Source organism: Coccinella septempunctata, chromosome 7 (assembly GCF_907165205.1).
Source record: "Coccinella septempunctata chromosome 7, icCocSept1.1, whole genome shotgun sequence".
Lineage (NCBI taxonomy): Eukaryota > Metazoa > Arthropoda > Insecta > Coleoptera > Coccinellidae > Coccinella > Coccinella septempunctata.
Window position 1 is genome coordinate 17783914 of NC_058195.1, and position 1128004 is coordinate 18911917.

The 1128004-nt window shown below is 36.6% G+C and overlaps 40 protein-coding genes and 6 long non-coding RNA genes across 75 annotated transcripts; 21 read left to right on the forward strand and 25 right to left on the reverse strand.

Annotated features, from left to right (window-relative positions):
- The first annotated feature begins 239 nt into the window (after nt 1-239).
- LOC123316848 lies at nt 240-6750 on the forward strand. The gene is made up of 3 exons (XM_044903106.1): nt 240-345; nt 4697-4951; nt 5492-6750. The coding sequence occupies exons 1-3, from the start codon at nt 240-242 to the stop codon at nt 6748-6750; spliced, it is 1620 nt and encodes a 539-aa protein (XP_044759041.1).
- Nucleotides 6751-9181: 2431 nt separating this feature from the next.
- Nucleotides 9182-11073, forward strand: LOC123317416 (26S proteasome regulatory subunit 7). The gene is made up of 7 exons (XM_044903939.1): nt 9182-9367; nt 9421-9458; nt 9521-9834; nt 9890-10058; nt 10119-10409; nt 10517-10713; nt 10795-11073. The coding sequence occupies exons 1-7, from the start codon at nt 9292-9294 to the stop codon at nt 11015-11017; spliced, it is 1308 nt and encodes a 435-aa protein (XP_044759874.1). The 5' UTR covers nt 9182-9291; the 3' UTR covers nt 11018-11073.
- Nucleotides 11074-19541: 8468 nt separating this feature from the next.
- Nucleotides 19542-23099, forward strand: LOC123317211. 3 transcript variants are annotated; one of them, XM_044903623.1, is made up of 10 exons: nt 19542-19699; nt 19769-19853; nt 19940-20301; nt 20360-20461; nt 20516-20839; nt 20893-21454; nt 21509-21649; nt 21705-22239; nt 22295-22484; nt 22531-23099. In XM_044903623.1, exons 2-9 carry the CDS (start codon nt 19831-19833, stop codon nt 22460-22462), a joined length of 2217 nt encoding a protein of 738 aa, XP_044759558.1. In that variant the 5' UTR covers nt 19542-19699; nt 19769-19830; the 3' UTR covers nt 22463-22484; nt 22531-23099. The 3 variants fall into 3 exon arrangements, with proteins under 3 accessions (XP_044759558.1, XP_044759559.1, XP_044759557.1); XM_044903624.1 differs by having other exon boundaries at nt 22536-23099; XM_044903622.1 differs by having other exon boundaries at nt 22544-23099.
- Nucleotides 23100-23234: 135 nt separating this feature from the next.
- Nucleotides 23235-24594, reverse strand: LOC123317212. Of its 2 annotated transcripts, none has more exons than XM_044903625.1 (2): nt 23832-24594; nt 23235-23479 (listed from the first exon to the last, which is right to left on the reverse strand). In XM_044903625.1, exons 1-2 carry the CDS (start codon nt 24125-24127, stop codon nt 23404-23406), a joined length of 372 nt encoding a protein of 123 aa, XP_044759560.1. In that variant the 5' UTR covers nt 24128-24594; the 3' UTR covers nt 23235-23403. The 2 variants fall into 2 exon arrangements, 1 of the variants encoding a protein (XP_044759560.1); XR_006538149.1 differs by having other exon boundaries at nt 23560-24117.
- A 538-nt stretch (nt 24595-25132) lies between these two features.
- LOC123316849 lies at nt 25133-25894 on the forward strand. The gene has a single exon (XM_044903107.1). The coding sequence runs from the start codon at nt 25133-25135 to the stop codon at nt 25892-25894; it is 762 nt and encodes a 253-aa protein (XP_044759042.1).
- Nucleotides 25895-26028: 134 nt separating this feature from the next.
- Nucleotides 26029-32784, forward strand: LOC123316850. Its single transcript, XM_044903108.1, has 3 exons — nt 26029-26390; nt 32142-32182; nt 32644-32784. Exons 1-3 carry the CDS (start codon nt 26204-26206, stop codon nt 32782-32784), a joined length of 369 nt encoding a protein of 122 aa, XP_044759043.1. The 5' UTR covers nt 26029-26203.
- Nucleotides 27391-28923, forward strand: LOC123317883. Its single transcript, XR_006538210.1, has 3 exons — nt 27391-27847; nt 27918-28080; nt 28158-28923. It is a non-coding gene; the product is annotated as an uncharacterized LOC123317883 (long non-coding RNA).
- Nucleotides 32785-33490: 706 nt separating the features above from the next.
- On the reverse strand, nt 33491-36116 carry LOC123316599 (phosphoribosyl pyrophosphate synthase-associated protein 2). Its single transcript, XM_044902763.1, has 6 exons — nt 35955-36116; nt 35629-35859; nt 35028-35316; nt 34667-34942; nt 33890-34036; nt 33491-33775 (listed from the first exon to the last, which is right to left on the reverse strand). Exons 1-6 carry the CDS (start codon nt 35972-35974, stop codon nt 33617-33619), a joined length of 1122 nt encoding a protein of 373 aa, XP_044758698.1. The 5' UTR covers nt 35975-36116; the 3' UTR covers nt 33491-33616.
- Nucleotides 36117-36920: 804 nt separating this feature from the next.
- Nucleotides 36921-43147, forward strand: LOC123316446 (eukaryotic peptide chain release factor GTP-binding subunit ERF3A). Its single transcript, XM_044902508.1, has 8 exons — nt 36921-37230; nt 38073-38251; nt 38310-38538; nt 38643-39090; nt 40690-40864; nt 40918-41181; nt 42057-42225; nt 42307-43147. Exons 1-8 carry the CDS (start codon nt 37002-37004, stop codon nt 42348-42350), a joined length of 1737 nt encoding a protein of 578 aa, XP_044758443.1. The 5' UTR covers nt 36921-37001; the 3' UTR covers nt 42351-43147.
- Nucleotides 43148-44306: 1159 nt separating this feature from the next.
- Nucleotides 44307-45935, reverse strand: LOC123316447 (S-adenosylmethionine mitochondrial carrier protein homolog). Its single transcript, XM_044902509.1, has 7 exons — nt 45649-45935; nt 45433-45589; nt 45239-45348; nt 45067-45186; nt 44804-44963; nt 44580-44721; nt 44307-44508 (listed from the first exon to the last, which is right to left on the reverse strand). The coding sequence occupies exons 1-7, from the start codon at nt 45706-45708 to the stop codon at nt 44376-44378; spliced, it is 882 nt and encodes a 293-aa protein (XP_044758444.1). The 5' UTR covers nt 45709-45935; the 3' UTR covers nt 44307-44375.
- Nucleotides 45936-48809: 2874 nt separating this feature from the next.
- Nucleotides 48810-49203, reverse strand: LOC123317965. Its single transcript, XR_006538228.1, has 2 exons — nt 48917-49203; nt 48810-48847 (listed from the first exon to the last, which is right to left on the reverse strand). It is a non-coding gene; the product is annotated as an uncharacterized LOC123317965 (long non-coding RNA).
- Nucleotides 49204-63052: 13849 nt separating this feature from the next.
- Nucleotides 63053-138688, reverse strand: LOC123316369. Its single transcript, XM_044902413.1, is given in 16 exon segments — nt 63053-63525; nt 63800-63868; nt 63930-64050; nt 64102-64155; nt 64566-64828; nt 64918-65190; nt 65324-65562; nt 65648-66047; nt 66314-66549; nt 66616-72385; nt 72660-72866; nt 73131-73360; nt 74091-75393; nt 75396-82546; nt 84806-84853; nt 138457-138688. Coding segments are annotated over 16 exon segments (16464 nt in total). The 5' UTR covers nt 138524-138688; the 3' UTR covers nt 63053-63492.
- On the forward strand, nt 90477-90843 carry LOC123316370. Its single transcript, XR_006538064.1, has 2 exons — nt 90477-90598; nt 90657-90843. It is a non-coding gene; the product is annotated as an uncharacterized LOC123316370 (long non-coding RNA).
- A 1018-nt stretch (nt 138689-139706) lies between the features above and the next one.
- LOC123316556 (double-strand break repair protein MRE11) lies at nt 139707-142463 on the reverse strand. The gene is made up of 9 exons (XM_044902694.1): nt 142126-142463; nt 141925-142069; nt 141518-141866; nt 141239-141443; nt 140932-141171; nt 140667-140875; nt 140407-140549; nt 140201-140318; nt 139707-140046 (listed from the first exon to the last, which is right to left on the reverse strand). The coding sequence occupies exons 1-9, from the start codon at nt 142265-142267 to the stop codon at nt 139828-139830; spliced, it is 1770 nt and encodes a 589-aa protein (XP_044758629.1). The 5' UTR covers nt 142268-142463; the 3' UTR covers nt 139707-139827.
- A 130-nt stretch (nt 142464-142593) lies between these two features.
- LOC123316852 (embryonic polarity protein dorsal-like) lies at nt 142594-149785 on the reverse strand. Its single transcript, XM_044903110.1, has 6 exons — nt 149577-149785; nt 144957-145135; nt 144676-144899; nt 143589-143898; nt 143436-143471; nt 142594-143207 (listed from the first exon to the last, which is right to left on the reverse strand). Exons 1-6 carry the CDS (start codon nt 149783-149785, stop codon nt 142792-142794), a joined length of 1374 nt encoding a protein of 457 aa, XP_044759045.1. The 3' UTR covers nt 142594-142791.
- A 3193-nt stretch (nt 149786-152978) lies between these two features.
- On the reverse strand, nt 152979-156258 carry LOC123317200 (creatine transporter-like). Its single transcript, XM_044903607.1, has 6 exons — nt 155822-156258; nt 155536-155709; nt 155199-155477; nt 154580-154858; nt 154011-154429; nt 152979-153328 (listed from the first exon to the last, which is right to left on the reverse strand). Exons 1-6 carry the CDS (start codon nt 156198-156200, stop codon nt 153068-153070), a joined length of 1791 nt encoding a protein of 596 aa, XP_044759542.1. The 5' UTR covers nt 156201-156258; the 3' UTR covers nt 152979-153067.
- A 3931-nt stretch (nt 156259-160189) lies between these two features.
- LOC123316713 (DNA-directed RNA polymerase I subunit RPA2) lies at nt 160190-165411 on the forward strand. Of its 2 annotated transcripts, XM_044902912.1 has the most exons (15): nt 160204-160222; nt 160274-160376; nt 160473-160799; nt 160853-161092; nt 161179-161357; nt 161474-161766; nt 161912-162222; nt 162277-162559; nt 162618-162860; nt 163019-163305; nt 163363-163716; nt 163861-164143; nt 164685-164812; nt 164900-165064; nt 165147-165411. In XM_044902912.1, the coding sequence occupies exons 2-15, from the start codon at nt 160299-160301 to the stop codon at nt 165372-165374; spliced, it is 3399 nt and encodes a 1132-aa protein (XP_044758847.1). In that variant the 5' UTR covers nt 160204-160222; nt 160274-160298; the 3' UTR covers nt 165375-165411. The 2 variants fall into 2 exon arrangements, with proteins under 2 accessions (XP_044758846.1, XP_044758847.1); XM_044902911.1 differs by having other exon boundaries at nt 160190-160376.
- On the reverse strand, nt 165389-166222 carry LOC123316719 (zinc finger HIT domain-containing protein 1). The gene has a single exon (XM_044902925.1). It carries the CDS (start codon nt 166013-166015, stop codon nt 165530-165532), a length of 486 nt encoding a protein of 161 aa, XP_044758860.1. The 5' UTR covers nt 166016-166222; the 3' UTR covers nt 165389-165529.
- Nucleotides 166223-166373: 151 nt separating this feature from the next.
- On the forward strand, nt 166374-167881 carry LOC123316717 (ubiA prenyltransferase domain-containing protein 1 homolog). Its single transcript, XM_044902921.1, has 2 exons — nt 166374-166928; nt 166985-167881. Exons 1-2 carry the CDS (start codon nt 166563-166565, stop codon nt 167612-167614), a joined length of 996 nt encoding a protein of 331 aa, XP_044758856.1. The 5' UTR covers nt 166374-166562; the 3' UTR covers nt 167615-167881.
- An 831-nt stretch (nt 167882-168712) lies between these two features.
- On the reverse strand, nt 168713-178120 carry LOC123316712 (ubiquitin conjugation factor E4 B). The gene is made up of 15 exons (XM_044902910.1): nt 177725-178120; nt 177033-177183; nt 176204-176463; nt 175139-175470; nt 174827-175058; nt 174607-174772; nt 174251-174552; nt 172207-172537; nt 171902-172148; nt 171297-171488; nt 170867-171180; nt 170321-170663; nt 170031-170208; nt 169653-169974; nt 168713-169277 (listed from the first exon to the last, which is right to left on the reverse strand). Exons 1-15 carry the CDS (start codon nt 177746-177748, stop codon nt 169213-169215), a joined length of 3459 nt encoding a protein of 1152 aa, XP_044758845.1. The 5' UTR covers nt 177749-178120; the 3' UTR covers nt 168713-169212.
- Nucleotides 178121-180092: 1972 nt separating this feature from the next.
- LOC123316715 (ATP-sensitive inward rectifier potassium channel 12-like) lies at nt 180093-198520 on the forward strand. Of its 5 annotated transcripts, none has more exons than XM_044902914.1 (6): nt 180093-180343; nt 190987-191270; nt 196610-197043; nt 197138-197533; nt 197588-197809; nt 198212-198520. In XM_044902914.1, exons 2-6 carry the CDS (start codon nt 191038-191040, stop codon nt 198256-198258), a joined length of 1332 nt encoding a protein of 443 aa, XP_044758849.1. In that variant the 5' UTR covers nt 180093-180343; nt 190987-191037; the 3' UTR covers nt 198259-198520. The 5 variants fall into 5 exon arrangements, with proteins under 5 accessions (XP_044758849.1, XP_044758850.1, XP_044758851.1 ...); XM_044902915.1 differs by having other exon boundaries at nt 190996-191270; XM_044902916.1 differs by having other exon boundaries at nt 180147-180162; nt 190996-191270.
- A 213-nt stretch (nt 198521-198733) lies between these two features.
- On the reverse strand, nt 198734-200525 carry LOC123316716 (inward rectifier potassium channel 18-like). The gene is made up of 4 exons (XM_044902920.1): nt 200314-200525; nt 199490-199923; nt 199042-199437; nt 198734-198992 (listed from the first exon to the last, which is right to left on the reverse strand). The coding sequence occupies exons 1-4, from the start codon at nt 200454-200456 to the stop codon at nt 198778-198780; spliced, it is 1188 nt and encodes a 395-aa protein (XP_044758855.1). The 5' UTR covers nt 200457-200525; the 3' UTR covers nt 198734-198777.
- A 3322-nt stretch (nt 200526-203847) lies between these two features.
- Nucleotides 203848-457784, forward strand: LOC123316718 (cell adhesion molecule 2-like). Of its 3 annotated transcripts, none has more exons than XM_044902924.1 (5): nt 203848-203901; nt 381300-381640; nt 384263-384462; nt 436257-436513; nt 456938-457784. In XM_044902924.1, exons 2-5 carry the CDS (start codon nt 381338-381340, stop codon nt 457042-457044), a joined length of 867 nt encoding a protein of 288 aa, XP_044758859.1. In that variant the 5' UTR covers nt 203848-203901; nt 381300-381337; the 3' UTR covers nt 457045-457784. The 3 variants fall into 3 exon arrangements, with proteins under 3 accessions (XP_044758859.1, XP_044758857.1, XP_044758858.1); XM_044902922.1 differs by lacking the exon at nt 203848-203901 and adding an exon at nt 236911-237092; XM_044902923.1 differs by lacking the exon at nt 203848-203901 and adding an exon at nt 371063-371090.
- Nucleotides 457785-470478: 12694 nt separating this feature from the next.
- LOC123316714 (chitin deacetylase 1) lies at nt 470479-499683 on the forward strand. The gene is made up of 7 exons (XM_044902913.1): nt 470479-470676; nt 495597-495818; nt 496224-496451; nt 496509-496752; nt 498471-498748; nt 498853-499097; nt 499291-499683. Exons 1-7 carry the CDS (start codon nt 470595-470597, stop codon nt 499564-499566), a joined length of 1575 nt encoding a protein of 524 aa, XP_044758848.1. The 5' UTR covers nt 470479-470594; the 3' UTR covers nt 499567-499683.
- A 5804-nt stretch (nt 499684-505487) lies between these two features.
- On the reverse strand, nt 505488-506386 carry LOC123316661 (UPF0691 protein C9orf116). The gene is made up of 2 exons (XM_044902851.1): nt 505984-506386; nt 505488-505880 (listed from the first exon to the last, which is right to left on the reverse strand). Exons 1-2 carry the CDS (start codon nt 506148-506150, stop codon nt 505748-505750), a joined length of 300 nt encoding a protein of 99 aa, XP_044758786.1. The 5' UTR covers nt 506151-506386; the 3' UTR covers nt 505488-505747.
- Nucleotides 506387-506469: 83 nt separating this feature from the next.
- On the forward strand, nt 506470-508825 carry LOC123316660 (glucose-induced degradation protein 4 homolog). Its single transcript, XM_044902850.1, has 4 exons — nt 506470-506887; nt 507213-507380; nt 507437-507669; nt 507755-508825. Exons 1-4 carry the CDS (start codon nt 506741-506743, stop codon nt 507816-507818), a joined length of 612 nt encoding a protein of 203 aa, XP_044758785.1. The 5' UTR covers nt 506470-506740; the 3' UTR covers nt 507819-508825.
- Nucleotides 508826-509098: 273 nt separating this feature from the next.
- Nucleotides 509099-511145, reverse strand: LOC123316659 (ras-related protein Rab-40C). Of its 2 annotated transcripts, none has more exons than XM_044902849.1 (4): nt 510603-511145; nt 510319-510512; nt 510042-510264; nt 509099-509917 (listed from the first exon to the last, which is right to left on the reverse strand). In XM_044902849.1, the coding sequence occupies exons 1-4, from the start codon at nt 510751-510753 to the stop codon at nt 509655-509657; spliced, it is 831 nt and encodes a 276-aa protein (XP_044758784.1). In that variant the 5' UTR covers nt 510754-511145; the 3' UTR covers nt 509099-509654. The 2 variants fall into 2 exon arrangements, with proteins under 2 accessions (XP_044758784.1, XP_044758783.1); XM_044902848.1 differs by having other exon boundaries at nt 510597-511145.
- A 3210-nt stretch (nt 511146-514355) lies between these two features.
- Nucleotides 514356-517330, reverse strand: LOC123317162 (serine/arginine-rich splicing factor 2). 3 transcript variants are annotated; one of them, XM_044903552.1, is made up of 5 exons: nt 517056-517330; nt 516860-516997; nt 516633-516798; nt 516534-516575; nt 514356-515844 (listed from the first exon to the last, which is right to left on the reverse strand). In XM_044903552.1, exons 1-3 carry the CDS (start codon nt 517235-517237, stop codon nt 516633-516635), a joined length of 486 nt encoding a protein of 161 aa, XP_044759487.1. In that variant the 5' UTR covers nt 517238-517330; the 3' UTR covers nt 514356-515844; nt 516534-516575. The 3 variants fall into 3 exon arrangements, with proteins under 3 accessions (XP_044759487.1, XP_044759486.1, XP_044759484.1); XM_044903551.1 differs by having other exon boundaries at nt 514356-515847; XM_044903549.1 differs by lacking the exon at nt 514356-515844 and having other exon boundaries at nt 516241-516575.
- Nucleotides 517331-533074: 15744 nt separating this feature from the next.
- LOC123317239 lies at nt 533075-538807 on the forward strand. Its single transcript, XM_044903665.1, has 6 exons — nt 533075-533629; nt 533716-533912; nt 533969-534136; nt 534191-534388; nt 534930-535209; nt 538432-538807. Exons 1-6 carry the CDS (start codon nt 533410-533412, stop codon nt 538782-538784), a joined length of 1416 nt encoding a protein of 471 aa, XP_044759600.1. The 5' UTR covers nt 533075-533409; the 3' UTR covers nt 538785-538807.
- An 852-nt stretch (nt 538808-539659) lies between these two features.
- LOC123317238 (beta-1,4-galactosyltransferase galt-1) lies at nt 539660-551880 on the forward strand. Of its 5 annotated transcripts, none has more exons than XM_044903663.1 (7): nt 547090-547205; nt 548390-548510; nt 548565-548810; nt 549997-550211; nt 550266-550443; nt 550495-551018; nt 551130-551880. In XM_044903663.1, exons 3-7 carry the CDS (start codon nt 548577-548579, stop codon nt 551638-551640), a joined length of 1662 nt encoding a protein of 553 aa, XP_044759598.1. In that variant the 5' UTR covers nt 547090-547205; nt 548390-548510; nt 548565-548576; the 3' UTR covers nt 551641-551880. The 5 variants fall into 5 exon arrangements, with proteins under 5 accessions (XP_044759596.1, XP_044759598.1, XP_044759599.1 ...); XM_044903664.1 differs by having other exon boundaries at nt 550498-551018; XM_044903661.1 differs by lacking the exon at nt 547090-547205 and adding an exon at nt 539660-539962 and having other exon boundaries at nt 550266-551018.
- Nucleotides 551881-553987: 2107 nt separating this feature from the next.
- On the reverse strand, nt 553988-556993 carry LOC123317900 (phenoloxidase 1-like). The gene is made up of 11 exons (XM_044904513.1): nt 556905-556993; nt 556708-556836; nt 556454-556646; nt 556025-556248; nt 555765-555967; nt 555453-555705; nt 555231-555395; nt 555031-555159; nt 554645-554969; nt 554356-554588; nt 553988-554298 (listed from the first exon to the last, which is right to left on the reverse strand). The coding sequence occupies exons 2-11, from the start codon at nt 556825-556827 to the stop codon at nt 554080-554082; spliced, it is 2064 nt and encodes a 687-aa protein (XP_044760448.1). The 5' UTR covers nt 556828-556836; nt 556905-556993; the 3' UTR covers nt 553988-554079.
- Nucleotides 556994-557149: 156 nt separating this feature from the next.
- Nucleotides 557150-580500, forward strand: LOC123317901 (glycoprotein-N-acetylgalactosamine 3-beta-galactosyltransferase 1). Of its 3 annotated transcripts, none has more exons than XM_044904517.1 (6): nt 557150-557280; nt 576624-576970; nt 577073-577211; nt 577268-577427; nt 577482-577703; nt 577762-580500. In XM_044904517.1, exons 2-6 carry the CDS (start codon nt 576748-576750, stop codon nt 577939-577941), a joined length of 924 nt encoding a protein of 307 aa, XP_044760452.1. In that variant the 5' UTR covers nt 557150-557280; nt 576624-576747; the 3' UTR covers nt 577942-580500. The 3 variants fall into 3 exon arrangements, with proteins under 3 accessions (XP_044760452.1, XP_044760449.1, XP_044760450.1); XM_044904514.1 differs by lacking the exon at nt 557150-557280 and adding an exon at nt 559370-559594; XM_044904515.1 differs by lacking the exon at nt 557150-557280 and adding an exon at nt 566120-566272.
- Nucleotides 558199-559296, reverse strand: LOC123317904 (SUZ domain-containing protein 1). Of its 2 annotated transcripts, none has more exons than XM_044904521.1 (4): nt 559145-559296; nt 558719-558777; nt 558417-558662; nt 558199-558364 (listed from the first exon to the last, which is right to left on the reverse strand). In XM_044904521.1, the coding sequence occupies exons 1-4, from the start codon at nt 559145-559147 to the stop codon at nt 558265-558267; spliced, it is 408 nt and encodes a 135-aa protein (XP_044760456.1). In that variant the 5' UTR covers nt 559148-559296; the 3' UTR covers nt 558199-558264. The 2 variants fall into 2 exon arrangements, with proteins under 2 accessions (XP_044760456.1, XP_044760455.1); XM_044904520.1 differs by lacking the exon at nt 559145-559296 and adding an exon at nt 558920-559075.
- Nucleotides 559842-565518, reverse strand: LOC123317903 (aldo-keto reductase family 1 member A1-like). Of its 2 annotated transcripts, none has more exons than XM_044904519.1 (3): nt 565058-565518; nt 563501-563952; nt 559842-560476 (listed from the first exon to the last, which is right to left on the reverse strand). In XM_044904519.1, exons 2-3 carry the CDS (start codon nt 563948-563950, stop codon nt 559907-559909), a joined length of 1020 nt encoding a protein of 339 aa, XP_044760454.1. In that variant the 5' UTR covers nt 563951-563952; nt 565058-565518; the 3' UTR covers nt 559842-559906. The 2 variants fall into 2 exon arrangements, with proteins under 2 accessions (XP_044760454.1, XP_044760453.1); XM_044904518.1 differs by having other exon boundaries at nt 565007-565513.
- An 87-nt stretch (nt 580501-580587) lies between the features above and the next one.
- Nucleotides 580588-585587, reverse strand: LOC123317899 (protein HID1). The gene is made up of 13 exons (XM_044904512.1): nt 585202-585587; nt 584780-585145; nt 584671-584724; nt 584379-584578; nt 584114-584327; nt 583867-584064; nt 583725-583815; nt 583428-583658; nt 581734-582281; nt 581568-581654; nt 581351-581511; nt 581136-581294; nt 580588-581081 (listed from the first exon to the last, which is right to left on the reverse strand). The coding sequence occupies exons 1-13, from the start codon at nt 585265-585267 to the stop codon at nt 581018-581020; spliced, it is 2439 nt and encodes an 812-aa protein (XP_044760447.1). The 5' UTR covers nt 585268-585587; the 3' UTR covers nt 580588-581017.
- A 30955-nt stretch (nt 585588-616542) lies between these two features.
- On the reverse strand, nt 616543-1013007 carry LOC123316249 (probable G-protein coupled receptor 158). Its single transcript, XM_044902216.1, has 12 exons — nt 1011452-1013007; nt 720385-720568; nt 669889-670012; nt 654016-654159; nt 653757-653957; nt 632531-632599; nt 628925-629034; nt 623162-623376; nt 622965-623103; nt 621785-621890; nt 617858-618092; nt 616543-617533 (listed from the first exon to the last, which is right to left on the reverse strand). The coding sequence occupies exons 1-12, from the start codon at nt 1012425-1012427 to the stop codon at nt 617109-617111; spliced, it is 2928 nt and encodes a 975-aa protein (XP_044758151.1). The 5' UTR covers nt 1012428-1013007; the 3' UTR covers nt 616543-617108.
- A 14697-nt stretch (nt 1013008-1027704) lies between these two features.
- On the forward strand, nt 1027705-1070769 carry LOC123316323. Its single transcript, XM_044902340.1, has 7 exons — nt 1027705-1028041; nt 1066727-1066789; nt 1067508-1067594; nt 1067649-1067809; nt 1067863-1067968; nt 1068148-1068590; nt 1070418-1070769. The coding sequence occupies exons 1-7, from the start codon at nt 1027888-1027890 to the stop codon at nt 1070616-1070618; spliced, it is 1215 nt and encodes a 404-aa protein (XP_044758275.1). The 5' UTR covers nt 1027705-1027887; the 3' UTR covers nt 1070619-1070769.
- Nucleotides 1040370-1043767, reverse strand: LOC123316321. Of its 3 annotated transcripts, none has more exons than XR_006538055.1 (9): nt 1043485-1043767; nt 1043012-1043376; nt 1042859-1042960; nt 1042468-1042797; nt 1041802-1042123; nt 1041610-1041750; nt 1041014-1041551; nt 1040738-1040955; nt 1040370-1040653 (listed from the first exon to the last, which is right to left on the reverse strand). XR_006538055.1 is itself a non-coding variant. In XM_044902333.1 (8 exons), exons 1-8 carry the CDS (start codon nt 1043499-1043501, stop codon nt 1040788-1040790), a joined length of 2223 nt encoding a protein of 740 aa, XP_044758268.1. In that variant the 5' UTR covers nt 1043502-1043767; the 3' UTR covers nt 1040370-1040787. The 3 variants fall into 3 exon arrangements, 1 of the variants encoding a protein (XP_044758268.1); XR_006538054.1 differs by having other exon boundaries at nt 1041802-1042363; XM_044902333.1 differs by having other exon boundaries at nt 1040370-1040955; nt 1041802-1042363.
- On the forward strand, nt 1052030-1052398 carry LOC123316325. The gene is made up of 2 exons (XR_006538057.1): nt 1052030-1052220; nt 1052286-1052398. It is a non-coding gene; the product is annotated as an uncharacterized LOC123316325 (long non-coding RNA).
- Nucleotides 1061419-1063178, reverse strand: LOC123316324. The gene is made up of 2 exons (XR_006538056.1): nt 1062754-1063178; nt 1061419-1062688 (listed from the first exon to the last, which is right to left on the reverse strand). It is a non-coding gene; the product is annotated as an uncharacterized LOC123316324 (long non-coding RNA).
- On the reverse strand, nt 1070730-1082332 carry LOC123316322 (solute carrier family 46 member 3). Of its 5 annotated transcripts, XM_044902335.1 has the most exons (10): nt 1082066-1082330; nt 1081910-1081990; nt 1075941-1076120; nt 1075639-1075860; nt 1075221-1075584; nt 1074808-1075165; nt 1074579-1074745; nt 1071207-1071290; nt 1070992-1071148; nt 1070730-1070942 (listed from the first exon to the last, which is right to left on the reverse strand). In XM_044902335.1, the coding sequence occupies exons 3-10, from the start codon at nt 1075965-1075967 to the stop codon at nt 1070849-1070851; spliced, it is 1473 nt and encodes a 490-aa protein (XP_044758270.1). In that variant the 5' UTR covers nt 1075968-1076120; nt 1081910-1081990; nt 1082066-1082330; the 3' UTR covers nt 1070730-1070848. The 5 variants fall into 5 exon arrangements, with proteins under 5 accessions (XP_044758270.1, XP_044758272.1, XP_044758271.1 ...); XM_044902337.1 differs by lacking the exon at nt 1075941-1076120; XM_044902336.1 differs by lacking the exons at nt 1075941-1076120; nt 1081910-1081990 and having other exon boundaries at nt 1082066-1082329.
- On the reverse strand, nt 1077009-1080845 carry LOC123316854 (uncharacterized protein K02A2.6-like). Its single transcript, XM_044903113.1, has one exon. The coding sequence runs from the start codon at nt 1080843-1080845 to the stop codon at nt 1077009-1077011; it is 3837 nt and encodes a 1278-aa protein (XP_044759048.1).
- Nucleotides 1082333-1090962: 8630 nt separating the features above from the next.
- On the reverse strand, nt 1090963-1091940 carry LOC123317929. 2 transcript variants are annotated; one of them, XM_044904556.1, is made up of 2 exons: nt 1091505-1091940; nt 1090963-1091304 (listed from the first exon to the last, which is right to left on the reverse strand). In XM_044904556.1, the coding sequence occupies exons 1-2, from the start codon at nt 1091809-1091811 to the stop codon at nt 1091249-1091251; spliced, it is 363 nt and encodes a 120-aa protein (XP_044760491.1). In that variant the 5' UTR covers nt 1091812-1091940; the 3' UTR covers nt 1090963-1091248. The 2 variants fall into 2 exon arrangements, with proteins under 2 accessions (XP_044760491.1, XP_044760490.1); XM_044904555.1 differs by having other exon boundaries at nt 1090963-1091434.
- A 372-nt stretch (nt 1091941-1092312) lies between these two features.
- On the forward strand, nt 1092313-1092906 carry LOC123317930. The gene is made up of 2 exons (XR_006538222.1): nt 1092313-1092670; nt 1092739-1092906. It is a non-coding gene; the product is annotated as an uncharacterized LOC123317930 (long non-coding RNA).
- Nucleotides 1092907-1096313: 3407 nt separating this feature from the next.
- LOC123316673 (nuclear pore complex protein Nup155) lies at nt 1096314-1101542 on the forward strand. The gene is made up of 5 exons (XM_044902864.1): nt 1096314-1097825; nt 1098276-1099068; nt 1099498-1099829; nt 1099884-1100413; nt 1100493-1101542. The coding sequence occupies exons 1-5, from the start codon at nt 1096451-1096453 to the stop codon at nt 1101435-1101437; spliced, it is 3975 nt and encodes a 1324-aa protein (XP_044758799.1). The 5' UTR covers nt 1096314-1096450; the 3' UTR covers nt 1101438-1101542.
- A 13048-nt stretch (nt 1101543-1114590) lies between these two features.
- On the reverse strand, nt 1114591-1116492 carry LOC123317411 (26S proteasome non-ATPase regulatory subunit 12). 2 transcript variants are annotated; one of them, XM_044903929.1, is made up of 5 exons: nt 1116348-1116492; nt 1115818-1116210; nt 1115300-1115762; nt 1115052-1115245; nt 1114591-1114968 (listed from the first exon to the last, which is right to left on the reverse strand). In XM_044903929.1, exons 2-5 carry the CDS (start codon nt 1116195-1116197, stop codon nt 1114650-1114652), a joined length of 1356 nt encoding a protein of 451 aa, XP_044759864.1. In that variant the 5' UTR covers nt 1116198-1116210; nt 1116348-1116492; the 3' UTR covers nt 1114591-1114649. The 2 variants fall into 2 exon arrangements, with proteins under 2 accessions (XP_044759864.1, XP_044759865.1); XM_044903930.1 differs by having other exon boundaries at nt 1116312-1116437.
- Between the last annotated feature and the right edge of the window lie 11512 nt (nt 1116493-1128004).

Here is a 1128004-nt window from a genome sequence, read left to right on the forward strand (position 1 = left end):
TGTCAATTATAACGTTAACGTTTACGTTCATGGCAGCACTTCAACTCCCTAATTATGAAACAAGCTGGATTACATTCATGACAAGGTGCGCAATCAAATCTGCGCTAATCAACCGATTAGCTCTGTACGCGCAGGACGAAGAAGAAGTACGTCTTGTGGAAGTCCCGATGCAAGGTAGCAGCGATTACCAGAAGTTTATGGATTGCTATGGTGGGACACGCGTTGCGCGGTTCGGCGTAATGAGCAAAGGAATAGCAAGAGTATTCAGAAATAAATTTGGATGTCCGAAAGAGGTATTGCGACAGCAGCCAAGAATTGGAAAAGCTTTGAAATTGGAGGCTGAAGGTAGGTTCATTTATTATCTAGTCACCAAGCAACATTGCCATCAGAAGCCAACTTATCAGAATCTATAGACGACACTGCATAGCTTGAAAGAAGACCCTCAACGCTTTAGAGTTAGAGAATTAGCTGTTCCCAAGCTCGGTTGTGGACTGGATCAGCTGAATTGTCGGGTTGTGCGAAGCATGCTGGAGTGGAGGTGGTATTTCAGATGACTGGTATACGGATCTTAGTATGCAATTTTAACCCGAAGCAAACCAAAGAGCCTAGCAAAACTGTGGAGTGCTACTTCCATCAGAAAGGCTACTGTAGGAATGCGGTGATGAACTGATGATTGCAGGTTTCGCCACGGTCCTCGGAAAAACTCACGGAATCTGTTCTGGGGCAGAACAGTCTTAAGGAGGGGACAGTTTAACCAGTCCGGCTCTGGAGGCCGCTCCTTTCTAGAAGGGCCGCGAAAGCGCGAGAAATTGACCATTTTCTATTCGCGCATCCAATTACCGTTGAGGGCGCTGCGAAATGTATATAAACTTTGACGTTTGTCAGTACTCTTTTCGAGATTTGTACGGCCTAACAGAGTTTTTCTAGTAAATCAAGATATTTATCTAAATTATCGGAAGTGAATTGATTGATTTAGTTTCGTAAAGAAAGATCAAACATTCTTTGGAAATACTTCATTTGAAAGGGATGAATTGTGGAATAAAATCGAGCGATCATATTGGTGATCCAATTCCTATTATTTCACAGATTCTTTCTTAAAGTAAACCTAGGTAAAAATGTTGAGGTAGCATATACTGAGTTTGTGAAGGAGGTAGAAAATAAACATCTTGATAAGTAAACTTTTATGTGGAAGTTTTAAAGTTTTTTTTTTAAATATTTCAATTCCATGTTATGATATAGAGGTATTCCTGATACTGAAATATCAAGAGACATAAATATGATTAAGCTCATGGAAAAAGTTCTACAGATGAGAAAAAGCATTCATTTGGAAGTATGAAAAGTATGAAATTGGATTTAGCAGAAAACTCTCGCAAAGAAAAATCGTTTAACCTAACTCCTGCCAGTTGAAAGCACTATGGTATAAATACCTTTTCCAATATTTTTTCTGAATCAATATTTCTATTCAGAAACCCAGACAATAATCCCAATATAACCTCTCCAAAGAATGATTATGATGTGTCTAATTATCGACCAGTTTCTATTCTGAGCCATTTCGGAAAATTGTTCGAGGCAATTATAACCGACTTTCTATTTAGGTCGTTGAAATCCACGATATGTGTTCGACAGCATGGTTTCTTTAAGGGTAGATCGGTCCTAACGAATTTATCACCCTACATTAATTTTGTATCTCAACATCTGGATCGGAGTACTCAGGTGGATGCCGTTTACACGGATTTTTCCAAGGCTTTCGACAAGGTTCATCACGCGACTCTTCTGAAGGTTTTGTCCGAGTACGGTGTGGGGGGTAATCTGTTAACGTGGATTGGGTCTTATTTGTCTGATCGGTGTCAGTATGTAATTGTAGGCGACGCTCATTCTCCTCTTCGTGTCATAACGTCTGGAGTACCTCAGGGTTCACACTTGGGACCGGTTCTCTTTTTGTTGTACATAAATGATATTTTCAAGTGTTTTAAGCATGTATTGTTCGAACTTTATGCGGATGACCTTAAAATGTACCTGGCGGTGGAGAGTGTGGAGGACGCGCGGAAGTTTCAGGACGATCTTGACAGACTATCTAATTTCTGTGACAATCGCTACCTATCTCTCAATGCTAAAAAGTGTAAACATATTATATTCACCAGGAATTTCAGCGTTCTGAGGAGTCCACTCTCGCTGAACGGTTTGATTATCGAGGAAGTAAATACCATTAAGGACCTCGGAATTTTGCTCGACTCGAAGCTTTCATTTCAGCATCATATAGATGATGTTGTTTCCAGGGGTTTTAGAATGCTCGGGTTTATTTTGAGGATTTCACGGCCGTTCAGCAACTCTGAGACCTTGAAAACTCTCTTTTTTTCGTTGGTGCGCAGTATCCTTGAATACGCCACACCGATTTGGACTCCTTTTTACCATAAATATATTGATCGGATAGAGAGAGTCCAAAGAAAGTTCACTAAGACCTTGTATTATAGATTTGGCGGTCGTCAGGTTGAGTGCCCTTACGGCGCTAGACTCAGATTATATAAGATGATAAGCCTGGAGCATAGGAGAATAATTTTTGACCAAACTTTATTGTACCGAATTGTAAATGGCCACTTCGATTTTCCACTGATCAGCGAAATCTTATTCAATGTCTCTGTTTTTTCTGGTCGTCGCAGAAACCTCTTTTTTCTACCTAGAGCACGTACATCTTTGTTTTACCAATCGGTTTTTTTGAGGTTGATGCGATTTTATAACTGGCACCTTCAGAGCGTTGATATATTCAGTACATCATTGTTCGTTTTTAGGAGGAAATTGTATGAATATTTATGTAGGAATTATTGAGTGTAATTTTGCTTTTTTTTCCTTTTGTCGAGATTTTGTAAATATGTAGTTGTTAGGATTAAGTTCAATGTGGATTGTTAGAATTAAGTTCACATAATTTTTCTAATGTACCTATTATTTGGTGAATCCCTGTAATTGGGTTCTCCTGTTGGGATTCCTGATTGATGAAATAAATAAATAAATAAATAAATAAATAAATACTTTGTTGGACAACGTGAGATAAGAGAAAACATAAGAAACAAAACTTGTTTTGACTTTGCAGTACTGACAAAGTAGTTTCGGAATTCAGTCGGCAGAGGGCGTCTAGATTTTTGGATTCGCCAATCATCTATATTGATACAAACCATATGATGTTATATATTTTTGAAATCAGTAAAAATTGAGCTTTCAAAAAATTGCACAGAAATCTAGTGTTCCCATTTAAAAAAAAAACATAACTTTGGGTCATAGCTTCGTAATTAAAAATCCTGATAAAAAGGCAAGCACGCCACTGGATTCTACTTAAAAAAGTGCCTGTATAATGTTCTAATTTCAGAGCTCTATCATCAATATTAGCGGACATATAAATTTATTTCGAAATCGCCATTTTTCCAATTTTCGCTTATAACTCGAAAACAAAAGAAGGTGGCCAAAAATGACTACTACTTTTATTAGATTCTCAGAAAAAGAGAACGAGAATCCCCATTCTCCCATAGGGCTGATACCCCTATCAGATTTTGTCTATCTCCACTGGTTTAGAAGCTGTAGTGCTAAAACATCGAAATTTGCCCACCCTGTACAGTACAGTTCACAGTGCAAACGGCGAGTGGAAATAAATACAAGTGGAAGTAATAGTAGTTACTATAACACTCATTACTAACTATATCACTAGTGATATAGTTAGTAACTATGTATCACTATATAACTATATCACTAGTGATATAGTTAGTAATGAGTGTAAGTATTAGTGTAAAATAAATAATCTTAATCAGTCGGACCTTCTAAAAGCGAAGAAAACGTTACATACATAATATGATATAATGATACATCGATGTCTACCGGCTGGAAATCATCATTTCCGCCATTTCGAAACACATCTGAAGTAGGTACAAGAATTCACTCGGATTATTTCTTCCAATTTTAGAAAACTCGAAATTATATCATTCCTACCATACTCACGTCTAGTCTGCCTCAGAAATATTTCAGGGAGAAAAAAACCAAACACCACTTCACACTTTTAGCAAAGAGGAATTTTTGCTTTCGGAGAAACTGAAATTGATGTAGAAAATAGCCATTCTTCTGAAAATTTTAAAACTTTCTAGTTACCTTTGGAGACGACAGATGATATTCCAGCCCACAGTTGATAACAAAATAACAGAAAAGTTTCTGTTCGATTTACGAAAAAATCGGAGATATCTGAAGCTCCGGAAAAACTTCATCTTCTATGATATGAAAGGGTCTTTCCAGTCATTAGCTGGGGCGTCAAGCAAACTGTTGTTACCGGATATAATAAACGATCTACAGAAAACAACCGAGGAAAATCTGGCTATGCTGCAGATTGACCAAGGCGCGAGGCCAGAAACTCTTTGGTCGACGCTACGTGACGCAGTCTATGAGTCCAGTAAAACTGTTTTAGGCACAACCCAGGCACGAACATAAAGCCATTGAACTAACTAAACTTTAGTTCAATGCATAAAGCACAGCCGTCTATAGAGAGTCCTTAAAGACGGATGTGCATAAAGTAAGTCAAGTCAATGGATGTGTTCTGTGGGCACGAAAGACCTGATTGGTTCAGTGAAAATAGCAAACTATGGAGGGTAGGTCTCTACCCTCCATATAGCAAACAAATCGAAAATATTCTTGACAAAAACATAATGCCTTTCATTCACTACAGAACAACCCAAACGACGCAAATGCAAAAATGTACAAAAAGAAATAAGATTAATTAAAAACGCCTGGTGGACTAAAGCGAAACAAATCCAGGCATTTGCCGATCAAAACGACCAGCGAAACTTCTTTAATGCAGTGAAGGAAAGTTACGGTATTTCGAGAAGAAAAGTTTGCGCAATCAAAGATGCTAACGGCTTACTCCTGACTGAAGACTCTGACATCAGAGCCAGATGCCACTTTCCTAAACATGGAAAGCATGGTAGATAATGATGTCTTAAATAGAATTCCTCAATATATGCCCAATCAATTATTGGACCAGGAAATTTCCGCCGAAGAAATCAGGGTAGCAATGAACTCTTTAAAGAATCACAAAGCCCCCGGAAACGATAACATTCCAGCAGAAGTTTACGAAGCACTCGGCGAAGTAGCGATAGAACATCTGAAGCTTGCATTTAACCTGATCTGGAAAACTGAATCAGTCCCACAAGACTTCAGAGATGCAAAAATCGTAAATGTGTTTAAAAATAAGGGGAGCGCTTCTGATTTCGGAAATTACAGGGGCATCTCGCTTCTTTCAACAGGCGGTAAAATTCTGGCGAGAATAATGGCCTCAAGACTTAAGAAACATGTCGAGATGATTATACCCGAATCCCAGAACGGATTTCGGGGAACAACCAAATATCTGTTATATATATTATATATAATAGATATATGGGAACAACCGACCACATATTCACTCTGAGGCAACTTCAGGAGAAAGTCAAGGAATAGCATAGCCAATTATACGTAGCATTTGTAGACCTGACCAAAGCCTTTGACTCGGTGAACAGAGAGGCTTTGTGGAGTATCATGGAGCGGTTGGGCGTCCCCAGAAAATTTGTGAATGTCTGCAGAAGCTTCCACCAGAATAACATGGCCAGTGTTCTTTACAATGGTAAAACCACAGACGCCTTCCAGACTTATACTGGCATTCGACAGGGCTGTGTCTTAGCACCTCTTTTGTTTAACATCTTTTTGGTATCCCCATCCATGATTGTAGACAGTAAATTACTTTCGAGGGGCTTGGAAATTCAATACCGCTTCGAAGGTGGACTGTTCAACCTAAAAAGGCTGAGAGCGAGAACGAGAACGAAAGTCCTTACCGACCTTCAGTATGCAGATGACTGCGGCCTTACCTCAGACTGCGCTGACAGCCTGCAAAAAGTTTTGGAGACTTTCGACTGGGCATATAATGCGCTGGGGCTGAAAATCAACATTGCTAAAACTAAGATTATGTGCACCCCACAAAATGCTGAAAGGATCAGCATCGAAGACGAAGATTTGGAATATTTTAATTATCTTGGAAGCGTAGTAAGCAACAAAGCCACCATCGACGACGAAATCAGATATAGAGTAGGTTCGGCATCGAGAGCTTTTTGGGGCCTAAGAGAAAGAGTATTTGACAATCTCGACCTGTCAATCAGAACCAAAGCGGCAGTTTACCGAGCTGTGGTAGTCAAAGATATTACACATAATAGGTGTGTAATATCTTTAGTGGTAGTCCCGACCATGACATATGCGTGCGCAACGTACAGGCGATATCTGAAAACATTAAATCAACTGCAACAAAGGCACCTGAGGCAGATAGCGCACATCAAATGGTTTCATAAAATCTCCAATAAAGCTGTTCTCGAAAGAATTAACAGCCAGAGCATTGATGTTTTAGTTGGCAGAGCGCAACTCAGATGGGCTGGGCACGTTCAGCGTATGCCCGAAAAAAGACTTCCCAAATGCGTCTTGTACGGAGAGCTGGTGTGCGGGCAGAGAAGTGTAGGCGGGCAGCTAAAGATATATAAAGACTCTCTTCATGAGAAACTTAAACTCTTAAATGTACAGAACGACTGCGAGGCTCTGGCAGAGGATAGATCGCAATGGAGACGTGTTGTGAATAGCTACAGAGCGGAATTGGACAGACGTCGAAATCCATCAGCGCAAGGAAATTTTGAATGTCCTGAATGTGGCAGAGTGATCACCTCGAGAATAGGTCTTTTCATTTATCGAAGGACCCACCGAAGATAGGATTTGTGTGGGAGTTTCAACTCTGTCTATCATGTAATGTCAAGGAGATATAGGATCCTAGATCCTATGTCTCCTCGGGCTGTTCATTTAAAATTGACGCTAAAATCCCCACCCCTTATCGATAAACGTAGCGATCGCAGCGACTCCTAGCCTATGGTCCCCGTTTTCGGGGACACATTTTTAGTACGCCGATCGTTCTCCTTTACTCTACTCTCCATACATCAAGCCTCGGGGTTTCGCTAGAGATATACAAAGATTATAGAGTTAACTCTATAATCTTTGGAGATATAGAATAGAATATAGGGATGTGTAGTTCGTTCAATTTCGAGGAACCAGATCGATCTAGATCCATTGCTGAGAAGACCCGGTTCAAAAGACCCGTTCAATTGACCCATTGGTTCTTTTAGATAGTTGGGTTTTGGGTTGTGATCCAAACATTGCGCATGGTTCGAATTCGGATCCGTAGTCCCGTCTCGATCAGTTCACTGTTCTGTTAGGAATTTCACTTCAGTTTAGTTAAGTTGAATTAAATTTTGATAGAATGGAATATGGATGCTTCTTTAGTTGCAAACAGCTGTGTTTTGTGGGCCATAATATTGTGTTTTGTGGGCCATAATATTTTTGATCGGCTGAAAATAGTTAGTTGAGGTCAAATTCGTGAGAGAACCGAGAGAAATATTGACCCCAGTGTGGAAAAAATTCAAAAACCAAAAGTCTTTCGAAAGGAAATGGATATCGGACGATTCAAATTTTGAAATGGAGACGTCAATCATTGATTTTACAGGTTCGAAATTCGTGAGATCTAGTCTCATTAATTTCGTCAAAAACTGAAATTTTTGAAATCAAGATTATGTTATTGCTGCGAATCCAAATATTTTCGTCAAATTAATCTGAAAAAAAGTTGTAGGATGGACCAATCACTTAAAATTTACTTTCATCAATATAGCCATAATAACAGAAATATAAACTTGTAATTTCCACTAGTCCTAGTTCCTAAATCTATCATACTTTCTTCAACAAGGAGCCGTTGATTCACTTGCGAAATGCAAGTAAAATAAGTTCATTTTATTACGACTACCATCTGTTTCTTCAGGGTCAGTCTGAAACCCGTCTAACTATTCGGGTACCTGGGTAATGAAGAGATGGAATTATGAATCATTCTTTCGATCCCAGATCTTCCGATCTCCAGATCCCATATCGATTTTGTGGGTCGCATGGAGCCGTTTGGCTCATTCGACCCAGTTGAACGAACGGGTCATTTTTCGGGTAAAGAACTGAACGAACCATTGGTTCTAACGAACCGGGTCTTTTGATTCGTTCGTTCGTGAACGACACATCCCTAATAGAATAGGCGCTTTCTTTTTGGTGCTTCATGCACCGGTACAGCTCCGGGCTTCTCGCCCCTGAGCTGTTCCAAATAAAACGGTTATTAGTGCGCCAACTGCGCGCAGCGAGTTGGATGATCAGCTGTTGAGCAAAATGACAAGAGACAAGTCTGGATTCGCGGTTCTTTGGATTATTTGTTTTCAGTTTGACGTTAAAGTCGTTGATTATTAATAAGTTTCACTATTTTTTCGAAATCTATTGCCATATATTTGGTTGAAAAACTTGATTTACCGGGTAAACATTACCCTTTCTTTGCTATGGAGAGTAAAAATATACGAAATACTGGATATGTCTGTAGATATAAAACTTGAAAAAATTAATAACAATGATTTCATCTCTTAAAGCTTAGTTAATAATCCTCTTTGGTAAAAGTAGGTAAAGAGTGTTCTGATTTTACGAAAATTGCATTCAAGTACGTGAAATATCAACTTATTTGAAAAGAAATGCTACACTTTCACTGATGGGCGCTACTAAACTGAAGCTTGTCGTTTATTCATTTGATCGATCTCTAAAAATTATGCATTCATGAAAAAAATGATTAGTTCACTCTTCAAACCTGAAAGAACGAATCCTATCTTCATTCAAAATCATTCAGTTCTAATTCCATCTAACATTGATTCTTTATTCATTTACTCAATAAAAAAACTAACTGACAGCTTCAATTGACGAAAAAATCAATCTTAGGTGGTCCATAAGGTGTATTACAGCCTTTTCATAGTATTAATCCACAAATTTCAACAATACACGACTTCTAATATTTGTTGACAGATGTAAACATAACCAAAAAGTTTGTTTACGGGCTTCAAGCCCTCGACGTGCACCAGCATTTCGGTTGGTGCAAGAGGGGGCAGGGGAAGGGAACGCGAGCTGCTCCGGTGCTTCACGCCCCAATCAAAAAGAACGCGTCGGTGCTCGAGTGAGATGCACCGGAGCTGCCCAGGAGCTGCTCAAACGGTCAAAAAGAAAGCGTAAAATATATCTCTATCAATCTCTGGGTTTCGCGCACCTGACTGAAAAGCAGCTGAAATTCCAAATTGTCAATTGTCAAAAAGGAGGTCAGTTGTCAGATTTTCGCATTTCTGCTGGTAATTGTTTTCATTCAGAGCCAATACTCAATTCAAAAACTGTATTGTAACTTTTTCAACCTTAGTCAAAATGCCAGATCACTTAGGAGATGATATGAGAAAAGTGAAAGCTTCCGAAAAAGAACCGGAAGAGAAAGAAATCAAGTGTAAGAAAAACATCCAATTCGAATTTTCTGTTTTTACCCTTTATTTTTTGTAGCTCTGGACGAAGGAGATATTTTACTTCTCAAAACTTATGTGAGTTCAGTCAACTTATTATTTTGATGATTTCAATAACTTTTCTTTTTCGTGTAATTTAGGGCCAAGGACAATACACTAAAACTATCAAGACTGTGGAAGAAGACATCCAAACCATCATCAAACGTGTGAATGAACTGACAGGTATAAAGGAATCAGACACTGGACTTGCTCCACCAGCTCTTTGGGATTTGGCTGCAGATAAACAGACACTACAAAATGAGCAACCGTTGCAGGTAGCAAGATGTACCAAGATCATCAATGCAGACACTGATGATCCAAAGTACATCATCAATGTTAAACAGTTTGCTAAATTTGTGGTTGATCTTGCTGATTCCGTAGCACCAACAGATATTGAAGAAGGGATGAGAGTTGGGTAAGCAAATATTCTTGGAAGTTCACCTGATATTTTTAACCTTACACATTTCCAGAGTTGACCGTAATAAATATCAAATTCATATACCTCTACCTCCAAAGATTGATCCAACTGTCACAATGATGCAGGTAGAAGAAAAACCAGATGTTACTTACAGTGATGTTGGAGGCTGCAAAGAACAAATTGAAAAGTTGAGAGAAGTGGTTGAGACCCCTCTCTTACATGTAAGTTGAAAAATGATATTAGATTTTTTTTAACTGAATATTGAAGTTCGACTCTTTCAGCCAGAGAAATTTGTGAAATTGGGGATTGAACCTCCAAAGGGAGTTTTGCTGTTTGGCCCCCCAGGAACTGGAAAAACCCTGTGTGCTCGAGCCGTGGCAAATCGTACAGATGCTTGTTTCATCAGAGTAATAGGGTCTGAATTGGTACAGAAATACGTTGGTGAAGGTGCTCGTATGGTTAGGGAGCTATTTGAGATGGCTAGATCTAAAAAAGCCTGCTTGATTTTCTTTGATGAAATTGATGCTATTGGAGGCGCACGTTTCGATGATGGAGCAGGTGGTGATAATGAGGTAAAGGCTGCTTTCATGTTAAAGTTGAATGAATGTGTATTTACAAGTGGAATGTACAAAATTTATATTCTGTGGCTTTAACCTGAATTTTCTTTGGTTACATCAAGGTTCAACGTACTATGTTAGAACTGATCAACCAGTTGGATGGATTTGACCCTCGTGGTAACATAAAGGTCTTGATGGCAACCAATCGACCAGATACCTTAGATCCTGCTCTAATGAGACCTGGAAGGTTGGATAGGAAAGTAGAGTTTGGTCTTCCAGATTTGGAAGGAAGATCTCATATTTTCAAGATTCATGCTAGGTGTGTATTATTCTCAGGTTTTTATAATAGTCTGATCCAAATTGTATGTTAATCTTTGTTCAATTTTTTTTTTTTTTATAGATCAATGTCTGTTGAGAGGGACATTCGTTTCGAACTCTTAGCTAGGTTATGTCCAAATTCTACAGGCGCTGAAATTAGGAGTGTTTGTACTGAGGCTGGAATGTTCGCCATCAGAGCCAGAAGGAAGGTGGCAACGGAAAAAGATTTTCTAGAGGCGGTAAATAAGGTTATTAAATCGTATGCCAAGTTTTCGGCAACTCCAAGATACATGACCTACAACTAATATTTCTGAATTTTTCTGTATTCAATTGAAGCGATTATTAAATGATTTGTAATTTATGCCTGGTTTCTTTTTTTGCTAATATTTATTGTCAAATATACATTTATGACAACTTTGGACATTTCAATTTTGATATATAGCAATATCTCTATGTTCAGAGCCTCTGTCTGTGACATAGACATATAGCCATATTTTCGCGATTAAGACGCGTAAAGCGTCTTTAAGCGGTGCTATTCGAGCGAATAAGTCATGACGTCAGTCTTTAAGACGCTTTAAGCGGAACCTGGCGGTCTGTGGAGAGCGCCTGTGTCATAGAGTCATCTTGTCTCTGGCCTGTGCAGAGATATATCTATATCTCTGGGCCTGTGTCGTCTTAAGCGGAAAGAGGTTATATAAAGAAGAAGGGAGAATATGTTGTTTATATCGAATTTGATTTGAATTCCTACTAGGGAAGAGTGCTTTTATTGCCAATAATGCAGTTTCTGCATTATCATTTAGAATAAATAAATATTTTTCAAATAATAGCCAAAGAACAGAAATTGAAAAATTCACAATTCGATTCGCTGTCAAATATCAACGACAGATGACTCAACCATCAGCGATATTCTATTTTTGCGACAACAAAATTAATGACGTCACGCTTAAAGACGCTTTAAGACATCGATTAAGACGCTTAATCGCCAAAATATGGCTATAGACTCAGAGACATAGAGACTTTCTCTATGCATGGACTGTGCCTCATGGACCTATAATACCATTAGTTAGTATTATACATCTATGCTGTGCCTTCCCTTTCTATCTATGCATGAAATACGGTCAAAAAAAGTGACAGAGAGAAACGCACGTCGGGAATGCAGTTGTCTCTTTCTAGAATATTGATTGGTCCACACTCACCTCTATGTGAACAAAAAAGAGAAGGTGAATGCCCGACGATCATTTGTCTCTTTCTATAAAAAAAGCCAATTTCATGCTGACATTGCTCAGCCCATGTCTCCAAAGATATTACACACATGTAATATCTTTGCATGTCTCTATGTCTATGGTCTGTGAGTATGATCCATAGGCTTATAAGTCTATGCTATGATCATATACAGGGTGCTTCATGAGACGTTTGCCATAGCCTAATGGTGAATGCAGGTCTTTCAGAAAACTTGCTTGTTTTGTATCCTAAGGCTATTAGTTTCGGAGATTTGCGATAGCCATAACTCTGGACTGTAAGTTCCGATTTTGATCAAATTTCATGGGTTTGTTCACTTTAGAATGTTCTTACAAACGGCTCATGAAATATCAATATTTTCAGGGCAGTACTAAGAATATCATGATTTTTCATTCAAGCCCCAAAATCTATATTTTTTACATCCCTTACAGAAATTTCGTTATTGCCATGAAAAACTACATAATTTATTCTAAGGAATTCAATTTTCACTTTGCATGGCACATTTGTCACAAGGGAATAGGAACCGGAAGAATTCAAATTTTATGTCATTTCTTCGAAATGCGGTCCTGTTTTTATTCCTTCGGTGATGTCCTTTGCCGAGATTCTGAATTATTTTAAATTCTGTACAATTCTTCTTCATTTTAAACCCTCAGCACAAACTGAATGTTCGCAAAATCGAGCTGTGAATTCTTTTGAAATTACATATTGAATTCAGATACAAATGATGTGAACCAACTTGGAAAATGTAATCCGTAAGTGTATTTGCTTCGTAACACACATAAGTATTAAAATTTATTCTTCAACAATGAAAATGTACTATCAAGAGATATTCGAAATGGATTTCTTCCATCTCATTTCCTAGAGCTTAAAATCAGATTATTTGTTGCCCTTCTTATCATATCGGGACTTTGTTTAATTTCTGCACAGGCTCCTATCCTGTTCTCTCCCTTCTATCTCCAAGGTTGCGTTCACAAACTTACTCAGAGCAAGCTCTGAGTAAGCTCTGATTACCCGAAGCGTTCACAAACGTACTTTTAGTTCCTCAGAGTATGCTCTCTCTCTGAGCATGACCATACTCATACTCTACTCTCGGAGTAAGTTTATGAACACACCCCTAGAGGGTTTACATCATAAAATCAGGACCGCATTTCGAAAAAACGACATAAAATATGAATTCGTCCGGTTTCTATTCCTTTGTAACAAAAGTGTGCCATGCAAAGTAAATACTGAATTCCTTAGAATAAATTATGTAGTTTTTCATGGCAATAACGAAATTTCTGTAAGAGATGTAAAAAATATAGATTTTGGGGCTTGAATGAATAATCATGATATTCTGAATACTGCCCTGAAAATATTGATATTTCATGAACCGTTTGGAAGTGTTTTCTGAAATAAATAAAGGAATGAATATTGATGATGAATGAAAATTACAATTTTCAACTTCAAACAATAATTATAGCATATGTGTATGAGATGCAGTTTTAGCAGAGGTTGGCGTAACGGGGTACCATACAATTTTGCGTTTGATACAATATAGCTTAGGGAAAGCCCCAGTTGAAACCCTTTTACCCTGTGAATGAAGTGGATTGTAAGAGATTAAACTGAGTACAAAATGAGCTGAAAATTTGAAGGGCATCCAGGGACTCTTCTCCAAGTTACCAGAAAATTTTTATCTGAATTCAAAAAAACAGATATGAGATATGTGAAAATGTGAGATAATAAAATTGATTTCTATATGTCAGATTGACCTAAAATTCACAACCCATAGATTTAACAGATGGAGCATAAGCTATTTCCCAGACTGTTCATTTTTCTCGAAATTCCCACTCCAACAAACCCCCAATGAAATTAATTTTTGCTTGTATTCCCCTCCTAATCGCGTTTAAATTTTTAAGACGGCTTGTGCTTTTGTAATTGTCAAAATATTATTTCAATCGTTTACGTTGGTTTACGTCATAATATTTTGGAAAATATGCCACGATGTGCCGTGAAAGACTGTTTTTACTATAAAAGTGCAATTTGTGCACGAGACAGGAAAGCGATTCACTTATTCCGGTAAGTTTTTGATATTTTATTCGTGTTTAAGTACATCATATCCTGAAATTAGGGGAGGGAGTCAGGGGACTCCAGGGCCGAATTCTTTTTGAATGCTTTCTAATGATTTATACATTGAAATGTTGGGATTATATATCAAGCGTTGAAATAATTGTTTTGAATTTTAGTTTTCCCAAAAATGAGATAAGACGAGAGCAGTGGAGAGTTGCACTGGCTCTTGAAAAGACAGAAATATATACTTACTCTACTATTTGCAATTTGCACTTTAGTAAAGCGGCATATGATTTGGAGAATCGCCTTTTTCTGTTAATTTGAAAAAAGATGCCGTTCCGAGTGAGGTAAGATATTTTACCACTTTTAAAGACTTCGCTTTCTTGTCTAGATGTCAATTTGTTTGTAATCTTGTTAGCGATCTTTCATGAACCTCTTGAAATTTGGCAGATTAGCTAATTTTTATAATATATCATGCCTTTTTGTATAAACCTCCATAGATTCCAAGATGAACAAAAAAACGAGATTCTGAATGCTTTAACAATCTTATATTTCTATAGAATGTTAGCACATACTGTGCTAGACCTCTCAGCAGTACTGGGGTTTGTGAAGAAATTGTGAACAATATCGATCTGCCACCAGAAATGAATTGCAGTTCAGAATTCGAAGGAGTGAAAACACCTTATAGTACGAGGAGAAAACAAGTAAGATACATAGCTATACAGGGTCCAAAAAAAGTATCGCCAAACGCTACGCATTGCGTAGCCCTCATAAGAATGTACCGTGTAATGAATTTGAATAATTTACTTCCAATCTACTAACTCGTTAAATTATCTTCAGCATGTCCAATGGCATAGTAATCAGATAATCAACGTTTTTGCTCAAAATTTAAAATTATTTTCTGTATAACTTCAAACGTTGTCTATTTTACGCCCTTGCTAACGAATCGCATTTTGTCATCACCCATTCGATCGGCTTTGAACTCACATGCACCTCCTCTGTTATAAAGCTTCTTATTTTTTTCAAGTTAAATTCCATTTGAAATTTTGTTGCAGAAACGAAGCAGCAGAGAAAAGAAATTAAAAAAGCAGCTGATGAAAGCCAGAAAGACAATAAAGCGAGACTCAGAGTGAGCCGAGAATATTTCAAAAAAAGAGTTGCCACCCTACAAGCTGTCATCAATTCCTTAAAATTAAAAATTCAAGATGAAAGTTTGGAGATGCTAAGGCAAATAGGACCCAATGAAGAATTTCTTCAAAGACAGTTGGATGAAACAGGGAAATACGGCAATGAACTCAAACAATTCGCCCTCACTCTTCATTACTACTCGGTTAAAGCCTACAATTTTGTAAGAAGAACTTTTAATTCTGCTCTTCCCCAACCGAAAACGCTTGCGAGGTGGTATAAAAATTTGAATGGGGAGGCAGGTTTCACATCAGAAATATTTGACTTGCTAAAACTAAAAGTTCGAAACACCTCTTATAAATTGATTTGCAATATAACTATAGACGAAATGGCGATCCGTCAGCAAATTCAGTGGGATGGAAAAAAAACTCATGGCCATGTAGACTTTGGAATTGAAAGTCAAAACGATTACAATGCTGTTGCTAAGGAGGCATATGTTTTCATGCTTGTATGCATAAACCAATCCTGGAAGCTTCCTTTAGGGTATTTTTTGATCGATAGTTTAACGGGTATACAAAAGCAAAATTTAATTGTTCAGTGTCTTAATTTCATACATGAAACGGGTATATTCGTTACATCGGTAACATTTGATGGAGCAGCAAATAATGTAACGATGGCAAAAGGATTAGGTTGTGATTTGGCTACTAATAATATGAAATCTACATTTATTGATCCTACTTCACGGCGAGAAATAGCGGTATTCTTTGATCCCTGTCACATGATCAAATTAATACGAAATACTTTAGGGGATAAAAAAAAATTTAATAGATGAAAATGGTGAGAAGATTAAGTGGGAGTATATTTTAAAATTAAATGAACTTCAGGAGAAGGAAGGTGTTCATTTGAGCAATAAATTAAGAAAATCACATGTGTTGTATAAAAATCAAAAGATGAAGGTTCGATTGGCAACACAACTATTAAGTGGCTCTGTAGCACATGCGTTAGAATTCTTGAATGAAACCTTAAAGATCGAAGAATTCAAAGGTTCTGCAGCTACCGTTAAATTAATCAGAATAATAAATAATTTGTTCGATATTCTCAATTCAAGAAATATGCATCAGAAATATTATAAATAGCCTTTGAATGCAAGAAATTATGAGTACATTGAAAATACTTTAACAGAAACCTCATATTATTTGTAATCGTTGAAATTAGCAGATAACAAACCTCTCATCGAAAGTAGAAGAAGGATGGGCATTCTTGGATTTTTATTTTGTATCGAAAGTTTGAAACATTTGTACAAACAATTGGTTGTAACAAATTTATTAGTGTATATTCCAACATATAAACTGAGCCAAGATCATGTGGAATTATTTTTCGGCTTGATTAGATCTATGGGGGGTTATAACAATACTCCTACGTCTATTCAGTTCAAATCTGCCTATAAAAAAATGATGCTCCACCTAGAATTGAGGGATTCTTTTATGGGTAATTGTATACCATTAGAAATGATTTCGGTTATGCAACCATATGAAGTAATTAATAAATCATGTGGCAGGGAAAGGATCGCTGAAGAAGAGGACGAAAATGTATCACAACACGTTTACAACTTTTCGCAAAATTTTTGTACAAGTTTGTCTGAATACAAAGAAGCAGTAATTATATATATATCCGGATTTGTTGTATATAAAATCATGCGACGTTTAAAATGTGAAGAGTGCATTGGGGGTCTTGTAGGTGATAGGGCTGATTATTTAATCTCATTTATTTACCAAAAAGAAAGACAAAATTCTTTAACCTATCCCTCCGAGGATGTAATTCTGATATGTAGAGCTGCAGAAAAACATTTACAGCATACGCTAAGCAGAAATGTTCCTACAAATATTGGTACATTACTAACACAAGTGTTACAAAACTTTTTTAATCATCAAAATCTGTTTGAAAAACTTGAGGATCATTTCAAGGAACAGACTGCCTTAGATTCCCATTTTACCAATTTAATCAAATTAGTTGCTTCTACATATATCGATCTGAGAATTCACCATCATAATAAGAACTTGTTTGATAAAAGTCATAGCAAGAGAAATTTTTATAACAAGCTTACATTATTTTCTGGTTTTTAGTATATAGTTATTAGTGTATTATTTAGGTAGTGATTAGTAAGTAGTCATTTATATATGTATAGTGAAAACAATTTTGAATCTGTTTGTAGGCTAGATATATGTTTAAGGCCCGGTACTTTCACCTTCGAATAAATTTTATTCAACGAATAATGACGTACCGACATTCGATCTATGACGAATAAACTCTTCTAATTAAGTTTAAATGACAGATTTATTCGATGAATAACACTATCTGAAAGTGAAAAGACTGCATTTTTACTAATCTCGCGAATAAGACTTAATGAATGCGAATAAATTTATTTATTCGCACGTGAAAGTACCGGGCCTTAATCGACAATAATAACTATAAGATTGTACCATTGTTGATGAAATAAATTGTTTTTCCATCAAGTGTTTTTGTATTATCAGGTACCCTATAATTAGTGGGTACAAGATAGGTACTTCAAAATCCTTTCCTTGAAACATATTTTATTTTCATTCGATATGAAATTATTGGTGACTAATTGAAATATTCACAATGTCCCGTCTCTAATGCTTAATCCGCCCCTGTCCACTTCCCCCACCCAATAAATCCAAATTGATATTTATGGCAGGATTTCGTGAACGCTTTTTTCCACAGATGCTCTATCTCCTGTTTCATTTATCTATGTCACAACCCAATTCAAAAAAGAATTCGGAAACTGCTTAAATCATTCTGAAATTCATAAATGGGACAATGATTAAACAGATGATTTATGGTTTCTTCTCGTTCTCCACATTCACAACTAGGGCTGTGGTCCGTATATACACTTTGGTTACTTTAAGATGTCTAAAACTTTGTTTTAGACATCTTAGGTTACTTCTGGTTAGTAAGTGGGCGGTCGAATTCCTGACAATTTGGTTCAATATCAGTCACCAGCATAGAGAATTCCTTTGTCTATGGTCACCAGAGTAACCGCTCTGATAGTTTGTCTATGCTGGTAACTTTCGGTTACCAAATGTGTATATATACGGTCAAAGAGTTCCTCTTTGATACGGATTACCAAAGATTGCTAATACAGAGATATTCTATTCTATATCTCTGCTCTAATATACGGACCATACGCTAGGACTATACTACATACGCTAGGACTCTTTGGCTGGCTAGGACTCTCAACTGCATTCCATCGGAAAAGCATAGTATTGCAACGTTCGTGACCTGTTCTTATACGATTCAAAACACACCATATTATCCTGTGAATATCCTATATATGCAGGATATTATTCCTAGTTTTCAACTTCAGATGCAAATTTTCCAAATACGCTTTGAAATTCACCGAGGAAACTAGCTTAACTCCTTGATATTTTGGATTGAAGTTATGTTCCAAAAAGGAATTACCGAAAACCACGCTCAATATTCTATATTTTTGATGATTATTGAAATGGAAACACGAAACATCGGTTTTATTTGGGTTAGTAGTACGCAAACGCCACTCGCCATTCCTCAAAAATAAGGTTCATTCATCATTACTCATCGGCGTATATAAATTTCTCAGAAGAAGTAGTAGGAATATCAAACTGATAAAAATTGAAACGAAGATGATCCTTGTGCAAGATCATCATTCGAAGTTTTGAAATTACTACAATTATCATCAACAAAAACAAGAAACCTTCTATCTGACAGCATGTTTTTTAGTAAGCGAACCATCTTTTCACACTTCAGATGTGTATGAAGTTTGAAAATCAAACCATACTGTCATAGGCTGCAGAAAAATCCACAAATGATGTTCCTGTTTTTAGTTTATCACTGAAATCTGCTTCAATGAACGTGGTTAGGCTCAGAAACTTATAACAACAATTTCTATTTTTCTTGAAACCCCTTTACAATTTTGGAAGCGTCTTCTAGAGTCGATTCAATCCTCTCTAAAATTCTGAAAGGAACACTCAATAAACTAATGGGTCGATAACTACTATGATCAGAAGAATTCTTTCCAGTTTTAAAATTCCTATGACTTTCGCCTTTCGGAACTCTGGGGCGGAAAATTTTCAGAATTCAGAATGTTATTAGAAAACGATAACAACCAAGATAAGGGAGGCCTTTTGCCTAAATGCTTGATTAACTCAGGATAAATTTCCTCGAATTTTCAACCAAATTAGAAACATCAATCAGTCGGCGAGCAATGAGTTTAGTAGCATACATTAATTGTCTCCAGATGCCAAATCATATCGACCAATCAGAGTGCAGCGCATCTCCCGCCAAAACATTTCTCTGGTCTGGCCAACTTTTCCCCCGACCGGGTTATTCTCGAACTCTGTAATCTGTGTTCTCGAACTCGAACGAACTTCTTCATGTAATCGTACTATTAGATCCTCTTAATTTTGATGATACTCTGTTATCTGTGAATGTAATAAGTTCGAAATTTTGCATTGCAATTTGTTCTTTCATTAAATTTCGAAAACGGCGATTATTATCGCTTATACAGATTGTGAAAGAAGGAATTAATTAATCATTGCTTTTTGACTATATTAAAATATTTGAACGAGTTTCTGATATTTGCCTTTCAGCCGGTGGTAATATCTATATCAGTTTATCAGCTTTAAAAAGCAGTTTTTATTGCTACGTTTGAATGATCAATATGGATCAAGAAAGGTAAAGTTTATTCATATGGTTCATTCCGATCTGAGTTACAGAATAGGGGTGATTTGATTGTTGTCATCAGCTTGCTATTTTTGTAGTAAACAACTTCTTTGTCACATATGTGGCAAAAGGTTATCCAGTGTGTCTACATTCAACCGCCATATAAAACAGGTGCACCTGCAAGAGCCACTTACAGGAAAGGACACGAAGAATATTAAATGTCCACTTTGTGAGGATAAACTTAAATTATCATTTGGAAGCCATGACCAGTTAGTGGATCATATAGAAAAAATTCATTTTTTGACTATTATACGATCAACTCTTTATTTTGGAAACAAAGAGGAATTTGAAGCTTGGAGAGCAGTTGACAATAGAAATATAGATTATGCCTTTCAAAGAGGACAAAAGATCAAAGATGATGAGTACATATACTATAATTGCAATAGGAGTAATACAAGAGGTGAGTATATTTAAGCTGTCTATCTAAGTAACTCAATTATTCAATTACTTCTATTCAGGATATGACAGTAAAAGTAACCAAAGATGTTCAAAAGCAGGAGGAAGCATTAAAATATCAGGATTATGTCCATCTAGAATTTGTGCTAAAATAACTAATTCTGGTAACACTTTTAATAATATAGTTTTTGTACTAGTGTTGATTCATTCTATTTAAGGAGTAACAGTGAACTATATTGAAACACATGCTGGCCATGATGATGAACTCCGAGCCAAACATTTATCGAAGGATCAACAGGAAATGCTCGCTGAAAAATTATGTGCTGGTGTTACAAAAGAGAGAATACTTGAGGATGCGAGAATATTAGAGGAAGGGAAGCTCACCAGAATGAATTTATTAACAAGAGGGTATCTTGCATACATTATACGTAAATTCAATATAAATAAACAGCGTGATACAGATGACATGACAGCAACAGCCCTGAAAGTTGGAGAAATGAATAGTCAAGAAGAAAATACTGTTTTTTTGTTCAAACAGATAGGTAATATTTTTTCACTGATTATTTGTATTTTCCTGATATTTAAACTTTGTTAGGCGAAAATTACCCTGAGCTGAGAAACGAGGATTTTGCTTTAGCCTTCATGAATAAAATTATGGAAAAAAAGCTAAGAAAATACAGCAAAATCATTTGCATTGACGGCACCCATGGAACAAATATCAGGAATTGGGAACTCACCACAGTTTTAGTCAAGGATGAAAATAATATGGGATTCCCAGTAGCATTCTTGATAAGTAATCGTATGGATCAAACGATCCAGAAAATATTTTTCAGGTCATTGAAAGCAAGACTTCAAGAGTCCCTAAGATGCAAATACATTATGACAGATGATGACATAAAATATTTTAATGCTTGGTGCGAAGCAATGGATGATGTTGAAAAGCCAAGACGCTTACTCTGCACTTGGCATGTCATCAAAAACTGGAATATTCAAGGCAGGAATAAATTGAAGAAACCAGATAATAAGAAAGAAATGAAATTAAGAATGAGAAATATCTTGAAAGAGACCAGTATTTCAAAATTTCTAGAATTGAAAGATGAATATTTTAAATATCTTGAAGAAGAAAATGAACTGGATTTCTTGAAATACTTACAGAAGTAAATTACCATATAGTCAGTATGGTCAAAATCATTTCATTATTTTATTTTCAGTCATTATTTCCAGTGCAATGAGAGAATTATGATGTGGGCCCACTGCCACAGAATAAATGTAGGAATAAATACTAATATGGCTATTGAGAGCCTGCATAAAGTAATTAAATATAATAAAATGAAGGGACATCAAAATTTACGGTACAATTTAACATATATAAACTACTCTTTTCACTTCACAACCTATCAATTCCAGAATCGAGAAGTTATTAGACTTATTAGAAGACCTTGTTAATGAAAAAATGTGGAAAAGAGTCATCGAATCTGAAAGGCCAAATGTTAATTCCTACCAATCGAGAGTTAATAGAGAGGCTCACATAAAGGCAGAAAAAGAAGTTCTGGAGAAAGTTGTCTGTCTAGATTCTGGTGAGTTTAAGGTTTTCTCAAGTAAGGTGAGGGACCAATTTTATATAGTTGATTATAATGAATTGTGTGATGATGATTGTAGAACTATTTACTGTGATAAATGTAGAATCTGCATTCATAAATACCAATGTACTTGTCCAGAATACACAGTAAAAACTGCATTATGTAAACACATACATGCAGTTGCTTTGATCGAAAAGAGAAGCGATTCTTTTCCAGGTCCAGGTATTGCTGAAAATTATCCACCTATTGATGAACCATCAACAAGTGGAGTACAGAAGAGGACAGAAATCAAAGAATTCCTAGATGAGACAATACAGAACCAAAATACTGTTCTTACTCTAGATCCAAGCAAAAAACGAGAGGTAAACTAGGAATATTTGGTGATGGGAATAGCTTTGCATAGGATTTTAATTGTAGATTGTAATGAAGGAGATTTTTATGAAATTGGAATCATTAGATGATGAAGATTTTGATAATATTGTGGAAAATATCAACAAGCAATATGACACACTACAAAAGAATAAAGATCAGAGAGGGAAAAAAAGGAAAATTGAAAAACAATTATATTACCCCACTAAAAAGTAGAATCTCTGAACATATTGAAAATGTAAATATGGTTTGATCATTTTTCGAATAATATATGTTTAACATAGCATAGTTTTTCAGGAAAGTGGTGATGGAGTGCTGTTTTGCTTTAGGAAAATTTATTATTACTTTTCGCTTATTTCTGTTGAATTTATGTAATGTATATTTTAAGCCTTGTAGTTTTTTTATATGTCCTTGGTGGTGGGAGGTGATGGGGCAATATTAAATTTTTCCACTAACAAAGGGTTTTATCAGTAGTTACATTTAGAATATGTTGAGTCTTATTTTTTTCGAACTGACAAGTTGCTACCTCTTGTATGACTATATATGTTGGGAAAAAAACAAAGATAATTGATATTTTTCTTTTATTTTGTCCAAATAGAATGTCTGTTATCCTATTTCTGTATTTTTTATATGCTGTTTAGGTGTGGAGGGAGATGCAATAGTATTTCAATTTTAAGCTCAATAAATTTCTTTATCAGTAGTTGCTGTATGCTTTGATAGTTTTGATTATTTAAAAATGCTATAGGCTCCGTAACTTCCTAACAATTATATTATAATTATACTAATAAGTGTCTATTTTTTGAGAATACATCCTTTGTACTTTTCTTGCAGAAATAAACTTGAATTGATTTTACCCTTGTCTTTATTTTTTTCAAAAGTCACAAAATTATTCTCAATTACTCTTCAAATCATTCATAGGAGTGCTTGTCCTCCTATTTCTTTCTAATAACTTGGTGACTCTCACAAAGCATTTCATGATTTGTCTGTAAATGAACTCTACCTTGAATCATTATAGATTTATAGGGGACACTCATTTTGCTTTTAGTTAATACAACTGAAATTTGATACGCAACCTTCAATATACAGAGGCATTGATAAACGATAAATTCAAAACATCACTCGACAAATTGAATAGTTGGTCAATTTCTACATCAATTTCAAACTCGTCCAATTTTGGATTCGTTTTCAAATCCATCGCCCCAGTTATATCTATTAGTGTCGGTAAAATCATACCTGAAAGTATAAATTGATTTCAATGCAAATATGGGAATTCGGGATTCATTAGGAGATTTCAGAAAAGTAGGGAGGTTTACAGCTTTTGAAATCGGGAATGGCAGCCTTCAATCACCCCAACCTAACAAACATTCTTGACTTGACGTCCATTTAGCGAAATTGAAATCTAAACGAATCAACAACAGTCAACTGCACGCAGTTACGCAGATCCATATTGATCATTAAAACGTAGAAATAAAAATTGCTTTCTAGAACTGATAAACTACTATAGAGATTACCACAAGCTGAAAGGCAAACATTAGAAACTCGTTCAAATATTTTTATAGTCAACAAGCAATGATTAATTAATTACCTTCTTTGACAATCTGTATATAAGCGATAATAATCGCTGTTTTCGTAATTTAATGAAATAACGAACAGAAATGCGAAATTTCGAACTTGTAGGTAATACATTCGAAGGTAACTCAGTATCATCAAGAGGATCTTTGGTAACATTACATGAAGAAGTTCGTTCGAGTATAACGCGGTCCCGGGAAAAGTTGGCCAGAGAGAAGATAAAGTTTTGGCGGGAGATGCGCTGCACTCTGATTGGTCGATATGATTTGGCATCCTGGAGACAATTAATGTATGCTTCAATTTCCTGGCCATTGGGGTGAAGTACCAACCAGGCGCGTCTCCAGGTGGCGGATAGGAGGGGTCCTTCTGCTAATGATTACAAATGAAGCTGAGGACTGTGGGACTATAAGTTGGCTCGTAGTCTTAAAAACACTACTGGTAGCCTTCCAAAATCCCACCGCGGACCAACTTCTCCTGCCCAGCTGTAGTGTCGTGGCTAAGGGCCTGCACAGGATTAACGGCGCCAACTTTACCGGACAGTCAAGGACTGGCGGCAGTTGACAAACCATGCAAACTTGTTTGCGGGGGATCTTGCCTTAATTGGCCGGATCGAGAGGAGACAACCTCATCAAAAACCCCCTAGTTCAAGGTGGAACATCCTATGCCGAAGAACTTCCTCTTTGAGTAGCTCATTGGGTTAAGATGAGTTCCTAATAGGCGAACTCCGGACACCTGCCGCCCTCCGGTTTCAATATGGCTTACCAGGGTAAGGGAGCACTGCCCTGGTGGACATTTATTTCTTCCCTTCTCGTGGGACCGCTTATGGATACCAAAGAACAAACAAACTCACCAAAACCAGTCGAGACGGGGATCAATCCTATCTCGACAACCGAAACCTCGAAAGAGGAATGTGCAGAAATCGGGGTGAAACCTGATTCTGCCATTACAAACCCAACCCTAGGCGCGGAGGAGAAATCCGGAACCGCACAAGGGGAGGGTATCCCCGAGGCTGCAATCGCTGTAGTCGCTAAGGAGGTTGAGAAGATGAATCTTACCTCCAAACGCAGGCGAATGGCGGGAGCAGCCAAAAGGCACCTGAAACGGCTACTGAAATCAGGTGCCGACTACAAGTCGGCACTTGCGACAGTACTCCGTGAGGACGCCTAAAAGGCAGCAGCAAAGGAGAGGGAACCAAACCTCCCAACGCCTGCTGCCAAAACTCCGAAGAGGTTGCGCTCTGATGGCAGTACTCCTAGTGCCAGTGCGAAAAAGCACTGTCCTGGGGGAACGGTCAGCAAGGGGGTGACCTACAAGGAGATGGTGGAAGGGATCAAGGTCGGCATTGTCGACAGGGACCCTGAAGCCAATTTGTCAGCTGAGCAGCTGGACCTGCTCCAGGGCGCCATCCTGAGGCATACCCTCAGGAAGGAGGAAAAGGGAGCGGGAATCCGCTTCTTGAGCTGCACTCATAAGCCGGGTTGGCTCATGATTAGATGCGCGGACGAGGCTACTGTCTCATGGCTTGAAAACTGCTTGTTGCAGATCAAGCCGTGGGATGGGGCCAACCTCCGCATCGTTCAGGGAACGGAGCTGCCAAAGCCCTACGTATGCGTAGCATACATCCCTGATCCTCCACTAGGAGATCGACCCTCACAGGATGAGGTGCTGACAGGTCTGAGTGTGATGAACCCAGACCTGGAAGCAGAGAGCTGGGCGGTGTTACACCACCAGGTTTCAGGGCCGGGCCGGACATGGACCTTCTCTGTAGATGAGAGCTCCATGTCTAGGCTCAAAGCCCTGAACATGATGCCCTACTATGGTTTCGGGAGGGTTACCTTCCGGGCCAAAGAAAAGGGCATGGGTGCCGACAAAGAGTCGGACACCCAAACAAAGAAAGAGGAAGGAGGGGCCAATCCCTCCACCTCCGTTGGCACATCCAAAGGTGAGCTCGCTGAGGGAGAGAGGTCTAACTCTGCTCCCTCGACAAGCAAAGCGCCGCAGGCGTCCCTTCCCACCGGGGCTCTTCCCAAGGCTGGTAAAACGGCCAGGAAGGGGCCGGCGGTGGGAAGAAAGAAGTAAGCCGCAACATCTAGTGATGGCGCGGCTCTTCAAATGCCTGCAGGCTAATGTGCAACATTCCAAGGCTGGATCCTACCTCCTTGGAAAACGAATCCTGGACGAGAGGATAGATATCGCCCTCATCCAGAGGAACCTTGGGTTACTTCCCGAGGCCGAATCAACGGCCTCAGTAACCTTCCTGGCAAGGTAATATCACTTGGATCTGGGGAATCACCCAGGTCCTGTATCTTTGTCAGGAACACTATTGACATTTTTGTACTTACAGGATTCTGTTCCAGAGATGTAACATCCATCCTGGTAAAACTTCCCATGGAAACGGGCACTAAAGAACTGGTCATCTGTTCTGCCTACTTCCCTGGTGATACCATGTTCCCCCCGCCAAATGAAGTGCGAAAATTAGTTGCCTTCTGCAGGGGGAAAAACCTTCAACTCCTCGTTGCTTGCGATGCCAACTCCCATCACACTACGTGGGGTAGCACGGACATCAACGAAAGAGGTGAGCACTTATTTGACTTCATTCTAGAAGAAGCGCTTTTTGTATTGAATCGGGGCTCTGTTCCAACCTTTGTTACGAAAAATCGGGCTGAGGTATTGGACATCACGCTCTGCTCGCAATACCTGAGCACTAAAATCACTGACTGGAGGGTTTCTGACACGCCCTCTGGCTCAGACCATAGAAATATTCAATTTAACATTGAATTAGGCGGTAAACCCATTCAGGAATATCGCAATCCCAGATTAACCGACTGGGATGGTTATAAACTATCCCTGCAACGGAATCTGAGATCCATCAACGTAAACGTTAACAATCATGAAGACCTAGAGAGGCTGGCCAACTCAATGGAGGACTTCCCTACATGTTTGCCAACCTAGAAAAAGGTCTAAAAGGTCTACCATCAGGGAATGATTGCTTTCTAACGAAACCTACTTCATTCTTTCCGCAATGATCAAATATATTTATGAAATTCTTTCGAGCTTTCTAGAGTTTACTGTTAAAAAGAAAAAAAGATTTTCATAACCTCGATTGCTGATTGGTTGAAATTTATGTTGGTATTACTACTTCTTGTGACAATTGACATGTTTCGTTGGCAAATGTCAAGAAGAAAAAAGTAATCTGTTAGGTTATGGGCAAAGTTTTGGTTATGTGCACAATCTTTGCTTGAACGCATTCTTGTTTTCTTGTATTTTGTAAGCTATACAGCAGACAATATTAATATTATATATATCAGTAAAAATGACATTTGCCAATGAAATATGTCGATTGTCACAAGAAGTAGTGATACCAACATAAATTTCAACCAATCAGCAATCGAGGTTATGAAAATCTTTTTTTCTTTTTAACAGTAAACTCTAGAAAGCTCGATAGAATTTCATAAATATATTTGATCATTGCGGAAAGAATGAAGTAGGTTTCGTTAGAAAGCAATCATTCCCTGATGGTAGACCTTTTAGACCTTTTTCTAGGTTGGCAAACATGTAGGGAAGTCCTCCCATTGAACTAAAGAAAGAAATGGAAGGGACCCGCAGTTCAGCAAATCGGTCGAAAGTGTGTCCAAAAGTGTGGGAGAGAGAAAGACTATTGGTGGGTATCCCTTCTCTCTCTTTTAGATGTTTTGTTTACATCAATCAGCTGACGGTTTTGTTGATTATTCAGTTTAAATTAGTTTTTGGGATGATTTCGGTTGTGTTCAATTGGAAAGAGATCTAAAAGTGTTCAGAATGCTAAAACTCACGATTAATATTCGCTTGAAACTTGAAAAAACTCAAATAAATCGGGGAATCTCCGAATCCCACTCGAAAACCTTTAAGTATCTGGATTTTCGGTTTCTGAGAAATATGGATCTAGTGAAGGGACAGATTACCTTTACCTGGCCACCCGAGGGAACTAAAAGGGTTGAAACTGTCTGAAAAGACCTCTTTCGATATTAACTGGACAGTTAAAAAAAAATCAAAGTAAGTAATCTTCAGAATTGAAGTTGTTTGTAAATTTGTGGTATAAAGTTTTAGAGAAAGTATTTTATAGGTTTTTGTGTTTCTCAAATCATTGTTGTCCCCATCAATATCAGTACTGTTTGCAGTTACGCAAAATTGGTAAATTTCAGACTCTTGTTACAACGATGGTTGTAACAAGTTGCTAAAGGATGCTCCAATGAGCCGAACAAAAATGAGCCAAAGAGTTTCCACAGGTAGGTCTATTTTAAATATTTTCATTATGAGATCCCTTTTTGCGACTTCTAAAGCATTATATGTTACTTTATTTTAGGTTTCCTTTTAAACGCCCAGATATTTTGGAACTTTGGATTACTGCTGTAGGAAGGGAAAATTGGTATCCCTCAAAGTATAGTAGAATATGTGAAGATTACCTTCATAATCCAAGTTATACAAGAAAAATATTGAAACTTGATGCTGTACCAAGTGTATTCAATAATATCCCAAGACATTCAAGGATCATGGAATACTTACAGTTCCATCACTCTTCATATACAACTCACTGTGTTATGTGCATCAGAACTGGAAGAACTTTCCGACCAATTCTATAAATCATGCATATGAAACAAGAAATAAAGACTCCTTGCAGATTCCAGTGCACCATCTGAAGCGCATACACCAGGGCATGGACTTCTGCGGCCCCAAACTATATAATGAATTTCCTTCTGAGTTTCATGACAAGTCCTAGATGAACTCTAGGAGAGAAGTGAAAAGGTTGCTTTTAAATGAAACTATATATTCTATAGAAGTTCTTATCGAGAAAGAATATGTGATGAGATTTGTTTTTTATTTTTATTGTGTTTGTATGCATGTTGTTACCACTGTGATATTTTATATTTGTTTATTACTGTCGGCACCATTTGTAATATTAATTGCAAACGAAGATCCCTAATCTAATCCGATGAGAAGCAGAGCACATGTAAGTTTTCGAGTGAATTTAAATTATTTGAAATCAATAATTTTCTTTTTCATTGTAGACTATTACTGAAGATATATGTAAACTATTTTATATATTGTATATAATAAAAATATAGAAAGAATTGACACTTGTTTTTTTTTGGACAACGCTCCTTAATTAACTTAAAATTCAGTATAGTAGAAGGAAAATATGTATGTTCAACATGTAGATTAAAACCTTGATGAATTTCACATGATTACATTCTTTCATAATATACTAATCTAGTTAAAATGAACAAATTTTTGTTCTTTTCATACAAAAAAAGACTTATTAAATTCCGTCTACACTGCTCTGAAAAATATGATCAACGTCGCAAAATTAACTCAGAAAACGTCTTGAATTGATGAAAAATATGATTCCAATCATCACAGTTCGAGAAACGGGTCAAAAATTTCAGATATCCCCATCTCATTGTTGCAGGTGTTTGGCAAAAAAATTATTAAATTCCTTCTACAATACTATGAAAAATATAATTCACATCGCATAGAGGTTATCTATGATCGCATAATCAACTCAGAAAACGTCCTGATTTGATAAAAAATACGATTCAAATCAGAAAAACGAAACGTCAAAAATTTAAATTCAAACTTTAATAGGTTATCTCTCCTTGCGCAAGTATAGAGAGAGAAAGATATACATCCAATTGTCTATTTCAGTCGGCCTCACTTTTGCTGACCCGAGAGTCCCTTCCATTTCTTTCTTTAGTTCAATGAGTCCTCCATTGGCCAAGCTATAGTCTCGGCATATCATGAAAACTGTCCACTAAGAAAGAAATCCGACAATAGGAAAGTATCTTGGTGGAACTCTAAATTAGAGAAACTTCGTAAAGAGGTTCGGAAAAAATTTAACCGAGCAAAATCAGCAGGTGAGTGGGAAGTGTATCGTCAAATCCTCACCTTGTACAACAAGGAAGTAAGGAAGGCCAAAAGGGAGTCTTGAGAAAACTTCTGCAGCAGCATCGAAGATGCTGCAAGCGGGACAAGACTCCATAAAATTCTCTCCAGAGAGCCGTCTTTGACGCTGGGATCTGTTAAAAGATCAGATGGCACCTATACGGCCTCTGGGGCGGAAACCCTTAAGATCATGGCTGACACACACTTTCCGGATCACGTGCTGATTGATTCCGCATCTGCGGAAGAAGGTAACTTCACCAGTCGCCTCAAGCGACCCAGCAAGGAATGCTGGAAATTTGTCAAGAAACTTGTCACTGCGAGCGCGGTGAGAAGGGCAGTTTTATCCTTTCTCCCATACAAAGCGCCAGGTGACGATGAAATATTTCCAGCTCTACTTCAGCACGGACTGGAATTCTTAATGTCTTACCTCATTAGGCTCTTCAGATCCAGCTTGGCATGGAATTTTATACCATCCAACTGGAGGAAGGTCAAAGTCGTTTATATTCCCAAGGCGGGAAAAACAGACTCACAGCCTAAATCATTCCGACCGATCAGTTTAATTTCGTTCGTGATGAAAACTCTTGAAAAGATACTAGACGAGCACGTCAGAGGGGTGATTCTACGGAATCATCCCCTGAGTGCTCATCAGTATGCCTACCAGAAAGGCAAATCCACAGATCTTGCCCTCAATAATCTTGTCGGCAGGACAATGAATCTCTCAACTCCAGGGAGATTGCAGTGGCTGCCTTTCTGGACATTGAGGGAGCCTTTAATGCTGCCCTTACTGAATCTCTAGTGAGGGCTGCCAAGGTTAGAGGTGTCCCTCCTACCATATCGAATTGGATCAGCACAATGCTGAGCTCCAGAAACATCATAACCACGCTTTGTGGCGAAGCACTTAGATTCAAAGCAGGCAGAGGTTGTCCGCAAGGAGGTGTACTATCACCCCTTCTCTGGTCACTTCTGGTTGATGATCTAATTGCAATTATCAGCTCGCTTGACGTATATGTTCAGGCTTACGCTGACGACATAGTTGTTTTACTGGAGGGCAATGACGATGCAACCATCTCAGATGCTCTTCAGGAAACACTAACAGTAATTCAGGGTTGGTGTGATGGGGAACAGTTAGGGGTGAACCCCTCCAAGACCCTGATTGTCCCCTTTACCAGGAGAAGGAAATTTCAAATCTTTCCTCCAACTCTCTACGGTAAGACCATTCCACTCGTAGAGGAAGCCAAATATCTAGGCATTACCCTGGATAGGAAGCTTCTATGGAACTCCCATGTGGAAAAAGTCGTCCACAAAGCCAGGCACTCCCTATGGGCCTGCCAAAGGATCTGTGGAAGGACATGGGGGATAGCGCCGAAGCAGCTCCGCTGGCTATACGTCACGGTGATCAGACCATTGATCACCTATGGCTGTGTCGCCTGGTGGTCCTGCACTGAACGCGTTCTAACCCAAAACAAACTTACCAAACTCCAAAGAACGGCTTGCCTCATGATTTCGGGGGCATTCCGCTCTACTCCAACTTCGTCCATGGAGATGCTATTAGACCTCCCTCCCCTTCACATTTTTGTCCAGGGAGAGGCAAGACTAGCAACCCACAGGCTCCACCACCTCACCGTGAACGAGCCTGACAAACTCACTTTCGTGCCCAGTCGTCTGTCGGCCCAACTGGAGGCTGACGAGGTGATGGGCATGAGAACTGATCAAATAATCACAAGAACCAGCACCGAGGGAACATTCGTTTCTGTGATTCCAAGCAGAGACGAATGGCTCCATCACAAGGATTTCTATTAACAAGGACCTTGCTGGTTTACTGATGGCTCCAGAACCAGTCAGGGATCTGGAGCCGGAGTCTACAGCCGTAGACCGCTGACCAAACTCAGTGCTAGTCTGGGAAAGTCGGCGACAGCTTTTCAGGCAGAAATCTTCGCCATTGATCTGTGCGCAGGCCATTTACTTGACAGTGGCTGGGCGGGCAGATCGATAAAAATCCTTACGGATAGTCAAGCTGCGATCAAATCTCTCGCGGCTGACAAATGCAACTCGGCACAGGTATTTGAGTGCAGATCTAAACTCACCAAATTGGGAAGTTTAAACAGACTGCAACTGATTTGGATACCTGGACACTCTGGCCTCAGTGGCAACGATGTATCGGATGCTCTGGCCAGAGAAGGCGCGACATCAACGCTTATTGGCCCGGAACCCAGTATAGGAATTCCCAATTCCTTAATCAGGGACCGAAACAACAGCTGGATAAGGCAAAAGGTCCTGGAGCACTGGCGCAACCGTCCTGGATTGCGTCACTCGCATAGGGCTATTTCAGTGCCTCCCAGCCCATACACCAGTCGCTGGCTAGAATTTTCTAGAACTAATCTGAGATCCATAATAGCGGTTTTTACAGGACACTGCAGACTCAGAGCCCACCTCAAAAAACTCAAGATCGTCAACGACCCACTCTGCAGACTCTGCTTAGAGGAAGACGAAACAATTGAGCATATCCTCTGTGACTGCCCGGCGGCAGACAGGGTCAGACTCGGAGTTTTCGGCTCTCCGAAGATGATCCTAGAGGAACTCAAGAATCACTCCCCCTCCGACATCATCTCCTTTTTGGGTAGGATGGGACTAGAGGGAGAGATTTAGCTCTTTGAGCATGCTTGTGTGCTACAATAGACCGTTGGTCGCGGTGGCAGGTTTGGGTTAGTCCGTCCAACACACCCAGCAATCAGTAATCAGTAATCAGTAGTATCAATTTTGGAAGATGATATCGCTAGAGGAGTAGCCTCCACTAATCCATTTCTCCTTACTACTGGTATTTTTTTGATAATCGTTACACAAAATTTGGGTTTCATCTTACCAACAAGGAATGTATTCTTGATGGAAACCTCTCGGAATGAACTTTTTAGCTGCATCTTTCACTAAACCTACAAATATGGAATGAATATTATAAGAGGGACGAAACCATCTTATGTCGCCTTCTCAGTGTGCCTTCTGGAAATTCCAACGTGGTTTATTCAGACAGGAAGCAGAAGAGTAACATTATCTAAACTTAATAACATGGGCCTATGTTACCTACATGGAAAATCACCTAGGATTTTATGACTCACTGAAAGAGGTTAAGAAGTATTCTCACAGGAAACGAGTCATAGATCCGGATTGTAGCCGCTATTTCACCTCACAGAGTGAAATGAGGGTTTGTCTTTATTACTGAAAATCAAATAGCGATCAATGTCTTCCATCCAATCAGTTAAAGCTATACCATTTCTATCCTTAACTTTAAAGCCCCACATAACATCATGTGAATTGAAATGGCCACAGTAAATTGAAGGGTGAGAAACATTTATATTGAAATTTCTAGGCCAGAAATTATTTGGAGGCTTATAAATGTTAATCATGGAAATGTCACAAAATTTGAAGGCAATCTCCCCTTTCTCAATTCACTCAACGCTTGGAGAAAGATCACCAGAGCATCATACTCTTCTGCTAATTTCGACTTTTTCTTCGAAATGCCTTCAATCAAAATCCAGAATACAAAATTTTTTGCTCATTGGCCAGGAGGGTATATTCTATCAGGTTCGGCCATCCAAGCGATGATTTTCCAGAGCTTCAGATGTACGAAGACCACTACAGGATTCTGAAGTAGGGAAATTCTCTCCCATAGACAAACCAGTTTGATTCAAGCAAAAAAATTCGCAATTTGAATTTTCGCGGCTGAATTAAAAAATGTCAAAATGACAATAAAAACAAATTTAATGAATGATAAAATATTTATATATCATACCGATTGAATGAGTTACAAATAAAACTTGCAAGAATTATAATACAGGGTGATCAATTCAGATATATCGTAGATGCTTATTCTTACATAAAACAACAAAATTAATCCTCTAATGTTACATTTTTGAATAGATATGACATGGATTCTTTGTTATGTATTCTCCTTATGGCTTCTGATAATAATATAGAAATATCAACAGTTTTGATCTTATGACACTGCATCTTCTGCAATTCATGGGGCACAGTATTTGTTACCACAACCTGAAGAAAAAATTCATTTTCACAATTGAGACAAAACTAAAATTGAGGCTTTTTTCTTTCTTTTAAAAATTCTTGGCGATGAAAGTAATTAATGTATGAATATGAAAATATTACCTCATCGATTGGTGAATCTTCAATGAGTCTGGGAGCATCAGAAGATAGAAGTCCATGTGTGGCCATCACGTAAATTTTGTAGGCTCCACGTTCTTTCAGCACTTCAGCTGCGGCAACGAACGATTGAACATCGTCAATCATATCATCCTGTAAAAATATTATTGAGGTCCATTCAAATGACCACGAGAAAACTAGAGGTTAAGTAATTAAAATCGACTAGTTAGAACTAAAAAAAATCTCCTTTAAATTATACCTTTAGAACTATCTATAACCATCATGCAATCTTTAAGTTTCATTTCCAAGAAAAAAAGGAATAAATCAACAGATTTATTCTAAAAAAACATAGAAAGATGCGACACGACACTGGTCATTTTCAATCGCGAATGCCCAGTCGAATGTTACGCTCATGCCTATGACGTTCTCGAGCTATCTTCACGTTCTTTAGAAAGCATCATCGGCGGCGTTAATCGTTTAACGTGAATAACGTGAACTTAGCCAAACCCCGTAAATTCTATGGTTTCTTCTGATGACTTGTGAAATTTATCGAGAATATTGTTTTCCAACATGTCAAACAAATATAAATTTTCTAGATTGATAAATACTAATACATAGGAAAAAATAAAGTACTAAATAAAAACAAAACTAAGATCTTTCACAATACATATTAAGCTCAAACAATAAAAACATTTAAAATTTGTTTATAAAATTTTAGTAGTACATAATTCAATATCATCAAAAATTCATATTCAATTCTATTTCAATAAATTTAACACTCACCACCATGATTGCAATTCTACCCCCGACATCACCGACCACATTTATAGGCGGTTTCTCTTTGGCGATGTGTATCGGGACGCCAACACCAGCGTCCATGGTACGAGATCTTGGTAATGTCGGGGGAGAATATCTGCCATCGATCTCGTCTGATTCCGACTCCTTTTGTTCTCCGTGGATAACAGCGATCCCAAGACGCAGACGTTCAGCGTAAGAAGTAGCCTTTTTAGCCGAACCTGGGTTTCGTGCTACAATCACTGAATTTCGATAGTCTGGAATCTGAAGAATATATCATAATCACCCAAACTTGCTTTTATTCCCCATAAGAATTAAATGAATGGATTAAATGGGAAGAGTAACTTACACACTCTTGTATATACTGAAGCAAAAATGGACTAGCCCTTAGGTTGTCCACTGGACAGTCAAAAAATCCCTGTATCTCTTTCTGGTGCAAATCCATCGTTATCAGATGAGTAAGCCCAGACTTGCACATCATCTGAGCAAGCAGTTTTGTTACAATACATCCCCTTTTACGCATTTTACACTGTTTACTATAGGGTAAGTAAGGGATCACACCAACAACCGATTTTGCTGAAGATGTTTTACATGCATAAGCCATTATTAGTAACTCCATAATATTGTTGTTGACATCTCTGAAAGATGAATATGATGGCCTCATGAATATCTCTCAACAAACATACATAACTATGTTAAATGTGAAAATTCAGTCTCTTCTTATTTAACAAAATACAGATGTAGGTTAATCGAGAAGTTTGAATGAGTTAAAGCCGTTTTATTTATTTCTGGTGACTTATTGAGCACACCAAAAGAATTATTCATCTTTCTAACAAAGAAAGGCAATGAATTCGATTGATTTTCCCGGTAACAACATGAACCACATGCTAAATATCCTTTCTTTTCAACCTTTTTAATACATAATACATTAAATTTCGTAATATTCTTACTTGGTTCCTGTTTGTATGATATAAATATCTTTTCCTCTTATTGAATCGCCAATTTGTACCATGGTTTCCCGATTTTGCTTATGATAAACAGCACAACCTCCTGTTTTCACACCCAGACGGTTGGCTATCAAATTAGCCAGTTCTGGATGAGAATTTCCAGCAACTAGGACGACGTCAGAAGTTTTAGGAGCATCCATATTCTTAGCCTTGGGTAGCCGGAAACTTCCAAAACTTAAAAAATTAATACATTTTTTCAGTTTGTTTACACAGGGAGAAGTCAACGTCGCCGCAATCAATTTATGAGATGGTAGCACTTTTTCACTCACCTGTTGTTATTCAATAACATCAAATGGTGTTATCTATCGGTTTGAATAAATTACCGATGATTCTCCTCTATTTATTCTTGAAGTACTCCATAGATAATTGAAAAAACGAAAATGATGTTGATTTTTTGTCGCTTGAAATTGCTGACCATAGAATACGCATTGTTGTGAAAACTCGTAAGGTTTTCCGTGACTCAGGGTCGAATTTCGCGATTCGGGAAATACCCTTAGGACACAAACTCTTTATTTTTTCTGATTAACCCTGATTAATGGATACATTGGGAAGATAATGATAATGTGAACTTTACTATAGAATCACTCGTTTTTATGCTTCTGAAATTTATCAGAACTACGAAATTTTAGCAATAAATGGCTAACCAATGTCAAATTAGCTCTATCTGCTCTATAGTTGAACGGCTTTCAAAAACAATGAAAAGGATTTTCATTCAGTGAAATTTGAAATTTCACTTTCATTCATTACTTCCGAAAGTACCTGAGTTTTGCAGTGATACTTCTCTGCTAAATTTCTTATAAACAATTTTCAGGTATTTTCTGGAAGTTATTCTTGAGATTAATATGAAAGTCTTACGAGAAATGAAAATAGGTTTATAAGTTCACTTTTTTTTCTTTCTTCAACTCAATTAATTATCAATTCATTATTCGTTTTCCCCATTTGATACTCGAAGAAAATTCGAATGACGCGCCATTTGTGATTTCCGCAGTTCATCTGAAATCTGAAATTTTGGGGGTTGCCTGAATAACCCTTTGGGAAAACGATTTTCATATGATTAGTGTTTTTCTGACCATAGACAAGATATACAAAGCGAATTCTTACATTATTATCGTGATTAAAAGCTTATTAATTGACTTCTAACAACATTTTAGAGAAATTTTATATTCAAATCTGTCATCAGTGTCATTTCACTCATGCTATTATTGCCATACGCCATTAGTTTCCGGTGGTATACACGCGTATTTGCAACAGCTCTAGAACTTTTTTATTTTTGTGAAGTGAATATCGAACTGATTTTTAGTTAAATTTACCGCAAGATGTCGAATAACGCAGCTCCAGAGAGTTGGGAATCGCAGGCAGATTCCATATCACCTAATAACTCTCCTAGTCAAGATGCAGATGTGACTCCAAAGTTTTCCACGTTGAACGTGAATGCAGTAGAATTTGTGCCTTCGTTTGCTTTTTCTAAATCGCCAGCTGAAAAACAGGATGAATCTCCTTCATCTAATGCCTCCGAAGCTTCCCCAGAACACCTTATCCTTAATGGTACGTGTGTATATCATTTTGGAATGCCGATATTTAAGGTTATATAAAATCTGGACATTTTTGCATTTCTCATTTGAATATTATATCTGAGAAAAACTTATATCAGTAGATGTACTGGAAAACCCGAGCTGTCTCTGTTTTCGAGAATTCTTAATTGTATTTCTTGGAGTGAAAAAGTGGAAAGTTGACATTTTATTTAAGAGAATTATTTAATTTCCTACTGTATATACATATTTTCAGTTACACAGAAAATGTTATCTGATATAGAAGTCCAAAACTGTATCAACTGGACTTCTTACTAGATTAAACTGGTTTGCATGGTCATCTGTCATCTGATGCTAGCACAGTTATCTCTTTGATTCAAAGGAATTTCTTTTTGAATCTGGCGATTTGTTTATTTTGCGATGTTTTAATAGTAATTATAAAACATTGAAGCACTTTTACTATTACACTCTTGTTATTTAGATCTAAAATTTCAACTTTCAAATGAGGTTATTGTCCTCTTAAGTAGAACAGTTTTAGAATTACCAAAAAAGCAGATGAAAATGAAGGGTAAATGAATAGAGGTTCTGAATTATAATCATTTCAGAAATCCATGATGATATAGGGACAAGTTCTAAATTAACAGTTGTACTCAAACTTTTGCGAACAATATGTTTCTCTTCTGCATTGAGTTATATGAATGTACAATATCTTGACCACTAAAACACGATTCAGATCTTTGTTATAGTATTATTGCTATTTTCTTATATTCTTTGTAAAAGTTGCGAAATCATGCAAGCCAAAAAATGCAGGATACTTTTGGCCTTGAACGATGAGAATGCTGAAAAACTCTATTTTAGGAACAAATGTGGAATCCAGCGAACAGGTGGAAGTTAAGAATCCACCAATCATTCCACCCGCTGATGGAGATGCATCTCCTGGAGATGGTGGAACCTGGGAAGACGTTGCAGAAGATGATCCTATCATCACTCCAGATGGAGATGAGGAAGAGCCATCTTCAGAGGAGGCACCAATAAAGGTAATAAATTTCGCTTGAAAACAGACATCATCACTATGATGCATATGTTTAATTTCAGATTCCTAAGAAAAAAATCATCAAGCAAGAAGTTGTAGGAGAGAAGAAAGAACACGTAAATGTGGTGTTCATTGGACATGTCGATGCTGGAAAATCGACAATCGGTGGGCAAATCATGGCCTTGACTGGAATGGTTGATAAAAGAACATTGGAGAAATATGAACGAGAAGCAAGAGAAAAGAGTAGGGAGTCTTGGTACTTATCATGGGCATTGGACACAAATCAGGAAGGTCAGTGGTTGAAGTGTGTTTGTTCTCTCAGCATTGCTATGTTGCCGAATCATACAACCCTTATTTCTTACATCTGGATCATTACAGACTGTTTTACTTTCCAGAAAGAGACAAGGGCAAAACTGTTGAGGTAGGTAGAGCCTTCTTTGAGACTGACAAGAAGCATTTCACCATATTGGACGCCCCTGGTCATAAAAGTTTCGTACCTAACATGATTGGCGGTGCAGCTCAGGCAGACCTGGCGGTTCTAGTCATATCGGCCAGAAAGGGCGAATTCGAAACTGGTTTCGACAGGGGGGGACAGACCAGAGAACACGCAATGTTAGCAAAAACGGCCGGCGTTAAGTATTTAGTAGTATTGGTTAATAAAATGGACGATCCTACTGTCAACTGGGACGAAACAAGATACAACGAATGCAGGGACAAGATACTCCCCTACTTGAGAAAATTAGGTTTTAATCACAATAAAGACTTGTTCTTTTTGCCTTGCTCAGGTCAGACAGGACAAGGGTTGAAGGAACAGACTGACGAGAAATTGTGCCCGTGGTATAGGTGAGAAATACAGTTTTCTACTTTGAGAATTTGACAGTTTGAATCAAAGATTATAGAGTAGAAAGATAGGAAACGCCCTCATATGGCTAGTACTAAAAACCGACTACATTTTGGCCAGTGACAACACATTTGACAATGAGATGGCGCTGAAAACGTATTATCAATACAGAACAACTGTTTAATAACAGTTTTCTGTTTTATAATTGAGGGGCGCGAAATTCGAATTCTATTCCTTGTATTAAATTTCAATATTGACCTTGCTGAGACCAGAAAACAAACATCCTGAGTGACAAAACAAACGGATTGTTTTGTGACCAGGATGTTAGTTTTCATCTGAACATTGTTTGGAATCGATTGGTATCAATGAGATACGCTGTTGGATGTGATAAATTTTTATTGGCAATCTATAAAAAATTTACAAAAATTTGAAATTATGGACAACAAATAGAGCTTTGACTAGGATACAAGAGTACATGGTTATCTGCTATAGGTACATCAAAGGTGTTTTTCCTGTGAAAACGTTTTGAATTAATAAACTGAATTTGTACTTATTAGAAATTGATATGAATCAATATTCAATTTACCGTCATAGGATACACATTTCTGTTACTTACATATTATTCACAACATTTTCAGAACCACAATTGTAAAAACCTTGCAGAGGTATACAAGACCTGTATTCAAGCCCGTCAGTATAATTTCTTCATGCTTCCTTATGATTTCTTCATGTTATATTCTCTTTATGACAGAATATATAAATTGATTGACGAATGAACAAAACATTCACAGAAGATTTCATAAAACTTTGACTTTCCAAACAATTTGACAGTCGCCCGATTCCCAAATCGAAATCCATAAAACTTTTGCATTTCTGAATATATTGAAGGCAATTGAGAATCTTCGAATGGATGTATAAAAGTCATAATTTCCCCTAAACAAGCCCTTCATGTAAGGGATGCTTCCTGCATACAACAATTTACGTGGATGAACAGTTTTCAATCGACTTGCAGTAAAATGTTCATTGCACATGGTGTAGTTGGTAGTGTTTGCAGGCCTTTACGCCCTGAAAATTGTATCCACTTCATAGCACTGAAAATAAAAATCAATGAATGACCGAGTCACATGTTACCAGTTTTAATACTTACATTCCCATTTTCCTTAGTAAAATTCGTTTTATTTGATCCACTGTTCTTCACCATACAATAATTTTCGAACGAATGGTTTTTGCCAAGAAATTAGACAAAAATTTCAATAATCAGCAACTAGAACGGGCTTGAAAAACAAAAGGCGATACGAGGTTGTGTATGGATACGAGAATCAAAACATTCAAAACCTGTTTGCTCAAAACGGCCATATGACTCTGACATCTCGCAAAATTTCATATGTCCCTCGAATTAAAATTTCAGCCAGTCTTAGGTCCTTAAAAACACATTTGAAACACAGATGGCGCTCACATCACTTTAGTCGCTTCGTTTCCTATCTTACTACTCTATAATCTTTGGTTTGAATGTTAAATATGAAAAGTCATTGCCTACTTCATAGTGGAATTTCTCCTCTGTTTTTTTATTGTGGGGCTGAGATTTGATGTGTTGGTTCTAGGGGCCCCGCTTTTATTCCATTCATCGATAGTTTGCCCTCGCTCAACAGAAAAAATGATGGTCCCTTCATCATGCCAATTGTAGATAAATATAAGGATATGGGAACGGTTCTAATGGGAAAAGTCGAATCTGGTGAATGTAGAAAAGGACAAAGTATGGTCATCATGCCAAACAGGGTGAGTTTCATCGTGCTACAAGATGAAACGACCATTTATCGAATTACTTTCAGACGCCTGTCACTGTTGATATGTTGCTTTCGGACGATGACGAGGTAAACAGGGTGGTGCCCGGCGAAAATGTGAAGATCAAAGTGAAAGGAGTGGAAGAAGAAGATGTTAGTCCCGGCTTTGTTCTGTGCGACGCTATCAATCCGATACATACCGGAAGGGTGTTTGATGCTCAATTGGTTATACTTGAACACAAATCGATCATTTGTGCAGGTTATAGTGCTGTCATGCATATTCACTGTGCTGCAGAGGAAGTCACCGTCAAAGTAAGTGAAAATCACTTATAGTTGAAGTAGGTACTTATATTCTTGTAATGTTATATGTTTTGTACTAGCAGGCCAGGAGATCCATCTTTTCAGGTCAATTTGCCTTTAAAAATCATAATGAAATGAATTTCACAGATACTGAAGCCAAAAACACTACTTTTTGCTCTATGAGTCTATTAGGTACTACCCACCCCTTTCCAACCAGAATTTTGTCAAACTGACCGTTTAATTAACGTCAAAAATCTCAATTTTCTCTTGCCGTTTTCTATATGGTTCCAAGGTTTAAAGTATTACTTAGCAAATTCAGATTTTACGATTTTCGTTGATTTTCTTTCGCGGCCTGCGAGACGTAGCGGTTTTAAAAAACATAGCGATTTCCTAAACATCTGATGAAACGGCTGATTTTCCCCTCCAAGTGCTTTTGAATTAGCAGTCCAGGAAAACCATCTTTTTAGGACGAACTGTTTTGAAAAAACAATAAACTAAATTTGATCAATACCGAAGTCAAAATAATAGTCTTCACTATCGATGGCTTGAATCTGTACTACCCTGTCTGTGATCGGTGCTAACCTCACTTTTATCAGACAACTGACATATTTGTTTACATTTACGTTTGGTAAACGTAAAAAATCTCCAATTTCTGAAGTTTTTTTTCTTAGTTCCTATCTGGCTCCCTAGACAAGAGAATTTGCTGGGTACGCTCTGTTTATTCGTCTTTTGTTTGGCATTTTTCGCGACCCTCGATATATAGCGGTCCGCTCACAGAAAGTGATTATACCCAACCCACCAAATTAGCTGACTTTTTCTGTATTATCTCTTCCACTCGGTCATTTAATAAGAAGCTTTTTCATAGCTTTATTCTTCTATTTTTTCAGGCCTTAATATGTTTGGTAGATAAAAAAACAGGTGAAAAGAGTAAAACTAGGCCGAGATTTGTCAAACAAGACCAAGTAGCTATCATGAGAATAGAGTGTGCCGGTGTTATTTGCTTAGAACCTTTCAAATCAATGCCTCAGATGGGTAGATTCACTCTAAGAGATGAAAGTAAGTAAATTATAATCAACTTGTTTAAGACTTCCATTCCTTATACTGTAGCATTCATTAACAATTTTACCTCTATTCCAGATAAAACAATTGCCATTGGCAAAGTCCTAAAACTCGTGGAATAAGAACTTTTCATAGTATAGTTTGTAAAGATATTGAAAACTGACAGAATGTCATCGATGCGAGGTTAAATGTCAAAGCTGGACATTACACAATAATGCTATAATTTAAACAGTTCCGTGTTGTCCACCTTTTTCATAACCTGTTGAAACGGTTGGTGCTGCCATCTTGTAGCTGATGTTAATATAACGAATTGTTGTCTATTATATATTAGCTTTTTAGTACATAATTATGTTCATCATTACTTATATGGTGTATTGGTTCATTTTAGATTAATTACATTTTTCTTTTTTGTATATTTTGATTTGAGTTATTTATTTTGAATCATTCGCAATTGTGAAATTGTGCGATGTTGACATCAATGTTATTGATAATCAATATTTTATTGAAAGAGCATATTTTCAAATTTCTAGTTTTATACTTTCTGAACAAATAAAAGGATATTTCGACGAATATCGATTCGCTTGATGAGCGTGAAAAATGTTTAGCTTTTTAATCAATTTAAGGTTGCCTTTGGATTTGATTGAATAAGTTTTTTGTTCAGAAATTATATGACAAATTTTTTTTTTTATGCTTACATTTGAAGAAAATCAGATTCAAGTCACACATGTAATGAAAAATATTTGGGAAATTGGGAGGTGAATCACTTTATTGTAAATCATTGATTTCACCGCAGTTCCTAAGGGGAGAAAATAGTGTGAAAACTTTCATAAAAAATTTGAAGGTAATATGAATGCAGCGATATGTTTTGAAACTCGATACAAATATAAGGGGTGCTGACTTACCCAGTACATTTTTCTTATTATTGTTTCATTATTTTCAGTTTTCTCATCGATTCTTTTTATGTTCATCAGCGGTTTGATGAGATTTATTATTTCATATCTGGATTACAATGTTGTAATATAAAAGTGGAATAAAATATTCTTGGTAAGGATCAATTAACAATATTGTGGATGATCCTGTTGATCTTTCTCTACTCACATGTGAAGATAGTTTTTCATGAAACTTGATATGTAAATGAATAATTACATAATTTGTGGTCATGTAACTATTTTCTTTCATGTCTTTATTTTAATCTACCCTTCACTGTAACTGTAACCTATCTTCACTGTTGAAGTAGAGATTTTATGATGTACGGTATTTTTTAACTTATTCGTTCACCTAGAGAGAGCGACAATAAAACTAATAGATTCTTTCACAGTGACTTGACCAATCATGATGTGTATATTACCACACTTGATTCGTCTTTTTCAGAAATTATTTCGAGTTATTCATCCAATTACTAAACTATTTTCTTTTCACAGGCGTTTTGACTGGAAATGACCCTATATTTCAATATGCCTTCAAAACATAGAATTCTTTACTAATTAACTTTTTTTTACATTGACAAAATGAAGCTAAAGTAGGTTTCTTATGTGTGTGACGATTGCATAATTTTGTTTTTTATTCATAAATTTTTTTACTTAATTCGGCCTATTCATGAACTTGTTTTGAATACAGTTCGCTCCTTCCTGAATTAAAAAAATTTTCAATTGAAATTCCCCTTGGAGATATACCCCATATTTATTTTTTTTTTGTTAGGTGGAAAGATGAATCAGGAATCAAATTTTTCGTTTCAGTTTTACAAATATCTTCAATTGGAGTTCCAATTATTCAAAATTTAGGTTTTGTTTGTGCGGATCGAAATTCTCTGAAAATATTTAATATACACATAGGCTTTTCTATAATTCTTAAGGAAAATGCTACATTAAATTTCACCGATTTCCTTTATATATTGGTGACAGAAAATATGGACATCTCATCCCATTGCATACAGAGTGTATGTTACATAAATATTGCTGAAATTTTAATAAAAGTAATTTTTAAATATTTTGTTTCCGTTTTTCCTTCTGAACAATATTTAAATACTGACCCACAACTATTCGGCAATGGTTTTGTGTTTTTTTTTAGAGTAGCAACAGTTTAAGATTTATAGAGAAATTTATTGAAAATCTACGATATTTCTTTGAATGTTATCATTGTACTTGTTATCAAAGGGGCGGATCTGGATCAACATTGAGGATATATGTATTGCTCAATCTTCTACCAAGGTCATAAGTACCAAAAAAAATGTAACCTCCCAAACTAATCCAGGCTACCCTCGGACCAAATCCAGCAAATATCCTAAAATGGAAAATAATGGTGCAATAACAAATTTTATTTTCTCTTATTTTTTTCATAGATGACTTTCGTACCCTTTGAATCCCTTTTCTCTGAGAACAGTCATAAACACATTACTTATGTCTAGAGATTTTTTTCCTTCCAATTTTTTAGTTTCCAACATTATTCTTGTTTTCACAACATCTAGAGGCGTTGTAGCTGCTGCTGCTATACCACCTTCAAATAAATAAATAAACAGAATTGTGATTGATAATGAGTTATTTATTGATAAATTTTCATTAAAGGAGAATGCACTCACCTGCCAAGGAGCCACATAAGGCTACTTCATGAGGTTCAAGTGGAATGTTATTCTTTATAATTTTTCGATAGCTCATTTTGAAATATTCTAGCAGTGGGAACTGTATGAAAGAAAAAGGTATTTCCCTATAAACCATTGATCTGAAACCTTGATAGAAACCCTGAAATCCATCAGTGAAATGACAGAACTCTTAAGGCTGAACTCTGTCGGATTTTTCCTCCGAACTGATGTCAATACTCGCGCTTGACAATACATTTACTCACCATAAATCCATCACGTTTATAGGTTTTGATAACTATATGTAGTGAGGTATGTTTTTTATTAGTAGCAGTTTGTCGTCTCTGCTTGACTACTTCCATTGGTACACGGAGAATACAAGCTACCTTGAAGAAAATGATACAGAACCAAGAAATATTTTACATAACAGAAACTTACCACCTCTCCTGCAGATGCTGCAAACATATGTAAGAGAGGTCTGGTGTTATTGGATACATAAGGATCACAATAATATTTGATACTTTCATAGGTTAGGAAGAAAAGAGCCCCTAGAAGCAGTGATCAATATTTTTCTTACAAGTGGGAAAGTAAAACATTGCTTTTGAAGTTAGTACTACTCAATGAAAATTTACCTTGAGGAACACTACCAATCATTTGCGGACCAACCCCCTTGTAAACATTACGGAAGCCCCCAGCTTTAATAAAACCTTGAGGAGACTGAAGTCGAGTTTTTAGTGTATCCAAAGGAAATAAACTCATATCAACAACAAATCCAGCAAAACCTCCCGCCTTAAACATATTGAGGCAACCATTATTGAAAAAAAAAATTAGTATACCAGGGAACTGACCACAAAAGAAGAGACGTATACTTGTTTAACCTCATTTTTTCTTTTGGTTTTAGATTCCATATCGCTTCAAATATTTTAAAATATAATGAACATTAATATTGGCAGAAAGTACACATAACCTCAAGAGGTGGAGCACCTCGTGAGGATCAACTAAAATAACATATGGTTGACCACATAATCTCTCAAATAGAAGATAAAATATTATCTATTCATAATCATTACGAATAAGTAAATTCTCATTAGACTCTTCCGGATGTTTACATCGGAAGATAAATGCAGGTTAGGAGGTCAAAGCCAGAGACAAGAGCACCCAGTGTTGCCAATGGTAATTTATGGAAAAATCCGAAATATCTGACAAAAAATCCGAAAAAATCCGATGCTTTCGTAACTTAATCCAAAAAAAATCCGCTCGTTCATCGAGCAATTAAATAATTAAGAAAACAGATAAACAATTTTCTATTCTCAATATTCCAATCATTTTTTCAATGTGAAAAATCTTCACTAGCCTTTTTGAGCTGCGAATATGCTGCCCTCTAGTGGTAGCTGAATTTTGTTCCAGGTCTAGAATACCGAATACGTTATTTATTTCATTACCTAAACATAAACAAATACTTTTCCAAAAATCCCCATCGATCCCGCTTGTACAGTTTTTTTATTTGAGGTCAAAGCTCGCACATTTTCGTAAACCTCAAGAAACTTTGCAGATCATACAATTCTTCACAAAAAAAATATTCTAGAAAGTCGTATTTCGTATTTTATTTATTTACACGCACACATTTTCGCTGGTTTCTCCACTTCCCAATAGGAATATTCCACGATATATTTCGACCAATAAATCATAACGGGACATCTAGTGGACGAAGCCTCTACTATTGATTTGAATTATTCAATCGTCTAGGGGCAAGAGCCTCAATAATTGATTTGAATAATTCAATTCCTTCAGAAATTCTTTGAAACTGTATAACATAAAAAAAAATCCGAAAATATCCGAAATATTTTTAAATCCGAAAAAAATCCGCAAGAGCTAAAAAAATCCGCAATTCGGATAAAAATCCGCCGATTGGCAACACTGAGAGCACCTTTCTCCCTTTCTCCCTTTCTCTATGGTCAAAGCAAAGAGACCAAAGAGCAGAGACAAGAGCCCTCTATGCCAAAGAGTTGATAATTTTTGGTCATAGAGATCTGTTTTCAATACAAAGAGTACAAGGAGTACAAGTTACTCTCTGGTCAATATTTCTAATGAATTTTTCACCTACTCTACTTTTCCTCGTAGCTTATCTTATGTGTTTAGTTGTTACAACAAAGCGTATGGTCCGTATATACACATTTGGTAACCGAAAGTTACCAGAGCGGCAGTGGCGGATCCAGCTCTCGAGAAAGGGGGGGTCACGGTCAGGTGGATTCAGAGATATAGAAGGGGGGAGATTGAGCTTCGAGCTGCGCGAACTGGCTAAAATTGAAGGCCGCCATTTGTCAGGAAATATATACAGCACCGCCTAAAAGTGATAGCATGTGGCAAGAGTTATATACAGGGGCACGTAAAATTCAGAATTTGAATGTTATGATTTCGTTGATAACAGTACTTGAAATTATGAGATTTCGGTCAATTCGTTTCTTATTTCTTCAGTACAATACAAAATGAATACCAAAAATTTCAACGAAGGAAAAAATTATTTGTTTTGTGTATTCTGGTGAATATAATGAGATGTGCAAATATTGAACATATCATCTAAATTCTAAACTGTACCAACATAGAGAAAGGGAAAGGGGTCTCTGTGTACCAATGAATCCTTTTGAATTATATTCAAGCGTTTGTAACCAACGATGAAGGGAGCGATAAATTTTAATTTAATTGTCTTTTCTATTCATATTGTAATAAAGTAGGTACCTATGTTTGACTTTATCTGAAAGTTTTTCGAATTTTTTCTCCCAGTTTGAAAACCTAACTCAATTTCAACATTTTTTAAATCATTGAAATATATATTTCTATGTTGATTCTGGTTGGGAGCCAGTGGGAAAAATAGTTTCCTAACAACAAATAAAAACATGAAACGAAATATTAAAATAGGTAACGTTTTCAAAATAAAATCCATGATTTCGAAGATTCTAGTAATTTGGTCTTATGGGGTAGTCTGATATATATAGACTTCGAAGCGTCACCAATATTTGGTTTGTTCCAGAATCGTTTTTCACTACTATTCCCTAATTACGATCAGAGGAAAGTAACCTGAAAAATTGCCCGTTCCTTCGAGATGCAATTCTGGAACTCTATTAAGTTTTAATTTTATTTTCTGTTTCTAAGGAAACACGATTTTGTCTATCTGAAGGACACTAGATTTTTTGCACAAAGTGGATAATTTCATCTGATATTTTTTATTGGAAGTAAGACATGATATGATGAAAGCTAACAAGGTCGATAAATTTTTCAGTAGCTACTGGCATTAAATATATAAAAAAAAAAAAACATTTTTCTATTAATTTTATTTATACAATATTGTATATCCAGTATCGATTCCTGCATAAAATCAAGTGATGAAGTCTTCTAATTGAAGAACCTTGAATTTTTCAGTATAAACTTTTTACAGATTGAATATTCTAATTTTAAAATGAGATCTGGCAATATTTTTCATTAAAAGAAAGCCATGATGTCTGCCAATCACTGAAGAATATGAAAAATGTTCTTTCAAGGAAGGGAACAAATCATCAACTCGATCATAAAATTTTTGGAACTGAATTGTTGCAAATGCTTCAAGAAAATTTTCATCTCTTGGAACTCTATTTTTAGTTGAAATCATCAAATTCCTGATTGACATATCGTTATAATTCCATATGATGGTACATGAAGTCCCCCTGAAACAAACATAAAATAAAATCATCTCAGTTTCATATCAAATTATCTCATCTTACCTTGATTTTTGAAGAATATTACAATTCCCTCAAGACTGGAACTTTTAGGGTCACAGTATCATTCTCTACATTTTTTAAATATCTCTCCATCAATGTGGCACTGAATCAAAAGATTTCTCCCAATGATGGGCAGCATTTTCAGAAATACGTTGATCTTGTCTAAAAAAGTCCATCATTTTTTTCATGTGTTGTATTTTATTTTTTAGAGACTTAATTGTATAATTTCCTTCTATATGATGCTTGGAGTTTTTTCAATTCGATGAGTCTTTTCATCAATTTTGAAGGAGAAATACTGAAACAAGTTTAAAAAATTTGTAAATCTATCAAAGATATTCAAAAAATGATATAATTGGGAACTTACCTATAATTGTGAAGTAAGCCATCGTAAATATCCTGCTATTCAGCAAAAAAAGCTAATAAAACCACACGAATCCGCTAAATATCACCAAAAATACGTTGATATTTGTTATTATTGTTTACATTCGTTTGACTTGACAGCAGGCAATGGCAGCTAAATGACAAGAATATTCACTAAATTGTTAAACCGTGATCATAATACCGTGCTATGACCTGACAAATGGCGGACCCACTTTTGTCCCATGAAAATAGGATGCGCAGTGGTCGAAGCTCAATCTCCCCCCTTCTATATCTCTGGGTGGATTACATACCCGCCAATTGATTTTTTAGAGACAAACCAGCACCCCCAAGAGGAATAGTTCTTCAAACACCTAAATTAGTCAATACTAATCAGTGAATTGGAACTTAGCTTGAAATGGACAAATTATTCTTCCAAAATTAAGATATTTTTCATTATTGGAACTAATTACCCTTCAATATTCACTTAATTATGATGAGCAACTAAAAAAAAACAAAAAACAGAATAAATGTTTACGAACACTCAAATTCAATTCAATTTTCTCAATTGAAACATTTTTTTATAAAACACAAGATTTGAGGGTTCGTCCAGTCCAGGGGGGGGGTCATGACCCCCCCCCCCCCCTTCTGGATCCGCGCTTGCAGTGCGGTTACTCTGGTGACTGATATTGAACCAAATTGTCAGGAATTCGACATATACGGACCGCCCGACCGCCCACTTACTAACCAGACCAGAAGTAACCAAAGTGTATATACGGACCACAGCCCAAGCGTATGGTCCGTATATACACTTTGGTTTCCTCTGGTTAGTAAGTAGGCGGTCCGTATATGTTGAATTCCTGACAATTCGGTTCAATATCTGTCACAAGAGTAACCGCTCTGATAACTTTCGGTTACCAATTGTCATTGAACTCTATGGGAACATAGAGTTCCCATAGAGTTCAATGCCAATTGTGTATATACGGACCATACACTTGGTAACCAAAAGTTACCAGAGCGATCACTCTGGTGACAGATATTGAACCGAATTGTCAGGAATTCAACTATTCAACACAAAGATTATAGAGCAGAAAGATAGGAAACGAAGCGACTAGAGTGATGTGAGCGCCATCTGTGTTTCAAATGTGTTTTTAAGGCCCTAAGACTGGTTAAAATTTCAATTCGAGGGACATATGAAATTTTGCGAGATGTCAGAGTCATATGGCCATTTTGATCAAACAGGTTTTGAATGTTTTGATTCTCGTATCCATAGACAACCTCGTATCGCCATTTGTTTTTCAAGCCCGTTCTAGTTGCTGATTATTGAAATTTGTGTCTAATTTCTTGGCGAAAACCTCAGAATATCGTTCGAAAATTATTGTATGGTGAAGAACTGTGGATCAAATAAAACGAATTTTACTAAGGAAAATGGGAATGTAAGTATTAAAACTGGTAACATGTGACTCGGTCATTCATTGATTTTTATTTTAAGTGCTACGAAGTGGATAAAATTTTCAGGGCGTAGAGGCCTGCAGACACTACTGCAAGTCGATTGAGAACTGTTCATCCACGTAAATTGTTGTTGTATGCAGGAAGCATCCCTTGCATGAAGGGTCCATTTAGGGGAAATTATGACTTTTATACGTCCACGTCGGCGAATCGGGTGACTGTCAAATTGTCGTTTGGAAAGTCGAAGTTTTATAAAACCTTCTGTGAGTGTTTTGTTCATTCGTCAATCAATTTGTATATTGTGCCATAAAGAGACCATACCATGAAGAAATCATAAAAAAGCATGAAGAAATTATACTAACGGGCTTGAATACAGGTCTTGTATACCTCTGTTAGGTTTTTTTCAATTGTGGTTCTGAAAATTTTGTGAATAATATGTAAGTAACGGAAATGTGTATCCTATGACGGTAAATTGAATATTGGTTCATATCAATTTCTGATATAAATTGTACAAATTCAACTCAGTTTATTAATTCAAAACGTTTTCACAGAAAAAACACCTTTGACGTACCTAACCATGTACTCTTGTATCCTAGTCAGAGCTCTATTCGTTGTCCATAATTTCAAATTTTTGTAAATTTTTTATAGATTGCAAATAAAAATTTATCACATCCAACAGCGTATTTCATTGATACCAATCGATTCCAAACAATGTTCAGATGAAAACTAACATCCTGGTCACAAAACAAAACTATCCTCTTGTTTTGTCGCTCAGGATGTTTGTTTTCCGATCTCAACAAGGTCAATATTGAAATTTAATACGAGGAATAGAATTCGAATTTCGCGCCCCTTTATAATTATAAAACAGAAAACTGTTATTAAACAGTTTTTCTGTATTGATAATACGTCTTCAGCGCCATCTTCTTGTCAAATGTGTTTTCACTGGCCAAAATGTAGTCGGTTTTTAGTACTAGCGATATGAGGGCGTTTCCTATCTTTCTACTCTATAATCTTTGATTCAACATATACGGACCGCCCACTAACTAACCAGAAGAAACCAAAGTGTATATACGGACCACAGCCCAGCGTTTTAAAAGTACGAGATGATATTTCCTGATTTTATTCTTTTTCTCCAGAATCATTGCAGCTTCAATTATGAATTCACAAACAATATATTGTGAAAATTTGAATTACTTGTCTGGGGGCTTTAAACAAAAAGTTCCTCTTTGCTTTAAAGGTACATTCCACAACTATTTTGTACCAAGAGTCATTATTTTTGCTTCTGTAGTAAATAAATGAGATCCATCTTGTGCTCTCTGCTCATGAAACTTCGTAGAAAAATTTGAATTTGAATAATTTCGCGCTTGTTTTACTAGCACGCAGAGATATATCTATATCTCTGATCAAGTCATGGAGTAAGCTCTGATTACTCGAAGCGTTCACAAACATACTTTTAGTTCCTCAGAATATGCTCTCTGAGCATGGCCATACTCATACTCTAATCTCGGGGTAAGTTTGTGAACGCAACCAAATAGAACTCGAACGTCTGGGCTATGGAGGTTCCATAGTCTGGGCCAATAGACATCATAAAGTAAGTCAATGGGTGTGTTCTGTGATAGACATCGTCTCTGGGAATACTGACTTGGGCTGTGGTCCGTATATACACTTTGGTTACTTCTGGTTAGTAAGTGGGCGGTCCGTACATGTCGAATTCCTGACAATTCGGTTCAATATCAGTCACCAGAGTAACCGCTCTGGTAACTTTCGGTTACCAAATGTGTATATACCATTGACCTATAAAACACATGGACGGCGCGTCCATGAGTTTCAATAGCCACGAGTGCGGCCAACATAAGCAGGGCCGGATTAAGACCACTTGGCGCCCGGGGCACAAGATATTTTTTCGCCCCCCCTCCATATTATAAAAATGATCATTTAATGAAAAAGTAATAGAGATATTTTCATAATGAAGTTTTTTTCATCGAAAAGTAACAACCATCAAAAATTATGAAGAAATACGTAGTTAGTTGGAAAGAAAGGTGAATTGAAAACAACTTGTATATGAACTAGGTATCGCTGAGTCAAAAATTAAGAGTTAACCAATGTTAAGAATGCATTAGGATTAGACAGTTCAATATTCGCAAAATATCCTACAGAATTCAAATTTTTTTCATACAGCCGTTTTTTTGTGTTTCACACGAGACTGAATTTTTGAAAACAATGGCAATTTTATTTTTTATTCGCTATAATATCGGAAAAATTAAATTTTCCTCTACTTTTCAGCATTTGAGATTACGGAATGAAAATACGTATTCTCAAAATTTCTGCAGTTCTTTCTATCTCCTCCCAAGCATAAAATTCAAAATGTTTTTTATTAAATTTTCGTTTGTGTTAAACTATATGACTCGTTGTTCCCAAAATGAACTCCCTCGTTCTGCCCTGCAATTTCCTACTTGGTCATTTCAACTTGTTCGTCACTCGTATTCACTAACGAACATCCAAAGTACTCGTCCACAGACTAAGCCTGCGTTTAAAGGTTTAAAACTGACAACTATCGGATCGCTCCGAACGACGCAGTTGTTCAGTTCGCAATTCACAAACCGACGACGGAAGTCATAAAATTTTATGGGATTTTCATTGACGCTTCACGAACCGCTTTTCAGTGAGTATGATATTCAATTAAAAAAAAACGTTTCTCACCTTTTTCAGACAAAAAAGTAGTTAGTTATGAAAAAACAACATATTTTCAAAATACATAATAATATGTATCACAAAATAAATCCCTGCAATCTGGAAAGCGTGGAATGGACGTCGAAATTGACTTGGGGGTATCAAAATTTTTATAGAATTCAAATTTAAATTGAATTGAGCTTTGCGCCTTTGTGCTTGTTCCACTTGGTCTGAGCACTCTTATTTCATTCACTTTTATCTGTGCACAATGAACACCCTCCAATGAAATGAATATATTATGACGTAAATCGACAGTACTATTAGAAATATAAAAACAGAAACAATAAAATAAAATCACATGACAGGCTTTGCGGCATTCACAGAAGTGTCTATTTCCATATTCCATACCGCAACAATTCGTTTTCGATGCGTGCGCTTTCTATTCACCCTATAACGCTGACTAGTCACAATATTCCTGAGTGAATAGAATGCGCGATAGCTGTGGCATCGAAGTGGCGGTGGGTGAATAGGCAACGGTTCGTTTTGAAATTTGAAAGTACATGGAAAGTACCTATATGACGACTGTTATCGATCGAAACCGTATGTTTCTAGTATTTGGAATCGGTTTTCTGGAATTCAGTGATTTCCGTATTTAGATCCTGTTACTAACAATTAATTCGCCCCCAATACTGAATTCGCCCAGGGCAATTGCCCTTTTTGCCCTGGGGTTAATCCGACCCTGAACATAAGATGGAGCTAGTATGGACAAGAAAACGTTCCTTAGAACGCCTTAGCGCTAAGCGCATACGATTTATTTCGATTTTTTTTTAAATAGGGAAAATTAGAAATGAAATTTGCTTAGAAATATTTCGATAATTGATTATAAACATAATTCTTTTAATCTAGGTATTAATTTCCGAGCTATATTTGTATATTGGCGCCCGTTAGAGATAAAAACAAGTACCTATAATCGAATAAAAAAAATTGAACGAATATAAGTATCATTTAGATTGCGTTTAATGATCCAATTAGAACTAAAGAGCACAATTTTTGCTTTCGGCAACTATTCCTCGGAAAATACAACAGATAAGTTCATGAAAAGTTTGCGAATAAATTGATTTGAATAAAAACAATTGAGCACATTTTAAGCCAACACAATATTCTGATTTCTTGTTGGTTCAATATCGGAAAAAATATTTCATTGATCAATATTGATCGAAAGGTTGAAAGATAGACATTACAATTAGCATACTAAGTAATTTTTCAACTGAGGATAATTTTTAGGAAGCATATTTATATTTTGTCCCAATGGAAAAGCTCGCATTCTTGGCATTTATTTTCTCTTCTAATCTCAAGTACTTCTTGAGTATTATTTTATCTAGATGAGAGAAGAATTGACATACATTTATTGAAATGAATAATTCAACTATGATATAATAAATCGATTAATACATTCGAAGTTGCTTTAACTGTGAAATTTCACTTTATCTGTCTTTTCAACTCATTTCGTACTGTTAATTGCACTCTACGAGGACACCATTATTACTTTCATAATAGAAAAAGGATACGACATTCAAAGTTGATCTAAAATTGATGAGAAAATTCAGAAAATTTCGATAAATACAAAGTGCAAACGAATGTTTTGCCCATACTAGCTCTATCTTATTTCGGCCGCACCCCCTCTCTCTCTACGCCGTGTCCATGTGTTTAATATGTCTATGGTATATACGGACCATACGCGACAGTACTTTTCTGGAATATCGGAACTACCCCATAGACGTATAATCTAGGCTGTGGTCCATATATACCGAGCGTATGGTCCGTATATACACATTTGGTAACCGAAAGTTACCAGAGCGGTTACTCTGGTGATAGATATTGAACCGAATTGTCAGGAATTCGATATATACGGACCGCCCACTTACTAACCAGAAGGAACCAAAGTGTATATACGGACCACAGCCCGAGATACACTTTGGTTTCTTCTGGTTAGTAAGTATATGCAGAATTCCGGACAATTCGGTTCAATATTCAATATCTGTCACCAGAGTAACCGCTCTGGTAACTTTCGGTTAACAAATGTGTATATACGGACCATACGCCTAGTGATATTTTAGCGAGATGCCATTTAATAATAAACGGTAACTCTAAAGTAAAAACTCTATGTTTCAATGAAGAAGCAAGTGACGACATTGATCCGTAAAATGGTAACTGCCACTGTAATCGAAGTCGGATATAGGAAACTCTACCGATTTGTCAAAATCAGCTGAGCGTTCGTTGCCGTGGGGCACACAGGGCCGCCGCCAGACTTTTTGCCGCCCCGGTAAAATAGATACAATTTCGCCGCCCCCGCAAAATAATATTGATTATGTAAATTAAATCATCATTAAATAAGAACTCCTGAAGGCAGGGAAACACGACTGCTCAGTAAGACCGTTTTGGGCTGCAACATCGCCAGGCTTGTTAATTGCTGTTTTCATTGCTTTGTGTTTTGCTTTCAAAAGGGGCGCGATATGAGTCGTATTCGGGTTCGGCTTTCTGACAGTCCGAGAATTGTTCTAGGACTGCGCAAAACTCTTGCGCCCTAGTATTAAATCCTCTGCGCAGTTCTAGAACCATCCTCGGACCGTCCAAAAGCCGAACCCGAATACAGCTATGAGTTTCGCTGTCGACGAACCAGTCTGGGGATTTTCGGGAGCGTTCTGTGCCCAGTATTTCTTTGGCTGTATTTGAAAGAGGTGATTCGAAGCGGAGCCAATGACACTCAATGTCGTCGTTATAATCCGGTGGTGTTAGACTATCTTTGATGGCAGCTGTGAATCTTTCTGATGTAGTAGTGTTTTGTAGTTTGGAGATTTGAAGGCGCTCTCTTTGAAAATTTGGCTTGCGTTGGGAGCATTGAGATTTTCATTTTAGAAATTACCAGCCTATGATCAGTCAAGCATTCCAGATCTGCTCGGAGTTTAGTGATCAACACCTCTTTGTACTTTGTGATCTTTTCTTCTCACGAATACATAGTCGAGGAGTATGCCAATGCCCTGAGCGCGGGTGGCGCCAGGTCCCCCTTGAATTCGGTCTCGTAATAAAATAGGTGTTCGTTATACACAGATTGTGTTCTGCACAAAGAGCCAGCAGACGTTCTCCGTTCGAATTGATGCTGTCTGTGCCGTGTTTCCCTATTATTCCTGGCCATAGTTCTGAGTCTTGACATCTATATACCCAATCTGGCGTTGAAGTCTCCAAGGAGAATAATTCGTTTCGGTTTTGGTATTTTATTCAATGTAGCAACGAGTGTTTCGTAGAAAGTATCCTTTAAGTTGTTAGAGGAGTTCAAAGTGGTTGCGTATACTGCAATGATGTTCACGCACAGGGTCATTTTATACGTTCTGAGATGCCAACTGGATTTTCGGTTAGTTTGGCGGCCAGGTCGTTTCTAATGGCGAAGCCTACGCCATGTTGTGTGATTTCGCCTTCCGGCAAGCCCTTCCAGAAAAAAGTATACCCTGGTTCCAAAGATATTACACATGTGTGTAATATCTTTGCCTGGTTCTAATAAGCTACCTTCGTCCGAAAATCGTGTCTCGCTTAAGGCAACTATTGCAATGGATGTTCGTTGCAGTTCCTTATCGATTAGGGCGGTATGTCTCTAGGGTCAGCCGGCCTTGGGGTTGTCTAGCAAGTTTCTGACGTTCCATACTGCATTTTTTTTTTTTTTTTTTGGTGTAGCAAAACAGACGAACACACCCTCTGTTGAGGGGGAACAGTGTGGGGATTCTCACTCTCTGAGCTCGAGACCCACTAAAAACCCTTAACTGCTTCTTCATAGGTTCTGGGCATTTTGCCTATTAACCAGTTGACTCTTATGGTTTCTGGACTCTCACACGATCATAGTCGTGTTGATAGTTGTATGCTGCCTATAGCTTTTATAGGTTAAGCTCTTCTTTGGTTACATTTAAATCCTTAACTGATCTCTCGGTCTTCGGTGGTAGGTTCTTGACCTTCTATCTTCTTCCGTTGGATCGTAGTCGACTAATCTTCGTAGTTCCTCATTTGGATGTTGTTTGGCTTTGTCGAATATCCTTTCCGCTTTTCTCTTCATAAATTCTGTAACTGGTTCCCATTCCAAGTCCTTGTAGATTTGTTTGTTCCTAACAAACCAGGGTACGTCCATCGCCATTCTAAGGAGTTTATTCTCAGTGGCCTGTATTCTCTTGATGTGGGTCTTGGCTGCGAAGCCCCATGCCGCCGATCCATATGTGAGTTGTGGTCGCGCAATAGTTTTAATCATCGTCAACTTGATGTTCTTATTCATATGACTTCTTCTGCCTATGAGTGGATAAAGTTTACTCATTGCGGCTTTTGTTTTATCAACAGCACATTTGATGTGGTTTTTTCATGTAAGTCCTCTGTCAAGCGTCACTCCTAGGTATGTTGCTTCATTTTTCCATTCAACCTCTTCTCCATCAACTTCAAGGTTTTCTTCCATCGTCAATCTTCTCTTTTGCAGTAATATTGCTTGAGTCTTTCTTCCATTGATTTGGATTTTCCATTTGATGCACCATTTGAGTAATTCATCTATGGCTTCCTGCAGTCTCCGGTGTATGATCTCTGGGCGTCGATGTCTGAACGCTATTCCTGTGTCATCTGCGTACAAGGTGAGCATATTTCTAGCATTCTTCGGGATATCATAAACATATATTACGTAAAGCAGAGGTCCAAGTACCGATCCTTGGGACACTCCCGCTTCCAATTGTCTGGTTTGAGAGGTTGCTCCATCTATCTTCACATAAAAGTTTCTATTCCTCAGATAGTTCCTTATAATCTTGCATAGCTTGGTTGAATATCCTGCTTTTTTCATCTTGTAGATTAGGCCTTCGTGCCATACTCTATCAAAAGCTCTCTCGATATCCATCAGAACTAATCCTGTGGCCTGTTTGGTCTGCATTCCTTCGGTGACGTATTCTATGAGCCGTAGTAATTGGAGTTCAGTCGAGTGTTCTCGTCGAAATCCAAATTGTTCGGGTGGAATTATCTTCAACATTTCTGTTTCCTCATTCAGCCTTTTGGCGATAACCCTCTCGACGACTTTTCCTAGTGCTGATAGTAGGCTGATTGGTCTATAATTTTGAGGAAATTTCCGTTCCTCTCCAGGCTTGTTGAAAACTATCATTTCTGCAGTTTTCCATCTCTTTGGGTAGTATTCGGTCCTCATCACTCCGTTTGTTATATTCGTCAAGGCTGCTATTCCTTTTCTAGGCAATTTCTTCAACATATAATTCGTTATTCTATCTTCTCCCGGTGCTTTCCGGTTTTTCAGTTTCATTATGATCTCTTTGATTTCTGTTGGTGAAGCCGGTTTTGGAATGATTTCGGTTTCCGGTGGTTCCATCATCAGTTCTTCGTTTGCCTCCACTTCTTCTTCTAGATCTTCATTGTCATCATCATTTCTGTAATTTATTCTGGCTTCTCTCTCAATTGAGTCGGCAAGTGCTTCGGCTTTTTCAAGTCTCGTATATACCATTCCGTTTGCTCCATGCAGTGGAGGTATAACTGTCTGTTCTCGTCGTAAGCGTTTTTGCATTTTCCAAGCCGAGTGATCTATTGTATTCAGTTCCCTTAATCTCTGGTGCCATCTGTTATTACGCAGTTCTGTTAAAGCATTTTTCAATATCTGACTATGCTTATTCAGTTTCTTCTTGTCTTCTTCTCTTTTTGTTGTTCTGTAGATTTTTCTGAGTCTTCTGTTCTTTTTTATAAGTTCCTTTATATCCTTTGGCGTATCTCCATGTGAATGTTTCGGAATTGGTTTCCTTATTCTCTTGGTGCTTTCTTCATAGGCTTCTTTTATTTGATTTTCCAATTTTTCAACTGCTTCATCTAATTCATCCCGGGTGTTTATTTGGGGAATATACTGCAAAAGCTGTGTGCTTTTCATTTATAGTTGTACGCATAGAGAAAGGTCAGTTCCCCTCTCCCGGATATTCGAATGGGAGGGTATTTTACCTCCGGATACAAATTTTGTTCTGTTGGACTGATCCATCTTTTTGTAGGAGCTGCGTTAGAAGGTGCTCAAATAAATAAAGCTGCATTATAATAATAATAATAATAATAATAATTTTATTCATTCTTTAGGACAGGTTACATCTGTATAGAACACGTCAGAAATGAAAACAAAATGAAAAATTAAGAAAAATAGATTAATACCCTAGTAACAAAGAGAAGTAAATGAAAAAAAAATCCATAAACCTCAAACAATAGAAAAATTCAAAAATTCACCAACACTATAAAAACAATTCACAATCAATAACTCCTTTATTTCTCTCTTGAATTCTCTGTACTCCAAAACTTTTAACTTCTCTGGAAGATGATTAAAAAGCTTGATACCACAGTACATGGGTGAGTGCTCAAATTTAGTTGTTCTATGTTTTGGAATACAGAGAATATCCTTATGCCTGGTATTGTAACAATGAAAATCAGAGCATTTCTTCAGTGAACCAATGTTTCTTTTAATATATAGTAAACATTCAAGTAAAAAAATACAGGGAAAACTCAACAATCTGCTCCCAACAAAGTAGGGTCTACAGGACTCCATAGGTGAAAGATTGAATATGAGTCGAATGATCTTCTTCTGTGCGATAAATACACGATAACTTGTAGACGACTCGCCCCATAATACTACGTTATAACTCAGATGAGAGAAGACAAGTGAGTAACAAATACAAATTAGAGATTCTTTTGGTAGAATCTGCTTGAGACTCCTAATGGCGAAGTATGCACTACCCAATTTCGAACAAACTGAGTCAACATGATTCTTCCAACTCAGAACCCCGTCAACCCACAGTCCGAGGAACTTTACACAATCGGAATTCTTCAACTCACCTGTCGAAAGTTTCAAGCTCAGCTGGCAATTCATATCTCGCGACTGAAAGTACAGGAGATCAGTCTTATTTATATTCAGGATTATAGAATTCCGAAAACACCAATCAGTAAAACAGCGCACTACAAGTTCACACCTAGCGGTGAGTTCAACAAGGCTGGATGCTCGAATTATAAAAGAAGTATCGTCAGCAAACAAGACTATTTCGATATGTGCTAAGATCGATGCATAAACAATAACATAAAGAGGAAGATCATTGATAATAAATATATTTGGAAGATTCTTGCTGGCCTACACGAACGTAGAAGTCTCTGTTTTCCAGAAAAGCTCTAACCCAGTCGAGAAAGACACCCCTAAATCCGAGGCTATACAACTTAGCCAGAATAAAATCGAAATTCAAACAGTCGAATGCTCTCGACTCATCAAAAAAAAGTCCTGCCACATGCGATTCGCCATCCAAGCAGTCGTATACAAAATTGATCAAGTCGCAAGCAGCTGTATTGGTCGACCGGTTGAATCGAAAGCCATGTTGGCTTTCTGTTATCAACGAAAATTTATTTAAGTAATCCAACATTCTATTGAGAATTAGTTTCTCCATGACTTTCGACAGAGTGCTCAAGAGAGATATTGGACGATAATTCGCAATATCGTCAGCAGCATTCTTCTTGTGTACGGGAATAACCTTAGCAGTTTTTAAGACGCTAGGAAACCTGCCTGAAGTGACCGACAAGTTAATCAGATGGGCGAGATGCTCAGAGATATAAGGTGAGAGAACCCTCAAAACCCTAACGGAAATCATGTCATACCCAGAGCTATTTTTATTTTTCAGGCCATTGATAACGGCATGGACCTCCTCGGTAACTACCGGAAAGAAAAAGAAGTTTCTATCCGATAGCGGCTCAGTTGTACAGGAGCTCGATAGCCCGTTCCGGAAATGCTGGTTTAAACTCGCAAAACAAATGTTGGAAAAATATTCAGCGAAAATATTAGCCACTTCCAATTCGTCACAATGTATTCTCCCGTCTATATTCAAAGTGATTGAACTACGGTAGCTCTTGTTAGCAGTCTGCCTCCGAACTAGGTTCCATATTGTTTTGACCTTGTTGCTAGAACTATCTATGAGATTTTTATGGAAACTGAACTTGGCCAGGTTCAACATTTTCTTGCACTCCCTTTTCTTTGTGATGTAGAGTTCTCTGGTCCTGTCAGATTTCAACTGTTGTGAAAGCCAATGAGAATTTTTCAATTCGCGATTTGCTGTCCTTATTTCCTCAGTTATCCACTGAGTTTTCCGGTCATTCGGAAGTTTTTTATGTTTGATGGGGCAAGCGGAGTCAAGCAGAATCTTCAGAATACTGGAAAACTGCATAAAAGCGTCTTCAAAATTAGTTTCCCTATATATGTCCTCAAATGAAGTAGAGGAGGCTGTAGTGGCAAGATTCAGAAGATTCTCTTCGGAAAAAATCCGAAATGCTCGATAATCACAAGTAGTGGGGATCTTCCTTGTGTTTGTAATAAAGGAGACAATTATTGCTTTGTGATCACCAATATCAGTATCAACAACCTTAGCAGTCAGAAGTTCTTTATCAACGTTAGTTAAAATATAATCAATTTTGGAAGATGACGTCTTGCCATGAATATTGGTGAAAATTCTTGTGGCGTCTGAAGAAGTTGTACTAAGGCCAAACTCTAACAGAAGGCAATCCAAATAACCATGGGATTCGAAGTAATTAATATTAAGATCTCCACAAACGAAAATTGACTTCGATCCTGAGCAAGAGCACAAGTGAACATTTTGCTGAACAATTCAATGTCACCTGACGGAGGCCTGTAGACACTTAACACACAAATGCTATAAGACATATGTTTCAAATTTATTGCACAAAATTCGCAGTGCATTTCTAGTGAGAATTTCTGAATCTGAGAAATATTCTTGAATTGATGCGTATTCTTAACGTAAATTGCTGTACCCCCGCATAGTCTTGTTGGACGGCAATATGGTTACGGCAATTGGTTACGCTGTGTTCAACTTTGGTTGCAGCAATTGGCGAATCCAAAAATCTAGACGCCCTCTGCCGACTGAATTCCGAAACTACTTTGTCAGTACTGCAAAGTCAAAACAAGTTTTGTTTCTTATGTTTTCTCTTATCTCACGTTGTCCAACAAAGTATTATAATAATTATTTAGAGAGGTTATATTGGGATTATTGTCTGGGTTTCTGCATAGAAATATTGATTCAGAAAAAATAGTGGAAAAGGTATTTATACCAGAGTGCTTTCAACTGGCAGGAGTTAGGTTAAACGATTTTTCTTTGCGAGAGTTTTCTGCTAAATCCAATTTCATACTTTTCATACTTCCAAATGAATGCTTTTTCTCATCTGTAGAACTTGCTCCATGAGCTTGATCATATTTATGTCTCTTGATATTTCAGTATCAGGAATACCTCTATATCATAACATGGAATTGAAATATTTTAAAAAGAAATTTTAAAACTTCCACATAAAGGTTTACTTATCAAGATGTTTATTTTCTACCTCCTTCACAAACTCAGTATATGCTATCTCAACATTAATACCTAGGCGTTTATGCGTTATCACTTTTCATTAATACCTAGGTTTACTTCAAGAAAGAATCTGTGAAATAATAGGAATTGGATCACCAATATGATCGCTCGATTTTATTCCACAATTCATCCCTTTCAAATGAAGTATTTCCAAAGAATGTTTGATCTTTCTTTATGAAACTAAATCAATCAATTCACTTCCGATAATTTAGATAAATATCTTGATTTACTAGAAAAACTCTGTTAGGCCGTACGAATCTCGAAAAGAGTACTGACAAACGTCAAAGTTTATTTACATTTCGCAGCGCCCTCAACGGTAATTGGATTCGCGATATCGGAACTGGCCCTAGAGGTGGAAAACAGAGCTCATGTTCGGAAAGTTACTGGCCATAGAGAAAGGGAAAGAGAAGAGTAGTCAATTCAGTGTTATTCTTCTTTTTCTTGTCTCTGTTACTGGCGGTCTTTGTTTCGCCTAAAGATTTTAATCATAAAATACGGTGGTTGAATTATTGACAGCCTGGGCCAGAGAGTGCTGTCTCTGGCCAGTGAAGTTAGTTTCATGTCGGAGGCTATATAAATATCGATTAATTAAAAAACTTTATTATATACACAAAAAATTGAATTTGTTCGAAGAGTAATCATGGGGCATTACACCTCAACTGTACGATTTGCATATTTGTTTATAGATTATACAGAAAATTACAAAATGCATATATAAAAACAGATATACAAATTTAGTTTCAATGTATTATATTCAGATATTCAAATATAGAGGCTAAAATATTATAAATATTAACTTAAAAAAATATGTACATCGCACGCGCTCCCTTATCCTAAACCAGTTATTATTAATATAAAATTTGAGTAACAAAATATATACATTTGAAATATGGCCAAAAATTCAGTTGGTATGCCTGAGCTCATCGAAGAAGGTTCTCTCGATATGATCATAGAGGTAGCTTCTTCTTTCCTCTCATGATATATGAGGGCGACATCGCAGGAAACAAGTTTCTTAGGGTCGTGGTCAAAGAGATTCGAATCCAGAGATATCGCTTCCCTGAAAAATTTTAATAATCAAAATATCACAAAAATCACCAATTTCCAGATAGAGATGTTTCAGACAATTATCACACATTTCGTTCTTATTTGTTGTGTTTTTTTTAAGAGCCCTCTTTATGTCTATGAATTCTACTTTTCTACTTGGGGTGAGTTCCGACATCCTGTTGTGTTACACCCGCATTTGAATTAACAATAGAACCGGAACGACCAGGAAGTACTTTTCAGGAATATCAGAACTACCCCTTGGACTTTTGGCTAAGTATGGCACTCACCCTTTCTGGTTTGTACAAGTGTGTGTGGGGCAAAAGGAATGTTGATCCTAGATCCCGTTCTGCAACTTCCTATGACGAAGAAGCACAATAATATCTCTTCAAAATCTAAAGTAAAAAAAAATCTACTTACGTCATGGTGATGAGAGTGGGAGTTCGAATTCAAGGAGGCTTTGGTATCGTAATCATACTTGAGTGACTTCATTGGCGGGGGAATTGTTGTTTCATCGTAAGACCGCGTTTCAGACATAGTCCTAAAAATTTAAATTCTTCGATACAGGAAAAAACATCATTCACAGACTTACGTCATTCTTTGTTCCATATCCATCCAATTCGCCACAGGGTCGAGATCGTCATCTCTGAAAAAAAAAGAAGTTGCATTCGATATCCTAATAACGAAAAATAAATCATTGAGGGCTAACATATTCAGCAGATCGCGGCATAATTTTCGAAGAAAAAGGGAGAAATTCGATGCAATGCAACGCGTCATCCTCAGGAAATAATAACCCAATCAAATATTTCCCAAAAACACATTTGCCTCTCACCCTATGAATCTATCTTTCGGAATATCAAGGGTAAATATGTAAAAATGTCAAGAGGTTCGGGTCGGGAGTTATCGACCATAAAAACAATATCTACAGTGTTGCATGTCAAATAAATGTCTCGCCAAGATGGTTTTTGAATCTTTCAAATAATAGCCGAAGAAATGTCATTATTCAAGATGACAGCAGAAGAAATAAGAAATGTCATTATACTTGTCAAAACTTACTCGATGTTTCTCAAAGTGTTGGTCTGCGATCGGGTCTCAGCGCAAGACAACAAATCTGCGCTTATTTTCTGGATCAGAGTGGCGTTTTCACTTCTATCAGCTTCTGTACCGCAGGTCGTACCCAGTGTGCCCATATTGTTGATCACTGTGGCGGAAACTTCAAATCCAGCGGATACCAAAGCTCCAGAGGTCTTTCGGGACATCGGTTCGTCATCGATGTAAGACTCACTTACCTGGCTGCTGTATTTCCTCTTGGCTTCAGCCTGAAAATTCAGAAATGAAATGTGAAGAGATGTATGGCAAAACGGTTTGTCTCTATCGGCATTAAAAGAAGCATTTCCAGTCCTCTCACCTTCTGTGGTGACGGTCCTGCATCTAAGTAACTCAGCAGTTTCGATTCGCTGTTCTGAGGTTTGTTAATCGTCGACTTGGAAGCGTCGAACATGGTGTAGCTACTCATATTGGGTGCTGGAGGCGCTGAGTGGTGATACTTGGCCCTTGGAATCATCACCGTCAAGGACCTATCCTTCTGCTCGTTAGATATGCGAGAGTGCTTGTTATTCATGTCAATTCTCCTTGGTGGCGGAGGTTTTCTCAAAGCATTCTTCGGTTTCTTCGATTTTTGCTGGAACACAATTCGATTAGTCAAGTGCGGAACAAGTTTAGAATGAAATCGTTAGTAGTCATTCGACTTCACGTCAAGGGCGAATCTGTTGCTCTTTCTCTAGAACATCAAAACTAGCATTTTGTTCACTCACTTTGGTGACATAAGGTAAACTGTTGGTCTCTGATCTGCTATCCTCTGAACTACTATCCCTTATCATGGCCCTCCGATCCAAGGTACTTCTATTCGAGGAATGCGGCACTCTCTGCGGGAAGAAGCTCAAACCAGTATTCATTTTTGGCGTTGGTTTCTTCCTACAGCAGGTCACTATGCAACAGATCAACAGCAGAACGAAGAGGATCAAGCCCAAACAAATGAGACCTATGAGGAGCACTGAAAGAATAGGTTCATCAGTTGAAAGCTATGAACATCGTTCGGACTGAAGTAGTTTTTCTATATTTTGCGCTAAATCACCTACCTTTCAAATTGATGTAGCAAGTTTCACCGCTGTACCACTGGAAACACTCGCAAATGACCTGGTCGTCTCCCCTTGAATAGCAAGTTCCATGATAGTTGCACCTCTCGCATCCCACCAGTTCGGCGGAACAGATCCTTCCGGGATAGATTACGTTTTCCGAAAGATCTGAATAGCCTTCTTTGCAGCTGCAGGTGTATGTTCCCTTCAGATTGAAACATTGGGAATTTTCCGAGCAGTCGTGGAATTTGGGACTTTGGCATTCATCGAAATCTGTGGCTTTAAGGCTCTGCTGACTAGTCCTGGAGGCGAACAGGTCCGTTCCTCCAAGGCTGTAGTTGTTGCTGCGCAGGTATTTCTTGAAGACCTCTTCTAATCTCTTCTCGTCAGTGTTGTCTGAAAGCTGGAAGAAGAAAAGATTGTATATAGTAGAAAGATATCAGCTTGAATCCCATCTCGAAATGAGGCAACTGCTGTGTAGACCAAAGATATTTGAAATATTAAGATGTAGTTCAAGGAATTCACGGGTATTCATCGTCAGGTAGAAATAAAAGCCTGAAAATGCCACATGTGTGACTATTGCTGACCCCAGGACAACATTTGGTAATATGGTGCCTGAGTGGTGAAAAAAATCAGATACTTCAAAGGATTTAGATTTCGAACACAAACCTGGAGAGAGAAATTGTTGACCACGCCAGTTTTTCCTGGTTTGAACGATTTGAGATGAACCCCGTGGTAAATATCTCTGAGATCTGACTGCATCACCATTCTGTCCAAAGCTTCGTGTGTTGCAGCAGCCAATCTCATATACTCGGAGCTATTCGATTTGTCCAAATATTCATTGTAAATTAATTTCTTCTTCCCTTGACGATCGAGTTCAATTTCCAAGGAATAAGTGTAAGTTGCTGAAAGAACCAATCAATATTAATACCAACGTCTTCAGAAGAATTTATGATATTAAGGATACTTACGATTACAAGGTCTATCCAGAAACATTCTAGCGAAACCTGGACGACAAACGCATCTCATCAAACCATTGGTCTTCTGGCACAACTCATTCCTTGAAGCTTTACATTCAGGTTCGCACCTGTCTGTCACCAAAGGAGTGTCTGTATCGATGCTTGGTGGATTGGCAGATAACACTCCAGCGAGCAATACGTCGTTCAATTTGTTTGTGTTCAACATTTCGTCTCTACTTTGGATCTCCTCATTTGGCGGCATTTTGAGAATGGTACCATGCTTCTTGTCAGTCAACACCACGAAGATGGTATCGTTATCTTCCATAGATGACTGAGATTCATTTGACGTAATAGGAGGATCAGTATCAGTGATGATGAACTCCTCCAAACTTTCGTCAGAAGTGGCTGTTGGCGTAACTATATGTCCGATTATGGTTTCTGTTGGTTGGATTTGAATGGAGGGATAGGGTTGGCCATATACATCCGGAGGATACAGACTACCATGCTGAACTGTGGTGGTGATTGTTTCTACCACACTTGTGGGTTTGAGTAAAGTATGGAATTCGGTTACTGTATCTACTATAGTAGATTTTTCAGTTTTGGTTACCAGGAGTGTGGTAGTTACTGGTGGCAAACCAGGTGTCTTCAACACTGTTGTTTTGGTGATGGTTACCGTCAAGGTATGAGTATGTGTGATGAATTTTGTTGGTACTATTTTCAAACTGGTTTTGTCAATTTTGGATGGTGAAATTACTTTGGTTCTTGAAACTTCGTTTAGTATTATTCTATCTTCACTAGCTATAGCTGGAACTGACACTTCCTTTTTTTCCGAACCGAAACCTGCGACTTCTTCATTGAAATAGATGTTATTATGGCCCAAAGTCGACGTATTATGTTGGTAAACACCAGAAGCGAGCACCCCTTCCCTTGAATCTGATCCGTTTTCCTCGATGTATCTGTTTGGTTGAGACGTAGAGGATGTGAACTTTATAGGTGTTGTGTTTCTGGTCGTTGTAAACTGTGTGGTAGTTTCACTAGATTTCGTATCATTGAAGAAATTTTGTACCGGTCGCCGGTTTTCTTTGGTGATTGGCCTATAAGTCGTTCCTATTGTGGTTTTTAGCGTTCTTCTTGGAAGATAAGGTCTTCTAGTTCTTATCTTAACTGCTGGTCTCATAGTGGTGGTTGGTATACGTTGAATCTGCTTGATGGGATCCTGGAGACTGTTAACTTGAGAAGGAATTACAGGTCTCGATGTTGGAATCTTCAATTTCATCTTCAACAAAGGCTTGTATGTTGTTATCGGTGGGGGACTCATCCCTATTATCTCCCGATCAGTAGAGGTAACTGGTGGAGGTTTCATATCTACGGTTGGAAGAGGAACAGATGCTGTATTGAAGACAGGCATTCTCTGTATATTGGAATCGCCACCCTCCATCACAACTTCTATCGGTTTTGAGGTGGGTGCGTCATGGAGGAATGAATTCTGGGTTGGAGATAAAGGTGGTGGTTTCAAAATTTCCATATTTGATTGTTCTTTCTTTTGTTTCACATGCTCCCTTTCGTTGGAAGCAGAGTAGTCACTGCTTGGAATTCTTTGTGCCTCTTGCTGAAAAATCGGCGTTTTTACGTTGGTTTTTTCGTCGATTATGTAATGTGCTGGTGTTCCGTTGAAAGGTTTTTCTGTCTGGGTCGATTTCACGTCTTCCATCACCAGGAGAGTTTTTTCGGTTTGATCCTTTTCGTGATCGATAGGCAGAGATGTAACGATAGGTCTGTTATTCCTTGAGGGACCCTTGGTTGAGCTTTCCCTTCTTTTTTCTGACGTTTGAGGTTTGTAATAGGGTTTATTCGGATGATTATGATTAGAACTATATGGTTTGTTTGTATGGGAAAGTGATGTGGGATTTTGGTGATTATTTTGATAGGAAATATCTGAACCACTGTTTGGTTTGTTTTGATGGGAAATATCAGAATTGCTATTTGGTCTATTCTGATAAGAATGACTTGAACCACTGTTTTGTGAATTTTGATAAGCGATATTTGGTTTGTTTTGATAGGAAAGATCTGAACCACTGTGCGGTTTATTTTGATAGGAAATATCTGAATCACCATATGGTTTATTTTGATAAGATATATCTAAACCGCTGTTTGGTTTGTTTTGATAGGAAAGATCTGATCCACCATGTGGTTTATTTTGATAAGAAATACTTGAACCACGATTTGGTTTGTTTTGATAGGAATCATCGGAATCAGCGTATGGCTTATTTTGGTAGGAATGACTTGAACCATCGTGTGGTTTGTTTTCATATGAAAGATCTGAGGCACCATATGGTTTATGATAAGAATGATCTGATATTGTCTCCAAGATCATTGGATTATTTCTCACTATTTCATCCTTCAGTAAATTCTTTATAGAACTTTGATTGAAACTATTATCCTTATAATCAGTGAAATAATTGAAGTTCACATTCGTTTCGGGCCTCACGAAAGGTCGTGGATCTTCAATAACTGGAGCCTTGAATTCTTGTAATTCATTCTCGTAAGGTAGTTTGAATCTGTTTTTACTACTATCAGTTGTGTGATTCTTTCTAATTGGCGAAGAAGTTGTTTTTTGGCTCGAAATTTCGTGAGGAACTTCTCCAGGTCGCAAGGGGCGGCTGTTTGACTCTTGGATAACTTCACCATCAGCACTGATGACGTCATAGTCCGAACCAAGTAAATCATTGACGTTGGACGATCCGTAATTGTTGAAGTTAGAGTTGTTCCTACGAATAGAATTGCTGTGTGGTATGTATTGCTGTTGGAAGGTTTGTCCTTGCGGCCGAGGTCTATAGCTCGGTGGTTTTTTGGTGTAGATCTTTTGGAACGGAACTGGTTTTGATTGTTTTGGTTTGAGAGTTGGCGGTATCATGTAATCTGCTAAAGTAACACCCTCATAGTTTTGCTGACGGTCGTTCATATTATTTGATATTTGCACTTTTGTTTTTGTTCTGTTTGGTCTCCTTTGGTTGGAGCTCAGCGAATGGTTCATATAGTATATAGCTTGTTGGTGGTCATTGAACGTGTTCTTGTCATTCACTGGAAACTTATTTCGAGTTTCTTGATGATGCTTCTGATCATTCTTCTGCTCATTGTGGGAATATATAGGCTGGAGCATGGTATATTTTTGTGAGTTGTTGTTGACGTTATTAGAAGGATTATGATTACCATCTGCCTTCGTTATCTCATAAGCTATAGGTGGTAATTGCAACTGTAAATCATTTCCATGATTTATGACATGTGCATTGAACTCATTGTCATTTTGGATCATGCCAAAGGATATGGGAGGGACATGAACATTGATTTCTTGGTTATTTGCATTGTAGTATGACCCTTGTGGTTTGGAAGAATGAATATTTTCGATTCTGCTGTTCGGGTTATCGGGTTGCACTTTTATAGCTTGCGTTCCAACAGTGATGACGCCTTTGACTTGTTTTTGATTTGAATTCATGTGGTATCCAGTAGTGTATTGTATGGCATTGTTAACATTTTCGTTAGCAACGTTGTCAGAGCCAGAATGCGGAGAGGGGTCGTCGAAATATTGTCCATATCTGTGTGGTTCAGTGGATCCTCCATAAATCAATGCAGTGGTTCGATTATGCGGAATGTTTACGAAAGCTACTTGACTTGGTTGGATGTTCACCAACAGAGGTTGTCCAGTTGATCTTTCTATAACTTCAGGAAGGACGATTTGCTGTTTTATCACCGAAGCCTGGATGTGGTTTTCTTGGTGATGGGCTGGTGATGGCTGGGTGTAAATTGGCATGTTATCTTTAGTTATTTGCTCGTATTTCTTCTGTATTTCAATTTGAATGCTGGGTTGCCTCGCGTTATCTTTATTTCTCTTGGCGTTGTTGTATTGATGAACAGGGATGTTAACATGGTTATGTGGTCGATTGTAATTATGATGATGATCTTCATTTTGATATAAGGGGATATGCTTATGTTTTTCCCCTCTAGAGTATGGTTTACCGTTGATCGGTGGGGGAGGACCAATATAATCATCCTTGTTTGGGATGCTAGGAGACGAAAATTCTTCGTGGTTCACAGGAATCGGCACACGATTGGCTCTAACGTTTGTAACTGGAGGTGGATTAAGATCTGCTATCTCAGTGACATGTTTCTCGTTCACCGGTATGGGTGGAACTCTTGGAAGTATCCTTCCTGGTTTTCCCACTATAACATCAGAGTTGGCAGTTATCACTTCACCAGGCGAAATGGGTATTCCACCGTTCAGTAAGGGTGTTTCATACGTTGGTTTTTTGAAATTCACTTTGTTGCCTTTACCATCCACTATATTCTGAAGATGATAACTCGCAATGTTCTGACTTTCGGATTCCTCCAAGTCTCCAACAGGGATGTAGATGGGTGACCGATTCTGGTTGTCCTCTGAGTACGATTGGATTTTATTCTTATTGGTTTTAGGAGCTGAACTGACTTCTGTCGTATTTTTCCTTTTTGGTTTCAGATTGGTTTCTATCAGACCGGCCATTGCGTTTATCACGGGAGTCAGAACTTTCAAATTCTCGATGTTGATCGATCCCAAACCTAACAAATCACCATTGTTCGAAACAGACTCGACGATATCTGGTTTGGGAAGTTTTGTTGCTTGCTTCTTTTTCGAATTTTCCGCCTTCTTATTGGGCCTGGAAGGACTCACCGATTTGGTAGGCTTGATGTTCTGAGTTTTCGATTTCTTTATTTTGCTACTGCTCGTGAGTATTTGGGTCTTTTTGATGATCTCCGAACTCGTGGTGGCCTTGTTTTTGATGGAGGTTTGAACGTTAAGGGTGGGCGTTGGTGAAGTGGAAGCGAAGGGATCGTCATCAAAGAAAACTATGGTTGAACCAGTGATCACGTTTGGGTTAGACGTTTCAGAGTTTTTCTCATGAGTCGTTGGCAACTCAGGTTGATTCGTCATTTGTATCGGGAGAACTTTAGTTGGTTCTATCGGTTTTTTAAAAGCTGTAACTTCCAGTCTTTGTCCATCGTTGAGAAGAACCGTTTCTTTGATTTCATCCTTGACGTTCTTCAGTTCCTTCTTCAGCATCTTCCAGTAGTTTTCGTTAAGCTGCTTTGGATGTATCGTTTCAGTGGCTACGTTCTCTACCACTTTAGAATGTGAACTGACCACAGTAGGAGTAGCAGCATTATTCTCCTGTAGCAACGTTGTGAAATAAGTGAATGTTGTCTGATAAGTTTTCGTGGCTATTATGACGACATTGTCAGGAGTCACTTCGTTGTTATCTTGCAGATAAATCTTCTGCGTCGATAGATCTTTTGAAGTTGAAACATTCGTATGAACGATAGTTTTTCCATTCTCTATCAACGTGTTGTAGTAGGTGTAAGTCACGTAGTACGTTTTGACAAGGTCGGTTGTGGAAGAGTCGCCAGCGTCTTCTACATCTAAGGCTACGTACGAAGTCATCACTGACGCAGCTTTGGGTGGTATCGACTCTGTTATTACTATTTGAGTGAGTTTTTCTTCTTTGCTCATGAGTTTCGTTTGCTGGCCATCTTTCACGGTTTTAGTAAGCATGATGGTGCTGTAGTAGGTGTTCGTATCTCTCTGAGGTACAACTTCTTCTGAGGGTTGTATGAGCGATAGGTAATCATCTGGAGCAGTCACGGTGTTTGTTACTGTATGCTTTGAAGTTATAACCAGTGGTTGATCTCCGTCCACCAAGGTGTTTAGATATGTGTACGTTGTGTGGAATACTCCAACCGATAGGCTGGGATACTGTAAAAAGTCAAAGATATTAATGTGGAAGCAACACCGAATGAAGCAGGCGAAATTGATACACAGATATCACGAGTTGCTTTATTTTGTATACTGTGCGATTGCAGTAAACTACAAATCGGAACTACAGAAAGAATAATTCAATTTGAGGATAAAAGAAATTGAAAGTTTTACTGTATCACGGTTGTCAGCGAAGCATCAAGAGAAATAACTGAAAAACGTCGGCTGGGAAGTTCGGGTTATCCAATATTATCTTCCCAAGTTTGGTTCTTACCTGCGTTAATGTTATACCCATAGAAGGAGTAGGATGCACCTTTCCTGTATTCCTCTCCTCTGTGGCTATGTTAGAAACAACTTGTTCATGACTAGAAATTGTTGTAGTTCCGCTCTCCAAGTAGGTTGTGAGATACGTGAAGGTAGTTAGACAAGTTTTGGTTACAAATTTGTTATTTGGATACAATGATGACGTGATGCTCCTTATCTATAAGGAAAAATACAAGATTGGATTGATTGAATGAAACAGTCAGTGGAGGGGGTGGGTCCCAAAAGGAAACGCTTTTGAAACACAGTGTCTGGGTGGCCATATTAATGTGGTACTCATAGAATACTCTATCATCTTTGATAGAAATGTCATTAGCCGTCGAATCAAGTTTGACAATTCGTCATGGCCAAATGTATAATATTTTCCGATTATTCAACTCTTAAAGAATGTCACTAGCAAAGAAAAACGAATGTATTTGCCTACCTTCGAAGCATCGGAAGGCATAAGCATCATCATATATTCACTAAGCGTGCTGGGTTTCAGGGTCACAGCCTTGAAAATTGTGCTGGGAAGAACTCTCTTCACATTTGGTTCACCAGGTATTGTGCTTTTGTCACCAGCAACTATTACTTCGACCCCATTCGACATCACTCTGGTAGCTAGATAATTTCTAGCCTCATCGAAATGATTTTTGTCTCCATTTTTATTTGAGGCTAAAACACAAGTTTTATTTTAGTTTTGAGAATTCAGTCTGGTATTATAGTATTCTATCTTTTTGCATCTGTTCTTTACAGATGTTCAATATTCTGAACAAAGTTGAAGATGATTGAAAAAATAATTACGAGATTTGAATAATTGAAAATTGAATGTTATTAATCCTTCGAATCAATACCCATATTTTCAACGGAAGAAAATTAACTTGAGGCAAAATAACAATAATTTTCTATTCATCAGTGACAGAAAGTATATACAGAACAAATAACTAATAATGTCTTGAGCCTCAATTTCAAGTCAACGATGAAGACAAGGGCTGTCTACAAACCATCAAAATAATATATTTATTGACTGTGATCTAAAAGTAGAACCATCAGAGAAAGTCTGATTCATTCCCTCAGTTTTGAAATCGAGACTCACAGCGGGTTTCATAAAACTTTGATTGTTCGATCAATTATTTGACAGTCACTCGATTTATAAAACGAAATCTCTGAAACCTTTTCATTTCTGAATATATTGAAGAAGTAATAATGGGTAATAATTGAATGGACGTATAAACATCAGAATTTGATGGTAGAATGATATTCTGAATGATCATGACTGAATTATTCATCGAAATCAAATTGACGTCTATTCGTCAATCAAGCGTTGTTTCCCCGATCAAGCTTTATGAAACCAGGGGTCAGACTATGAACCAGAGAAATATATAATACAAAAGAAAATACTCACCATCAAAGTCTATGGGTTGTTGGTAGGAGTCGGTGTTAGAAGATATTTTCATTTCATTCGTAGAAGTAGTAGCGTCGATGTCCAATAGTGTCAGAGTTGTAAGTCTAGTCAAGGATTCGATTGTAGTCGTTGTTTTTATGTGAGGTCTTACTTCGGTTGTACTTATTACAGTCTGTTCGCTTCCACTCACTTTCGTAATCAAGGATTTGTAGGTTCTCAGCCTACTTTGAACTATAGTCTTCGTCTGTAATTCGATCGAGGATAAGATAGTGGTTTTCAGGAGGAAAATTGGAGCTTCAAACGTTTCTGATAGCTCCGGAAAGAATGGTTCATAGTCGGGTACGTGACGGACTGGGTCTCCAGTACGATAGTTATTTTTTTCATTCACCCCGCCTTCTTCTACCTCGTCCTCTTCTACCCTGTCTTCTTCTATCCTGCCTTCTTCAATCCTACCTTCTTCTACCTCATCTTCATCTACCCTGTCTTCTTCTTCGTCCTCTGTTACCCCATCTTCTTCTTCTTCATCTTCTTCTACTCTATCTTCTTCTTCACTGACCGAATCGTAATATTCTTCAGTAGAATCCTCATCGTAATCTTCGGAAGATTCATTATATTCATCATAGTTCTCTGCATCTGATGGATGATCTGTTTGTTCTGGATCTGATAATTCAGTTGAGAAATCATAGTCACTACCTTCCAGATCAGGAGACTCCGTTTTATTAGCAGTTATAATGAAATCTTCTTTTTGGACATTTTGGCTGGCTATAGGATGAAGTTGGTGAGTTGTTGCCACTGTTTCTTGTTCGTATTTGGTGACGGGAGTAGCATTTAAATCATTCGTATTTACGGGAGATTTCAATAACCTCTTTCGAGTAATTATCAATTTTCTTCTAGAACGATTGGTAGATATATCTATAGTTGTTGTTGTTGTTTGTGGTGAGATTTTGTGCTTAATCTTCTTCTTTTTTATCTTCAGTTTTCGTCTTCTTTTGTGCTTGGTTGGATTCGCCGTGCTCGATTGTGTTGTATCTTGTATATTGAAATCGATATTGTTATCATGTATTGGCTTCTTTCTTATCAACTTCTTCTTTACTCTCCCGCGTCTTCCTTCAATCGGTTTATAATTATTAAAACTAGTCAAGTCTCTTTTAGTTCTGCTCTTACTATCTAAATTATTCTCAAACTTAATTTTGTTGCCTTTCAATTTCGAAACGTAATTTTTTGACGATTTTGATGATGATCCGCCCCTTGGGTTGTTCAACGTTTCGACCTTTGGCTTGAGTGGGGCAGCCTCAGAAAGGTCAACTATGCTAAAAAATTACTCAACATGTGTTGATCAGAAGACTGAGAGTTCTTCACCTCGGATTCTTCTGTAAACCTGTTGAGTTTCGTTGGATTTACCACAGATTTGCTCCTACTTGTGTTTATCGAGTATTTGCTCACATCTCCGAGGATACTCTCCAAGCTTTCTGTTTCTGAGCTACTCTCAGTGTTTGTACTCAAGATATCTTTCTTCCCAGGGAGAACATAAGTATCTAAATAATCTTGGGTGCTGACCAGTAAGTCATGAATTATCTTAGAAGGTCTTATTTCTTCACCTGACTCTCTTTTTTGCCTGTCTCTAGGGTCAGAAATTATTGTAGACAAAACCGTGCTAAACTCTCCTGGAGTCTTCCCAGAAACGTATAAAGTAATAACACTAGTTTCTTTGGGGTGTTCTACCGTAGCTATTTTCTTTGGTTTCTTGATGCCCTTCTTCGCTTTAGGTTTAGATTCGACTATGGGAGCCTCTTCCTCATCTTCAACATCTAACGCCAAATTGAATTCTTCTGGTTCATTGAGAGTAGCTTCTGGGAAAAGTTCCAAATTGGGATTTTTTTGGGGTACCAATTGTGGTGCAGGTTGTGCCAACTGCTGCTGAAGAAGTGGCAGCAGCAGAGTGTTCAACTGTGGTGAGTTCACAGGGAAGCCAATAGTAGGAGTGACTACGATAGTGTCGGTTAAAAATTCTGTGGCTGTTATAACATTCACGCTGCTATCTACAATAGTGGTCAATATTTCTTTGCCCCTGAACGTAAGAGGTATCACTGTAGATGTTGTACTTGTTACAGTGGTCACATAAGTAGTGGTTCTTGTTTGGTACTCTGTTGTTGGTGTTTGGGTCAATCCAGGATTTTGTAGTGCCAGTAAAGGATTTTGTGGTTGAAGACCACCGAGTAACAGCTGGGATAAGAGAATGTTAGCAAGCGGTGCTTGAGCTGCCAGAGCTGGCTGAATGGTATTCACCACCTGTTCCACCCCGTAGATAGTACTAGGTACTATATGCGAAAAAGACGTTTTTCTGTTTCTTATATACGTCGGTGTGAATGTGACACTCGTTGTTGGTGTTTCATTGAGTACGAACTGAGTTATAAGAGTAGCCCCATTACCACCAACATTGGTTGATTCACTTACTAAAACAGTCACTTCTTTACCAAGTGGGTTCAAACTGGTAGAGTATTGAGATGGACCAAGTATTTCAGTACTCAATTTAGCCGTTATTATATTTTTGTACTCAGTAATTTTTCCGTTTATTACTGGTATAGTTATTTCTGTAGGTATCTGATGAGTAACAGTAATAGTACCATCAAATGAGGGTAAAACATTATTATCATTGAAGTCTTGCGTTGGGCCTCTTGCTCTACTAGGCGTTCGTCTACTGCTACTTCTCGAATTTGATCTTCCTGAATTTTTCCTGTGGTTAGGTGGTTCAGTCTGGTAACTGTTGTATGAATTTCTAGGTCTAGAACGAGGCGAAGTAGTTGTTGTTCTCGATCTTTGAGTGCTTGGTCTCCTAAAATTACTCTTCTCTTTCTCAGGTCTCAGTGTGAATTGGGTTCGTTGCTGTGGTTTCACTTTGTTAGGAGATATCCCTTTCCGGGAAGATGTGGTAGGAGCTTGAGTGGTAGAAGGGGTTGTTTTTGGTTTTCTGGACCGGGGAGTGAATCTATTATTCTTTGGTTTAGGTTTTGGTAGCTCATAATCTGGATAATCTTCTTCTGGAGCAGCGGTGGTAGATTTTGGAGTGGGTCTTCTGAATCTCGAATACGTATCTCTCTTCGACCTCTTGCCGAATTTGAATGGTCTGATTTTCACACCAGGTACTCCACTACTTTGAGGTGGCTTAGCTGTAACAGACTGCTTCTGAGACCCCTCATAATCATTGTCTTCTTCCTCCTCATTCCCTTCAATCAGTGTTTCATCATCTTCGATTTCTTCCTCTTCTTCTTCTTCATCTGGAGCCTCTGTTGTTGTGGTCGAGGTGGTGAATAGATTCCTTCTTGGGAATAACGCGTTGGGTCTTCCTCTGAACGAGGATGTTCTGGTTGTTTTCGGTTTCAACGTGGTGGTGGTCGTTCTTTTATTGCTTCGGCTCAGGGAATTTGTCCTCGAATTCGCCGAACCTGAAGACCTTCCTCCGTTTATTGGAGGTCTAGATAATGGTGTTCTGAGGAGTTTCAATAGTGGGTTTTGTCTTTTATTCGACTCTGTCGTCGTGCTCACTTCTAAAGTGGTTTCGTTCTCGCTGTCGTCGTTTATTTCTGTGGTAACACTCTTTTCGTTCTCGTTCTCTACAGATTCAGTGGTACCGGCATATACTGAAGATTTGAATAGAGGAGATGTAGCTGTTGGTCGTATCCGAAATCTTGCTGAATTACCAGGTAAACCACTAGATCTCAAAATAGCCCCTGGGGATGAAGACCTAAATCCTCTTCTAGAGCTTGACCCGAAACCTGTTGAGCTGGGTTGTATTCGCGAAGAACTTCTTCTGCCTCCGAAATTCGACGATTTGGACCTCGAAAATTTTCTCGAATTTGATGATGTCGGATTTATCGAAGCAGAATTTCTCCTGTTTCCAAACTTCGCTCTTGAAGCAGGAATAGCTGTTACAGTTGGTGTGAAATCGTTTCTTGTAACAGTCGTGGCTGAGGTGCCCCCTGGAAGACGTCTCTTAGGAGTATAACTCGATTTCGGTCTTTGGACGAAAGGTCTTATTCCAGGAGTGAATGTCTTCTTCTTCGGTTGGAAATTGGGCTTCAATTTAGTGTTGACCAAACTATCTTCGTCTTTATCGTCATCCTCTGGCTTTGGAGTTTCAGAAAGTGAGCCTTCGATCACCACGGAGGATGGCGAGATAGTTACACTCGTAGGTTTGATACCCTCATCTGGTGGTATTGTGGACGTTGGAGATATCGTTTCAGTGGATGAGGGGGTATAATCCCCTTTCAAGAAACTGGAAGTACTTTCGATCACCTGTGCGTATCTACCATCTATAAAAGTACCAATTACTTTCGATTGGTAAAGAGTTGTTGTCCTATTTTGAACTATGGAGCCTTGTACCAATCGTACCAAACCTGTCTTTTTTGCTACAGGTATGTCGGTTTTGAGTTTTTTCTTCTCTTCGTCTACCTCGAGAGAACTAGTGCTCTCGATAACCTGAGCATATAAATTGTCAATGTATGTACCTACAGCTTGGGTGGTGTAGTACAAGGTACTTATTCCTTCCGCGTCTACAATCTGTCCTTTGTTGATACTCACAACACCAGTTGGTTTCAAATTTTCGACCATCGTGGTAGGTTCTATGCTTTCAGTAATTATAGACGAGGTACTTTCCAAAATCTTTGCGTAAAGTCCATCTATGTACGTACCAAACACATCAGTTGATAAAATAGTTGTAGTTCCAGAATTTTCTTCGGTGTTAACAATTGTTGACAAGAGCCCCGTTGGTTTCAGAGTAGAATCTGAAGAAACGCTTGTTTCATTGACTATATCACTAGGGGTGGTTACAGATTCAGACGTGTTTGATATTTGGTTCGATTCGATATCTTCTGTTTTATTCAACAAATTGGTCACCGTTTCTAATCTGCTATTAATGACAGTTTCATCACCTACATAAGATGTTGTATAGTAAGTGTAGGTCGTGTAGACTGTTGTCAATAAATCCTCATCTACACTTGTAGGTTCGATAGGAGATATTGACGAGCTTGCAGGTGTAGTCTCTATAGTTGGGGTAAACTCAATGGTTTTAGTTTCGGATGGCGTTGGAGTTACTATATTAGATATTGTCTCTTCTCTGCTTGTTACTTTAGTAGTTCCTTGTTTATACAAGGTCGTCCAATAAGTGAACGTTGTGAAGTATGTTATGGGCAGACTCAAATCGTCTATACTGAGCGTATGACTTGGTGTTAACGTTTCTGTTACAATATTGGTGACAGTTTCTAAGCGACTCACTACATTGCTACCTGTTGTACCATGATACATTGTAGTGAAATAGGTGAAAGTAGTATAACTTGTTTGCAGGAGTAGAGTTGGTGAAGGAATTATTTCTGATTCATTGTTTGACTCTGAAACGATTTGATCATCTAATATATTCCTTTTGTCAACATTGTTTAACAGACGTCTGCCCCCATTAGATGTTGTACTCTTCACCATGGTAGAAATACTCTCGTTGGAAGAGTGTAGTAGGTTATCTTCTATCGGAACATTTTCGGTTGTTGTTCTCCTAAGGGTGACATACCCATTTTTCAAGGTTTGTTGGACATTTTGCAAACTCGTGACTTCTTCAGGTGTGGAGGTTGCAGTGGTATTCCTATTTATTGTAGTGTCGTACTTCTCTTCGTAATTTTCTTCGTCAATATTTTCCTCCTCTTCATCATCATCATCATCTTCATCAGGCACTTTTGTTGGTGTTATAGCGTTTTCTGTTTTAGTTGCCTCGATAGAAGGAGTCACATAGTTTGTATAGACTTCTGTTCTACTCGAAACCTCTGTTTCATCGTCGACAAAGATCGTAGTGAAGTAAGTGTAGGTCGTGTAGTATGTTTTGATACCAAGAACTTCGTTTTCTAGTGAAGGAGTTGCTCCATTTTCTTCTTTTGGATCTTTTGTGGTCGAGGGAAGATTAGGTTCTAGTTGGGAGGGTGAAATTTCCTCGAAATCTTCGAAAGAGGCTGGTCTAGACTTATAACTAGTATCAACCTCAGAAAAGCTCTCAAACAGACCTGAGACTGCGTCTTCTGAAGACTGACTACCAGGATCGATGGTTGATGTTACAACATTGGTGGTAACAACTACTCTACTAGCTACTGATGAAGTTGACTCTTGGAAATATGTTGTAAGGTAGGTATATGTAGTATATAAGGTCTTGAAGATCAGTTCTATCTCTTCTCCCTCCTCTGTTGTTTCTTCCGTTGTTGTCGGTTCAGATTCTGTTACGTGACGTCTTTCTGTCGTGATTTCTTGAGGAGTTGTCTGAAGTTCTTCAGTAGTGGTAGGTGGCTCTGTTTCATCTTCCACTGTTGTTTGATGTTCTGTGGTTTCAGTATATTCAGTTATTGGATCCGTTGTCTCTTCTTCTTGTTCTGTAGTTGTAACAGAAATTGATGGGTCAATGTTCTCATTCGCTATTTTCGTTGGCGAAATTTCACTTTTGGAACATGGGGTTGTTTGTAATTGCACCTCAAAAGTAACAACTTCATTTGATTTGATAGAGGTTGAGGTACTCTCAGCATCGGGTATGAAGAAGGTTGTCAAATATGTTAAAGTTTTATAAATGGTTGAGGGGAATATTTTACTTCCTCCTGTACAATTCTCTCTTTCTTCATCCACTGGTCTCCTATCATCCAATACAAAGTTCTCTTCATCTGATTCACCATCACCTTGGCTTTCCTGTTCAGTAGTTGTGGCTTCTTCTTTTTCTGTTTGGTCATCATTGATTGTAACTGGCCTTTCAGATATTATTTCTTGCTGATTTTCTGTTGTTGTTTCTGAATTTTGTTTTGGTGTGGAATCAGGAATTGTTACTGTTTCACTTGTTGGCGAAGTTGCTGTTTCACTGGCAGTATTTTGAATGGGTAAATCATCGTTGAAGAATATTGTGGTTGCACCCCCTGAAGGCTTATATTCTTGAATGTCTTCCTTGCTGTCGAAAAATATTGTAGTATCGGTATTTAAAGGTTCTGTTGCTTTTTTCTCTTGAGCTTGGAGGGAAGCGAAAATTTTTGCTATATCTTCATGTGATGGGGTAGAAAGCATTGGTGTTTGGCTCTCAGATGGTTCAATTACACTTGGGGATAAAAGTATCGTTTCACTAGATTCAACAGTATCAGTTTGTTGTTCGTGTGCTAGAACTGAGGATTTAGCTTCCATGTCCAAATACTCCTCGAAGTTCTGACTCTTTCCATACTTCTGCCTGTTATTCTTGTCTACAACCATGGAGGAAATACGACTTTTGGATTCTTCATCAGATTCTGTTGGCGATGGAGTAGTGATTTCCTCTGCTGCTGGGGTAGTTGTCAATTCTTTAATCGCTACATCATTCTCAATCTCAGGTGTTGGCCGCGAAGAACTAACTTCGTCTACTTCTGGAGTTGAACTCAACGTAGTTGTTCCAATGTTTGGTTGAATAGTAGTTGAAGTATCAATAAGCGGGGTAACACTCTTGATATCAAAAACAGGTCGTAGTACATTTGCTGTGGGTGCAATGGTCGGTTCCACAGTTACTTTGGTCACTGATTTTTGGGAGAGTTTAGGTATTTCGGAAGTATGTGGTGTGAAAACGATCACAGTATCACCAACAGTTGTGGTGAAGTCAGCAAACCCTGTGTAAGTGGTAGTTTTCAACACTTTCGGACTAGGTTTCAGAAGCCCGGCCAAGAAGAGATTCTTCGCTCTCCTATCGTTCGGAGATCTGAATTTATTTTTCTCCGTTTTGGAGTCGAACTCTGGGAGATCTCCAAGATACGAGAAACCGCTTGGGGAAAATTCATTACGAACTGTGAACGTTGGGAGGTTGTCCCATTGTCTCACTTTGGAAGGATTGTAATTGAGGTTTTCATCTTCTCTGTGCAGTATCAGGTTTTCTCTTTCATCCTTATTCTGAGAGTTTATCTTGAAGACTCTGATTTTTTCTGGGTAGACCAACTTTTGGTTGTCGTTCGATGGAGATTTCACCCTTATGTTGTTAGATGATGCCTCTTTTAGGGTTTCCTTGTTAGCTTCGCTGATTAGGGAATGGGTATTTTTCTGAATGGAGTCACTGTAAACGTTAGATCCAGGATCTGTAGTTGCAAAAACAGCGTGCACCTCAACGTTGTTGGGGGAAATATAGTCGGTGTTTCTGATGAAATGGTCGTTACCGAACCTATTCTGATGGATACTGATTTTTTTGGTGTTCAGCTCGTGCTGTTTACCATCACCGTCATATATAACTCGGGATGTTTTAGTCAGTAGATGGGCGTAAAGTCTGCCATCGTCTAGGGTGGTACCGACCACTTGCGTTGCGTATTCAGTCGTTACACCCTCTTGTACAAACGTCCGTGCAGTAGAAGTTATCAGTCCTACATCGGGCTTTACGTTGAGGAATCGACCATATGGAGAGCGCCCATGATTGTCCACCAATAAGACAGTGGTTACATCTATAGGTCGAAACAATAGAATATTTTACATCGGAAAAAATAGTATGATACAGGGGAATTCAGTGGATATCCAGATGTGGAATGTTTTTAAATTACGCATTCAAAAATTAATAAGATGAAATGGTTAAAGTTAAAAGGACATTTCAAATGTAAGTTATGTACGCAACACATTTCAGATCAAATAAGTCGAAAGCAGGTGTATGACTCTTTGGCTTATCTGTATCATGATAAATCTGTATCATTTTATGTGTGGATTTCGTGACGCAGGCTAATAGCAAAGAGCTAATAGTGATCACAGATTACAGAGTAATCTGTGATAGGGATTAGACCTGTACCCAGAGTATGTTGATCTAGTAGGTTGTCTACACAGATTACAGAGTGGTTGTCTATGATGTTGATGACCGAATTCGGTCTGCGTGCGATCTCTTATACCCTCCTGCAGTCTCTCGGCGAATAGTTGTACTTTCGTTGACTGCAGGTCACGTGGTATTGTTTGGGAGTCATGGATGGGTGTTGGATTCTGCAGAGTAAGTGAGGCTTGGTTCTGTCCTGGTTTGAAAGGTGGCGCGTCGTGATGAGGATTGAAAAATATCCCTCATGGCGGGCCCCCTTTCTCGCCATCCTCTGGTTGAGATGTGTTACACTGCACTGTACTGATGAGGGACAATAATTCCGAAACCAGCCTACAGTTTGTGTATATATGTTTCAGCCTCTCTGGGAATTCCTTCGCTGATTCATGGCTTGCACGCATTAATGGAATTATAAACGCTATTATACAAAGTAAATGAATAGTTGCGAAAAAATTTGAGGACTGATTCCTTGTCAAAAAATATTGTGGGTCTTTCATATATTTTTTTAGCAGCCCCTGCCTAAGCAGGGCTGTAATTATCTTCGAACTTGAATTTATCTATCAGGCGGATATCATGCTGACATATTACAGAGGAACACCACCAAAATTTTTTTTGCCTTCTCACTCGCATAGTGTCTGCACAATTTAATTTCTGTCAGTTGCCATCTTTAGAGGATTGTATCGAGACTGGGGCTGCTAAAAAAACAATTGTCTATGAAAGACCCCCACTTTGTTCTAATAAGGATTCTCTACTTAACTTATTTTCTCAACTAGTCATTCACACCCTGCATGTATAAGGAATAATTTCTGTAATGAATGAAAACATTTTCTGTACAAAGTATAAGATACGTGAAAGAAAAAAGTGATTATGTAGGTCCTTAGTCCTTTTATTTATCGAGCTCATAAAATGAATTCTAATTTTCTCCTTTTCTGAGAAGCAAGTCTATTTAACACTGCATCATAATCTATTTCGCGTTCTCGGTGGAGAAGAAGAATGCCTATCAACCTTTCTTGACTCATCTGAAGACGCATAGAATCAGAGCAATTAGCCTCAAAGCTAATCTTAAGGATTTGTTTGGTGCAAGGAAACAGGGGCAATTGAAAATGTATGTTGAATTGTATCAATTAAAAATGATTGTGAAAGAAATATGCTTAAAAATTTGTAGGTAAGTTATTTCCTGTAGGGGGGGGGGGGGGAATTACCCCCACTATCCCCCTGGGGCGTTACAACTGAGTGACGCCATTGGATCCATTCTTGAAAGATTACACAAGTGTGTTTTTCTTTCAGTTTCTTCCTTCTGACCATAATCATTTTTATGGATGGGACATTTGCTACAGATAACCTAAGAGGTCATTAGCTTTCGACCTATATAGTAGTACAACGATGAATCTTGATGTCCACTGAATTGTTGATTAGTATATTTCTATGGTAATTGTTAGTTTTACTGAAGACATTTCACCACTTTTCCCACTTTTATTGTACATTAACAGGAATGAAATAATTTCGTCGTTTTGGAATCTCGACTTATGATTAATGTTTTGGAATTGTTTCACCCTTCTTATGGTAATTTGTAATGGATCAATCTTTGTTTAGAGATCAAGATTTCGGATGAATAGAATTTCGAGAAAATCTCTCGAAAATAGGGATATAGGTAAATTTTCCATAAGGGTGTCGAAATTCTGCTGATATTTTGAAAAATACTGATTAGTTCAAGAAATCGTTTTTGGGGATTAAATCAATTGATTCAGGTTGAAATATCATAAATTTTTTGGAATTACAGTGTGGAAGTTAAAGAGAGACTTTTGGCAATTCAAGACGATATACCCATCCGAATAATATTTACAAAAAAAGAATCCCAAGAACGGAATGAAAGCAATTGACAATGTACATAAGTATATTCCTAACATACCTTCGCGTTTCTGTTGTCTTCTAGGCGTCGTATTTATTTTGTCCAGCCCTGAAACACAAAACGAAAATTTTGAGGTAATTTTTATATTGTAAGAGAAGAAGAAAGTACCACGTTTAGACCTGTGTCTAAACGAATCGAAGCTCTTGAGTATTCTTGACGAAAGTCTCGTCAGAAGGTAAATATTCTATGCTGAACGTAGAGCCATAGACCTATAAAACACATGGACGCGCCCTTTCAGTAAGTTTCAATAGCCACGAGTGCGGCCAACATGAGATGGAGCTAGTATGGGCAAGATGGTATTAATTTCCGAGCTATATTTGTATATTTGCGCCCGTTAGAGATGAAAACAAGTACCTATAATCGAATATAAAAAATTGAACGAATATTAGTATCATTTAGATTGCGTTTAATGATCCAATTAGAACTAAAGAGCACAATTTTTGCTTTCGGCAACTATTCCTCGGAAAATACAACAGATAAGTTCATGAAAAGTTTGTAAATAAATTGATTTGAATAAAAACAATTGAGCACATTTTTAGCCAACACAATATTCTGATTTCTGGTTGGTTCAATATCTGAAAAAATATTTCATTGATCAATATTGATCAAAAGGTTGAAAAATAGACATTACAATCAGCATACTAATTTTCTCTTCTAATCTCAAGTGCTTTTTGAGTATTAGTTTAGCTAGATGAGAAAAGAATTGACATACATTTATTGATTTGAAATGAATAATTCAACTATGATATAATAAATCGATTAATACATTCGAAGTTACTATACCTGTGAAATTTCACTTTATCTGTCTTTTCAACTCATTTCGTACTATCAATTGCACTCTACGAGGACACCATTATTACTTTCATAATAGAAAAAGGATACGACATTCAAAGTTGACCTAAAATTGATGAGAAAATTCTGAAAATTTCGATAAATACAAAGTTCAAACGAATGTTTTGCCCATACTAGCTCTATCTTATTTCGGCCGCACCCCCTCTCTCTCTACGCCGTGTCCATGTGTTTAATATGTCTATGCGTAGAGCTCAGCTGCATTTTGTGATTTTCATTCAGATTCGATCATAGACATAGAGAATGGACTGAGTATTCCCTATTTGGCTCTATCACAGACATAGATACTGATACATGGACTGTGCCATCCTTTTCTATCTATTCATGAAATAAGGTCAAAAAAAGTGACAGAGAGAAACTGAACATCGGGCATGCTAGTTGTCTTTTTCTAGAATTTTGGTTGGTCCGCACTCACCTCTATGTGAACACAAAAGAGACAGGTAATGGCCCGACGATCATTTCTCTCTTTCTATAAAATAGCCAATTTCATGCTGGCATTACTCAGTCCATGTCTATATCTCTATATGTCTATGGGCTCTAGAGTAAAAATGGCATGAAAATGTGAAAAAGACTACCGAACGTGTGGCCAGTTGTTGTCTTTTTCTAGAATTTTGATTGGTCCACACTCAAGTCTATGCCTATAGAAAAGAGCTAAGCACTACATTCAGACATAGAACATTCCAAAGTCCTAACAACAATTTTTTCTTAAATTTCGTCAGAAGATTATTCTATACTTATGCTTAGATTCTACCATAGACTAATCATCCTGATATAATTATATATGTCTATGGATTGTGATTGTACTATAGTATTTTATGGCTATCTTTCAAATTCGATACAAACTGACGAACTGGAGTTGAAAGTATCAATTATTTCTTCAAAAAGTTCATTTTTATTATATTACCGCTGCTTGTCGTGTTACATATTTTCATAGAATATACACGAAGTTATATCTTTAACCTGGAAACCCGATAGAAGCTAAGCATAACCACAGAACAGGACCTTTTTTTAACGTTCGTTATTCATACGGTGATCTCTCGAGAAAGAAGCGACTCAAGAGAGTGACGTACGTCTAAATGGAATTTGTGTTACCGGGTATTTGCGGAGATGGGTGCGTTTACTTTCGATCTGACAGACGAATAAAGGCCCCGAGGTGTTATCAAAGATTCTATGCGGATGCGAAGGAATCAAACGTGAGGACACCATGGAGTAGGTAGGTTCGTGTATCTATTAGCTCAGGACCGGTTTAACCCTACATTACTCGCGTGGTCTACGATTGTAGACCATACCTATTCGAACGAAAAAATGTTGAAATCTGAGACATTGAAGTTTTCTCGATTTCCTCTCAAAGAGAAGCATTATTTTATCACAAAGTTTCAATTATATGAATAACAAGTGGTCAAATAAACGATATCATCATAGATAATCTTTGAAATATATCAACGTAATATTTAAAGTTAAAATAAATAATATGGTCTACACTTGTAGACCACGCGAGTGAATACGATCTAAAAGAGGGCGCGACTAACGCAGGGTTAAGCACCCTCGGAACCGGGAGGACCCGAAAGGAGAAACGATTAATTAGGAGCGAGAAGAGAAAGCGAAGTTTGGTCGATATCCAAATTCAAGTTTCGTTTTTCGCAAGTGGATCAACGATGATGGTCGTTTGAGATGTGAGTGGTCCGTGAATTAACTGGACAAGAAACCAAATAAAAGCGAGAAAAGCATTGACATGAACTCAGAAGCTCTATCAAGGGGTTAGAACCCCCTGAAATGTCATATTTGTTTTCCTCTCTAAGATTCTATTACAATCGTAGGATATTGATATGTAGTACCTACATAGAAATTGTTTCGTGGATTCCAAAAACCAAACAGGATGAGCCTCCACTCGTATAAATATTTTAAATATCGAATAGATGTGGCCGATACTTGATGAAAATCCATAATTGAACTTAAAACGGATTATACGATTTTCACAAAATGAGTTCTTAAACCACGACACGTTTTCCTTTTTACGAAGGCGTAGAAGGGCCACATAATATTTTAAAAATATTTTTCCTTAAATTCCGACTTCAAACTCGGAATTTTATTTAGTTCCGAACTTCTACAGGCTGTTCTACGGCGACGTAGATTTTCTCCTGAATTACAGTTTGCTTTTCTACAAATATTCAAATTCATATAATACTAGGTGTTCCCACATTTATGATGAATGATTATGTACACAGGGTGTACATTATTATTTGAGTTTTCTTCTATGAGAGGTCATAGGTCATAACAATTATAAGACAACCTTTTACAGACATGACATGACATGACATGAATGATTTTTTAGACATGAATGTTTTTTTAGGTATATTCCGGATATTTTATGAAAAAATTTCCTTCTCATATGTAGTCGTGAGGCTATCTCAATGAACAAGAAATCAGTACACCCCGGGGTACACCCGGTGTACTTTGATGTTTCTCACATTCGATTTCCATTATGTATATGGAAAACTAGTTTTTATATGAGATTCTGTATATCGGGAAAGCCGAAGCCGTCATGGAACAGCTTGTCTCGTACGAGGATGTATTGTTATCTAGTTAGCCTAGACCAGTTCCATGCATAAAAAAGTATTGCGTTACCATAGGAACCAACAATAACTCATTAGAAGTGTCAGTGTGAAGTTTAAGATCAAAAAAGTAAACCAGAAAGAAGATGTCCACCGAAGATGTGAAAAATTGGAGTATCGAGCCATCATCAAGTACCTGTATTTAAAAGGGTTAAGAGGTAAGATGATATGTTTAATACCCTTGGTGATTAATGTCCTTCGTATGCGACCGTGAAAAATTGGACTGCAAGCTTTAAAAGAGGTAAATTTTCCATTGAAGATGATGACCGATCGGGAAAGCCAGTTTCTGTGTCAGTCCCCGAAAATATCGATGCAGTTCATGACATGATTTTATCAGACTGTCGAATTGTGCTAAAACGGATATCTGAAGCACTGAATATTTCATACGAACGCAGCGAACGCTTTCATCATATAGTTCACGTAAATTTGGACATGAGAAAAATCACTGCAAAATAGATCCCCAAATGTTTGAATGTTGACCAAAAGCGTGCAAGGGTAGAAGAATCGCGTTCGATCTGTGCTCGATTTGAAAACAATGTAGACTTCTTAAACCGAATTGTTACTATGGATGAGACTTGGGTACATTTCCATGAGCCAGAAACAAAGCAACAATCGATGGAATGGCGTCACTTTGATTCTCCAAGACCTAAGCTTCAGTCTTTTGGGATTGCCATGGAGTAATCATGATTGATTTTTTGGATAAGGGCAGGACAATAACCGGAGATCATTATTCGACATAACTGACCACTCTACGGGAAAAAATTAAAGAGAGAAGACGCGGAAAACTATCCAAAGGTGTTTTGTTTTTGCAGGACAACGCCCCTGCACATAAATCTCATGTTGCCATGCAAAAAATTCGTGATTTAGGGTTTGAATTACTAGAACACCCCCCTTATTCACCAGAATTGGCTCCATCCGACTATCACCTCTTTCCTCAACTGGAAAAAGTTTTAAAGGTCGTACATTTTCTTCCAACGAAGAGGTAATAAAAGCTGTGAAGGTCTGGTTTGCAGAGAAAAGAAACATTTTTTTTAAAGGTCTAGAGACGTTGCAGGTTCGCTGTAATAAATGTATCCAATTAAGAGGAGAATATGTTGAGTAATAAAATATTTTGACATTGAAATTTTGTTTGGTTCTATAGTAGGCTATGAATTTTTCAATATATCCTCGTACGTTATGAAAATGTAGTTTCAATCTGCGATATCCCCTAACATATTTGTCCGATCCAATTGAGACCTTTGGGTGAAACTCACAAAAAACACGAAAGAAGACTCAATTTCTGTTAAAAGTCCATTGAAATATTTCGATTTCTCTCTCAGTTAGGAAATGGCAAACTTACTTTTTTCGGAACCACGTGTTTCATAGGAATGGAACTATATCTCCTCATTTGGCAATGCTCAACGTCCACCAGCCTAGCCATCATTCAGATTTCGTTTTCACTCGTTAAACGTCCTAGATTCAGCAAACCAAACATTTCACGAATGACCTGTGCCTACCTATCATGAGTAGTGGTAGGTACTGTTTGGTCGACCATTTTCTAGATATGGCATATTTCAAACGCAAGGAATTATCCATCATCCTGCGACCATAAAGTACAAACTATCTGATGTCTGATCTGATGAAATCCACACATAATCATAGAAAGTGATGGGAGATGTTATGAAATTCATCTGGTATACGACGGAACAAATCGGAATGATCTTATACATCTGTACTGGGAACATCTGTTCAATTGGTAGCTGTATTATTATAGACTTATAACGGATGATACGGCCATTATGAAAAATTCTTGGTCAAAACATTGTTACTTTCATATACCGTTCAACAATTTATAGAATGTTAACTGGATACAAATAAACATAAATCTTTAATACCATCTGGGGCAGAACCAGCAACGATTGTCAATTTTGCAAACAGATCTTTTCCTATTCGAAGAAATTGTCCAAATTCTTCCTCTAGCCAAATTGCCAACACTAGGGATGTATATAGATTTCTTACAGTGGACGAACATAAAAAAGATCATACAGAGTTCTAGCTTCATCGACCATTCAGTTGTTAGTTTCCTGTGCTCCAGTTGTGCTATTTAAACCAAGAATATATAGCAAATGAGGTGCAATTCAGTTAGAAGCCGATTAGATTAATCTATGCTATGATCATCGACAACATTTGAGAAAGTCTTTTCTCTGACATGTTTTCCATTTTCTCTGATACTTCAGTATGACAACCGTTCTCGAAACCCATTTATCAATAATTTTTTTCATATTGATCTTTCTTAATGTAGGATTTATCATCAATATCATCCTAGCCGTATTTACCCGTTGTAGAGATCCTGGTAATTATTATTCGATGTGATCTTTAAAATCTTTAGGTAATTTTTATGTTTATTTCAGATGAGGATTGGGAATCAAATACAACAGTAACCACTGAGACCTCTTGATATTTTCAGCCTGTGCTGGATAAAACTATTCCCAAATAAAAAATGCATTGTTCTCTTTTTAAACTCAAGAGAATGAAGAACAGATATAGACTATTGACTATTCCTTTCTTAATTTTCATTATAAGTACGTTATAAAAGGATCAAGTTATTTTAACTTCCCTTTTCAAAAGGTGAATCCTGTATATAGGAAATCAAGAAATAATCTGCCTATGTTAGGATTTTCCTAATTGGAAGGAATAACATATCATCAGAATTCCTATTTTCTCATTTCTTCTAAATCTATTGAATACAAGAAAATTTTTGACAAACGTCAGAAAGACTTGCTTCCGGACAAGATAGAGAACAAAAAATCCTCAACTGTAGTGCCCTTCCTAGTAGTATCAAGTTATATAAATAATTCACCAGCCTTCCTGAGGTGTTCCATTCAACCAACCGGTTGTTATTGATGAATTTCTAATCAGGACAAGACAAACTGGTAGTTTAGATAACCCAGTATTAACCAGACAATTTTCTCGATTAAACATAAATATAGATCGAATTAATTGCACCTGGTGACCTCCCTGTGTAATTCATCTTTTTTTAACCTCAAATGAGGCTGTCTTGGAGAGTGATAGTTGCAAATCGAAGTATTGTTTTTTGAATTATTGATACGAAAGGTTAGAGGAGTTTGTAAGTCCTTCCGTATTCTGCGTATAAGTATAGGAAATATGAAATGAATCTTTTTTTTTATGTTTAACATTGGAGCAATAAATATTCAGGGTTCTCAATATCAGCAGTTTCGACATATTTATGATTTTCTCCTTGCAATATTCCTTAATTTAATTAGGTTAAAATACGTCGGTATCGAACCAATTGGACATTAAGTTTTAGTTCATAAATTTGCATGATTATGGTGTACCATTATTTGGAAAACCTTCATCAGCTTCAAAGAGCAATGAAGTTCCACTTGTATAAAAAGTGATTCTGATTTCAAACGATACAGTAGAAGTTCCAGAATTTGTTGGTACTTTTATTACACTGAGGAGCGTTCATGTTTGCAAATGATATAACGAAAGTGCTGTCTATGCTCCACGCAAGATAATCTCCATCTATCTACAAAGTCGGCTTTCTAAAGGTCGAAGTTTCAGACGAATTTCTCAACCTATAATACACATCGTGCTAATCATTTTTGAGCGAGCGAGGTCTTGTTTGTTTATTCGAGAAATTTTAGCTCGATAATGATCCCATAGACGTGTGTAGTGTTAAAAATCTGAAAGTGAGTTGAGAAAGTTGATCTTAGGATTCATAACGAATAGTAGGCTGAGAGATCCACCTTTTCGATCGATCCAGGACGATTCACCTCAAAAAATTGAGCCTTGACAGTCAAAGATTTTACAATCTGTGACTGTCGAGGTACAATAGTACACTCTCTTTGGGCCTGAACGATGTCAACCACCGTGTAATATTATATTATGTTATATTATATTATTATATTCTTTATATTCTGGCGCTCAATTCACTTTAAACTATAGAAATATCAAAGTGACGTTAATCCATAACTCGCAATTTGTAGGAACCAGGGGTTCCATTTTAGGACGTAGTTTGATGGGTTTTTCGTATTTCTACCTCTAGAAAATAACAAATGTGGACACCCCGTATTCCGCCTTTCAACTCAATTTAACTAGAGGAATATGCCGAGACACAATTATATCATGCACATATTTGGATAAATTGACATAAGCGACATGAGGAAATATAAGTATTGCATAACGAAATATTTCCTAGAAAATAATCGAGACCTTCATTCAACACCAATGGAAATATGGAAAGTTAACGTGGAATTTCACGCTTTTGCGATACAGCATCAGCAGACGAAGACAAAACACCACGATCCAATATAATGACCACTCCCAGCGTTATACACTTTCACCTGCACCTTTCCTAGGCCAGCCGAGTCGATTTGAATTCATCGCGGTAGCCCAGAAGGCGGAAAAGCATGCGAGGTGACTCTGGATGACCTTCGATACAAAGCGACTTAAAACCGCTCGAGTGTCTTTCAAGGTTGCCCTTTGCGTTGTGATTTTTCCTCGGAAGGAATAATTGGTATATATATTCGATAATTCAATATTGTCAATGAAGTATCAGAAGTTTTGAATTTACCTCCTGTGTTCGTTAACTTGGCAACGTTTGGACATTCACACAAAATATCATGTTATTTATTCATATGAAAATGAAAGGTTGAATGGGTCATATTATGACCCATCAACAGTCATCATCAGTGCTAATATGGGTGCTTGCAAGCTGAATTCGTTATAATTGTCGAAAATGAAATAGAAATCAAGAAAAGAATATTCAATATCTATCGTCAACGAAATTGCGGTAACTCATTTACTGTATATATCTACTACTTCGTTCGACAAATGGAATGAAAAAAGTGAGTTCAAGCTTTTTCTGATATTTTCAAGGTTGAAATGGTATATTAAATGCTAAGAATACCAAACATGTCATTTGCTTGAGCTTCTTTGATTCTTTGAATTAACTAAGGGTAGTCTTCAAAGTTAATGATTATTTAAATGATTCGTAGCAGCTTCTTGAAACAAGGTTGCCTTACTTTCATCTAGAAGGTAACCGTTTTCGAGTTATTCTAGTTCAAAGGGGACTTGATCGGGAAATCAACGCTTGATTGATGAATAGACGTCAATTGGTTTTCAATCGATAATTCAGTCATGATCATTCAGAATACTTTTATAGTATCAAATTATGATGTTTATATGCCCATTCAATTATTGCTGCTTCTTCAAAATATTCAGGTCAAATCGTTGATCGGACAATCAAAATTTTATGAAAACCGCTGAAAGTTTTTTAGGCGTATATCTTTAGCACGTTAAACTAAATTGTCTACTTGTGTTTCTAAATAGAGCTGAAAGTGATAAAAAACCAACAATTCTGTAATTATCAAATGACAGCTTTTTTGTTGGAAATATACTCGAATAGGGCGATTAGTATTTTATATTGCGTCCTTTTTGATGTAGGAAAATGTTATAGAGCGTGTCCCAAATTTGAGTAATGGCTGTCCTAATTTTCTTATGACTATTTTTTAAGGATATATCGAGATCCTGAATACCAAATATCAAAATTCTTATTCTCTGTTTTCGAAAAGATCATCAAACATACCTCGACTGATATGGAAATGAAGGAGCCTGATTCAATGAAATAATTCAGGCAGTGCAAGAATTAAATGTCAAGAGGTATACAGGGTGAGTCTTTGTCTCGACAAATATTTTAACAGTAGATTCTTGAAGTCAAAAGAAACACTTTTTTCCCTTACCATTTTTTTCCGAATCGGATCGGTTTAAAAGATATAGGCTGTTGAAAAACCATAAAAATCTCTTACATATTTTTATTTCTATCTCACAAACCATTTTATCGAATGAAATGAATTTCAGAATATACCTAGTTTTTTCATCTTTTTCGAACACAAGATATCACCCACGTCATCCAGTTTTCTCATTATGATTATTACGTACCATAAAAATACCAGAAATCCAAAGAACCCAAATTTTTTAAATTAAGTCGCTATCTAATGAATATTCGAACGTTTTGTAAAATTAAAGTAGGTATTCCCTATATTTTCCCGTATGATGCGCTGTTTGCGAGTAATTTGTTCAAAAATTAAAAAGTATGTGTTAAATTTGAAAAATTGGGTACTTTGGCTGAATACAACACTGTTTAAAAGATCCACAGATATGCAGTGTCACAGGTTAAGCTAGTTATTCTGAAGGTAATTTAGTTTTTCCAGGGGTGGCACAGCTCATTATGAAAACTTAAAATGGATATATCTTTTTACCATAGCCGAATCGGAAAAAATGGTATAGGAAAAAAGTGTTTTTGACCTCAAGAATCTACTGTTGGAGTCAAAGACTCACCCAGTATATTTGTTTATAAAAGTTAAAAACGAATAAGGAAAGTAGCATCGTGTCGAGTGAAGATTAGAGAGGATTTGTTATCCTAATTTCGGAACAACCTGCATAAGTTACTGATCTTATTCGATGTTATACTGTATTTGTTTTCTATTTTTTCCACGATGAATTTCTTATCTTTCCCTATACAGAGTGTTCCACCCTGTATATTTCTCGTCCCTTATTGATTGGAAAAAATTCCCGAAACACGTCGAAAGATTTTTTTGGGGGACATCTTTTTAGCAACCCCCTAAGAGGGGGCGCTTCAATCCCTCAAAATTGAATTGGGGAGAGGGGTTGATTTGAAAGGTTTTGCAAGCCTCTTTACAACGGTGTGAAAAACGTCATTTTGTTCAACCGTTTTTGCCAAAAATCAATTTTTAGCTGAAAAAAAGAGACTTCCAAGACCTTTCAAATGAAGTATCACTCAACCCCTCTTCCCTTTCAATTTTGAGGGGTTGAAGTCCTCCCTCTCAGGGTAGTGATAGTTCAATATATGTCAAAAGATGTCCCCCAAACAAAATCATTCAACGAGTTTCGAAAAATCCACTATGGGATAAGGAATATACGGGTTGGCTCGTCTGAGATGGAACACCCTTTATATGGATTGGAATTGAACAATAACGATCCCCGACATCCTTGAGATCTCCATTGAAAGACACGTAACTCCGTCTTCGAAATCTTACCAAACTATACGAACAATATCACACACATCTTCCTGCGTTTCACACTCATTACGAAATCATATTTAACCTATTCATTAATGCAAAATATCCGGCTTCATTCGGTATCACAATGCAAAATCGGAATGGTATGTAGGTTTTCAGGCAATGAGAAGAATTCACGCTTTAACGGATATAATCATTAGGAGGAAACCATTTAACTGTAAGCTGCCGTTACGACAGAACCAATTTGGACGAAGAGAGGATTCCACTGTCACAGTAGTTGACATTTCTATATGGCCGTCTGTTCTATGGAAACTGTAACCGGTTGACCAGGGTTTCGTAGTATACAGGGTGTAAATGAATAGTTGCGAAAAAATTCAAGGATTCATTCCTTGTCAAAAAATAGTGTGGGTCTTTCATATAATTTTTTCTTTTAAGCAACCCCTACTCAGATACAGCTCCCTAAAGATGGCATCCGAAAAGCACCAACATGTTTTTATTGCCTTCTGATCCTCATATACAGGCTGGGCTTTTTAAAACGAAACAGACGAAATAACGAGCGGAATAAATTTATTTCGAAAAAATGCTCGGACACGTCGATTTACTTTTGAGGTCAAATTCACAACTATATCGCTTCAACCCTTAGTGTTAGAACACCAACCCCTAAATTTTGAATAGGAAAGATAGGGTGAGGGATAACTCATTTGAAAGGCCTTTTTTTATTCCGAATTCAGCGTATTAATTTTTTCCTCATTTATTGCATTCGTTTTCGAGATATTTAATTTTGAATTTCGTACAGTACCAGTCATTCCGCTATCCATGCTATGTGATGTAATGAAACCCAGTTTTCTGAGGAAAATTGGAATTCATTTTAGTGCATTCCTTCCGTTTTTCATTTCCGTCTTTGAAAATATTTTAATTCTCGAATATTCAGTACGTTCATTCCGATAGGCAGAGTAAATGTAAAAAACCGTTTATCTGTGTTTCACGTTGTTTTTCTTACATGCCGCTGAAGATTTCGACGTTTTTCTTATGTTGATATGCGATAAACCGGAGCTGACGACGTTTTTCATTCTTGTCGCATTCTGGAATTTTCAGATTTTTACCGTGAGAGGGGATTTGCCTATAAAAGCAAATTTTCCCCCGCGACGGTCACTTGTGCATGGTGTGCAAGCCCTTGGGGTACTGAAGGGAAAGTCCCGTCAACCCCCCTGTCCGCGTTCCGCGTCATAAGTGTTGAATCCGAAATCTCTTCTTTTCTGTCAGTCATGGCGCGTTATAGCCCTTGGGGCAGAGAATAAGAGATACCGCTCGTAGTCAGTGAAATCCCGTAGTTGCGCTAAAAATAGACCTTTTCTTCGCTATCAGTCATGGTGCGTTATAGCCCTTGGGGTAGCGAATAAAAGTCTCGAACAGATCCGCCCTGGTTGTGTTTCATTTCTGGAGAAATACAACTACATCCCGATACCGTATAGCAAGTCCTTAGTATTCGTTCCGTCAGTTCTGGTTGGCGCATTTTTATTGAACCTTTAATTTTTCACTGCACCCGGTATAAATTTCATAAAGTGCTCGTGACCGGATAGAGTTTCTCGAATGTATGTTCGCTTATAGAATCACTCATATTTCATACCTACACATATATCCCTTGTACATAGTTTCCGAAGATGTGAATAAACTTTTACATAATTCGATTTTGACTTCTTCGTTATCGCTACCACCCTAGATAACAGCGAGCTCTGTCCCCGGCTAGCAGCTACTCTGGTAGGTTTGCTATTCTTCCTATTGAAAAGAATAGCTGGCGCTCGAGATTAGGTTTCTCCGAGTAACCACGTTACAGTGAAATCATCAATTATTTGACTAATTCATTCTGTGGTTACGATGGTAACCGTTAATTGTCAACATTAGACAACGAAAAAATCATTATTGGTAATTACTTTCTTCAACAAATAAGGTGGTTGTCTCGTTTGTTTCGTTTTGAAAAGCCCACCCTGTATTATAGAATGTCTGATCTGTTTCATTTCTGTTAGTTTTCTGGTAAAAATTTCTTTTCAGTTGCCACCTTTAGAGGGCTGTATCTAAGCCAGAGCTAAAAAATTTATTTATATGAAAGACCCACACTACTTTTTGGCAAGTAAGCAGCCCTCAAATTTTTCCACAACTATTCATATGCACCCTGTATACTTTCGTATAAGAAGCAGTAAACATCAATTCAAAAACAACTGCGTTGGCATAATCATCTATATCAAGGAATAGGTAGACCTTTCTCTATGGTGTGTTTTAAAAATCGCATGATCTTTCGATGAAATCATTGAGTGATTCAATTCTGCATTGAATACCTAAGAGATATGAGTAGCCTAGTAATCATGATGAGGTATTCGAACGTAATAATGATAATTCTTCGAAATTATAATATCTCACTGTTTTTCAATTTGTAAGAATCATTTAAAGATCCATATAGCGCCAAAACAAACACTGTTTGTTTTCAATTGGATGAATGGTGCATGGATGCTTGAGTACGCACTCAACCAAAGGAAAGATGGATAACTTCGGCTCATAAATACAGATGGAATCATTACGTCATCACCTAACAAAAGTGAAACTGCATATTCGACTCAAGGGAGATCATTTCTTCAGATATTCGTTTCGCACAGATGTACAGACGTTAAAATGAGAAAACGCTACGAAAACTAGGATCCTTACACAATGACCATCTATTTTTCACAGCTCTAATGCACCAAGCATCATAAAATGACACAAGCACCACCATATTCAACAGATTTGGTCTCTTTAACCTTTGTCATATTTTCTTCTCAAGGCGCGTATACATCTGAGCAAAATAGCCGAATGAGCACGCCGCACCGAATGAGCGTTTATGCGGAAAATTTTTCTTTCCGACGCACGAACAGCATGAGCATGTGTTCGGAGCCGCTCCAACGGATGTGTCAGTTCAGTGCTTACGAACTGGAAACTTAGAAAAAAGGAATCATTCTATGTTCTAAGGGTGGAAAACTTGGGTTGTGCTAGTGCTTCTTTCATAATTCTGTACGAGTTGCTAAAGAAGAAGGGAGGACGGCGTACTAGATGTTCTTCACAATTATATCTACAAAGAAGTCGAGACCGCAGCCTCAACAGCACTTTTTTATTGCACGACATTCAAAGTGAGGGCGACAAAATTGGGCGGTTTTCATACTATTTTATTAAATTCGAACACGTTTCTTGCGAGAAATTCATATTGAAATGTGCGCGTTCGGTTCGAGGAAAAGATGTCAACTAAACCCGTCCACACTGAGCACGAATTTTCTTTGATGGACCGACAAATTGCAGATCGGCTCCGCGCAACATGAGCGCGTTCGGTGCGGTGTGTTTTGTCCGTCCACATCTGAATGCTCATTCGGCGCGATGTGCTCATTCGGCTGTTTTGCTCAGATGTGTACGCGGCTTCATGCAAACCTGTATTGGGATTCCTGTCCTGTGCAGATGATGTCGATACATTTTCTATTGCCTAATACTAATTCCTGAAAATGACGGCATGTGTTACGCCACTCGTACTATGAATATGGACAATCGCAGGAGTCATACGTACTACGTAGGAATAATTCATCGAACAAATCGTTCGATTCATTATGTTGTTGAGATGAAAGGTGTTGGGTAACATCTACTGACTTACCATACAAGATTGTTAATCTACATAGTGTTCAAGGTGGTTTACCTGCAACAAACGAATAAATTAGACTGATTTTTGCAATGCTATGAGTCCGGTTGTTCACTCGACAGAGCAAATATTTTCAGGAATATAATGCACAAAAGTATGAATTTTATTCATTTGGGTTCATGAAACAGGACTTAGTTGGCACTAACGTATTTGTACAGAGTTATTGCAAGTCACAAGCGTAACACAAAAATGTAAGTTATTGGACATCCTGCGTTTTCGTTATTTTATCGATACCTGGAAATGTTCTTTTTAGCGTAAGTGGGGCCAGATAAAGAGCTGCTATAAAAGACTATGGCTGAAAGTGGCAATGACCTTTAGGAAAAATCTTCCTCGGAGATAATTCAAACAAGAAAATACGTTTACTTATCAACTCGAAAAATAAAAAACAAGATAAAGTTCACTCAGATTGTTTTAATGAATGAGAATCGATTCTGACACACATTCGAAAGTAGGTTTATAAACAAAGCATCTTAAAGTTCAATTCCATGATTATTCACATTTATATGCATGAGAATATGTTTGAATGATGGTCTGAAATGAATATCTTCATTCCGTTTTAGATATTCGAGAGTGTTCCAATTCAATATGCGAAAACGCAAATTAATTTCCCACATTTTTTCATCATAATTCACACTTAATTCATTTATTGCGCTGAAGAATGAACCATCGACTGATCATCTTTCAACATATTCATGTCACTATAACATATAATGAATGTGTTTGGTATTTCTATGGTACTGGCGAATGAAGAAGTCATTTAATGTGGCCACAAAAGCATTGTATTTATTGTGACACAGTTTATAGGGCTATTGACATAGAACCCAGATTCTCCATTGTAGCAAGGAGAATTGCTGTAATTCATCAATAATAATTGATAGATCATTTCTACCATATAAAATTTCATCTCATTTATTTTTGCTCACTATTGATAAGCGCTGGCTGTTGCATACGGAGCTCACCGTTTCAGAGGAAGCTTTTGATTTTTTTGTCAGCACGCTACAAGTCGAAATTTTGAAGCTATCGAGGAAAATTTTGGCAGGATTTTTCGCATCCACGGTTTCGAGAAGTCTATTGATTTTCCTATATAACGTGCGTTCAAAAAAATTCGTCGTCAAGTAGGCTATGGAATTTAGTAGGTTGATTTTCTGTGACTGAACGTAATTCTTTCCTTACATCACACTCATCAGTCATCACAGCCAAATGTAAACATTGATGACATTAACCTATTTATCGTAATTTTGTATGAAAAGGCAATTTCTCAGAAAAAATTACTTGCACATTTAATAGTCATTTATTAGCATTTTTTCATTGAATTAGATTACAAGAATCCAAATAATCTGAGGCGATTGGAAAAATTAACCTGAGTTCATAAGTCAAAGACATGAATCTTGAACGAATCGAGTATTATGGTTTTTGTACTTACAATTATGTGAAAAGGTTGTACCTATTACAGTAGGTAATAGAAATAAATCACACTAAGAACCTCAGAATATGTTTATTTCTCAATGAATAAAATATTGAATTGGCGCTGACAGTGAAAATCTATAACCAGAGACAGTCTCTGCCATAACTGAAGAAACTGAATTATAGGATTTTCATTACAATGAGTTTCACGTTTAAGAGTGCTATATAATTAAAGTAGCTGTTGGAAATGTCCTCCTCTTTGCTCCAAACACTTCTCACATCTTCTTTTGAGAGATTCAAAGACATTATTCAATATAAAAGGATCATCGTTAATTAGATGAATTTTTTCAATGATCCTAGTCTTGAGTTCGTCCAGATTAGAAATAGGTGATTGGAAGATAGAATTCTTCAAATGAGGCCATAAGAAGAAATCACATGGTGTAAGATCACACGATCTTGGAGGAAATTCATTTGCAGTATTGAGGCTAATGAGTCGATCCTGAAAAATATTCCTTAGTGTAGCCAATGTTTCTACAGCTGTGTGTGCTCTGGCTCGATCTTGTTGAAAATAACTATATGCCCATTCTTCGAAATTTAATTCAGCTATAAAAGGCATGATAATATCCTCTTTATAGCGTTCTGCTGTTAAAGTTCCGTCAAAGAAAATAGGTCCAACAATTCTTCTCTGACTGATAGCACACCAAACTCCAATTTTCTGAGAATGAAGTGGTGTCTCAATGTAAAAATTTTCCGGTTTTTGACTGCTCCACATTCTCATATTTTGGGAGTTGACATATCCAGAAAGATGAAACCAGGTTATCGATGAATTCGTTTAGAAACCACTGACAGAAGGCCATTCTACGAGGGTAATCAACTTCTTCAATCTTCTGATAACATGTCAATCTATAAGGATACAAATTGATGTCTTCTTTCAAAATTTTGTGACATGTACCAACAGAGACTCCAGCTAGTTGAGATAAAACCCGAACAGAGGTTCGTGGAGCTTCTGTCATCACATTCTCAACATTTTCGATTAACTCGGGTGTTCTCTTCTTTGGTCGACCACTTCCTTTTTTTCTTTGAACGCTACCTGTTTCACGAAAAACGCTCACACATCGCGAAACAGTACTCTGGAAAGATTGGTAATCTACAGCAACGTTGGGATACTCGATCCTGAAGTCGCTGAGACATTTCTCAACAGAATATTTCCACTCGCCTTCTATTTTCTCCCCATTTCTGAAGTAGGATTCAATAATGAATGCTTTTTGTACGTCGGTAAAAACCATCTTTATTATTTGCTGGTAATTTTAATTTAACAACAATCCAAAACGCTAACTTGACAGCTAACCTGTAATAATAATAAAGCACAAGCTAAGAACTACGTTTAGATACGCAATATCGAGGTTTGAAATTCCATAGCCTACTTGACGACGAATTTTTTTGAACGCACGTTAGGTTGGGCAAAATTCGATGGGATTGAATGGCAGCTCTGTAACCGTAAGAGCTAGGGAAAAATGGGTCTCACCTTTACGACCTAGATTTTCAAAAGATGGATAATGGCCAAAACAGCATCCCTCTATCTTCTTTTGTTTTCAAGTTGTAAGTGAAAACACATTTTTTGGCTCTTTGAATTGGTACCTATATTTCGTGAAATTTCAGTGATATCGAAAAACATATGTTACATTCTACTTTTTGTCTAGAATGCGAAGTGAAGTCAAAAGTCAAAGATTTTTTCAGTTCGCCAGTTCAGTGATATTATTGTGGTAACTTTAATTTTTTGAATATAAAAACCCTATGTTATTTTTTCATACTCCAGACCCATATTTTTTCTGATTCAGAATATATAATACAAGTCGCATCTCTCTATAATTGTTCTTTCAATAAAAAAATTCAAAAACTAGTTCGTCAAGTTGGCAGGTCATTTTCATTGATAATATGAATTATTATATAGCATTATGTATTTATGCTTCCATATTGTGTCAGGATATTACATGTGTCTCCACACACAGGTTTTGCCTTTAGTGGATTTCCTCAGGTTTATTATTCGCATATTGATAGTGTTACAACTTACAACCTTGTAGATTTCAAAGAATGAACCTCATTATTATTACTAATATGGGGGACTTTGAAGATACGTTTCATTCCGGATATTTAAAAGGATGAAAATGAAATGTGGAATGCGTCACTTTCGCGAAATTTTATAAATCTGGATTCAACTGACTATATTGCGAAACCTTTTAAACTAGAAGATAATCTAAATACTAGTTTCACAGCCTCTTCAATTACCTTCATAAACAAAGACGGCTGTGCTAGTACTTGTATAGGTTAATATGAAGTAGTCTTGAATCTCGTAATTTAGTCATTTTCCGAGCATCTTCACGAATATCCGGAATGAAGGTGATCTTCAAAGTCTCTCGTAACCTGACACAACATTAAGTTCATTATCACGCATATTATCAATGAAAATGACCTGCCAACTGGACCGAACTATTCTTTGAGTTTTTTTTTATTGGAAGAAAAATTAGAGACACGACGTATATTATATATTCTGAATCAGAAAAAAATTTGGGATTGGAATTGGAATATGTGAAAATGGCATGGGATTTTATATTAAAAAAAAAGAAAGTTATCACTAGGTATATCATTGAACAGGCGGACTGAAAAAAATATCTTTGATTACGCCACTGCATTGGACATGAAAAAGTATTTGTAGAATGTAACATTTGTTTTCTAATATCACTGAAAATTTACGAAATAGAGGCACCAATTCTGAAAAATGAGTTTTCATCTATAACTTAAAAACAAAAGACGAAAGAGGGATGCGTTTTTGGCCATTATCCATCTTTTGAAAATCAAGGTCGGAAATGTGCCCTAGCTATCACAATTACAGAGCTGCCATTCAATCGTATCGAATTTTGGCCACCAGTATATTCGATAAACTGTTTTTGAGTTATTCAAATTTTTCAGACAAATTGTTTTGGGGACGCTACACTTCGCAAATTTGAAGATATCGGTGTGAAATTTTGCACGTCGGTGAACATCTGAAGTATACCAAAGCTCATCAATTTTGGTCAGAATCGATTTATTAGGTATGGTTTTCATGAACTCGGGAAGTGTCATGCCTTTGGCGCTCGTAAATCGTCGATGCCAATGTATTAAATCTACCGATCGTCTGATCCACTTCGAAGATAGATCTACTTCTTTTCTTGTTTGACTAGTTCACCTTACTCTCTTCAGATATTATTGTCATGGATAGGAACCTATAGTTTTCCAGTTGAATTTAACGTTGAAAATCTTTGAATAAATAATTGGGACAGTAAAAATAAAAGTCTTTGTATTGTTCGGGATAGCTCACTGAGTTCAATTTACCTAGAGTTGAAATTTCTTCCCAAAGAATCATCCTTGTGACTTTTTACGAGACTTCATCCCACCAAATACACAAACAACACAAGGTGTAGTTAGAAATGCCACATGAAGGTGAGAGAAAATGAGATAAAGATTCAAGAAGGTATGACTATAGGATTCAAGAAATATTCAAACTGGGGATAAGCAGATAGTATAGCGTATATACCAGGGACCAAAAACAGTTATCTCAGGACCAGGACAATGACGACAGAAAGGGAATGGCTTAAAGACCTTTGAGGAGGTTGTAGCAGGGTGATATCTGACCTTCTTCAAACTTAAATGGCACAGCTACAGTTGAACTCCATATAAAGATAAGGAATTGTATTTAAGTCCAAAACAAATTAGCTATTCCACTACGGAATGGTTGCAATGCAACAGAGGTCATTAGGGAGATGTAGACTTCGAAGAGATCGACAAATAGGGCCCCTTAATATCTTATGAGTTATTATTTAGGAGTGAGATAGTGCTGAATTTTAGGCATATGTAAGACAAGAGGGCATTTCCGAATCAAAACCACTCGTGCTTTAGTCCTATAGAAGGGGGTAGCGAACACCAAAGTAGCGTAGCACTGAACTGGCACATACAGGACAAAGGCGATGCATAAATTTTCAGATATCGCACATCTGAGTGCGTAGATAGAGGAAAGAGAAGATACCGCATTGCTCAGCTACGAAGGAGAGCTCTCTGTGTCCAACATCAACTTAACGTTTTTGTCTACGTTTACCCCAATCCGAATTTATCTTTTTCGGCATATTTGCCACAAATTACACAATTTCCTGGCATGCCGACAACGAAATTCTTGATACTCAAGTCTTAAAACGAACGAAACACTATTACATCGAACACAAATACGATAATTAACATTCAAATATTGGGGTAAACGTAAACAAACATGGAGTAGATGCACAGTAAATGTCAACAAAAACATAGAGATGTTGGACACTTTTCTTGTTGTTTACGTTATCTTCCCCTTCCTCTATCTACGGTGAAGTGTCAATTGCGTGAAATATGTCGTTCTCAGTTCATGTCTGGAAATTATGCATCGTCTTTGTCATGTATGTGTCATGTCAGTGCTACGCTACCCACTAGGACATTATGAGCATAAAGTAAGTCAAGATGGATGTGCTCTGTGATTATGAGTTTGATAAAAAACATAGACCCAAAAGATAGGTTAAGAAGGAAAAACTTTCAAAAAGTTATAAACCTCAACTTCATCTTTCTCAGTCACAGTCTCCCAAGATTCAACTTGGGTCAACACCCAAGCTCTTCTAGGGTATCAAGAACTTTTTCAATTTCAATTCCTCGAAAAGTTTTTGATCACATACTCCCCCCCTCCCTTTAATGACAGCGCGAATTGGACCCAAAGAGTAACTCTGGTTACTCTTTGTCGGACCTTTTCGACCATCACGTCCAACAACTTGTTCACTCGTCACAACAAACTCTCGCCATCGAGATGTGTGTCAGTGGAATACCTAGGGAACATCTCCATCGTGTCCTCCGGCACGGTGTGACCGTAGCCCGGATACTGTCGGCTTGTTTGACCTACTGGAACTCAGCTGGTGAGACCTAACGGTTTCCAAGGCCTTCGAAAAACTAGACGCGATCGTCGGATCTATGGATCTATGGATCATTGAAGATTGAAGGTATGTACGCATCGTGCGTAGATTTTCGATGGTGGAGATGTTGTGGGTGGCAGCAAGGAGGTCGATGAGTATTAATGGTGAGTTTATGCAGAGTTACTGAGAACTTATAACTAAGAAAGGGACCAATATAATTGGCGGATGGCGTGCACGTGTTTAGCATCTGCCAGTGAGATTGGTCCATTTCTTAGCCATTAGTTCTTAGCAACTCTTCATAAACTAATTTTTGGGTACGATGTACAGTGTGTTTCACATAAGCGGGTCACTCAATTTTGTGATTTATTCATGGAGCAAAACTAAAAAGTGAACCATTAGTATAATAGTATTTTTCCAGTCAATCCACATGTGGAAAAATTATTGAAAAAAGGAAAGAAAGGAAATAAATTTTGCAGGCTTTATTGGTTCGTAAAAGTGGAGTAGGAGAGCCACATAATATCTTTAAAGACATGGTTCATTTCCCAAAATGGAGAGGGATTAATGAAAGTTTCTGGTTTCTTGATTTGCAGGGTTGCGAAAAAGTTTAAGTTCCTTTGTCAAAAAATAGAGGGTGGGTCTTTCATATAATTCTTTTTGAGCAGCCTCTACTTAGATAGGGCTCCCTAATATTGACACCTCAAAAGCAATTATTAATTTTTTCTTAGAAGCCAGAAAACTGACAAAACTAAAATTGAGCAGACAATCTAAAGGAGCGAGATGTTAATTAAAAAAAACTGTTGATATACCCCTATAATAGCAAAGGGTATAAAAAGCTACCCTTAAAATTTGCTTCACAATTTATCCTCATTGATATTAAGCCATTGAAAAATTAATTTTTGATGGCTTGATTAATTTAATTTTGAACAAATAATGTATCTCGTAATTTCGTGCTGAAAGTAACGGTTTTCGAGAAAAAAAATATTTATCAAGAGGTACGTAATGTGAGTCCTATTGGCTGTTGATATTCATAACTCATTTGAACCTAACCATGAATTTACCCAATTTTTGGAATCTTCATATGATTTGAAGTGAAAAAATCACAGTTAACATTTCTTACCATTACTAATAGTGATTCAGAGAGATAGCTATAAGCTATAAAAGGGTAAGGTGAAAGCAACCTATTACCTAATGATTAGTATTTCGCACACATCTTTTTTATAAAGCTTTCGGTTTTTCCAACATAATTTTCATCTGTCGTTACTGGAACTGAGACAATTTCATGTATCATCCTAGATTGCTGGTCAACCCATGTATGGTAGACGCCAAATTGGTTGAGAATGTTATGCAAGATGAGAGAATACACCTATGTGTTGAGTTGTACCATGAGTTTCAGAATTCATGTGGCATTTTTCTCATAGTTAAAGGTAGAAAACTCTAGAGATGGTTAGTTATGTAATATGATTCTACATTGAATCGAACCCAACAAATCATTCTTGGAAGCCCAGTTCATTGATTTCTGTTCGGATTCAGATTATTACATGAAGAGCATTGATGGCGTTGGTATGCAGTAGCATCCTTGAAATTATTCAAACTAAAATAAAACATTGAACTAGCAATGAAAAAATGAAATAAACGTACAGGATGTCAACCAGAAAAAGACCCTATACCTTATTAAGCGAAACATAGAAATTAGCTTGAAGCAAAAGTTGTTCTTCAATAATTCAAATAATACAATATAACAAATTCATTTGTATACTGAGTAGCAATACAAAGTTACCTTTTTTAAATGGAATACCCTATATTTAATTCGACATTTGAATAGATCTCACTAAGACAAAATCAAATATATGCAGTTGTATGGGGCTCAGATTTCCTGTTTCGGATTTATTGATTATTTTCAGCAAAACTGGTCTTATATTCAAAATACTGTAAGTAGATTACCATCCTAGCTATCGGATTGCAGTTTTTACCAAAAATTTTAGGAATATCTAACTTTGAGTCCTTCTTATGAACAAATAATTTCTAAGAGCTAAAAAGCAGTGTTGCCACTTTTTGATAATTCACTATTTTTCCTTCTGCTTCGAATGGACACTTTATATAAAATTGATCATCATAAAGCTCTTTAAATGCCGAATCCAACAACATAATATATCAGAGGCATAAAGTTAGGTTTTGTGTTCGTTCGATTATTTTTATATTTTTACAAAAACGCTACAACAATATTGTCTTTTTTTGATGCCGAATGAAATTTCAATAACAATAACAATGTCGTAAAACTACATTTCAATTGTGCAATTATACACTGCGCAAAAAAATTAACGCATATTATGGAAATCTCAAATTTATTCTACAACTGAAGGTGTTCTCAATGATAATTATTTTTATCAGAATTATGCATGCTTATGTTATCCACTTTCAACGGTTTTCTTCAATACAGATGTTTTTTCCCAGCAGGAATAAAAAAAGATGATATTATCAGATTTTGAATGTATTGGCTCCATTCTAAAATCAGTTGTTCTCGATCAATTCTAGTGATCAATAGTTTTTCTTTTGTTTGATTTTCTACACTCGATCGCTCTGCAACGCGAAACACTCAATTTGACCCAAGAGGAATGTGCCCAAGCGGTAGTTTTGCGAGAAGAAGGGTGGACATACACAAGAATTGCAGAAAGGTTTGGAGTTTCCCATACAAGTGTGTCCAGAATGTTGCAGCGATTCAGGGAGACAAGTATGAATGTCCGAAGACCAGGACAGGGTAGACCACGGGTAACAACTGCCATTCAAGAACGTTACTTGAGAGTTTCTTCGTTGAGACAACGGTTTGCAACCGCTCGCCTACTTCAAATTCAGCTTGAGCAAACTCATGAGGTGCAAATTAGCACTCAGACAATAAGAAATCGCCTCAGAGAATATGATTTAAGGCCTCGTGTCGCGGCAAGAGGCCCAGCTCTTACCCCAGCCCATCGAAGGGCGCGTTTGGATTTTGCGAGAGAGCATATCCATTGGGAAGAGGCCGATTGGGAAAGAGTTCTCTTCACAGATGAGTCTAGATTCTGCCTCTACCATTGTGATCGACGTTCCCTTGTATACAGACGTCCACATGAAAGATATGCTCAGTGCAATTTCCTGAATACTACTGGTTTAGGGGGAGGATCGATTATGGTATGGGGTGGAATATCTTTGACTGCTCGCACAGACCTAGTGGTCGTTGATAATGGAGCTATGAATGCTGATAAGTATATAAGGAACAATCTTGAAGAGCAAGTAGTGCCATTTGCCCCATACATTGGTGAAAATTTCATTTCTATGGACGATAATGCCAGACCCCATCGTGCGGGCATCGTTCAGGAGTACCTTGAAGAGGTTGAAGTCTCTCGAATGGAATGGCCAGCAAGAAGTCCAGATCTCAATCCGATTGAGCAGGTTTGGGACAACCTCAATAGAAGGCTGAGAAGTTCAGAAAATCATCCAGCTACTCTTAATGACTTAGGAATCCAACTCGGAGAAATCTGGGCTGCATTCAAATGTAGAATGAAATATATCTATGGTTCCATTTGAAAAAAGGTAACTTTGTATTACCACTCTGTATACAAACGTGTTGGTCGTATGGTATTATTAAATTATTGAGGCTGATTCATTCAGAACAACTTTTGCTCGACAATTTTTTCGGCAGCTCTCATAGTTTGGCTAAGGTATAGGGTTTTTTCTGGCGGACACCCTGTACATGAGTTTCCTTTAATCAAACTTTGATATCACATTGTAATGAAAAAATTCACCCACAGGCGATGTTTTGACCTTATATCTTTTTATATTCAAGCAAAAATTTTGGGAGGTGAAAGTTTAGCTAATCTTTGTAGAAACGAAATTTAATCGATTCATTTTGAGTAGTTATAGATAGAAGTTCTGAAGTAATGATTTATTATTTATTCGTTTTGAAGAGTTTACGTTTCTCATAACGTGAAGTATTGAAATCTTCTGGGTAAAAGATGTTTAATTCTTTTGGTCTTATGTCTTATTCTTATGGATTATTGCTGAAAATTTACAATAAACCAAAACTTCGATGAACGAGGAGGACAAAGTGGGACAGAACTGAATGAATCTCATCAGCGGGTGCCGAAGACCAGGAATCTATAGAATCTCACCATTGTTACTCAACCAACATGCATCCTTTCACTATTCTACAAATTAAGTAGGTACATAATCTATTGTTCCCCAGAAGAATCTGCGGAAGCGCGAAATCCTATCTTATTGTGTCAAAATTGAGAATGCTAGATTTTCATACTTGCACAGATCGACTACACAAGGCTGATTTCGCAACCAGAAACAATCTCAGAGATTAATTGCGGTGTTAATTTGTGAGGCAGAATATGCAGAATGAGCTCCTACACTGAATTCAATATTATACAGGGTGGGTCTTTGACTTGGACAACAATTTCTTCTATTAGATAGCATTTTTTCGACCTAAATAAAAAGATGCAGCCAGGTTTTCATAATGAGCTATGCCATCCCAGGAATCCGGACACTGAAGTTTTACCAAGCATTGAATATACCATTTCAACCTTCGAAATATGCTATGATATTAATATATCGTAGAGACACTTTTTTCATTCCATTTGGATATTCTAATCTCTAAATATTGGATATTCTTTTCTTCATCTGCATTTCATTTTCGATAATACCATTAAAGTGGGTTTAATACTCAATGATAATACTGAAACGAATTCAGCTGGCTAGCATTCATATTGGATCTGTATTCATCTCCAACATGAAATTATTTATTATCGCTGTTTATTTCATTTCGTAGAAAAGTCACCTCATTCAAACATAACCCATTTAACATTTCATTTCATATCATCTTTGAACGTTCTTCTTCTTTGCCAGTTTAACATACTATGATATCAACAAAATTCCATTCAATTCTGAAGCTGAATCTCTGACATTCATATCTGTAATGTGTTATGCTTTGAGGTTGATTTTGTGGATCTTTTAAACAGAGTTGCATTCAGCAAGTAGGTATTCAATTTTTGAATATCAAATTACTCGAAAATTATGAAAATATAAAGAATAATTTTTGTTTCCAAATGGTCGAATATTCATTAATGTGCGTTAAAATTACATTCAAGAGGTGGGTTCGTTGAATTTCTGGTATTTTATTGTATGTAATGGTCATTATTAAGAATCCGGATTATGCAGTTAGAATTTTCTGTTTGGAGAAGATTCATCAAATCACTGAAAATCTATATTCCTAAAATCATTACATTCGATAGAATTGTTTGTGAGATATAACTGAAACTAACATTTTTTATGGGTTTTCAACAGTTATGTGTCTTTCCAACCGAGCCGAATTGGAAAAATGGTAAAGGAAAAAAGTGTTTTTTTTTTGACATTTTTGTTACAAATATACGGGGTGTCCAAAAACTAGTGAATCAAACGTCACACCACGTTAGATTACACCAAATACCTACTATCGAATGACACCAACATTAGTTCAGCTAAAAGGTACCGTTTCCAAAATAATTGGAAATTTATGAAAACATCTAAAATTGTCGATTTTTGAACTATTTTTTTCAATCACTAGGTGATTGAGGATAGCGATTTTAGCTCATAAAAATCAAAAAAAAATTTTCTACATAATTTTTATTATTCAGAATGAACCCTCTCTATTATAGGGGTGCTCATACAATAATCTACGATTAATATGGGCGAAAAAGGCAATCCTTAATCACAAATTGGCTCTGTGATTGAAAGAAAAGTTCAAAAATCGGAAATTATAGGTTAGGTTTTTTTGGAGACGATACATTTTCGCTGAACTAATATTGGCGTCATTCGATAGTATTTGGTCTACTCTATCGTGGTGTGACGTTTGATTCACTAGTTTTGGGACACCCTGTATGTGCTAGTAGAAGAATAAAAATACGCGAAACCACTTAATGGGCGGTTTTCCCTGTGGCGCTTACAAACCCTCTGGATTGAGGCCAGAGCATTTGATCTACCAATCTTCCTACCTACTTCAAAGGTGAATCTATTTTTTATCCTGTTAACAAGCCCAGATCCTGAGGAACATTTAGGCGCTAGTCCAAACGCGCTTTGATTAGCTCAGGAGAGAACGTTAGAATTTGTGTGATATTATTTTAGGAATTGTAAAAAATACAGACGATAATAACTTCAAACTGTTTGTGTCAGAACATTATGGAATCGGTGATAATTTCCTGAATCTCGTTATTATTCAATGCCCGACAAATCACCGAATAATTGCTGAACTGCGATGGTCTCTCAACTGAGGAGTTACAACCCAATGAAGTTGCAGAATTATCTCATCCATATAAATCAGTTATGATGAAACTGGCTTCACAGCTGAAGGAACCATACCTTAGACTATTACAATATTATTGAATATTATAACAGGTCTTTTTCATGGAATACCTATTTGTTGAGAAATCCAATGACACTGAAAATGTGTGTCATTTCGAAAAATTATAGAACCTTGAATTATTTCTTTCGACTAATTTCATGCTCCGATATTTTGTGGAATGGAAACGAATGAGTTGGAATGGGTAAGAAATATTTAATTATTGTTGGTAAAACGAATTTTTTCAAAACGAGATTAGAGAGGAATATGTAAAAATTACCACCATATCACTGAAGTAACAGACTGAAAAAATCTTTGACTACGCCACTGCATTGCACATAAAAAAGTGTTTGTAGAATGTAACATTTGTTTCTCGATATCATTGAAACTTTACGAAATGGAGGCACCAATTCAAAGAACCGAAAAAATTAGTTTTCACTTATAACTAGAAAACAAAAGAGGATAGAGGGATGCGGTTTTGGCCATTATCCATCTTTGAAAATCGTGGTTGGAAACATTTTTATCAGCTCTAGCCCTTACGGTTACAGAGCTACCACTCAATCCCATTGAATTCTGCCAACCCTGTACAGGGTGGGCAAATTTCGATGTTTTAGCACTACAGCTTTTAAACCAGAGCGAAAATTGGAAAAATGGTGATTTCGAAATAAATTTATATCTCCGCTGATACTGATGATAGAGCTCTGAAACTAAAACATTATACAGGCAGTTTTTTAAGTAGAATCCAGTGGCGTGCTTGCCTTTTTAGCAGATTTTTAATTACAAAGCTATGACCCAAACTTATGTTTTTTTGAATGGGAACACTAGATTTCTGTGCAATTTTTTGAAAGCTTCATTTTTGATGATTTCAAAAATATATAAAATTATATGGTTTGTATCAATATAAATAATGGAAAATGGTTTTTTTCTCAATATTTCTATGCTTTCCACTTTTGATGAGAATAGAAAAATGCGGCATCTCATGATTACCACGCTCTCCTTCTATTAGTGCTTTCATTACTACTTCCTACTCAATTTCTCCAAGATTCAAATTTTGTGAAAATTGGTGAAAAGCATAGAAAGAATGACATTGCCGGAAGGAGACTGCTCTAGTTATAGTTCCATTTTTCTGTGCTCGTCAAAATGTGAAACCATAGAAATATTGAGTAAAAAGGTTTTTGACCATTTTCTACTAAGATTTATATTGATACGAACCATATGATGTTATATATGTTTGAAATCAGTAAAAATTAAGCTTTAAAAAAATTTCTCAGAAATCTAGTGTTCCAATTTAAAAACAAAATAATTTTGGGTTATAGCTTCATAATTAAAAATCCTGCTAAAAAGCAAGCACGCCAATGGATTCTATTTGAAAATGTATTTTAATTTCAGAGCTCTATCATCAGTATTAGCAGAGAAATAAATTTGTTTCGAAATCGCAATTTTTCCAATTTTCGCTTATAACTCGAAAACAAAAGAAGGTGGCCAAAAATGACTACTACTCTTGTTAGTTTCTCAGAAAAAGAGAACGAGAATGGGGTATCAGATTTTGTCCATCTCCACTGATTTAAAAGCTGTAGTGCTAAAACATCGAAATTTGCCACCTGTACAGCTGAATCTATCTATATTAATAAAAGAGGATCTATGGTTTACTTCGAAATGCTTTATTGTTCAGACGATGGCACCAAATTGGACAATTCTTTTTTTGTTGTGTTTATTATTGTTAGGGCAAGGTTTATAAACAAAATATTCCCAAAAAAAATTGTACAGAACAGAAAAAAAGGCATTCCTTTTTCTTACGACCAATCGAGCAATCACGATGAGTTAGTCATTATTATCTACCCCAGAAATAATTTAAATGGCAAAACTAGGTTTGCCGGGTCAGCTAGTAGAATATAAAATACTTAGTCCATTTTCTATGCCTACGTCAGCATCTATGTATATCTGTCATTTTTGTTTTGTTTTAAGGATCACAAGCAAACAGTACTGCCAACCAGTATATTTCGGCGCGAAAATCACTGAATATTATACTCGTAGAAAATACTTGATTCTAAATTAAATAAAAGAGGTCCATCGAATCTGACGCCAATATTGGGCAGTGTGGTCCGAACGAACAGTCGAATCGATAATATCCATTATTTCCGTTCGCACCACTATTTCCTTTTCAAAACATTGTGACTATTCCCTGTTATAATATTATTTTATAACTTCCTTCCATCAACATGCTCGTTAATTCGAGAAATTGCATAAAGCAGATGCTACACTAACCATCAGAACAACCGATTCGTGAACATAATTGAAAAATGGTCTTGAGCACCCAATACGGTTCAAAATTAAAAGTTACGGTGTTGGTCACCGAGACGCATGTATTAAGGTTACCGATTTATCAAGACTCGTGATTAGGCAGGCGGACAAGCCTCATATTAGATGGTAATGATATCAGTAATTTAATGTTCCTTCATTGTTTCCTATATTTATAACAGAAGCCTAATCTACAGTTCAGTGACTGACAACTGCACTCTCGAAAAAAAAGCCGTTAGAATACACGGTTTGCAACTGCAATTTTCGATTAATTTGCCGGTATCGTGTGCCGAGCATGTTAATTTGAGAACCGTGGAAAGTATATATCGAGAGATAGCAACATCGGCCAAAATCACTACAAGATCTATCGATAGATTATATTCTTCCGAAGTTCTTGAAATATTGTAACTTTACCCATGCTCAATCGACACTGAAAAAAATACTAGCCCAACGAGGCACTATACTTGAAATCAGATTGTCCACCATCGTACCACCTAAAATTACTTCAGAGAAGGCATATTGTACAGGAGTTCTGGGCTTAATTTTCGTCAGGAAAGCCATAACAGACATTTCCCCAGTTATGCTGTTGAATTCTGTTAGAAAAAGGAGTAGAATTTGTTTACAGAATAATGGAACTCAATTTGAGAACTTTTTATAAGTTACATTAAAATTGATCATAGAAATTCTGTTAGATATTTATTCCAATTGAGTGTAACATGAATTATATGTGTTTATTGAAGTTATAAGTGTTTCAGCTAACAAATGAAATTATATGAACGGAAAGTTTCAATTCGTGTCATAGAGATGGAGATTTATTGGGAGTGGATAATTTTAAGGTCAATAGTTTCATAGAATTCTATCAAATATAAAAATTTTACTAAAATGGTAATTTTGCCTTGAGAACGGAAGTAATATATCGACATATATGTATTTTTGAAAAGCTAATTTTTTTTTTGGATAATATGAGGCCAAAAAAGAAGGCATTCGTATTTAAAATAACGAAGTAGTTTTGTTTTCCACCCCTAGTGCAAGAGATAAAAAAATGTTAAATATGATATTTTCGTAAATAAAGAAGTTACGGCACATTTTCGAAATCGACAAAATATCAGAATTTGGTCATATGTATCTTCAAGACAAATTAAGATATCGTGAAACGGTTTTCAGTTAAGGACTTTTCACGAAAATCGAGCCCAGGACTTCTTTCAACGTTTTTACTTATCTAGTCTAGAAGTACCAGAAACAGCCAAAATCAAGCAATTTGGGATACTCTGTACTCTATACGAAATCTATTAACTTTGCCAATACCACCCATACCTTATCTAATATAACCTACCCTAACCTACCATGAAATGCCATAACCTAACCTAACATAATACTTCACGAAATCACAGAAAGGACATTTGGTGGAAATCCACCAAAAAACACTATGAGATCTATCAAAAAGTTCATTTCACAAGTTCTAGGAATACCTAGGTATATTATAGCATCATCTATTCTAAATCGACATTGAAAAAAAAAACTAACTGACCGAGACTCAAACCTTACACTTGAAACAGACGGTCTACCATCACTCCAATCTCAAATACCTAAAATAGACGCACCTAATGTGTTAATTTGTCAACCTAACCGAGCCCTATACCTTATCTAACGTAACCTACCCTATCCTGCCGTAACATAACCTAACTCACCATTCCTTAGTCCTTACCTAAAACATCACACCCTAACCTACCCTAATATACAATGCCATACCCTAACCGTCCATGCCATAACCTTACTTACAATATCACACCCTAATCTACAATAGCATACCCAGATCCACAATAACAAGCTCCTTACTCATCCTACCATATGCTGCCTTTATCTGTAATATCATACCCTTAACTACCATACCATACAGTAACCGCTATTCTACCCTGAATTGATCTCCACCTAACCTATCAGTTAAATTAACCTGTAAAATATAAGAATATTGCATGACATCTGCCGAATCTCGATCTTCAACACTTCAACATACTTCTCAACATATCTGCCCCGATAGAGACCTATCAAATTAAGCGCAGTCCATAATGAACCCCAATTCCCAATGTTTACATTATTAACTGTTCACTTCGTCCAACAATTAGATGATAATTTCGTCCATAACTCGAGCTCATTTCAATATAACTGTTGTAATATTTGAATAACATATACATACAATAAAACACGCTACTCTTTGTTCGCCCATAACTGTTCAGCATCTCCAGCTCTGGGATTTCTCGTGAGGATGAGATTCAGATGCAAGACGATGACGTCTCCATTCTCATCTATTAATTTGTGGGTAGTATTGTTATCGTGAATTTTTTCCCAGGTAGGAAAGGAGGCTGGTACACGTCGTGAGTAGGTTATAGGTACACGTAATTTTTACTATTATATAAAATAGATCATCGGTCTTTGTTAAGAGGAGGATGATTTGAAAGTAGTGTTGATATAAGGAACTGTTAGTTTTTTGTCTATAACAGCTAGAGAAATGGCTACTCTGTGGTGGTACTCTTGGGTTTTTTTGGGGCTGGTACCACCAAAGAATTAAAAAAATATATTTCCTTCGCATTCTGATGAAATGGGACTGCATGCTATCACAATGAATCCCAGACTGTGTCACCGATAACCTGTGAGCATTTCACGAGAGAAAAATTGCAAAAATTCCTTGATCGATACACAGATATTGCGCAAGTAAGAATGTCGTGATACCTGGCACTGTAAACTTTCTATGGTACCTCTACGCGAAGTTCACAGATAAATTTTGTCGATTGGAATGATTCTTACTTTCACCCATACGTCCTTTCTAAATGATTATAGCTATCTCGTTTTTCCTCCTTGGGTTTGCTTGAACACGACAACTGGGTATGGAACCAACAAAGTTGATAATTGAATACATTATTCATGACCACACTCATTATCCGTGTTATAATACTTGTAGTTAGAATGATTTTATGTAAATGTTGCGGAAAAGATTTTGTTGCTGGTATACTTCGTTATGATTCAACAATTAATGTACCAAATTTCAAATCAGTTCATTAAATTTTTTTCGGATTTTTGAAAATATTATTTTGTTAAACGTTAAATTTCCTACAACGTGAGGTTATGAACTTCCATAGATCTTTTTAGTATGACCCTTTGGTCTCAAGTTGCACCATATTCCAGACTGTCTTGATCGTACTGCCAGCAGTGGTTTATAAGTTTTATGCTACGTAGACTGTTATCTTTTCTGCTCTTAAAAATTATTGGCCCCACTTTGAGAGCCAAGATGTGCTTACATTGGCGGTTGCTACAACAATTGAGTAGGTGTTTCCGAAAAATCAAAAAAAATTATCAAGAAATCCAAAACTATGAAATAATGCCGGAAGATTCGATAGTTTCAACTATTTTGCATTCACAATGTCAACGCTTTTCATTCTCTTCCTAAGATAGATGCAAATTGGAAAAATTGGGACAAAACTGTGACGCATATGATCACACGAACCAGAAATTTTGAATTAACACTATGGAAAACTGATTTATACAACACCTCTTCTTCTCCAAAATTGCTTGAAAGGCTTGATTCAGCTTTTCTGCAAGTTTGCTGAGCAATTTCGTGTCATCTAGAAATCGACTATTCTTACGTAAAACTGACCTTGCCTGATTTATAAACTGCATTCTCGACTCGAACATTTGCAATTGCAAACCTTGACATATATGATAATTCGAAATAATGGCAAAGTACTCAATTTTCTGGAAAATAAGCTTGGAGGAATTCCAATTTCATAATTTCCTCAATTAATTTCCGATAATTTCAATTAGATCATCCTCTTGACGTCGATCGAAATTGCCCAGATTGGATGTCGCATAATTAAAGAAAAAATAATTTGGTTTAAATGGTCGTTACAGAATTTATAGCACCACAAGGCCAAGTCCAGTTTAGAGCTAATGACCACCAATTACGCAACAAAACGATGTGAAATACGGAAATATCTTGAATTCTTCGTTTTACCGCTGATATAATAAACGTTTAAAACTTTCTAATTTCGTTGATAACATGACAAAAAGTGATTATTTGCACAATACGTGGGTCATTTTTTGGTATTCCGCTATGCAGGCACTATTATATATAATAGTGCCTTCATTCAGGATTGCTGTTATAAGAATAAAGTTTGTCAAATTTCCACCAATGATTCTGACACTCAAATATTTCATGAAAAAATATATACTGATTTATCCATTTTTTGTTTATTATTGCTGACAATCTCCTGAATCATTCAAGAAAAGAACCCATAATCTTCACAAAATATGAGTTGTCTGGCAAACGATCAAATAATAACATCCACTAAGGTCTGCTGAATACTTACGTTCTGTAGTATTGTACGAGATTATATTGAAAAATTCTTAGCCTACTATAGAACCAAACAAAATTTCAATGTCAAAATATTTTATTACTCAACATATTCTCCTCTTAATTTGATACATCTATTACAGCCAACCTGCAACGTCTCTAGACCTTTCAAAAAAATGTTTCTTCTTGCTCTGCAAACCAGACGTCCACAGCTTTTATTACCTCCTCGTTGGAAGAAAATTCACCACCTTTTGAACTTTTTTTCAGTGGAGGAAAGAGATGATAATCGGATGGAGTCAAATCTGGTGGATAAGGGAGGTGTTCTAGTAATTCAAACCCTAAATCACGAATTTTTTGCATGGCAACATGAGATTTGTGTGCAGGGGCGTTGTCCTGCAAAAACAAAACACCTTTGGATAGCTTTCCGCGTCTTTTCTCTTTAATTTTTTCCCGTACAGTGGTCAGTAATGTCGAATAGTAATCTCCGGTTATTGTTTTATCCTTATCCAAATTTTAAAAAATCATTATTACTCCATGGCAATCACAAAAAAACTGAAGCAAGAACTTTTCCAGCAGATTTTTGGACACGAAACTTCTTAGGTCTTGGAGAACCAGAGTGTCGCCGTTCCATCGATTGTTGCTTTATTTTTGGATCGTAGAAATGTACCCAAGTCTCATCCATAGTAACAATTCGGTTTAAGAAGTTTACATCGTTTTCAAATCGAGCACAGATCGAACGCGATGCTTCTACCCTTGCATGCTTTTGGTCAACATTCAAACATTCGAGGATCCATTTTGCAGCAATTTTTCCAAATTGACGTGAACTATATGATGAACGCGTTCGTATATGAAATATTCAGTGCTTCAGATATCCGTTTTAGCACAATTCGACGGTCTGATAAAATCATGTCATGAACTGCATCGATATTTTAGGGGACTGACACAGAAACTGGCCTTCCCGATCGGTCATCATCTTCAATAGAAAATTTACCTCCTTTGAAGCTTGCAGTCCAATTTTTCACGGTCGCATACGAAGGACATTGATCATTGATCACCAAGGGTATTGAGAATATCTTCGTAAATCTGCTTACCTCTTAACCCTTTCAAATACCAGGTACCTACTTGATTATGGCTCGATACTCCAATTTTTCGATTTTCACAATTTCTGTGGACACCTTCTTTCTTTTAATTTATTGCGTAACTCTGGTTTACTTCTTTGACCTCAAACATCACACTGACACTACTAATGAGTTATTGTTCGTTGCTTTGGTAACGCAATATTTTTTTATGCATGGAACTGGTCTAGGCTAACTAGATATCGTGTTGAGTTTCAAAAACTTCATCATTGAAATTGCTAAACAAACCATACGATTTCTTGGAAATGATTTGGCGGACTATTAAAATAAATTTCTTCTTTTTTCAAAATACTGGTTGATTAGTTCGTTTTAACAACCAGCAAATTGAATGAATCATTCTAATTGAAGAATAAGATGATTTGCATTGGCAAATCATTTTATTTTCTGGTCATATGGTCATTAATGCATTGTCGATGAGGTGTAATAAAAGATAAGTTATTTTCAAGGCTTGAAGTTCATTTGAATCATTTCCTCATTTAAATTTTGAACATTATTGTCAATCTTCGACTGGCATAAAATTAAAATAAACTTAAATTTGTCCACATTATATCCACGAAGGTTTCATATATACCTCTTTCACATTCTCCGTAGCTATAAATAGCGAAACACATCTAGAAGAATGTCGAGTGTTTATGTAACCATCTGTGATCTAAAGGAACTGAATGAAATTTACAGGTTTTAAAATGATTTTCATACCGAGTGCGCAACATTCCTTTTACCAGAACTTTAATGGGATTATTTCGATTTCGGTCTCAATTGTTTAATTCTTCATTATTCCCTTAGCTTTGTTCTTCCTGTATGCGGTTTTTGGTCACATAATTAATTGGCATTTCGAAACAAACGCAAGTTTCTGATTACCAGGTAGAAAGGGAGATATTATATCAGAGATTCATGACGGAAATCGTGAGATATAGCACAAATTGTGAGAATTTTCGAGGTTAAACATCTGTCTATCAGGTGTCGCATAGATTTGTTTAGTACTTCGATGCAGCTACTGGATTTCAACAAAACGTCCTCTATTACATTTGGTCAGTATCATTAGTTAAGGTATATTATATATAATGCTGATGAGCTCAAAGAAAAACGAAACCGGTCTATCGCTACGCTACTTTGTTGTGTAGAATACTCCTAGTCCGATCGTTTTCCATAAGTATCTACTCCGGCACTGTTGTATCTTATTTGAATGTGAATGAAGTGCAGGTACATATATGCAGGATTTATAAATAGGAATTTCGAGTCTGAAGATGACATTTCCGAAATGAATTTCACCAGCAGGTTTTGTTGTTCCACCAACTTATATTGGACAGTGTTCATGAGGTGAGATCATCAGAATGCATGACTACAATTCAATAAAAGAGAATGTTAAGTTGTTTCGGTGCACTGAACTCTATGTTCAAGTGATTTATTGGTTTATGGTGTACACCTTGGACAAAATGAAAAACTTAATGTAGTATATTTTCAAGTAGAGTCATTCGGGGCAACTGTGCGCACTTTTGCCTTTCAAGCCATACCCTGTTTCAAATGTTGAAGCTAGGAAAATTAAAACATATTCATAAGATAGAGACTTTTCTAATCTATAAGGCTAGAAACGCACCGGATGCAACATTTTGTTGCGAGACGTTGCGGGATGTTGCAAGATGTTGCAAGCTCCGCATTTTCTTCAGAATCAAATGGGACGGCACGCACCGCTTGCAAAACGGGTTCGAAACGTTGCGAGACGTTGCGAGATGTTGCGAGGTGTTTCGCATCAAATTTAGTAGGTGCTCTACCGAAGGTTCGAAATGATCGAATGCAACATTTTGTTTCAAGATTTTGCAAGCTTCTCGTTCCCTTCAGAATGAAATGGGAAGAAAGTCACTGCTTGCAACGTTGCGAGACGTTTCGCAACAAAAAGGCGAAGCAGCCCTGCCGAAGAGGTTGCAACATTCACCTTGCAACATACTAGAGGATTGATCTATCGATCGAAGTTCTGTTGTCCAGATGATGAGTAGAAATAATACAAACTATACTTTAGTCAATAGTTGATTTAGGTCACTTTTGGCTTTTACATTATGAGGCATACTTTATTTCATTGCGTCACCAATGCAAGAAAATTCATACCTGTACTATTCTGTAATTAAAATTTGACTGTTTTCTTCATCGTACGCTACATATTCGTAACTCACAAATGAAAAGCAGAAAACAACCATAATTGAGTTGCAATAGAAATGATTATATCCACAGCAATCATCAAACTCTAGTGCCATTACATATTTGGAGACAAATATTCTATTTTTAAATTCATTTCCAATTTTTCACCCGAAACATAGTCAGACGACACTCGATATTTTTGACAGAGTTCCCCTTTCAAGTTTGAAGCAATCTCCAGTTGCAAGAAATCTGGAATAAAATGAATCAATGAGAAAATAAATCAACAACATGAAAATATAACCCAGTCAAATTCAACCATTAATTGAAATTTTTTTTTACACATTGGAAACAATATAGTTTGGACAATGTGTAATCTTTTATTTTCAAACTACAGCTTTCTGTGATGATTGACTCCTTCAGTACCATTCATACATAAATACAACTTATTTTCAAATGAGAGTTAAATGAATCTTCAAGCGAAATACAGTTAGTAAATGAGGACAATCGATAGATGAAATTCATCCAACTACATTCAAACCCATGGCACTTCTCCGCAAATCTTCAAAGACACCGCCGATGCAGCTGCGCGCGTTTCGAAAACACGAAAGTCGAAATACGTGTGATCCTGTCAAACAGAAATACACTAAGAAAAATTTGTTGCAACCGAAATGTTGCAAGCGAAAGATAGTTAGATTTTAGCTTGCAACATTTTGTTGCGAGACAAAATGATGCGCAACGTCTCGCAACAAAATGTTGCATCCGGTGCGTTTCCAGCCTAAGAAAGCATCAAAAAGCAAACAAACAAAAACGTTACGTTTTCTTTCCGCAAAAAAGAATTTGATAGAGAAAGTCGGAGTGCGTTCACATGTCCCGTATTGCGGGTAAGTGTGCGCACCCTCACGGGGTAAGTGAACGCAGTGCTTAGTGAACCACACAATGAAAACAAATTACAAAATAATGTCATCAAAATGTTACAATATTAGAGAAATGCTGTTTATTGTCAATACAGAAGCGCCTTTTTACAAGCAGTGCATTATTGTTCGTGCCACAATTCTTGGTGAACTCAACACGTGATACATTCCACTGTTGGTGGCTCTTCATATTTTTCTGAACAAATAGGACAATACTGATCGAGTCTTAACCAAGAAAATCAACAATGTCATAATTTATTCCTCATTGAACTAATGCCCATATAATGAATCTATGCGCACACTTACCCGCGCACACTTTTCCCAGTAAGCCAAAATTTGAATTGACGTTCTTATAGAGTTGAGCAGCTGAAAGAACCTAAAATTTTTATTATATATTTAGATTAATATGCCCATGATCGAATAAAATATTGTTTAACACTGAGGGACTCTGAACTTGGACCTGGCAGAATGTGCAGAGATGTTAAAAATTAACAAGAAAACTAGTGAATTTGATTGATTGCAAATAAAAAGTTGAAGAAACGTGGCACGGCGCACTCCTATGAAAAACTAATATGGCGATTCTGCGCCCTTGCTTCACCCAAATGAACCTCTCTTTCATACATTGCATAGTCGAGATATACCCACTGCGCACACTTACCCACTGCGCTCAGTTATCCCGAATGACTACATATCCGAATGTTTTCTAAAAACTTTAGCTTTTATAATGTGGAGTGTCGATAAAATTTTTCTTTGGGTTGTTTTGTTTTCTTTGATTTTCCACAATTAATTATGATAAAAATTGCTATAAATACTTTCATCATATTCCTGTGAAAATAGTGTTTATAATGCTCATCAGTGATTCCATAATGTTAGGCTTCAAATCTTATTCACAAACCTTTGCAACAAATACCTAATCCATCTCCAACAAGTTCACAAAAACTGAACTGCAATAAACTATAAAAAAATTCGTGAAGTAGCTGCGAACAAGCAACACATTCTTGGGTGACATCTTTGTTGAATAATTCTTTGTGACACTCCCAAACCGCTGACTAAATCAATAAAAAAGCGTCACAGGATAGCCGGCAATCAAAGGATCGAATGGTTTTTCAATTTTATAACTCGAAAGCTGTCTAGCAGCACCGGAAAAAATCTGATTTGAATAATTATTCCGATCGAGTCTGATGTAACTTTCATTCAGGGGAAATGTCACGGTCATTGAAAAGATGAAGATTACCTTTTCATTGAAGTATGAAATTCATCAGTTATCCTTTGAATTAATTGTGATATAACGCTTGTGAAAGGTGAAGTAACGAGAATGTAATTAGATTTACCGGGAAACGCGATTTCTCAAGAGTTTCCGCAGGTGCATTTTCACTCAAAATCTTTGGTTTGCACGAATTATTTGTCTTCACGGTTCTGAATTTTGGAGGATTATTCTAGGGCCTGAAAATATTAACCTAAGCTAACCTAATCTCTAGTTAAATCCTCCAGTGTACGAGTGTTGGTATTTATGTATCGAGAATATAAAAAACAAACCATCGAATTTCATCAAAAATATTTTTATTATTTTTCAAAACATTCGCTTAAAAGATTCATACGCTATTGGATGTAATTGAGCCACCCTTCTGAGTACTTGGTACTCTTCTCGAAGGCTTCCACCGCCTCATAGGGCGATGAAAATCTTTGTCCAGTGTTGGAACAAGAAGACACACCATTGGCGACCAAGTTGGGACTGAAGGCAGATTCGTTTTGAAATATTATGATTCAATTATTCGTTCAGAATTGGTTGCTTTCAATTCACAAAAAAGTCTACCAGCAGATGGTTGTCTAATGAGATGAATTAATGGTTTCTTGATTTTCGAGCCACAGTTTCCAAATGTCTGGCATAAACATGCTACTATTTACTTTCAACACTTGTAGACCCGCTAACATGAACTTTGCCAACACTTGTGGACCCTTCAGGAAAAATAACGGTCCTATCGAAGTCAGCTGATCCGAAATTCCCTATAACAACTTTCGTATAGATGATTTCTTTGAAATTATCATAGGTGTTATTGTTGGAAATTCGTACAAAACATTTTTTGCCACAATTTGAATAGTTTTCCATATCCTTAGGTAGAATTTTTCTCCAAATATGTTTGACGACGCCAATTACTCTAGAATTCATGAAAATTCAACAAAAAGCATCGGAATATTCATACGAATATTCAAATTGTATTGCAGTTTCTCGCTTAACCTAACGTTGAAGTCTTCAGCGTAAAAACGCTTTCTTCGGAACTATCAGGGACAATGCGATGAAAATTGATTCAAAATTTAATATTCAAGCTCTTTTCATTCAACCTTCATCGAAAATTCCAATTTTGTATCAAGAGTCCATGAATTTTCCAATGATATAATAATAATCATGATAAAAATTTCTTCACTATCTCTAATAGTTGGGGGTCCACGATGCGCTAAATCGGGATTTACTCGAGCGTCTTGTGGACCTATAGATTTTGAAGATTTGATCGTAGAAAGAAAAAAGGTTCCATCTTGTGTATCAGCGGTGAGGAGAGCGTCTGCAGGTTTTCAAAGATATTCAGGTGTAGATACATAGTCGCGCTTGCCAGAATAAGATACTGTACATATGCCCTAAGTGTCTCTGATAATAAATTCATGAAAATCTGACATTTTGCGTGTTGCGACTGGCCGTACGCAAGAGTTGAAAATGTTTAAAAAAATGTTTTAGAAGCTATCAGATTTTCAGAGGATATGTAAATAGGACCAAAAAGAAGCTACTTCTTAAGGGACTGACAATTTGGACGTGACGCAAGGTCACAGCGGTCCTTTGAAAATGCAAAAAAAATCGTTACTGGTACACACTTGAGCGTGTCGGATTTTCATATAGATGGTTAATCTCGGTGTTGCAGACGAGTTGACCCATTAATCTTACACAAATAAGGGGAAGTGTCTTTAATCTGACAGTTTGAAGATTATAACAATGTATTTTTTTGAAATATCTCCCTTCCTGTGCCTCTAATTGTTTTTGTATTTATCATGGAAGTATAGACAATAAAATTCTATACAACTTTTGTCCGAAGCAATTTTACATACTCTCAACCGTTTTCGTGTTAGGAGGTGATGAGGGCAAGGAGCTTAGCCATACATGCGAAAGGGCAAGGTCAATCTAGAATCCCAGTCTAATGTACATTCGTTGCCCTATAGGTATCCCAAAAACGTTTGAACGTAGAAAAAATTGCTTCGGACGAAAATTGTAAAAAAGGTTATGCTCTACAACTTTCATAATGAATCAGAAAACGATTTAAAGCCCAGGAGGGGAGATAATTCAAAAAAAACTTATTTTTGTAACCTTTATGGCCTTTTTTTTTTCGATTATATATTTTCCTTTATTCTTGAATCATCAGTTTTCAAAAAGCCCTCCCACACATTTTTGTCAAGCTTAAATTGTCAGATTAAGCGAATGTATACCTACTTCTCAACACGTAATTACCATAAATGTCTTTCTAAAATGCTCGAGTATGTACAATAATCGTTTTTTTTTACTATTCTGTCAGGCTATCCTAGACAAATCCCCCCATATATAGGGTGTTTTCGAAGGTGAGGCTTTTTTTTTGACACAAGGTGGAACTCATCAAAATAAGTCGTTTAACCAAAAATTTTCTATAATATCCAAGATAGCTGAGATACAACCCCTAGAAGTTCGACAAAATTTCATTGAATTTCGAGTACGGGACTGTGGAAGCTGACTACGGCATCGCAAAAACGAAACAAAACATAAACATATGGCTGGACAATGAATGGTTCAGTACCAACTACATCCAGTCACTTTTGAGAGAATCATAATTGTTGTATCGTGCAATTTAGGGTGAAAAAAAAAGTAGAAAATCGAGGCAGTTTCTTGAAAGTGCTCATGTTAGTTATGTTGGAAAAGGGCTATGATGTTCCAGTATTTCTTCCCAGTTTTACGACGATTGTTAGAATGTTCGAACCAGAAGATTGTGATGCTCATTGTGAAAAATTGCGTGAATAATTTAGACGAATTTTATTGGTGAGATTTCGAAGTATTATTCTATTTTTTACACTTGTGTCCTATAAGTCTCTTCTGTCAGTTGGTGTCGAAATGAGCCATTTCATAAAATCGTGTAAGTTACTAAAAATAATGAGGACAATTCGGCATTTCAATTTTATTAACACGTAAATATCGAACGAGCCAATATCCTAAACGAAACCACATGATCGAATCAGGACATTTTTCATACTGCTTTGCGATAATGCAGCGGTCTAGGGTCGTATAAGGATCTATTTCAGTGATCATTTTCAATTTTTTATTCAACTTCGTCATTTTGTTGTTTTGTAATAGATGATTTTTGGTGAAACGTTTCATTTTGACCAGTTCTACCTTCTATAGATCTAGTACCTATAGATCCAATTTTTGGTGAAGGTACTCCACAGGGTCCAAGGTATACTGCATTCACATTTATTTTAGCAGTCGGTTGGCCATGAAATAATTTTCTCAAGTTTTTGTAACTAGAACGGAGTAAGGTTGGCACTCATGAAATGTCGTTAATGTCATAACGCCGTTGCCACTACTTATATCAATTAATATTACAAAAATGCCGAAAGTGATTTAAAAAAAAAAAAAGTTTCAGAAAGTGCAATTTAGAATTCAGGGTTGCTCATTCAAATAGTTATACCCTGATATTCTAAAATCCACAATACGTCAGACGGTAGCGAACATATTCAATGTAAGAGAATTTATATAATGTTTCATCTGAATCTAAACGACTTATATTTCAGCTGAATATTTCCACAGTCAGAAAGATTGTGAATGAAGAGTATGACAAAGAATTTCCTTCTATTGGAAAACCCAAAAAAGTGGTGGCATTTGAGCATTTTATGTTTGAGTGAATTAATACGAAAAGTTTACTACAGGATTTTCGATGGATGTCATCGTAGAATGAGTTCCCGAAAATTGATTTTTCTATTTTTCATTTGACTTGTCCTATACATTGTAAATGTCTTAAGGTACCAATAAATACCGAATTATTATTTTTATATCAATGCATTAAGATGAACCGCCACAAATACGCGCCAGTTGTCCTGCTAATTGTTTATTCATGTGAAATTTTTGTTCAAAGGTGAAGTTCATCTTGATTGAAATTTCCTTCAATTCCTTTTACTTATATTGATGCAAGATGATTTTTGTTGAAGAATTTAACATCCTTGTAATTATCTGTTAATTCCATATGCATTTCATCTTCGGGTTAATATTTTTGAAATCTACAACTGATGTAACGTATTCAAAGAAGCCAAAGAAGATAACGAACATTAACTCTCCTCAAGCTAGTGCATATTATGATATTATACTGATCTCTTGTATTTTCCATGCAAATAACTGGATTTGGTATGCCTTCAATCAGTTTGTATAAACTTCAATTATGTTCGTCACATATTTTCCGAAGAGATTCGACATTGTGATAAAGTACGTAATAACAGAAACTTTTACGTGGAACGGGCAACATAGCGTTGATTTAAAACACAAAAATGTTTTGACAAGCGTCATAACCCCACATTTTCGTACTATACAGAGTGAAATGTGCCAAATTTCCATGGCCAACCGACTGCTAAAATAAAAGAGAATGGAGTATATCTACCCTTATATTAATCTGACATGCGCGAGTAAATCCCGGATTACCCTCTTGGGCTTCCCAACCACAGAGCGTTATTAATCATTTATGTAATTAATCAGAAATTTACACAAAAAACCGGAGGAAAATCTCACGATTCGAAACAAACCGAACCGAATCTCCGAGTAAGCGAAGGAATGCATTGTATGTTATTTAATTATTCCACATGCAAATATCTGATAGTCCAACCACGCTCGACTCGAATTACGTGACTTACAAGGCAAACAAACGATGCCGCAGATACTTTTAAGAAGTGAAACTCCAAAGATAAATTATGCAATTAGATTTCGAGGATGGATTCAATCGGTTCACCCTGTTCGTGATTCGCAAACGGAAACTCATCTCAGACAAAAATGCGGTCGATCGCGATTTCGATCGCGTGCGAAATGAATTTTTATATGAGGTGTTATATAGAGTCATTCGGGGCAACTGTGCGCACTTTTGCCTTTCAAGCCATACCCTGTTTCAAATGTTGAAGCTAGGAAAATTAAAACATATTCATAGGATAGAGAATTTTCTAATCTATAAAAAAACATCAAAAAGCCAACAAATCAAAAACGTTTTCTTTCCGCAAAAAGAAATTTAATGGTGAAAGTCGGAGTGCGTTCACATGCCCCGTATTGCGGGTAAGTGTGCGCACCCTCACGGGGTAAGTGAACGCAGTGCTTTGTGAACCACACAATCAAAACAAATTACAAAATAATGTCATCAAAATGTTACAATATTAGAGAAATGCTGTTTATTGTCAATAGAGAAGCGCCTTTTTACAAGCACTGCATTATTGTTCGTGCCACCATTCCTGGTGAACACAACACTTGATACATTCCCCTGTTGGTGGCTCTTCATTTTTTTCCGAACAAATAGGACAATATTGATCGAGTCTTAACCAAGAAAATCAACAATGTCATAATTTATTCCTCACTGAACTAATGCCCATATAATGAATCTATGCGCACACTTACCCGCGCACACTTTCCCCAGTAAGCCAAAATTTGAATTGACGTTCTTATAGAGTTGAGCAGCTAAGAGAACCTAAAATTTTTTATTATATATTCAGATTAATATGCCCATGATCGAATAAAATATTGTTTAACACTGAGGGACTCGGAAGTTGGACCTGGCAGAATTTGCAGAGATGCTGAAAATTAACAAGAAAACTAGTGGATTTGATTGATTGCAAATAAAAAGTTAACGAAACGTCGCACGGCACACTTCTATAAAAAACTAATTTGGGGATTCTGCGTCCTTGCTTCACCCAAATGAACCCCTCTTTCATACATTGCATAGTCGAGATATACGCACTGCGCACACTCACCCACTGCGCTCAGTTACCCCGAATGACTCTATGTCCCTGTCTCGTCCTTTTTCTCTTTCACTTTGAATTTCAGTCCACAGATTACAAAGTAGAATTGATTTCAGTCGGACGAGGTTTTCGCAGCTTTAAGTGGGTGTTCAAGCGAAAAGCCGAGGGGATTGTTATTGTCGGATAGCCCTCGGTTCTGGTTCTTGAACTCAAATGAAACTTTAGAATTAAAAAAAAATTAGGCCATCGAAATTTTCACAGTTTACGTTGTGAGTCGTTTGGATTTCAAGGACAAATTTAAAAAAATGGCCGTCGAATCTGTTCGACATAATCAATAATCCTCCTAGATACCTTATTCTGTACAGGGTCGGCAAAAGTCTTTGTCTACTGAGGGGATCTCGAGAACTATAGGAACTAGAAGAAAACGGAAGACACATTTCCGAGCTCTTTTTCTGAGAAACAAAGAATGGTGAAAACCGTAGCCTCCTACGATTCTTCGTTTTTGAGTTATTGCAGAAAATGAGATTTAACCCCATTTTGTCTTTGGAGTGTTTTTTCACTCTTAGTACAAGAGATAAAAAAGTGTCGTATTCCCTTCAGGCCCGGTACTTTCACCTTCGAATAAATTTTATTCAATGTGAATAACTATCTGTCAAATAATTTCCTATCTGAAGGATACCTTATTTCTGTGCTTTCAGATGAAATTATTTGAGCCATATTTTGGCGATTAAGCGTCTTAATCGATGTCTTAAAGCGTCTTTAAGCGTGACGTCATCAATTTTGTTGTCGCAAAAATAGAATATCGCTGATGGTTGAGTCATCTGTCGTTGTCATTAGACAGCGAATCGAATTGTGAATTTTTCAATTTCTGTTCTATGTCTATTATTTGAAAAATATTTATTTATTCTAAAGGATAATGCAGAAACTGCATTATTGGCAATAAAAGCACTCTTCCCTAGTAGGAATTCAAATCAAATTCGATATAAACAACATATTCTCCCTTCTTCTTTATATTACCTCTTTCCGCTTAAGACGTTCTGTGCTTAAGACGACACAGGCCACAGACAAGATGACTCTATGACACAGGCGCTCTCCACAGACCGCCAGGTTCCGCTAAAAGCGTCTTAAAGACTGACGTCATGACTTATTCGCTCGAATAGCACCGCTTAAAGACGCTTCACGCGTCTTAATCGCGAAAATATGGCTTTGATAAATAACAATTCTATGGAAGCACGCTATACTACTTTTCACTGATTAATGTAAAATAAGACACCGCATTGTAGAAATTGTTATAATTCCAACTAGAAGCAAATATTTCGCGAAAATCACACAAAGAATAACCATACATCAAGAATTTAAAAAAATGAACCAATAATGAGTACCAACATTCGATCTATGACTAATAAACTATTATTATTAAGTTTCAATGACAGATTTATTCGATGAATAACATTATCTGAAAGTGAAAAGACAGCATTTTTACTTATTCTACGAATAAGACATATCTATCGAATAAATTTATTTATTCGCAGGTGAAAGTACCGGTCCTTAATGTTACAAGATACAACCCCAACCCTTATATTTTGAATAGGGAAGGTGGGGTTATTAATACCTCATTTGAAAGCAGTTCCGCTTATTTAATATTTTTTATCCATTCGTTTTCAAATTCGGATATTGTACAGAATTGGTCAATTCGTCAAATATGTTGTTTCAATCAATCAAATTTTCACTAATTTACTCTATGGTTTCGACGATCTACGTTTACTGTCATACACCAGACATCAAGAACATAGATCAAGAAATTACTGTTTGTTTTTTTAATTAACCATTATAGGTGAAAATAGTTCAAAAATAGTTCATTCATTGGCAGAAACAATTGAAACAATTTCTTCATTTTTTATAAATACTCATGTAGTGCGGAAACCGTACAGCAGATTCACCATCGCCAATCTATTGATTTACACTTCGATCATTGAAGGGAAAACCACGGTCGTTTGAAAAATTTTAATTCAAATTTGAATATTTCGAAAACAAATGAATAAAACGGAAAAAAATTTAATATGCTGAACTCAGAATAGAAAGGCCTTTCAAATGAGGTATCACCTACCCCATCTTCCCTATTCGAAATATGGGGGTTGAAGGTTGAAGCGATACGGTTTTGTGTTTGATCTTAGAATGTTGTCTCCCTAGAATCAAGAATTGACGTGTCTTGGCGTTTTCATGAACATAATTCGGTTCTGCCGACCTACAGAGCCGCTGATGGCGCACTCTCTATATAGAAAAATGTTTCCAAAAAGGTGCAGAGAATTTTGAGAATGCCGAATCAAATGAAATCAATATCGGCATCATTATCGAATTGAGCTCTTCAAAAAAATCAGTACGTAAATGGCATTTGAATATCGACCAAAGAATCAAGCTCTCTGCTCTGTTATTACTCATCAGATAATCTAGTCCCACTCCTCAAGGTGAACCATGAACATACCAAGAAAGAATGTCTGTAAAGACAATACGAACTGCTCGCCCATCGTGAAAGTTCACAAATAAACGCGGCAATAACTCACTAAATTCTCCATTTTTCTTATGACCATTAGGAATCGATATCTAATATCCACATCGTTCCGAACGAATTGAAGGAGATTAACTCGTATACCTGGTGAATCCAGTCTCATCGTTTGAAAGTGAGTTGACCTGTTGACATTTGCAAAACAGGTTCAATGGTTGAGTGGCAAGAAAAACCAACACGTCGTTCCGTGTGGAGTTATTATCTCGGATTCATCAAGCATGAAACAGATAGGTTATGCTTTGTTTGGATTCACTTTCTGGCAATGGGAACATGTTTATGTATGGGAACTGACTAGAGGATTTGAGATGCATCGTAACCAAGTATACGTGTTTTTGTGGAAACTCATTCTTGTTGATTTAGTTAGAGTCCTTGGGTGTTAAGCCAGACAAGATTAAATGCCATGATGAAATTTTCCGAGCAAAGTTTAGTGAAGAGCCCATTTCGTTTCTGCATAATGAAATGCGAGAAAATGTTTCGAAACAAAAGCGAATGAAAAACCGTTTTCATAAAAGAAATATTTACTTTTTCATTATCGAGTATAAGCAAGATACCTACTTCCAAATGGAGGGAATGAACAACTTGAACTGGCTATAACGCATCTTATCATTGTTGACTTGATATAGGCTGAGTTGTCTCTGATATAGGCTCATTCGGGCCCATTAGGCCTGCCGCAGACATGCAATTTTTAGTTTTGCAACTGTTTAGTTGCAGAAGTGAGTACAATGCATTTATATTGGGCCGCGCAGACATGCAACTGAAAAGTTGCAGCGATTGCCTATGTGTGCGCCCTCGAACCGCTTGCAATCAAACTGTTGCGCAACTGAATAGTTGCATGTCTATCAAAAATATTCAGATATTGAGATGAATACCAGTATTATTGAAAAAAACAATGGATATTTTGGAAATGATCTGTATAGGTACATTCGAGGATGCATTGATATCTAGTTAGCCTAGACCAGTTCCATGCATACAAAAAAAAATATTGCGTTACCATAGCAACGAACAATAACTTATTAGAAGTGTCTGTGATGTTTATGTTCTGTGGTGTGAAGTTTGAGGTCGAAAGAGTAACCAGAGTTACGCAATAAATAAAAAGAAAGAAGATGTCCACCGAAATTGTGAATTGTGAAAATCGAAAAATTGGAGTATCCAGTCATCATCAAGTACCTGTATTTCAAAGGGTTAAGAGGTAAGCAGATTTACGAAGACATGCTTAATACCCTTGTGATCAATGTCCTTCGTATGCGACCGTGAAAAATTGGACTGCAAGCTTCAAAAGAAGTTAATTTTCCATTGAAGATGATGACTGATCGGAAAGGCCAGTTTCTGTGTCAGTCCCCGAAAATATCGATGCAGTTCATGACATGATTTTATCAGACTGTCGAATTGGGCTAAAACGGATATTAAAGCACTGAATATTTCATATACGAACGCGTTCATCATATAGTTCACGTCAATTTGGGCAAGAGAAAAATTGCTGCAAAATGGATCCACGAATGTTTGAATGTTGACCAAAAGCGTGCAAGGGTAGAAGCATCGCGTTCGATCTGTGCTAGATTTGAAAACGATATAGACTTCTTAAACCGAATTGTTACTATGTATGAGACTTGGGTACATTTCTACGATCCAAAAACAAAGCAACAATCGATGGAACGGCGACACTCTGGTTCTCCAAGACCTAAGAAGTTTCGTGTCCAAAAATCTGCTGGAAAAGTTCTTGCTTCGGTTTTTTGGGATTGCCATGGAGTAATCATGATTTTTTTAAATTTTTAATAAGGGTAGAACAATAACCGGAGATTACTATTCGACATTACTGACCACTCTATGGAAAAATATTAAAGAGAAAAGACTCGGAAAGCTATCCAAAGGTGTTTTGTTTTTGCAGGACAACGCCCCTGCATACAAATCTCATGTTGCCATGCAAACATTTTGTGATTTAGGGTTTGAATTACTGAAACACCCCCCTTATTCTGCTTATTCACCAGATTTGGCTGCATCCGACTATCATCTCTTTCCTCAACTGAAAAAAAGTTTAAAAGGTCGTAAATTTTCTTCCAACAAGGAGGTAACAAAAGCTGTAGAGGTCTGGTTTGCAGAGCAAGAAGAAACATTTGTTTTGAAAGGTCTAGAGACGTTGCAAATGTATCCAATTGAGAGGAGAATATGTTGAGTAATATAATATTTTGACATTGAAGTTTTGTTTGGTTCTATAGTAGGCTAAGAATTTTTCAACATATCCTCGTAAAGTATAATGTTCTACTCGTACCTATATCATATGGATATTATTCACTCTAATGATGGGGCCGTTCACATGGTCGTCATTAGTTCTGAAGCCTGTGCAAACTTCAAATCCATCATTGAATGCATCAATGACAGAATCGAGTACCAGAAATCAGCGAACGAGTGACATGTTCACAATTCTGAAATTTTTTCACGTTTCCTATTCAGAATGGAACTGTATCGGAAACGAGGTTACTGAGCAGTACCATCAGACTTATCGGAAAAAACGTGACAAGTGTGCTTCCGTAGCGCAAGGCTGTCGTCTAACAGTATTTCAATTTCTGTATCGATTGAGCTACTCCGGTACTACCAGAGACTCTGGTACTACCATCGTGCGTCGAGAGCGCCTTGCCGGAGCTGACAAGCTCAATGAGTCATATGATGCGTTCTGTGTTTGATTCAGTCTTGACCCAACCTTATTTCGACCCTTGAATGTGGGTCAGTAGTCGGAATGGGCCGTCTAATCAGATTCTGTGGCATCGATCCTAAGCGATACGTGTAAATTTGTGCCTCTGGTCGGGTAGGTACTTGGTGATATAAGACTTAATTTTTACAATCTAGGCGTTCAGACTCTTCTAATAAGCTTTTCTGGTCAGGAAAACGATATGTTTCAATCGAAAGGAAGTACATTATGTCAAGGGAATACCGGGAATCAATTTTTTCAAAATTCAACTCGTATTTTCGAATAGCATTTCGTGATTTATCGTGTTTTTTGGGGACGATATGACTAATACCTGAGAATTCTTGGGTCTTTGTCCATACCGCTCCTGAGAGCCCGCATAAACCTATAACGCACAGTCCAATATTGTATTTATTTATAAATATCCTTAAAACGGAGTCTCAAAACAGGTAAGAGGATTCAAATATTGATATGTGTAAAGATCACGTTCAATTGACAGAAATTTGTGATTAAAAAAAGATTACTCCATTCACTTTTATTTTAGCACTCGGCTGGCCATGGAAATTTGACACATTCCACTCTGTATAGTACGAAAATTTGGGGTTATGACGCTCGTCAAAACATTTTTTGGTTTAAAATCAGCGCTATGTTGTCCGTTCTACGTAAAAGACTCAGTCCATTATGTATCATCAGTCGAATCACTTCGGAAAATATGTGACGAACATAATTGACGTTTATACAAACTGATTGAAGGCATACCAAATCCAGTTATTTGCATGGAAAATGCAAGAGATCAGTTTTTAAATATATTTAGTTTTGCCATATGGAAGAAAATTGAACTAACACATAATATGCAGTAGCTTGAGGAGAGTTAATGTTGGCTATCTTCTTTGGGCTGAAGGCGTTAAATCTGTTGCAGAATTTAAAAAAATCAACCCGAAGATGGAATGCATCTGATACATTGGTAGGTTATCTCTCGAAAGAAGTTTCAAGGCAAGAGGAACACCTTTAAACGAAAATTTCATATGAATTAACAATCAACAGGACAACTGGCTCGTATTTTATGGCCGTTTATTTTTAATACTTTGATATAATAATAATAATAATTATCAGGGTTACCTACTATTTGAATGAGCGGACCTGTATTCTAAATTTTTTTTTCGATGCTGTTTAATGTCAAGAATGTCAAGATACAGTTTTTACGTGAAATCCGGAGATCACACACAACGTTCAGCCAATGGTTCTCACAAATAATAGCATATTGTATTAAATTGACGAGGCTCAGTTCACGAATGTTTATGAATAAGGTGACTCTAGCAAGATAAAATAGTTGGTAATTAGTACCAAAGCCTCACAAAGTAACCCATATATCGCCTACATCGTGAATAAAATTTAATTTTTTTCAGTGGTTGCAACTAGCACTTGAAATGAAATTTATCCTCGTTACGGGTGAGGTAAAAGTTGCAAACTAGTTTTATTCGAATTTTCACAGTTCAGTTATTCTGCTTGCTGGAACAAAATACCTATTCCGCTTCAAATGAGATAAATATTTTATAATACGACAGTTATCTTGAACAGATTACAACTATGGACGGGATAAATCTATTTTGAACGTGGAAGCTGTTCGAATTGATTGAGAGCAAACTTCTCTGCTTTAGAACTATTCGGACATCAAGAGAATAGCGATGTTTTTGGGGAACATGTTAATCTCAATGTATAATGGGGTTATTTAGCAGCTCATCATAACTTTAAACGTTGTTATTTTGCATTTGAGCATGGTCTGCTGAATACAAACTGACGTAAATATAAATTTTCCTGCTTTCAAATTGGTTTATTACGTATTGAATAAGTAAGAATTTATATATGAATATATGGTCCATTCAAGCGTCCCAATTGACCTTCAAGTCCAGACGCAGCTAGCCACAAAAAATCTCTAATAATTGCTGTAGTTTCAATCACAGAACCAAAATTCATAGAAAAAAAATTGAAGAATAGAAAAAATATAAAATGAAATAGACAAGTATTCGATTTGGGAAAACCTCGAATCATGCGAACAAATTAGTATCAAAATTGATACAATTATTACAAATTACAAATTAGGAACATAATATAAACAACATCCATGGTCAGTATAGACTTATATGTCTATGGGTCAGTGTTTATTCTCAATACTTTATGGCTACTATACCAACCCAAATTCAATTTTCTACGGCCCCAAGAGATGTCAATAATTCTCGAATGGAGTTTTTATGAACATATGCTATTACAAACCTGCTTTCACTGGTAGTTCTCCTAAATAACAGCTAATCGGACTTATTGGTTCTTTCTTAAATTTCATGTCAATAGTTGGATATTCTTATTTTACTCCAGAAATATTATATCGACGACTTTTAACGAGCTTCTTTGATGATCGAGATGCAAGTTTTTATCGACATATTCATTCACCTTTCACTGCGAAGAGTCCGGTTCAAAAGTAGCTTTAACCATTACAGATCGCAAGAATCGACCTAAATGTTCCATCTTAATATCGATGTGAAATTAAAAGGAACTACTTATATTTCATTGCATAAAATTATTCGGTTTCATTCATCTGTGACTACTCTCGACGTTTGGCATTTGGTCAAGCACGAAGAAATCAATTCCAAGGGTTGCAAAAAGAAAAACGATACTTTCACGTGGTATAAATTTGGTGAATTGTCTATAATAGAATTCGCCTATTTATCAAAATTTTATCGAGATACCTATCGGTTTGAAGAGCACATTTTTTTTACTGTTGCCCAAAATTTTGCGGTACCAAATGTTAAAACTCGAGATAGATGCTTATTTACTGAAAATATTTTGCGTAATTTTTTAGTATACTGCCTGAAAATTAGTGGTATTTTAATTATAAGTCTTGATTTACCTACTGACGTCAAAATCAACTGCACAAATCACCGCAGAAAATGATACATCAGCAGTATCGAATCGAATCGCGTGATCTCGGAGGACAATTCAGCGATTGATTAAATACGCGAAATTTTTGAACGTACAATTAATCATATTCATAAATTCTACATAGAAAGCTGAGGAATAAGTGTTCAAAATTATTCTTCTAAGAGGGAATATTAAGAATGTATACAAAAAATGAAACTTATAAAAATATCTAATATGAATGTCGCTTCAATACAAAATGGGTATGAGTTCAATTTGGAGTACCTATATTTTTGTATAGAAATTTTGATGAAAAGCCAGAAATATAAAGTTCACCTATAATAATGATCTGGAGATATGAGGTACACAATATAGGACAAAAAAAAAAGGATTTAAGAATGTATACTGATGTGAAATTTAAAATTTTTTTACAATAAATTGCGTAAAACTCATAAAGTAAAAGTACCATATTGAAGAAAATTGGGGCTATAAATATTTCGAATTTCGTCAATTCCAGCTTCAACAATTTGTTTTTTTTTCAATATTAATACGGACAGTGCAGTTGTCGGACAACAGTCGATTTTAGCATAAAATTTCAACTAAACATCTCTGGTTGTTTTCTATAAAAAGACTTGTCTCAAAATAGGATTGGTTAAAATTTCAGGGTGGTTTTTTTTGTGCATTTCGACCTGAAGATTTTTTATGGGAAATAGTAAACGGAAAAAAATCAATTGTTCGCCAACTGGATAAGAGTGAAGTACCTGTTGATCCTTCGGCTAAAACCAAAAAAATCGCCAGCGACAGCAGCAACCCCTTCGGTTGCAGCATTTCGACAAATATCCAAAGCAACGACACAATCACAGATGTAGAGGTAAAAAAAGTTGGTATTCACACTAAATTCACACCGCCAACATCGGTCGCATTTTCGCGCAACTTTGTACCGCTCAAGACGCTATTAGCATCAACTTCTTTCTTGGCTCAACACTTACAAGACGCTGGCTTGGACAAGACTGAAGTAACTGTCCCTACATTATTACATTCACCTGCTTCTCGATAGCTGCGAGCTAGAAAGCCGACTTAAATTGCATATATTTGGCCATGCCACTAACTCACTTCTTATAGTTCGGAAATTTCGGAAAGTGGGTTAAAAATTTTACAGAGTTTTCGAAGCTGACAAGGGCGCGCCTGATTGGGAGTTCGAAAACCGGTCGTTTTCACGTCGGAATGAATGGTGCGATGTTATTCTCACCCCATCATCGGAATTCGGAGATCAGAACAAAATTTTTCAGCATCAACGGTTTTTGAGTTATATAAAAAATTATTAGAATTTTTTTTTACGAACTTGGGAACTTATTTTGATTCAACCTCTATATGGACTAGATAACTCTGATTTCTGAGCTTAGTAGTCTCACGACGCTCAAACAAAAATTTGTCGGTAGTATTTTGTCGAGATTACTCGAAAACTTAAGAATTTGAAAGCTCACTATAATCAGATTCGAAAACTAAATAGACACTTGAGCTACAGTTTTCTTTCCTCAAATCTGCTGTACGATAATTTTTCTTCAAGTTACAGTTTGTTAAAAATAAGCTGAAGATTCGGAATTTTTAGTCTCTCAATTTGTAAGTTGCTGTAGGTTTATCTTGTTCTTTTTCTTCAGTTCTTCTACTTTTTGAATAAATTTTTTGCTTTATTTTTTTGATTACCTGTTACTCTTCAAGAAAGGCTATAGGCTAGGGAATAGTAGCGTAGAATAGAGTGAAGTGCAGTAATGGAGAGCAGACTAGAGTAGAGAAGTGAAATAAACTGATGTAAAGCAATTCATTTCTATTAAAAAAAAACATTTTTCAAAAACCATAATTTCAATGATGAAATACTGATAACGCCTTAACAGGGAGGCGATGAATACAATAATAAGAATTAATTCAGATGCATACTACCTGCTGATATCAATAATTTTACTCCTCGAAATTTAGACTGGATAGATGACTGTTCATTTAGGAATGAGAAGAGTTTTAAAATATGGAATGTTTTATTTGTATATAACATGATAGAAGACAACAATTCATAAAAAATAACAATGCAAAAGACATCACCAAAACATGAAAAATGTTAGGGACATGGAATAAAATATTCAGGCCTTTTCTTTAGCTTTACCTCTGCCCCTGGTTCCTCCTCTCGTATTTCTTGATCCTCTACCTCCCCTTGAACCTCTACCTCTAGCAGGACGTGAAGTTGCAGCAACTGCTCTAGATGCATCAGCATCATCATCATCATCAATGATTATACTAACGGCATCATCATCACTATCCAATGATTTATTCACCGCCCTCCTGCTTAAGATATTTTTCACCTATACAAGTAAAAGTTCTGAGATAAATTTTGAAGATTGTAATGAAGTAAGACCTTTACAAAAAATGTATATTAGAAACTAGGGTTCGAAAGTGATCTGAGAGGATTTCAGTTAAAAGCAATGTTGAAATCGTTTTTGAATCAATTTCTCTTACCTCTTCATCTTCATCCTGATCTCCCCTCATTTGTCGCAAGTTTTCCAAACAGCTTTCGATTTCATCTTCTTCAGGATCAAGTTCTTTCATTTTCTTCAACGTTTTCTCAAACTGGTGACTGAAAATAATACCAAAAAATAAAAAAAATTAAATAAAAACATGCGTCCTAATTCTCCAATATCTCGTTATTCAATTTGTTTACTCACTCTATTATCTGCAGAGGAGCCTCATTATCATCAGTATCAATATATTTCATTACACCATCTGTTAAACCCTTTGCAGAAAGAACAGTCATTTCATTTTTAACAAAATATTTCAATATGATATCTTCAACCCTACGAATATTTGGCTGCAAAGAAAATCAGGAAAATGAAGATTTTTTTCATCCAACAACTTACTTAAGTTTTGGTTAGGTGAGGTTGACATCCTAACAGTGGAAGATAAATTTTTCATTCAAGAAACTCACATTGAAACGAATATCTTCATCAAGATCCTTATCAAAGAGTGTGGTTTGCCTTTTGGCACCAGATACACTAATAAATTTCAGGATATCTTCAGGATTTGCAACCCTTCCCACAAATTGCTGACTGAATTTGATCGCATTGAAAAGTTGATCTTCATGCTTGTAATGAGCTCTTAATCGGATAAGTGGTAAGATACCTTCTGGGATGCGGTCTTCAAAAGGGAAACAGTAAAGAAAATTTCATGAACAAACAAGAAAATCTACTTACTTAACTGTGCTGCCTTTTCGATCATTTGTTCAACGTGCATACTTATCACCTTTTTACATTTTTCCAATTGATCTTGCATAGGAACTTCAGGAAAATCAAGTAAAAGATCTTCAAATATGAACGGACGAACAGTCCGAAGTTCAATTTCATCAATCTTGAATTGTTTCTTGTGAATCCTCAAGATACCCACTTTCTTGGTTAACGCTTCTCCTGCAGCCAATGATGTTGCAACAGAACTACCTAGATATGAAATTGAGTTCTTAGACCAATCAAATCATTATATTTTTTCCTCGATTTTTTCACTAACCTGGTTGTGTTATAAAAACTTCACCTACTTTTTCAGGCGTTATTCTGCAGTCATGTTCATGTCCCCACATAACTAAATCGATATCTTTGGGAATTGCGTCGGCAGGTATGAAATTTTTAGGGCCTCTTGGGGCTCTATTTTGATGTAATACCAATAAATTGAAGAATTCCTGATTGTTGAAATTATCAGGCTTAGCTATTGAGACCTACCAAAAAATAAAAACCCCTCAGCATCCCAACCTAGATTTCTGTATTTTTTTAGCAATATTTGCTTTCCTACCTTTTTTTCAAGAAAGAGCCTTCCCAACCGCTGGTCTGAAATATGTGATAAACCGTAGAGAGCCAATAAACTTCTTCCTTTTCTCATTAGAATTGGGTTGATTTCAACCCGAGTAAGATCCTGCCATCGACCGAAATAATTCACTAAGCCAGAGGATGCTAAAAGATCCATGGCAGATACATGGTTCCTACCAGTAGGATCATCATGATTGCCATGAATTGAAAAAACAGGGATTCCCACATTTAAGTTAGGATCCTCATAATTAACCTGTTTATTCAAAGTATGATCAAAATTGATTTGTTGATCGGACAATATTTCTATACTGACTGGATTATCCCCTAAGCAATATCTGTAATAATTAATTTGTTTAACTAAAATTTAAAAAAACCAAGGGAAGATCAGCTTACTTTCTGAGCAACCTTATACATTTATTGAAACAAGAAGGACTAGGTTTTGTATCATGAAACAAATCACCCCCTAATAGAATAAAATCAACTTTTGCAGCAATAGCTATTTTCAATATTTCTTCGAATGTATTGAAAGTGTCTTCTCCTGCAGAGAATACCAAGTATCAGAAAAATCTGGTCTAAAAGAAATACTGAGATTACCTCTAATAGAATCATTTTCTTTGTAGCCTAAGTGAATATCGGTAGCTAACATTATTTTGAATTGATCTGTTTCAATGGGTTCATTCTGAGTCATTTCATCATCTTCAAAAGAATCGTTGATTGTATCTTCTTCGCTATCCATAATTAATCACTAATTCAACAAAAATTAAAGAACCGGAAATATCGGTTAAATAACGTGGAACCTATTTTTTTAACACTTGGAATTTTCATCAAAAAATTCTCATTTTGATTGAAGTTCACGTTTATAAAATAACGTTTTGTTTACACTTTTGGGGAAAATTGAAATTTCAAACCTATAACCTATAATTGACATGTGACATTGGCGCCAATTTTCAAATAATCATACATATATTATCTATGATTCTGCAAAATTCCACTCAGTGCAGGCAAAATAATAACTATGGATAGCTAGCGACCTCTGGCAGGTGTACTGAAAGTTCTCTTGATAGGGCACTCATTTTTTTTAAGGATGTTTCGTTGTCACGAATCAAAAAGCAATTTGTCAGTACGGATATATTTAGCATATATCTCAGAATTTTAAATTAAACAATTATTTACAGGAGTAATTCGAAAATGATGTTGTCAATAATACATGATATTCCTTTTTCTAAATTTTTGTGATTCTTCCTCGAAGAACTCAGTTTTTCAATGGAACTTATTTGTTTCTTGGTAACAACTATCCAAGGTTTCCTCAGCTATTCTGGTCAAGCTGTCTGTGTAATTTTGATTGGTATTTGCTGCATCATTGAAGAACAAACTGTTTTGTAGGGACATCGAGAAGGTGTTGATGTCGAAGTTATAACCTTGTGCCACATTTTCTTCTTGAACTGGCTTGTATTCCATATTTCGTTGTTCCATTGGCGGTACATTCATTGGAAAACTATTTGTCGTGAATGTTTGATGGAAAGATTTGCTTGATCCTGGTTGAACCGGTTGAGGGTAGGGGTAGGGTAAATGCGATACTCCACTAGTCGACGGAATATTCAGTTGGCATGTATTTGTGGCTATATTTGCGTATAGAATATTTTGTGGCATCTCTGGAGCAGTTTGGGCGGTAGGTGCTGAAATTATGATGAAAATTAAACACAAAAAAATAAAATATATTATATGTATGAAAATAAATTTATTCAATCGAAGTCACTTGGTGGTGAAATTAACAAACGTGATAGGTAGGCTTTATGCTTCGAGATATTTTTTAACAGTCCCTATTAACCGTCCTACCTAAGCTATCTATCGTGTTTGTAAAGTTTGCCACCAGGTGTCGCTATCGATTTTAATTCCAACCTTACCTGTCTCGCTTCTGATGTTCATAAATGGATTGTAACCTGGAATAAAATATAAAGAAATAATTTAATATTTTATGGTTCATTCGATTCTTATTTTATATACAGGTTGGGACTTTCAGGGAGAAACAAAAGCCACCTTCTAAATCAAAAACTCACCGCAATTTTCGAAGCAACGGGCCAAATCGAGTAGATTGTCTATTTTAGGCTTCTTCCTTTTTCTACCAACTTCATCGGACGGTAGGTACTCAAAAGGTATGGATTCGCTGACAGCGTTATCTGAGGGTCTTCTGAGCTGAACCAAAACCCTCACCGGATTCTCAATTTCTAGGTTATAAAATTTAGGGGCTCTGAAAGAAATGGCCACTTGTCTGTGTATTTGGGACGAGGTGAACATCCCATAGTCCTCCCACACCAAAACTCCGTTTTTTTCTTCGTAGAATCTCACTTGTACATCGTCTTTGGCGACCTGAAAGTGAAAAGGTTGCAGTATTTGAGGGGAGAGATAACGAAATTTAAGGGTTCAGTGGTGATATATGTATCAAATGCTTATTATACAGGTTATTATGAGGGTCTCGAGAACTATAAGAGCAAGCAAACTTGAACCTTCTTAGGCACTTTTATATGTATAATCTACAGACGAAAGACTTTTTCCCAATTCAAAACTAACAAATTCAATGAAAGTTTGCATTTAAAAAAAAACGCGAAAAAAGTTCGCGTAATGATTCGAAATGAAAAAATGTTTTGAGCTCGTCAGCGGATTCTACGTAAAAAAGTGCTTATAGGAGGTTCATGTTTCATATCTGTAACTTCAAGAAAAAATAAGTTATGAGAACTTTTCGAAATCGTCAAAATCTCATTTCTTGCTAATAACACAAAAACGAAGAATCGTAGGAGGCTACGGTTTTCACCATTCTTTGTTTCTCTGAAACAATCCGTTTTCTTCATACGTTTTCTTCTAACTCTCATAGTTCTCGAGATCCCTCATAGTAGTCAACTAGTTTCGAGGAAATTTTCTTCTCTATTTCTTGGAAGATTAAAGTAGGTTCGTGATAACTTTTGGCTTTAAAAAAACGTTTCTCCCTAAATTTGAGCTTTTTCTGGAGATTATTTTTTGGAACAAAGGTTTTTAAAGCGCTTGTCTATCGTTTTTCAATTTTCGAGATCCATCTGCTCTACAAATAATTTGGGACATCCTGTATACAACGAGGACTCACCATGTGAATACGGGGAACAAATAGATTACCTTGCCACAAAGAATGATAATTTCCTGTTGCTCGTCTACTCTAGTAACGCAGTGGGAAATTCTGTAGATGATCAGGTCGGTCTTATTTTTTCTGTCATAAATTGGATCGCTGACGACCGGTGGAATTGGCACGGTGAATTTTCCATTTTCTCCCTCTGTGAAAACCTGAAAGCATAGTCTCACGGCGGTGAAATCGTACACTGACTGATCTGTACTGAAACCAGCTGAAAATAAGATGGAAAAAATTAAAAGATGAAAAGGAAAATTTCTATGCAACTTACTTCTGAAAGGATCTATCTTGAGTGCCTTCCTTTCTTTGAGCGATTCAGCTGCGTCTTTTTTCCTCACGCATTTTATTCCTATGTTGGAAAATTCTACTATATTTGTTCCCTCAGGAACCTTGACTGTACATACTCCCTTTTTGCATCCTTGTTTTCCATCAATATTGAAAGGATGAGGCCTGGGAATCAGTATTAGGTATATTTAAGTTAGTTTCTCAATTTCGATTTAGAATGGTTTAAGATGGACAAAATGGAACTATTAACAGCGTTTGTTGAAATGTACAGGGTGGGCAAATTTCGATGTTTTAGCACTACAGTTTTTAAACCAGAGGAGATACACAAAATCTGATACCCCATTCTCGTTCTCTTTTTCTGAGAAACTAACAATAGTAGTAGTCATTTTTGACCACTTTCTTTTGTTTTCGAGTTATAAGCAAAAATTGGAAAAATGACGATATCGTAATAAATTTATATCTCCACTAATACTGACGATAGAGCTCTGAAATTGAAACATTATACAGGCACTTTTTTACTAGAATCCAGTAGCGTGCTCGCCTTTTTAGCAGGATTTTCAATTACAAAGCTATGACCCAAAGTTATGTTTTTTTAAATGGGAACTCTAGATTTCTGGGCAATTTTTCGAAACCTTAATTTTTACTGATTTCAAAAATATATAACATCATATGGTTTGTATCAATATAAATAATAGAAAATGGCCAAAAACCTTTTTTCACAATATTTCTATGGTTTCAATTTTTGATGAGCATAGAAAAATATAGCATCGTATGATTACCAGTGCCTCCTTCTATAAGTCCTTTCATTATTATGAAAATTCATGGAATATATCTTGATTCAAATTTTGTGAAAATTGGTAAAAAGCATAGAAAGAATGACATTGCCGGAAGGAGACTGCTTTTGGTATAGGAATTCCTATTTTTCTGTGCTCGTCAAAAGTTGAAACCATAGAAATACTGGAAAAAAGTGTTTTTGACCATTTTCTATTATTTATATTGTTACAAACCATATGATGTTATATATTTTTGAAATCAGTAAAAATTAAGCTTTCGAAAAATTGCACAGAAATCTAGTGTTCCCTTTTAAAAAACATAACTTTGGGTCATAGCTTCGTAATTGAAAATCCTGCTATAAAGGCGAGCACGCCACTGGATTCTACGTAAAAAAGTGTCTGCATAATGTTTCAATTTCAGAGCTCCATCATCAGTATTAGCAGAGATATAAATTTATTTCGATATCGCCATTTTTCCACTTTTTGCATATAACTCGAAAACAAAAGAAAGTGGCCAAAGATGACTACTACTATTGTTTGTTTCTCAGAAAAAGAGAACGAGAATGGGGTATCAGATTTTGTGTTTCTCCTCTGGTTTAAAAACTGTAGTGCTAAAACATCGAAATTTTTTTTTGCAGAATCCAACGTTGAACGTTTCGTTATTGAAAATAAGTATCCCATAAACTAAACTATACTATGATATAAGATTTCGAAAGAGAATCTGTTCGTCCATCATACTGGAGCTAAATCAATTAAATTGACGACAAAAATCAGTTGCTATTCGACAAAAACTATCCCAGATTTTAGACTCTATCGAATTATTGATTCAAATCGAGCAACGAAACAAAACAAATGTAAGGCACAATTTTCAATTATTTTGCTTATCCTGCACAAATTGTGACCATGGGGTTTCGAATATTGTTGATATTTTTATCATTTTATCACTTAAGAGGGATCTACACCGTTTTTTTTAATAATTCAATTCAATCAGTTGGTCACCTCGGAAAGTCAGAAATTTTGTATTCTTCAAACAGAAAAAAAAATTTTAATGGAAGAACAAATATTCATTCATGATATTAACTTTCCGAGGTGCAATTATCTCTTCTATGAATTTCCACATGAAAAAATTTCTCTAAAAGTCTGGCCATTGGCTACAATTCGTATCCTGGTGAAATTGAAAAAAAACGTTCGTTAAATGCTGCCATCTTTTTAACGAGTGTAACGAGTGTGGAAACTATTGTAATATCCGTAACTTCTACTTCTACTATCGTTCAAGTGTTCCGGAACACCCCAAATTCTGGTAGTCTTTCCCCCCTTTACGCCTTATACGGATGGCGGGAAAGTCCTGTGGTATAAACTCCTCTTAAAACTTTTATGAATATAACAAATAATATTAATGATTACACGGGATTAATGTCGTTGATTTGAAGATTGGAGCATCAATAATATCAACCTTTAAAATTCCAACGACTTTTGATTTTTCTGCAGCGGAATGACACATCGACAGTTCGTTATTGAAAATAACACGACTCTACAAAAAAATTTTTGTTCTTTGTCCTAACGTTTATACTAGGATTTTCCGGTTAATTATGCACAAAAACGAAAAGAAAATAACTTTTTTTGGTATAAAGTTTGCTTTTGTGATAGTTATGGTATTAATAGTCGTTCTTCATTTTTTTTATTATATAATTTTTAATAATTCAAAAACACCGTCCGATGAGAGTGGTGTGTTTACGTTTACAAGGTGCCGCTAGAGGGCACTCGAGTCATAAACAATGATCAGGTGTTGTTTACTAGCCCAGACAAACTTCAAATATCGTCAAGAAAGTGTTAATATGATGCTGATGCATTTTGTTTTATATGTGGTCAATTTATTATTATTCGTGACGTGAAATACGAATTGAATACATCTCACGTTCTCTCTGAAGCCTATGAAGCATATTTTGACTTTCCTGTTTGAAATCAAGACAAGCCATGGGCTCCACAAGTTGCTTGTTTTTATTGTAAATGCTATCGTTGAATCAGTCTCCTAAACACAGAAGCAAAGTTTTTCATGCCATATATTTTTTTTTCGTCTAATTGGGATCTACACTATCGAAATTTTATGCTTTGCAGTCAAAGTCAAATTTGGTGTTGACCCGTGTAATCATAGGCGTAGCCAGGGTTGAGTTTCGGGGGGGGTTTTGAAATGAAATTTTTCTGATTTTGACATATAAATTGAGACTTTTTGAAACTAATATTATGTAACTATATTATTTCGGGGGGGGTTTGAACCCCCAAAACCCCCCCCCTAGCTACGCCCGTGCGTGTAATCATCCATAAACTGAACAGAAATTTTACCGATTTGAGTTATAATATTTCGAAAACAAATCAGATCTTCCCTATTGAGATGAATACTTATTGTAAAAATTGTAATCGAAATAAACATTAATATTATTATTATTATTATTATTATTATTAAGACTGGGCTTTTTAAAACGAAACAGACGAGACAACCACCTTAATTGTTGAAGAAAGTAATTACCAATAATAATTATTTCGTTGTCTAATGTTGACAATTAATGGTTACCATCGTAACCACAGAATGAATTAGTCAAATAATTGATGATTTCACATAGCATGGTTAGCGGAATGACTGGTACTGTACGAAATTCAAAATTGAATATCTCGAAAACAAATGCATTAAATGAGAAAAAAATTAATACGCTGAATTCAGAATAAAAAGACCTTTCAAATGGGGTATCACTCACCCTATCTTTCCTATTCAAAATTTAGGGGTTGGTGTTCTAACACTAAGGGTTGAAGCGATATATTTGTGAATTTTATCTTGAAAGTTGTCCCCCTCGAAACAAAAATCGATGTGTCCGAGCATTTTTTCGAAATAAATTTATTCCGCCCGTTATCTCGTCTGTTTCGTTTTAAAAAGCCCACCCAGTATATGTACCTTTATCTCGGAAAGTACTAGAGCAGAATCAATTAAATATAATTGAAAACTGTATTGCTATTCGACGAAAACCCTCCAAGGTTTTAGTTTCAATCGAAGTCATTCAAAGATTGGAAACTGAGCAACAAAACGAAGAAAATTTTATGTTAAAAATTTAAAAAATGGGGTTGCATGGTACTCTGTGCCTGAACGTAAGACTTTACTCTAAAGTTTTTGGTAATTTGGCAGATCCGACACAAATTGTCGGCTAATTAATCCCTCAGTGTTTTTTAGAACCCGTAAAAAAATTAAAACCTGTCAACTCGTCATCGCTTTCCAAAGGCTGCATCTTGGAAGGGAGGTCGATTTCGAAAAAAATTTAATAAGAACAACCCCTGCTTATTTTCATCGAGGAATCATCTCCCTAAGTCCTTCGCATTTGTTTACAGACACCCTGTATACTCGGATCAGCGACTTTGACAGGACCGACAATGAACTGAAAATAAAGAACGTTGATTTTTCGTCTGATGAAGGAGTCTGATATAGACTCCGAAACGTTACAATATAAAATTATAATTTCAACGCTCTTTATTTTCAGTTCATTGTCAGGCAACAATTTTTTCTAGTTGATTTGCTCCTGACAAATTAGTGCAAGAATTTACGCAGGAGCAAATCGTTTATTTCATTTTTAATTGATTTTGTTTCAGAGATTGGGAGTGAAAACCCTAAAAAGTTTATTAAGTCTATATTTTTTCGATTTCCTGTGGTTTTCCTAAATTTTTATCAATTTTCTGAGAAAAATGTCCCTCGTTGAATATCATTCATCCCGCCTTGGTGATTCAAAAAGAGGGTTTATCTCAATAAGTGCAGGGATAAATGATAAATCATATTCCTGGAAAAAAATAATTACCTGTACGGCGCGTCCTTTGTTACACAAGAAACAATGACTACTGCTTTTCCTTTGTATCCGATTATTTGAATAGTCGGATAAGTCCTGCGGATCGACGTAGAAGAAATACCTACTAAGGTACTAAAACCTTCACTTTCATAACGAAACCTAGAACGATCTGGGGCAGGCTGCTCTGTTATCTTGACGAAAGGTGTGTAAGTAGGTTCCATCGTAAAATGTTTATCTTCCTCCTATTGTTACGGGAAAATCTGAAAATATTTCTATGCTCTAATGGATGTGATACAGCTTATTCGTTGAATTTTAGGGGAATTACTGAATACCGTTGTAAATCTTATCAATGAATCTCCTTAACGACACCCTTGTAAACAATTTGTCACTTCAGTTTTTGAATGCAAATTAACCTGCAAATGGATATTTGCGGCAATTACTACCTGGTTTTCCTCAGAAACGGGTACGAATTTTACGATTCTGTTGAATAGCTGTCTATAGAATCATTTTTAGAAGGTTCCTAATCGATTTTTAAATATCTCAAACGAACATTCTTGAATGGACCTTTCGTGGAATTAATGTACAGTAAGTAATCAGGAAAATCTACGAAAGGGTCTATCAATATTCAAAATTTCAGTATTTCAGGTACACAGAGGGTGTTCCGGTTAATGTTCTAAAATGTGGTGTCACTTTATCATGAGCCCCAAAAATGATAAATATTTTGTCAAAATTTGAGACGAATGAACGATCACGTTCTGAAATATATTACTATCTGTTTTATCAAACAAGTACCTACTAGAAGGAATACACTCTGAAGTACAGGGTGGGCAAAACTCGTTGTCGACTCTGAGGGGATCTCGAACTATAGCAGCTAGAAAAAATCTCGAACTATAGCAGCTAGAAAAAAACGGATGACACATCCTCGAGCTCTTCATTAATGACTAATCCAAATCTGAAAACAGAATCGGCCTATCATTTTTAGATTTCGAGTTATAAACAAAAATTGAGATTTTTAAGATTCCGAAAAGTTTTCATAACCCTTTTGTCTTTGAAGTTACAGATCTGAAACTTGAACCTTCTTAGGCACTTTCATACGTAGAATCTACTGACAAAAGATTTTTTTCCAACTCAAAAATAACAAATTCAATGAAAGTTTGCATTTAAAAAAATTAAAGTTCACCTAATGATTGGAAATACGAAATGAAAGAATATTTTGAGCTCAGCAGTGGATTCTACATAAAAAAGTGCCTGTAGAAGGTTCAAGTTCCAGATTTGTAACTTCAAAGACAAAAAAGTTATAAGAATTTTACGAAATTGTTTAACTCAAAAACGAAGTATCGTAATAAGAGACTGCGGTTTTCACCATTCTTTGTTTCTCCGAAAATGAGCTAGGAAATGTGTCATCTGTTTTCTTCTAGCTGCTAAAGTTCTCGAAATCCTCTCAGTAGACAACGAATTTTGCCCACCCTGTACAGGGTGCCTAAATTCTCTAAGGAAAAAATTTTAATTTTTCAAACGATTTTATAGGTATAAATATAAATATATCTACTACCTACTATATGCTATATAATGTAAATATAGTAACGCTGTGCATTTATTTCAAAACTAAACCCGTTAAAAAATGAATTACAACACTGGTGGTTCATCCCTATAATTGCAAGGGTTAATCACCCTTAAAACTTGTTTGGCAAGAAATTATTATTTCCTGTGCTTCGAAGATTTGGATGCATGGAGTCTGATTTAAATTCAGACATATTCAATTCAATCTGAATGTGATCAAGAGGAATAAAATAATAAATAAAATCTTCTTTTTGGAGTTAAGCAAAGTGTTTACTTTGCTTCAAACGAAGTATTCATTACCTAATATCCTTAAAAGAAAAAACTTACCTACCTTACAAATCCAATCAATTTTTCATCGACAAAACTTCAATTTGAAATTGTGGTAAATCCTACGATATGGGAGCACTATCACTACAACTTCTCATCCAAAAATAGAGAACAGACTGAATCACAGAACACAAATAAAGTGAATATTCCTTATTTAACCACCAGGTATACACAAATCACAGAATAATATATTCAGGCATAAAGTTGAGCGAAAAAGTATGAGAGAGACCAATACTTCACGCAGCCAATCCACAAAATAGCACCACCGTAGCTCCGCCTTCTCTGACCAATTGAATTCTTCCCCAGTGTGACGTAATATATACAGGGAGATTTACGATGAATAACTAACATTCAGAAGAAGCAATTTGCAATAGTATTTGATTTTTTTTAAATGTAACACCCTATATTTGACCTCAAAAATGGAATGGCAAGCTCAAGTTATGATGAGTTTCTTCAGATTACTTTATAGCTCAGAAGCACCCTTTACGAGATAATGGCGAAACGCGAAACATTGAAAATACGGAGTTTTTTTTATTTATGAAGAAACTAGTTACGCCAGCGGTTCAGACAAGTTAGCTACTTCTACATATAAAAGAAAATTTCAACTCTGGAATATACAGAGTGATTATAATTAATTCTCAAACATCAACTACAAATAATAGTCGAAAACGTTCATATTTCAAATTGCACACCCGGTATTTCTATATCTCGTTGAACGTAAAAATTAATTTCGAAACTATCTTTATAAAATTTTCCTATATCTAAACCTGATAGTTTCTGAGCAATTTTCGATTTTTAATCAAAACTAGTAAACGATTTTCGCCATTATCTCGTAAACGTCCTTCTAAGGTATAAAGTGATCTGAAGAAAATCATCATAATTTGATCTTGCCATTCCATTTTTGAGGTCAAATACAGGGTGTTACATAAAAAAGTGTAACTTTTATCTATATCTTTGTTTTCTAATACCCTGTATTGTATATTAAAATTGCGCTTTTCAACATATCAAAAAAAATATTTTCAAAATATCTTTATTTACTCCCTCAAAATGAGCGCCGCCACGTCTGGGGTTGGCTACCCGGTATAATAAACGTCTTGTCTCTAATTGTTCTTCCAATAAAAAAAAAACTCAAAAACTAGTTCGGTCAAGTTGGCAGGTCATTTTCATTGATAATGAACTATATTGTGTCAGCTTATTGAATGTCTCCACTCAGAGTTTGCCTTGAGTGGATTTTCTTAGGTTTTTTATTCAGATATTAATATTGTAACAACCTTAAAGATTTCAAGGAACAAATCTCATTAAATATGAGACTTTGAAAATCACTCAGAATATGATGGAAAACTTTGGTCTATATCTTTGTTTTCGAAGACCCTGTCCTATATGACAATAATTTTAACTTTTGAACACCCTATACACACACCACAAGAAAAGATTTTCGAAATTTCTTCATTACTCCCGCAAAATAAGCGCCGCGTCTGGGGTGGGCCACCCGGTATATTATGTATCAACAATTCTGAGCAACTGAAGTAATAAAGATATATATTTATCGAAATTGTTTTATATAAATGAACATCATTACATAAAAAATCCATGAAATCAATTTTCACGTATAAGCCTCATTCTTGCTCATATGCAGTTTCGTCCAGGTCATAGGCGGCCTTTTCTTGTTTTTTCGTTTGACGATACAAATATTCCTTAGTCATGCTCATTGCTGAGAACATTTGTCGACTTTTCCTCAAGATTGGATCACTGAGGTACCAACTGTCGCTAGGCCTGAAGACGTTTTCCCAATGGCATTTCCATATCATCCATCGCATATAATAGATGGAATAGCCGATTGATGAATATATGGGCAAATACAGCACCGCGTTCATCATCTGTAAACACAGTTAAATTTTCGCGAAACACCTCTAAGCTTTCATCATAATTCGTCTCGAATTGGGCTATAGAAGCTAGATAGACAGATAGATAAAATATTCTGTGTTCTGTATCGAAACTTTGGACAAGGAATAAATTAATTTATTGGTCTGTGATCTGAACGTAGTGCTTAGCTTGTACCGCCATATGATTCACAGAACTTCGTATACAAAATTAGTCACTAAGAAATTTCGATGGAGATCAGCATATCATAGAAAATCATAAAGTTTGCTAATTTCCTTCGAAATTATGTGTTTGAATTAGTGGAAATATGGGACATATGCTTTTGTCTTCATCTGGGTTTCGATATGGAGGAGATTGAATCGGTTCTCGTTTCATACTTGGTGGCGCTCTGTATTACTCCATAGTCGATAGCACTCAGTAGCGTCTGCCAGTATTGAATAAGAGTCCCGTCAATTCCAAACCATTTTTCCATCGGAGAAGAAGCTATGTTGCCCTGACGTGGTCGAATGAGACCTAAACCATGGTAAGCATCTGCTTTTCTTCAGTGGCGGGGGTATACATCTGAACAGAGACAACCATCAGAGGTTGCCTCTGATCTGAATTAATCTTTATTATTATGTGTTTGGTTATAAGCGATTTTTTCTCAATCCTCTGATGAGCCAACGGCAATACACTCACCAACTGTTTTGCAACGGAAATATCCATCACACGCATTTTCTCGTAGAACTCCCATACGCTCATAATCCACATTACGCATAGTATCGCCGGTGACAGAAATAGCAAGATTTGCCAGTAGAAGGGCAACCGGAAGCCAAGCATGAAATGTAGATCATCTACGACGGTGGTCAGTCCGTAAATGTACAAAATGACACCGGTCTGAATCAAATTCATCAGTAGAATCATCGGCCCTTTGACAACCATCCAAATGAGTTGCTTCTGTATAAAAGTACTGAATGAAGTGAACATCGTGGTGCCGCACAGAAAAGCGACTGCGTAAACTGCGCAACTGATCACCATGAAATAGTTTTCAACTTTAGGGAATCTGTTGAAAATCGTTCTCACGATGACGAAAGTAATCAGCATACACTTCGAGAACACTGAAACAAAGGACCAATCTATGGTTAAGTCATAGAGAAGTAATCACAGAACACTCATACAATAATATGAATTCTTTGGTTCACCCTAAATTTTTCTTTTCTTTTCTCGGAGGATGAGATAAAACTATAATAAACTCTGTTTCTACTCACCTACGAGAAAAACTTGTGAATAAAAAATCCACTGCCATAGCCTTTCCGGCCCATCCAATCTTTGCAGCATTCTAGGAACTTTGGACCAAAATTCGGGTTCTGTATCTCCCATGATTTCTTCAATACTCTGGCTGGAGAAATAGCTGAGGTTTCCACAAAGACTGAAGTAAAGCACACCGTAAAGAGTTGTGACCGTAATATTCACGAGCATCAACATCAGGGCATTCAAATAAGAATGTCCCCTGAACTTATTCTGTGCTCCCAGAGTTCGCAATCCCCCTAATGAAAAAAAATATATGTAAAACAATGAATAAGTGAAAAAATATGTAGGGGAGAGTTCCTTTGAATCGGACGGCCCATGAACCGGACGCTACAGTTTTCTACTACACTCGATGGTAATTTAGCACCCTTTACGTAAATCCCATTTTTGCAACAAGGCGCGAGCCACAGGGTTGGCCATTTTCCAAGAGATATCGATCGATGTTGCAAAAATAGGATTTACGTAAAGGATGCTAAATTACTATCGAGTGTAGTAGAAAACTGTAGCGTCCGGTTCATGGGCCGTCCGATTCAAAGGAACTCTCCCCTACGGGAAGGCGAAAAATAAGGGAGTTCTCACCTCCACCTATACCATTGGAGTTGATGACGTATTCAAAACATATTATCCAAGGGGTCTTGTTCTTGAAAACATTCCAGTCCCAGTAAAAAATATATACGAGGCCACTGCCTGAACCGCGCTGTATGAGTGAACAATATAACAGGATGGTGAATTCGATTGCTGCGAATATGAGTGACCAATACACAACTTTTTCTATGACCATTATACCTTTGAAAGTTATCGCGTACGCAATCAATGTGACCCCCAAACAGTATCCCACACTTTTCCACTGAAACATTCCTTGAAGAAACTGTTAGTTTCCAAACCATTATTGGGTTTTTTGGGGGTCTCGACTTACCGATATCTATGTTTTGAACTACCAACCACCAATATTGATTGTGACTACTTTCCCATAAAGCTTTGTCACATTTGGGTTTCCCATGAAGGTCATAGCAATCCAATCGTTTAGAAACGTTAGTTTCAAGGGTGAAACAATACTCCGTGTTCCAGTCGTTATTGCAGGAGTCCCAACCTGCAGTAAATATTTCAACTTATTCTAAGTATGATCACACAAGATTCGATTTCACACACCTCGACCCAAGCCAATTGTTTTTGGGCAAACGGAAAGCTTTACATGAACTTACCGCTCTGGGTGGAGAAAGAATTAATCATATATCTGGCAAGATAGGCTAGCACGCTCAAATCCTCTACGAGCATCACTAGTAAATATAAAAGACAGAGATATCCCATCCCTTTGAAAACTGGACAAAGGGCCCAAATACGAATAAGTCCTTTTTGACCATATTGGCTCAAGCTCAACTCCAAAATCACCAAGGGTATGCCAAGAGCCGTACTGAATAAAAGATAGGGTCCTAAGAATCCAGCTCCTAATACTTTCATATTGTTGAAGAGGTGCAGAGTATTGCTGAGGCCAAGTACGAATCCTATCAAACCAACCGTATAATAACGATTGGAAGTCCATGTAGTTTGTAGATTAGTGAAGCTCAAGGTACTATCACTCATTTCTTGTCTAATTTGAATCTGTTCCTTCTATATGAATTTAAATTTCAATTATAATAATTGTCAGTTGACTACCTCAACCTTTCTGTGATTTCTCCTCAATTTGAATGAAAGTTATTGGGAATTCAAAACAAGCGATACGCCCTCTGGTGCTAATTTTTATAAATAAAAAGTTAATGCACTTTTGTTTGTTTACATCGAGGAACGGAGTATATTTTGGTGTTTCAATTAGAGTTTTCATGAAAAATATATCTTAATTTGTTGAAAATATCTTCATCTCGTGACAATGGGGAAAGTTTAGAGAAGTTGTCATAATTTGCATCCTTTGAGCAAATCTTCGATTACGAATTTCTTGTGGAGATGTAAGTTTTTACGATTTGCCATGATGAAATGAACTTTTAGTCAATGTTTGGGGTCCAAATTTTAACATATGTATCTCGTCCTTTTATAGCATGGTAAAGTTTTTGTACATTTCAAATTTGTTACGAATAATAGAAAGTGAATTAAATAACCTGGATATATAACCTTTTAGCCATTGTATATAATGGAGAAGGCAAAATATCATAGTTGTGGCTGTCCATATAATCAATTTCCTTCTATTATGATCGTGTAAAGAGCCAAGAAGTTCAGATTTAAAAAATCTTGCTCTCTTTTATCAGCTGATTCAGAACATAGTCGGAATTTTTTTCATATATTCTATTACTTCATGACCTAAAATTGATAATAATTAACACACTTGAATCCATTTGCAACAGCCAATCTTCAAAATTGAGGAAAACCAACTATTAAATGAGAAAAAAGGTTTATTTGACGAAAATATCAAAATCCCCTTCAAAAATGACAATGACTGCATTAACTTTTTATTTCGAACTGTCATTACCATGTCGCATGTCGCTGCAATCTACATTTGAATTGCCAATCATTATAATCCTATTTATGATTATAATTTTGATATCTCTTTTTTGATCATCAACTAATTAATGTAGGTATCAGCAAAATCAGTTGACTTCTGGTAAAATTCGTTACTTGTAGAACAGGTATGTTACATATCATATGTTACATCAAAGATCCTCTTTGGTTACATATCATATAAAACTAAAATTATTTATTTGCTCATTTCATATACTGTCTGTTCCGATATTCCTGAACAGTACTGTCAGTATTTCAGAGACGATGCCTATTGGCCCAGTCGTTCGAGTTCTATTGTTGTTCGATTGCGGGCCAGTAAAACCAGCAATATCGGAACAGGCCCATAATCTCGTTCAATCATTTTTTTATTGCTGATGAAAAAATAGAAGTCCTTGAATATTTCAGATTGGCACCATAAACCAAATATTAATCTAGTTTAATCTAATATTTGCCACAAACTGCTGTGATCGCAGTTTTAATGCCCGTACTCAATAAAGAAGATTTCCTTCTCTTTGGGACAAAGATTAAAGGCATATTTTGGCGATTAAGCGTCAAGCGTCTTACGGCCGGTTTCATAATCAAACCTAAAGCCGCTTTAACTTTAAAGCTTCCTTTAACCCTACTAACGGCCGATTTCATAATCAAACCTAAAGTCGCTTTAATTCTAAAGCTTCCTTTAAAATCCGGTTTCATAATCAAATTTGAAGTCACTTTAAGCTTAAAGTTTCCTTTACTGTCATTTTTAGTAGGGTTAAAGGAAGCTTTAAAGTTAAAGCGGCTTTAGGTTCGATTATGAAACTGGCTGTAACTCTACTAAAAATGACAGTAAAGGAAGCTTTAAGCTTAAAGTGACGTTAAATTCGATTATGAAACTTGACATTAAAATGACAGCAAAGGAAGCTTTAAGCTTAAAGTGACTTTAAATTTGATTATGAAACCGGACGTTAATCGATGTCTTAAAGCGTCTTTAAGCGTGACGTCCGTCATTAATTTTGTTGTCGCAAAAATAGAATATCGCTGATGGTTGAGTAATCTGTCGTCGTCATTAGACAGCGAATAGAATTGTGAATTTTTCAATTTCTTTTCTTTGGCCATTATTTAAAAAATATTTATTCATTCTAAATGATAATGCAGCAACTGCATTATTGGCAGTAAAAGCACTCTTCCCTAGTAGAAATTCAAATCAAATTCGATATAAACAACATATTCTCCCTTCTTCTTTACCTCTTTCCGCTTAAGACGACACAGGCGCTCTCGAGAGACCGCCAGGTTCCGCTTAATGCGTCTTAAAGACTGACGTCATGACTTACTGCCAATTCACAATGATGTTAATGGTTATGGTAATGTTAACGGTGAGCTACAATGTAAACGCTTGAATAATAATAAATAATTGAGCTCCTACGATACTGTTCACATCAATGTTAATGTCAAGCGTAATGTTAATGATAATTATGAATATTTCTTGAATTTATTATTATTTAAGCGTTAACATCGTAGCTCACTTTTAACATTACCATTACCATTAACATCATTGTGAATTGGCAGTTATTCACTCGAATAGCACCGCTCAAAAACGCCTGACGCGTCTCAATCGCGAAAATATGGCTTAACTTCCTCCTTCAGTCAGTGTCAGAGATATCTCTGGTCAGTGTTCTGTGGTTGGGTATTTGAAAAAAAGAAAAAAATTAAAAAAAAAAAGAAAAAGAATCGAAAACTAAATCTCCATGCTTATCTGTGGTTTGCTACAACTGTAGATCCACAGCTCAGTTCTCAGTCTCAGTCATAAAGTAAGTCAAGATAGAGGGGAAACTCAGCTACAAAAACTGGACCCCTTATTTAGTTTGTTGAACCACCGCATGGGGTCGCTTCCATCGCTGATTTTACGTTTGTAAACATTTCCATAAACTCATTCTTTTCGTCTTTGTCTGCAGTGTGAAGTGCATCATGATTACTAAGTGTTTTTTCTGATAATTGAATAAGATGTCGGAAAATAGAAATATTAAAAGCAATAAATTTTGTGTGCCGAACTGTGGTGATAAGACTAGTAGACGTCATCGGTTTCCTGAAGCAGATAATAAACAACCGGAAATTATCAAACTTTGGATGGAAAAAGTTTGTAATCCCTTGTTGACTACTAAAAGTACTGAACAAATACGAAAATCCTATTTTGAGTGAAAGTGTGAATTTATTTTTTACATATATATGGGAATTATTGGTTACATGAATATTAGTGCTTTATGATAAAGGGTTCTCCCAAATTGAATTGAATTGAAAAAATCAGCAAAGTACTGATGAAACGTCGACTAAGTTAAAAAAAAAACAGTGTTTTCCTTCAGTCCTATAACCAATAATTCCCATAGGACATTATAATTATTTCTATTTTATATTTTACATATATGGCCATACACTTTGATGTACATATCGACATTAGAATCATTTCTATTTTATTTTTTTCCTATCAAGTCCATACACTTTGATGTATATATGGACATTAGAATTATTTCTATTTTATTTTGTACTCATAAACCCATACACTTTGATGTATATTATATGGACATTAGAATTATTTCTATTTTATTTTTTACTTATAAACCCATAAACTTTGATGTATATTATATGGACATTAGAATTATTTTTATTTTATTCTTTACATATAAGGCCATACACTGTGATGTATATATGATTTATTTATGAAGAAATATAGTTATATCATTGCCTACATATGTGTTTTTTTTATTCAAGTCATCAAGCTTCTGAGAACATTGGATTTGAAACAACTCGTACTGGAATGGTAATATAGCATCTTGACATGCTATATTAACTCATTCCAGTACGTTGTTTCAATCCCGAACTTCAAAAATCAAATCAAATGATTTTAAATAGGAAGCATTTCAAATTTTCCCGCTCATTTGTTTCGAATTCCGGCCGCCAGAGGGCGCTTTTATTTCCTCGAACCACCGCATGGGGGCGCTGAAACTTGACCCCACTTCTTAGTAGGGGAGTTTCCCTTCTATATGGGTCTGTTCTGTGGTCTCAGTTGCTTTTGATCTACGATCTCTGCTAGTTGATTAAGTGTCATATGTGTTTTGTGTTTCTCTGTGCTTTGTGAGGAAGAGGTTAAATTTGAAATTTTTGTTGATCTTTGAAAAGTGAACCTTTATTTGCAGTTTTTAATAATTTAATATATTCGTTATGGCATCTCGACCTCAACCTTCGTTAAGAAATCTTACGAAAAAGAATTTCGGGAAACCTGCTGAAGAACAAAATCCGGTAAGTGGTATTCAATATCAGTAAATGAAAATTTTGTACCACATGCTAATATTTCAAACGTGAATTTCGTAAATTAAACCATAAATTAATTTTCAGCTCTTACAAGAATTAGGTGCTCCACACGTAGATAGTTTTAATTTTATGATCGAAAAAGGCTTGGACAAAGCTGTGGAAGATTTGGATCCTAAACAATTTCTTGTCAATAATGATAAATTTAAATTTGTTATTTCTGAAGCCTCTATATCAAAACCTGCTGTTCCGCCTGGAATAATATGTTCGAATAAATCAGTGTATCCCAAGGAATGTAGACAGAGAGCAGGAACTTATAGAGGAAAATTGATGATTAAAGTGGATTGGTGGCTCAATGATACACAACAAGAACCTTTTGTGAAAGATTTAGGTGACATACCAATTATGATCAAGGTAAATTTATTCTTTTTTTTTTAATGTTGAATTTTATCAAATATTTTTTGCAGTCTAAAAAGTGTCATCTACATAATATGACTCCCAAGCAATTAGTCGATGCTGGAGAGCATGAGGATGAGTGGGGCGGATATTTTTTAATCAAGGGACATGAAAAACTGGCCAGAATGCTTCTGATGACAAGAAAGAATTATCCTATCGCCATTGAAAGAAATGGTTGGAAAATGAGAGGAAAATTTTTTTCTTCCCTTGGTATTTCTATAAGATGTGTGAAGGAGGATCATGAGTCAACTGTAAGTTTTTTTTCATCAAACATTAGAGTAGAATAAAATGGAAGGAGATTTTTATCCAAGATTAACAATTTTTTTTTATATTTCAGGTCAATGTTCTTCATTATTTAACTAACGGCTGTGTGAAACTTAATTTTACCCATAACAAGACGCCATTTTTCGTGCCACTTATGCTTATTTTAAAGTGTTTGTGTGATTTCACAGACTATCACATTATGATGAATAAATTAATCCTGGAAGCTCATGAAGATGATATAAAATATCGAGAGTTAGTATTATTTACAGTTCCAATTGAATTACATTTTGAACATTATTGATACTTTTACAATCATTTTCAAGTAATCAGAATGAAATAAAATCAACTCACCAGGATTTCTCTTTCAGCTGCATTTCCAGAATGTTAGTACAACTACATCAACAGGGCCTTCACAAGCATGAAGATTGCAAAGATTATATGGGGAAAATGTTCAGGGTGAAGTACCCCGAATGTCCTCCTTGGTACACGAACTCTGAAGTGACAGATTATATACTCAAAAATAATGTGTTGATACACCTCGATAATAATGAGGATAAATTTAATTTGCTTATTTTCATGACCCAGAAACTGTTCACTTTCGCACAGGACCAGTGCAAAAACGAAGGGGCTGACGCTGTAATGATGCAAGAAGTTCTTTTAGGTGAGTACTTTTGTAAATTTTTTATAATTCATAATATGTTTCAATTTTTTGGGAAATAGGGTAGGTTAAGTTAGGCATCATTGACATATTTATGAACCTTAACATTTAGTTCTTTTGCATTTACTTATGATGTTTCATCTTTAAGGTGGTCATTTGTACCTCAAGGTATTGAAAGAGAAGTTGAAGACTTGGTTAGAAAGAGTGCGACTTAGGCTCGTTAATAAAGCAAGAACAAGCTCTAACAACCCGGTCAGCATAAAAGACGTACTTACAGCTGTAAAATATGCAGGGGTTATACAGAATGATATGGAACACTTTTTGGCCACTGGAAACATAAGTTCTAAAACAGGGTTGGGTTTGATGCAGGACAAAGGGCTTGTTATTGTTGCAGAAAATCTAAACAGAATGAGGTACATGTCCCATTTCAAAGCTGTGCATCGAGGAGCATTCTTCGCAGTGAGTTCTGTAGAAACCAAAGTATATAAAAAATCTTAACACATCTTTTTGCAGGAAATGAGAACAACTGATGTTCGAAAATTGTTGCCTGACGCTTGGGGGTTCATCTGTCCAGTCCACACCCCCGACGGGGCGCCCTGCGGGCTTCTGAACCATCTGAGCGGATCTTGTTTTATTTCAAAGGAACCTGATGCGATGATAGCTAAAAACATGCCTATGGTTTTGGCCGCATATGGAATGAGTTCTCTGGACGATACTAAATCTTGCAACATGAAAAATTGCACTTTTGTTCTACTTGATGGTAGAGTTTTAGGCTTTGTGGAAGATGTTAACGCAGGTAAGAAACATCTTTTTACTTTGTCAATGTAAATCTAATATACGATTTGTTTCTGTAGAGGATTACGTCAACAAAATCAGGTACTTGAAGATAAAGGGTGTAGAGATACCAAACACAACAGAAATCATTCTTGTTCCTAAAAAAAAAACTCCCGGTCAATATCCTGGAATCTTTCTATTTACTGGTTCGTCGAGGATGATGAGGCCTCTACTTCATATTGGTACCAGAGAAATAGAATATGTGGGTACATTTGAGCAGGTCTACCTGGATGTTGCTGTCAGACCTAATGAAATTTATAAAGGTATGTTTGAAACATATTGTTTTTTCTGTAGTACTATCTGAAACGCATTGGGCTGGTCGCGGATCTGCCTATGTCGAGTCACAAAGTAGCAAATTATGCCCAGTTGTCACTTGAATCCCATAAAAAGCCTATTTTCATGCTGATTATTCTTTTTCCAGGTGTCACTACTCATTTAGAGCCAACGAAGACTGATTTTCTTTCCCATTTGGCAAGGTTGATACCTTTACCAGATTGTAACCAATCCCCAAGGAACATGTATCAGTGCCAGATGGGTAAGCAAACAATGGGCACCCCTTGTCATAACTGGCCAGTACAGGCTGAAACTAAACTGTATCGGCTAACGACCCCAGCTTCGCCCCTGTTTAGGCCGTCTCATTATGACGCCTTGAAAATGGATGATTTTGCAATGGGTACAAACGCCATAATTGCAGTAATTAGTTATACGGTAAGTTTGAGGTGGATTGATGGGATAATGCAATCTGAAGATTACATTTGTTTTTAGGGTTACGATATGGAGGATGCTATGATAATAAACAAGGCTTCGCACGACTTTGGATTCGCACATGGGGCAGTGATCAAATCCCAATTCATTAATTTAGATAATCCAAATGACTACTTCTATCGGGATCCTAAGCAGCCGAATTTAGATGATTTTATGGATAGCGACGGATTGCCTTACATAGGAAGAAAAATGAACAACAACGAACCCTTTTATTGTTATTACAGTACCGATAAGTCTAAATACGTAGTGGAAAAATTCACATCGCAGGAGGAGTATGTGGTGGAAAATGTGAGGCAGTGCAGTGATTTCGGAACTAAAACTCCCAGGATAGCTTGCATCACCTTCAGAATATCGGTAAGTCCTAAGTTGTGAATTAGTTTTTCCCTATTTGGATCTTTTCAAGAGGTAATCGATCAAGGTTATGTATAAACTTGCGTTAAATCCAATAAAAGTGCTGCCAACACCGTTGAGTAACAGTTATCTATTCTGTTGTTGCAGAGGAATCCATCTGTGGGTGACAAGTTCGCCAGTAGGGCCGGACAGAAAGGTATTTGTTCCCAGTTGTGGAACCGAGAAGACTTACCTTTCTCCGAGACAGGAATGGTGCCCGATATCATCTTCAATCCGCATGGTTTCCCTTCAAGGATGACAGTGGCTATGATGATCGAAGTACTGGCCGGTAAATCTGCGGCCCTGCACGGATTGGTCCACGACGCCACGCCGTTTGAGTTTTCCGAAGAGGATCCTGCTATCGACTATTTTGGTCGTCTTTTGGAAATAGGTGGGTATTTTGACTAAGTTTTCAAAAGTTGAAAGTGCTCATTTATCAAAGGTCGCCTCTGTTTTTCACAAATTGGGGCGAAAGCTTCGCCGCATCGAGCCGGTTTTCCTGTTTTGCCCTGTCATCACTGAACCGATATTATTCACTTTTTTAACCTTTCTTATACTTCGTGAAAAGTTCTTATGAAAAAGAGTTCGGAAAAGCTGCTTGGGAAACTGGGAAAATCAAAATAAATAAACTAATTAAATTTCGCGCTACTGTAAGCTGGGTATCCTACTCTGCATAGACAAAAGGTTGACGCTTGATAGCCATAGAATTTACCGGGTTTGGCTAACTTCAAGTTGTACTACTAACGCCCATTATGCTTTCGAAAGGACGTGAAGATAGCTTGATAACGGCTCAGACATGATTGTAACATTCGACCAGGCATTCAAGATTGAAAATGACCAATGACCTATCGTTTTTGCATCTTTTTTATTTTTCACCAAATAAAACAAATGCTTTCTTGAGTAACTATGTATGTTCATTATTCATTTTGCAGGAGGTTACAATTATTGCGGTTTGGAGACTTTCTATTCAGGGATAGATGGTAGACCCTTGGAAACCCAGATTTTCACTGGTATTGTGCATTATCAACGTCTAAGACACATGGTCTCTGATAAATTTCAGGTAAGAATACTGTTTGAATCCCCTCGTCATGAGATATGAGTGACAAATTGAAACAAAAATGTCTAATATTTCCGATATTTTTTATAGGTTAGATCGACTGGTCCGATAGATCCGATCACCCGCCAGCCAATCAAAGGTAGAAAGAAGGGGGGTGCTATCAGGTTTGGTGAGATGGAGAGAGATTGTTTGATAGCCCACGGAGCCGCGTTCTTGTTGCAAGACAGGTTGCTTCATAATTCAGATGCTACTATTGTAAGTACTAACTGATGTGAAGTTTAATTATCATTATGACCCAAATAAAAAAAAAAAATTTCATAATCGATATGTTTTTTAGGCTCTAGCATGCAAATCTTGCCAGTCCCTGATAAGTCACATGACTGAAATAACGAGGAGATCCGATAAAAAATATTTGGTGGAAACAAGAGAAATGTGCAGAATTTGCGGATCCAGTGATGATTTGAGAGCTATTGTCATTCCACATATATTCAAGACGTTTCTAATCGAACTAGCTTCCTGCAACATTAACTTGAAAATCACCCTGGACAAGTTCTACAACAGATGAAGAAAAGTGCTATCCGCAGTCTCAATTTGTATATTTTGTTTTTTATGTACATAAGTTTTATAAATAAATTATTATTATTTTAAAAAATTTATATTTCTGATAATATAAAAAAAAGTATGTTACTAATCAACATACCAGAAAAAAAGGATCCTAACTCAAGCTGTCCATTTCAAACATCTTGTTTCTTGATGAATATGCATACATCTTATACTACAGTATTTAATTCCGCACGTTACACAGGTATATTTCGAGAAGAATCCACAAACGTTACAGAACTTCCTCGCAGCAAAATCTGCACTTCTCGCCTCAGCATCTAAGTATGACACTCTTCCAGTCTTTTCAGCTTCAATTCTATCTTCTTCGACCATTTGTTCGAATGTTTTTCTGTATTTGCTTTGATAATAATCTGCTGTACGTTCCCTTTTCTTGGTTCTGGTCGACCTCTGTTCCAAATCATCGTCAAACTTTGGCAACTTTTTACTCATTACGAGGTCTGCGTGCGGGTCTTCTTGGTAGTTATCGCTTTCCAATAGTTCTAGCATTCTTCTGAAACGTCTTCTTCGTGTTGAATCATCTACAATTTTCCGTTTTTCGCATTCTTTTATTCGGCCGGAGCCACGAGTTTGCTTTTGAGCACTCATTACCGATATAAATAAGATATATCAATGGAAAATATAAACAATATTATTTGTTTTATATACGACTTTGCTCATAGATCTTAAAAGTTTAGAGGTTGGAATTTTAAGATTTTGACATTTAACCTAAAAATCATAGATCATATAATAATCACTTTTCCTGATTATTTTTATAATTGTTATCATAATTGAAATAATCTATTAGAATTGTCTAGTGTAAGAGGTACGTTTGATCTAAAGGCTTTCATTTCATTGCTGGGCCAGATACCAAAAAAAGGCATTTCGCATTTCCAGTTAATCTTTGTTACCAGCTACATCCAGAGATATATATCTCTGGCTACATCGCTTCATGACAGACGTCAATTATTCTCCTGTCAACCTGTCATGTCAGCACGATTTCATGAAAAAATTTGACGTAAAGCATTCATAAACACAGGGATAAATAAATTGTTTAAAGGCTACTTTAGCTCGAAATACCAAAAATTATTATTCGTCAAGCTTGAATATCTTTCGAATTTTGAAATTCAAATTACATCATCAAATTTCAACTAGCATGAAACCTACAGAAAAAAGTATTGATACGTTGCAAACAATTCCAAATGGGAATGCTAAGGCTTCATCAACAGTAGAAATAAAGAGGAACAATGGACTTATGAAGTTGTCCAGCTATGTTTTAGCCCTACGTCCATGGTCTCTCAGCGCTAGTCTTATGCCTACCCTATTAGGGTCTACCATTGCCTATAAATATCCTGGTGAAGCAGATTTTAACTATTTCACATTGTTACTCACTGTAATAACTGTGATATCTGTACATGGAGCTGGAAATGTAGTCAATACATATTTTGATTATGTAAAGGGTATTGATAATCGAAAATCTGATGATAGAACACTGGTGGATCACATTCTAACTAAAGATGAGGTGATTGCAATGTGCGTTACTGAGTTGGAACTTATTAAATCATTTCCATATTTTAGGTTGTATCTCTTGGAGCATACTTATATTTTGCGGGTTGTGTAGGCTTTATTCTGCTTGCAGTACTGTCACCCGCTAAAATGGAACATTTAGCCTTGGTTTATTTTGGAGGACTATCCTCTAGTTTCTTATACACTGGTGGTATAGGATTCAAGTACATTGCATTGGGAGATGTTTTGATACTTACAATATTTGGACCCATTTCAGTTTTATTTGCTTTTATGTCCCAAACAGGATATGTAGAATGGTCTACGATGTATTATGCTATCCCTTTAGCCCTGAATACAGAAGCTATTCTTCACAGTAATAATACTAGAGATTCTGAAGCTGATAACAAAGTAGGAATTGTAACTTTGGCTATTATTATTGGTCATACAGCATCACATGTTTTATATGCATTCCTTCTTTTCACCCCATATATAATGTTCATGGTAGCATCTTTAAAATACTCCAAGTGGTTTATGTTACCTCTGGTGACATTGCCGAACGCTTTTAAAATTGAGAAGCAGTTTAGATCGAACAACATGCATAGTGTACCAAAAAAAACTGCCAAATTAAACTTGTTTTTTGGTATATTGTATGTTTTAGCATGTAGTATGGTGACTTCTCTGCCCCACATCACAAAAAGATAATTATATAGGTTACGTAAGATGTAGGAAATTTTTGAACATATCAGGGATATCTTGAAACGAAACATTTTTTTCATTTTTTGCAGTAAATAGTCTAAGGTTTGATGTTATATTCAGGAGTTTTTTTTTAATCCTAGTAAAATCATTTCAAAAACAATGGAAACTTTCGAGAGACAAAGAAAAATTAGTGAAAAAAAAGTGCTTTCTCCATGTCAGTCATAAAAAACTTCAGTGTGGTTTTCCAATGAGGGTATTCATATCATGATGTCATACATGGCAGTTTATTTTGCCATGTAAGAATATAAAAATTCCTATATATTTAAATCGAACCTTACGATCTCTCTATCATGTATTTATTTATTTACATAAGATCAATCGACAGAAAAAAGATAATGGTATGCAGTATCAGCTTGTGGAAAGTGTTTCCACTTTTTTTTGTGATTGCGCAGCTTGTATGAGAGTAATGAATTTAGTACAAATAATTTATAGGTTGTTGATTTTTGTAGAAATGATTATCTTGGAGTAGAGTATACTTAATGAAAGTAAACTAATGTTTATTTTTCATATTCCGTAGTATACGGAACTTTTTTTTAGTATATTTTCGAATTTTATTTCATTAAAGGATTATATTCATCTGTTCATTTGTAATTTTATTTCGTATTTAACACTTATTTATTTTAGTTCTAGTTTTCATTATGTATATTTAGGCATCAATCAATATCCTATTGTATATTTTCCTCCTTTTGAGGTAGCATTTGTATAATCGGTGCTATATTCGTATATGGTCAATGTCAATGTACTTATGTAACAATCTGAGCCAATATACTGATTTTCGACAATAACAATTATATTTGAATAGACAATATATTGTGAATAGATTTGAATAATTTTATATTTTTTAGTGATTAAATTATTAATCAAAACAGTATTTTTCTTATTCAAAATCAATTAGAAACTCACATTTTTATATATTTTTCCTCTTTTTCTTTTCAATAACATGTCTATGTCTATGTACAAAATTGTACTCACCAAAATTAATCGATATTGTTGCGAATTTTATTGTTTTGGAGATAGGTATTGGCAACAAAAAGTAAAAGAGTCTTCAAGTAAAAATTCTATTAGACCACAAATACAATTTAGTTTCATATAAAAAATTCTTGTTCAGACTGAAACTCGACTTTTCCTGGCAAATAATATTGAGTCAACGTAACCAGAAAAAGACAAATTTATCCTTTACCTTAAACCTAAGAATATAATCAATCTCCAAGTTTCTAAATATACAACTAGTCAATCTTTATATACAAAAAGAACGTTGGCAATTCAGATTAGAATTAACTATTCGAAAAGCAAAAATCGTCTATTTCCATTACATCACTATGGCAGTTCTTCCTGTTTCTAAGTTTCCGTAGCAGCACAACTTAAGAATAAAGAGATCCTCTATATCAAAATCAGCCTTTGTTTTAAAGAATGAATTGATATTTACCTTGTCGAAATTAATGAAATATTTGATTCCGAGATATTCAGGCCTACATCAAATATCTACATACATGATTTATTCGCATATAAAAATAATTACAATTCAGATATAACTTAAAGAATTATTAGTTTGAAGACGATCTGGCTTTTTTGGATCTCCAGTTCGTGATCCTTTCTTTCAGGTCCAGAGCTGGAAAAAATAACCAAATGACAGCTGAGGTTTAGTCACGAAAGATGTCAGAATCAAAGTTTTACCCCCGGTTTCATAAAGCTCGATCGGGGAATCAACGCTTGATTGACAGATAAACGTCAATTTGTTTTCAATCAATAATTCAGCCATAAGAATTCGGAATTCAATTCTCGAATCAAATTATGATCTATATACATCTAATCAATGATTCTAAATTGCTTCTTGTTCAATATATGTAGGAATGAAAAAGTTTTAGTGATTTCGTTTTTGAAATCCAGTGACTGTCAAATCGTTGATCGGGCAGTAAGAGTTTTATGAAACCCGCTGTAAGTCTATTAATGACAGTTGTCAAAATCGAAATATAGGTCAACTTACCAGGGACTAACATCTCTTCAGTTAGAGGTTGCCTATTGAAAGGATCCGTATTGCTGTTCAACAGGTGTCTCATGATTACCGCCCTATCCATAACTTGCCCGCTCGGCAAACGAACAGGATCAGTCATCAGGGTGTCCATAAGAGGATCTTTGAATTCTTCCGGGGCGTCCGACATCCAATCATCCGTTTTCTGATTGTTCACCCAGGCTTTATGAGCTTTCTCCGCCAAAGCTTGAAACTGTTCTATTTCCGTTGTCGACTTGATTCCTATCCTCTGCAGCCTTACTACAGCGTCATCGAAAAGCTCTTTTCTGAACGATCTCTGTTGATGACGAGATTCTTCAATTTTAAACCAACTCTATTTTAGGTTATACTCACTTCATCACCGGCAAGGGCTGATGCAAATTTATCACAGTCTAGATGGAGGTAGATGTCAACTAGTTGACTCAGCAGTCTTCTCGGTTCCCAACCGTACTTTTCGGGATTCTTAACCTTTAAATTTTTACATTTTGGACCGCACAACTGTTGCAGGTTGAAGTTGAGCATGGAGGCCAACCTGAAAATCCATATAATGAAGATAGTCGCGAAATAAATAAGTTATTTGAAAGTTGACGTTCCAACACAAAGCGTCAACTGTCAAATTTCCACGGCCTAATCGGCCAACCAACCTGTCAACCAGTTCAGGACGGAGAAAAGGTTCCTTGATATCGATGGTGAGGTAATGGAACATGTCGACAGTTTCCCTGCCCAACGTTAGGTAAGATCTGCACTGTCGTTCGTCCGCTGCAAGTTGCCTGGTCCGGCTCTGTTGTTGTTCCGAGGTCAATTTCGACCATCTGGCTTCATCGTTCATCAGTTCCTGTATCTTATGTACACGTTTCAGGCTCTCCAGTGATTCATCCAACAGAAATGTGGTATCGTTCATCAGCATGTTCACAAATCGTACAAACTGTTTGCCGTTTCTCGATTCGTTTACTAGGGCTTGACGGTGTACTGGCGAGTCCCACATACCTGTAGAAAATTTCGCTAAATGACGTTATGCTTTCGTTATATGGTATACAGAGCAAGAAATCAAGAATTCCTCATTGAATCGAAAATAATGCGATAGATCACAGCTAATCTTTTGAGATGTCACATAATTGAAAGTTTGAACTGACAAAATCAGTTTTAACTATTATGCATCAAATCGACCAATTTAACAGATTTAACCTCACCTTTGATGATCAAGCTGATGTGATACCTGATCGAGAATTTGTCATAAAACTCGGAACTTGAACCGGTGGTTTCGACGTCAGTGTAAAATTTCATGAGTGCACTGGGGAGCGTGTCCTGCGACAGGGGATGGTGCATCAGTCGCGAATGCAAGTTTTCGCAACGCGGATGTATGGAGGGGCTGATTACGAAGACAACCTCGACGATCTTAGCCACCAGATAGGGGTTCTTGATCATGGAAGACTTGCAGATGCACACGAGCAGCCAGGTGATCATCGTGTTCTCCATGTTGTCGGCTACCACTGACGGCATTGACCTACGCGAAAGATGGAGAAAAATAACCTCGAATACTCATTCAACTGACTACTTGTCCCACTTGTACTCCTAATAAAATATCCAGCTACCAATTTACACCTGAAATCGATCACTTACTGTAAGGTGAACAAGAGAAACTCTGCAATATCTTCAATGTACCACTCGGGTAGAGCTGAAAACACAGCACTGCTCTCAGCATCATCCTTGTTCATCAACATCAGAAGATATTCAGCCACAGAAGTGTAGAAAATCAATGTTCTCCTCATTAAACCTTTATCTAGGAGTCCAGCATCAGCACACAGCTTAGAACTGAAAGAATATAATCGTCCAATAAAAGAACCCAAAAATAGAAGCAATATGAGAAAGTTGACATGAACAACTGATCTAACATAAACAGTAAAAAATTTTGTCAATTTCTTGACTATAACCCAATAACGTCAACTCATCAGTTTTGACAGATTGATTATAATATAATTTTTTTTTTATTTCACACGTTTGTGGCTATCCATGATCAGCTCGGGTGTTTCCACCAAGTGCAGAAAGGGAAAAAAATTTGTCTGAAGGCCTTAGTAGCCGTGGCCATACTAAAAGGAAAAATAGAAGAACCCAAAAACGTCAACTTATCAGTTTTGACAGATTGATAACCTAAAAATGTGTTGTCAAGTGCATGACATTCTGATGAACTGATGCGATGTATCATCTACCGAACATTTATTACTCACTTATTCATCTTTTTCAGTTCCAACTTCCACCTCTTTATTAGTATCTTGTTGTGGTGAGCTTGGGGTGTATTCTTCCATTGCGCTTCAGTCGCTACCTTTTCGTCAACTAGTTTCTGCAACTCTCTGATTGACTTCAAGAGTCTCTGGTACTTCTGGAGGGCCGGCAGCAAAGACAAATGATGGCAGTGTAAGGTGAGGAACCAACAGATTGTCGAGAAGTTCGGCGGTTGGAACTTTATCGAGTCCTCTGTGAAACAACACACGAAATTATCGATCGCTTTAGGAAAGTGCTCATGTTAACTCACTTGAGCTTTCCAACCAATTATCTACTTCCTGAGAGGTGAACTTAATCCTGGTCTCGTTCTTGATGTTGACCATGGTCTCCGGATGGAAGGGATATAAGGGATCTATCTTGTCTAGCTTGATCTTGACCGACAGCATCTGAAGTATGGTTTGTAGGTTCACCATGAACCCGTCCCCTGCCAGAGCTCCCTCATTGGCCTGCATCTGAGATCGTTTTTCGTTGCACTTCAGTACGAAAGCGATGTAGTTCAATGTAGGATCCCTGCTTTCCATGTTGGCCAATAGGCAGTGAAAAATCCGGTATAAACTTGTTCTCGTGTTCTCCAATTCGAGCTGAATCGAAAAATACTCAAAGGTTACAGTTTGATACGAAAACGACTGGAGAAGTTTATTGGTTATTTCTTAATCTATAGTCTATTCACTCAATATAAAAGCAGTAGGTTGGCCATGGAATAATTTTCTCAATTTTTATAACTAGAACTCAACCGACTTTAAGGCTTGGTTGTACATTGTACAGGGTGGGGAAAATTGGTGATACCTGAACTACAACTTTTTAACCCAACGAGATAGAGCATTAGAGGAAAATGAATGAAACAATATGTTCGTCCTTTTTCGAGAAACTTATAAGGCCATAAACTGCATTTCACTATCTTCTTTTATTTTAGAGTTATAGGCCAGAATTGAAATTTGGACGATTTCAACTTTGGTCATTATCTCCATTTCTGTTTGTGCTAGGATGTAGACATAAAAATATTATGGAGACACTTTTTTTATAGAAATCCAGTGGCGTAGTATGATTTTTTCCAATAGGTTTATTTGCTGAGTTAAAACTTGCGTTTGTGTTTTTCATATGAAAACAGTAGTTTAAAATGACTTAGAAAAAATCACCTTTTTTTTCCGTTTCAGAAATATATCATACATCGCCCTCAGACTTTCTAAGTCATTTTAAACTACTGTTTTCATAAGAAAAAACACAACTTTATGTTATAGCTGAGCCTGTTGGAAAAAATCATAGTACCTACGCCGCTGGAGTGCTATCAAAAAAGTGTCTGTATAAAGCTTTCATTTCAACATCCTAGCTCAAACAGAAACGGAGATATTGAACTCCGTTTTTAAATTTGGCCTATAACTCGAAAACAAAAGATAAGAGAAATACAGTAGATGGCATTATTAGTTACTCGAAAAATGACGACCATAATGTGCCATACATTTTCCTCTATCTTGTTGGGTGGAAAATGTTCAGGTATCACCAATTTTGTCCACCCTGTACAGTCCAAATTCGAGCCGAGTTCAACATTAAACCTAGTTCAAGCAGTCAAAATTGTACGGAATTGTAAGAGTTCAACTGGGTTCAAACTAAACTCAACACAAACTGTACAACTGGCCCTAAATGTCTCCAGAAGAAAAAATCTGAAGGTGACAGGTCTAGGGAGCGTGGTAGCCATTCAATCGGTTCTCTTCTGCCTATCCATTTCTCTTGGAAATAATCTGTGAGCCATTGCCTCACCAAATTTAAAATCATATCTCTATCCTTATGCTTTCACAAGACCTCATTCACTTTCCTCTAGATGGAGCTGAATCTCATTACTTTCATCCAGTGAGACTGAGAGAATGGCTCACAGATCATTTCCAAGAGAAATTAATTGGTAGAAGAGTGTCAGTTGAATGGCCACCACGCTCCCCAGACTCGACACCTTCAGATTTTTTCTTCTGGGGAAATTTAAAGCCGGTTGTGTCAAATTGTCACACTGTTCATTCAAACACCGAGTTCTTGTACTTTCTATGCAAATAATTACATAAGGAATCATTCAATCAGTTTATTATGTTTTCCACATCTTTATTTATTTTCCGAAATAAATTCACATATTGTGAGGAATACGTAATTACTAAGACCTTTAAGTAAAAACCGACAATATAGTGTTGATTTAAAACCAAAAAATAGTTTGACAAGCGTCATAACCTGCCATTTTCGTACTATAATGTAGAATGTGTCAAATTTTCAAGAACAACCGACTGCTTTCATAAAAGTAGATGGCGTCTAGTTACCTGTAGCGTCTGGTTGACGGATTTGTCCGTTTGCGAATTCCCGGAGAAAAACTTCTCGGCTATCAATGGCTCATCTTCGTCAAATACCGAAACCGACAAGAATGGAGCTAAGAACGAAGTGCAACTAATTTCTCTGCCGGGTATCGGTGTGCATATGTCCGGCATGAACTGGGGCTGCTTCGTTATGAAACTGCAGAAGGGCCTATTGGTGAATCTGAGCTCCGCCAGTTCCAGCAGCGTCTGTATTGGTCCGCGATGCTTATCGTCCACCATGCTGGCGTCTTGCATTACTTCAAACAAACCTAGGGACCAGCCACAAATACAATTCCCGCACTACCAAACATTTCAACACTAACCTTGAAGTATCGGTCCGAATATCACAGACATCATATTTTCATCTGTATGGATGCTTGCCACCAATTCCGAAAGAAAACCGCGGGGCAACGTTTGATCCATCAGAGACTTGAATAACGGCGATTTGACGCCATGCGTTGATTTTTCTTCAATCGGAATGATGATACCCTGGAAATAACGATTAGAACAAAATATCTAAGAAAATAATAAACGAATGCCCACCTGCAGCAACAAACTAGCGTATTGAACCAATTGTGCTCTAAGTTCAGCCAAAACTGCGTTCAGAGGAGGAATACTGGATTTTCTCGGGTGATTTCTCTCTTCGATGCCGACCCTCGAATAAGAGTCCAACAGAAAATTGAGTGCCTTGCCTGTGCGGGTACCATCGTTGCAATAGCTGCCTTGAAGGGGCGTCACCGCGATGGGGCAACTGCTTACAGGGCTTGGAGAAGGACTGGAACAACAACTTCATTATAAAACCTAACTTAACAATTGAATCAATAGACGCAGCAAGAAGTCGAACTTCAATCGTACCTCAAGTTCAAAGTGGGACTAGCAGAGAAAGACTTCATACTGCCGCATTCACCGTTATCAGCGTTAAATTCCATCATGACTTCTTGAAAGGGGTCTTCCCCCTCCCTGATCCTGACTAACACCTCCATGATGGAACTGGAGATCAGTTCAGGCACTCGGGGGTTCTGCGACTGCGCTAACATTTCCGCCGTCTGCGGCAGATACAGTCGTGATTTCACCTCTTGCCTGTAGGTGGCGCCCAGTATCCTTGCCACGGTGTTGTGGAGCTGTTCGTCCGTCATCTCCAGCGAACCCGCTCGCTTCCTTTCCCTTTTGACATCTCCTTCATCGACCTAGAAATTAAGAACAAACGTCCAAACAAACCAAAACACGACACGAACTATACAGTAAGACACCGAACACAACCTAAAAAATGACGCCTAACCTAAAATCAAACTTGAGGACCAACCTATTCTGCAACAAAACACCTAACGTTCAAAATGACATCTAACCTAATCTACAAAATGAGGCCTAACATGGCCTACAAATTAACGACCTAAGCTAATCTACATAATGACACCTAACCTTACCTACAAAATATAGTTTATCTAAACTACTAGGAAATCTAACCAACATAACAATTTGACATCCACCCTACAAAATCACACCATCACATGACACCCAACCTGCAATAGGGTACTCTAGTACCGATTTGTCAAAATCAGCTGACCGTTCGTTGCCGTGGGGCACACAAGCTTTTCCCTCCCTTTTTCCCATGCGGTGACTTTGAGTGGTGTTTTAGTGTGTTTTCAGCAGGTTTTGGAGAAATTTTTGTTTCTGACTTAAGATTAGCTGTGAAATTTATCAAAAACTTTAACACACACCGGTTCGATAAAATGCTTTGCATGCCCCACAGCAACGAACAGTCAGCTGATTTTGATAAATCGTTGTAGTACCCAATGACGCCTATCCTAACCTACAAAATAACTAACCTGAAACATAAGACCTAGCGTAACCTACAACAGGACGCCTTACCTAACCTAGAGCATGAGATATGATTGGAGATCAGATCATCGTACTACTCACTTCCATGTTTTCGAATCCAGAATCGATGTCTGTATTAGCTCCCCCTATTTTATCGCTGGAACCGATACACTCGTCGACTTCCATGTGGGTGGAGCTGGTATCAGAGTCGCTCCTTTGAGGTGGAGGTCTAGATCTCTGCCTAGTAGTGCAAGGAACGTCTATGGGTTTGCTTGGAATTTGAAATACCCCATCGCTTGTTCGCATTCCTTCACTGTTTGACGAGTTTTCTTCGTTCGTCTTTTCTTCCACAGCATGAATATCTGGTAGTTCAAGCATTATAAGATAATAAAGCATAAGGAAAACATTCATTTTTCAATATAGGTATGTTGATTAGAACAATATATGTACATAATATTTATGTGCAACTTTGGTATCTCTCATTCATGTCATGTTTTCAATTTCCATGAAACTACAATAATACTTACCTAGATTATGAGGAATAAAACAAAAATACATGAAAAGGGTTCTTTATCCAGAAAAAAATCTCTAGATGTTGTAGACATATTGTCTGTCTAGTAGACAATGAAAAATATCCATATGAAAACCTAATATCTTACAACATAGATGATTGATTGCAGTCTTGCTAATTAAGTTTCTAACAGAGTGAAACCTAATTTCCATAAACAATTTGCAGCAAAATAATTTCACTAGGAAGAGTTAGACCAAAACCACTAGCATTCAGCAAATCTGTTACAGTTCACATAATATAAATGACACAGCAATCTTCAATTTATACAAATGAAAAATACTGAAGTATGATCAGAATTGAATAACTTTGGTGTTGGCATAAATGAATTTCATCATTGATCTCAGTGAAGCTTTTACTTACCATCAGTAGGTTTTGGCTCATCGAAGGGCTCTACACTAAGGGCTCGTTGTGAGTTTATTGGGGATTGAGAAATAGGTGTTGACTGAGGTGAGGGTGAAGTAGGACATGCCCTTTCCAAAGCAGCTAATCTTGCTATTCGTCTTCTGCGTATCTGAGACAGAAAAAGTGTAAGTCAGTTGACAGAAGACTAATTTTTTCAACACGTACCCAGTTGAAAGTCATACTTTCAGTGAGAATGAATCACAACTATCTAATTATCAAGAAAGTGTCTGGTAACGGAGTGACGGTGGATAAAAAACATCTAGTAGTGAGAACGCCGGAAATAAACAGTTATTTCCATCGTGAGAAAAGGATCCTTTGTTTACTCTAAATTTGGAAGAAACTGTATCGAATTCCGGTAAAACAAAGACCCACTTTACGACAATAATTCATAAATTACAAGGTTGAAAAAAAGGATGAAATAACATTGCCTTATAGCCTTAGTCTACATTTTCACTGAACAATATTGATGTTCTATTGCACCCTTTATTACCAACATATGAATTATTTTGCGAACTCACGAAGAAAAACAGTTTTTGTCGTTTATACAAACTATGAATAATAGTTTTCATACAGCTTCAATGCCAAAAAACATTTAAACATGAAGAACCAACATTAGCTAAATCAGCTGAAGTGTGAACAAGAAAACTTACCTCTTCTTGGCTCAATTCACTCATATTTCTAGATCGAAGACACTTTAAAACTCACACTTTCATGTAAATCAAACAAGATTATTTCTCAAACGTTTTTCTTCAACCCGTACGAACTTTTGGCTTTGTAGGCAGTACGTCAAGAAGGTTGATAAGTTGATTGTTCGAACGTCAGTCACCTCCAAACAGCTGAGATGGAGCACAAACTACAAAGCAAGTGGATGATTCTGCTAAAATTTCAAGAACTTTTGCGCGTCTTATTATGATGAAGTCAAATTTGATTTGATAGGTCTGAACCCTACGATACTTTTGAGCACATCGTTCCGAACAAAACAAATCTAAAATTCTAAAAACAAATCCAGTTTTCCTGTAGGCGATTCAAGTTCAATACTAAGCCACCTGGTGACGAAACTCACAAACGCGATACGTAGGTTAGATATGTTGTGTTGCTAGCATTCACTCACGAACAACCGCTAATAAAAACAAGAAGATAAAGCAAGATTTATATATCTTCTTGAATGAAAATAAATGTACGAACTCAAAGCATCTACCTAACCTTCTAATGACGTTTTTAAATTTCATCAATAGATGTGGATTGGATTCTTATTGAATATTTTCGTTAAACAAACATGTCTAGGTACAAAAATCAGACACCAGGTGGCGTACAACTATTTGAAATTGTTTCATGGTTCGAAGAGGAATTAAGATTGTCTATGGCGTAGACCTACTGATACATGTGTCCATTAGGTCTACGCCATAGACTTAAGACTTAACCACATTGAACCCATAGAGTTCCCATAGAGTTCAATGCTTAACCAAAGTTATTAATCTTTGACTTAACCTAATGGATTGATGGCCTTCGCGTGACTTTCGCGTTCACGGGATTGATTCAATCTATGGAGTAAATCATAATTCAATCCGATAGAGAGGGAAAGTAAAACGGATGTAGGAACTCGTCATAGACTAATAAAGACTCCTTTATTAGTCTATGGAACCCGTAGATAGAGGTCTCTATCTACAGTAGGAACATATCGGTGTTGCCGTTTCCACATATTTATATGAAAATATAATACTGCGCAAAGCTCTATTACAGTGAAATTCATGCAGATTTTCTTGATTACAATCGTGGTAATATATTGAGGAGTTTCACGATTCCATTTCCAAGAGTTTTAGAAATAGAGAGCGTAAAGGATAAATACCTTTCATACTCTGATCTGAAAAAAATGTGAAAATTTGACTGGAAACGGAAAAAAAAGTACGGTAGCTGGCAGCCAAAGATCACAGAGTTAATTCTAACTCTATAATCTTTGATATTAGCTATTATATTAGTATAATAGATATATGCTATGTTATCTGGCAGTATATTGGTGCTCTGTGCTGGCAGCTATGAAGTTTTAAAATGCAACTTTTAGACAGAGTGTTTCTTCCGGAACAACTGGTTTTTCCCGGATGTTGTTACCAATAAATCATAAGCTAATTAATTCGAATCTGTTGATTGTTCTCGGAACCGAACACTAGTGTGACATTAATTTGCCGGATCCATTTACCTTCTGCTATCACATTTCGTCCTCTATTCATTTTCAAAGCAAAGAATAAAGAGCCTGTTTAATCACTGCTCGAGTGCTATGCAATAAATAAAACTGTCAAACTACCTAGGCCGTTGTACCAGGTGCGCCCGAAAACTAGAAATAATTTCCTTGAAAATTGATTAGAAAGGACAAGAGACAAGAGAAAAAAAGACGGAGTTGTTGCAATACTACATCACTATGCTCATTACAACCTCCAATGTTTGATCGACTTCATGTTCTGTTGAATTTCAAGCTGTTTGAATACATGCGTATTAGAGCACGGAGAGTATTCTCCATACTTTGCAGTATTGTGTGATCACAGAGTTCAATCAAAACTACGAAATTATAAATCGAAACTTATATCTAGACTGACCATATATCTAATATTAATAATAATCGATTTCTGAAAGTTAGAAACAGAAGCAGATATTTTATTTTGTTAGGTTTTCTTTGCATTTTCGAAAAATATTCAATTAGATGCTGCAATATATCTCTGGACAATTATTATCTCCTATTATGAGATGCTTTAAATGAATCTACATTCAAATCAATGTTGCAGTCCACTGTTTCGAGCTTACTGGTGCTCTTCATTGCACATATACTCGCTGTAGGGCATAATGATACCCGGGAAACATTGTATATCCACATATCTTTCATTAGTTCTCAAATTAAACCAGAGAAATTGGTCAAAAGACGATTTTCTAATCCTCCCTCGTATAACTTCGCGAATGGTAGTCTGCATTGAAGTGTCCACTTCTTTTTTAAATTCAACACTCTTGCGCTACTAGCGCTAGTTTCCGAAACTGCTTCTCGTAGATGCGACCGTGAAGAGTTGTTAAAGCAAATTGTGGGATTAGTTTATGAATGAATCAAGTGAGAAATGCAATTATCATTTTATTGAGCCCTGTTCTTATTTCGTTAATGTAGAGGTGACATCCGGCGAACGGAGGAAATAGGGATCAGTGAAGGAAAAACGCAAAAATTTCGAAGGTGCGCAAGTTTGAAGTTACCAAAGTTCTGGAAATCTTCAGTCTTGAAGTGGAAAAATCTGACGGTATGGGATGATGATGTTTTTCATTCAAAAATTGGAAGTTTATGTGTCCGCAACATAAAGAATATTGAAAGGATGCTAGTGAAATTATACGTCCAAAACAAAATCATGAATGCGATTTGTTGTTGAGGGAAAACTGTTATCACCTAATGAATGTATCTTTTATAGCATTTTTACTGCTTTTATCCGATATACTCACCTACAAAAGATGCTATTTAAAATGGGCAAAACATCGTTAAATGTTCATCTTGCAATATCAGGTTAAAAAAATTTGAAATCAATATTAGTCAGTGTAAGTTTTGAAAGAACGAATGTTTGAAGAAGCTCTGTGCATAGATTGAAAACACATTGGACTTGGATTTTATAAAAAAAAATTTAGTTAATTAGAGTATTCGCGCAATTTTCCAACTTTTCGTAACTGTCTGAAAGGTCATTTCCACCGAATTTGTAGAAGAATTTTCAAAAACAGAGTTAATGGATGGAAGAAAAAACACTTCAAATGCTTGAAATTCAATTGATTGAGTGAAAAGTGACGTAAAAAAGTAATATCTTCGGTTTATACAATTTTTTCAAGAAAGTCCTTAACTGTTCATGCCAGAAATGGAATGGTATTTCATGGGGTTTTCATCAACGCTTTTCTCTCCTATGGATGAAATGGTTAAACTTTAGGAGGTATTATCGTAAACATAACTTCATCATTAATGACCAAAGTAACCTCAGTCTATCCATTTCTGGCACAAAAAGTTGGGGTTGCCATTCAAGAAACTCAACATTACTTCACTTCTCGGTGAGGGTGCATATGACGAACACCCTGATCATACATGAAAAGTAGAGTAATTTAAAATAAGAATTGACCTGATCGGACATTTTTCTATAAAATAGTAAATACCGAATTCATCAATTCGATACGTAACTGTTTTAATCACTCAGTATAATAAGCAGATTATGGATCATTTCCTCAGTTTGTTATTTTCTCAAAAACTGCGAATATTGAAGAGTTTCATTAAATATTGGAAATTAATAATTGAAACATTCGAAACAAGAGAAGAAATCAGTTCGATGTCTTCTATTCAATTTGCATTATTAGGAGAAAGTGTCAATAGAATGAATTCCTCACAAATTTCCACAGGTAGTATTTTATTATCTTATACCTGGAGAAGATCTAGAAAGAATCATAAGTTCTATTGATGCTGAATAAATCGATTGAAATGTGCTGCAAAAATTAAGCGGTCTCTCTCTTTTAGAGGGTGTATGAGAACTAAATCAAAATAATTTTTCATTTTCAGGTTTTTCTTTTGGTGTCAGGATTTATTTGTAATATTTTGAATACCGAAACCATCTAAACCGTAAAGCCTTTTTTTTTTAATCAGTCGCTAAGACTTTGCATTCCTCATTCAATAAGTTCTCGAAAACCTCTTCAGAAGAGAGCGTTCTTTTCGTTCTCTAGATAGTTTAAAATGTTCGTTATTCATGGACAGAAGGTACTTGAGCAAGGCCGATTTTAATGATTTCGTGTACAACACGTAGAGATCGTTCATTATTTAAACACTCGATTCAATCAGAAGCTCCTCCCATTATATTTATGTAAATGATCATCGTTAATGAAATTCGTTCTCACATTGTGGCACTTTTGAAAAGAATGTACTTAAATGACGTGGAAGGTTTCCAATATTTCACAACCTAGGTACTTAACGTTTGTTCTGACATAATAAATTTATTAGACGTTGATATCTTGATGAAAAGGGTTTCTGCTGGCGAATTGGGAGTTGATTGGTAGACAATCGAAAGATTCGAAAGAAACACTCATAGATCATAGGCATTCAGAATACGTACCAATTAAATATTGCGCTGCTCAAGGAATATGAAGTAATAAATTTGGAATTTCCATTAAAAAACTACTCACTATAAATCATGATTTACTTTTGCAATTTTTTACGTGGGATCCTGATTTTTGCTTTAATTGAAGGTAAAGGACTTCTTGATGTCTAAATTTTAGATGTCGAAGGGATATGCGCTTTGCAATAGATCTTAATTAAGATCTATTGGTTGCTTTTCGGATGCTACCCCAAATACGGCAATGTGCCACATCTTTGAGCAATAGCATTGAGTATGGGTTTAATACTCAATGGCAATAGCTTGAATTACGAAATGATACAGTTGAAAAATTGAAATTACCACGCGAACGCGAGAGGTTATATAAGGAATATTGAATAATTTTCTGTTATTCCTGAATTTCAGCGTTATTTTGGTATATTATATCACTATGAAAATTTTTGCAATATATAAAGAATTGAATCACCGATATCACCCTGCCCCAGGCGCGTACCCAGAAAGGTATGTTGGGGGGGGGTTCAGCTATAATCCACTAAAAGAGGAAAATATAACAAAAACATTTATTTATTTCTTATAACTATAAAAAATTATGAGTAACAAAAAAGAAAAATATTAAATTATGTAAGAATTGACTAGTTTTTCCTTATTAAATGAAATAAAAACATTGATTTCTTGTAAATATAAATCTATAAAAAAAAATATTAAACAGTTTACTAGTTTTTAGTTATTAAGCTCCAAGCGCCTCCAAGGGGCTAGAGCCCCAATAGCCCTCCCCTGCGTACGCGCCTTCCCTGCCCCTATTGTTATCCAAATATATTGAAGAAGCGTCGAAAAATGATTGTGAAAACAAGTTTTATAGACACTAAAGTTCCTCATAAAAAACCAACAAAATGGCAAAAAAAAGAGACGTTCTTCAACTTTAATTAAAAAATTGAAAGCGTAAATTAAGATCTAGTAAATGCCCTTTTGAATAGAAATTCTTGAGGTATTATTTTCCCTTAAGGAGGTGTAGCATAGAGTCATTCGGGGCAACTGTGCGCATTTTTGCCTTTCAAGCCATACCCTGTTTCAAATGTCGAAGCTAGGAAAATTAAAACATATTCATAAGATAGAGAATTTTCTAATCTATAAAATAACATCAAAGAGCAAAAAAACAAAAACGTTTTTTTCCGCAAAAAAAAATTTAATAGTGAAAGTCGGAGTGCGTTCACATGCCCCGTATTGCGGGTAAGTGTGCGCATCCTCACGGGCTAAGTGAACGCAGTGCTAAGTGAACCACACAATCAAAACAAATTACAAAATCTTATCATCAAAATGTTACAATATTAAAGAAATGCTGTTTATTGTCAATACAGAAGCGCTTTTTTACAAGCAGTATTGGATTATTGTTCGTGCCACCATTCCTGGTGAACACAACACTTGATACATCCCCCTGTTGGTATTTATATTTTTCTGAACAAATGGGACAATATTGATCTAGTCTTAACCAAGAAAATCAACAATGTCATAATTTATTCCTCACTGAACTAATGCTCATATAATGAATATATGCGCACACTTAACCGCGCACACTTTCCCCAGTAAGCCAAAATTTGAATTGACGTTCTTATATAGTTGAGCAGGTAAGAGAACCTAAAATTTTTTAATATATATTTAGATTAATATGCGCATCATCGAATAAAATATTGTTTAACACTGTCGGACTCGGAACTTGGACCTGGCAGAATTTTCAGAGATGCTAAGAATTAACAAGAAAACTAGTGAATTTGATTGATTGCAAATAAAAAGTTAACGAAACGTCGGACGGCGCACTCCTATGAAAAACTAATTTGGCGATTCTGCGCCCTTGCTTCACCTAAATGAACTCCTCTTTGCCTCTTTCATACATTGCATATTCGAGATATACGCACTGCGCACTCTCACTCTATGACTCTATTCTTGCTAAGATCCAGATACTTCTTAGATCTCACATTGTTTGAGTTTTCAAAGAATTTTTTGGAGTAAGTAGTGATCGTTCTGAGCGAGCATATTCACAACAAAGGCTGTGTTTGATTTCTTCATTTTATCAGAATCTCGCACTGTATATGGGTGAATCAACTGTTAAATTTTCACATGATGAAATTGTGGATTTTTATTTTTTTTTCCACATTTTTTTCCAACCATAATTTTCTTCTGTTTACGATTCTGTATAGAGCAGAGCTTTTTCTTCAACAAATTAGTGAATCTCACTAAAAAACGGCCAGAATCTGGCCTGTCCCCTGGACCACTATTCAAAAGTTATTTTTTAACCGACTATACATCAACTATTGTTGAAACAATTATATTACTCACATTCCAAAACAATACAGTTCCAGTTTTATCTTTATATGTAGGTATATGGCAGATATATAATGAAATTTCACGATATTTTCCATAATCAGGTCCCCCGGACAACTCTAATTTCACAGAATCGGAACTTGTTAATTGGATTGCGAAATAGTTATAGTAATGGAAGAAAATTCCTCCTGCTACATTGTTCCATATTGTCATTGTCTAATTGAATGTTTAAAAAATTATGAACTCTTCTTGAATTTGAAGAGATAAAAACGATTATAAGTATTTTCAATTTTGGCACAACATAGTTGTTCCATAGTCATATCTCATATCTGGTTGTCCAATGGAAATATTACAACCAACAATCTTAAAGAAGGTACTAATTGTAGCAAATTCAATGAAGTATACTGATACTTTAATGAATTATTGAACTACTGGTACTGACCAGTAGTTTTAATGATACGGCACTCCGGACAATGAAAACAATTTCAACGTTCTTAATAATAAACAACCTTACAAAATAAAAATTTCAAAGCGAAAGTTCCTAAGTCTTAAGACAAGATGTCAACTGTTAGAATTAGGGTGTCAAGCATTAGAATGTTCATATAGTCCGGGAGGCAGGGCCTTTTTTTTCAAGGAATTTCATCCCGGCTGAAATTAATACTGTATGTTGTAGTCACATTGCAAATGACGAAACAGACCGTCAGCTGGTCAAGTAGCGGTGGGTGCGCGCGTGGGAGGCGGCGGAACTTGGGAAAAAATGCAAAATTTCAAGTGATTTCATCCCGACTGAAATTTTTTATATGTGATATTAATGTTAAATAGAAACAAAATAGTGAAGTCAGCCGATAGGCGGACGGTGGAAAATACGTCAGTCGAGCGCATGAAGTGGGGAAAAAAATTTGAAAATTAAGTGATTTCATCCCGAATGAAAACACCTCCATATGATTTCTTACATATATGGAAATATAAAAATGACCGTCAGCTGCGTGTCTAGCGGGGGAAAGACCGTCAGTCAGATCATTGAAAATTCCGCGCGCCGTATATTTTTGCTCTGACTGACGGTCTTTCCCCCGCTAGACACGCAGCTGACGGTCATTTTTATATTTCCATATATGTAAGAAATCATATGGAGGTGTTTTCATTCGGGATGAAATCACTTGATTTTCAAATTTTTTTCCCAAGTTCACGTGCTCGACTGATGTATTTCACACCCTCCGCCGATCGGCTGACTTCACTATTATGTTTCTGATCAATATCAATATTACATATAGAAAATTTCAGCCCTGATAAAATCACTTGAAATTTTGCATTTTTTCCCAAGTTCCGCCGTCTCCCACGCCTTCACCCACCACACTTATTTTACAAGAAGCGCTCGTTGAATTTTTAATAGACGATTGGTTAAATGATCACATGGCATCGTGGATTGGGAATAAAACAGTTTTCGTAAACTATATGGAATGCCACAAATATGAAGTTGAACAACGTAAAATTCAACGATCATCGGATCCATTGTAAACGTGTCCAGGTCACGAAGAAGCAGACACATATATGGTTTTCCATGTCTGTCACTTGAAATCTGATGTTCATGTAACTCCATATGATTTCTTACATATATGGAAATATAAAAATGAGCGTCAGCTGCATGTCTAGCGGGGGAAAGACCGTTAGTCAGAGCAAAAATGTATGAGCGCGTTCATTCATTTATACGGCGCGCGGAATTTTCAGTGGTCTGACTAATGCCTTTTTTCTCATTAGTTAATCAGCCTACGGATATTTTATCATTTATATTTATTGAAACTATGATTTCGATCAATATCAAACGGGTTTGTTACGATTCACCCATGATATTATACATGTAGATAAAGCAGCAACATCATATAACATACTTAATTATAGTATAGTATAGTATATTTATTTCATTTCTACAATTAATTTACATATCACAGATATGTCAAAATAAAATAGAAACATGTCAAAGCAACAACAAAAAAATATATCTCAGGAGCAATTTTTCTTTTTAGAAAATTCTCTAAATTCTTCCAAGTTATAAGGTTCACACTGAAGTATGTAGCTGTAGCTGTGAATCCTTCTCCGAAAAAAGTCAAACTGATCGATGCCTTACAAATTCCTTGGTAAGCCATTAAATAATTTCATCGCTGCATAATGGACATTTTTCTCCCTTGAAGTTGAGGAGTGTATGAGATAAAAGTAGTGTTCAGTTCTTCTTGTGTTATTACCATTCTTACAGTCCTCAAAGTAATACTGGTGCTCAGGCCCGGATCTACGATTTTTTCTGACCGGGGCAAAAATTCATGATGGCGCCCCCCCCCCCCCCCCCCTCTAAGGTTCTTTACAAACATATAATTGCATATTCGTCATCGCGATTTTCAACCCGAGATATTTTTTTCACTAATTCGTGGTCGTTGATTACGAATATGCAATTAGATTTTTCCTAAAATGAGTACTTTAGGAAAAAATTGACTCTTATTTTTTTCCCATTGTTCCATTAAAAGTTATTTTTTCTCAAAGTACTCATCTTACGAAAAATCTAATTGCTTATTCGTAATCTTCGACCACGAATTTGTAGAAAAAATGACTCGGGTTGAAATCGTTCGAAAAATAAAAAAGTTTGTTTTTACAAGAATGTCGTTTGCAACCCTAACTCACCTATCGTTTTTACGAACGAAATTATTCCGAACGAAAATTAATTTTTTCAGGGACATATATATCGACCGGGGTCATTTTACTCATTAATTCGAGGTCGTAGATCACGAATATGCAATTTGATTTTTTGTAGGATCAGTATTTTGAGAAATAAATAACTTTAAGTGCAAAATTTCGAAGAAATTGGTCAACTTTGAGGAGGTCTAGCAGCCAGAAAAAAAGCACTAATCATATGCTGATTTTTTTGTGATAGATTGGTTCTTTGCGAATAGAAAAAACCACAATTCATTCATCTGCCGCTAACAGTTTAGATTTTATAAATTTCTCCGCGAAGTTCCAAATTTTCCGATTTTCCATCGACCATAACTTGAAAACTTAATTCTTAAAAAATATCTGTTTGCATATTCGTGTTCCACGCCCTCGTATTAGTGTACAGTACGAATTTGGTTTTGATCGGAGACCAAAAATATTTTTCAAAAAATCCATACAGTATGGAAAATTTGAAAAATTCTCGATCTCTACGGTTTCCACCAATATTATTGTAGATATTCACTAAATCGAGGGCGTAGATTATGAGTATGCGAACAGAATTTGGCTGAAAGGATTAGTTTTTAAGTTATGGTCCATAAAAAATCGGAAATTTTGGCCCTTAGTTCCAGATGAAATGGGGATGAGTCGGTAATTCCCCAGGCAAAGAAATTACTGGCTCTATGCTTGCGACACATTGTAGACATATCCCATCTTTTAACCTATTTCACCCAAATGTGGCGGTCATTCATAGATGACTGAATAATACATATACAGTTAATTGATCCCTCATTGATTTTGAAGAGTTTTGGCATAGTGATGGTTTATTATGTTTCCATTCTACAGTTTCGATTTTAGCTCTAGGAAATTAATTTTTTCCGAGAAACTAAAAAAAAATTTCAACCTCTGGTTGATTTTGGCGCCCCCTTAAGCTGGCGCCCGGGGCAAGCGCCCCGCTTGCCCCCCCCTAGATCCGGGCCTGCTGGTGCTTGTGGAGACATAGAAGTAGTCTATATAGACTACTTCTAGTTATGGTCTCTACATATAAATGTAGAGACCATAAACTGTCAGAATGTTGTTTTTTCTAAAGTGACCCCGAGACGATTCTCTATGTCCAAATGATAGTACAGATCTTATTGCACATATAGGTCATTCATATTTTTATCAATTCGTTATCAACCTAATCAACATTCAAATAAATCGCTAGGTACAGGTAAATGTGCTTGGCTCCAAAGGTGGACGATGTATGCCGTTCGAAAGAAATGTTGGTTCAGTTCAGCCTTAGAGGGCGGAAATAACAATCCTTCAATTTTTTTTTCCAAGTTAAGTGGATTACAATCATCTCAACTGCCGTTTGCTCTATTGAATGTTAACACATGAGCAGTGTTAATATCATCAAATTCTGTAAATCCATATATTCCACAAACATAGCATTCTAAGTATGTGAACAATTGATCGAGGTTACAATTGGGAATTTGTTAAATGTCACTCACTGCTTGGATGTACGTCGGAGGCTTCCGGAGAATTTCAAACGTTTTTTTTTCCTTCACGGTAAAATGCTGACTTCAAATTGCATCCACTGAAGGCATGAAATCCTGGCAATACAGAGCACAAATTTGGACCCAATGATGCAAACAATTTGGTGACATCAATGAATGTCTGAATATTGCCGGTCCAACATGCATCGAGATTTGGACGTTCTTCTCGATGAAATTCATATTTCCCAACATAATGATCAATATATCTGTATCATAACATCGCATTGTTACATGAACATCAGATTTCAAGTGACAGACATGGAAAACCATCTCTGCTTCTTCGTGACCTGGACACGTTAACAATGGATCCGATGATCGTTGAATTTTACCTTGTTCAACTGCATATTTGTGGCATTCCATATAGTTTACGAAAACTGTTTTATTCCCAATCCACGATGCCATGTGATCATTTAACCAAACGTCTATTAAAAATTCAACGAGCGCTTCTTTGAAAATAAGTGTGGTGGGTGCGGGCGTGGGAGACGGCGGAACTTGGGAAAAAATGCAAAATTTCAAGTGATTTTATCAGGGCTGAAATTTTCTATATGTAATATTGATGTTAATCAGAAACATAATAGTGAAGTCAGCCGATCGACGGAGGGCGTAAAATACGTCAGTCGAGCACGTGAACTTGGGAAAAAATTTTGAAAGTCAAGTGATTTCATCCCGAATGAAAACACCTCCATATGATTTCTTACATATATGGAAATATAAAAATGACCGTCAGCTGCGTGTCTAGCGGGGGAAAGACCGTCAGTCAGAGCAAAAATATACGGCGCGCGGAATTTTCAATGATCTGACTGACGGTCTTTCCCCCGCTAGACACGCAGCTGACGGTCATTTTTATATTTCCATATATGTAAGAAATCATATGGAGGTGTTTTCATTCGGGATGAAATCACTTAATTTTCAAATTTTTTTCCCCACTTCATGCGCTCGACTGACGTATTTTCCACCGTCCGCCTATCGGCTGACTTCACTATTTTGTTTCTATTTAACATTAATATCACATATAAAAAATTTCAGCCGGGATGAAATCACTTGAAATTTTGCATTTTTTCCCAAGTTCCGCCGCCTCCCACGCCCGCACCCACCGATGGTATTGAAGCTGACGGTCGGTTTCATCACTTGCAATGTGACTACAACCTACAGTATTAAATTCAGCCGGGATGAAATTCCTTGAAAAAAAAGCCCCTGCCTCCCGGACTAATAATTCCGAAGTAAAAATCTTATTGAAGGGACAACAAAGTTTCCTACGGATAACGGATAACTACTTCGGTTGTCCAAGGGACTGGTGTGGTCCGAGGGACTCAACTAAAACTTAGCCGTATAATAAATATTAAAAAATTTTTGGTTTTTATTTTACCCTTACGGTAAAATATATACGAAATAGTATATGATATAATGCATTCTAATATGTTAAGTAAATACAAATAATCACGTATTTAAATACTGGCACAATTGTGCCAGTTGCATGTCTGATGGACAGACAATAAAGACAAAATTAAAAGGCAAGAAATTCGTGAACCGTTTGATGCAAATATAAGAACTCGGTATATTTCATCGATTATTCATATTCATATTCATATATTTACCTTCAAATTTACAAGGTCTGTCAAAAATATAAAAGTGACTCTATACAATCTTAAACTGTGTATAAGACACGAATTCACAAACAACATATATATACTACATCTGGCAACTTATTTTGTGTGCTAAAAATTCTTCCATGTTGTAGAATACATTCTCAATCAGGTAATTCTTTATGATTTTCTTGAACCGTTTGATTGGTAGTAATCGGACCTCAGCTGGTAAGTGGTTGATTATACTAATCCATACAGATTATTTAGTCTATACATATCAATTCCGCAAGTATTTTTTTCGTGATACAAAGTTTTATTGCAGCACCGTTTTACAGAGACAATCTTTCCTAATATTGAAAACTTTTGGTCTTTCGGACAACCATTAAAGAAAGGGTAGATAGTAAATGAAATAAAATAGTTTGTCATAAAATGTTAGATAATATCGATGGGAACATAACGGAAAACAAATAAAATTCATAACTTTTATATAAATTCATATTATCAGGGACCCTGAGCGCCTGATGTTGATCACATAAAAGACGATTCACTTACATAATGAAGAAGCTAGCACACTTCATTCATTTGATCATCTCATTATTATCTTTTTCACGTTTATTTCCGTGTACATGTAAAGATTTGCTACAAGTGAATTCCAAAAACAAATTTGCGAATCATTTTTTTCCAGTTTTCAAGGGTAAAAATAAGAATGAACGTCAGAAGATGGTGACTGGAAACTATGTCAAATCCTAGATACTCCCCAAGACCTCAGAAGCTATTCCTCCAGCCCGGTGTTCTTGAAGATGAAGAAGATGGGTTAAGTGTAAGAAGCTTTGCAGTAGGAAATTTGCTCAGTCCTCACCCTTACATAGAAATAACACCAACTGCTGCCCACAATTTATCTAGAATTTCCACACAGACGTCCCTCACCCATATAGCCATCAATAGATTGGATAGTGCGAGGCAGGAAAGGTAATTTTTCAACCAATATCCTCTACATAAACAAATAAACAAACACGTACTCCCACAAATTTAAAAGTAGTCAGCATTTTTTATAAATTTCCCTATCAAGCAATTACAAACATCTTACCTAAATAAATGGAGGATCAGTTCATAATTCTCTCAAAGTATTACCTCAAAATTGAAGTCTAGAAATGAATGGAAACCTTTTTTCTCGTGAGATACATATCGAAGGCAAAATTAAGGAATTTTTTTTTCGAAGAGTGTAGATTTTATTTTGCTCTATATTTGGGTTATTTTTTCGTGAAATAAACAGTTTTATCGATACTGAATAAAACGTTTTTATACGAAAAATATCTCCTTGAGAAAATGGGAAATTACTGTATTGATGAATGGAACTAACTATTCTAACATTTTTTCAGAGTAATATGTCCGTTTTTATTATAAACAGTGAAGTAAGTGAGAATATAAAACAACACTCTATTGGGAAATTATTTTTTTTGCGACCAGATAATCTGTCCCAGTTGTATTCGGAAATTTGTTGAAGTTTGTAACTTTTTTTTCGTTCAGAATGTGCATTTTTTCTATTGTAAGCTGCTTCAGGTGAGTCCTTCGAGTTCCAAATTAGTGTAATGGGCGAAGAATGAAACAATTAGTTCATTTCACTCTAGATATAGAGAGTCCTTAAGTATATAAAGAAGCTGTCAGTATTTGGTGCAGGTAAAACGTTTTCAGGAATGGACCATTTGAAGTTCTGTCCGATCCACAAAAAATTTCTAAATAACTTCACAGGATGAGTCTGTGACACGTGCAAATAACGTGCGTTCAAAAAAATTCGTCTTCAAGTAGGCTATGGAATTTTGAACGTCGATATTTCGTGTCTAAACGTAATTCTTAGCTTTTGCTATACTATTTTCTAGGTGAACTGTCACTTAGAAGTTAGTATTTTGCATTGTTGGTGAAATAAAATTATCAGAGGAAATTATAAAGATGGTTTTTACGGATGTGTAAAAAGCATTTATTATTGAATCCGACTTCAAAATTGGGAAATATACTTTAATGTTCCGGAGACATTCCCAGTGTATATCCCAATGTTGCTGAAAGAATCAATCTTTCGAAAGTACTGTTTTGCGATGCATTGAACAGGTATGTTCAACCTAAAAAAAGTAGTGGTCGACCAAAGAAGCAAACCTCAGAGTATATATTCTTTTGATACAGAGCATTACAATCTTTAACAACAAACAATAATTATAGCATGTGTATGAGATCCAGTTTTAGCAGAGGCTATCGTAAACGGGGTACCATACAAATTGGTGTATGATACAAGAGCTTAGGGAAAAACCTCAGTAAAAAAACCCTTTCTCCCCGTGAGTTATTCTGCAATAATGAAAATATGATGACAGAAGACACAAGCTTTACGAACCTCTCTTCGGGTTTTATCTCAAGTGGCATATTTTATGCCACACGATTTTGAATGAAACATATCAGTTTGTTTTCATAAAGATTAACCAGTAAAAAAACCCTTTCTCCCCGTGAGTTATCCACCAATAATAAAAATATGATGACAAGCTCTACGAACCTCTCTTCGGGTTTTATCTCAAGTGGCATATTTTATGCCACACGATCCTGAATGAAAAATATCGGTTTGTTTTCATAAAGATTAACCACTAAAAAAACCCTTTCTCCCCGTGAGTTATCCAGCAATAATAAAAATATGATGACAGAAGACACAAGCTCTACGAACCTCTCTTCGGGTTTTATCTCAAGTGGCATATTTTATGCCACATGATTTCGAATGAAACATATCAGTTTGTTTTCATGAAGATTAACCAGTAAAAAAACCCTTTCTCCCCGTGAGTTATCCAGCAATAATAAAAATATGATGACAGAAGACACAAGCTCTACGAACCTCTCTTTGGGTTTTATCTCAAGTGGCATATTTTATGCCACACGATTTTGAATCAAACAAATCAGTTTGTTTTCATAAAGATTAACCACTAAAAAAACCCTTTCTCCCCGTGAGTTATCCAGCAATAATAAAAATATGATGAGAAGAAAACACAAGCTCTACGAACCTCTCTTCGGGTTTTATCTCAAGTGGCATATTTTATGCCACACGATTTTGAATGAAACATATCAGTTTGTTTTCATAAAGATTAACCAGTAAAAAAACCCTTCCTCCCCGTGAGTTATCCAGCAATAATAAAAATATGATGACAGAAGACACAAGCTCTACGAACCTCTCTTCGGGTTTTATCTCAAGTGGCATATTTTATGCCACACGATTATGAATGAAAAATATCAGTTTGTTTTCATAAAGATTAACCAGTAAAAAAACCCTTTCTCCCCATGAGTTATCCAGCAATAATAAAAATATGATGACAGAAGACACAAGCTCTACGAACCTCTCTTCGGGTTTTATCTCAAGTGGCATATTTTATGCCACACGATTCTGAATGAAAAATATCAGTTTGTTTTCATAAAGATTAACCAGTAAAAAGACCCTTTCTTCCCGTGAGTTATCCAGCAATAATAAAAATATGATGACAGAAGACACAAGCTCTACGAACCTCTCTTCGGGTTTTATCTCAAGTGGCATATTTTATGCCACACGATTCTGAATGAAACATATGAGTTTGTTTTCATGAAGATTAACCAGTAAAAAAACCCTTTCTCCCCGTGAGTTATCCAGCAATAATAAAAATATGATGACAGAAGACACAAGCTCTACGAACCTCTGTTCGGGTTTTATCTCAAGTGGCATATTTTATGCCACACGATTTTGAATGAAACAAATCAGTTTGTTTTCATAAAGATTAACCAGTAAAAAACCCTTTCTCCCCGTGAATTATCCAGCAATAATAAAAATATGATGACAGAAGACAGAAGCTCTACGAACCTCTCTTCGGGTTTTATCTCAAGTGGCATATTTTATGCCACACGATTCTGAATGAAACATATCAGTTTGTTTTCATAAAGATTAACCTGTTATCAGAAAATTGAAAATATTGATTACCTGTCCTTGTAGCATCTAAAAAAAATTGTAGTTCAGTATGCAGTCAATGGCATAATGTGGGACCTTTTTTCTTTTATGGAACTAACAGTAGATCGTTAATAATGAGAAAGCAACTTGCCATTTTAATACCTAAATTGAATTTTGATAAATTGCCCAATATTTATTTTCATGTAAAATTCAGTTCTTTAGTTTAGTTATGGATTTTCAGTAACGACCAAATTAGTTCAATATTATAGAAAATTTAAACATATTGAGATTCTTACTGTGCTTCATTCATATTACTGAAATAGGTACTTAGAACCTTTTTACAAAAAAAACCATAATACCACGATCTGTTCAAGATGCATGTCTCTTACGTATGAAAATAGTGGACATCGGATAAAATTTTTACCAAGAATTTTTTTAACTGCCTCAAATTGTTTGGATTCTTGTGATCTGACGCAATGGAAGAAATGTTTTTCGCACTTTGGGCGAAATTAACTTTTCCTCAAAAGTGCCTTTCCACTTTCCATACAAAATTACGATATATAGGTCAATGTCATCATTGTTTACATTTTGGGAAGATGAAGCAATTCAAGAAAAGACCTATGTTCAGACACCGAATATCAGCGTTTAAAATTCCATAGCCTACTTGACGACGAAAATTCTTTTGAACGCACGATATTTTAACAGAAGATTCTTGAGGATTAAAGAAACACTACTTCTCTATACTATTTTTTCCGATGCGGCCCTGATAAAAAGATATAGCCATTTTAATTTTTCATAATGAGGTGTGCCACGCCTGGAAAAACAAAATTACCTTCAGAATAAATATAACACTATACACATCTGTGGATCTTTTAAGCAGAGTGTTATTCAGCCAAAGTACACAAGTTTAAAAATTTCACAGATACTTATAATATTGATTTCTGAACATCAAGAGTTGGGTTCTTTGAATTTTTGATACGTACATTTATGGTACGTAATGGTCATAATGAAAAAACTGGAAGAAGTGTGGGTGATACCTTGTGTTCGGAAAAGACTCATCAAATAAATGGAGAAACTATATTCCGAAATTCATTTCATTCGATAAAATCGTTTGTGAGATAGAACTAGAAATAACATTTTTTATGGTTTTTCAATATCCTGTATCTCTTAAATCGAGCGGATTCGGAAAAAAAAATGGTAAAAGAAAAAAGTGTGACCTCAAGAATCTACTGTTAAAATGTATGTAAGAGTCAAAGACTCATCCTGTATATCAACTATATCTCGTGAAGTATTTTACGACCAAACGAAAAAGTTTTCACCATTTTTTTGAGGCACATTTCACAACGTAGGTTACCATTTCGTAACTGACGAAACATCTGAGATAACGATCTCGTAGATCCGTCAGGTGTGAATAAGTATATCAAATTGATAAAAGGTGTTAAAAAGAACACTACGCCGATGTTGCAAATCTCAATTTACACTCGAAAGTAAATTTGTTCTGTTTTGAACGTCACATGATGGTTAAATTCAATCAGCGACATTCTGAGACGGTCCTAGAGTGACGTGAGCCATGAATTTCGATTTGAAAAAGGATGAAAATCAGTTTTTGTTCGAGAGCGGCGGTCTTACGCCCATCTTGACGAGCAAGAATTTGACGCCCACCCTGTTTTATGCGCCCAGCACGCCGACATCGCTATCATCTGGAAGGTAAAGCATATCATCTCTTATTATGCGCAATTGTTTAATGCGATAACTAGGGTTTTCTCTTTCACAACGATAATAATAATAATTCCGAATTGACAGTGTAAATGAGATCAAAAAACACCTCTGTATGATCAGTTCAGTGTGAATCTTTTACAGTTTGTTTTCATTTCATTTTTGAGTCGATATTTTTTGAGTCGATATTTTTTGAAGGCATAGTTCTGAAGATTACGTGGTACATACTCCAAAAACTTTTGAAAAAAATATGTGAGAGTCACGAACCAACTTATCCGGAAAATCTAATTAAGAACCTAATGCAGCCTTATCATTAGTGGCTTTTTCTACCCCTTGGAGTTATATGGTAACACCACCTAATATTACCTTCCCGCTCTCATAGAATGTCTGCTCGATTTTTTTTTGTCAGTTTTCTTTTTTTTAAGAAAAAATTGCTTTCCAGGTGCCTTCTTAGGCACCTATCTCAATCAGGGAATACCCAAAAAAATGTATATAAAGGATCCACACTATTTTTTTTACAAGGAATCACCCCTTAAATTTGTTAGCAACTGTGTTCCATTGTCGAGAAATTATTATGAAATTATTATTAATTTTTTTAAATTTACGCAACTTGGAACTCATTGGGGAAACTTTTTTCTGAATGTATTTTCAGGAGAACATTCCGAAACAACACCAGCAGAAAGCTGAGAAAACGTGCAATCTTCAAAAATGGCGATTGCAACATCATCCAGTCCAGAATTGAGAGTAAGAAGAGGCTAAGGTTCCTCCAGGATCTCTTCACGACCTTAGTGGACGCTCAGTGGAGATGGACCCTCATCGTTTTCTCCATAGCCTTCCTAGGATCCTGGCTTGGTTTTGGATTGATCTGGTGGCTCATCTCCTTCACTCATGGCGATTTGGAAGATGAACACTTACCAGACAGACAGGAGGACTCGAATTGGACACCTTGCGTTACACAAATCTACGATTACACCTCGTGTTTTTTGTTCAGTATTGAAACGCAGCACACAATAGGTTATGGAGGAAGATCGACTACTGAAGAATGCCCTGAAGCCATTTTCATCATGTGCCTTCAAAGTATAGTAGGTGAGGCCACATATCTATTGTTATTCCACAAAGTCACATCCACATTGGAATAACCAAGTTCATCAATACCAAATTATTCTATTTTATTATCCAGGTATGATGATCCAAGCCTTCATGACAGGTATAGTTTTCGCTAAAATGACTAGGCCGAAGCACAGAACTCAGACTCTTCTCTTCTCGAAGAACGCTGTGGTTTGCCAGAGAGATGGCGCCTTATGCCTGATGTTCAGGGTTGGCGACATGAGGAAAAGTCATATCATTGGAGCCAACGTGAGGGCCCAATTGATCAGGCCGAGGAAAACGAAAGAGGGGGAGATTCTGAACCAATTCCAGACTGAGCTATCTATCACCGCTGACGGGTGTGATGGCAACATCTTCTTCATATGGCCCATGACCATCGTACATACCATAGATAGTTCTTCTCCCTTCTATCATTTGTCAGCTAGCGATTTGTTGCAGGAGAAGTTCGAAGTTGTGGTAATGTTAGAGGGTGAGTTTGAAGCAATGAAAAGCGTTGTCAAAATTAAATCTTTGTCATCCCTAGGAACCATAGAGAGTACTGGGCAGTCCACTCAAGCAAGGTCTAGCTATTTGGCTAGCGAGATATTGTGGGGCCACAAATTCGAACCTATTGTTAACTACAACAAAGATAGGCAAGGCTACGAGGTGAACTATTCGATGTTTGACAACACCCAGCCTGTAGACACGCCACTGTGTTCAGGAGCAGAATTGTCCGAGTTTTACAAGTTGAAGGATATCGATATAAGTGAGTTACTTATACAAGGATTGGGGAATAAATATATGGGACCAAGGAAAAATTAGAAAAAACTGTGAACAATAATCTTCAATATCCCCATGGTCTCAAACATTTTCCGTATATACAGGGAGATTCATTTAGGTGGGAGACCAAAATTGATAAAATACCAATATCTTCGTGAAAAATTAATTTGCAATGTGTTATTATCACAGGCACTTATGTTTTTATTAAATCGTGGATTCACGAAATTGAGTCAATCGCTGGTCTCGTACCGTACGAAAAGAGTTAACGGACCTTTATTTCAATCAAAAACTTATTAGAAGAGTGAAAAAAGAAGATTTTATCGGTCGTTTCAGCTTGAAATTGTTTGCCTACACGATTGAAAAAGAATATTAGTGAATTTTTTTTCAGATGGCATGAATGACGACTTACACACAGTGGAAATCACTAAAGATTGAAAAATCGATATGGGATTGGACATTCCAATGTAAGACAAATACGAAAAAAGTAGATGGTAGTGTTTTATTTATTTATATAATTTATTAGACAAACATCTGTAATTATGATATGATAATATGTATATATTGATGAAAATTTTGTCTTATTATTCATGGTCTTATTCGATTGTGATATTTCTTCATTTTTATTCTCGGCTTTTTAGAGATGCGTTTTTATTTATTCGAGAAAACACTGAATTTAGTTATAAATGAATTCCTTGCAGTTTTTCTTTATTTCTGATTCCTTCAAGATCTTTTTTTTTTTAACCTGCCTACCTCAATTTAACTTCCAATACTATCATTGTGTATTGAACACACAACATTTTGGCCAAAGATTATAGAGTTAACTCTATATTATGTTTATTATAAAGTTCACTCTATAATCTTTGATTTTGGCTTCGAACATAGTTCCATAATAATTAGTATTATACATCTATGGCTTCAAACCGTTGAACTGAGTTGTTCCTGGGTTATTCTTTGCTACCCATGAAGCTTTCTGTATTCGTAAAGCTCCGATGCCGAGCACAGTGGTGTATCGATTGGTTGGGTTTCATCGAATTTCGAGTAATTAGCTTCATAACCTTCCCTCTCATTGTTGTAGTAAATGATGGGCTTAAAGGCATGGCCCCATAGAATTTCGTTAGCGACATAGCTAGTACGCGCTTGCGTTGCTTGACCAGTGTTCTCTGTCGTACCTGAAACAGACTGTTACTCATAAAAGAGATTGTTGATTCGAAAACTGACCTTCCAGGCTAACTAAGACTTCGAAATTCCCTTGCAACATATCTCCAGCCGACAAGTAGTAAAATGGAGATCTGTCATCGATAATGTGTACTATAGTCATCGGCCATATGAAGAACAGATTTCCTTGAACGCTATCGGCAGATAGTTCCAACTCTGTGTGATACTGGTTCAGAAACTCCCCTTCTTTCGTCCTTCTTGAAGCCACAACCTGAGCTCTTACGTTGGCATCAATTATGTGGCTTTTTCTCATGTCACCCACTCTGAACATAAAGCACAGTTGGCCATCCCTCTGACAAACTACGGCGTTTTTAGAAAATAGAAGCGTTTGAGCTCTTTGTTTCGGCCTGGTTAGTTTTGCATATACTATGCCGATCATCAGGGCTTGAATCATCATGCCTGTGAGGAGGAATTTTAGTTTCGAAGAGAAAGATTATACCTACGAACTTACCCACCACACTCTGCAAACACATGACTATGATGGCATCTAGACACTCCTCGGTTATGGATCTCCCACCATAACCGGTCGTGATCTGGGTCTCGACGCTAAACAGGAAGGAAGAAGTAAAATTGTAGATCTCTGTGACGCAAGGAGTCCAACCGTTCATCTTCTGTAAGGGAGGCAAGTGGTCAGGTTCTAGATCCCCATGGCTCACGCTTATGATCCACCACACCAAAGCAAATCCTACGAATGATACCAAGAAGCTGACGGCGAAGACCAAAAGGGTCCATCTCCATTTAGCGTCCACCAAAGTGGTGAAAAGGTCCTGGAGGAACTTAAGCCTCTTTTTGCCTGCTATCCTGGATCTTGTGACGTTGCAGGTGCCGTTTTTAAAGATGACCCGTTTGCGAGACTTCTGGAGGAAGGGAGAAGGAAAAGGACGTCTGGAACAGCAAAGAAACGAGCAGAATTAGAAATGAGGGTGAAGAAAATGAAATATGTATCAAAAATTATTATCCAATCGATTCAGGTTTCAAGTTAGTCTGTCTCTACCTACAGAGTTGATATTGTACTATACTGTAGGGAAATATAATAAGTGGTCGGTAAGGGTGGCGACAACGATAAAAAAACACAGAAATCCGTTCAGCAAATCTTTCATGAATAATGTAGTGATGATGAGATGTCACTTGACACACAAGATGAAAATTACAACAAATAACTTTAGAAATGGAACAAAATGAAAGGAATTGAGAAATATTAATACGCACAACAAAAGAAATAATGCTACAAACAGCTATGTCAAAAATAAAGGTAAATGAAACGTATAAATTCACCTGCTAGAATTCTTGGAGTTATTAGACCTTAAACTTGGCTGATGAAATAGTGTGGGAGTCAACTTTTTCGTGGTCAGTATAGGACTGTCTTCAGATTTTTCCACGTCAATCACCCCCGCATTGAAATCCTCGCATAAATCCATTTTTTTGTTCCGAACACAACTACACCCTTCTCGTATGAGGAAAATTCTGTCACAGCGAATTCATATCGCTTATTTCTAAATATTATCGCCGTTTTATTGGTTTATCTTCGAAAGCAATCTTTACGAGATGATTGATCTTGAAATCGGCTGATTAGCCGTTTATCTGATATCGGTTTAGACGTTTAGACATTTCCATTGTTTTGTCTGTAGGTGCAATTGTTTTTTGTTGAGTTGTCTTGACCTAAAAATTATCCTAGAAAGATGAATCATTGGGATTTTGGAGAAATTAAGAGCTAACGTTGCTTCCAATTTTCGATGTCAGGCCATGAATCTCGGGGAAAGTGAACAATTAAAAGGCCACTGATTGAACGAACATACCGCCAGATTGTGGATTCTTATAATCTGCCATTTCTTCATTAGGAAGATTCACTAGTGGATCTTTATCCATGGCAAAGAAAGCTTGCTTTCTGCTGAAATATTTCTCAGTGGGAAAAATTGGCAAATTATAGCACCATCTCATACATACACTGCTCAACCATCGATAGGGATCACGTATAAATATTCTTTATCCGGGTCTTTGTTGAGTTATCTGGAGCATCTGTTAAATATGTGTTACTTAAGGAAAAACTGGGATATTTCTATCATAATGTTTTTTTTTACTTTATCAACCCCAAGGTTAGTGATTTCTATCAGTTATTGAGCAGTATATATTGCTTGGAATTGGTAAATTGCAACTCCTTTAGTCTCTGTCTAAGATTGTTCGATATGACATATGCAATTGAAATTTGAAATGTCAAATGGTTCTTCATTTTTTAGCCAAACTCTTAACTCTTACAATTCATGGAGAAGAGGGACAAGCCTCTTCAACTACTAGTAAAGTTTAAGGGTTAACAAACGATTGAGAGAAAGCCTACGTAATTAATCTTGTAGACTTTATATTGCAGTTGCTGCAATCATTGGATCTGACGATGAAAAAATTTTTTTTTTTAAAGGTCCAGAGACGTTGCAGGTTTGCTATAATGAATGTATCCAATTGAGAGGAGAATATGTTGGGTGATAAAATATTTTGACATTGAAATTTTATTTGGTTCTATTGTAGGCTAAGAATTTTTCAATATATCCTCGTAGATATTCCTGAAATTTCAGTCAAATTCGCCAAAAAAGTTTCGCGTTGCTCTCCAGGAACCAATTTTTTAATGTAGTCTGTAACGGGTTTAGTTCGCAAAAGGGTTTAATCTCGAGCGCCAGCTATTCTTTCATTAGGGAGGAATAGCAAACCCACCCAGGTACCTACTAGTCGGAGACAGAGTTCGGGGATATCTAAGGTGGTAGCGATAACAAGTACTTTAAAACCGAATTTATTACAATAATCTAAATTACAGTGAACCATACAGTGATTTCCAAGTCAAGAAATATATACAGCTGATGACCAGGTTCAAAATGAAACAGGAATAAAATAATTAAATTCTCACGGCGGTCAGTAATTCAAAATCAACACCGTGAAATCAATGAATTAAACAACATTCAAATTAATTATATTCAGTCAAAATATCAGGCATTAAAGAGAGAAAGTAATCAATAGCGGTCACTTTGATTCATTCTGAGACGATAAAGGATGTACGGGGTTTATACAAAATTTACAGTAACCGGGTGTCTCAGAAAGATCCAAGTCTCTGTAATCGGTTAATTTAGAAATGGGTTTGATACCGAGCACTTTCAGTGATTTTCAGTGTACAGGACAATCAGAATTGAAATTCAATAAACGGGACGGGGTTGATGCAGGTGAAACACAATGCAACAATTTACAGGATAACGGGGTAGTTTATCGTGGTCTCCCTGTGACAACCTTGATTGTACACGCCAAGCATTACCAGCAGAAAGACTTCGAGACCTCTGCCGATTGGTTTCAGTCACCAGAGAGCCAGGCGACAGAAGTCTGCGGCAGAGACAAACTGTCTCTGTCTGCGGTAAACGGGCAATCTAAACGGAACACAACAAAGATTATAGAGTTAGCTCTATAATCTTTGGGAACACAACAGGGGTAGGACGGGATAGGTTACTGTGGTCTTTCTGTGGCAACCTTGGGTGTACACGCCAAGCATTACCAGTGGAACGACTTCGAGACTTCTGTCGATTGGTCTTGGTTCACCTGAGAACCAGGCGACAGAAGTCTGTGTTAAACAGGGGGATTAACAAGAAGGATTAACACAATTAAACAAATAAAGGAATGCAACTTTGAATCACGAAGTATGCGGTATCAGGAAAAGACAGTTTGTTCCGGTACGGTCACACCACCACTTAGGGAAAAAAAAAGAAAAAACTCTAATAGGAAGAATATCAAATTAAATTAATCAGAAATAAATCGAATCAAATAAGAATCAATCAATTCGGAATCAGAAATGTACTAACTACTGCCGAAGAATAATGAATAATGAATTAATCGCCGAACAGTGAATAATGGAATCACTAAAGAATACAGAATCATGAATGACGTTCGTCTGGTGGTGCGGCCCTATTTATCAACTTTCCAACATGTGGACGGTCATGTGATCAAAATTGAATCCAAAAATTCGGCATTCCCGAATATTCCCCCCAGAAGAAATATTCTCGGTAGTGGTTATCTCTTTATCGGTAAAAGAAACTGTCGTTATCTGCAATCCACGTTGTTTTATGCTGAATTCGGTGTGTTTTTGTGGACGGAAAAACAACACCGAATGCAGAAAGACACTTTTTCTTTGTTTTGGATTATTGAGGCGGATTACTGAAGGAAACTTCAATTTTACGGAATCCGAAATCAATTTTTCAGGATCTGAAAAATACTTCTAAAATGAAACGGAATAACTATATCAAAACTGAAATCTCCACCAGACGGCGGTGCACTGCCGTTTCAGGGAAACGGACATTCAAAACGAGGCTTGATTTTTAAAAACAATCAAGTATCGTTACAAGCCAATGAGGTTTGGCACCTATCTACAACCACTTCGAAGTTGGCAATGAAGTTATAAGTTAACCAGATTCCAGTTAATCTTCCGGGAAAGCCAAAAACAACCCCACACAAAACACCCCATCTGATCCTGGAAAATCCCTGCATCGATTCATCCGATAGAAATTGTTCCTAGAACACCGGGAAAATACCGGTATATGTAATAGCCACCCCAGATTAACTCAAAATCTCCCGTTGAAGTTTTTGGCAACGATCTACGTTCAGATAAAACAGTCACGCACTTCGACAGATTAATAAAGCGTTCTCTATGCCCACTTTCCATTCTTTAATTAAGGTTCACCTTCCTTTTCATTAGTTCTCTCGGTATCCGCCAAAGCCCGCGTATTTATCGTGATTAATGGACCGCTGTTATTAACATTAGTAAAGCGGCCATTCGACAGGGAGAAAGTGATAAATTGCCGACTGCTGCTGATGGAAAACGACAACCATCCAGAACGAAAGGTATGTTGATCACGTATTAAGGATACAATTGGGGAACGCTTCCGGGGATCCAGGACGCGAACCTGTGACAGGTTCGATTGTATCGATATCCGGGCTAATAGAATGACTGAAAGGTCCTTTAATCATTTCTGGAGATAATGGAGAGCACTTAAACCGCGCGGAGCATGCGGCGCATCCGCCATATTGATGAAATTACGGTGATATTGTGTTTCCTTACACTGTAGACTGTAGCATCTAAATACAGAAACCAGAATAACCCCTGTACAGGGTGGGCAAAATTGGTGATACCTGAACTACAACTTTTTAACCCAACGAGATAGAGAAAAATGAATGTACCATTCATGTCGTCTTTTTTCGAGAAAATAATAATGCCATCAACTGCATACCCCTTCTTTTGTTTTTGAGTTATAGGCCAAAATTAAAATTTGGGCGATTTCAACTTTGGTCATTATCTCTGTTTCTGTTTGTGTTAGGATGTTGAAATGAAGACATTATACAGACACTTTTTTGATAGCAATCCAGAGGCGTACTATGGTTTTTTCCAACAGGTTTATTTGCTGCGCTATAACATAAAGTTATGTTCTTTCTTATGGAAACAGTAGTTTAAAATATCTTAGAAAAAATCGCCATTTTGTAACCGTTTTAGAAATATATCATGCATCGCCCTCAGTGTTTTTGAGTCATTTTAAACTACTGTATTCTTAACACATTGACGGACAACGACGTCTATAGACGTTCAGGTCGCTGTGCATGATGTGACGGCACAGTTTTTAGACGTTTATAGACGTCTTCCTATAAACTCGTCTAACATCGACATGACGTTCCTGGACGTTGGAAAAGCGTGATATTATGAAAAAGCGTCACATAGTTCACACATTTCGAGTTTTGTGAACCCCAAAGATGACGATCTTGATCGAATCATTCGCTTCGCCATACCGAGTATTCAGCCGCGAACCAGCCATTCAGCGTGTTCATTATTTGTTCAAATGTGTTACGCTCGAAAATTACGTAGTTTCCGTGTTAAACTTTCATTATAACTTTATTACCAAATCTAATGAAGAGAGATTCTACTTTTTCTGTTGAAAAAATGAGAACGCCTTTGGACGTCCATGTTATAAAAAAATTAAGAAATATGTTCATGTTATGACACTGACGTCTAAAGCCGTCTGTTGTTTTTTTCCATATTCACATCCTCTAAATCATTTCTAATATTTTGATGTATATCACTCCAATTTTGAACCATATTATATCAGTATACATGCGCGTCATATCTTATAGCTCAGCAAATATACCTGTAGGAAAAAGTCATAGTAGGCCACTGGATTGCTATAAAAAAAGTGCTTGTATAATATCTTCATTTCAATCTGATATCTGAAAACGATAAAAAAAAATTTACAGGTACTTACTGGGTACTTACTGTATTCACTTTTTCAAATCTGTTTTAATAAGAATGGAAACAAACAACTTTGTTGTTTTAAATACAAATGAATTCGTTTGAGAGATATGGAAAAGAAGTTGTTTCGGTGCATTTTCTGAGCAGCACCCCCAAATCGCAAAACCTTATTTTGGATGGTACAGATCGTTTGTCCAACAAAGTCCACGTTTGTCCACCAAATTTTTTCATTTGTCCATAGACAGAACCACAGAAATCCATCTATGCAAATTTTGGAAAGTGTGAAGTTGGCACACCAAATGAAAACTTTTAAACCTAAATTTCAGGATCGGTTGTTCATCGTAAGTCCATGTTTGTCCACCTTTTTTTTTCATTTGTCCAGGCACCGTTTGAGAGATATGGAAAAATGAGTTATTTCGGTGCATTTTCTGAGCAGGTCACCCAAATTGCGAAAACGATGGTAAATATCGTTTGTCCAACGTTTGTCCACTTTTGTCCACCCAATTTTTTTTTATTTTTCCACCCACAGAACCATAGACATCAATCGTAAAAATTTTTTGAAAGTGTTATAATATTAAGTTGCACAAGACAAAATTTTGAACCAAATATTCTGGTTCGTTTACTCTTCGCTAGTTCATTTTTGTACATCAGGAATTTATTTTCATTCCCATCCAGACTCCATTCGCAATTTGGGATGAAAAATTGATTCATCAAAATTCTTCGTTTACTATTCCTGAAATGCTGAAGAATATTTTTCACAGAATGAATCGTTGGTCCATAGCGGATTCACGTTTATCCAATCAAAATTTTCATTGGTCCATAAGCTCATAACAATAACAATATTGAAAACAAATTCATTTAATTCTCTTTTCGACAAGTTGATCATATTATGTCGCGAAGAGAGATTTTAGAGGATAAAACATGTAACCCTAGTAGAGTTGCTCCTTCAAAATTTGTATCACATTTCCATCTACGGTTACTTTTATTGAGAGATAAAGGACTCGAAAACTGACCTTCGAAAAATCCTGAAAAAGCTGGGTTCAGAAAATTCGTCAAGACGGAACGGTTGCGCCGGGATGGATGAAATTGTCACATTTATTACTCGAAGAGTTGCGAGTTGCTCTTTCAGAATTTGGTTCTGCGAGTGGAGAAATAAAAAAAAATTGGGTGGACAAAAGTGGACTAACGTTGGACAAACGATATTTACCATCATTTTCGCAATTTGGGTGACCTGCTCAGAAAATGCACCGAAAAAACTTATTTTTCCATATCTCTCGACAAATGAAAAAAAAAAGGTGGACAAACATGGACCTACGATGGACAAACGATCCTGAAAATTTGGATTGCAAATTTTCATTTGGGGGTGCCCACTTCACACTTTCCAAAATTTGGATAGATGGATTTCTGTGGTTCTGTCTATGGACAAATGAAAAAATTGGGTGGACAAAAGTGGACTTAGGTTGGACAAACGATCTATACCATAAAAAATGCGTCTCTGCAATTTGGTGGTGCTGTTCAGAAAATGCGCCGAAACAACTTTTTTTTCCATATCTCTCAAACGGTGCCTGGACAAATATAATAAAAGGTGGACAAACATGGACCTACGATGGACAAACGATCCTGAAATTTTGGTTCAAAAATTTTCATTTGGGGGTGCCAACTTCATACTTTGCAAAATTTTCAAAGATTGATTTCTATGGTTCTGTGGGTGGACAAATGAAAAACTTTGGTGGACAAACGTGGACTTTCGTTGGACAAACCATCTGTAGCATCCAAAATAAGTTTTTGCGATTTGGGGGTGCTGCTCAGAAACTGAAGCGAAAAAAGTTCTTTTGCTATATCTCTAAAACGGTGCCTGGATAAATGAAAAAAAAGGGTGGACAAATATGGACCTACGATGGACAAACGACCCTGAAATTTTTGTTTCAAAATTCGCATTTGGGGGTGCCAGCTTCACATAGCTTATAGGTATGGCGATATATTCAAGGGAAAATCAACATAAAAGTGAAATAATCAGTAATTCTTGAGTCGCTAATACATTATTCTATGAAGTGGACATACATTCAATACATCATTATGATAATAAAGGTGAATGAGATTAATTTTTTGCTGTAGATTATTTTCAAAAGAAGCTTTGCTATAGATATGGAATCACCAATGTACATCACCTTTCAAATTGGATAGTTGATTTGGGAATCAGTAGATGGGAACGCATAGGCCTATTACCTGGCCAGTAAGATCACCAGACCACAATCCTCTCAAGACTCCAGTCATAAGTATGGCTGATTTAGAGAAGAGAGTCAGGAACGCCATTGTCACTATCAGAGACATTTCTCGTTGATACAGTGAATTCTTTTAGAAAAGATGTTCGAATATTTATGAGTTATATTAGAATTGGTTATAGAAATTCTGCTCGATATTTATTCAAATTCAGTGTAAAATGATTTTTATTGAAGATATACAAGGTGTCCGCGCTATGGGGCAGCGGTCGATTACTCTTATTCTATTAACTTTACAAAAAAGAGTCTGAATTACAACTTTCCTCTTTTTAAGTAGAGCTTCTCCTTAAATTATTTAGACCTATACGAAGTGTTTCGTTTCTTCTGCACAGCTATCAACTTCGTTATTTTAAATATACCTATACATACCCTATACATTTTTAATTTCCTTGTTAAATTTGAATATAAGTTTGATATAACCATAGATTAATAAAACAACTATGTCTGAATTCTCGACGGTTTTCGAGAAATTTGACTTTTTATTAATATTTTGACAGTTTGAGGTACTTACATAAAGGACTATAGCTCCCTCCCGATTCTATGTAATTGATTCAAATTTGGACTGTGTCTAGTCAATAAATGAAACACTAAAAATTTTTTTTTAAATAACCATATTATACACAAGGTCCACGAAAACGTAGATCCATTATCGAAACAGAAATTCTTCAAAATCTTAATTTTTTTTTAAATGGCAACCCATATTTTTTTCTGTTCATTATTTAAAACAACTAACAGCGAACAAAAAATGTTCGAATAATGAACAGAAAAAAAATATGGGTTGCCATTTATAAAAAAATCAAGATTTTGAAGAATTTCTGTTTCGATAAGTGATTTTGCCTTGAGTAAAGGATTCATATATCGACAAATACGAGGTGACTCTTCAACTCGTACGAATATTTTAACAGTAGATTCGTGAGGTCAAAAGAAAATTTTTTTTTCTACACAATTCTTTCCGAATCGGCTTGGTTTAAAATTTACAGGCCGTTGAAAAACCACAAAAAAATATTATTTTTAGTTCACCGTTTCTCACAAACGGTTTTATAGAATGAAATGAATTTTGGAATATGGTTTTCCATTTATTTGATGAATCTTTTTCGAACACAAGATATCACCCACGTCTTCCAGTTTTCTCATTATGACCATTACGTAACATAAAAATACAAAAATTCAAACGTTTTGTAAAATAAGAAAATTCTTCATATTTTGTCGTATAATGCGCCGTTTTCGGGTAATTCGATGTTTAAAAATAAAAAAATATCTGTGAAATTTGAAAAATTCATTACTTTGACCGAATACAACTCTGCTTAAAAGATCCTCAGATGTGTAGTGTCACAGATTTAGCTAGTCATTCTGAAGGTTATTTTGTTTTTCCAGGGGTGGCATCATTATGAAAACTTAAAATGGCTTTATCTTTTTATCAGGGCCGAATCGGAAAAAATGGTGTAGGAAAAAGTCTTCATTTTGACCTCAAGAATTCACAGTTAAATTATTTGTACCCCCTGTATAAATATTTTCGAAGAGCTATTTTTTTATGAGGTGAGATCAAAAAAAGATACCATCCGTATTCAAAATAAAGAAGTTATTTTTGTTCCTCCCTAAGTACAAGACAAAATATCAAGATTTGATTATATTTTCAAGACAAATGAAGCTTGAAGCGGCTTCCACTGATGGTTTTTTCACGAAAATCGAGTACAGGACTCGAGATATCTTGGGAAGACTGAGATTTTTTTGTTTCATTTGATGCATAATTTTTCATAGCAAAACACCCATTGATAAGCTTAGTTGATGAGTAACACACCAATATTCAATATGCTTTCATTGCTGTATCCCGTTACCGGGAATAAATCTACAAAAAGAAGAAGACAAAAAAAAAAAAATTCGAACAGACTTGTAACATCTTAGTTCTAGTTGCGACTGTGTGCCCTCCTATGACTAAAGAGACCCAACCGTGACCTGCAGATCCTTCCACACTCAGGGCATGGATAGTCTCCAACCAGATCTGGCCGCCGCTGTATCCTTCTCGATTCTCCATTATAACTGTGGACCAAAGACCTCCACTGTGACCTGTCTAACGCTAGTTGTTCCCAGTTATGATTAGCATTAACTGATTTTAGGGATTGATGTAGTGTATCCTTAAACCGCTTATACTGGCCTCCTGGTTTCCGAGCTCCCTCAGTGACTTCGCCGTATAGAGCTATTTTGGGGAGTCTTGTGTCTTGCATCCTCAGAATAATCAATATGATTAAAATATCTTCGGATTTATTTACGATCAAAGGATCTTCCTGGTCACGTCGCCAATAGTGCTTCAGGAATTTGCTGTTTTTTAGGAATTCAATTCGCCTATTTATACTAAGCTACCTATCAACGCCTAACGACGCCAGTAGTGACGATTATATTTGATATTGATTGAGACGACGTGGAATTCGAAATTATTCCAAATATTTTCAATCAACCAACTGAAAATGCCTGTGAACCAACAAGTAATATTCTCAGTAATGAATTCACTCACTTTCAGACCTAATCGATCAGACGGCTTCAATCTGAAATGCCGTTTTTCGTCTGAACTTCACAAGAAGCCCAAGCTGGATGCCTCGCAATTTGAGGAATTGCATTCGGTGTCCAATATTTCATTTTGAGGAGGCGAACTGGCCCCCTCATGAATCCAGAATGAGCCCAGGGAAATCTACAGAATTAAATAAGCCGCCTTTTAGCGGACCGCATATTCCGCCGAACCCATAATTCATTCTTCCGACACAGATTAGTCAGTCTTTCTTGGATTCCAACAATCTATCTCTACGTCTAGACGCTTATTTTGAATTTACGTGGAAATGAGGAGTGTTGGTTTAGGTGTGGATGATAGTATCACTCGAGTGTTCCCGTATTATATGAGAACTTTTGATCTGTATCCCAAATACATTTTCTCTTCAACAAAGGTAACTATAAAGTCCATCCATTAGAACAAGAAATTCTAGTAGCCACATTAAATAAACAAGTGGCGGATCCGCCATACTGTTGATTCTACGCAGATAATGTGTTTTCTTATACTGCAGCCGAGAATAACCCCTAAAGTGTAGGATCTCAAAAACCTGAAACATGTTATTCTTGCCAGAGAACATTCGAAATTTTTGGGATCAATAGATTGGATAACATGAAGATATTCAGAACTAGCTTGAAACCGCGGCTTCGCGCGCGTGATATTTCGTTGTAAGCGCTAGTGGAGATATAATAAGAATATTTCAAGAAGGCATATGAGCAGAAAATCAACAAACCTTATTCTAAAAATGAAAAGAAAACTTGAATAGAAAAGTTATAGGAATTAATAATAAACATCAAAAAATTTGTCAGCATGTATATATTTGTATTAATAATAATAATAATAATAATAATTTATTTGACCATCAATAAATACATGGTATGTCAAATCGAAAAGAAGTAAAAAAACAAGCACAAATACATTAAAAAAAACGCATACAATCTATAAAACAAATATAGTTGACACTGAAATAGAAATATTACTCAACAATTTTATCTATTTAGAGCAGTATTGAATAAATTCCTCTACGCTATAGAAACAATTCTCTATGAGGCAGGACTTCAAACCTCGTCTGAATGCCTTGGCGCTCAACCTAGTTAAAGAGCAGGGCAACAAATTATATAAATTAATTCCTGTATGATATGGAGATCGTTCATGGAAAGAGTGAGAGTGCTTAGGAATATGCAACTTATATATATTTCTAGTGGAATATTGATGAAACTCAGATCGTTTCGTCAAATTCTCCTTCAAATCGTGAACATAGACAAGTAAATAATATATATAAATACAAGGAAAAGACAATAAACCATGAGCAATAAGAGCGGGTCTGACGGAAGATCTCGAATCGATGCCAAAGAGCAACCTCAAAATGCGCTTCTGAACAATGAAGACACTCCTCCAGTCCACAGCCGCCCCCCAGACGACAACATTGTACCGTAGCACCGAGAATATGTTCGAAAAGTAATAGGTCAATGCAGCATCAGTGTCAATAAATTTCTTTATATTGTACAGAGTGTAGTAGCATTTATTAAATTTTTTACAAATTTTATTTATCTCGGCAGACCATTTCAAATTACTGTCCAATATAGTGCCGAGAAGGCTGACCTGCGATGATGCCGTTAAAATGCCCCCATTGAGTTTGAGTGATCGCAAAAAAGGCTCCCTATATTGATTATGAAACTCGACCATTGTTGACTTCTCCGAGTTTATGATGAGTTTGTTACGCTCACACCAGTCTATAAATTGAGCAATAACTGTTTGCAATTTTGCTAGTACACGATCACGACACCTATCACTGATCACTATCGTGGTGTCGTCAGCATAAAGGAAAACCCTACCTTCCGTAATAAATTCAGGTAAGTCATTAATCAATATCAAAAACAATAAAGGCCCCAACACACTACCCTGTGGGGTGCCAATAGGTACCGCGAAAACGTCGGACCGCTCACCATCAATAGTCACAATAATCGAGCGATCTTTCAAGAACGATGTCAACCACTGATTCAGGAAATCTCTAACACCCAAATGCTCCATCTTTTTAGACACATAATCTGCATCAAGACAATCAAATGCCCTACGCAGATCGAAGCAGAGCATTATCACAAATTCTCCCCTGTCCATACTTGAGGATATATGTTGCACAATGTCGGCTATCGCCGTGTTTGTCGATCGGTTTGGCCTGAAGCCGTGTTGAGACTCCGATATTTCTTCAACCTATCATACCTCGCGAAATATCTGCTAGAAAACTAATCTGTAAAAGCACTTTCCATCATGAATTAATTAATGCCTCTACACTATAGTGAAATTCCAATTAAAATTGGACATCTGGTTCCGGAATTATGTGAAGACCCTATTAAAAGACCGTTTTAATAGAACTTTCCGAGTCCGAAATTGTACATGATCATTTATTATCTATCTTTATTTTTTATAGTTAACTCAGCGTCTACCATGAAACCTTAAAATCAGCGGCTTCATTCACGACTTGTTTCTAAAAAAATCGATATTTTTCATCTGCTTTTCATCACATATGAATTCAGCGCGAAAATCTACTCTAATAATTTCTCACTACTAATACAGGTCAAAAAATATTAAGCAGTTGACACCAGCGAAATCGAAATCGAAAGCATCTGTATGGAACAGTTTATAAACTTTTGAGCAGAAAAAGAGCGTATGATTTCGACAGAGCGGAAGAACTGGCGCTTATTCTTGAAGACTATGCCTTCAACATGCGAAAAAAGAACTCCGAAGAGTACAAGGAGAATGTTATCAAAGTTCTATAGAACTCTACAGCTAAGCAGTTGCAGGAATATTTTTTCGAAAGGTATAATCGCAATAATCCATTCTCTGACATAGAATTTGTCAACGCAAGAGCTGCAAAAAATGCTAAGCGTCGGAAGCCACAAATAGATCAAACCAAGAGAAAGGCACTATCAGCAGACGAATTGAGGAAGATTGAGCTTTGGGGCGAAAATACTCCGGGAGGATTGCAAAGGAAGATCTCTCACATTGCTGCTCATGAATTGACCTGGGAGAGGAAATGAAGGAGCGGCAGCAACAATAGAATATTTTGTGGAGGAAATTGACAATCAAGGGGAAGCAACAGGATGCATTGAGTATAACCTGGTTTACAACAAGACCTCCCAAGGCGGTTCAAAAAGACCTACAGTAAGTGGCTAGTACCGAATACAGTCAATGAAGAATTATGCCTAGTAAGACTATTCAAAAAACGAAGAAGCAAGCGAGACCAACTCATCAAAACGAATCGTTTATTTTTAACTCCATATCCAAACTGGCAGCACTACAATTCCAAAGGCTAGTACAAGAACAGCCCGGTTGGACAAAATACAATATCTTCCTGGTTCAAATCGGCTGCATCAGAGATTCGAATCGATGTCAACAAGATCAAGATAACAAATCATTCTGCGAGGGCCACTGCTGTTTCAACTGTAGCCAAAACGGGAATTGGAGAACAGCAATTAATTAAAATAACAGGGCATGGTAGCAGTCACTCCATAAAACCATATCTGCAAAGTGATTCGGGCTATCATCAGGATATAATTGACGCAATTGACTTCAACTTCTGCAAAGAGTGCAAAGACAATGCAAGAATCTCAAATCAAGATCAAGCAACTTCCAATCAACCTGCCATAGTATATAATACACCGCGCAAATTGAATTAACGCACATTATGGAAATCTCAAATTTATTCTACAACTGAAGGTGTTCTCAATGATAATTATTTTTATCAGAATTATGCATGCATACGTTATCCACTTTCAACGGTTTTCTTGAATACAGATGTTTTTTCCCAGCAGGAATAAAAAACATAATATTATCAGATTTTGAATGTATTGGCTCTATTCTAAAATCAGTTGTTCTCGATCAATTCTAGTGATCAATAGTTTTTCTTTCGTTTGATTTTCTACACTCGATCGCTGTGCAACGCGAAACAAGCAATTTGACCCAAGAGGAATGTGCCCAAGCGGTAGTTTAGCGAGAAGAAGGGTGGACATACACAAGAATTGCAAAAAGGTTTGGAGTTTCCCATACAAGTGTGTACAGAATGTTGCAGCGATTCAGGGAGACAGGTATGAATGTCCGAAGACCAGGACAGGGTAGATCACGGGTAACAACTGCCATTCAAGAACGTTATTTGAGAGTTTCTTCTTTGAGACAACGGTTTTCAACCGCTCGCCTCCTTCAAATTCAGCTTGAGCAAACTCATGAGGTGCAAATTAGCACTCGGACAATAAGAAATCGCCTCAGAGAATATGATTTAAGGCCTCGTGTCGCGGCAAGAGACCCAGCTCTTACCCCAGCCCATTGAAGGGCGCGTTTGGATTTTGCGAGAGAGCATATCCATTGGGAAGAGGCCGATTGGGAAAGAGTTCTCTTCACAGATGAAAGATATGCTCAGTGCAATTTCCTGAATACTACTGGTTTCGGGGGAGGATCGATTATGGTATGGGGTGGAATATCTTTGACTGCTCGCACAGACCTAGGCATACCAAATCCGGTTATTTGCATGGAAAATACAAGAGATCAGTATTATCATAATATGCACTAGCTTGAGGAGAGTTAATGTTCGTAATCCTCTTTGGCTAAAGGTTGAAAACGTAACATCAGTTGTAGATTTCAAAAATATTAACCCGAAGATGAAATGCATATGATGCAGTGGTTGGGAATGGGTATCTCCCGAAGGAATTCACAGATAATTACAAGAATGTTAAATTCTTGAACAAAAATCATCTTGCATCAATATAAGTAAAAGGAATTAATGTTCCAAGATGAACTTCACCTTTGAACAAAAATTTCACATGAATAAACAATTAACAGGATAACTGGCGCCTATTTGTGGCTGTTTATCTTAATAAATTGATATAATAATAATAATTAGGTATTTATTGGCACCTTAAAACATTTACAATGTATAGGACAACTCAAATGAGAAATAGAAAAATCAATTTTCGGGAACTTATTCTACGAGACATTCATCGAAAATCCTGTAGAAAACTTTTCGCATTAATTCACTCAAACATAAAATTCTCAAATGCCACCACTTTTTTGGGTCTCCCAATAGAAGAAAATTCTTTGTCATCGTCTTCATTCACAATTTCTCTGATTGTGGAAATATTCAGCTGAAATATAAGTCGTTTAGATTCAGATGAATCATTATATAAATTCTCTTACATTGAATATGTTCGCTTCCGTCTGACGTATTGTGGATTTTAGAATATAAGGGTATAACTATTTGAATGAGCTGACCTGAATTCTGAATAGCACTTCCTGAAACCCTGTCTCTTTTTCGTAATAAAAATTGATATTAGTTGTGTCAACGGCGTTATGACATTAACGACATTTCATGAGTGCCAACCCTACTCCGTTCTAGTTACAAAAACTTGAGAAAATCATTTCATGGCCAACCGACTGCTAAAATAAATGTGAATGAAGTATAAGCTCGTTTGGTTCCGAAAATTTCATTCATCTGTCAAATTTGACAGACAACAATGTTCCGACTAATTTTTGATTGTTGTTTTAGCCAATGAGCATACAATTAGGCGATAATTTTGCATTAATGCAAATTATCGATAATTTGCACTTGTGCAAAATTATCAATTATTTATTAAAATAAATGCAGACGTAATTATGAACGTTTATTACTTATTAAAGTAACATGAAAACTGTTGAGCCTAGTTATTGAAATTTTTACAATGAAAAACGCAAGTATTGAAATTTATGATTGAACCAGTCGAAGCTTGTTGTTGGTCAGAAACAACGTTACTTGAAGCAGAAATTGAAACTGAAGAAACACTAAACTCGTTGTTTTCACTGTTTTTCATTTTCCTTATTATTTTCTCGTGAAACTCTTTATCGAGTTGTAAATAAGGTTTTATTGAACTGACATTTCCATGTCCCGTTATTTTCGTTAGCTGGTTTTCGTTTACCCCAACCTTTGCTAGATGGCTTACGGCAGTTGCTCGGTGGGAATGGTTTGTAAATTTGAACTTTTCGCTATCGAGACCTGCTTTTTGGACAGACAGCTTTGTCCATTTTGCGATCTCGTTTCTGCCAACTGGGATATTCTTGAACCATATAATATTATTTTGCCATTCTCGATTCGGTGTAAGAATCAGACGGTTCGTCTTCACGTTAGATCCTCGTTTTGACAAAATTTTTTTGTATAATCTTAAAAAAAAAGCTTTGATAAGAAGAATTAAATAAGAAACTGTTAATTTGACCTACCTAACGGGGCAGATGTCTTCATTAGTAGTGTTTCTGATTAACCATTTACTGTCTGTCAATCTACGGTCTCCTCCTTGGCTGGTTTTTGAAAACACTGGATTATATTCTATTCTATTTGTGCTCGCTCCATCATTGAACTTCTCTTCTTGAAAGAAATCCGTCAAACAGTTGGCTGCCTCACCTCCTCGAAATGCTAGCTCATGAGATATGAGATGAAAAAATTTTTTCTGCAGACCCTCCAGCTTGTTTTCATCGTGAAGCTTCAAAATTTGCAGCAATTCTTTGTAAGTAAAAGCCGATGAGCTTTCTTTTATCTTCTGCGAGTTCATTTGTTGCGCGTAGCATCTCGTGCACCCTTAGCAGCGATGCTGCAAAAATGTATATATATGCTGTGGAGATACATCGTTCAAATTATCCCAAATTAATCCGAATTCTCGTATTCCGATTTATTACATAGACTCGTAGCTGGTCGAATTCGAGTGTTCACGTTTATGAGTAATATTCGATTTGTTTTCGGAATGCATTAGTTTTATCCCTATAAAAGATAACGACAAATCCAATCTGAATGAACAGGAAATTCTAGAATCTACAATGAATAAATTCACCACCTACTGCAGCGAAGCGGGATATATAATGAAAGATAAGTTGATTAGAATAACCGGAAAGGAATACTCAGCAGTGAATATCACAAGATTTACGTCTGTATCATATTCACTGAGAAACAACCTGATGAAAAATTGGCCAGAAAATTGGAGGGACAACAAAAAGATAATGAAAACGGAACCGAGGGTTCATATCCGGAATATGGTCTTGATTTCCGTCAGGGACGATTTGCCTGAGGATATATACTAATGCGGGGACTGACGATTGCTAATAAGGCGAAACGCGGTCAGGTTATCCGAAACGTCGACTGAAATTACTGCGGGGCTTATGATTTTCTGACCCTCGTTCAGGTCAGGAAGCTTAATATATTCGTGAGGATTTGCTTAGAAAAATATGGAATATCTGATTTTTATTAATCAGCATTTATTTGACGAAGACTTTTTTACTGTTGTTTTTATCCATGAGAATCATAACTGGAACTATTAGATCTTCACCTATTCAATGGTTACCAGTTCTTTCAAACATTATACCGCCTCATATTCGTAGACAGACTGCGGTTATGAATTCCTGGAAAAAATTCCAATCCTATCCAGACTCGTTCCCAATTCTATCCTATATTCCCGAAAATACCATTCCAAGACTGAAGTCGCCTAAACCTTTATGGTCCAACTCTTTTCTTAATTCGAATATAAGGACAAAGACCTTTGGCAGTCTGAATGGAATAGGTGCACTATTTTCAACATTAGTAACTGATCCTTCGAATAGAGTTCCTGGTTTTGATCTTCCCAGGAAAATATGGTGTATTCTGAATCGTATAAGAACAGGTCACGGACGTTGCAATAGCATGCTTTTCAGGTGGAATTCAGTTGAAAGCCCTAGTTGTGAATGCGGGGAACCAGAAGAAACCATAAATCATCTAGTTAATCATTGTCCAATTTATAAATTTCAGGATGGTTTTAGAGCTATACATGCAGTTTCCGAATCTTTTTTGAATTGGGTTGTCAATTTTAGGTCAATCTGACATATTGAATCTAATTTTATTATTTTACGTTTTTCTGCTTTTGTTTTCTCTTTATTTCAGATAAAAGTTTCTGGTATCTTGGAGAAGACTTTCTGGATTTTCCTTTTGTTGGAGAAAGAATCAATTTTTGCAGTGCGAGATGCCCTTCAATATGGAATATTTCAGCTTATTTCGTGAACAATTACAATCCACTACATCACGGGGAGAAAGGGTTTTTTTACTGAGGTTTTTCCCTAAGCTCTTGTATCATACACCAATTTGTATGGTACCCCGTTACGCTAACCTCTGCTAAAACTCATACATAGCTCATACACATGCTATAATTATTGTTTGCTTTTCAAGATTGTAATGCTCTATATCAAAAGAATATATATATATATATATATATATATATATATATATATATATATATATATATATATATATATATATATATATATATATATATATATATATATATATATATATATATATATATATATATATATATATATATATATATATATATATATATATATATATATATATATTTATATATATATATATATATATCCTGTATGCTTAATTTTTTTTCATTCAATCTAAATTACTGAATATATATATATATATATATATATATATATACAGGACACAGAATAGAAGGGCCTTTCAAATGAGGTATCACTTACCCCATCTTCCCTATTAAGAATACAGGGGTTGAAGCGATAGGGTTTTGAATTTTATCTCAAAGGATATCCCCCGGAATCAAAAATCGTCGTGGACGGGCGTTTTTATTTATGTATTTAATTCGGTTCTGCCGACCTACAGAGTCGCTGTTTCGCTTTTAATGGCCCACTCTGTAAGAACCTCATCGTTATATATTTTTTTCATTTGTAGCTAAACCAATTCTGTGGATACGCCTAACTTTTTGGAAAATCTATCTTGAAAGGCAACATGAATTTAGTATCCATAACCGATTCATACAAAAAAAAAACAAAAGACGTTCTCGAGTTATCTTCACATCTGTTGGTCTGTTCGAAAGCAAAATCGGTTGTAAAAATTCGAATTTATCGTGAATAGCATTTTCAGGAAATTTCGATAGATTTATAAGGATCACCTGATGAAATTATCATATTAGTATTTGGAAGAATTAGTATACAGGGTGTTTGTAAACAGATGCGAGGGACTGAGGGAGATGATCCCTCGATGAAAATAAGCAGGGGTAGTTCCTATAAATTTTTTTCGAAATCGACCTCCCTTCTAAGATACAGCCTTTGGAAGGCGATGAAGAGTTGACAGTTTTCAATTTTTTTACGGGTTCTAAAAAACACTGAGTCATAAAATTATACATAATATGTAGCACTAAGTAGATGTTACTCACACAATTTTTTCAGATCTCATAACTTTATTATTAGGTGTTGAAAATAACAACCCCTTATGATTTTTCTTCAAAAATTGTTTTCGTGGGATAGATTTTCGAAAAGTAAAATTCCCTTATGATTTCTCATTTCTGGAAAAAAAAGAAACTTGCAAAATTTCGATACAGACGATACTTTTCTCGGAATAAATAAAAACTTACAAGCAGTTATGATCACTGTTCATTCCATTTTATCGTACCTATGTGTTCCATAGAATGACTGCCTCCCGCTAAAATAAACTGCTACACATGAGTTAGGGATATTGACTTAAATTTCAAAAAAATATAGTTGAAATAAGATTTTTGTGACGAAAAGTCATATTGATATGATTTCAAGCTGCAAATTAATTTTAGCCTGTAGGTCTGCAGCGTATACAGGTTGGTTAAGAAAAATCGAGTAAAATAACGAAATTTTATTCCCAGAGAATTCAAGCATTTTAAGACTATCAATACAATGTATGGCCTCCACGGGCATCAATAACAGCTTGACATCTTCGTTGCATACTACACGGTTGTTGAACATTTCTTTGATTAATTTGGTTCCATAAACGGGGAAGAAGCTCTCTCAGATCATTTAAGGATTCTGGGGTAGGTTGATAATTATCTAATCTTCTTTAGAGCATATCCCATGCATGTTCTATGCAATGCAAATCTGGTGAGTGCGGAGGTATTGGTAAATATGGAATACCAAGCTCCTCGCGCGCATTCTCAACTATGGCTGCACGGTGCGGTCTAGCGTTATTGTCTAGAAATTGAAAAGTTTCACCAATAGCAGCGTGAAAATTTGGCACAACATTGTCAATGACATACTCCCTATAGTGTAAGGCGGTCATATTCCCAGAACAAATGTGTAGATCTGTGCGCCCGTTGAAACATATCCTGGCCCATACCATAACACTACCCCCTCGGAATGGATGGACTTCTTGGACATAGCGACGATTACGGGGTATGTGTGGGATTGTCCATACCCTTATTCTTCGAGAATCTGAAAATCGTCCATATCTGGATTCATCAGTGAAAAGGACACTACGCCATTGATCGTTCCAATTGATATGTTGCCTTGTCCATTCCAGTCTTTGACGCTTATGGTCACGTTTTAACGGAACTCTTCTAAATGGACGTCTAGAACCTAGATTCACCTCTCTCAAACATCGTCTGATGGTTTCAATGGAAACTTGGACCCCATCTGCATTTTGAAGAGTATTCCGTAGCATTCGACACGTAGATGAAGGGTTTCTTCTCGCCGAAACAGTGATGAAACGATCCTGAGCAAATGTTGTTTTTCGTCGCCCAACACGGAACCTGTCTCCCTGAATCTATTCCAAAGTTGAAGATTACAAACTTTTAAAAACGATTGAATGCGATATCATTAACTCCTGTGGAGGAGTATACATGCATCAACTCTCTGCCTCATAGACCTTCGTATACTTCTTGTAAGTGTTTATTTATTCCGAGAAAAGTATCGACTGTATCGAAATTTTGCAAGAGACTTTATTCCTTCAGAATTGAATGGGAAACCAAGAGAGAATTTTATTTTTCGAAAATGTATCCCACGAAAACAATTTTGAAAGAAAATTATAAGGGGATGTTATTTTCAACCCCTGATAATAAAGTTATGAGATCTGAAAAAATTGTGTGAGTAACATCTACTTGATGCTTCATATTATGTATAATTTTATGACTCAGGATTTTTTAGAACCCGTAAAAAAATTTAAAACTGTCAACTCGTCATCGCTTTCCAAAGGCTGTATCGTAGAAGGGAGGTCGATTTTGAAAAAAAAAATAGGAAGTACCCCTGTTTATTTTTACCGAGGAATCATCTTCCTTCGCATTTGTTCACAGACACCCTGTATAGAAGAATTAGTATATAGAAGAACTAGTATAGCCAGGAGATCCTGGTCATACCATAGTAAACATACTGAAACGATTTTTTTTATATCGAGTGTACGATAAGTATTCTTATCGATGTGAAATATCCTCCATAATGCGAAACAACCCGCTCTGATCGCTTCCAACCTAAATTTTGTTGAAATTGACGTTAACCATATACTAATGAATAACATAAGTCTATGTCGTTAACCTATATACCAATTTCTAGTGATGCCATCTTTTTTCAATAGGCAGAAACTAATTTTTACTCCTAGTGATTAAGGAGCTGTTACATACTTCAGAAAGTCACACTTAACTTAAATCGACGTCACTGATGTCCTCAGCCGGAATAATGCTTGCTCAACCTAGACAGGCACCCCGTAAACCAGCCTTCAGAGGGTAGTATATGACCTTTCATCCCCTATTGTCGCCCGATGTCTTCCCTTCCTCCCCCATTCCAAAATGCAACCGCAACTCATCCCAGCGTTTGCCGGTTACCGAATTTCACAAAAGGGTCCAATGTTCCCGTTAAATGCAAACTTTTTGCGGGCGCACTCCCCGAATTGCCGTAAACAGTTGCAGTACGACAGACTGGAGCCGGCGATAGAATTATAGCCTTCTGAATCCCGTAGGAAAACCGGGATCGATATGGATTTTACTGCTGCAGCCGGTGGATGGTACTTAAAAACATTGGTTCGACGGAGATTATGTCCCAGCAACTGGGGAATAGTTTTAGTGGTTGCATATATACAGGGTGCTTCAAGTATGCATTTTGAAAAATTGTCAGAACTGATCAAAATAAACCATCAACTACGACGAACAACTAATATTCTAATATCTCTAATACCTCTGCACAAAATATTCACCGTTCTTTGCGTGCGGGAATGGATTAGCAGGGGTTTTTCCCGCACGCAAATATTATAGAGTAAATCAAATTCTATTATATCTCTATGCACCGAACGCCAACGATGAGAAACCCATGGTAACGACATGCAGAATTACGTCTGTCATTATATGACAGACATATCTCAAATGAGATATGATATTTTTCGTGAAATGGATATATTTATATATTTCATGCGCTCGTAAAAAAAATATCGTTCTTAACTCTTGTTCAAAGATTATAGAGTAGAAAGATAGGAAACGAAGCGACTGAATATAGTGACTCTAACGAGACAGTGGCGACAATTGGAAATTTAGCAACAATATGGCGGCTTAGAAGCACAGATTTCAATGCTATGGCTATGATCTCTAATTCGGAATGCGGATTGGCTCACGTCACGTCACGTGACCAAATCCGCCATATTCTTGCTAAAACGATGAAAAACGAGACCACAATTGTCGCCACTGTCTCGTTAGAGTCACTGTACGACTGAAGTCATGTTAGCGCCATCTGTGTTTCAAATGTGTTTATAAGGCCCTTAGACTGGTTAAAATTTTAATTCGAGGGACATGAAATTTTGCGAGATGTCAGATGGTCATTTTGATCAAACAGGTTTTGAATGTTTTGATTCTCGTATCCATAGACAACCTCGTATCGCCTTTTGTTTTTCAAGCCCGTTCTAGTTGCTGATTACTGAAATTTTTGTCTAATTTCTTGGCGAAAACCTCAGAATATCGTTCGAAAATTATTGTAATGTGAAGAACTGTGGATCAAATAAAACGACTTCTACTAAGGTAAATGGGAATGAAGGTATTAAAACTGGTAACATGTGACTCGGTAATTCATTGATTTTCATTTTCAGTGCTACGAAGTGGATGAAATTTTCAGGGCGTAAAGGCCTGCAAACACTACTGACTACAACATGCAATGAACATTTTACTGCAAGTCGATTGAGAACTGTTCATCCACGTAAATTGTTGTGTACAGGAAGCATCCCTTGCATGAAGGGCTCATTTAGGGGAAATTATGACTTTTATATGTCCATTCAAAGATTCTCAATTGCCTTCAATATATTCAGAAATGCGAAAGTTTTATGGATCTCGATTTGGGAATCGGGTGACTGTCAAATTGTTGTTTGGAAAGTCAAAGTTTTATGGAACCTTCTATGAGTGTTTTGTTCATTCATCAATCAATTCGTAAATTGTGTCATAAAGAGACCATACCATGAAGGAATCATACTGACGGGCTTGAATACAGGTCTTGTATACCTCTGTAAGGTTTTTATCAATTGTAGTTCTGAAGATTTTGTAAATAATATGTAAGTAACAAAACAAAACCATTCTTTTGTTTTGTCGCTCAGGATGTTTGTTTTCTGGTCTCAACAATGTCAATATTGAAATTCAATACAAGGAATAGAATTCGAATTCCGCGCCCCTCAATTATAAAACAGAAAACTGTTATTAAACAGTTTTTCTGTATTGATAATACGTTTTCAGCGCCATCTCATTGTCAAATGTGTTTTCACTGGCCAAAATGTAGTCGGATTTTAGTACTAGCGATATGAGGGCGTTTCCTATCTTTCTACTCTATAATCTTTGCTCTTGTTCTTAACACTTGATAGGAAAATAACTATTTTTTCATCGAAACACGAATATTTATTCATGCTCTTAACTTTTCGGGGTGAAATTATCTCTCCTATAAATTTCCACATGAAAAGATTTCTCCTAATGTCTCGCCATTAGCTACAATTCTTTTCCTGGTGAAATTGAAAAAAAAGACGTTCGTTACGTGCTGCTAACTTTTCGATGAAAGTGGAAACTAAAGTAAAATTCGTGACTTCTACTTATCGTTCGAGTGTTCTGGCAACACATCACATTCTGATAGTCTTTTCTCCTTTAGCCCCCCTTTAGTCCTGTGGTATAAACTACTCTTAACTGAAGGACAGTTCTTAATTCTGTACCCAATTTCGTTATAACGATTTTTAACATAATTAGTGATTAATAAATTCGCGAAAATTGAGCAAAGTTAATCTGACATGGATGTTGAATTGCGCTCAGAAGGACAAGTTCCTAAGAATTCTAAATAATAAAAGTCCAATTCAGTGCTGTGAATTGTCAGTTAACATAAAATAGATTTCGATTCGCGCTTTTTAAAAATTTCGATAAAATTGAATCATCATTTAGAATGATGATGAACAAAAATAAAGTTTACATAATCTATTTCGAGGAAAAATTTAATCCATAAGAGCTTCCTTTCTTCATTTTTGGGGAAACCAATTCAATATACATAACCGTCCTCAGGGCCACCGCCAGACATTTTGCCGCCCCGGCAAAATACAATATTGCCGCCCCTGCAAAATGATATTTTGCCACCTTGCGGTGACTATATTGAGTTCAAATACATCAATTTTATTGAATAACGTACAACCAGTTCAAAAATAGATATTGAGAGATAAGTCTTTTCCATCAATTAAATGTGGAATCTAAAAAAACGATAAGAAAAAAAGGAATACTGAAGAGTGAGTTGTATATCTACTAACTATGCCGGCGCCGGTATCATACAGTAAAGTACATAAAGTGAAACGTTTGAAAAATACAGATATAGAACTGACCTTCAATATGATTCAATTTGAAATTCTAAACTCCACAGATAAAGAGATATATGAAAATCTACAACAGTCTCAATTCGTATTTATGTACTATTGTAAAGGGTTGATAGGTGCTCTTGCTTCTCAAGTATTTCAAATTCCTCGCAGAAATGAATATTTCGAATTCAGATTGGCAAGCAGAATATAAGAATGATTTCTGATCTTGGAAGCCGTCCCAAAAATTATACGGTGAGTGACGTTTATCAAAGAGACCGACTGGCTAGAAAGCATTTTCTCAAAAAAGGGACAGTGAGTGGCCGCTGCGGTGGAGATATTTGCAGGCTAACTTATTTGATAATTAGTTATGAGTAGAATGCGGCATCTTTGATCGTTTTCCATCTGGCGGTATTCCCCTTGTTTCTGGTTGTTTTATTCGGTACTTTAAGAACATATGTGAATTGTTTGGCGACCAAGCGCAAAAAAACCGCATTTTCGATTTCACTCTTAAAATGAATAATGTTCGTCTTTTCGATTTTGAAGAAAAAAATTTTTGTGTGAAAAAATTGGTACCGTTTCATCAACTGATTTGTCGCCCCCAGAATGTGCCGCCCCGGCAGGGTGCCCCGTTTGCCGGTCCTGACGGCGGCCCTGAGTCCGTCCTTTTTTGTTGAAATATACAGTCACTTTTACAAGAAGGAACACAGCATTTCTTGATCATGATTGAAGATGCTTTTTTCACGGAAGTTGAAAGACTATGTACTTACATTTAAAGAGGTAATCCAATTCAAAATACACTATAACACTTTTCACAATAGCCCAGTAGGGCTATTGCAGTAGCAAAGTAGCAACGTTGCATTTTTATCGTGAACAAGGCTTCCCTTAAAAATGGCTGTGTATAGATAGTGTATGGATGGGTATTTATTTAAGGCAACTTAAACAGTTTCCGATGCAATGAGTTGATTACGTAGATTTACATAAGTTGCAGATAACCCAAAAAGATCAGATTGTTTTAAATAACATACAGACCGATATTTCAATTTTACTAATAAGCAAAGATATAGATTATGGAATAGGACCAGACTAAAAGCAGGGGGAGCAATAAATTGTAGATCGAAATCCAGATTTTAGGTTTTTTCACCTTAATGATGGGTTCTTTCTATGTGAATGGAATGAAGTGTGATTTGAATGTAGTTCAATACAAATATCAGTACCAAAATATAATATTTTATGTATAAAATGAATCCAACTCTTAGGAACGCAGGGTGTTTTATTGAAAAAATCCTGGCATCTCATAAATCAGTGTAAACTCGGTTACGGGACTTCATTCACCCCTAAAAAACAACTCAAAAGCTGTAAAACAACCTTGGGCGAAACATTGAATTCATTCAGTAAAACTTTCTAGTAAAACTTCGAAACATTAACTACTGCTGTGCAAAGTCTTCGTTTGAATCTCGTTTCCACATTTAACACCTCGATTACTGAATAACAAACACAGTAATCAACTTACCCTTGCATATTGAACAGTTTTCTTAGGATATTCCGAGTGCTTTTGGTGAGAACTCTTTGGGAAGTTGTGAATAGATGGAGTCAGTTATTAGTTTCGACGATGACTAGCTTCGAAATTGAAATAACGGGCTTTGACTTGTCGCCACAAGAAAGGTTGAAATAAATATTTCTGTTTTTAGTAAGATTGAAACAATTGCTGAATATTTGAATATGAATTCAATTTACACTTAATGATCTTTACCTTCTAGTTTTGATGAATTATTGGTGTTCATCACGAACTTACACCAACCTTAGCTTCCTAACCAAACCTACCTATCCTAACCTACTCAACCTAACATATATCGCATATTTTATGTGGTTCCTTGTTGGAATCACCTGATCCTGGATGGCAAGGATAAAACCTTTTCTCCCGGGAAACAACCTTCCGGAAGTCAAATAGTAGTTCGACGCAGATATGTCGACGTAATCATGGTTGACATCGTTTTGGTGCCTTCTATGCAACGGTTTGCCAATCAGTTTATGCATTTTGCTTTCTGCAGAGTGTTCGACGTTTTCCAAGTGGTCCTGCTGCAGCTTCAACGGAAAAGAATTATTATCAGCATCATAGACTACTCGATGAAGTTCTGATGAAGCAGCCTTGTTCAGGAAATATTCTTGAAGTCCTTCAATCTCCTGAGACATCCGGTTGGACAAATCAACAATTCCTCTACCAGAATGTGTCGTGGCAGCTTCGTTCGTTCTATTGAGCTTAAGGGTGATGTTTATGATGTTTTGTCAGCATTGTTTCTATTTTTCTCTGTAGGGCTGCTAAATCGGTGGTGGTCCAAGTGATGATACCGAAGGAGTAGCTCAGTGCTGAACAAGCTTAGTTATTGATTGCTTTGGTCAGGTTCTTGCTGTTTAGACTTGTTCCCATTATCCTTAATCCTCGAGTGATTCTCTTTTCATCTGGGTCTGATAGATCCGTCTACTAGCTGTTTGATCTCTAAATACTTGTATCTCCTTCCTCCAATGCTTCGATTTCCGCACCTTCCTTCAGTTTGAATCTACCGTCTTCTATTTTGCCTCTGGTTCTATTGACAAGACAACATTTTTCCAATCCAAACTTCATTTTTATATCGTCGTAGTATTATTCTTCCGTTCTCAGCATCTGTTGCATTCGTTTTTTAGCAGATGCAAGGAGTTTCAAATTGTCCATGTGAAGTAGATGATTCAGCTTCATCATGGTTCTACTGGCGCTCTTGATGGCAAATCCGTCCGTAGAATTCAATCTATGAGACAAGGGATTCAGGGGCTCAAGGCTATGCAGAACCTTAGGGGGCTGAGCGAGTCTCCTTGGAAAGTTCCATGTCTTATTGGAATAGGATCACTTTTGAAGGGGCTATCTGTAGACTGGTGCGCCAGGTTGTAATGGCGTTTTACAGGAACTTGACAATATTGAGATCTACCTTTTGAATCTTCAAGCTCATCAAGAGCCCTTCGTGGGTTATGGAATCGAAAGCTTTTTTGTATTCTATGTCACTGTATGCAGTGTGAAGATTCTTTCTTTTAGATAACGCTTAATTGGAAATAACTGCATCTATTATTAGTTGTTCTTTGCATCCTCGGTTGTCTTTGGTGCAACCTTTCTGTTGCGTGGCGACGATGTTACTACTTTCACAATGGTTATGAATTCGGTTCGAAATGCACGATGGGATTAATTTATACATCGTTGGAATGTGATGGTCGGTATTTGGTTGGGTCTTCTGTATTCCTTTGGTCTTTAGATAACAGGTACGTTGTGTTATGTGTTAGAAATACTGGCATTATTTCAGGATTTCCACTGAAATCATTTATTGCGGAGGTCAATTTGTCATGCATGATCCAAAGTTTCTTGATCCAGACGTTCTGTAAACCGTCAGGTCCAGGTAGCGTAGTCGCGTAATCCTCTGATAGCTGATTTTACTTCTTCGATTGTGATCATGTCCTGGCGTATGGCCCGTTTAACACATTTGGTAAAAGACAGTTACCAGAGCGGTAGTATCTACTTTTTGGCATCCATGTTGAGACGTAGAATTAGACAACACTGTGTATGAATTTATATGAACTTGAAAAAATGTATATGTATGTATGTATATGTCAAGATGGACTGGAAACTTGCAATGTATAGGGTCTTTAATGTATCTTCTTGAATGTGATGCTTCATTACATTGAAGGTATAAATAATGGTGTTGAGTTTACTGTTCATATTTTCTATTTGTGGGTTCCACTTCATATGAGAGTCTACCCAAAAACCTCACTTGTTCTGATTTGATTTTTTTATAACAATGTTGTTTAGGGTTATATCATTTGGTAGGGCATTTCTGCTTCTATCGGTGTAGAATATGATGAACTCTGTTTTGCCTGTGTTGAGTTTAAGTTTGTTGTCGTTGCAACATTTTTTACTTCTTTCATAATGGTTTCAAAATTGTTTGTTAAAGTTTGGATGTTTTTTGCCTTAGTGACAGTAGATGCATCATCGGCGTATATAGTTGTGTTTAAGTGTACCTTCTGGGTATTTGCCTCCATTTCTTCCGGTAAATCGTTGATATAAACAATAATATAATATGAATTTACGAGACGTCATAACATACGTTGATAATATTCCATATCCAACTTTTCGATGAGTCATTTCTTGAACTCTTGGATGATCTGATCCAGCTTCATTTGTCATTTTATTCCTGATGGCTTCGAAATGCCGCATTCATTACCCCTTTCTTCTTCTTCGCCTGTAGATGGGGCGCATCTCCCCCAGTGTGAATCCAATTTTTTTCGGTCGATGAAAATTCCAACTGGAGACGAATGCAGGTATCAGTGTTTTGTTGCGCTTAACACAATGGCGCGACAGCCAGAGACGGCGTAAATCAGGTAGCGCGAAGCAGAATGACCATGCCAACGATCCAGAATGCCGCGCAATAATTCACCACCCCAATTCACCGACCCACCCCCGCGAGCAGGGTGGAATTATGACGGCCGACTGTGGTAACGGAAGTGGGTAATGTTGCGTGGGATTTGGTTCAGGTGAGATTGATGACGGTTACTATTTTATTTTTTTCTTTTTGGACTGTTTGTTACGGTTTATATTTCATGGCGCGATGTAAGGTGCAAGACATTGCTGTGACTGGGGCTTAAACGTCTTGTTCGTATAATTTATTTTCATATAGTATCTCGCAGACTGTTCAGAACCAGAAGGTGAACTGGTTCTATAATTCTTCAGATTTTGACGCCATACTAAGAATGAAACTTTCTGTATTATTCACCGACAATGTGAACATTGTCGCTGAGCTGAAGCTCAATCGTAGAAAGACACTCACAAACTTAACTCGTAGATGAAGTTCTACAAGATACGATAAGAGCTGAGCGCTGTCACTGACTATATGAAAAGACTGACAATTTTCCGAGTTCAAAGTCGCAATTTAACAAAATTCCAAGTTCGAAGTCAGAATTTAGTAAAATTTTAGGCGCAATTTTATTTACTTCAGAACCGATACAGGCTAGATGCACAGGTTGTTCTACGACGGCATAGATTATTTCTCCATATACAGGGTGTCCCGAAAAATGTGGGAAATTTCTCGGATTCAGATAGAACATAAAAAATGAAGGTGACAAGTTCCCATAATTTTTTTTCCTAGCGGCCCTCCCTACGAAGATACGACCTCCTAAATGACGCAACTCGAAATCCATTTTAGTGGAATAAGTTTCAAACTACTCGATATAATTTGATGAATAATTGATATGATTAATAGTAGTAAGGACCTCTTATTACCGCAGACAAAAAAACTAGACTTCATGTCATTTTTAATAGAAATTAAAAAATTGCTTACTTCTTTCATTATTTTATTTTTTCGAGAAAGGTTCATTTTATCGACACTGAGTACCTTTTCTTCAGCTTAATGTTCAAGGTATCCAAATTTGTGTTTTTTAGCACCTCATTATACAGGGTGTTAAAAATGTAAGCATTGAAATGTACAACCTAGTCCGCCCCTGGTAAACTGAACAAGCTAATTTAAATTTGAGTGCGGTAATTTAAGAGGTCCTCACTACACACTACTATTAATCATATCAAATTTTCATTAAATTATATAATTATATCAAGTAGTTTGAAATGTATTCCGCTAAAATGAATTTCTAGTGGCGTCATTTAGGAGGTCGTATCTTCGTAGGGAGGGCCGCTAGGAAAAAAAATTATGGGAACTTATCATCTTATTTTTTTATGTTCTATGTGATTCCGAGAGATTTTCCACATTTTCCGGGACACCCTTTATGAAGAGGGATTGATGAGAGGTTTTGCCGAGTTTTGCTTTCGTAATACAATGTGTTTCTGAACACTGAACACTGAAATTCATTCATATTGCGTGTTCTTACATTTATGATGAATGTGATTGTTATATATACAGCATGTTCTTTGATATTATTCAACTCTCCTTGCATGATTAAATTATATACAGGGTGGCCATTTGAAAACGAAACAGACAAGATTACAGACGAAATAAATTTTTTCGATAGAAATGCTCGGACAGGTCGATTTCTGTTTCGAGGGGGACAACTTAAGATGTAGGTTACGGACGCATAGCTCTTCAACCCTTGCTACTACAACCCTCATCCCCAATTTTTGAATAGGGAAGATGGGGTGAGTGATACCCCATTTGAAAGGTATTTTTATACTGATTTCAGCACAGTAATTGTTTTTTCATTTTATGCATTAGTTCTCGAAATATTCTTAACTAAGTATTTGAAAATGAAGTGGTGTTTTCATGGCACTTGTAGTGTTTTTTTGTGAAAAATCGACATTTTGAGCTTCGAAACAACCATGACTGTGGCTTCCTTCCTCCAATCCACTGACATAGAAATCTTTAATCAAGATGTGGAACAAACAAAGCGTATTGCGAAGGAGCTCAATCTTGCTGAAACTCAATCTAAATTATCTTGGATATAATTTGCAGTATATCCAATAACATGCGGTAACACTTGATCGATAGAAATCTCCAAAAAGTCCAAATACGTACATATCTCTAATCAGATTACCAGGTAAGAAAATCAAATCATTAATGATGCCACAGAAATATTCCAGTCCCAATTCGTGAAACGATTTCCGACTTAATTATGAAGTGTTTTCTCAGTTGGCTTCAATAATGTTTTCATTTTGTTGATTATTGAATTCATATCTTTTCCAAAAAAATGAGAATCGATAATTTTTTATTTAATACGAACAGATCATTAAGTTGGCTTACTGGTTCTTTGACATGTGAATTATTCTTAGTTTTGAATCGAGACTTGTATGTGTTCTAATTCATTTTTCGACATGGTTCATTCAATTGCAGAGCGGGTGGAAATAATTTTACTATTTTTTCTTGATTAAAGATTTCTATGTCAGTGGATTGGAGGAAGGAAGCCACAGTCATGGTTGTTTTGAACATAGGTACAGGTGTAGGTACATAATGGAAATCGATAAGGAATATTATATACATATGGTTCTTGGATTTTGTTTTCTTCAATGAAGAGGTAATTTCAAACGAGCTTTATAGGGTTCTCACTCTGTAGTCTGAGAAAAACGCAGAAGATATATCCAAGATATCTACATAAAATCCTTACATTGGCGTAGCCGTTCTTTTTTGGCGCCTGGGAGCTCAGTGTTATTTTATGGATACGATTTCAGTACTGGGGTGAGGGGAGTTGTTCCCAACCTGTCCTCTAACTGAGTACGACCATTAATTATAATTATTCAAAAACATGTACCTACATCAAGTTGAATATTTATTGAAAAACAACGTGTTTATTTTGTGAAATCTGAATCTTCTCATGAATATTTCAGCTGATTTGAAAATGAACCAATTTTCATAATAACCATAGAGCAGCCTATGAAGTTTTCTCACCGTTGTAATGACCTCTTCATGTTAGAAGTCTAAAGAAACATTAAAACTCACCAGGTGTTCCATTGAGATAGCCTCACGAGTACATATGAGAAAGAAGTTTTCTCATAAAAAATCCGGAATATACCCAAAAATGGATTCATCACGTTATTTAACACTTATTCAAAGGTTGTCATAACATTGTTATTACCTCTCATAGAAGAAAACTCAAATAATAATGTACACGTACACCCTTTGTACATAATCATCTATTCATCATAAATGTGGGAGCACCTAGTATTATATGAATTTGAATATTTGTAGAAAAGCAAACTGTATTTCAGAAACTGATGCACTTCGTCTTAGAACACTCTGTAGAAGTTCGGAACTAAATAAAATTCCGAAGTGGAATTAAGTTAAATTCCGACTTTGAAGTGGAATTAAGTTAAATTCCTACTTTGAACTCGGAATTTTGTTAAATTCCGACTTTCAACGCGGAATTTTGTTAAATTTCGTTTTTGAACTCGGAATTCAACTAAATTCCGACTTCAAAGTCGGGATTTAGCGAAATAGTTATTTTCCTATCAAGTGCGGAAAGTGATACTTGCCCGCACGAAACTGCCGTTGCCCGAACGATGCGAAGCAGAGTTCGGGTAAGCAGTTGAGTGCGGGCAAGACACTTTACGCAAGAGTTAGGAACAATATTTTTTCTACAAGCGGTTGAAATATATAAATAATATATCCATTTCACGAAACAGATCATATCTCATTTGATTAATTCATATATGCTTGTAGAAAAAATATTTTTTCTACAAGCGTGCGCGTTCAACCTTTTTCCCGCACGCATTCCAAGTTGCAAAGAGTCACTTTCCCGCACGCAAATATTATAGAGTAAATTAAATTCTATCATGTTTCTATGCACAGAACGTCAACGATGAGAAACCAGAGATATAGATAGAGATATAGATATTCTATATCTCTGTGAGAAACCCGTAGTAATGACATGCAGAATTACGTCTGTCATTACATATGAATTAATCAAATGAGATATAATCTGTTTCGTGAAATAGATACATTTATATATTTCAAGCGCTTGTAGAAAAAATAGTGTTCCTAACTCTTGCGGAAAGTGTCTTGCCCGCACTCAACTGCTTACCCGAACTCTGCTTCGCATCGTTCGGGCAACGGCAGTTTCGTGCGGCAAGTATCACTTTCCGCACTTGATAGGAAAATAACTATTAAAAATATTATGTGGTCCTTCTACGCCTTCGTACAAACATAACATTCAAATCATTATTGAAAATGGCTTGACCATAATTCATCCGTAGTGTAATATGATTTCTTGTATAATATTTGTTTCATCAAATTTTTTAGCTTTCCTTTTTTCATAATCTTGAGTCCTTGTAGATTTTTATTGCTTCATGATTTATGCTCAAGTTAGTTTCAAACAGCCTGTGGTAAGGAGTTATCCTTGTTGTTATGGATGCTTGGATTTGATTCCCAAAATAAAATTGTAGGTATTGTACAACAACAATTGCAAGAACTAGTGTTATCCTAGAATTCAGGAAATGATTTAGTTTTTTTCTGTCATAAACTATGCTCGTATATTATGAGGGGTGATTTATAGGGTGTGTTGTTTGCATACTACAAGGGCATCTTTACAATTTTGGTTTTATTTCTGATTTCTCTGGTAGATACTTAGATAGAGGGAGTTTTCGGTGACGAAACTGAGCGTCCCAAAATTCTATGCTTTCCGAGTGCTTCTATATACTTATGGAGAGTAGAGAGAAGGAGAACGATCGACGTACTAAAAATGTGTCCCCGAAAACGGGAAACGTAGGATAGGTGTCGCTGCGATTGCAGCGGGTATCGATAAGGGGTGGGGATTCAAGCGTCAATTTGAAATGAACAGCCTTCATTTTATTTTAGGTTATGTGTCATTGTGGTTTTTCTGATGATTTTTCAAATACCTTTCTTCAAATCTATATCAAATATGAGTTCTCTGAATTATATGCAATAAAATGCAAGTCGAAATCAATGAAATTCAAAAGAAATCACTGATCAAAAAAATTGTACCTACTTTTGTTTATCATTGTTTATTGAAAGCAGCTATGTTAGTTGGTTTACCGTAATTTTCAAAATTATATAAATCCGAAGTGAGGCGTAGTACACATCAAGACAACAAAAGGTAGCAGTCTCAGATTTATCACTTAGGTATTAGAGTAGATTCTGTTGTCAATACTCAGCTGAGAACCGATATAAACCATAAATTATGGTATGCCAACAAAATTCTTCAAGAATATTCTCTTCTGAACCATGTAGTTTTATTGGTTAGATATTCTTATTCAGAAGTGTCAACTTCTCACGAGGGATGACAATTTCGATTTCTTTCATAATGAATCCATCATTTTTTTGATATCTTCATCGCAAAAGTGCTCTTGACACACAAATTGATTCGGAGTCGATTCTTGAGATAAGGTTTTTTCAATTTTCTCTCAAAAATGCTCTCAGAAATTTTATCTCTTCTCCTTTTCTTTCCGATGCCAGAACACTCTCCTACTAGCGCACGCTTCAACATTTCACCATGGTCATATGTTGTTCTCTTATAAAAAATCGAAAATAATAATATTCCTATCATCTGTTACCAGGGAAACAGTTCGCTCAGCCAACGAGCCAACTACAATTTGATTTGTGTAAATCAAAATTTCGCACTCTCGTGATGGCCAGCGCGCCTGTTGGCAAAAGCATGAACTACCCTATTGGTACATATTTTAGGGGACAAAAAAACTGTGGTCTCAAAGCAGCGATCGTTCTCCTTCTCTCTACTCTCCATATATATACTAGAAGAGTTATAGAAAAATGTTCTTTTTTTTAAATAATTAGATATTGAATTCGTTTTCGAGTTCAAGAAAAATTACTATTTCAAATATATTCGTTAAAATTATATTAGTTTTTGTTTGAGATATTTCAAAAATTTCTAGACTTTTTTCAATCATTTTTATAACTTACGCAAAGATTATGGAGTAGAAAGATAGGAAACGAAGCGACTAAAGTGATGTGAGCGCCATCTGTGTTTCAAAAGTGTTTTTAAGGCCATAAGACTTGTTAAAATATTAATTCAAGGACATTTGCAGAAACATATGAAATTTTGTGAGATTTCAGATGGCTATTTTGATTAAAGAGGTTTTGAATGTTTTGATTCTCCTACCGCCTTTTGTTTATCAAACTCGTTTCAGTTTGGGATTATTGAAATTTTTGTCTAATTTCTTGGTGACAACCTCGAAATATCGTTCGAAAATTATTGTAGGCTGAAGAACTGTGTATCAAATATAAAGAAAATGGAAATGTAAGTATTAAAACTGGTAACAAGTGACTCGGTCATTCATTGGTTTTTATTTTCAGTGCTACGAAGTGGATAAAATTTTCAGGGCATAAAGGCCTGCAAACACTACTGACTACATCATGTGCAATGAATATTTTAAGTCAATCGAGAACTGTTCATTCACTGTTGTATGCAGGAAGCATCCCTTGCATGAATCATGAAGGGCCTATTTAGGAGAAATTATGACTTTTATTCGTCCGTTCAAAGATTCAATTGCCACTCCTTCACTTTATTCACAAATGCAAATGTTTTATTGATTTCGTTTTGGGTATCGAGTGACTGTCAAATTGTTGTTTGGAAAGTCAAAGTTTTATGAAACCTGCTGTGAGTGCTTTTTCATTCATTAATCAATTTGTATATTGTATCACAAAGGGACAATATCATGAAGAAATTATATAGAAACTATACTGACAGGCAACCATACAGGTCTTGTATTACACCTCTGTAAGGTTTTTTAATTGTGGTTTCGAAAATTCTGTAAATAATAGGTATGTGAGTAACTGAAATGTCAACGCTATGATGTTATGTATATTGAATATTGCTTCATATTGGTTTCTGATATAAATTGTACAAATTCTACCAAGTTTATAATATCTAAAAAACGTATTGCACAGAAATAACATTTTTGACGTATAGTAGATCACGAGAGTTGTCCCAGTCAATGCTCTATTCGTTGTCCATAATTTCAAATTTTTGTAAATGTTTATAAATTGCAAATAAAAATATAGCTCATCCGACAGAGTATTCCATTGATATAAATTGATTTCAAACAATGTTCAGATTGAAACTAACATCCTAGTCACAAAACAAAACCATACTTATAGAATTCGAATTTCGCGCCCTTCAAATATAAAACAGAAAACTGTTATAAGACAGTTTTTCTGTATTGACAAAATGTTTTCAGCGCCATCTCATTGTCAAATGTGTTTTCACTGTAGTCGGTTTTTAGTACTATAGAGATATGAGGGCGTTTCCTATCTCTCTACTCTATAATCTTTGGACTTACGTTTTTCGGATTGAATAAAGGAAGGAGAGTCCGTTCTTCTGGTGCTTAGGGTTGAAGCCAGTGCATTTTATCTACTTATCTTCTTATCCAATTCAAAGGTAGACCTACTTTTCATTCTTATCGCCAGATCAAAGGTGGATTTATTCGCTTTTCGTTATTCTTGCCTTACATCCTTCAGATGGAAATTTCATAATAGCGTAATACGTTTGATTTCAAGTTTGCTTTCTTGTGGCCCCCATTGTAATATACTAAATCAACTTCCAAAACTCATTCATATTCTATACCGAATATAAGCTTGATTATTTCAATTCCATCCATCGCCAAACCCCGAGATCACGATTTGCAGCATCCACAAAAGGTCCCGTAGACAGGATAACGCATAGTCCTGGCTGTGGAAAAATCGTCTCTGCAGGATATCTCGCCTCACTTCGCAACAGACCGTGGAGGGTTCTATTGCACGACCCGCTGTGAAAAACGAGCGCGCGCGCATCCATCCGTTTCTGCGAGTTTTCCGCACGAAAAATCCTTGAGGAACGTGTAATGTGTCCGTGATCGGGAGAATTTGGAAAAGGAGACAATGTTCTGTGCATTTGGAAGCCTTTGGGGATTCCTATTTTTAACAGGTGGGTGTGGATGATAAAGAGAAGCATGTTAGCTGACTAAGCTTGGAAAAAATGGAAGCAAATTTTTTTTTCACATTTATCAATAGAAAACGCGGAAATTCTCGAGTTGTCCTGGAAGAAGAGATTTCTGTTTGACCAAAAAAATATGACATATTTACAAAAGATAAAAATTCAATGAATATATTAATTAATTAATACATGAAAGCCATAAGAAAAATAAACAAGACAGTTATTAATGAGACTAAAAATGAGAAGCAATAATAATTTGATTAAGGAAATTTAATCGAAACAATACATGTATAGATTTCCATTTTTACGCAAAAGTGAGGAAGTTGGTTCTTTTTCGAAATGTATCTTCTCTTCACGATGAAGAAAGTAAATCATGAACCCAATGACTTCAACATCTGTTATACTGGGTTAGAACTATTTAGAGGGGGACTACAGGGATATCGAAAACCGTTAGAAATACAGGGTAGCTTAAATTACGAAAAAGTAGTTATTCAAATTCAAGGATGAGTGGGTGGGTGTAAACAGTACCCAAATATCTCTGATGGTTCCTGAGATATCTACAAAAAACTGAAAATCAAGATTATCATTTTTTCTTCATAACTCATTTATTTTTGGAGATAACTACACGAAACTATAGATTCGTAAGTGTATTCATAATACTATATAGCGATTATACTGGTGTAGGTACTACTTTTTTGTAATTTAAGCCACCTGCCACCCTTTATTTTTAAAGGTTTTCGATATTCCTATAGTCAGCCTCTAATTAGTATATGAATTCGACTACACTGCATAGTACGAGAAATCAAACCAAGAACTTCCTCTCACATAAATTTCCACCCTTATTCTTTTCCTCCCCCTTCCCCTCCTCCTTGAAAATACCTGCGGAAAAATTCGTTCCTCACGATGTGACAACCAAAAACTTGTCCGGATTTTCCGTGAACGTCAACATCTTTGTTTGCCTTCCGTTTTTTTTCATACAAACTTTGTCCCCCATTCCCGGATCCTTGTAAGCCGATTAGGGGGATTCTCCGAAGCGGTAGGGGTGAGAAAGTGCTCTGAACTTTTAAGGGTGGTTGAGGAGGTGGAGATCCCAGTCGAGTAGGCCGATTTTGCAGTACCACGAGCGAAACATTCGATTAAGAGGTGAGGAGATGTATGACACTACTTTTGACAGGGAAAACGAGTTTGTGCGAGAGCACTTCGAAAGGGAAATTTTGATTGTTGTTGAGAAAGTTAGGGAAAAGTTGGAAAGATCCTTTTTAGGGAGAAGGATGGATTCAGAGTTCAGAAGAGTCAAATCTTGGATTTTTCACTTTTAAAGTCTTGATCCAGATGTGAATAAGTTGGTGTTGTGAATTTGTATTTTCTACATTAACTACCAGAAAATAGTCGGACAACAGTATATCATTCGAAGAGCACATTACGATGGCTAGCATTCAAAGTCAAATTTCAATTCTTGAGTTTTATTCAAGTGAATAATAGCCATAATAAGAAATTTGTAGCAGGAAAGTAAATAGTCAGTTTTTTGATGAGGTATACTCCATTCACTTTTATAGAAGCACTCGGTTGGCAATGCAATAATTTTTTTAAGTTTTTGTAACTAGAAAAGAGGGCACTCATACTTATAATATCGTTAATGTCATAACGACGTTGCCACAACTAATAATGAAAAATAACGAAAGTGATTGAAAGATAGAGAAGACAGAGTATCAGGAAGTGCTATTAAGAATTGAGGGCCGCTCATTCTAATAGTAGGAAACCCTGATATTCAACATGAGTAAATTTATATTACGTTTCATCTGAATTTAAACGACTCATATTTCAGCTGAATGTTTCAACAGAAAGATTGTGAATGAAGAGGATGATAAAGAATTTCCTTCTATTGGGAGACTCAAGAGGAATTTGAGGACTTTATTTTAGGGCGAACGAATGCAAAAAGTTACTACATTGTGAAGGATTATCGATGAATATCATCGTAGAATGCTATCCGGGAAATCCATTTTTCATTTGACTTGTCCTATACATTGTGAATGTATTATTAAAAATATAAATCCATAAATATGAGCCAGTTTTTCTGTCAATTGTTACTTAATGTGAAAATTTAGGTTGAAATTTCCTCTTGCCTTTGAACTCCCTTTAATTAATATGACTAACGTCCAGTTTCATAATCAAATTTAAAGTCACTTTAAGCTTAAAGCTTCCTTTACTGTCATTTTTAGTAGGGTTAAAGGAAGCTTTAAAATTAAAGCGACTTTAGGTTTGATTATGAAACAGGCCGTTAGTGTCATTTTTAGTAGGGTTAAAGGAAGCTTTAAAGTTGAAGCGGCCTAAAGTCACTTTAATTTTTAAGCTTTAAGTGACTTTAAATTTGATTATGACCGGACGATAACCTTGCATAAATATGGCAAGTCTGATATGATAGAGTATTCAATTTTGAATATATGTATTTCTGTTCAAATCGTTGCATTTGTACAAATGGTTTTCATAATATTGAGAAAAAACTGAAAAAAAAAAGATATGTGTAATCACTATTATGTTCGATATTCCGATTCTAAATATCAAGCACAAACCGTTTTCAAATTTTCGCAGTCAAAGAGTATGGAAAAATTGTGAATTTTCTGAATTTTGAAAAACTTGCCACAGGGTGTTCAAAATGCTGTGTCAGAAATGGGGATCAACATTTTCCCATAACTTTCGTTTTTCCAATTTGAACCCTAATTTTTTATGATTGCGAAAAAAATAATGACAGTGTTCTATTATGTGAATGCTCTAAAAATGAATAATTCCTGAGTGATTCAGGATTTTCTGTCGTACGTAGAGTAAAATTAATAAAAACTACGATTCATTTTGTGGAATCGAAAAGTAATTGTAACTGATTATTAGATTTGTCACTTGTGAATTATTGGCAAAATTCATCTTCTATGACCATGGATTATTGATATGAAAAAGATTTTATTCATTTTACTCTACGTACGACATAAATTCAGAAAATCCTAAATAACTCAGAAATTATTCATTTTAGGGGCATTAACACGTTGGAACACTATTATTACTTTTCTTCGCAGAACCCAACACTATCATAAAAAATTAATGTTCTAATTTGAAAAACGAAAGTTATGGGCAAATATTTATTGTCAGTTTTGACACAACATTTGGAACACCCTGTGGCAAGTTTTTTGAAATTCAGAAAATGTACAATATTCCCACATTCTATGACTTCAAAAATGTGAAAAAGGTTTATGCTTAAGATATTCAGAATGGAAATATCGATCATAATACTGAATAAGCATATCTCCTTTTTTTTTTTAGTTTTTCCTCAATATTTTGACAACTCAATTTCGTAAAGAGTTAATTTGACAACAGCAAATGACAGTTATAATCATAGACACTCATGTTTTTGTTCAAACGTGGATCTACGAAAATGACTCAATCACCGCTCTGGAACAGTGCTATAACTGACGACATCGGACAAAATGAGTTCAGAGACGAAAAATGTAAGCGGACGAAAATTAAAAGTACCTTCGACTTTTCGTTCGGAAATGAGTTCGCAAACTGTCATTTTTAACGTCAGCGGCATCGACAAAAAAAAATGATTTTTTTCTTTGGACATCAATTTTACTTCATTTATCTCCTACTTGAAAAAAAAGTAACAAAGCTAAGTTAATACTGTCTTTGATACCTTTGTGGCGGAACGAAGTGCGGCGGGTAAGCTATACTGTATTCACATTTATTTTAGCAGTCGGTTGGCCATGAAATAATTTTCTCAAGTTTTTGTAACTAGAACGGAGTAAGGTTGGCATTCATGAAATGTCGTTAATGTCATAACGCCGCGCCGTTGCTACAACTAATATAAATTTTTATCAAGAAAATGTCGAAAGTGTTTGAAAGAGAGAGAAGACAGGGCTTCAAGAAGTGCTATTTAGAATTCAGGTCCGCACATTCAAATAGTTATACCCTGATATTCTAAAATCCACAATACGTCAGACGGTAGCGAACATATTCAATGTAAGAGAATTCATATAATGTTTCCTCTGAATCTAAACGACTTATATTTAAGCTGAATATTTCCACAATCAGAAAGATTGTGAATGAAGAGGATGACAAAGAATTTCCTTCTATTGGCAGAACCAAAAAGTGGTGGCATTTGAGAATTTTATGTTTGGGTGAATTGATGCGAAACGTTATTACTACAGGATTTTCGATGAATGTCATCGTAGAATAAGTTTCCGAAAATTGATTTTCCAATTTTTCATTTGACTTGTCCTGTCCTATACATTGTAAATGCCTTAAGGTACCAATAAATACCTAATTATTATTATTATATCAATGTATTAAGATGAACAGCCACAAATACTAGCCAGTTGTCCGGTAAATTGTTTATTCATGTGAAATTTTTGTTCAAAGGTGAAGTTCATCTTGACTTTTGTTGAAGAATTTAACACTTTTATAATTATCTGTTGAATTTTTCGAGATATACCCATTCCCAACCATTGCATCATATGCATTTTATCTTCGGGTTAATATTTTTGATATCTACAACTGATGTAACGTATTCAAACTTTAGCCAAAGAAAATAACGAACATTACCTCTCCTCAAGCTTGTGCATATTATGATATTAAACTGAACTCTTGTATTTTCCATGCAAATAATTAGATTTGGTATACCTTTCAATCACTTTGTATAAACTCCAATTACGTTCGTCACATATTTTCCGAAGAGATTCGACATTGTGATAAAATACGAAATAACAGAAACTTTTACGTAGAACGGGCAACATAGCGTTGATTTAAAACCCAAGAATGTTTTGACAAGCGTCGTAACCCCACATTTTCGTACTAAACAGAGTGAAATGTGTCAAATTTCCATGGCCAACCGACTGCTGAAATAAATGTGAATGAAGATTGGAGTTATTATTAAATAGGTTTTGATCAATTGATCCATCAATCGTGGATAAATATACTTTATATGCATAGAGAATAAGTGTCGGGAGAATCAAGCCATCAATAGCATGTAAAGCGATATCCTTTATAAACGATACAGTATGAAAAATGCGAGCTGAAATTCCCAATGCCGAATGTGCATTCCGAACCATTTTATATCGCTGTAGAAAGCAACAATGCGTCTGTTGTCGAAGCCCCTACAACACACACTATACCCCCTCGCTTTCGAAAAAAGGGAACCCCAACAAAAGGGAGCAGGCACGCTTTGACTTTCCACGCGAAAGATCGCTCTTCCTCCCGTTTTAATTTTCGGCATTTTAACGGTGTTATACGATAACGTTTCCAACGAAAAAGTTTTCTCTACTGAACGGGTTGTTTTTGAAATCGGGAATAGGTATAAAGTTTGATCCGAACCGCTGGAATTTCCACTTTTCGTTCAGAGAGAAGTATGGACTGGAAATTTCGGTTTTGCGTTGTTTTCAGGAGGATTTAAACACCAGTTGAATCAATCTGAAAAGAAGGGCGATGGAAATTAGCTCCTAGTCACGACGCCAATAGAGAAATTTATAATATAATAATAATCTTTATTTCTCCTCAATCCATCATACAAAAGGGAATCTATATATACAATTTTTCGATGCGAGCTCAAGTAAGCTCATTTAAGTGCTTGTGTATGAGTTCGCTCGATTAATCCATTAAAAATAAATATAAAGTATTCCTCACCAATAAAACACATCGAGGACTCATTGAAAGTGAAAATTAACAAAATGCACTACAAATAATGAGGTGACTGACTGATCACAATGTATCTAATTAATATTAGACATACTCAAAACAATTGGTGAACAGCATGTCGCCCAAATGTATCGAGCAGCCAGGAATTTGTGAACCTTCTGAGAGAATGGAAGCTCTGCAAGGACCTGAGGCAAGTTACTGGAGAACCGACTGTACAAGGGCGTAGTACAGAGCGTAACGTTGATCTCGAGGCAACAGTTCCCTCGCAATACGTATTTTGTATAAAATTCTCCTCATCTTTTTATGCAACTCCATGGTGTGAATATCGCACCTGAGATGAGAGTCAACATACACACCAAGATATTTTGTGGACATCACACGATCGATCCTATCCTCACCGAAATAAAGGTGATCGTAATCAGGCAGAGGTTGCTGGCTGACCAAGGAAACTGACAGGAAATGTGTCTTCTCCGTGTTCACAGAAATCATGTTTAGGTCGAACCATTTTTTCAGCTTCTTAAATCCGTCTATGGTGATATTATTAACCTCTTCCCATGAACTGTACTCAAAAATAAGAACGTGCCATCAGCAAATGACATAATCCGGTCATTGATGTTCAGGGTGAGTCGTAGATCGTTCATATATACGAAGAATAATATTGGGCCAAGGACTGTTCCCTGAGGGACGCCACTCGTATTGTGTACAGACAGGGTGATCAAATTTAGTTGTCTACTGAAGGGATCTCGAGAACTACCGCAGCTAGAAGAAAACGGATATCACATTCTCGAGCTCTTTTTTCATGACTAATCCAAATCTGAAAACAGAATCGGCCTTTCATTTCAGGATTTCGAGATATAAACAAAAATTGAGATTTTGACGATTCCGAAAAGTTCTCATAACTTTTTTGTCTTTGAAGTTACAGATCTGAAACTTGAACCTTCTTAGGTACTTTCGTACGTAGAATCTACGGACAAAAGATTTTTTTCCAATTCAAAATTAACAAATTCAATAAAAGTTTGCATTTAAAAAAATGAGAGTTCACTTAATGATTCGAAATGAAAAAATATTTTGAGCTCATCAGTTGATTCTACGTGAAAAAGTGCCTGAAGAATGTTCAAGTTTCAGATTCGTAACTTCAAAGACAAAAAATTTATGAGAACTTTACGAAATTGTCAAACTCAAAAAGTACCGTAGCAGGCTGCGGTTCACACTCCGAAAAAAACTCGGAAATGTGTCATCCGTTTTCTTCTAGCTGCTATAGTTCTCGAGATCCTCTCAGTAGACAACGAATTTTGCCCACCCTGTATTGTCCTACATATCATTCGAATTTCACGAACAGGCAATAATGGATTCACTTATATACAAATAAAATCATGGTAATCTGGTGAGATAAGTCCAGTTCTTCTAGACCCCATATTCTTCATTTCAGCAAGCAGAAAATAACTGGGCAAATAACAGCACAAAATATTCAAGGTTAAAATAAGCTCCTCGTCAATACACCAATTTTGAATATTCAGGCAAATATGAATTCCTGGTCACGACACCAATAGTGACATACGAATTTACTATTATTTCCTAATAATAGTAACTCCTGTTACGTATACTGATTCAGATTAGTGTTCGTGAATCAAATTATAAAGAATAATTCGAAATATTGGAAAGAATTCCCAGAGATTGCGGTTCAAGTCAAGTTTGGCTCGGCGCCGTCCAATTCTTATGGATTAACTTTCGACTAACCCAATCCAACTTTGTCCGCCTCCAGATACAGAAACTCAAAACCGTATTAATTCCTTCCATTAATCTCCTTCCCCGCTGAAAAATTCATTGATAGCCGCTCCACAGTTGCCGAGCTATAGATCCCGACCTTTATGAAAAAAATTCGAGGAAAATTTTTAATGAATTCGCTAATGAAAGAGAAATCCTGGCGGTATATACACCTCATTAAAATTATCTCTCCCAGGGGCCATTCTGGATTCATAAGGCAATATTAACTTTTCACTGTGGATCATCTTAATGACGAGGTCATTGGAGTAGAGAAGTGTGGCTTCTAATCAAAATTTTCAATTAGGGAGGAGAAGTGAATAGTGTTCTCAATTAACGATAATTTGTGAGCGTTTTAGGTCTGTTTTTACTCTATTTTCAGTATACCAATTTTTCTAAAACATCATTTTCAACACGCAAAATGCGAGAATAGATGACACAAAAATGGAGCATGGAGCATTAATTTCACGTCGATTCGAAATAACAGAGTGCTGGTTTTATTCCAACAGATCTGTTTTTATCACGTCCAATATCCTTATGATGATGCTAAGGAGGAAGGTACAATGGTTTTTATTCTGAAAAGTATTTCTCTCTCTGCACGATAAAGGATCAGGTAGGTTTCATTGGAATAACCCCATTCCTGATTGATTTTCCGTTAAATTCGAGGAAGAACTATCTAATGGCACGAAAAACAATCCAATCCTTCCCTAGATTCTATTTGTTGAGTGCAACGTTGAACGCAAAGCATAAAAAGATATTCCAGCCAGAAGTGTTTTTTTTTTGTAACACCATAGTGCTCCATGTTTTATTTCTTCCAGATGAGCCTTTGAAATGAAGGACATGGTTTTCGTATTCGGATAAAGACTTTGATTTTATATTAGTTCATGATAACCTTTGAAATGAAAAATTCACCTTTTTTATGAAATTCTCATTGGACTCCTTGTCATGGAGACCTAGTGGATTTTGAAGATTAGATGGTAGAAAGAAAAAATAAGGTTCTATGAAGTATGCACTTTCAGCGGAGGGGAAAGCGTCTGCAGGTTCTCAAAGATGTAAAAAAAATCGTCAGGTGTACACACTCGAGCGTGTCAGATTAAAATACTGTATATATGCCCTACGTGTCTCTGATAATAGATTCATGTTAATCTGGCAGTTTGCGTGGTGGGGCTGGCCGTACGCAAGAGTTCAAAATGGTAAAAAAAAATTTTTTTCGATCGTGTCAGATTTTTAGCTGCTTTTCGAGGAACTCACAATTCGCACTTGACGCAAGGTCAGAGCGGTCCTTTGAAAATGCAAAAAAAAATCGTACTTGTACATACTCGAACGTGTCAGATTTATAATAGGTGGTTTATCTCGGTGTTGCAAACGTGTTGACCCATTAATCTGACACTAATAAGGGGGGTTTTTTAATCTGACGTTTGAAGACGATAATAAAATTCTATACAACTTTTGTCTGAAGCAATTTTGCCTACTCTTAACCCTCTAATACCCAAGTCCGCCTTGAGACTGGTTGCATATAAGTGGATAAAAAATTATTCTGCCCATGTCCCCTTCAGTATAGGTTCATTTTGTGAGTATACAGGTGTTAATGTAAATCAGTTAACTATTTGCGAAAAAAAGATGTAGATTACATAAGCTAATTTGAAACTAGACGGAAATAATTTCAAAAAAGAAAAAAAAACTTGGGCCTTAGAGGGTTAACCGTTTTTGAGTAAGAGGGGGATAAGGGATAGGAATGCGAGGATATACAGGATGTCCGTGTCATGGGGCAGGGGTCGATTACTCCAATTCTATTAACTTTACAAAAAAGAGTTTGAAATAAAACTTTCTACTTTTTAACTAGAGCATCTCCTAAAATTATTTAGAACTATACAGTGTTTCGTTTCTTCTGCACAGCTATCAACTTCGTCATTTTAAATGAAACATCCTACATATTTTTACATTTTTGAATTCCTTGTTGAATTTGAATATAAGTCCGATAACACAACTAGGTATGTCTGAATTCTCAATGGTTTTCGAGAAATTTGACTTTTTATTAATATTTTGACAGTTTGAGGTACTTACATAAAGGACTATATCTCCGTTCCTATTCTATGTAATTGATTCAAATTTGGACTATGTGTAGTCAATAAATGATACACAATTTTTTTTTTGTAAATAACCATATTATATACAGGGTCCACGAAAACGTAGATCTATTATCGAAACAGAAATTCATCAAAATCTTCATTTTTTTAAATCTGTTCATTATTTGAACATTTTGTGTTCGCTTTTAGTTTTTTTACGTAATGAACAGAAAAAAAAAATTAGTGCCATTTAAAAGAATGAAGTTTCTGATGAATTTCTGTTTTGATAATGGATCTACGTTTTCGTAGACCCTGTATATAATATGGTTACTTACAGAGAAAATTTTTAGTTTATCATTTATTGACTAGACACAGTCCAAAATTGAATCAATCACATAGAATAGGGACGTAGCTATAGTCTTTTATGTAAGTACCTCAGAGAGAAAAGAGAGAAAAAGTTTATTTTAATGGCCTAGGTCCTTCAGCCCGGAGTACCTCAAACTGACAAAAATTAATAAAAAGTCAAATTTCTCGAAAACCGTTGAGAATTCAGACATAGTTGTGTCATCAAACTTATATTCAAATTTAACAAGGAACTCAAAAATGTAAAAATATATAGGATGTTTCATTTAAAATAACGCAATTGATAGCTGTGCAGAAGAAACGATACACTTTTCATGGTTTTAAATAATTTTAAGAGATGCTCTAATCTTCAAATTCTTTTTTGTAAAGTTAAATGAATTAGAATAATCGATCGCTGCCCCATGGCGCGGACACCCTGTACACATTCATCGCTTTATAACTCGAAAACGTTCAAACCTAGAAAAAAAATGCTTCAGCTGAAATTTGTAGAAAATGTTACGCTCTACAACTTTTATAATGATAATTCAAAAATCGAAACGAAAGTGAATTGAGGAATGAAAGGTTATGCCGTTAGAAATACTAAAACATACCTCACTTTCTTTTCAGCGTTATTTAAATTAACTATTTTGGAACTGAAGGTCAGGAGAAACTGAGACAACTGAGAATATATTTCTTATCTCCGCAAAAAAATTTCTGGAATTCACCGGAATGGATCGATAGCCTCCTTCGAAAACAAAATTATGTATGCGGAATTTCCTCAATTTTATTTTCCATGGAGGTTGGTCCGTAGTGACAATGCGCTCCCCCAAGATCTGAAAGACTTCCCGGAAACATGTAAATGGGGTCGAATTTTATGGTTATTATACTCCAGACATTCCTCCCGATTGTTCAGCTATTTAGAAAGGCAATAATGCCATTTAGATCTGAGTTTTCTGTGCTTAAACTTCAAGGAAGTGGGCTCCGTGAATTGTGGACCATTAAAGGATAATCTCGAGATGCCTGGGGCTGCAAACAGGGTGGAAATGACAGAGTCGGGGGTGGGAGGGCTCGAGTGTTGCATTAAAGTTTCAATGTATATTCTTGCAACGCATTATCTGCTATTTATGTGAATTTTTGTCTGATTTGTGTGATATCAATGAGAAACAGTGTCCTCCTGAGTTTTATACATAAAAATTCTCTTAGAATTATGTACAGATATCAGTGGAACGTGGTTATTCTACAGATTGAATGGTGCGAAAAGGAGAGGGGATCCGATCTCCAACTTGCTCCGGATTTCATATTCCGTTCGGTAGCCAGAACTAAGACTAATAATAATAGATTTATTTTAATAATTATCGAACAACAAAAGCAATGAAATGAAAATACGTCACAGTTCACATCATATATCCGTTAGTACAACCATTATCAATGTATTCGCCTATATCATATGGCTCCATTTACAAAAGGATTATAAAAGTTTGCTGTTTGAATTTTTTTTTAAATATTGACTGCTTTAATAACAGATGGAAGAGCATTATAAAGTTTCGTGTACATTAATTCAACATTATTTTTTCTAAGAGAATGTCTGACAGATGGATAAAGGTATGGTTGAATATTTCTAATACAACTTTCGCTTTTATATTGACTGAATTAGCTACTATTTTTTCGAACGAAAAAGATACATTTGTACACATAAAGTGCAGTTACTGTTAGAATCCCGGTTTCCTTGAACTTTCCACGACACGATTTCCTATATTTCATCCTCAGCATGCCACGAAGAACCAGTTCCTGAGTTATGAAAACTCTTTCTACATTGGAGCTTGCACCCCAGAAAACAATTCCGTATGATAATTTACAGGGTGACTGGTGACGTAATGGACAACGGCTAAGTGAAGATAGAGGACCTCAAACTGATTGAGAATTTGGGTTTTAAATATTGCAGAAGTGTATTCGTTTCGAAGATATAGGGTGATTTATGAAAAAATGCCGAATATATACTCCCATATCTTCGTTAATATAGTAAAAGTTTGGCTGATATTCCACCAGCTTGTTCCTATAGGCATTCACCGTCAGCACAAAAAAAAAAATAGAAAAAATTGCAGGCCCGTATTAAAAATTTCAATTTACTTGCCAGGTGAGAAATATCACACGGTAATGAGATAAAAAAAATAAATTTAAATAGAAATTTGAAAAGAGCGAAAAAAAATGAGATGAAAAAGATCTGTTTTTTGTTTGAATGGCACAAATTTTCTATTGTTTTTATGATATGTTGAAATCAGAATATTACCGTATTTTTATACTTATTCATATCATGAAAAATAATATTCCTGATAGAACAAATAGGGAATTCGAGGCGCTAGAATGAGCCTGGCTTCAAATCTTGAAATCCATTTTTATCAATTAATCGTTTAATATCATAAAAAATTTCAAAATACAATTTGTTGTGGGGTGATGAAATAGTTGGATACTCAAATACAAAAATAGAAAAAGTCGCAAATATAATTCATGAAAAAATCAAGTAAGCAACTGTTCGAAATGAGAACCGTTCACCTCAATACAATTTTTGGCTCTCTTGAACAAATGAAGTACCGTTTTTTTAATTACAGGAATATTTTTCAATTTCTTCAGTTATTCTGCTCTTCAAATGTTCACGGGTAGTCATTGTTTCCTTATACACTATATCCTTAAAATGACCCCATAGGAAATAACAACTAACGAAGGACTTAGATCGGGTTATCTAGCAGGCCAATTCCTGGAACCTCCCCGACCAATCCACCTCTCAGGAAACTCCCTCTTCAAAATATTCTTCACTTCATTTGCAAAATGAGGAGTAAATAAAGTGAGTCAAACTTATCTTAGGCGAGATGTGCAGGGCGTGGTGAGAACAGCTCTATTAGGGGGCACAATAGACCTTGAGATGTAACCCCTTCCTAACTATCAACTATCAATTATCTTTGAATCGAATTTAGTGTTTTTGTTTTATCAGGAATATTATTTTTTATGATGAGAATATGAAAATATTGTAATATTCTGATTCCATCATATCATGAAAACATTAGAAAATTTGTGCCATTCAAACAAAAAACAGACCATTCATTAGCCTTTTTCGCTTTTCTCAAATTTCTATTTGAATTTATTTTCCTCTCATATACCGTGTGATATTCTTCACCTGACAAGTAAATTGAAATTTTTTCAAGAACCTGCAATTTTTTCTATTCTTTTCTTGTGCTGATGGTGAATGCCAAGGTTGTGAAATATCAGCGAAAAATTTACCAAATTAACGAAGATATGGAAATTTATAGACTCAGCATTATTTCATAAATCACCCTATATATCCGAAACGAATACCATTATGGGACATTTGAAACCCAAATTCTCATTCAGTTTGAGGTCCTCTCTCTCCACTTAGCCGTTGTCCTTTACGTCACCACTCCCCTGTATATTGGAAAGTGGCAAAATAGACCACCTTCAATAGGTATGTTCAGTTCCACATGCATACCGAGGGCACGTAGGAAGAAAGCAGCTGTTGTTAGTTTCTTGTTGAGGTTTTCGATGTGGCTAGCCCATTTCATGTTTTTGTCCTGGTGGACTCCTAAGAATTTTGTAGATGTTGAAATTCCAGCAACAGTGCCTCCAGAAGTGAAATCTGTTGGAGGGGTCCTCTTGATTGATCAGAGCAACTTTCTGCTCTGATCAATCTTTTCTTTAAATATATCCGGTTTTATTAGGATTTAGTATAAGCCTGTTACTACAACACCACTTTTTGTAGATTTATTCCCGGTAACGGGATACAGCAATGGAATGGACTGGCTAACCCTTAATAAGGCATCTCTGGGGTCAGGAGAGTCTATGATAATGTTTGTGTCGTCTGCGTAAAGAAATGGTAGCTGACTTTTCTGGTCAAGTGCTTCAGGAAGATCGTTTATGAACATCACAAATATAAGCGTCCCTAAGATACTTCCCTGCGGTACTCCTCTGGTGATTTTCTCCTCACTGGAAAGTGGAAGCACAGCTGACTCCATTCACCATTATCTCGACTCCCTGCTTGCCATTTGTTAGGTAGTTTTGTATGAGTTTCAGCTGTTCATTTCTGATACCATATCTCTTAAGCTTCCACAAAAGCAGTTTGTGATCAACCAGGTCAAAAGCCTTCTATAGATCAGACATATCCCTAGAGGCATCCTTGCTATCTCAAACCCACGTAAGACTGTTCTTATCAGTTCATATATTATGGCAGTGTCTGTTCCTTTATTCTATAAAAAATCTTGTTGTGCTCTATTGATCAGTTTGAACTTCTTGAGAAAATCTTCAAAGAACGATTAGCAATGATTTTCTCAAGAAATCTTTGAAAATGTGGAAAGAATGTTTATCGGACGGTAATTAACAAAGTCCTCAACCCTGCCTTTTTACTGGATAGGTTTTACCACAGCTTTCACTCATCAGACAATCGGGATGAAACTCAGCCTCAAAAGTTATGGGTTTACAAGTCGTAAGAAAAGGCACAATAGTAGGATGAGGTTCTCGTTCTCCTAAGGGCTTTCGCACCATCAGGTCTACTAGTTCCAGGAGGAGAATGACAGGACGGGATCGGAAGTTAACAGTATGGAGTGACGGCTTACCTCGGCCTTTGAATTCGATAAAGGTTCTTCGCGATTATTCAGAATTTGGTTGCACTGGCTGAACTAGCATTAGGAGTGAGTCGCACTAGTATTCCCATTTTCCAACACTTTCCGCAACACCTCAGGTAAACGGAGATAAACATCTATTGGCGTTAGATATGAATTAAACAAGAATCGAGCAAGAAACCGGGATCAATTAATATCAAATGAACTATTACTATACAGGATGTTTCACAAGCTCTATGACAAACTTTGACACATGGTAGCTGTGCTTATTCTAAACATTTTTTTCCTATGAATATATATCCGATTCGTTTTTGTTTAGAAGATACAAGCATTTGAAAAATCACATTTTTATGTTCAAATCATAATAATTGGGACCATAAAAATTGTTGTCCACATTCGGCTTGAATGCAAGCTTCACATGGATGAACTAAAGATGCCGTTATTCGGCGGATCAGATTTGGGTCGTTCCGTATTTGGTTTGCTGCATCTTGAATTCTATCAAGTAGTTGTTGATGAGATTGGATTTCAACATGATGTACAAGCTCCTTCATATGACCCCATAAATAAAAATCTGAGGGATTTAGATTAGGTGAACGAGATGGCCATTGTATTGGTCCTCCTTGACCTATACATTTATTCGGGAAATGTTCATTCGGACAACTGACTACTTATCTCCGTCTATGTGGTGGTGCACCATTGTGCTGATACCACATATTTTGAGCTCTAAATTATCAATGAAGGCAAAAAGGTTGTGCTCCAAAAAATTTGTATACAAATCTACATTTAACCGATCATTTATAACATGTAAACACTGAAACGTTGCTGACATCGTCTTTGTCTAACGACATATGGATTCTGCAGTGCCCATATATGTTCATTATGGTTATTGTTGATACCATCTTCAGTGAAGCAAGTGTCAAATGAATATCAACCGATATTTTCTGTCGGCCTACTTAATCCAAACATGAAAAAAAAATTTCAAATGCTTGTAACTCCTAAACGAAAACGAATCGGACCTATGTCCATAGGAAAAAAAATGGTCAAAAGAAGCACATCTACCTTCTGTCGAAGTTTGTCATAGAGCTTGTAGAACACCCTGTATAGAGAATCGCACAAGATCAATACAGAATAACGGATTAATACAAAATTACTGCGGAATACTGAATGAATGACGATCAGGGAAAGATCTTTTTTATATGCCAGCCTACTTGCAGGGCGCGAAAAAGGCTTGTCTTCCATGTGCTGAAAAAATTCGCCCTTATGAAAATGTCCTTGCTCTGGCTTATCGGTACTGCCGAACATAAACAGGGATATCTTCAAATTGATGAAGCTTACAAGGTACCTACTGGATCATTTTAAGAACTGAAAAACGGTCTGAAATGTTTTCTTTATGAGGTGAAATTGAAATTAAATCAAAAACGGAAAAACTTGCAGACTCATCTTGAAATGAAAACGGATTTTTTTTGAGAATCAAACTTCATTACAAGGCCTCCAGGTCCGAGACTATTTACCTAGACATGGTCCGATTATTAGACTTCTATTTGGTCCTTTTCTGGGCCGGCGAGCCGCAGCAGTTTGGATAGAGAGAGACTTTTCCGAACGCTTAAAATTAACTCATCTGTTTTTCATATTCACGCGTCATCGAGAAAAAGCTTCTCTCTTCAAACCGAGTGAGAGCGAAAATAAGATAATATCTCCAGCAGTAATATCGCAAACACCCAACCAATTAACCCCTCAAAAAGCACGTCGCTTAGCGTGCACAATGACGGAAGAATTAACCACTTCGTTTTCCACTTTTCGCAGCGGAATTAATGCACTCTGCTCGGCCAATTCGCGCCCCGATAAGGAAATCCGCCGATGAAGAATGCACTTCTGTCGTGAACGAAGGCGCGCCCCCATTCCGTTGGTGTGCACGCACCCCCGCCCGTCGGAAATGATCCTGCAAATGCATTTCCCAGATATTCGCGGCGCTCTTTAATTTAACTTTTCAAACAAACGATAATAAATGGGGAAAATTCATTTACATTCGGCGGAATTCGCAATTAACTATCTGCGGGTTTTGCCCGGCTCTAGTATGCCGTCGAAAACTCGCGAAAGAAGCGCGTTTGGGCCTGGGAATCGGCTAGAGGGGTTGGAAAATTCCAGTTATGGCGTGTTTTTACTGCTCTATATCAGCAATGCGTTGCTCGATAACGCGATATTTACTGTATTTCTGTAGCCATCTATGCCAGATGTATTAACGGGCGTCCTCAGGGCCGGATTAACCATGTGGGGGGCTCCTAGGCAGTTCAATTTTCGGGGCCCCTTTACAATCATCTTAAGAATTTTTCAAGTTGATAAGTATACCATATTTAGTTCCAGGTTGTCACGGATGGAAATATTTGATGAAATATTTATCGAGATATCGCGTGCAGAAATAATTGACCTTTTTCAAAATGCCTACAAGGGATTCCTACTGATTCTGCTGCCATAGTTTGGCTTGTTCTTGACCTACTTGAAGAGAGTTGATTGTCGACTTAATCCGAGTTGGAAGTGGTTGTATGTTTTCTTTTAGATTTGATCCCGCGTGTTTTGTTGTTCGCTTTTTTTCTGTTTTTCCGAACCACTTGGGTATTTTCTCTTGAAGGGTTTCCCCGACATTTCCTTTCTTGAATAAAAGAAAAACAATCTTGAAAGAGAAAAATTACGCAAGAGAAATAATAATAATAATCTCTTCGAGAAAAACATTCACTCTCAGGGACGGCCTTAACCATTGCAATACTCGGGATGGCATATTTGCGAAGCCTTTTCAAAGGCGAAAAACCTTTCCTCAAAAGAAGTGGAAAAGTAGATAAAAATTGCAAAAAATACCACAAATTTTTTGAGAGGCGATAGAATATTCTGACTATAGATTTGATTTCAACTAGCTTCTATTAATCATAGAACTGATGATGAATTTGGGAAATTACAGAGGTTTTTGCACATAAATCATCCCTGATAACGACAAGGAAATCAGTTGTTTGGTAGAGTCATCTTCCGAAATTTTTTAGGGTTTTCACTCCCATCTTCAATTAAAAAATTGAAATAATCGATTTGCTCCTGCGTATATTATTGCACTAATTTCTCAGGAGCAAATAACCAGATGGAAAAAATTGTTGCCTAACGATGAATGAAAAATGGAACTTTATGGTAAAATTAGTAACGAATCTATATCAGACTTCATCAGACGAATTCTTCAAAATCTGTACTAATATAGAAGGAGATATGAAGGAGGCTGAACTCCTTCATCAGACAAATGCTTAAGAATCTTCAGAATTGTAGATTGTCAAAACGTTACGAAGTTTTACCATAAAGTTCAATTTTTCGTTTATTGTGAGGCAACAATTTTTCCATCTGATTTGCTCCTGACAAATTAGTGCAAGAATTTACGCGGAGCAAATAGATTATTTCTATTTCATAATTGATTTTATTTCAGAGACTAGGAGGTAAAGCCTGAAAATAGTCCCACCAAATTGAATTTCAATCGATATTGGCAAGGTCAGTCGATAGATCTGCTGTAGCTTCCTGGGCTACTATTGAATTTATTTGTTTTGCTCATTTTCATCAGAAAAATATCGCGAAGCAGCAAGTTCGAGAAAATCGGGGACCCATTTACTTCTCTTTCGTTTGGCTCGGGGATCCTTTTAGTTCTGGGGTCCCTCCGCACTGCTGGGGCCCCTAGTACGCCACTGATTGCCCACCCTGCAAACCGCTACGTATTGAGTTCAACCTCAACGAAACGGGAATTTCCAGAAAGAATGCGCTAAACCAGGGGTGCTCAGACTTGAATTGCCTGCGATCTACTTCAATATTATCAGACTCTGATCGATCGAGTTTGAGAAACTGCAAGTACCTATATGTGATATATAAAGTTATTTATACAGAGTGAGTCTTTGACTCGTGCAAATATTTTAGCAGTAGATTCTTGAGGTCAAAAGAAACACTTTTCTCCTATACCAGTTTCTTCCGATTCATCCCTGATAAAAGGATATAGCCATTTTAAGTTTTTATAATGAGCTGTGCCACTCCTGGAAAAACGAAATCACCTTCAGCTGAATCTGTGACACTACACATCAGTGGATCTTTTAAACAGAGTTGTATTCAGCCAAAGTACTCAATTTTTTGAATATCACAGATACTTTTTAATTTTTGAACATCAAATTATGTCATTCATTCATTCATTGCTGTATCCCGTTACCAGGAATTAATCTACTAAAAGACATAAAAAAGAACAGACTTATAATTTCTTAGGGCTAATTGCGACTGTGTGCCCTCAGATCCTTCGAAACTCCGGGCATGGATAGTCACCAACCAGATCTGGCCGCCGCTGAATTCTTCTCGAGTCTCCATTATAACTGTGCACCATAGATCTACACTGTACCTGTCTAACGCTAGTTGTTTCCAGTTGTGATTGGCATTAATTGATTTAAGGGATTGATGTAGTGTATCCTAAAACCGCTTATACTGGCCTCCTGGTTTCTGGGCTCACTTTGCCAATTCGCCATACAGAGCTATTTTAGGGAGTATTGTGTCTTGCATCGTCAGAATGTGGCCGCTCCATCTGAGTCGGGCCCTCGTTACTTGAGTCTCAATTGTTGTACAACTCGCGCGTTGCAAGACTTCTGCATTCGAAACTTTGTGGAACCCCCAGAAAGCCTTCAAATACATATCAGCCTGGAGAATGAAACCCTAGAACAGGTCGAGCAGTTCATATACTTGGGAATCTTCATAAATACTAGGGCTAACCTAGACACGGAAATACACAACCGTATCAATTTGGCATCACGGCCATTCTGGAAGCTAAAAGACAGAGTACTTCAAAACCACGACTTCAATCTGAAGACCAAGACAGCTGTTTACAAAGCAGTCGTCCTCCCAACGCTTCTTTACGGAAGCGAAAGCTGGACGCCCTACAGGCGACATATTAAACAGCTTGAACAAACGCAACAACGTCATCTAAGACAGATAATGCACATCAGATGGTTCCACAAAGTTCCGAATTGAATTATGTACCTACTCGAAAACGGCGCATTATACGAAAATGAAATATGAAGAATACCTTTATTTCACAAAACGTTCAATTACTTATTCGACCAGGTATTTTCATGGTACGTTATGGGCATAATGACAAAACTAGAAGACGTGGGTAATATCTTGTGTTCGAAAAAGATTAATCGAATGAATGAAAACACATATTCCGAAATTCATTTTTCGATAAAACCGTTTGTGGGATAGAACTAAAAATAACATTTTTTTATGGTTTTTAAACAGCGTGTATCTTTCAAACCGAGTCGATTCGGAAAAAATTGGTAATGGAAAAAAGTGATTCTTTTGATCTAAAGAATATACTGTTGTAATATCTGTACGAGTCAAACACTCACGCTATAGGTCAGAATCGACTTAGTTTTTATGAGATCGATTCAAAAATCTCACGCGATCGACAGTTTGAGCACCCCTGCGTTAACTGGTCAGTGCAAGATATAACGCGCGATGTTGATTGGATTAGATAAATATCTAGTCCAATCAAAATAAATAAGTAAACAAAATACCTCGACCAACATGCGGTTGGTCGGACAGTCGACGAGTAACTGGACTTTAACTAGGCATTAAGAGGAGTCTATACCGTTTTGGTAGGTAGGTTCAAAAAGAGAAAATGAATATCTTACGTCAGAAGATGGGGTTTTCATTATGATTCAATTAGTTCGTCATCAGAAATTTTTTTATTCGTCAAACGGAAAATTTTTTTTTCTTTTATTGAAGAACAAATATTCATTCATGTTATTAACTTTCCGAGGTGAAATAATCTTTTTTATGAATTTCTACATGAAAAAATTTCTCGAAAAGTATCGCCATTGGCTACAATTTGTATCCTTTTCTACGAAAGTGGAAACTATTGTAATATTCGTTACTTCTACTTATCGTTCAAGTGTTCTGGCAACACCCCACATTCTGGTAGTCTTTCTCCCTCTGCGCCTTATACGGAGAGCGAGAAAGTCCCGTCGTATGAACTCCTTTTAACACTATTTTCCGAACCGGTTTGTTGGAATATTTATTGTGGATTCTATTGATGATAGAATTTTTGATTGTTTGAAAGTGCTGGTGTTTCATCTTTTAGAGGTTACTTATTCGCCAGTCAAAAAGAAAGAAATCAGATTTGAAAACCATGAAATATTCACACAGAGAAACAGTATAATGAACGGAAGAACATGAAGAAGATAGTAGTTCCAGATAGATGCTGAATAAACAAGTATTTACCTCAACATAACTTAGCACTCAATCCACAAAAGAGATACCTTCCACATATCTGCATTTGAAGCGAGTTAGTATAGTTGGTTGAATATTAATGGAGCTTCTTAGATATACAGATGAATTCTCGCAGGGTGGAAGCTTGATCTTTCAACTTTTATGAGTTTGAATTGAGGTAGAACTCCAGAGCACTTTCGGAATTGTCAGTTGAGCAGTAACATATTCGTCAATTACCTTATACTCTTTTGGAATCACTTTAGAGTTCTCTGATCTACGATTCAATTCAACTTGAAACTGAGAAAGATTGATCTGAGGAAATGTGTGAATTAGAAACTCCAACTCGTTCCATGGAAAAAAATGATAGAAAACACACTGCTCAAAAGTTGAAGTGTGTAAGTGTAATTAGCGTACCTATATATCATAATATGTGTATAAATAGGAATAAAAACTATGTGTACTGATGTTTTAAGTCAGGTGAAGTCTTAAAAAAGGTTCTTTCTATTACAAATACATTGAAATCGAGATATACATTATTGCCTCTACTAGTTCTTCATGTTCTCTTGCACTATTCGGCATTATGTTAGTGAGGTTATCGATGAAAGTTTGAGCAATGTTTGGCCGAATGTCCTTCAAGGCATTGGCGACCTATTGTAATGTCTGCGCTGGGTCAGCTAAGCGGTGTAATTGCTCTGAGGTAGCAGACCAAACATGATTAATACAATTTTTGTCTATAGAGAGACAACAGGTCAATCCATTTGGTTGATGCCATACTATGCGGTCGTTGACAATTCTGGCTTAGTGAAGACGAACATTATCGTCGATCAACATTAAATGGTGGCCAGTGGCTGCCATAAAGGGAACACTAATGAGTTTTGCAATCAAATCACGATACCTCACTGCTCTTATAGTTGTGTTAGTGAGGATAAAAGATTTGTGCTCATTAAAGCAAATGCCTCCCCAAATGCACACTGAGCCACCACCGCAAAAAAATGTTGCGTATCTAATGGTCATTATACTGTTGAGCCCGCACTCGCCTCACTTAAGGGTCGACGACACTTCTTGTCTCGAGACGAGACAAGAAATCTTGTTCGAGAAAAAGTCAAGAAATTTAAAACAATGTTATCTTGATGTTTTCTTGACATAATAAATCTTGTCTTAAGTAATTTCAAAATCTTGAAATTTCTCGATTAATCAGTGACACTGTATATGGTGAATCCCCGGCGAACTTTTGATTGCGTTTCGTGCTAATACGACAATCTGGTGATTCCCCGATATTAATTTGTTTTCTGATTAACTCAAAATGACGTTGCGTAGTTGCACTCTTTACCCCGTTAAGTTGACTGAGGTAATAATTACCTAGAAAATATAGAAAGAAGGCATAGAAGATCGTAAGCTCGAAAATACTCGGCTCCCTATGGTACCTTCACACGCCACGTCACACAAGCGCGTATTGGCGCAACTATCATATAATCAGGCAGTGCAATTTGAATAATAACAACGTTTTGGCACAAAAGTTGAAGTTATTTTGAAATATCTTCTTTTTAACATTATCTATAGCTATTGTTTATCGAAACGCCATTGTTAACGAACCCAGCTTTTAACTGAATTGCAACTTCTTTCTATACCTTCCCTTGATTATCACAATGTAGTAGTCTTATTTCACCATAAGCGACATATTTGGCTCAGATTTTTACTCAGAATATTCACTAACAAGAAATATAAGGAAACGTAAGTTTTAGTAAAAATATAAAATGATCAGTGGAAACTAAAGCGCCTTCGACTAATGGCAGTGCGAATGATTAGTCTGACTCTGAAACCATAGCTGCGAAAGCGACACCAAAAGGAAAAAGCAGAAGCATTCACCAATGCAAGATAGTGTTAGAGGTACTAGAACTAGAGGCAATACTGACAGAAAGAAATTCTGTTATTCTTTCGACATTCAGGTGGGCACAAGTACCAACAGCGAAAATAATAAATTAGCCGAAATTAAACCATATTTTCATAAACATAAAAAAGTTTACGCCTGAAAGTAAAAATTGCAGATCTAGATTCCGATTGGAATTTCAACAAGATTATCACATTATTTCAAATTCACATTTTCTAGCAAAAAATCTTTATCACAAATAAACAAGTTTTAGCGTATTCATGAAAAGACAAGATATTTTAAGATTTCTTGTTTTCTTGAGGAGAAATCTTATAGCGTTTTCTATTGGTAAAACTAGTGCTGCACTGGTGCAGTTTTTATGTCCTATTGGTGTTCCGAGTACAAAAAGTCATGTTCTTTTGGAAAACTGGTTCCGCACTATATGCACTCAGTGCGCATTTTTCGACACGAGGTCTGAGAGCTCGTGCCAGTGTTGGTGCAATTCGGTTAGATTCAAAACCAGAGAACACTGACACAATTAATGGTAAAATTTTAAAGTTCAAATTATGTATGTTGAAAATTTGAAAAATATTTTGTTTTGCAACTTTTGTCGTCATGAACAGTGAAGATATTTTTGGTGTTATGAATTTGTTATCTTCATTTGCTGACAGTGAAGATGATCTCTAATATTTAGCTGTTTCATCTAAACAGAAGGACACTCCGAAAATAGAAAAATTTCTTACTGACGTTGTTCACAAGAGGACTGATGCCGAGTAACAAATAGAAAACTTTTGTATTTTAATCATCTGTTCAAAAATAAATGAATTGCAAAAATGAATTAATCTGAAGTCGCGCACTCACTATACTTCATTCAAATTTATTTTAGCAGTCGGTTGGCCATGAAATAATTTTCTCAAGTTTTTGTAACTAGAACGAAGTTAGGTTGGCACTTATGAAATGTGGTTAATGTCATAACGCCGTTGCCACAACTAATATCAATTTTTATTACGAAAATGCCGAAAGTGATTGAAAAAAGAGACAGGATTCCAGGAAGTGCTATTTAGAATTCAGGTCCGCTGATTGAAATAGTCATACCCTGATATTCTAAAATCCACAATACGTCAGACGGTAGCGAACATATTCAATGTAAGAGAATTTATATAATGTTCCATCTGAATCTAAACGACATATATTTCAGCTGGATATTTCCACAATCAGAAAGATTGTGAATAAAGAGGTTGACAAAGAATTTCCTTCTATTGGGAGACCCAAAAAAGTGATGGCATTTGAGAATTTTATGTTTGAGTGAATTAATGCGAAAAGTTTACTTTCGATTTCCGATAAATGTCATCGGAGAATAAGTTCCCTAAAATGGATTTTTCTATTTTCCATTTGATTTGTCCTATACAATGTAAATGTCTTAAGGTACTAATAAATACCTATAATTATTATTATTACATCAATGTATTAAGATGAATGGTCACAAATACGCGCAAGTTGCCCTGTCACTTGTTTATTCATGTGAAATTTTTGTTCAAAGGTGAAGTTCATCTTAACTTGAAACTTCCTTCAATTCCTTTTACTTCCATTGATGCAAGATGATTTTTGTTGAAGAATTTAACATTCTTGTAATTATCTGTTAATTCCTTCGAGAGATACCCATTCCCAACCACTGCATCATATGCATTTCATCTTCGAGTTATTATTTTTAAAATCTACAAATGATGTAAGCCAAAGAAGATAACGAACATTAACTCTCCATAAGCTAGTGCATATTATGATATTATACCGATCTCTTGTATTTTACATGCAAATAACTGGATTTGGTATGCCTTCAATCAGTTTGTATAAACTTCAATTATGTTCGTCACATATTTTCCGAAGAGATTCGACATTGTCATAAAATACGTAATAACAGAAACTTTTACGTAGAACGGGCAACATAGCGTTGATTTAAAACCCAAAAATGTTTCGACAAGCTTCATAACCCCACATTTTCGTACTATACAGACTGAAATGTGTCAAATTTCCATGGCCAACCGACTGCTAAAATAAAAGTGAATGAAGTATAGTTACATGATTTGAAAACATGATCAGGATTATCTTCTTCAACTGCTTCATTTATAGAAATCATTTCTTGATTGATTCTGAAAATGAGTACTAAAACATTTTCCATTTTTTATTTCAAAAAGGGCAAACTGGCCCACAACAAGCAATGCAAAATGACATCGAACCCATAGATTTCTTCTCTATTTATGATCGACCCGTTCAAATTTCGGTTTCGTATGTTCTGTTGGAGCTGCACTAGATCCTCTCCTTGACAGCACGGAAATAATATTCGAGTGCACTCAGTGCAAAACTAGTTTTACCAAAAGAAAACGCTATTAGTTTTCACATAAAATTTCTGGTCTCGTCTTGAAATTCTGAAAATACTTCTTATCTTGAAATTTTAAGAACTTGGCGACTTCTAGCCACATTAACTTTCGCCAATCAGACTCATATAGGCGAAATTTTGTTTTCAATTAAGCCATTAATTGTCAAGAGGACCATATTTTGTATGTGTAATATCCACATGTTTTGTAGAGCAGTACTAAAAACTGTATTGCATACGTAAGTTTTCTCTCGAATATTCACTTGAATTTTTGAGCAGGGTCTGTTCACCAAGGTAGGTTTTGATAATTCTTTTCATATTAGGTGGAATAAAAATCAGTTGAATGAAAATAAAAAATGAGTGATGAAAAAAAGAACATTGTAGAGAATAAAAGTAGAATAAACAAAACTTTGAAGAAAAAAGAAGATAATTGGACGAAGAAATGAAAATGTATTTCGAACCCTCTTAAAGAGCAGAACAATGAAAAAATGTTGTGTGATTGATTCAGACCATAATTCGAAATGTTAGGGTGACCATTATCAAAATGACTGAATTGTAACAAGCCTTCAATATTCAACGGCAGTCCGACGTCTTCCAAAAAATCAAAAAAAACACTGAAAACAGGCCCCACCAGAGACAACCCTGGGCCTCCCCCTCACGTAGCAGACTTAATTTCGTCAAGGCCTAATAACGACGGAAGCAAAAATGACGCCTGGAGGCTATATTCCGTCCAGACAACAGAAACAGCGCGACATCCAACCCCCAAATGTCCACCTGCATCCCACCCTTTAATTTTCGCTCCGCCATGAATTAAGACAAAGGTGAAATTGAATTGTTCCGAATTTTGCCCTCGGGAACGTTCGCGGCCGCGCGCGGAAATTCCGAAAGTTTACCCACCACCGAAAAGGGAACAAAAGGACCGGAGGCATTATGCGAATGTCAACATTTTCCCGATTTGAAGTTATTTAGGGGATGATTTATCGGGGGAGGGGTCGCGGGGCGTTTTTCGCGGAGCCTCGATATTTCGGAAGTATCGGACAAAGGCAAGAAATTGTGGAGCAGCGTTGGGATGAATGTGAATCGCAATGGTTTCTATCAGGACTTGTCGGATAGGAGATTTGCTTGAAAATATTATTTTCCGCCAACCTCTTAATAAAAGTACTGTTTAACGTACACGAAATTAGCTGTTAATAAACCCTTTTATTGATTAATTTCCTATTAATGCATTATTGTCATGGGTAATCGAACATAGAAGTATTCAGCAGCTTCCCAAATAATTATTTCATTTTTATGTAGCATTGATTTTCGTAGTACCTAGCGAGTGAATTGAGAAGAGGTGAATTGTGGAGATTGCAGAAAAATTATGATGGTTAGAGAGTAATCAATATATCTATTTACTACAACTCCAGATTCCACCAGCTCCACACATTCTTTAACAGATATACTTAATAGGGACTGATATCAATGTGATTTACTCAGAATGTCACAACTCGAAAATGCCCTCTGTGGACTTCTCGAATTATTCGATCGGCCGCATAAATATCAACATTCCGATATGAGCATAGAAAATTTATAAGGTGTCAAATTTGACTATACTTCATTCACTTTTATTTTAGCAGTCGGTTGGCCATGGAAATTTGACACATTCCACTCTGTATAGTACGAAAATGAGGGGTTATGAAGCTTGTCAAAACATTTTTGGGTTTTAAATCAACGCTTTGTTGCCCGTTCTACGTAAAAGTTTCTGTTATTACGTATTTTATCACAATGTGGAATCTCTTCGGAAAATATGAAGTTTATACAAACTGATTGAAGGCATACCAAATCCAGTTATTTGTATGGAAAATACAGGAGATCAGTTTAATGTCATAATATGCACTAGCTTGAGGAAAGTTAAAGTTCGTTATCTTCTTTGGCTTACATCATTTGTAGATTTCAAAAATATTAACCCGAAGATGAAATGCATATGATATGCAGTGGTGGGGAATGTGTATCTCCCGAAGGAATTAACAGATAATTACAAGAATGTTAAATTCTTCAACAAAAATCATCTTGCATCAATATAAGTAAAAGTAATTGAAGGAAGTTTCAAGTTAAGATGAACTTCACCTTTGAACAAAAATTTCACATGAATAAACAAGTAACAGGGCAACTTGCGCGTATTTGTGGCTATTCATCTTAATACGTTGATGTAATAATAATAATAATAAGGTATTTATTAGTACCTTAATACATTTACAATGTATAGGACAAGTCAAATGAAAAATAGAAAAATCCGTTTTAGGGAACTTATTCTCCGATGACATTTATCGAAAATCCTGTAGTAAACTTTTCGCATTGATTCACTTTTTTGGGTCTCCCAATAGAAGGAAATTCTTCATTCACAATCTTTCTGATTGTGGAAATATCCAGCTGAAATTTAAGTCGTTTAGATTCAGATGAAACATTATATAAATTCTCTTACATTGAATATGTTCGCTACCGTCTGACGTATTGTGGATTTTAGAATATCAGGGTATAACTATTTGAATGAGCGGACCTGAATTCTAAATAGCACTTCCTGAAACCCTGTCTTTTTTTTCAATCACTTTCGGCATTTTCGTAATAAAAATTGATATTAGTTGTGGCAACGGCGTTATGACATTTACGACATTTAATGAGTGCCAACCTAGCTTCGTTCTAGTTACAAAAACTTGAGAAAATTATTTCATGGCCAACCGACTGCTAAAATAAATTTGAATGAGGACAATGAAGTATAGGTATCGATCATAGACATATTAAACACATGGACACGGCGTAGAGAGAGAGGGGGTGCGGCCGAAATAAGATAGAGCTAGTATGGGCAAAACATTCGTTTGAACTTTGTATTTATCGAAATTTTCAGAATTTTCTCATCAATTTTAGATCAACTTTGAATGTCGTATCCTTTTTCTATTATGAAAGTAATAATGGTGTCCTCGTAGAGTGCAATTAATAGTACAAAATGAGTTGAAAAGACAGATAAAGTGAAATTTCACAGGTAAAGTAACTTCGAATGTATTGATCGATTTATTATATCATAGTTGAATTATTCATTTCAAATCAATAAATGTATGTCAATTCTTTTCTCATCTAGCTAAAATAATACTCAGGAAGCACTTGAGATTAGAAGAGAAAATTAGTATGCTGATTGTAATGTCTATTTTTCAACCTTTTGATCAATATTGATCAATGAAATATTTTTTTCAGATATTGAACAAGAAATCAGAATATTGTGTTGGCTAAAAATGTGCTCGATTGTTTTTATTCAAATCAATTTATTTACAAACTTTTCATGAACTTATCTGTTGTATTTTCCAAGGAATAGTTGCCGAAAGCAAAAATTGTGCTCTTTAGTTCTAATTGGATCATTAAACGCAATCTAAATGATACTAATATTCGTTCAATTTTTTATATTCGATTATAGGTACTTGTTTTTATCTCTAACGGGCGCCAATATACAAATATAGCTCGGAAATTAATACCATCTTGCCCATACTAGCTCCATCTCATGTTGGCCGCACTCGTGGCTATTGAAACTCACTGAAAGGGCACGTCCATGTGTTTTATAGGTCTATGGTATCGATAGAAAATTTTTGCAATCAAGATTTCACATTAAATTCGGTGGTCGACGGAAAAATCTTGTAATCAACTCGTTTATTAATTGAGCGATTAATGATCTCGAACATTATATTATTATATCTCAATCATTAATCGCTTTTATTAATAACCTTGTTGATTAAATAACTATTAAGTACAATAAAATTTATAGTCACAGGTGACAAAAACAGTATTCATTGCTCTATAAGTCGGAGCGATGTTACTCGCCGCGCTCTGTGATCGGCGATAACTTCACTTCTGTCAAACTGACGTCGAAATATAGGGTACTCTCTACAAAATCAGCTGACCGTTCGTTGCCGTGGGGACACAAAACATTTTATTGTGTTAAAGTTTTTGATTTTTATACTTTCGCAACTAATGTGGAAATACCTGTTTTTTGTTGTGTAGTCAAGTGTGGAAGTAGAGGTGGAAGGGAAGATCTAAAGTTTTTTAGAATACCCGCTGTTCGGAATTTCAAGAAAAAACTCGATTGAACAAACTGTCCATGATTAGGATATCTAACGTCGAGAACAAAAGTTTTTCCAAAACACTATGAAACATTCGATCGAAAGCTTGTGTGCCCCAGGGCACATCTGATTTTGACAAATCATTAGAGTACCTACCCTATACATTGTCATCTGTCAGGATGGGTAAATTAATCTTCTCTGATCCTCGGGAGTTTATTCTGTTCTTTCGAAATGCCGCGGAAAATGTAAAATTGGTTATTTCCGAAATGATTTCAATGATCCCCATTGTTTTTTCATGGGACTAGTAAGACAGGAGATCCTCCTTTCCTCTTCGATTCGCCAAAAGTAGTACGCTTTGCTCTACAAGTTGAATCGCGCTCTGTAATCTGTGTTAACCTCATTTTCGTCAAACCAACGTTAACTCATACATCGCATTCCGGCGTCGATTTTCAAAATCCAACAAATTTGGCTGATCAACGATATCTTTCAAAAATTTCAGAAGAGAAAAATGTTCTAGAGAGTGGTAGTGGTCCCCAAAACCCCATTCAATTCGAAGATAGCATAGCTTCAGTGGAGTTTGTCTGACCATTTTTGAATGGACCTTTTAAGAAAGGTCGTTTCTCAGGTTTGCAATACTTTTATTGCCAATTTTTAAAATGTTCACAGGAGATTCTAAACATAATTTTCTCTCTCATGTTCGTAAAATTCTAAAAAAAAATGATTCTGTACTATATGTTCATTTATACAGGGTGTAAATGAAAAGTTTCGAAAAAGGAGTGTTTCCTTATCAAAAAATAATGTTGTTTTTTCATATACAATTTTTTCGGGCAGCCCTTGCTTAAGCACAGCCCCCTAAAGATGGCATCTGAGAATAAATTAAATTTTTTTCAAAAACCAGAAAACTGAATGAAATGAAATTGAACAAATAGTGGCGATAAGGCAACCTGCAAAATGTTGGTGGTGTTCCCCTTTAATAATGTCAGCGTGGTATCAGCCTACTAGGTGAATTTTAGTTGTAAGATGAATCTATATACAGGGTGTATTTGAAGGTGAGGCTTTTTTTTCAACAGAAGGTAGAACTGGTCAAAATTAAAGCATTTCACCAAAAATTAACTATAAAAAACATTCAAAATGACAAAATTGAAAAAAAATTGGAAATAATTAATGAAATAGATCCTAATACGACCCTAGACCGTTTATTAGCTTATCCCCTGATTGGACCATGTGGTTTCGTTGAGGATATTGGCTCGTTCGATATTTACGTGTAATGAAAATGGAAACTTAGATTTGCCGAATTGTTCTTATTATTTTTTAGTAACTTACACGATTTTATGAAATAGCTCATTTGAATACCAACCAACAAAAGAGACTTAGGACACAAGTGTAAAAAATTCAAAATCTCACCAATAAAATTCGTCTGAATTATTCACGAATTTTTTCATAATGGGCATCACAATCTTCTTGTTCGAATATTCCAACAGTTGTCATAAAAATGGGATGAAACGGGGAAACATCATAGAACTTTTTCAACATAACAATCACAAGCACTTTGAAGAAACTGTCTTGATTTTCTACATTTTTGTCACCCTAAATTGCACAGTCCAGTACTTGAAATTCAATGAAATTTTATCGAACTTCTAGAGGTTGTATCTCAGCCATCTTGGATATTTTATATAGACAATTTTTGGTTAAACGCCTTATTTTGTTGAGTTCTACCTTCTGTCAAAAAAAAGCCTCACCCTTGAAAACACCCTGCGGTCTGTATAACATTCACGCTAAGTACCTGTGATGAATTATTTTTATTCTCACAATAGTCACAATTCTCTCAAACCGTCACATTAACCAAGAGACCTTATTTACTATCAAAAATTAATTTTTAAACGGTCAATATAAATAAGGAAAAAAGTTTCTTGCGATAAAAATATTAGGGATGGCTTTTTTTACCCCGTGCAATTATTGGAAAACACAACCAAAAATTTTTCAGATTGCCTTCCTAATCATAAAGAATGTCTGCTCGATTTCATTACTGTCGGTTCTCTTGTTTAAAACAGCAAAAATTGAAAATTGCTTTGCTGGTGCCATCTTAAGGGAGCTGTATCTAAGCAGAGACTGCTCAAGAAAAATTTATACCAAAGACACAAACTATTTTTTGACAAGGAATCACTCCTTTAATTTTTCGCAACTATTTATTTACACCTATAAATCGTGAAACAACCCTCAGAAAGCCATTTTCACGTCGTCTCCCTTACTTCCGCACCCCTAAAACGTCGTATCCGTGTGTATAAACAGCTGCCTTCGCAGCATCTCATCTCCCCCTCAACTCCCAAGCGCGACTAGCCGGCGCCTCTAATAAAATTACAACAATTGTATAACAAAGTTTCCGAAGGAAATGTTTTCCAGTAAACTTCTGCCGTACTGTCTTCGGGCGACCTTTTAGTCTTTCGATATTCCGGCTCAGACGGCTGATACTGGAAAAATGGGCAAGTTGGACGGGAAAAAAGTTGGGGGATGATGAGTTGGAAGAGATAACGAACGGCATAGCTGGATTAGAAAAAATTGGTAGGGACAAGCGGGGGAGCTTGGGCGGAAAAGCCTCGATGTAATGTGACTGCTGGGCTGTGTTTTTTTTTTTTTTCCGAGGAAAAGAATTTCGAATGAAATCAAGCACTTGAAAGTCAGATTTGGATTCCTTGCCTAGATTATTTTTATCGTTAACGAACATTACTTCAGGCACAAATTTATGGGTCAAATGGGGAATGATATTCCAATATTATCATTTCTCAGAAAGTTTGCAGTGGAACCTGTGGAGGTTTGTGGTAAGAGCGTTTTCCGAAGAGCCCGTTAATTCGATAATTAAATGGTCCCATCTATCAGATCCTCTAGTACTTTCCTTCTGTATAAGTTATACGACAAGCCCTCATCAGGAGTTAGGGTTCACCTCTGAGCCCATATGCACGTCTTCTTAAATGTGAGAACTACATAAATGTACAATTTTAATATCTATGTAAATGAGAATGCCAGAAAGCCCTAATGGAGCTCCTTGCTTGCCTATATGCTCGGTAAATAATACAATGGAGCCTGAATGGAGGATTTATTCTCCGCATTGGGAGCGAGATCTCCAAGTATGTACATACTACATAGCGGAGGCTTTTATTTTCCTCGTCATCTTGAACTGTAACCTCGCATCAGTATGCGGCGTTTGAATATCTGTTAGAGTCCATTCATATTCAAATAGAACAAATGAATGGGATGATGGCTTTCGTTATGAGATGCACTTCCGGTTTTCAGTGTAATGGAGCTTATATAAAGTAATGTATCTCCCTAAAGACGAATTCCGATGTTTCCAGTTTGATTAAATAGTTTACCATTTTGTCATGGATTCCTATTGATAATTGATACAAAGGATCTTCTTGGTTTGACTTAAAAGTATTTTGTAGCATTGATTTTTTGCTAAATTATAACTTTTCAATTATTGCCCTCCCACTTTCTTTTACATTGTCACTCCGTGTTGAAGCCCTACATTGGGTGCCAAAATATCCAACGTGTGACATCTACATGCCCAACGAATACTTGCTAATAATCAGTGTCATTTTTGATCTGACGCTCATGATGTATCATGCTATTCGCATGATTGAACGATGGTGCTCAGAGAACGAGCTCTCGGTTAATCCTGGTAAAACGGAGATGGTTTTTTTTAACTAGGAGGAGGGTGCCCCCCAACAAGCAACTAGCTTGTTTGGGATTGGGCTTACTCTATCCGAACAAGTCTGGTATCTCGATGTGACACTGGAACTATTGTAGAACAAACACATTGAGACTCAATCGAGTAAGGCTAATGTAATTTTTTGGTCTACTCGGAGAGTATTTGGTATGAGGCTTCAAACCACACGTTATTCACTAGCTATACACCGTAGTGGTGAGGCCTATCCTTACCCAACGCATCTCTGGTGTGGTGGACTTCCATGGGGAAGAACTGTAGCCGCACCATTATGACTAGAGAAGTCAGAGGAAAGCATGTCTGAGCATTACAGGTGCTCTGAGATCCGCACTTATGGCAGCCATGGAGTGTCTGCTGGGTTTACCTCCTTTACATCTTGTAGTTGTAGTCTGGGTACAGGGACAATGGCGTGATAGTGGACTGTTCAGAGGGCACGCGAGGGCTCTAAAGATGGTGGAGGATGCCAAAGCATCCCTTCTCCATAGAGGGGACCGCGCGGACACCAGCTTCAACTTAGCCGATTGTTCCTGACAGAGACCTATGGTCTATACCAAACAGGCTTCTTGAGCCTGAGGGTCCCACTTGGTTCACCGATGGCTCTGTGATGCCCACAGGGACTGGAGTGGGAATTGTGGGATTTAGTTTTAACCAGTCCATCCCCCTAGGGAAGGATTGTTCCATAGTGCAGGCTGAACTGTATGCTCTTCTGTTCTGCAAACTGGAGAATATCCGCAGAGGTTTTTTGGTAATCACATCTATATTTGTTGGGGCAGTCAGGGAACCCTGAAATTCCTTTGCGGGGAAAGGGTTAACTCACAATTAGTAGAGGAATGCAGGGAGGCTTTGCGAGAGTTGGGCTCTGGTGACGTAGTGAAGTTATCTGGTCTCCGGCACACACGGGACATCCGGGAAACGAGAAGGCACACATACTTGTCGTACATCTGTCAAGAACTTCTCTAATAGATGGCTAGACAGGAAATTTTCTTTTGAATGGAGTACGGGAAGTGATCTCGGGCAGCCGAGGCTTCTCATTGAGAGACCGTCCTATATGCCTGAGGTTAAAAAACTGGAGCAATGAATGGGCATCTGTTTAACAAACACTTAAATAGAATGGGACTGATTTGCTGTTCCCTGTGCCGCTGGTGCAGGAGCACTGATGAAACGGTTGAACATATTGTGTTCATCTGCAGCAACCTTGAAGCGTTAAGGATAACACACCTAGGAAACATATTACATAATCCCCACGAATCCTATGCTGAGAGAGACTCCTCTCTATCGATTTATGGCCTTTGTGTCAGCGTGTTTCATGGTTTGAGTCTCTCCAATAACAAGCGGAGGAACAATGGTTCACCAGGCCTCAGTTCAGCCCGGTGGGCACTGCACCTAGAAGAAGAAGAATAAGAAGAAGAAGATGAAGATATTAGCTTATAATTATCGAATAAACTAACTAAAGTAACATGCGTTCAAAAAAATTGGTCGTCAAGTAAGCTATGGAATTTTGAACGTCTATATTTCGTGACTAAATGTAATTCTTAGGTTTTGCTGTACTATTTTCCAGGTGAATTGTCAAGAGAAGTTAGCATTTGGGATTGTTGTTGAATTAAAATTATCAGGAAATTATGAAAATGGTTTTTACGGATGTGTAAAAAACATTTATTATTGAATCCTACTTCAAAATTGGGGAGAAAATAGAAGGAGAGTGGAAATATTCCTTAATGTTCCAGAGCCATTCCCAATGTTGCTGAAAGAATCAATCTTTCGAAAGTACTGTTTTGTGATGCGTTGACGGAACAGGTGTGGTCAAGCAAAAAAAAGTAGTGGCCGACCAAAGAAGAAAACCTCAGAGTTATTCAGCAATAATGAAAATATGCTGACAAAAGACAGAAGCCTCACAAACCTCTGTTCGGGTTTTATCTCGAGTGGCTGGAGTATCTGTTGGCAAGTTTTAAGCCACACGATTTCGAATGAAAGACATCAGTTTGTTTTCATAAAAATTGACATGTTATCAGAAAGTTCGGTATGCATCAGTCAATGGCAAAATGTGGGACCTATTCTCTTTTGTGGAACTACAACAGTAGAACGTTATGAATAAGGAGAAAGCATCATGCCTTCTTATAGCTAAATTGAATTTTGATAAATTATTTTCATGTAATTCAGTTCTTTAGTTTAGTCATGGATTTTCAGAAATGACCAAATCAATTCAATATTTTTATTTATAGAGAATTAACAAACATATCGAGATTCTTACTGTGCTTTATTTATATTACTAAAATAGGTAGAACCTTTCGACAAAAACAAACATAATATACCACGATCCGTTCAAGATTCATGTCTCTTACGTATGAAAATAGTGGACATCGGTTAAAATTTTCACCAAGAATTTTTCTAACCGCCTCAGATTGTTTGGATTCTTGTGATCTGACTCAATGGAAGAAATGTTTTTCGCACTTTGGGCGAAATTTACTTTTCCTTTTCACTTTCCATACAAAATTACGATGTATAGGTTAATGTCATCATTGTTTACATTTTGGGACACCGTTCAGACACCGAATAAAAACGTTTAAAATTCCCTATATGTGTAGATGGCCTCGCTGCCAAGCACAATAAAAGAAGAAGAAGAAGAAGAAGAATTCCCTATAGTCTACTTGACGACGAATTTTTTTAAACACAGGTTATTTATTTAATCTGAGAAACGGAATACCTAAATTGAAACCTGAAATTTTTATCTCACCGGGTTGCATTGTCTCATTTCGAAGAAATAACTGTTTACATCTATATAGAAGGAAACCTGATCTTCATAAAAAAAAATCAAGTAACATTACACCCCACATCCAAAGGAAAAATTAAACTTGGAATGAAATGAACAAACTAACTAAACTATTTATTTCAGCTAAGAAACAACTTCTTATTCTTCGAATCTCAATCGGTAATTTCTCAAATTCTATTCTATTCTATTCTATTCTTTAATCTTTATTCATCATAACTATAATAATACTAGAATTTGTATTAATTTTAAAATAAATTCGAAATATTACTTTAACTTTAGGGCCTTGATAGTACCTATATCGCTAAATGAATACTTCCCATTTGTAAGGAGTTGTCTGAGTTCTCGAAATCAAATTAAAATATTGAAATCAAACAAGTAGCACTTGGAATCTATTTATTATATATCAACTCATCTTCTTCAACTTCCCAGCGCCACACCTCCTTTCAACTTAATTTCTCAACTGGCGCGGTGCGAAACTTTGAAACAGCAATATATTCCATACCTAACTCATCCGCGAATATTATAATGAGTTATTTTACCAATTTTCACGATTTACGCAGACCCAGGTTGCCGCTTCATCATCGCACAACCGCGGATGCCCGTGTTCATAAGGTTGGCACGCGAAATTTGTTGACTTAATTTTCGAGACGGTAGGCATAACTTAAGGGTGGAACCTCGAGTAGGATCATCTGAATGTGGGGTTGGCGTTGTCTAAAAGGAGGTGAACCGAACAGGGGAAACTTGAAGACTGGGGAAAAGTTTGTGTCGATTAGCTGAGCGGAGAATAGTACAAATTCAGTTTAACACAATGATAATATATACAGTGTTCATAAAGTATGGAATAAATTCATTTTCTCGCACTGGGATTTAAAACAAAAAAAATTCCGGAACATGTCGATCCACTTCTTTAGACGGGCATATTTTAGGCATATCTCTTTTCCTCTAGCTTCACCCCCTGAGCGAGGGTGAGTGCCACCCTTAGTTTTTGTAATGGGAAGGGGTATTATACATTTACCCAGAGCGCCACCCAACGGCTGTATTCGGGTTCGGCTTTCTGACAGTCCGAGAATGGTTCTAGAACTGCGCAAAAATGTTGCGCCCTTGTATCGAATCCTCTGCGCAGTTCTAGAACCATTCTCGGACTGTCCGAAAGTCGAACCTGAATACAGCTAATATGAAACGGTGTCCGATTCATACCCCTCCAGATAGAAACCAAGACGAAGACAATAGCATATGTTCCATATTTTCTCTAATTCAGTACGCCGATTCGCTTTGCGAACAACAGACGTGTGACGAATTGAGAAGTCTGGGAACACGTTCAGATCACGGCAGAAATGATGCCAGCGGTACAATAATAATAGAATGATCACGCTTAAACAGTGAGGCAATGAATACAATAATAAGAAAGCAGATGCTGACCATGGTTTTGGTCTCATTTGACCTCATCAGAGCAACATAGCATTTTTCTCCGATGGAGAACGTTTGGAATTGATCATTCTATTATTATTGTACCCCTGGCATCATTTCTTCCGTGATCTGAATGTGTTCCTAGACTTCTCAATTCGTCACACGTCTGTTGTTCGCAAAGCGAATCGGCGTACTGAATTAGAGAAAATATGGGACATGTGCTATTGTCTTCGTCTTGGTTTCTATCTGGAGGGGATTGAATCGGACACCGTTTCATATTGGGTGGCGCTCTGGGTAAATGTATAGTACCCAGTAGCACGTGCAAATATTGAATAAAGTTCCATCAATTCCAAACGTTCTCCATCGAGGAAAAAAGCTATGTTGCTCTGATGAGGTCAAATGAGACCGAAACCATGGTCAGCATCTGCTTTTCTTCGATGGAGCGTACTCCATTTGGGGCCTTGACGATGGCAAATTGGCTAGTTCAATTCAGATCGTAACACTTGTTGATATTCATATCGGCGGGTGGTATGCATCTGAATTTATCCTTATTATTGTTGTTTATAAAACAAAACCTCAAACAATTGCGGACTTAAACAAACCAGAATTAGAATCGAATGTGCTAAAATCAGTTGCCAAACAATATATAAGTATGGTCCAACAGGAATTTGTCGATCATTTGGGATACTGTCAGGCACAAGAAGTTTCAGTTTGAATATTCAATCAAGTGAAGTAAGTTCTTGTTTATTATTCAAGTAGGCTTCCCATTACATTGTATAGAACAAGTCAAATGAAAAATAGAAAAATCCATTTTAGGGAACTTATTCTCCGATGACATTTATCGAAAATCCTGTAGTAAACTTTTCGCATTAATTCACTCAAAAATAAAATTCTCAAATACCACCACTTTTTTGGGTCTTCCAATAGAAGGAAATTCTTTGTCATACTCTTCATTCACAATCTTTCTGATTGTGGAAATATTCAGCTGAAATATAAGTCGTTTAGATTCAGATGAAACATTATATAAATTCTCTTATACCTTGAATATGTTCGCTATCGTCTGACGTATTGTGGATTTTAGAATATCAGGGTATAACTATTTGAATGAGCGGACCTGAATTCTAAATAGCACTTCCTGAAACCCTGTCCCTTTTTTCAATCACTTTCGGTATTTTCGAATTTTCGTAATAAAAATTGATATTAGTTGTGGCAACGGCGTTATGACATTAACGACATTTCATGAGTGCCAACCTAACTTCGTTCTAGTTACAAAAACTTGAGAAAATTATTTCATGGCCAACCGACTGCTAAAATAAATTTGAATGAAGTATACTAATAAATACCTAATTATTATAATTACATCAATGTATTAAGATGAATAGCCACAAATACGCACAAGTTGCCCTGTTACTGTTTATTCATGTGAAATTTTTGTTCAACGGTGAAGTTGCATCTTAACTTGAAACTTCCTTCAACTCCTTTTACTTATATTGATGCAAGATGATTTTTGTTGAAAAATTTAACATTCTTGTAATTATCTGTTATTTCCTTCGGGAGATACCCATTGCCAACCACTGCATCATATGCATTTCATGTTCGGGTTAATATTTTTGAAATCTACAAATGATGTAAGCCAAAGAAGATAACGAACAGTAACTCTCCTCAAGCTAGTGCATTTTATGATATTATACTGATCTCTTGTATTTTCCATGCAAATAACTGGATTTGGTATGCCTTCAATCAGTTTATATAAACTTCAATTATGTTCCGAAGAGATTCGACATTGTGATAAAAAACGTAATAATAGAAACTTTTACGTAGAACGGGCAACATAGTGTTGATTTAAGACCAAAAAATGTTTTGACAAGCTTCATAACCCCACATTTTCGTACTATACAGAGTGAAATGTGTCGAATTTCCATGGCCAACCGACTGCTAAAATAAAGTTGAATGAAGTATAGTTATAACTCTAGAGTTTGAAGTTGCTACTGCAATTTCTGTTAATATGACAGCTTATAAAAGTAGGAATTTTGACAAGCTATCATGTTAAAGATAACACTAGCAACTTCAAACTCTAGGGCTTTAGTCTGGAGCTAGAGACTCTTGACGAGGTATCACTCGACCCTCCTTCCCTTTACAAAAACCAGGGGTGGCACTCACCCCCGCTCAGGGGGTGAAACTAAAGGCAAGGTAATATGCCTAAAAGGTGCCCGTCTTAAAAAGTATATCGACGTGTTCAGGCTTTTTTTTTTGTTTTAAATCCCAGTGCTAGAAATTGAATTTATTCCATACTTTATGTACACACTGTATGACAGATGTATTTTACATTCTTTTCTAGGTATTGGATCTGGAATTCAACAAAAATATCCAATTGAAAACAGAATTGAACATTTGTGGTACTTCGTCAACTGTATGACCTTCTCTTGAATTTCTCACAGCTACTTAAATTCAAATTGAAACTCTGATTAGCGTTAATCTTCACCGGTTCATTCTGTAGATTAAAAATATTGTGAAAATATCATCTGGTTGTTTCGGCCTCGGTATTAGTCTGATGAATTTCGTTCATTCTGAGCAGAGGAGAGCGTAATCCATTGAATAAATCCACAATCATTTTTCTTCCCGAATAGGAGGCTTTATCTTGAGAAGGTATCGGATAAATTGAATTCTCCCAGAGGAGAGTATGATCTACAAAAATTAATATTTCATGAGATTTTTGAAGCGAGACTACGGATAACTGGGCCTTTATGTATTTCATCATGGCCGATCGAATTCTCGTATCTGAGTGTTTGTAGGAAATTTAGAGTTTTGAAGATTATTGTTTTAGTATTTCATCTTATTTTTCCAACGAGTGAAAGTGTGAGGACATCACCAATTGTGAAAACATTGAATTACGAATATTAGAATATGATTGGCGTTTCCTTCTTTTGGGAACTTTTGTTTTACTGTGATTGGTTCATTAATTAAAATAACGAAAGATGTCCCCTGAAACCTTCTTAACCTATTAGGGCTCAATCCCCAAAGAGACGGCTCCTCAGCGATGCGGATTTCCTAATTGACAAACAGTGCCAGTGTCGTATCCGTCGACGATGCAAATCGACGTAGAAGTTTATAATTAGCCTCCAGGCGATCGCCCCTAACCATCCAGCGATTTAGATGGTAATAATGCAATTGGAGTTCCGGACAGAGCAGCTTTGGATCCTCTCACGTCCCAGCAGATTCGCCAGCAAGCTGAGGACGAGGTCCACAAATCGAAGACGTGTTTTGCATGTCGCTATATCTTTCGCGACGTTTACGAGGGTGATGGGGGGTTTGGGGCTGGCGAAAAACGACCGAGCAGGGGTGTTAACTCGAATTAAACACGCGATTTCCGTTTTACTGTCTGTTCGAGAAGACGCTTAGAGAAAGATTCTGAGTTGAATGGCATGAAAGTGATATATTTTAGAGATGGGCAGGGCACTGCGTAAAAATGTTTCGGTTGAAATATGCACTCTCGAATACTGTCCCAAAAACAGATCACCGTATGAAAATTTTCAATAGAATATAGGTGTATAGGGTATAGGGTGTATAGGGATTTGGGTATTGGCCACTCCGACCCGCTGTCAGATAGACGTCAGAATAAAATTGTGGAGGACAAACAAGTGTTGTGTACGTAAACATAACACATAATTTGGAATATTATTTTAATTTAAGTGAATGAAAGTACATTGAAATAGTGTATTTGTTTTAAATTTGCTGGTGATTTAAATCCTAGTAATTCTTCAGCAGCAACTGTGTTAAATTTACGTTAGTGATGGTAATGAAAGTATTCAATAACTTAGGCAAGTCACATAATATTTTAGCAGGAAGTGTCATTCTCTTGTTGTGTTGTTGGATGTGGGGGCTGAGGAAACAGAGACAGTGTTAGTTTTTTTGGTAATTTCTGTATTTTAGCACAAGGAGCTTCACACACAGACAACTCTGGCTTCACGTCAGAGACAACCTCTCTGTCACTGCTTCACATATAGGTAAATGACTTGACAAGGAGACAACAATAATGTTTAGATGCTATTATAGTATCCAAACATCATAAGTATAAGTATACTAGTTATATTTTTATACTCATTATATTTGTGCTGTTTATTTTCTCAGCTGTTATAATTTATTCCAATTATATTTTTATACTGTTCCTGTTTCATATGTACGAGGATATATTGAAAAATTCTTAGCCTACTATAGAACCAAACGAAATTTCAACGCCAAAATATTTTATTACTCAACTCGCTTGAAGAATATTTTCGTTGTTCCAAGGTACAACAGAGTATTTAAGTTCATGAAGAATTCCAAGAAAATTCAACTGGCAATCCGTAATAGATTACCTATATGAAAAAAAAGCAGATATTAAACTTTTGAGATGATGAATATCATCATCATACGAGGATATATTGAAAAATTCTTATTCTGATATAGAACCAAACAAAATTTCAATGTCAACAAATCTTATGACTCAACATATTCTCCTTTTAATTGAATACATTTATTACAGCGAACCTGCAACGTCTCTAGAACTTTAAAAAAAAATGTTTCTTCTTGCTCTGCAAACCAGACTTCCATAGCTCTTATTACCTGTTCATTGGATGAAAATTCACTACCTTTTTAACTTTTTTTCAGTTGAGGAAAAAGATGATAGTCGGATGAAGCCTGATAAATAAGGGGGGTGTTCTAGTAATTCAAACCATAAATTACGAATTTTTTGCATGGCAACTTGAGATTTGTGTGCAGGGGCGTTGTCCCGCAAAAACAAAACACCTTTGGTTAGCTTTCCGCGTCTTTTCTCTTTAATTTTTTCCCGTAGAGTCGTCAGTAATGTCGAATAGCTTTCTTCGGTAATTGTTCTACCCTCATCCAAAAAATCAATCAAGATTACTCCATGGCAATGCCAAAAAACTGAAGAAAGAACTTTTCCAGCAGATTGGAGGTAATAAAAGCTGTGAAGGTCTGGTTTGCAGAGCAAGAAAAAAATTTTTTTTTTGAAAGGTCTAGAGACGTTGCAGGTAAGCTGTAATAAATGTATCCAATCAAGAGGAGAATATGTTGAGTAATCAAATATTTTGACATTGAAAGTTTGGTTCTATATTAGGCTAAGAATTTTTCAATATATCCTCGTATGATGATGATATTGATCATCTCAAAAGTTTAATATCTGCTTATTTTTCATATAGGTATATTACGGATTGCCAGTTAAATTTTCTTGGAGTTCTTGATGAACTTAAATACAACTCTTTTGTACCTTGGAACAACGAAAATATTCTTCAAGTGAGAAATTTACCTTGTAATGACGCGATTGTTTGTCCCCCACAATTTTTGTGAGGTAAGGAGGTTAGAGTGGCACATAAGGGCACTTCTATAAAAAAGTCAATGACTCAAACAGGATCATTTGCCTAACTGACGTTATGACGATAAGGTTATTCCTTGAATATTTTTACGAGTTTACCGGGAGTTGAGCCATTGGTGTATGCGTTCGGAATATCCGAATTGAAAACCGAAATTTTGAAATCTTATCTTTATTAGAAAAGAATCAAGTGATATTTCACTCCCCCTTCGCCGGAAAAATTACGCATTGGATGAAATGACACTTTTATTTTCATTACAAGGTCCTTAATCATCTCACCGCAGAAAACTGATAAAAATACCTGCCAGCTTTAACTGAACAATACAACCAAATAAAAGTGAAAAAGCTGTCACCATTTTGCAGACATTATAGAACCCGCTTTGAGGCCGCAAGTTTTTGGAATTGAAAGCGGGTCGATTTGCTGAACTCGCTGTCACATTTCCATTAGAATTATTCTGTATTAGTGTCAGGATATATTGCAGTGACAAGCTTTCATTCTATAAAGAAAAGGAATGAAGGACGTAGGTGTAACAAGAAATTCAGGAAATTGGTTCTCGCAGCGAACAACCGAGTGCAAAAGGATCAAAGATTGTCTAACTGTCAATTCACAATGATGTTAATGGTAATGGTAATGTTAAAAGTGAGCTACGATGTTAACGCTTAAATAATAATAAATTCAAGAAATATTTATCATTATCATTAACATTACGCTTGACATTAACATTGATGTGAACAGTATCGTAGAAGCTCTATTATTTATTATTATTTAAGCGTTTACATGTAGTTCACCGTTAACATTACCATAACCATTAACATCATTGTGAATTGGCAGTAAGGCGAATTCCTGTTTGCGAATTCGAAGAAACGATCTTTCAGATGAGCCTACACACATCCCTCAGTATCCTCTTAAGGTGTTAAAAATGTTCAGAAATTATCAGTTTCGCATTCTTCTTCACATAATTTCTACAACGGAGAAATCCTAGAGTCTTTTGAACGTTGTTCAAGAACCAATAACCAAAACGTTCCCCTATCATTTTCTCCCCATGAAACTACGCTGGGACTCCCCAAAAAATGTTCAAGATGTGAGCAGAGATTGAATTTCCGAAACAAAAATCATTCCCTTTCCTATTTCGTCCGAATCAAAGCATTCTAAATCACAATATCGGGGACATTTCCCTCGGAAAATCCGCCACCCCTGTATTCTCCAATGACTTATATCAGCAACGTGTAATTCCGCTAGATTTCTCCCAGATAAATTATAGTGAAGCACTTCCGGGGTGCAACTCCGTCAGATTTATCTCCCCCAAGTTGATTCTGGTGATACAAAGCCTGACCAAGCGGGCAGAAGTACGAAATTGCATTATTTCGAGGGGCAGGAAGTATCTGGGTAGTTCCCATGGCCTCTTTTTAGTTTGAAGCAATGCCAAATTTGCCATTCGCAGGGATAGGGTGGGATTTTCCAAAGCGTATTACATGAGTTATGTTTATGTATGGACGGAATCGGGGCTCGAATAAAACTTCCCTTATTTTCGATAGGAAAATGCGACAAGAGTGTTTCCATCCGACACACTCGATGTTGATGAAGATGATATTATGATAGCGAAACACGTTGAAATTGATGTGTAAGTACGGCGTGAAGCTTAGAAAATAGATATGTTACGGCTAAAGATAGGTGTGAGCATAAACTCAAGATTAGCCGGCTAAACTTAGGTTTATATTCGAGAACTGGCTAATGTTCGATAAGTATTCATCTGCGTCAGGGAATTTCATCTTTATCCGGCTAATGTGCACATTACCCAAAACGAAACGGCTAAAAATATGGACACTCGAAGGGTCTTTTGAAGGGTCGGATGGGAGAAGACAAACGCACGCGTCCACGTTTTTGTTTTAATTTATAGGATTGAAATATGCAAAATAACAGTGGATGCTATTGTATTGAGGTTTTGTTACATAACGCCCATGGCTTTTCAATTTAACATTTAATGAGTTATTTTCATCTGTTTAGGAGATTAATGTTCTTCAAAACGAGCCAAGGCTTTTCAAAATCAGTTCACATACAGAAGTTAGATATACAGTTTTCCACAGAACAATAGGAATGTGGATAGTCAATTGTCCTGTGAAAAATCAGAATACAACCTCACAAGGTAATGAAACAACAATAAACCTCAATACTTTGGCAAAAAAGAACAAAAAAAATATGAACATGAAAATAGTTGAAAACTATCTAGCTAACTTTGTTAGCTAATATTGTTAATATTTCTTCCCAAGTCCTTGAACATACGGATTCCAAAATGCGGCCTGTCGCCACCGTTGATGAATCATCCCGGAGGATTCAAGTGCATTCATCGTAAAGCTTATCAGCCAAATATTCCAGTTAGCTACAAACAAACAAGATTGGGTACTGTCCTTGAGTATTAACCCTTCAATACTCAAAGGTACTGCTACTTATATTTCTCCAGAATTTGACCATTGGTATTTTGATGCATCATTCTCGTCTTCATTCTCTCCTTTTGCTAATTCAATTCCCTTACAAATTATGAATAATACCAAAATGAAAGATAACCATTAACACTACAGTTTTCCCTCACACTCAAATTAGCATGTACGTCTAGAATTTTGTCATCAGGCCTTTAGATTTTTAGATTAGCTAATAAGAATATGTTGAGACACAGTAGAAACAAATATATGTTCATTGTCAATTTCTCAACTGCTTAACAAAATGCTTTCTGTTATTAAGAATATGTGAAATTCATAAAAATGTATTGCATTAATATTTTGATTATATTACTATTTCTTTAAATGTTTTTAATCGCCGAAAATTTGCACCCCACAAGCCTTGACAATACTTTTCTTTTTTTCATATCAGCTTCTACATTTTTAGCCGATGGGCTGTGATTACACCTAAGTTCAGCCTGCTAAAAATAAAAGAAACTAACATTAGCAAATACCCAAAGCTAAACCTAAGTTTAGCCGGCTAATCTTAAGTTTATGTTCACACCTATTTTTAGCCGTAACAGATAGGTACATGGAATGGAAAATAAACATTCCAAAGACTGGAGTGAGATAGTTGCTTAGTGACGCCAATCACAAAATTGAGACAGTTGACTCGGACATCATTGTCACATCAATTTTCAGTACGAATAGATAGGAAGTATGTAAATTTTTCAATATATCGCCACTGTCTTAGTGTCGCGCTAGACAGAGAAACATCGAATGTGTGTACTACAAAATATTCATTTGTAGCACTGAATGTATCTATGTTCTAAGGCGTGAAGTTAGCTGAACTGGACTGAGAAAGAATTTTTTCGATGTCGAGATATCACACTGCTGAATTCACACTGTAGCTCTGAATCTCGCTTGTTTTTGTGTCTGAATCCTCGTCTCCCCCAATGTTTTCGAACTCGAGAACGTAAAAACACGGTTTATTACCAGAGGCTGTCGGTTATGATCTGGAAATACAGGATATGGCCTATAAAACGATTGCGACTAAAATTCGTAGGATGTTGCTAGAAAATAGCCAGCAAGGATATGGAAGAAGTTGATGGTCATTTAGAAATGCGCTTGATGTTGACAAAGTATTGGGACCTGAAAAATATTCAAGTGGCGTCGATAACAAATTTCATATTGCTTAAAATTGATATGGATGATTTGCAAATATGTAATAACATATGAAGGGAAATAAAATACGATTTTGTCCTTTTATGTACTGAGTACTGATAGAGCAAGTTAGGTGTCTAACTACGGTTAACCTGCCTGAAATGGCAACAGTGAACAAGACTGCTTTAGAGCGACAACACTGCTTAATAGGTTTGCTGTGAAGATATATTATCCTTCTTTTTATCTGTAGAAAAAATGTAAAACAATAATTCAGTTGAATTCACTAGAAGGCTGAGATCATTTTTGTATCGAAAGCTCTCCATGAAAGCCAGAAAACTGTAGGAACAATTCGTGGAAATATATCGACAAGGATATTTTTTCTCAGTCATCTCCTGAAATATTGAATATTAATGGGGAAGCCATCCCCCGTGATGGATGAACGAGAAGATGCCATATATATTAGAGAGTTTTCGTTAGGGGGGAGGAGAATCCAAGATGACTGGCTTGGCTTCGACAAATGTGTATGAATATGAATTAGCATGATGAAATATTGCTTGCCTTCTTTATGTGAACGTTGGGAAGTGCTTCGCGGAGATTCAAAAAGGGAAATAAATGTATTTCGCTGAGTGGAAGATCGGCGTGGGGGGCTGAACAAACATTCACCCCAAAGTTTTCTCTTATTCCCAATTACTCTGATAAAAATCGAATTTTCGTGTAAAGGTATACCTAACTAAATTTTGTGGAATTATTTAATATACAGGGTTAGAACTATGTAGAGGCTGACTATAGGAATATCGAAAACCGTTAAAAATGAAGGTGGCTTAAATTACAAAAAAGTAGTTCACCAGTATATTCGCTTTATGGAATTATATGATTAGTCACCGTGTAATTATGTCCAAAAAAAATGAGTTATGAAAAAAAAAATGATAATTTAGATTTTCAGTTTCTTCGAGATATCTCTGGAAACATCAGAGATATTTTGGAACTGTTTACACCAACCCACTCACCCTTCAATAACGCAACTTTTTTGTTATTTAAGCTAATCTGTATTTCTAACGATTTCGATTATCCTGTAGTCCTCTTCTAAATAGTTCAAACATGTATATAAAAGAAACTTAACGGACGTAACCCTCTGAGAAAGATTAACTGCAGACACGTGTTTCGGTCTTTCGGCCCTCATCAGTACGGTGAAAATGTGCAAAGAACAACACTTGGTGGAAAATGACATAAAAATCATCATATACAGTGCGGAAAAGCTAAATCGAATATATTCATTACCTCGGTTGATGTGAATATTCATGAGATATCCTGAAACACGTCGAACTCAAATTTTTACGCATAATTCTTCTACGTAAAAATGCGAAACCCCCTTTGAAAAAAAAGTACAACCTCCAATTTTTTAATCAGGAAGTAAGGACTTGTGATACATTGTTTAAAAGGTCCAGTCATTCTCTACTAAGAAATGTTATCAGAAAGAAAGTTTTATTTGAGGTTAGGATGTTGCCAAGTCGTTCGCGTTGAGCACTTTGAATATCTTCTTAGAAAGACTTCGGGCGATGTATGATATATTTCTGAAACGGTAAAAAAATGGTCATTTTAAAGTACTGTTTTCATAAGAAAAAACAGAACTTTATGTTATAGCTAAGCAAATAAACTTGTAAGAAAAAATCATAGTACGCCATTGGATTGCTATCAAAAAAGTGTCTGTATAATGTTTTCATTTCAACATCTTAGCACAAACAGAAACGGAGATAATGACCAAAGTTGAAATCGCTCAAATTTAAATTTTGGCCTATAACTAAAAAACAGAAAAAGATAGAGGAATGCAGTTGATGGCATTATTGGTTTCTCGAAAAAATACGTCATGAATGGCACATTCATTTTCCTTTATCTCGTTGGGTTAAAAAGTTGTAGTTCAGGTATCACCAATTTTGCCCATTCTGTACAGTCATCAAGATAATGAATTTATTCCATTTTGTCTACGAGTGTATTCTATATCAACCAGAGGTTTGATACATAGAAGTTAACAACTACTTTACGCGAAACACGTGCTGAAACAAAATGTAGACTCTGAAATCAAGAAGATGAATCTGCACAACATCGGGTTGTTGAGATATGGCCCGAACAAAATACCTCAGCTGACACAATAATATGCGTAAAGTTTTCACCAGTTTCTTTGCCTAAAGGAGGGGCTTTTCCAGCACTTTACCCCGTACGACGTTTACAATCCGCTGCTGGACTACAAGGATATCAAAGTGTACTGGGACTTATTGATTACGACTGACCACTGACCATGGAGTGGAACACAACTGATGCTGGTACGGGATAGGCGGAAACATAACGCTATTATTGACTTTGCAGTGCCTTTCGATCAGAAACCGACTAAGAGATGAACGGTTTATAGACAAATGCCCGGAACCAAAAGCAGTTAAGGGTTTTTAGTGGGTCTCGAGCTCAGAAGAGTGAGAAACCCCACACTTATTCCCCCTCAGGAGAGGGTGGTTCGTCTGATTTGCAGATTCTCCCCCTGCTACACCAAAAAAAAAATATCGATCAGAATCAAAATGAAACCAAATATTTAGGAATAACGCTTGACAAAGGACTTACTTGGAAAAGTCATATCAAACAAGGAATCGACAAAACAAAAGCAGCGATGAATAGACTCTACCCTCTGATAGGAAGAAGAAGCCACATATCGAAAGAGACAAAATTGAAGATTATTAAAGCCGTTGCTAGGCCTCAACTGACTTATGGATCAGTTGCCTGGGGTTTCGCGGCAAAGAGCCATATCAAAAGAATTCAGGCTACTGAAAACAAGCTGCTACGATGTGCAATAGATGCACCTTGGCGTGTCAGGAATATACAGATTTAAAGGGTCCTAAAATGGGAAACCATAACGGAATTCATGAACAGAAAAGCCGAGAAATTATTCGAAACAGCGAAAAACCATCCGAATCAAGAACTCAGGAGACTAGTGGACTACGACCCAGAAGAAGACAAAAGGAGAATGCGAATTTACCGAAGGAGACCAAGAGATTAATTAAAAAGAGATTAAAATAAGAACAGAAACTCAGCTCAGGAGAGTTAGAATCCCCATACTTTTTTCCCCTCAGGAGAGGGTGGTTCGTCAGATTTTCCCCCTGATTCACAAAAAAAAAGATCAGAATCGGGCGAAAGCAAATAAAGAAAAAATCGCTAGGTATGAGGCGGTGCGCGACAAATCAAAAACATCTGGAAACTGCAACGGGTTGAAATAAAGCCGCTTATCATCAGCTGCAATGGGCTTATCCATGAGAAAATTGCAGGGAGTCCAACTTCCTACAAACACAATATGTTAGAGGCAGAAAGCTGTTATTCTGGGTGCGTACAGTGAACATCGTATGACAGGTGATCTATGCTTATTGAAGGAAGATTGATGCCTTGGCACTTGTGCCTGGATAATCTAGTGCAACCGCAGAAGTATGGAATATAAAAAAATTTGTTTGAACGTCGCGGCAAACTTCTACTTCTGTTACTATTTGAATTTTTCAAAGAGAAAAAAATATAAAGATAAACAAATGTCAAACGTTTTAAACGGCAGGTGTAACTGTTAACCATTGTAAATCAAATATTAATGAAATTATGGCTATCGACAATTTTATTGTATCAGGTTCGTTGGTTGATCATAAACCCTTGTAAATATGTAAATTATTATAGAATAATGGTTTGTTTATTACTTTTATTAGAGCTATTCACTGCATCAATCAGTGTTCTGTGTCTGATTATAACCTTGAATTTCAACTGCTTTGCAAGTGATTCTGATATAATACATTCTGATGCATTCTTGATATAATCTCAACGAATGAGAATCGAACTAGCCACGCAACGTTATTTGGTGGGTGTCAACGGGAAAACTGAGTTTGGAGTACCTATATGGATTCATGCCACCATCTTTGTTTTAGGAATCACAGAGAGGAAATTGAGTTAGATTGTTTCCTGCTAGGAACGCCGAAGACCTTTCTGTCTGTTGCCCCGTAAATCATTATTGATTTATCATAATATCATGTATCGTTCACATTCAGAATTCCATGTTCTGAAGTAACCATGATGAAGTAAACTGACTGAGAAGATAGTCGAAGTCTTCCATACATAAAAATGGCCAAGAGGCATTAGTACAAATTACTGCTTTCCAGCTTCTTGGAATTCGTCAATATCGTAATAGTCGTTTTCCCATTTGGCCCGTCTGAAGCGATGACACAGCCGAGGACGTTGACACAAACAAGCGCTCACCCCATCATCCCCCAGGAAGAAACTCCCGGATAGGGTCGTCCTCTAGCAGATATTTCTGTACAAACAACGTCGGACCCCTAAACCGTTTGTGAGACTGGCGCCAAACATAAATTATAACCGATGTTATGCGGGCGATATTCACATAAAATCCCCGAAATGCCACCAGGGACGTATCGCCACGGTTTATGGGGTGAACGGGATCGTTAAACGAGGAGATTCAATTTTTGAACCACTTCCGGATCCTTTTTTGTTGCGGCAGTGTCGTCGAATCTATATGATTGTACAGCTGAAAGAAGCAATTAATTTATCGACGATGAGTATATTACCACTAGATGGATGACGTGTTATGTGGCAAAAACTGACGGCATGCTCATTAGAGGTTAACCCGGGTTAGTTTTTTTGGGTTAGGTTTGCTAGGGTTAAGTTTGTCTGGCTTAGATTTCTTGGATGTTTTTTCAAAAGACCTCATTTCAAATTGATAACTATTGAGAAGGTCCTTATTGGTCTGGGTTAAAGAGACTCAATTTAACAAAATGCCGACGCTTCGATTTATTTAAAATCGTCTTCGGGGCTCTACAATAGATGGTACAACATTAAAACGTTATTTGAAGAAGGTGGCATTATAAATCAACAAGAAAAATATCAGAACAATTTGGAAGGAAACACTGTAATGATCTCCAGTTTTCTGAGAAAAATTGTAGTTCATTTTAGTGCATTCCTTTCATTTCACATTTCCGCGAATATTTAATTCTCAAATATTCAGTACATTCATTCCGATAGGCAGAGTGAATGCAAAAAAACGTTTATCTGTGTTGAACGTTGTTTTTCTTGCATGCCGTTGAAGATTTTGACGTTTTTCTGATGTTGATATGCGATAAACCGGAGCTGACGACGTTTTTCACTCTTGTCGCATTCTGGAATTTTCAGATTTTTAACGTGTGGTGGGATTTGCCTATAAGAGCAGATTTTCCCCCGCAACGGCTCTCTTTTACTCTTTTGTTTCTTTTGTCACTGTTACGCTCTGTACTCTCTTTTCTCTGCGATTCGACTCTAATTGTGTGCACGACAAGCCGTTCAGCGAATTTAGAATAAATTTTGTATTACGAAGTTAGTGCTCTTAGGAATTAATTTTTAGTTTTCGTTTGTTTTCCGCGAGTGCCTGAAATAAAGGAGGTAGCTCCCCGTCTTTATCGTTCAGTTTCTTCAAAGAAGTAGATCTAAATCTACTTCTTTGACACTGCTGTATTGTATCGCTTTCTGTTAACTTTTGCCGTACTTAACCCTGTTTCGCGAGTCTGACTTTTCCCTTCGTTATCAGTCATGGTGCGTAAGCCCTTGGGGTAGTGAAGAGAAGGTCCTGTTAACCCCCTTTTCGCGTTCCGCGTCATAAGTGTTGAAATCGAAATCTCTTGTTTTCTATATGTTACGATAGCTCAGAGAATATGAGAAGAAAAGATGAAAAATAGAAAATATAAAGATACGCTGGAAGCACTCGACCTACCTTGTTGGGATGAACACCAGAAAAAATGGGGAGCTCGCACTTCCTGCTATCTTTCGAAGTCCGTTTTGAGAGCACTATCTTTGAAAAGCACTATTTGAGAAAAAGGGAATCTGAATTTAGAAAAATCGACGAAATTCGGTTGTAATTCGCACTGTCTCCGTCCTTCGTCAATCGAGAAGTTATATTAATCTCGCCCATATGTCTCCATATGCGGTCCGAGATTTTCCAGCGTATTTGCCGATGATGAATTGAAATATACACAAATGAATGAATGAAAGAAAAAAAGGATAATTAATTATAGAAACTGACGCGTTGATTCAACGATCGTTTCGAAACAAAAGAAAATATAATATTGAATTTAGAAATTCAATTCACTAAGAGTGTTGCATTAACACTATCAGTCATGGTGCGTAAGCCCTTGGGGTAGCGAATAAAAGTCTCGAATAGATCCGCCCTGGTTGTGTTTCTTTTCATTTCTGGAGAAATACAATTAATTACATCCCGATACCGTATAGCAAGTCATTTAACTTCGCGAGGTCATATTTAGTATCCATTTCGTCAGTTCTGGTTGGCGCATTTTATTGAACAACCTTTGATTTTTCACTGTACCCGGTATGAACTTTATTAAGTGCTCGTGATCGGATTGCCGGATACCAGATAACTTTCACAATGTTACCAGAGCCCACCTCTCGCAGAGCCTCACTGCATTCCTCTACTAAGTGTAAGTTAATCCTTTCCTCAGAAAGGGATTTCAGGGTTCCCTGACTGTCACAACAGATATAGATGTGTTTACCGGAGCACCCTCTCCGGATATTCTCCAGTGTGCTGATTAGAACAGCATACAGTTCAGACTGCACCATGGAACAATCCTTTTCAATTTGGATGGAGAGGTTGAAACGAGGTCCCATAATTCCCACTCCAGTCCCTGTGGGCATCACAGAGCCATCGGTGAACCAAGTGGGACCTTCAGACACAAGAAGCCTGTTTGGTGTAGACCATCGATCTCTGTCAGGAACGATTACCCTGTAGGGTTCGGCAAAGTTGAAGCTGGTGCTCATACGGTGCTCTTTATGGAGAAGAGATGCGTTTGCATCCTCCACCATCTTGAGGGAGCCCTCGCGTGCCCCCTGAACAGTCCTCTTTTGCGCCATTGTCCCTGTTCCCAAACTCTAAGAGCTCTCATTGTCATTGTCAACTCAGTTTTTCCAAGTAAGAGGCAAATCCTCTTCGACGTAGGCAGACATAGTGAAGACAGAAATGATAACATACTAGGCAAGCAGCTAGGCGAACCATCATTGCTGATTACCGTGATTTCATAAGTCGGCTCCTACATTCTACATCATATTAATTCAGGATGTTTCATATAATACTTTGGTCTGATTGAAAATATTGATGGTTAACTCATAATAAAGATTATGATAATTTCGGAGACCCAAATCCACAAGCGAGTCGAGAAAATTCCCTTCTATAGCGTCAATTATCCTCCTGCCATTTTCCCCTGCTCCATGCCGATAAACTCCCTTCAGAAGTCGGTTTCCTAGCCATTCTCTCAGTAAATTGCAGTCGAAAGGCAATACTGGCTCGGCGGTTCAATCTGAAATAAAGCGTCTTCGAGGAAAAAAACCCTCCAGAATGCCATCTCATTCAATACGCAAAATAAGAAAGATCGATTCTCGCTGAAGTCGAAGAGGTCTGAAAGCAAAAATGTGTTCGATGCATCGGGTGTAAGATTGTTTATATCCTATTTCAGGGGGAAAGTGCGCCCCACTATTCAAATTGGACGATGCTGGGGTATTTGGTTTGGCTTTCCGAGCGGTGAGAGGCTGAAAATCGTTTTTCCAGGTTCGACTGAAGATATTTATTTCCTTCTGGAAATTTTACTGAAGCTTTCGTGATATTGAGAATGATATGGCGGCTTTCCGTCCAGTGTATATAAGTAAACCTGAAACCATATCTTTGGAAGTAGGTATTTCTTTAACATTTTCCCGTGTACCAACACCTCCATCTGATGGGAATGGATAGCCTTGATTTAATACTGTAAGGAAATTTTTCAATGCTTCAACTAATATGCTGATATGTATGGAGAGTAGAGAGAAGGAGAACGATCGCCGCTTTGAGACCATAGATTTTTTGTCCCCTAAAATATGTACCAATAGGGTAGCTCATGGTTTTGCTAACAGGCGCGCTGGACATCACGGGATGGCGAAATTTTGATTTAAACTAATTGTAGTTGGCTGAAAGAATTGTCTTTCTGGTGACAGATGATTAGAATATAATTGTTTTCAATTTTTGATAAGAGAACAACCATGGTAAAATGTTGAAGAGTGCGCTAACGTAAGAGTGGTTTGGCATCGGAAAGTGTGCATTTTTGAGAGAAAATTGGAAAAAATCTTACCTCGAGAATCGACTCGGAATCAATTTGTGTGTCAAGAGCACTTTTGCGATGAAGATATCAAAAAGATGATGAATTCATTATGAACGAAATCGAAATTGTCATCCCTCGTGACAAGAGGACTCTTCTGAATAAGAATATCTAACCAATAAAACTACATGGATCAGAAGTAGATATTCTTGAATTTTGTTGGCATAGCATAATATATCGTTTAAAACGGTTCTCAGCTGAGTATTGGAAACAGAATCTACTATAATACCTAAGTTTCAAATCTGAGATTGCCAGTGGCGGATTTACATATTTGCCGCCAGTAGGCTATTCAAATTTTGCCGCCCTTACCATAATTATTTAGTTCAAAATATTAATGACAATTTTTGTGTCAGTGAAAATGTAACTTTGAGATTTGTACACTGTAGTCCTAATAACTACTCATAATTATTGTGACCTAGGGAATCGATGTGTCAATTCCCGACTTCCTAGATCATTTTTATAACGCAAAGATTAAGATGAGATTCCACAAGAAATACAACGTTTTATTTCTGAATGAAATAAAATTTAGTCACAAACTTCTAATGAGGCGAAGTAATGGATATATTAATTGATATTAGTCACACAGTGATATACATTCTGTAAACGTAATCAAATCATTTTTAATTAGGCACACAGTTTAAAATAGAATAGATATATTCTATATCAAACGAAAAGAAGAAATTCATTATCATTAAGTATGGCACACCATATATACATGGTAACATGGTCCATAGGAAGAGTTGCAAAAAATTAAGGGGGTGATTCTTCGTCAGAAATTAGGGTGGACCTTTAATGTAATTTTTTTTCCGAGCTCTCTGCTCAGTTACAGCCCTAAAAGCAGTTTTCAATATTTTTCTTGAGAATCGAGAAACTGACAACAATGAAATCAAGCAGATATTTTATGCGGGGTAGAAAGTTTCGGTGCTGTTCCTCTATTATTGAAAGTGCTAGAAAAAGCCACCCCTAATCATTGTTTTGCAAGAAACTTTTTTCCATATCCATATTTCACAATAAAAGATTGATTTTGGATAGCTCGAAATATTCTTAACAAATAAGGTCTCTAGCAGTTTCTTGGGAAAATTTACGGTTTTTCAGGAAAAAAAGACCGTAAACAAAGTGCATATCGAATATTTCTGCGTTTGTGCACACAATAATTTTAATGAGTATACATATGTGACAAAAATTTCAAGATGATTTTTTGAGAATTGGTTATCCAAAATAAATTTTTTATTATAAGATATGAACATCGAAAAAGTTTCTTGCGAAGCAAGAATCAGGGATGGATTTTACTACCCCTTTCTATTATAGACGAACAGAACCAAAATTTTTTTTAGTGCCCAAATAAAATATCTGCTCGATTGAATACATGATAGTTTATTGATTTTCATAAAAAAATCAAAAGCTGCTTTTCGGACGCCATCTTTAGGAGCCTGTAACTAAGCGGGGCACAAAAAAGAAAAGACCTTCCCTACTTTTTGAATCCCCCCTGAAGTTTTTGCAACTATTCATATTATTATATGTATTATATGGCCACAATCTAACTGACGCTGACAATGAAATACGAACGTAAATCATAAAAGTCTCTTAATTTATTGATTTATACGTTATTAAAATATCTTTCTGCGATGTCGTCATACGAAATTTTGTTCATTAGCTCTGACTCTGTACACAAAAGAGCCAAAGCGTTCAGAATGTCTTGGCTTAATATGTTTCTTAGTTAAATAACTTTTTCAAGCAAAAAACAATTTGTCGCTGGTGTATACAGAGTGGGCAAAATTCGTTGTCTACTGAGGGAATCTCGAAAACTATTATAGCTGGAAAAAAAACGGATGACACATTTTCGAGCTCTTTTCAAGAGAAACAAAGAATGGTGAAAACCGTTTTTGAGTTATTAGCAACAAATGAAATTTTGACGATTTCGAAAAGTTTTCATAACTTTTTTGTCATTGAAGTTACAGGTCTGAAACTTGAACCTTTTTTACGTAGAATCCACTGACATGCACCAAATATTTTTTCATTTCGAAACTTTAGGCGAACTTTTTTTTTTAATGCAAACTTTCATTGAATTTGTTATTTTTGAATTGGAAAAGAGATTCTGTCAGTAGAATCTACGTATAAAAGTGACTAAGAAGTTTCAGATCTGTAACTTCAAACACAAAAAAGTTATGAGAACTTTTCGAAATCGCCAAAATTCAAATTTTTGTTATAACTCAAAATTTAGAAACGATAGGCTGGTTCTGTTTTCAGATTTGGATTAGTTATGAAAAAAGAGCTAGCGAATGTGTCATCCTGTTTCTTTTAGCTGCTATATATGCTATATATACTATGGCTCTTATAGCCATAAATACGAACTTCTGGACAAACATTTCTTGAATTGTGTTCTCGTAGGAACCGAAAAAACACATCCCAACGATTCAGATTCTGGTTTCATCGAAATTTTTCACCCTCACGAAGTTTCAGTATAAAGTCCAATGCTGCCAAAATAAGAGGGAAACAGGAAAATAGTAATGATGCACTACTTGTTCAGTTTTTTTTATATTTAGGAAAAATCAGATGCAGATAGATATTAAAATATCTTTGAAATACTACTATTTCTGTTTTTATAATTAGTACAAACAAAATTGTCCCCAAATTTGCTGCCTCCTGAATTCTGCCGCCCTAGGCTGCAGCCTACTTAGCCTCTATGGTAAATCCGCCACTGGAGATTGCTAACCTTTTGTTTTCTTGATGTGTACTACTCCTCACTGCGAATTTATATAATTTTGAAGATTACAGTAAACCAACTAACATATTTTTTTTCAATAAACAATGATAAACAAACGTAGGCAAAATTTTTTTGATCAGTGATTTCATTTGAATTTCATTGATTTCGTCATTTATTATGAATGAATAAAGCTCATAACATGGTCCCTTTTATAATATGACTTGTATTTTATTGCATATAATTCAGAGAAATCATATTTAATATAGATTTGAAGAAAGGTATTTGAAAAATCATCAGAAAAACCACGATGGCACACAACCTAAAATAAAATGAAGGCTGTTCATTTAAAATTGAAGCTGAAATCCCCACCCCTTATCGATAAACGTAGCGATCGCAGCGACTCCTAGCCTACGTTCCCCGTTTTCGGGGACACATTTTTAGTACGGCGATCGTTCTCCTTCTCTCATATCCAGCTCATATCAGTATATGAGCTGGTTTGAATTTTTTTTTTTTGAAGTTGGAAATGAATGGAAACCCATAGCTATGATCGTTGAAGGAAAATCAAATATGTTTTCCACATTTTTCACCCTCCTTGTCAACAGCATCTTCATTCAGAGTTCATACTCTGTTCGAAAATTTCAGATCATAAAAAATTAAATTTCATCGACAGAAGCGCACGCTCGTTTTAATTTCCTGACGCAATCCCATCAAAATGTACACAGGCACGCTTTTTCACCGTGGGAGTTTCCACAGACTTGGGAGGAATTCTGCTAAGCCCATTTCCATACTCCTAACGGTCCGTTAGAAAACTTGATTACACGTCAGAATGTAAAATGTGCAGTATATCGGTTGGTAAACACGAAAGTCTTCCCTCTTTACGTTATGAAATTCTTATTAAGGGCATTCTGGATGAATTTACATGAAATCCTTGGCACAAATGATTTTGCGTGGAGTTCTTTTGTATTAGATAACATGAGAACTTGAAACGTGTGCTTGAAATAATTTAAGCTATGAGATTTTCTTTTGTTCGAGTATTTATACCCGAGGCAATAACTGGAGGAATGATATTATGAACAGTACAATATTTTTTCAGCCACAGATATTGTGAATTGGTAGGAAAATTTTGATGCAGTTAAAAAACAGAGCAAAAATTATTATGAAAATGGAAGACTGGAAAGAAACGGCACAAAACTCATGGTTTATTCGAAAATGACCAGTGTGTTTCAGGAAATAATGGTATTATAAAATAACAAACGAATTAATTCAGATGCATAACATCTGCAGACAAATGCATAACATTTGCAGATAATTGAATCAACAAATGTTAATATCTGAATCGAACTACCATCGCTCGAAGTATTACCAGAAATTTCATTTCGTGGACATGCTGACCATGGTTTCGGTCTTATTTGACTTCGTCAGAACAACAAAACTCCTTCTTCAACGAAACTAGAATGAATTGCAGGCTGCTGACATGGAATAAAAGGAAAAAGAAAAAAAAAATAATGAAGCCTTCATCAAACTGATTCGAAGACTTGATGATAACTGTGGAAAAAAGGAAAAAATAATTAATCATACCTACATGACTTGTTCTCCAATGCTACTGTGAAGAACATCATCTTTGCGTGAAAAATTCCTTCAGTATTCAGTATTAAAATTAATAATATTCCAAATGTTGCTTTTGACCAGGAGGGCCTTTCGACCAAGTTCGGTCTTCCAAGTGATGATTCTTCTGTTCTTCATAGAATCAGTGGTTATTCATTAGAAAATTCCAAAAACTTCTGACACTTCATTGTTTTTATAAGAAGGTTTTATTTTGTAGACAATTTTTTTTAATGTATTTTTACTGCGAAATGCGGAGACTACCATGATAATGGACCGGTGTCCTTATTATGAAACATTTCAAGAAATTATCGAATAGTAAATTACAGTAGAGAACAGTAATGTAAAATAATAATATTTGAATCATGACATCTGCTTCTCGTTTTTTTTTGTGTAAGAGGGTTTCACTTTGCAGTGAAATTTATTTTACGAATTCATTTTTTACGGACAAATACAGGAACTAACTCATGTGCGCAACTTGTACAATACCATGTGCTCTACCTTGTCAATGCCCAGTGTCTTTATTATGAAACACTTCAAAGAATAATCGTAAAGTGAAATATATTAGAAAACTGTGAAGTGAAGCTGAATAATTGTGATTTGAGTAATGACCGATTTTCGTTTTGTTTGTAGAAAAAGGTTTTGTTCTGTAGTGAAATTCATTTTACGAATTAATTATTCTCTGAAAAATACAGAAATCTCCTCCTTAGCGCAATTTTTACAATATGTGCTATTCTTTGATAACGCTCCGGTACCTTCATTATGAAATAGTGAAAGGAATAATAGAACAGTAAGGGGAAATGTTCCAATTTTTGTCATATAATTGACTTTGTAGTAAAATACATTTAATAATCAGTGAAAAATGCAGAATTCTACAATATGTGCTCTTCCATAATGATGCCCCGATGTCTTGATTATAAATAACCGAATAGTAAATACAGTAGAAAACGGATAAGTAAAATATTTGAATTAGGCCCGGTACTTTCACCTTCGAACAAATTTTATTCATTGTCAATAAGTATCCGTCAAATAATTTCCTATCTGAAGGATACCTTATTTCGGTGCTTTCAGATGAAATTATTTGACGTATGGAGAGTAGAGAGAAGGAGAACGATCGCCGTACTAAAAATGTGTCTCCAAAAACGGGGAAAATAGGTGTCGCTGCGATTACAGCGGGTATCGATAAGGAGTGGGGATTCAAGCGTCAATTTGAAATGAACAGCCTTCATTTTATTTAAGGTTATGTGTCAAATACCTTTCTTCGAATCTATATTGAATATGAGTTCTCTGAATTATAAGTCGAAATCAATGAAATTCAAAAGAAATCACTGATCAAAAAAATTGTACCTACTTTTGTTTATCATTGTTTATTGAAAGCAGCTATGTTAGTTGGTTTACTAATCTTCAAAATTATATAAATCCGTAGTGAGGAGTAGTACACATCAAGACAACAAAAGGTAGCAGTCTCAGATTTATCACTTAGGTATTAGAGTAGATTCTTTTGCCAATACTCAGCTGAGAATCGATATAAACCATATATTATGTTATGCCAACAAAATTCTTCAAGAATATTTACTTCTGAACCATGTAGTTTTATTGGTTAAATATTCTTATTCAGAAGAGTCAACTTCTCACGAAGGATGACAATTTCGATTTCGTTTATAATGAATCCATCATCTTTTTGCTATCTTCATCGCAAAAGTGCTCTTGACACACAAATTGATTGGGAGTTGATTCTTGAGATAAGGTTTCTTCCAATTTTCTCTCAAAAATGCTCTCGGAAATTTTATCCCTTCTCCTTTTCTTTCCGATGCCAAAACACTCTTATACTAGCGCACGCTTCAACATTTCACCATGGTCATATGTTGTTCTCTTATCAAAAATCGAAAATAATAATATTCCTATCATAGACATAGAGACATGGACTGAGCAATGCCAGCATAAAATTGGCTATTTATTAGAAAGAGAGAAAAGCTCGTCGGGACATACCTTTCTCTTTTTTGTTCACATAGAGGTGAGTGTAGACCAATCAAAATTCTAGAAAAAGACAACTGCATTCCCGACGTGTTTTTCTCTCTGTCACTTTTTTTGACCGTATTTCATGCAAAGATATAAAGGGAAGGCACAGTCCATGTCTCTATGTCTATGATTCCTATCATCTGTCACCAGGGAAACAGTTCACTCAGCCAACGAGCCAACTACAATTTGATTTGTGTAAACAAAATTTCGCACTCTCGTGATGGCCAGCGCGACTGTTGGCAAAAACATGAACTACTACTATTGGTACATATTTTAGGGGACAAAAAATCTGTGGTCTCAAAGCAGCGATCGTTCTCCTTCTCTCTACTCTCCATAATTTGACGAATAAAAATTCTATGAAAACACGGTATACTACTTTTCATTGATTAATGCAAAATAAGATACCGCATTGTAGAAATTGTCATAATTCCAACTAGAAAGCAAATATTTCGTGAAAATCACACAAAGAATAACCATATATCAAGAATCTAAAAAATTCTACCAATAATGACGTACCGACATTCGATCTATGACAAATAAACTCTTATTATTAAGTTTCTATGACAGATTTATTCGATGAATAGCACTATCTGAAACTGAAAAGACTGCATTTTTACTTATCCTAAGAATAAGACTTATCTATCGAATAAATTTAGTTATTCGCATTTTTTTTTTTTTTTTTTTTTTTTTTTTTTTTTTTTTTTTTTTTTTTTTTTTGGTGTAGCAGGGGGAAAATCTGCAAACAGACGAACACACCCTCTGCTGAGGGGGAACAGTGTGGGGATTCTCACTCTCTGAGCTCGAGACCCACTAAAAACCCTTAACTGCTTCTTCATAGGTTCCGGGCATTTTGCCTATTAACCAGTTGACTCTTATGGTTTCTGGACTCTCACACGATCATAGTCGTGTTGATAGTTGTTTGCTGCCTATAGCTTTTATAGGTTAAGCTCTTCTTTGGTTACATTTAAATCCTTAACTGATCTCTCGGTCTTCGGTGGTAGGTTCTTGACCTTCTAGCTTCTTCTGTTGGATCGTAGTCAACTAATCTTCGTAGTTCCTCATTTGGATGTTGTTTGGCTTTGTCGAATATCCTTTCCGCCTTTCTCTTCATAAATTCTGTAACTGGTTCCCATTCCAAGTCCTTGTAGATTTGTTTGTTCCTAACAAACCAGGGTACGTCCATCGCCATTCTAAGGAGTTTATTTTCAGTGGCCTGTATTCTCTTGATGTGGGTCTTGGCTGCGAAGCCCCATGCCGCCGATCCATATGTGAGTTGTGGTCGCGCAATAGTTTTAATCATCGTCAACTTGATGTTCTTATTCATATGACTTCTTCTGCCTATGAGTGGATAAAGTTTACTCATTGCGGCTTTTGTTTTATCAACAGCACATTTGATGTGGTTTTTCCATGTAAGTCCTCTGTCAAGCGTCACTCCTAGGTATGTTGCTTCATTTTTCCATTCAACCTCTTGTCCATCAACTTCAAGGTTTTCTTCCATCCTCAATCTTCTCTTTTGCAGTAATATTGCTTGAGTCTTTCTTCCATTGATTTGGATTTTCCATTTGATGCACCATTTGAGTAATTCATCTATGGCTTCCTGCAGTCTCCGGTGTATGATCTCTGGGCGTCGATGTCTGAACGCTATTCCTGTGTCATCTGCGTACAAGGTGAGCATATTCCTAGCATTCTTCGGGATATCATAAACGTATATTACGTAAAGCAGAGGTCCAAGTACCGATCCTTGAGGCACTCCCGCTTCCAATTGTCTGGTTTGAGAGGTTGCTCCATCTATCTTCACATAAAAGTTTCTATTCCTCAGATAGTTCCTTATAATCTTGCATAGCTTGGTCGAATATCCTGCTTTTTTCATCTTGTAGATTAGGCCTTCGTGCCATACTCTATCAAAAGCTCTCTCGATATCCATCAGAACTAATCCTGTGGCCTGTTTTGTCTGCATTCCTTCGGTGACGTATTCTATGAGCCGTAGTAATTGGAGTTCAGTCGAGTGTTCTCGTCGAAATCCAAATTGTTCGGGTGGGATTATCTTCAACATTTCTGTTTCCTCATTCAGCCTTTTGGCGATAACCCTCTCGACGACTTTTCCTAGTGCTGATAGTAGGCTGATTGGTCTATAATTTTGAGGAAATTTCCGTTCCTTTCCAGGCTTGTTGAAAACTATCATTTCTGCAGTTTTCCATCTCTTTGGGTAGTATTCGGTCCTCATCACTCCGTTTGTTATATTCGTCAAGGCTGCTATTCCTTTTCTAGGCAATTTCTTCAACATATAATTCGTTATCCTATCTTCTCCCGGTGCTTTCCGGTTTTTCAGTTTCATTATGATCTCTTTGATTTCTGTTGGTGAAGCCGGTTTTGGAATGATTTCGGTTTCCGGTGGTTCCATCATCAGTTCTTCGTTTGCCTCCACTTCTTCTTCTAGATCTTCATTGTCATCATCATTTCTGTAATTTATTCTGGCTTCTCTCTCAATTGAGTCGGCAAGTGCTTCGGCTTTTTCAAGTCTCGTATATACCATTCCGTTTGCTCCATGCAGTGGAGGTATAACTGTCCGTTCTCGTCGTAAGCGTTTTTGCATTTTCCAAGCCGAGTGATCTATTGTATTCAGTTCCCTTAATCTCTGGTTCCATCTGTTATTACGCAGTTCTGTTAAAGCATTTTTCAATATTTGACTATGCTTATTCAGTTTCTTCTTGTCTTCTTCTCTTTTTGTTGTTCTGTAGATTTTCCTGAGTCTTCTGTTCTTTTTTATAAGTTCCTTTATATCGCTTGGCGTATCTCCGTGTGAATGTTTCGGAATTGGTTTCCTTATTCTCTTGGTGCTTTCTTCATGGGCTTCTTTTATATGATTTTCCAATTTTTCAACTGCTTCATCTAATTCATCCTGGGTGTTTATTTGGGGAATTTCCCTGATTTTCTCCTGCAGTAAATTCTTATATTTCTCCCAGTCTGTGCGATCCTTGGTTTGTGTCTCTTCTTCGTTTCTTGGGCCATGTCCCACTATGAATTCTATGGGATTGTGGTCTGAAGTTCCGTCTTCTATTGTATCAATGCTGATTTCTTCAGTGATGTCTTTCATTACGACAATGTCCAGTACATCGGGTAGTCCATTTACTCTTGGTATGTAGGTCGGTATATCAGGTCCTATCACAACTGCATTAAGTTTTTCAGCATAAATCTTCAGTCTTCTCCCGTTTGTATTTTCCACCCTACTGTTCCATTCCTGCGATTTGCAGTTAAGATCACCAATTATGATTTTCGGGTGTCTTCCTTCTAGTAGCATTTTTAGATCCTCTTCCAGCATGTCCTTATCCGGTGATTTATAAGTTGAAATAATCTTCACTTGCCCTCGATTAGTATTCACAATAATCGATATTGCTTCTACTTCTTGTCCATTGAATATTTGGTCGAAATGGTGATCCATATTCCTTCTAGCCAGTATAGCAACGCCACCTGTGCTGTTAGGTCTATCATTTCTGTAAATATCGTAATTGGGAAATGCTATCCGAACGTTGGGGTTAAGTCTCGTTTCTTGGAGAGCTATGACATCCGGTCTCTTCTCTTCAATCAGTTCTTCGAATTCTGATCTGCGGGCTCTCAATCCTTCGACGTTCCAAGAGACGATTATGAGATTGTTCTTTATCGTCGTGTCAGCCATTAAATATTCTTAATAATTTGCTGCATCTTCTTCTCAATCTCTTTCTCCAGATTCTGCATCATCGTGCTGAGGAGGTTTTTCGTGAACTTATCCAGTTCCTCAGTGATTCCAGAAATTCCTTTTCTGGTTTCGGCTTTTTTGACGGTTTTTGCCTTTTCCGTCTTTTTCTCTGGTTTCTTCGTCTCTTTGACCACTTTGGTTGCAGTTTCCTGGGGTTTCTTCACTTCCGAAGAGTTTTGGGATGGCCTCGGTGTATTTTGTGTTGGCCTCGAGCTGGTCTGGTTCGATCTTGGCGATCTCTTGGTCTTTTTAGTGACCAATTTCCATTCGCTACATCCCTTGTAGCTAGCTGGATGTCCTTGCTCTCCACAGAGAACACAAGAGGCATTTCGCTCCTCGTTCTCCCTGGTAAGCGTACACTCCTTGGAGCTGTGATTACCGGAGCATTTCACGCACCTCCATGGAAAAGTGCACTTACTTTGGGCATGTCCATATCGCTGACAGCGGTAACATTGTCCAGGCCCAATCGTCCTTCTCTTAGGTTCTACAACACAGTTCATGTTGTAGAGCCTTTTCACCTCGAAGATACCCTTATTTTGGGTTTTAACCAGCAATAAGGGCATCGGCTGTTTTGTTTTATTTGAGGTCATCCTTATGACCTCAGCATCGACGATCCCTTGATCCTTGAGGTCGTCAAGGATCGTCGGGATATCTGCATCCAGCGGTAGGTATCTCACTACCGCGTATATTTTCTTTTCTTCCTCCCGTTGAAGAGTGTAAAACTCCCTATTTATTTTATGAAGGAAGTCCGTCATCCTTCTATGATCATCGGCGCTTTGTGGGACGATTCTTATACCGTCCTTTACTGTCGTCGCTCTTTGGTATTTAATACCGTTTCGCATTAACGCGTTCGAAATTGAAGTCCATTCGGACGTACCTCTCAGGGTGACAGGGGGGATTTTTTCTTTTCTCTCCACTGGAGTGGTTTTCTCTTGGTCTGGGATTTCCAAGACTCTTTTCTTGTTTGCATCTTCATTTGACGAGGAGCTATCCTTTCTCACTCTTTTGGCGGGTGGGGAAATTTTGGTTTGAGGGGTTTTGACCACCTCCATCTTCTGTTTTGGAACCGGTAAGTTCACTTCTTGGACATTTTTCAAAATAATGTTCTTCTTGAGTGCTTTGGAGTAACTTTCCTTATTTCCCTCCTGCAACTCGAGCCTCTCCCTGAGATTTTTAATCTCAGCAACTAAGCTAGATACGCATCTATCTAACTCATTCACCCTCGCTTTCAAACTTGCGTTCTCCTCTCTCAAAATATCGTGTTCGGACACGACATTAGCGATTTCTGGCGCGTCTTCTTCCATTACGGAATCGCAGTCCGAATGGTCAGACATTTTAGAATCTAATTAATAATTACTTTGCTACTCAAAGAAATTGGAAATAAAATTTTTCAAGACAAAAGAAAAATGGCTAAGTTATATATTTTCTATACTATGAGAAAAATAAATCGACTCACCAGTGATATCCGTGGAACCAGCGATCTTGGAGGTGATCTGGACTCTACACTGAACACACTGAATTTGAACGAATTTCCGCTCTATAACGCATACACTTATAGAACTTACAAAAAACTTCGGTTTCGTAGACGGAATCAAAAATTCCGTAGCTTCGCTAGTGTCAACTTTCACTTCGACTTTCTCTTTTACAACACGAGAGATGACGTATCGCACTGCATCGCTAGTGTACACTTTCACTTCGACTTTCTCTTTTACAACACGAGAGATGACGTATCGCACTGGTATCATTCAACACATCTACCTGCTTCAACGTCTCGAGGTGACTGTGTTATTCGCATGTGAAAGTACCGGGCCTTAATGTAGTAGAATGTTACTCAGGCATTCGCACCGCCTTTTCCACCACTTAACTATCTTATTGGTTCGACAAGTAGGTAGCATGCTGTTGTCTTCCTTCAATAGAGACAGTCCTTTGAGATTCACATACCAAATTAATGTTAAAATGTTCTTGGCATGATTGTTAACTACGTGGTCATTTGACGTGTCGTGTTGTGTTTGGACTTCAGTAACAACAAACCTTCGGCAACTCTGTAGGAGAAGTCTTGGATTAAACAATTGTGAAAAACGACCTCCAAGTCTTCTCCTAATCTTCTGGAACACCAACATGGTGACAAGAGGCTGTCCTATTCCAGGGTGATTGCACTTAAAAATTCATGTATTCAACTTCAATTAAACCAATTTTGCCCGACAAAGTATTCTCCAAGGCGAATTCTCATTAACTTCAAAAATGTGTTTAATTTCATTAAGTCACTCTGACTATTGAAAACGGAAATTGTGCCCTAGTAATCGAAATCGAAAGATCCAGTTTCCTCAAAATCCAGGACCACAAGTGCCTTTCTTGCATTAACGTTCAAAAGACAGTCTCTAATTCTGTTACATTCCACCCTCAAACGATTACAACCCTTTGTCTTTACCTCTCGGTGGATGTTGAGTAATGAGAGAAGCGATAAATAAACCTATATGACGTCCCTCCACCTCTTGACAAGCCCATAATAGGCACACTCCTGACAACGAAATCCGGCAATATCTCCAGACGGCAGCAACTTATTATGCCGCCTATCAATTTCTGCCTTTGAGACGTCTACATCAATTTGCCGCCGTCAATCGGATGCGCTCGAAACAAACGAAGATAGAGGGGGACAGGATGGTGGCGAAAAGATTACGGAAAAATCGATAGGAATCCCAGAAAACAGAAATATCGTTGAGGCGTGCCAACTTAACGTTGAAATTTCGTATTCCTGTAGGCGGGCGTACGGCATATTATTTATAAGAAAATTCAATTTTGTACCGTCTTGGAGACGCTCGGGGTTAGGGGGCTAGAAGGGGGAAAATTGGGGAGGCTGATGGCCTGGTTAGCGTCTAGCGTATCAATTTTTCCGTCGAACGATGATTCTATACCGAATTGGTTTCTGTTGCTGCCCCTGTTCTCGCGATTTGTCGAGTCATCAGATTCGGATTGTTTGGCAGCTACGACGGATTTGGGGGAAGTTATGGAGGGCTGGCTTGGCGGTGGAAAGGGGTAGTTCATTTGAATGTTGAATAGGCTACTAGGAATTAAGTGAAGATCCAGATAAATCTGCACGATGGAGCTGTACTCAATTTTTGTGTGAGCTGACCATCCCTATAAACGATACTTGGTAAAAACATTGCATTCTACAAGTAACGACACTTTTGTCAATCGTTAAAAGATCTGCGAAATACCGTTAGTGAATACGAGCATAGATCAATAAGATAAGTTGATCTGTGAATCATCCATTGATCTTCAAGGTCAACTGCGTTTTTTTATGGAAAACCTTACACTTCGGATGCCCAAAATGAAAAGAGCGAGAAATTTCAGGTTCATATATGACCTTAAGTCATGCCTCTCTTCTGACCTTGAGGCCCCCACAAGTTGAAATAAAAAGAAAAAGTAACGGATCGGCAGAGAAAATACAGAGCAGTTTTGAGGAAAATATTGCCCAAGGAAGATTCAAGGTTTTTTCTTCTCTATGCCATGATGAATTGGACCTTGGCGCTGACCATGAGATCTTTTTTTCAATGAGAAATCAAATATTCGCTCCTTTCATTTTTGGGGTAAGAACAAAAGGGTCCCATCTGGAAGAGCGCTTTTGACCTGGAAGCGACCTTGATGATCGAGGAAAAAGTTCAAATTGATATCGCATAGTCAACATAATAGCCTGACACTTTGGTATCTAGCATATTCTTCTGAAATGCTCTCCTGGCAGTTTATTCTGCCTCTCTTTTACATTTGCAAAATAAAAGTGACAGACGGATATAACAATCGTCATTTCTGTTACTATCGTGGCGCATCCTAAAAGTTTTCGAAATATTTATCATCATTTGAAATTGTTTGAAACAAAGATTAGTAAAATAATAATTTATTTTCCTGTCAAAGTATATAAATAAACATTGTATTGATGCCGAATAAGTTCTTTTATATCAATAAATCATGAACTTCTACAATTTTTACTGCATCAGGAGAAGGGTTTGAACAGATGAACCTGAGCATTTAAGGGGAAGTAATACCTCTAGAATCTCCATTCAAAAACGGTATTTACTAGTTCTTAGTTTAGTTTACGCTCTCAATTTTCTACGTAAAGCCTTGATTTTTTTTAAATGAAGTTGAAGGACGTCTTAATGTCACCTCGTTTCTTTTTTTTTTCAATTTAGTTGTTTTTTTATGAGAAAAAAGTTCAACTTGAGTGACTATAAAACTTGTCTTCACAATCATTTTTTGACGGTTTTTCAACATATTTCGATAAAAATAGCGGAGAGGTGACATCGGCGATTCAATTCTTCATATATTGCAAAAATTTTCATGGTGATATATACCAAAATTACGCTGAAATTCAGGAATAACTGAAAATTAGTCAATATGCCTAATATTACCTCTCTCGTGGTAATTTCTATTTTTCAGCTGAATCAGTTCGTAATTCAGGCTATTGTACAATGATGTAGCACATTTCTGTATTTGGGGTAGCATCCGTAAAGCAATAAATGCCGATCGTCTTGATTCCGAATCGTATTACTGCCCCTTAAGGCCACTTTTTCTATAATAACATGAAGATAAACATTCTGAGTTATAACTGCAGAAAAGAATTTTGATACAATTTTCAGGATCTGGTGGCTGATTTATTCACGCAGGCTACATATATGATGCCTGAATCAAATTGACAACGCCATCTTTCAGGGGGAATATCATGTCAAGTCAAAAGAAACACATTTTTTCTCAGCCATTTTTTCCGATTCGCTCTGGATAATTTTAAATTTTAATAATGAGCTATGCCATCCCTGGAGAAACAAAATTCCCTTCAGAATAACAAGCTAAATCTATGACACTACACATCTGTGAATATTTTAACCAAATCTGAATTCAGCCAAAGTACCCAATTTTCCGAATATCACAGATACTTTTTATTTTTGAATATCGAATTACTCGAAAGCAGCGTATTATACGATAAAATATGAAGAATACAAAATGGTCAAATATACGTACTTATACAGGGTGTTACTGAATAAGTGCGACAAATTTCAAGAGGTGATTCTGCATGAAAAAATAATGACATTATACTTCATAACTTCTGTCCACAAATGCTTCGTTTTCCGAGATATGGGGTGTTGAAGTTTTACTTAAAAACTGACTCTTTATTTATTGCTCTGAAACCAGTCGAGATATGCGTATGAAATTTAGTGGGTTTTAAGAGGTAGTTATTACGCATTTTCTTCATGCAATTAAAAATTTTATGTTCATCATTGGCGCGCATACTGGTAATGATCTCAATTTTTTTTTAAGAAAAAATTAGTACGCCATTGAGATATTTTGAACTAACAATCATTTTTAAATTCTTCGTTTTATTCGTGACCAAAAATCTCTCCTGCCGTTTATTCGTATGTGGCGTATGTGTGGTTTATTGCGTATGCAAGAAAATAAAACATCTTAGCGGGTATTTTTCATTTCTTTAATACATTATCATAAACTATTTAATACAATAAAATTAGACCATAGCAATAACAGAAAATACTAATATATAAATAGGCGAATTGAGAATTAACATATACAGAGTGGGCCATCCATAACTTTCCACCCCGAATTTTGAGCTTTGGGATGGAATAACGAAAAAACGCTCAGACAGGTCAAATTTTGTTGAAAGGGGGACAAATAAGGGTGATCAAATGAGTTTGATATCACTTCCCCTCTAGCCGCAACCTCTTTGATTTTTGAATAGGGAAAAGGGGTCGAGCAGCACCTTGTTGAAAAGACAATTCAATTTCCTGCAGTGTATTTTTTTTTTCATCGCTTTATTATTATACAGAGTGACTCAGTATTCCATCAATATCTTCCACACGCGGAATTTGTATCTTTGAGATTTAAAAAAAAGCTCGGACGGGTCAAAAAATTAATTCGATATCACTACCCCTCTAGACGCTACCACTTAGAGCAATTATTCTTGAATAGAGATAATAGGTCGAGTAGCTTTGTTGAAAAGGTAATTCAATTACCTGCATGAGCGTATGATTTTTTTTCTTCGATTGCTTAACTATTAAAGAGGAATAGTGATATCGAATTCATTCTTTGACTCGTCCGAGCGTTTTTTCCATCTAAAAGATCCAAATTCGGCGTGTGAAAGTTATTGATGGAATATTGATTCACTCTGTATAATGATAAAGCGATCAAACAAAAAATAAACTCATGCAGGAAATTGAATGGCCTCTCCAACAAGGTGCTGCTCGACCCCTTTTCCCTATTCAAAAATGAGCGCTGTTAGGGGTTGCGGCTAGAGGGGTAAGGATATCAAACTCCTTTGAACACCAAAGCTCGAAATTCGGGGTGGAAAGTTATGGATGGCCCACCCTGTATTTTTTTCTACTGTGTCTCAACGTTATCTTATTAGCGAATCTAAAAATCTAAACGCCTTATGACAAAATTAGAGACGAACATGCTATTTTGAGTGTGAGGGAAAACTGTAGAGTTAATGGTTATCTTTCATCTTGTTATTATTCATAATTTGCAAGGGAATTGAATGAGCAAAAGGAGAGAATGAAGACAAGAATGATGCCGCGAAGTTGTTCATCAAAATATGAAAGGTCCAGTTCTGGGGAGATATAAGTAGCAGTATTCAATCTTGTTTGCAGCTAACCGGACTATTTGGCTGATAAGCTTTACGCTGACTGCACTTGAGTCCTCCGGGATGATTCATCAAGGGTGGCGACAGGCCGTATTTTGAAATCCGTATGTTCAATGACTTGGGAAGAAATTTTTAACAAAATCGGCTAGAAAATTGTTTTCAACCATTTTCATGTTCATAGTTTTTTTTTGTTTTTTTATGCAAAGGTATGGGTTTGAAAGAAATTGCAACATCAGAAACTACCGTTTCTATTTCGTAGAAAATTTTCCATAAGCCCAATTATTGAATGGTAAGGAAAATATACTTTTGTTCACAGAAAAAAATTCTCTATGTCTAATAGATAGATAAATCTTCTTCATTTCAAGTTTTATATAAAACATTACATAAAAGATGAAATGACGTCAAAAATCAGTACTTACAATTTAGTACAAATTGTCAGAACCAAAATAATCTTCAAGACTATAAGGTTCCAGTTCTATCAAAATTCTCTTAATTAAATTCTTAAACTTAAAAACACCTTTGACACACTTAATGTGATGCGGCAATTATTAATAACTCGGATACACATATAGTATGGTCCCTTTTCACTCAGAGTTAACCTATGATATGGATAGAAAAGATCTCTGTTTCTCGTGGAATAGCTATGATTCACATCGTTTTGGAACTTATCTCTATTCTTGAATACAAACAACAGACATTCATAAACGTACAAGGCATATACAGTGATTATATTCATAAGCTCGAATTTGCCTCTACAAGAGTCCCTGAACTTCGTTTTGCACATGGTTCTCATTACTCTTTTTTGCACAACAAATACTGATTCCACACTTGCATTGCTACCCCAAAAAATAAAACCAAATCTGGGAACAGATTCAAAATTTGCAATGTATAAAATTTTTCATGTGATAACATTCATGTATTGATCTACGACCCCGATTCCATAACCAATGCTAGATAATTTCAAACAGACCTTTTCAATGTGTGTGTCCCAATTAAAAAATTCATCTATAGTAACACCCAAGAATTTAGTGCATGTGACAGGTTTTATGTTGCTATTTCCAAGATTAATGTTGCTTGGTGCAGATATTTGACATTGCTTAATACGAAAAAGTATTAAACTAGTTTTTGATTCATTTATTGTTAGCTTATTCATGGTAAACCAATTGTTGGTGTTCATAAAGCAACTTTCTGTTTTTTCAATAATATCCGTTAAATTGGGTCCATAAATCAACATATTGGTGTCATCAACAAAATTTGTGATTGAATCATCCTTCAAAAAGTCATTTATATATATTATAAAAAGTAATGGTCCCACTATGGTTCCTTGTACAATACCTACATCACTGTTACATATATCAGATTTTACATTATTTTCAACAATAACCTGTTGCTGTCTTCCCGAAAGAAATGATCGAATCCATATCTTATATTTCATTTCCTTGTGAGGTCATATTCTGGTTTTTCTCAGGACAACTAACTATCCACGTTCCTATTGTCGTGTGTATAACTGTATATCCAACTTCTGCATGTGAATTGATTTAACAAAGCTTAGGCTCGATTTGAAGAGCATTAATCTCCTAAACAGATGAAAATATCTCATTAAATGTTAAATTGAAAACCCATAGCCGTTATTTAACAAAACCTCAATACAATAGCATTCGATGCTATTTTGCATATTTCAATTTTAAAAATTGGAACACAAACATTGCCGCGTGCTTTCGTCTTCTTCCATCGGACCATTCAAAAGACATCACCCCTCCGCGTGTCTATCGAATACATTTTTAGCAGTTTCGTTTTGAGTAATGTGCACATTAACTGACTAAAGATGAAATTCCCTGACCCAGATGAATACTTTATCGAAATTTAGCCGGTCCTCGAATAAACAAACCTAAGTTTAGCCGGCTAATCTTAAGTTTATGCTCACACCTATCTTTAGCCGTAACATATTCAACACCCAAATGACAACCAAAGTTCTGTTTGATTCTCCAACGTACAATGCAAATTCTGCAATTCTTCGTTGCAAAATCAAACTAGTGCCATCGACCAAAATTTGAGGATAATTTTTTCTTCCTCTTAATTATTGCAGCCAATTTTCTCCAATGTACTGAATTCAATAATTTATCGAATTGTTTCCATCACTTCTTTGCACAACAATTTATGGTTAATAACTCTCTGAAGCTTATCGACATAAGGAAATGCAGGAATAACAACGCCATCACCCATCGCGGCTCCTTCAATAATTCACACACTCATAACCTCCCTTTGGGGGAAAGAGGTAAACAAAAGTCAATTTCTACGGTTGTAAATTTCGTGAATTTGAAGGCAAAGCAAACTCGGCAAGGTAGGAGTGCCCCCGGCCGTATCAATTCGTTATGACCTCGTATGAATGGGCTTGTAGATATAATTTCTCCGATGAAATGAACTCTTTGAAGAATTCATAGGAAACCAAGTAGGGTTATACATCATCTCCCTTGCACTAAAGAGAGTTGTACAACGGAACTAATTGAATTTTATGGCTCTCGTGGTTGTATCCGGCTCTCTCCGAGCTGTTGAACTCGCCGATGTTCAACGTGCACTATTTCATACCTTTCGCGGTCTCTGAAGGAGAATAAGATTTCAAATTATGACGAACACAGTTTCCTCTTAATGGTCCAGAGTTTCGAATTTTTTGTAATGGAGCCTCCGACCTGCTTGAAATTTTTCGAGAACCTTTACACATTAAAACTTAAAAAGTTCTAAATCATAAAAACAACAATATTCATTGTTGGAATGATAATACTGTTTTTCTATATGCACAGATTTTGAGATAGCGAAATGAGGAGATTAGTGACACCGAATTATGTCCATCCTGCACATTCCTGAATAGAAACACCTTTCGACCGACCGTCAATACCTATCATGATAATTATAATGAATGAAAACCTATATTCCTTGACAGCAATCTCAACCACAGATAAGTTTTGAAGACAATTTGTATGAAATCCGAATTAAACCTGAATAATTTTGCAACTATTCTTTGTACATTAATGAAACTTCCTATAGAGGTGGATATACATCATGGTATCATATTTTGAAAAACTCAGGGTGGTCCCAAAGTCACTTATACTTATACAGCTTCATGGAACAGCCTGTATAACGAAACTTGCGTGGTGGGCGGCGTTTGGATATCTGTGGTATCTTGATATTCAGAACCCAAGGCATCATGATGAAATTCTGAAAATTAGAAGAATTATCATCAAAATTTAAAGATTCATTTTTGCGAAGCTGCAATTTTGGAACGCCTTATAGAACAAACCGGATGTAAGACCTTCGTGAAAATCTGATATATTGTTCTTAAGGTTCATATAAATATAATATGTAGAAATGGAGAAAATTCACTGGACCCGCTTTTCCTAAGTAAGTATGCGGGGTCCTTTTTGTTCAAAGGTGAAGTTAATCTTGGCTTGAAACTTTCTTTAATTCCTTTTACTTACATTGATGCAGAATGATTTTTGTTGAAGAATTTAACATTCTTGTAATTATCTGTTAATTCCTTCGGGAGATACCCATTCCTAACCACTGCATTTCATGCATTTCATCTTCGGGTTAATATTTTTGAAATCTACAACTAATGTAACGTATTCAAACTTGAGCTTAAGAAGATAACGAACATTAACTCTCCTCAAGCTAGTGCATATTATGATATTATACTTATCTCTTGTATTTTCCATGCAAATAACTGGATTTGGTATGCCTTCAATCAGTTCGTATAAAATTCAATTATGTTCGTCACATATTTTCCGAAGAGATTCGACATTGTGATAAATTACGTAATAACAGAAACTTTTACGTAGAACGGGCAACATAGCGTTGAATTAAAACCCAAAAATGTTTTGACAAGCATCATAACCCCACATTTTTGTACTATACAGAGTGAAATGTGTCAAAGTTCCATGGCCAACCGACTGCTAAAATAAAAGTGAATGTAGTATAGTAAAATACAGTATACAGTGGAGGCACAGCATTCTTAAACGGCTGTGGTAGAGGATACTCAGGTATATAATGATATGTCAAGATTCAAGTATGTCAATACTTGTTATGTTATGTGTGTTATGGCGTTTTTCTGCTACAGATAATTTGGTTCTAAAGAATTTGAATACACATTTTAGGAATCAATATCGCCCCTGATCTGTATAGTATTCCATACAGAGCATCGAGAGCGGCGATTGAAAGAATTAGTCGTTGATAGTTCGACAAGTGTAGAAACATTTTTGAACATGAATTACCTTCTGAAGTTGTGATAGTGCCAAATATATAAGATTGCAGTAAATTGAACGATTTAATTAACGGAGGCGCTACAAAAAAACCTGGGATGAGAACTCAATACAAACCTAGCAAATCGAGTTCAATTCAAGAGCCTTAGACTAAATAACCAGTGTGACATTATTTATGTGAGGTGAGTAGCTTGCCACCAGCGATCCTGACAATTCATAATCTATGACCGGAGGGAATCATCAGGTATCTTCACACCAGTTATCAATAACATCAGAACACCAATTCCATTATACTTGGAATCAGGGCCACTCCATCAACCTAATGGACGCTACAAGGTCTTATCGATCAAACTCCATCGCAAATTAAAACGTTCAGCTAGCCAGAACAATATCGGTAATGGGAAAGGTGCGAAATCCAGTTGTTATCTGGCTGTCGCCCATGATTTATGCCCTGTAGAATCGGACAATTTTTCTCGTGGACCCGCTTTTTCTTTTTTCGTTTTTCCACCGTTGGATCTAGACTGTTATAAATATTCCTCACACGTGGTCACGGATTTAAGTTATATCGGATGGCTGCAATGCGGTATAATCTAGCCTGTTATCGATATATGTTTGGCGAATGTACTGAAATCCAGGAAATGATAAGCTATGGGCGTTTTCGCGGTTTAGAGGGCAGACTATGTGGTGAAAAGGGTGAAAAAAGATGTTTTTAAACATCTCACATCGGCAAAACGGGTTCGGGGTCGATCTTTCATGATATCTCTGGATTTTCATCAGTTTCGAATTATTTGTAGGTACTATTCCGTGCCTTATATGTTTCTACTCACTAGCTTGGAAGTCTTGAAACACTTTTCTTCACTTCTAGATGTATGTACTGGTACAACCGAAAATTATAACCCTTTTGTCGTATGAAAGGACCAAATTACGAAGGCGTAGACGGTCCGCATAATAAAATATTTTTCGTTAAATTCCGAGTTCAAAGTCGTAATTTATCTAGTTCGGAACTAAATAAAATTCCAAGTTGAAGTCGGAATTTAGTTAAATTTCGTTCGTTTTTCAGTTCCTGAAATACAGTTTGCTTTTCTACAAATGTTCAAATTCAAATACCTTATACTAGGCGTTCCCACATTTATGACGAATGGATGATTATGTACACAGGGTGTAAATTATTATTTGAGTTTTCTTCTATGAGAGGTCATAACAATGATATGACAACCTTTTACATACAGGGTGTTCCATAACGACATGAATCTTTTCTTAGGTATATTCCGGATGTTTTATGCAAAAACTTTTCTCAATGAACAAGAAATCAGTAAACCTGGTGTGTTTTAATGCTTCTTCAGATTTCTCACATGAAGAGGTCATTAAAACGGTGAGAAATTCTCATAGAGGCTGCTCTATGACGAATTGGTTCATTTCCAAATATACTGAGATATTCATGAGAGGATTCAGATTTCACAAAATAAACACGTTGTTCTTTAATCAATATTGAACTTGATGTATTTTATTAAAGAAAATTATCATTAGGTATATGTTGTTGTATAATTATGAATTAATGGTAGTAGACAGGTGAAGGCCAGGTTGGGTACAACTTTCCCCCACCCCAGTACTGAAATAGTAACCATAAAATAACATTGTAAGGATTTTATGTATACATTGATACTTCTACTCATGAGGAAGTCAAAACTACAGAGTGAGAACCATATAAAGCTCGATTGAAATTACCTCTTCGTTGGAGAAAACAGAATCCAAGAACCATGTGTGCATAATATTCCTTAACGCTTTCCATTATGTACCTACACCTGTACCTATGTACCTACATATGGAAAACAAGTTTTTATAAAACATTCTTCATATCGAGAAATGACCGAAGCCGTCATGGAACAGCCTGTATAAGATTTTCATAATACATACATACATAACATATGATTTCATCATGCAAGGAGAGTTGAATAATATCAAAAAACATCCTGTATAAATAACAGTCACATTCATCATAAATGTACAAGCAATTTGAATGAATTTCAGTATTTACAGGAACACGCATTGTATAACGAAAGCAAAAACTCTCATCAATCCCTCTGTATATATGGAGAAATAATCTATGTCGTCGTAGAACACCCTGTGCATCTAGCCTGTATCGGTTTCGAAGTAAATAAAATTCCGACTTTGAACTCGGAATTTTTTTGAATTCCTACTTTGAACTCGGAATTTTGTTGAATTCCGACTTTGAACTCGGAATATAGTTAAATTCCGACTTTGAACTCAGAATAAAGTTAAATTCCCACGGAATTTAACGAAAAATATTTTTTAAATATTAGGTTGTCCTTCTACGCCTTCGTACCAAATTAACTGCACTTCAAAAATTTTAGGATAAATTATATCACATTGAAAAAAAAATACAATGTAGGAATAATTTTAATGTTCTTGGAATTGTATAGGCTGGGAATCATTTGGTTATGGTTATAGGACTAATGAAAAGAAACACTGTACTTTTTAACGAGTCGACAAATTGATTGTACGAACTCATGAATTTTTATGTCCTTTAAGTTCTTTTGACTGTATTATAACTTGGTGTAAGACCATGATATGATTGACACATGCTGTGTAGAAATGTTGAGTGAATAATTCTTTTGCAGTCCTGAAGAAATCAGCAAAGACTGATGAAACGTCGACTTAGTTAAAAAGTACAGGGTCGGCAAATTTTGATGTTTTAGCACTACAGTTTTTAAACCAGAGGAGATACACAAAATCTGATACCCCATTCTCGTTCTCTTTTTCTGAGAAACTAACAATTGTAGTAGTCATTTTTGGCCACTTTCTTTTGTTTTCGAGTTATAAGCAAAAATTGGAAAAATGGCGATATTGAAATAAATTTATATCTCCGCTAATACTGATGATAGAGCTCTGAAATTGAAACATTATACAGGCACTTTTTTACGTAGAATCCAGTGGCGTGTGCGCCTTTTTAGCAGGATTTTTAATTACGACGCTATTACCCAAAGTTATGTTTTTATAAATAGGAACACTAGTTTCCTGTGCAATTTTTTGAAAGCTTAATTCTTACTGATTTAAAAAATATATAACATCATATGGTTTGTATCAATATAAATGATAGAAAATGGTCAAAAACCTTTTTTCTCAATATATCTATAGTTTCAACTTTTGATGAGCACAGAAACATATAGCATCGTATGATTACCACTGTCTCCTTCTATAAGTCTTTTAATTATTATGAAAATTTATTAAACATATCTTGATTCAAATTTTGTGAAAATTGGTGAAAAGCATAGAAAGAATGACATTGCCGGAAGGAGACTGCTTTTGTTATAGGAAACTCTATTTTGCTGTGCTCGTCAAAAGTTGAAACCATAGAAATATTGAGAAAAAAGGTTTTTGACCATTTTCTATTATTTATATTGATACAAACCATATGATATATTTTTGAAATCAGTAAAAATTAAGCTTTCAAGAAATTGCACAGAAAACTAGTGTTCCCATTCAAAAAAACATAACTTTGGGTAATAGCTTCGTAATTAAAAAACCTGCTAAAAAGCCGAGCACGCCACTGGATTCTATGTAAAAAAGTGCCTGTATAATGTTTCAATTTCAGAGCTCTATCATCAGTATTAGCGGAGATATAAATTTATTTCGATATCGCCATTTTTCCAATTTTTGCTTATAACTCGAAAACAAAAGAAAGTGGCCAGAAATCACTACTACTATTGTTAGTTTCTCAGAAAAAGAGAATGAGAATGGGGTTTCAGATTTTGTCTATCTCCTCTGGTTTAAAAGCTGTAGTGCTAAAACATCGAAATTTGCCCACCCTGTACAGTGTTTCTTTTCCATTAGGTACTCCTATAACCAATGATCTCCAGCCTAAAAAATGCAATATTTCAGATAAAGTAAAAATTTTACGAAATGCTGAAAATTTCAAAAATTGTTAGCTCTATCTACTCTCCCTATATCCATAGGTGAAATACCTTCAGATGAAGCAAAATATCCTGATTTATCTCGAGAAAATATTCGCAGAGGTGAATAAATAACCATCAACCTTGTCTCTGCGTCTCCCGACTTCGAATAGAGCCTTGAATCGACCCATTTTTAAACCATACCCCCATCTACCCCAAACCCTTTAAGAACTGCTGACCATAAAATCCTTAACGACATCGACAAATATTCAATAACCCGAAATTGATGAACCACATTCAGGCGAAATAGTGCATTTTTACATAAATTTACATCGCGGAATCGCTCCTGCTACAGTTTTTCGAGTTCCTGTCCCTTTTTTTCACACCGTGGCGGCAGCCAAAATATGGCTCGTAAAATGCAGCACGAAGAGCGAAAAAAGAATGGACGAAAATTCGAATTTAATGGGTCGTTTAAGTGATAATTATCTGTGCTTTTCATATTTTTTTGTCCCGATTATACGTACTGAGGATAATTGGTTTTATATTGGAATATTGCATTACCACGATCAGGATGTATAACGCAAGTTCTTGGAGTTGAAAAAATTGGTAATTGAAATGATGTAGAGCGACATTCTATGAAAATTTTGTAATCAATTATCCCAGCATGACAATTACAGATTAATTTTTTATTGAAGTGGTCACAAAATGACGACAGGAGGATTTTCAAAGATTTTGGCCTAATTCGAAAATACTTACAAGACAGCAGTTTCATAATGGTGGCCATAATACATCAAATTTTATTTAAATTTGGTTTGTTCTAATTGGGGATCTTTGCAATCTTCTTCCAATTTGAATCGAAATTGGAAATGTTTTCGACATCATTGGAAAACTCAAGATTGCTACCACATGGATGAAGAGTTACGTGATTTTGATCCGATTCCTAGGACTGATTTAATTGAATCAATTCATCCAACCAAGTGATTCTTCAATTACATTACCAAATAATTCCGCTGGAATTCTCTCATTGAAAATCTGGAAGGACAATAGAATCGGAAGTGAATGCATTGCAATAAAATTTTTATCGATTCAACTCCGTCTAGACTAGATATTAGGAGTTTGTTTCCGAGATAAAAAGAAAAAATTTCACGGTATCTGTAGAATATATATTACTCCCATATTTCACCGAGAGGTATACCGATCTTAGATATGTGGGATATTTTTTCTCATTCCTGAGTTTGTCCGAGAAGGAAATATCGAGGGTAAGAATAATGTTTTCCATTAGGTGGGATGGGTTTTGCGAGATACTCATTTCAGTGAGTAGCAATTGTTTTTATCATCCATCTCTAGGCAATTCAAACAATGAAGTTTCCTTCCCAATAAAAAAGATTCTCGTATGACTGTAGTCACCAATACGAAACGTGTTCTCCTCTTGCTAGCCCCAACGAATTCTTTTACTCTGAATTGCACGATACAACAATTATGATTCTCTCAAAAGTGACCTGATGGATCTAATCCGATGAACTTGGTACTGAACCATTCATTGTCCAGCCAAATGTTCATGTTTTGTTTCGTTTTTGTGATGCCGGAGTCACCTTCCACAGTCCCGTACTTGAAATTCAATGAACTTCTAGGGGTTGTATCTCACATTTCGAAATCACAATCTCAATCTGAAGACCAAGACAGCTGTTTACAAAGCAGTGGTCCTACCAACGCTTCTTTACGGAAGCGAAAGCTGGACGCCCTACAGGCGACATATTAAACAGCTTGAACAAACGCAACAACGTCATTTAAGACAAATGATGCGCATCAGAGGTTCACAAAGCTTCAGATGCAGAAGTTTTGCAGCGCGCGAGTTGTATAACAATTGAGGATCAAGTAACGAGGGCTCGTCTCAGATGGAGCGGCCATATTCTGAGGATGCAAGACCCAAAATAGCTCTGTATGGCGAATTCACAGAGAGAGCTCGGAAACCAGGAGGTCAGTATAAGCGGTTTAAGGATAAACAGTGCGCGTTAAAATTATGTAACAAATTCATTTTCTCAGAAGAAAAATATTTGGCAACAAAATCCTGAAACAGGTCAATTTCTGTTTCACATTTACCAAATTTTTATGCATTTGTGTTGCACCCTGTGCCACCCCCATCAACCCTCTTAACTTTTTGAATAGGGAAAGTCGGTCATGTGGTACTTTTTTTTCAAGGTCTTTGTATCTTCTTCACAGGCGTGCAGAAATTTTCAAGGAAAAATTTTTTTTTAAATTAGTTAGTTCAAAGAGTTTTTCAGTGTGTGCACTTTGACATGTTTCAGGATTTTGTTGCCAAATATTTTTCTTCGGAGAAAATGTATTTGTTCCATAATTTTGACGCGCACTGTATACACTGCATCAATCCCTAAAATCAGTTAATGCCAATCATAATTGGGAACAATTAGCTTTAGACAGATCACAGAGGAGACCTTTGGTCCACAGTTATAAATGGAGTTGGTCCCTTCAGTCACAAGAGGGCACACAGTCGCCAGTAGCCCTAAGAAATTATAAGTTTAATCCCACCGATAGTTTAGTTTTTGAGTCTTTTTGTAGATTTATTCTCGGTAACGGGATACAGCAATGAAAAAGAATGAATGTATCTCAGCCATCTTGAATATTTTATATAGACAATTTTTGGCCAAACGACTTATTTTGATGAGTTCTACCTTCTGTCAAAAAAAAGCCCTGTATTTGCACACCTTTAATTGATAGGCCACGTTCACGACTGTTCGAAGGGATATAGAGGTGCTGTTTAATCTATAGAACCTTGAAGATCGATTCAATTTGATTTGAACTCGGTTTTTGGTTTTGCTTAGTTTCATTCTGATATTGGCAAAAAAACACTATAGTCAGTGTAAGGAAATAAAGAAGTACTGTGAAGTTGAGAATCAAAGTTATTTCTGAAATATTGGCAAGAATATGAATAGCTTTTCAACGTGATATCTTTATCTCAACGACCTTTCTTTCTGCATGTTGAAAAAGAGGAAAAACGACCTACCGAAGGTATAGTGGGCGAGAAATTTTTTCCACCTATATAACCGATACGTTCGTGACTTTCTCCATATCGGAAAGGGTAGAAAATCATTCGCATAAACGTATTATTCCAGGCGGGAAAGAAAATATATGGTATTATGGCATGTACGAGAATCAATATTTAATCCGTAGCAGAAGTCGGGATAAATCGGTCAGAAAGTTGGGAAATCGTGCAGAGTAAGGTCGAGAAATATGTAGTTTGGATACGGTTTTTCATTTTTGCACATACCCTCCAAATCGACCGGGATATCGCAACCTGGCTAGAATTATTGGTATTCGAAACGCTGCTGGCAAAGTTTTCCGGACGAAATCTCCTATTTTAACGTGAAAAAATCCGAGCAATTCCCCTTGAATGCCTGGGCACCGAGCGAAATCAATAGCACCAAAGCGAAAATTTAATCCTCAAAACTTCTTAACGAAGTTGAATACCTTGATATTCATTCAAATCAGTTTGTTGTGGGACTTACATTCAATTTGTTCCGGAGAGGGAATTTTGTAGGCTCAATATTGAGTAACGCGGATTAAATCTAATCAATTTGCGATCAATGGATAAAAAACTTTGGTGGACTAACGAAACTAAGTCTTTTTCATTTATTTTTTGTTCATTATTTTTGGTAATGGACTTTTGGAAAGCTTATGCAACAAAAAGATGATAAGCCCCTCTAGAATTTTCACTGTTTATGTTTCGAATTACGAAGATTTCCACATAGAAAAATACGCCCGCTGAGGTTCTCATATTTTTCTTGAAAATTCAAATTCGGTTCGAAATCGGATACTACTGGTAGTCCTAGAGCCAATAAATAGTTGATTTTGTTTAATATTGGTGGTTGAAGTAGAGGAATGCTTTACAGTTTCGTATTCAACGTTGATGTAGTGTTGCTTATTTGTTATTTAATATTCGCTGACGCTCAGGAGATACGGTGAGAAAACGTTTCAAATTGGCAGTAAGAGTAACAACTTGCTACTTTGTGTCATATTATCTGAGAATTGAAATACGTGCAACGGCTGACGAACTATGATTCTTTCGGAAAAATATCGTTTCTCGTCGACCTCGACAATCTCAACAAAAAATTACCTCTGACGTACTAATTCCCGATTCTCGAACGAAAAGTTGACTCTTTTTGACTGCATTTTTCGTAAACACTTTTCGTCCGCTCTGTTTGTCGCTTAGCAACAAATACGACAGTGGCGATTATAATCAATTTCGACAGCCAGGATTTGATAAAAATAAGAGTGCCTTTGACAATAACTGTCATTTGCTCTTGTCAAATTAAATCTTTACGAAATCTATTAGATATTACGAGTAAATTGAGAACGTGGTTCGAATATAAGTGTTCATTATAATCAAGAATGGATAGTGACAGAGATATGAATATCAGAAACACTTTTCATCACTCAAGTGAGTATATACTTTGATAAAAGTATGTGGGGTCGACGAAAACATTTAATATGCACCTTTGTACATAAATAACTATTCTCTTATCTATTTTCTATCTTTTTTCTGTTACACTATAAAATTCTGTGTGAGTATACTGAAATACAATTCGAGTACCACTATGATCTGAAAACACACTAAAAAAAAGTAAGAGCTTATGAAGATAAGTCGAATTCTACAACTCATTTAATGTATCATAACAAACTTCAAGGTTGTACACTTATTGATTATACGTTTACCAAGAACTTTAAAGAAATTTTTCTTGTAACGAGTTGTTGAATGACTTCTCAACGTTAATTATAAGAAAGCAACATATGGTTGAACGTCACTCACATACACATGTTACTCTCAGCGGGTTTCATAAAACTTTGATTGTCCGATCAACGAGTTGACAGTCACTCGATTTCTAAAACGAAAGCACTGGAATATTTTCATTTCTGGATATATTGAAGGAGTAGCAATTGAGAATAATTGAAGGGACGTATGAGCATCATAATTTGATGAGATAATGATATTCTGAATGATCATGACTGAATTATCGATTGAAAACAAATTGACGTCTATTCGTCAATCAAGCGTTCATTCCCCGATCAAGCTTTATGAAACCCGGGGTCAGACTTTCAATAGCATACATTTAAGTTCTTTTTTTGTTTTAAGCTGCAGAGCGATTTGCGGAAAAAAAGCAAGTTCTTTATTGAATCTGTTGCCAACAAAACAGCCTCGAAACGGACCTCAATGCATTTTTTCCCATCTGGAACGGTTCGAATATTCGAATTTTGAAATTTATCGACTTAATTCAGATCGGGAAAAACTGACGCAGCTTTCACGAAAACTCGTTTCCTTCGTAAAACAGCTTATGCGTTATTTATCGTCGGACATTTGGCAAGTACGTCGTCCTGTTCTGGCGAAACTGCATCGTGAAACATCGCTACTCCCAAATGCGGATATTAATCTCCCTTCCTGAGCGAGGGAGAGGGAGAACGAGAGCAAAAACGGGTGGGATGTAGTTTTTCGGTCAGAATTGCGAACAGGATAACCAGAACTTCGATTTGCTGACGTTCAAATCGATAGACCATTCAATTAGTCTTAATAATAGGGAATGATATCCATTTGGATACCGAAAACATTGACTTCGGCCTTGTGGTATAGAGCCTGATGAAGAATATCACCTGTGTGATATTCTACTATGTTGAAAAAAGGACTTTTCAGGGCAGGTTTAGTCTAAATGAAAAGTAAAGCTGAGTTCAATGGAGTAGAGTCAGGTAGAGTAGATCCGAGTTAAGTATACTAGAGTAAGTATAATAGAGTAGAGTAGAGAGTAGAACCTAACAAGGCGTTTGTTACATTGGCTCGCTCGTATCAATAATTGCATGATTCGAACGCTCATTCAGTCATTCAACATATGTGTAGTCGTATAGCCTAATGAACAAATTTTGTGAGACTTGTGATATTTTTTATGAAGTTTGATCACTCTGTTAAACAGAGATACCTCAATTATTGTATGAACATTTATTTTTGAGATGTTAATTTTTCCTATTGTGAATTTTTTTGTAACTGGATTTATTAACCTGTAGAAAAATGAAGCTGTTAATACATTAATTTATTTATAGCAGAGGAGATTAGAGAAGAGTAGAGTAGCGTAGAGTTGAATAGGGCAGGTTAGGTTAGATCACGGTACGGTAGGGTAGAGTGGAGTATACTTCATTCACTTTTATAAAAGCACTCGGTTGGCCATGGCAATTTGAAAAACTGTATAGTTCGAAAATGTATCGTATCTGGGAAAGCGAAACATTTGCGGAAAAAGTTATACAGCATAATGTCAATATTTTTGCATGCAGAGTCACTTCCTGAAGTTTGTCGCACTAACTCACTAACACCCTGAATTTATTTTGCTACGGAAGAAAATCGAATTATTGACACATAATGTAGGTACGCAGTTGCTTGAGAAGAGTTAATGTTGGTGTTCTTCTTTACCTAAAGGTCGAAGACATTACATCAGTTGTTGAATTCAAAAACATCAAAACCAAGGATGAAATGCACCTGATGCAGCGGTAAGGAATTAACGGATAATTACAAGAATGTTGCAGGTCTTAAAATAAAGTCTCCAAATGTCACCACTTTTTTGGGTCTCCTAATAGATGGAAATTCTTTGTCTTCTTTTCTACTAATACTTTCGCATTTTATATTCAAACATGAGATTTTCAGTTCTCTTCATGGTGAAAAATTCAATTTTTCGAACTTTATCCAAATTAAGAAATTCATAAAAAATAATTGTTGATATGACAACTTTGAGCGGTACCAAAAATTGAAGCATAATTTAGCTTCTTTCTAAAAAGCGAATCAATTATTTGTAATTCGAAATACAAAGTGTTTTTTTTACCCTGAACACTTTAAATGAAGATTAATGAATCCGGCCCTGGAATAATGGAATAATTGATATCTTTCTAACTCAACCTTAGCATGTGTCAATAACCTCCTAAGTTTCAATAATATCCGTCAATAAGTTTGGATTTTCTGATGGTCTAAGTATTTCCATGAAGTTGGAAAATCACCCTGTAGTTTTCTAGGGAAATCCAGAAATTAATTTTTTATAGTCAATCCGTAATCTGCTAGTCCAACTATCTCTGGTATGAGTATGTACAGTTACTCCCCGGACACCCTGTATAATCTCACAACCGGTGTGAGTACGAGGCATCTAATCAAACAGCAGAAATTGGGAGCCAGAAAAATCCTCGTATTAAAAAAAAGGCCCATTCGATATCAGATGTAATTCTTCGCAAACTACGGTCGCGGGGCGTTTTTCATCCGATTTGTAATCCTGGGGCAGATGAAATAGATGGGCCAGTGATTGATCAGGGTCCGAATTTCATTTTTGCGCAGTTTTTCATCCCGTCCGAAGGGACGAGAGATGGCAGATGCATTTGTCTTCGAACCCGGTTATCCCGATCATCCAGAGGCCGATCGTGGATCGTGACGAGATAATTGAAATTTTTATTGCGTATCTAGTAGTTTATTCGACAGGAAACGTTTTCCGATGGAATCCAACTTTTACGAATGAAAGGGTTGTTTCAAATGATTTAATTTATCCCTGTTATAAATCGGAAATGGAAGAGAGATGGGTGAAGATATACCTACAGCATGTCCCACGGTGCGGTGGCTGGCCTATTAGACGTTTACGGAGAACGGATCATAGGATTGTTCTGAAAATTTGGTTACTAGGGCTAATATATAATACTGAAAAAATAAGGAACATAGAATAGGTAAAAAATAAGAGGTGGTAAAACGCTCTATAAGAGCCCGCAGGGCTCCGAGGGAAGGAGGGCAAAGCCCGAGTTTCTGAGTCCATGAAACGCCCTTTCCATAAAGGTATAAAACGTCGAGATTGGAGCCCGGGAAATCGCTTAAAATAATTTAGGCTGTTTTTGGCGTTTTGGCGATAGGTGCAAAACTGCTTGGAATAGGGGCAATAGGGCGATCGCACGAAGCCGTTTATTGGACCAGGAGGGGCTAATGTTTTGTCACGAAGGACAGAATTAACAGGTGATTATACTCTTGACCACTTTTAAGACCCCCAAATACCCGAAAATTGCGTAAGAAAAATTGGGAAAAATTGGAGTTTTTGACATTTTCCAGTTTCATTTTTCCATTCGCTGTGAATAGAAAACCATCGAACATTAGTTGAATCGAAGTGTCATCTGTGGGACGAAGCACAAGTGTCACCTTTGTGACGAGGCCACGAAGCATAAGTGTCACCTATGTGACGATCGATGATCAGACAAAATTTGAACCACTCATAGAGGTGGATGTTTCACATAGATGGGAACATAGACATAGAGACGTGGACTGTACAATGCCAGCATGAAATTGGCTATTTTGCAGAAAGAGGGAAATGTACGTCGGGCCATTACCTGTCTCTTTTGTGTTCACATAGAGGTGAGTGCGGATCAATCAAAATTCTAAAAAAGGCCACTGCATGCCCGATGTTCAGTTTCATTTCATGCATAGATAGAAAGGGACATAGACATATAGACATGGACTGGACGGTCAAAAAAAGTGACAGAGAGAAACGCACGTCGGGCATGCAGTTGTCTTTTTCTAGAATTTTGATTGGTCCACACTCACCTTTATGTGAACAAAAATTGACAGGTAAATGCTCGACGATCATTTCTCTCTTTCTATAAAAAAGACATTTTCATGCTGACATTGCTCAGTCCATGTCTCTATGTCTATGGAAATGTCTCTATGTCTATGGATGGGAATCATACAGGATGGTTTGTTCTTACTATCGGAGTGATTGCGGATTATTTCGACTCGTGAGCGTTTATCACGTAATGATTTCTCTTCTTCAAAGTTAATATTAAAAAAAAAATTTCCTGGGGGCCCATTCATACATGTCTGTATTTTTCTTCAATTCATACGCATCGAACGATGTATCAAGTTCCCATATGAAAACCCGATGGTGTCGGAAATAAAGTCAAATTTCTATAAAATTAAGTTTTCCACCTTTAAGAATGCTTTACTAATTTTATTTGACAAACACAATAAATTCCTTTTATGCATGAGACGAACACCTTCAGTCGAATTTTTAATGATTTCAGAGTCTCACGAAACGTTGCAGTAATTCTACGCACGCTGAAAATGCCTTTTCACAGAAATTTGAATTTATTTCCGGATCCATGAGGTATTTATATAGGAATATGATACATGTTATGCGTATTTTGAAAGGATGGTGAATTTTGGAGCAGCATGTATATCACAAACCAAGTTTTTTCTACAGGAAACTCATCCTCAGGATCTCAGTGACTTATTTTCAAAATTTCATCTTACAAAAATATGAAATGACTATACTCCATTCACATTTATTTCGCAGTCGGTTGGCCATGAAATAATTTACTCAAGTTTTTGTAACTAGAACGGAGTAGAAGTAGGGTTGGCACTCATGAAATGTCGTTAATGTCATAACGCCGTTGCCACAACTAATATCAATTTTTATTACGAAAATGCCGAAAGTGACAGGGTTTCAGGAAGCGCTATTTAGAATTCATGTCCGCTCATTTGAATAGTTATACCCTGATATTCTAAAATCCACAATACGTCAGGTGGTATCGAACATATTCAATGTGAGAGAATTTATATAATGTTTCATCTGAATCTGGACGGCTTTTATTTCTGCTGAATATTTCCACAAGCAGAAAGATTGTGAATGAAGAGGATGACAAAGAATTTCCTTCTATTGGGAGACCCAAAAGAGTGGTGGCATTTGAGAATTTCATGTTTCAGTGAATTAATGCGAAAAGTTTACTACAGGATTTTCGAAAATTGATTTTTCTTCTTCAGTTGATTGATTTTTTTATTTTTCATTTGACTTGTCCTATACATTGTAAATGTCTTAAGATAAATAGAGACCTAATTATTTTTATATCTTATATCAACGTATTAAGATGAACAGCCACAAATACGCGCCAGTTGTTCTGTTAATAGCTTTTGCATGTGAAATTTTTGTTCGAAGGTGAAGTTCATCTTGACTTGAAACTTCTTTTAAGACCTTTTACTTACATTGATGCAAGATGATTTTTGTTGAAGAATTTAACATTTTTGTAATTATCTGTTGATTCCTTCGGGAGAATTCCCAACCACTGTATCACATGCATTTCATCTTCGGGTTAATATTTTTGAAATCTACAACTGATGTAACGTATTCAAAGTTCAGCCAAAGAAGATAACGAACATTAACTCTCCTAAGCTAGTGCATATTATGATATTATACTGATCTCTTGTATTTTCCATGCAAATAACTGGATTTGGTATGCGTTCAATTAGTTTGTATAAACTTCAATTATGTTCGTCGCATATTTTCCGAGGACATTCGACATTGTGATAAAAAAAGTAATATCAGAAACTTTTACGTAGAACGGGCAACATAGCGTTGATTTAAAACCCAAAAATGTTTTGAAAGACAAACGTCATAACCCCACATTTTCGTACCATACAGAGTGATATGTGTCAAATTTCCATGGCCAACCGAGTGCTAAAAAAAAGTGAATGGAGTATATATTGCATTGCATCCATGTTTTGGGAAAATATCGCAGAAAGTATAAGGAATAGGGATAGGTACTAGAAAAAATAGTAATAAGGTTATAGTAAAACGGGTGTCCAATTTGATATAAAGTTTTTAGTATTTTTTCGTATAAACGGCAACTTCACAACATCGAAAATATTTAGTGAGATAGATCAGAACCATTTTTTCAGTACAATCCATGATCCGTTCTCCATGAACGTCCAATAGGCCACCCACCGTGGGACACCTTGTACTGTATAGGTAACAGGAAACATATTATAACTTGTAAACTAATACAGTTGGTTGCAACAGAACTTTTCATCTTCAACGCTGCCAACGAAATAGTTGAGCGACGATGTTACAATGAAGTTCTTTGGGCATCTAGCTTCAACATTATGAAGATTGTTGATTTCCGTTCCATATCATAATCCATACTATCTTCTTACTCTTTCAGTTATTTACTATTCAAATCCTGATTATTTGAGATGCTGAACAAAGTATCCGGATGTGCCTGTGCGAGATGCTTTTGAATAAACGCCAAAACTGACTGATTTCTCATGAATTTTCAACAGGCGTCTCGGCTCCTGTTTAAGCCCGCTCATTCTCGACTCCAGGAGCTTTCTTAAGACGCCAACAACTTAAATTATTCCTTCGGGGAACAGGACAACCCTTTTCGAGTCTCATCCATATATTTCCGCGAAGCCATAAAGTCAATTTTGCAACAATAAACGTTTCCTCCCACCGAGTTACAGACAATGGCGCCAGTTTTTCAACGCCTAGAACTCGGTATTTCACGAACGGGTCGGTCGCTCGTTTGAAATTCAGATTCCAGGCCTGGCCCATGTATCGCAATTTAAAATGGAAATGAAAAATGCCTTCATTCGACAATCTGGTTGCGCGTCTTTCTTGTCTGCGGTCCCTTTGACGAGATAATAAGATAAAGCGTTTTTTGTTGTGGAGTGTATTCGGAAAATACGGATTTTTTACTAGTTTCTACTTAGATTCAGTTGAATTTTTCACATTTATCCCGCACTGGAACGTTAGCAAAGCAATGGGTCGATGTTTTTACGTGAGGTCTTAATGAAACTTGCTTCAGAAACAGTCACGACTGAAGAGTTTTTGATAAAACTTAGCTACAGCGAATTAGTCTGAAATGGATAGGCACAGGAAAATATACAGGCTGGTCGAACGGGAACTTAACACCTCGATTTTCCGACTTTAAAACGAAAATGTGGAAAATCACCTGGACCTGTCAATTCTGATTAGGAGGAGAACAAATATTACGCTTTTTTCAAACCCAAACTTCAACTCCTTTTTTTGCCGACGAGGTAGCGATACTGCTTTCTCTGCAGCGGGCGGTGCAATGGGCGAATCAAAAAATCTAGACGCCCTCTGCCAACTGAATTACGAAACTACTTTGTCAGTACTGCAAAGTCAAAACAAGTTTTGTTTCTTATGTTTTCCCTTATCTCACGTCGTCCAACAAAGTATTATAATTATTATTTGGAGAAGTTATATTGGGATTATTGTCTAGGTTTCTGAATAGAAATATTGATTCCGAGAAAATATTATAAAAGGTATTGATACCAGTGCTTTCAACTGGCAGGAGTTAGTTTAAACGATTTTTCTGCTAAATTGACGATTAGGAAATACAATTTCATAATTTCCATACTTCCAAATGAATACATTTTCTCATCTGTAAAACTTGTTCTGTGAGCCGATGTATTATTAGATCCTTTCGTTTGCATAAAAAGTGTAGCACTTTTCTACACTCGATTTGAGTATTCGTTTGCTGATTGAATTTACTCCAGTGTAGTGGAGGTGTAGTTTATCTACATCTCCTTTTGTCTATGTGTAGATAAACTACACTTCCTCTACACTGGTGTAAATCAAATCGAGTGTAGAAAAGTGCTACACTTTTTATGCAAACGAAAGGACCTTATGTCTCTTGAGATTTCAGTATGAGGAATACTTATATCAATACATGGAATTGAAATATTTCCCATAGAAACTTTAAAACTTTTACATAAACGCTTTACGTATTAAGATGTTTATCCTTCTTCACAAACTCAGTATATTCTACCTCAACATTATTACCAAGGTTTACTTCACAGAAAGAATCTGTGAAATAACAGGAAATTGTGTCTAGGTGCAGTGGATCACCAATATCATCGCTCGATTTTATTCCACAATTCATCCCCTTCAAAAGTATGTCCAAAGAATGTTGATCTTTCTTTACGAAACTAAATCAATCAATTCACTTCCGATAAATATCTTGATTTACTCGAAAAACTCTGTTAGGCCGTACAAATCTCGAAAAGAGTACTGACAAACGTCAAAGAAAGATATTATAATGAATGTTCGGATTGCTTGGAAGTAATTGAGGCATAGGTATAGCTATAAACCCACTACATAATTCTTTGAATGAAGCCAAACACAAAATTTGTGAGACCCTCCTGAACATTTAATACTATTTTTCATCGCTCAACTCTAAATATCCTCGCCAAAATAACTCTTTTAATAACCCAATTCAAAATTAAGGAAGAACTCAGGGAGCAAGTTGATGTTGAGGAGTTTCAAGCTCAATATGAGGAGGTATTATCTTCTTTTATTCCTATAGATTAATTTTTCCAATCAGATGTACTACAATTCTACAAATTGAAATTTTTTTAGCGTTGAGTTTCAAATTTGCTGCGCATCATTACTAATTTATGTCGGAAATTAGATTATTTTCGGCATATATTTGTGATGATACGCGAGCAAAATTTCAATCTTGAGGTATTAAAATTCAAACCAAATCCGTTGGCAGTTCAGTAGGCATCTGTAATTCTGGTAGCAACGCTGCCAGCGAAAAAGGAAAAATCTCAGTAGATCTCGCTCTATAATGAAACAAATTCGGACAGAGAGTTGCGCATCTATAGGTTATCTATGAGAGTACTGACAAACGTCAAAGTTTATTTACATTTCGCAGCGCCCTCAATGATAATTGGATTCGCGAATACTGCGGATTCATGTGGGGCAAAGATCATAGAGTTACTCTGTTACTCTGTAATCTTTGGTGTGGGGCTCTCACCCACTAAAACTTCCTCCTCAACAACAGCGCGAAGCACTTACGTTACTCTTTGGATCTACGATTCGATTCGAAGGGCCAAGAGAGTCATAGTTGCTTCCAGTTGGTCCTTATTGTTTCCTTTCTATAGCTTGCGGTCTTCTTCTTTGTTTCTCCGCTGCCGTTTCCGTTGTTTTCTGTAACATATTAGTCTTTGTAATGTGGAACGCATCAGTAATAGGAATACAATAGTGGAGTACTAACATTCTCTCATGGACTCTTTGGGTCTGCACCGAGTCCATGAATTCATGAACTCCGTTGCTATTGTTGCTCATTCTTGGTTTTCATTGCTCTCTTCAAAACAAGTCTTGAGATTCCTCGCAATTACTTAAGCCCGTGCACCACGACAAGGTGATGACCATCGCACGGGAAACTTCACTGCCCCTATAGAGGGTGCTCACAGCCCCTTGATGTTGAATAGGGATTAGGGGTGTTGCGATAACTAATTTTGAAGATCGTATCGAATACTATATGACCCTACAATTTTGCTTCAAAATATCCATCGATAATGAAATAACAGCGAAAATAGTGAAAGAGACAGTATGGAATTTATCTCGAGAATATTATTCGTAACCGACACATTTCAAAGTCATTCAGTAGTTATGATAATTTTTTTCCAAAAAAGTATTAATTTTCGTCCAAAAAAGTAGACGGACCATGTTTTCGATTTTCCTTAGTCTATCGTGAATTTTCAAGAATGTTACAAGTGTGTCAAAGCGATTGTAAATTTTGTAGTAGAATTAAAATTGTGTATTCCGTCGAAGAAAGAGTGGAAATGATAAAATTGTTTTTTAGAACTAACGACTCTACACGAGAACAACAGCGTCATTATTCAACGAACCTCATTCTGGAAAATATCTATCCGATGCTTTCGTTGTGCAATTGGTTGCCAAATTTGACGTTACTGGTTCAGTCGGAAACAAAAAGGGGGTGCATGAAACAGACGAAGCGAGGGACGTGGCTGTCTTAGTTCATGTAGCAATGGATCCGCCTTTAGTACTAGGAAATTGACTGATGTATCTCGTGTTTTACGCAGAGAATCATGAGAATCCTTAAACAGCATAAATGCCATCCTTATAAGATACGAGTTGTTCAGGAACTGAATGAGGATGATCGTGATCGCCGACTTCAGTTCTGTGATATGATCAGTGAAATGATTATATAACGGTAATCAAAACTACATGTTCGATATCTGTTTTTCTGACGAGTGTTCATTTTACCTTAACGGCATTGTAAACCGGCATAACTGTCGGTTTTGGTCCGATGAAAATCCAAGATGATTTCATGAGCTTCCCCAAGAATTAAATATTTGGGCGGGTATTTATGGAAATCTCATAATCGGCCCTTCTTTTATCAGGTAATATCACTGGCCAAATTTATTTAGATCTATTGGAGAACGCTACTTATCCAGCCCTCGTGCAAGTATTGGAGAATGCAGAAGACCATCAAACATTTTCCAACAAGATGGCGCACCACCTCATTTCGTTCAGCCGGTGCGTCAGTTTTTAGAAGAAAATTTTCCTTACGCCTGGATTGGAAGAAGGGCCCGAAGAGGGGAAATATTGGAGTGGCCACCCTGATCACCCGATCTGGCTCCAGTCATCTGAAATCCAAGTTTTACGCTACCTTGCCTGATTCACTGGATTATTTTCGAACTCAGATCAATAAGGAATGCCGTCAAATTACACCAGAAATCTTGAGTAATGTACGGCAAAACTTTATCACTGCATGGAAGTGAATGGTGCCCATTTTCACCATTTAATGAACTAATTACAAAAATAAGTAAGTAATCTCCCACTGTTTTACCTGTAATTTCGTTATCAATGGAAATTTTGGAGCGAAATTTCAGGATCAGATAGTACTCTATAAGATCTTCAACATGAGGTATCGCAAAACCCCTCATCCCTATTCAAAATCAAGGGGTAGCGCTCACCCCCGTTAGGGGGTTGCAGTTACGGGATGCAAAGAGTGGAAAAGTTGTTTCTGCTCAAATCAAAAATTGACGGGTTTAAGTGATTTTCCACATTTTCATTTCAAAGCTGAAAATCGGAGTGTTTAATTTTCGTTGGAACACACTGTATGTAATATGTTCAAGAAAATTCACGTGCCAATTCACATGAAATTGACGATGATCGAAAATCATTCTGAAATTGAAAATTAATTGGATTTCCTCTAAAAGTCACGAGTAACGAGAAGAAACCAAAATAACTGGATTGCTCGAGCCAATTGGTCCAAAATATACTGTAACGCCCTTTTCTCGGGTATCTCGAGCGCTCGCTATTCTTTGAAGGGACAAATAGCAAACCTACCCTGGTGACTCCAAGTCGAAGACAAGGTTCGGTGTTAGCTGGGATTATCTGGGATAACCAGTGAAAGTCGAAATCGGAATTAACAATTGTATTCGTTGTCTCGTAGTAGGAAATACAACCGGCACAATTATTACAGTTTTGGTCGAGTGAAAAGCGTAATACAATAGAATAATAGTCCATTTTACAGAACTAAGGTCTTCCTCGCAATCAAGTACAAATTTGCAAAATGGTGGATTCGCGGGATGAAACGGACGGAAAGAGAGAAAAAGGGGATCCGATCTCAAACGTATTGCTACGGAATCGTTCGCCAGCCAGAACCAAAAATATCCTGAACAGATAGGATAATTGGGGCTCAGTTTCAAACTACGGGATAAAGGGGTACACAACGGGTTACCACGCTGGTTTCGGTTTTTGATGTGTTTTCACTCCAGCCAGAAACTTAATCCCAACACGGAGAAGGGAAATAGGATTACAGGTACACAACGGGCTACCACGCTGGTTTCCGCTTCTGACGTGTTTGCACGCCAGCCAGAAACTTCCCCTAACGCAGAGAAAGGAAACAGGGTAAAGGGTGTAAAACGGGTTACCACGTTGGTTTCCGTTTCTGACGTGTTTGCACGCCAGCCAGAAACTTCCCCCAACGCAGAGAAAGGAAAAAGGGTAAAGTGTGTACAACGGGTTGAAACTGAGGTTTCCAAGTAAAACACAGAAGGCTATCTTACCTCTGGACTCGTTAACGGAGTGCTGTGCGGTTGGATCTGGCTTCTGACGGCTAGTCGTCACTCGGCACACTTATCTCGTATATTTGATAGCGCGAACAGAAAAAAAGACAGAACTGTATTTCACGGCAGATAGCAAAAAGAAATCTTTTAGAGTTCACTTATAATAGATTTGACAAAGTATCCTGATTTTATACCGGCCGGGGGGGTGCGGAAACACTTCCAGACTATGTTGGAATCCTGAATTGAAAACCGAAATTCCTCTCAAGAATTAAAATCAAATAAAAATTATTCACAACAAAACAATTTTTCTGAAACGGGGTGCATTTTTTCGTAAAAAAAATGAATCCTCTTTACAATACGAGTGAGAGTGAAGCAGAGCGAACTGTGTAAGGCTTGCCTCAGTCTTCAAATTCAGATTAGTTCTGTCAGTTCCTGCTTAATACAATTGTTTTCTGAAGCTGTAATATTGGATGAGAAAACCCGTGTTGGGGTGACGTATTTGTTATATTCTTATTATAAGGTCTAGAAAGATAATTCCTTGAAGAGTCCAAATATCAGTTACGGAATCAGATCTTTCTTTTCTCAACTCTTTTTCTTTGATATGTTTGCCTAACATGTAAATAGATTCAAATTCTCCCAGAGGGAATTTTCACGGTAGCGAAAGAGCAGCTGTAAGAGTCCTTGCGAAGAGAACTCCTTTGTAGTAGGTATACCCATGATCTGAATTGTGATTCTATAATAGGGAAGAATACTGTTGTCTCTCTACTCTGTGAAAGTCGATTTGCACGAACCAATCCAGCAGAAACACCGAAATGATTTTCCGGAGAACACCCTTTCTCCTTATTTCCTCCAGGTGTCAATGAATTTGTCGAGCGATAGGATCCGGTGCCACTGTATCGTTTCTAGAATTCAGACTTGGGGCCATTAATTTTTAAGGCGTCGGTTAATTGAATTCGGAACGCTGGAGTTTCAGCCGGAGGTGCTGTATCTTGAAAGAAGGGAGTTTGGGTGTCGTTTGCGTCGGTGGACCAGGAATATAATCAGAGAATTTCGTGAGATCCTTTTCTGGAAATTATCTTAACAGTTCCTCCTTTTCGTAGTAGAAGCAATCAGCAAGATGCCATAATAATCATCATGAATATAATTGAGAGGAATTCAATTTGTTCATTGAATCTCGCTATTTTCCTAATCTATGGAAAGTTGCTCTTGGAAAACCGATTCCGAAAGTTAAAAACCTTTTTCAGATCTCAGAATTATGAGTATATTGCCGAAAATTCTAGGGAAAATACTTCATAATCAAATCATCAATTATCTGAAATCCAACAATTTACTGCCAGATACTCAGTGTGGATTCAGAAAAAACTATAGCACTGCGACCGCACTTGCGACTGTAACCAGTGATATCATATCTCACGTCATCTATTTGGGGATCCATGCGGTCATCCTGTCTGTATACCAAATTTCATGAATTTCTGATGATTCAAATAATAATACTAGAAATCACCCTGTATCAATAAAACAAACGTAAAACTCATATTGTGGGTTATTTTTTGAACCTGCTCAATGTCAGCTCTCACTGTATGCAGTATGCAGTACGTACAGTTTATCAGGATTCACCCTGTATAAGGATTATTTCAGAAAATAATATACTTATAAGTATGAATAATAATCAATTCGTACAGCACTTTATTGAGTCGAAATTTTCGTCCCAGAACAATGCCAGAACCAACAAAGTTCTTTTGTATTCGAGTCAGCTACCAGGGTCTTGTCCTCCGCTAATGGAATTTGGACAGATGGCGGCTACAGCCAGTATTTTAATAATAAAGATTGGAAACGAGTACGTGCGCTAATCTATCATCGGGTAAAATTAATTTTTCACGCTTTTTCTCACGAAATAATGATGGTGTTCTGAAGTTTTGTAGGGTGAATTCCGATAATGAAGCTCTGGAGTGAACTAGGGAGCGAAGTTGAGTTTCTCTTGCAAAATTTACTCAGATATTTCTACAATTTTTTCAACTAAAATATCAGAGAGGAATTTCGATAAAATTTCAAGTAAAGATGAAAATCTTCATTGCTTTTTATGTTGTTAAATTAGGTTAGGTTAGGTTTACCTAGGAAGTTCGGTTATGGCAGCTTAGGTTATGCTTAGTTAATTGAGGTTACATAGGATCAATCTAATTTGGATGATGTTAAGTTAGGTCGTAGTTTTTTGTGTGGTTAAATTAGCTCAGGTTAGGCCAAGTTGATGTAACTCTGGGTTTGTTCAGGTCATATCAGGGAAATAGATTTTGCTTCAATTATAGTGGCTTCTCAGGTGCTTTCAATATTAGGTAGTTTCCCTTTCCGAGAGAATCTGCCTTCCAGGTTGGTGCGCCTTCAAATAAATCCACGTTTGGTTTGCTTTTCGATTGAATTTGCTTTTCAGATTTACTCGATCTCTTTTCAATTGCATTTCATTGCAAAATTGGCAACTACTGTCAATCGCAATGATTACATAGGTGATCATCCTCATCTCAAAACATTGCCCAATGATTCCTCAAGAAAATTTCCTGCCCATAAACAACCATCTGCCTCTTATCAACCTGACGTGTCCTGCAGATGTAATGTGATGACAATGGGGAATTCTCCTCAATTTGGGTTATCACTGCTATGCAAGTTTAAATTAAATAATTATGTATTTCATTCATGATTTTTTCAAATGTACCTCGGAAACTATTCGAAATCAGTCTTCAAATATGGGGTTTTAAAATTTGAATTGCTTGGTTTCAAGTTAACGATTTGGCAACAGCGCCTACTAGGAAATAAAAAGAACAATGTCCGATCAGCTTATTTATAAAATAACAAATGTTGATTTACAGGAGCGTAGGTACTTACTGGCGAGCCTCAACTGCAACCGGCCATAAAAATCCCATAAAATTTTACGACCTTCCTCATTCGTCGCAGACTTCATAGACAGCCATCTTTGTCTACCTCATCAAGATAATGTATTTGTTGTCCTTTATTATCAAGGCATATTTCAGTCGATGTTGCCAACTTGTGTAATTGAAATGAAACTCTTTAAATTTTAAATATCCGTTTTTATTTTTCATTCAAGTGCTTAAAATAATTTTTTTGGGGAAACGGTTGAAATGGTTATTTCAAAATGTCACGATTCAAAGATATTTCATAAAGAATACATTATTTTCGTCAGAAGGAGTATTCCCTCTAACTGGCGTACAATTTGATTTAGCACTGTTAGTGCAATCTTACCTAACCTAAATCTGACCTATGTCATGATAAGTTAACTGTCGCACCAGTTGAATTTTATGTTCTTTTTTCTTTTTTCCCTTTATGTTTAAAGCACCTCCAGTGCTAAGAAGAGATACTAAATGAAGTTTATGAATTAAAGAGACTGGTACTGGTTGGTATTCATTATAATCGTTTCCCACATCTATTATTTGCCAAAATCAAAAAACGTCCATGTCTCAGCAAATTCTTAAACTTTCGCGTTAGTATTGATCGATCTCACATGAAAGAAGCGTTAAAAAAAGGCGCAAAAGTGATCAGATGGACGATGGACCCCTTGGCAGACAAATTCCTCAGAAACTTCCGCACTACGAAGTCCCAAACGAGGTTAACTACAAAGACCCTACGTCTTTTCCTCCGACAAAGAGATGCTTGCCAAATAGCCTGGCAAATATGATATTCTCCTTCCCCTAAACAAAATAGATGGCTGTACACGCCCGCTCTTTACTATAAGAAGAGTCTGAATATATCATGTAGCATCCGAACCCTTTTTGGAACGTACCCCCGCCTTTTTGTTTCATTAATAACGCGAACTTGAGATGGAGCCTGAATATTTATTTGGCAGGGCACGAATATTTGGCCGGTTTGATCTTTTTAGGGCGGATTTATGGACGCTTTCAACGCATACATCCATAAGGTTGAATGACTCGAGAGTCGAGCATCACGGAAGTTTTGGAATTTTAACTGTGTGTTCAACGAAATCTACTGTCTGTGAAGATGACCTTAATCATCTAAACTTTTTTTGCCGACCTCCACAAAATAGTAATTTACGTTACAAGTCCGGAAAATATATTTTTTTTGGACAAACAGACAAAATCCTAGGATGAGCCGTAGGAAAGTCCTGGAAGTCTGTGACTCCAAAAAAACTATTTTCGGGCGTGTTGCATACAATATTTTGTGGGCAACCGTGTAGAATAACAAATCTACGACATATTTTGCGATAAAAAAATGTAAAATTTTGACATCTGATTTCATATGAACTGTCAGCCGCTATTTCGTTGCTATGGTTATGATCAACTGCATTTATCAAAATCATACCTATACTCCATTCATTTTTATTTTAGCACTCGGTTGGCCATGAAATAATTTTCTCAAGTTTTTGTAACTAGAACGGAGTAAGGTTGGCACTCATGAAATTTCGTTAATGTCATAACACCGTTGCCACAACTAATATCAATTAATATTACAAAAATGCCGAAAGTGATTGAAAAATAGAGAAGACAGGGTTTCAGGAAGTGCTAATTAGCTCATACAAATTGTAGGTAACCCTGATATTCTAATATCTACAATATATCAGACGGTAGCGTACTTATTCAATGTGAGTGAATTTATATAATGCTTCATCTGAATCTGAACGACTTACACTCTGACAAAAAAGTATCCGGAAATTCTCATTTAAATTGCCCGCGTTGAGTTTTTTCAAGTATTTGAAATTTCTGTATGTTGGTAGGACTGTTCGTAATTACTATGCCAAACATGAGCGCGGTCTGTCGACTAGTTTGTTCACGATAGGTGTTGAAACCAGTCGACCTCAGAAGTAGTCTGCGAATTTTACAATGGAAAGAAATTCGTCTCAAATTTTGTGTTTTGAACGAAATTTCGTGTAATGACTCGTTGAGAATGCTAGAAAAGGCTTATGGAGACTCTGTTTTATCGAAAGCCCAAGTGTACGAAAGGTACAAAATCTTTAAAAACGGTCGGGAGATCGTCGAAGATTTGCTTCCTTCAGGACGACTGTCGACCTCTTCAGCCAACGATAACGTCGAAAAAATCAAGGAAATTGTGTCAAACGGTCAATAAGAACTTCTATTTAACTGTTTTGAGACGTTTGCGTGAAAATATTCGCCGTAAACGGCCGGATTTGTGGCAAAACAATTCGTGGATTTTGCATGACGATAAGGCGCCAACTCATCTAGCCACGATTATTAGCGATTTTAAGACCAAACACTGGATAAATACCATCGACCAGCCACTTTATTCGCCTGATCTAGCTCCGTGTGACTTTTTTCTTTTCTTCAGACTGAAATTACCGCTCCGGGGAACCGGATTTGATTCCATAGACGCCATAAAAGAAAATTCGCAGAAGCAGCTGAAGGCCAGCCCTGAAAGCGCCTATAAAAAATGTTTCCATGATTGGAGAAGACGTTGGCACATGTGTATCGCTTCAAATGGAGCATATTTGAAGGAGATTCAATAAATATTGAAGAAGTTTAATATTTGTGCGTTTTATTTCAAATTTCCGGATACTTTTTGTCAGAGTAGTTTATTTTAACTGAATGTTCTTCACAAGCAGAAAGATTGTGGGTGAAGAGGATGACAGAGAATTTCCATATATTGGGAGACCCAAAAAAATGGTTGCATTTTATTTAAGGGTTAACGAATGCGAAAAGTTACTAAAGTCGATGAATGTCATCGTAGAATAAGTTCCAGAAAATTATTTTTCCTATTTTTTATGTCCCTACATTGTGAATGTCTCAAGGGGTCAATAAATATATAATTATTATTATTATATCAAAGTATTAAAAATAAACAGCCATAAATATGAGCCAGTTGTCCTGTTAATTATTAAATCATGTGGAATTTTTGTTTAAAGGTGAAATTCCTCTTGCCTTGAATCTTTTTTCAATTCTTTGACTTCCATTGATGCAAGATGATTTTTGTTGTATAATTTAACATTCTTATAATTATCTATTGATTCCTTCGAGAGATACCCATTCCCAACTCACCGCATCATATGCATATCATCTTCGTGTTAATTTTTTTGAAATCTACAACTGATGTAACGTATTCGTTTAGTCAAAAAAGATAACCAACATTAACATGTCCTCAAGCTACTGCATATTTATTATGTGTCACTAATTCAATTTTCTTCCATAGCAAAAATAAATATATTTAAAAACTGATCTCTTGTATTTTCAATGCAAATAACTGGATTTGGTATGCCTTCATTAAGTTTGTATGAAAGTAATTATGTTCGTCACATTTTTTCGACTTCATATCTTCCGAAGTGATTCGACATTGTGATAAAATACCTAATTACTGAGACTTTTACGTAGAACGGACAACATAGCGCTGATCACCTTTATACAAACTTATTGAAGGCATACCAAATCTAGTTATTTGCATGAAAAATACAAGAGATCAGTTTTTAAATATATTTATTTTGCTGTGGAAGAAAATTGAATTATTGACACATAATTTGCAGTAGTTTGAGGTGAGTAAATGTTTGTTATCTTCTTTGGAAATTCTTCGTCATCCTCCTCATTCACAATCTTGCTGATTCTGGAAACATTCAGCTAAAATATAAGTTCGCTACCGTCTAATATATTGTAGCCATTAGAATATCAGGGTTACCTACTATCTGAATGAGCGGACCTGAATTCTAAATAGCACTTACTGAAACCCTGTCTTCTCTCTTTTTCAATCACTTTCGGCATTTTTACAATATTAATTGATATTAGTCAAAGATTAGATTATCTCTTATCTTTGATAATACACTGCGCAAAAAAATTAACACAGCACATTCTCAATGATAATTATTTTTATCAGAATTATGCATGCATATGTTATCCACTTTCAACGGTTTTCTTCAATACAGATGTTTTTTCCCAGCAGGTATAAAAAAAGATGATATTATCAGATTTTGAATGTATTGGCTCCATTCTAAAATCAGTTGTTCTCGATCAATTCTAGTGATCAATAGTTTTTCTTTCGTTTGATTTTCTACACTCGATCGCTATGCAACGCGAAATACGCAATTTGACCCAAGAGGAATGTGCCCAAGCGGTAGTTTTGCGAGAAGAAGGGTGGACATACACAAGAATTGCAGAAAAGTTTGGAGTTTCCCATACAAGTGTTTCCCATACAAGACCAGGACAGGGTAGACCACGGGTAACAACTGCCATTCAAGAACGTTACTTGAGAGTTTCTTCGTTGAGACAATGGTTTGCAACCGCTCGCCTCCTTCAAATTCAGCTTGAGCAAACTCATGAGGTGCAAATTAGCACTCAGACAATAAGAAATCGCCTCAGAGAATATGATTTAAGGCCTGGTGTCGCGACAAGAGGCCCAGCTCTTACCCCAGCCCATCGAAGGGCGCGTTTAGATTTTGCGAGAGAGCATATCCATTGGAAAGAGGCCGATTGGGAAAGAGTTCTCTTCACAGATGAGTCTAGAGATTCTGCCTCTACCATTGTGATCGACTTTCCCTTGTATACAGACGTCCACATGAAAGATATGCTCAGTGCAATTTCCTGAATACTACTGGTTTCGGGGGAGGATCGATTATGGTATGGGGTGGAATATCTTTGACTGCTCGCACAGACCTAGTGGTCGTTGATAATGGAGCTATGAATGCTGATAAGTATATAAGGAACATCCTTGAAGAGCATATGTAGTGCCATTTGCCCCATACATTGGTGAAAAAATTTCATTTTTATGAACGATAATGCCAGACCCTATCGTCCGCGCATCGTTCAGGAGTACCTTGAAGAGGTTGAAGTCTCTCGAATGGAATGGCCAGCAAGAAATCCATATCTCAATCCAATTGAGCAGGTTTGGGACAACCTCAATAAAAGGATGAGAAGTTCAGAAAATCATCCAGCTACTTTTAATGACTTAGGAATCCAACTCGGAGAAATCTGGGAAGGATTAGATCAGAAGATTTTAAGATCACTCATTTTGAGTATGAACCGTCGTTGCCGAGCTGTAATTAACGCAAGGGGTGGAAATACCAAGTATTAAATCACTTATCAGTATTTCAGTATTTTGAAAATAGTTCATTTCTCTTCTTTCACAAAAGATTAGGTGAAATCCTGAATTTTTCTTCCATTTAATGTGTCTTGTTTCGTTCTAAACCTTCCCGAGAGAACATGAAAAATAAGTTATAAAGTCAATGTAGAGTTAACTTTCATTTAAATTGAGATTTTCAGAATGTGCGTTAATTTTTTTGCGCAGTGTAGTTGTGGCAACGGCGTTATGACATCAACGCCATTTCAAGAGTGCCAACCTTACTCCGTTCTAGTTACAAAAACTTAAGAAAATTATTTCATGGCCAAGGAAGTGATAGAATAAAAGTGAATAAAGTACACCTAAAGATTTTCATATTTACAATGACAACAACGGCTTGATTCTTTTCGGCCCGTAAATGCTACTTTCTCGAAGAAAAAGAGTCCGGGAAGTGGGTACATCCCGAACGCTTGCCAAAAATGACATTTTACCCACCGAAAAGTCGACTATTTTTCGAGGCAAGTATTTTTCGTCCAATGGGCCACAAGGTCTGAGTTCAGGGAGGTGGAAGCACGACACGTAGCAGAAGAAGAAAAATATGCACCTCGGCCAGAAACTGTATTGCCTCACCTGCTTGTTCTCCTCGGCTGCGCCTCAGCTATCAATTTGCAGGTTCGACTATAGTAGACAGATTTTCGTCCTTGGTATATAAATATCCATTTCGAAGATAAAAAATGACAAGCAATTTCAAATAGGAACCTTCTGTTATCTCTGGATCAACTCCGTGGCTTCCTCAGATTTCATTATCGTCCCGCGATGTACTCCAAATAATACAAGTTTAATTTCCTGTTCGAGTAGGAATTATGGATTTAATTCGATACCGTACTTCCTTCGAGAAGCTACAAGACTTCCCCCTTACCCCCTTTCAAACTGCAGCCACCGTCGAACCCGAATCCACAACATCCTCCCAGTATCGTTGATGAAAATCGAAAGACATTACCAACATCTGGCACGATTCAATCACTAAGAATTTTCTGGGCCTCCTTAGTGAGGCGAGCAATCCGCTTTTCCGCGAGAAGTTTGAATTTTTAATGAAAACGGGGGACCTGAGTATCCGGTCGCTGTCTCACTCCATGCCGGGCATTTCAGATGAACGAATGTATCAATTCTTGGTGCCTCTAGCTCCGGAAGAAAATTTATTCGGTGGATATGTTTTTTTTCTATTTTATCCGGAATTCGTCAATGTTTTTTTTTTTGCTTGCTCAGAAATAATTAATATTCTGAGCGCGACATAAAATGCGAAAAGAAATACTCTTTTTCATCCACTATCGCGAAAATATTAATTTTGAACGAGATCAATTCAGATACGCAACACTCGCTGATATGGAATCAACTAAATAGCATCAGCAACTTTCTATTATATCGCCTGCTAGCTAGCCTCGGCTACTATTTTGCTTGCTCGACTTTAATAGACAGTTTTTCGTCCTTCGTACATAAATATCTATTTTATTCGAATAATTATTGTAATATTCGCCCTACATTCTCACATCCTGGATTATTCATGATACGTTTAACCCCGTCCACCAAGCAAAGTGTGAATTTATTAGCTTCCAAAGGTCGCAGACTATAAATCGAGTTAACTCTCATCTACAATTCAATAAACTGGCCATAACTATCATTTACGCGATGAATACCAACCCCCCTCATTGATATTCAGGATGCCAACAACCCCAATGGTTCTATAACACGAAACCAACATAATAATCCTTCCCCTAACCAACAAATTTTTTCAGCGCTCGCTTAACATCTTTCGCTCAACAACAAGGCATTCATATTCAGCGCACAGCTGCAGCTAGTCTCGGGAATTTGGGCTTTCCACGCTTTCGGAAGGCAGAAGACGCGGGAAAAACAAGCGACAGCCTATGCGGAAGTAAAATCTGCATCCGCTTTGATCAGGAACCGCACACGTTTCGGCACATATCCCTAATGGGATATTTATGTTCTATGCGCGGACTGCCAATGAGATTTTCGTCAGGGATACGGATGCCTTCCGTTTATTTTAGAGTTTGTATGTTGGATGAACTCTTGAAGGGGTTATCCGACAGCTAACTCAATTTGGCTTTGAAGTAATACTATATTATATCGAATTTTAGTGATTCCACAATCGCAGTTGCCGCACGAAATACTGACTTCAAAATATCTAACTCAAAGATGAGGAATGTCAATTTCTGTTCATATCCACCTTTTCAACCGAGAAAACCCAAAAACTGAATTACATGATTTTCAGTGAGATTTAACCACACAAGTGTTTCTCTATCACAGTGGCATCTTCGGTTGGGTAAGGAAGGCAGACACATCTTAGTAAAAATCATGTTGTTGAAGTGGATTCAGTATGAAATGACGTTACAAAGTTACGAACGATGGATCAGTGCCAACTGTAACCACTCCAGAATTCGCATAAAACCGAGCAATTTCTTACAGTTTATGTTGTCAACACTATGCTACGTTGCCGGTGCACTAGCAATTTATATAAATCGTTTTGGCCGAAGAGTTACGATAACTCCGTCAAATTTGGTTTCGAAAGGAACGAATGAGAATGTTTTGCGGTAGTAAATGAACATTCCACCAAGCTTGCATTCTTTCAACACTATTCCAACAAAAACTACGACATATCCTCTAGAAGCTTCTGGCCGTCGGCTCTCCCCTAATTATTGGACAGATCTTCGTCAGGACATCTGGCAATAACGTCTGCCCTACGTCACGAAATCGGCTTACATAAAACACAAGGTCGTTATCTGAGTTCTTCTTTGATCAAAAGAAATGACGAAAACATAATGAAAGGGCGTTTGTCGCGATCAAGAGGCTTTGCTCCCCCTCCATTTTTAATGACGCTCTTCACCTGAATTGCTAAGCCTCTGGGCGGTGAATTCCTTAATATTGTTCTACATTTTCATCGATTTTCCCGTTGAGGAACTGATATCGATTGAATATACTAAAACCTCATTGCTTGCCGGTGAGTTTCTTTCATTTCGTGTAAATGAATATCTTTTGAGGAAGGTTTGAAAACGTTTTCTTCGCAGAACATTTCAATGGGTATTCAAATGATTCGTCTTACGATGATAATATCACGCTTTCAAGATTTTTCAGATGAATTTTCTCAGTATTCAGCTTTGGCATCACCATATTCGAACCAACTGCCATGATTAAAAGAGCTGTTTCCATAATGTTGTCAAATTTTAATTACATGAATATGCTTTCGAATAATCCAGCTGATTCCTATAATAAAGCTTTTTTAGAATTTAATCATTTATTTTTTCATCACCTTACATTTCTAGACAAGGAGAATCGAATCGAGAGATGCTCCCAAGTACGGCAAACGACCTTCTGCCGACCCTGTCTATTGAGCCAACTATACTACAGTAATTTAAGAAGGTTGTATAGAATTTTCATACTATACAGGGTGTCCCACGAGGAACTTTACATACCCCTACCTTATATGGGGTCAACCATCAGTATCACGAAAGGGCCATTTGGAAATGTCTCCTATCTTCCCTTCCCAATATACAGGATGATTTATACATTCTGATCGAAATTTCATTCGACTATATTTCTAGTACTGTATATCAGAATTGAATGATTTTTTCAAAATGTGTAACAGATGCTGAAAAGTGTTTAGTTCGAAAAAAATTTAATAGACAAAAAGAATATTCACTTCCTCAAAAAACAAATAAATTAATAATTGTTTAAAAAAAGGTGAGTAAAGTTTACAAGCAGCTAAGAACATACTTTTGACTCACAGAAGATGCTCGAAAGGAAAACCACTAGTTTCTGCACATTTATCTACACGTTGCATCAACTGCCCAATTGCTTTTCTTATGGTCACACCGTCATTGCGGATAACATTTGTGAAATGTATAATCCTATCTATTTATTGCTCTCTTGATTCAATATTTACAGTAGAAACTATTTGTTTCAAATGTCCCCAAATTAAATAATCTATGGTGTTGGGGTCTGAAGATCGTGGGGACCATTGAATATGACCAACACAATATCACCGATTCCCATATACGATATTCAAATGGAAAATAGCTGGAAATAGATACCTAGAATATGAACATTGTCTAAAAGAATTGGTAAAATATTCTGAAGAAAATCTAAATATCATTCTCCATTAAGGGGACTATTGAGGAAATGTAATTTTATGAAAACATTATATAAACATGATCTTCCGAGTGGAGATTAAAATTATCAAATGCGATAAATTCATTACTTTTTTAGATTTGTTAGATCATTATGAAACGTTCAGGGGTGTGAAAAAAATTGAATGATTTAATTCTATTCCTGTGTTCATGCATTTCGAATTAATGTGAAAAAAAATTCAGAGATTGGCCTATAGGGTGGTCATTTTCACATCAGCAGTCAAAATTGATTTTCCTGAGTACGGCACTGGAAATTTGAAGAGAGAATCGATTATTTTATGTTCGTCACATTGTATGCCAATACTTTGGTTAGATTTCATTAAATCCAAATGAGGATTCTAGGTGAAATTGACAAAACACGCCAGATAGTCCCCCCCTCGTGAATGAATCGAAATGATATTGTCATTTTAAATCCACCAAAACCAGTCGAATTGATATTTAGGGAAATGAACGATCGTGTTTATATCCGAAATAATTCCCCGTCAAACCCCAAATGCGTAGTTTGGCCTCCGAATTAACTGTCCCTTCGTCAACATCGAATCAACCGTCATTTTCATCAACTGAGCTCCCGGCAGTTGCCCCATTTATAAGCCGGTCGAATCAATGCCATAATTCGATGAACAGTGTATCCCTGGGGATCATATGGGATACCGGGGATAATATAACCGTCTTAGCAGTAATTTCCTTGGCGTACCCAAGTCAGATCGACACGTTAACAGACATATTGATTGGGATATCATGTTATGACAGGCGATATTAGCAGGGTAACGTTAATTGTTCGGCTTGTATTGCACGTGATATGTCGGATCATCCCCTAAATGCAGGTTGAGGGAAGGCTGTGTTTCAGATGAGCCTGTTCCAGAGACCTGCGATTCCAGGGTGGGTGTAAACAAATAGGTGTAATTTGGGGTTTCACATATGAGGGTCGAATAAAAAAAGTTGTGGGAATGAATAATAAATGGGGATGGGGTTGTCGGATTAATTTGGTGGAAAATAACGCTATTAGGGTTGTTGCTCATTTTTTATTAACTTGATGAATGTACGATGCACGATATAAAAAAAGAAGAAGCGGCTTCCTCAGATAGAAGAAATGAAGTTTTGTTGAAATATTCAGAGAAAATTATGTTACTAAAAAGTATTGTTACTTTAGGAACGACCCTAACTACGGTCCTGTCTCATACTTCATAAGCCAGGGCATGTCCTCTGGAAGTATAGCGAGCCTTCCTCATTGGATAGGTATACAGGGTGTTCCAAATCAAGTCCAAATCCGTTAATATTGATGCTACGAATTCGGTTAAATGAGCAAATTGGTAGCATTTTTGATGGCTTTCTCGATGCCGACAGTCGCGTCTTTGAAATATTTCATAAAATGATTTTTTTTTTTTAATGGAATACCCTATATTTTTTCATGCATTACGAATATTTCGATTCGTAACAACGTTCTCAACCACAAAGCTCATATTACCTTCACTCCTAAAGTTGAAAGTGAGCGACTTATGTGGAAGTATTTATTTCATTCACGAGTACAAAAAAAGTATTTGTTTTGGCAAATAACAACTCATCTCCCTCATGATTGTCTAAACGCCCAATTTTGGGTGATTGGACCATCACATCAGTTCCAGTGTGTCATTTCTCTCCTTTAATCATGAAAAAAAAAAAGAAATTTTTTGTACTAGTGAATGAAATGAATATTTCCACATAAGTGGCTCATTTTCAACATTAGGAAGAAATATGATATAAGCTTTGTTGATGAGAATATTATTACGAATCTAAATGCATGATAAAATATAGAGTGTTCCATTTAAGAAAATATAATTTTATGAATTATTTTGAAAACGCTACTGTAAATTTTTTGTTTGTTTTCTGCATAGAGAAAGCCATTAAAAATGCTACTAGTTTGCCCATCTAACCGAATTCGTAGCATCAATAATAACTGAGGGTATTGAGGCAATGTTGCCGACTCAATTTGGAATACCCTGTTGGTGCGACAAGCGTAAGAATAAATAAGTCAGTAAATTTTTTCTCAAAGATGCTTTTTTTGACAGAAGTTGGTACCCACTATAAGAAATCATTTCTGAACCATTTGGTTGATTCTACCTTCAGTTGAGAAAGTAATCTCTTCCTAGAACACTCTGTATAGTTTCGTGGTGTTAAATATAGTAGCGTGTAGTACACTGAACAATTTAACGCGTGCCATAGAACTATGGATCAATGAATTCGATTAGAAATATTCTATGTAAATTGAGTAATATGACAAATTGTTATGAAATCTAATAGGCCGATAATTATATGCCTAATTGATTATGCATCGATACTGTTTGACTCGCATAATTTACAAAATTCACTGTATTCGTTTTGATTTCATTATAATAACCCTCCAAATCATATTGAGCATTTCATAATATAGCACACCGAGTAAATATGTAATTATTATATACATACACCAATGAAGTTTAACCCACAATGTAACCCTGGAAGGATCCTTTCCACAGCATCATATTCCTCATGAATAACTGAAAAGAACAGGCAGGTAAGCGTAAGGGAAAAAGCGAAAGAACAGCCACGGCCCACAACTAGCTACATTATTAAACGACAAATAGACTCAGCAGCATCAGAAACGCCCTACGAAAAAAACTTGGCCATGCCCAAGTGAGAAAATTCAGAAAACTGGGTCTCGTAATTGACCAAAGCAAGTTAAATTCGACGTGAATGGTTCAGAATTACCCTGTAATGAATGTATAATGAATGAGTCCGCGGGGTTCTATTAAAACGCATAATTCAAAAAGCTCTAATTGAAATGGATGATTCTAACTGACGTAGTGCTAGCGCTTGGTACAAAAGAATGAGTTGATTGGTTCATCAGGGAAAAATGGGGCAGATTAGGGGTTTTTGTTTGCCATTTAGCTCACTGTCGAATGGTTTTCTATTCAATATATGATCTGGAGAGTAAACTTCCGCTAAAAAGGGACCAATTTCGGAAACGCATATTTGGAAAAGTCCTGAACAAAATGAAGAATTAATTTCCAAGATAGCTCTAATTACAAATGACCTATCTATATTCCTGTACAAAACCTGACAAAAAGTCAATCAGAGTGGCTGGAAAATTAGCTCGAAAAAGCCATTGTGGTCTTCAAGGTCCAGTTCTTTATTCCTCCTCAGGTCTTAGTTATCCTTCCTTTTATACAGATAATCCTGCCCTTGTCTCGAATTTGGGTTGGGCTTGCTTAATTCATTAGACTTCCTCTTGTGAATTATACAGGGTCTTTCACGAGGAACCTGACCCATATTTATACGGGAAACTACTGAACGTATTTTCATGAAATTCAGCACTTATAAGTATTTCACGATGCTGATGAAATCTAAAATATTTTCAAGGCATGAGCACCTCCGGTTTTTCCGGAAATGACGTCAACTTCCGTTTTTCAAATTAGAACACCATTTTTTTATTGCAGAAATAGATTCCTTAGAAAATTTCAAGTTATTTTGATTTAACATTTTTCAGTTTTGGTTGGAAAATTCTCTCTGAGCGGAAAAATTCGAACAAAAAATCGAAAATAGAGCTCCGCTGAAACAAGAATAACTTCGAGGTTTTTGTATGGAAAATTTTCATTTTTGGGATTTTTCAAGATGTAAGATTGATGTATCCACTTTAAAAATCGAAATCGCGATTCATGACACAGGGGGTGAAAAAATCGCTTTCAAAGTTAGGGATGACAAAATCGTGAAAAATCAATTTTTTCAAATTAGAACCCCATTTTTTTATGGCAGATATTGAATCTACGTTAAAAAATAATGTGAGTGAGAGAGCATCACACTCTTGCCCTAAAATGGATATTTTCTGAGTTATTCACAAAAAACGGTTTTTCGTCTTGAATTTTCAGCTATTTCTTTTCCCTTCACGCCAAAAAGATGAAATTTTCAGGAACTGTCATTTGAACCATGCTGTAGATTTTTCACCCCTTCTTGAAACCGACTTCAAGTTACTATTAGGAAAACATGGTGAGTTTTTGCATATGGTTAATAAGGAATTATTTATTTATCACTGGAGAGAAAACCGATGGCCGATTAGTTGAAATAAAGAGGTTTCCGATACAAATTCGAATCAAAATTCGCCATCTATCTAGGAACAACCTGTAACTTTTTTCTCTTGCATATTAGGGTAGTAAAATCTAAAACATGGTTTAAGTAACAGTTCCTGAAAATTTCATCTTTTTGGCGTGAATAACTCAGAAAATATCCACTTTAGGGCGAGGGTGTGATGCATACACTCACATTATTTTTTAACGTAGATTCAATATCTGCCATAAAAAAATGGGGTTCTAATTCGAAAAAATTGATTTTTCACGATTTTGTCATCCCTAACTTTGAAAGCGATTTTTTCACCCCCTGTATCATGAATCGCGATTTAGATTTTTAAAGTGGATATATCAATCTTACATCTTGAAAAATCCCAAAAATGAAAATTTTCCATTCAAAAACCTCGAAGTTATTCTTGTTTCAGCGGAGCTCTATTTTCGATTTTTTTTCGAATTTTCCCGCTCAGAGAGAATTTTCCAACCAAAACTGAAAAATGTTACATCAAAATAACTTGAAATTTTCTAAGGAATCTATTTCTGCAATAAAAAAATGGTGTTCTAATTTGAAGAACGGAAGTTGACGTCATTTCCGGAAAAACCGGAGGTGCTCATGCCCTGAAAATATTTTAGATTTCATCAGCATCGTGAAATACTTATAAGTGCTGAATTTCATGAAAATACGTTCAGTAGTTTCCCGTATAAATATGGGTGAGGTTCCTCGTGAAAGACCCTGTATAGTCTGTGTACAGGCTGGGCAAAATTCGTTGTCTACTGAGAAGATCTCGAGAACTATAGCAGCTAGAAGAAAACGGATGACACAGCTCATTTTCGGAGAAACAAAGAATGATGAAAACCCCAGCCTTTTACGATAGTAGGAGTTTTTGAATTTGACAATTTCGTGAAGTTCCCATACCTTTTTTGTCTTTGAAGTTACGAGCCTGAAACTTAAACCCTCTATAGGCACTTTTTCACGTAGAATCAACTAATGAGCTCCAAATATTTTTTCATTTCGAATCATTAGGTGAACTTTGATTTTTTTAAATGCACACTTTTATTGAATTTTCTATTTTTAAATTGAAAAAAAATCTTTTGTCAGTAGAAGGTTCGAGTTTCAGATCTGTAACTTCAAGGACAGAAAAGTTATGAGAACTTTTCGGAATCGTCAAAATCTCAATTTTTGTTTATAAGTCGAAATCTAAAATTGATAGACCGATTCCGTTTTTGGATTTGGATTAGTCATAAAAAATGAGTTGAGTCATGAAAAATGAGAGAATGTGTCATCCGTTTTCCTCTAGTTGCTATAGTTCTCGAGATCCCCTCAGTAGAAAACGAATTTTTCCCACACTGTTCTTTTTCATATTTGAACAAGCAATCCGACATCCTAAGGTTCAAACATGCTACCAGCTGTTTATCAAAGATGTATTTGTTGACCCTCATTCAAATCTTGGGCAAAGGGTAGATGTATTTCACTTCTTGATGCTTCAAGAGGATAGTTACGAGTATGTCTTGCTCATTCTATTCACCAGACTGATTGATGGTCATACCAGGAAGATGTATGAGGTTTTCTGAACCGAATATTTCACCTCGAATTGGTTCTATATTGATTTGTGCTTGCAAAGTGTTGAATTGCAACTTGTTTCCTCCAAATATTGGTGCTTTGAAGTGATTAGAGGAGGTAATAAAGTTCTTTAATCCGAGAAACTCATGAACTAAAGGCGCTTTCCACATGATCAGAATACCTGAATTCCATTTACTTTTATTTTAGCACTCGGTTGGCCATGGAAGAAAAGAAAAGTCTCACTAATTATGTATTTTATTATAATGTCGGAATCACTTCTGAAGTCGAAAAATAATATGTGAGGAACATAATTGACGTTTATACAAACTGATACAAACTGAAGGCATAATAAATCTAGTTATTTGCATGGAAAATACAATAGATCAGTTTTTTTTTGCTATGGAAGAAAATTGAATTATTGACACATAGATAATATGCAGTAGCTTGAGGAGAGTTAATGTTGGTTATCTTCTTCGGCTAAAGGTTGAATACGTTACATCAGTTGTAGCTTTCAAAAAAATAAACCCGAAGATGAAATCTTCATGGTTGGGAATGAGTATTTCTTGAAGGTATCAGCGGATAATTACAAGAATGTTAAATTCTTCAACAAGAATCATCTTGCATCAATAGATGTCAGAAGAATTAAAGGAAGTTTCAAGGCAAGAGGCAAACAAAAATTTTACATGAATCAACAATTAACAGGACCTTGATTCCTTGATATAATGAAAATAATTATATATTTATTGATCCCTTAAAACATTCACAATGTATAGGACAAGTAAGACAAGTCAAATGAAAAATAGAAAAATCAATTTTCGGGAACTTATTCTACGTTGACATTCATCATCCTCATTTCTGTAGTACACTTTTCGCATTAATTCACTCAAACATAAAATTCTCAAATGCCACCACTTTTTTGGGTCTCCCAATAGAAAGAAATTCTTTCTCATCCTCTTCATTCACAATCTTTCTGATTGTGGAAACATTCAGCTAAAATATAAGTCGTTTAGATTCAGATGAAACATTATATAAATTCACTTACTTACATTGAATATGTTCGCTATTGTCTGATATTAGATTGTAGATATTATAATATCAGGGTTATCTACTGTTTGAATGAGCGGGCCTGAATTCTAAATAGCACTTCCTGAACCCCTGTCTTCTCTCTCTTTCAACCACTCTCGGCATTATTATAATATTTTGATATTAGTTGTACCAACGATATTTCGCCAACCTTATTCCGTTCTGGTTACAAAAATTCATGGCCAACGGAGTGAAATTTATCCTCAAATTTTACTCCATGAATGCGTATTCAATATCAAAGTTATTTCCATATTAATCCATAACCCCTACATGAACATGTAGCTGTGTATACTTCATCCAATATAATAGTAGAGGTTATAGTTATTCTCTTACCCCCATGAACAAGCGCATTATTCGAATAACCGATTAAAGAACCTAAACCCAATATAACATACTCAATCAAGCAAATTGCAGCCTTCCAATAAGCCGCAGTATATGAGAGGAACCATGCGAATTCCAAATGTGAAGATTGATTATTCGCAATTCCCATAGATCCAAATGATCCAATTGAATTCCATCTGAAACCATATAACTTCATCAACTGTACGAAACGGAGTTCGATATTTGGATAATAGATTCAGTTGAAATGTTGTTTACGACTTAACACTCAGGAAACTCAATAATACCTACAAATTATAACGTCAAGGTGGGTTACATTGTTCCTCAACGCTTATGATGGAGATGTTCTTATTTTATACATTATAGAATATTTGAATATTATAGGGATATTCCTCAAATTTTCGATACCTAGCTCATGAAATCCAACAATATAAAAAAAAGCAATGGATTAAATACAGGTGTTGTTTTTGGACCTGAGCTAACCCCGATAAATTATTCAATGAGAAAGGCAACTCCAATCGGAATATATACTCCATTCACATTTATTTTAGCGGTCGGTTGGCCATGAAATAATTTTCTCAAGTTTTTGTAACTAGGACGGAATAAGGTTGGCACTCATGACATGTCGTTAATGTCATAACGCCGTTGCCAAAACTAATATTAATTTTTATTACGAAAATGACGGAAGTGATTGAAAAAAGAGACAGGGTTTCAGGTGCTATTTAGAATTCAGTTCCGCTCATTCAAATAGTTATACTCTGATATTCTAAAATCCACAATACGTCAGACGGTAGCGAACATATTCAATGTAAGAGAATTTATATAATGTTTCATCTGAATCTAAACGACTCATATTTCAGTTGAATATTTCCACAATCAGAAAGATTGTGAATGAAGAGGATGACAAAGAATTTCCTTCTATTGGGAGACCTTAAAAAGTGGTGGCATTTGAGAATTTTTTGTTTGAGTGAATTAATGCGAAAAGTTTACTACAGGATTTTCGATGAATGTCATCGTAGAATAAGTTCCCGAACATTGATTTTTCTATTTTTCATTTGACGTGTCCTATCATTGTAAATGTCTTATTGTGCCGATAAATACCTAATTATTATTATTATATCAATGTAGTAAGATGAACAGCCACAAATACGCGTCAGTTATCCTGTTTATTCATGTGAAATTTTTGTTCAAAGGTGAAGTTCATCTTGACTTGAAACTTCCTTTAATTCCCTTTACTTATATTGATGCAAGATGATTTTTGTTGAAGAATTTAACATTTTTGTAATTATCTGTTCATTCCTTCAGGAGATACCCATTCCCAACCACTGCATTTCATGCATTTCATCTTCGGGTTAATATTTTGGAAATCTACAACTGATGCACTGATTACTGATTGCTGGGTGTGTTGGACGGATAAACCCAAACCTGCCACTGCGACCAAGCGGTCTATTGTAGCACAACACAACTGATGTAACGTATTCAAACTTTAGCCAAAGAAGATAACGAACATTAACTCTCTTCAAGCTAGTGCATATTATGATATTATACTGATCTCTTGTATTTTCCATGCAAATAACTGGATTTGGTATGCCTTCAATCAGTTCGTCACATATTCTCCGAAGAGATTCGACATTGTGATAAAATACGTAATAACAGAACAGAACGGGCAACATAGCGTTGATTAAAAGCCTAAAAATGTTTTGACAAGCGTCATAACCCCACATTTTCGTACTATACACAGTGAAATGTGTCAAATTTCCATGGCCAACCGAGTGCTAAAATAAAAATGAATGGAGCATAGTAAAACTGCTATATATATTATCAAATAAATACATACAAAATATTTTACAATAATTAAGATTAATCTAATGGGTTATAGACATAGTGTTAGAGACCAAAATCTACGTGAAAACGAAAACCTATCTGAACCTGAAAAAACGACATCACCAATAAGCGTTCCGAATCAATTATCTCATTTCTCCTGGTAGAATTTCGTTCGACACCGTTTTCCACATTCGCCATCAGAACGCGAACGTTTCTGTCGTCCCATATATCATCAGAGATATCCGCGCCTTCGATAGCCGGCGCTTTGGCATCAAACCAAATTGATAATGACGTCTAGCAAATCCGGATGAATGGCCGGTTTTGGAAGCGAACTAACTGGATTACCTCGAATGAATATCTGAAACCGTAATCAAAGGTAAATACGAGAATTGTACGGGAACTATGCGACAGTCCCTGAGTCCCTGGAGAACTGGGGTTGAGGTTTCTTTATCAACTATAGTTTGATGGGACAAGAAGTTGGATGGGGCCTTTTGGTGAGAAGTTGTAGAAAGTGATGAATTTCTTATGAGTAACGATGGCAGGATTATGTGTATGGTGGAGGGCTGTCTAATGGCTAAGAAAAAAAATCAGGGTGTCGCATTGAAAAACAAGAAGGAACTGTTCCTAGAAGCAGACTCGATTTTGATGTTTGCTTCACATTTGAAATGAATATCGTTTCATTTCATCCCTTTGCCAGGCAAACCTAAATCTACTGGTTTCCTAATCGCTACATATAATCTCAAATTTATTCTACAACTGAAGGTGTTCTCTGATAATTATTTTTATCAGAATTATGCATGCATATGTTTTCCACTTTCAACGGTTTTCTTCAATACAGATGTTTTTTTCCCAGCAAGAATAAAAAAAGATGATATTATCAGATTTTGAATGTATTGGCTCCATTCTAAAATCAGTTGTTCTCGATCAATTCTAGTGATCAATAGTTTTTCTTTCGTTTGATTTTCTACACTCGATCGCTATGCAACGCGAAACACGCAATTTGACCCAAGAGGAATGTGCCCAAGCGGTAGTTTTGCGAGTAGAAGGGTGGACATACACAAGAATTTCAGAAAGGTTTGGAGTTTCCCATACAAGTGTGTCCAGAATGTTGCAGCGATTCAGGAAGACAAGTATGAATGTCCGAAGACCAGGACAGGGTAGACCACGGGTAACAACTGCCATTCAAAAACGTTACTTGCGAGTTTCTTCGTTGAGACGAAACGCAACGGTTTGCAACCGCTCGCCTCCTTCAAATTCAGCTTGAGCAAACTTATGAGGTGCAAATTAGCACTCAGACAATAAGAAATCGCCACAGAGAATGTGATTTAAGGCCTCGTGTCGCGGCAAGAGGCCCAGCTCTTACCCCAGCCCATCGAAGGGTGCGTTTGGATTTTGCGAGAGAGCATATCCATTGGGAAGAGGACGATTGGGAAAGAGTTCTCTTCACAGATGAGTCTAGATTCTGCCTCTACCATTGTGATCGACGTTCCCTTGTATACAGACGTCCACATGAAAGATATGCTCAGTGAAATTTCCTGAATACTACTGGTTTCGGGGGAGTAACGATTATGGTATGGGGTGGAATATCTTTGACTGCTCGCACAGACCTAGTGGTCGTTGATAATGGAGCCATGAATGATAAGTATATAAGGAACATTTTTGAAGAGCATATAGTGCCATTTGCCCCATACATTGGTGAAAATTTCATTTTTATGGACGATAATGCCAGACCCCATCGTGCGCGCATCGTTCAGGAGTACCTTGAAGAGGTTGAAGTCTCTCGAATGGAATGGCCAGCAAGAAGTCCAGATCTCAATCCTATTGAGCAGGTTTGGTACAACCTCAATAGAAGGCTGAGAAGTTCAGAAAATCATCCAGCTACTCTTAATGACTTAGGAATCCAACTCGGAGAAATCTGGGAAGGATTTGATCAGAACATTTTAAGATCACTTATTTTGAGTATGAACCGTCGTTGCCGAGCTGTAATTAACGCAAGGGGTGGAAATACCAAGTATTAAATCAGTTATCAGCATTTCAGTATTTTGAAAATTGTTCATTTCTCTTCTTTCACATAAGATTCGGTGAAATCCTGAATTTTTCTTCCATTTAATGTGTCTGGTTTCGTTCAAAACCTTCCGGAGAGAACATTAAAAATAAGTTATAAAGTCAATGTAGAGTTCAATTTCATTAAAATTGAGATTTTCAGAATGTGCGTTAATTTTTTTGCGCAGTGTAGTTGTTGAGCAAAAAAACTCTGTTGAAATCTTTCTTTTCGCTACCTTAAAACTGCAAGTTACAAGTGTTATCTGTATCTCAGTGAGAATAAGTTACATCTCAAATAAATTTTAAAAAATCCGAAAACAACTGGATCGATTCTGACCAAAATCAACAGGCTTTGTCGCACTTCGGATGAACACTAACGTATAGAATTCCACATCGATAGATTGAAAATTGAGAACTGTAGAGTGCCCCAAACAATTTGCCTGAAAAATTGTAATTCCACTTTTGAACAAAATCAATCAGATCCTCAACGTGAATGCAAATAATCCTGACGAATTTGAGCTAGATAGCTTCAAAATTGCGACTTCTAGCGTGTCCAAAATAAAGCGTTACGCATTAGCACACATTTAAAATTTTTATACAGAAAATTTTACGGAGCTTATAACAAGCTCTTATGAGCTCTGCAAAACCTAACAAGTTACACTATACGGGGTGAGTCTTCGACTCGTACAAATATTTCAAGAGTAGATTTTTGAAGTCAAGAGAAACACTTTTTTTCTACACCATTTCTTCTGATTCGGCCCTGATAAAAAGATATAGCCATTTTAAGTTCTCATAATGACCTGTACCACCCCTGGAAAAACAAAATTACCGTTAAAATAACTATTTGAATCTGTGACACTGCACATCTGCGGATCATTTAAACAGAGTTGTATTCAGCCAAATTACCCAATTTGTCAAATTTCACAGATACTTTTCAATTTTAGAATATCAAATTACTCAAAAAAGGTGCCTTATAGGTACGAGAAAATATGAGGCATACTTTTATTTAACTAAACCTTCAAATATTCATCGGATAGCCCCTCAAGAGTTCTTTGGTATTTTTGGTAACTGAAAGACGTGGGTAATATCTTGTGTTCGAAAAAAATTCATCAAATAAATGAAAAACTGTATTCCGAAACTCATTTCATCCGATGAAACCGTTTGTGAGATAGAACTAAAATAACTTATTTTATGGTTTTTCAACAGCCTGTATCTTTTAAACCAAGCCGATTCGGAAAAAATGATATAAAATAAAAATATTTGTACATGTCCAAGACTCACCCTTCATTTCATTCATTGTAGCGACGCCTTAGGCAGGCTATTATGGCACTAAATTAATCAGAAACTGCACACGAATCTTGATTCAGTAGGGAGGGAAAGGGGGAGGAAACTCTCACTAGCCAGGTTACAGACTGTCTTTTTATTGCAGGGCAACGGAAAAAATGCTTTGGACAAGAAAATTATAGCAGTAAGAACTTAACCTCCTTGAACTCTTCCCAGAAACTGGAGTTCCTACCTTAGAACATAAATATATGAAATGGACATTGACGTGCTATGAATGTATTTGTTGTTGTACAAACATTCGATGCTTCTCTGTCTAGCGCGACACTAAGGCAGTGGCGTAAAATAAATAAATTTATATAGCTCCTACCTTTTTGTACGGAAAATTGAGGTAACGATGGTGTCAGATTCAACTATCTCAATTGTGATTGGTGACACTAAGCAACTATCTCACTCAAGTCTTTGGACAATAACAAATGTTTATTTTACATTCCTTGTATCTATGTTCCAAGGTTCGTACAACCCTGGAACTGGAAGGCGAGCTGTGGATGGCGGTGCGATGGAATGGTGGAAACAACTCTGATTCAGGCATCAGAGAGAGGTGCGCTACATCTTTATACCTATCAACCACTCCATTAACGATCAGTCATTTTTCTGGCTTTAATGGCAACGAATGCAACATGAGGAGACCAGCTCAAATCCTATGATATGTTTAATCAAGTGAAGATCGTTGTGGTTATCAGCGAAGTACAGGCGGTGGCCTTAAAACACATCTTCTGGTTACTCCTTCAGAGGTGCAACGCAAGAAACTGACCGATAATAAAATCCTTCTGTTGAGCAGTGTGAGAAGAAAAAGTGTACTGGAAAGTACCAATACGACAAGATTTATACGACAGGAACGAAATGGATCCTAGAAGCGAATGCCTGACTAATTATGAAGACGAGTATGGTTTAACTGATGCCTATAGATGTTCATTCATCAGTTGAAAGGAGGAATCTCATATTGAATGAATCATGAGCAATGGAAACACTCACCCTGTAGGTTATGAATGAATAAACCTATTTATCTCTTCCAAATCCAGAACAAACAATCCCCAAGAGCTTCTCCTAAGATACCTCCACTAATTTTTCTCTCGGAATTCACTCTGCTCCTTTTGGATTCGAAGAAACACGTAATCCTTCCAAACGAGCAAACTTCATCCTGAGTCTTATTACTGTCGGCCCTTCATCGTTGGAAACATCCGAAATCTCAGTGCTAGATCCCCCCTCAATTAGAACTGCCAGATACCGATGTAAAACACACTTGTAATCCCCGAAGAAAGGATTCCCTCATCCAGAAAAGCTGGCTGCAGCCACTCGGCAACGTTCTGAGAGTGTATTTACAAGATTACAAGGTGAAACTCTCCGAAGACATCATAAGCCTTCTTATTATCTCTTATTGAAATATAAAGGAGACTTGTACGTAAGCTTTACAGTACAATTCGTTCGATATACACCATTCTTTGATGTAGGCGCTTTATTTCGCGAATTCGTTTATTGAATTCTGGCGTTACTGGAGCTCATCGGGGTCGCTCTTTCGCCAGACTTCTGGATGCGTGTCTATAATGGGATTGACGGGATGTATGGAAGGTGTTGCTGGGATTCAGACGAATTGAGGAAGGATTCCATTTTCCGGTTCGTTATTCCGATGCTGAGTGATTGAGAGCTGACCTTCTTCGAGAATATCCACGTCAACGTGCCGATGAAGAAGAGTACCTTGAAGCCTCAGCGAATTCAATGGCGTCACTCTCAAGGCACCGATTGGAAAAGCTGAATGGCATGACAATGAGATGGACTAGAGCCATTTTATGATTTTCAGCCGGCCATCAAGTGATGGCAGTCAATAAATGTGAACAAAAGTGAAAGCTTCTTTTCTGACAAAGACAGCTCAAGTTATTTCTCTGCTACACGATTAGGTTAGGGCACCTTGGTCCATGGCTCTTGAAACCACAAAAAGTTACACCTATGAAGGCACTGAAATTTATCGGGACTTTGCTGCAGGTAGACAGCGACTGGCAAGGTGTATCTGCAGAAAACGTGGATATCCTACGCCTACTCTTTACTCGTTTGCCTATTCTTCACTCCGGTTGATATTTGCCCTAATGATACTATAGCCAAAGAATCCTGAGAACGAGGAAGAAATGAAATTCAAAACTCAGATAGCGCTTATTGTACATATTTCTCAGAATAGTCGCATGAATAAAGTTCTGCACTGCAGAATGTCGTCGGAATTCCACCTTTTCTAATGCCGCCCCATCTCGACCAAATTAGACGAATACCTACGAATTTTCCGACCAGATAGCGTAATGGATTGATTTCAACGAGACGACTTTCAAACTTTGCAATTTTCTGCGAACCACTGCGGGAAATTCAACTTTTAATGAACTGCATCAAACGCTGCTTCCCTGCCGATGTATCGTGGAGGGGAAAACTTTTGATTGCTGTGCGTTTGGAACGCGATGCCTGTCATCGGAATTGTAAGAAACAAGCGACGTTCGAGTATGTAGGAGGAGGTTTTCAATTTCCCGGCTATGGATACCGGAGGACGATTCAATTCGAATTTTCTTCACGGGGATAATTGGATGAAATATAACTCGTTAATTTGTAAGATGCGATAATCATTAGTGAGCATCTTTTCGAATACTTTTTGCAACAGATACACGGTGAGTCTGCTGCAGAATACACAGGATCTTCTGTTTGAAATGAATATTAGAGTTGACTCATTCGAAAGTTATGGATAGTTTGAGCTTTGAGCTCACTGCACGATACAAGGTCGGTTTTAGAGGAGTCTCAAAAGATTTTCGATGTAATACGGCCCTGACATATCTAGGACACCAGTGAATTCGGGACCAACATACATATCATCCACTGATACCAGTCGTCTGACTGATATGTTGGTGACACAATTTTGATAATCGAAGACGCATCTTGTCAATTTGAACAAAGCGAAGTTTGCATCGATCACAGAGCGCTTTGGGTTCGAGTTATAAGCTTTTCATTTTATTTCATTCATATTTTTCAGACGAATCTTTCCCGGAGGTGGATATGTATTATGGATATTTTTTGAAAGTTTATTGTACAAATCGTAAAGTTGCCCGTTGTATTACCACATAATTGAGTTGGAGGTGGTATTACAAAAACATTTATTGTATATCGTTGACAATCATAAAATGCATGAAGCTAATACAGTAATAAAAACAAATATTAACAACATCCATAGACTCAGAGAGGCATTATTCAACTAAAAGCAGAGATGATCCAGAGTAGTTCAAATGAGAAGTCAATTGAGGTCAGACTTAGACTTTGAGAAGTTCTATATATTCAAAATCAACACAACGTTCACAGTGACAGAGCAATCAATGGAAATTGATTGCATATTTATTTCATCAGAAAAACAGAAGGTTAGAATAATGAATTCAAATGAGAAGAGTCTCAATAGTGAAATAGGCCAAGAGGTTAAACTAAATTGTGTGAGTCTGGTCATCAATGAGAGATCAATACAAATGTGAGTGGGGCAATAATCATAATTTAAATATGAGCAGAGCCTGAATATTATAAGTTAAATGAGAAGAGCAAGAATATCATAATTAATATGAGAAGAGCAAAAATAATCAATCTGAGAAGGGTCGGAATATTTTAAATAATATACATAACGTTGGTCTTGAAGAGTGCAAAAATTATTCAATGAATACAACATTCACAGATACGGACTGCTTACAAGTAAACAAGATTAGAACGTCCATCAGATAAATAGAAGTTTGAATCGATAAATTATGAGAAGTACAAATCGAGAGTACTAATGAGTGAAACCACTAATCGTTGGTTCTAGAAGTGCAGAAGGCTGGAAACATGTATATCGAGCACAATGAATGAATATGAGAATGTAACAATGAGAGTACAAATCGAAATTTGTAGATCATACCAATTGTGTGTGCACGATTATCAGAGCAGACCTTCCAGCGTGGAACCAGGATAAGAGACTTTCAACCAGTATCATGGCTAACCACTGACCGTTGAACCATATTTGAGAAGTTCACATTTCACATCGTGTTATGAAGGAAAACTACTTCATTCATCTGAAACTCGGCAACAGTAAAAAGTCATATTTAATTGAGTAGTTAACAGAGTTGGCTGAGAAATGAAATGAAATGTCTTCATGAGAAGACAATAAATCAGTATTCATTATCAATGAGAAAGACTTGAGAAGGTTTCAATTCTGCTGCTACATACCCATTTCCATGTGAGAAAATTTAGAGAGGTCTGAAAATCTATGTAAATTGTAAAAATATAAGATTTGATTACAAATGTAGCCTTTATCCAGGAACATTATAAAAGGATAAGTGATTTTTGTACTCACTGGATATATTCTTTATTTAAAATCTACTCTACTAGTTTCGCCATCCAGGCATCATCAGGAGTTCTAGAAGATTAATTTTATAAAATCAATAAAATTCTTTACAGTAATTAAAATACAAACTATTCTTACTTGTCAATAAGTATTCACACTGAAAACATCTCCGAAAAAAGACATTCATAAACAAAACAAAACGACTGAAAAACTTTTTGGAATTCTCAAGAAAGTACTGATTTTGGGGTTATGTCCTCAGATTATGGTTAGTCACAGAAGAAACAAAACAACTTTTCACTTAAATCATAGAGTCAATTTTCTTCCAATTACTTGGATTCAAATTAAATTTTCGAAAATGGGTTTGTATGAAAGATTGGTTTCAGTCTGGTTATTCAGACAAAGGGTTGCGTTCTTCTTTAGTTTAGGTTTCTCTTTATTTCATATATTTCAAGTAAATCCAACTTATTTCCTCTTCCAACGTTATGTAACAACTGTATGTCCTCTTTTTTGTCAAATTCATGTTTAGTCGACTTCAAATGGTTCCCAAATGCACTCTTTTCATAATAATTTCTTATATGTTCCTTTATTCTGGTGTCCAGTGACCTATATGTTTTTCCAATGTAGAAAGCATCACATTGTTTGCATTCCCATATAATAAATTGCAAAGACAAAACTCCAATACTACAGAAAAACGGAGTCTACAAACTGAAATGTAAAACATGTGATGCTTTCTACATTGGAAAAACATATAGGTCACTGGACACCAGAATAAAGGAACATATAAGAAATTATAATGAAAAGAGTACAAAAATCACTTATCCTTTTGTAAAAATATAATGATATATATATAGTTCTAGGCAGACAAGTGATTTGACTCAATTTGACATATTAATTGAGCAGTACTAGTCAAGATTATAAATCTGTTTGCAGATTCTGAAATAATCTTGCACGTGAACTCATTTCATCAGAATGAAAATAACATGAAAATGATTGAATAAATAATTTTGAGAAGTGAGTGCATTACCTTTTAAGCTGAACCAATTAGCAATTGACTGAGAAGACTTGAGAGAAAATTACTTTGATGAAGTGAACAGATAAAAAGGTGTTTTGCAAAGAAATCGTTATTAATACACTGAGAAGTTATTTGAACAATGTGAACAAAGAGAATGATAAGAAAATGTGTAGTCATCCATTTCTGAAAACACTGAGAGTGGGGCTGCTGCTTCCGTCAATTAGCGCACAGCAGAATTGGGGTACTATACGTGGCCACCGGAGGTGGTCAGGAGCGTCGACAAGAGAAAGGTCAAAGCGTCTTAACAAATGCAAATTTACTAGATTGTAATGTTAAAGTTTGCCAACCATTTAATGCATTGTCCACTTCGTGTACCACTTCATGTTTATGTATGCTGAATAATAACTTTTTCTTCCATCCAGTTTTGGAGCATGAGGTGGTTGATGTATTGAGATTTTTTAAAAATGACAATGGTTCAGGAAATGATTTCGTCTGTTCACGATTCTTGAAGATGATAGGTGCTGATATTAGTCGACATTTGGCATACTTGTTCAACAAGTTAGTTACTGCATCCAGTAAACATAATCTGATGTTAGGGATGCCTCAAGGCTTTGTCTTGGGATCGCTTTTGTTCTTGATAGCTATCAATGATCTTCCTGAAAATTTGATGAAGTTGGATACAATGGAGGAACTGCAGAGACTGCGATTTGTTGGTTCGTTGATTTGTTGAATGAAATTATTTCTCATTCACGAACCGAACAGGAAAATATTATGAACTTCGTGGTTTTGAAAAGACGACGATTTATTTTTGAATGTTCCACTGTCCATGAAAGAAACAGCTTTAAAAGCTCCCTGCGTGAGTTCAGAATGTTCTTAACAATACAATAATGTACCGAACCAAAGGTTAGAGAGCACTTTACCTGCTAAGTCATCAAGAGAGTAACAGAACGAAAGCTACTTGAAGAACAATTTTTTCCGCGTTCTCAGATCCATGCCCGCTCGAAGGTTCCAGAGCACACTAAACTTTACTACGTGATTTGGAATTAATGGACATTAGGCGAAAGGCTCAGTTATAAAGGCAGAGTGGTTGCAATCACCGTGTTCCTCTTACAACTTGCATTCAGCTCGATTCCGTGAATTAGTTACGGACGCGACAACTACGTCGCCTAAGGGCCACTTCAGACTCTTTGCATAATGGCGATTTCGAGTTTACGTACCTACTTTTCGAGCTCGGGTTAATTCTAACTGAGATTTATCCGATTAAGGTAAGTGATTTGTTGGAAAAATGGCAAAGGAAAAAAGTCTCTGTTGCTGATCTGAATGAAAGGATTAAAAGGCTTATAAAAATGGAAGTTTATCAATGGAAGACAAAAACGTCCAAAAACTAATCTCCATTAAACCCTTAACATTAACCTTTTTACAGAATTAAACCATCAGTTTATAGCAACCATTAACTCGGTTACACTGTTAAATACAACGTGTCCAAATCACGACTTTCAGCCTCAATAAAATTAACTTCTTATTCCAGAGCTCGTCCAAACCCTTTTTTACGTGTCCATAACCCACAACCGACTCAAGTAATTATCTCGAATAAGAGGTACTAAATCACTTTCGCCAGTTCAGCGGCGAGGTCCTTGCAGTTTCCTGAAACCGCTGGCGTTAAAAGTCCCTCGGCGGGTTCGGAGATTGTACCACTGCGGTCTATCAACGAATTTGCGGACAAAGCCTTCAATAGCCCTTATTAGGGGTCGTTTGGATAAGAGAGACGTGGGGAGCTGGCCCAGACTTCTAGTGCGCCCCAATTAGGGGGGTTCGGGTGATTTAATGAGGCATTTGTTTGCGGAGGATTGTTAGCGTGCATTTCTGTCCGACGATTATGTTGTTGCGTCGGATCACGAGCTTTGATTTTCTTCGAGAAGTTCGGAATTGTGCAGCACGATGGCATAGCAGTGCCAGACGCCAGTGATGAAATCAGGTGGTAAATTACTGGTTATCGAAATGACTATTTATGGAATAACTCTAAATTCTCGATCTACCTCTAGAAAATCATGATAGATGCACTAAACTCTATCGAAAGATGCAATGGCTAGTGGCAGAAACTACTAGTATTTCACAATACATGTTAAGATTGTTAAGAACTTTCTTCCCGGTACTTTCACCTGCGAATAACTAAATTTATTCGGCAGATAAGTCTTATTCTTGGGATAAGTATAAATTATGTCTTTTCACTATCAGATAATGTTATTCTTCGAATAAATAAGCCCTATTCGCCGATTCAATCTGTCGTTGAAACTTACCTACGAATAACTGCACGAAACACTGCACTAGTGCTGCAGTTCTACAAAATGTGACTGCTGCATGGAAGTTACATATGAGTAGTCGATGCGACAGGCGCAGCAGTCACATTCTGCAGCCACTTCATGCATCCGACTCATTACCGAAACCATACCTTCAGGAAGATTATCGCTATAATTTCTAATCATCCAGTGATAAGGTAGATGTATTTTAAAATATTTATATTATTATAGAGTAACTCATGGAGAATAGAAAAAAGGAGAACGATCGCCGTACTAAAAAAGTATCTCCGAAAATGGGGAAAATGAGTGAGTCACTGCGTTCGATGGAATAAAATTGCCGATTCCTGTAATAGGGAATTCTAACGTCAATTTGAAATGAACAGAGGTTCGATTCTCGAGTCGTTATTCTGTTGCAGCTTAGGTTAGTGTACCTAGTTGTTTCTGATGAATAAAATGAATTGAAAGTCTGTAAATAGAACCATGCTAATGAAAGCATCGAAAATACGTATATTATAAAATTAGATAATCAGTACCGTACTCAATTGAAGGAGTAATTGATCAAAAGATTTCCTCGCAAGTGAAATTGATATTCACTGAAAAAATATCTGTTTTTCATTGATATATACAGGGTGATTCTTTGACTCGTACAAATATTTCAATACAACAGAGTCTTGAACATGGGCACCCGTAGGGGGGGCCAGGGGGATTCTGATCGCCTTATTTTTTTTCAGCACAACACCTTCAATATTATCCTTTGTTTTGTGAAACTCATTGGTCAGCTAGATATAAATCTTTGCGAGTTTTCGCTGAAAACTTTGAAACTATATTCAAAAAGAAATTTCAATGAATTCTTCAACAACAAAAAGAGCTGCTCAGTTATGGGCTGCAATGAACTCTTTGACTTTTGTGGTTTGTTTAACGGTAGCAAGTAAATATTCAAATATATTGGAACCAAAAGCAAATACAGTACAAGGTGTTTTTATCAATTTTATAGATGTTCAAGGTCACATAAATTTTATTATAGATATATGAGGAAAATATCGTTCCGATGATGCATCCTTCATGCTTCACAGAAATTTTTTCCAAAGCATCATCTATTGCTCAGAGTCTCGAATATAGAGATTGGAAAACCACGAATTTGCGGTAGACAAATGTACATAGGCTTGTTCCTAACGGTTGTAAACTGTAAAGAGCAAGCGCAAATGGATTTTCGTCCCCCTAAAATGGAATTGCGCTTGCTCTGTACAGTTCACAACCGTTGTGAACCACTCTACGAACAAACCTTATATCTAATTATGAAGCATTTTCAGCTGATTATTACTTCAAAAAATCTATATTCATACAATATTTAGATCATCTGATTTCATCCCTTGAAACGAGATTCTCAAAAGAACATGAAATGCTTTTTTCTTTGTTCAATATTTTGCCCAAGAATTCGAAATTCTTGGAGCAATTTTATGGAGCTTTATGCTGCTGTTCGGTCTTGACGATCATTCAATTTATTCCATTTTTTTGGAAATTTTTCGATAGTCACCGTTAGAGTAATTTTTCTCTCAATAAATCTAACCGTAGATGGAAATGTGATACATATTCTGAAAGAGCAACTCCTCTAGTTGAAAAACTGAAGATTTCATGGAGCTCGTTGCAGCCGTTTGGTCTTGACGATCATTTAATTGATTCTATTTTTTTGGAAATTTTTCGATAGTCACCTTTAGAGTAATTATTCTTTTGATGAAACTAACCGTAAATGGAAATGTGATACATATTCCGAAAGAGCAGCTCCTTTAGTTGAAAATCTGAAGATTTTATGGAGCTCGATGCAGCCGTTCGGTCTTGACGATCATGTAATCGATTCCATCTTTTTGGAAATTTTTCAATAGACACCGTTAGAGAAATTTTTCTTTCAGTAAAACTAATCGTAGATGATATTTTGCTCGCCCTGAGAAAAATTTCTGCGGGCGCCCATGGTCTTGAGGTCAAAAGAAACACTTCTTTCCCATGCAATTTTTTTCGATTCGGCCATGATAAAAAGATATAGCCATTTCAAGTTTTCATAATGAGCTGTACCACCATGGAAAAACAAAATTACCTTCAGAATAACTAGCTAACTCTCTGACACTTCACATCTGTGGATCTTTCAAACAGAGTTGTATTCACCCAAAGTACAAAGTATCCAATTTTTCAAATTTCACAGAATCTTTTCAATTTTTGAACATCAAATTACTCGAAAACGGTGCATTATACGGGAAAATATAAAGAATACCTACTTTAATTTTGCAAAACGTTCAAATATTCATTAAATTGCGTCCAACTCAGTTCCAAGAGTTGGGTTCTTGGAACAATTGGTATTTTTATGGTACGTAGTGGTCATAATAAGAAAACTGGAAGATGTGGGTGATATCTTGTGTTCGAAAAGGATTAATCGAATAAATGAAAACCTATATTTCGAAATTCATTTCTTTCGATAAAACCGTTTGTGTAACACTGAACATAACATTTGTATATTTTCCGATTTATATGCAATAAAATACCATAAATTGTATTTTAAAGCATCAGTATATAGTAAGGGTCATCAGCATCGTTAATATCAACCACGAAATTGATAAAATTCCCAAGAAGACACTGAATTCAACAAATAGGTAATACATGTCTAGAATTCTTTATTGCATGAAGTAAGTAAATGAAATAATCATTATAATAATGCTTAATCTTTATGATCTCATATTGCCAGACTAGGGAGAACATTTTTTGTTTCATTTTCGTCGGGGTATGAGTTGTGTTAACTCTGTAAAGCATCTACTCTTTCTCGACGAAATGGTATTTTCGTTGTACTTGATGTGATGTTAATTTGCTAGTTTGATTTAGATCGTAATATTTAAGGATATTGTATCAACGGGTGCTATGTATCTGAATTAATTTCATGCCTCAAAATGTAGGGAATAATTTCTCAGGATTAAATTATAGAATTTACACAGAAATGAGTTCTATTAAAGCACTATAACTATGTGCTTCAGACAAGCTGAAATTAGCGCTGTGATACTTTTCCTGATGTGAATGATGTGGAATTAGCGTGATAATTCAGACAAAACCTATTGTGAATTTTCCACAATAATTGTTCCCTATAATTGAATGAAAACACATAGCAACATTGATAACACCAAAATCGATTGGGGAGATATTTAGTAGGTATATCTTTCGAATTGACATCAGCAACTGAACTCTCTATAACTCAACTCAATAGGATAGTATAGTCCTCAATTGTACATAAAAATCATTCAAAAACCGAGTGAGTCCGCTATAATCTTTCATCAAACTTGTTGACAATTACGACGATTGTAGGATAAATCCATTTTGCTCTAGAAAATTTTCAGTGTATGAGCATTACTTCGCTATGATACTGGGAAATTATGTTATACGTTGGGATGTATCATTATACTTTTTTCTCAGTGATCGAGTTCAGATCAACCTGATTTAAAATTTTCAGTAAATGAGCGGTAATTCCTTATTATAGATAGAAATTATTATACGTAATACGTTGGAAAAAAAAGAAAGTTTTTTCTGTTTTCGAGTCTTATCCGTCAGAACACTGCTTTGGAAACTCAGTAAATGAGCTGAAATTCTTTATCACATATTTTATGATCGAGATTTATCAGTCCGAAAAAGTGATGAGTCCTCTCGTTGTCATATTTTGTGATACTTATAGCAGAAACTTTCAACCTAAAACTTTGATGAAATTTGTTGAACAAGGACTTCAATCCTTACAAATGACACCATTACCACATTCACTATAGCTGTAACACTTCATATTCGTTGTAATTCATCGAATTGTGACTTGCTCAGGATAGGCCACCCTCGCATAAGGGCAATATAAGCCGCCCATTTTATTTTGATGAGATCTTCCGATGTCCCATCTTTGTTCCATCGAATTTAACCGAAAATTTCATTTCCTCCGAATCCGCACGGTCGAAATTGAGTTCGTTCTATGAATTACAGCGGTTTGAACGCGTCCATAAATCCGATTCGGTGGAAAAATAAATGAGCGGACGTGACGAAAAACATGCATGTCCTTCCTTTTCGACCCTTTGATAAATATTAAAGGCTGGTTTGTTCCGACCGCCCGGGCCCGCCGAGAGGCGAAGGACAACGCGATAAAGAAGAAGAACTCTTGCACCGGCCACTCCATTAGCCGGAGAGCAGGGTAGAGTAGGTTCATAGAAAAAGGACGGGGTTCAAAAGTGCGGACTAGCAGAGCGTATGATCGGGCAAGACCTGCTAAATTCGACGTGAATGTTTAATGAATGTCCGAGGGCGGAATCAAAGGGCCTTTTATTGAAATGAAATAATCCCAGACGTTCGGGGAAAGATTGAAAGGGTATCGACAGGCTTTTGACTTATAACAGATATTTGGCCCTACCTACTCAACTAATTTGCCTGTGTATGAATTCCCATATGAAAGCCCCCGAATTCACAAGTATCTATAGCACAAGATTGACAAAGCTTCTGTTTTCACCGGATCGATAGTGAGAGACGTTGCAGAGGGTTTTTCGAAGCTGATTCAAAAGAATAAGCACTACCCACTCCCATAGTTCACTGCGTTAAACCCTAACAGCGGGTTTCATAAAACTTTGATTGTCCGATCATCGATTTGACAGTCACTCGATTTCTAAAACGAATGATCATGGCTAAATTGAAAACAAATTGACGTCTCTTCGTCAACCAAGCGTTGATTCCCCGATCAAGCTTTATGGAATCCGGGGTTTGTGAAGCAACATTCGCTCTGTAATCGAACCGAACCGTCAGTTCCAATTCAATCAGCTTCATAACCTCATAATTGTCAAAATCTGTCTTCTGCCAATAACGAAATGACACAAATTTATCCTCTCCGCTCCATCGACTGGATTAAAGTAGGAGGCAATGGGAGGGTCGAAACATTTCATTTGTTCCAGAGGCTTTTCAGGCCTTCGGACAGTATCGATCCAACTGGATGTTCAGTTTGTTTTCCATTCGAACAATGGGATTTTTCGACATAAACTGGTTCATATGGTGCCAAACTATATTGCCCCAGATATGTTCGGTAATAAATTGCGGAGAATTAGGATATACTTGAGGAAAAACGGGAAAAAAATTTATGTTTATTGAACGCAAGAATTATTTGCATGCTGTGGAGCAAGAACGAAAATTGCAATGAAATTTTCTTATGAGTCACAACCGATCCCCCTAATTTCCGAAAACCGTAATTAACGAATTTTCACTAGGATGAGCTATCACTAACCACTTCACGTGTTTCATTATAATAAGAGCATCTTCAGATGAGTGACTTTGAATTTATCACAGATCTCACTCTCACATCTAGTGATAGAAAAGGTAGCCCATAAAACCATCCTCAGAATATCTAGGAAATGTACAGGTAGCTAATCAGAGAATAAAAGGTCAGAGAGCCTAGTCCTCTGTAAACCAGTACATTTTATCCACGAACCTGCCTAGTGATGTTATGATTAAAAAAGTAAGCATTCAGAAGAACTTTAACATGCTTTGAAAAAGGAAAGAATGGTAGAATAAATATACTACCCAAAATTTGAAGTAAATGCCATTAAATGGTAAACGGATGGTTCAAAAACACGATAGAGGCTAGCGCTGATGGAAACAAGCACCAAATGTCAGAACTGACTATTTAAACCTCAAAACGAATGGAAACACTTGTCAGCTGCATCTTCAACGGTGGAATGAGGTCTTAGTCTCTCTAAAACAGATATATAAAATCATTGGAACTCTGGAGTTGGATGGCGAGCTGTAGATGGCGCAGTTATGATGAGGGGACAATAGACCTTAAGATTGCAGTGGAAGGTAAGCCCTCACCAAACTCTGACTATAACTACCCTCAATGAAACATTCCTTGTTATATAGTCCTATGGGAGGCCAATTATTACCATTTCCTTCGAAATAAATTGACGTAGAACCAGTAAGGAAATGGTTATCGGACTAATGGACCTACCACCCTCCAAACCTCCCTTCGGCCGTCCCCAAACCCCGAGAGTCAAACACTGGACCCTCTTTCACGTCTTACACTCAAAGTAATTCGATCTATTCTCTCTTGACGTTCGGCAGAAAACAACAAATCGGACATCTCAATCGACCAATGTCAACGAAAATGGAAAACACCGATCCTCCAACTCCAATCAATTACGTGATCCCGCGGGAATTCCCCCAAAATGGAGAAATTAGGTAAACAAGGGGATTTCTATAGGTTCGGTTTCGGTGAAGGGTAAATGCATCACCGCCGGCTTGATTTATTGGGGGTAAAAGCTTCGTGGCTGGAATTTTTAGGGCGAAGAAGAGATTCCATAGTTTTCTTTCCCTTTTGTTGGTCATTTCGGACATTGTCGTTCTTGAGATTGCTCGTTTAACTTTGTGACCGCATTGTTTCAATTTGAAATGAGAATTTTTCCGTAAGGTTTGGAAAAAGTGAACCTTTTGATTTATTTATGCCGGGTGGCCCACACCAGACTCATTTTGAGGGAGTAAATAAAGATATTTTGAAAATCTTTTCTTGTGGTATGTGTAGGGTGTTCAAAAGCACCATTTAAAATTATTGTCATATATACAGGGTGTTCGAAAACAAAGATATGGACCAAAGTTGCACTTTTTCAAATGCAACACCGAGTATCTGACTTCAAAAATGGAATGGCAAGCTTAAATTATGATGAGTTTCATCAGATCACTGAATACCTTATAAGCACCCTTTACGGAGATAATGCCGAAAAATTGAAAGTTTGGAGTTATTTTAAATAGCAATTAATGAAGAAACTAGTTACGACAGCGATACAGACAATATTTGTTCGAGTGGACAAGTTGGCTACTCCTACACATAAAAAAATTTCAACTCTGAAATATACAGAGTGATCATAATTAATTCTCAAACATCAACTAGAAATAATCCCCTCCGTTTCGAAGGGTAGATATATTTCTGAAATATCTGAATTTTGAAGCAAATCCTTTACGTGTTGGATAACTAAAGGAAAAGTGTTTCCATAAATAATCTTAAATTGATTTTGGAGTTTTAGGAAACTTGCCCATTGTTTCACATGATGCAGAATACAAAATTTGAATGGTTGTTAGAACTGTCAGAAAAATTTTCATAAAAGTGAGTTTTCAAACCACGACACTGTTCACCTCCAACCAGCTGAAGATGCTATTGTGATAGGGAAACACGTTGTGGTTTGAAACTCATTTTTTATTTATTTATTATTTATTTATTTATTCATTATGCTTCGCATAATTAATGAACGGTACAACCCATTTGATACATAATAATATAAAGAAAAATAAAACAAACTGCATACAATAAAATTTAAACTCTACAACAAACTCAAAACTAACACTTTAAACAACGATAATGATAAACCAAAAAACTGAAGAGTAGGTGACATACTGTTACCAGTGGCGGCTCGTGGTCATGAGAGCTAAGGAGGCTAATAGTTTTCGATGAGTGTTGGAACAAACTCTTATCAGTCAATAAAATATACTTCTTCAGCATAATGAAAAGTTGTCAGTTCTAAGATTAATTTTGAATGCAAGAGGATGCTATATGCTCCTTTGACTTGTTATGCCTTTCGATAGATCGCGGTAAATTTTTCAAATCTGAAAACCCCGTTTTGAACCATGAAGTATATTCTGTTTGATGAGAAAATAGTAAATATGGCCTGCAGAATAATTTTTCCTGTTTGATCGATCCAGTTAACCAATCACATTTATCGTACCAAACAACACTGAAACTTCTATTCTGACGATTTTCGGTAGACTTTAGTGTAATTAAATTTGGTGGAGGTTTTGTGAAGGTTTTAACAACGTGTACAGTTAATTCTCAATATTCAATTCCATTTTATTTTTTGATCCGTATCAGTACTTACCCCCAACGCCCTGACAAAACAACCTATCTTAACAAGAATATATCACAAATTTCCCGAAGTTCCAGTTCTCCACGAAGTCGTTACATTCAAATTGAAAACTGAAATCATAACAACCACCGTCGGACAACGCCCCTACCGTCGGAGATCAAGCGAATATAGTCGAAGACGGCACGAAAGAATCGATGGAGAACAGGGGAGCTGAGCCTCCTCTGGTACATTTTACGGGCGAATATGGTACAGTAAGTCAGCTGAATTCTTGTTCGGTTAGTATCCGAGTCCAGAGAACGTATGCGTGAGTTACACTATCAACGGAGGCAGCAGGCCCAACAGCCTCCGTCCGAATAGGCAGTACTAGGAAATATTCACATTCGACGCGGCGGACGCGTACGCAGCCGGTGGATTGTATGATTGTTATGCTGGATTTTTATGAGCGGAGGACCGAAAAATGAACTAATTTTTATCTGAATATCTAGTTCAGGTGTTCGGAAAATGTATATAGAAATTACTTTCTGAAAATGAGGACATGCACGAAGTGAATGTATTTTAGCTCTAAGCTTCATGAGGAGGCTTAGCCTCCCTTGCCTCCTCTGACGAGCCGCCCTTGACTGTTACAGCGTGTTAATCATCTATTAATATAAAAATGCTTGCGGTAGTTGGTACGGAGAGGATCAGGATAAAAATACAAGACTACACGAGACGTCCTCGAAGGTGCATTGAAACTGATCAGGCTCAGCAGTTCAGGGCAATTTATATAGCCATTCAAGAGCCTGCAAAGGAACACAATATCGAGAAGTGTCCTTCTGTCGCTGAGAGATCGCAGACTTAAACTAGTTCTGACAAACTCATAGTTAATGGAGACGCTTGGAATTCTCAACCTATAAGCCACCATCTATTTTGAAACACCTTCGACCATTCGGATGCGAGTACTATATGAAGGGCTCCATACAACCGAGGCATACTCAAGGATGGTTCTAACGAGAGAGCAATAAAGATATCTGAATATCTCAATGGAGAACTCTCTACTATTCCTCTGAACAAACCCTAACAACTTCAACGCTCTTTTCTTGGCATAGGTAACATGTTCATCGAAGATTAAGCGCGAATCAAGCACCACACCCAGATCCTTGACCACGTGAACCCTTTGGAGGGTGACACCACAAAAAGAATAGCTAAAAGAAGGCTCGCTCCCTCGAGAAAAAGTGATCACATTACATTTTGACAAGTTCAGTTCCAGTCTATTGAGCTCGCACCAATCAGAAAATCTAAGCAAATCTGCTCGCAAACGTAAAACATCTTCGAAACAAGAAATAGATTTGAATATCTTCAGGTCATCGGCAAACAAGAGAAAAAAACTATAAAGAAAAATTGTGATATAATCTGTTTTGAATAAGACTAATCTTTCCACTTTTGGTGGTGAATGTGTTAATCTTGATATATTTTTCACAATATCTTCGGCTCTTTCATTTCTATTGATACCAGAGACAATTTTCCAAGTAGGCTATGAATACAGTCAAACAATAAGTCAAAAATAACTGTAAGAAACCACCATCATTCTCCCCCTGCAACGTAAACTTCTCGATCTGTCAGCTCTCGTACGCAATGTTCCCGTGAAAAAGTTGCAAAGTCGTAAAATGACCTTTCATCCCTGCCGTAGGCCTTACAAATTGAATACAACAATTTCGGAAGTTGTCACGTACATGCGTACACTTCTTACGGCACGTGATCCAGCTGGAAATGGCAGCACTTACTGGAAGTGGAATGCAGTAGAGGTGAAGTGCCGAAATAAGAACCGGATATTTAGCCTGGAAAATTGACCGGAAAATGGATTTCGATAGGGCCGTGCGATCCTAATTTTTCCTCTAGCGGCCTTGAGATACGACTGTATCTGGTGGCGGCAACTTATAAAAGAATTGTCAGCGATAAAGCCACCTACTTACAGATAATTCTGTTATGGGTGGATGAATATCCCCGAAGAATTTGTGGCTAGCATGGTGCAGAGAGGGCCGAAAGACAATTGCTTCAGTGTTCCTGCTTCTTCTTTTTATCACTGGTTTGATTACATCTGGAGAGAACGGTCACTGTCCTACTCTCTCAACAGGGCACAGGTTACGCTAATTTTCTTGAAGAATTGACACATCTTCTCATGTCGAGAGCTGTTTCCCTTTTCAGCTATAAATACCCACAATGATTCTTCATTTTTCGAGTTAAACTGGCAAAAACCAATTTATTGAATATCGAGCGAAAATCATAAAGAAGAGTTTCTACGATGGTTCGACTAGATAAAAGCATATTCCATTCAAAAAGTTGTATCTAGGTTAAACAGCACTGCGTCAATATTTAGCCATCAGGCAAATTCCATGTTAGTTCACGCGAAACGTTCATTTTTTACTAGAACATCTCAGAATAGATAACTTCTGAGGTAGTTTGGCAGTTTTATGATCTTTTTCTAAAGATTTATTTGAGTGGGGCAAAGTTCCACGAATTTCCTGCTCAGGTTTCGGAACGTCCCCTCTTCTAAATAATTTATTCATCATAAATCATTGTTTAGACAAATGACAATTCTTGATTTATACATGTGCGTTCGACATAATCTGATCGAAATTCATGCGACTGCATTATTCTAAGCTAATTCCGAGCCTCGTTGCATTTTCGATTACTCATTAAGGTGTTATCTGCATCATCGTCTAAATCCTGGAATTATCATTACGAGGACTTCGACAGATTACACGTCATTCGATATTGATATAAACTAGGTATTATGATCCCTCGTCGAATTATTGATATGGACATGTTCCAATTGAAAAGAGAGTAATCTATCAAGTTCCCTATATCAGTTCGAAAGAATCTATCAATTTTGTCATCAACCTGAATAATGATCTGCACAATTTCCCTTCTTTGTTGTTCCATAATATTTGGGAAGGTTTTTCCTAAAATTCATTTTCACTTCAACAACAAACTATGAGAATTTCCAGATGAATTTTTTTTCTCTAGTTTATCCTTTGGTCGAAAACTAATTTCTAAATATTAGAGGGCCCGAGTGGACTTGAATAATCAGTAGAGAAAAGTATCGATGAAATAGTTATTTTGTTAACAAGTTCGGCAAGACACTTCCCGCGAGAGTTAGGAATAATTTTTTTCTACAAGCACTTGAAATAAACAGGGTGTTTCACGAGTAAACGGACAGATGAAAACGGTAAATAAAGTGCATTGAGCTGAGTTCAAAAACACCTCATATTTGTGTCTTAGTTGGAGCGCCCACCAAAGTAGCGTAGCACTGAGATGGTACATAGGTACATACATGACAAAGGCAATGAATAATTTTCAGATTTGAACTGAGAACGACATATTTCACGAAACTGACACTTCTGATGTGTGATATTTGAAAATTATGCATCGTCTTTGTCATATAGATATGTGCCATGTCAGTGCTACGCTACTTTGGTGAGCGCTCCCCCTTAGGTACTCCGTTTCCGATACACAGGCTTTCGAGAATTTCTGGAATTTTTATTGGTCAATAACTCCTGAAATTATCGATCGATTCGACTGAAAATAATTTATATTTAGGTTGAAGTTGTTAGTTTCAATGAAACACAACATTAAAATTCGACAAAAATGAGGAGCGGACTCAGTGAGGCTTTATTCAACTTCAAACTCATGGAAAAACCTCTGTATGTAGTTCTCCATCATAATGTCAACAGTTTCGTTATTTGCATGTACGATTGCTTCGAAATAAATGAAATATTGGGTTGCCCCACCTGTGTATCATGTTTTATAAATTATTTTTTTGTGGCGAGAGTGGCGAGACGCCTTCATGAAAATGGGTTTAGAAATTTTGAATTGCTATTTTTTCTTCAACAAATATTCTGTTGAATGTATTCAACAATTATAACATATTTGATCATTCATAATTGTCATTCACAATGATAAAATGTTGTATAATTGATCATGCTCAAATATGGAAGAAAGAACTACGCTATATTGAAACTTATAATTGAAACTTGATCTTCAGAATACATCGTCTTTCTGTGGATAACTAGTTCTGTCAGGAAGGTGTTCAAAATGATTTCCTTCACATTCTGATAATAAATTTTCAGTCGAATCGAAAATATCAGGAGTTATAGCCAAACGAAAATTCGAGAAATTTCAGAAAACTCCCTGTATATCGGAAACGCAGTACCTAGGACACACATATGAGATGTTTTCGAACCCAGCTCAATGCCCTCTATTTACGGTTTTTGTTTGTCCGTTCACCCGTGAAACACCCTGTATATAAATTTTTTCTCTTTACGAAACAAATGAAATTCCTTGATGTTCGGTGCATAGAGACATGATATAATTTAATTTACTCTCGCACCTTTTGGGAAAGTGACTCTTTGCAACTTCAAATGCGTGAGGAAAAAAGGTTAAACGCGCACACTTGTAGAAACACTAGTTTTCGACGTCTTTAGGCATCAGAAAGATTGCCTACCACATATGTTAGTACCTACTGATTGGGAACGAACTCTCACTGGTGGAAAATGGCAACAATATACAGTTCTTTATGCTGTCACTAATACTATAGTTGTGCAGAAAATAAGACTTTCCACAAGAGTTATGAACAATATTTTTTCTACAAGCTCTTGAAATATATAGATATAGTATATAACATTACTAGCAAGGTAGGAGGGTTTTTACTGGCGAATGGAGGATATAACTGACGAGCCGCAGGCGAGTCAGTTACCTCCTTGAGTAAAACCCGTTACCTTGCGTGGATTTTTTTATATTTTATTTGTTTCTCGCGTTGCCATGAACATGTCTGTTCATTTTTCTTTACATTTGTTTTGGCGAAAGCGAAAATGAATGTACCAAAAGAAATTATTGAGGCAGCCAGCAGTGTAGCTTCAAGTTTATTACCTGCAAAATCAGCTTCAAGGTACGAGCGAGAATACGACGACTTCAAAAAGTGGCAAAACAAAAATAGTGTGATTGGGGTAACTGAAGATGTTTTGTTGGTCTACTTGAATCAACTATCAGCTAGATTCAGTCCTAATACTTTATGGGCAAAATGGTCTATGCTGAAAAGCTGCTTGGAAATGAAAGAAAATGCCCCTGTTCGCAGGTTTGTTTTCCTTAAAAATTTATTGAAAAATATGACGTTTAGTTGTCATTTGTAGATTTCAAAAGGTAATAGCGTTTCTGAAACGCGTTATACGCCAAAAAAGGCCAAGGTATTAAGTAAAGAAGAGGCTGAACAATTTCTTTTACATGCTCCTGATGACCAGTGGTTGCTGGCTAAAATTGTAACAATAGGTATTTGGGATTTTTGGATGTTGTCGATGTGACGAAATTCTCTCCTCAAACATGAATGATGTAGAAGATATGGGAAAATACTTTATTGTGACATTGCGGCAAACAAAAAATTTAACAACAAGAAGATTGACCATAACCGATGATGGCTGCAGGTCAAGCCCTGCATGTTATACAGAAAATATGTAAATCTTCGGCCTCCTGGAACAGAAAGCCTAAGATTTTTTTTGACATACCGACATGGAAAATGCATTTCCCTTAATGCTGGCCAGCACACTATTGGTGGTGTCTCAAAGCAAATAGCGAAATATTTAGGTTTAAAAGACCCAGAGTTATACACCGGCCACTCTTTCCGCAGAACTGGAGCCACTATGGTTACGGATTCGGGTGGAGATATTTTAGGGTGCTGGAGGGTGGAAGAGCACCGAACTTGCGATGAGTTATGTCGATGATTCGGTCAACAAAAAAATCGAAATGTCTAGCAAATTATTTGGTAGTAAGGAGAGTACAAATGTTCTGCAGTCCTCGAGTTTAGCAGTTTCTGAGTCAACAGATGGTTCATCATCATCAGTATCAACTCTTTCATCATAAAAAATCTGTGTTACTGGAAATAACAATTGTACCGTGATTTTCAACATATATGACGATGAAACAAAATTTTTTAATGTAAATAATACTACTAACTTGTAAAAATTTTGCAAGTTAACTGTCAGTTTTACAAGTTAGTGACTTGATAAAATAAACTTTCTTGATTAATATTGTGTTTTTGGAAACTGACGTTTACAAATGAGAAACAAATAAAATAGATATGTATATCCATTTTACGTAACAAATCAAATTTAATTTGATTAATTCGTACATAATGACCATCGTTATCTCATCGTTGGTGTTCGGTGCATGGAAAGTGACAGAATTCAATATACTCTTCAACATTTGCTTGCAAGAAAGAGGTAGCAAACATTATTCCCGCATCGTTTGGGAAAGTGACTCTTTGCAACTTGAAATGGGTGCGGGAAATGGTTTGAACGCGCATGCTTGTAGAAAAACTAGTTTTCGACGTCTTTAGACATCAGAAAGATTGCCTACCACATATGTTAGTGCCTACTGATTGGGAACGAACTCTCACTGGAGGAAAATGGCAACAATATACAGTTCTTTAAGCACTCACTACTACTATAGTAGTGCGGAAAGTTAAACTTGTCAAGACTTTCCACAAGAGTTAGGAACAATATTTTTTCTACAAGCTCTTGAAACATATCTATAGATAAATATTTGCATTTTACGAAACAAATCAAATTTGATTTGATTAATTCGTACATAATGACCATAATAGTTATCTCATCGTTAGCGTCCGGTGCATGGAAAAATGGCAGAATTCAATTTACTCTTTAACATTTGCGAGCGGGAAAGGAGTAGCAGACATTTTTCCCGCACCGTGTGGAAAAGGGGTTGAACGCGCACGCTTGTAGAAAGAATTTTTACAAAACTGTACGACTGTACAAATATCGGTGATTTTACCCTGAATTATTATCGGAACTTATCTGTATGTGGGTGTTCAAGAAAACAGTGTTCAAATTGGAACAAGTTCGGTCAATCTTCAAAATCCACCTTAATCGACTCGAATCAGTATAAGCGGTTGGTATTTCGGTCAATGAACGGTAGTTGTGTTGACTGGTAGTTGTATGAGCCGTCAATAATAACTCGTTAAAATCTAGTTCGAATTACGAATTCTGATTACCGGAATTACTGATATATAAAACAGAAAAATCAAAAAGTATCATGATACTTTTGGTGAAATATTGAACCGACTCAATAAATTCATGGAGAAGGAAGAGAACAATTTTCATTCAGATAGATACCGGATAGATGTTATGCAATATCGATTACAAGATCTTCGCCTGTTGGAATCTCTCCTTTACCAGCAATAATCAGCTAAATCATCCTCTCTGAAATTGTATCCTATTTCAAAGGTTATACAGCTAGGTATTAGGGAGATAAACGTTATCAGCCACCAATTAGCAATTTCTCGACATACTGCCAAGGTATATCTCCCATTTGTGATGGAAACCAACAACCCACGTTCAAATTATTGTTATCTGACTAACTCGAGTTGATTTGCGGCTTGAGGCGTACAAACGTACCCATATAGAGATCAGATGCATATTTAGTAGGTACAGCTGTATGGATCCGGTCGAAAAATACTTGAAAATTCAGGAGTTTCGCATACACAATAAGTCAATTGTGTCTTCTGTCATATTTCATTCTCCAGTGGAGATGAGCTGTGTCATTTCATGAGAAATTAATGGGAGTGCTCTAGATAATGTGGCGCACTAGTCCTCAATTCAATTACTGACACTGACATCTTTGAGCTGAAGCGTCAGGTTCTTAAAGGAATAAGTTCGGACACTGATAAACTGGAAAGGAAGAGTTTTTTTGTGAGAAAACTTTTTTCGAGAAATCAATCGAAGAGGTTAATTCTGTTTCTACACCTTCAGTGTCATTGCTGTCTTCGATTCCAGCTAGAGTCAAGTTGAAAAGAACAACCCAGAACAATGAAATATACTCAAGGTATTATGATTGATTCAAAACTCAGTTGAGGATGAAAACGAATAGATATATTTTCCCGATCCTCAATCCTCAATCGGTAACTTCCATGCCAACTCCAATTGAGTCGAACCAATTCATCATTTCAATCCCATAACGTTAGAGAAAATGAATCCATACGCCTTATTCAGTAGCCCAGTCTCCAAGTTAAATACGAGAGAAGGATCAACATCATAATCGCAGCAATAATTCAAACACGGCCAATAGCCCAAAATCCCCTTCACAAACTTCATCGGAATTATTACAACTGAAATCGATACAAAGCAGCAACCGCCTGAACCCTTCCATCAACCTGACTAACTTCTGGAATCCCCAAGGAAGACAAAATCTCTAAGGGTTGTTTGCATGGATTCGACCGACTGTGAGGATAGGCCTCAAGTTCTTGCAACAATTCGAGACAGTTCGTGTAGTCGGCCACATTCATGATTCCAATTGAGAGTTTGCCAAGTCAGTATCGACATACTACAGATGGTAGCTGACGTAGAAAAAAACTTTTGTAGTCAAAGACGAAAAAACTTTGGAAATTCATTCTCGTGATAAATAATTGAGTTCCATCAATCAGTCTTGAGTAATTGTTTTTTGTAGGTTTCTATCGAAACGACTGCTTTAATTTTGACAACTTTTTTTGTTTCAGGATGTCTGGCGCTGAAAGACCTCAAAATCTACGTCCCTATGGCAGTTATCAGAGGCCACGACGCCATTTTGAATTGCACGTACGACCTGGAGGGAGACGATCTGTACTCTGTGAAATGGTACAGACACGGCAGGGAATTCTTCAGGTATACACCAAACGACGAAAAACCCATAAAACAGTTCAAGATCCAAGGTTTGAGCTTAGAGGTTAGAGAGAATGAGTCTACGGCTACTAGGATAGTTTTGGTGAACGCTGATCAGGACATAACTGGGATGTACAGTTGTGAGGTTACAGCAGATCAGCCATCTTTCTTCACTGACATGAAGAAGTCACACTTGGAGGTAGGTGGAGAAATTCCGACATTAATTATGATTTCAGAGCTACCATTATTTGGTATATCTTCCCATACAGCACATGACATGTATATCCATTGAATGTCTCTATTGGTCGTACAAAATGGGCATTATACAGAGTGGGCAAAATTCGTTGTCTTCTAAGGGAATCTCAAGAACTATAGCAGCTAGAAGAAAAATAAACAGAAATTTAGATTTTGACGATTTCTAAAAGTTCTCATAACTTTTTTGCCTCTGACGTTACAGATCTGAATCTTGAACCACCTTAGGCACTTTTAGATTCTACCAACGTATAGAATCTACTGACAAAAGGTTTTTTCCAATTCAAAAATAGTAAATTCAATAAAAGTTTGCATTTACAAAAAACGATAGTTCGCCTATATAATGAAAAAATATTTTGAGCCCATCAATGGATTCTACGTAAAAAAGTGGAGTATAATTCAAAAATGGTACACCCATATGTTTAACATCTTCATGTCAACTATCGTACTTTTTTTTCACCACAATAGGGAAATAGATTTCTGCAGTATGATTACACGTTTATCTCGATCCTCATAAGACACCTCTTCACTGGCTGATGTATAACAAACTTTTATATAATGTTTATTGAGAATCGAATTCCTAGGTGTGTTTTGGTAATGCCGGTTTTATGTTCACAATTTATACTTCATTCACTTTTATTTTAGCAGTCGGTTAGCCATGGAAATTTGACACATTTCACTCTGTATAGTACGAAAATGTGGGGTTATGAAGCTTGTCAAAACATTTTTGGGTTTTAAATCAACGCTATGTTGCCCGTTCTACGTAAAAGTTTCTGTTATTACGTATTTCATCACAATGTCGAATCTCTTCGGAAAATATGTGACGAACATAAAAAAAATTGAAGTTTATACAAACTGATTAAAGGCATACCAAATCCAGTTATTTGCATGGAAAATACAAGAGATCAGTATAATATCATAATATGCACTAGCTTGAGGAGAGTTAATGTTCGTTATCTTATTTGGCTTACATCATTTGTAGATTTCAAAAATATTAACCCGAAGATGAAATGCATATGATGCAGTGGTTGGGAATGGGTATCTCCCTATGGAATTAACAGATAATTACAATAATGTTAAATTATTCAACAAAAATCATCTTGCATCAATATAAGTAAAAGGAATTGAAGGAAGTTTCAAGTTAAGATGAACTTCACCTTTTAACAAAAATTTCACATGAATAACAAGTAACAGGGCAACTTGCGCGTATTTGTGGCTGTTCATCTTGATACATTGATATAATAATAATAATTAGGTATTTATTGCTACCTTAAGACAAATACAATGTACCTATAGGACAAGTCAAATGAAAAATAAAAAAATCTATTTTCGGGAACTTATTCTACGATGACATTCATCGAAAATCCTGTACTAAACTTTTCGCATTAATTCACTATAACATAAAATTCTCAAATGCCACCACTTTTTTGGGTCTCCCAATAGAAAGAAATTCTTTGTCATCCTCTTCATTCACAATCTTTCTGATTGTGGAAATATCCAGCAGAAATATAAGTCGTTTAGATTCAGATGAAACATTATATAAATTCTCTTACACTGAATATGTTCGCCAGCGTCTGACGTATTGTGGATTTTAGAATATCAGGGTAGAACTATTTGAATGATCGGACCTGAAGTCTAAATAGCACTTCCTGAAACCCGGTCTCTTTTTTAATCACTTTCGGCATTTTCGTAATAAAAATTATTATTAGTTGTGGCAACGGCGTTATGACATTAACGACATTTCATGAGTGCCATCCTAACTTCGTTCTAGTTACAAAAACTTGAGAAAATTATTTCATGGCCAACCGACTGCTAAAATAAATTTGAATGAAGTATAGGTGTCTCTTTCAAATTTGCCATGTTTTTAAAGATACAATTATTTTATTTATGATTTAGTGTTAATGATTAATGATTATAAACTAGGTGTATGATAGCAACAATTCAAAATGAAGTACAAATTTCAAGGGTCAAAGGTCCTTAGGCATTTGACCTTATAAGTCAGATGGATGTACATTTATTTATTTGTACTTGGAATAGACGTCCATTGGATATCATGTGCTGTATAGGTTGTTTAATTAAGAAATGTTGCTAGACGATGAAAAAACTTCAAGGGTCTCTTGCACCAGTATGAGCTTGAAAACTGACTACCTTACTTGTAGATCGTTGAGTATCAGTTGAGTAGTAGGGAATAGAAGAAAGAATTGATACCCCGTAGACTGGTATGTTGATACCAAGTTAATCCAGAGCCTCTATTGGATACATACTGAACATCCTGTGGATGTGAAGAAGTATAAAGCGTTCGTATAGTATTAAATGCATGGGGTCGTTTACCTTTAACCACCAAAAGATGCTATGCTGAGAGCGAAACACGCGCGTGTAGCGGCTTAAAAACTTATTTTCGTGAAAATCATATAAAGTCTGTTTTTGGTCTGTCCCTAAAAATTTTATCTGCCGCACCTCTAACCTGACTGAATCACGTTCAGTCCAGTATCCTAATGAATTGTCACGATCTTCAAGAAGCTATGATAATATTAGAGGTAATCCTATCAGTAATGTCTCATTCTTACAGGTTGTGGAACTGCCAAGATCGGACCCACACATCAGCGGCTTCAAAACCAAATATCGTGTTGGTGAAATACTAAGGGCAAACTGTACCTCTGGTTCTTCTTACCCGGCTGTCAATTTGACATGGTATGTCAACGATCAGTCTGTGGATTCTACGAAAGTGAAGAAACATACGAGGATACACGCGGATGGCCATTTTCAAAGGTGAGTTCAGTCCTCTTATACCACTAGTGATTATCTGGAAGAGTATTTATAAGCTGTTTGACGGCTCGACTACACTTTAGCGGAAGTCGATTTTTTCTATAGGACGGGTCCTATCTTATGTATTTTGACGAGACGAGTTCAATAAAAGTTGTTTCAACGTTAGGAAACCATTGGTTCAAAAGTTACGCCATTTTGAAGTTCCAATGTTGAGTGTATTCTTTTTGCTGCTTTGACTTCAGGAGGAGTCCTATCTTATGAAATTTGACGAGGCGACTTCAATAAATGTGGCATCAACATTAGGAAACCATTGGTTCAAAAGTTACGCCACCTTGAAGTTTCAATCTTAAGAATATTCTGGGTAATGTTCATTATACTCTAATTTTATATTTGTCACTTGTATGCATAGAATGAAAAATATTAGATGACAGAATTATTTTTCAGGTAAATTAACGTCAGATTTCTTTGGCAACGTCATATTCACACGATGGAAGATTTAAATGAAATTAGATACTTTTATTCATTTTAATTCGAATCTTCATTCTCATAATTGTTTGTTTATTTCAAGTTGGTTTGGGATAGGTTACGTTAGGCTAGCATAGGTTAGCTATGATATGTAAGAGCAAAAAACCAATTATTTGATTATGATTTGGTAAAGTTTTCGTTTTTTTAGGGTTAAGTCTATAGCAATTTATACGAGTGCGGAGGCTCGTGTCGTAAATTGCATTTTGAAACCACCATTCTTAAGCTATCACTTCTTAGCGTCATAGATTGTATATTTATATAGATTATATTTATTATTATTTAGAAAATATTATACAGTAAACGTTCATTATCAAATGATCGGCATTTCAATCTCAATTCTCGGAGAATTTACTAGGTAGCCTAGAGATCTTATACAAGGTGAAGTTGAGGAACAAACCTAATGAATAGAAAAAGCAGGGTAAAAACAGTATGTATTACGATTGTGCTATAGAGTCAAGTCCTGATATTTCACATGAAAATTCCACTTGCATGAACCATATCAACCAATATGATTTTTTTTTCGTCCCAAATCTGTCCAAAAATATATAAATGGACATAGATTAATCTATGTCAATGGATAACATAAATTCGAGTTAGTCTCTGTCACTTTGATTCATGCCAAAACTTATTCAGAAGTTCGTACACAATGTGGAATGAAAAGAGCAAATTCAATTCAATTATAAAGAATTCATGATTACTTTCGTTTATGAAAAAGTGAAAAGAATTGTACTGTAGTGTTGTATCGAAAAAGTAACGTGAATGCAGTGATAGGAATTGGTTGATCATTGAGCTTCGGATTCGTCGTCTACTAAGTGAGTGAAGAATTTTCAACCGTATGACCAGTTGTGAAGTATTATAGACCATAATTACATAGCATTACTTCATTAGATGTTTAATGATTACCTTCAATCAACATCCCAGGAAAATATTCTCTTAACAAAATGAAAATATGATATTCACTAATTTACGAGTCAGTTTCCTTTTGCATTTATACTAATTAAACCTAACATGTAATGGATGCATATTTAGTAAGAGGAATATTATATAGATCCTGCTTCCTGACAGCTGTGAAATTCTATTAAACAGGAACCACTACCTCCTCCTACTTTTCGAAGGTTCAAAGTCATCTCACGACCTAATTAGCTGGATTATTAGCAGAGTGCATCCATTCAAATGGGGTTGCTTCGAGGCTGTCTTTACTCTTTGGAAATTCCCGCGATTGGTTGCTAACGCTCGGTGATTTCCCATGGCATTTCCTTCATAAAGGGCTTCATTCGGTTGTTTTCTGGAAATAGAAATCTTCTTTTGGATTATTTGCCGAGTGAATTCATGAAATGAAAGGCAAAGATGAAAAGGTGGGATTATTTCAGCGAATTCAAAACCTATTCGACCAGTTGAAATTGAAGGATTCTCAATTTTCATCTTCTTTGACACTCATAAATGCAGAGTGAAAACTTTCCTATTTTATATATATTGTTGTTTGTTCTTCAGGCCACAAACCTTACCATAGTTGATTTAAACGATGTTTTTCAGTAAGAAAGAGTGGAAAGAGTAATCATTTCAGAACCACAGAAAATAACTTCACGTTACCGAACACCAGATAGGTGTGAAAAACATGTCCCCCCTCAACTCTTCGAGACCTCTTTTCCTTTCAATAATCCTCAGGATTGCTGCCCTCAGTCACGCAGCTTGTTACATCACCCTCTCCAGTGCCCTTTCAAATGAAAACACCGTTCTTTACACGGCCTATCGCTTTACCCCCTACGCTGTGCGTGACTGCTATCAATGTAGGAAGATGCGTGCTAGGTTTTCCGCATTTCGTTATTATTTCCCAGCTCGTAGAATTTCACCTGTCTTCGGGCGCAGTAAGGGGCTTTAATGCGAATTTTTGTCTGAAAATTGAATATCCAATGAAGCTTCAGACACATATAATCTCAAAAATTTCACATCTAACGATAATTCATCAAGTTATAATATATCCTGAATGTAGTTTTCGTCGAAGATAAATTCGTCTGTGGAAGATTCATCTTTACCAGTGGCATCAATAGCTGATACAATACTGTCTCGTCTAGAAATTAGGATGACATCTTCCCGTTCCTATTCGAATTTCCTGAAGATGTCTGGGTTAGTATTAGGATGATTCATCACTACCTGTCAGCAATATATCCCGAAAATTGATTTCATAAACACCATTTTTCACGTAGAATGAATGGCAGGGTGTTGGTTCAGATGTTGAATCGAATAAATTCTGTCAGGGTTGTTTCTACAACCCCCACATAAATTCTTTTGAATTTATGGAAAACCACGGATTGTTCAATATTTGAAAGATGGCAAGAGTAATTCAAAAAAGTTGTGAACCACCTCAAGTACTCCAGTACGTGGATGTTTTCTGAATGCAACAGATGGAATAGTAGAGATTCTTATGTTGTTACGTTGCTAAGCTCAGGGTCTTAATAAAAAATCCTCGAGGCTCATGTTCACGAGCCGCCATCTTGGATTTTAGGTACAAAATTTGTTTTTTGATAATAACTCGAAAACGGTGGTTTTCATGACAAAAGAAGTTCGATGCAGAGTTAAAGAGGACAAAATTTCCAACAGTTTTTGTTGAAACAAAATTATTTTAGCACACATATGTTAGGAGTTACAGATCCGTGTTGCAGCATCGTTTGAAAGAAAGATACGGAAACAGCATTTAGGTACAAAATTTGTTTTTTGATAATAACTCGAAAACGGTGGCTTTCATGACAAAAGAAGTTAGATGGAGAGTTAAAGAGGACAAAATTTCCTACAGTTTTTGTTGAAAAAAATTATTTTAGCACACATATGTTAGGAGTTACAGATCCGTGTTGTAGCATCATTTGAAAGAAAGATAAGGAAACTGCATTTAGGTACAATATTTGTTTTTTTGATAATAACTCGAAAACGGTGGCTTTCATGACAAAAGAAGTTAGATGCAGAGTTGAAAAGGACAACATTTCTTACATTTTTTGTTGAAAAACATTTTTTTGGCACACATATCATTTGAAAGAAAGATACGGAAACTGCATTATGGTTGAGTTTTATTTCATTATTCTCATTATATATACCTAATCATATTTTTACATTATTATAAAAAAACTGAAAGGCAGGTTATTTTCAATACATGATTCTGAATGACATTGAAAAAAGAGTTTTTTGTTACACTAGGAGGAGATTTAAAAGATTTCATGCCACCTCTGGTATATCAGGAAACCAGCCTTATTTTTATGTTAACAATTTCTGGATTGTTACTAATCTACTTTTATGTCTGCTTGCTGAGGTCATGACTATAGATTTTCTTACCTTCCTGCTATGACATGAACTTATATCACCAGTATAATAAAAAATATCACCAGTCAAGTAATAACGATTCATCTTTTCAGAGTGTATAATTTGAGAGCCGCTTCAAATATGATTCGGAGTAAAATACATTATCCTCTCGACATAAAAAACTGTTCCATAAATCATCAATACTTGCATTTTTATTGGAACAACCTCTACTTCATACATCACTTCAAAAAACGTTTTAGGAATAATTTATTATCGTTTGTTGCAAACATTCGACAACAAACAATATTTATACGTCAACGATAATTGTTTGAACACTGTGACATCATATTTCGCCGATAAAGCAAAGCTTCAATTATATTCTTCAAATTGCATGATGATTATTTTGTCTGCGCTTGTACTTCTGACGTGTACAAATAATAATGTTGTTAACAACGTTCGAACCGACTCCCTTTGATGTAGGCTACAATCATGAAACTAATTTTCACAACTAATTGAAGCAGTGTACAACACTTTTAGAGCTAGAGGAGGAAGGTATGCACTAGGAAGCCTCGTTAAATTGATGTTGGAAGAACAGACTCTTGATTGTGATGTGCAGAGGCTCGGATCTCAGTTACGATGATTACATATTTGATAATAGCTGATCTATCAATATGTGAACAATATCACCTAGAGTACGCCCTTGTCGCCTCTGGAAAATTCGAAAGTGAGACTGTGTAGACATCGAACTAACAGTTGAACAAATTTTGTGAAAAATATTATACCAATTTTATTTGTGAGTTTTTGAACTTGTTTTCAATTTTTACTACTAGATCGATTTAAAATACTTAGCATTGCAAATCAGCAGAGATGTGAAGTGACATAGGTCATAATTTATGAATCTTAGTAAATATATCAGGATTTCAACCTTTGAACGTGCAAAAAAATATTCAAAAATTTTCAAACCTGAGCATGACAAAACTTGCGACTTCGTTATTGAATAGTACTAATATTCTGAAGAGAAGACCACTGTTTTATTACATATATGTAATGGATAACCTCTGAAACGAAGAAACCGTTCTCAAAAATTCTTTCATCGTTAAAGAAATGCATTGATCTGGAGTGACATGAACCATATTTTATCATAGTAAAGATATGACTTCCATCTGAAATAAAAATAATGACATTTCCATGAGTAAGACAAAAAACAACTAATTTCCAATCTTTGAAGCCCAATGTTGTCAGAACTATGCAACATGTTAGAGTACAATTTTACGTCCTACGAATCATGCAGACGTAGTTTATTCTCAGCTTTCCTCCAAGATGTTCTGTCATCTGGAAAGGAAATGCAAGTCTCGAGTTTACAAACACAATCACTAGCAAGCACAAAAGGCTCGGAATATTTCACTTTTCTCCCGACATATCAAGAAGACGAATTCAGGAGCAATGCCCCAAAATAATAGATTTCTCGTTATATTCGGAAACAGCGACCTTAGCAGTGACGGAAAACGTTGCAATTTTGTATTTTCATCTTGCTGTATATCCTCTCCTAGCCCACAGTCATATACAAAACTATTCAATCCCTGCATCTCCGCTAAAAGTTTCCGGAAAGTTATGAACGCCAAAAACATATGAAAGTTACGGAAACGGCTAAGATGGTAAGTCGAAGTAAGGTTGAAATAGACGAATCCAGGTATTTTTATATCTCATCTAGGGGCGATTCCGGGGCAGTGAGTCCAGGAATCCGGAAATATATAAATCACATGTCGCTATATGGAATATTGCTGGGAGGTTTCATGTATGTAGTAGCTGGAATTTCGTACTTTGGATCTGGAGTTTATGTCATTCATTAATTCAAAGATGATTCGATTCCTTTTTCTTTCGTACGTTGTATACAGGGTGTTTCACGAATGATTGTACAGGCTTACAGGGCAGGTGCAGGACATTTTGGTGAGTCTGAATCAGTGTTCGAAAAATGTCCTAACTATATATTCGTTCACAGGCGCGTACCCAGGGGGGGGGCTATTGGGGCTCTAGCTCCCCCCCCCCCCAAGGCTTTTGCAAGAGGTCCCTCGTTATCATTCGACACATAGAACTTTCAAGTATTTTTCGAGTAAAATAAGAAACGGCCAATAACATTATTATATGAAGCATAGAACTCTAAAAAAGATGAAGCTACAAGTACAGCCATCGAGCCATCTATTGAATGTCAAGGTAGTTCGCAAGAATTTTGTTCGTGCTGTCGTCTATTGCTTCTTTCGGGATGGGTGGTGGAAAATTCTCTACAGCCATCGGGGTGAATGAATTGGCATCCAAATATTCCTCACTTATCAAAAAAGTTTTTTCGCTGCATTGCATTATTCCAGCCAGCAATGTAAAATAATCTTTCCGACAGTGAAATAGAGCAAGGAATATCTTGTAAGATTAATGAACAAGACATTGACAAGGGTCTTCACTCCAGTGAATCAAGAAGATGGAAAAAAGTGGATAACTTCAACACCGAATGATCCCGAATCATGTCCTTCATCAGCACTCGATAAATGTTGCGAAGATTTTTCCAAAATTTGTACATATAACTTCAAATAGTTTGTTTACTTCTTGTAACATCAGCTGAAGAAGCAGAGCGCAGTTTTTCTTTCAGTCCCGTTCTCTAGCGCTTTTTGCTCAAAATCGAATAAGAAAGAGGCGATCGCGAATGTTTTTATGCTCGGTAGTCAGTCCGCTAGGCATTTTCCTGGAGGCCAGAGTTAGTGGGTCTATTTATCTTTTTTTCAAAAAATATTGAGACATTTTGATAAATAATGAAAAAAATTTATTTCGGCGTTAATGGGTTCCTTAACCCATTAGCCAGTTCTTAAGTCTCCTTAGACTTAAGAACTGGGCAGAAGCACTATGGCAGGAAACTGCTCGAATGGATTAGGTCTAATGCACATAAATAACGAGAGTGTCACAGAAATAGTTGTGACCAGATTTGCTAATGCTGGCCCAAGGCTTTTATTTAATAACTAAAAACTAGTGAAGTTTTTAATATTCGTTGTTTTCTTTTTATAGATTTATATTTACAAGAAATTAATGTTTTATTTTATTCAATAACGAAAAATTAGTCAATTCTCACATAATTTAATATCAATTAAATTTTTAATATTCTTTTTTTTTGTTCTTCATAATTTTTTTTAGGTATGAGAAATAAATGTTGTTACATTTTCCTTTTTTAGTGGATGATAGCTTTGAAAAGAGACTTGAAACTCAACTTATGAATGTCTTGTGTAATGGTCTTGAGATATACTTAAGACTGCAAAACCAAAATAGAAATTAGTATTTTTATTTTTGCTTGATATTTTTCAATACTGGGGCTCACAATAAAGTGTAACGAAGAAAGTTTTTTGATCTCGAACGAACGAAATATGTCATGGTATGGATGGTGATGGTAATAGAGAACCTTTGTTGAGCTAGGAGTTGGAATTTTATTGCTAATTCTTGATGTTGAATCTTTGCAACAACATCATGTATATTCTTTTATCCGGTACCCGTGATCTCCTAACATCCCCTGGTGATGTGCTGTATGGTTTCGTGTGTCGGCACAGCTATCGTCCTGATCGTCCTGATCATCTTTGGTGATATATTTCATATAGTTAGTTCCCTGTCGTATGGCAAAGATGAATCCCTCTGTCTCTGGGAATAACTTTCCGGAAGTCAACGTACGTCAAAGATATGTGGACGTAATCATGGTTGGCCCCGTTCTGGTGGCTTCTATACATAATGACAGCTATATTGTCCGCCTCTGAAGTGTCATTGGCGATATATTTCATATAGTTCCTTGTTGGAATCAATGGGTATTGGATGGCAATGATGAATCCCTCTGTTATGTTAATCTGACACGCTCGAGTAAATCCCGAATTACCCTCTTGGGCTCCCCAACTATATATGTTCTATAAAATCCGATTTCTAAATTTCGAATTAATAACTCAAAATGTCACATGGCCTTCCAATTTCCTTTATCCACCGAAGATAACTTCTTAGTCTATCTATCCTCCAATTCCTCCGGAGAACCCTAGCACGCAACGATCAACCCCCGATGCATTTAAACCCCATGCCACCCCAATAATACACAATTATCTAGACTCAGAACTAGGCGTATTCACTCGGACTGCATGTCTGGATCCAAATTGGGGCAATCAGGCTCGAGCACAGCCTGAAATACGTAGTTTGAACTTGCCCCAATTGACGACCCCCCGTTTGCCTACGACCCCGGCGAAAGCGACCGTAGCGATGAGGGATATTTCCACGTCCAAACTGCGAAAGTTCATCTGATACAATTATTATTGTTCTGGTATTAACGGAAATTACGGCAGGAATAATAGAAATGTTGGGGATTATACGTTTCGGAGAAAAACACGGGTGAAATTATAGGTTCTGCAGTATTAACTGGGAGAAGTGGTAATGTTCTGACGGGAATTGTTCGAAACTCGTATATTCAGTTCAGCGTACGTTTTATTGGGGGTGCTTTATCGTCGTTGGATTAGAAGGCGAGTTGAAAAGTTTCAATTCGTGCTGGCCGATGTCCAATCTATGATCACGGGATTTATTATACTCTTGTGACGACTCGATGGTTCTCTGTCATGATCATAGGTATATACATGTATGTATGCCTCACACCCCACGCAGTCATGATGTACACTAAATGGCACATTCCAACGGTTCAAATGGGACCCTTCTGATGGCCCCACTCCACCTACCTGCCGAGTACTACCCAATTGAAAAACGTCAGGTTCCCGTGGACCACGTTGTATGTTACGGTTAAAGATAGGTGTGAACAGAAACTTAAGATTAGCCGGCTAAACTTAGGTTTAGCGTCGGGTATTTGCTAATGTTAGTTTCTTCTATCTTTAGCCGGCTAAACTTAAGTGTAACCACAGCCCATCGGCTAAAACTGTAGAAACTAATAGATAAGAAGTGCAGTATTGCTGGCTTGGCAGTCAAGGCTTGAGGGGAGCAAATTTTTGGCAATTGAAAAAATGGAAAGAAACAGTAATATAATTAATTCCTGAATGCAATGCCTTTCTTGTATGAATTTTACATATTTTTAATAGCAGAAAACATTATGTGAAGAGCATTCTTATTAGCGCATGTAAAAATCTAAACGCCTGATGACAAAATTCGAGAAGAATATGCTATTTTGAGTGTAAGGGGAAACTTTCATCTTGTTATTATTCATAGTTTGCGAGGGAAATAAATGACCAAAACGAAAGAATGAAGACAAGAATGATGTCGTGAATTTCTTCATCAAATTTTGGAGTGATATAAGTAGCAGTGTGCAATCTTGTTTGTAGCTAACCGGACTATTTGGCCTACAATCTTTACGATGACTGCATTTGAATTCTCCGGGATGATTCATGAAGGGTTGCGACAGGCCTTATTTTGGAATCCGTACGTTCAATGACTTGGGAAGAAATTTTTAACGAAATCAGCTAGAAAAAAGTGTTTTCCACTATTTTCATGTTCATAGTTCATTTTAGTTTTTTTTTTGCAACAGTATCAAGATTGGAAAAAAATCGCAACATTGCGTGGAAAATTTTTCCATAAACCCAATTATTGAATGGTAGGGAAAATATACTTTTGTTCGTAGAAAAATACTGTAGTCTAATATCTGACATTTAGTTTCCTTGGCTATCCACGTTCATATAGTCGTGTGGAAAACTGTACATCTAACTTCTGTATGTGAATTGATTTTACAAGACTTCAGGCTCTATTTGAAGAGCATTTATCTCGTAAACAAATGAAAACTCATTAAATGTTATATTGAAAACCTCTGGGAGTTATGTCACTAAACCTCAATACAATAATATTCCATTCAATGCTATTTTGCATAATTCAATTCTAAAAATTGAAACAAAAACGTGGCCGCTTGCGTTCGTCTTCTCCTCGACCATTCAAAAGACACCCCTCCGCGTGTCCACCGAATATATTTCTAGCCGTTCCGTTTTGGGTAATGTGCAGATTAGCCGGCTAAAGATGAAATTCCCTGACGCAGAAGAATATTTTATCGAACTTTAGCCGGTCCCCGAATATAAACCTAGGTTTAGCCGACTAATCTTAAGTTTATGCTCACACCTATCTTTAGCCGTAACATATACACCATAAAAGACCATTAGGAGATTATTATGGGTTAGCCACTATCTCACACCAGATGATAAAAATAATTAGGTATCACCTCTTGGACAACCACCGATTTAGCAGTTCTACAGAGAAAACTATGAACAATGCTGGAACATCATAAAATCGCCCTGAAGTGAAGGCTCAATATTACGAACAGAGCCGCCAGACATCTTGGAGGTTGACGAATTCTTAATTTGTCAAAATGTCAAACCATATGTCTCAGAAGGTTGAAAAACTATTTCCTGAACACGGCTGTTTCATCAGAACCTCATCGAGTAGTTTTTGATGCTGATAGTTCTTCTGCGTTAAAACTCCAATAGGATCACTTAGAAATCTTCGAAAACTCCGCAGAAAGCAAAATGCAGAAACTGATGGTATGGAAGACACCAGAAAGAGGTCAACCATAATCACGTCGACATGTCTGCGTCGAAGTATACTGTTAACTTAGTTAATCTCAACTCATGTAAAAATGAGGTGAAATAGGGTAGCAATAATAACAATCTCAACACAAGTATGTACGTCAAAGAAGTGTCTCAATTTTCCACTCTGCTTTCACCTCAAATCGCACGATACAACAATTTTTCCAAGTGATCTCATGAAATCATATCTATTATACCAATATTAACACGCGTTCTATGCTACGGGAAAAAAAACAGCCAAATTCCTAGCAGGTATTGACAATCAAGATATTGGTTAGTTTGTTTTTATCTTTGACGTTCAATGAATTATTTCAAAGTCTTAAGTACAAATTTTGAGAAGAATTTTATAGTCGGCGAAAGTTTATGAATATTAGGTAAATTTGTCGAAAATGTATTCGTTCTTTTTCAGATGAATCAACGAAAAGAGATCAAACCAAATAAAATGCATAAAAACTATTCACCAAATTTCATCATTTGTGAGATAATAAGTGCCGAAAAGAAATTGTCCCTAGGTACTCAGTGAACTCAAAAGTGACATAATAGCAAGTTCGATTTTCGATTTATATTATTGTTTCAATATTGAAATATATATATGAATATGTAATATGTGTAGGTGTACACATCATACTCAACTCACCTCCTGAATTTCCCCTCTTGTAAATCTACTCAATAATCAATAAAAAATATTTTTGATTCAACATTTAATAGAATAGTACATGATAATTATATTATATAATTATTAAGTTCGAAAAATACACTCCGTCGCCTCTCCCTGCTACTATTCTTCTTTTTATAGAGTTTAGTGGGAAAGATTCGATTAAAAGAACGATAGGAGTAGAGAGAGGCGATGGAGTGTATTATTCGAACTTAGGCATAGAAGTATCGAGTGCTCATTGAAGGAGTATGCTTCATTAGAAGCAATACAATATTCAATTTGGCAATAAGAATATTCAGAAGATGAGAAACTGGTAGATATTGGTAATTAGAGTTGAATTTTATAGATATGTTAAGTGTTATATGTCTATTTAGATGTTTCACTACTTCATTGCTGAAAAAAACATCATAAATTGAACTAGAATTATTACCTTAACTCAAATTCAAGTTTATTTCACCAAAAAATTCAGAATAAAAGATTTATAATAAACACTGCCAATTAAACCTATGGTTTGCACCTGACAGTGACAATCAATTACATTACAAATGATAATATTTAGGTACAATTTTTCACACATATATACGTGAACCTGTTCGCCTATAAGTCATATGTTAGCTCAAAAATAAAACTCAAAATTCGACTCAACCTAAGAAAACCCCCGTGCAAATCTCCAACCGATTTAACAATTATCTATTTACTTCCATTTATTTTTCCTCTTATTTATTTTCTCTCTTCATTTTCATTTTTTTTTTATTTTTTTTAATAACATTATTTATTTTATTGACTGAGATCAACTGCCAATTGAATTTCAAAAGAATAAGAAACTTATCGAGATATACAATGCATATGCAGATAATATACTACAGGAAACAACCTAATAAAATGTTTTCATACAGTTCATAAAACCATGTATCAGAAAAAGACAGAGCTAATCTGGAATTTTTATTCTTAACATTTCTGCACATGCGCAGAAGTCGATTTCTGCCATGGAAATGCTGCCGCATTATCGTTATAGAAAGAGATATATGGATGAAACTAATCAGACAGACTCGGTTAGTCGGACTTACTGAACCATGGTCGACTATTACAGTTTTTTTCATGCATAACTTTCAACCCCTTTCAACCCCAATCGCTTTGATTATTGCATCCAGAACGATGGTCATTTTGAACATTTAATTTAACTAATCTTGTAATGCACAATGATTCTCCGGGTGTTACTTCAATGCTGAAATAAATTTCCAATGTCACTCCATTTTTTTTCTCCATTAAAGGGTTCGTTGGGGTAGAAAGTTGTGAATGAACCTCGGAATGAACAAAACTGTAATGGTCACATACTTAAAACCTCTTTGAACTAGCTAATTTTTCAAAAAACAAAAATTTTTTCTTGAAAATTTCTGCACGCCCGTGAAGAAAAAAAAAATTCCACATGACCCACTTTCCCTATTCAAAAAATTCAGAGGGTTGATGGGGATGGCACAGAGGGTACAACGAAAATCCTTCTAAAATGCATAAAAATTTGGTAAAAGTGAAACAAAAATTGACCTGTTTCAGGATTTTGTTGCCAAATATTTTTCTTCTGAGAAAATGAATTTTTTCCATAATTTTGACGCGCAATCTATATTGTTATACTTATCAATGAAACAGTAGATACAGGTAATTTAGAGGCATTTCGAACCTTTTTCACAGTTTTACATCCAACTCACATGTGGGTAAATGATACCATCACATCAAAAACTTTCAGGGAAGAATTCTGCTGACGAGTCAATAAACAACCTAATAGACACCTCGGAATGAACTTTCCTCAAACCCAATCGAGATAAATCTCCAATTTCTGTCTCCAACTTTTCCTCCCACAGCCCATCCTTCCAAAAAGGCCTATCCGTCCTTGAAACTCCGGACAAAGAAGCTAATTTCACCCTCGTAATCATAGACCGTAGTGCCGGACCCATCGGCGTCCTCTTCCTGGCCACCCGGAACAGACGAAGATAATTACATAACTGAGGTATGAGGACGCCCTCCGTAATTCAATTTTATTAAAAAGCGGCTCTGAGACGATCCCTCGGCTAGTCCCTATAGCCGAAAAAGGTCGGGCGAGTCCACAAGCTAAGGAATTCAAGTTAGGAATAATAGAACTGGTGTTTTCTTCCAGGGTCTTTGGAAGGGGGTGACATTGTTAAGGGTTTGGAATGTATCGTATATTTTCATCATTCATATCAGCTATCCCAAGTATTCGGTTTGAACTGCGTGAGGAAAGATGAACGTATCATATTCGAAAATACAATATTGTTCTCTTTAAAAAAATATGAATCCTCTGGTAGAAGCATGAAGGTCGTGACTCATTTCGTTATATGTTTATTCAAATCAATGAGTTTGGCTACCAGTCGTATATACAGGGTGTTTTCAAAGGTGAGGCTTTTTTCTTGACAGAAAGTAAAAGTGATCAAAATAATTCATTTCACCAGCAATTGCCTATATAAAATATTCAAGATGAATATTTGAATAAATATCAAGTAAGAGGCTGAGAAAGGTAACTCTGGCATCGAAAAAATTAAACAAAAAACATATGGCTGGACCGACATATGGTATATGTACAATGGTTCAGTACATCCTAGTCTATCTGATTAATCAGGTCTTTCGAAAAAATTTTGGTATCGTGTGAAAAATTAGATTTAATAATAATTTAATAATAATTTATTTCTCCTTTACGTCATCACATAAATGTATAGGAATCGTCATAGAGAGAAAAAATATTGAAACAACAAAAACAGAATGGAACCACAAAGATAACACAGTTAATAATATAGAAAGAAAACAGAGTAATAATAATAATAATAATGATAATATTTCTTTATTTCAGATAAGATTACAAAGTGGCAATCTGAAATGAAATAGTGTCCCAACAGTAACATTATCCAACCATTCAAACAAATTTCGCATTGAAAAAATCTCCTAACTCATATGGTTCCAGTTTCACAATTAATGATCTCATTTCTTTCTTAAATAATCTTGAATTACTTAAATTTCTAAGTCTATTAGGTAACTGATTGTAAATTCTAATACAACTTATATTCAGGATGTTTTTCACTCAGAGTTAATCTGTGAATTGGGAAGTTTAAATTTTGTGTTCTTGTGTTATAATCATGATTAGCGTTGTGTCTTATAAATTTATCCTTGTTCCTATGAAAAAATAAAGCACATTCATAGATATATAAACCATACACTGTAAATATATTATTTTGTTTGAATACATTTCTACATGTTTCCCTGAACTTAAGACTATATATTGTTCTCAGAGTTCTCTTTTGTAAAATAAACATCTCTTTCAAATTTTGGTTAGTACCCCAGAAAACTATACCATACCTCAGCCTAGATTCAAAATTTGCATGATACAGAATTTTTAATACTTTTTCACTCAAATATCTTTTAGATATTCTCAAGGCAAAATTAATCTGACTCAACTTTTGTCCTAAATATTCTGCATGCGCCCTGAATGACAGGAAGGAGTCAATAAATATCCCCAGGAATTTTGTGTTATCTGTTACAGGAATTTCTTTACTTTCCAATGTTATGCTTGTTGGTCTGCTTTTATTACTTCTGTTGGTGCTGAAAATCAGTAAATTCGTCTTTTCCACATTTAATTTGAGATCATTATTCTTTAACCATTCTTCTGTCCTATTGAAGAAGTTAGTTCCCGATCTGATTAAAGTATCCTTTTCTTTCGCTCCGATCAACAAACTGGTATCATCCGCATAGTTCAACAATGATTCTTCCTCCTCTTCCTTCACTATGTCTTCTAGATCATTGAGGAAGACAAGAAAAAGAAGGGGTCCCAGGATACTTCCCTGAGCTATACCTCTATTATTTATCATTTCCTCCGATTCAGCACTCTCTCCATCTTTGTTAATTCTTACTTTTTGTTTTCTATTGCTCAGGTATGATTTCAACCACTTGAATGCCATTCCTCTTATTCCATGGGCTTGAATTTTGTTTAACAGATGTTCTTGATTTATTGAATCATATGCTTTTGACATATCCAGAAAAATTGCCAGAGCCAATTTGTCCCCCTCCAACAGTTCTAATATATTTTTTGTTAGTTCAAATATAGCTGTCTGTGTGGATTTTCCCTTTAAGAAACCGTGCTGTGTGTTGGCGAAGAAGTCACAACTGTTCAGAAATTCTGTTATTCTTGAACTCATTATCAATTCAAATATTTTTGAAAAGCTTGAGAGAATACTAATAGGCCTGTAGTTCCCCATGTCTTTAGGATCTCCTTTTTTTAATGCTGGTTTTATAATTGCTATTTTGAGTTGTTCTGGGAATTCTCTTTCTTTGAACGACTGATTGATAATAAGGTGTGCTAGGACTTCATTTATTTCAGGCAGAGCCAGTTTAATTATGCTGGTGGGTATGTCATCAACACCGCTGGTATGTTTATTTTTGAGTGATTTCCCTATTTCTAATATTTCAGTTGGGGTGGTTGGTTTTAGGTACATAGATCTGTCATTCTGCCTAAGTTTACATTCTGGCTGTGCCCACGCCTGTGGAACAACATTATTGAAGAAGTAATTGAACTTTTGTGCAATCTCACGTGGAACTCCTTCCATCCCACATTCCCCTGCATTATTCTGTCCTCTGATTTCTTTGCAAATTGTCCACATTGTCTTGCTCTTGTTGTCTGATTTTCTAATTCTTTCTTCGAAAATTTGTGCCTTATTCTTCTTTATTAGTTGGTCATACTTCTTCTTGGTCTTATTGTATAGATCTTTATAGATAGGATTCTTTCTGTTCAATATCAGTAATATACAGTCCCTGGCCAGTTTATTAGACACACTGAGGATTTTTTTCATATTTACGGGTTTTGCCCGAGGAAAAATCAGAATATTTTAATTTCATTTCCACAGAATGTCAGTTTTATCTACGACTCTCATCAAATTGTTCTATTTGGCATTTATTTTTGATGTTGTAGTGTTAGTACTTAAGTATGATTCAGTACTATGTCTTCCAGTGGACGTCTTGCATTCTGCAGGTTCGGACGTTATTTCGATAATCCACATATGAAATCATTATCTTCGAATGCAGCAAACCGAAAAATTCTGCAATGATAGTATGGAACTCTCCTAGCTACACAGGGTGGCTCAGCAAAATATTAGAATTTCATGTTTAATCATCAATAAATCAATATTTTTTATTGAATATGATATATTATATGTGAAAACCATTTACAGATGAAGTATATGTAACATATACATTCAATTTAATAATTCAATATTGAAATTTTGCATCGAATCAATGCGTCTAATAATATGGCCAGGGACTGTATCTAGTTGGTTTTTGCATGTGTCGATCTCCTCGTTCGAAGGTGTTTTCTTTTTTTTCTGGTCTTCTTTTTTAGTGGGAAGCATTCGTAGAAAATAGACTGAAAAGTATTCAGAAAGCTTTGCCAATTTCTATTAATATCGTTTCCTTCTTCCTCGTAAATAAATGCCCAGTCTTGCTCTCTTATTCTTGCGATGAACTCCGATTTCGATCTTTCATCGAAATATCTACTTTCTTTCAGCTGTTGTACTGTGGGATTTGTGTTGGTGATGCATAGTTTCTGTGCTTTGTGGTCAGATATATGAAATTCTATTGTTCTTGATGTCCAATTTTCAATGTTAGTGAATATATTATCTATGCAGGACTTGGATGTATTCATTATTCTTGTATATTCATTTATAGTTTGATGTAAGTTGAAAGACTTCATTAGATTTGAGAATCTGGATTTTGTTGAATTTTCTGTCATCATATCAATATTGAAATCACCTGTTATGATGATTTCCTGCTGAGGTCTATTAGCTTGTATTAGTAGTTCTTCCATTCTATCTAAGAAAATACCAACGTTACCGTCCGGTGTTCTATATATAGAGATTATCAAAATTTTTCTTGATCCTACTTGGCAATCCACAGCTGCACATTCAAAATCTCCTTCAAGTGAGAGATTGATTAGACTTGTTCTCTCTGATGTTTTATATGATTTATGAACATAGATAGCTGTTCCTCCATATCCATTCTGTCTGCAATATTTAGATGCCAGGCAGAAATTATTTATTGAGAAATGCTCCAATTTATCCTTTGTCCGCCAGTGTTCAGTTATGCTTATTATTTTGCGGTTTTGAATTTTTTTGACTCCTTCTTCAATTCTGTCAATTGCATTTGATATAGACTGCACGTTTTGATGAACAATACTGATTGAACTTACAGGTGTGGGGCTTTTTGTTTCCGCATTAGTTGCGAAACATCTCTTGATTCATCATATCTTTATGTTTGGCGAAGTCGAATCTTTTGATGCCCACTCCTGCAGGCCAAAAGTCGGACTTGTACATTTCTTCTTTCTTTTCGAATGGCGCTGTTATTAAAAATCTTTTTGATCTCTCTTCGCTTAATGGTATCTCTCTCACTGTAATAGCCGCTTTCTCATATCCTTGTTTACCGGTGAGGTATTCTTCTATCATCAATTCTGTTGTGTTTCTTTTCACTCTGTTTATATAAAGCCATATTTTTTTTTCTTCTCCAAAGAATCCTTTCGAATTTTTTCCGGTGCCGATGTTTTTCGCGTGGTAATTTCTTTTCCTTCGACGGTTTACTTCTGTAAATTCCTCACCTTCCTTTTGTTTGCTTTGTGTTGTTCTATTGGTTATGTTTATGTTTACTTTCTTCCTCGTCAGTGGGGTTTTATGATCCTTAGAGGTACTCGGTTCTATGTTTTCAGCATTATTCAGCTCTGACATTTCGGAATTATTGTCTTGTGGTTCCCTCTGTTGTCTGGTTGCGGACATAGTTGCTCTAGCGTATGTGTAGATTTCTGTTTGTTTATTGTTTGATGTATCTGTCCTTGGCTCCGTGGACGGTCTGTTCGTTAAAGATGCGTTGTTTTCAATGGGGGCTACCGCGTATGAATTCGCCGCTAGATGTGCTAGTGTAGCGTGAGGTCCACATCATAGACTCAACTATATGATTATTATTAAGTTTATGGTCTCCATATATCTATAATACTTATATTCATACTACGTGTTTTATGCAATAAAAGAAGTTAAGCCAAATCGTTGTCAGAAATGGACTTACACACATGCGCGAACTAAAAATTACAAAATGACGAACAAGATCTTGATTAGTAACCAAATATTTCTATATTCAATTTCTTCAATATAATGATCTGTGAAATGACAAGCCCCCTTCATCGTAGACAAACAAATCTTGTATTAGTTTGTCTATGTTCAGGACCTCACTCTACAGAAGCGCCAACTGGTGAGCACAAAAACGGTAGCCCTCATTCTGTTTACATTTTTTTTTGGTTCTCTATTTTCCAGCATTACGATTTTTCCCAATAGTAGATTGTTGTTAAGTTTAAGTATTTCGTTTTTATCTCTTGCTTCTTCTAAAAGCTGTTTGAGATACCTTATTTCCATCGCTTTTCCCTCGGTTCCTGTTTCCTCTTGTTCACCTATCACGTCACAACACAAAACTTTGTTGCCACCCATGTATTTCAGGTTGGAGTTTCTTTTTGCTGTAATGAAGTCCAGTTTTCTGAGGAAAATTGGAGTTCATTTTAGTGCATTTCTTTCGTTTTAAATTTCCATCTTTGAAAATATTTTAATTCTCGAATATTCCGTACGTTCATTCCGATAGGCAGAGTAAATGTAAAAAACCGCTTATCTGTATTTCACGTTGTTTTTCTTACATGCCGCTGAAGATTTCGACGTTTTTCATCTGTTGATATGCGATAAACCGGAGCTGACGACGTTTTTCATTCTTGTCGCATTCTGGAATTTTCAGATTTTTACCGTGAGAGGGGATATGCCTATAAAAGCAAATTTTCCCCCCGCGACGGTCACTTTTTCGACTTTTGACTTTTACTTCAGTTCTTTCACTTCGCTTCAGTATTTTGGATTTTTCGCTTTCTAACGTGGTGACTTCTGTTATAGATTCAGTTAACTTTCGGTATTTCTTTCGCCGTTGAAGAATAATCATTTTGTGTTTGCATCAGTGCTTAGAGTTAATTTTTTAGTTTTTTTCTTTTAAATCCTTTGAGTTTCGAGTGCTTGAAACAAAGGAGGTAGGTCCTCGTCTGTACCGTTCAGTTTCTTTGTTAGACCTACGCCGTTACTTCCTTAACTTTGACACTGCTGTACTGTATCGTTTTCTGTTGTATTTTATCGTTCTTTACCCTGTTTCGCGAGTCTGACTTTTCCCTTCGCTATCAGTCATGGCGTGTTAACCCTTGGGGTACTGAAGGGAAAGTTCCGTCAACCCCCCTGTCCGCGTTCCGCGTCATAAGTGTTAAATCCGAAATCTCTTCTTTTCTGTCAGTCATGGCGTGTTATAACCCTTGGGGCAGAGAATAAGAGATACCGCACGTAGTCAGTGAAATCCCGTAGTTGCGCTAAAAATAGACATTTTCTTCGCTGTCAGTCATGGCGTGTTAACCCTTGGGGCAGCGAATAAAAGTCTCGAACAGATCCGCCCTTATTGTGTTTCATTTCCGGAGAAATACAACTACATACCGATACCGTATAGCAAGTCCTTAGCATTCGTTCCGTCAGTTCTGGTTGGCGCATTTTTTATTGAACCGTTAATTTTTCACTACACCCGGTATAAATTTCATAAAGTGCTCGTGACCGGATAGAATTTCCCGAATGTATGTTCCCTCATAGAATCACTCATATTTCATACCTACACATATCTCCCTTGTACATATAATTAGTTTCCGAAGGTGTGAATAAACTTTTACATAATTCGATTTTGACTTCGTTGTCGCTACCACCCTAGACAACAAAGAGCTCTGTCTCCGGCTGGCAGCTACTCTGGTAGGTTTGCTATTCTTCCTATTGAAAAGAATAGCTGGCGCTCGAGATTAGGTTTCTCCGAGAAACGCACGTTACATTGCACACGCTTGATGAAAAATTGCAAAGCATTGTATGCATACTTTAAATTTGCAGCTTTTGGTTGCACAACATTTATAATATTGTGCATCTCTTTCGTTTCTATCGGACACATCCGACATCGCGTCTTCTTCGTCGGCCATCTTTTCATTATTCCGTATTCAGTATTGAAAGAGACTTAGACTTAAACTTTTAAACGATATAATCATCAAAAAACTCTTGAACATTATATAAAAGCATCCTTCAATCAACATTGATTTCACTTCCTCTTTAAACTGTTTTTTACCAATTCCCTTAAAATTCTTAGGCAAGTGATTATATAGTTTAATTCCAGTGAAGGTAGGTGACAACTCATACTTCATTTATTCTCGGTACCGGATAAAGCAATGATGATGATGATGATTAAGACACTTTACATTATTGAAAGTGCTTGTGTTGACGGAGTGCTATTATTGCTACTTTCTACTCATTTCACCCCATTTTTATAATTGGAACAAGATGTGCCGAAAATATTTGTGAATAATTGGAAAGAATTTGATTGTCGTGATTTTGAATCAATATTCAATTTTTTACAGTTGTGTTCTATGTCTTTTTTTGTCAGTTGAAATCGAAATGAACCATTTCATAAAATCGTTAAAATTAATAAATAATGGGAATAATTCAGCAATCCAAATTTAGAATATTGCATATTGCTATATCTTCTTATTATTAATTCAATCACCATTAGTTAAGCTTTTTCCCGTTTTTCAGCAATAAATCACAAATGATCTAGGCTCGTTTAGATCTATTTCAGTAATTACATATTTTCGAAGTTTTCTTCAACTTCGTCGGTATGAGGTTTTGTTTAAGTGATTGTTGGTGAAAACGATTAGATTTGCCTTCTGTTAAATAAAAGCCTCACTTTTAAATACCCAAATACGCCCTGTATATATGTAAATATACTTAATACACATTTAAAAGTAAATATCATAACATGTGTGCGAAGAAGCAGCATCATAACTAATACACAGAAATTAACACATATAGTCACATAATGCTATTAAACAGTTTAACGATAGGCCAGTAAACCGGTCGTTCAGAAACAGAACGAGAGGTTCTTCTGACACCAGGTGGCTTTAAGGAGAAGATAAACTCGTCGAAGGGTCGAATGGAATTGAAACTCTGCACTACATTTAACTTGCTATTGGCCATATGGCTAATTAACACTGTTGAGCAAGAAGAGATATCTACTTTTGATTGAAAACGAACATGTTACGATTGGGATGTTGGAACATCAACTCTTGGCTCTTGGAATTCAAACGACCAAGAAGTCCTCATGGAAGTGCACAGACTCCTATTAGATATATGTGCAATATCTGAAATGAAAAAGAAGGGGAACGGAACAACAAAATACAACAAGTATATACTTCTCTATAGTGGAAAAGAAAAAAACGAGAGAGCGAAATCTGGAGTAGGACTCCTGATACACGAGAAATATGAACACCATATATCAAAAATATCTTACATAAATGATCGTTTATTACATGCAACATTGGAAATACAGAAAAAAAAATAGATATTGTGAGTGTATACGCTCCCGACATTAGTAAACCCAAGATCGAACGGGAAGAGTTCTATAACCAGCTAGAAGGAATACTAAATACTATACCCCGAGAAAATAAAGTCATCCTAGCCGGAGACTTCAACGCTAGGATCGGCAATAGGGTCATCGACGGGATTATGCAAAGATTTAACGAAGAAGCATGAAATGAAAATGGTGAACTCCTTATAGGAACTCGCAGTCAGTCATTTTATCCCCACAAGGCTCAACACAAGATAACGTGGTCCAACTCTAGAGGTCAACAGTCCACTATAGACTACATCATAACTAATAGATACATCCATCCAACGCAGAACCTGGACGTACGATCGCTTGCCTCTTCGGACGTGGGAGGGGGACACAAACTGGTGCTATGTAAGATGAGACTAGGAGTGCAACTACTCAGTAAAAAACCACCAATAATTCGTGAAAAATTCAACATAGAATCTCTTGACAACGACAGCACCAAGAACTTGTACAAATCACGGTTGAAAGAAAAAATAACAGCAAATCTAATAACAGCCGGGGATACCGTCGATACGGCTTGGTCAAAAGTCAAAGTCAATATAATAACAGCGGCAGACGAAGCGATTGGCAAAAGAAAGGTGAACGTGAACGCAAAGGCCACCAAACCATGGTTTACTCCAGAAATAAAAACACTCGCTGCAGAGAAAAGAGCAGCCTACATTAAGTACCTCAACAACAAAACAGATGAACAACGTCTGCCATACGTCCAAGTAAGAAACAGAACCAATATTAAAATAAGACAAATCAAAAAAGAAAATTGGGAAAAGTTCTCCACCGACATGCAACATGACCTGTACGGAGGACAACGGAGAATATGGAACCTCATAAGATCGCAGAAGAGACCAGTTAACGAACAGATCACAGTCAATATCACCGCTGAAGAATGGACAGACCAGCTCAAGAGTCTGTACAATACTGAAGAACAAGCAGATCTATGGACCGTGCCCAACAACATAGACGAATACATTATAGACAAAACAGAGATCGAAGCAACAACCAACAAATTGAAGAACAGAAAATCACCAGGCCCAGATAAAATAACAAACGAAATGCTCAAATATGGCGGCGATGAATTGATGATGGAGCTATCACATCTTTTCAGTATGATAATGTCCACAGGAGAAGTACCCCAGGAATAGAAATATAGCATCACAATACCTATCTACAAGAAGGGAGCAAAGAAAGACCCAAGGAACTATCGAGGCATAAGCCTGCTCAACACCACTATGAAGCTGCTCACCAAAATTATAACCCAACATCCATCAAGTACAATCAGCATCAACGAAGAACAACAAGGCTTTAGGAAGAATAGGTCAACAATCGACGCTATATTCATACTGCGACAAATCATCGAGAAGTCCATAGAATTTAACAAACCTGCGTTCCTTTGCTTTGCTGACCTAACTCAAGCATTTGATAGAGTGCAACTAAAGGATGTATTATTATCCAGGTTATAAAACAACTCAATACAAACAACAGCACAAGAATACAGTCAGGCACCTCAACCACAGAGGAAATGCCGATATCGATAGGTATCAGGCCAGGAGATAGCTTGAGTCCAGAACTCTTCAACCTGGTAATGGACCACATCATAAGCCGGGTGAAGAGGGTAGGGCGAGGTTACAGGATGGGACAAACCCAATTAACCACGGGTTTCATAAAGCTTGATCGTGGAATCAACGCTTGATTGGCGAATAGACGTCAATTAGTTGTCTATCGATAATTCAGTCATTATTATTCAGAATTTCATTCTCGCATCAAATTATGATGCTTATACGTCCATTCTATTATTCTCAATTGCTACTTCTTCCATACATTCAGAAATGAAAAGGTTTCAGTGATTTCGTTTTAGAAATCGAGTGACTGCCGAATCGTTGATTGGACAATCAAAGTTTTATGAAACCCGCTGTCAAAATATTGTGCTACGCTGACGATGCGGTTCTCATAGCAGAGAATGAGGACGACTTGCAGCGACTGCTATTCGAGCTAAACCAGGGCGCTAAGGAATATAATATGAGCATCACGATATCGAAAACCAAGTCTATGACCATCAGCAAGGAACCGATACGGTGCAAACTAGCACTGAACAACCAACCAATCGAACAAGTGATGAGTTTTGAATACCTGGGGATAATATAATAAAATGCATGTCGATAACCAGCAAGGCAAGGATCTACAGAACAGCAGTGAGGCCATCCTCACCTACGCAGCGAAAACGAGAGCGGACACTAGCCGGACGAAAAGAGCACTACGAATAACCGAAATGAGGACCCTGCGAGCGATCGCAGGCGTTACACTGTGGGACAGACAGCGAAGCAGTGAGATCCGGGAACGGTGCGATAATATGCCAGATGTCGTAAGGTGGTCACGAGGGAGAAGAAGAGAATGGATACAGCATGTAGAGTGGATGCAGGACGATAGACTCGCCAAAGCCGCATACAAGGAAAAACCGAACACAACTAGACCCTTAGGAAGACCACCGAAGAGATGGGCTGACTCCTGGACTTCATCGTCACAGGACATCGAATGAAAAGTTGGAGAAAACAGGACATTGTCCTAGCAAAAGGAAGAAGAAGAAGGAGATTAACCATGTATGAGAAAGCACAGGTCCTTGAATGCCAGATGTCGCATCGATTCATTTAGTACTTCCGTGCGGAAGTTGGGTTTCAAAAAAGGTACTCTGACACAGTTGGTCGGCATTGTTGGTTGAGTTTTGCGGTACTGATGAGTAGAGCGAAACAGTTCTATCGCCATTATCCTTCGATGGTGCCACGCTCTCTATGATATGCTCTGAATGTAGATTGCTGCCAGTCTAATGGTTCTTATTAAAATTAGAACTTCAAAGTAATCCGTTTCTCGATGTATATATATATATATGGTCATTTTAACCTTTTCTACCCATTGGGTGAAGGGTGTTGTATGGCCTCCACATCGGAACATATTCCCTCCACTTCTTCCTATCCAATGATAAACGCCTAGCTTCCGGAATGTTCGTTCCTCTCTTATGCAATATCTCCGCAATGACTTGTCTCCAACTTCTCTCTGGTCTTCCCTGTCTCCTCTTTCTGACATCTTTGGTATCCCAAATTCTCCTCGTCATTGTATCCTCTTCCATTCTATTCAAGTGTCCCCACCATTCCAACTGTGTCCTCTCAATAAATTTTTCCAAAGATTCCACTTGCAAATCCTCTCCAATTAATTCATTCCTTATTCTGTCCCTTCTGGTCACTCCCATTACTCTCCTCAGATATTTCATTTCCATAGCTTGCAATCTTGACTTTTCTCTCAAGTTCAGGTTCCAAGTTTCACATCCATAAGTCAAAGTTGGTCTGTAGCTGGATTGATACACTTTGAGCTTTGTTGACCTTGATACTTCCCTCTTATTCATAATGCCTGACCTCATGGCGTGGTATAGTCTGTTTGTCTTCCGTATTCTATTGTCGATTTCATTGACCCGTCCCCCGTGTTGCTCAAAAATATCTCCTAGATATTTATATCTGTCTACCTTTAATTTTTGCCCCCCCCAAATACATCTCAATTCTTCTTTCCTGTCTTGCCACTGCCATTATCTTTGTTTTCCCTCTATTCATCTTCATCCCATACTCCGATATAACCTGATCCCAGATATCCAAGTTCACTTGTAATTCTTCTTCACTTTTAGCCAATATTACTACATCGTCTGCATATACTAGCTCCGAAACACATACCCTTTCCATTTTATGAAAACCCACTGTATCTTGTTTAGTTCTTTGTCTGCTTTTCTCCATTATATCGTCCATAAGGGTTATGAACAATAGTGGGCTCGATCCTCCTCCCTGCCTCAGTCCTCTTATCGTCGTGAAGATCTCTGAAATTCCTCCCTTCATTATAATCTGGTTCACAGTATTTTCGTACAACTTCTTCATTAAACTTATGAGCTTTTCACTGACTCCTCTCCTTCTTAACGCATGCCACACTGTCTCCCCTATCATCCTGTCAAAATCTTTTTCTATATCCTCAAAAGTCAGGTAGAGAACCCCATCTGTTTTCAACGACCGGCTCATCAATTCTTTCAAATTGAAAATATGGTCTTGTGTACGCTGTGATTCTTCCTAAATCCACATTGAGATTTCAACAGCTTGCTCCCTATCTTCTTCCTAATTCTGTTCTCTAATATCTTTTCATAAATCTTCCTTACTGTTTACTGTGCTCAGCAACGTGATTCCCCTGCAGTTTTTGCCCTTTTATATTGGTACCAGTAACCCTACTTCCCATTCCTTTGGTATTTTTTCAGAATGCCAAACTCTCTGAATAATCCTCCAGAGTGTTTCAAATCCTCTATCACCCAGACTCTTCAACATTTCCACACTTATTCTTTCTGATCTGATTACCCAATTTCATACTATTCAGTGTGTCTTTCTCGATGTAATCAAACAAAAACAATAGGGTTTTTCATCAAGAACTTTGTTTTTCACTATAGCCCCACCGGAACTACATGTTTTGACATTTGGTTTTTGACATATCTATAGTAGAAACTTGGGCAATTGTTACAATGAATTCCATTTCACTTAAAAATCGTTTCAAAATAATAAAAATTCACTATGAAAATGGTGGATTTGTAAAAGTTTAACAGATCGGACAACATAATCGAGAGAACTTAACAACTAAATTTTGGCCTATTGTTGAAGATATGGATATCACAAATATGTAGTTTCAACAAGACGGTGCCACAAGTCACACATCTACCGAAACAATGGATTTATTGCAAACCAAATTTCCTGATCGCATAATTTCACGAAATTCAGCCGTTAAAGAGCTAGCTAGATCATGCGATTTAACACCGCTGTAACCGTGGTCGTGGTGGACATTTATAAGATATCATTTTCCATTCATAATTGCCAAACCATCCTTTTCTGAATAAAATAAAAAGTTGAATCATTGTCATCTGAATTTATTGTTATTTTGATTTTTCTTGTTGAAAAACCCTATATGTAACTCTAAGCCTAACGATTTTGGTGAGATTTGAAAAAACATCAATTACGCGTTGCAGTCCGCAGTTTGAAATCTATCGATGTGAAATTTCACTGTTCCTCTGAAGCACGACAAATCGTGGCGACTTTGGACAGAATCGATTCAGCTGTTCTCTCTGAGAACACTGTAAAGAAAAGAAGAAGAAAACAATAACCATGACAAATGATGAAACTCTCGGAAGATTTCTTTAATCCAATTAGAGTTTTTCATACATATAAGCGTGACCAAACTGATTCGACGACTTCTTGACCTCTTAAATTCTCGCTTCCATGAGTCTATTTGAAAGACAAACTTCACATATTTTTTTATAGGCGAACAACCAAGTACCTATTCGTGCAGGATTTATTTCACCAGAATCAAATTTATCCGTAGCCATTGCTTTGTCGAGTTCCATCTTTGTCATCATTCGTGACTGGCCTAATTAAACAGGGAAAATAAATTTTTCCAGCGCGGATCCATCGCGGTGCATCGTTAGCCACGAAAATATCGGGATGCCATTTAATTGGGAAATAATGCCGCTTAATTAAAAACAGGAACAACTGTCTCTATAAAATCTAATTTAACGGTAGCCGAGGAACAGCGTCGAGTATAAAATGGAAGCGAACGGCAGACAGTTATTCAGGATGGGATATCCTAGGAATATATCGAACCTTCAAAACATTTCTATGGTTATTGGCTCTCGGGAGTTCTGTGTTTGAAAGTAGTGCTCAGCTGCTACCTGCTACCATATTTTTCATGATTATCTATCGGATTCCACTTCGAAGGTCTCGAAGCCTAAACTACCAAATAGTATTGGGATTTTAAGGGATGCATTCATTTCTTCGTCTTAATTTGTAGATAACTGTCAAAGGGTAGGAGTATTTGTAGTCGAATATGATAGAAGCGTAGCAGTACTTTCTTACAAATATCTTATTGTATCAGTATTCCAACTTAACAAAGAATCCAATCAAATTGCCCTCCTATCCTGCAAACAGCTAAGGATTCCAACATACAGGGTGTTCCTACATTCATGCGACAAGATTCAGGACATATTTCCGAGATATGATTAAATGTGGTGACTAAAATTCAGTAAACATTAAGATGCAACATATCCCAACCATTGAATTGGTCGAGCAGGGCCTCAGCATTGGCCTTCCCGATCTCCAGATCTAAATCCTTGTGATTTCTGTTTATGGGCTTATCTCAAATCAATGGTATTCACGACACCCATAGTTGAGAACAACGATTTGAAAAATGGTATGCAAATACTGTGTGACACCATAAGAATTACACCTCAAAAAACAAACTTTTAACGTGTACGGCAATCCATGACTTCGTGTATTTTGGCTGGAGGTGGTCATTTTAAGCATTTATAATGAATCCTTCCACATCTTTCTTCTTTTCTGTTTTTCACTCAATTAATTATAATTGTTAAAAAATCGAGGGTGTTATGATTTTTTTAATTAAAGAGTAGTGGACTGTATTAAAAGATAATTGAGTTGGAGATGGTATAAAAACATTTATTAAGTATCATTCACAACCATAAAATGAATATGTCACCTGCATGAAGCTAATACAGTAAAAAGCAACTAATATTAACCACATCTATAAACTCAGAGAGACAATATCCAATTAAAAACAAGAGATGGTCCAGAGCAGTTCAAATGAGAAGTCACTTGATGTCAGACTTAGACGTTGAGGAGTTCAATAAATTCAATATCAACACAACGGTTACACAGTGATAGGGCAATCAATTGAAAATTGATTGCGAGAGCCTCCTTTTTCTATCAGAAAACGCGAAGGTTAGAATACTGAATTTTAAAGAGAAGACGCGAGAGTACAGAGAAATAGGCCCGAGGTGAAACTGCAATGTCTAAGTCTGATCATCAACGAGAAATCGATACATTAAACTTGAGTTGATCAATAATGTTAATGTAAGCATGAGCAGAACAAGTGTCGCACAAGTTAAATGAGAAGCACAGAATTAATGAATTTGAGAAGCACTAGAATATTAAAAATAATATGAAAAGGGCAATAAATTCTAATTAAATGAGAAGTTCGATAATAATTAATTAAATGAAAAGGACAATCATAATTAATATGAGAAGAACATAGTATAATTCATATACATTGAGATGATCTTGAAGAGTGCAAAAATTTATCAATGAATTCAGCATTTACAGAGACGAACTGCTTACAAGTAAGCACGATTAGAACGTTCATCAGAAAAATCGAAGAAACAATTGATAAATGAAGAGAAGTCATGAGAGTACTGAGTTGAATAAATCTCTAATCGTAGATTTTGAGATGTGCTGAAGGCTGAGAAAACTAACATGCATGTTGAGTCCGATGAATGAATATAGAAGAGAAACAATGAGAGTACATATTATAAAGAGTAGACCATACCAAGTGAGTAGACATGAGTGTTCGAGCAGACTTTCCAGGGTGGAGCCTAGGTCGAGGTGTATCGAGCATTATCACTGATCGCTTAACGAAACTTGAGGTGTTCATATCCTGTTCTGAAGAAAACAGCTACATCCAGGGTCCACCCTGGAGAAGATGAGGATTCATTCATCTGAAACTCAACACCATGAATTAGTCATATGTATAACGAGGTGATCATAAGAGTTGTTTTAAAAATGATTAAACTGATTCTAATAATAAGGAATATTAAGAGAAGACAATGAATCAGATATCAATTTTATGGAGATGAACTTGAGAAGTGTCAATCCTGGTGCTACATACCCATTTTCATGTGAGAAGTTCTAGAGAAGTCTGAAAATCTATATAAATTATGAAATATAATAAAATATATAGGTCTGAGACGACAATGGTTCGAGTTGAGTTGAGTAGACATTTCAATTGAGCAGTGCTCGCAAGGATTCGGAATCTATTTCTAGATTCTGAATCTCTTGCACGTGGACTAATTTCTTCCGAATGAAATGGTCATGAAAATGGTGTAATTTATAATTTTGAGCAGTCTGAGTGTACTTTACCTTATGAGAGGAACAATTTAGCACCAGGATTGTGCGAGAAGACTTAAAAATTGAGAACAACTAAAAGAGGTGAACTTAAAATGAGGTGTTACAAAATCACATTGATAGCAGCGCGAAGTTAATTCAACGGGGCTAAGAAAGAGAATCTTAAGAAAAATGTGTAAATGTGTGGTTTTTCACTCCTGAAAAACACTGAAAGTGGGGCCGCTGCGTCGTTCAACCAGCGCACCGCCGAATCGGTGTACCATACGCGGCCACCGGAGCTGGTCAGGGGCGTACACTAGAGAGAGGTCGGAGGAGGGCTTCGCTCAATTTTTAACAATAATAATTATAAAATATCGTTTTTTCTCTTCAGATATCGATTTTGGGAAAAGTATTCAAGATTAAAAATTTGTTAACAAACCAAGGATTTTAATTTATAATTTAATTTCATGAAACTTCGTCTAGAAAAAAGTTTTGATATGAAATAAAAATAGGGATACTAATTTCTCCCCGTATAATGTAACAGGAATATAGAAAAAATACCGGTGGTTAGTCCTTTGCAAGTGCATGGAACTTACAGGATTCCAAGTTTCTAGCTTTACTGGAATTTGGGATTTTAGAAAAAAAATAAAAACTGAAATATCACCACCTTTTAGGGGTGATATCTCGGAAAAGGGTAGGCTGAGGAAATTTATATTTTTATCCTAATTTCATACGAGCAATCACTTCCTGAATTTTGTCGCATGAATGTAGGAACACCTGTATAATTGGGACATCAATTCATCAACACTACTTAGGTTAGGGTTGCATATTGCTCTATATCCAGATACTGCTTCGATATTAGAATGTTTACCGACATAAAGTAGCAATCGGAGATTGAATTCTATTCATATGGTTCGAAGAACATCATGCCATTGTCGATTTTTGTAATATTCATTCTGGCATATATCATTTATGATTCCATTCTGGGATATTTCGAGATTTCATTATGAATTCATGGTATGTTCGATTTTTGCATCACGGCTTTATGAGGTACTTTAATATAGAGCAGCGAACCTGAAAGTATTTATGGTCGAATGAATCCAGGGATTATTATGTTTTTAGTGTGCGTTCCCATCAAGCTGAGGTATATGCAACGAATTCATTTCGAAATAGTTTTTCATATTCGAATCGATTTCCGCAACATATAAATATTATAATGATAATTGCGTCATTTTTTAGGACGACTCTTGGGTGATGTTAAATCGGCCTGTTCCTTCCACAAACATACACATCTGTTATGAGATGTGTAGGTGAAATTTGTTCTCTGGCCGCCTATATCTTTATATTATTACGAATAGCCTCCCTATTTCAGTGACTCTAACAAGACAGTGGCCACAATTGGAATTTTTTCAAGAATATGGCGGCTTAGTTTTCAATGCTTCGATCTGTAATTCGGAATACGTCATATCACATTACCAAATCCATCATGTTATTGCAAAAACGATGAAAAACGAGACCACAATTGTCACTGTCTCGTTTTACTGTCACTGTAGCTCCATTGAGAAAGTTGCGTCATCTGTTGCCGGGTTGGCGGATGTCCTACACCTCACCGTGCATGCTATATGTAGATCCCTGTCAAATGGATATGAGAGCAAAGATATAGATATATCTCTGTCACTGCGGAAAGTCCCAACACTTTCATTGGAGAATAATCCATATGGTAAACATTATTTGGAAACAAGAGTATTTTAAATTGAGTTCGATAGCTCCAAAATAGGCGTTACAAACACACACAAACACACACACACACACACACACTCATACACAGATTCTGAATCTACGTCCTCCAGAACGAATTTCGTGATAATGGTTTTTCTGGAAAATTCTTCGAAATGTAAGGAGGCGTCCCAGCAAACACTGGAACCCAGCCACTATACAAAAACTGTACAGCGTTTGCTGCACTTGATTGCAGCGATGGTAATGCAAAAACTGTACCAAAACAGACCGTATATGCACCGCTGAACTGTAACTGTGCCGTAAAACTGCATTTGACATACAGCCACAGTATACCGTAGCTGCACTTCCAATACAATGATGGTATTGCAATCACTGTACAGCAAACTGCACTTAAAATGCAGCAGTAATGTTTAGAAACTGTACAGCAAGCTGCACTTTGAATGCAGCAGATACTGTGCAAAAACTGTACAGCACGCTGAACTTTGAAAGTAATAGTCACTGTGCAAAAACTATACAGCCAGCTGCACTTCAAATGCAGCAGTCACTTTTCAAAAACTGTACAGCAAGCTGCACCTTGTATGCAGCAGTCATTGTGCAGTAACTATATCAAAACTTGCAATTACGAACCAAAATTCTGTTTGTACAGGAGTTCCCTTATATATACAGAATATCGATTCTGCAAATCAGAAAATTTCAATTCCATTATAACCCATATTTTGGTAATGAAGGGAGTATTCAATTATTGAATTATATATATTCACGAAATGTCTCTTTAACCTTATATTTCATAATCGAATTTTCAAATTCTTTTAACTTTTTCAGAAGGACTTATGTCTGTTTTAGAAATTCCTATGAATTATTTACCTAGATTCTATTATTTTCGGGTAAGTTGCCATAATCCAGTAAAAATGGATCCAATCAAACAAAACTTTTATTTATAAAATATAATAATATGTATAATAAGAATTATTCATTGCCTCTCTGTTTTAGACGTGATTCTTTTTATGAAAACCCAAGTGCGCCGACTTATTTAAGACAGGATTAAGGTTAATTCGATGATTGCTATGGTAACTGCTATAGAAATCAAAGAAATAATCGAGTATTAACGTAAATTTCGCCTTAAATTAGTCGGTGCACACGGCCCTATATAATATGTATATAGAATAATTTATATCAGATAATAAACTATTAATATATACCTATATGGAATAAACAAGATATAGATTAAATTAAAATTGTCAGAAGCCTTTTTTTTAATGCAGTATTATCAATATAGAAACTGTGCAGTAACTGTATATCAGAAACTGCATTTCTAAAATGCAGAAATATCAACACAGAAACTATACAGTAACTGTATTTCAAATATTGCATTTTTGAAGTGCAGAAATATGAGTACAGAAACTGTGTAGTCACTGTATATCGAAAACTGCATTTAAGAAATGTAGAATTATCAATACAGAAACTGTAAAGTAACTGTTAATCGAATACTGCACTTTTTTAGTGCACAATTATCAATACAGAAACTGTATATCAAACGCTGCATTTTTAAAATGCAGAATTATCAATACGGAAACTGTGGAGTTTCAGTAGACGAACTGGTACGAATATGAGCCCTGCAGTTATAACGGGGCCCCCAATATATTTTCACTAGAGCATGCGCGACAGTTATGATTTCCGTACTGAAACACTTCTTTTAGGCTCTCAAACATTTTCGTGTCCATGCGCAGCCTCGATTGTATCTCTGTTTAAACAGGTGGCGATAAGTTTATTTGTGTATTTACGATTGTTTTATGGTAAATGTTTTTGTGGTATTTGTTAACGTCCAGCCATGTTTGAATTTGGATAATTGATGTGTAAGTATATTAGCACGTTGACGGACAGTTGCGTCTATAGCCGTCAAGTTCAAGTTCACTATGTGACATGACGTTCTATTACATAGTGTCTAGAGTCCGCTGGCGCCATGACGGTTGTAGCCGCAACCTAATTAAAGGTGCTGAATTAATCAAAATTAAGTGTATTTAAGCAGAAAGAGTAAAACTATACTTCTAATATTCTAAAAATTACAAAAACATATATTGTCAATTTTCGAATTTCACTTGTTTCTACTGTCCGTCAACGTGTTAGAATAGTGACCAGTAGTTGATATTCCAAAATAAAAAACCTAGATACTGAATGGAAAAAAAATTAGATGCTTTGAAGAATCACATTGAATGTTGGTAATATGGGCCCCTTACGTGATCCTATTATGGGTCAGGGTTCATATTCGGAAGAGTTGGGGAAATCCAGCATCAGCACGCCTAAGAAATCAGAATCAGGAGCTAATAAGACAACAAACAAAACAAGCATCAAGCAAAAGACATTGAGATCGGCAAATCTGAGGATGGAAGTCGCATGTTTGTTCCAGAAGATGAGGATATCGACGAAATTGGCAAATTTGTTTCTGATGACAGTGATGCATCATGCCTATTTCAAACTATTAGATATCAATTATTCACTAGGGAGCCTCCTAAATTTAATTTTTTTGATAATCCTTTTTTTACATACCATAGGTAAACCTCTGAGCTTGCAGTGTGTTATTTATTGGATATTTATTCGTAAGATCCCAAGATTTAGTAAAGAAAAACAAAAGGGGGGCCATATTGGGACCACTTCCTCTACAGCAATTTCTGTGCTGTATTCAGGTGGCACATGTAATGCAGTATCTATACAGTTGCTGTAAATTGTGTTTGTTGTGGTAGATCCTAACCTAAGTCACAGTAACTTTCTTTCAGCTACCCAAACTCTGACAGCTTATCGCGAAGCTCATAGGGCTTTTGGTCGTTTCTGATTCGCTGTTTCTCCTCGTTCCATCCCAAAACTTCCTCATCTGCAGTAACGAACCTAAAAATCATAATCCTCATATTGGTACACGATAACACGATAAACCTCTATATAAGGAAGGCCCCCTCATTGGTATTCAAACGATAAAGTGTAATTAGGTTTCCAAAGGCGGAGTCGAATACCGAATACAACTTCCACAAATACCCGCTGAAAAAATTGTATCCGATTGCGAACCGCACGCTGCTGTAACTTGAATAAAGATAAATTCCACGAAGCGCGTCATTCGATATTCAGATGATCAAAAGACCTGCGGAATCAACTCTTCTCCCGCCAAATTTTAATTCCGGACTAACCGTAGGGTCACATATTCGCATCCATCTCAAAAAAAGACACGTGGGATAGAGGCATTTGCATACACTCTAGATCTATTTCTGACGAGAAACGTTGCATAACAATTTCATTCAACGCCAGAAAAGAGTAATCTATAACATCTACTAACTAATACTAAAAGAACATTGAACAGAGAATGTTGATAAAGAGATGGGTCCGCCGAAAAGATGTATCTTCCGATTAGGTATTCCTGTATCTACAAATAAAAAAACATACAGGATATTTTTAAGGGTGAGGCTTTTTTTGACAGGTGCTAGAACTCATTAAAACAGATAATTTCGCCGGCAGATGCTCTTATAAAATATTCAATATAAAAAAACATTCAAAAGCCTTGGGCATCACTTTCTTTATACGACTCTGGATCGTAGTATATGTCTGTTAGGATATATTATTATATTATTATTATAAATACAAAAAGAGAAGAGGCCGTAGCCTATAAATCTCAGGAAACAATATAAAGTAATGTATGACTGCAGCAAAAAATGCTTTACAATTAGGGTGCCACCAAAAAAAAAAACAAACAAAAAATATTCTCCTAAAAAAAAAGCCAAAAATACCATAACACATATCATCGTCGCGAAATGAATTGATCATAACTGTTCTTGAACGAGTTAACCGACGGAGCACAAACAACACTTTCCGGCAGAGAGTTCCACAAAGTAAAAACGCGATTGCTAAGGAAGAATTACCTAGCAGAAGACTTGAAGTTCTCGCGATAAAGTTTGTATTGGTGTCCTCGCAAGTTGTTAATGTTCAATCGAAATAGGTTCGATAAGTCACAGCCGAACAAGTTGTGCAGTGCACGAAATGTGACTATTAAGTCATCTCGACTACGATGCGACAGAAAATTCTCCAAATCGAACAGTTTGAGTCTCTCCTCGTAAGAGGGACGCTGCCAGGCGTAGGGTAGCCTCGTCACACGACGCTGAACCGACTCCAAGAGGTTTTGGTCTCTAATCAACTGTGGACACCACAACGGGCCAGCATGTTCAAGAATTAGGCGGATATACGTGGTATAGAGCACTTTACAAACACTGATAGAGCAACCAGTAAAGGCTTTTCGAATCATATAGTAGACCTGGTTCGCCTTTTTGACAATACTCCTGATGTGAGAAGTCCAAGAGAGGTCATCCGCAACGATCACTCCAAGGTCGCAAATCTCAGATGCAGAGGTCACCGGAATACCATTCAGATAGTAGCAGGTTTTAGGATTTGTCTTTCCAATATGAAGAACTCTACACTTGCTTGTATTCAACGGAAGTAGCCATGCAACCGACCACTCGTACACATGATTCAAATCGGCCTGGATCAAATGTGACAACAATGACCTTCCGTAAATTTTCAAGTCGTCAGCGTATGATGAACAGGAATTTGACAAGATACCCGGAAGGTCAGCGACATAGACCAGGAACAAGATTGGTCCCAAAACTGATCCCTGGGGAACACCACTGGAGGCAGTTCTAACAGAAGAATGAAGCAGAATCACCCACCCTAACGGAAAAGACCATATCAGACAGAAAAGATTTGATCCAGACAAGTAACTCTCCTCTCACTCCAAAGTGCTCCAGCTTATGTAAAAACCGCCTGTGCGGGACTCTATCGAAGGCCTTAGCAAAATCGAGATAGATGATATCCAATGGTATGTTGGAATCATTTAATTTGGTCCACTCATTAACACACTTCAATAAACAGGTGATCACCGACCTACCCGGTACAAAGCCATGCTGCTCATCAGGTATGATCCTATTGGAGATTAGAAAAGACATGAGGGACTTAGCAACAATCTTCTCAGCTATTTTGGAGATAACAGGCAAAATACTGATAGATCTATAATTATGTGCATCGGAATTTGTCTCCTTTTTTTAAGACAGGAGTAATTCTAGCCTGTCGCCAAGAGCCTGGTAGTTGACCAGAAGAGAGAGAGTTAGACAAAATTTTAGCTATTGGCAGGGAAAGAGAGGCATCACTTGTGATGCCATATGGATTAAGTCAGAATGCTTTCACCAAATAAATAAAATGCTCAGCTTCCTTTGCGATCTCTCCTCGGCACAATACTTTATAGCAAATTTGTATATTCTTTTTCAAAATTTATTAGGTGATTTTTTCTGAAAGGTATAATTATAAGAGTTAAAACTAAGCATGAAAAAATACCTCAATGGAAAGACCGTATAAAAAAATAGGGCACTTTATAAACTCATCGATAAAATTCTTCACAAAAATTGTTCGAAGTGATTAGCATTCGTTTGATGGGCACAAAGTCTTGCCCGGCGTAATAACGAATGGTTACTTGCAGCAACTATCACATAAGTTTGCCCAAGAATAATTTCACAAGCATTCTCAATGCGTTGTCTTAGTTCGTCCGCACTATCCACTTCACTACCACTGTACACTAATGTTTTCAAATGACCCCAAAAAAAGAAATCAGAGGAGTTGAGATCCGGAGAGCGTGCAGGTCAAGAAATGGATCCACCACATCCTATCCACCTATTCAGGAACACATTATTCAAATAATTTCGACCGTTTCTTCTAAAGTAACAACCACATTCCCTGCCGAATATTGAAAGGAACAATTTCTAGTAATCCTGGCAAATTGTTCTGGAGAAAATAGAGAAAAAATGGCCCAATAAGCATTCCACACATCATTCCGATCCATACATTCAATGTTCTTCTGATAGGGTGAGGATTTTCTGTAGACCATACATGGGTATTGTGGAAATTGTTTACTCAATTTCTTGTGGAAGAGGCTTAGTCAATAAACATAATGGATGTTGTTAGATATTGGTGATTTAAAAACCACAGGCAAAATTCTTTTCTTCAAGGATGGTCTTCTGGTTGGAGTGCTTGAACTTTCTGGAAATGGTAGGGGTACAATTGCTCTTGTCTTAGTGTCTTCCAAACTCTACTGTGGCACACTCCGACGACCTTGGCTATGCATCTAGTACTTGTTGTCGGTTGTTCCTCAACTATGTCCTGAATCTGCTCCTCGATTTCTGCAATTTGCGATGTTACAGGCCTGCCAACATTTGCTTCCCGGGATTCGTGCAAACGTCCAGTATCTCTACATCTCGGCACCAAGTTTATGAACATCCGAGAAGTTGGGTGATTTCTTAACAGAAATCGTCTTCTGTACAACCTGCACGCCGCACTGGCACTCTGTTTGGATTCACCAATTAAAATCATGTCAACAAGTTCATTGTTTGAGTAAACATGAGGCATTTTCAACAACTTTGCGACACTACGACAATTCACAAAAATATACGCTGACTCTGACGGTTTCCAGTGTACTGACCTTTCACCGGCGCCGGCACAGGCCTAAGCATAAAGGTATGGTTTCGGTAGTGCGTCGGATGCATGCAGTGGCTGCAGAATATGACTACCCATATGGCACTACCAAGCTGCAGCCGCATTGTCGTGCACTGCAGCATTGCATCCTAGGTACTACCGAAACCATACCTTGAGGACCGAGTTAAGTACGCATGCAGATCCGTAGCGGGAATTTCTAAGATTTTCGAGTAACTTTGGTTTCGAAATACCCAGTGTTGTGAAAAGGGTTGTTTCCTTAATTTCTTTCCTTGAGTTGTCTGGCCGGTAGGATATTGAAACTCCAGATTTTGATTTTTTCTTTATTTTCCAAATTATAATAATCAACCTTCTCGTGACTCTCTCTTAAATCGCCATCATCTTATCATTTTTCGTTTTTCCGACAGGGACTGCGCGCGCACACTCTTTTTAACTTAATTTTTCAACACGGACTCTACCGTGCAAAATACCTTCACGCTATTGTACCTACTATTATCTAAACATCCTCCCCCCCTCTTTTGAAGCAATGGCTTCAACAAATAAAATAACCTAATCAACAAAAAATTATATTCTTGATAACTGTCGCAATCTGAAGAATTATGAGACTAACATTTTGGCAGAGGACATAACTTAGTTATGGGACAAAAATTCCATTTTGAGTTTTTATCTTTACTACTCGAACATAACCATCAGCACCAGGTAATGCTTCAACTACTCTACCAAGTGACCACTTCAAAGGAGGTAAATTATCCTCCTTAATCAAAACCAATGTATCCCGATCGACATTAGTAACTGGTTTATGCCATTTTCCGCGTGTATGTAAAGACTGCAAATATTCTATCGACCATCTTTTCCAAAAACTCTGGAATATTCTCTGAGACAACTGCCAATGATTCAACCTATTTTCGGGGATTTTCAAAATATTTCGCTCTGGTAAGGCGTTCAGAGATGAACCGATAAAAAAATGACCAGGAGTAAGACATTCTATATCTCTCGAATCATTCGATAAGGCACATAGAGGTCGCGAGTTCAATACTGATTCTACTTGAGCAAGGCATGTAATAAATTCTTCAAAACTCAATCGCGAATTCCCAACTATACGTCGTAAATGATACTTCGTCGATTTGATATTTGATTCCCACAATCCTCCCCAATGAGGACTGTTAGGTGGGATGAATTTCCACTCAATTCCGTTCAAAGTTAAAAAATCATGAAATTTTCCATTTGTGTCTTCCTTGAGATATCTATACAATTCTTTGATTTCGTTATCAGCACCTCTAAAATTTGTTCCGTTATCACTCCAAATCGTTTGAGGTAGACCCCGTCGCGCAATGAATCTTTTAAATGTATGCATAAATGCATCGGTACTCAAAGCTGTAACCAATTCTAAATGAACAGCTTTGGTTGCCATACAAATGAAGAGAGCAATGTAAGCCTTTGATTCAATTGATTTTCGAATTCTCGATTCTTTAATGTATATAGGACCACCATAGTCAATTCCTACACGAGCAAAAACTTTAGCTGGGGTGACTCTATCGGAAGGAAGAGGCCCCATTATCTGATGAACAGGCTTAGCCCTAAATCTGAAACATCTAATACAACTCTTCAATGCAGCCTTGACTTCGCGTAAACCTCTGATCATCCAAAATTTTGTTCTTAAATTCGTTAATGTGGTTTGTGGTCCGGAATGCAACAATCTGAGATGTTCCGCAACAATGAGAAGTCTAACTACGTGATGCTTCGCTGGCAATAAAATAGGATATTTGCTTTCATAACTTAAATCAGAATTAGCTAATCTACTGTTTATTCTCAAAATGTTGTGTTCATCCAAAAATATACTCAAACCATGCATTAAAACCAACTTAGAACAATGTTCACCCTGAAGTTTCTCGATTTCCTTAGGGAAACATTGATTTTGAATTACTGAGATCAACTTCAATTGTGCTTCATCAAGTTCTATAATCGACAATGGTCCTGATAATTTCTTTTTGTTTCTACAATTATTCAAAAACCTCAAACAATAGGCTAAGGATCTTTTCAATCGATGATATTTAGAAAATCGATCAAAGGGAAATTGATCCTCCGTATTCAACGCTATCATAGACATTTTTTGTTCCCTTTGTTCCTCAATAACCTCGGAAATATCACAAGTCACCTTCTCACTCCCGCCATCGAAGTATTCTAAAATTTCAGGACCTAACCACCATTTTGTACATTCTATTAATTCGTCTGTATTGGATCCTCTAGATAATAGATCCGCCGGATTATGCTCTGATGCGATATGTAACCATCTACAATTTTTTGTCAGTTCTTGTATTTCAGATACTCTATTTGAAACAAATGTTGTCCACCGGGACGGACAGGAATTTATCCAACAAAGAGCAATCTTCGAGTCTAACCAAAGAAATATCTGACTAGAACTGAACTGTAATATAGTTCTGAGCTTTTGAATCAACTTAGCCAGCAAAAGGGCGCCACATAAGTCTAGACGAGGTAATGAAACTACCTTGAGGGGTGCAACCCGAGATTTTGAACAAATTAGATTACTTGATGCAGTTTCATCGTCGTAAAATGCCCGGATATAGACACATGCCCCGTATGCCTTCTTTGACGCATCTGCAAACCCATGCATCTGCAGAAATTTAATCCCTTTATTTTCCAAAACACATCGTTTCACGGACATTTTGGAAAGTTTTGTTAAATTACATTCAAATTTCAACCATTCATTCGAAATACTTAACGGTAGTTCATTGTCCCAATCAAGCTTCAATGACCATATTTTTTGCATCAGCAACTTTGCCTTTATTAGAACTGGACTAACGAGTCCCAAAGGATCATAAATCTGAGCGATTTTTGATAGAATTCCTCGCTTTGTATGCAATGTTTCGGTTGCTAACTTTGATAGAACAATTTTGAAAACATCCTGACTTGTATTCCACGTTAATCCTAACACTTTATTTGAATGATTTTCGTCCATTATTTCAAACTGATCTGAATTATTACCCTCACTTACTATCTCTTTCACGTTTGAAAACCACTTATGCAGTTTGAAACCCGCTGAACCCAACAAACCGATCAATTCGTGCTTCAATTCTAACAATTCGGAAATTTCACGTGACCCCGCCAGAATGTCATCTATATAACATTGTTTAAGGAGTGTTTCGGATGCTAAAGGAAACCTACATTTTTCATCGTCCGCTAATTTCTTGAGACATCGTGTGGCCAAATATGGTGCGCTTTTAGTTCCATATGTAACAGTTTGCAACTCTAGACAACTCAGTTCTTCATTAGGTTCAAAACGCCATACAATATTTTGCAGTTTCTTATGATTTTCCGAAATCTTAATCATTCGGTACATTCTTCTGATATCCGTTGTGAAAACATAATTAAACATTCGAAATCGAATTAAGATATCAAATAATTCGGGTTGTACTGTGTATCCCTTGAGCATGATATCATTCAATGATTTACCCGAAGAAGTTTTCATTGAAGCATCGAAAACTACTCTCAATGGAGTACTTTTACTTTCTTTCTTCAATATTCCATGATGAGGAAGGAAATTTTTCTCAGCATAAGAAACAGGATTATTTTCATTAAACTGGACTATTCTAGCATGACCCAAACTAATATATTCTTCAATGAAAGCCTTATATTCCGAATAATATTCTGGATCTCTACAAAATCTTCGCTCGAGCGCCAAAAATCGTCTCTTAGCTGAACCAAATGAATCACCGAGTGAATTCGCGTCGTTTTCGTGTAGAAAGGGATAATCTAATTCGAAAGTGCCGTCAGTTAATCGTTTAACAGAATTGATAAATACTTTTTCACATAATTTATCTTCTTCAGATAAAATGTTTTTATCTACTACCTCCTCCAATTGCCAAAAACGTGGCAACAACGTATTTAACTCCAAATTCTCCGCATCAAATACACTGCAAAAACTCATATAAGAGGTCTTCAATGAAGAAATGTAATTGTTGGAATTATTTACTGGACCAGCAATGATCCATCCTAAATGACTATTTTGCAGGGTCGGTAAACCCTTGCCCAACTTTATCGTTTCACTCAAGACAATATCATAATACAAATCAGCCCCTATCAAAACATCCACTTCAGATGGACAATAAAATTTCTCATCAGCGAGTAGCACATCTTCCGGTATTTTAATACGCGTTTTATCAATACTAAATTGCGGTAAACATGATGTGATTTTGTCTAAAATAATGCATGATACCTTGAAATATTTGGTACTGAACATGCCCCTGAATTCTAAATCAACAATTTCGGACGTTTTAGTAACGGAATCCGATATACCACTGATGTTATAGATTTCATACCTTCTTTTAGCGCCTAATTTGTTTGCAAATTCCCCTCTAATGAACGACATTTGACTTCCCGTGTCTAAAAGAACTCTAGCGGTGAGGTCGTCCCCCCCCACAGCCACCTTCACGATAGCTGTCCCCAACAACACTTGAGGACAACCCCGGAACCGGTCAACTCCGACATGATGAGACGAAAACTCACCAGCAGCCGCATCGAAATGAGATGGTTTATCAACCCCCTCTGATTTGCCCATCCCAGTTGGACAGAGAAGTGAATGATGTTTCCTATTACAAATTCTACAACCGCTAGATTGACAATTTGCAACCCTATGTTTAAATCCCAAACAGTTATAACAAAGTTTTTGTTTCCTGACAAACTCCCTTCTGTTTTCAAGAGTATCAAACTTGAACCTTCGGCAACTATAAAGTGTATGATTCGACCCAGAACAGTAACTGCAAGTCTGATTGCAGCCCTTTTTATAAGATTCAACCTTGGTTTCAGAAGTAACTACATTTGCCACCCTTTGCTTGCTACGTAAATCCCGAGGTGAATCCTGAGATATAACATTTTCTAATGCGCGACATCTTTTCTCTAAAAAGCTCATAAAACCATCGAACGTAGGAAGTGATGAACTTTCCCGTTCGAACTCATATGCAGTTCTTGTGTGATTGTCTAATTTGCGAATAAGAACATAAACCAGAATAATGTCCCATTGGTCCACTGGTAATTTCAATGCTTGAAGAGAATTGAAATTTTGCTTGATATTAGTAATAAATTCTCGTAATTGCCTAAAATCACATTTCGTTACCTGTTGGACATCTATTAGACCCGATAAATGCATATTGATAATAGTTAATTGATCATCATATCTTTTGTGTAAAATATCAAGAGCCACCCTGTAATTATCATTCGTCAGTTGCAAGTCCTTTATTATACTTAAAGGCTCATGCCTTAAACTAGATCTTAAATAAGAGAATTTTTGCACGTCACACAACTCTATAGGTATTATCGTCTACCAATGCCTTGAATAAGTCTTTAAAGGAATTCCACTCAGTAACTTTTCCATCAAAAATAGGAATATTAATATTTGGTAGCTTAATTTTGAGATTGTCAACCTTACTTTCACTGAATGATATTTCCTGTCTTTGAAATTTAGAAAGAATTCTTTTAACCTCTGATAGAATAGTCAAAAATTTTTGTTCTACTTGTATCCTATCACTTTCCTCGTTTTCATCAAATGTTTCAAGTTCTTCCTGAATAGTACTATATTTTTCATAAGCCTGAATTAAGAGAGTTTCACGAGTAACAAATTCATTTACATCTACATTACATTTATCCTTATTTGAGGAAACAAAATTCTCAATTCTTGTGATCGTACCTTTGGATGATGCACGTTTTCTTTTCAATCTTTCAACAATTTCATCCAATTTATCAGTCATATTGAATATTAAATAAAGGTCTAATAGTGTTGAATAAAACCAAAATTCAATGTAATAAATGAACACAAAACTTTAAATTCCAATTAAAAGAACCCCTAACCTGGATCCGTGAAATTCGCCTTCCAATTCGATTATTCACCTGAAGAATAAGACTCTGGAACCTCGAAAATGTGAATGTCCTCCGTTATTTTCCAACTGACCTGTGCCTTGATTCCTTGATTTCAATTTTCCGTAATGCGTATTCTCTCGTCTATTTGTGATGTATTCCCAAAACCTGAATTTGGATGGTTTAGCCGTTGTTCCAAATATATTTGTGTTTCTTCCTCCTTTATTGTTTATGAATGTCGAATGAATTATTATTGTTCTCTGCGAACGCCGCCCAGATGTGAATTCTTGCTTCTTCAAAGCGACGCCATGTGCGATATCTCTGATATCCTACACGAGCCTCTGAATTTCCCGGCCGATGCACCAAATTTTATGTTGTGAAAAGGGTTGTTTCCTTAATTTCTTTCCTTGAGTTGTCTGGCCGGTAGGATATTGAAACTCCAGATTTTGATTTTTTCTTTATTTTCCAAATTATAATAATCAACCTTCTCGTGACTCTCTCTTAAATCGCCATCATCTTATCATTTTTCGTTTTTCCGACAGGGACTGCGCGCGCACACTCTTTTTAACTTAATTTTTCAACACGGACTCTACCGTGCAAAATACCTTCACGCTATTGTACCTACTATTATCTAAACACCCAGCCCAGGAGAATATTTTATATGAACGATTTTTGGTACCATGATTTAGTTCTTTTACCTCTCAAAAAAATAGCCTCACCTTTGAGAACACCCTGTATATTGATGAGGTATATCTACCAGCTCACTAGCAATTAGTATTGATGATACTCCAGTTCAATTGGAATACAGCAGAGTGTAGGTTAATCTACTACTAGAGACAGAGACAGAGGGTTTGTCTCTGCTACTACTACTAAAACTCGCGTTGTTGATCATTAATAACGACAAACCAATTGGTCCTAACGAGCATATGTTCGAACGTTTATGGGTTACATTACACGTTACCGTAGGAGGTCATGATCAACATGTCAACAACGTGAAAAAATTTATAAAACCCAAAAATTGCTTCAGGCTTCGAAGCGAGATCCGCGCCCACAAACCAATTCATTAATGAGGATTTATGATACGAAGGGGACTCGGCAGATCGCGAATATTAAAGACGAGCAAACAACGCCAACGTGCAAACCCGATATTTGGCCGACATACGCCGCCATCCAAAAGCTAATTTTCGCCGTTTAATTGGAAACACTGTCGTTGCTCCGTGGCCCGCTCAGAGAAAAGGGCGAAGCTACACAATATCCGTCATCGAATTCCGTTGTTTCCTTTACCGGAATGTCGCCCCAGAGAATCCATCAGTTAATTGATTATGTTCGTTGCTCGCGACATCGCAGCATCAGGAGGAAAAACTGTCTAAATTGGAACCTGTAACATGGGGCATCACAATACTCAATATTCATTCGGTGATATTGCACGATAATTATGAGAAAATCCTTAATACATCAAGTGAATGGTAGGTTTGACCTTGAGGACATCCTCAGCATATCAAAAGTCTAGCTGCACACGAAATGAACTGACAATCTCCTTAAAGGTAAAACATACTTTACAAGTATGACTTCATTACTGTGCCAGCTAAATGATGTACAGACCAATTGGATTGTCTCTTCGTCAGTAGGCTCTCCGCAGATGGATGATGGCAACCTATCTCAAACATATCGGTCTAAGTTTGGAATTATTCAACTTGCAAAAATTTTTCTTCATAGGGTTGAAAATTTGTAACTTGTAACTATTCTCTTTGACTAAGCAGACGTAGATTCTATGCCCTACCATGACTCGATCGTGCCCCTGCCAACATAAACTTACACCGAAGCCGAAGATACAAATAGGTTATTTTATCTCCTAAATTTGCTATTCTTCAACCATTCCTATCTCCGGGAAAATTTGTTATAAAAATATGCTGCAAGGAGCATTTCTAATCTTTATTTATAAATCAAAATGGAACCCTATTTCACCTTGTCATTGCATCACGTAAAAACGGCTGAAAGGATTTCATTCATTTTTTCTTCGGAACCTTTCTGAAACTTTTCAAAAAGTACTAACCTGGAGAAACTGAGACAATCAAGAAAACTAAACGAAATTCAAATTTCGGAAGCAAGTATGTTAGTGCAACTTTCATAGTAATTACTGTCCTTTGTTAAATTCAAATTATGCATCAGGCTTCTTCAATAAGGCACTTTGCGCATGCTTGGTTGCGCGAGAAAAGATAATCGATTCATTCAATCGATAGAGACGGTCACCGACATTTTGCGAATTTTCCACGAGTTTTTCACGAGATTTTTAATTTCTTTTTCAAATATTGAGATTGAGTGAAACTTCAAGCAGAAAGATCCCCAGGACCACATCATCGCCATCGAGGGTAAGTGTCAGAAGGGTTTCGATGCATATTTTCATTTTTTGTGTTAGCGATATTTCCAAATTTCAAATACAGTCCACTAAATTTCACAGAAGCGCTAACAAAGTATATGTTAGGCACAGACAAGTAATTGACACTTGCTAATAGTTGACAAACTTAATGAACAACACGATCCCAATTTAACGTTCTCAAAAACTAGCACTCTGATTATCAGTTAATTCATTATTGTGAGTCTTAGTGATCAGTATATTGATTTATTATTATTAAAAATAATATAATTATTTATTATACTATAACTATACAGGGTGTGGCGTAATGAATGGATAATATGGAGCCTGCAGGTAGAGGACTCTATGGCGGTTCAGAAAAATATATTTTACGTTCAGTAAAAGTGTCTTGGTTTTCGAGATATTCGAGATTTTCGAAAATTCAAGAAAATCACACCCTTCGCCACTCTTTTTGCAGGCAAGACTCCAAATGAAGGAATTTTTTCAAACTGTTTTTTGGATAGTATTCCTGGATAGATGCGCTATCGAATGTAAGTTATTATTTTTGAGGCGCATGAATTGTTTTTCATAAATAAAAGAATTAAATCAAATTTTCCGTTTTGCTTATTTTTTTTCCTAAGTTCAATCCAGCGTGGTGGGAAAAATAATATGGTTACCTGAGTGCCAAAGCAAGAGAAAACATGCCTGTTTTACTGATATTCTGAAATGGTATAACTCACACTATTTTCAGCTTTAAATACAAAATAAATTTCTATTACAATGAGTCAAGGCAGAGTATGACGTGAGCCTTTTTCTGTAATTTTTAGCAACTGAAATGAGACTTGCAAGCAGAATAAAGCAATTATTCATAAGAAGTTGTAGAGCATCTAGTACAGCTCCTGATACACACTTTGAACACTTTTTGTAAAACTCGATTAAATTAAACAATATTTTAAAATTGGTTTTTTTCCCTCGTATTCTTTCATTATTAAGCCCTATAGTTATAAAGTTAATAGTTGTTAAGCGAATTTCAAGTAACGATGTGAATTTTAGCACAATTGTAATCAAGAAAAAAAGCTGAAAATTAGTCAATTTTTATTACATTGAATCAAGACCCTTGTTACAAAAATGCTGAAATTTAATGCATAACTTGAAATTAACCTGAAAATATTGATTTCACAACGTTGGGGTTCAATAATAAAAGAAAACGAGAAAAAAATAACAATTTTAAAATATCGTTTCATTGAATAAAGTTTCACAAATCACAAATGATGCTTAAATTGGCCACCATGAGTTCTGATACATACTCTATAGTCTACACTTTCTAATGAATCATAGCTTTATTGCATAGATATCAACAATTTTAAAATGAGTATCGTTTCATTGAATTAAATATCACAAAAGAATCTCTAAGAGGCCATTATGAGCTTCAGTAAATGCTCTATACCTTCTTATAGACGATTGCTTCATTCTGATTGCATTTCTCATTTTAGATGCTAAAAATTTTAGAAACACTGTTTACATTAAACTAGGCCTCAACTGATTGCAATAGGAATTTATTTTGTATTAAATGCTGAGAATACAGAGAGTTATACCATTTCGGAATCTCAATGAAACTGGCATGTTTTTTCTTGCATTGGCTCTTAGGTAACCATATTATTTTTTACACCGCGCTAGGTTGAACTTATGAAAAAAAATTAGCAAAACGGAAAAGTTGAGTTAGATCTTTTTTTCATGAAGAACTATTCATGCGCCTCAAAAATAATGAATTACATTCGATAGATCATCTATCCAGGAATACTATCCAAAAAACAGTTTGAAAAAATTCCTTCATTTGGAGTCTTGCCTGCAGAACCAGTGGCGAAGGGTGTAATTCTCTTGAATTTTCGAAAATCTCCAATATCTCGAAAACCAAGGCACTTTTACTAAACGTAAAATATATTTTTCTGAACCGCCATAGAGTCCTCTACCCCCAGGCTCAATATTATCCATTCATTACGCCACACCCTGTATGTATAAATCGCGATTGTGTTTGAATTTTTTTTTATTTCGAATTTCGGTTAGACGGTAGGTTTTGTAACTTAGGTACATTTTTTTATACTCCATTAACTTTTATTGTAGCACTCGGTCGTCCATGAAATGAACTTCTCAAGTTTTTGTAACTAGAACGGAGTAGGTTTGGAACACAATGTCCTTAATGTCTTAGCGCCGTAGTCACAACTTATTAGTTATATCACAAAAATGCCCAAAGTGATTGAAAAAGTGCTATTTAGAATTCAGGTCCGCTCATTCGAAGTAGGTAACCCTGATGTTCTAATATTTACAATATATCAAATGGTAGCGAACATATTCAATGTAAGTGCATATAATCAATAAAATGCTTTCAGAAATTTGCACAACAATTTATTCGAATCTTTTAGTATATCGCCAACGTTTCGAAACTTTCGTGGTTCTTTTTCAAGACTCGTATTTAATTCGATTCGGAATCTGTCTGATCAATTAAAATTTTCATTTTCCCTCTGTAACAGGAAGTCACTGATGCGAACACTTATGCGTCTTTGAAGAAGTATTCCGGCGATGTACTAAAAGATTCGAATAAATAGTTGCCCAAATTCCTGAAAGCATTTTATTGAATATACAACCATGGACGTGAGCCATCAACACAATTCATGTGAAATTTTTATTTACAGGTTAAGTTAATCTTGCCTTGAAACTTCGTTTAATTATTTTAACTTCCATTGATGCAAGATGATTTTTGTTGAAGAATTTAACATTCTTGTAATTATCCGTTAATTCCTTCGAGACATACCCATTCCCAACCACTGCATCATATGCATTTCATATTGGGGTTGATCTACAACTGATTTAACGTCTTTAACCTTCAGCCAAAGAAGATAACCAACAATAGCTATCCTCAAGCTACTGCATATTATGTGTCAATAGATGAATTTTCTTCCATAGCAAAAATAAATATATTTGAAAACTAATATCTTGTATTTTCCATACAACTAACTAGATTTGGTATTTCTTCAATCAGTTCCTATAAACTTCAATTATGTTCGTCAAATATTTTCGATGTCATATTTTCCGAAGTGATTCGACATTGTGATAACATACGTAATTACTGAGACTTTTACGTAGAACGGACAACATAGCGCTGATTTAAAACCCAAAAATGTTCTGACAAGCGTTGTAACATTTACGTACAGAGTGGAATGTGTAAAATTTCCATGGCCAACCGAGTGCTAAAATAAAAGTAAATGGAGTATAAAGATAATTACTCTTCTGCAATTTTCAGTGCGACTTGCATTCGTAATGACAATAAATAAATCGCCCTTTGCAGTGTTAGCATCATTAATCTCGAAAATCCATGCTTTTGACACGGTCAATTGTATGTATTATCAGTTTAGTTTTCATCCATGAATAGGAATTAAGTAAAATAACTTATCAGAAATTTGGATTTTAATTTCAGCTGTCGAATTGAATATAACATTAAATGAGATTTAATCTTTGAAAACATCGCCAACAAAGACATCAACAGAAATGATAAATAGAATAAAACACATAGACCAGGGAAATCGTAAAAACAGCAATCATGGAAAAATTTAGAGATAATCGTTTTTTTCTTATGAAGCTATATTAAACATGTATGTGACATGTTCCTGTGTTGACAAACCCTGAACTTTGTTTGCTTTTGTAACCAGACGAAACAGAAAATGTTGTTTTCAATGAGACACTGCAATGAAAAAGTCGATGTTCAAAATATTATAGATATAAATATTTACTCAATCAATTTAATGAAAAGTTCAGTACAAGAGCTTTTACCACTCTTCATACTATTCTAACTCAATAGTTTCTATCTCTCATTTTACTTCCTATTACTAAATATTCCCTCACTATACCAGGAGAACATCTACACTCTACAGTGTCCGTTAGTCAGAAATAAATGCCGAAAATAATGAAAGCATTGATTAGTATATTAATCAATTTCATGGCAATTTATTAAAAATCCTCTTAAAATGGAAAATTATTTTGAATTAAATTTGCAATGTTGTAAGTGATAATTGTGTATTATCCTTGAAAGTTAGATAGATGATATTGGGAACTTTTTTATAGAACTTTTGAAGCTTTACAAAGTTATTGCTGATCATTTCTTCCTATCTTTTATAGTTTTACTCATTGTCGACTATAAAAACCAGGAAGGAACGGGTTATACACCTGAACTTTTCTCATGAATCATTCTGTCTGAAAACCTCATGGAAAACCTTCGAGTAATTTTTGAGAATTTCGTGGAAGGACAGATAGACACGGCGGAGATTTTATTTTATGAGATGTATAGTATAGATATAGATGGATAGAAGATACAGGAAAGGAGATGGTAAAAAGTCAGATATTCTTATCCTCTCTAGTTGGGAAGTCCAAGAGGGAAATTTTGGATTTACTCGAGCGTGGCAGATTAACCTAAGGGGAGATACCTTGGACCCCTTAGAGCACTTCTACCATAAATTAAATGTATATAGGGGTAATTGTCTAGGACAGCCTGAAGAGTAAAAAAAACGATAATTTTACATAATCGAGCGTGTCAGATAAAGATATATTATTTGATTAATTACATGTTGAAAAGTATATATTCTCTTTCTCGATTAATGTACATTATACTGGGTTTTTACACAGACCTTGGCCTTTCGCATGTGTGGCTATGCTCATCGCCATCTAACTCGAAAACGGATAAGAGTATGTAAAATTGCTTCAGACAGAAGTTGTAAAGAATTCTATTATCTACAACTTTCATAATGAATACAGAAACGTTTAGAGGTACAGGAAGAGAGATATTTCAAAAAAATGCCTTATCATAATCTTCATACTGTCAGATTAAGAAAACCCCTGATTAGTGTCAGATTAATGGGTCAACACGTTTACAACACCAAGAGTAACCATCTGTATAAAAATCTGACACGCTCGAGTATGTACAAGTAACAATTTTTTTTGCATTCTCAAACGACCACTGTAACCTAAAAATCTGACACGCTCGAAAAATAATTTTTTTTTACCATTTTCAACTCTTCCGTACGGCCAACCCCACAAGCAAACTGTTACATTATACATTAACATGAGTTTATTATCAGAGACACGTAGGGCAGTGTCAGATAAGATTAATTTGACACGCTCGAGTTTGTTCACCTGATGATTTTTTTTTACATCTTTGAAAACCTGCAAACCCTTTCCCCACTGATGAAAGTGCATACAACAATCTAGTGATGCAACAATCAGAAAAGTGAGCATTGAGAAGAACTTAACAACAAATCTGAAAAAAGGAGAATGGAATTGGAGGGCAAGCTTTAGTTGGCGCAGTGGTGAAAACAGTCCTGATGGAACAGACCTACGTTTCCAGGTCATAGCATATTCTCGAGAAAAAACATGAATTTTTTTAAATCTTGCAGACTTCGCAGCGTGTCCGAGGCTGGCTCATGGGGAAGACAGTTCCTTCTATTTAACTTTCATCAGGCTAATCCAAAGACACAGACAATTTCACGTATTGCCTCATAGTTGATCTAGAAGTATATTTGAATTGAATTTTATCATCAAATGATTAATGCCAACTGGGGTGAAATCGCACATTATTGTTCGATTTCAATCTCACGACCTGCAGAATCATCCCCGCTTTCCAGTGTAGCACACAGAAATTCAACAAATACGCCAATCATTCTCTGCCACGCCGACGTCATTCGTTTCGACCCTCTTTTCTCCCTTTCATCCTCGATAACAAGCCCAAATCACTTTATTATCGCCCGTTCAACCTCCTTTTTCTTTTCCAGCGCCGACTCGATCCTACGGCTGCCGATCGTGAAACAGTTGTTTTCTCGGGGACGCCTGAAAATTAGATGCGTCGCCTCCCTTCACGACGTCTATTACAGAAGTTCCGAGAAGAGCGCCGAACTGGAAAAGAAGAAGCACAGGGGGCATTACGCGCACGTGATTACGTTGCCGCAGTGGACTTCAACGTCGATGACGCCGATGGTCCAGTGGGGCATCATGCCGCAGGCATCGGAGAGGCATCCGGCAGATACTACTCGTAAGTATACTTGTGTCATCGGTATATTTCATTATACTAATTTCGGAAGTACTATGAGAATATTTAGGTGAGGGGTAAAGCGAGAGGGATGGATTGGAGCTGACGTAGACGTCTACATCAAGTTTCGACGTCTTCTGAAAGACGTCGCGTTAGAATTGCGAGAAATTCGAAAGAGGTCGTAAGGTTCTTCCTGGTCCTAGGCGCAGACGATCTATAGGCTCTTAGCATTAGCGGATTTCTGGATGAAACAATATATTAGGTTGGGCAAAAAGAAATCCATCATTTTTACTTTCATTTCATAGCTTTATTTCCATAGTTACAGTCATTCGTTATGGCTCAAGTATGCGTCCATTTTTTCAGTTAGTCGTTGCCATTTAGAAGGTTATTTCAAAATGCCCTGTTCTCATAACGTCTTGTTTCTATTGGCAAAAACCTGCGTTAGCCAGTTTTCACACGCCTCTCTTGAGGACAACTTCACACCACCAAGAGCATTTGACATCGACATAAATAGATGGTAATCGCTTGGGGCCAGATCCAGACTATAAGGTGGAAGCATAAGAAGCTCCCAACCAAGGTCCCGGAGCTTCTGCAGGGTCATCATAGACGTGTGCGGCTTGGCGTTGTCCTGGGGGAATGCGACATCTCTCCTATTGGACAATTTTGGCCTCTTTTTATCGATTGCTGCTTTCAATTGATCTAATTGCTGGCAATAGAGATCTCAATTTAGCGTCTGACCATTAGACAGTAGCTCATGGTAGAGGATACCTTTCCAATCCCACCAAACGTACAGCAAAACTTTCCGGGACGTCAATCCTTGTTTGGCCACTGTTTGGACGGCTTCACCGTTCTTCGACTATGAAAGTTTTCGCCTGACATTATCGTATGTGACCCACTTCTCATCCCCAGTCACCAGTCTCTTAAAAAAGGGCCCGATTACATTCCGTTTGGCCAAGGAATCGCAGATGGAAACACGGTCTATCAAATTTTTTCCGTTCGTTTTTTCAGCTCGTGCGGCACCCAAACATCAAGCTTCTTTTTGAATCCAGCCTTATGCAGATGGTTCAAAACTGTTTTGTGGTCGATCCTTAGCTCCTGAGCGATGCTACGACATCTCTCATTCCGATCTACTTCGATCATTTTCATGATTTTATCGATATTCTAGACTATAGGCCTTCCAGTGCGTTGTGCATCTTTCACATCAAAATTACCGGAAAGGACTCGATGAAACCAAAATTACGCGTGATTGGCTGTTACAGTATTGGTACCATAAACCTCATTTACATTTGCAGCCGCCTGACTTGCATTTTGCCCTTTATCAAAGGAAAATTGTCAAACATAACGAATTTTTTCTTTGTTCACTTCTATATTTGACTCTTCAATTGACAACTGAATCGTTCGGTCATAACAATGACAAAACTTGTTTTGCTAGTACATGAATTCCTCTTTCCATCGGGTATAAGTTTGTCCCAATTCGACACATGCATAACAAGGTATAGGTCAATAAAACCATCTATCAAAAAAATAATGGATTTCTTTTCTTCGGATTCTGTAAGTTGATTTATGTACCAGGGTTGTCTGAACAACTCAAGTAATCAATGTGGGATAATGTGAATAGGGTCAGGTACAATATCAACAAAACTCTTCGTCCTGTTTTTTCTAAGCTCAAAGATAGATATTCTAAGGAAAGATGTTCCGAGGTGTTATATAATATCAACTGTATATATTATTTCTGTTGACCTCATGAATCTACTGTCAAAATATTTGTACGAGTCAAAGGCTCACCCTGTATATATAAAGTCAGAAAGTCTATATCCGCAGTGGAAAACCCGTTTTTCAAAAGTGTTTTTTTAAGTATTTTGTATTACATCAATCAGGTTTTGGGTGAAAATCAATTTTATCAGGTTTACCTGTAACAGTGGATAATTTTCTTCAAGTTGAAAATGCTAACACATATGCAGGTCATTCCTTTCTAATTTGAAAGGAACAGATTCAATGCCTTATTTTGGTGAAAACTCATTCATTCAATCAGCCTGCAAATGCTCGTCTGCTCGACCGATTTCGGTGGAAAAATCTCATATTGAAAAAGCACTAATACAAGAATCTAACTTACGATGCAGCAGCCCTGTTATAGCTTTCCAAACGAGCAGAAAACAACCGATCGTCACAAATATTCGTCAACATACACAATCATTAAAATTTAAATTCCACAAATCGTATAACAATTGAAATATGAAAATGATGAAGTTTCCGGAATTGACATTTTGATATCCGAAAAAGTTAAAAATAATTAACGAATTAATTCAGATGCATAACATCCGCATATCATTAAATCAACAAATGTTACGGTCTAAATCGAACTAACAAACTACCATCGCTCGGAGTATTACAAAAAATTTCATTTCGTCGACAAAGAGTACGAGGATATATTGAAAAATACTATTGTAGGCTAAGAATTCTGTTTGGTTCTATTGAACCAAACAGAATTTCAATGTCCAAAAATTTTATCACCCAACATACTCTCCATTTAATTGGATACATTTATTACAGCGAACCTGCAACGGCTCTAGACCTTTCAAAAAAAATTTTCTTCTTGCTCTGCCTCCACAGCTTTATTACCTCCTCGTTGGAAGAAAATTTACGAAAATTCAAACTTTTTTCAGTTGAGGAAGGAGATAATAGTCAGATGGAGCCAAATCTGGTGAATAAGGGTGCTGTTCTAGTAATTCAAACCCTAAATCACGAATTTTTTGCATGGCAACATGAGATTTGTGTGCAGGGGCGTTGTCCTGCAAAAACAAAACACCTTTGAATAGCTTTCCGCGTCTTTTCTCTTTGATTTTTTCCCGTAGAATGGTCAGTTATGTCGGATAGAAATCTCTGGTTATTGTTCTACACTTATCAATCATGATTGTTCCATGACAATCCCAAAAAACTGAAGCAAGAACTTTTCTAGCAAATTTTTGGACACGAAACTTCTTAGGTCTTGGAGAACCAGAGTGTCGCCATTCCATCGATTGTTGCTTTGTTTCTGGATCGTAGAAATGTACCCAAGGCTCATCTATAGTAACAATTCGGTTTAAGAAGTCTACATCGTTTTCAAATCGAGCACAGATCGAACGCGATGCTCCTACCCTTGCACGCTTTTGGTCAACATTCAAACATTTGGGGATCCATTTTGTAGCAATTTTTCTCATGTCCAAATTGACGTGAACTATATGATGAACGCGTTCGTATGAAATATTCAGTGCTTCAGATATGCGTTCTAGCCCAATTCGACGGTGTGATAAAATCATGTCATGAACTGCATCGATATTTTCGGGGACTGACAGAAACTGGCCATCCCGATCGGTCATCATCTTCAATGGAAAATTTACCTCTTTTGGAGCTTGCAGTCCAATTTTTCACGGTCGCATACGAAGGACATTGATCACCAAGGGTAATAAGGATATCTTCGTAAATCTGCTTACCTCTTAGCCCTTTTGAATACAAGTACTTGATGATGGCTCGATACTCCAATTTTTCGATTTCCACAATTTCGGTGGACATCTGCTTTCTTTTAATTTATTGCGTAACTGTGGTTTACTTTTTTGACCTCAAAATTCACACTGACACTTCTAATGAGTTGTTGTTCGTTGCTATGGTAACCCAATATTTTTTTATGCAGGAACTGGTCTAGGCTAACTAGATATCAATACATCCTCGTAGATATTGAGCATGGTTTCGGTCTTATTTGACCTCGTCAGAGCAACAAAACTTCTTCGTCAACGAAGTGGTATGAATAGCCGGCTCCTTTTGATTCATGTCCGGATATGATGTATAAATACATCGTAGCGACCTCTGACAAAGAAAAATAATGGTTTTTGAAAGATGCCACGAAAACTGTACAGCATTCGGTGACGTTTGTGAAAAAGTGTGCTGACAATTTTATCGATTGATAGCGTGAAGAACAAGTAAAAAAAGTCTTGGTACAGGGAATCGCATACAGGCAAGCAAGTTCAAGTGCGCCACCTCTGTTCATCCCTTTTAACGGGGTTTAATTATTTGTGGCTATTTTTCTTGTTCTTGACATTATAATATCATAATTCAGTAGGTACTTGAAATTACACAAATGAATTTTTATCAGCCTAAACACAGCCTCTTAATCTTGACGACCGCGTAACAAGCGTCGACGACAAGGTCGTAGACGAGGCATAAGCAGAATATTATTATTTATTTAAATAAGAAAGGAGGCAAATCGCCTATAAACTTTCAAAGTACAAAAAAAAGAATGAAAAAAATAGTGTGATACAAAAAAAAACATATTAACAAGGATACCAAAAAACAAAAATATGAGAAGAAAACAAATCGAACCAAATCAAACCCTGAATAAAGTTCATGGAACCCAAAGTTCAAAAAAAATTCCCTTCCTCACATTTCGAGCACACACATCACCCGAGTAAATATCTGTCCAATCGGTTCTTAAATATGTTGACCGACGGAGAACCAACCACCTCATCTGGAAGAGAGTTCCACACACCGAAAACAAGGTTACACGGAAACTCCTGTCTGCATTTCGACCGGAACACTCCATGTTTCAGTTTATACCGATGACCGCGCAGGTTATTATTGTTAAGAGTGAACAGAGCACTGAGATCACTACCGAAGAAGTTGTGCACCGCCCGAAATGTCACTATTAAATCACCACGCTCGCGACGCTGCATAAAAGAGGTTAGGTCGAAAAGTCGCAGACTGTCTTCATAAGAAGGACGTCGGAATCCATAAGGTATTCTGGTAGCCCTACGTTGAACACGTTCTAAAAGTTGTTGATCTCGAACTAGGGAAGGATACCAGACAGGTCCAGCGTACTCCAGATGAGGTCGAATATATGTTTTATATAATGTTTCACCGGTCCTCACCAAACAACGGGGAAATGACTTCCGTAGTAGATACACGGTTTTATTTGCTCGTGCACAGATATTCTGAATATGGGCCGACCAGCTCAAGTCATGTGAAATAGTCACACCAAGGTCACAATGCTGTCTAACAGATTCGATCTGTACACCGTTCAGGAAATATTGATGGGTTGTTCTTGCCAAGATGGAGCACCTTACACTTTTGTACGTTCAAAGGTAGTAACCATTCACACGACCATCTATACACAGCGTCGAGATCGCTCTGCAATTGATCTACGTTCGAGGAATCCGAATAGAATTTAATGTCATCGGCGTAGCAAGAGCATGCACTCCTCAGGGATGATGGAAGGTCAGCAACATACAACAAAAACAGCAGTGGTCCGAGCACAGACCCCTGGGGAACACCACTGGTTACATCAAAGAGGGAGGACAAGGAATTGCCGACTTTGACAGAGAACTGACGTGAACTCAGAAATGACTCGATCCATTTCAGTAGAGGTCCTCGAACACCAAAATGCTCAAACTTGTGTAGCAGATGTTTTTTCGGAACACGGTCGAAAGCACTGGCAAAATCTAAATAAATTACACCGACTGGTATTCTGGCGTCGATCCGCTTAGTCCATTCGTCCACACGTTGTAGCAGACAAGTGATGACATATCTGCCCTTCAGAAAGCCATGTTGTTCGTCTGGTAGGGTTCCGTTGCAGCAGAAGAAGCGCGACATCTTGTCGGAGACGATCCTTTCAGCTATTCTAGAGACAATTGGCAACACACTGATAGGTCTGTAATTAGTAGAAAGTGTTCTATCACCCTTCTTAAAAATCGGTGTTACATTCGCAACTTTCCAGGACTTAGGTACCACAGACGTCTTCAATGATAATTGCATTATTTTCGTCAAAGGAGAGGCAAGATAATCAGCACACTTCTGAAGCACTTCAGCAGCATTCTCATCTGGACCAGGAGCAGTAGACGGATCTAGATGTCTCAAATGACAAGCCACCTCCTCCTCAGTAATCTCCACATTCACCAAGCTGGTTGAAGAACGGGGGTCACCAATGGTTGGCAGAATATCATCACATTGGGAACTAAATACTCCCGAGAACACATCACCCAGCACTGCAGCCGTCTCGTCATCGTCCCTACACAACAACCCATCAGGTGTTTTAACAACAGGAGTGCAGACTCTGGAGCTGAGTGCCGATCGCACATGCTTGTAAAACCGTTTACGGTTTCTAGAAGTTACTAGTGACTCTTCATACGACTTCCTGGCTTCACGAATGGCAACAGAGACTCTATTGGAGAAGGAGCGATGGGCAAAATAGTTTTCATTCGACCTATGACGGAGATATCGCTGCCAAAGACCACGCTTTCTTTTGAGCATATCCAAAATATTTCTTGAGAGCCAGGGCCTTCCAGGTATAGTCCTCACAATTATGTTTCGCGAACAACTGGAGATCTCCCCAATTAATCTTCCGTGAAACCGATTCCAGGCAACATTGACATCATCAGTGGTGTCCAGGGGGAGACCCCAATCTATATTGGAAAGACGAATTCGAAGTGAATCGTAATATACTATAGTTCTTGAGCTGGCAGATAATGCAGGTCGAGGTGCGGTAACAAACTGAAGAGTGGCAACAATAACTGAATGATCAGATCTACCCACAGGATCAAGATGGCGAACTTCAGAAATGAGATCAGGGTCGCTGATCAGTACCAAATCCAGTAACGAAGGATTATGGCCAGGGGTAAATCTGGTGGGCCTGTCAATCACCTGAAACAGTCCCGCCTCATCCAAAGCTTCTAAGAATTGGGATGCTACGGAACCATCCGATGAAGCTGTCGTAGCAGGCCACTGTATCTCCCGAAAGTTGAAGTCACCTGCGATTAAGACATTCTGGCTACGTTGAGAAACAGAAATTAGTAAATCGAACAGAAGACGATCGCTAGGCGAAGGGTGAGGTCGATAGACGAAACCTATCACAGCTGAAAACAAGACATCTCCAGAAACAAGTTGTCAATGCCTGGAATATCATGTTTCACTTCTTCTATTTTGAAGGAATTGTAAATGGTCTGCTTCACCCATATACATACTCCGTCATAGCCTACGTTTGAAGTGCTATCGCATCGATAAACAATATAACCAGGAATAGTTACCAAGTGATCAGGAATGTCTGAATGCAACCAGGTCTCAGTGAGGCACACCAAGTCTGGATTTGAGTCAATAACAATGGCTCAGAACTCTTGAAATTTATTTTTAATTGAGCGTGCATTAATATAGCAGTGACCACTGTTTGAAATCTTTTAGTGGTTTTTTTGGGGTGTCACAGATTTACCATCAATTACAGTAGGCATACCCTTTACATAGTTTATATCAAAAGTAATGACCTGAAATTTTTCTTAGGCCCCTTTCGGACCCCTCTTGGTCCCCGGCCCCTAAGCGGCAACCTCAAGCGCCCAGTGGATATACCGGCACAACGTGGACCGCCTAGGTATATGCACGAAAAATCGAGTTTTCCCCAGTTTCTATCATTTGAGAGATTAAAACCATCACACAATCACGGTTTCAATCGCGAATGTACTAAAACACCCCCGCATGAACCACGCGCTACAGTGCTTGCCATCTATAGATGGCGCAGCAATCAAACGAACCCCGGGGCATCCGCTGAAGTTATCATGTCAAACAATATAATCCCGGATCATGAAAAGGGACGTATTCCGTCCGCCGGATTCCGTGTTTTTCATTGATGTCGCTCGGATTCCCGACAAAGGGCGCCGAGCGTCATCGGAAAATTGGAGACTGTGACAAATCGGCCCCCTTCAGTTGGGTGCAGTTTTCCGAGGGTGATTTTCAGACAAATTGGCGACCCGATGAATCTGACGCGAAAGCGACATGCACAGATCTCCGTTCGTTTTTTCACGTCGAACGTCGGTAAGAGATATGCTGACGTACGTTTTTGGTAGGTTATTTCCAATAGTGGACATCTGGGATCGAACATACTTATCTGGATTTCACACATAGTCATATATGACAATGACAGGTCATAACCTGTCAAAAATTATAGAGATATATCTAATCTTTGCTTTCAATTCGCAAATACCTCGACTCAATTAAGAGGGGTCTACACCCGTTATAGTGGTCGGTTCAAAAAAGGAAGTCAGAAACCCCTAATTTATAAGGGGTTTTCATTATTATGCAATTCAATCAGTTCGTCACCTCGGAAAGTCAGAAATTTCTCTATTCGTCAATCGGAAAAAAATAAAAAAATTTTTCATTGAAGAACAAATAGTCATTCATGTTATTAACTTTCCGAGATGCAATTATCTCTTCTATGAATTTCCAAATGAAGAAATTTCTCGAAAAGTTTCGCGATTGGCTACAATTCGTATCCTGGTGAAATTAAAAAAAGATGTTCGTTAAGTACTGCCATCTGTTCAACGAAAGTGGGAACTATTTTAATATCCGTACCTAACTTTTACTTATCGTTCAAGTGTTCCGGCAATACCCCACATCCTGGTAGTATTTCCCCCTTTACGCCTTATACGGATGGCGTGGTCGTTGTATAAACTCCTCTTAACTTTCGAAATTTGTAGAGCTGAAATGAGGTATTTACAGGGTACGTTTATGACTGATCGAGCAGCACCTATTATTAAACCTTTGACCGAGTTAGTAGGGCAGCAAACCAGTAAATATTCTCGTAAAAAACTCATATAAGATCAATATCTGAATTATTTTAATACAGCACAGAAACTGATGAGACATATTGACCTTTGCTTAAATCATGAACCATGTAGCATAATGTTTCCAGAAAAGTCTCTTTTACAAATTACCGCTACAAACAGATAAGTCCTTCTGTATTCTACTGTGACTTTGAATCACATCTCAAACCAATCAATTATATCAATTTGAGTTGTAAAAAGTATCAAGAATATAAGTCTATCAGGACAAGCTCATATTTAAATAGTTTTTAGCAAGAAACTTTCCCTTAATGTTTTAAGAGCTGTACTAGGGTCGATTGTATGGAATGGTCTTCGAATAAATTGAATGAGATTGCTTAAGTATTATACCGAGAGTATTATACAGAGCTTTTTTTTAACAGAAGGTTGAACTGGACAAAATAAAGCACCTTTTACCAAAAATTACCTATACGATACTTTCAAAATGATAAAGTTGAAAAAAAAATGAAATTGATTACTGAAATAGATCCTAATACGACCCTTGATATCTGAAATATTGCAAAACAATGGGACAGAAAAATACTTAGGACCAAATGTAAAAAAATTGAATAAAAGTTCGAAATCTCACCAATAAAATTCGTCTAAATTATTCACAATTTTTTTCTGAATGGTCATCACAATCTTCTTCTTGTTCGAACACTCCAACAATCGTCTTTAAAATGGGATGAAAGAGGGTAACAATAATAGCTCTTTGTCAAAATAAGCACTTTCAATAAACTGTCTCAATTTTCCACACATTTTTCATCCCAAATCGCACGATCCAACATTTTTTTCAAGTAACCTGATGCAACTAATCAGATAGAATCGGAAGTACTGAACCATTCATTGTCGAGCCTTATGTTTACATTACATTAGGTATTATTATTTGAACCGGGGTCGTTGTGGCTCGACTTTCGGAAACTGCGACCATGTAGATCTTCCGTTCTCTACCCTACTCATTCATAGAAACCCAAGGTGGTCGTCAATGATGTTGAGAAAACCGACAACATCCTTAGGGGCCTTAGCCGCTACCTCGTGAGTATCCAGGACAAATGATATTTGTACCGACAGTCATCAATCACGAATATCTTTGACTGAGTAAGTCCAGGTGTGTTTCTTCAGAGGGTAGCCTTATTTTTATGTTTTGTTTCGTTATTCTGATGCCAGAGTCACCTTCCACAGTCCCGTACTTGGAAGGTGAAATTTTTTCGAACTTCTAGGTCTTGTAGATTAGTGATGAAATTACTTATTTTGATGACTTCTGCCTTATGTCAAGAAAAAAAGCCTAACCTTTGAAAACACCCTGTATAGAAAACATAAAGAGGTCAAACCTATTATTTTAACGAGTTCACATAGTCAAACTAAATGCCATACTTATACGAAAACATTCAAAGCCATTGAAAAGATAGTGATGGATAATGACCACTTCAATGGAAAATAACGTAGAAGGCCTCATAATAGTCTTAATTTAAGAAATGCTTTTATTAGACCAGATGTATTCCATAAATTCAGAGAATGCCGACAGGGTGTTTTTGAGAATTCTCGGCGTTTATGTAACTCTTTATTTTTATTTATTTGTTGAAAACCGTTTGCTACCCTTTCAAAAGAGGAGAAAATTTATAAATTATGAAAGCTTTATTTCATTAACCAGCTAAACATCAAGAGCTCGTGTAAAGACCCAGCAACTCGAAGTGTTAGGTATAATCACAATATTTCCTCTGTATGTTGACTCATTGTGGTGGTAAGTGTTGGACATAGGTTCCATCCAGACATCTGAGGTATACTGATAGTCTAAGAGCTAGCGCAACATTTAGAAGCAAGAATTTTAGGAAGGCTGATTTATATGATTCCTAAGACTCAATCGAACACAAAATGACACCTCTGCCAGCTGGAAGACGTTGCGTTCTCTAGTGCGCAGCGCTCCTTTAGTGGGAGCGCCCACCAAAGTAGCGTAGCACTGACATGGCACATACATGACAAAGGCGATTCATAATTGTTAGATATCGCACATCTGAGTGAAGTTTCAGTTATTATTTTGCATCGCCTTTGTCCTGTATGTGCCATGTCAGTGTTACGCTTCTTTGGTGCGCGCTCTCCCTTATAGGTAAAAAAAGATGAAGATTTATATTTATTGCATTTACTTCGGAAAATGAATGAATACTTCGGTAAATATGATTTTTTTGGGCAAACGTTGCTGAATGCCTGGTAGACGCCATTTTTTATTAAGAAAATAGTGGAATTTCAAACTATCTCAGGAAGGCTCAAATTTTGTTATTATATTATTTAGATATTCAAGAGTGGAACATGAAATTGGCAGACATCCATTCGGTTGCCAAAAGAAGGCATACGCCCTCAAAGATTCAAAAAACTATATTATCGGATAGGACACTCGCGAAGTGAATGATTACAAAAGAGTCGAGAAACTATTTTAGGAATGCTGAAATCTTAATATTCAAGCCGAAAAATCTACCTGAAATGGTTCCTTGACACTTTTTGAACTGAAAGTTTGAGGTCGTCTACCTACTTTTAACAACATAATTGAAGTCTGCCAATTTCAAGTTTCATTCTTGAATATCTTAATAATTGGATATTAAAATGTCTACCTTCCTGAAATAGTTTCTTGGCTCTTTCGCGATCATTGACTTTTCATATGTCCTGTCCGATATCATAGTATTTTGAAAGTTTGAGGGCTTCTGCCTTCTTTTAGCAACCGAATTAATGTCTGCCAATTTTATGTTTTACTCTTGAATATCCGAATAATAGAATATCAAAATTTCAGCCTTTCTGAATTGGTTTCTTGACTCTTTTGCTATCATTCATTTCACATGTGTCCACGACCAATAACCTAGTATTTTAAAAGTTTGAGGTTTTCTGCCTTTTTTTGGCAACCGAATTGAAATCTGCCAATTTTATATGCCACTCTTGAATACCTTGAGTGCTGTACACTGTACAGTACTCCTTCTTTGTGTATGGTAAGAACACACTCCAGGACATGACAATATTTCCAGAAGCATTCTAAAAGGCTGGCTACCAATATATCTGGAAATAATCCGAATCTACAACTATTGTATTCGAGAATCTAGTTTCCATAAAATTTGGAAAAGAGGTCTATTAATCAGAAATTACTAAATCAAGAGCCGATACCAGAAATCTTGAAAATCATAGCCAATTACCTGACTACGAGTAATTGGAAAGAACCTTGAGAAAATAATCAAAGCCAGGATGATGAAAATACTAAACCACAAAATTCCCAAATACCAATTTAGTTTCAAACAGAAAACAACGACCATCCACCCACTGATCATACTCACCCAGAATGTACAATGTAAAAGGAAAGAGGGAAATCATACTGCAGCAATATTTATGGACATTCAGAAAGCATTTGACAGTGTCAACAAATGTCTTCACGAGAAGACAAAAATTGAACCTATAAGTAGCAGAATACAGAGACTAAACATGAAATTTATCAGTCAACAACACAACATTAATACAATAGAACCACTAATACATAGCATATCTCACCTTAAAAGACCTAAAAGGAAACTATCAGAACAACCAATATTCCAATATTTACTTAGCCTACTTCAATATTCTACTCATTATATATATTTCACAGACTCGCATACTGTCTCAAACCATCATATTGTAAAACATAAATTGTACAGGGGCAGGAAGACCTCGGTCGATAGCCCAATTTTTCAATGAGTTTTCAATAAAGTTATTTTCTCTCTCTCTCTCTCTCTCTCTCATTTTTATTTTTCGTGATATTTGTTATCGCTTTTGGCTCATCCAACTGATTCAATACCGCCACTAAAACTGAACTTTTCCTGGCTCAGAATGCGCCCAGTTCGAAACTATATGAGCGGCCTTTTCCAGTTCAAAAAATGCCGAACAATCGGATTTCCATTTTTATCGCGAAGGAACTTTCTGTCATAATTAATTTTCCCGCAGTACATGCCCCCGGAATCGCTAATTTATTTCAGCTAATTTGAATTTTCTCAGTAACAAGCCAATTGGGAGAACTCATCGCAGGATATATTTTCGCTTAACGAACATCTGCCTTAATTAGGAAAATTTTCCGGCGGAAAACGAAGCTTTTCCTATGGAAAAACCCGGTTCCGGCTAGCTGTTTGCCGTCAAAGCGGATAATGCAGGAACCATGAAGTGGAAGGTTGAAACGGAATCCAGATCTAGGCACATATGAAATGATATATATATGATAGATTCATTCTGAACAATGATTAATAATTAGGAACGTGTCTCATTAACTTGGAGTCAAAACGAAGTACATTATCTGAAATGATGAAATTTTCTAATTCTTTCGCTTATGGCCCCAAAAACAAAAAGCGAAAAGGAAAACCTGAACTCCGAAATCTTACATAAATGTCGAAAATTTTGAAAGAATATGTTGTTCATCATGCATATACAGGGTGAGTCTTTGACTCGTACAAATATTTTAACACTGTATTCTCAAGGTCAAAAGAAACACTTTTTTCCTTTACCATTTTCTCCGAATCGGCCCGGTTTGAAAAATACAGCCTGTCACAAACGGTTTCATAGAATGAAATGAATTTCTGAATATAGTTTTTCATTTATTTGATTAATCTTTTTCGAACACAAGATATCACCCACGTCTTCTAGTTTCTCATTATGACCATCAAGTACGTACCATAAAAATACCAAATTTCAAAGAACCCAACTCTTGAGACTAAGTTGAACGCTATCTGATGAATAATAATAATAATAATAATAATAATTATCGGAGGAGTTCACCCGAAGATTGAGAAGGGTAATGAGAACTGGTCTTAACAGCAAGAATCTGATCAAAGCGATTAACACCTACGCTTGCTCGGCGCTGAGCTATTCATTTGGTATCATCTCTTGGACGACCACCGATTTAGCAGCTTTACAGAGAAAAATAAGGACGATGCTGACTGAACACAATAAACTTCACCCCAAAAGCTCAATAGAACGGACAGAGCTGCCACGACATCTTGGTGGTAGAGGAATTGTTGATTTGTCCAACCGTATGTCCCAGGAAATTGAAGGACTTCGAAAATATTTCCTGAGCAAGGCTGCTTCGTCAGAACTCCATCGAGTAGTTAGTGTTGCTGATAGTTCTACACCGTTAAAGCTACAACAGGATCACTTGGAAACCGTCGAACACTCTGCAGAAAGTAAAATGCAGAAACTGATTGGCAAACCTTTGCATGGAAGGCACCAGAGCGAGGTCAACCATGATTACGTCGACATATCTGCGTCGAACTACTGGTTGACTTCCGGAAGGTTGTTTCCTGAGACAGAGGGCTTCATGCTCGCCATGTTGGAATAATGTGATTCCAACAAGAAATTACATGAAATATATCGCCAAGGATGCCTCAGTGGCGGACGATAGCTGTCGTTATGGCTGTGCCACACATGAAACTATCCAGCACATCACCGGGGGATGTCAGAAGTTCGCGGGCACGGAATTCAAAAATAGACATGATGCTGTTGCCAAGATTCTTCACCAAGAATTGGCACTAAAACACCAACTTCTAAGTTCGAAAAAGGTTCCTTATTACAATTACCATCCGGATGCTGTATTGGAAAATGAACATCACAAGCTCTACTGGGATCGCACGGTTCTCACAGACCGAAAAATAACCCACAATAGACCAGACCTCATATTGCTCAATAAGGATGAGGACACAGCACTATTCATCGACGTGGCAATTCCAAATAATAACAATCTTCTAGATAGGCACTCTGAAAAAATTTCAAAATACAGAGATCTCGAGGAGCAAACCATCATCATCTACAGGCCTGATACCGAAGAAACTACTAGAGAACTTGAGGAAACTTCAGCTGGACGAAAATTTCTATAGAGTCATACAGAAGGCGGTACTGCTCGGAACGGCAAAAACTGTACGCAAGTACATGGGGAATGCAGAGGAACACCGTCTGCTCCGACAGGAAGTGCGGGTGGAGCAAGAATCCAACCTATAGCAGGGAGCCGAGGAGCGACCCAGACCCGACCACAACCACTAGCCCGAAAACCTGGAAGGGGCACCAACAGAGCTTGATCCTTTTGATATCTGAGATATCTGGGATTAGTGAATTTTCCTCTGGAGAGGAGTGTGAAAGCCGCAATGTTTATTTCAATTACAATTTTTACAATAATTTGGAGTATTCATCTCAATAGCAGAAGAAATAAACATTTATATCTCCACAAATAGTACACTTGTACGTGAACATAAGTAATAACAGTTTTATGAATTTTTTCCCCTTTTTTAAACCCTGTGTGCCAAAAAAAAAACAAAAGAAATCCTGAGTTCAACCATCTTCAGTTGCAATTCTTCAAACAAAATTGTTTCTATTTATAAATGTATACCAGAATGATCTTGATCTGCCGGAAATCCATTTCTTGATGTTTTTATTATACGATGTTTTCACCTTTGTATCTTTAATGTCCATGGGAAGTAGATTATACAGTGAGAGCGCCAAGTAAGTATGTGATCTCAAACCGACTGTTTTCTTAGGTTTCGGCAGCTTGATGTTCTTGAATCTAAGTTCCCTTCCATTTTTTATGGGTGCCTTTTGTTGGTGTTGGTGGACAAGGAGGGCACGAGCATAGAGTTGTCGTACTGTGAATATATTTGATAGTTCGTATAGTTCTTCTGTAGGAAAGATCATTGATTTTCGATACATTATTTTAATTACCCATTTTTGAGCAACTTCTACTTCTTTATAGTATGAGTTCGCTAGTCCTCCCAAGGCTAGTATTCCATAATTCAGGTGTGGTTCGACTAAAGCATAATATATTTTCCGCAGTTCATCATCTTCACATATTTGAACGTTTTGTAAAATAAAACTATTGCTCATATTTTCTCGTATAATGCGCCGTTTTCGAGTAATTTGACGTTCAAAAATAAAAAATATCTGTGATATTCGGAAAAGTTGGTACTTTGGCTGAATTCATCTCTGAAAGATCCACAGATGTGTATTTAGTGTCATAGATTTAGTCTGTTATTCTGAAAGGAATTTTGTATCTCCAGGGGTGGTATAGCTCATTATGAAAACTTAAAATGGCTATATCTTTTTATCAGGGCCGAATCGTATAGGAAAAATGTGTTTTTTTTTACCTCAAGAATCTACTGTTGAAATATTTTTACGTGTGCTCTCCGATCTGTAACCGCACAACAATTGCCATAAATGTTCTGGAAAATATCTATGCTTCTCTTGCTTCCATAAACCGCATTCCTGTGGTTATAATCAATCCAGAAACCAAAATGGGATGAATCGTAATAAGTTATGGATCATCTGAAACAGTTAATATTCCAGATAATATCCCAATATCCATACGAAACAATGAGCACCACTCTCTCGTCAAATAACCCCTAATCAAATCTTCCCCAAAACCGGCGTTTAACGATCATTACAACGGTATAATTCCGACAGAATGCTGGTCCTAATCTCCTCTCGCCCAAATGAAGAATTAATACAGGGAGGATAGAATCGAAACGTTATAAGCTTCAGAATGGTTGGGTTGAAATTTCATAGCGGCATACTTGAGACGCTTTTAAAACATCTTGTCTTATTAGGCTTCACATTCGCAGCTTGCTAGAGTGGTTTCAAGTTCATCGAGTTGGTCCTCGTATACTATTTGTCTTTAGAGAAATAATTAGGCCATATTGAATTCGAACTGAACCAGTGAACGCTTCTTCTCTTACGAATAAAATGAAACAAAGATGGCGTTAATAACGTGCGTTCAAAAAAATTCGTTGTCAAGTAGGCTATGGAATGTTGAACGTTGATATTTGGTTTCTGAACGTTGGTTTTTTCTTGAATTACTTCATCTTCCGAAAATGCGAACAATGATGACATTAACCGAAGAAGAAATAAACAATTTATTTGCCAAATTTTTTCGCAGCGTTTTTAGACCCTGTCGGCAGCTTCATGATTGCGACGGTGGTGGTGTCGACTCGGTCACTGATGCTCTGGTTTCGATTTCTATTACCCCGGAGATGGTTCTGGATAAAATAAAATCCCTCGATGACGGTGCTGGAGCGGGCACTGATGGATACCCATCATATTTCGTCAAGAACTGTTGCCTGAGTCTGAGTTGTCCCCTTTCAATTTTGTATAATAAATCCATTCAATCTAGTACTTTTCCGGATTCATGGAAAATTTCCGTTTTGGTGCCAATTTACAAGGGTACTGGACATAGAGATTCTGTCAGAAACTACCGCGGAGTATGTAAATCGTCAATTTTTGGTAAAGTTTTCTAGAAAATTGTCCTTGATGCTTTGATGCATCACTTGAAACCAATAATTATACAAGAACAGCATGGATTCTTTCCGAAACGATCCGTCTAAACCAATTTAGTTATTTATACAGAATTTATCGCGAGGGCTTTGGATAACCGATCTCAGGTTGACGGTGTCTACACAGACTTTAGTAAGGCATTCGACAGGGTCGACCACAATCTTCTGATTCACAAATTTTCCGATATAGGAATTCAGGGTGACCTGTTGAGATGGTTTGTATCATATTTGAATAATAGGTCACAACTTGTTTCAGCTAATGGTTACGAATCCTCCAAATGTGTGGTAACATCGGGATCACATCTTGGGCCTGTGCTCTTTCTCATATTCTTGAACGACTTAAGGCACGTTTTCAAATATTGCCGTATACTTTTATATGTAGACGATCTGAAAATTTTCAAACAAATATTGAGTGTTAGAGACTGTGTGAGTATGCAGATGGACCTCACGGCCTTCTTGGAGTATTGTTGTCACAACAAATTGTAGTTGAAGTTGGAGAAGTGTATGGTAATATCGTTCACACGAAATACTTCGAGCATTGGGTTTCAGTACTGCTTGGATAATGTGAATATTCCTAGGGTAGACAGTGTCAGGGACTTAGGCATGATCTTTGACAAGAAGCTAAATTTTACCAGTATTATTTGGAACCCAATGTATAACGTCCATAAATTAAGACTCGAGAGGCTCCAGAATAAGTTTATAAGGTTTCTACATTTCAAAGTGTCGAATGTCTAAGTAACACTTGGCATAGGTGGAGTACGTTCCCAGAATAGGATCGAACATCGGAGAATGAAAAATGATCTTATTTTTGCATACAAAATCATCAGAGGTTACTTTGATTCCCCAGAGTTGGTTGAAATGATTCCATTCCATGTCCCTTCGAGGACAACTCGTAGTCGATCCTTATTAGCAGAGAGTACTTTCAACACCAATCTCGGTAAGAATTCACCAGTTCGCAGAATGTGTGAATCGTGAATCGTTTAATGAGTACTGTCGACATCTTCATCGTCAACCTACCAACGTTTAAAAAAAGTATGGAGAGTATTTTTCAGCTGTCTTAGTACCTATTATTAGATAAGAGATAAATGATCATTATGTTTTTTTGTTACTGCAGTTGATATGTTAGATTGGACCCTTGTTCACTGTTCACCACTAAACTTTTTTTATCATTTCAAATTATGTAAATGTATTTGTGGGTCTTTTATGGGGATTTTCCTGTTTGTACAGCTATTTTCTGAATAAATAAATAAATAACCTATACATCGTAATTTTGTATTGAAAGTGGCGAGGCACTTTTAAGAAAAAGTTAATTTCGCCCAAAGAGCGAAAATCATTTCTTCCATTGAGTCAGATCACAAGAATCCAAACAATCTGAGGCGGTTAGAAAAATTCTTGGTAAAACTGACATGAGACATGAATCTTGAACGGATCGTGGTAAAAGAGTACTTTCGAATGATTGATCTTTCAGCAATATTGGGAATGTGGCTGGAACATTGAAAAATATTTCCACTCTTCTTTTATTTTCTCCCCAATTCTGAAGTAGGATTCAATAATAAATTCTTTCTACACGTCCGTAAAAACCATCTTTATAATTTCCTGGTAATTTTAATTCAACAACAATCCAAATTGCTAACTTATAACTTGTCAGTTCTCCTGGAAAATAGTAGTGCAAAAGCTAAGAATTACGATAAGACACGAAATATTGACGTTCAAAATTCCATAGCCTACTTGAACACGAATTTTTTTGAACGCACGTTAGTTTCGTAAATTAATCAGAGAGGAATTTCTAAATATGCACACGCATCTTTTTCATGAAAATGCCTTGCTCAAATTCACTATATCGCTTGATATTTTTGTAAATGGTGGCATCATCGGTGGAGCCTAGCCACCTGTCGGCTGTCAACTATATCTGTGATTATCAAATTTGGTGCAATGATCGTTTGGATGTTCATGGACATATAGCCTTTCCTTTTCCTGAATATGTCAGCATCATCATCCCCTAAAATCAGAAGCAGAACTCATTAATTTTTTTTTCAATTTTGGTTTGAATTAGTAGAGGAATAATCAGCAATGTTGGAGGAAAGGATGTTAAACTCTTACCTCGAGATTGTATTTTCACGTGTGTACAATCTATACACTCCAGTACATTCGGAAAGCGTGCAATTTTATAGAATTCCGCCTTCATTTCTTGCTGCTCCTGTTCCAACTCTGGAAATTTCATGAATTCGCTTCTCAAACTTACGATGGCTTCCGATACGCTCCTAATGATGCGACTACTTGTAGCAACACTAATCGCCCCTATGTCTCCTACAGTTTGCAGATGACAACCTGTAGCATAGAATCTCAGGGCACAAAGTAACTGGTTGATGGGAGACACGGATAGATTCCTGCAAATTACTATAGTTTTTTATAGTTTTTAGGTCAGAATGTAAAAATAAGCTGAAAAATGAACGGCTTGCAAACAATTATGAAATTCTTGAAAAAGTACCTACCGGAACAGGAGTAACAGGACTCAAACCTACGACCCCTTGATTCGTTTGAATCCTGCTCGGAGAAATAAATTTTCAAGAATTTCATAATTGTTTACATGCCATTAATTTTTCACCTTGAAGGAAGAACTTTTAATATTTATCACTTAACTTTCATCGGGAAAATACAGACATCGTCAATTCTTTCCAACACAAGAAGGACACTTTCTCTCGATAATATGTATGTTCTAAAAAAGTCTGTAACATCGTAAGAAGAAAAATATTCGGGTCTATCACGGTAAAGACGAGGTCGCGCAAATAATCTTGGATTCGAAATCAACTGTACTATTTCGAAAGCTTCCATAAAATCACTTTCATCATTCTCCATCTTCGCTACGAACACTTCTTTGCTTATTAAGATCAAGAAATTTCTTTTTGCAAAGCACGAATGAAAAAATTATTTATCGGAATAATTAAATATAAATGGAAACAACAATTCCGAAAGAATTGTCGCTCCAATAATGCGAGTTAGTCACTGTACACACAGTACTCCTTTCTTCTTTTTGTTTTTGTTTTGTAATTATTTATGTCAAAAAATCGATTGTCAGCTTATTAGGGATTCGATAGGAGATCGACTTTAGGTTCTTTATAATTTAGGATATTCTTTAGCGTTTAAGGGTCCCCTAAACGTGGGTGAAAACGAATTCATAGGTAAGAGTCACTTAAATCGGCTTAGGTATTCCTTGAAATTTAGGGATCGTTGATTAAAACGGGTATTAGATTCGTATATTTGCAATAAAGAAATGTCTCTCTTGTAATGATTTGCAATAAATTATTCAAGGTGATTTCCTGAAAAACTACTTACTGGGAGACAGTTTTTTTTACTGAGGTTTTTCCATAAGCTCTTGTATCATACGAAAAATTGTATGGTACCCCGTTACACTAACCTCTGCTTACTCTGTAATGTGCTTATACACATGCTAAAATTATTGTTGGATGTTAAAAATTAACATGCTTACTAAATATTTTATTCAATTGTTACAGTGATTTTCGAGACAAGGCAAAGACCTACCAATGGCAGCACCAAACAGGCGAGCAGAGAAACGCTAATTCTGTTCATCATCATTACATCGGTGTTACTGCTTAGGTGATTTCCATAAAATTTCAATTGACCTCTCGGGGGTTCTTCCACGAATTTGATGTGATATTTAGCATGAAATATGTTCGATAATACTTATTTATTTGAGGTACATTCAGATCCAAATGTATATAAGAAAATTATGAATTTAGAATATAGCTTCGATTTTTTATGTATCAAATGATAAAAGGGGGATGAAGTCGGGCAAAGGGAAAACCACAAATTAATATATGGAAATATATTCAAGAGCTATAATTTTATGACTATCGCAATATTTATATGGGAAAGCTGGGAAGCTTCTATTGAATGTTCACAATAACTAATGCGTGATTTCAACTGTATTTAATTCCTGTCTATTTGTTTATTCTATATTATAGAAATTTTATTTTCTCGTTGAGTTTATGTTGTTGATACAATATTTTATTAGGATATTAACGCATGTATAGTCAATTTTCTACATGTATATTTATGGAAATACAATCATTCATTGTTGATATCCCAATAAGATATATCGATAATTCCAAATAAGTTGTAGAGATATTTTTTTCATATAAGTAGGTGCCAAATAAATGAAATCGTCTATGTTTATTCCACTTTCACAGTAGGAGAATTTTTGTTTTATGTTTGAGTTTTTCCTTCATTCCTGAATCGTTTTATTTCCATAAAATTTTCTACTTTTTTGTTGATGAGCTGTTTTAGTGAAATTGTTATCTACTGAATATGTCTGTGAATGATTAAAGATATTTTACAGTAGTTCGTATTTCATTTCTTGCATTCAATCCTGTAGACCCATAGACATAGAGACAAAGAGACAGGACTGAGCAATACTATTATGAAATTTTCTATTTTATTTCTGTAGACATAGAGGTGAGTGTGGACCAATCAAAATTTTTTCTTCTCTTTGCCCCATTTTTTGACCGTATCTCATGCACAGATAGAAAGGGAAGGGGAAGGCACAGTCCTGTCTCTATGTCTATGTATAGATGTGGGGAAGAATTTCATGTTGTCATAATGGGGAAAATACTTCCACTGCTGATCGATGAAGATTAAAGATTTCATAGTGAATACCTAACATTGGAAACAGTGGCCTGAGCACTGAAAACTTTTTTATTTCATAGAATGTTCGAAAGATAATCGAAATAAAACAAAATATAGGATATTCTTATCATTCTGATGAAGTATTTACACTGCTCAACAATTGATAGAGATGACGGTTCTGATAACTGCTTTTGGGGGAGGTTCTATATGTGTACATATATGGGGAGGAATTTTTTTGGAACAGTTGCACAGAGACGGTTGTTTTGCAGATCGCTAGTATGACCAGCCAAAGATAGGTACATTTTGCCAATATTAGAGATTCCCTTGCTCTTCCAAGATACCTACAGATAATGACTTTTTCGGAGATCCTTCCCTTACAATTCAGTATTTATTTACAATGGTATTCCTATGAATTTCAGAGGGTGTTCAATCAATAGAATTAAAAAATATTACAAAGGTGCGTTATTGTGTGAACAAGGCCCGGTTAACCTTTGAAACTGATGAATAACGTAATTATGCTATTTTGTGTATATTGCGTCCATACCGGTGTGTTCTCTTGTTTTCTTCCTTTTTTTCCTTTCACTATGGTGAAGGTTATTGAACATGTGTAAATATTACATTTTTATTGTTTCTCGTTATTTTGTAAATGGTTTTTTGTATCCTGAGATTGAGTGGAGTAGCACTAGCTAGACTTCGCCTCAGTCGATTGATCAGTAATATTAGGCAATTTATTAATATTATATCACGATATGATAATTGAACCAATAATGGTTCCTCTTGCGGCAGCTATTGGTGAAAATTTCACTTATCGAAAGTAATGCACTTCCTCACCGTAGTTGCCTGAAAGCACTGGAAGCGCATGCTATTGAAAGGATGGACTGGCCTGCTCGTTCTCCAGACATGAATTGCACCGAGCACGCATAAATTGTCTCATCTAGAGTACTGGAAGTGTAGAATGCTTGAGACGAGCTCATATAAGATCAACCAAGTAGGTACTCTCTTTACTGATGCTTTCAATTCCAATATTCCTAATATGTATAAATTGATGGTGGAAATTTTCAAAGTTCATTTCTAGCGTTCCTATGGCCCGACAATCGATTCCATTCATAATTATCAATTGTTTGTATCACTTATAACGTATAAAAGCAAATCCCGTTACGTGACAAATCCGTTTTTGCTTTTTATCGACATACCCTTATGTCACCTGTGGAAATTTTCAAAGTTCATTTCTAGCGTTCCTACGGCCCGACAATCGATTCCATTCATAATTATCAATTGTTTCAATGATAATTAACATATTCAAAGTAGTCTCATCATGTGACAAAGCCGTTTTTGCATTTTATCGACATACCCTTATGTCACCTGCGGAAATTTTCAAAGTTCATTTCTAGCGTTCCTACGGCCCGACAATCGATTCCATTCATAATTATCAATTGTTTGTATCACATATAACGTATAAAAGCAAATCCCGTCACGTGACAAAGCCGTTTTTGCTTTTTATCGACATACCCTTATGTCACCTGTGGAAATTTTCAAAGTTCATTTCTAGCGTTCCTACGGCCCGACAATCGATTCCATTCATGATTATCAATTGTTCGTATCACATATAACGTATAAAAGCAAATCCCGTTACGTGACAAAGCCGTTTTTGCTTTTTATCGACATACCCTTATGTCACCTGTGGAAATTTTCAAAGTTCATTTCTAGCGTTCCTACGGCCCGACAATCGATTCCATTCATAATTATCAATTGTTTGTATCACATATAACGTATATAACGTATAAAAACAAATCCCGTTACGTGACAAAGCCGTTTTTGCTTTTTATCGACATACCCTTATGTCACCTGTGGAAATTTTCAAAGTTAATTTCTAGCGTTCCTACGGCCCGACAATCGATTCCATTCATAATTATCAATTGTTTGTATCACATATAACGTATATAACGTATAAAAACAAATCCCGTTATGTGACAAAGCCGCTTTTGAATTTTATCGAGCCACCGTCAACTCAACTTTGAAAAATGACCATGTTACTATGTTCAAAAATCGAGGGTGTTATGATTTTTAATTAAAGAGTAGTGGACTGTATGAAAAGATAATTGAGTTGGAGATGGTATAAAAACATTTATTAAGTATCATTCACAACCATAAAATGAATATGTCACCTGCATGAAGCTAATACAGTAAAAAGCAACTAATATTAACCACATCTATAAACTCAGAGAGACAATATCCAATTAAAAACAAGAGATGGTCCAGAGCAGTTCAAATGAGAAGTCACTTGATGTCAGACTTAGACCAACGTCTAACTCCTCAACAGGAGTTCAATAAATTCAATATCAACACAACGGTTACACAGTGATAGGGCAATCAATTGAAAATTGATTGCGAGAGCCTCCTTTTTCTATCAGAAAACGCGAAGGTTAGAATACTGAATTTTAAAGAGAAGACGCGAGAGTACAGAGAAATAGGCCTGAGGTGAAACTGCAATGTCTAAGTCTGATCATCAACGAGAAATCGATACATTAAATTTGAGTTGATCAATAATGTTAATGTAAGTATGAGCAGAACAAGAGTAGCACAAGTTAAATGAGAAGCACAGAATTAATGAATTTGAGAAGCACTAGAATATTAAAAATAATATGAAAAGGGCAATAAATTCTAATTAAATGAGAAGTTCGATAATAATTAATTAAATGAAAAGGACAATCATTATTAATATGAGAAGAACATAGTATAATTCATATACATTGAGATGATCTTGAAGAGTGCAAAATTTATCAATGAATTCAGCATTTACAGAGACGAACTGCTTACAAGTAAGCACGATTAGAACGTTCATCAGAAAAATAGAAGAAACAATTGATAAATGAAGAGAAGTCATGAGAGTACTGAGTTGAATAAATCTCTAATCGTAGATTTTGAGATGTGCTGAAGGCTGAGAAAACTAACATGCATGTTGAGTCCGATGAATGAATATAGAAGAGAAACAATGAAAGTACATATTATAAAGAGTAGACCATACCAAGTGAGTAGACATGAGTGTTCGAGCAGACTTTCCAGGGTGGAGCCTAGGTCGAGGTGTATCGAGCATTATCACTGATCGCTTAACGAAACTTGAGGTGTTCATATCCTGTTCTGAGAAAAACAGCTACATCCAGGGTCCACCCTGGAGAATATGAGGATTCATTAATCTGAAACTCAACACCATGAATTAGTCATATGTATAACGAGGTGATCATAAGAGTTGTTATAAAAATGATTAAACTGATTCTAATAATTAAGAGAAGACAATGAATCAGATTTTGGTGATGACAACAACATTTTTCCACATTGTTTGTTGTCGAGAGTCTAATGATTTTTATAAAAGAGACTACCTCATTGACGGTAAGATTGCACGTTCTTACTACAATGCCTACATGAATTTAAGTGATGAAATTTTGAGAAAACACATATATACTTTTCAGCTGGCCTGATGATGGTTTGACAACCGAAATCGATCGCCAAAGAGTAAAACTTTAAAAGAAGTGTGTTTTTTATGTTTGTTTTATTATCCCTGTTAATGAATCAGATATCAATTTTATGGAGATGAACTTGAGAAGTTTCAATCCTGGTGCTACGTACCCATTTTCATGTGAGAAGATCTAGAGAAGTCTGAAAATCTATATAAATTATGAAATATAATAAAATATATAGTTCTGAGAAGACAATAGTTCGATTTGAGTTGAGTAGACATTTCAATTGAGCAGTGCTCGCAAGGATTCGGAATCTATTTCTAGATTCTGAATCTCTTGCACGTGGACTTATTTCATTACAATGAAATTATCATGAAAATGGTGTAATGTATGATGTTGAGCAGTCTGAGAGTACTTTACCTTATGAGAAGAACAATTTAGCACCAGGATTGTGCGAGAAGACTTAAAAATTGAGAACAACTAAAAGAGGTGAACTTAAAAAATGAGGTGTTATAAAGGCACTATGAAAGCTAAGAGACGTTACTTCTACAGAGCTAACAAAGAGAATCTTAAGAAAAATATGTAAATGTGTAGGTTTTTCACTTCTGAAAAACACGGAAAGTGGGGCCGCTGCGTCGTTCAACCAGCGCACCGCCGAATCGGGGTACCATACGTGGCCACCGGAGCTGGTCAGTAGCGTCGACTAGAGAGAGGTCGGAGGGGGGCTTCGCTCAATTTTTAACATACTATGTTAATTTGTGTCCTTTCTACGGCCTGACACTCGAATTTCAGACATTATTGTCCATTATTCATTATATAGTCACCGAATTTACGAAATCACAGAAGGCACTGAATTATTTTCATACTCGGGATCATGAGTTACGGTGCACCCGTAGGAAACCGTTGCTGGCAGAAAGCGTTGCTGTTTTCACACTCATAAAATATGGGACATATGCTTTTGTCTTCGTCTTGGTTTCTATCTGGAGGAGATTCAATCGGACACCGTTTCATATTGGATGGCGCTCTGGGTAAATGTATAGTACCCAGTAGAACTTGCCAATATTGAATAAAGTTCCATCAATTCCAAACGTTCTCCACCGTAGATAAATGCTATGTTGCTCTGATGAGGTCAAATGAGGCCGAAACCATGGTCAGCATCTGCTTTTCTTCGGTGGAGCGTACTCCATTTGGGGCCTTGACGATGGCAAATTGGCTAGTTCAATTCAGATCGTAACACTTGTTGATATTCATATCGTCGGGTGGTATGCATCTGAATTTATCCTTATTGTTGAACTTTATATTCATTGTACCACCGATTTACGGTAGCGATGATAGCAATTTTCAACTTGAAATGAAAAAAAAAATCAGAGCCTCTAATGCTTATTTTCATTTACATCACTTATTGGCGAACCAATTACTTCAGAAATATGTAAAACAGGAGAAATCAATTATATTTAACAATCATCACTATGAATTTTTTTCTGATTAAAACGTATTGGTATTGAGTATTATCGCCTTAGATACCATACCATATGTCATAACACACCTATATCATTTCATACTGTCATCCAAATAGCCTTCCGCAACAGACGAATTTTTCCAACCACCGGGTCTCTTCAGGGTAGTCATTGAGGCTCCCGCATCGGCAACCAAAGTCGCGGATGTTCGTCTTCCACAAAGACCTATATACGCTTTCGGGTTATCTAAACCCAACCATTCAGCAACCTTACTCGGAATCTTTCCAAAGGTATTTTCGCCGCGAAAAGCACACTTAGGCGGACCGGCCACCGAATGCGAAGTTGAGCGAAGCTGTGCTTTTTCAATGCAAAATCACGAGCTACGTCACTCGATTCGTAGCTTGTCGATTATATTAGCATTGAAAACTCTCAGCTTCGCGCAACTTCGCATTCGGTGGCCGATCTCCCTTATTTCGATAACCCACCATTCCGAGTCATTCGCTTGACAAGAGAAGACGTGCTACAGTGCTCCTAGTGCTATAAAAGAGAAAGCGGACGAGAAAGTCGAAGTGTCATAAAAGAGAAAGCGGACGAGAAAGTCGAAGTGTCACAGTGCCGTAAAAGTGAAAGCGGAGGTGAAAGTGTACACTGGCGAAGCTGCGGAATTTATGATTCCGTCTACGAAACTTCCGAAGTTTTTTGTAAGTTCTATAAGTGTATGTGTTATAGAGCGGAAATTCGTTCAAATTCAGTGTATTCAGTGTCGAGTCCAGATCCCAAGATCGCTGGTTCCACGGATATCACTGGTGAGTCGATTTATTTTTCTGATAGTATAGAAAATATTTAATTTAGCCACATAGCTTAATAGTAACATAGTAGTAAGGATTTCCAATATTCATTATTATTCCGAAATACCTCATATAGTTCAATACAGACAAAAAGCCATGTCGGAGGTCTCAGACAATGAGAGCTCCTACATGGAAGCTACGGACACCGAAGAATTTAGCGATGGAGATGCAGAGGAGCTTGTAAGGCTCAAAGAAGAGAATGGGCAGTTGAAGGCTCGAATAAATAAACTGACTGAAACCGTGTCTCAGTTGGTCGGGGAGATACGCCTCTTGAGAGAGGAAGTTAACAAGAATAAAGCTCCTCAATCCCCTAGTTTTGCTGAAATTGCAAAACAGAATACGGCACAGAAATCCCCCACATTTGCAGAAATTGCAAAGCCGGTAGCGGTCCCCAAAAATTCCTCCAAACAGGAAGTAGCTCCAGAACCGGAGAAGAAGAGAAATTTTGCAACTCAAGTTGCTAAAACCCAGAACGCGCCGCCCACAAAACGCGCGCGTAAAGAAAGTTCATCTTCAGACGAAGAGACCGCAAAAAAAGCAACGGAGTTACCTAAAAAAGATAAAATTCCACCCATCACGACGATGGGTACAGCCGATTGGGTAGAGATCTCAAAAGCTCTCTACTTGAAGAAATTCAGCTACAACAGAGCAACCGTCGTAAAAGACGGGATCAGGATCGTAGCCTCGACTGTGGACGACTACAGGAACATAACAAAATATTTTGACCAGATTGGTAAGGAGTACTTCACGTACCAGATGGAGGAAGAGAAAAAGATATATGCAGTTATAAGACATCTCCCAATAGATGCTGATCTAGATTTAATAAAAAATGATCTAAAGGTCCAAGGAATCCATGACGCCGAGGTGTCCAGAATGACATCCAATAAAACCAAAAAGTTTATACCCTTATACCTGGTAAAAACTCAGAGAAAGGAGATTTTCGAAATAAGACGCCTCTACAATCTCTGCATTGTAGTGGAATCAAAAAGAAGGGCAGAAAATCCAAGCCAATGCTTCAGATGTCAGAGGTACGGACATGCCCAAAACAAGTGCTCTTTTCCATACAGATGCGTCAAATGTTTGGGCAATCATTGCACAAAAGATTGCGAACTTACCAGAAAAGGTGAGGAGAGAAATGCCACATGCGTTCTGTGCGGTGAAGAAGGCCATCCAGCAAGCTACAAAGGATGTAGCGAATTCAAATTAGTTACAAGGAAGAGGAAAACAGGCCAGAAATCGGCTCAGCAGAGCACGATTCCTCTAAAAGTCCAGGAGAAAAAGAAGCCCACCCCCTCCAAAGTAGACGACAAGAAAAAAGAAGTACCCAAACCAGTACAGAAGAAGGAGACACCGAAAATGCCCCAAGCTAAACCTACGATCAACAAAACAAAAGAAAACAGAAAAGTCTCTGAATCCGCCGACGATTTAGACACTTTTACTGAAAAAATTTTCAACAAAATCATGTTGAAAATTGAAAGAGAGATGGAGAAAAAACTCCAAGGAATGTTCAGTAAACTGAAATAATGGAACATACAACTAGGAAAAATTCCCTTAAAATAGTCTCCTGGAACATAAACGGGGTCAGAACTCGAAAACCCGAGATAGAAGAAATAATATCAGAGAGAAAACCTGATATTATAGCCTTACAGGAAACAAGAATACAACCAAATACGCGATTTTATATCATGAATTATGAGATATATAGATGTGACAAAATCGCAAACACTGGGGGAGGTGTTGCCTTACTGGTTAGACGAGATCTGAAACACTATTTTAAAGGAAGATCTGACGAGTCACAAATAGAAACAGTGACGATTGTAGCTGAAATAAATCGACAAAGAGTCGAAGTCACATCGGCATATAAAAGACCCCCAAATAACCTATTGGAAGAAGAAATCAACAACTTACTAGATGGAACAAACCCGAAAATCTGCATCGGAGATTTTAATTGCAAATCTCCAGAATGGAACAGCAGGATGGAAAACAGAAATGGCAGAAAACTGAAAGATCTCGCTGAAAAACATGAAGCTATCGTTATTGGACCTGAAGAACCAACGTACCTAGCATTCGGAAATGGATTACCAGATATAATTGATATCGCAATTATGAAAAATATCACTAGAGAATTCTCGATAGAGACCTTGTGGGACGGAACCTCTAACCACAACCCCATCGAATTAACAATAGGAGATGGGCCAAGAAGAGAACTAATGCAAACAAGAGAATACACCGATTGGACGAAATATAGCCATCTGATACAATCGGAGGTAACAGAAATACCGACAATCAACACACCGGAAGACCTAGAAAGAGCAGTTGATAAACTAGAAAAGAATATAATAGATGCCTATAAAAAGAGCACAAAGAAAATAACGAGACCAGCACCGATACATCCACACGGTGATACACCCAGAGAAATCAAAGATCTCATCAGGGAAAATCGGAGGCTAAGAAAAACATACAGGCTCAACAAAACAGATATAAATAAGAGAAATCTAAACCGACACAGCCAAGTTCTAAAAAATGCCCTGAAGGACATGAGAACAAATAGATGGAACAAAAGAGTTCAAGAACTAAATACTATCGATCAATCTGCATGGAAAATGCAAAAATGTCTGAGAAGAGAAAAGACTAAAATACCACCTCTCCACGGAGAAAGAGGAATGGCATATACGAATATCGATAAAGCAGAAGCACTGGCGGACTCGATAGAAAGAGAATCGAGAATAAATTACAGACCTGATGACGATAATGACGAGCTGGAAGATCTTGTAGAGAACAACGAAGAAGAAATGGACGAACCACCAGTAGACGACAAAATAGAAAAACCAACTTCTCCATTTGAAATAAAAGAGATAATCAGAAGCTTGAAAAATAGAAAAGCTCCCGGAAGTGATAAAATAACGAATGCTATGTTGAAGAAATTACCTAGAAAAGGTATAGCTGCTCTCACAAATATTGCAAACGGTATAATGAGGACTGAACACTATCCGGAAAAGTGGAAAACTGCAGAAGTCATAGTGTTCAACAAACCAGGCAAAGATAAGAAATTCCCCCAAAACTACAGGCCGATAAGTTTATTGTCCGCCCTAGGAAAAGTAGTAGAAAGGGTAATCGCTAGGAGGCTTACAGAAGAAACTGAAAATCTGAATCTCATTCCAGCAGAGCAATTCGGATTCAGAAGAGACCACTCAACTGAACAGCAATTACTGAGACTCACAGAATACATAACAGAAGGATTCCAAAATAAACAAGCAACCGGTCTTGTACTACTAGATGTCGCCAGAGCATTCGACAGAGTATGGCATGAAGGATTGATTTACAAAATGAGATATGCTGGATATTCAATGAAACTGTGCAAGTTGATTAGGAATTATTTGAGGAACAGAAGATTCTACGTGAAAGTGGAAGGAGAAAAGTCCACAACCAGATATATGGAAGCAGGGGTGCCTCAAGGGTCAGTACTTGGGCCGTTACTGTATAACATATATATTCACGATATACCAAAATCTCCAAGGACTATGCTGACACTATATGCCGACGACACAGGAATCGCAATGCGACATCGCAAGCCAGAAATTATAGAAGGAATGTTACAAGAAGCTATAGATGAAATAAATGACTGGTGTATTAAATGGAAAATAAAACTCAACGGACAAAAGAGCCAAGCGATATTACTGCAGAAGAGGAGACTAAGAACTACAACAAATCTAGAGGTAGATGGAGAAGAAATCGAATGGAAAAACGAAGCAAAATATTTAGGTATCACCCTAGACAAAGGTCTAACATGGAGAAGCCATATCAAACAAGCCGTTGACAAAACCAAGGCAGCGATGAATATGCTCTACCCGCTGATAGGTAGAAAGAGCCACATGTCAAATGAGACAAAATTGAAAATAATCAAAGCCGTTGCTAGACCGCAACTGACTTATGGATCAGGTGCTTGGGGATTCGCGGCAAAGAGCCATATACAAAGAATTCAGGCAACAGAAAACAAGCTACTACGATGTGCCATAGATGCGCCTTGGTTTGTCAGGAACAAACAGATATATCGAGATTTGAAGTGGGAAACCATCACCGAATTTATGAAGAGGAAAGCTGAAAAGTTATTCGAAACAGCGAAGGAACATCCAAACGAAGAACTCAGGAGACTAGTGGACAACGATCCGGAGGAAGACAGAAGAAGAATGAGAATTTATAAAAGGAGACCGAGAGATCAATTGAGGAGAGATTAAAATGAGTACGACAACTTATTAAAACTATACTAAGAAGAGATATCCGAAATGGACGAACATGAAAACCCTAGCACGACAATGTGCAAGAAGAAATCAACCGATTAAGGGATAAATGGTTTATAGGCAAATGCCCGGAACCAACAAAAAGCAGGTTAGGTTTAGTGGGTCGCGAACTCAGAAGGAGAGTGAGTAACCCCACAGTGTTCCCTAGAAATGGGTTCCTCTGGGCGAGAGATAGAGCCCCGTGTTTTCACGGTCGCAGATTCCCCCTGCTATAAAAAAAAAAAAAAAAAAAAAAAAAAAAACGATAACCCACGAAGAACTTAAGAACACTTTGTGGACGCAACGCCGAATATTCTCCCACTAAACGAGCAGCACCCAGATCTTCTTCATGAATTATTGCAAATTTCCTATTTAAATAATATTTCGTCTTTGACGCGTTAATAACGATCACAGACCCACGATCTTCGATATCGGAAGATACTCGGGAAGAAAGCATATTCACCAATTCGATGGTTCTGCAGGCTCAAAGAATTCGCATAATCAAAGCGACCTTCAAAATCACGGATGTAAAAATCTATTCAACAGAGAAAATCAAAATAAAATTTTTACCTTCATTATACATCAAAAATCTTTACTTGGAGCTTCTCTCAAGAATTTTTTGATCTCCCGGGATAAAACTTCTGATTTTTTAGGAACGTATCCTCTATTTTTGTTTTTTACGAATGCTTCCACTTCATCGAAAATTTTGACATTGATCTTAGCTTTGATAATTTTGGCCATTGTTTATCACGGAACTTCAATATGCAGACGACTCCGCATTTATCGCTAGCAGCTCAGAGAATCTACAGATAATGTTGGATACCTATAAACATATAAGTATACGATGCTTTAGGCCTTAGACTCAATATTGACAAAACCAAAATCCTGGTAAGTCCGCCAGAAAGCCTTCAAACAGATATCAGCCTGGAGGATGAGGCTCTAGAACAGGTCGAGCAGTTCAAATACTTGGGAAGCTTCATAAATACTATGGCTAACCTGAACACGGAAATACACAACCGTATCAATTCGGCATCACGGGCATTCTGGAAGCTATGGGCAGAGTGTTTCAAAATCACGATCTCAATCTGAAGACCAAGACAGCTGTTTACAAAGCAGTGGTCCTCCCTGGGCGCCCTATAGTCGACATATTGAACATCTTGAACAAACGCAACAACGTCATCTAAGACAAATAATGCACATCAGATGGTTCCACAAAGTTTCAAATGCAGTCTTGCAGCGCGCGAGTTGCTCAGTTGGAGCGGCCACATTCTGAGGATGCATGACACAAGACTGCCCAAAATAGCTCTGTATGGCGAATTCACAGAGGGAGCTCGGAAATCAGGAGGCCAGTTTAGGCGGTTTGAGCCTCATCAATCCCTAAAATCAGTAAATGCCATTCATAACTGGAAACCATAGATCAACTTAAAAATTCTCATGTTCATTTAATCTATGCTGGGAACAACTAGCGTAAGACAGATGACAGATCACAGTGCAGATCTTTGGTCCACAGTTATAATGGAGACTCGAGAAGAACACAGCGGCGGCCAGATCTGGTTGGAGACTATCCATGCTCAGAGTGTGGAAGCATCTATAGGTCACGGTTGGGTATCTTCAGTCACAGGAGGGCACACACTCGCAGGTAGCCCTAAGAAATTATAAGTTTGATCGCACCGATAGTTTTATTTTTGAGTCTTTTTGCAGATTTATTCTCGGTAACGGGATACAGCAATGAATTAATGAATGAATTTGGTGGATATATTGGGGGATCGAATAAATTAGTCTTACATCGAAAATAAGAAGAAACACAGCAACATATCAATATTTTCGTTGACAGCTTTATATTTCGCAGGAACCGAAGATTCACGGGCTTTAGTGGCTTGAGTTTCCACGTAGTTTGACATTTCATCAATTTTATTTCTGACCAGACTCGAAAATCAAACCAGTCAACCATGATTCTCACAAACACGACCCAAAGCAACGTTAAAATTTCAGTGAATGAAAAAATTTACAATCTTATATTAATTCTCTCATTTTCAGAACATTATTGTTCTGTTCTATTGATTACAACACAGGAAGTATGAATACATATACTGTTCATATTTCCCTAGTTGTAATAATAGCTATAAAATCTATCTTGCAAAAATAACAAACCCTACTGGATTCCAAGAAAGAGTAGGTGCAGCCTCGTGTATAAAATGCTTTCATGAATGAATTCAATCCCCATTTTGCATCAGCGTGTCACCGAACCCACTGTCCCACAAAACGACACTAGCACATATCTTCGCGTTCGAGTAAAAGCGCCATCATCAGACTACTTCTTACTTCTTCCTTTTGCCAGCGGCCGAACGAGAGCCTCAAAACTTTTACGTACGACGATCAAGATCAACTACTTACCTCCGGATAATTACCATATAACGCCGAGAAAGTTTCTTCGCATTCGAGAGAGAAAATAAAATGCCACTTAGTGCACATTCGAAGTTGTCGGAACATGGAACGCTTCTGTTTCCGGTGTCAAAAAGTCGACGGAGTGCTCGTAGTCCTGATGTTTTTTTACCTCGTACGAGCCGAATGTGAGTAGAATTTTAGGTGGTGTAGTTCTTGAGTGTTCAGACCGTGAATTATATGCCGGATTAATTCTGCCCAGTTCAGTGTGGGGGAAAGTAGTAAAAGTATATTATTTGATGAGCAAGGATCAAGGAATGATTTCGCACGTGTATGGCATTTGCAGCAAATTTTGTTGATAAAACTAGTGAAATATGTTATAGAATCGCAAAATTCACTGATTAAATACCATAACTATAACATATTTCAAGTTTGGCTACTTCGAAAATGAATTAAGGATCTGCTCAATTTCATATACTTAATAATTCTCCTTCTAGTTTGTCCTTTAAATACCGAAAATTAAAGGATTATTCTGGGCTTATCATACATGGTGTCCGGTTTCAACGTTCATATACACTGCGTCCACCACGATGGACCATTAGACGTTTATGTAGAAATAATCATGATTTTGTACTGAAAATTTGCACATTACTCTTTTCGACAATATACTCTTTCCCTAAAATATTTGCGCAACTCTGCGGGTTTATCGAAAACACCCAGTAAATCTTTGCATAATTTGATGACAATTTCAACAGTATACCTTACTTTGGGTAAAAACTCAACGGTTCATGAATTATTTATTATTGATGAAAATGATGAAAACGAGAAGTCACACTTTTTCGAATATTTTTGCTGAGTTTTTTCGAGAAAATCTTTAAAATTTTCAATTTCGACAAGATGTATAGTAAAATTACACTGTTGTTGTTTGAACCGAAAATGTAGAGGGCATTTAGGAGATCCTCAAATTAAAGGAATCGAATTAATCGCAAAAAAATTTTTCAAAATACAACCTATATTTTTTATTATTCTACGTAAAAAAAAAGGGGAGGTAACTTGAACAAACCCTACACCAAAAATGGAAACTCTAAGAGTCATCAAAGAAAAACTTGGAATGAAGGAAAATAGGCCCATTTGGAACAGCTTGATTATTCTGTGACTTTCGGAAATTACTGAAAAAACTAACTCGTAGTTAGGATGAACAATTTCCATCAATTTTTGTGATTTATATCATCATTCATTGTCGATAACCCCAACATACAGCATACCTTCAAAAAATTATGACTACATTTCATGTAAAAACTTTATATCAACTCAGATCGTAAAATGCATCTTCAACATCTCCAAAATCGAATCAAGTTGGGACAGCTTTGTCTAAATTTCGAGGATTAAAATGAAATTCAGTAGGTACATGGAGGTTTTTGGATGATACTGATACACTGATACTCATCAGTGTCGGAGATAATAGGGAGATCTTTAATGAAATTACTTTTAATTTTAGAGTGAGTGATAGAATTGAAATGTCAATAAAATGAATAGACTCTTCAAACTTTAGTGAAGAAAAATGTACAGAGCATCATTCTCAAAAAAAAAAATTTTTATGATATGCATTCTAACTGAGCTAATCGATTATTAATATTTATATTAGATCAATTCATTTTTTCAATACTCTTAATTATGGCAGAAGTCAATAAAAGGTTATTGCTGATAAATGTCTAAGTCTTCGGCTAATGACCTAAGTTGTCGATGCCGAATAGTTGAATAAACTAAAGTAACTAACTAACTACCTAAATATCTAAGTCTAAATGATAGACTTATGGCTGTATGCACCATTTGATTGAACGAAGCTTAAGTTCTAAAACGACGTTTAAGCATAGAATCTCTATGAAAAAAAAAATGTCAGGTTAATCTAGGATCAACCTAAATCTTGGCTGAAACCTGAACTAAACAACCGGGTCTTTGAGTCTAAGAGCTAGCAACATTTACGAGCAAGAATTTTAGGAAGGCTAACTCTTCAATATACACTGCGCAAAAAAATTAACGCACATTCTGAAAATCTCAATTTTAATGAAAGTTAACTCTACATTGACTTTACAACTTATTTTTTATGTTCTCTCGGGAAGGTTTCGAACGAAACAAGAAACAAGACACATTAAATGGACACTAGGTCTGTGCGAGCAGTCAAAGATATTCCACCCCAGACCATAATCGATCCTCCCCCGAAACCAGTAGTATTCAGGAAATTGCACTGAGCATATCTTTCATGTGGACGTCTGTATACAAGGGAACGTCGATCACAATGGTAGAGGCAGAATCTAGACTCATCTGTGAAGAGAACTCTTTCCCAATCGGCCTCTTCCAGATGGATATGCTCTCTCGCAAAATCCAAACGCGCCCTTCGATGGGCTGGGGTAAGAGCTGGGCCTCTTGCCGCGATACGAGGCCTTAAATCATATTCTCTGAGACGATTTCTTATTGTCTGAGTGCTAATTTGCACCTCATGAGTTTGCTCAAGCTGAATTTGAAGGTGGCGAGCGGTTGCAAACCTTTGCCTCAACGAAGAAACTCTCAAGAGTCTCAAGTAACGTTCTTGAATAGCAGTTGTTACCCGTGGTCTACCCTGTCCTGGTCTTCGGACATTCATACCTGTCTCCCTGAATCGCTGCAACATTCTGGACACACTTGTATGGGAAACTCCAAACCTTTCTGCAATTCTTGTGTATGTCCACCCTTCTTCTCGCAAAACTACCGCTTGGGCACATTCCTCTTTGGTCAAATTGCGTGTTTCGCGTTGCATAGCGATCGAGTGTAGAAAATCAAACGAAAAAAAAACTATTGATCACTAGAATTGATCGAGAACAACTGAATTTAGAATGGAGCCAATACATTCAAAATCTGATAATATCATCTTTTTTTATTCCTGCTGGGAAAAAACATCTGTATTGAAGAAAACCGTTGAAAGTGGATAACATATGTATGCATAATTCTGATAAAAATAATTATCATTGAGAACACCTTCAGTTGTAGAATAAATTTGGGATTTCCATAATGTGCGTTAATTTTTTTGCGCAGTGTATTATGATTCCTCGGACTCACCTGAACGACAGCTGGGAGAGGCGTTGCGTTCTCTAGTGAGCAGCGCTCCTTTATAGGTAAAAAAGATGAAATTACAGTAATTTCAGGAAGATTTATTTTTGTTGCATCTACTTCGAAACACATTTTAGAATATGAATTTTTTGGGCAGACGTTTTGGCCGTTGCTAAATGACTAGCAGACGCCATTTTTGATGAAGAAAATAGTTAAATTTCAAACCATTCCAGGAAGGCTGAAATTTTGATATTATATTATTTAGATATCCAAGAGTAAAGCATGAAATCGACAGATGCCATTAATTCGGTTGCTAAAAGATAGCAGACGCCCTCAAAGATTCAAAATATATACTACGTTATCGGACAGTGCATATGCAAAGTGAATAATCGCAAAACAGTCAAGAAATCGTTTCAGGAAGGCTGAAATTTTGTTATTATATTATTTAGATATTCAAGAGTGGAATATGTAATTGGCAAACACCAATTCGGTTGCTAAAAGGGGCAGACGGGCAGACGCCCTCAAAGATTCAAAATACATACTACGTTATCGGCCAGGGCACTTGCGAAGTATGCGAAGTGAAAAAAAGTCAAGAAATCATTTCGGGAAGGCTGAATTTTTGCTATTTTAATATTTACATATTCGAGGCTCAACAATGAAATTAGCAAGCACCACGCAATTCGGTTGTTAAATGGAGCCCTCAAAGTTTCAAAATACATACTGCGTTATTGGTATGAACACTTGAGAAGTGAATGATCGCAAAAAAGTCGAGAAACTAAGTATTTTAGGAATGGGGTCATTGGGTGGATACTCCCTTTCGGCAAATGTAACTCATCGAATTGAAAAATCACATGAATTCAGTAAAGCTGATTCACAAAAAGACAATATCTTCTGTCTGCCTCCTTTAAACAACCGAATTAATGTCTGCCAATTCCTCTTGAATATCTGAATAACATAATATCAAAATTTCAACCGTCCAGAAATGGTTTGGAGTTTCACTATTTTCTTCATAAAAAATGGCGTCTGTCAGGCATTAAGCATCGGTCACGAAACGTCCGCCAAAAAAAAATCATATTCTCAAATGTGTTCCGAAGTAGATGCAACCAAAATAAAATGACTACAATTTTATTTTTTTTTTACCAATAAAATAGCGCGGCGCACTAAAGAACGCTCTCGTACTATTATTATTTATTTCATTGAAAGTCCAATCATACAACTTACTCAAGAATTAGAATAAATTTTATGGAAGCCCCCCTATTATCTTCGCCACTAATGAGAATCATTCAATTTTTTTCCAACCGGACAATTCAGTTTATCCAAAAACTCCCATTTGTTCAATAACGTTCTAATACGCAATCTTTTGACAAAGCAATCCAAATCAACTAGATTTGACTTGAATTAATTTGGAAAGTCTTGTAAAAGATGCTCTAACTTCATATTTTGATCTCTAGAATTCCCTTCTGATTATCTGTGTCAAATGAAATTTCTTTAGTTTTATCTGTGTTCTCTCCTTGTGTTCCAGATGTTAAGAAATTAGTACAATCTATATTATATGTCGGAAATATTTTTGACGAGAAGCCAACATAATTTCCATAGTGGTGAATTTCATACTTGGATGGAAATATTTCCGCCATAACATCATTTTTCATTTTTTCATAACTCAAGATCGAAAAACCGACGACCCATTCGGTTAAATTGGAAAACGATGCGATTAATAGTGCATTCCCGTGTATTTCAAAACGCCCCGTCCATCACAAAGACCTATAAACAGTTGCTTTCGAATTCATACTTTATTCGAATATCCCACGTTCAAATTGACGAATTATTGCCGAGCCATTCGAAAGCGATTTCATCGTTGGTCAAAGTCGGAAAGGGTGGTCGAGTCCGACAACTGGAATCTACCCCATCATTAGCCTCTATTTACACAGCTCCGACAAAGCTGGCCGAATTAAAATATATGGATATCATTTGCATCCGGAAAACACACAATTGAAGCGGTGCTGATCGAAAATAAACAGGAATCGATGGGTGATATTGGGATAGATGCGTGCACCGCCCTGGGGATAGAAGCAGTATCTGGGAGTTTGGTATGAAAATATAGGTTTTCAAATACGTTGCATCTCTTCCGAGCATTTTCGAAAGCCTATCTCTCTTCGTTTATATTTTCATCGTTGAAATGGCATCTTTCAAAAATTGTAAATTTTAAATTGAATTTCATTTTCTGAATGAACACAAGTTTAGAACAATTTCTGTAAAGAAATTTCTTCATAAATCGAACACAACTTTTTTTCACATCTCTACAGCGAAAAAAAATTCACCCAAAATTGTTGAAACGTTTCTCGATTGTACTTCCTTCTATACCTAACACGAATATGGAAACAGAATCGAAAAATATCAAACTGTTTCTTTACTGCATCCGTCCAAATATATCGTAGGAACCTCTAACATAATCAAAAAATAAAAACTGGTTGGGCTTTGAGGCCAAAATTTTTAAATTGAGCTGTCAAAACATTACAGATGGTAATATGAATTTATCACAAAAAAACATTTTTCGATGAAACTTTGTTGGGAGTTGAACTCGCGACTTTGTGGTATTACCCTGACCTGTGGATTGTAATTTGAAACTAATTGAAGGATATGAATTTTTGTCACCAAGCAACGGTAATTCGAATGCACTGTCAAATTCTGTGAATTGCTGTTGCTTGGTGACGAAAATTCATATCCTTCGATTAATTTCAATTTACCATAGATTAAATGAACAATGCAATTTACATTCCACAATTGAGGGTAATAACATTATAAGTCGCGAGTTCGACTCCCAACAAAATTTAATCGAAAATGCTTTTTTGTGATAAATTCATATTACCATCTGTAATGTTTCGACAGCTCGATTTAAAAATTTTGGGCCTCAAAGCCCAACCAGTGTTTATTTTTTGATTATGTTAGAGGTTCCTGCGAGATATTTGGACGGATGCAGTAAAGAAACGGTTTGATATTTTTCGATTCTGTTTCCATATTCGTGTTAGGTATAAAAGGAAGTACAATCGGGAAACGGTTCAACAATTTCGGGTGAAATTTTTTTTTTCGCTGTAGACATGTAAAAAAAAAAATTGTGTTTGATTTATGAAAAAATTTCTTCACAGAAATTGTTCTAAACTTGTGTTCATTCAGAAAATGAAATTCAATTTGGCAACCGAAAAAAAAATTACGAACATTGGAGGTTTTCCGCCATTTTGAATTTTTTTTACAGAGTTCTTCATCTTTTCTGAATTGACACTCAAAAATACTCCAATGTGACCAGAAACCGTTACTTTGAGGTTTATGCATAACTGACCACACTCATTATAAAATTGCTCAAATACGACGTTGAACACCCTGTATCTCGCTTATGCGACGAAAGGCAAAAGTGATTCTCTGGTGTCATTTACCCACCATATATGTTTGTCCAGTTTATGATGAAACACCCTGTATACAGAGGGATTGATGAGAGGTTTTGCTTTCGTAATACAATGTGTTTCTGTATTAATGAATACTGAAATTCATTCATATTGTGTGTTCGTGATTGTTATTTATACAGGAGGTTCTTAGATATCATTCAACTCTCCTTGCGTGATTAAATCATATGTAATGTGTGTATGTCTTATGAAAATCTTATACAGGCTGTTCCATGACGGCTTCGGTCATTTCTCGATATACAGAATGTTTTATAAAAACTAGTTTTCCATATGTAGGTACATAGGTACAGGTGTAGGTACATAATGGAATACCTTCTGTATTCATAAAAATCCTTACATTGGCGTAGCCGTTTTTTTTTTGGGTGGCCTGGGAGCTCAATGTTATTTTATGGCTACTATTTCAGTACTGGAGTTGGGGGAGGTTATACCCAACCTGGCCTCTACCTGTCTACGACCATTAATTCATAATTATTCAAAAACATGTACCTAATATGATAATATGATAATTTTCTGCAATAAAATACATCAAGTTCAATATTTATTAAAGAACAACGTGTTCATTTTGTGAAATCTGAATCCTCTCATGAATATCTTCTATACATATCTATTTGGAAATAAACCAACTCATAGAGCAGCCTATATCAGGTTTTCTCACCGTTGTAATGACCTCTTCATGTAAGATATCTAAAGAAACATCAAAACACATCGGGTTTACTGATTTCTTGTCCATTGAGATCGCCCCACAAGTACATATGAGAAAGAAGTTTTCTCATAAAACATCCGGAACACCTATACCTAAAAAAAGATTCATGTCGTTATGGCACACCCTGTAAAAGGTTGTGATATCATTGTTATGACCTCTCATAGAAGAAAACTCAAATAATAATGTACACCCTGTGTACATAATCCTCGATTCATCATAAATGTGGGAACACCTTTTATTAGGTACCTTTATGATTTTGAATATTTGTAGAAAGCAAACTGTATTTCAGGAACTGATCTACGTCATCGTAGACCACTCTGTAGAAGTTCGGAACTAAATAAAACTCCGAGTTTGAAGTCTAAAGAATTTATAGTTAAATTTCGATTTCAAAGTCGGAATTTAATGACAAATAAATTTAAAATATTATGTGGCCCTTCTACGCCTTCCTACCTCTCAAAGTGAAGGGGTAAATGAAAAATTAAAAACATAATTTCTCGCCAACAGTATCAGATATCAGTTTGGAATGAAAATATCTATCGCATGCATTTCCGAAATTTTCATCGTTGAAATGGCATTTTTAAGAAATTACAATCTGCAATATATTTCGTTATATTCCTCCGATCTAATTAAGAGTTGCGGTTCTATAATTACTACTTAAAGGTAAAAGCTATTTTGAAAATCTCGATTTTTCGGGGTCAAGAATGAGCAAGACCCCCCTGACTTATTAGCTCCTCTGTTGAAAATGCGGGTGTTTTATTATTGTCCTTAAGCAACGAAATTGTTCTGTAGATTTTAGAAAACCAAACAATTGAGGATTCCATAGCTAATTTTACTCCAGAGAGCCTTTCAAAGTGAACTGGGAAATGCAGAAAAAAAATCTATTTTCTCGTAAACAGGATATCTGGAAGTTTGGTATGAAAATATAGGTTTTCAAACACGCTGCATCTATTGCGAGCATTTCCGAAAGCCTATCTCCCTTCATTTAGATTTTCATCGTTGAAATGGCATTTCTCAAGCGTTGCAAATTTCAATCTGCGATATCTCGCGTTATATTACTCCGATCCGGTTTTCCGGCTTCTATAAGCAGCATTGCCAAAGCTACGAATCGAGACTATAAAAGCTTTTTCGGAGATCTCGATTTTTTGGGTGAAAAATGAGCAAGTATTTGGACTCCCCCTAAAATGACCTTTTTGCACTTCTGTGTCAAAATCAGGGTGTTGTATTACTGTCCTAGGATATGGAGTGCATAAAAGTTCTGTATATTCTCGAAAACCGAACAGTTGAGGATTCTATGGAGAATTTCACTCCAGAAAGACTTTCAAAGTGAACTGGAATATAGTATGATGTGTAGATTATAGAAAACCAAACAGTTGCAGTTGAGGATTTATTGCGAGCATTTCCGAAATCCTATTTCAGTTAGATTTTCATCGTTAAAATGACATTTTTCAAAAATTTTAATCGGCGTTATCTATTATATTCTTTGGATCCAATGAAGAATTCGAATTTGGCGATGCTGATTGTATAATTAGCATCGCCAAAGCTACCCCTTGAGCACATAAAAGCTATTTAGGGAATCTAGACCTATTTGCTCCTCTGTTGAAAATCAGTGAATTCTATAATTGTCCTTGGATATACAGGGTGTCTCAAGTTCGAGTGCCTATTAGACGTTTCTGGAGAACTAGACATATTTGAAATCTGAAAATTGGGATTATGATATTGTTCGAAGTTCTCTACAGAGCTAAAATATTTTCGAAGCCCAAAAACTTCCGGTTATACAGGGAGTGAAAATAAATTCGACGAAAAAATTTTTTTTCAAGTTTTCCATTCCTGGTATGATCGAGTATTCCATAGTGAATACATTTCTGTTAAAACCATTGTATTAAATCGAATAGTTTTCGAAATATCCTAAAAAAACTGGAAAAAAAGTCAAATATGTTCAGTCAGTAATATGTTCATTATTTTTATTTTAAATATCCTGAGCGTAAACCGTTTTTACAACATCGAAGAGGAAGGATGTGAAAAGGTCATGCATCTTTTGGATTTCAAAAATATCATCACAGGGTGTTTCAAATTTTGTGTTGAAAATTGTGATCTTAAATTGGCCATAACTTCTGTTTTTCAAATTAGAACCCTATTTTTTTATAATTGTGTTGGATTCTGCGGTCAAAAATAATGATAGTTTTTTCACATGATTATGCTCCTAAATTCAATAATTTCTGAGTTATTTGAGATTTTCTGGATTTATGTAGTACGTAGAGTCAAATTCTTCGAATCTGATTCATAAGGATATTCTGTGAGCATAGAAGATAAATCATCCCATTTATAATTCACAAGTGTCAGACAGGTCTTATTGTTAGTCGTTATGAAATTTTTTGATTTCACAAAATGAATCGTTGCTATTCTAATAATGAGATTTTGGATTTATTTCTTATATTTTATTTTTTCAATTGTATACGCAATACACATTCAAATGCTCTTAATGATATTGTTTATTTCAAATCCATGGTGGATGACATAAAATGTTGAGTATCCAATGAGAAGTATACCAATTTTTTTTACAATTTCTGAAAAGATGTTTCAAACTTTCCAAATTTTGGAATGTAAGAGCCCCTAAAGAATACAAAAAAAGGGCAGTTGATGAAATTAGTATTTCGACTTATTTCGAAGCGAATGAGAATTCATCTTTTCAATAGGAAACACATTGAATAGATTCGCTACTTCAGTACACCGAATTATGATTATAAATAAATTATGATAATAAAAATAAAAATACGTTTCAAAACTCAAATTAACAAAATAAATGATCAGGTAAGAGTTTCAATATGGTAACCATTTTGTTCCACACACTTTCGAATACGTCTTGAAACACCTCGGTTAGTCGCTCGCTCAATTTCCTCCCCCTTTAGCGAGTGGAAAGCATCCTCCACACGCCGTTTCAAATCTTCTTTGCTTTCAATAGGAGATTCATAGACTTACACCGGGTTTCATAAAGCTTGATCGGGGAATCAACGCTTGATTGACGTATAGACGTCAATTTGATTTCAATCGATAATTCAGTTTTAGTCATTCAGAATAACATTCTCGCATCAAATTAAGATGTTCATACGTGCATTTAATCATTCTCAATTGCTGCTTCCGCAATATATTTCGAAATGAAAAGGTATTAGTGATTTCGTTTTAAAAATCGAGTAACTGTCAAATCGTTGATCGGACAATCAAAGTTTTATGAAACCCGCTGTATGTTTTTTATTCTACCCCATAAATAAAAATCTAAGGGAGTAAGATCGGGAGATCGTGGGGGCCAAAACAGTGAAGAACGGCGTCCGATCCACCGATTACCAAACATTGCATTCAGTTCTTCAGACACCTCGTGCGAACTATGTGCCGGAGCCTCATCCAATTGATAATATGCGGTAGTCGACATACTCAACGGCAGTTCATACAAAAACTCAGAAACAAAATTTCTCAGGATTTCCAAATATTTTTCTGTATTTAAATTTTCTTCATAAATGTAATACCGCACTTTATTGTTCATCAAAAGAGCAAACACATTAAAACCAAATTTGTTCTGGGGGTTTCTTTGTCTTTTTCTAAGAGGATTTTCACTTCTCCAAATGTGGCAATTCTTTCTATTAAATAGTCCTTCATTATTGAATTTTGCTTTGTCTGTCCAAATGAACTTTTTCAAAAAATTTTCATCATTTTCAAGTTTTTATAATATTCCTCTACAAAAATTTAACCTTTTTATGTAGTCACCTGGTTCTAATGCATGAACTTTCTCATATTTGTAGTCATGCATGTTGTGTTTTTTCAAAATTCGGTGCACTGAATTTCTGTCTAAATCGATTTCATGAGCTGCACTTCGAATAGATGCATTTTCATTCGCTTCGAAATAAGTCAAAACAATAATTTCATTTTCCTCATCATCAACTACCCTTCTTTTGTATTCTTTAGGGGCTTCACACATCCAAAACTTTGAAAGTTTGAAACATATTTTCTAAAGATCTTCTCCGTCATGGAAGGTAAATGGGGATACTTCTCGTTGAAGGCCCGGCAGGTTCTACTAATAATTCTGTCACATTCACCATGTATATAAAATAGATCCAGAATTTCGTAATTAGAATAACGGTTCATTTTGTTAAATCGAGAAATGAAGATAACAAATAACAATAACACCTGACACTTGTGAATTATTAACAGATAATTTATCTTCTATGGGTACAGAGTGTTCCCATGGTTTCGAAAGAATATTCATTGATTTTTTTTAGATGCAATCAATTTGACTCTATAGTCCATTCAAGAATGATTGACATCCCAGTAGGACTTGAAAGTCCAGACTATGGAGAGTAGAGAGAAGGAGAACGATCGCTGCTTTGAGACCACAGATTTTTTGTCCCCTAAAATATGTACCAATAGTAGTAGTTCATGTTTTTGCCAACAGTCGCGCTGGCCATCACGAGAGTGCGAAATTTTGTTTACACAAATCAAATTGTAGTTGGCTCGTTGGCTGAGTGAACTGTTTCCCTGGTGACAGATGATAGCAATATTATTATTGTCGATTTTTGATAAGAGAACAACATATGACCATGGTGAAATGTTGAAGCGTGCGCTAGTATAAGAGTGTTTTGGCATCGGAAAGAAAAGGAGAAGAGATAAAATTTCCGAGAGCATTTTTGAGAGAAAATTGGAAAAAACCTTATCTCAAGAATCAACTCCCAATCAATTTGTGTGTCAAGAGCACTTTTGCTCTTTGGATTCATTATAAACGAAATCGAAATTGTCATCCCTCGTGAGAAGTTGACTCTTCTGAATAAGAATATTTAACCAATAAAACTACATGGTTCAGAAGTAAATATTCTTGAAGAATTTTGTTGGCATAACATAATATATGGTTTATATCGGTTCTCAGCTGAGTATTGGCAAAAGAATCGCAACTTAAATCTGGTCATAAAATATATTCAATAATTTCTGTTGTTTCAATCACAGAAGTGGAATATTTAAATATAACCTAGAAGAGTATTCGAAAAGAAGAAATATTCAAATTCAGAGCATATTTATCAGCAATCAAAATTGATATAATTATATTTCCGATTTGTTGGATTAAGTTAAGAATGTAAACAGCTGTACAAAATCCAAATTATCTTCGGTCAGTGCATAGATTCAGAATAATTGGTCTGTGGATTGCCTTTTATTCACAATACCAACCTGAATTCCGCAACACAAAATCTGAATTTATGGGCTATTACCAACTTAAATTCGATTTTCCATAGCCACCCGAGATGTCAATCATTCTTGAATGGACTATACGTACACCATAAATCCAGAAAATCTCAAATAACTCAGAAATTATTGAATTTAGGAGCATAATCATGTGAAAAAACTATCATTATTTTTGACCGCAGAATCCAACACAATTATAAAAAAATAGGGTTCTAATTTGAAAAACAGAAGTTATGGCCAATTTAAGATCACAATTTTCAACACAAAATTTGAAACACCCTGTGATGATATTTTTGAAATCCAAAAGATGCATGACCTTTTCACATCCTTCCTCTTCGATGTTGTAAAAACGGTTTACGCTCAGGATATTTAAAATAAAAATAATGAACATATTACTGACTGAACATATTTGACTTTTTTTCCAGTTTTTTTAGGATATTTCGAAAACTATTCGATTTAATACAATGGTTTTAACAGAAATGTATTCACTATGGAATACTCGATCATACCAGGAATGGAAAACTTGAAAAAAAATTTTTTCGTCGAATTTATTTTCACTCCCTGTATAACCGGAAGTTTTTGGGCTTCGAAAATATTTTAGCTCTGTAGAGAACTTCGAACAATATCATAATCCCAATTTTCAGATTTCAAATATGTCTAGTTCTCCAGAAACGTCTAATAGGCACTCGAACTTGAGACACCCTGTAGTGCATAGAAGTTGTTCTGTAGATTCTAGAGAACCATACATTTGAGGATTCCATGTAGAATCGCACTTCAGAGGGAACCTTTCAAAATGCACTGGAAATGCAAAATGGATTACGATTTTGTCGTAAATAGTAACAGATATCTGGAAGCTTGGTATGAAATTATAGATTTTTGAACACTTTGAATCTATTGCAAGCATTTCCGAAAGCCTATCTCTCTTCGTTTAGACTTTAATCGTTGAAATGACTTATTTCAAAAATTTCAATCTACGATGTCTCCTGTTATATTTCTTCGATCCAATTGTGATTTCCGGTTCTCTAATCAGCAGCGTCAAGGCTACCACTTGAATGCATGAAAACTATTTTGACATCTAAAGTTTTTGGGTCAAAAATGAGCAAGTATTTGGACCCCCTAAAATGACCTTTTTGCACTGTGTCAAAATCAGGGTGTTCCGGTGTTGTATTACTGTCCTAGGATACGGAGTCCATAGAAGTTGTTCTGTACACTCTAGAAAACCGAACAGTTGAGGAAACTATAGTGAATTGCACTCCAGAGAGCCTTTCTAAGTGAAACTATAATGAAAAATGGAAAAACAAAAAATTCGATATTCTCGTAGGTAGACTGTGTCAGATATCTTGAAGTTATGAAAAGTTTAATCCGGATATCTACTGCTGGCAAAAATGAGCTCTGGTTGATTGGAAGAGTGAATTAATCGTTTTTACCCGTGAAAATACCTTTCAGCGAATCCAAAACGAATGGCAGATGAAGATTTTGGCAGATCCGTATTTCACGTAAACCAATTAGCCACTATTGCGGTAGAAATATCTAAAGTATCGACTTTCTGTTTGGATCTTTAGGCGAATAGATTAATGTGTTACGTGGATGATGAGCCAACACATCAGCCTTTTAGTGTTTATCAGTAGGCCTCCAGATCTATAATTATAATAGATATCATCAATATTCAATATCAATTCAATACATCCACATTTCAGGTAGAGCCTGAGCCAATAGTTCCAACTTTTTAGAGTTATCCACTCTATAGTTATACTCCATTCATATTTATTTTAGCAGTCGGTTGGCCATAAAATAATTTTCTCAAATTTTTTTAACGGATTAAGGTTGGCACTCATGAAATGTCGTTAATGTTATAACTATGGTTATAACGCCGTTGCCACAACTAATATCAATTTTTATTACGAAAATGCCGAAATTGATTGAAAAAAGCGACAGGGTTTCAGCATAGAAATACCAAACGATTTGAAATTTTGAACCCTAGTAGACTTTGCGTCGTCTTACTTGTAATTCACAAATGAAACTATTTCATTCATTTGCAACAAAACTAAAGATACTACATTAGGTACCGATAAATTGATGACAAATTTGTTGATTGAAAAATGAATCGTGATTGTAAAAGTATTCAAGTACAAATTATTGGAAAATAAAATAAGAGCAGTTTAGGAAGGAGCGGAATTTTTATTGACCCTTAAACCATATCTCTAAGGAGTTGTTCTGCAGAAAATGATATTGGTTAGGAATATAACGACATAACTATTACATTAAACCAGAAATGAAATATAGGTATTCTTGTAATTGCTCCTGTTGACTGGATATTCGAAGTCTTCTCTTCGGTGAACTCTCTGTTTCTTCTGGTAAACCATTTTCGAGAAAAATTTGTTGCAGGAATGTTGAGTTTTCAAATACTGAAAATAAATCCATAAATAAGTAGGTACTCAGTTGCAAAATTGTACTTCATCTTAAATTAGTAGGATTTTCATAAAAATAACGCTTGGTTTTGTATGAACTTTGGGTATTCAACTCGGTCGTATTCAAACTCAATGGTATTATTTTTTGAACGAATATGATATAGAATCATATTTTCCAACTTTTTCGACAACCCAAAAAGCACTCCTTGTGGCCAAGCGGCCTGTTATGAGGTTTAAAGAATAGCCACAATTGAGTTGGAGTGATTTTGGTGACAGCGGTCTCATCGAACCACTGGCCTTAAACCGAGTCAACTTTAAACGTGTTAAAATACAATTTTTCTTTGAAAAACTTATACTTTCTCAAGCCATCGGTGAGCAGACAAATTCCAAGCTTCATGATTACACAAACATAATTATCAAAAAACCAATCACTTACCAGTAGAGCAAGAAACGGAACTAGAAGAACGTATATGATTCCCACTAGTCAAACAAATTATTGAAGAAATAAGAACATTTCTTGGAAAAACTTCGCCAAAATAAATCTGTCATCAGAACAGTATTTCATAGATTGAAAATCTATGTAGGATTTCTATCAAAGATATTATTTTTGATTTCTATAGTAACACGACTCGACTCTAGCGCCCCAAAGTAATCGCACCGACAGAAGGGCGAACTAAAGCGGTTGCATTTCTGCCTTTATAAGTTGGAAGGGGTTGGTTTCAGGAAGTGCTATTTAGATTTCAGGTCCGCTCATTCAAATAGTTATATATTGATATTCCAAAATCCAAAATATGTCAGACGGTAGCGAACATATTCAATGTAAGAAAAGTAGTCTGAACGACTTATATTTCAGCTGAATATTTCCACAATCAGAAAGATTGTGAATGAAGAGGATGACAAAGAATTTCCTGTTATTGGGAGACCCAAAAAAGTGGTGGCATTTGAGAATTTTATGTTTGAGTGAATTAATGCGAAAAGTTTACTACAGGATTTTCGATGAATGTCATCGTTTGTCTTCTACATTGTGAATGTCTTAAGGTACCAATAAATACCTAATCATAATGATTAGGTATTGTATTATATATATGTATTAAGATGATCAGCCACAAACACGCACCAGTTGTCCTGTTAATTGTTTATTCATATGAAATTTTTGTTCAAAGGTGGAGTTCATCTTGACTTGACACTTCCTTTAATTCATTTTACTTATATTAATGTATGAAGTAATTATCTGTTAATTCCTTCGGGAGATACCCATTCCCAACCACAGCATCATATGCATTTCATCTTCGGGTTAATATTTTTGAAAGCTACTACTGATATAACGTATTCAAACTTTAGCCAAAGAAGATAACAAACATTAACTCTCCTCAAGCTAGTGCATATTATGACATTATACTGATCTCTTGTATTTTCCATCCGAATAACTGGATTTGGTATGCCTGCAATCAGTTTGTATAAACTTCAGTTATGTTCGTCACATATTTTCCGAAGAGATTCGACTGATAAAATACGTAATAACAGAAACTTTCACGAAGAACGGGCAACATAGCGTTGATTTAAAACCCAAAAATGTTTTGACAAGCTTCATAACCCCACATTTTCGTACTATACAGAGTGAAATGTGTCAAATTTCCATGGCCAACCGAGTGCTAAAATAAAAGTGAATGCAGTATAGATCACACATTTCCGTTTAGAGTAGATCTGTTTAGCCAACAAATTTACGTTTTGAGAGGATAATGAGCGAATAGATCAGCCTTTACGAGTGGATAAGAAGGCTACCAGATTTATATTCATGGTCAATCAATGAACAAACAGATCCACTTTGTGCTCAGGTAGACTACCCTCTTTAACGGTACATCTGTAAAGGAATTGATCCACGTTTCACATGGATGATGTGACAGCAGATGAACCTCTTAGTGTTCATGCTCCAGCTCCATATTCAAGATAGATCAATCCAATACATCCACGTTCTAGGTGGAAGATAAGCCAAGAGATCCAACCTTCCATAGTTGCCTCCGAGCTTGCTTCTCTATCTGTATTCGATGTAGATCAATGAGCAGAACTATCCACGTTCTAGGTAGATCTATTTATTAGCCATCCGTGGCCCCATGGATCTTTCTTCTAGAAAAAATGATGCAACGTTGGCTGCGAAGGCCCCAAACGCGCCACCAACTAAACGCGCGCGAAAAGAAAGCTCCTCTTCTGATGAGGAGACCGTCAAGCAAACAACGGGAGTACCTAAAAGTGATAAAATCCCACCCATCACGATGATGGGTACATCAGATTGGGTAGAGATCTCAAATGCTCTCTATACCAAGAAATTCAGCTATAACCGGGCTACTGTAGTGAAAGACGGAATCAAGATTATAGCCACAACTGTAGATGACTACAGAAAAATAACTAAATTCTTCGACCAACTTGGAAAGGAGTATTTCACATACCAGATGGAAGAGGAAAAGAAAATTTACGCCGTCATTAGGCATCTTCCAATAGACGCAGATCTGGAATTGATTAAAAATGACCTGAAATTCCAGGGAATCGATGATGCTGAGGTGTCTAAAATGACATCAAACAAAACGAAAAAGCCGATACCATTATATCTGGTTAAAACCCAAAAGAAGGAGATATTCGACATCCAACGACTCTACAACCTTTGTATTACAGTCGAACCAAAAAAGAAGGCAGAAAGTCCAAGCCAGTGCTTTAGGTGCCAAAGGTTCGGACATGCACAGACAAATGCTCCTTCCCGTGGAGATGCGTGAAGTGCTCAAGTCATAGCAGCAATGACTGTACACTCATCAGAAAAGGTGAAGAGAGAAATGCCACATGCGTCTTATGTGGAGAAGAGGGCCATCCAGCTAGCTACAAAGGATGTAGCGAGTTCAAGTTGGTGACCAGAAAGAAGAATTCCCGAAAATCAGTTGAACAGAAAAAGAAGGTAACAAAAACAACAACTTCTGAACAAAAAATTCAGGAAGTAGCGAAGACCCAACCTGCAGAGCAGAAAAAGAAGAGTGAGACTCCAAAACCCGTTCAGAAAAAAGAAGGACAGAAGAAGCTTACAATGAAACAGGCTGTGAACAGTCAACAGGAGAAGAAAAAGATATCTGAATCAGCCGATGATTTAGATATCTTCACGGAAAAAATTTTCAACAAGATAATGTTGAAAATTGAGAGGGAAATGGAGAAAAAACTCCAAGCATTATTTAGTAAACTGAATTAATGGACCTTACGGATATAAGGAAGAAATCGCTCAAGATAATCTCGTGGAACATAAACGGGATCAACACTCGGAAAGCCGAGATAGAACAAATAATATCAGAGAGACAACCTGATATTGTAGCCCTACAGGAAACAAGAATAAACCGGAACAGACGACTGAATTTCATGAATTATGAAACATATAGATGTGACAGAATTACAAACACCGGAGGAGGAGTAGCAATATTGGTGAGAACAGATCTGAAACACTACTTTAAAAGTAGATCCGACGAAACACAAGGAAAAACAGAAAAAGTGACGATTGTTGCCGAATTAAATCGGCAAAGAGTCGAAATAACCTCGGCGTATAAGCCACCACAAAACAATCTATTGGAAGAAGAGATAAACAACATGTTGGAAGGATCAAACCCGAAAATCTCCATCGGAGATTTCAACTGTAAATCCCCATTATGGAACAGCATAACAGAGAATAGAAATGGCAAAAAACTCAAGAATTTCGCCGAAAAACAAAATGCCATAGTGATTGGACCAGAGCTACCGACATATCTTGCTTTTGGAAGAGGAATACCAGATGTAATAGATATCGCGATATTGAAAAATATAACTCAAGAATTCTCGATTGAAACTTTGGAAGATGGAACCTCAAACCACAATCCCGTGGAATTGACAATTGGAGAAGAACCAAGAGAAAAACTGCTGGAAATAAGAGAATATACCAATTGGGCTAAATACAGCCATTTAATACAATCGGAAATAACAGAAATTCCAACAATAAGCACTCCAGACGATCTGGAATATGCGGTTGATAAACTGGAAGAGATTATATTGAAAGCTTACGAAAAAAGCACGAGAAGAGTGAAGAGACCAGCACCAAGTCATCCGCATGGCGATACGCCTGAAGAAGTAAAAGATCTTATACAAGAAAATCGAAGACTCAGAAGAATATATAGGATGAACAAAAATGATCTAAATAGAAGGTACCTCAACCGACATAGCCAAGTTCTGAAAAATGCACTGAAAGATCTAAGAACAAGCAGATGGAACAAAAGGGTTCAAGAACTGAATACAATCGATCATTCTGCATGGAGAATGCAAAAAAGCCTACGAGGAGAAAAGACTAAAATTCCACCCCTACACGGAGAAAGGGGAATGGCTTATACCAATACTGATAAGGCAGATGCATTGGCGGACTCGATCGAACGAGAATCGAGTATAAATTACAGGATAGACGACGATAATGAAGATTTGGAAGAACTGGTTGAAGAAAATGATGAAGAAATGGATGAATTACCAGCGACTGCTGAAATAGACAAGCCAACATCGCCAAACGAAATCAGGGAAATAATTAGAAGTTTGAAGAAGAGGAAAGCTCCCGGAAGCGATAAAATAACGAATGTTATGTTAAAGAAATTACCTAGAAAAGGTATAGCCGCTCTAACAAATATCGCGAATGGAATTATGAGGACAGAACACTACCCAGAAAAATGGAATAAGATGAGATGTGCTGGATATTCGATCAAAATATGCAAGTTGATCAGGAATTATCTCAAAAATAGAAGATTTTACGTGAAAGTGGCAGAAGTAATAGAATGAGTTCTACAAGAGACGATTGACAAAACAAATGACTGGTGCATAAAGTGGAAAATCAAGCTCAATGGACAAAAGAGCCAAGCAATATTACTACAGAAGAGAAGACTGCGACCCGAAATTGGATGTTGACGGCGAAGAAATCGACTGGAAAAATGAAGCCAAATATTTAGGAATAACGCTTGACAAAGGACTTACTTGGAAAAGTCATATCAAACAAGCAATCGACAAAACGAAAGCAGCGATGGATAGACTCTATCCTCTGATAGGGAGAAGAAGCCACATGTCGAAAGAGACAAAATTGAAGATAAGCAAAGCCGTTGCTAGGCCTCAACTGACTTATGGATCAGTTGCCTGGGGTTTCGCGGCAAAGAGCCATATCAAAAGAATTCAGGCCACTGAAAACAAGCTGCTACGATGTACAATAGATGCACCTTGGTTTGTCAGGAATAGACAGATTTATAAGGACCTGAAATGGGAAACCATAACGGAATTCATGAACAGAAAAGCAGAGAAATTATTCGAAACAGCGAAAAACCATCCGAATCAAGAACTCAGGAGACTAGTGAACTACGACCCTGAGGAAGACAAAAGGAGAATGCGAATTTACCGAAGGAGACCAAGAGATCAATTAAAAAGAGATTAAAATAACAACAGAAACTTATTGAAAAATTCAATAAAGTGTTAATCCAATAGAGGATAACACATAAATCCCAGCACGATAGTGTGCGAGAAGAAAACCGACCAAGAGATGAACGGTTTATAGGCAAATGCCCGGAACCAAAATTCAAGAAGCAGTTGAGGGTTTTTAGTGGGTCTCGAGCTCAGGAGAGTGAGAAACCCCACACTGTTTCCCCTCAGGAGATGAGGGTGGTTCGTCTGTCTTGCAGATTTTCCCCCTGCTACACAAAAAAAAAAAAAAAAATGGATCTTTCTTTTGGGTAGGCCAGTACATCATATCCACGTTTCAAAAACGTCCTTTTGAAGGAGCATATGAATCCATCGTTGATTGATTTATTTACTGTCTCAGATATCCGAATTGATGATGGTTGTTTTCGAAAGATAAACTTTCGAAAATATATCTAGAGAAGTTAAGAGAACGTTTATTTAAATTGTTTTTTGACTAAATCAACTGCATAGTCATGAGTAAAATCTCTACCTATATCTCACCTCCTCTACATGCTCATTTTCCACCACTCACGTTCTATGCTTATTAAGTAAAGGATGACATTCTTCACGTACTTTGAACGGCCAGTCCCTCGGAGAATATTTTCAGGATGTGCCATCAAGATATTTCACTACATTTAATCCATCAGTCGTAAATCAATTATTCTTCTTCGCCAGTTATTTTCCCAGACTCTGTTTCTGCTCGCTACAAATCTAATCACTTACCGAGTAACCCCTGTAACGTCCCCTATAGCACAACATCCCATCTAATAAATTGTAGAAGAGGGTCCCAATGCGATAAGATATGAAAGAATCAGCTTACGAAATAAAGTTTTCCCGTTTTATGGAAAAGTTCCAATGCTCGAACGCGGACAAATTTATACGAGGAGATGAAACGCTCCAACCACTACTAGACTTATCTTTTGGCTTCATAATGAAATGATCAAATCAATTGATTCTCTTCAGTTCATACACTCACACCTCTATGTTTATTTCAAGGAAAGCTGGAAGAAGAGATATCAACCTAACCATATCGAATATTGAATATGGGTAGACCTAGACTTACACTTAGGAGTTAGGACCATAATCATATAAGCATACTCAGTTAAAGACGTAGACCTGCACTTAGACTTAGAACTATACTTATTCGTAGACGTATACTTAGGCGTAGATATACAAGGTGTCTGTGAACAAATGCGAAGGACTTAGGGGATGATTACTCGATGAAAATAAGCCGGGGTAGTTCCTTTAATTTTTTTTTAAATCGACCTCCCTTCCAAGATACAGCCTTTGGAAGGCGATGACGAGTTGACAGTTTTTAATTTTTTTACGGGTCCTAAAACTATACATAATATGAAGCACTAAGTAAATGTTACTCACTCAATTTTTTTAGATCTCATAATGTTTGGTCCTTTTATAAGAACATAAATTCACACCGTTTTTTTTTTATTGTGTTTTCAACACCGCATCTTGAATAAGAAGTTGGAGAAAATATCCAGCAGCAAAGGGTCCCTGTGAAGAGCTGGGTTTTTTGGACCAGTACCCTCATTATCGCAGTTCGATATTTCTCATATGAATTTTGTTGTTTCATACGCATATTTCGCTTTCGCTTCAGCTTCAAATCGATAAAAAATACAGTCCACTTTTCTCAACAAATAAACTGAGCTACCGGACATAACACATAACTTCATTATTAGGGGTTGAAAATAACAACCAATTATGATTTTCCTTCAAAAATTGGAACACACATATACAATGAAATGGAATGAAGAGTGATCTCCAGAATTGAATGGGAAACCATGAGAGAATTTCATTTTTCTAAAATCTATCCCACGAAAACAATTTATGAAGGAAAATCATTAGAGATTTTTATTTTCAGCCCCTAATAATAAAGTTATGAGAGTGAGTAACTAAGTGCTTCATATTATGTATAGTTTTATGACTTAGTGTTTTTTAGAACCCGTGAAAAAATTAAAAACTGTCAACTACTCATCGCCTTCCAAAGGCTGTATCTTGGAAGGGAAGTCGATTTCGAAAAATTTATAGGAACTACCCCTGCTTATTTTCATCGAGGAATCATTCCCAAAGTCCTTCGCATTTGTTTACAGACACCCTGTATATCTACGCAAAAGTAGACATGTAGGTATATATCTACTTTCGATACCTACTCTGAGTAGGTATTGTTACGATTCGTTTATTAAACATTTATTTTATTTTGTACATAAAATTGTTATTTGAATCAACGAAACGAAATCGCAACTTATCAAAAACTATTCAATTCTCAACTAAATAAGTGACTGGCCAAAAAAAATATTTTGACTGACTACTTTCTGTTATTTTTTATGTTTCCATGCCATCCAAAATTTCCTAACACAGCATCTATGATGAAGATTAATGAATTTCTTATAAATTAATAACAATTTCTTCTAGTTCCTTATACTTATTGAACAAACTGAACTAAACAATATTATATTGGGAAAACTCAATCCATAATAAAATCCCCAAAATTAAAATATTTATTCTCCAAATTGAAAATTTTGGGAATAAACATTGAAAATTTTCCAAACTGAATTAATTTTTACTGTATGAATAAATTTCAAATCTTGATAAAACTGAACTTAACTGCGATTTTGATAAAAAAATTAATGAACTATTCGCCTATGCCTTCTTTTTTGAATCTTATATATTTCCTTTTCGTCCTCTTTATGTTTTTCTCTTCATTCTGTTTCAATTTTACACAAACTTTCTGGATGATATTCCCCCATTTTCTGTTCCTTATGTAATTCCAATTTCTTATATATGTTTCTTCTTCATCATTGAACCATAACAATGCTCGATCTACCAATTCCTCAACATTCCTAATTAATAGCACTAGTACTGTATATTTTCCTTATACCTTTCCATTGAAATTGAATTTTTTATCCCCTTACTTGATTATTTCTGACGTAGAATTTTCTTTGTGCATGACTCTTTCTGATGTTTAATTTTGTGTTTTTTCATTCTCCTTAATCTCCCTCATTTCATTTATGTCATCATCCTGCTTTTCGTGTACCTCTTTTCGAATATAATGTTCTGTAAAATCTAATTCCTCCTGATTTCGTCTCTCTGCTCTTTGTTCCATTGATATTGTATTTGTTTCTTTCTTTCTTTCCATTCTTTTTGCACATTCTCTCTCTATTTCCGTACCCTTTTGACCAAATTTCCCAAATTGTTCATCCAATTTCTTGAAATTTTCATCCAGTTTCTTAGAATGCTCATCAAATTCCTTAAAATGGTCATCAAGTTTGTTATACTGTTCATCGAATTTCTTGTTTATATCTTCTCTCATCTTCAAAATAAAATCCAGTATATTAGAATTATTGTTTTCTTGTTCTCCAGCTAAACTCTTGTTTCTGGATTCCATATTATCGCCTTAAGATTCAAATGGCCTAACTCCAATTTAAACTCAAATTGACATTTTAACTTGGTCATGTTCTTTGAAATTAACTGCGTCGCGTCGGCGCAAAATATTCTGACTGCCTACTTTCTGTTATTTTTTATGTTTCCATGCCATCCTAAATTTCCTAACACAGCATCTATGATGAATGAATTTCTCATAAATTAACAAGAATTTCTTCTAGTACCTAAGACTTATTGAACAAACTGAACTAAACAATATTATATTGGGAAAACTCAATCCATAACAGTATATACTCAGAATAGACATACACTTAGACGTAGAAAGATACGTTAGACTTAGATGTCTAAGTATAATCATTGGTTCTAGACGGATACCTGTTTAAGTTGAGCTGGACTCAAATTTGAACTAATAAGCTTGAAATTGAACTGTACATACAACTAGCCTTACACGTTTAAGGATACCTGGGCATAGGCGGATACTTAGACGTAGACATAGACCTCGAAGTTAACTTGTCCCTGGCCATATATTATTAGACGCATTGATTCGATGCAAAATCTCAATATTGAATTATTAAATTGAATGTATATGTTACATATACTTCATCTGTAAATGATTTTCACATATAATATATCATATTCAATAAAAAATATTGATTTATTGATGATTAAACATGAAGTTCTTATATTTTGCTGAGCCACCCTGTGTAGCTATGAGAGCTTCATACTATCAATGCAGAATTGTTCGGTTTGCTGCATTCGAAGATAATGATTTCAAATGTGGATTATCGAAATAACGTCCGAAATGCAGAATGCAAGAGGTCCACTGGAAGACATAGTACTGATTCATACTTAAGTATTAATACTACAACATCGAAAATAAATGCCAAATAGAACAATTTAATGAGAGTCGTAGATAAAACTGACATTCTGTGGAAATGAAATTCAAATATTCCGCTTTTTCCTCGGGCAAAACCAGTAAATATAAAAAAAATCCTCAGTGCGTCTAATAAACTGGCCAGGGACTGTATACCTAGTTGAGAATAGATTTTCCGACAGAACATGTCCACTAAAGAAGGTCCTCGCTAGATTTTTTCTGTGTTCAATATAAATGTTAGGCAAAAATTGTCAAGAAATAGCAAATCAAGGAGTGGAACAAAGATATATGAAATGAAGGGAACAAATATTTCTCCTCCTCTCCCATCATTTCTCCTCAACGTACAAGCATCGAATAGCGTGACTGAATGTGAGATGTCCTCCCCTCCAATTGCAATTGACCGCGGGCTAATTGCTTTCATATACCATTTACCTTTACCAGGATTACCTTTACTGATTACCATCAGTTTTCACATTTCAATTTTCAGCGACAGAAATCAAACAAACGGGATGCATCGAAAATGGGAAGTTTTACAGGGATCCCAACCGAGCTGCCCATAAGATTTGGACTGAAAGCGAATGCTCCAAATATTTTCTATGCCTGGATGGCGAGGTTTTCGAGTTCAAATGCTCGACAGGTCTGTTATTCGACGTGGACCGGCAAATATGCGATTTCAAGGCGAATGTAGACAACTGCGACGTGACGTCAGGTGAGAAAATTGCCTTATATTGCGTTTTCTCTGAACAGGTGGACGTAAAAGTTTGAGAAATGGCGCAAAGGTGTGGTTATTTTTTGTCAAATGTATTTTTTATACCGCGAAGAAGTTCAGAAGATGAGTTAGGGTCGTTTGAGTACGAGATTGAGGTGGAAAGTCAGGTCGTTTCTCATGTCATCCAAGAATTATGATACCACTTTCAAGCCTTATTTGGATTCGATGGAATAAATAAGTCTCTTTTCTTTTTAATGAAGCCTAAATCGCCAGTTGAAAGGATCATTCTTCTTTAGAAGAATGACAGAGGGTTTACCCTGTCTGATAATTTTTCAATTATCGAAAATCTGGATGTGGTTTTAACAGTTTTTTTGATGTCGAAGAATCTAAATAACACCCTTTCAGAGCTAGCCACTCCGAAACCACTTCTAGAAAGAGCTAACTGCGGGGATTACGATCAACTAGGATGCGCCGATGGTACCTGCCTGCCACAAGACTACTTTTGCGATGGTTCCCTAGACTGTCCTGACGGGAGCGACGAAGGTTATTGCAGCGGAAAGAATGACCCGAACGGTGCACCTCCTTGCAACCCTGCTAAATGCAAATTACCCAACTGCTTCTGCTCAAGAGACGGTAATTTTCACCTGCTATCATAGAGGAGTCTGATAAATACCAAAAGTTCGATTTTAGGTACCAGAACGCCAGCAGATTTGAACCTCAAAGACACGCCGCAAATGGTCCTGCTGACATTCGACGATGCCGTCAACGAGGAGAATTGGAATCTGTACCTTCAGCAAATCTTGGTTCCTAAACGAAAGAATCCTAATGGGTGCCCGATAAGAGCTACTTTCTTCATCAGCCATCAGTATAATGATTATCAGATGACGCAGAAGCTGTGGAATATGGGACACGAAATAGCGGTCCACTCAGTCACGTAAGTTTCTGATATCTAATGGTAAAAGCAGTAGGTACCTATACTTCCAAGTGAACTTTTTCACGAGATCGTCTGTTTTTTCTTCTTCTTAATCTTCTTCTCTTCCCTTCCAATAGGATATGTAGCCTCTTGTGGCATTGAACACCAAGCTCTGGTTTCAGCGTTTTGTTGGATGGCCCAGTGGTCTACGTGTGCCTGGTTTCTGTGATTCTGCCCATTCAGCTAGTCTTTCACCGGGAATTCTTTCCACATGGTCCTTCCGAAACCTCCAGCGTAGTCCATGTAACCTCATACTGAAGCTCTAGTGCTTCTCTACTTTCTGAACTCTTATGGACGCCTCACTACTTCTTTTTAATAGTACCTCACCGATATTGCAATATGTAATTATAGGTTAATACTCCAAACTCATTACTACAGACCCTTCAGCTCTTGAAGAGCTTTTATTCCTCCTATGCTATAGTAAGGGAGCCGATGATGCTGAATCGGGATTTACTCGAGCGTCGTGGAGGCCTATATAGTGGATTTTGAAGATAAGATGGTAGAAAGAAAAAAAGGTTCCATGATGTATGCACTTTCAGCTTTCAGCGTTGGTGAAAGCTTCTGCAGGGTCTCAAAGTTGTAAAAAAAATCGTCAGCTGTACATACTCGAGCGTGTCAGAAAGATACTGGATATGCCCTATGTTGAGATAAATTCACCAGAGTAAAGCAAAACCAAAGCCCTTACTCATTCAGAATTCTCGACAACAATAAATATGTCAAATGCGATTGGTTTATTAGTCGACCCCTTCCTGTACCTATAATCGTTTTTATATTCATTATGAAAGTTGTGGCAAGGTCAATGTAGAATCCCAGTCTAATCTACATTCATCCAATTGTCAAAATGACAAGGTATTTCTATGATGACAATATCGAAATTAGTTACGAAAATTTTAGTGTTGTCTCTGACTGAACCTTAGAATGTACTATTTTCCAACGAGTGAATTTTCGCTTCAGCATGTATCGCTAAACACCTCGCATTAATCGCCATATATATCTCAATAACGTTTGAACGTAGAAAAAATTGCTTAGGACAGGATTTGTAGAGAATGTTATACTCTACAACTTTTATAATGAATGCGAAAAAGAAAGCTAAAACTGTCAGATTATATGTTTCCGATATTCTTGAATCATTAGCTTCAAAATAAGAAAAAACGCCACCGCGCTCGAGAATGTACACGTGACTTTTTTTTTTTTGCAACTTTGGCGCCCTCCCAAACATTTTCGACAAGCTTAAATTGTCAGATTAAGAGAATATATAATTTTCAACATGAAATTAACCACATATGTCTTAATCTGACACGCTCGAGTATGTACAATGATCGTTTTTTTTTACTCTTCTGACAGACTGTCCTAGACAATTCCCTCTATATACAGGTCTAATTTTTGGTAGAGGTACTCTACAGGGTCCAAGGAATGTCCCCTTATATTAATCTGACACGCTCGAGCAAATCCCGAATTTCCCTCTTCGGCTCCCCAATTACTAGGGAAAAGTGAGAGCACTTATTCTTCTCCAAACATATTACTTCATATTTTTGTTCAGCCTTCGATTCCCTTCCTGCAGACAAATTATTCCCGCGGAATGACAAAGATCCATATCAGTCTTTCCGAGATTTTCCATCTGCATCTTGGGTCTAATCATCAAGAATATCGAACCAAAAAGATAACTTTACTTTTTCAAGGCATCGTGGACCTGAAGACTGGTGGTCAAACAACGCTACAATAGAAGATTGGTTTGATGAGATGGTTGGAGAAGCTAACATCCTCAACAGGTTTTCGAAAATACGTCTAGATGAAATAAGAGGTTTGAGAGCGCCCTTTTTGAACGTTGGCTGGAACAGGCAATTCTTGATGATGAAGGAATTTGGTTTCGAGTACGACAGTTCGATGATCGCTCCATTTAGCAACCCTCCATATTGGCCATACACTATGGACTTCAGAATACCCCACAGTTGCATAGGTAAACGTTGTTTAAGGAAATCGAACCCAAGAGCTCATTTTGAGAAATCATCTAAAAACACCCTTTTTGTAATCTAGTTAGACAAACGAATTATTCTTTTCCAGGACATAAACAGAATTGTCCCTCCAGGTCTTATCCAGGTCTATGGGAGCTCGTAATGAATCCTCTAGACGTCCAAGACAACATTTGTCCTATGATAGACTCTTGCTCTTTGAAATTAACGGGAGATGAAATTTACACTATGTTTATGCATAATTTCAAGAGGCACTACCACACGAATCGTGCACCATTTGGTCTACATTTCCACTCCACGTGGTTCAAAAAAAGGGACAACTTATCCGCTTTTCAGGTAAGAAGGCAGCGGTTCCCAACCAAGGCTTATTGGAAGTATCTGTCTCAAAGTCAAGATGCACTGACAATGAAACAGTGAGCCCAAAATTTGATACTTGACTAGCTCATTGTACTGAACATTTATCCTCTGATTTTAATTTTGACTTTCTCAGCAATTTAACCAATTCATAGTCCATTTTTTCTTATTCCAGAAATTCCTCGATGACGTTCTGAAGAGGCCTGACGTTTGGTTTGTGACGAATTCTCAGGCTATAAAGTGGATGAGGAGCCCAAGAAAGTTGAACCAATTAGAATTCTTCGAAGACTGGAGTTGTAAGAAGCACTTCAGGAAATCCGAGATAGCATGCAGCACTCCGAACGTCTGTAAGGTTTACAGCAGGGTTTTTCAGCAGGAAAGAGTCTTTCACACATGCGCCGAATGTCCGCATCGGTATCCTTGGTTGAGAAATGAGTTTGGAAACGACTGAACCATTGAGATTGAAGAATTTGCCTAGAATTTTGGGATAGAAAGAAATGTGCATCGTAGGGTGTGTGATATTTTTGTACTAGTCTTGTTTTCATGGAGAATAAACTCATAAATTTTACGTTTTGTTTTACTGGAGATTCTTCGAAGAGGTTTTCAGCGGGAGAATTTTCCAGCAGAAGGAATTCTCAGCAGTAGTATTTTTCATAGATTTCTTTACATGTGAGTTCAGCAGGAGGTGAGTTAACCTCAGTGAAAGTTTCCATCAGTGAAAAATTTGAACATGATTGAGAGCAATCTCAATATGAACGTTTTCTTGAAGGAGATTTTTCAGTATGGGAATTTCAGATAGGATTTTTTCAACAAAGGAAAATTTTTCATAGGTGGATTCTCAGCCGGAAATTTTCCCAGCAGGAAATATAACCTCAGAGGTTTCTCACCAGGTGAATTTCTCAGCAGGAAGATTTCTCAGAAATTTTTTCTCAGCAGGGGGTTCTTGCTCACAATTTCAATAGGTAATACACTGAGAAATAAGTTTAGATACGACATAATATTGGTGAAGAAATGGGAAACACAATGAAATTGGATTCTGTTATCACACTACATTAGTAAAACACTGTTTCTCTGATCTGGAGCTTCTTAATTGCAATAAAAAGTATTCAATCGGTGTACGATCGGAACTAACGGCAAATGTGGGTCAATAGCCAATAAATTTCCATTTGTGCATTCGAAATTGTGAATGCATTGCAGAGGTGAAAAGCCACAAAAACCCGAATAACCCATTGGATTTCATCATGTAATGATGTAATGCAATCAGCTCCCTCAGAATTACGAACACCTGAAATGGAAACAGCTTTCGATGGCATGAATTGTCCCATCTGCATCCATTGACAAACTAATAGCCCAGCAAACATTTTTAACTCGGCCCAACGTTGGGTTAGTGCTGCGATGTTAGAGTCGGTATACTGCAAATAGTGTCACATCGGCCGACAGCCGCCCGACGGACTATGAGCCGACATGTTGCAGAGTCTGCACACCGCAGATCCGGTGACGATTCGACTGTGCAAAAACACATCGGTTTAGCGTCTATACTATGCTTCAAATACGCTCCTCAAATTAATCGTTACGACGTCGGTTCAGCTTCTACAAAATATCGGCACCACGTCGGCTTTACGTCTAGACAATGCTGGGAATACGCTGTTCCAATTGATCGGTACAACGTCGGTATAATATATACATACCTGCAATACTAATGCTCGTTCTCACCAATAATCTCTAAATTTTAAGGGACACGTAAGCATATTTACGTGACATTTCTTACTACTCATGTACGATTTCTGTCTCTTCAACTTTTAGGAGACACTTAATACCAACTTAACGTTGCTAAAATTGAATTCGTACTAGAGTTAGAAAGAAATGCCAAGTAAATATGCTAAGGTGCCCCTGAAAATTTGAGAATCGTTGGTAGAAATTGGCAAATCCAAAAAAAATTAAATATGAATTATTTGATCAATAATTTCTGATCTTTGAATGTTTCTTATGAAATCTCGGAATCATTTCTCATGTTGAAGGAGATCTATTTTTTCTTCAAATATTTTTTGAAACCTTGCAACACTTCTATTGTGATTAGGGCAAGACAATTTATACAGCCAAATGAAAAGAACCTTCATATATTCAAACAACTTAAATATAACGCTCATATAATATTATACATATATAAATACTTTGTAGGTTGAAAGAACACATAAAAACGACTAGCTTACTTGAAAAAAAAACTATACATTTATTCACTGCTCATTATTATTGCCTGCTTCTTTTTCCTCCGCTCTTTTCAATCTGCCCCCTGCTCTGTCCCCGGCATTGCGAAGCCAATTCATTACATGATTCATTTCCATATCAGTGGCACTTCTTGTAATAGGATTTATCCTTACAGATCCTGGATAATAGAATTTCATTAGTTGTATTAAATAAATTTTTGAATTTCATATAGAATATCATCTTATATGTGTCTAAATTAATTAAATATATGTCAACATGCAAAATGTGTATTCAATTTAAGTAACTTCCTTATATTCAAAAATGTCAACATTTTCGACCAATACAACATGAAAACTCACCATGATTAAGCTCAACAATATTCGCCATTGCTTCTAATCCATTTTTATTATTAATTCCTACCCGACCAATTCAGGGAAATTCCTGATTCATGGCTTATTATGAGTTAGATTATTTTGCGTGTTGTCTCTGCTACGTCCTTACCCCCGTTGTGGCCAAATTTGGACAACTGAAAAATATTTGTATATACATATAGATTTTTCTGTCTTTCAAATTGTAGAATTTTTTCTCTAGAATAAAAAAGACCAAAACCAAAAATTGAAAGCATATCCCAAAAGAGTAGATACATAATTCTACCTACACATTTTTTCAAATATTCCAGATCATATATAAGTATATCAGCATCGAATTTCTTCAATTCTTCGTACCTTTTAATTTTGATGGTGTTCTTATCCATTTCTGCACTTTTTTTATCTACATGCAATCTCAAAAGATCGTTGAAGTACTCGGTTCTAATGATGGTGATGATGTACTACTTGGACCTAATATTTCGAGAACTCTCTGTTTCACGTGATGATATTCCTGACGCCTACTCCGACGTTTATTAGAAATAGAAATACCATTTTATTTTGATTTCTTGTACTCACCTGCCCTGGGACATCACTGTTACTATGTTAATACAACACAACACAACAAGGAAGTTTTCAGAAAGAAAAATTTCCTCAAATAGCCTACTCTTAAAAACTCTTTTATCTTCGAAACACGTGCACACGTACGCCGCCTGAATGAAATAACGCTTCGATACGGAATTACGGAAATTAGATTGTCTGGAAGCTCTTATGCAAAATCCCGCGAAATTTAAATAGTACAGCTTGACCTTATGTTAAGGGTAAAAAGCGCTGAAGATGCATCTAACCGCAACCGATCCGATGAAAATAAATCGCCAAGAAGTTGCTCATCTAACAGCAGCGTTTTGCCGACGCTGGCTAGATGCTCATGTTTCGCCACATCTTCAGCAGCGTAAACCATGTCCTCGGATCTTCAAAGGTCCGATGATGTGTAACAGCAGTACGCACTTCGCCAGCAGTAACAGCACACAGCCGACGATTTACCGACGATAAATGTTTGTTGGGAGGGACCAAAAACCCGACTATTTCGCCTTTCCCATCGCAGAATTTGATCGGACGGTTATATCACATCGGTAATATAGTACGTGGAGGTTTTTTGAATGCAAAAAGTGGGGTAGCAGCGATTTTTTAGTATGTTGTTTAGATCACGGTCTTAATGAAGAATCCAAGTTTTCGACCTCGAGGCGCATGCGCTCGAGCCACCATCTTGGATTTTAGGTACAAAAATTTGTTTTTTTGATAATAACTCAAAAACGATGGTTTTAACGACAAAATATGTCCCATACTAAGTTGAAAAGAACAAAATTCCCTACATTTTTGTCAAAACATTTTTTTTGTAGCACACATATGTTAGGAGTTACAGCTCCGTGAAATAGCACTATTTAAAAAAAAATTCGGATACTTTGATTGAGTTTAATTTTCTTATTCTTATTGAATATCATTATATTTTACATTATTTTAAAAACAAATAAAGGGCACTTGAATATTTTCATTTGATTTTTACTACTTTTCGGAACGTTTCGATGGTCAGGGTTGGTTATTGTCGGTGTCCTGGTCGCAGTTTTGGTCCGTGTCTGAAAATAATCGTCATCCTCGTCCTCGCTTTCAATGCGGATTTCCGGCATATTTCCGCAAGATCCATTTTTGCAGAAGCCACATACAACCAAATATTTGAGTCCAGCCTTTCGGCAGCTGCATATGCCCCACCACAGCCCATTTTGCAACTACAAGATTCCGATTTTGCCGGGAGCTGGTTTTTCCGCCATTGTTATGGGAGTGAGCCCGTAAGCGTTATACTTCCAACCCCAGTCTTCAGGATTTTTCTCTATGCCACTCCATTTCTGTACTTGGTGGTACGTCCTAAAGGCGTGGAATTGCGCCGCGTCTTTTATAGTCGGCAAAGAGGCAAGATTGAATCTACTTTTCACCGTCGATTTGGCGAAGCGTTGAAAACGAATCTCTTCCAAACTCTCTTTATCCATGTTGCTACCATATAAAGCTACAAAAAACCGTACTCTGGCCTCGGCAATCTCCTCTGGCGTGGCATCTTGTTGGTGGGAAATTTGTATTATTTCATGAACCGCTCTGTTCTTTTCTATCAGCGTACAAAATTTAGTTTTTTCCTGATTGAATAGGGATGACGTAGTGCCACAACCACTGAAGACATGCAAGAACAGAGTGTGCTTGGTTGCTTCTTCATATTTGAAGCTACTTGCTGAATATATCCTCTCAGCAGTATTTCCTCTACCAGGTTTACGGAAAAAGATAGAACTTTCGGCTGGTGCTAAGGCTGTCAGAAGTACTAAAAGGTCGACGTCTTCCCCGACCACAAATACAGCATCAAATATAGATTCACTGCATAATGAAATTGCAGTGTTGACAATTAGTACATCGGCGTCATTTTCAGCTTGTTTAACTGTAAATGCAGCCAGCCCAAATTTGTTCTTCAGCATTGTTATGAGACGAACTTTATTTTTTTCATTGGCTAAAAATCGCTCCTGTGAAAGATGCACCATTATTGTTTCATCAAATAGGACATCGGCAGACAAGTGCTTTTTCGATCGACGAAATCTTTCTGCGGTCTCTGTATTTGTATTGCCACCATCAGTTGGATAACCATCAAAAACAAAAATTGCGTGGAAGTCAAAATCATCTCGCACATAAATAACAGAATATAATACTTTTTTTTCAAATAATGACACTTCACGGAGCTGTAACTTCTGAAACATGTGTGCTAAAAAAAAATTTCTCCTACAAAAAAATGTAGAAAATTTTGTCCTCTTTAACTTTGTATAGATTATGTTTTGTCGTGAAAGCCACCGTTTTTGAGTAATTATCAAAAAACCAAACTTTTGTACCTAAAATCCAAGATGGCGACTCGAGCGCATACGACAATATAATATTTGCAATTAAATGAAATTATTCCATACCTTCATGAAATTCAATTATTAATTATTGTTATGTAAATCTCACTAACAAAAAATGTAAATAACAGTTTCCATCCGGTGGATATCTCTAACTATATAGCTAAAAATTCGCTTTCTGTGTGTCTCTTTTTCAAATATTTTCAAATATAGTATGTATATCTAATATTCGTAAGAACGTCTGAGTACAGAATATTTATATTTTATGGTAAGGCAGTAAGGACTGTGGTTTTTACATATATCTATTATATAATAGATACGACGATGGGTTTTTAAAGCTATGATGATTGGCAAAATTTCAAGATTTGAAAGATAAAAAATTGCTCAGATTGTTAATCTATGGTCCAGGAGGGTGGAAAATTTACACATGACCTTTGTTTCGGGAATTTTCAAAAAATATTAAGTTTGAAATGTTTCATCAGGAATACGAATAAATTGGCGAAAAAATAAAAATAACTGTTAATAATGATTTCAATCTAGTCATTTTGCCGATTTTTCAAATGTTGTGTGATACGCACGTTATGGTATTTTCGATAGATAAGTTATAGGATTTAATATCATATCAGGCCTTTTTCAATTCGCACACGAACAAAATGAATTCATTTAAAGGCTTATATTTAATTCTACCGTAATTGGCATGGGAATCCATGAAATACGTTTAGATTTACGGCATCCACTATTTGTTATTAAAATGATATCAAACTAGGATAACGATAAATTTTCTATATAGGATAAAATTGTTTGAGTATTTTATCATTCCAAAATTTACAAACTGATGATCACGATTTCAGGAGGTTGAAACGAAACTACCACTTATGTTGTAGATTTTGATAGTTTAGTCGTACATGAAATTACATTCTACAAAAAATTGGATCGATCAGCACAATTCTACTCTGGATAATGAATATCATTTGCATAGAAACTTTTTCATTATCACATAAAAAGACTACACATTGTTCACCATAGAAGCTTTTGATATAATGTAAAAAAGTGTAAAAGTACATATAATAAATTGATATAAATATTGTGAAGGTCCAAATTTCCATGAAAATTTCGTAACAGCTTAGGCATCAGTTCTTCAGACCACAGAAGGATCTATGCCTACATTCAAAGAATAATTCCTGTAGTTACCAGCCCTTGCCAGAACTTTTGTGAATTCCTGCACATTCGGATAAAAAGTAGTTGGTACGCTGTGTATAGTTGGGGGATACCTGAAAACCCACAGAAATAAATAAAACGTTATCAGATATTTAGTGTTCTGTAGTTATCAACAACGGTTATAAACCGTTTTCAGTATGGATTAAAATTTCTCACCTTCCATAATCACTTGAAGTCGTCCTATAGAACGGATTTACGGGTGGAGATCGTTGAATACCATACCCATAAAACCAAGATGGATACTCGAACCTCTTCGGAAGATTGCACGTTCGATAAAATTCTGAAGTTTTCTCAATAGGTTTATCAGATTCCGAACAGAACATATTGGAAGATTTTGATGAAATCTTTCTCCTATTTTTTAGGGATATTGACGTGAAACCATCAAATCCGTAGTAACCAAGGAGATAAAGAATTTCAGAACGCTTAACGACCGCTTATGGAGAGTACCCTCCAAGAATGATCACTCAAACATTGCTTTATTGGCTTAATTGGAAGTATCCCATAATATTATTTTCAAATTTGAATATCATGGAAATAAAATGCGGATTCCCATTCAAAAATAACGTCAGATCAATAAAAATGAAGACCATGTCAATTGTCATTATATTGTCAGAATTGAAATGTTAATAGTTTTATTTCGATGCTTATATAAGTCAGTTATGAGTTATGATATTCAATTCTACTATTAAATGGAAGAATTATTCGTCGTTGTATAAATATTCAATAGATAATATTCCTTCCGTGAAACTCTCAGTTCAGTGATCAACGAAAATTCATGCTGTTGGCAACAGTGCAATACACAAAACAACGCCAGAATTTGCTAGAAGCAAAGAGGAAACTTTGCTAGAAGAAAGGCAGAAAAGTTCAATTTCGCATTACGGAGGGTGGAAATTTCCTTTCAGAAGAAGCAAATATGCCGGTAAGGGTGGATAGTGTGCCTCCCCCACCGGCCAATTCAAAACAGCCGGGAATTGCGAAAACTTTACTGTATAATGGCTCAAAATTCCAAGGGTTCCAAAAGTCCAAAGGCAGTTCCTATGAAGTCGAAGTGGTTTTGCAGGTTAGTTTCCTCAAAAGAGCAACTTCATCATTTTCAATATTTTCTATTGCATAATTAAAGATTTATTTTGACCTATAAACATCGAAATCTATCTAGAAGTGCTAGGTTAGATTTTACTTCAAGTGTGTCCCACTTTCACTTGTTGAATGAAAGCTTTTGATCAGAGACAAGTCTCTGCTTTTGATGTTCTGGTTGTTCTGATGAATTTTCATGCATTCCCAATTTGATGACTTCAACTAGAATATACTAAGGATCGTCCATATTTTGTGACCCTAAAGATGTCATGCATTTAACATATGCTTGTAAAGTTCACTTCTATTTACAGCATGTTGATGAGGAAAATTCTTATCTCTGTGGATACCTACAAATAAATGGGCTTACAGATGAATACCCTACATTGACAACATTTTTCGATGGAGAAATTATAAGTAAAAAATATCCATTTTTAACTAGAAAATGGGATGCAGATGAAGATGTTGACAAGAAACATTGGGTACGATTGTGAGAAAATAATCTTTAGGTATATTCACTGAGATCCTCCTTTTTCAGAGTAAATTTTCTTCCTTTGCCCAATTCTCAAAAACTTTCAACTCTGATACGTTTGATTATAAAGCTTTGGCAGATACAGATTTTGTATTCATGAGGTGGAAGGAACATTTCCTGGTACCAGACCACACCATTAAAGACATCAGCGGTGCTTCCTTTGCTGGATTTTACTACATTTGTTTCCAAAAATCCACTGCTACAATTGAAGGTTATTATTACCATAGGAGTTCTGAGTGGTAAGTTTGCTAGCTGTGCTTTACTTTTGTGCAAATGATTGATTTGTATGCTAGTTTTCAATTTATTTCTAATGTAAAATTTCAGGTATCAATCCTTGAACTTAACACATGTGCCTGAAAACAGTATACAAATCTATGAATTCAGGTGAATCATCTCTGAATTTTCACCTTCCAGAAGTAACAGACAGCAAATTTTGCAAGGTATTTTAGGTGTTCTACGATTTTACTTGATATTTCTTTTTACCCTGTTATCACTGCTATCTACGTTAGAATAGTAAGAGTTGGAAATCAATTAAGGGTCATAACAAAAACTGACAGCAGTGAATAATTTTGACATTGCTTAAAACCTGTCAAATAATTGTGATGAGATTCAAAATTGATTCAGCGACTTTCCAAATTCCAATCGATCAGGTTGAGTTGTTACCATTTCCAATTAATTGCCTGAATTTGAACTATGTGAAAATATTTCTTATTTACAATTTCTTGAGAATTTTCTGTTACATAATCCAAAATTTTAAATTGAGTTGTAGAAGTTCTTTCATGTTGATTTTAATGGCTTTTCTTGAAAAGTTAAACCATTGTTTCTTAATTTTATTGACGATTGTTATTGTTAGTGGAATTTATTTCAAAAGTTGATAAGGGTTTGAAAGTGAAGATTTGGAAAAGATTTAAGAATAATGTTCTTGGTTGTGATATGTCAAGTAAAAAAATTTTTAGCTTCAGATATATAACCCTCTACAATTGTAAATTCACCCATTTAACGACTATTTCTAGCTCAGTATTAATCATATCAAAAAAAAACAGTGAGTCTTTCTTTAAACATTTAGAGGCAGATTTTTATTTTTGCATGCTTTATTTTTCCCCATCAATTATTGTATATATTTATATATCCGTAATGTACTCTGACTATTATGTATACAATCTGTCTGGTTTACATTTATCATCATTCTATACATTGACAAATTTTATTTGGATTCAACTTTTTTCAAATGGAATTTCTTTCACACTTGAAATTTTAGTCGATCATTACTTGAAGTGGTTATTATTTTCTTTGTCCAGTGCATATAATCATTATGTATATTGTGTACAAACTGCATATATTTTTTTTGAATTGTTTTCAATTCTGACTTTGGTTGAAATAAATTATTTTTCCTAATATAATTTCTTTGGTGAAATGGACTGTAGAACACAGCACGGAACAATAAATTGTTCGATGATTCTTACGTTTTCTGCTAATAGAATATTCGTTGATCATATGTCAAAAGAATATTCATATGGTTGCGTTCACAAACATACTCAGAGCAAGCTCTGATTGCCCGAAGCGTTTAGTTCCTCAGAGTATGCTCTCTGAGCATGACCATACTCTACTCTCGGAGTAAGTTTATGAACACACCCTCTATGTGGGCAGTGGGCAGAAAATATAACACGATTTTCAAAAGTCACTTTTATTCAGTGGTACTGAAAAAATACAGCTCGAAATAATAATTTACAAAATACCACAAAGATAATTTATCTTAGTTAATTAGTGTATCAAGCAGTGAAAATATCAAACTCCTTGGTGTAAAATATATACATGATCTTGTGTTATTGCTGAATATGTTACAGAAAATAATATAATTAGATGCTTATGATTGAAATAAATACTGACTAAGCATTGTAAAAAAATTGATAAAATGCTCTGATAATAATTTACATGATTTATTTACAAGAGAACGAGGACGGTCAAAACTGCCATGGAAAAAAAAATTCTTAAGTTCAGTTCTAAGTTACTGTTTCAGAGGACGGTAGCCATGTCAAATGATGGAAACAAACGTACAGAATAACAACATTTAACATCGAATATTTTACCGTCCAACAAATTAAGATACAGTCAGATTCACATATAATTTTTCTTAATTCTACGCAAAATCCTTGGTTTACATTTTAGGACGAAATGTCCCACACGTATCACACTTTTTCAATTTTAACAGAAATTTTTAGGGACATCAAGATATTGTACAAGAGTTCCGTGGCACACAACTAGTTCTGCTTGCATCTGAACCTGGTGACGTAGGTGTACTGACATACTTAAATTTTTTGTTGTTGCCCTTTCGAGTGCTATGGGTGTACTTGAGTTGGGTTGAGATATTTGTCAAAGCGTATGATTTAAGATGGGACTTGACACATGTTGGTAAAGGCAACTGCTCGATGCTGTAGACGGTTGTTCGGGCTACGATAGCACGGCAACAGAGTTCCTGTAGGCTGAGTACTGAAAAAAAACATTAAGATAAAAACCTGTTGATTTATTTTATCCAGTAGTTAAGAGCTAGGAATTCATTTCAATAAAAAGGAAAAACTTTGTGGGAAGGTACAAAAAATATAGTATAACTCACCTTTATTAGACCTCCATAACCTCTCCATTCCATTCCTCTGCAGAGCCATCCTAGATAACTCACAGAAGCTTTCATGAATGTTGAAATTACAAAGAGGAGAAACTTCAAAAAAGGCCATACTGTGTTTGTTTGCATAAATTTGGGCATCTCTTTCACCTACTTTTCTTTTGAAGGCCAAATGCAATCGATTACCCACTAAAACTTTGGGCACTCCTGGTGCATGCTTGAATTTAAGAATGATTATTCAATCCAACATTGTTTGAATTGTGGTACTTACTTCATCCACTTCTTTGAGCCATCGATCAAGACCGTCAAAAGACCACCGATTTGTTATGTCATACACTAATAAAACGCCTTGAGCTCCTCTTGAATACGATCGAATGATTGTACAAAATCGCCCCTGTCCTGAAGTATCCCAGAGTTGTAATTTAACTCTTTTACCATCGAGCAGTATCGTTGTGGTTTTATAAGCTATAAAAAGAATAATATAGTGTCCCCTAAGCTGACATTTGAAACAATAAGATCCTTATGAATAGATAATAAAATGGTACATACACCTACCACTGTGGCCACAAAATGGAGACTCTGAAGACCCATCATCAAGCTCTGATAGAATCTCCTGTTTTCCAACATCAGAATCGCCAACAAGCAGAAACTTCAACAAATAATCGTACTGTTTTTGAGGGGGCCTACCCGATGTGTCCTCAGCCATAATAGAGGTATCAAGTCAATTTTAACCATAATAAACAGATGATGATTCGTAGGATGTCGTGCACAATAGAATAGTTTCCGAAAAACTTTCCGCGATATCCAGTTTTTTCGTTATTGTTATTCCACTCGTTCTACTTAAAAATGCAAATAACTTTCATAATTTTATTTTTATCTGACAAGGTCGTTTCGTTATGAAAATAGTAGTGTATTGTCACTATTACCAGAATGTACATAAACAGTTTTTGGTTCTGCTTTCAAGGAAAAGTAATAGTTCAACTGAAACTGTGAGTATTATTTGAAAATATTCTCCTTTTTTGAATTCTCGATTTAAAATAAAGACTGACATAAACCACCTTCACTATACTGTCATTTGCATTCATTTCACTTGTCACTTTTGACATCTAGTACCAAAATCTTTTCCCAGTGTTCCCAACTGCTCAGTAATTTGGAGAAATGTTGGTTGGCTTTTGCCTATGGAGGGCATACTTTTGCCCAAAGCAAAGATTAATCTTTGCTATTGCCATAAGCTATAAAATTTCAGGTCTCCTTTTATACTGGATGTAGATTGTTTGTCAGTTTAGATTAGAAGAGAATTTTTTTGTGATTATTCAAGTTCCGCTTCAAATACCACTAGATTTTGAATGTCACATTCGAGTTAGAACATAACTCTATAATCTTTGGTTTGGATCTATGTCTGTGGTTACAACCATAGATGTATAATACTAATACTGGTATTATAGGTCCATGGTTACAACGCCCGTAAACGAAAAAATCAGAAACTCCGGAAAAAATCAAAGACAACACAGAACACTAATATACTCTCTGGAAAAAATTGTTTCGCATCGTAATAACCATAGAGAATAGAGCAAGGGCCTCTGGTGAACACTTACAAGCAATTATTATTAGTTATACTGTTATACATAGTCTATATCCTTTTTTTTTTATTTAAAAAAATTCGCTTCAACCACTATAATATTTGCTCACAAGTAAAACGTTTTACGTCACTGAACTCTAAAAGAAAAACTTCTTTTTGAGTTCACTGTTTTACGTTGAAAAAGCGTTCGAATTACGGCTTACGTTCATTGTGAATGGGCACTTTTACAATTAAAACCAGCCTTGAATAATTGTCGTTTGTATTGTGAAGATGGACAAAAACACACTTCTTCTGAAAAACTTTATTGATAAAAGAACAAAATATACTTACCTACAAAGAACCTTACTGGACTCTACGATCCTAAAAAAATTAGAAACCCGGTTCATGAAATTACTCATGAATCATCGTGAACAGTTAAAGAAATATATTGCATTATCGCAGTATATTGAGATATTTGTGGCTCGTCCCTTTTTCGAAAATTTTCATTTCGTCCCCATTAAACTTTCTGTAGATTTGGGACAGAAACTTTTTGAGTCTCTATGTGAATCTATTTTATGGTATGTTTTTTGTTAGTATTCAGAATGCACAAAGCTCTGGAATTTCCTCAGAAAATTTTTCAATTCAATTCTTCATTCAATTTCAAAATTGAATTCGGCCATCATAAAAAACCGTGATAGGATGTACAGTGTGGGCAAAATTCGATGGGATTGAATGGCAGCTCTGTAATCATAAGAGCTAGGGAAAAATGTATGGCACGTTTCCGACCTCGATTTTCAAAAGCTGAATAATGGACAAAATCGTATCTTGCAAACTTTTTTTGTTTGAAGTGAAAACTCATTTTTGGGCTATTTGAATTGTTACCTCTATTTTGTAAAGCTTCAGTGTTATCGAAAAATGAATTCTTCTTCATGTAGGATACAGTGGCATAGTGGAAGATTTTTTTTAGTCCGCCACTTCAGTATTGGTAACAATCATTTTTTTAAATAAAAACCCTATATAATTTTTAAATATTTCTAGGTCCTTTCATTTGCATAAAAAGTGTAGCACTTTTCTACACTCGATTTTAGTATTCGTTTGCTGATTGAATTTACACCAGTGTAGAGGAGGTATAGTTTATCTACATCTCCTTTTGACTATGTGTAGATAAACTAAACTTCCTTTACACTAGTGTAAATCAAGTCGAGTGTAGGAAAGTGCTACACTTTTATGCAAACGAAAGGACCTTCTGTCTCATATTTATTGATTCAGAATATACCGGGAGGCTCACCCCAGACATTTCGAGGGAGTAAATGAAGATATTTTGAAAATCTTTTCTTGTGATGTGTAGGGTGTTCAAATGCACAATTTGAAATTATTGTCATACCTACATGGTGTTCGAAAACAAAGATATAGACCGAAGTCACACTTTTTTAAATGTAACACCCTGTATTTGACCTCAAAAATGAAATGGCAAGCTCAAATTATGATGAGTTTCTTCAAATCACTTTATACCTTAGAAGCACCATTTACGAGGTGACGAAATATTGAAAATATTAAGTTTTTTTTAAATAGCAAATAATGAAACTAGTTACGCCAGCAGACAGAATTTTTTTCGAGTAGACAAGTTGGCTACTCCTACATATAAAAGAAAATTGAAACTCTGGAATATACAGAGTCATCATGATTAATTCTCAAACATCAACTACAAACAATCGTCGAAAACTTTATTTCAAATGGCACACCCGGTATTTCTAATCTCGTTGAACGTAAAAATTAATTTCGAAACTATCTTCATAAAATTTTCCTATATCTAAACCTGATAGTTTCTGAGCAATTTTAGATCTTTAATTCAAAACTAGTAAATCATTTTCGCCATTATCTCGTAAATGGTCCTTCTAAGGTATAAAGTGATCTGAAGAAAATCATCATAATTTGAGCTTGCCATTTCATTTTTGAGGTCAAATACAGGGTGTTAAATTCAAAAAAGTGTAACTTTTATCTATATCTTTGTTTTCTTATACCCAGTATTGTATATGAAAATTGTGCTTCTCAACACATCACAAAAAAATATTTTCAAAATATCTTTATTTACTCCCTCAAAATGAGCGCTGTGTCTGGGGTGGGCTACACGGTATAATAAACGTCGTGTCTCTAATTATTCTTCCGATAAAGAAAAACTCAAAAACTAGTTCGGTCAAGTTGGCAGGTCATTTTCATTGATAATGAACTATATTGTGTCAGGTTATTGAATGTCTCCACTCAGACTTTGCCTTGAGTGGATTGTCTTAGGTTTTTTATTCAGATATTAATATTGTAACAACCTTAAAGATTTCAAAGAACAAATCTCAGTATTAATATGAGACTTTGAAAATCACTCAGGATATTTAAAGATGAAAAATTTTCGAATATGGAATCACTTTCAGGAAATTTTGTAAACCTGAATTCAAATGAACAATATATTCCGAAATCTTTTCAACAAGTAGATAATCTCAATACTAGTACCACAGCCGTTTCACAACCATTAGTAATGAAAATTCTCTCGATTGTCTAATTTTCCGATCATCTTCTCCTATATACGTAATGGGAGTGATCTTCGAAGTCTCTCATAATGTTCATTATCATATTATCAATGAAAATGGCCTGCCAACTTGACCGAACTAATTCTTGAGATTTTTTTATTGAAAGAACAAAGAGACAAAATGTGTATTATATATTCCGAATCAGAAGAAAATATTGGACTGGAATAGGTAAACATTACAAAAGGTTTATATTTGAAAAAATACAAGTCACTATGTCACTGAAGTGGCAGACTGAAAACCTTAACTGCGCCTCTGCATTGTATACATGAAGAAGTGTCTATAGAATGCAACATTAGTTTTTCGACAACCTGAAACTACGCAATAGAAGCAACAATTCCAAGTGCCAAAAAATGGGTTTTCACCTTAGCTTGAATACAAAAGAAGATGCGGTTATTATGCATCTTTCCCTAGCTCTTTCCCTAACAGAGCTGCCATTCAACCCCATCCAATTCTGCCGACCCTGTACATGTTGAGATTTTCTTTGCTGTTTAGAATAGGGTAATCGAATCATTGCTTAATGTTGCTTATAACACAGAGGAACAAATTATCTTTTGCATAGAATTTTGCTCAGGAAGTTAATTTGTTTCAAATGTGTATTTATTCTTTAGTCCATAGTCATCGTCTTGATCGATGTAGGACGCAAGGGGAGAAAATTATAGCTGATATAGACGGTTCGCTCCACTTGATTAAGCCGCTGCCGTTAAAGAAACCAATCCAGTTGCATAATTAGGCCGTGTCAAGGTAATACTCTCGACTCTGGACCCATATCGCAAATTACCAAAAAATACCCGAGAAAATTGAGATTTCTGACGTTTACCGAACGGAAATTTAAATAAATACACGTCTATTTGACGAAAGTGAGGTCATCTCAAACAGGAGTGGGTAGGTAGTACTGCTTCGAATCATAGAACAAAGATTTAGAATAGAATATAGAAAGGTTAGAAGAAAGTTTTTGACCTCGATATTTATGCGATTCATTTCATTATGGTTTTTTGAGAAAATTGGGCCCAAAAAAGCAGATATGGCCTACTAGTCTTTAATACTTCCCGTTTTGCTCACGTACAATATCGACGTCCGCAGTTGAGTTCTGAACGGCTCGCAGCTATACAGAGTAAGCGCAGATGAACAGGAACAGATCCCTAAAATAGATTTTCGCTTGCTTCGCAGTTCGGGATCGTAGCGAGCTACACCTCAAGCGTGCACATAAACGCATGCTTTTGGTGGTCAAAGATCGATGAAATCAAAACATGCCGATTTGTCAAACCAATCTCGCAATAGGTTGTTTGCAAATCCCCCAATGGAGTTTTGGTTAGATATCGGACATTTCGTAAGAAAATATCTTTGTAGCTGCTTGTTCAAGCGGACTTATTGACATGAAAGTCGAATGATAGGTGAAGTGTCATGGCGCAACCGTTTAAGGTTAGCTTTGTGCACCCTGAACACGTTTTTCGTCCAACGATCGCGCAGGAATTCCCCCGAAAAACGGCTCCCCGGGGCGGCAGGGCTGCGCTGCTAGTCTGCACGGGTGTTAAAACTGCTAACACTCGGCTCGGCTTTAACTCTGCGCCTCTGCCACCAACCACCAAACACCGCTCTCTGAACTGCGCCAAATCGCCAATAAACTGCATTTACTCAGCACAAACTGCACCATTCTCTGCGCCTGCTGTTTACAATAATTCAGTTAGTAAACTGGCGTATGCAACAATCAAAATTAGATTCAAGTTGGTCATCTTAAAAGTTAGGAGGCTCAGGTTTCTGACCTGATCAACATTGAGGTTAAATCTTGACATGTGTTATGTGAATTTTGGTTAAAAACTCTATTGCTCTCAAATTAACAGATAATCATGATAGAACTAATGTGTAAAACGAGAGTGTTCAAAGATCTCTATAAGCCATCATGTAACAACACAAAACAAATTCTAAACAAATAAAAACACAAGTGTTCCAAGAAAAGAAAAAGATCAACAACTTGAGTCTCCCAAGATTCATAAACTTCACCGAGGTATAGGAACACTCGATTCCTAGTAATTCCTTTTTCACAATGATAGAACACAAATCAAAAGGATTATTTATGAAATCAAATAATTTACATGTTCACAATGACAAATACTCATAGATTGAAGGGGGAAAATTAAATTAATAATGAAACGCTATAGGAAATTAATTCAATTCCCTGAAGAATAAGAAAATGTTTCAACTTTCTTCAAAAAATCAATACACAAATGAAACAAATTTCTCATTTACAAGTCTTAAGTTACAATTAAGATTCAAGTCGGTTAGATGATGTCAAAACTAGTAATAATTTGGTACCACCGATAACTTGGGGTATTTAAAATCTAAATAATATACCTGATTTTAACAGCATTCAGCCATTAAAACGTCAGCGTCAAACTGAAAAAGAAACAATGCTAGAATCTAGATACAACAGAAGTTAGTAAAATTACTCACCTAAGACCTGGAACGTGACCTTGATCTACTAGCTGCTGGCTTCCTATCATTGTCTCTAGACCTCGATCGGGATCTTCCTCTTGAACTCTTGCTGTCTGACCTGGAGCGACTCCTACTAGCAGACCGACGTCCTCTGGACCTAGAACGACTTCTCCTTCCACGAGACCTGCAAATTAAATGAAAAATGAAAAATATACACAAATAATTAGCAAATTTTAAATACAAACCTCCTTCGTCCTCTAAATCTACGATGCGGGGAAGTAGGCCTTCCATATCTAGCCATTTGTACTCTGAGTTCCCTACCATCCAACATCCTTCCATCCATGGCGTCTAACGCATCTTCGGCGTCCCTTTTATCGTAGAACCTAAGCCAAACATTGCGATTATATCCTAATACTTTGTGAATTGATAATTGAAAAATACCTTACGAAAGCGAATCCTCTACTTTCTCTGGTAAATCTATCCCTTGGGATGTATATATCGCCCACTTCACCACACCTTTCGAAAACTCTTCGTAAATCTTCAGGAGTTGTACGATATGTTAAATTGTCCACCTTGAGGGAAACCATGCCATCGATACGTGGCGGCGGCCTTCCGTAACTCATTTTTGGAGAATATTTCTTGCGTTTCAAAATAATGAACGGCTAAAATCACAAGAACGCGCCAACAAGAAAGTAGCGTAGCAGCAAAATGGCGGTTTGGCGAGCGGTGTGAAGTTGGCTGACAATTTCTAGCTGACAGAATCCCGAAGATACCCGAAGCGGCGACGGCCGCCAGTGGCGTACCCCTACTATTATTTTCGCCGAAAAATCGCTTCTGCATTACGAAATGAGATTAGTAGTGGAAATAATATAAATATTTGATGTTTGGCATATATAAATTTGATAATTCGAACAATTCGTTGGAAAAATGAATTTGTTCGATATATTTTTTCGATCAATTGAACTGAAATCGTCTAGGCGCGAAGTTTAATCTATATAACTTCTATGTTTTTATCAGTTTCAAGATGAGATTTTCACTCAGATGATGGTCAACTATTCAGGATTCATAATCCGTAAAAAACTTTACTTGCACCCCTTGGAGACTACCCTTTTTCGACCCTTTTCCGTATAAAACACCGAATTCGCGATATAAAGCGGCGCAGTCAGCTGACCATAACTTCTATCTTTTTATCAGTTTCAAGATGAGATTTTCACTCAGATGATGGTCAACTATTCAGGATTCATAATCCGTAAAAAACTTTACTTGCACCCCTTGGAGACTACCCTTTTTCCACCCTTTTCCGTATAAAACACCGAATTTGCGCTAGGAAGCGGCGCAGTCAGCTGACCATAACTTCTATCTTTTTATCAGTTTCAAGATGAGATTTTCACTCAGACGATGGTCAACTATTCAGGATTCATAATCCGTAAAAAACTTTACTTGCACCCCTTGCACACTACCCTTTTTCCACCCTTTTCCGTATAAAACACCGAATTTGCGCTAGGAAGCGGCGCAGTCAGCTGACCATAACTTCTATGTTTTTATCAGTTTCAAGATGAGATTTTCACTCAGATGATGGTCAACTATTCGGGATTCATAATCCGTAAAAAACTTTACTTGCACCCCTTGCACACTACCCTTTTTCGACCCTTTTCCGTATAAAACACCGAATTCGCGATATAAAGCGACGCAGTCAGCTGACCATAACTTCTATTTTTTTATCAGTTTCAAGATGAGATTTTCACTCAGATGATGGTCAACTATTCAGGATTCATAATCCGTAAAAAACTTTACTTGCACCCCTTGCACACTACCCTTTTTCGACCCTTTTCCGTATAAGACACCGAATTTGCGCTAGGAAGCGGCGCAGTCAGCTGAACATAACTTCTATGTTTTTATCAGTTTCAAGATGAGATTTTCAATCAGATGATGGTCAACTATTCAGGATTCATAATCCGTAAAAAACTTTACTTGCACCCCTTGGAGACTACCCTTTTTCGACCCTTTTCCGTATAAAACACCGAATTCGCGATATAAAGCGACGCAGTCAGCTGACCATAACTTCTATTTTTTTATCAGTTTCAAGATGGGATTTTCACTCAGATGATGGTCAACTATTCAGGATTCATAATCCGTAAAAAACTTTACTTGCACCCCTTGGAGACTACCCTTTTTCCACCCTTTTCCGTATAAAACACCGAATTTGCGCTAGGAAGCGGCGCAGTCAGCTGACCATAACTTCTATCTTTTTATCAGTTTCAAGATGAGATTTTCACTCAGATGATGGTCAACTATTCAGGATTCATAATCCGTAAAAAACTTTACTTGCACCCCTTGCACACTACCCTTTTTCCACCCTTTTCCGTATAAAACACCGAATTTGCGCTAGGAAGCGGCGCAGTCAGCTGACCATAACTTCTATCTTTTTATCAGTTTCAAGATGAGATTTTCACTCAGATGATGGTCAACTATTCGGGATTCATAATCCGTAAAAAACTTTACTTGCACCCCTTGGAGACTACCCTTTTTCGACCCTTTTCCGTATAAAACACCGAATTCGCGATATAAAGCGACGCAGTCAGCTGACCATAACTTCTATTTTTTTATCAGTTTCAAGATGAGATTTTCACTCAGATGATGGTCAACTATTCAGGATTCATAATCCGTAAAAAACTTTACTTGCACCCCTTGGAGACTACCCTTTTTCCACCCTTTTCCGTATAAAACACCGAATTTGCGCTAGGAAGCGGCGCAGTCAGCTGACCATAACTTCTATGTTTTTATCAGTTTCAAGATGAGATTTTCACTCAGATGATGGTCAACTATTCGGGATTCATAATCCGTAAAAAACTTTACTTGCACCCCTTGGAGACTACCCTTTTTCGACCCTTTTCCGTATAAAACACCGAATTCGCGATATAAAGCGGCGCAGTCAGCTGACCATAACTTCTATCTTTTTATCAGTTTCAAGATGAGATTTTCACTCAGATGATGGTCAACTATTCAGGATTCATAATCCGTAAAAAACTTTACTTGCACCCCTTGCACACTACCCTTTTTCCACCCTTTTCCGTATAAAACACCGAATTTGCGCTAGGAAGCGGCGCAGTCAGCTGACCATAACTTCTATCTTTTTATCAGTTTCAAGATGAGATTTTCACTCAGATGATGGTCAACTATTCAGGATTCATAATCCGTAAAAAACTTTACTTGCACCCCTTGCACACTACCCTTTTTCCACCCTTTTCCGTATAAAACACCGAATTTGCGCTAGGAAGCGGCGCAGTCAGCTGACCATAACTTCTATCTTTTTATCAGTTTCAAGATGAGATTTTCACTCAGATGATGGTCAACTATTCAGGATTCATAATCCGTAAAAAACTTTACTTGCACCCCTTGGAGACTACCCTTTTTCGACCCTTTTCCGTATAAAACACCGAATTCGCGATATAAAGCGACGCAGTCAGCTGACCATAACTTCTATCTTTTTATCAGTTTCAAGATGAGATTTTCACTCAGATGATGGTCAACTATTCAGGATTCATAATCCGTAAAAAACTTTACTTGCACCCCTTGCACACTACCCTTTTTCGACCCTTTTCCGTATAAGACACCGAATTTGCGCTAGGAAGCGGCGCAGTCAGCTGAACATAACTTCTATGTTTTTATCAGTTTCAAGATGAGATTTTCACTCAGATGATGGTCAACTATTCAGGATTCATAATCCGTAAAAAACTTTACTTGCACCCCTTGGAGACTACCCTTTTTCCACCCTTTTCCGTATAAAACACCGAATTTGCGCTAGGAAGCGGCGCAGTCAGCTGACCATAACTTCTATCTTTTTATCAGTTTCAAGATGAGATTTTCACTCAGATGATGGTCAACTATTCGGGATTCATAATCCGTAAAAAACTTTACTTGCACCCCTTGGAGACTACCCTTTTTCGACCCTTTTCCGTATAAAACACCGAATTCGCGATATAAAGCGGCGCAGTCAGCTGACCATAACTTCTATCTTTTTATCAGTTTCAAGATGAGATTTTCACTCAGATGATGGTCAACTATTCGGGATTCATAATCCGTAAAAAACTTTACTTGCACCCCTTGCACACTACCCTTTTTCGACCCTTTTCCGTATAAAACACCGAATTCGCGATATAAAGCGACGCAGTCAGCTGACCATAACTTCTATTTTTTTATCAGTTTCAAGATGAGATTTTCACTCAGATGATGGTCAACTATTCGGGATTCATAATCCGTAAAAAACTTTACTTGCACCCCTTGCACACTACCCTTTTTCGACCCTTTTCCGTATAAAACACCGAATTCGCGATATAAAGCGACGCAGTCAGCTGACCATAACTTCTATCTTTTTATCAGTTTCAAGATGAGATTTTCACTCAGATGATGGTCAACTATTCGGGATTCATAATCCGTAAAAAACTTTACTTGCACCCCTTGCACACTACCCTTTTTCGACCCTTTTCCGTATAAGACACCGAATTCGCGCTAGGAAGCGGCGCAGTCAGCTGAACATAACTTCTATGTTTTTATCAGTTTCAAGATGAGATTTTCACTCAGATGATGGTCAACTATTCGGGATTCATAATCCGTAAAAAACTTTACTTGCACCCCTTGGAGACTACCCTTTTTCGACCCTTTTCCGTATAAAACACCGAATTCGCGATATAAAGCGGCGCAGTCAGCTGACCATAACTTCTATCTTTTTATCAGTTTCAAGATGAGATTTTCACTCAGATGATGGTCAACTATTCGGGATTCATAATCCGTAAAAAACTTTACTTGCACCCCTTGCACACTACCCTTTTTCGACCCTTTTCCGTATAAAACACCGAATTCGCGATATAAAGCGACGCAGTCAGCTGACCATAACTTCTATTTTTTTATCAGTTTCAAGATGAGATTTTCACTCAGATGATGGTCAACTATTCAGGATTCATAATCCGTAAAAAACTTTACTTGCACCCCTTGCACACTACCCTTTTTCGACCCTTTTCCGTATAAAACACCGAATTTGCGCTAGGAAGCGGCGCAGTCAGCTGACCATAACTTCTATGTTTTTATCAGTTTCAAGATGAGATTTTCACTCAGATGATGGTCAACTATTCGGGATTCATAATCCGTAAAAAACTTTACTTGCACCCCTTGCACACTACCCTTTTTCCACCCTTTTCCGTATAAAACACCGAATTTGCGCTAGGAAGCGGCGCAGTCAGCTGACCATAACTTCTATCTTTTTATCAGTTTCAAGATGAGATTTTCACTCAGATGATGGTCAACTATTCAGGATTCATAATCCGTAAAAAACTTTACTTGCACCCCTTGGAGACTACCCTTTTTCCACCCTTTTCCGTATAAAACACCGAATTTGCGCTAGGAAGCGGCGCAGTCAGCTGACCATAACTTCTATCTTTTTATCAGTTTCAAGATGAGATTTTCACTCAGATGATGGTCAACTATTCAGGATTCATAATCCGTAAAAAACTTTACTTGCACCCCTTGCACACTACCCTTTTTCCACCCTTTTCCGTATAAAACACCGAATTTGCGCTAGGAAGCGGCGCAGTCAGCTGACCATAACTTCTATCTTTTTATCAGTTTCAAGATGAGATTTTCACTCAGATGATGGTCAACTATTCAGGATTCATAATCCGTAAAAAACTTTACTTGCACCCCTTGCACACTACCCTTTTTCGACCCTTTTCCGTATAAAACACCGAATTCGCGATATAAAGCGGCGCAGTCAGCTGACCATAACTTCTATGTTTTTATCAGTTTCAAGATGAGATTTTCACTCAGATGATGGTCAACTATTCGGGATTCATAATCCGTAAAAAACTTTACTTGCACCCCTTGCACACTACCCTTTTTCGACCCTTTTCCGTATAAAACACCGAATTCGCGCTAGGAAGCGCGCAGTCGAAGCGCCTGATATCTGTTGCCGAAGTTTTGATAAACAGAAAATATGACAAATATTAATTATCATTCAACTCTCTAAATTATGTTACAATTATCGATTTTGTTACACTTTATTGGTCAACTCTATTTTTCCGAAAAATTATGTTACAATCTGATAATTATGTTACACCTGGCAACACTGAACGCAACAGCTCACAGCAAAGCAAGCGTATCGTAAATCAAATATGTCAAGATTGCTGCGGTTTCTATCCAATAGGAAGAGGGCCACAAGTATCTTGCAACTTCCCTCGTTGGCAGGTGGTCATCTGGTGGCACTGTTGCCACTGTTGCCGGTATGATATAATTATCAGATTGTAACATAATTTTTCGGAAAAATAGAGTTGACCAATAAAGTGTAACAAAATCGATAATTGTAACATAATTTAGAGAGTTGAATGATAATTAATATTTGTCATATTTTCTGTTTATCAAAACTTCGGCAACAGATATCAGGCGCTTCGACTGCGCGCTTCCTAGCGCGAATTCGGTGTTTTATACGGAAAAGGGTCGAAAAAGGGTAGTGTGCAAGGGGTGCAAGTAAAGTTTTTTACGGATTATGAATCCCGAATAGTTGACCATCATCTGAGTGAAAATCTCATCTTGAAACTGATAAAAACATAGAAGTTATGGTCAGCTGACTGCGCCGCTTTATATCGCGAATTCGGTGTTTTATACGGAAAAGGGTCGAAAAAGGGTAGTGTGCAAGGGGTGCAAGTAAAGTTTTTTACGGATTATGAATCCTGAATAGTTGACCATCATCTGAGTGAAAATCTCATCTTGAAACTGATAAAAACATAGAAGTTATGGTCAGCTGACTGCGCCGCTTCCTAGCGCAAATTCGGTGTTTTATACGGAAAAGGGTGGAAAAAGGGTAGTGTGCAAGGGGTGCAAGTAAAGTTTTTTACGGATTATGAATCCTGAATAGTTGACCATCGTCTGAGTGAAAATCTCATCTTGAAACTGATAAAAAGATAGAAGTTATGGTCAGCTGACTGCGCCGCTTTATATCGCGAATTCGGTGTTTTATACGGAAAAGGGTCGAAAAAGGGTAGTCTCCAAGGGGTGCAAGTAAAGTTTTTTACGGATTATGAATCCTGAATAGTTGACCATCATCTGAGTGAAAATCTCATCTTGAAACTGATAAAAAGATAGAAGTTATGGTCAGCTGACTGCGCCGCTTCCTAGCGCAAATTCGGTGTTTTATACGGAAAAGGGTGGAAAAAGGGTAGTGTGCAAGGGGTGCAAGTAAAGTTTTTTACGGATTATGAATCCTGAATAGTTGACCATCATCTGAGTGAAAATCTCATCTTGAAACTGATAAAAAGATAGAAGTTATGGTCAGCTGACTGCGCCGCTTCCTAGCGCAAATTCGGTGTTTTATACGGAAAAGGGTGGAAAAAGGGTAGTGTGCAAGGGGTGCAAGTAAAGTTTTTTACGGATTATGAATCCTGAATAGTTGACCATCATCTGAGTGAAAATCTCATCTTGAAACTGATAAAAAGATAGAAGTTATGGTCAGCTGACTGCGCCGCTTCCTAGCGCAAATTCGGTGTTTTATACGGAAAAGGGTGGAAAAAGGGTAGTGTGCAAGGGGTGCAAGTAAAGTTTTTTACGGATTATGAATCCTGAATAGTTGACCATCATCTGAGTGAAAATCTCATCTTGAAACTGATAAAAAGATAGAAGTTATGGTCAGCTGACTGCGCCGCTTTATATCGCGAATTCGGTGTTTTATACGGAAAAGGGTCGAAAAAGGGTAGTCTCCAAGGGGTGCAAGTGAAGTTTTTTACGGATTATGAATCCCGAATAGTTGACCATCATCTGAGTGAAAATCTCATCTTGAAACTGATAAAAACATAGAAGTTATGGTCAGCTGACTGCGCCGCTTCCTAGCGCAAATTCGGTGTTTTATACGGAAAAGGGTGGAAAAAGGGTAGTCTCCAAGGGGTGCAAGTAAAGTTTTTTACGGATTATGAATCCTGAATAGTTGACCATCATCTGAGTGAAAATCTCATCTTGAAACTGATAAAAAAATAGAAGTTATGGTCAGCTGACTGCGTCGCTTTATATCGCGAATTCGGTGTTTTATACGGAAAAGGGTCGAAAAAGGGTAGTGTGCAAGGGGTGCAAGTAAAGTTTTTTACGGATTATGAATCCCGAATAGTTGACCATCATCTGAGTGAAAATCTCATCTTGAAACTGATAAAAAGATAGAAGTTATGGTCAGCTGACTGCGCCGCTTTATATCGCGAATTCGGTGTTTTATACGGAAAAGGGTCGAAAAAGGGTAGTGTGCAAGGGTTGCAAGTAAAGTTTTTTACGGATTATGAATCCTGAATAGTTGACCATCATCTGAGTGAAAATCTCATCTTGAAACTGATAAAAAGATAGAAGTTATGGTCAGCTGACTGCGCCGCCTTATATCGCGAATTCGGTGTTTTATACGGAAAAGGGTCGAAAAAGGGTAGTCTCCAAGGGGTGCAAGTAAAGTTTTTTACGGATTATGAATCCCGAATAGTTGACCATCATCTGAGTGAAAATCTCATCTTGAAACTGATAAAAAGATAGAAGTTATGGTCAGCTGACTGCGCCGCTTTATATCGCGAATTCGGTGTTTTATACGGAAAAGGGTGGAAAAAGGGTAGTCTCCAAGGGGTGCAAGTAAAGTTTTTTACGGATTATGAATCCTGAATAGTTGACCATCATCTGAGTGAAAATCTCATCTTGAAACTGATAAAAAAATAGAAGTTATGGTCAGCTGACTGCGTCGCTTTATATCGCGAATTCGGTGTTTTATACGGAAAAGGGTCGAAAAAGGGTAGTCTCCAAGGGGTGCAAGTAAAGTTTTTTACGGATTATGAATCCCGAATAGTTGACCATCATCTGAGTGAAAATCTCATCTTGAAACTGATAAAAAGATAGAAGTTATGGTCAGCTGACTGCGCCGCTTTATATCGCGAATTCGGTGTTTTATACGGAAAAGGGTCGAAAAAGGGTAGTGTGCAAGGGTTGCAAGTAAAGTTTTTTACGGATTATGAATCCTGAATAGTTGACCATCATCTGAGTGAAAATCTCATCTTGAAACTGATAAAAAGATAGAAGTTATGGTCAGCTGACTGCGCCGCTTTATATCGCGAATTCGGTGTTTTATACGGAAAAGGGTCGAAAAAGGGTAGTGTGCAAGGGGTGCAAGTAAAGTTTTTTACGGATTATGAATCCCGAATAGTTGACCATCATCTGAGTGAAAATCTCATCTTGAAACTGATAAAAACATAGAAGTTATGGTCAGCTGACTGCGCCGCTTCCTAGCGCAAATTCGGTGTTTTATACGGAAAAGGGTCGAAAAAGGGTAGTGTGCAAGGGGTGCAAGTAAAGTTTTTTACGGATTATGAATCCTGAATAGTTGACCATCATCTGAGTGAAAATCTCATCTTGAAACTGATAAAAAAATAGAAGTTATGGTCAGCTGACTGCGTCGCTTTATATCGCGAATTCGGTGTTTTATACGGAAAAGGGTCGAAAAAGGGTAGTGTGCAAGGGGTGCAAGTAAAGTTTTTTACGGATTATGAATCCCGAATAGTTGACCATCATCTGAGTGAAAATCTCATCTTGAAACTGATAAAAAGATAGAAGTTATGGTCAGCTGACTGCGCCGCTTTATATCGCGAATTCGGTGTTTTATACGGAAAAGGGTCGAAAAAGGGTAGTCTCCAAGGGGTGCAAGTAAAGTTTTTTACGGATTATGAATCCCGAATAGTTGACCATCATCTGAGTGAAAATCTCATCTTGAAACTGATAAAAACATAGAAGTTATGTTCAGCTGACTGCGCCGCTTCCTAGCGCAAATTCGGTGTCTTATACGGAAAAGGGTCGAAAAAGGGTAGTGTGCAAGGGGTGCAAGTAAAGTTTTTTACGGATTATGAATCCCGAATAGTTGACCATCATCTGAGTGAAAATCTCATCTTGAAACTGATAAAAAGATAGAAGTTATGGTCAGCTGACTGCGTCGCTTTATATCGCGAATTCGGTGTTTTATACGGAAAAGGGTCGAAAAAGGGTAGTGTGCAAGGGGTGCAAGTAAAGTTTTTTACGGATTATGAATCCCGAATAGTTGACCATCATCTGAGTGAAAATCTCATCTTGAAACTGATAAAAAAATAGAAGTTATGGTCAGCTGACTGCGTCGCTTTATATCGCGAATTCGGTGTTTTATACGGAAAAGGGTCGAAAAAGGGTAGTGTGCAAGGGGTGCAAGTAAAGTTTTTTACGGATTATGAATCCCGAATAGTTGACCATCATCTGAGTGAAAATCTCATCTTGAAACTGATAAAAAGATAGAAGTTATGGTCAGCTGACTGCGCCGCTTTATATCGCGAATTCGGTGTTTTATACGGAAAAGGGTCGAAAAAGGGTAGTCTCCAAGGGGTGCAAGTAAAGTTTTTTACGGATTATGAATCCCGAATAGTTGACCATCATCTGAGTGAAAATCTCATCTTGAAACTGATAAAAAGATAGAAGTTATGGTCAGCTGACTGCGCCGCTTCCTAGCGCAAATTCGGTGTTTTATACGGAAAAGGGTGGAAAAAGGGTAGTCTCCAAGGGGTGCAAGTAAAGTTTTTTACGGATTATGAATCCTGAATAGTTGACCATCATCTGAGTGAAAATCTCATCTTGAAACTGATAAAAACATAGAAGTTATGTTCAGCTGACTGCGCCGCTTCCTAGCGCAAATTCGGTGTCTTATACGGAAAAGGGTCGAAAAAGGGTAGTGTGCAAGGGGTGCAAGTAAAGTTTTTTACGGATTATGAATCCTGAATAGTTGACCATCATCTGAGTGAAAATCTCATCTTGAAACTGATAAAAAGATAGAAGTTATGGTCAGCTGACTGCGTCGCTTTATATCGCGAATTCGGTGTTTTATACGGAAAAGGGTCGAAAAAGGGTAGTCTCCAAGGGGTGCAAGTAAAGTTTTTTACGGATTATGAATCCTGAATAGTTGACCATCATCTGAGTGAAAATCTCATCTTGAAACTGATAAAAAGATAGAAGTTATGGTCAGCTGACTGCGCCGCTTCCTAGCGCAAATTCGGTGTTTTATACGGAAAAGGGTGGAAAAAGGGTAGTGTGCAAGGGGTGCAAGTAAAGTTTTTTACGGATTATGAATCCTGAATAGTTGACCATCATCTGAGTGAAAATCTCATCTTGAAACTGATAAAAACATAGAAGTTATGTTCAGCTGACTGCGCCGCTTCCTAGCGCAAATTCGGTGTCTTATACGGAAAAGGGTCGAAAAAGGGTAGTGTGCAAGGGGTGCAAGTAAAGTTTTTTACGGATTATGAATCCTGAATAGTTGACCATCATCTGAGTGAAAATCTCATCTTGAAACTGATAAAAAGATAGAAGTTATGGTCAGCTGACTGCGTCGCTTTATATCGCGAATTCGGTGTTTTATACGGAAAAGGGTCGAAAAAGGGTAGTCTCCAAGGGGTGCAAGTAAAGTTTTTTACGGATTATGAATCCTGAATAGTTGACCATCATCTGAGTGAAAATCTCATCTTGAAACTGATAAAAAGATAGAAGTTATGGTCAGCTGACTGCACCGCTTCCTAGCGCAAATTCGGTGTTTTATACGGAAAAGGGTGGAAAAAGGGTAGTGTGCAAGGGGTGCAAGTAAAGTTTTTTACGGATTATGAATCCTGAATAGTTGACCATCATCTGAGTGAAAATCTCATCTTGAAACTGATAAAAAGATAGAAGTTATGGTCAGCTGACTGCGCCGCTTCCTAGCGCAAATTCGGTGTTTTATACGGAAAAGGGTGGAAAAAGGGTAGTGTGCAAGGGGTGCAAGTAAAGTTTTTTACGGATTATGAATCCTGAATAGTTGACCATCATCTGAGTGAAAATCTCATCTTGAAACTGATAAAAAGATAGAAGTTATGGTCAGCTGACTGCGCCGCTTTATATCGCGAATTCGGTGTTTTATACGGAAAAGGGTCGAAAAAGGGTAGTCTCCAAGGGGTGCAAGTAAAGTTTTTTACGGATTATGAATCCCGAATAGTTGACCATCATCTGAGTGAAAATCTCATCTTGAAACTGATAAAAACATAGAAGTTATGGTCAGCTGACTGCGCCGCTTCCTAGCGCAAATTCGGTGTTTTATACGGAAAAGGGTGGAAAAAGGGTAGTCTCCAAGGGGTGCAAGTAAAGTTTTTTACGGATTATGAATCCTGAATAGTTGACCATCATCTGAGTGAAAATCTCATCTTGAAACTGATAAAAAAATAGAAGTTATGGTCAGCTGACTGCGTCGCTTTATATCGCGAATTCGGTGTTTTATACGGAAAAGGGTCGAAAAAGGGTAGTCTCCAAGGGGTGCAAGTAAAGTTTTTTACGGATTATGAATCCCGAATAGTTGACCATCATCTGAGTGAAAATCTCATCTTGAAACTGATAAAAAGATAGAAGTTATGGTCAGCTGACTGCGCCGCTTCCTAGCGCAAATTCGGTGTTTTATACGGAAAAGGGTGGAAAAAGGGTAGTGTGCAAGGGGTGCAAGTAAAGTTTTTTACGGATTATGAATCCTGAATAGTTGACCATCATCTGAGTGAAAATCTCATCTTGAAACTGATAAAAAGATAGAAGTTATGGTCAGCTGACTGCGCCGCTTCCTAGCGCAAATTCGGTGTTTTATACGGAAAAGGGTGGAAAAAGGGTAGTCTCCAAGGGGTGCAAGTAAAGTTTTTTACGGATTATGAATCCTGAATAGTTGACCATCATCTGAGTGAAAATCCCATCTTGAAACTGATAAAAAAATAGAAGTTATGGTCAGCTGACTGCGTCGCTTTATATCGCGAATTCGGTGTTTTATACGGAAAAGGGTCGAAAAAGGGTAGTCTCCAAGGGGTGCAAGTAAAGTTTTTTACGGATTATGAATCCTGAATAGTTGACCATCATCTGATTGAAAATCTCATCTTGAAACTGATAAAAACATAGAAGTTATGTTCAGCTGACTGCGCCGCTTCCTAGCGCAAATTCGGTGTCTTATACGGAAAAGGGTCGAAAAAGGGTAGTGTGCAAGGGGTGCAAGTAAAGTTTTTTACGGATTATGAATCCTGAATAGTTGACCATCATCTGAGTGAAAATCTCATCTTGAAACTGATAAAAAAATAGAAGTTATGGTCAGCTGACTGCGTCGCTTTATATCGCGAATTCGGTGTTTTATACGGAAAAGGGTCGAAAAAGGGTAGTGTGCAAGGGGTGCAAGTAAAGTTTTTTACGGATTATGAATCCCGAATAGTTGACCATCATCTGAGTGAAAATCTCATCTTGAAACTGATAAAAACATAGAAGTTATGGTCAGCTGACTGCGCCGCTTCCTAGCGCAAATTCGGTGTTTTATACGGAAAAGGGTGGAAAAAGGGTAGTGTGCAAGGGGTGCAAGTAAAGTTTTTTACGGATTATGAATCCTGAATAGTTGACCATCGTCTGAGTGAAAATCTCATCTTGAAACCGATAAAAAGATAGAAGTTATGGTCAGCTGACTGCGCCGCTTCCTAGCGCAAATTCGGTGTTTTATACGGAAAAGGGTGGAAAAAGGGTAGTCTCCAAGGGGTGCAAGTAAAGTTTTTTACGGATTATGAATCCTGAATAGTTGACCATCATCTGAGTGAAAATCTCATCTTGAAACTGATAAAAAGATAGAAGTTATGGTCAGCTGACTGCGCCGCTTTATATCGCGAATTCGGTGTTTTATACGGAAAAGGGTCGAAAAAGGGTAGTCTCCAAGGGGTGCAAGTAAAGTTTTTTACGGATTATGAATCCTGAATAGTTGACCATCATCTGAGTGAAAATCTCATCTTGAAACTGATAAAAACATAGAAGTTATATAGATTAAACTTCGCGCCTAGACGATTTCAGTTCAATTGATCGAAAAAATATATCGAACAAATTCATTTTTCCAACGAATTGTTCGAATTATCAAATTTATATATGCCAAACATCAAATATTTATATTATTTCCACTACTAATCTCATTTCGTAATGCAGAAGCGATTTTTCGGCGAAAATAATAGTAGGGGTACGCCACTGGCGGCCGTCGCCGCTTCGGGTATCTTCGGGATTCTGTCAGCTAGAAATTGTCAGCCAACTTCACACCGCTACGAGGAGCTAAATGCTCATACTCGTACCGGCGTTGCCACGTCTGTCGTCTACTTTTTAAGCCACAGAACATTTGAAAACTGTCAACTGTTCATCTCTGACAGCCTGTCAACTCATTTCACATGTCTTATTTATTTTTATTTTGTTATCAGAGACCGTTTATTATTTACATTTTTCATTAATATTCTTTGTGAAATTGTGGTAATAATTATATCAGAAAATCTGTATTGAATAGATGACCAATGCAACACAAACAACAGGGTTGCAATCACTTACAACATGATTAACAACATTAACAACAAGAAGTTTTCAGCGGAACGTTAAATTAAACTGATATATCTACATATAACAACATAAGGGTCCTGTAACGTTCCTCGAACAACTGAAGAACATTAGAATCATTACTTGGAAGACTGAACCTGGTCGAAAGACCCTCTCGGTCAAAACAAAGATTTGGACCATTATAGGCCCCTCCAACCTTCTAGCCTCACAAAAATTGTGGAGACAAGCAAAAGCGTCATTACAAGTAAAACTCCTCACTTGACGAATATTTTCGTTGTTTCAAGGTATAAAAGAGTGGTATTTAACTTCATGTAGAGCTCTAAGAATATATATTTGGCAATCTGTAATAGATATATGAAAAGTAAGTTGATATTAAACTTTTGATATGATAACTATCATCATCATATATCAAGATTTCTGAATTAACTATAAATTTTCTTTCAGTGAATACAAAGAGTACCCAATTTATTGAAATTTTGAAAACAAATCAAGAAGTGGCGGATTTTATTCCCAGAAGATAAGCCAGATGTAAGAAAGCATTCAGAGCGTAGCAGCCTACAAATACTTTATAATTAGCCTTTTACCTAGGTTACTCTATAAAATATTTGGAACATAATATTCGAGGAAAGTATTTCACAAAAGGGTTAGCACAGATGAATTGATGTATATTTAGAGAAGGGAATAATGACCAACCTGTAATAAAATACGGCTTTGAGGATTGTGAAACTCTGGATCCATATGGAATGCGTCTGGTAGACCATTGTTCCTGGCCTTTATTTCTACAGCGTTTGTACGGGTAATAAGAGATGGAATGAATATTTTCTCAAAATGTAAATACGTAATATTATGTAATTTAATTAAATATTCTTGAAAAGATGCACTGTTTCATTGAAAAGGTGTATTCAATATAGGTATATATAAAACAGGAACACTATAGTAGTAGTAATAAACTTTATTGAAACAATGTTAACTGGTTAACAACTCAGGTCTTCCTGCCCAGGAACACTATAAAAATATAATCGATACAAAATAGAACTAGTTAGAAAAACAGCATAAATATAATGAGTATAAATAAAAATATAACTAGTATAAGTCAGCTCTCCTAATAATAGCAGTTTTGTTGTCTCCTCTTCAAGTAATTTGAGTGAAGCTTCTTATGCTGAAATACAGAAATTTCTTCCGGAATAAAAAAAAAACTTAACACTGTTTCCTCGGCCTCCACATCCAACAACACAACGAGAAAATGGCATAATTATTCACTTCCTGCTAATATACTGTGTGACTTTCCCAAGATATTGAATACTTTCATTACCATTACTGGCATTAATAACGCACATTTAACACTAAAGAATCACTAGGATTAACACCACCATCAAATTAAAAACCAAAAATAATGCATTTCAATGTACGTATTTCAAATAAAAGTAAAATAATATTCCAAATGATGTGTTATTTTTGCCTACACAACACCTCACAATTTTATTTTGACATCTATCTGACAGCTGGTTGAAGTTTCAGTACCGAAGTTGACAGTTTCAGTATGAGAGGTAGACGTGGCAACGCCGGTACGGGTATGAGCATTTAGCTCCTCGTCACACCGCTGGTTTGGCGTTGTTTAATGGAATCTCAGGAATGAAACCATAGAACATCGGCACGTTATATTTGACAAATGGTCTCCGCTGTGTTTCTTATAAGAACTTTTATAAGAAAACTATTATAAGCAGAGATTGATGATTAAAAGAGAAGAAATATTTGAGTATTTCTTTGAAATCAACAAAAATTTGTTAATCAAATTAATTCAATCGGATCAAAAATTTATTTGAGAAAATTTCATCGAGTCCCGGTTAAATTAATTTTAATTGCATTGAAAAAAGATCAAACAGTTATTTTATTTGAGCCAGACTCAATGAAGTGTAAACGTATGTGTACGCTCCATAAGCTAGGCCCTCATTTCATTCATAGATAATTGAATATTTTGAAACCGCACCGAATTTTGGAATATCACACGATTTATATCTGGATATCCGTGTTTTCGATAATGTTGCCAGTTATTATGTCGTTTGTCAGTACCTTTGTAATAAGAAAAGAAAATCAGTTGTTTTCTTATTAAAGTTTACTTTTTTCCAGAATATAATTTAAAACATTCTCAAAACTTGATTTATTTGAATAAAACCATTCGGAGATGACTTCAGAATAAAATGTTCGAAGTAAAAATATTCAAACTTGATTCAATTAACTATCTTCTTGTTGAACCTGCTGTGAAATGAAAAATTCTTATCGGGAAAATATTATTTGTCAAATTTGAAAGTTTTAATATTCAAATCTGAAGGATATACATTTTAAAATGAAAATTATCTGATAAAACCCCAGGCACATAATGGATAATTTCGAACAAATCGCTAATGAAGATGAAAGAGACCAAAGTATCGGTTACTTCTTGAGATCGAAACGAAGAAAACTTGAAAACGATAGAGAAGAAGTTAAGTATTGCGAAAGTGTTCTACCAGAAAGACAGCGAAAAAAAAAAGCTCCCATTCTTGACTTGCCTACGGAAGTACTAAGTCACATACTGAAGTTCATATCGTATCAAGATCTTGGTAGGTAAAATTTTCGAAAAAAATGGCGGATGCACTATTGCACTACTTCATCAGGTTTTCCACAATACTTGCTTTTTATAATGCAGGCTATAACGTAAGACTTGTGAGTCGTCGATTCAAAGAGGTGACCGAAGATTTGATGGGAGTAACTTTCAAAATGCTCGAAAAAAAAATTAAGGGGTTCCTGAAATTCACCCTTGAAGCAGTTCAGGTAGCTGAAGGAGATTCCGAGATCAAGTGCTATTGCCGTCTGATTAATATGTTGGAAATACTGAATTTTCAGGTTGGCTTTTTGGACCCATTTTCCATCTCTTAAACCTTCAATTCGAATCTTTTCAGCAAAATGTTGTTATGTCGACCATTTGGAGATACGCTTACAACAACAGGTACGAGACGCACAAGAGCAGTATGTACGCAGGTCTTCTGATAGACACCTACGAGCAATTTTTATGGAAATTTGCACATATGCCCGATCAACTCTACGCCCCTGTTCTAGGAAGGGATTACGTAAGCAACTTTGGCTGAAGCGTCTTTTGCCCAAAACTGCTCTTATATTTTCAGGCCATGCCAGCAGAGGTAACTGCCATCATACAGATGACAAAGTCTTTTTGTCTCCATTTCGAGAAAACGAACGAGGAGATGGTCAACAATAGCCTCATGGTCAGTGGTGCCAAGCTGTTGGATCTTTTGGATAGTGCTTCTTTTGCACAAAAGGACGTTATATATGAAAACGTGGAAGGAAACATCTTCAAAGCAAGGGTAAGGGTTTTATATTTATAAGCGCCAGGGCATTGCGGGATTGGAAAACTTGAGTGAAGTGTATTAAAGTCAATATCTGCTGGACTCGAATCGTTCTGTGGGCTTGAAGAAGAACTGCAAGGAAGTTTTTCGGCAGTAAAAAGTTGTGATATAAGACAAGCCTCTGGAGAAATACAGCAGTATTCGTGCAAGCAAAAATATTCGTGCAATTTTATAGCCGCCCTGTACCAACAAGCTCCTGCAGCTTTCTACTTCGGTTAATACTGGGACTGGTGATGGAGCTTCGTTATTGCAACTACTATCACTAATGTAAGGAGGTCAGACTAACAGGCAAATTTGCACATCTAAGCTAGCCAATTCATTATATGACAGCCGAAAGGTCTTTCAATAGAGCTCCGAAATTCCAGCCTAATCGTGCGTTAAAAACCTGAAAGAAGATCGCCATAGCCTGTAGATACTTCCGAAATCTATCTTGTTTGTGGCTGAAACCCATTATATCTGTTAGAATATTACATCAACTCCCTTCCTTTCAACATTCAAGTATAACTATTTCTTCAACAACTCCTGGTTCGTGGCCCTGAACATCAGTACGGAGAAGCAGATGACGTGGAAGCAGCGCCAGAGGATGATGCACATGAGGATACGGAGGATACTGCTGGCCCACACGGAGATGTTCATGCAGCAGTACCAGTACGAGAGGGAGGTTATGCTGAGGAAATCGGACGATGAGGTGGTGAAGCTGAAGAGGCCCAGCAACAACGTTTACACCGGTTACGGGGACATCCAGGACAAGTTCTTTTACTATGGCGTGATGAACGATGGTGAGTTAAGTAAATAGGGGGGGGTGAGTTTACAGTAATTTCAAAAGGAGTTTCTTAATAAACTTTTAAGGGTTTTCACTCCCAATCTCTGAAACAAAATGAATTAAAAAATGAAATGAACGTTCTTTATTTTCAGTTCATTGTCAGGCAACAATTGTTTCTAGTTGATTTGCTCCTGAGAAATTAGTGCAAGAATGTACGCAGGAGCAAATCGTTTATTTCATTTTTTAAATGATTTTGTTTCAGAGATTGGGAGTGAAAACCCTAAAAAGTTTATTAAGAAATGCAGAATCCTCCCAGAATAAATTTCAATCGATATTCAACAGGAGTGGTTGCTCTTCTTGAATGAAAAACATGATCTCTTTATCCGATGTTCTGAACTCTTAACTAAATCTGTAAATTGTTCAATATTCAATTTCGGTGTTCTTCTGGTTTTTATGACTGGTTTCAAGACCTGCTTATTCCTTTTGTTGCCATATGATATCAATGCGAATATATCCCGGAATAACTTACCAAACCTATAAAAAAATATGATATTCACCTCAAGAAATGAAATCTACCTAATCGAACATTACCTAACACATGCTGTCTATCCAGTACCCAGTGCTTTTAGTGTGCAATGTGTCTACCGCAACTTCTGTGTAGATTAGGTATTTCCGAAAACATAACCAACCTAACCTTTTTTTGTGCCTAAGAGGTAGGAGGAAAGCGATTACGCCTAAAACAGAGCCTTGTGGGACCCCACATGTTAGTCTTACCTTTTTGTGCGCCGTTCTCAGTGTCCTGTCATTGAGGAAACTTTTGATGACGTTCTGTAGATGTAGGATATATCCTTCCTCTTCAGTTCTTCTAGTATCTCCTTCTATCCAGCTCTGTTGAATTGAAGGCATTATTGACATCAAATGCTATCAGGAGGGTTATGCGCTGTGTCCTGTGAGTTCCTTTTTTGGCCCATCTTGCACACTTGATCACCTCCTCTATTGGCGAATTAAAAAATCTAGACGCCCTCTGCCGACTGAATTACGAAACTACTTTGTCAGTACTGCAAAGTCAAAACAAGTTTTGTTTCTTATGTTTTCTCTTATCGTTGTCCAACAAAGTATTATAATTATAATTTGGAGAAGTTATATTGGGATTATTGTCTGGGTTTCTGAATAGAAATATTGATTCCGAAAAAATATTGGAAAAGGTATTTGTGCTTTCAACTGGCAGGAGTTATGGTACCTGTCCACCTGCGACAAAATAGTCTCGAGAGCAGACTCAAGCATTCTCCGACACAAGTAAAAATACTAGTCTCCGACACTGAACGTGTCTCAAGTGCTCAGATGAACAACGCCCTGCGAGATTAATCTCGAAACTTTCTCTCGAGATTTCATCTCAGGTGGACACTTATCATTAAGTTAAACGATTTTTCTTTGCGAGAGTTTTCTGCTAATGGTAAGTGTCCACCTGAGATGAAATCTCGCGAGAAAGTTTCGAGATTAATCTCGCAGGGCAGGGCGTTGTTCATCTAAGCACTTGAGACACGTTCAGTCTCGGAGACTAGTATTGACTTGTATCGGAGACTGCTTGAGACTGCTCTCGAGACTATTTTGTCGCAGGTGGAGAGGTACCATTAATTCAATTGACGATTTAGAAATACAATTTCATAATTTTCATACTTCCAAATGAATGCTTTTTCTCATCTGTAGAACTTGTTCCAAGAGCTGATATTTATGTCTCTTGAGATTTCAGTATGAGGAATACCTATATCATAACATGTAATTGAAATATTTTAAATAGAAACTTTAAAACTTCCACATAAACGCTTTACTTATCAAGATGTTTAGTTTCTACTTCCTTCACAAACTCAGTATATGCTACCTCAACATTATTACCTAGGTTTACTTCAAGAAAGAATCTGTGAATTAATGGGAATTTGTGTCTATGTACAGTGGATCACCAATATCATCGCTCGATATTATTATTATTCCACAATTCATGCCTTCAAAATGAAGTATTTCCAAACAATGTTGATCTTTCTTTACGAAACTAAATCAATCAATTCACTTCCGATAATTCGCGATAAATTTCTTGGTTTACTAGAAAAACTCTGTTAGGCCGTACCATAGACTTATTATAAGTCTATGGGGCGTATGAATCTCGAAAAGAGTACGGACAAACGTCAAAGTTTGTTTACATTTCGTAGCGCCCTCAACGGTAATTGTATTCGCGAATGGCTGTTATCGTTGATCTCGCCCATAGACATAGAGACATGGACTGTGCCTTCCCTTTCTATCTATGCATGAAATACGGTCAAAAAAAGTGACAGAGAGAAACGCACGTCGGGCATGCAGTTGTCTTTTTCTAGAATTTTGATTGGTACACACTCACCTCTATGTGAACAAAAGAGAGACAGGTAAATGCCCGACGATCATTTCTCTCTTTCTATAAAAAAGACAATTTCATGCTGACATTGCTCAGTCCATGTCTCTATGTTCATGATCTCGCCTACTTGAATCCGTGTTGGTTATCCTCGATCGCTTGCTTGTCCTCTAGCTCCTTCTGTTATCTCCTTCGTATCAGCTTTTCATGCAATTTTCCGACGATTTTTCGTCGATATCGTTTATGAGTCCTCCCACTTTTGTTGTCTGCTTCTTCTTATCGCCTTTTTCAGAACCCTTCCTTCTTCCGTATATCCTTTGTCGTTTTTCCCGCTGTGTTTCTTGTTCAGTCGCCTTTCCGTGTTAAATTAAGACCCAAAGACAATCTTATACATATTTTTCAGAGTGGTAAATATTTTTATTATTAAATCTGATCGTTGGGGACCATTTGAAATCTCCTGGGATTAGATATTTGGTTTTTGTCACTAATTGTTCCTCAGCAGCTCCGGTAGCCTTTTAGAAAATTGAAATAAACTTTGACGAACAAAAACCAAAAATGTCTGTAGGCATTGTATAAAGACTAGTGGTCTAGGTCTAGTGGTGTAGGTTTCCTTGAATCTTTGTAACTAGTTTCAACCTAGGGGTCTCTGCATCGATCATATTCAGACTCTATCCAAAAGACCTTCTCGCCCGTCAAAACGTATCTCATAATCCCGCTCCGCTTTTGTTTTGTTTCTTGAGCTATATACAATATGCAATATGCGAAGCGAAATAATTTACGGTCCATCTGGATCTTTCCATTATTATCCAGCTGCCAGAAATGGGCACGAACGTAACCTGGCGTTCTGTAAAATTCCAGGGGCGTACGTGCAGAAATTCCACCCGGAGGATCAGTTGAACGACGACGACATCGAAGATCTGCTGGAGGAGGATCCGGAAGAAATGGCGGGCAACCGTAACGGGTCCGAAGACTCGAGGACCGTGCAAGTGCCTTACCTGGGCACCCACGTCGACGTCAAGATTTCCTGCCCCCTGTCTCACGCCCCCATGAGGTACTTGGACGTTAACTACCCCCTCGACTCCAGCGAGTTGACGGTGAAGAGGTGCCAGTTCGAGAACGGGAAATTTTCGCTGAAACTCAAGTTTCACTGTCCTGGTGCCAAGTATCCGCGTTTGCCGACCACATATTTATATAAATTCAAACATACTTAACGAAGAATTTTCGATTTTATTTATTTTATTTATTGTTTTATTCGTAAATGTTTTAAACTTTAACATTCAAATACATTTTAGGTATTTAGTTTTTGGTTTTGGCATTTTGGTACGGATTTCTCATGCGGAAATAGTTTTTGACGAGTTTATATTTAAACGTTTCCAAGATCGCGGTCGAATGAGGTCAATACAATACTCTTCAGTTATTGGTGGAAATTTAGATTCGGTTTTTTGTGCAACTGCTAAATTGGATGATTTTAAATTAACATGATTGGTTGAAATTCGTGCTGTTTGCCACGAAAGGTTCACCAAAGGCAATTGTAACAACCTGCGCTGGAATGTGCCGAGGAATGAAGAAAATATAGCTTACTAAGCCCCTTTCCGTCGTTTGACGCAGTTAATGTCGTTTGCTCAGGGGAATTAATCACCCTATATGCTATACAAACAGAATTACTTCGAAATATACCCCTGTGGGGGTAGTTCCGACCCTTACGTACCCAATTTCGTCTACGTTATGTCATAGGGTAGCCAATGGACAGGGTTGCCAGTTCGTGCGTAGAAATATACCCAATGAAAAGTTAAAATATAAAAATAAAATTTTCACAGTAAAAAAATTATTGAGGCTTATACATTTCAAAAAGGAATCCGAATTGAGTGGAAACAAAAAATATTTCCGAAAGAGTTTGATGTGATATTTGAAACATATATGGCTATAATAGAATTATTAATGTTGATTGGAATATTTCTCAAAGACCTTAAAAAATGAACTATTGCGAAAAATTTGCTACATTTCCATAATTTTCTCCACGATATATGGACTAGATCACGTAAATAATATAATTTTTCCCTAATCTGGGGTAGAATCCTCTACATCGACAATCCCGACCATCGATCGCGGTGCGAGACGCAGGCGTCGCTTTCTTCATGGACGCTGCTGTACACTGTCACCGACGGTTGTCCTGCGATAGGGCATTTTCCCCGAGAAAACCCCCCGTATTTACCGGCAACAGTGAAAATCTCATAATTCATGAATTTTTGTCGATGCCACCTGAAGATGTTGCAGAACTGACGAAACGGCGCGCAAGTTTTCCGGGTGGATTTTCCTACTTGCAGCTATTGTTTTTGTCAGGGTTGCAACAGTTCTGGATATGATGCTTGAGTAAGCAGGCTTATAGAAGGTTAGACGATTATCTTTCTTCCTTTTTGTAGTTTGTTGTAGTTGTCATTTTTTAGATTTGTTTAATTCACACTTCTTCTTCGTCTTCATTCATTTACTCCGTCAAAATAAATGTGACAGAGTAGGTAGGTACTCTAAAACAAAACATAACTGTAATCATTGATATGAGGGGCAAAAATGAAATGTGGGGTTGTTTTATTTAGTTATTAGTATTACTATCTGCTCATTTCGAAGTTATTTTTTTGAAGATTCATCTTGAATTTCTGCGAATAAAAAAGAAATATGGTCCTCAGCAACCAATCATTAATCGTATTTGATACCTGACATAGATTTTCCCATGCTCTTAGTCATTAATCTGACAATACAACAATGAAAACAAACAAAATCCAATCATCTGTTGGTTTTGGAAAAGAATTTCAATTAAATTAATTTGAATCTTCATTCGCCAATAATACTTATATATTAGTATTTATTTTTCCATCCTATATACTGGGTTGAGATAAAGTATGGAATATTTTTTATTGAATTTTGCAGGTAAGTGGTGAAAATGCAACTGAAGTACAATGTACAATTTTTTGTTGATAAAATATACTTCCTGTTGAACCGGAAGTAACATCAACTTTTTTAATTTATATATTCAACAATAAGCCGGCGCCGTGAGGTGGACATGGTCATAAATACTTCAGGAAAAATAAGAAAAAAAATCCAGCTAAATTTTTTATTTAGTTACAAAATAACTTATGAAATTCTTCGAAAATTAACACCCTTCATGATAATTTAAGTTACCACGGCCACAATTTTTCAAAAATTTTGGTTATTTCTTTGTACCGGCAACTTAAGTAGTAATGCTGCCCACCACAAATTTTGAAAGATTTTTACTTCCATCCCACTTTCCCTCATTGTTTTATGAAAAAATGTATGGACACTGCATAGTGACAAAATTTTAAAAAAATTCACACAACTTACCAAGATTCTAAAACGGTATAATACTTCAAGAAAACTAGACGCAAAAAGATCCATATTATTTGAAACAATAATGAAATTTCTTAATTGCTCTTGTTGGTAGTAGTCAACTATGAGCCTAAAATGGGTTTTTGTTGTTGAATTAATTGAAAAATGGTATCTATTTGATAATAAACCTTATAATAAATGTTCAAATTGCCTGCTACCAGCATCAATACACTCATAACATCGGCATCGCCTTAAAAATGACCTTTTAATGCTTCGTGCATATCTTCTTCTACTGATATGAGACGCAGCTTGACTGATTTTCTGCTGAAGTTCGTCCAGTGTCATGATGGGTGTCGCAAAGGTCCTGTCCTTGAGGCAACCCCAATAGAAAAAGTCCAGAATATGCCGACGGTCCAATTCACAAAACACAATCACAGTCCAAAGTAATGCCAGGTCATTTTAGTTTGCAGATCACTTAAATCCAGTCCAATAAACCATCACGAAAAACAGAGAAGCAAAACGTACTGACCACAGAACAATAATACCCATTGGTATTGGTACTGACTTAGCCGAGAATAGGAACTTCTTCATCAGCGCTAGTCTTATTACAAAGAACATCTACTATCATTACTATCCTTCTTTAAGGTGTATCTCTCGCTATCTTTCTCTCTTTAATTTCTAAATTTTATCAATTACACATGCACGTGTCCCATTTAAATTCCAAGAAATGATTATACACAGTTCACATAATAAAAATTGTCACTATGAACGAGAACAATCAAGTAATTTAGTTTTCCTAAGAAATGGTACACATGTTTTCTTGAATTATTATACTATTTATTTAGAATCTTGGTTAGTTCTGTAAATTTTTAAAAAAACTTGCCGCCATAGTGCCCATAGTTTTTTTTCACAAAACAATGAGGAAAAGTAGGCTCAACGAAAAAATCTTTCGAAATTTTATGGGAAAAACATATTTTGATTATTTTTTGTGTGAAAACTATGAGTAGGTATTTTGGGAATTTTAGGAATTGTGAAAGACAGCAGTATTACTTAATTAAGTTGCCGATACAAAAAAAATAACAAAAATTTTTGAAAAATTGTGACCGTACGTGGTAGCTTAAAATATTATGAAGAGTGTTAATTTTCGAAGATTTTCATAAGTTATTCTGTATTTGAATGAAAATTGAGTTGGATTTTTTTCTTATTTTTGCTGAAGTAGTTATGACCATGTCCACCCTACGGCGCCGGCTTAACCTTGAATTTTGGGACACGTTGTATAATGGGACCTCCTGTATATCTCTGCAGATGTTGAAAGAGCTTTGAAATTAGTAAGTCGTACAGTCGTTTAGTTTAAAAAATCTGTATACACGAGGAATTATCGAACGTTAATCAACTTCTTCCGAGTTTTTTACATTACCGTAAAAAAAGTTGATGTTATGTGTACCTATGCATAATTTTGCGCCATTGCACTAACCTGCAAAATTTCATAAATACCTATTGTCATTTCCGTTCAACAGATATTTACTCGATTCCATACTTTATCCCAACCCTGTAAGGGGAAAATTTTCGATTCAAAACAGAAATAAAAAATGCTTCATTGCATTATCCCTGCTTTTTCTTGAAAACTATTGGGAGTAACTCGATGAAATTTGATGCGAAAAAAATCGAGTATACCATTCACCCAGCTTTTCAGATCCAGGGGGGGTTAACTCCCTTGAAATGATTTTGTTCGGGCAGAAGTAGTGCCATCTATCGAGTTTTTTCTTTTTAACTATCGACGAATAGATATTTTAGAGTAGATTTCTTCACGAATATCTATTTAATAGCAGCAACTTTGATTGAGAAAGGAGAAAAAGAATGAAAACAACAACAATGTGATGGAAGTCAAAACTTTTGAAGTGAAAATGTAAAAAATGATTCGAGGAAACCGTACGTGGCGGAATATTTAGCCGGAAAAACGATGAATGAAATTATAATAAATGTTCGGATTGCTTGGAAGTAATTCAGGCTGAATGAAGCCAACACAAAATTGGTGAGACCCTCCTGAACATTTAATACTATTTTTCATCGCTCAACTCTAAATATCCTCGCCAAAATAACTCCTTTTAATAACCCAATTCAAAATTAGGGAAGAACTCAGGCGGCAAGTAGATGTTGAGGAGTTTCAAGCCCAATATGGGGAGGTATTATCTTCTTTTATTTCTATAGATTAATTTTTCCAATCAGATGTTACCAAATCTACGAATTGAAATTTTTTTGGCGAGTTTCAAATCTTCTGCGCATCATTACTAATTTATGTCGGAAATTAAATTATTTTCGGCATAAATTTGTGATGATACGCGACCGAAATTTCAATCTTGATGTATTGAAATTTAAACCAAATGCGTTGGCAGTTCAGTAGGCATCTGTAATTCTGGTAGCAATGCTGCCAAAATCATGCCGGCGAAAAAGGAAAAAACTCGATAGATGTCGCTCTATAAGGAAACAAATTCAGACAGAGAGTTGCGCATCTATAGGTTATCTATGTTCAGATCGACCCATTTGATGGGTTGAAAATTGAAGCGTAGAACATAAAAAATCATATTCTGTCTTTATCTTTATCGTAAAATCCTTGAATTCGAAATATGAATTTTTCACCTGACCATCACAAAACAGCCTTCGTCGTACAAAATCGATTATTCGACTAGTTTTCGAACACTCAATAATTCACATGGGAATTACTCAAATCGTAAGGAATGAATAAATTATATCTGGATCGGTACGTAATGATGTTTAAATAACACTGGCTGTTTGTCGTCTCCTAAAATACAATCATTCTTGCCGCATTCTGGTATGAATTAGACATAGACATAGAAGCGTGCGAGAAACAGACTTTGACGGTGGGTTTTCAGTAGTAGATACGTATATTTTGCCTCAATTTTGTTTTGTCACATAAAGTGTTGCTGGAAATCACCAATTAAACAAATTGACGTGTTTAAAATTAAAATATTTACTCAGTACCTAATACCAGAGACAACCTGTCTCTACTCATATGCTACATTGCTGCATTATTATATATATTTAATTCAGTACAAACCTTTCAATAACACGAATATAATACAACGCAACCCGAAAAACAAAAACAATACTATTTGTATTTCTAGATATTCAAATTCAACCACAGAAGACTAGTATACCCATTTTATATAACCGTAGGCCTGCTGGTATTTTATTAAGAGGAGTTTATAACACGGGACTTTCTCGCCATCCGTATAAGAGTAATGGGGGAAAGACTACCAGAATGTATGATGTTGACGGATCATTTGAAGTAAAAGTTACGGATATTACAATAGTTTCCACTTTCACCGAAAATTTACATAGAACTATAAAGATAGAATTATGTAAAGCTTGATGCATTAGAACATGAAACTTTATGGTCTAAGGCTCTATGATAGTAAGCATTATTTAATTTATTTTTGAACTTTGAAGATCGTAAATAAACCAGTGGCACTCAAACACTCTACCTTTATTTAGTAAAAAAAACATGGACAAAGAAATAGGGGACAGATCCATTAGGCTATATTTGGCTATGGCCACCATCTACAACAACGAACGATTAAATCCACTGGAATCGCTTAATGGTCCTCGAGAACAATATATTATACCAATAAAGGAAAAACAATTCCGATGCTGATGATACCTACAGATATTGAATACATTCAACCATTAAACGTACATTCCTGAGCTGTTCGCAGATGCCCAATCTATTCTACGTGTCCAGGGCTACATTATCTCGAACTTGGGGAAATTTCCTTCATTGATCAACTGAATACCTCAAGGTTTTTTGTCGAGATCGATCGAGATACCCGGAATTGAAACCAAGACATGAACAACATGAAAATTTCAGGTCTGCCATCATCGAAGTTAATTTCATGGAATACAACTTCGAGTTGAAAGTAAACACGCGATGGAATTGGAATGACGTCATAATTACGTTGTATTTATTCCATTGGAGGAAAGATTTTTTAGAACCCTCTATGAATTTTACGACATTTCACCACCAAACGATAAAAACTCATAGCAATCATAGATATAGGGTCTCTATGTCTATGAAACCAATCAACACGAAACGTCAACTATCACAATTGAGCCGGTCAGAGAAAAAGTGGTATAAGTCACAAATTCCGATTTTTGAGTTATACCGATATTTGGGTACCAAAGGTTGCATATTATTCTTCTTATGAGTGGTATGAGTCAAATCGTCGTTTTGACCGAGTTATACCCATTTAATTAACAAAATTTTCCATACCTATCAAAATGCCTTTGGTACCCAAATATCGGTATAACTCAAAAATCGGAATTTGTGACTTATACCACTTTTCCTCTGACCGGCTCAATTCCTAAGCCTAGTCTTCTTAAATTAGATATCTATATTTCCTGAATTCATACGACAAATTTCTGGAGGTGATTGCTCGTTTGAAATTAAGATGGGTTCTTCCTATAACAAAATTTCCTCAGACTACCCCTTTCCGAGATAACACCCTTAAAAGATGGTGACTAAAATTAAGTTTTTATTTTTTTTCTAAAATTCCAGTAAAGCTAAAAACTTGAAATTCTGCACTCGTGCACTCGCAAAGTCTAATAGCCAAGGCTATTTTTTCAACATTCCTGTTACATTATATGGGGGTGAAATTAGCAACTTTATTTCAAATCAAAACTTTTTTCGAGATGAAGTTTCATAAAATGAAATTATAAATTAAAATCCTTATTTTGTAAAAAAAAAAATTCCCAAACTCAATAACCACATTATATACCTAATTATTTTAGTAAATTGAGTGGAAAACAGTGAAGATGTAAAATGTGGAAAGTATTTTTTACGCCGACCTCTTAATAATAGCACTGTTTAACGTACACGAAATTTTAGCTGTTAATGAACCCTTTTATTGGTTAATTTTCTATTAATGCATTGTTGTCATGGGAAATCGAACATAGAAGTATTCAGCAGCTTCCCAAATAATTATTTTATTTGTATGTCGCATTGATTTTAGTAGTACCTAGCGGGTGAATTAAGAAGAGATGAATTGTGGAGGTTGCAGAAAAATTATGATCGTTAGAAAGTTAATCAATATATCTATGTACTACAACTCCAGCTCCACAAATTCTTTAACAGATATTATAGGGAACGATATCAATGTGATTTACTCAATGTCACAACTCGAATATGCTCTCTATGGACTTCTCGAATTGTTCGATCGGCCGCATAAATATCAACATTCCGATTGAACATAAAAAATTTATAAGGTGTCAAATTTGACTAGGTATCGATAGAAAATTTTTGCAACCAAGAATTCACATTCAATTCGAAATGTGGTCGACGAAAAAATCTTGTAATCAACTCGTTTATTAATTGAGCGATTAATGATCTCGAACATAACGTGTTCGCTTCGCTCGCACGTTAAAATATCTCAATCAATAATCACTTTCATTAATAGGAAATTAACCAATAAAAGGGTTCATTAACAGCAAATTTCGTGTACGTTAAACAGTGCTATTATTAAGAGGTCGGCGGAAAATAACTATTCTGTACCTATTTTGAATATTGCGACTGCGCATAGAGGTGATATAAAACTTCGAGACTATCACAGAACACATAAATATGTATTTGACAGCCGGCGACATTCCATAGATCATGGATTGCAAAATGCTCAAAGCATCTGAGGGCCACTGGTACCGTAGAACTAATCAATATAATTTTAAAATAAATAAGTTTCCATTGTGAGCGTTAAGTCGAATATTTACAAGGTTGGTGAACGTTTCTGAACTCATCCATTGAGGCACAACGCGTCGTGACATTTATGAAAAATTGCCTTATTGGGCTTATCACTCCGTCAGATAGCTTTATAAAAAAATTTCAAATTATTACTATCTGTATATAAATTTCTGTGCCCTGTGCGGCAAATTCCTAGCGTGGAACTCTCCACAGTCTCCACTTCCACTTTATTTTGTGTTTGATCGATTCACCTCCAAAAAGAAAGAAAATTTCCAGAATTCAGTAGGAAATCTTGATGAACTAACTTAACACTGCGGTTTTCAAATATAGGTACCTATAACATGAAAGGATGTACAATTCAAGCGATATCAATAATTTGATAACTTATCACCTTTTATTTAATTCACATTGTTTGCGAATTCCATTAACGGAACTGACGCATTACAGTGGTATGTTTGGTTTGGTTTATCGGGGATTGAGTTTCTGCCTGGAAATATTTGATCATTAATCCTTTATGGTCCACTCTCGTACTCATCTTTGTTCGGTGTGAATTAGACATAGACACGGTATTATAATCATAGACATAGAGACATGGACTGAGCATGAAATTGGCCATTACCTGTATCTTTTGTGTTCACATAGAGGTGAGTGCGGACCAATCAAAATTCTAGAAAAGACAACTAGCATGCCCGAAGTTCAGTTTCTCTCTGTCACTTTTTTTGACCGTATTTCATGCATAGATAGAAAGGGAAGGCACAGTCCATGTCTATGATCATAATAATATAGATGCGTTCGGCTAGTAGACTCTATCATTACTTTTTGTTCCGAGTCGTTCGGGCACGCAGTTTCAGAACAAAAAAGGCGAATTTTGGCGCTGGTGGTTAACTATGGTTAGGTTGTAGTTACTTGGGTAACCACATTTTGGCGAAGATAACCATGTAACTATGACGTTTTAATGACGTCACACGAAGTTAACCACGTAACCTTCTTCTTGAGTAGGGTTAATGGAGTGGTATGTCATTGAACTCTATGGGAACCCATAGAGTTCGATGTGGTATGTATTTCTATCTCCTTTCAATGAGTGAAATGGAATATTGGACCATTGATGTTATGTGGGATTCACAAAGTTTTGACAAAGATTAACTCTTTGGTTTTGAAGAGATGGATGCTATAATCAAAGATTAACCTTCCTCTTCGATATAACGTTATTTTTATAAATAAAATTCAATTTCTGTACCAGACAGAAAAGAAATAATAAGGGAACTGGGAAGATAATCCGTTTAATTAAGTATTCACTCGTTAAGCAAAATTGAAAATTTGAATTTGATAATTTTGATTATTCTTAAGCTTATGAATTATTATTTACTTGTCATTCGTTAATTCAGAAATTTAAAATTTGTACAGGATCCACTGACACCAGCTGATCTGTGTTCGGCTCGCTCCATAAAAAACTAGACTTGCTCTGTACCGGTGATTACAGGCCGAACGTAGCCTATAGCGTATGGTCCGTACTCCGTATATACACTTGGTTTCTTTTGGTTAGTTAGTGTGCAGTCCATATATGTCGAATTCTTCACAATTCCGTGCACCAGAGTAACCGTACTAACCGCTCTGGCAATTCCCGGTTACCAAATGTGTATATATCCCAATTCATATGTTCACTTTTTCTCTGGTTTTACGATGAACACAGAGAGAGAGGGAGAGAAATGTAAATCTCAAAATTTTCAGGAAACACAGATGGAGATCGTGAAGGAAACAACTGAGGCATGAAATTAAAACTGGATACCGCAACCCCGCATTGAACCCTCCGTTGGCTCTATGAAATAGGAAACCATTCACGGATTTTAAGGTGAGATCGAAAGTGTGCCAAAATATACCAGTAAATTATATCATATTTTTACAGAAAGTGTTCGTTATGGGTTCCAGCAGTGGGGGCAAAAAGAAATATGTTAATTATAGAAATCGACAGAGGGCGCAGATGAGTTTTTTTATAGTTGTTATATTTTTCGCCGTGTTTGGATTAATAGTTTTTGCCGAGATATTTTTGATCGACGAGAGAGGAAAAGGTGCTGGCGTTCTCGTAAGACATGGTTCTCTGGTGTACCATTCAAGACAGCAGGATATAAACGAATATGAAGAATCATTGCAGGTAAATAGTTTTTTGATGAGTTATAGAGAATGCCAAATCTGTGCTCATGCTTGTTGTCATGGCCAAAATATTTGATGACTTTCTTTAGCAAAAACTCTTGGGACATAGATACAAGGAATGGAAAATAAACATTTGTTATTGTCCAAAGACTGGAGTGAGTTAGTGTCGCCAATCACAATTGAGATCATCCAATCTGACATCACTGTCACGTCAATTTTCTATACGAAAAGGTAGGAGCTATGCAAATTTATTTATTACACGCCACTGCCTTAGTGTCGCGTTAGACAGAGAAGCATCGAATGTTTGTACCATAACAAATACATTCATAGCACGTCAATGTCCATTCCATGTATTTATGTTCCAAGCAAAAACTACGACATGACCTTGAAACGTCACACTCAAAGATTATAATCTTTGGTCACACTTTTTATCGCTACCCTTCAAAATTCACCGTACCTAATGAATCTCTATAAATGAAAATATTCCAAATACTGGAAGATGGCAGAGAATGATAATGAAGGATTAAAACAGGCCTTGCAATCTATTATTGAAATAACGAACACAATATTCAATTATGGCTTCATACCATTCGTCGTTTACCTGGGATATTCTTTGGGACCAGCCTGTAGATGTCACAGCTTTCCTCTAACCCATCTACTTTGGTTCTACTAACCAATATCATTGAGTAGGTATTTCATATATCAATAATCAATATGCCATTATCTAAAATAAATTGAAAAAAAAAATTACAAAAATAGTCGTTTTATTTGAAACACATAAAAGTTGTGGTTTTGAAACAAATATATTGAACTTCTCGACTAATTCAATTCCAAATCAGTTGACCTAGCTCGAATGGTTTATTTGATCCATCGGGTCCCAATCTCCAACCAAGATATATTATGAAGGGTATGTAGGCGACATGAAAGAACTTCTGCATCGCTTGCACAACCAGTTGTAGCCGGTATTTGACTTGTTCATTCATTTTATGATTTTTTATTAATATCTCTCGAGCGTGATTCACCAAAATCAATTTTTGACAGAAATTTCTTATGACCAGAGTCAGAGATATTCATATATTATTATAAATTCTATGCACATTGTAGGAAAAACTTAAAATCATAGAAAATAATAACTTTCTACAGTCTACATATTAAAATTTTTGATTTTATGCTTAATTTGCTTCCAGAACGATGATTACATATCAATACGTCTAGGTTCAGACTTGGGCAGCCTTGACAATAGCATCGGAGCTCTTCTACTGGGAAGAAATCAGATGCCCTTACCTGGTGTTGAGGATGCTGAAATTCAGTCTTCCAAAGATATTTTAGATAATAACCATTCATTTTACCCTACCCATTTACTACCTTCGAAAGGAGCTTGGCAAAAAGTGAACGGCACTAGGTGAACCTCGATATTATTTTTCGGGAACATTCAATATCCTTTCATTATTTGCAGATATAAGTTTTTCGTATTTTCCGCTTTTTATGACAGACGGAGGTTGCAGAGATCGATAAGGATAATTGCGGCAACGAAAACCAGGGGGCCTGACAAGGTGTCGTGTAAATTCTGGTACAAATCTGCAGATGATAATCCAGGTAATTTCACTTCGAAATGGGTGCCAGCTAAGATAAGGGTAAGAAATGAATTATTCAAAGTTATCTCATTTAATTTAATTATTTCCAAGCAGGTAATTCGGGAAAATTGGAATTTAAAATACAGCGCTTGTTTTGTAATGTGTCCCCTAGCACAGAATCAGTCTGCTCCTAATTTCGTCTCTGTGGTCATTAAAAAGAACTCTATGCCGACGAATCTGTTGGAAGTCATAGATAATTTTAACGAGACCAAGACTGTCAACAAGTTCGCAGTTTGCGTTAAGCCTCTGCATTTTAATTACAATAGGGCACTGCAGATTCTAGAATTCATCGAACTGAATAGAATAATGGGAGTGGAACATTTTACCTTTTACAATCATACAATAGGACCACAAGTGAACTGTCTTCTGAAGGACTACATCGAACAGGGATTGGTCACGTTGCTTCCCTGGCAACTCGATATGACATCGCAAAAGGAAATAAGAACAGAAGGCCTGTTTGCTGCTTTAAACGATTGTTTGTATAGATCTATGTATAGATATACTCACGTTTCCTTGATTGATTTGGACGAATATATAATACCAAGGCATAACGAAACTCTACCACAGCTCATAGAGTAAGTAATAATGAACATAGAAAAATTGATAATCTGTCACTGATCATAGAGGATATTCAAATGAATGCGTTCCATAATCTTTTGTCATCCTTATATTATTATCGCTTTCAGTTTTCTGAACCGACGTATGAACACACGAACAACGGGTTCCTACTCTTTCCAAAACGCGTTTTTCTACCTACAGTGGGGTGACGATGACTCCGTTTTCAATTCCAACGATCCAATCGCCACCAATTTGGTCATCTTGAAGAAAACGAGGAGAAGAAGCAAGCTTCATCCGCACAAACAGAGGTCCAAGTACATATGCAGGCCGGAACTAGTGGTGGAGGCGGGCAATCACTTCGTTTGGGAATTTTTACCAGGCCACGGCACTCTGAACGTACCCCCTGACGCGGCCATCTTGCATCATTACAGGGTGTGCGAGTTCGGCGGTAACGACTGTATAAAAACTCCCTCCACGGTAGACACTACAGCGTTTAGGTATAGGGACAAACTTGTGAGTCGAGTGAGTGGCAGTTGGGAGAAGAATAAGTACAAGTGTGAGCTGGATGATCCACCCCTGCCCCCCAGTAGGGTGTTCAGCAAAATTATGAACATTTTGAAGTCTTCTGAGGAGAGATAATGGTTGGAAAATGGGGTGATTCGTGAAAATGATGTTTTGTAGGAATTCGAGCGCATAGAGAGGTGAAGCACAGAATACAAATATGTATACCGAATGTGAGCCATAGAGTACAGAGCATAGAGCTTATTGACATAGAAAAATTTTGAGACCATAGATTGAATGTCAATCCAATTCAATGGAGTGTTTTCACAGAAATAATACTCGGTTTCAGAAGTCTTACATTTGATAGTGGAGAAGTTATTGCTGTGTTATACTTGAAGATGTCGTATATTGAGCAGACAAATCACCAAACCCAACAATTTTGTTGTAGTTAATAATTCAGCTTGCCACAGAAATTTTTAACACAAAACTCAATTCAAATACCTTAAAAGCGGACATATCTATTTTCAAGATATTCGAAGCACTGCTGAATATCACAACTCTCCTATTTTAAACAATATCTATAACATTTTCAATGAGACTTTTTTTCTTCAAGCGCCTCAATATTTTGTATATTGTAAATATTTTTAGAAGGAATTGATGCTTCATTGTTTGGTTTATTGCGCATTTTGATTATGAAAGTTTTTTACTGATGGTTACATACGTTCATTACTCGGTGAGCTTGTCACGTCAGACTTATAATCTGATACGCGTTTTTATGTAATTTTAGAATATAGAATAACAGGAAGGAGCATATTGCTCATTTCAATTTGACCGGAATGGAGGAGAAATATGGCCGACATATATTTCCGTTTCAACAGTGACGTAGGACAATGAAGTTTCCAAAAAACTAACTTCAATAGTCAGTTGATTCTGATTAATCAAAAAAATTAGGAAAGCACTGACGTAAAGTCAGGAGCTTTTTCAAGCTCGTTCAAATTGATAATCAAAGCGGAAATTCACCCCGCCTAACAATGCTTGGCTAGATACTTAATGGTATTAAGGTCTATGACTTAACATCACCTACGCCCATGGAGTGTTATTGTCATGGGATAACCTTGTTATATGTCATGAAATTCAGGAATAATTAATACCTGTTATTCAGTTAAAAAAAATCACCTACCTATGAATTATTCACGCTACAATATCCAAAATCCTCATTTCCAGCAAATTTCAAGAATCCAAATTACCAAAATTAATTCAAAACATCACTTTGTTCATTTGGCCACAGATAACAGAATCATTTGACTTTCAAGTCTGCCACTTTTAAAAAAAACTTGGAAGACCAATATGGCCGTTTCCGTCGCACAATTCCCGTCACATTTATTCGAAAAAGCTCCTTCCTGATATTCTATGTTCTAAGGTAATTTGATTCATTATCAATGGCTAGCCCTACACCATTGGTTGTTTAGAAACTGAATACCCATTATTTTTGGATATGTTAGAGAGTCCATGCTTCGACTATATTCTAGGTACAGTAACTTTATCAAACAATGTTTGATAGTCACTGTAGTTCCTGGTTGTAGGTTGTTGATGAGAAAATTGTGTCATAATGAAATGGTACTTAAGAAACGGACCAAAACGAAAATAAGATTTGCATCCATTGTCCATTGTTCACATGATGAATGTTAATTCATCATCACTTCATATGCGAGTGACCCAGTGGAAAAGACATGAAAAAGAATCAGAAAGGTTTACAACGGCCCATACTGAGAAGATCAGAAACACTATTTATTTAGTAGTATTTTTACATATTTCTACTTATAATGTAGATCTTATCGTGAATGGTTGATGGCTTCAGCGTAAATTCCATTCGAGAAGCATAGACAAAAAATAGTTTTCATATTTTTCTATGCTAGAGCAAAAAATCTCGTTTTTTGCATCAACTAGGATATCGCATCACCAGAACATTGGCAATATCATGTATGTAATATCAAATCGGTAAACACTTTAGCGTTTCTGATTATCTCATTTGAACCGTGAATGTATGATGAAATTCAACCGTCACAATCCACAAATGTTTTTGATGAAAAGGCCATAAGCGTATGGCTTTCTATGGTGTACGGCTACTGATTCATCGACTAGATCCTAGATCCTTATATTCTATGTTACATATAACATTTATTTTGAATTCTGCGGCAGAGGTTTGATCTTATGTATGAAATTGAGAAATAAAATGACGCATTCACATGTAGATCAGTTGCTGCTCTTGCTGATGAGGATACATCATCACATTTCAGAGAATATTTGATCACCAACTTGGAAAATTTTTGAATACATATTGTATTTGGTATGTAAAGAGCTCTGTGATTTCTTTATGGAATTTTGTTAGGATTTATCATAAGCTGTTATTATTTTTCCTAATAAAACCAATTGAGTTTCAGCTTGTTTTGAATAAGGCTGTAGTTCATCAGAAGGAAACAGAAAATTCTATGCATCAATTTATTTCGAAAAACTTGCGATCCTTAAACATCTATGGTTATACAAAATGTATTCCATAGACAAAATTCTATGATTCATTCAGTTGTTGCTTCTGGGTCTGACGGTTCTGTTAGTGAACTGGATGACGACGTCTTGCACCCTCATGTTCGGAGTTAGGAACTGTTGAAGGGTTCTCACTCCTTCGCGTGGTGTCCTATCGAAGGGATAACCCATTGACCTACGATCGGGATACAGCCTGTCTTTCAAACCACAGAAAGAGAACGCATCGTTGCACGTTCCAGTGGTGTCTTGCTCGATCTAAAGTATGAGAATTAGAGTCGAACAGAGTGAAATAAATGTCTTCTCTCAACTTACGTGGTCGTTGGTATAGTTGGAGATCATGACGAAAAGTTGGCACTGGTAACCGTCAGCAGTACCTTTCGGTATTAGCATGTGGTGAGGCCACCCGCATCCGCAGAAATTGAATTGTGCCAGCTGGTCTCCTCCTTGAGGCCTGTTGGTGTCCCAGTCCCTGAACGATCTCTCGAAAGGAATAGTGACGGAAGATTGCATGGATGAACGCGTAATGGTGTTTTGTCCAGATCTCACTGGAGAAGAGAATTTTACGTACAAGCTAATATAAAGTGAAACAATCAAAACTTACAGTTCACGGGGAACTTATCCAGCTCGATGAACATATTCTTCTGGTCTCTGAACAACCAAGGATTACCCCTCTCATCGAATTTGGGAGCCAGGAAAATCCTGCATGTTCCCATCCTGCTTCCCCCTTGGTTGTTCACGGTGATCCTGTAGTTGAATTCCTGGTGCTGCAGATGAGTGAATCTTACAAAAACTGGTCCTCTGGGCTGGAAGTCCATGCCCCTGGATAAGTCGACGTCTGACTGTTGCCAGAATGTGCTAATTCTGTTCGCGGGGGAGCCTTGAGATTGTATCTCGATGCTGTTGATTGTTACACCTTGGTAAGCGAGCTGGAAGGTATGGATTAGTATTAGGAGAAGAAAATCTAGGCGATTAAACACTTGTTATCACCTGATCTACTGGATACGAAGGGATTGTAGCCTTGAACTCCTGGAAGATGTCATCGATGTGGGCGTGCCACCTGTAGAAGACAGGATCTCTCATGGCAGTGGTGGAATCTCCTATAACTCCGAAGCTTTCCTAGGATTGGGGAATGATTTAGATATCTCTTTCTATATCTACAAAAAAATATGGTTTGAGAACTAACTTACGAGATGTCTATGGTCAGGATCGTGAATGTAAGAAAGGAATATGTGTCCCATGTTGTGGTAGTCCCCGTAGAAAGTCCTGTTTGGCGAGAGAATACTTGATTCCATCATGTTACCCAAAATATCTATACCTTCATTTTCAGTCAGAGTCACCCGTTGGCCATTCTCCTAAAGATAGATATAAAAATATAAATCTAGTTTAACAGTTTGCCATCCAAAACTCACAGTTTCGACGTATCCCTGGTGGATTGCTGCGAAGATCCTATCTCTCCACCTCTCCATATCGTCGATGTCCTGGTGGATTTGATCAACCTCTCGGTTCAAATTGCTGATGGTCTGGTTGGCCACCCTGGCTGGATAGCTTCTGCTGGCGACCAAACTGTCAAGTTTAGGGAAATAAGCTTCCTTGATGGGTTCCCTAAGGTTCAGCAGACGTTCCGTGCGTTTTAGGTAGTTGCAAAGACGTTCGAAGTTGTACCTGCAAAGCGCGAAACGATTGATGAATTTGAGGAGTTGATATTATTTGATCGATGATACCTTGCTATTATCTGTTGGTGCATGTAGAAAAACAATTCACCCCTTCTGTTCTTGTTTACGACGTCTCTAGGTCCATCAAAGGGATAAACCAAGTGCCAGTGCCAATGGTGGAGGTTGATGCCTAGATCTTCTCGGAAGTAAGCGACGCGATGCTCTTCTTCTAAGTCTGACGCAGTGTAGTCCCGAGGTATCTCGATAGGTGTCTTGAAAAGAATACTTGGCGTTACTTTTGTGTGGGCAATTCATCCAATTTTACTCACCCTAGATCCATCTGGTACGATAGTAGCTTCTTCACGAGCTCTGGTAAATACGGAACTGTCGACGTATTTGTCTGGGAAAGAATGGATGATGGATGGTAGATCCAGGTCTCTGGTGTCTTCACGATGCAAAAGACAAACCGATAGACAGTAGTTGAATAAGTAAGGGTTTACGTTATCCCTGGCGTAGACGCAGCAAGCAAGAAGGTCATCCACGTTCCTCATACCTATCGCGAATTGGTTATAAATATATGCTTGTAGGGTTGCGTTCACAAACTTACTCAGAGCAAGCTAGTAAGCTCTGATTACTCGAAGCGTTCACAAACGTACTTTTAGTTCCTCAGAGTATGCTCTCTAAGCATTGACCATACTCATACTCTACTCTCGGAGTAAGTTTATGAACACACCCTATGAGATCACATGTTTTCTCACCCAAGAAGATGTTGATGAGTTTCGCTGCCAATCTCCGGTGCTTTGGGATAAAGAGCGAGAAGTTTTCATGTCGACCAATGGATGTTATATCGCCCAAGTTTGGCAAAGAGATATTTTTAACGTCAATTTCCTCCCCAGCTTCTTCTCCAAAACGGCTCTGGAGGGCGACCCCCAAGGGCTTGTATCTATCAGACTAAAACAAACACAAAATAATTCAAAGACCCATAACATGAGTATTTTTTGTTGTAACTCACAAGATAGTTGTTGGGCACTTTGAAGACTGATTTCTTGTCACCTTTAGCCACGAAAACGGGCTCTTGGGGACGATCATAAAGAAGAAGCAGGTGGTTTTTGGAGTTAGAGGCAGAAGACATGGTTGACGGCTGAAGAAACATTAAATTCAAGTTAGACAATGTGAAATTCAATTTTGACTCAAGAAAAGTTGGCTTACCTATACTTTCTTCGACTTGTCAAGGAAAAGTGGAAGAGCGGAATGAATAAGAAGTGGATTTGGGCCGGTTTTATGTGAAAATTTTTGGGGATCGCGTATCTGCGGCGGTTTTGATATCGCCTAATTTGAAGGATCACACTAATTTCGTGGTTTCCTATTTTCATTACTGAGAGGTGAAAGATAATGAGGAGATAGTGAAATTTTGTTTTGTCTGGATAAGAGCATCCTGTTTTCAAATTTTGAGCACGATTCATTCTATCAGCGTTTCTGTAAAATTGGCAGGATGAAACATTCGTGATTCAGTGAACACAAACAAAATTTTGTAATTTGAAAGTGAATATTCCTTGCTGAAAGTCTGGTGATGGTCCCCTTAAAGGTATAATACATTTTTTTTATTTCTTCTGTTTTTTATTTAATTAGTTTTCTGATGTACTTGAATTCGATGTAATTTTGAAGGGAACATTTCTTCATTGTACCTTATGCGACATTCGAAACGAGAACGAATCGTTAAAATTTCCAGATGCTCTAATAGATCAGATGGCTCAATTCTTAAGGAGCAAAAGGCGAAATTTTTTTGGTTGGACTGTGGTTAAACCTCGATTTTCAAGGCGTGCTCAATAGTAAATTCGTGTGCACTCTATTGGTCCTCCTAAGAATTAAACTTAAAACTCACTTTTTTTTATCTCGGAGAAGGTAAAATAAATATTTGCTGTCTTTAACTTAATAACTATTTACTATTATATAAAATATCTATACAGTTTTATACTTAAATTGGTTAATTATCCTTTCAATATTGATTTTACAACTGGTAGAGTAGCTCAGTTAAACCGGTTGAGAATTCATTCATCTTCATTTTTCAGGATATTAAGTGTATATTAAATTAAATTCTAAAAATAGCTATATGTGATGCTATTAAGGCACCAATGACGTAATGCACTTTATGATTCCGATAAATGCATTCTACGAAATTATCTTTCACAATAACAAATTGAACAAATATAGTACCATAAAAAAAACACTTTTGCGAAATAGGTCATCTGAGAATGTAGTACCCGTTTGCAGATTTTCCTTATTCGGAATGCCGCTTCATGGGGGATTTTAATTGGTATCCGAGAATAAAATAACATGAAAAAATATTCAAAATTTGTAAGTCGTCCTTGAATATTTGTTCATAATTTGTTATCAAAGAAAGCCAAATGATTCCTACCATAAACATTTCATTCAGTACAAATATGAACCGAGCTACCCATGTTTATCATCGGTTAATTATACATGGTAGGGGTGGCAAACAAATAATGGTTTGATGGAAATTAAATAATGATATGTTGACTTATATTTGATCTCATTTTGAATGGTGATGCTATCTACGTATCTTGAAGCCACTGGTTCCATCTGGCCCTTTAGGCTGTCGTATCACATCAACTAGTTCTTCTGTTTTTTGTTTATTTATTATACTAAATCTGAAATGATTATTCAAGATAACATTGAAAAATTTCTGGAATGAAAAATTACCTTTCCTCATTTTTAGCGGAGCTTGCTTCTCCTAATATCCTTAATCTTGCTTCTGCATATTCTTGTTCTCTTTGTTGCAAAGTTTTTTTAGGTTGGAACACTTTAGAATCACAGCTGAGTTGTACAGTTTTTACAGGTCTTTTTAAAATTTTAACTGTGGGTTCAGGAGGCGTAGATCTGTGTGCATCATCACCTGTTATTGTTATACGGACAGGCTTTTTTGAGGAACAAGGTGCAATACCATTACTACAATAAGAAAAGTATTTTCACAGATTCAGTTGATGAGTTCTCTGTTTTCTTACCTTCTTCCGCTCACTCTATTGTTTGGCTCTAGTAATTTCTGAAAGTTTTGCTCCAAAACCTGGAAAATATAATTATGAAAGATAAAAAACTAACCTATAAAATTTCATTTGAATAATTTTCTAGTCACAAGAAATTGATTTGAGGGATTTTGGTTGGGACCACTGATATGGCATTTTTAGAGGTATAAAAGTTCAAATTACTTCTGTATCCAATTCTTCCCAACTATCTAACAGTTGTAAATCTTGATTGGAGGCCATGTTACGTTGGGAAAAAGGGCCATTGGAAATGCCATGATCATATGTAAATGGTGCCAAATGTCAATTGTTGTCAAATTTTTTGTAGACAAAAACATAGAAGCATTTTTTGTAATAACCTAATCAACTTTCTACGGTCTTTGAATATAAAGAGAAATTTGAAGTAATCACCATTTTAGCCACCTTCCAATAGTTATCAACTGAGTCTGAGTCTCTGAGTTTCTTCAAAGTTTGAACATCTTGTGCAGCTTTCGAGTGATGTTAGAGGTTATGTTGTAATTATTCTGTGATTTATTTTTGCCTCATCTTTCTGTGCAGTCGTCATAGACCTAATAATTTATTTAGGGCTTTTCAGTTATATTAGTGTTCTGACTGTTCTGTGTTGACAGTCATAGACAAACTTCACGGTTCACGGTATTTTGATGTGGAGGAGGTTAAAAACCCTTCCACTTTTCATGTTGATAAAAGATAATGAGAAATTTTGAAAATGACGCTAAAATTGTGGATCAACAGTGGAAATTGTATTAGTTGATTTGAGGGTTTGTGTACGGACCTGAACATTTGACGTATTGACTGCGATTTACAACTTTTAGAAATGGTACATCTTAGACTTGGAAAATGGTATGTTAAGTATTTTATTTATAATTTTATCACTGTGCGTAGGATATCCGGTCAAAATTTTATCATGAAAACTATTTCCAATTGAAATTCTTCGTCAGTATGTCCATTTGCTTTGAAAAATGTACATACTCAATTTTGGATGGTTCTAACAAGAACTGAAATCACCTTCTTTTCATTTGATATTTGTAGCATCTTTTAAGTTCATAGTTGGGCACTGTTAATCCAGAAGTATGAAATAGAATGAAAATTCGTTTTATCCTTTTATTAATTAATTCTTACAGGCCAATTAATATACTCAGGAAATAAACCATTTTATAGTTGAAATAATTTTTCTCCATCCACAGTGAGTCTTTGCCTGAATGGATAATCAGGATGCTTCTCTACACCTTTGAAAAACAGAAAATCAAAGATTCTTCCTTTTTCCCCCTTATCCAATTTATTCATTAGTTGCATATCATCTTCTATTAGTTCAAAATTAAAAATGTCTATATTATCTTTGATCCGTTTTGGGTTCAAGCTTTTAGGTATTACAACAATCCCTTTCTGTACAATATGTCTCAACAGTATTTGACCAGGGGTCTTTGCATACTTCTCTGATAGCTTTTTAGCAATAGGATGACCAAGAATATCAGGGAATTCTTCCAATTTATAGTTATACTTTGTACTGAAATGTTGGTTTGCTCCAGGGCTGCCCAACGGTGAATATGCAGTTACAGTAACACCTAGTTGCTTGCATCGATCTATCAATTCTGGTTGTTGTAGATACGCATGATGTTCTATCTGCAGTACAGCAGGTTTGATCTTGCAAGATAAGCAAATTTTTTCTATTTGTGCTATGTTGAAATTTGACAATCCTATAGATCTCACTCTTCCTTCTTCTACCTAGAAAGAGGTGAAAATGTTTTTTGACTAATATCTCTCAATGAGTTCTGTGCTGATTTGAATGTTATTCTAACTTCTTTGAAAGAGTTGAACTGGGATTTCGAGCACAAATAAACGTTCGTCCAAAGGTTAACTCTCCTCGTCCTCTTTGGTTTTTTACTGTGAAGTATCTGATAGCTTTTTCTATTGGTAAAACTAGTGCAGTGCGAGTGCATATCTTGATGTCACTACAATCATTTCAAAAGATCTGAAGCTAGTTCTACCAATTGAATTCGCTGTAAAAAAAACTTATGAGTAAAACTGGTGCGCCCTTCCAGTGAGTTTCAATAGCCACGAGTGCCGCGAGTGCGGCCAACATAAGTGAAGAGAGAGATGGAGCTAGTATGGGCAAGAAAACGTTCCTTAGAACGCCTTAGCGCTAAGCGCATACGATTTATTTCGATTTTTTTTTATATAGGTAAAATTAGAAATGAAATTTGCTTGGAAATATTTCGATAATTGATTATAAACATAATTCTTTTAATTTATTGATTTGAAATGAAAAATTCAACTATGATATAATAAATCGATTAATACATTCGAAGTTACTTTACCTGTGAAATTTCTCTTTATCTGTCTTTTCAACTCATTGCACTCTACGAGGACACCATTATTACTTTTATAATAGAAAAAGGAAACGACATTCAAAGTTTATCTAAAATTGATGAGAAAATTCTGAAAATTTCGACAAACACAAAGTGCAAACGAATGTTTTGCCCATACTAGCTCTATCTTATTTCGGCCGCACCCCCTCTCTCTCTACGCCGTGTCCATGTGTTTAATATGTCTATGCTTAAAACAGAGCAATAACTTCAAGATATCCTAATTCATATTTGATGTTCTGTGATCAGCACTAGTTTTACCATAGGAGTATTTTTTCTATGATTGGGTAAACATCTGTGTTTAATATGTCTATGATATAAACTATTGCAACCATATATATACATAGGTAATAAAACATAGATATAGGGAATGGACTGAGCATTCCCAATCTACAGTAAAAATGAGAGAAAAATGCGAAAGAGACTACCGAACATGCGGCCAGTTGTTGTCTTTTACTAGAATTTGGATTTGTCCACACTCACGTCTACGTCCATAGAAAAGAGACAAGTATTGGCCGCATCATAGCTTCCTCTCTTTCTACAGAGCAAACACTTTCATGCGGGTATAGCTCAGTCCATTCTCTATGTCATTGTTACTATAATAACGGACTTGACATGTTTCCAGAAGTGGTGCTTAGCTTACAAAATATATTTTCTAAAAAAATAAAATAATAAAGGAATATGACAACATTTGTGAAATATAAGATTATCAATGCAATTCGGAAAACATCTCTATTAGGGTGACCGGCCACCGACTACGAAGTTGATCGTTTTCAATGCAAGCCTCTGACGTAGCTTGTTATTTAGCATTGAAAACGCTCAGCTTCGCTCCTTAGAACATAGATACATGGAATGGAAAATAAACATTCCAAAGACTGGAGTGAGATAGTTGCTTAGTGTCGCCAATCACAATTGAGACAGTTGATTCGGACATCATTGGCGCATCAATTTTCAATAAGAATAGACAGGATGCATGTGAATTTTTCAATAAAACGCCACTGCCTTAGTGTCGCTCTAGACAGAGAAATATCGAATGTGTGGACTACAAACAATTCATTCGTAGCACTGAATGGCCATACCATGTATCTATGTTCTAAGCTTGGCTCAACTTCGCATTCGGTGGCCGGTCACCCTGACACTAGTTATTTGATTATGAAGTTTTCTATCAAAAATTAATTTGCATTTGAGTTCATCTGGAAACCGTATGGCAGCACTATCTAAGACTGAGTACTTCGTTTGAACCATGAATTATTTTTGATAGGTGTATGGATTATTCAGATAGAACATGTAATGTTTCATTATCTTTGGTTCAACAATTGGTAACTTAAAAATTTGAGAATTTAAACCAGTTGGTGTTTCTGCATGACCAATTTACTAATAGCACTTTTTATAGGTATACTTTCATTATCAGGAAAAATTCAGTCGATGCGATGACGTTTTCGTATTCAACAACAAGAAATTCGTTGTAATTGCTAATTTAAATTAAAAGGTACGAAAAACGTATTGGCGATAAGTAAGAATAATAGCGGAAATAGAGTAGATAACATTCCGGTGAAATTACGGAGCGCAATTCTGTACGGCCGATGCATAGCTTGAAATCAGCTTTTTGCGATTAATTTCAACTATTGATAATATTGAAGTGGCGAAAGTAGTATTAAATTTCGAAGATATGTAAGAGCAGTGGTACCACTATAAATCGACAATCTATCGACTACTTATCGATGTCGAATTCGATACGGCGTTGTCGGCAATCTAATTATACCCTACAGTTTTGTATTAACAAAATGTTCGAAGAGCGGAAATCGCTCATCTCTGGTACAAATTTTCACCTACTCGACTTACAGATAGAGAAGGAAAAAATGGGAAAAGGGGTTAACTGTCGAGTCGTGAGCTTCAAAAATTGTAACGACAGTTGATATTTTTTGGTACGAAAAGTCGAAAAATAATCCAGTTCTGTGATCATATCATCGAGATGTTAAACTGACCATGACGGTTGAAGGAACTTCTGCTGGATTTCTGTACGTAGTTTCTAATTTCGAGATGTTTCAATAACATTGGCAAGTGTGATTTTTTCTTCTATTTTTGGTGCTGAGTGCCATACAGTGACAGAGTATTTGACGATGAGTTTGTTCTTGAGTTTTATGGGAGCAGAGAATTATAAGAAAAAGGGTGCTGATAGCCAAGAGTTTCCTTCGAGGTTTTCTTGCCTTGTATTGGATTTCAGTGAATCTGCGAATAGTGGATAATCCCGAAATTTGAGTTTCAGAACACTTTTGAATATTCAACTAGATTTCAAGAGATTTCACCGGAGTTTAAGTTGTGATTTTTTTTATCTATTCATTCGATGATTTAAGATCAAATCCTTGTGGAACATAAATTATACCTGTGTTTCCATCTTGGACCAAGTGCCTATAATATCGTTATGAACGTCAAGTTGTATCGTTCCGTCTTCGTTGGTCAACGGCGCATGCGTATCCGGGTGTCCCATTAAACTGAACGGCATGTGGACGAGATACAGGTCAACGTAACTCGTTTGCAGCCTGTCCAGCGACATTCGCAGGTATCTCTCCACGTCCCTGGGTCTGTTGCCCACGTTCGGTAGTTTGGTGGTGATGAACAACTCCTCCCTCTTCAACCTGCCCTCTTCGATCCATTTTTGGATCACCCTACCGATGGGTTCTTCGGTGTTGTAGTTGAACGCCGTGTCTATGTGCCTGTAGCCCTCCTGCAGGGCCGTATTGACGGCCCTTTCTATCTCATCCGCTTGGGCCCTCCAGGTGCCGAGGCCCACTAAGGGCATCTCTTGGCCCGAATTGAGTTTGATCGTCTTCATGCCTAGTGAATAAAAGAAATATCTGACGGGGTTTATAAAGCACTTTTAAATGTTATTGGTACCGAAAGAAGACGTTTGAAAGAAGGAAGCCTCACCAGAAGGATATATTTAAACTGTCAGTTTGTAAGTAATACGTAAGTTTGGACATCTGGTAGTAACATAACTTTCAAGGATTAGTATCTCATTTCTGGAAATGTTTGATTTACTTCTTCAATTAAAAGAAATCCACAGATGGTCCGCATAGATTGCTTGTAGAAGAATGAGCTCAGTGAATTTGAAAACGAACAAAATCGTGTAAGACCGATACGGAATTGGAATTTAAAGAATTGAAATCAAATGGATTCTAATGGATCAAAACGAAATCTTTCGAACTCAGTTCATTCAGTTGATGACCGTCTGAATAAACGGAGATGAAAAGATTCTGTCTTGCTCCATTTGCAGTGTTAATTTTGAAACCCTTCTTCGATTATCTAAGAACAAACAATAAATGGGAATAATGAGATTGTTCTCGACGTCTATCACGTGATAAACGGATTATTCTTGATTCATGAAAGATGAATATCATCTTTTCGCTCGCGTGAAAAATGATTGAAACATGAGGTACTCATGTTTGCTATTGATTTAAATTGACTGAGGCGAAGAATTATTTGATGAAATTGTGAGGAGATAACACAACTCAGTTTATATGTTACATATTTTCCAAATTTACGATAATAATTTATATTGAATTAATGTGTTCTTGATGAAAATCTATCATTAAAGTAGAAACTGAATTACGTAATTTTCACTAGGATGAGTTCTAACCAATACACGTGTTTCGCTATCAACATAGCATCATCAGGTGGTTGAAGGTAACCTCCATACAAAACTTCATCTTGAACCACCTGAAGATACTATTCTGATAGCGAAACACTTGTAGTGGTTAGATAACTGATGTAATTCGGTTTCTAGTTCTTTACGATAATACGTTTCTGCTGATGGGGCCAACCCTTATTTTTCATGTTATACACCTCAATTTATTTTCGTTAAATTCATTTGAAGAAAGATTGGACTTACCCATAATTTCCAAATTTTTGGCCCCCCTGTATATTTCGGTGCAGCACTTACGTATCAGTTTGATATTCCCAGTCAGATTTGGCGTTAATTTCTGCGTTTTTCCTGTTTCTGCTGCCACTCTGACTTGAACTTCACCGATTCGATTTCGTAACCTAGGAAACGTGTATTTTCTTGGGAAAAATTTATATTTCGGCTATTTTTGTGGTTTGTCTGTGACGGAACTAACCTAGCTCACTAAAAATAGCCTCGTCGATGCGCTTGGCACCTGCTATCGATTTTCTTTTCGCGTGTGAACTTGAAAACCAGTCATAACCTAGGAATACGATGTCCGAGCCCAAAGAGGTGGAAAATTTTTTTGATTAAACATCTGTTGCGTTTTATTTTCCGATTTTCAGCGTTTAGAGTGGGCGATTTGAAGCCAAAAGCTGCGACAGTCGTTGCTGGATCGTATTCGATATGTACCAAATTTCATCAATGTGAATCTGTTGGTTTTTGAGAACAAATCTGGACGGCAGAAGAGTCAAAGGACGCATCATTATTATTGAAAATCTCATATTTGAAAGTCTGTATGGTGGACTCGTTAACCACGAAATTTCATGTACATAAGTTTTTTTTTAATGGAAAATTTTCACCAGTATCATGAGAAAGTTATCTGAATACCATTTTTCATTGTTATTCTGACACTATATACTGAGTCACATGAAACTTCAAGAAAGTTTATCTTCCTCCCCAGCGGATCAGGGTATGGCTTGATAGGGCCCTAAATTATTTGAAACACGTGGAACTTTGAGAGTGTCAAGTGCCAAATATGCTTTTCGGTTACACTCGGACAACTACACAAAAAGTGTAGATTAATATCCATAATGCTCAATGGGTGGAAAATCAGGACATCTTGGTGACCGAGGTTACAAATCGATCAGATTGTGTAGTAGACCAACATAAACCTGGAACGATGAAACCTGACGTAGGAATCGTAGAACGGAACTTGAATGATTCTATGATGCCTTGCGTTAGGCGGTCATGTCGCCTGTGAAGCCAGATTGCCGATAAGAAGTGTTTAGTTATTATAGCAAATTCATGGCGGGACGACACGCCAATAATGAAAGATCAACAGTCTGAACGTTTCACCTGGTACTTCATTTCCATTCATATATTTTACTCCCCCTTCTTGATATTTCAGTTATAGTTATACGCGCATTGTAAAAAATTTATGATAACACTTGTGACTGTTCGATAAGGCAAATGTAAAATGCATCATAAGCTTAGGTAAGTGAATATTTCGATAATTCATTTATAACACACTATTATTTTATTACACGTTAAATATCAGCGGTTTTCCTTTCAATCTGACTGTAAATATTGTTTTTCTGATAACTGGATTAATTTGTCCATACTTATACGAGACTAGTTTCGATACAGTAAGAAAGTCAGTTATGTCTTCTACATAAACTTTTTTCTCATAATATTGCATTTTTTTAATTATCCATCTACAGGGTGTTTCATCATAAACTGGACAAACATATATGGTGGGTAATTGACACCAGGAGAATCACTTTTTATTATGACATATACCCCGTTTTCGACGCATAAGCGAGATGTAGGGAGTTCAACGTCGTATTAGAGCAATATTCTAATGATATAAATGTATAAACCTCAAAGTAACGGTTTCTGGTCACATCGGAGTATTTCCAAGTGCTCGATTCAGAAAAGATGAAGAACTTCCAAAAAATTTTTTCAAAATGGCGGAAAACCTTCAATATCCGTGATTTTCTTTTTTCGGTTGCCAAATTGAATTTCATTTTCTGAATGAATACAATATTCGAATAATTTCTGTGGAGAAATTTTTTCATAAATCGAACAAAACTTTTTTTTACATGTCTAGAGCGAAAAAAAATTCCACCCGAAATTGTTGAAAATAAATATTTAGTGTTAGTGTATAAATAATAATGAATTGTCCGTTTATTCAAAATAATGTTAAGTTTGGTTTATAAAAGAACTGCATAATGTGTTTTTTTTTTTTTTTGATTGTATATTATTCATTGTAGGCTACGTTCGGCCAGTAGACACCGGTATAGAGCGAGTCGAACTAAAATTTTATCACAGATCAGCTTGGGCTAATTGAGCCTGTACAAATTGGCAATTTTTGAATGAACGAATGACAAATGTCAACCACAAAAGTCATGTTAAAAATTTGAATTTGAATGCAATTTGTTCGAAAATGTATATGAATAGATAATTCTTAGTGTGGATTAAACGGAAATTTTACAGTTTTATGAAAAATTTGCTTATAAGTTGTTTTTTTATGGTTTGTCTCGTTTCATAACCCTATTTCTACACAAACTCCTTTCGCGCCCCACCTTCAGAGCTGGGGCTCAGAGAGTTGATTCCAAAAACTCTACTCTGTCTGGAACGAACGACAACTATTAACACTTTTTGTTCTGAAACATGCCCGAACGACACGGAACAAAAAGTGCTTATAGAGTCTACTGGCCGAACGCACCTCTCGATACCAGTTTAGGGTACTGTTTAGAGGATTATGAATGTAAATTGTTTATGTATTCATAATTTCTTTGAATAAATCATTAAAAAAAATATAAGATTGCTTCAAAGAAACAGGTTGTTGAAATAAATTCTAATGCAGATAAGACGAGAAGTCATATTTTCATAACAGCTACAGGATTTTTTTCTGGTATTAAAGATATAGTCCACCTCGTGTTGAGAGAACATGAAACCTTTCAAGTGGTCCGAATATTACAAAAAGATGTTTCCAAATTTTCCTCTGGAATGGCTCAAATATAAAATACCACCCTGTATTAGAACTGTCAAAAGAAAATCAGATTTTCATTCATCTTTTGATCTCCTCCATCATCATGAATCGTGTGGATAAGTGTGAATTATTTATTATTCTACATTCTATCGAACATTTAAACGTTTATGAGCCTTATTCCTATTGATTCCATTCCGGTAATGTACAAAATCTGAAACTTCTATTATCGAAGCCCGAATAACTCGATTATGCAAATTGAAATAGGCCATTGTGAATGTTAATCTTCTTAACAATTGCAATGTTAACGACTGTAGCGTATGTTCCAACAAATTAGTTCATTTCATTCTGATAGTGACGATCATGGTTAATATTGCGATAGTGATGCTTGAAAGGAGTAACGAACACCGAACATAAATTTATACCAAGAACGACTTTCATTGAATGAATTGATTTTTCGAAAAAAATTCTTCACTTAGCAAGCTATGGAATTCTGAGAAATGATTCTCTATCCAGTACTCTAATATTTTCAGATTCGACAGGAACTGTCGACTACCAAACAGTTTCTTGATAAGTCTCTTCAATTTCAAAGTTTTTTTTTCTCGTACATAAAAAAACACTTGAAGGGAATTTAAAATTCATTTGAAAACTAGTTGCTAGCCATTTTGCAAGAATGTGCTCTCACCCCGCTCTGTGATCTTGTGACTTCATTCCTGGAACTATGGAGAGTAGAGAGAAGGAGAACGATCGCTGCTTTGAGGCCATAAATTTTTTTGTCCCCTAAAATATGTACCAATATGGTAGTTCATAATTTTGCCAATAGTCACGTTGGCGATCACGGGATGACGAAATTTTGATTTAAACTAGTTGAAGTTGGCTGAGTGAACTGCCTTCCTGGTGACAAATGATTAGAATATCATAAGAGAATAACATATGACCATGGTGAAATGTTGAAGCGTGCGCTAGTGTAAGGGTGTTTTGGCATCGAAAAGAAAAGGAGAAGAGATAAATTTCCGAGTGCATTTTTGAGAGAAAATTGAAAAAAACCTTACCTCAAGAATCGACTCGGAATCAATTTGTGTGTCAAGAGCACTTTTGCGATGAAGATATCAAAAAAGATGATGGATTCATTATAAACGAAATCGAAATTGTCATTCCTCGTAAGGAGTGGACTTTTCTGAATAAGAATATCTAACCAATAAAACTACATGTTTCAGAAGTGGATATTCTGGAAGAACTTCGTTGGCATAACATAATATTTGGTTCATAAAGGTTCTCAGCTGAGTATTGGAAACATAATCTACTCTAATAAGTGATAAATTTGAGATGACTACCTTTTGTTGTCTTGATATGTTCTACTCCTCACTTCGAATGTATATAATTTTGAAACTGTAATTTCCTTATTGTGGAAAGCAAAGTGTGTAGAAAAAAACTGTTGTCAGCTTCGAACATTTATTTGAAGTTTGACAGTAATTTATCACAGTGATAAGTCAGTTTTTCTTTAACAACTGAATGCCTTTTTGTTTTACGAGTCAGGAGCAAGCTGATATCCATTTCTGTTATGGAGTGGCGAAAGGAAACTCGGCGGAAGCAGCTAGGGAGTACCGAAGAAGATTTCCGAGAAGACGCCATCCGCATTCCTCAGTGTTTGTCAACATTCACCAACGACTTAGACCTAATGGACTTAGTACTAGACCTGATGAACGGCCAAATAGGGTGAATATTAGGCAAGAAAGGAACAATAACAGGATTCTTCGTGAATTTGATAGGAATCCAACAAGCAGTCGAATAGCAGCTCGCACACTTCAATTTTCTGAGTCAAAAATTCTTCGAGTTTTAAACACAACAGCGGAGGTTATTTTTTTGCCAATGGATTCTTCGTTCCATTGAGCAGAATAGAGACTTTTTAAATACCATATTCTGGACTGATGAATCCTGTTTTACTCGTCGGGGCGTGGTAAACTTTCATAACCAGCATGTATGGGCCCACGAAAATCCACATCCCATTCGACCAAGAAATTTCCAAGTAGAATTTAGTGTTGATGTTTGGCTTGGAGTTTATGATAATCACCTATTTGGACCCTATTTCTTACCAGAACGAGTTAGTGGTGAAAATTTTTTACAATTTCTAATGGCAGAGCATGCAAATATGTGGGAAAATATTCCAGTAGAATCAAGATTAGCGGCTTGGTTTCAACTTAACGGTTGTCCAGCTCACTTTCATAGAAATGTGAGGAACTGGTGGGATAATAATTTTCCAGAAAGATGGATTGGACGTAATTGGCCAGTCAGTTGGCCTCCACGGAGCCCCGATATTACCCCTTTGGACTTCTTCGTATGGGGGTTTTTGAAAGAAATCGTATATGTGACTCCTTTGAACTCAAGGGAAGAACTTATTGGCCGTATTCAAAATGCTTGCGAATTAAGAAATCGAAATTTAGCTGCTGCTTTCGGATCTGTTATACGTCGATGTGAATTATGTGTTCAGCAAAATGGTTCATACTTCGAACATCTTCTTTAAGTTCGTTTTGAGTGTGGTTGTTAGTGCTTATTTTTCTTTAGTTACACGTTTCGTTCACAAAAATAGTCTTATTATTATGAAACTACCATATCAAATTTTGGCGATTTCTTCATGCATGAGAATGTGTTTTATTTTTTTAACCGGAAACGGTGCCTCGTACAGCCAAAAGTCAAGAGATCGAATTTAAATAGTAGATTTTATTGTCGGAAAAACCAGTGGCGTATCATTTTTTAATCTGAAAATATTCAGTATCGCTGCAGTACGGACGCCACTGGTAGAATAGAAAAGAAACTAGTAAGCCCAGCGATCTATTTTTTCGGTGAATCCATTTTTTACAACCAAATCAATAAAAAAAAGTCATAAGCGAAAATAAAATCAATCAATCAAATCAACCCGATTCATACACTGTAGTGATGTTTACCCCCGAGTCGGGGGCCCCGACCGTCCAGTTTCAAGAACGACTATTCCACCACGGTCAATACCGTATGTATGATATCAATGCTGCAGTCTGTTAATTTTTTCCCTTATTTAGAATAGAATGCCGAAGCTATATAGCTTCCTTGCATATGCAAGGATAGATGGAGTGAATTCTTAGCAAGGATTATAAATTAGGGTTTATAATCTATAATTTCATACTATTTTTTTCTACTCAGAATATTTTACGGATTTCAACTCCAGGAAAAATATCAGTTCAAAATAGACGGTCAGAGAAATTGATGGATAGAGTAAATAAAGAAATGAATAAATATCCTAACATAATATCTAGGGCTGAAAGCCCTAGAGCCGCAGCTCTAACGATTAAAATGAACCACCACTATCCTGTAGACGATGGAGAGCATGTTCCTCATATTTAATACGGCTGGCCAATAAAATTGATAGAGAAATGTATCAGATTTACTCAGAAAAATGTTTATTTCTTCATCTCCATCGTAAAAAGAACATCAATTCATTTTCATCGTTGAAGGTGGTTTTTCTGAGTATATTCCTTTATCCACCAATTTTATTGGCCGGTCATTTTAAACTTGAAAAATGAGGAATATGCAATACATTGCAGACTGGATATCAATTTCCTTGGCAGGATCTTTTGAACTGATTTATCTTCTGGAGAAGGAATCCTTAAAACATTCAGAATAGAAGAAAAATCGGTTCATTTGATCGTTGGCGGTGGCGTTCTAGGGCGGTCAGAATGAAACAAAATTTTTTATGAGTACATTCCTCTATCCATCAATTTTCTTGGCCGGCCATACTGAACTTGAAAAATGAGGAATAAGCGCTTCATCGTAAACTGAATAGTTCATTTTTATCCTCGGAGCTGAACAAAAAATTATGTAAGGGATATTTTAGTTTTCCCTCTATGTTCTTGAGCCATCCATTTTTTTGGCCGACTGTTTTGAACTGACCTATCTTGTGGAGAAGGAACCTTTAAAACATTCCCCTATTCACCAATTTTCTTGGCCAGACATACTGAACTTGAAAAATGAGGGATATGCGCTTCATCGTGGACTGAATAGCTTATTTTTATCCTCGGAGCTGTAGTATGAACGAAAGATTATGTTAGGGATATTTTAGTCATCCTTCTGGAGAAGGAATCCTTAAAACATTCTGAATAGAAAAAAATCGGGTAATCGTTGGAGGTGGCATTCTAGGGCTGAATACTTCATTTTGATCGTCGGAGCTGTAGTATGAACAGAAAAATTATGTTAGGATATTTTTGTCATCCCTCTATGTACTTTAGCGATCAATTTCCTTGGCAGGATCTTTTGAACTGATTTATCTTCTGGAGAAGGAATCCTTAAAACATTCAGAATAGAAGAAAAATCGGTTCATTTGATCGTTGGGGGTGGCGTTCTAGGGCTGTCAGAATGAAACAAATTTTTTTCTGAATACATTCTGATACATTCCTCTATCCACCAATTTTCTTGGCCGGCCATTCTGAACTTGAAAAATGAGGAATAAGCGCCTCATCGTAGAATGAATAGATCTTCGAAGCTGTAGTATGAACAAAAAAAATTATGTAGGATATTTAAGTCATCTCTCTGTGTACTTTAACCACCAATTTCCTTGGCCGATCATTGTGAACAGACTTTTCTTCTACAGAAGGAATCCTTGAAACATTCTGAATAGAAAAAAAACAGAATATCGGTTCATTTTGATCGTTGGATCAATTCAATTCAATATATTTCATGCTATTACAAATATACATTTGTTTGCACACGTCATTATAATTATTACCACTATTAATTTAGTATCACAGTTGCTGTAGTCTAAAATTACAGAGATATACTACACAACTTAACATAAATAAAATAAAATTTGACAAGATACTAATAATATTAATAATCTTGACCCTCAGTCACAACCACACGAAACGCATCATTTGGGTATCGTTGGAGGTGGGGTTCTAGGGCTTTCAGAATGAAACAAAAATTTTTATGAGTACATTCTGATACATCTCTTTATACAACAATTTTCTTGGATGGTCATTCTGAACTTGAAAAGCAGGAGGAATATGAGCGTCATCATAATATGAAAATCAATAATGAAATCAGGGATTATAAAACATGATCTACAATCCTTGGTATGAAATGAGTTTTTTCCTTCCTTAAACTTAATTATAATTATAATTATTCGGTTCGCCATCAAGACAATAGTCTTAATCATGAATCAATTTGGAATGTTAGAACATTACAGTTTGATTATTCAATGAGCTGCGATTTTCAACATCATGCATTTTGGATTTCAGGATAAAGAATATATCATAACATTGAATAATTTTCCTTGGATAGATTTTCCTTGAACAGATTTTTCTTAGATACCTGAAAACTCCCACCTGAGTGTGCTTAAACCCTTTATTTACTCAAGATGTTTCTATATTTTCCTTCATAATCTAAGTCAATTCAATTGTTTACGAAACTGAACATAACCTCTCAATGTAGTAATTGTGAAAGATCCTCATTTTGAACTTACTGTACATAACTGGCATGGGGAAAAATTGTTGGGCAGTGAGAATAAGAAAGATTCGAAGTTGATATTATTGCAGTTTTAGGTCTAACTGTTATATAAAAGTACAAATCTGGGCCAGCTGATGACTTGAGTTAGACCCATTTGCACCAAACGCACTTAGTCTTAAGTGTCCCTTAAAATGAACCCTTAACTTAAATTACGTTGCACCAACTGTTAAGTGACATTTAAATGGCTAAAGGCTGATTCATGCTAGACCGTGTCGGGTCCGAACCGGGACCCGGACGGGACACGGTAAAAGAATTATATGAGCAATTTCAATTGACCCATCCACGCTACACCGGTTGGGACACGTGCCGTGCCCGTGTTTTCAGAGTGGCGACCCGGTTGCAACGGCCCGGAGTCGGTCCCGGCCCGGCTCCGACACGGTCTAGCATGAATCATCCTTTAAGCTAGCCTTAAATTTAAGCGCTCCTGTAATGACCACTTAGGTATTTAAGGGCGAGATTCTAACCTAAAATAATTTGTTGAACTCATAAACTGGCTGCAGAACTGCTGTGGTTTTTCTAATAACGTCAAGTACTTTTTATTTGACAATCCATTTCATTATCAATAATAATGCTAATTCAGCAACAAAAAGTTGTCACTCTTTGATAATAATACTTGATACTGACTGAGAGGACAATAAAGTTAGGTTAATGAAATGAGAACGATCATCTGCAACCGGCCAACCAATGAAGAGGTTTTATTGGACTAGAATGAAGTTGGACCAAAATAAAAACTGAAATATCACTAGATATGAAAGCTTAAGGGCCCCTTACTTAAGATTCTGTGAAGCCGCAGTCGTGCAACTGACAATAAAATTAGGCGTCCATTAACTTTAAGCTACGCTTAGTTAAGTACCCATTTTAAGGGGGATTGGTGCAATCGGGCCTTAGGTACATAGATAGGTAACGTCAATGACAGCTGCTGATCTCCTTTGGCTGTTTCGCGAAAATGGACCTTACCGACTCGAGTGATAAGAAACGGCAACCGGCCCCGGGTGAAGCTGGATGCGTTTACATTCGTGTTGAAAAATCTTCGAATTTCTGAAACTTTTTTCTCGTATTTCCTATCTGTTTTCCGAGTCGAGAGTAGTACGCGCCTATGGTCCGGTTATTCGTCTTTCGTTTTGCATTTTTCGCGGACACGGACGTGCGGCGGTTTTCGAAGAAACAGAGAATTCCCGAACCTCTAAATCAGCTGATTTTCCCCTTTTACCTCTCCCACTCGGTGCTTACGAAATTAGTAGTAGGAGAAAATGATATTATGCAAAAAGTGCTCCTTGACGTTCAAAACCTATTTTATAAAAATATTTCAAGCAGTGTGAAAGTTATTAATAAAAAACATTTTTTTTTCTATAATTTCAACACCCCGTATCTCGGAGAGGAAACATTTCTCGAGATATGTTTATATGTCAATCTAGGGCTTATTTTTGATATGGAATACGTGGTTAAAATTTCTTGGTTACGATCTGTACCACCCTGTAGAAAGAAACGTATTTGAAGGATCATCAGAAAAAACTACGGTGACACATAATCTAAAATAAAATTAAGGTTGTTCATTTCGAATTGACGCTTAAATCCCCACCCCTTATGGATAAAAGTAGCGATCGCAGCGACTCCTACCCTACGTTCCCCGTTTTTGGAGACACATTTTTAGTAGGGCGATCGTTCTCCTCTCTACTCTCCATACCTGGAACATCCACGCGTTAACCTATACATATATTGCAATCTGGCATCAATTGTCAAAATCTTGTAATTTTCTGTGATCATCGATACCTTCCAGGAATTTCGGGAGATGACTTATCTCCAGGTGCCTACAGATTATTCTGACGTAACTATGGTCCGACCATATGCTATCATCAACTGAATAGGTGGTGCAAGTACGTTCTTCGAGAACGGAGCTGCTCACTAGAGCAATTTGTCCGCTTAACGACCGCCTAAATATCCGAAAAATCAAAACGAAAAACGTACAGATTACTCTGACGTGACGTGGCCCACTTCATAATGCGCATGATTCAAAAATCTAACATAGGATTTTGCGCGGAAGCGTTAAAATTGTTCTGATAATTGTTACATATTTGAATCATGCCCATTATGAAGTGGGCCACGTCACGTCAGAGTAATCTGTACGTTTTTCGTTTTGATTTTTCGGATATTTAGGCGGTCGTTAAGCGGACAAATTCCTCTAGTGAGCAGCTCCGTTCTCGAAGAACGTACTTGCACCACCTTTTCAGTTGATGATAGCATATGATCGGACCATCGACCGCCATAGTTGGTCAGTGGGCTGTAGTTAGAAATTATCAATGTTTATGTTCTTCATGAACCGATTTTTGGATATTTCGCAATGATTTTCTACAAAGAGAGGTCCACCGAGTCTGAAATTTCTTCGATATTTTTTGGACGCCTCGAACTTCTCGAAAATAGCTCCTGCATAAATCGATGTTTATTGTTCTTAGGTTATCGTCCATTTAGTTAGATGAAATGAAAGAATATTGGGATTCTTGGACTAACTTTCTTTATTGTTCTTCAATACAACGCCGACGTTTCGAAACGACTTGTTTTTTTTTCAAGGCTAAAAATTTAAACACATTGAAATTTTTCATTCGAGATCATTCGTGCACACAATTACCTAGTATTCTGAACAATATCGTCGATATAAATTTAATTTGGTTTCATATCTCAAAGAGATCTAATTTTTTTAAAAACTTTTAACGTTGTTTCAGGAAGACGCGGAATATTGGCTATGACAGATGACGTCGTTGTTGGCATGTGACATAGAAATTTTGACGTTCGTCGAGTTCGTGTTCATCTGTCACCGCCACTAGTCTTTGTCAGGGGTGTACTCTACTATATCAGGAAATTCCGTATCGATTGATCAATGAAGGTTAAAAACACAAAATATACAAAAACCTACAGAAATATGCAAGCATATGTAAAAAAAAAACATCTCAATTATACGGTGTCAATCACAGACTCATCAATAAAACTTGATCTCGAATGAAAAATTTTAATCTGTTTAAATTTTTAGCCTTGAAAAAGAAACAAGTCGTTTCGAAACGTCGGCGTTGTATTGAAGAACAATAAAGAAAGTTAGTCCAAGAATCCCAATATTCCTTCATTTCATCAATGTTTATGTTCTTCATCAACCGATTTTTGGATATTTCGCGATGATTTTCTTCAAAGAGAGGTCCACCGAGTCTGAAATTTCTTCGATATTATTTAAACGCCTCGAACTTCTCGAAAATAGCTCCAGCATAAATCTATGGTCCTTATTCTTTTATTGAGCTCATTGACCGATAAATCACTTTCATTATGTATCCGATCCAGGCAAACTGTGAACAAACAATTCATCCTGACCCTATCCATCGGTGTGACGGCTGGTTTTGTGGTAGCCTATGTCCTCCTAACCCCGGACGCCATACGTCGTATAGACTTCCATACCAGCCAAGAGATGGCCCACTTGGCCGGCCCCACTATGGATCCGGGCGATCATAGCATAGAGGAGGAGTTCCACCAGATGGAAGACAGGGAGGTGGCGAACAGGATGTACAACAAGGTCAGGATACTGTGCTGGGTGATGACCGGGCCGAACAATCACGAGAAGAGGGCGAAGCACGTGAAAAACACGTGGGGAAAAAGGTGCAACATCATACTGTTTATGAGCTCCAAAGAAGGTGCGTGAAGCCCCAACCTAACCCATAAGAAGGGGTTGTTTGATTGAATTTATCCCGAAGAAAATTGTCCTATTTTTGTTGAAACTTCTAGTCTCGTTTCAGATCCCTCATTACCAGCTGTAGCTTTACCTGTAGGGGAGGGGAGGGACAATCTCTGGGCCAAAACAAAAGAAGCATTTAAATACGTGTACAACAATTACAAGGATAAAGCAGACTGGTTCATGAAAGCTGACGACGATACGTAAGTTTGAAAGGATAACATGTATTCGGCAAACTAACCAAACAGTTCTGTTCAAGATATGTCGTTTTGGAGAACTTGCGATACATGTTGTTACCATACAAATCCTCGGAACCCATATATTTCGGATGCAAGTTTAAGCCTTACGTGAAACAAGGATATATGAGTGGGGGTGCGGGCTACGTTTTGAGTAGGGAAGCTCTGAATAGATTCGTTGAGGTAAAATTTGACTTCATAACGAAGTTTGGCTTTTATAAACTAAAGTTTTCGTAGGTGGGACTCAATAACTCCACTGGGTGCTCTAAGAAGAATAGCGGAGCAGAAGACGTGGAAATGGGCAAATGTATGGAGGCTTTGAATGTGGTAGCTGGGGATTCGAGGGATCCCATGGGTAGGGGAAGGTTTTTCCCGTTTGTGCCTGAACATCATCTCATACCAGGACACGTGAACAAGGACTTTTGGTATTGGCAGTATATTTATTACGAGAGCAAAGAGGTTGGTATGATTTCGGGAAGAATATATAGCTATAATTTATCCATTTTGATTTAAACAGGGTATGAATTGCTGCTCTGACAACGCTGTTTCTTTTCACTATGTAAGTCCAAATCAGATGTACGTACTAGAGTATCTCATTTATCATTTGAGGCCGTATGGAATTTCTTTTCACGTCGACATGCCTCAAGAACTGCAGGATTCGGTTCTTGGGAACTTGAATAAGACGTCGAGTAGGTAAAAAGTACTGAAAGCTAAAAGGCTGTGCTAGAACTAAGAAATTGTATATACTTATTCTAAGGATTATTTCGTGCCCTTGTCATGAGTATTAATGATGTGGCTATTTTACTTTAAAAGACAGGTATTTGAGGCCAGGAAAGGGTGGGAGATTTTTATTTGTGTGTGATAAAAAAGATGCTGATTGGAAGAATTAATTACTCTGATATTCATACCTGAGTCCTCGTCAAAAGGTAATTTTTTTATTATCATGCAAAGACCATTTAACCTGCAGATTTTACAGTTGATTACATGATGCAAGATTTGGCAGTAATACAGCAGTTTCATAACATTTTAATCCTGTTTGAAGATACACATAGATTCAAAAGTTTTGCATCACGCTAAATCTCCGAAAGTAATTTTTTCTTAAAAATTATTGGAGTATGTACTAATCAATGGATCAGTTTCAAGTGAAAAAAATGCACCAACAGTTTTGTGCAAACTTTATTTCTCACTTTTTACTTTTATTTCAGAAAGAGTATTATTGAGAAAAAGATAAAGTTAAAAAATGATTCTTTTCTTTGGAAAATGATAACCAGAATACGGCTTAGTAATGAGTATTTCCCCCTCTAGTATCTATGCAAGCTTGAAGACGCCTACCCATACTGGTTACCAAATTAGCGATATGCTGCTGAGGGATATTGAGCCATTGTTCCTGAGCGGCTTGAACAAGGTCCTGTAAACTTCTGGGAGGATTCCTGCGGGCTGCTATTGACCTGCTTAGCATGTCCCAAGCATGTTCTATGGGATTCACGTCTGGAGATAGAGCGGGCCAGTCCAAACGATTGATGCCTTCAGTTTCAAGATATTCATTTACAGCTTTAGTGCGATGAGGTCGGGCATTATCATCCATAAAAATGAAAGGTTCTCCAACAGCCGCTCGCTATAACCTTATGTGAAGATGTAGAATCTCCCTGATGTATCTATCACCAGTCATTGTGCCCTGAATATGAATTAAATCTGACTGACCATTGGACATGATATCAGCCCAAAACATGGCACTTCCTCCGGCAAAGGGAGGCACGGGACGAGCATGGGCGAGTTGAGCTGCTCTCGGTTCTCTCCACACACGAATCCGATAGCTATCCTGTATTAAACATATTCGGGTCTCATCGGAAAACAACACAGAATTCCAAAATTCTTCGGGCAAGGCCATGTGCTCTCAAGCCCAATGTAGATGGCGGGTTATGTGCTCAGGTTGTAGTCGGGGAACCCTAAGTGGTCGACGACATCTCAAACGCCAGTATGCGTCTCTGTAAAGTAGGGAGCGATACAGGAATCTCCAAGGCATGTCCCATATCTCTTTGGAGTGCTGGCAATGCTATGGTCGGGTTTCTCCGCACAATTAAGTGAATATAATGGTCTTGTCGTTGATTGGTGACACGCCTTTTACCGCTCCTTGGCCTGTCTCGAACAGAATTGGTCTGAAGATAGCGATGTCCGAGATACGTCACTTTGTGAAACACCAATTCTATTAGGTACAAACCTTTGAGAATGGCCTTCTTCAATTAGAGACACAATTCTTGCACGATCAATCTCACTTATCACTCTACGATTCATGTCGGCAGTAAAAATCGTTAAATTCAAGTGCATCTTCTAACGAAATAATCGATCTTAAAATGTAATCCCTCCAAAAATATTGTAAACATATGTTTATTGCAAAAAATATATGTGGATTCGTGAAGATAAACATTAATAAACAAACCCACAAAAAATTGTTGATATTGAAAAATTCCTTCATATGAAATTAAGGTGATGCAAAACTTTTGCATCTATGTGTATTTCCGCGAGTTTAAACATTATCTTTCAGTTTTATTGTGTGAAGAACGAACTGCAGCTCTTCAGAACGTTCCTCACAAGGGGAACTCGTTTTTATTTTTTGCGATGGAACTGACGGAGGCATCTGGTTTTTACTGGGCGCATAGATATTATCAAGTGGAATAACTTCAAGAGGTAATGGCGGGTTAGATCGAATCTGATTTTTCCATCATTATTTTTTTAAGTTCAGAATAACTCGATTATATTTTGGTTTGTTATCAATAAATGAACGTTAATCGATCATAGCTCGTACAACAATGAACTCCCAAATTATATGGATTTCTCAGTCGCATGCTATTGGCTGATTAACATTTGATGAACAAATAACAAACCTCCACTTTAAAGTAAAGACTTGAAAATAAGCTATTGATTTGGAAGATTCCAAATCTTAACAAATAAGAGATTTTTATGAAGAAAGGACATGATTGATATTCAAGCAATTCTGGTGGCATCTTTTGTCATATGGTAAGATAGACATGTTTATATAAATATTTGTATACTTTGTACTTATAAGTAAGTCCCCCATTATCTGACTATTGTACTTAAAGAATGCCATTCGTAATGCCTAGTCTATGAGCCAGGCTGGTTCTTGGATGTGCTCATTTTAATTTGATGATTATTCAGTATTTCTTTTATAGAAAAATCAAATTTTAGGTTAAGTTAACTGTCAAGTTTATTTATGACAAATACATGTGATCTTTGAATAGTCTGTTGAAATTTTCTTTTGTTCTTACGTTTTTTAATTATGTCTCAAAAAGGTTCAGTGACAAAAGGAATTTTTTTCTCTTTACACTTAAATTCCATAATATATTTTCAATATTCAATTTCACAAAGATAACATAAAGCTCTTGAATAATGATAATTACAATATAAAACTCAACTATTTTGTCAACTCCTCGATTACATTTGAGTTGGAATAATCACAAAAAGGAATGAATGTGAAATATGCAGTCTTGTTTTCAAATTAATAAATGCACTTGAATGAAAGTAAAATTGTCTCACAATAAAGGCTAAGTACAAATTCCATGGTAAATCATAGGTAACTTAATTATCCAGCTAAGCGTAATTCAGATTTTAAGTTTGGAAATGCTTGAAGCAATATAAATGCACAATCATTATTACTGTGTCCGAATTATGAGGAATCATCACAGTTAAACTAAACATAAACTATATAATAATAAATTAAAAATAAGTTAAATAAATAATCAAAAAATGAAACTAACCTAAACCCGTTGAATTTCAAATAGTTTCACATCAGTATCGTACCATATTGGAGGGTCGACGTTTCTGAAAAACTCAGTTTTAATATTTAGCAAATTAAAATATCATACAGCTGATTACCTCAAATATATAACACCCCACATGTATGTACGAAACCATGTCGTCGTTCCCGAATTAGCTTGATATTTTCTTATCAAAATCGGGTGAGGAACTGGCAAGAGACCGACCAAAGTACCATGTTGCAAGAATTTCAAGATTTCACTCTCGTCAGTCAGACCCCTGTAAAAAACTTCAACTTGACGACATTGCATTGGACTAAATAAAAATTGACCTACTTGTCAATGCAAATTTTTTCCACTTGAGGCACCAAGACTTGAAGTAGCCTCATTATGGTTTGTAAGGGTAATTTGGATTTCCAAGAGTGAACCCATTCTCCAGTAGGTACCCATTGGTTGTTCGAACCCTCCGGTACTTCGGTAACTCTAAGGCTGTTTTTCTGCGGGCATATATTTTTTTTTTAATTTGAACATTTGTGGCTTCTTGTATACTTACAGTGGCCACACTACGTTTTGAGTAGGTGCTTCCAACCATACTGCTGCTGGGACTTTTGGAACGGGTTTCTTTGGTGTCAGGTGCCGCCTATTGTCAAGTTGTCAATATCAAAGATGAAGCATTAGAAAATTATTGAGCATTATTGGAATATTCAAAGTGATGTTACCTCATTCTTTTGACCTGGTAGTATATCGCAGCTTCCTTCTTGACCCATATCTGGAGCATTAATGCTTACAGTGGTCATTCCATTTGTCAATGTAACCTGCTCAAAATGCTGGAAGTTTGGATGCGCGGATTCTCTCTCAGTCATTTGCGCAATGTTTGGCGTATCAGCCAAAGTCGCTTTCAGAGTTCCAGGTTCAGCTGGAAGAGCTGGTTTCGACCCTTCCATAGGTACTTCGGAAACGTTCTCATGAGAAACTCCCGTAGAGAGCTTTTTAGCCCTTTTGTTCAGAGATTTTGATATCGTGCCATAATCCACAGGCAGATTAGCCAGACTGTGAAAAACTTGACGTTTTCTGATGATAGTGTAAACCAGATTGGAGTTCCCGTCAAACTGGTATTGGATAATGTTGTTGAATATTTCGAGAAGGAAGAAAACCAAATGGTGGTTCGATGGGGAAGAGAATAAGAACCAAGGAGTGCTGAAAGCCTCTAGAAGATGCAGAAGTTTAGTGCTGGCAACCATTGAGAGAGTCTTCAAATATGGGGAAACTGGAAAAAAGGAACTATTTGAATGGTTCACATGCTGGTATTGCTGAATCAGTATATGATCAAGATGTCGCGCAAATGATCGCCTGTTTCTATGACGACCTAAAGGATTAAGGATAAAGAATTTCTGAAGAGCCGAAGCAGAAAAGTTACGAATTGTATCGCGAGTATCACCATCTTCAAGAATTAAAAAAAAATACATGCTGTCGTCTGATAACTTCCAAACCCGTATGGCTAATAACGTACAATTCTTCCCCTTCAACATGGTGCTCCTGGATCATTCCTACGAATTCCAAATAAATATCTGCGTTTATTTTTTTAATGGCGGTATGCACCGTTTGATTGAACGAAGTTAAAGCTCTAAAACGACGTTTAAGCATAGAATCTCTATGAAAAAAAGGATGTTTCCCTCTCATGCCCAATTTTTTTTTTCTTTTTTAAAATTATTTCCGTATAGTTTCAAGTTAACTTATGTATAATCTACATCTTTTTTTCGCAAATAGTTAACTGATTTACATTAACACCTGTTCTCACAAAATGAACCTATACTGAAGGCGGACATGGGCAGTTGAACTAAACTGTTCATAGGGAATAATTTTGTATCCACTTATATGCAACCAGTCTCAAGGCGGAATTGGGTATTAGAGGGCTAAGGAATTGAATCTCGTTTAAAGAAACGGTGCATATGGCCATAAGACTACTTTTTCGATTAAAATTCAGGTGACCAGTTATTCGCATGATATGATTTGTTCTGACTTAAATCGGTAGTTTCTATGACAACGCTACGGGATCTTGTATTTTCCGAGCAGAGGGGGAAATGTCATGAATTCGAACTTTATCAAAAAATCATCGTTTTCAAAGTAGATTTCGAAATATTCGAAGCTATTTTTGGAAAATTTTGATTTAACCAGAGGTGGCACTTTTCGACGACGTTTTTGAAGTAGATGTGAGAAAAATGTTCATTCACTTGAAAAATCGCGTATGGTGGATTTATATCGCGTTTTTTCTCAATTTTCCACAATATTTTTAAAATACAAACAGACATCCGAGGATCTCCAAACCCGTATCCCGAGAATAGTAACATTACTCGCTCTGATCCTGACTAAATAGCTGCATTTATATTTCTACTTATGAAAGCAATATACTAACCATTCACTAATATCGTTAATAAACAATCAAACAAAGGTTGAAGTCTTTGATGTCCTGTTGTAATGATTTTATGAAAGACAATTATCAAGAGATCTGCGTGAGTTCCAGTGAAAACTGGAATATCCATTGGTATTGTGGCTGTATAAGGTTTGTTCAACCTAACCCCAAAATTCCTCTCTCCAGATAAGAGCAGAAGAATAAATACACCAATATGCATTAAACCAACCCTTGCTGCAAACAAATTCAATTAATTAACCAACTCCAATTCCCTTTTCAAATTTTTGCAACAAAACTCACACTGATCAGCTCTGGAGTCGTTCAAATGATAAAGAATCGGAACAAGTACTTCAAGAACATCACTGCTTTTCAGCACAAAATATAGGAATTTCTGAAATGTTCCGAGTAATTAATAAATGAAAAAGTTTTGTTTTTCTTGTACCTTATTGTAGTCGCATATCTTCCAGAAAAACACCAGCAACTCTTGATGGAAGTGTACTTTCTTTGTAGAATTCGGAAGGTAAGTTTGGATCAATGGATTATTGAGTAATCTTGTGATACCTGTCAGAATAAAATGAAAATCCTCATCTCTGTGAATTCTCGAGAGGTAGTTAATGAAGAGATTGTCTGGAATTGAAGTCTGAAAAGACCAAGTGTTATAAAATGCACAGAGTATCTAAAATACTTACATCTTCTCCTTCAGCCGAAGTAGTGGCACTTGTATCATGATCTAAAGTAACAATGAGAATTTGAAGACAAGCTTCAACAAGTGGTTCAAGAGAATCATTAAAAATTAGATGATTGTAAGGAACTCCCAAACCAACAGGATCATAAGAAGCCATAGTGTTCAGTAAGGAAGTGAACATGGGTAATGCATGTCTATTTTCAGATGATGTAAGATGTCTGTAATGATGAATAATAAATTTATGAAGTAGAAAATTAGGATGGACGTACGCTATCCATTTGTTTAGACGATGTGAAATATCAGTTGGAGGATGATACATAGTTTCACTGAAACAGGTCAATAATAATTTCAATAATTCGGTCCTATTTGATTCAAAATTTGGGTTTTTAGCAGGCGAATGGGCGAAACCAACACCTGCTTCCCATATATATTCACAGCTGTCGATTGAGGATAATTCCTCAGCCTTATCCTGAAAGTAATGATGAAATTAACTATTCCACATACATTTAATAGCACGATAGTAAAGCTCATATCATTACTGGATAATATTCAGATACTTACTGGACCATTTTTTCTACCACCTACTACTGTAAAGTCTGGACAGAATAAAAGATCCTGAAAACATTCACAATCATTACAGTTTTCATATCATAAACCCTGATACACATACACAAACTGCATTTAGTAAGGATTGAGCCAAAGGAGTCGACTCATCTTCATCATTTCCTTGGCTCGGCAATGAGGACCAGAAGAAACCCTTCCACTCTGGGTCTTCAAAAATATAGGGCAAAATTCTTGTTAAAAGTCTTGCGCAGTTCAAGGCTGTCTGTTGTTCCTTCTGCGTTCTACAACTACTATCAACAACCTTAACGAGCTTTTCAACAGCTTTATAACATAAGGTAGCTAAATTAGAAGGGGCCTCTTCTCGTAAAGCCCTTATTTCTGCTGCAGGCACCAGAGTGAAAACGTCCTGTACATTTGTTACATTTTCCGACCAAAACTGTTCCCAAAAGGACTCATTGCCAGCATCAATTGGCTGGAATATACGTTTCACATTGAACATTGAGAATCAGTTTACATTATATGCCATACCTCAGCATTTGTGGTTAATTCCACAACAGCTTGTCTGAAACTTAATTTGGTATCTACGTTACCCATGTTTGATATTGACGAATTTTATTTCAGGAAATTGATATCCTATGAATCATTAGCGGTATTGAACTTAAAAAATTTACATTGGTAGAGAGAAACGATAAATATCAGTGCGCAAAAATCATATATATCTATAAAGTTCTGATGTGGATAACAAAACTTCGAAAGGTCACGTCATAACAAACTTTGAAGTTTGAGGTTGAGGTGTTCTACCAAAGAGGAACGATCCTCTTTGATTCTACAGGTTAGTTTCCTTATGTCTTTTCATTGTCGAATTTTTAATGTTTAGATTTTCTCTAAATATGCCTAGGTATATATTCCCAGTAGTCATTAAGAGGAATAACCATATATCTATTATACAAATATTGATAACATTGGAAAAGAGCGAAGCCAAATCGAAACCGCTGGTCCGCTGGAAGGAATTGACTAACACGCAAGCGCGAATTAGAAATTCGAAAATGACAATCAAGATGATTCCAGATCAAGATCTTTGATATTTGTTTTCATCTTTGACGTTGAATGACTGAATGGATTATCCATAGCCTACTCTGCCTACTAGAAGTTCTAACTCTAGTAGGCTATGGATTATCTGATCATTCTGATCACGGAACATAAACATCAAATCAAGAGAATGGTAACTCCCGTGCTAACTTAAGTTGTCTATGGTGCTAATCTTCTTGACAGCGTTTTTTGTCTGCGACACTAGCGCTGTAACAGCGTATTGCGGAACTACGTTCTTTTCGCCCCTGTGGCACGGATACTCAAACTCAAATATTATGGAAATGTAGACTCTATATCTTTGCTCAAACTGTTTGAGCAAAGAGTTGGTTTTGAGTATCCGTGCTCCTGCAGCTTTCGCTTCTCCCGCTTACTAGCAGCAGGCGGCAGATTCAAATTGACGGGGAAGCATCGACAGAGCGCCGAATTAGAGGAAGATTCGAGAAAGTTTATTTTTCTATTAAACTTTATTATTATTCATTAAGCTTTTCCCCAAATTTTAATTTTTTTTAAATTCTGCTCTCTGTTGATGAATCCTTGTCAATTTGAAACAGCACCTCCAGATGTATCCATTCTCATTATTGAAAATTCAACACCTCTAAATAATAAAAAATGATAATCATTTAGATATACTATCAACAGAAAAACTCGAAAAAGTTTATATATTATATATACAGGGTGATTCCGGAGGAGACCGTCAGATTTTTGGTGAAGTATACACTAGTCAATATAGTTTCAGAACAATGTTGGGTTTATGGTTCGGAGCCTTCATTGAGAACAAAGATTATAGACTACTCTATAATCTTTGATTGAGAATCTACAGGGTGATTTGTCCGATTCGACCGATTTGGTATGGCTTGATCAATCATAATGAAATTTTCAGTGTAGAACAATATGATTATCTTCTTTCAATAATTCCAACACTTTTTCAAAAATACAGGGTGGGAATTATGATAAGTTCAGATTAAGTATGCAGGTTGAAAAAACACCCTGTACATTCCGTTTTCAGAAATTTTCTACTTGCTTCAGATTCTACCATAAGTTTACATTACTGGAGCGTTTTTATTTTTTTTGGCACACGTCCATTTCTAGAAAAATTTTTCAAAGATGAACAATATCGTTTTTTCGCTCCAAGGCATTGAGAATATTCTGAACTAGATGGTAAAGCTGTATCGTCCAATAATACAAAGCTCTTCCTGAGTCCTAAAATAAATTTTCCAAATTCGAAATTCATTTTTGATCGCTCATATTCAGATGTATGAAATTATTTAATTCAAAAAATTTCTTTATACGTACGTGAACCAAAAAAATCTACATACTACTACTACAAATACAGAATAAACATTCGAAACATATGAAAGGCAAAATTATGGATTAACATAAAATTGAGTCATTATTCAGGTGATTTTCGGCACACTTCCGGTTTTCTATGAAGCGAATATTCCTAAAACATGGTAGTTTCGTTCAAAAATGTACATATCCGCTCTATGTACTTTCAGCATGACGGAGCACCACCTCACTTTGCATTGAATGTGATAAATCACCTGGATGTAAATTATCCGAACAGATGGATTGGTCTTGGAGGTCCTATTGATTGGCCACAAAGATCGCCTGATTTGAACCCTTTAGACTATTTTGTGTGGGGATATCTGAAAACAAGAGTTTATAAGGTTGAAATTAGAAGTAGAGAACACCTAGTTGAAAGGATTTTCGAGGAATGTAATATCTTGAAGCAAAATCAATCACTCATTAGAAGGTCAATTGGAAATTTAATAAAAAGGTCTCGAATATGTATTCAAAAAAGGGGAAATCATTTCGAACATTCTATGTAAATTTTGTGTTAATCCTTAGTTTTGCCGTTCATGATATGTTTCGAATGTTTATTCTGTATAAGTTGTAGATTTTGTGGTTTAAGTAGGTAGGTATAAAGATATTTTCTGGATTAAATGATTTTATACCTCAGAATATGAGTGATTAAATATGAATTTCGAATTTGAAAGAACTACTTTAGGACTCAGGAAGAGCTTTGTATCATTGGACGACACCGGTTTACATTCCAGTTCAGAATATTCTCAATGCCTTGGAGCGAAATAACGATATTGTTCATCCGTGAAAAATTTTTCTAGGAAAACTGGATGTGTGCCAAAAAAATTAAAAACGCTCCAGTAATGTAAACTTATGATAGAATCTGGAGCATGTAGAAAATTTTTGAAAACGGAATGTACACGGTGTTTTTTCAACCTGCAAACTTAATCTGAACTTATAATAATTCCCACCCTGTATTTTTGAGAAAGTGTTGGAATTATTGAAAGAAGACAATCATATTGTTCTACAATGAAAATTTCATCAAGATTGATGAAGCCACACCAAAGTTATGAATAAAAGAAAAATCGGTCGAATCGGACAAATCACCCTGTAGACTCTCATTAAAGGCCCCCAACCATAAACCAGACATTGTTTCGAAACTGCCTTAACTAGTGTATACTTCACCTAAAATCTGACGGTCTCCTCCGGAATCACCCTGTATATATCTACATATCGGTTTTAGAGCGCTCTTTCCTCCATTGCCCTCTCGATTCCCATTTCCCAGCTCTTCCTTGGTCGACCTCTTCTCCTTCGTCCCTGTGGCGTCCATGTTAAAATCTGTTTGGGCAATCCGTTATCGGGCATCCTCTGCACGTGGCCATAATATATTAATTGTTTCGTTTTTATGTCGTCTGTTATTGTATGTTTTGGTCCCGTTATCTCCCGGACTTTTTCATTGCGCATACGATCCCTTCTAGATATACCCGCAGATCGTCTCCAGAAATCCATTTCTGTCGCCAGCGGCATATTTTCAGATCTTTGTTTCATTTGCCAGACCTCACTTCCATACGTCACTATGCTCATGAGTATGAAATTATATATGCGATGTTTGTTGCGATATCATGGATATTGCCTTTCTCCCTTGAATATTTCTGCCCTTTATAGCAGCGTCCAGTGTCCCATCATGCGTCAGTTTCATACCTAGGTATTTATATTCGATGCAATGAGAAATTTGTGTTCCATCCTGCAATGTTATGTTTTGCGATGTCCCTCCAATACACATAGGTTCCGCCTTTTTTACGTTTACTTCGAGGCCCCAATTTTTGTACTCTTCCACTAATTTTCTTGTCATATAGTTTAGATCGTCTTGATCTTGTGCTATCAGAATTTGATCATCTGCAAAACAGAGTGTGTATAATGTTGTTTTATCGTTGAGGGGGATCCCCATGCCGCCACATTTTTTCTTCTACGCTTTGAGAGCTTGTTCTAAGAAGGTATATCCTAAAAGGCGTCGGCGAAAGGCAGCACCCCTGTTTCAGTCCTTTTTTAGGAGTTAATCCCCCAGAAATGTTGTTTCCCACTTTAATTTTTGTTCTTGCGTCTGTGTATAAATTTTCGACTGCTTTGATAAAGGCCATATCTGATATTTGTTTGCTTCAGTGTTGGCCATAGCTTACTGTGGGGAATATTATCAAATGCCTTTTGTAGGTCTACAAAAAGTAGATGCACTTCTTGGTAGACTGCTGTCCGCTTCTCATTTTCACGAAATGAAAATATCATATAGGTAATGTTTTGGGTGTTCATTATATTGTATATATTACTGCCAGTGTTGTTCCCTGAAATTTACCTCGTACACACTAGCTACAGACGAAGTTCAAGGTGTTAGCGATAATCAAGGGGGCAAAATTTAAGTATTTTACAATATTTATTCTAGTACCGAAATGAGAATGCAAAACTTATATGTGAAACTGCAGACAGAATACATTCAAATGAAAATTAGATTAACATATGGCAATAAAAATAGCTACGAGTGTAGAAAAGATATGCGAACAAATCATTCTCGACAAAGTTCTCCATTTTGCCCTTGCTAACTGTCTTATACCTGACTGTTTTGATCTTTTGATTTAGTGTTTCTTAATTAGCAATATAATAAAAGGATTAATGAAAGCTTTTTACTTAAACTCCAGAAGCTTTATTCCACAACAACGATACTTGCTAATATGCACATGTCTAACTGTCCATGCCGGAAACGGAAAAAACAGTTCTTTCATTGACAGTCAGTGTCACCAATATACATTTAGTGGAAATGAAAAACAACCATAACACCATCATTTGATTGAACTACAACACCCACCCTCAATCAATGATTCAAAAAAACATCTTACATCTTTCTAAACAAAAAACAAAATATTTTAATGCACTAAATTTTTGTCAACATAAGTTCTCTTATCCTCTCAAAAACAACTCTGCTTAAGGGTTTAGTAAATATATCTGCAATCTGTTCACTGCTACAAATATATTTTATTTCAACCAAACCTTCCTTAATCTTGTCCTTGATGAAATGAAACTTTATATCCAAATGTTTCATTCTTTTCAATTGTTCATGAGAACTACATGAACGGATTGCAGACTGATTATCTTCATATACAATTGCCCTCATATCTGATTCAATTAGTTTCATATTTGATAGCAAATTTCTTAACCAGCAAGCATCAACAATACAAGAACTTAGGGCTATAATTTCTGCTTCAGCAGTTGAGATGGCAACCGTATTTTGCTTCTTTGAGCTCCATGACACAATATTACCATACACAAATGAACAAAAACCACTTGTTGACTTCCTATCTATTGTGTCACCACCCCAATCTGCATCTGCATAACATGTTATCAAGTTGATATTTCTTCTTTTATAAACTAAGTTCAACTCCAAACTTCCTTTAATGTATCTTAGAACTCTTTTGAGTGCTATTAATAAATTTTTACTTGCACAGTTTTGATAACGTGATAGTAAACTAATACTAGAACACAAATCTGGTCTTGTACCAAGCATAGCATACATTATACATCCTATCATCCTCCTACACTGATTTTCAATTTCAAAACTTTCAGAACAATCTCTCTTTAATGCGATATGATCAAATTTCGGTTCCATAGGTGTAAACACAGGTTTGCACTCAAACATGTTAAATTTCCTGAGTACATTTTCTAAATAATGTTTCTGATTTAGAATAATTGTATCTGAATTTTCCTGTTTTATAGATATACCCAAAAAATATTTCAGCAAACCTAAATCTTTCATTTTGAAATATTTACTTAAATTAGATTTTAAATTTTTTATATCTTCATGATTAGAACCACTTATTAAGATGTCATCAACAAAAATTGCAACATATAGTTCTTCATTGTCAATTTTCATGTACAAACATTCATCATATAAATTCTTTGAAAAACCTTGTTCTAACATGAACTTATCAAACTTTTCGTACCAACAAATTGGAGCATTCTTTAAACCATAAATTGCCTTATTTAGTTTGCAAACTTTGTTGCTTTCTGTTTTAAGACCTTTTGGCAAATACATATAAAGTTCTTCTTTCAATTCCCCATGTAAAAAAGCATTGCAAACATCCATTTGATAAACGGTCCAACCCCTGTGAACACACACAGCCAGAATTACTCTAATAGTGTTCAATCTAACCACTGGACTATAAATGTCCTGATCAATATTTTGTTTGAAACCTCTAGCAACAAGTCTGCATTTAAATTTTACATTCTTACCTTCATCATCCTTTTTTATCTTAAAGATCCATTTGCTGTCTATAATTTCACCTTCGTTTGGTTCCTCTACAATATCCCAAGTGTTATTTTCTAATAAAGCTTTCACCTCATCCTCCATTGCCTTCTTCCATTTTGAAGCATACTTACTCTCCATTGCTTCTTCGTAGGACATTGGTTCATCCCCATCTAGGCTGAAGTAGCCTAATTCATAATCATCCCTCAAATGTTGAGGAAGTTTGAGTGTCCTATGTGGCCTCAGTCGTTCACCTCTGTTTTGTGCTGTGTCCAAAATCGATGTTGAACCTTCACTTGACAAGTCTGAAGTTTCTGAGGTGGGTTCTAATTCTGTCTGTGTTACACTACCAGAATCTTCTACCTCATCATCATTTTCTGCTTTGTTCAGTATCAAGTATTCCATATCTTTTTCTCCATTTTGTGGTGTGAATATTACCTCTCTTTCTATTTCGACCTTGTTGTTCCTTTCATAAAAGACTCTGTATCCTTTTACATTGTCTGAATAACCCATAAATATTCCCTGTCGACTTTTCACATCCAATTTTCTCCTTTTTTCTTTAGGTATATAAGACCAAACTTTCGTACCAAAAATACCTTTTATCATTTTCACATCGAAGGCTCTATTATATACTAATTCGTAAGGTGTCTTACCCTTGACCGGACTTGCACCTGTTCTGTTTATCAAGAAAACTGCTGTGTTGGCGGCTTCCGCCCAAAAAATCTTTGGTAAGTTACTATCTGCAAGCATTGCTCTAACTGCCTCAATAATCGTTCGAAACTCTCTTTCAGCTCTACCATTTTGTTGTGGGGTGTAACTTACTGTGTATTCATGTTTAATCCCGTTGTTCTTCAATAATGTGCTCACAGCACGATTTGTAAATTCTGTACCATTATCGCTTCTTATGACTTTAACCGAGTTACCTGTTTGATTTTTGAAAAATATTATAAACTCTCTCAATATTTCATATACATCAGATTTATTCTTCAGAAAATATTGGAATCTATAATTACTAAAATCATCTTTCAGCAGCAAAATATACCTAGCATTATTCCATGATGGTTGCTCCATCGGACCACATAAGTCTACATGTAATAAATCACCTAAATGTTTTGACCTACTTTTGTTAATTTTGAATGGTTCTCTACAGTGCTTACCTTGAATGCAATGACTACAGAATTGATCAGCGTTCTTGAAAATCATATTTTGATTTTGTAATGTATTTGTAATATACTTAAAATTTTGATGAGCTAAAGCTCTGTGCCACCACATAATATCTTGAGTTTGGTGCACTAAAAAACATTTATCAACTTCTAAATTTTCATTATAACTATAATGCTCTGCGTGTTCACAACCATTGGACCCCTCATCAAAATTAAATACCATTTTATACAATTTATCTGAACGATTTGCTACAGCTACAATAATATTTTCATTATTAACAAATTTTGCACTTTTAGCATCCGAAACCAGAGTCAAACCTTTGTCTAATGCTTTACCTTGAGAAAAGAGATTAATTTTCAAGTCTGGCACATATAGAACATCATAAAGAGTAACATTATGAAAACATTTACCATTATAAGCTGAGACACAAATGTTACCTATTCCTTGTGCATTGAGATTTGTACCATCACCAATCTTGACCCATTTTGCCTCTTTTAGTTTCATAAAATTGCAGAACAGTTCCCTCTGCTTACACATATGTTGTGAAGCTCCACTATCGAGATACCATTCCAGATTTTCTTGGGAGGAACCAGTGATTAGGGCATAGTTCCCATTGTTTTGATTTGTCGATTGATGTCCATTATTCTTATCCCTCTCTTCTTTCTTCTTCTTCAGGAAACAATTCTTCAGCAGATGACCTTTCTTCTTGCAGTAGTTACATTCAACATTCTTGCATTGAAATTTGAGATGACCAGCTTTGCCGCATATGAAACATTTCTTTATTGGTGAACTTTGTTGGGCAGTATTTCCTTTTCGAACTGACATTAAGGCTGTAGAAGACTCTTCTTTACCAAATCTTTCTTCTTCTATAAGGAGTCTTGCTGTCAAATTATTCAGTGTTTGATTTTCAGCAGAAACACTATCCCATGCAGATTGGAAATGTTTATATTTTTCAGGTAAGGCCATAATAATTTTTGTCATCACCATCTTCTCAGGAATTTCTTCACCCTGCTGCTTTAGTTTGGCCACTAGGTTGGTGACTTTGGTTAAAAAACAGCTAATATTTTCACCCTCGAACTTGAGATTATAGAATTGTTCGTTTAATAAATGAGTGCTGACCTCTGATCTTCTTTCGAAGATGTTCTCCAGTTTAAGCCACATTTCCTTGGCGGTTTCACACTGCATGACGTGAGAAATAACTTCCTCCTCCATCCTCATGACCAGGGCTTCTTGGGCTTTAGCATCCTTTAACCTCCATTTGGGGATTTCTGTTGCTTCAATGGGAAAATTTTCATTTCCACAGGTGATATCATACAATCCCTTTGATAATAGAGATACCCTTGCTTGGAACTTCCATATATTCCAATTTGTGTTATTCAACTTAATGGGAGAAAGGGCCTCCATATTGACCTCGTGGTATCGGAGTAGAAAGAACGCAGATCCTTCACAGATTACTATATTTTTGAAACACTAATAAGCCGTGACTGGGCCCATAACCTTTTGATCTTTTGATTTAGTGTTTCTTAATTAGCAATATAATAAAAGGATTAATGAAAGCTTTTTACTTAAACTCCAGAAGCTTTATTCCACAACAACGATACTTGCTAATATGCACATGTCTAACTGTCCATGCCGGAAACGGAAAAAACAGTTCTTTCATTGACAGTCAGTGTCACCAATATACATTTAGTGGAAATGAAAAACAACCATAACACCATCATTTGATTGAACTACAACAGACTGCCAGCATGGTTTCCTGCCAGGGCGTTCTGTGATCACCAACCTTCTTGAAGCCCTCACTTCCTGGTCTAAGTCACTGGACACGTCCCATCCAGTTGACGTGGTCTATCTGGACTTTTCACGCGCATTCGACCGTGTGCCCCATAGACATTTTGGAATTCGTGGCCGTCTACTCTGTTGGATTGAGGCATTTCTAACCGATTGATCATTTCGGGTTCGTGTTGGAGAGGCCTTCTCATTGTCGAGACCTGTTTCAAGTGGAGTTCCTCAGGGTTCCGTATTGGGACCTCTTCTCTTCATCCTCTACATCTCCGATTTGCCGAAAATCCTCAAGTCCAACTGTTCTCAATTTGCCGACGACACCAAACTGTTCGGAAATCCTAACGACGCAGCTCACGAACTTCAGCAGGACCTAGAAAAATTGAGCCTCTGGTGTCGAGACTGGAAATTGCCACTTAATCTGGAGAAATGTGTTGTGTTACACCTGGGCACCAAAACAACCCCCGTCGTCCGTACACTTTAAATAATATTCCGATCGCTACCTGCAGTAGCCATTGTGACCTCACATTGTCTGATGTATAAAATGGAAAGTTACCACCAAAGGAAGCCATAGAACAATTCTGGACCGAACAATTATCAACGAAACCTCAGTTCAGTGGAGATACCGGATGGATTGAAGATGAAAAATCTGAAGCTATAAAATATGAGCCGATGCAGCATGACAAGATCACAATTGAAGAAGTAAAATCAGCTACCAGAGGACTACACAACTGGAAAGCACCTGGGCCTGATGGATTACAGAAATTCTGGATCAAGAAACTCTGGATCATGCATGACAAATTGACCTCCGCAATAAATGATGTCATTGAAAATCCTGAAAGAATGCCAATATTCCTTACACATGGCACAACGTACCTGTTACCTAAAGACCAAAGGAATACAGAAGACCCATCCAAATACCGACCAATCACATGTCTTCCAACGATGTACAAATCAATCACATCGTGCATTTCAAATCGAATTCACAACCATTGCGAAAGGAATAACATCATCGCTATGCAACAGAAAGGATGCACCAAGGACAGCCGAGGGTGCAAAGAACAGCTAATAACTGATTCAGTTATCTGCAATCAAGTGTTCTCCAAGCGGAGGAATCTTTACGCTGCGTACATAGACTACAAAAAAGCATTCGATTCTATACCCCACGAATGGCTCTTGACGATCTTGAAGATTTACAAGGTGGATCCCAATATTGTTAAGTTCCATGTCAACCTGGCGTACCAGTCTTCAAATGAAAGCAGCAGATTGCTCCATTACAACAGGACCTATTCCAATAAGACGCGGAATTTTCCAAGGAGGCTCGCTGAGCCCTCTGTGGTTCTGCATGACCCTGAATCCCTTGTCTCATAGATTGAATTCTACGGACTACTGAAAATGGTGGAAGGATTCTCGGAAGACATAAAAATGAAGTTTGGATTTGAAAAATGTCGACTGCTGAACATAACGAGAGGGAAAATAGAAGATGGTACGTTCAAACTCAAGGAAGGTGCAGAAATTGAAGCATTGATGGAAGGAGACACATACAAGTATCTAGGCATAAAACAGGCAAGAAAAATTAATCAGACCCAGATGAAGAAAGAATTAACGGAGGAGTTCACCCGAAGATTGAGAAGGATAATGAGAACTGGTCATAACAGCAAGAATCTGATAAAAGCGATAACACCTACGCTTGCTCGGCGCTGAGCTATTCATTCGGTATCATCTCTTGGACGACCACCGATTTAGCAGCCTTACAGAGAAAAATAAGGACGATGCTGACTAAACACAATAAACATCACCCCAAAAGCTCAATAGAACGAACAGAGCTGCCACGACATCTTGGGAGTAGAGGAATTGTTGATTTGTCCAACCGTATGTCCCACGAAGTTGAAGGACTTCGAAAATATTTCCTGAGCAAGGCTGCTTCGTCAGAACTCCATCGAGTAGTTTGTGTTGCTGATACTTCTACACCGTTAAAGCTACAACAGGATCACTTGGAAACCGTCGAACACTCTGTAGAAAGTAAAATGCAAAAACTGATTGGCAAACCTTTGCATGGAAGGCACCAGAACGAGGTCAACCATGATTACGTCGACATATCTGCGTCGAACTACTGGTTGACTTCCGGAAGGTTGTTTCCTGAGACAGAGGGCTTCATGCTCGCCATCCAGGATCAGGTGATTCCAACAAGAAATTACATGAAATATATCGCCAAGGATGCCTCAGTGGCGGACGATAGCTGTCGTTATGGCTGTGCGACACATGAAACTATCCAGCACATCACCGGGGGATGTCAGAAGTTCGCGGGCACGGAGTACAAAAATAGACATGATGCTGTTGCCAAGATTCTTCACCAAGAATTGGCACTAAAACACCAACTTCTAAGTTCGAAATAGGTCCCTTATTACAATTACCATCCGGATGCTGTGTTGGAAAATGAACATCACAAGCTCTACTGGGATCGCACGGTTCTGACAGACTGGAAAATAACCCACAATAGACCAGACCTCATATTGCTCAATAAGGATGAGGACAGAGCACTATTCATCGATGTGGTGATTCCAAATAATAACAATCTTCTAGATAGGCACACTGAAAAAATTTCAAAATACAGAGATCTCGAGGAACAAACCAGAAGACTGTGGAAGCTGAAAGATATCAATTTCATCTACAGGCCTGATACCGAAGAAACTACTGGAGAACTTGAGGAAACTTCAGTTGGACGAAAATATCTATAGAGTCATGCAGAAGGCGGTACTGCTCGGAACGGCGTGAACTGTACGCAAGTACATGGGGAATGCAGAGGAACACCGTCTGCGCCGACAGGAAGTGCGGGTGGAGCAGGAATCCAACCTTCAGCAGGGAGGCGAGGAGCGACCCGGACCCGACCACCACCACGAGCCCGAAAACCTGGAAAGGGCTCCAATAGAGCTTAATCCTTTTGATATCTGAGATATCTGGGATAAGTGAATTTTCCTCTGGAGAGGAGTGTGAAAGCCGCAAGGCTAAAGTCATAATAATAATTAATTCAAGTACACACACACACACAATAAGGACCGATCATTGACCTTTCGTTAAATATTGTGGCCGATATACTTGCTGAAAATCAATTGAACTTGGAACAGATTATACGATTTTCACAAAATGAATTTTTAAACCATGACACGTGTTCTGCTATCCCAATAGCATCTTCTGTTTAGTTTCGCCCACCTGAAGATGCTATTGTGATAGCGAAACACTTGTCGTGATTTAAAAACTCATAAGCTTTAGTTAAGGCTATTGGATGGTTTAATGATAGCTCAATTAATAGGCTCTGATCGTTCAGAAACATAAATTTCCCGGTATATCTTCAGTAACTAGCAAAACGATGAAAATAACTTCTGGAGAGTTTTTTCATCAGACCAGTCGCTATTCCGGCTGACAGAACTGAGCCTGTAGGTGGCATCTGCAAAAAAAAATGTTATCATTTTTATCAGAATGTTACCGCAAATAGGGCTTACCTACTACTGACGAAGTATGAACTGAATGAAATTTGAGAAGCGGCAGCATTCAAGGAATATGTATTGTATATCTATTACCTACTCAGTTCCTTTCAGCCAAAATTAACTTTCATATTTGCGTAAATTTTTCAGCATGCGTAGGTACTTCTTAAAGATCGTCTACACACATTAAAAATAAACCTAGAAGGTTGAAGGAAAGTTTACTAAGATTTTCTTGAGCTTGTCCGCAGAGGAGACGGTTGTACTTGTAGTAAAACTGCAGTTTTACGTTACCGAGATGAGTGCCATTGTGAATATTCTCATAGATTTTGATGAATAGCTGATAGGGGTTGGAGAACAACATTACAGAGCTCCGTTTTTCACGGCAATAATGACTGTTGAAAGTTGAAGTATTGAATTGAACACTTGTAGTTGGGGTGCCCAAGAGGAAAATCCGGGATTTACTCGAACGTGTCAGATTAATATAAGGGGAGATACCTTGGATCCTGCAGAGTACCTCTACCAAAAATTAGATCAGTTTATAGGGGGAATTGTCTAGGATAGCCTGTCAGAAGAGTAAAAAAAAAGATCATTGTACATACTTGAGCGTGTCAGATTAAGATATATGTGGTTAATTACTTGTTGAAAAGTATATATTCTCTTAATCTGACGATTAAACCATGACGAAAATGTGTGGGAGAGCGCCGACCTTGCAAATAAAGTCACGCCATGCAAATTTTGCCATGCAGATCTGTCCAGTAGGGAGATAAATATAGGGACGGAGGATGTTGAGAAAAAAATTGAATTAGTCTGACGATTAATGCCGTTTTCACAACGATACATATCGGTACCAAACTAGTACATGTCGGATAATTAGTGTTAAGTAGATAGATAGCTTGGCTAGGTAACGCATTGTTGTTGCCTGATGTGGCCGTTGATCACGTTGCGCGATATTGGAAGTTTGGGTGAATTCCCTTAGGTATGCACTTTTGAAGAAGTGATTGAGAGAAGGGACAGTTTTTATAGAGAGGCTTAGCGAGCGTAATCGACGGATACATCAGCCAAATTATTAGGTCATTACACTGAATGTTCATTTTTACGTTTGTAATTTCGTAATAAAGAATATGAGCGAAAATAACATTTTCGACATACACATGTTACAGCTTATTTCGAAAACCAAAATCTTATTAATTTGAAAAGATGTCTCCATCCCTGGGATTCTCCTAAAACCCCAAAATCTCAGAGTACAAAACTTCTCTTGACGGTACAAAACCAGTACGAAATTTTTACATAGAAAGAATTTGCATTTTCAAAAGTGGGGCGTACGTACTTGCCAATAGTACCTTATTGAAAATGAACATTCACTCTGTGACGTGGCAGATTTTTACTACGCCACAAAAGAAAATTTCTTCACCGATACTTTCCTAATAAGACCTGACAATCGAAGTATTTTGGAAGAAAACCGTTATATTATCATAGGGAGGGTTTAACCGATTGATATTATGACATTGTTTTCCACATACCAGGCCCATATTTGTAGCGGAAACCGTATATATATTTTGTTTTCAGAATTCATATATTTTATAATTCTTTCCGTTCAACCGTACTTTTTCTGACTCGAGAAAGGTCTTTCAACTTGTTCCGTTTTTCCTTCTCTTCAATTTCTTCTGTCTCTTTCCGAGCCAATTGATTAACCGAACAATTTGAGTATATCCAATGGGGAAATTAGTTACTCATAGTGGGGACAGTTTTCCACGGAGACTGCGGAGAGGGGTACTTCTTCGAGGCCCGGCGCTGAATGTCAAGAGCGGAATAAGTTGAGATCGAGGTGCGAAGGAAAGTGTGTAAGGTGTTTTACCGTGCAGTACAGTTAGAATTACGACAAGTTTGAAAGTTTTAAGGCAAGCCACTTGTAGCATTTTTATTCCTTCCGTAGTGCATACCTGGGGTGATATCTTCACTATTTTCCGTTTTCTTTAGTCCTTTGAGCTAGCTGAAAATACCAACCTACCATTTAAACTTGATCTAGTCATTTTAGGCTGTGTAGATTGCCGACTTCCGCGACCGTTCGACCGCCGTTTGGTCCCAAGAGGACTTGGGGCTCCTAACGTATTTTTGTACTTATTGTGTTAATATATTGCCGACTTCCGACCGATCAAGTTCCAGGTTGACGGCATCTTCCGACCTGCTGTCTGACAGGCAGGAGAGAGAGAGAGAGAGAGAGAGATAGCACTGCAGTTGGTACCAGCCCAGCCACTGTACCGATTTGCGCCAACAGAGAGAGTGAATCGCCAGGTTTTCAAAATTTAACCGCATTTACCGTTTATTTTAACCGTATTTTCCTGGAGTGACCGTATTCAATTGACCGTATTTCATCGACCGCCCCACGTCGACCAGTCCGCCAGTTGACATCCACATTTATTTTTACCTGTACATTTTTGTTATATAATTTAATTTAGGCGAAGTAAAGAACTGATCATTTACTGTGTTGCCAGTGAGATACATCTCGGTATCGAAAAAGTACATAACCGTGGCTCTAAACATCCCATATTCCTTGTTGTAAACAAAACACCCCTGAAGCCTCAATACTTTATATGGAGCATAGGTAAACCCCCGGTGTAGAGAAGTGTGCCGTTTTTGTGACGGTACATTTCGGTACAAAATTAGTACACATGTTTTAGCTTGTTTCGGAAACCGAAACTTCATTATTTCGAAAACATATCTCCAGCCCTGCCAATTTGAAACCCTTCTAAGACCCCCTAATCTTAGGCTACGAAACTTTTTCTTGACGTTAAATTTCGGTACAAAACTAGTACTGTCTGTAAACAAATGCGAAGGACTTCGTGAGATATTTCCTCGATGAAAATAAGCAAATAAGCAGGGGTAGTTCCTATAAATTTTTTTCGGAATCGACTTCCGTTTCAAGATACAGCCTTTGGAAGGCGATGACGAGTTGACAGTTTTAATTTTTTTTACGGGCTCTTAACAACACTGATCCATGAAACTATACATAATATGGAGCACTAAGTAGATGTTACACAATTTTTTAGATCTCATAACTTTATTATTAGGGGTTGAAAATAACAACCCCTTATGATTTTTCTTCAAAAATTGTTTTCGTGGTATAGACTTTAGAAAAATAAAATTCTTTTATCATTATTATTTTAAGTGTTCCATAGAATTAATACCTCCCGCTAAAATAAATGCATCAACTCTCTGCCTCATCGAACTTCGTATATACTGCTTGTAAGTTTTCATTTATTCCGAGAACAGTATTGACTGTATCAAAATTTTGCAGGAGACTTTTTTTCTCCAGAATTGAATGGAAAACCATCAGAGAATTTTATTTTTCGAAAATCTATCCACGAAAACAATTTTTGAAGGAAAATCATAAGGGGTTTGTTATTTTCAATCCCTAATAATAAAGTTGTGAAATCTAAAAAAATCGTGTCAGTAACATCTATTTAGTGCTTCATATTATGTATAGTTTTATGACTCAGTGTTTTTTAGAACTCGTAAAAAAAATTAAAAACTGTCAACTTGTCATCGCCTTCCCAAGGCTGTATCTTGGAAGGGAGGTCGATTTCGAAACAAATTTATAGAAACTACCTCTGCTGATTTTCATCAAGGAATCATCTCCCTAAGTCCTTCGCATTTGTTTACAGACAGCCTGTATACCTAGATACAGGGCCGTAGCAATTTTGGTCCGGGCCGTGGTGCAAAAAATATCTCCGGGCCCTTCCCCTCAATTATTTTTGAATTCTCAATGGGGAAGTGTTAGTTGAGTGAATTCAAATTTAGAGATTCTGTCTGGACAAAGATCAAGAACTAGAGGACAAGGAAATTTATAATACTAAGGTGCACAATTAAAAAGCATAACTTTATGATATAATCATTCATTTATTTATAAATATAATTTAATATAAATATATAATATAAATAAATGAAATAAAGTAACTATAAATATATAATTAGTCATATTTAGAAAAGCCGAACGAAAATGAATCGAAAAATACGATAGATGAAAAAACATAAATACATATCAAAACAGGTCAACTGGTGAAATAAACTCTTGTTGTTTTCTGATAAGCAAATGAAGAAATGATTTCCTTCCAATCTAATATTCTTGCAGTTGCATTTTCACTGAATAAAATTGCCCAACTTGACATTATCGTTTGAGACATCATTTTATCGTGTTTTGCCAAGTCATACACGGGAACGCGAACGTCTGCATCAATTTTATATTTTATCTCTGTATGTGTGCCTAAATGAAACTATTTCTTGGTGAAGAGAGTCCGAAAGGTCCGATGAATAAAATTTGGTTAGTTTTTCTGCTAGACCAACTAGCTCAGTATCACAGCAACTTTTCAGAGTCGTAGGAAAGATGACTTGAAATATTTGTACGGTTGTCTCCAATCCTTTGAACCGATGTACTATTGTCATTCAAACCTGATGTCCTCACAATTAAATTGAGGTAAATGAAACACATGAGGTAAACACCGCAAAGACTAACAGCGGGTTTCATAAAACTTTGATTGTTCGATAACGATTTGGCAGTCACTCGATTTCCTGAACGAAATCACTGAAACATTTTCATTTCTGAATATATTGAAGAGGTAGCAATGGAGAATAATTGAATGGTCCTATGAACATCATAATTTGATGCGAGAATGATATTCTGAATGATCATTACTGAATTATCGATTGAAAACGAATTGACGTATATTCATCAATCAAGCGTTGATTACCCGATCAAGCTTTATGAAACCCGTGGTAAGTATTTCTCGATACGGTTAACTCAGAGCTCTTTGACAATAATTTGAACTGCACTGTTGAAATTGCGTGGGGGAAAAATCAGAAACCGAAAACATGGGGTAAGTGTAATATACCGATAAGGAATCCAAAAATTATTCTCTAGGACGTAGACGTACTCGTAGTGCAATAATGAAAGTAATCATTTTGAAAGCGATAATGAAATCATAAACCCTAGAAGAGTCCGATTTTTACTGAGTGCCGATTTCAAAGAAAACTAACTGGTTCATTTCTATAGAAAAATTTTCGTTCTTCGTCTTGGCGAGAAATAGGTACTGATTAATGATTATGATCGCTCTGATATTTTTCATATTTGTGAATCTTTCGTATGCACGAATTAAATTTGACTTCACAATATGATATGTCCATATTAGTCCGATATTTTCTAAAGTTTGATCAGTTATAGGTGAGTTGTTTGTATTTGATGTAATATTGTTTTTTCTATTCGTTACCGATATTATTCATTTGTTTTTAGCATTGAGAGGGCCAATAAATTTGGCGAAATGTTGGCAGATAATTGAATTTTTTCCTGCACTACTAGTCCTCTTAACACCAAACTGATTATAAACACTGAGATATTCACATAGGGACAGAAACCATCACGTAATAATATTGTTTAGAAATGGTTATGCGAATTTTTTTACACCATTCTGGGTAGACACATGAGTATGCCGTATATTACGAGGATCAAAGCATTTCTCAGCTGCTGGTAAGGAATCTTCTGACTTGTAGTCTACAGAATAACCTCCTTCTGTTTCAAATTGAGTAGACTTCCATCAAGTCCGAGCTGCATAGTGTGTTGGATCAGATGCATCTCAACAAGACCATTGGTTGTGATGACTAGCGGAAGGATCGAAGTGCATGTATGTTGGTGAATTTCTTTCAGTTCAAACGCCTGATCATGATATTTGACTATTTTTTCAGTGTCAGGTTTTCTCAGCGTTGTCATTCGTTGGAAAGATAATGTCGATTATTATTGCCATCCTTTCTTTTTTGTCAAAGATGACAATGTCCGGGCGGTTGTGCAAAATTGATCTATCGCTAATCAGTGGATGATCCCAGTAGAGCTTCAGGCTTTCATTCTCTAGAAGTGTCTGTGGTGAGACTGGTGGGTATTCATGATTTTTGTTGTTTTAATAATCCGTAATGGCCTGGTGGTAAACTTTTGCTATGACATTGTGACGATCCGTGTATTCTCTGGGAGCGAGAATTGTACAGGAGTTGTACAGGAGCATTTGCGACATCTATCTGTTGTAAGTTCTTTCGTACCTACTATATTTTTTTAGGTAAGCTCTCGTAGTTATCATCCGCTCTTGGATGGCTGCCTTCCGCCTCTGGGAAAACATAACCGGCTTTCAGGTATGAAATGGACTCTTCTTTGTTCACCTTGTTCCATTTCAGAGCAGTGGGATATCTTTCATGAAGGTCTTTACCGTGCCATTCCCGAGTAGCTTCCTCGATGTTTGGGGTTTCTACTGGGTCCGTTCTTGATGCCAGGTTCAATGCTGTGATATTGTGGTCTTATTCGATTATTGCTCGGAACAAAGGTGAGTTTTTGATTGAAAATGCTCTCTCATTTGCTTAACTACAGTGTGGTGTGTGCATTCAACCTGCGGGTAGACCTCTTCCTCCCTCATTTCTTGGCATGTATAGTCTTGTAACAGATGTATGGGGGAAGTGCATTCCGTACCTGGTTAAGAGCACTCTAACTTGGGTGTCCAGAGCTCTTAGATCCGTAGCTGACCATTTGATGACACCGAAGGAATAAGTTAGACAGGGCATTGCCCAAGCTTTGATTGTCGTGATTGCAATTTGCTCAATTGTTATTGAGCAAATTGCTCGAGAAGTTTATTGCGAGGCAGAAACAGAGTGTGCTTAATTTGTCTCCTTGGAAAAGCCTTCTCCTGATATTGGTTTCTGCCGTTGTATATTCACCTTTTATTTAGGTGTAATCTTGTTCGTCATGTGAGCATAAGATGTTTGAGGAGATTGATTATCGCCTCCGACACTCCATACAATCTTAAAAATTTTAGCAGCCATGAATGCGGTATGGAATCGAAGGCTTTTCTATAATCAATCCATGTCATCGATAGATAGCTGTTTCTTTTTCGCCTGTTTGGTTATGAAAGAATCAATAATAAGCAACTCTTTGCTCTCTTTGCATCTTTTCGGCATCCATTCTGTTCACGCGCTAAAATGTTGTTTGTTCCCACATGTTTCCAGATTTCTTGGGTTATCACTCCTGTTAAGATTTTCATCACATCCCGAGTCAAAATTTACAAAGATATTGTCAAGATAATTTTTTTCCATAAGCGTGCTCGTTCAACCTTTTTCCCGCACGCATGATAAGTTGCGAAGAGTCACTTTCCCAGAAGCGACGATGCGTGCAGGAATAATTGTACATACACTGCCCAAAAAAATTAACGCACATTATGGAAATCTCAAATTTATTCTACAACTGAAGGTGTTATCAATGATAATTATTTTTATCAGAATTATGCATGCATATGTTATTCACTTTCAACGGTTTTCTTCAATACAGATGTTTTTTCCCAGCAGGAATAAAAAAGATGATATTATCAGATTTTAAATGTATTGGCTCCATTCTAAAATCAGTTGTTCTCGATCAATTCTAGTGTTCAATAGTTTTTCTTTCGTTTGATTTTCTACACTTGATCGCTATGCAACGCGAAACACGCAATTTGACCCAAGAGGAATGTGCCCAAGAAGTAGTTTTGCGAGAAGAAGGGTGGACATACACAAGAATTGCAGAAAGGTTTGGAGTTTCCCATACAAGTGTTCAGGGAGACAGGTATGAATGTCCGAAGACCAGGACAGGGTAGACCACGGGTAACAACTGCCTTTCAAGAACGTTACTTGAGAGTTTCTTCGTTGAGACAACGGTTTGCAACCGCTCGCCTCCTTCATATTCAGCTTAAGCAAACTCTTGAGGTGCAAATTATCACTCAGACAATAAGAAATCGCCTCAGAGAATATGAATTAAGGCCTCGTGTCGCGGCAAGAGGCCCAGCTCTTATCCCAGCCCATCGAAGGGCGCGTTTGGATTTTGCGAGAGAGCATATCCAAGAGGCCGATTGGGAAAGAGTTCTCTTCAGTCAATGTAGAGTTAACTTTCATTAAAATTGAGATTTTCAGAATGTGCGTTAATTTTTTTGCGCTGTGTATATTTTCACAGAATGTTCCTACCACACTACTGAATCATCGTACAGAATCTGTTTGTGCTCCGTTGCCTTTTTCCTCGTGGAAAATTTTTTTCAATGTTAAGGGTTTAAGGGATGAAGTTTCAACCCCGCCGTCCCATCCGAAGTCCGTGTATTTTTCACAGGATGTTCCTTTCGCACTACGTAATCATTGAACAAAATCTGCTCGTGCTCCGTCGCTGTTTTCCTCGTGAAAAAAATTATGAATGTTAAGGGTTGAACTTTCAACCCCGCCGACCAATCCGAAGTACGTTTATTTTTCACAGAATGTTCTTTTCGCACTACTGATTCGTCATACAAAATCTGTTTGTGTTCCGTCGCCGTTTTTCTTTTGGAAAAAAATTATGAATGTTGAGGTTTGAACTTTCAACACCGCCGTCATATTCGAAGTCTGTAATATTTTCACAGAATTTTTTTTTCGCAATACTGAATCATCGTACAAAATATGTTTGTGCTCTGTCGCTGTTTTCCTTGTGAAAAAAAATTATCAATGTTAAGGGTTGAACATACACGCAATAACTTTCACAGAATGTTCCTTTCCCTCTACTGAATCTACAAAATCTGTGTATGCTCTGTCGCCGTTTTCCTTGTGAAAAAATCATGAATATTAAGGGATGAAGTTTCAACTCCACCGTCCCATCCGAAGTCCGTAATGTTTTTCACAGAATATTCCTTTCGCCCTACTGAATCATCCTAAATAATCTGTTTATTGTCAGTCGCCGTTTTCCTTGTGAAAAAATTATGAATATTAAGCGTTGAACTTTCAACCCCACCGTCCCTTCCGAAGTCCACAATTTTTTCACAAAATGTTTTTTTCGAACTACTGAATGATCGTTAAAAGTCTGTTCGTGCTCCGTCGACGTTTTCCTTGAAAAAAAAACCAAATGTTAAGGGTTGTCCCTCCAAAGTCCACAATTTTTTCATGGAATATTGGTTTCACCACATCCAATGCACCGCCGCATTTCTTCCTGTGAAAAAAACGAAGAATTCCGTTACATTTGTACAAGAAATCTATTTCCGACCGTGCGCTTTCGGCTATTTCCGTCAAACAGACTGCCAGACTTGAAGTATTATATACTTAAATCAACAATAATTTTTGGTTTGATTAAATTAGTTGGCCTTCTGCGTCATAACCATTTATGCATTTTTATAAGCCAGGAGAGTTGACAGATTCATGATAGTGACCTCCAAGGTTGAATCCCCAAAACCCCCTCTGGTTACGTGTTACAGTGACTTTATATGAAGTCACCGTATGCAAAATAAGATGGCACCGCTAACGACAACAGTTACGGAACTGTAGTATGGCTGTTGTTATTGTTTTCATAACCTTCAAAGCTCATTGTTTTTTGAGTGATTAGTTAAGATGCGTGTTTTGTTGTTGTGAATAGTAGATGAGAATATAAGGTCTTCTTTTTTGGTGAATTTAATTAACTGTGTATGTTAATGTTATCATTCAAATCAAGGTACCTCTTAGTGCACGATTTACAGTAGCCATATCGCTTATTTTGCAACTCGAATTTCATGTTCTGTGATTTAGTTCATCTGCAAAATTCGTCGTCTATCGACCCAGCTATTGAGAGTAGAGAGAAGGAGAACGATCGCTGTTTCGAGACCAGAGATTATTTGTCCCTAAAATATAAGGCATTTGATTCCATTGAAACACATTGTATTCTTGAAGCCTTGGACAATGCTAGAATCGATAGCAGATACACAGCGGTTCTCAGAGACATTTATGATAATGTAGAAATGCATGTTCGAATTCACGACACTATACTAACTAACGAATACTATAAAGATCAGACGGGGGGTGAGGCAAGGCGTAATTATTTTCTCATTGAGCTGATCTAGATTTTCATCATCATATTTAGAAGGGCTGTTAGCTAGGATGATATGATAACCAAGAATGGATGTTTGATGTGTAGGATTAAATTTTGACCATTTTGATTAACCAACCAGTACTTACCTGGAGTTTGGTTGGAAACCGAGTGTGGTTCACTTTGGTTTCTTGTGGATTGTTGCGTGTTTTCTTTTACATCTCAATTTCTCCTTATATTGATCCTTTTTCCTTTCCGTGGCCTACACTTCCTTTGTTTAAGTCTCTCTTATCGGCCCAAGAGAGTGAAATTTGTTATTTTTGTTTTCTACTCTTTTTCCCACCTCAGTGCAAAAGTCACTTTGTTCTTGTACTCCTTCGACATTTTTGTTTGCTATTTTTTAACAGTTCAAATTTTTTCTTTAGTCATGCCTTGCCATAGTTGCTCCAAAGCCATTCAACGAAATGATGAAACTATCCCATGTAGCTCTTGCAAAAACGCATTTCACCTAACTTGTGCAAATATAAAAACGATCGCAAGACTTTGGCTGATCTGAATAAAAAGTGGCTCTGGCCCTACTGTTCTACGTCGAGAAGAAATAAAACAACTGATTCAATTAGTTCATCTAACGTTTCTACTCCTCAAGTTGTCCCTCCTAAGCTTTCCGATGAAAATAATAAGCCCGTCACTATGAGGGAGTTTCATCGGACAAATCGGACTCACTCGCTGTTAGTATTTCTAGTACACAAGCTGACATTGAGTCAATTAAATCTACTCAATGGCACCTATCTTCTGAAATAGCTGCTTGTTCATTGAATCTCGCTGAACATGATAAAGAGCTATCAAAGCAATCCAGAAAACTTGTAGCGCATGATGAGGGAATAGCCGCTATACAGCTAGAGATTTCTGCTGTGAAGTCAACTGGAGAATGTTCGGGGAGGGCCGAGGTTGAGTATGGTGCAGACCAGTTTTATGCAGAAGTGGAGGAGAGAAGGAGGAGATCCAGAAATATCATGATATATAACCTACCTGTTCCTCATAATGTTAAGGATGACATTGTTGCTGTTAATTCGTTGCTGTCCGAGATTGATCCTGCCGTAACTGCTGTTAAATCGTTTCGAGTTAGTAAAGTGAATCAAGGCTGCTCTTCTTCAAGGGCGACCCTCGCCGACTCCGATACAGTGCTTGGTATTTTGAGGAATAGAAATATGGTTTCAGATAGGAATGTGAAAATACGTTCTGATCTAACCCCTGCCCAAATAAAACACATGAAAGATCTGCGACTTGAATTGGAAAAACGTAACTCTAAGGGAGAATATCTCACAATAAGATACATTGATGGAATACCTGAAATTGTTAGTTCGTCAAAAAACATCAATCTACTAAGAGATTCAAGAGAAAATTCGACCAGTTAAGTGTATACTACTAGAATGTGCGCAGTGTGAAGGGCTTAACTAAGCTGTACGAGTTCATGAAGTGTGTTAACGTTTGTCTTTATGATATTATTTTCAAACTTTATACTCATTTGAAGTGTGGAAAGATGGTTCGCTTACTGGAAAACATGCAGTCAGATAGAAGGTTTCGTGTTTTTGTAGATGATAACAGTAGTAATTTCAAAACTTTGAATAACGGTCTTCCACAAGGATCAGTTTTAGCACCTCTTCTTTTCAATTAATATCTGTGTGATATCCCTAGGACTTCTTCTGAGAAATTTATTTATTGCCCTTGCTTTCCGTTATTTTGATTTTAGATGCATAGAGAATAATCTATCTACGGATTTAGAAATTTTGAGGAATTACTTTTTCGAGAGGCGTTTGCGTCCTAACCCAAATAAAACCGAGGTTTCATGTTTCCATTTGAATAATCATCAAAAATATAGAAAATTGAGTGTAGTTTTCGGTAATTCTCTTTTGGAACATAACTTGTGATAGACTTTTCGTACTCTGGCCGCTCCTTACGGTTGCTCGGGCGCCAGTGGGGCAATCAGTCAAACCCCACGTCTCTCACAGAATCTCCAAAGAATTGGAGAGCCCGGGTAGACTTGAGTATCAGTGGAGAAGGGTATCGATGAAGACTAGGGCGGTAGCGTCTTCTAAGTGTCTGCTTTTCAACGGTCTTTAGGCGTCAGAAAGAGTACTTACCTCTTCTAACTAAACTCTAAGATGAAACTGATTTAATAAATAGACTCTCCCTGGCAAAATAATTGGCAACAAAAATAAATGTTCAACTATTTATTTCTATTAAAATAAACTGTACACAAAAGAGAATATACAGGTAGACCAAATCGTGGACGTCAACGGCTGTGTCTGGTCGGCGCAGGACGGCTGGCAAAATTTCACTTCAGGAAAATGGACGGTTTCGGAAATATACGGAAGTAAGTCAAGTCTCAACTAAACTAAGTGCAAAGAAACATGCACGGTTTCGGAAAAATATACGGAAGTAAGTCAAGTTTCAATTAAACTAAGTGCAAAGAAACATGCACGGTTTCGGAAAAATATTTCAACTAAGGCAAGACACAATTGAATGAAAAGTACGAACGGTTTTAAAGATAATAAACGGAATTTAGTCAGGTCAAAATTTAAAAACACCAGTTCACCGGGGTACACCCTCTATCTCTGTCTCGGTGGTTTGTCTATGATCCGGTGTCCTTCGGTCTCTCTCTCTCTCGGTGACCTCCATATATCTATTATACCAATATCGATAACACGCGTTCTAGACTACGACAAAAAGTTAAGCCAAATCGTTGGGAGGAATCCACTTGTACGCATGCGCGAATTAGAAGTTCGAAAATGACAATCAAGATATTGGTTAGTTTGTTTTCATATTTGAAGTTGAATGAATTCGAATGATGATTTATTTCAAATTCTTGTACACATTTTGAGAAGAATTTTATTCGACGCGAAAGTTAATGAATATTGAATTCATCGAGAATTTATCCGTTTTTTTCAACTTTCATAAAAATCAACGAAAAGAGATCAAACCAAATGAGTGCATCAAAACTATTCACTCAATATTATTATGATTTGTGAAATAATAAGTGCCGAATAGGAATGGTATTGTCTATACTCAGTAAACTCAAGAGTGACATAATAACAATTTCGTTTAATATTACTGTTTCATACCAGTTTCAATATTGCGTGTTTGTGTCAACATCATACTTATCTCACCTCCTGAATTTCCCCTCTTGTAAATCTACTCAATACTCAATAAAAAATATTTTTTGGTCAACATTTAATGTAATATGTAGTTATATTTTATATATAAAAGTACAGAGTGCTCATTAAAAGAGCCATGCTTCAATAGAAGCAATACAATAATCAATTTGGCAATAAGAATATTGCCAGAAGATGAGAAACTTGTAGATACTAGTAACTACAGTTGAGCTTTATATATATAGATGTCGATTTAGATATTTCACTATTTCAGTGCTGAAAAAACAATCATATAAATTGAACTAGAATTATTACCTCAACTCCCAACTGAATTTAGAGACAATAACAGACTTATCTAGCTACAATGCAGACAATATACGATAGTGAACAACCTAGAAAAATGTATTCACAGTCCTACAATTTTGTTGATTCAACATCACTTTTGTTAGTCTCCGCACTCCGCAGGTTTTCTGTGGATTACACATAATATTTCACTTTTGTTATTAATCCAAGCGTCTAGTGTTGCAAAATGATGAAGTTCCATGAATTTTGACTTCTAGTTATTAGAAATCAATGAAGAAATACAAATTATACTACGTAATGCAAACCTGAGTTTGAACCTGATTCAAACCAATATCAACATATTGATAGGTTAAGGTCGAAAATATTCGAATGGTTGTGAAGTAAAATCATTTCATTCCTGTCAATTCATAAAACCATGTATCAGAAAGAGACAGAACTAATCAGGTATTTTTATTCTTAATATTTCTGCACATGCGCATAAGTCGATTCCGGCCACGGGCTGGCTTCAATTTTCGAGGTCCCATTATCGATATAGAATATAATAGATATATGGTGACCTCAAGCTGGCTGGCTGTCAAACAGCGGCCACAGAGTCCGGCGGTGAGGGTATTTGACGGTTATGAAATCCCAACTCTATGCTCGGCGAATCTAACCTATAACTATAATTCAAACGGTTGGAAATCGGGATGAAACGGTCAAATATTCAGCAATCGGAAAAATCAGGGGGGCCCAACGTCCTCCTGGGACCCAAATGCCACCCTAAGGTAACGGAAAGCTATATACAGCAGGAAATGGTTAGCTCACGGTTTTCGGCCAAGCTCAAGTCTAGAGAGAATATTATTCCATAAAGGTGCAATGAAGCGGTAATAATTTCAAATACCACTTGCCTTAGAAATTCCTTTGTGTCTCGTAAGTGCGGTTTTCACTTGACAATCACCTCACTCGTTCAACTCTCAACAACGATTCATACTGATCTTGACCTTCAGCGACGGAACTCGAAGAAGTAGGTACCCCGGAAAATTGTCCCCACCATGGGTAACTCAGTCCCCCATTGGATAAACTCAAATTGTTCGGTAAATCAACGGGCTCGGAAAGAGACAGAAACAATTGAAGAGAAGGAAAAACGGAACAAATTGAAAGACCTTTTTCGAGTCAGAAAAAGTACGGTTCAACGGAAAGAATTCTAAAATATATGAATTCTGAAAACAAGATATATTCGGTCTCCGCTACAAATATGGGACTGGTCGGTGGAAAACAATGACATGAAATCAATCGGTAAATCCCCCCTATGATAATTTAACGGTTTTCTTCCGAAATACTTCGATTGTCAGGTCCTATTAAGAAAGTATCGGTAGAGAAATTTCCTTTTCGTGGCGGGGTAAAATCTGCCTCGTCACAAACTTCAATCCGAAATATCTAGGAGTTAAGCTGGATTCCTCGCTGAATTTCAAAGCCCATTTGGAAAATTTACGTCTAAAGTTAAAAACTAGGAATAATATCCCCCATAAACTAGCTGGTACTTCATGGGGTGCTGATGCAGCCACTCTTCAAATGGCAGCTCTAGCTTTGGTTTTTTCGGCTGCTGAATATTGTTGCCCCGTTTGGATTAATAGTGCTCATGTGCAAAAAATTTATGCACAGCTGAATCTTTCCATGAGAACCATAACTGGAACTATTAGATCATCACCTATGGTTACCAGTTCTTTCAAACATTTTACCGCCTCATATTCGTAGACAGACTGCGGTTATGAATTACTGGAAAAAATTCCAATCCTATCCCGACTCGTTCCCAATTCTATCCTATATTCCCGAAAATACGATTCCAAGACTGAAGTCGCGTAAACCTTATGGCTGAATTCGAATATAAGGGACAAAGACCTTTGTCAGTCTGAATGGAATAGGTGCACTTTTTTCAACAAATAATTAGTTACTGATCCCTCGAATAGAGTTCCTGGTTTTGATCTTCCCAGGAAAATATAGTGTATTCTGAATCGTATAAGAACAGGTCATGCTTTTCAGGTGGAATTCATTTGAAAGCCCTAGTTGTGAATGCGGGGAACCAGAAGAAACCATAAATCATCTGGTTAATCATTGTCCGACTTATAAATTTCAGGATGGTTTTAGAGCTATACATGCAGTTTCCGAATCTTTTTTGAATTGGATTTTCAATTCTAGGTCAATCTGATATATTGAATCTAATTTTATTATTCTACCATTTTCTGCTTTAGTTTTCCCTCTATTTCAGATAAAAGTTTCTGGTATCTTGGACTTTCTGGATTTTGCTTTTTGTTGGAGAAATAATCGATTTTTTGATTTATCAAGAAATGCAGAATCCTCCCAGAATAAATTTCAATCGATATCATGATTTCATCATTTATCGTTGCGATCGATCTTCAAACACCAGTGATAAGAAGAGTGGGGGTGGAGTTCTCATAGCGGTTAGGAAATCTCAAAGGTCGTAAGTTGTCAACATGCCTTGCTTGGATGTTGAAAATGTGTTTGTGTTAGTGCATTTTAATAAAGGTACTTTGATTGGTGCTGCTTACATGCCTCCTTCGCTTAGTCTTGTTTAAATTTTGAACATGCTATGGATTCAATAAAATCTAATAATGTAATAATGGCTGGTGACTATAACTAGGGTTGTTCTGACAACCCAACGATGAGTTTGGTGTTGGTGTTCTCGGTGATGGCGACTATCGTGCTCGAGCCCTTGCTGATACATTTGGATTCCGTAACATGTATCAAGTAAACCGCTTTCGAAATGTTAACAATAGATTGCTGGATTTGATTTTTACACAGCAAAGTAACGTAATAGTTGAGGAGGCAGTTGACATTTTGTCTAGGACTGACTCACATCATCCTGCCCTTTTTTTTATATAGTTGAAGAATCTGGGGACAGGGTAGTTGATTATGAAGTTTTAAAAAAAGAAATTTTGATGAGATGAATTCTTATTTTGAAGGTTGAGATTGGGAAGTCCTATTGCCACACGGTTCTTCTGTGGACTCTTTGGTTGACATATTTTATAAAATTTTGTATGATGCGAACTAATTATCCTGCATGGTTTACTAGTGATTTGCGGAAACTTGTCGCGGAAAAGAAGAAACCCCTTACCTTCATTTTAGTGACCTCAGAGCCCAGTGTAAGAAATTGTCTGACGTGTGTTACTCAACATACTTGCAAAACATCGAGAACAACATCAAAACCAACGTTAATGCGTTTTGAAACTTCGTAAATTCAAAGTGACATGATGATGAGATTCCATCCAGAATAGTTCTCGAAGGCAAGATTCTTGATGGTGATCTCAAAGTAGCTGTCGGATTTGCTGAATGTTTTAGGTTTGCCTACGTACCGCATCCTGTTTGTGATGATGATACGGTTGGTGATTGTTCTTCATTTTCACATTTTGAGAAAATTACTGACATCACTTTCGATATATCGGAGATAACTGAGGTACTTGCCTCACTTGATATTAGGAAGGGCCCTGGTCCTGACGGGGTACCAACGTTAATGCTGAATGAGTGTTCATCGTTGGCGCTGCCCCTGATGTTGTTGTTTAATAGATCTTTCAATTCCGGCGTCTTCCCCTCTGTTTGGAAGAGGACCCATTCATACGACAGGAAGGAGGGATGATGTGTGCAATTACAGACCGATAAGTGTTCTCAGTGCGATATCTAAATTATTTGAGCTCTTAATTTGCAACAGATTATACAGTGAATTGATTAATAAGATCTCAGAGAAACAGCACGGATTTGTGAGGGGTCGAAGAATTGAAACAAAACTACTCCTTTTTGTCCAATATGTCACGGATGCCATCGAGAGGGGCAGACAAATCGAAGTTGTTTATACAGACTTTTCGGAGGCTTTCGACTATGTTAACCACTCAAATTTTAAGAAAAAGCTCTATGGTCTCAGTGTATGTGGTCCTCTCCTTGATTGGTTTCTTCCTTATTATCTTTCCCTTCGAAATCAATATGTGAAAGTTAGAAATAGTGCTTCTTCAGAATTTCGGGTACTTTCTAGAGTCCCCCAGGGAAGCCACTTGGACCTTTACTGTTTTTGATTTTCACGATATTACCGGCTGTTTCACAAAACTAAAGTTTCTGCTTTTCGCGGATGACCTAAAGATTTTTCTTGAGATCTTTACTGCTGAGGATTTTGGCTTTCTTCAGGACGAGTTGGACAGATTGTGGAGTTGGTGCTAGACTAATGGGATAAGATTGAATGTCGGCAAGTGTGAGTTTTTGACTATCTTCAGGCATGGTTCAAGGTTTGATTGCAACTTTACTATTGGTAGTCATTCTCTTGGAAAGGTGACGTGCATTCGTGATCTGGGAGTGATTTATGATAATAACATGAGTTTCAAACCACATATAGCATATGTCATCAATAAAAGTACCAAATTATTAGGTTTCATCATGAGGCATTCTCGTGATTTCAGGAATACTGATACACTAAACCGTTTTTTACATGTCTCTGGTGAGGCCAACGCTCGACTTTGCATCTGTTGTTTGGTCACCTTCTTCTTACTCGGATTGCGCTTTAATTGAAATGGTTCAAAATAAATTTGTTTTTTATGAGTCTCGTAGATTGGGGATCCCACGCCTGGATTATTCGGCTACACAAATGCGCACTAGACTTGATCTACCTTTGTTTCTGTCGGAAGAAAGCGGGGCTGTAATTCTGTTCTGTAAATTGATAGTATTGATAGTTGGCCTTCTGATTTTTCCCGACCTTCTCCAACTTTTCGATTTCTATGTTCCGCCCAGAAGAACTAGAAATAGTAATTTATTACATTTAAGGACATATAAATTCAATTAGTCCCGTTATTCACCAGTCCCTAGAATCAGCAGTAATGTAAATTTTGTTGCATCTGCTGGTTTAGACTTTTTCAACAGTTCTTTTCCTGTTTTGAGGAGAGAGATATGCCTCGCTATTGTCGGTTGATGATTATTATTTATTTTAGTTTGTGGTTTTGGTGTTTAGTAATGTTCAGTTTTTGGAGTTGTAGTCATCCACATTGAGTATTGTTTCTTTCACTGTTGGTAGTTTTCTGTTCCTTTTTTTGTCTGCCTTGCACAAAAATGTATTTTTAAAATAAATAAATAAAACTATTTGTTCACCAAACTGAACATACAACTTTCATCAGGGGCGCAATCACGGTGGGGGGGAGGGGGTGCTGGTGGTAATTGCTCCCCTAGAAAAGAGTTTTCCTCACTAAATTTAGGTGAGCTAGAATCAATTACACCCCTCCCGCCCCGGTTTCGATCAATATTGTTTAGGTCAGTCCCCTAAAACTGTTCAGTATCTCCCAAAACTCAGGCTCTGGATGCTCCACTGACTTTAATTCTGCGAATCTCTTGTTTCGAGGAAATTCATTCTTGAGTTGAGTCACCATTTTTTTTGAAAATGACAAATGTATGATGTCAAGGTTTTCAGTAAGTGAGGACAGGAATATTTGGGTGGAGTGAAAGTTCAATTCATATTTATTTGAATCAACATCATTACATCAGGTATCAATAGCAGCAACAACTGCATGTGTCGCAATTCTTTATAGTTTACATTAATATTATTTACATATTTTTTACAATGTAATATTTATAACGATATCTCCAAATTGAAAGACAGGTATAAAACATGATATCTTATAGTTCAATGCTTCATTAAAGATATGTTCAAATCTTCTGAGGTCCTCTCCAAGATTCAATAATTTTCGAGTCTGCTTACAGGGGCTAAGTAAGAAGTCTCAAAAAGATTATTAGATTGGCACACTTAAAATAGTTTTCTTGATAGGGATGAAGAAAAAGTTATCCCTTCTTATTGTCCAGAAATTATTTTAGGAGGCCAATGTCTTGCAGGACCTTATTTAGTGGAAAGTTTCGGCGTTGAGCACATCAAAATATCGTGAGCAAACCATCTTAAACAACCTTAATATTAAATATAATCACATTTTCCAATAAAGGCAACAAAAACAAATTTGATCTTTTTATTCACACTGCATTTCTTCGAGCTTCTTGAGTTTTCTAACTAATTTTTACACAGTTACCTCTTCCGTGAACCTGCTCTTATCATCCAAGTTGATGACGATCGCATGGGTTTTTGCGTGTCCAGATTTGAGGCATCTTCCATTCCTATCACTGTTGGGACTACTGGACTTATCTTCTTTTTGCGTCAGCTCTATGATTGGGGTATGTTCGATGTTTTTACTCGAACTACCCTCTGTCACTACGTCACAGCCTTCTTTAGTTGCTACAGACGCGCCGCCGTTCGCTTCCGGTTCAGAAGCGAAAGATACGCTTATTCTCTTGGATTTGGCTGAATTTTCATCGATAGGCGCCAGGGCAAGAGCGTTGTTCAGTTGAGCAATTCTACAGGTTGTTGCATCGGTTGTTGGGGCGTTATCGTAGGTTTTGGCGGCGTCTTGCATCGCAGTTATCTTCGAGGCAAGGTGTCGATTACCTTCGGTAAATCAGAGAATGAGATAAATCTTTAATTGTCAAATATTTTTTTTGCATACAGTAACTTTTATGAATATCGAGAGTTGGACGATCTTTCACAATTATAACAATAATTTAAATCTGGAATTTTGCTAATGATGAAATGGTTTGGAACCTGAAAGCTCTATCCATCAAATCTGCCAGTAAAAAATTATTCTATAATATTTGTAAGTATTTTTCCGAAGATGAACTTTTTCTATGATGAAATCAACACGGTCATATTGTTTATGAACTTTTTTCTTCATGATGACATTAATATTTTATTATTGCCATGATATTTTCTCACCTATTCTCATATTCTTCTCTCGGAGCAATTCGAGTTGCGTATAAAACCTGAGGAATTCCTCTTGAACGTCCTGTTCGGAGCATCCTATGTACTCCGCCACACCCATAGATGAATTCGTGCTGGTATATTGGGAATTTGCAGAACGCGGTTTGGTCAAGAACTTGGAGGTAGTTGATTTCGACATCATACCAGAACCGTCGTCGTTGGGCTCTTGATGTTTGAACACCATGTAGGCCTGTGGAAATATTCGAAAAAATAATAACCATTGTAAAACTGAAATACATGATATCTATATGCACCAAACGCCAGTAGGTACAATTTGATGATATATGGATTTATCGATAAGATCATAGATCAAAACCTTTCCTATGATCAAAGAACAACCCAAACATAAATTTCTAGGTGCAATTTTGTCCAAATGCTAAGATTTGATGGGGATGTAAAAGACGTAAAACTTCACAAATTACGATGAATTCAGACATGAAACGGAGAAAAATCACGCTCATTTCTATCTGCTTTGGGACAAATCTCGTTTCATAATCGGCCAGTCGATTTCTATTCGTCGACAAGTTGAAAGTCTATTGAATTCCGACTTGATTAGGGCTTTTCCCAGCGGAAATCAAAGTTTCGAGTTGATCTCTGTTTATAAGTAGGGGATTAAAAGTGGACATTAATTTGGAGACACTGGAGTAAGAGAAAATCAAGGTAATGAAGAATCTCGAGTCGGAATTAATTGAAAAGTTCACGAAAAGAGAACCTGCAGTATTTCATCCATGCTCAGATGAAGGGTGCAACTTTTGTCTATGATGGAATTATAAATCGTTGAGACGTTTAAGGTGGGAGGCGGTGCAGCTCAATTTGACGCTTTGGGACTTTTAATAGAGGTTTTTGAAGTCTGAGAAGTTAACAGTAGTAGGAAAGGGGCTCTACCAGAGATTTTTGTTCTTTGTTGCTTGTCAGTATAAGTTCTCAATATCATAGAGCCGTTCTCTTGATTCGAACTGTTATTTAGCTGTTCTCTGTTGATGATTCTTATTGGCTAAAATAGACATAGAGAATGGACTGAGCATTCCCTATTCGGCTCTACAATAAAAATGGCAGAAACATGTGAAAAAGACTGCCGAACATGCGGCCAGTTTTAATTGGTCAACACTTACGTCTATTTCCATAGACAAGAGACAATTATTGGCCGCATCATAGCTTCCTCCCTCGATATTGATCAGTCCATTCTCTATGTCAATGTTGGCAAAGTTCATTGATCGCTTTTATTCTGTGCTTGAAGTAATATTTAGCTCCTACTAAAAAAAATTGTGGTCGTTTCTCATGTGCCCCTCATATGGAGAGTACAGAGAAAGAGAACGATCGCCATACTTCAAATGTGCCCCAAAAATCGGGAAAATAGGAGTCGCTGCTATCGCTAGGAGAATCAATAAGAGGTGAGAATTTTAGCGACAATTTGAAATGAAGTGCCTTCATTTTATTTTAGGTTTTGTATCACCGTCTGATGATTTTCCAAATGGATTTCTTCAAATCCATAATGAATTAATTTTCTGATTTATATGCAATAAAATACCATAAATCACATCAAGTTATCAACTTTATTCATCCATAATAATGAAAAAATTAATGAAATCTAAAAGAAATCACTGATCGAAAATAATATACCTATAGTCCATTCAAGAATGATTGACATCTCAGGTGGCTATGGAAAATCGAATTTGGTAATAGCCCATAAGTTACGATTTTGTGTTGCGGAATTCAGGTTGGTATTTGAATGAACAGTGATCTTCTATAAGTGAATCTATGCAGTGAGCCATTGACCGAAGATAATTTGAATTTTGTACTGCTGTATGTCCTCAATTCATTCGTAAAAATTGGAAACATATTTCTTCTTTTCAAATGATTTTCTAGGGTATATTTATTTATTCCAGTTCTGTGATTAAAAATACAGAAATTATTGAAGCTCTTTTATGACCAGAGTGACCAGACATTAAGCTGCGTCTGGACTTTCAGGACCTACTGGGATGTCAATCATTCTTGAATGGACTATACCTATGTTTTTGATTGTTTATTCTTTCCCGCACGCAAATAATATGGAGTAAATTAAATTTTGTCATGTCTCTATGCACTGAACGATGAGATAGATACCGATGGTATCGACATGGAGTATTACGTCTGTCATTATATGTGAATTAATCAAATCAAATTTGATTTGTTCCGTAAAAGGAAAAATGTACATTTCAAGCACTTGTAGAAAAATATTGTTCCTAACTTTTGCGGGAAGTATCTTGTCCACACTCAACTGCTTGCAGTTTCGTGCACTTGTTAGGAAAATAACTATTATTTTATCAAAAATTGAAAATGAATTGAATATTCTAATCGTCTATTATTCCTACCGAGACAGCTCACTCAGCCAACTTCAACTATTTTTAATCAAAATTTCGTTCTCCTATGATCACCAGTGCATATATTGGCTAAAACACGAAACACCTAATGGTACATATTTAAGGGAACCAATAATCTGTGCATGGTCTGCAAGCATCGATCGTTCTCCTTCTCTCTACTCTCCGTAGTTTCTCAGGTGAATTATTCTTTTCTTCAAACAAGTTAATTGAAATTATTCTCGGTTTGAATTCCGTGAAAAACTTGATGAAATCAGGTTGTTTGTATGTACCTGAAGAAGCGTAGAACTTTTGGTCTTTCGCACTTCTTCGAAAGTCACATTATATTTTCGTCCCACGTCTTTAAGGTGAGTAGAATTACAAATTCTTCGAAGGGAGAAAATTTTCCTCTTTTTATTTACCCTTTCCTGTATACGAAGTTGAGCGCATTCCAACTTCTAATGTCTAGGTGAGAGCCAGGAACCAGGAAGTGGAAAACCTCTAAACTTGTTCGAAGTCAGACATCGTTTTAGTCGAGAAGGTTCCGTTCTCCGTAAATTATTCGATGAAAATTGTTTTCTCAAGGTAAGCTATTATGAAAGAAGCTCTTGTGGGAATGAGGTTGGTGAAAATCTCGTGACCTTACGATGTATTGATTGAAAAAAATGTTGAAAGAGAATAACTTTCGAGAGAGACCACAGAAATTTTGAGTATTCAACAATAAAATAAGATGACTTCAAGTAGTCTGTGGAATTTGGAGGTTGACATTCTGTGCTTAGCATGTAATTTTGTGGTTTTTGTCTTGGATATGATGATGATGATTGATATCATATTTACCAATTTTAAATCTAGTGATTGTGAATCGTCTAGTTATAGAAGCTTAGAGATACCGACGTTAATGTGATGTTTGCTACGCGCATGCGTTATGTGGGTGTGCAGCTGCGTCTGCCAATTATATCTTACGAGTCAACATTATGCCTACAGATTACTCTGATGTGACGTGGGACCACGTCATAATGCGCATGATTCAAAAATCTAACATACGATCCTGCGCGGAAGCGTTCAAATTATTCTGACGTGACGTGGGACGTGCATTCCCACGTCTCGACAGAACAATGTGAACGCTTCCGCGAAAAACCCTATGTTAGATTTTTACATCATGCGCAGTATGACGTGGTTCCACGTCACGTCAGAGTAATCTGTAGGCAGCTTTAGAATTACGTATCAGTTGAATGTTGAAGGACAAAATAAAAGGTGTAAAACTTAAAAGTCTGTTTAATCTAATAATCCAAAAGTGCTGTCTCTCAAGGACGGAACATAAATTTCAAAATTCTATATATAGCCTTTTTGACGACTTGACTGTTCTGAAAGTTCGTTATCAAAACCATCAGGAGTTTAAGTGGGGTCAAAAAACATTATTTGGGAATTTTGGGAAATCTGTAGGAAATTGTTCAACCCACTGATATCCTAGCAGATTCAACGTTTCGTTCCTGTGATGGATGAATTTTTACCTATATTATATTCGAAGGTAAAGCTATATACCTACCTTACTGCCGAAAATCAGGCATAGTAACAGTGTGACTGTGAGCTGAGTGTGACAAAAAAAAATTATGTAGAGAAGATCTGGATTCGCGGGCTTCTGCAGGAACAACCTGTTGGAAAAAAAGAATTTTATGAAAACACTTTATCGGGAAAATTATTTCAAACTGTCAATGAAGGAATTTTCACTGGATGCCTGTGAACATTGATTTCAATAAAATTGAAAAAAAATTATTGATGTCTACGAACCAATCAGAGTGCTTTATATGCTTTTCGAACCTGATGATTATCTCAGCGCCCGTCACTTTGAGTGCAACATGGGGAGAACCTTTTCATCGAAAACATTGAAGATAAAATAACCAAATTTTCGGTTTATCGATCCTAAGAGTTCTTTCTTCACTTGTACGTTCTAAAAATATCCATTGTCCCTCTTAGGGATTATCCCTGCACCCCCAGGGCCCCGAGCAGGCTTCAACATGCTTTGCGATTTTCCACCATCGCTATTTCACGTCGAGATCGCCAGGGGGTGACCGATAGGGGGCTTCCATACCCCGCAATCCGTTCGTCGACGATATATAACGTTAATAAAAGACTAAAAAACGATGAATAGGTCTCAAATCGCCAATCAGGATACCCACGGGAGGTCCTGACCTTTTGATACCGTGGATTTCTCCGTGTTGTGGAAAACTAAGCGACGAGGTACCTTAATTAAGGTAGTTTCGGACGTTTCGAGGACGTAATGAAGTTTGCGGTTCTCTGTTTAGTGTACGGTAAGGACATTTGTCGCGGGAAAATTTCGCAAGCTTTGCTTTCCATCCAGATTCGGGGGTTTATTTCGCTGCCCGAAATTCATTGTCATGTTGGCTACGGAATCTTGACAGTTTTTGTTTCGTATCCGGTTGTAGTGCTTAGCTTAGACCATATATGATTTCAAAATAAGAAGTACAATATGTGAATAATGTCATTGAAGTCTGAGATTTCTAAATGGTACAATAAATGTGCGCAAAAAACTTGAGTGTGTGAACTATGTAGATCTATTTTAAAACTCATTGTAGAGTGATTGGAAAATTTGCATATTGAATATCGAAAACCAAATGTCCTATATTTTTATTCGATATGCAGATTTTATTCCGAATCCCACAAATGACCTGAAAAATTTGAAAGGTGAGATTAGCATGCTTACTCACATTGATATATTCAGAAACACAGAAAGCAAGAACTCGTTGTAGATAGCCATAGAAATGAACTTGCTCTCGTTGAATTCGGATGGGGCTTTTCTCACTACTATACACAATCTTATACCCCACACCAAGAATATGACTTCCACTAGAAATACAGAGTATTATAGTTGGCGATTCATTAACTCTTAAACATTTAAACTTACTAGTGGAGAAAGAGTGGTCCCACCAGTCCGTCCTGCACAGGTACGCTTTCAAGTCATCGGCTGTCCTTCCAACGATGACAATAGGTGGAGCTACAAGAGTTCTGATAACGAGGAAGACCGTGAAGACGGCCACTATTACGCCGAGGCGTTTGAGGAGGTTCATGTCAGTGATTTTGACAGCTTTCGCCGATCTCACCCGGAAAATAACAGAAATTCTGTAAAAAATATTGATATGAAGTTGCGAGAAAGAGTTTGAATATAACTGCTGTGAGTGACATTATGGACCAAAAGCAGGAATCTCGTATTGACTTCCTCGCCTTTCCTAAAAGAAATCCCACTGACGTCCCAGTTTTAATTTGGAATTACATTGTCCAACGAAGTTGAAACTTCATATAGGGCTCAAAGACAAACATCTGTCAAGTTAAAGGCGAACTAACTTTATATATTTACCTATTATAAGTTAGTGATCAACCATAACGTTATGAATCGATATTTTTTATTTGATATCAGTGCTTGGAAATTGTGAAGATATCACGACTTTCTTTCCAATCGATTTGAAAAACTTGTTTTTTGGCAACAGTACCGATGATTACCGAAATTGCACTTAAACCGCTGTTGTACTGACAACAGTAGGTCCGCCTAAATTAATGAAGAAATTCCTCATGATTGATTTTGAAACCACTCAATGCTAAACGAATCTTGCCAGTAATTATTTTGATTTTCTAATTTTCATCTCATTTCATTTGACTGACCATCTAAAGGTGCCCACACATTACTCTGATGTGACTTGGGACCACGTCATAATGCGCATGATTCAAAAATCAAACATACGATTTTGCGAGGGCGTGTTCAAATTGTTCCGACGTGACGTGGGAATGCACGTACATCGTCACGTCTGAACTAAAGATTATGAGTAGAAAGATAGGAAACGGAGCGACTAAAGTGATGTGAGCGCCATCTGTGTTTCAAAAGTGTTTTTAAGGCCCGAAAACTGGTTTAAATACTAATTCGAGGGACATTTGCAGAAACATATGAAATTTGTGAGATTTCAGATGGCATCGAAGAGGTTTTGAATGATTCTCGTACCGCCTTTTGTTTATCAAACTCGTGCTAGTTGGTGATTATGGAAATTTTTGTCTAATTTCGTTCGAAAATTATTGTATGGTGAAGAACTTTGGATCAAATAAAAAGAAAAATGGGAATGTAAGTATTAAAACTGGTAACAAGTGACTCGGTCATTCATTGGTTTTTATTTTCAGTGCTACGAAGTGGATAAAATTTTCAGGGCATAAAGGCCTGCAATCACTACTGACTGCACTATGTGCAATGAACATTTTACTGCAAGTCAATTGAGAACTGTTCATCCACGTAAATTGTTGTATGCAGGAAGCATCTCTTGCATGAAGGGCCTATGAGAAAATTGAGTGTCATTGGGCAAACAAGATGGTGGTCGAAGGAACATGAGCTGGTTAAAATTCTTGGTGATTCTCCTTTATATTTAGATGTTCTTGAGAGCCTAGATTTCATTTCTTAAATTACTGAAATGAACTCCGAAATTCGTGTAAGTGCTGAAAATCTGAAGACCAATTTCTGAAGCACGAAACGATTTTTATTGCTCATGTTTTCATAAAAATATTTTCTATTACTGCTCCCCTCTCGAAATATTTACAGACTGTAGGTTTAGATTTATTGATAGCTTCTGTCATGATTAAAACTTCAATTACTGAATTAAAAAAGCTTCAGCGAGACTTTGAAGGATTTGAAAAATCAGTTCAGAACTTTTTATCTTGGGCTGATGGGGAAATGGAAAAACGAGGGTTGAATTTCGAAATTCAAGACCACTTTCCAATCGTCAGAAAACGTAGGGTGAAAAAGTTTTTTGACGAAAAGTCTTTTGATGAAGCGGTTCGAGATGAGAAGGAACTATTCAAAATTGAAGTTGTTTATACTATTATGGATACTGCTGTTTCGTCTATGGAAAGTCGTTACGAAAAAAATTTAAAGTTATGTGCAGATATGGCTATTTTCAATCCCTCATCTTTCAATGATTTGCAAAGTAATGGTATACCTGACGGGGGTTTAATTTATATATCGAACAAAATTATAAAGTTCAATCCGGATTCCACTCCTTCTAAAATTAGGGAGGAATTATATAATTTTGTTAGCAATTGGAACGTTTACAAAATGACCCTTCAAGACTAATTCAAAAATATGTCAAACGAATTCGACCATTTAATTGAGAACGAAGACAATGAAAACCAAAAGAGTATATGCCTAAGAGTAGAGGAAATTATTGTAAAAACTGTGTATACTGTTGTTATTTGATTATATTGAAATATAATATGTATCAAAATGCCTACCCTTATTTATATATTATTCATAAGTATATTTTAACTTTGCCAGTTACGCAAGTATCATGTCAGCGAAGTTTTTCAATTTTGAAATATATAAAAAACAGACTCAGAAATAGCATGAGTGATGAGCACTTGGAATCTTACATGATTATGAATATTGAAAAAAAAATTTTGTATGAAATAGATAACGAACACATTATAAATGAGCTTGCAGATAGTAGTAGTATGATGCGAAAGTCTTTAGTGTGTTGAATGCTTATTGAAGTAATACAAACACTTTTTCCTATTTATAGTGATATAGGTCTCGTGATTTCTCGAAGAAGACTTGAAGTGATATGTATTCTTGTTATAATATTAATAATGATATCCTGGTTGTGCATGCAAAAGATGTCATTGTTGTCCTTTTTTTTTGTTGAAGTTAAAGCAATGAATAAACCTCGCATATACAACAACGATTAAATTCTATAGTTCTATATACAACTCAAGATATAAGATTTTCCATGTTGTTCTAATTTTTTTGTTATCTGTATTTATTTTTTTTTTATTACATGTTACATGTGTTATATGTCAGAAGATATATTTTTTTTCTTTTTTAGCACACCATTTTTTCTCAATCCTCATCCATTGAATTTGTTCACTGTCTGAAATATATTTATTGAACACTCTGCGTACGTTTTTTTTTTTGGTAGCACCTTTAAGCTTGATGACACCTTCAACAATGCTCCTCTTGTTAGCTACGTCACTGAACCCCCACCCCTACTTAGAGTTTTCATTTTTGAAGTGGGCCGGTCTGAAAGAAAATTCCCGGGCCGGTTCGAGGTAGCCCATCCGCCCCTGTGCCTATTTAAGGAAATTATGACTTTTATACGCCCATTCAAAGATTCTCAATTGCTACTCCTTCAATATTTTCAGAAATGCGGTTTTATTGAGGTTTTATTGATTTTGTTTTGGGCATCGAGTGACTGTCAAATTGTTTGGAAAGTCAAAGTTTTATGAAACCTGCTGTGAGTGTTTTATTCATTCATTTATCAATTTGTATATCGTGTCATAAAGAGACCATTTCCTTAAGGAATTATGAAGAAACTATACTGACGGGCTAACCTACAGGTTTTGTATTATACATTGGTAAATTTTCAATCGTGGTTCCGAAAATTCTGTAAATAATAGTAATGTGAGTAATTGAAATGTGTATGCTATGATGTTATATTGAATATTGGTTCATATTGATTTCTGATACAAATTGTACAAATTTAACGAATTTTATAATATTATAGGTATCTAAAAAACGTATTGCGCAGAAATAACCTTCGACATAAGCAGATCACAAGAGTCGTCCTAGTCAAAGCTCTATTCGTTGTCCATAATTTCAAATTTTTGTAAAAGTTCATAAATTGCAAATAAAAATATAGCACATCTGACAGAGCATTTCATTGATTTCAATTGATTCCAAACAATGTTCAGATGAAAACTAACATTCATCATAAAACAAAACCATACTTTTGTTTTGTCGCTCAGGATGTTTGTTTTCTGGTCTCAACAAAGTCTATATTGAAATCCAATGCAAGGAATAGAATTCGAATTTCGCGTCCCTCAAATATAAAACAGAAGACTGTTATAAAACAGTTTTTCTGTATTGACAAAACGTTTTCAGCGCCATCTCATTGTCAAATGTGTTTTCACAGGCTAAAATGTAGTCGGTTTTCAGTACTAGAGATATGAGGGCGTTTTCTATCTTTCTACTCTATAATATTTGGGCAGAACACTTTGAACCATTCCGCACAAAACCCTATGTCAGATTTTTGAATCATGCCCATTGTGACGTGGTCCCACTTCACGTCAGAGTAGTACTCTGACCTGACGTGCGACTACGTCAGGATGCCCATGATCTTGAGCGAAAGCGCTCACATTGTTCTGGCGTGACGTTTTCAAATTATTTTTTTCAGAAGATTGCTAGTAATGCTAGTGTCACCTACTTGATTGTGTACCTATCATTGACTGAACCAAAGTTTCTAAAAGCGCCTATATACCTATAAGCTGCGCACGAGCTGACTTCTGTTCACAAGCACGTTGGAAATATTTCATCCAACCCCAGTAATTTAGGTGAGCCAAATTTCACGAAAAACTACAATTTACAAATTGAGTTGAAACTTACCCGGAAAGTTCTGAAGGGTCGAAAGTGATGTTTAATCATCGTAATTAAAATCATGATGAGTGAAGGGTGACTGGATCCTATTACACTAGAGGCCTTGATGCCGTATTTTCAGATCGTGCTCGCGAGTTTACGCCAGTTTCGGCAAGGAAGTTGGAAAAGATGCGAATCTGAATAAATTTGAAAGTTGAATTGTTTCTTGAGCGCCAACTTATCTGACCCAACTTAACACTCGTATTCGGAAGGGTGCTTCATAAAACTTCTACTCTTGTGCTAGTTATGACTGTGGTCGGTCCATGAAAGATAAACCTTATCGGTAGATGAAATCTTTTCGAAATTCAAGTGAAAAAACTACAAGCAACAACATTTTATCTTGAAAACCGATCTGTTCATGAAGGACCAGGAGATCCGCGTAGCTTGCTATATCTTCGGATATAATGGGGGTTCAAGTATATTATTCGAGAATCGATCCGCTCCCTTGAGCAGTTTTCCTTCTTCGAAACTACTATGAATTAACCGGAACTAGGCAAATACAAAGTGAATATCGGACGTATCTTCTGAATTTCTTGACAAATATCAGTGAGCAGAGAAAATTCTGTATTTTGTACCAATATTCGACCCTACAATTGATAAACATAGTAGAGATTTAATCTGTTGAATCATGTTACTGATTCTTTATAGTAAAAATGGAAATTTTCCTGTTTCGTTCCAAAGGTCTATTGTACACGATATCCCAATTTCCCTGAATTCCCTTTAAATATATTCCGACCCTAAATCTTTCTTAAGTAACGATCTAAGCGCAGATGAATCCGACATGCTGTTGCTCCTAATGAAAATTACCATGTGGAGCGTATCCAACTTTCTCCCAGGGTCCTCCGGAGTTGGTATTTTGTCCTCCTCCATCCAACTCGTGCATGTCGGATTCGGAAGGACATGAAATATTCACCGGTCTCGGTATTCCTTTCTTTCAATTTCGGCGGACGTTAAACGTCTGCCTTGCCTTGCACGAGCCGAGATTGGGGTAGGCTATGCTACGACCATCTCTAGGTCGTTTATCATTCTTCTGATCTCTCCTTCTAAATGGCGTGGCGTACGTAGATTGTGTGCTGGATAGATAGAGAAGGTGTAGGACCATTTCGCGTTTACGCTATTTGTCATACTTTCACGTTTTCGCTGAAGAAGAATGATGACGACTCTAACATTCTGACTTTTTGTTAGTCGAGATTTACTAAATGACATAAAAAAGGAATTTTTCCTTACCTCCATGTTTTTAACATTAGTGCACCATATGTTAGTGAAAATCCAATTTCTCTCAGCCAGACCCTGGCAGTACATGTGTAGACACTGGGCCTAGGATACATAACTATTATCTGTAAAATAAAGTGATTCTACAATAGAGATGATATATAAGTTAAAACACTTCTGAATAAGACTTTTCCCAACTGATTACATGCAACACACGAAGCAATGAAGTTTTAAACCACGTGATAAAACCTGTTTTTGGAAAATGGTTTTTGTTCGATGAAACAAAAACTATTTTGCAGAAATGATCCAAAATGATGATTTTGGAAATATACGAGAATGTATTGATATCTAGTTAGCCTAGACCAGTTCATGCATAAAAAAATATTGCGTTACCATAGCAACGAACAATAACTCATTAGAAGTGTCAGTGTGAAGTTTGAGGTCAAAAAAGTAAACCAGAGTTATGCAATAAATTAAAAGAAAGACGATATCCACCGAAATTGTGAAAATCGAAAAATTGGAGTATCGAGCCATCATCAAGTACCTGTATTTAACACTCCAGTACTCGCGCGGGGTACTACAATACCCCAGGCTCCACGTATTGCTTATGTATCTATCGGACGCGCGAGTACTGGAGTGTTAAAAGGGTTAAGAGGTGAGCAGATTTACGAAGATATGCTTAATACCCTTGGTGAAAAATTGGACTGCAAGCTTCAAAAGAGGCAAATTTTCCATTGAAGATGATGACCGATCGGGAAGGCCAGTTTCTGTGTGAGTCCCCGAAAATATCAATGCAGTTCATGACATGATTTTATCAGACCGTCGAATTGGTCTAAAACGGATACCTGAAGCACTGAATATTTCATACGAACGCGTTCATCATACAGTTCACATCAATTTGGACATGAGAAAAATGTTATATTTTAATATTTGCTTCACTCTGTATTTAATAAAAGAGATTCACAAGTTCGTAACTCTATTTATTCAGCAACATTCATTTTATATTTTTTATTATTGACAGATGTCAAAAAAGCAAACTTGATATTTTTTTTAAAACTGACCAAACTTCCAACTTGATTTATATTTTGTCATTATCGAATCAAATTCAACAAAAAATTGCTGCAAAATGGATCCCCAAATGTTTGAATGTTGATCAAAATCGTGCAAGGATAGAAGCATCGCGTTCGATCTGTGCTCGATTTGAAAACGATGTAGACTTCTCAAGCAGAATTGTTACTATGGATGAGGCTTGGGTATATTTCAACGATCCAGAAACAAAGCAGCAACCGATGGAATGGCGACACTCTGGTAGAACAATAAGCGGAGATTACTATTCGACTTTACTGACCACTCTACGGGAAAAAATTAAAGAGAAAAGACACGGAAAGCTATCCAAAGGTGTTTTGTTTTTGCAGGACAACGCCCCTGTACACAAATCTTATGTTGTCATGCAGAAAATTCGTTATTTAGGGTTTGAATTACTAGAACACCCCCCTTATTCACAAGATTGGGCTTCATCCGACTATCATATCTTTCCTCAACTGAAAAAAAGTTTAAAAGGTCGTAAATTTTCTTCCAACGAGGAGGTAATAAAAGCTGTGGAGGTCTGGTTTAAAGAAGAAACATTTTTTTTGAAAGGTCTAGAGACGTTGCAGGTTCGCTGTTATAAATATATCCAATTAATAGGAGAATATGTTGAGTAATAAAATATTTTGACATTGCGGTAGCGCCACCTGGTGGTTCAATTGTTGTACTAAGATGCCAAGAATGGTTAAAATATTTATTCGACGGCCATTTGGAGAAACATAATTTGACTTTTGTAAGATTTGAAGAAACATGGCCGTTTTGTTTTGATTCTCTTTCCGCTCGTCGTTTATTTAGTTCATTTTAGTCGTTTATTATTAGAGTTTTTTGTGTATTTCCTTAGTGAAAACTTCAAAATCAAAGAAAAATATCTTTGCTCAAAATGTCTTATGGAAACTATTGTATGGTGAGGAACTGTGGAAACTGTAGTACAAATGATTCTCCGAAAATAAGTTTTTCGAATTTACCATAAATATCTGAACGTAAGTATTGAAACTCGTACAATGTGACTCTGATATTGATTGATTTTTATTTTCAGTACTCTGAAGTGAATAGGATTTTCAGTATGTCCCGACATTGACTTGGTGAACTGCAGTAAAAAAGTTTCTCCTGGAATACATAGAGTCATTATAGATTCTTTGAGGTTGCATCTCCTAAATACTGAGCAGAAAAAAGAAATTTGTTCTCTGATGTACGATGAAATTAGTCTATGTGAAGAGTTGCACTTTGGCGATCACCACGTTGTCTATGAGTAAGTGGTGAGACAAGCTGAGGATGGTATAAAAGAGTAAGTCCAAAACTTCAAGTGAAAACGACAGAGCAATACAAAGTACTAGAGAATCCAACTGGTCGAATTTGGAAATAATTTTTAACTTTAAATCTGATTTTCTCAAAACCAAATAAAATGCACTTGTACTCCAAGGCTCTTACACTACAATTTTATACATTAGAATAGATACATGTATTTCAATTTATCACTGAATTTTATCATTTATAGCTGGATATATGTATTATTATGTTGATATGCAATTCATGTTATTAGTGAAGTTATTTGCATTTCGGAGTTGACTTGTTATTCTTACATATCTTTACCGACATACAGGTTACACCTCTGTAAATTTGTTTCTAATTGTGGTTCTGAAAATTCTGTAACTAATATGTAAAAGAATTCTTGAGATATGTTGTATCGAATATTTGTTCATATTAATTTCTGATAAAAGTTTTACAAATTCAACTGATTCTATTAATTGGAAAAAAATATATTGTGTAGAAATTACACCTTTGATATATAACATTCCATCATGTTCTGTTGTGTCTTATATTCAGAGCTCAATTATTTGTGTACAGGATGTTTTCAAAGGTGAATTATTTTCACCAATTGTACCTTCCGTTAAAAAAAAGCCTGACCTTTGAATACACCATGTACAATCTTCAATTTTGTCAAATTTTTCTATATATTTCAAATAAAAAGTATAGCAAATCTAACACAGTATTTCATTGATATTAATTGATTCACAACAATGTTTAGATGAAAAAAACATCTTGATCACAAAACAGAGGCCTATTTTTGTTTTGTCGCTCAGGATGTTTTTTCTGGTTTCGACCAAGTCTACTCGAATTCAATAAAAGGAATAGAATTCGAATTTCGCGCCCTTTTATTGAGGAACAGAATTCGAATTTCGCGCCCTTCAATTATGAAATAGAACAGTTTGAGAGCACGATTTCAGCGCCACCTGATTGTCAATTGTGTGCAACACAGGCCAAAACGTATACGCTTTTTAGTACTAGCGATATGAGGCTGTTTCCTATCTTCCTAACTCTATAATCTTTGAGGCTATGGATTATAATTCATCAACTAGACTGGATGCTCGTCTAGTCGATCTTAGCCTGTTGATGTTGGGCAAGTTGATCGAGCTACCGAAGGCGGAGAAAATATTACTCAATCATTAAAGCGTATTCATTTCGAACCTGAGATGGCTAATTATAAACGACCTTCACAAAGAATTCCCATGCCACGCATCAAAATCAGTCACTTACCGTACAATAAATGAAAAATGCCCCCAGGGTAATGACACGCAGTAGCACCGGACTGGCGGCTCTTACAACCTGGAATTAAAATAATACATCAGATAAAATGAATTGGCCTCCGGTGGCAAAGTTGCTTGCCTCTTCCTGCAAATGTATGCAAATTAGACGAAGAAATTCCGAGCATGTTTGGACATGTTAATAACTCGCGGATAAAATCTCCTCCGTTCCTACGGTAATTCGAACTGTTATTTTCGAGGTTTTATGGGGTGTGGTGAACAAAAGACGAAGGAACGGGTTTTTTTCGTTGTTTTTACTCAATTTGGGCGGTTAAGTTCGCAGAAACTTCTTGAGCGCTTTGAAATGAGAACGTGTATATATCTATTTTAAAAAAGAGGTTCAAGCCGTTGATAAAGTAGTTATAGATCTTAACCACTTCACAGGACAATGCCGCTGATGGGCACATAATAGTTGAAATATATGTTTCGAAAAGTTTTACCACTAATGATTTATTCAATAAGGGGCTATAATGCTCTTTGTATTATGGAAGAACACGCAAAACACGCTCATGATTTCCCTTCTTGATTTAACAAAAGAAAAATATATCGATTTCACGAAGTATGAGTTGAATACGGAAATACAATTCAGGTTCATTGATTATTTTCTCAACAGTTCATGTCTTTCATAGAATCAGTTTGTTGAGATGGAAAAAGAATATTTCAATTTGTCTGATAATATTTTGAAACTTTTAACAAGAAAGGTTGTCATTTTATATGTTTATATCAGTACTGTCGATGAATTCAATGAAAATACCTACTATCTATTGAGAAATTATACAACAAATTGAACTGTGAGTGAATAAGTGAGGGCAAATATTTACATGCTGAACATATCTGGTGTCATAATTGATATGATGTGTTCAAACATTTCCGCATCACCTAGATCCATTTCATTTTTATACACTACCAGATACTGTATGTTGAAGAAGACAAATAAACTTAGGCATCATTTAAGATATTCATATGCTTTTATTCATGGATAATGACCGATATTTCATATCATAAAGAGTTTCTGGACTGCTGTAGTGAAGAAGAAAAGAGTATTCTGCATAATCTACAATTACAAGCGCCTAGAAAACCTTATACGCCTATATGAAAAAAAAAAGATATGATTTAGGATCGATTCATGAATTGTCATTTTCATTTCATATCTTACGGTATCTGGGTTATTTAAGTAATCCTTCAAAAAATTACATCACGAACATTGCTTTTACCATTGAAAGCCTCAAATCATCTTCTTCCTCTTCGTACATAATCCTACAAAGTGAATATACAGCCACAGGATCGAAGAACCCTGAACGTCTGTCATGAATAATTCATCTGAGAACATCGGATATTAGACAAGTCCCTAACATATACACAATCGGACACCATATACGACTCGGAAACGTTTCAAAACATCAGTTTTTTCAGTACCCTCATACATACACGATCCCTGGAACTCGGACATATTCTAAGTCACCGCTAAATTACATTCAGCTAATTACCCGTCAGTTGCAGCGACAATTTTTCAATTGAGCTCAGAGCTACAGCCAATCGATATCTAGTTTTCCACCTAGAGCTTTCCTCGGGAAAAGGGACCTAGTAAAATCGTAAAAGACGAAATGCTGTTTACCCTAGTACTGAGAAATATTACACCTTTCATCAGCTTTTGAAATGGGTGTTAAAGTTTTTCCACCCAAAATTATTTTGTTTCAAAGTTCAACTGAATGGTTCAAGGAAAATTTGAAATTTGCAAAATAAGTGTATAGTTGCCATTTTTTATGAAACAAACGTGTGCAGTAAAGCATTATTCAAAGAAATAAGGCCCACTCATGCTCCCAAACACCCACAAAACATCGAAATATTGTGAGTCGAGAGACAAGTGTTTACAATGGTAAAATACATCAACATAAATCTAGTATTGCATCAAATATTTGTTTGCATACTATTATTGCAAAAAAAAAGATCCTGAAGATGTTTCTTGGAAAATAAGGACATTCAGAACAGTGCTTATTTATGATTCAGAAACTATTTGTGATTCATGAGATATAATTCATTGGCCCATCAAAATTCTAGTGTCCTATCATTTTACAATCCTTGGAATGTAGCTGGCTCTCAAATCCAAGTGTTTTTTTTTCGTTCATTATATTTATGGTTTGATATCTAGACAAATCATTTATTGACTTTAGCCTTGCGGTTTTCACACTCCTCCCAGAGGCCAGAGGAACATTCACTTATCCCAGATATCTCAGATATCAGAAGGATTGAGCTGTGTTGGAGCCCTTTCCAGGTCTTCGGACTCGTGGTACTGGTCGGGTTCGGGTTGTTCCTCGGCTCCTTGTCAGTTGGAATCCTGATCCACTTGCACTTCCTGTCGGAGCAGTAGGTACCGCTTTCCGCATCACTCCATAAATATTTTCGTCCAACTGAAGTTTCCTCAAGTTCTCTGGTAGTTTCTTCGGTATCAGGCCTGTAGATGAAATGACAATAGGGATGGTCTTGATATCTTTCGAATTCCACTGTCTCCTGGTTTGTTCCTCTAGATCTCTGTATTTTGAAATTTTTTCAGTGTACCTATCTAGAAGATTGTTATTATTTGGAATCGCTACGTCGATGAAGAGTGCTCTGTTCTCATCCTTATTCAACAATATGAGGTCAGGTCTGTTGTGAGTAATTTCCCGGTCTGTGAGCACCGTGCGATCCCAGTAGAGTTTGTGATGATTATTTTCCAATACAGCATCCGAATGGTAACCTTATTGACCTTACAAGTTGGTATTTTATTGCCAATTCATGGCGAAGAATCTTGGCATTATCATCATGTTTATTCTTGTACTCCGTGCCCTCGAACTTCTGACATCCCCCGATGATATGCTAGATAGTTTCATGTGTCGCACAGCCATAAAGACAGATATAGAGACATCCTTGGCGATATATTTCACGTAGTTCCTTGTTGGAATTACCCGATCTTGGATGGCGAGGATGAAGCCTTTTGTCTCGGGAAACAACCTTCCGGAAGTCAACTAGTAGTTCGACGCAGATATGTGGACGTAACTAATCATGGTTGTTCTCTTTCTGTTGCCTTCCATGCAAAGGTTTGCCAATCAGTTTCTGCATTTTGCTTCCTGCAGAGTGTTCGACGGTTTCCGAGTGGTCCTGTTGTAGTTTTAATGGAGTTTATTGTGTTTTGTCAGCATCATCCTTATTTTTCTATGTATGGCTGTTGAATCGGTGGTGGTCCAAGAGATGATACCGAATGAAAAGCTCAGTGCTTAACAAGCGTATGTATTAATCGCTTTGATCAGCTGTTAAAACCAGTTCTCAATGTTCTCATTATCCTTCTCAATCTTCGGGTGAACTCCTCCGTTAATTCTCTCATCATCTGGCTCTTATTTTTTTTGCCTGTTTTATGCCTAGATACTTGTGAGTGTCTCTTTCCTTCAACGCTTCAATTTCTATACCTTCTTTGAATTTAAATGTTCCATCTTCTATTATGCCTCTCGTTACGTTAAGAAGTCGTCATTTTTCCACTCCAAACTTCATTTTGATATCTTCTGTGAATCCTTCTACCGTTTTCAGCATCTGTTGCATTTGTTTTTTATTAGATGCAAAGAGTTTCAAATCGACGATGTAAATGAGATCATTCAGTTTCATCATAGTTCTACTGCCGCTCTTGATGGCGAATCCGTAGTCCGTAGAATTAAATATATAAGAAAAGGATTTTAGGGACATGCAGAACCACAGAGAACTCAGCGAGTAACCTTGGAAAGTTCCGCGTCCTATTGGAATAGGTCTAGTTGTAATGAAGCTATCTGCTGCTTTCATTTGAAGACTAGTACGCCAGGTTGACATTACGTTTTCCAGGAACTTAAAAATATTGGGATCTACCTTGTAAATCTACAAGATCGTCAAAAGCCATTCGTGAGGTATGGAATCCAATGCTTTTTTGTAGTCTATGTACACGCAAAGACTCCTTCGCTTAGAGAACGTTTGATTGCAGATAACTGAATCTATTATTAGTTGTTCTTTGCATCCTCGGCTGTCCTTGGTGCATCCTTCCTGTTGCATGGCGATGATATTATTCCTTTCAAAATGGTTATGAATTCGGTTTGAAATGCACGATGTGATTTTATACATCGTTGGAAGGCATGTGATTGGTCGGTACTTGGTTGCGTCTTCTGTATTCCTTTGGTCTTTAGGTAACAGGTATGTGTTAGGAATAAAGGTATTTTTTCAGGATTTTCAATGAAATAATTTATTGCTGAGGTAAACTATCAGATCCTTGGGTTTTCCAGTTGTGTAGTCTTCTGATTGCTGAATGTACTTTTTCAATTGTGATCATATCATGCTGCATCGGTTTATATTTCAGAGCTTCAGATTTTTCATCTTCAATCCATGTGGTATTTACATTGCACTGAGGTTTCGTTGATAATTGTTCAGTCCAGAATTGTTGAATGATTTCCTTTGGTGGTAACTTTCCATTTTCTCCATCAGGCGTAAGTGACTAGTAAAAAGTTTCTTCTGACTTTTCGAATTGATTATTGTCTCTTTTCCGACTGTTATTGTTTTTATATCTCCTCAGGCGTCCCGCATACAGAGTAAGTTGACTTCTGCTTTGGAGTGTCGAGGAAGTGGTGAGCTGTAGTATTCTTCTTCTCTCGTTCTGTATGTGTCCTGTTTCTATCCATGATTTCTTCGGTAGCTTTCACAACCCTTCTTTCGTGATTCCCGTTCAAGTACTCCGTCAGTCTTCCAATGTCCCTTCTCAGCCATTCTGTTTTCTGTTGTAGTCTTTTCTGTCATGGTGGCACGTGTAATTTGTATAATCTTGGACCATCGTTGCTCGTTTTTTTTTGCCCCCCTTGATATTCCAATGAATATCCGTTCTGTAGGTGCTCAGGTAAAACGTCCTCATTCAAGATGTCGATTATGAGTGACAGTTTCTTGGATGTATTGAGTCGGGGAGTTGCTATTTGATGAAGAGAATCTTTTCTTTCCAGTTCGGCAACGTATCTCCCCATGTCAGAGTCGACTTCTTAGCGAAGCTTTTCCCTATCGTCCTGGTTTTCAGGCTCACTTGCGTTGGACTTTCGATATCTTGCTGTTGTTGCCCAGGCAGGTGAATTTCATTTGGGGAGCTGATGTTGTTCTGTATTGCTAGCTGACGCTGAAGTTCTTGTTCAATTGCGTCGATTTGGGCCATTGGTATAAGTTCATTTCTCAGAATTACGCGGTACTGGTCTGCCACTCGTTGTTTAGTGACATTGAGATTTGGGTAGGCCTTCTTCATGGTGCCTTTTCTTATAGTTGTTTGTGTTCTGCCCTAGTCCCGTGATGGTGTTATATGTATATGCGCACATTAGTTTCATTCATTGTCCACTTCATGCGCTTTCTAATTCTAACTAACCCCTCTTGGGAGTGCATTGGCTGAATTTCCTGAGCAGCAACTTCAGCGGTTCGAGTCAGCAATTGAATTGAACTCGTTGGTTGCTGTTGCTGGTTTGGAGCTGTAGTTTCTCTCGCAACAGGAGTCCGCTTCCTAAACATCCTGCCACCGACGTCCCGTATGCTGTCATGTCCAGCGCCGGCTCCACACATGCCCTGACGATCCCATGCGGCGACTTGTTTCCGAGGCTATTCTTTATTACATAGATTATTATACAGTACCACCAATACCCACTACAAACTGACATTTAATCAAGACCAGCCGTTTATTCAATATTGTATCTCCCTGAGAGTTTGATTCTTCCACTGTTTCACTAGACTCCGAGCACATTCGAATTTAACACTGAAACTCCTTTATTTCCATTTGAATCTTCCACACCCGTATCACCGGTATACAATATGGTTTCATCCACTACTGTGTTCTGTGATAGTGTCCAAGTTTTATGTCCCCTCTATGCGCAGTCGCATAGGGGCAATACATTAGTAGTTGGGGCTATGGAGAGTAGAGAGAAGGAGAACGATCGCTGCTTTGAGACCATAGATTTTTTGTCTCCTAAAATATGTATCAATAAGGTAGTTCATGTTTTTGCCAATAGGCGCGCTGGCGATCACGGGATGACGAAATTTTGATTCAAACTAGTTGAAGTTGGCTGAGTGAACTGTCTTCCTGGTGACAGATGATAATATTATTATTTTCGATTTTTGATAAGAGAATAACATATGACCATGGTGAAATGTTGAAGCGTGCGCTAGTGTAAGAGTGTTTTGGCATCGGAAAGAAAAGGAGAAGAGATAAATTTCCGAGTGCATTTATGAGAGAAAATTGAAAAAAACTTTACCTCAAGAATCGACTCAGAATCAATTTGTGTGTCAAGATCACTTTTGCGATGAAGATATCAAAAAAGATGATGGATTCATTATACACGAAATCGAAATTGTCATCCCCTGTAAGGAGTGGACTTTTTTGAATAAGAATATCTAACCAATAAAACTATATGGTTCAGAAGTGGATATTTTTGAAGAATTTCGTTGGCATAAGTGATAAATCTGAGATTGCTACCTCTTGTTGTCTTGATATGTTCTACTCCTCACAGCGAATGCATTTAATTTTGAAGATTACATAAAACCAACTTACATATCCTGTTTTCAATGAACAATGATGAACATATATTATGTAGGTATCATTTTTTTTTATCAGTGATTTCTTTTGAAATTCATCAATTTCTTCATTTATTATGAACTGATGAAGCTGATCACTTAGTTCCCTTTAAAATGTGAATTGTATTTCATTGCATATAAATCAGAAAATTCATATTTATTATAGATTAGAAGAAACGTATTTGAAAAATCATCAGAAAAAACTACGATGACACATAACCTAAACTAAAATATTAATTAACGCTTAAATCCCCATCCCTTATCGATAAACGTAGCGATCGCAGCGACTCCTACCCTACGTTCTCCGTTTTTGGAGACACAGTTTTAGTACGGCGATCGTTCTCCTTCTCTCTACTCTCCATAGTTGGGGCGTTCTGTGATGAAACCGTAAATATAATGCACAAAACTCGAAACAACGCCTGAGTAATGTCAAAACTTCCCTTGAAAACACAATATAAATTTTCTTCCTTATAACTTGGATTTGAAAGCCGGCGACACTCCAAGGATTATAAAATGATGAAAGCAACCGAAAGGCAGAACTAAATTAAATGGTCATAAATTGTTGCATAATAATTATTTCAGACAGAATCTTGCAGAAGTAGCGGACAAAGTATAATCTTATACTCCCAATATTGAATTGAATGATTTACCAAAAATGTGAATAATAATAGCGTTCATTTAGGACAATTTTGTTTAAGCGATAATGGAAGAAACTCTACATCTTGATCTTTCTCGGTGAGTACCTTAAGGTATAAATCAATTTTATTTTCCGTTGGATTCCCGCTACTATATATAGAGAATTATACAATTTTATTCTTGGATGAGGAATATGTAGGTGGGTAGTGAAGGCTAGTTTATCAGATAAATGCATCCTCATTCAGTTTCGTAGAGAACAAGCTTTCACATTCCAAATAGCCAGGTTTCCTTTTTCTGCAACTGAGCTCAACAATACCACGATCTCTATTATCTACGCAAACTACCTTTGTAAAACATTGCGGAACCTACCCATCCTTCTGGACACAAAGGGAACCCCGTTATTCAGAACTTCCTTCCCGTTCGTTGTTTCCCGTATCGTAGACACCTGAGCACATCAAACGGCACCAGTTTCCTACTGTCCGAGCCATCTAACGGCTGAATCGATTTGAAGCAAGCGCTGTTTAGCCGTGGGCTTTCAAAAATTTGATTTACGTCCCTTTACGTCGTTCGGCAACGATCAAAAATTTACAATTTAATGAAATACCTCTCTGAATTCAATCCATTATAGTACTGTCGACGAAGAGACTACGATTGCCACGGTATGAATGAAAATTTCCGGATGAAATTCCTGTTATCGCATCGAGTATATCAGTCTGGACAAGTTCCCATCCTGCGATTATTTAGCGTTCCACAGATAACTTGATTAATCGCCACCGAAATGTAATAAAGGCGAAAATTGGACGCTTGACGTAAATTTCCGCTGTTCCACGTAAAAAACAACATAGTATTGATAATTGACGTTGACAGAGGACACTCGAACCCACCCGAATAATTTCTATGTTCCCCGAGTACATCTTGAGTTGCGGAACACTAATTACGTATAGAGCGTAAACACATTCAGAATTTATTAATTCAGTGGTAGCTCTGGCTCTTCATCAAGTCAAAAACTAATTGAACCAATGATATGAATAACAACGAGAATTCATTTTCTAGTGGAATAATTGATATTCGGCACGGGAGATGAATTTGAATTACCAATTTGATTCGAACTGGAATTTTGATTAGTAAACTGAAATACGAAATATCGAATCTCAAGCCTGCTTCACTGTTACATTATGAAAGGGCTCGGTAAATATTTATCTACGTGATATCACATACACATACCTCGGCTCATGTTGCCATCCTATAACCCTTTGTAAATCTGAACCATCGAACCATCTCCACTCACAAAATTGAAACGAAATAATCCCAGCCGTTCAATTTTTTCTAATTAAGCAATTAAGTGTCATGAGAGCATATTTTGTGCTTGTGTAATATGCCAACCTACGCCTCTCCATATAGAGAGGATCAGTAGAGCATTACTGAAATTTTATTCAAGTGCAAAAAGTTTTCTCCCGAATATCCACTTCACTTTTTGAGCAGTGATACAAATTTTGACACATTTTGAGAAGTGCTAACTTTCCAATTTTCCACAAGAAGCGGGAGAACTTTCAAACAAAAATGCCCCATTTTCGGGTCATAAATAAAATTAGTGTTCAATTCTCACTTCCTTGTCGAATCGACTTCCTTGGCTAGTCTCCGGCCCGTGTTTTTTCTCCCCCGATATCTCCCTCGTTATGGGAGAATATATGGGGCGGAAAGTGACAAGCGTATCTGAAAGGCGCAGTCGAGCCATAAATTATCATCGGTAGGCCGAATTTATTTTCATTTTACGCCGAGCCCTCGCACTGCGGAGACAACTTGAGCGAAACTTCCTAGGCTTAACAGGTCATTTGAATCTGCGGAGAGGGACGTTCGAATTGATTCTGACGTTTTAATTCATCTCCAGGTGGTAGGAAGGCTCAAAGTAAAGATGATGGACGTCAATCGTTTAGGGGGAGACTGGAAGGAATCTTCTTGTAGAAGGGCTCAGTTGGCTGGGATGAAATTTGTTCCGTCTCGTATAATATATTTACCATGTCAATTCGTGAGCTTCTGCGAAAGTGAGGTGAAAATAGAGAGATATGGGTGAAGCGTATACAGCCGACGTACGCTTGCTTATAACGTTATGCGGTAATGGAAAGTCTTGCGCTATCTGTCTCAGATTTTAGTCGTATGGAAGATACGAATTTACGTTATTAACGTAAGCAACAGGTGATCGGTAAATTTCAAAGTTTGTTGTCGAAGTAGGTTTCTAATGCTTTTTGGGTTGATTTTATGCAGTTTTTGTGGACTATGTGCATTTATATGGATGCATATTCACAAGAATTTTTGTTTGTGGAGTTTGATTAAACTGTATTATAAATACCTCTTCATAGTGATGCTTTCATAATTCAAAAATTTATAAGTGGCCTCTATAGTCACCACAAAAAATGGAATTGCTTTTGGAATTTAATATTGGAGCTTCATCATATCTTCTGGAGGATGTGTAGAGATAACGTAGAATGATTTGTGTACTGTCTCACGGCCATAAGCCAATGTCCAATCTAGATGTTTCTACTTTTATGAGTCTTAATAAAAAAAGCTCAAATAGAACCCTTTTATTTCCTATTGAAAAAAAGCTGCATAATTCATAATCATCAATATGAGATTGAAATAGGTACTCAGAATTAAACACTATATGGAAATTTCTATTTTTATTTGACTCTTCCTTTCATGTGACCCATTAATTCAAGATATACACATTCACCTTTGGTTATTAGATTATTTTCGAGAAACTTATTTCGTCTCTTCTACTACTATCCTCTTTTAATAATAATAATCCGAATCAATTCTACTCAATGTCAATTTACAGGCCCCTATTTCAACACATAACCTATTTCTCTCCAAACAAAGAGCAAAATAGAACTGCGCAAGGCAAGAAAACAACGTTAATTACGAGATGGAGTAACGTTAATAGAGATATATGGAAGCATCCTTAACGTCATGCGGTAATAACGTCAAGCGCTAATAACGTTACGACGCATGCGTATTTCCATTTTCAGAATAGCGGGCGGTATTAACGTTACCGCATTCCGTAATTAGAGAGTTGAAGTGCAGCCATGAACGTAAACGTTAACGTTATAATTGACATCTACGCATGCTCATTCGTCCGTTTTTAACGTTAACGTTAGCGTCAGCTTTACGGCCTACGTAAACTAGCGGTCTCCCACGTATACCTTAAACATCGACGTACGTTAACCGAACGTTAAACGAGTAGCACCGATGACTTGCGAATGGCCGAATTTTGATTGTTAAATGCAATTCTCGATAACCTCAAACTGTCATTGCTTACATTTCCTGTGTATTTTCTCATAATGACCGAAAATTATAGGAAATCAGCAGTGATTTGAAAGTTATCAAAAGGATTAAGTTAAATTACTGTGTTATCAGATTACATTCAGTACATAAGGAAATGGCTGAAACTACACTGCAATTCTGATGTTTCTAACACTTGAGCATTTCATTGATAATAAAATACTTGCAAGCTGAAAATTCTCTTTATTAGGCATACAAATCATTAAAACATCAATATTCCAAATGTTATTCCAGCTGTCGGAGCTCAATATTAGATAAAAGAGAGTTCACGCGGAACGAAAGCAAAATCAAATTGATAGGTTATGTTTAACGTCTGACGTTTCATGATGGCAGCACTTCAACTCAAATTTCATCACAACACGTAAACGTTATATCTGACGTTATTTCTCACGTTAACGTTTACGTTCAGGCTAACGTATTGTGCACACTTCAACTCTCTATTTACGGGTGGATAACGTTGAACGTTATCGTAATTTACGTTGTTTTCTTGCCTTGCGCATTACTATTTTTCCGTTTGTTTTGACAGGAGTAGGTTATGTTATGAAAAAGGGGCCTCTTAATCGACATTGAATCGAATTTTTTATAAGAACAGAAGAGACCGAGTTCCTCAAGAATAATCTAATAACCAAAGGTAAAAGTGTATATCTTCAATTAATGGGTCACATGAAAGGAAGAGTCGAATGAAAATAGAAATTTTCATCCTAGTGTTGAGTACCTATTTCAATCCCATATTGTTGATTATGAACTATGTAACTTGTTTTCAATAGGAAATAAAAGGGTTCAATTCGAGATTTTTTTATTAAGACTCATAAAAGTAGAAACATCTAGATTGGATATATGGCTTATAGGTTAATGGCAGCAAAGCAGTACACAAATAATTCTACGTTATCTCTACATATCCTCCAGATGATATTCCAATTTTTTCTTAGTAACTATAGTGGCCACTTAAAGGTTCATCATATTTTAAAATCATGAAAGCATCACTGTGAACAGGTATTTTTCAATACAGTTTAATCCACCCCCACAAACAAAAATTCCTGTAGATATACATCCATATAAACGCACGTTATTCACAAAAACAGCATAAAATCAACCCAAAATGCATAACCTAATAACCTATCGACAACAAACTTTGACATTTACCGATCATCTGTTGCTTACGCTAATAACGTAAATTCGTATCTTCCATACGACTAAAATCTGAGCCAGATAGCGCAAGACGTTATTCCATTACCGCATGACGTTATTAACGTACGTTCGGGTTATACGCTTCTTCCATATCTCTCTAATAACGCCCGTCATTCTGAAAATACGCATGCGTCGTAACGTTAATAACGTTTGACGTTATTACCGCATGACGTTACAGATTTTTCGATATCTCTCTAATAAGAACCATAGAATGGGAGAGGTAAGAAGGTCCTCGAAGCGGCCGATTGCAATGAATACAAACAGTCAGCCAAGTTCCTATCAAATCATGCCTATTTAGGCATTTCATTTAGGGCTATCATTCTAAAATGTTAAGTTCAACAGTTTTGGATGGTTCTGCATAGTAGTTAGAATTTGAGCTAATTTTTCATGAGGAACCAAACGTAATGCATTTTCCAATAGCTGAATAGCCAGACAAACCTATGCAGAAATGTTTTGTTTATTGTTTTCGTACAACAAAATTCAGATCCATCAAATTTTATATGAGAAGTCATAAAGAAATACCACAATAACATAAAATATCCTGAAATTGTAATGTTAGACAAGCAGCGAATAAACATGCGTGAATAAGACAATAGGACAAACATTTCAATATATTAGATCTGCGAAGTATTCCTCAAGGCTATAATAGGCTTTCTGAACCAGCTTTCCCTCCAGTAAATTTTTCTGCTGCTCATAGATTTATACTCATCTGACAACAACACTATATATTTTTATTGCAAGGTTATTCACAATGAGTTGTGTTAATCGTTGAAATTGTTCTTTACTAAATTCTCCTTGTGGGTATGGACAAAAGTGGCGCAGGATATTGCCTACATATTACTACTACATTATTATGTAGAGAGAGGTCAGAGTAAGAATATTTTCTTGCCTGAACAATGGCTTGCAGCTTTCTGTTTTCTTAGCACCGTATAATATTCGGATGGCATATTTCTGTTTAGTAAAGACGCTGTTAATGCCGTTCGTGCTACTCCAGGACAATATGCAGGTCATCCAGGCCTTTCAGAAAACTTTCTTGTTTTGTATCTTAAGGCTATTAGTTTCGGAGATACGGGGTGAGACATGAACATTGGCCTAAATTTCCGATAGCAATAACTCTGGCCTCTAAGGTCCGATTGCGATCAAATTTCATGGTTTTGTTCGCTTCAGAAAGCTCTTTCAAATGGCTCATGATAAATCAATATTTTCAGGCAGTGCTCGAAATATCATGGGTTTTCGTTCAAGCCCCAAAATCTATATTTTTTACATCCCCCATTAAAATTTAGTTATTGCCATGAAAAACAACAGTGATATATTCTTAGTAATTCAATTTTCACTTTGCATGGCACATTGGTCACAAGGGAATAGGAACCGGACAAATTCATGTTTTATGTAATTTTGGCAGAATGCTGTCCTGTGTTTTTGTGATAATATTTATTGTCTCTTTCCGAGCTTTTAAATTATTTCAAATTCTGTTCAACTGTTCTTCATTAGCCTCAACACCCACTGAGTGTTCGTAAAAAAGTGACTTTAGCCATGGAGCTAAAGTAAATTGAATAAAATTCAAATTGATTGCTCCTGTTAACCATTTTTCAAGTATGTAAGGCCCAATAACTGATTTTGACAGATATAATAGGAAGCATAGAACATATTTTCTTGAATTCAATTAACACAAATATTCAATCTTTGAAAAAAGCTATATTGAGCACGTTTTGTGTTTCTAGGCGAATTTAATCACGTATTACATTTTTTTTTATTTTATATTATTTTATTATGGTTGAATTTATAAGATGTATAAGAACCCACTCCCTAGGTTTGAGGGTCAGTGGAAGTGCACAAGATCAAATCAGCCTCAAATGATTTAATTCTACGAAGAGAAATTTTTTCAATTCTAATTTGTACCTTCTTGTATTATTGGGTAGCATGTTTGAGGCCAAAATAAAAAAGAGATCTTTGAGATATATCTCTCCTAAAAAAGTAGTTTGATGGAATGATTTGCGGGGCAGACCCGCAGACCTTGTTTTCTTAGATGTTGTACAAGAAAATTTATTAGCATTGAAAAACATTATAGACAAATTATTAGACAATGGTCCACATACAGTTATCTGAAATAAAAAAATTCAGTCTCCTTATAGAGCGCTCCTGTGGAAAACAATCTGCCTTTTTTATACATCATTTTTGATGGAGTAGTTTCCAGATGATCGATTATATTATTATACGCACCACCCCACGCCACAATACAATATCTCAAAATTGATTCTGCAAGTGCACTGTAAAGTAATTTTGGGCAACTAATTGGATAGGAAATATGTATTTATTGCGGGGTTTGAGAATGGGACTAACGGTAGATGCTAACTTAGAAATTCTTTCTAAGATATTAGTTTATCAATTTTAACTATTGGATGCAGAAAATATATATTCTATTCATGCAAGGATGATTGACATCTCTGGTGACTATGTAAAATCGAATTTACGTTGGTTATAGCCCATTAGTTGAGATTTTATGTTGTGGAATTTGGGTTGGTATTGTAAATAAATAGTGATGTATAGACCTATTATACTAAGAGGCCTGTCGCAGACATGCAACTTTTCAGTTTCGCGATAGTTGCGCAACAGTTTGATGGCAAGCGGTTCGACTGCGCACACATACGCAATCGTTTAGTTTGTGTCGAGGCTGAAACCAAAGAGGATTCACTCTATCATTTTGGCCGGTTGCGTTTCAATGCCCTTGAATGTTCCCTCGTTTAGTGGAGGGACGAAAACGAAAGCAGATGTTCGTTCTGTTCGCAAGTCCCAATCTGATTGGTCGCCCAGATTTTCGTTTGACTGTAGTGAATCTGAGCGCAGTACTGCTGGCGCTTGGTACTCTTTGCTGAAACTATTCGATCGCAAAACTTTTCAGTTGCATATCTGCGCGGCCCCATACAAATGCATTGTACTCACTTCAAACTAAAAATTGCATGTCTTCAGCAGGCCATAATCCATGCACGTTCTTAATTTAGGCCCGGTACTTTCACCTTCGAATAAATTTTATTCAACGAATAATGACATACCGACATTCGATCTATGACAAATAAACTCTTCAAGTTCAGTTTCAATGACAGATTTATTCGATGAATAACACTATCTGAAAGTGAAAAGACTGCATTTTTACTAATCTTACGAATAAGACTTAATAAATGCGAATTAATTTATTTATTCGCACGTGAAAGTACCGGGCCTTAATCGTACAAATTGAAATAATTTTATCAATTTCGGATGCTGATTAATATGCTCTCAATTTGAATATTTATTCTTTTCAAATATTATTTTAGGTTATATTTAAATATTCTAGTTATGTGATTGAAACTTCAGAAATAATAGTGGATCTTTTGTGACCAGACATTAAGCTGCGTGGGGACTTTCAAGGCCTACTGGGATATCAATCATTCTTGAATGGACTATACTACTATACTTATTTGTGAGCGAGTTTAATTTTTGTGAAGCGTAAACATCAATATTATTGCAATAATATTTTTTGGCATCCGATAGTTGAATGAGCTTTGTTGGTTGGAACGAAAGGACTTCAAAAATAAGTTGTTTTTTTCGTTTTCGTCATTGTAACATTTTTGTATAGCTTTTTCGCCCAATACTGGACTTAACAGTCGAAATAAATGGGAATCTTTATTTTCGATATCAATCTGGACCACTTTTTCAGAATCCGGTGGTCTATCGACAATTTTCCCAACCAACTGGCTCTTGCAATATCGGCAATATATATCAGCTGATATATATTATTACCTTCAAATGAAAAACAACAAGGAAGCTTTGCTTCACTGTATAACTTCTGACTGGTGCTATCAGACCATTCTTTCTTTGAAAGAACTAGTGGACTTCTAGTACCTAGTCGTTTATACTTTCAAGTGAACTTAAACATCATTAAATTTTACACCTAAATGGTACTCTTGGTGAAATTCGATACTGTGAACCGTTTTGGAATATTTTGATTAAAAATTTATGAAGTAATAACTGATGCTGGTATAAAGTAATGGTCGGTAATGGTGAAGTTATTTATTATTATCATTATGAATTATAGTATGCATTATGTGAATCAAAATGTGAATCAAAATGTTTTTGCACCATCGATAAAACGAATACATGTTAAAAAATTGGGATGTAGGGCTCAACAGACTTATACCTAATTTTTTTTTCTTCAACGCCCTTCAACTTGAATACGGATGGTGTTACGAAAATTTTTCACTGAAAAAACCCCAATTATTTTTCAGTTTTCTACCTATCCTATAGTCTATCCAAATCCGAGAGGCCAGCGTAAACAAACTGACTAACGCGTGATCTTATTTGAGGTACTCCTCTTATTGGTCAAAGCTTCAGGAACGCCATGTTTGCAGGTGGGAGTAATGCAGAACCGCATTATGTTTGATTCATTGATTGTATGCGAATTGTTGTGCAGAATTGCAGAGGTCATTCATTGCTTTTTCTTTAGTAAATTGGTTTATAGTTGTAGCAAGTTATTCAAGTTACAAGCATTTAAGATAATGTCAAGTACTGATACTGCTGAGGAATCGCGTGTTGACTTAAGTCCTCCAAAAAAGAGACGTCTCAAACGACACTTCAGTGCCGAGATAAAAGAAATGATTTTGAATACTTATAAAATTGAGATAATTCAAAATGCTGGAATGTGTTTAAAGGACGTAGAACTCCAAGTTGCTGAGAGACTTGGCATAAATTCCGGTGTTCTATCACAGCCGGCAACAAATCAAAATCGGACCACCAAATGGGAGTCCTTATCAGATTTCGATTAAAATGTAATACGGCGAAAAGTTCACGAGTTTTTCTTCAGAAATGAACACCCGACTATAGAGAAAGTATTAAAAATAGTTAATGAAGACTCGAACTTGCCAAATTTTGAGAAGAGTACCTTCCCTATAATATTGAGAAAACTTAATTTCAAATATGGACGTCACCAACGCAACAGTTTTTGATTGGACCGTGACGACATTAAATGTTGGAGAAGAAACTATCTCACGAAAATTAGGGCCTTCCGTGATGAAAACAGGAAGATTTACTACTTGGATGAAACTTGGGTATATGCCGGTCATACTAAATCAAAAGTGTGGACCGATGAAACAGTTACGTCTTCTCGGCAAGCGTTACTTGCTGGACTATCTACTGGATTCAAAAATCCGTCTGGTAAGGTCTTGAATTTTGAGTTTAACCCTCGTTTAACTCGCGGTTTCATAAAGCTTGATCAGAGAATCAACGATCGATTGACGGATGAAAGTCAATTAGTTTTCAGTCGATAAGTTGGTCATAAGCATTCTGAATATCATTCTTGCACCAAATAATTATCTATACACGCCCATTTAATGACTCAACTGCTACTCCTCCAAATATATTCGGAAATATGAAAGTTTTAATGATTTCCTTCGGGAAATCAAATGCCAAATCGTTGATCGAGCAATCAAAGTTTTGTGAAACTTGATGTAAGTACCTTTTTGGTGGAAAACAATTTCAACATTCTTTTTCAAATGAAGTGAATATATTTTTCCAGGCAAAGGGCAAAGAATTATAGTGTGTCGTATTGGCAGTGACACTGGTTTTTTAACTGGAGGACTCTGGACTTTTCAATCCAAAAAAACTGGTGACTACCATGAAGAAATGGATGGTCAGTCCTTCGAAAAGTGGTTCGAGGGTATACTTCCTAAATTGGAGGAAAATTCTATAGTAGTTTTAGATAATGCTCCTTACCATTCAAGGAAAATGGAAAAAATTCCTAATTCACAATTCAGAAAAAGTGATATCCAACAATGGTTGAGGGAGAAAAATATTGATTTCACCCCTGACCTCATAAAAGCGCAATTGTTGCAGATAGTCAGGCAGAACAAAGAAAACTTTGAAAAATACATCGTGGATGAAACTGCAAAGGCCCAAAATATTACTGTACTTAGATTACCGCCCTACCACTACGAACTGAACCCTATTGAGTTGATTTGTGCCGATGTCAAGAATTTTGTGGCAGATAAAAACACCACATTTAAAATGACTGACGTCCAAAATCTTTTTCAAGAGGCTCTCTCACGGGTTACTTCCGAAAGATGGAAACATGTGCGTGGAACATGTCAAACAAAAAGTTGAGGTAGACATGTGGAAACTGGATAATATTATGGATGATATAACACCAGTCATCGTCAACTTAGAAGAAAGTTCTGCATCTTCTGACGACACTACGGGCTAGTCACTTTTACAAAAAAATATTGTTACACAATTATATACATAGTATGTATTAAAGTGGGAACTTTAGATTAATTGTTCATTACTGAGACTCGTAGATGAGCATACATATTTTTCACCGGAACGGGTACACTCAAAAAGTTTTAAAATATAACGCTCTCGGAATTAAATTTATTAGTACACCTCTGCGTTATCACATTCTTGGCGCGTGATCACTGCATGCTGCAATGTTTACGCTGGCCTCTTGGATTTGGATATACTATAGAGACGGGGTCACTTTTTGTGAAACAACCTGTATATTTGATCAGTTTTCGAAATTTAATTCACTGTTGTCAGTCAGACTCATCAGGAAGCTGAGTCGAGTCAAATGGACTGACAGGAGACTGGTCTATATCAAATGTCGGCTCTTTGAAGAAAAAATTATTGAATCCAAATCAATTTACAGAGTTAAATAGTACAGATTTGTTTTTAAAGAGCAATCTTAAATCCCTTGTTTTCACTTGTGATTTCTTTATGTTATCTGTTGAGGTAATATCACACTAGCAGGGCACTTTTATTTGCCTATAGCTCAATAGGTGAAAAAAAAAACAGAATGGTGAGCTACTAGTATATTACACCAGCAGCGTACTTTGAATTACACATATCCCGGTAACGCTAACTGGTAGAGAAAAACGAATTGCACATTTGGAAAGACGAGACGAGAGCAAAACGCAGATGTCCCACAAGCTAGGGTAAGAAAAATTTTTATTTTCTCCTTCAAAAACTGGTAAAGTATAAATGAGCAAAACGAACGGACTGATGAGCAAAACGGAGCAAAACGAGGGCTTTCGATCGAAAACAATTTTTTTTCGAAATTTCGTAAAGTATAAATGAGCAAAACGGACGGACTGGTGAGCAAAATGAGAGCTTTCGAATGATACCAATATTGGAAAGATCCGTTGAGGTGCCCTACTGGTGTAATAAAGGGTTTTCCAATAAGAGGTGTTATTTTGATATTCAAAGAAAAATGCCATTTTTCGAGATAAATGATTGGATATTTATTTCATAATAAAGAGGAAAGTATGCCGTTAATAATGAAAAACAACATCAGCCAAATGGCCACCACAACTACGCTTACAGGACCATATCCTTCTCATGAAATTTTTCATAACCAAATCGCAAAGTGGCTGCCTTATGTCCTCGATAGCCTCATGAATTTCATCTTTGAGGTCTTGAATCAACGCTGGGCTGTTGGCGTAGACCTTATCTTTAACGTGGCCCCAAAGGAAGAAGTCGCAAGGTGTTAAATCACAAGATCTCGGTGGCCAATTGTGATCACCTCTTCGAGAGATAACACGGTCCGGAAACTTTTCCCGTAAAAGATCAATGGTTTCGTTGCTTGTGTGGCACGTAGCGCCGTCTTGTTGAAAGTAAACGTTGTCCAGATCAGTACCATTCAACTCCGGCCATAAAAATTCTTTAATCATCTCTCGATAGCGCAATCCATTCACGGTAACTGTTGATCCAACCTCATTTTCGAAAAAGTAAGGTCCAATGATCCTGCCGGACCATAAACCGCACCAAACAGTCACACGTTGAGGATGGAGAGGCTTCTCAACAATAACTCTTGAGTTTTCCGAGCCCCAGATGCGACAATTTTGCTTGTTGACGTAGCCACCGAGGTGGAAATGGGCCTCATCAGTCAAGATGATTTTTTGATGGAATTCCGGGGATCATTTTCATGCATTTCAAGGACCCAATCAGCAAAAACACGACGTTGTTGATGATCGGCCGGCTTGAGTTCTTGTGTAATCTGAACTTTATAAGCCTTAAGACTCAAGTCTTTATGCGGTGTAATGACGTTTGTGGAATGCCCAATTCCAAAGAACGACGAGGAATGGACAAACCTGGATTTTATTCAACACTTTGGGCTACAGCAACAATATTCTCAGTTGTTCTTGAGCGACGTGCACGGGTTTTATTCTTCACATCACTAACTTTTCCCAACAGCTCGAATTTTTCCACCAATTTCTGTATTGCGGTCCGACAAGGTGCTTCACGACGTCCCAAAAATGCTCTAGTTTTGCGAACTGTGACTGCAAATTTTTCACCATTTTTGTAGTGAATTTTAATAATTTCAATGCGTTGTTGAAGTGTATATCGTTCCATTTTTAGTAATGGCGTTGTTTCTACTTGTCAAATATCAAAAAATAACAGCTTCAAAAGTGACAGCTACCGAAATAGCGGGCTATTCAAAATAACACCTCTTATTGGAAAACCCTTTATTACAACAGCAGGGCACTTTGAATTGTCTATAGCTCATTGTGTATATAGGTGAGCAAAATAAACTGAGTGGTGAGCAAAACGGAGCAAAATGAGAGCAAAACGTGGGCATAAAAATCGTAAAAATTCTTTGAGGTGCCCTGCTAGTGTAATGCCGTTGTACTTCTGTATCTTTCCCAAGAAAAATCCGAGTAAATAGTTGCGTCTACATTTTTACGATCAATTTTCGATAGGAATCGAGTTCAAGTGAGGAAGTTGTCATTTTAGTATATTGAATTGAAGTATGCATTTTGCTAGCCTGCCTGTAGATTTGAATAACATGAATCTACAACTAAGCCAGTTTGACAGCAGCGTTGTTCCGTGTTCGATATTCAAACTTTGGAATCGCCCAACCACTATATCCACATAAAAGGCACACAGTTGTCGTATCGGGTTAATTCTATGCACCTGTCGTATGAACACAAGGTTATTATTACGACGTAGAGACATGAAGTTCGCAAAGAGATCCCTGATCCATATACGTGAAACGACACCCTTCGCATTCCCAGTTTCGACTTCGACGTATACGAAGAGGATTATGTAGCGAGATACAACGACATTACTTCGACATGTCTGGGGAGGGGGATGGAGGATAGAGCTATATGGAATTATACACAGCTAACCTGTTCGGGAGCGAAACTCCAGGTAATGGAATCCTTTGAGAGGCACCCGATTAACTGACGGATCCTTAACAGTTGGAACAGATAATTACTGAACATTACGGTTTGATGGTTTCCCTTCCGACTTAGACCGTAAATCAAAGAAGAAGAACACATAGATCGGAACTTGGTCATAATACCGTGATTAGAGCTGGTCGCTAACGTTAGAACACAGACGGAAGCTCCGGGCGATGTTATTCTATGAAAATTAACGTTGTTATATCGTGGTTAATAAGGATTTATGCTCACTTTGACGTTGCCATATTTCCACGTGAATATAACCACCACCGGGAGGCAGCAAATGATGACACAGGAAAGCCCAAGGATGACTGATCTCAGGAGCCAGTTCAAGGATACAACGCAAGGCCTGTCATCTTCACACGCTTCGCATCCTTCGGGGCATCGTAGGCATTCAAAAATTCCAGATTTGCCATATCTGTTCTTTTCTCCCTGAAAGGAAAGAAAAAATCTTGTGGAAGGGTTTAACAGAAATTAACAAAAAACTTACTATCATCAACTTTTCGTATTCCTCCTCTATGACTGTCCCATTGTAGTATCTCTTCTCAGCGGTAGTGTCCGGGAAATAGAATCCGTGCTTGCACACGCACTTGTAGCTTCCTCTGCGGAACCCTAGACCGGGGATGGGAACGCACTGCAAGTATATAATAATTAACATAGCGTGACTTATAAGGAGAGTTTGCCGAAAATAAATTACCGCAGTGTTGAGTCTGTTGCGCGCCTATGGGGGAGTTGATAAGGTTGATTACGTTCAATTTTGAACTTGCGGAACAGTCTAGTCTTGCTAGGTTCGCCAAAGGGTAGTTTTTTGGGAGTGAGTTTGGCTCGAATGTAGCATAACAGAGAGTTTTGCTGCAAAATTCAAGGCTCCCGACTCAGTTAATTAATATTATCATTTATTTAGTTTAGACCTACTCAGTTTCACAGAGTACGGATGCATTAATGAATGGAATACTTATGAAGCCTAGCTAAATCAAGGACCAATAGTGTTAAAAATAATGTTAACTTCCATCAACTTTTTTTGATCTACCACCCTCATTTGTTATTCATAAATATCCAGCATAATTTGACAGAATATTACACGAGGAATCAGGAAAACATGGGTTGCCTAGTTTCCCCTTGGTACTCCTACGAGGTTGCCAGGTACAAACAGGTAGATAACCTTCATTTATATACCCTCATCACTTATTTAATTGGCTTGTTTTTTGATGAAAGCTTATTTTGTTTTCTATCACATTGTATTAGGTGGCCTGGTCAAAAGTGGGGCACATCCATGGTTTTATATGTAAAGGTTTAAACGCTAGCAGGGAGAGCGATAGAGAGTTCAGAAAGACGATTTTTTCGATCTTTGGAGGGTGCTTCAATGATTAAATGCTAGAATTAAAACAGATTGAATATTAATAATAATTTTCATTTTTTTTTATTCACACATATATCAATACTATAATACAACGATACATAACCATAGAATTTTATTCTGATTTTGACTCATCAGAAGTTCAAAATCAATATCTTCTTCGTTTCCTTAGTTTTCAAGGTGTCGAGTATATCCTGGACTTGTAAGGGTGTTGCATCCCCTACGAAGCATGTTGACTTCAAATATCCATCCAAAAACCAACCGCATTCTGCCGGCTTGAGTTTGACGCAACACTGCATCAGTTGCATGCAGCCACATCAGTGCCGGGCCCTTGGCGCAGAAGATCTACGGACCCCCTTGGTATTGACGGATCTCTTGAATTCGCCAACATATCAACAAAAATGAACCAATATATTTTTATGTTCTCATTTGAATTTACAAATGAATATGGAAGAAAAAAATAGCATTTTCATGGAAAATAAATGAAAAATGGAAATTCTGAAATGGGTATTATTTATTTTTTGCGCCTAGAAATACTATATTTCGGGAGCCGGCACAATATAATACCTAATGAGAATAAATTCCTTTTTTCACTACTCTTCGCCGTCCAAAAAAATTTTCATTTGTCCGGCACTTTAAAAATGCACATCCATTCTGCAATATTTGTGAAGTTGGCCCAGCACTTTTTGATTTTGAAAATAAAAATTTCTGCTGAATTGGGCTTGGTTGTACCTTTTATGCCGTTGAAATTTTTTTATTCCACACGGCTCTGTTCTTTACTACTGAGTTATGTCGCTTGAATTTCCGCGACTGTAGGTACCTGTTAGTTCCTGAAATATCTAAAATTAAAAAAAATTGAGCTAAGCACTTTTGTTGCATCTTCTTTCATTGAGAAAAAAAAAGTGCTGAGCTAACTTTTTTCCTAATTGTTAATTTTCAACGGTACAACATGGTACATATAAAGTCTACATCGGCCGTGAAAACCCACTTTTTCGTGGGTTTTGGGCTGGTCTGGCCCATTTATGCATTTTGTGAAATACCGTAGACAAAAAAAATTTTCAACGGCACAAGGCACCACAGACAATTCAGCACAAAAAATATCGAAAGTTACTACCACAAATCGACTATAGTTTGCACTAACACTTATAAACCAAAATGAAATTAGCTACCAATACATATATTGTTCCCTTTCCGGAATTGATATTCTGAGGTCGGAAAAGTGAAAATAAAAATGCTTTTTGAAATATAAAAAAAATCCCCGAAAAGTGAACAGCATTTGGTGACGCTTGTCGGAAAGGTTGCTGGCAATTTTACTGATTCGCAGTAAAGAACAAGTGAGAAAAGGTGCCTTGATGCGGAATACAGGGATACTAGAGTACGCATACTGGCTATATTTGAGATAAAAGTGCATATTTTTTGACACGGTTGAATTTGAATCTATTTTTCCTGTTACTGAGATTATGATGTTATCATTCTATACTTTAAATCACACATATGGAATATAGAACTACACAGCGTCCAAATCTTGATGACGATCGCCTACCCTGTACCGACTATAGCTACGCATAAGGGCGTGGATGTGGGATATGCAAATTATTATTTTAAAAAATTGTCAGCTATCGAAAGTATTGAAATTTTTGTTAGCCCCAGGCCCTTTTGGGCCCCTATCGGCTCCGGGCCCCTGGGCGCCTGCCCCAAGCGCCCACTAGATAAACCGGCACGGAGCCACATTGCCTTAACAAAAATTGCACGCAATGTATCTAGCATCATTGACGCTTATATTCTGCCATACATGAGAGCAGAAAACTCCTGAACGCATTCAATTTTCTATCCGACGAAAAGATCTGCTCGATCTGTCAATGATATACGAATATTTCTCGGATGTCTGTTCGATTTGAAAATATGTGTTTGAAAAGCCTTGCTTTCCCCTTGTTATAAAGCTGTGTAATCACATCCTGTAAATGCGTGGAAAACTGGCAGACCTCTACATAAAGTGTGACCCAACTTCATCGCCAGCTCAGTACAATCTAAGCAATGAAAATCTTTTCTATTTTGCGTACAATTTTTGTTGAAGCAATGCGGCTCAATGCAAATGATCAGTGTTGCGTCAAACTCAACCCGGAAGAATGCCGTTGGTTTTTTAGGATGGCTATTTGCAGCTAACATGCTTCGTAGGGGATGCAACACCCTTACAAGTCCAGAATATACTCGACACCTTGAAATTTAAGGAAAACGAAGAATGAGGCACCCTTCAAGGATCGGAAAAATCGTCTTTCTGAACTCTGTCGTTCTCCCTGCTAGCGTTTAAGCCTAAACATATAAAATCTAGGCAACCATGTATGTGCCCCACTTTTGACCAGGCAACCTAATACTGAGAGATAGGGGATAAAGTAACCTTTCAGTGAAAAAAAGCAAATTAAAAAACTGATGAGGGTATATGAATGACGGTTGTCTTCCTTTTTGTACCTGGCAACCTCATACGAGTTCCAAGGGGAAACTGGGCAACTCATGTTTTCCTGATTCCTCGTGTAGTATTCTGTCGACTTATGCTGCACTTTCATAAATAACAAATGTGGGTAGAGAATCCAAAAAGTTGATTTAGTTAACATTATTTGACACTAATGATTTAGCTAATAGTCTAAGATCCGACTGCAGAATTACTACGTCCATTACGTACAGAGACAAACACACAATTTTACATACGTTTATGGATAGGAGAGTACAATGATAACACCGCAGCCTGTCAAAAGTGGCCGCAAGTAATTTAAATTAAATTAATGTTAATCAATATTCCTAGAGAAATTTCGTTCACTCCGTTTTGAAATAAAATATCATCCACATCAGAGCAATGCATGCAAAAAATACTAAAATCCATAGTTGCCGTTGCACACTCGGCCGCAACTAGCTCGCAGCCAGGTGTAAGCAGGAAACATTTCGATGTATTTCGACGTTCATGGCGTACACGGATGTTTTTGATATCAAATTAAAGCTAATTTTTTTTCGAATAGGATGATGTACGGCTGCCTGTGAAAAAATAGCCGCAGGTTGATCTGCCATCTGTTAAAATAGCGAGATATCCGAAATAAAGTAAGAGAGGGTTAGGCTCATTTCGCACCATCGGGTTTTTACCCGATGTTCCGAATTATATCTACTGATATAATAGGATCTTTCACAAGTGTTCCGGTTTAGTTTCGCACTGGAAAACAACCGGATTGCACTTTCGGCGGCGCTTATCGCCACGAGATTCGAGAGCTAGATGTGCCCACCGTACGGATAAAACCCGATGAATAATTTTTCATTCGGTTGTTTTCCGGTAAAAATTTGACGGTAAAAACCCGTGGTGTGAAAGGAGTCTTAGAGTTCTCAACAGTGCAGCTGAATTATTCTTATATTTTAACCACGTGTTGGAGCTCGTTGTACATAAGGTCCAAATAAATTAAAGTTGAAACATAAGAAGAATTTTTTTAAAAGATGATAGGTAAGTCTCACCAAAGTTCATTCTAAATGCACTGGACGATTTATCATGTTCAACAAGATGTGTGCGGCAAAAGAGAATAATGAAAAATACATAAAAAAAATCAAAGGGTTTGTTTCAACCCACATTTTATCGTGTCATTAAAACAAATGGTGCTACGGACGATTTTCGTCAATTCGATGTCGCTCAATGCTACTAAGTACAACTGTTTGAAGTTTAGTGCAGAGAATAAGTGGTTGGCTTCTTCTGGATAGTGCCCTGAAACCAACATGGTTTCTGGGAAGTTCAACTCCGATACAAGTTGAAAATGTATTATGTATTTGAGCTAACACATTTTCAGATGATGAAAAAAACTCTGATTGCGACGACGATAGTGACAACTGCGATTGTGAAAGCAGCGAGGAATCGGACTTGGACTAATGTAATTGAAGATAATGTAATACACTGATAACTGATATAAAATATAACTTCAAGAGACTGATTTGAAAGAAACACGAAAAAAATTCTTGAGATTTAATTACATTTGTACTTGATGAATAAACTATTTTTTATTAAAACATAAATCTCTTAATACTTTAAGTTTTTTTCATAATATTTATAACGTAATTATAATTTTGTAAATGTTAAGTCGTTCCTACTATTGTTTGAGCCGCCGGCTAAGAACCCTATCTATCGACCCATGCGCAATGGCTTTAAATACTCACACGGCTGGCATCCACCATCCTCATCTAACAAGTGGCGTTGCGCGCCATCTCTTTCACTTTATTTCGGATATCTCGCTATTTTAACATATGGCAGACCTAACTTGCGGCTATTTCTTACTTTAATTTGATATCAAAATCATCCGTGTACGTCATGAACGTAGAAATACATCGAAATGTTACCTGCTTACCCCTGGCTGCGAGGTAGTTGCGGCCGAGTGTGCAACGGCAGCTTTGGATTTTAGTATTCTTTACATGCATTGATATGATAAGAATGATATTTTATTTCAAAACGGAGTGAACGAAATTATTCTTGGAATATCGATTAACATTAATTTAGTTAAAATTACTTGCGGCCACTTTTGACAGGATGCGGTATCATTGTATTCTCCTATCCATAAACGTATGTAAAAATGTGTGTTTGTCTCTGTGCGTAATGAACGTAGTGATTCTGCAGAGGGATCTCGTACTATAAGCAACTCATTTGCGATCTATCAATGTACATATTGTCTATCATACCTATAGCCTTTGTCATTATCAATTAACAGATGAGGGTATATATTTCATATATCGTATCTTAGACTAGAGACTCTCGTGGGCATCAGCACGCCTAAGTGCTTCTTCCTAGCACAGAACATTTAACAAATCCCCTAAACTACTCTGTGATTACTTCTTCAAATCTTTTCAAACGAACGGGCCGAACAATTGCCGCTTATACTTCCTGAGAAGTATAAGCGGCAATTGCTGATCTGAATCAGCAACATTCTTCTTGGTTCGAAAATTTCGATCCTCAGAGTACTTCGCCCTCTTTGTATTGATGTAAATTGATGAACCACATTTGCCCTTAACGGTCTAGTTCGTTCGGAAAATTTTCAGGTGGAACTGGTGAAAAGTCTCCGTTTCCGGAAACGTTGATTATTGCTAGAAAGGGAAATACGACCAGAGGGGGCTTTCCTCAGAACGTCGTATAATCTAATGGATCCAGAAAATTGAAATCTATTGAGGGGGAAAAGCCTTATTTTTCATCCTTGCGAAGGAGTAGGATGCGATTGTTGTTCCGCCGATTGGTTATTCGGGAATTGCGAGAATAACGTTGCTATATGTTCGCGGGAAGTGTTATTGGATTTTGGAGTGGATATTCTTTATTGGTAATTGGGGAAGGGTGCAGATACTGGCTCATCCCGGCGAAAAAAATTTTTTTTCGTGGAGCGTTGGGTGAGTTGAGTAACCGGGTGGTTGACAGCTCAGATTACGGATTGAAACAAGCGTTCAAAGGCTTCTGATTCACGTGAATGCTTTCGTCATTTTGAAACACCCTTTAAAGCACTTTTTACAGTCAGATGATGGTAGTGCCTTTTGGAGACCCAAACCGCCTTTTCTGGCGATGACAATCGTTTGCCCTGTAGGTAATCTTCAACTTATGGGATCAAAAAGAAATCATGGGTGACCAAGCTGGGACTGTAATCCGGATGACCCACTAATTTGAATTTTATGTATCGAATTGTCATGAAATGAATCGTCGTTCGGGATTTGTTGCTCTCAACTTCTGCCTTCAGATAGTCTTGTATTTCATTGAATCAATAAATCTCTCTTCCAGATATATAGGAAATCTGACAATGAAACAGTAGTGTGCTCTAAATTAAATTACTTTACGTGCTACTCAACTAATTCAAATTCCTTTATTAAAGTTCCATCATCCCAGGTGACCAGTAACATATCTGTTATGTTTTCTTGGGAGATCAAATGAGGAACTTTGTTATGTGTTATTTTTCTGTAACCATTACGTGTCTGATACGATATTTGGGATGTACCTGTGCCGTATCCAAATTACATCCGCATTTTGTAAATTTCATGTTCCCGCTCCATGATATCCACGTAACATATTTGTAACATTGTTCTTTATTTGCCATGTATCATTTTGAGATCATGAACAGAGCATGACACCATAAGCGTTTTAACTACCGTCGAGGGCGCTGTAAAACGTAAACAAATATGGAGTATTGTGAGAAATGCTATTGATACTGCTGTCGTTTCGATATGTATTTTTATTATCATTTAGACGTTTTGTCAGTTGAATAGTGGATTACTGAAAGTGAAGTGCAGATATTGTACGTTTGATAAGTTATTTGTGTGCCATAGTGATTTTCCAGTGAAATGAGGAATTACTGTAAAGAAAGTGCGATGGATATCGAACTGTAGGTCAATAAATCACTTCTCATATTTCATAGCAGTCCTATAAAACATAATAGACTATGTTTTTGTTATATCCAGCATATAAAAACCATATTTGAATAAATAATGTCCAGTTTGGTGTAAATTTCGATATAGGTTATTTCCTCACGTGTTGCATATACCTCATATGTAGAAATAAATGAACGAATCATATACCTATATCAAAAATTTTCTTCAGAAAGATATGAAATATGCATATAGTATTCTTTTGATTCTCACAACGCATGGACACATTTCTTCTAAAAACTTTTTGACCTAAGCCAAAAGATTAATGAACTGTTGATTATTCTTTTTATGGAATGCAGGAAAGTGCAAAGACCAGAAAGACATGTCCTAATCAATCTTGGAGAACAACAATCATGAATCCAGCAGTTTGAATGATTTTTGTAATCTGAAATTTATGAAAATATATTGTTTTTGAACATTAGTTCATTCGTTCACATACCTCACCGAATTGATGTGAGATGTTTTTTAATTTTATTTTCAAGAATGATTGATAAACACACACTATTTGAAAAATCAAAATTCGAGTTCAATATTATTGCAATAGTTTATATTAATTTCCATAATTTTCCATCTTTTTGTTGAAAGCGTTTTTAATAACAAATGAAACATAATAAACATAGCACATGAAGGTAATATATATAGATCTTCCATGAAACAAATATTTGCATGATCCATGTTTGAACTATTTATGCTCCTTTCAGAAAGGAGATGTGTTCCTTGTTTGAGGCGGACATAGGAGCATAGCTGCTACATAAGCGTTCTGTATTTGTACTCTTAGTGTGATATATCTGTTATAAAACAAGGAGCGCGGGATACATTTCTGCTTCATAACTGTTATGAGATATGGTCACCTGGGATGGTAAGCCCCATCAAGTCTCCCTTATATCATTAAATAATTTAGTTGATTGTACGAAAATTCAATATCGCTTGTGCCATAATTCGAATCCGAGAGCTCATAAAGTACCACAAAGTTGGACTAAGTGCTGAATATATTAGGGAAGCCTTTTTGTCAACACCGAACGCTATTTAAGACCCTTAACGTCCATCCTGAACGTCCGCCTAACTGTTTCATACATGTCTCAAAATTTATGCATACTATCAGTGGGCACATAAAACAGGGACTGTATGACAATAAGTTACAATAAGAGAGGGGGCGATGAAAATTAACTATAGATGGGGCAGTTGTACAGGGTGGACACAATTCGTTGTACACTGAGGGTATCTCGAGAACTATAGCAGCTAGAAGAAAACTTACGGCACATTTTCAAGCTCTTTTTTCCTAACTAATCAAAATCTGAAAACAGAACTGGCCCATCGTTTCTAAATTTGGAGCTATGAACAAAAATTGATAAATTACCATTTTCAATAATGCTAAATTACTCGCTTGTTTTAACTCGTACTGATTGTTACATTTTAATGATTGTTACATTGTACAGGCACTTTTCTATGAGTAATTCGAATATGATATTATTGAATTTTTCAATTCAGATATAGTTTACATTTGAAAAATCAGATATCTCTGTCATATTTTTAAAATGTCTGTATCGAAATATCGAAAAATTCAATCATATCGTATTCGAATAACTCATGAAAAAGTGCCTTTAGAATGAAACAATCATTTTCGAGTACGAGTTGAAACAAGCGAGTAAGTCAGCATTATTGAAAATGGAAATTTTTCAGTTTTCGTTCATAACTCAAAATCTAGAAATCATAGGCCGGTTCTATTCTCAGTTTCGGATTGAAAAGGAAAAGAGAGCTAGAAAATGCGTCATCCATTTTCTTCTAGCTGCTATGTATCCCCTTAATGGACTACGAATTTTGCCCACCCTATACATTAAATGGAGCAGTTAAATTAGGCGAGAGGAAAGAAAATTGCACATTATTGAAGCAATTTTAATTGATAAGATCTTCGTACTTTGATCGCAGCTTGACTGTCAGAATGTATCAACTTTATCACTTTTTTGAAAGGGATCTCCAAATTATTATTCCGCTGAATAATGAAGTGTCAGAGGTTTTTAATTTATTTTTCGTTTTTCCCCACTTTAGAATGAATAACCACTGATATATCTATGGAAGATGATTTTCCAACATAAAGGTTCTGTAACTGAAGAGCAGAAGAATCATCACTGCTTGGAAGACCGGACTTGGTCGAAAGACCTTCCCAGTGAAAAGTGAAAATATTTGAAATATTATTACTTTCATGAATGAATCACGCCTTCAAGAGTAAGGCAGGTGAATAATAAACAAAATTAATTAAGCCTAAAATATTACCAGAAATTCCATTTCGTCGACAAAGATTAGATGCTGACAATGGTTTCAGTCTCATCTGACCTTCTCAGAGCAACATAACTTACATAACTCCTTCTTCGACGAAACTGATATGAATTTCCGGCTTCTTTTATTCAATATCAGTAGCGGATATGATGTACAAATACTCCGTAGCGACATCTGGGTTTGGGAACCAACCCAATTCACTTTCCTAACTCTCAGAGTGAAGGTATCAGTATGCATCCCTATGCTCAAATTCCCAGATTGCAAATATCGTATATTACGATAATTTAAGCAAGTGGTTTTTATTTCGATTTAGATAGTAACATTTGTTGATTTAATTAACAGCGGATGTTATGCATCTGAAGTAATTTCGTTTATTATTAATTTCATTACTGAAGGGATTTCTAACGACGCGACGCGAGTGATCCTTCACTGAAGTCAACAGAAGATATTTGAGTCAGAGATGATATTGCAATTGGAGAACAAGTTATGTAGGTACTGATGATTAATAATTTTTTTTTTAATTATCATCAAGTCTGCGAAGCAATTTGATGAAAGCTGAATTAATTACTTTTCCTATCTTGTTTTCAGTTTTTTTTTTGTCAATGGAAAAGAATCCTTCAGTAACGCTTGTTTTCAACTAAGTTGAACTAGTTCCTCGAGACAAAATACAATGCTCTTATGTGATACTCGTGATTTGCTGACTAGAACATGAGAATCGAGGATATATTGAAAAATTCTTAGCCTCCTATAGAACAGAACGAAATTTAAATGTCAAAATATTTTATTACTCAACATATTCTTCTGGATACACTCATTACAGCGAACCTGCAACGTCTCTAGACCTTTCAAAAAAAAATGTTTCTTCTTGCTTAGCAAACCAGACCTCCATAGTTTTCATTACCTCCTCGTTGAAAGAAAATTTACTACCTTTCAAACTTTTTTTCAGTTGAGGAAAGAGACGATAGTCGGATAGGGCCAAATCTGGTGAATAAGGAGGGTGTTCTTACTAGAACAAAAAATTGATTATCAATTTTTTGCATAGCAACATGAGAGTGGTGTGCAGGGGCGTTGTCGTTGTCCTGCAAAAACAAAACACCTTTGGATAGCTTTCCGCGTCTTTTCTCTTTGATTTTTTCCGTAGAGTGATCAGTAATGTCGAATAGTAATCTCTGGTTATTATTCTACCCTTATCCAAAAAATCAATCATGAATACTCCATGGCAATCCCAAAAAACAAGAAGCAAGAACTTTGCCAGCAGATTTTTGGACACGAAACTTCTTAGGTCGCCATTCCATCGATTGTTGCTTCGTTTCTGTATCGTAGAAATGTACCCAAGTCTCATCCATAGTAAAAATTCGGTTTCAAATCGAGCACAGATCGAACGCGATGCTCCTACCCTTGCACGCTTTTGGTCAACATTCAAACATTTGGGGATCCATTTTGCAGCAATTTTTCTCATGTCCAAATTGACGTGAACTACATGGTGAACGCATTCGTATGAAATATTCAGTGCTTCAGATATCCGTTTTAACTCAATTCGACGGTCTGATAAAATCATGTCATGAACTGCATCGATATTTTCGGGGACTGACGCAGAAACTGGCCTTCCTGATCGGTCACAATCTTCAATGGAAAATTTACCTCTTTCGAATCTTGCAGTCCAATTTTTCACGGTCGCATACGAAGGACATTGATCAAGGGTATTAAGCATATCTTCGTAAATCTGCTTACCTCTTAACCCTTTTAAATACAGGTACTTGATGATGGCTCGATACTCCAATTTTTCGATTTTCACAATTTCGGTGGACATCTTCTTTCTTTCAATTTATTGCATAACTCTGGTTTACTTTTTTGACCTCAAACTTCACACTGACATTCTGTTATTGTTCGTTGCTATGGTAACGCAAAATTTTTTTTTATGCATGGAACAGGTCTAGGCTAACTAGATATCAATACATCCTCGTAATCAAGTTAAACCGTTTTTAACTCTTACTCGTACTTTAATTGAAACAACTTTCGATCGAATTGAAATATTTGATTGATTTGACAAACTCAGTTGGAATAAGGAATCAAGAATACAACTTTGTCAAGTGTAACTTTTATTTCCTTTTTTTCTAATTGAAACGGCATTGAGCATTATCGCCTTTGATACCATATGTCATAACACACCTATATTTCCCAAGGGAAATATGAAATGTCATTATTCATATCTCTCTAGGGGCAATATGAAATCATATTTTTTTTTCACTTAACTAATGCTTCATTTCTTTATTGAAGAAACAAAATGAAAATGGCAATTCTTAAAATTTGCACTAAAGTTACTGCAACCAGATACAAAAAATGAAATATTTTGTTTGCAATTCGTCGATGAGACCGTTTCCTTAATATTCAGTCCAGCTGTAGCTACCATCATAGACACTCCAGGAACTGTAACAGATGTTGCAGATTGCTATCATCTCCGCTAGATTATTTCTGCAAAATACGGCCAGCAACAGACGAACTTTTCCAACCACTGTGTGTCTTCAGTTAAGTCATTGAGGCTCCCGCATCGGCAACCAAAGTCGCGGATGTTCGTCTTCCAGAATGACCTGTATGCGCTTTCGGGTTATCTACACCCAACCATTCAGCAACCTTACTCGGAATCTTTCCAAAGGTATTTTTGCCGATAGGCTGAAGAGTACACTTCTTATATATTTATATAATTTTTCGTCTTTGACACGTTAATCACGATCTTCGATATCGGAAGATATCGGCATTGGTTGGGTTAATGTCTAGCAATATTGTCAAGCATCAGTGCTCAATATTTCTGACACCTATTGCCTATTGCCATTAAATCTCATGAGGTGCTTTGAACGTATCCTCCTACCATTGTTAGAGATAAACGGGTAGATAACCACCAACCCTTTTTAGTACAACGTCAAAATAACCTCAAATTATACCTCCCCCCCATACTCTGATCTATCGAAAAAAATATCCTTTTCTTCTCCATCGATCCTTGAACATTCGACATCAACCACTACTGCCGGAACAATACTCCCCTCTGATCGGAGCAGGAGCAGACTCCATCTCCGATAATCGTTCCATTCGAACTACCCCTCCCTGCCCCCTGCGAATTAATTTGAACCGCCGACAGTTCAGCGGCGTCGTATGCATCTCCCCTATTCTAATCCCAAAGGTCGAACAAACTCGGCGGGGTCATTAATGAAAATCCAATTAAGCCAGAAACCAATATTCGAATTCGGGATCGAGCAGTGTGTCGGGTCATAGAAATGCGCTGTTCGAGGAAGAATAAGAGCGTCAGTTCTATGGTTCGATTGCCACAATCCGGAAGGGAGACACAATATTTATGAGGTGGAAACTAAGTGAATTATCTGATGGTGAGTGAATTTATATTAAAAGAATATGCAATGAGATGAGCATTCAGATGATTCCTTTACTCTCAACTCGAGCCCGAAAAACGTGCACGGAATTCCAGCGGATTTTGCAAAAGTGTTTTTTCCCAAAACTGGTGAATCTGCTCGGATCTAAAATTCTTTTATTTTTGTTTCGAAATAGTGACACTTGAAATATTTCTTGGCTTGTAAATGATGAACTAAACTTTTAAGCGTTTGTACTTTTGGGTAATGTGAGAGACTCTTAGAAAAGCTATTACCTGAGTCCCAGTGCGGCTTTCGACCCAATCGAGGTACAGTGGACCTAATTCTTACACTGTGACTACTGCGACAGCTACAAGAGAAGGCCCGTGAACAACAATCCAGGATCTATACCAGCCTATATCGATTTAAGTAAGGCTTCGATTCGGTGAATCGGATAGCGCAATGGAAAATCATGGGACGCCTTGGAGAACCCGAAAAATTCTTAGCAGTGTTTAAAAACCTCCATACCAACAACACCGCTAGAATACAGCATAATGGCTCTACAATCATTTCTTAATCAAATGTGGAATAAAACAAAACTGCGTGTTAGAGCTTTTACTGTTCAATATTTTCGCCATAGCTGTCTCGATAATTGCTGATATGAATATGCCTGTAAGAGGTGTTGGATAAGATTCAGATTTGATGGAGGCCTGTTTAACCTGAAGCGACTCAGAGCAAAAATCCCGTACAAAGTTTAATGTTTATCACGGAACGTTAATATGCAGACAACTGCACATTTATCGCTAGCAGTTCAGAGGATCTACAGATTATGTTGGACTCTTAGAAACATATATACGAAGCTTTAGGCTTTAAACTCAAAATTGACAAATCCTAAATCCTTGGGAAGCTAACCTGGCTAACCTGGACACGTGAATACACAACCGCATCAATTCGGCATCACGGGCATACTGGAAGCTAAAGAACACAGTGTTTCAAAATCACGACCTCAACTTGAAGACCAAGACAGCTGTTCACAAAGCAGTGGTCCTCCCAACGCTTCTTTACGGAAGCGAAAGTTGGACGCTCTACAGGCGACATATTAAACAGCTTCGATGAACGCAACAACGTCATCTAATAGGTTGGACATCAGATGGTTCTAAAAAGTTTAAAATGCAGAAGTCTTGCAGCGCGCGAGTTCTATAACAATTGAGACTCAAGTAACGAGGGCCCGACTCAGGTGGAGCGGCCACATTCTGAGGATGCAAGACTCCCCAAAATAGCTCTGTATGGAGAATTCACAGAAGGAACTCGGAGACCAGGAGGGCAGTATAAGCGGTTTCAGGATATACTGCATCAATCACTAAAATCAGTTAATGCCAATCATAATTCGGAACAACTAGCGTTAGACAGATTACAGTGGAGTTCTTTGGTCCACCGGTCATGCCCGGAGTGTGGAAGGATCTGTAGGTCACGGTTGGATCTCTTCAGTCACAGGAGGGCACACAGTCGCAAGTAGCCTTAAGAAATTATAAGTTTAACCGCAACGATAGTTTTGTTTTTGAAGCTTTTTGTAGATTTATTCTCGGTAACGGGATACAACAATGGATCCTATTAGAGTTTATACAGAACTAGCTGACCCGGCAAACCTAGTTTTGCCATTTAAATTATTTCTAGGGTAGATAATAATAACTAACTCATCGTGATTGCTCGATTGGTCGTAAGAAAAAGGAATCCTTTTTTTTTCTGTTCTGTACAATTTTTTTTGGGAATATTTTGTTATATAAACCTTGCCCTAACAATAATAAACACAACAAAAAAAGAATTGTCAAATTTGGTGCGATCGTTTGAACAATCAAGCATTTTGAAGTAAACCATAGATCCTCTTTTATTAATATATATAGATGAGTAAGAAGAACACCACCTAACTTAACTTGAAACAGGTGCGGGCTACACAATACTATGATCCAACTGACTTTTTCCGCAAAACCCTTTGTGAGCTTTCAATGAATTTATAACATGGTGGCACAAATAAGTCTATTCCCTTGCTCTTGGATACGAGATGATATGATGTTATTTCTAATGACAGTAGAGACATTCTCACTATTTTTGATGAAATATTTTTACTTTAGCCTCCGAGATTATTTCGATACTTTTTTACAATATTCAAATATCGAGACGCAACTAGTATCTAGGAGACGATACTTCAAGTCTTATCGGTAAGACCTTTGAGTATATGAGTTAATCCTCAATGGCGAGACTAGGGTATAAAAGTCTCGTACCATTGGTCTCGCTGAGATTGAAGAACATCGAAGGGATTTTGTATCCATGAAATTTAATGACTAAAGTTCGGATAAAAATCCGATATCGCTAAAGGCGGAATCAAACTAGTTGCTCATTTGGAAAGAACTGCATTCAAACTTCTGCCAATAATTACACACGATTATTCCTTCTCCGTAGAAATATCGACTGGTTTGGAATTCCCTAAACTTCTCGAGAAAACTTCTGAATTGCAATCACGTAAACAACCGATGGAAGTCGATTGAAATTACGCCTGAGAATGGCAGAACTAATGATATTCCCAGGAAGAGAGAAAAATCTCGTATTTTCTGAGCCTGACCTTGACACAAGCGAAATTACAGCATCTTGAAACTACCGCCCGATGATTAATTAATAGTGATCTTCTTTTTCGAATCTTTGTTGCGAAAAAGCCAGGGCCGGAAACGGAATGCGAATATTATATGAAGATTGCTTATAGAGGAAGATGCAGGGTTTTAGACAACCTCTCAATTTTTTATTTTCGAGACAGTGCGGATTTCACGTAGGCAAAACCTATTCCATTAAAGAAAGAAGAAGAATTGTTTCCGGCAATGCAGCCTCGAAAGAAATCCACTTGTAGACATCGGACCCTTCCAGAATCAATCATGTGGAACGGGTTCAAAAGTAGAAAATCTTTGTGAATTACCTCTGTCGTCCTCTTTTTACATTTGTCCGATGCTGCGAATATATTGAGCTGGGTGCTTCCCTTGGGCAAAGGGCATTGGTCAATGTCGACTCTCCGTAGATCCACGTCTATTCCGCTGGTTCCCCTGGAAATGAAAAGGGAAGGGAATTAGATCAACAAGTTGGCGGTTAGTGTCGGTTTTTTGAAATGTGGCGTGCCTCAGCATGAAACACCTTTTATAGGTCTTTCGACTTGATCACAGTCATGTAAGAAGAGCTCTATTGAGTTCAATATAGGAAATACTTTTATTTCGTGATTTATTTAAACAAAACTGACCCCAAAATTAACCCTTAATAACCTGAGTTATGATCACTATTCTAATTGAATAAAAATTCTTTATAGAGTGTACAAGACAAAAACAACTCAATTTCTGTTTGAAAATTGTATGGTTTTTGTTTGAGAAAAATGGTGTTACATATATGTAACGCTAATAGCTACAGTTACTGAGAAATAAAATAGATTTGCCAGTGAAATTTGCGTTACATATGTGTAACACTAGGTTATTATGGGTTAATTAATTGCAGCAACATAGATGCACACCACATTGAGCTCTACATACTGTGACCTTAGAACATAAATACATGGAATTGATATTTTAGTGATACGAATGTATTTGTTGTTGTACAAACATTGGATGCTTCTCTGTCTAGCGCGACACGCGACACAGGCAGTGGCGTAATAGTTATTTAATCAACTAGGTTATTGATGAAAGCGATTAATGATTGAGATATTTTAACGTTTAACGTTTTAATGTTCGAGATCATTAATAGCTATTAGCTCAATTAATAAACGAGTTGATTACAAGATTTTTCCTGCGACCACATTTTGAATTGAATGTGAATTCTTGATTGCAAAAACTTTCTATCGAGACCTAGTAAAATTTGACACCTTATAAATTTGTTCATATCAGAATATTGATATTTATGCGGCCGATCGACAATTCGAGAAGTCCATAGAGGGCATATTCGAGTTGTGTCTATAGTACATAGATATATTGATACTTTCTAACCATCATTATTTTTCTCCAACCTCCACAATTCATCTCTTTTCAATTCACCCGCTAGGTACTACGAAAATCAATGCGACATACAAATGAAATAATTATTTGGGCAGCTGCTGAATACTTCTATGTTCGATTTCCCTTGACAATAATGCATTAATAGGAAATTAACCAATAAAAGGGTTCATTAACAGCTAATTTCGTGTACGTTAAACAGTGCTATTATTTAGAGGCGGTAAAATAAATAAATTTACATAGCTCCTACCTTTTCGTATTGAAAATTGATATCACAATGATATCAGTGTCAACTATCTATATTGTGATTGGCGACACTAAACAACTGTCTCACTTCAGTTTTTAGACAACAACAAATGTTTATTTTCCATTCCTTGTATCTATGTTCCAAGGCTGTAACTGGATACATTTGCATTGTTTTGTCTTATTTTACTACGTATAAGGAAATTATATTATAATAATTATACTTGGTAATTGAGAAGGAGCTATCTTGTTTGTTCTAGAGACTCGAAGGGAGTTGATAATAAAAGAATAATTGTACAAGTTGAAAGTAGATCTACAGTTTTTGTAGAACAGACGATGGTAGTTTCAATACACTGGCTTCTACCTAGAGGATTTACAAGTGCCCGAAGCCAAGTGTTTCATGAGGTGGCGTACCGCAGTATAATCTACAGGGTGATTCACAACTATTGGGACATAGGCTAGGGGCAAATTGTTTGGATCAAAATATGGCGATAGGACCATACTTCAATAAAATATTGCTGTGGAAAAAGATAGAGGGCGTTAAAGTTGAATTTTTTTTAAGGGGACAAAAAAATATTTTCTTCGAAGTTCGAGAGACCTTCATTAAAAGAATTAGAAAAGGCATAGAAGTCGGAGGAATTTTTCATAAGGGGACAAATTGATATTTTCTTCCAAGTTCGAAAGTCCTTTATTAAAAGAATTAGAAAAGGCATAGAAGTCAGAGGAGGCCACGTAGAACATTTAATTTAAGAAGGATAAATTCGGATGCATACCACCCGACGATATGAATATCGACAAGTGTTACGATCCGAATTGAGCTAGCCAATTTGCCATCGTCAAGGCCCCAAATGGAGTACGCTCCACCGAAGAAAAGCAGATGCTGATCATGGTTTCGGCCTCATTTGGCCTCATCAGAGCAACATAGCATTTTTCTACGGTGCACTGAGAAAAATCTTGAGGTTACAATGTGAAATTACCCACATATTAGCTGGACAGGTTACAGTTACACGGTTGGATTATTTTTTTCACAACTAATATCTGGATGTTTCTACAAGGGTGTTGCGAAATTTCATGAAAAATGTAAAACTATCATGTATATTTACAGTGAATATGAAATTTACCGAAAATATGTGTTAATTCTCTGTGATATCACAAGGGTTGTAATATTCACCTGAAAAATTACAACTGCAATGCAATATTACAATAAATTTGCGAATTTCAACATGAAACGGTAATTTCACAACATTATTGTGATCTAAATTTTTTTTGAATCACAATAATTTTGTGAATTATCACATGAAAATGTGATTTCACAACGTTATTTCACAAAGTTATTGTGATTTGAGAATTTTTATTGTGAATTTGCGAAGAAAAATGTTGTGTTGTAGAATTACAATTCAGAACCCTTTTAATTTTAAAATTCCTTCACAAATGTGCTTATACAATGTGTTATTAAGGCGGTTGTGAAATTACCACGAAAAAATATAATTGTACAACATGATATCGCGGCACAATTTCCTTCAAGGAAAGAACACTTTTTATTTACATGTCTACAGCAAGAGAAAAATCTTACGCGAAATTGTTGAAATTTATTATGGTCAAAATATTTCTCTCGAATATGGAAACAGAATAAAAAAAAAGATCAATCGGTTTCCATTAGAGCGTTCCAAAGATGCCGCTTGAAATTTAATAAACAACTGATGATCTTACGAAGGCCAAAATTGTGCTGTTTTTTTTCCAATACACGCAGAGTCTCATCTGAAGCTGACTTTTCAGGAGCTCATCTAATGGCAGCTCCAGGAGCTTTCCGGTGTAGACCGGTGAAGGAAAGAATTTTTTTGTTGTTATAACTATTCTGTGCATGTCTAGGAGTGTGTGTACAGGATTTTTTTTTAATGCTTCCTCCCCTCCTCATTTTGGACTGCTGCCTTATATTGATCTGTGTCCACACACCCCAATGCCTGTACCTCTTTCTAATTTTGATCCATCAGTACAACATAGAGTCCATACTGATGACTTTTTGTCTAATTTATTCATCGCATTGAGACAGTCCACAAGGCCTTTTTTTTGTAGAAATTTTTTTCTCGACTTGTTCTTTATATGAATACATTTCTGAAGATATAAATAAAATATATCTTATTCTATTCTTTGTATAATTCATATAGGAGAATATAGGTTCCTGCATTCCTCCTCAACCATAATCGAATAACAAATTCTGTCACTTGGTCAGAAAATATTTTGAGTAGGTACCTACTGCTGACAAAACTCGTAAGTCTGGGTATTTTTGTAAAATATCTATTTTAAAAATGTGTTAAACACATTCATAGCTTGAGCGTAATATTACAATATGATTGCAAATATCAAGTCATTTTCCACCTATGCGGTACGTGACGTCGCTCGGCTGGATCCGAATTCACAGCTTCAATGGAATTTCATAATGCAATTGTAAAATCACAACTTTTATCTGCTTCCAGATTCATTCTGTGGCCAATCAAAACCTTTCCTGCAACTGGCACCTGCTCATTGCCCAATCCCATATCCTATCGTACGTGGATATACTCACTAACTTACCCCATAACCCAATTCATTCTGGAATGATCCACTGTGTCTTCAAGAACTCTGAAGTGCGAAGAGTTATACATGGTTCAGTTTTTTGTTTAATATGATTTAGTTCTTTCAAGTTCCAAGTATTTCTGCCTTCCAAGTTCCTTCAAGGTTTCAAGTGTGTGACAAAAGTAATATATACTGGAATACTGGTAAGTAGATAGTTATAATTTTTTGAAAGCGATGTTTATTTGTTCGATTTGTGGTTTTCCTTTGGCAGATACTAATGAAAAAAATTGAACACCGCATGCATACAACTTATTATTCAATTATTCTGTATCGAAATATTGCTTATTGGATTCCTACTTATTTGATTATTTTTTTCACGAATAAACCACCGATTAGAATTCTTTATGGAAAAACGATATGTGTTTACAACCTATGTATTCAGGGAGGCCCTCAATTTAATCTATGGAGATGTTCCGAAGGATGCATTTCAACATTCATCCGGATTCTGGAAGTAAGTCAAGCACGACAAAAGCAAGTTTTATAGGAAACAAATTCATAAATTTATCTATTCCAGAAGATTGTGTCTTTTTTGTTGGAAAAAGACTAGGTATACTTTGTTTTTGAATTTTAAGTTTATACTCTTATGATATGAAACGCTAAATAAGCGCACACTCATATCAATATTTTCAGAAGCTGATATTTCACAGTTGAATGCTTCACAATTACATATGTTGATTTTTTTTATATTTTGAAAAAAATGTTTAATCATTTTGGATGATATTTGTGGTTGTTGTTTTTGTTTGATGTAATGTTTCATATTGCTTTTTATATTATAGAAGATTATATTAATTTCATGTTGTGGTTGTTTTTTAACTGATATAATGTTTCATATCTGTTGTTTTCCATATTGATGACTATATTTTATGGCGTAGTTGTTATTTTTAATTAATTTAATGTTTTTTTCCATATTGATGTATATTTTAGGCAGTGATTGTGCCAAATTTAGTTCTGTACAACTACTTTGATGAATAACAAAATAAAGACAATTATCCAGTAATTTTCATGGTTATTTCACGAAGTAATTTTAAAAGGGTGTGGGGTATTTCTACAATGAAATCTGGAATTTTAACAAATACTTGAAATTTACAATTAAATTCTGTGAATCTGCTCTGTTTATTCACAACATTATAGTATTTTACGGTCTAAATGATGCTAAATTTCACGACGTATTTTCGCGAGAACAAGAGGTGATTCCACAATGAATCCTGTAATTTTCCAAAATTTTTTAATTTTACAATTTATTTCTGTAAAAATCCTTCGCGAATTCACAGAATAAATGTAATTTTACAGTTGATACCATAAAATTCCATTGTGATTTCACAATGAGTATTCACAGGTTTAGTTTCTAGAAAAATCATTAGAAAAAATTTCATGTGAAATCACAACCGACTTGTGATTTATATTTTCTGTGATTTTACAAGGTTTTCGTTTCAAAATATTTCTTGTGAAATTCCAGTGATTATCGTTGGTCACAAATAACCCAAGATTTTCACTGTAATTTCACTATTTCGTTCTCTCAGTGTGGAGCACGTTTGGAATTGATGGAACTTTATTCAATGTTGTCATGTTCTACTGGAAATTATTTACCCAGAGCGTCATACAACATGAAACGGTATCCGATTCAATCCCCTCCAGATAGAAACCAAGACGAAGACAATAGCATATGTCCCATATTTTCCCTAATTCCCCTTTTTATGTTACATTGTTTTTAATTATGATTTATCTTCGAAATAAATGAATAAAATAAATAAATCGTTACTTCAAATCCCCTTCAAATGCTCTGAACTGTTCAATTATGTTTTTCTTAAAAACGGATGAGAAAATATATAGTAAAATTATTAGCAAAACACGAAAAAAAAATTCAACTTTAACGCCCTCTATCTTTTTCCACAGCAATATTTTATTGAGGTATATTTGGTCCTATCGCCATATTTTGGTCCAAACAATCTGCCCTTAGCCTATGTACCAATAGTTATGAATCACCCTGTATATTAAAGAAATCTACCAATTTAAGCATCTTCTGAAATTTCAGCCAGAGACTTTTCCCTTTCTCTATGAGTTCAACAAACCAACACTAGGCTATAATTCGACAACGCGAGGAGATGGCGCTTGTTAATAATGAGGTGTAAAACGTAGTAGGCCAACCTCGCAATCAACAAACGGCAGAATTTGTATTGAAAACCCCAATTCGTGACTACTGTCTTGTTGATAGAAAAAGCTTCTGTCAAATAAGTGCACGCATCTCGTTGTCACAATATTTTTTGAGGAACTGTACCTATTTAGATCTTCAGAATCTTGAACATATCGGAAGGAGAATAACTTCTTTGGACAACTATGTTTCGGCCACAATCAGGACTCATCAGCTCGAGCTAACGTTGGATTCTTTTCGATATCGAATAATCTGATATCATTATTATGCTATAATATTGTTGTTATCATCAAATCAATTCGCTCCAATGTATGAAAAGAAACAATTACTGTGTATTTATATGGTAAAATTGATTTTCATCAAAATAAATATTGTTTCGATGTCAACAAAAACAATACATCTAAAACACACAATACCCACCAGAGATGTCCTGTCGCGTCCTGTGTGAGATGCGCACGCGCGCTGGAGGCGTCCCATGCGAAAAATCGTCATCGAAATGCGAATAGAAATACGTATTATTCAACGGGCAATTGAGCGGAGGGCGAATTTAATCACGGGCGAGTGTGTGTTGGACGGGTGGTCTGTTTCCACCTGAGAGATGAGCATTTCCAGTTTGATTTGTCGGTCTGTACCATTGTGAACGGTCTGAGTTATTTATCAGTTATGACCTTTCCGTCGTTCGATAGCTTTCGTGCTTCAATGAATAGCCGAATATTGAAAAATATCGCATCATCACAAAGTTGGATATTCCAGTTGGAGCAACCAACGTTACAAAATCGAATTGGACATTAATTGCATGTAGTTTAAAGTCAACAAAGCGATCGAATAACGGATACAAGAGCGGAGTACCAGAGTCACGTTCGTTTAGTAGTGGAAAAACTCTTGGAAAAACTAATCACCAACTGAAGATTCAGAGATGAATAAATGAATAAATAAATAAATAAATAAATCTTTGTAGCAGTAGATTTTTGTAAATGAAATATCTCAATATTTGCAAAACTGCATTGTAATTATGTTTGCCGATGACATGTCAGTGTTGGTCTCAACAGGGTCCCTGGGCTGGGGGAACTAGAAGCTGCTCTGGTTAGAGTCCTGGATGAATTTAGTGTGTATTTTAAATCTAGGAAAAACTGTTTTAACTGCAGAGGTTGAGAATGGATGACTCTCCTAGCTTGGAAAGATCATGTGGCTCATGACTGTTCTATGTTCGGCTCAGGGTACTATGCCATTAATTATCGGAGTCTGAAGAAATTTCTTCTGTCCAAGGCATTTTATTCCCTGAATTTCTTGAAGATGTTACTAAGCAAGGTTAGTTTTTTTTATTGGTTGTCCGTTTTATTCAAATTTGAAAATTTGAATGATATACAGGGTGTTCCTTAATTGAACGTACAAACGAAAAGGGGAGATTCCTTAAGTGAGTTTAAGAAAAAAAGTCCCATAAACATGGGGTCGCAAACGTTTCGTTTTCGAGATACAGAGTGTTGAAGTTTGAATTTTTTTCAAGTTTTTTTCTCATAGTATCTACACTTCACAAGATATTCAACTGAAATTTGGCATAGATATTACATTTTAGAGTTCTCACCACGTGACATGGCGATTTCGATAGAAGATCTACAGGGTGATATTTTTTCTGGAACACTGCCACCTGTTCTTCTGCAGAACTTTTTTTTGGTGAGCAACTGTTAATTTGGAAAAATATAAAAAGAAGCTTTGTTCTTATACTAAACTTTTCGGTCTCTTGTAGTTTTGTCGTATCTACCAACGATTTCGAGAAAAAAAAATTTGTACGATTCTCTCGAAATTCTCATAACTATGATAGGAAGGCCAATTTGTAATCTGTGGTGAATGAATTGCCATATCACGTGGTGGGAACTCTAAAATGTAATATCTATGCCAAATTTCAGTTGAATATCTTGTGAAGTGTAGATACTAGGAGAAAAAAACTTGAAAAAAAATTCAAACTTCAACACTCTGTATCTCGAAAACGAAACGTTTGCGACCCCATGTTTATGGGACAGCTTCAGTATGAATAGAGATTATTATGATTGTCGTACCTACCTACTGTGTGTATTGGAAACTGCACTAATAATTCCTACAGTAACGAGTTAATTTAGAGTCTACCTGAGACATCATTACTGTGAAACATCGTTGCAGCTAGACGTGTTTTAATCGCTCTCGTTGTTTCATTAAATTTATCATACAATCATAAGTGTTAATTTTCAAATTTGTATCATTCAGAAGCTCTCATTCTGTACTTTACTAGTGTCGCGTTTTTGAGTGATCAAAATGCCCAATTGCGTAATTTGTACGAACTCTTTAAACAAGAAGTCTCCGGGTTTACAGTGTAGTAGATGTCGCCTATTTCTTCATGCAAATGGCAGATGTTCGGACGTGACAAAAACCCTTGTATCAACATTAACAAATATGCCAGGAGGTCGATGGAAATGTGTTAATTGTCGTTCTGAGGATGGTACCACCCCCTCGCCAGCTATTCGTGCCTCGCCGCCGCCAGACCGCCGGTTATCAGTGGAGGACGATGCTGGGGACGGTGTTGTCGTCGGCCCGGACGATCTTGGCGCTTCGCGACTCTTGTTTTCTGTGAAGAATGATGTCGCGGCTATGAGAAATGACATCAAAGAACTTCGAAACTCAGTAACGTTCTGTTCTGGTAAAATCACTGATTTTGGAACAAAGAATAAGCAAGCTGCATGAGGTCGTCAAGCTTGCAAATCAAGTTAAAATGGAAAATGATCTTTTAAAAAAAGAAGTGACTAGCTTGCAGTCTAGATTGGATAACGTTGAGCAAAATCTAAGATTGAATAATGTTGAGATCACGGATATACCTGAGAAAAAAAATGAAAATTTGATTGAGATTGTGAGGAGGGTTGGCGAATTTATGGAAGTAGAGGTGGAGCCCTCTGCTATATCATCCGTTTCACGAGTTCCGACAAGGATTACAAATAAACCCAAAAATATTGTGGTGACGTTCATCTCTAAAGCAAAACGAGATGAAATGTTGTCGGCAGTTAAAGTAAAGCGCAATCAGTTGGAAAGAAAAGATGGTTTTAAATTGGATGGATTATCGACTAAATTTTATGTTAACGAACACCTCACTATCAGGAGCAAAATTATTTTCAAAGCTGCTCGGGTAATGGCTAGAGAGAAGGGTTTCAAGTTCGTGTGGACTCAGAACGGTAATATTTTAATGAGGAAAAATGACACATCTAGAATCCTACATATTCGAAGCGAAGCTGATTTGGCAAAGTTGTCCTAATCACTGAATCCCTAGCATAACATAACGAGCATAAATAGTGTATTTCACAAAAATGGCGTTACACGTTTTATATCAGAATGTGCGTGGATTACGCACCAAACTATCAAATTTTAAAATCAATTCTTCATCTAGTGCCTTTGATATGATTTTGATTACAGAGTCGTGGCTGAACGAACATATATATAATCATGAATTAGTGGACAATAATTACAACGTTTTTAGGCGGGATAGGGATCTGACTAAATCTTCAAAAAGGGACGGTGGTGGAGTGCTTGTGATTGTTCGTAACGAACTAAATGCAAGTCTGGTTCCGGATTTTAATAGTGAGGCAGAGGATATTTGGATAGTGATTAACGGTAACAAACGTAAAATATATATTTGTTGTGTATATATTGCACCTGGTGACGATATGGCTTATTTGTCGTTTGCGAAGAGCCTGGAGTCAAATAGAGACAAGATGGGGGAACAGGATTTGATTCTGATCTGTGGTGATTTTAATTGCCCATCTGTAAAATGGGTAAATCAGTCATTTTCAATCGTGCTTAAGCCTACTGAGGTGGAAAGTAAATTTGCAAATATTGTTGATACCTTAAATTTTCTAGAATTCAAGCAGTTCAATAACATTTTAAATAAAAATAACAGAATATTAGACTTAATTTTGTGCAATAAAAATAGAGTGAATAACATAAGTCATTGTGATACTCCACTAGTTAATGAGGATGACCACCATCCAGCTGTTGAGTTTTTATTCGATGTCAATAATTACGAGTATTTAAAAGATACTCCAAGGTATCATTATAATTTTAGAAAGGGCAATTATGATGCTTTGAACTCGGAGCTGTCAAGAATAGATTGGAATGTGGTTTTGGGGGATTCTGATGTTGATGCTAGTGTGGATGTTCTTTACGATATTCTGGATAAATTAATTGTCGAGTATGTACCTAAAACAAAAATAAATAAAAAATTTCCTTCATTTTATTCAAAGGAGACAATAAAAGTTATTCATCGAAAAAATAAAGTACATAGAAAATATAAAATTTATAATGATAGATATGATTATGACCGTTTCAGGCACCTTAGAACTCTTTCAAAAAAACTTATTTCAAGAGATTTTTGTCGATATGTGGATGCTATTGAACAAGAGCTTCCAAATAACTCAAAAGAATTTTTCAAGTATATTTCGCATAAAAAGGGTCATAGTAGTTTTCCCTCAGTTATGAAATATGGTGACGTTGAAGCCTCAACATCAGAGGATATTTCAGATCTTTTTGCGGATTTTTTTGGTTCCGTTTTTGAACCTTTTTCAGGCAATGATGAAAACCGGGATGTTGTGGGGGGCGTCTGCACTAGTAATTATTTGTCGAGTGTTTCACTCTCTAGAGCGAATGTAGAAGAATCCCTGAAGTCTTTAAATTGTAATAAAGGTCCAGGCCCTGATGGTATTCCGCCTGTGTTTCTGAATCGCTGCCATGGGTCTATTTCATTGCCGTTGACTATTATCTTCAATCATTCGCTCAGAAGTGGTGTTTTTCCTACTCGTTGGAAGCTCTCAAAGATTATTCCGATTCACAAGGGTGGCCAAAAAAATTTGTTCAGAATTACCGACCTATATCTATTTTGTCGACAATTCCTAAGATGTTTGAGTCGTTGGTATATAAATTCATCACTTATCATGTTAAAAACTTGATTATAGAGAATCAACATGGCTTCATCAAAGGTCGTAGTCTGGAAACCAATCTTGTGAGCTTTCTTGATCACCTTCATGAGGGGATTGAATGCCAAAGTCAAATCGACGTAGTATATACTGATTTCAAGAAGGCGTTTGACAAGGTTAATCATTCAGTATTGTTGCGTCGCTTGGCCGAGGTAGGTGTATGCGGCAGCTTGTTCAGATGGACGAAATCCTACATATTATATAGATCTCAATTTGTGTGTATAAATGGTCAAAAATCTAGGCAGTTTGTTAGTACATCTGGTGTGCCCCAAGGTTCTCACCTTGGACCCCTCTTTTTCATTGTTTATGTGAACAATATATCATCCTGTTTTCGTTACGCTCGATTTTTACTATATGCAGATGATTTGAAGATATATCTGAGAATAAATAGTGTTGAGGACTGTATTCGGTTTCAGGAGGATCTGGATAGACTATGTGACTTCTGCAGAAAAAATTTTCTATTTTTAAATCTAAAGAAATGTTTTAAAATAACTTTCAAAAGGAATAGAAATATCATTGATTTCTTTTATTCGATTGACCAAATTCAGCTGCAGCAGGTTAGTAGTATCCGAGATTTGGGGGTAACGCTAGATAGTAAATTAAATTTCATTGAGCACATAGAAAACATCATCTCATCATCAAATAAAATGCTGGGATTTGTCCTTCGACATGGTAGATCATTTAGGAGAAATAGATCACTACTAACGTTGTTTCATGCCTTTGTGGTGAGTAAGCTCAATTTCGCATCTCCAATCTGGAACCCTCATTACAAATACTACATAAAAAGGTTAGAAAGCGTGCAGCATAAATTTTTGAAACACCTTGCTTTCCGTAATTACTTTCAAATTGATAACCATAATTATGTAGAAGCTCAACAAAGGTTTAATTTGATCAGCTTGGAAGATCGTAGAAAATTAAATGATTTATGTTTGTTGTACAAAATTTCGAATGGTGTCCTCTCGGTCCCTAGCCTTCTACAGCTGGTGTCATTTAGGGTCCCTGAGAAAAAGTTAAGATCTAAAGAATTGTTTGCAATACCTTTTCGTAGATTGAATGTAACACAGAATTCACCACTATGTAGAGCTATGTCAACTTTTAATTCATTGTCTTTTGATGTCGATATTTTCAATATTTCTCTTGTTCAACTAAAAAATTGTTTGAAGAATAAGTTCATTATGTGTACCTATTAGCTTATTATTGTGTTTTCTCTGCATTTTTCTGGAGTGCGGGAAAACTGTTTTCTTTTCGTGTTACTGGGTTGAGTACTATATATGTAGAATGAGTTAGGTTTATATATTACTGGGACTGTATGATGATCGAATTTTTTCATTTTTTTTGAATTGTGAATACTGTATTGGGTTGAAATACCTGTTTGTATTCTTCTTTTGAATAAATAAATAAATAAATCACTGAGATAAGATTTTTGTTGAATCTTCACACATCAGTAGCGCATAGTGGCATGTTAAAGGTCGAAATTGGAAAGTGTCAAATATACTACGCAAGATATCGAGGTATCTTCCCAGTAGCCATATTGTGATTCCCTACCTCAAGCTTATTAATTTATCCCCGCCACCTCTTCATCTCTGCTGGCAATTTCACGCATTCAACACGTGGAATATCTCTTCTCCCATTAAGATGCGGTCCCAGGACTGCACTTCGTTAATTTTCTACCTCAGACCCTTTGGAATTCCTATATTATTAGCACGAGGAAGACGAAAGGGTGAAATTGTTCATCGGATAGCTCGTATCTCGATGATACTCAGTCAGACGCCAAACGGCACCCCTGAATGAATAAATAACTGAATTTCATCATATCTGAATTATTCCATGCAGATGTGGTTTAGGCCGATCCCTGTAGGGGAACTGGAGTAATGGCGTCGTTTATTTCTTTTGGGAATAAGCTGGAAGATTTGATGAAATTCTTCAGTATTTTGGTAGGAATTAAAATTTCTTTCAATCGATTTAAACTTATAGAACTCCAGAAGATTTTATCTGAGAAACAACAACCTGTTGATACATTACGTACTCTCATTATAAGAGCAAGGCACCACGTGTGAGTGTGAGCGATATGAGCTACGTGCGGTATACTGAAAGCTATAATTTTCCCACTTCATAATTTAATATCAGGTTATTATGTTGAAGGAAGACGCTTACCTCAGATTCCCCAGATTCGGCTTCAACTTGGAAAATTATGTAATGGGGTCTCATTGTACCACGAAAGTTTTATTCTGAGCATAGTCTGAAACATTTAGACCCAACTTGATGGGAGACAGGAGTACCATTTCTTGGGAACCCAGCTATTAGAGATATTAACTCAGCTATAGAATATAAATATATATGATATGCTTGGTGCATGGATCACTAAGTTTTGTTAGAGAATCATAACCCTGGATGGTTCTGCCAGCTCTTAAGAACCTCTAGCTAGGTTGGTTTTCTTCATAAGCGAGGAGAAAACCAGGATGACTGGTTTCAGACTGAAATGTAATTTGCTGACACCACTGCTGGCAAAGGCATCCAATAAATCGTTGCCTCTGATGTTAAGGTGACTTGTAACCCATAAGAGTCTTACCGTCTTGTCTGCCACAACTGGAGAAGGTTTAATTTTCTGTTTGTCATCTGCAGACTCACTAAGGGCGAGAATTTTGAATCATCTACGCACTATCAGAGACGTTAGAAGGTGACATTTGCTCATATGACGCTGAAGCACTGAAGGAATGACTAGATTAGCTCTTCCACTCTGAACATAAGATCTGGAAGAAAAGATAACATACGTCCCCTTCAACTCGCGTATCAGCTGAATCAAATTGAGCGTAATATCTGAATCGAATAAGAAATGCCGTATGGGAAACAAAATGAATACCGTAAGAATGGTGTTCTCCGAGTTCGTCTCGCCGGTATCCGGAAATCACGCTTATTTATCAGATTTCCAAAGTTGGCAACCCTGAAAAGGTGCTCAGTATTCAGGTCTGCCACACTACGGGAGTCCGGACTACGTCATTCCGATCTTAAATACGGTTTTATGTGGACGGAAAATTTCTTTTGATGGTTTCGATCCGTTAGGGTGGCAGACGTGTTCTCGAAACGGCACGTGGGACGCTTCTGAGATTCGGGAGTGTCCGTTATTGGTTGTACATTGAGTTTTATTGAATTTATTGGTGGATATAACGGTAAATACGCTGAGTGGATGGCTCTGGGGTTTGCGGAATAAAGGAAGTCTGCAGTGATTTCTCCCGATTCAGGGCTCGGAAATTGGAAATGAGTATTTTTCAATAGCGCTGTATGATATTAGTTTATCTACGATGTATCTGTCGTGAATATAACTACGCGTGAAGCTGTTTATTCTAGAGGATTCGTGATGTGCCTGTAATAATTGAAAGCTACCAGGTAATTTAAGTTAGGTTAAGTTGATGATCTGTGGTCCTTCCTCTGAGGCTGCTCGCAGACCGGTACGACGCTACCGCGACGATTTTTGAATCGTGGAGAACAGCAAAATCGGTCGTTCACACCAAAACTAGCGATCGCTGAGCTATTTATCTTTGTATTTTGAAAAAAACTACATTGTTGTCAAAAATGTCAAGCAGTGATAAAGATCTAAAGCGGCTCATTATTATCAGAAAAAGAGAAAGTGTAAACGCATGCATTGAATTCATCCTTATATAAGAACTAATGAAGAGCGGAGGATGTTCATTTTGGCAAAAGTCATTTCATAGGATGACAAAGAAAACTTTCAATACATGGTGATTCCGTAGGAGATCGTCGGATTTTAAGTGGAGTTTACAGTGGTCAAGACAGATTCGAAACAATGTTTTTTTTTATGGTTTGGGGCCTTAATCAAGAGTGTTCAGTGTGATTTGTCCAATTCGACCGATATTTGAGGGGTCCAAAGCGGGAGTGAACCAAGTCCATTCAGCCTAGTTTTGAGATGAATGGCTTAGAAGTTGTTTATCACCAAAAAATTCAAAAGTGACTTCTTTAGATTTTAAAAGGTTAGAATGTAAGCATATGCTTGCATAAGATTATTTATCAATAAATAAAGAAGTCACTTTTGAATTAATTGTTGATAAACAACATCTAAGCCATTCATCTCAAAACTAGGATGAATGGACTTGGTTCACTTCAGCTCTGAACCCCTAATTTCTTTTATTCATATCTTTGGTAGGGCGTGATCAATTTTGAGTGTAGAACATAATAAAAGTGTACTTTCAATAATTCGAACACTTTTCGAAAATACAGGTTGGAAATTGTGTTAATTGCCATTGTAATTAATTTTGCAGGTTGAAAAAACACCCTCTATATTCCGTTTTCAATCATTCGCTACTTGTTTTCGATTCTACTATAATGTGACATTACTCAGGTGTTTTTATTCTTATTGGCACACCTTAGGTTTTCTTTTAAAATTTCAGAATTGAACAATATCGTAATTTCGCTCCAATTCAAATCAAATTCGTTAAGATCCATTACAGTCAACAACAGAATGTGAATATGAAATGAATAATCTGTCACAAGATGTGTATTTCAACATGCCAAAATTATTAGGTCCTTTCGTTTGCATAAAAAGTGTAGCACTTCTCTACACTCGATTCGATTTACACCAGTGTAGAGGAAGTGTAGTTTATCTACACATAGTCAAAAGGAGATGTAGATAAACTACACCTCCTCTAAACTGGTGGTTTGCATAAAAAGTGTAGCACTTTTTTACACTCGATGTGTAAAAAGGTGTAGTTTATCTACATCTCCTTTTGACTATGTGTAGATAAACTATACTTCCTCTACACTGGTGTAAATTCAATCAGCAAACGAATACTATAATCGAGTGTAAAAAAGTGCTACACTTTTTATGCAAACGAAAGGACCTATTTACTCCTGCCAAATATGTAGATACTATTTCCCAACCGACGTCAACCAAAGAAAGGTACTTTTGGACAAGTGTTTCATCATTCTAAAGAACGTGGGAAATACCCTAGCAGAGCAGAGCACATTGATAGGCCAATTACTCAAAATGTAATTCCTTATCAAATTGTTGAACGGGTGGAGGAGGAACCATCTATTAGTACTCGAAATATTATTACCAAATTAGGAATTTCGCAAACAAAAGTGTGCAAGACTTTGAAGAAAAAAAATTCCACCCATACTAATACCAAAATGTTCAAGAACTGTTGCCACAAGATCTCCCCCAAAGATAACAATTTACACCGGACACTTCTATAAAGAAGAATTTTGCAATATTTGAACCAATTGAAGAGCTAGTTCTTTTTCAGTCGCGTCGAAATCCCCTAGCTACTGACATGTCGAGTCCCCCGAGATCAGTAGCTCACAGATAGCGTCGCGATATCCGCGGTGTGCGAGCTCCTATTTGAATTAAGATGCGCGATCTCTCAGCGACTAGAATTAGCGGTCGCGCATTCCTGACGATCGAGCCAAAGATTATAGAGTTAGGAAGATAGGAAACCAAGCGTATACACTTGCGTTAGCGCCACCTGGTGGTTCAATTGTGTTACTAAGATGCTAAGAATGGTTAAAATATTTATTCGACGGCCATTTGGAGAAACAAAATTTGACTTTTGTAAAATTTGAAGAAACATGGCCGTTTTGTTTTGATTCTCTTTCCGCTCGTCGTTTATTTAGCTCATTCTAGTCGTTTATTATTTAAGTTTTTTGTGTATTTCCTTAGTGAAAACTTCAAAATCAAAGAAAAATATCTTTGCTCAAAATGTCGTATGGAAACTATTGTATGGTGAGGAACGGTGGAAACTGTAGTACAAAAGATTCTCCGAATATAAGTTTTTTGAATTTCCCATAAAAATGGGAACGTAAGTATTGAAACTCGTACAATGTGACTCTGATATTGATTTATTTTATTTTCAGTACTCTGAAGTGAATGGGAGTTTCAGTATGTCAAGACATTGACTTGGTGAACTGCAGTAAAAAATTTTCTCCTGGAATACGTAGAGTCATTATAGATTCTTTGAGGTTGCATCTCCCAAATACTGAGCAGAAAAAAGAAACTTGTTCTCTGATGTTCGATGAAATTAGTCTATGTGAAGAGTTGCAATTTAACGATCACCACGTTGTCTATGAGTAAGTAGTGGGACAAGCTGAGGATGGTATAAAAGAGTAAGTCCAAAACTTCAAGTGAAAAAGACAGAGCAATACGAAGTACTTGAGAAACCAACAGGTCGAATTTGGGAATAATTTTTAACTTTAAATCTGATTTTCTCAAAACCAAATAAAATGCACTCGTACTCCTAGGCTCTTTTACACACTCTTACACAACAATTTTATACATTGGAATAGATACACGTATTTCAATTTATCACTGAATTTTATCATTTACAGGATATATGTATTATGTATTATTATGTTGATATGCAATTCATGTTATCAGTGAAGTTATTTGCATTTTGGAGATGACTTGTTATTCTTACATATCTTTACCGACAAACAGGTTACAAACCTATGTAAATTTGGTTTAATTGTGGTTCTGAAAATTCTGTAACTAATATGAAAAAGAATTCTAGAAATATGTTGTATCGAATATTTGTTTTTCTGATACGTGATTCAAAACGTAGTCGGCTTTTAGTACTAGCGATATGAGGCTGTTTCCTATCTTCCTAACTCTATAATCTTTGGATCGAGCATTTAGTCGCCCGAGATCCGTAGCTGACAAGTAGGGTAGCGGTATCCCCAGTGTGCGAACCCCCATTCAAAATAAAGTGCGCTACCTCTCAACGACCAGAAATCGTGGTCGCGTAGCGGTAGCGTCATGGCGGTCTGCGAGCAGCCTGACAGTAGATGTTACGATAGATTAGCAAAATTTGACAGCAATTTCGGAAATTTGGCGTCCTAGTCGTGAGACAAAATTCAATGTCAGTTCGTACGGTCTTTTTTCGATTTTTTTCCCATACGAATTAGAAATATCGCATCCGTACCGTAGATAAAAAACATATTGACCCAGAATGGTTCGGAATATTAATATTCTCGCCTCAAATATTCAATAAACAAATCAATTCCAAGCAGATCGGAGCTACCTGCCCTCTCCTAACGCAATTTCCTGGAAGTATCTGAAGCGGGTTGAATTTACGACCCTTCACCCCCTCCCCAATATAAGAAGTTGAAAATTTTCATGTATAAATTACCGGAGAAATATGAATTTTGGCGCCCTAACTCGACAATGAAATAACGATTACCATATTTTCAACTTTCGTCCGCCAACTCCATCTAGTCGTCTGGGGAACGGAAAAGCCGGTATAATTATTCAAACGCTTTCGCACAGTTAGCGTAAGGGGATTGTCAGGATTTACGCTAGGCTATTTTTCTGGTATGGTTCTCCGGAGACCGAATAGTTGATTGCAGGTATGGCCAGAAAATATGCGAGTTTGAGTCATTTGGAGCTTCACTTCGCTACAGTTGATTGAATTTTGTAAAAGTGGAAATCCTTCGGAGGATAGTCCAGCAAACGCAACTGACACAACCGAAAAAGTTCCATACATATATCTACTATATTTCGAAATCTTTTCGGAAAACCCAGTTAACAAAAACACTAGTTTAAATGCCGTGAGAGAACACCATTCGAAAGAGAGTTGGACGGTCAAAGATATTTGGGTGTTCGCTCTCCACCTTGATTTCATTACCATGAAAAGTAGACAGAATTTCTATCTAATTAGCTGGGACTCCATACGCCGTTGGAGCTAGACAGTTAGGTTTTACTAGTATGGTGAGGAGGTGCCACCGGTTGACAAAATTTACAAACGCGTAAGGTTTGTTTTTTTGATGAGTATATCGTACAGCCATCATAAGGGTGAGAATTGAATGCTTGGAAATTGTGTTCCTAGTTAATTTTACTAGAATTCTCTGGATCGTTATTAATTAAAGTAAATTCTATCAGACTCTCAATAAAATAATTCTTGTTCATGTTTACTAACTGACTGCCCTTACAGGAAACTCAGACTAATCCAAGCCTTCCTTTAAGAGACATTAAAGTGGATCGAAGTTTTATTCGCTATTCCATCAAGAGGACAGAATGCGAGTTGAATTTCTAATGATAGCAATTCGCCAATTCGAGAAGTTCCCTTTTCTTCGGATATTCCACTTTCGAATTCCACGCGATACATCTCATGAATGAATTCCTGTATAAATTGTATATCACTTAGCAGTTGCCCACTCCTCCGGTTGTTATGCATAATATATTCCAGTTAGTTTTGCAACGATGCCGTACATCTTCCAAGTTTCTCTTAATTTTCCACGATTCCCTTTGAGTTCCGCATCTCCGCCCACTTTTCATTCCTTTACCAGACAATTCTTGATTCGAACTGAAAGAGCCAGCTACAGTTTTTAATAAAATGAAACACCGGAGCTGATCCAACAGTTTTCAGCCTACTAAACTGCACAGCGAGTCGAGATTACGAGGATTATTAAATTCGTCCGGTCTGGTCTTTTCACCGAGCGGAGTGCCGTGGAATATGCAGATTTTCTGTATGCTTACTCGGGAATAGGATCAAGAATGTGATTCCAGTGTTTTCAACTCATTTTCTTTCTGGCTTTTTCCACATCAGCGCTCCTGTTCCGGTTACCGTCAGGAATTATTCTATTATATATGCCGCAACAACGTTTTAGTCTATGATGAATCTAACTAAATTGAATTTTTTCTGTGGAAATATCTATTTAAAATATTAACAGTCAGTTTTGTAATCAATTTTTAATTCCTTGTAATTTCTCAAGCTTCTTTTAGTTCCATCACCCACAAATCTAATAACATCAGGTTGACAGAACGAACATCAACCTGATGTTATTAGATTTGTTATCCGAGTACTCTCTGTTTTCCGAGTCCTGGAAGGTCCATACCTGGATCGAAACGTCGACTGATGGAATAAAAGAGAAGATCAGTAATTAGTTTATTCATTCCCATAACCCCTTATTCTATATTGTTACGATATATTGGGAGTTAAATTAATATGTATATGCAGTCAATCTAATTTTTTCTTCTTCGTATTTTATATTCAATTTTATAGCAGTGATATCTCCTATTTTTACGATTTCATGTTCGAAAACAATGTTTTCTTTTATATTTACAATTGTCCCATAATTTTTATTGTATTACCCTTCATTATAAATGTGTTCGTAACCCTTCAAATTAATTAAATTGATATCATGTACTTTAAATGTTTCCGTAAGTGCAATTATGTCAAATTCTATCAAAGTCACTTCCAAAAGTAGTTCAAACTCTTCAAAATTTATTTGTATGCTCCTTTCATTAATTTGAAGAATATTGAACTTTTTTTCAATCTTAAATTTATTAATTTCATCTATATTTTCAATGAAAATAGTATCGAAGTGGTCATTTCGATATTGTCTTATATAAGGGTCCATTTCGGCTTCAGTGATTCACGCAAAATAAAATATAATTTCAATATTATAATATTCATTTAACTTTTTTCCCAAATCAATTTAGTTCCATATTTCCCAAATAAAAATTTCCTCACTAGTATATACAATATGCATTCACTGGGATTTACTCACCGTTTTAAGTGGAAGTTAATTTTTTTTCTCTGATGTGTACTTATGTCTTAGCTTCATTCTAGTAATTTTTGTCTTTGGGGGTGATCTGATGTTATTAGGAAATACCTTTTTATGAGTTGCCAGATGAGGCGTATTATGGACTTTCTTATTTTTCTCTTGTATTCTTGTTTCCCTTGGCCCCTTTTCCCACATTACGATATTTTGTTATTCATCCTTTTTGCCCTCATCATTTCTACAACTTAGGCTAGGTGTACTTGAGGCACTATTTGCTTTCAGAGCTCGAGCTCTCTGATTCCTCCGAGGTGTACGATGTTTTCCCTATTATCAATTTGTTTCCTTTTAGGTAAGACCTCTCTGAATATTTTGATCTGGCCTCTGGCCTCTCTCCTTTTGGATGTCCCGACGTTACCTCAGAGTCAGATCATTCCCAATTGCCCCTTCTGTATTCTTTAGTTTTTTATATGTTTGAAGACAATTTTTCTTTCTTTGGTAAGAAAGTAATTCCACCTTAATGGGGCTATTTTCCTCTCTTCCCAATGTGTAATAGTCGGTTATTTCCTTTGGTTCGATCTGTATGTCCAACAAACGATTGGACCGCCTTTAATGTATTTCCTATATTTAGTCCGAATATTATAATGTTATTTTATATTTAATGTGGAGTGTTGCCAAGCACCCAAATAATTCCATTAATGTTATTTTAGTTACAATATTGTTCTGTTCTTTCAAATATTTTCTTAAAGATCTCGTTTTCTCTCTCTAGTGCTTCATTTTTTGCAATACCCTAAAACTTCACCAGAAAATTATGAATTTTTGACGTCAGTAGTGAGACACAGCCAGTTCTAGACCAGAAGTGGCGACGTTACATCTTTGGAGAGCACGAACATTGATAAGTCACGGAGACGTTAGTAGAGAGAGTTCCAGTAGTGGAAGTAGTAACAATGCTGGTTGGAGAGAGAGGAGAAACGTTGGTATCGATGGATAGCGATCTAAACTGAAAGTTGAGGGGTTTAGGATTCAGGGATCTAGGATGCAGGATTAAGGGATATTAATCTTTTTCGACAGAAAAGGAATAATTTATTTGCACCTGCGATTGTCTTCAGAGGACAAAGACCATTTGCACAATAATTCAGATCCTGTGTCGATATATTTCTGTTAAGTTTAATTTGGCGAATCTGTCCGCAAAGCTGGAGCTAAAAATAATAATTATTTCCATGAATCAAAAATATTTGTTAGTAAAACACTTGGAGAGTAAGATAAAAAACTCAATTATCTTGATAGAAATTATGAATATTCAATGAAGAAAATCAATGCACTTATTGTTGAGAGATTTTTACAAGTACCTACATAGATGAAAACTTCATATACCACATCCACTGGAAAAAGATACAGTTTTAATTAATCCACTAACTTCTCGTTCTTTCAAGAAGCTAATCGTTCAATTCAACAGGGTTTTACGATTTACTCAGTCACGAAGATTTATAATCTATATTACTGAAATCTCCATATTAATAAGAAATCACGGAAGGGGTGTTGATTGTTTATTAAGTAGTCGACAACGTGATTATGAGAATCTCCAGGCGTCAGGTAGAGAGAGCTCACCCAAAATTGTTGCAGAAGATATAAGAATTCTCTTATAAAGGATGTTTTCAACAGAAATCAGAAAATTAAGGAATTAAATGATATTGGTCATTTCTCTGTTAGAAGTGTAGAAATTTACACTCTTCAAAGATTTCACCAAATTTCAGATATTTCATTTTTAAAGACTCCTCATGAAAAATATTCTTTCACACTAAATATTTTGTTTCCAAAAGGGTAAACCTGGAGATAAAAGTGTTTGATGAGAGAAAGACACTGTTGAACGATATAAAAGAGGAATTCTGCAAGAGATTTCGAAGAATCATTCTCAATCATTGAAAATATCGCTTCTTCAAGCGAAATACTACTATGCAATTTCACTGAAAACCGCTTTTATCGAGCAAAAATTGAACCAATGCACCCAAGGGTTATCCTCCTATCAATTTTTTCAGTATCGGTGTTTTCCTGCATGTTAAATCCAAAAACGTTTATATGAAAATAGCCATCACTTTCAAACTGATATGCCATTCAGTTTTTGAATAACGGTTTTTAATAGGCATTGTTTGTAGAATCTTCGAATTGGATCGTGTTATCGTCGTTGGAACGAATTCTATTCGACTAATTCACAGTGATTGAATTCTTGTTGGAAATAATGGTTGAGAGTTTTTATCGGAAAGTTTCCCGCAGAAGAATATGGGTCACACTGTTAAAAAGTAGGTACTTCGAATTATAGAAGAAAGTTGAACATAATTACATAATAATCACATTTTATTATCGTTCTAATCGGTTTTCCATATATTTCAATAACCTTCTTTTAAATAATGGAAATGGACTAGTAGGAAATCTAAATTGAGAAGTTAACTGCATGGAACGTGTCGCCATCAATCGAAAGACACTAAACTCACAGTTATTATTCTTCTTATCAATATATACACAATGAAAATAGATAACCATTTCATCAGATCTGAATACCTATCACAAGATAATGTTCAAGTTTATCTATGCTGGTGTCTCTGTACTTTCTGGCTCCCGACGTAGTCACAAGTCACAAAACACCTACTTTGAAAAAGTTATTGAATTAAAAGAAGATAAGGGTATAATGACTATTTTGTGAAAGTTTTTTTATAAGTAAAACTCTTGATTCTTTGCCAAGCTTTCGAATATTCATTTAATTCTTCATCAGTTCTTCTGGAATACAAACATCTGTTATTATTTTACATTCAGTTATTTACTCACTGAATATGAGTTTAGATGTAGGAAATTCCGCGAACCTACAAATATCTGGCTTTCAGTTTGAAAATAACATGGATTTTTAACATCACACAATTTCATTTAAAATATCTGTCCCATTTGCAATTTCAGCTGTCTTCTTTCTCTTCGTGTCAACTTCATCTTTTCTGAATTATAAATATAGTATATTGGCCTTCTGACATATTTAAAAATGACAGCTCTTTTCGTCTAGCAACGGTACCCTTACCACGTTTAATATAATCGATTCGTATCGAAATGAATATTCCATCGCTCTCACTTCTCACGAATAGAAAGGTTTCACAAAAAAACGGCTTTCCCATTTGCTGGTCGGTTGGCCACCCTTAACCCACTACACGAAACACCAATTTGCTGACATCGATCACATCCTATTAATTACCGGCAGGTATTTGCACCACGGTCGATAGGAATTCAAGTTCCTTTCATTCAAAAGGTCTCATTCTCTCCCTGTCGAATTGCTGTTACAATTTATGGATGACGCGTTTGGGACTCGCAGCTCTGCGGCAGTTTTTTCTACCCCTTGAGGTTCGCCACTCTGAAACTATTCGGAAGGGATTAATTAATTACGGAATCAGCCTTTTCCGGAAGGGCAGGGAGAATGTTGAAAGCTGTGACAATGACGAATACCCCTATATATTTTTTTTTCTTTGCACATCATTCTGCTGTTAAACTGCGAATGAGATGAGATACGGAAACTGCATTCAGACTCAACAGGATGGAAGGTTTAGAATTTTCTTTAATTTTCAATGTATTATTCTGAGGCTTCAACTGAAACCTTTAGAATTCGTATCTTAAGGGGAAGTAGTACATACTATTCGGGATCAAGACGATCGACATTGGTTGATTCACGGATGCTACCCCAAAGTAGAAACAATGGCGCCGCGACTAATGAGCACAGCAGAAAATAGCTGTAAAAAATGTAACAAAGATGTGAAAACGTCCGTGACCTTTTATAAATCCAAAAGTACCTTCCATCCTAGCTGCATTTTAAAGATTAGTGGGATGTATGTAAGTAAAATAGGGGAGATTATATGTTGTAATGACATAACCTCCAAAAAATATAATTGTGAGGAGAAAGAATTAGAAATTCAAAATGTGAATGTCCGACTTACCGATCTAAATGAAATTTGTTTTGAGAATTCTATAAACCACCAACCTGAAATCATAAATAACAATGAACAACCTTCGGTTCATGAAATTGAAGATGTTGACTCACCAGAGGAATGTTGCGGGGACATGGAACAGGTTCCATCGTGTACGCATTGTATGAGATATCAAGATCAATATATGAAGAAAGAAATAGCGTTGAAAACAAAGATGACAAATCAACTCGAAGAAAGAATATACGAACAAAAACATTTTATAAGGTTGATTGCATCAACAAATAGAGATCAAATTGAGATTTACCAAGAAGACGGAATTCGAAACAAACATATACATGACGACAAAAGATCTACAAAGAAACCTACTGTCAGATTGTCCACGCCTACTACATCATATGAGAGAAATTTGCGTCAAAATTTCACAAAACATAACAGTACTAAGGAGGAAATAATATGAATTCCTCAGATACAACAAGAACAAAGAATATATTGGAGTCATCTGAAAAGGAGAAAACTGATGAAAATGCTTACAAGAATCGTAGAATGGATGTTATAAGGGGTACTGGAACAGCGAGCTGCAATCTCAAATCGGCAAATAAAAAAGCATGGTTGTACTTAGGCATAATAAATAAAAATTGCAGAGAGGGAGATGTAGTTGAGTTTATAAAAACAAAGTTTCCAGAAAAAGAACGGAACCTGTTGTTGAGAGGATTTCAAAGGAAGATAGTACGAGTGCATCTTTCAGACTAGGCATTGATTTCGATCTATTGGAGAAAGTTAACAAAGGAGATTTCTGGCCAGAGGGAATTACTATCAAGAGGTATTTTTTCTCGAAGATATCGAAGGCCAAAAAAAGATTGAATCCACCCACAAACCTTTCAACCTACTAAACATTAAGTCGATTGCGAGAGGTGTTTATGGATTTTGGTCTGGAGGCTAAGTTTGTGGAACCATCGAGGATAACATTGACAAGTAAATCTCTAATTGATAATGTGTTTTCGAACGTGAATGATTCTGAGTCACACACCTTCCAAACACTCCTTTCAGACCATAGGGGTCAGATATTAAGCTTTACTGATTACTCTTCTCCAAAAAAGGTAAAAAAAATCGCCTGTAGGAAAACTGGAAGGTCAAATATAAGTCAACTAAAGAAAACTCTGCAAGAGGTAATATGAAAATATTCCGAACACACGTCAGCCAAAAATGATTTCGATGAATTTTGGAAAAAAATAATCCATCATTTCGATTGGAGTTGTCCAGAAATAACAGTTTTGAATCAGATGGAAAAAGAATGAAAAGGAACAAAAAAAGGAGGGCTATAGTAGAAATGAGGAACCAGTTGGAAGCACTGGAGACAATAATGAAAGTACGTGGGAACGAAATAAGTAAAAGGGCATATAAAATATATACGAAAGAAAGTACGCCCAGGCATTAACTGAGGAAAAGAAGAAATCCAACATCAAGAGAATTGAAATGGCGGAAAATAAAAATGCTGAGATATGGAGGATTATAAGACATGAGAGCAACAGTAGTCCAGATGACCTAAACAGATACTTTGCCGAGGTTGAATCGATGACCTCAGGTGGATGTATAAGAGTGGAAATTAAGCCGATGCAGTTATTGAGCAAAGCCAAAACAAGATCAGTGAACTTGATTTTTCTACAGAAATGTACAGTTACAGAATTGAGGAAAGCGATGAAGAAAATAAAACCTAAATAAAACTAATACTACTGGCATTAGCGTCCTCCATATTAAACACTCCGGAAACAATATCAGGAAACAGGACTAAAAAATGAAAGAAACTATGGTTTCATGACAACCGTGGCGACGTTTCGCAAGATGTCTCTTGCTTCCTCAGGCCTACAATTTATTCGAGACATAGTTACAACGTATAGTACATGAACAATTTCTTACCAAAGATGTCTAAGAAAACCAATTCATCAATTGATGCAATAAAATACAAAAATGGGTTACCATAAAGAACATGAAATCATAGTTTCTTTCATTTTTTAGTCCTGTTTCCTGATATTGTTTCCGGATTGTTCAATATGGAGGACGCTAATGCCAGTAGTTTTATTGATGATCTTGGGGAAGATAGTTTTTACGCTGCAATACGTCGGGCATACGGGACACCAGTTCACGGTCACGTGAAGAAGTGGAAAAATGCAAGTAAAAAATTGGCATCTTTAAATAATAGAAGAATTTTTCTACTACAGTGTAGAATGAAGGGACTTTTTCCTAATCATATAATCAACAACTTGAAATAAATTTATACACTACAACTTGATGAACATCCTTATAAAAAAAGGGTTGACAAAATATTGTTTAGGTTTAGAAGTCCTTAATTTAGTCCTTAATTTGGAGTTTAAGATAACGATTTGGAAAATTAATGAATTGTGTAAGTCAATAAAAATAGTAAAGGGGGTGTTAAGAAGCTCCCTGTCTGTGTCAGATTTTGATAGGGTTAATGTCATCATGACGAACAGTTACAACAATATTTTCAATAGGGTTAAAACTAAGAATATTATAAATCCTAAGAAACTAAAGAAGAAATATACGGTAGAACGTGAAATACGTCATGACAGTAGCGATGATGTTGGTTTTATATATAACTATACTGATCAGTGGCGGATTTACCATAGAGGCTGAGTAGGCTGAAGCCTAGGGCGGCAGATTTTAGGAGGCGGCAAATTTGGGGACAATTTTTTTTGAACCCATTATAGAAACTGAAATACTTGTATTTCAAAGCTATTTTAATATCTATCTACACTGATTTTCCCGAAATATAAAAAAAAAACTGAACAAGTAGTGCTTCATTATTTTGTCCTGCATGGTTATTATTTTCCTGTTTCCCTCTTATTTCGCCCGCATTGGACTCTTTACTGAAACTTCGTGAGGGTGAAAAATTTTTGGTGATTCTGAATCGTTGGTATGTGTTTCTTCGGTTCTTCCGAAAACACAATTCAAGAAACGTTTGTCCAAATTTCGATATAGCAGTTCGTACCTATGGCTCTATGCCACCAGCGACAAATGGTTCGGGTGAGAGAAGCTTTTTTTGCTTTAAAAAGGGTGAAAAGTTAGGTACCTAAGAACCAAACTAAGGCAAGAAAAGCTGAACGCTTTGGTTTTTTTGTGTTTAGAGTCAGAATTAATGAACAAAATTTCACATGACGACATAGCAAAAAGATATTTCAACAGCGGGTTTCATAGAACTTTGATTTTGCGATCAACGATTTGACAGTCACTTGATTTCTAAAACGAAATCACTGAAACCTTTTCATTTTTGAATATATTGAACAAGTAGCAATTGAGAATAATTTAGTGGACCTATAAACATCATAATTTGATGCGAGAATGATATTCTAAATGATCTTGACTGAATTATAACTTGAAAACAAAAACAAATTGACGTATTGGTTGATTCCCTGATCAAGCTTTATGAAACACGAGGTGAGACTTTTATGACTTCCCTTCCTATTTTATTGTCAGCGTCAGTTAGTTTGTGGCCATATAATACCTACATATAATAATATGAATAGTTGCAGAAAATTTAGGGAGCTTCAAAAAAATAGGGAAGGTCTTTTCTTTTTTGTACCCCTGCTTATTAGTTACAGCCCCCTCAAGATGGCGCCTGAAAAACAGTTTTCAATTTTTTTTTATCGAAAATCAATAAACTGACACGTATTAAATCAAGCAGACATTTTATACGGGCGGTAAGGCATTAAAAAAAATGTTAGGTTCTCTTTGTCTGTGATAGAAAGGGGTAGAAAAAGCCATCCCTGATCTTTGTTTAGCAAGAAACTTTTTCGATATTTATATTTTACAATGAAAAATTAATTTTGAATAACCAAATCCATTCTCAAAAATAAGGTCTCTTGTGATTTCTTTCTAAAATTCACCGTATAAAAAAATAATCATGATGATAGCGTGTGTCGTAGAGGATGGAATCATTTCTGTACTAGAATTTATCTAGTAAGCGGATGTAATTTAGATATGACAACTAACTAGTTTTGATTAACTTTGATTCAGTTACAATTATTTGTTGATTTGGCTATCATCTTGAGAATTTTGTTTACTCATTAAAATGATTGTGTGCGCAAACGCAGAAATGTTCGATATCCACTTTGTTTACGGTCTTTTTTTCTGAAAAACCGTGAATTTTCGCAGGATACTACAAAAGACCTTATTTGTTATTAAGAATGGATCAAGCTATCCAAATTCAATTTTATTATTGTGAAATATGGATATGGAAAAAAGTTTCTTGCGGAACAATGTTTAGGGGTGGCTTTCAATAGCTAGCACTTTCAATTGCTAGCACTTTCAATCATAGAGGAACGGCACCGAAAACTTCCCCGCATAAAATATCTGCTTAATTTCATTCTTGTCAGTTTTTCGATTCTCAAGAAAAAATCAAAAACTACCACCCTATTTTATGACAGAGAATTTAATTTTTCGCAACTATTCCTATGCACCATGTATTTATATTTGCTGTTTGTTTTCATCTTTGCTACTTGTTCTTATAGTTGCTGAACTAAATGCTGAACTTGAACAAAATGATTATGGTAAGGGCGGCAAAATTTGAATAGCCTACTGGCGGCAAATATGTAAATCCGCCACTGATACTGATGTAATTTTGCCAGCTGAAGTCAGAGAAATTTTGCAGTTCAGCACTAGTTTCAATGTCCCTTTCAGGGCTAATGAAGTCCCAATTCCAAGAATTTTGACGGATGTAGAGTTTTTCATATCATCTCAGTCCATATCAGATTCTGAAAAGGATTCACTCAGGTGTAATTTTGTGAATATTCTTACCAATTACGTGAACACTTTGGATAACAATCCCTCTAGTAGAAACCCTTTTGTGAGTAAGTTTGAAATAACTAGAAAGTTTTTTGCCTCTCATAAAGATTTGACCGTGATGAGGTCGGACAAGGGTGGGTCAACGGTGATAATGTCTCGTAGTGAATATATGTCAGAGATTGAGAGAATGCTTCAAGACGTTGATACTTATAGGATTATACTGAAAGATCCTACTTCCAGATTTCAAACGAGAGCAAATCAGTTGATTGATGAATTATATGTAAACGGTTTTCTAACAGACCAACAAAGAAAGAAAATGAGAAAATTTAACGCTGTTCCACCACTTTTATATTGTCTGAGAAAGACTCATAAACAGTGTCTACACTTAAGACCAATTGTTAACGGAATTGACTCTCCATCTTGTAACATTGCTCAATTTGTTCATGATGTTTTGAAGGATGTTATTAGTACTTTTGAATATCAGATAAAGAACTCATTCGAATTCGTGGAACAAATAAAAGATTTGATCCTCCCTCCGGGCTATGTGTTGGTCTCCTTTGCTTTGGTGTCCCTTTTTACTAATGTTACACATGAGGTGGTCACTCGAATTATTAATAAGAGATGGTATATAATATCGGCCTACACGGTTTTGGACAGGAAGAGTTTTTTGAGTTTAATTGACTTCTTGTTTGCCTCTAACTATTTTAAATTTAATGGACGTTTCTACTCTCAGATAGATGGCACGACTATGGGAGGAATTGCTAGCCCATCTTTTGCCATACTTGTAATGTTTGATATTATAGTAACTGTTTTAGATTGTTTGGGGTTTGTTCTTCCCCTGGTCAAATTTTACGTTGATGACCCTATCTTGTCCATACCAGAAGATAAAGAAACTGAGGTTCTAAACGCGTTTAACAGTTATCATCCTAAGATTAAGTTCACTGTGGAACGAGAATCGGATAATGCAGTTCCATTTCTGGATGTACTGTTGCGGAGATCTCATGATCAAAGCTTAATGACGAATTGGTATGTCAAGCCTACCAGTGCTGGCAGGATTGTGAATTATCTCTCCACTCATCCTTTAGTTTTCAAGATCAATGCTATTTCAAACCTCCTTTTCAGAGCTATCAAACTAAGTGACTCTAAATTTTACAATGACAACATTACGAGAATAAAAAGTATTTTAGAAAAAAGCAACTACCCTCGTAAATTTTCGGATCTTATTATAAAAAAGATAGTTAATGAAATTAACAAGAAGGAATCAACGAATGTGGGGGAATGAGGGGGATTCAGATATTGATGTCGGAAAAAAGATTTATTTTAAGATACCATATATTCCGGGCTTATCTGAACAAATGAGACGTTGTTTAACTAATGAAAATGTAAAGATAGTATTTTATAACCTAAAAACTATAGGAAAGATCATCTGTAGTAATTTGAATGATAGATTAGATAAAGGACAACTTCAGGATTGATTTATAAGATCCCTTGCTCAAGTTGCAATAAGGTATATATCGGTCAAACAAGACAGTATTTAAATAATAGGATAAAACAGCATAAAAATGATTTGAAAAATATTACAAATAGGGAAAAAACAGCACTTTGTTCCCATTACTTTGATGAATCTCATATAATAGATTTTGATAGAGTGAGTGTTTGTGAGAGGGAGAGAAATGGTAAAAAGAGGAATATTTTAGAGATGATTTATATTGGTTTATTTGATTCCATGAACTATAGAACGGACACTATTGGCTGGACATTACAATTCCATCATTAGAAAACACAAGTGTCTTGTTGACCCAGGTTAGGTTATAGAATATTTAGGATATTGTTAATGTTAGTGTATGTATATATAACTATAGAATAAAATTAAAAAAAAAAGAAAACTTATGATATAGTAAAAGATTATTTATAGAATAAATTATATAATTAAAGAAAAAAAAAATAATAATAATATAAAATATATCAAAATAATATAAAATAAAAAAAAAATAATAATAATGATAATACATTGAGGATATTTTTTTCACTTATGCGATATTTGTTAACGATATTTATCAAAAATAGACTGTAATATGTAATTGTGAAGAATTTTAGATATTGGATGTAAAGTTGTTGTTGTTGTGTTCTGTCGGTTCTTCTGTGTCACCGTATGTTGCTGAGTCGTGCTCAGTTTTTTCGATATCATTGAATTTGACTAGATGCTAATTTTGCCCTTTTCCTTTTTTTGCGATTAGCAAGAATATCTTTATGGTAACCCATTTTTGTATTTTATTGCATCAATTGATGAATTGGTTTTCTTAGACATCTTTGGTAAGAAATTGTTGATGTACTATACGTTGTAACTATGTCTCGAATAAATTGTAGGCCAGAGGAAGCAAGAGACATCTTGCGAAACGTCGCCACGGTTGTCATGAAACCATAGTTTCTTTCATTTTTTAGTCCTGTTTCCTGATATTGTTTCCGGATTGATAAAACCTAAATCTTCAAAGGATATTTATGGAATGACCATAACCGTCTCGAAAGAAATATTTCCCTCAATAGAGATACCACTTAGCTCAATCATTACGAAATGCCTACAAAAAGGATACTTTCCCGAAAAACTTAAGAAAGCAAGAATAGTGCCCGTGTATGAAAAAGGTTCCCCGGAAAACTACCGACCGATCTCAGTCCTCCCTGCTCCGTTAAAGCTCTTCGAGATGGTTATAAGGGATAGACTAGTCGCCTTCTTCAAAAAACAAAAATTTTCAGCCCCCAACAACATGTTTTTTGACAAATAAATCGGTGGAATCTGCAATTTCAGAAGTTGTGCAAAATATAAGTAAATCTTTTGATAGCAAAAAAAAAGTAGCCTACAAGTATGCGATCTTTCAAAGGCAATATCAAACATTCAGTTTTGCTGAAGAAACTTGAGTTCTACGGTGTTCGGGGGGGGGGTGGCATTGGACCCGATAAAAAGTTATCTCACAGATAGAATGCAGCAAACTTGTTTGGACGAGAAATCTTCATCTTGGGTGAGAGTAGATAATGGTGTACTACAGGAGTGAATACTGGGCCCCATTCTGTTTGTGACATACATCAATGACTTGCCAGCAAATGTAACAGCTGATCAGTCAATTCTCTTAGCCGATGATACTTCATTCTTAAATGCTGGAGTGGAAGACCAGGAGTTGCGAACAAAGGATGAGAAAACAATGGAAGATGCAAAGTCATGGTTTGATGCTAATGTGATGATGATGAATATCGATCAAACTCAGCGGCATCTCTTCGAGACCAAGCCGTTGACTTCTGACTGCTCCCTGAAACTGCTTGCTGTTACGTTGATGCCCAACCTGAGCTTCTCACTTCATGTTGATACGCTGATTCCGAGACTCTCAAGAGCAACATATGCTATAACAAGAATGAGGCAGTTAGCAGGGCCTGCAGCTGAAAGATTAACGTATTTTGGACACTTCTATGGTGCTCTCAATTTTGGCGTGTGCTTTTGGGGTAATTCTCCTGAGAGCACCAGGGTATTCCGAAAACAAAAGATCGCTTTGAGGGTGATGTGCGGAGTAAATGGACGACAAAGTTGTAGGGAATTTTTTCCGAGAGGGGGCATACTTACCTTGCCGAGTATTTTTATACTTGCCTCCATTCTCTACATTTTCGATCATCAAGAAACAATAGAGAGGAAAAGCTGTCACCATGAGTATGAAACACGAAATCGTGATCATTTCAAGATCCCATATCACAGAGTGAAGGCTGCTCAGCAGAACGTGAATAACTTGGCTATTAAATTGTTCAATAAGTTACCTTCCAGGCAGAAACATTGGAGAGGGTACAGATGAAGAGAAAACTCAGAGATATGTTAGTGGAAAGGGCCTGCTATGGTACGCAGGAATTCCTCGATGACGTCTGAGAGATCCATTTGATGTATATGTGTTTATTTATATGTATTTGGTTATTTTGAAAGTGTGTTCATATATTGTTATGTGAATTTGTCGTATACATATATTTTGTTGACTCCCCATGTAAGTTTGATGGGGTAAAGGGCGCGATGAAAACAGCTCTGTTATGGGGCACAATAGACCTTAAGGTCGCATTGAACTGTAACCCCTTCTCACTATAACTATAACTATATAAGTTTGATGGGTCATAAGCTTATCTACAATTGTTTTATGTAGATAAGTGCATAAATAAATAAATACGGGGTGAAAACAAGTTTTATGGACACCAAAGTTCAACTTTTTTTTCTTCTCATAAAAACCAACTAAATTAAGAAAAAAGAGACGGGGTGACATCGAGACGTCCCTTAACTTCAATTAAAAAAATAAGGCTTTACGTGCAAAATTTAAAGCATAAATTATGAACTAGTGAATGCTGTTTTTGAATATAGATTCTTTAGGCCCTTAAGAGGAAGATTCCATTCAAAAACATCATTCAGTTGTTTTTAATTTACGCTTTTGACTTTTTACGTGAAATAATGATTTATTTTTAAATCGAAGTTAAAGAAGGTCTTGATATGCTGGTTGACTGAAAATTGGCTATGTATAGAAGCTTACTGGATGTGATATTTCATAACATAACGTTAGGGGTATCAATAATGGTGTTATCTATCAAAGTTTGCATGCTCTCATGTCAGGTTTAACCAACGAAGATTAACCATTGGTTAAGGAAATTTTACAGGTTAGGCGTATTACATGACGTGAGTCATCGTAAAACCACCAATGAAAAACACATAGCTTTTGCAGCATGGAACGTCAGAACCTTGCTAGACAACCCCAAGGCCGACCGACCCGAGAGGAGTACTGCCCTAATCGATAAGGAACTGCAACGAACATCCATTACAATAGTTGCCTTAAGTGAGACACGCTTCTCGGACGAAGGTAGCTTGGTAGAACAAGCGTATACTTTTTAATGGAAGGGCCTGCCGGAAGGCGAAATCAGACAACATGGCGTCAGCTTTGCCATTAGAAACGGCTTGGCCGCCAAACTAACCGAAAATCCAGTTGGCATCTCAGAACGTATAATGGTCCTACGCTTTCCTGCAGCAGATAACACGATTGTGAACATTATTGCAGTACACGCATCCACTTTGAACTCCTCTGACAACCTGAAAGATACTTTCTACAAAACCCTCGTTGCTACATTAAGTAAAATCCCAAAACGGGAACGAATTATTTTCTTCAGAGACTTCAACGCCAGAGTGAGTAGATGCTAAAACTCAGAACTGAGGCCAGGAATAATAGAGAAACACGGCACAAACAGCATCAGTTCGAACGGAGACCGTCTGCTGGCTCTTTGTGCAGAACATAATCTGTGTATAACGAATACCTACTTTATTACGAGATCCAATTCAAGGGGGACCTGGCGCCACCCGCGCTCAGAGCATTGGCATACTGTCGACTATGTAATTGTGAGAAAAAAGGATCTCAAAGAGGTGCTGGTCACTAGACCCAGAGCAGAACTGGAATGCTGGACTGATCATAGGCTGGTAATTTCGAGAATGAAGATCTCAATGCTCCCAAAATACCAACACAAGCCAAAGTTCCTAAGAGAGCGCCTACAAATCTCCAAACTACAAAACTCTTCTACAATAGAAAGATTCACAGCTGCCGTCAAAGGTAGTCTAACACCACCGGATTATAAAGACGACATTGAGAGTTATTGGCTCCGCTTTAAAACATATCTTTACAACACAATCAAATAAATACTGGGGACAGAACGCTCCCGAAAATCCCCAGACTGGTTTGCCTACTCATATCGAACCCCTTTTGGGATTAAAACATAAAGCAATGAGAACAGAAATTAACGAGCCTGGTGATGTTGCAGCCCAAAACAGTCTCATAAACATAAAACGCGACGTCCGTCAAGAAATAAGGAAAATCAAAGAGAGCTGGTGGAGAGAAAAAGCTTACTCCGCTTACACTCTCAGAAAAGTTAATACCTGAATACCAGTACGGCTTTCAACCCATCGAGGTACGGTGGACATAATTTTTACACTGCGATAGCTGCAAGAGAAGGCCCGTGAACAACAATCAAGGATCTATTCAGCCTACATGGATTTAAGTAAGGCCTTCGACTTGTTGAATCGGACAGCGCTATGGAAAATCATGAGACGCCTTGGAGTTCCCGAAAAATTCTCAACAGTGTGTAAAAGCCATGAAGGTTGTAAAAGCCTTCATACCAACAACACCGCTAGAATACAGCATAATGGTTCTACAACCGACCATTTCTCAACCAATTCTGGAATAAAACAAGGCTTTACTGTTTAATATTTTCGCCATAGCTGTCTCGATAATTGCTGACATGAGTATGCCTGCAAGAGGTGTTTGAATGAGATTCAGATTTGATGGAGGCCTGTTTAACCTGAAGCTCCTCAGTGCAAAAACTCGTACAAAGTTTATCACGGAACATCAATATACAGACGACTGCGCACTTATCGCTAGCAGCCCAGAGGATTCACAGATAATGTTGGACACCTTGAAACATATATACGAAGTGAAGAATTATCACGCCTAAACGGGGAGGCAATGAATAAAATAATGCGGATAAATTCAGATGCATACCACCCGACGATATGAATATCGACAAGTGTTACGATCTGAATTGAGCTAGCCAATTTGTCATCGTCAAGGCCCCCAAATGGAGTACGCTCCACCATATATCATATATACGAAGGTTTAGAGGCCTTAGACTCAATATTGACAAAAACAAAAAAAAAAAAAAAGCTTTAGGCCTTAAACTCAAAATTGACAAATTCAAATCCTGGTAAGTCCGCCAGAAATCCTTCAAACAGTTATCAGCCTGGAGGATGAAACTCTAGAACAGGTCGAGCAGTTCAAATACTTGGGAAGCTTCATAAATACTAGGGCTAACCTGGACACGGAAATACACAACCGTATCAATTCGGCCTCAAGGGAATTCTGGAAGCTAAAGGACAGAGAGTTTCAAAATCACGACCTTAATCTGAAGACCAAGACAGCTGTTTACAAAGCAGTGGTCTTCCCAACGCTTCTTTACGGAAGCGAAAGCTGGATGCCCTACAGGCGACACATTAAACAACTTGAACAAACGCAACAACATCAACTAAGACAAATTATGCACATCGAAGTTTCAAGTGCAGCGCGTGAGTTGTATAACAATTGAGCCTCAAGTAACGAGGGCCCGACTCAGATGGAGCATGCAAGACATAAGACTCCCCAAAATAGCTCTGTATGGCGAATTGGCGAAACCGCAAGTATAAGCGGTTCAAGGATTTACTGCATCAATCCTCAAAATCAGTTATTGCCAATTATAACTGGGAACAACTAGCGTTAGACAGATCACAGTGGAGTTCTTTGGTCCACAGCTATAATGGAGACTCGAGAAGAATACAGCGGGCCAGATCTGTTTGGTGACTATCCATGCCTACAGAAGGATCTGTAGGTCACGGTTGGGTCTCTTCAGTCACAGAAGGGCACATAGTCGCAAGTGGCCCTAAGAAATTATAAGTTTGATCGCACCGATAGTCTTTTTGTAGATTCATTCTCGGTAACGAGATTCAGCAATGAATGAATGAATGAGTGTAAAAGTCGATGTTATGGTATAAAAGTTTTGTTCTCCAGTTTTTATAATTTCATTTTGTGTTCTCTATTAATCTCAATTGGTTGTTACGGATGCCAGCCACATGGTTTCAACCTGAGCGTATAACACTGCTTCAAAGTCTTGTTTTTATTTTTGTTTGGAGTTATTATTGCTTTCCATTATTCGTTTTCCTGAGATGATATTTGTTCTTTGTTTTGGCTGATTTGACGTTCGACATTTTTGTACTGTTTTCTAACCTATGACTTGTATAGTTAGTTTCAGAAGTTGGTAGTTCCAATGTTTCGAGTGCTGTCATTTCCGCATAAGACCTTACTGCCATCTTTCTGTTCTGTACCTATCTGTTTTCTGTACCTATGTTAATTGTTTATTATCTCCGTGTTCTTGATCTCTGTTTCTTCTCCTTCGTTTACCTTTTGCACTTTGCTGAAATTTTGAATTTGTTGATCTCGACTTTTCATTTTGTTATTTAGAATTATTTAAAATCTTGTTTTTTGGGGTATCTTTAAGTAACTCTTTGAGGTATGTTAATTCGTTATTTATTGGGTTATTTTTTTTCTGGAGTTCAACAACTCGCCATTTCATCAACATTGTCCTCTTCATACTTGTAATTCGAGGATTTATGATTTGCCGCCAGTTCCATGCAATTGGGGTGGAAATTTTCCAGGAATTTATAGCATTTGACTGGTTCCACTACTTTTTTTTGCATTGGATGCACTTATTTTCGCTTTCTCTGTTACTGTTAACAGAGTCGCTTTCACCTGCGTCCTCTGCCCACCAACATTACATTAATTTTAGAGCGCAATGGTTCAGTCTGACAACCGAAATTTGCCTTATTTACATAGAACGTTCTATATCCGAACCAAATGCCGACGTTATTCTGGGAGAGGTATAAAAGGTTTATAGGTAGAATAAAATATAATGCGACTGAAGATACGAGTTCGTTAGGAGGCGAAAATTGAAGACAAGAAGTCCTCGAGCCCGAATTTTCTGGAATCAGAACGTTACTCTGAATGAATGAAAGATAATGATTTGTCAATTAAATTCCATGGCTGTCTCGACAGAATTTCGTTGCCAATACTCCTCAAGGACTGAATTGAATTCGAATTGAACTTCATACACGTGCAACGCCTTGAAGTCTACCCACGGTTAATTCAATGAAAGAAAATGTAAAAAGATTCATCTCCTTTTATGGTTTTTCCACATCCACGCAGATCTGGGTCGAGGTCTTCATTTATGTCCCCATCCTTCTTGGAAATCGAATACACTCCCGAGTAACGGGCGGAACGAATGAAGCGAAATGAAGCTGGCCTAGTCGCTCGAATCAACATGTGCTGATGCGTTCTCTGCTTAAGGCATCCTTCCGTTAGGGTCTCTGATATCTGTTTCAAATGGTTTCTGTTAATTCCCCAGTGCTCGATTTGTCTTAGATTAGGAGTTTGGCAGGATGTGGTTTGTTATCTAGGAACTGATGGGTGAATTCGACTCATTCGTTGATGATAATTATTTGTATCAGATAATTTAGTTCTATATTTGGGATTCAACTGAAATTTATTCAAGGAAAAATAAATTTCGAGCAACTGGAGAGTGTTGTCATTGGTAGCAATCTGAAATTTATGATTTATGACTACATATCCTTTTATAAACAGGGTGTCCCACTAGTGCCGTAGCGGATGATATAAGGGTAACCGTCAAATTTTTTTGATGCAAACTTGAATTACTCTATGAATAGCACAACCTAAAAATATTTTCGAATATATCGGGTGTCCCACAAAAGAGAAATAAATGGTGATTTTGATTCTTCAAATGGAACACACTATATTCAGTAGTGTTTTTCAATTCTCTGGAACTTCCTGCATGCTCTAGTATACTTTTCACATATTTTCCTTCAACAGCTTTCGAAATATTTGTTATTTTGCCAAAAAATGATACCTGTAGACGTAGAGGCTATGTGATCTAACTATAATTCACGAACCCTTGCACATACCAGCAACAGCTTTACATGCATTGAAAGACAAGATTTCGAAGAATCATAGCCAACTATAATAAAGCACCTTCAGCATATGAAATGTCCACAAAACAACCAGCAACATGAGGAATTTCAAATCGATTTATCTTTATTTTTTTGAATGCAATGCATATGATTTTTTTCATCATTAAAATAACTATTCATCTTACTTCACTTTTTGCCAAATGAATAGTTATCTTAGTGATGAAAAAAAAATCATATATATATTGCATTTGAAAAAAAATAGATAAATCTGTTTGAATTTCGTCATATTGATAGTACTTTTGTGGACACTTCATATGCTGGAGATGCTTTATTATAGCTGGTTATGATTCTTTGAAGTCTTGTCTTTCGATCCATGTAAAGCTGTTATTGGTATGTGCAAGAGTTCGTGAATTATAATTAAATAGCATAGCCTCCATAGGTTTCATTTGTCGGCAAAATGACAAATATTTCGAAAACAATTGAAGAAAAATATTTGAAAAGTATACAAAAGCATGTAGGAAGTTCCAGAGAATTGAAAAACACTACTGAATATAGAGTGTCCCATTTGAAAAATTAAAGTCAACCTCCATTACTCTTTTGTGGGACACCCCATATATTCGAAAATATTTTTAGGTTGTGCTGTTCTTGGAGTAATTCAAGTTTGCATCAAAAAAATTTGCCAAACTTTGACTGCTACAGTTATATCGTCCGCTGCGGCACTAGTGGGACAGCCCTGTATATATTCTTTTGAATGTAAGCAATACATTTTAGGTTATCGAACAATAAAGCATATGTAAGAGAGGTTAGTGTAACGGGTTATACCATACAATTCAGCGAATTATACAAGAGCTTAGAGAAAAACCTCAGTAAAAAAACTCTGTCTCCCCGTGAGTAGTGTAGTGATGACAAATTTGTTTACAGAATAAGCTTTTAATACTAAAGGCCTTCTTTTCTATTGACATAAAAATGTCTTTATCCTCTCTCCATCTCGGAATTATGTCTGAAGCATAAAACCAGAGCAAAAAAAGAGAGTGACTTGATGATAACAAAGGAAAAAATAATTAATCAAGGGTACATACTCTGTGAAGAACATAATGTCTCCATCAAAAATTCGTTGATTTTGGTGAAGGATCAGAAATCGGTATTGAAATAAATAATATTCCAAATCTTGCTCATGACCGGGAGGGTCTTTCGAGTGATGATTCTTCTGTTCTTCAGTTGTTCGGGGAACGCAGCAGGACCCTTATATTGGAAAATCATCTCTGATAGATAAATCAGTGGTTATTCTTACATCGATATGTTATATTTTCGTTGGCCCACCCTGCTGTTCAAACCAAACGTTAGCCATTCTGCGGACCAGTGCTATTTGACGGCAAAAAGGGTAGAAAAAAAATGTTGAAAAGATCAGAATTGATAGTGAACCACCGCACCTCTAAAATCCCGAAATACGATCGCAGTATTTACACTGCATCGATTCGACTTCAATTCAAAACAAATCCCGCTCTCCAATATTTACCCACAATGAGAGTGATTTCAACAATCCAATGTTGCCGCTGAATGTTTTCGGATTGATTTTCATTTAAACTAGCAGGACAGGAGATGCACCTTTTTTGGTAGATCAAACTTCGCGAGGCGTTTTACCTTGAAAAAACCATAATGAAATTTTAAATTTATATTTTTTATTATTATTATTATTTTTTTTTTTTTTTTTTTTTTTTTTTTTCCTTCGTGTGAGGGGAAAACCCTTTATGGGCGCCCAGAGGGTCCGCACTCTAGGTTGTGTGAGACTCCGAGATCTTGTTTGGCTACTCACTAAAAACCCCTCACACTTTCGACGGAGAAGTTCTTCGTCCGGCCCTTGCAGCGTCCCTTAAAAAAAGAGATGAGCTGCAAGTGGCATCTAGAGTTCATGGGATCTGATGATATGCAGTGACCCAAGCAACACCGCCTTCTGCATTCTGTGCGCTAGTATCTCGGCCCAAGGTCTGCAGGCCGGAATAATCTTCAATTCTTCCACGTAGTTGGCTCTCATTCCTCCGAGACATCCTATGATTAGTACAACCATCCTGACTTTATGACCTGGGTACATAGTTCCAAGCTCGAAAACAAGATCTTTGTATTTTTGCCTTTTCTGCTCTTCCTTCATCACCATGTTGTTTTCTGCAGGGGATGAGAATTCCACGACGAACAATTCCTTCAGCTCTTTGTCCAAAAGAAGTATGTCTGGCTTTATTGCCTTGATCTGCCGCGTTGTTGAGACAGGATAGTTCCAGTATATTCGAGCTTTCTCGTTCTGGACAACCGCTTCAATCTCCAGAGGCACATATGGTAGCACCGGTTCTTTGTCTATCTCATATGCCGCCCTCAGATGGAAGTAGAGAACTCGGAGTGCCGCGTTGTGTCTCTCTATATACCCCGATGGAGCATGGACTCTGCAGGCGGAAAGAATGTGCATAATCGTTTCTTGTTGACTATGGCATGCTCTGCACGTTGTTGGGGTGTCCATTTTCATGATGTTCTTTTTATACCATCTGGTATTTATTACTCCATCCTGACACGCCATCACAAATCCCTCCGTCTCTGACTTAAGGCTAGCCGACTTAAGAAAGGCGAAAGACAATTCTTCCGACAGATCTTGGTCTTTTAAACTCCTGAAAAATATGGAGTGAAGGCTCTTACTCATATGATGTTCGAGTAATGTATTCGACTGAGACTTCCGGATCAGTCTTGCTAGCCTTCTTTGGTCCGCTTGAGTGATCGGTGCTCCTGCACGCTCAGGATCTATCGACACGCCGGTTATACCGAGCTTCTCCAAGGCTCTCTGTGCAGCTCGGAATAGGAAGGCTCCGTGGTTCGCGAGTTCATGCTGAGCTACAAACTTCAGAAGCGGATCTTCACTTCTTAGGACCCTTACTGCTGTTTCCAATGTTTGTTGATAGTGTTGATATTCCAAACATTGCAATCCTCTACCCCCCTGGCTTCGGGGAAGGTATATCCTCTGAATCGAGCTATTTGGGTGAAGGCTACGATTCATGTTCATCGTTTTTCTTGTTGACCTATCAAGATCGAGGAGTTCGTTCACCGTCCAGTTTACCACCCCGAAAGAGTAGGTAAGTATCGGGATGGCTAGCATATTTGTAGCTGATACTTTGTTCTTTCCTGACAGCTGTGATTTCCAGATGTCTCTCAGCTTCTTCTTGTAGCTGGCTGATAAGGCGTCCTTTATCTGGGTTGTCTCCAGTACTCCTCTCTGTTTCATCCCGAGAAACTTATAAGTTTCTCCGTCTTCCAGACGTCGAAAAGTCATTCCGTCTTCCAGTTGGATATCTTCTCCTGGATCATCAACCCTTCCCCTGCGGAGATGAAAAACAGCACACTTGTCCAAACCAAATGACATTCCCATTGCAGAGGTGTACTCGGATTTTTATTATTATTATTTTTTTTTTTTTTTTTTTTTTTTTTTTTTTTTTTTTTTTTTTTTTTTTTTTTTTTTCCTTCGTGTGAGGGGAAAACCCTTTATGGGCACCCAGAGGGTCCGCACTCTAGGTAGTGTGAGACTCCGAGATCTTGTTTGGCTACTCACTAAAAACCCCTCACACATTCCACGGAGAAGTTCTTCGTCCAGCCCTTGCAGCGTCCCTTAACAAAAGAGATGAGCTGCAAGTGGCATCTAGAGTTCATGGGATCTGATGATATGCAGTGACCCAAGCAACACCGCCCTCTGCATTCTGTGCGCTAGTATCTCGGCCCAAGATCTGCAGGCCGGAATAATCTTCAATTCTTCCACGTAGTTGGCTCTCATTCCTCCGAGACATCCTATGATCAGTACAACCATCTTGACTTTATGACCCGGGTACATAGTTCCAAGCTCGAAAACAAGATCTTTGTATTTTTGTCTTTTCTGCTCTTCCTTCATCACCATGTTGTTTTCTGCAGGGGATGAGAATTCCACGACGAACAATTCCTTCAGCTCTTTGTCCAAAAGAAGTATGTCTGGCTTTATTGCATTGATCTGCCGTGTTGTTGGGACAGGATAGTTCCAGTATATTCGAGCTTTCTCGTTCTGGACCACCGCTTCAATCTCCAGAGGCACATATGGTAGCACCGGTTCTTTGTCTATCTCATATGCCGCCCTCAGATGGAAGTAGAGAACTCGGAGTGCCGCGTTGTGTCTCTCTATATACCCCGATGGAGCATGGACTCTGCAGGCGGAAAGAATGTGCATAATCGTTTCTTGTTGACTATGGCACGCTCTGCACGTTGTTGGGGTGTCCATTTTCATGATGTTCTTTTTATACCATCTGGTATTTATTACTCCATCCTGACAAGCCATCACAAATCCCTCCGTCTCTGACTTAAGGCTAGCCGACTTTAGAAAGGCGAAAGACAATTCTTCCGACAGATCTTGGTCTTTTAAACTCCTGAAAAATATGGAGTGCAGGCTCTTACTCATATGATGTTCGAGTAATGTATTCGACTGAGACTTCCGGATCAGTCTTGCTAGCCTTCTTTGGTCCGCTTGAGTGATCGGTGCTCCAGCACGCTCAGGATCGATCGACACGCCGGTTATACCGAGCTTCTCCAAGGCTCTCTGTCCAGCTCGGAATAGGAAGGCTCCGTGGTTCGCGAGTTCATGCTGAGCTACAAACTTCAGAAGCGGATCTTCACTTCTTAGGACCCTTACTGCTGTTTCCAATGTTTGTTGATAGTGTTGATATTCCAAACATTGCAATCCTCTACCCCCCTGGCTTCGGGGAAGGTATATCCTCTGAATCGAGCTATTTGGGTGAAGGCTACGATTCATGTTCATCGTTTTTCTTGTTGACCTATCAAGATCGAGGAGTTCGTTCACCGTCCAGTTTACCACCCCGAAAGAGTAGGTAAGTATCGGGATGGCTAGCATATTTGTAGCTGATACTTTGTTCTTTCCTGACAGCTGTGATTTCCAGATGTCTCTCAGCTTCTTCTTGTAGCTGGCTGATAAGGCGTCCTTTATCTGGGTTGTCTCCAGTACTCCCCTCTGTTTCATCCCGAGAAACTTGTAAGTTTCTCCCTCTTCCAGACGTCGAAAAGTCATTCCATCTTCCAGTTGGATATCTTCTCCTGGATCATCAACCCTGCCCCTGCGGAGATGAAAGACAGCACACTTGTCCAAACCAAACGACATTCCCATTGCAGAGGTGTAGTCGGAAACGATATTCAATAGTTGCTGTAGTGCGGTCCTGGAGGGAGCGTAGAGTTTCAAGTCGTCCACGTACATAAGGTGGGAGATCAGGTGGTTCCTTCTGCCTGGTGGACCGGCCTTGTATCCTATTTTGCTTGCCCTCAGCTCAATTGATAGTGGCATGAGTGTTATGCAGAATAATAACGGGCTTAGCGAATCTCCCTGGAACACTCCTCTTCTGTACCTCACCCATCCCGTACACACGGTTCGTCCCTCTGCTCGGATGGCAAACTTCGTTTTCCACAACGCAATGATGCTTTCTATCGCATGGATGATGTTAGGGTGGACTTTCAGCATTTTTAATAGTCGTATGATCAGATCGTGCGGCGAGGTGTCAAATGCTTTCGCGTAGTCTAACCATGATGTATGTAGGTCGCGCTTGTAATGTCTGGCGTCTAGGCATACGCTCTTGTCGATCAGCAAGTTGTCCTTGCATCCTTGCACTCCTTTCTTTGCTCCCCTCTGTTCGTAGATACTGTCCCACACTGGTCCAATAACCCTCAGAATTCGATCTTGAATAACACTTGTGAATATCTTGTACAGTGTATTGAGGCAAGTGATTGGGCGATAGTTCTTGGGTTGCCCTAAGTCCCCTGATTTTGGTATCAGCACTGTCCTACCCTCCACCAACCATGAAGGAATGGGCTCACGGCGAATCAGCATTCCGCTGAATAATCTTGCCAGGTGTTTATGTGTAGCCGGAAAGCTCTTCCACCAGTAGTTCTGAATACCGTCTGGTCCGGGTGCTGTGAAATCATTCTTGTTCTTAAGGGCTTGTCTAATATCTTCGGGTGATATTTCAGAGAGTTCGTCGTTCTGCTGTAGGGTTTGATCACACATCTGCTGGAATCTGGGTAGTGCTGGAGTATCCCTGGTTTTTGCTGGTTGTTCGTACAGGCTTTTCCAAAACTCTTCGACGTCCTGAGGTGATGGTGGGTTTTGCACCTCTTGCTGTTGAGGTTGAAATAATTTCGATGGTTCCGCGGTGAAGGTGTTGTTATCTTCGATCCATCTTTCTCTCCTTATCAATTTCTTTCGTGCTGCTGCAAGTGATCTTATTTTATCTACAGCTTTCTGCTTCAGTAGATGGACTGTGGGCAAGTTAACGGTACCATGTATAGCACGAAGCTCCTCAATCATCTCCCTCATTCTCTTGCTCGGTTTAGTTTTTCCTTTCAGAACATCTATGACACATTGGTACCATGATGCCTGCTGCCTCATTGATTTTATTTTGATGTCAAGTCGATTTAGCCTTTTCCTATGCTTATTATTATTATTCGCAGCTGTACTTTTCGGTGGACATAGTAGATAAGCGGCTGCTCTCACTGCAGCCTCCACCTCTTCCAGTGAGCAGGTCTCGTTAAGATGATCTTGAATGATGCTATTCAAAACGGCTAGATCTTCAGCCTTGTGTCTTGATTTTATCCGGTTGGGTTTGATCAGTGGGTCTCCAACGGCAGCCTCAAAAGCCTCTTTTGTATTGTCGATTAACTCTGATGAATCTCTCCTTGGCCTTTGTTGCTGTCGGTCTGGAGCATCTGTCACCTGCTCTTCAGCTAGTTCTATCTCTGGAACTTCTCTCACTTGTTCCGTTCTTGGCCTTGCTTCTAGGGCTACAGCTTCACTTCTGTGAGTCATCGCTTGGTGTTGTTGGTCTGGAGCATCTGTCACCTGCTCTTCAGCGCGTTCTATATCTGGAACATCTCTCACATGTTCCGTTATTGGCCTGTTGGAGCGTGTACCATTCCTGGTTCGGCCCGCGATATCACTCAAAAGGGCTACAGCTTGTTCTTGAGTTATGTCAACCGTCAATTGCTGATGTTGGCTCAAAGCATCTGCCACCTGCTCCTCAGCTTGTTGTTCCGACCTTCCTTGCTCTCGAGGCCGCTGCAAGATTCCTCTTCTTTTGAGATGACTGATCTGATCTCTCAGGTTTTGCTGCGTCATGTAGTTGAGGTCTGGACAGTTTTCGCACCACAGACCATGCAGCCTATTCATGTATCCCCTTCTGTCGGGTCCTGATCTTCTGTATAGCGCAGACAGCAGGCTATGTTGCTCGGGCGTCCACTTGTGGCGTCCCCTTTGTGCTGTCCTGTTTCGGCTGCCGGTTCCGACTACGGGGTGCTCTTGCGAGCTTTGAATCCCTATGCGACCGACAACCTGAACTCTCTCCTCGTCGATGTCCTCCTCGTCTAGAGGCGTAGCTTTTTGTATGGCAGGCGCCCGCCTTCTTAGCGTTCTGCCGTTGGTGTCCCGCATGCTGTCACGTCCAGCACCAACTCCAGACGTGCCCTGACGATCCCCAGGCAGCGACTGTTTTCCGAGGCTTAGCTGATTTCTTTCCGACATCGGCTGAGAGTGACCGGGGTCCGCGGGATTGTCACACCCGTATACTACTAAGTAGTACCCCCGTGCGTATAATTATTATTATTATTATTATTATTATTATTATTATTATATAGGTACCGATGCCAAAAACACTGCCCTTCGCTCTATCTTCGAATCGGAACTACCCACCCCTACCAAACTTCACTTTTGTCGATCTGATGTCGACCTGTGTTTGAAAGAAACGTCTGAGAAAGTGGATTTCTTTACATTTGAGTTTGATAAATGTAAAAATTTCAATTCTCCCGAGCCATTTTCAGTCGTTTTATATAGTTCTGTGGGGCCGAGATTGTTACCTGGGGACGGTCCCATTATTGGAATTTCATATGGTTTCTTTCACAGCCGGCGGAACGCAGCAGTTTGAAAAAATAGAGCATATACTGAAAACTCTGAAACCAATATACATCGGAAGTACAAGGAAATATGCCTTGTTGGTAGATCCACTTTTATGGGACGATTCGCCTAAAATGAACATAATACATAAATGGGTTTTATAAATACCGAGGCGAAAAGCAGTATTCTATGAGTCCTATCAATTTCGAACAACCAGTTCTGTGATCGCTTCCTACCTAACTTCCGTCAAAATTGACGTTAAGCTATATACCATAATCTGACATCGATTGTCGTTTTTTTTCTTTTATCGATATTCAGATGTCTAAAACTCTGGTGTATTCACTGATTCGATATTGTTTTTAATTTCGTGGGGATATCGGACCAGTTTCGTTTTTCCCACTGTAGGTAGCGCTGTTTAGAATTTGACAGAGCATTGTCAATTGATATTTGAAAATAATTTGAATACTTTCCTACGACTAACGAATATGTTGTATTTATAAGCGATTATTGGTGTGTGAAAATGTATTAATTTCGAGAAAGGGGTGTAGAACATTCATTTATTCAACATGTCGTTCAGTAAGTTTAGGTTTCTGTATGGACAATCAAGAACTTCAGCTAATAATTCGGTGTTGTTGGAATTTGAGGCAGAAAAAATCAGATGAACGAACATTCGGGAAGGATATAGCTAAGTTTTATGGCAACTTCAGCAATATTTCAAAGAAACTGTATTGGAAATACGTAATGTGTGGATTGTGGACATGTATTGAGAATCAGAAATTGATAAATCTATTCGAGTTTGTTCTTCAAATATTCTTCCTGAATAGATATAGTGAAAATTACCTTTCCATCAACTGAATATATTGGATATTTGACCAATCAAAAGTGTTTTATTAAAATCATATTGAATTACCCCCTCACGAATTCAAGTTGTCAAACGGAAATTATCTTGAAGAAGAACAGTAAATACTCCTTTGAACCCTTATTCAGTAGTGTTGAAATGTTGACAAATTTGTTTTTACAACGAAAATTGAACTGTAAATCTCAAATATTCCTTAACAGCTGTCAAAATGGGCCAGTTCATATTTTGCACTCGTTGATCGATATTCGATATCAACGCAAAACAAAATGAAACGAGAGAGTATCTTGGACTTACTTTGATAGAACAAGGATAAAACGAAGCAAATGACATGGTGGCGCCGCCACGAAACTGATCCCATATCCCCGATTTTCTGAAATGTTGATGCTTGCAAAAAGTGACAAGTGCACACACCAGTGTTTTAGACATCTTAATCGATATCTTTATCTTATAATCGATGATTATAAGAAATTATTTTAGAGAAACGTCCAAATTTTCACCATTTCCGTTTAAGGGGGTGAAACTGTCAACTTGACGAAATTTGGCTCTTCGTGAGTCGACATGGTGGACTGGTTGCGACGCTTTCGCCATACTCTGTGAAAAAGTGAGGCGTTAATCACGATTTTACTAGTCTTCTCCACTCTAGCTCGAGCCTCTGGTTCTAGCCATTCTCGAACCTCTACTTTGTCATTTTTATCTCCCTTTTTACCGCTCACCTAAAAACTTCTATGGTCCTCAAGATGAGAAGATATAAGAAATTAACATATTTTATTCTATTTTAACGTTTAAAGATGACATTATTCAACCCATAGCAACAAGGACAAGTTGACGTTTGTCCATTCAGTGAAATAATTTTTTTAAGTCACAAGTTGAATAAAATAACATAAATATGACCGGATAAATATCATCTTTCTCTTGTTGTTATAGATTGAATAATAATGCCCTAGTAACAGTCAATCTTTCATGTCATTTCATAAATGAGACAATTCTCTGAAAAGTGTTATTATTTGAATCCTAATCAAAATGGAATAAAATTTTGTATACAACACATGAGTTATAAATGTTTATTCATTCGAAGAAGAAAACCTGCTACTCGCCTTTCGGGCTCGTGGGCTAAACTTTCTTGTCATGAATAATCATTCATTTAAGTCACTTGTTGTATGAATTCCATTGTGACGTTTAAAAACGACCCTAACAACAAGGGTACGTTGACCTTTAGGAACCTGAGAGGATAAACGTCATCTTGCCCTTGTTGCTATAGATTGAACGTCCCAGCAACAATCAATCGCAGCGGCACCTTTATGATATTTCATAAATTGCACAATTGGGAAGTTTCCTAAAACACCAAAATCGAATTTGAAATGATTTATGGAAACCATTTCCCACAAGTTATTCACAACGTAAAACATTCGATTGAAAATTCAGTTAGAATAAAAATACACCATTCGAAACTTGGTTAACATTCGAATATGTGAAAGATTGTGGCGTAGAATGCCCTATACTAGAGTCTTATAATTTTTGTTAATTCAACAACAGTGGAACCGATCAAGAAGATATAGAATTCTATATCCACAGATCACAAAAAATTGTTTCTGTAATCTGTGTCTAGAACTTCTTAAAACCGATGAAATTTTCTGTCATTGTTTGTTTTTCTTGTCAAATGTGATCACCAAATAATATTCATTAAGGCCCGTTTGCACCAATCCCCCTTAAAATGAGTACTTAACTAACGTCCAGTTTCATAATAAAATTAAACGTCATTTTAAGCTTAAAGCTTCCCTTACTGTCATTTTTAGTAGGGTTAAAGGAAGCTTTAAAATTAAAGGGACTTTAGGTTTGATTATGAAACCGGCCGTAAGCGAAGTTTAAAGTTAATGGACGCTTAATTTTATTCCCAGTTCCACGACTGCGGCTTAACAGAATCTTAAGTAAGGGACCCTTAAGTTCTCATATCTAGAGATATTTCAGTTTTTTATTTTGGTGCAACTTCATTCTAGTCCAATAAAGCCTTTGCATTAGTTGGCCGGTTGCTGATGATCGTTGTCATTTCATTAACCTAACTTTATTGTCCTGTCAGTCAGTGTCAAGTATTATTATCAAAGGGTGGCAACTTTTTGTTGCTGAATTAGCATTATAATTGATAATGAAATGGATTGTCAAATAAAAGGCAACTGACGTTATTAGAAAAACCACAGCAGTTCTGCAGCCAGTTTATGAGTTCAACAAATTATTTTAGGTTAGAATCCCGCCCTTAAATACCTAAGTGGTCATTACAGGAGCGCTTAAATTTAAGGCTAGCTTTAGCCATTTAAATGTCACTTTACAGTTGGTGCAACGTAATTTAAGTTAAGGGTTCATTTTAAGGGACACTTAACAGTAAGTGCGTTTGGTGCAAACGGGCCTAAGTCTTTGGTGATAAGAAAACTTGTATGACCATTATTGACTCGAGAGGCGTTGCCGGATTGTGAAAATGGCAGAATGTTTTTAAGAGAAATCAAAATTTTCGTGAGTGAATACAGACAAAACGCAATAATATGTTACAATTTAAAAAAATATTTTTCGATTCATTCCAGTTATAAGGATTTTAATATGATATATATTTTGAAATTTGGTGAACTTCCCAATTCCCTGAAAAGTGGTATAACCTAACACGTGAGTTATGTATTATGTTTATACCTACTCGCTAGCTCGTGGGTTAAACTATCTTCTCTTAATTTCACTCACTCATTCTATAAGTAACTATTATAACTCCTCAATGTAGGCTTTTTCGTTCGTTCGATGTTGGATTTATGATTTAATGAATGATATGAAAAACTAAGAGAAGGTACTCACTTAAAAAAGTAGGTATTGTTGGCATATCCGAAGAAAGGGACTGTGTAGGTCAACATCCATATGTTTCCTCCACCGCAATCGTAGTAGGGTTTGGACCATTTACCATCTTCGTAACGGACAGATAGAATCTCATCTGGAACTTTCTCACTGTGAGTGCTGCCGTTGGAGGTGTAGGTGTTGTATCCTGCAAAAAGCAAATATTACATTTTCAGCCAAGAATTATATCTCTCCTTTGTGTGGTGCAGTTACAAGAAGTAATGGTCAAGAAATAATCCCGATGGAGAAACACTATCGGACTCACACAAGCAAAAATGTTCGTGGCTTGTTTGCAGGCCTATACCAAGAACTTCATTGTCTGCTGTCGGTTCAAACACCTTCTGTTCCGTATAAGCATGTCAGCAGATGAATTTGAGGACCCTCAGAAAGACATAACCGAATACATAGTGTGAAGTTGCATATCAGGAATAATCACAGTCATATGCAGAAGGCTTTGACAATATTAGACCCTGGCATGCTGCGCTTTTTCGTTCCATCACTTTATCACATCAATTATTATTCATGCTTGTATGAAGCGTGCATTCGAAATATTGGGAAACTGTTTTATTCAAAATGATAAATAAGCGCCCAATGAGATAATTTTCAGTATTCGAATTCGAGCCAGTAATTATTATTTGGTCGGTTTACATGAACAGTAATCGTAATAACAGTTCACGAGTGCATGTTCACATCCTGTAACAAATTTATTCATATGGGGTATACATGAAATCATAACCAATATTTTTAGGGCCATCACCTATATTTTGAAAACAATGGATTCAACATAATTTCATATTTATATACGACTTATGACCTATGGAACTACTGCAGACAAATTTCATTAACTGTATACACAGGACGACTCTTCGACTCGTATAAAATGATACGTATCTGAAGCCAGTAAGTTTACCAATGAAAACCGAATAAAATCAGCTACCCAGTGGGATCTCCTATAACTCACTTATTTTCAACGCGGCACCAGGTAGCCTAAATTGAATTACGGCTCTATTTTCCCCAAAATACGACTCGGTGATCGTTGTACCACAGCTCTGGGGGAAAGTAACACGTTAACTCAACGCGAGCCGCCAGAAAGGAGGGGTACATTTTCAGCAAACATACATATTAATCAGGGAAGATGTCAGATGAAGCGTGGAAAACGGACCGATAAAGAAATTCTGGGTATACGAAGTTGGAGGCAATAATCATAGACGTTGAAATAACCAAAAGAGTGATAGCTTTAAGGCCCTTGGCCGAAGAGAGAAGGAAGTCGCGAATCGATAAGGAATGTACAGGCTGTTCGAGCAGTGAGCAGTATACTCGATAAGTCAGATAAAATTTAAGAGTTGATGAGAACTCTTAGAGAAATAACGTTTCTTTTTGCTCATTTTGTAAGGGTATGATTGTGAGCACATAGGCCTAGTTTATTTCTTGTGGTTGGATAATAATAATAATAATATAAATTCAAGATTGAATCTAAGATTATTTATGGAAACCCTTTTCCATTAGTTCCACCAACACGTAAAATATTCGCTTTAACATTCGAATATGTAAAAGCTTGTGACGTAGAATGCCTTTACAGAGACAAGTAATTTTTGTTAATTCGACAACAGTGAAACCAATCAACAAGATATAGAATTATATATCCACTGTGCACAAAAAATTGTTTATGCAATATGTGTCTATACCTTCTTAAAACCCATTCACATAGAGACATGGACTGTGCCTTCCTTTTCTATCTATGCATGAAATACGGTCAAAAAAAGTGACAGAGAGAAACTGAACATCGGGCATGCTAGTTGTCTTTTTCTAGAATTTTGATTGGTTCGCACTACCTCTATGTGAACACAAGAGAGACGATCATTTCTCTCTTTCTATAAAACAGTAAATTTCATGATGGCATTGCTCAGTCCATGTCTATGTTAAAACCAATGGCATTTTCTGTCATTGTTTGTTTCTCTTGTCAAATGGGATCACCAAACTTGATATTTATTAAGTCTATCTATGGTGATAAGAAAACATTCATGACCATTATTGACTCGATGGGCGTTGCTCATTGGTGAAAATGATGTAGAATGTTCATAAGAAAGCACTTTTGAAATCAGAATTTTCGTATGTGAATATTGTGAATACAGACAAAATGCAATACGTTAAAATTCGAAAAAAATATATTTCGATATATTTGAATTATAAGGATTTCAATGACATATATTTTGAAGTTTAGGAATACTGGTGTGTTGCACTGTTGCATATCATACATACTGAGTGACAAAATACCAGAAATATCCAAACCTACGAAAAAGGAGAAAATTGATGATGTGTTGGTCCGCCACGATGTTTTATGGATTTACGAGAGTTATGCATTCCCCTTATAACCAATAATCTTTTTGATGAATTAACACTTGAGTTTCTACGAAAATTCATCAGATCAAAGGGACAGCAGTTTCGAAATCCAGCTCGAAACTTTCCGAACACACCCACCCCGCGTTTCTTCAGCTATCAGGCGCTCCATTGCGAAATTTATGGAATTAACGTAGAACAGTACCTCTCGATACACGTGATACCGTACGAGATTCGAATTTAGATACTGGGGTAACGCGGCTTTCTCCCTATGATTTATTGCGATTGGCTGCGTTCCCTTCGACCTGATAACATCGGAACGCGGCCCTTTGAAAAAGCAAAAAAAAACGGTAATTTCGCCTATACTCGATTCCGTGATAATGGTGAGATGGCATGTTAAGCGCGTTGGTCAAGGGGGTGGGGGAGGTTAGTCAGAAGGAAAGTCATTATGCAAATTTATTTAGAGTTTGAAAGTGTGAAGTTTATTGCTACATATTTGTAAGTATTGGTCGCATTCAGCGGACGAAACAGTTGCGCAACTGTTACCAAACGCTAGCGGAAAAGTTCGGTGAAATATGCGCTACATTCTCAACACGTTCTGGAGCGGACGCCATTTTTGGGAGCGGATTTGATTTGTGCTAGGTAGCGGTAGCGAAAAGGAGCGAAAGTTGTATTTGCACTGAGTAGTTGTTATTTAGTGTGGAAGATGTACGAGTTTGAGTTTGTTGATGAAAATGAAATGGAAATTGATGGTTAGAAATATAGAAGGATGTTGAATTTTCCATTTTTATATACAGGTAGGTAAGTAGATGAACCGCAATTGATACAGAGTACACCTAGTAAGTAATTTTTCACACAAAAAAACTGACTTAACCAGCACAAGGTTAACGAAACTTAAAAAATCCGTTTATTTACGTCTTTCCTACAGACTTCTCAACCAATCAGCTCATCCTGGCAGCTTGTTGGACTGCCTTATATCCTATCTCGGCTTGACAGCGGACGTTCAACATGTTCCCGACCGCTACCGCTACAGATGGGTAGCAGAAGCGCTTTGCGCTCCGTCCGCTGAATGCGACCATTGATTACGTTTTCTAGCGAGTCTTTCTTGGTGATTAAATCAATTGCCTTCTGACTTCAGCACAGCAGAGGCATTTGGAAATTATTCAAAGACTACTCAATATGTGCAATTTCTTTATGAAACTCAACTATCTGATGAATTATCTTTCACCGGAAAATATGGAAATGATAAATTGATTTTGACAGTACATTCCATGGCAGTTGAGTATGAATATATTTATGATTTAGTTAAGGGTTTTAAAGCTCTTGTACCGCAATTCATTCAAGATTTGTATCTGCCGCCATTCTTACGTGAAGTGCTGCCAACTAGTCAAAACTAATTGCATGACAACTGAAAGTTTTGGGTTAGTAAAAGTGGAACACCGAAAAGCAGAAAAAATTCGTGAGGTCGAGGTCGAAGAAACGACCTTTCCAAAGAGGTCCTGTTCGCTCTGATAGGACGTTATTGAGAAACAATTGTATAGGCACTGACAAATTTCGCATGTTTGGAAGAAATTAACTAAAAAAAAAAATTAGTCTATGTTCGGGAGAAGATTTCGGATGGTCAGTCTGTCTACTCTGAAGCCATGCTATCTTCGGATAAAATGTGAATGCGAGCATTTTTTTCGAGAACGGAACTGCTAGAGCACTTTTCATTGCGTGAAACCCCAAAACACCCAAAATATTTGAATCAAAACGCAAACATTAGACTTTTTTTCGAAATTCCTATTCAATATCGATAACCAGAGAAAACCATAGGATTGCGACCAGCCGAGCCCATAATAGTATAAAAATAGTTTTGTTTTTTAGTCTTTTCGTAGATTTATTCTCGGTAACGGTATACAGCAATGAATGAGTAGGTATAGAGATAAAGGAAGAAGGATTTTGACAGTCGATGTCAGAACGTGATAGGTTGACAAAAATTGAAAGGATAATTGTAATATTATATGGAATTTATTTATTGATTGTTATACTTATTTCAAGACCTATAGAAGTAAATGAAGCAAAAACTTCCGTCTATCGTTCAGTATCAGAAATGAAATATCTAGTTATAATTCTTTTAAATCTGGTGAATGAATCGAGTGCTTCCCGGAGAAGATTTTCAGATTTTCGGCCTCATTCGACATATTCTGAAGTTGATGTTTTAATATCAAAAAAAAATTTTAGAATATCAAAATCGAATTTCGAATTATCTTTCATATTTTCTCACACATTGAATTTTTATGGGTTCAGTTGTATTCGATTAATTCTAGTTTGAAACTCTATGTTATTTACATAAACCGTATCACTATCGGTCAGGTTATAAACTGTTTGTATGAATTGGGGAAATTTGAGGCAATTATTTGAATACATCAATGCGTGATTCGTATTTATTAGGATATATGGGTACCTAATAGCTTTTCAAGGCACATTTGTTCCTATCAATAGTTATGAATGCCTCTGTATATAATCATTTAATGTTAACTAAAAATGTTTGGTCCAAAAAAATGAGAATAAGAAACTGTACCTAGGAAATTGTCAACATCGAGTAGAGAATTGTCCCACCCATTCATGCCATAACCCATACCGTAATATTATACGGTATAATATCAGTTCTCGTCAGAGGGAAATCAGAAATGAACGAAATATTTATGAAATACATATATCAAAGACCACCGGCTCGTGTTTTACATACCCTGAAAGTTTTAACCAATAAGAGTGCGTTGGGAAGTGCATTGCAATGAAATGAAGAATTTCTGCTCTCCCCATTCTGATAAAATTTTCTTTTCTTGTCTTGTATGAAAAAAAAAATAGGAAAAATTCATGATATGAATAAGAAACTCGGCGAATTATTTTGTATAACCTGTAATAGGATATCCGGTCTCTCCTTACACAAATATAAAAGCTTTTTGAATTTCACAAAAAATGTTGAATAAATATTTCACTATTTCAAATCAGAACTGGAAGGGGAGAATTTTCGACCCGAATGAGCCTTGAACTCGAACGATTCTTAATAATACAATAACAATAAAATTTCCTTTTGGGGTAAATATAATTTATATCGAGCTCATTTTCCATTTTCAGGAATGATGAAACAGAAAAGGCCAAGTGTGTGAGAATGCTAATATCTATCATTTATACAGGGTGTCCCGTAAAGACCACGTCAAACGAAAACGGAAAGTAGATCAGAATGTGCTCTACCTGATGTGAAAAAATCGTTCATATGAAAGTCTCACAGTTTTCGAGATATTTGATGTTTTATGAAAATGTTGAATTTTTTCACTTAAAATGCTTTCTCTCTTGCGGAAGCTACAATTAAATACTTTTCGAATCAGTTTTTTTTCCGTAAATTTTGTTGAATGATTACCTCAATTCATGCAATGAAAAATACCACAAAATATTATACAGGGATTCTGAAAAAAAAAAAATTAAAATTCATGTTCTGAAGGAAGTGTTTTTTTGTGCTGCATTCTATCTGACGTGGTATAAAAAAAGACACTAGACCTTTTCTGCATATTACGTTGAAAAGTTGCCCATTTTGTGAGGATTCCGAAAAGGTAAAATACAGGTGATAACCTTCGTCACGAAAAAAGATATTTGAATATTTATCGAGAATGGAGCATTTCTGTGAAAAACAGATTTTGTCACCTTTTCCACAAATTCTTTCATTTTGCAAATTCTGCTGTAACATATTGAATAATTCTCTTGAAAAAAGTCAGTTAGTCCTTAAATTACTTATAAAATGAAATTATTCTTTTTTTTTCTTTAATTGCAATGATATAATGTAATAACGCACAGAACCTTCAACATCAACAAATCTATTGTGAAGAAACTTTATAAAAATATCAATAATAAAAAATCAGGATTCTTATTAGAGCAAACGCTCAAAATGACCACCCCCTTTTTCAAACCATACAAACTCCTCCCCGCTATTTTGGCTGCTGAAATACGAATGCGGTGTGCTTCATCTCTTATAGGATTCGAATTAATTTCCTTTTTTTAAAAAACCCCAGTAAAAAAGTCCAGAGGATTTAAGTCTGGTGAATCATTGAATCGCATCACATCATATCGATGTTCGAGAGTTCTTTAGGCAAAGAAAAAGAAATAAAAAAACTCAGTCAGTGAATTAGCATCTTAATAACATTTTATTGATTTGTTGATTGATTACACGGGTCAACACCAAATTTGACTTTGACTGCAAAGCATAAAATTTCGATAGTTTAAATCCTAATTAGACGAAAAAAAATATATGGCATGAAAAAGTTTGCTTCTGTGTTTAGGAGACTGATTCAAAGATATCATTTACAATAACTACAAGCAACATGCAGATCCCATGGCTTGTCTTGATTCTAAACAGGAAAGTCAAAATATGCTTCATAGGCTTCAGAGAGAACGTGAAATGTCTTTAATTCGTATTTCACGTCACGAATTATAATAAATTGACCACATATAAAACAAAATGCATCAGCATCGTATTTACACTTTCTTGACGACATTTGAAGTTTGTCTGGGCTTGTAAACAACACCTTATCGTTGTTTATGACTCGAGTGCCCACTAGTGACACTTTGTAAGGGTAAACACCCCACTCTTATCGCGCGGTTTTTGAATTATTAAAAATTATAAAAAAAAATGAAGAATGAGTATTAATACTATAACTATCACAAAAGCAAACTTTATACCAAAAAAAGGTATTTTCTTTTCGTTTTTGTGCATAATTAACCGAAAAATCCTAGTATAAACGTTAGGACAAAGAACGAAAATTTTTTTGTAGACTCGTGTTATTTTCAGCAGGAAGTGCAAAATGAAAGTATTTATGGAAAAGGTGCAAAAATCAGTTTTTCATAGAAATGTTCCATTTTCGATAAACATTCAAATATCTTTTTTCGTGAAGAAGGTTTTCACCTGTATTGTACCATTTCGGAATCCTCACAAAATGGGCAACTCTTCAACGTAATATGCAGAAAAGGTCTAGTGTCTTTTTTTTAAACCACGTCAGATAGAATTCAGCACAAAAAAACACTTCCTTCAGAACATGAATTTCAATTTTTTTTTCAGAATCCCTGTATAATATTTTGTGGTATTTTTCATTGCATGAATTGGAGTAATCATTCAACAAAATTTACGGAAAAAAAAAACTGAGTCGAAAAGTATTTAATTGTAGCTTCCGCAAGAGAGAAAGCAGTTTAAGTGAAAAAATTCAACATTTTCATAAAACATCAAATATCTCGAAAACTGTGAGACCTTCATATGAACGATTTTTTCACATCAGGTAGAGCACATTCTGATCTACTTTCCGTTTTCGTTTGACGTGGTCTTTACGGGACACCCTGTATAAATTACAAATACAATTATGTTCAGATAATTTGAACGTTATATTTGTGTTGTCAGATGTGAAATGTTTCAATAAATTCTACCACAGTACTGATTGGTTTTGGATTTCAATCAACCATCCCGATCTCGATTTGCTTGTTAATCAAGCTTCTGCAACCGAAATGATTCCAAAGTTTTCAAATTCGAAAGCAATACTTCTCTGACGATAGTCTTCTATCGTCCTAATTACTCACGAGACTACGATACCACTGCGAGCCTCTCGTACGAGATGAGACCAAGAAAAGTCTCGTCTCGTCTCGTACATGGAATATCAGATCTCGTCTCGAAAACGAGACGAGACTCTCGAAAACGAGACTCTCGAAAACGAGACTCTCGTGGCATCACTCATGTTTTTGGAGAAAATGTTCTTCCTGGCGTTATATTAGAGAGATTAGACTATAAACTTTCTCAGAAATGCATATTTACAGTAATAATAAAATGCTTTGCGTTCCCCACAGCAACCAACCGTTAGCTGATTTTGACGAATTGTTAGAGTACTACCCAATCCCAATATAGGGTATCCAACTGGGTACTCTAACCAAACAGCATTCGAGTCATTGGAGGGAAAAGCTTGTGTACCCCACGGCAACGAACGCTCAGCTGATTTTCACAAATCGTTAGAGAACCCTATATTGATTGGCATCGATTCGACTCATAGAGTGAATAGTGCTGTGTTTGGGCTCGGTATTTATGAATTTCATCGTATTATTTTTTTGTGTGAATTGGGCATACAAGGTGAGCCTCCTATCCTACTAGTAATAGGGAAATTCGGAATAATTCGGTCGGAAATAATGAGTTTCGGGTAAGTTAGTGACCTTCGACATGTCCCTCGAAGATCAGAATCGGGAACCAACCACCGTTTCTCATCAAGCGGAGAAAAACGCCGTTTCGCGATAATAGGAGCATAACATGCGAGTTCCAGGCGTCAGACTTCTTCAACACATTGAATTATGCAAATTTACCGAGCATTTTCCCCGGCTCGGTAGTCCGACGACATGGGAATTCGTAGTACTCGAAGCTTGTCCCCAGTATTTTGCGAGTAAAAGAGGCTGCTTCAAAACGAAGGATCCGTGGAGACGTGATGTTATCGACTGAAACTAGGGCCTCCGGCGTTCTTTCTCGAGCTGAAGAAGAAGAACGAGGCACTCGGGAAAAACTAAGCCATTTTAATGCGAATGTCAACGATCTCAACACGGTAAAATTTCGAGAATAAAATACTCGGAGGGAGGAATTTTTATATTGAGTTCATATGACGTACGTGCTCATATCGCGATGGGTGGAAAATGTTGATTTCAGATGGAGTTAGCGAAATTGGGTTACACCGAGTGTGAAATTTCCCGCTCATTATTGCATATACACTACTTTGATCCATTCAAATGAAACTCTTGAATGGACAAATTTCGAAACCTAATATATATTAGGTATACTCCATTCACATTTATTTTAGCAGTCGGTTGGCCATGAAATAATTTTCTCAAGTTTTTGTAACTAGAACGGAGTAAGGTTGGCACTCATGAAATGTCCTTATTGTCATAACGCCGTTGCCTGAACCAATATCAATTTTTATTACGAAAATGCCGAAAGTGATTGAAAATGAGACAGGGTTTCAGGAAGTGCTATTTAGAATTCAGGTCCGCTCATTCAAATAGTTATCAATGAATATATTAACGGCATGCAGACAATTATTGAATTCTGAAAAAGTACACCTCCGGGCAGGATTCGAACCCGCGCCCCTCTTGATTACCGGTCAAGTGCTCTACCCAACTAAGCCACCAGAGGTCACGGTTTCCATGTGCGTTGACGGACCTATACTGAATCAGAATCCATGTTAGTACGGGTCTCCTTGCGAACGTTTTATTGTTCGCAAGGGTTAGAGATTGTTAGAAGGTGGTAAGGGAACAACATTCACTTTCAGTGATCATCAAGATCCTTTTTACCCATTTCCCATGGCATCGTCGACATTTAGCGACATCTGTAGGGAGCGGATGCGGATTCTCCGACCACCTTCTAACAATCTCTAACCCTTGCGAACAATAAAACGTTCGCAAGGAGACCCGTACTAACATGGATTCTGATTCAGTATAGGTCCGTCAACGCAGATGGAAACCTCTGGTGGCTTAGTTGGGTAGAGCACTTGACCGGTAATCAAGAGGGCCGCGGGTTCGAATCCTGCCCGGAGGTGTACTTTTTCAGAATTCAATAATTGTCTGCATGCCGTTAATATATTCATTGATATTTAATTCCAGACATTAATTCCATTACTCAATTTAAAAATTTCGGCTTATTCTGTTCAGTGGTCGGAGAATCCGCATCCGCTCCCTACAGATGTCGCTAAATGTCGACGATGCCATGGGAAATGGGTAAAAAGGATCTTGATGATCACTGAAAGTGAATGTTGTTCCCTTACCACCTTCTAACAATCTCTAACCCTTGCGAACAATAAAACGTTCGCAAGGAGACCCGTACTAACATGGATTCTGATTCAGTATAGGTCCGTCAACGCAGATGGAAACCGTGACCTCTGGTGGCTTAGTTGGGTAGAGCACTTGACCGGTAATCAAGAGGGGCGCGGGTTCGAATCCTGCCCGGAGGTGTACTTTTTCAGAATTCAATAATTGTCTGCATGCCGTTAATATATTCATTGATATTTAATTCCAGACATTAATTCCATTACTCAATTCAAATAGTTATACCTAAAATCAACAATACATCAGACAGTAGCGAACATATTCAATGTGAGAGAATTAATATAATGTTTCATGTGAATCTGAATGACTTTTATATTTCAACTGAATATTCTACAATCAGAAGGATTGTGAATGAAGAGGATGACAAAAAATTTCCTTCCACTGGGAGACCCAAAAAAGTGGTGGCATTTGAGAATTTTTTGTTTGAGTGAATTAATGCGAAAAGTTTACTACAGGATTTTCGATGAATGTCATCGTAGAACAAGTTCCCGAAAATTGATTCTTCTATTTTTCATTTGACTTGTCCTATACATTGTAAATGTCTTAAGGTACCAATAAATACCTAATTATTATTATTATTTCAATGTATTAAGATGAACAGCCACAAATACGCGCCAGTTGTCCTGTTAATTGTTTATTCATGTGAAATTTTTGTTCAAAGTTGAAGTTCATCTTGACTTGAAACTTCCCTTAATTCCTTTTACTTATATTGATGCAAGATGATTTTTGTTGAAGAATTTAACTATATTGTGATTCCTTCGGGAGATACCCATTCCCAACCACTGTATCATATGCATTTCATCTTCGGGTTAATATTTTTGAAATCTACAACTGATGTAACGTATTCAAACTTTAGCTAAAGAAGATAACGAACATAAACTCTCCTCAAGCTAGTGCATATTATGATATTATACTGATCTCTTGTATTTCCATGCAAATATCTGGTTGGTATGCCTTCAATCATAATGAATGACATGATGAAACTTTTACGTAGAACAGGCAACATAGCGTTGATTTAAAACCCAAAAATGTTTTGACAAGCTTCATACCCCCACATTTTCTTTCTATACAGAGTGAAATGCACCGAAACAACTTTTTTCCATATCTCTCGAACGGTGCCTGGACAAATGAAAATAAAAGATGGACAAACATGGACCTACGATGGACAAACGATCCTGAAACTTTGGTTCAAAAATTTTCATCTGGGGGTGCCAACTTCACACTTTCCAAAATTTTCAAAGATTGATTTCTATGGTTCTGTGGGGGGACAAATAAAAAAATTTGGTGGACAAACGTGGACTTACGTTGGACAAACGATCTGTACCATCCAAAATAAGTTTTTACGATTTGGGGGTGCTGCTCAGTAAATAAACCTAAAAATGTTCTTTTCCGATATCTCTAAAACGGAGCCTGGACAAATGAAAATAAAAGGTGGACAAACGACCCTGAAATTTTTGTTTCAAAATTCGCATTTGGGGGTGCCAGCTTCTCATAGCTAAGGAATTAGTGTTAATCGGTATGTGACCTCCACTTCCCATTGGTTCTAAATTCGTCATATAGATAACAGCCAGACAAGCTCTATACACTACAGGTGTCTAACCTCCTTTATTTTGATGTCTTTTTGATTTTATTTTTGCATTCACGCTAGGTCTCATATTCATCCTTGTATAGTAACACTTCATGTTGGAAACAATGTAGGTACTTATGCTCTCGAGAATGTAAATCACATATTTCAGAAACCCCACATGCCCGAAATATGGACATGGGTTTCTGTGTGTCACCATCCTTCTAGTAATCAAAGATTATAGAGTAGAAAGATAGAAAACGCCCTCATATCTCTAGTACTAAAATCCGACTACATTTTGGCCAGTGAAAACACATTTGACAATGAGATGGCGCTGAAAACGTACTGTAAATAGAGAAAAACTGTTTAATAACGGTGTTCTGTTTTATAATTGAAGGGCGCGAAATTCGAATTCTATTCCTTGTATTGGATTTCAATATCGACTTTGTTGAGTCCAGAAAACAAACACCCTGAGCGACCAAACAAAAGTATGGTTTTGTGACTAAGATGTTAGTTTTCATCGGAACATATTGTTTGGAATCAATTGATATCAATGAAATACTCTGTCGTATGTGCTGTATTTTTATTTGCAATTTATAAACATTTACAAAAATATGAAATTATAGATAACCAATAGAGCTTTGACTATGACAACTTTTGTGATCTGCTCTACGTTAAAGGTGTTATTTCTGCGCAATACGTTTTTAAGATATTATAAACTCAGTGGATTTTGTACAATTTATATCAGAAATCAATATGAACCAATATCCAATATAACATCATAGCATACACATTTCAGTTACTCACATACCTATTATTTACAGAATTTTCGGAGCCACAATTTAAAAAAACATTACAGAGGTTGAGAGGTATAATACAAGACCTGTAGGTTAGCCCGTCAGTTTCTTCATAATTTCTTTTTGATATGGTCTCGTTATGACACAATATACAAATTGCTTAGTGAATGGACAAAACACTCATAGCAGGTTTCTTAATAAAACTTTGACTTTCCAAACAATTTGACAGTCACTCGATGTCCAAAACGAAATCAATAAAACCTTTGCATTTCTGAATATATTGAAGCAGTAGCAATTGAGAATCTTTTAATGGACGTATAAAAGTTATAATTTCCCTTAAATGGGCCGTTCATGCAAGTGATGCTTCCTACGTACAACAATTTACGTGGACAAACAGTTCTCAATTGACTTGCAGTAAAATGTTTAGTGCACATGGTGCAGTCAGTAGTGTTTGCAGGTCCTGAAAATGTTTATGCCCTGAAAATTTTATCCACTTCGTAGCACTGAAAATAAAAACCAGTGAATGACCGAGTCACTTGTTACCAGTTTAAATACTTACATACTCATTTTTTTTTATTTGATCCACAGTTCACAGTTCTTCACCATACAATAATTTTCGAACGATATTGTGAGATTTCCACCAAGAAATTTCAATAATCACCTAAAACGAGTTTGATAAACAAAAGGCGGTACGAGAATCAAAACATTCAAAACCTCTTTGACCAAAATGGGCATCTGACATCTCACAAAACTTCATATGGTCCTGCAAATGTCCCTCGAATTATTATTTCAACTAGTCTTAGGGCCTTAAAAACACTTTTGAAACACAGATGGCGCTCACATCACTTTAGTCGCTTCGTTTCCTATTCCTCTACACTATAATCTTTGCTAGTAATGTTTTGACTGGTTCGACTTATCTGATTTAGTCGATTTTACTTCGATCCAACATCACCTGTTTGTGTATAGGATTAAAGACTGTTTTCGAAGTAGTTATGCCCCAAAAACTTTTGTTTTGGGTTTCAAGAGTCTTCAGTGGTGCATTTCTAGACGTCGCGCGTCGGTTAACATGAAATTTTCCTCATTTCGTTCTCTAGAATCACGCCAAGACTTCGTATGATCTTTTTGATGTCGTCTTTTATGTTTAATTCGAAAGACCCTTCATTAAGGGGTAATTGAATGTTTTTGAATAATTTTTTCACGGAAACAGTTCATCTCGACCCGCGGGAGGGAGAATTTCAGAGTTGAGTGGAAGAATGAATTGGGTAAATACACTAATGGCGGACATTAACGTAGCGAAACTCAAACCCTAACGTTACTCCACAATGAATTCATATTCACCCATCAGAAGTCATTTAGGCGATGAAACAACTTAATTGCGACTCGGCCTCTTGAAAGCGCATCCTAAATAAGCACATCTGTGCGAATAGGAAGCAGTAAAATAAGGGGCAAATTTCAATTTTGGTGCATAAATGTTGTTATTGCCCATTTAAACTATAGATTAGTGTAATCTGCTTTCAGCGCTGTTCAGATATTTTAATGGATCGATTTTATCTGCTGCTAGAAAGCACGGAATTGCTCTGTTTCCGTTTCCGGGCCTAGATTTTCGATTACATTAAATAGAATTGGCTCCATGGAGATTGTTCTTAGACTTCAACTCTAACTTATGTAAAGCGAATGAATTAATGGAAAATCATTCTGAAAAGGCCAGTTCATTTGCTTGAGTATTCCTACGAACATTGAATAATCGGAGCTACAGAAAATATCGAAATAGAAGCGATAATATTGCCGGAACCTACTGGATGTTCCCATTTCCATTTCATTCATCAGTTCAGAGTTATCTTGAAGAAGCGAATTCGACCGACGTACTCCTGTCATAAGAGCTAGAATTGAATATCAGCACAACTCTAAATATCGAGTGAAGCTTCGATACAACTCGAAACAGAAGGGGTGTCTTCAAAACTTCAGTTTAAAGGCTCAAAAAATTTATTCACACGACATGTTTCGGCAAAAATGCCATCATCAGATTGTGAATTAAAGAGCCAAATTTCCTAGCAGAAAACCAAAACACATTGCTAAAAAATATTCACAACCTAATAATGGCATTTTTGCCGAAACATGTCGTGTGAATGAATATGTTCAGCTTATAAACTGAAGTTTTGAAGACACCCCTTCTGTTTCGGATTATATACTTCAGTAAAATGGGCTTTAGAGATGTTATTTGATATAACTGATTATTTATAGTAATCATTGAAATCATTATTAATGATCAATCATCATTTCATCTTATCTTACTTGCATTCATATGTATTCCACCTCAATGATTATTTATAATAATTATTGAGGATTATTAAAGTCGCTTCATGTTTTCATAACCAGAAAAATAATGTTGTTTATAGATGTGTAGACGTACAGAAATCGTACCAGCCGTTCAGTTAGTAACAACCGTTTGGAGGGATCGCATAACTCTTCTGCAATGCCCTCTACCGGTCCCAGTTGTGAAGCAAAATGATCTGGGGCTCTTGCTGGACTCATACACAAAATTTTATCAGCAAGAAACAATCCTATAAATCCACTGCAACACTTCCTCTGGCTCGATTGTAAATCTGAACCGTATGAAGCTTCACTGAAACCCACACACATAATTGCATTGAAATTGCACCAGATGTTCAAAGAAAATTACTGTATAACTCGACTGCAATGCCACCTACCGGGCTCGATTGTGTATTTTAACCATTTTGGGCCTCATCTTTGGGGAAGATTATAGAGTAGAAAGATGGGAAACGAAGGGACTAAAGTGATGTGAGCGCCATCCCGTGTATCAAATGTGTTACTAAGACCCTAAGACTGGTTAAAATATTAATTTGAGGGACAATTTTCAGAAACATAAAATTTTGTGAGATTTCAGATGGCCTTTTTGATCAAGGAGGTTTCAAATGTTTTGATTGATGTACCGTTCTCTGTGCATCTTGCTCCTTCTAGTTGCTGGTTATTGAATTTTTCACCTAATTTTTTGGTGGAAACCTCAAAAATTCATTCGAGAATTATTGCGAAAATGGATTTTCCGAAATTGAGTTTTTTTACTTTTCAATATAAAGAACATGAAAATCAATTATTAGTTGATTTTTATTGTCGGTGCTCCGAAGTAGACTAAATTTTCAAGGCGAAAAGACCATGGCTTCAGCAATTACTACTGACTACGACGTGCAGTGAACATTTTACTGCAAGTCATTTGAGAACTGTTCATCCACATAAATTGTTATATGTAGGAAGCATCCCTTGCATGAAGGGCCCATATGGGGTAAATTATGACCTTTATTGATTTCGATTTGGGGAACGAATGACTATCAAATTTTCGTTTGGAAAGTCAAAGTTTTATGAAACCAGCTGTGAGTGTTTTGTTCATTCATTAATCAATTTGTTTATTGTGTCATAAAGAGACCATATCATAAAGAAATACGGGCTAACATACAGGTGTTGAACACCCCTGTTAGGTTTTTTCATTTGTTGTTCTGAAAATTCTGGAACTAATAAATAAAGAAATTCTTGAAATGAGAGTGTGATGATGGTATATTGAATATTTGTTCATACATATTAATTTCTGAAATTGTACAAATTCAACTGCGTTTATTAATTCAAAATAACGTATATATTGCACAGAAATAACACCTTTGACATATATAGCAGATCACCAGATGAGTTTTGTGACCTAGTCAAAACTCATTTGTTGTCCATAATTTTGAATTTGTGTGATTCTTTTATGACTTGCAAATAATAATGTAGCAAATACGACAGCTTATTTCATTGATATCAATTGATCCAAAAAATGTTCAGATGAAAACTAACATCCTGGTCACAAAACAAAACCATACTTTTGTTTTCCAGCTCAAGATGTTTGTTTTCTGAACTCAACAAAGTCGATATTAAAATTCAATACAAGGAATAGAATTCGAATTTCGTACCCCTCAATTATAAAACAGAAAACTGTCACTGTTCAAAATGTTGTTGGTATTTAGTATAAGAGTTATAAGGGCGTTTCCTAATCCTATCTTTCGAGTCTATACTGTTTGATTATACACTCACCGGCAAATTTAAAGGAACGGAGATGAATGGTATTATTTTTCCTCATAATTTTTTTTGCGGCACATTTGAAAAGAATCATTCAACAGGAAAATTCAACGGATGGTTTAGTTGATTTCAATTTGTTTTGCAAAGCTTCATCCGCTTTTGGACACAAAATCACAAGGAACATTTTTTTCAATAACGTGTGTTTCCTCCACGAGCCCTTACAACTGCAACCATTCGTCTTACCAAACTTCTGATGACGTTGTCAATCATTTCTTGAGGCAAATTCTCCCATATTTCCATCAAAGTAGTACTTGGTTCTTCCAAGTTTCGAACAGCAGGAATTCTTGACCAAAGTCGTCTGCCTAGCAGGGTCAGACAATTGGATTCATGTCTGGCCAATTCATTGTCGATATGTGAACCTGATTTAAATATTCAGATACACAACGAGCTGCATGCGGGCGAGCATTGTCTTGCCGATAAATGGGGCAAAAGGTATCACATGATCTTGCAGAATATCCCTTATGTACCTTTCTGCCGTTGAAGCGCTTCCATCAATAACCACCAGCTCTGTGCGTGCCCCTAAACATATGCCACCCCACACCATAATTAAGCCTCCACCGAAAGGACAGTAGGAGTAAAATTAAATTGTTCGTTTTGTTCTCCTGGAAGACGATGCAATCTTTCCCTCACATCTATCGAATTTATACAGAAATGGCTCTCATCTTTTTTGAGCTATATGCCTTCAAACCAACTTTTTTGAGTCTTCTCCTCACTGTACGCTCACTTATGTTGGCATCATAATTGTAAGATCGATCATTGCTACTGCCCTAGTGATTTCAATGGGTGCTAAATCACTCATTATTTACAGTTTCTCAATCAAAGTGATGATAGTAAACAAAAAACAACTAAACTCAAACAATTACTCACGAAAAAACTAGGAAATTCTACTTGGAGAAAATACGCGTTTCAAATGTAATGTATCAATCGACAGATATTTTCGCTTTGATTTGGCTTTGACGTTGACTAACTTGATAAAAGTGTGCAAAATGAATGAATGAATGAATGAATGAAGAATGGCACAGCTTCTAGACCTAGACAGCACAAATCCAAATAAAGCAAAAATACCTTTCATTTACGGAAGTATAATTCCGTTGCTTTAAATTTGCCGGTGTGTGTAGGTACATAGATGCGAAGATTATAGAGTTAACCCTATAAGATTATAGAGTTAACTTTATAATCTATGCATAGATGAATGTTCTAGTGTCAACCAAAACAGCGCCATCCAGTTACCCGCTTTTGAGCCTATTCCATTTAGTCAAACAACTTAGTGTAATGATCTTCATGATTATAGGTAAATCGATAGGATGGCAGTCAAGATGTTATCCGCGAATCCAAGAGACCATTATTGAACCTTCGTAGATTAATTCAGAAGCCACTAGATTTGGGTAGTTTGAATCGGGTTTTCGAGATACCGACAGTTTTCGGTCTTCAAGCTGCCGAAGTCAGATTGTTTATATTCCCTTATTCTCCATCATCCGTGAATGAACCGATTTGCGAATCCTTGCAAACAATGGGTTTTCATTGTTCCCTTTGTAGATATTACCTTTTATTGATTGTAGTATATGATAAAGTGTGGCTTAGCTATCCGACGTAGAGCAAACGATGCGTTTCGGTGACAAATCCGAAGATTGATTCAAATACCAGAGCAAAGTTCTGTACTTGATATCTTGAATTGAGGAAAATGAAATCTGAGGCTCATTTGTTTCTTTGAGATTATTAAATAATGAACACCGAAGCTTATTCCTTCTAATACTCTTTTAGTAGAATTATACGTTGTTTCATTTTTTCACAATCATTCTCGTAACTTCCACTCCACTTTACCGTTGATATTTTTCAATTCTTTACTACCAGGTTGAGAGATTTATCTTTCTTTAAAATTAATCAATATCGTGGCTGACAAAAGTACTCTCACTCTATGATTCCAATCAATGTAACCACCAGGCTCAGTGATCACGTCAAACTGACGTCAACCTGTATGTCGCTATCTGACATCGATTGTTAAAACATCTTTGATAGCGAATTCCATTGGTAAAACAGTTGTTGCACTACATTAGAAAATTTTGAAAATATTGCACTGATTTTCTTAGATACACTCAACACCCACCATTTAATTAATAGAATTTGCTATAATGGCGAATTTAATTGATGAAATCAGCATTAGCATATTCAAAATATTCACTGAGTTCTACCAATGAAATTCGCTTTGAATTTCTCAATATTTCTCAAGAAGGCCAGAAGAGTATCCAATTTTCACGTTCGTTTTGCGAAAGAGGAACTGCTTTAGGGTACATTTTCGTTGAACACAGTCATACTTTCATTCTGGCTGAAGATAGCACGGCTTCAGAGTAGATGGTCAAACATTTTTTCAAACACAGGCATGTAGTTTGTGAACTCAAATCCTGTTTATTTCATCTAAGATTTACCCGAATATATACCTATCCACCTTATAAAGAAGTAATCAGGAACAAGCTGATAATGTTGTTGACTGTCGGACACCCTTCATGTCGATAACAAATTTTCCTCTTCATCTGGTTTATACTAACATGTCTGCGCTTGCCATATCATGTAGTGACGTGGATCGGAAAATGAACTCGTATGATGACAGAATGAGAACAACAAGTTCAGGGGACGATGCTGTTTACCCATGTCATTATAAAACGCGCTGGACAGTTCCAGAGAACTTCATTTTGCCCAATTCATCGTGAATAATCTGTTTGGGTTGGTGCGTTCAGCAACCAGAAAGTTGGGGCGATCGATGGTGAGACGTTGTTCCGTTTATGTGCCCTTTTAAATGAGACACAGGGCAGATTTGATTCGTGGAAACTCGAAAAATGGAGAAATTATGCTTTTTTGAAGTGCGTGACTTGATGATATTTACCAAACAGTGGTGCATCACATGAACAGCTTTTGAGCAGATTTCAGGTTGATTCACTAAAGTAACGAAGAACATATTTTGGACTATGGAGAGTAGAGAGAACTTTCGCCGGTCGCACACTAAAAATGTGTCTCCAAAAACGGGTAAAATAGGAGTCGCTGGGATCGCTAGGTTGATCGATAAGGGCTGGGGATTTAAAAGAAAATTTGAAATTAACAGCCTTCATTTTATTTAAGGTCATATTTCATCGTAGTTTTTCCGAGGATTTTTCGAATACGTTTTTTCAAATCTATTATAAACATAAATTTTCAGAATGACATGCAATATTATACAATTCACATTATAAAGGGGACTAAGTATTCCACTTTATTCATTCATAATAAATGACGACATCAATAAAATTCAAGAAAATTCACTGATACAAAAAAAGATACTAAGATATGTTTATTGAAAACAGGATTTGTTAGTTGGTTTAATGCAATCTTCAAAATTATATACATTCGCAGTGAGGAGTAGAACATATCAAGACAACAAAAGGTAGCAATCTCAGATTTATCGCTTATTAGAGTACCGTTATAAACCATATATTATGGTATGCTAACAAACTTTTTCAAAAATATCCACTTCTGAACCATGTAGTTTTATTGATTAGATATTCTTATTAAGAAGAGTCCACTTCTCACGAGGGATGACAATTTCGATTTCGTTTATAACGAATCCATCATCTTTTTTGATATCTTCATTGCAAAGGTGCTCTTGATACACAAATTGATTCCAAGTCAATTCTTGAGGCAAGGTTTTTTTCCAATTTTCTTTCAAAAATGCGCTCTGAAATTTTATCTCTTCTCCTTTTCTTTCGGATGCCAAACCATTCTTACACTAGCGCACGCTTCAACATTTCACCATTGTCATATGTTGTTTCTCTCCTCAAAAATCGAAAGTAATAATATCCTAATCATCTGTCACCAGGAAGGCAGTTCACTCAGCCAACTTCAACTAGTTTAAATCAAAATTTAGACCTCCCGTGATCGCCAGCGCGACTATTGGCAAAAACATGAACTACCTATTGGTACATATTTTTGGGGACAAATAATCTATGGTCTCAAAGCAGCGATCATACTCTATCGAGAGTAGAGAGTCCCCCTACCGGAAGTAGTTTGACTGACGGTGCGAAAGCCCTTGGAAAGACAAAAACGGGAAAGGAGAGACAACCCCGACCTGTTTGAGTTCTCATCTCACCCTAGTATGAGTACTTTAACTGACGATTCGAAAACCGTTGGAAATACAAAAACGGAGCGGAGAACCGTATCCTACCATTGTGTCTATTCTTATACTACTCTCAACCTGTAACTTTTGGGGCAGAATTTTCCCCATTTTCCGATAAGTGGAAGTCTTGATTCTGGATGGCGGAAGAATCGGGAACATCCGGGATGCATTCGAGATCGGATCTCCGTTTCTTTCCGTTCAATTCACTTTGTGAAATAACCACTTCTCACTGCTATATCTACATAATACCGAGAGATTCTTTTTTCTGCGGTTAGGAGACTGGTTGTTATTTCCATCTATTGTACCATGTGCTTTCGTTTGACTGATACTTGTTTATATTCCTGTGAATCGGTGGAATTTATGATTATGCACTAGTGACTATTGTGTTTCCTATTTCAAATACGAATAAATTTTTGAACACGGATTTTGACCTTCAATAGTTATCGCTAACACCCTAGATAAGAGGGAATCCGGTATTCGACTAGAAGCCACCGGTAAGTTTGCTATTTCCCCTATGGAGAATAGCTGGCGCTCGAGAACTATGAAGAAAGCCCGTTACAACATGGAATATGTCCAATATCGTCTAATTAATAGTCGATTTAAAAAATATCACCGTTACTATTAAAAGAAGCAGATCCAATTCCGGATAGTATTTCCTGAAGTATCAGGAAGTAGGTACTTATAAAAAAGCAAAGAATATACTTATTCTTTGCTTTTTTGCAAGTAGGTACTTCGGAATTTTTGCAGCGGCAACAAGTAGGAGTTGTTAACGTCGTTTCAATATTCAATAATTTAATATTTTCATACCATGAAAATATTAGAGGGTTACATATATATTTCTTCGTATTCAATTCCAGAAGTTCAATATTGGAATTATACCTGCCATTCTACGCTACTCTAGGACCGTTGATGACAGGTTATAAAACAGGTTATAAAAAAAGAAATGTAAAAAATGGATGTATATACATACATCCATCATCTTATTCACCTGCACTTGACGTTTTACTTCTTGATTTCCCATTCTTCGTCGTTTTCAATTCAGAGATGACAAGACGTGAAAATCGTTCTCTTTTTCGCTCAACCCACCGACACCGTTGGGAACACCGAATTCGGTTGGGGAAACCCCGTCAGGAATAACATGGCTTCGTATCCGTTTTTTGAGTAGATGGTCGTGATGGTGCGATGCGTAGACTTTTTTCGATTAACTTCTCGATTTCGACATCTTAATGTTGTACGTCGAAAATTTCAGACATCTGTTCTTGACTTCAAGGCATAACTTTCATCTAAATACGTTTTTTATAGTAGAGACATCAGTTGAGCGTGTACGTCAGTAAATCCTGAACACAAATGTCAACTATTTCTGAGCCTTCGACATTTAACAAATTTCACTTCAATTCAGACTTGAATCAAAAATGGAAAAGAATGATCTCTCTAGGCAACGATTTTGCCCTCTGAACCTTTCAAAGCCTCACTGGTCTGCCTATAGCTCTTGCTAAGTTTGAGGGGAGATAGCCTGTATAGTTTAATTCATTCCCGTTGGAAGTTTTCACAAAGTTTTCTTCCGCAACATTGCTTTCATCTCTAATGAACTCAGGCAAACAGTTTGACCATAAATTATACTTACTGATGAAGCCCTCATCATGAATTCAGTTTCTCTGCATCTATTATCCGACCCGTATTCAACAGTTTATTATTTGTTCTCAGCAAAATCTCTTTCTATACTACTCTGCTCCTATATACCTATATTAGTTATTGTATATTCAACAAACAATGACCGAATGATATGCATTATTCTAGGATGGATGTTCATCTATGTTATCGGAACAAAAAGCTTTTCAAACTAAGGAATGATTTCCCCCCTAAGCTTATATCTATGCCATGGTGAAGTTGGCTCACGATAGCGAATAATGTTTTATACACAACGGAAAATTCTAGGGTTCGAGTTACACCTCAAAATGAAAGGTATTTCCAACAGAAGATTAGGTACTCCATTCGTAAATGTATACAGGGTGATTCCGGATTCCGTCAGATAGGTGGAGGAACATTGAAATATTGAGAAAAAATGTTTTTGATCACTTTCTATTATTCATTTTGATACGAACCATATGATGTTATATATTTGAAATCAGTAAAAATTAAGTTTTCAAAAAATTGCACAGAAATTTAGTGTTCCGATTTAAAAAACATCACTTTGGGTCATAGCTTCGTAATTAAACATCTTGCTAAGAAGGCGTTCACGCCACTGGATTCTACGTAAAAAAGTGCCAGCATAATGTTTCAATTTCAGAGCTCTATCATCAGTATTAGCGGAGGACTCGAAAACATAAAAGAAAGTGGCCAAAAATGACTACTACTTTTGTTAGCTCCTCAGAAAAAGAGAACGAGAATGGTTATCAGATTTCGTCTATCATCTCTGGTTTAAAAGCTGTAGTGCACATCGAAATCATATACTCCATCACTAACCACCCCCACCCCACCAAAAAAAAAAACATCCGCTCCGATGATAATACACAAATTTCTTCTTCCCATGAATAATCTTGAATAAGTGAGTAAAAAAAAAAAATTCGAAATGAGGAATATTAGAAATTGAAGATGAAATACCAAAAAGCGGATGGTAAGCTGAGCCTATATGCCGCCCCTCAGACATTGGCGCCTGAAACGTTCGCTTCACTGTTTCACCCCTAACGCCGGCCCTGGACGTTAGATCTCCTAATCATGGATTCGTTTAATCGAGTTTTTTTCTTAAAATATCGAACAGCGTGTATTCTGAAAAAACTTTACATCGTCTTCACCACCTCTACTTTCACACTTGACTACCCAAAAAACATATGCATTTTTGTAATAAATCGGAATACGAGAATAATTCGAATTAATTTGGGATTATTTTGACGACGTATCGTGCGGACCTACAATATTGCATACAGTCACAGGCGCTAGGTAGGCAATTTTATAATGTGATACTTTGAGGCACTTGAGACAGAAATGTATTAAGTTCACGAGGAGTTTTCATGTTACTCAGTCTGCAGTTGAAGAGAAATCCGGCCGAAGATAGGACGATGAGTTGTTCGTAACAGCAGAGTCTGTGTCTTGCTACTTATCTCAGATAAGTTTATTAGTGTAGAGACGGTGGGAGAAAATCGGTTCTCAGAATTCGAAATAGCTGAGAAATCTTGTAGAAGCCGAGCTTGGGAACGCTGATTTTACAACCCAGCAAGAATGATCCTCCAATGATTTATGGTTTGGATTGTTTTGGCACCACCCATAGCAGAAAAAGATCGAGGAGAAAAAGTACCTCGGAAAAGCTCCGAGTCAGTCGGTCCGAGGAAAGTGTTCAATAATACCGCTTCGAGTTGGTCCGGAAAAAGTGATCTGAAATAATACCCCTTCGAGTCGGTACGAAAAGGCAAAGAATATATGAAGTAAAGTATCTTGTAGAGTCACAGCGGGTTTCATAAAACTTGGATTGTCCGATCAACGATTTGACAGTCACTCGATTTCTGAAACAAAAACACTGAAACCTTTTCATTTTTGCATATATTGAGGAAGTAGCAATTGAGAATAATTGAATGGACATATAAACATCATGATTTGATGCGAGAATGATATTCTGAATTATCACAATTATTATTATTATTATTATTATTCACAATTGAATTATCGATTGAAAACAAATTGACGTCTAATCGTCAATCAAGTGTTGTTTCCCCGATCAAGTTTTATGAAACCGGGGGTCAGTCTTTTAGTAAATCAAGTATATATACTTGAATAAAGAGGTTTTCATGAAGAAAACGATAAGTGATAGTATAGAAAAACTCGATCGACTCATACACATTGGGTGTCCGTGAAGTTAGCACCCACTTTTTCGAAAATGAAAAAAATTTTGTTTGCATTCGTTAGTAACTATTTGTAACACAAAAATTTTCGTTTTTAACTCAAAGCTAGTGCTAGAAAAACTGCTGGTGCTAACTTACCGGGCACTGAAAAATAAATAAAATGCAGTTGTAGAGTCCATCGTTAGTAACTATTTGAACCACAAAAATTGTTGCTCGTAGCCTTACATATAATGGGATAATTCCATTCCGAAAATGCGGAGGTAACACCTTCAATTTCAAAAATTCCATATTCCTGTTTTTTTTCCAATAGAATTTCGTTAGTAACTATTTGCGGGACAACATTTTTTTCTATCCAATCACTAATGGAAAAATTGTGTGTAATAGTGAAGAGTGTGAGTAAGAACCAATATGTTGGAATATTCTAGATTTCGCTTTCGATAGTACCCTGTTACTTTATGTTAGACACACAAAATTTTTCATCAGTAACCTATTCTGAAATTGACAAAATAACACCCCTAAAGTGCAAAATTAGCATATATAAACATTTTGGAAAATTCTGAATTAGTTTATTGCTTCCGTAAAATAAGAACTCCATCTGTAACTACATATTTGTGGCAAGAATTTCTGTTTCGTTTCAAATTTTTTTTTTCATGGAAATTTTTGTCTGGGACCCGATGTTTGTGCTCGGAGTATCTTTCTATTTGTATCGATACATATTCCACATCCAATTTATATTGACTAAAGTACTTCGTTCAATATGGAAAATCCAGTATTTCCGAAATGAATTATATTTTATATTCGATTGATCTTTGATTTTGAATAGCACCCTGCGAAATGCTAACTGCTAACAAATAGTTACAAACGAAGTGCAATTTGAAGCAAAAAACAATTGGAGATTTTTCAAAAATGTGGGTGCTGACTTCGCATATGGAGGGTGTCATTTTCCCATAATAGGTTAGGTTAAAAAAAAAATTTTGTGTTACAAATAGTTACTAACGATGGCCTTTCCAACTGTACTATTTATTCGCGAAAAATCGAACAGTGGGTGCTCGTGAAGTTAGCGGAATGCGGTGTTTTTCTAGCACTAGATTTGAGGTACAAACGAAAATTTTTGTGTTACAAATAGTTACTAACGAGTTATGAACGAATGCAGAAAAGTTATCTTCATTTTCGAAAATGTGGGTGCTAACTTCGCATTTTGGGGGTGTCATTTTTCCATCATAGGTTAGGTTACAAACGAAAATTTTTGTGTTACAAATAGTTACTAACGAGTTTCGAACGAATGCAAAAAAATTATCTTCATTTTCGAAAATGTGGGTGCTAACTTCGCATTTTTAGGGTGTCATTTTCCCATTATAGGTTAGGTTACAAACAAAAATGTTTGTGTTACAAATAGTTACTAACGATGAACTTTCCAACTGTAATTTATTTTTTGCGAAAAATCGAACAGTGGGTGCCCGTGAAGTTAGCACCCAGCGGAATCCGGTGTTTTTCTACTAGTACCTTTGAGGTACAAACGAAAACTTTGGTGTTACAAATAGTTATTAACGAGTTACTAACGAATGCAGATAAAAAAAAATTTCATTTTCGAAAAAGTGGGTGCTAACTAACACGGACAGAGTTGTGAATAAAGAAAAGTCCAGTCCTTTGTGTTCTAAGTAAAAACGGTTTATAGGGAAACAGGTAGCTAGGAAAAATAAGAAACGGAAGTAAAATTGATGTCAGTTTCAGGCGGAATTATTGAAGGAGTGGAGTTCGTTTTTTTTTTGATTTGTGGTCTAAAGCAAGTAAAAATCCATTCTAGGAGTTTTATGAATTTGACGGTCTTAAGTAGGATAGGATCGGAAAGAATAAGCGTTATTTGTTTGCAACGGAAAAGTGCGCGAAATTCGTTTGAGTTGAGCAGTGGAAGGAAAAATTCGCCGATTTTGTGCGTCTGTTGCTCAAAAAGTTCTCCGTCAGCATCATCCGGCGAAAGACGATCGCAGAAAAAGGTACAAGTTCCAAATTTTTTCTTGTTTTTTTTTCTCGCAATTGGGTTTAAGAGGAAAGAGTGATTAAAGTCCAGAGTCCTAAAAGCTCCTTCGAATTAATTGATTATATTTTAATTGTTGTTGTGCGCTGAGGTGGGAAGAAGAATTAAACCAAAGATTTTGTTGATGGGAAATTTTGTCAATTGTTTGGCCCTTATTGAAGGTTCAAGTTGGTCGTCATCGACCAGGTGCTTGTTTGTAAAGAAGTTCAAATTCTTTTTTCCATAGATTTACTTGTTTACTTCATATATGGGTTTCATTTAAGGCTGACTAGAGTCACAGACACGGGACTCGGGATTCGTGTCCAGACCCGAGTGAGGTCATTAAATTCAGGACTGATATTCGGTGCCGAATTCAACCATGCACTGCACTGGTTCAATTTAATTATTAAGGGGTTACATGGGTTTCGTGGATTCAAAAAATCGATTTTTGTTTTTTGGCTCATTACTTTCTACAACATCCCAAGAATATTGTCCTAAATTTTCAAGTCGATCCGAATAATAGTTTTAGAGATACAGCCTTTGGAAGGTGTGCGCTCCAAGCTCCTTTTATCGTTACTCAAAACTTTAAACGCGTTTTTCTCCGAACCGTGTTTTCAAATTCGGTTGTCGAATGGTTCATTTCTGAATCAAAAATTACGTCTTGAAATTCCTCTGTATCAATTTACACTAAGCAATTCTCAACTTTCTCACTAGTTTGAATTGCATACTTCGCTACACCTTCCATTTTCAAATTCCAAGATAGTATTTTCTCCTATCTTTTCAATCTTGATTCTGAAAAAGCCCACACTGTTTTTTGATAAGGAATCACTCCTTGAATTTTGTCGCAACTATTCATCAATAATATTATACGATTCGCGAACATAACCTCAAAACCCTTTTACAATTGTCGGGACTGAACAAGGATACCGAGTAAGGCCAAGAGACTTGTTTGGTAATTGAGTCATTTGAATTCGTCAGTCGGGACTGCACACAGATCCCGAGTTGGGACTCTAGTCACAGCCTTCATGGAAACCTTCTCCCCAGAAAAATATAGAATATAACATCAAACACCGGTCCTTCGCGCGACGAGCTGAATCCATATTTTTCCCTCTTCAATTTTTGTGTTTTAACAGCTTAAAGATAATTTTCGTTGTCTAGTGGAAAGCCGCTCTTTCATTGATCAAGATACGGGGTGCATTTTTACAACATTTTCTCATTAGCTGCGAAAGTACAAAAATAAAAACTTTAACACACCGGTTCAATAAAATGCTTTGTGTAATTGTGTACCCCACAGCAACCAATGGTCAGATCATTTTGACAAATCGTAAGAGTACCCTATTTTCAAGAAACTTCAGGTGAGAGTTCATTCTGTGATCATGTGATCTGGAGGTTACATGGTCTCCGTGAATTTCCAAAAGACGTCAAAATGTTCACACCCCGAAACCCCCGCTCAAGGCGGAGGACGCGGGCCAAAAGTTCCTTCCAAATTTTCTTCGGGAATTATTTCACATACAGTCCCTGGCCATATTATTAGACGCATTGATTCGATGCAAAATTTCAATATTGAATTATTAAATTGAATGTATATGTTACATATACTTCATCTGTAAATGGTTTTCACATATAATATATCATATTCAATAAAAAATATTGATTTATTGATGATTGAACATGAAATTCTAATATTTTGCTGAGCCACCCTGTGTAGCTATGAGAGTTTCATACTATCAATGCAGAATTTTTCGGTTTGCTGCATTCGAAGATAATGATTTCATATGTGGATTATCGAAATAACGTCCGAACCTGCAGAATGCAAGAAGTCCACTGGAAGACATAGTACTGAATCATACTTAAGTACTAACACTACAGCATCAAAAATAAATGCCAAATAGAACAATTTAATGAGAGTCGTAGATAAAACTGACATTCTGTGGAAATGAAATTCAAATATTCTGCTTTTTCCTCGGGCAAAACCCGTAAATATAAAAAAAATCCTCAGTGCGTCTAATAAACTGGCCAGGGACTGTAAGTACTTTGTAGCCGTCGCGTCGCCAGGGGCAGACTTGGTGAGGTGAGGCCCTATTTTCAAGGGACGGCTCATCCCTCATATTGAAAAGAACGATATGTAAGACTATCCGGAAGTACGAAAAAGATCCTTTCGAATGAAACATTTGAACCGTAAATAATGATAACGGGAATAAGGCTGAACATTTCCCGGAATAAAAATGAACAAAACATGAACGTTTCTCGCTAGATTACCCCCTTTGAAAACTCTAATTTCTCTTTCCCATAGAATTGTCCGTTGGGTGCGGACATGACAGATCGCGGATACAAGAACAATGAAGAAATTCGTCGATTCGGGGTACAAAGGACAAACAACGCTAAACGAAATATAACTGCGATACAAAGGGGACGTGGATGGAAAACGTGCGAACAGAATTCTGGGTATTAGATCCGTTAATTCGGCCCTGGGGCCACGACAGAGGAGAAAGTTTAATCAAATGACCGCTGCAGAATGATATGAGAAGTTGCCTTTCTTCGCATTGAAAAGAAGTTTCGCTTAAAGGGGTCTTGGGACGAAATTAGAAATTTTCACAGCTTTGTGGAATCGTCAGGAGGTTGCTTGAAGGAGTTTTCGAGTTTCTCAAAGGAGATTAGTTGCGAAATACGAGGGTTGAGCCGGAATTTTTTCAGAATAAAAAAACCGAAACGTTTTAGCCTTTTTTTCGTTAGAACCACCTGGGAAAAGGAGACGACCAGTGTATATTCATTTATTATTCCACAGAAGCTTACTCTCTAGGGTTATTCCAGGTATTTGGCTTTAGTATGATATCATTTAGAGAGATGGATTTTATAGCTGTTTCGATGCCATGGAAGAATATTTTTTTTTTAATTATGGATAAATATAGACACACCGACGTTTACATTTATAATGTTCAGTAATTACTTACTGCGACCAAGAATGGGACAAAATATAACTATTTCTTTCAAACTGTTAGAAGACGTTAGAAACATCAATTGAATACCATGAAGAGCCTTGCAACTTCCCAATTTTTTTTCCAATCTTCCAACATCAAATGGCCACCTAAAGATTCCTCGGCATTTGCGATGACAAAGGATATTCACAGGCTATTCCATCGAAATTATTATTAACCATTATATGCCGGGGATTTTGTTGAAGATCTTTACGATGCTCTAAAACCTTTTCAATGTAGGAAACACTCAAAAATTTATTTCCGATTTTACGATTCTCCTCTCTGCGGTATTTTTTTCTGGGACGACTGTGGAAGACATGAATATTCAATAGAGTCGAAACTGTCATTTTCGGAGCGACGGTCTCATGGTCCCATCTCCAAATTATATTGGTTTATTTTGAAATATTTCATTGGATAGGCTATGAATTAAGTCGTAAAATTGGATGAAGTACTTTCTGCTCAGTGCCGTTCATTTTTGGCCATAACCATAATTTTTCCAGAATACAAGCATACTAATTTAGATCAAGCTTTATTGGGGAGGTTGGGAAGGTAGAAAGACCGAGATCATAGTAAACATCTACTCTTCTTTGATGAAAAGAAGAATTGAAATTATATCATTGAGCTATCACATTTGATGCCTCTGCAGTCTCGCGACTGAAATTTGGAGCATTTTAGAATGAGCTTTATCATCCTTGCTCTGGGGCTATGGAGGGAATTCAATCTTGGCTTGATTGCCGACGGGTGGCGCTAGAGTATTTGTAGAATTTGGCAGCATTTAATATAATCAAGAAGCAAGCTGTGAGTAGTGTTACTCTGTCGAGATCGTATAAGATCGAAACCATGGTCAACATCTACTCTCATCTCTTATCGATGAGGTACTCTTCCTTTTGTTACCCTCACTTATGGTGATTATCTAGTTCGATTCAGATTGTAATGCATCTATTATAAAGCCCGAGAAGTTAAAAATTGACCCGCTTTCTGTTATTTAAAGCTCATTAGGAGATTTGAATGTTCTCTATAAGACCAGATATATCAGCGCTCATGAAAATGCACCTTGAATATTTCATATTCTTCGTGAATACAGCAACGATTTCCACAAACTCGAGTTTCGCATTTTAGATGATCTTTACTCTTTATTCCGTTCCCCATGTGTACACCCCCAGGCCTTTCGTACAAACATTTGTCGACCGAATCAAAACTCTCTCCTTCACCCTTTTCATGCCGGAATGATCAGCGTCAACCAATTTTTTTCAGATTCCTTTTACGATCTCCATAAAAACATCCGCCGCCTCGAGCTATTATTCGACTCGGGATGTTGTATACAAAGACGACGGACTCAAACAGCCATCGATATTTGCAAATAGCCTATGGGGTTTCGGGAATATACAGAATAACAACTGGATTATCATTTCCTAGTAACGGGAAATTAAGAAGGTTTGGCGACTTTCCCCCGAGCTGTGTCCATTTTGTGCAGATGCCTGTCAACAAATATACAAGATACGATGTTATTTACACCACCGACGAACAATTTGCTTCTATGTATTATAATGTAATGTATAAAGGGAAATAAAAAAACGATTTGGTATATGTACCTAATTGAATTAGGGTTAACCTGCATGAAATCGCAACAGTAAGCAAGTCTACTTTAGATCGACAATAAGTAGAGAAATGAACAAAATAAGGATTCTACCTGGCGGTTCCATATCAGGTGCGACATCCTAAAGCTCTTGATAGTGGTCTTACTCCAAAGATTTTAGAATTAGTTAACTCTTTAATCTTTGCTCTTACTCTATTTGGCCTTGTATCAATGAAGTTGTTACTGAAAGTGTGAAGAATATTTTGCTAAGTGTCAAGTGTCTGTCAAAGCATTGAAGACCTGTTGAAATGTCTGCAGTTTGTCAGGTAAGCGGTATACTTGCTGTAACTTTGCAGACCAAATATGTTGAATTAGTATAATTTTGGGGTGAAGAGACAGTAGACTAATCCATTCGGTTAATGCCATGCCTAAGCAGTCGTTGACAATTCCTGCAATCGATATTGATATACGAACAAATCTACAAGGACTTGGAATGGACCAGTTACAGAATTTATGAAGAGAAAATCGGAAAGGATATTCGACAAAGCCAAACAATATCCAAATGAGGAACTACGAAGATGAGTCGACTACGATCCAACAGAAGAAGCTAGAAGGTTAAGAACCTACTACCAAAGACCGAGAGATCAGTTAAGGATTTAAAAAGTAACCAAAGAAGAGCTTAACCTATAAAATATATAGGCAGCATACAACTATCAACACGACTATGATCGTGTGAGAGTCCAGAAACCATAAGAGTCAACTGGTTAATAGACCCGGAACCTATGAAGAAGCAGTTTAGGGTTTTTAGTGGTTCTCGTGCTCAGGAGAGTGAGAATCCCCACACTTGTTCCCCCTCAGGAGAGGGTGTGTTCGTCTGTCTTGCACGAGGTCTTGCAGATTTTCCCCCTGCTACACAAAAAAAAAAGTTGACAATTCCTACCCGGTGAGGACGAGCATTATAATAATAATAATAGTGTCCTTATTAATTGGTAAAAAGGAAGACACACTTGTTTTTTATAATTATATACTTTGACTATCGATTTCGGCACTAGGCCATCATCAGGTCAGCTGAAATATAAATAAGGCATAGATAATAAAGTCCACAAGACGTCAAAATAACGTGAAATTTTTACAAGTGTTTTGTTCACATTAATATTCTCCGATAAACATGAAGTAATACATCACAAACTCACCATCAATGAAACATGTACAATTAAAAGACATTAGATATATTATAAATTATATAGTTCCTTTGAATATTCGTTTTTTACTTTTTTAGATGTTCTTGGTTAAGCCAGTATAATTTCTAATTCTCTATGAAAACCACCTCGATAGTTTCCAATTCTTTTTCTTGATTTTTATGTACACATGTACACATGAACGCGTATACGGAGGCGGCGGAAAAGACTATATAGCAGGAGGATGAATAATCCTGAATAGATTGACCGTCGGGAAATCTTTAATATCATTGAGGAGGTGTTCGCCGTTCTTCCATTTCAGAATTTTCAGTTACTCTAGGATTGTTAACTTATGGAAATCGCTATGCTGATGAATTTATAGAGACAAGTAGAGTGTTTACTCTCAAATAGATGGTTACCCATGGCAGAACCGGGTCCATTCTTGACGTGTTCGTTGAATCTGATCTTTGAAGCTCTGGCCGTCATACCGATATAGAAGGCAGGGCAGTTACCGCAGGTTATTTTATATATTCCGTTTTTTTGGGTTTTATCTTTTTTGGGCTTATTATTGACAAGTACCTACTCTTTCTAGTGTCCCATGTGAAGTATTAACAAAATTTATAATAAGTTGAAACCTTTTAGTAATGATTGAAGTTTGCTGTTCAGGTTGGAAAAGTAGGGGATGCCTATGTATGTCGTCTTGACAGAAATATGTGGGTATATCTTCTTAAGAAGTTTTTTCCTCATTACATTGGCTAAGTGTGTCTTCCTATTTACTAATTAATAATTCATCAGACACACTCATGGAGTTTTACGTTCAAAAAATAGTGTCCTTATTGAGGAAAAAGAAAAAAAAAATTAAAATACAGTTGGGGCGAAGTCTAGCATGAGCTATCGTTGGTTAGTATACAACAATAACAAGTTATTCAATCAAATCACGAAAACTTACCGCTGTCATGGTTGCGTTAATGGGGATAATGAGATCTGTGCACCCATTAAAACAAATGACTCCCAAAACACGCACTGAGACACCACCAAACAAATTTCATTACACTAGTGAAATACAGGAACACGAATTTCAATTTGGACAACTTCAATGTAATCACTTATTTATACATCGACAACATTTCGAATCTAGAGTGATTCTTTTTCAAGGCTAAATAAAATATAAAATGTCAAAATATAAATTCAATATAAATGAAGCAGCCGCAGGGCCAATTCGAACACCTCGTAGTGTCATCGGATTAAATTTCGCCAATTTTAATAAAATCTTGGTTTCACTGATTTTCATATGAATGTCAAAGTAATTCTATTTCCTCACGTTTTCAAAATGTTAACACAACGTTTTTTTTTTTGGTGTAGCAGGGGGAAAATCTGCAAGTCAGACGAACCACCCTCTCCTGATGGGGAACAAGTGTAGGGTTTCTCACTCTCCTGAGCTCGAGACCTACTAAAAACCCTCAACTGCTTCTTGAATATTGGTTTCGGGCATTTACCTATAAACCGTTCATCTCTTAGTCGGTTTTCTTCTCGCACCCTATCGTGCTGGGATTTATGTGTTTATCCTCTATTGGATAACACTTTATTGGATTTTTCAATAAGTTTATGTTCTTATTTTAATCTCTTCTTAATTGATCTCTTGGTCTCTTTCGGTGAATTCGCATTCTCCTTTTGTCTTCCTCTGGGTCGTAGTCCACTAGTCTCCTGAGTTCTTGATTCGGATGGTTTTTCGCTGTTTAGAATAATTTCTCTACTTTTCTGTTCATGAATTCCGTTATGGCTTCCCTTTTTAGGTCCTTATAAATCTGTCTATTCCTGACAAACCATGGTGCATCTATTGCACATCGTAGCAGCTGGTTTTCAGTGGCCTGAATTCTTTTTATATGGCTCTTTGCCGCGAAACCCCAGGAAACTGATCCATAAATCAGTTGAGGCCTAGCAACGGTTTTGAGTATCTTCAATTTTGTCTCTTTCGACGTGTAGCTTCTTCTTTCTATCAGAGGTTAGAGTCTATTCATCGCTGCTTTCGTTTTGTCGATTGCTTGTTTGATATGACTTTTCCAAGTAAGTCCTTCGTCAAACGTTATTCCTAAATATTTGGCTCCATTTTTCCAGTCGATTTCTTCGCCGTCAACTTCTAGATTTATTAACACATGAAGCAACACGAAGATGATATTCAATTTTCCCAAACACACTTCAAATTGGAATTTTTTTTCTTTTACTTTTTTAACCGTAACAATATCACAATATCATCAAAGACATAACACAATCAAATATAATGAATGACTGATTGAAAAGCAATAGATTAGGTCTTAATTATGGTGCATGTACCTTATATCAAAACAACTTCCGCTATAAAACAACGAAAACGAACGAACACACAAACCGAGGTTTTTAATATTCTCAATTATTTTCATCACATATGTATTTATGAGAATATCGAAAATCTCGTATATTGTATTTCCTGAAACTTTTTAGGGTTTTCACTCCCAATCTCTGGAACAAAATCAATTAAAAAATTGAAATGAACGATTTGCTCCTGCGTAAATCTGCACTAATTCGACAGGAGCAAATAAACTAGAAGAAATTGTTGCCTGACAATGAACTGAAAATAAAGAACTTTGAAATTATAATTTTATATTGTAACGTTTCGGAGTCTATATCAGACTCCTTCATGAATTCTCGAAAATCTTCTGAATTGTATCTTTTGTTTAACATTAATTGTCAATACATAGAAACAGAGACTGCATAGAAACGTTGATTCATTTGATTTTGAAATTAAATTAACCCAAATATGATCTATTCCAACCGAACAATTTGCCAAATTATTATTTTGATCTAATAAAATACACGTTGACTCTTTAATGTTTCGTTTATAATGGTGCGGCTCCGTCATTAAAATTTCCAATCGTTTATTTCAATTTTGTAATCGATTTTGTTCCAGAAATTGGAAGTGAAAACCCTAAAATGTTTCAGGAAATGCAGAATCCTCCCACTATCTCGGATATCGTGCTCGTTCGTTTTCGTTGCCTTATGCCAGATGAGTTTGAAGTTTCCGAAACTGTATGTTTCGCCCTAAAACCATCCTGAAAGTTAATAATGGGGCAATGATTAGGTACCTTTACACTAACGCTCTTTCGCGCGCGATCGAATCGCGAGTGCCAGTCACTCGTGTTTTCGCGCGGTATGGAGTGGCGCGTGTTAACTTTTTTAGCTATGTGAAGCTGGCACCCCCAAATGCGAATTTTGAAACAAGAATTTCAGGGTCGTTTGTCCATCGTAGGTCCACGTTTGTCCACCCTTTTTTTTCATTTGTCCAAGCACCGTTTGAGAGATATGAGAAAAAAACTTTTTTCGGTGCATTTTCTGAGCAGCACCCCCAAATTGCAAAAACATTTTTTTGATGGTATAGATCGTTTGTCCAACGTAAGTCCACTTTTGTCCACCCAATTTTTTCATTTGTCCACCCACAGAACCGTAGAAATCAACCTTTTAAAATTTTGGAAAGTGTGAAGTTGGCACCCCCAAATGAAAATTTTTGATCCAAAATTTCAGGGTCGTTTGTCCATCGTAGGTCCACGTTTGTCCACCCAATTTTTTCATTTGTCCACCCACAGAACCGTAGAAATCAACCTTTTAAAATTTTGGAAAGTGTGAAGTTGGCACCCCCAAGTGAAAATTTTTGAACCAAAATTTCAGGGTCGTTTGTCCATCGTAGGTCCATGTTTGTCCACCTTTTTTTTTCATTTGTCCAGGCACCGTTTGAGAGATATGGAAAAAGAAGTTGTTGCGGTGAATTTTCTGAGTAGCTCACCCAAATTGCGAAAACGTGTTTTTTTATGATAGAGATCGTTTGTCCAACGTTAGTCCACTTTTGTCCACCAAATTTTTTCATTTGTCCACCCACAAACCATAGAAATCAATATTTGAAAATTTTGGAAAGTGTGAAGTTGGCACCCTCAAATGAAATTTTTGAACCAAAATTTCAAGGTCGTTTGTCCATCGTAGGTCCATGTTTGTCCACTTTTTTTTCATTTGTCCAGGCACCGTTTGAAAGATATGGAAAAAGAACCTGCAGTTCTGAATCTAAACTCGCCAAAGTGTGTTCGGATTTATTATGTTGTTTATGATTTGGATCTTGTATTTGAAATTGAGAAAGACCTATTTCCTGATGGAATAAAATTGAACGAAATTCCTGTGGATATTGAGGTATTACATGAAAAATATATGCTAGGCGGGGTGATTGTCCATTATCCCCAACACTTTGTCGCATTTACAAGACGGGAACAGGACAAAATGCGATGATATGTCACGAAAAGTGCAATCAGTCAAGGACAATATTTTTGTATATCCAGTCATCGCCATTTACATCAAATGAGGAAACTGATTAATTAATGTAGGTACTCAAAGTCTTGTCCATATTTTTCGTTTCAAATAAATAATAGAAAGGAAAACAGATGATCAAATTATTTACCCATATATTCCCCATAAATTGAAAAACATCAACAAATCCTTATTTGCATTTTGTGATGCCAATATAACACTTTTTTTAAATTGTTTTTTATGGTTCTGCGAGTGAACGAATCAAATAATTGCCTAGATTGTAGTGGAATTGCGGAAAACGCTTTCCCTCAATAGGGTGGAACTGCTCAGAAAGTGCAAGGGAAAAATTCCCTTTTTTATATCTCTCATACGCTCCCTGGATGAATTAAAAAAAGGTGGACAAACAGACCTACGATGGACAAACAACCCTAAAATTTTGGTTTCAAAATTCGCATTTGAGGTTTCAGCTTCACACTTTCATCCGAAAGTTTCAAAGATTGATTTCTATGGTTCTGTGGGTGGACAAATGACAAAATTTGGTGGACAAAAGTGGACTAACGTTGGACAAAAGATCTTTGACATAAAAAACAGGTTTTCGCAATTTGGGTGAGCTGCTCAGAAAATGCGCCGCAACCACTTCTTTTTCCATATCTCTCAAACGGTGCCTGAAGAAATGAAAAAAAAAAGTGGACAAACATGGACCTACGATGGACAAACGACCCTGAAATTTTGGTTCAAAAAGTTCATTTGAGGGTGACAAATTCACACTTTCCAAAATTTTCAAAGATTGATTTCTATGGTTTGTGGGCGGACAAATGGAAAAATTTGGTGGACAAAAGTGGACTAACGTTGGACAAACGACCCTGAAATTTTGGTTCAAAAATTTTCATTTGGGGGTGCCAACTTCACCTTTTCCAAAATTTTAAAAGGTTGATTTCTACGGTTCTGTGGGTGGACAAATGAAAAAATTGGGTGGACAAAAGTGGACTTACGTTGGAAAAACGATCTGTACCATCAAAAAAACGTTTTTGCAATTTGCGGGTGCTGCTCAGAAAATGCACCGAAAAAAGTTTTTTCCCATATCTCTCAAACGGTGCCTGGACAATTGAAAAAAAAAGGTGGACTAACATGGACCTACGATGGACAAACGATTCTGAAATTTTGGTTCAAAAATTTTCATTTGGGGGTGCTAACTTCACACTTTCCAAAATTTTAAAAGGTGGATATCTACGGTTCTGTGGGTGGACAAATGAAAAAATTGGGTGGACAAAAGTGGACTTACGTTGGACAAACGATCTATACCATCAAAAAAATGTTTTTGCAATTTGGGGGTGCTGCTCAGAAAATGCACCGAAAAAAGTTTTTTCCCATATCTCTCAAACGGTGCTTGGACAAATGAAAAAAAAGGATGGACAAACGTGGACCTACGATGGACAAACGACCCTGAAATTTTTGTTTCAAAATTCGCATTTGGGGGTGCTAGCTTCACATAGCTAACTTTTTTGTGTCTTGAGATCGCAACGGCTTTTCGCGCAGTCTTGCGTGTGCTCTGGAGCGTCCAATTCGAAATCTCTCATTATAAGCGAGAGGTTGGCGTGACTCGTGGCATGTTGAAATTTTCAACGGTTTTAGCGACTTCGTCCATAGCTTGAAATGGACAAATTGAATAAAAAACGCAAACTGAAAGTAGCTTTGTGCTTGGCAATGTATCTGAATATTCCAAAGAAGAGAAACAGAAGATGTTGAGCGAAAGAATGTATGGAAAATCGTACATATGGACATATGCCTCTCTTGAATGAGTTGGGTGAAAATTTTCCTATGGACTTCAGGATCTATTTGAGAATGGATGCCGATTCCATAAAGTCCCTGCTCCAGAAGCTTGAATCTCCCATGTTCCTTATAAATTAAAAACTTGTAAGAATAATCATTAATTAATACATACGTACATGTACTTACGAATTTTGAACGTATATACTTCTTCAAACCCGCGCGAATACACAAACGCCCCGAATCCAAACAAACGCAGTCACTCGGGCTAGTCGCTCGCGAGTTTTTACACGTCCAAAAACCGGGCGAATGATTTGCCCTTACACTAGCATTCTTTCGCAAGCGATTGGCATGGGGCGTTCTAGTCGCGCAGGAAAGAGCGTTAGTGTAAAGGTGCCTATTGAAAGAGATTCAGAAGTATTATCACGCAAACGAAACATATATCATACATCCGCATTGTAGCCCTTATTCCATCTCGCAGAGTGAAGAGAAAGTTTGTCTTTACTGTCGAAAATCAAAAAGTATTCATTGTCTTCCATCCAATCTGTTCAAGCTATACCATTTCTATCATTAACATTATAGCCCCACATAACACGGTGTGTGTGTGTGTGTGTGTGTGTGTGTGTGTGTGTGTGTTTGTGTGTGTGTGTGAAATGTGCAAACAAACGCCTCTCCACATGGTATATAGAACAATGACGAAAATTTGATTCACTTACAAAAAATAAGTTATCTATCGAATAACCACTTGAATTTTTGAGCAGTGTATTTTTCTCGACATCGAATATTGGATGCGTGTTTGTGTGTGTTCAACTGGATGAAATTTCTTATGCAATGTCTGTCGATTGAAATATTAAATATTGGATGTTTATGTACTGTTTTCGCCCCGAAGTTAAACAAGCGTCTTTGAAGTCACTAAGTGCTGGCGCTTGGTAACAAGGGTTATTGTATTTTATCCAGATAACATGTTATTAAAAATACCCATTTTCAAGAAACGTTGAATACACAATTTCATGACTTGAAATTGGGGTTTAATAATATTCACGAGATAATAAGAATTCATGGTGAACAAATTCAAGCAAAACAATTGACTTGGCTGAGAAACCTCAAAGTATGTTTAATTGATATGGCCGTTGTCCTATACTTACTTGACCAAAATCCATAATTGAATTAAGAACTGAATTACATGATTTCCACTGAAATGAGTTCAAACCACGCCACGTGTTTCGCTATCACAATGACGTCTTCAAGTAAGAGGAGGTAGACTTCACTTTTCACAGTGTACCCTTGTCCATCTGTAGATGATACTGTGCTAGTGACACGTATCGTGGTTATACAACACATGTAAGTGAAAAATTGTAAGTAATTCAGTTGTTTTTAATGCAGAACCAACTGTCCACTGTCACTCAATTGCTAACAACTAGTTGGTGAGAGGTCAGACCTCCTTCTAATGAAGTTATCAAAATTCGGAAGGAGGGGAATGAGAATATAGATGGGAAAACTATTTATATCCGAGATCTACCACAATTGAACAAACCTCATTTAGAATTCCACCCCAACAACCTGTGATCGCAACAGATGTTTCATATGGATCATAATTCATCGTACGATCCCCTTAATGGTCTCTCAAAGAAATATCACTTCCAAGCGTCAGCACTCACCTGGAAACGACCGGGATAAACTCGAGAAAAAAACTGAAAAGAACAAATCGCCAGCGCCAAAGTAAGAAAGATTTATCCGGCAGTGAGTCGGGAAAGTTTCGGAAAAACAAACGAGGCTCAAATGATATATCTTGCGGTACTATGGCTGGGTCCTTATGGTCCGCATTGGAAATTAGGGAAGAAATCACTCTCGTTTTGCTACCAGGTTCCATCGACGCGTTCCACACTATCAAAATTCATCCCACATTGCCGCAGGGAAAGGGGATTAGAACGAAAGAAAAACAGGAGTAGGAACTGCAGAGTTCTAACCACGTATGGTCTTCGTCTAGGAGGGGATAAAGTGATGAAACACACAAATAAATGAAATTCGAAAGTCCAAACTTATAGACGAAGAGGCAGAGCCTCTCAGAGATCTCTGAATTTATTAAGCCCGATTTTTTCTCGGGTTATTATAATCATAATATGAAATAAAATGCTGCGTTCAGTCAAGTGGATATTAGAACAGGAGCCTCAGGTGCGCGGTCAAGCATGTCGTGATCACCGACATAATAAAATCAATTTCTTAAGGCTGAAACTTTATAAACATTTATTTTTCGTTAGTCTACGTCCAATTGGGACACAGCTGGTCAGTCAGCTTTAATGTTTGTAGCGACGTTTAAAAGGGTGCAATTCGTTTATTGAGCGTTAAAATTTTTATTGTCACTACTACTGTCTATATTATCAATAAATTAAATGGCGAGTCATCGAGTCAACCATTCCGTAGAACGACGCCCGTCAGTGGTGAATAAGAAATTATATTTTTTCGCTCTCTATAGATATTACACACGGCAGCTCGTCTTTTATTTTTGATTAATTCAAAATAAAATAACATTATCATAATCATTTAAAGACATTTATTTCAATGTATTCGTTTGAATACAACAGTGTACTCAACGAACGCAGGTATATACACAGGTAAGAACTCATTTATTTCGAAATATTTTTAACTTATATTAGCTACGAATTATCATCACATAATTCATCATCCTAATCTTCCATATCATTAATCTCAATCACATCACAATCTTCTTTTTGTTCGAATTCGAACCCTCCAAGAATCGTCGTTAAAATGGGGTGAAATGGAGTAACAATAATAGCACTTTGTCAACAAAAGCACTTTCAATAAACTCTCTCAATTTTCCACACTTTTGTGACCCCAAATCGCACGATACAACATTTTTTTTAAGTTAGCTGATGAAACTAACTAATCAGATATTCTCGGATATAATGAACCACTGTCTAGCCCCATGTTTATGTTTTTTTTCGTCTTTCCACTGTCCCGTACTGTCCCACTGTCCCCGGAATTCAATGAGATTTTGTCGAAATTCTAGGGGTTGTAGCTCAGTCATCTTGAATTTCTTATATAACCAATTTTTGGTGAAATGACTTATTTTGATTTCTTCTACTTTCTGTCGAAAAAAGCCTCACCTCTGAAAATACTTAATTAATTAACGATAATAATTGGTTCAATGTAATCTTCAAAATTGTGTACATTCAGTGAGGAGTAAAACACATCAAGACAGTAAAAGGTAGAAATCTAAGATTTATCGTTTGACAGAGTAGATTCTGTTTCCAATACACAGCTGAGAACTGGTAGGCCTGCCGCAGACATGCAACTTTTCAGTTTTGCATTTGTTTAGTTGCAGAATTGAGCACAATGAATTTATATGGGGCCGCGCAGACATGCAACTGAAAAGTTGCAGCGATTGCCTTTCGTGCGCCCTCGAACCGCTTGCAATCAAACTGTTGCGCAACTGAAAAGTTGCATGTCTGCGGCAGGCCTTATAGTCAATGTCAATATATTATGTTATGCCAACAAAACTGTTCAGAAATGTTCTTTTCTGAACCATGTAGGTTAATAGGCATGATAATATTATTCAGGAGTGTCTACATTCCACGAACGATAATAATTTCGATTACGTTAATAACGAATTAATTAGATCCTTTGATATCTTCATCGCAAAAGTGCTTTTGACACACAAATTGGTAAGGTTTTTTCAATTTTCCCTCAAAAATGTACTCTGAAATTCTCAGTGTATCTTTTTTCTTTCTGACGCCAAACCACCCTTTTACTCATGCACGCTTCAACATTTCACTGTGTTTTAATTGAATATTCTAATCGTTTGCCACCACCACCGGAAGACAGTTTACTCCAAAGATTATAGAGAATAATCTTTGGTTTACTCAGCTATCTTCAACGCGTTAGTGGCTAAAACATGGTACTTATTTTAGGAGACAAATAATCGTTCTCCTTCTACTTTCCACAACCCAGCCTGTCTGTGATTAGTTTTGTTTTATCCTTACTTCTGCCAGTTTCGTCGAAATGACGTGGATTTGTTCACATTTGCGATTATTAAGCAATGTATTATATTTAATAGTTGTGGACGACCTTTGAGGTAACAGATTACGAATTAAGCTCAGCTCCATGTCTCTCTGCGGATGATTCTACTGAGGAAAAATCATCCATCAGAGACAAATCATATTAATGAACGACATATTTTTCAACCCGCGCGAATAAACAACGTCTAAACTGGAAAATGACAAGATAAATCCCCCCTTTCACTAAGCGATCGTTCCGCCGACAGCGTATTCTATGCATACGAAAAAGTAAAGTGCCTACAACGACACAAATTATCCATTTTTTTTTCAGCTTTCTCTTCTCAGCCTCTCTGCGAGTTGCCATTAAAATTCAAATGAACAAAACGTATATATGTTGCCTGGGGTCCACATAGCAATCGCGAATCACTTCAAACGGAAACTCGGTAAAAATATCCTGAAACTTCGGGGATGTCCTTCGTCGAATAAAAAAAGGCTATACGGGAAATGAGATCTGCTTTCAGTTACGAAAAGCTTGACAGGTTGTCGGACTGATGAACGAATAAATATGGACGAGAACAAGAATGAATCAAGCACAATGAGATAATTTATGGTGATAAATTTTTTGTGTGACAGGCTTCAGTTTACTAGAGAATCGACTGAGATTTATATATTCATTGAATCTTGGAGTTTTAAAGTTCTGAAGGAACTTTTTGGAGAGATCAATTCCAGGAAAATACCGCCAGAGCCTTTCTTTTTCGGTTTCCATCTAGTCCCGAAACTCTTTCTCGTAGGTTCATCTTCCTATACCACAGAAGTGTCTTGAGTCCTTAATTTTAACGCAGACAATTCTGAATAAGCGATATTTGAGAGTAACTTGAACTAGATATGACGGTTAGCATTTTCATGAAATTTTTTTTTGAAAGAAGCTTTTGAATATAGGCTAGCTTCACTTTTATGGTACTTTGAGCTCGATGAGACGTGGATCGTTGTGATGAGACCTTTCTTCTAATGATATATACCTCGGAACTAAATAAACCATAGCTCAGGTTCACTTTTAAGGTAATTTGAGGTAGATATTACGGGATGAATTTTGGATACGCTCTTTTTGGTGACTAAAGACGCCTCTGAATTTGCAATAGGTCTATTTTCAAGATATGGTACTTATGGATATGATAGTTTGCATTCTGATGATACTTTTTTGTTATAAAGACGCTTCTGAATATGCGCTAGGTTCACCTTCAAGGTGAAGCCTTTTCTTTCTCTATTGTTTACCATTAAATCACTGACCTAAAGGCATTTATATTGCCTTCGCCAATAAACCTGTTATTGAAATAAAATCAACAGAAAAATTATGAGTAACTAGTTCGGCAGGTCATGGTTTGAATGTGATTGTATGAAATCAAAAATTATGAAATCATAGACTATAGCAAATTCTGGTGGGGTTGAATTTTATCTGCATCATATTTCATAATTAACATTTTGTTGGATAGTTACATTGTATCTGCAGCTATTACGTATTGTCTTTAATGACAACTCTGGGCCCACAGAGAGATTCGTTTAAAGTTAACGTCTCGATGTTTATGGAAACAATATACAAAAAGATGTCGGTAACCCCTTCCTTTGAAGAAACGTAACAGAAACTCACTTAGTTTCCATTCGGAAAATTGGGTTCAGGTGAATTTATCGTAACCAACCCGCAGTGCGCTTAACCTTAATTAAATTCTCCCTGAAAAACAATATATTTTAAAGGGAGTTGTATCGCTGGTTTCCTTATCTGGCGCATTGAAATTTCAGATACACATTACTGGGGCCACAGATAAAAGCACTCCTTTGTCTCCTCTTGCATCACACCAACATTATATTTCATTGCCAGTCTTTTGGAGCGAAAACGTTCCCTAACTTTGTTAAAGGTAACAGGCTGGTCCTTCAATTTACATATGTACTTTGATTTTCCTGAAGATTGAGCTCGGAAAAACGAAATCGTCAAATGAGCTGTTGGGAATTTAACGATTATTGATCAGTGATCTGTGTTTGAAAGTGACGTTGTAATAATGTAAAATCATTTTGTGATATTCTTTGGGACCATGGACAGGGAGACATGGACTGAGCAATTAATACTTGCATGAAATTTGCAATTTTTAAGAAAAAGAGAAATGATCGTCAGGCCAATACCTGTCTCTTTTCTGTTGACATAGATGTAAGTGCAAATCAATCAAAATTCTAGAAAAAGACAACTAGCTGACCTAATGATCAGTTTCTCCCTGTCTCTATTTTTGACTATATTTCAAGCACAGATGAAAAGAGAATGCTCAGTCAATGTCCCTATACTCCATTCACTTTTATGTTAGCACTCGGTTGGCCATGAAATAATTTTCTCAAGTTTTTGTAACTACATATAACGGAGTAAGGTTGTCACTCATGAAATGTCGTTTATGTCATAATGCCGTTGCCACAACTTATATCAATTTATTAAAAAAATGCCGAAAGTAATTGCAAAAGAGAAAAGACAGGGTTTCAGGAAGTGCTATTGAGAAATTCAGTTCCGCTCATTCAAATAGTTATACCCTTGTATTCAAATATCTACAATATATCAGACGGTAGCGAACATATTCAATGTAAGTGAATTTATATAAAGTTTCAATTGAATCTAAACGACTTATATTTAAGGTTTAAGCTGATTGTTTCCACAATCTGAAAGATTTGGAAAGAAGAGGATGACAAAGAATTTTCTTTCATTGGGAGACCCAAAAAGTGGTGGCATTTGAGAATTTTATTGTAGGGTGTTACTACATGATTTTCGATGAATGTCTTCGTAGAATAATTTTTCATTTGACTTGTTCTATACATTGTAAATGTTTTAAGGGATCAATAAATACAGGGTGTTTTTTAGGTGAGGCTGTTCTTTGACAGGTGGTAGAACTCATTGAATGAGATCATTTCGCCGGCAATTGCTCATATAAAATATTCAATATAAAAAAACATTCAAAAGCCTTGGGTATCAATATCTTAATACGACTCTGGATCTTAGTATCTGTCTGTTATGATATATCACCTTTGATGAATCACGATGCCATATGGATTCAGTCAGAATGTTTTCACCAAATAAATAAAGTGCGCGGCTTCGTTTGCGATCTCTTCTCGGCATAAGAATTTATAGAATAAATTTGTATATTCTTTTTCAAAATTTAACAGGTGATTTTTTTCTAAAAGATATAATTGTGAAAGTTCAAACTAAGCATTGGAAAAATACCTTAATGGAAAGGCCGTATAAGAAAAAAAAGGCAGTTCATAAAATCACCGATAAAATTGCTTCGAATTGTTTGCAGAAATTGTTCGGAGTGATCACCATTCGTTTGATGGGCACAAAGTCTTGCCCGGCGTAATAACGAATGGTTACATGCAGTAACTATCACATCAGTTTGCTCACAAATAATTTCACAAGCATTTTCAATGCGTTCGTCCGCACTATCCACCTATTCGGGAACACATTATTTGAATAATTTCGAACGTTTCTTCGAAAGTGGGGTGGTGCTCCATCCAGTAACAACCACATTTTCTGACGAATATTGAGAGGAAATCTTCTAGTTATCCTGGCAAATTGTTTTGGAGCAAATGGAGAAAGTCTTCATCTGACATTCGTGGTGGTAGAAAAAATGGCCCAATAAACATTTCACGCAGGAGTCCGATCCAGAGATTCAAGGACTACCTTTGCTTAAAATCGAGAGCCATTAGATATTGGTGATTTAAAAGCCACAGGCAGAATTCTTTTCTTCGATAATGGTCTTCTGGTTGGAGTGCTTGAACTTTCTGGAAATGGTAGTGGTACAATAATTGCTCTTCCCTTAGTGTCTTCTCTACTGTGACTCACTCCGATGACCCTGGCTATGGATCTAGTACTTGTTGCCGGTTGTTCCTTAACTATGACCAGAATCTGCTCCTCGATTTCTGCCATTTGCGATGTTACAGACCTGTCAACATTTGTTCCCTGGGATTCGTTCGAACGTCCTACTGGACCAAGTTTGAACATCCGAGGGGTTGGCTGATTTCTTAACGGAAATCGTCTTCTGTAAAACCTGCACTCCACACTGGCACTCTGTTTGGATTCACCATAAATTAAAATCATGTCAACAAGTTCATTGATGCAGTGGCTGCAGAATGTGACTACTCATATGCAATTACCCAGCGGCAGTTACATTCTGTAGCACAGTAGCATTGCATCCGAAGCACTACCAAAACCATACCTTGAGTAGGCATGCAGATCCGGAGCGGGAATTTCTCAGATTTTCGAGTAACTTTGGTTTCAAAATACTCAGCCCTGGTAAATATTTTATATAAACGATTTTTGGTAGCATGACTTATTTTGAGGAGTTCTGTTACCTGTCAAAAAAAAGCCTCACCTTTGAGAACACCCTGTATAGTTTTATTATATCACAGTATTAAAAATAAACATCCATGAATATGAGCCAGTTGTCCTGTTAATTGTTAATTCATGTGAAATTTTTGTTTAAAGGTGAAGTTCCTCTTGCCTTGAAACTTCCTTGAATTATTTTGACTTCCATAGATGCAAGATGATTTTTGTTGAAGAATTCAACATTCCTGTAATTACAAGAATAACGGATAATTATCCGTTAATTCCTTCAAGAGATACCCATTTCCAACCACTGCATCACATGCATTTCATCTTCGGGTTGATTTTTTTGAAATCTACAACTGATGTAACGTATTCAAACATTAGCCAAAGAAAATAACCAACATTTACTCTCCTCAAGCTACAGCATATTATGTGTCTATAATTTTCTTCCAGAAATAAATATATTTGAAAACTGATCTCTTGTATTCTCCATGCACATAACTATATTAGGTATACCTTCAATCAGTTATGTTCGTCATAGTCACAAGCTATTCCAATAAATACGAAATTACTGAGACGTTTACTTAGAACGGACAGCATGGCGCTGATTTAAAACCTAAAAATGTTTTGACAAGCTTCATAATTCTACATTTTTGTACTAAACAGAGTGGTTTGTGTCAAATTTCCTTTACCACCCGTGTGCTAAAATAAAAGTGAATGGAGTATATTCTGTAAAAGGAAGACTTATGTTGCAAAATCAGTCTAGACCTCTGTAACAGTTTCAATAGCTGAAATGGTCACAATACTACCTAACTCGAGGCAGTAATCGGTTTATTGACTATGGTCATATCTACGTTCGAATTAATTAATCCCTTCTCAAATAGAATCACGAATTTCTCGCATCCAAATATCAGTTGGACATGAAACAATGGAGCTTCCGGGGATGTATTTGGTGTATTCTGCGACCGTATATACGTAATCTGACATGAAATACAACTCGGATTTTTGTCCTCTGGGGAATAGCAATAAATGGCGTCCTAAAATGTAGTGCTGCCCACGAGAGCCTCGTTTGATTGACGAATCGAGACGAGTCTTTTCTTGGTCTTGTCTCGAGTCTCATACGAGAGTCTCGCAGTGGTCTCGAGAATATTAGAGGAGTATTGCTTCCGAATTTGAAAACATTGCGGATGCAGAAGCTTCATTAACAAGCGAATCGAGATCGAGAATTCTTGATTGAAATTCAAAAGCATTAATCTACTGTAGAGTAGACTATTGGAACATTCCACATCTAACTTAATATTATGTTTGAAAAATTTAAGCTTTAAATTTCAAATGATAGGAACATATTTATATTCATAATTATTTACCTATATAAATAATTATTTATATAAATGACTGATATTGGTCAGCATACTTAACACTTCGTCTTTTCTAGATCATCATTCCTGATAATGGAAAAGGAGCTCGATACAAATTATACTTTTATCCTATTGCTAAACATTTTTCTATCCGTAGTTTCTAGAGAGGTAATGAAATAATTCGTATTGTTACGAATCTATTCATATAAATCTTCGAACAAATCGCTCTCAAATTCTAATTTTCCCCACGATTTTTGTGGTTTATACTCGTCATTCTTTTATTCAGAAATTGACAATTTGTACAGGATCCACTGACACCAGCTGATCTGTGATAAAATTCTAGTTCTACTCGCTCTGTACCGTTGTTTACGAACGTGGCCTTTAGTCCATACAAGAATGATTGATGCAGCTTAATTATCTGGTCACAAAAGTTCTTCAATAAGTTCTGTAGTTTCATTCACAGAACTGGAACATATAAATTTAACCTAGAAAGGTATTTGAAAAGAACAAATATCCGAATTCGGAGTATATTTCAGCATTCAAAATTGATAGGTACAATTATATATTCAATTTGTTTCATTAAATTAAGGACATTAACAGCAGTAAACATTCAAATTATCTTCAGTCGGTCCTCAGTGCTCAGACTCACATATAATAGGTCTATTACTGTCGACACCATTTGTAATGTTAATTGCAAATTAATATCCCTCTAATCTAATCTAATCTATGGATAATTGTTTATTCTCAATACCAATCTGAATTTCAAAACACAAAATCTCAACTCATAGGCTATTACCAACTTGAATTCGATTTTCCATAGCCACCCGAGATGTCAATCATTCTTGAATGGATATTTTTGAGTGATGAAAAACCGGATATCCTATTACATGAGCTCGTATTATTGGAACGACAATTATTTCGGAATTGTTGTTTCCATTAATATATCCTATTGTTAATTTATACAAAAGTGAGGAGAACAGCACCGCCGAGCTTAGTATTCATATAATCACTTTTCCCTATTTTTTCCATACTAGACACGAAAGCGAAAGCCCCAAAAAATAAATTGTTTTTATCGACAATTTTATAAGAATGATGGAGAGGAGAAATTCTTCATTCTACTTCATTAAACTTCCCAAGACTAACGCACTGAACGCAGTGAACGTATTGGTAAAGATTTTCAGGGTATGTTTATGTAAAACACGCTGCCGGTGGTCTTTGATATACACATAAATATTCCATTCATTTTTGCGTTCACTCTGAAAAACTGAATAGATCGTAAAGTGATGCAACTGCTGTCTTTTTTGCAGCAAAATGTTCTGTCAGCCTACAATAAATTGGTACACTATCACGGTATGGGTTATGGCATAAATAGGCTGACCAGATTATGCCCAGTTCAATGACGGACGGACCTGGTGAATGTTGTATATTTGTATGTACAGGGTGAGTCTTTGAATTGTAAAAATATTTCAGCAGTAAATTCATGAGGTCAAAAGAAACTCTTCTTTCCTGTACAATTTTTTTCGATTCGGCCTATTTTAAGTTTTCATAATGAGCTGTGCCACCCTTTGAAGAACAAAGTTGCCCTCAGAATAACTAGCTAAATCTGTGATAGTACACATCTGTGGATCTTTTAAAAAGAGTTGCATTCGGTCGAAGTACCCAGTTTCAAGAGTTGGGTGTTTTGAATTTTTGGTATTTGTATGGTACGTAATGGTCATAATGAGAGAACTGAAAGATGTGGGTGATATCTTGTGTTCGAAAAAGATTAATCGAATAAATGAAATTCATTTCATTCGATAAAACTCTTTGATAAACAGAAAATAACATTTTTTTATGGTTTTTCAACACTCTGCATCTTTTGAACCGAGCCAATTCGAAAAAAAAACTGTAAAGGTAGAAAGTGTGTCTTTTGACCCCAAGAATCTACTACTAAAATATTTGTAAGAGTCAAAGACTCACCCTGTATATGCTCTCAGTTTACTACGCCCTATGGTAATTTTGAGGAAAAATATAATTTATTGAAAACAGAGAAATGATAAAAGCTTATCACAACAAAAAAAGAAAATATTATAATATTAATACAATGGTTGTGCATCACACTGTGGAATAAGAGCAGAGCTTCATTCGTTGCTAGAGAAGCTTCTACATCCCCAAAGTTTGAATGTTTTTAATATTTGGTCAGGGATGAAGACACTGCTGCATTAACCATTTTTTTCTATTTGTCACTAAATATGCCGTATAATATAATATTCCTCTAAATGTAATGCTGAATTGGCCCGAACACTTCGTTCATTGACTGCAGTATCAAGTTTTGTTTTTTTAAGGAATGGAAATTCTTTTGAAAGATGTTCCGCAAATTTATTATCAATCTTAAATATTATTGAGAAGACTACAAAGTTCAAATTCCCACAGTATCTACTTATTAACGCCAAGACGTCCACTATAAGATTATCTAGCGACTTTTGCACTCCGGCTAAGGTACGAAAAATAGTGAATTAAATCATTGATTATTAAGTCAAAGATTAAATTCAAGATTTTGACGGACATTCTGACGGACGTTTTCCAGTGACGGACTTCTTGGACTATTGACGGACTGTCCGTCACAATGACGGACGTCTGGTCACCCTAGGCATAAATGAGTGGGACTATTCTCTCCTTGTTGACGATACCTAGGTACCTACAGTTTGTTATTCTCATTATTCTGGAGGAAACATTTTTAGATAGCATTCAATAATAATATAAAGGAGATTGAGCTATTGATAGGACCAAATGTGCCTCGAAAAGCTATTACTCATATCCCAATAGTGATAAATCAACAATCAACCTATATATTTTATATATATTTTTAGAAGACGTTGGGTTGGCATCACTATTATAAATGTCCTGACTAAATGGGCGTTCTCAAGTTAGTAAACAGCTTCGATTTTCACAGGGTAATTATAATGATTTAAATCATTTAAAATCGGAATATTTGGAAGATTTTAGAAATGATGCAACTTTTAGTGTTTTATTATGGGGCTGTATTTATCAAATCCTCTAAATTACCATCCTAGTTGTATAAAATTTTCCTCCATTGAAATGTTGATTTGTTCGGAACAACCTTCCTTCAGATTCCAGATATTCAGGATTAGTCGTATCAGTATCTCAGATCGAAGTTGCAAACTTTAACGTTAATATTTTCCACCCTTTTATGGTCAGCAGAAAAAACTGCTCCGTCCTATTCATCAAGTTGAAAGTAGAAACGTGAAAGATTCCACTGTTGGTCCATAAAAATTTTTACGACTCCCGATAAAATTTGTCAATATCCACCATCTGAATTATCAGAAATCCGGGGATAAACATGATATAGGCTGCGATATCCTCTGTTATATTATATTTGTTGGGTCTCAAAAAAACTTTCGGATTCGTGATCAGCTGTGCTTTGGCTTTCCTCTGAAAACAGAAAATCTAATTCGAAAAATTCTAATTTTTGGTCGAGATGAACAAGAGGTTAGACCTCTAAAACGTTCGAAGCAATTGATGCTCCCATCGTCATTTGTATTCCTTCCTGACAGCCTTCTGAAGTGAACTCGGAAATGAATAATGGAAAATAAAAAAACAATTTTCCCGAAAATTGCCTTGGATAACACGGAGTTAATTATTTTATTTCATTCCATCATCAACTGGCTATTTTATATGAAGTAATAAATATTGCATGTTCCACTCAGGACAGATGTTGCAGCTTCAACCTTTTCTAATGAATTGTTAGATCCATGTTCCAACGATCCCGACAACTACTTATTTCAAGTTCCAAGGGTACAATTTTCGGATGGAACATGCTACCTAGCTAGATTTCGGCAATTGCAGGTAATGTTACAGTTCCTGACATACCGCAAAGACTTGGTCTTCACTTGTAGAGAACCCTATTTGGGTCCCAAGTTTTAAGGCCCAGACATGCAACCTTGTTAAGGCACTAAATTAGACCGAGTTGGACCTGATTATCTGTCATTTTCAACTACGTCGTAGAATGTAGTGCCTTGTGAATCTCCATTCAAAATTTCATTCGCTAATGAGGGTTACCACGTGTGAATTCTGCCGCTAGATGTTCTATTATAGCCTGAGGTGCATCATATACTCAACTTATGATTAATACCCACATTGATATTACGTGTTTTATGCTAAGAAAGAAATGAATCATCTTTATACATTCATAATAAATGATGAATTCAATGAAATTCAAAAAAAAATCACTGATAAAAAAATGATACCTACATATATGTTCATCATTGTTTATTGAAAACAGGATATGTTAGTTGGTTTAATGTAATCTTCAAAATTATATAGATTTGCATTGAGGAGTAGAACATATCAAGACAACAAAAGGTAGCAATCTCAGATTTATCACTTATTAGAGTAGATTCTATTTCCAAAACTCGATTTCGTTAATAATGAATCCATAATATTTTTCGATATCTTCATCGCAAAAGTGCAAAAGTGACTAAAGTTATGTGAGCGTCATCTGTGTTTCAAATGTGTTTTTATGGCCCTAAGAATGGTGAATATATTAATTCGAGGCACATTTGCAGAAACATATGAAATTTTGTGAGATTTCAGATGGCCATTTTGAAGAAAGAGGTTTTGAATGTTTTGATTCTCGTATCGCCTTTTGTTTATCAAACTGGTTCTAGTTGTTGATCATTGAAATTTTGGTCTGATTTCTTGGCGAAAACCTCGAAATATCTTTCGAGAATTATTGTATGGTGAAGAACTGTGAACCTAATAAAACGAATTCTACTGAGGAAAATGGGAATGTAAGTATTAAAACTGGTAACATGTGACTCGGTCATTCATTGACTTTTATTTTCAGTGCTACGAAGTGGATAAAATTTTCAGGGCGTAAAGGCCTGCAAACACTACTGACTACACCATGTGCAATGAACATTTTACTGCAAGTCGATTGAGAACTGTTAATCCACGTCAATTGTTGTATGCAGGAAGCATACCTTGCAAGAAGGGCCAATTTAGGAGAAATTATGACTTTTATACGTCCATTCAAAGATTCTCAATTGCTATACTCCTTCAATATATTCAGAAGTGCAAAGGTTTTATCGATTTCGTTTTGGGTATCGAGGAACTGTCAAATTGTTGTTTGGAAAGTTAAAGTTCTATGAAACCTGCTGTGAGTGTTTCGTTCATTCATTAATCTATGGAGAGTAGAGAGAAGGAGAACGATCGACGTACTAAAAATGTGTCCCCGAAAACGGGAAACGTAGGATAGGTGTCGCTGCGATTGCAGCGGGTATCGATAAGGGGTGGGGATTCAAGCGTCAATTTGAAATGAACAGCCTTCATTTTATTTTAGGTTATGTGTCATCGTGCTTTTTCTGATGATTTTTCAAATACCTTTCTTCAAATCTATATTAAATATGAGTTCTCTGAATTATATGCAATAAAATACAAGTCGAAATCAATGAAATTCAAAAGAAATCACTGATCAAAAAAATTGTACCTACTTTTGTTTATCATTGTTTATTGAAAGCAGCTATGTTAGTTGGTTTACCGTAATCTCAGATTTATCACTTAGGTATTAGAGTAGATTCTGTTGCCAATACTCAGCTGAGAACCGATATAAACCATATATTATGTTATGCCAACAAATTCTTCAAGAATATTTACTTCTGAACCATATGTAATTTTATTGGTTAGATATTCTTATTCAGAAGAGTCAACTTCTCACGAGGGATGACAATTTCGATTTCGTTTATAATGAATCCATAATCTTTTTGATATCTTCATTGCAAAAGTGCTCTTGACACACAAATTGATTCGGAGTCGATTCTTGAGGTAAGGTTTTTTTTTAAATTTTCTCTCAAAAATGTTCTCGGAAATTTTATCTCTTCTCCTTTTCTTTCCGATGCCAAAACACTCTTACACTAGCGCACGCTTCAACATTTCGCCATGGTCATATGTTGTTCTCTTATCAGAAATCGAAAATAATATTATTCCTATCATCTGTCACGAAGGAAACAGTTCACTCAGCCAACTACAATTTGTTTGAATCAAAATTTCGCACTCTCGTGATGGCCAGCGCGCCTGTTGGCAAAAGCATGAACTACCCTATTGGTACATATTTTAGGGGACAAAAAATCTGTGGTCTCAAAGCAGCGATCGTTCTCCTTCTCTCTACTTTCCATACATTAATCAATTCGTATATTGTGTCATAAAGAGACCATATCATAAAGAAATTCTGAAGAAACTCTACTGAGGGGCTAATATATTATTATTATTATTTGACTAGTTTCATTTTTGTGGTTTCCACTAGAATTATTGAAATAAATATATACTTCACTTTACTTACTATACAGGTCTGTATACCTCAGTGAAGTTTGTTTTTAGTTGAGGTTCTGAAAATTCTGTAAATAATATGTAAGTAACTGAAATGTGTATGCTATGATGATATATTGAATATTTGTTTATATTAATTTCTGATATGAATTGTACAAATTCAACTATGTTTATTAATTCAAAACAACGTACTGAACAAAAATAATACCTTTGACGTATAGCAGATCACCATATAATTTAAATTTTTGTGAACTTTTTATAAATTGCAAATAAAAATATAGCACATCCGACAACGTATTTTATTGATATCAATTGATTCCGAACAATGTTCAGATGAAGACCAACATTCTGATTCTGATCACACAAAAAAACTATACTTTTGTTTTGTTGCTCAGGGTGTTTGTTTCATGGTCTCAATAAAGTCTATATTGAAATTCGAATTTCGCGCCCCTCTATTATAAAACAGAAAACTGTTACTAAACAGGTTTTCTATATTGACAGTACGTTCTCAGCGCCAGCTCATTGTCAAATGTGAGCAAAATGTAGTCGGTTTTTTAGTACTAGAGATATGAGAGCTTTTCCCATCTTTCTACTGTATAATCTTTGATTCTAATCATCTGTCACCAGGAAGGCAGTTCACTCAGCCGTCTTCCCATGATCGCCAGCGCGGCTATTGGCAAAAACATGAACTACCTATTACATACATATTTTAGGAGACAAATAATCTGTGGTCTCAAAGCATCGATCGTTCTCCTTCTGTCTACTCTCCACACTATGATCTGTGAAATCCCCGTCGTAGACAAACAAATTTCGCATTAGTTTGTCTATGTTCGGGACCTCACTCTACAGAGGCGCCAACTGGTGAGCACAAAAACGGTAGCCCTCATTCATCACAAATTAGTTGAATTCTGAGAAAATTTATTATATGTTTCTATTTTCCGATAAATGAATTAATGTGTGGAAGTCATAAAAGCCCTCTTGATACTTTGGGATGTGTATGAAAATGTTTCAATGAACAGATTTTGGAAACAAAATTTCTCAGGCATATTTTGAGGTATTGAATGGAAATTGGATGTTCAGATTAACCCCCGTTTCAAAATTCAAAACCACCCGTATAACAATCAGTGGTATAGCATTAGTATTCTGGCCAACTCTATGAGATTTAAAAAAAAAAAATCGTCATTCCGTACGTGATACGCGCCGCGCAGCCATTATAGCCACACGTTCAGTGACACATCCGTGACACACGTACTAGGAACCCGAAGTGAATTCTCATGATTTTCCGTCTTTCAGTTTCCCTCACAACTAGAAAATCGCGGAAACGGTCCGTGACTATGGCAGAAGCTAGGCTGAATAATCTAATTCTGTGGCTCCTTGACGCCAGCAACATTATGAAAATTCTTGGGAGGGAGGATTCTTGGCATCATGATGTCGAATTCTCCCTCAGCTAGATGGAGAAGGTTTTCCAGGAATGACTGCTGTCTAGCATCAATCTCCTCGAATTTTTTCGGGGGTTATCGAGCATTCGATCTTTGATGCCAGTTTCGATTTAAGAGTGACACTTGGCGTACGCGGATTATGATCCCTTTTTGTTGAATCTTAATAACCATAGGTCCAGTTTCAACTTGGTTTTCATTTTGATTATTTTTATGTTGAATACTTGAGCTAGATATAGTGCGTTTGAGCCTTTTCTCTAACAACTGTCTCCTCAGAATTCTGAATAGACGATAGTTCCAGTTATAAGGTTATTTGAACTCAATATCACGGTTTACGTTTTGAATTAGTTTTCTTCGTTAAATCTGCACGCCTCTGAATATGAGAAGCGTTCGATTCAAAGGTAATTTGAGCTAGATATGATGGTCTATATTTTCATGATCCTTTTTTGTTGACTACAGATGCCGTAGGTCTAGTTTTATGATATGAAATGATGAATATGTGCCTGGTTCACTTTCAATGCGATTTCAGCTAGATAATTCAGTGTTGAGATAACCATGCGAGCTATGACAGTTCGTATTTTGGATAAGGTCTTTTTGTTAAATACAGAAGAAGCCTCTGAATATGCATCTGGTTCACTTTTAATGTACCTACTCAAAAATAGATACGACGCAGGACGTAGTGCACTTTAATAAAACAATTAATGACGGTTTGCATTTTGGATAGGCTCTTTCTGTTAACTACTCTGGAATGCCGTAGGTTTAATTTGAAGAATTCTTATGATTTATAATTGTGGACTGTATACTGGTTATAATTATATTCATGTGACCAACCAATTGAGATTGAACAATTGACTTGATCAATTGTAGACAAATGTATCCCTTAGAACATAAATACATACATGGAATTGAAAATAAACATTCCAAAGACTGGAGTGAGATAGTTGCTGATAGTGTCGCCAATCACAATGAGACATCATTGTCTCATCAATTTTCAATACGAATAGATAGGAAATATAACACCACTGCCTTAGTGTCGCGCTAGATGAAGAAACATCGAATGTGTGTACTACAAAACATTCATTCGTAGCACTGAATGTCCATTCCATGTATCTATGTTCTAAGATGTATCCCATATCATTGTAAGGTATGTGCAGATACCAAATATTGCCAAATTGACAAAAAATTGACAAAATCAAGGAAAATAGGTTACGATCCGTTCTAACGTTATTTTATAATTAACTTATACTTAACTTGATATTTCAAGCAACAGAAACGCAACTTTTAATTTAAAAAAATGTATTCAATCGACTTTTCTAATAAATACTGACTGAAAAATTTCATTTTTTTACTATGTTATCCATAAATTTCTAATAATGAGCATCTATGATGTTACCCTTAATAATTTATTCTTTACTTTTAATTAAAAAAAAATCCCATACTTATTTAACAAACTAACTAAATTTGATTTGGAGAGAACAAAATCCTCAAAATTGAAATATTGATTCTTCAAATTGAAGATTTAAGAAATAAACATTTTAAATTTTCAAAACGGAATTAATTTCAATTCCATGAATGAATTCGACTTTCAATAAAAGCAATTATATCAAAAATATTCTTCAACTATTAGCCTGAGTCTTTTTTTGTAATTCTGATATGTTTTCTTCATTTTTTTTCTTTATCTTCTTCATGCATATCCCTTCAATCTGCATCAATTTTCTCCAGATTTTTGGATGGTATTTTTCCATTTTCTTCTTCTTTCCATTTGTCTTGTTTCTATTTCATTCATATATTTCCTCTTTATTTATTATTTTTTTATTGTATTTCCATTTGTAATTGTCCCCCAAATTGATTATTTCTGTTGTAAGGAAGAGTGCCCATCACTCTCTTTGTGAAATCCCATTTTGTTTTTGTACATTCTTCATCATTCTATTTATATCAGCACCCAATCGTTTCTTTTCCTCTTTTGGAAAGCTATTTTCAGTAGTTTCTAATTTTTCCGGATATGTTCGACCAATGTGATTTGTCCAATTTCTGCTGTTTGCTCTATACTCGCCTTCAATTCATATAAATTCTTCTTCTATTCTGTTTTTTATTCCATTCTCCATATTTTCCAACCATTTTGCAATTTCTTTTATTGCTCTAGAATTCTCTTCAACTTCTTTTCCAGTAGGTCCGCAAATTCCTTAATTTCTTTCTTTATTTCTACATCATTTTCATCCAATTTCATAGATTGCTCTTTGAATTTTCTGTTCATATCTTCCTTCATGCTTAATAAAATATCCAATATATTCAGATCATTATTTTCTTTTGTAATTGTTTCCTTTTCATCTTCACCAGAAATCTTTCTTTTGGATCCCATATTTCAATTATTTCTATAGCTTAAATTGCCACACGTATTGAGTACGCCAATTTGTTACGATCCATTCTAACTAAATTCCATTTTATACATAAACTAGTTATTTTAATCAACAGAATCGCCATTCATAAGTGAACATTGAATTCCAACTGACTCTTCTCAAATCCCGACTGAAAATTTTTAAATTTTTTACCATGTCATCCAAAATTTGCTAATAATAAGCATCTTTGTTATAATTCATATTCCTAACTCATAATTCAACTGAAATATCACACTCATTGAACAAGCTAACTAAATTTCTTTTGTTTGGAGAAACTTGAACCATAACGGTACCATGCGCTAGATCTGACTTTGTGAATTTTGATGAGCCTTCTCTTCTGACGACATAGGACTCTGGAGTCTGAATAGAGGATATGTGCAGTTTTAGGGTAACTTGAATCAGATATCACTATGCGCATTCCGTTTTTTAACTACAGATGCCTCTGAATATGCGATAGGTTTAGTTCAATGATGAAATGAGTCACCTTATAGCCTCCCTATTATCTATGCCAATGAGCACGTTACTGATACTAAACAAAGATTATAGAGTAGAAAGATAGGAAACGAAGCGACTACAGTGATGTGAGAGCCATCTGTGTTTCAAAAGTGTTTTCACGAGCCTGAGACTGGTGAAAAAATTAATTCGACGACCATTCTCAGAAACATAAGAAATCTGATTTCAGATGGCAATTTTCCAATTTTGATCAACGAGGTTTTGAATGTTTTGATTCTCCTACCGTCTTTTGTTTATCTAGCTCGTTCTAGTTGCTGATTATTGTTTTTTGGTGAAAACCTCAAAATCTCGTTCAAAAGTATTGCGTGGTGAAGAACTGTCGACCAAATAAAATAGATTGAGTTTTATTACTAAGAAAAATGGAAAGGAAAGTATTGAAACTTAAGATGTGACTCGGTCATTCATTGGTTTTTATTTTCAGTGCTCCGAAGTGGACTAAACTTTCAGGGCGTAAATAAGGCAATGACTTCAACAAATACTACTGATTACGACGTGCAGTGAACATTTTATTGCAAGCCAATTGAGAACTGTTCATCCACGTAAATTGTTGTATGCAGGAAGCATCCCTTTCATTCAGGGGAAATGACCTTTATAAGTCAATGATTCTCAGTTATTGCTACTCCTTCGATATATTCAGAAAGAAAGGTTTTATTGATTTTGATTTGGGTCAATGATTCTCAGTTATTGCTACTCCTTCGATATATTCAGAAAGAAAGGTTTTATTGATTTTGATTTGGGTCTTGTATAGGTACCTCTGTAAGGTTTTCTTAATTGTTCTGAACATTCTGGAAATAGGTAAAGAAATTCTTGAAATGTGAATGTGATGACGGTGTATTGAATAGTAGTTTATACACATTAATTTCATATATAAGTTGTACAAATTCAACTAAGTTTATTACGTCCAATCAATGTATTGCACAGTAATAATACCTTTGACGTAATCACCAATTATACTTTTGTGTCCTATTCAGAGCTCTATTTGTTGTCCATAATTGATCCAAAAATGAAAACTAACATCCTGGTCACAAAACCAATCCATAATTTAGTTTTTTCGCTCAAGATGTTTGCTTTCTGTTCTCAAAAAAGTTGAATATGAAATTCAATACAAAGAATAGAATTCGAATTTTGCGCCCTTCAATTATAAAACAGTAAACTGTTATCAAAGAGTTTTTCTGTATTGACAGTACGTTTTCAGCGCCATCTCATTGTCAAATGTGTTTTCACTGATCAAAATGTAGTAGGTTTTTAGTACTAGAGATATACTTATATGTATATACTCTGTCAGGACAAGGACTCAGTGAAACGTATGAAAGAAACAACTTTTCTCCAGATTGAAGAATTTTATTTGGATTTTTCCATACCGAAAATGAATACTTTTGAACTAAATGAGACAACTAATGTGGAATGAAAAGCTCTCATCAGTTCTGGAACAGAATGAGTTTATGATCAGTTGAAGTAAAGAAAAGGTTACTGAAAATCGTCGTTTGAGAGATTTGAGAAGCTTTATTGCAAAACCATTTATGAATTGCTGTTGAAATTCACTAGAAACTGAAATCATGATTCCTTGTGTATGAATCGATGTTTCGCCGATCATACCAGAAGTTCGCCAGTTTCACGGACTACCGCGAATACCGAAACACAATAGATATATCAGATTCTATCAGTGTGATATCAGACCCAAGCCTCCCGAATGCGGTTCGCTGAATATCGCATTCTCCAAATCCATTAATATTCATCTAGTATCAACCCCGAAATAGCAGAAATCTGACCGCCCACTCACGTCGCATGCAAATCTAGAATTTCGCCACCGCAAATATTCAAAAATTCGACACCAGATCCGGTGGGAGCGAAAGGGTTAGTCCTGCGGGAACACACGAGAGTTCTCCCAACTATACCCTAAACGACTCAAGTTTTCCATAGGAGAGGTATCTCTAAACATACAAGATTCAGTCGACTAGTGATCGATTCTCCGTTCCTTGGAGCCGCAGGGGTTAGACGAAGGATTTTGACGCCTCACGTCTCTTATGCGTCGATACGTGTTCTTCCGGAATTCTGCGGTATCAATTTCTTGTATGTCAGATGTCTATTGAGGCATCCGTTGTGGATGTCGAGGAATATATTGGATTTGTCGACGTTGAAAAGGTGGAAGGACTGAGTGTTTCCTGAATATAATTCACTTAGGCCTTTTCAGAAAAACTGGTGCCAGTTCATTTCATACAATAGGTGACATAAGAAAGACACCAGTAGTAATCCCCATATATTAATATGAACCCCTATTTGTTGGGGAGCCGAAGAGGGAAATTCGGGATTTATTCGAGCGTGCTAGATTAATACAAGGAGAGATACTTTGGACCCTCTAGAGTACCTCTACCAAAAATTAGACCTGTATATAGCGGGGCAGTTTCAGCAATCCGAAACAATAAAAATTGGCCATAAAGGTCACAAAAATCATTCATTATAAAAGTTGTAGAGCATAAAATTTCTCACAAATTTTGTCTCAAGCATTTTTTTCTACCATCAAACGTTTTTGAGATATATGGCGATTAATGTACATTAGACTGGATTTCTACATTGATCTCGGCCTTTCTTATGTGTGGCTAAGCTCCTCGCCCTTATCGCCGTCTAACTCGAAAACGGTTGAGAGTAGGCAGAATTGCTTCAGACAGAAGTTGTATAGAATTTTATTATCTACAACTTTCATAATGAACACAAAAACGATAAGAGGTACAGGCAAGGAGAAATTCGAAAAAAAAGCATTTTCATCATCTTCAAAGTGTCAGATTAAGAAAATCCCCCCTGATTAGTGTCAGATTAATGGTTCAACACGTCTACAACACCAAGATTAACCATCTGTATGAAAATGTGACACGCTCGAGTATGTACAAGTAACGATTTTTTCTTACATTTTCAAAGGACCGCTGTGACCTTGCGTCACGTCCAAATTGCCGGCCCCTTGAAGAGTAGCTTTCTCTTGGTCCAATTAACATATCCTCGAAAAATCTGACTCGTTCGAGAAATTTTTTTATCATTTTCAACTCTTTCGTACGGCCAGCCCCACCGCGCAAACTGTCAGATAAGCGTGAATTCATTATCAGAGACACATAGGGCATATACAATTATCTTAATCTGACACGCTCGAGTATGATGCACACCTGACGATTTGGATGAAGAACCTTCTCTAGCAACGCCTGAAGCTCTGTTTTCCTTCCACCGTGTAATGCACAACCATTGTATTAATATTAATATATTTTCAGTTATATGTTGTGATAAACATTATCTCTATATTTTCAATAAATTTTATATTTCTTCTTAATATCACCATACGGGTTGGAATCTGAGCAGCTGGGAGCATATATGGAGGGTGAGTCTATGACAAATATTTTAACAGTAGATTCTTGAGGTAAAAAGATAAATTTTCTTCCTTTAGTTTTGCATTCATTTGGTGAATCTTTTTCGAACACATGTCTTCCAGTTTTCACATTCTGACCATTTCGTACCATAAAAAAAAATTCAAAGAACCCAACTCTCGAAACTAAGTTGGACGCTATTTAATGATTATTTGAACGTTTTGTAAAATAAAAGTATTCTTTATATTTTCTCGTATAATGCGCCGTTTTCGAGTTATTTGACGTTTCGAAATAAAAAATATCTGTGAAATTCGAAAAATTGGGTTCTTCGACCGAATGCAACTCTTTTTAAAAGATCCACAGATGTGTAGTGTCATATATTTAGCTAGATATTCTGAAGGTTATTTTGTCTCCAGAGTTGGCCCAGCTCAGTATGAAAACTTAAAAGGGCTATATCTCTTTATCAGGGCCGAATAGGTAAATGGTTCAGAAAAAAGTGTATTTTTTTACCTCATGAATCTATTCGTTAAAATAATTTTACGATTCAAAGTCCGTCATTGAACTGGGGATAATCTGGTCAGCCTAAGCTAGGATTCTAGAAAAAATTGTGTATTCCATTGCCTTTCGACAGAGAATTGAAAAAAAACCGAAAGTTCAATAAAAAACAAAAACAGTTTCATAATATTTCATCGTGAGTTTCTGAAAAACCTTCTGAGGAACCTTCATAGAGATCCTTCTTTGGTGAATATATGGGATAGACACCAGTAGACTGTAAAAATCTGGATGAAATAGCCATTACACATTCAAAGCCCTGACGAGCGAGTTGCATCGTCCGGAGGGTGAATCCCGGGAGTATCGCATCCCTCATTTTGCATCTGACGTACAAACAGCTGTAAATTTCAACCAGGCCGAATATTCATAACATTCGTCATTGTTAGGTAGACAGCCGGCAAGCGTCACGTGATTTCTCATCTAGTCTCGTTGCCAGTAATAAACTTCGGAGCTACTTCATGAAGTGGTCGTGAATTGAATTCACGCGATACCCCTGAAGCCCCATTTAGCCCCGTCTTCGCCGAAACACCGAACAATGGAACCTCCATTCCGGACTGTGGCATGCAAGTAGAACTTCTTGTAACCGAATCCACGCGCGAGACTTGTGCAGATCCATTATTCGGAGACTGATGTGAGTTGGATACAGGTCCTGCGATGAAAAGTGATTTCGGCACATTTCAAGAACAATGATAGCGAACGCCAATTCGAAAAAAAATAATGCAATGTTCAGAGCATTCCGAAAGAAAAATTTCTGAACGCTCCAGTTTCAATTATGCTGTACGTAAATGGACTGTTGGAAAAATGCTTCCACATTTGAATTTCTGACGAACAACCTATTTTCTATGGCTGGGTAGGGGAAATGATATGATATAATTTTTACTTTTCATATTTCAGAAATCATTGGCCAAGAAGAAGCAATTTTGAATTCAAACAGCCTCCTTAAAAACATAATCGATTAAGTAGTTTCGTCTACAAAAGCTATACAATGAATTCAGTCAAAATAGAAAAAAAAACTTCTTTCTCTAGCTCTAGCCGTTCTTCTGTGCTCATGTGCACCACCTTAATGATAGTTTTTATTACTCCTCGAAGATCCAGAGTTCTCACAAGTAGCTTGCAACTTGCATCAGAGAAAACGCTCTTCCGGAGATATTTCGAATAGACGTAGTTTAATAAATCGCGAAGACGCAAAACTTTTCATCTCTCGGCTCCCACCTGAGAGCGCCTAATTGGCTTCGGGGCAAAATTGTTGGTATTTACCCTGCTGGTAAAACCACGAGTTTTAAATTCACGAAAAATTTCAATACGCTCGGTTTCGTCATTCGACAACCGATTCTCGTTACTTAAGGAAATCTACGTGTGCGACGAGTCAGTTTGTGAATCGAATTGAATCACATTAAGCCCCCAGGGGTTGGTAATAAGCGTATTTCGAGGAAAATTGAGGGTTCTCGGATGGGATGGAAAATCAACAAGTTTGTTTTGTTCGTTTTAGTTTTGGAAATTGAATAGGTTCTTGGAATCGGCCTATTAGAGAATCAATTTAGTTAGATCCAATATTGGCCGATCTGCCTGACTCGTCGCAATCATGAACTCGAGTTATATCTAGACTCTATCTTTCGAGGACGGGGAGAAATATCATTATAAATTATCGCTTTAACATACAACACTAGAATGGCTCGGAGACACTACCGTTCGATTTCCCCACTATCTACAGTGAGCAAAGTTTTTGAGAAATAACTTCTTTGGGATCTTTGTTAAGAGCTAGCAATTATTTTTCACTCTTCATTAAGGCTATGGAACATTTTGAGGCTAGGTCAATAAACACAACATTCGAGTTCAATACTATAGCAATCGTTTATACTAATTTTTCATGTTTTTGCTGGAGCGTTCTAAAGCAGATGTGTTCCTAGTTCAAGGCGGACATAGGAGCATAGCGGCTATATAACTGCTCCATAATTGTGCTCTGAATGCTATAGAGTAAGATCCCAGAGCGACCAAACATAACTTATTTTCACACAGATGAAACTTTAGAGTCTCATATGCTTTGAATACCTGCGTACTTGCGGAGCTTGCCTAGTGACACCTGGGCAGATACCAGGTGGCAAAATTAACTAAAAATAAGTGTTACTTAACTTATTTTCACATGGCTGATTTTTATATATGTTTCAAAGAATATAATTCTGAAGTTATATTATAAGGGACAGACACTTTCCGTGGGCCAAAACTCTTGCCAGACGATTTGAAGCTGCACAAAAAATAAGTTCACTTATTTTCACATGTCTGATGTTAAAATATGTCATTGAAGTAACTATAAAAAAGTTATATTTCATCATTCAGACGAATAGTAGTGACCAAACATCCCCTAAACATAAAAATTATTTAGCCGGGAGTGTGAGCGCGAGAGCACAATGCATGTCTTTCAGATCGAGTGGGACTATGGTAACTCGGTTCCCTTTCACAATCTGTTTGGTGTCCCTTTACTGTAGTGTTTACTATACATTGCTCGCACATGGCACATACAGACATACACATACCTAAGAATATCAACTCATGGACACATACTTATACCCAATAAACTATCTGACTGCATTCATAGTCCCTTGTTAATTCAGATACAATGGGTTGTACTTTCTTTCGGATTCTTAAATACTTAATGGACAGGCATAATTCTTTTATATTTTCGTAGATGATGCCATCAGGTTTTGCAGCAAACGATTGCTGTACAGTACAGTCTCGATTATCCGAAATAATGTGGACCAAAGTGATATCGGATAATCGAAATTTTGGTTAATCCAAAAATTTTTTTTTAAATAGGAGTTTATGATGCATGTATCATAAGATCGAGAAGAAAATAAGCAAGGTTCATTAATATTTTGTGCAGCTTCAAAGCGTCTGGCAAGAGTTTTGATCCGTGGAAAGTGTCTGTCACTTATAATATAACTTCAGAATAATATTTTTCAAAATATGTATTAAAAGCAGCCATGTGAAAATAAGTTAAGTAACACTTATTTTTAGTTACCTTCGCCAACTGGTATCTGCCCAGGTGTCACTAGGCAAGCTCCACAAGTTCGCAGGTATTCAAAGCACATGGGACTGAGATCCTAAAGTTTCATCTGTGTGAAAGTTATGTCTGGTCGCTCTGGAATCTTGGACTACTATATTTAGGTGTCAAACTGTATATATTTCTGCTCTATAGCTGCCCAGTAATGTCGTCACCTGGAAACCTTTTCCATTTTGTCCTCTTCAAACCTTTGTAGAAGGTCAATACAGAAAGGGAAAATACTGTCATTTCTGTTCGGCTCCCCTCCATGACATGATTCCCATAAGTAAGGCAGTTTTGGCCATAATTCAAGAAGTATTCAGCACCCCATTTGACCCTCCTCTCCCCGATCTAGCCGGCAGGTAATTCCGCCAAAAAATTGAGTTATGGTCCTCCCTCCTTTCCCGAATTACCGTTTATTTCTTGTGTCGTTTTGTTGTTATGAGTTTCCGTTACAAGGCGCCACATGGCGTGGAGCTCGCAGTTTCTCATTTGCAGTTTATGAAGCGTAACCTCCCTTCACCAGAGGAAGAGGGGGGGGGAGGCGAAATCGTTATTTGTTCTCTTGAAAAAAAGGGCCTGACTAGTGATGGTCGCTTTTCCCAAAAATTTCTTGCACAAGCCCGGGAATGTCGGTATTGAGGGATTTATTGTTGCTTTTATGGTCTGGATGCAATGTGAGGGTCGCGGGTTTCTTGATTTATAACCATGAGTTGTGTTGTTGAGATATGCGGCAGGAATTTTTACAATAAATTTCAAACATATCGGTGTAACACGCAGCCACTATACTTACCTATATCAAAGAACGAGAAGTCATTAATTTTGGTCTTTTGGTACATACTGCTGTTTTTGATTAACAAAGCTTTGCGAGCTTTTGTGACTTTTTCGTTTTCCAAAATACACCCATCTGAACAAAAAACTGGAGAATTAAAATGTTCACCGAATTCATTCTGAAATATCTTTTTAAAGTGTGCATCGATTTTGATCATTTTTTTGTCTATTTTATTTCATCTAGTTTTTCACCTGATATCGAGTCTGCAGGAATTTCAATTGAATTTGATGGTATTCAGGGTAGAACTGGAAGTTGCAATTTCCTCTAAATTTCTGAACATCCTGTGCGGATAATTAGTGACGAAATGATAGGCCTTCAAATGAGTTTTTGAAGCCTGATCATCTTTCGACATTTTCTTGTTTAATTCAGGTCAAAACTTTTATCCTGCAACGATTTTTCAAACGAAACTATGTGTAATTTATAACATTAACGAGAAGACATCAAGAATATACAGATAAAATTATGAAAAATTAAGTAATTCATATATTTTAATATTGACTATTGCCCCCACGTGCTCTTATCACTGCTTCCATGCGGCGGGGTAAGCTTCCAATACTATTGGCAATGGCCTGTTTTGAAACGTTTTCCCATTCTTCAAAAAGAGCTCTTCTGAGAGCTGAAATGGTTTCCAGTTCATGGTTGCGAATAAGCTTCCCTATCATGTTCCACACATGCTCAATTGGGCTTAGATCGAGGCTACCTGGAGGCCCATCTAATCGATGGATGTTCATCTGATTGAGATAATCTGTTTCAATTCTCGCCATATGCTCAACTACTTGCACAATTTCTCCTGACCGTACAATAAAAAAAATCATTTGCTTTAGCAAACTAGCATTGCATTTATGCAATGCTAAATTCCATTGAACTCTTACTGAGAAGATGAATTACATGAAGGCTATTCCAAAGATTATAGGGTAGAAAGATGGGAAACGAAGCAACTAAGGTTATGTGAGCGCCATTTGTGTTTCAAATGCGTTTCTGAGATCCTAAGACTGGTTAAAATATTAATTCGAGGGCCATTTGCAGAAATTTTGTAAGATTTTAGAATTTAGATGGACATTTCGATCGAATGGGTTTTGAATGTTTGCATTCTTATACCACTTTTTGTTTATCTAGTTCGTTCTAGTTGCTGATTATTGATTGATCTAATTTCTTGGTGAAAACCTCGAAATATAGTTTGACAATTATTATATGGTGAACATAGACATATAGACATGGACTGTGCCTTCCCTTTCTATCTATGCATGATATACGGTCAAAAAAAGTGACAGAGAGAAACGCACGTCGGGAATGCAGTTGTCTCTTTCTCTTTCTAGAATTTTGATTGGTCCACACTCACCTCTATGTGAACAAAAAAGAGAAGGTGAATGCCCGACCATCATTTCTCTCTTTCTATAAAAAAAGCCGATTTCATGCTGACATTGCTCATTTTTTCAAGTTGGTGTTCATCCTAAGTGTCCAGAGAATTTTCTCGTTGGTACTGCAGAAAACATCAGGTGAGCTTATTTTTCGTATCTTTCTTTCTGATTTTTCTCATAGCGTAGAGAATTTTTGATGAGCCGTTTTGTTTTTATGCATGAGATACATTTTTCTTTTGTCTTGAAAAATTTTATTTCCAATTTCTTTGAGTAGCGAAGTAATTATTAATTAGATTCTAAAATGTCTGACCATTCGGACTGCGAGTCCGTAATGGAAGAAGACGCGCCAGAAATCGCTAATGTCGTGTCCGAACACGATATTTTGAGAGAGGAGAACGCAAGTTTGAAAGCGAGGGTGAATGAGTTAGATAGATGCGTATCTAGCTTAGTTGCTGAGATTAAAAATCTCAGGGAGAGGCTCGAGTTGCAGGAGGGAAATAAGGAAAGTCCTTACTCCAAAGCACTCAAGAAGAACATTATTTTGAAAAATGTCCAAGAAGTGAACTTACCGGTTCAAAAACAGAAGATGGAGGTGGTCAAAACCCCTCAAACCAAAATTTCCCCACCCGCCAAAAGAGTGAGAAAGGATAGCTCCTCGTCAAATGAAGAGGCAAACAAGAAAAGAGTCTTGGAAACCCCAGCCCAAGAGAAAACCACTCCAGTGGAGAGAAAAGAAAAAATCCCCCCAGTTACCCTGAGGGGTACGTCCGAATGGACGTCAATTTCCAACGCGTTAATGCGAAACGGAATAAATTACAGCAGAGCGACTACTGTGAAGGACGGAATTAGGGTCGTTCCACAAACCGCAGAAGACCACAGAAGAATGACGGACTTCCTTCATAAAATAAATAGGGAGTTTTACACTCTTCAACGGGAGGAAGAAAAGAAAATCTATGCGGTAGTGAGATATCTACCGCTGGATGCAGATATCCCGACGATCCTTGACGACCTCAAGGATCAAGGGATCGTCGATGCTGAGGTCATAAGAATGACCTCAAATATAACTAAGAGGCCGATGCCCTTATTGCTGGTTAAAACCCAGAATAAGGGTATCTTCGAGGTGAGAAGGCTCTACAACATGAACTGTGTTGTTGAACCTAAGAGAAGGACGACCGGGCCTGGACAATGTTACCGCTGTCAGCGATATGGACATGCCCAAAGTAAGTGCACTTTTCCATGGAGGTGCGTGAAATGCTCCGGTAATCACAGCTCCAAGGAGTGTACGCTCACCAGGGAGAACGAGGAGCGAAATGCCTCTTGTGTTCTCTGTGGAGAGCAAGGACATCCAGCCAGCTACAAGGGATGTAGCGAATGGAAATTGGTCACTAAGAAGACCAAGAGATCGCCAAGATCGAACCAGACCAGCTCGAGGCCAACACAAAATACACCGAGGCCATCCCCAAACTCTTCGGAAGTGAAGAAACCCCAGGAAACTGCAACCGAAGCAGTCAAAGAGACGAAGAAACCAGAGAAAAAGACGGAAAAGGCAAAAACCGTCAAAAAAGCCGAAACCAGAAAAGGAATTTCTGGAATCACTGAGGAACTGGATAAGTTCACGAAAAACCTCCTCAGCACGATGATGCAGAATCTGGAGAAAGAGATTGAGAAGAAGATGCAGCAAATTATTAAGAATATTTAATGGCTGATACGACGATAAAGAACAATCTCATAATCGTCTCTTGGAACGTCGAAGGATTGAGAGCCCGCAGACCAGAATTCGAAGAACTGATTGAAGAGAAGAGACCGGATGTCATAGCTCTCCAAGAAACAAGACTTAACCCCAACGTTCGGATAGCATTTCCCAATTACGATATCTACAGAAATGATAGACCTAACAGCACAGGTGGCGTTGCTATACTGGCTAGAAGGAATATGGATCACCATTTCGACCAAATATTCAATGGTCAAGAAGTAGAAGCAATATCGATTATTGTGAATACCAATCGAGGACAAGTGCAGATTATTTCGACTTATAAATCACCGGATAAGGACATGCTGGAAGAGGATCTAAAAATGCTACTAGTAGGAAGACACCCGAAAATCATAATTGGTGATCTTAACTGCAAATCGCAGGAATGGAACAGTAGGGTGGAAAATACCAATGGGAGAAGACTGAAGATTTATGCTGAAAAACTTAATGCAGTTGTGATAGGACCTGATACACCGACCTACATACCAAGAGTAAATGGACTACCCGATGTACTGGACATTGTCGTAATGAAAGACATCACTGAAGAAATCAGCATTGATACAATAGAAGACGGAACTTCAGACCACAATCCCATAGAATTCATAGTGGGACATGGCCCAAGAAACGAAGAAGAGACACAAACCAAGGATCGCACAGACTGGGAGAAATATAAGAATTTACTTCAGGAGAAAATCACGGAAATTCCCCAAATAAACACCCGGGATGAGTTAGATGAAGCAGTTGAAAAATTGGAAAATCAAATAAAAGAAGCCTATGAAGAAAGCACCAAGAGAATAAGGAAACCAATTCCGAAACATTCACATGGAGATACGCCAAGGGATATAAAGGAACTTATAAAAAAGAACAGAAGACTCAGGAAAATCTACAGAACAACAAAAAGAGAAGAAGACAAGAAGAAACTGAATAAGCATAGTCAGATATTGAAAAAAGCTTTAACAGAACTGCGTAATAACAGATGGCACCAGAGATTAAGGGAACTGAATACAATAGATCACTCGGCTTGGAAAATGCAAAAATGCTTACGACGAGAACGGACAGTTATACCTCCACTGCATGGAGCAAACGGAATGGTATATACGAGACTTGAAAAAGCCGAAGCACTTGCCGACTCAATTGAGAGAGAAGCCAGAATAAATTACAGAAATGATGATGACAATGAAGATCTAGAAGAAGAAGTGGAGGCAAACGAAGAACTGATGATGGAACCACCGGAAACCGAAATCATTCCAAAACCGGCTTCACCAACAGAAATCAAAGAGATAATAATGAAACTGAAAAACCGGAAAGCACCAGGAGAAGATAGGATAACGAATTATATGTTGAAGAAATTGCCTAGAAAAGGAATAGCAGCCTTGACGAATATAACAAACGGAGTGATGAGGACCGAATACTACCCAAAGAGATGGAAAACTGCAGAAATGATAGTTTTCAACAAGCCTGGAAAGGAACGGAAATTTCCTCAAAATTATAGACCAATCAGCCTATTATCAGCACTAGGAAAAGTCGTCGAGAGGGTTATCGCCAAAAGGCTGAATGAGGAAACAGAAATGTTGAAGATAATTCCACCCGAACAATTTGGATTTCGACGAGAACACTCGACTGAACTCCAATTACTACGGCTCATAGAATACGTCACCGAAGGAATGCAGACCAAACAGGCCACAGGATTAGTTCTGATGGATATCGAGAGAGCTTTTGATAGAGTATGGCACGAAGGCCTAATCTACAAGATGAAAAAAGCAGGATATTCGACCAAGCTATGCAAGATTATAAGGAACTATCTGAGGAATAGAAACTTTTATGTGAAAATAGATGGAGCAAACTCTCAAATCAGACAATTGGAAGCGGGAGTGCCTCAAGGATCGGTACTTGGACCTCTGCTTTATGTAATATACGTCTATGATATCCCGAAGAATGCTAGAAATATGCTCACATTGTACGCAGATGACACAGGAATAGCGTTCAGACATCGACGCCCAGAGATCATACACCGGAGACTGCAGGAAGCCATAGATGAATTACTCAAATGGTGCATCAAATGGAAAATCCAAATCAATGGAAGAAAGACTCAAGCAATATTACTGCAAAAGAGAAGATTGAGGATGGAAGAAAACCTTGAAGTTGATGGAGAAGAGGTTGAATGGAAAAATGAAGCAACATACCTAGGAGTGACGCTTGACAGAGGACTTACATGGAAAAACCACATCAAATGTGCAGTTGATAAAACAAAAGCCGCAATGAGTAAACTTTATCCACTCATAGGCAGAAGAAGTCATATGAATAAGAACATCAAGTTGACGATGATTAAAACAATTGCGCGACCACAACTCACATATGGATCGACGGCATGGGGCTTCGCAGCCAAGACCCACATCAAGAAAATACAGGCCACTGAGAATAAACTCCTTAGAATGGCGATGGACGTACCCTGGTTTGTTAGGAACAAACAAATCTACAAGGACTTGGAATGGGAACCAGTTACAGAATTTATGAAGAGAAAGGCGGAAAGGATATTCGACAAAGCCAAACAACATCCAAATGAGGAACTACGAAGATTAGTCGACTACGATCCAACGGAAGAAGCTAGAAGGTCAAGAACCTACTACCGAAGACCCAGAGATCAGGTAAGGATTTAAATGTAACCAAAGAAGAGCTTAACCTATAAAAGCTATAGGCAGCATACAAATATCAACACGACTATGATCGTATGAGAGTCCAGAAACCATAAGAGTCAACTGGTTAATAGGCAAAATGCCCGGAACCTATGAAGAAGCGGTTAAGGGTTTTTAGTGGGTCTCGAGCTCGGAGAGTGAGAATCCCCACACTGTTCCCCCTCAGGAGAGGGTGTGTTCGTCTGTTTGCAGATTTTCCCCCTGCTACACCAAAAAAAAAAAAAAAAAAAAAAAATGACATTGCTCAGTCCATGTCTCTATGTCTATGATGGTGAAGAACTGAAGTGAATTTAGAACTGTTCATCCTCGTAAATTGTTGTATACAGGAAGCATCCCTTGCATGAAGGACCTATTTAGGAAAAATTATGACCTTTATACGTCCATTCAAAGATTCCAATTGCTACTCCTTCAATATATTCAGAATTGCAAAGGTTTTAGTGATTTGATTTTGGGAATTGAGTAACTGTCAAATTATTGTTTGGAAAGTCAAAGTTTCATGAAACCTGCTGTGAGTGTTTTGTTCATTCAAAAGCAATTTGTTTATTTTGTCACAAAGAGACAATATCATGAAGAAATCATAAAAAAGGAAAAAAGAAACTATACGGGCCAACACACAGGTCTTGTATTATACTTCTGTAAGTTTTTTTTTATTGTAGTTCTGAAAATTCCGTAGATAGTATGTGAGTAACTGAAATGTGTATGCTGTGATGGTATATTGAATATTGGTTCATATTAATTTCTGATATAAATTGTACAAATTCAACTAAGTTTATAATATCAAAACAACGTATTGCGCAAAAATAAAACCTATAACGTTTAGCAGATTACAAGAGTTGTCCTAGTAAAAGCCCTATTCTTTGTCTATAATTTCAAATTTTTGTAAAGTTTTATAAATCGCAAATAAAAATGTAGAACATCCAGCAAAATATTTCATTGATATCAATTGATTCCAAATAATGTTCAGATGAAAACTAACTTTCTGATCAAACAAAAAAAAATCATAATTTTGTTTTGTCTTTCAGGATGTTTGTTTTCTGGTCTCAACAAAGTCGATATTAAAATTCAATACAAGGAATAGAATTTGAATTTCGCGCCCCTCAATTATAAAACAGAAAACTGTTATTGAACAGTTTTTTTGTATTGACAGTACGTTTCCAACGCCATCTCATTGTCAAATGTGTTTTTACTGGCCAAAATGTAGTCGGTTTTTATAGTACTAGAGATATGAGGGCGTTTCCCATCTTCATTCTGCTCTATAATGTTTGCACTAATCATAACGTTGCTACGGAATAAAATAACCATGTTCCTTGATCAAAAAGTAGGTATTGTTCTTGATGTCTTAATTTTAAAAATTGCCCTTTGAAAAATCGTATTTCCGTTCAGGAAGTAGCTATTGACGTGTATTACAGGAAAATATTAAGAGGACATCAGCCTACAAAAACTCATTCAAATATCCATCATTGCGTCACTAATTATCTGCACAGGGTGTCGAAATCAATGCACACCTTAAAAATGTTATTTCAAAATGAATTTGGAGAAAAAAATTTCTGTCCGGTATTTTTTGTCCAGGAGTGTATAAGCTTTATTTCGGCGTTGAACTGAACAAAATATAGATATTTTGTGTGGCGCTGGTTCAATCTTCGGTATATATATATATATATTCTTTTGAATGTCAGCAATACATTTTTAGTTTCAAACAATATAGCATATGTATGAGTTTTAGCAAAGGTTAGTGTAACGGGGTACCATACAATTTAGAGTATAATACAGGAGCTTAGGGAAAAACCTCAGTAAAAAAACCCTGTCTCCCCGTGAGAAGTGTAGTGATGACAAATTTGTTTACAGAATAAGCTTCAAATACTGAAGGGCTTCCTTTACATTGACATAAAAAATTTCTTTATCCTCTTTCCATTTCGAAATAATATCTGAAACAAAGAAACAGAGCATAAAACGAGAAAAAAGGCGAATAATAAAGCCTTCATCCTAACTTATTTCAAGACTTGATGATGACTGAAGAAAAAAAAAATAATCATAGGTAGGGGAGAGTTCCTTTGAATTGGTCGGCCCATGAACCGGACGCTACAGTTTTCTACTACACTCGAAAGTAATTTAGCATCCTTTACGTAAATCCCATTTTCGCAACTAGGCGCGAGCCACAGGGTCAGCCATTTTCCAAGAGATCTCGATCGATGTTGCCAAAATGGAATTACATAAAGGATGCTAAATTACTATCGAGTGTAATAGAAAACTGTAGCGTCCAGTTCAAGGGCTGTCCAATACAAAGGAACTCTCCCCTACATAACTTGTTTTCCAATTGCATTGGGAGGAATATCATCTCTGCGTCAAAAATCTTCTGCTGATCTTGGTGGAGGATCACCCTCGTCGTTAGAAATGCCTTCAGTACTCAAATTAATAATAGCCAAATCTTACTTTTGACTGGGAGGGTCTTTCGACCAGGTCCAGTCTTCCAAGTGATGATTCTTCTTTTCTTCAGTTGTTCGAGGAACGCTACAGGACCCTTATATTGAGGAATCATCTCCCATAGATATACCAGTGGTTATTCAGTAGAAAATTGAAAAAATGGGGAAGAAATTAAAAAAAACTTCTGACACTTTATTGACAATTCTTCGGTAAAACGAATAATTGTGAATATGATATGTGATATGATGACAAGCACGATTTGGGGCTCGAATTATGCCAGAATCTGCTTTCAATATCAACGAAATATTTTCATCAAACATCAAAATACGTAACTTTCGAAACATTCTCGAAAGAAAAAAGTGATATTATTTTATGGAGAAACTCAGATAGAAAATTCCAATATGATGGAAATAGCCCGATGAATTCTACAATACTATTCATCATTACTGATATTACCATTGAGGGTTCGTATCATAATTACTAATTAGTTAAGCTGGAGAGTATATTGATGTAGGATAATCATGAGTTGTGTAACATGGTAATACATGTTGCTATCTGTTTAATGTCCAAAATTTGTGTAGGTATAGATGCACATCATGTGGAAGATTGATGCAAACGATTTGAGAGTCGAGATCTCATTGAATCGCGGAGTAGTATACTTTGAAAATCACAAAATGTCTTCATTGAAACATTGGTACACACTTGAATTCACAAGTATCTCGAAATTTTAGCTCGTTTTGAAATACTCTAATATTAAGTTTCAAACGCGTTATTCTGATGATACAGGATCTTTGTAATAATTGATTTTAACATGACAGTGAGCGTCAAACATAATATATCTATTTACCAATAATGATAACACGCGTTCTATGTTATGAAAAAAGTAAAGCCAAATTGCTGGCAGGAATTGACTAACAGGCACGCGCGAATTAGAAATTCGAAAATGACAATCAAGATATTGGTTAGTTTATTTTAAGATGTCTGAAACAATGGTGTAATCTCTGATTGGATTTTGTTTCATGTTTTTCGGGGATATGAGATCAATTTAATTTTTTCCACTATAGGTATAGCTTTTTTTAAATTTGAATATATTCCTACGACTTACAAATGTAATGTTTCGAGAAAGAATAAAGAACTTTCATTTCTTCGACATACCGTTCACTTTTCTGGGTGGAAACTACACCTTCAGAATTCGGTATGGTTGAACTAACACATTATGTTGTTGGAAATTGAGGCAAAACCAAATCTCAGATGAACGGGCGGGACGGATACAGCTAACAGTTTTATAGCAACTTCAGCAAGGCACTGTATTGGAAATACCTACGTTATGTGGATTGTGAGCATATATTAGGTAAGCCCTTTTGCAACAGCCAAGAATTTACTCTAGAATTCATGCGCCGTGAATTCTTCACCGTTACATAAGCACTTTCGGTAGAATTCACTGTTCAGTTGCATGCAAAATAATCTCTGCCGTTTTCTTACCAAAATTTGGTAGAAAATTCTCTAGTGAATTCTCCAGAGAATTCTCGGCTCTTACAAACGGGCTTTAAGAAACAAAATAAATCCATCCGAGTCTGTTCTATGAATATTCTTCACGAGTGTAGTGTGAACTCCGTTTCGTTTTTTGATATTTCGCCAATCAACTATGTTTTATTGAAATCAAATTGAATTCCCCTCACAGCTAACAGAGTAGAAGAATAGTACTCCTTCGACAGTGTTGAAATATCTGCACATTTGTTTTTTCAACGAAAATATCAGTATAAATCATAAATATTCATTTATTATTATATAATTTACTGACACTTTATGGTTTGTATATATAAAGTTCTTGTCTTCTGTATCTTCATTCACATTATTTTGTGGACTATAGAAATGTTAATACAACAACAAGAAAAAGGGAACCTTTCTCTTATCCCTATCGACCCTATCCTTCTTTAGCAATGTCAGAAAAGTCACCCCTTTATTTTGGGATTAAGTTGATGAATTCTATTCCCTATGAAATATGAATTTTAAGACAAATGAAAACTCAAGAAAACCCTTCATGAGTTTATTATAAAGTGTGAACCATATTCATTGTTTGAATTTTTTAGATTTTGTAAAGCAAAATTGTGACACTGACGAATTTTATTTTTATTGTATTTGTACAATATTTCTTGAGTTGAATATCTATCTATCTATGTAAACGATCGAGGTTGCAGATTACTCTTATCAGTGATCGATATCAACGCAGAACAAAATAAAAAGAAGAAGAATCATTGGTCTTTCGTTGGTAGAACAAGGATAGAACGAAGCAAATGACATGGTGGCGTCACGAAACAAATCCCTTATCCCCGATCTGAAAAAATGTTGATGATGATGAAGTACAGTTTCTCATCAAAAGAGCATGCTTCAATGTAAAAATTAATATTCTCGTATTAGTATCTGAAAACAAAAATCAATCTATAATAAAAAATTTTTTGAATATGAGCAACTGGTATTTACTGATCACTAAAGTTGAATTTTATAGATATGTTGAAATATAATTAATTAATGTCAAACAAAAGATACAATTCAGAAGATTTTCGAAAATTGATTTTCGTCTGATTAAGAGGTCTGATATAGACTGATAAAGTTCTTTATTTTCAGTTCATTGTTAGTCAACAATTTTTTCTAGTTGATTCTCTCCTGACAAATTAGTGCAAGAATTTACGTTTACGCAGGAGCAAATCGTTTATTTACCTTTTTTAATTGATTTTGTTCCTAAAAAGTTTCAGGAAATGCAGAATCCTCCCAGAATTAATTTCAATCGATATCTGGTTACACTTAAGTTTAGCCAGCTGAAGATAGAAGAAACTAACATTAGCAGATACCCGAAGCTAAACCTAAGTTCAGCCGGCTAATTCACACCTATCTTTAGCCGTAACATATATATATATATATTTTTTTTTTTTTTTTTTTTTTTTTTTTCACCATCTAGGGTTCTGGTTACTAAGAGGAACCGGGTCATATCTGACCAAAATTCTCTTAGGTCGTTGTCAGGAACATTCTCACAATCCTAGCTGTCCACAGGATCACTTCCTTCTGTGCTATGCTAATGAGGTTCAAATCAAGTTCTAAAGATTGGGTATTATCGACTAAGTGGCTTTCAACAAGTCCGTTGGTAGTAATTATCAAGGGGAGAATTGAGATCGTCTTCAACTGATACATTTCTTTCATTTCAAATGCAAGATCGTGATATTTGTTCAGTTTTTCGGAATACGCTCTACTAATGTTGTCGTCAGCTGGTACTGTTACATCTATTATTGTAACTTTTCGTTTTTCTTTGTCAAACAGTATGATGTCAGGTCTGTTATGTGTTATCATTCTATCCGTTTCAACTGAGTTGTCCCAGTAAAGTTTGAAGCCTTGGTTGTCCAGTACAGTTGCAGGTACGTACTCGTGTATTTTCTTTGTGGAGTTTATGAGACCTGTTTTGATAGCAATGGCTTGATGATACACCTTCGCCATTGCGTTATGGCGGTTCGTATATTCTTTTGGTGCTAGAATGGAGCAAGACGACGTGATATGCTGGATTGTTTCAAGAGCTTGACAGCATTTACGGCATCTATCGGTAAGTATATTTTTTCCAGTTATGTGTTTTAAATATGCTCTTGTTGGTATGACTTGATCTTGTATTGCAGTAATGCGTCCTTCTGTTTCTGGAAACAGGTAGCCCGAAGTGAGGTAAGTAAGTGAATGTTGTTGGTTGACTCTTTTCTCTTTCAGCGCTGCTGGGTATCTTCCATGTAGAGGTTTGCTATGCCATTCTTCAGACATTGTTTCAAGCGTCAACATCCGAGGTGGGTCCGTCGTACTTCTTAGATTCAGGGCCGTGATGTTATGGTCTTCTCTGCATATCGTCTTGAAGAACGGTGAGTTTCTTGAATGAAAGTATTTTCTGAGTTCGTTCACCGCCTTTTGATGAGTGATTTCGATATTCTGTAGGCCTCTGCCACCAGAGTGTCTAGGCATGTACAGTCTATTGACAGATGCGTGGGGATGGTGGATACCATACTTGCTCATGAGCACTCTTACTTTAGTATCGATCGCTTTTAGTTCTGTATTAGACCATTTTATAACTCCGAAGGAGTAGGTTAGACTAGGTACCGCCCATATATTTATTGCCGTGAACATAGCTTTAGAGTTCAGCTTGCTTTTAAGAATTTTTTTAACTCTATCGAAGAATTTTTGTTGAAATGAAGCTTTCGCATCTGATGTTCTTATTTCTAGAGCTTGCTGAACTCCAAGGTATTTGTAGGTTTCTTCTGGTGCGAGTCTCTGGATCGCTATTCCATCCTGTACGAGCATTTCTTCCCCATCCACTAGTCTTCCCCTCTTTACGTGTATTACGGCACATTTGTCCAAGCCCATTTCCATTCTTATTGTCTGCGAGAATGAAGCTACTATTCTCAGTAATCTCATTAGCTGTTCTTCATTTGTGGCATACAGTTTTAAATCATCCACATATAATTGATGGGTAATTCGGATGTTTTTTATTTTATCTATGGCATATCCATAATTGCCTTCATTAAGTAGTTTGCTCAGGAAGTTGAGTGCCAGGCAGAACCAGAGTGCACTGAGTTTATCGCCCTGAAAAATGCCACGCTTGATTTTTATCTCAGCTGTTTTAATATTTTCCTGTTTATTGCCAAAACTCAGATGTGTCCTCCATGTTTTCATTAGATATTCCAGAAGGTTTATAATATTTTGTGATACGCCATAGAGTTTAAGGATTTTTAGCAGCCAAGAGTGCGGTACCGAGTCAAATGCTTTCTTATAGTCTATCCAAGCAATTGATATATTTCTCATTTTCTTCTTCGCTTGTTTCGTTATTAGGCAGTCGATGGTGAGGAGTTCTTTGCATCCTTGGGCGTTTTTTCTGCATCCGTTTTGTTCACGCGACAATATTTGATGTTTATTCACATGTCTCCATATATGTTTAGTTAGTACTCCAGTTAGAAATTTGTAAACTGTTGGTAAGCATGTGATCGGGCGGTATTTCTTTGGGTCATTTATGTTGTTACCTTTGGGTATCATGTGAGTCACTCCCGCGGTAAAGGCGTTCGGTACGGTTGTTGGGTCATCAAGCGCCTTGTGAAACAACACTGCCAGCTGTTGATGCGTCGATTTGAAGTTTTTCCACCAATAGTTATGTATTTTGTCTGATCCCGGTGCTGACCAGTTGTTTGACTTCTTCATAACTTCCCAGACATCCTCAACAGTTATTGCTACCTCATCCATTGTATATCGGTGTATTTCATTCTCAGCGTTCTTTATCCAGTACGCATCATCATCGTGCTGTTCTTCCTGCTCCCATATTCTCTTCCATGTATCATACATGTTTTTTTCGGTTGGATATTCTCCCTCTAAATTTTCAACTGGCTCAAGAGATCGAAAGAATTCCTTTTGGTTTTTGTAGTATAGCTGATTGTTCTTAAATCTTTTCACTCTATCATTATATCGTTTGATACGATTGCCAAGTGATTTAACTTTTTGTTTCAGCCTGTCATCTACAGCCAAAAGTGATAATTGGAGGGACTCAGTTGAAGATTTTGGGTTTATCTTAAAATCCTTGATGATCTGGTTGATGCCTTTTATAACCCTTTTAGTTCGTACTCCGTTATTGAGGTAAGTATGTAGTGTCCCAATTTTCTTTCGCATAACCTTTATTTTTCTTTCCAGTCTGGTTTTCCACGGTGGCGTAGAAACGATCGGATTTGCAGCCATGGGGAATTCACCTATTTTCATTCCGAGCTCTTCACATATCGTTATTGCCCCTGCATAAACGTAATCTACCATCGTTTGTAGGGTTGTGTTTGGTGTGATATGAGTTTCCAACAACAGGTCCACTCTCTGTACACATTCTAGTAGCTTCTTCGATCCTTTCATCCTCGGGATTTTTGGTCTATTTTTCGGTGAAAGGCCATAATATTTGTAAATATTTTTGAGGAGGTTGCGTTCTAGTTTCGTCGTTCTCATACTAATCTGGTACCCGTTTCTCTCCTCTTCATCATCCTCAAGCTCATCTTGTTCATTGTCTGTAGCTCCCCTTGGTATGAAGCTTTCTTTTATAGTATCCAATTCGGGGATATATATATATATATATATATATATATATATATATATATATATATATATATATATATATATATATATATATATATATATATATTATACAAATGAACACTTTTTCTTGCAAGTGAAATTGATATTCACTGGAAAATATCTGTTTTTCATTGAAATATAAGTATTTCGTATTTTTCTGCGAGCAGCGATCGTTCTCCCTTTCCCTATACTCTTCAAACACCTTGTTAAGAAGCAGTACAGTACAGAGTAGTTCAAAGTCAAAGCCAACAACCATGTTAAAATCATTTGTGAAGGAACTGAATAACAAATAGAAGCTAGTATATAAGCAGGAAATACACTTTTCAGATATTATATATTAGCTTCAGTTCGACGGCAGTGAAGTTGAAAACGATCACATGGCGGTGAGTTACATCGAATCAACAGAGCATAGAAGAAACCTGTCACTTGAATTGTATTACTTTCCCTAAAATCCTGGAGATGCATGAGAGTAGATAGAAAGTGGAATCCCACATTTAAAATCTCCCGTTTAAAAACAGATAGGCCCTGAGGGCCATGAAGCAATTTCATTCAGGTATGGGAATCCCAGAAATACGAATCTATCCCCCGACTATACGCTTCAGGAATCTGGACTAGAGAAAAAAGGGGCACGAAAAGTATGGAAAATTCCAGAATTTTTTCCTCTTAATGAGCTCGGAAGCGACGGAAGGGACTCGGCATTTTATTAATTCGATAAAAATGCAAATGCAGCGGAAACGACTGAACTTCCCTGACGATAAGGCACTGAATAGATCGATAACTTGGTTTTACACTCCTTTGAACGGATTTCGTTGGAATTTCCACATAGTTAGAGTTCTAGGAGTCAGTTTACAAGGATTTACAGCGAACAAGAATCTTCTGAAGATGCGAGCGTGGTTATGCAGTCTTTATCTATAAAATTCTTGCAGATTGAGACCTTTGTTTTCGATGATGAAAATACGTTCGAAGGTCAAGTGAATACATCAAAAATTACTAGTGTCGGTTTTTTCTAAAACCTTCTTCAGAAAAAAATAAATTCAGATCATGAATAGAGAAGATTTACCCCGGGTTTTATAATCAACGCTTGATTGACGCATAGGCGTCAGTTTGTTTTCAATCGATAATTCAGTCATGATAATTCAGAATATCATCATCAAATTAAGATGTTAATATGTCCATTCAATTATTCTCATTTGCTTCTTCTTCAATATATTTAGAAATGATTTCATTGATTTCGTTTTAGAGATCGAGTGACTGTCAAATCGTTAATCGGACAGTTTTTGAAACCCGCTATTAATATCGATGTTACGACGTTATGAACAAGGACCAAAGATGACGAAGGAATTTACGAGAGGTCTAAGATGTCTGAAACTACGGAGTACTCACTGATTCGATTTTGTTTCATTTTTGTCAGGGATATCGAATCAGTTTCATTTTTTCCACTGTAGGTAACGCTGTTTAGAATTTGACAGAGCATTGTCAATTGATATTTGAAAATAATTTGAATACTTTACTACGACTCACGAATATTTTGTGTTTATAAGCGACTATGCGTATGTGAAAATGTATTTGTTTCGAGAAAAGGTTTAGAACATTCATTTATTCAACATGCCGTTCAGTTTTCTGTATGGACAATCGAGAACTACAACTAAGAATTCGGTGTTGCAGGAATTTGAGGCAGAACCAAATCAGAAGGAAATATTCGGGACGGATATAGCTGCAACTTCGGCAATATTTCAACGGCACTGTATTGGAAATACGTAATGTGATGTGAGCGAGTATTAAAAAACAAAAATACATGAATCAATTCGACCCTTTTCTTCAAATATTCTTCACGAATAGGTATAGTGAAAATTCCCTTTCCCTCAACTGAATCTATTGGATATTTGACCAATCAATCGTGTTTTAATAAAATCATGAATACAATTTGTCAAACAGAAATTATCTTAAAGAATAATTGTAAATACTCCTTCGAACCTTCTATAGGAGGTTATTATAATAATATTGTCAGATTTGTTTTTCTACCGAAAATTAAACTGTAAATCACAAATATTCCTTAACAGCTGACAAAATGAGCCAGTTTATATTTTGAACTCGTTGATCGATATTCGATATCAACGCAAAACAAAATAAAACAAGAGAGTATCATTGGACTTCCTTTGGCAGAACAAGGATAGAACGAAGCAAATGACATGGTGGTGCCGCCACGAAACTGATCCCATATCCCCGATTTGCTGAAATGTTGATGCTTGCAAAAAGTGAGAAGTGCACACACCAGTGGCTTAGACATATTAGAGAGGTCTAAGGAGATCTTATTAAGAAAATAATAATCAATCAAGCAAAGAGAAAGCATTGTTGAATCTGTGAAAGTTTAGGAAAACATGGTTGATGGCATCTGATTTCTTTGTGTATAAATAACAAAGATGGTTTAAAAATGAGTGAGGTAAATTTAAATGGAAGTTCAAATGATTATGTACCAGAATGTCAAAAAAGCTTCCTTCAGTACCACTAATTCGTCTCAGCGTTACCCTGAATAATGAAAAAATATTTATGTCACACAGTTTACGCCAAAATATTTTTTGTTTGGAAAATATTCATCCTTACTACCAACAGTTTTCAGAGAACAATATGATTCAGAAAAAGATAGGGAAAGAGCTTTCCATAATTCACAACGAAATCATAATGTGAATAAAGCTAGAGTAGACAACAATCGTAAAGAAAAGATTTTCAACATAGGGGACCGTGTTCATATTGAAAATTGTAATGAACTCAATCGAAACAAGCTGGATGAAAGAAGGATATAAAACAATAAAAAATAGAATAACACAATCAATTTACGAACTCAATATGCCCGTAGGTCGATCTCAATCACAATATTTTTATATAAGTAAAATTTTAGCTTCTGTAAATTAAATACTTAAGGAGGGGAGGTTGATACAGAGCATTACAATCTTTAACAGCAAACAATAGTTATAGCATGTGTATGAGATACAGTTTTAGCAGAGGTTAACGTAAACGGGGTACCATGCAATTTGGTATATTATACAAGAGCTTAGAGAAAAAACCCTTTCTCCCCGTGAGTGTAGTGAATTGTGAGAAATGAAATTGTTCACGAAATAAGCTGAAATATTTTTTATTGAAGGGCATCTCGCACTGCAAAAATTGATCATTTCTTCGACAAAAAGGAAAATCCGAGACACCAGAAACTTTTATCTGAAATAGAGAGAAAACAAAAGCAGAAGAAAGAAAAATAATAAAATAAGATTCAATATGTCAGATTCATCTAATAAAATTGACAACCCAATACAAAAAAGATTCGGAAACTCCATGTATAGCCCTAAAACCATCCTGAAATTTATAAATCCGACAATGATGAACTAGATGATTTATCGTTTCTTCTGGTTCCCCGCATTCACAACTAGGCTTTCAACTGAATTCCACCTTAAAAGTTTATTATTGCAACGTCCGCGACATGTTCTTATACGATTCAGAATACCCCATATTTTCCTGAGAAGATCAAAACCAGGAACTCTATTCGAGGGATGTGTAACAAATTATTTGTTGAAAATAGTGCACGTATTCCATTCAGACTGCCAAAGGTCTTTGTCCCTCATATTCGAATTAAAAAAAGAGTTGGAATATAAAGGTTTACGCTACTTCAGTCTTGGAATCGTATTTTATGGAATTTAGGATAAAATTACAAACGAGTAGGGAAAGGGTTGAAATTTATTCCAGGATTTCATAACCGTCTGTGTACGAATATGAGGGGGTACAATGTTTGAAAGAAATGGTAACCATTGAATAGGTGAAGATCTAATAGTTCCAGTTATAGTTCTCATGGAAAGATTCAGCTGTGCATCAATTTTTTACACATGAGCATTTTTTATAGTTAGTAGATTCCGGAGTAAAGCAACCTATCTAACCTACTTTTCGCGTTTTCAAATTTCGCCACCAGGTGGCTTGGAGATGAACTAAATAGACAATTAATATTGTATTTTATATTATATTTGTGACAGTAGAAATCGTAGAGGAACTTCGTTGTCAGACTATCAAAACTGCCCCCTTGATACTCATCGATGGTTGAGTTATGCGGTACTGATGAGCTTCAGTAAGAGCGAAAATAATTACGAAAACACTGATCCGATTAGTGCGAAAACCGATTCTCTCATTTTCACTGAGCTGTGCGTTCTGTGTACACCAGCGAATCGACAGATACCACTAATCCATTTGCGATTGATCGCTGAATTCAATTCCGTTGTGTGTCGAGTATAGAATGATTTCGCTCAGAGGATCAAATCTGACAATGTGGAATTAACAGGAATCCAAACAGTTTCGATTGATCGTGTTATAAACACATCCGATGTTATCTTTATAACATAATTTCATGAACTAACTCAATGAGATGATCATGAAATACTACTTGGTCCAAAAATATTAATTAATGCAATGTTGATAAAATCCATCAGTTTCAACTAATGCATACAAATAGTTTCTAGATTAACGACAGTCTACCTTACAATCCTTTACGTGTATGGAGGTAATTAGTCCATCTCTATTGTTGATTAAATTCGTCCGTACATGAGAACGCTTCCATGGACGTTCACGACAATGGAAGTTGGAGGGAACGGACAACACATTGGACATTGAGTTGGTATTTAATTCGGTATTCGAGTTTCAGTCAGCGTATAATGATAGCTGTGAAACTATCAGTGAAACCAATAATTTATTCATGAACGTTTAGAAGATGATCTCTGATATATAGTAATTGAGTTGCGAATCAATATACAGTGCAGCCAAACGACAAAATTATTGGGTTAGACTGATCACAATTATTATAGTAAACAGTGTCATAACATCACCAAGTCATAATTCGTTACTTTGAAGTTCTGTTCAAAAAAAATGGAAGAAGATATGAGAAATTTAGATCCCTACATTTGGCTTCACTGTGAATCTCATGAATTTTATGAAGTTTCCTAATCTTTTTCGAATTGGGTTGTGAATTTCATGTCTATCTGACATACAGATCGATTCTTAGATTCGTACAAGTATTTTAACAGTAGATTCTTTAGGTCAAATTAACACATTTTTCCTATATTATATGAATATACCATATGAAATATGGTATATTTCTGGACTGGATCAACAGTTATCTTACTAATAGAAAAAATTATGTTCAAATCAACAACTATGAATCTCAAGAATATGAGTCTGATCTAGGCGTACCTCAAGGATCGGTTCTTGGACCGCTGCTCTTTATACTCTTCATTAATGAGTTGCCTGATTATATTATTGCTTCTATAATAATTCTTTTTGCCGACGACACTTCCGTAGCAATCAAAGCAATTAGTTTAATGGAACTTAAATCACTCTGTGAAATTGTAATTCAGAGCCCCATTGATTGGTGTCACAAAAACTCATTAATAGTTAACTTTGATAAAACCCAAATAGTTAAATTTCAAATTCGTGACCAAGCTTCTGAACCTTTTGTTATTGTAAACCAGAATGGTAATTTGCAGTCAACGGAATGTGTGAAATTTCTGGGCTTGTATTTGGACACACATTTGAGATGGCATGATCATATCGATCACATTTGTAAAAAAATCAACAGTTCATACTATGCAATATTGCGACTAAAGAGTGCACTTCCAGCTGATGCTTTGCTGGGTATTTATTACAGTATGGCTTACAGCCATTTGAGTTATAATGTTGTGTTATGGGGTAACTCAACAAATAGCATTAGGGCGTTCAGGGCCCAGAAAAAAACAATCCGACTTATTTTCAACTTAAGACCTCAGGATTCATGTAGACCAGTTTTCAAGGAACATAAGATTTTGACTTTCCCCTGTATTTACATCTTACAGTGTCTTTTATATATACGTTCTAATTTGAATCATTTGAATAAGTGTTCCGACTTCCATGAATATGAGACGAGACATAAGGAAATACTGTGCATACCAAAACATAACACTGCCAAGTATGAATTGTCACCATCATTCACAGGCATCAAACTTTATAATAAATTGCCCAACTCTTATAGAATTATGAACGATAGGCAATTCAAAAATCATGTTAAATCATTACTGCTTGATAAATGTTTCTATAGCATACCTGAATTTTTTTTGTATAAATTTTGATTGATTAGTTTATTTTTCTCTCGATCTATCGAGTTATATTCTTCTTGTACGTGTCCTATACATTTTTTTTCAAATGTCTGAAAGGATTGAAATATATTATTATTATTATTATTATTATATCTACCTTTTTGGTAGGTCAGGGATTTGGCCCTGATAAAAATCTTTTCATTTTAAGTTTTAATAATGAGTTGTACCACCCCTGGAAAAACAAAATTACCTTCAGAATAACTAGCTAAATCTGTGACACCAGACATCTGTGGATCTATTAAAAAGAGTTGCATTCGGTTAAAATACCAAATTTCGAAGATATTTTTTATTTTTGAACTCGAAAATGGCGCATTATATGAGAAAATATGATGAATACTTTTATTTTACAAAACGTTCAAATACTCATTAGATAGCATCCAACTTAGTTCCAAGAGTTGGGTTCTTTGAATTTTTGTTATTTTATGGTACGCAATGGTCGAGAAATAACGAGCATAACGAGAAAACTGAAAGACACGGCTGATATCTTGTGTTCGAAAAAGATCGAATAAATTATAACAATATTCCGATATTCATTCCATCAGATAAAACCGTTTGTTTAATAGAACTAAAAATAACATTTTTTTATGGTTTTTCAACAGCCCGTATCTTTTAAACCGTGCCGATTCGGGAAAAATGGTGAAAAAAATTATGTGTTTCTTTTCACCTTTACAATTTGTTAGAATATTTCTACGAGACAAAAAGAAAAAATAAATTCATTGTACCATATTTTTCTGATTTTGTAACTTGGAGAAGATTGCCTAGATTTTCCTTTTCTTCGTGGAGAGGATCAATTTTTGCAGTGCGAGATACCCTTCGATGTAAAATATTTTATCTTATATTGTATATACAGGGTGTTTGGTGCCTGGACCGACAGGATAAGTTATTTCTGAGTTTTTTTTTATCACCCGGAATCTTGCCCTTAAAACGTCATAAATTTTTTTTTGTGATGTAATACTACAAAATAACTCATGTTTGTATCCTCATTCTGAATGAATTATTTCATGATACAATTATTAAAAAAAATCTTCTGAGCTTTCAAAGTCGGAAATCTGTGTAAATGTTATGGAAAGTGACAACTTTTAAGGTCATTACACTTTTTAGTTTTTTTGTAATGACCTTAAAATTTGTCACTTCAACACAGATTTCCGAAATTGAAAGCACGGAAGTTTTTTATTTCATTCAAATTTTATCAAGTAATAATTTAATTGAAATCGGGATACATTGTAGAATACAAATTTGAGTTATTTTGTGGTATTACACCACAAACAAAAAATTTATGACGGTACAAAGGCAAGATTATGTATGATTTGAAAAACAACTAAAAAATAACATATCTAAACTACCGTGACAGTTTGGACATAGGATCTATAGGGGAAAACGAGCACATTACCTCCCAACCTCCCAAAAAATCCTGTCGTTCCATGCACCAGAAATCCTGTATATATATACTGTTAGAAATGAAACTCAAGAATTCCAAACTTAATCATTTATTTTCGTGAACACAAGAAATATCGAGCGGCTTGTACATCCGAGCACGAAGGGATCTTCAAATCGAATTGCCTGAGTACCACAGCTTCAAATCTCGGCTGTCATTTATGTTTACTCAGCGCTTATCCCCTTTGACCGGCAGCGGCTCACCATATTCGTGTATTCGATTTCTTACACGGCCTTCCTGACAACTGCGACGCTCTCGACGCATTTTTCTCCAGAAGACCTATCTGTGAAAAAGAAATATTATTTTTTCTTTCACCTGGCTCAACCACTCACGGGACTGAGACCCAGAGACATACAATTCAGTGATAATCTCGATCATCACTCTGCTCTTATCAAATTATACTCGTAAATACCTCAGCTATCAATCAGCTGTACCACTTGCTGGTCAGAGTCTCACATAATCAAAATTATATCTGTAATGACCTCAGCCATTACCCTGCTCTATCACTTACGTTACAAAGACAGACAAATATCGAAATTACACCTGTAAAGACATCAGTCATTTCTCAGCTCTACCACTAACGGGACAGAGACTGACAAAAATCAAAATTATACCTGTAATGACCTCAGCCATCACTCAGCTCTACCACCAAGGGTACAGAGACTGACAAAAATCAAAATTATACCTGTAATGACCTCAGCCATCACTCAGCTCTACCAATAAGGGTACAGAGACTGACAAACATCAATCAAAATTATACCTGTAATGACCTCGGCCATCACCCAGCTCTACCACTAACGGGACAGAGACTGACAAAATCAAAATTGCACCTGTAATGACCTCAGCCATCACTCAGCTCTACCACTAAGGGTACAGAGACTGACAAAAATCAAGATCATACCTGTAATGACCTCGGCCATCACCCAGCTCTACCACTAAGGGTACAGAGACTGACAAAAATCAAAATTGTACCTGTAATGACCTCAGCCATCACTCAGCTCTACCACTAAGGGTACAGAGACTGACAAAATCAAAATTGTACCTGTGATGACCTCAGCCATCACTCAGCTCTACCACTAAGGGTACAGAGACTGACAAAATCAAAATTGTACCTGTGATGACCTCAGCCATCACTCAGCTCTACCACTAAGGGTACAGAGACTGACAAAATCAAAATTGTACCTGTAATGACCTCAACCATCACTCAGCTCTACCACTAACGGGACAGAGACTGACAATGCAATAACAGCATTAATGTTTCTACTCTAACCTTCTCTTTCAACTGAGTCACTTTCTGACTCCAGAAAATCCAATACTTCATTCATGTCAACATTCAAAGCCCATTGTGTAGGCCATCGTCTGAGCTGCTCCTTGGCTGCTTTCGTCACGATGTTCGTGCCAACCTTCTTAATTTCATAGCGTCCATTATCCAGGCAGTTCACCACCTCGTATGGACCCAGAAACTCATAATCGCTTTTACTAATGTGCATCTGAGAATCACGGTGCATCAGCACAAAGTCACCAGGCGAGTACTGAACGTTATCTCTTCTTCTCTTATTAACATCGTTCAGATCACGTGTCGAGGACAATTTTTCTGCTACTCGCTGTCTATCCAAATCTCGGTTTCTTATTGAAGACAGATCCTTTGACACATTTTTCAATAACGCCTGTATCAATGGTGTCGAACTTTGGATTCCCAGGAGTAATTGCAGTGGAGTCAAATTAGTTGATTTCTGCACAGTTGTGTTAAGAACAAGCTGGATTTTCCATAAACCACTCGGCCATTCTGCCTTCACTCGAGTTTCAATTCTCAATAAATTCCTAATGGTTCTCATATAGCGTTCCACCTGTCCATTTCCTCTGTGTATGTCTGGCGTAACATAATGATGCTCGATATTCCAATTTTCCAGATACTTTGGAAAAGTTGTATTCTTGAACGACGTAGCGGCATCCATTATAACTCGTTTAGGGGTTCCAAATAATGATAACACAGTTTCTAATTTTTCACGAGTTTCTGCGGTGGTCACACTTTTCATTGGCATCAAAATGCAATATTTCGTAAAACTATCAACGATAACCAAAATGTGCTTGTAACCGTCAGTAGACACAGGTAGTGGTCCTAAACAATCCAAATGTAAGGTGTGAAATGGTTCTTTGGGAATCTCTACTGGATGTACAAAACCTTGTAGTGGTCCTGTTCTTGTCTTTTTTACTGCACATATTACACAATGCCTAACATAACATTTGATGAAGTGTCTCATTCGTGGAAACCAAAAATTTTCAGCTATCGACTGGTAAGTTTTGTCATCGCCGATATGACACTGCTCGTCATGGAAGATACGGAGTAACCCTAAGCGACTTTGTCTAGGAACAAACCACTGCAGATTCATTGTTCCATCTGGGTTGTGATGCTTGTGGTACAACATTCCATCCTTTTCAGTGTATTGGTTAGAGTCGAGATCTCCATTCCTTAGCTGTTCCAACAAGTTTTGAACTTCCTCGTTTCCCTTCTGTTCAATGTAAGCCCAGTTATTATGCGAAACTCGACGTATTGTGTTTACAGGATTTCTACTCAGATAATCCACATGTGGAAGGTTGCTTCCTTTACGGTACTTTATCTCAAAATCGAAATCTTGAAGGTAAACCCACCAGCGGGCTATTCGAGGAATAAGATCCTTTTTAGTAGCTGTTGCCTTAACGGAATTGCAATCTGTGACTATGGTGAATTTGATCCCAAGCAAATAAGTTCGAAAGTGTTTGAGTGCTTGCACTATTGCCAGAGTTTCTAACTCGTATGAGTGATACTTCGATTCACTGTCTGTTGTCCTTTTACTAAAGTAAGCTACAACCTTTGGCTGGTTTTCATGTTTTTGTATAAGTATGGCACCATATCCAATACTGCTAGCATCGGTGTGCAGCTCTGTGGGTGCTTCTGGATCATAAACAACGAGCAGAGGCCTTGATGTCAGATGATCAATGACATATTTTCTTGCTTCCTCCTGCTCTTCTCCCCATTGAAAGGGAATTCCTTGTTTCGTCAGGCAAGTTATACATGCCGTTTTACTACCGAATTCTGGGACAAATTTCCTGAAATACCCTGCTAGACCCATAAATTGACGAATTTGCTTGACATTTGTTGGAATTGGCGACTTCATTAGCGCTTCGACCTTGGCTTTCCCTGGTCTTACACCTTCACCTGATATTTCTCTCCCAAGGTATTCTAAGCTTGGTTGCAGGAAGTGGAATTTTTTTATGTTCAGAGAGAAACCAGCAGAACTAAGTGCTTCCAGGACGCGTCTTAAGTTGGTAAGACCTTCTTCCGGGGTGGCACTAGGAATGAGAATATCGTCCACATAAACTAATGCAATAGTATCTTTCAAATTTCCAAGGGCTCGATTGACAGCCTTCTGGAATACAGCCGGTGCATTGGTTAGACCGAAGGGCATACGAAGGTATTCGAAATGACCATCAGGTGTCACAAAAGCCGTCTTCGGAATGGATTCTTCATGTATCGGTATTTGGTGGAAACCGGAAGCCATATCCAAAGATGTGAAATAACATCCTTTTCCTAACCTATCCAACTGATCCTCAATTAATGGCATGGGAAATCGATCTTTAATAGTAATTCGGTTAAGTTCACGATAGTCGACGCACATTCTGAAGGATGTATCCTTTTTTCTCACCAATAGTATTGGACTTGCAAAGGGTGATTCACTAGGACGTATAATGTTGTTCACCATCAAATCGTTTGTGATTTCACGAACAGCTTCCCTTTCGGTAGCGGATAGTCGATAAGGATTACGAGCAACTACAGTATCTTCTGATAGGCGTATCTGAAGACTCACATTGTTTACCGCGCCTACTTTATTTCCAGTTGTTATCATGCCACTAAAATCTCGAAGAATAATTTGGAGATCATCCAGGTACTCAGCAGGTACATCAATCTCAGTTATTTCAGAATCGAAACTCTCAGAAATCCGGTTGATTCCAGGCAACTCACGACGTACGATGCGCGATCCTTCATGATCCGTAATGGTAACAAGACTCTGATCTTCGAAAATATTACGTCCAATCAAAACATCGTAATCAAGACTCTTAGCAGATACAAAAACGTAAGTAACTGGAATATTCACATCAGAGATGTTTGTGACACCAACGAATTTTTTTGTTGCTTCAATGGTTACATTACTAAGTCCTTTCAGAATTATATTACATCCGGTTACTTTATTTTGGAATAAATGAGTGTACTTGTCTGAAATAAGAGAAAGGTCAGCCCCAGTATCAATTAAGGCCCAAAATTGATGACCATCGATGGAAATCTTTGTTGATCCGGCAGGTTTCCCTGTGGAACACAAGTTGATATTACGACGTTTTTCGATGGCAGCTTTCGTAAAACAATTTGAAATATTATGACCCTTCTTAGCACAAAAACTACAACTCTCGTGATTTTGAGATGTACTAGGAACACCTTGGTCATTAACAGGGAATCTTTTGTTATCTGATTGAAATTTGATGTCTTTAACACGACAATTTGCTTGAACATGTCCCATTTTACCACATTGGTAACACTTCTTAGAAATTTTGAAACTGCTTCCTTTCTTGTCGGAAAAAGGATATTTTCTTTTGAGAGATGACTCATAACCAATCATTCGTTGCTGTCCATCGTTATATCGTGAAGGTTTAACGAACGATGACAAGAAAACTAACAACTCGGAAATAGTGCGACAGTTAGCATTCATTGCGGCATTTCGTATCTCAAGCTCTGAAATTCCATAAACAATCAATTCTACTCGATCTCCTTCACTCCAGTTAGCGCGTAAATTATTTAATAAAGCTGACTTCTCATGCACATAAGTTTCATAAGTGTTTACACAAGCACTTGAGAATTTAACTGCCTCTTCCAACATACGGCCAAGATTCCTTTTCGGAGGAAATGCTTCGATGAAATCGATACGGAAAGTAGCCCAGTCTCTGTTGTCGGGATTCCAACGTTCAAACCATCTTTTCGCTTCATTCAATAAAAATCGACCAATCCTTGCCAAGGTTTGAACATCAGACCACCCTACTTCATGCTTAATAGTCTCAACATAACTCACCCATTTATTCGATTCATTAATTTCGGGTTTGAAATACGGTAAATCTACCTGTTCACCAGATCTCTGCGATTGTAGAACTTTGACTAACTCCGCCAGTAAGCTTTGAGTCGAATCGCCATCCGATGATGCCATTTTTTTTTTCACTTGTCTTGTAAACACACAGTCCAGGATAAAATTTCAGGATACGACGTAATAACCACTCAGTATTCGTAAATGTCCATAAAAGCTCGAAAGCAGTCTTAGTAATTTTCGTTTTTGTACCAATACAACAACACAAGTCACAAAATAACAGTTCACTATGAACGATAGGCACAATCCCACTTCTGATGTTAGAAATGAAACTCAAGAATTCCAAACTTAATCATTTATTTTCGTGAACACAAGAAACATCGAGCGGCTTGTACATCCGAGCACGAAGGGATCTTCAAATCGAATTGCCTGAGTACCACAGCTTCAAATCTCGGCTGTCATTTATGTTTACTCAGCGCTTATCCCCTTTGACCGGCAGCGGCTCACCATATTCGTGTATTCGATTTCTTACAATACACATATGTATATACATTTTTAGATACGTTATTTTGAATTCCGATCCCGTCCTTAGCCAGAATGCCGATATATACCATAAAATTCATATGAATGGTCTTGTTCCATACCTTTGGATGGACAAAGTCATTGTATTTCGTTATTTATACTCGATATCTTGCATTTGAATCCATATTTAATGAATAGGTATCTACCACAATTTCATTCCTAAGGAACGCATTGCTCATCTGGTATTCTATGCATATGAAAGGAAACAGAAACTGAATATTGGATATCGATCGAAAGAAGTAAAGCTGAAATATGTCAGGAGTATTTAGGTAACACTGTCTATCCCAATAAGTTTGAATATTGATCATTTGAAGGACAAACCTTTGTATTTTCTCATATGCCATAGTAGGGGAGACAGGATTTTTTACTGGGGTTTTCCCTAAGCTCTCATATCATACACAAAATTGTATAGTACCCTGCTTGCCTAACCTCTGCTAATTTAGTTATGCTATCCATTACAGTCATTGAAATGGAAGACATTCTTGAGATACTGGTATGGGCTTACGATGAAACTACAATACAGAAATTGAAAGGTAATATTTCGCTATATTTTGATAAATGGGTTTGAGCAAGTTGCATACTTGTATACATACATAATTCCCTAATGAGATATCCCTTTTGGTTGATGCATATAAATTGAATGATAGCTATAATGGAATATGTCAATTTGAGAATATTAAAAATTATAATGCTTTCTTCGTAAATCAATTTCATAAAGTCATAAATTATTCTAAAACTGACGATGACACTTAAGCTATTAAGTTTTTTCACAAAAAAATTATATTTTTATTTTTCCCATGTTCATTTAGTATAACATGTTAGCTAATTCAAGTGTTGAAAATATTTGAATATATTTTTTGACTTTATTTATTATAGTTTTTTCGTTCGTGTAATGTTCTGTTTTATTGTTTTGTAATATTTTTTGTGTTATTTTCACATTTTTGATGAGTTATGTTTTGTTCCCTCTGTACTAGATTTTTATTTCACCCCTAATGAGCATCTTTTGCACAACTTACTTATGCTCCATAACTATTATATAACAGTTATGGCGCATTACATAAAATTTCAAATATCATAAGGGATAAAAGCTTGAGTTTGCATTAGCAAAGATATGAATTTCACTTCTTTTAAAATTTTACTATTTTTTAAAGGCTCATATTATTATTTAGGTATATGATATTAAAAAATTATTTACTATACAACATAAGAATTTGATTTCTTAACTATAAATAATACCATGCATTCATGAATTCCAAATCAATGATTCTTAATTGATTTTTTCTCTATTAACAATTATTGACTAACACATGCTATAACTATTGTTTGATGTTGAAAATTGTAATACTCTTTATCAAAAAAATGTTTGATGTGATGGTAACGGAGAAGAAAAGGAATTTGTCATTGATATTAAAAGTCAGTTCGGAATTGAAGATTTTTTTCTAAGTTGCGATACCGTGAATTGAAATAATAAGTTTATGTACAAAATGAAATAAAGGATTAAACGAATCGTAACAATGTATACATATAATTTAGCTTGAAGACTATTTGACTTGTACTTGAAAGATAACTATTTTGGTAATATGATCGGCCTTATAAATCTAAACATCTGATTCAATTTGGATATGGCCGTGTTGGATTTCTGATCATTCTATCGTAAATACAACTTTTTTGGTTTACTGGTCTACATTGCATGAAACTGTTTCCGGTCCAATCAAATTTGAATCAGTTGACACACTGATCCACTTTGAATGTTGACCTTCCGATCAGTCTAATCATAGATCAGTCAACTCTGATTTCCCTAAAAAACTATTTCGTTGGCGCACTGTTTCATTTAAATGATTGATGTGTTAGCTCTCTGATCAGCTGGATATTTCATTGATCTACTGATCGATTAGGTTTTGAGCCCACTTTGAAGCCAGCTTTGTTGGTTACGACTCATCCGAAAGCAGTGGCGGATTTACAGTCTTGGCAGCCCTAGGCCCTTGGACATGTAGAACGTTGAATTTAGTCAAAGTAACTTTTTTGGCCTGGAGGCACATCCGCCACTGTCTGAAACGCTTTCAACTTACATATTCACTTAAAAACTGAATTGGCCCTCTTTCTTTCAACTAGAAAATGCACGCTTCTCATTCTGATGAGTAAGAACTCAAAAGACGGTTCATTTTAGAACGTTAGACTGCTTTGAGCTGCCAGCGAATTTGTCTCATCTTCAAACACCGAAAACACTCTATACTGGGAGCCTGAATGTTGTGTCGAAATCATGGACATGAAAATAGGTCACTATTACTGGCATCGGGAAACTTTCAGCGAATATCGAATGACACTGGTAGAGAAAAGATCCAAAGCGACAGTTCCAAACGATTTACAACTCCATTTCCTGCCACTATATCTCGTTATCAAACATTCATAAACTAGCCGCCGACGCTTCCAAAGCTTTCAAGTTTCGAAATTTACGAAATACAATGCGGATCTCATCGATCCATGCAGAAACTATTCGAAATTATTTCGAAGAAGAACTGTGTTTACCTATATTCGGATCTGGACAAAATTTGAGACTACTCTTAGGCTGACCGGCCACCGAATGCGAAGTTGGGCGAAGCTGAGCGTTTTCAATGCTGAATGAGAAGCTACGTCACTCGATTCGTAGCTTGTCACTTATATTAGCATTAAAAATGCCCAGCTTCGCTCAACTTCGCATTTGGTGTCCGGTCCTCCTTATAGTCCGAGAGCTAGCAACGAAAATCGGCAAGAATTTTGTAATCTCTCATAATTATATGATTTAGTATTGAGGGTGTACGGTGTACATTAGTCAGCACCCACTCTCAAGGTCAAATAGTGGAACACCCAGCGGCGACGCGCTTCGATGTAGGTATGTATAAAATTTCAACATACCATACAAATATTTTGTAATAATTGAAACAAGTCACTCAACAAGTTGATAGAACAGAAAACTTTAGATAGTGGTCAGACCTCATTAATGAAAGGCGGTGGGACAGTACCCCATATAATTTGCTGCCTTAACGATGTTGTTTCAAGAGATTTGTATTGGCTGAAACTGCATTTACTGTTCAAATATCATATATTATTTGAGAATAAAATATTCGGACCACATATTTATAGAACAGAGACAATCACCCAAAGTACGGATATTGTAATTTAACATAAATCAAAGATCGTCGCCGCCAGATGTTCCACTACCTGACCTTGAGAGTGGGTGCTGACTCATGTACACCACCGAAACTAACTCATATTTAATTATGAGCCATTACAGAACTCTTGCCGATTTTTGTCGCCAACTCTCGGACTATTATGATTTACTCTCAATCTAGGCATCCCTTAGTTCAAGCTTTTGCCATTTGAATGAACCATGTAGCTGATTTTGTGCAAAGTGAAGATACCAATATACCTATGGATCTTGAATTGACTGATACATGCCCGAATAATTCCTGAAATATTCTTGGTAGCAGGTTTTCCAGGAATACAGTCCTTTTTACGATCCCTATAAGTGCTTCGGGAAATTTCCTCTGATGAATCCTCTTGAAAAGGGTCCTTCGAACTCGATAGTTTCAGCTATTCCCCACGCTCTCCACCCTACGCTTCACCTCACATGAAAATTGTCCGTTCTGTTCTTTAGTATATAACTTTTCTTATTTATCGGACCTTGGCAAAATAATAGGGTTTTTGGGTAGGAGTTCCTTCGCAAAGACTCATCTCTACGTAGGAAGTATATACATTAATGATTTCTAGCTGAGTTTCATAAAATAGCGAGTTGTTCGATCTATGCTCGTTCTTGCGAAGTATGAAGCGGAGCTAAAGGAGTTCTATGAAATAAATATAAGTGGAAAGAAATGCGAGGAATTTAATGTTACACAGAGGCGTATTCCGCTGAAAAAATCTGTTGATTCTTATTTCGGATAATGAGAAACTTGAGGTAAAATCCTTGAGATGACAACATGAGAAATTAATTTTATTGTTTTCATGGACAATAACCTTTGATGTTGATATTATAGAATAAAGAAAGTAGTTATTGTTGCAATTGACCAAAGAAAAATATAAGCTTCTGATTCTAATTCATACTCACAAAAAAGACAAATTGAAAGATAGTGAGAGGAATTGGGATGGATCATTCTTGCTGAGAACCTTTTTTTAAGGTAGTTATGCATCTATTCTTTAAAATTTTAAATCCATACATGTATAATAAACAAGTATTATAAACGGATTATTTACGATCAACGTGGGGCACCCATTATTTTCTTTAGCAGTTCTTGACCCTATTGATGAACAGTGAATCCCAGACCTAAGATTCAGTGGGTAATATCATTCCTGTATTCCAACGAATGAGAGATTTATCGGCAATACCCAAAAATATTTCCGCTGTCCCCAAACGGAAGTATCCGCCATTGCGTATTCCTCCGACGGCAGGAGAATCGAAAGAAGATGGGTATCCGCCTGATTAGGATCGAGAAAAATCCCGTAAAATGAAACAGGGAGTCCATTTGTGAACTTTTGCAATCGTCCCTCCGCCAGTAAAGATTATTCGATCGCTGTTCGCGTCACCCGGAGCCCGGAGGCTTCTGCTCATTTAGACCCGGATTGTTCCAGGACCTCGGTCCGCGATGAAGTGTCAATTAACTTTGTTTGTCAAATCTCGGCCTCAGCCGTGGAACGGAAACGAATGAAATGAAAAAAAAAACGATCGTCGATGTTCGCTTTTTTTCATCTCCGTTCGACGCCAGAGTTTTATATTTTTTCAGACGGCGTTTAATCTGGTCGATGTTTCAGATTGGGCGATAAGTTTTGGGACAGCGAAAACGGAATTATACAAAAATATTCGCGCTCCATGAATGTTGGATGAATTCAGCAGTTGCACAATTATATCTACGTTTTTTGGATGCAATTTCTCAACTATGTCACATCTAAGTAACAAAGATGGAACATGTAATATAAACATTTCAAATACATATTTGAGTGTTTTTTCAAGCATTCATTTTGATAATAAAACTTCAGTATCAACTCCGGAATTATTACGGAAAAAGTTTTTCTGATGACCTCTGGTAATATGGATATTTGATTATTTTTGATTAATGCAATTTTTCGACTATGTAACATCCAAGTAACAAATATAAGCGTTTCATTTATGCGATTGAGTTGCTTTTCAAGGATTCATTTTGATGAATAACTTTAATTTCTACATCAACGATACTCCTCAGCGATGTAGCTAATATGGAACAAATACTAACTCGACCCATATTTGAACCATTGCTGGACTTTCCAGATTTTTTTTTATTTAGCAGGGGGAAATCTTCGACAATGAAACAATGTTGCAGAGGGCGATTTGCTTATCGCCAAGACGAACCCCTGAACCCCATCTTAGGGAACAAGTGTGGGGTTACTTACTCTCCTGAGCTCGCGACCCACTAAAACCCCCTCCTTCTTCGTTGGTTCCGGGCATTTGCCTATAAACCGTTGATCTATTAATCAGTTTTTCTTCTTGCACACTATCGTACAAGTGTAAATTCTCTTGTGAATAACACTTTATGGGATTCTTTCAATAAGTTTCTGCTTTTATTTTAATCTCTCTTTAATTGATCCCTTGGTCTCCTTCTGTCTTCCTCTGGGTCGTAGTCCACTAGTCTTCTGAGTTCTTGCTTCAGATGATTTTTCGCTGTTTCGAATAATTTCTCCGCTTTTTTATTCATAAATTCAGTAATGGTTTCCCATTTCAAGTCCCGATAAATCCGTCTATTCCTGTCCACTTTATGCACCTGCATTAGTTTCATCAACCGCTTCTTGTAATATTCGTTTAATGTCTAAGTTGCGGTGTCAGTGAGAGTGTCGTCAGCATATAGCATTAGCATGGTTCTTGGATTCTAGGGTATATCATGAAGGTATATGTTGTACAGTAGTGGCCAAAGTACCGACCCTTAGGGCACTCCAGCCTCCATTTCTCTAACTGTGGAGCATTCTCCTTCCATTTTCACGTGAAAGCTTTTATTTTTCAGATAATTTCTGATCAACTTGCATAGTTTGTTCGAATATCCAGCATATCTTATCTTATATATTAATCCTTCATGCTATACCCTGTCGAATGCTCTGCGACGTCTAGTAAAACAAGACCTGTAGATTGTTTATTTTGGAAGCCTTCTGTTATGTATTCTGTGAGTCTAGTAATTGTTGCTCTGTTGAATGATCTCTTCTGAATCCGAACTGCTCTGCTGTTATGAGATTCAGGTGTTCGGTTTCTTCAGTTAGCCTCCTGGCTATAACTCTTTCGACTACTTCTCCTATCGCCGACAGCAGACTAATCGGTCTGTAGTTTTGTGGAAATTTCTTCTCTTTGAATGATTTGTTGAATACTATGAATTCTTCTGTTTGCTGTTTTCCATTCTTTCGGGTAGTGTTCAGTTTCCATTTGCGCTATTTGTCAGAGCAGCTATTCCTGTTCTAGGTAATTTCTTCAACATTAAATTCGTTATTTTATCGCTTCCGGGAGCTTCTCTCTTTTAAAAATTTCTGATTATCTCCTTGAATTCAGTTGGTGACGTTGGTTTGTCTATTTCAACATCTACTGGTAATTCGTCCATTTCTTCTCCATTTTCATCGACCATTTCCTCTAAATCTTCATTATCATCGTCCGGTCTGTAATTTATTCTCGACTCTCTTTCGATCGAGTCCGCCAATGCTTCTGCCTTATCAGTATTTGTGTAATCCATCCCTCTTTCTCCGTGAAGGTGTGGAATTTTAGTATTTTTTTTTCTGAGACTTTTTTGCATTCTCCATGCAAAATGATCAAAAGTATTCATCAGTTCTTGACCTCTTTTGTTCTATCTACGTGTTCCCAGGCATTTTTCAGAAATTGGATGTGGCGGTTGAGGTTTATTTTGTTTGACTCGTTTTTAGTTATTTGGTAAAGTCTTCGATTTTCCTTTATTTGTTTCTCTAGGCGTATTGCCGTAAGGATGTCTAGGTGCTGGTCTCTAAGTCAATTGGCTGAATAGTGCTTGGAGCTTTTTCTCCATTTCTCTTTCAATTTTCAACATTATTTTGTTGAAAATTTTTTCTGTGAAATTATCCAAATCATAAGCTGATTGAGATATTTTTCTTTTTTCTTATTGACTGTTTACAGTCGGTTTTAATTGAGGCTTCTTCTGTTCCTCTTTCTTCTGCATAGGTTTAGAAGTGTTTCTTTCTTCTTTTCCTGTTCTACAGGTTTGGTCTTTACAGTTTCCTGAACTTTTCGTGCAGGTGACTTGCCAGAACGAAATGTTCTCCTTGTTTGACGAGGATACAAAGCTTTTCCTCATTGGTGCTTTTATTGTGGTACGTATTTGACGAAGAACTAAACACAGGATGTATGTCCGCACATCATTGTCTGAGACGTCACAGATAACTGGAATCTGTGGATGTTGTTCGACCTTATTCTCTCTGAAAATACTCAAAAAATGGACTCATATTGACAGATAATTTGAAAAAGAAGGATAATTAATCAGCAAAATGAGAAACACTTGTCTAGGTTTCTTCAAGGCTCAGAAATTATTCACGTGACGACCGATGAAATCAAATCTAACGTCTTTCGTTTTCCTGTTCTCGAATTCCGCGTTATTATTAAAGCTTCTTGCGAAAGCACATTTCCTGAGCTTTCATTATTGCCTCACGTCTTATGATTGCAAATTATACGTTTAATAATGACGGGACTCAGGTCTCATCTCAATCAAGATTTAGCCCGTTTCAGACCGGATCCCAGTCGACAAACCTTTATTTATAATTTTGAAGCAGCCACTGCTTATCTGGGATTATTCGTATTCATTCTTCTTTGGAGCTTGAAATGTCCGGAATCCTAGCGTATTCCAGCATAGGCGTATTGGAAAGAGGATTTGGAAGCTTCAGGCCTACACTTAATTGGATCCTCATGAATTCTCTCTGAGATCTTCTCACGTAGCTGACACGTCTATTCAAAGTTGATTAATTTTCGATGTTGCTCAGGTTTAAGTTGGTTAAAGCTACATATTAATTAAATGAAACAGTAGAACAGCTTCTGACGAGTAATGGCAAATATATTCTTTTGATGAAAAGCATTACAATTTTTAACATTAAAGCATGTGTATAAGATACAGTTTTAGCGTAACGAGATAGGTACAATATTGCTCATGATACAATAGCTTATTAGGGAAAAACTCTAGTAAAAAATTCTTTCCCCCGTGAGTTTAGAGTGGATTTTAAGAGATGAAACTGTTTCCAAAATGAGCTGAAATATTTATATTGATTGAAGGACCTCTCACACTGCAAAAATTGATTCTTTTCTCGAAGAATAACAAAATCTAGGGAGTTTTCTCCAAGTTACCAGATAAAAAAAAACGAAAGCGAAAAAATGTGATTAATTTATTACATTTTGCCAATTGTAACGTTGTATCAAACGTTGTACTCATCACACATGTCTCAATATCATTTCTTACAAAAATTTGTTTTAGAAATTGAAAAATGTTCTAGCGCAAAAGCAAGTACTACATACCTACAATATAATATTGTTATATTTTTATTCCTTTCGAAGAAAAAGGCATGAACCTTTCAAAATATCCATTAATCTATGTTCCTTATGTTCCTTCGAATAGCGCATTAACAAGCGATACTTTAAATTTTCAAATCAAAACGGAAAACAAAGGGGAACTTCACGAAATAGCCGAGAATACGGAAGGGTCCATTATTAAACTTGTATTCGCAAAATTTTCGGGTCATCCATCATTTGTAATGTTCACTTTTTCGCTCGACCTGCTGCGGTGAATTTTACGACGTCTGGCAGGTGGATTTGAATGCTTTATGGGGAGATCCGAGAGTTTTTTCAACTTCAAGATATGCAACGTTGGAAGTTCCTCGTAGGGAGATTAATATGCCCCCAGAGAAAGCAATATATTAATCGAGGATGATATAGGGGTCGAAGTGCTCGGAGATTGGAGACCTGTTACTCAAGTGAAACGTGATTTGGATTCCAAAGGAGATAAGCAGTTAAATTTCACTTATATGTTATGTGGAGATCAAGACAACATCTTTTTTATTAATCACTTATCTCTGAATTATCTCATCAGTCGGCTCTGCATCAACGCAATATTCGCGAATTCGTTAGCCGACATTTCAACGTTGTAACATCTATGTGACAAATATCAGACATAATACATCAATGTTTCAAATATGTGACGAAGATTATACCCTAACACAGCTACGAAACATTATTGCTTAGGACGTATGTCATTACCTATGTATCAATTCTTGATCTAATTATATCTTCACTACTGTTTTACACTGAAATATCACGAGAGATCGAGCTGGTTTGCAATCTTATATCAGCCTTTGTTGACTCATAAGGATCTGTCTTTAACCTCAATTGACTGTACTAAATTTCTTGGGATTCAGATCGATAGATTGAATCAATGTTTCACAGCGACGAAATATTTCTATTTTTGGTATCTATGATTTTTTACATATATGAGACTTATTGTGACACAAATCAGATGTTTGAAAATTGCATAGCACATGGGAAATGTTGCTGTAATATTTTACATCAATGCGACAAGTTTCAAATATAAACCATCAAATACAAGACGGAATTTGTTGTGTATACCAATTTTCGAAGCATATAAACCGTATTTGGGAGAAATATGAACTATAAAAAAACGTTTCTTATAGGTGTTAAGTTGTATGAAGTGTTTTTTCCAGAATATCATCGAGTTGGATACCTATTTGGATTCAATTCATTTTTTCATCTTAAAACATTAAACGCCCCAAAAGGGTCTGAAGGAACAAATCCAGATTGTGGATTTGGTCGAATAAATCCTCTTAATGCTTGAATTTCCACCTCCAAACGAGTCCTTGTTGAACTCAACGAACGAGGGTCGGAAATAGCTGATATATTAACTCCAGGGCCCTCAAATCAGATTGGTTATATAGTTAACGCGTATATTAAGATACGATAAACATTAACTTCATATCCAAGTAAACTGGCCTACTCAAATATATAACCGGATATATGGAAGAAACGTGAAAAACGATTATCTATTTTGATCGTGATTATTTTCGTCATTTTATGAATGAATATTTTCATTGGATGAGAGGGATTATCAAACAAGTTTTCTGATGAATGTATGCATTTGAGATCGTCAATAACTCCATGAGCTAAGATGTCTAAAAACATGGTGTATGCACTGATTAGATTTTGTTTGTCTAACTTTGGAAATAAGGAATTTTAAATTTCGTTTTTCCCACTGTAGGTAGCACTACTTAAAAATCATAGACATAGAGACATGGACTGAGCAATGTCAGCATGAAAATGTCTTTTTTATAGAAAGAGAGAAATGATTGTCGGGAATTTACCTGTCTCTTTTTTGTTCACATAGAGGTGAGTGTGGACCAATCAAAATTCTAGAAAAAGACAACTGCATTTCCGACGTGCGTTTCTCTCTGTCACTTTTTTTGACCGTATTTCATGCATAGATATAAAGGGAAGGCACAGTCCATGTCTATATGTCTATGTTAAAAATTGACAGTTGTCAATTGATATTTGAAAATAATTCGAATACATTCCTACGACTTACGAATGTGTTGTATTTATAAGTATAAGCTATTATTCTTGTGTGAAAATGTATTAGTTTCGAGATAGGGTGTACAACATTCATTTATTCAGATATCGATTGAAATTTATTCTGGGAGGATTCTGCATCTCTTCATAAACTTTTTAGGGTTTTCACTCCCAATCTCTGAAACAAAATCAATTAAAAAGGAAATGAACGATTTGCTCCTGCGTAAATTCTTGCACTAATTTGTCAGGAGCAAATTAACTAGAAAAAATTGTTGCCTGACAATGAATTGAAAATAAATAACGTTGAAATTATAATTCTAAGTTGTAACGTTTCGGAGTCTATATCAGACTCCTTCATCAGACGAAAAATCTATTTTTGAAAATCTTCTGAATTGTGGCTTTTGTTTGACATTAATTGTCAACACACAGAAACAGAGACTGCGTAGAAATATTGATTCATTTAATTTTGAAATTACCGGATGACAGTTCCTTCTTTAGTAAATTGATCCAAATATGATCTATTCCTACCGAACAATTTGCCAAATTATTATCTTGATCTAATAGAATACACGTAGACTCTTTAATTTTTCGTTTAAAAGGGTCTGGTTCCGTCATTAAAATTTTAGTGTTGTCCCAATCCATCATGTGGTCTCCCGTATTAGAACAAATGTGATCTGCGATTTGTGATCGATTAATTTCTCTATTTTTAATATTATTTTTAAGTTCGCGTTTTCTTATTTCCAGAGGTCTGGACGTTTCACCTGTATAAGTTTTACCACAAATACAGGGTATGTTGTAAATACAATTTTTTGATTTTTGTTTTTCGTTAAAAGGTTTAGTTTTTGTTAATATAGATCTTAAATCATTTTACGTTTTAAAAACAGTTCGTATGTTGAACTTCGAACCGATTCTTCTTATTTTTTCTGAAAGGCCATTAACATAAGGAATTACATTCAACAAATTTGGTTGTTCTTGACGGTTTGTTGGTTGTTCCTGATCATTATTACGATTTTGGTTAGTCATTTTTGTCTCTAAATTTAATATTGTTTTTTCAATAATGTCGTTCAATTTTCTGTATGGACAATCAAGTTCTACAGCTAAGAATTCGGTGCTCAACTGTGTTTTATTGAAATTATATTGAATAACCCTCCTCATGAATACAATTTGTCAAACAGAAATTATCTTGAAGAAGAATAGTAAGTTCTCCTTCGAATCCTTCAATAGTTTTGAAATATCTGCAGATTCGTTTTTACAAAGAAAATTTAAGTGTAATTCTAAATATTCGTTAACAGCTGACATTTCACAAAATAGTCCAGTTAATTTTTTTTGGATTCGTTGTATCATTAGACTTTCTTTGATAGAACAAGGATAGATCATGGTGGCGCCGCCAGGAAACAAATTTCATATTCTCGATTTGGTCTAATGTTATTGCATTCAAGAATTGACGAGTGCGTCCACCATGTTTTTAGACATCTTAACATGAGCAAATATGTGAAAACTGACAGATGACAAAATTATCAAGTGACATCTTGATAATTTTCACAAACCTCCTTCTCTTTCCAGAAATTCATTATTCAAGAAGTTTTATTACAGTAATTTCGGCACATAAACGCCCTACGATCCCAACTCATGCAGCATACGGGGTTCAAAAATTAATCCAAAATTAAAATAATTCATTTACGAACCCAACCTTTGCAAATCTCCAACTTGCCTTCTAATCCCGGCTTCTATGAAAAAGGGAGCTTTGTCGGTATGCCCGAAAATCGGATCTACTGTAATTGCCGTATAAAATAATAATAAAACACTGGGGCATGCCAGCTCTGGAAAGACGACTCCCTGCTATCAAAGAAGGGAATAATTATGCCCTTGCAATTGCAAGGTACGCACGAAGCTCAAATTCGGATACAGAACATGATCGGATAATTTGTAAATGCTGCATCAAATCACGACAAAATCGATACAACCCTTGGAAAACTTCGAAGTCGAGGGTGTAATTCGTATAGTTTTTCATTATGCAACTATCAATTGAAATATTTATTCAACTATGGTTGATATATAGTCGAAAATTGTGAAAAATGTTCGGTAAGTGATTCATTTATTTTTTCACGTTTTCTTGCTTATCTAAACGTAAATCAGAGTCAGACTGGTAAGCAGAATAACAAAAAAAATTAAATAAAATATAATTCACTTTCAATGAGAGACCATGACCTTCTATAATACTAGACTTTCCCAATAGATATTTTTCATGAACATCAAGCTTTTCTTGCAGTTTTTCTTTCGACAGCTCTAGTCAGGGTCAGGGTTGAATCTCAAATAGTAATGAAAAAGCAAATAAGGACGAGAAAAGTTTGATGAGAAAATACAGACTCCATTTTTGTCTCCCCCTAATAAAACCTTCCCATACTCTAAACTCACATGAAAACTCGCCCACAATAGAGATATTAAGCGCGTATCTTTCGGATTCATTGCCATTTCTCTCAGCGGTCCGATAAAACTTCCCTGAACTTCTCCGACGAGGTGATACCATTCGAAAGAAAGCATATACAATACCCGAAAAAAATGAGAGATTGGTGTTGGATTCAACTCGCATTTTACGAACTTCACGAAATCGACACCCTGTGTGTGACTGTAGAACGTCCTCGCTTTATAATAAAAATTCACGCCAACGATCCAACTTCTAATTACGCGAATTTATGTCTCATTACATTAAGACTGGAGTAGACATGAAATTATAGAAGTCTGTGAGCATCTTCTTCATTTTGACGCTCCGTAGGAAATGAAATTGCGATTCTAACATAGAATTTCAATTAGACTTAATTGTGCCAGTAGGAGCTGTTGGTTTGCAGAACCTTTGGTTCGGAGTAACGTGTTATTCTCCCTGAAATAAGTCAGTTAGGGATGACGAATTTGGATGCGATTCCCGAAAAGATGTCATTTCTCCAAAAACCATCCCGAATTACCCAAAAAATACGAATAAAAAACATGTTCAAGCTGGGCAAAATTGATGATACCTGAACTATAACTTTTTAACCCAACGAAATAGAGGAAAATGAATGGCACTTTATGTTGGTCCTTTTTAGAGAAACTAAAATTAAAATTTGGGCTATTTCTCTGGTCATTATCTCCGTTTCTGTTCATGCTCGGATGTTGAAATGAAAACATTATGAAGTCACTTTTTTTTAGCAATTCAGTGGCGTACTATGATTTTTTCTAACAGGTTCATTTGCTGAGCTATAACATAAAGTTGTTTTTTTCATATGAAAACAGTAGTTCAAAATGATGAATCGCCATTTCTTTCCCGTTTCAGAAATATATTATACATCGCCCTCAGTCTTCCTAAATCATTTTAAACTACTACTACCATAAGAAAAAATAAAACTTCATGTCATAGCTCAGTATGTATAATTGTGTTGATTGTAACTTCCATGGTTGTATATTCAATAAAATGCTTTCAGGAATTTTGACAACTATTTATTATTATTATTATTATTTATTCAAATCAAGAGCCAAGAAAATCTATAAGGCTCAAAAAAAAAAAAAAACAAAAATAATATGACATACACAGTGCAACTTTTCAGTAACTCCCATCTGACGACAAACCGTTCTTAAATGAATTAACACTCATACTATTCACTACCTCAGATGGAAGCCGATTCCAAGAATGAAAAACCCGATTAGGGAGGAAATTTTCTCTAGCCGCATGATGAAAACTTTCACGGTACAATTTAAAGTCGTGACCACGAAGCCGTTGACTTGTATTGGGAATATACAGATGAGAGAGATCCACCCCAAACATTCCTCGTAGTGCTCTATATGTTATTATGAGATCTCCCCTCGATCGTCTATCTTCAAAGCGTGGCAAGTTCATCATACGGAGCCGATCATCGTAACTAGGTCGCTGGAAACCAAAAGCCATCCTAGTTGCTCGCCTTTGTATGTTCTCCAAAGAGGTCCTGTCACCAACCAATCTCGTGTCCCAAACAGGACCGGCATACTCAATTAGTGGTCGAATGTATGTTACATAGAGAGAGCGACAAGTACTGATGTTGCACTTTCCAAATACTCTTTCTAGGAGATACAGCATTCTAGAAGCCTTGGTACAGGTGTTATGAATGTGGTCAGACCAACTCAGACTCTCAGTCACGACGACCCCCAAATCAACATGACTTGAGCAGTCAGAAATGGGCGCCCCATCAATGACGTATTGCTCTCGGAGATTCTTCATTCCCATATGTATAACAGCACATTTTTTGGCATTAATTGGTAAGAGCCAGTCTTCACACCACTGCTGGATGATGAATAGATCTCGGTGTAGGGAGTCTTTATCAGCTCCATAAATCTTAGTATCATCAGCGTACATAGAAACGTGGGACGTGAGCATTCCAGGTAGATCGGCTGTATATAAGAGGAACAAAATGGGACCCAACACCGACCCCTGGGGAACACCGCTTGTAACAGGCCTAGAGGTGGAAAAAGAATTGCCAACCCGGACATAACCAACCATCATGATATGAAGACTATAAATAAGGTCGATTATGAAAACATCTCCGCTGAATTGTCGAGATTGGATTGGAACTCCTTGCTTCCATCTCACGATAGCATTGACAAGCAATGGACGACCTTTACGAGTCTAATGGATAAGATCGTCTCCTCGAACACCCGGGTTATGGTGAAGAAACGGAATCCTCTGAAGCCTTGGATTAACGATCACTCATTTCAGCTGATAAGAAAGAAAAAATCTCTATGGCAAAGATACTTGCGTACTCGATCCACAGCGGACTTCACTACGCATCGTAACTACTCCAATTATGTCTCTGCCTCCTTGCGAAATTCGAAGAAGAACTTTGAGAATGGACTGGCCTCATCCAAGAACAAGAAAAAATTTTTCAAATATGTAAGATCATCTTTAAGCACCAATGTGAGCGTTCCGATCGTCAAGGATGACTGTGGCAATCTAAGTTGCGGCTTTGAAGAGACGGCGGACATTCTGGCTAAATCTTTTTTTCAATCCTTTTCCCCTGAGCCGCCCGGTCCGAGTCCAACCCCACAGTATCCCCGATGCTGCTCCGAAATACTGAATGTTGAAATCAATGAAGCAATAGTGGAGCATCACCTATCTAAGCTCAATATTTCTTCTGCTCCAGGCAGCGATGGAATTACACCCGTCCTTCTTAAGCGGTGTGCCAGTGCCCTATCTATCCCCCTCACCATCATGTTCCGCAAGTCCATGATTACAGGTTCACTTCCCTCGGATTGGCTTTTTGCTACTGTGACCCCCATCTTCAAGAAAGGAGACAAGCTTTCCCCCGAAAACTATCGCCCTATAAGCCTGCTGTCAGCCGTTGCAAAGGTAATGGAGAGGATAATTAGTGAAAAGCTTCTTGAATTTTCTCTTTCCAATGGTTTGATTCCTGACGAGCAGCACGGTTTTGTTCCTGGACGCTCCACAACAACAAATCTCCTATCATGCATATCCGACTGGACAAAAGCAATGGACTCTGGTCAGCCAACGGACGTCATATATCTTGATTTTTCCAAGGCTTTTGACAGGGTCCCGCACAACCGTTTACTTGCAAAGTTGGAGCACATTGGTGTTCGGGGAGAGCTACTCGTTTGGATTAAAGCTTTCCTGACTGGCCGTTCGTACCGCGTGCGTGTTGGCAGTTCATTCTCCTCATCCGCTTGGCCGGTACTATCTGGCGTCCCTCAAGGCTCCGTTTTGGGGCCTCTGCTCTTTCTTCTTTACGCCTCCGATCTTCCATTCCGGTTTAAATCCACCCTGTCACAGTTTGCCGACGACATCAAACTTTACAATAACCCCATAGTTAATCACGCTCATCTTCAGACTGACTTGAACATCTTGAATAAATGGTGCGAAGAATGGTTGCTTCCCCTTAACACAAGTAAATGCTTTGTGCTTCACATAGGCAAAAACAACCCTCGTTTGCGTTACACTATCAATGCTGAATACCTGACTCCCGTATCCCAGATTGAAGACCTTGGCGTTACCATTTCGGAAGATCTTAGTTGGTTAGCCCATATTGAACGTATCTCAGCCAAAGCAAAACAGCTTACCTACATGTTCAATAAATCCTTCAGAGGCTGCGACGACCGAACTTTCGGGATTATTTTCAAGACATACGTCCGACCAACACTTGAGTACGCTGGTCCAGTTTGGTGGTGCTCCACGAAGGCCGCCAGCGATATTCTTGAGTCTACACAGCGATGGGCCACTCGCGCTCATTATGGTCCAATGCGACCCTCATATGAACAGCGACTTTCTGCCATGGATTTGTCACTCTTCGAGGAGAGACGTGTACGCGGTGACCTGATCTTCTCGTTTCGAGCCATGCAGGGCCACTTCGGTGAGAGGGTCCGCAGTATGTTTCCTCTGAATAGGAATAACTTGCGAGGGCACATTTTCAAGTTGAAACGTGAAAATTTCAGGTCCTCCCAACGTCAACTCTTTCTCCCTAACCGGATATTCCACAATTGGAACCGTCTGCCTGAATGCGTGGTGCGATCGACCTCGGTAAACGGTTTCAAAAACAGTTATGACAGGTGGAAGTCCTCTCTATGAGGAACTGTGGTGTTATATCTAATTTTTGTTTTTGTTTTTGTATATGATATTTCAGTTCTGTATTTTCGCTTTCATTACTATCCTCATCAGTTTATGTATGCACATACTTAATCTAATAATCTTCGAGTTTATAGGCTTGTCCTCTACTCGAAACAACTATGTAATAAATAAATAAATAAATAAATAAATAAATAAATAATACTGACGCCCAAACAGAAAGGCCCCAATCCATGAAAGGAGATCTCCTCGAATTCCGAGATTTTCCAGTTTGGCGAGCAGACGTCTATGTGGAACCTTGTCGAAAGCCCGTGCAAAATCAAGGTAGATAACATCAATTGGTGTGCCAGAATCGATCGCTTTAGTCCAATCGTCCAAACACTTGAGGAGGTTCGTGATTACAGATCTCCCTGGTAAAAAAACATGTTGGTTCTCTGGGATTATATTATTTCCAATGGCGAATTTAAGAATCTCAGATAATAATAATAATAATAATATCATCAAACCGAATTCACAACCATTGCGAAAGAAATAACATCATCGCCATGCAACAGAAAGGATGCACCAAAGACAGCCGAGGGTGCAAAGAACAACTAATAATAGATTCAGTTATCTGCAATCAAGCGTTCTCCAAGCGAAGGAATCTTTACGCTGCGTACATAGACTACAAAAAAGCATTCGATTCTATACCTCACGAATGGCTCTTGACGATCTTGAAGATTTACAAGGTGGATCCCAATATTGTTAAGTTCCTGAAAAACGCCATGTCAACCTGGCGTACTAGTCTTCAAATGAAAGCAGCAGATTGCTCCATTACAACAGGACCTATTCCAATAAGACGCGGAATTTTCCAAGGAGACTCGCTGAGCCCTCTGTGGTTCTGCATGGCCCTGAATCCCTTGTCTCATAGATTGAATTCTACGGACTACGGATTTTCCATCAAGAGCGGCAGTAGAACTATGATGAAACTGAATCATCTCCATTACATGGACGATTTGAAACTCTTCGCATCTACCAAAAAACAAATGCAACTGATGCTGAAAATGGTGGAAGGATTCTCGGAAGACATCAAAATGAAGTTTGGACTAGAAAAATGTCGACTGCTAAACATAACGAGAGGGAAAATAGAAGTACCATCTTCTATTCAAACTCAAGGAAGGTGCAGAAATTGAAGCATTAAAGGAAGGAGACACATACAAGTATCTAGGCATAAAACAGGCAACAAAAATCAACCAGACTGAGATGAAGAAAGAATTAACGGAGGAGTTCACCCGAAGATTGAGGAGGATAATGAGAACTGGTCTTAACAGCAAGAATCTGATAAAAGCGATTAACACCTACGCTTGCTCGGCGCTGAGCTATTCATTTGGTATAATCTCGTGGACGACCACCGATTTAGCAGCTTTACAGAGAAAAATAAGGACGATGCTGACTAAACACAATAAACATCACCCCAAAAGCTCAATAGAACGGACAGAGCTGCCACGACATCTTGGGTGTAGAGGAATTGTTGATTTGTCCAACCGTATGTCCCAGGAAATTGAAAGACTTCGAAACTATTTCTTGAGCAAGGCAGCTTCGTCAGAACTCCATCGAGTAGTTTGTGTTGCTGATACTTCTACACCGTTAAAGCTACACCAGGATCACTTGGAAACCGTCGAACACTCTGCAGAAAGTAAAATGCAGAAACTGATTGGCAAATCTTTGCATGGGAGGCACCAGAATGAGGTCAACCATGATTACGTCGACATATCTGCGTCGAACTACTGGTTGACTTCCGGAAGGTTGTTTCCTGAGACAGAGGGCTTCATGCTCGCCATCCAGGATCAGGTGATTCCAACAAGAAATTACATGAGATACATCGCCAAGGATGCATCAGTGGCGGACGATAGCTGTCGTTATGGCTGTGCGACACATGAAACTATCCAGCACATCACCGGGGGATGTCAGAAGTTCGCGGGCACAGAGTACAAAAATAGACATGATGCTGTTGCCAAGATTCTTCACCAAGAATTGGCACTAAAACACCAACTTCTAACTTCGAAAAGGGTTCCTTATTACAATTACCATCCAGATGCTGTGCTGGAAAACGAACATCACAAGCTCTACTGGGATCGCACTGTTCTCACAGACCGGAAAATAACCCACAATAGACCAGACCTCATACTGCTCAATAAGGATGAGGACACAGCACTATTCATCGACGTGGCAATTCCAAATAATAACAATCTTCTAGATAGACACACTGAAAAAATTTCAAAATACAGAGATCTCGAGGAACAAACCAGAAGACAGTGGAAGCTGAAAGATATAAAGACCATCCCTATTGTCATTTCATCTACAGGCCTGATACCGAAGAAACTACTAGAGAACTTGAGAAAACTTCAGTTGGACGAAAATATTTATAAAGTCATGCAGAAGGCGGTACTGCTCGGAACGGCGGGAACTGTACGCAAGTACATGGGGAATGCAGAGGAACACCGTCTGCTCCGACAGGAAGTGCGGGTGGAGCAGGAATCCAACCTACAGCAGGGAGCCGAGGAGCGACCCGAACCGGACCACCACCACGAGCCCGAAAACCTGGAAAGGGCTCCAACAGAGCTTAATCCTTTTGATATCTGAGATATCTGGGATAAGTGAATTTTCCTCTGTAGAGGAGTGTGAAAGCCGCAAGGCTAAAGTCATAAACAAAATTTTATTTCAAGGAACATCACACATTACATACATATATGAGCGACATTAACTGAAACAATAGTCAAGACAGAAACAGGAAACATAAGAACCCTACACCAGGAACTCATCACATGAGTAAGGTTCGATTTCCAAGAGAAGATCATGTATTTGTTTTTTAAACGAATGTAGAGAATTGACTACCTTGATAGGTTGTGGTAATCTGTTGAAGAATTTTATGCAGTTGTAATAGGCACTCTTTTCTGTGGATGACAGTCTATGCTGTGGAAAGTTATAGCAGAGATTTCTTGTGGAATAGTTTGATTGCGGTTTTAGATGTTCGAACTGTTGTTTATTTTTGAAGAAATACAAGAGACACTCTTGAATAAAGATTGCAGGGAAAGTAAGAATTTTGTTCGACCTGAATTTGCCTCTACAGGACTCCCGCGTATTTAGTTTTAATATTATTCTCAATGCCCTTTTCTGTGCTATAAACACTGAATTGGACGATCTTCCATTTGCATAGAAAATTATTCCATATCGCATTATAGACTCAAATGAAGAGTGATAGACAGTCTTTAGAGAGTTGAAGCTCATGTATCGAGTAATGATTCTAAGACCATAGCTAGCTTGGTTGAGTTTACTAAGGACATGGATTATATGTTGATCCCAACATAATGTGTTATCAAGATGTAGGCCAAGAAATTTCACATTTTCCGATGAGTCTATTTGAAAGTCATCAATGTTTAATGAAATCGTATTGTGACGTTGAGATTTACTTGAGATGAATTGCATTACTTGAGTTTTTTCTTTATTGAGATTAAGTTTGTTCATATGAAACCATCTAGTTGCAAGCTGTAACAACAGTTTAAGACTGTCTGAGGATGATACTATCATCCTCTCGCATACCTTGGCAACGACAGACTCCAGGCTTATTGGTCTATAATTAGAGGCCGATGTCTTAGAACCCTTCTTGAAAATCGGAGTGACCGATGCGATGAGCCATTCTCTGGGCAAGGATGATGTTTCAAAAGAACTGTTGAAAATCAATGAAAGTGGAAGAGCAACAGCTGAAGAACAATTCTTAAGGAGGTATGGTGTTATTTTGTCAGGCCCAGGAGCAGATGAGATATCCAAGTCGTTGAGGTATCTCTCAACATCATCCCTAGAAAAATACACCTCCTTGAGCTCAACCCTAGATCTGGGTGCCGACACAGATGGAAGCGGACCCGCTGGTTCCTCGGAGAAAGATGAAGCGAAAGCATCCGCTAAAACTTCGGCTGATTGTTTCTCACTAGTACACAAATTTCCCGATGCGTCGCAGACTGAAGGTATGGAAACTTTTGTCTTGAGGGTGTTGCGTACATACTTGAAAAATTTCTTTCTGCAAGTTGGAGTACTCAGAAGTTTGGCCTCGAATTTCTGCTTTGCCCGCTTGAGCTTGTCTCTGAGATCATTGGAAAATCTTCTATGCTTTATATAATCAGTGTCTCGTCCACTGCGTGTAAAACGTTGCCATAGAGTTTTCTTGGAGCGAATCATCTTTTGTAGACCGGGTGTAATCCAGGGCTTTCTCGGAAAAACAATATTATTCACAATGCGAGAGTGCTCGGTCACAAGTGAATTCAGAATCGAAGAGAAGAAAATCCACATATCGTCAACCGACTTATCTCGAAATGCTGCCTCCCAATCGACCTCAAGGAGTTTACGATTGAGTTCGGGGAAATTTATAACGCTTTTTGACTTCAATTGTTTGTAGGCAGGTATATATGGGGTGAATTGTATGGTGGAAGATAAGGTAACATGGTCAGAGAGACCAAAAGGTGGATTATACTGTATTTCAGAAAGGAGGTCTCCATCGTTGACAAGAATTAAATCCAAAAGTGAAGGTGTCTGGCCAACACGATAACGAGTGGGCCTATCCACCAGCTGCGTCAGATTTGAGCGCATCAGCATTGAACAGAAGTTATGAGAAGGTGAGGAAGGGTAAGGTAAACTGGAAGGCGACAACGGCCAAACGACGTCGGGTAAGTTAAAGTCACCAACGAAGATAGAGGGTACACTGGACTCCGACAAAGTTTCCATGTAATCGAAGACAGAACTCTCGTACTGTGACGGACGGGGTCGGTATATGCATCCAAGGTTCATCGAGAAAGACGCGTTAGAGATAGTAAGAAACACATTGTCAATTCCTGGTGTTGCTAAGGAGTTTTCCGCTATCGAGAAGTTGGAGCATATTGAGGAATGTATGTATATGCAGACACCACCATAACCCATAGTAGTGACACTGTCACATCTGAAGATTGAATATTCAGGGATAGCGTATAAAGAATCGGGTATGGTGGGCCGTAGCCAAGTCTCAGTGAGAAATATTATAAGAGGTTTATGCGATTTAACGAAGGTTAATAACTCAAGAAATTTGGAATGGAGTGACTGAATATTTGTATAGATGAAATTCCACTGATTAAGTGTAGGAGATTTGTCATTATCTAGTTTTTTTGAGTATTCGGAGACTTAACAATAGTAGGTTCACCTCGTATATATTTTATTGTTATGTTCTTTTCACCCTTCCCCTGTCGCGTCTTCAGCTCCTCTCTTAGTGACTTCAATTGCTTTCTCTGCATTGGAGTGGTATCATCGGACATCCTCACATTCTGGAAGTCGTGATGACCTAATAAGGCATTCTTGTTCCTCAAAATACGCGAGACAACCTGAGGACCCGAGAAACAGATCTTCCAGGAATTTGTTCCGATCTTGTTGGTGTCCACAATGAACCTGGAAGAGCCCGAAATAACTTCATCGACGCAACGCCTCAAGAAAGCTGAATCCTCGCTCATATTGTCCGAAGAAGCAAACCCATGAATTAGGATGTTGTGTGAGCGCTTCATCCTTTCTAATATTTCTACAGCCGGTGGAGTGTCAGCAGCAGAAACACCAGACAATTTCAACTCGTTTACGTGTTCCGATAAAGCAGAAACCCTAGAATCAATTTTATCACAAAAAGTGCCAAGGTTCTCTATTTTAGCAGTATTTTCGACTATCAAGTCCTTATGATCTGCGAGTGTGTTGGAATGCAATTCAATTGCCTTTCCGATTGATTCAAGTTTATTCTGAAGAGAAGTTTGTGATGCTTTGATCTCGCTAATATCGGCTTTGATGTTTGAATGAGTTATCTTCAAACTATTCAGATCAGATGATATAGAAGAAATTGCCTGCATGAGATCTTGAAAGTGCCTCATGGTTAAAGGTTGATCAAGATTCTGACTAGGGCCGGATGTATGAGTAGAGGTGGAATAGCCACGAAGGCGACTCTTTGGTATACAGGATTGACACTTCCACAGATCCTGACTTGCTCTCAAATATTCAAGATCATTTGTCTTGAGATTAACACATTTTGCATGAAATATTTTCTTGCAAATGGCACATACTAAAGAATCTGAATCAGTAGCAGATCCAACGCATACAGAGCAGACAGACATGACGGATTGATAGGTTCTTGAAACGTTAACAAAATTATCCCAAAGGAAAACAAAACAGGGTCACTCGCTTCACTCTCACGGGCCTATATGAGAGACTTACAAAAGACAAATACAGGTAGGCCGCGGATAGCAGGAAATAGAAATGGGTAGGCAAAAAAAAACAGAGGTTAATAATTTTGTTGCGCTCGTAACAATTTCGTCGCTCCTGTGAAAAGCGAACTGCACTGAGTGATCCCTCCCAAGGTAGACTCAGCACTGAACGAAGAACGAACAATGAGAATAAACAGAACTGGTTTGACGGTGGGAGGTCTATATGCGCAAAGAACCGATTGATGACAGATATTGAAAAAATCAAAGATTTGTGTATTTGTAAACTTTACCTACTTTCTCTGGGAAACTGATTCACAAAGAGAGAATAACACTCAAAACCACCAACTGCTGAAAAATTCCAATTTTAAATGATAGAGAAACAAGTAGAAAATTCAAAATTGCTACGTGAATATGTTTACACTGTCGCATGTCACTGGTAAGTGTTTTTATTCGAATCTTTTTGTACATCGCCAACATTTCGAACCTTTCGTGGTTCTTTTTCGACGCTAAAATCGAAAATAACAGTGTAAACGATGTGAACAGCTATTGGGAGGGATCTGTCACTCACCTCGTATTTAATTCGATTCGGAATAATAACATATTTCGCCGAAATACTTCATGAAAGACGCATCAGTGTTCTTTATTGACTTCCTGTTACAGAGAGAAAATGAAAATTTTAATTAATCAGACACATTCCGAGTCGAATTAAATACGAGGTGAGTGATCCCTCCCAATAGCTGTTCACATCGTTAACACTAATATTTTCGATTTTATCCTTGAAAAAGAAGCACGAAAGGTTCGAAACGTTGGCGATGTACTAAAAGATTCGAATAAATAGTTGTCCGAATTCCTGAAAGCATTTTATTGAATGTCTGTATAATGTTTTCATTTCAACATCTTAGCACAAACAGAAACGGAGATATTAAACAAAGTTGAAATTTTAATTTTTGCCCATAACTCGAAAGCAAAAGAAGATAGAGGAATGCAGTTGATGGCATTATTAGTATCTCGAAAAATGACGACAGTAACGTGTCAAGCATTTTTCTCCCTCTCGTTGGGTTGAAAAAGTTGTAGTTCAGGCATCACCAATTCTTCCCACCCTGGGCCAATTTGACAACTATCCCGAAGAGAGAATTCGCATATTCGCAACATTCATCCGGAACAAGGAGAGCTTGTGCTCTAGCTGTCACAGACATGGGCGTAACATTCGACTGGGCATTCGTGATTGAAAATGACAGGACGTGCACGTCCTTGCAACTTCACAAGTTTTTTATGTATTTCAATGAATTCATCGGATTATTTCGAGAAAATATAAGAGAGAGAAGGTTGTGATTCTTCAATTTGATGTGATGCACCAACCGATTATGCATATCTACCGTGGAAGAATAACTTTTGATAAGGTTATCTATATACATATTATAAAATGAAGTTCCCCGCGGTTTCTGTTTGCATGTCTTTTCCTGATATCCTCAGAAGATATAGATTTACATGTGTTTACACCAAATGACAAAATTATTTATGAGGAAGTTGTAGGAGAGTAATTCGTTAAAGTTTTTCCAGGAGTTAGTGAGTAAAGACTATAAAATTGTTAAATGTCAAAATCAGTTGTTCCTTTCTGGCTTTTACGGCCGACGATGAATAAACTATAGCAGATAGAGAGAACTAGAACTATATACAGCTCAAGAAGTCTGCAATATCTTGTATGAACTTAAAACTGTTTTGAGTTCAATTATGGATATTCATCAATAATCAGTTTCAACTTTTTATATTTGATTCAGAATGAAGTTTCATTTGAAGAAGTCTTTTTACTCCGATGAAATTGATCTATTGATCAAATCTATTGATAAATGAATTGTTGGTAGTCTATCGTTCAAACTATCCGAGTACCTGAATACATTTTTGACTAAAAATTTGAATTGCGAATCTCCATAAAGCCTCAATCTTGAACTAATCACAGAATTGAAGGATTTCTCTGCTACTATTGTTCCCCTTACCCAGACACTACGGATTTTTAAGAATATGCTGATCAGTTCAGAGCTGACTAATGATATCACAGAGTCTCTTCAATCTCACAGACCATAATTATTGTCGCCACTGTATCGTTAGATTTCAATGTAGTTATTTTTACAGTGAAATTGAATCACCACAGTGGCGACAATAGTAGGTTAAGACCGTTAATGGCGGCTCTTTGTATACCTTTTGTTTGAAGGTCTTGCTATTCATCTCGATCTGAAACATACTGTTTAGAGGAAGATATCGTGTTAAACTAATTTAAAACGTTTTACATATTTTGTTAAATGGAAGATTTTACTTTTTCCCATTTTCGAAAAATAATCCATAAAAGTAATCTGGCTGAATCTTTATGTTAATCATATGAACTGTGTGCTCAGACTGATTCTTGCATTGAGTTATTCATCTAAAGCCCGTTTGCAACAGCCGAGAATTCTCTGGAGAATTCTCTACAAAATTCTCGCAAGAAAGGGGCGGAGACTATTTAGTACGCAACTGAACAGAGAATTCTACCGAAAGTGCGTATGTAACGGTACATAATTCACGGCGCATGAAATCTCGAGTAAATTTTCTAGAGAATTCTCGGCTGTTGCAAACGAGCTTTAGAAAAGATTAAAACGAGTATGGTGAGTATAAATCCGAGAAGAACAGATTGGTCCAACTACTTGACAGACCTCTCTAACAACCTAGGACAGGAGAACCTTGTACCAAAGACCACGAGAGAATTGGACACTGCTGCTGACAAGCTGCAGGAGTGCATTATCTCGGCCTACCACAGCAGTTGCAGACCTCAATTTCGTAGACCAAAGGGTCAGACGAAGTGGTGGACACCTGAGCTGACAGACGCCAGACTGACTAGCAGGCATCTCTTTAACAGGGCGATGAGATCTGGCATTGAAAACGACTGGGACGATTACAAATCGGCCCTGAAGAGATACAAAGGACTCATAAGGAAGTCCAAGCGCGAATCGTGGAGGCGCTTCTGTAGCGACATAGAGGGTGCACCTGAAGCCAATCGGCTGAGGAAGATACTCTCTGCAGGAGGCACAGTCACGATAGACTACTTAAAGCTTCCTACCGGGCATAAAACATGCTCAGAGGAAGAAAGCTTAAGACATCTCCTAGAGGCGCATTTTCCGGGCTTCACAGAGAACAACATCACGCAGGATGAGCGCCAACGACATGCCTCACGAGAGGACTGGAAGTTGGCTTCACAAGTGGTGACGCAGTCTCGAATCCGATGGGCTATCAACGGATTCGAGCCCTACAAAGCAGCGGGTGAGGATGGCATAATTCCGGCACTCCTTATTAAGGGGCTGGATGTGTTGTCCTCCCCACTGCTCCATATACTCCGAGCGAGTCTAGCTCTAGGACATATTCCATTGCCCTGGAGGAAGGTGCGGGTTGTTTTCATACCCAAACCTGGCAAACCCACGCATACGAGAGCGAACGACTTTCGTCCAATAAGCCTTTCCTCGTTTTTAACCAAGACGTTGGAGAGACTGGTAGAAAGATATATCAGGGACGGTGCGTTACAGACGTACCCATTACACCCCTGCCAGCATGCTTACCAAATAGGCAAATAGGTAGATTCTGCTCTTCACTCGGTGGTCAACTGCATTGAGGACGGACTACAAAGAATGGACACTGGCTATATTCCTGGATATAGAGGGTGCATTCAACAACACTGCGTTTGGCGCGATGCAAGCTGCGTTGTCCAAACATGGCGTGGAACCGACACTTTGTCGTTGGGCGAGGTCTCTGCTGAGGGATCGCAGCATGACTGCTCGGCTAGGCGGCTCGACAATCTGGGGCTCACCGGGAAGGGGATGTCCGCAGGGAGGTGTTTTATCACCTCTACTGTGGAATCTTGTCCTGAATGGGCTCCTGGTCGAGCTGACAAGGGCTGGGCTCGTTGTTGTGGCCTATGCGGACGACCTTGTCCTACTGATCAGAGGTAAGGTAATCAGTGTCATCTTCGATCTGATGCAGAATGCCCTGCGTATGATTGAACGATGGTGCTTAGAGAACGAACTCTCGGTCAACCCTGGTAAAACAGAGATGGTTCTTTTTACTAGGAGGAGGGTGCCCCACAACATCAAGCTTCCTAGCTTGTTTGGGATTGGGCTCACCCTATCCGAGCAAGTTCGATATCTCGGTGTGACACTGGACCACAAGTTATTGTGGAACAAACACATTGAGATCCAATCGAGCAAGGCTAATGTAATTTTTTGGTCTACTCGGAGAGTGCTTGAAAAAGGATGGGGCTTCAAACCACACATTATGCACTGGCTGTATACTGTAGTGGTGAGGCCTATCCTTACCTATGCATCACTGGTGTGGTGGACTTCCATGGGGAAGAATTCCAGCCGCACCATTATGACTAGATGTCAGAGGAACGCATGTTTAGCCATCACAGGCGCTCTGAGATCCACCCCTACGGCAGCTATGGAGTGTCTGCTGGGACTACCACCTTTGGACCTTGCAGTTACACAGGTGGCCATGAAGACAGCTCTTAGAGTTTGGGAACAGGGACAATGGCGCGATAGAGGACTATTCAGGGGGCATGCGAGGGCTCTCAAGATGGTGAGGGATGCTAACGCATCCCTTCTCCATAGAGGGGACCGCGCGGGCACCAGCTTCTATTTTGCCGAACCCTACAGGGTAATTGTCCCTGACAGAGACCTTTGGTCTACACCAAACAGGCTTCTTGAGCCCGAAGGTCCCACTTGGTTCACTGATGGCTCTGTGATGCCCACAGGGACTGGAGTGGGAATTGTGGGACCTCGTTTCAATCTATCCATCCCCCTAGGGAAGGACTGTTCCATAGTGCAAGCGGAACTGTATGCTGTTCTAGCCTGCACAGTGGAGAATATCCGCAGAGGGTACTCCGGAAAACACATCTATATTTGCTGTGACAGTCAGGGAACCCTGAAATCCCTTTCTGAGGAAAGGGTTAACTCACACCTAGTAAAGGAATGCAGAGAGGCTCTGCGGGGGCTAGGATCTGATAACATTGTGAAAGTTATCTGGTGCACGGCTCACGCAGGACTTCCGGGGAACGAGAAGGCAGACAAACTTGCAAAGCAGGGAGCCCGCTCAGCTTTTGTAGGTCCAGGACCGGCGCTGCCTATCTGTCGTACATCTGTCAAGAACTTCTTTAATAGTTGGCTGGACAGGAAATTTTCCTCTGGATGGAGCATAGGAAGTGGTCTCAGACAGTCGAGGCTTCTCATTGAGAGACCATCCTCTGTGCCTGAGGTCAAAAAACTCTTAGCTCTTGAGAGGAAACAACTGAGTCTAGTGACTGGAGCAATGACTGGCCATTTGTTTAACAAACACTTAAATAGAATGGGACTGACTAGCCGTTCCCTGTGCCGCTGGTGCAGGAGCACGGAGGAAACGGTTGAACACATTTTTTTCTTCTGTAACAACCTTGAGGACTTAAGGATGACACATCTAGGAAACAGAACACCCACAGCTCCTATGGTGAGAGGGACACCTCTCTGTCGACTTGTGGCATTTTTGTCAGCATGTCACAGAGTGTAAGTCTCTCCAACTACAAGCGGACGAACAATGGGTCACGAGGCCTCAGTTCAGCCCGGTGGGGCACCGCACGTAGAAGAAGAAGAAGAGATAAAAACGAGCATAATATATTATATTAATATAAAAAATTGAATGAATTTATAGTTCGTTTCATATTTCAGGTCCATTTTCCCCTCGATTTTCCCTCTTAGATGTGGAAAAAAGTGAAGAAGGACGAGAAAAAAATTTGAGGTGAATGCAGTGCCTTCTTCCTAAGATATGTCGAAACATGAAGGTACCGCTTCGGGGATGAATCCTATTTCACTGGAAGACTTAGCTCCCAGTTCATCTGGTTGCTCATGTGCCTTTTGCTTTTTGTAGGTACTTTGTGCATTACCATACATAGATTGTGCTTTAGAAAAGTATTTCATAAATATATCACAATACATTTCCAATGAAATCTCTACTGAAGAATCAAATGTGAATAAAATTTTTCAAGTGAATATAATATTTGAGAAAAAGATTAGAAAGAAGTGGAAACGTACAATAAAGGTATGGTAGTAGGATCATAAGTTAAAACACTTTCATTTATCCGTGAATCGTCCATTTAGTCATATTGCATTAGTTAACTCCTGTTAAAAATAATCAACATGTCATTTTCTAAAACTTTGAAACTATCATTAATTGTTGATGAAATGTTCGGCAGTAAACTGTCCGTGAGTGTCATACGTTTGTCATGTGTGGGTGTTGTTTTTGTGTTTTCTGTGTTCAGTTGTTGCTCTTGGTCTTTACGTTGAGGACGATTTCCTATAACGGAATGATACAATTTGTAATTTTTAATATTCTTGTATTCCGATGGTGAGTTTGTAATTGCCAATTTTAGTATTTTTCATGATTGTATTTATCTGTTCACATTCTGACAATTATTTGTTTATTTTAATGTTTCCTATTCATATATTATCATTGTAATTTTTTATTTGTACCTTCATTGTATTATTATTTATAACTTTTCTCGATTTTAGCATGAAGAAGGCCCAATAAAGGAGCCGAAACGTTGTTGAAAGAATGGTATTCTTTGTTTTTGTTCCTTGACCGATACCATCAATTTAATTAAGAAAAGAAAGTTATTGTTAATTATTTAAGTAGGTAGTTATAACCCTAGAATTTGATGTTGCTACTGTATTTTTTTTTTATGTTAATATGACAGTTTGAGACAACTGATAAAATAAGGAATTTAGACAAGCTGTCATGTTGACCTTTGTCAACATGACACTAGCAACCACTAACAACTTAAAACTCTAGGGCTATAATTTGGAGCGAGAGACTTTTAAAATGAGGTATCACTTGACCCCCTTCCCATTACAAAAACTAGGGGTGGGGGGTGGCACTCACTCCCGGTCAGGGATGTATCGACGTGTTCTAGCATGTTTTTTAAACCCAGTGCGAGAAAATGAATTTTTTCCATACTTTATGTACACACTGTATTTTCATATTAATATATTATGTTCGTTTTAAAACTCACCTTGCTCCTTTTAATTCTTTTTTAGATGAATAAATCAATGTGAACAACGGTCCAAATACACAGTTCATATTTATGAACAACTAAGAGATTTTTGGCAAATGAACACAATAGATTATTCTTCAGATTTGTGAAAAAGCACAATTGAGCTATTTACTATATATTTCCAATTAGATCAAGAGGATTTTTTGTCCCAACAAAACACTCAAATAGCACGGCACAGCCACAGACTCTTGCAAACTCTTACAAATGCTCGCCATTTACGGTCGAAAACGGTCCAACTAATAAAAACGCGGACGCCTATTTTCTCCTCACTATCGTATATAAAATGACTGTAGTTATTTCTGTGAACTGTATTATCTTCAAGAGCATTATCAGGTTATGGATGAGGATGAATTTCTGCTGAAAAAATTTGTTCTTCAAAGCCTACAGGTAAAGCTAGTCTTGCATATAGTAAAATTAATACACTGGAAACCTTACGGTTTCATTTGTGCAATTGCACACTAGTCTCATAAATACAACACTTTCCTTTTTGATTTCTTTAGGAAGGCTGGAAAATTTCGAGAACGTGTAAATTTTTGCCAACTGTAACATTTGTGCACGAAATTTTCAATTTTCCTGAATCAAACTAATTTCAGCCGGAGCAGAAACGCCAGAGATACAAATTCCACGAAACTTCGACAGGTTGATTAACCATTAATCTACCTTTCCCCGTCTCTAAAATATTCAGATAGTTAACCGTTGCAGCGGAGAAGTTTACATTCGATTTCAACGACCAATCCGAAAGAGGACATTTCCTAATTGTATTTATTCCCTTCCTCAGCACGGACAAACTTCCGGATATTGCAGGTAGTCCCTGGAAAATTCTATTCGAGGTAGGTATAATATGCGGGGCATCAGGCTTCCGTTGACTGCCAAGTCATCTTTTCGTTTCATTCCGTCAGGACAAGATGACGGGGTTTTTTAAAGTTGAGGGGATAGAGTTCGATGCGGAAACTGTTTTGATACCGGTTTAAATCTTTTTACACCTGACAATAGTCTCATGTACTGCCTGATACCTCTCACGCCTTAGGTGAACTTCAAGGATTATTTGGAATAAACATATAAACAAGTTGTTATTGTTGGATAATCCAGTATTTTCTGTCAGATCCCCGCGAAAATACGAAGATTAAACGTGACAGATTCAATTTGAAGGATATTTTTTCGATCATGTTTGTTCTGTGATTTCGATACGATAAAATACATATACTCCATTCCTTTTTATTTTAGCAATCGGTTGGCCATGAAATAATTTTCTCAAGTTTTTGTAACTAGAACGGAGTAAGGTTGGCACATAGACTTATAGACATGGACTGTGCCTTCCCTTTCTATTAAGATGTCTATATCACTGGTGTGTGCACTCGTCACTTTTTACAAGCATCAACATTTCAGAAAATCGGGGATATGGGATCAGTTTCGTGGCGGCGCCACCATGTCATTTGCTTCGTTCTATCCTTGTTCTGACAAAGGAAGTCCAATGATACACTCTCGTTTTATTTTGTTTTGCGTTGATATCGAATATCGATCAATGAGTTCAAAATATGAACTATCCCATTTTGTCAGCTGTTCAGGAATATTTGTGATTTACAGTTTAATTTTCTTTGTAAACACAAATCTATCAATATTTTAACACTATCGAATAAGGGTTCGAAGGAGTATTTACTATTCTTATTCAAGATAATTTCTGTTTGACAAATTCAATTCGTGAGGGGGTAATTCAATATGATTTTAATAAAACACAGTTGATTGGTTAAATATCCAGAATATTCAGTTGACGGAAAGGGAATTTTTACTATATCTACTCAGGAAGAATAATTGAAGATGAGATTCGAATAGATTGAGGTATTTCTGATTCTCAATACATGCTCACAATTCACACTACCAATTTCCAATACAGTTTCTTTGAAATATTGCTGAAGTTGCCATAAAACTTAGTTATATCCGTCCCGAATAATCGTTCATCTGATTTGGTTCTGCCTCAAATTCGAACAACACCGAATTCTTAGCTGTAGTTCTTGATTGTCCATACAGAAAACTGAACTTACTGAACGACATGTTGAATAAATGAATGTTCTACACCCTTTCTCGAAACTTATGCAATTTCGCACACCAATAATCGTTTATAAATTCAACATATTCGTAAGTCGTAGGAAAGTAGTCAAATTATTTTCAAATATCAATTGACAAAGCTCTGTCAAATTCCAAACAGCGCTACCTACAGTGGGAAAAACAAAACTGATCCCATATCCCCTCGAAATTAAAAACAAAATCGAATCAGTGAATACACCAGAGGTTTAGACATCTTACTTTCTATCAATGCATGAAATACTGTCAAAAAAAGTGACTGAACATCGAGCATGCAGTTGTCTTTTTCTAGAATTTTGATTGGTCCACACTCACCTCTATGTGAACAAAAATTTCTCTCTTTCTATAAAAAAGCCAATTTCATGCTGACATTGCTCATTCCATGTCTCTATGTCTATGGGTTGGCACCATGAAACATATATCTATGATACCAATATTGATAACACGCGTTCTAGTCTACGACATAAATTGAACTAGAATTTACCTCAACTGCCAACTGAATTTCAAGACAGACATATCTAGATACAATGCAGTTAAAATACGATAGCAAACAACCTAGAAAAATGTATTCACAGTCCTACAATTTTGTTGATTCAACATCACTTCTGTTAATCTTCGCACTCCACAGGTTTTCTGTGGAATACACATAATATTTCATTGTTGTTATGAATCCGAGCCTCTAGTGTTGCAAAATGATGAAGTTTCATGAATTTTGACTTCTAGTTATTAAGAATCAACGTTGAAATACAAATAACTACGTAACACAAACCTGAGTTTGAACCTGATTCAAACCAATTAGGCAATCCAATCACCTGTCAAAATATTTCATTATGGCGGTTGGTTGGCAAACAACGTTTGTTTACCTTTCCTAATTTGGAACTTTTGGAAGCTTTTTCTGAATATTTGACAATGATTGGTGTTAAATATCGTTCAGTTTTTTTGCAATATATAGTGAATAGTGTTAACTAAGTTTTATTCCGAAAGAAAAATGCCTGTGACAAGTATTATGGTTAATTGTGGAAGTCGTGCAGATCGGTACCATAAGGATTTTTCTTATACCTACTGTGACAAAATCTGTGCATTACCTACATATTAACGAAGAAGGGATATGTGGTTAGCAGCTCAAGAGAGAAGATCTAACTGAATCAATTATTAGGAACCAAGGGTTATGTAGCAGACATTTCATAACGGGTAGGTACCTAAGAAGAATATCTATGTGTCTGTATTCATATACCTATAAGTGAAACTGAATATACAGTGATTTATTTTGAATACGATTTTATAAAGCTATAACTTACTAAAAATATGTAAAATTTTCTATTTTTTTTAGTTCAACGAAGGAAGTGATCTGGGTAATACAGAGCAAGCACGGCAAAGCAGATTGATGGGCTGTGCTAAACAAACAGACTTGACAATGACCATGTTAAGTACACAAGTTGAGCAACTCAACTTTGCCACCAGAAAAATAGAAGACTTAGAAAAGAAAGTTGAAAACACTTCTCGGTGACTAATAGACAATATCAATAATGAATTTTTGTGGAAGTATTATTGTGGGTTCGATAATAAATTCATCAAAGCAGCTATTTTTCCAGAAATAGAACCTCACATTTCATCAATATCAACAACAGTACTGAGTCCTATCAATCAAATAATACTCACATTAGTAAAATTGACGTATGTTTGAATAATAAAAATATTTGAGAGAAACTCAATTGTGTAGATCTGCATTTATTTACTATACTAAAAACATATACATAGATATATAAATTTTATTGTACTTCAGTAATTAATGAATACAGTGCAAGCAAGTTTGCATGATTTATTTCCATTAATCAAATCGAACGATACTTTCACCAAAATGGTAACATTCAATGAAGAAATTATAGAGAATAATATTTTAATTATTCGACAGAAGGTCCTCCATAATGAAAAGGATCCACACAAGTTTTGTAAAAAAAACATCGAAGAGAATTAGGTGAAAAAACACCAATGATGTTATGTTCTGAACTCATGAAACCGATAATAATTATCGAATTTCAATTCATGCAAGACAAAAAAAAACATTTTCTAAATTATATATTGAATGAATAAGAACGTGACCTTAGTGTATAAACATTATCAATAATGATATTCACCATTTTTTTAAGAAATTTAAGTGAAACACAAATCTCTCTCTGCCAACCAGGCGCCATATTTGACAGTTGAAAGTCACGTGGTCTGGATTCCCTAATATCAACATATTGATAGGTTAAGGTCGAAAATATTCGAATGGTTGTGAAGTAAAATCATTTCATTCCTGCCAATCCATAAAACCATGTATCAGAAAGAGAAAGAGCTAATCAGGTATTTTAATTTTCAATATTTCTGCACATGCGCAGAAGTCGATTCCGGCCACGGGCTGGCTTTAATTCCCGAAGTCCCATTATCGATATAGAATATAATAGACATATGCCATGAAATGTCGTTAATGTCATAACGCCGTTGACACAAACTATAGGTCCTTTCGTTTGCATAAAAAGTGTAGCACTTTTCTACACTCGATTTTAGTATCGTTTGTTGATTGAATTTACACTAGTGTAGAGGAGGTGTAGTTTATCTACATCTCAAATCGAGTGTAGAAAAGTGTTACACTTTTTATGCAAACGAAAGGACCTTATGAATTAAACATATGTTAGCAAATGTTAATTTGACCCCCCTTAAAATATACTGATAATGGTCGACGACGAATGTCGAAGATAGAATAAGAGTATAGAACCTATGCTGTGTGAACTCTGTGCTCCAATGTTACCTGCTCTCTCTTTCGCACAGGCCGAGCACACAATTACTTGAACTACCTTGTCGGGCGGTACGCTCTGTACCTGACCCTTTGTTAGAGCACCTCCACGTGCTAGATAACCGACCGCCATCTTACTTTGTGAATAAAAAGTACCAACCACGTGTTTTATTAAATCTAACACATATGAATTAATATTACAAGTGATTGAAAAAGAGAGATGACAGGGTTTCATACTCAGAACATAGATTCATGGAATTGACATTCAGTGCAACGAATGAATGGGCAAGTTTCTTAAAACTCCAAAATCGAATTTAAGAATATTTATGGAACCCCTTTTCCATTAGTCATCCAACACGTGAAAGATTCGCTTCAAAATTCAGAAATTTCACAAATACACCCTTCGAAACATAGTAAACATTCGAGTATGTGAAAGCTTGTGACTTAGAATGTTTCTGTAATCTGTGTCTAATGACATTTTGTGTCATTGTTTGTTTTTCGTGTGAAATGTGATCATAAAACTTGATATTTGTTACGTCTATGTTGATCAGAAAACTTTCATGACCATTATTGAGTCGATGGGCGTTGCCGGATTGTGAAAATGACGTAGAATATTCATAAAAGAGCACTTCTGAAATCAGAATTTTCGTAAGTGAGTACAGACAAAATGCAATATGATAAAATTCGCAAAAAATATATTTCGACCTATTTGAGTTATAAGGATTTTAGTAACATATATTTTGAAATTTAGGAAACTACCCCATTGTTTGTAGCAAGGAGATATAGGATCTCCTTGGTTTGTAGTAAACACATTCGATGTTTCTCTGTCTAGCGCCACACTTAGGTTGCGTTCACAAACTTACTCCGAGAGTAGAGTATGAGTATGGCCATGCTCAGAGAGCATACTCTAAAGAACTAAAAGTACGTTTGTGAACGCTTCGAATAATCAAAGCTTACTCAGGGCTTGCTCAGAATAAGTTTGTGAACGCAACCTAAGGCAGTGGCGTTATATTGAAATATTCACATACTTCCTATCTATTCATATCGATGTCACAATGATGTCTGAGTCAACTGTCTCAATTGTGATTGGCGATACTAAGCAACTATCTCACTCCAGTCTTTGGAATGTTTATTTTCCATTCCATGTATCTATGTTCTAAGGTTTCAGATAATGCTATTTTGAATTCAGGTCCGTTCATTCGAATAGTAAGTAACTCTGATATTCAAATAACTACAATTTATCAGACGGTAGCAAAGATATTCAAGGTGAGTGAATTTATATAAAGTTTCATTTGAATTTAAACGACTTATATTTAGGCTGAATGTTTCCACCATCAGAAAGATTTCGAATGAAGGAGATGACAAAGAATTTCCTTCTATTGGGGGTCCCCAAAAAGTGGTGGCATTTGAAAATTTAATTTTAGGGTGAACGAATGCAAAAAGTTACTACAGGATTTTCGATGAATAGGTCCTTTCGTTTGCATAGGAAGTGTAGCATTTTTCTACACTCAGTGTAATTTATACTCGATTTTAGTTTCGTTTGCTGATTGGATTTACATACCAGTGTAGAGGAGGTGTAGTGGATCTACACCTTGTCAATAGGAGGTGTAATATTAGTGTTCTGTGGTGTGAAATGCAGAATTTGATGTTAATGTCACGGACGTCGCAGTAATCTGCTTCAAAATAGATACGATTAAATTTAGAATTTGCGATAATTTCATCATTTTACAAGAGGATGAAAAAGTAACAAATCTTCTGAGAAACGTAACCATATTTATTCATCTGTGAGCATGACAACGTAACGTCAGTGTTTTTTTCATTCGTTTGCCAAAGTACACTGAAAATCAGCTGATTCAAAGTGCACTGTAGATTACACTATACTGAGAAACAGACCTAAGTTTCATCGTAGTATAATTTTTCATTTGACTCCTGTATACATTGTACATGTCTTAAGGGATCAATAAATATACATATAATTATTATATCAAAGTATTAAGCCTTGAAACTTCCTTGAATTCTTTTGAAAATTGATGCAAGAGGATTTTTGTTGAAGAATTTAACATTCTTGTAATTATCCGTTAATTCCTTTGAGAGATACCCATTCTTAACTACTGCATCATATGCAATATGCAATTCATCTACGGGTTGATTTTTTTGAAATCTACAACTGATGTAACGTATTCAACCTTTAGCTTAAGCATATTAACTCTCCTCAAGCTTCTGTATATGATGTGTCTATAATTCAATTTTCTTGCATAGTAAAAATAAATATATTCAAAAACTGATCTCTTGCATTCTCCATGCAAATAACTAGATTTGGTATGCCTTCAATCAGTTTGTATAAACGTCAATAATTATGTTCATCCCATATTTTCCGAAGTGAATCGACATTGTGAAAAACTACGTAATTACTGAGACTTTTACGTAGAACAACATAGCGCTGATTTAAACCCAAAAATGATTTGACAGGCTTCATGACCCCACATTTTCGTACTATACAGAGTGAAATGTGTCAAATTTCCATGGCCAACCGAGTGCTAAAATAAAAGAGAATGGAGTAAACAAACATAGATTAAGGTACAAGAATCTATAGACTTGTATGTATCGTCATATTTGCTTCCTTCTCAAAGAATCTCCTAGAATATGAAGCGTATGACACACTGGTAAGATAATTCTTGTAGATTCTCAATGAATTTGTTAAAATCGATTCGAATGGATGCCAGTCAACATTATGAAGTTTATGACAACTGTGATAGTGCATTTCCATAAAAACCGAGCACATGTTCGTCAGTTTCTATCACATAACACAAATAATATAATTTCTATGACAGAACTAGGGAATCGTGCATTTCCGTGATCAAAATTCGGTCTTAACTTTTGAATTAGCAAAATATCTTAATTTACTTTCGGTTCGAAATTTCTGTAATCAGGTATTCTCGGGGTACGTTTATGAGTGACCAGACCAGACAACACCTATTGTGTCATTAAACCTTTGTCGAAGTAATAAGTGGTGCAGCAAATTATTATAAATTCTCGTAAAAAATCATATGATCAGCATATAAATTATTTTAATACAGAAGAAAAACCAAGACATATCGAATTTAAATCATGAATCATGATGTTTCCAGAAAAGTCTCCTTTACTAATAACCGCTACCAAGAGGGAGGTCCTGTTTTCGTCAGACCAAATCACAGTTTCATCTCTTATGTTATGGACATTGGTCATTGAATTGTTAATTCAGGCTATACGAAATATTTACAGGAATTCAAAGTCAATTATTCAAGTGGATCGGTATGAAACACACTCAAAAACCATAAAAAGGGGAGTGAGTTATTTGCTCTTAGTAAACAGGGGGCTCATAAATTCATTTGTCGCACGTAATATAAATGTTTGTGCCTATGCTGACGATCTCAACATAATTACCGAAAGATCAGATGAAATATCGGAATACAAACCTTTGATAGATTTATACTTACTGCAAACAATCTGGCGCAATCCTCAAAACAAAAAAATGTGGAGCATTAGAACAAGCCCGGTCGGTGGGTAAAGAAAATGAAAATAAAAATTTTATTTGGTTTCACATCAAAAATGATGTAAAAATTTTGGGAATATGTTTTTCAAAACATACATCAAATGTTTAAAAGAAACTGGTCAGAAACCAGTAATAAAATCCACAACATTATCATGATGAATAAGCAGAGAGATTTGAATTCAATAAAAAAGTTCATAAAAGTGTTTGTTTTAAATCCAGTAACTTTGTCGCCTGGAAGTATAGGTTAGTTTATATCAAATCCGTTAGTTCTGATTTTTTGCAGACTTGTTTAAGAAGTTGGCCTAATGAATAATCAAAGTGTGACCTCGAGGTCCGACTGCAACTTTGTCAAAAATCGATCATTTTTTTATATTGCTGATTATAACCCTCAAGGACTAGTTTTGGAAAAAACTTTTTCTGGAGAATTTCAAAGTAGACTTAATTTGCTACAATACTATACTAGAATTGTTCCTGTAGACCCAATAGTTTCCTAGGTATCATGAAAAATTATAGTAGTAAAACCTGTTCGAAAAACTATGTTTCGGTCTTTTTCAAGTAAAATAGAAATAATGTTGAGCATACTGAATATCTGGGTTTCAGATCTGAATACCTCCTACATCTTGCAACAATAATATTTACCTAATGTAGGCAGGAAACCGAGATAATTCTCACAGCTGCAATGAAATGAACCAATATCCACTTCCTCTAGATTCGAATCCCTCAACTTCAAGAGTTCAAATCCTCTCAAGTGGAATTACAATGACAACGATTCATCCCCTAGTTCTCAATATTCAAATCTCTGAAGACGATTCTGAAATCCCTCATTAGCTGTAGGTATTGATAGTGACAACGGTTCTCTGATTTTTTTGATATTACACAAAAAACTAATAGAACTGTTCAATAATTCTTTTTTCCGCAAATCGCTAGGAAATTTTGACGTTCTACAAATGGAAAATTCATCATCACACATCATTTTACACTGTTTTATTTTCGAAAACATCAGCAATTAAATTTATATGAGTTTCACAATTCTACATTAATACTTTTCCATAGTAACGCAATCAATTCCATTACGAATTCCAAAGCTTGCGCCTCGACTTAGCAATCTTTGCAGTCGTCTAGGAATGTTAGACTTTTCTTTTTTCCCCGAAAGCTCTCAAAAAACTATTCTTATTCTTACTACTACAAAAGCAAACTTTCAAGGTCAGTGGGTATCTTTCCTTCCTTTTGGAGCATAGTGGATAAAAAAATCGATGAGAATGAACTAATAATTATATATTAATTATAATGATTGCATTCATGCCTCACGGTCATCTTATTATTATTAATTTAATATAAATATAGGTATAACATAGTTCAATAGATTAATTGAGCAGTTAATCTATGCAGTTGCAATGACGATATTGCAAACATTATGACCATAAACATTAAATGAATGTTTGTTTGATTGTGTGTAGGGTTTTTTCATTTCCGAATGAATTCAATGATTATTTATTTTCTGTAGAAATTGTTCGGAAGATCGCTAGAATTTATCATCATAGTTCGATCAAACCTCGCTGGATTTTCAACCGATTGTTTTTAATATAATTGATGATATTTAAATAAATTAGTTCGTAAAGATATTAAAAAAATAGAGTAAGAGTTGGACTTAGGTTCCATTCACACATCTGAACTGTACAGGGTGGGCAAAATTGGTGATACCTTTATTACAACTTTTTCAACCCAACGAGAAAGAGGAAAATGCATGGCACATTTCGGTCGTGTTTTTTCGAGAAACTTATAATGCCATCAACTGCATTACTCTATCTCCCTTTGTTTTCGAGGTAAAGGCCAAAATTAAAATTTCAACTTTGATCATTATCTCCGTTTCTGTTTGAGCTAGGATGTTGAAATAAAAACATTATACAGACACTTTTTTCATGGCATTCCAGTGCCGTACTATGATTTTTTCCAACAGGTATATTTGCTGAGCTATAACATGCAGATGTATTTTTTTGTGTGAAGTAGATTAAAATGACTTAGAAAGACTGAGGGCGATGTATGATATATTTCTGAAAGGGTAAAAAAAAAATGGCGATTCTTTTAAGTCATTTTAAGCTACTGTTTTCATAAGAAAAAACACAACTTTATGTTTTAGCTCAGCAAATAAAACTGTAGGAGAAAATCATAGTACGCCATTGGATTGCTATCAAAAAAGTGTCTGTATAATGTGTTCATTTCAACATCCTGTTCCAAACAGAAACGGAGATATTGACCAAAGTTGAAATTGCCCAAATTTAAATTTTGTCTTATAACTCAAAAAAAGATAGAGGAATGCAGTTGATAGCATTATTAGCTTCTCAAAAAAAGACGACATGAATGGTATATTTATTTTCCTCTATATAGTTTTGTTAAAAAGTTGTAGCTCAGGTATCACCAATTTTGCCCATCCTGTACATAAGTACCTAGTTATTGTACATTCTACGGTAGTAAAGCCTCCTTTTGGGAGGCAAGGGGTTTTTCATCAATTTGAAATCTAGTTGAAGACGAAGCCGGAAATATACGAAACCTTCATTTGGACCATAACAGTTCTCGGAGAAACTGTATTACCATTCTGCGAAAAATCCTCGGACAATTTTAATATCTCTGTAAATTTTTATAATATTCCCGAAATATCCTGTTTATCATTCACCCCCTTCCTAAACTCTGCACCCCGATGATTTAACGATCGCAAATGTTCGTGTGAGACCACTCTTGGACAAAAAGTGATCGATATATTTTAAAGTTACGGTCACATTCAAATTAAATGTATGACGACTATCAACTCAAGACAAACGAATTCGAATGAAATGTTGAATAAATTAACACCAACATTCGTCGGTTTCACAAAGTTGTGTTTTGGAGCCCGTTTGAATCCATATTTTCCCTAGTTGCGAATAGTTTAATTGCAATTTCCGCTGTTATGAAACAATTGGAACGAACCGACCGACAGCTTCCCGTAGTATTAGGGGAAACAAAAAGAAAACATTGTTTTTGATGGTTGAGGCGGGAAGTGTTTGTCTATGAAGGGAAGAGAGAAGGAGGACAAACTTCGAGGCTTTTTGGTCCCAAAAGTGTCCGCAAAAAAACTTGAAATATTCTAGGTGGCGCTGGCAAGTAATAAAAATGAACCATTCAGCAGTTGATTTCAAATGTCAAAAACGAATATACACTGCTCAAAAAAATTAACGCACATTATGGAAATTTCAAATTTATTCTACAACTGAAGGTGTTCTCAATGATAATTATTTTTATCAGAATTATGCATGCATATGTTATCCACTTTCAACGGTTTTCTTCAATACAGATGTTTTTTCCAGCAGGAATAAAAAAAATGATATTATCAGATTTTGAATGTATTGGTTCCATTCTAAAATCAGTTCTCGATCAATACTAGTGATCAATAGTTTTTCTTTCGTTTGATTTTCTACACTCGATCGCTATGGAACGCGAAACACGCAATTTGACCCAAGAGGAATGTGCCCAAGCGGTAGTTTTGCGAGAAGAAGGTTGGACATACACAAGAATTGCAAAAAGGTTTGGAGTTTCCCATACAAGTGTGTCCAGAATGTTGCAGCGATTCAGGGAGACAGGTATGAATGTCCGAAAACCAGGACAGGGTAGACCACAGGCAACAACTGCCATTCAAGAACGTTACTTGAAAGTTTCTTCGTTGAGACAACGGTTTGCAACCGCTCGCCTCCTTCAAATTCAGCTTGAGCAAACTCATGAGGTGCAAATTAGCACTCAGACAATAAGAAATCGCCTCAGAGAATACGATTTAAGGCCTCGTGTCGCGGCAAGAGGACCAGCTCTTACCCCAGCCCATCGTTTGGATTTTGCGAAAGAGCATATCGATTGGAAAGAGGCCGATTGGGAAAGAGTTCTCTTCACAGATGAGTCTAGATTCTGCCTCTACCATTGTGATCGACGTTTCCTTGTATACAGACGTCCACATGAAAGATATTGTGGCGGCGTAGTTGTACCCATGGTAGAGGAATACTTCATCTCACCATGATGGTACCAAGGGTAGCCAAACGATGGCATCACTGCGCACGACGGTTGCGATCCCAGGGTAGATTATACGTCTATTGCGGTGCAGCATACGCCAAACGATGGCGCCACCGGCGACGCAACACTCTATACCCTCGACGTAACCGGCGTTTATAGCAGGCACAAACTACGCTGCTTCGGCGATTGTCGTAGGTAGCTGCTAGGGTTCATTAACCTACCTGATGAGTCCGACCCTAGCAGTGGGACGAAACAATCACCCCAAGAGCACGCCATTCTTCAAATGGCGTGAACTCACCCCAGCACATACCGCCAAAATATGCTCAGCGCAATTTCCTGAATACTACTGGTTTCGGGGGAGGATCGATTATGGTATGGGGTGGAATATCTTTGACTGCTCGCACAGACCTAGTGGTCGTTGATAATGGAGCTATGAATGCTGATAAGTATATAAGGAACATTCTTGAAGAGCATGTAGTGCCATTTGCCCCATACATTGGTGAAAATTTCATTTTTATGGACGATAATGCCAGACCCCATTGTGCGCGCATCGTGAAGGAGTACCTTGAAGAGGTTGAAGTCTCTCGAATGGAATGGCCAGCAAGAAGTCCAGATCTCAATCCGATTGAGCAGGTTTGGGACAACCTCAATAGAAGGCTGAGAAGTTCAGAAAATCACCCAGCTACTCTTAGGCCCGTATTAATAGTCAGATCTCAAGTATTGAGAATGTCTTAAGTAGTGTCTTGAGACATCAGCCTGATTAATAAATTTGACTTGAGACTCTGTCAAGATGACGTCTCAATCGGCGATCTCACTTGAGTAGGCGCTTATTAATAAATGTGACTCAAGTACTCGAATGATCTCAAGATAGGTTTTGGGAACGTCAAATTTTGAGTATAGTCGAACCCTGACTCAAGATGATCTCGAAATGAAAGTTGGGTTAGTTTGCTTTGTGAACTGACAGTAATTTAATTGTCTTTTGTGCTTCCAAAAATCGGCATTATTAAAGTCAATATGGAATCTATGGAAGATGTGGTCAACTACTACGACGAAATCGATTTCATGAAGTTTATCGCAACAGAAAATCAGACTTTTCAATTAATGTCCAAGCCATTGTTGGGCCTAATACAGAACTTTTGGGTATTGTAACAAGATGGGCAGGAAGCATGCACGACTCCAGGATCTTTCAAATGTCCAGAGGAGTTCACATGAGGTACACACAACGTGTACTGGATGGGCGATCGAAAATCCTGCTTCGTCACATTTTATTGTGAGTCACAGTATTGAAAAATATCAAGCAAAAATAAAAATACTAATTTCTCTTTTCGTTTTGTAGTCTCAAGTATATCTGAAGACCATTACTCAAGACATTCATAAGTTGAGTTTCAAGTCTCATTTCTTGAGATAGTATCAAACTGACAATGACTTGATATGCGTTTATTAATAAAACGTCATCTTGAGATGCTGTCACTATCTTGAGAAAGTATCAACTGAGATAGGTCTTGAGACCCGTTTTGAGAACTGACTATTAATACGGGCCTTAATGATTTAGGAATCCAACTCGGAGAAATCTGGGGAGGATTAGATCAGAACATTTCAAGATCACTCATTTTGAGTATGAACCGTCGTTGCCGAGCTGTAATCAACGCAAGGGTGGAAATACCGAGAATTAAATCACTTATCAGCATTTCAGTATTTTGAAAATTGTTCATTTCTCTTCTTTCACATAAGATTCGGTGAAATCCTGAATTTTTCTTCCATTTAATGTGTCTTGTTTCGTTCAAAACCTTTCCGAGAGAACATAAAAAATAAGTTATGAAGTCAATGTAGAGTTAACTTTCATTAAAATTGAGATTTTCAGAATGTGCTTTAATTTTTTTGCGCAGTGTATATTCAGTGATTTCAATCTAACCTAGACATTGGTCGTTTTTGTGAATAAACCCTCGTGGAATTTGAATTTATCATTTGTTGAAAGTTTGTGTAAGCAGTTATGGAACAACGGAAAAATTATAATCTTTCCAAGTGGATGTGAGTACAACATTTCTTATATTGTAATAAGTTCTAATTCAATATTCGTCTTTCTCAGCAGATCCCTGAGAGGCTACAAAGTTGGTGAAAACCTTCAGATATTTAATTGAAACCTGAAAGAGTTCAACAAGAACCAGAAATTATGCTATATGAAATAGAAAATGTGCAGCAGCACAGGAACAAGAATTATAAATTGCCGGCAGTGAATTATGCGAAATAGTTATTTTCCTAACAAGTGTGGAATGTGATACTTTTCCGCAAGAGACTGCAGTTCGTTCACGCTGTCGAGTGCGGAATAGTATCACTTTCCGAGTGCGGTCAAGTGCTGTTGAGTGCGGAAAACGCACTTTCCACATGAGTTAGGAACAATATTTTTCCTACTGGCGTAAATGCGGTGGACTTATCGTCTTGAAGCTGACGTTATAAGAAATTATATTAACCCTTTACGGCATACGAAACCATAAATGGTTTGACATGTTCACAGTTTATTTATTCTAAAAAAATGAAAAATTAACGTATAGATCCTAACGGAGTGTATTGGTTATATCATTAGCAATAACAAAACACATCCATTTTGTCCATGATCACATGCCACTTGGATATAATCTCACTTTTCCAGACATTGTGAGTAAATCTTAACATGCAGGTGCGATTCTCAACTTTGCAAAAAGAAATAAAAATGAAAGGATGAGTTTTTCAAGCAACAAAAAATGTTTTGTTTTTTGTCATAACCTCTAGTTAGTATGTACTATACTAGATTTTCACTTTCTTTCAAATTTCACCCATTTTCAACAACAATTGTTTCGAAACCATATCTGGGTTCGTATGCATTCTTCGCTTCTTCGCTTAGACATATGTGGTTTCGTATGCACACAAGCATGATTATTAATTACGCACGCGAAAATGGTTTTTCTTCAATTTGCTTCACGTTTCCTTCATGCTAGGCTGTCTTTTTCTTTCTTAGTGATGAAGTAGACCCTGCGTGGATTTTGTGCCAAAAAAAAAAAACTCTTATTTATCTCTGTTCGCCTTCAAACAAGCCGTTTCGGAACACCTGCGCAAAGCAAAAGGCTCTTCCTCGTAAACGAGGTCGTCCATTGACTAATTCAGTGACCAGTTCACCATCAACATAGACATAGAGACATGGACTGAGCAATGTCATCATGAAATTGGTTTCTTTATAGAAAGAGAGAAATGATCGTCGGGCATTTACCTGTCTCTTTTTTTTCACATAGAGGGGAGTGTGGACCAATCAAAATTCTGGAAAAAGACAACTGCATGCCTGATGTTCCTGAAAATTTCATCTTTTTGGCGTGAAGGGATAAAAATAGCTGAAAATTCAAGACGAAAAACAGTTTTTTGTGAATAACTCAGAAAATATCCATTTTAGGGCAAGGGTGTGATGCATACACTCACATTATTTTTTAACGTAGATTCAATATCTGCCATAAAAAAATGGGGTTCTAATTTGAAAAAATTGATTTTTCACGATTTTGTCATCCCTTTGAAAGCGATTTTTTCACCCCCTGTATCATGAATCGCGATTTCGATTTTTAAAGTGGATACATCAATCTTACATCTTGAAAAATCCCAAAAATGAAAATTTTCCATCCAAAAACCTCGAAGTTATTCTTGTTTCAGCGGAGCTCTATTTTCGATTTTTTTTCGAATTTTCTCGCTCAGAGAGAATTTTCCAACCAAAACTGAAAAATGTTACATCAAAATAACTTGAAATTTTCTAAGGAATCTATTTCTGCAATAAAAAAATGGTGTTCTAATTTGAAAAACGGAAGTTGACGTCATTTCCGGAAAAACCGGAGGTGCTCATGCCTTGAAAATATTTTAGATTTCATCAGCATCGTGAAATACTTATAAGTGCTGAATTTCATGAAAATACGTTCAGTAGTTTCCCGTATAAATATGGGTGAGGTTCCTCGTGAAAGACCCTGTATTGAAACTTTAATTCAAATAAACACAAAGTGAGACAAATGGTTGAATCAACTATCATATCGCAATTTCTTGTTTAGTGGATACTTTAATTTCTTTGGTTTGAATCCTTTATTTCGGTTTTTCAAATATACAGTTAATTTTAGGAACTTGCTGATATCCAGGCCGTTTCTAATTTTGATCACAGACTTGAGCTTCGAATATTTCGATGTGTTGGACTTTTACTTCTTACTGAGATCTCCGAAATAGGCATGTTTTTAGGTGAATTAAACTATATTTGCATTATCAAAACTGAACTTCATTATTCTTGATACAGGAACAATGAAGGAATAAAAATTTTTTAATGTTTTATTATCCAAAGACAACAAAAGCAAAAGTTATGCAGAGGAATGCAACATATTTCTTAAATTGAATTCAATAACTATTACTTCTTATTGCAGCAAATGGCATATTCAACCGCACTTTTGATGTACCTCGAAACAGGAAAAGCACCTCTTTGTGGTACATTAATTTTTGTCTGGCCGCAAATTTTTTGAAATCTTTGCCGCCAAACTTTGAGAAATGTCTCAAAGTTGACAAATGGGCTATAAAACATATTAGTGAGGTAAGGCGGGAATTTTGAATCGCAATCCATCTGTTGTTCTGGTCGCTGAATTCCCCATACAGTTATGGGCTTAAAAATGCCGCGTACTTCTCGCCTGTTTTTTGATATTCTAGCGAATTTCTTAAGATTTATTTCAGTTGAAATTTGAACCTTTCTTAACAAGCTGAAAAAAATTTCGAGATAAAATTGTATATTTTTTGAATAATGGATCAATATAAAATTGGTCGGCAAGATAAATGGAAGTTTGTGGTTTTCGAAGCCTCATTATCGATATAGAATATAATACTTAGATCCTCTACTTCTTCCATACACCCCAATTGGTTCGAAAGGTTACTTCTTGACATCCAATATTGTACATATGGGCTTTTTTGTTTAAGACAGAAAGTCCAGAAGCTGCCCAATCTCATGGGAAATTTTTCCTATCGGTTCGGCCCCTTTCTAAAGGGACAGGAGGGTAACATTACGCGAGACCGCTTCTGAACTTATTCCTTATACCGAAACTTTTCCATTCTGCACAACCGAAGAGATTCTGCCTTGCAAATCGAATTTGCTAGCGATGACATGACAGTAATGGGGCAAGAATGCTTTAATGTCAAAGGAACGATGTTCGGTTTGGGATCTTTTGTGCGATACGTCTTCGATAAGGGTACGGAGGTTACATCCATCCCGATCGAAAGTTTTTGTTGGGGGAAATTTGAAAAATCTGTTTTTCTGTTAACGATATTCAGGCTTCGATAGATTCGGGACATTGTGAGAGGTTCAAAATCAATATAGCAGTAGGTACGTGTATAGAACTTATGTGGGTTGAAGGACTGAATGAAGTTACCAACGGAGAATGTTTGTCTCTTTTACCAAGATAGTAGGAAAGTTCAAAGAGTTCACTTCAAAAATCATTCTTGGAACTTCATAGTGAAGATGCAGTAAAATATCCAACAATGAAACGCATATTGAGGTTTTCAAGCATACTACATTTATATTAATCGAACGATTCGAACGCACCTTCCAAATGAAGCAGAGAACCAAAACCCACAAATGAAGTTTGGTTCACACATAATCCAACATATTTAACAGAGTACAAAAGGTTTCTGTATGAAATTGAAATCTACAGGGTGTCTGTAAGCAAATGCAAAATACTTAGAGAGAATAGTCCTCGATAAAAATAAGCAAGGGTAGTTCCTATAAATTTTTTTCGAAATCGACCTCACTTCCAAGATACTGCCTTTGGAAGGCGATGACGAGTTGACAGTTTTTAATTTTAAGGGTTCTAAAAAACACTGAGTCATAAAACTATACCTACATAATAGGAAGCCCTAAATAGATGTTACACAATATTTTTAGATCTCATAATTTCATTATTAGGGGTTGAAAATAACATGTTATGATTTTCCTTCAAAACTGGTTTTCGTGGGATAGATTTTCGAAAAATAAAATTCTCCTATGGTTTCCCATCAATTCTGGAGAAAAAAAGTCTGTTGCAAAATTTTGGTACAGTCGATACTTTTCTCGGAATAAATAAAAACTTACAAGCCTTATACGCAGGTCTATGAGGCAGAGATTTGATGCAAGTATTTTAGCGGGAGGTAGTCATTCTATGGAACACTTATACGATGAAATGGATTGAACAGTGATCAGAACTGCTTGTAAGTTTTTATTTATCCCGAGGAAAGTATCGAAATTTTGCAAGAGATTTTTTCTCCAGAATTGAATGGGGAACCATAAGAGAATTTTATTTTTCGAATATCTGTCCCACGCAAACGTTTTTTGTTGTTGTTATTTTCTACCCCTAATAATAAAGTTATGTCTAAAAAAATTGTGTGAGTAACATCTACTTAGTGCTTCATATAATGTGTAGTTTTATGACTCAGTGTTTTTTAGAACCCGTAAAAAAAAATTAAAAAATGTCAACTCGTCAGCGCCTTCCAAAGGCTGTATCTTGGAAGTGAGGTCGATTTCGAAAACAATTTATAGGAACTACCCCTGCTTATTTTCATCGAGGAATCATCTATCTAAGTCCTTTTCGAATTTGCATACAGACACCCTGTATATGATCTTATTATTATTATTATTATTAAACGCCCTCAAATTATCAAAATCAGCTGCCACTTATAGACAAGTGCTATAAAATTGGCTTACTCTACTGGTACTGGTATGTACCTCTTTCTACACTCCATTGATCTACAGTATACTCCGTATTAAGGTCTTACCTGTTTGGAGCGTTTCATTTAAAAAAGGTTTTGAGAAAGAAGATGATTCTCTTTAGACCGCTACAAACTACGGAATTCACCACTCCATTTTTTGTGGTCGAGGCGGCAAACTAGCTGCGAATCGAACCAGTAGGCCATCAGCTCATCGGAGAGCTCTCTACGGCGATTTCCGAGCAATAAAACTTTTATTGAATCGCTTGAACATAATTTTTCGGCACTTATTTCCATCTCGGGAAACATCGCAAATTCCCGAGATCGTCCATGTACACGAGCGTAAGATAATGTTGCAATATGTCGAGTACTGGAAGTCTGCCAGCTGGATATCTAGAGCCCTTATGGAACGGGCTCTGGGACGACCAAGAAACGATTACCCTTCAAGTTGTAATGGGGCACTTGAGTGTATGTGCCTTTTCATCAAGATGAACATTTTCATTCAGTAGTTTCATCACAGATCACAGATAAACCGTGAAAGATTGGAATTATCAACAAATAGAATTCACAACCCGGTCAAAGATTAAAATGGTCCACCTGTCCAAAAATCATTCATCCGTATGAATAATGTCTGAAATCACATGATCAACCCTGTCAGAACCATTAACGGCATGATTTCAGACGTTAATATTCGCATAAGACGATCTGAGTGGGTCAACATAATTAAGCCGCCTACAGCTAGAAGGACTAATCTATTCAAATCTGAAATAATCCCCCGCAGGCTTGTCGCCTCTTTATCTAAATAATCTTTGTCCTCCGAAGTATCCTTAGGGGAGAATTAGTGAGGGGGTTGTTGAAGATATTCACTCGTTTCCATGAACGCTTTCTCCTTCTTGAAGTCTTCGATCAAGCTGTTTTGATACTATATGACTCGAAAAATTCGTACCAATTCTCTCGTTGTCATCTGTCAGAACATAACAGTTCTCGATATGATAAAAGATAAAAGAGCGGGATATTCAACATTATTCAAAATCCTGTGAAATGTGAATCATAGAAGTGGTGATCCGAACCTGCACAACAATTTTTTCACGTTCGTCACACATTTTGTAATATACAATTCTTCATATTCCTCATTCGAAGGTTTGAGTTGGCTGGGAAAAATTCCAGATGATAAATTTTAATCCAGCCTCATGCTTGCCAGCACGTAAATGTATCAGGATGTTTCATGATCATGATGGAAATTTTTAATTAATTCGAGAGACAAAAATTACGAAACATATATGATTTTATACGGACCACCGTATGAAGTTCTTCGCGTGGAAGTTTATCAATTTTCCGCTCACTGAATTACATAATTAGTTGAGTACGTCATAATGAATTATTGTGCTATATTGGTTTCATTAATTTCGGTGTAAGTACCTATTTGTTCCCGTTTTTACTATATTTAGTGGAGGAAAATTTGAATTCTGATAAATTGGCCATTTCCAATTAACAGATGGTCCGTACTTATGCAGTCATCGATTGAGACAACTAGTCGTTGCTTGTGCAATTATTGTTTGAATCTTCATATTGTTTTATGATCGAACTCAAATCTTCGGACAGAATCATAATCAAACTATAATGTTCTGAAAGTGAGCAGGTAAGCTCTGAAGAGTAGTGCCCATATTCGAAGTTGTCCTCTGATACCTACTCGGCAAGTAAAAACATCCTCCTCATATAAAACTTTCCGGATTCCATAAAAAATTCATCATCCTTCAACACAGAAATAGTTTCACGTCGAAAAAACTCCTCTACGAAGGGGCATATTGAAATATCTAGTTAATTCCCTGTGTACTTTTCTGATTAGTCACCGTGACTTTTGAAACTTCTATGCGGGTACATACTTCAGAGGAAACCAGGATACTTTGCTTAGGAGTATTAATATAGCCATTTTGGATAATTATATATAATACATGACCGAAATATGTGTGTTTAATAAATTTTGTTCTGCTACTGAAAACAACGGAATATAGACTCTTTTGAAACAAGTAGGTAGTTCAATCAGTTTAATGTATAATGAATAAATCATTCAAACCAAGAGCGGAAAAACGCATAGGCCAGAGATGTTTCAGCTATTTGGCACCTCATTTATATATGATATGATATGATTCCCATGGACCTGAGAAACATCAAGAATCCCATATCGATTGAAATTTATTGTGGGAGGATTCTGCATTTCTTAATAAACTTTTTAGGGTTTTCACTCCCAATCTCTGAAACAAAATTAATTAAAAATGAAATAAGCGATTTGCTCCTGCGTAAATTCTTGCACTAATTTGTCAGGAGCAAATCAACTAGAAAAAATTGTTGCCTGACAATGAACTGAAAATAAAGAACGTTGAAATTATAATTTTATGTTGTAACGTTTCGGAATCTATATCAGACAAAAGATACAATTCAGAAGATTTTCGAAAATTGATTTTCGTCTGGTGAAGGAGTCTGATATAGACTCCGAAACGTTACAACATGAAATTATAATTTCAACGTTCTTTATTTTCAGTTCATTGTCAGGCAACAATTTTTTCTAGTTGATTTGCTCCTGACAAATTAGTGCAAGAATTTACGCAGGAGCAAATCGCTTATTTCATTTTTATTGATTTTGTTTCAGAGATTGGGAGTGGAAACCCTGAAAAGTTTATTAAGAATCCCATAGCCCAAAACAATAAACTTAAAAAATGGGTAATGGAAAAAGTAAGAACATACTTTGATGCTATAATAAATCCAACACAAGAGCTTATTAGAAGATATATTGAGACCACCACAATGATTATAATTAATATATAGACAACTGTTTCTATAGATTCGGAGAATTTTGTTTTTATTTTTTTGTGTTCTCTTTTTTTCCCACTAATGAGAGGTTAAAATATATCTACAGGAAAATTTTCAATATAGATTTAATAAATCATGTAAAGGCTCATGCCTCCGTGATAAATGTTTATACCTGTAGCTGCGCAGGAATAAACTTTATTATTACTATTATTTGTAAGTAAACCGTTTTTTTTTTTTTCGTTATTTCTGATGGAATTCAAATTTTCCTGAATGAATTTCCATCATCATTATCATTTCTGTATCCCGTCACCGAGAATGAATCTACAAAAATACTGAAACAGAACTATTGGTGCGATCAAACTTATAATTTCTTAGGGCGACTTGCGACTGTGTGCCCTCCTGTAACTGAATAGACCCAACCGTGACCTACAGATCCTTCCACACCCAGGGCATGGATTGTCACCAAACATATCTGGCCGCCGCTATATTCTTCTTGTGTCTCCATTATAACTGTGGACCAAAGACCACCGTGATCTGTCTAACGCTAGTTGTTCCCATTTATGATTGGGTCCCTCCGTGAATTCGCCATACAGAGCTATTTTGGGGATTCTTGTGTCTTGTATCCTCAGAATGTGGCCGCTCCATCTGAATCGGGACCTCGTTACTTGAGTCCCAATTGTTATACAACTCGCGCGCTGCAAGACTTCTGCATTTGAAACTTTGTGGAACCATCTGATGTGCATTATTTGTCGAAGATGACGTTGTTGCGTTCGTTCAAACTGTTTAATATGTCGTCTGCAGGGCGTCCAGCTTATGCTTCCGTAAAGAAGCCTTGGGAAGACCACTGCTTTGTAAACAGCTGTTTTGGTCTTCAGATTGAGGTCGTGATTTTGAAACACTCTGTCCTTTTACTTCCAGAATAACCGTGATGCCGAATTAATACGGTTGTGTATTTCCGTTTCTAGGTTAGCCCTAGTATTTATGAAGCTTCCCAAATATTTGGACTGCTCGACCTGTTCTAGAGTTTCATCCTCCAGGCTGATATCTGTTTGAAAGCTTTCTGGCGGACTTACCAGGATTTTGGTTTTGTCAATATTGAGTCTAAGGCCTAAAGCTTCGTATACTTATATGTTTATAGGTGTCCAACATTCTCTGTAGATCCTCTGAGCTGCTGGCGATAAGTGTGCAGTCGTCTGCATATTGCAGTTCCGTGATTTCCGATTTTTCGGGTACTCCCAAGCGTCCACTGATTTCCCATAGCGCTCTCCGATTCACCGAGTCGAAGGCCTTACTTAAATCGATATAGGCTGTATAGATTCTTGATTGTTGTTCACTGGCTTTCTCTTGCAGCTGTCGCAGTTGGCAGTATAAAAATTAGGTCCACCGTACCTCGATTGGTTCGAAAGCTGCACTGGGATTCAGGTAATAGTTTTTCTAAGAGTTGAATCAATCGATTATCCATAATCTTCGAGAGAATATCACCGACCACACTAAACAACGATATGCTCCTGTTATTGTTGCCTTTGTTCTTTTAGAGGTTGATAACTAAAGCGTCCCTGAAGTCTTGTGGCACATCTCCTTGTTCCCAGATCTTGCGGAATAGTTTTAAGACCTTTGACAATGTCTTCATCCAGGGCTTTGAATATCAGCTGGAATGCCGTTTAGACCTGGTGACTTATTATTATTGTAACATCGCAGTTGGCTATACATTACTCTTCCAGATTTTCATATATTGAAATTGATGACAATGTATTATATGTAATTGGAGGTATTGATGTGTTACAGGAATAGGGTAGTAACTTTGGGAAACTCAATATTCGAAACAAATTTATTTACCAGACTGACCATGTCGTTTTAACGTTGATGAAATTAGGTTTCCACGATATTTCTATGGCTCATCCTTTACATAATGTTTGCGTCAATGTGTTCCTGGTGTGGCCGACCCAAGACCTTTCCTCAACCACTACCTAAAGACAGAAAATGCTCAGAAACTTGCGGCAAAGCTTTTAACACAATTTTGCAGACGTTGAAATACTGGGTTTGAGGCAACAAATTCGCTTGGAACAACCGCTATAGTAGGTTGTATCTATTGTGGAAATCATTAAATCATGTTTTAATTCTGAAGAAATTGAGTACTCGATTTCACGACTCTCATTTTTTTCAAGTCTTTTTCAGTGTTCAATTGTAAATAACGATATATGAATTAAGATAAGAGTAATAAAAATTGTTGTATTGGAAAATGATCATCATTTTGCGATGATGATCATCATCGCAACCCCAGTAGAGCTAACTACTGGGGTCGCACAGTTCTCACAGACCGGAAAATAACTCACAATAGACCTGCCTACGTACCACAAGCTCACGACAAGCACACGACTCAACAATAATCCCGTTTTTCTCCTTTTTTCCTGCCTTATCTTTAAGTCGAATAGTTGAAAATTTGTACCAAAGATAATCAGTATTCTCTGTATGAACATCTTGTTAACACGAAAACTGTCGGGTGTAATTAGATTGTCAACAACGCCTCATCGAATTCGACATCGATAAGTTGTCGATAGAATGTCGATCGATCGTAGACCCACTGCTGACCTCATATTGATGAGCAGGGATGGGAACAGAGAGCACTACTCATCGACGTGGCGATTCCAAATAATAGCAATCTTCTAGATAGGCATACTGAAAAAAATTCAAAGTACAGTGATCTCGAGGAACAAACCAGGAAACAGTGGAAGTTGGAACTGTTGGAAGATATGAAGACCATCCTATTGTTATTTCATCTACAGGCCTGATACCGAAGAAACTACTAGAGAACTTGAGGAAACTTCAGTTGGACGAAAATATTTATAGAGTCATGCAGAAAGCAGTACTGCTAGGATTGTACGCAAATGGGTATAGGGTATAGGGGGAATGTAGAGGAACACCGTCTGTTCAAACAGGTGTGCAGGTGCATCAGGAATCCAACCGACAGCAAGGAGCCGAGGAACGACCCGAACCCGACCACCACCACGAGCCCGAAAACCTGGAAAGGGCTCCAACAGAGCTTAATCCTTTTGATATCTAAGATATCTGAGATAAGTGAATATTCCTCTGAAGAGGGGTATAAAAGCCGCAAGGCTTTAGTCATAATAGTAAGGTTCTTTATTTCTTACAGGTATACACTGTGCTGGGACGAGGGTTTACGAATAATTGATGTAGGATTCAGAGAAAATATTGACTGACAGAAATCCTCAATTTATTGAATCTAAAAAACGTTGATCACATTATTCACAAATTTGACAATCTACAAAATTATCTATCTTACCTAAAAAACGTTGACCAAGCTCAAGAGTGGTATCTCACCGTTATGACAGTAAGTTTATAATCAAATGAACTCAATAGAAGGCTCAATGTAATAAAAATTCAATAATTAAGATTCGCTCTTCAAGAAGATGTCGACTTGTGAAAATGATTAAACTAATTCAGCGAACAAAAGAAAAAACCGCCACACATGGACAAGTGATAAGATTTCCACAACATTAAGATTTTGATGAAATGGAGCGCCTGGCTTTCAGACAACCCATCATACACATATTATACAGGATGTCTCTGTACAACACCCAGTTACAGAAAATCTTGCAAGTAATATTACATGAGTGAAATAAAAAATAATCCTCAAACAAGTTGAAACTAAATGAAATAAAGGTGGAATTCATCAAGTATGTATAACAAATTGAATTGTTGATTCTAAATATATAAGTTCATTTGTTTTTCTGCCCACTACCCCCACTAGCCTTGTGATAGTTTCCATTAGCCAACATTATGTGTTTTCAAACTAGGTTCATCAAGACAACCGCAAACATCCATCACCACGACGTGATTCGAACCTGAAACCTTTGGCGTCCTACCCTACATCGCTGTCAACCAGACATATTTACAATATACATATATCAATAGTCATCCGCTCAATATCTATTCTAAATATCACTATTGAGTATTATTTGAATATTGTTTGAGTTATTATTATTGGGGTTGAATACTCAAAGATGTCACTCATTACCAATCTCTTGAATTGATTCAAATTATAAGCTGATCTCATAACTAATGGTAATTCGTAAAACCTACTCAATTCATTAGGAAGAAGTGATAGGTTTTGCTCTTACAATGCCACATACAGGCCACTAATTTTTTTTCAATATTTACTACTTTGCACGACAAGGAAACGTTTCAGTTTCATAATAGTGGCTACAGGAAGGGGATCTTGGATAGTTTCGTCTTCAACAAAGGTTAATCTTTGGTCATCATCTTCATTGTAATTTTCCTTGCTTTTAACTGAATATACGTTGAGGAAACACCACAGGACCACGTTTCATATTCTTGGCTACAGTAACGAGTTGTTGAATGATTTCGTATACAACTTTGATGTAAGGTTTTTTATTCCCTATTGAATATACGTTAAGGAAGTACGCTAAAGGCACGTTACATATTGGTGACTACAGTAACGTTAATTTAATGTTTTTCACTTTCTATTGAATACAGGAGGGCGCACTGAAATCACAAAGCTTAATGTTAATGGATTCAGCTAAATCATAAACGTTGATTATATATTTTTATATGACACAGAGGATCGGCCAACACACGAATGCGGCCCTTCACTATAAATCTTGGGATTTCATCAGGACCAGCTGTATACTTCGCACTCAGTTTCTTGGACGCAGAAAGAATGTCCCGCACACTAACAGAATCGACATGAATCAAATAGTGATCAACACACTCATTGTCACTATCGAAATCCACATCAGCTGTCTCATCATACACACTACCAAAATATACAGTAAGGGCATCAACTATGTCCTTTCTTCTATCATATCGCACTCCATCTTTTGTCAACCATAACACCAGGCAAACTTCGGAGAAAGAAGTCTTGCTTCCTTCCTTTGAAGGAATGACCAGAATCCTTATGGATTACAATTCATAGAGCTTATTATTTTTTGCATTTCTTGATAGCTTTCTCCTCAAGGTATTCAGGGTGTTCTCAAAGGTGAGGCTATTTTTTGACAGAAGGTAGCACTCATCAAAATAAGTCGTTCCACTAAAAATTGCCTATTAAAATATACAGGATGGATAAGATACAACCCCTAGAAATTCAACAAAATTTCATTGAATTTCAACTACGGGACTTTGGAAGGTCACTCCGGCTTCGGAAAAACACAACATAAACATATGGCTGGACAATGGATGTTTCAGTACCAAGTTCATCGGATTAAAGGCATCAGGTCACTTGGGAGAATAATAATTGTTGTATCGTGCAATTTAGGGTGAAAAAAATTTGGAAAATAGAGGCAGATTCTTTAAGTGCTTATGTTAGTTATGTTGAAAAAGTGCTATGATGTTTCCCCATTTTTACGACGATTCGAACAAGAAGATTGTGATGCCCATTGTGAAAAAATTCGTGAATAATTTAGACGAATTTTATAGGTGAGACTTTGAAGTAATATGTTTTTTTTTCACACTTGTGTCCTAAAGTCTCTTCTGTCAGTTTGTATCGGAATGGGACATTTCATAAAATCGTGTAAGTTACTAAAAAATAATGAGAAAAATTCGGCAATCCTAAGTTTCTATTTTAATTACAACGTAAATATCGAACGTGCCAATATCCTAAACGAAACCGAATTGATAAGTTTTTTCTATTGCTTTGCGACATCTCAGTTAACAAACGGTCTAGGGTCGTATTAGGATCTATTTCAGTGAAAATTTTATTCATCTGTCAAATTTGACAGACAACAATGTTCCGACTAATTTTTGATTGTTTTTTTAGCCAATGAGCATACAATTAGGCGATAATTTTGCACTAGTGCAAATTATCGATAATTTGCACTTGTGCAAAATTATCAGGTCCTCTAAAATAAATGCAGACGTAATTATAAACGTTTATTACTTATTAAAGTTACGTGAAAACTGTTGAACCTAGTTATTGAAATATTTACAATTAAAAACGCAATTATTGAAATTTATGATTGAACCAGTCGAAGTTTGTTGTTGGTCAGAAACAATGTTACTTGAAGCAGATGTTGAAACTGAGGAAACACTAAACTCGTTGTTTTCACTGTTTCTCATTTTCCTAGAAGCTAGATGGCTTACGGCAGTTGCTCGGTGAGAATGGTTTGTAAATTTGAACTTTTCGCTATCGAGACCTGCTTTTTGGACATACAGCTTTGTCCATTTTGCGATCTCGATTCTGCCAACTGGGATATTCTCTCGGATATTCTTGAACCATATATTATCATTTTGCCATTCTCGATTCGGTGTAAGAAACAGACGGTTCGTCTTCACGTTAGATCCTCGTTTTGACAAAAGTTTTTTGTATAATCTTAAAAAAAAAGCTTTGATAAGAAAAATTAAATAAGAAACGGTTAATTTGACCTGCCTAACGGGGCAGATGTCTTCATTAGTAGTGTTTCTGATTAACCATTCACTGTCTGTTAATCTGCGGCCTCCTCCTTGGCAGGTTTTTGAGAACACTGGATTATATTCTATTCTATTTGTGCTAGTTCCATCATTAAACTTTTCTTCTTGAAAGAAATATGTCAAACAGTTGCCTGCTTCACCTCCTCGAAATGCTAGCTCATAAGATATGAGATGAAAAATTTTTTTCTGCAGACCCTCCGGCTTGTTTTCATCGTGAAGCCGATGAACCTTCTTTTCTCTTTTCCGGGTTCATTTGTAATATTTTGCGCGCAGCATCTCGTGCACCCCTAGCCGATTTAAATCTTACATCACTAAATGGATCTATTGCAATGCCGAAATCTTCGCAATATTTTTCCTGAACAAGTTTTGCTGTCACGTTCCACATTGTTTTCACCACACTTTCTTTATAAAAGGATCCATCCTTCTTGCGCATGTTGCTTGCTCAGTCCTTTAGAATGAAGGCAATTTTTCCCACCAAAGTTCCTCGTTCTAATAAGTGATTTCTTTCGGCACAAATTAGTGCAAGAATTTACGCAGGAGCAAATCGTTTATTTCATTTTTAATTGATTTTGTTTCAGAGATTGGGAGTGAAAACCCTAAAAAGTTTATTAAGAAATGCAGAATCCTCCCACAATAAATTTCAATCGATATCTTGAAATTGTCTCCATACTGACGTTTTTGACTTTTTTGTATTCGTTGGCGTAAGATTGTCTATATTCTTATCAATATCTACAACAGAAGCGCTTCCAAATCGCGACATTGCACTTAGAAAATTTGACAGTGGGTTTTTTTATAATGCGTCGTTAAAAAAAAAATTGTTCATTGTCCGTAGCAACGATTTTTTCCAATAGCTCCTACGTGCCTGCAATAAGTATAAATTATACAATTATCGTCGCCACTGGTGGCGGCAATGTGACAGCAACTGACAGAGACACAATACGATTTGATAGATTCACAAAATTTTCTTATTAAATTTAACTCTTGCAATGAAAATGAATCGATAATTTTTGACAAATCTGCTCTCATGCAAGTTAAACTGTAAAAGGCACTCGAGCGCTCCGCGCACTCGTGCTCTTTTTCAACTTAACTTGCATTCGAGCATATTTCCCAAAAATTTTCGATAATTTTCATTGCACTCGTTAAATTACAACTGATAATTTTCAACTTTTTACTTTCTCATTTTGAAAGTTTTGTATTGGTGATTTTTGGTGAAATGCTTCATTTTGACCAGTAAATACACCCTGTATATATACAGTTTAGTTTATGAGCTCAGTTTTGTACCATACTGGAAATCGTGTTTTCCGTTCTAATTTATAAGAAACCGATTGCCTAAATATATTGTCCAAGATTTCTGTACAGTAATTCCATCTCCAGAAAAATCCTCACTGATACATTTTGACACCAGACTTTCATTATGCGATTCCGATTTCATTCTATGATTCCTAGGTGTATCCGATTACATTTCTGGTTGACCATGAAGTATTGAATTATATTTTCTTGACTGATGGTCCTCCAACTCCGACACAATCTCCTCAAATACTTGATCACTCAACTTCTGACTGTCTCCCATCTGATGCGATGGTACAGAAGCTTCTTCTATATCAGTTCTTTCATATCATTCTGCAGCGATACAATCACGGGTTTCAGAGATGCAATGTCATTACCAAGATCTTCGCATTCACTGCAGCTCCACGTGATAGATTTCTTAGAACTTATCCAAACCTCTGAGCTACTAAATTCTTCACACGCATTTCCGTAGTTGTTGTGGCACACAGAATATGTCAACATCAAATGATTTTCAAAAATTTTCTCACAACAACTATAGGATTTCTTATTCATTTTGTCCAAGTGAAAACAAAATATAATACAAAACTATAGCTATGATAATCCTTATTGGAATTATGTGAAGGGAAAATATAAAAAAATCTTCACTTTCCTTGACTCGCAAGGAAGACTTCTTACAGAAAAGGAAGGCCACGGAGTAAGAGGATGCCCGGAAGGCATCAAGTCAGTGTTAAGCGGGTACCTACTAATAAAAATAAAATTGCAGGAGCGTAGATCTAACGGGAAAACCGGACCACCAAGGAATCCCCAGACGAAAGAACAAACATGAGATCTTTCTCATACGACAAGGGATAACAAAAAAAATTAATTTCAAGACATCATCAGAGTAGCATCTGTTCAAAATAATTATAAGGAGAATCGAAGTCTTTAAACTCCTGTCCCATTTTTCCTGGAAATTGTTAGGGTAAGAGAAACGACAATTGGGGATAGCAACCGAATACCTATAAATAAGTTTGCAGTGCTCTCACGAATTCTGCATCAATTTGCTTCACATCGCTCCAGAAACTAATTACATGCATGCGCAGTTTGTTCCTTCCTTTATTGCTTTCTTGCAAATTCGTTTCAATGCAATCTAATCTTTATTCTTCATCGTAAACGCTCCCGAATATGAAAAGATGTATATTCTTCACAAAGGTTCTTCATCGCATTAAAATATACAACCTGACTTCTGCTGCATCATTCAATATGAACTTGTTACGTAGTCTATTGTTTGGGTCTTCATCCGTTTCATATTGTCGGGGTTTTCTGAAAAAGATCCTTTTGTCGAAAGTGAATAGATTCAACATTATATTTTTCAGTGGATGTTTTTATAATTCAGACCTTCATCCATTCATTGGAGCAGTTATTGGAGAAGAACGAGTAATTTGTGTATTTTTCTTTGTTGAACTTTGTTATTTTTATTTTGCGACTGTTGTCACCTACCATTTTAGTTAGAGGTTCAGACTACTTAATATATATTCTCGACGAGCTCTTCATCAGATAAATAGTATGGGTTGCCACCTAGTTACTCAATATTGCCTCAGGGCGTGGGATTTGAGAATTTAGGTGAGAAGGAGGGAGGCTTCTTCACGGAAGCGAAGCATAAGCTGGACGCCCTACAGACGACATATTAGACAGCTTGAAGAAACGCAACAACGTCATCTGAGACAAATAATGCACATCAAATGGTTCCACAAAGATTCAAATGCAGAGTTGTGCAATTGAAACTCAAGTAACAAGGGCCCGATTCAGATGAAGAGGCCATATTCGGTGCTTAATACAGAATCGGTTTTAAATATGTCAGTAGAAATCACAGATACCAAGAAAAATCAATATTCAGATCAAATAGCAGTTGCAGAATTAAAATATCCAGCATTAGACGATAGACCACTAGGGAACTCAAACATCATTGTTTATTATAATTAAAAATTATATTTACACACTTCAGTAATATGCCCTTTTTCTTTTGTTGTGTATTCTATTTTTTTAAATGTGTCTTTTTCATTGTAGAGCCCTTATCGAATGTTCGTGGTGTGTGAAAATTTCAAATTTATCTGAAATCTGTCCAGATTCAGAAATAATTACTATGAGTCCTATTGACCTCCAAAAGTAGTGCTTTAATATTCAAGATTCTTTTATGAATGCGCATGTTTATCAGCAAGTAAACTGACTGAACTGAGTCGATAGTTCTTTCTTCTATTTTCTTCTTGAACTGTTACGGGTAAACAGTTCGATCTTACATTGTGGCCATTTTGCCGACGTTAAAGAGATCTTGCAGGAAATATCATATTTTATAGCTCTTGAGAAAAGAATGATCACTCATGAGATCATTCATGAGAAACAGGGCAATAATTATCTATGACGAAAATTGAAAAATTCAATTTTCTTATCACTTATACACGAAGTCTTGTAAAGGGGCGAAGATATGTGTTTCGCTATCACAATAGCGAAACACATATCGTGGTTAAACAACTCATGTTAGTGATATTTATATACCTACATAATTCTATGTTTAGGAGTTATAGATCATCCAAGATTATCCAAAACCTTCTAATCGACGCAATCATTCAGAAATGAAGTATGGATCATCAGGCGAAAATAAGACGAGAAAAATACTAATTTCACATCGTCCAACATCAATAGAAACATTCCACCAAATTGGACTTCCCTGACCGAAATAGCTGCAAATAAACGATCCTGACAGATACAAATAGCGTGCAACAATAATTCATTTCGAAATACGAGCGTTCCATCCCTCAAGATGGGAATTCAAAGAAATCCTCGTACTAGCTTTCCGCGATTGTGAAATCACACAAAAGATATCGGGCAAGGCAGGAGTTAAAAGCCGGGAGGGAAATATGTTCGTTTCCCTCAAAGTCTACACGTTTCTCCGAAAGTTGTAAAAGGAAGATTTGATAAAACGTTCTCGCGGCTTTCGTTATGACCCCTTTGTTCTAAGGTAAACAAGCAGGATCTTGGGTGAAGTGAAGTTGATGGCGTAAAAACTGGGCGCTTCGCTTGAAGAATAAATTTGGCTGAGATTTCAGCTCCGGAGTTCTGTGTGTACGTGAAGAAACAGCTATTGATCGTTTATCTAATTATGGGTCACCAGAAGGACTAAAGAATTGGCGTGGAAGATGTTGGGAACTACGAATTTTTCATTGTTGAAATTTATTCTGCAAATAAAAGGCCAAAAAAAGGCATGATGCATCCTAAAAAAAATTTTTTGATTGAAATCTTCTCTAGACTTCTTATGACTGGGGGAGAAATAATAAGATCGGGTAACCAGATACTCCACTCTAGTACCTAGCCTATACACGCACCGGTGACCTACAGTCCAGGACTGTCAATTTGAACTGTGTTAAAAATTGAGCGAAGCCCCCCTCCGACCTCTCTCTAGTCGACGCTCCTGACCAGCTCCGGTGGCCACGTATGGTACCCCGATTCGGCGGTGCGCTGGTTGAACGACGCAGCGGCCCCACTTTCAGTGTTTTTCCGAAGTGAAAAACTACACATTTACATATTTTTCTTAAAGATTCTCTTTGTTAGCTCTGTAGTAGTAACTTCGCTCTGCTATCATTGTGATTTTGTAACACCTCATTTTTAATTCACCTCTTCTAGTTCTCAATTTTCAAGTCTTCTCGCACAATCCTGGTGCTAAATTGTTCTTCTCATGAGGTAAAGTACTCTCAGACTGCTCAAAATTATGAATTACACCATTTTCATGATAATTTCATTGTAATGAAATTAGTCCACGTGCAAGAGATTCAGAATCTAGAAATAGATTCGGAATCCTTGCTAGCACTGCTCAATTGAAATGTCCACTCAAGTCAAATCGAACCATTGTCGTCTCAGACCTATATATTTTATTATATTTCATAATTTATATAGATTTTCAGACTTCTCTAGATCTTCTCACATGAAAATGGGTATGTAGCACCAGGATTGAAACTTCTCAAGTGCATCTCAATAAAAATGATTACTGATTCATTGTCTACTCATAATTTTCCTTATTATTAGAATCATTTTAATCATTTTTAAGACAACTCTTATGATCACCTCGATGTACATATGACTAATTACTGTTGTTGAGTTTCAGATGAATGAATCCTCATATTCTCCAGGGTGGACCCTGGATGTAGCTGTTTTCTTCAGAACAGGATGTGAACACCTCAACTTTAGTTAAGCGATCAATGATAATGCTCGATACACCTCGACCTAGGCTCCACCCTGGAAAGTCTGCTCGAATACTCATGTCTACTCATTTGGTATGGTCTACTCTTCATAATATGTACTCTCGTTGGTTCTTTTCTATATTCATTCATCGGACTCAACATACATGTTAGTTTTCTCAGCCTTCAGCACATCCCAAAATCTACGATTAGAGATTTATTTAACTCAGTACTCTCATGACTTCTCTTAATTTATCAATTGTTTCTTCTATTTTTCTGATGAACGTTCTAATCGTGCTTACTTGTGAGCAGTTCGTCTCTGTAAATGTTGAATTCATTGATAAATTTTTGCACCCTTCAAGATCATCTCACTGTATATGAATTATACTATGTTCTTCTCAGATTAATTATGATTGTCCTTTTCATTTAATTAATTATTATTGAACTTCTCATTTAATTAGAATTTATTGCCCTTTTCATATTATTTTTAATATTCTAGTGCTTCTCAAATTCATTAATTCTGTGCGTCTCATTTAACTTGTGCGACTCTTGTTCTGCTCATACTTACATTAACATTATTGATCAACTCAAATTTAATGTATCGATTTCTCGTTGATGATCAGACTTAGACATTGCAGTTTCACCTCTGGCCTATTTCTCTGTACTCTCGCGTCTTCTCTTTAAAATTCAGTATTCTAACCTTTCTGATAGAATAAGGAGGCTCTCGCAATCAATTTTCAATTGATTGCCCTATCACTGTGTAACCGTTGTGTTGATATTGAATTTATTGAACTCCTCAACGTCTAAGTCTGAGATCAAGTGACTTCTCATTTGAACTGCTCTGGACCATCTCTTGTTTTTAATTGGATATTGTCTCTCTGAGTTTATAGATGTGGTTAATATTAGTTGCTTTTACTGAATTAGCTTCATGCAGGTGACATATTCATTTTATGATTGTGAACGATACTTAATAAATGTTTTTATACCATCTGCAACTCAATTATCTTTTCATACAGTCCACTACTCTTTAATTAAAAAATCATAACACCCTCGATTTTAAACAAACTGAAACTCCAAAAAACTGTAGTGCAGTTGCGCTGAAGATCAACGATTCTGCAGTCTTAGACTGCAGTTTACCGGTTCGTGTTTAGGCTCTTTTAGAGTTTGCAAACCGATAAAGGAGCCCATAAACAAAATTGCCGATTGTACCTACCTGATTTGAATTATTTTGTCACCAATGTTATGCTTGTTACCCCCACTGTTGAAAATTTATTATAGGTTATTCGTTGCATTTCAGAAGCTAAATCAATCATACGTTGATCACCATGTTATTAACACATATTATAGTTCAACTCCTTACTATGGCTATCCGTAGCTGTTCTGATCGTGTTTTCTTAAGTTATATTCAGAAAGAAGTAAGAAACATCAACGTTGATTGAGAAACCATTCAAAACTCACCACCAACACTAATGAGAACGTAGAAATGTTTCATCAGTGTTGACTACAAAAACATAACGATAACCCATTACTCTAACCTCCAATATGAAACATTCCCCTTTAGTAAGGGACAGCACAAAATATTTCAATGCCAGCACTGTGATTCTAAAGTCATTCATATCCCTCCTCATAACTTTCTTCGGACATTTTCTAAATTTCTAAAAAAAAATTGCGAATATCCCTTTTAAATCTCAATTCCCAATCGATCACACAAAACTTGGCTAATATCTGACTGGCTAATAATCTTGCATCCCTGTTGACATACTGCATGAACTCAGCAAACAATTCCTCTTTCACGTGCGGTTTGAACTTAAAACGATATGGGAGTTCCTCTGAACTTCCACCATGAATCTGCAGGGTGACTTGAGCTATTCTGGTGAATTGTTAATAAAGTTCTTCATGCGTTGCATTCTACCCTTCTGCTTTGGGTGTTGCTCATCCTACACCTTCAAGATACTCGTGTAAATACGTCAAATTCGATGGTATTTGTCTTCCATGTCTGAAGCTAGAGGCATGTTACCCTTCCGCAGATTGCAGTGAAGTTGGCAAAATAATATTTCATCATAAACCAGATACTTATGTATAATAGATATATTAGAAGTTTTGAAGAACATAGTTGAACACTGGGAATAGATGTATAAAACCTGTATTCACTTTTTTTCGTTGTAGCATGTACTGATGTTTGTAGTTGAACCTGAAATGTTTATTCATTGCATGTCGATTGAGTCGTGGTTGTTTCAAGCTCATAGGAGTTCCAGGAATTGTAGTGAATAACGAATAATAAAAGGCTCGAAACTGATTTTAACGCACCCAATCTTGCGCACGTTGTTTTCCGGGCTTCTTCGAATTCCATTTACCATGCGGCCTTGATACTGAAAAAATTGCTTTCTGTGTCTATGTAATCCTCCGGGGACGAAAGTATTTAATGATTCTTTGGCGGAACTCAATCGCGTCCATGCCCATTTTGACAGGGATCTATGAACCGTACTTCTGGCCTAGGTAGCCTGCTCGGCGATAGATGGCTCACCCATCGTTGAATCCCTCGAAGGGGCCTCTCGTTTTGTCATGATACTTATTATTATCACCACTCACTACATATTATAAAACGAAGTCGCTTCCCGCTGTCTGTTCCTACATATGCTTAGATCTTCAGAACTACGGATTTTGATGTGATTTTAAATAGAGTGAGAGTGATTCGAAAGGAAGTGTTGTATGTATAATTTCTCAATGATTTTGGTTGGGATATGACGATAATCATCAAAAATGTTGAGATTAGTCTAGTTTTTATCGACAACGCTGGGGAAACTATAAGAGATGGAGAAAAATTACCAACTACTATTTTGTAGAACGTAGAACTCAAAAAGTTCTACTATTCTACTATTCTCTCCAGAATAACCCACAATAATCACTTTCAACATTGTAAACTTGATTCGAAAATAATATCCATTGGAAAGAGGTCTTTTGACTGCCCTGAAATAGATCCTCTTCGGCATTCTTTCCTGATGAAAAATTCTTTTTGTATCATAACTTTCTACGAGTTAGCGTAGATATTGCAGGTTGCAAAGTTACATATTCTGGGGAGAAATCAATTCGGCAATCCCTTGAAGCGATGAATCCCCACTACATGCTATATGAGGCGAGCGATTACGCGTGCTTTATCCCTCAATCCTAAAATGTTCACTTTCTCTTATTTTGGAAAACGAAAATAGGTGTTCCATCTGTAGAATTGGTCTTCGACAACATGGGTTTCTACAACGATATTTTGTTGTTGCCTCGAGATTAACTGATTTAATTTGTTCCTGTTCCTCTTCCAGGAGGGTGTCATTATATGGATAAATTTCTTCTGAAGAAATTCGTCCTGCAAAGCAGGAGGGGACAGCTAGTTTATTTTATATTTTCGGCTCGTACAAGCTATTTATGTTCATGAGAGTCACTCGTTTAGGACTGAAATACATATTCCGATATAAAAATTCATCGATCGGAACATTCAGTTGGAGAAACCGATTTCTAAATGAATTACTTTCTCAGAACGAGGACAGCTACAGGCTTCTTCATGAATAGCGAAAAGGTAAACCCGAGTGATTCGAACATGCAAATTAAATCCTTAATGAATATCCGACCATGCCTTAATATATCGGGGGTTTGTGTTTCTAGGAAGGGGTTGAAACAGTGGAAGGAAAGTGAGTGGAGGAGACCCCCATGAATTATCTTGAGGCCGTTCGCTCGAGAGAACGTTAATCACGATGAAGCACATCATTTCTTGCCAAATCCAGGTCGGACCAGATGTAAGGCGGGGTAAATCAGTTAAACAGGATGGGAATGATTGAAAACGTTCTTTGTGAGGCAGGTATACCGGAGGTGTTTCTTTGAGTAAAAAACGCTAACCTACTGAATGATAACTCAAATCAGGTTCAAAACCTTTGGTTATGGAGATTTTACTGCTAATGCGTTTTACAATCACACAAAAATTGTTCTATCAATAAACTTAACCGATACCTGAAGTATGCGTAAACCTGAAGTAAAGTAAAAGATTTTTTTCTATGAATTTCATTCAAAATACAAATTAATCGCTTTTTGAAGTATACTTCCATCAACGATATAATTATTAAAATGAGAGTTGTTTTACTGATTCAGAAATTGTTAGATTTTTAGTATGGTCATATAGGATTTGGATATTAACGCATAAAATTATGATTTTTTTTTAGGCATACTATCGAAACGATTCAACTATGTTCTGCTTATATTCACGAATTCAGAGAAATGTCACATCTTCCACAGAGAAACTGATCAAATAACCTACTTTCAAGTAAAATCAATCATTTATTTCTACTAACATCAGAAAATATAAATCGAAACGAGGGTTACGAAACCCTTCATAATGAAATTATTGTGAAACGCAAGGTATCAGTTAACCATCGAGTGGTGGTAACCCATATATCTATTATACCAATATTGATAACTCACGCGTTCTAGGTTAAGGGAAAATGTGAAGCCAAATTGCTGGCAGGAATTGATTAACACGCATGCGCGAATTAGAAATTCGAAAATGACAATCAAGATATTGGTTAGTTTGTTTTCATCTTCAACGTTGAATGATGAATTATTTCAAAATAATTCAAATTCAAAATTTGAGAAGAATTTTATTAATTCAATTGAGTTATTTTCGTATTCCTTCCTAATATTATTGTTGTTCAAATCGTGGGATCGGAATGGGTTAGGAATAAGACACTATTTCATTCCTTTGAGCGACGTTTCGCAACTAATTTGTTGCTTCTTCAAGCTCTATAATAAAACACACACAGTTTATTAATACAATAAAACACGATGAATACTACGAAATTTCAATACTCTACCTCGGAAGCAGCTAATGTCCTGTCAACTCCTCCATACAGACTCATAAAATTTATAATTCGACAGATATCGGTAATCAATCAAGGTTAACTGATTGAAAGGTTAACTGATGTAAACAAGCAAATCGGTGCGAACATATGAACACCTGGTACCTATCCAATCCACAGATAATCAATAAAACATAGAAACCGGACATCGCTACCTCCGTGTACTGGGTGGTCCACCATATATAAAAAATTTGAGCAGTAAAATAACGAACAAATTAAAAAACATTTAAAAAATTAAAAAATTTTAAAAAATTAAAAAATAAAATACGAACAGCGTGAAACAGGGTACTCATCCTTGAAAACATTCAAAGAACCAACAAACAAATACAAATCTCATATTCTACCATTCCGGTTCTTATTTCTGGAATATAAGTCTAAAATGTTATTGTAGATGCTGCTTAAGCCCAAACAATCAGTTCTCAAATTTATGTTATTCGTTAAATGAATCTGTATCATCTCGCCCACATTTCGCTTAAACCAATTAGCTTCCTTATCTAAAATAGTTGTTTCCTCAAATTTGAAATTGTGTCCAGTTTCGAAATGATGTGCTGCCAAGGCTGTCTTATTCAACTTATTATAATTTTGACTCTTGCAATCAGTCTTGTGTTGTGCTATTCTCAATCTCAGGTACTGTTTAGTCTGTCCCACGTATGATTTTTCGCAAGAACACGGTATCTTATATATCACATTTGATTGATCACTGGATGGTATTGGATCTTTTAATTTTGTGAAGAGAAAACCTATTGAAAACATCTTCGGAGAGTAGGTATTTCAGGTTTCCGTTCATACAGGGTCTCTCACAAAAAATTAACGGAGTATTCAATGATGCAGTCAAGCTTGCATACTACAACGTAAAATCTACCAACTTTCTCTTCACAAAATTAAAAGATCCAATACCATCCAGTGATCAATCAAATGTGATATATAAGATACCGTGTTCTTGCGAAAAATCATACGTGGGACAGACTAAACAGTACCTGAGATTGAGAATAGCACAACACAAGACTGATTGCAAGAGTCAAAATTATAATAAGTTGAATAAGACAGCCTTGGCAGCACATCATTTCGAAACTGGACACAATTTCAAATTTGAGGAAACAACTATGTTAGATAAGGAAGCTAATTGGTTTAAGCGAAATGTGGGCGAGATGATACAGATTCATTTAACGAATAACATAAATTTGAGAACTGATTGGGCTTAAGCAGCATCTACAATAACATTTTAGACTTATATTCCAGAAATAAGAACCGGAATGGTAGAATATGAGGTTTGTATTTGTTTGTTGTTTCTTTGAATGTTTTCAAGGATGAGTACCCTGTTTCACGCTGTTCGTATTTTATTTTTTAATTTTTTTAAATTTTTTAATTTTTTAAATGTTTTTTAATTTGTTTGTTATTTTACTGCTCAAATTTTTTATATATGGTGTATAATTTGACCACTCAGTACACGGAGGTAGCGATGTCCGGTTTCTATGTTTTATTGATTATCTGTGGATTGGATAGGTACCAGGTGTTCATATGTTCGCACCGATTTGCTTGTTTACATCAGTTAACCTTTCAATCAGTTAACCTTGATTGATTACCGATATCTGTCGAATTATAAATTTTATGAGTCTGTATGGAGGAGTTGACAGGACATTAGCTGCTTCCGAGGTAGAGTATTGAAATTTCGTAGTATTCATCGTGTTTTATTGTATTAATAAACTGTGTGTGTTTTATTATAGAGCTTGAAGAAGCAACAAATTAGTTGCGAAACGTCGCTCAAAGGAATGAAATAGTGTCTTATTCCTAACCCATTCCGATCCCACGATTTGAACAACAATAATTTTATTAATTTATCGAGAAGCTATCCGTTTGTTTTCAATTTTCGGATGAATCAACGGAAAGAGATCGAACCAAATTAGTGAATACAAACTATTCATCCTATGTTATGATTTGTGAAAGAATTAGTGCCGAATAATCAGTAAACTCAAGAGTGACAAAAAAACAAGTTCGTTTTATATTACTGTTTCAATATTGCCTGTACGTGTACACATCATAGGTACTCAAGTCACCTCCTAAATTTCCCCTCTTATAAATCTACTTAATAACCAATAACAAATATTTTTGGGTCAACATTTAATGCAATATAATAATTCTATTCTATTTTAAAAGTACCGAGTGCTCATTGAAAGTTTATGCTTCATTAGATGCAATACAAAAATCAATTTGGCAATAAAAATATTTAGAAGATGAGAAACTGGTAGATAACCATCTTAAATTGAACTAGATTTATTACCTCAATTGCCAATTTAATTTCAAAAGAATAACAGACTCATTTAGATACAATGCAGATAATATACGACAGTAACCAACCTAGAAAAATGTTTTCAAAGTCCTACAATTTTGTTAATTAAACATCACTTGTGTTAATCTCCGCAGATTTTCTGAGAAAAACACATAATGTTTCACTTTTTATATGAAACCGAGCGTCTAGTATTGCAATATGATGAAGTTTCATGAATTTTGACATCTAACTATTAGAAATCAACGATAAAATACAAAGTACAACCTAGCTAACTAATGCAAATCTGAGCTTGAACCTGATTCAAACCAATATTAACATATTGTTAGGTTAACGTAGAAAATATTCAAATGATTGTGAAGTAAAATCATTCATTTCCTATCAGTTCATAAGACCATGTATCAGAAAGAGACAGAGCTTATCAGGCATTTTATTGTTAATATTTCTACACATGCGCAGAAGTCGATTCCTGCCACGGGCTGGCTTCAGTTTTTTCTTCCCCATTATTGATATAAAATATAATAGATATTTGTGGTAACCTAACCGGAATCCTTAACTATCGATTGTAAAACCGGACGTAAATATTTCCAGGCTCACGGCTTTGATAGAATATGACTTTTGTTACATGTTTGGCGAAACGAGTCACCATTGATTACAATAATGTTCATGGAATTTCTTTCGTAAAAGTCAGATCTCATACCTTTTCATCTTGGGTTAGATATGAAGATTAGCCCATGAGGTCCTTTTATTTATCCAAGAATGAACGAGTAATGAGGGAAAAAAGAAATAGAGAGTCTTCTCCGACCAAGAACATCCTATCCGTCAATCTTCCCAGTGGTGAGAGAATAATGAAAATTACTTACAGAGAAAACTTTCACTACGATATCAAGTGGAAATGAAGATAGGGAAGGGAACACAGTATCTTGAAAAGAAATGCCATTAAACAGTAAAAACAAGGTTCTAAAACTCAACGAAGTAGGCAATAATAATAAGATGAGTATTTTAATTTGGTTAGGCGGTCAAAGGAATCAAATGCTTTCAGGCCAACACACTTTCCATGAAAGGAGCACATCTGTGGTAATAACGGACGAGAAATGGCATTTCCAGAGTGGTAGGACCAAATGCTGTAATATACAGTACCTGCAAGAAATAGATCAATTTGGCGGAAAAATTCCGTAGCTGGATCATTCCAAAAACTTCCTTGTAAATTTAAAGACTCTGGATCTAGATCTATGAAGTACCAAGATCTTTTCAGGAATATGCTACACTAGGGTGACCAGACGTCCGTCATTGTGACGGACAGTCCGTCAATCGACCAAGAAGTCCGTTATTGGAAAACGTCCGTTAAAATGTCCGTCAAAATCTTGAATTTAATTCAGTATTTTTCTCAAGATTATTTGAGATGGAATGTAAAAAAGTAAAATGCAAATTTACGGAAGATCTTTCAAAAGAATTTCCATTCCTTGAAAAACAAAACCTGATTCTGAAGTCCAATGTACAAATGACAAAGATTTTGGATCAATTCAGATTGCATTTGAAGAAAGAAGAGATATTGTACGGCATGTTTCAAGTTACAAACATAAAAAAATGTTAACTGCAGCAGCGTTTTCCTCCCTGATTAAATATTTGGGACATTCAAATTTTGGGGATGAAGAAGCTTCCCTAGTGATGCCTGAAGCCCTCTTCACATACCACAGTGTAATGGACATCCATTATATTAATATTATTAAGTTTTCGTTTTTGTATTGTGATAAACTTTTATTATTTCTCTATTTTCGATAAATAATTTTTTTATCACCATACGTTGTAGAAAACTGAGTAGCTGGAAGTATATATACAGGATGAGTCTTAGACTCGTACAAATATTTTACGGTAGATTCTCGAGGTCAAAAGAAAAACTTTTATTTTCTTTACCATTTTTTCCTAATCGGCTTGGTTTAAAAGATACCAGGTTGAAAAATATGAAAAACGTTATTTTTATTTCTCACAAACGGTTTTATCGAATAAAATAAATTTCGGAATATAGTTTTCGAGTAATTTGACGTTCAAAAATAAAAAATATCTGTGGAATTCGAAAAATTGGATACTTTGACCGAATACACAGATCCACAGATGTAAAGTGTCACAGATTCATTTAGTTATTCTGAAGGTAATTTTGCTTTTCCAGGGGTCGCACAGCTCATTATGAAAACTCAAAATGGCTGTATCTTTTTATCAGGGCTGAATCGAAAAAATGGTACAGGAAAAAAGTGTTTCTTTTGAACTCAAGAATCTACTGTATATTTTTACGATTCAAAAACTCGCCCTGTATATATAAATATATACACATTCCCCAGGTCCGTCCTGGGGATAATCTGGTCAGCCTATGCTACACCATCTGACATGATTTCTTATAGGCCATTGCCGACGCAGTAAGCACCTAATGGAAATGGCTCCAGCAGAAACTGACGATTGCAGATTCTGAGCTAACTCCACAAAACTGCAATGGAGGTGATTCAGATAGATGTTTCGCTTCATTTAGTGTCCATCAGTTGAAATCAAATCTTTATAGTCACCCAGAAAAAGTAATTTATCCATGCTATAGGAAACTCCTGGAAGTTACGAGATATGTTCCCAACAGTGTCACATTTCTGTGTTACGTACGAATTCCACTGGTTCGACAGATTAGTCAACCGAATAATGAATCGTCCTTTCATGAAAGGTCACAAAGCCATTCGTAATCGTCGATTTTTCAACGTTATTTACATATCAACCCCATTCACGCACGGAAAAGTGAAATTACGCGTTTCCCATCCACCCCCTAATGGCAATATTTCAATTCGGTTCCGAGAAAATTTTTCCACGGGCCTGCCAATAATATGTAAAGCCATTAAAGCCACAATTTGGAGCAGACGCGCGATTAGGTTCCCACGAATGACAGGATGAAAAACTCCCTCATAACCCTTGGGTGCAATTCGAGCTCGCGGAACAAGAACCTATCTTCTTAATATGTAAAAATCGATTGCGGTAAATTGTCTGCAATTTAGTACCTTCATTAGGGCTTTCCCGATGGCCCCCAGCTGTACAAGAAGAAGCGAGAGTGTGTTTCCGCTAAAATGGAGCCGCCTAAGGAGTAGGTTAAAAGAGGTATATTTTAATGCACACGTTGTTTTCTCCACTTTAGGATCCTCCGCATTCTTCGATATTTGTTTCTTTCTATATAGATATGACAAAGAGATTGAAGAAAGAATCTTAGAGGCTTAGTGGATATAAAAAGAGTTTTCTAATGACAATAAGTACGGTTTCTCCTTCGATAGTTTTAAAACGGTATGAATTTCATACTATAAAATAAGCCAACTCCCTACCTCCTTAACAGGACTTTTAAAAGGATGGAAATATTACCCAGCATCATCATCATTGTTTTCGAAGATTATAGAGTTAGGAAGATAGGAAACAGCCTCATATCGCTAGTACTAAAAACCGACTACATTTTGGCCTGTGTTGCACACAATTGACAATCAGATGCCGCTGAAATCGTACTGTCAAACTGTTAAATAACAGTTTTCTAGGGCGCGAAATTCGAATTCGTTCCTCAATAAAAGGGCGCGAAATTCGAATTCTATACCTTTTACTGAATTCGAGTATAGACTTGGTCGAAACCAGAAAAAACATCCTGAGCGACAAAACAAAAATAGGCCTTTTTTTTGTGATCAAGATGGTTTTTTCATCTAAACATTGTTGTGAATCAATAAATATTAATGAAATACTGTGTTAGATTTACTATACTTTTTATTTGAAATATATAGAAAAATTTGACAAAATTGAAGATTGTACATGGTGTATTCAAAGGTCAGGCTTTTTTTTTAACGGAAGGTACAATTGGTGAAAATAATTCACCTTTGAAAACACCCTGTACATGAATAATTGAGCTCTGAATATAGGACACTACAGAACATGGTGAAATGTTATATATCAAAGGTGTTATTTCTACACAATACATTTTTTTCCAATTAATAGAATCAGTTGAATTTGTACAATTTTTATCAGTAATTAATATGAACAAATATTCGATACAACATATTTCAACAATTCTTTTACATATTAGTTACAGAATTTTCAGAACCACAATTAAAAACGAATTTATATTGGTGTAACCTGTATGTCGGTAAAGATATGTAAGAACAACAAGTCATCTCCAAAATGCAAATAACTTCACTAATAAATGAATTGCATATCAATATAATAATACATATATCCAGCTATAAATGATGAAATTCAGTGATGAATTGAAATACGTGTATCTATTCCAATGTATAAAATTTTAGTGTAAGAGTGTGTTAGAGCCTATGAGTACGAGTGCATTTTATTTGGTTTTGAGAAAATCAGATTTAAAGTAAAAAATTATCACCAAATTCCACCTGTTGGTTTCTCAAGTACTTTGTATTGCTCTGTCTTTTTCACTTGAAGTTTTGGACTTACTCTTTTATACCATCCTCAGCTTGTCCCACCACTTACTCATAGACAAAGTGGTGATCGTTAAAGTGCAACTCTTCACATAGACTAATTTCATCGAACATCAGAGAACAAGTTTAAGTTTCTTTTTTCTGCTCAGTATTTGGGAGATGCAACCTCAAATATTCTATAATGACTCTACGTACTCCAGGAGAAACTTTTTTACTGCAGTTCACCAAGTCAATGTCTTGACATACTGAAAATCCTATTCACTTCAGAGTACTGAAAATAAAAATCAATCAATATCAGAGTCACATTGTACTGCAGTTTCCACAGTTCCTCACCATACAATAGTTTCCATACGACATTTTGAGCAAAAATATTTTGAAGTTTTCAGTAAGGAAATACACAAAAAACTTTAATAATAAACGACTAGAATGAGCTAAATAAACGACGAGCGGAAAGAGAATCAAAACAAAACGGCCATGTTTCTCCAAATCTTACGAAAGTCAAATTATGTTTCTCCAAATGGCCGTCGAATAAATATTTTAACCATTCTTAGCATCGTAGTAGCACAATTGAACCACCAGGTGGCGCTAACGCAAGTGTATTCGCTTACTTTCCTATTTCTATAATCTTTGATTGTTTTGATATCGCTATGCGCTCTCTCTCGACAGCTTGATTACCGCAATATGCGGTTTCTGCGGTTTGAGAATTCGTTCAAATAAATACATACATGCATCTTCACTATGAGAGGTTGATAGATAGATAGATAGGTGGTTTATTGATTCCAAACAATTACATATGAAAATGGAACAGGCCAAAAAAAAACAATAACAAAAATTATTACAGGTCTGTTCTCGCAGTAATCTCAGAACTCAGTAATACTGTATGGTTCACATTTCATTACTAAATCCATTAAGTGATTTCTTAAATTTTCTTAATCTAAACAAGAAATGTTCCTGAAAGAGGTAGGGACATTAAAAAAATTAATAGCCATACATTCAACAGATCTTTCTCTCAATGTGGTAACACGAGAAGAAACATGGAAAGCTTCAATTCTCCTAGTATTATTTACATTTCTAAATTTAACAAAATAATGAGAATGCTTGAAGAAAAATACAATTAGTTTGAATATGTACAATCCATAAGCTGTTAAAATGCTATTGGATCTAAATAAACCTCAACAAGACTCTCTTCAATCTAATAATAACATTGTTCTCAAAGTTTTCTTCTGTATAATAAAAATGTCGTAAATGAATAACTACCCCAGAAGATTATATATACCACAGGAGAGAATAGAATGGAAATTAGCATAATAAACCAATTTCAGATACCTTAAATCGAGTTTACCTGAAGGGAACCCCCGGCAAGAAGTTGACATAGACCAAAAAAGTAGTGGCCTCGCAAAATACTTCCCTGAAGCACACCAAGTGTAATAGGTTTCATGTCAGAAGTAAGTCTAACCGTCAATCGCCACAGCAACTCTCTGGGTTTGAGAAGATATATCCTCTCCTTTTATGACAAGCTTCCTATAGGAACACAATCTTCAACAATTTCCAGTAACCTCTGATGACTAACACAGTCGAAGGCCTTGGAAAGGTCAAGAAACAGGCCTAATGGAATATTATCCTGTCAAGGGAAATAGTGACTACATTAATCTCTTCGAATAGAGCGGTTTCAATATTTATATTTTTTAAGAAACCGTGTTGACAAGGTGAAAGTACATTGAATTTAGTGAAAAATTCGACTAGCCTATTACACGAAATTTTTCGAAGACCTTAGAGGAAGGAGGTCAAGATGCTGATGGATCGATAGTTACCAAAATCATCCCTGCTACCTAATAAAGGGGCCATAAATTTCATTTTCATCGATGTGGGAGTTGCTCTGACGAGATCAAATGAGACCGTAGCAATAGTCAGTTTTTGATCTTTCTCGATGAAATGATATTTCTGTTAATACTTTGAGTGATGGTGGTTGGCTAGTTCGATTTAGATAGTAATATTTGTTGTTTTTATATCAACCGATGTTATGTTTCTGAATTAATTTCGTTCACCCAGCATAACTATACATCTCAGAATTAGATTAACAAAAAAATACATGATAAGGAAATATTTACCACGGTCCACGCTCATGGGATAAGCGCAGTAAGCTGAGTAAGCGCACTCTGCATCATTTCACCGATATTCGCGCTGCCAAGATTTTTTCGGAACCTTATTCTCTTGCAGACAAAAAACATCTCTGGCACATAGTGCCGATTGTTATCGAGAAAATATCATAAAAGGTTTGTCTCTGCCGGAACTATGAAGTATTCCTAGAATGACTTTACCTCCGGGAAAATGAAAATGTTGGGTTGGATTCATCCAAGTAATCGAATCAAGAGTTTCGAGTTACGGTACCTAAATCACAGATTTTTCTCATGTTACATATGCGAAAGTTGATCGAAGTTCCACAGTGCGAAGAAAAGTAGTTTCATTCCCTTCTCAACTGAACAGAAACCTGCCACTTTATAGTCAAATATTCTTCCAGGAAAATCTGAGGAAAACGGATACGCTTCAAAATATACAAACACCTCGGGCGTTTTTCAAACGTCTGAATAGACAACAATCTTTTACGCGAATGAAGTGATTTGTATGGGAAGGACTGGGGGCAGGAAGAGGAAGAGCCAGCAGGTTTTTCGTGTCCTCCAAGAAATCCGTCCAGGAAATATTCGGGGGAGAAATTCTGAGTGAGGGGATGAAATCCAGGATACGAAAATGTTGTATACGTATATAATATATCGTGGAAGATGACTACTGAATGATTCATGTCGTTGTTTTCTGGGGCAACCGGAAAAAAAGGTTTATACACCGTTATGAAGGTTGTTATTTTTTATGGGTTGTCGCTTGAGGATATGAAAAATGGACTTTATAAGTCGATTGGCATTTTGGAGGCTTTCTGATAATTTAAAGGGAAAGAAGTATCCTTTGGGGCTGCAGTTCATCTTATTATCGATCGTTTGATGTTCAGCCTTCCCCAAAAATAACTATAATTTGTACTTGATAGTTCTCTCTATCTCTAATAGTTTACCTAGCGTTGGCCATAAAGGCCTGCGATAGACCTAACGACTTGTTCGTGAAAAATCGGCATTTTTCATCATCTCTTCAATATATAGGAATGAATTTAACGCGAAGAACTACTCTTATAAAGTCTCTAAACTATAAAGAAATTCCAGTCAAAATCGGATCTCTGGTTTCAGAGTTATATAAAGACAAACAAACACATTCATATTATATTAGTGAGGATAGATCATAGACCTAATAATACATGGACAGGCGTTCACACAGATTACAGAGTAGGGCCTTCACGTGGTTTTCCCGTTCACCGCATCGAGGAATACCCACGAGAGAGAGGAGGGTGGTAGAAAAGAGAGATAACAGCAGTCCCTGGTAGTAAACGTCAAGCTGGTAGCTGGTAGAAAATAAATCAACGTCGCCGCTTCAACCAAGTTATCGCGTAAACTCGGGAATTCTACCAGTCAGTTGTCGGTAGATTCATAGATTTTCTATTAATTTGTAGCAATTTTTGTACTGAAATCAACTTCGAAAATGTTATCAAATCAACTATATTTTTCTCGTACTTGAAACTTTCAAGTGCTGATAAAATAATAGATTTCGTATAAAAAAAATACTACGAGATTTGTGTAAAACAACAATAATATCTCATTCGCTAGGGTCTGATTTTATGTACACTGAAATTACTCGTGATTTGGGAAGATAAAAGGACCCCTGCTTTGCGATCTGGCTACACAGAGAAAAATTAACCGTTGCAGTGATTTTTTTTAAGCATTTCACTTTCCTTGAGCAAAAACATGTGTGGTATAGAGAAAGGGGCAATTACTTCGAGTATGTTTATTGATACTTTCACAAATACTATGAGATTTCTTGATGGGGAAATATTTATATGGTGATTAATCATTCACAATTTTTTTTTCAATTATTTTGATAGGTTCTCCATCAGGTGGTTTAGTTGCTCTTCTCTGGTACTCCTGGCAGTAATGTTTTACTGCTCCTGTTTCTTTGCGTATGGTCCGTAGATACACATTTGGTAACCGAGTTACCAGAGCGGTTACTCTGGTGACAGATATTGAACCGAATTGTCAGGAATTCGACATATACAGACCGCCCACTAACCAGAAGAAACCAAAGTGTATATACGGACCACAGCCCTAATCGTGTGGCTTTACAGTGTTAGATTTCTGTGACACTGATCAACAGAAAATATTGAGTTTTGAGTTTGCCAATATCACAGGGCCTACTAAATATCAACATGATTTACATCTCTTCTCTTTCTAATATTAAATCCAGATTGGAGTTTAGTATTTTCTTCGAACCTGCCTTGAAATAGAATGTGATGGTTGATGGTAGATATGTAACTACTTTGTTTAGAACAGCATTCTTTATAATATTCAATAATATCTACTATCTCGAAATTCAAGTCACCTCTACAAATTCTTGCTGTGGCCTTATGAAATATAGGAAGTAGACTAGGTATATTCCTTGTAAATCTTTGTAAATCATGTCATATGTACGTAAAATAACAAAGAAACTCCTTTATTGGACTATTATTTCCAAAAATAAATCTCTTTCGCTTTATTAGCATGAAGCAGTTGATTCTAAAAACCTAGTTTTCTGCTGAATTGCTTGTGAGGAGAATGAAATATCGATTGAAAACACAGTAGCTGCACAGTAAACACTAAACATATGATTTTGACATCATCTACCATATGTCCATCTCTTTCTAACGTACTACTCGTGATCTCTCTCTCTCAGGGCCTGTCCATATTTTATTAGTCTATGGGATAGATAGATAACTTAGGATTTCTGCATATCTTAACTGAATCTATCTAGAGTTCACTGGCCACAGTGACGATTTCTACGTCCAGAAGTGAAAGGTGGAGCGTCTAAAGCTTTACCGCGATGAAAAGCTTCAATGGGAATCCGAGTTCTGGCCAGCAATCGCTCTCGTGAAATTAACGCGTTACTTACTAGACCGCGGTCTAGAATGTATATTTTTTGTCCGAGTAATAATTTTTCCTCAACGTAAACCGGCATTCCTTAAACCTGATCCCTTTCAAAATCGTTTATTCTATTCTCTTCATTCGTTTTGATCAGCATAGACGTTTTCACTCATAATATATTCCGTATCTCAGATCACAGACTTTCAAGGTGTTATCCGATCCACGTTTCATTTTCCTTCTTCTTCTTCTCCCTGGCAAAAGATAACCCCCATATCGAAAATCCGTCATCATGAATATTGAAGTCTCGAACTACGGCTCATAACCTCCCGGGTATAATGCATGCAGCCATAGAACACTGATCGAATAAGCGATCTTCGAATCGGACGCGTTCAGCTCTATCCCGAAAGCACTGCCATCTGAAAGATCTCGTTTAATCTAGACGTATAACATTGTACGAGAGTTACGGCATCAGAAATTGGAAGAGGAAGTTCCCGTTGATTGTATTGCCCATTTCGTTATCAGCGAAGCCGTTGGAACGGAAAGAAGGTGAAAATAGGCCAGATAAGCAAGAAGAACGGCCGATACCTTTTTAGGTATATGGTTTTCTATGACTTTGACCTCGATTAATGGCAAGGCTGGGTATGCGAGGGAAAATGGAAATGTATGTATTAAAACTCGTAACATATGACTCGGTCATTCATTGATTTTTATTTTCAGCGCTCCGAAGAGGATAAAATTTTCAGGGCGTAAAGACAATAACATGAGCAAACACTACTGACGTCACTTGAGATATCAATTGATTCCAAACAATTATATTATTATTGATAATGATATTTAAATTTAATACAAGGAATAAAATTCGAATTTCGCGCCCCTCAATTAAAAAACAGAAAATTGTTATTGAAAAGTAAAATATTTTATCAATATTGGTATAATAAATAGATGGGAAAAACAGAGAAAACAATTCAAAAAAAACTTCTGACACTTCATTGACAATTTATTCGATGAATAACTGATGGTGAAAAGACAGTATTTATACTTATCCTTATCAATGTCCCTTCACAATCCTCGCTGTCAGTGTATTATATCTACTGTCCATCTGACCTACTTTGCAATGAGTTCGTCCGATACATTTGTTAGTCTGGAATACCTCAATTTCGACAAGTTATGACGATATTCAGGAAGGAAATAATAATCATAGGAATTCCCACTTTAGAGGATTAATTTTCCATATTTTTCGACATTATTTCCGTACAAGAAATCGGAACAACCTGATGAGTTCCTGTGGGAGTACAGATGAAATTGTTGCAATCACCTAACATACTTCGAAGTAATACTGAAATTTCACAGCATCCGCCCCGACTTCGGCCAATCAGCGTATCGGAAAAATCGCAACAAATTCCTCCCAAATTAGAACCGATGGCCCAATCTGGCGTGAACTTATGTACGAGTAGAGCGATTTTTCACAACTTTTTTTCGGAACGATCAAGTGCGCTTCCATCACTAGCTCCGGAGGATTTTACCGGAAAAGTTTACCGTCTAAAGCACCAGATGTTAGACTTTGAGACATCGCGTGAAAAGTTATCTAAGCCGACCGACGGGGATGTTTATTAGAGGCAGGTGAAAGTTAGGCGAAATATTGCCTCATAAAGTGGCCTCGGAATTGTAACTTCTTTATTATTTCGTGGTGCCTTATCGGTTGACCGAAGTACACTTCTGTTTTTCTTGTTATTGTTCGCTAGTGTCGTCCTATATTCTTTCGAAATATCATCATTATTCTGTTTCCTTGACTCAGAAGTTGGAATATGATGGCGACACTTGAAGATTATGTTCAATTGTCAGGCATTGAACGAAATACTGTGATTTTTTATATCTGATAACAACACAATCTTGAGGTTTAACCTTTCTAGAGGATCTGTATCAAATCATTCTGTGAATTCTTTTCTTCAGTTTAGGTATTGTCCGTTTCCTTCTGAAATTGAAGGTTTGAAATAATACTGTCATCCACATCCACATTTGTTTACAAAATATTCTCAAGATGTATGTGTTTTTTTTAGGGGTTTTTTGTTATTCTCAAGTTATTGGATTAACTTTTCATAGTTTTTGCTCATTTTTTTGAATTGCTAATTGTAAGACTATCAAGGAATATCAAGGATTTGGTGAAAAAATAACATTTTCAATAATGATCAACTTTGTGTCGTTTATCAATGACCGTCTTTTACTGATAAGGTCAAGGAGGACTGAAGCAGTTTTTACTAATTAGTACATTTACAGTGCCGAACTGGCCCGGTGAGATACTGAGAAAAATCTCACGGGGCCCACCCCCCCAATTGAGTTCTCGGGGCCCTTAGTTGAAGTAATATAGAAATATTTTTCCTTGGAGGAATGTTATTTGAGAGAAAAAAAATACGAATATTGGATTAGGTAATTGCAAGAAATATGACACATGGGTACAATTCTTAGGTTTGGCACGATTCTGTTAGGTCCCCTGTCAAAGTGGGGTAAATATTGAGTACAAGGGGTGTTTCTCTATGACCTGCAAAAACATGTGCGGAAATTGGTACTTCAACTGCAGTTGATTGCGGACAAGATACTTTTCGCAAGGGTTTTAGGAACAATATTTTCTTTACAAGCGCTTTGAATATATAAATATATCCATTTTGAGGAACAGATCAAATTTGATTTGATTAATTCATATATAATGACAGACTGCATGTCGTTGCCATAGGTTGGCGTTCGGTGCATGGAGACCTGACAGAATTTAATTTACTCTTTGACATTTGCGTGCGGGATAGAAATAGCAGGCGGTTTTCCCGTACCGTTTGGGAAAGTGACTCTTTGCAACTTGGAATGAGTGCGGGAAAATGGTTGAACATTTTTTTTGCATTTGTAGAAAAACATTTTTTCGTTTTGATATAAAGCATAAGCGGGATTCATCAAGCTATGGTTATTTTACAGCAATATTTTGTTGAGCGAGTTGTTTTTATATTTTGGAAACGAAAGTTTCTCAGTCACAAACTATAGAGTTTTTTGTGTTTTGTGCTCAATTCAAATATTCAAAAATCATGAATTGAAACTTCATTCTTATATTGGATTTTTAAAGAATTACGGTAAATTTTTTTACAAAAACCTAACACAGTTTTTCCACATTTGTCTAGAGCTGTCACTTTTTGGATCACAAGAAAATTTTCTATTCTTTTACATTTCAGTAAAGCACTGTTGAGAATCGCACTCCTCTTCCTCAAATCGAGAAGCTCGATCCTTACCTATGAAATACAAATTGGGATCATTCTTATCCTAAACATTTTTTCTACCAGCGCATTGTAGAAGGATCAAATCTTTTGATCCTAGAGTGGGGAGAGTTCGATTCGTACCAGTGTTTAATTGAAATCATAGTGAAATTTTTTTGTAATTATTGAATATTATCTTCCAGGGTGGTCCTGCAGACTTGTGTATCATTATTTTGAACAGAGCCAAAATAGTGATTGGAAACTTTTTCTTAAAAGTCCAAGAGAAAGCTTCAATGCAAGAACCCCTAGCTATAAATATTTTATGATTCTCTTTTCATCCTTCAGGATGGAAAATAGCAGAGTAACTACGAAAAATATTCGCTTATGATTTGCTTTTCGCTATGGAAATATAAAAAAATTCTTTTCGATTTTTGTTGATATTTTTTTCACGGAAATTCTCAGAAAAAAAGAGTATCTGTACCTACCCAAGGAATTCAATCTGATTCGTCAAAGGAAAATTTCACACAGAAAACTCAACAAAATATTGCTAAAAAATGTCCTATAACACCTTGCATCTCGCAAATGCTTCATAAGTTTGCCATATTGGCATATCCTAAGTCAAAAATGTTTCTCCCGATCTCATCTACAGCAATATTAGCATATATAACATATAGTCGTATTATGTTTGTCCAGGTCATTGGGAAACACCCTCTATACAGGGTGTCCGGGGAATAACTGTACATACATAGAGTTGGACTAGCTGGTTACGGATTAACTATAAAAAATTAATTTCTGGATTTCCCTAGAAAGCTACAGGGTGATTTTCCAACTTCATGGAAATACTCAAACCATAATAAAATCCAAACTTATTGACGGATATAATTGAAACTTGGAAGGTTATTGACACATGCTGGAGTCAAGTCAAAAAGATATCAATTAATTCATTACTCTAGGGCCGGACTCATTAATCTTCATTTTAAGTGTTCAGGGTAAAAAAACACTCTGTATTTCGAATTACAAATAACTGATTCGCTTTTTAGGAAGAAGCTCAATTATGCTTCAATTTTTGGTATCACTTAAAGTTGTCACATCAACAATTATTTTTTTATGAATTTTTGAATTTGGATAAAGTACGAAAAATTGAATTTTTCACCATGAAGAGAACTGAAAATCCTATGTTTGAATATAAAATGCGAAAGTATTAGTAGAAAATTTACGAAAAAGTTCAGAGCTTCAATAAGCACTTCAATAACGAAACAATACCAAATGAAAAAAACTAAAATACAGTAAAGAGTACCTAGTAAAAATGAAAATGGTAACGAATAAATTGCTGAGTCAACATTATTTCAAAAGTGGTTCGAAATGAAAACCATTAGCTTGTATACATTTCTCTTGCCAAATTTTCAAATTGGATACAGCCTTCCGAATCATATCGCCATTATTTCTTAAAATATCTCAACAATTGATTATTCTGTTCATCAGCTGTTCTCTTGACTGGAAGAAGTGTAACTTTGGTCTATATCATTGTTGTTGAACACCCGGTATACATAAGAATAATTTTGAAATATGCTTCTGTATACCCTATACACATCACCAATTTTTTTTTTATTAATACCTTCATTTACTCCCTCAAAGTGAAATCCGTGTCAGAGGTGACCACCCAGTATATCAACAAATTATTATAGTCTTCTTCACCTTCAGTGACTTTTTTTAAGAAAATTTATTATTTATTTTCGACCTACACAAGATGACTAAGTCCTGTTCAGGTAAATAAATTGCAATTTTCGAACTTTATCCAAATTAATAAATTCATAAAAAAATAATTATTGATGTGACAACTTTGAGCGATACCAAAAATTGATGCATAATTTAGCTTCTTTCTAAAAAGCGAATCATTTTTTTGTAATTTGAAATACAAAGTGTTTTTTTTAACCTGAACACTTTAAATGAAGATAAATGAGTTCGGCCCTGGAATAATGGAATAATTGATATCTTTCTAACTTCACCTTAGCATGTGTCAATAACCTCCTAAGTTTCAATAAAATCCGTCAATAACTTTGAATTTTATGATGGTCTAAGTATTTCCATGAAGTTGGAAAATCACCCTGTAGCTTTCTAGGGAAATCCAGAAATTAATTTTTTATAGTCAATCCGTAATCAGCTAGTCCAACTCTATCTCTGGTATGAGTATGTACAGTTACTCCCCGGACACCCTGTATATGCCTCGATATATGCTCCTCTTCATATTTATTTTTATTCCTTTTCAAAATTTATTTCTTTATTTATTTTTGAGTTATCCTTATGATGAAGTTTCTATTTGTTTACCATTGGGGTCCCCACGGTATTCACAATCTCACTAGGTAAGTATGAGTCAGTCCAGCACTGCCTCTACTTGCCAATAAAAATAATTGACGTTTCGGAATCGTTGGTTCCTCTTTCAAGACTGAAACGTTTATTTGATAAGAATAAGTGAATAAATGTATGCTAAACAAATATTGCCTCGTTATAATTATGATGGTGAATATTAGAAAATTGATCCGATCAAGATTAGACTATTAGATTTCTCAGGAATTAAAATATTCTTCTTCAATGCATGTGAACAAGCCACCAAATGTCAACCATAGAAACTTATAGATGCACAACACTCCGTTTCAATTTCGCCTTATAGAGCGACGTCCATTGAGTTTTTTTCTTTTTCGCTTGCATGCTTTTGGCAGCGTCTGCTCCAGAATTACAGATGCCTACCGAACTGTTATTGCATAGGGTTTAAATTCAGACAGCTATCATTGAAACTTCGGGTGTGCGTAATCACAATAAATTCATGCTAAAATTGATCTATTTTCCGACTTAAATTAGTAAAAATGCACAGCAGACTTAAAACTCGTCATTAAATTTTCAATTTATAGAATTAATGACATCTGATTGGAAAAAGTTTTCGATAGAAATAAGAGAAGTTTCTATGTAAATTCAATTCGATCAACAGGAAAAATATTTTCACGTTTGATATAAAACACCTTTTCATTGTAATATTCCATTAAAAAGAAAATGTGAAACCGATTATCTGACCAAATGTACTGTAAATATCGATTCTGTATACATAATTCATGATAGAATCTGTAAATTTCATTGAAGGTGAATACAACGAAAAGTATGTATAGCGTCAATTCAAAATTCGCGCCATCCTTATTATTACCCAAACATGAACTTATAGCTTTATTATTTTTCTTCTGACTCAGCCAAAGTTGATGGTTGTTAAATAAATATCCGTGCAGACATCTATCCTAAGATATTTATTCGTCGCTAGTTAAAAGGAAAAATCTCAATGAATGGCAGCACGAGCAAAAACATTTTAAGGAAGTTAACCCCTACTGTCGTCAACGTCTCAGACACATAGACACTAAACAATCCGGTTCACAGAATCAATATCGTTACTTCTTCAAATTTTATTTTACACCTTCATTAAATGGTTTATAAATAGGTTTAAAAAATGAGGGTTGTAGAGTACAATATTTTATGTGTCAAAATTCTTCATGTGCTGAATATATCCTACTCAGCAGCGAACTTAAATTTCGCAAAATTTCCAATGTCCATCTAGAATACAATACTTGATTATTATTATTGAACGCATTTTATCAATCTGCAATGAAGCTTAAAATTTAACATAGGGAATAGTTCGATTTCGGATTCTCTAAACGTCTCTTGTTCCCTATAAAATCTGCCAAAAATCAAATAATCGATAACTATGGAACTAAGCCACAGATTACAGCACAAACAAATGTGCTTCGAAGCCGTCATATTATCGCAAAATTTCACAATAATTGTCGCCACTGTCTTGTTAGAGTTACTGTAGTTAATTTGATGAAGCAGCGCAACCTCTTGTAGCTTGTAGCATTTACGTTCAAAAAGACTAAAAAGAGTAGTGTCCATCTATTTTCGATTCTATCGATCGTTATCTACTCCTAAAAATGATTTCAACATTCTAGGTTCCCCTTGCTTGGATCAGACTATCTCATTCCTTCCGTTTAATCTGATTCTCTGTAATCCGTGGATTAATTCTTCCAAAGCTTCATTTAATCTTTACAGAAAACTGCAAACTACCGCAAAAAAACTTCTAAACCGATTACTTCATAAAACTCGAGTCAAACTCAATTTGTCCGACAGATAAAATTGACAGAGATCAATGAGAAATGTGTATTTATTTCTCTGACCTCCACGGATTTCAGACTCGGAAAACCTTGTGTTATTGAAAGGCGGAGGTATTCAATGAAGGCTTTGAGATGTTTGTTTCGAAGATGAAGAGTGACGTTGCGGAATGCGAGGTTTCTACGGTTGAGTTCGTACAGAACAGACCTTTTTACCCAGAATTTGCATAGTCTTTCATCTCCACTGATGAATAAATGAGGAAAAGTTAGGGTGTTTTCCCGGAGTAAGGAACATTTTCAACACGTCAGCGCGGTTGAGTTAAAATTCATGATGAGATCCCCGCAGTTCAATGTAGAGAAGTTTTCGATAGTTGGGAAACATCTTTAATTGTGGAGAGGAAACTTACAGCCTTGAGGGTCTGCTTGCTATATTGATACATACATAAATTTACCTGTTTGCTGAAACTTGCTGAATTGAATTATGGTTGAATGTTTGATAACTTTGCTGATATATCACCTCAATCTGTAATATCTATCCGTACAAATATATCAGACTAGTATGGTTATTCGATAAATTTTTACCAAAAAGGATATTTGTGATAGCTGACTGAGTTATCAAATAACTATTCTACCAAACGGAGATTATGTTGATTAACTACTAAGGCTCGGTTGTTCAATTCTGGTTTAAGCCAATATTTAAGTTAATCCTGGATTAACGTGACAGATTTGAACGGAAATGTCAAAATCAATCCAGGATTAACTTTAACAACGAATTGAACAACCGGGCCTTAATGTACAAAAAATTTCACCGGTCGGTTGAATTATCTACTCAAAAGGTGTATGTGTAATGTGTGTGGGTGTGTTTGTGTGTCTGTATGTGGGTAGACCAACAATTTTACCCAATAGAAATTCTGCTAAGTAACTTATATTTTTCAAAATACTTTCTCCGAAGACTCTAAGGAGTAATTGATTCATTTACACTTTTCTCTAAAATAGATAGGTTAAAAAAATGATCTACATAAACAAAAAATGAAAATAGTGAATACGTATTCTATTGTGAATAAAAATCATGTCGATAAACCCGGCTCAAACTACGATAGTTCCATCAGTACGCCAGCCAATCGAATTTTGATAGCATGTCTCAGAAGCATGATCTATTTTCTACTTCCATATCTGCGCTTGTCGAATTGGCCTAATTTACGTCGGTCGAGTCATTTCTCTTTCCAGATTCCGCCGAAGCCTGTTCAAGTGGACATTCTGCAACGTCTGTCGATGCAGAAATTTCTGCAGGACATAGAATAATTGGCCAGTTAAACATTCTATAATTTTAGCCAGTCGCAATTCATACAATAGCCCAATCAGCTGAAAATTCACGCTATCTCACCTAGCCACAAACTAGCGTTAAATAGCAGGAATTGTAGGGAAGTGGTCGATTTGGATTAATTATGCACGCTGATAAAATTTACGGTCTAGCGTTCGCGAACAATATCAATATAATCACGGTATGAATAATGACAGGTCGTAGCTTATCGATCATACGAGTATTATTCAACGGAATTCCAAATATGGCGCTCTCTTTGATGATAACAGTTATTATGACATTTGTAGGAATTCAAATATCATTTACACTAGATGTACTGTGAGGTTTAGATTCAATTTCGATGTCCATGATGCTTTACTGACAGGACTGACATTTCCTGTCTCTTTTCACTCTCTCCCTTCTTTATGTGAATTACTCCATTCCATTCCAATATCTCTTTATTGATCTCTATTTTCTATATGTTAGTCTCTACATTCCATTTTCCCTCAACTGCTCTCTCTTTTTCATTCTTCTAAATTCATTCTTTCCATTCCACTCTCTCTATTTCAGTATCTTCAGCCCACTCTCTCTTTCACTGCTCTATTTCACAATCTCTCTTTTTTCACACTTCCCATTTCATACTCTCTATTTCTCACTTTCTATTTTACGCTCCCTATTTAACACTCTCCATTTCACATTCTCCATTTTACAATCTCTATTTCACACTCTCTATTGCACAATCCCCATGTAACACTCTATTTCGCACTCTCCATTTCTTACTCTCTGTTTAACACTCTCTATTACACACTTTTTATTTTACATTCTCTATTTCACATTCTCTATTTCACACTTTCTATTTCACACTGTCTATTTTACACTCTATATTCGACTCTTTCTTCCACTCTCTCTATTTTACTCAGTTTCATACTCCTTTTTTCATCTTTTTATTTCTTTCCCTCTATTTCACTCTCTTAATTTTACTATCTCTTATTCACTCTGTCTATTTAGCTGACGCTATTTCATTATCTCTAATTTACTCTGCCTATTTCACCCTCTCTATTTCATCCCTTCTATTTCACTACCTCTATTTCACTCTCTCTTTTTCAATTCCTCTATTTCACTCCCTTCATTTCACTATCTTTTATGCTCCTTTCTCTTTCTATAGCGTTGATGAAGTTAGTGTAAGAGTTCATCATATTTTGGACATTCTTTTTCAAACGCTATGATAAAGTGTGAATTTATGCGACAATGTTTGCTTTCCCAAGCTCATAATTCTGCGAAGGAATTACTGCCGTACCTACCTCGTATTCACATACTGGAATTCTTCCGCCCTCCTGTTTCCTGAGTTTAATTCATCTGCTTCAAATTCATCCAAACCAACCAATTTCCGATATCCCCTTCTTGTCAATATTTAATGGTATATTAAATCCGCCGAAGGTTCCACTATGACTACCCAACCTATAAGTAATACGGCTCCATTTTCAAGATTAATTTATTAGTCCATCCTGACGCCCTGTTTGGCTCTTTATTAAAAAGTTATTGATGGCTCCTCGGATCTCCCGGATTAATTTTCTAATTTTACAAGAGAGGAATATTTGAAGGGAACTTTGAACTTCGCTCGTAGGTGGACTGCCTTGATGATAGACTTTGATCTCCTCTCGAATAATAATTCATTCATCAAGGTTTCTTGAAATATTGAATCCGTCTTGATTCATCATATAAGGGTATTCGCGTTGTTTAAGAATGACATGAACTTTCAAATAAAAACGTCAACCCACGAATCCTGCTGTTAGAAAACCCTTTCTGACTGAACCATAAGCATACAGGAAAAACCACAAATTTATCAGCTGAACACAAGCGTTGCTCACAAAGAAGAATGTAATAACAAGAATATCACGATAAATCATAAACTTCCGAAGGGCAAACTTACCCCGAGACGTTCTATTTCCATGGCAACGAGCGAATTATCAAAATTGAATCTAATGGAGTCCTTGGAATCGCACTTGTTGATCGCTTATCGGGCATCATTAACGGTTTGAATTCCCAATCCTACTCGATTAAAAACTTCTCGTATTGAGATGCGACGTGTCAGTTTTCAGATGCCTCCCCAGCAAGCATGGAATAATGAGTTTTGTTCTTCGGATATAATGACTTCCAATCTATTCCGTTTGCTCTGTCTGCGGGAAAGACAGGAACAGAGGAATTCGCCTTACTGTGGACGTTGCTAGAAAGGGAAGCTCCTTTAGGGGAGACGGAGATAGATCGTGAATGTTGACTGTTCGGGGAATTCGGTGTAGAAGAGCGGCTCTTATATCACAATAGAGCTATTTATTTCAATTGAGAGAATGATTTCCTAACTATATATAGATCGTCATCATCTCGGCTGGACAAATGACCATTCACGTGGATGTATACGCGCCCGCGACCTCGCTTGCTTCAACCTGATCCTCGATTTATTGCACTCTTTGCTTTCAATCCGTGGCAGTCCAGAATGGTACAGAAACGCGCCGTTCGTGTACAAAAGGACTTTATCGTTTATCGGATTAACGTCAGCCATTTCAATATACCTATTCTTTTAATGGCGCTGGATCGTTAAATTCCGGTAGAATGTTCAATTTGGTTTTTATTGCCGAGCTAGAATGGTAGCCGGAGAAGGGGGAAATTTCAATTGGCAGCACTGATAGGAACGTTCATCTGAAATATGAGATGGTGGTTCGTAGATGTGGCCGTTTTTCATTCTTCTGCTTTACCCGCATCATAAAATGATGGGAGAGCGGATCAAACGCGGTTTTTTCGGTGAGGGTACTCGGAAAATGATAGTGAAGTGTACGCTGCAGCATCTGACAATATTGACAATTTTAAACTACGAATTATTGTCCCTAGGATACAGAGAATATAAATGGACGTTTTTCTCTGAAAAAAAGTAGGAAGCATGAATACACACAATGAATTGCGAAACTAACCAAAGTGCCCATAGACCACTCAGCAAAAGTTAATGACAAATATGACAATGAGTAAAACATGATTCGTCTATGCGTAAACTCTGCCAGCATCAATCGTTTGTTGCTTCCCCCTCCCCTGAGAGGACCACTGATTCCTATAGGTACCTTTATGTCAAGGAGATATAGGAATTCTATATCTCCTTGCTTTATGTCATGTGTATATTTAGGATTTTAACATTGTTGTTCATTCATGGCTCATCTATCAAGATATGGAGAGTAGAGAGAAGGAGAACGATCGCTGCTTTGAGACCACAGATTTTTTGTCCCCTAAATTATGTACCAATATGGTAGTTCATGCTTTTGCCAACAGGCGCGCTGGCAATCACGAGAGTGCGAAATTTTGATTTACACAAATCAAATTGTAGTTGGCTGTTGGCTCGTTGGCTGAGTGAACTGTTTCCCTGGTGACAGATGATAGGAATATTATTATTTTCGATTTTTGATAAGAGAACAACATATGACCATGGTGAAATGTTGAAGCGTGCGCTAGTATGAGAGTGTTTTGGCATCGGAAAGAAAAGGAGAAGAGATAAAATTTCCGAGAGCATTTTTGAGAGAAAATTGGAAAAAACCTTATCTCAAGAATCAACTCCGAATCAATTTGTGTGTCAAGAGCACTTTTGCGATGAAGATATCAAAAAGATGATGGATTCATTATAAACGAAATCGAAATTGTCATCCCTCGTGAGAAGTTGACTCTTCTGAATAAGAATATCTAACCAATAAAACTACATGGTTCAAAAGAGAATATTCTTGAAGAATTTTGTTGGCATAACATAATATATGGTTTATATCGGTTCTCAGCTCAGTATTGGCAACAGAATCTACTCCAATTCCTAAGTGATAAATCTGAGACTGCTACCTTTTGTTGTCTTGATGTGTACTACGCCTCATTTCGGATTTATATAATTTTGACGATTATGGTAAACCAACTAACATAGCTGCTTTCAATAAACAATGATAAACAAAAGTAGGTACAATTTTTTTGATCAGTGATTTCTTTTGAATTTCATTGATTTCGACTTGCATTTTATTGCATATAATTCAGAGAACTCATATTTAATATAGATTTGAAGAAAGGTATTTGAAAAATCATCAGAAAAACTACGATGACACATAACCTAAAATAAAATGAAGGCTGTAGGCTGTTCATTTCAAATTGACGCTTGAATCCCCACCCCTTATCGACACCCGCTGTAATCGCAGCGACACCTATCCTACGTTTCCTGTTTTCAGGGACACATTTTTAGTACGTCGATCGTTCTCCTTCTCTCTACTCTCCATATATCAAGATTTCATGTCCCGATCATAGACTAACCCATATGCATGTATAAGTTATATAGCATAGATTAAATGAACAGAGAATAGATAGCCTACTCGAAAAAAAGCTTTAGCGCCATCTGTTTTCACGGTACAGGTATTAATTTGAAAAAAAAAAATAAATTGGAAAGGATTCTGTAGTGCACATTTCAAATTTTCCCCTAGTTAACAGACAAATATCTGAAAAAATGCCAAAGGAAAATCGGAGAGCGATTCGCATTAGCTGTTGATTGCAAAATTATTTTCAATGAAAAATAAGAGCTAATACGAATCTTCTACGATTTTCAGCCCACGTATTTCCTAGTATCTTCAAAGTCACTGCTATTACTTGTAGTGTAGCAGATAGAAGATATCTCTGAGCACTTCTCTGTCTCTTCACTCGATGATATTAAATCGAATCCTTTCCCATGCCACTATTTCACATAAAACTCGAAATGAATATTTTTCCAATGATTTTATTGAAGTCTGAAATTAGATTATGTTCCCATGGAAACGTTCTTGTCATAACGAATCTTTTCTGCAACTTTGCCGCCAATACTATACTCCATTCACTTTTATTTTAGCAGTCGGTTGGCCATGGAAATTTGACACATTTCACTCTGTATAGTACGAAAATGTGAGGTTATGACGCTTGTCAAAACATTTTTTGGTTTTAAATCAACGCTATGTTGACAGTTCTACGTAAAAGTCTCATTAATTACGTATTTTATCACAATGTCGAATCTCTTCGGAAAATATGTGACGTACATAATTGAAGTTTATACAAACTGATTGAAGGCATACCAAATCCAGTTATTTGCATGGAAAATACAAGAGATCAGTATAATATCATAATGTGCACTAGCTTGAAAAGAGTTAATGTTCGTTATCTTCTTTGGCTAAAGTTTGAATACGTTACATCAGTTGTAGATTTCAAAAATATTAACCCGAAGATGAAATGCATATGATGCAGTGGTTGGGAATGGGTATCTCCCGAAGGAATTAACAGATAATTACAAGAATGTTAAATTCTTCAACAAAAATCATCTTGCATCAATATAAGTAAAAGGAATTAAAGGAAGTTTCAAGATGAACTTCACCTTTGAACAAAAATTTCACGTGAATAAACAATTAACAGGACAACTGACGCTTATTTGTGGCTGTTCATCTTAAAACATTGATATAATAATAATAATGAGGTATTCATTGGTACCTTAAGACATTTACAATGTATAGGACAAGTCAAATGAAAAATCAATTTTCGGGAAATTATTCTACGATGACATTAATCAAAAATCCTGTAGTAAACTTTTCGCATTAATTCACTCAAACATAAAATTCTCAAATGCCACCACTTTTTTGGGTCTGCCAATAGAAGGAAATTCTTTGTTCCCTTCTTCATTCACAATCTTTCTGATTGTAGAAATATTCAGCTGAAATATGATCGTTTAGATTCAGATGAAACATTATACAGGGTGGCCATTTGAAAACGAAACAGACGAGATTACAGACGAAATAAATTTTTTCGATAGAAATGCTCGGACAGGTCGATTTCTGTTTCGCGGGGGAAAACTTAAGATGTAGGTTACGGACGCATAGCGCTTCAACCCTTGCTACTACAACCCTCACCCCCAATTTTTGAATAGGGAAGATGGGGTGAGTGATACCTCATTTGAAAGGTATTTTTATACTGATTTCAGCACAGTAATTGTTTTTTCATTTTATGCATTAGTCCTCGAAATATTCTCAACTAAGTATTTGAAAATGAAGTGGTGTTTTCATGGCACTTGTAGTGTTTTTTTGTGAAAAATCGACATTTTGAGCTTCAAAACAACCATGACTGTGGCTTCCTTCCTCCAATCCACTGACATAGAAATCTTTAATCAAGAAAATAAAAGTGAAATTATTTCCACCCGCTCTGCAATTGAATAAAGCAAGTCGAACAATGAATTAGAACACATACAAGTCTCGATTCAAAACTAAGAATAATTCACGTGTCAAAGAACCAGTAAGCCAACTTTATGATCTGTTCGTAATAAATAAAAAATTATCGATTCTCATTTTTTTGAAAAAGATATGAATTCAATAATCAACAAAATGAAAACATTATTGAAGCCAACTGAGAAAACACTTCATAATTAAGTCGGAAATCGTTTCACGAATTGGGACTGGAATATTTCTGTGGCATCATTAATGATTTGATTTTCTTACCTGGTAATCTGATTAGAGATATGTACGTAAATACGTACAAATGGACTTTTTGGAGATTTCTATCGATCAAGTGTTACCGCATGTTATTGGGAATACTGCAAATTATATCGAAGATAATTTAGATTGAGTTTCAGCAAGATTGAGCTCCTTCGCAATACGCTTCGTTTGTTCTACTTCTTGATTAAAGATTTCTATGTCAGTGGATTGGAGGAAGGAAGCCACAGTCATGGTTGTTTTGAAGCTCAAAATGTCGATTTTTCACAAAAAAACACTACAAGTGCCATGAAAACACCACTTCATTTTCAAATACTTAGTTGAGAATATTTCGAGAACTAATGCATAAAATGAAAAAACAATTACTGTGCTGAAATCAGTATAAAAATACCTTTCAAATGAGGTATCACTCACCCCATCTTCCCTATTCAAAAATTGGGGGTAAGGGTTGTAGTAGCAAGGGTTGAAGCGCTATGCGTCCGTAACCTACATCTTAAGTTGTCCCCCTCGAAACAGAAATCGACCTGTCCGAGCATTTCTATCGAAAAAATTTATTTTGTCTGTAATCTCGTCTGTTTCGTTTTCAAATGGCCATCCTGTATAAATTCTCTTACATTGAATATGTTCGCTACCGTCTGACGTCTTGTGGATTTTAGAATATCAGGGTATAACTATTTGAATGAGAGGACCTGAATTCTAAATAGCACTTCTTGAAACCCTGTGTCTGTTTTCAATCACTTTCGGCATTTTCGTAATAAAAATTGATATTAGTTGTGGCAACGGCGTTATGACATTAACAACATTTCATGAGTGCCAACCTTACTCCGTTCTAGTTACAAAAACTTGAGAAAATTATTTCATGGCCAACCGACTGCTAAAATAAATGTGAATGAAGTATAGGTCCTTTCGTTTGCATAAAAAGTGTAGCACTTTTCTACACTCGATTTTAGTATTCGTTTGCTGATTGACTTCACCCCAGTGTAGAGGAGGTGTAGTTCATTTGCATCTCCTTCTGACTATATGACTATGTGTAGATAAACTACACTTCCTCTACACTGGTGTAGTGTAAATCAAATCAAGTGTACAAAAGTGCTACACTTTTAATGCAAACGAAAGGACCTGTTCATTTGGAATTGGGGTTGGCGCAAATGAATTAGAATTAGGGTACCTCAAAATTCAATACTTACTCAACTAATCCTGAAAAATTATGGAAAACGGGCATTAGTCGTGTCGAGCTTTGACCATTGAGACTCGGTAATATATCACGATCATACACGAGTGATTACGATCCGCTTGTTTCGAATGCAGCGACACCTAACAATGAATTTTATAATTATGTTCCATGTTTAGTGTACCATCTCAACAGATGGCACTGGATACAAGAGTGATTTACAGTGACTCTATCAAAAACAGTGGCGACAATTGGAAATTTAGCAAGAATACGGCGGCTTAGAAGCACATATTTCAATGCTATGATCTCTAATTCGGAATGCGGATTGGCTCACGTCAGGTCACGTGACCAAATCCGTCATATTCTTGCTGAAACGATGAAGAACGAGACCACTGTCTCGTTAAAGTCACTGTAGAGTGATTTATCTATATTTTCAAGTTACTCAATGTTGTACAGCGAATTTCATTGAAGAATCTAGTGTTCACTAGATATCGTCAGCAGCGGCATTATACTAGCAGGACACCTCAAAGAATTTTTACGATTTTTATGCCCCCGTTTTGCTCTCATTTTGCTCCGTTTTGCTCACCACTCAGTTTATTTTGTTTACCCATATACAATGAGCTATAGACAATTCAAAGTGCCCTGCTGGTGTAATATTACACCAGCAGGGCACCTCAACGGATCTTTCCAATATTGGTATAATTCGAAAGCTCTCGTTTTGCTCCGTTTTGCTCATCAGACCGTACGTTTTGCTCATTTATACTTTACGAGCTTTTGGAGAAGCAAAAATGTTTTTTTTCTTAACCTAGCTTGTGGGATATCTGCGTTTTGCTCTCGTTCTGTTCTTTTCAGATCTGCAATTAGTTTACCGTTACCGAGATATAGATAATCAAAAGTGCCCTGCTGGTGTAATATTACACTAGCAGGGCACCTCAAAGGATCTTTCCGATATTGATTTCGATCGAAAGCCCTCGTTTTGCTCCGTTTTGCTCATCAGTCTGTTCGTTTTGCTCATTTATACTTTACGAGTTTTTGGAGGAGAAAAAAAATTTTTTTTCCACCCTAGCTTGTGGGATATCTGCGTTTTGCTCTCGTTTTGCTCTTTCTAAATCTGCAATTCGTTTTTCTCTACCACTTACCGTTACCGAAATATGGATAATTAAAAGTGCCCTTCTTATGTAATAACACACTCTAGGGGGTCTAAGGAAGTACCCAAAAAAGTATCCAATGGCTGTTGAGTACTCTCCTTGATATGCAACAACACCTCTTAGAAAGAGGATTTGTTTTGATTCTGTTCTAAGGATTTAGGTAAATCACAGAGCTTTGTTGGTTGGAACGAAAGGACTTTTTTTCTCCTCCAAGAACTCGTAAAGTATAAACGAGCAAAACGAAGGGACTGATGAGCAAAACGAGGGCTTTCGATCGAAACCAATATCGGAAAGATCCTTTGATGTGCCCTGCTAGTGTAATATTACACCAGCATGGCACTTTTGATTTTCTATATCTCGGTAACGGTAAGTTATAAAGAAAAACTAATTGCAGATTTGAAAAGAGCAAAACGCAGATATCCCACAAGCTAGGTTAAGAAAAAAACATTTTTGCTACTCTAAAAGCTCGTAAAGTATAAATGAGCAAAACGAACGGTCTGATGAGCAAAACGGAGCAAAACGAGAGCTTTCGAATTATACCAATATTGAAAAGATCCGTTGAGGTGCCCTGCTGGTGTAATATTACACCAGCAGGGTACTTTGAATTGTCTATAGCTCATTGTATATAGGTGAGCAAAATAAACTGAGTGGTGAGCAAAACGGAGCAAAATGAGAGCAAAACGGGGGCATAAAAATCGTAAAAATTCTTTGAGGTGCCCTGCTAGTGTAATGCCGCTATCGTCGGCATCAGTGCAGGTCCTTGTATCTAAAATTTCCGATGAAACGGAATGATTGGAATGTATTCAATATGTAGCCTGCATGCTGTGGTTTGTGGAGTTCGTTAATGATACCGGATCCCATTATTTAGTTTTTCTTCTGTTTTTGAGCGCCATAATTTTAATTAAAATATGTTTATGAAATAATACTATATATAATGACATATTAATACACTCCCAGCTTATAAGTTTGTGTTTCAATGGGTTTTAGGTCCAAAGATGACAAAAACCAATTATTTAATTGCCGACGGTTTCGATACCTTTATTATCATCATCAGGGCTCTGAAATGAGAGGCACATATTATCAAACATACTGGCAACATTTGCATAAGCACTTTAAAATATACAAATTACAATGATTCAAACATACAAAAAAAAAGTACAATGGTTATCCATGAAGGTCAAGAAAAAACAACCAGTAAGAAATTCCCTACAAAAAACTAGGAATTCAAGGGTTCATCTTTGTATAATTGGTACTTACAACTGAGTTTTGGTTTTCCTAGTCTAATTGATAAAATATTTGGAGATGAACTGTGAAGATCGAACATGGAACCCTTGTTTACAAATTCATAAACGATAAACTAATATGCAAGAAAGTTCACATGTGGTGCGAGAAATTTGTAGAAACGTACCGTGAAGGACATACTTAGAATTTTCGTTTTCAAAGTGGTAGTAAAATTTCTATTATTCTTCTTTTTCCCCTTAATTTGAAAATATAAAATTTATAATAATATTGTTTATACTGATATAAAATACTAGGTTATACCTTTTAAGCGGTCTAATAAATTGAAATATGCTGAGTTTAAGATTTCTATATCTGATCTTTTGTTCAAAGAGTTTTTTTTTGTTACGTATGGTAATCATTTCATGTGAGAGTCTTTTCTTTAAAATGCTCTGCCTTCCTATTACCTCCACCCTTTCGAAGTCAAACCGATTCAAAGTGTCCAACATATGTTGAGTAAGGGCTGTTATATTCTCTTTCTTTTTAGTTGGATTGAGGGAATTTGAAATGTCTCTACGATGTTCTGTTGTGCGAGTTTGTACATATTATCTTCCTGTTTGGCCCATATATGTTCAGTTGCAATCGCTGCAAGATATTCGGTAAACTACTCCTGATAATTGGTCCTTCGGTGTTTCATCTTTTAGTTTTTTTTTAAGGTGTTTTGAGATTTCTGCGTGATCTCCACATCATCAGATTTTAATATCTTCCTAATTTTCTAAATTTTTTATATTTGGAATTTTGAAATATTTTTTGTTCTCTTGTATCTCTTTTGTGCTCGTATTCCATGTGGAAATATTCTTGTTGTCTATCCTCCTGATAATGGTGATAGGGTAGTTGTTACTTCGGAGAATGTTTTTTATCTTGTCTATATTTTCCTGATGAAAAGATGAATGCGATAGTAGTAAGGCGCGTCGCATCAAATTTTCAGATGTGTTCAATTTTTGTGAGAAAAAATGGTGTGAATTGTAATTTAATATTCTTCCTGAATATGTTGGTTTGCGATACCAGTCCACTTTTAGTTTGTTATCATCTCGAATTATCAGTGTGTCAAGAAACGATATTTTTCTATCTTTTTCTACTTCTAATGTGAAATGAAAACGTGGGTGATATTTATTGAAAGTTTCGAGAACAAAATTCACCTGATCAGCAGGAACTACGGCGAAAATGTCATCTAAATATCTTTTATAAACTGGCACATCAAATGGTAGATCTTCTAAAGCTTTGTTTTGTAAATCAGCTACCACAAAGTCAGCAACTACAGGTGCCAGGCAATTTCCCATGCCCAAACCAAATATCTGAATATTAAATTCGTTGTTATAGCTGAAGTAACCGTTGTCAACACATAGGTGAAAAAGCGTTATGAATTCGGTTACTGTAACCCCTGATGATGACAATAAAAGTTATCGAAACTGTCGGCAATTGAATAATTGGTTTTTGTCATCTTCGGAGCTTAAACCCAAACACAAACACAAACTTATATATTGAAACAACAGGTTATCATAACCCAAAATCACGTACACTCCCAACTGTTCTGAAAATCACTATAGATACAGAGATATATTGATAAAAAAATCGCATCAGTTATTATTAAAGATAATAGCCATCAAGTAACTGGTTCCATCCGATGTTTTCTTCAGGATAGCTGGAGCTTGTTGCATACGAGTCTCATCCAGTAAATCGAATGATTTAGAGGCATTGGGATCGAAACGATCTCAATCTATTGATGAGCTTGATAAGCAGAACTGGTCCTGAGGGATGAACCAAACGCCTAGTTAAAGCGCCTGAAACGACGTTTATGGGATACCATGAAAATTGTCATGACGGTGGCCATAGAAGTCGGAATCCGCTAAGGAGTGTCTAACAACTCACTTGCCGAAGCTACTAGTCCTGAAAATGGATGGCGCTGAAGCGTCATGCATACTCCACGGTCAGCGTCCCATTTATTTTATTTATTCAGATGGCTGCACAGCTCTAAACTGGAATAATATTATGTCGAATTCACTGTTGTATCTTTCACAATAATACAATGTTGAAATTATTCAAAATATTCGACAAAAGGACATACACAGATGGAGTGCGACTCTGTGTATAGTACAATAGAGACTTGATTGTGAAACCGTGTCATATATTAACCGAACAATATTCACCGTATTTCAAAAGAAGCAATAAGAAGTAATCCATTCAATGAGTTTGTACCAACGTTAGATTTTTTCGTGATTTTGGATACAAACCATTATAAGTATTCATCAATACACCCAGGAAGAAGTGTTGGAGATCCTGATGTGATAGTTGCACTTGAAGCTATAAATATAATTGTGAAGGCATATAATACAAACTCCAATTCGATGAAGGCTGTGAATTGGTACTTTGAGCAATTAATCCCAAACCCAAAGGGGTAATATATCTTTAGTTCAAGTCAAACTTCAAAACTTACATTCTGCTCCATTACCACAAATACAGAGAGAAAGTTTAAAGATTTGCAAAAGATAAAAAATGTGATACCCAGAGATTGATAGCCCTATTATGAATCACTACTTCACCGAGATCAATTAAGCATGAAATTGAAAAAAATCTTTCAAGAATATGATATTTTTTGTTTCTGACAATTCATTAACTTAGATCTAAAATATACTTTTTCGCTTAATAAATGCAAATTGTGATACTTTTTCCTTCAAAACTTCAATTTTATACTGGATTTTTTATTCATTCTGTGGCTCTTTAATTCGTTTTTCTCAATCAGATAAAACAAATTTGATAATTTGTTTATTTTTCTTGAAAAAAGGTTTTCAGTGTCCTTTGCAAAATAAGGTTTTATGCAGTTACATGGTCCAGCATTGATGCCGACGATATGGGGCTTCTGAAATTCATCCTGATTAGGATTATTGAGTAATTGATCGCAAATGAGTTTGCGATCAACTTCAGATGATTTATCGATATTGAGCAACTGAACAGGTGAAAATGCTCTCACCTAACCCAATTGGCCTAAGTCGAACTCAGATTAATCTCCATTGAACTGGTAGCAGAAAGGGGGCTCCTAAGGGCTGATCAAAAACTCACGGCACTTCACTTAAAGTTGCCCATTATCACTTTGGCTCACTCAATATAAGGAAATGACAAACGGTGCGATGCTTTCGGAGATATATAAGAAGATTATTTTGGGTTTTGAAGAAAGATTTCGGCGCGTCCGGCGATGATATGAACTAGAATTGTCATGATTGACAGACGACAAAGGCTGTATTCTTTCATATAACGTCGACGCCTGACAAACCGGAGTCAGGCAACCCAATTCACGATCGAACATTTAGGTTTGGAAAAGCTATGCCAGTTTATTGTCCTTCATTATCCCTAACAATCTTGCTGAGTATTATGGAAATGTAGTACACAGCTCTCATCTAGGTCTCTCATCTCGGAAATATCTAATTTGACATTGTCGCGCCAATAACGCGAGCTTGTTTATGAACAAGCATAGGAAATCCCAAAGAAGCTGAAAACATCTGAACACAACTGTAGACGCTTGTTCATGAGTAGATCGCATTATTGGAGCGGAATTGTCGTTCTCCAGTTTGCTGAGAGCGGACTTCCTATGGATGGAAAAATCGGCGAAGACTCCACAAATCCCTCCAGTTCTGCACAATAAACACTGAAGCCATAAAAGCCCCAACTCCAAAAAAAAGCGCGATCCTGGTTACATCTTCCAGTGAATTTAGAACCATCCTCATCCCCATAAAGCAATCCCATTCACAGCTTTTCATACATTTTAACTGAGCGGCTGTCTTTTCGCAGCGTTCAAATGGTAAAATCTTGATGTAGGGAAATTCTCGCGAGCTAGATATCCGTCAACGCGCGATAAAATGCCCGTACTGTCGCATATTCTGACGGCCAAACGACCAAAGCACATACTAAACAAGTGTGACTTTTATTTGAATCAACTTCTGACTGCGAGACACAATTCCAATAAAGTTATATGTAGGGGAGACTGGGGAGGGTTGATACGTTTTTTGGAATTTTTATTCTGGAAACTGAATTATATGAAGAAGCAGGACTTTTCTTATATTATATAATTCTTCAATTAATCGTTCAACAAAATAAATATAGAAGTCGCAAAACATGAACATCTTATTCTGTACAGAACGTTGAACACAAAAACATGCAAACTGTCTCAAGCCTCCCCACATATGGGAGGATTGATACGATGTACTGGGAGAGTAATCGAGAGGATTATTCAGCTCAGTAGGTAGGTCAGCAATCATACTGGGTTGCTTTGGTCATATAGGTGTAGAAAAATCAGGAAATTGTCAGTTAGTCACTTCCACACAAGAAAAGTCGGCCTCATTAAATACATGGGGATTGTACGGTTTTTAAAAATCCCTTCGATATGTTGGATGGTGAAGACGCCTTCATGTTGGTCTATCCAACTAGCTACGGAATATTTTTTGAAGATTATACATGTATCAGGCCTCCCACGACAAATGTCTCAAACCTCCCTGAAAGCAATTTTTAAAGTGATTTATGTTCTCATCTTATACCCATATATTTTGAAAAGCGAATGAAACTGTAAATTGAGTACCTAGATTTTTGCATATTTCCCAGTGAAATGTTTGTTTATGCCGAAGAATTAATGCATGATCATAAAACCCTTAGGTAACTTGAGTAAAAACTTACAATTTCTCACCTCGAAACACTCTTCGTTGAATATTTCACAAACAAACTACTGTTAGCCTTACATATTAACGTCACGCAATGCCCTCTGCCAAAGAATAGTGTTCACTAGTATAATACTTCTGAAAACGGCTACAGATCGCGGATATAAGCCTGTATCAAGCCTCCCCATGTATCAATGCTCCCTAGTCTCCCCTATATATTTGTACAGAGACGAGAATTCAGGTTGTTCGGGAGTAGGCTTGTTTAAAATTACATACTGTGTTTAGTTAGAATGTTTCTTCTGGTGTGAAATGGTGTGTACGGGTGGGGAAAAATTGTAAGAAGAGGCAGAGTTGCGTTTTCACGGTCGATGATTGTTTCAACAGACAGTCATCAAAAAATTTAAGGAACTTTTGTTTTTATGCTTTGTTTTGAGGTTGCTTTGATGTTGTTTTGATTGCGGATGAATATTAAAGGGAACGTTCATTCGCCGCTCTCTGCCAACCATCTCGTTTTTCTCTACATAGTATTCAGTTAAGAAATACCTCTTAGGAATGGTTTCAACCATTTTTTCCGTGCTTAAAATCCCGAAAAGTGCGAGAGAGAAACGTAAATATTTTGACCTCCTACTCTAAGCGACCTTCAGAGGCACGTCGTTGGCCTCGTGTGCCCAATACACACATACGCATTAGGAGGAGCGCCCACCAAAGTAGCGTAGCACTGACATGGCACATACATTACAAAGGCGATGCATAATTTTCAGATATCGCACATCTGAATGAAGTGTCAGTGAAATGTGTCATTCTCCGTTCAAATCCAAATCTGAAAATAAGGCATCGCCTTTGTCATGTATGTGCCATGTCAGTGCTACGCTGCTTTGGTGAGCGCTCCCACTTATAAGTTCATATATGGTTGGAGACAACCATAGACCAAGAGGTTATTAGTTGAATTTTATCCCTCAATTTAAACAAACGTTAATTTCACCTTCTATAAACGTATATGTATGATTAAACTCATAACTGAAGCCACCAATACGAAAGAAGTCCTCATCGCGTCTCCCTAAGTGCCATTCACAATGAACGTAAGCCGTAATTCGAACGTAATTCCAACGTAAGATACAAAGTTGAAGCATATGGTTTTGCATGCAAGTGTTCACAATGCGAAACATAAAATTCGTCGTAACTCCAACGTAACTCATACGCAACTCGAACGCAAGTTTCAAAATCTACTGGTATTTTTAGGGTATTTGAAGCTGAATAGTTATTTTCTCTTCTTTCTATATTTCAAGTTTTGAATTCGCAAGAATTCTTTCAAACTCAGTCTAAACACTACAGTCCCTGGCCATATTATTAGACGCATTGATTCGATGCAAAATCTCAATATTGAATTATTAAATTGAATGTATATGTTACATATACTTCATCTGTAGATGGTTTTCACATATAATATATCATATTCAATAAAAAAATATTGATTTATTGATGATTAAACATGAAATTCTAATATTTTGCTGAGCCACCCTTTGTAGATATGAGAGCTTCATACTATCAATGCAGAATTGTTCGGTTTGCTGCATTCGAGGATAATGATTTCATATGTGGATTATCGAAATAACGTCCGAACTTGCAGAATGCAAGACGTCCATTGGAAGACATAGTACTGATTCATACAAGTACTAATACTACAACATCAAAAATAAATGCCAAATAGAACAATTTAATGAGAGTCGTAGATAAAACTGACATTCTGTAGAAATGAAATTCAAATATTCTGCTTTTTCCTCGGGCAATACCAGTAAATATAAAAAAAATCCTCAGTGCGTCTAATAAACTGGCCAGGGACTGTATATATTTTACAGGCTAAATAATCTACACATAGATTCAAAAGTTTTGCATCACCCTAAATCTGCGATATTAATAAAAATTTTTGGAGTATGTACTAATCAATTAGTTTCAAGTGAAAAAATGCATCAACAGTTTTTGTAAAAACTTTATTTCTCACTATTTACCATGATTTCAGAAAAGTATTATTGGGAAAAACATAAAGTTACAAAATGATAATGTTTTTTGGGAAATGATAACCTAAATACAGCTCAGTAATGAGTATTTCCCCCTCTAGCATCTATGCAAGCTTGGAGACGCCTTCCCATACTGGTTATTAGAGTAGCGATATGCAGCTAAGGGATATTGAGTCATTCCTCCTGAGCGGCTTGAACAAGGTCCTGTAAACTTCTGGGAGGATTCCTGCGGGCTGCTATTGACCTGATTGCATGTTCTATGGGATTCATGTCTGTAGATAGAGCGGGCCAGTCCAAACGATTGATGCCTTCAGTTTCAAGATATTCATTTACAGCTCTAGTGCGATGAGATCGGACATAAAAACGAAAAGGTCTCCAACAGCCGCTCGCCATAACCTTACGTGAGGATGTATAATCTCCCTGAGATATCTATCACCAGTCATTGTGGCCTGATTATGAATTAAATCTGTGCGACCATTGGACATGATACCATACATAAACGAGCATCGACGAGTTGAGCTGCTCTCGTTGGCTCTCTGCACACACGAATCCGATGGCTATCCTGTATTAAACATATTCTGGTCTCATCGGAAAACAACTCAGAAATCCAAAATACTTCGGGCAAGGCCACGTGCTCTCGAGCCCAATGTTAAATGGGTTATGTGCTCACTGCTCAAGTTGCAGTCGGGGAACCCTCAGTGGTCGACGACATCTCAAACCTGTCGCCAGTATGCGCCTCCGTAAAGTAGAGAGCGATACAGAAATTTCCAAGGCACGTCCCATATCTCTTTGGAGTGCTGGCAATGCTATGGTCGGGTTTCTCCGCACAGTTTAGTGGATATAATGGTCTTCTCATTGATTGGTGACACGCCTTCTACCGCCCCTTGGTCTGTCACGAACAGAATTGGTCTGGAGATAGCCATTCCATATAAGAGATACGTCACTTTGTGAAACAACAATTTTATCAGCTACAAATCTTTGAGAATGGCTTTCTTCAATTAGAGCCACAATTCTTGCATGGTCAATCTCATAAATACAGGGTCTTTCACGAGGAACCTCACCCATATTTATACGGGAAACTACTGAACGTATTTTCATGAAATTCAGCACTTATAAGTATTTCACGATGCTGATGAAATCTAAAATATTTTCAAGGCATGAGCACCTCCGGTTTTTCCGGAAATGACGTCAACTTCCGTTTTTCAAATTAGAACACCATTTTTTTATTGCAGAAATAGATTCCTTAGAAAATTTCAAGTTATTTTGATGTAACATTTTTCAGTTTTGGTTGGAAAATTCTCTCTGAGCGGGAAAATTCGAAAAAAAATCGAAAATAGAGCTCCCCTGAAACAAGAATAACTTCGAGGTTTTTGGATGGAAAATTTTCATTTTTGGGATTTTTGAAGATGTAAGATTGATGTATCCATTTTAAAAATCGAAATCGCGATTCATGATACAGGGGGTGAAAAAATCGCTTTCAAAGTTAGGGATGACAAAATCGTGAAAAATCAATTTTTTCAAATTAGAACCCCATTTTTTTATGGCAGATATTGAATCTACGTTAAAAAATAATGTGAGTGTATGCATCACATCCTTGCCCTAAAGTGGATATTTTCTGAGTTATTCACAAAAAACTGTTTTTCGTCTTGAATTTTCAGCTATTTCTTTTCCCTTCACGCCAAAAAGATGAAATTTTCAGGAACTGTTATTTGAACCATGCTGTAGATTTTTCACCCCTTCTGAAAACCGACTTCAAGTTACTATTAGGAGAACCATGGCAAACTCTCGCAGTTATAACTAGAGAAGATGCTCAAAGTTTTGACCGTTAATTTCTAGACATTTATTTATACGTCTCAGGAATGCTTCGTGCGTTGCTCTTCTTATTTCATCGGGAGGAAGAGATCTGCAAAAGTGTTTAACAACCAAATTGAGTTTCAAAACTATGAATCTAAAAATCTAAACAAACCTGAACGCATTTCTGACTCGTTCTATGCAGTCCTCTTTATCAGTCAGGGGAGTTGAGTAGACAATATTTTTTATGCTACCCCAAAAATAATAGTCTAAAGGAGTTAAATCGGGAGAACGTGGTGGCCAAAGATGTGGACCATTGTTCGCCAACCATCGATCTTCAAATAGCCTGTAGAGGATATTTGACACATTGAGTGAATTGTGTGCAGGCGCGCCATCTTGTTGATACCATAAGTCATTATGGTTCTGTACTAGCGGCTCAATTATTTGAGTCAATATGTCAGAATATCTATCTCCTAAGGGAGAACATTCTTTAAATAATGCAAACATGTGTAGTGTTCTATCTTACCAGTTAAAGTCCCATCATAAATGTGAACATCGAGAATTGCATTATTTTTGATGGCGCAAAAAACATTGAAACTCCAGGTCTCTTGAAAGTTCCATTGTCTGAAGTGGTGGTTGTTCTCTTCATCCCAATAATGACTGTTATGCCTATTGAAAGAACCATTCTCTGTGAATTTAGATTCATCTGTCCAAATTATACAGTCCAAAAAGTTTTCATTCTCTTGAAATCGAATCATCATAGCTTCGCAAAACTCTGTTCTCCTGACGAAATCAGTTTCCTTCAAATGCTGTACCCTATTGAATTTATATGGGTGCATTTTATGTTATTTTAATATTCTCCAAACACTCGATTGAGATAATCCCAGATCAATCTCGGCATCTTTGAGAGAATTTTGAGGATTCACACGAAAATATGCAAGAACTGTAATTTCGTTGTTCTCATCTTCTACTACACTTTTTTCTCTGTGTATAGTTTTCTTAACGAAAGATCCGACATTTCTCAAGTTTGTCATGGTTCTGTTAATGGTATCTCTCGTTGGTCTGGGTCGGTCAGGAAACCTCTCAATGAACAGTCGAATCGTTCTATCTACAACTTTATTACATTCTCCATGAAGTAGAATGAGATTTAAATAATCTTCATTGGTAAAATTAGGCATAGTGATCGATTTTATAACTTAATACGAATTATCACCAAATTAATAGTAAACACAAAATGCTACTGAATAAAGAGGAATTTGGCAGATGTGATTAATGATATCTATCATTAAAAAAAAGAATGTAAAACATGGTAAAATTTTGCATATGGTTCATAAGGAATTATTTATTTATCACTGGAGAGAAAACCGATGGCCGATTAGTTGAAATAAAGAGGTTTCCGATACAAATTCGAATCAAAATTCGCCATCTATTTAGGAACAACCTGTAACTTTTTTCTCTTGCATATTAGGGTAGTAAAATCTAAAACATGGTTTAAGTAACAGTTCCTGAAAATTTCATCTTTTTGGCGTGAAGGGAAAAGAAATAGCTGAAAATTCAAGACGAAAAACAGTTTTTTGTGAATAACTCAGAAAATATCCACTTTAGGGCAAGGGTGTGATGCATACACTCACATTATTTTTTAACGTAGATTCAATATCTGCCATAAAAAAATGGGGTTCTAATTTGAAAAAATTGATTTTTCACGATTTTGTCATCCCTAACTTTGAAAGAGATTTTTTCACCCCCTGTATCATGAATCGCGATTTCGATTTTTAAAGTGGATACATCAATCTTACATCTTGAAAAATCCCAAAAATTTTCCATCCAAAAACCTAGAAGTTATTCTTGTTTCAGCGGAGCTCTATTTTCGATTTTTTTTTCGAATTTTCCCGCTCAGAGAGAATTTTCCAACCAAAACTGAAAAATGTTACATCAAAATAACTTGAAATTTTCTAAGGAATCTATTTCTGCAATAAAAAAATGGTGTTCTAATTTGAAAAACGGAAGTTGACGTTATTTCCGGAAAAACCGGAGGTGCTCATGCCTTGAAAATATTTTAGATTTCATCAGCATCGTGAAATACTTATAAGTGCTGAATTTCATGAAAATACGTTCAGTAGTTTCCCGTATAAATATGGGTGAGGTTCCTCGTGAAAGACCCTGTATATCACTCTACGATTCATGTCGGTAGTAAAAATCGTTAAATTCAAGTGCTTCTTCTAACGAAATAATCGATCCTAAAATGTAATCCCCCCAAAAAAATTGTAAACAAACATTTGTTTGTTGCAAAAAATATATGTGGATTCGGAAAGATAAACATTAATAAACAAACCCACCAAAAATTGCTCATATTGAAAAATTCCTTCATATGAAATTAAGGTGATGCAAAACTTTTGAATCTATGTGTATTTATATTTGAGATTTGAAAGAAACCCATATCGTTTTTTTTTTGATAATGTTGGCAACAATGTTCTTTGCATGCTCCTTTTCAATTATACAAAGAGCAATATCAAATATTTGAATGAAAAGTCATTCTATTCATATAAAAATAGAAGAATATTTGACCGTTCATAAAATGTTGACATTTCTTAAGAAGTTACCTCGTATTACGGCAACATTGCGTCTACGACAACATTAGGACTTACATCCATTGTGAATGGGCCCTGAGCTATATTACAACAACATTGAATACGAAACCATTTTAGAGCCCATTACTGCATGTAACCACCAATAAACAACGGTTCTTTATCGTCCTTGTTCAGCGTGTATTCAATAAAAAGTAAGAAAGGCTACATCGTCGTTGAATACGATACTATTCAACAACCCATTACTTAACAACCAATATGAAACGTGTCATAGGGTCCCCTCAAGTTTATTCTGTTTTCAATAAGATGTGAAACACTTTGCATCAAAGTTGTTTTTGCAACGCCTAGTCGTTTACGACAAAACGCTGATGCAGTTGTGCTGTGTTTAATCTGTTGAATATTGAAGCTCGACATGACATAACTCGAAACCACTTCTCATTTTGTTAGCATGAGGGTTTGTTTTGCATTCCGCATTGTTTATGTTAGCTGCCAATGTAAAATCTACGATTTGAAGAAATAAAGTGTGATATTCAGATGAATAGAATAAAATATCTTTATTTTCCATCGACCAATAAGGTATAGAAAAAGTCATAATAAGAAAAACTAGTACATAATATGTACCGGGTTATAAAAAAACATTTTAAAATTCACAAGTTTCAGATAAAAAATTCAGCTATTTCTGGAATTTTCGCACATCTTTTCCTCCCAAAATCTGAAACATAGGATTAGAATTCATACGTATAGGGAACTCCGATATACGTATTCATTTTTTTTTTTTGATGATTTATGTTTTTCATATTTATTTATTTTTTATTTCTCTAAAAGAATTAACCGTCATTCAATTTTATATCACGCAATTGTAAACATTACGTATTGAAAATCATGGAATTGGTGATTCGTTCCAAGAAGATATAGCAAAGGAGGCGCAATTCGTCAGAAAGGTGATGACGTACATATGGGCTTATGTCAAGCTTAATTGACAGAATTGGTATCTTTAGCAATGCCATAACATAGGCCATAGATGAAGTTAGAAAGAAGATAATTCAAGATGACTTCAACTTTTGTTCGAAAACTTGCTGCAGATACTTCCAAAAGTGAAGAGAGTTAGTGGATAAGAATGAAATTATGTCAATTTATCGCATGGCACAATCTGATTTTATGTGAGCTAAGCTAATGCGCGCCAAATGTCATTGACCGCCCTAGTGGTATGTAGATGGGGGCAAAACAAGAGGGCCCGAGAATTTCTGATCTCCTATTGGCCCTCCTGCTATATCTTCTTGAATAGTTCATTCTCCGGCAGACTGCGCCTCTTCTACTTTTTGGTGCATGCAAATTTCGCAACTGCTCTGCAACTAATTTCTAGGTTACATTTTACGTCCAATCGTTCGAAGTTTAAATAAAAGGAACTTGCGTTACCACAGATTCATATATTGTTTCTGTTTGGTATGTATTATTTTTTTATTCTTTTTTTATAGTTGTGCGAAAAATTAGGAATAAGGTTAATCATCGGGTTTGATTACAACTTGTTTATTCTTTGCTCACTGAGCTAAACCGAGTAGTGGCCAATGCCATTAAATTTGCGTTACTTGATAGCACCGGCTTTTACCTCCTGTTTCTGTTTGTGTTTTTTGAAAATCATCTGGAAAGAAGGAGCAGTTGTTTGTGTGTTAATATTATATAATATCAGATGTCACCAAACTGCCAGAATGCGTCGGTTGGTAACGGTACGACACAATTTTGTCGCAGAAATGTATGCATGAATTATCAAGTCTAATGGCCTGACTTCATGAAATCAAGTTTTCAAACTTTTGGAGTCCCTGGAGGTGATAATAATAATAATAATAATCTATAGGACTATAGGAAAAGGCTCCATGAGGAATTCTGCAACGCCTACACAAATCTCAATGTCACTGAACAACGAGTGGCAGACCATTCTGAGAAATGAACTAATACCAACGGCCCGAATCGACGCAACTAAACGAGAACTTCAGCGTCCGCTAGCAATAGAGAATAACACCAACACCTCTGATAAAATTCACATGCCTGGGCAACAACACCCAGAAGACATTGATACTGAAAGTCCATCTTGCAAAGCAAATGAGCCTGAACACCAGGACGATAGGGATGAGCTCCACCGACAAGTTGACTCTGAGATGAAGAGATACTTTGCCGAACTGGAAGGAACAGATCCTCTTCATCGAATAGGACCTCCCCGACTCAATACATCCAAGAAACTATCACTCATAATCGACATCTTGAATAAAGACGTTTTACCTGAGTACCTACAGAATGGAAGTTCATTGGAATATCTTTATCTAGTTTTTTAATGTGCAGCGCTAACGACGGCTAAAACCATAGGGGCAAAAATTCGCCTAACGAACAACGATGGTCCAAAATTACACAAATTACACGCGCCAGCATGGCAGAAACGTCTTCAACACAAAACAGAAAGGCTAAGAAGAGACATTGGAGGACTGACGGAGTACTTGAACAGGAATCGCGGAAGGAAGGTTATGAAAGCTGCCAAAGAAATCATGGATAGAAACGGAACAAACACAGAACGAGAGACGGAGAATGCTACAGCTCACCATTGCCTCGACACTCTGAAGCAAAAATTAAGTCTGCATGCAGAACGCCTGAGGAGATATAAAAGCAATTATAGCCGAAAAAGAGACAATAATTCATTCGAAAAGTCGGAAGAAACTTTCTACCGGTTACTCACATCGTCTGATGTAGAAAATGGAAAGTTACCACCAAAGGAAGCCATAGAACAATTCTGGACCGAACAATTATCAACGAAACCTCAGTTCAATAGAGATACCGGATGGATTGAAGATGAAAAATCTGAAGCTATAAAATATGAGCCGATGCAGCATGACATGATCACAATTGAAGAAGTAAAATCGGCTATCAGAGGACTACACAACTGGAAAGCACCTGGGCCTGATGGATTACAGAAATTCTGGATCAAGAAACTTTGGATCATGCATGACAAATTGACCTCCGCAATAAATGATGTCATTGAAAATCCTGAAAGAATGCCAATATTCCTTACACATGGCACAACGTACCTGTTACCTAAACACCAAAGGAATACAGAAGACCCATCCAAATACCGACCAATCACATGTCTTCCAACGATGTACAAATTAATCACATCGTGCATTTCAAATCGAATTCACAACCATTGCGAAAGGAATAACATCATCGCCATGCAACAGAAAGGATGCACCAAAGACAGCCGAGGATGCAAAGAACAGCTAATAATTGATTCAGTTATCTGCAATCAAGCGTTCTCCAAGTGAAGGAATCTTTACGCTGCGTACATAGACTACAAAAAAGCATTCGATTCTATACCCCACGAATGGCTCTTGACGATCTTGAAAATTTACAAGGTGGATCCCAATATTGTTAAGTCCCTGAAAAACGCCATGTCAACCTGGCGTACTAGTCTTCAAATGAAAGCAGCAGATTGCTCCATTACAACAGGACCTATTCCAATAAGACGCGGAATTTTCCAAGGAGACTCGCTGAGCCCTCTGTGGTTCTGCATGGCCCTGAATCCCTTGTCTCATAGATTGAATTCAACGGACTACGGATTTTCCATCAAGAGCGGCAGAAGAACTATGATGAAACTGAACCATCTACTTTACATGGACCATTTGAAACTCTTCGCATCTACAAAAAACAAATGCAACAGATCCTGAAAATGGTGGAAGGATTCTCGGAAGACATCAAAATGAAGTTTGGATTAGAAAAATGTCGACTGCTGAACATAACGAGAGGGAAAATAGAAGATGGTACGTTCAAACTCAAGGAAGGTGCAGAAATTGAAGCATTGAAGGAAGGAGACACATACAAGTATCTAGGCATAAACAGTGGCGTAGCTTGCCTTAGAGGGGCCCTGTATCAAAATGTGTTGAGGGGCCCTAAGGAAGGGTGAAGAGTGAATGTGTAATGAACGGAATTTTGAAATGAATGGTTGTCTTAGCAGTTATTCTCAAAAATGCTATTGTAAAACCTGTAAGAGGTTTTGGATAACATTTTTAGGAATTTTCTGCTTGCAGACATTCGGGGGCCCCTAAAGCCTGGGCGCCCTGTATCACTGATACCGCTGATACCGCGGTAGCTACGTCCCTGGGCATAAAACAGGCAAGAAAAATCAATCAGACCCAGATGAAGAAAGAATTAACGGAGGAGTTCACCCGAAGATTGAGAAGGATAATGAGAACTGGTCTTAACAGCAAGAATCTCATAAAAGCGATTAACACCTACGCTTGCTCGGCGCTGAGCTATTCATTCGGTATCATCTCTTGGACGACCACCGATTTAGCAGCCTTACAGAGAAAAATAAGGACGATGCTGACTAAACACAATAAACATCACCCCAAAAGCTCAATAAAACGGACAGAGGTGCCACGACATCTTGGGGGTAGAGGAATTGTTGATTTGTCCAACCGTATGTCCCAGGAAATTGAAGGACTTCGAAAATATTTCCTGAGCAAGGCTGCTTCGTCAGAACTCCATCGAGTAGTTTGTGTTGCTGATAGTTCTACACCGTTAAAGCTACAACAGGATCACTTGGAAACCGTCGAACACTCTGCAGAAAGTAAAATGCAAAAACTGATTAGCAAACCTTTGCATGGAAGGCACCAGAACGAGGTCAACCATGATTACGTCGACATATCTGCGTCGAACTACTGGTTGACTTCCGGAAGGTTGTTTCCTGAGACAGAGGGCTTCATGCTTGCCATCCAGGATCAGGTGATTCCAACAAGAAATTACATGAAATATATCGCCAAGGATGCCTCAGTGGCGGACGATAGCTGTCCTTATGGCTGTGCGACACATGAAACTATCCAGCACATCATTGGGGGGATGTCAGAAGTTCGCGGGCACGGAGTACAAAAATAGACATGATGCTGTTGCCAAGATTCTTCACCAAGAATTGGCACTAAAACACCTTCGAAACTTCGAAAAAGGTTCCTTATTACAATTACCCTCCAGATGCTGTGTTGGAAAATGAACATCACAAGCTCTACTGGGATCGCACGGTTCTGACAGACCGGAAAATAACCCACAATAGACCAGACCTCATATTGCTCAATAAGGATGAGGACAGAGCACTATTCATCGATGTGGCGATTCCAAATAATACCAATCTTCTAGATAGGCACACTGAAAAAATTTCAAAATAAAGAGATCTCGAGGAACAAACCAGAAGACAGTGGAAGTTGAAAGATATCAAGACCATCCCAATTGTCATTTCATCTACAGGCCTGATACCGAAGAAACTACTGGAGAACTTGAGGAAACTTCAGTTGGACGAAAATATCTATAGGGTCATGCAGAAGGCGGTACTGCTCGGAACGGCGAGAACTGTACGCAAGTACATTGGGAATGCAGAGGAACACCGTCTGCCCCCACAGGAAGTGCGGGTGGAGCAGGAATCCAACCTACAGCAGGGAGGCGAGGAGCGACCCGGACCCGACCACCACCACAAGCCTGAAAACCTGGAAAGGGCTCCAACAGAGCTTAATTCTTTTGATATCTGAGATATCTGGGATAAGTGAATTTTCCTCTGGAGAGGAGTGTGAAAGCCGCAAGGCTAAAGTCATCTTTATTTTCAGTATAACCATACTAGAAAAAAGTCAAAAATATACAATAATTGCAAAGTACATAACGATCGACAATTTTACAATTACACCAACTGTTAGTTCATTCCATCAAAAATATCACAGTCAAAAAATTCATTCAGGCTATAGATTGCGAACTTCAAGAGCGCTCTCCTCACCAGCGGTCTATGAACCGCTGCGAAGACGTCAAGGGGTGATATGGAGTCTTCAAAGCTGTTCTATTTCTGGTGTTATAGGAATGTCTGCATGAGTTTCTCGGGAATTCTCCAATATTGTTATGTACATACTCGAGGCAAGCAAGTATATACATGCAGGGTATAGTGAGGAGTTTTTTGTTCACGAATACCTCCCTGCAACTGTCTCTAGCTCTAAGACTATATAGGGCCCTGACTGCCCTTTTCTGAAGACGGAGCTTCATCGTTGCTTCTGATGTTGCCCCCCAAAAGAGGATTACCTGAGTGGCCACAGAGCAAAAATTCGAGAAATACGCCTGCTGAGCAACCTGTCAATGTTTGTCTTCCAGCCCGGTCTATTCTATGGATGGTGCGGTTGGTACTTCATGTGAAAGTAAAAGGTGCTGTGTTTTATCTTCATTCACTTTGAGTTTATTGGCCTGGAACCAATTCGCCATGTTTTTCAATATTTGTATCACCTTTTGCTGGATCTCTTCTTTAGTCTTACCTCTGATCAAAATCGAGGTATCATCGGCATACAGTATTCCTCCATATATGTCAGTGTTCCACATTAGGTCGTTGATATAGATGAGAAATAATACAGGTCCAAGCACCGAACCCTGTGGAACAGCCCTTTCCGTTCTTCTAGTTTTTGACCTCTGATTCGACCATGTTACCATCTGTTCTCGTTTCTTCCGTGAAAGAGTCAATAGATCTAAGGAACCTTTCTTCACTCTCAAATTATTAACTAATGAAAAAAATTGGACCACCCATCCTCGATTTCTTTTTTACGGAATCTCCTTTTTCCTCATCACTCAATTTCGTGAAGCCTAGGCTCCTTGTCAGAGAAAGAGTCAACTTCAAGTTTTTCACATGCTGGCGATGGTGAGAATTTTTCAAATGAATCTAAAAAATCGGAGACCACAGACTGGCACACTGGAAACTGGTCCAGTGCAGCCCCGACTACTGGAATTCCCGAAAACCCGATTTGGTCAGGAAAAGACATCATTTTGTGTCACATACTACAAAACGTACGACTGGATCGAGTACAGTGTCAAAGAAGATCGAATTTTCTGTTTTGTTTGCCGACAGTTCTGCACGAACCTGCCGAGAGACCAAAAAAACCCTTAAAATTATTCCTATTATATATATATATATATATATATATATATATATATATATATATATATATATATATATATATATATATATATATATATATATATATATATATATATATATATATATATATATATATATATATATATATATATGTATGTATATATATATATATATATATATATATATGTATATATGTGTATATATATATATATATATATATATAATAGGAATAATTTTAAGTGAATTTTCCTCTGGAGAGGAGTGTGAGAGCCGCAAGGCTAAAGTCATACTTTATTTGCATTTCAACAGTTATCACATAGGTACACAGGTAGGCTACACAATAAAATAGAAATTAGGTCAGCTATATATACCGAGTAAAAATTGATCTCAAACTTCCTGGAACATACGGTTTGTGAAATACACAATTCCTCGACCCCAAAGGTGCCATGGCAGCTCTGTTCGTTCTATTGAACTCCTAGGGTGATGTTTATGACGTTTTGGCAGCATTGTTCTCATTTTTCTCTGTAAGGATGCTAAATCGGTGGTGGTCCAAGAGATGATACCGATTGAATAGCTCAGTGCTGAGCAAGCGTAGGGTAACCGAGCCAAATTCCGCCTACCCTAACTGTTTCCTCAAATATCAATAACATTTAATGGTTAATCCATTCGGAAAAATTATTTATAGTACGAGCAACCACCCGAAGCCCTTATTCATCAATTGGAGACCCAGGCGGACCTATAAAATAAAAAGTGCAAAATTCGTAAACTGCGTTTTCTCATAATGTGTTCCCAATTTCGCCTAGCAGTTGTTTCGAGAACCGCCTGGTAGGCGCGAAAAATTATGGTTAGAACAGTCCTGTCTTTGAAGAAAAACTCTATTATATGTTTCATTTCATGCATAAACGTAGTGTAAAAGGTATAAGCAGCTTATCTCATCTGGAACCCGATTCTCGAATGTGTAGGAATGCAATCCCATAGAAAAAAAGTGACATTTCCTATGGAAATTTCAAATTCTGTATTCTCGAACTGAAGTATGGGAACATATTCCTTTACATTTCGGAGGAACTGCTTCCAATGCTTTTTTCTATGGGAATGAGCTGTTTCCAGTGGGAAAATCAATAATATTTGACGTTAGAGGGCCGTTTAACGTTTATGTTTTCATTATGACAGTTTCGCAAATCAAATTTTTGGGAGTTAAGATATGGAAAACATTCATTCATTCAATCTTTTAAAATGTGCCTGGCTGGTCGCCATCTACACATGGGACTAGCTGCGTTGCAAACTCCGTCACAATAACTGATTCATAACAATCCCCGAACATCTCTTCATAAACTTTAGGGTTTTCACTCCCAATCTCTGAAACAAAATCAATTAAAAATGAAATCAACGATTTGCTCCTGCGTAAATTCTTGCACTAATTTATCAGGAGCAAATTAACTAGAAAAAATTGTTGCCTGACAATGAACTCAAAATAAATAACGTTGAAATTATAATTCTCAGTTGTAACGTTTCGGAGTCTATATCAGACTCCTTCATCAGACGAAAACTCTATTTTTGAAAATCTTCTGAATTGTGGCTTTTGTTTGACATTAATTGTCAACACACAGAAACAGAGACTGCATAGAAACGTTGATTCATTTAATTTTGAAATTACCGGATAACAGTTCCTTCTTTAGTAAATTGATCCAAATATGATCTATTCCTACCAAACAATTTGCCAAATTATTATCCTGATCCAACAGAATACACGTAGACTCTTTAATTTTTCGTTCAAAATGGTCTGGTTCCGTCATTAAAATTTTAGTGTTGTCCCAATCCATCATGTGGTCTCCCGTATTAGAACAAATGTGATCTGCGATTTGTGATCGATTAATTTCTCTATTTTTAATATTATTTTTATGTTCGCGTTTTCTTATTTCTAGAGGTCTGGACGTTTCACCTGTATAAGTTTTACCACAAATACAGGGTATGTTGTAAATACAATTTTTTGATTTTTGTTTTTCGTTCAAAGGTTTAGTTTTTGTTAATATAGATCTTAAATCATTTTGCGTTTTAAAAACAGTTCGTATGTTGAACTTCGAACCGATTCTTCTTATTTTTTCTGAAAGGCCATTAACATAAGGAATTACATTTAACAAATTTGGTTTTTCTTGACGGTTTGTTGGTTGTTCCTGATCATTATTACGATTTTGGTTAGTCATTTTTCTATCTAAATTTAATTTTGTTTTTTCAATAAAATTTTTCGGGTATTGATTATCCCTAAGAAAATGTTTAATGAAGTTGACTTCATTATAAATAGAGAAATTAATCGATCACAAATTGCAGATCACATTTGTTCTAATACGGGAGACCACATGATGGATTGGGACAACACTAAAATTTTAATGACGGAACCAGACCATTTTAAACGAAAAATTAAAGAGTCTACGTGTATTCTGTTGGATCAGGATAATATTTTGGCAAATTGTTCGGTAGGAATAGATCATATTTGGATCAATTTACTAAAGAAGGAACTGTTAGGCCAGGCGCAAATAGAAACGCAGGTTGGTGAGGTGACGCAGGGTGACGCAGCTTTTTCCTGCGCTGCACGTACTATCTGACAAGTCACTGTCACGCTCTATTTCCGCGGTCTTGTTCTTTTCTATGTTTTACAAAAACACACCCTGCGTCACCCCACCAATCTGCGTTTCTATTTGCGCCTGGTCTCATCCGGTAATTTCAAAATTAAATGAATCAACGTTTCTATGCAGTCTCTGTTTCTGTGTGTTGACAATTAATGTCAAACAAAAGCCACAATTCAGAAGATTTTCAAAAATAGAGTTTTCGTCTGATGAAGGAGTCTGATATAGACTCCGAAACGTTACAACTGAGAATTATAATTTCAACGTTATTTATTTTGAGTTCATTGTCAGGCAACAATTTTTTCTAGTTAATTTGCTCCTGACAAATTAGTGCAAGAATTTACGCAGGAGCAAATCGTTGATTTCATTTTTAATTGATTTTGTTTCAGAGATTGGGAGTGAAAACCCTAAAAAGTTTATGAAGAGATGCAGAATCCTCCAAGAATAAATTTCAATCGAAATCCCCAAACACTTTCAAAATATTTTCTTCACAAACGTCGACAACAGAAAATATTCAAAGACTCTTTCAACTCAGGGAGATCCAAAATGTGACGTGAGGAAAAGTAATCATCTCACCGTGAAGACCACTTTGGAATTATTTCCACAGAATTTGGATATTACAGTTTTATATCGAACACATTCTTTTTATCACATTATATGTTTGAGAACAAAACAAACAGTAATGAAAATTCAACGTATATTATCATTGTAAACCAAATCTGTATACAACAATTAAGGAACAGGAAGACTATGTAACAATAAAACAAGAATCTGAATAATAAATAATTATTTATTATTCAGATTATTAAAATTATTAATCAGATTGGGGGTTATTTGGGATTGCAGTCAAAAAAACGAATGGATCACTCTTTATTCTTTATACTCGAGCTTTTGTTTTTTGAATTGTAGCTGCTCCTGAGGAAGGAATGAATACATTCCGAAAGCTCGAGTATAAAGAATAAAGAGTGATCCATTCGTTTTTTTGACTGCAATCCCAAATAACCCCCAATCTGAGTATAAGCAGACAGTCGATACTCATTTACCATAATTATTAATTATATATTGGGCACTGAAAGCATGGGATCAAGTTTCTATAGGATCTTATTCCTACACATTCGAGAATCGGGCCCCATGATATTCAGGTAAATTTCCACAGAACCAAAATTCGATTGAAATACAGCTGATATAATTTACGTGAATCCCCTGTCTGGATCAACAATAACGACATATGATTCTACTGAGCTATTACGAGAAATGTACGAACTTGACTTCACAGATCACCACATGAAGGTAGAGCATTCATGCTCTTCAAAATTCGGGTAGGCGGTTTTAGGACCCTAGGCGGTGTTTGGGTCACTTACCCTATGTATTAATTGCTTTGCTCATGTTCTTGCTATTTAGACCAGTTTTAATTATCCTTCTCAGCCTTCGAATGAACTCCTCCGTCAATTCTCTTTTCATCTATATTTGATGGATCCGTCTAGTCTGTTTGATTCCTAGATACTTGTACGTATTTCCTTCCTTCAATGCTTCGATTTCCTCACCTTCTTTGAGTTCGATTGTGCCGTCTACTATTTTGCCCCTCGTTATATTGACAACATTTTCCATTCCAAGCTTCATTTTGATGTCGTCGATATTATAATATATGGTTATTCTCAATATTTATATTGACACAGAGATCAACTTTACCGAAATTCTACAATTCAACGTACCAATCTGGTTTGATTTCAAACGTTTAGTATTCTTATCTCAACAACGTTTTCTTTCCGTTGTATTTTGGTTACAAAAAGAATGATTTCTACGTATGCTTAGAATAAACGTGATACTATTGAACTAAGATAAAACGTATTTCCCAACGTTCTTTTGCTGTTCTTTCAAAGACGTTTTTCCTCGAATCTGTGTTCATTAGGTGGAGAGTACTTGCCCCTAAACTTTATACCTATATCTCATATGGAAAAATGACCTGGTGTATCAGACAAGGATATACCGATAAGGTGTAGCTATCGGCAATGTAGATATTATACAGGCTCGGTAAATTTATGGGCTAGTTGGATTTATCCGCCTTTTATTTACCATTTATGGATTTTTATTCTTTCGATTTGGCGTATCTGGACACGGAGAAAGTTCTACTGAAATTTTGGATCGACGGAGAAGGTAGATCTACGGGCTCACTAGTTTCATTTAACCATTGAAAGTTCTCCAGAATTGCATGATTGAAGTTTTTCCAAATATTCCTATTTCGAAAAGCCCCTAATTATTAAACATTCACAGGCTGTCCAGGCTGACCATCGAATCAGCATCCAATCCGTACCACAAAAGTTGAAAATACTTTGGCCTCACCGAAATTTGAATTTGCTCTTCGCTTTTTGTCTACCCTGCAGACTCTTTGTTTGGCATCCGAAAACGGGGGAAAAGTGATAATCAATTAGTTCTGTTCCGGAGTTTGAGTTATACGGTATGTTTCGACTCGGGTGCAGAGTTTTTCGCGGGTGCCGGTGGAAATTATTTCGCCAACAAATATGATGTGGTGGAAAACACACTTCTCTCTGAATACGATCGAATGATTTTTTTTTAATTTTGAAGATTCCCAATTTCCAACTTGATTGGGTAGCCATATTCCAGTCGAGGACGTCCAGATCGCCAACCATTTTGCCGTAACGTTCGACGTCTTCCTCAAATAAGTCATCTACGACTCTGCCAGGCTCCAGCAGATGCCACATAGCTCCTCTCAATATCGTCGGATGACGTGACACTTTTTCCCATCTGTTTCCTCGATGGGGAAACGCCTTGTCTATCAGCCCTTTCGGTTCGTCGCCCGGGTAAAAAACGGGAGGAACGCCGGATCGAATACATGTACGTATATCGTGAGGGGTCGAGAAAAAAAAACGGATTATTTTATTCGTCTTTGTCTCCATCGTCTTTCGTCTAGACGAATAGATATAGTTACTCCGGGTAGGTGGGGAAACTGTTTCTGGGAAATGCGGATCTTATGGCGGGTGAGAGTGAGAGTTATCCTGAAGAATCATCTAATACCGAATCGTCTAATCTGCAATCTCCTCCACAAGAATTGAAATTTCTTTATTCCACGAGTTCAATTGATGAAAAACACCCCGCTGACCTCATTTCCGTCAATGTGTAGATGGCGCCAGGCATGCACATAACTTAAACGCAAAGATTATAGAGTTAGATTAGGTCTATATTCTAGTAACGATACTTGATTTTTATATAAAAATCAAGCCTCGTTTTAAATGTCCGTTTCCCTAGTTGAAGCAATGCAACACCGTCTGATGGAGATTTCAGTTTTAATATAGATATTCCGTTTCATTTTTCAGAATCCTGATTAATAAATTCAAATTCTGCAAAATTGAAATTTCCATCAGTAATCCGCCGTAATAATCCGAAATAAAGAAAAAGTGTCTTTCTGCATTCGGCGTTGTTTTTCCGTCCACAAAAACACACCGAATTCAGCATAAAACAACGTTGATTACAGATAACGACAGTTTCTTTTACCGATAAGGAGATAACCGCCACCGAGAACATCTGTTCTGGGGAGAATATTCGAGAATACCGAATTTTTAGATGCAATTTTGATCACATGACCGTCCACATGTTCGAAAGTTAAGATAAGTAGGGCCGCACCACCAGACGAATGTCATTCATTATTCGGCAGTTATTCCCTTAATCTGTTTGACATTCATCTGACTTTTTTCATTGGTCTTTGCTTGATTCTTGATTTGATTCAAATTTTCTTAATTCGAGGATTCCACGATCTGTTTTTTTTTCTTTTCTCTTATTGGTAAGTCTTTTCTTGATACCGCATACTTCGTGATTCAAAGTTGCATTCTTTTATTTGTTTAATGGTGTTAATCCTTATTGTTAATCCCCCTGTTTAACGCAGACTTCTGTCGCCTGGCTCTCCGGTGAACTATCGACGGAAGTCTCGAAGTCGTTCCGCTGGTAATGCTTGGCGTGTACCGTGTACACCCAAGGTTTCCACGAAAAGACCACAGTAGCCTATCCCGTCCTACCCCTGTCGTGTTCCATTTAGTTTTCCCGTTTACCTCAGACTTCTGTCGCCTGGCTCTCTAGTGACGGAAACCAATCGGCAGAGGTCTCGAAGTCTTTCTGCTGGTAATGCTTGGCGGGGACACCCAAGGTTGCCACGGAGAGACCACGATAAACTACCCCGTTATCCTGTAAATTGTTGCATTGTATCTCGTTTATTGAATACTTTCAATTCTGATTGGCCTGTACACTGAAAATCACTGAAAGTGCTCGGGATCAAACCCATCGCTAAATTAACTCATCACAGGGACTTGGATCTTTCTGAGACAACCGGTTACTGTAAATTTTGTGTAAACTCCGTACATCCCTCATTGTCTCAGAAGGAATCAAAGTGACCGCCATTGATTACTTTCTTTCTTTACTACATGATGTTTTCACTGAATATAATTAATTTGAATATTGTTTAATTCATTGATTTCACTGTGTTGAGTCTGAATTTCTGAGGGATGTACTCCGTACATCCCTCATTGTCTCAGAAGGAATCAAAGTGACCACTATTGATTACTTTCTTTCTTTACTACATGATGTTTTCACTGAATATAATGAATTTGAATATTGTTTAATTCATTGATTTCACTGTGTTGTGTTTGAATTTCTGACCACCGTGACAGATTAATTGTTGCATTTCTGTTTTCTTCATTTTGAACTGGGTCATCAGCTGTATATATTTCTTGACTTATTATATATATATATATATATATATATATATATATATATATATATATATATATATATATATATATATATATATATATATATATATATATATATATATATATATATATATATATATATATATATATATATATATATATATATATATATATATATATATATATATATATATATATATATATATATATATATATATATATATATATATATATATATATATATATATATATATATATATATATATATATATATATATATATATTCTTTGCTTAAACGACAGAATATGTAAAATTGACGTCAATTGATTGTCAAAATGATACTTCCTATGATGCTCGGACTTGCGATAAATATTTTGAAAATCGTTAAAAATTCGGAGATTTCTCACGCAGTAACCAGACGTCGGTTTTTGCCTTCCCACCGGATGAAGCCTTATAAATCTGCCCCGTTCTGTGTTTTCGACAGTTTTCAGAATTTTTGTTTCAAACAGCACCTTTCTTTAGCGTGAGCCATGCCTACATGGTTGGCTTTTAGCATTCAGCACCGACCCTTCCTTCAACGCCAAAGATTATAAAGTTAGGAAGATAGGAAACGAAGCGACTACACATGCGTAAGCGCCACCTAGTGGTTCAATTGTGTTACAAAAATGCTAAGAAAGGTTGAAATGAAAAAGAAACATAATTTGTCTTTTGTATGATTTGAAGAAAAATTACCGTTTTGTTTTGATTCTTGTACAGCTCATCGTTTATCTCGCTCGTTTTCGTCGTTTATTATTAAAGTTTTTTAGGTATTTTCTTAGTGAAAACTTCAACTTTGCTTTGAATGTCTTATAGAAAATATAGAAAGTATTGTGAGGAACTGTGGAAACTGTAGTACAAAAGATGCTCCGAATATAAGTTTTTTTGATTTACCATGAAAATGGAAACGTGAGTATTGAAACTCGTACAATGTGACTCTGATATTGATTGATTTTTATTTTCAGTACTCTGAAGTGAATAGGATTTTCAGTATGTCATGAGTGTCAGACATTGACTTGGTGAACTGCAGTAAAAATTGAAAGTTTATCCTGAAATAAGTTCAGCCATTATAGAATCTTTGAGGTTGTAAAAAGAAATTTGTTCTCTGATGTTCGATGAAATTAGTCTATGTAAAGAGTTGCACTTCTTAAAAATCATTTATAGCTGGATATATGTATTACAATGTTGATTTGTAATTTATGTTATTAGTGGAGTTTTTGCATTTTGGAGTTAACTTGTTATTCTTACATGTATTTACTGATATACAGGTTACATCTATGTGATTTTTTTTTAATTGTGATTCTGAAAATTCTGTAACTAATATGTAAAGGAATTCTTGAAATATGTTGCATCGAATATTTGTTCATATTAATTTCTGAGAAAAATTGAACAAATTCAACTGATTTTATTGATTGGAAAAAAATGTATTGTATAGAAATAACACGTTTGATATATAATATTTCACCATGTTCTTTTGTGTCCTATATTCAAAGCTCTATTGTGCACAGGATATTTTGAAAGGTGAAATTTTCACCAGTTGTACCTGTTAAAAAAAGGCTGACATTTGAATACACCCTGTATAATCTTCAATTGTGTCAAATTTTTTTATAAATTTCAAATAAAAAGTATAGCAAATCTAACACAGTATTTCATTAATATTGATTGATTCAAAACAATGTTTACATGAAAAAACATCCTGATTACAAAACAAAGCTCTACTTTTGTTTTGTTGTTCAGGATGTTTTTTCTGGTTTCGACTAAGTCTATATTCGAATTCAATAAAAGGAATAGATTTCGCATTTCGCGCCCTTTTATTGAGGAATAGAATTCGAATTTCGCGCCCTTCAATTATGAAATAGAAAACTACTATTTAACAGTTTGACAGTACGATTTCAGCGCAATCTGAATGTCAATTATGTGAAGCACTGGCCAAAATGTAGTCGGTTTTTAGTACTAGCGATATCATATTAACTCTACAGTCTTTGTTCAACCCATAGTTTCCTTTATATTTTATCTGTTTCACTGTTTCATCAAAGAGTATTAACTCTTTGGTTTCATCTTGTATGGTCGGGTTTTCTTACAAATGGCGAAGTGTCACCACAGTTGATGTTTCTGACAGAGATTACTAATTTTCGTAACCTGCGGTTTTTTTTCGATTCTGATTTAATAGCACAACCGCCTTTTGTGTGCTTACTCTGGGAACAATCTTAAAAAACAAGAATCTTATTTTAACTATAATATAATATTATTATAACCGATATATTCAGCTTTAACCGACCTTATCTTGCATAACATGTTAGGTTATAACCTAATCTAACATGACCTATTCTAAATGAACATAACCATATCTAATTAGAACTATTGTTTAAACACCCGTTGTAATTCCCTAGTGCGAATTTTCTACAAGGAAAATATCTAAAAACGTCACTCTAGATACTGTGAAACACAATAATGCAGCTTTAAAGCACTTTTTCTTGTATAGTTAGAATGAGAATATAACCTTACCTTACCTTAGCTGAACTGATCTAATCACTGACTTAACAGCATACTATTTAACCTAACCTAACTATTTTAGAGCTAACCTGAAGTCTTGTGCTCAATGACCGTACCTGAACTAACATAACCCCACCTCATCTCATTTAAACTAATCGTACCTACCTAAACGAACTTGACAGTACCTAAAGTTATCTAATTCCACCTATTCTTTAAGTAACCTAACCTAACGAAACTGATGGTTGGAATGAAAACTTGTCTATATCAGGTAGTGTGTAAAGCCGGCCTCAGACACAGAGAGAAGACGGCTTGCAACATGCAACATGCAAAGAATGACAACCATCAACTTTCGCAATTATTTCCCATAAACATGAGAGAAAAGAACGCGGAATAATGCGCAAAGAACACTTATATGGCTGTATTCGGGTTCGGCTTTCTGACAGTCCGAGAATTGTTCTAGGACTGCGCAAAACTGTTGCGCCCTAGTATTAAATCCTCTGCGCAGTTCTAGAACCATTCTCGGACTGTCCGAAAGCCGAACCCGAATACAGCTATTAATAATAATAATAATAAATTTATTCAACAAGTACATGTATAAATACTCATGAATAACCCTCCCATCAACATTATTACATGGGATGTCAGTATTGAATATTGTATATGAAACAACAGACACATATATAACAAACAATTCATCTCGTCAATAAGCTAATAAATAACAAATGTACACAATCGCACCTGTAAAAGACCATCCATCCAGAATTCCTCGATTGAATAATATGCTTTCTTCATTAAAACCTTTGTTAATTCTTTCTTCAATTTCAACCTTGTCATCATTTTAAAAATTTCCGGTAATCTATTATATATCAGAATTGCTTCGTGGTTAATGCTCAGCTGGGCTGCCGATACTCTATGGTAAGGTACAATCAGTTTCCCTGCGTTTCTAGTGGTGTAATGGTGATAATGATCATTTTTTTTTAAATTATCTATATTATCATGTATATAAAGAATACAATTTAATATGTACAGGGAACTAAGTGTGAGTATATTTTCATTCTGGAAGTGGCTTCTGCAGCTCTCTGTCATTTTGAGATCGCATAGAATCCGTATGGCATGTTTCTGTTTAATGAAAATTTTCTTACTCTCAGGCCTTCCTCCCCAAAAAAGAACCCCATAACTGAGCAGACTATGGAAGTAGCCAAAGTAAGCATGCCTGGCTGCCATCTTACCTGCAAGTTGCTTGGATCTTCTCACTGCATAAATTGCAGCAGACAATTTTTTTGTCATGTATTCAATATGTTCTCCGAACTTGATATTTGGATCCAGATGTATGCCCAAAAATTTCAGATTTGAATCTGCTGTTGGGCGAGTTTCAAATGTCAGATATTGTGTCTTATCCTTATTCATTTTCATGTTGTTTGTTTGAAACCATTCTTCTGCTTGTTTCAGAGTATTCTGCGATCTCTCCTCTAGTTTTTCTCCATTTTTATCCTTGTTAAGTAAAGAGGCGTCATCAACATACAGTGAGATGAGGTCCGCCTGCAAATTCGATGGCAAATCATTAATATATAGTAGGAACAATAAGGGGCCCAAAATAGATCCCTGAGGTACTCCAAACTTTACCCTCCTCCAAACAGAATTATGTCCATCCATAGAAACTCTCTGCAGCCTTGCTTCCAGATAATTCTCTATTAGTTTCAGCGCAACTCCCCTGATCCCATAGTATTCAAGTTTGTCAACAAGAACTTTGTGGTTGATGGTATCAAAAGCTTTGCTTAAATCACATGTCACGAGCTGACTTGTTATTTTATTATCAAAACCCTCCGCCACTTCAAGCAGAAGAGATGATAAGGCAGAGTTTGTGGATTTATTTTTTTGATAACCATGTTGATTTTTGCATATTACCTCATGTTTTTCAAGGAACTCTGTAAGTCTATTCTTAATCAATGTTTCGAATATTTTGGAAAGGGCCGGAAGTATGGAAACAGGCCTATAGTTTTCCGGTTTGTTTTTTTTTCCACCTTTGAACACAGGTATTATCTTTGATAACTTCAACTGTTCTGGGAAATATCCCTCGTTGAGACATCTAGTGAACACCACACTAAGTGGCTCCGCAATACTAGTCATGATAGTTTTCAGAAGGTTTGAGGACATACCATAGACATCTTTGGAATCCTTGGATTTCATCTTCTTGGAGATTTCCATGATTTCTTCCTTGGTTACCTCCCTCATGAAAATTGTATTATCTAGGGGAGAGTTCCTTTGAATTGGACGGCCCATGAACCGGACGCTACAGTTTTTTAAAACACTCGATGGTGATTTGGCATCCTTTACGTGAATCCCATTTTCGCAACAAGGCGCGAGCCACAGGGTCAGCCATTTTACAAGAGATCTCGATCGATGTTGCGAAAATGGGATTTACGTAAGGGATGCTAAATTGCTATCGAAAGTAGAAGAAAACTGTAGCGTCCGGTTCATGGGCTGTCCAGTTCAAAGGAACTCTCCCCTACATTTTTCTTTGCGTTTTTTTGAAGTCTTAATTGACATGTTGTTTTACGTTGATCACCTCCAACAACCGCAGCTCCGACCTGAGTGAAATAGTCATTGAGAATGTCAGGTGTGATTTCTTCAGAAGATACTATATTTTTCTTTTTGGTAGTTGCATTCTTTATTATATTCCACACTGCCCTATTTTTGTCGCTGGCCCCCTCAACTAATTTTATATTTCTTTGTGTCTTCTGTTCAATAATTTTCTCCCTATATAACCTCCTGCATGTATTGTACGCTTTTCTACTGGATTCATCCTTTCTTACTTGCTTAATGACCAATAGTGCATCCAGTTGATTTTTCATTTCTCTGATTTCTTTGTTATTTTTATTATCAGTTTTTTTCTCGTTATTTCTCACTTTTGCGCATTTCTCTGGACAACTTGATTCAAAGAGATTCAAGAATTTAGTCCAGAATTTAGTGAAAATCTCTTCCGCTGTTTCATTGGTCATTATGAAACTCCACGATTCCTTCTCCAAAGACTTCATAAAGCGACTTATGTTCCTTGGTTTCATTTTTCGAATCAGCTTTCTTGCACTACACATTAGTAGTAGTGCGAGAATTCGTCAGTTCGAAAATGTCATCAGTGGGAGATGAGGAATATTGTGTTATGGCAGTGGCGTACGCTTGTTTGGTGAAAAAAAAGCAATTGAAGTCGCTTCGAGAGAGGAAATCAAGGAGTATATAGGTTGAAGAATGGCTTTTGAAGAGAGACCAATTTTCCCATATCAATCTTCTACAAGAATTACGTTTGGAAATTGAAGACTGACAAAAAGAAGAAGGTCATAATACCATAAAGTTGGCACATAAACTTCATTCTCCCCTGCGCCCGATCGTTTGGATTCCAACACTTTTTTGAATTCCCGTCGGAAACCACCTCGAAGGCTGTTAATTTTTGATTTTACCGATTCAATTGTTGCAGATTTTTCAACATCTTTCAAATTAGCAAGTAAGACATTATATGCGTAATTCTTCTTCGATAGGCCCATATATTCTTTCGATTTTGTTTTCCACAAAGATGGGAAGGACCTATAAATTTCTATGAACTCCGTAAGGAATTCCCGGGATAGATTTCTCAGGTCCGACATCGTCCTTGGTGGTCCTTGGTACTGAAGAGTGAAGACTGAAGCTGTAGCTGCTTGATTCGATTTGCTGTATGTATATTGCCTACTGCACTGGTATAGAAGTCCGTTCGTGCATAAAATCGGCCACACACTGACATTCATGCTACGCGCATCATGCAATTTTTCAGGATGGTTCGGAATGACGGACAACATGCAACATTCATGCCCACACACGAGCGTTGATGGTTGTCATTCTTTGCATGTTGCATGTTGCACGCCGTCTTCTCTCTGTGTCTGTGGCCGGCTTAAGGAGAAGTTTCTATGATTTGTTTGATTGTCCACTTGCAGGTGCACTTATTTTAAAACCGCCGAAGATTTCAATCGAAGAAGGCCACTTTCAGGAATGTCCATCAAAAGTTAAAATTCTCACTTTGGATGGAATAATGAGGAATCAAATTTCAATGCAAAATTGAATTTTAACGGACATCTCTGCAACTTGGTTTTATATTAGCTATTTATGTAACAAGTACATAAATTAGGTTATTATGGACCAATAACTTGGGCAAGTCCATAAAGCCTAATTATGTACGAGTTGCATACAAAGCTTTATGTTCGACTGCAATTCAGAAATTTTATTTTTCTAAAAACGTCAAAAAATGACAAGGTTCGCGCATTGACAACAATATGCGAAGTGACCCTTTTTTTCATTTTCCTTCGTTACCATGACACCGTGCGCGAAGTAGTGTTGAGACCAATCTGAAAACTCTAAACACTTATAATATCATCTATGGATGTTGTCTGTCAGATGTGGTATAAGTCATATATATCTATGGTCGAAAGAAGACAGTTATGGATGAATGTATTACGGTGTACGGTGTATCTGTCATTGAAATAAACTTCTAAAAGTATAAAGTGTTTCTCTGAAGCATCGGTGAATCAAATTGTAAAACATCACAACCTTAATAACTCTGATTCTACTGCAAACCATAGTTTCATCAGGTTATGGGCCCAGAACCCGCAATTCAGAGAAGTTGAGGTTGGAATTAAAATTACCACGTTGTCGAAATGGCCAATTTCACAATGGAAAAATATGGAATTCACCAGTTCGAAGGAAGGGACTACGATCACTGGAAATTCAGGATGGAGACAGTTTTGGATCAGAATGGAGTTGCAAGTTGCATCAAAGATCACATTCTGACACCCACTGAGGACCAACAAAAACTCGACAAAAAGTGCAAGTCAATAATTGTACAATGCGTTGCAAACTCGCATCTTGAATATATAAAAGACAAACAAACCTCATTTGAAATGTGGACATCGTTGGAAAAAGTCTTCCAAAGAAAAGGTATTGGTAATCAACTCTATCTACGAAGGAAATTACTAAGCCTGAAACTCAAAACAGAAAGTCTAGAAGAACATTTCATAAAATTTGAATCAATAATCAGGCAAATCAAATCTGTTGGGGCCCAATTAGAGGAAGTAGATATAGTTTGCCATCTTCTGCTTACTCTACCCGAATCTTACGACAATATTGTAACTGCCTTGGAAACACTAGAGCCACAAAAGCTTACATTGGAATTTGTAAAAGGAAAACTTCTCGACTATGAAATGAAGAAGAAAAACACCTCTGCACCAGAAAGTATACCAGGAACTTCTGCGTTTTATGGAAACAAAAAGTGGACTAGAGGTTCTGACAACAAGGACTACCAGAAGAGACTTACGAGCAGAAACCAGGAACAGAGAAGAGGACTAAAGTGCCACAACTGCGGAAAGATTGGTCATATCAGAAAGGAATGCTGGTATGGTCGAAAGGGAGCAAATGAAGCCACAGCTGACGAAAACCGAATCACCTTCGCAGCTTCAGTGAACAAGATCAAGTGCACGGAAAAAGAAGGTAATTTGATAAAATTTGTAGTCGATTCAGGTGCAACTGATCACATGGTGAATAATGTAAACTATTTTTGTCATTTTGAAGAACTAAAAGATAAAGTTAATATAGCTGTTGCCAAAAATAATGAAAATATAAAGGCTACTAAAATAGGTACTATTAGAGTAAATTTAAATGAAGGGATAAATTGTAAAGCTGAAATAAAAAATGTACTTTATGTTGAAAATCTCAGACAAAATTTATTATCTGTTCAAAAGCTAGAAACTGTCGGACTTAGAGTTGTATTCGAGCACAGTTCTGTTAGTATTTTCAAAGGAAATAAATTACTTGCTAGTGGTAAGAAGGAGAATAATCTGTATGTTATTGAATTTATATCTCTGAATAGTGTACAAGCTCAAGTTAGTTCTAGCTCAAAGAATTTTAATCTATGGCACTGTCGGTTAGGTCATATTGGAAATACAAATTTGAAAATCATGAAAAAGAATAATATAGTTGAAGGTATTGATGAAGTCTTTGATGGAAACAATTTTGAAATGTGTTCAATATGCATACAATCTAAACAAACCAGGTTACCATTTAATAGAGCGAATAAGAAATATTCTAAAAGACCACTTGAAATTGTTCATAGTGATATATGTGGTCCAATTTCTCCTGGTACCTATGATGATAAAAATTATTTTGTTACATTTCTTGATGACTATACACACTTCAGTATTGTATATCTTATAAAAAATAAGAGTGAACTCTTTGAATGTTTTAAGGAATATGAAGCATTAGTTACTAATGAAACTGGTTACAGGATTGGTTCAATTCAGTGTGATAATGGTAGTGAATATTGTTCAAATCAATTCAATAATTTTTGCAGAATGAAAGGTATTAAAATAAGACACTCTGTCCCTTACAATCCTGAAATGAACGGATCAGCGGAACGATTAAATAGGACATTGTTGGAAAAAGGAAGAGCGATTCTTCTGCAGTCGAAGCTACCCAAAACAATGTGGGGTGAAGCAATACTTTGCTCAACTTACCTGTTGAATAGAAGTCCCACTGCAGTAATAAAGGGTAAGACACCAGCTGAACTATTTTATAATAGGAAACCAAATGTAGAAAATCTAAGGATATTTGGAAGTTTAGTTTATTGTCATATACCTAAAGAAAAACAGATATCGAAGCTTGATTCAAGAAGTGAAATAAACATAATGATAGGCTATGCAGGTAATGGCTATAGAGTTTGGGATCCTATTAAGCAAAAAGTATCTGTTGTTCGAAATGTTGTTTTTGATGAATACAAAAATATCACAGATTTGAAGTTGAATGCTACTGCTGTAGATGGTACTTCTGCTCTAGATATTATAGATGAAAAAGAATCAATTCATAGTTACACTGAGACTGAAGGTGATATGGAGGAAGAAGTTCAAGATGATGAAAGAAACACAAATGAAGAGTTTAGAAACAATAGAAGGAGAACTAAAAGACCAAACTACTATAATGATTTTATTACGGGAGAAGACTTGGAGCATTTAGCTCTACATGCAACGGCATATGTTGATAACATTCCAGAAAACCTAGAAAGTGCACGAAATTCACCAAATTATGATTTTTGGAAGAAAGCTATTGAGGAGGAAAAGAAAGTACTAGAAAAGAATAAAACATGGACATTGATTGATAAGCCAGAAAATGCAAAATTGATAGACTGCAAATGGGTATTTCGTATCAAATCCTGTAACAAAAATGGAGTCAAATATAAAGCTAGACTTGTTGCCAAGGGATTTATGCAAAAACAAGGATTTGACTATGAAGAAACTTATGCACCAGTAGCCCGGCTGACTACTGTCAGGGCACTGTTAGCTGTAGCTAACCATGAAAATCTAATCATTCAACAAATGGATGTCAAATCTGCCTTTCTTCATGGAACGCTAGAGGAGGAAATCTACATGAGGATTCCAGAAGGGTATGAAGATGATGGAAGGGTATGTAAGCTCAACAAAGCACTTTATGGACTCAAGCAGGCACCATATTGCTGGAATAAAAAATTTGATGAATTCATTAAAAGGGAAAAATTTATGAAGTCGAAAAATGATCCATGCCTGTATTTGAAGATCACTGATTCCTACCTGATTTATCTATTATTGTATGTTGATGACATTCTTATCGCAGGAAATAAAGAAGAAGAAATTGAGATGCTGAAAGACAAGCTGAAACAGGAATTTGAAATGGAGGATCTAGGATTTTTGAAAACTTTTCTTGGAATTGAATTTGAAAGCAATGAAGATGGAATTTATCTCAGTCAAAAGAACTACATAAATAATATGCTGCTGAAATTTCACATGAATGAGTGCAAAGAAGTCAAAACACCACTAGAAACAGGAAATTTAAAATTTGAACTAAACAAAGATTTGGAAGAAGTCAGCAATAAACCTGTAAGAGAATTAATTGGCTGCCTAATGTATTTGATGCTGGGAACTAGGCCCGACCTGAGCATATCTGTAAATCTTTGTAGCAGACACCAAAGCAATCCCTCTGAGCAATTATGGAAATATTTGAAGAGAATATTGAGATATCTGAAGGGGACTATTAATGCAACATTGCATTTCCCAAAAAATGATGAGACAAAGCTCATAGGATTTTGTGATGCTGATTGGGCTGGCGATGAAGTCGATCGGAAATCGACATCCGGATATTTCTTCAAGATTTTTGGTTCCACAGTCTGTTGGACCACTAGAAAACAAACAACAGTTTCCACCTCGTCTACAGAAGCGGAATATATTTCTCTTGCCGAAGCAATTAAAGAAGGGATATGGTTGTCAAATTTATTAGTTGATTTTGGTTACTCAAAAGAAACCTTTATCATATATGAGGATAACCAGTCCTGTATCAAGTTAACAAAAAGGTTTGATCACAAAAAACTCAAACATATTGATGTTAAATATAACTTCATCAAAGATATTATTGGTAAGAATATTGTATCTGTTGAGTATATTTGTACTAATGAACAAGTTGCTGACATTTTAACAAAAAACCTCGGAACTGTTTTATTTACTAAACATAGGAATAGTCTGGGTTTGATATTGTAAACTTAAGTATGGATATTTGAGTTTTTGGATTGAGAAGGAGTGTTGAGACCAATCTGAAAACTCTAAACACTTATAATATCATCTATGGATGTTGTCTGTCAGATGTGGTATAAGTCATATATATCTATGGTCGAAAGAAGACAGTTATGGATGAATGTATTACGGTGTACGGTGTATCTGTCATTGAAATAAACTTCTAAAAGTATAAAGTGTTTCTCTGAAGCATCGGTGAATCAAATTGTAAAACATCACAACCTTAATAACTCTGATTCTACTGCAAACCATAGTTTCATCAAGTAGTGTGCGAAATAGTTACTTCGCACACTGCATGTAAACTATATGGGATATTTATATCTTAACCTTCATGTTCCTCAATCAAGTAAAAACCAAGAAATCATTCATTTATTAATGTATAACAATAATTAAGGCTTTCAAATTATGAGAAAATTTAACACTACCTAATTTATTTATTATCCACAATATTAACATTAATGGTGCAGCCAGTGCACGAACCAATAATTAGGTATTCCTAAACCAGATAACTCAGATTCAGCTCGTGATATCATAGATTTGGGAGTTGGATAAGACTATCTATTTTTGATTTGCAAGCAACTGCCGTAGAGGTGACAGCACTTGATCCTGAAATTTCAATACTCTTTTTCTTATTGAGCTAAACAAGTCACTTATTTTAAAATAATATTTTCGACGTTTGTAGAAAAAATTTTGTTTGCATCTCATGCGCGAAATACTTTTGGTGATCTCGACTATTTTTTCAACTCGGCTGCGCCTCGTTAAAAAAATCAGTTCTCGATCACCAAAGTAGCATTTCGCGCACTAGATACAAAAATAACTATTTCTGAAATGGCTTATCACTGAAAAACATTGAGTGTGCTTTTGATTTTCTTACCTTAGTAACCAGCGACCTTAGCAACCTTAATAAACACAGTTGTTTACTTCCTTAATTTTGTGTCAAACGTCATAATAATCCAAAAAATGGATAGTGCTGGAGAAGAAAGCGTAGAAAATTTAGCCGTAAGCGACAAAGAATCTTTCTAACCCACTAAATCTAAAAGTGCTTATGAAAACATGTATGCGGCCTATAACAAGTGGTGTAAAACGAATGAAATTCAACAGAAGACAATATTCTGGCTTATTCAATAGTGAATTGAAAGTTCACAAAAGTTCTTCGCTATGGACTACATAGATGAATCGGAAAGTACTAAAATAAGTGTTGCCACCAGAATATTGGGCCAGGAAGTAGTTGATGCTAGCATCAAGAGTATTGCAGATCGAAAACTGTGCTTCCACTTCGAGCTCGACTTCCTCCGGCATTTATATGATAACAAAGAATGTGTTTTTAATATTTACTGCCTAACTAATGCTTAGAATAGTTATTCATAATTTCGTTCCAAAGTCGAAGTTCAATTCTTCTTCCTTGAATAAAGTGTTATTTGCATCTATAGTATATTTACTTGAGAGAATGATAGTGACAGTTGAGTCCAATAAAGTAGTCAATTATGGACACTAAACGAATTCATAAATGAAGTGTTTATGATACAGTCGAACATAAAGTAAAAGCGGCTACACACTGCCCAACTCGGTCGGGCCAACTGTCGGGACGACCAGATTGGGCGTTGCGTACAGACGGCACGACCGCCGTCCAACTTGGTCAGTTGAATTTCACGATCGCTGGAGTATACATCGCTCGGATCAATGGTGACGGCCATTTTTGCAGCAGCGAATACCTACAGTCGACATCTGAATACAGAATGAGCTCGTTTCCAGTGTTTCCACCCGACAGGGCTCCACACGATCCAACTTGGTCGGTCGTTCGTGCGGTTGGAAGGCTAGGCCGTACGACAAGACCCGACAAATCCTCTGTCGGCGGTCATAGCTACACACGGACCGATTTCACATCCAACCCGACCAACTCGAGCTGTCGGCCCGACCGAGTTGGGCCGTGTGTAGCCGCTATTATTTCGCTTGAGTCCACTTTCATTCTCACAACAATTTTCCGTATCTACGGCCGAATCCCTAGTTATGGTGTTCAATTTTTTTTAAACACGCCACTTCCCGTTGCCGACCAGCGATATTAAGTGAGATTGCTCTGATTGACGACGACATGACTCGAAAACCGATCTGAAACGTCGCGTGTCACAGTTTAAAGTAGCCGCTTTCTCGACCACGAAGTTGCATGCCTGCCTCCCTGAATTATTGAATTTTCTCATTAACAAGCCTCTCAACCATCGATTCAACTTCGAACAATGAATTAAATGGAACGGAAAAAAATTCTTCCAACAATAGCTCCAAGACTTTGGGAGAACTCGATATTCAGATTGCCGCGAGAAAGATTGTGAAACCGATAGGCCTTCTAAATCGCGTGCTTTTAGAAGCTCGGGTGGAATAAGTGGCAGAAATGGAAAATGGTATATCATGAAATAATTGCTCTCAATTAATGGGCTACCTAAAGTGCCCGCATAAATAAATAATACATACGACGAGATTAGCGACTGGTGAATTTTTTGAGTTTATCAGTTGCCAATGAAATATAGAACACTGTATAGCATTACCTGATTTTCTCATGAGTTATTTAACCACGACACGTGTTTAGCTATCACAGAAGCATCTTCAGGTGGGTGAAGGTGAAGACTTAATTATTGGTTTTGATCAAGAATCAAAAAATAAGAGTTACTCTGAGAAAAAAAAATACACTTATGTTCGATTGGATTTCTTGGCATAAGAATGTCTAAGCCAAGAAACTAACTGAGTGTGCATTTTCGGATATAGATGCCATCATGATAATCGAGATTCGGCGAAAAAAAACCCAGTACAAGAACTCCTAAACTCCGCTAGGAGCTTGTTAACACGACCTAGATCCTAGATGGTTGCTGTTGTCTGCTTGTTGCTCTCTATGAGCCAGAGAGAATAAACGGAAGCGGAGTGGTACGTATAGGGGAGGTATTTAAAATTCATCATGTGGAGTTGAAAGTGGAAAAATATCACAAAATTTTCTAAGTTTTCTAACAACGAATGGCGTACGGGCCCAGAAACCTTCGTTTGTTTCCTGTCAAGTAACGAGACTAAATTTATGAATTGCCATCAATTCCGGGATGATGTTCGGCAAACAGTTTGTTCGCTCTGAGCGTACAGACTGCTATTTGAACAACACCAGGGTCCTTTGCCGTTATTGGAAACGATGCTGTTTGCGATGTTTCTGGTCCTTCGATTTATCACGAGGAGGGAACGATATTTCACGATCGAACGAAATCGCCATCGGCATTTTGTGATACCGGAAATAATCGACATAGAGTTTTGTTGATGCATGTCACGCGACGAATTTCAGAATCATCAGGGCATTGAATATTCGGTAAAAATGCTAGTAGACGTTCTAAAAAGGCTCCAAATTTACGCGGATGTTCATTATTACCGAAATTTTTGAAACTATCTCAATTCAACGTGAGCTCAATCCTTCATAAGCCCGTTTGCAACAGCCGAGAATTCTGTAGAGATTTTACTCGAAAATTCATGCGCCGTGAATTATATACCGTTGCATACGCACTTTCGGTAGAATTCTCTGTTCAGTTGCATACAAAATAATCTGCCGTTTTCTTGCGAGAATTTTGTAGAGAATTCTTCAGAGAATTCTCGGCTGTTGCAAACGGGCTTTATACCTGAGCATGCCCCATAGCCGACATACAAACGATTTGATGATTGATTGGTTTCATAACACCCAAACATCGGCTTCAATCACTCAACCTATATCAAAACCATCAAAAGGAATAGGTTAAAAGTTTCAGTATACCTCATGATTGATGGATAGATAATGTCAAGATTTGAGTTATCTTTTCAGATATACCGAATCATCTCTTCTGTTGAATATAAGTCTGACACAAGAGCGTATCCACAGGGAAGATCTTTTACAATATGTAATGTTTTCAAAGTTTATTTCCGGCAGTTTCTGGACTTGATGCAGAAAAACCATTTTTCGTCGAATTTCCGTCTTGAAATACCAACTCCTCCGAAGATAACCCAATTGTTCTGGGGGAAAAAATAGAAAGAACTCGGGTTTGGTATCAGTTTCTGCATTCTCGTCAGAGCTGTTGAAATATGTATTCAGATAAGAGCCGCGAAACGACAGATAGCTGTGGCAGAAAGCTTCGTTTCACGATTTTTTCAAGGAACAAACTCGTAAATATCTCAGCTTATCACAAGTTTCCAACTCCGTCGCCGCTCCGGAGAAATAAACATGACTCAGGACTCATATCAACGTTTTGTGGGTTTTGCACACAGGATAACTATCAAGGAAAAATGTGGGAAGTCTTACATCTCGGTTTGATAGATATCCTAGAACAATTGTGGCTGTTGGTGCTCACAATATCATGATAGGAATTTCTTGAGATTTTCTTCAACTGATGGAAATAGAAAATACACATTTGAATGATTCTCTGAATATTATGTACAGACAGGAGTGAGATAAATGTTTTTTTTTGTAAGAGCAAAGTAAACGGAAAGAAAAGGGGGTCCGAACTCGAACGCGTCTCGAGTGTTACCAACTCGTTCACCAGCAAGAACCAAGGATGTGCCTGACACCCTTACTAGAAGTTTACAAGACCTCTGGCCAATCTTCGAACCGAAAACAGTGTCTCTAATTATATAATCTGCAAAGCACTTTTTGTTGCAACCGGCGATTCCCCCATACCCAAATGCGACACGATTATTTTCACATGCTCTCTTACCATAGTTGTAATTTACCTGCCGCTTTGACCAATGTAAACGGCGTTCCATGTTGGATGTCAGCATATAACGCACATACGCCGGATCTGTCTGTCATAGGGATGCGATCCTTATTCCTATACCAGAGAGTACCGTAATTTCTCCTTTTACACGTACTGTTAAACCTTCTTCGTGAAATCTTAAACCAAAAATTATAGATAGAGTAGAAATCTTTCTACTCTATCTGAGTAGGAAACGCCCTCATATCTCTAGTACCTACTAAAAACCAACTACATTTTGGCCTGTGAAAACACATTTGACAATGAGATGGCGCAGAAAACGTACTGTCAATACAGAAAAGCAGTTTGATAACAGTTTTCTGTTTTATGATTAATGGCCTGGTTGACGCAAAATTCTTGTATTCAATTTCAATATCGACTTTGTTGAAACCAAAAAACAAACATCCTGAGCGACAAAACAATATTATGGTTTTTTTTTGTGACCAGGATGTTAGTTTTCATCTGACCATTGTTTGGAATCAATTGATATCGATGAAATATGCTGTTGGATATGCTATACTTTTATTTGTAATTTAGAAAAAATTTACCAAAATTTGAAATCATGAACAACGAATAGAAGTTTGACTAGTACACAAGAGAATATATGGTGATCTGCCCTACGTCGAAGGTGTTATTTCCGTGCAATACGTTGTTTTGAATTAATAAACTTATGGTTGTATTCTGCTTTTCATTCGTAAGTTACGAATCTGTAGCGTACAATCGATCTGTAAGTTTCAGATTGACAGATTCGTAAATAATACAATTCTGGAAATGTTTCTGTCACTATCTTATTGACAGTGTCACTTTATAAATACTTATCGTAAATAGTTACGGATTTCTGTAAGCTACAGACCACTAAAAACCGTCGTAATTTTCCTGTAACCTTATGAAAAGTTACAGATTGGCTTACAGATGAAAGCAGAATACCACCATTAGTTGAATTTGTACAATTTATATCAGAAATTAATATGAACCAATATTAAGGCGCGTACTGACTGGCGAGCACCATAAGCAACGTCAATAAAAATCCAATTATATTGCATGTTGCATCAGTGAGGACGTCTCCGTTCTTCGTTGCGAAGCACGCGTAGATCCGTAGTATCCGTCTGCTCTACGTACGAACATGTCGGTCCCCAGTGAAATGATTGCCAGTGCCGCATTTATTTTAATTGAAAACTTACTTGATGATGGAAAAAGATCACGACGATGGTGGCGTCATAAAATTTACCCATCGCTCGTCCTATTTCCTCCCAAGCATCAAACTTTAAATGTTTCTTATAATTCTGTTCGTTTTTGGGATCCCATATCACTGGTATTTCCCTATATAATTCATTTAGATTCAAGATTATTTCCTCGTTCCACCCTGTAATATCCCACTGCGCCATATCAATGGGTTTGTCAGGCGTACTCACTAACGTACTATCAACGCACGCGTCCACGAACCAATTGATATTTCCGTTATTTCCTTTGTGGATGCGCCAAAGACCGACAACCCTCGGATCGTTTCGACGCGTGTAGGTGTCTAGTTCGCAGCGCGTCTACACTGACAAACCAACGGCGAACGTCGTAAAATTTTATGGGATTTTTATGGTCGTCGAGGTTGCTGCTCGCCAGTGAGTACGCGACTTTAAATATACTTATCATCATAGCATACACATTTCAGTTACTTACATATTATTCACAGAATTTTCAGAACCACAATTGAAAAATCTTAAGAAGTATACAAGACCTGTATATGTTAGCCCATTACGTTAGTAAAGTTTCTTTATACTTTTCTTTTTATCTTTTATGGTATGGTCTCTGTATATGACACAATATAAATAGTTATTTTTGTATCTAGTGCGCGAAATGCTTTTTGGTGATCGAGAGCTGATTTTTTTTTAACGAGGCACATCCAAGTTGAAAAAAATAGTCGAGATCATTTTTTTTTTCTTTTGAAGCTAATGATTCAAGAATAACGAAAAAATATAATCTGACAGTTTTAGCAAGCCGAAACAATAAAAATTGTCCATAAAGGTCACAAAAATAAGTTCTTTTGAATTATCTCCTCCCTGGGCTTCAAATCTTTCTCGCATTCATTATAAAAGTTTTAGGGCAGAACATTTTCTACAAATTTTGTCCTCAGCAATTTTTTCTACGTTCAAACGGTTTTGAGATATATTATAGCGATTAATGCGAGGTACTTAGCGATACATGCTGAAGCACTAGTTGGAAAATAGTACATTCTAAGGTTCAGTGAGAGACTAATTTCGAAATTGTCATCATAGAGATACCTTGTCATTTTGACAATTGGATGAATGTAGATTAGACTGGGATTTTACATTGACCTTGCCCTTTCGCATGTGTGGCTAAGCTCCTCGCCCTTATCGCCCTCTGACTCGAGAACGGTTAAGAGTAAGTAAAATTGCTTCAGACAAAAGTTGTGTAGAATTTCATTATCTACAACTTTCATAATGAAAACAAAAACGGTTAGAGGTACAAGCAGGGGAATATTAAGAAAAAAAGCATTTTTATCCTGTTCAAAGTGTCAGATTAAGATAACCCCCCTGATTAGTGTCAGATTAATGGATCAACACATCAACAACACCTAGATTAACCATCTGTATGAAAATCCGACACGCTCGAGAATGTACAGGCAACGATTTTTTTTTACATTTTCAAAGGACCACTGTGACCTTGCGTCACGTCCAAATTGTAAGTACCTTAAAAAGTAGCTACCTTTGGTCCAATTTACATATCCTCCAAAAATCTGACACGCTGGAAAAAATTTTTTTTTACCATTTTCAACTCTTCCGTACGGCCAGTCCCACCGCTCAAACTGTCAGATAAGCATGAATTCATTATCAGAGATACTGTAACGTTTTCTTCGCTTGATTAAAACGTCCAAATGATTAAAATTATTTATTTACACTTAATACACTTATAACTCACAAACTAACTATTTCACTACTATTTATTTCCACTCGTATTTATTTCCACTCATAGAGAAAGAAGTCTTGTCTATGTTTCCACTAGTCGCTTGCACTGTAACTATACTTGTACTTGTACTTGCCTACCTGCTCCTCCGCTGGGCTTATATAGGCGCCGGAAACCTTCAGGAACCTTCGCGGTTATTCGAGAATCTCGTGACCGCTCTGGTTCCCGAAAGGTCCGACCGCAAGGGCCGGACTGGTTACACTGTCCCCGCCTGTTCTGTCCCAGAACAGATTTGGTGCATTTCTCCGAGGACCGTGGCGAAACTTGCACTCATCACCATTCCTACAGTAGCCATTCTGATGGAAGTAGCACTCCACAGTTTTTCCAGGCTCCCTGGCCTGCTTTGGGTTGAAACTGCACACCAGGATCCGTATACCAGTCCCCTGAAATACCACCTCCAGCATGCTTCGCACAACTCGCCAATTTAGCTGGTCCAATCCACCACCGAGCTTGGGAACAGCTAATTTCCTAACTCCAAAGCGTTGAAGGTCCTCTTTCAAGCAATGCAGTGCCGTCCATAGATTCTGATAGGTTGGCTTCTGATAGGAATGTTGCTTGGTGACTAGGTAATAAATGAACCGACCTCGTAGTCCTTGTTTTGTGAATTCCCAGTTTGCTGCATACTTCTTGGAATAACTTCGATTCGAAATTTCGGCCTTGATCACAATGCAGCTCCAGAGGTATTCCAAATCTGCAGAAGAATTCTCTGACCAATTTATCAGCTACCGTACTTGCCTCTTGATTAGGAATACCGTAGGCTTCCACCCATTTCGTGAAATAGTCCATCGCTACCAAAATGTACTTGTTTCCATGGTCTGTTTCGGGAAAGGGGCCAGCGATGTCGATAGCTACTCGTTCCATGGGAAATCCGACGTTATATTGCTTCATTGGTGCTTTTCCTCTACCATAAGGTCCGTTAGCAGCAGCGCAAACCTTGCATCTTCTACACCAATCTTTAACGTCCCTCTTACAATTTGGCCAATAAAATCGCTGCCTGACTTTTTCCAACGTCTTGGTTATCCCGAAATGTCCACCTGAAGTTCCATTATGTAGTCTGGTCAGAATGTCTGTCACACGGCTCTTTGGCACAATCAACTGAAGTCTCTGATCAGTTCCATCTTCATTTTCCCAGCAACGTTTCAGAAGACCTCCATCAATTTTCAATGTTTCCCATTGTGCCCAATACGACTTTACATTCTGGCTCAGTCTGGATACCTCTTCCCAAGTAGGTCGTCTACCACTCTTCTTCCAACTCAGGATTACTTTCAAGTCGTTATCTTCCTCTTGTGCTCTTTGAATTTCTTCAGGTAGCCAGTCGTCTTCGATTACGGTGGTTCGCCTTAAATCGATCTTTTCTTCCAGGCGCGAACAATGGCTGGAATTCTGGGGACACTCAATGGTTTTGGTCGAACCATTGTCTATCACAGCGACTCCTTTTATTTTCCCAGCTGTAGCCCTTTCAAATTCTGGGAGATTTTGCTTGAAATGCCTCCTTTTGTTGCAGTTCCAGCACACAGCATCCTTTTTCCTAGCAAGCAATATTCTGCGGACTTTTTCTCTGACAATCTCCTGAACAGATCGATCTGTTTCTTGCTCTTGTCTTACACGAAGGTGTCCTCTATGCGACGCTTGCTTCGCTGCCTCAATTTCCAAAGCCTGGGCTAAGGCATCATCAATGGTTCTAGGGCGTGCTAGTCTCAGGGCTTGTTGTATTTCACTATCCTTTATCCCATCCACGAATGTCTGGATTGATAGCTGTTCCAGGAAGCTATCTGGAGCAGATGGATAAGCCAGCCTGACTAATCTCGCCACATCAGCTTCAAACTCTTGGAGATTTTCCCCTGTTTTCTGCACTCGGTTCTTTATTTGTGCATGGTATACTTGTTGTAGATGAGCATCACCATATCTCATCTGAAGTTTCGATGTAAGAACTTCGTAACAGGCTTGTTGGCTCTCCGGGATCGTCTGCAGAATGTTGAGTGCTTCTCCTCGTAGAGCTATAATTAATGCCGTGGCTTTTTCGTTGTCGTTCCAATTGTTCGCCAGCGCAGCAGCTTCAAACCGTTTTTGATATGTCGACCAGGGTATTTCTCCATCAAAAGTTGGAGGCTTGATCTTCATTCTACTACCTTCGCCGTCATTTTCCGCTTTCGCTGTGCTGTAGGGTGATGAAGCCAGAATATCTGTTCTGTTTGACATTCTTTTCAAGGAATCTATCAATTTGGCATGATGTTCAATTAATCCTGCCATTTCTTCAAATTTTCCATTAACTTCATCATAAACTTTGTCAAACTTTTTATCAACTTCGCCAAATTTTTCGTTCGCTATATCAAACTTTTCGTCTACTTTATCAAATTTTTCATTTATGGTTTCCAGTTTCTCATCCAATTTATCTGTTAGTTGACTCACCACATCATTACAATTTTCCTTAATCTGGTCCATTTTTTCATTCAATTTACAAGAGTTCTCGTCCATTTTCTCATTCAATTTTCGAGAATTTTCTTCCAACTTACAAGAATTCTCGTCCATTTTCTCATTTAATTTTCTCAAAAAGTCCATTACCGCTTGAGTCTCCTTCGCGTTCTGCAGTCTTGTGGTCACTGGCATGAACTCCAAATATCCAAAATTATTTATTTAATTCGAGCGATGTTGAACCGCACACTTGACACCAATGTAACGTTTTCTTCGCTTGATTAAAACGTCCAAATGATAAAAATTATTTATTTACACTTAATACACTTATAACTCACAAACTAACTATTTCACTACTATTTATTTCCACTCATAGAGAAAGAAGTCTTGTCTATGTTTCCACTAGTCGCTTGCACTGTAACTATACTTGTACTTGTACTTGCCTACCTGCTCCTCCGCTGGGCTTATATAGGCGCAGGAAACCTTCAGGTACCATCGCAGTTATTCGAGAATCTCGTAACCGCTCTGGTTCTCGAAAGGTCCGACCGCAAGGGCCGGACTGGTTACAATACGTAGGGCATATACAGTATCTTAATCTGACACGCTCGAGTACGTACAGGGTGGGCAAATTTCGATGTTTTAGCACTACAGTTTTTAAACCAGAGGAGATACACAAAATCTGATACCCCATTCTCGTTCTCTTTTTCTGAGAAACTAACAATTGTAGTAGTCATTTTTGGCCACTTTCTTTTGTTTTCGAGTTATAAGCAAAAATTGGAAAAATGGCAATATCGAAATAAATTTATATCTCCGCTAATTTTGATGATAGAGCTCTGAAATTGAAACATTATACAGGCACTTTTTTACGTAGAATCCAGTGGCGTACTCGCCTTTTTAGCAGGATTTTTAATTACGAAGCTATTACCCAAAGTTATGTTTTTTTAAATGGAAATACCAGATTTCTGTGCAATTTTTTGAAAGCTTAATTTTTTCTGATTTCAAAAATATATAACATCATATGGTTTGTATCAATATAAATGATAGAAAATGGTCAAAAAATTTTTCTCAATATTTCTATGGTTTCAACTTTCGATGAGCACAGAAACATATAGCATCGTATGATTACCACTGTCTCCTTCTATAAGTCTTTTTATTATTATAAAATTTTTTTAAATATATCTTGATTCAAATTTTGTGAAAATTGGTAAAAAGCATAGAAAGAATGACATTGCCGGAAGGAGACTGCTTTTGTTATAGGAAACTCTATTTTTCTGTGCTCGTCAAAAGTTGAAACCATAGAAATATAGAGAATAAAGGTTTTTGACCATTTTCTATTATTTATATTGATACAAACCATATGATGTTATATATTTTTGAAATCAGTAAAAATTATTCGTGTGAATAATGGCGGGCGAAGATGACGCGTTGGAGAGTGACTCCGTCGGAGTTAGCAAAGAAAACTTGCTCAGTGCAAAGGAAAAGTAGTGGAACCGGTGAAGTGTTATAGATGCTCGGATATTTTCCATCCAAATTGCATGGATCGGGCCGCAAACCAAAGATCTACAAGCTGCAAGCATGAAGAGGGCAACATAAAAAAACTCGTAAGAGAAATCAGCGAACTTCAAAAACAGAACAGCATTATGAATATTGAGGTAATATACCTCAGAGAACTACTTAAAGAATCCCAGGAAAAGAATAAAATTCTCATGGAAAATAACGCTCTTCTGAAAAACCAAAGTGAAGAAGTTAAAAAAAACGATAAATCTATCAATGTTGAAAATGTAAACAAAGACGAAAAAAACACTTATCAAAGACGAGGTAAAGAGGATGAACAGAAAGAGAACACAAAGAATGACAGAAACAACAAAATGTCATATGCCGATAAGACAGAACATAGAACAATATCTATTCAGAAAACCATTGAACTAAAGAATGCAATGCAGAAAACTGATACGTCAAATGGCGCTGAAATAGGTTATGTAAACATAAAACATCAACAAAACAATGAACACAAACAAGCTTCAAAGTCTCAGGACACTGAATGGAAGACAGTTGTCCGCAATAAAAATAAAATAAAATCTAAAAGCAATGTAATATGTACAGGCATCAAAAAAATAAGCAATTCTATAATAAAAGGAGCTGCAAAAAGAAAATGGATCTATGTGGGCAGGATTCAAGGAAAGGATGTTTCGGAAAAGCAAATAAAAGACTACCTTGAAGAGATAAATGACAAGGATGAAGAAATAGAAGTAAAAAAGCTAAATACACAAGGCAACAACTCGGCTTTCAGTGTTGGGGTGCAAACAGACGAATTATTTAAATTAATCTGCAGTCCTGAAAATTGGCCTGAAGGTATTGTGGTGAGGGAATTTTCGTTTCGGAACTTATTTCAAAGGCCCGGAATCAGAAAAGAAGAAGTTGTCTCCTCCCAGTGCAACTAAACGTACAGGTCCTGTTTCGGTCCTCCACCAAAATGTCCAGTCTTTAACTAATGCCATCGATAACTTAGAAGATATGGCACAATTATATAACTTGACAGCAATATGTTTGACGGAACATTGGAAAGAATATGAACAGTTAAAGAACCACAATATAGAAGGTTTTTGTATAGCCAGTGCGTATTGTCGTAGTGTATACAAACATGGAGGAAGCGCCATTTATATAAAAGAAGGTATCCAATATCAGGAAAGAAGGGATCTTGTTAAACTGTCAATTGAAAAGATCCTGGAAATCTCTTCCATCGACGTGAAGATAGGTAATAAACATCTTACTATATTATCAGTGTATACTACTCCAGGAGAAACAAAAACATTTCTCAAAAAATTCGAAGAACTTCTCCAAATCATCTGTTTGGAAAACAAAACTGTGATCATAGCAGGTGATTTCAATATAAATTTACTCGACAAATGTAACAGAAACACAATCCATTTTATTGACCTATTGGATTCATATGGAATGAATGCTAGCATTAACGAACCAACAAGAACTACCTTATTCAGTAAAACCTGCATAGATAACATTCTCATTAACCAACGAGACTTCAAATCAAAAGTAATTAAAACCCATATTTCAGATCACGATACAGCACAAATCATAACAATAAACGAGCAGATGCAGCAAGGCCAAAAATGTCAATATAGAAGAATTATAACACCAAATCACATGCAAATTTTAGCTGACAGTCTAAAACTTCAGGACTGGAACATCTTATACACCATACCTGAGGATAAAATAAATGAACAATGGAATACCTTCACAAATACATTCAAAAGCCACTTGAGTCAAGCATGTCCTATAAAAAAAATTCAAGCTAGTAAAAAAAATCTCCCTAAACCAAACAATGAAAAAATAACAAATTGTAAAATCAGACTTGATTTATTGCACACATGTAAATCTTTTAATCCTGTCTTTATGGAGGCATATAAGGAGGTTAAAAAGGAGTATGATGAATTGCTCAGAAACGAGAAGGGCAATAAATTCAAGCAACATATACTAAATTCTGACAACAAAATGAAAACACTTTGGAGAACAGTAGGAAAAATAAAAGGTAATAAAAATTATAATACAGACATCCCTGGAAACCCCATAGAAACAGCTAACAAATTTAATGTCCACTTTGCAACGGCAGCAGAAGAAAAAATTAAACATCAGAAAAATGTGCCATTTCAACACGAAATTGAAAGAAATAATAATACCTTCAGATTCCATCCAATAACAGAGGAAGATACATTGAAATTAATAGGAAGGCTCAAAAATAAGAACAGTTCAGGAATAAATGACGTCCCAATAAAAACGGTAAAGTACTGTATGAAAGAAATAGCTGCTCCACTTACCTACCTTATTAATAATTCCATGAAGTATGGTATATTCCCAGAATCTTTGAAGCAAGCACTTATAAAGCCGATATACAAGAAAGGAGAAGAGACCAACCCCGAAAGTTATAGACCAATTAGCTTGCTTCCTACCTTTTCAAAAATATTGGAGCTAGCCATTTGTGAACAACTAGTTACTTTCCTCACCCACGAGGAAATTTTGAAATCAGCACAACACGGATATGTTAAGGGAAAATCTACAACTACAGCAGCATTCGAATTCATCCAAGACGCATTGAATGCTTTAAAGGACTCTAAAATCGTAATGGCTCTGATGCTAGATCTATCTAAGGCCTTTGATACCTTAACACTTGATTACATACTGGCAAAAATGGACTACTATGGAATAAGAGGAATAGAGAATGAATGGTTCAGATCCTACCTATCTGACCGTAAACAGCGGGTAGTTATTGAGGCTGATGGTACAAAAACTATATCGGAAGAGGTATGCATACAACTTGGTGTACCACAGGGGAGTATTTTGGGTCCTATACTCTTTATCATCTTCATCAATGACCTATCCAACAGAATACAGCAACATATGATAAATTATGCTGATGATTTCAATTTAACCTTGAGTGCAAATACCATCCCCGAAATTTTAGACCTAGTGAAAAACGCTCTAGAACAAACTATGCAATGGTTCCAATCCAACAGGCTATGTATGAATGTAGAAAAAACTTGTGCCATTCTTTTGAAGACTGCTCAGGCTTCACAGACACTATCTCACATCCAACTCGATAACAACAAAGTTACTCTACAAAACACTGGACGCTTTCTAGGTCTCGTGATAGATGAAAATTTAAACTGGAGAGAACATATATCAATTCTATGTACGAAACTTACTTCCATCTGCTACTCACTAGGAGTCCTAAGAAATTACTTGGACCTATCATCCATGAAAATGATTTATCAGGCGACATTTGAATCCAGGCTAAGATATGGCATTTTATTCTATGGAAGTCCAAGCACCATGGGTCGTGTTCTGATGATACAGAAAAGAGCTATTCGGACGATTATGCAAATGACCAGCAGAGAATCGTGTAGAGGAATATTCAGACAAAACAACTTGCTGACTGCAATTGCAATTCATATACAGGAGTGCCTTATTTTTGTATTCAAAAATAAACATTACTTCCAAACTAAATCGGTAACAACGTACAACACTAGAACAACAAAGTTGAAATATCCAAAACATAGACTAACACTGACCGAAAAGGGACCAGAATACAGTTGCATTAAATATTACAACAAGGTTACAGATCACATAAGAGAAACAACAGCACTTAAAATTTTCAAAAAACAAATCTTCAAACTGTTGGTACAAATAGAACCCTATACTGTTGATGAATTTCTGATGTATGAGATTGGAGATACCTCAAACTGTTAATTACATACCTTGACACTATTTCATTTCAAGAAGTAATGTATTATTATGTTGCTACTTAATTTGAAATAAAGCTTATTATTATTATTATTATTATTATAATTAAGCTTTCAAAACATTGCACAGAAAACTAGTGTTCATATTCAAAAAAACATAACTTTGGGTAATAGCTTCGTAATTAAAAATCCTGCTAAAAAGGCGAGCACGCCACTGGTTTCTACGTAAAAAAGTGCCTGTATAATGTTTCAATTTCAGAGCTCTATCATCAGTATTAGCGGAGATATTATTTCGATATCGCCATTTTTCCAATTTTTGCTTATAACTCGAAAACAAAAGAAAGTGGCCAAAAATCACTACTACTATTGTAAGTTTATCAGAAAAAGAGAACGAGAATGGGGGTATCAGATTTTGTCTATCTCCTCTGGTTTAAAAGCTGTAGTACTAAAATATCGAAATTTGCCAACCCTGTACACCTGACAATTTTTTTTTACATCTTTGAGACCCTGCAGACGCTTTTCCCATCGCTGAAAGTGCATACATCATAGGACCTTTTTTTCTTTCTACCATATTATTCAAAATCCACTAGGTCTCCACGACGCTCGAGTAAATCCCGATTTCGCATCGTCGGCTCCCCAACTATTGTCATTTTTTGACGTTTGTAGAAAAAATTTATTAATGAATGAACAAAACACTCACAGCAGTTTTCATAAAACTTTGACTTTCCAAGCAACAATTTTATCCACTTCGCAGCACTGAAAATAAAAATCCATGAAAAATCTGATGAACAAGTCCATGAATGACCGAGTCACATGTTACCAGTTTTAATACTTACATTTCCATTTTCCGTAGTAAAGTAGAAAACTTAATTTCGGAAAATCCATTTTATTTGATCCACAGTTCTTCGTCATGCAAAAATTTTCGAAAGTTATTTAGAGGTTTTTACCAAGAAATTAGACAAAAATTTAATAATCAGCAACTAGAACGAGTAAGATAACCAAAAGGCGGTACGACAATCAAAACATTCAAGACCTCTTTCATCAAAATGGCCATCTGAAATCTTACAAAATTTCATATGCTCCGGCAAATGGCCCACGAATTAATATTTCAACCAGTCTTAGGGTCTTAAAAACACATTTGAAACTCAGATGGTGCTCGCATCACTTTAGTCGCTTCGTTTCCCATCTTTCTACTCTATAATCTTTGTCTTAAACCTTTTCGTCTTGTGTCGAATATCAAACGTTGTTTTCTGAGTGTTCATAGAGCATACAAAATAGCCATGGATTTTTATCTAACGCTCGATACATTCATCATTCTTTTCGTGTTACGGAACATTCAATGTACCATTTTTTCTCGTTATAATTTCCTGGCTGTAGCACCTACATGGCCCGATCGTAAAAGGGAACCAATAAACGACCGTCCCTTCCGGACATAGCCTTATTTCCGAGCATGCCAAGCACCTAACCTCTATGCGCTCCAACACAATGTAGTCGGAAGGATTGGTTTTAAGTCCTAAACCGCTCATCCGTCCTACGAGTTTCCTTTTCTGAGGCCGCAAATCCTTTTTTACAGGCCGTTAACGTTTAATTCGATCCTAAAATTCCATTGGGAATTTATGAATTCGAAGTAGCACGAATATGGCCTTTTCGAATTAACAGTGACGTGACCAGAGGTTTGATTCATTCAGGAGAGCATCCCGACTTGCTCCAGGTTGGCAAAAATCGAGTTTCAGATTTTTTTCTTATCATTTAAATGTGGTTCGGGTAAGCGCGATAATTTTTTGTCTCTACTGAAGCCGTTGGGAAGAGGTTAAGTTTTATTAGGGCATCTGCCTGTCTTTTATTGATGGAAGAGCGAGAAGCATTCATTCACAAAGTATTTCCGGAATTCTTCTCAATCTGCGACTAAACCCTTGGGTATATCCAATACGTCTGTAATCCTGATGATATCTATAAGAAATCTCCAACATCTTGTGAATAGACGATCATAGGGATTGCGACTGAGTGTCTTCAAGATGTCCATTCACGAACAGAGTTCTATGCAAATAGATATCCAGTGTATATCACTTGAATTCTGTGAAATTTCTTATCTTCGGGATATCCATAAGTTTTACCCTTTTGATGTTCATAAGTAATCTCATGTATACACTTATCCCCCCAGGATAAGATATCCAATATCCTGTAAATAAATTATACAGGGTGTTTCATTAGGAAACGGAAATACTTAACAGGCAGATAGATGTCACCGAGGTGGTTCTGGAGATACGACATTTGTTGGCTCTTACTGTCTTCGTAACCGAGATACAGGATGTTTTATGAATTTTGCTCGTTTCTTCCTGAGGCTATATCAAACGAACCACTCGTTATATTTTCTTCATATTTGGCAAACGTGTTTCTTATTCGAAGCTCAAATGTATCATTCAATAACCGCAAGGAAAATCCAGGTCAGGGTTAACAAAAAATTATTAATCGTTTGAATCCTCGAAACAACACCCTGTAAATCAAAATTTTGAAAATCTCTGAATATTTGAAAAGACCACAGAAAACTGAAGTGAGGAATGTGCTTCAAATTTTCGCGCAGTTTTACTTACAATTTTCAACGTGAAAGTGAAGTTTTTAATTTTAAGAACTTGAACAGATATCTGTTCACAGATGAAGCCCAATTTACGTCTTTAATTCAAGAAATCATCATACCTGGGCAACAGAGAATCCCTTTCTTACAAAACAGGCTAATTCACAACATAAATTTTCCATAAATCACTAGTATATTCATCTGAGATGAGTACTCGAAATCAGCTTATTATAAAAATAGAAGAAGGCAGGCAGCAAGGAAATAAAGAAACAATCCGAATGTTATTCGGAAATCAGTTCGGGATATTCTGAAACGAGCAAAGAAATGTTTAGACCACATTAAGACATTTCGAGCAGTTTATGTAGTTTTTTCGTTCAATTTATTATTTATGTTTGTTTTGTTCATATTTTCATTTTGAAAGCATGTACAGGGTGGGCAGAATTGGTGATACCTGAACCACAATTTTTTCAACCCAACGAGATAGAGAAAAATGCATGCCACATTACGGTCGTCATTTTTCGAGAAACTAATAATGCCATCAACGGCATTCCTCTATCTTCTTCTTCTTCTTCTTCTTCATTCTTATAGACCTTAAGATCTGTTCATTATGAAGGTCTCCTCAGTGGGTTGCGGCTTCCTGGGAGATTGAACTCCAGCTATCCTTCCACCGTTTTGGCGGTCTCCCCAATGGCCTTCTGCTTGCTGGTTTCCCGTCCTTAGCGATGTATGCTAATCGGTTAGGGTCCATTCTCTCTACGTGGTCTCGCCAATATCTCCTCCTCTTCCTGCCCCATCTCGCTATATCTTCCACTTTACAGAGTGATCTTATATCGCTGTTTCTAACTCTGTCTCTTAGTGTTTTTCCTGCAATAGTTCTGAGAGTTCTCATCTCTGCTGTTCTTAGGATACTCTTTGTTTTATTAGTGTCAGCTCGGGTCTCGATACCATAGGTTAGGATAGGTCTAACACAGGATTTGTATATCCGCACCTTTCCATCGACATGCATATGCTTGTTTGCCCACACAACATCTCTTAGACAGCCAGATATTACCGAGGCCTTGTTGACCTGTGACTTGATGTCCTCTATCGGATTATGTTCACTGGATATGTCCACTCCCAGGTAGCGGAACTTCATCACTTGTTCCACTATCTTGTCATCTATAACTATTTTACATCGTGTTGGTTCCTTCGAAAATGTCATGCACTTCGTTTTTTCAATAGATATGGACATGTTGAACCTTCTGCCGATCCGATAGAACTTTTGTACCTGTCTCTGTAAGTCGTCCTCTGTTTCTGCCAGAATAACTGCGTCATCCGCAAAGCATACCATGCCGATTGGTTTGCCACTCAATTTGTATCCCATCTTCATAGATATTACTTCTCGTATGATTTCATCCATGACAAGATTGAAGAGGAATGGGCTGAGGCTATCTCCTTGCCTAATACCTGCTGGTGTTGGTACATCTTCAGTTGTTTGGTCGTCAACTCTTATTCTTGTTGTATTGTTCACATTCAGATTCCTGATGACGTTTATTATTGCGCCCGGTATTCGTTTTTGCTTCAGTATTTCGATAACATGCTGAACTTTTATTCTGTCAAAGGCCTTTGTCAAGTCAATGAAACACACGTATGTGGGACAACTGTACTCGATGGCCTTCTCCTTCACTTGTCTCAAAATGAACAGTGCGTCAGTCGTCGATCTGTTTTTCCTAAATCCCTGTTGCTCATCTCTATTCTCTATGGCACCCTGAAGGATATCTCTGATTATGCTGGTGAACAGTTTCATGCAGGTGCAAAGCAGGCTAATTCCTCTGTAATTCTCCGGGTTGGTTTTTTGTCCCTTTTTGAAGATCGGTATCGTGACGCTTTTTTTCCATTCTGTTGGTATGATAGATGTGACTATTATCTTGTTAAAGAGTTCGGTTAGCTTTTTCGCTAGCTCTTGACCGCCATATTTCAAAAGCTCGTTAGGTATCTCATCAACTCCTGGTGACTTTCGGTTTTTCAGCTTTCTCATCTTCATCTCAACGTCTTCCTGAGCAATCGTCACCTCATCCATCGTCTCCACCTCCAGTGCATCCCCCTGAGATTCCTGGTCATCGCTGCCGTATAGTTTTCTAAAATATGTTTCCCACTCATGTAAAGGAACGTTTTTGGTTTGGATGTACTCGTTTACGGGTTTTCTTCTGTTCTTGAGCATCTTCCAAACTTTCCTTTGTGCTCCATAAATATCACGTTCCATATCGGCGGTGAACCTCTCCCAATGTTCTCTTTTTATTTTCCTGATCTCCATATTGACTCTATTCCTTGTTTCTCTGTATATGGTGTAATTCTCTTCGGTTGGGGCACTCTTATAGCGCAGATAACTCCTCTTCTTTTCCTCCGCAAGTACTTTCACTTGATGATTGAACCAGGGCTTGGTGTTATTCCTTGAATTCAGATTAATTTTCCTCTTTCCTACCGCTTCCTCGGCCGCTTCGTGTATGCATCTCCTAATAATATTCCAGATACCCTCCACGCTCTCTCCTGTGGTAACCTCTGCCTGAAGTTTCTGGCAGAGGTTACCACAGGAGAGAGCGTGGAGGGTATCTTATGATAATTAATTGAAATTTCAACTTTGGTCATTATTTCCGTTTCTGTTTGTGCTAGGATGTTGAAATGAAAACATTATACAGACACTTTTTTGATCGTAACCCAGTGGCATACTATGATATTTTCCAACAGGTACATTTGCTAAGCTATAACATGAAGATGTGTTTTTTCTTATGAAAACGGTAGACTGAGGGCGATGTATAATATATTTCTGGAACGGAAAACAAATGGCCATTCTTTGTGAGCCATTTCAAACTACTGAAAAAATCATAGTACGCCACTAGATTTCTATCAGAAAAATGTCTCCATAATGTTTTTATTTCAACATCCTAGCACAAGCAGACATGGAGATAATGACCAAAGTTGAAATCGCACAGATTTCAATTTTAGCCTAGAACTTGAAAACAAAAGAAGAGGCAGTTGATGGCCCTATAAGTTTCTCGAAAAAAAACGAACGTAATGTGCCCTTAATTTTCCTCTATTTCGTTGTGTTGAAAAGTTGTAGTACAGGTATCACTAATTTTGCCCACCCTGTACTCATACCCAACAAACTCAATATACAGCAACTGTATAAATACTGCGCTACAAGTGCCACTAGAATGCAGCACATAGATTGCTGTACTGAAACTGCACAGTTTCTGTATTGATAATTCTGCATTTTCAAAATGCAGTTTTTGATGTACAGTAACTGCACAGTTTCTGTATTGATAATTCTGCATTTTCAAAATGTAGTTTTTGATGTACAGTGACTGCATAGTTTCTGTATTGATAATTCTGCATTTTCAAAACGCAGTTTTTTATATAAAGTAACTGCACAGTTTCTGTATTGATAATTCAGCATTTTCAAAACGCAGTTTTTGTTGTACAGTGACTGCACAGTTTCTGTATTGATAATTCTTCATTGTCAAAAAGCAGTTTTTGATGTTAAGTGACTGCACAGTTTCCGTATTGATAATTCTGCATTTTCAAAACGCACTTTTTGATGTACAGTGACTGCACAGTTTCTGTATTGATAATTCTGCATTTTCAAAACGCACTTTTTGATGTACACTGACTGCACAGTTTCTGTATTGATAATTCTGCATTTTCAAAACGCAGTTTTTGATGTACAGTGACTGCATAGTTTCTGTATTGATAATTCTGCATTTTCAAAACGCAGTTCTTGATGTATAGTAACTGCACAGTTTCTGTATTGATAATCCTGCATTTTCAAAACGCAGTATTTGATATACAGTGACTGCACAGTTTCTGTATTTGCAATTCTTCATTTCAAAAATGGAGTATTTGATATAGCTTTAATAATAGAATCTAGAATAATAATTCATAGTAATTCCTAAAACTTAAACATATACCTTCTTCAAGAAGTTGAAAATTCGATTATGAAGGTTAAAGAGACATTTTATAAACATATTTAATTCGTCGTAGGTAACTCCTAGGGTTCATTAACCTACTATCACCCCCACGAGCAGGCCATTCCACAAATACCGTGAACTCACCCCTGCACTTACTGCCAAAATAGCAATTGAAAATGTCCGATTTTTCTTGAATAGATTTTCTGTTCCTAACTAGGATACCTCTCTACATAGAATATTGTTGCGTAATGCGTAATTGCAAGTTTCGATATAGTTTTTACACAGTCACTGCTACATTTAAAGTGCAGCTTACTGTACAGATTGGGCACAGTGTCTATTGTATTTAAAATACAGCTTGCTGTACAGTTTTTGCACATTGACCAAACTGCATATAAAATACAGCTAGCTGTACAGTTTTAGCACGTAACTGCCGCATTTGAATTGCAGATATGTGTGCAGTGTGCAGTTTTTGCAAAGTGAATACTGCATTTAAAGTACAGCTTGCTGTACAGTTTTAGCACGTTACTGCTGCATTTGAAGTGCAGCTTGCTGTACAGTGATTGCAATCGCTGTTTTTGAAGTGCAGCTGTGGCTGTATGTCGAATGCAGTTTGTACTGTACAGTAGGTAACTGCACAGTCCACCGGGACATAATATACGGTCTTTTTTGGTGCAGTTATTGCATTTCCGTCACTGCAGTCAATTGAGGCAACGAAGTACAGTTTTTGTACAGTGACTGGATTTCAGTGTTTGCTGGGTACACTAAATCGACTGAGGACTGGCCATGGTCGGTGTAATAGCATGCTCTTTAGGTGGAATGCTGTTGATAGTCCAAGATGTGAGTGTGGTGCAGAAGAAGAAACTATAGACCACTTGGTAAAGAGTTGTCGAATATATCGTTTTCAGGGTGGTTTCGAAGGTATTCATTCGGTTACCGATTCTTTTTTGAGTTGGGTTACTAATTTCAAAATTATTTAATGAGTAATATAAAATTCAATACACCCCTCTCGTTTTTTTTCTTTCTTTTTTGTTTTCAGATTATTCTTCGTCAACCATCATAGTAGAAAGAATGGGAAGAAGTTTTTGGATTTTGTCATATGAAGAAGATGTCCTTCAATTTCAATTATTTTCAGCTTATTCTTTACACAAATACATCATCATTACACTTATACGGGCAAACAGAGAGTTTTTTCTGAGGTTTTTATCTCTGTTTTTTTCATGTATCATACGAAGATATGTATGGTACCCCGTTGACATTTTTCCTCTGCTTACACTGAGATCTGGAACGAGAAACAGGTTTTTAGGATCTGTCTCTTGTTCCATTTCTTTTACACCCGCTTCATTGTTATTTTCAGATTGTAAAAGTTTGTAACACTCTTTTTCAAAAGAATATATATATATACTTATATTATTGTATTAACAAAAACGGAATCGACCTAATTCAAGTCTTAAAAACTTCACTTTTAGGTTAAAATTTTGTGTAGTAAAACTACAGGGTATTGTTTGGAAGATTCAAACGATTCATAATTTTTTGTTAACCTGGACCTGAATTTTTTTTGCAGTTATTGAATTATACATTTGGGCTTTTATAAGAAACACGTTTGCCAAATATGAAGAGAATATACCGGGTGGTTCATCGGATATGGCCTAAGGAAAAATTAGCAAAATTCATAAAACATCCTGTATCTCGGTTTCGAAGACAGTAATATCCTTGAGTATTGAATACTCAAAGATCAGAGGTATCCGGGGTGTTTCTAATGTGAGTACGGCGCTGCCGAGGGTCGTAGAGGACAAAACGCATATCCGCATCGGCAATCCGAACGTTTCTTGTACCTAGAACGGAGCCAAATAAGGTTTTTGTATACACTATCGCCACCATGACGAATAGCAATCCAATTATACGAAACCCTGGGTCATGCCTTCGTAGCCGAATCAAAGTGAATAAGTGAGATAATTGGATATGTGTCCTAATGTTGCCAGGGCAAGCCGATCCGGAAAACCCGATATGACATGTTTTTCGATGGTATTTCGGTCGACCCCGGTAACGAAGGCAATCGTTGCCTTTCTGACGTTATCCCGTCCGACTGCTGGCTCATTTAATTGCGAAAAACGCTAGATGTGCGGCTTTCCAGGCCGACATCTTTCCCAGTTCGTTATTTATTGGTGGAATGGAAGGAAGAACGGAGAAGAGGGCAGATCTGGTTCATCAATACGGGATGACGGGGAGATTGTATCTGGATATTCCCTGTTCTGTAGTCTCCACGTGAGGATTCGTTGATCTCTAGTGGGGTGAACTGGTGAACGTATTTGAGAGAAGGCAGGAAGGAGTTCTGGAGAAATAAGTTAGACATATCGCAAATTTCACAAAACTTGGAACAAGATTGAAAGAAGATCAGGAGATCGATAGATTCGATGCACTGGCTTCGACCCAGAACCACGGCATTTCATAAATTCAAAAAACTCTTACTGAAACAGAAAAAAACTTCTCCGTTTAGAAATCACATTGACACCAGGTGGCGCACCATAGAGTACCTAATCTAAATAAAAGAAATCTACCAATTCGAGTATCTCCTGAAATGAAGAAATCCACTAAAGATGTGGAGTAGTTAGACGAGAATAAACAAATTCTCACTTTCATATAGGAAGTGGCAGCATCGCGATTGTTTGAAATGAGATTTGTTGCAATCTGCAGTACGGCCAAATGAAACGAAATAGTGGTGGGGGTTGCTGTACTTGAATATGAAAGCCAGCATGGCAGGGGCCATCAGAGTTGCCAGTTCTACTGAAATTTCAGTAGATCTACTGATTTTGATATTAATCTACTGATCTACTGAAACATTTCTTAATCTACTGAAAAAAAATTATGTCTCTTCCTCATTATTCTTCATCTTCAATTAATCACATACTCTTATATCTTGCATGATATTTCGACAAGCTCTTTTCAAATAAATTTTCGGTCGCCACTATATCGGTTTATTGCTGCAATAAAAATGACGTCGGTCTCGTCCCTTATTGATCTAGCTAGGTAAATACTATTGTCGGTTTTCATAGTTCCGAATTCTGAAATCCTGTTCTCTGATCCTTCTTTCACTTTGGAAGTTCCTTGGAAAAACCAGAACTTTACAATTTTTCGAAATTGTTTTGGGTTTTTGTGTTTTATTATTTTCGAAAAAGCAACTTACCGCTTAAGCTTAAAAATAATGTCGGTCTCGTCTTTTATTGAACCTGTGAAATAACATTCGGTATTTGTAGATCTGAAACCCTGTCCCATATCATTATTCCTTTGTCCAATTCGGAAAAACCGGAACAGTTTTTCGAAATCGTTCTGGGTTTTATTATTTTCGAGAATGCAAATTATTACTAGGTAACGCCTTTTTCATTTTTGGAATTTATGAACCCAAACAGTTCTTTTATGAATCAACCAAATTTTACCGAAAACTCACGCCCCCTTCTCCAAATTTTTTGCTTAAAGGGCTCCCATCGCTCTTCGTTTACTTACTTAAATCTTGATATTGATACACTACGATTCCCAGTTATTCTAGTTCTCCGAGACGAATTTGGTTTTATGTTTGATATTTTTCCGTTCTATTGGTTTTATTGAATTGTGATCAATAATAATAATTTATTCTTTTAACGTGTGCTCTGTAGACTATCGTGTATTATTACGTGCAGTTTTATATACTTAGAGATATGAGGTAAGTGAATATTTATGTAATTTCAAATACTTCAATAATGATGTGATATTTTTTAGTGAAAGTGAAAACTATAATTCTCAAGATGAGGGTGCGGGTCCCTCAAAGAAGAGAAAAATTAAATATGATCAAGCATTCAAGAAGAGTTGGATCGAAGAGGAGCCATTTAAAAACTGGGTCAAAGAGGGAAAAAATGAATACTTTGCTATGTGCCGAGTTTGCAATAAAGATATTTCAATAAAAAATACGGGCAGATTAGCATTAGTTCGGCATCAGGATAGTGCGATGCACATTAGGCTATGCAAGTCTCAAAAAAAGCAGGGTACTTTGACAGACATGGCGGTTTTCAAAGGGGTCCCAAATCAGCAAACCGCATTGAAAACTGCAGACTTACATCTTGCAGCTTTTGTTACTGAGCATAATTTGTCATATAATGTGATGGAGCATTTACCTGCATTATTAACCAAACTGGTTCCTGACTCAGAAATTGCGAAGAAAATTAAATCCAGTAGAACTCATTCATTTGTCCTGTTCGACTGATCCATCTTTTTGTAGGAGCTGCGTTAGAAGGTGTTCAAAAGCTGCACTGGTAACGCTGTCAGTGCAACTTTGGTTGCGGTTACGACTAGAACTAAATGCTCTTCTATCGTCAAGAATGTCATCGGAAAGAGGAATGAGGAGGAAATTTGTGAAATTTTAACAAACAATAAATTTTCATTAATTATTGATGAATCTACAGATCGTTCATGCACAAAACATTTGTGTCTTGTTTGTAGATACCGTCATAATAATATGTAAGTTTTAGTGATAAAATAATCTAACAATTTTCAATACTAAACTTCTTTTAGGATTCAAGACAGTTTCCTTGCGTTGCTGCCAATCAAAGAAGCGAGAGCTGAAGAACTTTATAAGGAAATAACAAACTTTTTCAATCTGAAGAAAATTCCATATAAACAGAATTTAATAGGATTTGCATCTGATGGGGCCAACGTTATGGTTGGAAGACATAATTCTGTAGTATCTAGGTTAAAGGTAGATATACCTCATGTTTATATAGTTAAGTGTATATGTCATAGCTTTAATTTATGTGCATCATATGCTTGTTTGAAATTACCGAGGGGCATTGAAGATTTGGCACGTGATATATATACTTATTTTTCAAATAGCCCAAAAAGAGTGGAAACTCTCAAAGATTTTCAAAATTTTGCCCAAACGCAAACACACAAAATTTTGCATCCGGCCCAAACACGATGGCTATCTCTAGAAGCTGTAGTCTCTAGAATTTTAGAGCAATACAATGTTTTAATATTATTTTTCACTGATGCCTCTATGACTGAGCGAACTTTAGCACCAGAAAATATTTTAACAAAGTTGAATGATCGCTTCACAAAGTTATATTTTCAATTTTTGGAATTCTCTTTATCCTACTTCAACACTCTCAATAGACAGATGCAATGTGAAAAACCGGCTATCCAAGATTTATACAAATCTGTAAGTTGTGTGTATAAATCTTTTCTGGAATGTTTTATAAAAAGGGAATTACTCCTGAATACTCCACTCGATCAAATAGATTTTAAAGATCCTCATAATTTTCTTCCTTTAGAAGAATTGTATTTAGGAGCGAAGGTCGCAGTCTCAATTGAGTCATTGTGTGACACTGACAAATTAACTTTCAGAAAAAGATGCCTTGAATTTTATGTAGAGGCAGCAAAACAAATTAATCAGAGGTTTGATTTTAATGACCCTATTTTAACAAATATGAACTTAATAGGTGTGAAAAATATTTTGGAGAGGAAAGCTGACAGTATCATGCCACTTGTAAAGCATTTTCCAAATTTGGTTTCGGAGAATGAATTACAACTGGTTGATAATGAATGGCGATTACTTCGAAATACAGATTTGGAGATCAGTTGTGATGTAGATATTGAAAAATTCTGGTCGAATATCGAAAATATGCGCCACAGCGACGGAACTTCGATGTTTCCAGTTTTAAGTAGATTTGTTTTTGATTTGTTAGTTTTACCACATTCATCGGCGAATGTAGAAAGAGTATTTTCTGAAATAAATTTAATGAAAACTAACGAAAGAAACAAACTTTCCACATCTAGTATTGTGGGACATCTACACACAAAAAATTATTTGAAATCTAGAAGAGCAAATTGCACCAACGTTACCTTTACAAAAGAAGTAATAAATTTACATAATAATGATATGTATAAACCAAAAAAAGACGATAGTTTATCTGATTCAGATTAAATGCAATTTTTTATATACCTCTATCAAGTCCGATACAACAATTCCTTACTTACGTTTAATTTTTTTCATTCGTTTTGAATTTTTGTTGTTTATTCATTCCTGTTTTTCATTCAGACTAATCTGATAAGTACAATTAAGTACCTTTGTGATATTTGTGAGTAAATTAATAATTAGGTATATAGGTATGTTCATTTCTCCTATAAAGATATTTTGTTCCTATTTTTTTGGATAGGTTACGTATATTGTTTGATATAAATATATATTTTTTGACGTCATAGGTTTATTTCATTACCCTTTCCTGAAATTTGTAGAGCGTAGAATAAATCTACTGAAATCTACTGAATTTTTGACAAGAAATATACTGATGAAGTAAAAATTGAACTGGCAACCCTGGGGGCCATAGACAAACTAGAGGAAGAGGCATTGGCAAGGTCCCAAAAAGAATCTAATTCACATAAATTGAAATACTTTCGTGAAAAAATCAATTGGGTACGGGAAAGCCTAGCGATAGAAATGAGACTTCTCTTCTAACTCATTTCAAATGCTGTAATTATGATAAAGTGCAAGGGAATTTTATTTCAATCGAATCAAATTCTATCATTGATTGTTGGAAAAATATACAATTTTCTACATCATGATTTGATTCATTGAGGATGACATGATAGGTTGGAGAAAACTGAAGTAGAATATGAAATCCTTCAATTGCATTGATCAAGAAAATGTGAAAAAACCTCATCACGTTCCTTCACTAGCATCCGTTCTTGAAAAGGAAAATTGAAATAAAGGCCGCAGCAACCTCTGGTGTGTACAGTACAGTAAAACTTTATGAATGAAGGTGATAATGACTTCGACAAAACTAATAACTTCACCACTACTGGTGATCTGTAGATACAGGCCAAGAGGATTCCCTATTTTCCATGATCCAACGTTCTGCACACATTTTGACAATTTCTTAGATATTTAGAGCAAGTGAAGGAGTTTGTCTTATCATTATATGCATATGAATCACATCATTAGAATTTCGGTAAATTTCAAGATAAGATAAGATCACAATGGAATATTGGAATTTACCTGAATTCGGATATTTTTTTGCTCGTCATATGAAGGAATTTTCCGCACGAAAGGGAAAATGTTTTTTTTCACTAAAAAAATTTGACATTGCATATCATATCATATCAAAATATGATATGATATGCAATGTCAAATTTTTTTAGTGAAAAAAAACATTTTCCCTTTCGTGCGGAAAATTCCTTCATATGACGAGCAAAAAAATATCCGAATTCAGGTAAATTCCAATATTCCATTGTGACCAAAATCAACAGGTTTTGTAACGTTTCAGACAGGCACCAACTCTAAAGTCCCTCTCCTCCTCCAAGTTCGACTTACTTCAATTGATCCCCCCGATATTACCCTAAATAGCTACAATTCGTGTCATATAACCTACCGAGGCGAAACAATCAAATTGGGAGCAGCTTATTACAAGAGGTTTCCTCGAAATGGCTGCGTTCCAACGATATCGACTAAGCAGCTGTGACAATCTTCACCACATCATTACCCCTCCTTCGGGACGCAGATGCGTTTTGGATCTACCCGAATATATTATACTAATTGCTGGAGGAGTAACGTTTCGTTTCGCTTGTACCAGTAAACAGCGGCTGTAGACGTAATTCTGAACGTACCCCCGAATTCGCGAATCGTGGGCCGCATATGGCTTCATTATTTCGACAAGGAACGACATGAGATATGGATTACAAATGAGATTTTGTTGTTGATTTTTTTGGCGACAGCATCAACTGCAACACCCTAATCTTGTCTATGGTTCATATGTATTGTAGCAGCTGCGGTTTCAAAATATCTACTTTTGAAATATAAAGGTTCTTCTACGTAAGAATCTTTACAATACGAGTAAGAAATTATCTAAAAAGTATAAAATGTTACGAAAAACCGAAATCCTGGAAATTTCAAGGACTCCTAGTTCTATTCACCCTCAAGACGAAGTAACTGCTTGGAATCTTTTCTGAATAAAATCCACTAACTTGTTGAGAAAATTTCCAAATTTGTGGGGGAGGATCTCCCAACTATTGAAGCGTTTTGCGGCTGTTTCTGTGAGCGTTGAGTATTTTTTCTAATTGGTCCCAAACCTGCCATCCTAACAATCATTGCCTACTTTAATCTTTGACGCTTGTATTAGTGTTGAGGTTATTTGACTTCACGGAGACCTTTTCTGAATGTGCTCAGGTGAATAATTGAAGTACCTATGGTATCTAGAAGACGTTGATTTGCCACTCTGCACATCAGCACTTCTGTATCTTTGACGAACACTTCCAGCGGCAAAGTACCCGATGGTAAACGCGATATCACACTTTGGCTGGCATTGAGTGAATTGGCCACGCGTTTTCAGTACCAGTGTTGCCCCTGGCGCGCTATACGAAAATACATCGGGTAAAGCGGAACGGTTTATGAGGCCCTGAATAGGATATTTATACCACCCTAACGCCCACGTCTGAGCCAGGATTTTGTTTTGAAGGAAAATTATATGCGTGGGTCGCTCTATTACCAACTGGAAACGTACGACCGATCAATCTACTTCCACCTGCTTCCTAGGAAACGCAAGCGATCAGCATCCATCTCACATACCGCACAAATCAACGGTAATTGTTTCCGTATACCATCTGAAGCCCCACGCATAACATAACCGCCTCGACAATAAACGTGAGGAGAGGGCCACATCCAGCGTCTAGATCAAATCGGGGCACGCTTGATGTAAATTAATGAGGCATCGCCCCGATCCTCGGCTGTTTCTTCTGTCTCCTGCCTTCGGGCCCGTTTTGAAACTGGAGACAATCCAGAACGTCATATAACGGCTCATTACAGTAATGATTCGGTTCTGGTGCGGAGAGCTGGAGAGGAATTCAGCGGATGAGTTGTAATTGTTGGCTGTAAGACTGGAGAGGTTTGGTCCCAGGTCTCAAATGAAGAAGTCAGAGGTGCAATGGTGTATAATCTCATGTTTTTAACAAGTTCCCCTTCAATTTTAACCAGCTGTACCCGCCCACTCCGCAGGAGAAATTTATCCATGAACTGACAATCTCCTGGGAGAGAAATCACATATCACAAATATCACTTTGTTACTGTGCCATCTAAATATGCAAGGACCAATTGGATTGGATTGCCAAGCCGTCTTCAGATAGATGATGAATAATTCAAACGTAATAGTATAAATTCATAATTCATCATTCAACACGCGATACTTTGGCCCTTGTAGGGTAAAAAATTCTTAACTTACTATAATCGGTGATTAGGCATCTTTTCATTCGTTGCCGATGCTCGCAGACGCAGATTCTATACACGATCGTGACTCGATCTTGCCTGTCCCCCACCGAAGCCGATGATGTAAAGCGGTGAAAAATGTTTCAACCTGCCATATTTTGCAAAATAGTTGGGGAGCCGACGATGCTAAATCGCGATTAACCCGAGCGTCGTTGAGACCTAGTGGATTTTGAAGATTATATGGTAGAAAAAGGTTTCATGATGTATGCAATTTCAGCGGTGGAGAAAGCGTCTGCAAGGTCTCAAAGATGTAAAAAAAAATCGTCAGGTGTACATACTCGAGCGTGTCAGATTAAGATACTGCATATGCCCTACGTGTCTCTGATAATGAATTCATGCTTATCTGACAGTTTGCGCGGAGGGACTGGCCGTAAAGAAGAATTGAAAATGGTAAAAAAAAATTTCTAGCGTGTCAGATTTTTAGAGGATATGTTAATTTGACCCAAAGAAAGCTACTTTTCAAGGAACTGACAATTTGGACGTGCGCAAGGTCAAAGCGGTCCTTTGAAAATGTAAAAAAAAATCGTTATTTGTACATACACGGGCGTGCCAGATTTCAATACAGATGGTTAATCTCGGTGTTGTGTATGTGTTGATCCATTAAACTGACACTAATCAAGGGGAGTTTTCTTAATCTGACACTTTGAAGAATATAAAAATGCTTTTTTTTCGAATATTCCCCTGCCTGTACCTCTAATCGTTTTTGTATTCATTATGAAACTTTTGTCTGAAGCAATTTTACATACTCTTAACCGTTCCTGAGTTAGAGGGCGATAAGAGCGAGGAGCTTAGCCACACATGCGAAAGGGCAAGGTCAGTGTAGAAACCCTATCTAATATACATTCATCGCTATATATCTCGAAAACAAAATTTCTAGAAAATGTTATGCTCTACAACTTTTATAATGAATGCAAAAAAGATTTGAAATCCAGAGGAGGAGATAATTAAAAAAAACTAAGTTTTGTGACGTTTATGGCCAATTTTTATTGTTTCGGCTAACGGCTTGCTAAAACTGTCAGATTATATTTTTTTCGTTATTCTTGAATCATTAGCTTCAAAATAAGAAAGAACGCCACCGCGTTCGAGAATGTACACGTGACTTTTTTTTTGCAACTTTGGCGCCCTCCCTCACACTTTCGACACGCTTAAATTGTCAGATTAAGAGAATATATATACTTTTCAACATGTAATTAACCACATATATCTTAATCTGATACGCTCGAGTATGTACAATGATCGTTTTTTTTAGTATTTTGACGGGCTGTCCTAGACAATTCCCCCTATATACAGGTCTAATTTTTGGTAGAAGTACTCTACAGGTTCCAAGATATGTTACCTTAGATTAATCCGACGCGCTCGAGTAAATCCCGAATTTCCCCCTTTCATTTGTATACTAATATATGTCATGGCAGTCAAAAGACCTTTGCATAAGGAACGTTATTCTGAATTGAATTTACAATGTTAAAACTTATTGGGAGGTATCCTTGAAAGTTAAATTTCATTTATTAATCCATCAAATAATTTACAGGGGATATCAATAGACAATAAAAAATTGGAAAAATACTCAGAATAAAATACTACGATATTAACAAACTACAAAGAATATATTCATTACATCGTCGACATTTTATGGATCTTTTCGAGCTACACAAAGTTGTATTCTATCATTTGTCTCTTTCTTTCATAGTTTACGAAGCGTTCGCCATGAATGCCAGGAGGAACGGGTTGGTTGACATTTTTAGCAATTTTTTTAGTCATATCTCAACCAATTCATACAAAACCTCAACAATTTATACACCTAAATCTTCTCCTGAATGCATGGTTCTGTCTGTTGGAGAAAACCACATGAAAATCCTTTCAGTAGATATTTTTAGGATTTATCACGAACAGACAGACAGAGGTCGCAGGGGACTCTATTTTATAATATTAGGTATACTTTGCCCCGGCATTCTTCTATAGATGGCATTAGCGGAATCGATGTTGTGTACCTGCACCTACTATATAGGTAATTGATTAAAAGCGGAACTGACGCGTTGAAAGGAAGCCAACGGGAGCGATCTGTCGGAGGCGAACTCAGAGTTTTCTACCCATCCTTCGCAGACGTCAACAATCGAGGTGTGCTGTTCCGGTGTTTGTTCTGTGAATTCCCAAAGTCATTATTTGATACGAATTCCATCCCGCGTGTTCCAATCTAACATAATATTCGGGACGACCTAGAAACAAGAGTTGTTCAAACAGACCCACCACCAGGACGTATAATTATCGGTTGTTAGCCTCACTTTCCGTGAATTGTAATTATATTATTCGACTGGATGGGTTAGTAGTTAATTCCACAGTTAATTAAACGGGAGATAATATATGGAAATTTCGGGTTATTGACGCAAAACCGAACTAAGTGGATTGGGAATCGAACAGGGAATCTTCGAGAGTAGAAAACGCTTCCGGGCCGTTTCAGAAAGTTTTCAAATAGGATGAAGTACTAATTCTCCTATCCAATGAAAAACCTTCTTTATCAAATTTCGATGCACCAAGACGTGCATTTCTTTGATACTGACTCTCCTTGCTACAAGTTCAGTAGTTCAGAAGATAACTTTTGGAATGGTCCAGCCCTCGAAAATTCCGATCTTCTCTTGAGTTATCTCAACGAAGCCACTTGTCATGTCGAAGTACCGCTTGAGCGAGCGCTTGAGTATGAATAGGCGTGAACTTCTTCCCATATAATGTGTTCTGTGATTGAAGTTTTGGAAGATTGAGGACACCAACATGATTCTGGCTACAATTTCGGCAGGAATACTCTTATGGGCGGTGAAGAAGCCTATTGGTTTTGGTGGAAAGTGAAAAAATGGTTTGATACTCATTCGAATTAAAAAAAAAATGTATCGTGGACACGCTACAGTTAGCAATTTTGAATCTATTGAGCTGAATTTTGGCAAAATTATGCCCGTTTTCACCAACGATCCGTAAACAAGCCCCTATCTAAGTATTCCTTAGCTTTAGGGGGTGCCTAACTCTACCCTTAATAAAAATTCGTTTTCACCGTACAAAAGTTCACTTTGTTAATGAATACTTAGCTAGGGGATGACTACGAGTTCGTAGCTACGAAATTTGGCTACAAGGGGACAGACGTAATGGTTCATAGAATCGGACGATTTTTTATGTCTCGCAAACAGATTTCCGTTTATATTCTCCTGAAAAATTCCAATGTCCTGTGCCCTATATTCATTGTTTCTCTGTAATAAATTAAAAAGAAATGTATTTCGTAACAGATTTCAGGAGTATCTCGAAAACATAAAGATCTCTGCTCGAGACATTGACTTGTCGTTGTAGTTTGAGGGTTGAAAATATAAATTTTTTCTGGCTATTAAATCCGGGTTATCATGAAAAGAGAAATACAAATGAGGTTTTATAGAAAACATAGTACTCCTCTCTGCATATACACTACTACATAACACTGGATTAGATCAAAAACGCAGTTACCTCGGGAGTTAGGGGAAAGGTGCCCAAGACGATCCTCTTGAGCAAGAATTTACGTAATATCTTAGTTTCTTCGGGTAGCATAAAAATTAAAACGTGTACTCCTCTTAGAAGTATCCATTTTTTTATTGTCCTACTCAAAATAGTCGGTCACAAAAGGTTTTTTGAAATATTTTCGATTTTCCAAAACGTTACAAAAGAATCATCTTTGGTGTTTAAGATGATCCCTGTGGTATGGTTAAGACGATCCCAGGGATCATCTTGACCCCATTTTCTCAATTAGTTTCGATAGTTTCAAGAATGAAGTATGTAAAACAAATATCTGTGGAGATTGTAAAATAATTTTATTGGGCATAAAATATTATAAATTGCCAACAAACACAATATACAGATACAGCAACTGTATAGATACTGCACTACAAGTGTCACCATTGATAAAATTCTGCATTTTCATAATGCAGTTTTTGATATACAGTGACTGCACAGTTACTGTATCGATAATTCTGCATCAAAAAAGGCGGTATTTTATATACAGTTATTGTACATTTTCTGTATTGATGAAACTGCATTTTAAAAATGCAAAATGCATTTTAAAAATGCAGTTTTCGATATACAGTGACTGCATAGTTCCTGTATTTATAATTCTGCATTTCAAAAATGCATTATTTGAAATACAGTGACTGTATAGTTTATGTATCGATAATCCTGCATTTCAAAAATGCATTGTTTCACATACAGTGACTGCACAGTGTCTATATTGATGTTTCTGTATAAAAAATGCAGTATTTGATATACAGGTTCTGTACTGTATTGATAATGCAGTTCTTGATTTACAGTGACTGCACAGTTTCTGTATTTATAATTCTGCATTCAAAAATGCAGTTTTTATATTTAGCTACTTTACAGTTTCTATATTGATATTTCTGCATACAGAAAATGCAGTATTTGATATACAGTTACTGAACACTTTCTGTATTCATAATTCCGCATTTCGAAAATGCAGTTTTTGATATGCAGTGACTGCGTAGTTTCTGCATTGATAATTCTGCATTTCAAAAACGCAGTATTAGATATACAGTTACTGCACAGTTTCTGTATTTACAATTCTTCATTTCTAAAATGCAGTATTTGATATAGAGTTACTGCAAAGTTTCAACAATGATAATGCAGTTTGAAAATGGAGTATTCGATATACAGTTACTGAACAGTTTCTGTATTGATACTGCATTTTTAAATGCAGTTTTTGATATACAGTAACTGCATAGTTTCTGTAATGCTACAATACGTCCAGTGTAGGTAGGTATAATCGGTAGAGTACGTTATTGCGTCCTTTGTTGGAAGTAACTTCAACGTTAGTCGTTGGGCGTTGGCCATATTTGCAGTGACTATATACCCCCACAGTGGCGACAACGGGTCATAAAACTGTAAAAAATCCGCCATGTTTTGTCAAGAAGAAAAATAATCATAGAAATAATAATAAAGGTTAGAAATTCTATGCAAATACCAGTCATTCTGTCGTCCGACAAAACATAGCTGATCAACCAACGGAAAATGAGACAGCCTATGTCGCCACTGTGGGGGGTATTTATATAGTCACTGTAGCCATATTGTTTTAGATCAGATCAGACTGACTTTACTCTGTTTTTTTGTTGTGATAATAGAGTACCAGGAGCATTTTTACGTCATGATGGATTCATAACATGCAGAAGGGACTATTGAAACATGGTGGAGAAACATGTGCGAGATACTTACAGCTAGAGGAAACTGAATAAAAACTCACACTCATATTCTAGGCTAGGATAATTTTAATTTCATTTATATCTTGTTATTCCGTATACTTTATTATCGAATATAAATTATTCTATATACATATTATATTTTATGAATAAAAGTTTTGTTTGATTGGATCAATTTTATTGGAGTATGCCGACTAACAAAAATAATAGAATCTAGAATAATAATTTCATAGGAATTCCTTAAACATTTACCTTCTTCAAAAAATTGAAAGAATTTGAAAATTCGATTGTGAAGATTAAAGAGACATTTCATAAATAGATATAATTCAATAACCGATGACTCCTTTCATTACCAAAATATTATATCAAGTGAAAATTTTTGATTTGCAGAATCGATATTCTGTTTATATCCAGGGAAACTTCTGTACACAGAATATCGTTTCGTAATTTCAAGTTTCGATATAGTTACTGGACAATAACTGCTTCACACAAGGTGCAACTTGCCACACAATTCTTGCACAGTTTTTGCACAGTGACTACTGCATATAAAATACAGCTTGCTGTACAGTCAGTACAGTGCATCCCATTTTGGGTGAAACAACCAGGTTACTCGGTTGTTATTCAAGATAGAGTCTTGCGGTTTTCACGTTCCTTTCCTACTTTTTTGTGAAACTCAAAATTTGGCCTAATCAGATTTTGTATAACTGTTTCCGTTTATGAGATACGGGGCGATTTCGGAAATTGATACTTTTCGGACCCCTCCTTTATTTCCGAAGTTATTAAAAACAATGCTGAGCTAAAAAAAAAATGTCTGATTTAGAATTCTGCGTAGAATCCAATGGCGTACTCAATTTTTTTCGGGATATGGTTTTGAATGCATTACACAAACCTCTATTTTTTTCAATGGAACACTCTTCATTTTATTACTTCGTTGAACTCGTTATTTTTCCCTCCAAAATGATGTATGATAATGTATAGGTAGGATGTTCAGAAATGCTAAAAAACACTAAGCATCACATAATGATGATTTCTTGTTAATGGGCCATGAATTTCCCAAGTTTCGATAAGAGGACTATTACTTTTGATTATTAAAAAAACAAATCTGATGAAACACTTATTGTGTTTTGTGTCGAAGTGACACAATAGTCAACTTCGTGCATCAACAGAGGCAAAAAAATCATCATTACGTGATGTTTTAGTGTTTTTCAGTATTTCTGAACTTTCTACCTATATAGATTAGACATCATTTTGGAGGGGAAATAATAACGAATTCAACAAAGTAATGAAATACAGGGTGTTCCATTGAAAAAAATATGTTTATGTCGTATCTTCAAAACCCTACTCCGAAAAAAAAATTGAGTACACCACTGGATTCTACGCAAAATTCTGAATAAGACGTAAGTTTTAACTGAGCATTATTACTTACAACTTCGGAGATAAAGGAGGAGTCCGAAAAGTATCAATTTCCAAAATCGCCCTGTATCTCATAAACGGAAACAGATATTCAACTGCACGACGAGCTATTTTCTTAATTTCTTTAGTCATTCGTTTCAATGACATTGGCGACACTGAAAACTCCCTACTCGAATTGCACGGCATAATTCCTAACTGAAAAACCTGTAAAAATTTATGGGTATACCCTTTCGACGATTATCAGACCCCCGAACAGTATGTAAAAAATATTAAGGTGTTAGATGATCCCCAGGGATTATCTTGAACACAAGTTGGGGGATCAAAGATGATCAAAGATGAAGTTGAACTTTGGGCAAGAGCCCAAAGTTCAACTTTTTCATTCAGCATTAGCTATTAAAACCTATACGAACGTCATTGTCTTCAAGTCGAGAGAGAATCAAAAATAAGCATATAAGGAAACAACAAATATGAAAATCATTGTTATCAACCATTCACCTAACCTAACCTTGGAGTAAGCGTTCATAATTTATATTTTTTACTGTGAATATCGACTGTTCGCTTGCAATGTACTAAAAAATCGATTAAGGTAGAAGTGTGGTAGAGGCTACGTTATGGCATAAAATTCAACCAGATGGCATTTTTCATGAGTCCGTAATCGAAAGGGATCATTTTACCCAAAGGGATCAACTCGTGCACCCTACTTATATGAAATATTCCAAATGGAAAGATTCATGAGAAGTGAAGATGTAATCCAGATTGTGCTCATGTTTTTAAATCATGTGAAGATTGAAAAATGAGAATAGAACAAATTGGTATATTTTTTCTTGAATTGAATGCTATATTGAGAAACACTATTGGATCTGTTATCCATCCTGTTCATTGGAGTTTGATAGATAATGAAAAAGAAGAAATTTTCATCTTTTCTTGACGGATAATTTCGGTTATAATTCTAAACATATGCCTGAAGATGGCCCCAATTTTGTAAGGGCCGAAACATATGTAGCAATTTTAAATAAAGAATTTGGAGCAGACACGAAAATTTCTTCTTTTTCATTTTCAACACTATTGGAGCATATTTCAAAAACAGTGGAATTGTTTTTATGTGAAGTGTTAGTGCCGATTGAGATACCCAACTTTCAGTACTCTCCTCAAGCATATCAATAAAAAATTCTGATTTCTATATATTGTTCATTATTTTTCCCCAAATATTCGATTTCCTATTGATAATAATTTACTCAACTTACTTTCTATAGGAAAAAATATTCATCTAAATAAATAAATAAATACTGATAAAGGCAGAAACCAGAAATATAAATCCAACTGGAATACCTTTGCGTTGATAGTCATACAAATAATTCTATATGGTGTCACCAAACATCCTCTTCGAGATATAAGTAATCACCAAATTGCAACATTTTTCGCTGTGAAGCGGTTTTTAATTCAATCCTTCCAACTTCCCAAACAACCGTGTCTCCAAATAAATATATATATACATAAATCTCAAACCAACCCCTGCAAATTTGATGATTGGGATTTTGAAGAGCGATCATTTCCACAAATTCACGGCTAACATTTATCCATTTGAAAAAAAAATTCTTTTTTCGTATCGTAGACATGTCAAAATTCGTTGTCACTTTATTAGGGATTCGATAGGGGATTGACTTTCGGGCATTTATAATTTAGGGTGTCCCCTAGCATTTAAAAGCTCCCTAAACGTCTGTGAAAACGAAATTGTAGCTAGGAGTCACTTAAATGTGCTTAGGTATTCCTTAAAATTTAGGGATCGTTGGTGAAAACGGGAATTACTCGCGTATTCGCGGTGTTAATATAATCTCACCTAAAGACATGAAATTTTGCACATTGGTGCTCATCCGGAACATGAGAAAGCCTATCGAATTTGGTCAGTATCGATCTGGTCGTTCCTGAGTTTTTTAAAATTTATTAGAGTTTCAATCGGCAAAGGCTCTACAATACGCATTCTTGCGTCAATTTGTGTAACTAGAGTAATTCGCGCAGAGAATTTTTTTTCTCCGAGTCATTTGTTTTTCTATCACTTTTATTGGCAACCATATCCGTTATATCGCAGTCGTCTTTAATACATTATAGACAGGAAATCATGGCAATATTTCACTTTAGTTACATATATCGTAACAGTATAAAATGCCATTAGGTGCACGTGCCGCCACTGACTTTGTTTTTCAGATGAACTGTCATCTTCAAGGTTGTTTGACTGCTTGCGCGATTCGTTTCACTTCGATTAAGTAGCGCTCACGCCTGCGCTAACGCACTGACCCGGAACTAACAGCTTACCGCGAGGTCATTTCTATTTTGGTCTTGTAATCTAAAAGGTGACTTTGTGCCGTGACTGTGAATACCAAACATTAAACTTCACGGATTTTTCCAAATTCGGTTGCCATATATTTTCGAAAAAAAATAGTGGATGAACTTTTGGTTCCTTTCTCAGAACGAGGCCATATATTCCTCGATTTTGTCCCTTCCCTTTTCTCTCAATTGCGTAGCTTCGATTCAGCAAGAATTGCAGAATTATGTAGATTGCATCCATCGAGCTTGTCGGTACTTTGCCTAACGTCCTTTATTACGGTTCTCGGAGCCGCTACTTTGAAGATAACTGTAAGAAACGCCTGATAAAAGTAAGAAAAAGGGTCGTTAGAGCTCTTTAATCGCGCTAGGTTGTTCGCGGAGAATCGCGCTTATGCTGACATCTAGTCGGAATAACAATATTGGTCTTGTTTGGAATACCAGATTTCCTGATTGTATCTGGAGGAAGCGTCGAGCTTTAGAAAGAAACTGCCACTTCACCTTGGGAGCTATGGGGCATTCAGAACCACAGAACACAAATAAGAGTTCAGAACTATTCTGGATCTGGCAGATTCTACTAGAAGAGTGATTGTGATAGTATAGTGAATCAGAAGAACTAAGCGAGAAAATAACAGGGTGATCCAATTAGTGCCGTAAAAATTATTGAAGGTTAAATATAAGCAACACATATAACAAACAAATTATTTGAAAGTCTTCAAGATCAACTTATTACGAAACAACTTATAACACCATAACAACTGAATAATATGGGAAAGTATGAGCGATGTCTGATTTTTGCCACCCAGCCCACACAATTCTTCTCCTTCATTTATTACTGCAGTTTCGTGATCAACTTTGATCACGTCTTCAGATATATGAGAAAAGCTGGAAACAACACAAACCCCCTTAAAATGACTATCAAGATCAAGAGAAAAATACAAACGGTATAAACTTACATTATTAAACAAAATTGAAATAGTCAAATTTTAAATTCACAATTCTAAACATGAACAAGAAATTTCAAGAAAACAAAAAATCTGATCTGAATGAGATATTTTTTTAAATCTGTCATTCAGATCTGGTTTCTCGACTCTTCTTGTATTCCTTATGTTTAGAATTGTGAATTTAAAATTAGACTATTTCTCGTTTTTGTTTGATAACGATTGTTTATACCATTTGTATTTTTCTGTTGATAGTCATTTCAAGGGGTTTGAAATTTTTGTATTATATTTTTGTATTGTTTCCAGCTTCTCATGTCTGAAGATGTGATCACAGTTGATCACGAAACTGCAGTAACATTATAAATGAAGGAGAAGAATGGTGTGGTAAAAATGAGACTTCTTTCATATTTTCCTATCAATTCCTACCACATAATGGATTCCTTACATAATTTAATTAAATAATAGTGTTTCGGAGGACCAGGTAAATTCAGTCAATTCCCCTGCTGGGTGAATTCTGTAAGCGTCGGAAATTCACCTGGACGATTAGTTGAAAATAGGGCACTGAGTAGTTCATGATGGAGTGTATATAAATTAATGCGTATGGCGAAAGTGAAAATAGCACATTGGTCAATTAAATTAACCGGAAACGTTAATTAATAATTATTCCGTACTCTAGAACCCTTAATTTTTCACTGCTCTCTGGATTCATATTCTCTCTGAAATTGCTCGGTTGAATCCATTCATCTTTGAAGTCTTTTCGTAAGAGAAGAGAATAAAAATTGAATTTCGGAACGTTTTTAGTCCGTCATTCCCTACGGAATAAGACATTATAAGGTTGAAAAGATCCTAAAATTAAGTCTGGGTCTTTGTCTCCCCTGGGATCACCGTAGCTTGTGTATAACAACATATTCTCATATTGGTGAGCGGAAGCCTAATCCATGTAGACTCGACTTTTTCAATACAGTACAAATTTTACATGGTAAGTAATGAGTTTAAGAAGACTCCCCAGTGATTCTCGAAAAGAAATTAATCCACAACGTGAAAAAAGGAGTGGTTGAGCGATTTCCGGACAAGATAGCAATTGGATGATGTTAATGTAGACGTAGACTGGGGAGGCTTTTTTCCCGATGTGATATTCCGTACATAACTGTATTGTACATATCTTTTCTTTATAATTAATAGCATATAATTCAAATCAAAATTGTGGGTCATCTTTCATATGGAAATAGAATAGAAAACCGAACACTCATGGAATCCATTGCCCTCACCTCCCATAAGATCATGATTCAACGACAACCATAAATATAAAACTAGCACAATTCATCACCGCTACCAATAAAAGAAGAAATAATAACCATTTGAGGAAATGCTAGATGAAAACGACCTGTCTGAAACACGTCCAGACCGGAAACTGAAGTCAGCCTTGTTCCGTTTTCCAATTTATCAATCCTGTCCAGGGCGCCAGAGCACTAATCTTTACTACTCCATTAAGGACCTGTCCCCCTTCCAGAAACCTTAAGAAGGCTCGGCATAAAACAGACATACGGGAGAATCGAGATACGAATCTAGGAAATTTTACCGTCGCTCGTAAACCTGAAGTTCCTTATTATACACTATAAACTTTGACAAATCAAGACTGATTAGTTCCGACGCTTATTCGGTCTGCTCATGTTTAATTCAGAAATATTCCAGCGGGCGTCGGCTATGATATGGAGAAATGCTGGAAGTTGTCTCTGGCAAACTCCCGGATAGTTTCGGTAAATAGGATGGCTTGGTCGGATTAATGAAGCCGTCTGGTCGGGTTCCTGGTGGTATTCGAGCGAGAAGTCTCATTTAGGACACGTATTCGTATGACGAGTGTAGTCGTCTCTTTATTCTGAGCAAAACCTCCAGGGAAAAGGGCAGACCTATTGGCAACCCATAAACTCAGTAATGTCCGAATTATCTTGAACGGTTGAAGGTTATACTTTGCCGGAACTGTGGGTTCCACAGCTTCCTATTCGTTAGATGAAAGACTTATTATACGAGATAGAAGTGAAAATTTCGATTTGAATACAGAAATGCTATGATTACTCAGCCGTACAAGTGTGCCAAGAGAATCTGCCAAGATATCTCTCACCTCCTCAGAGCATCTTCCATGAAAGTATATCGCTATACATCATTTGTTGTGGCTGGGCAGTCAATCGATCCTACTGTCCTTCTCAAATTGCGTCTAGGGTTTCAGAGTATGATTTGATGCAGAATCCAAAGCATGAGAGGTTTGTGATTTATAGAAAGATTGACTTAGCAATCTAGGTAGCATGTTATCTCAAGAATAAGATATAAGCTCTCTATTGAGCTCTCTTTTCTGTACAACAGAATTTGCATCCTCCGCAAATCTGATATAGTTGAAATTGACACCGCATACGATAAAGTTCCCATCGATGACGGAACATTCCACCCACACCATAAGAAGTCAGCAATTCCATGAGAAACCGATGCTACAAATGTCAAAAGCATTAGAAACATCCAAATAAAATTCTTCTTAATTCTCACCAGATCTTCCCTCTGACGAAATTCTCGCAACACCCATGACACCTCCTTTCATCCCCTAAAACGTCAAAAACAACCTCAGTCGCCCCCTGAATGCTCGAATATCGTAAAATAATCACGTTCTAATCCCGTCTCGCGATAGATTTCTTTGTACGTCGAGCTGGCATCTTCGAAATTGATGAGACCAACAAAAACGCCGCCTCTCCATTCATACCACCTACTCCAATCGATCCAACGATTGTTTCACACAATGGAGGACTCTTCCTTCTTCCTTCCCGTGCTGGAGCGGCTTCATTGAAACTAATATTGAATTTTAGCGACAGTCGACTCTCGTCAGCTTCCGACAATCGAAGTTATTAATTAACTCTACCGAACTGTCCATCCGTGCTTGGGTAATAATGATCGAGATGGCGATCGTTACTAGTACCTAATAGTATTATTGCACCTTCTGCAGTATAATTTGTAAATGTTCAGACTGTTTTAGGGACCTTCTGCTCAATGCCTTTGAGTAATTCAGTTGGGTCCGGATGTATTTCCCTCGAAATTGCGATATAGAGCTGAAGAAGGTGGACGTTTCCCGATCCATACATTCACTATTTTCAGAATTCTGATGAACCTCAGCAAATGAAATAGCCTCCAGAAATCATTTTCTGTACATTTTACCAAACCGTGATGTCACTCTTGTTCCAGAACTCTTCTAGTATATCTACTTTAATATCAACTATCCCAAACATTAATCACAGTGGCTGCTTTTCCGGTATATTCGTTTCCCCTTATCCTCCTTGTATTCGCTAGATCTACATTGTCTCAGTAGATTTCTGGGGTTCAAAATGAACCTATTTTTATATAGGAATTCCCCAAAACCTGAATTGTCAGAAAGTTCCAACTGTTTTCTGTGGTATTTTTGGAAAACATTTATGTCCTTCGTCAAAACGAATCCGAAAAAGATCCAGTTTCTTCAACATGATAACGAATGAGAGGATAGGTAGCGTTGGAAAAGGAAACGATGATTGATCAATAAGAATAGAGCCGTGTTTTGCGTTGTCATCGTAAAAACGGCTTGACCGATTTTATTCATTATATAATTTTCGTAAACCTTTCTCATACTTCTTAGGGAGTTCTCAGGGAAAAAGTGGCCTAGGAAAAGCCAAAAACAAGTGGAGAACCTCTTTACAACTGTTGTTAGTTGACAAGTGAACAAAAGTCAAGGGCGGCTCGTCAGAGGATTCGAACTCGTGAAAATGTAGCATGACATTTAGCGTAGGTGGCGCTATACTGCAATGTGTGTTGCATATTAGAGGAGGCTATTCGGCAATTTGACTCCGCCAACGGCGTAAAGGCGGAAACACATTATTAAAACGCGACGCGAGATGACGCGTCTGGAACGGGTGAATTGTACGCGCGTGGCGTCGCGTCGGGTGTCAATAGTATGATTCTGGTGTATAGAAAACAATACATTTGATTCGACTCAACACGTATCACGTTTCATCGGGTCGCGTCGCGTTTTAATAATGTGTTTCCGCCTTAATTCACGCGATCGACGTACGTTCACAGTTCTCATATAAGCTTGCCGACTGACTAGGAATATTCGAGCTTTCAAAAGGGCAAAGGAACTCCGTTGGCTATTTATGACTTCATTTCAATTTAACGGCTTCGTGGTAAACTCGAATTCTGGAATCTTTGTGATTTTGCTGTCAGGAGTTAATACTGAATAGAAAACACAGGATGTCCCAAAACTAGTGAATCAAACGTCACACCACGATAGAGTAGACCAAATAATATTGACTGACACCAATATTAGTTCAGCGAGAATGTACCGTTTCCAAAACAATCAGAATTTTATGATAATACCTAAAGTTGCCGATTTTCGAACTATTTTTTTCAATCACAGGGCCAGTTTGTGACGAAGGATAGCGATTTTGAATCAAATTAATCCTAGATTATTGTTTTATCACACCTAATTAAAATTATTCCAAGTAGTTAATCGAACACTCAAGTAAATATAAATTGAAACAATTGTTTTTTCTACATAATTTTTATTACTCAGAATGAACCCCATCTATAGGGGTGATAATATGGGCGAAAAACGCCGTCCTTAATCACAAATTGGCCCTGTGATTAGAAAAATAGACCGAAAATTGGCAATTTCAGGTAAGTTTTTTTGGAAACGGTACATTTTCGCTCAGCTAATGTTGGTGTCATTCGATAGTAGGTATTTGATCTACTCTATCGTGGTGTGACTTTTGATTCACTAGTTTTGGGACACCCTGTATAATGGTTGGCATAAAGGATTTCGGGAAATAACTTCAGTCGACTTGAATATCCTGGGGAAAAATTCTTCTCATCTCCACTCTGGACGATTCGTTCTCGGTGGACGATCAAATTTATTCTGGAATCCATTTACGAAGAAAATTGATTTCAGAAAAATCTCATTTTTCATTATATTGAAAGAATATACTTGATTAACTTCTTATACTTGAATCCATTGCTCATCAAAATTTTAGCCTTCTCGGTTCAAATGACCACGATCCGCCACTGAACATGTCTCAATATTGATCTTCCTCAAAGTTTAGCATTTTGGCTAACAATTAATTATTTCGAGTCGGAGTAACTAGTAACTGATAAATATGAAACTGAGGATTAATTTGATGGTTGATGATTTAGTTGATTACTCTGGATACTTATTTTTACATTTGAATATCTTAAAAATTTAGCGAAGCCCCCCTCCGACCTCTCTCTAGTCGACGCTCCTGACCAGCTCCGGTAGCCACGTATAGTACCCCGATTCTGCGATGCGCTAATTGAACGATGCAGCAGCCCCACTCTCGGTGTTTTTCAGAAGGGGAAAACTACATATTACACATTTTCTTATTCTCTTTGTTCACTTTGTTGAATCGACTTCTCAATGTTCTCTCTTAGATTGTTGTAAAACTTCTTTTAACTGTTCACCTAATTCAAGTAATTATCTGTCTAGTCTTCTCATTCGATTCTAGTGTTGAATTGTTCTTCTCAAAAGGCAATATACAATCAGTCGTCTCAAAGTTATTAATTTAACCATTTTCATGTTCTTTTTAGTATGAATGAAATGTGTCCACGTGTGAATTATTTCAAAATCTTCAAACAGATTTATAATACTTACTAGTATGTCAAATCATTCATTTGTCTGCTCAGAACTATGTATTTAACGGCCGGTTTCATTATCAAACCGAAGGTACCTTTAATTTTGAAGCCTCCTTTAACCCTACTAAAAATGACACTAAAGGAAGCTTTAAGCTTAAAGAACTTCAAATTTGATCATGAAACTGGACGTTATTGTACTTTATAATTTACATAGATTTTCAGACATCTCTAGATCTTCTCACATGAAAATGGGTATGTAGTACCAGGATTTAATCTTTTCAAGTCTTTCTCATTGTTAGTGAATGCTGATTTATTGTCTACTCAAGCTATTTTCTTTCTTTGAATCAGTTTATTTCATTTCTCAGTCAACTCAATTGCCTGCTCAATTACTCATGACTAATTGCTGTTGTCGAGTTTAAGATTAATGAATCCTCATGTTCTCCAGGGTGGACCCTGGATTTAGTAGTTTTCCTTCAGAACACGATGTGAACATCTCACCTATTCTTGCATTCTCAGATTAATTATGATTGTTCTTCTCATTTTATTAATTAATTTTGATCTTCTCATTTCATTGTAATATTCTTCTCAGATTAATTCATTTTTCTTTTCTCATTTGAACTTGTACGATTCGTGCACTGCTCCTACTTGTATCATAATTATTGGCCAACTCACATTTAATGTATTTATCTCTCCTTGTTGATCAGTCTTAGACAATGTAGTTTCACCTCTGGCCTATTTCACTGTTACTCTCAGTCTTCTCTTTAAAATTCATTATCCTAACCTTCTGTTTTTCTGATGGAATAAATAGGCAATCACGCTCTATCACTGTGTAAACGTTGTGTTAATATTAAATTTATTGAACTCCTCAAAGTCTGAGTGTGACCTCAAGTGACTCCTCATTTGAACTGCTCTAGATTATCTCTTCATTTTAGTTTGATAATGTCTCTCTGAGTCTATAGATATTGTTAATATTTGTTTTTTATTACTGTATTAGCTTCATGCTGGTGACTTGTTAATTTTATGATTGTGAACGATATACAATAAATGTTTTCATACCATCTTCAAGTCAATTATCTTGTCATACAGTCTACTACTCTTTTTTGACAAAATCATACCACCCTCGATTTTGAACAGAATACGAGATATAAGTACAATAGGTTTTGTCAATCATTTACAGTCATTAAACACTGGAGCTAAAGCGAAACCCTTGTTCTATAGCTACTTACAATTTTTGAAACTCTCTCTCCTTCTTAAAACAAACCCAGTATGATGGTTAGATATGCATAAGTTGTTGCCATGCCTTATTATAATTATGATAATCAGAACATTTTCTTAGAATCTGATGAATGTAGGAAAGAAGCAGTTTTGAATAAAAATACACGGAAATGTCAAGATCTTGAAATCGTGAAATGAACATAATTCACTCCTAATTCCCGAAAGAAGCATCTACACTCTAGCGAAGTTCAAAGATTAGAAGCTTACCTAACTTTCTAATCTTTGATTGTTTCAAAATAATCTACCATCCTCCTATCGCCGTCCCTGGTTCAGTGAAGTAAGTAGGGACATTGTCCCTGACTGTTCGACTTATCGGGGGTGTTACAGTAACCCTAGCAATCTTGAATGATGGAGATCTGGGGACCGAGTTAATCGGTTTTGGTCGAATTTCTACCCCAACATATTTGGCGGGAGCTTAAGAACTAGGGGACTGGTGAGATGTCGACGTATTTAGGTCACGGATAGACCGCCTCCTTTTCTTTACTGCGATCGTTTTCGATGGTCGCTAATTTTATCTTTGAATGTCAAGACTTGAACTTGAAATACAAAAGTATTATTTTGAATGAACAAGAATAAACTTTTTTAACAAAATAAAATAGTAGTAATGATTTTCAATAACAACAACACGTGTTTCGCTATCATAGTAGCATCTTCAGGGTGGGTGAAAGTAAACTGAATTATTTCGTACCGAACAATCTGATATACATATGGCAAGCAATTAACCCTACATCTAATTATCTAGAGATGATAATAGTAATTACCAGAATATTCAAAACAAATATAGAGTAGGTACAAATCGGACAATCTGTCGGTAAATATAGAAATGAAGATCGAATATTTTCCAAAAGCTCTGCTTGGGGTACGAAAGGGTGAATTAATATTTTAAAACAATTTTTCTCAAGAACAGCTCAAAAGCATGTTCAGTTTGTTTTCCGCTACCAAAATAGCTTGTTGTTCCCCTACCGTAAGAGTTCCTACAAAGCCCACAAGAATTCTCCTTTTTCAATTGTACCTTCGGCTCAATAAACTTGAAGTATTTTTACCTCATCAACGGCAATTTCTTTTATTCAACGAAAGACTGAAATAAGGCTTCATAAAACTTTCGATTTCGAATCCCCAAACAAAGCAATTATATCCGAGAATACAAGAAAAAATGTTCCAATTCGCAGAAGCGAATGGAACAAAATTTAAAGTGCTGACTGTACCCTAATTCAATTATTATTCTTGTTTCTGGAGCGAAATTGTTGGTATCTCCAGCAGCTGTTTCAATTTCAATTGATTTTCTAATTACATCCCTCAAGTTTGGATTCGAATCGCTGTTCCCGAGATGAACTCAATTCAAATATTGGATGGAGTAGTCTTGTTGCTTTGTGATAAAATTTATTACGAATACGAAGAGAATGAAATTTTTTATGATGCAGCGTCAGTAACAGTAGAGTAATACAGTTGTATAACATCAACAGAATCACAACTACATAAACCATTCAATTATTTTTCGTCTATATTATATTTTTGGGTTCGATTCATTCATATAAAAAATATCTTACTGACTGACAATCTTCAGTTCATTCCATCTCCTTAGCAACTATTTCCACGATACATTTAGCACTCATAGATTTTGGTATTTACAATTTAAATTTTAAAGGAACTGGACCATATCGATTCCCCTGAAAATTATTGACATTTGAATTAAAAAAAAAATGCAAATGGAAATAAATTTCAACGATTTTTCATTGTCCACATTGTCTTCCTACACTTTTATTATATCCTTACAGTTTTCTTTCTCTTTTCCAATTTTCGGTCCATTGTATTTTCGTCCCCTATCACCTCCATATCTCCTAATTGAATTTCCATTCAGATCTCCATAATTTGCTTTCTTCCAGTGCAAATCATCATTAATAGTGTCCATATCAGTTATTTCTATTTCAAATTCTAACTTCTCTTTTTCCTCTGTAATCCTCTGTTTCTCGAAGTCTTTCCAATCCTTGTTGGTATTATTGTTGGTTCCTATTTCTAATGTCTTAAAATTCATTTCACAATTCTCTACTTTATCGTCGAATTCTTCCAATGCGTTGTTCACAATTATCTCCAAATTTTCCTGTGTTTGTTCCATTTTGTCTTCGAAATCATCTTTTCACTCGCCCTGTTCTTCAATCTTGTCTTCATGGTTCTTTTGCAAACTCTTTTGTAATCCCTATTGTTTGTTCTTTCAGTTTTTCTTCTATTTTTCTGAATTTTTCCCTAATTTCTCTCTTTAATTCTTCTCGTTGCTCATTTTGTCCTTCCATCTTCTTGGTCTGTTCAATCTTCTTGATTTGTTCATCAAGCTTCTTGGCTCGTTCATCAATTTTTTAGTTTGTTCCATTATCATTCTAATCATTAATTGTATTTTCTCATGTTCTTCATTAATTCCTTCACCTTTTCTTCTCGATTCCATCACATGCGTAGTCATTCTTATTCTAATTGATTCAAAATTTGAATACCTATCACGTTGGGCGCCAATTGTTATGGTCTGTTGATGCTGTCTTTTCTTTATTAATTGAAATTTTCACTTAACATCAACAGAATCACAACTCCATAAACCATTCAGTTATTTCTCGTCTATATTATATTTTTGGGTTCGATTCATTCATATAAAAAATATCTTACTGACTGACAATCTTCAGTTCATTCCATCTCCTTAGCAACTATTTCCACGATACCTTTAGCACTCATAGATTTTGGTATTTACAATTTAAATTTTAAAGGAACTGGATATATACTTCAGCATTTTTTCATTGGGTCAGGTCATAAAAATCCAAACAATCTGAGACTGTTAGAAAAATCCACTATTTTCATACGCAAAACACATATGAATCTTGAATGGATCGTGGTATTATGTTTTTTTATTGTGAGAAGGTTCTACCTATTTCAGTAGGTAATATGAATGGATCACAGTAAGCATCTCGATATGTTCATTAATTCTATATAAATATTGAATTGATTTGGTCATTACTGAAAACCCATAACTAAACTGAAGATCTGAATAACATAAAAATAACTATTGGAAAGTTTTCAAATTTCAATAAAAATGCATTATTTCTCTTTCATACCGTTCTACTGTTCTATCAAAGAAAATAGGTCCCGCAATTTGCCTTTGACTGATGCATTGGTACCGAATTCAATTTTTTTTTTATGCTACAAGGGTAGGTAATCAACTTTTTCAATTTTCTGATAACATGTCAATCTTTATGGAAACAAATTCGTGTTTTTTTTCCTAAATCATGGAGCTTCTGTCATCATATTTTCATTAATGCTGAATAACTCTGAGGTTTTCTTCTTGGTCGACCACAAAACTTTGGAAAAATTGATAATAATCTACAGCAGCATTGGGATATTCCTATGAAGTCGCTGGAACATTTAAGAATATTTCCACTCCATTATTTTTTCCCAATTTTTGAAGTAGGATTCAATAGCAAATGCTTTTTACACGGCAGTTAAAGCCATCATTACAATTCGCTGATAATTTTAATTCAACAGCAATCCAAAGTGCTAACTTGACAGTTCACCTAAAAAATAGTACAGTACTAGCTGAGAATAACGTTCAGATACGATATATCGAAGTTTAAAATTCCATAGCCTACTTGACGACGAATTTTTTTGAACGCACGTTATCATCGGCCAGAACCTGAGGAGTTAATCTAGGTACCTGAAGAAATGTTACATACAAAGATTATAGAGTTAGTTAACCTTACCTAACTCTATAATCTTTCGTTACATGAATGGGCGAACTGGTGTTGCTGTTGAGGACGATATCTCTGAAATATCCATTCCGCTTCACTATTGCAGAATTCAGGTATCGAAATAAATGTTATTTCCAGTAGAGACTCTATCAAATGACATCCTAAAAAACCGCCTAAGTCCTTTTTCTGAAAAGTATTCCGAAATACCCGAAAGATGCGAGTAGAAAACGTTCTCACCCGAAGAATTGGAAGGCGGAATTAACGACATCGGAAGCACAAACATGAGCGTATCATTGGACTGGTCATTCACGATTGGAAATTACAGTGGTGTGTCGTTTTTTCTTCAAGAGAAGAGAGCAGAAAGATGGTCAAATATTCTGAAAGGATATATTTATATTTTTTTTGACGTCGCTGTTTTGAGAAAAAAATGTTCTCCTTTTTCGTCGGCTCAGCCCGTATACGATGAGGGCTGGTAAACAAGAGCGATCAAATTTAATATCCTCTACGACCATCCTCTGACCAATTCAACGCGTATTATTCAGCTCTCATTAAATTCGAATCAAAAACCTTGCCGAGTGGAATATGCCGGTCTAAACCTCATCCTATGCCTGGTGATTAAATAATTAATCCGGTAAATCCGAGACCGCAACCGAAAATTGCGAACCGGAATTTTTAGGTATATCATTTCGGTCTGCGGATTCCAGCTCATGTTTCACCGTGCTTTCTGGATATATTCGAGGAATGCGGCTCGATAAGTATCATTCGAATTCGTAAATACAATGTAATTGCGGAATTCCATTCGATATCAATCGGTTGCAGGCTTTCGTTAGAGGAAGGATTAAAGGATATCTCTTTTTCATGAATAACTGCACTTAATGCGCCCTCTACATTTGTATATTTTCTCCTGTGAATCGTGGTAGCGATTTTTGGTGATTTTGTTCGTACAAATTGCTCCAAATTCGAGCGTTTTTTTTTTACTTCGGCTTTAGCAGTATACGTAATCAAACCCTACACTTCTCAAATAGTGGATATTCGAGAAAAAAATTACTTTTTGCTCTTCAATCAAATTTTCAGTATCAGTGTACATAACAGGGTATCTATCCCAAATTGCTTGATTTTGGCTGTTTCTGGTATAGTCCGAAAGCTGGCGACGAAAATCGGCAAGAGTTTTGTAATTTTGTATTTTAATATTAGTTAGTTTTGGTGGTGTATATGAGTCAGCACCCACTCTCAAGCCCAGGTAGTGGAACAACTGGCGGCGACGCTCTTTGATTTATGTAAAATTACAATATTCGTACTTTGGGTGACTGCTGGCTGACTATTTTATTTTCAAATAATATATGATATTTGAGCAATAAATGCTTTTTCAGCCATTACAAATCTCTTGAAATGACATCGTTAAGGCAGCAACTTCTGTGCGGTACTGGGTACTGGCCCACCGCTTTTCACTAAAATATGGTCTGACCACTTTCTCAAGTTTTCTGTTCTATAAACAAGCCGAGTGACTATTTTCAATCATTACAAAATACTTGTAGAGTACGTAATTTTAATATACCTACATCAAAGCGCGTCGCCGCTAGATGTTCCACTACCTGACCTTGAGAGTGGGTGCTGACTAATGTACACCCTCAATACTAAACCATATCATTGAGTATTAAACCCACCTTTAATACTCAATGACCATAATAATATATAATTATGAGCCATTACAAACTCTTGCCGATTTTCGTTGCCAGCTCTCGGACTAGTACTTCTAGACCAGATAGGGAAAAACGTTAAAAGAAGTACTGGGCTCGATTTTCGTGGAAGGTCCTTTAGTGGAAACCGTTTCAGGATATCTTCATTTGCCTTGAATATACAGGGTGAAGCTTTAACTCGTACACATATTTCAACAGTAGATTCTTGAGGTCAAAAGATACACTTTTTTTACCATTTTTACCGAATCGGCTCGGTTTGAAAGATACAGGCTTTCGAAAAACCATGCATAAAAAATTTTATTATAAGATTCATCTCACAAAATGTTTTATCGAATGAAATAAATTTCGGAAGATAGTTTTTCACCTATTTGATTAATTTTTTGTCAAACACAAGATATTACCCACGTCTTCCAGTTTTCCCATTACGACCATTACGTATCATAAAAATACCAAAAATATTCAAAGAACCCAACTCTTGAAACTGAGTTGGAAGCTATATAATGAATATTTGAACGTTTTGTAAAATAAAAGTATTTTCATATTTTCTCGAATAATGCGCCGTTTTCGACTAATTCGATGTTAAAAATAAAAAAGTTCTGTAAAATTTGAAAAATTGGGTACTTTGGTTGAATACAACTATGTTTAAAAGAGCCACAGATATGAGCTCACAGATTTAGCTGGTTATCTTTTCTTCTTGAAGTGCCTATCCTCTATGGATGATGGCTATCACATTGGTCCAAATAACTTTATTCACTGCCGCTCTGAATAGAGCTGTCGATGTCATTCCAGTCCATGTTCTTAAATTTCGCAGCCAGGATATTCGACTTCGCCCTGCTGACCTTCGGCCCTCTATTTTTCCCTGCAGGATGAGCTGGAGAAGGTGGTACTGAATGTAATTTTATTTTAAGTCAATTTGGTATTTCGTTCCAATATATTTCACTAAGGGTGGCGAATGACGGTCATAGGAACATTATATGCAGTTTATTGTTCAATCAGCAACGTTTCGGCTAATATGTAGCCTTTATCAAGCTAAAATATGAAATGTTTTTAGATCAATGTTACAAAATCAGAATTACAAAACATAAAAAATAAAAAGATGTAAGACATTCAAAGAACAACAAAAAGCCATCAATGGTGAAGGGACTAACCTTCAGAACAAATCATCAACAATTTAATTTAAAAAAAAATTCATTGTCAGAAAAAACAAAGTCATGAAGAGTTACGACAAATCAGGATAGATCATCAACAACCAAACGATGTGGCGCGACTGAAAGAAATCACTCAATTGTACAATCCAAATCAGTCTAACAATCAACAATCTTATCAAGATGACATATTAAAACTCCTTCTGAACCAATTCTTCTCGAAATCTAATATTTCAACATTATCAAAATCAAAATTATGTTCACACATTCGAGCGTGTGCTGATAATGCTGTCGACTCTTTTGATCGCAAACAATCCCTCCTACGTTGATCCACCCTGTTTTTTAAATATTGTGTCGTCTGTCCAACATAGACTTTATCACAATCACCACAATTTATCTTGTAGATCAAACCTGACTTTTCTTTTTAAAACAGGGTCTTTTAATTTGGTAAAAATTCTGTTCAGAGTGTTATAGCAGTAGGGTGAAATATTAGAACAGTACGGACTCATGTCCCTCACTAGATCTTGATAGAGCCCTGATATGTACAAAAGTCTGGACCAAGTTGGGACAGTGGAAGACGATGCACCATTCACTTGGATCATAATGCTGTTCGAAGAAGAAAAAAATATTCTATTAAACAATCTCTTGGATATCCATTTTGTTGTAATATGTTTGATTGAGATTTGAAATTTTTTTCATGGAAAGAAGGGTCACTCAAATTCGAAATTCTATGCTTAATGGACTTAACGATGGCAGTCTTCTGCGACCTGGGATGCATCGACTGGTGGTTCATCAACCTGCTCGATGAAGTAGGTTTCGAGTATAGATCGGTTATTATTCTATTATTAAGACGGATTAACCAGACATCTTAAAACGGAATCCTATTATCAACTTCCAACTTAAACGTGAACTTCATGTCATGAAAACTATTAAACAAGTTCAGTGTCTCATCAACTTTGTCACGTGGAATACACATAATGATGTCATCAACATAAACATGTATAAAAGGTACCAAGGAATTATAGGACTGATTTGGGTGGACTGAATTCTACATACATATTTGAATTTAATAAATAGAATAAGAACAAGACCGTAGACATATTGTTTTTTAGATTATGTGTAATGTATATTAGACCGACCTGTCCATTTTAATATGTCATCTTGATAAGATTGTTGATTGTTAGACTGATTTGGATTGTACAATTGAGTGATTTCTTTCATTCGCGCCACATCGTTTGGTTGTTGATACTCTATCCCGATTTGTCTTTTAACTCTTCATGACTTTGTTCTTTCTGACAATGAATTTTTTTTTAATTTAATTGTTGATGATTTGTTCTAAAGGTTAGTCCCTTCACCATTGATGGCTTTTTATTGTTCTTTGAATGTCTTACATCTTTTTATTTTCTATGTTTTGTAATTCTGATTTTGTAACATTGATCTAAAAACATTTCATATTTTAACTTGATAAAGGCTACATATTAGCCAAAACGTTGCTGATTGAACAATAAACTGCATATATGTTCATATGACCGTCATTCGCCACCGTTAGTGTTATTTTATTTTCCCAGGGATGGCACAGCTAATTATGAAACTTTGAAATTGTATAGCAAAAAGTGTTTCCCATTTATAGACAGCTCGGACAACGAGAATAAAACTCTATGGAACATTGAAAACAACTCTGCTTGTAAAAAAATAAGAGCACATGACCCAGTAGATTTACATGGGATGCAATACGATAGTCCTTCAGTACCAGATGGCTTATTTGCCAATAACTTCACCACAATGGCTGAAGCTAACTTGAAAAACTGTTATGGAGATGACTTTGTCTGTGTCTTGTACTACACCTTTAGTTGATAATACTTTCTATTTCTATCCAGTTACCAAGTTCGAAGTCCTAGATGCTATAAAAAATTAGAAAAATAAGAAATGCATAGGGCTACATTTAATTCATTTTGAACAAATGTCACAGCTTGGGGTTCAGGGTAATATTATTCGATTGGTTGCGTAGCTATCTCAATCAGAGAACTATGCTAGTTAAGGTTTATTCCACTTATTGGGCTAAATTCGATATCGTTAGTGAGGTTCCCCAAGGCTCCGTGCTGGGACCACTATTTTTCTTGCCATTTATAAATGATTTAGCTATTCACTTAACGCGTTTTTGCTTGTGATCTTCGCAGATGACACCACAGTCGTGGCCTCCGCGCGGAGTTGCGCGAAACTTTGATACGCGTGCGCGTCAATTATGAGCCAGTTTGTTGGTTGGTGTCGGTCAAACCGGGTAGTGGTAAATGTCAATAAAACTGTTTGCACTCACAAGAAATCATACTGTTGACGCTTTGCACATTCATCACTCAAACCTCATGATTACATCTGCAGTCAGTAGTAAATTCTTGGGTATATATTGAAATATACATATACCCATGGAACCTGAGTTTATTGATTCAGGTTTATTATAGTATTGTTTACAGTACACTGTCCTACAATATCTTGCTCTGGGGTGACTTTACAGACTTTAATAGAGCTTTCATCGGACAGAAGCGTATCATTCGACGTATTTTCCACTTAAGTTCTTGTACATCCTGCAAGCCAAGTTTAATTGTGAATAATTTGTTATTACTTCCATGTATTTATATATTCAAGTGTTGACTTAAGCTGAACAAAATGAAAAGAACTGGACCAAATTGTCGAATGAACATGAATATGGTTCTAGGAATCAAGATATTATAATTACACCTAAACCTAGAACTCGTAAGTTTGGGAAATCTCCAATTTACCAGTCCAGTACCAAAATATATAATTATCTTTCTAAATTTCTGAAATATCTCAATGGCTCAGCATTTAAGAATAAAGTAAAACAATTATTGTTATCCAAATTTTATTGGCTGTGACTAGAGTCCCGACTCGGGACTCGAGTCCAGTCCAGTCATCAAATTCGGGACCGATATTCGGTCTCGAATTCAACGATGCACTGCACTGGTGCATTGAAATTATTAAGCAGTGAAGGGAGTAGCGGGAAACTCAATTTTCAGTACAAATCATAAGCTTATACCCAGTCAAATAGAAACAATGATTCATATTTCAATCAATATGTTGAAGTATATTTTATTTTCAAATCATAACATTTATAAAGAGAAAAAAGAGCAATCTTGAAATGAAACATCTAAGGTGAACGTTTAAACAGAACCACTACCTTTACCTTTTTGGCTAAATTCTCATACAGTTAAAATAAAAATACGTTTTATTGAGGAGCCGCAGCATTGTTTCATTATTTCGTATAAAATATATACATTTCACAAATATATTTGGCAACTTCCTTTCTCGATCACATTTTTTTTAGTCAAGAATGGGCTTAAGGAAGGGGTTCACTTCTGAAGCAAAAATTACGTCTGGCAATTCCTCTGGATCAATTTACACTGAGCAATTCTCAGCTTTCTCACCAGTTAGAATTGCATACTTTGCTACACCTTCCATTCTCAAATTTCAAAATAGTATTTTCTCCTGTCTTTTCAAGCTTGATTCAGAAAAAGCCCACACTATTTTTTTATAAGGAATCACCCTGAATTTCATCGCAACTTTTCATAAATAATATTATACGATTCGCGACCATAACCTCAAAACCCTTTTACAATTGTAGGGACTGAACAAAGATCCCGAGTAAGGCCAAGAGACTTGTTTGGTAGCTGTATTCGGGTTCGGCTTTCGGACAGTCCGAGAATGGTTCTAGAACTGCGCAGAGGATAAAATACTAGGGCGCAACAGTTTTGCGCAGTCCTAGAACAATTCTCGGACTGTCAGAAAGCCGAACCCGAATACGGTAATTGAGCCATTTGAATTCGTCAGTCGAAACTGGACACAGATCCCGAGTCGGGACTCTAGTCACAGCCAATTTTATTATCCTGTATCTGAATTTATCCAAGATAAATGACCGAAAATTGTTAATAAGGGTTGAAATATATGCATTTTTGAGTTGTCCTATACACCTTAGTGTCTTTATCAATAAACAATTTAATTATTATTTATTTATTCATTTGTTTGTATTATTTATTTGTACGAGTCAAAGACACACCCTGTATATATATAATTTTTTTTGAGAAGCTATTTTTTTATGATCTGAGAACAAGAAAACAATGCCTTGGTATTTAAAATAACGAAGTTGTTTTTTTTTCACCCCAGCACAAGAGATTAAAAAAAATTAATACACCCATCAGCGAGAAAGTGCCTGTAGAATTTTTTTATCGTTTTTCGCAAGTAAAGAAGCAAAATTTGATCTGTTTGTGTCCGATGGTCGAATATTTTTGTGGCGGAACGGGGTCAACGTCATTTGTTTTAACGGACGTATAGATCTTATTATCCTCATTCGCAGCCATGACAGAGGTAAAATATCGTGATTTGATTGTAGAACTTACTATAGCCCTCTTTGCGGAAGCCATCTTGTCCACACCGGGTCAAATGTGTCAACGAATCCAAAGAAATGCATGACATAAACCGAATGGATTGACCCACTGCATCTGTACACCAAAATTGTATTGAACATGTCCGGTCTGAAATGTCACAGCAATTAAACAGTTTACCTGACCCACCGCATGCATGACAACATCTCGCCAATGCTTTGCGGACATGGCAAAAGATCCCTTAAAGTTTCATTGATAATCTCATAGACACAATGCCGAATATAGCATAAGAGCACTACATCTACAGTAGGCCCCACCCGATATATTAAACCCCGATTTCAAGCTGTTCGTGACAGAAGGTTTTTTTTGAGCCTACAGACTTCGGCAGGTAGGATCTTTTTTGTTAATTTCACCAACATGTTGCCATTTCAGGCAGTTTAACCGTATAAAGACACTCAACTTAAAACATCAGTAGCTACTAAATCGTTTTTTTTATTTCCCTTTAAGCCCGTTTGCAACAGCTCTAGAGAATTCTCTACAAAATTCTCGCAAGAAAACGGCTGAGATTATTTTGTATGCAAGTGAAGGGAGAATTCTACCAAAAGTGCGTATGCAACGGTGAATAGTTCACGGCGCATGAATTTTCGAGTAAATTCTCCACAGAATTCTCGGCTATTGCAAACGGGCTTTATATATTATTACATTTACGCAAATTATTCACTTCATTTTTTGAGCAGTGTATTATACGCAATTATGGGCCCGAATTCGGAAAGTGAAGACCACAAATTAGATATCTTACACCGTTTCTAAGCCATGGAAAACATACAATGTGTAGAGATTCACAATCAACTTCAACAAGTTGAAAAGTAGTATTTGGCTCCAAAATAACGTTTCGTGTTTGCAAATTTTCATAATGAAATGAGTACAGATATGATTGAAAATGAGGTAAGATATTTAAGAAGTAATCTTTTCACAGTGGTGAATAAAATACTTACATTATGGCTATTAATCACTCGGATGATTCACCAAACTCGACTTCGTCTTGTTTTTGGTGAAAATCATCCACGTGAATAATAGCCATCATAATATTTCAGTGCCGCCGAATAAGTATTATCAACTTGATCCACTCAAATAGATTTTCACGACTTCTAGATATATTTATTCAATTCATCCCGCATAATTTATCCACAAAAACCCCATTCCAGCATCCCCTCCGTATACAACAGTAATCTATTTACGACCAAAATACATTTCGTCAAAAACCGCAATATTTCACTCGCCAAATCGCCGATAAATCCCGAATTATGCCCATTTTATAGTCTGTCCGACCAGCATCGGCAACTTAACTGTTCTAAACCGGATCGCAAGACATTTTACGTCTTTTTAACTTTCAATATTCCTATTTTTCGACGAGAAACAAAGTTTGAAGCGGCTTAGTATTTCATCAGATACGAGTTGGCACCATGAAATTTGCGTTGGGCTGACTCTGACAGATTGCCTTTCATTATGCAGATAAGGGCTTGGAAGGAACGTTTAACATTTTTATTTTTGCTCATTAGGTATCCCTGCAATCTCGTGGAAAAATAAGTGGAAAACGAGATTTAAATGAGCGACACTCACCTCTGCTGAATTGGTTGTAGTTCTTGATGACCTTTTCCGCGTTTTTCCTGGCGATGTAAAACCATTCTGACGTGTTGCTGAGATAATTATACTCCACTGCCAAATCCTTCACTAGAATGGTGCCTTCAGGTAATCTGTACGCGTAAGGACAAAATAAAAGATAGTCTTGATACTGATGTTGATCGTAACAATTGCCAGCAGCAAAAATATCATCGTCGAACTCCACCATGCTGAAAACTGAGGCGTGTAACAAATACTCAGATTTAAGCACTTCTCTGCCCGCATATTTCCAAAGTCTGGTGAGCATATTGGCCCTATTAACTGCAACATCAGCTTCAACCCTGAATCTTTCTTGGGCATAGCGATCCACAACACCTTCACCAAGATTCAAATCAGTACCAGCTGTGCAGTTCTCTCCCAGGAGATGCTGGGACTCGACGATCCTCAGGAATCTTGTAACAATATCTACGTTTCCAGGTCTTAAGATTTCAAACGGTTTCTCTGTCTGAAAAAGACCATCTTCATCACCATTCACATCTTCTTCATCTTCGTCGCTTGTTGAGGCGTTCTTTATGTCTTCAACCTTCTTCTTCAAGGCTCTTTCTCCAATGAAAAGCATGCTTTTATCCATGTTGTTCCAGGAGTTGTTCGAATTGACGTTTACTGTTATTTTTCTAGTTTTATTTTTGGCGGTTCCGATTGTATAGTTTTTGACGTCGGTTAGCATTTGAGGCTCGATTTTCGGTTGAGTTTCCTGGATGAATATGTCGTTATCACGAATTGGGTGAAGTTCTGAATTGTTGGATAGAAAGCTCGTCAAGGAGGAGTTGTTGAGGTAGAAATCTGTGTGCGGTTGATTCCTTAAATACCTGTTCCTCGATTTTCTATGACGGATGTTCAAGGTGGGCTGAAAGTCTATGTCCTGGGGCGAAATGATAGGTGGGATTGATAGGAGACATAGAATTTCGAATATCATTATTATAGAATCGGATTTTTCATCACAATCATTGAGAAGTCATAATTTTTAATGCTCGTACATCGCAATAAAATTTGACATCACTCGTTTAAATTTCGTTTCGTAAAGTCTGCTTAGGGCATTTCTGGCGGAAAATCTGGCAAATTCGAACGGAAAACTTTCCCAACATAGGGTGAAAGCGCTCTTTCCGGAGCGGGTGGAAAAGCACGGCTGGTAGGTGAGAAATTCGGTCGCGCACCGAGAGCAACTGAGGGTGGCGCGAAAGTTGAGATAGGGGTTTGAAAGCCCCGTCACGTGACGGCTTCCTCAGCGCTGGCGCGCAACCCAGAACTTTGCTGTTGGGAATGGTCATAGAATGGAAATTGCGCTCATTAGAATCCAGGTTTTTCCGGAAAGAATCGAGTAGGAGTTGGCTCTTCGCGAGATTTATGCTGATCATTTCCAATTATGAGGCTCGATTTATAGATTGTCAAATTTGGAGAGGAGGATATCAGCAGAACATTACATTGGTACAAATTATATATTTCAATCACAAAAAACTTGATGAAATTAAGATCGTATGGAAAGTACACTAGTACACTGCATAGAAGTAAACTGGTGCACTGATTAAAAAAATTTCAGTTGACGAATAATGTACTCCAAGTTCTGTGTATTTTTGGAACAAAGATTTGAAATGTTCGAGCGATAAAATGCATCCATTCCACAACAGGAAAAATAACAAACCAGTCAATCGTATGAAATCTCTGAGTTTTCCCCACTATTTTCCGAAAAAAGCTTGGAAGTCTTTTGGAGCAATATAATCTCAAAGCGTTAATTGTAAATTTTCTTAAGGCTCGAAATTATCCGATTCAGAAAGTTATTTCTAGGAAAAAACGAGGAATGTCTATTTTGATGTAATATCTGTGTTCGTGCCAGGGGTGAATGAATCGATAGACTATTAATCTACTGGCTAGCTAAATCTGTCAGTATAAGGGTGAGTCTTTGACTCTTACAAATATTTCAACAGAAGATTCTTAAGATCAGAAATACTTTTATCCTTTACCGTTTAGTCCTAATCGGCTAAGGTTGAAAGATACAGACTGTTGAATCATCATATCAATAATAAACGGTTTTATAGAATGAAATGAAATTCAGAAATTCGGAATATAGATTTTCATTTACAGCCGTTCTCAATAAACCTATACTTCATTCACTTTTATTTTAGCAGTCGATTGGCCATGGAAATTTGACACATTTCACTCTGTATAGTACAAAAATGTGGGGTTATGAAGCTTGTCAAAACATTACCATTGGTAACCATTCTAAAATATATCTACAGATATATCATAGAAACGAAATCACATGCATTTTCTATATTTAGTAACTGAAACAATGGATAGATAGGATTATTGAAAACGGCCGTTATTCGGTTAATCTTTTTCGAACATAAGATATCACCCAGTTTCCTCAATATATGAAATTGAAAGAATCCAACTCTTGAAACTAAGTTGGACTCTATATCTAATGAATATTTGAACGTCTTGTAAAATAAAAGTATTAATTTCCTAGTATAATGCGCTGTTTTCGAAAAATAAGGTACTCTGACCGAATGCAACTCTTTTTAAAATACCAACCAGCTGCACGCGATTTCTGTTCGTGGGTGTTTCCTCTTATTTCCACTTATCTTTCCTTCGTTGTTTTCTTGTGTCAGTGTGTCATATTTAGGTCTTCATTGTTGATTTTCATTTTATTTTTATTCATTTTGACATGTAAATTTGGCCATACCTCTTATATAATCTATTTATTTAATCTATTTACTATTAATCCCTTTAAAATTTGTTAAATCTTCTACATTTTATACCACTGTTCATATCATTTTTCTGAGAATTTTCTTTATCTGTCTCGTATTAGTTTGAGACCTGAGTATTTCAAATGCCTGAAGATCATGCCATTTTTGAAGGGAACGAAACATATGTAGCAAGTTTGAAATTACAATTAAATTGGAGACTACAGGCAGAATTTATTTATTATTAGTTACTCTTCGAAAGTGTCACAGATTCAGCTAGTTATTCTGAAGGTCATTTTGTTTTTGTAGGGGTTGCATAGCTCATGAAATGGCAAAAAATGGTATTGAAAAAAGTGTTTCTTTTGACCTCAAGAATTTACTGTTAAAATATTTGTACAAGTCAAAGACTCACCCTGTATAGTAGGCCTGAGATAACAAAGTATAGTATATATACAGAGTGACTCTTTGACTTTTTTTCCTGTACCACTTTTTCTGATTCGGCCCTGGTAAAAAGATATAGCCATATAAAGCTATGAGCTATGCCAACCATAGAAAAACAAAATTACCTTCAGAATAACTAGATAAATCTATGACACTAAACATCTGTGGATCTTTTAAACAGAGTTGTATTCAGCCAAAGTACCTAATTTTTCAAATTTCTCAGAGACTTTTTAATTTTTGAACATCAAATTACTCGTGAACGGCATATTAAGGTAAGCGTCCACAGTTCCGCATCATACGCAATGCACGGATCGCATCAAAAGTATTTTAGAATGCTTTGTATAAAAACTCATATAAGTGCGTTGCGTACGATGCGAAACTGAGCATAGACGCTTAATTTTATACGAGCAAATATGAAGAATCATTTTTCTTACAAAACTTTCGAATATTCATTAGGTATTCGAAGAGTTGGGTTCTTCGAATTTTTGGTATTTTTAAGGTACATAATGGTCATAATGAAAAAACTGGAAAGCATGGGTGATACTGATATCTTGTGTTCGAAGAATATTCATCAACTAAATGAAAAACTATATTCTGAAATTAATTTCATTCATTAAAACCGTTTGTGAACTGAAAATAACATTTTATTATGGTTTTTCAACAGTCTGTATCTTTCAAAACGAGCCGATTCGGAAAAAATGGTAAAAAAAGGGTTTCTTTTGACCTCAAGAATCCACTGTTACTGTTGAAATATATATTCTTTCAAATGTCAGCGATACATTTTTAGTTATCAAACAATATAACATATGTATGAGTTTCAGCAAAGGTAAGTGTAACGGGGTACCATACAATTTGGAGTATGATACAAGAGCTTAGAGAAAAACCTCAGTAAAAAAACCCTGTCTCCTCGTTAGAAGTGTTGTAGTGATGACATATTTGTTTACAGAATAAGCTTTTGATCCTGAAGGGCTTCTTTTCCATTGATATAAAAATTTCTTTATCCTCTTTCTTTCGAAATAATATCTGAAACAAAGAAACAGAACCGAAAAGGAGAGAAGAAGTGAATAATAGAACTTTCATCAAACCTTATTTGAAGACTTGATGATGACTGAAGAAAAAAAAATTATCATAGGTACATAAAAAAAAATATCATAGGTACATACATAATTTGTCCCTCAACTGCACTAGGAGGAATATCATCTCAGCATCAAAAATCTACTGCTGATCTTGGTGGAGGATCATCCTCGTCGTTATAGAAATGCCTTCAATACTCAAATTAATAAGAGTCAAATCTTTCTTATGACTGGAAGGGTCTATCGACCAGGTCCAGTCTTCATAATGATGATTCTTCTGTTCTTCAGTTGTTCGAGGAACGCCTTATGTTGGGGAATCATCTAACATAGATATACGATGGATACTCCGAATATATATATATATATATATATATATATATATATATATATATATATATATATATATATATATATATATGCAGCGGGACATATGGGGACCGAATGTATATAACGTATGGACCGTATATATTGATATACATTTCGATTTGGAGGTGTACATTACTATTCATTTGTCTATGTATATTGTGGAAACGAAATTATATCGATATTTCTGTTCTGTATATGTTGCGTAACATATGGGAACCGACAGAAGTATATGCAGCGATACTTATTGGGACCGTATTGTGGGGAATGGCGTAGTAAAATAAACATAGTTCAAAAGATAATTACTGGGACCTCGTTGTGACCTTGTCATTATCGATTAAAATTCTGCAGTTGTATTCATGTTGAATTCAAGTTTTTATTGAAGTAGAGAAAACTTGGATATGGAAAATTAGTTCAGATTGCAATTTAAAATTTTCTCAAGACAATTTGATTGACATAAATGAAGAACTTATATCTGTATATTTGAATTTCAAATAATCGAGCATATGGAAAAAAAATTGTTTTTGTTTTGATGAATGAAAAAAATTTCACCGCCTCCGCGATAACCGAAATGGTTTCCATACCATTTGTTTCGGAAAAAGAACGTAAAACACAGAATGTATTTCTTATTGAGAAATGCTTTTTTCGTAGTGATAACTGTATGTCCATATTCAATAATATTTTGGAGAGAATATTCGGATGTATGCTATACATTACCATTCATTTGACTAGGTATATTTTTGAAACGAAATTATATCGATATTTCTGTTCTGTATATGTTGCGTAACCTATGGGGATCGATAGAAGAATATGCAGCGATACTTATTGGGACCGTATTGTGGGGAATGGCGTAGTAAAATAAACATAGCCCAAAAGATAATTACTGGGACCTCGTTGTGACCTTGTCATTATCGATTGAAATTCTGCAGTTGTATTCATATTGAATTCAAGTTTTTATTGAAGTAGAGAAAACTTGGATATAGAAAATTAGTTCAGATTGCAATTTAAAATTTCCTCAAGACAATTTGATTGACATAAATGAAGAACTTATATCTGTATATTTGAATTTCAAATAATCGAGCATATGGAAAAAAAAATTGTTTTTGTTTTGATGAATGAAAAAAATTCCACCGCCTCCGCGATAACCGAAATGGTTTCCATACCATTTGTTTCGGAAAAAGAACGTAAAACACAGAATGTATTTCTTATTGAGAAATGCTTTTTTCGTAGTGATAACTTTATGTCCATATTCAATAATATTTTGGAGAGAATATTCGGATGTATGCTATACATTACCATTCATTTGACTAGGTATATTTTTGAAACGAAATTATATCGATATTTCTGTTCTGTATATGTTGCGTAACCTATGGGGATCGATAGAAGAATATGCAGCGATACTTATTGGGACCGTATTGTGGGGAATGGCGTAGTAAAATAAACATAGCCCAAAAGATAATTACTGGGACCTAGTTGTGACCTTGTCATTATCGATTAAAATTCTGCAGTTGTATTCATGTTGAATTCAAGTTTTTATTGAACTAGAGAAAACTTGGTTATAGAAAATTAGTTCAGATTGCAATTTAAAATTTCCTCAAGACAATTTGATTGACATAAATGAAGAACTTATATCTGTATATTTGAATTTCAAATAATCGAGCATATGGAAAAAAAAATGTTTTTGTTTTGATGAATGAAAAAAATTTCACCGCCTCCGCGATAACCGAAATGGTTTCCATACCATTTGTTTCGGAAAAAGAACGTAAAACACAGAATGTATTTCTTGTTGAGAAATGCTTTTTTCGTAGTGATGACTTTATGTCCATATTCAATAATATTTTGGAGAGAATATTCGGATGTATGCTATACATTACCATTCATTTGACTATGTATATTTTTGAAACGAAATTATATCGATATTTCTGTTCTGTATATGTTGCGTAACCTATGGGGATCGATAGAAGAATATGCAGCGATACCTATTGGGACCGTATTGTGGGGAATGGCGTAGTAAAATAACCATAGCCCAAAAGATAATTACTGGGACCTAGTTGTGACCTTGTCATTATCGATTAAAATTATGCAGTTGTATCCATGTTGACTTCAAGTTTTTATTGCACCAGAGACAACTTGGATATAGATCAGTTCGGATTCCAATTTAAAATTTCCTCAAGACAATTTGATCGACATAAATGAAGAACTCATATCTAAATATTTGAATTTCAAATGATCGGGCATATGATGGAAAAAAATTTGATTTTGTTTTAATGAATGAAAAAAATTGCACCGCCTCCGAGATTACCGAAATGATCTCCATACCATTTGTTTCGGAAAACGAATGTAAAATGCAGAATGTATTTCTTGTTAAAAAATGCCTTTTTCGTAGTGATCACCTTTCGTCCATATTCAATAATATTTTGGAGAGAATATTCGGATGTATGCTATACATTACTATTCATTTGACTATGTATATTGTTGAAACGAAAAGATATTCTGATTTGGTGAGAATTCTACCGATGTGACGATTATTGAAGTCATTCAGAAATGCGAAATACATAATAAAATTATAATATTTTTTTATTTGTTTTTATTGAACTAGGTGAATAGTATTGTCTTATTAATCATTATCAAAAGAATATATCTATATACAGAGAGATTAATTGGGAAATGCGGATAGATGGAGGAAACCGAAATGCTCCTAAATAACCTATATTTCATAGATCTATCATTCTTCATTACCATTATGCAGACTGATTTATCGATTTCCGTAGTTTTTTCAATTAATCATAATTTATGAACCACCCTACACATTTTTGTAATATTTGTTCGGAGTGTTGTCGATCAGCATAATGAGAATGCCGTATTCCAGATCTGGCCTCGAAAAAATTGATAATTACATTTATAGTCTGAAGACCCAGTATGTCAATATTTTATAATTTCATTTACAAAATTGGAAAGAGCCGAAAAAATGGGTAAAACTCAATTTGAATTTTCGAATACAACTTTCCCACTAGTAAGCTTCAGTCGAATGAAGAAGTTTCGAAAATATGGTAGCATAAAATTTAAAACAATATTTTTTTTCTCATATAGTTCTTCTCCAGGTTGAACCAATAATCTTATTCACCTAATTTCTGGACCTCTTTAAAAAAAAGAGAGGGCATGTATTTGGGACAAATTTATTAATATCAATGGCTAAAGTTTCAAACACTTTGTGTATTGTATATGAAATAATTTTCACATCAGGCCACTTTTGAAGATAAATATAAAATTGAGGAAAATTGCTCAGTCACAGTAGCATAACATCCTTAAAAAAAACGTCGCTGCAACAAATCAACATTTCAAAATTTGGAGGTTAAATATGATACTTTCTCAAACCTTCTGATGTTTTCTTGATGATAGAAATAAAATGAAGCAGTGTATACATACTGTTTGATTCAGTTAATAATTCTTACAAGGTTCAATATCCAATACTGTAATAATAATAAACCTCAAGTTATTATGCAGTAAATGGATCAATACGAACGGAATGCTGTATTTTATTATTACTTTTAGCGAGACGCAAATAGAAAAAAAATCTGATTTCCTGTTTTGTTCATCCTTCAAAATGTAGATACATATTTTAGTGTGGACTATGTGGGTATATTTCGTACGGATTGAACATAATTCTTATTTTCTTTTTTTTTTCGATGTAGTACAATGAACAAAAATGTGTCAATTTAGGGACGTATGGGATAGTTTTTATCTTGGTAATTTTCCATCTCGAGTTCATTCAGAACATCTGGTCTACCGAAATCGGCAGGGATACCAAGGCGGCAAACACAAAAGATAGAGGTGGAGAGTTGTGAGCAATAAACTAGAAAGGGAAGCGGATGTCGACCCATTAGAGATGAAGGAAGAGAATAATTATATTGCTCCTCTCTCAATGTTCCAATATGCTTGTCGAAATATGCATTTCGACGACACTTTTTCCGATTCACAAATAACGGAGGAATAAAATTATTAGTTGAATCATATTTTTCCCATTTTATCATAAAATTGACATCTGAATCAATTCTGATTTTGAAGAAGTATAATTGAAATCCCCACAGCGTTTTGAGTTTTGCAAGCACAAAAAATATCGAACAAATACATATTAACTTTGAGTATTCAACACAATGAATTGATGTTACTCAAACTGCAAATTGAATACCTCAATCATAAGGGCGAATATTCTGGATTTTTTTTATCGTTTGCAATAAGAAACGATGCCAAGAATCATGATGTACCTAAACTAACGTGATTTTTTTTAAGTGAATTAATTGAACACATAAATTTCTTCAATATTTAGCTCAATTTTCATTTCAGTACATCTAGGAGAAAAATGAAAATAAAATTGAATTAACTGTTATTAATCAATTAATCCACAATTAATGTTCAGTTGTGCATAAAAAATTAAAAATGCTGCTGGAAATAATGTTGAAAATAATTGAATACCATAACTAGATATCTTTGGCAAGCAGACATTTTTGAAAAACCGGTAACGGGATGCTTTCCGACACATCTGCGACTAAAAAACTGCGTTGAAAAATACAAGGTGTCCCAGTTTATAAAGAAGACTTTCCTCTATATCTTTGAAATTGTAAGGATCCGTTACGAAAAATAAAAGTTACTGAAAAAAACGTATTGGAGTTTTTCGAATATCTCCAACAAAAACCAAAATATGGCGAAATATTTGAAACGGTGAGATATATTTTCCAGAAACGCCTTGTACCTCGAGAACGAATCAATATATCTATGATCTGCTTTCTGATATGTAATTATCTCGATGAAAGAGATCGGGTATACTTGGAGATTTTTCCTCTAGGCCTTACAGTTCTTGAGATGCTCTCCAGTTATCCTTGAATTTGGGACACCCTGTACTTCTATTGTGAACTGAAAATGAGTTGAAAAGTGCAGAAAATTTTTCCTTAGCAACTTTGTAAATACAATATGTGATACTGTATATCAATTTTCATTACGAATTAGGATCATTATATGTTATGATAATAATATATGACTTCAAAGCCATTTGAGGCAAAATTCATTTATCTGTAGGGAAATTACTGCCTTCTCATTAGGCATTCTTTGCAGTCGTTCGTAGCCATATTCACCAAAAACCATTGATCTAGGGTACCCATAGATGTGCGAGCAATATAAAATCTGTGATACTCCATTGAATTCCTATAGAGAATAAAGGCACATTGATGAGTCAGGAACCATAATGATTAAAATGCTACAGATATACAGATTTTCGACAAAATTTGGATACAATTCATGGATAAGACGAAAAAATATTTGTAATTTTGACAACCTAATATAGAAAATAATTTTGATTTCGATATTTCATCCGATATAATTAAATTCTCATTTCTACTTAAGACCGGAACACATGTATATTCTTTAAGAATTCCTCGAGGAATTCCATATAGAACAAACGAATGGAGTAATTGATACATCGAAATCATTTGAGAAATGAGTCTTAAATATTTAATTCATCTGAATTTTCTTGAAATTTATTTCTCCCAAATTACAGTTTTCGAAAAATATTTAAAATTCGGTTTGTCAAATTATGCAACGCCTTTCTATTCACAAGGATCTTATGGGTCGTTTATGGTATATAATCTTTATGATGTTTTGAAATATGGAATGCAAAAAAAACGTGTTTGCCATTTGAGCACTACTTACAGCCAAATTCAGTAGGAGGGGGAGGGATGGTCCTCGAGCTGTTTGATATCTTTGAAAAAGTATTTGAAGAGTTTTTACGCCTGCGACAGTACAGTTCTAGTATTTTTTCGGTGACGGTTAAATATTCTTGCAACGACAAAAAGAGATAATAATCATGTTCGCCTTAGTTGATGGCGTTTATCACATTTTTAAACAGAAATAAGTGAAAAAATTGGTTGGGAAGAAAAATGTGAGTGCTCCTTATAAAAGCTGTGGCCGTTTTGAGGCGGAACTAATTGCGGAAAGCAGTGAGTATATAATTTTCATAATTTTTAGATCTTGATTATACTTGAGATAATTTTAGATAATAGGAAGGAGCTGTTAACTCTGAAGCAGAAGTTAGAGGCTGAAGAAAAAAATTCATCTGAATCTACATCAAGTAGGTTTACTGCTGAAATCAAACATTATACCGATTTTTCTTCTTAATCATCGAGATGAATGATTTCTTTTTTTCGTTGTTGTATAAATAAAATGAAATTGAATATTTTTTCATTTTTCAGAAACGACTTAGAGTAGTGAAATCACAGTCATTTCAAGCAAATATGATGAAAAATCCTATCAAAGACAAGGTAATTATGAGAAACTCATATCCTACGTTTGTATCTTGATGTTTATATAAAATTCGTTATTATTTACAAAAGACGATTTGGAAATCTTCAATGATGAAAATTCAATCAGGAATCCCGGGACAGCCTTTGTATTTGAAGGTAGGAATGGAATATTAATCCATCATTGATTTTAAATAGATGCAATTGCAGTAATGCAACAAAAATCAAGAATCTTTCAACCGAATATATTGAAAAATTTATTTTTCACCGCTCACCGATGATATAGATATAGCAGACATAATTTGTTTTCATTTGCAGAAAATATTGAATATTGGTGATACCAGAACTACAACTTTTTTACCCAACGAGATAGAGGAAAATGAATGTGCCATTCATGTCGTCTTTTTTCGAGAAACTAATAATGCCATCAACTGCATTCCTCAATCTTCTCTTGTTTTCCAATACATTTTTATCGGAACGGTACACCCGACGGAAAAAATAGTATGTTTTTGTGTACGGGGTGGGCAAAATTGGTGATACCTGAACGACAACTTTTTTACCCAACGAAATAGAAGGAGATGAATGTGCCATTCATTACGTCTTTTTTTGAGAAACTAATAATGCCATCGACTGCATTCCTCTATCTTCTTTTGTTTCAGAGTTATAGGCCAAAATTTAAATTTGGGCGATTTTAACTTTGATCATTATCTCCGTTCCTGTTTGGGCTAGGATGTTGAAATGAAAACATCATACAGACACTTTTTTGATAGCAATCCAGTGGCGTTCTTTGATTATTTCCAACAGGTATATTTGCTGAGCTATAATATCGTTGTGTTGTTTCTTATGGAAACAGTCGTTTAAAGTGAACCAGAAAGAATCGCTATTTTTTTTTTCGTTTCAGAAATATATCATACATCGCCCTCAGATTCGTTCAGATATCATGAAAAATATAGTATGTGAATTTTAAATGATTGAGTATTAAGTAGGCCGAATCACAGAATAATATATGTCTCTACGCATGGTCCAATTATTACTTTGCGTTTGAATACTTAATAGATTCAATCCTCCATGGTTTGATCTCGGTTTAAAACATTTAGTAATTACTGGCGGCATTACGGAAATATTCGAAAATTACGAGAACGTAATCAACCGAATGTTAGGTATTTCAAACAGTTGCCAGATAAGTTCGCTGTGTTTGGTTCTTTCAAAAGCCACGTTCGAGGAAATATTCGTTTAGATATTATGAAAAATAGAGTTTGTATCTATGTTAAATTTAAAATGAAGAGTATTATGTAGGCTGAATTATAGATAGAGATCAAACCATGGAGGATTGAATCAAGTATTCAATCGTAAAATAATAATTAAACCATGCCTAGAGACATATTATTCTGCGATTCAGCCTACTCAATCATTTAAAATTCACATACAAACTATATTTTTCATAATATCTGAACGAATCTGAGGGCGATGTTTGATGTATGATATATTCCTGAAACGGGAAAGCAACGGCGATTCTTTCTAGATCATTTTAAACGACTGTTTCCATAAGAAAAAACACAACTTGATGTTATAGCTAGGCAAATATACCTTTCGGAAAAAATCATAGTACGCCACTGGATTGCTATGAAAAAGTGTCTGTATAATGTTTTCATTTCAACATCCTAGTACAAACAGGAACGGAGATAATGACCAAAGTTGAAATCGCCCAAATTTCAATTTTGGCCTATAACTCTAAAACAAAAGAAGATAGAGGAATGCAGTTGATGGCATTATTAGTTTCTCGAAAAAAGACGACATGAATGGCACATTCATTTTTATAGATTAGAACTATTTATTCCGGACAATATTATTCAGACTTAGAAACTCACATACGATTAAAATGACCTCATTTTTTTAGCTTAATAGACTGCATATCTCAAAAACAATAATGTATGAATATAACTGGTATTTTGTTTAAATTCCTGAAAATAATATTTTACAGCTCTGTCCCCTAATGTCAAATGCCGTAGGATGCGTTGGTCTTAAGAAGAGAAACGAATAGCTTCAGAAGGCTTCAAAGAATACATTATGAATAATACATTGCCATCATTCCAAAAAATGCACGAGGTCATGAATACAAATCCAGGTGTATTTCAAAGAAGTGTAGCCACTATTAAAACCTGGGTCAAAAATGAAAAGCTGAAAAAATCAAGAGAGGGAATTAAATAATGGGATATCCAATATTTTGACTATATATGTATGATATCAAATTATGTTTTTATTCTAACGGGTTTCGTATTAATAGGTATGTATTTTATATATATATTAAAAATTATTTCACCAACTCCTGAATTTTCATTCACATAATTTTTTCAATAAATTTGAGTATTTTTCTTATATGTTGTATAAGTTTTCCTATATTCTCATGTGAATTGAATTGAATTCGTTGCAACATGGTGAATTAGAATTATTTTCAATTGCTCATCAACTAATATGATAAGTTTCATTTCAGTTTCGCATTATTTTCACACTTTTTGTAAGAATATGTAGCTATAAAATACAACAGTCGACCAAATCAATGAGCTATCCACAATTATATCATAGAGGAATTCATAATGAAATGTAACATTCAAATTTATATACACTGGTCCCAATAATTACTGTTGTATCTATTTTTGAAACGGTCCTGATATGTACCGATAGACTAACGAAAACATATGGGGACCGGTCCCAATAAGTACCGCTGCATCTAAAAACATATGGGGACCGGTCCAATAAGTACCGAAGATCCCCATATGTACCGCGCGATCTCCGAAACGGTCCCCATATGTACCGCTGTACATAGATTTATATATATATATATATATATATATATATATATATATATATATATATATATATATATATATATATATATATATATATATATATATATATATATATATATATATATATCTCTCTCTCTCTCTCTCTCTCTCTCTCTCGGTTTCATAACCGTCTTTTGTCGTTGTCCGATGCCTAATTTCCATGACCTTCTGTCATTCCACTGGTTTTCTGTCAGATTTCTTGCGCTCATCGCTTTCGAAACCCCCTCCATCCACGTCTTTCTTGGTCTTCCTCGTTTTCTTCGATTTGGTGGTACCCATTCCAGGATCTGCTTTGGTAGTCTGGTGTTATCCATCCTCTGCACGTGTCCATACACCAAACAAGTTGTCGTCGTTCGATGTCTGTCATGAGAGATCCTTCTACTCCCATTCTTGCTCGAACATCTTCATTCCGTATTCGGTCTTTTCTTGATATTCCTAATGACCTTCTGAACACATTCATTTCGGTAGCCTCCAGTTTCTTCCTATTGTTCTCTGTAATTTTCCACGTTTCTGCGCCATACAATAAAGAACTTTTTATCATCGTATCATAGATGTTATATTTTCGTTTTTTTCCTATTTCGCTGCTCCAGAAGACTCCATTCAAACAAGAGATGAGACCCCTGGCTTGGTTGATACGTTTTTTTATTTCTCGATCGTCCCTGCCTGTAATATCAAACTCCACACCCAAATATGTGTAGCTGGTGCAGGCAGCGATTTCTTCTGTATCGAGTTGGATGTTCGATAATTCACCTCCGATTGGTAAATATTTGGTTTTTTTGGTATTGAGTTCTAAACCCCACTCTTCATACTCTTCCTGCAATTTTCGGGTCATGTATTCCAGGTCTGCCTTGTCATTGGCAATGATCACTTGGTCGTGCGCAAACTGTAATGTGAACAGGCAGGTGTCTCCCAGGTATATTCCCATCCCTCTACATTTTCTTTTCCAAAGAGATAAAGCTTTGGCCACATAAATTTTAAAGAGTGTTGGAGATACGCAGCATCCTTGACGTAACCCTTTGTTGACCGAAAAACTTCGCGACAGTCGATTGCCTATTTTTATTCTGGATTCTGAGCCATTATACAGATTCTGAAGAGCTGTGATTAAGGTTTGATTGATATTCGACTGCTGTAATACTTTCCATAGTTGCTTAACCGGTACCGTGTCATAGGCTTTGTGAAGGTCTATAAACATAAGATGAGTTTCCTGGTTTGTGTTCATTCTTTTCTCTATTAATTGTTTCAAGCAGAAAACGTTATCAGTGCATGTTCTATCAGCTCTGAACCCAGATTGTTCCTCCTCCTCTTGATAGCTGTATTCGGATTCTATAAGATCTCGGAGAATCCTTCCATAGAGGCGACTCACTGTGCTCGTCACTGAAATACCTCTATAATTATTACAGTTCAGTTTATCTCCCTTCTTATGTATTGAGGAAATATAGGCTATTTTCCATTGTTCTGGTATTGGAGCTCCATTTATGAACTTGTTCACACACCAGGTCAGGGCTTCGAAGAGTTTTCTTGTTCCATTTTTTATCAGTTCTGCTGGTATGCCTTCTGGACCTGTCGCCCTGCCATTTTTCAATTTAGTTACAGCCCTTTCGAGTGTGGCAACGTCGATGTTTATTTCCTCTCCTTTGACCGATATTTCTGACGGTGAGATCGTATTATATTGACTTCTATTCTCTGTCAGCAGTTGTTCGTAGTGGTTTATCCATTTTCCCGTCGGTATTATCTGTATATCTGCCTGATTTCTTCCACTGGATTTAACTCTCTTAATGAACTTCCATGTCTCGGAACACTTAGATCCTCCCAGGTATGTATTGATCTCCATACATTTCTTATCCCACATTTGTCTTTTCGCCGCTGAAATGGTCCGCCTTGTTAATCTTTTCATTTCCATATAAGATCCTCTATCTTCTTCGGTTTGTGTATTCAGCCACTTTTGGTACAGCTGTTTTTTTCTCCTTATCAACTCTTCTATTTCGTCATTCCACCAAAGTTTATTATTTTGCAATCTGTTCTTAATACCAAGGGATTCCTCCGCTGCTGTTTGAATACTATTTATTATGTTCCGATACACTTCGCTTACAGACTTCTCAGTCAAGTCCTCCAGTTTCTGATCTAATCTCTGCTGGTATAGTGTTCGTATGCTGTCATGCATCAGGCCTTCAGTGTTATAATTTTTCGAGGTAATTTCTTCAGTCTCATCGGTTATTCGAGTTTTCCTAAGATTTACATGTTTATAAGGAAACAACATCTTGGCTCTAACGAATAACATAAGCAAAAACTTCCTTCCTAAAACGAAAATACCTCGGAAATTCAGAGCAACACCATTTAAGAAGTTATTAAGATTCGCATCTCACTTTTTTCCTACCAGTTTTTCGAGCACACCGGCTAAGTTGGAAGACCTAGTGACATACTTACCTCCTCGTCTCCGCGGCAGATCTCAAACTCCCGGTCTTCTCGACGCAAATAAGTTATCCATTCAAAGATGCATTGTATTCTCTCGGCCGTCACATCATCTTTGACCATGAATTGAATAGGTAACACTTTTATACTCGAAGTAACAGTTATAACCGAATTTGAAATCGGGCGAAATTCAGATCTTGGCGTGATGTGTAGGTAATAGGAAATAAATTACGGTTTGATGTGGACGCCACTTCTGAAGATGATGCATCTGTGATGAAGTGTTTAGTGCTGTTTGGTCTGTTTTCGGTGAGGGTGTTGTGTGTACCCTTGTTAGGGAGTAACCACGATATATGGAGTGAGGTGGAGCAAAAACAAAACGCCTTGGGAACTAACACGATCGGTAGGAATGATTCAAGATTTCCAAGAGGTGAGTATTACAAAAACAAGAAAAATCTTTCGTATCTTGTCCAAGTAAATCAATGTTTTTAGACAATTTTTTTTTCGGTCAAGCGATAGAGTGATCGAGTATAGTATATTATTCACTGAACTATACTCAAAATGGAAAGAGCACAGCAACAGATACGAGCAAGCTGAGAGAAATAGTCAATAGAGTATCGGGCCTTTTTGTCTACCAGGACCGTAGTGAGAGCGTAGTGCCCCCGAACTTCTATTCCGATTTTTCTATAAGTATATACTTTTCCATTATAACGATTTTATTACATTTTTATTGTATTAGCGAGTCAAAATTGAGTACCAGAATAATCTTTATTATCTTCTTATCATTCTATAGAATCACACCATTGTAGGTCTATGTCTCCAGCCCCCCCAAATTTGAATTTTTAAATTTTTTTGACACTAATGTTTTGTACTAGTTTTGTACCGAAATGTACCGTTGAAAAAAAGTTTTGTACCCCTAATTAAAATGATGAAAATACGGTTTTTAGTTTGGGAGGGTCGTAGACATGCTCACCCCTCACTTCCGAAATTGCAAATTTTTTTTATCTCAAAGTTTTGTACTAGTTTTGTACCGAAATGTACCGTCAAGAAAAAGTTTTGTACCCTAAGTTTAAGGGGTCTTAGGAGGGTTTCAAATTGGGGGGGCTGGAGACATGTTTTCGAAATAATGAGATTTCGGTTTTCGAAACAAGCTAAAACATGTGTACTAGTTTTGTACTGAAATGTACCGTCACAAAAACGGCACACTTCTCTACCCCGGGGGTGTACTTGTGCTTCATATAAAGTACTGTGGCTTCAGGGGTGTTTTTTTTACACCAAGGAATATGGGATATTGGTTTTGTACTTTTTCGATACTGAAATGTACCTTCGATAAAAAATTTTGTAACCCCAAATAGAATGAGTGAATTATCATTTTCAACAAGGGGCTATAGGCAAGTGCACCCCACTTTTAAAAGTGCAAATTTTCCCTATGTAAAAATTTCGTACTGGTTTTGTATCGTCAATAAAAGTTTCGTAGTCTAGATTTGGGGGTCTTAGGAGAATTCCAGGAATGGGGACATCTTTTCGAAGTACTAAGATTTTGGTTTTCGAAACAAACTGAAACATGTGTACTAATTTGATACCGATATGTACCGTTGTAAAAACGAAATTAATTGTGAGACTAATTCAATTTTTTTCTCAACATCCTCTCGTTTCTTCTTGATGAAGTCAAATTTGATTAACTTTAGATCAGAAAGAAATACATGGTGACGCGACGTTGAAAAATGTCATCAATTTTGCACTTGTTTAACGCTAGAGTTCTGTACCGAAATGTACCGTTGGAAAAAGTTTCGTAACCTTAATTGAAATGACGAAAATACGTATTTCAGTTCGGAGGGGATGTTCACATAATCACATATTCACCACCCCCACTATTTAAAATTGAAATTTTTTCTCTTTGGAAGTTTTGTACCGAAATGTACAAAAGCAAAAAGCTTTTATAATTGAATCCTACTCCAGAAATGGTCAAATGACAGAAGGGAAATCTGAAACATTCTGTTAATGAATTGAGTACCTCAATATTGCTGAAGATTATCAATCTTTTTAAAGAACCTATTTACTGTTTCGCCGTGTGTTAGCGTTTTCTGTGAATTAGAAAGTCTTGAAAGACAAAGAGGTTGTGAGTTTACCACAGAAGAGCATACCATAGTATCAACAATGTTGATAGTATGTTGATTGTTCATGTTTTATCTCTAGTGGTTGGAGTCTGTGTAAGAATATGCTACACGATTTTGAAAAAAAAGACCTCAATGTGTTTCCATATTATTAGTATAGATTCAACTGTTATCAGAAAATTGAAGATTTTCATTTTTCTCGTAGAATGGCCTATGACCTCTCAATCTTAGATTACAGAACTTTTTCTTGACGGTACATTTCGGTACAAAACTTTCAAATGAAAAAAATTGGGGGTGAGCATGTATACAGTTTTCCCAAACTGAATTCCGTATTTTCTTCATTTTAAAATAAGGGTACAAATTTTTTTTCAACGGTACGAAATCTCATTTTTTCGAAATCATGTCTCCAGGCCCCCAATTTGAACCCCTCCTGAGACCCCTTAATCTAAGAGTACAAAAATTTTTCTTTTGGGTACATTTCGGTATAAAACTAATACAAAACGTTGAAAGAAAAAAAAATTGCAATTTCAAAAGGGGGAGGGGGTGAGCATATCAATTGTTACCGCGAACTGAACTTACCGCGTATTTTCTTCATTTTAATTAGGGTACAAAACTTTTTTTCAACGGTACATTTCGGTACAAAACTAGTACACATGTTTCAGCTTGTTTCCGAAATCGAAACTTCATTATTTAAAAAAACATTTCTTTAGCCCCCCAATTTGAAACACTTCTAAGACCCCTTAATCTTAGGTTACAAAAATTTTTCTTGAGGGAACATTTCGGTACAAAACTAGTACAAAACTTTGAAGTATAAAAAATTTTCAATTTCAAAAGTGGGGGGTGAGCATGTCTATTGCTACCCCGAACTGAACTGAACTATTTTCTTCATTTTAATTAGGGTACAAAACTTTTTTTCAACGGTACATTTCGGTACAAAACTAGTACACATGTTTCAGCTTGTTTCGGAAACCGAAACTTCATTATTTCAAAAACATGTCTCCAGCCCCCCCAATTCGAAACCCTCCTAAGACCTCTTAATCTTAGGGTACAAAACTTTTCTCCACGGTACATTTCGGTACAAAACTAGTACAAAACTTGGAGAAATAGAAAATTTGCAATTTCAAAAGTGGGGGGTGAGCATGTCTACGGCCCCCCCCAAACTGAAAACCGTATTTTCATCATTTTAATTAGGGGTACAAAACTTTTTTCTAACGGTACATTTCGGTACAAAACTAGTACAAAACTTTAGCATCAAAAAAAGCTGAAAATTCAAATTTGGGGGGGCTGGAGACATGGACCTCACCATTGTTTCCTTTTCAAATATTCTCGCATAAGAATATCAATACACAAAAAGAACTTACGAAGAGTGATTTTTGTTTTGTATTTCGAAGTATGTCTCTTTCAGATTATCACCTTCAAATCAGTATGAATAGCAAAGGTCATAGGGAAACATATATTCGATGCTCTTTTCGCGTTGACATAAAAAATTTGCAAATTCATGGCTGGAAGGAAGGCACCAGACTATCAAAATATCATAAAATTATAATTCCTCCCAATAATTGACATAAAATTAATTCCACCATATCAACAAAAGAACATGCCAAAAATACAAGAGCTCATCATACCAGCACATCGAATTTTGGGATTTCTACAGCAGGAAGGCCTGCAAATCCAATTCCTATGGGCTAAGGGGCATGCCGGTATCAATGAAAACGAACAAGCGGATCCATCTGCAAAAGCTTCCGAGGCTCAGTGTTGTATGTGTATTAAAGTAAGATCCCAGAGAGACCGGACATAACTTATTTTCACACAGATGAAACTTTAGGATCTCAGTAGTCTTAGTGCTTTAAGCTCCACAAGTTCGAAGGTGAAGTGTCTAGTAACACTTGGGCAGATACCAGGTGGCAAAGGTAACTAAAAATAAGTGTTACTTAACTCATCTTCACATGGCTGATTTTTATATATGTTACAAAGAATATTTTTCTGAAGTTATATTATAAGTGACAGTCACATTCCATGGGCCAAAAATCTTGCCAGACGCTTTGAAGTTGCACAAAAAATAAATGAACTTTACTTATTTTCACATGTTTCACATATGAAATATGTCATAGAAGTAACTATAAAAAAGTTATATTTCATCATTCAGAAAAATAGTAGTGGCCAAACATCCCCTAAACATGAAAATCAATGAAATCATTTAGCCGGAAGTGTGAGCGCGAGAGCACTATGCATACGTTTCAGAGTGAGTGACTATGGTAACTCGGTTCCCTTTCACAATCTGTTTGGGGCCCCTTTTTACTGTGTAGGTAATGTACATTGCTCGCACATGGCACATACACATACCTAAGAATATCAACTCTTGCACATACACAGCACATACTTATACACAATAAAATAACTGACTGCGTTCATTTCATAGTCCCTTGTTAATTCAGATACAATGGGGTAGTATTTTCTTTCGAATTCTTAAATAGTTAATAGATAGGCATGTCTCTTATTGAAAGAATAATTGTTTTATATCTTCGTAGATGATGCCAGATTTTGCAGCAATCGATTGCAGTACGGTACAGTCTCGATTATCCGAAATAATGTGGATCAAAGTGATTTCGGATAATCGAAATTCGGGTAAATCCATTTTTTTTTGGGGGGAAATAGGAGTTTAGAATGCCTGTATCATAAAATCGGGAAGAAAATAAGTAAAGTTTATTTCTTGTGCAGCTTCAAATCTGCTTCAAAGTGTCTAAGTGTCTGTCACTTATAATATAACTAACACTTATTTTTAGTTACATTTGCCACCTTCTTTATGTCCAGGTGTCACTAGGCAAGCTCCACAAGTTCGCAGGTATTCAAAGCACATGAGACTCTACTGAGATCCTAAAGTTTCATCTGTGTGAAAATAGGTTATGTTTGGTCGCTCTGGGATCTTGGACCAAATGAAGAGCAAGAATCGTCATGATGGCCCCCCTGGCGCGTTGTATTCCTGTCTTTCTTACTTTTCTGAGCATTGCTTTTTCTTCAACAAAATTCATCTGCTGGTTAATGACTAACGTGAAGACCATTCTAGAGGGAAAAGAAAGATATTGGCAATGTTAATTTTCATATTATCCTCATCAGATTGCGTGTCACCTTTATACTTCGCCGTGCATACCGTATTGTCAATAAAATGATTATACAGGTTGAGTCGGGAGGAACGGACCAAACTCCAGGTATGTATTATACACGTAAAAATAATTCCAAAAAAACCATTTGTTCTTAAACGATTCTCATTTGTTTTCCAAATGTAGCGTAATTACAAACAAATAAAATTTCCTACATTACTATGATCATAGCGCTGTTTCAACAAATGTTCAAAACTACCGCCATTAACCTCTAACCACATTCTACTTCGCCTACGAAGGGCTCTTGTTGCTTTTCAAAGTTATTCATTTCTTTCTTTGACAAGCACTGTCGCATTCCTAATGCGTCGAATTAGGGCCTCTCGAGTTTCGACTATCACTTTGTACACTTCATTTTTAAGCCAGCCCCACAAACAATAGTCCAATTGTGTGAGGTCTGGAGATCTTGGAGTCCAACTAACTGGACCACCGTTACCAATCCATAGTCCTGGAAACTCTTCGTCCAAATATTGCTTGATCTGACTAGCGAAATTTGCGGGAGCTCCATCGTGTTGATAATACATATGCATTCTGATATTAAGAGGAACTTCCTCTAATAAGTCAGAACAACAAAATGAACCAAACAATCAATAACTACAGCTTTCGTGATAAGAAGTGATAAACTATTCAAAACATTTCAATTACGCTATATTTTGAAAACTAATGAGTTTTTTGAAATTATTTTTGCGTGTATAACACACTTGAAGTTTGGTCCGTTCCTCCCGACTCAATCTGTATAATTATTTTTGTGACAATACGGTACTGTCCAAGCCGTTGTCATAGTAATGATGTAATGAAATTGGTTATACTCGAACAGAGGAAGTGATTGATTAAAATTTATTTACGAGGATAGGTGATCCTCCTAAGCAGCCCATCTCTCTCGGCTTGCACGTATTTATTACTGGGCACTTTCCATTTTGATTATAGTTCAGTGATATTATTGAAGGAGTTTTTATTCACGTGGATGACGTTCATAAAATGAGGCAAAGTCGAATTTTGTAAATCATTCTCGAGTGAATAATAGCCATAACATGCTAGAAGGGTTCAACAAGATAGCGGGCGACTATGACGGTTCGTCACCAGTGAACTCTAAAAAAAATCACTGTTCGTCAGAAACCTCTATAGTGGAGCGCCGTCAGGTTTATACCTCGAAAGCCAGGGATCATCTGTGAAAAAAATAAATTTCTGCTGCAAATTACTTTTTCTACTTGTTTTAACACAGTCCACCTGAAAATAATTGTTGTTTTTTATTATTTATTTATTCATAAACAATCTAAATGACTGGATAAGTGAAATCGGAATAACCTTCAGAAGTATTTAGGAGGATTGAATTTGATTATTTCCCCTACTGAAAAGTTTTTTTGTAAAATCAATAGTTTTCGACTTATTTGCTATTGAAACCTGAGATTTTCCCTAAAAAACATTTTAGTTTTTCACGAACTATCTGAATGCAATGTGATATGACTCGTTTATGTTGAGTATGAATTCGCAAACTACTGAATTTTAAACGTTCACCATCAAATAGCAGAAGAAGAAAAACAAATTAGGGAAAAACTTGTTTTGAAATAATTGAGAAGAGTTTCCAAATTAGCTTCATCAAAAATGAATTGTGCAAATATTGACGGAGCTATGACATTCAACACTTCAAATTCGTTATTTTCAGAATTTTACAAAAAATTATTTTTTGTTTCAAATTACTCAAGAACTAAAGCATATACGAGAATAGAACAAGACTTCGAAAATTGAGTATTTTCAATTCACTATACTTTATTTTATGTAGAATCAAAAATTACTGAGTAATGAAGCTTTGAAATTTGCATGTTACAATAAAAGTTCAATTTTCCCAACCATTTGAAGATAATGAATTTGAAAGTGGTGGGCTGAGAAATTTTAATTCACGGGAACTCAAAGCTAGAAAAATTCTCTATAAAATGGTCCAAACACCGATTGCATACCTCGAAAATTGACCTAGTTATCGTCAAAAAACCAAAAAAAAAAAAATTCGACTTATTTTCGGATTATAGTTTTTCATTGCTGTGATGAATCTTCTCCGAACACGAAACTCCACCCACGTCCTCCAGTTTCTTCATTGGCATAAAAATACCAGAAATTCTAAGAACCCAACCCTAAAAGTAAGTTGAAAGCTCTAGTAGAGTTAAGGATGACACACCTAGAAAACACAACACTCAGGCCAGGCGCAAATAGAAACGCAGGTTGGTGAGATGACGCAGCGTGAGTTTTTGTAAAACATAGAAAAGACCAAGACCGCGCAAATAAAGCTCAAGGCCGGCGCAAATAGAAACGCAGGTTAGTGAGGTGACGCAGCGTGAGTTTTTGTAAAACATAGAAAAGACCAAGACCGCGCAAATAAAGCGTGACAGTGACTTGTCACATAGTACGTGCATCGCAGGAAAAAGCTGCGTCACCCTGAGTCACCTAACCAACCTTCGTTCCTATTTGCGCCTGGTCTGACAATTCCTATGGTAAGAGGGACTCCTCCACAGAACAGACCATGACTTACTTTATGGACTCCTCTATGTCGACTCGTGGCGTTTTTGACAGCGTGTCTCAGGGTTTCAGTCTCTCCAACTACAAGCAGACGAACAATGGGTCACTAGACCTCAGTTCAGCCCAGTGGGGCACCGCACGTAGAAGAAGAAGTTGAAGGCTCCCAAATATAAATAAAATATTTAACCATTTTATATTCTACATATTTTCTCGTAGAATGCGCCGTGTTGGAGTAATTTGATATTCAGAAGTGAAAAAATCTGTGATACTCGGGAGATTGGGTATTTTGGCATGTGCAGTCTCATAGATTAAGCTTGTTCTTCTGAAGGGATTCTCCAGGGGAGGATTAGCTCATTATAAAAACTTAAAATTAATCTTTTTATCAAGGCCGAATAGGAAACAATGGTATGGAATGATAGTAATTTACGTAACAAGTCCGGAAAATAATGTTTTTTTGGACGAATAGACAAAATTTTTGGACGAATAGACAAAATTTTTGGACGAACCATAGGCGAGTCCTAGAGGGCTGTGTGTCCAAAAAAACTATTTTCGGGCGTGTTGCGTACAATATTTTTTCGGAAGCCGTGTAGAACAACAAATCGCTGCTGCTTTCCATATTTTATTGCGAATTGATATCAAAAAACATGCAAACTTTCGACAACTAATTACAAACGAACAGTCAGCCGTTATTTCGTTGTTATGGTTATGATCAACTGCATTTATCGTTGAATGAAGTAGGTTCATTCATTTAGTTATTTATTTATTGCACACGAAATATATAACTACAGAATAATATGAAACCATGAATATTTTCAGGGTTCAGTTCAGACTTTCGAATTATTGCACCTAAGTGAACAACACTTGTATGTGTATAATACACTCACTTTTATTTTAGCACTTGGTTGGCCATGAAATAAGTTTCTCAAGTTTTTGTAACAAGAACGGAGTATGGTTAGCACTCATGAAATGTTAGTAGGGGAGGTAGCGTACTATTTTTTCAGTGATTTGATGCCGCATGAAATGTATTTTGGGGGCAGATTGATGTTCAAGTACCATGAAAGTGAACGTCAGTCGCCACGCCAATGGTAGGGCTAATGGTGGCGACGTGTTAGAGTTGCCGAAAAAGAAAATTTTTGTGATTTGATACCGCACCAAAATCCGTAAAATGATTGTTCGGATCATTCTGAATGGGAAAATAACCGTCAGCTGCATAAACGATGTTGGATTATTTGTCAGCCGCATGTATGAACTCGACCAATTTTAAGAAAAAACAGTCATTTGATACCGCATAAATTTCACAGAACTGGCTGTTTATACCTCAAAACGAATGAAAACCATTGTCAGCTGCATCTTCAACGGTGGAAAGACCGTCAGTCAGCGTCCTAAACTCGCCTCCTATGCGCGCGTTAACCCTTTCAGGCCCAGATTAAAAAACTTCATTCAAAATAAACTCATATTTTAAGGTCGAGATTACATGAAATTCAATATATTTCATTGAATATCTATTTGCAATTTTTTTTTAAATGGTGGTTTCTACATCATCATCATCATCAACAACCAGGACTCAACTAATAATACAAGTAATATTATTATTTCTTGTGGAAGGCAAGAAAACAGTTTTTTTTGTCACCTAAGCAAAGACCAACTTTACACACTGTACAGCGCCATTTTGCAGAACTATTGCAACCCAATCCGAGAGAAAGCCTTTGACTCACCTCTGTTGCAGCTGTTTTGAGATGCAACCATAGGGACGCATGGAATATATATTAATAGAGGTGGTTTCATAGTGAATCGATTAAAATAAAACTTTTTTCCGATAAAATGTCGATTGCTGTTTTCTTCAGAAAAGGAAAAAAGTCGTTAAAAATTTTAAATTTATCAGAATCTTACAAATAAAGAGCCTTTACTGACTTCTAAAATGTTCGAACGTGGAATATTGGGAAGCTTAGGAAAATGATAATTGAAGAATGTGTGTGCAGAATGAAAGCGTGTCCCGGATAAGATGGGAAACATTTCAATGTGAGGATCCTAGAGGATCACGAAAAACCCTCATATGTAGTATCTAAGAGTTCTAGATGCTGATTTACAGGGTGTTTTTCAAATTTGAATGGAAATTAAAACCACTCTTTTTCCTAAAAGGAATCACCGATTTATCTGAAATTTAGAATGAAGATCGAAGATGTCTTTCGATTAGCAAGAATAAACTATAGAGTGATGGATAAGTATTAGGTGAAATAAAACAAAAACTAAGCGGCTTTTATTGTCTGTTCGAAATGAAGGCCTTCCATCTGAATACATTTCTCAGCTCTTTTATATTAGAAGATCTTCATTTCGAACAGACAACGAGAGCCGCTCAATTCTTTTTTTATTTTACCTATTTCTTATCCAGCACTTAATAGTTTATTCTTACTAATCGAAAGAATTATAGATAAATGATAAATGACGATAGATAAATGCATTCGATCAAATGAGAACTGAAATTAACATTCAATAATGTACAGGGTGGGCAAAATTGGTGATACCTGAACTACACTTTTTAACCCATCTAGATAGAGGAAAATGAATGTACCATTCATGTCGTCTTTTTTCGAAAAAGTAATAATGCCATCAACTGCATTCCTTTATCTGCATTTGCTTTCGAGTTATGGGGCAAAATTGAAATTTGGGCGATTTCAACTTTGATCATTACCTTCTTTCCTGTTTGAGCTAGGATGTTGAAATGAAAACATTATACAGACACTTTTTGATAGCAATCCAGTGAATGAGCGTACTATGATTTTTTCCTACGCAGGTACCTATATTTGCTGAGCTACAACATGAAGTTGTGTTTTTTCTTATGGAAACAGTCGTTTAAAATGACCTAAAAAGAATCTTTCTGCGGGTAAAGACCGTCAGTTGCTTTTCAGTATCATTTATTCATCAATTATAAGACGCTTCATTGCACTTAACGCGCACATGTTTATTAGGACGCTGACTGACGGTCTTTCCACCGTTGAAGATGCAGCTGACAATGGTTTTTATTCGTTTTGAGGTATAAACAGTCAGTTCTATGAATTTCATGCGGTATCAAATCACTAAAAAAAAATAGTACCTACGCTACCTCTCCTGCTATGTCGTTAATGTCATAACGCCGTTGCCATAACTAATATCAAAATATTACAAAAATGCCGAAAGTGATTGAAAAAGAATAAAGACAGGGTTTCAGGAAGTGCTTTTTAGAATTCAGGTCCCCTCATTCAAATAGTAGGTAACCCTGATAATCTAATTTCTACAATATATCAGACGGTAAGGAACATTTTCAATGTAAGTGAATTTATAGTATTGTAACGTTTTCTTCGCTTAATTAAACGTCCAACTGATTAAAATTATTCATTTACACTCATCTCACAAACTAACTAACAAACTATGTCACTACTATTTATTTACACTCGTATTTATTTCCACTAGTTCGTCGCTTGCAATGTGAATTATAACTGTACTTCCCTACTTCCTACTCCGATAGGCTTATATTATTATATGGGTGCCGGAAACATTCCCGTGCCATTCGCGATTGTTCCAGAAGGAAGCGACCGCTCTGGTTCTCGAAAGGTCCGACCGCAAGGGCCGGACTGGTTACACTGTCCCTCCTTAAGCCTGTTCTGTCCCAGAACAGATTCACTGAATTTCTCCGTGGCGAAACCTGCACTCATCACCATTCCTACAGTAGCCTTTCTGATGGAAGTAGCACTCCACATTTTTTCTACAAGGCTACTCTCAAAGGTAGATATCTGCGTACTCTTCTCCCATCGCATTTCTGCCAGTCCGAGTTATGTAGTATTCTTACATGGCCTTATGAGCATACATTAACTTACACTGCGTGCAGACCAATCACAAGAAAAGGGCGTGGCCTATTTGGCGCCAATTCGATTTCAAAATGTTCAACTTTGGATACGTATTAACACAACATTGGATAGGTACATGCGTCAAAAAAATTATACTTATTCGGAATTTCCATTCTAAAATATGTTGATGTTCATAATGTCATTTTCAGTTGAAGATAAAAAACTCTTCGTTAAGATTATTAGAAAAAAAACATATATTTTGATCTTGAATAGAGAAAACGTCAGTAGGTTATATTTACTATTTTCTCATCTAATTTGAGAGAATACCATAAATTTTGGATGTAATAGGGCAACAATGAGTCAAATTCTTATTAATCCCCTCATTTCTTGATATTTCATCGTCTTCATTAAGTAGTAATATGAAAATATGTTCAATTCATGTGGCCCATAGCTGATGAAAATCCATAAACTATAAACAGGATTATATGATTTTTCACTAACATGAGTAGTTCAACTACGAAACCTGTTTTGTTATCACAACAGTTTACCTTCACCCAACTTAAGATGCTATTGTGATAGTGAAACACTTATTGTGGTTAAACAACTAATGTTAGGGAAAATCTTAATATAATTCTGCTTTAATTCATGAATATATTTGTGAATTCAAAATAAAAAGTTCCTCATAATTTTATATATTTCACGAGTGCAGGAGGAAAAATGTTCTGGTTATGTTCGAAGGAGCTGGAATTATAAAGTCAAAGACAACAATATTTCAAAGTTCTTTAATTTAATATAATTAAAATTATATAGAGTAAAATTTTAAGATATAAATAATAAGGTTTAATTCAAAAATTAATTGTTATAAAGCCCAGCATCGTCTAATTATTAGATTGAGAACATGCACTACAAGGTACAAATTTTCATAGCATATTATGGACATAACTGATTTTATTTTAACTATCAGGCTCCCAACACCCCTACACCTGAACCAAAATGCAATATTTGTATAAATGTAATCAAAATGTAGTGTTCTATAAAAACATACTGCTAGAAAAACATTGATTAAAATTTTAAGTCAAGAATAATTACAATTATACAAATGTCACACTCATCCACTCCATAAAAATTTTACAATTCGTCAACGTAAATATCAATACACATTCAAAGCATAAGCTGCATGCAAATATTATTCTTCACCATCACCTCTTAAAATACATACAATTATCATTTTTCACCAATACATTCTAAACATTAACATAGACAATCTAACATAGCTTAAGATACATAAAGTTATAAATCTTCTCCATCACTTTTCACATTCATTAATACACAGTCTCAATGGTTGGTTAATTCAGTTAGTTAGTTAAGTAATCACAGATAGCACCTTCAATTTTGCCTATACCCGGGTGTTAGTGAGGACATGCTGTGTGTGTGTCTGGACTGTCTGGTAAAGTATATTGATCTTTATGAATAATGAAATTTTTTGCTAGTACTAAGCCCATAGAAATAGCAGAATAAGCATACATACATAGTTGAATTAGTCATCTTGAGAGCTCTACAGTAAGTTCTTAGAAGAAATTATTTCTTATTCGGGAAGTAAGATTGTTTTTCAACTTTCCTCTTCTTACTTATCTGCTCAGTATCTTTCTCCATTCTTCTCTTCAATGTCCATACTTCTGATAAAAATTTGTTCAAATCATTACCACTCAGTTTGTTGATAAATCCAATAAATTGCTCTCCAGCAATCTGAAAATATAATTGCTATATGCACTGATAAAAAGTCAACAAATTTTTAGATCAAGACCTTTCTTGTTTCTTCGTCAGTATTTATCGATGTTTGATCATTATGTTTCTCCTGCATGAAATGATTCAATTCATCTTGGTACCTCAGCTTACTTCCTGAAGGCTCATCCATAATTAAATTATTTCTGTCATCCTCAGAATGTCGGCTACCTAAAACAGACTCGCTCCTCCGCTCAAGCAGAGATACAGCATGTATGTGTTTACACAGTACACTTTTCACTGCATTTTCCGAACATTCACATACATATCTGTGTATGCATACCTTACATGAATCACAAAATCCTGCTCGGCAGTCATAATCACAGATATCTTTGTAACTTACCACATAAAATTTATTCGTCACTGAACTAGAAGGGACCTTAAAATATCCAAATTCATGTGTTTCTATCCTACTGATATTCATTTGTTCAGCTTTTTTATGTGCTTCCACTGTGATCTTGTGCTGGTAGTTGTTTGCATTGGGTCTCTCTTCATTTATTATTTTTTTCCACATTTTCTCTTCTACCAGTTCATCTAATAAATCCAATAGTTTCTCAACCCTGGAATGCAGATTTGTGTTAATTTTTCCTATAAATTCATTCATTTATTTCAGAACACCTCAGATTACGTTGACCTCTCATTTTATTATATTTTAGAACTTTGTTCAAACTTTCTATAGCCATATTTGTGTTTATGCCAGCATTCAATCGATGACAGTGGGCCCACATCATCACCCTTTCTTCAGTTTGGAAATAATAACTGAAAATAAAAAATTACTTTCTAATTCATACATTACGTTGGCTTTTTTACTTTTGCAAGTATTTCAGAAATTCATTTTCTCCTTCCCTTTCTAAGAAATTGAAGTAATGATCTTTCAATTCAGTAAATTTTTTAGAATCAGTCTCTTTCAAAATCTTCCTCATCGCCTGTTTCATTTGTTTTTTTATTTCAGGATTCCTAATTTTCGATTTTCCTTGTAGATTCCAATTTTTTATTATGTGCCATGTGCATAGCAGTCTTCTTGGTTTCTGCTCGGAAGACATTACTTTGACCCATGCATTATAGTACTTTGGGTCGTCATCACTCATAAAAAAATTACAATCTACTATTCCACCTAATCTCAACTTGAGAGCTGAAAAAAAATGTTCTTGGATCGTCTGATCCAATCTATTAGATAAAAGGAAAGCTACAGGAAAACCCATGTTATTTTCATCCTTCACCAATACTATTGTTAGGTCCCAATTATTTCTATTTGTCCCATGAGTTCCGTCTACACATATAATATTTTTGAAATCTCTAATTTTTTTCTCCATTATGCCATTCATAAAACCTAATGCAAAATCCTCATCCCTCAATCCAGGGTAAGGTTCACCTACAATTATTCAAGACTATTTCCTACACCATGCAAAATTCTAAGCAATAATTCAAATTACATATTACATACAAGAATAGCTATATACATGCGAAACAACTTACCAATTTTTTTGAATAAAAATGCAAAATTTTTTCCTTGCTGATTCCATTCATTAACTTTCAGAGCTGTTGCTACCATATCATCATCATGCCTTATTTTGTTTATATTATATTTTCTCACCAAATATGCTAAATCTGCTCTTGTTATAATATTGAATCTTTCCAATTCTCCATTTTGCACTGTATCCCTAGCATCTTTCATTATTCTCTCTTTTGGTATTCCAGCACACAACTTTTCGACCAGAAGGTTCTGTTGCAATTTTGAAAGTCTTTTTGTTCTAAGGTCATCATCATGCCCCACATGTGTTTCAACAAATGTTACTGAATACAAGCCTAAATAAAAAGGGATGACTCAAATTGATTCTGAAATGTTTCAGGAATATATTGATGTTACCATCTGTTGAAATTTTGACTATTATTCGTGAAGGACAAACTCCCTGAATATGTATACTACCTGCGATCTTTCTCTTTCGTTTCTCACAAACACTTTCGTATCCTGAAATCAAAGACTGTAGAATCTTCACAGACTTTGTGGAAATCGTTTTACCTCTATGATTACTCCTGTTGCAATTGTAATATGCGAGTGTATCTCCTTTGGTTGTTTTACAAGTCCTAATAAAAGCGTAATCCACATCTCTGTTCTCTTGTCCTCTCCATGCCTCAAAGTGTTCACTACTCCTAAAATGAAAAATACTTTCTTTCACGGTTATATCATGAATTGATTTCAAATGATTCTCATAATTTTTGTAACTGGAGAACTTTTCTCTATTCTCAGCAGGACAAAGACAACACAATACATGTTGATTCTTGTCCTTTTGAATGTCCTCATTATGAATTTGCCGAAGGTGTCTATTCTTTACAGAAATACTGCTGAACTCCTTTTGGCATATGCCACAAATCAGGGGATTCATTCTGAAATAAATTTAGCATTTACTAAAGGTTTTATGATATATTATAATAAAAATTACTAAATATTGAATTACATTTCTAGAAACCCACTGCTATTAAATATGTACTTACATCACAGATTCCATCATTCACACTAAATCCGAGTAGCTCTCTATAGTTGATTGAAAATATTAAGATTAATAGCAATAAAAACTGCTTTTTCAGAACACTTGTTAAAAACTTGCGGAAGAATTTCCTCAAAAAATCACAGCAAAGTTCTCAGTAACAAGGAATTATCAAAATGAACGCTGGCTGGGCGCGAAAATTGGGTTGACCAGAGACAGAACCGACGAAAGACGATTTCACTCGAAAGCTCGTGCTTGTGATTGGTCCGCACGCAGTGTAAGTTAATGTATGCTGGCCTTATGGCGTCAATCTGCTTCATTACCGTATTTGCGCATGCCCGCTTAGACGTATTTCTCCCCCAGTCGGCAACAGACTTCAGACTGGAGTCGTTAGCAGAACACTGCGATGCTCAGTTCCATCTTCATTTTCCCAACAACGTTTTAGAAGACCTCCGTCAATCCTCAACGTTTCCCATTGTGCCCAATAAGACTTTATATTCTGGCTCAGTCTGGATACTTCTTCCTAAGTAGGTCGTCTACCGCTCCTCTTTCAACTCAGGATCACTTTCAAGTTGTTATCTTCCTCTTGTGCTCTTTGAATTTCTTCAGGTAGCCAGTCGTCTTCGATTACGGTGGTGCGCCTTAAATCGATCTTTTCTTCCAGGCGCCAACAATGGCTGGAATTCTGGGGACACTCAATGGTTTTGGTCGAGCCAGTGTCTACCACAGCGACTCCTTTTCCCAGCTGTAACTCTTTCCAATTCTGGAAGATTTCGCTTGAAATGCCTCCTTTTGTTGCAGTTCCAGCACACAGCATCCTTTTTCCTAGCAAGCGATATTCTGCTGATTTCTTCTCTGACAATGTCCTCAATAGATTGGTCTGTTTCTTGGACTTGTCTTACACGAAAGTGTCCTCTATGCGACGCTTGCTTCGCTACCTAAATTTCTAAAGCCTGGGCTAAGGCATCATCTATGGTTCTATGGCGTGCTAGTCTCAGGGCTTGTTGTATTTCACTATCCTTTATCCCATCCACGAATGTCTGGATTGATAGCTGTTCCAGAAAGCTATCTGGAGCAGATGGATAAGCCAGCCTGACTAATCTCGCAACATCAGTATCAAACTCCTGGGGATTTTCCCCTGTTTTCTGCACTCGGTTCTTTATTTTGCATGGTATACTTGTTGTAGATGAGCATCGTCATATCTCATCTGAACCGCAAGGGCCGGACTGGTTACAATATGTTTCATCCGAATCTAAACTACTTATATTTTAGTTGAATGTATCCACAATCAGAAAGATTGTGGATGAAGAGGATGACAAAGAATTTCCTTCTATTGGGAGACAGAAAAAGGTCTTGAGAATTTTATTTTAGGGTGAACGAATGCGAAAAGTCAGAATTTTTGACGAATATCATCGTAGAATAAGTTCAAGAAAATTAATTTTTCTATTTTTCATTTGACTTGTCCTATACATTGTAAATGTCCTGAGGGATCAAGAAATAAATAATTATTATTATTATATCAAAGTATTAAAAATAAACAGCCGTAAATACGAGCCAGTTGTCCTGTTAATTATAAAATCATGTGAAATTTTTGTTTAAAGGTGAAGTTTCTCTTGCCTTGAAACGTCCTTTAATTCTTTTGACTTCCTTTGATGCAAAATGATTTTTGTTGGAGAATTTAATATTCTTGTGATTATCCGTTAATTCCTTCGAGAGACACTCGTCCCCAACCACTGCATCATGTGCATTTCATCTTCGGGTTGATATTTTGAAATCTATTCGTATACAACCTTTAGCCAAAGATGATAACCAACAATAACTCTCCTCAAGCTACTACATAGGTATTATGTGTCAATGATCGAATTTTCCTCTATAGTAAGAATAAATATAATTAAAAACTGATCAATTGTATTTTCCGTATGTATATAAACGTCGATTATGTTAGTTCGCATATTTTCGACTTCATATTTTCCGAAGTGATTCGACATTGTGATAAAATACTTAAGTACTGAGACTTTAACGTAGAACAGACAACATAGCGGTGATTTAAAACCCTAAAATGTTTTGACAAGCGTCATAGCCCCAAATTTTAGTGCTGTACAGAGTGGAATGTGTCAAATTTCCATGGCCAACCGAGTACTAAATTAAAATTTAATGGATTATATGTTTATAACTTATATACAGATCGTGATATTTGCATGGAGTAGGTCTATATTAATAAGTAGAAAAGGAATCAAATATTAGAAAAATATTGTGAATCGAGGGGGCAATACAATACAATAGTTGAAAAAGTAGTAGAGAGGTAGAATAACCTGCCAGGAGATAATTTCAGAAGAAAGATATACAGAATGTTATAGAGGGTGTTCTACAAGCTCTATGACAAACTTTGTCAGATGGTAGCTGTGCTTATACTGAAAATTGTTTTTCTTATGAACATATATCCGATTCGTCTTTGTTTAGAAGATACAAGCATTTGAAAAATCATATTTTTATGTTTATTTATTTATTTATTTATTTGACATTGGGAACACAAACAGGTCAATGACCCATAAACAGTATCCACAAATTACAAAGATGAAAATAAAAATCATCGAAAAAAAAACCTCCACACCAAATCATATCATAATAATCAATGGAAATGTTGGCACTATAAAAATTGTTCAAAGTGTCCACCTTCGGCTTGAATGCAAGCTTCCAATCGACGAACTAAGATGCCGTTACTCGGCGGATCAGATTTGGGTCGTTTCGTATTTGGTTTGCTGCATCTTGAATTCTATCAAATAATTGTTAATGAGATTGGATTTCAACATGATATACAAGCGGCTTTATATGACCATATAAATATAAATCTGAGGGATTTATATCAGCTGAACGAGATGTCCATTGAATTGGTCCTCCCTAACCTATCTATTTATTCAGAAAATGTTTATTCAGGCAACTGACTACTTATCTCCCTCTGTGTCTCCATTGTGCTGATAGCACATATTTCCAAGAATGTTGAGCTATAAGTTATCAAAAAAGTCAAAAAGTTTGTGCTCCAAAAAACTTTTATACAAATCTGCATTTAAACGATCATTTATACCATTTACTGGCATCAAATCATTGTTGAAAATCTCACCCCAAACGTTTACACTGAAACGTTCCTGACATCGTCTATTTCTAATGGCATATATGGATTCTGCAGTGCCCATAGGTACATGTTCATTATGGTTATTGTTGATACCATCCTCAGTGAAACAAGTGTCAAATGAATAATTAAAATAACGTCAATTAACATATCAACCGATATTTTCTGTCGACCTATTTAATGAAAACATGAAAAAAATATGCTGGTAACTCCTAAACGAAAACGAATCGGACCTATGTTCATAGAAAAAAAAATGGTCAGAAGAAGCACATCAGAAGAAGGTAATCTAGACATCGTAATATCGAATATCGAATGGAACAAGTCAAGAAAAGAAGTTGTGCATGAAATGAGGCGAATTGAATTGGAAAAACAAATTCTAGCCGAAAACAACTAACTCCTGAGATTGGGGGTACATGACCTAGAAGAAAAAAAACAAAATTAAACATTGAACAGCGAAATATAAAATAGGATAGTAACAGTCCCAGCAAGACAATGACATTCGACAGAAAAGACGAAATGTATAAACCATTTCGAATTCCCAAAACATGCAAGAATGAGAAAAAAATTTGTTATAAATAAATCAGACCAGAAAAATTATAACTCCAATAAACAACTTCCTATAAGTCTGATAAAATCATCAAAAAAGAAAATAGGAAACTGTGTTGATGAACTAAACGTGATTATGGTAGAGAACTCACAATACACATTTTTAGTTGTTACAGAACATTGGAAGAAGGAACAACAGCTGAAATGTTTTAAGATACGAAAAGTTAATTTGGCTACCTACTGTAACGATATATGTTAGGGAAGAAATTACTTTCGAGATGGCACATGATGCCACATGACATTAGCAAGATATCAAAAAATAGAATACTAGAATGTGCAGGAAAGAAATGTGAACTAAATGGAGTAAATCTTACTATAGATGGAGACTTGAACTTGGACCTAAAAGCCACTAACAGGATGACCAGCTTAATTCATACCATACATCTACTCTGTAATCTGTGATTCATACTCTTTTGTACATGCCATTGGAAAGTATTAGTATACCAGGATAACATCAACAGCGACAACCAAATCTTGCATTGATAACATTGTCACTAACTGCAAATTACCATATCAAACAGAAATATTAAATACAAATATATCAGACCACTAAGGCCAAAATTAGTTACTATAGATTTGAGAGAAACCGAGACTGGCAGAATAAAATATATATATAGATAAAACTGGTACGACACATTCATGTAAAATACCAAGTAATACTAAATCTTTTTATTTATCACCAGCTACGCCCACAGAAGTAGTGAATCTAACGAAGAGGCTGAAGAATGAGCATACATGTGGAATCGACAACATCCCAATCAGTCTACTCAAATATTGTACACAAGAGATAGCCGAGAGCTACATGTAAATAATTTTTTCAAACACTGTTGAAATTAGCACTATATAATCACTCTTGTGCAGGGTGGGCAAAATTGGTGATACATGAAATACAACTTTTTCTACCCAACGAGATAGAGGCAAATGCATGGACATTACGATCGTCTTTTTTCGAGAAACTAATAATAATCAATTTCATTCCTCTATCTTCTTTTGTTCTCGATTTCTACATATAGGTCAGAATTAAAATTAACTTTGGTTTAAGCGAAGATGTTGAAATAAAAACTGTACAGACAGTTTTTGATAGCAATCCAGTGGCGTACTATGATTTTTTCCAACAAGTATAATTGCTGAGGTATATCATAAAGTTGTGTTCTTTTCTTATGAAAACAGTAGTTTAAAATGACTCAGAAAGACTGAGGGCGATTTATGGATATATTTCTGAAACGGTAAAAAAATGGCAATTCTTTCTAAGTCATTTTAAACTACTGCTTTCATAAGAAAAAACACAACTTCATGCTATAGCTCAGCAAATCAACAAGTAGGAACAAATCATAGTACGCCACTGGACAGTGGCGTATATAGCTAATATTTCCGGGGGGGAGCGAGACGCCCGGGCCCCCTGCCCCCCAATATACGCCGCTGCCACTGGATTGCTATCAAAAAAGTGTCTGTATAATGTTTTCATTCCAACATCCTAGCACAAACAGAAACGGAGATAATGACCAGAGTTGAAATCGCCCAAATTTAAACTTTGGCCTATAACTCAAGAACAAAAGAAGATAGAGGAATGCAGTTGATGGCTTTCGTAGTGTCTCGAAAAAAGACGACATGATGAATTCATTTTCCTCTATCTCGTTGGGTTAAAATGTTGTAGTTCAGGTATTACCAATTTTGCCCACCCTGTACACAAAAAAGGGACACTTATAACTTTGAAAATTATAGACCTATTAGCGTCTTATCCGTTTGTTCGAAATTGTTTGAAATGGCCATGTCTAACAGATCAATGCAATTCATGAAATAATGTAGCCTACTAAATGATAACCAACATGGTTAACTATATGAAAGAAAGATCTGCCATAAAAGCAATTATAGATACAACTAATAGAAAAAATTGTGAAAGCTTTTGAAGGAAATGAATTGTTATACTCAGTGGCGGATTATCACAGAAGCGCACTAAGCGCGCGCTTAGGGCCCCCAACTAAAAAGGGGCCCTCCGGCTCTACGAAAAATATCCGTTTTCATCGGACCAAAAAAAAAAGTTGCCAGAATTTCAATACAGATCATAAGAATTGCACTCCACCCGACCATGCTTTCTTATCCGTTTGAGGCCTCCAACTATAGGGCACCCCCCTCGGCTCTCCGAAAAATCCCCGTTTTCATGGGAAAAAAAATTTTTATCGTAATTTTATTGCAAACACCAAAAATTGCACCCCACCCGACCTGATCGTGTTTTCTTATTCGTTTTGACGATGCTGTTCCAATCCTACATATGGCAAATTTTACCAATCATTCGCATTACAATTTCGAGCCCAACTTTCTCCTTCATATTTCATGATATCTATTCCCAGAAGAAATAGGGCTTGTTTTTATATCTGACAAGAGTGCAGTCCCTAATTGCAGGCCTATGGAATTCGCTTCGCCAACTATCGGGGTGAACGCTCAAAAGAAAGATTATGCTTCGGCCTACAAATTCATGCGAACTTTTTCCCATATTTTTTTAACATTTTTGAGTGCTGAAAAGCGAAGAAAACGGAGACAACGTGAGGAGCAATGTGCGGAACAGAAGAATTTCTTATATTCGTTTTTAGTGTCTGCTGAATCTAACTCTGTTTCAAAGCAGGGAAATGAAAATTTGAACCCAGGGATTACCAAAACACAGTTGAAGGAGAAGAAAGGAGAAAATGAAAATTCCGTACGTGACACCCCCAGCACGACTATTGCTGTCTATAAAGTGAGTGTACCGTGTACCATCAATTAATGAACCAAATAATAAAACTTTTTCTCATGACATAGCTTCATGGCCGGTAGAAAACACTGATAAAATGATTGAAAATCATAAAAACCTTGTAATATCGGGGATATTTTGAAAATAAAAACTTACAAATACTGAGAGAAACAGGATTTATCGAAGGCAGTTTTGTACACAGTGAAAATCAATAGAATTCACGAGAATGGCTGATATTTTCAGAGACAACGAATGCTGTTTATTGTTATTTTTGCAAACCATTTTCAAAAACCACAAAACTGGCAACTGGTTTCAGTGACTTGAGAAATATGTTCAAAATTAACACATATCTGCAAATGTGTTCATTCAGAAGACGATGCATGACTGTTGGACGCATTGACACACGGTACGACTCACTCGCCCGAAAACTCTTTGAATCGAAAGATCAGTGCCCAGAAAATGTATTGCCCCGAAGGATCACTCGCCAGAAAATACCGCCCACTATCTCCTGATTGGCCGACTGACCAAAGGACAATTGTCTGTCATCTTTGTCTAACCATTTATGAAGTTTGACAGAAGTTAGGCACAGATTTTTGATATGATTGTACAAGTTGGGGATTTAATTTTAAATTTTGTACAGCTGACAGCTGACCATAGACAAAGATTAACAAGATGTACCACTCCACTATTTTGACCAAGCGAGTTTCGTTGACCTTGAGCAGCTCGCATCTCGAAGTGGGCGGAGTTAGAAAGAACAAATGTCAAATTTGAATTTTTCTAACATAACCTAGTACACCTAACCAATATTTGATTATTTTATAATTTTATTAAAAATAAGTCACAAGAAATATTCACATAGTGAATTGAGTGGTATTCAAGTTTATTAATGATGCCTAGAGGATAAACAAGATTGGGGGTTTTTATGCTTACATAATTCAAGAAAGAGATATAAGTTACAGTCCCGATAAGTTTCCACTTGTGGAATATGGAGATATTGTGGTTGCTCTTGTTTCAATAACCAGTTCTTAAACAAATCGGCAAATGAAAACCTTCAAGAGCTCATCAACCTACCAATACAGAAATAATGACTTACCTTTAATAATATGCTACAATATTATGAAATGCATTGGTGATATTCCGAATGTGTTCGGCTGACTAGTGCTCCTGACCGTTGACTATGCAGCGGTTGTAAAGTAATTTGGGGGTGGAATAAGTTTTCAATAATCTAAATACATAATATAATGTAACTTAATTTGTATTGAATTCTCTCGAAAAGATGCAAAGCTTCATTGAAAAGGTGTATTTGCTTTATTATGAAAAGGAAACAGTATTAAAATATAATCGGTACAAATATATGAACATTATCAAAGTATAACTAGCCGAAATATCTGAACCAAAGATTATAGTATATATATATATATATAGACTATAATCTTTGATCTGAACATTATTAGTATAATCGGAATAAAAATATATCCAATATAAGCAGTTCTTTCAATAGTGTCAAACCATTTTACCTTAACTAACACCCATTTTTATTTTGGAGTTTCATTCTTGACATCTCTTTATAAAATACATTATAGTGCCTAGCATGTTATAAGATTTTGCAATTAACATCACGATTACTTTTTATAATAATTATGAATTTGATGCTCATTATAGTAAAACACAATTATTGGAAAATCAGGCCTTAAAAGGCATACCACTTCACTTCAGAATGACTACGTGTTATTTAACCATGAATATGGAATATCGGTTGATCCAAACAAGAATCTATTCGAATGGATAATTAGAATTAACAAAAACTGAATTCATCAAAAGCTTTTGTATACTTCACAAAAATATTAAACAAATTACAAAATACGATTGACAATTGACTTGACATTAACGTCAAAACGAGAGCCGATTTCATTCTTCAAGCTGATTGGCCTATTCTCCTATTCAATATATCTGCGATGTGATTGGATCACCCCGAACTTGAAACCAATTAGCGTTAGTTTGGAGTGTAGAATGATTTGAAGGTCTCCCCACCATTTACACAGACTCAGGAACTAAATTGGACGAGTGAAATCTCTTGTTCCTCTTTGCCATAGATAACCTAACCTGTTTGTTTATATTTACATAACCGTTACAGTCGGTGCCGGAAACTTTCTGATTTTTATTCGACTTATTACACTAATTAAATGAGACCATTGATATTGATACTTTGAAAGCAATCTGATGATTACATGCATTAAGAGTTCTTCTTTTGAGTACATCAAACTTTCCATTTTCCAAAAATAAAAGTAGGTATCGAATGAATTGTACAGAACAAGTACCATTCTATTCAGTTATATATATATTTTTTTAGGTAATATTAGATGATCGAAATACTCAAAAATCTGGAGCATTCTCAAATAACAAAACTAAAATTTTAAATGATAATCAAATGTGATTTAAACCAATACATTTTATCGAGGAGTAGAATGAGTATCTGTTTTCGAAGTAGTCAGTGAGAGTCTGCAATCTCAAGTTCCCGATACTTATCACTTTCAATCCCTCAAGAAAATGCAGAATTTTCTTGAATTGAATAAATTTTATGGATTACAAGAGACAATGTATGAAAACGTTATAACATTCTCCTCAAATATGATTTCCCAAAGAAGATAATATATGAATACTGATGGAAGAATCAATTTCGGCCCGAAAAATGCCTTTAATATAAAATATTTCAGCTTATTTCGTGAAAAGTTATTATTCGTACAATTCACTGCTAGGGAGAAAGGGTCTTTTACTGGAGCTCTTTTATCATACACCAGATTGTGTGGTATCCCGTCACATTAAACTCTACTAAAACTTTATCTCATACTGTTGCTTTACTCATTGTTGGATGTTGAACATTGTTATGCTTATTATCATAAAAATATATCGTGGGCAAACAATCAAAACCCACTAAATCCCTTTTTTTTTGGTAAAATGCCATTTTATCACCTGTAAAAGATCTTTAACTCCAAAACCATCTTTCCAAGCAATCTATAACCTTCATAATTTACATCAAGCCCTCAATAGTCTAACATTCAACAGTAAAAACCTATCAAGTCCACTTAGGGGAATTCTCAGAATGCAATGGGTTATGATTGTATGCTCACGATATATAGATAGATGCAATCAATCAATCAATCAATGATCGAAGTAACATTTCATTTATGTCAACATTACACATTAAGCATGGATTTCACAAAACTCCCATTGTCCGATCAACAATATGACAGTCCCTCGGTTTCCTAAACCAAATCACTGTTACTTTTGCATTTCTGAATATTTGGAAGGAGTATCAATTGAGAATCATTGAATGGAGGTGTATATAGATCATAATTGGATGCCAGAATGATATTCTGAATGCTCATGACTGAATTATCAATTGCAAAGAAATTGACGTTTATATTTCAAGCAAGCTTTGATTCCCAGATCAAGCTTTGTGAAACCGGGGATAAGGCTTACATTAATTGTGAATGAGCTGTAAACAGTGAATTATTGATTTGAGACTGTAGGCTTCACAGTTTCATTTTTTCCGAGTACATTCTTGATATATCATTTCATATTTCATGTATTTTCAAGTGAAATAGAAATTTTTCATATCTCTTTTCTTTCATTTCACAAATCCTATCACTATTTCAATATTATAATATCTTTGAAAATGGAGATTTAGCAGAGTGGGAATGGGATTGAAGAGCAACAGAGAGCAAATTTTTCTTGGGATGTGCCAGAATTATTTTTTCTTCAGAGTTATGGGTATATAATAATAATGAGGAAAATTTTTCTTGATTGAAATGTTCATTAAGGTTTCATAAAAAAACTATGCTATAATGAGTTTTAATTAATTGAGGGAATAATAGAAAACAGTGTGTAATTGTAACATTAAGATACGAAAAAGAAGAAATTAAGAATAATACAAATAATTATCAGATACAAACAAATAAATTGTATGATGACTGTAAGTTTCAATTTTTACAATGGCTTGGACCAGGTGCGTCAAAGCTTCGGCGGGCCTTGGTACATAAAGAAATTACAGGCCCCCCGTTGGTTTTAGGTGTTAGCATTGTATAAAATACAGGCCGATTCTTCCGAATCGGCTCGGTTTAAAATATTCAGTAAGGGCAATCCTACGGGAGGGGGGATAAAGAGGGTAATTACCCCTCCAGAGCCCACAACGATTTCGATTTCATTTATGAAAAAACTGAGAAAAAACAATATTATATAATGAAATGAAAAGAAGAGATTCCTTGTACAATTTTAAGAGAAAAATATGCCAGCTCTGGACACTTGCAAATAATGTATTCAGCTGTTTCTGCTTCTGATCGACAGAGACTACAAATCTCATCTCCTGACTCACCCATACGGTGCAAATGATATTTGTACCGACAGTGCCCTGTCAGCAGTCCCACCATCACCCGAGGCTCAGCTCTTGACAACTTTAGCAGTTTTCTGGTGTAGGTCGATGAAATCATCATGAATTTCTTTGACTGAGTAAGTCCAGGAGTGTTTCTCCAGAGGGTTAGTCTGTTGTTCAACTCCCATTGTTGGATCCCATTTGTATTGGTACTTTCCGAGCCCACAGAAAGGCTAAGGTCCAGCAGGATGCTCTTTTTGCAAGTTCATCGGCTTTCTCGTTTCCTTCAACAACACTATATAGTGCCCTGGGTACCCATATATAGTAGAGTCACTTTGTTGTCTCTGGCCAGTTGCTTTATGGTATTACGGCACTCCCATGTCAACAGAGATCTCTGGCAGTGTGATTCCAGGGACCTCGGCGTGGCCTGGCTGTCCTTGGTGATATAGATATGCGCACCTTTGAAGTTCATTTTAAGACACTCCTGAGCGCATACGTAAACAGCCAATGTCTAGGTTAGACATGGGCAAACTTTTTGAGGGGAGGGCCAGATAAAATGAAAAATTACCAATTCACTATCACCTCTGCTGTGGAGTCTGGTCATGGACGATCTTCTGAAGAGGCTAACGGCAGGTGGCTCTTATAGCCCTGGCATACGCCGATGACATAGTGGTGACTGTGAGAGGCAAGCTTTTTTTTTTTCTTGGTGTAGCAGGAGGAAAATCTGCAAAACAGACGAATACATCCTCTCCTGAGGGGGAACAGTGTGGGGATTCTCACTCTCTGAGCTCGAGACCCACTAAAAACCCTTAACTGCTTCTTCATAGGTTCCGGGCATTTTGCCTATTAACCAGTTGACTCTTATGGTTTCTGGACTCTCACACGATCATAGTCGTGTTGATAGTTGTATGCTGCCTATAGCTTTTATAGGCTAAGCTCTTCTTTCGTTACATTTAAATCCTGAACTGATCTCTCGGTCTTCGGAGGTAGGTTTTTGACCTCCAAGCTTCTTCCGTTGGATCGTCCTTGGTGATATAGATATGCGCACCTTTGAAGTTCATTTTAAGACACTCCTGAGCGCATACGTAAACAGCCAGTGTCTAGGTCTTCAAAATAGAGGGTTCACCTCCCAGGGCTTTGGAGATCCTCAATTTAGGTCCATATTCGCCAATGCCAATGCCTATTTTTGATCCATCAGTAAACCACGTGGATGACTTTTTGTCCAAACGATTTAGAAAAGTTATATTGCACTAGGACGGTCAGCTTTAATCGTTTCAAAGGGCGTTTCGAAATCGAAAATGATTGGTATAAACATCCGATGGTTTTTCCAAGAGGTTTGAGTCCAGTGGATTCAATATCCTCATATGTCCAACCCAGTTTTCGTGTAGGAGATTCCCGTTCTTATTGCTTCTAGAAGGCTACTGTAATGAGAAAATGGGTTTTCAAACCTATTCCCTCATTTTAGAATAATTATTTTAGTTTTCATTTTTAAATAATTTTGTTTCGAATTAATTTCCGAAAAATATCTTTTCGAATTTCCAATTCAGGATTCCGACATCGTTTGGAATTGTAAACATACCGTACCGTTTTTATTCCGTTTTTATTTCCTAAAAACGATGTCGCACCGTATAAAACATCCTGAATTGGAAGATAACCGAGGTTTTTTTGTTCGCTAGCACAGATAAGTCGAAATTAAGACGTTTTCATCGACGCAAATTTACCGAATTTCGACTGTCGGGCACATCTGATTTCCGCACCCCCCCTGTGGGTATAAAATCAGATGTTCCCCCGCAGGCCACTTCACTTACGATTTATTTTCCTGGTTGTTATAACTTACGACTTTCGCTTGACTTCCGATTTTCACTCTTACCTTACGCCGTTGAGTTTTAGCATAAGATTTCTTTTGAGTTTTGGGTTCATTTTTTGCCGTTCAGAATATAAATTTTTAGTTTTGTTTTCTCTCAGTAATTACCGTGTACCATTCGGGTGAATTCGAGAGTTGTGAGTGTAAGTGGCCGAATATAGCCCAGAGGTAAGACGACACTCCGTTAGTTTTTTTTTATTGGAACTTCAGTTTTCCGTCGACATCCCTCTTATACCCGAGTCTGAGTTCCACCCCTATTGTCATTAACGTACCCTGCTGGTGTGGATACCCGGGGGGTAGGCGAAGGCACTTTGGGGTGGCTCACCCTTTCCCGAAATTTCCCGTCTTATCTAGTTCCACCCCTACTGTCGTTAAAATACCCTGCTGGTGTGGATACCCGGGGGGTACCGAGGACACTTTGGGGTGGCGCACCCTTTCCTAGTGTTATTTGTGTTCCCCTTTTACGAATCGACAAATAAAAGTTGTAGGGGAGAGTTCCTTTGAACTGGACAGCACATGAACCGGACGCTACAGTTTTCTACTACACTCGATAGCAATTTAGCATCCCTTACGTAAATCCCATTTTCGCAACATCGATCGAGATCTCTTGTAAAATGGCTGACCCTGTGGCTCGCGCCTTGTTGCGAAAATGGGATTTACGTAAAGGATGCCAAATCACCATCGAGTGTTTTAAAAAACTGTAGCGTCCGGTTCATGGGCCGTCCAATTCAAAGGAACTCTCCCCTATACGTTGATTCTGCCCATCATTGTGCGTCGCTAACACCCTAGACACCAGGGAACCCTGTCTCCGGCTAGTAGCTGCCAGGGTAGGTTTGCTATTCTCCCTTAAAGAAAAGCTGGCGCTCGAGTCAGCCGAGGAAAACCCCGTTACACTACATTTCCTCACATGTAAGTGTAGGGAAGGCAGATCAAGTGTGGCCTCAAGCGCTGCTGTAGGAGATGTATGGATAGCTCCCCTAGCACCAACACAGGCCAGCCTTTGCTGTTTCTGCAGCAGGAATGGAACAATAGGGTGGAAAATACCAACGGGAGAAGACTAAAGATTTATGCTGAAAAACTTAATGCAGTTGTGATAGGACCTGATATACCGACCTACATACCAAGAGTAAATGGACTACCCGATGTACTGGACATTGTCGTAATGAAAGACATCACTGAAGAAATCAGCATTGATACAATAGAAGACGGAACTTCAGACCCCATTCCCATAGAATTCATAGTGGGACATGGCCCAAGAAACGAAGAAGAGACACAAACCAAGGATCGCACAGACTGGGAGAAATATAAGAATTTACTTCAGGAGAAAATCACGGAAATTCCCCGAATAAACACCCGAGATGAATTAGATGAAGCAGTTGAAAAATTGGAAAATCAAATAAAAGAAGCCTATGAAGAAAGCACCAAGAGAATAAGGAAACCAATTCCGAAACATTCACATGGAGATACGCCAAGGGATATAAAGGAACTTATAAAAAAGAACAGAAGACTCTACAGAACAAAAAAAAGAGAAGAAGACAAGAAGAAACTGAAAAAGCATAGTCAGATATTGAAAAATGCTTTAACAGAACTGCGTAATAAAAGATGGCACCAGAGATTAAGTGAACTGAACACAAAAGATCACTCGGCTTGGAAAATGCAAAAACGCTTACGACGAGAACGGACAGTTATACCTCCACTGCAAGGAGCAAACGGAATGGTATATACGAGACTTGAAAAAGCCGAGGCACTTGCCGACTCAATTGAGAGAGAAGCCAGAATAAACTACAGAAATTATGATGACAATGAAGATCTAGAAGAAGAATAACTGATGATGGAACCACCGGATACCGAAATCATTCCAAAACCGGCTTCACCAACAGAAATCAGAGAGATCATAATGAAACTGAAAAACCGGAAAGCACCGGGAGAAGATAGGATAACGAATTATATGTTGAAGAAATTGCCTAGAAAAGGAATAGCAGCCTTGACGAATATAAAAAATGGAGTGATGAGGACCGAATTCTACCCAAAGAGATGGAAAACTGCAGAAATGATAGTTTTCAATAAGCCTGGAAAGGAACGGAAATTTCCTCAAAATTATAGACCAATCAGCCTACTATCAGCACTAGGAAAAATCGTCGAGAGGGTTATCGCCAAAAGGCTGAATGAGGAAACAGAAATGTTGAAGATAATTCCACCCGAACAATTTGGATTTCGACGAGAACATTCGACTGAACTCCAAATACTACGGCTCATAGAATACGTCACCGAAGGAATGCAGACCAAACAGGCCACAGGATTAGTTCTGATGGATATCGAGAGAGCTTTTGATAGAGTATGGCACGAAGGCCTAATCTACAAGATGAAAAAAGCAGGATATATATATAGCTATGCAAGATTATAAGGAACTATTTGAGGAATAGAAACTTTTATGTGAAGATAGATGGAGCAACCTCTTAAACCAGACAATTGATAGATAGATAGATAGATAGATAGATAGATAATATTTATTCGCCCAAAAATAATACATTATTCCTACATAATAGGATTCGAGCATGTCAAATTAAAAAACTTATAATAACTTACATAATGAAATCATCAATTTTAATTTTATCAGTTAGATATTCAGATACGCTATAGTAAGCTTTATTTATCAGAAATGTCTTTAATTTACTTTTCAACTGCTTGGTATTATAAAGTAGTCTGGTCTCTCCTGGTACCTTATTATATATTGAAATGACCTGGTATTCAGCATTTTTCTGGATGTAAGAAAATTTTAACCGTGGTGGCTTTAAATCATTTTTCTTCCTCGTTTTGTATTCATGGTCCCTTATATGTTCTCGAAATAAACTCTGGTTACTGAGTAGGAAAGAAACGGCCTCATAGATATAGATAGACGGCAATGTCAGTATACCATATTTCACGAAAATAGGCCTACATGACTCCATCCTATCCAAGCAGAAAATATTCCTTAAGCATTTCTTCTGAAGAACAAATACTCGAGCAGCGTCTGTGGAGTTCCCCCAAAAAACTACACCATATCTCATCCTCGAATATCCATGTGCGTAATACATCTCTAAAGCTGTCTGCTGACTTACTGAATCTGCTAGAACTCTTACAGAGTAACAACATCTTGCCAGTGATTTTGCCACCCCCTCAACATGGCACCTCCAGTCCAGACGTGCATCGATGTCAACTCCCAGCAGATTTACTGTAGGTTTGGGCTGTAATGAAAAATTGTTACAAGCAATTCTGTCCGGTTCATTTAGTGCTTCATCTCTAAATGAAAATCTTAACATTTGAGTTTTTTCAAAATTCAGTAATAAATTGTTATCCTTGAACCATTCGTCCAGTGTTAGCAGTGCTTGTATTATATTTTCCTTCAACTTTATTGAATCGTTCTCTGAGAACACCAGAGACGTGTCATCTGCATACATAGTTAGAAAATTTTTGATAACATCGAAGATTAGTCGACTACGATCCAACGGAAGAAGCTTGAAGGTCAAAAACCTACCACCGAAGACCGAGAGATCAGTTCAGGATTTAAATGTAACGAAAGAAGAGCTTAGCCTATAAAAGCTATAGGCAGCATACAACTATCAACACGACTATGATCGTGTGAGAGTCCAGAAACCATAAGAGTCAACTGGTTAATAGGCAAAATGCCCGAAACCTATGAAGAAGCAGTTAAGGGTTTTTAGTGGGTCTCGAGCTCAGAGAGTGAGAATCCCCACACTGTTCCCCCTCAGGAGAGGATGTATTCGTCTGTTTTGCAGATTTTCCTCCTGCTACACCAAGAAAAAAAAAAAGCTTGCCTCTCACAGTCACCACTATGTCATCGGCGTATGCCAGGGCTATAAGAGCCACCTGCCGTTAGCCTCTTCAGAAGATCGTCCATGACCAGACTCCACAGCAGAGGTGATAGTGAATTGGTAATTTTTCATTTTATCTGGCCCTCCCCTCAAAAAGTTTGCCCATGTCTAACCTAGACATTGGCTGTTTACGTATGCGCTCAGGAGTGTCTTAAAATGAACTTCAAAGGTGCGCATATCTATATCACCAAGGACAGCCAGGCCACGCCGAGGTCCCTGGAATCACACTGCCAGAGATCTCTGTTGACATGGGAGTGCCGTAATACCATAAAGCAACTGGCCAGAGACAACAAAGTGACTCTACTATATATGGGTACCCAGGGCACTATATAGTGTTGTTGAAGGAAACGAGAAAGCCGATGAACTTGCAAAAAGAGCATCCTGCTGGACCTTAGCCTTTCTGTGGGCTCGGAAAGTACCAATACAAATGGGATCCAACAATGGGAGTTGAACAACAGACTAACCCTCTGGAGAAACACTCCTGGACTTACTCAGTCAAAGAAATTCATGATGATTTCATCGACCTACACCAGAAAACTGCTAAAGTTGTCAAGAGCTGAGCCTCGGGTGATGGTGGGACTGCTGACAGGGCACTGTCGGTACAAATATCATTTGCACCGTATGGGTGAGTCAGGAGATGAGATTTGTAGTCTCTGTCGATCAGAAGCAGAAACAGCTGAATACATTATTTGCAAGTGTCCAGAGCTGGCATATTTTTCTCTTAAAATTGTACAAGGAATCTCTTCTTTTCATTTCATTATATAATATTGTTTTTTCTCAGTTTTTTCATAAATGAAATCGAAATCGTTGTGGGCTCTGGAGGGGTAATTACCCTCTTTATCCCCCCTCCCGTAGGATCGCCCTTACTGAATATTTTAAACCGAGCCGATTCGGAAGAATCGGCCTGTATTTTATACAATGCTAACACCTAAAACCAACGGGGGGCCTGTAATTTCTTTATGTACCAAGGCCCGCCGAAGCTTTGACGCACCTGGTCCAAGCCATTGTAAAAATTGAAACTTACAGTCATCATACAATTTATTTGTTTGTATCTGATAATTATTTGTATTATTCTTAATTTCTTCTTTTTCGTATCTTAATGTTACAATTACACACTGTTTTCTATTATTCCCTCAATTAATTAAAACTCATTATAGCATAGTTTTTTTATGAAACCTTAATGAACATTTCAATCAAGAAAAATTTTCCTCATTATTATTATATACCCATAACTCTGAAGAAAAAATAATTCTGGCACATCCCAAGAAAAATTTGCTCTCTGTTGCTCTTCAATCCCATTCCCACTCTGCTAAATCTCCATTTTCAAAGATATTATAATATTGAAATAGTGATAGGATTTGTGAAATGAAAGAAAAGAGATATGAAAAATTTCTATTTCACTTGAAAATACATGAAATATGAAATGATATATCAAGAATGTACTCGGAAAAAATGAAACTGTGAAGCCTACAGTCTCAAATCAATAATTCACTGTTTACAGCTCATTCACAATTAATGTAAGCCTTATCCCCGGTTTCACAAAGCTTGATCTGGGAATCAAAGCTTGCTTGACATATAAACGTCAATTTCTTTGCAATTGATAATTCAGTCATGAGCATTCAGAATATCATTCTGGCATCCAATTATGATCTATATACACCTCCATTCAATGATTCTCAATTGATACTCCTTCCAAATATTCAGAAATGCAAAAGTAACAGTGATTTGGTTTAGGAAACCGAGGGACTGTCATATTGTTGATCGGACAATGGGAGTTTTGTGAAATCCATGCTTAATGTGTAATGTTGACATAAATGAAATGTTACTTCGATCATTGATTGATTGATTGATTGCATCTATCTATATATCGTGAGCATACAATCATAACCCATTGCATTCTGAGAATTCCCCTAAGTGGACTTGATAGGTTTTTACTGTTGAATGTTAGACTATTGAGGGCTTGATGTAAATTATGAAGGTTATAGATTGCTTGGAAAGATGGTTTTGGAGTTAAAGATCTTTTACAGGTGATAAAATGGCATTTTACCAAAAAAAAAGGGATTTAGTGGGTTTTGATTGTTTGCCCACGATATATTTTTATGATAATAAGCATAACAATGTTCAACATCCAACAATGAGTAAAGCAACAGTATGAGATAAAGTTTTAGTAGAGTTTAATGTGACGGGATACCACACAATCTGGTGTATGATAAAAGAGCTCCAGTAAAAGACCCTTTCTCCCTAGCAGTGAATTGTACAAATAATAACTTTTCACGAAATAAGCTGAAATATTTTATATTAAAAGGCATTTTTCGGGCCGAAATTGATTCTTCCATCAGTATTCATATATTATCTTCTTTGGGAAATCATATTTGAGGAGAATGTTATAACGTTTTCATGCATTGTCTCTTGTAATCCATAAAATTTATTCAATTCAAGAAAATTCTGCATTTTCTTGAGGGATTGAAAGTGATAAGTATCGGGAACTTGAGATTGCAGACTCTCACTGACTACTTCGAAAACAGATACTCATTCTACTCCTCGATAAAATGTATTGGTTTAAATCACATTTGATTATCATTTAAAATTTTAGTTTTGTTATTTGAGAATGCTCCAGATTTTTGAGTATTTCGATCATCTAATATTACCTAAAAAAATATATATATAACTGAATAGAATGGTACTTGTTCTGTACAATTCATTCGATACCTACTTTTATTTTTGGAAAATGGAAAGTTTGATGTACCCAAAAGAAGAACTCTTAATGCATGTAATCATCAGATTGCTTTCAAAGTATCAATATCAATGGTCTCATTTAATTAGTGTAATAAGTCGAATAAAAATCAGAAAGTTTCCGGCACCGACTGTAACGGTTATGTAAATATAAACAAACAGGTTAGGTTATCTATGGTCAGCTGTCAGCTGTACAAAATTTAAAATTAAATCCCCAACTTGTACAATCATATCAAAAATCTGTGCCTAACTTCTGTCAAACTTCATAAATGGTTAGACAAAGATGACAGACAATTGTCCTTTGGTCAGTCGGCCAATCAGGAGATAGTGGGCGGTATTTTCTGGCGAGTGATCCTTCGGGGCAATATATTTTCTGGGCACTGATCTTTCGATTCAAAGAGTTTTCGGGCGACCGATCCCTACTCATTGACACAGAATTAATGAAACAGTTAGATGCAGAGAAAAATTATTGGCGTGAAATTCTAAAAAAGATTGTAGTTACTGTGAAACTATTGTCTTCTTTGGGAATCGCTTTTCGAGCCACAGGGAAGGAGAAAAATCTAATAGGAAAGGAATTTTTTGTCCTGCATTGAATAGGTACTTATCTGAATTCGGTCTAACAGCCTATTACATATATACCTTGTGCCAGCCACTCTCTCAATTTAGTGGGGAACTCAGCAGCCGAATCATGTCGAAGTGCCATACATTATCTCTGTTTCGTTTAGAATTTATGTGTTTATTTCTCTGCCCCAACAAGACGATGGAATATTTTGCAAAACAGCTTGACTGACAAAGCTAAACATATCAAGAGAATCTGCGATACTAGATGGTCATCAAGAGCTAATGCAGTTTGTGCCTTAGCTGATAGCTACAAAAATATTAGAGAGGTCCTTTTGCAATTGAGTGTAATAAGTGATCACGGGAAACCTATGGCCAGAATAGAAGCGATTTTTATTTCATTAAAATTAAATAAAAAAATGTTCCATATTCATTTTGTTATAGTCGTTTTTATTAATTTTTCAATTTTGTTCACTAGTTTTATGTTTTTTTTTCCTGTAGAAAAAAAAGGTGCATTAGTTTCTATATCTTCTATAATATATATTTTCAATTATTCAAATATGTTTATTTATTTTTCTTATTAATTTTATCCCGACCCTTTATTTTTGTTGGTATTTAAATAAAGAAATAAGTAAAAAGTAGCAACTCACTTCATGGACAATTGAAAAAAAAAAGCCCCCGGTATGTATTTACATAAGATATGTCTGTGTCCTACATTGTATTCTTAGTAGGGGCCCCAGATTTGTCTTGCGCTTAGGGCCCCCAGTTAGGTTAATCCGCCACTAGTTATACTGGCAATATTTTTGGATTTATCAAGGGTATTTGACTTTGTTACTCAAAAGTACCCACATATTAGCTTTGAGTACCTACTCAACTCAATGATATCAGAGAAATTTGAGAGATATCGAATAAGAATAAGAAACCATGGTCAGCATCTACTCTTCCTCAATGTGGCAGTCTCTCTTTCAGCACCCACAGTAATGGTGGTTAGCTAATTCGATTCAGATCGTAATATATATGCATATTTATATCGGCGGGTGTTATAGATCTGAATATCATTATTTTAACATATTTCCAACCAATTGGCCATGGAACATTTTCAAATAAAATAATAATAAGAGATACATACATAAGAGATACATAAATGTATGTTTATTTTACTATTCGCTCTATATAGATGTTTCGCCCTAAATGCGAGGAGCTTCGTTCAAATTTACAGATCATATTGTGCAACATACATCCTTTGGTATTAGGTCCTTTTCTTTGCATAAAAAGTGTAGCACTTTTCTACACTCGATTCTAGTATTCGTTTTCTGATTGAATTCACACCAGTGTAGAGAAGGTGTAGTTTATCTACATCTCCTTTTGACTATGTGTAGATAAACTACACTTCCTCTACACTGGTGTAAATCAAATCGAGTGTAGAAAAGTGCTACACTTTTTATGCAAACGAAAGGACCTTATGCCGAATTGAATCAAATTTCATTGATGTTAGAAAAATATGTGATCAAGTTAACTCCTAATTTATACAATGAAATTTCTTTCGATTTAAAAAAAAATATGGCGTCAAATATTCTTCTATTTACCCGTTGCAATAAACGTTTGTCTTACCGTTTGTAACGGGCACCTAGATAGAAGAAAATTAGACGCTATGATTTTCTTTTAAAACAAAAGAATTTTTATTGCATAAATTAGGTCCTAACTTGATCACATCTTGCTCTAACATCTATGAAATTTGATTCAATTCGAGTTAACTCCTAACTTATACAAAAAAATTCTTTCGTTTTTAAAAAATCATAGCGTCAAATATTCTTCTCTTTACCCGTTGCAAACGTTCGTCTTACCGTTTTAACGGGTAAATAGAAGAATATTTGACGCTATAATTTTTTAAAAACGAAAGAATTTTTATTGTGTGAATTAGAAGATAACTTGATCATATCTTGTTCTAACATCTATGAAATTTGATTCAATTCAGCATAACCAGAGGATGTATGTTGCACAATATGATCTGTAAATTTTGACGAAACTCCTGAAGATGCCTCAATAGGCCGAAACATGTAGAGCGAATAGTAAAATAAACATCCATTTATGTACAATATCTCTTATTATTATTATCATTATTTTATCTTATCTTATTTAAATTCATATACATTCCACCCAAATAATAAATAATTATTAAGGATTATTCACAAAATGAATTAGTTTTTAGTTAATTGGCCATCAGTCATTGAAAATCATCTATATAGTATAGTAGTCAAGTAAAGAGAGATCTAAAACTTTGATTTAGTCTTCTAACTCACAGCTCGCTTCTTCATCTTGTGAAATTCACCCCATTATTTTTACCCGGCGTCTTGAAGAAGCCTTACCGCTGAATATCGCGGTTCTTGGCTAGATTTTTTTATCAGAAATTATGACGGGAAGGGATTTTCATAAGTACAATTTATTCAAAGTATCAGCGAAAAGAGTACGTACATTTTTCCACACATTCTGCCGCGATAAATTCCACTGTGGACAAATTACGAGCGTACGATGTCCTCATAAAATTATAGTTTTGAAAACCAGGCGTCGCCACAGGAAAAAAATTGCACATGAATATGAATGATTTTTTTTCGCATGAGTGCTGGATCCAACGCCCTGCTTTAACAGCTCTTTCCAATTTCGTTATTCTTTCTTTCATTTATTCAATTTCGATAACGCATCTACCAACAGAAGGCATTTCCAGGTTTGGTTGGAAATTGAGTTCCCCAATCTACTAGGTACACGTGTAACAAATGGATAATTTTTCGGTTGACGGTTCAAATTCGCTACCGTCCTGAAATTCGACATCGAATTTTTATCGAAAATTATCGTTTCTCTTTGCGTAAAATTTATGAACACTGGGTGAAGCCCGATTTTCAATTTGAAAGGATGAACTTTTATATTATGCATTAACGAAATGAAGGATTATTCGATATTGGACATTCCAATATTCTACATATATAGTGATGATGGGAAAATCTAACGGTCGGATGAAAAAGGGAATTTGAACGAAAACACAATTTTCATATTAAAAATTTAATACCCACTGCAACACTAGTTCACCACATAGATATTCAATAACGTTGAACACAAAGGCAAAGTTTGCAGACTATAAATTAATTGGAATAGAGTAGTTAATGGATTTCACCAACGTGCTCCATTCGATTACTAATATTTTTAACACTATATCTATCTAATTTATTCATTATTTTTCTGTAATTTACAACCACCAGAATCACCTTTTCGATTAAATTCAATGCATGAGTCGACGTTTCACCGTGTATATAAAGTTTTTCAAAAAAAAACTAAATATGAACTTCGAAATGAACATTGCAACAAATACAGAATGGTCTAAAATTATTCTCTGCCTTTTTCAGTATTGAATTTTTTTCCTGTTCCTATTGAAGAAGAATGTCTTTCCAAGGATGGAAGGAGAAGAGGTAAGATAAACCTACATAAAATATTTATGAAAGATTTTCCTGCTGAGCAGTATTTTTGAAATTAGCACAGCACATTCCACATGAAAACAAAATTTTTCTTGTGTTTTTTTCCAAAAAAAAAAAATCATTTGGGTTTTAACTCATATCTCCTCGGAAGCCAAGAAACCATTCCAGTTCTATGTAAAACTCCTAATCTCTTTCAATCCGGCTTAGAAAATATCAATAATATCATATTAGGCCATCTTGATAGAAAACAAAAATGGTATATAAATTTGTTGACTATGGATCGATCTATCCTCCATACGTGGGTCGATAACGATCTTTATATTCTGTAACGCTGGTGGAACTTTCATCATCGATATTCTCTTGATATATTCTCTTTTGTCATTAGTGGGATTTTAGTTATGCTATAACCTGATATCTGTTTGGAATACTTTAGAAATTCAATAAATACCTAGCAAGCAAAGAAGGAAGATTCTGTGAATCGAAATCTTATTCATCACGAAGACGATAATATCCATGCAATTTCGATTCCTAGGAACTCTAAAAGAAGTTCTTTCTTAGAGTTCACCGCTACTTGCTCACATTTCAATATGGCGGCCATGCCGACCCTTTTGAGAAACAATTGATCATCAAGTTAACAGAATAATTCTTGAATTCGAAATATTTTCGAATAGGAGAATCATTAAAAAGTAAGATGATAACCTACTTCTTTCAGGAATTTGTATGAACACGTACGAATGTCGTATACAGGGTGGAAGTTCACATGGAAAATGTGCCATGGGATTTGGTGTCTGTTGTGTGTGTAAGCATTCTTATTCAGAAAAATTCCATCGAATCTACAACGATACGATTTCAGTTACAGTAACCTGCAACCAAGAAGTTATCAATAACCTCACTTATTTTGTCAATCCAGATTTCCCGGATCTGACCAGATCAATGTCTTCCTGTAATTTGACGGTGAAAAAAATTGACGAAGAGATAGCTCAGCTTCGGCTAGATTTCATACATTTCAACCTGGTGAGTAGACAGTAGATCATACGCCAAATTTCTGAAATAAGAAGTATTTTCAGGGACAACCGAACAGAAAGACTGGAGTTTGCGAAGATGATGTATTCATGATGACCGGTAATGAAAATAGGAGACTGAAACTTTGCGGTTTCAATAGTGGACAGCATGGTAAAGTTCGGCATTAACTTTTATTGCTTTCCTCATGAACTTAGTCATTCAGTAGTTTCTATACTACTCCGTGAAGTAGAAAAAGAAATTCAAGAAGCAAAGAATCAAATGACAATTTGGCACGTAGACATAGAGAACGCTCTCTACAAACATGGTTACTGAGCATAGATTATTTCCAGCATATTTCGATGTAGAGGACATAACAAACACGATAGAAATCACCATGATTCTTAATCGAAAAGCAGTGTCTCGCCTGTGGGAGTTGACCATTACTCAGATACCCTTCTCTCAACGTGCTCCTATGGGATGCCTCCAATACCACCAAGGACCAAGTGGCATCATCCAAACCATGAACTTCGCGGACAACGGACGCCATCTGGCTGACCAAGATTATAACATCTGCATCAGGCAGGAAGAAGGGATGTGTAGCATTGCCTACGAGCCTTGTCACGAGGATTCCTTCAAGATTGCCCCAAACAACAACTCTTCAACAATGAATGCAGCGTTAGCAGACGAGATGGAAGGCTCTGGAGGAGGCGAAGAAACGATGCAGCCTCGACAAATACAAGAGGAATGCGTAGACAGAGTAATTTTACCATGTGATAACGAAGATCTTCTGATGGTGAGTATGCACAAAATTGTTGAGCTGCATTTGAAATCAATTCGCGGGCCGAAGTGCACTTCGACACGAAAGCTTAGCAGTAGTCCATTCGAAATTAAATTGAAGTCTAGCACGGTATTCGCAAGCTGCGAACTGTCTCTTCAGCAAGAAATTTCTTCCATAGAAAACCTTTTCTTAAAGCCCGGACTGGTGAGGTCCGCAGGTCCGCAACCGCGGAGGGTCCTCGGGGGCGTAGATAAAAGGTGAAGTAGTTTCAACAAGGGAGTTGCTTACAAAGAGCTGTTGTTTTAGGCCTAGGGAAGGAAAATGTTACAGTATCTTAGTTAAGCCCCTTCTTTTTTTGTATAACATTGTTAACTGTTGAATGCGCAGTATTCTTTTAGTGTTAGCATTATTTTTCTTCTAATCCCTAAAATCTTTTTTTCACTAAACAGTTAATTTTAATTTATTTATAATTTGACGTGAATAAAGTACTGCACTTTAGAACTAAAACCAGATTATTTTATATCATTTTCAAAAAAATGAGTTGTTACGCCTGATACGTGTTTCACTATCACAATTAGTTCTTCAGTTCAGTGAACTGAAATATTTGGTTACGAACGAAAAGATTTATAAAAAAATATATTTAACTGTATTCCTAAATATCTAAAGGGCGAGTAATGAGAGTTCCCAGAAAATTCAAAATTTTTTCGTCTATTTAGTTGCTAATAAAAAACAAACAAAAAAAACGAAAAAAGCCGTCAAACAAAAATGTTTCAGCAATGTTTTATGTGAAATTAATAAAACAGGAAAAAACTCGTTGAAATCTATCAAAGGGAAGATGGCAGTTTACGGTAACATTGTGGAATATGGATTTTATTATGCATCAGTAGAAAGTTAATAGAAAGTTTTATTTGCAATATTATTTAACGACCGATCCCCGATTGGTACCTGCCTTGTAATTGTTTTGAACAAATTCCTGAAATTACCATTCCCGCTATAGTCCGTTTTGTACCTATCTACTCTGAAATTGCTCTGAATGTTACGAAAACTATCATTAGGTTTCCCCTTTATATTTGTTCATATACAAGTTCAATACTTGTTTATATATCTTCTCGTTCGATATCAAAGATTTCAGTTTACCTTTACCTACCTAAAGATGCTATTGTAATGGCGAAACACGTGTCGTGGTTAAATTTACTTTCTATGCTCTGTATTTTATTTGTGGACAAAATTATGCTCACATAAGTAGATTATACTTTGTGACATCAAAACCCTACCTACTATGAGCTGAAGGATTACAACAAATAATGAAATAGATATTAACGCCTCAACAGGTAGGCAATGAATACAATAATAAGAATTAATTCAGATGCTTACCACTCGCTGATATGAATATCAACAAGTGTTACGATGTGAATCCAACTGGCCAATTTCGTCAGGACAACGAAAGGGAGAACGTTCCACCGAAGTGAGTAGATGCTGACCATGTTTTCGGACCTCGTCAAAGCAACACAACTCCTTCTGCACTGGAAAGCATCACTAGTATGAAACGATATCCACTTTAAGTCCCCAAGATCGGATCCCAGATGAAGATAATGGCATGTGTCCCATATTTCCTCAAGTTCAGTACGCTGGTCTGCTTATTGCAGACAACATGGCGCTCGATAATACTCAGAAGCTACTACTAGTATTTAATTAGAGTCCGTCAATTCTAAGCTTTTATTCGGTGGAACATCCTCCCCTTCATTGTCCTGACCATGACAAAATCTCAATCAATTCTTATGATAACAACAAATGAGTTGTGAACCTTAATTCAATATGTTCAGATTCATTTCGAATTTTTAGGTAGGGCAAGGTGGTCCCAGCTCGTGCAGTTTGGTTCATTGTGGTGAATCTTTATGTCCGGAGGACGTATCGCCATGTCGAATTGAGAGCAGTTCCACTCCTTTTACTGTCGGTATCCATTTCGAACAAAATTCGCGGGAAGCGCCAGCCGACGACAATCTGGGTATGTGCCTGAACTACGAACAACTGCCCTGCAACTGAGTTGCAAGGTGAACCAGAGAGATGGATTTAATAGCTACTCAACACACTTAACATTTTCAGGAAAGGAATTGAACTAGTCAGTATCTTAAAGATAATGAAATGTAGACTGTATTATTTATTACATGTTTTATTTATTAAACGCTAAATACTCTGAGAGTATTTCTTATGAAGAATGAAGGAACTCAAGGTGAGGAACGAGACACTGTACAATATCAAAATTTCAGACTGAATTAGGCATTAGAAACTTCTGACACGTCCGAATCTTCCTCCTTCTCTTCCGTATGCACCAAGTTTTCTTCAAGTCTCGCTGTGAAATGAATGTACCTACAAAAATATGGTCAATTTCGGGCAGAAGCACTACTAATCAACTTACACAATAGTGATCAACACGCTCAATTGGGTAGCCATTGTTAAGAAGAAAATCGCTTGAGGTTCAGAATTAATTGTAAAATTATACAATTTGCTATACATCACGCCAGAAATGATTGGGATCGCATTATCGGCCACCGAAAGAATTGAAAAAGCAGCTCCTTAAACCAAGATAATATATTGAATATTGGATTCAGTTATTTCGGATGGATGACTCACCTTTTTCTGTGACAGCAACAATTTTGGATACCATAGATCTAATAACGGGAGCGACGATTGGGCCCAGAGCAGCGAAAGCTCCCCCTAGAAGAAGTCCATCAAAAACGTGAATTCAAAAATTTTAAGATTGATTATATGCGCGTTTCGTCCTCTAGATCATAAATGTAGTATACTTGTTTCCGTAGGATTCACCACAGTGTTCACAGTAAATGACCGTAGAATCATATTTCCAAACCTATAAACAAATATGTAACGCAGACGTTGCCCACAAGGTGTTCATACGTTGAGTATTATTAACATTATATTTATTCTTGAATGAAACTCACATAATTTTTATATTTTCTATTTCGAAGGAATGTTAAGGAATACCTGTTTGCTTTCTCGGAAACTCATTGAACATTTATCATGGAAAATTTTTACAATTTTCGCAGACTTCGCCCATAAGGTGTTGATACGTTGATTATTATTCTCATTACATCTGTTCTTGAATAAAACTCACATATTTTTTGACCTATTTCATTTCGAAGGAATGCTATGGAATTCCTGTTTGTCTTCTCGGAAGCTTGTTGGAAATTCATTAAAAAAATTTTTCGCATAAACTTGTGTGTTGTATAACCTTTTGACAGCTTGCCCACAAACTCTTCATCTTATTCAACCTACCGACCTCTCTCTAACAGGCGGAGTCCATGTTATTATAGAAGCGTGAAATTTTGATGTAAACTAGTTGAAGTAGGCTGAGTGAACTGTTTTCCTGGTGAAAGATGATAGGAATATTATTATTTTCGATTTTTGATAAGAGAACAACATATGACCATGGTGAAATGTTGAAGGGTGTTTTGGCATCGGAAAGAAAAGGAGAAGATTAAATTTCCAAGAGCATTTTTGAGAGAAAATTGAAAAAACCTTACCTCGAGGATCGACTCCGAATCAATTTGTGTGTCAAGAGCACTTTTGTGATGAAGATATCAAAAAGATGATGGATTCATTATAAACGAAATCAAAATTATCATCCCTCGTGAGAAGTGGACTCTTCTGAATAAGAATATCTAACCAATAAAACTAGTTCAGAAGAGAATATTCTTGAAGAATTTTGTTGGCATATCATAATAGGTTCTTTCGTTTGCATAAACAGTGTAGCACTTTTCTACACTCGATTTTAGTATTCGTTTGCTGATTGAATTTACACCAGTGTAGAGGACATCTACATCTCTTTTTTGTAGATAAACTACTACTATGTTGAAAAGTATATATTTTTATACCAAAAATTAGACCTGTATATAGAAGGAATTGTCTAGGACAGCCTGTCAGAATCGTAAAAAAAAACGATCATTGTACATACTCCAGCTTGTCAGGTTAAAATATATGTGGTTAATTACATGTTGAAAAGTATATACTTTCTTAATGTGACAATTTAAGCGTGAATGAAATGCGCGCCAAACTTGCAAAAAAAACGTACATTCTCGAACGCGGTGGCTTTTTGTTTCAATTTGAAGCTCATGATTCAGTAATAAGTTTCAGTTTCAGTAAGCCGAAAGCCAAAACAATAAAAATTGGCCATAAAGAAGACAAAAATCAGTTTTTATGAATTATCTCCTCTCCTGGGCTCTAAACTGTTTTCGCATTCATTAGGTCCTTTCGTTTGCATAAAAAGTGTAGCACTTTTCTACACGCGATTTTAGTATTCGTTTGCTGATTGAATTTATACCAGTGTAGAGGAGGTGTAGTTTATCTAAATCTCCTTTTTACTATGTGTAGATTAACTACGCTTCTTCTACACTGGTGTAAATCAAATCGAGTGTAGGAAAGTGCTACACTTTTTATACAAACGAAAGGATCTATTGTATGGTTTATATCGGTTCTCAGCTGAGTATTGGAAATATAATCTACTCTAATACCTAAGTGATAAATCTGAGATTGCTACCTTTTGTTGTCTTGATGTGTACTACTCCTCAATTCAAATTTATATAATTTTGTAGATTACGGTAAACCAACTAACGTACTTGTTTTCAATAAACAATGATAAACAAAAGAAGGTTCAATTTTTTTGATCAGTGATTTCTTTTTAATTTCATTGATTTCGTCATTTATTATGAATAAATAAAGCTGATAACATAGTCCCCTTTATAATATGACTTGTATTTCATTGCATATAATTCAGAGCACTCATCTAATATATAAAATTCTCGTGTCACAGTTTTCGTTGCCATACTCCTCCGAAACGGCTTGACCGATTTTGATGAAATTTTTTGTGCTTATCCGGTATCTATGAGAATCGGCCAACATCTATTTTTCATCCCCCCAAATGTTAGGGGTAGTCCACCCCTAAATTTTTTATTTTATTTTTTAGACAAAATTTTTAATTTCTATTTTTTTATGATACAACATGGAAATTATTTATATGGCAAAACAACGTTTGCCGGGTCAGCTAGTATTTAATATAGATTTGAAGGAAGGTATTTGAAGAATCATCAGAAAAAACTACGATGACACATAACCTAAAATAAAATGAAGGCTGTTCATTTCAATTATTCAATTTGTCGCTTGACTCCCCACCCCTTATCGATAAACGCAGCAATCGCAGCGACACCTATCCTACGTTCCCCGTTTTCGGGAACACATTTTTAGTACGGCGATCGTTCTCCTTCTCTCTACTCTCCTTATGCGTTGGAATCAGAGAATATATAGATAGATATATAGAATATATATCTTTGCTTTGGTTGGAATCACTGCTAATCTGGAGCCAGTGAACTCAAAAGAAAAAGTTCACTGTCAGTGGCTGATGCTGAGACATAGAATATTTTGACAGTTACGATTTTAACGATTCGAATTTTAAAAAGGTAAAAGTTCACTTTAATGCCCAGCTCTATTTTTTTTAGATGAAGTATTGGATGAGAAATCAATAAATCATCTATTGGTAAATATCTCAACTTCAGAGGACTTAAAGTTTATGAGATATGATTTGTTTAAAGTTCTTATGAAAATTGCGAATATTCGACATAAATCCGTCGAACTGTAATATTTTCCCTGTTCAGCGCTTGAATAACTAAACCAAATTCGTTTCATTAATATCTGAAAAGAACATATTCATGTACAAATTTCATTTTTCATTGTCCAAACCTAAGTAAACCTAACCTAACTTCCAAACCCAAACATTATACAGATAATTCATAATCTTTGCTCACAATGATACATATATAGTATTGTCTAAAATTGATGAATTCCCCACAATTTTCCGAGTAAACTAACTTAAATCTTGAATTTGGTGTATTCTCTTGAGGGTAACATTTGAATTCCTTTAAATTGATAAAAAAAATCGATGACAAAAACATAAGGTGGGCGCTAAAGTAAACAGGAAGACATATATATATATACCTGTATAAAACATAAAATCAGTATCAGCTAAGATGAAGAAGATTCTAGCTGCCGTATGGGCAAAGGCACCAATCATCACGATTATAGTATCTCTCCATCCCAAAACTCTGCTCATAAGTGGAATTGCAATTATAAGTCCAATATCCTGAAAGGCAGATTTGAAGGTACTGAAAAAGAATTATTTATTAATGGCTATGAAAAGGATGAAGATTTCAATGAGACTGAATACCTGAAATTGCTAATTTCCGGGAAACTCCAATGAAAAACATTCTGTAAGTACAAATAACAGGTGTTCTTTTCATCTCTTTGAAAAGTGTACAGGCCCATCATCAAAATAAGGAGCATTAAGTATCTCCTCCTTTTTGCTAATCTATTTTGGAAAATCGTTCTAAAAGTGAAAACCACATGATTGTAATCAAGGAAGTCGCACAGTACATATCTCAACTTGGGCAAAGGACTCTGTTCATCAGTTGTTCTCCATCTGAGCCTAAGAAATGTGTAAACAATGGAAAGAAACATGAGGAATGCATTTAGAGAGAACATCATGGTGTACGATTTGTTGAACACTCTTCTATATAAATATGAACCTGAAGAATATATTGCAATGTGGGAAATAGATCCATTGACCACAATCTAACAAACCTAAAGCTATACCAGTGGGCATCGTTGATAAATAGATGACTTCCAAAAGGGTGACTCTGAGTGTCCTATTTTCTGAACTTGAAACATCAACGAGATAGCTGAATGCAGCAGCAAAAATTGCAACATCAGCCCCTGTGAAAGCCATGGGGAGTGTAGCAGTATATACTACGTATTCCACAGGCCATGTAGGTTGCATTGAATTTACCACAACCATGGAAGAATAATAGAACTTGCCAATTAGTCCTAGCAAGAGTGGCATTTTCCTGCCACGTTTGTCAGACCAAGCTCCCATAAAAAGGGCAAGAATGATTTGGCCAGTATGTCCAGCTATGTCATTGATCAAATTGAAATTCGATACTGTCACCTGAAAGATGCATATTATAATAATTTATATATTGGTGACCTAGATCCCATTCACCTGAACTTCTTTGTTGAGATCTGAATATACTTCATTGGCAATGTCATCGCACACTGTGCTATTGAAATGGTGGTTAACCCTACATGCTTTATCTATAAAAAAAGCATTCTCCAATACTGAAGTTATCATAAACGCCATCATATACAAATACAAAGTTGGCTCTACAGTGATATGGCCCAAGTAGTAACATGCTTTTCTCCGAAAATTCCATTCTAGTGGCATCTGAAAGAACAAAGAGTTATCGCACTTAATTTCGTTGATATCGTTCATCACTTATTTCACTATTATTATTAGGAACTCACTAAACTATCCTCATGGGAAGAATCCATGCTTTATTAATCAAATCCCTTATGAGTCAATTCGAAATGGGACATTAGTTTCAGTTCCTAAGCCATTTTTAATATTTTCGTATGAATTGTAGATCAAGCAGAATTCAAAAATTAGGATAATTTTGGCGCCAATGTCGACATAACCTATCTTACCTATCGCAAAATTATTTCCAATGATTAAATCTTATGATCATAGACTTATAATTAAGTAAGTATATATAAGAGGTAATAATAAGTAAGTCATTATAAGTCTATGTAGATAATAAATACAAATTATACAGATCATAGACCAAAAATAAAAATTTTAGTCTATGAAGCGTATGCAGCCTACTTCCATCGAAACCATCATGAAACATGAAAGGCTGTAATTGTTCCAGTTTTGAATTGATTAATAATTTTGCATGAACAATATTATATTATAATGAATGGTGTAATGTATTAAAGAAAACTCGGTAATTGTAGGAAACACTTTATTCACATCAGTTCTCTAAATCGAATGCCACGAGTTGGAACAAATCTGCTTATGGTTTACATAACTCATATTTCAACTATATTAGTCATCGCGCTGCGTACAGTATATTTCGAATACTCTACATCTCTATCATTCTTTATAATTTTTCAGAAAGTTCCAATTTACATGACATTTCTTTTCTTTATTCTCACAAAATAAAATTCTATTTGAAACTATGGTATATAGATATGATTCCGTTTCTGTTCAGAAAAATTACATAAATAAAGACTAATTTTGAGAATGAAAAAAAAAAAAACATGACAAACATTAGAAAATAAAACATTTTTTCTTACAATAATAATAAACTTGAATATTAAAGTTATATATAGAAGAGTGAGAAATGTATATATATACTTGTCTTATATGAACCAGAAAATATAGAAAATAAAGATTTAATGGCCTTAGACTAATCTAGAATGAAAATGGCAAACATGAATTAACTCCTTTTGGGGAATTATAAACTTAAATTCCACCAGATAAACAAATAGATACAGATACACAAAATTCAAACAATAACCAATATTGAATTATTATGTGCATGGTGGTGTAGCAACTGTCCATTCACCGGCAATTTTCTTCAAATGGACAACATTCTTTCGAAGAGTTTGTCCCGTTTCGTCATTCTCTATTTCAACATCAGCTCCCTGTTTTTTGGTAATAGTATGCGGTGTCGCGTTAAATGTGGGAGTAAGCTTATTTTCTTTAAGAATATTTTTGACGAATACTTTGTCTCCACACTGTAACTCGCTCTCTTGGGCTTTTCTTTTTCTGTCTGCATAAATTTTCCCTTTTTCTTTTTCCCATATATCCTGATCACGGATTTCTTCCTCAACTACATCCATGGAGAACTCATTTGAGTGGGAAGGTAAAATGGGTAATTTGTCACGAAATTGTCGCCGGAAAAATAATTCCGATGGTGTTTTGCCGGTAGTAGAATGAGGAGTACTATTATACATCATCAAATAGTCTAATAAATCATCTTTCCAATTTGTTTTATTAATATGACTAATTTTTAATCTTTTCAGTATATCTCGATTTTGGCGTTCTACTTCTCCGTTTTGTTGAGGCCAATAGGGTATACTGTGGAATAGGATAATATTATGATTTTTGCAAAAGTCTTTGAATTCTTGGCTACAGAATTGTTTTCCATTATCCGCAGTGATGGATTCGGGTATACCTAGCCTAGAGAAAATTTCTTTCAAAACTCTAATGGTATCAGAAGAGGTGATATTCTTCATGCATTTAATCTCCTTATATCGACTGTAGTAATCTACAATTACAAATAAATATTCATTACTTGGAAGAGGTCCCATGAAATCAATAGCTGTATCTATCCATGGGCTTATTGGCAATTTACGTCTTTTCATTGGTTCAGGGGGGTTAGGTGCAGAAACTAAGGTACAATCTTTGCAATCTTTCACAATTTTTTCCGCATCATTGTCGATTTTTGGCCACCATACTTTGCTTCTGAGTCGTTTCTTCATTGCTACAATCCCGGGATGACCCTCATGAGCCAGATCCAGCACTCGTTTCCGGAGTTTTTCTGGTATAACGATTTTATCACCCCGTAATAAAATTTCAGAATAACAAGAAAGCTCATTTTCAAAGATTTTAAACCTCTCAGTCCCTTCTGGCCAACTACCTTCCTTTAAAGCTGCTTTAATCAATTCTATTTCTTTGTCACTTTTTGTATATTTTTTAAGTTCTTTTATGGTGATAGCTACAGGTTTCGTGTACTCAATTAAATGATGGATGAATTCTTTTTCAAAGGGCTGGTCTTTTTCATTATGGACGAGTAAACGGGATAGAGGGTCTGCTATATTTGTTTTTCCCGGGCGGTAGACAATTCTATATTTAAACGATTGTAGCCTCAAAACCCATCGTTCAATACGAGCACAAGGTTTGGATTTTGGACCAAAAATAACCTCCAGAGGCTTGTGATCAGTCACTAATTCGAAATAATCTTTGCCAAACAAGTATATTTTGAAATGCTCAACGGCCCATACAAGAGCTAGAGCTTCCTTTTCGGTTTGACAATAACGCCGTTCACAGTCTGTCAAACTTTTGTTAGCGTAAGAGATAACCCTAGCTCCCTTACTGTCGAACTGTAACAAGATAGCACCCAAACCCACAGGACTCGCATCGGCTATCACCTGTGTTCGGTCTTGTGGATCATAGTAGCCCAAAACAGATCTACTAGAAAGCGCATTTTTCAATTTGGAAAACGCTTCTTTTTGTTCTCGCTTCCAATGATTTTCGATATTGGCATTCTTCCCTAGTTTTGACCGGAGAAGTTCTCTCAGGGGTTCGGTTATGGTTGCCAGATTCGGAATCCATTTACCAACAAAATTAACCAATCCTAGGAAACTCTGCAGTTCATCAATTGTTTTTGGGTCGCGAAAGTTCCTTATTGCATCAATATGAGTTTTTGAAGGTTTGATGCCCTCCCTTGAAAGAACGTGGCCAAGAAAATTGACTGAACTCATTTTGAATTGACATTTTTCATTATTAAGAAGTATGTCGTGATTCTTGAGCGTATCTAGTGTTCTTTTCAAATTTTCATCATGTTGATTCTCATCTTCCCCAGATACAATTATGTCATCGATAAAGTTGATTGTGCCAAGGCAATTGATCAGTATTTTTTCCATAATTTTTTGGAAGATTTCTGGAGCACAATTTATACCAAACATAAGCCTTTTGTATCTGAAAAGGCCCTTCCTGGTGATGAAAGTAGTAATGAAACGAGAAGATTCCGATATTTCCACTTGATGAAAAGCATTTTTTATATCCAGTCGCGAAAATAAGGTAGCTCTCCTCAACTGGGGAACAAGAGTTTCCATTGTTGGTAGGGGATGATTTTCCCGGGAAATGGCCTGATTTGCACGTCGCATATCAATACAAATACGAACATCGCCATTTCCTTTAAGCACAGGGACCATGGGTGATATCCATTTCGAGGGCTCATTAACTTCCTCAATTATGTCTTTGTCTAGTAGATCTTTCAATATATTGTCAACTTTTTGTTCCAAAGGTATCGGTATTCGTCTGTACGGTTGTACAACTGGTTGCACATTCTTGTCAATTGGAATATCTACGACTATGCCCCTGATCTTGGGAAAAACAGACGTCACACAGTTTACATTCACTTCGATTTTCAAAATACCCAATGAGGTTGCGGTTATTTTTCCTAAAAGGTTGTTTTTGCCGTTCTTTATAACGTAAAACTTAGCATTTTCTTTTTTATTATTAGCTCTGATTTCTGCTTCGAAATATCCTAATACTGTCAACGGTTTGCTACTTGCATATGAAATAAACTGTTTGTCTGTTCCCTTCACTTGTTTCCGTATACTTATTCCGCTTCGTTTAAAGTTTTCCCAGGTAATTTCATCTATTATGTTGTTTTTACTGCCCGAATCAACTATCATAGGTATCAAAATACCTCCCACATTACAAACGATAGTTGTATCATCGTCCAAATGGAATATGTAATCCGGGTCTTCAGATTCACTGTCCAGTTTATTAATCGAGTTTGACTGTTTACTATATTTACTTTTTCTTTCGCCTCTCTGGGGAAGCGTCGCCCTTTTTCTCCTAGACTTACAATATCTTCTAAAATGACCCCTAAAATTACATTTTGTGCATGTTGAATCTCTAGCAGGACACCTTGGATCCTGTGAATTGTGCCGCAGATTTCCACATCTAGAACAACCTTGTTTTTTTAGATTATTCGAATCGCTAGGAAAGTCATTTTTAATCTGCAATTTATTTATTGTGTCGCTAGTGCTAGGGGTGGCTTTATCAGCATCTTCAAATTTCTGCATTTGCCGATTCACAGATTCCAAGGCGTTGGCTTCCAATATGATATCATCTAGTTTGATATTGTCTCCTAGAGATAAAATTTTCCGTCTCAGATCTTTCGATTTACATTTTTCAGTTATTTGGTCGATTAAATGTTCCTCTATATCACTAAACTGACACTTCGATGCTTGGTGTCTCAGTCGCACCAAAAACTTATCAAATTTCTCATCATCTGCCTGCTTCATCAAACGAAATGAATATCGTTCAAATAACTTACTTTGCTTAGGTAAGAAATAATCATCAAGTTTTTGTAAAGCTAACTTGAAGACATCTACGACTTGGTTGCCATCCACTGTGGGATCAATATCTGCTCCAGGTAGACTGTAGAATATTTCTTGCAATGCCATGCCACCTGAGTGTAAGAGGATGGCTTTCTTTTTGGCTGGTTCTGCTATGTCCGATGCGGCAAGATAGATCTGTAGCGCTCTTTTCCATTTCTCCCATCTAGATCCTAGAGATAGTGGATCACCTTCGCATTGGAATTGCTCAATTCCCGAAAGAGTGGTCATTCTAGAAATCAGGTACCAGATATTTCATTTTAGTATATTGGCGCATGAGAATTTGGGTCTTTTGGTTCACTAGCTAACTTGGAGAAATTAATCCAACTTTTCTTTTTTTTTTTTATTAATTTAAGCTAACTTAGAACTTTTCCAATTTTATTTGGTTGACAATCTCAATTTGAGCATTGTATAAAGACCACTTATCTTTATCCAATGATTTGAGGTAACTTGAAAATTTATCCAATTTTATTAATTTCACAAGCTTAATTTGAGCTAACTCGGAACTTCATCCAATTTCATTTAGTTGACAAACTTAATTTGAGCTAACTTGGAAATTTATCCAATTTTAGTCAGTTGACAAGCTCAATTTGAGCTAACTTGGAAACTTATCCAATTTTATTCAGTTGACAAGCTCAATTTAAGCTAACTTGGAAATTTATCCAATTTTATTCTGTTGACAAGCTCAATTTGAGCTAACTTGGAAACTTATCCAATTTTATTCAGTTGACAAGCTCAATTTAAGCTAACTTGGAAATTTATCCAATTTTATTCAGTTGACAAGCTCAATTTGAGCTAACTTGGAAACTTATCCAATTTTATTCAGTTGACAAGCTCAATTTGAGCTAACTTGGAAATTTATCCAATTTTATTCAGTTGACAAGCTCAATTTGAGCTAACTTGGAAACTTATCCAATTTTATTCAGTTGACAAGCTCAATTTAAGCTAATTTATCCAATTTCGAACCGAATTCAAATGAACCCGAAATTCAGTATTTTTTTGTTTACTCACTTTTGAACTCCTTTTGTCACTTTTGAACTCTCACTTATGAACTCCTCTTGTCCTTCTTCACTTTCCACTATTCCAATAATCAAATTTACTTTATCCTCGTCGCCAAAATGTAATGTATTAAAGAAAACTCGGTAATTGTAGGAAACACTTTATTCACATCAGTTCTCTAAATCGAATGCCACGAGTTGGAACAAATCTGCTTATGGTTTACATAACTCATATTTCAACTATATTAGTCATCGCGCTGCGTACAGTATATTTCGAATACTCTACAAATGGCTTACCGATATTTATTTCAATTCTGCCCAAGTTTTTAATGTTTTTTTAGGTGTTTCTAGAAAATCATCAAAGCAACCTTTTCAGAGCTAGAAGATCGAATACTTCTCAAAAAAATACAACTTATGTACCGTGTTATCACTGTGAAAAATATTGAAGCTTACCTTTCACAATGTCGATAAAATATAGCTCTCAAGTAACAACTCTTACTCCTACATCAAAACGTTCTTAACTCCAAATATTATGTATTTTAAGATCTTCGATATCTTATAAAAATGGTACCTTCGAATGTTAATAATAGCATAGACATTTTTGCGATATGGTTTTGCTCAGGCCTGTAAGCAAACTTTTATTGACCATCATTCACTTGAATAATAACGAGATTTAATGTATATTAGAGTGATGTCATGGTTTGGAGTGTAAAACGACAAACATTTTGTAAGATTTAGATAAAGGTGATAAGAAATATTGACCCTAGAAATGACGCTACCAATTGGAGTTTCACAATAATCCTTAGATAATATTATTCCACTCTCAAATGATGCATTTGGAGCAGTTTCATAATTGAAGTTATAAAAAGTAATTTGAAATCAAATCTCATTTGAATTTTTCGACAAAAATGAATCTTTGCTTTTCAGGTGTATCTATTATTCTATCTATCTATTTATAAAAATCATACATAGCTTAATAAACAGAAACTAGGAATTCTGCAAACAAGAGTGAATAAATAATCGAAAAAATAACTTCAACACATGGACTTCCCACATGGCCATATGTACAAAACCGAAAAATTTGCTGAAAAGAAGAAATATCGATATTGATTTTTTTTGCAAAAAATATTGATATATCGGTACGATTTCAAACGGGATATTTCAGCTCTGAGAATTCATGCAACATTAAGGCGAATTTTGGCGCTAGTGGTTAACTATGGTTAAGTTGTAGTTACTTGGGTAACCACATTTTGGCGATGATAACCATGTAACTATGACGTTTCAATGACGTCACACGAAGTTAACCAAGTACCTTCCTCTTGAGTAGGGCATTGAACTAAAGAAAGTTTCTTTAGTTCAATGGAGTAGGGTTACTGGCACGGTATATAGTTCTATCTCCTTTCAACATTGAACTAAAGAACTTTAGTTCAATGCCTTTCAATGAGTGAAATGGAATAGTGGACCATTGATGTTGTGGGATTCACAAAGTTTTGAAGAGATGGATGCTATAACCAAAGATTAACCTTCCTCTTCGGTATAACGTTATTTTTATCAATAAAATCCAATTTCTGTACCAGACAGAGAAGAAATAATGAGGGAACTGGGAAGATAATCCATTTAATTAATTTATTTACACGTTAAGCAAAATTTGAATTTGCTAATTCTTAAGCTGATAAAATATTACTACATATGCTGAGGTCTTGGCCGCATGCAGACTTTTTGGGTGATTATTTGCTTTGATAGACTTGATGAGCCTTAAGCTATTTGGGATATGTATATATGTTACGGCTAAAGATAAGTGGGAACATAAACTTAAGATTAGCCGGCTAAACTTAGGTTTAGCTTCGGGTATTTGCTACTGTTAGGTTTTTCTATCTTTAGCCGGCTAAACTTAAGTGTAACCACAGCCCATCGGTTAAAATGTAGAAGCTAATAGAAAAGAAGAACAGTATTGGCTAGAGGGGAGCAAATTTTCGGCAATTAAAAAAATGTGAAGAAATAGTAATAGGTATAATCAATTCAGTAATGCAATGCATTTTTTGTATGAATTTCACATATTTTTAATAGCAGAAAAACATTCTGCAAAGCAGTTAATAAATTGAGAATGACCATATTGGGACCAATGGGAGTTATGTCACAAAACCTCAATACACTCATATACCATTCGATACTTTTTTGCATATTTCAATTCTAAAAATTGAAACAAAAACGTGGTCGCTTGAGTTCTTCTCTATCCGACCATTCAAAAGACATCACCCCTCCGCGTGTCCTCCGAATATATTTTTAGCCGTTCCGTTTTGGGTAATGTGCGCATTAGACGGCTAAAGATGAAATTTCCTGACGTAGGAGAATATTTTATCGAACCTTAGGCGGTCCCCGAATATAAACCTAAGTTTAGCCGGTCCCCGAATATAAACCTAAGTTTAGCCGGCTAATCTTAAGTTTATGCTCACACCTATCTTTAGCCGTAACATATACATAGTATATGGGGACTATGGGGTCCATATACTATGTCCAGTACAAATATGAATTAATGAGTATCGAGATGATTAAATGGAAAAGTATCTGTGTAGAAAGTGAAATAATGAATCTCAATTCATAAATTTTTATGCTGTAAACTGTTGAAATATAAAATAAGAATTCATAGTAGATCATAAAATAAGAATTTCCACAAGTCTTCTGGTGGAATAGATTGTACTAATAACTTTTAATATTACACATCTTCCTAAGCAAAGCAATTCGGAATTTTGTTTCAGAGAGTAGAAAATTGAAATGCTTCTCCTGGGCCATTAAATTTCCACTATCACTACTGATATAAAAATTTTTGCTGCTCATTATTTGAGAAACATGTGTAATGAAGCTCAAGGTCCCAACTGGTGAAAGATATGTGTGAATTTGAGTTTATATTCCATGTCTCTGTTCATATCATTCAGATGATCATCGATATGGACCCAAACCAATGTTTGCAGGGATAAACTGAGATTTCTATCAATCGGTACTATCCATAAAAGTATTCAGTATGTTGAACAATATTTTGATATGGCTTCTATTCCCTTATTCCTCTAACCTGCATTTATAGACCATATTAGCGAAAAGGAATCTTTGATATTAGTGAGGTTAGAATCACTCAATTGGCGGGAGATCCATATTCAATTTTTTTTACATAGGAATCAACTATAATATAAGATAAAATATCGCTAGCTAGAAGTGAATGTTAGTATAGAGACAGGCAAAATTAGGTGCCTTCATTATTAGAGCTTTTTTCCAAGTACATTTTACATCACAATATACTTTTATATGTCCTAAAATCAACATTAAACACATTATTATACGGAATATATCCGTATGTCGTAGATCATTTCTGCTATACATCAATCATGAACCGTAACCATTGAACTCTATGGGAATCCCATAGAGTTCAATGACCGTAACAAGGCGTATGGTCCGTATTGGCGAATCCAAAAATCTAAACGCCGCCTACCGGCCAAATCACTAACCTAGAAAGTGAGTAATAACTTGAGTTTAACTTCTTTGGGTTAGATATTTTCACTACATATTCGGTTACCAGTGAACTATATTCACAATATTTTTTGGATGTCTGACTAGAAAAATAGGTATTAAAATAATTTAGTGAGTATTTTTATCAGTGTCATTCAGTTGAGAAAATATTTACCAATTTTCACTATAATTTTAGGTTAGGAGATATCTTTGTTCTAGATGAATTTTCTAGTGTTAAACGATTAAGAAAGGCAATGCGAATTTTCATTTCCATGATTTCAATAGTGCCGAGAAACCTGAGCAGAAGAAAGTATATGAGATTAAATTTCTGACATAACTGAAGTTGTACATGCATTACTGGACTTGCAATCTTCAAGAGATGATATGTTGGGAACATTTCAAATGAAAAGTAGTGATTTGACTTGGAATTTCGCAAGCAGTTGAAAGTGATCAATAATTAAACCGTTCGACAAGAATTTCGTTAATGAAATTACAACTGTAGAATTAATTTTCAGGCGGTCTTGTTGAGTTGGTTGTAATTGCTGGAAAATAATTTCTGTGTTGGCATTTCGAACTGCATAATATGTTTTCATCCAAATAAATTATCTCAAATATTTACATTCATTTATTTCCACAAATTACATAATTCATGTGAGTGTGATGATAGAATGAAATCTTCTGGATATAAGTTCTTTGGTTTCTGTTGGTTAGTAGTGGGCGGTCCGTATATGTCGAATTTCTGACACTTCGGTGCAATTATCTGTCACCAGAGTAACCAGTACTAACCGCTCTGGTAACTTTCGGTTACCAAATGTGTATATACGGACCATACGCAAGGAAAATGACATGCTATCCAGGGGGGTGAAACTCCCTTTTCTATGATCCAATCTACAACCAAATATGGCCGACAAGTCTGCGCGGGAAAAGAAATAGCTGAAAATTCAAGACGAAATAGTTATTTTCCTATCAAGTGCGGAAAGTGATACTTGCCCGCACGAAACTGCCGTTGCCCGAACGATGCGAAGCAGAGTTCGGGTAAGCAGTTGAGTGCGGGCAAGACACTTTCCGCAAGAGTTAGGAACAATATTTTTTCTACAAGCGCTCGAAATATATAAATGTATCCATTTTACGAAACAGATCATATCTCATTTGATTAATTCATATTTAATGACAGACGTTATTCGGCATGTCGTTACTAAGGGTTTCTCATCGTTGACGTTCTGTCCATAGAAAGATGATAGAATTTAATTTACTCTATAATATTTGCGTGCGGGAAAAACCCCTGCTAATCCATTCCCGCACGCATTTGCGTGCGGGAAAGAAATAGCAGGCGTTTTTCCCGCACTCCTTGGGAAAGTGACTCTTTGCAACTTGGAATGCGTGCGGGAAAAAGATTGAACGCGCACGCTTGTAGAAAAAACAGTTTTTTGTGAATAACTCAGAAAATATCCATTTTAGGGCAAGGGTGTGATGCATACACTCACATTATTTTTTAACGTAGATTCAATATCTGCCATAAAAAAATGAGGTTCTAGTTTGAAAAAATTGATTTTTTACGATTTTGTCATCCCTAACTTTGAAAGCGATTTTTTCACCCCCTGTATCATGAATCGCGATTTCGATTTTCAAAGTGGATACATCAATCTTACATCTTGAAAAATCCCAAAAATGAAAATTTTCCATCCAAAAACCTCGAAGTTATTCTTGTTTCAGCGGAGCTCTATTTTCGATTTTTTTTTCGAATTTTCCCGCTCAGAGAGAATTTTCCAACCAAAACTGAAAAATGTTACATCAAAATAACTTGAAATTTTCTAAGGAATCTATTTCTGCAATAAAAAAATGGTGTTCTAATTTGAAAAACGGAAGTTGACGTCATTTCCGGAAAAACCGGAGGTGCTCATGCCTTGAAAATATTTTAGATTTCATCAACATCGTGAAATACTTATAAGTGCTGAATTTCATGAAAATTCAGTAGTTTCCCGTATAAATATGGGTGAGGTTCCTCGTGAAAGACCCTGTATACGGTCCATACGTGTAGCTGTGGTTACAGCGCCACAATTCGCCTTTCGTAGGTACTAGTCAACAGACTCTTTCTCCAATGAACCGAATGATATCTGAAATCAAGAATAGCGAATTGTTTTCTGCTCTGAATAAATATTGAAAAAATTGAATGTTGTTATGGGGATGTGTAAAACTGCAATATTTACCGATAGAAGTGAATTTATTTGAATTTTATATCGAAAAATAAAATATCGATATATGAACTGAAAATATCGATGTACCGATATCTTTTCAGCAACCCTAGTCCACCCTCTAAAGCTGCATTCACAATCAATTCGCGGGCCGAAGTGCACTTCGGCACGAAATTTACCATTCGCAATAATCTTGGAACCAAATACTCAAATGAATCAAAAATGTAACTCATCAAAATATAAGCATCAGCATCATCTATAGCCGGCACGAAATTCCTTGCCGAAGTGATAGTTTGCAACTTGCAAGAAATTTTGTCTTGAATTTCATTGTAAATGGTAACGGAGAACGCCATCTGCTAAGCTTCCGTGCCGAAGTGCACTTCGGCCCGTGAATTGATTGTGAATGTAGCTTAACCTAGCGTATGGTCCTAGACTAGCGGTTAAAAGAGACTTGAAGTGCAGCCATGAACGTAAACGTTAACGTTATAATTGACATCTACGCATGCTCATTCGTCCGTTTTTAACGTTAACGTTAGCGTCAGCTTTACGGCCTACGTAAACTAGCCATTAGAGAGTTGAAGTGCAGCCATGAACGTAAACGTTAACGTTATAATTGACATCTACGCATGCTCATTCGTCAGTTTTTAACGTTAACGTTAGCGTCAGATCGCTTATTCACGTAGGCCGTCTACGTGAACTAGCGGTCTCCCACGTATACCTTAACCATCGACGTACGTTAACCGAACGTTAAACGAGTAGCACCGATGACTTGCGAATGGCCGAATTTTGATTGTTAAATGAAATTCTCGATAACCTCAAACTGTCATTGTTTACATTTCCTGTGTATTTTCTCATAATGAACGAAAATTATAGGAAATCAGCAGTGATTTGAAAGTTATCAAAAGGATTATGTTAAATTACTGTGTTATCTGATTACATTCAGTACATTAGGAAATGGCTGAAACTACACTGCAATTCTCATGTCTCTAACACTTGAACATTTCATTGATAATAAAATACTTCCAAGCTGAAAATTCTCTTTATTAGGCATATAAATCATTAGAACATCAATATTCCAAATGTTATTCCAGCTGTCGAAGCTCGATATTAGATAAAAGAGAGTTCACGCGAAACGAAAGCAAAATCAAATTGATAGGTTATGTTTAACGTTTCATGATGGCAGCACTTCAACTCAAATTTCATCACAACACGTAAACGTTATATCTGACGTTATTTCTCACGTTAACGTTTACGTTCAGGCTAACGTTCTGTGCGCACTTCAACTCTCTATTAGAGAGTTGAAGTGCGCACAGAACGTTAGCCTGAACGTAAACGTTAACGTGAGAAATAACGTCAGATATAACGTTTACGTGTTGTAATGAAATTTGAGTTGAAGTGCTGTCATCATGAAATGTCAGACGTTAAACATAACCTATCAATTTGATTTTGCTTTCGTTTCGCGTGAACTCTCTTTTATCTAATATTGAGCTCCGACAGCTGAAATAACATTTGGAATATTGATGTTCTCTAATGATTTATATGCCTAATAAAGAGAATTTTTAGCTTGGAAGTATTTTATTATCAATGAAATGTTCAAGTGCTAGAGACATCAGAATTGCAGTGTAGTTTCAGCTATTTCCTTATGTACTGAATGTAATCTGATAACACAGTAATTTAACTTAATCCTTTTGATAACTTTCAAATCACTGCTGATTTCCTATAATTTTCGTTCATTATGAGAAAATACACAGGAAATGTAAACAATGACAGTTTGAGGTTATCGAGAATTGCATTTAACAATCAAAATTCGGCCATTCGCGAGTCATCGGTGCTACTCGTTTAACGTTCGGTTAACGTACGTCGATGTTTAAGGTATACGTGGGAGACCGCTACTTTACGTAGGCCGTAAAGCTGACGCTAACGTTAACGTTAAAAACGGACGAATGAGCATGCGTAGATGTCAATTATAACGTTAACGTTTACGTTCATGGCTGCACTTCAAGTCTCTATTGAACTAACTTTCTTTAGTTCAATGAAACTAGCGGTCTCCCACGTATACCTTAAACATCGACGTACGTTAACCGAACGTTAAACGAGTAGCACCGATGACTCGCGAATGGCCGAATTTTGATTGTTAAATGCAATTCTCGATAACCTCAAACTGTCATTGTTTACATTTCCTGTGTATTTTCTCACAATGAACGAAAATTATAGGAAATCAGCAGTGATTTGAAAGCTATCAAAAGGATTAAGTTAAATTACTGTGTTATCAGATTACATTCAGTACATAAGGAAATAGCTGAAACTACACTGCAATTCTGATGTCTCTAGCACTTGAACATTTCATTGATAATAAAATACTTCCAAGCTAAAAATTCTCTTTATTAGGCATATAAATCATTAGAACCAAAGATTATAGAGTTAGTCTCTACTCTATAATCTTTGATTAGAACATCAATATTCCAAATGTTATTTCAGCTGTCGGAGCTCAATATTAGATAAAAGAGAGTTCACGCGAAACGAAAGCAAAATCAAATTGATAGGTTATGTTTAGTTTAACGTCTGACGTTTCATGATGACAGCACTTCAACTCAAATTTCATTACAACACGTAAACGTTATATCTGACGTTATTTCTCACGTTAACGTTTACGTTCAGGCTAACGTTCTGTGCGCACTTCAACTCTCTAAAATCAAAGATATTACACTGTGTAATATCTTTGGTAGATACACATTTGGTAACCGAAAGTTACCGGAGCGGTTACTCTGGTGACAGAATTGGTGAACTGAATTGTCAGGACATTTACGGACATTGAACTAAAACTTTAGTTCAATGTTTACGGACCGCCCACTTACTAACCAGAAGAAACCAAAGTGTATATACCATTGAACTCTATGGGAGTTCCCATAGAGTTCAATGGTATAGACCATATTAGTGAGGTTAGAATCACTCAATTGGCGGGAGATCCATATTCAAATTTTTTTACATAGGAATCGACTTTAAGATGGAATATCGCTAGCTAGAAGTAAATGTTAATATAAAGACATGCAAAATTGGGTGCCGCAATTATTAGAGGTTGTTTCCAAGTACATTTTACATCACAAAATACTTTTATATGTCCTAAAATCAAAATTGAACACATTATTATACGGAATATTTCCGTATGTCGTAGATCATTTCTGCTATACGTCAATCATGAACCGTAACAAAGAAAATTATATGCTACGCTTGCGCGTTAGAATGATGTCAGCTTCAGAGGTTAGAAACGAAATGATGCTACGCTACGACAAACTTCCATGGATCTTGCTGACCAATTTTATATTGATCCATTTGGTAACTCAGGGTGGGAGATTGTTTCACCACTTTTGTACTAGAGTACACTCGAAATTGTAAAATTCTTTATTGAAGAGCATGTCATCTCTTCATCGCAGTGGACTGTACTCTACTGACTTGACTTGTACACTCGCGGTGCCCATCTGCCTTTTTATTACCTTTTACAATGTTGCCGGATCACTAACATACCGCCGGCCTTGAAATGGCTACATTTAAACAAAAACAAAAAAATACTGCTACAGATAATGTTTTCAAAATAAAACAGTGTTGTGAGTACATGAACAACATAAATGGTGAGTATGCATACAACTAAGTTTTTTCTTTCAATCTTAAATTTTAACATTCCTTCTTCTCGCAAATTGAGTTCATATTCTCGTCAATAGGAAGAACACACACTTTTGTTACAGGCCTTTTGAGAATGCTACCGTCGCTGTAGCGCACTAACACAACGCGCACAACGCTGTCATCACCTGGATGGAGACTTACGATTCTTCCCAATTTCCACATCAGAGGAGGTACGTTGTCTTCCTTCACCAATACCAATGCTTCATTCTTGATTAGGTTGGAACCATTGACCTTCCATTTCAACCTAGTCTGCAAGCCATTGATATACTCATTGCTCCATCGTTTCCAGAATAACTGTACCATCTTTTGCCTCTGCTGATACACCTTCAATCGACCATCAGGAATATCTACATAATTAGATTCAGGCAAACTTGTGAGGGGTCGCCCAATGAGAAAATGCGCAGGCGTGAGTGGAGACATATCATCAGGACTAGAGGAAAGGGGGGTAAGTGGTCTGGAATTGAGTATGGATTCAATCTGACACAATATTGTTGAAAAATCTTCATAACACAATTGACTATTACCTATTATTCTTTTTAGATGATGTTTCGTACTCTTAACGCATGATTCCCAAATGCCTCCAAAATTGGGCGCCTTTGGTGGAATAAATTTCCAAGTTATCCGCTCATTACTGAAATGCGAAGTGATCAAATCACCATAACACTTGAAGAAATTCAAAAGTTCATTGTTCGAGCCTACAAACTGGGTTCCATTATCGGAAAAAATCATGTTTGGTCTTCCTCTTCTACTTATAAATCTCTTAAAACATAAGAAAAATGCTTGAGTACTCAATTCTGTCACTAACTCAATATGGACTGCTTTTGTAACCATGCATACAAATATGCAAATCCAAGCTTTGGTTACAGTTGGCTTACGAGCCTTACCTTCTTTCAAATAAAAGGGACCAGCGTAATCGCATCCTACATTGATAAAAGGAAATGCCTGAGATAGTCTTTCTGAAGGTAAACTACCCATAATGTACTCGCAAGCCTTTGGGTTTGCCTTAAAACATCTAACGCATTGATGGATAATTTTGCGGGCCATATTTCTACCTGCTAACGGCCAAAACTTTTCTCTTATCGTGAATAATAATTGTTGTGGACCACAATGAAGTAATTTTTGATGCTCATTGCGCATTATAGAAATTGTAAGCGGATGGTTTTTACTCTGTTTCAAATCATTTAATTCTCGATTTATTTCATACTCGATAGTATCAGAAGCTGCATTCCAACGCACACCTAAGGTTTTACTATTTTGATTTTCACTCAAATTAAGTACGCTAGATTTAATATCCCTATCAATATCGAAACGACCAACAAGATTAGGTGCGTTTGTTAACCATTTTCTCAATTGAAACCCTGATTCTCGCAATAAATTTGTTACTGTTGATTGTAACTGTAAAACATCTGATTCATTGTTTCCGCCATCTAAGTAATCGTCAACATAAAAATTTAATTTTATGGATTTAGCAGCTGCTGGATATTTTTCCGCATTTTCATGAGCTATTTGTTGCAGTGCTCTAATTGCTAAAAAACTAGAAGACTTACTCCCGTAGGTAACTGTCAATAGTTCGTAACATTTTAATTTTTCTGTTTCAGAATTCCGCCAGAAAATTCTTTGAAATTTAGTTTGACTGTGGTGAAGCCATACCTGTCTGTACATTTTGGAAATGTCTGCCGTTATAACGTAGGTTGGTACTCGAAATCTTAAAAGTATATCAATCAGTTCAGTTTGTATAGAAGGTCCTGATAATTGTAGGTCATTTAAAGAAATATTATTGTCTGATTTTGCTGAGAAGTCAAACACAACTCTGCATGGGGTGGTATCACTATCCTTTAAGACTGGATGATGTGGAACATAATATGCTGAACCATCATCTTCGAGATCATTGATATCAACCTCTAATTCCTTAAGGTGTCCTAATCGTAAGTATTCGTCAATGAAATCTATGTATTGTTGTTTAACGTTTGCGCTCTTTGCCAGTTTGCGTTCTAAGTAATAGAATCTTTTAATTGCCATTTCCTTTAATTTTCCCAATTGAAAAGACTCATCCTTAAATGGAATTTTTACTACAAATTTATTGTCTGGAGCCCTACTGAAATTTGAAATGAAATGTTTCTCACAAACATCATCTCTTATGTCAATGTTTGTACAATTTTCAATTTGCCAAAACTTCTCTAAGTTCTCATTCAACAACTCGTTCGCTTCATTGTCATTAATTGCCACGTTACTAGAAACATGATTCGTTGCTCTTAATCCAAAGTTACTTATCTCTCCGCCTAATATCCAACCTAATTGGGTGTTTTGCAATATCAGACCGTTGTCAAGCCTTATTTGCTCCATGAGTAATAAATGATAGAATATACCTACTCCGCACAAAATATCAATTTCTCGACTCTTATTGAAATCTGGATCTGCTAATAACTTATCTCCCGGAATGTTCAAAACGCTTGAATTAAAGTCATGACTTGGCAAATATTGTGTGATCTTAGGTAAGATAAGACATGGAATAGTTTCAGAATATTCATTTACCATAGAGTATATGCTAATTATCATCTTGTATCTAGCGATTGCACTGAAACTGTTACCAATACCTGATATAGTGTATTTTATTGGAATTTTTTCTAAACCTAACATATTTGATAATTTTTCAGATATAAAATTACTTTGTGAACCTGGGTCAAGTAACATTCGTGCCTTTATGAATTTTCCATATTTATTTTCAACATATATTATTGCAGTTGATAGTAAAGACAATGTTTTGCTGCCTGCCATGGCTGCTAATGATATTGATTCAGAAGTATTTATTTCCGTTGAAATGCCACAAACATTATCTTTAGTATTGTCACGCTTACATTTATCCTTATCCGTGGAATTGACTCGACTATTAGCATTAGATTTATTTTCGCAGTGTAATAAGGTATTGTGATACTTATTGCATTTTCTACTGCTCGATCTGTTGCATTCATTAACGCTGTGATTGGAATTTAAACAATTTTTACATAACTTGAGCCTTTCACTTTCTTTCACTCTATCCTCAATATTTAAACTCAAAAACTTGTCACATTTAAATATAGAATGATCTTCCTTACAAAAATAACATGAATACTTTTGATTTGTTTCTTGTCTCGTCATAAATGCGTTCGTTTTTCTTTCTCTAAAACCTATCTTATGATTTTCTTGTTTTTTCTCAGAATTTAATCCTAATTTATCTATAATAAAAATTTTTGTTTCAGGAATTCACTAATCTCGTCCATTGTGGGTAATTCACCTTTCAGATTAAAACCTTCCCAGTCTCTCCTGGTCCTGTTATCAAACTTTGAGACAATTAAATGTATAAGAAGTGTATCCCACTCCTTCACTGGTTGACCAAGATTTTCTAAAAATCGCAAATTCTTAGTGAATGAATCATAAAGATTTTTTAAATCGGAACTATTTTCTTTTGTCATTACTGGTATTTTAAATAAATTATTGACATAGGTTTCGATAATAATTCTTTTATTTTCATATGCATCCTTGAGAATTGAAAATGCTACTGAATAATTAGCACTAGTAATTGGGATGGATTCTATTTTTTGGGAAGCTTCGCCACTCAAGCATGATTTTAGATAATAAAACTTTTGAATTTCATCAACTTGCTTATTGTCATGAACTAATGAAATGAATAAATCTCTGAATTCAAGCCATTTTTAGTACTTTCCGCAGAAACTAGGTAACTTTAATGGTGGTAATTTGACTGGAGTTGAACTGTTAATACTGGATATGCTATTAATCGATTTATTGTCTGAGTCACTTAAATGCTGTTCATAGTTTAATAAAATTGATTGAATTCTAGATGTAACTTCGAAAAAAACATCTTCAAACATTTGTCTTTCTTTTTCTTCTAGCTCGCAATCACCTTCTTTAGATTTTTCATCGTACTGAACTAAATATTCAATATGACCTTGATATTCTTCAAATTGCGAATATGTTTTATTAATTGCATCTAATCTTACTCTAAATTGCATAATAAAACTATCATCTATTTGTAAATTTTGTTTTCCTACATAATTTTTTAATCGAGTCAATGCTGCCTTGCATTGACCACGCTTGAAACGTAGTTGCGTTAAATCTAAGTCCGCCATTATTAAATTCAAAACAACCGTCTAAATAATGAAATTGTCGGAAGGTGGATGGGAGTTGGAGGTACTCACAATTGCCTACGTGCGCTATCTCGCGACTTGGATTATTGTTTATTATTGCGCCTGCCTAGGTGATCGTCGTCTCCTGGGGCCTGCGTGCTCGTCGTCTCCTGGTGCCTGCGTGGTTGTCGCCACCTTGTGCCTGCGTGATCCTCGTCACTCGTCACCTGCTGCCTGCTGCCTGCGTGATCGTCGCCACCTGCTATCTGTGTCCTTGTCTCGGTCGTCGCTGTTGACTCGGACCTCTCTGTTTTTCGCTTGATACGTACTTTGCTTACGTATTACGCCGTTGTCTACGATGCCTCGTGGAATTTTCCGTGCTCACTTCACTTGTTATTTTCTTTCCTGGACTATTTTCCAATCCAATCCGGCTCGAAGGACCAAATTTATAGTAACTCAGGGTGGGGGATTGTTTCACCACTTTTGTACTAGATTAAAACACTCGAAATTGTAAAATTCTTATTACCTTTTACAATGTTGCCGGATCACTAACACCATTATTAAAAAAATATACCATTTTATTACGAAATTTTGTTTTCAACTTGTTAAGAAAGGATCATAGAACACATTCCAACAGAAATAAATCTTAAGAAATTCGCTAAAATATCCAAAAACAGGCGAGAAGTACGCGGCATTTTTAGTCCCATAAGAAATGCATAGGGAATTCAGGGACCAGATCCACAGATGGATCGCGATTCAAATTTCCCGCCTAACCTCACTAATATGGACATTGAACTAAAGAAAGTTTTACTTTAGTTCAATGTATACGGACCATAGCCCAGAAGAAACCAAGGCTGTGTTCCGTATATACACTTTGGTTTTTTCTGGTTAGTAAGTGGGCGGTCCATAAATGTCGAATTCCTGACAATTCAGTTCTATATCTGTCACCAGAGTAACCGCTCTGGGCTGTGGTCCGTATATACACTTTGGTTACTTCTGGTTAGTAAGTGGGCGGTCCGTATATATCGAATTCCTGACAATTCGGTTCAATATCAGTCACCAGAGTAACCGCTCTGGTAACTTTCGGTTACCAAATGTGTATATACGGACCATACGCCTGGTAACTTTCGGTGTATCTACGGACGCCAAAGTGTATGTACGGACCACAGCCCTAAATAACTGTGTTCTGTGCTCTAACCAGAAACAACCTTTCTCTATGGCTCTAACCTCACATTTTTGAAAATGGAGAGATTTTAACCGCTGAAGCGGCGTTGATTCTTGTCCTTATATTTCTTATTTACTATTTACAAACGTGAAAGGTTTTAATTTACACATAATTCTCCTCCAAAATGAATATTTCACGACAGAACGAAAAAAGCTTCATGGAGAGCGTCCGCCTGGATTCCCAAAGAATAGAAGTAGCAGGAAGAACTGTAGAAAATTTCTTGAGCAAGGATAGCTTAGCACCCACCTTAACTAATTTATTGAATGTGTCGCCGCAGTCGGGCCCCACGGCCAGCGGTTTTATCGAGCATGATTATCCAGTTTTGAGTAGCATGCAACTAACAGTAAACAGCATGACACAGATGAAATCATTGAAAACAGTTCCTCTTCCTCCTGAAATTATGGAACATTTCGGACATGTGCAATGCCACTGTATGATGGGGCTATTTCCTGAAATAAACCGCGCTTGGTTAACAGTGGACAGTGACATTTATGTGTGGACATATGAAGAAAATTCTGATCTGGCCTATTTTGACGGATTGAGTGAAACAATTCTTTGTGTAGGATTAGTGAAACCAAAACCTAGAGTTTTTCACAATTTTATCAAGTATCTGTTAGTGGTGTGTACTTCTGTAGACATAGTTGTTCTGGGCGTAACATTTGGAGAAAGTCCTAATGATACAATGGCTGAGATACAGTTGATACCCGATCCAGTGTTCACTATTCCCACAGACGGTGCAACAATATCTACAGTGGTTGGAACGACCCAGGGGCGAATATTTTTAGGTAGCAAAGAAGGAAACGTGTTTGAGTTAGAATATCAAGCTGAAAGTGGATGGTTTGGAAAGAGATGTAAGAAGGTAAATCATTCCACAAGTACCTTGTCCTTTTTGGTACCAGCTTTCATTAATGCAGCTCTGGGGGAGGACGATGGAATTGCTCAAATTTCAGTTGATAACTCGAGACACATTTTGTATGTTTTAACAGATAAAGGTGCTATTGAAGTGTGCGATTTAGGGGAAAAGGGGAATTGCTACTCTCGTGTAACTAAAGTATCCCAATCTAATCTTGTGCAGCAAGCAGTTCACACTGTTAAAACTCTAGATTCTCAAAGCTTTCGTCCAATTGTTTTTATAAGTGCAGTGGAAAGTGCGGAATCTCCATTCACAAACTTGGTCGCAGTCACACAAACTGGTATCCGTTTATATTTATCTACCTCAAGTTTGAGTAATACTCAACCTAACCAACGACCGTATACTTTATGCCTGCAGCATGTCAGATTACCACCAGGTTATTCGGCAAACATAACGGTAAGACCTAGGATGGTGCATACAGGAAGTTATAGGGACCGTAATTGTGTGTTAGTGTCAACGGTGAATGAAATTGATGTTTTGTGGTGTATATCTGCTGACATGTTTCCATTCAGTCATTCCTTGATGGAAGCATATACCACACTAAATTTAGGGGCTTCAGCCATAGCAGTCTCAGAAGTTAGGCAAGGTAAAGAAACAAGACAATTTGAATCCAGGGGTAAACAGCCTGTTGGAACATACGTCATTTCCAAACATAACTGAAATTATTGTAATCGCTTCAAGAATGATCGACATCGTGAGCAGATGCATAGATCAATTTATTTCATATAACTCTAGGTTAAATTGGTAAAATAATTTCATCAGTTTTGAACGCTTAAAGTGATGCATATGAGTTTTCCGTCAGTTTAAATACTTTTCATATGTATATATATATGGGAATTTTCAAAATATCGTTTTAAGCCCGTTTGTAACAGCTGAAAAATCTGTGTAGAATTATCTACAGAATTTTCGCAAGAAAACGGCAGAAATTATTTTGTATGTGGGTGTTGTTTCGAGGATTCAAACCCCCGCTTCGACGTCGATAATGCATGAAGCGAGCATATAAGATGATCAGGATTGACTACGAAATTTTTTTCAGCACTGCCATCTACAGAACTTTACGATCCTCTTCAGGAGCTTGTACCCCTTGTTGTTCGTCAACATTATGAGCCGCCTAAAAAATACGTAGTTTTAACATCTCAAGGGGTTCATATACTTCTGAAACTCCGTCCTGTGGATCTCTTAAGACAGTTCCTCCTTGATGGGCGAGGCGCAGACTCGGAGGCGGTCAAGAATTTCTTCATGATCGAAACGGAAGATCAGGCGTGTGCCACAAGTTTGATTTTAGCCTCTCTGGAGTCCCAGACGAACGCAGAGCTGGCCGAGGCTGCCACAAGGGCCTTTTTCATCTTTGGAGGTGAACCTAAGCTTGCAGGAAGCACGGCATACAACCAAACTCACCTCAGAACCGCCCTTTTTCAACCTAACATAATTTCAACACCTGCCCCTCATCATTTGAGTCAAAATCAATTTCAGGCGGGAAATTTGAGCCTCACCCAGAATATGCCGTTCGACGCCACTTCGATATTTCAGTTTTCCTCCAAACACAACGGACTCTATCTGTATTTTGGTAGAATTTTGAGACCGGTTTGGAGTAGGAATTGTGTACGACAAGTTGTCTTGGATCCCAAATCCAAAGTTTTCGTTTTTTCCTCAACCGTTGATGGTGAGCAAGTTGGGATGGTTTTGAATAACCTCATGGCTTTGCACAACTTCCTCCTGATGAATACGCAGCTCTGCGTTTGTGGACCCACTCAAAGTCAAAATATTTCCATGAATAATACCATGGTTCGGTCTAGTTATACCATACAGGATGCGCAGTTGGAAGAAAGGTGAGTAAATGAGCTTATGATTATGTAGTACCGTTATTGAAGATTCTCACCAAGATAGAACCTTATTCTATAGATGAATTTCTTAATTTTGATATGAAAAAGTTAGAGATGACTTAAGATCATTTGTTTTATGTGACACAATTCCATTTCATTGTGAATTATAATATGTAGAAATTGTTCACTCTCATTTGAAATTAAGTTTGTTTACTATTATTATTTCAATTGGCGATTCAAATACATCACAAATGAAGCCACCTGGTGGCGAAAATCACAAACGCGACAAGTTGGTTAGGTAGGTAATGTAGTTTCAAGATCTAACATAACCTACCTATCGCGTTTGTAGATTTAGCTGCAGAGAGGCTTTAGAATACACTCAAATAACCATCTGACAACAGCGAAAATTGACCAGTCTTGTTGATCATCTTGTAGGCAGTCCCTGGACTCCCTCAAAATGATGGTTTGCCATTGCTGCCAAGTCCTCGGGCTCTGGAAAATTCTCTGCGAACATCAGCTTCATGATCTGATTGCCTCGATGCAGGAAAACCACCAAAAAATGTTGGAAAATACAACTTTCAAAGATTTGTGCCTTCAAGGCCAAGAAATGTGTAGCGCTCTCATAACATCCCTGGTCAACAGTTACCTAGGTGATAACGCATCTGTCGATTCCATTGCCGGCAGATTGAGACAGGTGTGCCCAAGCTTTTACAAATCCGAGGATGCTGCATTTTCCAAGGCTATCGAAATGTTGAAGGCTTCTCAAGGTGAAAATTTGTCGGTGTTACAATCTAACAATCATTAATGTTTTGTTTTACTAGGTACACAAAACTCCGATGAAAAAGAAGAACTCATAACGTCCGCGTTGAACCTATGCAAGTCTATTACACCAAACATAATCCTGCGAGAGGTTTGCATCCAGTTCACCAATCTGAAAGCTTATAAGGCAGTAATTGAACTGTGTTACATAACCGCCATGAAAGTTGATCCCGATAGAATTGCGGAACATTTCTATAAACACAGGGACGAAGCTGATAATGAAGGACTCAGCTACTATTGTAAAAGAGATGAAATTTACCAGGAAATTCTGCACATGTTGGATACCGTCCACCAGCAGAGCGAAGATTCTAACGCCAGTAACGTAAGCAGACCTCAGTCTGTTCCAGAAGAAAACGTAGATATGACAAGGAGAATAATCCAAGAAATCCTCGATACTGATGACGATATAATGCAAATCACGGTGTACGGTTGGATGATTTCCAAGCACATGACCAATGATCTCATCAAAATAAGTAATCATTCTTTAGAAATGTTCCTTACTCATCATTCGCAGCAGAATTGCGACATTGAGGTTAGTATTGCTGAGTGACAACTATAAATTTGACAATCGACATGTCAACGATTGCTTTTACTGTCAAATAATTTTTCAGGTTATGGATCTACTCTGGAAATACTACGAAAGCAATAACAATCATTCCGCGGCCGCGAAGATATTGGCCAATTTGGCTGCCGTTGAGGGAAACACTCTCAATTTGAAGCAGCGTTTGGCTTACCTTGCACGGGCGATAATGTGTATGAGCAGTTCTCAAACAGGATACGCCCCTTGTCTTGGCGTATACCTAAGGGACTTGGAAGACAAACTGGACGTCGCGAAGGTTCAAGAACAGATACTCAGCGCTTTGAAAAATATGAACAATGGCCGCACTCCCTCTATCAATGACGCCATATCCGCTTTAGATTCAGGGCTTTATCAGATCTCTCAACTTTATGAGAATTTTGCCGAACCGTTCGAATTATGGGAGTGCAAATTGGCGATCATCGAGTGTGCGGGATACTCAGATGCTCCATTGGTAGAATCTATATGGAAGAATATATTGAAGAATGAATTGAAGAGTTCGGCCCATATAAATAGCGCGAATGATAGGTTAAGCCAAATTCTGAGTAAAGTTAAACTGTTAGCTAGGACATATTCGTCTTCAGTTAATTGTTTCCCATTGGAATATTTAGTACACGAATTAGAAGTTATAAGTGTGACACTCAGAGCTTCGAAATCTCTGGTACCAAGAAGTCTAATTTCCATGAACATCCCAATGGAAAAACTGATAATCGTCTACAACCGATTAATATCGATCACAAGTAACGAATCTTTCTGGAAAACTGAAGAACATGAGTTCCATTTTGCAGAGTCCATTGCAGCTTTGATCAACTGCTTCTTAGAAGATAGCGGTCAATACAACAATGTTGCCAAAAGAAGGGTGATTTCTCTGTGCCAAGACGCTGTCGCTGGTATTTTGTCGAATCTTTACAGTAAACCAAACACAGATGATCTGGTCACCGTTTTAAGGAGCATCCAGGCCAGGCTTTCTAGGTTATGAATTCATAAAATCGTTATTTTGTGTATCTTGTGATTTTGGAATTGATTAAGATTTACAAACTTGTGAAGGATAATTTATATTTTTATTAAAGAAATTGTAGTTTCATTGCGGTTTTGAAATATGTACAGGTGAAAGCGACAATGTGAAATTCTTTAGAATACCAACTGTTCGGAATTTTAAGAAAAAAAACTCGATTAAACGAACTATCCATGATTAGGAGATCTAACGTCAGGAACGAAATTTTTTCCAAAAACATGCACAAAACACCACTCAAACTCGACTGAAACAGTATGGGAATAAATGGAGGAAAAAGCTTGTGTGCTCCACGACAACGAACAGTCAGCTGATTTTGACAACATTAGAGAACCCTATGAAGTGTCTGGTCCGTATATACACATTTGGTAACCGAAAGTTACCAGAGCGTTTACTCTGGTGACAGACATAAATATGATACAGCTCATGGAACAAGCTCTACAGATGAGAAAAAGCATTCATTTGGAAGTATGAAAATTATGAAATTGTTTTTCTAAATCGTCAATTGAACTTAGCAGAAAACAAAACTTGTTTTGACTTGCAATACTAGCATTACCAATTTTTCACCCCTGCAAAATAACTCGAGGTGCTGTTTCAAATTGACGGGCACGCATTGAATGATGGCCGAATTAGAGAAATAATGAAAAATTCGAGAAAAATTTTATGTTGAATAGGGAGAATAAAAGAAGAAAAACCTTCCTGTTCTTGGTTTCATTACTTTTTCTGAGTACCAACAGGAAAAAAAATACAAGAAATCATAAAAGGTTCTTTTCATCCTTTATTTTCCTATAAAACTCAAAATTTTTTTCGAATTTTTCATTATTTCTCTGATTCGGCGCTCTTTCAATGCGTCTTCGTCGATTTGAATCTCCCGCCTGCTGCTAGTAAGGTCCGGACCAGAGATATAGAATATCTCTATAGATTCTATATCTCTGGTCCGGACGGGAGGAAGCGGAAGCCGCACGGGCAAAAAGAACGTAGTTTCACAGTACGCTGTTGCAGCGCTAGTGTCGCAGACAAAAAACACGGTCAAATAGATTAGCACGGGAGTTACCATTCTCTTGATGTTTATGTTCTGTGCCCTGATTACTAATAGAAAAATTGATGGGACTATGGGAGATTCAAAAGCAAACAACACATTCAAACCCAAACAAGAAACGTTAATTCGGGTTTCCTTGGAAACGATTTCCAATGTCATTGCAAGGTATGTTTTTACATAGCTACAGCACCAGGTTCAACTGGCGAGAGAAAATCTTAGGTGAAATGCACACTTCTCTTCAGCTCTTGTTCTATGTCTTTAAATCCGATACTTTTTTGACTTCAGATGTGTCAGACAGGCTTAATGTCATCCCTCTTTACTTCTTCAATTATAACGTGCGTTAAAAAAAATCGACGTCAAGTAGGCTATGGAATTTCGAACGTCGATATTTCGTGTCTTAACGTAATTCTTAGCTTTTGGTGTACTATTTTCCAGGTGAACTGTCAAGTTAGAAGTTAGTATTTTGGATTGTTGTTGAACTAAAATTATCAGAAAATTATAAAGAAGGTTTTTACGGACGTGCAAAAAGCATTTATTATTGAATCCTACTTCCAAATTGGGGAGAAAATAGAAGCAGAGACTCAGGGCCGGAACTAGGATTTTGGCGCCTGTGGCGAATTCTCATAAAATGCGCCCCTAAGAAATTTTTTTTCTGATCGAACCAATATTGAGCTATATCGCCTTAGTTACCATGTGTCATAACACACTCATATTTCCCTAGGGAAATATGAACTGACATTCCATATTTCCCTAGGGAAATATGAGTGTGTTATGACACATGGTAACTAAGGCGAAATCATATTTCTTTCAAAACGTCAAATCATATTTTATTTCTTTATTTAGTAACAAAATGGAAACTGCAATTGTTGAAATTTCCACTGAAAGTTTTTCCACCAGATACAAAGGAAGAAGAAATATCTTGTTCATAATTATTCGTCGACGAGACTACAGTTTTCTTGAGAACATTCCGTGCAGCAGCAGTCTCGGACGATTCTCCCAAAACGGTCTTCAAAGACTGTGATGCTGCAGATGGCTCTCCCTCCACACCTGCTATCATCTTCGCTACCTTATTTTTGTGCAGCATACTGTCAGCCAGATAGCCTTCTGCAACAGACGAACTTTTCCAACCACCATGTCTCTTGAGTGTTGTCATTGAGGCTCCCGCATCGGCAACCAAAGTCGCGGATGTTCGTCTTCCACAATGGCCTGTATACATTTTCGGATTATCTAATCCCAACCATTCAGCAACCTTACTCGGAATTTTTCCGAAGGTATTTTTGCCGACAGGCTGAAGAGTACACTTCTTATCTCTATAAGCTACGAAGAACCTAAGAACGCCTTGCGGACGCAACGCCGAATACTCCCGCACCAAACGAGCAGCACCCAGATCTTCTTCATCAATTATAGTGAATATTCTGTTTATATCATTCTTAGTTTTTGAGACTTTAATTATGATTACCGACCCACGATCTTCGATATCTGAAGATAGCATATTCACCAGCTCTTGTGTTCTGCAGGCGCCAAAGATTTCCATTATTAAAACAACCTTCAAAATTGTGAATGTAAAAATCTTATAAACAGAGGAAATCAAAATTAAACTTTTACCTTATACATCAAAAAAACGTCATTAGGAGCTTCACTCAAGAATGTCTTGAGCTGCTCCCGGGACAACACTGCTGATTTTTTAGGAACGTATCCTTTATTTTTGTTCTTAACAAATGCTTCGACTTCATCGAATAATTTGACATCAGTTTTTTCCTTCAAATGTAGCATTGATCTTAACATCGATAGTTTCGGCCATAACGTGTTTGGTGAATATTTCTGCGACTGGGGATCGAATGAATTAATCATACATCAAGAATAACAAGAATCAGAGCAACATACCAAATCTTGGAAATAGGCTAACAAAATATTATCGCTCACACCGTCCACCAAATTTTTTCTTTTCCACTCCTGAAAGCAATCGTACTCTCTACTGTAGGCAGCTTGAGATTTGGCCGGAACCAAAGATTCACGGGCTTTTGCCGATTGAGTTTCGACGTAGTTCGACATTATTTCAATAATTTTATTTCTGACAAGACGTCAAAATGAAACCAGTCAACCATGATTTTCAGAAACATGGCCCATAGCAACGTTAAAAATTTAATTATTACAAACATATACAATCTAACAATGATTTCCCCATAACAGATTTCAATCAGAAAAAAACTATTGATTACACCACGGGAAATATGAATATATTTCCCTAGTTGTAATAATAGCTATTAGTGGCCACAAATTTGTATGGATCAATTCTTTCTTGTTTAGTTCGCCAAGTAGAAAGTCTTGCAAACATATTCCCTCGAGAAAGCTGTCTTCAACAACTTCTGGCAAAACACTGAATCTTTCTTCGAGTTGCACTGAAATAGGGTTTATTATTTGAATGAGGTCCTTTTTCAGCTTATTCTTCTAGTCAAAATTAGCCCGGGTGTTCACTGGAAGCGTATTCGAGCGGCTACACGCTCACGCGAATCGAGCGTTTGTAGCCGCTACAAAACAGGCGGCGCGGCGCTACAGAGGTTGTCCGTCCACTGGAGGCGGCTTATTCGTGCGTTCAATTCAGTGTTGGAGCCGAAGGATCGTTCTCAATACAGTATTGCTTGTTGTTTGCGATGGCTGCAATTTTTATAGCCAAAATCAAATAGAGAATTCAACCATTTCTACTGTCAACCGAAGAACGGACCTTATATATTTCCCAACTACTACTGAATGAATCGAATTTTATTTTACTGACAATGATGAAAACAACGAGAAACAATTCTTCCAATAAGTATTCAATTGTTTGAACGACTCATCCAGCAAAACTATCCTAGGTTTCTTCCTCAGCTAATTTTTTGGTGACCAAAAATGCGTGTTTTCGTTTTTTTTTTTCGATTCATCTCCCCTGGAAAACTGAATATAAACAAACCTCAATTTTTTTTATTATAGATCACTAAATTCTCGATTGAGGCGGCGTTCCTCAACCCGTTTCCATATTAGAGTATATCAATGTTGAGCAAAATTTCAGAGATATTGCCGTTGACTGTCCATGACCATGAAATGGTCTATGACGTTTTAAATCTGAAATCTTAACGAAAAAATTGTATTTGTGTAATGAACGCGTGTTTTCAATCGATGTGAAATTTAATGCTTTACAACTTTTTTATACGTTTTTATACTTCTCTCATATATAAGCTGCTTTCAAAGATTTTTCCGAGAAATCAATATGAAATATAACATTGTAAAATGTTTCAGGAAATTGTCCCTTTGGGATTCATTAGTGAGAAAAGTACACACTTGATCTCATTCGACGTAGAATTCAGTACTCTGGAAAGTCTGTTATTCGTGCGTTTTTCATGACAATTCTAGGAGCAAACATGAAAATATTGGGCGCATGCATTGTCTGAATGATTATTTGTTTTTATAGCTGAAAAAATTCATGAATATGAAAATTCAAAGAAATTCGCGGGAAGAAAAATATAAATCCTATTGCGATAGCAGTAATGGTTCATTTGATGAATTCAAATGAATACAGAGTGTTTCAAAATTCAATACAAAAAGTTTAGGGGTTTATTCCTTTGGGAATTTCTAGGCAAAAAGTTTATATAAACATAGGACCTCAAATGCGAGCTGTGCAGTTTTAAAAGTTTTCTTTTGGGTTTTATCAGGGAAGTTGAATACTGACGGCACTGATCCTACTTTTAAATTTTTATTGCCATGAACATAAAATTGTCCTCCTCAATGGGAATGAATTTTTTTTTTTTTACCGCCAGTTTGTTCAGTTTATGGCTGCACTAGATTTAACCATTATGTATTAGTGTTATTTAAACACTTTTATTTCAAAACACTGGGGAAAATCGCACAAAAAGCACAACAACAGCAAACAAAACACTCGTAAACAAAGCTTTTATCGAGCTTTTCGCCACTACTAGCTCTATCTTTCTCTAGGCAACACGTTTCTCTTTCCTTTACCGCTTCCATTGTAAGTTATAATTTCTATGAGTATACCCAGAGACAACCTGTTGTCTCTGAGTATACCTATTTTATTAGGTCTATGCATTCTGACAGCCCTAGAACGGCCACCTCCAACAATCAAATGAACCGATTTTTTTTCCATTCAGAATGTTTTAAGGATTTCTTCTCCAACAGGATGACTAAAATATCTCTAACATAATTTTTTGTTCATAATACTGCTCCGTGGATCGAAATGAACTGTTCAGTTTACGTTGAAGTGCCTATTTCTCATTTTACGAGTTCAGAATGGTCGTCCAAGAAAATTGGTGTATGGTGTATGAAGAAATGCATCAGAATGTATTAAAAATGTATTAAAAAAAAATTTGTTTCATTCTGACAGCCTCAGAACGGCCACCTCCAACAATCAAATGAACCGATTTTTTTTCCATTCAGAATGTTTTAAGGATTCCTTCTTCAGAAGTATGTACTAAAGTACATAGAGGGTTGACTTAAATATCCCTTACATATATTTTTTTTCATATTACAGTTCCGATTATGAAAATGAACTATTCATTCTACGATGAAGCGCCTATTCCTCATTTTTCAAGTTCAGGATGGCCGGCCATGAGAATTAGTGGATTGAGAAATGTATCAGAATGTACTCAAAAAAAAATTTTTTTCATTCTGACAGCTCTAATGATCAAATAAACCGATTTTTTTCTATTCAGAATGTTTCAAGGATTCTACAGAAGGATGACTATATCCCTAACATAATTTTTTGTTCATACTACAGCTCCGAGGATCAAAATGTCTACGATGAAGCGCATATCCCTCATTCTTTAAAGTTCAAAATGACCAGAAAGAAATATGAATTTTCCTGAGTAAACCTGATACATTTCTCATCAATTTTATTGGCCAGCCGTTTTACACATTCGAAAAAATATGGGGAACATGCTCTCCATCGTCTACAGAATAGTGGTGGTTCATTTTAATCGTTGAAGGTGGGACTCTAGGGCTTTCTGTGTGAAAAAAAAACTTATTAGGATATTTATTCATTTCCCTCTATTTACTCTATCAATCAATTCTTTCGACCGTCTATTTTGAACTGATATTTCTCCCGAAGTAGAAATCCGTAAAATATTCTGAATATAGAAAAAAAAACGTATGAAATTGTAGATCATAAACCCCTAATTTATAATCCTTGGTAAGAAGGCGCTCCATCTCTCCTTGGCCCTTGCATATTATGCATATAGCTCATTATTCGCTTCGGCATTCTATTCTAAATAAGGGAAAAAATTAACAGACTGCAGCATTGATATCAGATCAGACATACGATACGGTATTGCTCAGAGACAAGACAAGAGACTCTATGGCACAGGGCACAGATTACAGAGTAGAATGCTCTATGGTATTGCTGGTGGTGGAATAGTCCACAGATTACAGAGAATCTCTGTAATCTGTGGAATAGTCGTTCTTGAAAAACTGGACGGCCGGGAGTAGACATCACTAAAGTGTATAAATCGGGTCGATTGATTTATCTTATTTTCGCTTATGACTTTTTTTTATTGTTTTTGTGGTAAAAGATGGATCCATCGAGAAACGAAAAAAATAGATCGTTGGGCTTACTAGTACATACATATATATGTATATATGTTATGCTGAAAATTATTAGGAAAGTTTTTTATGACATAATAGGGAATGCATGGTCTTTTCGATTGTTTTGGGGAAACTGAAGATTGAAAGAAGCTTAGAGCGTTTGGAATGAAAGTTTAGGTATTAATTTAAGAAAAACTTCACATAAATGAACTGCAGAATTCACATATACTGCGGAAATAAGCATCACGACGATCAGGGCCGCCGTCAGGACCGGCAAACCGGGCACTCTGCCGGGGCGGCATATTCTGGGGGCGGCAAATCATCAGTTGATAAAACGATACCAATTTTTTCACACCAAATATTTTTTCTTCAAAGGCGAACATTATTAATTTTTAGGGTGAAATCGAAAAGACGGCTTTTTGCGCTTGGTCGCCAGACAATTCATTTATGTTCTTTCCAAAGTACCGAATAAAAATGCATTTTAACCAGAAACAAGGGGAATACCGCCAGATGGAAAACGAACAAAGATGACGCATTCTACTCATAAATAACTCAGCTCCACCGCAGCGGCCACTCACTGTCCTCTTTTTTGCACTCTAGCCAGTCAATTCTTTATTTCTACTGAATTAAATTATATACAAAAAAAGTAAGTGTAATAATAAATGTTTTGAAGTCAACAGGCCGACTGGTTGGCTTGGGGCGGTTGATAAAATAACGGTCAATTGACTACGTTCCAGGCCCGGACTTGGAGCAGCTGAGACCTATTAGGGGGCCCTAAATCGTGGGGTCCGGGGCTTTACCCCGAAAATTTTTCGAAAACGAATTAGGTGCTTGAAAACAATGAAAACGCGTTTTCACGCTATTTTTACACTTTAAAAAAATTCAGCTAGGTATTTTTGCGAATATTATGATTTTCGACTTTTATTTTTTATTAAAATAAGAAATTCACAGTATTTTTGAGATAACACTAAAAAACACATTCTGTAGAACTGCCAATATATAATTACAATGGACTTGAAAATAAAAGTGCAGTATTGGATTGATATATGATACATCCATAATTGAATTAAAAAAGATTATATGATTATCACAAAAAAGAGTTGTCAAATCAAGACACTTGTTCCGCTATCACAATATAGCATCTTAAGGTGCATGGGTAAAGGTAAACTGAAATATATGGTACCGACCGAGAAGATATTTAAACAAGCGTTTTATTCTATTCTAAAAATCTACAGGGGGGAGCGACAGTTTCCAGAACATCCAGAGCAATTTCATTTCAGAGTTGGTGAAAATCGGACTAGAGGGGGTAATGGTAATTTGCGGAAAGTTCAGAGCAATTACAAAGTATAGGTACCAATCGGATGATCGTTCATTGAATGATACAGGGTCTTTCACGAGGAAACTCACCCATATTTATACGGGAAACTACTGAACGTATTTTCATGAAATTCAGCACTTATAAGTATTTCACGATGCTGATGAAATCTAAAATATTTTCAAGGCATGCTCATATGAGCACCTCCGGTTTTTCCGGAAATGACGTCAACTTCCGTTTTTCAAATTAGAACACCATTTTTTTATTGCAGAAATAGATTCCTTAGAAAATTTCAAGTTATTTTGATGTAACATTTTTCAGTTTTGGTTGGAAAATTCTTTCTGAGCGGGAAAATTCGAAAAAAAAATCGAAAATAGAGCTCCGCTGAAACAAGATTAACTTCGAGGTTTTTGGATGGAACATTTTCATTTTTGGGATTTTTCAAGATGTAAGATTGATGTATCCACTTTAAAAATCGAAATCGCGATTCATGATACAGGGGGTGAAAAAATAGCTTTCAAAGTTAGGGATCACAAAATCGTGAAAAATCAATTTTTCCAAATTAGAACCCAATTTTTTTATGGCAGATATTGAATCTACGTGAAAAATAATGTGAGTGTATGCATCACACCCTTGCCCTAAAGTGGATATTTTCTGAGTTATTCACAAAAAACTGTTTTTCGTCTTGAATTTTCAGCTATTTCTTTTCCCTTCACGCCAAAAAGATGAAATTTTCAGGAACTGTTACTTAAACCATGTTTTAGATTTTACTACCCTAATATGCAAGAGAAAAAAGTTACAGGTTGTTCCTAAATAGATGGCGAATTTTGATTCGAATTTGTATCGGAAACCTCTTTATTTCAACTAATCGGCCATCAGTTTTCTCTCCAGTGATAAATATATAATTCCTTATGAACCATATGCAAAAACTTACCATGTTTTACATTCTTTTTTTTTAATGAGATATATATATATATATATATATATATATATATATATATATATATATATATATATATATATATATATATATATATATATATATTCTTTTGAAAAAGAGTGTTACAAACTTTTACAATCTGAAAATAACAATGAAGCGGGTGTAAAGAAATGGAACAAGAGACAGATCCTAAAAACCTGTTCCACGTTCCAGATCTCAGTGTAAGCAGAAGAAAAATGTCAACGGGGTACCATACATATCTTCGTATGATACATGAAAAAAACAGAGATAAAAACCTCAGAAAAAACTCTCTGTCTGCCCGTATAAGTGTAATGATGATGTATTTGTGTGAAGAATAAGCTGAAAATAATTGAAATTGAAGGACATCTTCTTCATATGCCAAAATCCAAAAACTTCCTCCCATTCTTTCTACTATGATGGTTGACGAAGAATAATCTGAAAACAAAAAAGAAAGAAAAAAACGAGAGGGGTGTATTGCATTTTATATTACTCATTAAATAATTTTGAAATTAGTAACCCAACTCAAAAAAGAATCGGTAACCGAATGAATACCTTCGAAACCACCCTGAAAACGATATATTCTACAACTGTTCACCAAGTGGTCTATAGTTTCTTCTTCTGCACCACACTCACATGATAGATATCATTAATTAGGTACATCTGCCAAATTCCTCTTTATTCGGTAGCATTTTGTGTTTACTATTAATTTGGTGATAATTCGTATTAAGTTATAAAATCGATGATATGCCTAATTTTACCAATGAAGATTATTTAAATCTCATTCTACTTCATGGAGAATGTAATAAAGTTATAGATAGAACGATTCGACTGTTCATTGAGAGGTTTCCTGACCGACCCAGACCAACGAGAGATACCATTAACAGAACCATGACAAACTTGAGAAATGTCGGATCTTTCGTTAAGAAAACTATACACAGAGGAAAAAGTGTAGTAGAAGATGAGAACAACGAAATTACAGTTCTTGCATATTTTCGTATGAATCCTCAAAATTCTCTCAAAGATGCCGAGATTGATCTGGGATTATCTCAATCGAGTGTTTTTGGAGAATATTAAAAAAACATGAAATGCCCCCATATAAATTCAATAGGGTACAGCATTTGAAGGAAACTGATTTCGTCAGGAGAACAGAGTTTTGCGAAGCTATGATGATTCGATTTCAAGAGAATGAAAACTTTTTGGACTGTATAATTTGGACAGATGAATCTAAATTCACATAGAATGGCATAACAGTCATTATTGGGATGAAGAGAACAACCACCACTTCAGACAATGGTACTTTCAAGAGACCTGGAGTTTCAATGTTTTTCGCGCCATCAAAAATAATGCAATTCTCGATGTTCACATTTATGATGGGACTTTAACTGGTAAGATAGAACACTACACATGTTTGCATTATTTAAAGAATGTTCTCCCTTAGGAGATAGATATTCTGACATATTGACTCAAATAATTGAGCCGCTAGTACAGAACCATATTGACTTATGGTATCAATGGGTCAAATATCCTCTACAGGCTATTTGAAGATAGATGGTTGGCGAACAATGGTCCGCATCTTTGGCCACCACGTTCTCCCGATTTAACTCCTTTAGACTATTATGTTTCGGGTAGGATAAAAAATATTGTCTACTCAACTCCCCTGACTGATAAAGAGAACTGCATAGAACGAGTCAGAAATGCGTTCAGGTTTGTTTAGATTTTTAGATTCATAGTTTTGAAACTCAATTTGGTTTTTAAACACTTTTGCAGATCTCTTCCTCCCGATGAAATAAGAAGAGCAACCCACGAAGCATTCCTGAGACGTATAAATAAATGTCTAGAAATTAACGGTCAAAACTTTGAGCATCTTCTCTAGTTATAACTGCGAGAGTTTGCCATGGTTCTCCTAATAGTAACTTGAAGTCGGTTTCAAGAAGGGGTGAAAAATCTACAGCAGGGTTCAAATAACAGTTCCTGAAAATTTCATCTTTTTGGCGTGAAGGGAAAAGAAATAGCTGAAAATTCAAGACGAAAAACAGTTTTTTGTGAATAACTCAGAAAATATCCATTTTAGGGCAAGTGTGTGATGCATACACTCACATTATTTTTTAACGTAGATTCAATATCTGCCATAAAAAATGGGGTTCTAATTTGAAAAAATTGATTTTTCACTATTTTGTCATCCCTAACTTTGAAAGCGATTTTTTCACCCCCTGTATCATGAATCGCGATTTCGATTTTCAAAGTGGATACGTCAATCAAAAACCTCGAAGTTCTTGTTTCAGCGGAGCTCTATTTTCGATTTTTTTTTCGAATTTTCCCGCTCAGAGAGAATTTTCCAACCAAAACTGAAAAATGTTACATCAAAATAACTTGAAATTTTCTAGGGAATCTATTTCTGCAATAAAAAAATGGTGTTCTAATTTGAAAAACGGAAGTTGACGTCATTTCCGGAAAAACCGGAGGAGCTCATGCCTTGAAAATATTTTAGATTTCATCAGCATCGTGAAATACTTATAAGTGCTGAATTTCATGAAAATACGTTCAGTAGTTTCCCGTATAAATATGGGTGAGGTTCCTCGTGAAAGACCCTGTATAGCAAAGGAAACCTTCTATTATAATGCATAATGTTATCGAAAACTATCATCTTCCTCTAGATTTCAACGAGTTGTTTCATTTTATATTCATTTCACATTCAATTTTTCTTGGTTTGTCAATTTTTGTTTTATATCAGCAACTAAACAGAGGAAAAAATCCTGAAATGTTCTGGAAACTACCCCCGCCCCTCCTATTTTTAGGAGTAGAGAGTTAAATATAGGGTGTTCTCTAAAAGGTGAGGCTTTATTTTTGACAGGTAATGGAACTCCTCACAAACCGTCATTGTAGCAAAAATCGTTCATATAAAATATTCGCCAGGGCTGAGTATTTCGAAACCAAAGTTACTCTAAAATCTGAGAAATTTCCGCTCCGGATCTGCATGCCTTTTCAAGGTATGGTTTCGGTAGTGCTTCGGATGCAATGCTACAGTGCAACAGATTGTGACTGCAGCTTGGTAATTGCATATGGGTAGTCACTTTCTGCAGCCACTGCATGCATAAGGGTCAGTATATGGAAACCGTCAGAGTCAGCGTATAATTTTTGTGAATTTTCGCAATGTAGTGTTTAGATTTTGTAAACACCTTTCCTATGTATGCTTGTTTTATTAATATTTTTGAATTTTTAACCGAATTCCTAGTTTGTAACTGTAGTCCATCACAGGAACCTGAAGATGGGATGCGTTTAGACATCCCGAAACCGGTCGTAATTTCGAGAAATAAAACTGTGAGATTGAGACCCTTTTTACGTATTTTTATTTTAAATCTTAACTCACACAATGGGTACACTTTCCTATTTGAGAAAAAGAACAGTTGAACGGGAAGAATTTTAAAATATATGAGTTCTGAAAACAAAAGATATATACGGTTTCTGCTACAAACATGGGCCTGATCAGTGGTAAACAATGACATAATATCAGTAAAGTCTCATATGATAATATAACGGTTTTCTTCAAAATTATTTTGGTTCTCAGGTCCTATGCCTGTATCTTATGCAAATATCGGTGAGAGTACATATTTACTTTCAAACGAAGCAAAAATTTGTCTACTAATAAAATACGTCAAGTACCCAAAACCGTACATTCGTAATAAAACCTTCAAATTGATAAAACAAGAAACGGTAACAATGAAATGAGTGGTAACTCACATATGTAACTGTGAACTAAATAAAAAAAACAAGCTTTGTCTTACTCAAAATTCACTAACAAGAAAAACCAGTTTAAATTCGTTTCAAGAAAGGATGCTTCATGAATTCCTCATTAGGGAGTTCTTGCCTTCCAGGTCTCAACTACTTCATGAAGAGCGTATTCAAGGGTTCTCAACGCTTGTGCCATGTCCCCTTTCAATTTAACAAATTTCATTTCTTACTCATGGTCTTAGATCGAGCAGTCGTTATGGCTATGATTGGAAAAGAAGGCCCACTGCAGGTTAACTCTGCAGTGCTTTTAGCTAACTCTATAATCTTTGGTCTTGAGTTTCATGCTTTCTCGTACGAAGGGTAAAGCATTTTTCATCAGCAAATATGACGTTTGGCATTCCTAAGGAGAAAATATGTCTACTGTCACTTAAAATCACTGTATTTCTTTAAATTGTGGCTGATTTTCATAAACTTCTAGTTAATGTAGAAAGATGCAATAAAATGCCAATTGAAAGGAAAATTTATACTTTATTACTTAGAAAACACCTTATAAACTCAAGTTACAATTCAAGCTGTGGCTTGGAGATGCTTATGAACACACTCCTCTTTGTTGATCAAGTGAGTGGTCTTATTTACCAACTGCATGAGGGATGACAGGTCGTGGGCCCAGTCGTTCAAGAAGTCACTAGGATCTTTAGTTTGTTGGAAGTGGATAACACCAGCTGGACGATCTGTTTTAGCCTCCACACTCTTGCTCACAACCATCTGAGATAAGAATTCCTCAGTTTCGCCAACTGTTAAGTCTAACAATTCAGCCATTCTTGCAATTTTGATTCTTGTATAATACTGAGCCATAACACGAATATTGTGTTCGACAACCCTGTTTCTGTTGAGAAACACATCAAATATTGTAAAATTCAAAATCTAATTTATGCAATGTAGCCAATTTATGAATTTTGGAGTACTTACTTGAGGTCATTCCATCTTTTCACTGACAGACTATTCCCAGCAAATACAGGAGTGGTTTTCAACTCTTTCTCATACAATTCACATAAACCAGACCATTTGATCAACTCTGGTGTTGTGAATAACTTCAAAAGCTGTTTATACACCGGTATTTCCTCTAAAACTTTTTCCGATAATACCCTATGAGTTAAATCTGCCTAAAACATTTCCAGAGATAAAACAAAAGAACTTGTACCTTTGAATCATCATACTTGTTCATTATCATGCGGGGCCAATATCAAATAAAGCACAACAGATTTGGCAATGTTCTGTTTCTCCACAGTGTTTTCTTGTATTGAAGGAGTGTCTAGGACAGCCCTGTAGTGCTTACAAGTTGCAAGATAAGATCCTTCATGCTCATCTAATTCCATCATCAATTTGTAATATTTCAACTTCAAATCTTGTGTGTCCCCATCCTCGAAAAATTTAACATTTATCTTCTTCGAAATTATTTGTGTACGAATATAATCCTGTTTCAGGAGACAAAGACGCATTTGTTCTAACAGAAGTTCTACTTTTTCGCGTTTTTCCATAGAACCATAAGTCTCAACTTGTAGTTCTTGGATTATATTAGCAGCTTCTTGGATGTTTCCCTCATCTTCTCGTATCTTAGCTAGTTTGTGAGTAAGACGAGCACGTTCAACTTCAACATATATTTTACCTTCAGTTACTGACCTAAAGTTAATAAAATTTGTGATACGGTTTTAACTCCTTCTGAATCACATATTACCTCAAGGTGTCTATAAGCTTAATCTTTGTTTCCAAATTGGGAGTGTGGTCTACATAGGAATAACATTCCTGTACCATTTTGACGACAGCTTGCTTCAGTTGGCTTCTACGTTTGGCTAAAAGGGTAATATGTTCGTTCAGAGCATTCCAGTCGTTTGCTTCTCTGCATATTTGTACGATAGCTACAAGGACGCGACCAGTGGATATCATATCAGCCCCAGTCCGGGTTTGTTTCTCTAAGGTAAGCAACTGCTCCAAAGCATCATGCATCTTTCCCTGAGAGGCCAATTTCTTGCATTCCGGTATTTTTTCGTCGCAAGTAGAAGTATAATCTACTTCCATTTTTACAATTCTACCCGATTCCGTCGTAATGTTATCCATTTTCCTATTATTTCTGAAACAAATCGATATACTAGTTTCTATAAAGAACTTTGCAATTTTTTCAATCTCAAAAAAGAGATGTTATTTCAATGAGATTATTGAGCATTTATATACCCACAGATTACAGAGTAGATATGTGTATATATATACCTTTAATCTATCGCGAAAACAAAACTTAAGTTTGGAAAACACTTTTCCTTTGATGTTTTCACGATTTACAAGTCATTATCATCGAATAATCTGTCACATAACCTTAGCTTAGTTTCACATCTATGCTCTCGAATCAAAAAATATGGCTTTGAGCCATATTTTCGCGATTAACACGTTTTGCTCCATCAAAATATCGATATATTTTCTTGTGGGGCCACTTTTTTTGTGTCGATATTTTTGTTTTGCTCTTATATCATATAGATAATCCCTATGGTCAGATTTTCCCTAAAAGTGCAATATCACGTGATATCTAAAATATTGATGAGCAGTCATCTTCATCATTGCTGTATCCCGTTACCGGGAATAAATCTACAAAAAGAAGAAAAAAAAAAATTCGAACAGACTTGTAATTTCTTAGTGCTAGTTGCGACTGTGTGCCCTCCTGTGACTAAAGAGACCCAACCGTGACCTGCAGATCCTTCCACACAAAGATTATAGAGTTAACCTAACCTAACTCTATAATCTTTGCTTCCACACTCAGGGCATGGATAGTCACCAACCAGATCTGGCCGCCGCTGTATCCTTCTCGATTCTCCATTATAACTGTGTACCAAAGACCACCACTGTGACCTGTCTAACGCTAGTTGTTCCCAGCTATGATTGGCATTAACTGATTTTAGGGATTGATGTAGTGTATCCTTAAACCGCTTATACTGGCCTCCTGGTTTCCGGGCTCCCTCAGTGAATTCGCCATATAGAGCCATTTTGGGGAGTCTTGTGTCTTGCATCCTCAGAATGTCGCCGCTCCATCTGAGTCGGGCCCTCGTTACTTGAGTCTCAATTGTTGTACAACTCGCGCGTTGCAAGACTTCTGCATTCGAAACTTTGTGGAACCATCTGATGTGCATTATCTGTCTTAGATGACGTTGTTGCGTTTGTTCAAGCTGTTTAATATGTCGCCTGTAGGGCGTCCAGCTTTCGCTTCCATAAAGAAGCGTTGGGAGGACCACTGCTCTGTAAACAGCTGTCTTGGTTTTCAGATTGAGGTCGTGATTTTGAAACACTCTGTCCTTCAGCTTCCAGAATGCCCGTGATGCCGAATTGATACGGTTGTGTATTTCCGTGTCAAGGTTAGCCCTAGTATTTATGAAGCTTCCCAAGTATTTGAACTGCTCGACCTGTTCTAGAGTTTCATTGAGTTTCATTGAGCAGTCCCACAGGACGGCTGGTCCCCAGAAAAATAGAAACGCACAGCACATGCGGTACACGTGAAATTTATCGAGTCCAATCTCCTTATTATAACCATAACAACACCTGTTCAATTTTTTTTCGAATTGTTAGAAGTCGTAAATTCCAAAACAGCGGTCCTCACGGACCGTCGTGGCCCTACAAGTAAGACTATCAGCGGTTCCTATGGATCGCTGTGGCGCTCAACGTGTTAAGGCTGAGTTCAGCTTAGCGACTTTTCGACTCAAACGTTTTATAAATGTTTCGGAAATAATTCATTGAAATATGAAATGTTTAAGAACAGAGCTCAGAGATGTTTCTGACTCATTTAAGAAACCCTTAACACGTTGACTGCCACAGTAATTTTCAGATTTCTGGCCACTTACATTTTTTATGTTCGTTTTCAAATAAATTGTCTTTTCATGCAAGCCAACATTGATTTTTTGTTCTTTCCCAAGAAGCCATCTATCGATATTAGCACTGATATATTACGAGTTTAATCGCAGCAACACAAGAATGGCAAGTGAATACAGTACGAGATAACTCGTAGTTGGCGTCCTAGAAAAGATCGCTACCTACGAGTTCACTCGTAGTCAGCAGTCAACGTGTTAATGTCCGCCGATTTCTACATCTCAGAGGTTTCAAGAACCATTCCTTGAACATTTCTGAGATACCTGAGATTATCCACGAAAGGCTTCGGAATCAATATTGAAACATGTTTGGATTTAAAGCGAATAACCTTGGTAATTACCAACAATAACCAACTGCATTCAAGCGCTTTTGGTCATTGTTGATTATAATATCTTAACGTCATGAACTAACCCTTTCAGCGTCATCATTTGGACCGCAGATAACCGGAGACAACCATAAACGAAAGGTGGGTTAAACTTCTGGTTATTGAAGTGTGGTTAGAAGTTCTGAACATATAAATCATATTATATATTATTGATGGATTAAACGAACTCACCTTAAGTAAAGTTCTATCCAAATTATACGTAGCGTCTCGTCCGAATAGATCACATTTTGTAGTGTACTCGTTTCTGCGAGGAGCTAGTCACAATTTTAAAGAAAAAGAAAAGAAAAACCAAACTCTGTCCTCCCCTGCTGGAACTTTTCTCTTTTCTCTTGTCTCTGCACCAGAGATATAGAATATTCTATATCTCTGCTCTGCACGCATTTCTGCTGTAAACCGCCATTATTTTTAAAGCACTCTTATGTTGCCCGGGAAATACAAAAATCTTAGCTTTTTGTGGGATGGGATGGGTAATGGGTATGTGATCTATTCGGACGAGACGCTACGTATAATTTGGATTGAACTTCACTTAAGGTAAGTTCGTGTAATCCATCAATTATACTTCACGTCTCGTCCTCTAGATCACATTTTGTAGTCGATGTTGTAAGCATTAGCAACATTAAATCCTTATTATCAATTCCTTGAATTATTAATATTGTAACCAGTCCGGCCCTTGCGGTCGGACCTTTCGAGAACCAGAGCGGTCGAGAGATTCTCGAACAACCGCGAAGGTACCTGAATGTTTCCGGCGCCTAAATAAGCCCAGCGGAGGAGCAGGTAGGCAAGTACAAGTACAGTTACAGTGCACTAGACTAGTGGAAAAAAACAAGAGTGGAAATAAATGGTAGTATAATAGTTAGTTTGTGAGTTATATGTGTATTAAGTGTAAATAAATAATTTTAATAAGTTGGACGTTTTAATCAAGCGAAGAAACGTTACATTGGTGTCAAGTGTGAGGTTTAACATTATTAAATAAATAATTTTGGATATTTGAAGTTCATGCCAGTGACCACAAGACTGCAGAACGCGATGGAGACTCAAGCGGTAATGGACTTTTTGCGAAAATTGAATGAGAAAATGGACGAGAACTCTTGTAAGTTGAATGAACAAATGGTCCAAATGGAAGAAAATTCTCGAAAATTTAATGAGAAAATGGACCAGATTAAGGAAAATTGTAATGATGTGGTGAATCAACTTACAGACTAATTCGACGAGAAACTGGAAACCATAAATGGAAAATTCGATAAAGTGGACGAGAGATTTGATATAGTGAGTGGAAAATTTGACGGAGTTGATGAAAAGTTTGACAAGGTTAACGGCAAGTTTGAAGAAATGGCAGGAATAATTGAACATCATTCCAAGTTGATAGATTCCTTGAAAAGAATGTCAAACAGAACAGATATTCTGGCTTCAACACCCTACAGCACAGCGAAAGCGGAAAATGACGGCGAAGGTAGTAGAATGAAGATCAAGCCTCCAACTTTTGATGGAAAAATACCCTGGTCGACATATCAAAAACAGTTTGAAGCTGCTGCCCTGGTAAACAATTGGAACGACAACGAAAAAGCCACGGCATTAATTATAGCTCTACGAGGAGAGGCACTCAACATTCTCCAGACGATCCCGGAGAGTCAACAAGCCTGTTACGAAGTTCTTACATCGAAACTTCAGATGAGATATGGTGATGCTCATCTACAACAAGTATACCATGCACAAATAAAGAACCGAGTGCAGAAAACAGGGGAAAATCTCCAAGAGTTTGAAGCTGATGTGGCGAGATTAGTCAGGCTAGCTTATCCATCTGCCCCAGATAGCTTCCTGGAACAGCTATCAATCCAGACATTCGTGGATGGGATAAAGGATAGTGAAATACAACAAGCCCTGAGACTAGCACGTCCTAAAACCATTGATGATGCCTTAGCCCAGGCTTTAGAAATTGAGGCAGCAAAGCAAGCGTCACATAGAGGACACCTTCGTGTAAGACAAGTCCAAGAAACAGACCGATCTATTCAGGACATTGTCAGAGAAGAAATCCGCAGAATATCACAAGTTAGGAAAAAGGATGCTGTGTGCTGGAACTGCAACAAAAGTGGGCATTTTAAGCGAAACTGTCCAGAATTGGAAAAAGAGTCTCAGCAGGGAAACTAAAAGGGGTCAGTGATAAGGGGCATAAATCGACCCAAGCCAAGCCCCCGAAGTGATAATCCGAGGAATAATGTCTAAGGATTTATCAAGCATAGTTATCCCAGGAAAGATAAATGATAGAAGTGTGAAAATACTGGTAGACACTGGCTCGACTAAAACCATTGTGCGTCCAGAAATTGCTGAAGGATTCAAGATTCGCCCAGTTAAGATCAAACTCCGAACTGCATCTGGACAGGAAATACCGACTTATGGATCGATCGTCTCCACTATTGAATTGGGAAACACAACAGTTAGCCACGAAGTTCTGGTAGCTGGAATCACGGAAGAAGTTATTCTGGGATTGGACCTTGTTAAGAAGCTTGGATGCCAATTGGATATGAAGAGTGATGTACTTCGGCTAGGAAATGAAGAGATTCCATTCAATGATGTGGACGACAAGATATATCGGATTCGACTGACCGAGGACATCACGTTGCCGGGACGAACTGAAGGCATAGTGACTGGTAGATGTGAGGATGTAACGAGGAGTGGCTGCGTGAGAGTAATTGAGCCCTCTGACGATACAACCTTAGCTAAAGGACTATTACTTGGGAAGACCTTGGTAAGGGTAAGAGACAGCATTCCCATCCGATTGCTCAATGTCAACATGTTTCCAGTCACCCTGAAGAAGGATACCTTGATTGGACGTGGTGTACCTGTGTACCATATTTCGGGTGGGATAAGTACTGCAGATGTCTCAAAATCGCAAAGGAATTCTGAAGAACTGGTGTCCCTCCTCACTTCAAAATGTCAAGAGCTCGACCGATATCAACAACTCGAAGTGAGGAAATTGGTTCAAACGTTCTCCGACGTTTTTGCTACGGATGGAAAAGCAGGGAAAACCGATGTTGTGCAGCATAAGATCAATACTGGTGATGCACAACCTATCCGACAGCATCCTAGACGTCTTCCTCTGTCAAAAAGAGAAGAAGCTGAAAGGATTATTGAAGACATGGCGAGAGAAGGTGTAATCGAACCGTCCGATAGCCCCTGGACATCGCCCGTTGTATTAGTGAAAAAGAAGGATGGAACCACTAGATTCTGCGTAGACTACAGGCAGCTCAATCAGGCCACGAAAAAGGACAGCTACCCCTTACCGAGAATTGACGATACCCTGGACACACTCTCGGGATCACGTTGGTTTTCCACCTTGGATCTGAAGAGTGGATATTGGCAGGTTGGCTTGGATCCAAAGGATAAAGAAAAAACTGCCTTCAGTATTGGAACAGGTCTGTGGCAGTTTAAAGTCATGCCTTTCGGTCTATGTAATGCTCCTGCCACATTTGAACGTCTGATGGAGACAATATTGAGAGGGCTCTCCTGGAAAACTTGTCTGGTGTATCTTGATGATGTGATAGTAGTGGGAAAATCATTCCAAGATCACTTACACAACCTATCCGAGGTTTTCCAGCGACTTCGTGATGCCAACCTAAAGCTAAGTCCTAAAAAGTGTAATCTGTTTCGAACAGAAGTGAAATATTTAGGACACGTAGTTTCACGGGGAGGTGTGAAAGTTGATCCGGATAAGATCAAGGCAGTGCAGGAATGGCCTATACCGAAAGACAAGAGTGAGTTGCGGAGTTTCTTAGGCCTTTGCACTTATTATAGAAGATTTGTATCTGGTTTTGCCAACGTTGCCAAGCCGCTGACGAAATTGACGGAAGATGGACAGGAGTACATATGGTCCGATGATTGCGCTGAAGCCTTCGAACGATTGAAAAAGGCTCTGGTCACAGCTCCAGTTCTGAGTTACGCAAGGGCTGAAGGTAAATTTGTGCTCGACACCGACGCCAGTAATACAGCCATTGGCGGCGTTCTATCGCAAGTCCAGGATGGACAGGAAAGAGTCATCGGGTACTTCAGCAAGGTGTTGTCCAAATCAGAACGGAATTATTGCGTGACCAGGAGAGAACTTTTAGCAGTCATCAAGTCCGTAGAACATTTCTACAAATATTTGTACGGAAGGAAATTCTTACTAAGAACGGACCATGCTGCTTTGAAATGGCTCCTGAGTTTCAAGAACCCGGAAGGACAAGTGGCTAGATGGATTGAGAAGCTGCAAGAGTATGACTTTGACACTGAACACAGAGCGGGGACTAGCCATCGCAATGCAGACGCGTTATCAAGAAGACCTTGTCCCGAGAATTGCAGCCATTGTTCGCGCCTGGAAGAAAAGATCGATTTAAGGCGGACCACCGTAATCGAAGACGACTGGCTACCTGAAGAAATTCAAAGAGCACAAGAGGAAGATAACGACTTGAAAGTAATCCTGAGTTGGAAGAAGAGCGGTAGACGACCTACTTGGGAAGAAGTATCCAAACTGAGCCAGAATGTAAAGTCGTATTGGGCACAATGGGAAACATTGAAGATTGATGGTGGTCTTCTGAAACGTTGTTGGGAAAATGAAGATGGAACTGAGCAGAGACTTCAGTTGATCGTGCCAAAGAGCCGTGTGACAGACATTCTGAACAGACTACATAATGGAACTTCAGGTGGACATTTCGGGATAACCAAGACGTTGGAAAAAGTAAGGCAGCGATTTTATTGGCTAAATTGTAAGAGGGACGTTAAAGATTGGTGTAGAAGATGCAAGGTTTGTGCTGCTGCTAACGGACCTTATGGTAAAGGAAAAGCACCAATGAGGCAATATAACGTCGGATCCCCCATGGAACGAGTAGCTATCGACATCGCTGGCCCCTTTCCCGAAACAGACCATGGAAACAAGTACATTTTGGTAGCGATGGACTATTTCACGAAATGGGTGGAAGCCTACGGTATTCCTAATCAAGAAGCAAGTACGGTAGATAATAAATTGGTCAGAGAATTCTTCTGCAGATTTGGAATACCTCTGGAGCTGCATTGTGATCAAGGCCGAAATTTTGAATCGAAGTTATTCCTAAAGGTATGCGGCAAATTGGGAATTCACAAAACAAGGACTACACCTCTTCATCCACAATCAGACGGCATGGTCGAACGAATGAATCGGACCATGGGAAAACATCTAGCCAAAGTAGTCTCTGATCACCAGCTGGATTGGGATGAATATTTACATCTATTCACCATGGCATATAGATCTTCGGTTCAAGAATCTACCAAGGAAACTCCATCCAGTATAATGTTCGGCCGAGAAATAAGGCTGCCTTGCGACTTAGAGTTTGGATGTAAGCCTGGAGAAGACGTAGCTGGGGAGGACTACGTTAGTAAATTAAGGAACAAGCTGGATTACATTCATGACAAGGTACGCAATCAAATGCAGCAAGCAAGTGACCGAATGAAAATGCGCTACGACATCAAGGCTATTGAAGGTGGATTCACCACTGGGGATCTGGTGTGGCTACATAATCTACAAAGGAAGAAAGGTTTTTCACCAGAGCTGCAGAGACAGTGGGAGGGACCGTATGAAATAATCAAGAGGATAAATGATGTAGTTTACCGGATAAGGAAGCTTCCCAGAGGAAAACCAAAGGTTGTCCATTTCAACCGATTAGCCCCGTACGCGCAGGACGAAGAAGAAGTACGTCTTGTGGAAGCCCCGATGCAAGGTAGCAGCGATTACCAGAAGTTTATGGATTGTTATGGTGCGACACGCGTTGCACGGTTCGGCGTTACACAGGAAGTACATCAAGATCTCTTTACCGTGTCTGAGGAATACTCTCTCGCTCATTGCGTAGCAAAGGACCTTCGTATGAGCAAAGGAATAGCAAGAGTATTCAGAAATAAATTTGGACGTCAGGAACAACTATTGCGACAGCAGCCAAGAATCGGAAAAGTTTTGAAATTGAAGGCTGAAGGTCGGTTCATTTATTATCTAGTCACGAAGCAACATTCCTATCAGAAGCCAACCTATCAGAATCTATGGACGGCACTGCATAGCTTGAAAGAAGACCTTCAACGCTTTGGGGTTAGGAAATTAGCTGTTCCCAAGCTCGGTTGTGGATTGGACCAGCTAAATTGGCGAGTTGTGCGAAGCATGCTGGAGGTGGTATTTCAGGGGACTGGTATACGGATCCTGGTGTGCAGTTTCAACCCAAAGCAGGCCAGGGAGCCTGGAAAAACTGTGGAGTGCTACTACCATCAGAATGGCTACTGTAGGAATGGTGACGAGTGCAAGTTTCGCCACGGCCCTCGGAGAAATTCACTAAGTCTGTTCTGGGACAGAACAGGCTTAAGGAGGGGACAGTGTAACCAGTCCGGCCCTTGCGGTCGGACCTTTCGAGAACCAGAGCAGTCGAGAGATTCTCGAACAACCGCGAAGGTACCTGAATGTTTCCGGCGCCTAAATAAGCCCAGCGGAGGAGCAGGTAGGCGAGTACAAGTACAGTTACAGTGCAAGCGACTAGTGGAAATAAACAAGAGTGGAAATAAATGGTAGTATAATAGTTAGTTTGTGAGTTATATGTGTATTAAGTGTAAATAAATAATTTTAATAAGTTGGACGTTTTAATCCAGCGAAGAAACGTTACAATATATTTATTTCTTACAAACATTGGGTTAAATAGTCGGATTCAGAACCGATCTACCAAAGGAATCTTCTCGAGACAATGGCCTATTATAAAATCTTGCAAAAGTCTCTGAACTAGAAGTCCAACCCCAACCTGCGGTTCTCCTAATGACATCCAGACAGATCCTTTGTCTCATGGCCGCTGATGTAGAGGCATGCCTTGTCGAATGAGCACTGAAAATGTTGATGTCCAAACCGCTTTTTTCAAGAGTACTCTTGATCCATCTGCTGATTTTTTGACTCGTGACCATCTTGTATGGTCTCCTAAAGGATATAAACAGCCTGTTTGACGTTCTTAGAGATCTTGTTTTGTCTATGTAGCACTGAAGTGCTTTGGCTGGACATATGCTATGATCTTCATCGTAAAAGCGGATCTCTAGCAGAGGTTGAAATCTTCTTGGAGCCGTGGTCTTTATACTAGCTGGTACCTTTATAACAATGGCCCTATCCCTGATCTCCATGTTGTCGATTTCAATCAGAGACAGGGTCTGCACTCTATGTGCTGTCACCTGGGCTAATAGGGTCACTACCTTCTAAGTGAGTTTTTCCAAACATAGGTTTATTTCATTTGGAAAAATGGACTCAAATAACTTAACACTATTTGTGGATCCCAGGTTGTGTTGTACCTTTGCAAAGGTGGTCGAAGTTTTGCCACGCCTTTCAAAAAACGTCTGAACCGATAATGTTCCAACTTCTGCAGATAGGACTAAGGCCAAAGCTGATCTCGCCGTATTGAGAGGACTATATGATGTACCTTTCTTATACCAAGAAGACATGAAGCACATTATCTCTTGCATGGATATACTGAAGAAAGAAATTTTACGCCTTTTACATCATCATTGTCCCCACATTTTTAGGCCTGTGCTATACTGCCTTATCGACGATGAAGAATACACATGTATATTTCTAAGTTCGCACAACTGCCACAGTTGCCTAGCCAACTCGTTCAGTTTGGGGTATTTCACCCCCCTCCCTTTCTGTTAACGTAAGATTTGCAGTGGTGTTATCAATACGCATTAAAATATTATAATCTTTTAGATGAGTAGCAAAACATTGCTACGCTGCCAGGAGTTCTAAGTGATTTATGTGGAATTGTTTCTCTTCCTCACTCCAAAAATCATGAGACTTAATATCCCCACATACGACTCCCCATCCTGTTCTTGATGAATCAGTAAAAATTTCTAATTGGAATTTGGGAGATTTCAAAGAATTGAAAGATGACAAATTATGTCTCCACCACAAGATATCCGCTTCAATGAACCTCGGAATTTTCATTCTGGCCTCATAATTTTGACCTGACGTTCTTGAAGCTATAAATTTTGTGTACTCTAATTATTTAATATATATCCAGCAATATAATATTTTAGTGCTGGACAAACGGAAACCAGAATCCCCAAAATCCTTGGAAATTCTCTAATTTTACATAAGGATTTTGGTTTCATTTTTTGCAAACTAATTTTAGTAATTTTGATTGCTTGCACCCTCTCTTTAGGTAGTCTCAGGGTCATACTAACAGAATTGTATAGAAATCCTGAGTATTTAATTTCTTGGGATGGAATAACAATACTCTTCTCCCGATTTATGGTGAAGCCTAATTCCGATAATATCTGGGAGGTAGCCTTAATATTCTCCACGCAATTGTCATAATCGTCATAAGAAGTTAGAAGTTCCCAGTAAGTGGAAGTCATCTATGTAGCAAACTGAGACATAACCCTCCCCTCTTAAAAAGGCCAATTCAGGTTTAATTAAGTGTTAATGAACTCATTTAACTTCTTCAGATTGAGGATTAATCTGCTTGACCCGTCTGCCTTTGGAATCAAAAATATTTGTGATATTAATTGATCCTCAACTGGCTTACATACACTTATTGCCCGACTTGAAACCAATTGATCAATCTGGTGTCCTATCAAATGTCTTTCCTTCAGGGACCATTTATGACATTTGGGTCTTACTTTCTGGAATGGTTTCTTTATGAAGGTAATTTTATAACCGTCGACCCATGACAGGATTATGGGGTCAGAAGTATAATTTCTCCAGATATCACTGAAGAATCTTAAACGCCACCCCATTTACCTTCATTTCCGTTGGTTGGAGGACTTCCGATATTCGTGGTCCGTCTGGTGCTTTGTCTACAACACGACAACCTCTGGTACTTCTGCTTGTACCTGTCCTTCCTCTGAGGCTCCTTCTGTCTGCCCCTGAATGCCGACCGTTCTTTCTGAGGCAGACTCTTGTAGTTTAAATGATTCTTGTTCATTTGCTTTAGTGGAGTCTTTGGTTTTCGAACTTTCAACTCCGCGCCGGCTTTCTGGAGTTCTTTGCCCTCCTTTATTTTTTCTAGTAGGTTTCCCCCAAAAAGGTAGCCGTCGCTGCTAGGGAATCTTTCAAATTCTTATTTAGGTGAGGAATGATAAGGTTCCTTCGAAGCAGAGAATGCTCATGATGCACACTTGCGAGTACTTTTCCTGCTTCTGACAGGCTCTCTATAACCGGTAGGTCCTTTTCACCTTCGACCTTGACCATTTTTGTAAGAACTTGGCCAATCGCCGTTAGGGCTACCCCAATTTGGTCTTGGGTTCTCGTGATTCTGGCATCCCTCTTGTCAAAAAAGTCTGTAATGGTTCCCTTTATTTCCTTGTTCAATTTTTGAGTTTGAACCATTTTGGGCAGTTCGAAATTGGTGGGTATTTCTCCATAATTTTAGCCACCTCTTCTTCTTCCATACCACTACGGAGAATTTCTTGCCAGCATTTTTAGGACCTAAAATATCCAAAATTTCTGGATCAAAATTTTCATCCATCTCCTGGACCTCTATTTCCTCATATTCTGCAGCGTTTCCATCCTGCACACCTGAAGAAAAGGAATAAACCATCATTTACAAATGGGAGTTCATAGTCAAGATTGAAATATTCCCCTTAAAGGGAAAGGTGTTTCAACTCAATGCCAATTATA

Excerpts from the sequence above, each read along its gene's own strand:
- LOC123317904 (XM_044904520.1), bottom strand. The coding sequence starts at position 558,976 with ATGGCCTCCAATCAAGATTTACAACTGTTAGATAGTTGGGAAGAATTG. Across the intron at positions 558,778-558,919 it reads GGGAAGAATTGGATACAGAA|GTTTTGGAGCAAAACTTTCA; the intron begins GTAATTTGAACT and ends TATATTTTCCAG. Across the intron at positions 558,365-558,416 it reads TCCGCTAAAAATGAGGAAAG|ATTTAGTATAATAAATAAAC; the intron begins GTAATTTTTCAT and ends TAATCATTTCAG.
- LOC123317903 (XM_044904518.1), bottom strand. Across the intron at positions 560,477-563,500 it reads GGTCCAAGATGGAAACACAG|GTAGAAGAAGGAAGAGTGAG; the intron begins GTATAATTTATG and ends ACCTCTTTCTAG.
- LOC123317200 (XM_044903607.1), bottom strand. The coding sequence starts at position 156,200 with ATGAGTGATAGTACCTTGAGCTTCACTAATCTACAAACTACATGGACT. Across the intron at positions 155,478-155,535 it reads AGTTCAAAACATAGATATCG|GAATGTTTCAGTGGAAAAGT; the intron begins GTAAGTCGAGAC and ends AGTTTCTTCAAG. Across the intron at positions 153,329-154,010 it reads TTTCCGTTGCAAAACAGTTG|ATGATGAACGCGGTGCTGTA; the intron begins GTGAGTGTATTG and ends CTGTGTTTACAG.
- LOC123317239 (XM_044903665.1), top strand. The coding sequence starts at position 533,410 with ATGGATAATTTCGAACAAATCGCTAATGAAGATGAAAGAGACCAAAGT. Across the intron at positions 534,137-534,190 it reads CTGTTCTAGGAAGGGATTAC|GCCATGCCAGCAGAGGTAAC; the intron begins GTAAGCAACTTT and ends TTATATTTTCAG. Across the intron at positions 535,210-538,431 it reads CTATGGCGTGATGAACGATG|GGGCGTACGTGCAGAAATTC; the intron begins GTGAGTTAAGTA and ends GTAAAATTCCAG.
- LOC123316716 (XM_044902920.1), bottom strand. The coding sequence starts at position 200,456 with ATGGATTTATGCGAGGATTTCAATGCGGGGGTGATTGACGTGGAAAAA. Across the intron at positions 199,924-200,313 it reads AACTCCAAGAATTCTAGCAG|ACGTCCTTTTCCTTCTCCCT; the intron begins GTGAATTTATAC and ends TTGCTGTTCCAG. Across the intron at positions 199,438-199,489 it reads GTGTTTGCAGAGTGTGGTGG|GCATGATGATTCAAGCCCTG; the intron begins GTAAGTTCGTAG and ends TCCTCCTCACAG.
- LOC123316321 (XM_044902333.1), bottom strand. Across the intron at positions 1,041,751-1,041,801 it reads TTTCTGAAATACTTGCAAAA|TTATTATTTCCAAACTGAAG; the intron begins GTAAAAAAGCCA and ends TTTTATTTTCAG. Across the intron at positions 1,040,956-1,041,013 it reads CTGACGAAGAAACAAGAAAG|ATTGCTGGAGAGCAATTTAT; the intron begins GTCTTGATCTAA and ends TTATATTTTCAG.
- LOC123316718 (XM_044902922.1), top strand. The coding sequence starts at position 237,047 with ATGTTCTGTGCATTTGGAAGCCTTTGGGGATTCCTATTTTTAACAG. Across the intron at positions 381,641-384,262 it reads TGAAGAAGTCACACTTGGAG|GTTGTGGAACTGCCAAGATC; the intron begins GTAGGTGGAGAA and ends TCATTCTTACAG. Across the intron at positions 436,514-456,937 it reads GCATCCGGCAGATACTACTC|TGATTTTCGAGACAAGGCAA; the intron begins GTAAGTATACTT and ends CAATTGTTACAG.
- LOC123316714 (XM_044902913.1), top strand. The coding sequence starts at position 470,595 with ATGGAACGCTTCTGTTTCCGGTGTCAAAAAGTCGACGGAGTGCTCGTA. Across the intron at positions 496,753-498,470 it reads ATAGCGGTCCACTCAGTCAC|GCATCGTGGACCTGAAGACT; the intron begins GTAAGTTTCTGA and ends TACTTTTTCAAG. Across the intron at positions 498,749-498,852 it reads AATACCCCACAGTTGCATAG|GACATAAACAGAATTGTCCC; the intron begins GTAAACGTTGTT and ends ATTCTTTTCCAG.
- LOC123316712 (XM_044902910.1), bottom strand. The coding sequence starts at position 177,748 with ATGAGTGAATTGAGCCAAGAAGAG. Across the intron at positions 177,184-177,724 it reads GTGAATTGAGCCAAGAAGAG|ATACGCAGAAGACGAATAGC; the intron begins GTAAGTTTTCTT and ends TTTCTGTCTCAG. Across the intron at positions 176,464-177,032 it reads TGAGCCAAAACCTACTGATG|ATATTCATGCTGTGGAAGAA; the intron begins GTAAGTAAAAGC and ends TTGAACTACCAG.
- LOC123316713 (XM_044902911.1), top strand. The coding sequence starts at position 160,299 with ATGGCATCTCGACCTCAACCTTCGTTAAGAAATCTTACGAAAAAGAAT. Across the intron at positions 161,093-161,178 it reads AGGAGGATCATGAGTCAACT|GTCAATGTTCTTCATTATTT; the intron begins GTAAGTTTTTTT and ends TTTATATTTCAG. Across the intron at positions 163,306-163,362 it reads TTGCAGTAATTAGTTATACG|GGTTACGATATGGAGGATGC; the intron begins GTAAGTTTGAGG and ends ATTTGTTTTTAG.
- LOC123316852 (XM_044903110.1), bottom strand. The coding sequence starts at position 149,785 with ATGGAACCTACTTACACACCTTTCGTCAAGATAACAGAGCAGCCTGCC. Across the intron at positions 144,900-144,956 it reads CAAGATAGATCCTTTCAGAA|CTGGTTTCAGTACAGATCAG; the intron begins GTAAGTTGCATA and ends TCTTATTTTCAG. Across the intron at positions 143,208-143,435 it reads GAACATCAGAAGCGAGACAG|CACCTACCGCCCAAACTGCT; the intron begins GTAAGGTTGGAA and ends TCATAATTTCAG.
- LOC123316556 (XM_044902694.1), bottom strand. The coding sequence starts at position 142,267 with ATGGATAGCGAAGAAGATACAATCAACGATTCTTTTGAAGATGATGAA. Across the intron at positions 141,172-141,238 it reads AGTTTTTATAACACAACCAG|GTAGTTCTGTTGCAACATCA; the intron begins GTTAGTGAAAAA and ends TTTCATATCTAG. Across the intron at positions 140,319-140,406 it reads GCTCCTCTGCAGATAATAGA|TCACCAGTTTGAGAAAACGT; the intron begins GTGAGTAAACAA and ends TATTATTTTCAG.
- LOC123316719 (XM_044902925.1), bottom strand. The coding sequence starts at position 166,015 with ATGAGTGCTCAAAAGCAAACTCGTGGCTCCGGCCGAATAAAAGAATGC.
- LOC123317416 (XM_044903939.1), top strand. The coding sequence starts at position 9,292 with ATGCCAGATCACTTAGGAGATGATATGAGAAAAGTGAAAGCTTCCGAA. Across the intron at positions 9,368-9,420 it reads GGAAGAGAAAGAAATCAAGT|CTCTGGACGAAGGAGATATT; the intron begins GTAAGAAAAACA and ends TATTTTTTGTAG. Across the intron at positions 10,059-10,118 it reads TTGAGACCCCTCTCTTACAT|CCAGAGAAATTTGTGAAATT; the intron begins GTAAGTTGAAAA and ends CGACTCTTTCAG.
- LOC123317238 (XM_044903661.1), top strand. The coding sequence starts at position 548,577 with ATGGGTTCCAGCAGTGGGGGCAAAAAGAAATATGTTAATTATAGAAAT. Across the intron at positions 548,811-549,996 it reads AATATGAAGAATCATTGCAG|AACGATGATTACATATCAAT; the intron begins GTAAATAGTTTT and ends ATTTGCTTCCAG. Across the intron at positions 550,212-550,265 it reads CAAAAAGTGAACGGCACTAG|ATATAAGTTTTTCGTATTTT; the intron begins GTGAACCTCGAT and ends CATTATTTGCAG.
- LOC123317900 (XM_044904513.1), bottom strand. The coding sequence starts at position 556,827 with ATGTCTTCTGCCTCTAACTCCAAAAACCACCTGCTTCTTCTTTATGAT. Across the intron at positions 556,249-556,453 it reads ACTCATCAACATCTTCTTGG|GTATGAGGAACGTGGATGAC; the intron begins GTGAGAAAACAT and ends AATTCGCGATAG. Across the intron at positions 554,589-554,644 it reads GGATAAGTTCCCCGTGAACT|TGAGATCTGGACAAAACACC; the intron begins GTAAGTTTTGAT and ends TCTCTTCTCCAG.
- LOC123317929 (XM_044904555.1), bottom strand. The coding sequence starts at position 1,091,400 with ATGTCTCCACTCACGCCTGCGCATTTTCTCATTGGGCGACCCCTCACA.
- LOC123317212 (XM_044903625.1), bottom strand. The coding sequence starts at position 24,127 with ATGGCCAGGAAATTGAAGCATACATTAATTGTCTCCAGGATGCCAAAT. Across the intron at positions 23,480-23,831 it reads TATACAGATTGTCAAAGAAG|GTATGATTTTACCGACACTA; the intron begins GTAATTAATTAA and ends TTATACTTTCAG.
- LOC123317162 (XM_044903552.1), bottom strand. The coding sequence starts at position 517,237 with ATGAGTTACGGAAGGCCGCCGCCACGTATCGATGGCATGGTTTCCCTC. Across the intron at positions 516,998-517,055 it reads AGAGGATTCGCTTTCGTAAG|GTTCTACGATAAAAGGGACG; the intron begins GTATTTTTCAAT and ends TGTTTGGCTTAG. Across the intron at positions 516,799-516,859 it reads AGATTTAGAGGACGAAGGAG|GTCTCGTGGAAGGAGAAGTC; the intron begins GTTTGTATTTAA and ends TTTAATTTGCAG.
- LOC123317211 (XM_044903623.1), top strand. The coding sequence starts at position 19,831 with ATGATCAATATGGATCAAGAAAG. Across the intron at positions 20,302-20,359 it reads CAATAGGAGTAATACAAGAG|GATATGACAGTAAAAGTAAC; the intron begins GTGAGTATATTT and ends ACTTCTATTCAG. Across the intron at positions 20,840-20,892 it reads TTTTTTGTTCAAACAGATAG|GCGAAAATTACCCTGAGCTG; the intron begins GTAATATTTTTT and ends AAACTTTGTTAG.
- LOC123317411 (XM_044903929.1), bottom strand. The coding sequence starts at position 1,116,197 with ATGGATAACATTACGACGGAATCGGGTAGAATTGTAAAAATGGAAGTA. Across the intron at positions 1,115,763-1,115,817 it reads AAGCTTATAGACACCTTGAG|GTCAGTAACTGAAGGTAAAA; the intron begins GTAATATGTGAT and ends TATTAACTTTAG. Across the intron at positions 1,114,969-1,115,051 it reads AAAAGATGGAATGACCTCAA|AAACAGGGTTGTCGAACACA; the intron begins GTAAGTACTCCA and ends GTTTCTCAACAG.
- LOC123316850 (XM_044903108.1), top strand. The coding sequence starts at position 26,204 with ATGGAAACGGGCACTAAAGAACTGGTCATCTGTTCTGCCTACTTCCCT. Across the intron at positions 26,391-32,141 it reads CACGGACATCAACGAAAGAG|GACACTGCAGACTCAGAGCC; the intron begins GTGAGCACTTAT and ends CGGTTTTTACAG. Across the intron at positions 32,183-32,643 it reads ACCTCAAAAAACTCAAGATC|CTGCATCTTTCACTAAACCT; the intron begins GTCAACGACCCA and ends TGAACTTTTTAG.
- LOC123316673 (XM_044902864.1), top strand. The coding sequence starts at position 1,096,451 with ATGAATATTTCACGACAGAACGAAAAAAGCTTCATGGAGAGCGTCCGC. Across the intron at positions 1,097,826-1,098,275 it reads AGTCTCAGAAGTTAGGCAAG|CACTGCCATCTACAGAACTT; the intron begins GTAAAGAAACAA and ends AATTTTTTTCAG. Across the intron at positions 1,099,830-1,099,883 it reads AATGTTGAAGGCTTCTCAAG|GTACACAAAACTCCGATGAA; the intron begins GTGAAAATTTGT and ends TTGTTTTACTAG.
- LOC123316848 (XM_044903106.1), top strand. The coding sequence starts at position 240 with ATGAGCAAAGGAATAGCAAGAGTATTCAGAAATAAATTTGGATGTCCG. Across the intron at positions 346-4,696 it reads TTTGAAATTGGAGGCTGAAG|AACAACCCAAACGACGCAAA; the intron begins GTAGGTTCATTT and ends CATTCACTACAG. Across the intron at positions 4,952-5,491 it reads TCCTAAACATGGAAAGCATG|ACCTGACCAAAGCCTTTGAC; the intron begins GTAGATAATGAT and ends TAGCATTTGTAG.
- LOC123316322 (XM_044902335.1), bottom strand. The coding sequence starts at position 1,075,967 with ATGGATTCTTCCCATGAGGATAGTTTA. Across the intron at positions 1,075,861-1,075,940 it reads CTTCCCATGAGGATAGTTTA|ATGCCACTAGAATGGAATTT; the intron begins GTGAGTTCCTAA and ends TTGTTCTTTCAG. Across the intron at positions 1,071,149-1,071,206 it reads TGTTGCTGTCACAGAAAAAG|GAGCTGCTTTTTCAATTCTT; the intron begins GTGAGTCATCCA and ends TCTTGGTTTAAG.
- LOC123316446 (XM_044902508.1), top strand. The coding sequence starts at position 37,002 with ATGTCGAATAACGCAGCTCCAGAGAGTTGGGAATCGCAGGCAGATTCC. Across the intron at positions 38,252-38,309 it reads CAGAGGAGGCACCAATAAAG|ATTCCTAAGAAAAAAATCAT; the intron begins GTAATAAATTTC and ends GTTTAATTTCAG. Across the intron at positions 41,182-42,056 it reads CAGAGGAAGTCACCGTCAAA|GCCTTAATATGTTTGGTAGA; the intron begins GTAAGTGAAAAT and ends CTATTTTTTCAG.
- LOC123316715 (XM_044902914.1), top strand. The coding sequence starts at position 191,038 with ATGTCAAATCCTAGATACTCCCCAAGACCTCAGAAGCTATTCCTCCAG. Across the intron at positions 191,271-196,609 it reads GATAGTGCGAGGCAGGAAAG|GAGAACATTCCGAAACAACA; the intron begins GTAATTTTTCAA and ends ATGTATTTTCAG. Across the intron at positions 197,810-198,211 it reads GTTGAAGGATATCGATATAA|ATGGCATGAATGACGACTTA; the intron begins GTGAGTTACTTA and ends ATTTTTTTTCAG.
- LOC123316849 (XM_044903107.1), top strand. The coding sequence starts at position 25,133 with ATGGTGGAAGGGATCAAGGTCGGCATTGTCGACAGGGACCCTGAAGCC.
- LOC123317899 (XM_044904512.1), bottom strand. The coding sequence starts at position 585,267 with ATGGGTAACGTAGATACCAAATTAAGTTTCAGACAAGCTGTTGTGGAA. Across the intron at positions 583,816-583,866 it reads AGATATGCGACTACAATAAG|AAATTCCTATATTTTGTGCT; the intron begins GTACAAGAAAAA and ends GGAACATTTCAG. Across the intron at positions 582,282-583,427 it reads ATTAACGATATTAGTGAATG|TTTCCCCATATTTGAAGACT; the intron begins GTTAGTATATTG and ends CCTTTTTTCCAG.
- LOC123316323 (XM_044902340.1), top strand. The coding sequence starts at position 1,027,888 with ATGAAGTGTTTAGTGCTGTTTGGTCTGTTTTCGGTGAGGGTGTTGTGT. Across the intron at positions 1,028,042-1,066,726 it reads TGATTCAAGATTTCCAAGAG|TATTGAATTTTTTTCCTGTT; the intron begins GTGAGTATTACA and ends TGCCTTTTTCAG. Across the intron at positions 1,067,969-1,068,147 it reads TTTCAATAGTGGACAGCATG|CATATTTCGATGTAGAGGAC; the intron begins GTAAAGTTCGGC and ends GATTATTTCCAG.
- LOC123316717 (XM_044902921.1), top strand. The coding sequence starts at position 166,563 with ATGAAACCTACAGAAAAAAGTATTGATACGTTGCAAACAATTCCAAAT. Across the intron at positions 166,929-166,984 it reads ACATTCTAACTAAAGATGAG|GTTGTATCTCTTGGAGCATA; the intron begins GTGATTGCAATG and ends TCCATATTTTAG.
- LOC123316599 (XM_044902763.1), bottom strand. The coding sequence starts at position 35,974 with ATGTTATTGAATAACAACAG. Across the intron at positions 34,943-35,027 it reads TTCAGTATATACAAGAGTGT|ATTCCAGACTATCGAAATTC; the intron begins GTAAGTTACTCT and ends TATATTCTTCAG. Across the intron at positions 34,037-34,666 it reads GTAGAATTGCAATCATGGTG|GATGATATGATTGACGATGT; the intron begins GTGAGTGTTAAA and ends ATATTTTTACAG.
- LOC123316659 (XM_044902848.1), bottom strand. The coding sequence starts at position 510,753 with ATGGCTGAGGACACATCGGGTAGGCCCCCTCAAAAACAGTACGATTAT. Across the intron at positions 510,265-510,318 it reads GGCTCAAAGAAGTGGATGAA|CATGCACCAGGAGTGCCCAA; the intron begins GTAAGTACCACA and ends CTTAAATTCAAG. Across the intron at positions 509,918-510,041 it reads GTTATGGAGGTCTAATAAAG|TACTCAGCCTACAGGAACTC; the intron begins GTGAGTTATACT and ends GTTTTTTTTCAG.
- LOC123316447 (XM_044902509.1), bottom strand. The coding sequence starts at position 45,708 with ATGGAATCTAAAACCAAAAGAAAAAATGAGGTTAAACAAGTATACGTC. Across the intron at positions 45,187-45,238 it reads CAGCATCTGCAGGAGAGGTG|GTAGCTTGTATTCTCCGTGT; the intron begins GTAAGTTTCTGT and ends ATTTTCTTCAAG. Across the intron at positions 44,509-44,579 it reads AGAGAAAAGGGATTCAAAGG|GATATTTGCTGGATTTGGTC; the intron begins GTACGAAAGTCA and ends TTTCCATTTTAG.
- LOC123317901 (XM_044904514.1), top strand. The coding sequence starts at position 559,569 with ATGGTACATCTTAGACTTGGAAAATG. Across the intron at positions 576,971-577,072 it reads GTTTATGAGCTCCAAAGAAG|ATCCCTCATTACCAGCTGTA; the intron begins GTGCGTGAAGCC and ends GTCTCGTTTCAG. Across the intron at positions 577,428-577,481 it reads CTCTGAATAGATTCGTTGAG|GTGGGACTCAATAACTCCAC; the intron begins GTAAAATTTGAC and ends AAGTTTTCGTAG.
- LOC123316661 (XM_044902851.1), bottom strand. The coding sequence starts at position 506,150 with ATGTTCTGTTCGGAATCTGATAAACCTATTGAGAAAACTTCAGAATTT. Across the intron at positions 505,881-505,983 it reads ACTTCAAGTGATTATGGAAG|GTATCCCCCAACTATACACA; the intron begins GTGAGAAATTTT and ends GTGGGTTTTCAG.
- LOC123316660 (XM_044902850.1), top strand. The coding sequence starts at position 506,741 with ATGCCGGTAAGGGTGGATAGTGTGCCTCCCCCACCGGCCAATTCAAAA. Across the intron at positions 506,888-507,212 it reads AAGTCGAAGTGGTTTTGCAG|CATGTTGATGAGGAAAATTC; the intron begins GTTAGTTTCCTC and ends TTCTATTTACAG. Across the intron at positions 507,670-507,754 it reads TACCATAGGAGTTCTGAGTG|GTATCAATCCTTGAACTTAA; the intron begins GTAAGTTTGCTA and ends GTAAAATTTCAG.
- LOC123316249 (XM_044902216.1), bottom strand. The coding sequence starts at position 1,012,427 with ATGATATTCGAAATTCTATGTCTCCTATCAATCCCACCTATCATTTCG. Across the intron at positions 653,958-654,015 it reads AATACGAAAAGTTGATGATA|GGAGAAAAGAACAGATATGG; the intron begins GTAAGTTTTTTG and ends CTTTCCTTTCAG. Across the intron at positions 621,891-622,964 it reads GTGTTTCTGAATATATCAAT|GTTGTTCCTGCAGAAGCCCG; the intron begins GTGAGTAAGCAT and ends TTTTTCCAACAG.
- LOC123316854 (XM_044903113.1), bottom strand. The coding sequence starts at position 1,080,845 with ATGACCACTCTTTCGGGAATTGAGCAATTCCAATGCGAAGGTGATCCA.